This window comes from Falco rusticolus, chromosome 8 (assembly GCF_015220075.1).
Source record: "Falco rusticolus isolate bFalRus1 chromosome 8, bFalRus1.pri, whole genome shotgun sequence".
Lineage (NCBI taxonomy): Eukaryota > Metazoa > Chordata > Aves > Falconiformes > Falconidae > Falco > Falco rusticolus.
The window spans coordinates 30,584,830-31,738,262 of record NC_051194.1 but is presented as its reverse complement, the minus strand read 5'-3'; the positions used below and the strand labels follow the sequence as shown (position 1 = coordinate 31,738,262).

At 39.0% G+C, this 1,153,433-nt stretch overlaps 3 protein-coding genes across 8 annotated transcripts; 1 reads left to right on the top strand and 2 right to left on the bottom strand.

The window, feature by feature from the left end:
• Nucleotides 1-385,896: 385,896 nt before the first annotated feature.
• On the bottom strand, nt 385,897-937,221 carry DPP10 (dipeptidyl peptidase like 10). Of its 2 annotated transcripts, none has more exons than XM_037398165.1 (26): nt 937,019-937,221; nt 623,942-624,056; nt 614,659-614,754; nt 541,677-541,771; nt 530,328-530,402; nt 466,758-466,810; nt 466,577-466,658; nt 444,421-444,541; nt 439,235-439,389; nt 435,923-436,020; nt 427,825-427,948; nt 425,638-425,676; nt 424,203-424,310; nt 420,120-420,211; nt 418,486-418,533; nt 417,645-417,766; nt 413,698-413,745; nt 411,607-411,705; nt 411,429-411,498; nt 401,916-402,110; nt 400,296-400,350; nt 395,956-396,055; nt 395,183-395,241; nt 395,022-395,094; nt 393,309-393,382; nt 385,897-391,817 (listed from the first exon to the last, which is right to left on the bottom strand). In XM_037398165.1, exons 1-26 carry the CDS (start codon nt 937,076-937,078, stop codon nt 391,680-391,682), a joined length of 2,394 nt encoding a protein of 797 aa, XP_037254062.1. In that variant the 5' UTR covers nt 937,079-937,221; the 3' UTR covers nt 385,897-391,679. The 2 variants fall into 2 exon arrangements, with proteins under 2 accessions (XP_037254062.1, XP_037254061.1); XM_037398164.1 differs by lacking the exon at nt 937,019-937,221 and adding an exon at nt 682,951-683,226.
• Nucleotides 937,222-1,068,802: 131,581 nt separating this feature from the next.
• On the bottom strand, nt 1,068,803-1,101,599 carry ACTR3 (actin related protein 3). Its single transcript, XM_037397271.1, has 12 exons — nt 1,101,393-1,101,599; nt 1,084,163-1,084,218; nt 1,079,799-1,079,923; nt 1,079,153-1,079,263; nt 1,077,497-1,077,592; nt 1,076,796-1,076,903; nt 1,074,539-1,074,682; nt 1,073,628-1,073,801; nt 1,072,775-1,072,867; nt 1,072,178-1,072,303; nt 1,070,133-1,070,216; nt 1,068,803-1,069,718 (listed from the first exon to the last, which is right to left on the bottom strand). Exons 1-12 carry the CDS (start codon nt 1,101,434-1,101,436, stop codon nt 1,069,623-1,069,625), a joined length of 1,257 nt encoding a protein of 418 aa, XP_037253168.1. The 5' UTR covers nt 1,101,437-1,101,599; the 3' UTR covers nt 1,068,803-1,069,622.
• A 12,066-nt stretch (nt 1,101,600-1,113,665) lies between these two features.
• Nucleotides 1,113,666-1,152,997, top strand: SLC35F5 (solute carrier family 35 member F5). 5 transcript variants are annotated; one of them, XM_037397170.1, is made up of 18 exons: nt 1,113,666-1,114,148; nt 1,117,679-1,117,746; nt 1,119,952-1,120,031; nt 1,121,905-1,121,968; nt 1,123,724-1,123,865; nt 1,125,003-1,125,146; nt 1,127,424-1,127,486; nt 1,129,007-1,129,088; nt 1,130,415-1,130,605; nt 1,132,275-1,132,356; nt 1,133,153-1,133,240; nt 1,133,789-1,133,853; nt 1,134,228-1,134,332; nt 1,134,812-1,134,971; nt 1,138,448-1,138,538; nt 1,143,609-1,143,763; nt 1,144,207-1,144,295; nt 1,145,243-1,152,997. In XM_037397170.1, exons 5-17 carry the CDS (start codon nt 1,123,731-1,123,733, stop codon nt 1,144,286-1,144,288), a joined length of 1,443 nt encoding a protein of 480 aa, XP_037253067.1. In that variant the 5' UTR covers nt 1,113,666-1,114,148; nt 1,117,679-1,117,746; nt 1,119,952-1,120,031; nt 1,121,905-1,121,968; nt 1,123,724-1,123,730; the 3' UTR covers nt 1,144,289-1,144,295; nt 1,145,243-1,152,997. The 5 variants fall into 5 exon arrangements, with proteins under 5 accessions (XP_037253067.1, XP_037253066.1, XP_037253070.1 ...); XM_037397169.1 differs by lacking the exon at nt 1,113,666-1,114,148 and adding an exon at nt 1,114,865-1,114,917; XM_037397172.1 differs by lacking the exon at nt 1,113,666-1,114,148 and adding an exon at nt 1,115,190-1,116,192.
• The last annotated feature ends 436 nt before the right edge of the window (nt 1,152,998-1,153,433 follow it).

Below are 1,153,433 nucleotides of genomic sequence, written 5' to 3'. Positions count from 1 at the left end.
TAGGAATGGGATCTCTAATGTCTAGAGGAATGATATGTGTACACTTGACAGAACTTGACTGTGGAAATTAGAACTAGCAAATCAATTGATACTTAAAAGTTTAGTAAAAGTTTCTGTGTTACTGTTTGGCACTTCATAGGAGATAAGTTATCTTGCCTAACTGTCTTTCTGAAACAATGACCAGTCAGAGCATTCTAATGATACTAAAGTAGCTGCTGTCTTAGCACTCATGTAAATAAATATATATTGTAATTGATAGTTGCTTTTTCCATGCTTCCTAGAACAATGATAACTCTTCCTCTCAGTGAAATAACAGTGCAAGCAGTCATTCCTGTCATGCTGTGGGAATTCCCTCTCCCAGTATGGGAAGGGGAGGAACTGTTCACTTGGCCAAACCCTGATGCCTGAATTCTGTTGGAGGCTCCAGGGCAGAGCTATGAAATGCTGCTCACATGGCTGGGTACTGATATGTTACTACTTGACATAAATTTTCTGCGTATCTCACAAAAAACTTGGTCCTTACAGTGACATAACTATGCAATCTTTTAATTTTACTTGCAGCTAAAAGAGCTGGTAACATACTTCTGGTGAAACAGGAGTAATATGCAGCCATACACACATACAGAAATTTTTATCTCCAAAATTGTTATCCAGGCTTGTAAGCTGTTTATTTTTTCTAGAGCCTATTATATAGCTATCTAACCTAATGTTGATGCAGATCTTCAGTGGCAACTTCTGGCCCAAGAATACATTAAGATACAGAAATATTAACCAGTCCAAATTGATTAAGATGCTTCCTTTTCATCTAAAGACTGTGTATTATCTACTCCCACTATTGCAACACTTGGCTGTCTTTTACTGCAGGCTTTCTAGCTGTACCAAGCCTACAATTTTCACGTTATTGTATAGACTATAATTGAAAAGGAATAATCCTTTATTAATTTTCTATTAGAGAAAAATCAACACATAAGAAAATCAACACACAAGAATATAAATAATAAAAGGCAAATAAAGGCTTTTTAAAAACTATTCCGCACATTGCATGTAAATTGGGACAATACTCCCTACACAATCTAATATTGGATTGTCAGGTAGTAATACAAAGGTGGATTAAGTGATTTAAAAAATGTCATTAAAGATGGCTTTTTGCTATATAGCTACTACAGAAATTAAGTGGACAAATGTTATTTTCCTTTATACAAAAAAATAACTAGCAGAGTGCTGGAAATCTTAACTCATGGAAATGGCTATTTTTTTAGCTCATGCTTGTATGCCATCTGCTAATGCTGCAGTATTGTGTGTGGGTTTTTTTTGATTAATATTTTATGTAAGGATTTTACTTCTGATTAATATGGAATCAGGGGAAAACATGATGTATTTAGGAAAGAGTTATCCTGGAATATCAAGTCAAAGGCCTATCCTGGGTCATGAGGGTAATGTCAGGACCTTATCGCTCCCAGAAGCCAGCAAAAAGCAATGTGTTGATGAATTCAATTTCCTAGCCTGAATGACTGGGTATTAATTCCATCTTGGAAGGACAGACATTGGTCCAATTCAATTTCACACACCTCTGTTTTCATAGAACCCTACTTTGTTGTGCCCTAACACCTCTGCTTGGGAGAGGAGGAGTGGAGGATCCCAAGCCTGTCTTGGAAGAGAATTGCTGGTGCTTGCCAGGGCCCAGAGCAATCTTCTGTACTGTGCTTTGATGGGCAATACACAGCCCCTCTCTAATAATGTGACTGGGTTATGGCTGCCGTCTGGGTGTCCCCTGCATTTTCCCCCTGGTGATCGCAAGCTCTGCAGGGAGCTGGCTGCATCGCTCTGGATTTCATAGCACAATGGCTGGCACAGTCCTATGAGCTCACCACTCTTGCTGCTTTCAGGTAGAACGTAACACCTTCAGCATTTAATACTCACTTAATATGATTTCTTCTGGAAAAATGATGGCTGTAAAAACTAAATTTCCCCCCCCCTCCCTGTCCTGTGTTTTAAATAACTTCAAGTAGCAGAAAAGTAAGGTAAAGATGTGGACCACATCATCTTCCATTTTGAGGCTAAATGCAATTTTTGGACTTTTTTCTTAGTCAGATACTTCTGGCTTCCATTTAAGAGAGAGGTGAAAAAAAAACCCTAAACAAAATCTGCAAAAATGGGATTAAACCAAGGAGTTTCTTTGAAAAGCGCTGGTTGAAATTACTCTGCATTGAAGTTCCTGTTTGTCTTTCCTGGTGTGTACATGCAAAGACTTAAAAGGTTCAGAATATTAATTCCCTTTGTGTGTTTTCTGTTGTGCCCCTGCTCACCTTTAACAATTTCAGTTGTTTTCTAGGCAAGCTGTGTGTTCTTCTGCATTTCTGTTAGGGTCTGTCAGCTAGAACTCAGCTTTAGATAAGTTTGATTTTTCCATACCGTGATCTTTGTTTTGCCTTGTATAGGGTTTCTGGCTCTTCAAAACAAAATAAGTGCTTCTCATGACAGATACTGCTCTTTTGTGTTAGAAGGAACAAAAGAAATCTTTCATGTGTGTCTGTGTGAACAGATTTATAGATGAGTAAATTTCAAGTTTTGAAGGCCAGGCTGTGATCATTTCAACTTCATGTAGCACATAATGCCAAGTAATGACTACTGTACCAGCTCACACAACCTCTTTCCTGGATACGAGATAACCTGTTCAAAAGTAATCCACTGGTTACTTAAATATTTCATAAGGTGGAGCACCTACTATATCTCTGGGAAATATTTTTCTCTAACTGCTCCAGTGGTTGAAAATCTATGCCTTATTTTCAGTCTGAATTCCAGCTTCTAATCGTCCTATCTTGTTATGCTGTCTCCTAAGACAAGAAATAAGCTGGAAATTTCCCTTTATCAACTAATAGGGTCTCGTTTATTCATTTTTCACATGTTCTCTTTGATAAACTGCTCTCATGCTCCGCTTCTGAGTGAAACACTGGATTCTCTCTTAGCTTAGCTTCCTATGGCACTGACACAGAAATTCACTCCTTGCTTATATATTTGCTCATTTCCACATCCCCACTGAGTTGCTGACTATGAAGCTGTTAGATAATTTTAACCACAACATAGCTATTCTGATTTTGGCCAACTTGATATTTTTTGTGGTTTGTTTTGTCTTCCTGCTGTGAAATTGCTGTCACTTACCTGTGCTTCTGACATCGGCACTGTTCAGCAATGCAGTTTCTAATTTGGGACAATGAGCTGTAAAATCTAGGCATTTTTTAAAGCTGATATCTAGTTTTTTCTTTTCTTTTCTTTTTTTTTTTTTTTAGTTTCCTAAGACAACAAGGCTTACTTGATCACCAGCTCTGTTCTTCCTCCTGACTCTAACCATAGAACACTCATCCATTTTTGACACAGAAGGAAGTCTCAAAGACAGGTAAGCTCCCCCACGTTTTGGCAATTTGGTGTGAGTTTGAAAGGGCTGTGTCTGGGCTCGAGTTGTGCCTGTGCCTAGTGGTTGCTTTTGCACAGCACTGAGCCAGCTTTGCCCTTGCCCTGCTGGCAAATGGGTTCTGTTAGTGAAATCAGAGGATGCTGCATGGGTAGAAAGGTTGTTGGGAGGCCGTGTGAGCTGGAGAGGAGGAGATAGGGTGCTGCTGTGGCAGGGAAGAGCATGGAGTCGGATATGAGGTTGTGTAGCAATGAGAAATGCAAATACATGAGAAACTGTTTTTTGTTAGTTCTGGTATTAGATGTAACCAGTCATAATGCAGATGTATTGCTCTATGAAGGAGCCTCATTGTATTGCTTATTAAAACTAATTCTCCTTGTTCTTGTACAATCTGGAAAATTATTCATAACTAGCTTCTATTTTTATGGGCTCTCCGAACTGCGTACAATCATGTGCAAGAAATGCTTCCAGACATCAGTGACTTTAAAAGTATTTATGTGAAAGAAAAAATGAGCTTTCTTCTCTGTTGCATCTCCTCTGAACTGCAAAAATTCAGTGGGGTGAACTCTGAGTTAGGCCTAATTTTCTTCCCCTTGCATTCCTGCTCTAACTCTTTCAGATAAATTAAGAAATAGTCTGGCACACACCTGCTCTTAAACAGGTCAGCATCCTGCTAGTTCAGACTCCCACCACAGCAACTGAAGCACTGCAGGAGAAAGCTATGTAGGTGTCTTCTGAGGACTCATCTTCCAGTCACAAAATACAGGGTCTGTCAGTGATGTTTGAAATTCGGAGAAGCTGTTGGAGGGATGTTGGGGGGGGTATCTGTAATGCTGCGGGTGCTGAAGTGTAAGTTAACCCCATGGGACAGGTGAAGGTGGCTTTTGTTAAACAGATTGTGTGACTTTGAGTTTAAAAGTATTTAGGAAATGTATAAACAAATCAGTTCAGGAACTGTTGGTCTAATAAAAATATCAAGATTTGGGTATAACTAGGCTACTTCTGCCTGAGATACCCTGCATTTGCATGAAACTTACTGGTCATGACTTTATGGTGGATCTCTGGGTCTTTGAGGAAACTTTGATCAAATTGGGTTGGAAGAGCACAAAGACAGCTTGAAACCTCTGCACCTGGCACCTCTTTGTGCCTCTGAGGAGTGGTTTCTGTTGAGGAATGAAAAAAAACCCTTCACCTTTTTGTCACCGGATATAGCAGCTATATCTTTTTTTCAAGTGTATGATCTCTTCATTTTGGCTAGAATAGCTGTTTGGGTTCCTAATATTTTAGCTCTTACTTTTACTTGAGTGTTATGAAGTCATTATATAAAAAGCTCAGCTTTTATAAAGAACAAGTTACTGAAAACAACAGGACTTTTACAATTTTATTATGAAAATTACTGGTTTTAACATATATGACAGAAATGAAACTTCCTGAGTTTTAGCTAACAATGATAAGATGTTAGTTGAGAAAAACTAAATTGACTTGGTGGTGGGAACTGAAACATGGATTAGAATCTTCCTAAATATTGTAAGAGAAAGAAATGAAGTATCTGTTTATCACATTAATCATCCATGAGGAAGAAAAGCAGTTTAATGACATGAATTATATAGTCATAACATCCTTGTTAAGGTGTTGAAATTGGGTGAGAGGTAGCACATGATAGAAATAACAAACATGTGATTGAACTTTAAGATTACTTTGCATTCACTACAGTCCCGTAATTCTGGGAGCTGCTTTCTGTGATAGTATGGAAATGTTGCAATGTGAAGATTAGCAGGAATAAACTATTAACTTCTAATACTGCAATATGCCCTGAAATGGAAAAAGAATTCCAGTTCTGAACTGTGAATTTTAATGTTGTTGTCCAAGTACATAATTCAGAATTTATTTTTGTGGCTAGATGCATAGGTTTCAAGTTAGAAGATCTTGAGTCTACCATATAAAAGACCTGATAAATAGTAAAGTGGTATGATACAACTTTTAAAATTAACCATCAGAGCAGGGAATGTAAAACAACTCCAGTGAAACATTAGTGGGCAGCTTGCAAACCGGGTTAATTACTCTTATGAAAAATGTCAATATTTTTGAATAATAAATCCATTGGAGGCTTCTGCAATTTGTTCACAGGCAATTTGCAAACAGAAAAGGAGCTGAAATCCCATTGGTACAATTTTCACTATAAGTGACTCATTCAGTTCTGGTGTAGGCAAATAAATTACAGGATATATAAAAAATTTTATGAAATACATGCAAAAAGCAGTGCAGAGATTCATGAAGAGGAACTCATGCCAAGTTTCAGAACAAGGTGAACAGCAGCTGAGATGAGGCCACACAGAGCCTACACCAGACTTCCAGCCAACATCACTTTCTCATCTGGGGCAAGTCCTCCCTGACATGACCAGAGAAAAAATGCTTGGGGTGGCTTTTAAATTCAGAGTATCATTTCCCGTCTCTCTTTGAAGATCAAGCTATGTGCTAAATAAAACGGGTGTTAGCAAAAACGTAATCTCTGGCGCTCTCCTCTACAAAAAAAATCAAAAGTAGAGCACACAACTACATGAAAACTTGTGTAAACTGTGTTTTTTCTGGAAATTCAACGAGAAAGTTTTGGTTGTTTTAAGAGTAATTCTATTGGTCTTAAACATTTGGTTATATCCAGCATATCAAAGCCACATCTTGTTGGTTCATTTGTTAGTGGACCGCATGCTTACTCTCAGTTGTCACTTTACCTGGTTTGGACATGTAGTGTCTGTCAGAGCCAGAGAGGAATTTTATTTTATTTTTTTTTTTTAGAAAAACCCAAACCCCCATCCACAATAAATCAACCAAAATCCCAATGTGAGTGTAAAACTTGGTGGTGGTAGGAATAATCTCAAACTCTCTCTCAAAAAAAGCAGGCAAACAGGGCCAGGAAGGCTGGTAATGGGAACCATGGCAAAGAGAAGTAATCACCTGAGGCAAATACTGTTGCTGTCTCTCAGCTCATACAGAGATAGTTATGATTAGCATTTTGGATACTCTTGAGCACAGAGAATAAAATCAGACACAGGAATCTTTACTGTCAGAGAGATGCTTTTGTTATGCTGAATTGACACTTTAGTTGCATAAGCCCCAAAATATTCCTATTTAATTTCTTCCAGACATGCAGGACTCTCAGGAGCCCTGTTTTGGGTGGAACTAGATGTTTCTTGATAGAATTTTACTATGGAAGACAAATATTGTCTGCTTAGATGAAAAGGATAGCAAATGTCTTGCATAGCTTGTAAAGTCCTGTGGCTTGAAGCCAAATATCATTATATGTATCTGTTAGTGCAAGGATGAAGCACATCTCTCCATGCAAAAAGACTTTCTAGGAGAGAGGGCTTTTTACCAGGTTTCATTAAAAAAGGAGAGGAAAAAGTAATAGTGGGGTGGACAAATGGGGAGGGACTCTGTGTGTAGCTGGTTTGGAGTATTTCAAGTTTTAAAATCTATTTTAAAATAAATGATCAAGAAATTTAAATTGTTACAGACTATGGTGGGTCAGCCCACCCACCAGGCTGAGATGATAGAGCAAAGGACAAAAGTTTTGTTGGTTTTTTTTTTTTTTTTCAAAAGGGAATGAAAGAAAATCTTTAAAAAATTGAGGTTACTCTGTCCCAGAGATACCCATCTACTCTGGTTATAGGTCAGTGAACTAAAGATTAAAGTCTTTAACTTGCTAACCATTTGTATGGCCTTGGAAGTCACAGAATGGTCATGGTTGGAAGGGATCATTGGATATCATTTAGTACACCCCCTGCTAAATCAGGTTCTCCTAGAGCAGGTTACACAGGATCACATCCAGATGAGTCTTAAACATCTCCAGAGAAGACCTGCAGGGAGGGTGCAGGGCCCGGCCATGCCAGCTGCTGGGCCATGCCCTGGCTGCTGTGCTCCTGGTTGCAAGTGCTCCCTAGGGCCATTCCAGTCTCCCCCAGCTTGTCCTGGCAACACACAAGCCATGTCAGCCCCGTGAGAGCTGCTGGCTCCTGGCAGGGTTCTTGGCCCTTGCTGGGGTTTCCCTGACTCCAGGACCCCCCCTGTCCATCTATCAATGTAGTGCTAATCCTGACAAGCATGGAGGGGATATCCTGATTTTCACCAGCATGCTGTGGTGGAGCTTTAGGATATAATAAGCAATAAAGAGGAAATTAGAAAATAAGTATCACACAGCGTAAAGCTGGGAATAGAGAAGTCTGTGTCAATACCTGGCTCCGTCCTACTTGTGCAAATACTTTCTGTGCTCGGTTGCTTTAGTTTCTTTATCTGTGAAATGGTGCTAATGGCACCTGTCTTCCTTGCTGTCTGTTGTCACTGGTGGATGAAAGGTCCTGTATAAGTAGAGGAGGTAGGAGCTCAGCAGTATTGGTTTTCCTGGTCGTAGTCCATATTCACTTGGTACACTTCTGTTTTCAGAAAAGGTTGAATTTCCTTTCAACAGCTTTGTGTTTTCCGTTTTGTAGGTCTTAACTAATAATAGCAAGGAAAGTGTCTTTATTCCCTGTGATCTCTTAGTATCAAATTGTTTGTAATATTTGTATAAAGTAAAAAATAGCTTAAAAGGACTATAAGGATATAGTTATTTTGTGGCATTCAACTAACAATATAGTATGAACAAAATGATCACAGAAAGCTAGATTCAAATAAACCTTACGGTACCTGTACGTACTACAGAGTAAGTATTAGTGTGTTATATATAATTCAGGAAGTATTCTCTTTGGCTGGCAACTAGAGAGGTTTATTCTTCCAAACCCAAAAACAGAATAGGTTTATCTCAGAAGAGCTGTGATAGTGAGTAAACATAGTCTGTTTGTAATTGTAGTAAACACAATCTCAAAGATCTTGGTCTGCAGTAAGTATTTCCCAGAAGAAAAGAGAATAGAGCCCCAAAAAAGGGATGACAAATGCTAAATGAGGAATACCCTTAGGAAACAGACTTTTCTCTGCCAGGGGAATACCTTTCAGATGTGTTCAGTGTAAACTCTTCCTACTAAAGGCCCTTGAAATTTTACTGTAAAATTCAGTAAAAGGAAGCTGAAACTAATGCTGTGGATATTTGAAAAATGCCACTAAATAGGCAGGAAGAAATCTGAGGCATGCTGACTTAAACCTAAACATATAAAATAATACTTAGTTTGTATTAGGTTTGGAAACTTTTGTAGGATTTTTGCGTTATTACAAACTTTTTTAATTTCTTGGCTGTATTTTTTTCCCCCTTCTTCCCTCTCTCCTCTGATTATCAAGGTGTAACTAACAGTACTTGTCAACAAACAGGTACATCTTGAATTTTTCTTGCTTCAGCTGTATTCCAATATTTTGTTTTCTGTGTATGTGGTTTAGTGATAAATCCTAACAGGTTGCTCTTTAAGTACTGACATTTCTTAATAGAATGTTTCAAGTGCCAGAAAAAATCTCAATTAGCAGAAATCTGTGCAGTTACTTTTAAAGCCAATGGAGTTCTGCCAGTTGACACCATCTGATGATCTGACTTTGATTCCTTTAACCTTTTTTATTGTTTTGGTTTGTGGTTTGTTTTTGGTGGTGGTTTTGTTGTTGGTTTTTTTTTTTTTACTATGTAAATAAAACTTTCATGTTAGGCCTGCTCAGTGTTTCCATTTTTCTCCCAATAAGAAAATGTCTAGTTCCTTAAATAGCTTTCATGCTTTACGTTCTTCAGAGGCTGTAAGGTTTTGGTGTCATATGGTGCTAAGCTGGTGACAGTGGTGTGCCTGGGATGCCATGGATCTGGCAGTGGTGCTACTCCTCTACTATTATAAACATAGTAATGTCAATAAAACTGCAGCAGGGTGTTTGACTACCAGTTTTTACTATTTCCTTACAAGGCATTTTCCAATCCTTTTGGTTAATGTAGGGCAATTGGTTGGTTGTTTCTAGATTTATTTGTGCTGAACTGCATTCTCTTTCTGTTGAACTATTTACCAAGATACCTGCAAGCTGTTTAGGTCTCAGTATTTTGTCTATGGTGTTTAGTAGATCATGCTGATTTTGGTCAAGCTCTCCAGCATTGAGTCTTATGCTTTTTCTTGTGTTTGTTGTGACAACTTTTATCTTTCCCTGTTAACTGCAGTCAGCTATGTAGTTTAGAAGTATATTAAAGGAGTCATGAAGATCTTGTCGCACAGTAGTTAGCCAAGACAAACACAAACGCTTTCAATCCAGGTAGAGCCATTATGCAGTATTCACATTGCTCAGATTCAAGCATTTCCTTAATATCCTAAATTATAAAATTAATCTCCCCAGGCATCTTGTAGTCAAAAGAGAGACAAAATCTTTTTGGAAAGTACTTCAGAGTAGAAGCTTAAAAGGGTTCTAAGCCATCCCCTGTCAAAGCCTTTTTTCTCTACCGCCTGTAGGTAGGGAATGGGGAGAACAGCCACTCTGAATGAGAGAATATGGGGTTGGAAGGAAGATCTTTCCTCTGACTTATTTTTCCTCTTAAATCTTGGATGAGAAATCAGCCATTTCTTATGAATGGCTAAGTAACTTAAGAATAAGTTTCTGCTGATGATGAGACACTATCTCAGACTGTTGATTCTAGTGCTGCAATTACGGTGTCCATTTTCCTGATAGACTGCTCAAATATTTCCTTTCTGTGGCTCAAGCCTGTTGCTTCCATGTAATCTGTAGTGAAGACTGAGAGCACCCTACTATGATCCTTTTTTTAATGATGGTAACGAGTGACTCACACCTGCTTGTCATCCATGATTAGTCCTTTTCCAAAATACTGTGACCAAACAGCTCTTCCCCATCAACTTCATAGAGGTGTGTGTTGCTCTGAAGTATTGGGGTTTTTTACCGTTCTTTGGTTAACGGTGTACTTCATTTCTTGACTGCTTCCCTAATATGTCAGTTTTCTGTCTTTGCTCATCTTCAGCTTATGCTTACAGTTCTTATGAGTTTGTACTATCTGGAAATTCAATAACTGTTCTCTACTACACAATCAAGGTCACTAATGAAAGCAGTGGACAGGCCCCAGTCTGAGGACCCCACTTGATATGACTTTCCAGACTCATTCTGAACCAGTGATATCTATGCTGAAAGGTTTTTTTTAGTTCTCCCAGCTGGGTATTTCAAATGACTGCACTGGGTAAGAGTGGTGACTGTCCCAAAATGTGCCCCGTTACTCCTGCTCCTACAATCTGGGGGGATGGCAGCTGGGGCAAGCCATTCCTGTATGCCACAGGGAGGGCCACCAGCTCTTCTATGCCAGCTGTGAAGCTACACCACCTGTCTAGCTATGTGGCCTTGTATGCTACAATAGGAAAAAAACCCAAACCCTAAACAAACATTTTTTTGGATGATTTTCTCTTGACAAATTGATGTGGACTGTTAGATTTTTTTCTTGTTACTTTCTAGACTTTTGCAAGTGATTCCTGTACTCTCCTCCAGTGTGTTCTGAATTGCTAATGTGACTTCCTGCTCTTGAGCCATTGATTGTTAAACCAAATGTCCTAATTAACCTGGTGATTCCGAATTTGCTAAACAATCTTGGATGTGAAATTTCATCAAGTACCCCTTGGAAATCTGAATATGCTTATATTTCTACTTAATTTCTGTTATCTAAAATGGGAGTAGTATAAAACTGGCAGATTAGTTTAAGTATAACCTCCAGTGCTTTGGGACACACTCAAAATCCGTGTTTATAAAAAAGGTTCAACAGCCAGAATATAGTTAAAGCATCAGCTTAGGACCTGTGAAATCTTAAATGACAGTTTCTTACTAAACCGCAGACTTTTCTCTCATCTTGAATAATTTAATCTCATTGCCTGAATTATTGTTTTGTAATTTGAATTAAAAACACTTGCTCCTCTTTTATTTCCTCTCCTCTTTTTCAGCTTCAAGGACAAGAGCTTTATTTTCTAAAGCATTTAAAAATGTGGGTGAAACAAAGTCTCATGCACATTTTAAGTGTTTTTTCTCATTTCAGATATTTCCAGTTTATTGAGTTACTTCTCTTATTCCCTTCTTTAAATCACACTGGTGAGAGATAGTTATAGGTAGTCTGTTCAAGGAATCCTTCCTGCAACTGGAACTCTGCAGCAAAAGGTTACTGTCTTCCTAAGACAACTTTTCTGGCCAGCTCGGGTATGGTATAGATGTTCAGCTATTGCTACTTTACTAAATGTTTGGCCAGGATATTAGTGTTCATATTGACTAATGGAAGGGCCTCAGCAGTAAGTTCACATTCTTCCTAAGAACAAGAACACGCTATTTATTACTGGGTTACATACTGTGTTACAATCCTGTGCTCGTACTGTTATTAATCTAAGGACCTGATAACCCGCTCTGGATAGAAGTGGAAATACCTGTTGTAATATTATTAGGGAGAAGCCTAATAATGTGGCTGCTGATGGTACTGGCAGGGGCTGTACAAACATAGAAGGGCCAGACACTGTCCCTGAAGGTTCAGTCTTGGTGGTGGTGGTAAGGCCACATCGTGATAGAGGCTAAACTTTGAGCTCTGTGCTTCCCTGCTTCACTAGGATTCGATGTTCTCAATTCAGTTTAGGCTAAATTACATGCTGAGAGTACACAAGCCAATGAGTTAAAATGAGGGCAGCTGGATTAGATGATTGTTGTAGGACTCTACCAACTGAACCATTCTGTTCTATAGCAACCCTTTAATTGTTTTATGCTTTGCCTAACAGGGTTAGTGGTTAAAGGGAAAGACACTGCATGTCTTGTCAGTCAACATCCCACAGACATACTCTATGGACTTCCTACTGTTATTGCTACAGGGATAACAAATGGACCGACAAAGGAGCAAAACACCTAGAATTGATGCTTGTAAACAACTCATTCTACTTGTTTGGTGGATTTTTTTTTTTTTTGCCTTCAGAGTACCCAGTCACAGTTGCTGATATAGAAATAGGGTGTTTTCAGCTGCTTTTGAATTAATTTCAAAATAACCTTGGAGTTGATAAACTTTCTGGTATGCTCAAGAGTTGTGTGGGTTTTTCTGTTGTGTCTGCTTAGCAAAACTTGGTGTTTTCGAAGTAATGAGCTTAACATTGTGGCTTCCAGTTAAGAGTCATTCTGTTAACTCAGTTCCTTCTGTCAAGCAGAGGAAATCAATAATAGGTTTTAGGACTTATGCTGTATAGGCACAAAATACACTTTTATGCAATACTATATTTGGGTTTTCACTTTGGAGATTATATTGGAAAACTAGACTGAAAATATATTTCTTTTAGCAAGCAGATCTCATAGAAGTTTGAACTGTAGAACTCAATGCATTTTTTTCTGGTGAGGTTAAGACTTTCAATGATGATGATTATCAAATCTGAAATGCAAAGAGTAAGTGCTGTGGCGGATGCTTATTCATAGTGCATAGTAATCTTTACACGGTAAATTCCCCTGGGATATTTTACAATTCAGGACAATACTTAAGACCTTACAGCTTTTCTGATCAGCTACTCCTTCTCTTTATAAAATCTGTGTAGGCTATATAACCATAGGAGAATATCTTTATTAAAACAACCTGCTAGATAGATGAGTTTTCTAGCTGCAATCACAAATACATGTTTCATTAAACACACTGGAAAAGCCGAACATATTACAGCTGTCTGTCAATGCATTCTGTATAATTTTGATTTATGTTAACATCAGAAAATTTCTGGTATGAACGTGTGAAACTATGCAATATCATGGTAATAGATGGAGTATTTTTCTGAACTCTGCTCCCAGCTCTGGATTCTGCCTTTAAAGCCAGTCCCTGTGGTGCTCTCTTGGGCACAACTGGGTGATGCAAATGATTGTGGTAGAAGTATGAGTCTACAAAACCATGCTTGCTTTCTGTAGGGATCACCTGGTAAATGCCATGTCCACTTTCTTGACCTGTTGTATCCATTATGTGAGGGTCTGCTCTGATGGCTGTTTTATACAACTCTCTGAATTTTGATATTTTCTGTAGATGTAAGCTGAGGTCAAAAAGGAAGAAGAGTAGTGTCATCTGTTCCATCTTGCTCCAAGTCTAATAGTTTAGAGACAGCATGCCTTGTAGGAGTCAACTAGTCCTCTTGAAAGGATTCCCATTGTGAGAGGATAATGTGGGCAGATAAAGGCTCCATCAGTTTTTCTGCCTTTCTGAAATAGTTATTCCAAACCTTGCTGAATTAACATTTTGCCATGTTTTTCTACCTTTTTTCTGCCCACATCAAGCACTGTATTTTGTTATCCTTTCTACCCAAATGAATTCAAACTTCAGTGCCACGATTAAGCATAATTCCTTATTTCAGGAGGTGGCTGTATATAGAGATAACCAGTACTAGGTAACTAACACTAGGTTGCTTCATTTATGTCAGTTCTCAAGCATAACTTTTAGTAACACAAATTTTAAACTACAAGGCATGTGACTTCTGCCAGGTATCTCAGACTGAAGCGCCCTGTTAGACACTTTCTTATGCATATTGTCAGTCGATGCTGAAAGAGACGCTTGTCCTGTTTTCCAGCCCCATTTACTATACCAGTGCCTCTTTTGGGAGGTTGCTGCTGAAAACACTGCTACGTATTCATTCCAGATGCTTTACTGCACAGTAATCGATAACCATAAAACAAGTAATAATGTCTTTAATACACACTTCCACCTCTATCGCCTATTCTGCCCTTATGCAGGCTATAAAACAGGATTTTTAACATTTCAATGATGCTGTGAACCATCCTATCTGGCTTCGCTAATGCTAATTATATAAAATTTCTTCCCACCAGTGAGTTTCCCCTCTTCCTTTGTTTTGCAGATTTCTGTCAGTGGTAACTGAAATGTTCCCTACCTTTCCTTCCTACTTCAGCTGAGCTAATTTATGAAATCTTGGACTTCTCTGTGCTTCATTTGTTTCCTTTAGTGGGTTGACTTTATACTGTTAGTTTAAAAACTCCCTTGTTGCTCTGGTTAGTCCACAGCAGAGATTAACCCCATTTCTGGTTGATAAAGCCACTCAGGACTCTTCTTCACCTGAAAAATAGACTGATGTTCCATAGCCAAAACTTATTTTAGTCCTAGAAATTCCATGAAGTTTTGTGTGAAGATGGCAGTCCATCCTACGGTATTTTTCTCAGAAAAGATCTTTAGGGAAATAACTTCAGATCTGTCATGCTGCTAATTTACCTGCTAGCTGAAGCCCCCTGAAGTCTTCTGCGACCTGCTTGTGTGACAGCCTGCATTCCCCTTTGCACCACTGCCGGTGAAGATTTGAAAAACTACTTCATATTCTTCCCCCACACTACTTCCACATGTTGTATAGAGGAAACATACAGTGGTTTTGGTCTTTTGCAGGGCTGTGTCCTGTTCTTACAGCTCTGCTAATGGCTCTTCATTAGTAGTGGTTGTAAGAGGTGTCTGGGTAGTTGTGTGCTCTTCCATATACTGAATTTGTCCCCAGAAGCTTTGTGCCCAGTTCCTCCAGCAAGAAGTGCTGCAGCACCTGGATCCTGATTCAATAATTCTGTGTTGAATGCCAGACAGTTCCTTTTCCCTCTTGGTCCCAAACGGTGTATGATTTGCCTTTGCTGTTTCCAGATCCTGCTCTCTCCACGTCTGCTTTTGGTTTGGTGCATCTAGCAGCTGGCACTCCATGAATCCCTAAATCAATTCTGCTCTTTGGCAGATGAAGGGAAATACTGTTTTTTCACAATGTCCATCATGGACCCAGATGTACACCTTGTTCAGTCTTACAGGTCCTGTGGCGATGCTAACCCAGGTGTTTTATCTTAGAGGCTAATATAAACTGCCACTGAGTACTGCTCAAGTTCATTTAAATAAATAAATATACAAGGCTGGCAAAAAAAAAAAAGAAATAAAAATATTAGCCTGCATTGTATATACACGTAATAATTTAAAACTTATATTTATTTTCCCTATGAGTGCACTCTGTCACAGGTCAGCGAGTCTTTCTCTTTATAGTTGTAATTTTAGTTGCTGAGTCTTTTATTGAAGATGAACAGAATTCTTGATGGCACAAGTTATTTTCATAAATAAACAATAATGGAGAGGACGTCAGAGCAAGGTAAAGAACAGCACCTTTAAAGTAAGTTACAGGGAACAATAAATAAATAGCCTGACATTATAAATGTTGAATTCAGTTAGAATATAAATATCATACTCTCCACAGACATCAGTGTTCAAAACCTACTGATTTTAGTTGGAGTGGTACAGGAATAGTTCAAGCCCAGGGCTGGACCTTCTGGAATTATTTTCGAAAAGTTGTCGCGAACAATTTATGGACTTGTGGCTACATGTAGGTTTTGAACAACTTGATTAAAGAGAAGATGTAACTTCCAGTGCAAATTGAAAATGTACTTCATGAGCCGTGTCCTCAGATCTTTACTCTCTATTTAAAGAGGTTTGAGTCAGCTGTTCTCATGAAGCAGTAGCCTTGTTCAAATACCAGGGCAGACTTGACATGTCTCTGGCTGAAGTTCGTGGCCACAGTTCACAGCCACATCTCATGACTGTGCTGCATTTCTTTAATCATATGTTGTAAGGATAGAGAGGTGCTGAAATACCCAGCCATGTCCTCATAAATCTTCACTCACTCAAGGATGATGTCTAGTCACTTCCAATGCAACCTCAAGGTTTATTCTGTTATGTGCTGAGATTAGCAGCTGGATTTTTCATCATTTGCTGGATGCTTACTGTACTGAACTGTATAGGCTAAAGGGGGAAGGAGAAGGGAAAGTAGCTGTTGTGTTCCAGATCTTGGTTCTCCGCTGGGTGTCAAGCCAACAGGGAAATCGGGACATCAGCTTGTCCTGAACAGTTAAAACACAAGGTTGCTCAGCTTTGTGGAAACCATATCTCTGATAAGAGATGTTAAGAAGCTGAAATTTTAACATTGACTCTTCTAGTAATGAGAAATAATATAAAGCAATATTATTATTATAAAAATTAGGTATTAATCTTTTGATATTTCAGACTTCTGTTTTTCAGTTTTTCCCCTGAAGTAATATTTGTTTTATTTAGATTCATTATGAAATAGGATGTTGCTTTAAAACACAAAGGCAATGAAATGTTTTTTCCTCTTTGAAAGTCTGTTTCAAACAGATCTGCTGTATGTGCCAATTCACTGAAACTATGCAATGCTAAACAAATAAAAAAAGTGGGTTTTAACACCTCCCTGCAACCACAAATTTTAAACAGCTAACAGCGCAAAAAAAACCCCAAAGGTTAAATACTAAGGAGAGAAATTTTCTAATATATGTAAGAGGAATTTTACTCACATGACCTGTCTCATTAAAACTATTGAAGTGGAACTTTTCCTAAGAGGAAGGCTACTCGAGTGTGTAATTGTTTGCAGGGCAAACTCCTAGTCTATAGCACACTGGATTTTGTTAGCATACTGTAAAAATGCATAGTGATATAAGGATACAATAATTCTGTAATTAGAATTACATCAGGCATAATGCTTTTTCATTAGAAAAGAACATTGGCTGGTTATAATAATTTTGAAGGGTGTGTTTTTTCCTCAAGTTAGCCAACTAATGCCTTCAAGCCTTACACACAAAAGGAATCAAATCTTCAGTCCTATGCATGATTTAGAGAACTGTTGCATCAATTTGTTACAGTAATTATCATTTAATACCATTTTCACCTCTGATTAGCCTGCTTCTCATTTAAAACCAAACTTGTCTAATTCCCACTTACCAGCAAACGGATTAGCAGATGATTCAATTCACCTTAGAAATTTAAGTGTCTTATAAATACTGGCTGTGAATCAGACTAGTAAATGAACTTTGTCAATTTGTATCTGTGAGCCTTAATTATATAAAGAAAAAAAGTGTATGTGTTCATAAGCACTCGATAAAATCACGAGGAATATGTCTAATATGTCTTTAAAAACAAACAATGTTATATTGTATGCATGTACTTGTATATACATGTCTTCAATATAGAACAAAATTAGTACAGCTCCTGGGCACGAGCACTGCAGATGTGGCCGTGGCTCTTTTCCTGCCAGTGTTGGTCTGCTGCCCCAGGGGACAGCCTAGTCTGCACTAAATCTTATGTATGGCCATAAACTATTCCTTTAATTCGTGAATGCATCTTCCATTTTACTTTAAGAATTTCATAAATTAAAGTGAAAGTTCTTGTGTAGACTTTCCCATTTACAAGCTCTAGGTTTGTGATTTTTCTGTTAAAAGTATAACTATAAGGCTCCCAAAAAAGCATTATAATTCTTCCTGGGATGATTATTTTAGCTAGAATATACTAAAAATTATATTTAGCTTCCACCAGAAATGTGTCAAGAACACACATCGCTGAAATGTTCCAAAAGTGGTTGTTCTTTAGTGACAAAAAGCACAAAGAATGAAGGAGCAGGTCAGAATAATAGCAAAACAGCAGAAAAGAGGAAATGGAGGCTCCCTCATTTCAAGAATTAGTACTAAATATGAAATCATAATTTTCTACTAGCTATCAGATGTTCAATGATCTTAGCACTACTGATTAAAGAATTACAGGATGGTATGGATGTAACTGAAATGAATTGAAACCATCTGTATATCTGTGCCTTAATTCCAATTGGAAAATGGACTCCTGTGTTGGAGAACTAACTTATTTCCCCCCAAACCAGGGCAGCATGTAGAAGAACGTGCTTTACTCACGACCAGATTTGTTAGTTCAGTGGTTAGTGTTACCCTTCACGTTTGTTTTTCAAATAAAGCAGACTGCTATCTGGAAGTGACAGAGGGAAATACCTGTCCATGGAAACGTGAACAGGACTACTGCTTTAGACCTGGGAGCAGACACTTTCGTAGTGAGGTGGTTATAATAGTGGCAAAACCATGTTGCTCACCTGACTGTAGTAAGCCGTCCCTCCGTTGCCTGCCTGCTGAAACACTGCAGTGCTGCATATCAACACCTTCCATTGTGCACTGAATCCACAATGCCCCAGTCCGCATTGTATTCCAGAAATAAAGTAATAGTTCTTGCTTCGGTGAGTTTGTGGAATGCATGCTATTAACATAATATTAATTACAGTAAATTGTGTTCTTCTGTGTCTCCTTTCCTCACCCTTGGTTGAGTTGCTATAATGTTGTAATTGCTTGATGATGCTGGTAAAGATTAGGTGTCTCGTGGGTAATGCCCATGAAATCTTATTTTCTATTGTAGTCTATTAAGAAGATGCTAATGTTAACCCAAGACTCTGAGGTCAGTGTACAGTCCATGAATTTATCCAAGCATGCTTGTTGATTGTACGTATAAATCTTTGGTTATAAAAGGTTTGACTGTGTTTCCTCACAGTGGTTCAACTTTTCCAAATCTTGAGTGTAAGCACAGATTGCATAAGAAACACCTAATGTTGCAATGTGCGTAGGGCTTTAGTATTTTTGGAAAAAAATTGTTACCCATTTTATGATTCCTAAGGTAAGCTAGAAAGATGCAAAATGCAAATTCAGTTGAGAAATCAGTAAAGCTCTCTATATATTTAATTATTGACCCCAGTACAAAACGGCTTTCCACTGATTGTACTGAAAATACAAGAAAGGAAGCTCAAATATTAGTGGCTCTGCTGCAGTTGTGTTTTGTGTTACAGTTTCTGCAGTTCTTTTTTGTGGTCAAATGGGAAACAAAGTAACTCTGTCACTTCTGCTGGGAGCTACGTGGCCATTGTACTACATTCGTTTGCCACATTCTCTCAGCTTCTTGAATAACAGCAATCCGAATTTCAAGATGTTGGTTGGATCCCATGGTCTTTGGTTCAGTGCTTTTTGTCAAATCACACCTGACAGAAACGGAATAGATTCATGTACCTAAAAGTATTGTCCCAGATTCACTCTTGGTGCAAGTTCATCGATTGAAGAGTCCTAAAATAAAGGATGAGTTTGGCTCACTTCTGTTGACCACAATGAATTGTGTTGCTCAAAAACAGTTTAGATTTGTCCATGAGATGTCCTATTATTATATTTATATAAATACTTTGCTCTATGCTCTGTCCAGAGACGTGGTGAATGGTGTGGAATCAGTGTGAACGAACATAAACAAGCACATCGCAGTGCTCTGGCTACTACATGGCATCACTGTTTTGCTAAGTAAATAACAGAAAGGCTGAAAGCGGCTTTGAAAGTGGTTTCTGACAGCTACTTGCTTCAAATCTTGCATTGCAATTTTACATATTGCTGAAATTGTAGTTCCTATTCTATTTTGCCAGTAATGCTGCTGTAAATGTTAATGGCATAGTGGATCCATGGGGGAATCACAACCTTGAACATGCCTTCTCAGAATAAAACTCTTACGATGGTATTTTCTGTCTGCCTTTGTTCAGGTCACTTGACAGCACTTGATTTTATCAGTCAGTCTAACTGTTCAAAGTACTTTTGTGGTTTGGCTGAGTGGATTTACTTAATTTGCCAGAGCTATCTTAGACAAAAATTAGTAATGTTGTCTTTCTTAAATGGCACTTTAATTAAAAGTCATATAACACCAAGTTGGAGCTGATTTTGCCCTTTATGATGTCCAGATACACTGACTGTAATGTAATTTGGCAAGTTTAATACTTCACCTTTCGTTGCTTTGTGTTTTACTCTTTAAACATTGGTTGTAAATGTTAGATGTTAAAAGATTTAATGTAAAAAACCCCAAACACACGACATCAGGAATGCTGTCTGTAAACCCCTAATATCCTTAAGTTAGGGATGATTGTGACCAAACACTTGATCTTACCTGGGCAGAGACGTGCTCTAGGAATGACCTTGTTGTGTCCCACTTGTCTGATTCAGAGTCCTCCTTGGTCCTTATAGTCACCTGGTTTAAAAATTGCCCCTAATTTGTCTCAACCAAGCAAGTGTAGAAACACTATGCAAAACAAATTATTTGTAAAACAGAGGTAAAGCATGATATGACTCTGTCTCTCAATTTTATTTTATTTTTTTTTTGCTGATGGTTACCTATTGAGATGGCAGAAGTGACTGTTCTGAATCTAGAGGAATGGTTGTGAAGTTAGTAAACAGCTTCCAACACCGTGAAAAGAGCTAAAGACCTGATGACTGCAGTCTCCCTCTGTTTCTCTCCTTCATGGTAGCTTTGCCAGCCGCTTATTTTGTAAGAACTTCAAGCAAGATGTCTCTTTCCCTCCTGTTTGAAGAGTGCCTTACCTATTAAAGTGCTGGTAGGGGGCCTGATGTGCTACCATAATAGAAAGAATAATTGGATTTTGTTTGTTTTCATTCAGAGTGCTTAAAAATAGATAGTGATAAGGATGACTGTTTCCTCATAAAAGTAGAATTGGCTTTTGCTCTACTGAAAGAGAGCATTTTGAACAGCCTGGTGTTCTTGTGGGATTATAATAAATGTAAGCTTTGCCTTATGCTGCTATTCTTACACTTGCTCACTTTACTGGCATTAGGCTTATCAATGCAGTTATTTTTGGTTGTTTTCCTTTACATTTGTGGCTGAAGTTTTAGAAAAGCTTTTCTTCTGACTTCAGCCAGTTTATGGCAAAAAAAAAAATATATACTAAATTCTCATTGGCTGTTTACAAGGGTACTGCTTTAGCAGCTCCAATGCACCCATCTTAGATTGTGTGCACTCAGGGCTTGACTCCAGAATTTGTTCCTAAGGGTAGTTTTCATGTTGATGTCTCAGGAAATGGGATTCAAATGCTTACACCAATGTAGCTGTAGTAATCTCTGGTAACTGGAGGAGGATTATTTGTGTGGTGCTGTCAGGTTACCGCAGGCTGTCTGCTCTCACTCCTTACTGAGGTGATGGATCCAGAAGAACTGAAGGTTTGGGGCATGGATTTGTAATTGGAAGGACACAAAGTGAGATTATTAAGTTACAGAAGCAGAACCAGCAATGGGAAGCAATATTTTTCTTTGAAAATTAATAATTAAATTGTTAAGCTTACTACCACAAGGTGCTCTCAAAGTCAAAATTACATTTACATTTAAGAGGCGTGTGTAAATTCATGAGGGATAAGTCCATTAATGGTTACTTAAAATGATGAGCATTATTTACATTTCTAATCCAGCAAATCTATGAGCTGTTTTTTTGGCAGAGGATGTGAGGGGGATGCTGACATTACCCGTGCTTTCTTGCTTATAGTCTTTCCCTAGGCAGTTTCTGTTCAACACCTGTCAGAAACAGGTGCCTGGATTGTGTTCACTTTGCTCTTAGCCAGGATGGCAGCTCTTAGTGTCCTACAGGGCAAGAGCAGGGAGGCTCCGTGGGTTTGCCCAGCCTGCTATTGGAGTCTAACTTGCATCAACCTTCAGCTGGTGTGCTTTTTTTTTTTTAAATAAAACCTAATATAAGAGATTTCTTGGGGTTCAGCACCTGCAGAATGTGTCTGTGTGCTGCTGTGCTGTTACACGCAAGAGCAGAGTAGCCTGGTTTGACTAGCAGTGTCTGGGAGCAGCTGCCTGCAGCCTTGTGCACTAAGCCACCTTCTCTATATGCCCCTACTCCACCATGGCACTAGCTGCAGTCTCGCTGATTGCCCTGACCTTAGCATATCTTTCTGATCCAGTTCTCATTTTTGCACTTTATATTGTTGTGTTATTCCCATTTTTTCATGGTCCTTGAGGTATCAAAAATGAAATCACTCAGCCTGATCTTGCAGATTAACAGCAGACGTGATTTATTGAGTTTTTAGAAGCAATTTGGCCACAGTAGGAGGAAAAAACCAAAACAACAAACCAACCTGGCTTGTTCCAATGTGGTGTTGAAACATGCAGACTATGTGGCTTGTTTAAAACCAAGCAGTACTCCTTCTGCTTTAATTTGTGTATACAATAGACTAATAATAATAATATGTCTTGAAAACAAGACTTGTCTTGCATTTGAATCTGTATGATCAATCCTTAGCCAAGAAATAATGGTCCTGATCCCATCCATTCTTTGCCTGAGAAAATAACATAGGCATGAAAATTATCACCCGTGAGAGGAGTCTGTTAGTGTCAGATTAATTGCTGCTTTTAAAAATAAACCAGCTCTAGCTCCCGTGTGACCTGTCAGCCCGCTGTTGAAGAAGCTGGCACCAGAAGCCAATAGACAGAAGGAGAAGGAAGGGCAACCACAGCTCATGTGGATGGTTTCTCAGGGAAAGCCAGCTGGCTTGGACTTCTTGGGAACTCATGGGAACACCTGCCAGGGAGCAGTTGTCTGTTGTCCCCTAAGAGCTGGAGAGATCTCTAGGAGAGGATGGGTGGTAGCAGGTGGTAGGGGTTCCCTTCTAGGGCAGCCCATGGTGACCTGCTGCATTGCAGGAGGTCGAACAAATTGGTTGGAGCCTGGACAAGGAAAAACATCGGTGCACTCCAAGAAACTACAGCTAAAGGCAGCTGAAAAGAAGAGAGAGTGAAAGCAGGGTGGTTCATCTTGCTGACCTCTCCAAAGGTGGATTTGGTGGTACAGGGTGGGACAGAGGCATTGAAGTGTCCTCTCGTCTATTAACTTTTCTAAGGTGGGAGCTGGTAGGGAGAAGGGAACTCTGCAGAAAGAGCTGTGGTTGAGGTTTTTCCTGGAGCTGTCACAAAACTTGTAAGGGAATGCTTAGGGGAGACTGACAGCAGTAGAAGGCAGCAGACTTAGAAGGGCTTCTGTCGAGAGTTTTGAGCATTATGTGCACAGAGGAGTGCTTTTGTTGGTGGGCAGCTCTGCTAAGGGGTTTTGCAGCATGAGGTACTCTGATTCTTATTGCCACATTAACTTTAGGAATTTTAATATTCTTCTTGTGCCGTACAGGGGAAAAAATGTATTAATAATGTCTGGGAAGTTGTTTCTCAGTACATATTTTGCAGTAATATTTTTTAAAAGAAGAAATTATAATTAAACCTTTATGCGTATCCACCTTTATAGTCTGTATACATCTCTTAATGCATTAATTGCTTGGAGTCCAGATTTGCCTCTTAATGCAGTAATTGCAATTCCAAAATATCTGTTGAAACTCTACACTTCTAATGGTGTGCTGCCTCAGACTGTGGAATAAAGAAATAAAATTACTCCTTTTTAATTTCAGAAGCTAATGTACGTTTTTAATTCATCTTCACCCACCATTAAAAGCACTTTGTTTTTAATAAACTTGAGGGTGAACGAGAAATCATTTTGTTCCTGTGACTAACGCAGAAATGGGTTTCTGTTCTCTGAAATGTATAGTCCATGTATAAATGAAAATGAATCTTTAACTTGGAAGCAGCTTTATTGATGCTTTAAAATGGAGTGAGAATGGCAAAGTTCCTTAAATTGAACCTAGAGGTGCAGAGATGCACTATTAGTTTTAATAAGTCATTTCATTGTCAGTAACTTAATAATTACTGTAAATTGTATATGTAACAATAATCTGACTGTTACTCATTATAAACAGTTAGTCAATGATGTGATAAGCTAAAAGTGTAAGGTGATAAGGAAGGTGGTTAATTTCAGTAGTGACTGATTTCCCACAAAGTACAATATCATAATTTCTATGCTCTGCAGCAGCGAGAATGGCAACATTTTGTAAATGCTGTCTGCTTCCAGTGACTCTGTCACTAATGGAAAACTACAGGTATGCACAAGACCAAAATGTTATTTTGGATTATTTGAACAATATTGTATCTTGAAACCATCAATGCGTATTAATAAATACAAAAGCGCCCATGACCAAGAGTGCAGTGAAATGAAGGGATATAACAATGACTTAATTAGGCAATCAGAAATAACTTCTTGGTCTGCAAAGTGTGTTCTTAAGCTTCCCAGTACAGCTGACATGTCATAGATAAGGCTTGAATAAGCGCAGATGCAAACTTAAACTGGTTGGATTTGCTTTTGTGTTTTTGAGTCCTAGGTGTGATCAAACATTTCCCCTTGACTTCTGTCAGTTATTCAGGATGCGGGTGCCCTAGATTTTCATATCTTCTGTACTTCAGAACCGCTTGAGGTTGTGTATTGACTCCCATGTGTAATATTATTTCCTCATTATTTTTTGTTCATCATACTTTGCAATTATGGTAGAACATGGTCACCACAACTGGCTGGCAGGGTGTGGTTCACCTTGCCTCTACAGTGCTTGGATTAGCAGGGGAAAAAAAAAAATCCTGCCTAGTTCTCCACTGTGGTGAGCCAGGGCTATCCCTATCCATGCCAGGTGATTGCAAACCAAGAGTAGGTCACCACAGAATCCACTTGAACAGGGCCTTTTAAAAGTCTGAGAGAACTGGGATTTACTTGGAGGTGGATGCTGTTGTAGGCAGTGGCATATGTGAGAAAACAGGTCTGAGATAGTGACGGTGGTGCCAAGGTCTGTAGCCCAAGTCGTGGGGCTGGGGGATCACTTGGCATCTGCTTCAGCTGAATGGACCTTTGACCTTCTGGCTTTGCACTGCCAGAAATGCAACGTGCGAGAAGGAAAGGCGTGATCATACCACAGCTGGTAACTGGTATGCAATAGAGTGTTTTAAAATACATGTTCATTGAGCTGGCAGTGTTAGCGTTCTAACTGGTCAGCAGAGGACTTAATAAATTGGGTTATCTCTCTATATAAAAATAAATTATGGATTATCTTGGGTCTGATTTGGGTCCTCGCTCGGTGTCCTGAGCAACCGGGGAGCAGCTTTGTGTATATGGGTTGCGCCTGGGAGTGGCCAAATATGTGTCTCGCAGGCACCCACAACAGCCAGTTACGCCTTCCCAGGGAGGGACTTTGGTCTGATATCCCGGACACACTAAATACCCTAAAGGATGTACTCTGGGAGCTGTAATTACAGCGCAGGAACAGATCGCTTTTGTCCTTCCGTCCCCTTTGATGTCCCTTTTTCATCTTTCACCAAACCTATGCAAGAAGAATAGGATAGGATTAATACCTGTCAGCTCTCTTGGGCCATTCCTTAGATATCCACAGGCTCCCAGGCTTTCTCATTTAACGGTCTAACTAGGTGTAATTAAATTTAGTATCATATATAGAGCTACTGGCTCCTGTCTGAACTTTGTCTAGAGATTTATCATGGTAATAAGACTGTACTAATAATTGCATTGAGTTTGTCTTAGCTGAAAATGTTTTTGTTAATCAGAACGCTGTTTGCCAACTTGGTAAATTATCTTCTACTTGTATTAAAGGGAAAAATTATGTAAACTGAAAGCGCAGGGTAATAACTGTAAAGAACAATCATTTCAATGACTTGAACAGAGATGGCCAATTGCTTAACAACCTCTTCATATGGAGAGGGACTCTTTTGCTAGGGATCTCTTCGTACCTTAAGATTTAAACTGCCTAAATTCTCAGTCCTCTACAGAATAGGCATAGAAAATGACTGAATTATTATGACTATGAGAGTAATGTGTATGGGGAAGACTGCATATAGTAAGCCTCTAAAATGGAAAACTTTGAGACATGACGGTCAACTAAAGCTGCCTTTGTCTTGGCATTAATCCATAACATGTATTTAATCGAGCAAGTGAAAACTGTCATTTGAAATAATTTTTTCAAAGAAAAATAGCTTTTTTCATCAAAATGGAGGACTTGGAAGAAGTTTGATTTCAGCAGTGTTATTTGATGAAGACATCAATCTTTTTCTATCAGGAGTTAGATCAAGGGTAATATTTTCAAATGTGCCCAACTGACTTAAAGAACTGAATTGAATTTCTGAAGCTACCATAGGCGTTTTATATGTTTCCAAAGAAGTAAGCTTCTAAGGCATCTGAGTAGGTTTTCATTTCAAAAAAGACACAAACCACCTACACATTCATTTTTATATTAAATAGAAAAATGTCAGGAAAAAATTCCTGTCAGATCAGGTGTTTAGCCTAATCTCATATTCATTGGTAGTCACAAAACTTAAACTTTTAAATAATAAGCATTAAAAAAAATAGCTTTCACTTTTTTTATTAAAGTTAGGTTGAAATGCTAATTTAGGATAAGAATGTGGTGAATCTGACAAGGCCAGATACATGAATAAGATCCTGGTGTCATGCACATTAGCAGCTCCTGCAGGCCCCTGGGAGATGAGATGCTGTCTTCTTCTGGTCCAGATGTTATAGTGTGTGGGGAAGGATTGTATCCTGACCTGTGGTGGCGTGCTTTTTGTGTGTTTTTTTTTTTTTTGTCTGGCTGTTCTTGAGCTATTTGCACTGCAGTGGACCCATGGTATTTTTTCCTGCTAACAACCAACCTGATAAACCTGATGTGTATGATCGTGTAGACTATCACCAGTGATGGCTTCCATCATTCCTGAGCAATGTCTCACTGAGCTTCTCTGGGCTATGGGATTACATCCCTCCCTACAACAGGGTATGTGGATTTCTGCAGTGCTTAGCAGCAATGAACAAAAAATATCCTTGAAACAAGCCTATACTGTTTAATGAACTCCCTGAGATAACGTTACACAAAATTTTCTCGAGGCAGTCATGATTTATATAACTGGAGAAAAAATATAGTTACTTATTCCTTTGTCTCTGATTTAGGAGTGAAAACAGGAAGGAATGATAACACACTGTTGTCATCGTGATTTTTTTTGGCATGTGACCTTTACGCAAAGAATAGTACGGACTGTGGGATAGATAGTGAATGTGTGTGCGTGCATACATAGCCACAGACGCTTAGCTATTATAATAAAAAATGGATTAACATTGCTTTTAAGAACTTTCTTGGAAAACTGTTTTAGCCACATTGGGTAACTTCAACTGCTTCCTTCAGACTGAAATAATGCTTCCTTGATCACAAAGGTAATGAAGTAATTAATGTTTGAATTCTAGTAGTGATCTGTATATGATGAAGCACATAAATTATGTGAGAAGGAGCAGGGGGAAAAAAAAAACCCCACAAAAAGGGACATGAAACAGCGATAGGGCTGGACACTTGTTGGGTAAGGTGGAGTCTCTAGACTTAGGAAGGACAGCTGGTTGTGTCCTTTCTCTCCATTGTATGATGTTTGCAGGATTTGGCTTCTGGCTGCACACACGAGATCAGTCTCAACTTTGTGTTGTGAGTTCAGGACATGCCCCTTCAGTTCTTCCTAGGGGCAGTTGCATACTAGGCTGGTGGAAGATGACACAGCTAGATCTGTCTGTTGCATGTAGGATAACTTTTAATGCAAATTTAACTAGCTTGTATTCATTGTAAAGGTGGACAACAACTCCTGTCATTTTTAGTGTCTTTTTATTAACCGAAAAAAAAAGTACATGCTACTTCATGTTTCTGAGAACAGAACTTTAATGTACTTGTGCCTGCTGAGATACTGCCTGAGGTATTTTACATTCAGAGATGGAACAGGATGGATTAGGATTGGGTACAGAATCAGCAAGTCTCTAGATAATAATGTATCAGAGGAAGATCTTGTGGGAGGAGGAGTAGAAGCAAAAAGTATTGATGTTAGGTCAGCTGAACATTTAAGCCTTTTAAGCATGCCTTTAGTAGGATGTTGTGGTAGTTTTGCAGCTAGACAGCAGAAGACTAGAGACTGTAACAATAAGCCAGAAACAAGATAAGATATCTAAACATCAATAACATTTACTGCATGAAAGATCTATCAAAGAAATACAGTAGCCTAACAATAAAAGCCAAGGATTTTTTTTAGGTTTTTGTGGTATTTTTCCCTTAGCTTGCACAGTTTGTACTCTGTGACCTTCTGTCTCATCTCTGTGTGTGGTAGGAATCTCATTTGAAAAAGAAATGTAGTATAAACTTGCAGCTTCCATTCGTGAATCACAGGATTTCTGCAGAATTGCTAGGAGTTGCCTTTAAGAAAAAGCGCAAAAATTAGATCAATTATTGAAAAGGAGTTGCTGAAATTTAGACCATAAGTCTCATGGCTGAAAAATGTAAATGTATTAAATTGTAGCACCACCCACACACGATGTCATCATCATTATTGCAATTAAGTATATTATTGTTAATGCATGATAATACATTTTTAGAATGATAATGAATATACTTTTTAGTATAATGAATATGTAGAAGTTCATCAGCTCTGTGTATGGGAGGGGTGAATTAGTCACTGGTAGAGAACCTTCAATTAACACTGTAATATAAGACAATTAACACCATAATATTAGACATACCTAACAAGCAACAGCACCCCATAAGAAGCAGCTCAGGAAAACAGAAAGCACAGCATAGTGGCCCAGATCTTCAGTGAGACGTCCTCTGTGGATGGTGAAACTCCTTCAAAACCAGGCAACATGCTCTTTTCCCTCTGCACAAGCACTGGCAAACCGATGAAACAAACACAATTCAGAAGGATTCCCTTTTCCAGGAGTCTAATTTTTGTTGATTTTGAAATGGTTTATTGCAATGTCATTAATTTGCAATGATTTTGAATTAAGGATGTCAGTATAGCAAGTAATCATGTTTGACTATACTCCTTCATCATGTGCTTGATTATATTAATTAACTCGATTCCTATGATTCCCAGCTGCTAAGGCTGGGATGGGAAGTTGTCATGCATACCTTCTCACACCATTGGGGCTGGAGGTGGCCTCAGTCAAAACAATTGTTGCATCAGTCCAGATCTGGTTCCCACTGTGGATATAAAACAGGAGTTTGGAAGTCAGTGAAGAGCCATCAAGTGAAAGAATCATAAACTGTCTTCACAGCAGAAAACCTTCTGCAGAATTTTAACTCAGTAAAAGCATGGTCCAGGTGCACAGCTAAATGTTCCTGCTGCTGTGGGGGCATGACACAGTGGGTAGCTGAACCGTAATTAAACTTATACTGCTAGCGCATCCCTAAGGAAAAAAAGCAGCTACATGATGATTATGGTTTTCTTCCCCTTAGCCACATTGTTATGCAGTCTTTCCCATTCATGTACAAGCTCCAAATCTTAAGCACAGTGTACAGATCCCAGCGCTCAGATGCAGCAATGCAGGTATTTTGTTGTGCAGACCTATTTTACAGGATCCTTGCCACAACTGCTGCTTTGTTCATTTGTGCAGAGTCTTTGCAAGATGCCAGGTTTGGTAAAAACATTGGGAGTCAATAGCATTCATTTCTTGTTGATATTGTATTATATGGACCAAGGGTCAATGATTTTTCAGGCAGGACTTGTGAGTTCAGACAAGTGTTAAGATTAATATATAGCAGAAGGCACCAGTTGTCATTAAATATTATTTTAGATACATGTTTGTAAAGCAACTAGGATACATGTTCCTCCTCTTATGCACAGCGCATGCTGATTTTTAAAGTTATGTTTATCTAATATTTGTCTGTCTTGTTCCTACATGAAAGATTCAAGTTCATTGGAAAAGTGGGTCCAAGCATCCACTCCGAGGAGTTTGGAAGTGAAAATCATACTGCTGCAACCTGAGGTGCCAGTAGTATTTAACGGAACTTCATACAGTCAGTTAATCACCTTTACCCAGAAACTTCAGATGCAATCTCAGGCATAAACAGAAATACACCAGCCTTTGCTCTGTTTTCTGCTCTTTAAGCCTATGGGCTTGTGCAGTTAATCTGGTTCTGCTAATCCAGTGGGAGCTGAAGATTAAGTTTCTTCTGCCTAAACCAGTTCATATACCGACCGGATGTATTATCTGATGAATTATTTCAGTTTGTTTCCATGTGTCTATTCATCTATTAGCAAGTTTTTTTTTTTTCCAGCAGCTTCACTGCGAGAATTGAGCCTGAGATATACTTGCCGTTATTCATTGAAGTATTACTTTGGGTGTTCAAAAAGTGCCCTTTTTGGAGCATTGGCAGAACCGATGCTGCAGGAAGTGATTTTTCACTGTCATGCTCTCAGTTATTACCTGAACATTTACAGCAAATTATTCTTCAGTAGGAGCCTGAAACAGAAGGCTTGTGATAGCCTCAGCTATTTCAGTTTCAGAATGAACAGATAAAAATTTCTGGGACTGTTAAAATGTAAAAATTGAGGTTTCCTCAAATCAAAGACAGGTGGACTGCAAAATTTTCCATCACTACTAAGTGGTTAGGGATACTCTGCCCCCACCCCTCTTTTATTTGTCTTTATTTCCCTCCATTTATATTCTTAATTTGTTTTGGGCTTGTGAAGAGATGCCAGGTTTGGCTTTTAGGTCTGAAGGCTCTATTCCTGTAGCAGTAAGCTCTGGGAAGTGATTCAGGTCACTCCTGTGGTCCAGCAGACCAGCCTAACGTGTGTTCCCCTCTGGTAATTGGTACAACATCGGTTTTAAAAATAAAAGACTGAAAGCTTGACTAAAACACCACAGACCTATAAGTCAGTGAGAGCCTTTAGGGATGCGCTTCATTAAATGGGTAGGCTATGTTTGGTACTAGTTATAGTTTAAGGTCAGTGGTTTCATATTTGTGTATGTAGTGTCCTACCCAAATGCAAACTCTCTGTGTTGAAAGGTAGAAGTGGCATGTTGCCAGATTTAGATTTAGCTGCAAAAACACTTTCTGTAGGCTGAGTGTATGGTGCTTATAGCTAGGTGAGGAACAAGAGAGATGTTGGGTTGCTTGTCTGGCAGTAAAACGTGAATTGAAAAAATGTAAAAGTCATTAAAGAAGCAGAAAGTTGGGAAGTGGACATCAGTTGGAGCACGTAGGAATGTGGGTGATGCAGAGGAAAAGATCTAGAAGATGGAAAGAGATAATAATTCACAGTGACTATGCTGTGTCCCTTAAAAAAATAACTTCGTCTTGTTCCACAGAGTGGTGAGCTGTCTTTGGTGACAAGAAATTGGAGTGGTTAGGCTCAGTGGGGCTGTGGATCCTTGGCTTTAATTCCCTGTTCCAGTACCCTTTATCACCTGACTTCTTTCCAGAGCCATACAAATATTTTAAGAATTCACTGTTCCTATTAAGCAGGCTTTTAACTTTTTGAGCTCTTAAAGATTTTGTTTTAGCTTCCCATCTGCAAAAGATGAATAATAGTAGTATATTATTCTACTAGAGCTTCTAAAAAGTGACAGATGCTTCAAATCGTGTTAAGTTCCAGAAACTGAAAGACAGATGTGAGAATAGGTAGACTATATTCTTTTAATCATTCCTTTGAAGATGTTTCTGCTTGCTGCTTTTCCATAAAAATGTGTATGTAGGATACTTTCATTTTGATTATATATCTATTGAATAGTTTAATGGCTCTTACACTTTCATTGTAACACCAAAGCAAAAGTCACAGGAAAGTAATTTAGAGAAATTTTTCCTCATAAGACAAGCGAACCTTTCACCTTTCCTAATTGCAACACTCTGGCAATTCATTATAGTTCTAGATGCTTTGATTGTTATAGCAAAAAGCCCTTCCCCTGCATGTTTTCAAATTATATTTTACTTGTGCCCTTTCAGCTTTAATTAGTTCCGTTGGGAAGTAGTCAGATAAGTTAAAAAAGGGATGAGAGGATTGCTAAACATGTATGTTTTGGTCTTCTGCCCCAAAAGTGAGTGTGCCTTCAGAAGTAAATATTTAAAAGATCTTTGGCATGAATTGGGTTGTCTGGCCAGACATAAATTATTCAAGAGAGGACACCAACGTGGATTATTGGGCACCACGGCAATTCAGGGAAATGCACACTGACTCCTGACAGACACTACCGCTGGCTGCCCAGCGTGGCTTGGAGTCAGGGCACCAGCTTGGCATTTGTGCATCTGTGGTGTAACGTCTCCCTGATGATGTGGGAGTGAACTGAACTACTCGATATATCTACTCTATGGTGTAGATAGATCATATATCCTTTGTGATTTCTGGTGGAGAAAGAGAGCATTTAGGGTAGTGCAGCAGGTTTGGAGAGACCCAAAGCTCTTGCAAAAGTGAGGCACTATAACTTTTAAAGTGTACTGAAGTAGAACATGGACACGAAAAAAGGAATATGAGCCACAAAAGAAGGAGAAATAACAACTTGAGAGTCTAGTCAGGATGATGACTTTGGTGTAATGACCATTTCTAGGACCTTGAAAACAGTTGCAAGAAAGTCCATTAGTTAGGAAGAATGAAAAGACATGAAATAAGAGAGATTTCTTAGAGAGGAGTACATTTTCAGAAAGATAGTGTCAATGACAATGTGTTTTATTTATTGTTGGTCACTTTTCCTATAGAAAGGGATGGTTCCCTGTCTTCCTGTAGTAGTAGAATTCAGTGGTTTCCATCCATCCCAGTTCTTTTCTTTGTAGCAGTAAAATATTTCCATGCCGAGTATGGCTGAGGGTCAATAGTTACATATACCCTTTTCTGGAATAGTGAGTGGTAGATGTAAAAGATGATTTTTTAAAATTTTTTTTTAAATGGCATTTAGGATCTATGGAATTACCTGGAGGGAAGGAATCAAGTGTTTGAAAGTGACTATGAAAGTAGATAGCTTCATGATTTTCTTATGTTCTTATTTATAGGGTTTTTTTGTAAATATGAACAAATCATGCTCCTTGATCTAGGTATAAAAAAAGGCTAAGTTTTAAATCCAAATAGTGATAAAGATATTTTTGAAGCAATTCTACATCTGCAAATAGTCTGATACTTGGATATCTGTTTTTTAGGGTATCTGTGTAATAGTTTTATTAGCTTAATTTTAATAGTTTAATTAGGGTATTTCTGTAATAGTATTTTTATTTGGGTTGAGATTTTTGATGCAAAACTTCCAGATCTTTTCAGATCTTTTCCAGATCTTTCATCTAGGTCCTCTTCCAAAATGAGTTATGCTATGGATTCTTCCTGAAGTTGAAGATGTGTCCAAAGAGATCACTGTATAAGGGAAATCGGAGGATAAAGCTAAGAGAAGCCCTTATACTCCTGTATCATCACCCTATACCTAACTTTCAAATTATTTTTTATAAAAGTCACAATTCAGGGTTTGGTATATTGATGATGTTCAAATACATATGTAAAAAACCAAAATCAAACCCAAATTCTTAATTTCATATTTCCTCAGTCTAAAGTTCTCCTTGGGTTGCAACTTGCATGTTACCTTTGTATTAAGAAGTCTTAATGGAACAAGGATTTTTTTAGAGCTTTATAGATGTGCATGTTAAAAAAAGTTTGTCTAAATATTTACATCAAATACACTGTATCACATTCATAATATCCACTCCAGTTCCAAGAAAAAATAAAATTAACTGTATGTATAATTCCTTTGAAGGACTGAACAATGTCTGTTCAATGTAAAAAAAAAAAATAAATAATTATAGCTGAAATGGGAATGTAGGTAGTGCATGTCTGGCTTAAACTATTATTTTTATGAATGAAAAGGAGTCAGTGGTTTGGTATGAACTAAAGATTTGTTCTACTTGTTAAACAATAGACTGTTGCATACCACTTAGGAGAATTTTCAGTAAATTCATGGTTTGCATGGAGTTCTTAGGAAAAAATCTTTCTGCATTTGCAGGAGTTAAGTTACATAAAAATAGTTAGTTTATTATGACACGTTGTCATATATAAAATGCTAAACTTTCCCCTAACTGTTTAGAAATATTTCAAATTGTATGGAAGGAGCACATTCTTTTTTTGCGTCTGACTTGACCTTGCTAGCACTTATTAAAAAGAAAACAAAAAAGCAAAAGAAAATTCAAATCTTAGTGTAATAATACTAAAATACTTTAAAGGATATGATAAGAACGGATTAAGCAGTCTGTCCTTTTAAGTTGCTTTGGAAATTCAAACAAAATGCAAGGGTAGTAATGGTCATCGGAGGCACACAGCTGTGGTAGGCAGGAGCGTAGCATGTGAGACAGCTTCGTCTTAATACTGGTTCGGTCATGGACTGTCCAGGAGGCCTGTAAAAATTTTCTTAGCTGTGTCTGCCCTTGTCCTCCACCCTTGTTTTCATATACCTTGATGCAGAATCCTGATGTCAGTCTAAGGGAAAAAGAGGTGTAAAAGCTGTAATTCAGATGCCCATGTGCCATGGGCATCCTTGGTGTCTCATGCTCACCTTTCCCTTTTCTTGTGATATTAATCTCGGAGACTAATTTGAAACCACTTAATTTTTTTTTCTTAAGTTACTGTAATAAATTCAACATTCACAGAAGTTGCTAGATTAACAGCCCTGGAGAATAAAATTTTTCATGAGGTAGATAGTTATAGTTTAGAAAGGAATCAACCTTGTAATTACCATACTCTTGACTTAAGGACTCCTGTTAGTGGGACATCTGACTTTGAATGGCACAACTGGAAACCAGTCTGGTTCTTCATACTTGTCCGTAAATTAACAAAATCAGTAAGTGACATGAAGATGCATCAAAGACAGAATACCAGTCTGTCAGCTGCAAGCACAGCTCATGGCACGGCCACCGCCAAAGTGGGAGGCCAGGAGCAACTATGTGGAGCTAATGCCCTTGGCCTGGAAAAGAGCAGCCCAAGAGCTGTTTTACCTCAAAATGGGCTAAAATGCCCATAAAGAGGTGAAATTGTGGTTTGAATAGAGGACACACTAGGGAATCCTGGATGTGCTAAAACCTTCCACAGCTGCACTTATCTTTTCACTCCTCTGACAGCAAGGTGAAGGAGTGCTCTGAGACCACCTGACCTCTCTCTTCACCTTTGCCAGGGTATTTTTAACACAGTTATTCTTTTCCTGGCTGGTTAAGCTCTTCTAAGGAACAGACAAAATCACAGTAGGCTCTCGCAGTGGCTGCACCTTGCCAGAAAAAAAATGGCCCCAGATGACCCATCCCTATGTCAAAGGCAGCCACCTTGATGCCAAAGGAGGCTGAGAGGAGGCTCCTGTGTCTGTTCTGCCTTTGCTGCCATTGTTTTCACTTGAGCTGCTAGTAAGAATTTATGATGTTGTAAAATAAATTGATTTCTGGAAGTGCTGCTTCTCAGGCAAGGAGTTTCTGGTGTGTCTATGTCTTTATTTTTTTTTATTTTCTTTTAAGCCGTTGAGACTTTTCCGATTTCAGTTATGTAGACATAAGGTCAGAGTAACTTTCCAGTAAATTAATGCATTGAATTCAAATGTGTCTTTGCATAACATGATGCAGTGTAGCTCATGCCTTTGTTTTGTTTATGGAATAACCTGGAGAGTGTAGAATGAAAAATTAAATTAGAACCTGAGTTACACTTTCCATCATGCAGCCGGAGCTTGGCCTTCTTCAGCACATAATTTTGCAAAAGTGTTTATTCAGTGGTACATCAAGAGGCATATCTGTGCTTTACCCACTTACGGTATGCAGCTTGCAACAGCCATTTGCTCAAATCCCCTTTCCTTTTCAGTGTAGCCAATCTGAGTCTAAAATATTGATAAACAATCTCTGCTACTAAATTAAGACTAAAAGAGTAAACAGGGGAATGAATGTAAGCAATAAATTTCCCAGGCATTCATGCTGCATGTGCTCCTGTTAATATCACGGTGATAAGGACATTAAAAATCTGACAGGTGTAATAATTGTTTTCAAGTGATATGAAGGATAAAAATTTTGGGTAGGTTAGCACAGAGAGGATGAAAAGATACTCCCAAACAACTCATCTATATCCACAGACAGCTTAGTTGTTTGCGGTTGCTTGTGTAGCTGTAAGTAAAACATCCTGCGTTGTGTTAGTCGCCTCTAAGTGTGTTGCTGAGTATTTCCAAGGGTAAAGTGGAAACTGTTTCACTGATATTTGTAATTAGACAAGAGCCACATCTAAATAATTCCCACCTAATGTTTCCACAATCAGCGGCAACCCTCTTTGGTAAGAATTGAGAAGGGTTAAGAAAAAGTCTTTGTTTTCTGTCTGCTCTTCATTATTATCTCTCTAGTCCATCTAACAGAAAGGTGGAGCTTTGTGAGCTGCGGTGGCTCGCAGAAGAGTTACTTTCCTGGCAGTTGGTTGTTGAACTGAATCAGGGCCAACTCGGTTGTCTGTACAGAAGCTGGAAGAGCACATCCAGCCTTTTTCCATTCACCCTGGTCACAGGCCAGTCAGGCATGGGGGGTCCATCCGTGATGCAGCAAAAACGTGACACATCTCAGCAGGGTTTAAAGCAGCTTGTTCAGGTACAGCAAGCACCAAACAGAGAGGTGAGGAGCTGAGGAAAAGCTGGAGAAACCTGTGTAGGATTTAAGGTGTATATTCAAAGCAGCTAGCCGGAACAGGCTCTATGTTGCTGTGGAAATGTTGCCATTGGTACCCAAGTTGGATGTTTTAAAGCTACTTGGAGGAGTTGCAGTTGTATTTTTGGCTCCAGGGTAGACATATGCAGAGGCAACAGCTCCAACCTCATATATCTCACTGTTTTAAAGTAAACATATGGTAGAAAGAGAGAAGGAAGCAGTTCTTAGAGCTGGAACAATTTATCCAGCTAGTTAAGAGTATCTGGTGAAGTTTCACATGCATTCCTCCTGGGTGCACATACTAGGTTGGCTTTAGACACAAGCAGTTCAAATGACTTTTGCTGCCACATGTTGGGGGCATGAGGAGGACCCCTGTGTCATCGAATTGCCCAAAGGGCGTTGTGTGCACCATGACATCCTCACATCTGTTGATTCGTGTCAGGAGGAAGCTGTCACCTTGTCTGCCGAGGTCTGTAACCAGCTGCTGTCTGTGAGCAGAGCTGGTGCGTGCTGGCTCGAGAGCTCAGCAGAGCCTGGGACACCACAGAGATTTTCTGAAGTGACAATACAAGACAAGAAAGAGAGATATGAGCAAAATAAGGCTTGGATTGGGCCAGAGCATTAATCTAAGTTTTTAAAAGGGGAGTGTGTGTGTGGGTGCAGTTGCGCAGACTCTATCTCCAGACCCTTTTTGAGAAACCTGTATTTACAATATAAAAAACCATCCCTTTCTGTAACAATTTTCCAGTTCAACAGAATTATTTGGAAATTTTTTCTACCTTGCCTCTTAAAAATCCAGAAGTTGGTAGGTTCTGTAGCCTGGAGAAACAGCTTTTAGTGTGAATGAGATCTGTGATAAAGTATGTCTGAAACGGACAGGACTTTTCTGCAGCTATTTTCTTGTGTGTAGACAGTGGCACTGAAGGAACATAAATGTAATCAAAGTAAATGAAGAGATGGTGTGTTGGAGAGATGATTGCTGAGGACAGCACCTGCCATCACAGCCACAGTAATGAAAAGATTTGTAAAGCTATTTTACTCCTTGCTTCTAAGAATTCCAGCTGTGCTGCCTTCCTGTGGTTTCCAGGTTCCCAGAGGCTGCTGCCCAACCTTCCTGTGTCTCCCTGGACCAGCTGCTCTTTCTCCCCTGTGTAACAGGTATCACCAGATCCTTATTCATCTGCTGTTCAGTGTTAAATCAGTGGAAACCTTGTTTCCAGTGTCTGAGAGCCCCTTCCAGCTCCTTCCTGCTTTGGACAAGCCCGTGGCTGTGCAGTGCTGTTGACCTCGATTTGGGTAATTTTGCAATATCTCTTCTGTTTACCTCACTTTCTCTGCTCCTTGCATGTTCAGCCACCCGAGGATATTCAATGTATTGACTATTCTCACTTTCAGGGAAGTTAATTAAACTCCCAGCCTTAATGCTACTTTAATATTTGCTGTTTAAATTTTATTTTTATGTATGTAGTTTTCTCCATCAAAATGCCAACATTTGCTGTAATTTAAACACAGTAGTGTCTAATGCTTAGATGACCAAATAACTGTAACATCTTAGATACTACTATTTCACACAGTGACAAGAAATGTTTTGGTCCTTGACTCGTGTCAACAGTGCTTCATATAACTGTGAAGGCAGTGAATTGCATCTTGTTATCACGAATGAAGATACATAGCAAACTGAAGAAAAACCAAAATATACTTCTTGTCCAGTTGTAAGTTGTGCTTATCTGGAGATCTCAAAACACCACTCTGAGATTGATGCTATATGAGTGCTGATCTGAGATACCTCTGCATTGTGTAATGTTATAGAGATAGAAACATGTATTTTTGATATTTGCAGTGAAGCATCTAACTGGAAAGTGTAGACTGTGTCCGTAACGTTTTTGCTTACTGCCTGGCTGTGGGTTTTGTCCTTTTTTTAAATGCTGTTTCAGCATATTCCTGGCTAATAAGGGTAGGTGTTTTACATCATTTTAGCAAAGTGGAGCATTGGACTTATATGACTGAAAATCTATATTGCCATTTTTCATTTTCATTATTACTCTTTCATAATTAAGTAATAAATATAAGCTATGCTGATCTGTATGATTATGGCAAGCTTTCTTGCATACTGCAAAGAATGAGAAAGTAAGTGTCAAAGATTCCAGCTACCCTTGGAAAAATGTAAAATTAATCTTTCAGCATGTTACCTGCTTATCCAGAGCTTGTTCTGAGCTTTTCCATATACTTTAGTGGGACCCGTGTTTCACTTCTGGGTGTTTTATTTAAGAGCTGATGTAGGATGTACTTTTTTCAGTCAGGGTGACATTGCCTTGAAGACGTTCCTGTGATGAACAATAGCAAAGGCAAGGAGTTTAAGTACCGCTTCTCACAAGGATGTCATCTATTTGCCAAACCTCTGCAAAAATGTTAAATTCTTTCCAACCTTAAGCAAATTAATCATTGGATGGGTGAGTGAGGCCAAATAAAGCCTTGAGAGTAAGTCAGGAAGGTACCATTTTGAAAGGAGTCTTGCAGGGTCAACAGCACACTTAATTCAGGCATGCTGTGTCCTTTCCTTTGTGTGACCCAGCAGGTGTGGGAGGTGTTGGAAGACAGCAAGGCCATGACCCCACTGGAGATGTGGGAGAGACCTGAAAACACTATAGATGGGAGCCAAGGTGAGAGGAGTGTGTGTCTTTGTGTGTATTGTGCAGATCCTTGGTGAAATGTGTAGGGAAGAGAGCTGAAAAGGTGGAAGCGGGTGGAATGGAAGGGGAGAGCAGGGCATGGGTAACATGGGATTAGGGAGGTCAGGTTCCTGGGGTGAAGAAAGCAGGTGTGAGAAGTATGAGAACCAGCCCCTGCCTGCCCATATTACATGGTGGTAGTTGTTTGGTCATCATCTTGGGACAGCTGCTCTGTCATTGTTTTGGTAATTTAGCACATCCATCCTCGTCTTTGCTAAATGTGGTCTTGGTACTCAGTCCCTGCTGCCATCTTTTGCCTCTACTTGCCTTTTGTGGCTGCTGCCTGTATGTGTGTTGCTGTCCTGTTTGAACTCGGGGGCTCATCTTGGGTTTTGCTGTCAACACAGTTTAGTTACATCAACGTTTTTAAAACTGCTGGCCTTGACCGCGCAATAGTTTTACGTCAAGAGCGTGTTTGGGGTGTGTGACAAAAACAAGAAAGCAAAACTGATTGTCCCCAAGCTATATGTCTGAAAACTTGTCTGGTAAATTAGAGATGGACATAGTTTCTTGGTGTTTTTTGAGGGCAAGCTACCTTTACTTACCTTTTCAGCATCACTTAATAGAGAGATGTGATATGATTGAATCCTGTTGACTATGTAAATCTTGTAACCGTTTCATGAACAGATTTTTCAGATGGTTTTCTAAGGAATGGAGAAGAAAATACATGCTTTTCCTCCTGACTATAGTTTCTTGAAATCTGGTAAAATAGAAAGGACAAATTGTGTGAGCGAGGCTATGTCAAATCCCTGCTGTTTATTCCATGGGAAGAGAGGAAGGAAAGGAAGTGATGAAAACGGTGATCTGAACCATGAAATATCTCACTTTGTTATTTAAAAGAGATTGTGTGAGTCATAGGGAGCCATAATTCTGTAAACAGCTGCAGTGATTTCTGTAATGCAGAGAACTAATGAGGAACGGTGAGCCTAGCTTGGTTAGAACAACAACACTGTATTGCAACATGCTGTGCTGAGTACTCTGAAAGTATAAAGCGATGGTCTGGAGTTTCAGGAGATTTTCATCTCCTAGATGATCATTGGCAAATCATTTCACTTCACACTGCTTCTGTTTCACCATCTGTAAGACAGGCAGGATGATAAAAAAGTGCATTGAAAGCTACTGATGAAAGTTAAGTGGCAGCGTTATTTATCGCATTAAGTGTACATTCTATGCAACGTTCTTCATGATTACGGATGTAAATTGCTGTCAGAGCTGCAGAAGGTCTTTTTCTCCTCCCACATAGATCCTCTGTGCCAACTTTCTGCTCATCATCATTAGGACTGGGAGACAAATCTTCCCAGCGTTCTTTATATAAAAGGTCTGCTACCACATTACAGCATTACAATCATACTTCTATACTTGTTTCATATATTTTTCTTGTTTTCCATCATTGTCATGATTCCTCCATTTCATAATAATGGTGTCGTCATAAGTATGAAAATCTACAGATAACTGTCTATAAGTGTCTCTGTTTGCCTTCGTATGTGATCAGAAGGTGCAAGAATGTGGGAAAAGCCCACCCATGTTGTACTGTGTGGGTGAAGCAGTCTCTTTTAAAAGCTTTGTATGCATCTTCTATGAAAATTTCCAGTTATAAGTTTTCTGCTTATGTGGGGGGGATTAGTAGGATTCAGAGTTCTGTTTGTAATTGAGAAAAAGCATTTCTAATTATATCTATCTTCCTTCTGTCTGGTTATGAGGTGATCCTCTTCTTTCCGAACTAAGCTACGTTTGGCTCTTAACTTCATTTGCTAAAATGTAAAGGTCTGACCTTTCAGAGTATTACAATTGTTTTATTAAGATATCCAAATTGGAACAGCTACTGTCTTGATAATCGCAAAATTTCAAATGGGTCCGGCAGTAACTGGATTCATTCTGTGTTCTTGCCAGGAACAAAGATGGATTTAAAAGCATTTTTTCTGAAGATCTGTTATGGGATGTTCCCCACAGCTCTTTCCAGCTGAAAAGAATTAATAATAATGAAATTAATGTTCTTGAAGTACCAGGGCATACAATGACTGTACTAATTGCGCGATGGAGGTTTTCACAGTGCGTCCTCGTGCATTCTGTTCAGAGGCAGAAAAACCCCAAACAAACCTGAATCTTTCTTTGGGGGGAGAAAACCCCAAACCATCATTTTTTTTTTTTTCTGGAGTTATGGAAATGACTGACTTTATTCTTTATGTTCCTGAAGGGTGTGTGTGTGTGTAAGGGATTGCAACCATTAGGTCTTATTTTTATCTTCTTGATATAAACATAAACCCATTCTGTCTTGTGGAACAAGGTAGAGTCCATTTAAATTTCTTCTGATGTTGCCTGATTGGCATTCCCTCAGGGGAAAAGGGGGATTTCAGGCCTGCACAGAACATTTTATAGGGCTGGCTTCTCTAGAGACTCTGTTTGTTATGAATTGTAGTATTGTGCTTATTAAGCAGTGTGGTGTGAGAATGTCTGCTTCCGAAGCCCTCTGATTAATTGGATGTGAGGTCCTGGGTGCAGGTTCTTAAAAGTATTTGTTGTGTTGCTCCACTAAGCATTGCAACATGCAGAGAATTGGGACAGTAGCAGGGTAATTGTTTTTTTCAGGATGTTGTCTTTTCCAGAAATTCCACCCTCACCCCAGTTCACTACCTAGAATATGGAACTCAATATGATTCCATGAAATATTTAGCTATCAGCAAATTCACTGTCTTCTGATGGAAAGCTCTTTAGACTGTGAAACACTTGTGAAATACTCCAAATGCAACATTTCCTGGGACTATGCCATTATTACTGCTTTTATTATGTTTGCTAGTGGAGACAAAAGGGCTTGCCAAAATACATAATTTGTTTGTAGACAACTGCAATTAAAGAAACTACTGATCCCTGTGGTAATTTGCACCCTCTAAGATTGTTCCATTGCTCTTGAAAATTTTCTGGGAGATGTGAATCACTATCTCTTCCTCTCTGGATGTGTGTTGTGGTTTAACACCAGCTGGCCCCATGAAGCTGCTCACTCACTTCCCCCTCCTCCCCCCAGTGGGATGGGGGAGAGAATCAGAAGAGTGAAGGTGAGAAAACTCGTGGACAGAGATAAAGGCAGTTTAATAGGTAAAGCAAAAGCTGTGCCCACAAGCACAACAAACCAAGGAATTCGTTCACCACTTCCCAAGGGAAGCAGGGCTCCATCACACATAACTGTTATGGGATGAACGGACGTTCATCACTCTGAACATCCCCCCTTTCTTCTTCCCTCAGCTTTATATACTGAGCATGATGTCCCATGGTCTGGAATATCCCTCTGGCTAATTGGGGTCACCTGTCCTGGCTGTGTCCCCTCATGGTTTCCCATGCCCCTCCAGCCCTCTCCCTGGCAGGGCTTGAGAAAGGGAAAAGTCTTTGAATTAGTATAAGTATTACCTAGTAACAACCAAGAACACCAGAGTCTTAACCTTGTTCTCGCTCCAAATCCAAAACGCAGCACTGCACCAGCCTAATATTCCCACCTGAAACCAGGACAATGTGATAATTCCAAAGTCCCTTTTCTGATCCGTAAGTTACTGAGTGATGCTTGTTCTCAGCATTATATATATGTAATGAATTTAATACAAAATGCACACGTTGGATCTTTTACTACATTTTCAAATGTTTAGTCTGATATTTATGCTCATTCTGCTTTATTTACTACTTTGTAACCTGCTTAAAATAACTGAAAAACATTCCCAAAGCTCAATCTGGAAAATACAGAGGCCACTCCAAAGGATCAGACTCTTATGCTGAGATGTCAGACAGCCATTGGAGGTCCTCAGTCCCCACCTTTCATTTAGCATGACTTTGCTTGGCTTGTTCAGATTGATGAGATAACAGCTTGAGACAATGAGAGTTTCATTACAGTCCTGTTTTGCTTTGTCTCTCCCATTTATTTGAAGGGTGGTTAAAACCTCATACAGCATGTTGCATCATACCTGCAGAAATTAATTATTTGGATTTGCATTTAAAGCAACCCATTGTTCCATTGCATAGTTTTATTATTTTGCATACTGTGCTATAGGTTTTAGGCTTGGACTGTGCTAACATAGCTGAGTTCAAGCATAAGACATTGCTCAATTGCATCTGTACAGTTTATCTGAACCCTAAACCTATGATCTTCACCTCCGTGGCAGCTCTGGAAACTCTGTTGAATTTGCAGTATGATTCCACTGGCTACAGCTGCTCAGATCAACCAGTCCCAGTGATTCTGTGGCCAGGGTAGAATTTGTAGCTGTGGCTGTTTGCATTCAAACAAACTCCAGCTATATTGCAAAATCATTATGGATGTGGGTAGTTGTGCAGAAGTAAACAGTAACTCCTATTTAGAGCCCCTTGGCCTCTGAATAAACCACAGACCAAGTTCAAAGATCTGGAGGAGGCAAAAGAAGGAAAGACCCTTAAATAAACTGTTCATTATTACTGCCTTTTGCACAGGGAGGGAATGGGGCACATTGCTGCATGTTTTCAACCACCTGTGGAACACTCAAGCTACAAATCCGCAGAAACTTTGAATGCAGTCTTGGTGCTTTGATAAGTTATGAATGTCAGAAGAGCAGAGGTGAATCTGCAGATGAGACAGTGCCCCTACATAAATGTGCATGGTGGGGAAGTAGAGGGAATTAATCTACAAGCATCTTTAAGGACCTAAGAGGGAAGGCAGGAGAAAGGAACTGCCTTTAACCTACTCCTGTGTATGTACAGAAAGTTGCAAGTAGGGCATGCTCCGTTGGCTGATAGCACTGATGTGGAAGGGAAGAGTATTGTCACCCAGGCCTGAAGAACAGGTAACGTCATCGGTTAATACATATGCCATGCTAGGACTGAACCTGAGGTCTGATGTGGACACAACACACTGTTTTACTATACCCTCAGAAGCTGACCCTGTAACTGATCACCTCCAAGCTTTTCAGCTTCTAAGTCGTGCCAGGAACTTAGCTCTGCTGGCTTTGAACACAAGAGTCTGTGATCAGCCAGATCTCCTCTTCCTGACTTCGGTCCCTTTCACTCCGTACTTTGTTGCTCTGAAGCCTGTAAGTAGGAAAATAGTGTTCTACAGACTCATTTCTTCAAGGGTTTTATGTCACAAGGCACAAAGAAGTGTGTGCCTTGTGACAGGAGCCATTGCCGTGTCATGTGGAGGAAGTGAACACATGCAGATAGCTGAAGTGGGGACTCTATATTATATTATATCATAACATTATATTGTTATTGTTACATTGTAGAAAAGGAGGAGCAGCTTGTGTGATCTAGGCTAATTTAAGGCAACCTCATGGCCAGCTCTTGCTATGGATGGACATGACTGTTTTAATGCAGCCAAAGACTAAGCTGTGTATTTTTCAGTTTCCTAGCCTTGGCCCTTAGCTCATTTATTCAATTCTCTACAATGCATATCTGTTGGGGTTTGTTTGTTTTTAAAAAAACAACTTACAGCTTCATTTCTTGGGTCTGCAGTCTTAGCAAAGACTGAGCTATCATCGTGATTCTGTTTATGCAGCTTCTACTTTGAAAAGGAACCAGAGCAGTCCTTCTGTGTCTACAAAAATCAGAAATATATTCACAGTGTTCCTTCCATGCTTTGACTATAACAGCCATAAAATGGTTTCCTTACGGATTATTTCTCCCACTCCCATGGCAGGAAGTGTTTGTGAAGTACCACTGGATATGTATTGTTTCTCCATCTAACTCAGCTTTGAATTTACCTGATCATAGAAACTCTACAGCTCTTGCTGCTGTTTCAGCATGAAGTCATACCTATTTAGGGAAAAACATGGTCAGAACAATTTCAGTGCGATGCTTTATTCCTATGAGAATTTGTCTATTTGTCAACACACATACAGACCTGACTGTTGTGGTGCCACTGCAACATTGGTCTTGCCCATAGGTAAATGTCATCTTTTCCTCCCACCTCATAAATATCCCTTCAATACACTCTCTGGAGGGTTCCAATGCCCCATTTTGGGTTCCTAGTAGCATCTTTATACCAGGGAGTAGGATTCAACCTACCTGCCTTTGGATATCATCTGGAATATGGACAATTAGAAAATAAATAGGTAATGAGAAAAATAAGCACTTCTGATTCCTTCACAGGCAAAGACAAGCTAAAGCACAGAAGAACCTGTTTCTCTTCTTTATGTAGAAGGGGGATGCTCAAATACAGCCATCTGCACTGCTAATATCTAAATTAGGTGATTGCAGTCCTTTCATCAGCTCGTATCCAACTTCATTAATAGTTCCCTGATTTGTAATTAGATGACACCTAGCTACAATTTTCTAGTTTTTCTAGTTTTCTACAATTTTCTTGGTGTTATCACCTTTTCTTTCTTTTTTTGAATGATCGAGTGTTTCGTTGGGCACTGTTTGCATGCAGAATTTCCCCACATGCTCAGGAAAGGAAGCAAGGTGTAAAATGCATTGGATGTTCCATTATTCAGAGAGAACTGGTGTGTTTTAATTCTCTTCATCAGCAAAGGGCCAGTTTAGTGGAATTCCTGTATTTCTGGAGTCTTCTGTGCCTGAGATTTTAAGGTAGCAGAACAAGGACAGGCAGCAAAACCAACCTCTGCAGAATTTAATATGGAGCTGTGATTACAATTAAGATCGCAGCTTTTTAATAAGAGTTCCCTATTTTGTGGTCAGACCAGGATAGTTTCATGCAAAACAGTTACTGGGAGTTTCAAAAATAAATGGCTAAGGCAATTGTCAGGAAATTACAGCCCCGTCATAAAAGCTCTGCATGTTTTTGAAGCTCTGCAGTATTTCAGTAGTCCCAAAGAGTTTATTATACATGTGACAACTGCAGGCCTGTGGAGGTTTATTTAGAACTTGGACCCAATTGCAGAGAAGGTTGGAAGGGCCTGGAGCTGTGAAATTAACAGGGCTGAAATCCTATCTTTTCGATTTCTTGTTTAACACTTGCAACCAGTATCTTCAGGGACTGCAGCCTTGCGCAGCGGCTCAATCGCCATTGCAGCTACTTGAAGGCAGCCTTTCATGTAGGGGATGATTTAGCTGGTAAAATTATGTTACTTTGAAATTAGTTTGGTACTTAGCATTTAATATTCTTGTCTTTTGCTCTGCAATTAGCTTTTACTAATGCAATTTAATCTATTTGTAACATTTCTTGAAAATCATAGTAGACATGATTTGAAATGAAGCTAAATCTCTTGAACTTTTCCTTATGTTAATTTGAAATGCCAACAGGGCACCAACTGCTGTGAAAATTAATGAATGAGCTACACCAGACTGTCTTTCATTTCATTTGAATGACTTCACACTTAGAGAGCATATGTGACAAACAAACTCTTCTCCAACACCACAGATGATGCTGGAGCGAGAATTTTGCTGCTTGTGGGGCTGCATGGACAGATTGTGGGTCCTGGTTTCTTTGCAAGCACATTATGGAGTATGACTCACAAAAGAGACAGCTCCCATCTGAAATATGTTTTTTCTTTTAAAGACACATTTTTTAAAGTGCATGAAATATTATTACACTAAAAATATATACCACTGTAATAGCATTTTTCTCTAACAGTGCTTTGCTCCTCATTTAAAAACAAATCTCAGACATGACACCTGGCTTTCTTAAGAGTGAGGGCAATTTGTCTGTGTTACTTCTTAGACAATAAGCTGCAAAAACTGTAAAATGTTATTGGAGTAGGTTTTAATCTGTGATCTGAGCTGAACTAACTTATACTGCACAAATTTTCAAAACTGCAGATTGCACTTTTTTCCTTGCCCTGAAGAGCTGGGAAAATAGTTGGTCTTAACAGTTAAAGCAGTCCTCCTGTACAACAGAAAGGATTTCGGGAAAGAATAAGATAAAATTTTCTTGACTTCTTAGAAATGCTTACGAACCAAAAGAAAATAAACACGTGTAGATATATCATTTTCTTGAGCTCTGTCAGTCATGTCATGTCTGTTAAAGCCCAGTTGCAGAACCTGGACTATTTTTGCACAATGATCTGAAATACTGTACAGAGTGCTTGGACAACAACTCTGCCGTCATTCTCTGCTAAAATTCCCTTGCAATTCTGCAGCTGGGCTCTTTTTTTTTTCCTTTCAGGCACCCCAGTATTTATTTGATTGTGTTACTGGTGACAAAGTTTTAATATCTTTCTATTTAAGCACATGCTTATGTTCTACTGTAGTCTCAGTAGCAACATACACACCAGCTCACTGCTTGCTGGGGGTGTGGTTTGCTGACTCACGTGGGAAATTCAGTTATTTGGTTTTAACTGGAAGTCATAAGTATACTTTTTTGTTCCACTGTTTGGAGTCTCTAATAACAAATGAAAATAAAATCAAATTGTGTGATCAGTAAAACTGTGACACAATGTTTGTTCCTAGATAAATGATCAAATAAGCAATTTTACTTACACCCAGATTAAATAACTGGCAGCAAACCCAATAAATTATATTTTTATACTCCGCATTGCAGTCACATAATGAAAAAACTAATTGGATTTGGACTTGGAAAAACGCCACTGCTGTGCTCCAAAAATTGAAACATTGACTAAACTCTGAAATAAAATAAAAGTGTGGGGCAGATGTAATCTGGCTGTTTAATGCAAAGGGGTCACAATTTCTTCTCTGACTTAGGCTTGATATTTAATGGACATAATGGCAATGTTTTGCAAATAGATACAAGCTGCAAACTCTGTTTAATGGAAACAAAATAATAGAACATTTAACAGCATCTTTTAGAAATGGGACGTGAAGGGGCTTGTCAACAGCAAGCCCATGACAGAGTAAGAATTGGTCATGGACTCAGCTGGACATGGAGCTCTTCTGCCTTGGTGGAGCTAGGACAGATATATTTACTTTGTGCCATGCAGGGTGGTCCTCCCTCTGAGTGCCTGTGCCGATTCAAGGACAGACAAGGTCATCTTTGGTGTCGTTTTCATCGCTTTTCTCGATAAGTAGCATCCTTACTCTCTGGTTGCTGTCAGACACCTAAGTGGTTTCAGACGTAATTTATGGCTATGATTTATGCATCAAAACACCTGTCAAACTGAATGTTTAAAAAGTAATTTTTAGAAGTCTGGAGAGGGACGTATAAACGGCAGGCATTGTGGTGTGATTTCAGGACTGTTTGTTCATGGAGGTTTTAAACTGGCATCTGACTTTTCTGGAAGCAAAAGCTGTGTAGATTATTGCATAGTGTAACCTCAGCGCACCAGAGTGCAGCAATTAAGGTCGCCCAGCTGCAGGGGAAGATGTATATGGCTTTATGTATTGAAACTGCACTAAGAATTGCTTTGATTACTTAAAACTGTGACTCTTTAGGGTATGTGAATTGTCAATTCCCACATCATGTATGCTAAGCATTAATTGATAAATTAGTGGATAACTAAATATCTTACAGAATTGTTGTGAATGAGATTTTTATAAGATTGTCGTAATGGAAATAGGCCAAAATTGGGAAGGGATTTGAAAATGGCTTAAACAATTTCACAGTTTTGGGATTTCTATGAAACATCCAGGTCTATTTTTATATCATCTGGCTCAGGAAAGTCCTTGATCTTGGATCACCAGGCCCTACATCTGAATGCTATGGTCAGGGTAACTACGTTCAGGTTCTGTTTCTCAGGTGTGTGGGTTTTTTTTTATAATGTCTGCAATCTGTCACTAATCCTCTTACTATTGCTGTGATTTTCTAATTTTTTTTTTTGGCTGATACAATTTTTTTTAACATCTTTTTTTTCCTCCACCAAAATGAAACAAATTCAATTTTTCTCTTTCTTTCTTTTTTGCAGTTTTCTAAGGTAGAAATTAAAATACTGTATCAGAAAATGTCAGAATGAAATATTTCAACATTTCTCACCTTGTTTCTGAAGCCATTTTCAGCTGCTTGCCCTTGGACAGTTTCTCTGTGAATTCTTGAATAGTATGCTTGATCCAAAACTGAATTTAGAACAAATTGATCTATATCTAACAAAAATATTTCTGTTCCATATTGTTGAAGAAGAATATACACTGATTAGTATTCCTGGTACACAAAGAGTATTTCAGTACAGCCTGTATTGAAATTTATTCTGTAGAACCTTGTATAAAAAGATCCCCAAACCAACAAATGGAAAAGCTGCTAGGAATGGAATTGTCATCCCTACAGTTGATCAAGAGAGAGGAGCTGTTGAGACAATACTGGGCAAACATGATATTTCGATTGGTACGATAGCATGTTGTAGGTAGGGATCTGTCAGCACTTAATTTATTAACCTTGGCATTCAGGCAGTCACAGCTACCAGGTTAAAATTTCATCCTCAACCAGCGCTTGCTGTTTAAGTTCTTTAAGCTCACAAAAATAGTTGGAGCTAGTTTGTTTCCAAATTTAGAGCTGCTGGAGATAAAAGAACAGCAATAGGATATAATCAGTTTCTGGCTCCTACACACGTTGCTTTGTGCTCCTACTTTGAATTTATCAAACTACTATTTTATATAAAGTTATTTTCCATCTGTTTAACACATGATATTTTGCATGAGAAAAGGGGCTGTGGTGTTGCTTTTTATTCTGAGATTATCAGGGTGCTCAGAAATGCTGTTAACTATTTTTGGTATTGATTGATCTGTTAGGTCGTGTTCTGTTCTTTGTGTCTGCAAGACTCATATGAACATAACAAAGGGCAGAATAAACATCTCTGTTGTAAGAAAGAGGCTGTCTCTTCATCTTAAATTATGAATCCGTAAGACTGAAGTGAGGAATTATTTTTGGTGTTGCATAATATGAATAATGCATGTAGCACCATTATACACATCCTGCATGTTGTGGAACCAGAATGTACTGTTATGTTAATAAACATTCATAACGCTCAGCATAACCATTCTGAATGTTTTATTGCCAAAAGAAATTGTGATCCCAAGGACATTCAGAGATGTTGGTCTTCTTACTGTATCCAATTATTAAAACTTAAACTTACAGCTGTATTATCCCCTCTCTCCATTTGACATGGGCAATTAGTCAAAATCTCTGGGTTTTGTTGTTTCTGTTATGTTGGTAAGGGAGGTGGTTGTTTCTTATAAGCAATCTTATTTAATTAAGAAGCTACACAACCTCCCGTTTTTCTGAACACAAGGAGAATCAAACAACAGGAGATACATGAATCCCTTGCAATTCTCCGCTTCTTTCAAACTGCATTGAACCCTAAATCTTTCTCCTCCACGTGAGCTGTGTTTCTCAAGCTGCGGAGCAGCTTCCAACCTTCAGAGTAATTTTCTTTCTCTCTGCTCCTGCAGTTCTCTTCACTCCCACCCCAAAATGTCTGCTTTCAACCCAGTTTCTGGCTATGTCAGTATTCAGGAAAAGGCAGCAAAGCCTCATGGTTGGTTGTGTATCCCAGTATCGCCTTGTTTTCAGTGGTGCTCCTCTGGTTTTTGCCTGAGAAGAGCCTATTAAAGGCTGAAAACTGCTGCTGGGAACTGGTAGAGGAGCTCTGGCCCAATGTTGTACCTCATGGTTAGCTTTGAGAAATATATGGAGGCTGGCTCATTGATTTGCCTAATTAGGGTCAAAGAACAGTTAACTTGCAGATTTAAATGGCTTGGAGGTTCTGTCTCACCCCTCACATATGCATAAGCTTGAAAATGAAGAAAATTCAGGTGAGTTTAATTTCAAACTTAATGAAGATGCGAGACAGAGGGAACCCTGCTGGCAACAATCCTTTTGATGACAATAGAGGTCATGGGGGGGAAAAAATACTCTGTCCTTGAACTGTCTTTAGTAACCAAGGAAAACAGAATAATCAACTTTAGAAGGGGTTGCAGGCTTTCTCCTTACAATAAGCGAGTTTTATGATACTTTACTAAACTTGTCAAATAATCTGTAATCACTATTCCAGAAAAGCCACCTCTTTTCTTCTTTTGGGGTTTGTTTTTCTTTTGTTTTAAAGCTGTGTGCAGATTAAGTAGGATAGTCAATGAAGTGTATAAGTGAACCTATTTGCTACATACCCAGAGATGAAACAGACTGTCAACAAAGTGGGGTTTTCAAAGTTGCAACAAGTATTTTTCTTGGTTCTTGGTTTTCAGTTATTGTAACAACACATTTAATAATTTTGTTTTAAGCTATTAGTTCTGGCACATTTCCTCTCAACTGTCTAATTGTTTTCAGGAAAGTAGCTGACATTAAAGGGGCCGTTTTTGTTTATTCAAAGGTGAGTTTAGAAGATAAATCTCTTCGATAGGTAGAAGAAACAGAAAAGGAGCATTTTGCCCTCATCAGTGTAGAACATTTATCTATTTCTTTCATTCTTCTTATTTCATTATTCTTATTATAGAGCCATAGCTTTTAAGGACAAACTGGAACATTTGATCATTTACTCTGACCTGTAAGGACATGGAATTTTATTTTATGTTGAACCTTATGCTAACTTCAGTTCCATCACGGTATATATTATACAGATGTCTTCAGCCTTGGTTTGAAGTCAATACATGATAAATTCACAGCTTTATGGTAGCATGTTCCAGAAATTAATCATCCATGTAACTACATGTGACTTTTTTCTTAAACTTATTTATGCTTAATCCCCAGACTTTGGTCCCCAAATTCACTGCTAAACAGCAGTTCTTTGTGTTGTTTGCCTACCTATCTTCTTCTGGTAGATCCATTTTCTATCAGAGCTCTTCTGAGACAGTGTCTGCATGGAGGTCTGCTGAGGTTGCAGTACATCCCCATGATAGTGAGGGGTAACTAAGTTTCAACATTAATTTGCTTTATGGTTACGTGTAATTGTTTACCAAGCTGCTTGTCACCCTTGAAGGGCAATGTCATTAACTTCAGTATAGATACCAATCCTGACCAAGTTTTAGCTAGAAAGCTCATCATAACATGACATTATAAACATGTTCTTAGGTGAAATAGAAATAGTGAGGCATTACCACATGAAAAAATTAGCAGCCAGAGATTTACTTTTCTTAATTTCTCTAGGCACGTTCTCCTGTGTAAAATCCTAGAGTTCTGCCACAGCTGTCGAAGGTGTAGGATAATCATGGAGGGGTGTAACACTTTCTCATTGCACATCTCAATGAATGTGTTCATTCATTTCATTCTTTCTTTCACTCATTCTTTAGTCCACTCTTTCGCTTCCCTTTAGGATCCATTCACAGTTCTCAAAAGCACGTCCACTCTAAGCTGGATTCATCACCCATAATGGCTGTGTTGAGCAAGGTTGTTACTAATTTTGACGTCCGTCAGTGGCTATAGCAGCATTTACAATCTTCTGAACAGGATGCTTTCCATAAGAATAATACATATTTTCCTATATTGACTAGCCTCCTGAGTTCTCCGCTTGCTTGTTTGTTTGTTTTCTTTCCCTACGTAAGACTTTATCATTTTGGGGTCTTGCCAGAACATCAGTCTTCAGGCAAAATCAGGGTCTTTAGGCTGTTGTATTTGTTGTTTAGTATTTTTTTTTTGGGGGGGTGGTGGGGGGGGGTGGGGGTGGGGGGGAAGGGGATTTCAATAAGGGAAGCCATACTAGAAGTCATTTATATTTGTACTTGGATCAGTTGTTTATGAAGTCTGTAAGACCAAGTGTCTTCCTGGCATGTGACTTGTTAAAACTTTTACTCCTGGTGATGTTACTTTTTCTTTAATGCTTAAAGTTTTTGTGCTTTCCATCCTTAAAGTGAAGAAGTAGAAACTTCTGTGGCTGCACCTATGGTCACAGCCTGTCTGTTGTGGTGGTTGCTGAACATTAATATAGGCTAATATACTGTTTCCCCTGTGATTTCCTTTCCACGCTGCTGCATAGCATCCAAAACTAGCAAGGTTCTGATTGGAAAATTAGATTTAAATCCTTTCTGTAAACTGAGTTTTTGTAGTCAGGAAAAAAATGCCTTCTCTCCTTCTCCTTTCAGCTTTGTGGCTGACTCTTCCTGCTGCTTTATTTCTGCTGCTTGTGAGGTTTTGTAAAATATTTGTGTTTCTATTTTACTAGCAAATCAGAACTGTTAATAATGTGCATGAAGTAGTGCCTAGCCCCATGTCCAGCTGGTTCGCGTGCCCATTTCCAGTGTCAGCCTATTTATTGCTGTAATTATTAGGAAACATGATATTTACAGGCCAGCAGAAGAAAAAGAGAGAAATGTGCATCCCTTTCCCCCATCCTGACCTGCCTTTAGACTGCTTTCTCCTGCATGGCATACTACAGTTCACTCTCTATTCCCTTGTTCCAGGAAATAGTTGTTGAAAGATGATGCTGAAAGGAAGGGTGGCCTATTAATTAGTACTTTTAATACAGAATCAGAGATCCTTTGTCTTCTAATCTCTTCATTCTTTCCTGGTTTAGACCTACAAATATAAAACTTGCACCAAAATGCACAAGAGAGATCGCTGGCTTGTGGGTTTTTTGTTTCCAATATGGAACTGCTTTTCTTGAAAACTTCAAATATTTCTATGTTGTCAATTTCTATAGCTGCCCAAAAGTTTCCTAACAGTATGCTAATTAAAGAAATATAAGTAATGAGTGATGGAATGAACAGAGTATTTACATCTACATTTACTGCAGTTGGTTGCAGTACTAGCTTGTGATGAAATTTAAGGTTGGTATTGGTGTAAAAAGAGCTAATTCAGTAAGTTGGATTTAAAGATTTATGGTATTTTATGAAGGTGCGGAAGTATTTTGCCACACGTTCAAGGCTGCTGCATACTTTTGAACAGACTGAAATGAAAAATATCCTGAAAACTGGCAAAAAACCACTCTCTACAAAGAACTAAAGTAGAAATTAAAGTATATGGGGGCTTTGGGCTGCTTGTCTTCATAGTGTTACCGTCCTTAGTGCATAAGTGAGCTGAGCTTTCCTAGTCAATCAAGCAAGTAGGACAGAATCATAAAAGACAGAGAAGAAATGTTGGCTGATCAGAAAAACCTTCTAGCAGGCTTCTTTGTTGGAGTTAAAATACTGTGTCCACTGATTAAAAAGGTCTTTGTTTATAGGTGATGGACATGGCTTTCGAGGTAGCAGAGATTACAGTGCAGGCAGCAATTTCCAAATTCTATCATCACATACTCAAAAGCAGGAGACATAAATTTTCTTGCTTATTCACTGAACCGAATGTCAACCTCGGGCCATTCTTCCGGTCCTCACTTAGAAAGAATGCTAATTACTTTCTAATTGCAGCAAGCTGGCATCAAATCAATCTCTACTCAGGCAAAATTTCCATGCCTGTCAGACAATAAAAGACTTGTATGTTGATGAGCTCCTTTGATTCTGTTTAGAAGTTACACATTCAAATCTCCTTTAAAATATGGTTTCCATTTGAGGGGAAAAAAAGTCTTGTAAACCTATATAATTGTGTTTGGATAACAGTCTCTAAAAGAACACTAATTCCTTTTCTCATCAAATGAACATCTCTGGAAAATGTCTTTCAAGGTTTACTTGAGAACCAAAACAAGGCTGAGGAGAGAAATATCTGAACTTAAAAAATTCTTTCAGATTTTTCAGTCTTTACATTGAGCCTTTTGTAAAGGGCAATACAGGTGAGAAATCAAAATGGTACCCACACTAAAGTCAAGGTCCTATATGCACACCTTGTATAAAAATGGAGTGATAGGTGTCTTCAAAAATATTCATACAAGATGAACGCTGTATGTAGAGAAGGGGGAATGTAAACCAGACAGCTTTTATCTAAAGCTTCTACAGCAAAAAATGCTCTGAGATGAGGTGATTTCCAGTCAGAGGTTACAGACTGGGGCTTAGGATATCTCCTTGGAACTCATTCAGACCTGATGTGGAGAAATTTACAAACCTGGATTTAGAATTCAAATACAGAAACTGTAGGATGATGGGGTTTTGAATCCGTAGATTTCCACCACCTGCCCCCATGCAGCCAGATGTCTGCGGAGTGTCCTTGCCACAGCAGCGCTGCTGTGGAACATAGACCTCTCTTTGCCTTTTGTTTTCTCTGGGTTTGCTCAGTTGTTGCCAGTCCTTACGTATCTTCCCTCCCAAAACCTCTTTACTGGCATTTTTTTGAACGTCTCTTCCTTTTTCCTTGTATAATATATGGAAAATTTGGGAGAACTCTTTGAAAGCACTGCTATCATTTGTGTGCTTTACAACAAGCTCTTAACTTTTCTTCCTTGTGTGTTTCCAGAAAGAATTTTGAAGGTGCAAAGGGCTGTCTGGAGAGCCTGCCCTTGTATCTTTGAGTAATTGCAATATTTTAAATCGTGTACAATGTGGAGTCATGCAGTGTGGTCTAGTGCACAATTAACATCTGTTGTTGGGTAGTTTGCTCCTCTGGCGTGTTTCCAACTCGTGCTGAGTATGTGAGCACAGAATAAGTCAAACAATTTGTCAGAGATCTTCAACCAGGTAATGGTGGCTTACAGGCCACTTGAGCAATTATATACATTTATGTGGTGAGTGTTAACAAGTGACTAGTAAAATAAGCACTTTATGACTACTGCAGAATGTCTCTGAAAATGCTTCCTAGTAGGTTTGTGTATTGATATTACTGGACACTGGCATGTTTACATTTGTCAGAGTGCCTAGTTCATTAGCAGAAAAGAAAAATCAATACATTGAGAGGAAAGGAAGTAGTGGAACTGCATAATAATAACATAGATCCAACTGCTAATTTAAAAATGAGGGAGAATTTGCTGGGTTTAGTTTTCATTATGTTAATAAAAAATAATCTCATTAATTTTGATTATTTTTGCACTCGTTCAGCTTCACATAAAGCTCTTAGATCAATATTTAAGTTTCACCTATGCCTGGAAAAAATAGGCATGTTTTATTAGGTAATATATGTAACAGCTATTAAGCATTTTGTAGACAACTGGGAGTTGTCCCCCTTGCTGCAGTAATCTTACTGTTAGCAGTAACATTTTTGACAGAAATCAAAGAATGAGCTTTAGTGGTTTCTTTTTCTGGTTACTTTGGAGAGTTTGAAACTGTTTTCACATAGTAGGCAAAAACAGTAATTGTGTTGCTGAGCATCCATTCAGTTGCTAGAGTTGCTACATTACTTCAGTCCTTGAAAATATTTACTGTGCTAGTGTCTGTGATATCACTGGGATTAGGTGCAGTGTTCTGGAAGATAACTAAAATAAGGTTGGGTTTGTTCCATTCCCCGTGCCCCCCCCCCCCCCCCCCCCCCCCCCCCCCAAGGATGAAGAGACTTTCCTGACTGTGATAAGGTAAAGGAATATGAACATAGTTGTGCAGTGCCACAAAATAGCAACAAAGGTGCCTGTGTCATAAAATGCTATCCCAACAGTTAAAGGATCAGATTTTCAAAAACTAATTCTTAGTTGTTCCATTTCCATTCACTTTGGATAGAACTCCAGGTTTTGGTACACTTGAAGTAGCAGGCAGCTGTTTTGGCTGTGTAAATCCATCACCAGCAATCCTGAAATGGCCATTTGGCTGCTCCCAACAGCCAGAGGCACCTTACTCCACCAGGTACCTGGTCCTCCAGCACCACAGGAACTCCAAGATGCACAGACACATGTGGACTCCAGCAACACAGCACTACTTGATGTGAAGTGAGGTCATCAGAAAACTAGTTTTTTGAGTTTCTGTATTTAATATGACCAGAAACACCACTTTGGAGCTTTCTGTGATGGGGCTGGAGGAGCAAGAGAGGTTCAATTTACTGCTGGCAGGTCTGGCAGGCAGGGGGTCCTTGGAACAAGGCACGGTCTGGCTCACATCCCTGCTTTTGGGCACATGGGGAGCCGGAGACCACGTGTTGCTTTCTCCTGCCCTTGAAAAGGGCAATGCAGTGATGGTAATTACAGACATCCTCAGGATGATCGTAAAGGCCTTATCTGAAATTTATGGTTCTCAGTGCCTTTGATTGGCTTTGAACTGGGCCCTCAGAGAGGAACTTTACATTTGGGCAGAAACAGAGACTTGGATCTTCATATTGAGGTAGCTTTAAAGGACTTTTAAATAGATAATTTTCCTTGCCTAATCCTTTGATCATATCTCCCTCTTTGCAGATCTTCACTTACTTTGCATCAGATGGGTTACACGTCTCTTTCTTTGAGGTTTTCCTGGGTTACCTTCAGACTACCGATGATTTCTGACTTGGTATTGCTTTTTATCTTCAGGGAATTTACCAATAGTGTTGCCAGCTGTCATAGTTGTTTTAATCTGATGAATGCACTGGCTGTGTGTTTGGGATTTTTTATTGTTGATAGTTTTGTTTTCTTTAAACTATAAATCCTACTCCTAATAATGTCAATTTGCTTCTTGTATGTCTTCCTGCAGTCTTGGGACTTCATCTCGAGGTTGTAACTTCAAATTTCTCTTTGTCATCTCTAAATCAGTTTGAAATTATAGTATGTTAGTACATATGTGCTTCATTGCAAAATGGACTTTCAGGATTTCATTAGCATCTGGTGTGTTGCTTAGTGTCTTCTTGTAAAGCTAATTAAGTGTTATACTATTATGAATAATTATATTTTATTTGTTCTTAGCAATACAGTAGGCTGCTACAAGAAAGAAATTAGCAAATGATCAAGAGGATCATAGCGTGTTTTATTTAGATCTTCTGCACTCTCTAATAATAATAACAATAATCACCACAGTGGCCAGATGTGTAAAAGTCTCATTTACAGATGCAGTGAGCCTATAACAACTCCAGAAGAATTCAGACTACGGCAGATGCTCAGCGTTTTGAGACTCAGATCTGTAATTACTATTATTTCCTAATGCTAGAACAAGCCAATGCATCAGCTCTTGGTCTTAATAGATGCTGTATAACATAGTTACATTGCCTATTTACACTACCTACCAATAGCAGTGGCCTACATCTTTGAGCTTTGTTGAATTACAAAAGACTGCATGGGATCAGCCTGGATTTACCTACCCCAGTGACTACTGTAGCAGGCTGTACCGAGTTTAGAAGAATGACTTCGGGGTGCATTGAGTTCCCACTGAGATCATCCTTGATGGGTTACGTCATCTAGATCGGGACTCAAATCGCTCTGAAGGCACAGAGGGATTTTCAGCTTATATCAGTGAGCACATTCTGAGGTCAGTAAGTTCATCTTTCTTCCACAAAAATAAATAAAACTTCATCTTCAACTTCTCCATAATCTCTTTTTAAAAGCCTTTACGATCCAGGCAGTCTCTTCCAGTACTTCATTCTTCTTGAAGTCTGAGCTCATACGTATAACCAAGTTTCCTCCTAAACTTAAGCAACCTTCATTTTATTGATGTTTCCTCACAAAGTTCATGTTATTTGGACTTCTGATTTTTCTTGTTGATGTCTTGGTATAATCCATATGAAGCTCTTGAATTTATCCATTTAGCATTAACATTGATCTGCCTGTACCTCATTTCCACAAATTTTGAAATGGAAGTAATACTGTTACCCTTACTATCAAGGTCTTCTGAGGGTACTTTCATAAAAGATTGTGAATATCTCTAATAATGAGAGACTTGTAAGCACCTAAAGCAGTTGGAAAGATGGGCATGTAACCATCACGGTAAGTAGCAGGTTTAATGTGCGTTTTACACACCCCTTATAAATGAAGTTATGTAAATAAAATTATGGTATTGGCTTATTTATGTCTTTGATAAAAATTGTTTTACTATTTTTTGGAGCCAGAAGTAAGCATGAAGATGCCACAGCATCTGCGTAGCTCTCACCCAGGACTGCAGTGGTCAGCCAGGACTAGGAGGGAGACTGTTTTTTACTCCTGGTGTGCTGCTGAACCTCCTTCCTGCAGCTGGGGACAGGGGCTCTTGTTGCATTTTTGCTCTTATCGCCTGAAATGAAAACAGGCATGTTTAGTAGTGGGTTCAAGACCCTTGACAGCAAGGTGCTGCTGAACTGCTAGGGCCCCAGGTTCACCATCACATGGGTGCTCAGAGGAGTGAGCACTGAGCATTACAAAATGCAAATTTTACCTCTGTCCCTTGACATCCAATGAAAAAAGCTGCTCTGCAAAGGTACAGATCTGGTTTTGAAATTGAAGATAAATGCAATGTTTATGGAAGGCAAGAAATAGGTGTCAATTGACCATAAGCCTTACCCATGTTACATGGGGTTTCCCCAACAGTCCCACATTTGTCATTTTTCAGCTCTTGCCTGCTGCTCTGATGCAGTGAAATACCACATTTTCCTGTTTAACTGAGTGGAGTGACTATTCTAGCAAATATTGCTTTTCTGGTGGTAAATACTGGACTTTCCTTCTGAAATCTGTCAAAACCCACAGTTACTGTTGCTCAAAGAAACCCTAGTGTCCTGAACCACGTCAAGCCATGTAATGAAATGTGAGGCCCAGAATAGGATGAGACATGTACAGTCTTATTGAGTGGTTGCTCTGAGTTAAGGATTTGATTCAAGACCACTGGATGAAAAGCTCTCACATCAGCCTGCTGTGTTATGTAGACCCCATTCTGTGATTTCCAATTTGCACTTGTATTTTGCAATCCCTGCTGCATTATCTAGCCATTCTTCAATGGTATTGAAGAAGCAACAGGTGAACTTGGGCAAAGCAGAATAATTTCCAACCTGCAGAAGCTGCTTGCTGACTGATTGTATGTCCTTTATGAAATGCCATCCTTGCTGGCATCTGAAGAACCAGTGTCAAAGTACAGCATCCTTTTGGTATGACCATAAAATAGAACAGGAGTGAAATAAAAGGAAGAATAGCGGTGTGTATATAATTATCTTTGTTTCTTAGCAATACCACAAGGTTATTCCTCACCTGAAAGACACAGAATTAGTGTCTGCAGCACAACAGTGGCTCTGGCTGAAAAGTCCTATGTTCCTTGGACATCAGAAAGCACATTATGCCACTCTAATACATCTCTCAGTAAACAGCACTGATAGCACAGCATTCTCGCAGGCTTCCTGAGCAGCTTTGATGCCACTCCCAGCTCTGAGAAATGGTGCTGGGTGCTTGGTAGGATGTGAAAATGGAGACTCTTCTTCTGCTCATCTGTATTGCAAATCTTTTCTAAACATTTGCATGAATCTCAGCATAAAATATTTCTCAGTGACTGGGGCTTAACGTATATTGTTAACCAGCTATGTTAAATGTAACTTAGCTGTTATATGTAGGTTGTTTTGTTTGTGTTCATGAATATAGGTTTTTTCAGTCTGCTTGCTCAGATGGAGGCAGAGGCATCAGGGAAGCCAAATATGGAGGGACTTGAAGTCTTTTAAAATATTTTTTAAAAAAGCTTTTAAGTTTGCCTCAAAATACCAAGAATAAAGCTGACAGTTGGTAATTCATAACTGAAAGGCATATAGAACAGATGGGACTATGTTTGTTTGTTGTCAGCCAATGACACAAACCCAAATACATTACTGCAATTAAAGTGTTGGAAGAACACTGTTCCTAGGCTTTTAGATAAACTTGTCCCAGCAGCTGTTCGGTGTCATCAGTTTCAAGTTAAGGATGTGTTCTGACTTGTCAGATACCAGATACTTTTAATGAATAATTCTGAAAATTCAGAAAAAAAGTGTTCAGAAATGGAACTTTCCACTTTTTCAATTGCAGTGGTTTATAACAGTTGAAGATACAGTTATACTTGGGATAAATAGTTCTTTCAAAAATGTCTTTGATGTATTTCCTCTGTTGTCAGTTTTCCTAGCCTTCCTGAAGACCTTTGCTGATCAATGGCTTCTGACAAAGATGAGTTTTAAGCCAATGCTTCTGAGTTGATTAAAGCTTTTGGAGTGCTACTGGTGTTATTCCTCGTTTAGAGGAAATTAGTGTCCAACCCACAAAGCAACTCCTCTACCAGCATTTGCACTATTCTTGCAGGTCCTCCAGCTTGCACTTTGCCAGTGCTATAACTGGCAGGCAGGTCCCACCACCAACAATTTCTCACTGTTTCCCCCAGGGCAGCTTCCTTCCTCTTTGCTGTAGCTGGAGAGGCTAATGTCTGATTTCAGCTTCAAGCAACGTAAGAGTATATAGTATACATATGCTTTCCATGGTTCAAATCCAGCTTTGAGAATGATATTTTCATACATCTACTCAAATTACAATTTCTTATTAATTTCTGCATACAGAGCTCAAGTTAGACGCGATAGCTGTTTTCTTTGCTTACTGGAATTTCCCAGCAAGCACATCCTTAAAGGAACAGCAGTAAGTTTTCTGCGTGGGATGCCAGACTGTCTTTGCTGTTGAGTGTGAATACATTAACATGTAGAAACAAGTAATCTCAGAGGTTTTAGGAATTTGCTGGTGCATCTGTTTTGCAAACCGGGCTCTAAGCTCTTCCCCTGGCACTGGAAGCATGGTGGCAATGCGATGGATCAGAAAAGAAGCAAGTAGTACAGCAGATTTCTGTGGCACCTCAACAGCCCACTGTTTTGCCCATAGCGTTGAGTGTCTTAAATTAGTGTAATAATTTAAACGAGGCCAATAGGAACACTGTGTTACCTGAAGGTCTGATACACAGGAATAGAGGAGAATCAAACTCTTAATGAGTCTCAACATATGTCTTAGTCCATTAGCCACTGTTGGAGGTAACTACCCTACCAAAATCAATCTTTCTAGACTCCTCCTCTAGGCAATGGGGAGGGATAGGCAATTCAAAAGAACAGTATTTGGCTCCTCATCTGAATTGTTCTCTGGAGAAACTCATCTCACCCCGCTAAGTGAGTAGGATGTGTGGTGTGACTCACTAGGCTGAGGTTAGCTTTCCGCCTGCCCCCTCCCCAGCCCTTTCCTTGGCCCGGTTTGGTGCTTCCCCTGCTGAGCAGCCACAGTGTGTGCCCTGCTCTGTCAATGAAGCTGTAAGAATGCGGTGTTTTGTTCTAAAAAACTGACATAATTAATTTGTCTTAATTTTGTGAGTGTATACTTACTTCAGTGATAACAAATGGAAGCATTCTGGTACGTGCCAAGCAGATATACTTTTGCAGAACAAGTTGACAGTCCAGAAATAGGGTTTTCAAGATATGTGGTGATGCACATTTGAGACGTTATGATTATAAATGAGCATCTAAAGTAAAAATTAACAAGCTAGTCTAATTTATTAAATCTATATTTAGATTTTACAGACAGACCTGCTGTTGGATCAATTGCTGCTAAGCTACGTTCACTGTAGTAGCATAAATTCAGTACACTGATTAATTCCATTTTGCTCCTTTGATATAATATGGAGCTTATTGTAATGTCTAGAACACAGGTAAACCAGTTGTGATTTCATGTTAGTTACTATATATCTAACAGTACAATTTTATGTATAGTTTAAGAGCAAACTGTAGTCAGACAGGAACACTCATCTTCATTTCCAAGTAATTCTGAAAATAATCAAGTTCAAGAAGTATTTCAATCACTTTGCACTGACTGCAGAAATTAGTCATTTCCATTTTAGAGTATTTGATTTGTAATTGATTTGTTTTAGATCTTTTTTTCCTGCTCTCACTTTTCCAGTAGACTAGATCAGACTTCTAAGAGAAGTGTTTCATAATTACTTTTTGCATCTTTTGCCAAAACACAGTCATTGCTGTTACCGTTTATGTAAAGTAATTTTAGTTGGCAATTTTGTGATGCTTGCCTATTGGGGATATGATTCCAGATTAGTTTTTCAGACTATATTTCTCTCAGAAAAGAAAAAAAAAACAAACTCCAAAAAGCCCCAAACCCAGACAAAGATTATAGTAATCCTTTGATTTCTTGAGTATATGTTTGAGAGTCTCATCTGTTATTTTACTAAATGACTCCTTTGGTTTCTGTGCATCTGCAGTGAATCAAACTGCTTTGAATATTTCCTACTAGGATACTACAGACTGCATATTTATCTTCAAACTTCTCATCTTTTCACAGTCCCATCCTGTCAGAGTTTGCTCGCGATCACACAGCACAAGGAGGGGTTCTGCCTTCTTGCTGCTTCGCAAACAGTCTGTGCGTATGTGGCTGTGCCACGATGAGGGTCTGCTGGCATCGCCTGGCCTGGCGGCTGGGGTAGATCATCTCTGGGGGTGCTGATCCTTGTCAGGAGGTACCCTGTGACAGTGTGTGCCCGAGGGACGGCATGCCTGGGCTGTGGGAATGGTGCCTTAGGCAGCGGGCTGCACAACAGATCTTAGACTGTAAGCAAAGATTTGGCTGGCTTGGGCTGCTTGCTTAAAACAACAAAAATTAATTAAAAATAATAAATAAAAGAACCCAATGACAGGCCTTGTTAAGGCGGATTTGAACTATTGTTTTTCCTAAGGTATTTCAAGAAGATTCATTTCTAGAGAGGCTGGATAGATCATGTCCAGTACACATATTTCATCTTAAAACTGAAAGTACTCATTTGTATATTTTGAAAAATTTAGTAGTTCTTTAGGCTGTTGCAGCTGAAGTACTTTATGGCTTGAACACCTGACTGTGGGGAGGGATGCTGTAAACTTAGTTAATATACCTTTATAAGACTCTTAAATATAAAATAACAGCGCAGGAATTCACAGAAATATGGACTAACCCCCTTCTGAGGGCTGATATGGTGGCCAGAAGACTACTTATCAGTTTTGGCACATTTCGTAAAGGTTGTTTTGACATTAGACTGCAACTGAGATCGGCCTTTTTTTGCCAGATTAGTTGAAGATTTCATGACTGATATTGAGGAAATCCCTGAGTTCTTCTGTCTCATATTTAATGTCACTGCGCCTTGTTTAATTGCACTGCAGATAGTAGGGATAAAACTTGGGCATTGCACGGAGATGTGTAAGGTTAACGTCTTTTTGTATTGGCAACTGGTTTTCCTGTGTGTGTGTGCCTATCCACAGCGATGCCCTTTTCATGAAGGCAGCTTGGGCATTGGTATCCCCAAAATAAACAGTAATAGTACCGAGCAATATTTCAGCTTAGTGTGAACTGAATACCACTGTAATTAGAAGTTCTGTAAACAATGAATCAAGAAATAGGTGTGCAATAGGATTCAGTGCTATTTCCGTAGGGGGATATCTGCAATGCAGTGTCTGTGGGTGATAGTCTTGCAGATGCTTTGAGGAAACCCATAATCTCAAAAGGAAAAAAATATGAGCTCTTATACTGGCATGGAAAACTAGCAAGGAGTTAAAGTGGTGCTAACTTAGAAAACCATAAAGTACCCATTAAGCTGATCTTTACTAAGGAAAGTAAAAGCAGCTTCTCAGAACTAATTTTGACTACTCTGTTGATTCTGTATGCATATATATTTCAGCATTTACCTTATCTATTGTTCGTGAGCATCTTTAAACCATCCGGTGATATGAAAAACAATGAAGGTAAATGGGAGAACTCCTGTGATATTCAGCAGTCGTGATGCCTTACAACTAAGTAGTAAATACGGGATTTTTTTCCCTGGGATTTTGGGAGACATTCAAGAGGACTGACAACTCTGAAAATAGGAAAGATTTTCCTGAAACGAGTAAACAATTTCAGAGTGAAATAACCATAACTGAGAATGTTCAGATTTCTAATTTTCCTTATGTTTGACTAGCTTATTGCTTTCCCTGCGATGATAATCGGAGTACCGGGAAGTTAGCAAACATTTAAGAAGTGTGCGTAATTTAGACAAGACTCCTTTGTAAAGGATGTACAGTTCTCCCACTCTCTGTTTTTTTTGCCTCTAACTACAATGGTGGATGACAGCATCTGGTTGTTTCTCCGCAAACACATTTAATGCATTGTCTGCATAAATGTGATGGGAACTTATGGCCCTTGGAATAAAACCCATGTATTTATTCCCTACTGGCAAACATGGGACTTACTGTATGATTTTTCTTCTTGAGTTGTAATTCAAATATATCCTCTTCTATTGGTAGCTTTTAACATTAATTTCTTCTCGTTATTCTCATCCTTTCATAATTCTTGCATGTTACTTACAGTTGTACCCATGTACAAAATAGTACTCAAGACTTCAGGGCTGGAGGAGGAGTGTGTAAAAGGGATAAAACCCGTTTAAAGTATATAGCCTGCTAGTTTAAGGGCTCCAGGGTGGGAAAGAAAATTTAATCCTGATCTCTTCTGCCTGTGGAGAGTATTCCAGCCATGAGGCTACTGCATTAAAACAGGCTGCAGCACTTGTGCCTGTGGCTGCTGTTGGTTTGGTCGCTGTTTGGAGATGCTCCCTTTCCCGTGGGGAGTGCGATGACTTGGTCTCAGATCTAGATTGCAGCACGTAACTTGTAAGTACCTAATTAGATCTGTCAGTAAGTGAAAGATGCTCAGGGTCACACAGGGAGTCTGTGGCAGAGAAACAGTCCTGATCTCCAAATACTCAAACCAGTGAGAGGTCTTGGTGTCTGGTAGAACTGGAAGCACATAAACTTACAATGCAACCACTTTTTATTCAAATTCATTTATCATTAATAAAAAATAATCATTTAAATTCATTCAGTTTTTGCTGACACAGTCTTAACTGAACAGCAGTTTAACACTGGTGACCTTTCCAGATCTGTCTTAATGGGGATAATCATCCCATTCATAGACACACATGTATTACAGTGTCACATGCATTTCAATCCATCGGTAGCTTCACAGGAGCCTAAAAATTATTTTATTTTCAAACCTAATTTGAAGATAGAAGGGGGATGAGAGCATTAGCCTGAGGCAATGAAAAGGTACATTTTGCACAAAATTCTTATTCCTTAGCCAACTAAACTTTAGTTTGTAAACCCAGTGTCCAATTCACACTGGTGACGGTAGAAATTGAAGGTTCTGTAGGACTGGTGATAAGGTCCTATGCTATTGCAACAAAAGAACCTCAGTTAATCCTTGCTATTATTATTACATTTTTTGTGGTTTTGACAAGAAGGTTTGCTATAACAGAGTAGTGAATTCAAAAGACTTTTCTAGCATTGTCTTCCCTTTTTCTTCTGGCTCCTTAGTTTCTTTTCTCTCTTAAATATCCTCCTCCATTAATCCTGTCTCATACGTTGACATTGAAGTGTCTTTTATGCCATGCCTACACAGGACAATGTGGCACCGTGTAAAAATACTTAGAGAGGCTCTGAATGAGCTAGCTCAAATAATGGGACGTAGCATTACACTTACTGGTTCTGGTTAGACTCTTGCAGAGCCAGCTCTGGTATTTTTGATTGATGCAGTACAGACTCAAGCAGAAATCCTTTTCATAGTACTGTGCAAGTAAGGTGCAGATATTTAGGGATGTACAAATGCATAGAAAGACACACCTTTAAAAAAAACTCAACCTTTTTTTCTCGTTTTAGGACAACGTTATTTGACAAGGAAATGTCAGAAGAAATGAAAAAGGATAAGGGTACAAGTAATCTGATTAAGTTTACAAAGTGGACAGAGCTATATTTAAAATCATATTGAAATACTGTCATGGACATAAAACATCCATATTAGACTGAAGCTAGAAAAGATATTTAATGATGAAGAGACTATAGCTTAAAATAAATGTGAAGTGGGAATAAGTGTGAGGTGGTATGACATAAATTGAAGCAGGATGAACTGAGTAACAAAACTGAGTTGCTAACAGCAGAGGAACATGACTTGCTGTGCTAGTCCATGTGAGGGGTTTCGTTATGAGGACAGGAGCTGGGAGAGGAAAGGCCCTTTGAAAATGTGGGTCAGCTGCAAAGATTTAAACTGGGATAAGTTTTGAAAGAACAGGAGATCTTTTAGATTTGATAGATACTGCAGCATTGTGGTCTTATTTAGCGTGGTGTAATCCAGGAGCTTCAGCTTTAGTTTATAGGTCTGTCCCACCAGGATGTGATTTTTCTCACTGAATGTGGAATGGAGGAAGATGCTCCCTATTTGGCTGTACTGTGCCAGCGTTAATTGACTTTTGCATGGTTCCTGGCTGTGGATCAGTTCAGTTATACACAGCCTGAGGAGGAAAGTGCTTGATTAACCCCTGATGTTTCTGCTCACGGTGCCTGCTGATGCTGCAGCATTCCCTTCCTGAGGAGGTGGGTACTAGCTGCTGCCCTGCTACACGTGTCCCCTCCCTTCACCTGTGCAAGGGCCTGTTGCTAAGCAGAAGCCAGGCAGGGTGTCCCCTGGTGAATCTATGCCTGTGGCTTGTCATTCTCCAGTTTCTTCTGATCTGCAGAAAAATCTGTGTTTGTGGCGGTGCTGTCACAGACACCATCTCAACTTTCAGCTGTTGCCTATCTCTGCCATTGATTACTGGCTGTGGTATATGCAAACTTTGCCTTTTATGGCAGCGTATTGTTGACGGCGAATGTTTGTGTACTCCCTCCTTTTCCACAAAGTTGTGTGCTTTGTTCCCTCAGCCGCTAGTGAATGGATGGGGAAAAAGCAAGGAAATTTCTACCATTGCCTGTTCTGTTTGTAGAGAGTTCTCTCTGATAGCATGTCCTGACTTCTCTCCATTCACCTTATCCAACTCACCTGATGGCATTCCTCTAAGGCTAGTGTGGCTATGCAGCAACACAGCAAAGCATTTCTCCTATGAGCATTGAAGGATGCTGATTTCCACCAGATGCTTCCAGTAGCTTTAGTCCAAGTGAAGCAGGCCAGCTCTTCCTGCATGTGGCCACCCATGTTTGCCAGCTGATCCAGGAAAACATTCTGCAGGTGATGGGATTGCTGTGTTACTCATCCTCCTTATTTTGCCTGAGTGTCAAGGCACAAAGTTATCACCATCATTTAAATTGCCTTACTACAGTCAGTGCATTTTATCATGTCATTTCTAAGGTCCAGTGATGTGGAAAACATTAATTGGTACTTGTTGGTATGCACAAGGCTTCTCAAGTGTATGAAGGCTTTAAGCATCATTCTAAAGTAATGCCATGACCTAAAATTTCTTGAAAACCATCACTGAGCTTTACAAGAGCCCATTCTATGTATAAAGTAATAGTGGGAGAGGAGGAAAGAACGATGTTAAAAAAAAAAAAAAGTGAAAATTGTTCTTCACTTCTGTTCAATGCAGAGTTACTAAAATCAATGTGTCTGCAATCGTAACTTGTCTCATAAATCATTAGGTCACAAACCTGCACAATGTCAATGTGTTGTCACTATCCTATTAAATTAAATTACTAACCAAGGTAATACTTAACAGCACATTTCACAGGGAACAATGTTTTAATGTATTGAGGACGCCTAACAAATATAGCAGTCAGCTAATATGATTTGAAGGCTTTAGGCAGAAGAAATACTAGAGAGACATAAAGATAAAGGAGGGTGAAGAAAAAAGAGATCTAGTCATTGGGGATATAGTGTACCAAAATACTAAACTGGCATAATGAGAAATGTCCTGCTAAATCCCTACCCAGTAATTATCAAATATGGGTTGAAAGGGTTATATTTGGATTTGGTAACTTCAAACACAAGGGGGTAGGGAGGCTTACAGATAACAGGCACTCTCGGCTGAGCTACGGGGAAAACTGCACGGTGATCTCTCAACCTTATTTTTACTAAACGTTCCCTGCAACTGTATTTATAAAAGGCAGGGAGGGACTGTCAGCTCCTGGAGACGATGGTGAATTATGCTGGTTTACATCTGTTCCAACCCCCAGATATTTCAAGATTAAATCGTATTTCAATTCTAAAGCCTTATGAAGTGCACCATTTTGAACAGTAATGCTCTCCCTGCTCTTCTGTTTGTCCAGTATGGGAGTAGCTTGAGCTTTATTTTTTTTCCAAAAGTCAAAGTTTAAACACATATCTCACAAGCCTGATCTTCTGCCCAGTGCTTTAGAAGAAGGATTAGTGCTTGACGAACTCCTGCTATAGTGAGAGCTAGTGGAGAATAAATAATCAGCTTATTATATATATTAATATAATATATATAATATAATATCTTCGCCTGGCCTTAACAAGGTATACAGGAATTTTGTGGTTAACTTAAAGAATTTGGAATATTTTTCCTTACTACAAATTTTTTTCCAGTAAAATTTAATGTTGAGAAATCCTGGAGTTCAGGCTTCTGCATGGACGGGTTGGCGGGCACACAAAGTTGCAGTCCAGGCTGAGTAATAGCGCATAAAACTGAATATTTTACTGATTAAAGTCTTGGACCTTAAAGCAGTTGGGTATTAGTCCAGTATGTTAGAGTGCCTAGAGATGGCACTTGCAGTCCAACATGGTTTGGCATAATGAAATGAAAGCCCAGCACTACTGGCCAGAATTCAGCCAAATAATGATGTTGTAGAGAAGACTTGTGCTGAGTACATCAGACATGATCACTGTCACATTTTTTGCCATTCAGCACAGAGGAACTTCTGTGACTGTGTCTAATATTAACTATCCTACATTCAGTTCTTGGCTTCTGTGCTCTCCCCCAAGGAGAACATGCAAGTCAAATGTCAAAATTTGATCCCTCTCAAGCTGTAAGGAAAAGAGGAAGGCAGGAGACAAAGGCGATGAAGGAAAAGGTTATTTTTAAGTAACAGAAGCTCATGTGCTATCACTTTCTGTTGTTTGGCAAGAGGAATGGCACCATGAGAAGGGCTTGGCATGTGGTCACAGTCTGAGAACCTATGGAGAATTAGTCAGCTGAAGCAGATATGCAATTGGATGTAGTATATTTAGTACATATGAAATACAACTTTTTATTTATTGGTGTAATGCATAATGCAAAAAGTTATCTAGCAATAGAAATCCCAGTGTAAGCTCAGTTTTATTTTTGTGTGTTGATAGAGTATGTAAAGTTTTGAAACATGGGTGTCTTCTGGTTTTACAGGAAACTAGGATCTTATTCTCTGACACACTATTACATAATGCTAATGACTGTGATTAGGCTCTGAATCTTATGGCTTTATCATCTTTATTATTATGAGGTATTTTATGGTCATTTTAAGTTATGGCATACAAAATTTATTGTTTTGTAAAGAAAAAGGAAGCGTCTATTTGAAAGTCATGACATTTTATTGAAGTTCAAACCATTTCTTGTTAGGACATATTTTAGAATTTATTTTGCTGGGTGCAATGCTGACAGAACATTTTCTTCCAGCACCATCACCAGGCAAAGCTACGCTCATGGACTACCTATTCTTCAGGTAGGAATGGGACAAGAGTCTTCTATAAAATAGTAAGCACGATGAGATTTTTATAAGTGTGTTTGAGTCTGCATAATCAGGTAAAAATCTAGCCTTAGCGAGGTATACAGGAATTTTGTGGTTAACTTAAACTTGGAATATTGTTCCTTACTACAAAATTTTCTCCAGTAAAATTCATGTTTTACTGGATAAATCCTGGAGTCCTTTCAAATGCAAGGTCCTTCTCTGTGTCCCCATACACAGTGCAGTAATTCTAAGCCACATTTTCAAATGGAGCTGCTTGCAGAGGTTATGGTGCCGATGGACTTGGCAGGCAGCACAGTGCTCGATTCAACTTCTGCTGTCATGACAGTGACAACCGTAGAGGCAAATGTAGCATGTCTTTATTCACTCCTAAAGATGTCTGCATTTGTTGTTTAACACTGACAAGATGGAGTAATTGCTTAGCTGACAGCAAGTGGTTTAACCTAGTTATCAAACAGATCTTATCATAAGTTAATTTTACTTACTGTGCTGGCCCCTATAGAAAATATTTAGTGCCTGCTTGCTTCATTTTTACAGTGAAGATGCCTTGTTTGGCTCATCTGTTTGGGACCCCTATTTCACATTTTCCTTCATTGCCACTTTAAAGGTGATTACATTTTTTCATTTTCTGTCCCTCTGTTTGCCAATGGCATTGACTTTCATAGTCATGACATATTTGCTGCTTTGAAATAGATTCCTGTCCACTGCTCCCACCTCTAAATCAATGTTTTTAATACCTCAAGAACTCATCAGCAAGAACGGCTGTAAAATTTAGTCACCATTGACAGTTGTCTCTTGCTTGATGCTGAAAACTATTTGCACTCACAATTCCCTCAGATATTCTAAGATTTTTTTTAGGACTGGAATTCACTTAAGTCAGTCTAAGGCAAACAGTTTTTTAAATTCTGCAATTTCACTGGAAATAGAACTTGTGAAACTAACTTTAAGGGCATTCAAAGACTCGTTTTGAAAGATCACGTATATTTAGGTCATTGTTACAAAATGCACTCACAGTTTCACTGATCACAAGGCAAGAGCAGTATGATCAGAGAGTGCGTGGTGGGTCCTGTGCGTTACAGATCTCTATCAGCTGCTGAGGCTGTATTTCTGGCATAGGCCATTATGATTTCTAAAATTCAGCAATGTAAAATGTGTAGGTTCAAGCCGAAAGCAATTTCTTTTTCTTTTGTCCCCCACTAGAGCTCAAGGTATCAGACATTTGAATGTCCTTAAGCAGCCCAAAGCAGAGCTTTCTATCTGGAAAAGACAGGGCCAACAGATGTCATATCAGGCAGGGCTGCAATCTGGTTTAGTGGCTGCCAAGTAGGTAACACTGGATTACAAGCTAAAATAGTTTGTACCTACTGTATTCCTCCTTGAACAGTGGGCTCATCTCCTTCATGAAAACCATTCATTAGCTGATCTATTGCCTGAACTGTCTGTGTAGAACCATGGCTGCACTGAGGACAACAGAAACAGTATTGTAAGTCTTTCAGTGTAGTACCTGTGTAATTTATAGGTGTATATCTGTTCGGCCTGGGTAGTTTAATTTTTTTTAACAGGGGGAGGACAGGAAAAATTTCAGTGTTGATCAAACGGTTGAATATATCGCAGTTTTAACTCACATGCAAAGTAAACATTCCTTACCATGTCTGGCATGTATAGCTTACTGTAATCATAATAAGAACAGCATGTAACATTATAATTTAATATACTTCCATTATGATGTAATTGTGTATTTCTAGGTGTAATTTATTTATTCTTGTTAAAATTACATTATAACTGTTTGTCCTAATCTGTATATGTTGGGGAAGCACTGAGAGGGTTGAGATGAGACTAGAAAACTGTTGCCCTGATCAGTAACAGCAGTAGGAAAGTAGTCCTGAATCCACACTTCTGACCAGGGGAGCAGGTAAATGCAGTCTGTTCTGTTGGCCCTTGCAGTGGACATCTGAGGTGGCATGAAAGCCTGCTTCTCTCTTCACTGGGGGCAAAGTTGGGTAGCTATATGACTGCTTCTGGCCTACAACACACTTGTGGAGAATCTCAGCTTTGGACTGGTGGTTATTTCTAGAAAAGACTCTCAAGATATAGGGAGAGCTGTGTTGATTTGCACGAACAAGCTGTGCTTGTTAACAGAATTGTTTGAGGTTGACCATCAATTGGAGGTCGCTGCCGCTTTGGTTGAGTCTTTGGAACTGACCTTGGGATTGCTTTTTCTGTAAAGTAAAATACATCAGTTTTAATCAGAAACCAAAGGGCCACCTCTGGTGATCTTGGGGGTTTTGTTGATGAGGTTGACCATCGTACCTTGTTTTGAGACACCATTGTTAGCAGAGGTGTTTGGAGTGATTTCTACTAGGGGATACATTGCAAGTCCACAGGAGGAAACAGCTTCTGCCTCACTGGTGCAAATGAAGAGGCTGCAGTGTTAACAGAAATCTCACTTTCACAGAGATAACTGAGGCAACAGACCTCGTTGTCCCGCCATATGGGAAATCTGTGTCAGAGACTTGATGTGGAACACTGCTGCTTCCTTCCCAGCACCTTATGGCAGAGCCAGCCAGCAATTAAGTTGATAAAGATTTTAAAAATAAACAGAGGCATAAACTTTTATGGTAAGAGCATTTCAAGGACTGTTTATTTGCCTAAAGAAAAGCAGAATTCTCGTATGGTACAATGGAGTGGTGGTCCTTTTGTTCAGCACCAAATGAAGCTTTCTTTTGATATGAAGTATAGTCTCTTCCAGGAACTATTTTATCTCGTTGGCACGTTTCACTTACAGATAGTGTTAGGCTGGGTATATGAACTGATCTTTGTTCTAGACTTTGTTTGCAGGCCATGGCTTCTATTATATTTAAGTACTTCTCCTTGAAGCTCTAAATCAAGGGCAGCTTCAAAAGTGGGCAGCTTCTATTAAATGTAATTACTTTAATCTGAAGCTTATGCTAAAGGTGAGGCTGCTAAACAAAGGTAGCCACTAAATTAGAGTAGCTGCAGTTAAAAGCATGAATAGTAAAAATACCTCTATTAAATAAAGGATAGTAACTAATCAAAGAGAGGTTATAAATGAAGCTGTGTGGGATTTGCTTCAGATTTTATATTATGTCGTTCCCCAAACTAGAAAACATCTCTCCATATTTCCTCTCTTGCAAATGATCAGTAAGATACATAGTGTCTATATCCTTGTGCACCTACGGGTCATAGCTTAATGAAATGTAATGCACTACTGTTATTGTTTATATGTTCTTATTTTTCATTCAGCATGAAGTGCTTTTAAAAGAGAATGTTTAGGGTTTTTCAATGGCAGCTGTTGGACTCAGGAATGCAAAGCCAAGCATTGCTTTTGTGTTGTAGAACCACTTATTTATCTTTCTAACCATATTTTTTTACTCCTTTCATTCGTGGTCAGTCAAATTAGCATGTCTTCCCAATATTCATAGGGCAGGTCATCATTCAGGTCTTCCAAGGGACCTTTTCTTATTGGGTCTTTTCTATCACATTGTATTTCCTAACCTGGTCCATGCTGTCATCCCTTACCAGAACTCTGTTGATTCACTGGCTTTCAGTCCCTCCAAATGCTTCTGGAGGTTTACTTTACCTATTAAATCCCAGTCCTTCCATTCCTGATTTGGAAGAGGAATGGGTACGGTACTTCCTGACTCCCTTCTATCGGATGCTAACAATTTCCACCCAGTATTGCCGTCATTATTCAGGCAACACTCCCCCCAGATTCCAGGCATGAACTGCACATGCAGGAACTGGAGGATTTGATGTCTTGTCTAGGGCATCACTGAAGGAAAACTTATCAGAAGGATTTAATAACTTAACTATCTGTTTTAATGGAATGCTCACATTTTTGTTAGTAGACATAATGGGAAAATATATTGTGTTCTTACTAGGATAAAATGCCACCAGAATATGGAGAATCCAGCTCTGTTTTCGATGTTGACAGTTAAAACTAACATCAGGTAAAAAAAAATAAAAAGTAGTAGTTGAAATAGGCTGAATTTTCTTTGTGTGGTTGAAGGAAGCAGATAAGAGCAGTTTCATGCAGGGAGCAGATCAGGTAAATACCATCTTTACAGCATTTATGCTTTTTGAGTAACTGGAGCAATTTTCTTTTCAGTTTTTAAGGAATCATTCTCAGATCCTAATACTGAGTCATCTCTGTGAAATATTTTTCAGCATTCAGAAGTCATCCAAAGTGGCTTATTTTCTTCACTGTTGTTTTCCTCATCTGTCACATCAGGTCCTCTGTCACAGCTTTTCAAAGACGGTCTGTCAGCATGCAGACTGCTGTATCAGAGGCTTGATTTCTATAACCATTGTGTGGGAGAGACTGAGCGAAAGGAAGAGAGCTCTTTGGACTCATTCTCAGTGTTCAAGTTCATCTTGAGAATTTTGCACAGCGTGACATAGACAATTTCTGAGCAGTTCCTTGCTCTCTCATTTTCTTTATACAGAAAATATCCTGTGTAATGTAAGTGCCATAAAAGAAAACAAAACCACTCTTAATAGCCACTTTAAAATTCAACTTAAAATACAATGACATAGCCCATAGTGATGGTCATCCACATTATTAACTCCTTAACCCCTTGGAAGATTTAAGGACCATAATTTCTGTCAAGTCTAACCACACTGTTAAAACCAAAGACAAGTATTAGAACCAGAATTAACAATATTAACTTTAATATAAAATTGCTGCTTTAAATTTTCCATGGTAGTGGGGACCCAGCTCTTCAATACAAAAGATCTTTTCCTTTTGATATGTAGTTTTCCTCTTGGAAGGAATAAACCCAATCAACTAACCAATCAATCAGTCTCCTCTTTTATTCAGTAACGGTATGGTTTATCAGTCCATTATTTGGGTTTGTTAGATAGAACTATACACCTTTACATGATGTCATATTTTCTGTACAATGCTTACTTTCACAGTGACTATTCACAGGATGTTGTAAAGGCTGAAGCCAGGAATTTCTTCTTGCATGTCAGTTCAGGGAAGCAAAATTTGCATAATATGCTAGAATACACTTATTTGTTGACTGATTCTTTTTCTTTGGCAGGAACCTAGTATCTCATATTCCAGCAGTTCTTCTTTCCAAGATTTATGACTCTTCCCTGGTTTTCAAATTATTTTGATTTGCATTAAGTAGCAAAGTAACCACTAATCCAGAAAATCAGTGATGCAGAAATAACCATAAGAATGTGAACGGCACTTACAAAAGTTAGAAATTGAAGAGTTAAAGTTACACTTGGCTTAGCAAATTTGGAGGTGAGGGAAACATGTAGAAAGGCATCATTTAGATGGAGTTATGAATCTTAATCTGAGAAGGTACTCCAAAAAGTCTTTGTTCCAGCACCTTAAAAACCTATGGGAACTTACATTTTGGGCAGCAGTGTTTCTTACATACTTGATTTTCAGCTGCTGTGCATACCCACAAGAACTCTGACCTGAGCCGCTAGGAAGCTTGCTGCCATCTAAGATCCATTTCAGTTGGAGCAGAGCCGAATTTCAGCTACTTGCTGAATGTGCAGTTGGTTTTAATTGTGAATGAAAATGGATTCATTTTAGATATGGGTTTTAATCAAATTAGTTTTAGTGCTTTCTTTCAGATATAGTGAAAACTTCAGAAGCAACACTTATATGATGGTGGCAATAGATAGTATCTCTTTGAAACACTGATCACAAAAATTACTACTTTTACTGTATTTTTCTATCACTTTGATACCTATTACAGAGCCTATCTGATCATACGTACACAGATGTATGCGGTATGTGCAGAGGTTTATACTGTCATTGCATATCCAGAGTGGCCACCAAGCTCTGGAGCCTGTGTGGCACACCTGTGGGTGTACCATGCTGACACGCTAGGGGTCTTGGTCCAGAACAGGAACATTTGGCTGGAATATTTCCAAACCCATCTACCTGAACTAACTTGTGGTCTGCTTGAACTCGCCTAAGAACTTGAACAATTGTCAGAAGCTCTGAAGTACTGGTTTTAGGTTGCCTTGAGACTCTGGTGTTGAGTGTCTCTTGTTACATCAGTAGTGGAGAGGAGAAGCAGGTAGAAAGACAATTCTTTCTGTAATCTAGTATTTTACCAGACCATCAGCTGAAATCTCACATCTTCAGTGGGAAAAAAATAGGTTAATAAGCAGTGATCAAGGTAGAGTGAGAATGCTGTTAAATGACAGGCTCCTTAATGGGAATGTTGTCTCATCACAGTGGTGAGCTGGACCTCCTGTGGCAGTCCATGGAGTCTTGTCACCATCTGCTAATGACTGGTGGCCCTCTGCAGGACATATCCACACCTACGCTTGCGCTCATTTAAAACTTAATTTTGTCACAAAACAAGATCCACCAAAACGGATGAGAGGGAAGGGATAGATCCCCGCTTTGTATTTCAGCAGCTTTTCTAGTTCATAGAAATAAAGAAGGTCCTCCAAACTGCACCTTCTTCGGTCCCTCCAAACACAATAGGCATCTCTTTAATTGAAATGTTGCTGGCAGTTACAAGACCCACGTTAGAGGTGAATTGTGAAATGTTCTGAAGGCATGTCTCGGGATAAAGATTGAGTCCAAAGAAAGAAGCCTGGAGCTATGTGAGCTTGCCTTCCTAGCTATTTTGCTATTTCATCTGTAATCAGAACAATTCTGGCTTTGGGACTGTTCAGAAATTTGAAATCCAGAGCCACTGAAATAATTTATTAGAAGCAATTTTTTAATTTGAAACTACATACCTAGGTCCTGATTCTTTGTGTTAGTGCTCTCCTGACTTCTCTTTGCCTTAGGCGCGGGGCTCCTCCTGAGCTCAGCGGCAGTACTGGGACAGCCTATGCAAGTGGTTATGTCACTTGAAATCCCATAGTGGGGTCTGTTCAGTTTTCTGCAACTGTGTAATGCAAGATGATCCTCTCAGGACTGGCATGCAATGGAAAAGCTAGTCTTGAAACAGTACTTGCTGCAATGCATTTTGTTGAGGAAAATTAAATCTCTCTTGAAATGACTAACAGGTTTTACATATTCACTTTTGTACTTCCTTACCCAACAAATTACATTTGTTTGGCTTTTCTGAATTTTTATGTATTAAAAGATAAGAAGGTGCTCTGCACGTTTTCCTGTGCTTGTTTCATGTTCATTAAGGACAAATATAATTAGTATTAAAAAACAAAAAAGAATTCCTCAATTTGCCATTGCCCAAAGTAATTCCACTGAAGTTCACTGGCTTAGCGTCATCTTAAGAAATACTTTGTAGGAATTTTTGCTTCTGTTTACTAAGATAAGAAAAATGGCAATAAAAAAACTAGTGCTAAAAAGAAGTGAAGAGAAGGATCCTGCTGATAACTGTCTGAATTAATTGAAATATTCCTCTGAGAACTGTTTCAATGTAGGTCATTACAAGGGAGTGAGTTTGAGGTTTCCTTTTAAAGCCCTTGTGCAAGGCCAGTTGACACCAGTGATTAAATTCCTGTTTATTTTAAATAGGAGTTGACTCAAACCTGAGCTTCTGCAGGATGTAAAGGCTGACACTCCCAATGGCACTTAGACTCGATAATGCTCAGCGTTACAACACCCCAGCATCTGCAGATGGCCAAACAGAGTTGGATCCACAAAGCTGGAGGCAACCATTTTATGCATCTCTAACAAAGTCACTTTGCGTCTCTTAGGCACAAAGCAGCACATCCAGAGACACTAGGATGCCTCAGGGGTTGTCTGGGTCCTTTGTGGTCTCCTGTTAATGCTTAGGTAGTTCAAAAATATGCAGGTACCTTTGTAGAGTTTAAGCCTCCAGCCTTAACCTGCCAGCTTTAATAGAACTAATATTTTACCAGCCAGTAAAACAAGACAGAGACTTACCTTACGGTGATGTGAGTTATAGTCTGCTTGACCCACTGGGGTGAAACAACACCCACCAATTCCAGCCATATTAACTGTCATTGGAGCCTGCAATGATAAAGCAACATATAGTGGGAGATTTGCATGTGTATGTCTCTAAAGGATATGATGTGTCAATTATCAGAGAAATTGAATAGCTACTTATTTCATGTCATGCTTATTGCATCTTCTCCAAGTCTGGAGATGTGTAACAGTAGGACTCCCCTATCCAAATTTTACAGAAGTGCTTATGTTTGAGAGCCCTGGGATACTTGTGATTCCTGAAATGGTTCACAGGTCAGTGTTTTATATTGATAATGTTTTAATGTTTGCATTCAGTGTATGCTTACTTTGCGTATTTTTGGAGCGCTGACTTTCCAAGGAAAAGTTGGGGTTTGATTGTTGAGTAGTACATGAAAGAAACCCCTTATGTTGAGTTCCAAAATTGTCATGGCTTCATTAACACACACACACACCCTATATCTCAAGGTAATTTTTGCTGTGATAAAGATGTTTCTTACAAAGAAACTAGACCAAAAGGTTTGCTGGAAAACAGATTCTACTTCCCTTCCTGGAGTGTCACTGAATTGCTACCAGGATCTGTGCCTGCCCCAGTGTATGTTGCCTCATATCACATTAGTACTATCTATTCAGAGTTCTTCATTGCAAATCTGGTATAATCACCAAAACCTGCAAAAGCATTTCAGATGAAAGATTCAGGATTAATCACTCACTGTAAAGCAATGTCATCAAATGATAGTTTCTGAAGGATACATCGTGTCTAGAGAAGAGAAAGCTCCAGGGAGACTTTATTGCGACCTTTGAAGATACATAGAGGGCTTATAAGAAAGATTGAAAAAGACTTTTTACCAGCAGCGATAGGACAATGGGCAATGGTTTTGAATTCCAAAGAGGGTAGATTTGGATTACGTATAAGGAAGATGTTTTTTACTATGTAGATCGTGAGACACTGGAACAGGTTTCCCAGAGAAGTTGTGGATGCTCCATCACTGGAAGTGTTCAGAGTCAGGCTGGATGGGGTTTTGAGCGACCTGATCTAGTGAAAGGTGTCCCTGCCCATGGCAGGGGGGTTGGACTAGGAGGTCTTTGAAAGTCCCTTTCAACGCAAACCATTCTGTGATTCTATGATAAATGTTCATATCCTGACAGAGCTCTCCAGCTGAGGAGCGCACCAGTTTAGGTTGTGGCCAGTGTCCCGATTTCTCTGGGGAGAGCCGTACTGTGTTAGACTTACACCTACCCTGGTGTACTATCGGCAGCGGTTCTCAGGCTGAACGTATTGAAAGCTGGAGCCACAGACCATTTCCTTTGGCAGCTGTGTCTGTGAAGCAGGGTACTGGTGAAAGAGAAAAATGAGCTGTTCTTCGTGGCTATGCTCTTTTTAGTTTTCAATAAAATAGCCTTTGAAGATAAACGTTAAGGAAAGGTAAACAAACATTTTTCTTTTGAATCTTTTTTCTTTTTTTTTTAAGACCTTTGGCTTCAAAAGCAACTGCTCAGTTGCAGAAGGCATGATTGCTTTATGTATTTTAGCTGAGAACTTACTTGCTTTAGGTTTTAATGAGATTTTTTCCTTAAGTAAATGACTGTTCACTATGACAAAGAGTACATGGATCTGGATCCCAATCAAAACTTTTCAACTGGGGAAAGACTCATTTCAGCACATCTAGGTTCACGTTATGGTTCTCAAAAAAGTTCAGATTCTTTAACACTGTTCTGCTTCATTAGGAAGGGCATTCCTAATTCAGCAGCTGCTTCTAAAACAACTGTGGCACCTTTACTTTTCAAATTGCTTGTTGCTGAAAGAAAAAAAAAATTGTGTATAAACATCAACCATACGATGTTGTTTAAAGTAGGTAAAGAGCTTCACTGATATGCTTACAGCTTGTTACGGATTTGTTGTTTGTATCTTCTTGTTAAAAAGTCTTTCTTTTTTATAGCTAGGAACCTACTGTTTTCGTGTCATAATTATAGGGATCATATTTCTGTTCCTCTCTTGATCTGTTGAAGTAATTCAACACACCCAAGGTAAAGTTATGTGGAAAAGGTATTTTTCTTCAGCTTTTCTACTGTTAGAAGCTAGTCCATTAATCAGTTCACTATATAAGTAGAAGCGGTGGGAATACCTAGGAACTTTTGCTCATTGCCTATTTTTAGTATGTATTATCAAACATGATTATTATTTTTTTTTTAATTCATGATGTGGGAAAGGATCTATAGCATAACTAATTTTCCACAGCAAGTTTAAGTGGTCAAAATACCCACTAAAGTTGTCTTATAATAAGATAAATAATAAGGCTAGCCAGACAGTTCCTGCCCCTCCACCCTCCTTTTCCCGTTTTGCAGCAACACTTTAGTTTTGGCATCTCTCTCTCTTTCTGGGACCTCTGTACTACTGAAGCAAAACAAACCTGAACTTCCTGAGTCTCGTTGTGTTGACAAGCTTTTCATGTTTTGCCAGTCAAATTAAAATTGTTCTGTGAGGCTTCATGTAGTTGGCTTCTTGTTTTGGATACAGTTATATATTCTGCAATAAATGGGAAGCATTGCATCATAAAAAGCTGTCTACATTTAATCTCTCTAGTGTTGTTTTGCTAACTCCAGTTTGATGAAAGAAAGAAAACACCCTTCTCTTGGCAAACGAGTTTTTATAATGAGATTATGTTTCTTAGTCTCATTATTTCCTTACTGGAGCAAAATAAAGGCATAAATTCAGGTATTGGGCGAACAGTCGGTCAGATTATATATGATTTACCTTGGGTTTTTTGGGTCTCTTGTTTGTTTGTTTTTTATAAGGATGCACAGAAATGGGTTGAGTAGCAGACTCTGTAAAAGAAACAGGCTTATTGAGGGAAAGGGCTGGTGTTCAGCTTTGTGTTATCCTGGTTCTCTCTCACAGCCAAATTTTCAACGTCTGTCTAAAGATGCTTTGCAGATTATTCAGGGCAAAAGTGCCTTCCGCATTTGCTGAATTCATTCCTCCATATAATGGTTACTGGGAAGTGCAAGTACCAGTCAGAGGGATCATTGCTTCTTTTGCCTAATCTGCAGAGCGTGGCTGGCTTGGATCATCCCAGAGACCCGCATGGGGAAACCGTGCTGGCTCCACTCGGCTCTGCTCTGTGCTCTTTCTGGCAGCAGTGACCCATCTCCGCACTAGGTGGCCTGAACCTGTGCCACCCAGCCATGTGCTCACCCCGTGTTTGAATGCTGCTGTGTGGTAAGGAAGCACGGTGCCGGGGCAGCGGCGGGGAGACCTGCCAGGGCAAAGCCAGCTCCCTTCCTCCCTGGATGCCCCACTTTGCAGAAACCCCAGTCTGCAAAGAAACTCCTGGCCCCATGGGGACTCCTCAGCCACTAGGTCCATCACCTCCCACAGCAGTTAGTCCATCTGGTACTGGGAGTGAGTTAGCTTCTGTCTGTGCTCCTGTATCTCACTGTGTATCTATGTATCCCTCACATACAGGGAATGTTGAAGCTTAAAACAATATACCTCTTCAAAGCAAATATTACTGGGTTTGGAAAAAAACTATTTTTTGAAAAAAGGGTATTTTATTAATAGTTGCTATCAATACGGACTCCGGGTTGCTGTAAGACGCTCATGTATACAAGACTGTGTGCATGCCTGGGAGGACATTTGTCTGTGTCCGTATGGGCAGGTGCAGAGGTGGATTGTCACACACCCACCGGTGCAGGAGCGTGCCAGTGCACTGTCCCCGGGGACCTCGTGCAGCCTCGGGTTTGCTCTGGGCACGGGGAGCTCCGTGATCGCTGCAGGCTCCTGACAACCAAGGATGGCAGCAGCCCCCATCTGTCAGTGTGGTTCCAGATTTCGATGTTCCTCTGCATCATGTGATACAAATATGTTCTTTATCTACCTTCTGTTGTTCACAGGACATTTAACACAATACTAAGCTAACAAGAAGGGGGAAGCTGAAAGGGAGAATTTGATTTAACTCCTATTAGTGACTTTCAGACCTCCTGTTCTCTTCATTTTGTTTACATTTATTTTGAAATGTAAGACTTTACCGTGTATTTACATGAACTAAAAGGATGAAATCGACCTTAAAAGTTCTGCTTGACTCCTGTCTTTCCACAATCTGCTATGTCTTTATAAGAAGGATGTATAGATGAATGAGATCCCCCCACCCCCCCCCCACCCCAAATTTTAACCTAGGTATGTGCTTTTTTCTGTGAAAATTACTCTCCCACCAATCTCCACCCAGGGGAAAAAAATCCCACCTTCTTGATCTACAGTACTTTGTAAAAACACCTACTTTTCCAAATTACTTAAAAGTTATTTGAATGCTGTATGAAATTGCAAGGCCAGTGCACCCATGTTAGTACTTTTGCTGAAATTTGCATGCTAGACACTAAGGTTGCACTTTCTTTGATTTTATGCTATCCCTTGGTGGCTGCTTATACTGCCTGCAGTCTTGCACTGGCTTTGTATAATGCCAGAGGGACAAGCTCTTTCAAGAAAATATCATTCTCTTGCCCCAGTCCTGATTGTTTTTTCCCCATGCGCCTGAAGGCCAAAAGGTAAAGCACCTGGTGTCATTCTGGTGTGTGCAAGGGGAAAAGCTCTGGCTATGAAATCTGAATCCCTTACGCATCATGATGAAATGAAGTCCTCAACACATGGAATTAGGAAAAACATTTCTAAAAATAAATCCTCTCCTCTGTGTTTTAAGATTGCTTGCATGCTTTAGGGTTTTTTTTCCCCTGAATACAGCAAACAAATTTCTTGTTTAATAGCTGAGCCATCTTAGCTGTTACTTTAAGCCTACCAGCTTCCTAGCTTCAGGGAATTGTAGGTATGAGTATGGCTACCTTTCAGCCTGTGGTAACTAGCCAGGTAGCAAATGTATAAATTGCAACTCTGCTCCACAGATGAAGCATGTCTGAACTCTGGAGTGTTGGTCCCAGACTCTGCAGTGCTGTGGTACACGTAATACTGAGGGAAGGGATGCTTTTGGTAGGAGATCACCTATTTTAAGCAACGTGCTATCTATCCTATAAATATGTTTAATCCCAAACTATACTTAACTAGGGTGTAAAGAAGCCCTGTGGGTTAATGAGGGCAGAGAAGCTGAGGAATAAAAAAGAAAAAAAGCTGATGATTAGCAGAACTATGGTGCTTGTTTGGAAGTCCTTAGGCAGAGGAGTAGCCTTTACCAGAGATCTTGCCCTGAAATTCATTAGCTTAGTGCAGTTTGACCAAATGAGAGTACTCATTACATGAGGATTGCATGTATCTGTGTGATGCAAGGAAAGAAACAACTTTACTTTTGCAGAGGGCAGCAATCTTTCAGCAGGATCGTGACTTTGCCCTAGTTTACTCAATCACCTATATCACCATCAAAAGTGGTGTGCGGTATGCCCTGTTCAATATTTTCTCTCTTTGGAAGGCCTTTTCCCCTTTTTATTGTCAAAAAAAAAAAAAAAAGTTGGCTGCATTTTGAATCCATCTTTTCTTTTTGGACAGTCCCATCATCAATACATTATCAAGTGCTCTCATTTGGATGATGCATTGTGCTAATTTGTACTGAGATACAATTACTTCACTAACATATTGCTAAGGAAGCACTGCCAACTGGCTGGGATGGCTTCTGCGATTCTCACTGACTGTTGCACCATTATCTAAGGGTAATGAATTATTTTTTTGAAAGCCTGAGCACTGGTTGTAGAAAAGGAAAAGTATATGACCACACGCACAGCAAAGCTGCTGAAAGCTAAGCCAGCCTGCTATGTTTATAGTTTTAAATGACTGATGGAAACTTTCTGTCTTTATTTTCGCAAGTGAACAAGCAATCTGCTGTTGGAACTGCTGGTTAACAGGCTCTGTTCTCTGTATGAAGTGGATCCAATTATATGCTCTAGGCCATCCCAAGAGAAGCACAAAAGTTGGTAGCTCAAAGCGGGGCTATTTAATAAAGAAGAGACATAGGGCTGTTGAGAGAGTGTAATCTTTGGTGTGCTTAAACAGGCTATACTGAAAGGGAGTTTGCCTTTCTCTCCTGAAAATAGAAGTTGTAATGGTAGAGAGGAAGTACAGCAACTTTAATTTTAGGGCTGATCATTATTTTCCCTTCTTTTTTCTCCAATCATTCTCTGCTGAATTTTATTTATTCTACACTAAAATATGTACAGAGCATATTTTTGTTTCCTCCAAAGCCCTATGAAAAAAGCTGGTGCTCTTCCTGCTGACTTTCGTGACCTTTGGATCAAACTGCTAGTGCCATTTCTATGACAGTTTTGGCAGTAAATTCAAAGATCTTGCAGACAAAACTAAGTTTTCTTGACATTTATGAAAAGCGACAAATTACCTTTAAAAATTTCTGGAGGAAAAGCTGTATGCTATGAAGGCATTTCTTGGTGTTCCAATTTTTTTTTATTACATTTTAGGGTTGTGTTTTTGTCATCTTGGAGATCCGTGTTCCCTGCTTAAATTCAATTTACAGTATTAAATAAAACTGTATTCCTGTATTCTTCAACAATTATTTCTCCAGTGATCCTTCCCTTCTCTGTCATTGTCAGCCACTCCACTGTCTTTCACCCAATGCACTTTTTCCAGCTTGAGAACAGAATGTCTGCCAATGGCAACTGGGAAAATGCAATAAAACAGTTGTTTGCAGCAGATTATAGTTTGGTCCCCTGTCATTTTCAAACTCCTTCTCCATTAATGACCCGACTAAATTTTTCTTCCCTCTCTTCCACACCACCCTTTTAAATTTTTCCTTTCTTTGTCAGTTTTATAATGAACACTTCTTAAATCAGCTTTTGGTCATATTCTGTAGCGTTGTTCCTTCTAGCTTCCCTAGTTTCATCTTGTCTAGCGTAAAACTTACAAAGAAAATATATTCTTATCTTCTAGTACATCAGCCACAGCATCTCTTAATTGGCCTCATCCTTTTGATCTTGTTTCTTCCTTTTCAGTGGTCCATATGAAATCTTTCGCTCAGAGCAGGGCAATGAGCATTTTGGCAGGATAAGCAGCTTGAGTGACTTCTGTGGGTCAAGGATTCAACATTAAGCTCTTTTGCAACCAGAGGTCGTGCCTGGCTGCCTGCTAATTGGTAGAAAGAGAAAGTGCTGGGAATACTTATGTCAATAAACACTTCCAGAAGTATTCCTGCTGGAAGTGTTAAAAAAAAAAATAAAAAAAAAATCTCTCTCTGATATCACTAGTGGTGGGTACCCACCATTTTGTCAAAACTTGCATGTTTTACTGCTATTTCTGATTTTGGCATGTTGGTTTGCTTTCTAATGGGCTCTTCTGAATCTCATCTATTCATAAACTCCTGGGCACTTTCTAGGACTGATTGCGTTAGGTGGGATCATTTCTGGTCCCTGATTAGAGAGCTGTAACTTCAGCTGGACAGGTGTATAAGTTGTACAATTTTTTTTTCTAGCATGGAGATTCCAAACGAGTGTATTCACATGAGTACTTGTGGATGTTCACAGCTTGAATACGTATGCAAATACATTTCCATGCAGAACTCAAGTATTTTTTGGGAATCTGAAATGTATGTTTGGTCTTATTTTTTATTCAACACGTTTCTTTCTCTGATAATTCTTGCACGTTCTCTTGAGTTTGGGTTTTTTTTTTTTTGCTTTTCTTCATTATGAGGGTGGTGAGGCACTGGGCCAGGCTGCCCAGAGCAGCTGTGGGTGCCCCATCCCTGGAAGGTTCAAGGACAGGCTGGATGGGGCTTGGAGCAACCTGGTCTGATGGAAGGTGTCACTGCCCATGGCAGGGGGTTGGAACTAGATATTCTGTAAGGTCTGTTTCAACCCAAACCATTCTAGAATTCTGTGAGGTTTTTTTCATTTTTTTTCTATTCTTTTCTCTTCACTGAAGGGTCTTTTTACTTTTCTTTCATGAAACTGATTCACTATTAACTTATTCCAGTATGCTGTTGCTGAGACTCTGCAATAGGTCACTTTGTAGCCTGCTGTGCCAGCAGTTAACTGAGATTTTGGCCTCTTTTTCTAAAGCAACTATTCCCTCCAAATCTGAAAGCATAATCCAGGGTATTTTAAAGCCAAATTATTTATGCTAGTAACACTTCATTGCTTACTGGTTTAACTTCATGTGCACAATAACACAGAGGTGTCCTTCATGCTAATGACCCATCGTCTTTCGGCTTCCCACTCCTATGCTCTTTTTCCCTGTATGGGGTGGGGATGGCTCAGATTTTGTTAAATGAGGAAGTGTTAATGTTCATCTTAGTTTTCTGTGTGGGAATAATGGAAGCTGTGGGTCCTAGTTCTTCACAGCATGCTTCACCAAGGTTATATTTAGAACTTCCTTCCAGTCCCATTAGGAAGTGATTATATATCAATGTGGAAACAGGGTACATTGATCAACAGGTGAATAAGCCCCAGGGTGCTTTTCTGCCAAGTTATCAAAAGGTCTTTCTAGGAGTTAAAATACGTTGTCTCAGTGTGGCTTTTTTTTTTATCCTGCAGTCTAGTATGCAGCCACTTGACCACCTCCCTTCTTCACCATGGGTAACAAATGAAAAATTTTAAAGGCTGCTGAATACTATGCATTTTCACAGTAGGTCAGGTGTTTAGCACAGGTGTTTCTGAAATAGCATCACATTGGTAAAGGGCACTGTGCTTGATGGCTTTATGTTTTCCACTTTATCCATGTGAAGTAGGAACCTTCTATATCTAACTCAGGCTGCGATTGAAGTTCATAAAAATTATGGTTAGCTCAAGAGTAGAAAGGGTGGGTTTGGATCTTATTCACAAAGCAGAACTTCAGCTGGTGAAGCTGTCAGAGATCTGGCAGACCCAATAAAACTGTGGGTCTGAAATTTCACCCTGGTGAGTTTAGCCTTTTTAGACTCTGGAAATCAATGACACAGAATTGCTGATTTCTCTTAATTCTAATTATTATTCCTAAACATTTGCCAAATTATTTCAGTCAAGGGCAAATTGACAAACTGTTCTTTTCTTCTATTCAGTATTTGCTAAATATGTTGTAAGTATATCATTAAATATATTTGTATTTCTATTCAAATTATCAAAATCTTTAAACGAAGGAAAATTTTTTTTTGTATAATAAATACAGCAGCTGTGGTATAACTGATTACTTGTGCTAAAATTCATGAAACTTGCAAGTTAAATGAACACTTCTACATCGCTGTCAGGGAATTCACACAAGACTTCAAATATAACTCAGTAAAACACAGCAAATGATGAATAATGCAGCCCCAGAAATAACAGCAATCAGAACTCAGTGCTTTAATTTATGTATGTATTTGCACATTAATTTTGTATTTGTGTAGTCAAGGATGGATACTTTGTTTTTCTTCCATGTCGTCTTTTGGCAATATTCTATTGCTATTTCCATTACTATTATTATTAGGTTTTGTTATTTTTTGGTTTTGTATTATTCCAGAACTACAGAGCCAAATAATAAACAAGGCTGTCTTGTGGAAACTGCTTTGCTAACATATAAAAAAAGAGATAGTAACTATCCTGAATATGTTATAGAATACAAAGAAAGGAGCATGGAGTAAGTCTGGGGAAACATAGGACTGAAATGAATGAATTTTGCACAATGGTTAGTATGTCAGATAATACACTGCCATACTGTACATTTGTGCTGAGAGTTTAAAAGAAAGTAGGCATAAATACAACCTCATTTTTGCTTTGCCAGTGGTGTGATAGGGCAAGATTTTTGATGTTTCACCAGTAGCTCTAGCTGCAAAAGAATTTAGATACAATGGGCTACTCCCCCACATGTCCCTGAACACACAGGAAAACGTAGGCCTATTACCCTTTCCTTCGGAAGGGAAGGATCTAAGATGTCATGACTCTAGGGTGCTACCAGGGTGCCCAGTGCATCCTTGGTCAAGAGGTTCAAAGGCAACAGGAAGGGGAGAAGCAGAAGGAAAACATATGTACTGGACTCTTATCTAGCCAGTAGGTAACAGTCTCTCAGTTCAAACTTAGATGTTTTTTTCTTTCATATTACCCTTGGTTTTCCTCTTGGCAGAGTGCTGGACTCTCTATCAATGATGCAGTTTACCTGTATCCATAGCAATCTGTTCAAGCAGGTGATGGTTATGCTTTGGAGTGCCGATCCTGCACGTATTTACACTATAGTCAAGAATTTCAAGTCTATTTGCTTGCTTTTGACAAAGAATCTAATGCAGAAACTGCTTCTTTGAGGCTTTTAATTTAAAATGGTCCTTCTGCTTCTTATTCCATAGTCCCTGCCACCACCTGCAGCCCTAGCCCTCTTTGGATAAATTTAGATTTTCCTCTGCTTTTAACATCCAGTCTAGCATTTGAGCCAAGACCTACTTTCTCTTTGTGACACTGTCGCGCCGCTGACCTTGTGCCCATCTCTTTTATGAAAAACAAGCAATAATGAAAGTCACATTCAGAATGAGATCCTGATGTAGGGATCCTCAGTTGAATGTTATCTCCTATTTCACCAGCTTTGTTGGCTCCAGCACTTGGAAACATTTATATTACCCACCGGCCAGGATGCATGCTTTTTAAAGTATTGTTCTAAGCTTGTTGTTTGCTATGTGCTTAACCAGTTCCTTCAGACTCCCTTCCTGAGAATAAGCTTGGCAGACAAGGTATAGGGAGCAGAGCGGTGCTTTTATGAGTGGATACGTGCTGTTCAATTCCATTTTGAGCAGGTATGTCTACTTTCTCAAGCACAGTAAAGATACCAAGCGTGTGGAAGATTTTGAGGAATACTGTGTGACTTACAGCATCTTTTAATAAAACTATTTTTTTTAAAAAAGCTCATTTTTGTGTTTCAATGTTATATCAAAGTCTGTTTTTTTCCTTCCTTCCTACCTACTTGATGAAACATCTCCCTTATACCTGACAGTGCTTTGGACAGTTAAGGTGAAAGAATACATTGTGGAAAGAAATATCTTATAGAATAAATGAAAGCAAGAAATAATAAATTCAGGTAGCCATGCAGCTTTAGGGAAAAATAGGATAACCCTGCTGTAGGTACTGACATTGTTAAGGTCACTTGTTATGTAGGGTGAAAGGATGGGTCTGATTCTCACTTACAATGAGGTTATTAAGAGGTAATGGAATGGTTTGCATTGGAAGGGACCTTAAAGATGATCTAGTTCCAGCGCCCCTGCTGTGGACAGGAACACCTTCAACAGGTTGCTCCAAGCCCCATCCAGTCAGGCCTTGAACGCTTCCAGGGATGGAGGTGTTTTATTATTAAACATAATGTTATATGAAAAATAATGTTTATATTGATATTGTACAGAGATATCTGTGGGGAAGTTGAAGGCACAACTTATTACTTATAGTTAATCTACAGTATGTCGCAGTCCCTGCTCTGACTGTGGAATTACTTTGCTCAAGTGGGAATATCAAGTCTTACAGCAAGGCACCCTGAGCGCTGACCCAGCTTATTGACAAGGCAGGGCTTTCCCAGCCATTGCAAAGCCACAGCCTGGGAGAGGAGCCAGCCGTGGGGGCAGGAGCACGGTTCCAGCAGTGCCACTGGGTGCCTATGGAAGGGGAGCATGTTTAGGTGGCACCGTTGCATTGGAGAGGTAGGAGTCATGAATATTTTTACAGGCAGTAGTCTGTATGTTATAAATGGCGTGAGGGTTCTTAAAGTGAATGTAGGTGTAATTCAGGTATGTTTGAAGTCCTGCATGTTGGCAGTGTGATGTAAGAAGCTTCAAGGGGAATAGGAATCAAATCTAGTATGGAAGTTCACCCCTCTTATTTGGCAAAAATGTTTCGTATCACTTTTTCTTTAGAAAGATGAAAAGGGTGTACATAATGTGTACCTTGCTAAAATGTGTTTACGTTATTCCTGGTCCCATAGGTATTCTTGTCTTTGTCACAGTATTGGGCCTGTAGGGTTGCAGGGACAACTCCCTGTGCAACTCACCTCTTGGTAGGTGGAGGTCACTAGTGTCCCTGGGAGGGGTTCCCACCATGGAGTATGTCCAAGGAAGAGCAGAGACCTGGCTTCAGTGAACCGTGAATACAAATAGCCTCTGAAATTATTTGTAATGATACAAGTAATGACAAAATCTTTCACTCCTTGGCTTCTCATATGTTTTCCTGGATAAAATCAAACCCATCCATGGAAATGAGTAGTAGGCTGGCTAACAGATGCACAGTGTTACAAAAATGGTCAGTACCTGATGGAGAGAGGTGACCAGGACATGAATTAACCCCTGAGTATGCCAGGACACTGCCAGTTACTGCAAAGTCATTGAAGAAGCCTATAAGCCCCTTGGTGCAACTCTGAAAAACTTTAACCTTGTTTGACTGACATATTTTTCTTATTAATGCTTTATAGAAGAAACTTTGCTAATCGTGAAACTATGATAAAGATAGTGAAAAGGATATTTACTTACTTTTACTTATTCATAATGTTATTCTTTGTCCTCTAACTTTCTCACTAGCTCAATCCTCTTTCCTTCTACATTTGTATCAGTCCCAGAAGCCTGTTTTGTAACTTAAGTTTCCATCTTGTGGGAATTAAGTCTAACAACTGGGAACCTCTCTAATGTTTTGCTGCTGGCAGAGGTCCAGGCAGGTCTGTCACACAGTGGAGGTTCCCAGCTAGCTGTTTGTTTTGCTGGCACTGCAAGGGTGAAACACGGATGAGTGCTTTTCAGGGAACGTGCATTTACTTTTGTAAATTCAGTGTGTCTTATCTGTGTCTCCAGTACCTGCATTTATTCAACGTTAATAAGCTGCATATATGGGTTAGAAGTGCCGATTCCCCTGAGAAATTAAAATGTTTAGTGAAAGTGAGGTTTTCAAAACATTGCTTTCACATGCATGAACTGTCTCAGGTTTTCCATTCCTGCAGAAACTTTCCATACAATTTGGTAAAATATTTTTTCATGAAGTTCCTTTAAATAACAAGAAAAATCAAGTTCAATGAGGAAATCACGGTAATACATGATAGTTCAATATTGATCTGTTTAAATGATTGTGCTCAGTCCTACTTGGAAAGGGGAATTTGGGCTGATGGATACGTTGCCTCTGGTTGACTTGGTAAGGTACCTTCCCTAGTGAGTTGTTCCAGATCAAGGACTTGGCTAGAAGATGCTGATCTGTGGGCTGGGTGTCCTTCTAGTGGAAACCAGAGCATGATGGCTGCTGCATGCAAAAATCACTCTCCGTAATGGAGTCAGGATGTTCAAGGGCACAGACCTGTATTTAATATCTTGTAAGTGTTTCTAGGTCCGTTTATTTAAACATAGCCATGATCTCCTTTTAGCTTCAACTGAAATTTGTGAGAATGTTACTGCTAGTGACTCACTGGGACGACAATGATTCTTGTGATTTTTAACTGTATCTCATGATGTCCTTGATAAAGTTAGATTGCTTACTAGTTTTCACTGGACCTCATCCAAAAGTCCACCAAAATCAGTGAGCTTTATAATCATGCTCCAAAGTGCCAGAGTTGTCATCCTTTATGTTTCTATTGCTTGCTAGCAAAAGTAAAATGAGGGATGTCACGGTTCTGATCATACCTTCTCTTATAATTCTTTCTCAGAGTACTTTGGGTGCAATCCTTCAAGTACAAAATATCATGTGCTTAGAACTCTTCCAGTTCTTTACTTAATCTTAGACAAAGTTAACATTTCAGCATCTAACTTGTATTACAGCATGTCATACTGGATTTCTCTTAGTAGGAACATCACAAAATAAAAAAGTAGTGGGTTTTTTTGCATGTAGTTTGGTTGTTGTTTTTTGGATTTTTTGTGTTTGTTTTTTTTTCTTTTTTTTTTTTTTTTGGGGGGGGGGGGGGCGGTGCTGCTGCCCAAGATGTGTTTAGGCTTGCCTTTGAATTTCCTGATGAGTATTTCATAACCACCATTTCCTCGGCTGTATTCTTAAGCCATAGCTGCTTCTCTGTCTCCCAGGCTCCTCTTTCATTTGGTCACAGGCATACATGGTATAGTCAGTATCCATAAATTAGTATAAGTAGGATAATCTACAGTGACCAGAATTTCTAATGACTCCTATTTTTATCAGAGTTTGTTACTTGTGATATGTCAGCTAGGATCACTCGGCCTTTTTCAGGAACAAGTGCTTGGAGAAAGAAGCAAGCGCGTACCTGGGTGAACTCCTGCCAAGTACCACAGTTAGGGTGGTACTATTTTGGTTTCATTTTCATTTCCCGGTGATCCTCTGCCATAGCAGAAAATACTCAGGAACCAAAAGCCACTGCATTTGCATTTACAAGGAAGCCAAATCCTGTGCTACATCACTGAAGTCTCAGAAACAGTTTTTAGAGGGAGGCTCACAGCATTCCCAGCCAGAGGTATAGTGGGTTCGATTTAGGACCTAAGAAACCCTAAAAAATGCTTATTTATTCTTCTGTTAATGAGAATTAGAGCAAATAAATTTAACTTTTTTCAGCTTAACAATGAAAATTAGTGCATCAGCTAGCTGTCAGCTAATGTTTTTAGTTGGCTGTGTTCCCTGTTTGCAGCTGGTAAGTACTTAGACATCATTGCAGGCACTTGTTGCTCAGAAACTGGGGCATCAGACAGCAACAGCTGGTCTCAGTTACCCGAAGTATGATAGCTTAGACTGGTGCCAGTCTGAACTCCTGTTTATGTGTCTAGATTTATATTTAAGTCCCTACAATTAAATACCCAGGTTTGATCGTTCAGCCTTTGGACCACAAACGTAATAGATATTATTCAATTTGTGTATTTTACCAGGAGGGCTATTGCCTTCTGTGCTATCTATTGCTGGGTGTTTTTTTGTTTGTGTGGGGGGTTTTTTTTTTGTTTGTTTTGGTTTTTTTTGTTGTGGTGGTGGTGTTTTTTTTTTTAAAGCAGTGATACAGAACAACCCAGCCAAAGGCAATATTTGTAAAGCTGTTAGAATGTTAGAAAACAGAGGATTTAGAAATAAAAGCATGACTTCACCAGGCATGTGATCGGCCTCAGAGTTTGGCTTCCGAAGTCAGTCTTTGACTTTGGTGGGCTTTGGATGAAGCTCTGCAAGGCATTGCGCAAAAAAAGGAACGAGGTGACCTATTATTTTCTAATAGTGCTTCTGAATTGTTTTCTCCCTTCTGGATACTCTTTCAAGGCTTTACCTGTTCTGACTAAACCCATTGTCACCTGACCTTTGGATCATGGCTTAGCTGAAGCACACACATGCAGCAGGCTGATATTACCCTTTGATTTCTATCTTCCCTTTCTGATCTGATGCATGGTATTTGAGTTGCCTTACAGCACGACTTCTGAAGCTGAAAGCTTCCCTTATGTGTGCTGCTGAGACGGGCACAGGTGATCACAGATCAGATGCACCCTTTCCTGCTGGACATTTGGGACTCCCGTTAATTACAGAATGGAAAAGCAAAGACTTACTTTGATTCTGTCTCCCCCATCTTTATCATGCCTCGTGTTTTATCAGTTGCCAAAGTGTGGGAACATCCTTTTTAGCTTTCATCTACTTGGCATTGTCTTTACAAGAGACAAAATATTTTGACACACAATTAACATTTACACCCCCTCCCCACCCCCACCCCCCAAAAAAGGCAGTCAGATCACAGGCTTTGTTTACTTTTTTGACATTATCTCCAACTCTGTTATTATCACCTACCATGGTAATGCCCTGATTACCTTGACAAGACTTCAATATATTATAGCAGCTGTCCTGGTTGCTTTGCAGAGAAAAGATGGCAATAGCAGGGCAGAGACTGTACGGAGAGGTTGTTCACCAGTGAAGTAGTTGCAGATGAGAAAGTCTTGAATAAATGAATCTGAAGTGGTCTATAATGTAATGATTAAAAAGCAAGTTGGATCAGTGTTCAGATTTCTCTGTTATGGCTCGTTCGTGGTGCTCTAAATGAAAGCATCCTTTGTCTCATGTCTGACCTGTTCTTGATTACCTCTATTGCTTGCTATAATAAATGTAGTGCTAATCTGCCAATATATTTCAAGTATTGATTCCTCCCTGTAGATGCTTAGACATGAAATGCTCTCTTTTTGGTGTAAAAGTTTGCCAAGTTCTACCCACAAATAATTTTAAAAATTAAAGCAAAAAGTCTTAGCTATTTTTTGCTGAAAGCCATTAAATGATAGTCATATCTATAATTTATTCTGTTTCAAAATTACATGGATGAGTGTTTTTTTCCCTAGTTTTTGTATTATATTTTGCCTAAAAGAGTGTATACGGGAATGTATTGACTATATTTGAATCTGACCCACCCAATTACTTTGTTTACAGTGACCATCAATTGAAACATAGACATGCATCTTTCAAATTTTGATGTCACTAATTTGGTGAGATTTGCTTTCTAATCTACCCACAGGAACATTAAATATTAAAAAGCATGTAGGAGCTGTCAAATTGTAGTCTCACTGTTTTGCATATTTATTTTGCCTGACTTTTAAATAAAGTAATCAGTGATGATTTGAAAACTAAATTATCTCTGGTGTTTTGATCAGTGACTCTGCTATCCACCCTCTCTAAATAATATACCTTTAAATAGAAATCGTGACTGGTTTTTTGCCATTCTACAATGTGACGAAGCATTGACAAAGACTCCTTGCTCTGTGTTGTTCTGTGTCACACACATGTAAGGTAGTAGTGTTGTATTTTCTTTGATCTTCTGTAGTAATGTAAATTTAAGAAGATATTATTAAATAGCCAAATCATATTGCATATTTACATAACTGAGTGAAGTCATGTCATTAGGAAAAACGGGTTGAGATTACAAAACAATCTTGGGATTTAGATGCATGATTTAGATACATATCTCGTATTAAAATTAATGAGAATGCCAAAGATTCCTCTATATCATTTTGAGTGTCTCAGCAAAAAGCTGCAACTTGAAGTTTTCTAGAAGTAAATGATTATTGATGTCCATTATGCTTCATACTGAAATTAATTTAACAGCTAGATGAACATGGTAACCAAATGTATTTCATACGAAGTATCATTTTGCTTTACGCTACACGAGCAGACAACACCATTATAGTGAGGAAATAGGCTAAAAATAACTCACAGGCCATGGGGTCATTAATCTTGTTTCCCACCTCTTCAATAACAAAACCTGAGCTGATTTTGACAAAAGGAAATGTAGGTGCTCTAGATGAAATGTTCAGCTTTGGAGAAGTTATTCGTAAACTATTAAATATATACATGCGCTATATTTAAAGACATATTTTTGTTAATTTTTAATGACTTCCTTGTAACTTTGGGTATTGACACAATTAACCTTTCTTCAACAGAAAAAATAGATTCTGAGATTCACGTGTATTTTAGCAAAAGTTGCATCTGTAACTTTCAGACTAAAGATAAGTTTTGCCTGTTGCCAGTACCGGTTGCTTTGTGACTACTCTAAAGGACTTGGAAGGAAGATCAGGTGATAAACTGGGTGTCCCAGTCTATATTATGACTATGCGTGCTGTTGAGCTTAGGCCTAAAAATCTGACTGTTTTCTGCCTGTTGGTCTGATCAAGTTCCCTTTGAAGGCCATGCCTGTGTTTGTGCTGTAAATTCTTGTTCCTGACAGAGAAAGGCATCTTTCCAGTATGTCTTTTCCAACCCAAAGTACTATATCTTGCTTTCAGAAAACAGAGGAGTGACTACTAGGCATTAAAACATTACAGAGCCATGATACCCTACTGTTTTTTGAGATCAAACTGGGGACAATGTTCCCCATCTATTTTGTGTGGTTGCATAGCAAGCCCTGAGCTCTTTTAGCATTAAACAAAACTCATACTGCAGCTTCCCACACACCCCCAAGAGCGACTGAGTGACTTACTTGAAAAAAGGAGCAAAAATTTATTCTAAGGTTGAAGTGACCAGCCCAGGTATGATGGTCTCAATGCATCAAACTCTTCACAATGTGTTGTGCATGGAACCGATCAATCCAGTATGGAGTGCTCCAGGCTGAATAATTAGATACAGCTTCCCCCTGAGATCGCTGGGAGAAGTTTGTGACAGGAACATAGACATTTGCTCTTAACCTGTAAAAAGAAATTTTAACATGTGCATTGGGTTGCTTCACCTCTTTCTGGGTAGGGAGGAAAATCTTGATTCCTATTCTGGTGTGATATTTTTGTGACACCCCCAGGTTTATACATTGATCATGATGCCATATGGTATGGGATTTGTTTTGGGCAGAATATTGAGTACGTTTTCTCAATAGATTAGCACAATACCGTTGCAGATTACTTTCTCTCTAGAAGGTGACATGTGAACTAGACAGTGCGTGTTTCCCTTCTTCTGGAGGATCAGATCTGTGACATTATACAGTTACAGTGCAAATCATAGATTATTGAAAAGGGCAGAAAATGCCATTTGGAGTTTCTATTTCAAATAACTAGTTTTTCATCTTTTTCTTTCCTGTGGTCAGGTAAGACATGAAAAAGGCATAATCACAATGGGACGTTCACATTCAGTCAAAAAGCTTTTTTTCTCCCCTGCTGTTCGGTTTTCAATTTCTTTGACTGAAATGTTTTTGGTGAGTTTCTTTTTGTTGGGTGGTTTTGTTGTGTTTTGGGTTTTTTTTAATTATTATTATGACAAGGAGCACATGGTCCTCTGGATGGTTTCATTCCTATGGATATTGATTCTGGATCAAATCCTAAAAATAATTATTTACACATCCAGTATTAAGCATAGGAGAAATCCTCTGGCTAAAGAAAAAAAAAAGTGCGTATAATGTCCCATGGAGGTATGATTTAAATGAAGAATGAGACTTGTTATTCTGAAAGAAGAGATTGCTGCTATTGGCAATTATTATAATAGATTTAAGTATTATTATTGTTGCTATAACTCCATTATGACAGTTTCAAAATACTTGTACGGTTTGTAACAATGCAAATATGCAAATGTCTTAAGCTGTTTGTAGATGGTTCCACTTTGCAATAGCTACAGTAGGTGGTTGTTGTGGTTAAACCCCAGATAGCAACCGAGCCCCACGCAGCCGCTGCCCCACAGTGGGATGGGGGAGAGAATCAGAAGAGTAAAAGGAAGAAAACTCATGGGCTGAGATCAAGACAGTGTAATAAGTAAAGCAAAAGCCGCAGCCACAAGCACAGCAAACCAAGGAATTCATTCACCGCTGCCCATGGGCAGGGAGGGGTTCAGCCACCCCCAGGAAAGCCGGGCTTCGACTGGGGAAGACAAACGTCACCACTCCGAATGTCCCCCCTTCCTCCTCCTTCCCCCAGCTGTATATGCTGACCCCGATGCCGTCTGGGATGGGGGATGGGATGTCCCTTGGGTCAGCTGGGGTCAGCTGTCCCGGCTGTGTCCCCTCCCAGCTCCCTGTGCAGCCCCAGCCCCCTCGCTGGTGGGGTGGGTGAGGGGCAGAAAAGCCCTGGGCTCTGGGTGAGCGCTGCTCAGCAGGAACAGAACAGCCCTGGATTAGCAACACTTCCCAGCATCAAGCCAAAACAGAGCCACATAGGAGCTGCTATGAAGAAAATGAACTCTACCCCAGCCAGAACCAGCCCAGGGGGATTAAGCAAAAAAAAAAAAAAAAAAAGTAATTTAAATTAATATATTATTTGGGAGAAGAAACAGTTTGGGAAAACCATAAAAACAAATTTCTAAACAGTTCAAGCTACTCCATGTGGTATAATTTCATATGGTTGTGATGTCGTCTTTTATTGCTCAGTGAGTTATGAGACATTGTGTGACTAGACAACTTTTATCTTGCTGGAGGATTTCTTAAGAAGGTTGTTTTACAGTTTTATGAAATGCCAGTTATTTTCCAGTCAAAGTTTCCAATGAAATTCCTTAGGAAGCCTCCTCCAGTCCCTTTATTGCCTCAAAATGTCAAAAATAGGTTCAATTCTTGTCTTGAACACTCACTCTGTTCTTTACTTTTTGTTTGCTCTATGATGCTTATAGAAAAGCAAATTTGGAAACACAAAACCTGCAGTTACAAGGACATGAGAGCTGGGGTAAAAAGCACCATGAAAGGAGGTGCGTAGCGGGACGGAACCCCGCCGTACGCCCTCAGAGTCTCTAGCAGGGCATGGTAAAAAAGAATTTAAGTAGGCATCCTGTTGTGCCTAAACCTAGCAAAAGATATTATATAATAGGTGCTTTTATGTATTCCTCTTGTCATCTTTCTCACTTCATGTCACAACATTAATGCTTTCTAAATGCTTTTTTAAAGTGTTAGACTTTTTTTTTTTTTTTCCCCCTGATAGTTACTATCTTGACAGAAGTCTGTTTTGATTAGTCCCTGCCTCCTGAGTAAACTATATTTGCAGTCTCTGGTTAATTTTGAATTGTTAAGAAAAATATGCCTGTGTTTGTAGTTCTGTGTATTGCTAAATCCAAATGTGCTACAGTACAATAGAAGACATAAATATTATAGGAAAAAATTTACTCAGTTGATGGTTGTTTTTCTCTTTAGCAATATTTGTTTTGGGGGTGAACACCCTTTTAGTTTAGAGGCTATCATTCGTGCACAGAGTAAGACCTGCTTCCCCATTATGTCAGCTGCTCCTATCCTGTCCACGTCACTAAGGACTCCATGAGACTTTCTGCACATCAAGTTTTCAACTTTTTCCTTTGTTCCAGTTTTCTCTTGATGTAAAAATTGGCTGAGGGAATTATATGTTAAATCAAAACATTCGAAAAGACATATGAAAAAATGTCTGTATAAAATATGTAGGATTGACTAAAAATTATTTTATTCTTAGATTTTTTTATGTCTTGGCTATTAACAGCTTTTTTTTGCAGAAGTTTTGGGTATTTTTAGTGATAGAAAATCTTTTTATTTTCCAACTTATTTCCACACCTACAGGGGTGTCTGGACCAAGAAAAGCCTGGAGATGGGGATAAAGGGTCACATTTCTTTGGACCATATCCCACATGATTCTTTTGGGAACATCTTTCTGGGACTTCAAGAACTTGAAGTGGGAATCAAGATGTAAGCAGGAATGTAACTGGCTTTTGGACCTAGCCTGGTTTGTAAGGGGTTGTTGAATCCATCAGTCTAGAAGTCGTTATAAATGTACCTGTTTTCTGCTCTCATAAATTGTTTTACCCCAAAGGCTACTGAAATATGCAGATGTGAGAATAATCAAGCATAGCACCTTCTCATATTTTAATATAAACTAGTGTATTAGCTGATAAGAAAAAAGATGCATGTCATGTAATCAAGGAAAATGAGATAAATATTAGCATATTAAATCACGTCTACCTATAAACATTATTTTGAGCATTCAGCATTTCAAGGTGAGAATGTCCTTTGTGAAGAGAAGCAAACTTCTATGTATAGAAAAGATAATTAAATATTTTTTTTCATATTACCTTTGCAATTATCGTTGGTATTTGTCTTTGAGTACCAATTCTTTCTTTCAGAATCTAACTTTTTTCTATCACTCTGTCCTTGAATTAAAACACTCTTTATGACATTCCATTTGTTGCCATGGAAAAAACCATAATGACAGATTCAATATTGTGGATTCTCTGGAATAAACAGTATGGGAGAAAGAGTTGGGGGGGGGCAGGAAAAGGCAAACTTTGAATTGGAGTAGGTTTCTTTTGGAATTTAGTGACTGTGAGAAAAATGGATATTGACTGTAAGAGGAATGGATTAAAATCTAAGGTGCACACGAGGTTTTCAAGCTGTAAGAAATTTTAAAAATTCTTCTCCCCCCCATAAGAAAGCTGCATTTTGCAGCTTTGACCACCTAGGACGGGGTGTAGTTTGGAAAGGAGGCTCTGATAACTTTTGGAGAGTTGTGTCCTTGAGGAAAGCTGTGTCATCTCTCTGCTTATTCATGAGGAGTGGGACCATCAGCCAGCTGTTTTCCTGCCCAGCTGCTCTGCAGAAATTCAGAGAGATGATGGACTTGCCTTTTGTTATATTTTGGGCATTTGGATAGAGGCACTCCTGCCACTACAGAATCATGCCAGTTTGCCGCATCTCTGCACATCTAGAGTTTGGGAAAATGCCACAGGCTTACAGCTGTGTTAGATGCAATGGTTGTGTAAGTCTTGTCAGCTTCCTTGCTGATGATTAGTTCTCACTGATTAAATGTTACTGAGTCGTCAGGCACGAAGGAAAAAGTTCATACTTTATTTTCTTTTTGTGATGAATAACTGTTTAAGCCATGCAGTCTGCTGAAACCAGTCCCTTATTCTTGTGCAAAAACTGCTTCAGTTAGCTTGCTGCTCTGGGTACGGCTAGTGCCTCCAAGTCTAAGGAAACTTTCAGATTTTCCTGCTCAGTTGAGTGAAACCTGGGGTATTTTTTCACATTTTACCATGTGAATTCAGAGTGCAGCTGCAATTCTTGTCTTGGGACGCTTTAGTGAACATATCACTTACCTAGGTCATCAGGAAGGAAGATAGGCTTTCAATACCAATTGCATAAAGGTATTTCCCTTCAGTACTAAGTGAGTAATGTGTAACTAGTAAGAAAGGGATATGCCAGCATCTTCTCTCTGACTACGCTCTTCAGGAATATTAATAACTGTGGAGATGCCCTTTGTTCGGTTTTCAGGAATGACCTGAGATTGACTTCCTAATGCCCATTATATGCTCTCAGGGATCAGTATTATGATCAAGATCTGTGTCTGTCTTTTTGGAGCTGCAAAGAAGGGAGATGTCTCCCTTGCTGCCTCACTTGGCTGTGTCACTTCTCTTTTTCTACCAGCTCCAAAACATGCACACAGACTGACTGGATTTGGAGAACCAAAGCTGTAGCATCTTGCTGTGGTGCAATAAAGTTCTCCAGAACAGAGAATCTCTTTAGAGAATTCTAAAACATTGATTCTCTATGCAACTTGATTACTTTAAAATTATTTTAGTGCTAATTCTTTGTGGTGGGTTGACCTTGGCTGGATGCCAGGTGCCCACCAAGCTACTCTATCACTCCCCTCTCAGCAGAATGGGGGAGGAGAAAATAAGATGGAAAAAAACTCCTGCTGTGGGCTAAGATAAAGGTAGCTTAATGAAGCAATAGCAAAAGTCACATGCATGGAAGCAAAGGAAAACAAAAGGTGTTATTCTTTACTCCCCTTCAGCAGGCAATGTCTGGCCACTTCCCAGGAAGATGGGCTCCAGTACATGTAGCAGTTGCTTTGGATGTGAACATCGTAAATAATGAATGTCTCCCTTTCCTCCTCCTTTCTCTTAGCTTTTATATCTGAACAGATGCCATATAGCATGGAATATCGCATTGGTCACTTTGGGTCAGCTGTCCTGGCTGTTCCCCCTCCCAAGATCTTGCCCACCCCTGTCCCACTGGTGCGGTGGGCGCTAGAAGGTTGGAGAGACACCCTTGATGCTGTGCGAGCACTGCTTAGCAGTAGCCAAAACACTGGTGTGTTACCAACACCTTTCTAGCTACCAGCACAAGCACAGCACTGAGGGCTGCTGTGGGGCTCAGCCAGACCCCATACATTCTTTAGAGGAACTCTAATCTTCCTGAATTGACAGGGATCCTTTGGGACTTCAGGGTCATGTTATCAGTGCTCAGTCAGCCCTAACAATAAATGGCAGGTCATATTAGGAAGGATAGGCTTTGGATAAGCCTGTAACTGACTTGTTCCATAATTCCATATCCTCTAATAAGGTAAAAATATCATTTGTCTATCCATATTCTATTTTCATAGAATTTTTATCAATCCCTCCTTGAAAGGGACAGCTTTTAGGTAGATTTTTTTTTTGTTATAATCAAACTACATAATCTTCTGTTGTTCAGTCTTAATTGTCATCATGTCATTGTAACAATCTTAGATAGATGTAGCTGAAGCATGTTTTAGCTAAGGCAAAACATATTTAGCATATTTAGTCTGCAGCTGCAAAAACTTAGTACGTTTCAGCACTACCAGATGGAAGCACCGCAGAGGGTAATCTCATGGAGGTAAGGGTCAATCCTCTATCGTTGTTTTCCCTATTTAATCAAAGGGAACTTTAAGTGTTTTTCCCAGCATGTTCAGCTACCAGTGATAGAACTTTCCACAGATATTAGTCTAACTTCTGTGAACCTAGAGGATAGAGAGTCAGCACTCCCCTTTATCTGTTTCAGTGCTCAGCTCCTCTTATTTGCATCTTCCATGCAGGACTTTATAACACAGACTACTCATCTGCTCCTCACAGCATGTTTTTTAATATATATTTAAGGAATGTTGTATAGTGAATGACATGCTCAGCTGTCTTGTCTTTGGACTAATCAGTAACAGCTCTTTTAGTCTTCCCTCATAGGTAATATTTTCATTACAGAGTGATTTTTATTGTTCATCTCTGGATTCATTATGATTTGTGTATGTCTTATACATTGCAGTGCCCTGTGTGGATCACAGTACTTCAGCAAAGATTATACCAAAGCTGAGATGACAGAGTGATTCTTTAACTTGCCTTACAGGCTATTCTTCCAGTAGAAAATGTCTACATTTCAGTAAGATCTTTTTTTTATTTCTTCTTTTTTTGCAGTAATATGGTACTACTGATACATTTTCAGCTTGTGACACACTGTCTTGTCCCAGATCCTTCCAAAAAGGAGCTGTTTTGATATCTGTTCTGGTACTTGTTTGATTAACCTTGTTATGGGTCTGCACTGGAAGATATAGTCATCTACTCGTAGCGTACCTAACTACAGTGTTAGTTCTGGGAGGAATCCTGCTTGTGTGTGCATAACACAGTGCTACCTGATCAACAGGTAGCATCACCTAAGCTGAAGGCAGTTGTGGGGAGTCCTTAGGAATGAGGAAAAAGTGTTGCTGAGAGAGCGGGTGATTTGACATCTATGATTATATCTCAAACATCCCAGTCCCTATAGTTGGTTCCACGGTCATCAAGCCCTTGCAGGATTTCAGTCCCACACTGTCAAAGTAGCGATTAAATGTATCCGTATGTACTGAAAAAATGACACATGCTCCCTCTTTATTAAGGTAAATGTCATCCATGAGATGTATATTCCACAAGACTTCTACAGTCTACACTTTTTATCTACAAATGTATGCTTTGATCAAGTCAGTGATCTGCATTTTGATGGATCAGACAGCCCTAATTAATTATTGATGCTTTCTATTAAATGTTTTATGAAAAATCAGTAAGGCAAAAGCTTTGCATGTGGATATAAAAAAACATTTTGATGTGTTTTTTTGTCCAGTGTTGTATCAAATGAAATAAATCATCTTGAAGACACAGTATTCTAGTAAACCAGACATATCAACAACACTACAATCATTAAGCTTCAAAGAAAATCTCTTTTAAGGATATATTTTTAGCACCTTAAATTGTATTTTAAATACTGCAACCTGTGGACTGCTGGATTTTTTTTTAAACACAGTACAGTTTGTGAGACATAACTCATAAGCATGCCCATCTGGTGTTTTGTTGTGTGTGTATAATTTTCCATTTCTGGTGAAGTATTGTGTCAAAAACAGACGTTCAGTAAGGAAAACTCAGAGGACATACACAATCAAAGACTGAGTTAAGAAGTTTTGAATTGGCTTCAGCTTTGGTGGAAACAAATTCTTCCCTTTAATTACAAAGTAAAGCTTCATGTGAAAACAGGAATTGATATTTGAACTTTCTCATTTCTGCCATGATTTGTATAGCTATTTGTAATTTCCAATGAGATCAGGAACACAGATTGTTTCCTTGCATTAAGTATCCTGCACTGATCACCTTACATTTGATGAAATCAGATTCAACCCCAAATTGTACTACATTATGTGATCTCAAAATGTTCTGGTTTGCTCACTTTTGTTGCCTATGTTAACAGAACCCAGTTATTTTCATGGCTGGCTTTATTTGTCAAAGGAATTGTTACAGTGCTACCAAGAATGCTTGTCATGGCACTTTCACTCTGGGTGTTCAATGAAGTTACAGTGTGTGGCCTCATGTTAAGGAACAAAGAAATTAGTGGTTCTAATGTTAGTGGATCAAAGGGAAGTACTGGTTATTTTCAAGATTAGATTTTATAAGGACATAGAAAGACTTACTAGATATTTAAATATCACCTGGTTGAGACCTTCTGTCCTATCACAAGAACAAGAGGAGAAGCTGCTGTAGAGAGGGGAGAAAGGGAAGTTTTGCTTTCCATTATTTGCCTGAGCTTATATGTGAGCAATTAGCTTAGCCTATAGATTGCTTTCTTGGGATTGGATTTTGTGTCTAGAGGCTGAAATCAAGATTTGAAAGAGAATGTCTGCTGAAGCCTTGGCGGAGACATGGCTGAGGTGCACCCTTGCAGTTTTGTACTCTGGCTTATTCTGTGTGCTGACTTTATGCTAGACTGATAGTTAGGTGACCTGAAATCAGTGTCTGGTGATTAATGCACTCCAGTGAAAAGAAGGGCTTTTTGGCTGCTGCTGCTGAAGTGAATGCTGCACTGACAACGCTTTGCTTCGCTTTGCTTTTTCTTCTTCTAGTGACAGGCTGACACTGTCCACCTTACGTCACTGAGTAACCCCTCAAAACCATTCCCATCAACTGGTAGGAGATAACTAAATGCTATTTCACTTCTAAAATAATTCCTATGCTTTTCCGTTTGATTGTTTATTTATAATCACGGAATAAAGCATGTGAAAATGTCGTTATTTGTACGTGAATTTAAATCAACAAATTTCTTTAGCTTTTAAGGGCACAAGAGCAAAGCAAAGAGTTCTTCATCTGACTTTTAGAAAGCAAAGGCAGAAGCCCTCTAATTGCTGTAGTCCTTTGACTAATTACCTCTTATAACTATAGTTAAGCTGCAATTGATTCTGTAATAATTGGGTGTTACCAGGGGCGATGCCTATCAGAAAGCAAATCTTTGGTAGGAAAAGATTGCCAAGTCAGGTACACTGTAATTATTCAAGGACAGACAGTTTTGAAACACAAGCATACAGGAAGGTCAGGCTAAGCAATTATTTTGGCTTAGAATAACTCTTCTTTGGAATCTTATTACTTGCTGTGTGCTGTACACAACTCTGATCTGTGTGAGGAAACAGCCAACAAGCTTATGCTTATGGCTCCTGTGGTCGACCAATGGCACATGTGATGCTCTTAGAATGAGGCAGCTCTCTGACAGTAAATGGGAAGCTTTGAAGATTTCTTCAAGTAATAATTTTCAAATGTGAATTAATAAGCATGTCTCACAAAGAGCTCAGCGTGTTGGATTTTCAGTATTTTCTAAAGTCTGGCCATAAATCTTGCAATGGGAACTCAGTTCTTTGAATAGCTGATCTGTAAAACATGCTAACTGATAGCTGGGCGTGAGGTTGCAGTTATCTAAAAATTTTGCTAAAGGATTTAAATCTTCAGTGTTCTCAGATCATGATGGAGCTAGAGTTCATGGAGGCGCTTGTGACCAAAAGTTACAGAGATGCTGACCTACAACTGAATAGGCCTACAACATCTCACCTTCTGTGAACTGTAAGACAACAAACTGTATTAAGCACTTCCATATACATTTTTATTTTTCTTAAGATTTAAGGCAAGAATTTACGACTGAATTCTGGGAATGACTCATTTTATAAATATTACTTCTATTTCTTTCATGAAGTGGTAAAAGAAAATACATATGTTTGTGGACGTATATATGTGTATACATCTTGACAAACAATAAGATGACACAAATGACAAAGCATAGACAGCTCTTTTGGTCTTTTTTGTGTTTTTCAGTTCGGAGTAGCAGGTAGGGGTGTTTCAGAAGTAACAGATTAGTTTTTCTTCTCCCTCTGACTGGCAGTACCACGATTATTCTAATAAAGTGGATAGAAATTATATCTCAAGCAAATAGAAATGCATTGAATCAAAGCTTCACATAAAACTTCCTTCTGGAGCAACCCAACACAGAAAGTGGACAGCCCATAAATATTTTTTGGGGGTGGTTCTGATAGATACACAGAAGCCCCAAAGATCATCTGGGGAAATAAAAACTGTTGTTGCATTTGTAGATGATATTTTTGGTAGCTTCATTATCTTCCTTGTGGTTTGCCATTGGAAGGCAACATCACATACCTGTTTACACAGAGGCAGAACAGTGGAAAACATACCTGGGCTTTACTGAATATATCTGAATAAAATCCTCAAATCATGTCCTAGCATGTTCCGTGCTCAAATTAAAACATAGCACAACCTGGTTTGTATTCTCCAGGGGCACAGATTCCGGTGTCTGGAGGGATTATCTCCAGAACACAGTAGTAACTGTTTCAAAACATGACTGACACATCTAATTGGCTAGTGATGGAAATGCTGATTTTTCCTAGAGTGGAATAACACCGAAACTAAGTGTAAGTCCTGAGGATGATAAAGCAGGTAGTGAAAATCAAACGAAGATTGCTTATTTGGGATGATGTTTTGTTGATTTTCTTCATGGTACCTGGAAAATGCGTTATCGTGGCTAGACTGTTGTAGCAACCGGAAAGAAACGTCAAGGGTGTTCCAGCCACGAAGATTTACATTTGAGTTGAATATCTATGTACGACCCTGCAACTGTTGATACATAATCAGAGCAGGAATAAAGTACTTGTTTTGAATCTCTGTATATGCATAAAGGAGAACACTGTATGTGTTAGCATTCACTTATAACATGAGTGCATATGGCTGAGTGAATAGAGTTTGAGTGCATTTCTTGCTAATTTATTTTTTTGATACAGAAATGAATAATGCAGAATGATTCTTAAATAATCAAGTAAATCACTGTGTAGCAACAGCACTACACTACTGGCAGAGAAACTTGCTCTAATCTTAAGTCTTTTTCAATTTGAAGTAAAAAATCATAAAAAAAAAAAGAAGTCTTGTTATAAGCATAAAGATGCCACTGGAATGGGGAGCAGGCTGTAAGGGCATCGTGGGAAGCAGATGAGAGATGTGACGTTGTGTAAAACTGGGGACAGGAAAGCAGAGATAGCAGGTGGGATGCATATGCTTAAAAAGATACTGCCTCCCAAGCAGAAATGGGTCACGCTGGGTGAGAACAAAGCAACCTCAGGACAACAGAAGAGTGACCTGATAAAATGCAATATACTGAAAAGGAAGGAAAAGCTCTGGGGGTGGGGGAGTGAGGATGCTCTGTGTGCTGAACACTGAGGCTGACAAATGAAGGGCAGAGTACAGCCAAACAAGGGGACAAACCTGCAAGTGATTAAATAGACAATTCAAAAGACATTAAGTTCCTGTGGAAGACAGATGGAGTTGACATTAGGAGAAGAAAGCTGTAAATAAAAATGGGAGGAGCAACTGAACTTTGGTTTTCTCTCTAGGGAAGAATTTTATGTAGTAGGTTGTTTTTGGGTGTGTGGTTTTTTTTTTTAAATGGAATTGGCAAAGTAGATGACAAACTCATAGAGGAATGATGTTTTTTATTCTGTTCACTTTCAGTAGATCTTGTCTGTGTGCAGATCTGATCTCCGCCCTCCAATGAATCATAAGTATCTGGTATGCCAGACACTCAGACTGATTAATTTGTATTAGCACTACTAATATATGTGACAGCTTATGCTGCACATCATTAATAGCTGCTTGGTGCAGGACTACCTGGGTTTATTGTAAAAAAAGTTCAGTATGATTTTATAGATAATTGTATGTTATGGCAGCGCATACGTGATAAGCATTAGAAAGAAGACTCTGCCACACAACTCAAATGTGAGTCCAGAATTTGATACTCCTCTCTAATTTGGATGTATTCAGTTTTGACTTGGCTCATTATGAACAAACAGACCAGCTGCAAAATTCAGATGCTGTTCTAAATTTGGAATCTGAAACTTTCCAGAGGTCAGAGACTTTCAGGGATAAAAGTGAGGTTTAGAACTATCTCTAATAGAAAGATAATACGTATTTTAGAAGGAGTGACTCCAGACTTCCTCTCATTTGTGATTTGCTAGGTATATCACACGGTGTAGGTTTTTATGAAAACTCTGTATGACTCTCAGTTAACAGTTCTGTGTATTGCCTGGACCAGGTTTTGATCTTTTACTGCCCTAAATTGGTTGTAAATCTGTAATATTTCTATCAGCTATAAAAATGGAGTATCATAAGAGAATAATATGTATGGCATATATGAGCGTATGTGTAATTTATGATTGCAACATATAGCATTTGTGATTCCAGATTACTCTTTGCAAGTTCTTAGGGCTAGATCAGGAAACACTTCTGTGCCTAAAGCAGGATTTAGTTTAGATAAGTTTAGATACTAAATTCTAAAACTGTAAGTTAATGTGCCTAGTTCAGCTCTGTTGTTTCCTGAAATAGGGTGCTTATGTCTTTGACCTAATGCTTTCTGTAGGTACCTGAGCAGTTGATGCTGTGCCTAGCTCTCATAGGAATCCCAGCTGGCTGGTGTGCCCAAACCCACCTTACAGCTAGGCAGAATTATACTCCTCAGGAAATGCAGAGGTCTATTATTCACCTTTTTATTACTGTAGTCCTGGTCTCTCCATGTCAAACCCAAATGTCAGACAATATGGTTGAGATCCTGTGGGATTAAGAGTGGGAAACCAGGAAACCTTCACAGCACCACAGAGATTAACAAATACAGCTTGCTGGTCTTAGCTGACATACTGATTCATGGTGCTGAAATTTTGTATTATGCTAGTGTGCCTCTGGGAAGGAGGGATACAGGGAACAGTATCCTAAAGAGGCTCTGCCAGGGGGGTATGGAGAGGAGTGCTATGCTGATGCTGTCAAGCACTGCTGATCAGTTGAAACCCACACAGGGAAGGGAGCAGACCTCTGCCAGCATCCTCGGCTCTGGGAGATGACTAAAGAACACAGCATGAATTGCACACCAGGCTTGTCACATGACACTGCTAAATATCTGATGGGAAGCCGAAACCTGGATCATTTGGGTGTCACCCTGTGTAAATTTTTCAGGTGATCCCAATGGGCTTGCTGTGGACTTGTTTCCTATATCTTGCCCATGATCTGTGGCTTATATCAAGGTTTCATGCACTTAAAATGTCTTGCCTCATGATTCTTTCTTTTGTTTTATAATAACCCTATGAGTTTTGAATAGAGCCCATCTGGCTATATTTTAACAAGAATACTTTGTTCTTTATGTAGTTCTGTGGAAACACTGACTTTTCTCAATGTGTTTTCTCCTTCTTTGGAGAGGTTTTGCCCTCCCTGCCATCTGATAGTAACCCCCTTCACCCCTAATTTTCATTACATTCCAGAGATTGTAAAATCTGTATGCTGATTCTGCAGACTCAAGAAATGCAATTTCATAAAAATTAAATTGCTTTCACTATAGAATACTTAATTATTTAAAACCTTTCACAAGTTTACCATCTTGTAGAAGGTAGGCTGGTTGCTTTGATGTGGACGAGGTGGGTGCTGTAGTAAGCACTTTCTGCAAGAGAGCAGGGAGACATAGTAGCTGATTCTAGGTGGAAAGGGTTGAAATCAATGAAAAAGCTCAGAAAACATCTGAAAAGAGAAAAAATGATGAAAGAGGCTCAACATGGGAAAAACTAAAGATCTGAGCCACTGCAAAGTAAAACTGATACAGTAAACAACTGAAAAGATGATGAGAGAACTAACTGGCTCAAGGGGTTTGTAATTGGTATTGGAAACATTTGCACCTGGGTCAGCAGCTTGAATTTGCACAGACTTACACGTGATTACTGTTGAAAAATCATAAAAGTGTTCTTTTGTTTATTTCCTTGGATTGATCATGGGAATCATTATGATGCTTTTTCTATGTTACTTCTGACAGCCCAAGAACTTGAAGCCAGATTCAGAAAGATGATTAGATGCTGAGTGGGCATTAAGTGTGTTTGCAGTGCAGTTAATCACATACTTAAAATATGTATGTAACCTTAAATTTCATTTGTGTCTGAATGAACCGTGTATTGTACTTGTAAGTTAAACAGGACTATCAATACTTGTGGGGTCCTAGTGAGTGTGGTTGGTTTGTGCTCCAGGTGCTTATGTCAGTCCAGCCATAAACATAACTGTCCACATTTATTGGTGTAAATTAATAGTACATTGAAAGCAATGGACTGCTGAATTACTTTATCTTTTGTAAGTGTGCAGGTTTTTTACTGATTTGTTTTCTGTTAATTCTCTTTGTGAGAAATACTGAGTTGTGAAATTTTTAGACTGTCTCAAGTATCAAAGGGAGTTCATACCTAGCTCAGACATGCACTGTAGAAGCACTTTTCTGGACTGTCTTTGTTTGCAGTTGGGAAGCAAGCATACCCTGATTTCTGGGCAGTATGTTTTGTTTCCATTTCATTTGTTTGCTTTTGCTTTCTATGTTGTGTGAGCGTGAGCGCATTTTAGTTTCTTTAATGATTCTGCCAGATTTGTTGAAAGTGATCACTCCAGGCGGGGGGAACATACGAGGCTTCTTAGACCTTCACCCTGTACGTGGAACAACTCATGACATAAGAACTCCCTGTCTTGAAGTCTCATTTCAGAGTCTGACCTAGAGTGACTCAGCAGCATCAGCACAGGGTCAGGAACCCAATAGACAGGACCACTCAAGCAGTTTGGAAACAGCATGCACATTTTGGTGGTACTACTCTTAAAACTTCTGGTTTTCTCTGGTAGGATAACAATGGTTATCCCTGCTAAATAAGTCCACAACCTTCAGGCAAAATATGGCTTCGGGCTGCACATTTTGGCAGATATGGTCAGGCATAATTTTTATCCTTTACCAGATGTGTCCTGCCCCCAAGTCCTTTTCTTGCCATAATCTTTGGAGCTAATATGGCATTGTTTTACATATACAGTTAGATAGAGGACCTACAAAAAGCCCTAACATAAAAAATGAAGTTGATGGTTTGGTGCTGTTCAGCAGTACCCCGGGTATACAGCCTTTCTTGTCCCTAGGCGTCCTTCCATGCTAGATTCATGCCATCATCCATGGAGAATCAAGGTATAATTAAGCCTGGGTTACACCGGCTCTGTACCAAAAAGGGGCTTTGCTGCACTGAAGAATTTTCTGTGGTCTCTGTGTATAAACTACACAGCTTACCTATAATTGTACTTATTTCAGAACTAGTTCTAAGGCAGAACTAACTGAACTGCTTTTGCGTGTAGAAGGTGACAAGAACATTATGCCAATTAGCGCAGCACTAAATTGTTCAATTATTTTGAGCTCAAGTAAAGACAGCTGTAAATCTCAGAGCAGCTGCCGTGCCCACCCAGTGGGAAGTTCAGCATCTGAAATGCTTGCCTAGAGATGTGGCTGAGGAGGTCAAGCCTTGTAGGCATTACATATAATCTAGAAAGAAGCATACGAGCCACGCTGGATGAAGTCGTGTGGAAGGGTTGATCCGTGTATGTTAAATCAGGTGAGGTAATATGCAGTTAGCAACTACTTGTTAGGTGAACAGCTATACAAAAAACCTTCAAGCATCTCCCAACACACACAATCCACTGGCAGGACAGTAAGAAAAGTGGTTGTTGCTGTTCAGCTTGATAAAGACACAAGGAGTGAATTTCACCTCCTGGTACAGCAGGATTTTTTGTATCCTCCTCAGTAGCAACCAGCTTAGTTGGAGGTGCAGCATCAAAATAGCTTCTTACTGATTTGTTATATGTCAGTAATAGGAGTAGAATTCACAGAATTTTGTTGTATAAATCCAGAGTTTAGATATGTCTAAATCTTAAGAGAGGGTGGAGAAAAAAAGGCACTTGGGATAACTCTTATCATGGTGAGATGAACTACACACTGGCAGAGTGCCTGTAGTTTCAATTTCCTCTAAAAAGAAAGGGATGAGTAGCTCATGTGTAGATGTATGTTGCAGAATTGCCTGTATTTCAGTCCTATATGATAGAAAACAGGTTGAGTAGCAGGGTCATACCCATTGTTATGGATATCACTACTGACTGTGCCTTCTATTATACCGTTTTCAGAAGGCGTGCATAATTTGTTCTCAGTGCTTCTCTGTCATTAATTGCCTGCTATGACCGTTTTTTCACCTATTACATTTGTATAATCTGTAGTCATCTCCAACCAGCACAGGTCAGTGTGACATTAATTAAAGCTCAAAATGAAGAAGCAAGTGTTATGCAAGAAGTATGGCTTTATGCTCAAAATAAGCACTTAACTGGACTAGTGTGCATGGTGTTACCCACTGTGCTTCATTTTAGAGTTCCCTGAATCATAATCAAGGTGACTAATGGCCCCACAGTCTTCACAGGAAAGTAACAATTTGCATGTCAGGTTGAAAAGAAGTCAACATTAGACAATTTCAAAGATAAAGACAAATCCAAATTACGGCTTGTGTCACCATCCGTTTCCCTGAGATTAGAGCAGTCTAATAATGGAATATATTTATTTTTTACATGGGACTTTGACCTACCACAGTCTATTTTGCACAAGTGAAAGTGAGCCATCTATGGTTTACATAAAGGTCTAATTTAAACCCATAAATGTGTGATGAAAAGAGGAAATTCAGCAGAAGTGGTGACTTTGGTTTAGCTCCTTCCTTATACTTGCTTTGTATATTTACCTGTTATTTGTTGGAGGGTTATATTTGTAAAAGACAGACAGACTTGCTGGGAATATGTTGGTTTTCTTTGAAGCTTGCTTCTAATATTTGAATCTTATTACTCATTATGAAAGGCTCACATGAGATGAATTCTAGAATTAGAGTTGCAAATAGGATCTCGTGGAGCAATACCTTATTTTTATTGTTGGGGTAACTGACTGCCCTACTCACAGGTTGCAGAAATCCAGGGTAAAGGAAGTTGTAAGGAGTTGCTGAGCTCATCTTCCATCTGCAAGACACAGGACAAACTACACCTTCTTGATTTGTGGCAACACTTAAATCTCCAGTCATGGAGACTGTCTGTAGAGCTTGTAAAGTTTGTGCCAAGGTTTCACAGTGGGGAAAGATGGAGGTTAGACATTCAGATAAACTTCTGGAAGCTCTCTCTTACTCCAGCTGAAGACTGTTACTACTTCTCTTTATCATTGTTACTACTTCTCTTTATCACAAAGAGATTACTCCTATATTGCAGAAAACTTTTATATAGTTGAGTACAGCTATTGTGTAGCTCTTGTTTCACCTGGTCAACTAAATGGCATTCTAGCAACTTTTTTCTTGTATTTGCTAACATTTCCCAAGATGCTGATTATTCTCATTCACCTTCTTTGGAATCCATCCAACAAGTCCAGCTTGGTCTCTTTTGAACTGCAGCATAGTACCTTACACTGGACATAGTAATTTCTCAAGGTTCTCCTACTGGGTAGGAGAAAATTGCTAGATTTCACACGTCTCTCGTGACAATCTTGTTCATGCATCTCAGTATATTCTTTGCTTTTCAGCAGCTTCTGTGTTGTCTTATTATCTACCTACTTCTCTGTTGACCTGTTCCTTCATCTCTGATTTCTCACCTGGAGTTTGTGCAGCGGATTATTTGTCTCTGTGTAAAATGTCACACTTGCCTTTGTGAATTTGCACCTTTTTTTTTTTTAAATCATTCTCCCTGATTTTCTCTCCAATTAGTCATGCTTGCTTTGAATTCCAGACCTGTCCTCCCTAGTTTGAGCATGTCTGTGAATTTAAAAGCTTGCTCACTACTCCATCATCAAGATTACTAATGAAAAATATTAAGTAGTTCTGCATTTGGACATAACCCAGGGAATACTGCTCACTACACCTTCTACTTTGGCACTGATAAAGTGATTCTCTGACTATAGTTTTCCAGCCACTTAGATACCTGCTTGAGTGGGATTGTTCCCTAGTTCATTTGTCAAATACCGGTACTAGTGAAACATCTGCCTACCAGTTAAATTTGGTCACCACGTTTCTGTCTCTTTGACAAACAGCAGAGAGCAGATATCCATCCATGGTAAAACTTTGAATGAAAATTTGTGCTCCTGCAAACCAAAGTTGTTCTTACTGCTAAAACAGAAAACACTCTCAGACCCTGCCTATGTAGTAGAACCAGCACAATCTCTGCCACAACCATTAGCAAGTCTGTGGATCTGTTCCTTTCCAGGGAGCCTGGACTAGATCTTGACCAAAGACATCTATCTGTTTCCATGACCTTTGGACTGGTTTGAATTGTCTATCTACTATATCAGCAGATGCACAATTTTGGTGTGCAGCGATCAGACCTCCAAATATAAATAGCACACCTCTGTGGTTTGTATACAGTGGAAACATATGGGTTTTCTGAAATTGTCTGGTCCCCCTCTTCTCCCTCCTGGGGGAAAACAAACTACTCAACCAGAGTCTCTCTTTCTTCAGTTCTATCCAGTTCTCATCAAGGATTTTACTTAATGTCCACCGACATGTATTGAGTGCTACTATTTGTTTTTTCTAGGTGAGCAGCAGCTACTTGTCATTTTATTTCTGAGACCTGTTTAAAAAGGGGATGCCGTTCATTACAGCGTATCAGCAGGGAAAGATTGTTTCAAGTAACTCATTTTATTCGTTTTAGTCTTCCTCTCCAATGGATTCACTAATAAGGGATGGGGTAATGGAGTGGAGTCTTTCAAACAGTTGTAAGAACACATAGCTGGGCAAAGTCTGGTTTGCAGGACCGGGTTGATTTTAGTTTTGGAAACTGGCAATGACTGTAAGTTGCAAGTAGGATTAATAGGACTATGGTTTATGTTTAAACACTAAACCTTCTTAAACTGTCTGTAACCAGCAACCTAATCATTGCACGGATCTAAGCTTGAAATATGTGTGCTTGTGGAATAAGAAAAAGTAATGTGGGAGTGTATTACTTTCTTTCATTTTGTTACTTATAAAGTATTAAAATGAGTGGATATTTTAAGTTAAGCTACATTAGCTGCTTTGTTGCTGTATGTCATATAAAAATCTGGCTGTGTACATTTAAGTCTCTGTGCAGATTAAGAAGCTGAGAGTTGGATCTGCTTTTTCCTCTGTTCATTTCATTGGCTGAATAGAGTTGCAAGCTAAGATTTCACATATAATTGCTTTCTCAGATACTTTCATTTGAAATCAATGTTCATGACTTGAAAGCCACTTTCTAGTAGTGGCAGATTTGAAAGTACGACAGCGAGAACCAACTTTTGGTGCAGAAGTATTTGCTGATAAATTGCCTGAAAGCTTCAGAAGTGACTACTGAGTTTTCTTAATTGATTAATACCATGAGCAACATCCTCTTTAAAATAACTGAAGTCTTGCGTATGTGGTGTAATGGATATTTTAAGGGTGATAATGCATCCATATCTCGACTGGGTATTATTTATTATGAGGAACTGTTTTCCTGTGCAATATAGACATTACTCAGCAGCAATCAGTAGTTTCTGGATTTTCCTTTATGTGGACCCAGGTGGCAATTGAAGTTAAACCAAATGTCCATGTGCTGTTGTCCAAGATACAGTCTAAATAATTGGTAGTCCTGGAAAGAACAGGAATTTGGAGAAGTGCTAGTTCAAAAGGTATTTCAAAGAGTTAAGGAATGCAATCAATGCTTGAGGGCAATATGCAGATTTTCAGAAAGAGAGAAACTTATCAAGAATAGTGTGACAAGTATAATTAGCAGCTTAAACAGACCAGTTAAAAAAATCTAACAATTAAGACTAACAGGTCTTAAAATGTAAATGTTTGAGTTGAACGTGTTTATTAAAGTCTTCAAATGTGCAACTGACAAACTTTCAAGTATAACTGGAAAAAAAATAGCAGTTTAAATGACTCTAAAATGAAAACAAAGCTTAACAACTTTGGACTAAAGGTAGCTAGACAAGAAAATGGAAATATTTCTTTCTTTGAGAAATCCAGAACAACAATCATGGTCATAGTGCCGGTCTGAGGAAATTGTAAGAGGGATCATATGGGAAGGTTCTAAGAATGACTCAAAGTCAAGAAAACAGACCCCTAAACCCGGAGTTCTTCCTGGTGCTCCTAGGAACATATTCTACTTCGGTTTTCTGGAAATCCTTGGAGGAGTAGTTTACAGGGGAATAATGTCTGCCTGTTACCTTTAATAGACTTCCTTGTGTCTTTGTCCTGTACCTCCTTGAGGAAATTTTGAAGTTTCATTGTAACCTATAAACTCTTAGTAGTTATTCTTAGATCTGCTATAGGTTAATATTTTGTCTGGGTGATAACTAAGAAAGCAAAATGAAAATCATAGCCGTAAAACTCTCCCACTGACTCCCATGGGATTAGACTTATCCTTTAATTCCATTGACAAAACTGAATCTGCAATAGCACTCAGTAATTGGGGGTAAGGTGACTGAATTCTTTTCAACAGATTAAGGTGGCAGATGAAATAAACTTATGGTACCATTTCAAAGACAATAGCAGTATGATGATTTGATCTTTCTATCCATTCAAAAATTTCTAGAAAATATCCATACTAGTTCTGCAGATTTACAGAAACCTGCAGTGATAAACCTAAAATAAAATGCTGCCTAATCTGAATACTTGGGGAAAAAATGCTTTCCTTGCATTCAAAAACTGGTGAGAAGTAAGCTAGTTAATTTTATGAAACTAACAACTCCACTACAATTTTATTTTCTTTGAATGGTTTAGATGAAAAATGACAAAATTTATAGTCTATAGAAATAGCTGCCTTGTAATGGCAAATGTAAAAGCAAAATTTAGTTGGGTAATCATTTTCCTTTTAGAGCTGGCCACAACCGTAAAGAAACTTCATTCAGTGCTATTTACGTTGCTAATGTTTGAATGCATATTCACATGGTACTATAATAAGGGCCACAAATAAAAAGGAGATTACTGAGGGTATGTTAAGAATTTGGTTTTTCCATTCATAGTTTTAGCTACAAAGACTGATTTCTAAACTCTAATTTCCTTTACTCTGCGGCGTTTGTATTAGTAAAAGTCCCATGGAGCTTGTTGCAGGGAGCTGTTATGATTTCCATTCAGACAGTGGTGGCTGTTGGGTTTTATAAGCTTTGCTGAGGAACAGGGACCCGTGGGACCCCTCAGCATCAAGCCCATTGGTAAGTGGTGTACATTACAAGAAAATGCAGAATTACAGTATTGTGCAATGAGAGGAGAACTGTGCACGGGGAAAGGAAAGACCTTGTGCTTCAGGGCATAACGCTCACTTCAACCTGTGAAAAACAGAAACTTTATAGCTCTCTCCAGTCTTGCAAGGAAAAATTGAAAGGAAATTTTCTGTGAAATGGTTGGTGTTGACAATGGCCTAACACAGCAGAGAGAAACTGAGAGGCTGCTTTTTACGTAGGTGCTCACACTTCAGACTCTTCTAAGCCACTTCTAAATTGTGCTAGACAGATTGAAATTATACGATGGAATGGAAAGCGATGATTTCCAAAGTACAAACACCAACATTTCAAGAAATTTGACCATTTTGGAACACTTTGCCTTAAGATATATTTAATTGACTAAAAAACCTAACACAACAGTAGATAGCATCTGGAGTTCCCAGCATGCTTGCATGTAAAGAACTAGTTGCTTTATTATAAATAGGAGTCCTAAAATATTCCTGATAGAGAGGACAGTGTGGCTGCCATCAATAATAGTATCAGACGCCGACACAATGTGACCTGTGCTTCTGCCAGCTCTGGTGACTAACAAAAACTTTCTATGGATGGAAGTGAAATCCTCTACTTGTGTTATCTAGCGTGGCATATCTCTGTATAGCTGATATTTTGTTTTTTAACTTATCTGATTAGCACCTGTGATATCCCATCATTTGTTACCTAGCGCAGCATGTACACCATGTTACAGTGTATTGTCTCTGGATTTTATCTCACACATTTTACTAAAATAGTCAATAAAATGTTATTGCAGTTTATTCTGCTACATTTGGTCTTGCAAAAAAAAAAATAATCTGTCAACTTTTAAAAAATTAAGACTGCTTGGATTATTCTTTAATTTAATTTTTCTATCTGAAAATTCACTGAAAGGAAGGTGTTACTCAAAATTCCTTGAGCAACTGCCTGTGCAGTCGGTGTTTGACTTCTGCCTACTCCAGGTCCTTTAGGTCACCAGACTACCAGGCTACCAGTTAAACTCTGTTTACTGATAAGTTTATGAAAAGTGTGCATCTAAGTAATTCATAAATGTTTCCTTTCTTAACTTTCCCTTTCTCTTAAAGTCTCTCCGATGATCATGCAGCACAGATTACCGGTGTACAAAGCCGGTGGTGCCCTGGTAGGCTGCTGCAGGGAACTGATGTGAGGGCTGAGGTGTGAAGTCATGTGGAATTTGAAATCTGCTTTTTCTGACAGGCTGTCTCCAATCCAGCTATTGCAGAGACAGCCTAAAGGGTTTGCCTTAGGTTGGGTGAATGGAGCAGGAATTGCAGAGATGGAGGTTGAGCATCCTAAAATGACAATATACTCTTAAACTCAAGGTGCAATGGTCTTTTAGATTGTAGTTGCAGCGTTGTATTTATTTTTTTTTTAACATGACCTTAAAAGTGGAGTAATATTTACTAAGAGGCTATGCATTCACATCTACGACTCTGAAAAGGCACATGCAGAGTAATATCAAAAGATAATTTTTAATTTTTTTCAATTTTTTTTTAATTTCTATTAAAAAAATAAAATAGAAAAACACTGCCTGTTGTCAAATTTTTATAGACGTTCTGCTAGGACTTCCTTTTCCCCCAAAAGAAGACATGCACTTGAAAGCATTAGTCTTCCTGACATGGCTTCCACACCACATAGACCATAAATCTACAGACTTTATGCTTTTGCTAAGCACTTAGAAGAAAAGAAAAAAATAAATCCATTTACTGAGCTAGTACTTGAGCAGATAGTTTGTCTATCCCTACTTAGCAAAGGGAAGGTATGCTTAATACCTGCAGCAGCTATTTAATTAAAAGTTTCCCCCATAGGTAAACTACCAGACCTCCTTTGTTTTAAAAAAAGTATTCTACCACTGATGAAAAAACACACTATATTTTTTTCAGTTTAGGACTTGTTTTTGAGATGTGCAGTGAGTTAATTTGGAAGTGGATTGCAATGACAGTGGCAGCACGCTCTGTGCTGATCTCACCCAACACACTCTGAAGCCAAAGCAGCAATCTGACCTTGCTGAAATGAACCTATTTTACCCTTGATGCTTCAAAGGGATTCAGTTTCTCTGCATATATCTTCCAGAGCAACCTTTATATGAACAAAGCTGTTCTGTAAAAAGTAGCTTTCATGGAAATGGCAAATACATATAAAATAAAGGCGATGCATAAATTAAAATAATTGTTAAACCTATTGTGCCAAGCTTTAACTGAGCTCTTAAAAAGATAATCATCGACATTTTCAGTGCTACCACATCACCCCAGTTAACTCTCAGTTAACTAACAGTTTGTCATGGTTTAACCCCAGATTGCAACTGAGCCCTATGCAGCCTCTCGCTCACTCCCCTGCAGTGGGATAAGGGAGAGAACTGGAAGAGTAAAAGTGAAAAAAACTTGTGGGCTGAGATAAAAACAGTGTAATAAGTAAAGCAAAAGCTGTATGTGCAAGCAAAGTAAATCAAGGAATTCATTCACCGCTTCCCATGGGCGGACAGGAGTTCTGCCACCCCCAGGAAAGCCGGGCTCCATTACTGGGGAAGACAAACACCACCGCTCTGAACATCCCCATCCTCCTTCCCCCAGCTGTATATGCTGACCCCGATGCCGTCTGGGATGAGATGTCCCTTGGGTCATCTGGGGTCAGCTGTCCCGGCTGTGTCCCCTCCCAGCTCCCTGTGCAGCCCCAGCCCCCTCGCTGGTGGGGTGGGTGAGGGGCAGAAAAGCCCTGGGCTCTGGGTGAGCGCTGCTCAGCAGCAACGGAACAGCCCTGGATTAGCAACACTTCCCAGCATCAAGCCAAAACAGAGCCCCAAAATAGTACGAGCTATTGTGAAGAAAATTAACCAGTAAAAGTTCACAGTATTCAAGATCCCATCAGACACAAGTCTGAGTCTTTGTGGGTCTTCTCATAATAGTTTACTTTTCTAAACTTTGTTTTGTCACTCAGTACATAAAAGTGTCAGCTATGAGCACTGTAGTGATCAATGTTTCAAGAGGAAGAGTGAGTGGGAGTTAAAGTATCTGGTTTATTTTCTTTGCACCTGTAGTAAGTCAGAATTAGAGCTTCTCTGTGCCTCTGTTCAATGAAAAAGGAACGGATAAACTCCTGGCTCTTGAAAAGCACTTGGAGACTCAGGGGTGGTAAACGGAAAAAAGTAAGTTACTGTGGTTATTTGTTGATATAAAGAACAGTGCAATAGAAGCACATCCCCCAAAAGTGCATATGCATAACTATTTGGCTCTAATAAACTATAATGATTATATTGCTAGGCTAAATTAAGTTTTATATTGGCACAAGGAAACCCTAATTTTAATTATAGTGCCTTTTGGTAACAGATCCCCTTAAATGTAGTGCTTTGAATTATACACAGCTCATGTTTGCATCTGTTTCTGCAGTATATTTGTCCAAAAAGCTTTTGGAAACTCTACAGATAAGATTTGTGAAAAAGACCTGGAGGGATATTATTTATGAGTTGTTTTTCCTCTTCAGCTTTTCCAAAATATAAATACTGAAGAACTACTCGATATTACTGTTTCTGCAACTGGTGAGCAAATATTGGTTGGCTCCCCCAGGATCTGTAGTCTGTATTCTCATTAACGTTCACCTCAAAATGAATGAACTACATTTTCAGGCAATTTCAGGGGGTCACGTTGACTTCTATGCTGTGTTAGAATTTAAGTAGAAAGCCAGTTTCTTTCTTGAACATGCCTTCATTCACAGCTTCCAGAAACATTAACAGCAAAAGTTCAGGGCAGTTTCTGCTTCCTTAGCTAGGTGGGTTTTGTGTGCAAGTAGTAAACAAAAGCACATATCGAATAATTTCCTTTTGCAAGTTAGATTCTGTAGGGTATAATATTGCAATATTGTAGCAAGGCTTTAATGCAAGATGTTATGAGAGAGGAAGGTGATTTAATTTAAAGACAAATATAATCTTACTCACATTCACCCTGTCATGTGTATATACTTTTAAGCACCAAGACGTGTGTAGAAGGAGCCTAAGCACCAGAACATGTATCTGGGGGATCTGAGCAGGATTTTTGCAGTGAAAGAGATGACAAAGGATTCTGCTCAGCAAATCTGTGTTGTATCTCCTAGGTTCTTAGTTTGATGACCGTGTGTTTATTTTGGATACATCTTTCTCTACCTATTAGGAGCTGACAGCAGTTGTGATCTTCTGCTTCCCCATCTTCTCCCTTCATGAACTAGAAAACCTTCCTTGACCAAACCACAATGCAACATGTGGTTTTTTCCTTTTCCTTAAATTCCATCCAAGCAACAACAGAACAGCTTTAAGGCACTAGCGCAATGCAAGCAGACAAAGGAACAGCAGGATGGTGCAGTCGACCTCCAGAACCATGGATGCTCTCTGGTCCCTCAAAAGATAGGCAACAACCTTGGCCTAGAGCAAGAAACAGAGGCATCCTCTTCCCCATCACTCTTTGAGTGATCAGGATTTACTCAGTCCTTTGCCTCCTGGTTCTCATGTCCCAGGAGGCTGCGCATCCTCCTGAGAGCTGGGTTCTGGATTACCTGTTAATCCAGGAGCCATCAGCACCTGCCCCTCCTATAGCTGCATTTCTGCTGTTGCTCCCATTTCTTCAACATTTGTATCAATTCTGCAGGGGGCAGCATCGCTGGCATGATGTCCCTTCTAACCTAAATGATCCTGTGATTCTGTGCTACCATACGCAGAGAGGTGGTTCCCAGCCAGCTGACCCACCTTGGGCACGACACCCTCCACTGCTCACATATTCACACTGCTTAGTCTGTTTGCACCAAAACAGGAGGATCCCAAAGTTGTTTTAACATTTATTCCACTAATTAAATTTACTTTAGAAAGTTTTTCAGATAGAAGGAAGTTTCTAGAGAAATGAAACAAAATCATAACTGCAAAGTTTTTAAAATCTGCGTGTTTAAAAAGCAGATTAAAGGATAGTCAGTCTATTCTTTAGTGCAGACAGTAGTATTCTTTATCTTTCCCATGCATTTGGTAGGTAGCCCAGCTCCCACACAGCAGCATTGCCCAGCTTCTGTGTGCTACATTGCTGTGTGAGCCACCTGTATATGTAGTCTTCTGTGAGAAAAGTAGGGGCATTTTGTGACCTCACCTCATTTACTCTCATTTACATTGTATGATAATTTATTCACATCTCACAAGTGCCCTTTCATTTAAATGTTTTTAAGTATTGATATCACATAAATGTATGAAAAAACATGAGCATCATTCAGGCGACCTTATTATTGAGGCGGTAGGGCACAATAATTCCCACTCCCGCTGCAAGCAGGTGAAAAGAGATGAAGTTTATCAGTAAGGCCTTGTACTGCTACTGTGATCAAGCAGCATTTTGTGCATCTCAGAATTTATCTTCCTATCTGGTCTGTTAGCCTTCAAAATAGCTAGTACCAAAATGTTACCATCTTTATTTTGTTTCTCCTGCATGTAGTGGCAGTATCTTAATCTAGCTGATCAGTTGCCCTCGGGGCAAAGGAGGGCAAGTATTAGAGTTTTCATATCTGTACTGATTTAAAGAAAGGAACCAGCACTTGGATAATTAAGACGATCTAATTAAGTGAATCTGAGAAATCACTGGGATACTCACTTCTAGTTGTAAAAGCAGAGTAAGTCTCTAGACATTTGCCTGACTTCAAGACAAAGAAAACTGGCCCAATAAAAATCAACCTTTGACCTGCAGCATCTATTTCTGTTATAGTTTTTTTGGGGTGGGAGGCAGGAGGAAGAGGAGGAACCTTTTCTTCAACAAAATGATGGTATCATTTTCTAAATGCTCTATAAGACAAAATATGTTTCTTGGCAGATCTCCCTTACTTTCACATATGATCCAGACTGAAAAAAGAGCGCCATTAATTTCATGAGCCACAGATGATTGTTTTGCTACAAGTGCCAGCCTCTGATCTTGGGTTCTGTTCCTGGGTCTGGCAATGTTCTTGCTGGTATTTCTACAATTCTTTTTGAAATAACGAGCAAATTAAAAGAGAAGCCGAGGTGGACTGAAAACCACAGGATAAAAAAAGATCTTCTGTAAGGAAGAATGTGTTTATTCTCTTTTCCTTTGAGATTCTATCTGATTATCCTCTCATTCTTAACCCCCGGGAAGTACCTGTTCCGAGTGCTACATACTGGGCAACAAATATTGGTAAACAAATATCAGGATAGCACCATGAGAAAGATGCATGAACTCAATCCTTACATTATTAATGGGCAACTTGGCATTCAGAATTCAGGGTGTATCTCTGGAGATATGGAGGTGGTTGTGTTTTATTTTTATTTCCTTAGTCCCGACTCTCTTTGTTGTCAAAAGCAAGTTTCTGTTCTTCAGCTCACTTTAGATATTCAGCAGCACTGTGTAATAATTCAGTTTACCTGAAGCTGGGACTAAAATAAAGAAATACAAGTGAATGCAACTGCACGGAACTTGTGTGTTCTGGCTTTTATTGTACCTTTCAGCACTGTAAAGGAGCTGTTAGCTCAAAACCTTGTTTGTAGGGAATGAGAAAATACACCTTACGTATATAGTCAAGGATTTGTCATAAGGACAGTTGAAAACTTAATAGTTTAAATCAAGAATCATGCTCATTTTCATGCTTTCTTCTTCCTTGCTTTAGGAACCATTTGGGATCATTTTAATGTTTGCTATTGAAATTTTCCAACTATTTTATTCTACATTGACCTGCAGCTCCATGTAATTTCCAAATGAAGTTACTGCACATGGTTCCTTGTACATGCATTTGATAATTTTCTCTGTTTTCTGTTACCTCCAAACCCCGTTTTGTCTAGTTCCAGGTCTGCGTGGCTGTGTATAGCCGTGGGGTCTCCATTGCCAGCCTGGGCCCCGTTCTCTATCACCCCATGCCCTCTCTCCATGGCACCACATTGTGTGTCTCCCCTTCTCTGAGCCCCATCTCTCCTACCAGCTTGGTTTCTCTATGCTGTGTTGTGGCGTTAGCTCTAAATAACTCATTCTGCATACAACAACTGCTCAGTAGTGCTGTCTGTACCAAACCAGGGTTGTAGCTCACAATGATAAACAAAAGTAAAACAAATTACCCACAGATGTCTGGTCAGTTAGGGAAATTGCTGTTGTTCAACAGCAATTAACAACATGCTATTTAACTAAGTAAAGTGAAGTTGCAGGCAGGACAAGACCCACTCAGGGCAAGCCTGATGAGCCTCTGTCCTGAGGTCTTGCAAACTCAGTCCGTAGCTTATGGCCTGTTACTAGCAATGGTAATACTGTATTATGGCTTTGGAGGATACTGTGAAGAAGGAAAGCAACAGTAAGCCCATGGCATAAGATCACTGGTTTCATCTTAGAAGTATAGAGCTTAAAATACTTGTTTTTACTTAAACATAGCCATACAAAACATGAAAACTTTAGGAAATTTGTTCCTCATACAAAAATCCATGGTTTCTTTAGATAGACATTCACAGATATAAAGCATATTATAAAGCAGGAAAGGCTGATAGCATTCACAGAGGCTGATGAAATCAAACCAACCAGTCATCGTAACAAGTCAAATACTGAACTGGACCCAGCTACAGCTAAATTCATATAACTACAAAATTTCAGTTCAAAAGAGTTGAAACGGAAGTTTAAGATACCTGAACAACTATAAACCTACTTGCACAAAATATTACTTATGGTATATTTCAGTGCTTGCAGTGCAGGACTAGCAGCAAGTGATCTTTCCGTGCATGGTACGTTACATTTTTATCTTTGATCTGAACCTGACACGTGAGTCAGGCAGGCAGCAGGGGCTTGGCACATATGCATTGAAGGACTGATAAGGCAAACTCAAAATCTCTGTCAGCCAGAGCTTCCCCCTAGCGTGACAGAGCCGTGGTGTTGCTACAGGTTATATACGTGTTTTAACAGGGCACCCATTATACAGAAGCATTCACCCAATATCGAGTTCACCTACAACTTCAGGTGAGCTCAAACTTAATAAACGGTTAAGTTTTTTGAAATGTCAGAGTTTATGGACAGAAAGAAAGAGGAATGAATGAAGAAGAGCAGCGAGCGTATTGCTTCCTTTGCTGCGGCTGGAGAGTTAACTGTGGAGTTCCTGCATAAGAGGAAGAAACAAAGGTTCAGTAATATTGCAACAAACTTTTGAGAGAAATGGATGAGTATAGATTAAATGAGAGCTTAATGACTACTCATGATAGGGGAAGAAATCTGGTAATACTCGCTCCAGCTGTACTGAGCACTTATTAGATTTATTAAAATATATGTACTTCCATTAAAGTTATATGGAGAAAAGTAGTTTTTCTGTTCAGAATTTTGGCAAAAGAGATAATTGTACAATGTCTTCCATATTTCTTTAGTCTGTCTGATACTATGGTATCAAGAATGATTATGGTGTCCAAATAGATAGGAAGTTTATTTTCTTCCATGTTAAAGAGAGAAATAATTTCTTAAGACTTGACTCCTCTTTCTGATCTCTGTTGAAAACACTTGTCTTGATGGTTTATCCAAGTAATAACGTATCTTTCAGGAAACTTAATTGTGAAGTGTCCTACATTAGTCAGCAAGGAAAGATAGCCCAAAGTTTGAATTACTAAGGTGGGTCTCCTGAAAGGTTGCATCAGTTCCTTCCGTTGTCCCAAGTTCTCTTTTTGGCTTGGACCATTTAGTTTCTCAGTGGCACAATGGCCATCTATGGAGTGTGAACAAAAATAACAAAACCCATCACAAGACGACTGTGAGGCACTGATATGATAACATGCTTTTTCTTTCCACCTACAGTTAGGGTAAAAGGTGCATATGCATATATAGGAGTTATAAAAGTAGCTCAAAATGAATCCTCAGCTTGTTTTATTCTACTGTAAGATACTGTAAAGTGGCATCAGCTATTTCAAGTAACCCATAATCTACAAAAGAAGCATGGGGATAAGGCATGGATGGCTGACTGCAAACAGTAGTGATGAGGATTGAGTAAGAAAGAGAACAAATGTCTCCTGTTTTCCAGCTCTGTCTGTTCTGGTTGACAGGAGACCCCCAGAGGCTCCTGAGGTGCATCCCAGGGACGCTCACTAGCTCTCCAACCGGTGATGTTTTGAAAATCTCCTACTCTTCGTCCAACCTTGAGCAAGCTACCACAATGGGATAAAGACCAAATGAAGGCGTCCAGGTCAGAAACACAGTGGAAGCTTTCTATTTACCAGCCCCCTAGCTAGGCTTGCTCAGAAATTCCACAGGATGATTTCTGTTGCTATCAGCCTCTTCCCTCTGACAGGAAAAAAGCAGGAATAGAGCTCATTTCATTAAAAGACACACTATAATTGATGACTGTCAAAAGTATTTTGATAACTAATAATAGAAAAGTCAGAGTTGAAAATGCAGTAGCTAATACATCATATTTTCCAGAAACTAAGTAGTAGCTATAGGTTATCATGGACATTTGTAATAGTTTCAGTCTAGAAATTGTGGGGAGTTTAAGGGCAGACTCTTGTCATTTAGGTCTTTCTGTGATCTATTTACTCATCCCTCTGGTAAAGCAATAAAAATTCTTCTTCTCTGGTAGTCATATAGAAAATAACAAATATGAGAGTAATGATGTGACATTCTGTCATAACCTGTGATTTGTTAGGTAGCCTTTCTGTGGACCTTTTTTGGAAGATGATATTAAATAAACATATTTGCAAAAGGAAGCTTTACTCTCCTTAAGCAGTTTTCCAATAAATCATATGCAGTCTTTGGATTTTGTCTGCAGAATGTTTTCCTGTAACAGTGATGTTCCATGTCATTTACAATCATGATAAAAAACTGTTATAGAAATTGTAGTTAGCTGTTAACTCAACTCTGGATAGCACTGACAAAGATACCTAGAATATCTGGTTTGGTCATCAAAAAGACATAGTGAAAGGCAAGTAATTAACAATACATTGTGTCTAGTGAGGAGCTGCAGGAGCAACTCTCCCTCCTTTGTGACAAAAACTTCACAAGTGCTGAAAATCTTTGGGCTTGACCCAAAGGATGTGGAGAAAGTTCAAGGCTGACTTCTCAAGAAGGGGGTTCTGAATAGGCTTAGACGAGAAAATGACTCGCCTCAGGAGAGAAAACTTGACTTCAGCATGACTGAAATCGCACTGTTTGGACTGCGGGAGCACAGAGCTCCTTTTCTTTTGTCTGCATTTGAAGAAGTGAGGACATGACAATGTCCTTAAAGTGTCTTTAGCTTCCTTCTATTATGGACAAGGAGCTAAGGCCAATCTGTACTTATTTATAAAATATCTTTAAAACATAGCTTCTTCATACTACACTATGCAGATATTTGCTAGGCATTTCATGTAAGTTTAAATTACTTTTTCCCATAAAAAGGACAGTCAGTTTTTTACTTTTCTGTATTTATAATCTAGAGATGTAGAGACAGCATGTCATGGGTTGTATGCTGCTTTGTCTTCCTTGCTGCACAAAATTTGAGATGATGAAACCCAGGAAAACTGAAGCCCTTCTTAATATAATGCCTTCTGAATGACCAGTTTAGATTTATGTTAGAAGCTTTCTCTTGGAATGAGTTACAACATGTCATTGTAATGATGTCATAAAATCATAAAAAATTGAGGGTATTACAGTTCTGCTTTTACTTCTATCAAAACGTTTAGTTGCAAAAGTGGTGATTTGAGGAGGAACTGGGAAATCAGAGGTTGATACCACAGCACCTTTAAAGTAGCTTTGTTCCAGAAACTGAGAGTTCAGCGTTTTCCAAAGAAAGTTGTCAAGTTGGCCACCAGAAACACAGGTATCTAAATCACTGCTCATTTTGTCATTAATCTAATCTTGTGCACTTCAATTAAAATTTAATCTTTCTTTATATTGTTACCAAATGCTTCTCTTAATGTGGTTATTTTTCAGCCCACTGAATTATTTCAGTTTTCTGTAGCTTTGATAATTTTGTTTGTCTGAAATGCGCAAAGGTGGTTTCAATTTTATTACAGATAGCAATAGGCAGGGAACTGGGGTTAGATTTGATGGCAAGGATTTGAAAGGAATCCTGAAAACGCTGATATTTGAGAAAGCCCCTTGTATACGTTTTAGAATGCAAAACATCGTACCAGACTTCTATCAAATGTAAAACTGATTAGAAAAAATGAAAATTTTATCCCATGGGAAATTTCTTAGAACAGATGTAGAATTCCTGCTAAACTAAGGATTTATTCTGTCTGCCCTTTCCTCAATAGCATACTCGCTCCATGTCATTAGGGCAAAGAGGGAGAATAACCTGAGGGTTATTCATGTGTGAAGCTTTCCCTTGATGGGGCTCTGCAGGAAATTCCACATTAGTGTGCATTGGCAAGTTCATGAATGATACCAGGGAAATGACTAACCTCCAGGAGTCTACATCTGTCATGAGGAAGATGGAAGAGTTGAACTCTTCTTACTGAAGAGATAACATACTGCCGAACGGCTCATGGCCAGCTGCCAGCAGCTGCCCAGGAATGCAGCCGTCGTGGAAAACTCTGTATGAGGTTAGATCTACCAGCTGGGCATCTTGGAAAGCTAAATGTCCATCCAAGGCATTAGATCTGTTTTCTTTTAAATGTTTTGGTGTTGAATGAATACTCTGCTTTTTTAAGGCTGACTGGTCATTAGTCATCATTACCTTTTGCCCTAGGAGAGGAGCATCACAGGCACAGAAGCTGTCAGGACACCTGAGCTAACCGTGGCTGTCCACAGCAGAGGGTAGCTCAGAGCCCTGCTGATGAGATAGAAAATCATGTCAATTAGCCTCGGGAAAAAGTGCAAGGTTCAAGGTCTGTAAGAGATTATCTCAAGGAAAGCAGAAAGGAAGAGAAATGTCATTAGCCTAGAGATGGTGGCATGGGTTTTCTGGCACACAGCTTCATCCCACGCAGGGGCAAAAACTGGCACAGTTGCTTTAAAAATGTTCTCCTCATTGCCTCCAAAAGGTGAAACACTTCAGATTGCCTAAGCCATCCACTTCGCCTCTCCATGTAGTGGTTGTTTTTTCGTGACCCCTTCCCCTCTCAGTTAGACCTCCCTTCCAAAACAGACGAACAACTGTGGTATGTTGGTACGCCTCCCTGCACCTGGCAATGTGCACCTGTGTGCACAGGCCATGTAGAGAAAATGCTGTTGGTGCAAAATTACCTAGTGGAACTAAAAATACTTATATTTTTTATATATACTGTCCTTATTATACTTGGATAGCTTTATATTCTCCTACGTAAGGCTTCCTTGCTGCTACAAGTTTGTTGTGTAAACATCTATTTTACCTGCACAGAGACAGTATATATAAATATCTCCAGTTTTCCAGCAGGACTTCTTCAGAGGAACCCCAGAAAACCAAAAACATCTTTTAAAACTGTGGGGTTTTTTTTTCACGTGTTACAGTGGACAAAAATAAAGACGAGAGCCTGTAATTTACTATCCTAGTAAGCACATTTTCACATTGTACGTTTCTAGAGGAATATAGTTTTAAAAAGTGCCAGTGTTCTACACTGCGCTTATTTTCATTGTTTCTATAAATGTCTGATGTCTTAAGAGAGTAATAAACCAAATAAGAAAAACACGTCTTACATTCACCTTTCTGGAACCACACTTATATTGCTTTTGGATTAAAAAATATTTTAATGTCGCACCATCTTAATACCTGTTATTAATGTATTTAAAGCCACTCAGTTTTTAAAGAACGATTTTAACATCATAAGATGTATATGTAATTGGAAAACTAATAATTTCTAGCTATACAGGGATTGCTGAGTGATTATTGATTTTTAATTGATAGTGAAACGCTCTGCAACATTCACATGTTGATATTCCCTGTCAGTAGCAACTTGTTAGTAGAATCATTTAGGTTGAGATCAAGTCCAACCATTAATTGAGGGCTGCCAAGCCCATCACTACACCATGTCCCTAAGCACCACAGCTACGCAGTTTTTAAACACCTCCAGGGATGGTGCGACAGAACCGCCTCCCCGGGCAGCCTGTCCCAGGGCTTGGTCACCCTTTCGGGGAAGAAATTTTTTTTCCAACCTCAACCTCCCCTGGGGCAACCCGAGGCCGGTCCCCCCTGCCCTGTGGCTCGTTCCCTGGGAGAAGAGCCCGACCCCCCCTGCCCACAGCCCCTGCCGGGCAGTCGAGGGGGCGATAAGGTCTCCCCTCAGCCTCCCCCTCTCCGGGCCAACATCCCCCGGCTCCCCCAGCCGCTCCTCACCAGCCTCGTGCCCCAGCCCCTTCCCCAGCCCCCTGCCCGGCTCTGGGCACGCTCCAGCACCTGGCACAGGGGCCGAGGGGTGGCCACACCAGGGGACAGTCCCTGCCCTGGCCCTGCTGGCCACGCTGCTGCTTCGTGTACCAGCCAGGGTGCTGCTGGCCTCCTTGGGCACACAGCGGGGGTCCCGTTCAGCCAGCTGTCATGTAATAATTTATGTGAAAATATAACATGTATAGTAATACTCTTTGTGAGTTGTGTAGGGATATAAAGATTTTTTTATTCTTTATATTTCTTCCTATTATTATATTACTTCCTACCCCATCTTGTTGCAAGGTACAAGCCAGCACTTGCGTAGGCCTGTTCAAACTCAGTCTTTAAGTGCAAACAAAGAATTTGGATAGCTAGTGACTTCAGGGGGTGATTTGTGCAATATTAGAACAGGTTTTTAGAAAAACAGTATTTTGTGTTGCCTACTCTGGTGTTCTTTAAGGACAGCAAGACATCAGTGGCCATAAGCAGGATCTTGATGTTGGGTGCTTCCAAATGGGTATACTACTGGTGCTAACTGCCTGCGTCTTAAACGCAGAAACTCTGCAATAAAACAAAAGAGTATAGCACTTTCAGCAAACCCTTCAGTGTTTGCTCAAATTTTTCTCTGTTGCAGTCAAGATACAAAATAGCTCAATTAAAGATCTTGTCAAAGCAGAAATTGGGATGGTACCTGGCCCAAATTTTAACTGCGATGACCATAAGATGTGTCACTCTTTTAGACCCATTCTTCGCTGGTTGACACAGCAAAAGCTCCAGGGTGGTTTGTTTTTTTTTTAACTGGAATCTTGTAAATACATGCTTTGTGATGTGTGTTGGGTTTTTTTTTTTTGTTTACTGGTTTATGTTTTCCCTTAAGACTTGATGTCATGAGGTGTTGGGGTCAAGAACTCATAAACAGGTGGAAGGATGCTGGAACTGTAAAGAGCTTTGAATCAGACACATATTTAGCAAATACTAGATGTATAAAATGCCAAATGTAATCTAAACAACTTTAGAGGAATTAGGGCAAGACTAAAGAGGATGAATAAGAAACACAATGTTTAAGATCTTCAAGAGAAAGTGATAGATTTCTGATGTAGGAAAAGTTTTTCAGAGAGCTGAAAAGAGAGATCTTGGGATGATAGTTTCCTTTACCTCAATGGCTAGAATGGGGTTTGACCAGAGGTTAAGGCAATATGGGAATTATTTTCAACATCTATAGTGAGGTGTCGCACAAAGGCGAATTCGTAAGTGCTCAGCCTGGTAGTCAGGTGCTCTATGAGAATTGTGCAACTACTAATGGGAAAGGCACCAGTAGATGGTGCTCCAGAATATCAGACTTGTTTCTGGTTCTGCAGGACCAGCTAATCTATGGACACAGTTATGTGTGAGCAGCTTTCTCCATAACTTGCAGAGTACCTTGAAAAAAAGCCAGATCTCAAGAGAAAACCTATGCATCCTGTACATCCTAAATAATGTCTGGAACCTTCTGGGTCATGATCTCCCCAAAAGAAGGGTCAGTGTAATTCTTTCTTCTTTGTCAGGTCTAAGATAAATCAGTAGCAAGTCATGATTGGTGCTGTCAAGCTGTGCTGACATATTTGACAGTGAGGGCACTGCTGATCACCCTAAAACCATATTTTTATCTAAAAAATTGTATTGCTTGGCTTATTCATAGCATTACTTTCCTGGCGAATTGTCAGTGTCAGTAAAAGGTCTCTAGGTTTTTTAGGATATGTTGCCTGTGCTGAAATGCAACTGCTTTCTCACTTCATTTTCACTGTGGCTTTGATATCAGCCAGTCTCTCTGTAAAAGACTCCTCAGTGTTACAGACAGGTTTAAAAATATGTAGGAAAAAAATAGTTACATTTCATGCATTTTTTTAAGGCATTTTACTGCGTATGTTACTGTTCTGCCATTGTTTTCATCAGAGTATAGAGAAAGGCTCAGTCTCCACTGAACACAGATTTCCACTCAGGGACTGTCTAGGGAGCAGCACTGTTACAAGCAATTAGAAAAATTATATTTTTTTCCTTTGTTTTTAGAATTTGGGTCTTTTTGTCACTATTTACATTTATTAGTTCTATGAATAGCATGGCATGGCACTGTTTGCACAGAATTATCTTCCAGGATTTTTCATTTCCTACGTCCTTAGGACCCACCAAAATGGGCTTTCTATATATGTTGGGTACATACACGTATATTTAACACCAAGTGAAGGACTTCTGCTGATGTGGGTTCTTTCCTTAGTTTTTCTCTTTATGACTGCCTAAACCCCTTGGACATTTTGGGCTTGTACCAGATCATAAAATAATAAACATGCAAGTGTAGCGTTAACATTTCAGTGTGCACGCTGCTGCTTTGTTATCTTTATTTTTTCACTGTAATTACTGGTATGATGCTGGGTTTGGTATCATTTATAATAAATGGGTTGCCTGAAGCCCAATGTATTGCCAGAGAACTGTGCAAAATAGTTTAGGAAGCTATTGGAGAGACTAAATTTTTTTTAATACTAAGCACTTTATTGTGCGAGTTGCAGAAACATTTCTGGGTTTTCAGAAGCCTTAATGGCCTGCTATTTGAAAATATGTATTTTCAGGCATTCTCTGTCCAAACATCTAGTCTGAAAGTTACTGCCTGTAACACTTGCATAAAGTGTTTTCACAAGAAAATTTATCACAGCTCTTGCTGGTACAGCATGTACAATAGATTGTCTGAAGCACATCCCTAGGCTTGCCATTGAGATGCTTGTCCCTGCTTCACCATGAAGAGTTTTCTTTGAATACATCTGTGAATCTAAAAATGGGTGATAGAAAGATCATGTACTTTTCAGATACCTTCTGAATGATAATAGGAAAAAATAAAGTTGTAAATGGAAAATATCCATAGAAATAACTGCTGAGTGCAAGACTGGAAAAGGCTAGTCTTCTGCAATGTTAGATAGTTCTGTAAAACTATATTAGAGGTAGGTTCACAGCATGTCTACTGCTCTTATTCTATGAATAAAAAACCCCATGTTTAAGCCATGAAACATTTCTTCATTTCATGGTAACAGGTTATGCTCGGTGGTTAAAATCTCATTATATTAAGTATTAAAACAGCATGTTCATCTTTTTGACAGCTGAATCTTCTTCTGCATCAGTTTTGTAGGAAAATGTTACATCTATTTCATGCATTCTTTTAGGGCAACAATGAGGAATAGCTTTTTTTCTTGATCATCTCTAATCAGTGTTTAAAGGAGTACTGTCTTATTCTATGCAATATTCTGGCTGAATACCTGTGAGAAAGCATGTGAACAGGGTATTGCAATGTAGTACAGTTTCTCTGTGTTATTATATCATTTGAAAAGTTTTTAGTAACTACTGGAATTGTCATTTTTTTTGTCTTTCACCACACATTTGCAAAATGCTCAATAAAACATGTTTTTGTGCAAACTGACAACTAGAAGACACAGTTCTATGAATCAGTTTAATTTCACAGTCTTGTTAAATTTTGAAAAGATGGCACTTCTCATCTGTGAAAGATAATCCATATTAGATGCTGTATGTTTAATACTATACTCAGAGGTATAGACTGGATCTTGTTTTTAAAGGTACATATGCAGTAACAATTCTTTGACACTGTGGGTTATGACTAGGGGTGGGCAGAGGCAATTCAGTTGGATGTAAAGGCTGATCCTACTAAAAAGCCATTAAGCATATATTGCAATTTTGATTTGCATAGATGCTAATAAATACAAGATGACTAAACCAAACAGTGACCAGGGCAAGGCTTGGCAGAAGCTAAGCACACAGGAACACAAGGCTTTAAGCTGTTGGCCTGTCAGCTCAATGCATCTGCTTTCTGACTGTTGTGTTCTCTTTTCCCAGTGAGGAGACAAGTTTGTCTGTTTGAATCTTCTCACTGTTTGAGCACCTGTGTGCAACATATTTGATACTCATATTTTTGTGAGAATCTAAGATCACGACTAAGTGACTTACTGCAGGTCTTGGGCTTTTTTGTATTTGAGATCAATTTAAAACAAGTCCTAGCCCCGTAAGCTATTCTATAAACCAGTGTCTCTGTCTCAGTCCTTTTAGCTTATGCTTCCTTCCATACTTTATTTCATAACTCTAATAATTTTCATAATTTACTAGTAGGGCATGTCTCAGAGCAGTCAGCATTACACCATCACCTTTGCCCAGAGAGTTTGCCCTTTCAATAAACAGAACAGAGTTTTTAGAATGTTCATGAAGCAGAAAAAACTTGCTATTTTATTCATATTTTCACCATACCAATCAAGTATATACCATCAAGTCCAGAACCCTCTGGAAATTCATGTTGTACCACTGATGAGCAGTATCCTGAACTCTCTTCTCAAGTTTTAGAGCTTTGGTTCAGATGGGCATTTAATTGACACTCCTGCAGTCTTTTCAAAATCTTTTTTTTTTTTCTTCCCCCTCCCCCGTAAGTTAAAGTAGGAAGTACAGCAGGACCTTATTAGACTTGGGGGTTTTGTTTCCTCATATAAAAGTTCAATTATATCCCCATCTGCAATGCTTTTCTAAGTTGGATCAGGATATTAACTATTCAAGCTAACCTTGTCATCCCATAGAAACTGGAAGAAAAAAAAAAGAAGAGGAATAAACTGAAAAAATTCTCTTTATTTCAAAGAGAACTTGGAATTTTGGATAAAAGTTTTATCTGACTTCTTTTGATTATAACATCATGGTCTGATATGATAAGGAGCTTTATTCTCCTTGTTTAAAAAGCAAACTTGAAACAGACCTTGCATTCTAAAAATAACAGATCAGAACCAGATTGACTAGTAGATGAGCTTGAGAACAGGTAAGCTTCAGAGAGTCCTTCCAGGGGAAGAAAGATTAATCACCTGCCCTTGTTTTAAAAGCAATAGCAGTGTTTAAGGATTGGAGCCAAAGGCTGTGATTGCTCATTACCATCCCAAAAGCATCTCTCTCCTACTTACCATGGGGTAGAATTATGGATGAAGGCAAATCACAGGGGTAAAGCTTCTTCCCTAAACTGAAACTAGGTGCAAGTCAAAGTCATTGGAATAAAATATGCTGAACTTGAACCATTGAAAGGCTGACCCAAGGCACATGGAAGCTGGTAGGAACCTTTCAGCTAATGTTATTAGATTTTGCAGTAGAAGTTTGCAGCTACTTGGTTGATACTGAAGATGGCAAAGGCAACCATCTGAAAGTAATCAGGGACCAGTTCTCTTTTTTTCTATTTTCCAAAGTAGGAAAATTGCCCAATTCTAACTGTTGGAACCAAAGTGTGTTGAGATCAATAGTAGTCTAAGTGAGGGCTGGTGAATAGCGTAATGGCAACAAATAGCAGCTGCATGATGTACCTTGCTCCAGGTCCTTCTGGAATGAAAGCCACTAAAAATAGAAATGGCACTGTGCTAAAAGTCAGCCCAGTGAGCGTATCCCAGTTTTACCATTGTAAAATTGCTTTCTTACCAGTGGGGGAATTTGATTCCTTGTCTGTGTCAGAGGAATGAAAACAAACAAACAAACTTCATTATAATTTCTAGATTCTCTTGGGTTTTGGTTTGGTTTGGTTTTTTTACTTGAGCCAAGGAACGGTTAAAAACAGAGTAGTTTTTGTATTCTAAAAATATCTGATGCATCAGAAAAATTACAATATCCAGCAAAAAAAAAAATTGGGGAAATAAGTTAAATAGCAAGATAGCCATCCTCTTTTTTCTCCTCCTTTTAATTAAATCCAAATACCAGCTGACACCAGCAGGTACCTGAAAGACATCACAAAGCCTCAGAAACTTGAACAAAAGCTAGACTGTGCAGGGGAAGTTCATACATCATTTGATTGCATTAAGTTGACTCCACCAAGTTTGTCTCCTCTAAACAAAGCTGACAGAAACAAACAAAAAGAAACCTTTTGATACTGTAAAATATACAGCAGAGATTTATCAGATATGTCTTTTTTTGCAATATAGCCACTTTAAAAACACTGCTGTTGATTCTTATGCAGATAAGGCAATTAAAAAAATATGTTTCAGCAATTTATGATTCTCAGAGTTAATAAAGTTATCTTATTAGTAGAAAAAAATCTCCATGCTGGACTTCAGAGCCTATTGATTTTGTTTGGGTAACGCAGTGGCAGATTGCTAAAGGTATGAGTTCAGGAGAGCTGATGCAGCAAAAAGAAAGGTAGCATCTCTTACAAAAATTTAATTATCTTGACACTAAAACAGTATCTTATTTTAAAAATTAATCTCCATTAAAAAAAAAAAGGCAATGTCTAAAAGTGAAATGCCTGTCATGTGTTATTGGCAAATCTGAAATGAAACTGCAGGCAAGAATGATTGATTATACCTAAAGTAAAGAGCCATTATATGGTAATAAAAGTGGTTTGACAGAAAAGTCTGTGACTGAGAGAGAAACTGAAGTTTGGACTCCAGAAGTGAATGTTCTCATCAGAATACAAGTAGAAGTGTGAAGCTCACATTAAACCTGAAGATTTTTGGTGCTGTATCTTCTGCTGGATGGTAAAAAAAACAACCAACCAAAAAAAAAAACGCAGGAGAAACGTTGGTGAAATCAACCTGGATCATTACCACGATCATCAATGCTTTTTAACATCTTTGGTTTTCCATCATGGGAAGGAAGCAGAGCTTTAAGTGAGTAGCCTCATCTCTCAGCCATGCAAAGATGCTTTCAGTTTTTCCCAAGCAGGATTTTTGGTTGAGTTGTCCCAGAGTCTATGCTCTGCTCTTTGCCACAGTTTGATACCAGTGTGTATAAAAGTGTAGTTTCCCGGTGCTTATAACGTATTGCTTATTCTCTAGTATGCTATAACATAGAGAGACTCTGTGTGTGCATGCATAACATACATAGACACATGTATATTATTTTATCATACATAACCACATATAAATTCAGTACCCTATATAAAGAAATACACTTTCTATGCAAAAAGCTATATTAGTAGTAAAATATGCACAGTGTATTTGATATTCTCCTTTCCCTTTGGTATTCCAAGGGTCCAAGGTTGTAGTGATGGTCCCTGCTTCTGCAGGAACAGCAGATCTGTGTGCTGAAGTGATACTCTGGCATGATATGCCTGCATTGCCAGTGTCTGGGAATCATCATTTCTCCCTGACCGCCGGTGTGTTTTGAAGCGCAGCCAGATCCTACAGCTGCCATTCACACACAACTCGTACTTCTGCAGGCCAGCCTTGACCTAGAGATTTTAGAGGTAGGACTATGGGTGTTGTAGCAAAGCATGCAATTAGGAAACTTGGGATGAAAGTATAAGAGACTCACCCAGAATGACATGAGCATCTTAAAATAAGAGAGTCTTATTGAAACATTATTAGCAACCACCTATTTTCTTCTACTGTCATGATAATACAAACTCTTTTTAGTGCCAGGAGTGTGTTGCTGTTGCATTCCCACCAAACAAATTCAGAGCCTATTTAATCTTCTGTCTAGGAGGTGTTTAATCTTCAGCTTTTTTCCAGTTCACATATGACTTTGAAAATCTTCAAAAAAATATCAAAAGATAAAGTAAAACTGAACCTGATGAGTTTTGCTGATCAGTAAAGATGAGTAAAAAAGAAAACCAGAGCTCTTGCTAGATTAAATCTTCACATATAGATCCATGTGACTGAAAGAATGGCAATGCTTATCTGCATAGAACAGTAACAAAAGCAAAGACCTGGAAGCCCTATGGTTGGGAGAACAATATGGCCAAGTAGGAGATGCAGAAGCTGAACCGTCTCTTGAACAGTGATGATGAAAATCTTTTCTATCAGATTGAAGCTTACTGACATACTAATTTTCTTGGGCAGCAATGAAAATGGGCATTCTTTGTGCATACAGAGTATGAGCTCTCTTTAAACAGTAAAACACAAAAGACTTTTGCTTATTTGTAAGGTTCGGTGCCGTGCGATGTCCAGGCTTACGCGTAGCTGCCCCTTAGCTTCAGCTTGTGCCGGTGCTCCCCTGAACACCCTCCCACCTTCCTGGTCCATCCAGTGCTTGGGCTAGAGCAGCTCTGGTGGGGAGAGGGCAAAGCGCATAAGCCGTACCTGGGTAGTATGTCTTCCTGAGCGGGGAGGAGAAAGGTTGAGTATTTGTGAGCTGCCTAATTTTTGCCTGTATTTTGGAAGCCTTTCTCAGGGTGACAAAGTCTGGGGATATTTGTCTGCATGCCCATAGAGACAGAGACTTTCCTACAAGGAAAAGACTTTTCTTCAAGGAAAGATCTTAGCCATAGAGCTTGAAGAAGAAAGGACTTTCCCCTGGAGCTGGTTTCAGGTTTTTCCTCCTCGAGAATATGGACTAAGTGGGCCTGAAGCAAAGACCTGTTTACTGTGTGCTGTCTTAGTGACATTGAAAACTCACACTGTTTTGTGTTTGCATTAATAAAACAGCTATAAATTAAATTGATTTCTACATTTTTTGTTTTATGCAACTCAGTAACAAGATACAGTGGCTGAACGGTCTGGCATTTGTGGTTAGGTGTATTTATAGACGTAGAGAAGGTAAAAAGATGAAGATATGTTATTGGAGATATTTTATCTTGTTTAAGGGCAAAGGAGAGCATAACAGTCCTAGATTTGGATGAAGTCTGTGGATCACATCTTGCTGTTGAAGTTATTCATCATATATATAGTTAGAATATGAAAACAGAATTTTCTGGGCTACGATATTGCAATTAAAACTGATTTATGGACAGAGAGCCTTCAGAGTGATATCCCACTGCAATTTCAGTGCCAAAGATCTTGCCACCAACAGACAGACTAGTGCTACTAATACGTTAACATCAGAGAAGTGTAAATCAAACACCAAAAATATGATTACAAGTTTCACTGCTAAGTTTGAATGTATGGCATGGACCCCCACCCTCCCTGGCAAATAAAGCCCTGCAGCTGTCACTAACACAGAATCCAAAATATAATGTAATTATTAGGGGAAAGGTTATTTATTAGGGAACCTCTAATATAAATTTATCATAATGTCTACTGTCTAAAAAGTTGAAAGAACCTTACTTTTCACTATGGAGGTCATTCAGAAAGTTCTGTGCATATTTTGTCTGTGATCAGGCGAGTATCATCATTCACACAAACACATATCCATACATCAACTTTATAGCACTGAGATTTTCTACAGGCCAAATCAATTAATATATCCTATTTGAAAGAGACACATTACAGCTAAAATACTATAACCACTTTTTAAAAACATTAGGAAAAATTATCCTTCTGAATCTGTTTCTGAGCTGAAGATCCAACTCTGTTCTTATTTGATTTTTATTCTAAATGAAAGCTGAATACCTCAATTTTCCATGGAGAGCTGTAGGCACTCAGCATGCTTTGAAATTGATCAAGAATTATTTACATGCAAGATTTGAATTTAAGAACTGTGGTACCTAAATGCTTTTTATAATCTGAGCCCAGGGATTCAACCTGATGAAGGACATTGATTCCTACTCCTTGTGTGCTTTGCCACCAAGGGGAATCCACACACCCACTAATGTCTGGGGAACGTTTCCCATATGGAGACCCCCTCTAAGCTATGCAGCGTGCAGTAGCTGCGTGAGAGCTGAATATCTAACACAGGTTGAGGAGATACCTTCCACCTGTCACACAAAAAATATGTTCATTTTACAAATTACATATAGCAGCGGTTCTACCCCTTTCTTTTATCCACAACTTTTATGGGGTCCAGAAACATATCCAAAAGATGCCATCTCTTGCGTTTCACAAAATGTGAACCGTTGGTCTGACAGAGCTCAGGATATCTCAAATACTCCTTTGAACCTGTTGTAGTCAGGAGTGGTTGAATTAGTATTTCTGGACATCTGTTGTGAAATCATGTAGTGTAGAGGTTAAGGCATCCTCCAGAAGCAGAAAGGAAGGAGGGGTGGAAAAAGGAACCTTTTTTTATTTTTTTTAATCTGAATGTTATATGTTGTACAAGGTAAATAGCCTACAGCCTTGTAGCATAGGAGATGGAAAAAGCCTAAGGCATTTGAAGTGCTGCCTGAATAATTTGTTGGATTTTGGTATTCACGTAATATTTAGAAAAAGACATCTATTTATATTATGTTTTCACTACTTAGTGGCTTGGCACTGTTTCGTAATGGTTTGGGTGCTATTTTCTGTAATTTGTGTTTGCTTTTGTTCTTCCAAAAGATGACACGAAGTTCCTGTTCATAAATTTCACTGTAATTCCCTGACAAACTACTGAGAGGTGGAAGAAAAGTGTACAGCCTTTGTCACTGCATCTCTCACCTTTTCCCTTCTTGATTTATTTGTTCTTCATCTTTCCCCTCTATGGCTGAGTACACTGATGGCTGGAAGACACAGAACAGATAGAATGGTTTCTCTCTTTTCATTATCTTTATTCTGTGATATAAAGTATTTCCTGAAATTTAAAATAGCATGTGAAGGAGGATATTTTTTAAAGACCTGACTCACGATTTCTTCATAACCTACCAAGGAAACACACCAGGCATTTTCCTAGCAAGAGTTTTGAGGATATGTTCTCCACTGTGCGAAGGAAAGGAGGCGGGGGGGGGGGGGGGGGGGGGGGGGGGGGCTAGAAATAGCAGTAATATCAGTGCTTGCCTCAAGTAATTCTGTTGGCAATAGGGGGTAATTAACAAAATTAACCATGTGTTTTATGCATTTTTAAGTAAACATAGAATATTAGTTCCACAAGAAATAGCGCGCTCATTTGTAAGCACATAAGGACCATGGGGGTTACGCCAAAGATCCATTTAGCCAAGTGCAGTGTTTCTTCACTTGACAGCAAGAGGTGCTACAGAGAAATCAGAAACTGAGCCTGCCCAGAGGGAGCCTTCCCCCCGGCTTACAGAATGGGGTGTAAGCTCAGGGGAAAGGAACGAGAAACTGGGTTTGAACACTGTCCCATCCTTAGCATTTCTAGTCGGTAGGTTCAGGATCCCCAGATGTCAGATGCAAGATCAGCTCCTGGATCCCTGATTTGCTTTTGTTTCACCCTTTTGCCTCACAGCTCCCCTGAAACTTTGTATTGTAAGCCTAGGCACCTAACTATGGGCTCATGTCTAGCTTTAAATCCTGTATTGAATACAGCCTCTCAGCAGTAAATAACTGCTCGCATGTTTTGAGCCCGGGATGACAGTAATGCTTCTCTATATTTCTTTTCTATTTTCCTATCAGTTGCTATTAGAAGGAACCAGATTCTTATCTGATACATAATTTAAATGACCCAACTTGATTTTCTTCTCCTGTATTATTCCGTCAAGCTTAGAACAGAATAAATGGACTTTATCAGTAGTCCCCAAAATCCAACTGTGAAAAGGAAACGAGGGAGTTCTCTTCCCTCCCACCATCTCTTATTCCATTGCCAGGGTGCAGGAAGAAAAACATTTCAAGATAACGCTGGGTGCGAGCATCAGGAATCACAGGCATTTGAAGTCTTGGTCTAAAACATTGCCTACAGGTGTTAACTGCTATCATTATTGGATTAGTTTTAAAAAGCATTAGAAATATTGTTCCAGGTGGTTGTTGGATACTGCTGAGTGAATATTTCATTTCTTCCCCTCTTTTCTCTGTGGCTCCTGATGACAACTAGATGGCCACGTGGCAAACTTTCACCGTCCCACTTTTCATCTTCCCACTCTCCCTCTGTAGGTGCTGCACACCCTCCTTAAGTGCTTGTGTTGATTTTGCTGTCCTTTTGTATGGAATTCTAGTTTCTTATTATCTCTGCTTTATTTTGGGGCATAATACAAGTTCTACTTAATTTTCAAAGCATTATGTAAGGGAATGGGGCACCTTTTCGGAGATCAGCAGGAGGACACCTGTCTCCCTGGAGGCTGTATCTGGCTCTGCAGTCGCGGGGTCATTTTTTCCTGCTGAGAGTCTAATATCAATGACTGGTTTTCCTGAGAGCTTAGCACAGACACATGCTCAATTCAGGTTGGTATGATGGATTCATATAATTGATTTGGTGCATTCAATATATGTTTGAAAAGTCAGAAGGGTAAAACTAAGAACACGGATGAAATGGTTGCTTTTAGTGGCAATACGCTGTTGCTTTGGTGACAGTCTGTTGAGTCCTGGACCAGCTCTTGATTTCTACAAGCTCAGTGTATTAATATGATTTTGGCAGGCCAAGGAAATGGCAAAGGAGAAATAGAATTTTATACAAAGGCAGTATGTTGGATTTGGGGTTGTTTTTTTATACAAGACTGGTACGAATCAAGGATGTTTTAAGCATTATAGAGCATCATATTTCTAATGATCTACTTTCATTTTCTGTAAATCCTCAAACCAAATGATTTAGATCCAGATTTAAGTTTTCTTTAATGACAGTTTGTCGGGGTGTCATGGTTTAACCCCAGCCAGCAACGAGAGTACCATGCAGATGCTCTCCCACTCTCCCTCTCGCCCCTTTGGGATGGGGAGGAGAATCAGAAAAAGATAAAACATGTGGGTTGAGATAAGAAAACTTTAATAATTGAAATAAAAGAAAACAAAAACCCAACAAAAATAATTGTAATAAAGAGGAGAGGGTGAGAGAGGAAAAAAACCCAGAAAAAACAGGTGATACACAATGCAGTCGCTCACCACCCGCTGACTGATGCCCAGACAGTCCCCCAGCAGCGATCGGCAGCCCTCGGCCAGCTTCCCCCCAGTTTATACTGGGCAGGATGTTCTGGGGTATGGAATATCCCTCTGGCTGGTTCGGGGCAGCTGTCCTGGCTCTGCTCCCTCCCGGCTCCTTGTGCCCCTCCTCGCTGGCAGAGCATGGGACACTGAAAAGCCCTTGACTTGGAGTAAGCACCACTCAGCAACAACTAAACCATCAGTGTGTCACCAACATTGTTCTCACACTGAATCCAAAACACAGCACTGTACCAGCTCCTAGGAAGAAAACTAATTCTCTTCCAGCTGAAACCAGGACACAGGGTTTGAGAGGAAGAGAAATGAATACTCTGAACTGCTACTGATGCTCTTCAGAGATTCAACATCTTTGAACCCCGATGCTGAAGCAGAATAGTACCAGCCATGTCTTTCCCATTAAATGAGAGCTCCCCACTGGTGTGCTGCTGCTGCATTGTTGCCTTACCCAGCCCAGAAAAGTGGGGAGACTGTGGACGCCTTCTTCACGATATTCTGATGTTCTTTTAATAGAAGGCAACATGCAGAGATTTAAAGGGAGATCGGTTTTTAAATACTGGGTTTAAATACTGAATTGGTCATACTGGTTGAGAATGTTTTGTCACTGTTTTCCCCATAAAGGAAAAGGTACTTGTTTGAAGCCTGCAGTGTGTGAAGCATGAGCCATTTTTTTCCATCTACGCCTCACATGGTGTGAAGAATAGGACCCTCATGCAGCCTTTCAGGTCTCACGGTAAACAGCAGCTGTGCTTGCACCGTCACGTTAGATGAAGATAGGGTTATTCAGCAGGTGAAATGCGCCTTCCTGGGACTCTGGCTGAAGCCACCACACAGAGCACGAGCGGCTGCTGGCTGAGAAAAGACCTAATGGTAACTGCTGCACCTGAACAGGGCTGTTCAAATAAGAGAGCAGCTATTTTCTCCTGATTATTCTCATCACTTTCCTTTTCAGAGGGTTCGCAACAGAAGGGCCACAGTGGCACTGCAGGGCTACAAGTTCAGATCCTCTTCTTTCTTTCCAGACACTAGAGCTTTGCAGAAGTCACTGGTTCAGAGATTTAGAGATCTGGTTGTTGGGTTTTTTTACATTTATATATAAGTATATGCACACACACGCTCTTCAGAGTGAATGAGGAACAGCAGCTGAAAGTGATAAGAACTTAAGTGAAACAAGAAGTCAGTCAGGACCAGGATCGTGGTACCAGATGAGGTCCTGGAGCTCTTGGCAGGACCCTCCCTGGCCAGCAGTCTTTGCTGTCAGACAGTATTGCCTTCTCCGCATGCAATGTGCTGGGATGCGTAGCCTGAAAACTATGAAGTAGAGAAGAGGGCGCCAATTTGGGCGGAGCTTGGAGCTAACCTGTGCCAAATCTGGCTGTCCTTTGCAACCCTATGAAAATGTGCTCTACAGTACAGACTGGTGTCTGCAAACACTGAAGATCTAGGCTCTGTCTTGCCGAAGTTTTGTCAAAGCCTTTTTCTTTAAACATGGAAGTCAGAATTTTAAAATGCTCTGCAGAAAGCTGCTTTTATTTCGTTTAGTCTAAAGGAAAACAGAAAGGCTTAGATTTTATTTGAATGAATAATTTTAGGGCTCAGAATCAAGAACAACTCAACATGAGATCCTGATAAATAAATAAATATGTACACACAGATGAAAGAAGTGGGTTATCTTTGGGAACATAAGCAGCAGTATGGTATATGGATTTAAGACATGATTTTTACCTGATTATCCAGCATTGCTGAGACAGATGAAACAATACTTCATACATTTATAGTATCAACATATTTTATAAGCTGCTGAAACACTTAAATTGGTACAGAAAGAACCACAGAAGAGATTTTAGGAGCTGAAAAAATATAGTGCTGTGAAAGACTTAAAGAACTCAAATCTGTTTAGCTTCTCAGAAAAATAGAAGATGATTTGATTCCAGTTTATGTTTTCATGTGGAGAAAATAATGGGTACAAAATGAACCTTTATTCTCACTAAGACAAGTAGGTCAGAATTATGTCTAGAATCTGATCTAGAGAAATTCAAATGATAACTTGTGCAAATAGTTTTAAGTGTGAAGATGATTAATTTTCAGATTATAAAGAAACAGCAAGGAAAACAGTGGATTGTCTACCTCTTGACCTCAAATGAAGACTGGTGCTTTAGGAAAAAGATGGTTGGTACTTTAGGAAAAAGATGGTTATGCTTTATTGAGCTTAATAGAGGAGTAACTGGATGTAATAGGTTGTGGTATACTGGCAATTGAAGGTGATGATCCAGTGGTTCTCCTAGCCTTAAACTTTATGAATCCCTTGAAAATCCATGCAGACAGAATCACGAAAGAGAAGGGTTTACTTTGGCCCCTGAGTGCTGCTACTGATAAAATGTGCTTACCTCTGTTCTCTGCACAAATGGAGTGGCAAACACCATGCCAAGTCTCCTTCTCTGGAGATACTCAAAACCTGCTGGATGCAATCCCGTGCAAGCTGCTCTAGGTGAACCTGCTTTAGCAGGGGGTTGGACTGGATGATCTCCAGAGGTCCCTTCCAGCCCTGACTGTTCTGTGTGATTCTGTGTGAAACTGGCTGGCCAGCAGAAACATACACATCCCGATGTTCTGGTCATCCTTATGTGTGGACACACCCTGATGACAGAAAACCCATTCAAGCATGAACAGAGAGTTCCTGCCAGGTTTATTTGTTGATGAATATGCTGATACGACATTGCTTTCTGAACTAATGGACGCTGGTAACTAATTGGGTGAAGTAAAATGTACTGTCACTTTGAGCGTCCTATGTGATGATCATCAGAGCTTAGGTAGCAGCCTTCAGTTTAGGTCTGATGTTCATTGTCGTATCAGACACACACCCAGTCAGTTATATTGCACTTCTGGGACATCATCATTTCATTTTTAAGGCTGGGAATGAACATGGCAGTGCTAGCTTGGACTTGATGATCTCAAAGGTCTTTTCCAACCTAAATGATTCTGCGGTTCTATGGAGCTGATGCAAAGTCTATTATTACTCCATCTCAAATCCTTCCATAACAGGGATTTTTGTGGTGTGACCCAGAGGGGGCCAGTAGCTATTATCTGCTGCTATATTATAAAACAAGCTTTACTTCATATCATTTCCTTGTTAATTAGGCAGGTTTTTAGATTACCACAGGTTATGTATGATTGTGCCCTTCTGAATTATAAAAAAACCCGCCTAACTGGTTTTGCCTTTAGCAATTCACTACTTTATTTAAAATTATTTGAGGAGAAGAAACAGAAAGACTCTGACCAGCAGAGGAATATTTCAGCACTCAGAGTGATCCCACAGTTGGGCTAGAAGTTAGAAGAGTTCATCTCAGCCACATCCTTAGGTGTTTCGTTCTCCAAGTGAACTGTGGTAAGCCCATCTCTTCCTGTGTTCACAGTTTCTTAAAATTCTGTGATACCGCTAGAATTTAAAGGCTCTGCTGAATTTCTTAAGTTCCAGTGCCAGCCCTTGAACTCCACATTGATTTTCCTTAAGAGCGCCCTCAAATAAAATGTATAAAATAGGCCCATGTCTGAAATTCATGTTCCTGCCAGACACAGTTCTTATGATGTATTGCAACAATACGTCAGAGAAAAGCAGCCCTAGTGATCTATTACCGTGATACTATATATCCTTGTAGGAGTGAAGAGGAACGCTAAGCTTAAACTTGAACATCTTTTTGAAGTTATCTTCTGGCAAAGGTACTAACACCTATTGTGTTTGTCAAAAGATCAAATGTTAAATTTAACCCTTCTGTACTACTGGTACACCGGTGATTGTTAAATGGGATTCTGCTTTCTGTCTGCAGGAATGAATTACAAATATTCAAGCTTTTTTTCAGAGGTATATTCTGTAATTAAGGGCTAAATACACCCTGGTATTGTAAATGGGCTTTACATTTAGAAAGAGAGAAGTAAAATTTTCTTTTAACTTCATTCTCTGTGACGTCATTTCAGTCGAGCGAATAGTGTTACCCCATCAAGGGTGTAATAAAAACTTTGCCATTAACTTCTGAAATTTGTAGCATCATGAGGAAAAGCTTCTGCAGCTTATTCTATTTTTCTAGAGAGCAAAGGGACCTATAATTCACTGTTACTCTTATAGGCTCAACAGTCCCAGAAATATTTCTCTTGAGTGATCTTTTACCTGGACCTTTTTCAATAACAATGGGATAATATCTTCCCTTGAAGCCACCTTTTCTCAATGCTTTTAGCTTTTGATATCTTGTTCCACTAACCTGAAAATCTGGAGCTTTGCCTTAGAGTCCTCCCAGTTGCCTCTCGGCTCATATCAGCTGGATTTTGGGAGGTGGCTCCTGCTGAGATCGCTTGTGTTGTTGTCATGGCCCTTTTAGTTTGCATCCTCAGATGCTGGTAACTAACCAACAGTATACCTAAATTTTACTGATTCACTCAGCCTGAAAACTCCTGTCTTCAAACTATGTTCCTCCTTTATTAGAACGTCAAATATTCCTGCTATACACTGACTTTCTTACAGTAAAGGAATATTTCTCATAATATCACCACACTGCAGTCATTACTGATGGTTATTCTGCCTGAATAGTTGTGTCAATATGGTATCAATTGTGGCTGTATACGGGAAGGCTTAGTACTCACTTATAGTCCTCTGCCTCCGCTTATTGAATAAGTTGACTTTCCTGATCATCTAGAAAATGACGTTTTCTTTTGAGGCATCTTTGCTATAGACAGATTTGTACAGTTTGCTTTCCATCTGGAGCTCAGCTCTGCTTCCTTCAGGCCGAAGACGTGACTTGGTGCTCCACGTCCCGAGTACTTGTTCTGGCATACAGATATGTAAAGGGGATCTCTTCCTAATTTGACCAGAAGTTGTATGACAGAGCCAAGAAAACATTTCTGGATATAAGCTCAGCTGAAACTTGCATGCTTTCATATGGTTCTGACTACTCCATCAGCCCTTTTTCAGAGGAAAATGTTTTTCCAGTGCTGTTTGAAGACATTTTGGCCACAGTGCTTTGGATTATTTGACCTGCCAACACAGCTATATTGCACTGGAAATGTGTGAAGCTGGGAATGAGATCAGGGGAAAACTCCCGGTCTGGCCTTTTCTATGTCTTAAGGCTGTTTTTCTTCTACAATGAGTTTTAAGCCCGTTTCCCAAGTTCAGTGGGCAAAGGCACGCATCGGATTTCTTTGTACTTTCTGCCTCTCTTTCAAAAAATAAAGGAGAAAAGAAAGGGAGAGGAAAGCTACTTCTAAATTGAAATAACATAGAAGGCAATATCTAAAAGTAATAGGCCATTTTGGTTTTCTTAATTTCATTTTTCCTTCACAGCCACCTTGCCTGCTTCTCTTCCAATTTCTCTGTCTGTCTTAGTACAAGATGTTGCAAAGTGTGTTAACGTTCAGAGCAAAAGGCTGGAGAAGTGCAGACTATTTCAATTTGATTCTTTTACACCATTTCACATTTTATGACACAACTTTCACTTTTGATGGAAGAAAACTTTGGTGCACATACTTTTAGTGCCCCCCCCCCTTTTTTTTTTTTTGTAAAACAATTTCAACTGCTTTACAAATACAAATTTGGTCTTTTTTAAAATAATGTTTTGTTTAATATTGTGGTTTTTTGCTCAGTTGCAAGGACACTCTTTTTTATATCTTCTCAGATGATAAGAAATGAGTCTCAATTTATTGTGTTTGGAAGATGCATAATCAAATTTGACAGTTTATCTGAATTGATGAATTCATTGTACTTCCAGTTTTATCACAAATGTTCTTGAATTGACGCTCGTCCATTTCAGGAAATTCCTAATGGTTGTATATTGTTTCTCTTGAGAGAATATGTACATCTTTAATTAGCATATGTAATACAGTATGCAAACTAAGTGCATGAAGCAGTTGAAAAATAACTGAATATAACTGCTACAAGAATGCAAATACCTAAAGATGGGGAAAGGAACTAAGATGTTCACTATTGTTATAGCTAGAAATTTTAAAACAGCTGATGGTTATTTTCTCAGAGACAGCCTATCTGGCAGCTTGAAATTAACTGCAAGATTTTAATAAGCCTGCAATAGCGAGGTCAGGCAGGTGCTGTAGCCTCGGCTACAGGGACTGCAGAATCAGGAAGAGTCAGTTTGTCACTTCATGAGAGCAGACTGGCTGGCATCAACACTGGCTAGGAGCAGTTGGAGGAAGACTTGACTTCCAGTTGCCACCTAGCTAGCAGGTTCCTCATGGGAAAAATTGCCCAGGTGTAGACTGTGTTGCCTTGGCCTGTTCTAGCTAATTTTGAAATAAGCTGAGACACATTTGCGTGCGTTTAGGCAGGTATTGTCTGATTTGATTTACAGTGCGCTCATTCTTGACAATGGGGAAGTGTTCAGCCCTGGGATCAGTTCTGCATTACAAGAAATAGCTCTGCTGGCAGCGGCGATCACTCTGTAGCTAGGGCAGCTCCCAAACAAGTGTGGCCGGGCAACTGCCATCAGCAGGAGAGAAGCACAGCAAGAAATGTTGATAGGAGCCTATCTACCTCCGATCTTTTTGTCCTGGCCTTTTTCTGACTGAATTCCTGGATGTGGCCCTGAGACTGCCCTGCTGGGTCTGATCAGTGAATATGGATCAATCTTCCTTAACCATGCTTGGCTTCTCCTTAGCTACTTATATGATTCCTGGTAGGAGAGAGATATTTTTGTATAATTCATTCTTCAGTGCCTCCTCTCTCTGCTGAAGGCCTTAGTTTATGTGGCTCTCTGGGGTAAAAAGGGCAGAGGGAAGCAAATACAAATAAAGAAATTCCATCTGTGTAAAGTATTAGATACTTTCTTACACCTCCTTGCTCCAAGCAGTTAATGTACATGTTGCAAACTTGCCTGAGTCACAAGTTGAACGGGGAGTGCTGGGCACAGACCTCTGTGATGAAGCAATTAGTGATGGAGCTCTTGTTCTGCAGGAGGCAGGCATCCTGGGTAGGAGACTGACACACAACAGTTGAAAATTGCGCAGCACTAAAGGGGTCATTCCTGAAATTATTTCTGAGGGGCTTCAAAAGACACCAGGATCACGTGGCTCTGTGATGGTCTGGTGAATAGCTGAGTAAATTGCAGCCGTAACACTAAATGCTCTTTACTTTCCCTAACAATACAAATGAAATGAGATTTATGTTTCCTCATCATGTCTTGGAGCACATACCCACTTTATTTTTGCATAGTAATTTCCACCGATGTGTGATTTTGCCTTTTTATTCATCTCTTTTTTTTTTTTTGTTTGGAAGTGCTTCAGAATTAATATATTTAGAAGAATATCTCAGATAAGAAAGATTTTTAGATTAAAACCTACAGGCAAAATCTTTGTTCATTTTTGCTTCAGGCCCTCAGTAAAAATGGAGCATCACCATAATAGCAATTATGGGTGGTTGTTACTCTTGATTAAAATTAAATTAAATTGCAGTTGTCAACCAAAAAAATTTAATTATCACGTAAAAACTGTCAGCCTTTCATTTTAAACATCTGCTGTACAAGCACGCCAGTAGCCGTGATGTGGAGTATTTACTGGATACCTCGTCAACTACCCCCTTTGTGTCACCAGATAATGGAGGCAATATGGTCTGAAATGCTTCGTGGTTCAAATCTGACACTACATAGATCTTAGAAGTCTTTCTTCAGGTCAGATGTAAACAAATCCAATATTTTAGGATTATTTAATTCTTTAGATAAAGTGTTCTCTAGTGATACATTGAAAGTATTGTTGGATCATATCAGTATCCGATGTATTGATATTTGGGGTCTGAAGGATTTATCTGGCTACTCTTCTCCTGGCCCAGGTTTTCAATGTCTGTAAATCTCTACAATCCTACCGACATCAGTTCAACAGCCTGCTTTCTCAGGCTGGCATTTTCAAGGGTATTTAGATGTTTACACATCCCTGAGGACCTCAGACTAACACGAGCCGCTATCTGAACTTCTGCCTGTGCCGCCTCTGCACCAGAGAGGAGGGTCATATTCTGATCATGATTCTGGCATGAAAAGGACATGTCAGCATGTCCAGACACCTGCCTGGAGGAACTGCTGGTTACAGAGACCCCCTCTCTGTGTCCTGCTGTAAGAGAACGGCATTCTGAAACTGTCAGTGTGCTCGGGAGGACTCTGTTATGAGAAGAAAAATTCCACTGCTCAGCTGTTGCAATATTTAGACGGTGATTTTGGTCTCTTGGAGCTACTTGTAAAGAAGGTCACACATATTCATGAAGTGCAAATTTAGAAACTTTCTGATGCACAAAAGCAGAAATAAAAAATGCTTCCAGTTTTAACTAACATGCATTGTTAATTTAAACCAGAGAAGTGGTCCTCAGTATTACTGCAACATCTGAATGTGTTACGAAGACTAGATTTTTTTTTATTCTGAGGGCAATGCAGAAATGCTGTTTCTGATGAAACTGTGAGTGTCTAAACTCTCACACGCACCATTCTGTAGAGGTGTGGGGGTGATCTTTGCTGGGTGGAGGGGCACTGCAACGCTGTGCCCACCTCACTGGGCAGTGTTACTCCTGCTCAATTGATAGTACCACTCCTTACACCAAGTGCTTCTTAAAATTAATTCTTTATTCAGAAATATCTTACCTACTATCACTGGGCTTATCAGTTGTGCTGAATTCACAGCTCAGATGGGGCTTCTGGGTAATAAATATATGAATATTGGGACAATCTTAATAAGCTAGTGGGTTTAGCAGGAAAGCTATTGGTACTGTAACACTGAGAACAGAAAGAAACTTAATCAACCTTCCAACATTATAGGTTTTAAAAGTCAATGCAGCATTGGCTTCTTTGCTTATTACCAACATGCAAAGAAAGAACAAAGGAAAATAATTAAAGAAGAAATCGTTGAACAGTCAGTAGAAATTACAGCACTTCACTATTGAGCTTTTTTGTCAATGCTCAGCAAGAGCTGACTGTTCCTCCTCAGTCTGCAGGATTGTGGTCAAGTGGAAATGGTGCTTTTGGATGTTTTCTGAAAGTAATTTGCTATTCCTACTGCTTCTGAAGTTGTGTTTCACATTCCATCTGCTATACTTCCCTTAAGAAATCAAGTCTATAACATACAAAATTTTATATTAATTTTTTTTTTAACAAAAGAATCCAGGGCAGCTGACAGAATAATTGTATTTAATAATTTGTTTTTTTAAAAAATCATAGGAAAATCTTGGCTCATCTGTTGCAACCCTTTGCTATCTTCTGTAACATGGAAAGCTAGCTACCTTTACTTATGCGGGATTCTGCCACAAGGATATTTACTCCCAGTGAAGCAATCTGCCAGCAAATGAGCCTCCCTATTTTAGTGCTTGACAGTCAAGTTAATGCCTTTGATTAAGTTTGGAATGTTCAGACAGAATTTGTAATGTGATACATGATTGGATTATTTATTGATGTACAGAGTGCCTATTCAAACTTCATGGTGTATCATTATTATTATTATACGTTTTATTTATTGACTGTTTTCAGTAGGCCTGACATTTAAAGACTTACAAATCTCTTCACTAAAAGGTTCGACCTAAAAACAGCCCGTATGGGCTGTCAGTGGCGTACCACCTCTCAGGGGAGAAAAAGCCTCTGCTTTTCTAAATGCAGCAAGGTGACTCAGACATCCAGATCAGCGAAGTAATCTCTGTCTGTGACTTGTATTTTATCAGTCAACAGAAATTTCTTCGAATTTGCTTCCATAATCTTGAAAAAAAGGACAAATAACTGAGGATCCTGTACTGCTTCTTGAGCTGGCAAATAGAAGGGTTTAAAAAGTGGGAGGGTGGAGGGTGGGTGAGACATGTTTTTTCGTCTGAGACTGATCTTTCAGATTATGAGTGAGGGCTGACCCTTCCGTCTTCTGTCTGACATAGAATGATCATCCTCTTCTGTCTTGAGCTTCCCTTGCAAGTTTCAGGGCTGTTCGTTCCCATGCCAGATTTCCATCTGGTGCCACGCTTTATAATTCACCTGCTGGTGTTACCTCACCCTTCCATGTTGAAAAAAAAAAAAATTTTCAGTGGACTAGGAGTCCAGTGGACTTCCAGTGACCCATTCTCATCTTTTCCCTGTCAGCTTCTGCTCTCTGGACTGTTATGTGTCTCATACCTCTTGGCTGTATGATCATGATATGGATTTTGTACAGTAGGGAATGTTCACCACTCCTGGTTTTATGTACAGCTCTGTGAAATCTAGGTGACTTCACCTAAGGAACTCAGAATTAGGCTTTATAGGTTGTTTTGCAGCTGAAACTCTCACATCTCAATTTTCAACCTAGGCAGACATTGCTTTATATTATTTATGGTTTTTAACACCTTTTAAATGAGAAACTTAAAATCGTTATTCTTTTGTCTTTAAATGAAAATGTGGAGTGAAGCACTGCCTCCTGTGTTAACCCAAAGCTCACATGACTCCATCTGTATCATCAGGTGGTTTTAGTTCAGTTCAAAAGTAGATATTTTTCCTAATCTCTCTTCCAATTGGCTCTACTAGGTTACTTGTTGCAGATCCTTACATAGAGGGGGAGGAAAAAACCCTGAACAAATTGCACAAAGATCGCTTTCATGTCTCCAAATTCTATTTTATGGAAAAAATTCTTTCTTATGCTTACTTACCAGAGGAGTGTTGTAGTACACTCCATGTTTAATCCGAGCTCTCAGTTCTTGGCAAGTGTGTTGCATGAATTTTGTTGCTGCTTTCCAAGGAAAGAGAGTACCTTGCTGAATATGCTTTAAAACAGTCCAGGTCTTTCCTATCTGTCCTCATAGCGATATTAAATATGCTACTTAAAAAAAACTTAGGGGCTTCACTAGTGTAAGGCCAACGTGTCTATTAAATTGTTCTTTGCAATATGAGAACTAAAGAAATGCAGTTAGTTAGATATAAAATTATGATTACATCTGGTGTGGGAGTGAAGTGCACTTCCAAAGCAGGAAGGATATGGTCAGAATACATACAATATCTTAAACTTTAAAATTAACATATTGTACTAAACCAAAATTAGGCATAATTGTAGCACTTAATATAACCTGTCAAGAGACATATTTAATGAGCCTAGTTGAAATATTTCTGCTAAAGGACTGGAATTTTTTTCTTCTATTTCAAAATGTAATTTCAAGCTTTAAAACCTTACTTTTGAATGCTAGTATTTTGGAGTTGGAAGCTGATGTTTTTTGGTCTAACATGATTGTTTTTTCACATCTTTATCTGCATGGAGGCAGATTCTGACCCAACCAAATAAGAGAGGTTTTGTAGGGCATAAAAAGTGTTTTTACTTTTCCTACCTTTTGCTGTAAAAAACTAAATAAGCACACCTGACATATTAAAACCAATAGATTTTGAAATACTAATTGCTTAATAGCTTAACTTTTAACATGTTAGGTGGCACATAAAGTTTTTAAAATCTGGATAAAAGTGCCTGGACAAGTAGTCTATTGATCCATTTTTATTAGGAAAGCTTAATTAGTACAAAACCCAAGCCAACTTCATAAATGACTTAACACATATTTTTTTCAGTTTTTAATTAAAAAGATATTATGATTAACACAATTATGATTTCTTATCTTTATTCTGGTTTTGACTTTTCTTCCTGATAAATTTAAACCCTTAAATCTACTGTTAGTTCCTTGCTGGATTGATACATACCAGTATATACCTTGCTCCTCTGTCATGTCCAAACAATTCTCTTTAATTCTGTAATTCAAATGTACTCTTAAAACCGTTGTACAGGGTGGTCTTGACTGCTGAATCATTTGCACAGCTGGATTTAATAGCCCACCTTTTCATCATGAGAATAACCAAAGAACATCTTTATCTTGAAAACCAATTTGGTCTTGGGAAAAGCAGAAAAGAACCATAGTGAGGTTTTTGTGAGAGATTAAATGCCATTTCTGTCTTTTCTGTTGCAAGTTGTATATCTGTGCAGATAAATCTGCAATACAGTGGAAAGAAACCAGATGCTTTTGTGCAAATACCAGCTTTCCTTAAAAAAGCATTATAGCAGAATAGAACAATATGAGATTCCAATTGAGTGGACTAGTGGTAAACTCCCTCATGCAAACTAAGTCTATAAAACTGCATAAGGTCAAATAGAAGAATCCATTTAGGAGGTTATTTAATTAAAGTTTCATCACTGAGGTCCGCAAGTACCAGTAAATAATAAGTAAAGTTGTGCACTCTCAGGAGTGCAACACACACCTTCAGCAGTCAACTTTACAGTAGAAATAATCTCCACACAAATGACTTTCTAGATATCATTAGCAGAATATTGGAGGGTACATTTGTTATTCTGTGTGAGTCTGCATATCTCCAAGGACAGGAGTTCTTTCTAAACAATGGATATTTATATGCAAACAATCCAATATGTCTTATAGTCAGGAGATTTTGTGCCGTAGTTACAGGAAGCTTCTCTTTCTTAAAAGCCAATCTAATGCACAAACACTTTGGTAGGTTTGTTTCTCAACTAAAGGTATTTCCAACAAAATATACAGGTATTTCTGGGCTTGTAATATTTATGTATTTATTACGAAGATGAATGTAAGAAATTATTAAGGAACTTCTATTTCAAGTTAGAAAGCCTTTAGTTAAGTATCATAGATATATCAAAGGCTTTTTCAGCATCAAAGAATAGCTACAGTAACATTTTTATCCTGTGCTCTTTGATGTCTTTGCTAGATTTTGGTATTTTCAGTGGCTGACAGTTCCCATCAAAAACCAGCCTGATAGATTTCCAAAGACCTTTTGCTTTCATTATACCTTTGCAGATGGATACTCCTGAAGAAGTTTACTCAAAATTACCTTATGACCACAGTCAGGAGCTTAATGTATCTGTGATTAGGAATCCTGTGATCTTCAGCTGTTTCCATCATCACAGTTACTAACTATGCAGCTACATGAAAACATGGAGAAATGTTTCTGTTGTTGGTTGTGGGTTTTAATATTTGAAAATGGAAGTTCAGAGTTTGCAATGTAATTTGTTAGTTTTGTATGATAGTCTCTTATTTTCATTTTTCTGAAGTAACTAAAAATTTACAAATTCTTTCGTACCACAATATCCAAAGCTTTCAGTCATGACAAGCTTGGTAGATACTGCAGAGGAGCTCAGGGACCCTGTGCTGAGGTCTAACAGGCGTCTACAAAGGGCAGACAGGCAGGTGTCCCATCTCACCAGACTGATGCACTTGATGGTGTGTACGTGGAGATTGTTGTCACACAGTCTGGTGTGCATGTGTGTCCTTGTTACATGGCGTGATGTGTGACACTTGCATAGCAGGCATCTGTCCATCATGGACTAGATGCATTTTTCTAGCAGGCTACAGTCCAACATATCAAAAGTTGGATATATTAAGTGATCAGATGAATCAGTGTTAACAGAAATGAAAACCGACATATCAGAATTATTTCCAGTTCAGGGAGAATTAGCTTCAATTTGAGAGTTAGCATTTAGAAAAGTGGATCAGAATAAAAAGAGGGAAAGTAATAGTACAATCAGCACTGCATTTAGACATCAGCTATCAGACTCCTTAATAATCCTGAGAAGGGCTCTGACAATGACTAAATTAAATATTTAAAGTAAGCTTCCAGAAAGTGAGGAGGTGTTAACTGGTGATGAGAAGGCAGTGATTTTTTTGCTTTAAAGTCCTTACAAAAAAAGTAACATGAGATCTGAGAATCTGAAAGAAGTGTTAGTAAGGAAGAAAAGTGTGAACTTCAAAAATGTTCTAATACTATCACTTTTTTAGTAGATTTAGGAAGTGATTATGTCTTTAAAATACCATACAAAGAATACTGAAATAAAAGCAGAAGGCACCGTATCAGAATGCATGAAATTCTTGTAAGAAAATGTTACATTTTTGGTGAAGCTTGGTATAACTTAAGGATCTAAACCCAGTTTAAGGTAGATGTGCTTGATCTCTCCACCTACAACTTCCATGTTCTAATTTCTCCACATGCTTCTCCCCCCACCAGCCAACGGGAATCATTGGCAGGTTAGGGAACTTGTGAGGCAATTTTTAAGGGTTTTGCTGCGTTGGGAGAGAGGAATCATGGAACAGAATCATTTAAGGTTGGAAAGGACCTTTAAGATCATTGAGTCCAGCTGTTAACCTAACGCTGCCAAGCCCACCAATAAATCCAGTTCCTAAGTGCCACGTCTACCCATCTTTGGAATACCTCCAGCAAGGTATTTAAATACTTCCCTGGGCATCCTGTCCCAGTACTTGATAAACCTTTTGAGGAAGAAATTTTTTTCCCAATCTCCAACCTCAACCTCCCCTGGGGCAACCCGAGGCCGGTCCCCCCTGCCCTGTGGCTCGTTCCCTGGGAGAAGAGCCCGACCCCCCATGCCCACAGCCCCTGCCGGGCAGTCGAGGGGGTGATAAGGTCTCCCCTCAGCCTCCCCCTCTCCGGGCCAACCCCCCCCGGCTCCCCCAGCCACTCCTCACCAGCCTCGTGCCCCAGCCCCTTCCCCAGCCCCCTGCCCGGCTCTGGGCACGCTCCAGCCCCCCACGTCCCCCCCGCGCTGAGGGGCCCGCACCTGGCACAGGACCAGAACAGGAGGGTGCCCGTGCTCCTACCCAGCCCGCAGGAGCAGGGCATTTGCAAATGAAGGCGCATCGTTCCTTCAAGGAAAACATCACATACTGATGGCCTAGTTCCTTCCCAGCTTCCGAGACCAATACTATCATGGGCTGAAGTATTTATCCCAGTCATGATTCATCAATACAGCATAGTACACACAAACCCTGTCATCTAAGCTACATTTCAGAAAAAATCCTATCTTAAATCATGCTGTTCTTTAGATAGAAAATCAATTTTTAAACTTAAAACCATGGGAATATTACTAAAGAGAATTGCTAGGGTTAGTCTGCTGATACAGAGAGGTTAAGCCAAATGAAAATGATCATACTGCAGTACAGCAAATGGTGAAATGCCCATTTTTTACTCTTCATTTATCCTGTCTGCCTCTGTTAAGATCATAGTTTTACTCAATAAAATTATTTTTAGGTGATTCCTAATCGATTGTAGATATAGCTCTAGTTAATGGAAAGAGTGATCGAAGTTCTTAAACATTTCTGAAGATTTTGTCACAGGTGATGAGATACTACATTAAACTTAATCCCACTTTAATCAGATGTATTTAGTCAAAATAGCATCAAGTTATTGTGATTTCTTTTTGTGATTGGTACTGTTCCTTATGCATTTTAGACTGAACACTGCCTGACAAATAAAGCAATAATTAAATGTTTATCCAGCTGTTTCAAGTGAATATGTACAAGCCACACAAGCTATTCTATAGCATGTATGGGTGTAACGTATTTCAAAGGGACTGTTAGTTACTACTTCTGCTTTTTGTTTTACTCATGAACATAGTGGTAAGGTGATTTTTTTTGATGCTGTAAAAGAAATATTTTACCTGATCTTTCTTCTGAATTTTCCAAGATCCCTTGCATCCACAGGTTCAGATCATAGCAGGATGTGTATTAGGCTTTTACTCCTCACATAGAGGTAATAAAAATTAATGGATTTGTGTTATAATGAGGTTTTTTTCAGTAGAACTTATGTAGGTGCTTGTTCTTCTGTGACCTTTTCCCTATTTTTATGTAATGCAATTTTAAATAATACAACAATATTTCAGGAGGTACTTTCCAACAGTCTGCTCCTGTGTGACATAAATTAGAATAACTCTACAACTGCTCTGAAATTTTGCTGAATGTCGCTCAACTCATGGGCTGTGCTAAGATTTTTATTTTTCTTTTATTTCACTTTCTACTGAGGCCAAACAAGGACAATGTGCAGGAGATTTTCACTGAAACTCTGTACATAAACCTGAACTCTGTTTTGTACTTCATGCAAGGAATATTTATATGGCACTTGGCCCCAGGTGGAGGACACTTTTGTTTACCCTTTCACACAAAAAAGTAGATTCTGGTATTCAGAACCTGTATATCCTACTAGCTCATGGCACCACAGGTCCTGAAATAGACTCAGAAAAATACACCACAAAAGCATTTTATTGTTAGCAGAGAAACTAGCGCTGAGTAGGCCAAAGGGCTGGGTTATTCTTTATCTGTTGTGACAAGAATAGGATGATGGAATTTAAGCAGAGATCCACATTTGACCTCTCAGCTAGTGCTGTGCTGCAGGAATCTCTGCCAAGGAAAATGTGTAAATGCATAGGGGAAATTATAGTGCAGTTTTTTCCTGATCTGTGCCAGGGAATTAGATACCCAAGAGCTGGAGAAGCATGATTGTCTCATGTCAAGAGATGTGAGGTCAGTTATTACACTGATTCCGTTGGAACGATGTGAGTTTATAAACTCATGGCAATTTGTCTAATTTTATACAGAGTAGATTGCTTTCTGCCCTGTTCTTTCCACTTATGATGAAGGTTGATAATAATGGGAAGCAAGATGGTAGGAGCATGTGGGTATGTGGCAGTGTTAATAAAATGATATTACACGTCATCATTTTTCATTGCTTATCCCAGCTGAGAACCAGACCTTAAAATGAAATACATGTTTAAACTGATGGAACCGTATCTTTTGACAAATAGCAACCCAAAGGATGTCATACTGGATATTTATCAGACCTCATCAATGATGTCACAGGCAAAACAAATATGGCAGCTCAACAGTTTCAGCTTCTGAGGGAGCACTTGTGTGCAGTACTAGGGAGCAGAAGACAATACAAATAAAAGTTAGACTTAAACACAAATTTAATATAATAATTTGGGTTTTTTTAAGGTTGTCTAATACTAGATCAGGTTGGGAATTCGGACAGCTGTCGCTTGTTGCAAACATTTCAGCTTCCACCCATAAACTGATAAATAGATTTGCGAGGCTTGAGACAAGCCTAGATTTCCAAGGAGTACCTGGAGTTCTCTCTGGTTTTTTTAAGTAACGCCTTCTATTGCTGTTACATTTGCTCGGATGGGGAAATTTCTGGTGCTAAAAACTGATCTTAATAAGTCTTCATACTCAGGTTTCTACTGTCTGAATAGTCAACATATGTATACCAAGAAATAGTATCAAGAGGGGCATATAAATTTCTAACTGGATTTGTATGGTCCTGTGTACAGCTTTTTTTTTTTAGTACTGAAGTCATAGTATTTGTTTCTTACAGATACAAATTGTATTTAAAATTACTAATTCTAATGGGATTGATGAGGAAAGGTTCTTTTAAATTTAGTGACTACAGCATCCAATTTGAATTTTCTTTTTGTTTTAAATAAATGTAGTAAATCGTTTCACATAAACATCAACAGTCTTGTTTTCTACACAAATGAATGAGGACTTGTGTTAACAGGTTAATTAGTTCCAAGTCTATAATTTTTATTCACACTAATGAAAAAAGACTGCATTTGAATACAGCTACTTACTTGTTGCTGGTGCTATATTGAGATTCCAGAAACTTCTCTTCTGTTTGGTCAATGATCTTAGGAAGCAACGTTTTGCACAATGTTATTATTAAATTTGAGTATGTGTTCAGAGCATAATAGTTTTTAGCTTGTGGATTGCAAAGTCTCTTCTTTCATGATAGTAAAACACTTTCATGTTTTTATTTCTCAAAAATTATAGATTAATTCACACCATTTTTGGAAATACTTATCTTAAACATAGCCCTAGCCGTTATAGTTAAAAAAATAAGCAGAATAATAAAGCAGTTCTGTTGCAATATAGAAGAAACTTCCATTTGATTTCATTTCAGCTACATATTTCATTGAAGATCTTGAGGTTTTCCCACAATAGCCTTGGCTTGTCTTTACCTAATCTTAATATAAGTTTGATTCACTTACAAAAATTCTGCTTTGCTTAGAAATGCATTTCTCTCTTTTCAGTAACATCCACTGTCTGCTCTGTCCCATTCTGAAATTTTAAATGACCTTTAGCTGTGTTGTTCCTTACTGTTTGCAACTATTTCCTGAATTACTGTCATTTGCCAAACTACAAGTTTTTCTGTAGTTATTCTAATGAATAGAGCTCCCGCCCCCCAAATACTGACAAAGTTTTGTTTATCTGTAATGACTTTCTGGTTACTTTTCCCTACACTTCTCTAATTACATCTATTTATCCTGAAAGCCTCACTATGACCTAAGTTTTAGCTATATTCCTAAAACACAGGGTATGAATAGCAAATGCCTCTGAAAATCAGGTTTAAGGAAGTTATGAATATAAACGCTTCTAAACCTAGAGGCTTTTTCTGAATCTGTAACATGTTAGTGCAGATGCATTACCCATCTGATGCTTTCTATGCCCTGGATGCTGCAATGGAGAAGATTTCTGCCTCTAGTTCTGTTTTATACTTCATAGTGCAAGAAAGCCCTGGAAATATTATCAGAAATTCTGGGCTAAGTACTGAACAGATATAGCTTGCTTTCCTCCAAAGCATCTAATAAAAAATTCTTCTTATTAGAATGCTTATATACAACTCCTTGTACTGGGTGCTATCACAGCACTAATCACTATCTCTCTAAATTTCATTAGTTAGTATTGACATTGGTAGAGGTGAAAGTTCCTGTTAATGTAGCTTGAGAGATTATAACTTAATAAACTCTGAAGAGTTTATAACTTAAGCAGGAGAAACAAAGCACAGGGAAACGGGGAGAGCAGGCAAAATACACAGCTGGGGTTTTTGTGTGTGTGTGTGTTTTAGTTTGCTGGGTCTGGTTTGTAGGGACAAGAAGGGGAGAAGAAAGACAAAGGTGACAACTGCAAATGATGGGAAGTTAAAGACAAAATGGAGAATAAGAGGATCACAGGCAATGAGTGGAGCTGAGACTAAAGATGCGATGAAAAAATTACATTCCCTCAAACCTGTGGAATACAGGGTGTGGCTTTCAGTAAGAGTGATCTGAAACAGTTTGCTTATGCTCAGGTTTAGGTGTAAATTAGAGAGAAAGAGTTTAACTAACTTAAATTCAGAATTTCATGCATGCCTCCTACGTTATTGCTACCATTAAATACCCTTAATATGCTTGGCAAGCTTTCCATGTGATGCAGTCCTTTAACTGAACAGTTATTTGCTTTATTCTCCAAAGCCTGCTTTTTCACCATTTTTCCCTTTTCTGTTTTACATGAGCTGCTATTCTATAGGTATCTTCAATGCCAAGATACTTAAACAGGTCTTAGAAAATGAAGGGTTTTGAGAATTCAGAAAAATGTATTTGATTTTGAAAGAAAGTTTAACTTTTCAAAACAATGTGGCAAATAGCAATTTGCAGAAAATGAGAAAGAAATCAAAACCTTGTGGGTTTTCTTGCTGTTTTATAGGACTCACAAATTAAGGACTTTAATTATTTTAATAATATAAATAATTTTGCTTTTTTATTGACCAAGACTGCTTCATCTTGCCTCTGGACTTAGCATATACCTCAGATGTAGCTTGTAATCTGCACAGCCCTCTGAGGGGAGCGTGCTCTGCAGGCAGAGTGTCTCTCTAGCTTCCTTTAATGATGAAGGAGACAGCAAAATTTGAGCTTTCTGGTAGGTTTCTCCTTTTTCTTCTTTTTGCATAAACGATAGCTTGGTTGTTTTTAAGTCCTGTTTAACTTAAAAGCTCCTGAAATACTCAAGAAAAAAATACTGTACAGAGAAAGGTAATGAAAGAAAGGGGAATACTATCAAGACAAATGTTCAGACTGCAGCTTGTTTCTTAAACTGAGGGGGGAAATATAAAAAACTATTTATTTCAAAAGTAAAATGTGTTAAAGTTGACATGCAGTTGCTGAAATATACTAGCTAACTAGAAGGAAAATATCTTTTTCATAAAACTGCTGAACCCAATATACAGTTACTTTTCTGGGACAAGGACTACTCTGATCTGAGCAGGTTTTTTTATCAAAACTAATGTATTGATGCACCAAAGTGTGATCTCAGTGAATCAAATATTTCTGTTCTACCTTCTGGCATGCAGAGGCTTTTTTTCCCCCTACTTCAGTGAGACTGCAGTCCTAGCACAAAAAACATACAGACTTCAGAGGAAATTACGAATTACCGCCACTGTTGTCCAGGTGCAGGAAAGACAGGATACAAATTCTCCTTAGTACTTCACAGATTCCTGAAAGAGAAAGGGGGACATGAAAGTGGGTATTTTAATTAAATGTATTCAGCTTGATTTAGTGTCAGGTTTGAATACTTGTATTGAACCAGCGCTTTTCCACATAAGAAGCACAAATAGCATGGCATTATTTGGGGTACAAGGCGCTGCTCTACTTTTCCTAACTATATCTGAAGCTGGCTGGTAAAAACTAAAAATGGGTTATGGCTAATTTTCCCTTTGGTCTCAGCAGGACTGGCCTTTTAGGAAGCACTGTGTAGGTAGTACAGTCCCTCTGGGGTGCTCCTGTCCCAGCATGGTCACTTCACCCAGATACAGGTGAACCTAGCACCAAACCTCCAGCAGCTCTGCTGTTGTCAGCTTTATGCCCCCACAAAAGGCATCCTGTTTTGAAAAGCAGTTACTAGATGCAGTCTTCCACTGTTTTATATTCATTTTGTGATAAAGCTGTTGATAAAGATTAGGTACCAGTTGTGTATCACGCTTCAGTCAAAATAAAAAGATTCTTAATTTTAACAATGGATCTTCATGGACTGTCCCTCCTGACCCTTCCAGCTATGCATCTGCAATATTAGAACCTTATAAAAATAACATTGCTGATATGAAAATGCTTTTCTCCCTCCAGATGCCCCTGAGATATATTTGAGTTTTCTTTGTAACCTTTGATTACTTTTAAAATTTTGTTGAAGGAGGAATACAAGAAGGGAAGCATGGTAGGGAAAAAGCCAGAAAGAACAACCAACCATTCGATACTTGTCAACACAAGAAGCATCTTTGCATCAGATTTTCCAAGATATTTTGCACTGGTATTTGTTAAATCAATGATAGCAGCTCCAGTACACTGAATGGGATCAGAGTTCATTTCAGTGCTGAGTGCTTTAGAAACTCCTTTCCCATTGATACTTAGCAGTGACCTTAATTTTCCTTTCTCTGAGTTAGTAAACTGCTTTAGAAATACTAGTTAAAAACACAACACAAACTTAGGTATTTGCTCACTTCCAGTTGGAAACTGTAGAAAGAGGCAGTGAGACCACCTACCATCGCCTAAATCGCTGTGACTGTATTAGGTTAATTTTGATTTTCTTAAATTCAGTATGCCTCTCTCTCTTTCCATCCAGACAAACATAGGAAGCAGATGGAGGCTTTTTTACTATAATTAGGTGAATTTTAGCAATGCATGAGGCAGAGCAGACTGTGGAGAAGGAGGGCATCACATGCTGGGGTAGGTGGGTACAAGTTTGCTGCCCTTGTATAACGTAGTGATTTTAATGGTGTTGAGACTGATCAAACTACAATATGGATAGAATAGGGATAGTTTTATTGTGAATGATAAAATACAAGCTTTATAGTAATAAGTCCTCACATTGGCTGACGATAGGCAACTTTTTCTCTAGAAGTATTTGTAAGGCTTCAAAGCTATACTGAAACTTGGTCTCTCTGAAATCCAGCAGCATTTTGGCACTGTCTTCAGTGTCAAGAGGTTTCCCTGGTGGGTTTCCCCTGCAGAGTTGCCAGGAAACGCCACCATGCCATTTGCCTCCCGACAGTCTCACTGACGCCAACACAAAAACCTAATCGGTGCGTCTGTTGTTGTAATGCATTGAATTAATTAGGTCAAGGAAAAGGTGTGTAATAAATTTCTAAAGGCGTTTATTTTCCTAGTCTTCTCTGTGGCTTCTATCTCTGTGCTCTTCTGGAGGAGGCACTGTTTGTACAGTATTTTATGTCTTCTACACAGTTGTCAATGCTTCAAAATTTGTGCAGAATATTATTAAACTTGTAGGACCTTTAAACTGAACAACATAATTTTAACAAGAATTTTTAAGAATATGATGACTTCTTTAGCAATTTTATTTCTGAAGTTAGGTCTGGGGTGTTTATTCACTCTTCTGGTTTTGTCTGTTTGCACACAATAGAGAAGGATATAGCATTTTATAAATCCTTTGAGCTTACAATTAACCAAATGAAATCTGTAAAAGTCACGGACAGTAGCATTAACAAGTGTTTTATTAAATTAATATTTAAACACAATGAAGTTTCTGCCACTTTATGCTAATGAAAGCTATGCACACTTAATAAGTTACTGATAGTGATATCAAGTAGGATTGTAGAATATTATATGCATGTAAATGGAAGAGTTTATTGTTTGTTTATTGGCTAATGAGTTGATTTAACTACTCATTTTCCCTTTAATAATTAAATTAACCAATAATCCCCTTTCCCATTAAAGTACCTTTAACGCTCTGAAATTCTTGATCAGAATGACAGTTGTATCTTTAGTTGTTACCAAGTAAAATAGAAAACGAGAACCAGACTGTCACAGATCCTTTTATAAGAACTAAAAAATAATCCTTCTCCTTTATCACTATCTATAGAAAATGAACTTTTCCTCCTGCACAAGGAAACTAAGTACCCAGGCTAAGAGGAAGAGAATAGTTACTAAATAATAGTGATAATCACACGTGTGTAGCCTGAGAAGTTTCTTTCTTCTCCTAAGGGACCATAGCTCCTGGGCTGGTGTTTGAAATGCTGTTCTTCTGGAAACGTTTCTAAGCCCAGGGTGGCTCACGTCAATAGATGTAAATCAGTCAGATACATTTGGGATAGACCTGCAGTGAGAGGAAATCAACATAACTGCATGGATTCATAGAAACCACACCTCAGGGTTGCTGAGGATCTGGCCCACTACTCATCATGGCAACAGCAGAGACATACATTTATGCTGGGCTGGATTTGTTCCTATGAGACCTGCTTAACATAGAGCTCTGTTCCGTCTTCCAGTATCACAGACTCTCACAATTGATTCGTATTCTTGCAGGACACTAGGAAAAGCACAAGTGACAAATATGTTAATTCACAGGCATTGTAAAAAAAGCCCTGAACATATGGGACCCATTACATTATGTATTTTTTCCAGTTGAAAATCCTACTTTGAGGGGGGCAACTATATTGGAGAGCAAGGTAGTTCTTCTCTAGTAACCATGTATAACATTAAAATAACAAGTTTGTGTTGTAAGGCTAACGCTTAGAAAATATTTTTTAATTTAATTTTTTCTACTCTTTTTTTATTGATAGTATTTTTCACGTTAAATTGGAGGAAAACAATGCAGTACTTCTGTTAATTTTACCAATATAAATAATCTTACTGATATTTTTTTAAAAAATATTCATTAGTTATTTTCTATTACTAGGGAACCTTTGCTCAGAAAAAAACCCAAACTGATCTGTGAATAAGTAAGTAATAATGGGTGTTAGAAAAAATAATTTTATCTCACAGATACTGTCTTAAGCAATATCATCGTATCCTCTGAATTTAAATCAGGAAAATATTTGGCATTTTCATAAGTTTAAACATGGGATAAATGTTTTCAGCAGAAATCTGTCTTTTAGAAAAAGTCAGTTATAAACTTCATCCTGCCCTTCCAAAGCTCTTGCTGATCCCAACTCTGAAATAGTACAGGGGAACCAAAACTTTCATCCTTTGCAATCACAGGACCTTGGCCAGGAGAAGCACCTGCAGTCATCTTTGATTCTGGAGATTTGGGATAAGATTCCTTTTTTCCTGTAGGTTTTATATCAGCTTATTAAGGGATGAGCCATCGTCACATATTTAGCTGCAACACTTCAGGGCAGTATTTGAAGGCCTCATATAAAGTTACAAGTGTTTGGAGCTCTTCTTCAAAACACTAGTGAATCTTACTTCCATCATTTACCAGTTAAAGGGAATGTGTTAAGAAAACATTTGAAAAGCCATTAGTTATAAACTCAAAACAGCATATGAAGAAAAAAAACCCCATTGTAGTGTTATTGGTTTGTTTGTTTCCCACATATTTTCCACTGGCACTGTAGTTCTTTTTTAGAAAAAAAAAATAATTTTACAGTTTTCTGTGTGCCTACTTACAATAATTATAATTCCTAGCAATTAGCCATAATATTTTAATTTGTTGATTTTGTAAGTTTTTTCCTTCTATTTCTTCTTGCCTTTCCAGCCTATGCTGTAAAATTCATAAACCTGGTAAATTAAAAATAGATTCACATGTGTTGTGCTTTAACCCCAGCCGGCAACCAAGCACCACGCAGCTGCTTGCTCACTCCCCCTCACCCAGAGGGATGGGGAGGAGAATCAGAAAGGAATGTAAAATTTGAGATTCGAGGGTTGAGATAAGAACAATTTAATAGGTAAAGCAAAAGCCATGTGTGCAAGTAAAGAAAACCAAAACAAAGGGTTGATTCACTGCTTCCCATGGGCAGGCAGGTTCAGCCATCCCAGGAAAGCTGGGCTCCATCACGCGTAACAATTACTCAGGAAGACAAACACCGTAACACTGAATTTCCCCCCCTTCCTTCTTCTTCCCCCCATTTATACACTCAGCATAAAGTCATATGGTCTGGAATATCCCTTTGGTTAGTTGGGGCCACCTGTCCTGGCTGTGTCCCCTCCCAGTTTCCCATGCTGGCAGGGCCCAAGGAACTGAAAAGTCCCTGACTGAGTGTAAACATCACCCAGCAACAACCAAACACATCAGTGTCCTGTCAATGTTGTTCTCACATCACAAACCACAGCACTGTACTAACTACTATGAAGAAAACTAACTCTGTCCCAGCCAAAACCAGGACAATATGTTTGGCAGATACTTTGCATTTGAGCTGCAGAGTTTAGGTACAACAATTCACTTAATATGAAAGGTGTTAAAAACCTTTTCTCAGGGTTTTGTTGTCAGTGGTTTAATGCACTGACTACACTGCACCCTTCCCACCCCTGTGTAAGACCTGATCTTAAATCCCAGTTTTGGTAACTAGTAAAATGTATGATGGTTCCAGCTGAGTTCCAACAGTTGTACACTTCGTAAAACTGCCAATCCGTTAGGAACAGCCAAGTCTTGATCTTCCAGCAAAGCTTTGCCAGAGCTGAGGTGCACTGGGAAACATGAAATCTCCTTGGTCTTCCCTTGGTGTCTTGCCTTGTCCAATTCACTTTTCCAGGAGATTTCTGTGGGGCTGTAACACTTCAGTGGGCAAACTCACAAAGCAATCCCCCCGTTTATGTGAATGCTAAATGCACTTGCACAGTGTTGAAGCAAACATAACCAGAATTTAAAAAGATTTATTGGGAGAGAGCTTTTGAAGAGCATTATAATTAATAAAAAAGTTTTTCTTCTGATTTTTCCACAGTATTTTTCTAGCTGCTTGCTTAGGTCATCTGGCACGCAGACAGCACAGGGTCTGCATATCAGGAGGGCTTTGCAGGACACATCGATATGTCCTGGGGGACAGCTGTGCCCTAGAATGCACCTCATCCTCCTGGACCTGGGACCCTGGTGTTTATGATTGCAGTGATAGATTACCTATTTTTATTGCCACATTGTTTTATGAATATTTCATTTTATGCAAAACACTTGTCCTGCTGAAAGCAAAAGTACCTGTTCCATATTTTTAGCTTTGGTTGCTAAAAAATGAGTTCAAGCGTTTCAGATACTTGACACAGGAATGCTAATTTATACCAGTCTTTTAGCTGTGGGATTGTTCTGCAGACTTATTTCTTTATATACCTTTACCTTGTCTTTAGATGTCAGAGGTGTTTTCCATACTGCTCTTTCCCACAGTTCTGAATTTTGATTAGTAACTTCGACCATTATTGTAGGGTTTCTACATCACTTTTATACAATATAGAAATTGGAAGAGATAAAGGATGAGCAGTGTTAGAAATACCCAAGTGGTCCTTTCTGTAATTGATTTACCTAAATTATATTTGTTACAGTTTGTATCTTTTTACTTTTGTTTTTTTAAAGCTTTTGTTGTTGGTTTTTTTTTCTTTGATATACTCACACTTCAAATTAAATGAAAGAATTAATAGATTAATGTAGTAAGTTACAAGAAATCAAATTAGTTTTTAGAATTACAGTTTATCACAAGGTATCATTGAAATCTGTTGTGTTGTAGTGGTGATCAATGTCTTTTGATAGCCAAAATGAATATAGATTACTTTTCAGTCTGGACACTGGACTAGAGTCTAGTGCAGTGGGTCCTATAAGCTCCATCTGTAGGAGAAATTGGTTGGTGTAGGATCTTCAAATAATTTTTGGCCTCATTCAGCCTAGTAGTTCTCCATTACGTGGCATGTAACGTTAAAGAATGGAAATGTGACTGTAATTTCCCAGTTTAAAATTTTGTAACGCTTGGATTTGTATTATTCGTATGAGAAAAAAAACTTTGGAATGAACAATTTGAACATGTGAGTCTCTGTTTTGCTGCTAATTTGTTAGCAACACCAGCTTCTGGTAGCTGCGCCTGGTGCTACTCTGCTCTCTGGTTCTTCCTGATATTTTCAGTGCTCCACAACATGGTGGAATTGAGGGCAGAGTTGCTAGCAAGTTCACGTACACCATGTTTTGATGGTTCTAGGCATACATACATCAGTAGCCTCCCCTGCTCAGGGCTATTGATCCAAGTCGATTGAGCTCTATTCTGCTCTCATGAGACCCCACCTGGAGTACCGCATTCAGCTCTGGGGCCTACAACATAAGGAGGACGTGGACCTGTTGGACTGAGTCCAGAAGACGACCGTGAAGATGATCAGAGGGCTGGAGCACATCTCCTATGAAGACAGACTGAGAGAGTTGGGGTTGTTCAGCCTGGAGAAGAGAAGTCTCCAGGGAAATCTTGTAGTGGCCTTCCAGAACCTAAAGGGGCCTTTAAGAAAGATGAGGACAGAGTTTTTGGTAGGGCCTGTAGTGATAGGATAAGTGGTAATGGTTTTAAACAGAAAGAGGGTAGATTTAGGTTAGATATTAGGAAGAAATCCTTTACCGTGAGGGCGGTGAGGCACTGGGACAGGCTGCCGACGTGGGTGTCCCATCCCTGGAAGGTTCATGGCCAGCCTGGATGGGGCTGGGAGCAGCCTGGGCTGGTGGAAGGTGTCCCTGCCATGGCAGGGGGTTGGAACTAGATGTTCTGTAATGTCCCTTCCAACCCAAACCATTCTATGACTATGATCCATATATTAGGCTTCAAAGAGCCTTATTCCTGTTAGTGAGAATCCTTGGCAGATTAAATGAGGAGCTTCATAAGAATGGGGACCCAGCCTGGTTTCCACTGCTACATGGCAAGAACTTTTTTCAGCTCTCCTTCGTATGTCAGTCACCTGTTCTCAGCTCTGGCCTGTGACCACCTGTGTCTACAGGGCCCCTGGTTTCATGGTGTCCATAAAGAGAAGCAACTTTTTTTATGGGTTATTTGGAGTCGTTATCCTTTTCAGATTATATGTGCCCTGCCATTTTCTAAATGAGGGATATATACAGGTATAAAAGGAAAAGGCAGACAGGAAACATAAATACAGGACACATACTGTTTTGGCTCTTACAGGCACCAGAAGGCTTTTCCGTAAAAGTGCAGTAAGGAAAAATTATAGCTCAAAACCTGCCATCCACCCTTTGTGATCGAAGTCTGGAGTCTGGGTTGTCCACACACATTAAAAAGTGTGCCTGCAAAAACCTCTTCCATGATTGTAGAGAGGGAATCCTGTGTTACAAAGAGGGGCTTGCTGTTGGAAATTGCTGTGGCACCTCTCAGAACAATATTTTCACAGTGTAACACATCATAGTTAGGTCGTGCTGTGTTTCCTTTGTGCACCAGCAGTAATGCATAGCAAGTAGGGTCCAAAGTCAGAGGAGACCCCGATGATAAAAGCAGTCCACTGAACTCTTCCAGTTTGGGCAGCTATTGATGGGAACGGGTGAAGTGTTTGGGGAAGACTCATATTTGCAGTGTAGTTTCTAAGTCTGGTACTGAATAAATCCTTGCAGTTATTTAACAGTTCCAAGAACAGAGTTCTTCATTCTTCCCCCAAATAAGTTGTCTTTGTCACTTGTTAAAGTTACAACTTGAAACCCAGAACTGCAAAGATAAAAAGAGATTACAAAAATGGTGCAAATGTGCTAAGGAAGGACAGTGCTCTGTGTTATGGGTTTTATGTGGGGGGTAGAGGGAAGGTTTGGGGCTGAATTTATTCCAGACTCCACATTAGCATAAATAAAAACAAGTTCTTTCTCTTTGGGATTTGAAAACTTTCCAGAGATTGTTCTGCCAGTGCTGATTTCTGACTCATATTCACTAAGGGAAGGAGAGGAAGGGTACGAAGAGTAGACTGAGAGTAAAGATGATGATTTCCATTTCTGTCAAGTGCAGACCACGAAGGTCTTCTAAACGTATTTAACAGTTCCATCCACATAAATTAGCTACAATGTCTTAAGAGATACACCTTTATATTCCTTGTCCCGCTTTTTAAATTCCCTCTTTGTACTGTCAATGCTTAAATTGTAATGTAGGCTAAATATTTACTAGAAAAGGAATCCGAACCCCTTTCTTAAGTGTGTTTCATGATTTCTGCCGCATTTACCAAAGATACTCTGATATACCTACGCATTTTGACAACAGGCAAGTCCTTTTAAGTTTTCTTTTGTTGGAAGTCAGCTTCTGTTGAATCCTGAATAGGATCAATAAATGTATTTTTAATGCACAGGAGGTTTCTTTTTATTTAAGCAGCAGATTCTTAAAATATTTAGCATCCTTTCCGTTCTCTAGTGAAATACTCTCCTGTTTCTTTGCAGTACATGTTGACCTTGGTGTTATTGCAGACTGTATTTCTGTTTTGTTCCATAGCAAGAACACTCTGAAAAGAGATGGCTGCTTATTAAACCTATCTGTTGTGGAAGCATAAAACAATAGTATAGCGGTAATATACAGCTGGTTCTACAGGCCAGAACTTTACAGGGAAGACCTTAGAGAATGGCTAAAATCAACAATGCTGTTGTGAATCACATCATGTGAGAGTCTGACCCATCCTCTTAAATCACACAGCACTTGCAGAAAGCCTCCCTCTGAAGATGTCACTGAAGGCTCCCAAGGAAGCCCGCATAGGTGGGCTACTTAAGCTTTTTTTTTCTGCAAACCCTTATTTGTGCAAATAATCCTGTTGAAGCAGATCATTTTTATTACTGGTTTTGGACCCGAGTGTCTGATCACATGAATGAGGCAGCCAGGCTTGTACTCTTTAATCTGGAGAGTGAAAAATTATCACAGTATAAAGTATATAAAAGAAGCTCCTCTAATCCTTCCTCCACCCTTCCAGTGAAGATTTTATTTAGCAGGATATGATGGGTTTTACACAGTTCTGCAGCTGGGTCGTCTTTGTTAACAAGCAGAAAGTATCTGATCTCATTCATTGTTAGAGCTGTATTGAAGGAGCGCTGCTCTTTCCTTCATTCTTTTACTAGGTCATAGTATCAGCTGAGACTCACATATTCAGTTGAGTAAAAGCTTTGTTTATTATTTTGCTGGGATAACCAGAAAGAAGTAGTAGTACAGGAAGCAAAGTATATTTATGGCTCTTATATGCAGCAAAACAGCTGCCAAAGTTTTCAGAGATGATCAGCAAAACTTTGTAGCCAGAGGGCCTGCTGAATCTCAGAAATTGCCTCTTCCTCATGAAAAACTCTGCAGAAGTTTCAAAAAATAAATGTTTCAGAAGTCTGAACATATCTACTGTATCTGTATAGCCTGACCTTCAAAAATTCATGTTATGCCAAAAATTATACTTCCAAAATTGTCTTGTTAGGAGTTTCTCTGCAAAATGCTACAATTCACTTCTTCCAAAGTATTATAACAAATGAGCTAACAAGACACAACAGTCCTCCTGGGACATGACCCAAGACCTGCCTAAAGTGATGAACATTTTTCAGAGACTCCAAAGGCAGAAGGAAACATTGCATCGCCTAAACATACGCATCCTACCTAGACGGCCAAAGGACTTTGTTCTTTTAATTCTCTCCTAGAACTAGTGAGGTGCATTTTTACTAAAACATATCTTTGGCAGGGAAGCTGCAGATATTCCCCTCTCTGTTCCTTTCTCTCTACCTTTTTAGTTTTCAGCTTCAGTATTCATGGCAGCTGTGGACTAGGTGATTTTGTCTTACCACTTTGTACTTTTATGAAGCTATACTATCTACAGCAATTAACATGTACTTTAATGAATTCCTTATTTACGCCTGTTGTAATGGGTAATATTACCTGCAATAGGAGCTCCATACAGCTGGTGTCATTCTGTAGAAGTCTTTTGACCTCAGAACTACTGTGACTCTACGCATCAGCATCTGATCTATCCTATATAATAGCAGAGTCCTGATATTACAAGTGTCACTTGAGAAAACACCATAAGGGGTCGTATCCTCCCCCCCTCCCCCTTTTATTGTTATTGTTGTCTGCCATTCATAAAGCTTAAGCAAAGCAATCTTAAATCTCTTTCATGCTCTGATATTGCTGTACAGTAATCTTGGGATAATTTTTTTTAAAGACCGCAATAAGCTGTATATCACTTTTACTGATGATAAGGATGACTATGACTGTGTGTTGCAGTAAAAAAGGAATTACAAATGGTGCAACTAGATTTACAATGAGATGGATATTGTACTTTACTCTGGGTGGGTGGGTACTAAGTTACGAACCTGAAGGTCAATTGATCCCAGAAAGGATTGTGGAGTCTGAATGCCAGAATGATCTATTCCAGTCTCAGATCCCCACTATAACACATGCGGGGTGAGAGGGAGATGGTGCTCTGAAATAGCAATTTGTTTTCCATTAAGAAGCACTTCCAGGGGGTTTCTCACTGTGTTGAGTATCCACCAGCCCCAGTGCTGCTCCATCTGACAGTGTTTTATGGCCAGAATCGGTGAAGAAGAGAGGTTCCCCTTGATCTCCCACATAATGGATATATTGAATATAGTCTATTTCTTTTAGTCTGTGACATATCCAGACTGAGGAATTGTGGTGAGTAAGGGTAAATTGCTGTTAATCTGAACATTAAGATGCCTGACTGTGTACCACAAAATCTTCTCTGTCTCTCAATTGGTAACCAGTTTTTTAAAATATATTTCTCATGAGAAGAGAAAACGCTGAGCACCTTTTCAGTAGCTTTAGCTGTAACGTTAGACATCCTTGTCTCTTCCACAAGGGAAATGGCTCTCTTGTGCCCCTTGTTCCCAGGTATGATACGTGATGGGATTTGCCAATTCCGAGTTCTTCAGCAGACGGAAAGATGAACTGGGTCGCACTGATCAATGCGGTGGGCAGAGGAAGGGTTCCAGCAACAGGCGAGTGTTTTGTGCCATAGAGATTACATTTCTTGTCCGTTTGGAAAAGGTTGTGTGAAGGTGGAATGAGGTAGAGAAAAAAAATATCCTTTTTTTTTAGTTTATAAGTGTGCATAGTTGCTGTACAGGGACAATAGGGATTACAGGGATGGGACATTGTTGTAGAGTGATGTAGCTTTTGCCTGATGTTTGTGGCATTCTTTCAAGGTCATGCCAGCTATATGAGAAAACAGTTTGCAATACATAGGTGGACATATTTTCAAACTCCTCATCAAGACAATAAATTTTTTCTTCAAATAATAATCAAATTCTAAGCTTTTCATATCTGTTTTTATGTAAGTATGTGTCTCCTGTCATAAATTCTCATTGGTAGCATGAGTTTTGGCTCTATGTAAGTAGTAGTGGCATCACAGACTACTTTAACAGCTCCCTGCTTTCTCATATAAGTATATTTTTATGGGTGTTTCATGAAGTATTTATTACAGGTAGCACTTTGGGTGGTAGAGACTTTCTGCATCAAGTCTTTAAAAAACAGACCGACAGCGGCCTATTTAGAAAATATTTACTTTACAAGCAGTCAGGCAAACACTTAGATAAATGGGTGGATCATAAAAGTAGGTGAAACTACTGGTCCAAAGGACACTTTCACTTCTCTGAGAAAGGGTAAAGTTCATATATTCCTCAGTTAAACTTTTGCTTTATGCACACACCAAAACCTTTCCCACTTTGCTTCTCTTTTACACTTTCTCATTAGCTTTCTTTTATTTTCATTTTTGCTTTCTCTGTCATATTGTTTGTGAAAAGCAACACATTCTTTAATCACAAATGACAGAGGAAAGTGAAGATGCTATCCAATTTCTAAGGTTTACTGCACAATCTCTTACAGCCAGTGCTGTCATTTAGTACAGCCTGATTTAGGGAACCTGATCTGTTGAAATTTCAGCGGCTTTTTCCAGGCTACACCCAAGATATAGGTTCACTTGTCTGCTGCACTGATCTGTTCTTTAAGGCTATTATTTTCAAATGCGTTCTTAGTGATTTCAGATGACTTCTGAATTGAGACAATTAGTCAATATAGCTAAGTGCTGTACATTATGTATCTGGTTATGTGTTTTCCTGGCTCACACTCCATTTTTTCCAAAGTTGTTAGAGAAAGCATACGAAAGGGATAAAAGAAACATAATCTCAAATTGAAAGCAGTTATTCAGCCTCTGCACCAAAGAAGAAACCCCTGAGATTGTGCCTATTTGTCTTTCCAGAGCACCTGGGTTTGCCTCAGAGTGCTCTGGTAATCGATAGATTAATTTCAATGCTCCTGGTCTTCAAGGTATTTTCATATATAAATGCACATGGGATCAAAGTTTTGTGGGCAACCTTCAAGCAAGAAAATAAATCTTGGGGAAAATAAAAAGTCCAATACCTCACTTTTTTCCCCTTCAGCAACATATACAGTTTAGTAGAGGCAGAGGGGATGCAATTCTATTGTCTGTTGTTTTTTTTCCTGCCACACCATTAGATGTATTTCGTTAAAAAAATGTTTTTCCACATTAAATTCCCCAAACCTCTGCAATTGGAATATCTAGATTAATTTCAGCTGAACTGAACTGTTTAATCAGAAAAAGATAAGACTTTACTGCTTAGGAAATTTTAAAGCCCATTACTGCAATTCAATTTAAACAAATTTCCAACTGAAATAGTCTTTTTTCAAGCCATACATTGAAATAGGTTTTGGAAATGTAAAATAGCCTTTTAAAATGTTGTTTGAAACTTCTGCCTGGTCCAGGCTCTGACAGATTTGACTTGAATTCATTAAAAATTGCAGTGATGTTAAACCAGTTTTCAAGAGAGTAAATTATTTTTGTGGAATAGTTCTTCCAGCTCTCATGACCTGCCTGAATTGCCAGGCCTGTGCGATGAGAGGTGTTTGCGCTGAGTAGACAGTGAACCTTGGTCGGTGCCTGAAGGAGTAATGTCATGTCAATAATAAATGGCAATATTTGCTTTGATTTTATTACACAGCATACCTATCAAGGGTATTTCAAGGAGCATCACCCCTCCTGTGCCTGCAGTTCCTTACTAGTGTGGGGAGATGGCATCTTCACGCTCATCCTGCCATAAGCTGAGATATAATGAACTAGGCAACCAAGATTGGAAAATGAGTTCCTGGCAGGGGGGACAAGTGCCGTGGACATATCTGCTCCTGGCTGGTCAGTGTGTGCATTTCACATACTCAGGAGGATGGGGCTGGATCCTCTCCAGCATGGGGCTGGATCTCCAGCTGCTGTAAACCCCATTGCAGCTTCGGTAAAGGCTCTTGGCAGCAACTGCAAATCTGAGCCCCAGGCTGAGGATGGGCCAGGATGAGCTGCTGGGATGCAGGCAGGAACCCAGGCAGGCACGGGGATCCCTGCCTGCTCCCGACCCCAGCAGAGCTGTGTGCTGCTGCATGCTCTGCATCTGCCTCCTCTCCTGCTGCCAGGTCTGGAGCGCCCAGCAATTGCCCTAATTACTCTCCTTTTAAAAGGTAAACGAATTCAGTGATATAATGAGTCTTTCTGAAGACTGACTCCTCTGAAATAGACATGCCTCTCTGCTTCTGATTTACTGTTCATTACTGTGCACCATTTGAAGGACATATGTGCTACTTAATTACTGGAAATGGCACAAGTAGGTCAGTCCCACATTGCTGTTCATAGTGCCAGTCTGAAACAGGGCTTCCTCTTCAGGCTTGGCTCTTGGCTCTGTCATGTCTGCCACGATGAAAAAAAGATAAATATTTTGTTCTTTTTTAAGCTGCACAAGATTTTAAAGTAATCTAATCCTGCATTTGGTGTTGCTGAGCAAGTGCTTTATCGTTCAGTTTAAAAGTATCTGCCTCTAAGTGCAATATAGTTTGCTTTTAAAGCTTGATTATCTGACGTAAAAACAATCTGATAAAGCTTCAGATCTTCAAAATGTCTTTCCTCTCTTTCCAGGCTCTCTCCTTAGACATATTCTAAAGATAATTTTTATACACTTTTCCAGCGGGTGGTACAGGGCCAGAAAATGTACACACAACAGCTCTGTTTGGACGTGTCTTTTAAAGGTTTTCATGTACTAATGAACTGAGCTTCTGAGGTAATGAAGAATTATCCTTGTAATCCTACAAGAGCTCTTAGGCTACCCTTTCAGCATTTCTCTGTCTTGTTGTTTAATATTTATGCCCAAGCCTGGTGTATATTGATTGTGTTTAGGTTTGACTCAAAAGCTTCAGCAGATTTAGTCCTGAGATACAGCAATGCAGATGATATTGGAAACAAGGATTTACATAGATTTTCTTTTAAAATTGAAGTTAATTGTGCAGGTGCACACACGCATGCAGAGGCTGTGCCCATGGTGTACACGTACCTGCTTTGAGCATCCCTGTATACACACACACCACTTCAGACTGGGCACGCTTGTGTGAGTGTGCCATATTCGTGTGCACTGGCACAGTGTAAAATCTTGATTATGACTGGTTTGATAGATTTTAAGAATTAATTGCATACATTTAAAAAAAAAATCCCTTGTCAACAAGATAATGAAGCTGTTGTGCCTTGCGTTTCTTGCACTATTTCTTAGTTGAAAAGAGTTTTTCAGAGCCAGATTCAAAAGGTCCTTATCTCATGGGTATACACGTTGTGTGTTTTCTCCTACAGATCAGGAAATGTATATCTCTGTCTACCAAAAGAAGCCCCTTTGATGAAAGTAAAGCAAACTAAGAATTTGTAGTACAGCATTTAAAAGTTGGGGGTTTTTTTGATTAACGATGGATTTTGTAGTTGCTTTCTCACTGGACAGTGCCAGCAGATGTCAGTGCCAGCTCCACCGGTGTCCATTGTGCTTGAGCTATGCAGAGGAAATTGCTTTCCCTTACAAAAGAACCGCTCTGTCAAGTTGCTGTTATGTTAAACAATGGATGTAGGTGAAGCTTTTGAGCCACCACTTTAAATTCGGACTTGATGCCAAGAATACTGTCAAGTGTTTCAAAGAAATGCTCCAAAAATAAGTATAATCACCTTAAACACACATACAGTATCTTTCTGTTCAGGCAGCGTTCCTAGGAATCAGGGCAGGAACCTTCTCTTTCTTTTGATCTGGAAGATCATAAAAACAACTTCCAGAAATGTGAATGTGCTCCTCCCATGTGTGATGGGGAAGGTGCCCTTCAGCCTGTGCTGTGGGTGAAATAGGTTCCACTTCAAAATCTTGTATCAGCATCTAGCCTTCATATCTCAAATTCAAGCCTGAATTTCATAAGTTCACTCTAAAATGGGGACAAAGTTTCAGGCTGGAATAATCATGTATTTTGAGCATGTATTATATACTATTTATCTTGCACATCTGAATATATGATTCAGTATTTGGATATAGTCCTAATCATAGAGGGTTAAAATCTGAATAGGCTGCTTAAAAAATAATACCAGGAATAGTTCATCTTCTGTTGTTTTGACATGCATTAAAGCTTCAATTTATTAATATGACCAGCGACCACTCAGTGCTGCAAAGCAAACAAACATCCAAGCAGAAGCAAAATCTTCTCTATCCCTACACCACCATCGATTCTTTCTTATTTATGTTTCTGTGAGCTGCTTTCTGTTAGTCTGAAACTTATCTGATCAGGGCTGCAAAAATGTACATTTATTGCTGTCCTTATCCTGGTCTGTCCTCTTTCCAAATCCTTTCCTATCAGAGATATCTGATTTGCTGGAGGTTATTCCTGCTGCTGAGATTTCTTCCCATGCCAGATGCAGCTGGATTTCTGCAGCTTCTGCTCTCTGTTCATGTCTTCTCCTGAGTGCGGAAGCTTCCCATTAGTTAAAATTCATAAATTATTTCATTTCAATCATTAAATTATTATTGTTAGACATTTTGCCCCATTTTTATTGCACATGCTCATAAGTTGCACAGATGAAAACACTCTTGAAACTTTGAAATGTCTCATTTCCCTTTGTTCAATGAATTTGAATATTTTCATGTCTTGAGTTTCAGCTGAGCTCACATCCCACCCAAATTGTCAACTTTCCTCCCAGATGTTCCTTTATTTACCAATGCTTTATAGAGATTTTTTCCTGTGTCTGAACCAATGGCCTGCATGAGGTAGACAGGGTCTTTAGCACTCCTGCCCATAGTTGTGTATGTGTCAAAAATCTCTGTCTTCAAGAGAAGACAATCTCTGGCTATTCCTAACATATTTGTTTTAGCAAATTCAACTGTGACATAACTTCCAGGCAGAGAAAGGAGGCCAGCTCTCCATAAACCTTTATTGAGTTTGTTCCTTGTTGTTTGTCCTACGTATACTAAATAGTAACTGGTGGCTTGCCATCTATTTCTCTAGAGCTCTGGGAGATATTCCAATATATTCTCATCAATGATAGCCTATGTTTTCCATCAAGTTAGGATTCATTTCTACATATGAGTACAGTCTGAATATTTTGAGAATACTATTAAAGGGCCTAATATTTGTGCCTTTAAACATTTATGTGGTAATAGAAATGCTTAAAATATGTTAGAGAATTCAGCTAATTTTAAATATTTGGAATTGCTGGAAGGGGTGTGATCAAAGTTGTGGAAATTGTACGAGCAAAGGGAAATCACATGGATGGGGTTGCTTTTGAGCAGAGGCTCATTTTGGATTGATCCCTTCTGCCTCTGAGCTTTGATTTACACACAAGGTTTTCTATGGCTGTTGTGATGCTCCCTTCTCCCATACTCCAAAGCTCCTGCCCTCCAACAAAGGCATCTGAACTGCTCACCCAAATGCTGAACCACTGCAGTTAACTGTGCTGTCAATGAAAGTAATTCACTCAGGTTTATCTTTACCAGAAAAACCCCAAAGCCTCAAAGGACCATCTCAATACACCTCAACTCTAGAGAGTCTGGATTCAAGAGATATTGAAAGGTGGGGTTTTTTATCCTGTGAATTGGGTTTAGTGGCCAAAGGGGATGTTCTCCTGTTCATACACTCATTTTCCCAATCAATAAACTGTTGCACAGAGTGGTAATAAATGGTGTGGAGCTGGGAAGTTGCCCCATTGGAAGAAAGCGCATTGGTACTTTTGCACTGTGCTGCATCTTTAAAACTCCTTGTCAGTCGAGCTGTCATCATAGAACAGGGAAATGGTTTTAATAGCTGTCAGTGCATCAAAATGATTTCTGTGAATATCAGTGTTTCATTTCTGTCTCTATGAATTAGAAACATGGGGGTTTATACTGACATATCTGCAGTTGCACAATATCTTACTTGGTTTGTAATGGTTTGAGGACAGCACAATAGAAAATATTTGATATAAGCATACTAAAGTGCTTCAAAAATAATGTACTGATAGCTTTGGTTTCTTTTATTTTCAGCATCACACGGCTGTTTAAAAGAACCAAATCTAACCTTAATGTTAGGTAATTTTGCGTTGGCAGTGCTTGCAGCCAAAAAGTTCTCTGTAAAATGATGAAAAGAATAATGAAACTTCAAGTATCATGCTGATATGTTCCCTCTTTAGAAATTCTCAGGTTACTGCTAACACTTCAGGAAATTAAAAGGCAGAAAAAGATACTTCCCTTCATGTGCTTTTTCTAATTGGTTCCTATACTGGAGAGTGACTTTCTGGGCTGTGACAGATTTATTTGAATGAGGAGCAGTAAATATCTGTCTGGTATTTGAAACATTGTAGACTGAGAGAACGATATGTTACATTGCAAAGGGGCCAATTTTAATGACCCTTTTTGACCTTTTCCATGTTTTCCCAAAACTTCTGTGATCAAAAGCAGAAAAAAAACCCATTAAAATACAATGTAAGTAATAGCACATTGTGGTGCTTTGCTTTGTTAAATGACTCCTGCAAAGTAGCAAATGTCAAACAAAAATGCCAAGTCTAGTTACAAAATAATAAAAATTAAAAAAGATACAGCAGGAGATGGAACAGTCCTCTAGTAAGTATTCTTACCTGACCAGTCCGATAGCCTTCTATGATGGAATGACTGGCTGGGTAGGTGAGGGGCGAGCTGTGGGTATTGCCTACCTTGACCTCAGCAAGGCTCTTGACACTCTCCCATAACACCCTCGCAGGTAGGCTCAGGTCAGATGGGGGGGCAGTGAGGTGCATTGGGAACTGGCTGAACGGCAGAGCTCTGAGTCGAGCTGGAGGCCTGTAGCTAGCAGGGTGCCTCAGGGGTCAGTGCTGGCTCCAGCCCTGTTCAACTTACTCATCGGTGACCTGGATGAAGGGACAGAGTGTGCCCCCAGTAAGTTTGCTGATCATACCAAACTGGGAGGAATGGCTGATACCCGAGAAGGCTGCGCTGCCTTTCAGCAACATCTGGGCAGGCTGGAGAGTTGGGCGGAGAGGAACCTGATGAAGTTCAACCAAGGCAAGTGTAGGGTCCTGCACCTGGGGAGGAACAGCCCCACGCACCAGTACAGGTTGGGGCTGACCTGCTGGAAGGCAGCTCTGTGGAGAAGGACCTGGGTGTTCTGGTGCACAGCAAGCTGCCCATGGGCCAGCACTGTGCCCTGGTGGCCAAGGAGGCCAGTGGGATCCTGGGGGGCATTAGGAGGAGCGTGGTCAGCAGGTTGAGGCAGGTTATCCTACCCCTCTACTCTGCCCTAGTAGGCTACATCTGAAGTGTTGTGTCCAGTTCTGGGCTCCCCAGTTCCAGAGAGACAGGGAACTACTGGAGAGGGTCCAGTAGAGGACTGTGAAGATGATTAAGGGACTGGAGCATCTCCCTGATGAGGAAAGGCTGAGAGAGCTGGGCCTGTTTAGACTGGAGAAATCACTGAGGGAGGATCTTCTCAGTGCATATAAATATCTTAGGGGCCTGTGCCAAGAGGATGGGGCCAGGCTTTTCTCAGTGGTGCCCAGTGACAAGACAAGGGGCAAATGGCACCAACTGCAACACAGCAAGTTCCATCTGAATATGAAGAAGAAATTTACTCTGAGGGTGACAGAGCACTGGAACAGGCTGCCCAGAGAGGTTATGGGGTCTCCTTCTCTGGAGATGTTCAAAACCCAGCTGGATGCAACTCTGTGCAACCTGCTGTAGAAGAACCTGCTTTATGAGGGGGTTGGACTGGATGGTCTCCAGAGGTCCCTTCCAGCCCTGACTGTTCTGTGACTCCTGGGGCAGGCTAGCTCAGTTCTGACTGCTGCACTTAGCATCACAGCTTTTAAGTGGAACAGGACATGCATGTTTTATTCAGGAAGGATTTAATATCTAAGAGGGGGATTTGGTTTACTTACTCTCATCTAGGAATGAAGGATAAATGTAGTTTCTGAGACCATACCTTTGTACAGGTGTCCATGTTCCCTTTCACTGAGGGTGTGCTTATTAAAAAGGACCATGCCTATTTCTTTTTCTCCCAAAACTATAATGTGAGGCTTCTGTTTCAGTGTAAGGAAAAATTACCGTTTCTTTTTTCTTTTTTTCCATTTTTTTTCCCCATATCCCAAAGTCAACCTGACAACATGGTAAGATCAGAATACTTTTAGGCAAAAATCTAGTGCTTGCTATTTACTGGTCGCAGATTCATTTTGGTAAATGCAGTTTATACACGTGTTCCTAACAGGCAGCACATCTCTCACTATACCAGTATCTGTACTATTGTATGCTGGTGATAACGCAGCACGATGCCTTACATGCAGTAGGGCACTGATTATTCTAGAAAACATCCAGCAGAGGGACAGAGCGTGTCTGTAAGACTTGAATGAAACATGAATTATTGAAATGTGCAGCTGAAGGTTTCTCAGCCAAAGTCTTCTGCTTTGATTTACTAAAAGCCATTACTAGACCTATTTCCAAATATAATATTATTAGTAACGCAGCTGGGAGATATTGGAATGACCAGGGCTGGGTAGGGGTGAGCAGGGGAAAGGAATTAATTTTGTAAGAGGTTTCTGGCTTTCAAGATATATTTTGTTTGGGGAAAAAAAAATGAATAAATACTTTTAGGGAGCTCTGCCCCAAAACAGAGAAAGCTGAGCACTGAAGGTGAGTTCTGAGGTAGGGGTAACTGGTTCAAGTACAAGCTGCTACTTGCCAACAAGCAAAAAAATTTCTAACATTGAAAACAGATAAGGAAACCTGGGCATCTGCAGTCTCTTCCTAGCTTTGTTACAGACTTGCAAACAAGGAATGCTTCTGAAAACGTTAGTTAAACTCTATTTCTCATCATCTCGTTTGTTAAGTCTGGTCCTCAGTGGCCTGTCCTGGTTTAGGCTGGGAGAGAATTGGTTTTCTTCCTAGGAGCTGGTACAGTGCTGTGTTTTGGATTTAGTGTGAGAACAATGTTGGTGACACACTGATGGTTTAGCCGTTGCTGAGTGGTGCTTACTCCAAGTCAAGGGCTTTTCGGTGTCCCATGCTCTGCCAGCGAGGAGGGGCACAAGAAGCCGGGAGGGAGCAGAGCCAGGACAGCTGCCCCGAACCAGCCAGAGGGATATTCCATACCCCAGAACATCCTGCCCAGTATATAAATTCGGGGGAGCTGGCTGGGGGCTGCCAATTGCTGCTTGGGGACTGGCTAGGCATCGGTCAGTGAGTGGTGAGCAATTGCATTGTGTATCACTTGGTTTTTTTTATTCCCTTGGGTTTTATTCCTCTCTCTCCCTCTCCTCTTTATTAAAGTTTTATTGTTTTTGCTATTGCTATAATTATTTTCTACTTTATTTCAATTAGTAATCTGTTTTTATCTCAACACAGAGGTTTTACCTTTTTCCAATCCTCCTGCCAGTCCCATCATGGTGGTAGTGGGGCGGAGGTGAGCGAGCAGCCACATAGTACTTTAGTTGCTGGCTGGGGTTAAACCACGATATTGCCTCTTGTAGAATTTGCAATCCATGATCAAATATGTTTTCAGGCATCCGCATGTAAAAAAAGACTGTATGCTAACAGAACTCAAATCTGGTTTGATGTAGTAACACCATACTCCCAATCAGCACTAGAGCACCAGATTTTAGTAAGCTAGTGGTATTAAGCCAGTGGAAACAGCTTTGATTTTTTAGCATTTAAGTCCAGCAGGAGGAAGTGGTCCTTCACAAACATATAGTTGAGGGTGTGGTTCCTTGCCACAGGAGCCTGGAGATGCTGAAAGTTTTGCTCAAAAAGCAAGTGGAACAATCCACAGAAGCGAAACTCGCCCAGGAGATCTCTGAATCACAATTTGCTGAATGGTTGAAATACTCTCGGGATTTTCCACAGCTGCCTTGCCATGTTCCTACACTTCTCCCTGGGCACCAGCTGTTTGCCATTGCCAGACATTGATGCTGGCCTGGAAGGACATTTGGGCTGGCTTGGTGTAAACATGGATAGGTGCTAGGTGCCCTACATCTGTGGAAAAGTATTTCTTGCAAGAGCAACGCCCATCAAATGTCCTTTCCACAACTGGAGCAAGATGAACGTTGTGGATCTCTTCACCTTTTTGGAGAGGAGTACTGTGCATGCACAACTACAGAGTAACCATAGAAACAGACACACATGAAGAGATATTGAAGCCAACGTTGTGAGTGGAATTAGAAGCGGCAAGAAACAAAGATGGGCTTTCATTTATCATGGGAACTAAGGGGTCTTTCATCCCCTCATTAGCTGCCATCTCTTGCCTCCCAGCTGAAGCTCTTGTTGCTCTTGCCAGCATGGCATCAAGGCTGTTTTATAGCTTCTCCTCCCTGAGTTTCAGCTATAGTTTATTAACCTGTTCATCCAAGGACTCTGGTGATGAGTAGCTTGGGAGTGTGTTTCCAAATGCTATCCCCAGCATTTCTCCGTACCCCCTACTTCTCTTTGAGCCACATGTGCTAAAGGTGTGTCCTGTCACATAACCCAGTGTGAGAGCAGTGGACTGCTCCCCTGCCCTGCGTGACACCAATAGGTTGGTCCCAAGTGAATGGCTCATCCCTACTGCCCGGTAGCTCCAGATGACTCTGGCCCAGTAGGGACCATTTGTGTTGTTTTTACCAATGTTGTAACAAAACCTGGAGGCAGCTCTGCGAATCTCTACAGTGGACTTCATCCCACTCATGGATCTTTCCCCTTCTCATTCATTCTTCCCATCAACTCCAATTGACATTGCCAAGCATATTTTACATGAATCCAAGGGGAACATCTCCATGGTACACCAGAAGGAAGAGTGCTGATACACGCATCAAACTACTTTTGGACAGCCTGCAGCTCCCCCAAGGCAAGCCTCTCCAGAGCTGGAAGCAGACCTATCTCACGGTCTCTCGCGTTTTCAAAGTGAAATACTGTAAGCCGGAGAAGCGTGGGAGGACTTGCCAGAGGTAAGAACCTGAGACATGGGAGCGCAGGGAACTGTTTGCATCTTGAAGGATAAGTGTTTTACAGGACTGAGGAGATGTGTAAAGCAGCGGGGTATCAGGACTTAGTCTTGCAATAACACAGGTGGCCTCAGGGATGGCAGGGTTTATGTCACTTTGTCTCACGATTATAATGAGAAGACTGAAGTAAAGCGTGGGCATGTGTGTTTAGGATGACACAGTATTTTTGCCAGTTCCTATTTCTTCTCATTACCCTCCATTGGTGCTTAACGGCCTTTATTTAATTATCTAAACCCCTCAGTTGCTATTTGGTAAAATCATGCACTGTCGACTCCATTTATTCAGAAAGCTCTTAGTAATTGCCAGCTGATTCTACAGCAGTCTGTAAATTGTCTGTCTGGAAAGAGGGTAGTTATACTTGAGCCTCAGTGCCTGCCTTTTTGAGGAAAGATCTTACTTATCACCGTATGGCCTTGTCCTCATTTGCTTGGGTCCTACCCTGCTCAGGCAGATACCTGGCAAAGATAAAATGCAGGATTGAATTCTGCCCAAATCTGTCTACAGTGAATAGTGTTAATTTTTAACACATTTGTTAGTGGAACTGACTGGTCAGAAACTGCCTTGAGAGGCATCATGTAAAGACCTTGTAGAATGTTGTTCTTTCCCAGAAAAGGAAAATGTGCTAATTGTAACTGTCATTGTTTTACACAACATGAAAATGATCACAAAAGCAATTAGTATTTATAAATTTTAAATTACAACAGCAGCTGGATTTCAAATAAAGTACATTACATCAAAGTTCATGCCCCTCAGATGATCAGAGACCTCAAGTCGGGACTTCCTTTCATCATTCCTAGGTTCATTTTGAGCAATAAGTAACAAGGCGTATATAGTCTCTCAGCATCGCCACTATCATCTTGACAGAGCACTCCCTGCTTTAGATAGTTTTCATGAACATCTTAGAAAAAAGCTTGTTGGAAGCTCACTCACTGAAAACTTTGTATAATATAGCAGTCCGACTAGTCAAGCGGTTCTGGGTTCTTACAGTTAACCCAAAATAGTGTGCTCTTCATTTCTAAGAGTTGATCTCCATTTCAAAGAATGGCCTGAACATCTGTTTTATCTTCCTAAATTCATCAAAATCCTGACTGAAAACCACTGTAAAAGGTTCCTGCCAATGTAGGTGGGTGTTGGACAACTGCTAGGCTCTGCCACTGGCACTGGCATTTGAAAAACTGGACTGCAAGAAATTTGTTCAGTTCTGGGCAAGATGAGCCAAGAGACATCCTAACTCTATTTCGCATCACTTCTGCTACTTTAGCATAAGATTTTTAGGGGCATCATCAGACTGCCACAGCAGCTTCTAATACCACTGTGGCTCCTGCTTGTCAGTTTGACAAGGCAGGCTGGGTGGCGATGCCTGGACTGTAGGTCTGAGGCTGACTGTACCACCTGATGGCTGAGGGGAATGCCTTTGCTGACCTCGGGTTTAATACATTTGGCATCAGCTTATTCTGTTGCAAACATGATCCTTTAAATCACTGATGTTAGTTCACATGCCCCCAGAGACACAGTGTCATACACGCAGCATTAGAACAAGATGTTCTGAGGGACTTAGAAGTATATTCTGTAAACATTACTTATAAAATATATCTGCATTGATTTAATTGTGCTAATTCATGTGAGACTATTCTAAGTGTAAGGTGGATGAACTCTGACTCCTCATCAGGATAATTTGTGATCTGTGACTTCAGGTGTTACCAAGTTTTAACATAAATTTGCAACCAGAAGCTAAGCCTTTTGTGTTTCACTGAGATTTTAAAAATCCTCCTGACCACCTCTGTGTTGTTAATAACCTGCTAATGAACTGACAGCTACTGTACTTATGTAAATGAGGAGGCTGTTGAACTGAGAGTTAGCCTTCCTCAAAAAAATATGAAATCAGCCTTTCCAGTCTGATAACTTACTGCTTTCCCCAGCTGGCTGTAGATAGACAACATGCATCTGCAACCTTGGTTTGCTAAAGGGGCAAAAACAGATAAATGTATGCACATTAGGAAAATGTTTTGCACTATAGGTGACTCCGATAGAGGTTCAGATGTAGATTCAGATTCAGAACATCTGAATCCTTGGCAAAACATAACAATGGTGTATGTAATAATTACAACCTTTTAAGTGCTTTTGTGTTTCTCAACTGTATGAAGAACACAGCTTAAACCGGGATAGAGCCTGTAAGGTGCATATTTATCCTTACAGTCAGTCTTCCAGGGTTTATTGTTCTTTAGAATATACTCTTTATTTATGTAAGTATATGTGCACATACTTACATACATGTAGGCTTCTGTATGAGAATAAATTGTAAAGGTCAAAATTAAGTTTTGGTAAAGTCTGTTGAAACTTCTGTATTTTTTAGCACCTCACTTCAAATAAAATGGGGACTACCTGTAGTCTAGGGAACAGAAACAAAAATGACTGATATGTTAGAAAACATGACCTAAAAATGCATCATAGAAAGATAAATATGAATTGTGGCTGGTTAGCTTAAAGATGAGAAAAAGTCAGGGGATGCAATAGTAGTCTTCAAGGACTTACGAGGTTATTGGAAAGAGGAATTAAATTACCTGTCTGTAGCAGCAATAGACCCAGATTCCAGTTTGAAAGTTTGGTTCAATACTGGGAACAACTCCAATAAAATGAACAGTGAAACACTGCAGTGGAGGAAAGTTCTGGACTGCCTAGTGTTGGAGGTCTTCAAGAGCTATTTAGGCACCATATATAAGTTATAACATAGCTCTACCTTGTCTCGCTAGTGGTTTGGAATAGATGAGAGAGATTCAAGCTTTTTGTCTGATACTGCATTAAGAAGATTTATTCCTTAATGAAGATTTCTGTTGTAGTAGGTAATGATTTCTAAAGTGTATTAGGACTAGTGGATGGAAAATATGACTACAACTTCATAACAGGGCTTGGACACTTCAGGCTTTTATCTTCCCTTTTTGTCTTTTTTCCACCAGTATTGGCTGATACATCTGGTTTTGTGCCTTTTACTTGTTTGTTCTTACAGATTTTTGTTCCATCGGTCTCCCTTCTCCCTAATGGCAAGCTATTTCACTGTGAAACAGGACAGCCCACTGTTTTAGACATCAAAGCATATTGTCCTTATTATCACAAGAGTTTGTTAACCTTTATGCCCCAGTGGGAGTTACCTATAGAAATGTCAAAAAACATTGGTCTGCTCAGCTCCTCAGAGGCAAGATTCCTTTGTTGTGGATGTCTTTATTCACTTCATTTGCTGGGGACGGTGACACCCTTCTGTCTGTACCTGACTGTGTGCTCATAGGAGATGGAGGGGCTCTGGCGGGGTGCACACTGGTCCTCTGGGGGTTGTTCATGCCATCCATCACCTGAACTCTATAAAAACTTCGGTCTGACTTCTGGCAGATGCAGAACAGTAGTGTACCTAATTATGAGATCAAATGGGATGAGCTGAAGAGAACTTTTTTTCTTTCTTATAATACTGCCTAATAATTCTGGCTCAACCTCCCTGTAAGCTTTGTCTCTATCTTACTTCCTCTAATCATGCCACTAGTAAGGGAATAAGGACAATGACAGTGAATTAATGATAACAAGATGCTCTGTGTTACTATGAATGAAACGCTTGTCTCTAGTTTATCTCCACCACAAGGGCACGCATTTGTATATTTGTAGCACCTCATCTCCAGACAATTTGACCTATTCATATTCACTCAAAGTATCTGTGATTTGAATTTGTGTCATTAATCCTTTCACTCAACTAGAATCTTCTGTGACTTGTCCTTTTTTTACATATAATGAGATCAGTATTTATTATTCATCACTCAGTTCTCTTTTTTCTTAGCTTAAATTTAGTCTAATGTTTTGCTGTGGTGTTTTTGTTTGGTTTTTTTTCCGTTTCATTATTTTTCCTGTCCTTATTTTATTTTTCTTTCCCAATAAGGAGTTAATAGATAACCCTTTCTCATTTGAAGCACATGTTTTCATGGCATATAAATTTAAAATAAAACAAATTATGATACGTAATTTTTGGTCACTAATTCTATTGTGCAAAGAACTGAGGTTTTTTATGTCAATAATCTTATTGGAAGGTTCTATATACTTTTTGTTTTTGTAATATTTTAATTTAATTTCTATACTAATTATCCATTTTATCTAATGAATATTTTTTTCTATTTCTGTATTTACTTTTGGTGTCCATATAGCTTAGTGATATAAAACTGAACAGATTCTGAATCAAAGCTCACTATACTTTTTCCTATTATTGGGCACATTCTGTCTCCCAGAAAACAGGTCCAAATGTTCATTTCTTTTTTTGTCAGCATATATGCATATAGTATTACTTTATAACCAAAGCTTTTTGCACATCTGAGGCAAGATCCAGAACTCATTAATGTCTTACCTGACTTCAGGGACTTTAAATTAAAGTAGTAGCAGAAGGAATTATTTCAAGATCTAGTCGTGATATCCCCTGTCAGCTACACCACTAAGAACTGTTTCTTATTCTACAAAGAACACGGAAATGGTATTTTAATCATCTTTGCTCAGAGCAAAGAATTGGAGTTGAAGTTCAGCAGTGCTTATAAAACTTGTTTCAGAACTAACAAAGTTTTCAATTAAAAATTGTAACGGACATAGCAGAAAATTAACTAGTGAAGTTGTAGTCTGTGAATAGCAGAGACATCCTTGAAAAATGACTTCAAGGCAGATGATGTCTATTTATTAAGTTCCTGAAGAGTTTCTGATTTTCGGGGGGTGTTTGAGGTTTAAAAATTATTTTGGTATTTTATTGGAAGTTGAAGTCTGAAGGAATAACCTGGTTTTGGGCTTTTTGCATGTGCTTTTCATTCTGTGTAGTTTATCCTGGAAAAGCCTGATCAGGTTCCACCCAAGCCGAGTAGTAGATACGTTGTGGAAAGGAAGCTTTGGAGTGGGGTGAGGGGGAGGGACTGAGTGACTTTTAGAATTCACTGAAACATTAAAATTCTGACTTGGTTAACTGGCACAAGCTTTTCTTCTGGGAAATATTTTTTTCCAATACAGCCATTTTAATTAAGTTCTTAATGCTACCTGTTTAGATATTTTTAGTTATAAGACCCACATATAGAACAAAAGAGCTTGACTGCCATCTTTTTAAAACTGTTGGTAGCTTATCAGGTAGAAATCAGTTTCTGATTCACAGTGTATTTTACCTTATTCCATAGGGGATAGTTACCTCTTTATAGGTAAAATAGAACTGCCTCAACAAAAACAAACAGCGATTCATATATTTGCAATTTTGACTGCAGCAGAGCTCATCTGAAGGGCAGGTTCCTAGATATAGTTGCTGATATCTTCCTTGTATTTTTTAAAAGATACATTCTTACTCCAATGCCTGCCATCCTCTATTAAAGAAACCACTAAATAGGAGTGTGTGAAGATTAAACTTATAATACTCTTTTCCAAAAGAAAATATTTCATTGATTTAACTCAATATTTTGTACTGGCAAACTATACAGTCTTTCTACATGGAGTACTGTAAGATGAAGGCTTATGAATTTGTAAAAGCACTTCAGGCTGCTGGGCTATGCAGACTTTTTGTATCATTTGTCCTTTCAGATATTCACCACCCTCATATTATCTATCAAAAATAATGGTAAACTTCAGTCCTGAAATTCAGTAGAGGAACAAAAATTCTGAAAATTGAACTTTTTCTTCTGCAGATCTTGATCCAAAGTCATTGGGTAAAGGGAGGTAAGCAGAAGACACCTCCAAATTTTCCTGTTTCTTAATTTTTCCTCTTAGGTCCAAATTATTAAGCTCTATATGGGAGAGTAATGAATGCGTTACCAAACCTTGATCAGCTCACTGTTAACTTCTGCTATGCTGAGACTGAATACTTATTCCTAATAACTGATCCCTGTCTCTCATCTTGTTTTTCATCTCCAGCAGAAAGTAACCTCCTTTACACTAACTCTTTTGTTATGAGATCACCATGATAGTCTTTTATGGCTGCTAGAGCCTATTCCAATTTTCTTCTTCTGTGCTGTCCCAAGGTCCTCTGTGAACTCCTACCAGATTCTGTATCTATAGGTACAGGTATCTGTACCCCTTGGCCACTGCTTGCAGAAAAGCAGTTCCACTCCTCGGTGGGTGGCTGGGATGGACAAGCTCTCTGAGCCTGCACCCACCAACCCCATGGTGTGGCCTTATCTCAGACAGGGTGCTAATTTGAATGTCTCCTGTCTTCTCAGCTTCACTTTATGTCAAACTTGTCAGGAACAGAGTATCTTGAAGACTTCAAACCCTGTCTGAGAGTGATTCAGAACTGGACCACATAACACTATTGCATAAGTCTCATTTATGTAGGAACTGTGTTAGATTTGATAAATTAAAATCAAATCCTTAAAAGTGAGTCAATAGATTAAGGTTATTCTAAATACTTCTGTTACTTGCAGTCATAACTCCTATCTATGCACAGCATAATACCAAGCAGTTTCTAAAGTGCAAATTTGTACAAGATATTAAAAAACTCTTTTCAGTGGGCAGGTATTTTAAATTTGAGAGAGAAACAGAGCCCTCTAAGGTAAGACTTGAAGATGTGAGTCAACTTACTAGCTCAGAGGTTGTAAGTAAGCCCAGGCTGTACATATGAAAAACTACCTTATGTCTGTGGAGAAGAGTAGGGAGGGGTTACAGAAAAGGTAGGGAATGCAGGAGGAAATGGAAGGAACACAGATGGAAATGTCTTAGACAACATGCAGAAAAATATATGGCAAAGACCAGATGTGTTGAAGTATCATGAGAAGATGAAATCTACTCGTTGGGCTCTGCATCCAAGTTTTCCTGTCCATGGACTGCAGTCATGATTTCAGCCCAAAGACTTAAGACTTTTCTATGGCTTGCTAGTCATGAATATAATCCTCCCAGCCCTTCATACCATCATAACTTATCTGTGTGGGATCCGATTCCTTCAGATATTGGATGAATCCATGAAGAAGGGAGCTAACAGTGAGGGGCACAGAAGGCTTACTAGGAAAAATTCTCTAACTTCTTGTTGTTGAATTCCTGTTCACATATCACAACATAAATTCCCATAATTTATGGTGAAAAGAAGAGTGCGTAATGGCCAAGTTCTGCTTGCCTTTACTTTGCGTGAAATTCATTCAGATTGTTGTCTTAGCGTCTTACCTCCGCTCAGCCATCAATTTTCATGAAATCTGTAAAAAATTGGTTGTCTTTGACACCTTTATTTTTTTCTATATATGCTCCACAATTAAAAAAATAGGTCGGAATTATTTGGAAGGAGAAGAATTGGTGAACAGACAGACGGTAGATGACTGGAATCATAATCACAGAAACTGTATTTCCTTAGAAAATCAAGCTAAGTAAGAACTTGTTGGAAAAATGGATATCACATTTTTGTGGGTATCTCATTTTGTGCATAGAAATATGCGTTTATGTGAGTCAGTGCTTTAATGTATATTTTCACAGTTTTAAGATGAGGTCTTTATTTTATTTTTACCATGTCTATAGCTGATTGTCTGTGGCACCTAACCACATTTCCACAGTGTTTGGAAAACTATAGCTAAGCTACGTGAATGCGGGATCATTAAGAGCAAGTTACATTTTTCACAGTTAATGTATACAGATGACTATGTAAAAAAAAAAAACCCAAAACAAAAATTGCTGCGTTAAGAGGGTGTTAAGGTTATAAAGTCAAATGTGGAAAAGTTAGAAAATGCTACACTGATAGCTCTATGCAAGTTTAATTTGGCTCCCTTGTGTGTGTGCATTATGATACAGTCTTTAATTACCTGGTCACATACTGCTTTCTCCGTGGGGCTCCTACCTCATTCAGTGCACTGGATGAATGTGTCTCACTAAATGAGTAGCTATTCAGTGTTTCCTTTTATTCTCATTATTCAGTGTGTATCACCATGACTTATTTACTGATCTTCTAATTCTCTTTGTAAATTCAGACTTTTTTATTTCCTCATGGCCTTTTCAGTGCTGTGCTTCATTAAAGTACCCATGTGCTTCTCATATATCAATGCCTTTATCTTCTCAAGGCAGCTGCAAGGTGACATGAAGTTGATACAGTCTTTGAGGGGAAATTGAGGCTGCTAATTCTACCAGTATTCATTAATTTTGAGTATCTGATTTAAGACTTAAAGTCTGTATGGCCCTTTAAACTTTTAAATCAAAGGGATCTATTCTTCTCGGGTAATCCTCAATATTTTATTTTGTATGAGACCTCATAACAAAGAATAAATTAGCTTTTTTTAAAAACCCAGTTTTAACTAAGGTTTTAATCACCTGGAGTTATTGAAGTACTGAAATCAGGTTTGGTCTGAGAATTTATGCTTGTCCTTTTGTCGTTTTAATATTTTGATCAGTGGGCCTCAATGTTTGTACACACCAGCACCTAGGTGTGATTCGGCGGGTGCATCGACAGTGCCTGTGGAATGCCATGTGCCATCAGTAGGTCCTAAAAGGGAACTGAAGGACAGAATTTGCCTTGTGATCCATCGTCTGCATCCTTATAAGTCCCCGCCTCCAACAGGGAGCTCTGTCTGGTACGGTAAGCAGCACTTCTTGGCATGATCTTAATATACTTGCTCCCCTTTTAGTCTCCCTGAGATCCCAATGCTCTAGCTGAACATTATCCCCTTTATAGCAGCATTAGTTTGATTATTTTTATATTGCAAGTAATACATTGTGTACAAATAGTGTCATAGGTATCATTCATCTCAATTTTAGCTGGTATGCATCCTTTTACTTTATAAATGCCTGTAGGAAATATGACTCCAGTGGATAGTTATAGGAAAAGAATGTATGACATAGTTAAAATATATAAACTCTTTTTCATTTTAAGAGAGTGGTCATTTAGCACAATATGCTTGTTATATTATATATTTAGTATTTATAATATATTGTACAAATCAATTCTGTAGTGAACTGTACAGTATTATAAATGGCAGAGAATACCAAAACACAGGAACCTTAGTCATTCCAGGTGTATGCAAAAATGGAGATATATAAGTTTTGTCTCTGGCAAAATCTCAGCTTTGAAATTATTCAGTTCAGTCTTCTTATTGAGCAAGTTGATTTAATACACTACTTTATTTAACCTACATTTATCACTGTCTCTATTTTCATATAACTGTGAAATTGACTTATTTTGGTACATCCCACAATACCTGATTAACCTTCCTAGAGCAATTGTGAATGGAGATATTCAGAAGTCTGTGTGTGATTTCCCAAGCTGCTCCAGTTCGCTGTTCTGCAGTAACAGTTTTTGTGCTGTGTGCATTTTAAGTACAGCAGCCTGCTGTCCAGGCACCCCAGTTTTCTTCCTTTTCTGTTCTATTTGCTGAAATACCTTAGAACAGAGGAGAGTCCAAGGCACAGTTTCTCTTCTTGAAATCAAGGGAGGTAACAAACTCCTAATTTTAAACCTTTATTTGGAAAAACAAAGCTGTGATCCTCGCATTCATGAGTGATTTTAATTCAGAGTCTTGTCTAATCACTCAGACTCTGCAGTCTACATTTAAAGTCTTAAACCTTGAAGATTCCTTAACTTGGGGCTTTACTGGAGGGTAAGCCACCAAATTTGTGTGTGACACTGTAAAACATTTCATTTATGTCTGTTTCCTGTCTGCAGAGCAAAATAATATATGAGTGTTTTATGGGAAATGTTTCCCTTATGACAAGGATTTGTGATATTTCAAAAAGCAAATCAAAGTAGTTTGGTTTTTTTGTTTTTTTTTTTCAACTTTTCCATGCTCTAGACATGTAAAACATTTTTAGACCAGAAAAAATCAAACTTTTATTTAACATGTCTGAAGTAACTTTTCTGTCTTCTTTTTTCATTTTCTTTAATTTTTAAGAACATAGCACCTAGAAATGTATCTGAACCTTTTAAACAAAAATTATTTCAAACAAAAATAAAACTTTTTTTTAGAAGATGAAGTAGAAGTCTGCGGGATTTTTGGAAAGTGCATTTTTGGATACACTTTTCTTAGAAATTTAATAGTAGTTAATTTTTAGTAGATCTAAATTTCCCTGGAAAATGTCAGCTGAAAATTTCTGGCCACGTCTTAAATGCACTCTTGCCTTGCAGAGGTTGCAGTGTGATGTATTTAACATTTCTGCACCTTTGTGCAGATGTAGAACATTGTAAAAATGTTAAGTACTGGTGAAGAGGGGAGTGACTATGATGCTGTAGCAGCAGAGGGAGAGGATAGAAGTGAAGCAGACATTTCTGTATTGCCTTCAGTTCGGTGTTTATATAGTAAACCTTCAGTGAATGAATCTCCATTGTGGGGAATAAAGGTGAGAAAAGCCTCTGCTGAGGTATTCTAGCTGCTATAAATTATTAGCTGATTCAGCAAGACTAGGTTCTTTGTCAGGCAATAAACAAGAAACCTTATAAAGGATAAATGACTCACCCTGAGGGAACTCCAGGGACATTAAGCCTGAAGGATCAACTTTGAAATTAGCTCCTATGCATTTGCAAAATAATCAGAATTGCGATGTAATATCGCTGCTGGAACTGTTGTGAGACAAACAAGGAAATGTTGAAATTTGCCTTTAACCTGTGCTTGAGCTACGACCTGGGTTATATAAACTCAAAGTGATAGAAAAAAGCAAAGACCCTATGATCTTCTCTGGCTCCTCTATTTCACTTACCTGCTTCAAGGTTTGGACAGTAACAGCAGTGAATGACACAGAGACTCTTGAGATTGGCAGCGAGTGAGTTTCTAAAGCAGAAGGACTGTGGCATAGTGCTGCAACACCTTTAGAGCATGGCAGAGCGTATAGGTTCAGCTGCAGACTGTATAATTCAATATAATAAGTACAAATTTATTTTTTTTTTTGCCAACAACTTTCCAAATCTTGAAAAGACTCTTTTTTTTCTTTAGACCCTTTAGAACATTTTTCAGGTTAAATTGTGTGTTCTGCAATAAGTTTATCCATCTGAAATAATCTCAGTAGAATGGCACCAACAGCACAAGGTTAATGTGTTTCAGTGAACTACTAATAGTTGCTGTGCGGGTACATTGTACCCCTGTATCTCTGAGGATCTGATTTGGTTACAGCAAGTGTGATCTCTCAACCAGTGTCCCATCTAATCCTCATTATTAAGAAGGAGTCTCATGGTGTTTCTGAGCATCTCCTGGGAAGAATTCAGATTATCTTCAATGCCTGCTGAAAACCCCAGGAGATGGTTACTTCTTAGCGCTATCTGACACCAAAGCTGCTAAATATTGGCTGCTAACTGCCAAGAATTTTTCACTTAATTTCTCTTTACTTTGCTTAAAGGGCACATTTCAATACAAACTCCTTACTAAAAATAGAGCTTAAGCACGTTAAAGATTTAGAAGATGTGTGAGTTCAAGGTCTGACAATGAGGAAGGTAAACATCCAAAAAGGAGAGCTGGCAGCCTGGTGTCCAGAATGGGGAGGCTTAGCAAATGAATGGGGAAATTTCTAGGAGGAAAACCAGGAAGGAAGATGGATTGCCTTGTTGAACTGAAGAAGACAACCAGTACTCTATGTTTTGACATTATGTGACTATCACAACTTAAGCTTGTGTTTAAAAAGGCAAAACCAAACAAAAAACCCCAGAAAACAAACCAACTCAAAAAGAACAAAACCTCTCCTTACCTTCACAGTTCTTAGGCAAACCTACAAGTACTATCTCTACATAACAGATGTAGTAGAGCTTGCCTGAGTCTGAATACAGCCCAAAATTGTCACTCTGAAAGTCATAACCAGCCCCAAAGCACACTTCTAAATCACATCGTCCTGCAGATCTACCACCATTTATTTTATCAACTGAAGAATCAGTGGCAGGAGAAGAATTAGACAGGGTATTCCTTGCTAGGCAAAGGAGAAATTTTAACAGATGATACAGGAGTGTGAAGCAAACATGGTGGCAGGTCTTAGTGCTGGAGAAGTTTCCTGTAGCTACTCTGCCTGCCTGGAAAGGGAGGTCCAAACACAGGTCAGTGCTGCCGTGGAGGGGAGGCTGTCCTGCTGCACCATGGGCTCTTCTGTCCTGCATCAGGAGCAGCCTCACCTGAAAGTCTTGTGTTTCAGTGTCAAATGCGAGTGACCAGAGAGGAGGCTTGGGCAGGTGGGGGTAGGTATCTCCTCCCAAGTAACAAACAACAGGACAAGAGGAAACGACCTCAAGTTGCCCCAGCGGATGTTTAGTTTGGATATTAAGAAGAATTTCTTCACTGGAAGGGTGGTCAAGCATTGGAACAGGCTGCCCAGGGAGGTGGTGGAGTCACCATCCCTGGAGCTATTTACAAAAACACATAGATGCTGTGCTTAGGGACATGGTTTAGTGATGGGCTTGGCAGTCCTGGGTTAATGGTTGGACTTGGTGATTTTTAAAGGTCTTTTCCAGCCTAAATGATTCTGTGATTCTATGACTAAATAATCAGAACTCACGAGAATGTGTACGGCTGGGAATGTGGCAGTAGTTCACTGAACTGCGGGGTCTGATACTTATCTGTCCCAACATTTAAAAATCTCCCGATTGTGTGCAATGTAATGCTGAATGAGAATGAATCCTTACACAGTGATATGTTGGTGAATGTCACAGCAACAAATGTATGGCTGATTTTCAGGGACAATGAATACAAACCATCTCTGCTCGGGACATGGCTGTAGCAAACACTGATTATTATTTTTTTCTGTCTTGTTTCCCTGTTTCTCAAATCTCTAAACTTTTCCCACAGAGACTACATGCTATAAACTTCAAAAGTTCATTTTAATTTAGAAGATGCAAGAAGGTGTAAATAATTTTCTTTCCTAATAGAAAATGAAACATAGACAAAGAAAGGTTTCTTTTTTAGCCATTTAATTTTCTTTTAAAAATGCAGGATGCAAAGCAGCTGGTGGCTTCCTTTTACAATTCTGCTAAAAACAGAGGACCTCTCCAGATTTTGACTTGAAGTTCTAGCAAAACACTATCAAGTGAAACGTGTTGGTCACCTCCTCACTTGTTATAATGGGGAGACTGGTACACTGAAGATAAGATAAAGGTGATAGGACCCTTTTAAAGTAGCTTTGCCATTCAAACTGTTGAGTTCTCTATCTGGAAAGGAACGACCCTGTGTATAAGTACAGGCTAGGAGTTGGTAGGTTGGAAAGCAGCTTTGCAGAGAAGAACCTGGGGATGCTGGTGGACACCAAGGTGACCATGACCCATGAACACACTCTTGCAGCAGAGATGACTAGTGGTATCCTGTGCTGCATTAGGCAAAATGCTGCCAGCAAGGCAAGGGAGATGATCCTTCCCCTCTACTCAGCACAGACACATTTGGAGTGCTGTGTCCGGTTCTGGACTCCCCAGTACAAGAGACATGGGTATACTGCTGCGAGTCCAGCCATGATGATAATTAAGGGCTTGAAGCACCTGACATACAAGGAGAGGCTGAGACAGCTGGAACTGTTCAGCCTGGAGAAAGGGAGGTTCACACAGATCCTATCAATGCGTATCAATACATGATGGGAGGAATAGAGAAGATGGGGTCAGAGTCTTCTCAGTGGTGCCCAGTGACAGAACAAGAGGTAATGGGCACAGACAAATATAGAAAATTCCACGGGAACATAAGGAAAAACTTTACCATGAGGGTGATTAAACACTGGCAAAGATTGCCCAGAGAGGTTCTGAACCCTCCATCTTTCAACATACTCAAAACCCAACTCAGCACAGGCCTGAGCAACCTACTGCAGCTGACCCTGCCCTGAGCAGCAGGTTTGGAGCAGTCTCCAGGGATGCTGTCCACCCTCAGCCATGTTTGATATTCTGCCTTTAGGAATAGGTTATAACATTCCTCCAAAAAGCAAAACAATTATTTCTTCTGAATTTCATGAGTTCTTAATCTCCCTGCTTTTCCCACTCCTTAAGTCTTTCTCAATACCCTCAGAAATTACACGTCTGTCATGTTCTTTGATAATTAGTCACTAGCGCAATATAGCATCTGGTGACTTGCATTTTTTGTTGGTTAAATGATCTGGATCTAATGCTGAAACAGAAAAATGTGTCTCAGTAAATAAAGCCATACAAGCACCTTGCAGGCACTATTAACTGCTCGATGCTGCTGAACTTCCTGAGGAGGTCCAGGTAGAACGAAGCTGGGATAATGGACTGGAGCTGCACAACAGCCACAGAGGAAGGCCAGTAGCAATTTGGATATTTAAAGGAGACTGAAATTTATCTGCATCCCTGTGCTTTTGTGCAAAAGATAGATAGAGGCCACTGCAGAGCTGATTGAAACAGCAGCCTCCTCTGCAGCACCCTTGGAAGCATAAAATCTGAATTTTTGCTCCATGTTGCCATCTTTCACCTACTTCATAGTTTGCATTTGCTGAGATTTGCTTACGCTCATCAGGCTTCTCCCACTCAAAGAGCACAGCTCTTCTATAAGCAGGTCTAATTTCAGAGCTGAGTCTGTTCAGCTGGCTGTGGAAGAGTAAGCTCTGGAAAAATAATTTTTTGAGCCAAGTTCAGAGATGGCACTAGCTGTGATATTACAGCAAGTTGACATAAATGATCATAAAATGTTGGTACTTGTATGTCCAGGAGATTATGTTGCAAGGCTGTTTTGTGCAGAATGAATAACTGGAAAGCACAGAGTAGCTGAAACTTCCTAAAAGATGATTTCTTTGTTATCGCCAACCTTCTGGTCAGAAAATTTATGGTTAGAATAGACTTCGTTATGAATGTGTTGTTATCATTGCTTTGTAAAGCAGCAGCATCTCTTTCTAAAGCCTACCTTATCTCCTGCTGACCTCTGGAGCTATAAAAATGAGTGTTGTGTCATTTAATGCAAGAGATGTCTTATCTTTATAACCAGCACGTTTTCAGAGCAAAGTCAGCTTCTTATTGTTTGCATTCCAGTATGGAAAAGTTTATTTGGAACAGAAAGGAATCTGATCGCTACAGTGTCTGGTATGGTTACACTACCATTTGCTCCCTATACTTAACGTAGTTGTTGTAGACACGACACACTTGCACAGGGATAAATCCACTTTTATTCAGCTTGTATTCAGTTGTTACCATCTATAAGTTCTCTGTGATTAGAAAAGGATCTTTGATTTTTGTTTAAATGTAGTTTTAACTTATAATTACCAATACAAACAGAAATATGTGCTCTTGAGACGACCTTGTTTGCATGCAAAATGTCTGTGAGATATATACATCTTCGTGTTTATTAACTAAATTACTCATTTAAACAGAATCTCCCCTATAATTTGGGTATACTCCTCTTTTCACATGGTCCATTACGCATTAGTCCCTGAAGGTTTACTTTTTTAGAGTGCCTGTTTTATTGGATACAATTTCCTCATGAATGACTGTTACGCTGAAGGAAACATCATGTATATAAACTAGATGTTTATATACTTCAGTAAGCCTTGAGCAACGTAATATGGTTTACATAATTACATATACGGGGAAAATAGATCAATTAAAACTGAAAGCGTAGTCACTTTCTGAGACTTGCGTAGGGCTGCCAGATGTGGTTTGGAGGTCCTCAGTCTGACTAGTTGGAGAGTTTGGGATCAGTTTTTCAGACTCCCTCTTTAGGAGCAGAGACAAGAAGGTCAGTAACTTCAGAAACAACACACTGGCTTTTCTCCAGTAAGGCCAAAACTTACCCTGGCTTGCAAACCGTGTGTTAGCAAAATACTACGCAAGTGTGATCCATTATATTTTATATAAGCATTATTTTTACACAACCACTGTCCATTTGGCTGTTAATCACATTGTACCAACACAACTGTAATTTCTTGCCAAATGTTTCTCATTAATCTATACTATAAACTACTGGCTACATTCAAGAATTTAAAGAGCAGTTATTAGCTTCAGCTACTTGGCTCTGGATTTTACTTTAAGGAGCTCTAAGTCTCTGAGGGTACTTGTCTTATGAAAATCAAACTCTTTTTATTTACTCTTCACCAAGGTCACAGATTTTTAGGGCTAAACACTGAAAAGTGCTTGTTTAAATGAGCATTTGTCAAATGTAGATTACAAGCTCGTCAGTTCAAAAAAGACTGGGTGAGAGGCAAATACTTACCAGTATGAGGAAGTTCAAGCTTCTTGAATGGAAAGAAATATCTTGCTTCAAAATCAGGAGGGACTACAACAGATAAAAGGCAGATATAATACCTGAGCATATGGTGAGCCTGCGGCCACGGCTTGTCCTTCCCCCCAAGAGCATGGATGTTCAGTTTTAATATTTGTGATTAGATGTGTGCTGCAAATTAAAGAAATAGAAAATATTGCTGGAGGATGGATCATAATCTAAGAAGGAAGCATTTTATTGTAATTAAATTTTTTTGCACAATTTAATGTTAAGTTTGCTATTGCCAACGTGTTTTTTTCAGCACTCTTGTCCTGTAGTAGAGGAGAGGAACAGTAGACCCAAATTACCATAATTTGTCATAATTTACCTATCAGGTGTCTTGGAGATTTAGGTTTCGTTTTATACTATTACCAAGATTTTTTTAATGAGCTTAATAGAGCCATATTAATTAGTGCCTTTGGGGAATTTAGAAGAGAAAATACTTTTGTGAGAGAAAATATATATGAAATATTTTCAAATGCAAGCAATTACAATTTTTGTCACTTTCTAGGCCTTTTTCCCTTGGCCTGACTGCTGCTTAATGTTTTATAAGATGAAAAAAGAATTACTGTTTTCCTTTTCTTTTATTTAATTCTTGAAAATAAGTACGTTTTGTGGAAAGGAGAGCTGAAGAACATCATGCAGAAAAATCTGCTTTGGAAACTCAATGAGTTACAATTGATTTTTCCTTTTCTCTGAACTGTGTTTGCATGCTTTAAATGATTTATGGTTCATTAGTTCAGGTTAGAGAAAACTTTTACTCTGTTATTGTGAACTGCAGAATTCAATAAAAGAAAAGAAAATGCTTCATTTGCAGAGATCCTGAAAGAAAAATTATGGTGCTTCAGAGTTTAAACTGGGATACGGTAGCAAGCTGCTTTCTTTTTTAATCCTTGCTAATTTAAGAGCATGAGTCTTATAGAAGCATAATGGATTTATGGTCTGAAATCTCTCTAAATGGGAATTTCAAATGCACCACTGACTGTATTAGGCAAAATTGTCCCAGTCCTTGTTTGACCAGTCAGGGGGATAATAGGAAATAAGCCTGACCATTACATCGCTGCTTGGCTTCTGCATCCTTTTAGTGATGCCAAAGAGAGAACCTGAATTTCTTTTAGCTAATCCTGGAGTGATCTCTTTTAGACAGAGTTGACTCTGACAAATCAATCGAGCCCCAGAATAAAAGGAAAATATACATACATATATATATATACCTCCTTTCTTGGAGTCCATTTAGCAAAGTAGGTATTACCACTGCTTTGCGGTAACAAGGGATATTTTCTGCAGGAGGAGCAAAGGGAACACAGGAATAGTGGAGAGAACAAGAGTGCATCTTTCCTGCCGTAAGAGCAGAGGAGGTGCACCAGTTGTTCAGATTTGTGAGCAAAGCAACTGTCAGGTGTCACTAACTAGTTTGTTAAAGGCACAGCAAGGAAACCAGTTACACACTGATTATTAAGCACAAGAGGAAGTTTTGCCTTTCCATTTTCAGCAAACTCCTCAGTACGTAGAATCACTTTAAGTGCATCGTACTTTTTAATTAAGACTTTTGCTTTTGTTACATGTTGTTATGATAAAAGCATCTGATTTTGTACACAAGCACGGTTTCTAGGCCAGATCTTCAGCAGACATAATTTGACTCAGGTTTCATTTGATTCACTGGAACCACCACTTTCTTCTCCCTTGTCTCCCAATTATTTACGTTACTATCTTTTTTTCTCCTATAGGATGCAATATTTAGGGCAAGTGATCACACTACCAGGACAGCAGCTGCCAGCTTTATTAAAGTAATTGGAGTGCAGGAGTCATGCTTATAGTTCAGCAGTTGTTGATAGTAATTCAGCGTTGAAAGCAGTTATTCCAAATTACGGCACAGTCCTCCTCCAGAGGGGCCAGCGAATGCGAGAGAAATGTGTGAACAGACAAGTCTCCCGGCAACAGTCGTGACTTGTTAATGTTTGAAAGAGAAGGCCAGTACATTATAAGTCTGCCTCTAGTTGCTAAAAATAGATTTGCAACTGCTTTGGTTATATCAGCAGCATTTTCTGAAGAATGCGGAAAAGACAGAGGAGGGAATTCCTTTCATGTCAGTCCCAGTTATCTCCTCCCACTGTTTGGTATTGTTGTCCATCTTTCCTTCTTTTTTGCATTGTTTTTAAAATGCTGGTGATTTTGTAAATTAAATTGCTAATTTACAGAAAAAAAGGTTGTAGCAGTATTTTGGAAAATATTAACTCTTTTCTGGTTATTCCCCTCCTTTTCCTCCACATTTCATCCTTTTTCTTTCTCTTCCCCAAAATCCTATTTATCAAATTTAGTACAGAGTTATTGACAATTTCATTGCCCTGAAACTGTGGATTTTTTTCCTTTTAAAAACTGACTGTTGTTGAAAAACAGCTTTTGATGAGCCGCCTTTATTACTCAAATGATTATAGATGCGTATGTGTGTTAGTATCTTCATTAAACCTCTTCTATGTCACTTTACCACCAAATACGTAAAAATTTCCCGTTATTCCTTAGCTACTTGCTGTATTGTGATGGATTCTTTCTAGTCATACATACACTTCATACGATTTGTGGACATGGGGGAAATGTACAGGGAAAAGAAAAATAGTATGAGGATTCAAACACCAGCCAGAGTCTGGGACCATTTGCGCCCACAGCACAGGGCATGTGCTCTGTAGACTTTGTTGTGATATGTGCATCCTGACTGTCAAAACAAAATACGGATGCATGCTGTCTGCAACATATTTATTTTCAAAAGAAATTTGAGTACAGCTATAGAACAGATCTGATATATAATTTTTTTTTAATTTCAGTCTGAAATGCTAAGGTTGATTTCAATTTTTATTTGACATGCACAATATAATGTACAGACAGGCTCTTGAGCAGTGGTTTAACTGTTGCTCCACCAGATGCATGGTTCCTGCGCCAAGCAAATAAAAGATCATTTTTAAAAAGTGCATAACTCATTAGCAGGGCCACAGCTGGCCAAAGGCTGTGATGTATATTTGGTGCGTTATGGATGGCATGAAAATGAAAAGACACCCAAGGAAAGTGACTGAGTCAGAAGGTAAGAACTCATGGGAGGAAAGGGGAAATTAGACAATATATTTTGTTTAAAGAAAGGAAACCTTGTGATTTCAGGGATGATACAGAGGTCTTCATTCTTAGGGATGGGTACTTTTCTTGTCCATGGCTTCTTTACTTCTGTCCTAAAATGTTTAGGTAAAAGGTTAAGCTTGAGGACTAACATCTTTTTGTAGAGCTGACCTCTTAAAAGAGATTTATGTCCTCTGCTTACAAAAAAAAAGAATGTTAATATCTTCTCTGACATGTACCTAATCGAATTCATCGGTTGGAACCACCCATGCAGGTTGTCAGATCCAGCTTCTCCACCACCTTAAACAACATGCTAAGCAAAATCAGATAAAACTCAGCTGGAGAAAATGTGATGATTGTAGCTTACTGCCTAATTCTGTATCAGCCCAGATCAATTGCTTTAACCAGAAAATGGAATTTTTGTTAAAATATACAGTATTCTATTTTAAAGGAAAGTCAGTTCACTTTATTGCAGTATTAGGACAGACTTTATGTAAGCCACCAGAAAGAAATAGTGAGTCATAGAATTATAGAATCATTGAGGTTGGAAAAGACCTTTGAGATCACCAAGTCCAACCATTAACCCAGGACTGCCAAGTACACCACTGTGTCTGAAGAACTATAAGCCAGGTGATAACTACATTTGAGCTCTGGGACCAATGTCTTGGTGAAACTTTTTTGGTCTGCTACATATTTCAATAATGTGACTATTTCTAGTATTGTAATAAGGAGTAAAACAGCAGAGAGAGAGCTGAAAATTTATCCAATAGCAAATCAGAGTTTGATTTGAGTTGAGCAAACTCAAGTATTTGCCTGATCTCCATGTACTTTATAATGCCTCAGTGACTTGGTGAAGAATGACATGGCAACACCAAGAAAATGACTCTTTCTTGACTCACCCTGCTCTGTTTGACAAGCAGCCTCTCGCATGTTTGTAGCATGATAGCTGGGAACCACACGGGCAATGAAACCATTTAGTGCTCCACAGCATCCCCCACTCTTTTTCCCCAGCAAGTGTTGAAAATTTATGAAGCAGTTTATCTCACATGTTGCCGTGGTGACGCTCACTTTAGAGATCAGCAAGGCAGAGCTGTCACCGTGAGTGATTGTGCAAACTTTGCAAACCGATTAATGTGCCCGAAACGCTGAAAATATTAAACTATAGTCTTTAGTTAATCATGGTGCCAGGGGGACAAAATCAGAAAGACGACTAATGCTGTGGTTCAAACAGCCCCTGCAGTGGGAGGGACCCCAGCCTCCTCAGAGTGGTCTGTCACTGAGGTCACCACTCCCACCCACCCTTTCTCCCCCAGCTAGTCAGCATACAGACTTTCCCCTTCTGATGCTGGGAGCCTTTACATCATAACACCAGTGTAAAAACAGGCATCTCTGCAAGACAGATCTTCTCCTGTTGTTCACCTGACTGTGAAAATCGTGTACTGACAATTACATTTTTCAAAGCAAAAGTGAATGATCTACTTGTTATTGTTTGCATAATACATTTTTCCCTGGGGGACCTCATGACCAGGTCATCCATTATTTAAAATTCCTGCTGAAATCAATGGGCCCTCCATGTATGGAATGACTGCCAGAGCATCTCTACATCTGCATAAGTAATTGCTACTGATCATACGCTAGGCCTTTTGAACAGCTTCTTTTACTCGAATGATTTCCAGCAGAGCTCATCTAGAAATATGTTTTCTTGTCATGTCATCAGTATTTTGGAATATCAACAAATATTGAGATATTATGAAATACCGAATGGTAAAACCACTAACTCTAGTTCAGCCTCCTGTGGTTGAGGACCATGCCCTCACACTGTTTTTAAGAGGCACCTTCACGTTGCTCCATCCCCACAGCTCCAGGCTGCTAACGGTTACACAGGTAAATTAGGTAAAGTTGGTAGGAGCATTCATCTAAGTAAGAATTAGCTTGCATGCAGGTAATCAATACAGCTTAAATATTAACTCGCATTTATTAATGGATGTTTTCTCATTCATCATAAACACTAAATAATGTCTTTAGCTGAACTACCTCACTTCAAGCATTTGTTATGACAGTTCTTTGCTATTTAATCAAAATATGAAATAAATTCTATTTATCTAGTTAGAAAAAAAAGCAACAAGGTAACCAACCTGCTACTGTCTGATTTTGTAATTTCCTACCATAACACTGTATTTGGGCCATATTATTTTCTAGATCTTTCAGCTCTTTCCTTTTTTTGACAATTACTTGAAATGTGCTTGTATGAAGGCGTGCATGTACTGTAGATTGATATCTGTCAGGATGCACAGTCTACAAAAAAAGGGTAGAGCAATAACAATAAAAACATAAGGTAACCAGATGTCAACCAGGCATGAAGGCGGGAAAAGGTGATACACAGCAGCTTACAGCAGCTCAGCAAGAAACAGGAGAAAACAAAACTACTGACATTTTATGGACGCATTTTTCTGAACTCTTTAAAAATGCATATGAGACACTGTGTTGGCTCATGGATTTATTTTTCCTGTGCATTCCCAAGAAAAAGCCTTCTGAACTTAGCCTGATAAAGAACTAGAGATGGTGGCTGTGGTATCCAGTGGTGTGGTTCCTTGGCAGAGGGGCTCCCTGCCCTCCTGCAGCCCGGCACACAGTGCCATAGTGCTGAAGATCCCAACGGTTAGAAAAGCTCTGTCAGCCACATTGCCCAAAAGCAGACCTCCTTTCCCTTTTATAGGAGTTTTGCGGGTTTTTTTCTCTCCAACCTACAATGGGGCCACTGTGGGAATATTGCAGACCTTCCGTCATTCAGCTTCAAGAGGTACACTGCAGCTGGAGAGACACGTGTGCTGAGGGGATAGGGGGCTGCAGCTACATTACTTGTTGTCATCTGAAGGGCCCACTGGAAACTGACTTTTACCTCTGTTTAATGCCTTTGAAATCTCTGTGCTTCCTCCTCTTGGGGTGATGTCTGCAAATCTGGTTTCTAGCCAGTGCCTTTCTCGCTTGCTTTGGTGAGCTCGAATGTTTTGCATTTTGTGTGTGGAGCAAAGATGGCAGTCAAGCCTTGAAACTGTATGTTTACATTTCCTGGATAGAAACATTTCTAGATACTCCTGAACAAGAAGTCAATGCAATGCGTTCTCCTATACAGCATAAAAGACTTTGTTGAGCAGTATCTCTTCATAAGCCCAAAGTACCATAGTGTTTTCCCTTGGTGTAGTTAACAGTACTCAATGCACAAATTAGCCCAAGTTTACCTTTTTTAAAAAGGACTGGTTTCATATACGTGTATTTATTCTATTGTAACTATAGGGTAGACAAAAAGTGCTGCATGTTTCAGCCCTTGTACATCAGTAAGATGGAATGGTATTCTTTAACTGATCTGGGGAAGCAGAAGCTGTGTATCTATATTGGTACTGTGCTGTGTACATTACAACCCAGTTTAGTGCTAGCTCAGGTATTTTTTTAATGCTCCCTATTGCACAACATATACTTAATTAACATTGTGCCAGTTCTTTGTCTAGTTTTTTCCCTTACAAAGGGACTACTGACTCTTATCCAAGCTAGTGGAAGTCTTTTTATTGACTTGCAATAATTAGTAAAAGCTCAATTTTAATAATAATAATAATGATAACAACAATAACAATAAAAAATGTCCTTTCTTCTTTTTATCTTATGCACATGTCTTGCAGTCTTCAAGGTCATTCTTAACTTTTTGATAAGGGTAAGTCAGGAGACAGTGCTGAATACATCTTTCTCCTACACCAAGATTCTGTCGCTGATACACTCCTTTTCACATAACAAATAAGACAATATTTCTCAAGTCTGAGAAGAGTGTGAACTATGAAGTGTCAGAAAGATGTAAAGGGCCATGGAAGAAGAATTCAGAAGTGTTCAGATAGGATGAACTAGGAGATTTATGCAGAAAAGTAAGGGAAAAGAGGATAATGAAGTGACACCAGTCTTGAAGCATCATATATTACAGTCAGGAAGGATTATACACCCTTGTTAAGATGATATTTGGAACTTGTAGTGGTCAGCTAGAAATGAGAGGGAGTAAAATCCTAATTATGCTGCTAATGATGAGCGTTTTCCTGTATAATTTGTTGCAAAGAAGATCACAGGGTGTTATTTCCTTTTTACACGTGAAACATAGTTTTAATAAAGAAATGGGATAAAATTTTAAGTTCTCCATTTCCAAATCAAGATTAGAAAGTGTCAAAACATTTTTAGGAATTGGTGATTTTTTTAATGGCTTTGTGAAGAAAGGACACAGTCCCAGAAAGGAGTTCTAAGTGAGGTACTCCAGCCTTTTCCTTCTGTTCAAAATTAAAATTCTGTCTTTAAATTAGCCAAAGACATTTTCTCATGTCCTCTAAATGAAAAGCTGTTGCAGATCTCCTTACCCTAATGCTGAAATCTTAGAGAATGGTAAACTCATAACTAGTTGGTAGTGAACTACTCCATTAATTTTCAAATGAAATCATTATAAACATATCATCCAAGAGAAGATAAAAGCTAACTGATGATAGAGACATCCCATTCTATCTTCAGCAGCAGAGGCTGGATATGGAGGGTATAAGAAAAAAGGAAGCTCAGTAGTTGCCCCATTCCACGGATCCCAAAACTGAACACACTAGACAATGGAATTCATTTTTTGAATCAATAATCTTTAACAGTGTTATAAAAATTCTTGCTCCCTATCCCACCATAAAAAAAAAAAAAAAGTCTTGTTACTTTATGTTTATTAGGTTTATAAATCACCCACTCTTCTTTCAGAGCCCACAAAGAAGAATGGTCAGCAACTTGGTACAGAAGCAGAGACTGAAAGTAAACTTAATATTAGGCTATGACAAGTAAACTGTTAATATTAGGCTATGACTTGCCGTCTGGTTGGACTGAAGGTTTGAAGTCAAATGTGTGCTGCTCAACCCCAGATCTCCTGCTCTGGCGCTTAAAGGCATGTCTTTGTAGGCATTACCAATATGTATGATTTGCGGTCTTCCAAATGCACTTGTATTTCTCATTCTGCTGATGATTGATATGTATAGCTACATATGTAAGTGTCAGTCTCTTGTAATTTATGCTTCAAAAATAGTTCACTATAATTCAGGTAATTGGGCCATATGTTGAGTCAGCACTTCAAACTCCTGTTCAATCTAAAACATCTATTGTTAGTCCAAGATATATATATATGTGTGTGTGTGTGTATTTTATTTTATTTTGCCCTCCACAAATGAAAGATATATCTGGAGCCAGATCTTACACTGATGTTGAGTCCTGCTGATTTACTGCCAGCTAAGAATCTGCCTTGTGATTTATATTTTTTATTCCTAAAACTTTTGTACTCAAACCAAATTCTGTGGATGCATTTTAAAATGCATTTTTAACCTGTGTGATTTGGAGCTGTGAAATCTGTTAAAACGTAGTTTTGCATGTGGTCACCAGATGAATTGTGATTAGTAGTATCTGTTGGTCTACCTAAAGTTTTTGAGATTAAGGAAATTTAAATTCTTTCTTAATGTAAAAAGAATTGGGCTTGGTCCCCTGTGGTTACATTCAAGCAGGTTATCACTTGTGATAACTCGTTACAAGATGCATAATGCTGCTCATCCATGTGTGCTGCACAGGGCAGCGCTACAACGTAGGGCATGGAAGGCATATAGTTGTGTTTACTCACTGTAGATGATAAAGCATGCTTTATTTGCTACCACATGGCATACTTTGCTTATTGCTTTATTTTCGCTTGATATAACCCTCAAGTCCCAGCTAGACTTGCTTTAGCCAGATATCACAAGAGGGTCAATACAAAGATGAGAAAGAGCACCATAAAATTGTCTTCAGAGAATAGAATAATGACATTAATTAAAACAATGAAAGGTACTGATTTTCTGTATTTGCTATAAAAGTGAGGTCTTCATATAAACTGAGACTACTCAGTAAATTAAAAACCTTTGACTGAAGTTATCAGGGTTTGAAATAATTATCCCTTGATCAGAAACTGCTGCTAATACTAACTAATACTATGTCTGTGCAAAGGGCTTTATTTATTTATTTATAAATAAGTATCTGAAAGCAACACAGAAAAGTTATACTTACTCTGTACACTAATTTTCTTCATTTCTATTTTGAGTATCTGACAGCCATTGGAGTGGCTGAAAACTGCCTGTGATTTTTTTATTCATTTTTTTTCACATGCAGGTATCAGTTTTCTGGGTTTGAATTGTATAAATTTGGTTTAACTTCAGGGGAGTTCCTCCAAACTTGCTCAGTGATAACACACAAGTTTGTGACATTTATCTATGCAAATATGCAAGTCTTTCACAATTAACTCCTCCTGCTAAATGATGTGGCCAATCATCAAAACACAAGCAGCTGGAATATAATTTGGAGGGCTGCATTATCAAATTATTTAACAGGTTAAAGTCATTATCAATTCAATCTAAAGTAATGTGCAAAAAGACATGCAGTTACCTTGGAGGAATGAGCAAGCATATTAAAACTGGCAAGGAAACTCATCAGCAAAACAGGTGATAATCAATCTTGAAGGAGTTTAACAAATGGCCAGCCACATCATGAAATGGATGCTGTCATGAGCTGTAAACTTTTCAGTGATGACTGCAGAAGGGTAAGAAAAAGAAAGTTTAAAACACAATTACAATATAAAAATTTTAGAAAGAATCAGGCAAAGAAGAAATAGCTCTTATACGTTTTGTGTTGGTCACTGCTTTTAAAGAACATCTCCATGAGCAAATACTATTCAGAAATACAAAACATGCTGACCAATCTCTGAGAGGATTTTAGGGTGAAAAGAACTAATTCTTCAGTTCTTCCAAGATAATGTTATTTTCAGTTTCAAATGCAATTTTTTTGTTTTCAGCATTTTCCCCAGACTGTATTTTTCAGCTGTTGCATATAATTTTCATGCTCCAAAACCAGAGCACCAAACTCAGAAATTTGGTTTGGTATTAAACTCCATTAAAAACCCCTTTCAGGTTACTTCAAAGAAATTTAGTTTAGAGAAACAAGAAAGTTAAGGTCAAGGCAACCTGAAACTGGCGTACTGCATTTCTGGTTTTCTGATGGCAGTATGAAACACTTCAGGATGGAAAAAAAAAAAAAAAAAAAAAGTGACTTTCAAACAAGTTGCTGATGTAGAAACAGTATTTTCAATCTTAAAAAAAAAAAAGTTTGCTGCAGCATTTCTCAAGGTAGGCTAATGAAAGAATGCTTTGGAACCCATCAGAAAGGGAAAGCCAGACTCAAAACAAAATGGATGGTGATCTTCCAAAAACTCTTAGGGTGCAGCAAAACCCCACCTGTACAGGTTGTCAGGTGCAGGAGGAACTGGAACAAGCCTCCATCTAGTCATCTGAATGCCAGCTGCATTTCCTGATGGTGTCCACTTTTGTGGTCATGTTCTTCATCTTGAGGGTTGGTAAAATGTCAGCACGAATAATTGTCTTTCGGCCTTACCATTTTATGGTGGTTATTTCTTTTTCTTTCCGTGTGTTGAAACCTTCATTGTTTTCATTACATTCAACTTGGAAAGCCATTAGTAAAAAAAGATTAGGTACATTCTAGTAATGTGTTTTTTGTATCTGATCTCTGATTTATTAATGTATTAGTATCATGTAATGCCTCTGTTGTTCTAAAGGCTTATTACTGTCACCTCACCATGGCTATGTTATCATTTTTATTAAGTATCAGAAGCAAGAAGTAAAAGATAAAAAGAAAAAAACCCCGCTAACTTAACAGATCAAGTATTCCTTAAGCCCATGAGAAATATCTGACTCATGGGACTTAAACCAAGGTACAAATAACTTTAAAATATAAATCAGAACTCAGCTCTTTTAAATCCCATATCTCACCTTAGCTCCAGTGAAGCCTTTGGAGTTATTGAGTTAAGGCGATTGCAGACTTAATGACTAATATATAATGGCTTAGTTTTTATTGAAAAGTAACAGTGAGCCTCATCTACTGCATCTGGTACTTCCTTCACAAAAGAAATAGATGTGACTGTGGACCTGTTTGGACATATCTTTTTAAAAGATTTATCAATTAAGACAAATTATATTTTTTAATTAAAGTCTTTTCACCTGTGATAAATATAGATAGATTTGAGTATTTAGGAAAAACCTTCTTGTCCTTTCAATTGTTTTGTATTAAATTAAAAAAAAAAAAAAAAAAGAATTATAGTAGCTACTCTAAGTTTTGGAAATTTCATTGCAATCAAGCAATGAAAAGCCTCCACAAACTCAAATGCAAACTCAGATATTTCAGAGTGAAACATTTAATTCAAATTCTGATTGTTTCTGTTTCTTTCTTTGTTTTCACAAAAAAATGTAGTATTCCTAAGAAATGAAAACTTTTTTTCCCTGGTGTCATAAATTAAAGGAAAGATACAGTCAGGCAGACTGCTCTACCCTTCTGCACATAACACTTAATATAGAAAATCCAGTTACATTGACAATTTTTCCACATTTTTGGATTTTCTTTAACATGTTGTGGCTTCACATGTCAGGTGCTGTAGTGCATAAGAAACTGTGGAAAATGGGGAAGATTTTGGTAAAGACAGATAAATCAGGGTGTTTTGTGTTTTATTCCTATATTTGTTATGTACTTAGTAAAACAAACAAATCCACCTCATTTTGAGGAAAAGTTAATGAAGCTCTTCACAGGAATATACCAGTTTGTACCAAAGGATGTTGCCATTTAAAGATACAGCACGACCAGGGTCTCACTGAGTGGTTTACCTATTTACAGCTATAGGGAAAGGCGTATCACAGAGATGTTATGAAGAAAGGATCTATTTCGCAATACTGGTGAAGGTAAAGATGAAAGAAGTCATTGTGGCCATGTGATTTCTATCAGAAACTCATCTGACAGCAGGAGAAGGAGGAATGTTTGGAGGGAGCCCAGACTGCAAGCAGGCCAGGCAGGCGGTGCAGTGGCCGGAAGAAACAACAGACTCTGCAAACGGGATTGAGGAGGTTTGCAGCAAGATGAGAAGAGGCAACGGTTACAAATTATGGCAGAAGGCATTCCAACTGGACCGAAGGAAAAAATGGCAATGTGAGTAATTAAACACCGATGTCGGTTGACCAAAGAGGGTGTAGAAAATGAATGTGGTGTGTCTTATCCATGTGGGTAACATTTCCCACTTTTCTGCTGGTCCTTTAGAGGTTGTTGGTTTTTTTAAGCAGTGTCACTTTATGTGGTGAATTACCAATGTTAAGGAATATTGATCAAATCTAAATTACCCAGGGAGAGCAATGCTGCTCTAGATTAGCCTTCTGCATTGCTTAGCAGTCTAAGAAAAAGATCTGTCGTGGGCAATGAGAAGCATTGCAGGGGAAACAAAAGGGACTAGGTGCCTAGAAAGCACTGAATACTTGCTTGATTAGAAATGGGCAGTTTAAGTACAAAACAAGCAGACAAACTCAAATATATGGAATACTTGATGAAAGATAAACAAGCCCTACATGTTTTCTTAACGGAGTAAGATATTTTTTTCCCAGGAGAACAGGTTGAATATTGTTTGAAAGCAATGATCATTGTATTACAGACTTTTCAGCAAAGTTCTCTAAGATCCTATAAAGTGGCAGTCAATCGCAGTGTGCAATTACACCAGTATGTATTATTGAATTGCACCTGTATCTCAGAAGCTGCACATATTGATGTTTTCCTTGCCTTCCAGTTATAATCAAATGACAAAGTGTTATGCAATATGGCACTGATCTACTAGCTGCAGAGTCCTGCTTTGAGAAAAAGTCCAAGTGTCTTGGTATCACAGTTGATAAAGAACACTCTGCACTGACATAAGAGCAATATTTCATTTAGTTAATGATTTTCAAAATAACTTCCCATGATTTTCAAATGTCTTAGTTTGCGGACCATGACTCCTGAATGTCTGCAAGTGTCTTATCAGCACTTTCTGAAAATCAAACCTAGAACTAAAGTTTCAAATTTTGTCACTTTCAAAAAATTATTCTCTGATTGCATTCATCTGATGTGCTTGCAGGCGAGTACAAATAGTATGTGTACTGCATAGTATACGTTTTGTAATGTAATACTGTGCATACAACATAGACTGTTGCTGAGGACTATATGGCGTAAATCTGTTAGTTCTTATTTTATATGCATAACTCCATGTAACTAGACTCATAAAATCATGCCATGGACGAATTACTTTATTTGATCTGAGTAACCGAAGGGACGGTTTATTACTGTATTTTTTAAGAGATAATCCCCAGACACCCAAAACAGTAAAGGGGTGTTCACTTACTATCTTAGTAAATATTTTCACAATGTTACCTTTCAAACCCAAGTCAATTAAAAAAAGTGAAAATAAATTTTAACATGTTCCTTGATAACCAAAAATTTGAAAATAATGTAAGGGCCTAGATTCAGATTTTAGTGCTTAAAATGTTATCACCGTTCTATCTTACATCCAGACTCTCAGCTGACATAAAACGGGGTCAGACAGTGCTGACTGTAAAGGAGTTACATGGAGAGATACCAACTGAATCGTAGAATCAGAACTATTTATGTTGGAAAACCCCTTTAAGATGATAGAATCCAGCTGTAAACCTAACGCTGCCAAGCCCACCACTAAACCATGTCCCGAAGTGCCACATCTACACGTATTTTAAATACCTCCAGGGATGGTGACTCAACCATTTCCCTGGGCAGCCTGTTCCAGTGCTTGACAATCCTTTTGGGGAAGACATTTTTCCTGATCGCCAATCTAAACCTCACCACGTTCAACTTGAGGTTGTTTCCTCTAATGTTATCACTAATTATCTAGGAAAAGCAATGTCTGGTTTAAGCTGGTTATAAACATTTCATGCTTTCCATTTCTAGAACCATCACATACTTGAACACACTATTGTGTCTGAGAAAATGTCACTTTTCTAATGGGTATATTGATTCACTAACATGGAAGTACCACTTTGTATTTCAGCATCCATGGGGCGGAGGGAGATGGTCTTGTGCAAGACACTGACATTTTACGGCTAATCTCAAAATCAAGTAAATGTTAGGGAAGGGAAGAGATCCAAATTTTGCTGTACTGAACTCTTAGAATTTTTTTTTTCCTTTTTAATCACACAAAGTCATTAATGTTAAACACTTTAGGATATCTTTGTTAGTGTGTTATTTAAAAAGCAAATCTCTCTAAGTATTAGGAACCAGGTGTTCCTTCCCTCCCATCCACCCCCCCCCCCAAAAAAAAAAAAAAAGCAAAGCCTGAAACATAAATGGATCTAGTAATTATTATTTTTGAAGTAACCTTGTTTTAAATTCTAAGATGGTATATCTCACCCATATGGTATTTTTCCAGCTTATTATCAGATGTGTCTTAGTTTATGAAGGTCTGGATAAGAAAATAACAGAATCAGATTAAGTCAAAAGTTATTAGAGTCTTAAAGAAATTCAAAAAAAGGAAAACAAACTGCCATTTTGACTTTGCCCTTTTAAAAATATGCCAAACACTTGATCTCTGTCTCCTAGAAACAGTGAGCACATTTGAATGCTGAACATCAGGAACATAGCAAATTAACTACGTGATTTTTCTGGTAGCTACTAGTTAAAATGAAGAGACACTTGAATGTAGGTAAAATTTACTCCTCTTTTTTTAGCACTTAGATAGTAGATACACTTGCTGCAGAGTCCTGTAAAACCAGTGAAGAAAGGTGAATCTGCTGGCTCAGCTGACAGAAGGACACCAGTGCTGTTGTCCTAAGGCTGGCAGTGAGGGAATTCTGGACCTGCTTTATTATTTATTATATAAATTCACATTTCTATGTGCATGTGTGGAGTAGCTCTTTAACAGATGCTGTAGCAAAAAGTTGAGTTAGATATTTCTGGCCTTCAGTTGGCGTTTTAGTTGTTGTGAATATTTTCTTCCTGTGAACTGCTGGGAGGGATGTGATGTGGGAAGTGGGTTTCCTGAGTCATGAAAGCTTTTATTGTTTCAGATCTCTTATTCTCTTTGGAACAGCTGGGTAGACACCAAAATCCTCTGAGATGATGGGTAGCCTGAGATGTTAGAAAGCCATACCTGAACTTGCAGAAAGAGACACTGAACCTTTATCTCCCCCAGCAAAAAAGGAAAAGCTTACCTTCTGAGATACCCTCAGGGGACGGACTTCGCTGTAAATTCAGATATGTAGGTACTAGACTGCTATATTGGATCATCTTTGGGATCCAGTTGCTTATATCTTTTTTTGTTCTAAACACTATCAAGATGAAATATTCAAACAGGATTTCTGTTTTCATCATGGAAGTCAGCTCATTTCATGGAAATTGTCCTGGAGACAGATTTTCACAGGTCAATCTTCTGTTGTATATTTTTTTTTTCTTTTCTTTGACTTCAGATACAACTTTCAAAACCTCTGTTTCCAGACTTGTGTGCATACTGAGCATAAGAAGAGAGAAGGTCAGGTGCTTTGACACTGTACTTAAAACGATTTCAGAGAAAAGAAGTATTCACCACCACTCCATTTCCTATATTCCTTCCAAAGAAAGTGCCTATGAATTCATAGAGAATCCAATCCAACAATGCCAGATGCTAAAACCGGGTGTTTCTAAAGTTGCTGATGCTGAGTAGGGTCTTGACGCTGTCTAGGTAGACCCTGTCTGGCTTCGCACGAACGTCCCTAATGGGCAGTGGATACCCACCTACTCATTGCCATCATCAGCAAGGGTCCAGCGCCCAGCCTGAAGGAGGGTTTCCAGCACACCTTTTCACAGTGGCGAAACAGTCAAAGCACACCAGGAGATAAACATCTTTCACTGTCTCTCCAGTTATCTTCTTTCTTGTCTTTTACGTTTGGAGGAGATTGAGATTGAAACTAGTGTCTGAAAACAGAATTCATCCATCACTTAATGTAAACCTTTGGATTCTTCAGTTGCTTGTTATTCTGGACACCTTTCCTAGCCACAGGTACCATGTGACTATTTTATGACTCTGTCCTGAGGTGTTTCTGAATGAATAAAAGGTGCCCAAGTGGGAAGAACTTCAGCTTGGTTAGCTGAATATTTCTGATCTAACCTTGGATTTTGCAGCAGAATCTCAAATATATCACCAATATAATCATGCTGGGGCATAATATCCAATCATTATAGAAAAGAAAAGGTCGTAAATGAAATTAAAATATTTTTAGACTAGCCAGAAATTTGCAAGTGACCTTAGCATAAATTAATATTTGTCCAAAGGAATGTTCATTCAGTATGGAACAGTTGCACAGCTGCTTCTTACTTCTGCCTTGCCATAAAACTGGAAATGTTCTTCTGTGGGGATAGAAAGTCTTAGATTGTAGAGATCTGTCAAAACCCTTTGTAGATATGTTTAATGTGTGCAGTTTGGAGCTACCAGTAACTGCTTACATTTATCTAACATACAGAAGCTCCCTAGGAAACCAGATCTCTGTGACCTGTTTTTGTAACCCTTTTGGCTGTGCTTTTGAGGTTCTTTCTTTCATCATGCAGTGTCTCAAATCTGCATTTTCTAGATTAAAATTCCATTTTGCATAAATCTTTTTAATACTGTTCCTAGGAAGGTTTTCAGCAAGAAGAGGAACTACAGTATGTGTGTTGGTGCTAGAGAAATCACCAGAGGGAAAAATCTAAGAGTAAGCTAGCAATGGCTAAAAACCTAAGGCTATAATCTATTCTCCACGTGTGTCTAACTGCTGATGATGCTATGGGGACTTACATGTGTATCACATTGAGAATACACCTCACAGAGCTTCCATCTAAAAGTCAGGGTTTATTAATATGGTATAATTAAATGAATACAAGAGGGAAATATCTGATTAGTGATATGAAACTATAAATTATGGTTAGGCTCACAGAAAATGTATGGGTGTCAGTAGTTCCTATTGAAGGCAGGAGTTCATAGTGTTCAATGGAATTTCATGGAATAAATTAATAATTTCAGTTTCCTCTGTCCAAGTAAGTGCTATTACGAGAATATTTGCCCTTGAGGAAAAACTACATATGTTTTTTTCGCTTGATAGAAAATTCCTCTATTAGAGGTATGTTTGTGGCTAGAAGTACTTCTAAATTTATATTGGTCATGTGAATCTGATCTACTTTATTTCAATATCAATATTTTCTCAGCTCAAGGACCATCTTCCAATTTAATTCTTAACCCTTGCAGATGGCATGTGTGGATATATCTACTTAGAAAGATGTGTGTGCACAGATGCATGTTTACAATGCTCCAATCTGAACTAGCTAAGCAGAAGTCCTCGCCTGGCATGGGCTTTAGTACTGTTGAAAGGCAAGATATCTTTGGATCGGTGCACATCTTGCTAAGATACTTGCACAGCTGCCAGAGTAGCCCTGACCTACGCTCTGTCAGTTCAATGCACCAGAAACACACACCTACCTGCACGCTTCCATGCACATGTACCCAGGGATTTCATGAGTGATGCTCTGTAGCCCACACTTATTTGCATTCATCCCACCTCACAAACATGATTTTTCAAGATGCTAAGGATGTTCACAACCTCCTCCAGGGTCTGTTTTTCCAATAGTTTTTACTGAGCCCAGGTGAACCACTGACAAAGCTGTCTTGTGTTGGGTTAAAAGAACAGTGAACGTTGGCGGTGACAGAGCTCTGCAGCTTATGTTACTGGCCAGGGCAGTAGCAGAGTGTGAGGTGCTAAACACAAACACAGCCTGGAGCACAGTTTGGGTTGAAACGAATAAATGTGAGAGGTGTTACTAGTGCCTGGAAGAGGGCAAAACAACTAACAGGCTGTGCAAGGGAATTCAGTCCTGAGTGGGTTGAATCTTTCCCTCTCCTCCCACATGTGCAGAATCACAGAATGATTTGGGTTGGAAGGGACCTTAAAAACCATGTAGCCTCCAACCCCCTGCCATGGGGAGGGACACCTTCCACCAGCCCAGGCTGCTCCAAGCCCCATCCAGCCTGGCCCTGAACCCTACCAGGGATGGGGCACCCACAGCTCTTGGCAGGCAACCTGTGCCAGTGCTTCACCACCCTCACAGTAAAGGATTTCTTACTTATTTCTGATCTAAATCTACCCTCTTTCAGTTTAAAACTGTTCCCTCTTGCACTATTACTGCATGCCCTTGTAAAAAATCCCTCTCCAGCTTTCTTTTAGGCCCCCAAGTGTGCATGTAAATATATATATAAGTGTATGTATACGTTCTGGAAGAAAGAAATTTGTCAGGAAAGAGATTCATACAAAATGTATGGAAAAAACACATAAACTACACTTGGAGCACATTTTCCTGGGGTGTTGGTCCAGGCTGCACGCTGTGTGGGCAGCCCTCAGGCATTGTTGGTCATTGCACAATGTTTTCACTCCTCTGTAAAGATGACTAAAAATTTGGCTGTCCCCATCGGCCCCTGTAGAATTCTGAAGAAGCAGCATTGAGAACTTGCTGCTATTTCCACCTATGTTAAGCCTGATTTAGGTCTTTGATTCCCCTTAAGTTTTAAGTGGTGAAAGAGAAAGATCAGTAAAATAAGTAACATTTTTTTTTGGAGCTGTTACTGGATTTCTTTTTGTGTTGGCTGCAACTGATCGTTGTAATTTCTGCTGATCATCTGAGGCAATTACACTAGAAGACAGATACTTCTCTGGCCTTATAAATTCAAATATCATTTTTTTCATCTCCCTAATGTCTGTCCTCCTGTCTACTCCCATTGGCTTGCACAAAACATCAACTTTTTATGCCAGATTCTCTTTTACAGGGAGACACTGCTAACTAAAACACTATTTAATGTAACAATTTTGAAGAATCTATAGTTCGATTAAATTAAAACAGAAGATGCTTATGACTTTTTCTGTTGATAAACATGGGTAAAACTCAGCTGAAATGAATGGATTGACATCATTTACATTAGGAGAGATTTTGGCCTTGATTTGCAATCCTGGAAAGAAATGTGGCATTATATTGCTCTTCCTCCTCGTAGTGACAGAAGCTTTCACAATAAAGATCTCTCTTAATTTATGACTTGCCATAAAAGACATTGCATGACAGGGTTCTCTGGTACCATAGTTTCCTGCCAGGGACAGAGCAACTATTCATTATGCATTATACTGTGCAGTCACTTATCATGCTTCTTACCCCACCAGTCTATCTCATTATTCTCCAGGAAAACCATTTTAGGAACTGCCAGCAACTTACTTAAATTATAAATGGCTTTATGCCACTTCTGGTTTTGAACAAGGAGACAGACTTTTGTGAATTAGGAACATGGGGTTGTGCCCTTCGATAATGCGATGTGATGTAGTGACTCATCTAAACAACAAAATATGCTTTCTATATCAAAATTTGAAGTGGCATCGTTGTATGTATTTGTTTCCTCAGATAAATTAATGCAGCCAGAAAGACATAACCAAATAATCTTGATCTATAAATTGTCTCTTAACATTTCATTTCATTCTTTTTCTTTTTTTGGGTTTGGTTGTTGTTTTTTCTTTTGGGTTTGGTGGTTTTGTTTTTGGTTTCTGGGGGTTTTTTGGTGAATAACAGGGTTTGTTTCTATTGTAGAAAACTCAAGCTTGGAAAGTCCTATGGATGATCATTTAACGTGGGATGAAAATGGCAAGATATAATTCCACACCAAAATGGAACTGGAATAATTCACTGAAGTGAGTAGAGTTACTCTGAATTTAAACACCGTAAATAAGTCTGACATCTGGTCTTAAGTCTGGCTAGTCTGACAGTTGCTCTTAACCTGCCTTGGTACCAATACACAGAGGGGTGATATTATCCTGGCTGTCTCAGGAGCAACTAGAAATTATTTGACAGCCTTGAAAGGAGAAACTTTAAAAGGTAAAGCAGCATAATACAGTGAAATCTACCTGTGTACCATGAACTCCAAAGCAGGGTGAGCTGGGTGTATTGCTGAGCAGAGGAGTGCCACTGATTGCAGTGGTGTAGCAGGAAGGTGGCTTCATGTTCTACCATCTACATACTGTGGGCCTCTGGGCTTCACCCTGATGTTAATTCATCATGGTAGGTTGAATAGTTATTTTTTTCTGATCTGTTTTGCAGAAATGAAATTGAAGTTGTAAAGCTGTCTTGGGCTCATTGAATAACTAATACCGGAACTTATGATAAGGGATGTGTTCAACCCATTTACAGCTGTGGAAATAAAACCTGATTTTTAGTCTGCTAGTAATTTAAAAATGTGTTAAATTATAATTTATGGGCAAGAGAATGGTTAGTTTGATGCAAGATATGTTTCTTATCTGGTGTCTTGGAAACATTTTTTAACATAGATTTTGAAGTGCAATATAATCTCAAAAGTAAAAAGGTGTCTTTTAAATTAAATTGGAGTTATTTTATGCATCAGTCAAAATATTGCAGTCAAGTTAAGACATATTTATCAAAAGCTTTGTTTGACTTAAATCTGCATTTTCTGTTTTGGCAGAAAAACTGCCGCCTCTAGTGACCTCCAAACTGAAAGCAATTTCCAATTACAAACTGATATACTTAGCAATCTCTGTATTTTGCAGGTCAATTCTGATAAAGTTAGGGCATTAAGATGTTGTTTCCATAATTGGGTGCTATACTTTCAATCTAACATCAGTTGTGCTAAAAAATGATTTCATGTGGGACAGTGACATCAGAACAATAAATTTCAAACGCTTATTTTTACACTGTGTGTTTTAGTAGTAATAAGAAGCTTATAATTTCTTTAATATAAAGATATAGTTCAGTCTTTAAAATTGCAAAAGACGTTTCTGTTCCTTTGAAGTGAGGGTCAGGTAAAAAGTTTCAGTTGCCATATGTTTTTGAAGTTGCACTCATCTATGCTAATTTCATGTGAAGATCTTCGCAGTGAAATCACAGTGAGATTGTCAGTTTGGAAATCTGTTTTGATATCTGTAGCACTAGGAATCTCTGTGCACGCCTGGTTCTGATTTCCTTGTAACATGTTAGAAACTGGAATTCACTCCAGTGACATCAGGCAAGTTTGTTCATGTCATCCAGTGTAAACGGTGATCTGGATTCAGATTGTATTTGTTCTCGGTCCTGGTATAGGTCTCTTCATCCTCAGGGTCCCCCATCATGGCAGTAGGCTGCTATTGCACTCCCTGTAGGTGAATTTAATTCTTGTGTGGAACTTAACATCCTGCATAGGAAGATGATAGCAAGAAAAAACATTCTTGCTGATATACAATGGTAACCTACAGGGTGCCACTTCTCCCCTGAAGTTCCTTAGCAGCTGCCCCCCTGGTTAGTGCACCTTTCTCTCCACCTACGAAGCCTGCCTCCAGAAAGAAGAGTGACCTTGTTCACTTTTTTCTGCTGTGGCAGCTACCCTGTGATGTTTTTGCTTGATGTCTTTCTTAGGGAAAAGAAAGAAAAACAAACAGCAATTGAGTAAAGAAAGGGGAACTGCTTAGTGATGCTCCCTTCCTCAGCAATCAGCATTTTCAAGCAGAAAAGGCTTTTATTGAAAAAGGGGGAAAGTTCTAAGTATGGCTCAGCTGGGCAATGGGTGAAGTGTGTAAATCCTTTTTAACCGTGTACTGCAAGAGGAAAGGCAAATATGTGTTTTTCCTGGTTTTATATACTCTTTACTCTGTTTATAACGTCCTTGAAAGTTGGGAACTGAAATGTTTCTTTCACTCTCATCTTTCCGCTTGATGTGTGTCTAGGTCTGCTGGTGTATGAACGCTTGGCTGATAGCTCTGATTGTAATATCAGTGGCTTTGTCCTTTACTAAAAAATTAAAAAAAAATATGAAAAAGTACCTTAAATGTGAGCACTATAACTATGCTAATTTATCTGTGTAAGTAATAGGGATAATATGTTTTTGAAAAGATAGGAATAATACTGCTTTGAACTTATTAACCTCTTTCATCTGAAATTTAGAAACATTAACTAATTAAGCATCATAATCCCCCCATGAGTTAGAAACTTCACAGTAATCGCTATATTTACTTGACATCTCTACTACTAGAGTTATCCATTGTGATTTTAGGAAGGCTTTAGACTAGTTATTTAATAATGTATGACATTACAAAACAAGTTGGGCTAGAAAGTGAAGGGTACAGAAATAGAGCTGATCCACAGGAGTGAACCCAGGAAACTTGCACTGAATACACTCTGAAAGTCAATTAGTCAAAATTCACTAAACCCCTGTGTGGAATTTGAGAAGCACCATAGTCACAACTGCAGCAGGAGCGAATATAAGCACTGTCTAGAAAATTCCTACTGTAGCTTTTTCTCTCTTCACCTTCCTGACTGCAGCCATGCAGACAGTGAGATGATGGAAATGACTGGGAAGTATGAAACATTTCAAGCAAAATGATCATATTTTGCACAGTTCAAAATATGATGTGAAAATTTTGAATATTTTTAAACAAAAATTGAATTTTACTTAAGCAGCGAGGGAAAATCTTTTGTATGAAGTGAGAGAATGTGATTTTGTTTCACTATTGCAATGAAACTTCCTGAACATTCCAATGGCTTTTGAATTTTTAATTTTAAGAAGAGGTATGATCAAACAAATAAATGTCACTGAAAATTTTCATTTTGGTAGGAACAGCATTTTCCTGTCAGTTGCTTATTTTTATGAAAAAGAATTATCAGCAGTTCCCAGTCAAGGCAGCCCACTGCATTTAGAGACATCAAGTATTGGTGGGAATAACATCTACCAAATTCCTTTTTTTTTTTTATTTTATTCTGACAAGTGAATAGTTTTTGTCTTGTCCTGTATTGAATATGAAGCACTGATCAATCACATGTGGGTTTTTTTTCTAAGAGCTAAGAAATAATTGGTGGAAAATTGTTGAGAGAAAAAAAAAAATCCATAGGTAAAGTCTTTTTGCAAAACCCATTAATTAGATTTTGACTTTTTTCCTAATGCTTCCTTGTTTCCAAAACTTTTTAATTATCTGCTGTTATCAGTTACATATACTGTTGTTGTTTATGCACAAACCAATAACAGAGTTAGACAATTGCCCTCTGAAGAGAACACCCCACATTTTTCAATAATTAGAAGAAAATAGCTAGTTCCTATTGAAAAATATTAGCCTAGTGGCTTCATTAACACATTTGCTGGCTGTGTTAATAAATATTTCTTTAGCCAGTTTACCCTTTTTAGCCAAATCCAGGCAATGCAGAAAAGAACAAATCATAACTCTTAGCAGTCTTCAAAGGGTTTCCTTCTAACAGTATTTTTTATATATACACACACACATACATAGACATAGTATAAGAAATGCTTATCTTCACCGTATTTGCAAATAGGCCATGTGAGGTATCCTTGTGTTTTAAGAAACAAGGCATTACGCTATTCTAAAATAGGTAAATAATTTTGTTGCAGTCAGTAGAAGAGCATGGCAGAAGAGAAATCCAGATAAAGACACTAATTTTCCTCTCTACAGGGAAATAATGGGGAAGATAGCTGGAAATTTTTAAGATCTTTAAATACAGCATGTTTTAATCAACTCTCACAATGAATTACTTCCTATTATTGTTGCTTTTGGGCAGTTTCTGCAATGTTTTCTGTTAGATGTCGAAAGAGACAGCTCCCAAGAGCTGCACAAATCCAATTTTAGCTCTAAAGGAATGAGTAAGCTACAAGTAATCACTGACAAGAGAGGCTGTGAAGCAAAGAAGAGCCAGTTTCACTGTGACTTGAACATAAACAGTTGTGGTGCAAATGGAAGAAAGGCGAATGGCGCAAAACAATGAGTGTGATACGTATTTATATCTTGAGGATGTAAAACGAGCCTGGCATGGCAGCTCATGCTGCATCTGGGCAGTGTCCCCAAGGCATTGCAACCCCCTGGTGCTGTTGTCCCCTCCTGCCCATTTAAAACATGTATTTTCCCCAGTCCTGCTCCTCCCGTGAAGGACAGTAATGTGCTGGAGGAGAAATGATCATTCCAAGCAGCATCAGGCAGAAGCTGTTAAGTATGGCACAGTTTTGCTGTGGGACAGGCACTGACATTTGCAGACAGGCTGGACTGCAGACTAATGTCAAAAAGACATGTCAGGGAGCTGTGAAGTGCTGTATCTGCAAGGGCTAGGGAGAAAACAGATCGCTGCTGTGCCAGAAAGGTGTATTTTGTGTCAGGTTGCGAAGAAATACCCAGAACAAGCATATTTTTTCTGGAAGTGGTCAGGGAACACTCTGGATGGAAGTGAAGTGGAAGCACACTGAATACGCAGTGTACTGGAAGGTACACCGGTGTCATTATTGCACTTTGTCATGTCCAAGTGGGGAGATCCTGAGGGTCTGACTGCATGTTGGTTTTGGCATTCAAGATTTCAGCCTATAAAAGATGTTAATGGAGTCGCTTTTCATACTAAGGGAGCTATATCCACCTGCCTTGCTACACTCAGTAATGCAATTGAGCAGCACGATTGTTCTCTGCATCACACGCAGTGATCTTCCTAACCCACCAGGATGTCAGACTCACTGGGATGGTCCAGTGGTACCCAGTGCCTCTAGCAACACGATCAGCAAGCACATAAAGTTGTATTGTGGCTCTGGATTTTCAAGGGGAGTGTTTGACTTCTCTCCTTGATCTTGGCTTCACAGATAAGCAAGCAAGCAAACTACACCAGCTTTGCTTTCCTTTTCTTTTGGCATGGTACTCTGCTTCTGTTTTAAAGTCTCAGGAGACCAGAACTGTTCACCTGTGAAATACAGATAGCTGGTCTATAGAAAGAAACCCACAGTCAGCTCTCTGAGAGTCCCTTCCCATGCATAACATGCTGCATTCGTCGCTCCACACTTTTCCAAGTCATTTTAGGTGTAATCTGAGAAAATTCCATCACCAACCGTTTATGGTATATTCTGTTTTTTCTTCCAGTAGATGTGAATAATAGGCATGAAGAATTGCCTGGAGCTCAGAGGATGGTGTACCATCTTGCTTGTCCTTGAGATGTGGGGTTGAAAAAGCCCAGACATTCTTATGATTTCACAGGGCTTTGAAAGGAAGAAGAGGGGAGGGTCCTGGGGATCCATAGAAGGGGTTTCTGAGCCCATAATTAAATATAAGTAGCCTGCTTTACAAAGGGAGAAGGTTGTTGAACAGTATCCTACAAACAATGAGTACAGCATGGCTGATGGACTGTATTAGGAAAGTGTTGTTGTTGGCTTTCTTTTTACTTCCCTAGCTGTCTGATGTTGACGGCTGTTGGAGTCTTTTGAGCCAGACCATCCGCTGGACTCTCCTGATACATCCATTGCTATTAGTAGTCTCTGCACAAACCCACCTCTGAACTCCATCAGCCAACTGTGCTACCAAAGCAGAGAAGCTGCAAATATTAATGGATATAAGAAACATAAGAGGGTAGTAGATCCTCTTCCCTGTATGCTTCCTTAAGTGCTTGTGATGTCACTATTAGCTAGAAAACTGCCTGTCTACAATGTCAACCATCCACGTGGCGGTAGAAGACATGTTTCAAGGCAAGAGCTTGGATTATGGCTCTGAAATCTTAGCATGACCTTCCTGTCTCCTCAGATTTATAGATTAGAGCTCTGATGAAGGCAGTGTGGTTGCAATGCTAAAGACTCTCAAAAAGCTTTTAGCGGCTTGAATTCTACAGTCAATTTATTGCTGAGTTAAGCCTTGAGTTAGTAACAAAGAAAAAAAAATTAATGGTTGATTGACTGAGCATATTGGGCTGTACAAGTGACTTAATTTTCATCACACTTCACTAATGGCAAAATTACATGTTAGAGGTACAAACAGCCTAGGGAAAAAGGAGTGTCTTTTTTCTAATGCTGCTGTTAGAAAGTTATTCTGGGACTCTCTGCACACTGAAAACTGATTACATTTCAGCACAGTACCGCAAGCTGTCCTGATTGCAAAGTCATACACTTCCCTAGCACAAAATAAAGACTCCTACTTTCATAGCTGTTGAGAATCCAGGCATATTGCCCACCCCTGCTCCACGCTGTAAAACAAAATGCTTTGACTGTTTCCATAGTGAAAGGTGCCAGGCCAATCTGTGTGTTTCAGTGTTTTCTTTATCTGGTTTTCCTCATGAGGAAGATTTGTCACAAAACCATTGGAACAGAATCTAGGAGACTGGATTTGAAATTTTAGCTCTGTCTCAGATTTGTAATGGGTTCTTTGCAGAAATTGTGTGCTCCGTCTTCTGTCTCTTTGGTAGGGCTGCCGGACACTTTTGGATGAATCATATTTTAAAACACAGTTATTAGTATCAATGTTTTAATGACAGCTATTAGTAGTTTTAATATATTAACCAATTTTCTAGACTGTAAAAACTGAAAAGAATGTGCTTTTTTTTAATCCTTTGGGAAATTTTGACAGCGCTAGTGTTTGTAAGTTCTAAAGGACCGGGGAATGTCCCTGGTCACTGGAAATCTATTACCTGTTAAACTTTTACAATGTGGTTTTGCTCATGGTTTTGCAGCCTTGAACAGAAGAGTTTGGTAGCTGCACACACCAGAGCTCTTTGTCACCAGGCAGTTTGCCTGTGGTTACTCTGGTCTTGGGGGCTAAAAAGTGCTTAAGAGGATGGATGGAGTTCAGTTTGTGATAGCTGGCATCAGTGGCAAGGAATAATTCTGGACTCTTAATTTACCAGTGAAAATGTAGGTGTTATTCTCCCTTGAAAAGAATATTTTATTTCTTCATTAAAAAAAAACAGGAAGAGTAGAATAACAAATATCATTTCCTCTAAACTGAATAAAGAGTTTCTACTGGCCCAGAGGGTATTATTTTCAGTTTTCAGCTCATAAAATTTGGAAGAATTTAACTTTAAATATCATTTTTTTCCCCTTAAATTAAAAACAATAATCAAAGCCTGGAAAAAATGTTGATATGCCCATCTATAGCAGTTTCTCTCCAGGCATCATGAAACTTCATGTTTACACCATAAATTGGATGAAAATTAAATTTAGGTAGACAAAAATCCTGATCTTCGCTGTGCTTCTGACCTGGTAGAAGATACTGGGCAAGTCAACAAATTTAATACCTCTATAAACGTTTGTTTTCTTTTTAATTTAGAGGGAAATAAAGTGTTTATTCAGGTTTTGTTTGTTAGTGCCCACCACAATGGGACCAGGGTTTAAGATGCTAAGGTAGTATAGCCATATATGTATGTATGTTGTTATAATATGCAAGGCATGAAGTTTGGGTGACTTAAACTGACAACTGGAACAACCCTAACTACCCCTGTGCAGATTTTCCCTATAGTGCTAGCAAGTTTTCTGTATTCTACCTTTCTTCTATCAGGTACCAACTGTACAGAACATTAATTGGATCTTTCCTACTCCCAGCAGATTGAATCAGGGATTAAATCTTAGCATCTCAGTGCTGCCTACCACCTTGGGAAAACATTTAAAGAAAATATACACACCTTTACACCTTTTCCCTGTCACTGTCAGACGGCATCACACACTATTTTATTTTAAAAAGAAACCCACATAAATTCTTAATATGGAGAGTGTAGGCAGAAAAGTCAGTATTTTCTGTCAGATTTTTACAAAACATTGAGACAGAAAAGTTGTGAAGTAAGTGCTTTGAATCTCATATAAACTGAGTTTTTTTCCTGTACCTTGGTTCAGTTCTTGCTCAGTGCTTGCTAAAGCCAAGACCCCAGATATGCCATCAGGTGCCTGGCAACAAGATTTAAAATTTGGGGCTTGAATGCAGAAAATCTAGATTCACATATTTTTCCTTATAAATTTTCAATACACTTGCATGAGTCAAACTATATTTTCAATTGAAAAATAATGAAATCTTTCATTTATTTTTTATTGGTGGCTTTTTTAAAGTTCAAGTTGTTTGAGTCCTTGAGCTGATTTTCTTGCTAATATGTTGGAATACTTCAGGGCAAACACCTCAGGATACCCACACACAGTTTAAGGCAAGCTGGGGGCACCACTAAGAATGTGAAAATATTCTGTTATTTTTTAAGAAGAAGTAATTATTAAAAATGCCCAAGCATGAGTAACAGGAATGAGAGGTAGACATTCGAGTAATAAATTTAGATGGAATATCAAAACCCTGTAGCAAATATTTGAAAGGATATATCCTCTCACTGAAGGGGAAATATAATCACATAGTATTAAACCAGCAATATATGTAACAGAACATTAATTAGTTAATTAGACACCTTATAAATTCTAAATTTCTAAACATACTCATGTAACATCTATACTTGCTTTTTCTTGTGCTAGATATGTTCTAGGTAGCTCCTCTTCTCCCTTGGTATTTGTCTTCCAAGGTAAATGTATGGAGGCACTCCATACATTTGGTTACTAAATAAGCAGAGCTCTGTTCAGCTGAATATGGTCCTTTTTCCAAGGCAAGCACAGCACCATTTGTTCGTAACTTCTGAAGTATCTACAGGCAAGATTTGGGAAGCACAATTTCTGTTTTCCAGACCATCCTTCTAGTTGATAATTTTTTGAGCAGTTTTCCAGAACTGTACTGTCTCCCTGGAAGTCTTTCAGTGACAAGGAGAACTGCAGGGTAGGAGAAATCTCTTTCCTGAGAAGGTGTTTGGGGCAACAGTAGTAAGATGACTCACATCTTGCAGAGCATTGCACAACAGGATTTTGATCCTGACTTTAAAGTGTGACTTTAAAACAAAAACTTAAACAATACATGAATGATCTAATCCTTGACCCTTTAGATAATGGTTCTGAAATTTGGCGTTTGGATACTTGCCACAGAGGCAAGTAACAAGCCCCTTATTTAACTTGTATGGCTGAATAGCTGCTGCCCTGATGCTGCCTACTAGCCTCCAAGTACATTTTTATTTTAGTTCTTTTTCTGCTGAACTTCTCCAATTTGAAAGAGTTTGGTTCCACAGTAAGTCTCTGAATGTCAAAATACATCAGGAATAAGAAAAAAAAGAACATATAAAGCTGTGAAATAATTTCACATGAAATCAAAGAACAGAAATATACAGTAAATGTTTTAGCTACATCTCAGAAATTGCACAAACCCATGAGGGACATCAGGGTTTGATGAAAATGTATACAATTAAAGTAGAGAGCCTGAGGCAGTGGTTGCCTCAGCACCACGAGGCTGTACGTTGAGATAGTTCAGAGGTTTGGGGCAAGTTTCTAATCAGAAAATATCAGTTCATTAGGACTGAAACTTTTAAAAAAAAATGTACTGGTCTTGATGAAACTCTGCTGGGAAAAGTATCTAAGCTCAAATATAGAATTTTTGTAAAAAGGATGATACACAAGTTACCTTAAATATCTGAATATTAAGGGAGTCTTGCCCAGCCTCATACATTTCAAAGGCAACTGTAAACACTTTTAGAGCTTACTTGGACACATACTTAAATAACTTGTTTTTATAACGTTATTCATTCACTCAATTCTTAATTTCCCTAGCAAAATCCAGATATTCCATCTTCAGATGTAGATTTTAGCAAAAACGTAACGGCCTTAAGCTTCTGAATATTCCGTAACTATGAAAATTGGCTTGGCTAGGGAAAAAAACCAAACAAACAGCAACCACAAAGAAAGATTTGCAGAGTCAATAACAGGTCAAAACTGCTGATTTCCTACTCTACAAGAAAAAAATACCAAGGAACCTCAGGGAGGCTAAAGGATTTTATTCATAGAGGCTTTTGTCTGGTAGCTGAAAATAATGATTTGGAGGAGTAGGGTGGAGGTAAAGCTAGCTGAAAGCAGGGAGCAGCAGTTAGATTTCAATTTAAATAAAGCAGGAGCAGAGCCAGGGAGAGCAGGGGCAAACCAGTCCCAACGAGAAATATAAAAAGTGGGAATTGCTGGATGTTTGTCATAGGTACATACAGTGCAATCATTTTGGGTGGTTTCACTAGGGTTTCATTTTCATTTTAAGTGACTTTTGAAATGAATGTGAAGTGTGCAAAAGACTATAAAACTAGATATTATTTAAAATAAGAAATATTTTTTGTCTAAATATTTATTAATAGAGCCATGTTCTTAAATGAAAAAATGATAGTGAGATTTTGTGTATAAACATGAAGCCAGTCTCTGTGCTGGACACTATCTAATACGGATAGAGAACAGCGTTACAGCAGTACTCAGTGACTCGCACGGGGAGCCAACAGCAAAAATAGGAATTTATCCCCGAGCTCTTGAACTTTATTCTAGCTCTTTTGTCAAGTGGAAAACCATCCTTCATCTTCAGCCTTGCTTACTTTCAGTGTTACTATATGTGTCTGTAAGTGACCAAACCCCTCTGACTTCAGTCTATGATTACAAGTATGTGGTAGTGCAAATTAGATCTATCGCAGCTCACATGTCCCCCAGAGACTTACATCTTTTTTTAGCACTTGTTATCACTTTTCTGCATTCTTCTCACATGACACAATGCTCCATCACTACATTGGATTTAGCATATTTTTACAGATCATGTTCATTGGCAGTTGTTCTTATGCGCCTTGTATGTCTGTACCCTTGGCTTTGCTAGCAAGGTAGAGGACCGTGTGTTGAAGCTTTGTGCTCTGGGATCAAGTTATGTTTGGAAAAAATACCACATACGATCTAAGCTGACTTCCATCATGTCAAGGCAGCAGCTACCTGGCAGCAGACATTCTGCAGGGTTAATTAACACTAATTGTGACTTTCCCATCCTCTTTTCAACCTCATCTCTTGACAGATGCCACTGAATGTTCATGAGATCACAAATATCATCTATACCTATATAGTGATCTACATCAATAATAATGAAGAATCAAAGTTAATTAACTGGTAATGGTGACATTTACCTGTTTGTAACTGACTCACAGATTTTCAACAAAAACACCCAAAGTTTATATACTTGTGAATAAAGATGACCTCTGCACTTATGCTATCACATTTACATATTTGACAAGAGCTATCAGTCCTACCCTTCACCGGATTGCATCTTGCTCACCACATGGTGGGAGAAAATAGTATTTCATGCCTGTTTCATGCCTGTTTCATACCTGAAGCAGTGCACCAGGCGAAAGAGAGATGTGAAAACTTGCTGCAGTAGATGCCAGTGGATTTGTGCCGCTTGCAAATCTTTAGGCCACCTTCAGCAAGTTATTTTTTTTCAAACGTCTTTAACTCTTGCCGTCACAAGTTTCCCGTGGGATAATGCCAGAGAGTGATCTGACTTCAAAATCTACAATGCATTTAAAAGCTGACATTTCAGTGTCTTTCTTTTTTTTTTTTTTTTTTTTTTTGCAAAACTGAGGCGCGAGGTGGCATATTAAGAAGGTTTAATCATTGTGCCGCTACTTTTTGCATGTTTGGGAGGTTCTCTGCTCCCTTGATTGTATTTTTTGGTCATTTTTTCAATTATAATTCTCAAACTTTGTGAGTTTATTTCTTTGATTTGATTTTCTTCTAGTTTCAGTTTGAATTTTTTACAGCAAAAGAAGATGGCTACTACCTTTAAGCACTTCCATCTGTCAGAGTATGGCTGAAGGTTTTATCTCTTATTCAGCAATGGTGGCTTAATGATTGTGGTAGAAATGAGCCTTACAGGCAGCAGAATGGATTACTGGAGATGGTTCAAGAACTTAATCATGACAAATTTCTAAAATTACTTCAGAAATTTTCAGTTAACTATCCAAGATATACTTTACAGTTTTGGCTCTCTCTGTGTTCCCTTTGACTGGAAAAAGAAGCGTAGAAAGTTCTAGCCCCAACGTTATCACTTAGTATTTGTTGTCTTGAAGTTTGTTCTTGTTATGTGCTTAGTGAGAACTGGGAGGGCTGAAAATAATTTAGCTAAACAATCAAGCTGTTGGTTTCTTCATCAAACTGAAGTGGATTCAAACATTTGTGAATTAAGTTTCTATAAGCAGCAGTTGCGAGATAATAGATCTCGCTAATGATCCTTGCAGGGGAGCTTGCACTTCAGAATATAAATTCTTCAGGTCATTATTGTCGAAGCCACTAGATTCCAAATGTCTGTTGAGGAAACAGACTGATGTCTTTAAATTAAATGGTATGACAGTGTACTTACTGAACACCGATGGCAAAGACAGAACTGATAGATGGCAGAAAGAATGTAATGGATATTACCAGTTACAAATTTAAAAGAAATACTAATGGCAACACAAATTTTGCACGGCTCTTCTGTTTGTGTTACTGATGGAAATTTTAAACAGTACTTTTCCACTTCTGTTTAAAGTGCACAACTATATTTTTTTGTCATTTATCATCTTCTGTTGATGCCCTGTTGGGAAGCCTGTAATGCTTCTCTGGGAACTTTCTACTTATGCTTTGTTTTTTGCCTGGCCTTTTATGCTGTTGTGTGTAATCATTACACAGAATTCCCAGACGATCAGCTCTCACTGCCTAGCTGATTGCATTGATTTTGTCGAATGTGTGGTTCTTCTACTGCACAGCTTGTAATAGGAGAGTGAGACTACCCTGGATTTTGGATATGTATGAGTACTTGGATACATTTCCATGCACACCCTTTGTCTCCTTCATCCACCCACTCACATACATTTGCACACACGCCCCCACACATCATTTATGTTCAATTAGATCAGACAGAGAACTAATATTGCTTAGCGTTCCCTATCTGTTCATTACCTTTGGATAAGATGTGTTTTATTTAGGTATTTATGTCGATAGTCTTGTGAAGCCCTAGACTTCATGTTCGCTGCTTCTTAGCCTGCATCCAGAATGTTCTCCCAGGGCTCCGCACTGACAGGCGGTCTGCACTAAGGTGTGAGTAAAGGGCAGTGTGTGTTTGCTTTTCCCCACAAGCAGAGCAGAGATCAAATTATAGCCTCTTCTCAGTCACTCGGTTATTCCCTGGGGAAACCCAGCTGATCTCCTCCTCCCCAGCAAGGCTCTGCCTTCTCCCTGCCCCTCCAGCCAGGAAGCAGTTGTGCAAGCAGGTTTACCTCTCATGGAGCTTTACGTTCCTTTATTCCCTATTTAGCTACACAGGTAGATCACAACTGGCCCCTTGGTATCTCCTACTCACCATGTTAGAGTTGAGATGCTGGAAACCTTGAGACAAAGGAGGAGCTGCGAGGGTGGGTTTGGGATCTGTGGGAGCCACTGCAATTCTGCAGCTGTTCCGTGCAGCATCCGTGGAGCAAATTCATTGCTGGCCCGCAGGCAGTAAGAAATGTTTCTGGCACCCGGATCCTGCAATTCCTGTGGGGCACCGAGCTGTTATTGGAGTGTGTGCTTTGAGAAGGAATTTTAATGGCTATTTAATGAGCAAACATCAGCTCAGACGAAGTCTCCCTTCCAGCCTGCTATTCACACTTAATTGTGGCTGGTCTTTTCCATTTTCTTAACTTGCTTTTAACTTGCTCAAATCTTTGGAATGTTGCTGACATGCAAAGAGTAGAATTCATCCCCTTTGAAGATCAGGGCTGCTCATTATACCTTTGTTTTACATGTGAAGAGAAATCTGATTTATTTCATTTTTAGCGTTGTGTTGTGCTAACTATCATGCATCTTTTCTCCTTATTTTTTATTTTGTTTTTTGAAGGATAAGGAAACTGGAAAAAGGTTTTCTTTTCCTTCATTAACTTTAAAACACACTTGTAAGCAATTATTTGCAAACAGTCTGAAAAAGTGAATCCACAATCTGTTCTTTAATACAATTTATTTTCTTTACTCTTGCTATGTACAAGTTTATCATACTAATGTTTCTGTACATAGCAGCTCAGCTGTCGTTTGTTAGAAAACCAAACTTTGCAAAAAAATTCTTTTGGAGAATGAGATAAATGCACAGAATTTCATGGGTTTCAAAAAAATTGGAGGAAGAATAGGCCAGACTTTGTTCTGGCCAAGCTAGAAAAGTCCTTCAACAAAGTCCTTCCTTAGGTGAGCTGCTTTTAAGCTTATATCTAAAACTAGAATGAGTGGTGGCATATGTATCCTTTACAGCTGGGTAGCATAGATTGTATTTAAATCCCTCAAGCTCTGATGACCTGTTGTCTGTGCTCAGCTCTTTGGAGGGGTAGAAAAAGATACATCGCCGTGGGCTTTTCTGTGGTCATATTTAAAGTACTGGCAAAAATGTGCACGTAGGGTGCAATTGTGTTTTTTCCTTCTATTTAACAAGTTCTATCAGGGAAAAAGTAGTTTACCCTAATTATTTAAGATTTGGCAAGTACTGTAAGGAGCAAAGCTGTCTGAATAAAATTATGAGGCATGTATGTGCTCATGATGGGACCCAAGTCATTGCAGGCTGAGGTGTACTAATTAATCCCAACCAAACATTTGTCCTCTCAATTAGCAGCCCCTTAGATGTGCTGTCTGGTTGATCTATGGCTGCCTTGTGGGAAACATCCAGGTTATGCAAGTTTTATGATCCTGACCCCCTAGGCCAGTTACAAAGTTATTTCAAGGAGATGAGCTGATCTGTTTTGCAGAGTGTAAAAGATGCATGCAGTGCTGTAGGGCAAATCCAGGTATCCACAACAGAAGGCTGGAGCTAGCATCCAAAGTGAGAGGAGAAATGTTCCCTCAGCCTGGCACACTGCAAATTTCACCTCTGAACAGCACGAAGTCCCACTCATAAACACTGTATTTTTGGAAACCTGGAAAAGGGCGTTTATATGCCTGTGAATGTCAGAGAAAGTGTTTACTGTAGCTGTCTTAAAACCCATTTTCAATTCCACCTATAAAATATGTTTATATGTAAAATGTCCTATGATTACTTAGTATCAGACAGTATAAGTCAGGCCTGCAGAGTTGTAGTAACCCTTTTGGTATGTATTTCCTAACATAAAGGTACAACACACCTTATCTGCAGAGGGATGATCACGAGGTGCCAAGGGGGTAAGCAGAAGGGCACGTACTTTCTTGCGAGAGGGGCTCAGGCTACTGAACTTGAATATAGTTCAGTTGTGTCAACCTGCCTGCCCATTTTCTTCTCCGATTCCATTTTCTCCTATTTCTCCTAGGCATCATTATAACACTCCATTTCTGTCAGTGGCTTCACAGAAAAGCAAATTCAGCCCTCAGGTATGACACACACAGAAGCAGCCTGTCTCCCCTCTTTATCCAGTCTAAGATATGAGGCCAGATCCTGTGCCTACTTAAACTAACCCTTTAGAAATCGAAGACGTGAAAATGGAGTGATGGAATGGAGAATGTTGCTCTGAAATCTCAGCTGCGAGTCCCTCTGAGGAAGTTCCTCATCCCTTCTCAGCACTCATAAATGGAATCTGAGTTTAGTGCTTTTCTCTTGCTCCAAGCCCCGGCTGCCACCATGAGACCAAAGCATAAGAGCGCTGGGATTAAACTGTATGCTGTAATACTTTAATGCTATCCTATTAGCACGGTGCTTAAATATGCTGGGGAATTTAAGGATGATTCAAATTACACACTTGAAGACTTTTTAGCACTTGGGAAAAAAATAGAATGTTTGACTGATGGACCCAGCTCTTCTCCCAGCAGTACCTTTGTGACCCGCACATGCTGGTAAAGTAATAGAGGGGGCTGCAGAGCCTCCAAGGGATTTTTAATTTCAGAATGGATGGTGAATATCCGTTCACTAATAAATCATCTATAACAGTTCTGCAAGAAAGAAAAAAGGCTGAAGGCATCTAATTTTGGTCGTGTGTACTTTTGCCCACCCTCTGGATTCATGGAGTTAAGAGTTGTTTGAGGTAGGTGTTGGCAGATGGCCAGCCGCATGAATAGTTGAGACTTATATAAATTCCATTTTAATTGAGTGCATAGTGAGAAATGTATCAGTCAGTATGATTTTTCCCTAGGACCTTGTTCTTGCACTCCTGTTTCATGGCAGTAGTTTCTTTTGGGCAAGAAAACTCGTATAGATTTATTGCCTTTCTCTTTTCTGTGCAACCTTGCCTAATAAGACTGTTGCAGTGGCTGCAGCCTGTAAAATTAGCCTGTGAACTCTTTGTATCCTTCTCTGTCTGTCTCAATCTCCCTCAGATCAGCCTAGTAAGAAGACTTGACTGTGAACATATCTGTCTTTTTTTGTTATGGACTAGTGTTGGTTTAGGTGGCAGACGGGTGAAATGCAGCAGGGGCTTCTGCTTCACATTCAAATTGAAGTGCATCTCTTTCCCTTTCCATTCAGTGGGGTATCCACTAAATAATATCCCTAAAATGAACAACTACAGTGTACACGTGCATCACATAACTATGATGTGCCTATGACTTTTTGGATGGCTTTGTCAGGGTAATTTAATTGTCTCATTGCAATAACACCCATTTGCACAAATTCCCATTTTATATCTACAGTTCGAACGTGGCAATAGAAACAAAAGAGGATTAATGGGTTTAGATCCAACACAGTGATAAATATTGGCAGTAAAGTGATTTACTGGCTCTCTACTGAGTTTTTTAATTGATCTACAGGTGTTTTATGTACTTACAGCTTGTTCTTCAGCAAGTGGATAAAGTGACACCTCTGTGCCAATGACTGGGATGCCAGAGCTTTATTAAATATTCAGATGCCTGGACACTACATATGCATATTGGTTCATGCCTTATTTAGTTCAAACAACCCCCCGAAGTCTCCTTTCGTATGCATATAAGTGCTATGAGATCTCTCCATCTCCTAGTTTGCATGCACAATTTGTACTAGGCTCAAGGGAACTGACATATGCTCATGGGCAAGGAGAATTGATCCATTTTAAAATTATGTAGCCTGTCATTTTCTGGAGTTATAGAGTGAGTCCTGTGGCTTTTTTTACCCCTGACTACAGTATTTTGGATAGTTAGTCTCAAACCTTAATATGGTACATAATGCCTATATAGGGAGCTTGCTTTTCTAACAACTGTTTGCACCGCTTAATAATGTCTATTAGACCTACCGAGTGAGATGACATCCAGAATAACTTTTTGTTTCAGAGTAACAGAGTGAGGATTGATGCTTTGTCCTGCAGGCACTGGCCTGGTGTTGAAAAAATTGGGAGCTTCGTTCCTGGCTATGTCACAGAGTATATGTTGGTAGGTGAATGTTCTAGGGCCAGTATTTTACAATGCCTAAAGTACCAAGTGAGTATCTATTGGCATTTTCAAAAGCAGCAGGGGATTGGCTTCCATGGGGCTTTTCAGCATTCCTCTGGAGAGCACAGGTCCTAGCCTAGCAAGCCTCCCAGGAGTCACCCCTCCTGCCCTCCTCCCTATGTGCTGGTGCCATGCCCAGCAAAAGGGCATCCCAGGCATCTTCAGAGCTTCAGATTTAACTCTTAAAAACCAAAAGAAATGGTAAACATAGAGGTCTTAAGTCTACAGCCATCCCAGAAGGTACCACAGTTATTTCCTTTTTTAAACCAGACTCAAGGTAAAGGTGTGGCTAATATCACGTCCGTAAATGACCACTTGGAGCAACTAGTGGTAATTTCCATTGCAAGCTCTGAATGAGGGGCAAAGCGGCCCCCCACGGTGGAAAGCTGCGTTCTTGAAGACAGCCAAGTAATAGGGTGTCAATAACAAAAAACCTCCAGCACTGTTTTCTGGTACAATGTCTGATTTTTTCTTATGAGGCAGGAGTTATTAAAAGTGTTTTCATTGATTTAAGCTGGCATGACAGGTGAAAACCATTTTCATTATTTTCCTGTACTGGTTCCATCAGTCTTATCAATTTTTTAACAATAATAATAAGGACAGTAATGATAAAATCCCACCATTTTAATGCTAAATAACCAGAGCAGAAAAAAATTATCTATTACCCTGAAAAGTTTACATCTACTTTAACTTGAGAGAAGAGGAAAGTTACTCCATGTACAGGACAGACACAACTCCTGTGCTCTCTCGTTTCCTGCTAATCTTGCAGTGATTGGGAATTCATTGTGCTTGAGTCATTGCAGCCCTGTTTAGGTAGTGCGTTTCACATCTGACTACGCTGTCAGGTACACTGAAGTGGCTGCTGAAATAAGATGCCTGAGAACCCACTCAGCCAAGACGTGCCATCTGCTTCCTGATGACTGACAATAGCAAAAGTCTCTTGTGCTACTGCCAGCAGTATTCTCCCTTTCAAATAACATTGTGCCGTGCCAGAGTCATTCCGTGCCATGTCGTTAAAGCTGGGAAGTACTCAGACTTTCTGTTTCACTAGCAATTTTGCAATTTCTACTCTTGTTCCTTTGGTCCAGAAAAATGTGGACAACCCAAGTTCTTATTTTCTACATCTATTTTTTTTTTTTGCATTTTTTTTTTTTGTTCAAGGAAAATAATATTTTGTGAAGTAACTTTAATTTAAAAAATTTAAAAGGTTTCATGTTGATATAAGCACGATGCTTTTTTTTTCTGAATGATCTGGGAAAAGGTGTGTTTTTTTAGTAGCTTGTTATGCAAGATTTGTAAATGAAAATATTCACTCAGTTCTAACTCTCGTGTTGTTATGTATGTCTCTGCTTTGGTGCAATAGTGAGGCACACTGTGGCTTGTTCACATATCAAGTGTAAACTGGTAAAATATAGTAGGCAAAAAATGTACTAGATTCTATGTTTTTTTTAACAGACAATATGTAAGATAAATGATTTCTGCAAGCAGAACATTATTCTAACCTCTGTCAGTCTCCAGCACCCCAAGGGAGGGACTGCCCTAGTGAAACTCACATCAATTTCCTATCAAATTTCTCAAAAACAGAGCATGTCAGTAGTCCTAAATTGGGAACTTAAGAGGGGAATAACAGAAACACTTTGTTTCCTCGACCAGCACTTGCTTAACAAGTTGGTGACATTCACTGAAATGAATACCAAATGGGGCATTTTTCAGCCGTGGCTGAGGAAAATGAAATTGCAAGCAACCATCAAAAGAGATTGGTGTCCCTGGCTCTGTGTCCTTTCTGCTCCCTACGCCTGTTTGCATGCCCCCACCTTTTCCCTTGCACCAGGACTGGGGCTTATTTCACCTGATGAGACAGTTTCAATCTCTAAATAAACAGAAAGCAAATTGGTTTGTTTCTCTTTTGGGTGGTAGGGGTTTCTTCTTGGTTGGGTGTATATTGCTAAACCTATTTAGCAGGGTGAGAAGTTGATTGCAAGTGCTGCCTGCCTGTTTCTATTCCTTCACGTCCCCCTCAGCTGTGCTAGCTAGCTATTTTTGCATCCACGTCTTGAGCTACCTCAAGGGATTGGCACAGGTTTAAAATAACCTAGTAAAAAATGGCTATTATTATTCTGGATCTGTTCTCCCCACAGTGTCACAAACAATTGTACCAGGATGCTTAAAGGGGAGGTGTTGGAAGAAGCTGGGTGGTATGGAGAGGGAGAGGAGAAGGGCACAGGCTGCCGAAACAAATGGGTGTCGAATCCGCCTTTAGCACGCACTTGGTATCCACAGAGGGAGGTAAATTGCATAGCTGGTACGATACAAATTCACACCCTAGCTTGGCATGCATTTTTCCCCCAGTGCAGATGAAGCCTTAGCTACAGTGATAATAAAGTTTCACTGCTGGAGCCGCTGTGAAGCACTTGAAAGGGTTTGTCATTCTTTACTGCATCTGGAGTAAGGAGCACAAAGGAAGCTATGCTAATACACTGCTATGTGTTCTGTTCTTTGGGATTTATTTATTCTTCCATATAAGACATCTTGCAGCTGCGAGGAGCTGAAGTGTGGACTTAAAAATAGAAGGAGACTAAGTATATTACAGAAAATAACCTTTAAGTAGACTACCATGTCTGGCTTGTTTCTTTGCAGTGCTCTGTCTAATAAAGCATCGTATATTTTGAACTCTCCAGTGCTTTCAGCCTGAAACTTCTGTGTATGTCCCATTATGGAACATGACAGGGAATCCTGTACAAGTTCTGAGTTTTGTGAATACATAAAACCACATACAGAAAATTACTGAAAGTAATCTGGATTTAGAGCTCTCAGGAAGAGATATAGAGGACATGTTACAAGAGTCTCTGAGCACTGGCAACACCTCTTAGGTTGCTTAACAAAATCTCTTGCATCATTTAAGGCTGTTCCTTCATTTCAATCTGGCTTCGATCTCATGATAAGTAGATGCAGGCGAGACATGTTATAGGGAAGATGACAGACTCATGTCTAAGTTTTCCTTTCTGCTCCTCATTAAGTGGATTTACTATTTTAACATACTTTAAAAATATATTTTTCTTTATTTTTTGTTTGCATATTTTATAGTTCTTCTTCCCGAGACTTGCTCGTGGTCATCTGCTAATGGTGTTTGGTTTTCACATTGTGTGGTCATACTGCTCTTTGCTACTTTTGTATAGTTACACAACCATCTGTCCTGAAATGCCGGGAGCTGGAATGCATGTCAGCTGCATCATCTGCAAGTCTGTCCTAATGAAATGTGGTTAAAGTGGTCAAAATTGAATCAGACTATATGAAACTGCCATGTGTTTTTGACAGTTGAGATGACAGACTAACACATCTCTCCTAGCTCAGGATGGTATGCACCATTAGATTTACTGAACGTGAAAGAGAAGCACATGCCAGAAGCTGCTGTCCTTCAGGCTTTCGTGTAATTTTCCTGTTTCCCTTGAAATTCAAAGTAGCCAGCCTTGAAAGATCAAACGTGCAGAAACATGGTTGGTCAGCTACTTAAAAAACAAAAGCAGGAAAAAGCAAAAATCCGAAATGTAACTGATGGCGGTTTGTTCTTTAAACAAAACCCTATTGTATTTAGTTTCAGGGGAGTGGGAAGGATCGTGAAGGGAAAAAACATCTGGACACTAGTGACTGGTGTTGGTTTAATACCCAGAGCGGGAGATGCAAAGCCGTTGAGGGCCTTCCCCTTTTGCACCTTTTCCTACTCTTTCACAGTCTTTCAGTTGGCTGTCCACTCTGAAGTGAAATGTGCGTCTAATTGAATATCCCAGATTATACGTTATAGGTGAAGTTCTTCTAATGCAACCGCTCAGCCAGACATCACACAGCATCCCCTCCAGCCCAGGCTCAGCATTTGAAATCTTAGGGTAAGAACAGTACAACTGCAAATCTTTAATATATCTTCTATGCCTTGTAAGTCTCCTTGTAGACTCCAGAGGTTGCAAGTCTGTCATCGTGACTATCAGCAAGAATAAGGTGAAGGCAGAAATACGCTGTCACATGGGAATTTTCTTCTCAAGGTATTCAGTAGAGTACTACCTCAGGTGTGACTCATTGTAGAAGTGATCTTTAACAGTAACACTCTGTGTATCTACTATCACTCACATCACCTCAGTATTTGTAAGAAGTGTTTACAATCTTAATCTCCTCTATTTTTCTTTGAGGTGACAGACGCATGAGCAGGAAATGTGGCAAAAAAGCTCTTCTGCTACGCAAGGTATCATGCAAAGAACATACAAAACCTAGAGAAATATGTCTTTTGTGGCTTTAGTAAATGGGTGTTTGGAAAGAAACATGTAATAAAGTAATAATAAATCTCTCTCAGAGTGAGGTGACAGTGGGCAGACTCCTGAGGTGGAGTAAAGAGCCCATCTCCATTCACGCCAAAAGAATTGGGCTGATTGACATCGCCACAGATAGGAAGGACCTGGGGATGTACATCAAACATATTCTACAACAAAAACAGAGAAGGAAACAAAAATCAACCTCTGAAAAATTCCCTCCTGCTTAGAAATGCGCACTGGGGAAAGTAGTTATAAATAATAAATCTTTAGCTCTAAGAATGGTGGTTTTCACTTAATTTTCTGTAAAATGAAATATTTCAATTTATTTCTTTAAGACCTTGATTTCCCCTCCCCCATGTGCTTTTCCCTTAAGGAAAGCTCATAAATATTTCCTTGCTATTTCACTTTTTCTGAAGTTGGTCCTTGTGAAGAGCTTAGAGGAATTTGTTTATTCACTGTGAATCCTTTCTCTCATCTGTTTTGTTCCTTTGGTCGTGAACGTGAAGCAGTAACACAGGGCTTTTCTTGTTCTTTATTCTGTAATTTCCTTTATTTTTCTTGTTCCGTTGTTAGGTTCAGTATTTCACCCTTGCGCTGTCTGTTCAAACTGCATCCTCAGCACACTGGGCACTTAGGTTTGGCATGACATCTCACATGAAATCAGTACATATTTGTTTGCATTCTGACATTAATTTTATATCGCCATCTTTTTATCCCTGACTGTTCTTATAGAAGAATTAGAATTTTCTCACCTGCTGTCAGTCTATTCAATTTATGTTTGGGATGTTACATTCCTCCTTTGAGAAGCAGCAGCACTTCCTTGTGCATCACCCCCCTGGTATTTGGCTGGGAGAAGGGCCCTGAACAAAATTTTTTATATTTTTTTTTAATCCTGTAAAATTTTGTGTAGTTCACGTTATAAAATAGTTAAAAAGGTTGATTTTTCCCTGTTGACTGACTTTCTCAGGAACGTACAGAAGACCCATTCAGTTGTGCCTGCCCCACACCACCACCGAAGCGTTAGGCTAAGGCTGACTCCAGAGACCGTGTCCTGCTGCCTGCTCGTACCTTTGCCTACTTCTGTATCTGAGTTGGCTCTGAGCTCAGGCTCCACCTCGTGCCTTTGCCTACTTTTCTGTTTGAGTGTGGCTAAAAGCTCAGGCTTCAGCCCAGAAAATCCAACCAGCTCAGCACTATTCTGTCCAAAGGCAGCGGGGAGCAGCAGGCAGCAGCCTGGCCAAGAAACGGCTGTTCACCACAATTATCCTGTCTCAGCCAAATACAGCGCTGGATTGCAAATCCTCTTGCTCCGCTCCAGCAGTGGTGAGGGCCGGAGTGCCTGTAGGCAATAACATCTCAGAGACAGGAGGCACTGGCAGTCTCTGCCCCCAGCGGGTCTCAGCATTGCAGTCAGGCTGCTCATCATCCCGGTGGCATGAAGAACTGGAGAACCTGTGGGGACAAGCCTGTGGGGACTGGCCACACCTGCCTTATGCAGGCAGAAAGTAGCTCCAATTTCTCTTTTAGCCTGTGGGGCATGGCTGCAGGAAAGGGGAGGGAAAAGCATGCTCAGCCCTTGTGTTCTCAGCAAAGGGACAACAACTAACAACTCTTCCTCTCAGAAACAGAGCAAAGGAAGGATATGAATGAAATCTGGATTAACCCCAGGCTAAAGTTCTCATGTAGGCCCCAGGTGAGGTTTTGGAGCAGCAGAGCACTCCACGAGGGGCTGGCATGAGCCATTTCTGCATTGAGCAGACCAGCCACGCTGCTCCTTCCACATCTTCCCCACACAGGTCTGGACGGAGGGGCATTGTCCTGGCTTCGGCTGGGAGAGGATTGGTTTTCTTCCTAGGAGCTGGTACAGTGCTGTGTTTTGGATTTAGTGTGAGAACAATGTTGGTGACACACTGATTGTTTAGTTGTTGCTGAGTGGTGCTTACTCCAAGTCAAGGGCTTTTCAGTGTCCCACGCTCTGCCAGTGAGGAGGGGCACAAGAAGCCGGGAGGGAGCAGAGCCAGGACAGCTGCCCCGAACCAGCCAGAGGGATATTCCATACCCCAGAACATCCTGCCCAGTATAAACTAGGGGGAAGCTGGCTGGGGGCTGCTGATTGCTGCTGGGGGACTGTCTGGGCATTGATCAGTGGGTGGTGAGCAACTGCATTGTGCATCACTTAGGTCATTCTTTTATTCCCTTGGGTTTTATTCCCCTCTCTCCTTCTCCTCTTCATTACAATTATTGTTGTTTTTATTATTACTATCTATTTGTTTCAATTAGTAAACTCTTTTTATCTCAACCCACAGGTTTTACCTTTTTCTGATTCTCCTCCCCATCTCACCAGGGCAGCAGGGGAGTGAGTGAGCAGCTCTGTGGTACTTAATTGCTGCCTGGAATTAAATAACCACAGACAGACGTAATTTTGAACAGTTAAGAGTGGCAACTGTGATTTTAAATTCCTTTAGCAAAAATATGACAATACTGTCAGAAATTAGTCTTGTTTTTCACAGCATTACCATCCTCAGTTGTCCAAAGAAAACAAAAAGTTACTCAAAAACACAGCAGCTCTTTAGAAATGACCGCATCCTATTAAACAAATCAGAAACACTTGAATTCACTAAAGGACTATTATATTCATGAACAAGAATGATGAGAACTAGTTCTTGGACTTTAAAAAATTACAGAGAATTTGCAAACAGGTGGTTTAACGCAATCACCTCTGGTAGCAGAACAAAGTATTCTATTTTCTAACTGTTAACATTAATAACTCTTGTAGATAAAAGGCATTGCCTTCCTCAAAGAGTCAAGTCCTCTCACAGCACCCTTCAAAAATAATTTCCAGCACCTTTATAATATGTTTTTTCTTAAGTACAAGTGGTGGCCTGATCCAACCCTTGTTGCAGCCTGGAGAAAGATCCAGTTTCATTGAAACTGGAATAACTTCTTGAAGAGCTTAGCAGCAGGAGTGCAGAAAATAGCTTTTTGGTTATATTCTAGAACTTAAAAATATTTTTCTGTTTTCTACTGGAGTTTGCCTGCTCTGTAGTCCTAACATCCCACCTGTATACATATTAACATCCAGGCTGTCTCCTTTTTTTCCTTCCAGCTGCACTGAGAGACTTTCAATTGCTAGTTGGAAGTTAGTTTCCCCCCAGTTTAACTTTATTCTTGACATCACTTCACCAATTTAAAGTACAAAAAAAAATTTTACATCACACTTTCCATTAGGCAGTAGCATCTTGACATTTAAACAAGTTCATATTCTCGCAATAAGGGCACACTGATTTGTTTTGGAAAAGAAAACAAGAAATACAGAATCGTGTGAAAATTCAAAGGACTTTTATTCTAAAACCCAGCCTGCCTGTTAGAAATATTTTTTCAGGATAACTTTTTTCCTCTTCCCAAGTGATTTTGATATTAATGTGGGACTTTGCTTCATCACAACCCTGCTCCTCCCCCTAAATTGAAAATCAAGCTAGAGCATGTATTGCTACAGACAGTAGCTGCGTTGAAAACACAGTTTCAGAGCTGCAAGCATATCTGCTTAAGGATATTACTAAGGAACCAGATGGAGAATAGTTTTCCATAGCTAACCATCTGGGTCCTGCAATGATACATCTGCCCTAAGCATTAGTATGGGAATCGACTTCATGATGGGAAAAAGCAGAGAAAAAGAGACAAGCAGAGAAAGAAAGAGCATGCTATTTTATATTGCAAAATGCGCAGCCAAAGAGTCACCATTTTGTCACACGTTGCAGTTTCCTCATGTTTGTTTGTGTTTATAATCTGTGGGATAAAAGGAAGAGAAAAGAAGACTTTAATGGTTAATATAGCATGACAGCCAGCTGTGATGGATATCAGAGATGGTAAATTGTTTTCAGTGAAACTTTAATTAGGTTATTGGAAGTCAAAGTGCAAAGGACCTTTCTGACAGGGCTACTAGTTGTCTACACATATATGTAATTTTTGGTCTTCTAGGTTATTTTTTAGAGTTCTGCACTTCAGGGCTTCCAGCCAGTTGTGTCCACAGATGAGAGCTGCAGTGGTTTGCAGAATCAGAGAAAGGTAAGAAATTGGGGACGTGCCATTAGGTTTGTGGAAAACACCCAATCCCTGGTAACTAGATGGAGTCAAAGCAAAACCTAGAATGATCAGATGCTTCTGAGCAGTCCTGCTGTGTGCTCTTAACATGAAATCTATAGGTGAAAGGTTTTTAGGTGTTAGATATATGACAGTCCTGGAACCAGCAGACCTAAGAAAGGTCTTTTTTTCTCTGGTCATGTGGGTCTACAACCTGCATTGTTGACTGTAAATTTTACTGTTATTAAAATTTTATTACAATTAAAATTCGGTTTTATTAAAACTTAAGTTTTCCATGCAGTTCAGGCATTCTGTTTTTTCTTGTTATGTTGATTCTTTTACCATGTAATATTATGTCATCTTTTGCTATGGGCTTTTCTCTGCTAAGGCAGTTATAGGATCTTTTCTCTCTATCTTTTCACCTGCTTTTGCAAAGCCTGTAGGAAGCTGCTGGAGACCTCTTTCCCTTGTGTCACATTTTGAATTAAATTTGACAATGGCTTTATTTTCCTTAGTAAATTTGGCTAAAATGGTAAACTTAAAAAAAAAAAAAAAAGAAAGAAAAAAAGCCCCACAAAAACCAAATAAACCAAAAAAAACTTCTTTCACCTTGAAATTCTGCTGAGTTTTGAAATACCCAGGTGCAGGTTAGCTCTAGTGGATTCTTTCATAGTGTAAATCTGGATAACAAGTTAGTGAAAGTCACTGAGAAGAAGTTGTCAACCTGCATTGAATATCAGGACCTTACATAGGTTTTCTAACTGTAGCTTGCTTTTTTATGTATGACAGGTCAAGAGAAGTATTAAGTAGTTGTAAAATCCCAGACACCAGTCCATTCAGCATATTTCTAGGTTGGATCCTTGGAAAGAAGTAAAAAGTTTAAAAGTTTCATGTCCTCTACCTAGATAGAACTGTCAAGTCTTCTTGATAGATTTATGTTATAGCTGTTCTGTAAAGGGAGACAAAATTCCCTGTAACGGTTTAAATCACTGTTGTATCTTATACTTTAACAAAGTCCCACAACGCTTCAGCCTGGCACTGTGCATGTGCGTTTATGTGCGTTTATTGCATCTGGATGTTCACAAGCGAGTAACAGAGCTAGGACTGGATGTCAGGTAATCAGCAGTTTATGAGCAGATTTTTTCTTTTCCCAACAGAAAATCTATATGGTAAAATATGCAATGATTCTTTTTTTGTTAGTGTGTGTCACTGCTGTGGAACAGGCTCTGTGGTTTGTTTAATTTTGAGATTGGCTTCAGGTATTAATGACACAAAGTAGTTTACGTGGGTGCATATCACAAAGATAGCTACTTATCTCACTCTTAAATTACTTCTGTATGAGAATGTGATTAAGAGGAAAAGAAAAAAAAAAGCCTAGCATAACTTGCCTGCTTCCACGCATTGGTCCTTTTCTTCATCACTGTTGAACTGCAGAACTGGAAAATGTGACTTCTATGAAAAGCTTGGCTTGGCAACCGCAATAGGTGGTTTGCAGGAGATGGGGAGCTCATGTAGATATAGATCAATGTTTTGCAAAATATTTACTCTTTCTTATCATTAGTACATTTTCTTCTTCTGAAATGTATTGATTTGTTGGACGTTTTTGCAGCTAAGGCCTGTTGGAAGGGAGAGGTATTGCCCTCCTAGGACTGATACTCTTCCCAGCTGTCTGGAGAGCAGAGCTCTCCTTTGAACCTGTGGTCTTCCTTGTTGGCTTTTGGTCTGTTGGTGATCAAGCAGTGAGTTCTGTTTCTTAATGAGCAAAAAATATAGATCTTAATTTATATCTTAGAGCACAGAATACCATGAAAAGTGTAAGGAAAACTATTCTGTCTATAAGAAGAAAAGCTTTTAGGTTGTGAAGAGAGACAGAAATCTACCATAAAAAGGGAGAAATGTCTGTTCTTGCTTTTCTTGCATGCAATCCTTGAGCCAAAAAGGATGCAGCAGTGCAAACAGCTGCTTTGAGGTAACTCAAAACACCTTTGTGTTTGAAAAGGTAGTATTTTCAGTAGCTTTGCTGTAGAATTTTGTTTTTTCCAAAGGTCTGTTCCTCTTCTGTAAATCTGACTTTGCCCTCTACTACCTGCATTGCACAGAAGTTATAACCCATAAAAAGCATAACTGAGTTGCTAATGACATAATTCAGGAAATATCTTTTTTAAATGCAGCTTTAAACACTTTTTGTGTAGTTAAACTGTGCTTGGCTATTAGTGAGAGTCTGTCAGGCAGATTGCTCTGCATGAGCTGCTCTGCAGACTTTCACCAGGGATGCAGGAACCTTGGCCTGATGTTTCTCAGTCCTGCAGTGCTGCATTGCTGCAGCACTGGTCCTTCGGCAGTGCAGCTGGGATGACAAACTCATTCAATAAAAAGGGAAGGTGACATATAAATTAAAGCATCAGTAAAAAAATCCAAATAAGGCAGTGTCACCTATGAATATTTTTCTGAAAGGATACCAAGCAAGATGTTGACAAGTTTCTGTGAAAACATACACCATGGTTCTGTTGTTCACCTACTCCTGAAAACTGCTTTTCCTTATACAAATAGCACAGTGCAAGGGACAGTTCATGGTTACAAGCCTTAAGCAATACTTCACAGATGGCATCTTAAGAGATGGCAATAGATTCTTGGTCTCCCTGGCTGACCCTGCTGTACAGTGAGTAAGAACAAGCCAAAAGTCTGCCTGCTTTACACGTCTCCTCATCCAGCAAGAACATGTGTGGGAAGGTCCCCAGGGGGCAAACCCTGCAGCAAAGATATGAAGACATTGAATTTAGAAGTCAGCACAGCCCTTATTCTCTCCCTTCCTCTTTTTTTTTTTTTAGGGTTTTTTTTTTTTTTAATTATTATTTAATGCAGTTCTCTGGCTGCAATCAGGCCCCAGCTCTTTCAGTTAAAAATTAAAATCATTTAGACAGATATTTTTTTGCGCACAGAAGGGACAGACTTTCTCCAGAAGCACTTTATATTGTTGCCTTTTTGCCATTCATAAATGGCATTCATGAATCCTCTGAAGCGGCTGCTGAACACGTGACACTGACTCAATGTAAGACCTGCATTGGTTCAGCACCAGCAGCGTGTGCCGTGCTGCCGGGGGGTGGGTGCGCGGTGAGGTGAGCTCAGTGTGCTCACAGGGTCCGTTGTCACTAGCGGGAAGTGGCGTGAACCACTCAGTCATTGTTAAGTGGTCAAAGATCTGAATCTGTTCATAAAATTGCATCAAGAGTCATTGAGTTGCTGAGTGCGAGTGTCTCATTGGCTTATCGCAGTGTTCTGGCTCCGGAAAATGAGAAAAGGAACAACTTTTGTGAAAAGACATAATTTATAGTAATTTTAATCTAGAAGCCTAAAGCCTGCACCATCTTATACCGTGACTGTGGATTTATTCTTTCTGATGTTTGTGTAAAAGTTCTGTGAACATATTGAAAAAAACCCTGATGCTACATCTAGAAGCTGTCTGAGTTTAGGTTTACAAGCAGTGTAGGAAGCGTGATTAAACATTTTCTGATCCATAGAACAGGTGTGGAACTGAATACTCCAGAATTTGTGGTACTTGAAACAAGGTTTGATATCAGAGATTATTTCAAAATCCTGAACCAAATACCCAGTGAAAATGAACCTCCTGCATTTCATTGTATTTTTTCTTAACAAACTATACAGCTAAGCCAGGAGAATCATTGCCACACAATGTTGTGTGTGCATGAAAAGTTTACCTGTGTTAAAAAACTGTTAAGACATGGGCGGGGGGTGGGGTGGGGTGGATTTTCCTGGCTGACCATTAAACACCAACTACCTTGGGCTTGGGTTTGAGTAACAAACCTCTGGAGCTGAGAGAGTGTACAGAGGAGGCAGGGTTGTGTGGTAGCATAGGTCTGATCCTCTTCCCTCAGCCTCCACCGCTAGCTGCTGTTCGGGACGTGACACTGAGCTAAAGGCATCTTTCTCATGGGCTAGATGCTGCTGGTAGAGCATGGTACCATTAAAGCACCTGAAAGTCTTTTTATGACATGTAGAATTCATTAATGACAGCTTTAAACTATTTTGGTTTCTCTTCATGATGTTAAGCAAAATTTGCCCTTTTAGTTTCCATTTTCTACAGTCCCGTGTTTTCTGTTATCTTTTTTCTCTGGTCCTACATATTGTGCTGTTAATTTTTTCTCGTCATGTTCACCTGCTTTACCTTAGTTTGGCTGGTAAGATTCCTCCAAAGGGAATGATCACATAAAAAGTATAGTGTGAACACTTACCTTTTATTCTTGGACAAATTGCTCACTGCAAGGTAGAGTGTACTATGGAATTGCTATACATAAAACAATGGCATTTTTATTGTGTTGTGATGAGAATAGTTCACCTTGCTGATGACCTCAGGAAAGCAGGCTGTTTCACGCATGCAATTTTAGCTCATTGAGATTTCAAAGATCCCTTTCAAACATATATCACAAAAAGCCTTCTTTTAGCACGTTGACTCTTTGTTCCTCTGTTCCATCATTGAGTTTAACATGCTGGTGAAGGTCTGCAGAGAAGGCAGCAATGCCAATATATTGGGCTTGGAGAGAAGTGGACTTTGAAGGAATGTGAAATGAGTAAAGAGAAACTTGGCTGAAATTCAACAATACATAGAGGAACTGGGAGAGGACTCAAATTTTCAGATATTAACAGCAAGGCCGCAATTAAATTCCAGGCTACCAAACCTGAATAAATAATAAGCTTAGAGCCAGATTGCAGAATCCGTATTTTTATTTGTGCATTCATACTGATCACAGGGTAAGTGCCATTCACGTCTGTGAGATTGCTCAGTCACAGACATAAAAATTAAACCTATGCTCTCTACATGGTTATTTAGCAGGCTCACATTCTCCGGGGAGTGGGTGCCAGCAACATAAGCAGAGGTTTACACTAGCTCTTGTGGAGCCAGTGGAAAGTTATTCACCAAGCAAGTACTCAACAGCACAGGTGAGAATGGCAGCTTCAGAAGACAAGTTACTGCAGTAGCCTCAGGATTAGAGGGAAGCATGACAAAACTTATAAAAAGTCAGAAGCATATAACTTGCAAGATCTTTTGATGCTCCCAATCACAGCTGGGGACATACCTGTGAGGTTGTCTAAACCATGTTCTGCAATTCATTCCCTTCAGTGTAGCTTTGGCCTGTATTTTTTCTAGCTTTGCTTTAAAAGTCCCAGTTGAGAAGGACACCATAGTTTCCAGTTTAAGACACTCATCCATGACTTAATTTCTCAACTTTGATTCTGCCTTTTCTGTCCAATAGAGGGAGAAGAAGGAAATGAATTCATTCCCAGTGCCAAACAAATGTGTATGAAAGTTTCCTTCATATAAATGGACAAGTGGTAACATCGAAGTCTCAGGATAAAATGGATAAAAATGGAGTTTTCCTTTCAGGTTTTTACAGTGGAGCCTCTTTAGAGGTTCCAACCATTTGCTTCATGCTGGATACACAAAATTTTCAGGCTGTTTTCCCTCTCCACCACTGGAACAAAAGTCCTAATATCCTCAGAAATCAGTTTCTGTTCTCACAATGCCCAAGCTATCAATGAAGGGAAAGAGAAAGGAAGGAAGAGATGTTTTTTATTTATAGTGTCTTTTTATATTGTTAAGACCCTGCATATGCAGTCTTTGTTCTGCTACATCTTAAGCATTTGGCTTGAAGAGACTGATGTATGCAAATGCCGCTGGGGAAAGGGAAAAAAAAAAAAAAAAAAAAAAAAAAGGAGACACAAAGCACTGAAGGCAACCAGGAGATATTTAAGAACAAGTAAAAAGAGATAAAAGCAAGCAAATGACAAACTGAAATTGGAATCTCAAAGGTAAGGAATCTTCAAATCCAGATGTACTCAATGAACAAAAGAGAAAGAAAACAGAGTTCTTTTAAAATTTACCAAAAGTTTGTATCAACTCTTAAGCGATCAGTAAAATTTATTAGTTACTTTTTTTCTGAGGAAGTCATGGATCAATCTTTGAAAGGCAGCAGGGAAAGAACTGGAGATAATAGTACAGGACAGAAGTGTGGACCAGGGGGTTGCTCACAGTGTGGCTGGGAGGGCTGGCTGCAGCAACAGGCACAGGGAGCACGCACACACATTAGTTTTAGAAAATGAGCAAAGAAATCAGCGAACCTTTTAACTGACATTTAGAAAAGTTCACCATTTCAGGAGTGATTCCTGAGAACAGCAAAGCAGAAAATAAATCTATATCTAGAGAATAGACACAGGTTTCTGCTTTAGATTTATTGCTTTGAAAAAATAAAAGAATTTAGGCTGGACTCTTCATGCAATTAGTTACACTGAGTGTCTGCCGGGTTGGGTCCTTGCTCGCAACAGACATGTCCCTGTTTCACAGGATCTGACTTCAGTACTCAGAACGTGTTCATCCACTGAGTCCCACTGAAGCCGGGGGAGAAAAAGGTCGAGCTGTGACCTGTTTTTCATCTTTCCAATGACAAATTGGTCAATACGCTTAATGTGAATAAGAGACCTTAGAAACCAAGAAACAAAGAAATGGTTTAGCTGTGTGCTGTTTCCCTGAGTGGTGAATACAGGACTGTAATTTGTCATATATAAGCTGCAGGGGAGTCTGAGAGACAAGACCCCATCATATCCTGAGTTAAAGCCTCATTGCAGATCATATATGACCCCAGAACATGCATTGCCACCTTTCCAGAGGAAATATTGGAGTGGTGACGCAGAATGCACTAGGCAGGTAGATGATGCCTTGATGCTGATGATGCCCTACAGCCAGCGCGGCTTGTGAGAGACTTAGCAGGCTCAAGCCACTGTGTATTGCAGCGTTTCACATGGGTTTGCTCTCAGCTGTAAGCTTCAGTGGAAGCAGGAGCAGCCAGGCTGCTTTGTCTGGTGGTTCACTTCACAGCACAAAGCAAATGCAATGGTGAGGGTAGGCACAACTGGAAATGAAAGGGGGTTTGACCCATGCGCAAGTGAAGGAAAAGTGACACTCAGCCTGACAAGGTTAATATGGGTGGCAAGAACACACCCGTGTTACTGCTGTCAGGCTGTGTGCTGGGGATGTTCAGGGAAGATGCACAAGCTAAACCTTGGGAGGGGTCCCAAAACTGGTAGTTTTCAAAGGCATGGATGTACCCATGCCAGAAAACAGCTGCCACTGCTTTCTAGCCTTGGCTTTTTGGGACTGCTAAGAACTAAGTATTCATTTTAAGTTTGTTCATATGTACCACAATTAGAAATTTGTTTCTAGATAGCTAACCTGGCACAGAGCCTTCTGTTACTGCAGTTTCTTTATAAATATTAATATTTTACCACCAAGTATGACCATTGTGAAGCTAAATAAGCTAATGTGCTATACTCACACATCAATCTTACTGGGGGCTCAGGGGGAAAGCAGAAGCAAAATACTTCAGTGGCAGATTAGTCTGGATTATTCTCAATGGAAGATTAATCCAGAAATAGTCTCCACAATGCTACTCATTTACTGAGCACAAGATTTTATTAAATACTTCTTAAAACTACAAGAGTAGGGGAGCTTTCTTGTGACAGTTGTGCCACAGTTCATTCCTTTTCTGTTTCACAATTTTTCTGCTTTACATGACAGCTTTACTGAAAAAAAACTTTGAGTGTAAAAGACTTGGAATGTTCATATTTTTCAGTAGACATAAGAAAATAAAGACAAAACGGACTTAATATTTTTGGTTTATTACTCTCACTTTAAGAAAATCTCTCTCTTTTTTTGGCTGAATCATTACTACACCTTGCTTAGAACAATGTTAGCAAAGGATTTTTTCCAGAAGTGTGTAAACTTTATTGGGTTTTAATAGGGCTTTTAATAGGTCACATTCAACAGAATGTGACAGGTTTTTTTGTGGGTTGGGTTTGTTTGTTTTCCTCCCATGTGGAAATTGATTTTAGATTTTAGACCTGTAGAAAATTTGACTTAATGTCCCATGAACAAGCTTAAGGAAATGTACTGTGCATTGAATCCCATAGATACACATCAGTGATTTGAGATACTGTTTGTCATAAGGAGTTTCTGAGGTTCTGTCACTGTGGGACAGGGAATACCAGATACTGCACCATTGTGTAATTCTTTGTCATGGAGCTGTGTACTTTTAAGACTAATAGGAAAAACTTATTTCTTTTGCTGTTGAGAGGAGTTATTGGTGACTTGGTGGTCTGGAAACATCCTTCCATTCCTAGAAAATCCTTCTATTCTTTGGATCCCCTGGTATTATTGAGGTTGTGGCTAAGGACTAAGTGGAAGGCAGGATGCTCTGCTGATGAAGCCCTGGCTCTGGGAGGTCTATGCTCGGATCCCTGCACATGTGTATTGCTCACCTGTTGCCAGTCTCATAGGTACAGACCTGCAAAGAGGGATCTAGAAGAGGGGTGAGGTGTCTTGGCATCCTTCGGAATTTCTCTAATCTGTGCTTTCCAGGCCAACAGTACTTCACTGACCCCATGTCAGTGTTACAAGAATAAACACATTGTTACCAAGAATTCAGGGAAGGGACTGTGTGCACACGGACAGATACAGAGAAAGATGATTCACAGTTACCTTAACAATGAATGCTGTCATGGTGAGGGTTAGGGATAAACAGAAAAACAACCCTGTGTTTTCACGGATGAGTATGCAAGGAATCACACTTACCTATGCTTATCCTAAAACCTGATCCTGTTGATATGAATGAAAAAAAATATCTAACTTTAAAGGGTGCAAGATTTAATACTCAGAAAAGGGAATACTGACATTTGGTAATTTTCCTGGTGATAATTTTTCTTAAGGTTATTTGGCATTGTGCAAAGTAAGCAGCTGTGTAGATGTCTTTCTCCATGTACATAATTATTTTATTATATAAACAGTAAGGACAGAGCTGTGTTTGAACAGCCAGATGCACTTCATCACTCTTTTGATATTCTTGGATAATTTGTTGTATTATTTATTGTGCTCAGGCTACTGCTTACAGGGCTTTAAGATCTTGCTGTGATTTAGACAACATTTGAAATACTAGTGTGATAATACCTCCATACAGATTCAAGCAACTATGCTCTAATTTATAGTCTTAAACTCAAAATCATCTCAATTGAAAAAGAAAATAAAAAGGAAAGAAAAGACTAAAAGAGCTGTCAGTTTTCATAAACAATTATTCTTATTCACGTTCGGAAAAGGACAAGAGGGATTTCACTTGTCCCAAGTCATGGATAGATGACCTGAGCAGCTGCTTTGCCTGATTTTTCTGAGTTACCACAGCTTTGCCCATGGCTCCAAACCAGAAACATTTACTCCCCCAAAACAGTGAAGTTAGATTGTGAATCTATTTGTTTCTAAATTTCCTCTTGTACAGTTGAGTTGTTTACCCATCGTATCTGGGGAGAGGTCCACAGTCTCTCATCACCCATCAGAACAGGGATTTCAGCTCCAAGGAGTCCCTTCCATGAGCAGAAAACCTCTTGTACATCTTTTGACTCCTACGTACAACTGTGTGAGGAAGACATTGGTTTTCTGTATACCAATGTACTACTCTGCAGACAATCTTACTCACATAGCCTGGACTTTGCTGCACAGTAGTTAGTCATCGCTGTAGTGGTGGCAGCTTGAAATGATACCAGCCAGCCAGAGGAAAAAAAAAAAAAAAAAAAAAGGACTTTCTTACATGCTGCACCCGCACTTATTCTTTAAACATTTTCAGGAAAAAGAAATATTGCTTTAGCATCTCATTTTTCTCTGTTCACAAGTATTTGTATAACTGGGGTTTTTTTACTTGTACAGATTGGTAGAAAGCTCAGGCTTTTCTTCCTGCATTAAAACTCATTTGGAGATTATTACTTATGTGAACACGTAAATGCAACTTGTGCAAAATAATACTTGGACCTCAAGACAGTTACTGGTTTTGGTTTCCTTACTGGCAGTTATCGGAAGTTGTTATGCTTTAGGTGAACAGTTCACATTACATTACATGTAATTAACAGCAAATATCTAAAAAAGACAGGTTAAAACAGGCATGCCTGGACTAAGAAGTCTGGAAAAACCAAACACATTTCACAGTCTGTTTGGAGTGGCTAACTACAGAAAATTGTTTATTAAGTAAAAACAGTTTGATGATTTCCATTGCATATTTATTTCAGGCTATAATTGATAGAGATATTTTTCCATTAAACATCTCCCTAAATCTTTCAGCTGATGGAGTCATGGTGTAACACTACGAACTTGCCAATAAAATGACTCAGCTGAAAGCTTACAAAGAGATATAGAGATGGCTGTTTAAAAGGAGTTTAAATGTGTAAAATATGCCTGATATAAATGCTAAAATGACTGTGTACTAGTTTTTAAGTAAATATCGACATGTAGACCCTTTTACCCACGACCTCTTTTCTTACTGTTTTCTTTGTTTCTTCACTCCATCAGAAGGTTGTTCAGATGCTCCATGGTAGGAGCTGTGTGAGTACATAACAAAATGTATGTGGTTTCCCATCAAACTTGCATTTTACACAGGTTTAGAAAAACATACAGAATATAAGAAGCCTCTCTTATACAATCATTAACAAAAATTGAAATATTTTTCTGCATGTTAAGGGTCTCAGAGCATATTCCATGCTAAAATTCATCAGCATTTCATTCTACTCATAAGTAATTTTTGTCTCATTCGACATTAAGCTATGAATAAGGTGTAACACCATCAGCCCACAGATGAACAATAGTGTTAATTACCAGGGAATGAGCATCATAACAATGTTTTTGCCTTTTCAATAACTAGCTTATCTGCAACTCTGGTAATGACAGATGCCAATATGATTATTCATTCAGTTTCCCAAACAAGTAAAGAACTTACTAAAAATGCTAGTATGTTCTTTAACTGGTAGGGTGTCACTAAGATAATACTCTGGAGATGTGCAGTAGTATAAGAATTAACATTAACATTCAGCCTGTAACCCTTGTCAAGGTATTTGCTTTCCATGAATGAGCACACTACTCAAACATTTTAGTATTGAACTCATTGTTCCCATTTGTATCATTTTATTGTGAATGTTATTGCAGCACTTTTTAGAAGTGAACAGAATAGAAATTTGAATAACAGGGGATGGTACTTGGAAAAGGTAGTATGCTATTAATGTATTTTTCTGATAATTCATCAAGATGGATAAGATGTATGGGCAGTAAAACTAGATGACAATGCTTGTTCTGGAAAGTACAGTTTGAAATAGGGTTACAACATGTTGTAACCTTCAGACCTATCTTGTATAATAATATTTGCCAGATCCTAGAGACTGAAAATGCATCTCTAGTTAGATGTAACTCTTTTGTCTGCTACTGATAACAAGATTTGGGACCTCATGCGGTTGTTTCAGTATGTCAGGTTAAGCCTGTTTAATCTCCTTATGATCAAACTTCATCCTCAGAGCAGATAGTTAAGGCTGAGTTTATCATGGATAGGATTATTTTTCGTTATTTCCTAAAAGGGCAAAGCTTTATATCACAGCTTAACTAGTAGATAATAGAGTCTCTAAAAGGCTGCAGTGGGAGTAAGGGAAACAAATGACTGTTTAGACATGTATACACACGTGTGTAAGTACCTACAGACATCTCTTAGACTTTCTGCCTGCTATAATAGCTCTGTAAGAGAAGGCGAAGTTTATGGTTCTGGAATCAAGAGTTTCTGGCATAGTGATGCCCTCCATACAATCAAAAAATGGCTCTTGCAGCAACACCAGTTCCTGTGCACATCCCATCAACTTCATCTTTGCAAAGACAGAAAACAATATCTTCTGCATCCAAGAGATAAAGGTGCTGGAGAGGGAATCCTGAAAGATAACTTCTTGCAGCAGAGTGATAGCTCAACTGTGTGCCTTCAATGACAGGAATATTTTCTTCCCTTCTCTCTGAAATGACACCTTAGGGGACCTTTGGTAAGCATATATTGCCAGCTGCAATGGAGAGGCTGTCTGGTGGCTGACAGGTCACTTCCCTTTGGTGAATGCCGTAGCAATTAGTACGGCAGCCAGGTCTTAATTGCCTTTTTTAAAAATGTTTTTTATATTTTTTTTTTTTTTTTGAGCATGAGGTAGATGTTCCGTGCAAAATGAAGTGTGTTCAAGGCTTGGAAATAAGACCTTGAGAGCTCTCTGATTTTTATCTGTCCCTGCAGAGCCCTGTTCTCTGAAGCATTTCTCTATAGAGTAATTTTTATCCATGGCATTTGAATTTTCTTGAACAGAAAGCAAAGAAACTGATTTTCTAGGGTGTGTATTACTTTTGGTGAAACAGCAACCTCTTTGCCTACTATATCTTATATTCTGTATACTATAACCAATAGCAAGTTATGTTACCAATTATAAAAATATGTTTATTACATTTTGTATTTCATTTCAGTTGTCAGAAGGTCTTTATGTGGTTCTAACAACAACAACAACAAAAAAGGTACAACAGAATTTCCCTGAGCCCTCTCAAGAGCCCATCGCTACCTCATAAGGTAAATTAAACAATTTATGGAAAGAAAGAAATGAACGTTACATTTTAAAAGATGAACCTTATTGAATTCATAGAACCTTAATTCTTATTTAGTTACAGGCAGGTCTGGTCCTATATATCTGCATCAAAGTACAGTGTCAGGAATGTAATACAACTATTGGTCTTGCAGTGTACACGGAGGATAATCAGGAATTCTGATTAGTCAGATTTATTTGGAGAGCTCATACCTCTGCTGGATCTCTTGCCTGATTAGGTTTTATCTCTGGCTCCTACATCTTTGTCCTGGGCTCTGTAAACTGCCTTATCCTGAGAGGCAGGGCAATCTTGGCAGTTCTCATCACATTATATTGCTGTTCCTGTAAAACAATTAAGCTCAAACAGCAAAATTAAGAGCTTGTGCCAGGTAGAGATAACAGCTGGAGGTGAGCACCTGGCAAACAGCAGGGACCTTAATTGATAAATATCACCCTTTTGGTTTTTGTGATCCCAGAGTACTTGTGAGTGATTTTTCCTGATACACTTGATGTTTGGCTTATTTGTTGAATTATACCGCAGACTGACCATGAAGAATCAGAGTCTTATCCACATTGTTTAGTTATGATGAACAGTTTGTACTGAAAGATATAGTATCCATTCTCTAAACTGATAAATACACATCTATAATATATTTCCACATCACACCAACACCTTCTTCTGCATTCTGCTATGCCAGCTAAACTCCAGTGTTCAAAGTTTATTCAGATTAAACAAAAAGCAAGTCTCTGGTTTCAGGAAATGTTTTCAACAATATTGAAATAAATGCTTTGAAATTTTCGCTCTGTTCTCAACCTGGTAAATATTTCAGGCATCCAGTGACAGAACATACCACTTCCACATGTTTCCAGTGACACTATTTTATGATTGGTTTTTTTTTTCCAATTCTATATGTTAGTACCAATTTCCAGAAAGATTATTTGCTTACTTTGGGAAAGGAGGATATTAGAATGCTTACAAACCCTTACAAAGAAATGTAAGATCTCAATTGAAGGTTTTTGCTAAACTACACAGAAGTGTAATCATATGTGTATAGCGAAAATCACATAATCAATCACATTTCACATTGTGAAATCCTTGCACAATAAAACCCGAGCGGTTCTGCAATGAATGACAAAGAAATCAGGATTTCACAAGATCCAAAAGTAATTGAGAGATTTGTCATTTTCTCTCATTCTTATGCATAGCTATATTTTTTTGCAGAATCCTGATAAGGGCAAGCTACAATTTATGTACTGAAGGCAGATTTTGAGATGCACATGGCATTTAGTAAACAAAGCTCCATGTATACAACATTATGAGGCTGTCATGGTGCCTTTCATGTTCTAGATTTGGCATATTGAAATCAACATTAAAAATGCAATAAATACCTTTCTCTAACCAAGCACATACGAATCCTGAATACAAAAGAGAGGAAAGTATATTGGAAGTACATCAAGAATTAGTAAGTAAATCAAAGAATTCTTAATTAAATTTTGAACATAAAATGGAGAATATAGGCATTTTATAACCTGAACAGAGTTCCAGAAAGTACTGTGTGTCCCTATACACATACATCCTCTTTATTATCATGCAAATAAGTGAGCGTCTCAAATGAAAGCCTCCTGTGAGCACTTATTACATTACTCCACTGGAGACATCATTCATGTGTGTTTCGTGGTGGTTTGTTTTTGGTTGTTTTTTTTTTTCCACAAAATGTACATTTTTTTTCTTTTTTTTTAATCTGAATATAAGCTCTCTCATATTTGCAAATGCAAGATGCCAGTTTAGTTGGTGATATTTCATTTTGCATACTGTCAACAGAGCATTTCCTCTGTCTCATACTTTTACCTACTACAGGGTAGAAAAAAGCAAAGAAAAAATTGAGGCTTGACATAACTCCATTTTTGTCACTTAGCTGACGAAGTCACTCAGGCTCTTTGTCCAACCAAGAGAGGAAAAAGTAGTCCTCAAAAATCAGAGACAGAGAACCAGAGTCCTAAGTACCCTGTGACCACGTCCCCTTCCCAGCTTCTTGTCCCTTAGGTCATCACAAGAAACAGAAATGTAAAATCCTTTCCTTTTTCTCTCCCTTCCTCTGTCACATGTGGTATGCCAGGTGTCCCTGGCACGTTTGCTCCTACAGAAGTGGAGCAGGCACCTGAGGATCAGGTCTGAGGTGCTCACCACAATGTCACCAGCCCCACAGCGTGGCCATGGACCGAGTCATGCTGATGAGTGCCTCAGTGAGATACCCCGCACTCCTTCACCATGAGGAGTACAGGGATATTAGATGGGCACGCTAAGTAGTTCAGACAAACCGATTTTCGTGTGCATTGGCAAATGAACTACAAATTTGTTTTCCTTTGGCTTATGGTATGCCAAAGGCATGGAAGACACTAAGATTTCTAAATAGATGACTTGTGCTAGCTTACACACCTATTGCTTCTACTGATTGCAGGGCAACTCCCAGTCAAAGGATTTTAATACGGATTAAAGATTTTATTAACTCGAAAATTTTGGTTAGCAGTAATTTAGGGACAGATATCCTGAAGAAAATGAGATCTTTCTACACACTCTATTTTATATTTCTTAATTTCATAAACTATGTCTCTAAGCAAATTTAATACTAGGTAATGGTAACTGTTACTTTGCTGAGGAGCAGGTGTTGTATTCAGTCAGTAGGTCCATGTCGTCAGGACAGGGACCCACCTGTGTCAGCACATTCATTCAGGCCTGGACTACACTCTTGAACCTCCTGGTTATGGAATTCCCTGAGAGCTCTGTGAACCCCACTTTGGTTCATGTTGCAGAGGAGTCTCAGCACAGATACTGGCCTCTCTGTGGACCAAACCAAACTGAAAGATACACTTCACCTGTGCATCCAACGCGTTCCAGCTGTGCATCTATTGTCTTCTAGCTGTGCACCTGATCAGTTCCAGCCTGGGTAGATCCAGAGCAAAACTGTGCAGACACATGCAGTGTGGATCTTGAGTTATCTTCTGTTCTCCAAATGAAATAATCAGAAGTGTGAAGCCTATGCCATGTAGGAGAGGTTTGCTAGGAAAAGCAGCAAGAATTTTTGGAAGATGTGGCTTATAGGACAAATTTAAAGAATTATTACAGTCTTCAGTAGAAGAAACCTACATTGTGCTAGGAGGTGCTTTAAAGAGAAGAGTATCATGTAAGTGTGTTGAGCGCTTTGGCGAGTCAATACATCAATTTTAATACATTCTGTCCTACTACATTGATATATGTATGCTGAAACTTTTTAATAATATAACACATAGGTAAACTTCCTCATTATGTGCTACCATGTTAAGGTTGTGACTGAGAGGTTCAGAATTTATAAAACATTACTAATGTATATGGATGTATAAACTATGTTCTTAAAGTCAGCTGCTACCTAGTATGTATCTTCTGTATGAAAAGACAGACATTAAAATGTGTCTGGTGAAGCAATAAAAAGTGCAGTATTTAGTAAAAGAAATAAAACAAGAAGATAACAACAACAGATCATAGAAAAAGAGATAAACAAGCCTGCTGCCACAACAGGCTCCCATCCACTATTACCCACACTCTTCATAAATATGCAATGGGGTATCCAGCACAGATAACCTTTTACTGAAAAGAATGCACTACTTGTGCCCACATACTCATATGTGTATTTTGCAAGTGTATGGGTAATAGTTACTGAGAATCTGATCTGGTATTGTTCCCAATATTTTCCTGAGCAGAATGAGCTACGAGTGAACTTCAGAAGCAGTTTAAACTCCTGGTCCACACCTGTACATCCCATTCAGACATGCTCACAGTAGACACTGACAAGAAAAAAGGATGACGTTTAGCAGTAACCAGCAAAGGGAAAACAGAAGAGCTGAGAAATGATACATCTTTCAGTTTAGTAATTCACAGGTGAAACACATGCAATGTACGTTGAGCTTAAAAGGAAAGATTTCTATGGTATTATTAAAACAGAGAACCAGCCACAAAAATAATCCTTGGAATCACCTCAAAATGCAGCTTTTTTCCCAAAGCAATCTGCTTGCTTTCTTTTCAGCTGCTTAGTCCCCAGTTTTAATCTTTTTTTTTTTTCTTTCAGTTTGTGTTACTTTTGAATGAAAAATGCCTTTTCAAAACTGAAATGCAGTTTCATTTAAAAATGCGAAAATGAAACATACTTCAACTTGAAAATTATTCATAGCAAATATTTTGATCCTTTTTTCGTGTCCTTATTCCTTTTGCATCATTTTTCTCAGCCAGAGTGCCAATCTGGGAAGAAATTTATTATTCATCATGAGGACCCTTTTTTTTTTTTAAGGGGTTAGAATCCTCAGTTTCTGTGGAAGAAGTTCAGGCACCCAAATAGCTGTGAAAATGCCATGGGAGCCACATGCATGTATGCAAGCCTTCCAGACAGGCCAGCTAGTACCTATACATATCCAGACCATGAAAAAATGGCACTAGAAGCTTATAGTTAGGCAGCTTTTTTCTTCTGTCAGAGTCAGGTCAAAAGTTCTTTACGAAGACATCCATGTCATCCGAGAGGCTGGTGATTCAGTTTTTTGTTTTCTTTTAAATGCTATTGGAAAAAAAAAAAGTACTTTGTGCTTACTCCGTCCAGCTTTGTCTACATTCTGTTATTACTAGCTTGCCTACTCTGGGGAGGGAAAAGCCAATGACAGGGCAATGTCTGCTTTAATGTCGGGTGTTATGTCTTATGCTCAGAGAGGGATTTGTGAACAACGTGGGTAAGAAGGTCACACAGCAACATCTATGACTTAGGAATAAAACAAAAACAGGAGAAAAGAAATATGTGGACAAAAATATGTGTACCTAAGAGGAGACCTATGTTATTCCATTGATTCAACCAACTTAGAGCAGGGCAAAGAGACCTTTATTTAAGGTCTGTTTCTAAATGTCTATTTCTATTCCTATTCATTTGTCAACTGTTTTCTCAACCCATAAAATATCTAAATCAGCTCAGTGCTACTCAGTAATAGAGGAGGACTCTGTACAACTTATGCAACTTATGTTGTACAACTCTCTGCAACTTATGTTTGTACAATGACTTAGAAACTGCCATCTGGTTGAAGTCTGTGTCTCCACTTCAGAACATGCATTTCCTTGCAGGATTCAGCATGAATAGAGAGAAGGATGTAAAGGCTTGAGAAAGAAGCAATGGAGATAACTCTGGAGGCTTCTTTGAAGAGGTGGGAGACATGTCAAGTTAAGCAAAGTTTTATATAATTACAAAGCTGCTAACTTTCCAGCTAGGCAGAATATTAGCTGTAGGCAATCTGATCAAAGTCTTGCTTTTCACTATGAAGTTCTCCAAATGGACTCCTCTTTTTCAGACGGAATGTAGGTTCTGTACACCTGTGCTGCCTCAGAAAGAAGCCACATCACTCAGATGTGACTGGTGACAGTGTGGCTGTAACTCAGACCCTCCTTTTGGAGAGAGATGATAGTCTCTTGATTTTGAATTAGTTGGATGCAGCGATGTGTCTGGGTACAACTATATCCTGAAATAACACTGGGGATTGTTTTTCCTTCATTTGCCTTCCAACACCAGGGATTTATGTTGTTTTTCCTTGCCTTTTGTTGCTAAGAAGGAAAACTCTGAATGCCCAAATGGAAAGCTTTTTAGGCCTTGTGTCTTGCTAGTTTTGCTCTCCCTAAATCGGATATACTTTTGTAGTCTAATCTGAGAGCATCCTTGCATTTCTGACAAGGAGCCAGAGCCCTCAGCTGTTTTTCAAATTGGCAGGCACTGAGTAACTTGTAGAGAAAGTGAAGTGCTTGTTCTTGCTTACATGATTCATTATTATTTTTCCCAGTCATTATGAATTGAAATAAGCCATCTGTTATAATAACAGTGCACCTTGCACCAAGAAGCATGGCTTTAACTAGGAATAGAAACAAATGTTACATAAAAATGAGTTTGGGGATCCACATATACATCCAAATTAGGTAACACAATAATAGCAGCAATGAATATGTACATAAAACTGGTTTTGTGAGAATATGTACTGTTATTTCTAAAGTGAGACACAGTAGGCTGATACCATTTTAAATTGATAAAAACAGTCTATTCACTTGAAAAGCATAAATTTTGTTCACTGTCCTTCATTATTGAATCTATGTATTGTTAGACTAATAAGGCAAGTAAATCTGAAATTGGATGCTAAGTATGTTTTTCTTTTTCATTGTAGATCAATATTAAAGTCATTTCCAAGACAGCTTAACAAAACCTGAAAAGCACTAAAAATCTCTAAAGCCTTTTGACCTGAAAAGGTTTTTTTCAATTATGCATTAAAAGTAACCTACAAAACAAATTGCTGTGTATGCAGGAACAGATCTTAACTCTCCTGCAGAGCTCAGTTGTACGGTCTATTCTTTGGGGTTTTTGTCATGCTGCCTTGTCTGTTCTTTGAAAGGTTTATGCTTGACACTGAAATAGGGATAAGAATTTTATCACAGTAGTAATTTTTCTCACTTTTTTACAAATATTTACATAATCATGAGAATACATAAGAAAAAAATCTAGGATTGTGTTTTCACAAGTACTGTTAGGTGTTGCAATGCTATATCCTGTCTTCCCAATTGCTGTTTTCCATCGTTTCTTGATGTCTATCCTTGCCTTCATTCTTCCAACTTGAGTACAATTTCTTTAGGTTAGAATCAGCATTTATTCTGTGCTCATGAAGCATCCTGTAGGGAGAGACCACCAACTGTTTAAAGGCCTGTTTCAATACAGTAGTAGAGAAGTGCTGTGAGATCCTGTCCAATAAACATCTGCAATGCAACTGTAAATTAAGCTCCCTATGAAAAAATCTCTGTACCTGGCCTCTCAGGATGTTTTTTTAGCTCTGTGGTGAATCCATGCCCCCAATGGGTGGCATGGTGCAGCTAGGTCAAAATACACACAGCAGGCAGGCAGTCCAGCTCAACCCTGCAATGTGTAACAGGAGGGACAAATGGATACAACACGAGTTTAAAATCTGACACTTAAGCTATTGTAGTAGGTTCAAGATGGGGTCCTATTGAAGACCTGAGGAAAGACTTTATTTCCACCCACCCACCCCCCGCCATTTTGCACATGGCCCGTAGTGCATTAGAAAAGGAGGTATGGGGTCAATTCCTTCCTCTGACTGAGGCAATTTTAATCCACGCCTTTTTCTCTCTTTATGTTCAGTGGGATAAAGCCTGACACTACACTTCCAACTGCAGGTGTTATGAAATGTAAACATTCCCTAATTCATTTACAAAAGACTGCTATAAAATTCTGCAGCGGAGACAATGAGCACAGGCTGTTAAGCATGAGACTTACCCTTTCTCTCTCATGTTTGGATTTGTCATTTAAATCAAAGGGAATTTTTATCTTGAATCCACTGGAAAAAAAGCCCCAGTTGTTTTCTTCCCTAGCACCTTTAGTTTTTTGGGGGGTTGAGAATTGGAATTCTCTTAGCAGTTCTGTTTTTATTCTTACCAAACAACTGATGACAAAATTATTTCCGCAGTAGGAGATAGGCTTTGGCACAAGGTACAGCTGGAGTCTGAACGCTGTTCTCCAGGAGAGATTGCACTGCACACTACAGAGGAGCTCAGGATCCTTATCAAGGTATACTAGATTTTGTAAACTGAAAAAATATCAGTATTTTTGCCAAGTGAGAGTGAAGTCTGCATTGAAATTTCATCACTCAGCAGCTCTACTTTAACGAGGACACCTCTACAAGGTAGCAGACCACCCTGTCTCACCATCCCAGGTGTGGCACACCAATTTTTTCTCTTCTAGACTAGGAACACAGGTGTCTGTGCAGCACATGCTCTTACTATCAGATGCTTTTTAAGTGACTCTTCTCCATCCTTTATTCCCATGGAGAAAGAGCCTCCGAAGGGTTATGTGAGCTGCTCAGGCCTCACAGGCTGCAAGCTTGACAGATGGTCCCCGCAATGACAGTACCAATTTGTGCATCTCTTGTCCCTGGCTCTTCTTTGTAATTTTGTTTATGTTTAACAAATCCATTCACTACATGGCCCCTAATTCAAGTATACCAGCTCTATAATAGAGCAGCCTAAAGGACATGTGCTGCTAATGAAAGAAGGAAAGAAAATTTTATGGTGTTCACGAGCTATCTTTGTTTGTAGGAGTGACAGAAATATTTTGGAAGAGCAGTGTGCAATCAGAATGGATTTGGAGAAACCAGAAGATGGTGGATATAAAAAATAATGGAAAAATACAGAAAGGAAGAACTGGGGGTTATATTCTGTGTCACCGGTGAAGAATCACACTCTTTCCTTTTTGCCAGTTCAGGGATGTACAGTCAGATTCAAAGTGACTGAAGATAAATTAGTGTAGAATTTTTCTTACTTTCACACCAGCTTGCAACTGAGAGTTGAAAGGGTCTTTCAAACAACGCAACCTTCTCCATAGGAAAGCCCTCCCTGGTAGGAAAGATGATGGAGCATCCTACACATGGGCACTTAGAATGGGAGGTCCCACTTTGAATATTCTTTCTTGAACTTTTTAGGATCCAAATACAACTTTATACACAACCCAGCAGATGTAAAAATCCTTCTCTGGTAACATTGTCCTTCCTTTCTGATCAGGCATATGGATATTCAGGTAGGGATGCATGAGCCTAAGATAAGGAAATTATTTCACATAAGGAAATAAATCTATCTTCCTATTTAAAAAAAAAATAAACACGCAAGGTGTAGCTGGCAGTTCATTGAACTAAAAGCGGTAATTCTGACCTGAAAAGGTTACACTAGAATTTTAAGTGTGAAATGACCTGAAGAATAAAAATTAATAAGGACATGTTAGCACAATATGATCAGGTTATTACTTCAGAAGGGTACACTCGGAAAATACATTTCATTCATTACATAATATCTGCAAAGGTTCACTTCACAAATCTGATCTGCAGGTATTCCTTTCCTACCAAATTTTAGGTTGATAAATCAGCGGACAGCCTTCTTCCTCAATGCTCTGTTTAGGGACAGGAAATAGTAGATTTTAGCCTAAAGAAATTGTACTGAAGTAGTAGGAAGAGTGGTGAAAGGATGAGATATACAAGGCGCGTGAGTGGCCATTGAAAAGCATTTAGGAATACATGGATAAATAGATGACATTTTCCCTTGAAAACTATTTATTATCCATATATTGAATGCCTACAGGTTAATTTGGCAAACACACACACACCTAGGCATATATAAATCCTTGAGGGAGAGAATGAGAACCACTTACAAATAGAGTGCACAAAACCAGAATGGTCTCAGACATGGTAACTGATTTAATAGATGACAGCCCAGTGTTCAGGACCCGTAACCAGATTCTGGTCCTGAGATTGAAAGCAGACTATGGGGGTTATTGTCAGTTGTAGGGCTTCTCTTCAAATGTTGCTAAGATTTGGCAATCTCAAAATACATGTCAGTCATCCCTCAAGTGTGCACACCTGTCTGCACATACACACATTCCGTGTCCCCCAGACCCTCCCTAAAGTAATGGAAATCCATGGAATGGAAAGAGTACCTTAACAGGGCATTGCTGTTGTACCTCGTTGTTAGCTATCACGCTATTATATTAGACATTCATCTTTTATCCTTGTTCAGCTCCAGTAATAATGTGTCATCTAAGACTCCTGACTTTTAATTAGAAATCATACTGCTATTCTTCACCTCACTTTGTTATGCCCTGCTGTGACTTTCCTGTCAGTCCGCTCTTCCCTGTGATATGATACAAGGTGGGGGAGCACAGGGGTTAATGCAATTATTTACATATGGTAATACAGCGTATAGCAGTGAATTAATAAAACAGTTTGCAGCATTTCGGAGCTAAAAAGCAGTTAGACACCATCTCATCACTGACTTTCCAATTGAAGTATGCTACATTTAACTTTTAAACTTTATGTTCCTTGCACAATTCCAATGTCACCTTAGTTTTTGGAGAACAATGTGCAATCAGACCGGATTTGGAGGGACTAGAAGATGGTAGGCATAAAAAGAAATTCCTGTAGAGTTCTTTCTGTGAATTTCATGGCTTGTTTATGAAATCAGGCATATAAAATTGTCCTCCCTTATAGTTTCACCCCTTTTTATACTTTGCATTTCTCTAAAGTGGTCACAGCAAAACCCAAAGAAATAATAACATATGGTTACCCTTTTGGAAACAACTGCAAGCATTAAGGTCTGAGTGCTATCTCCATGGAGAATCCAGACCTACTGAAATAAAAGGGAAGACTGACTTGGCTTGCAGGAGGCCGGAATGCCACACACAGGGGCACCTGATTGCCAGACAACACTGGGTTCCCACTGCCCAGAAATCACTGTTGAGTCTGATATCCAACATTGGTCAATTGAAAGACAAGACACCGAAATAACCAGCACAGGCTGAAAAAGCTGGGTCCTTAGCTCCTGCAGAACGGTGTCACTCTGGGAGCAGTTGTACAGTGATGATTTATACCAGCTGAGGAGTGAGGTACATGTTTTTTTCTTTATATTTACAGCTATGCCTTTGAAGAAATATTGATTAGGGATATAAATATTGATGCATAACAATGATTTTAATAAGTAAGTATATTTATTATTTAAATATTTTCATAATCACTCCATTCATAAAACAACACTAAAAAAGAACATCTGATAATATAATATTATCCCTATTAACAACTCACCCACAGACAAATTAATGTGCTTTCTGATACTGTTAATTTTAAACCTGGCAGATTGTAACTGCAAACATAGAGACAGCATCTCAACAGAAGTTGTAATGGAAGGAAATGAATCCCAGAGCTTAGAGCATGTTCTTATCAGTTACAAGCACCAGGCAACATAGAAGCAGATAGGAGATGCAGTCAGTAGTCTTTTAAGGCTGTTTTCAAAATGCAGGAGCATATGTAGATAGAAACATATTCTATGACAGAGTGTGTATTAAGGGTAATGCTTTACTAGGTAAGAAAAAAAATATGGGAAAAGTGTTCTGCTCACTTTGTGAGTCTAAATGACAGTATCTCAGTATGGCAAACCTGATTCAGGTCAGGGTGAAATTTAGTTTAACTTAGACATCATGAGAAAACATCGGGAGCAATTCAATTCCCCGCTGTCCCCCAGCTGACTGGGTCTACTTCTGAATGATTAAGAATACCGGACAGTTCCTCAAAGCAGCAAAAATTTCCGGATTATGGTCTCAAGCCATCCTGGGGATGTTCCTGCCCCACGTGTGAGACAGGATGTGCCTCACCAGCTTGCTAAAGTTTGGATCGGCAAAGAATCACAGAATTATAGAATCTTTTGGGTTGGAAGGGACCTTTAAAAGTCCAACCACCCCTGCAATAAGCAGAGAGATCTTCAACTACGTCAGGTTACTCAGAGCCCCATTCAACCTGACCTTGAATGTTCCCAGGCTTGGGGCATCTACCACCTCTCTGGGCAACCTGTGCCAGTGTTTCACCATCCTTATCTTAAGGAATTTCTTCTTTATATCTAGTCTAAATCTCCTTTTGTTTTTTTTTCACTTTAAAACCATTACTCCTTGTCCTATCAAAACAGACCCTACTAAAAAGCTTGTCCTCATCTTTCATACACTGGAAGGCTGTAATAAGGTGTCCGCAGAGCCTTCTCTTCTCCAAGCTGAACAACGCTTTCAGCCTGTCTTCATAGGAGAGGTATTCCAGCCCTCTGATCAGTTTTGCAGCCTCCTGGACCTGCTCCAACAGGTCCATGTCTTTCCTGTGCTGGCAGCTCCAGAGCTGGATACAATACTCCAGATGGGGCTCGCCAGAGTGGAGTAGAAGAGCAGAATCACCTCCCTTAACCTGCTGGCCGTGTTTCTTTTGATGCAGTCCAGGATACGGTTAGATTTCTGGGCTGTGAGTGCACATCTTTGGATTTTCACCCACTAGTATCCCCAAGCCTTTCTCCTCAGGGCTGCTCACAATCCCTTCATTCCCCAGTTTATATTGATACTGGGTACTGCCCTGATCCACGCACAGGACCTTGCACTTGGCTTTGTTGAACCCGATAAGGTTCATGTGGGCCCACTTGTCAAGCTTCTTCAGGTCCCTCTGAATGGTGTCCTGTCCCCCAGGCATGTCAACCACACCATGCAACTGCGTTGAAGGCTTAGTGCCAGTAAAAGAAAGATCCCTTAGAAAGCCTTGTCCCAGTTACACTGGCACTACACAGCAGAGCTGACTGTGGCATGGCACTGACTTAACAAAAGCACAGGACCATCCTTTTGCAGATTTAAGAACCTCTCAAGAGTGCCCTGGCTGAGTACCACTCAGCAGCAAGTGGCTTTGTGCAACCAGAAAAGCCAAAAAGTGGTGCTGCACCTGGGGAATGGCTGATGGGTGGCAGGGGAAGAAGGAGAGTTCTTTAACAAGACCTTATCTATCGGATCAGGTCACTAGATTGTTTGCACACTGGAACTTGAGTATATATATTAACGGTAATGGATTTCCCTGGAAATATAATTTCCTCTTAAGCTTGATTGTGCCATGTCTTACATTAATAAATATCAAAACTGTGGTAATGACAGAATTAACATTGCCAATTTAGATCAGAATGAATATTGCCCTGAAAAGAGTCCAAAGCAAACAAATTTATGCTGTGTTCAGAAACCTGTCAGAAAGAGGTTGGAATGTGCATTAGTCCTTAGCAGAAGTGACTGCAGAGTTTATCCATCATAGTCTAGACCAGGGATGCTGAAGTCACAAGAATTTATGGAAAGGGGAGAGGGGACCCATAGGCATACACGGGCAAAGGCAGGGATCCATTTTTCAGTGGAAGCAATACAGTCACTTAAACTAAGAAAACAACCAATAAACAAAACCAGGCAGTGACAGCTATTAAAGTTCTGAATCATTACTGTTCTGAATTCAGAATAAATAAGTACTGCTATTTAATATGTAGAATAAGCAATAGGTATTTGTGAGTTTTATTGGTGATGGTGACGCTGAGGAACAACATCTTGGTTCTGAGCTGTGCAAGATGTGACAAAAGACACCGGGTGAAATCCCAGCCCAAATGAAATTAATGAGACTTTTACCATTGATTTCAACTGGATGAAGATTTAATGCCTTGTTCCCACCAAGAATCTTACACTGTAAATTAATTTCTCGGCAGTCTAATACTGTCTCTTGTTAGAGCACATCTTGTCACATTCGTATAGGACGGCCACTCTATACTCACAGTAAAATAAAATGGCATGAGGGTTGAAAAATGCGAGGCATTCGCATACGTTGAACAGCTCCTTAGGACTATAGAACTAAAGCTAGGCTGAGGAATTTATCTGCAGTCTTGCTTCACTGAAATGTTTCAATCGTCTGCTCTAAATGTTGGTATAACCAATTCTCCTTCTCCTCCCTTTAGTTCAGATTTGTAAACGTAATGAAATCTTCCGTGGTTTATTCTGAGAAAGGAGAATTACTATACTTTTATGGTGGTGTAATTGCTTTATAATAGCTAATAATGATGCATCTGCAATATCATAAGCAGTGTTAAAAAATCCAGTGCAAACAATTAGATCCTCTGTTATATCTCAGAAAGTTGTTTCAGAAATGGGATGAAGTTAGTCATTCGTGTAGCCAGATGCTATTTTACATTTGGTAATGTAGTGAAGAAGAAAGCTTATCTAACCCTTTACAGTCCCAATCAGTTGTTTTAGAAGGTCTGTCAAAACAAAAACACTGTAGGAGCTACCTACAACTTTGACATAAAAAGCAAAGAAAAAGAGTGAGAAATAAAACTGAACAGGGGGAAAGCAGGCCTCCTCGGAAAATAGATGGCACTTTCGCATTTGCTTATGATTTTTGTGCTCGCAATTCTGTCAATTTAAATGCCAGCACTGCAATCTGAGACCCACTGCCTTTGAGGACTGGCAGTAATCTGTTCCTATGCTGCATGCCCAGATCCTGGACTACACTAGTTTGGTCAAGAGGCAGCATTAAAGGAAAGTTTTCATTAGGGAACTGATTTGAAATGTAGCTTTTAACAAATAAACTTAACAAAAAGAGATGCATTTCTTTTGGGAAGGATCAGGGTTATGAAAAACGTCACACATTCCGTGCACTGCTAAAGGCTTCCCTGCTGAAAGCGCTGTTGTCTGTTGTGCAATGGGTCCACCTCAAACTCCTGCTGCTAAATCCTTCGTACCACCGCAGTTTGGTTGGCATCCCTTTTCCACATACACAGAATCTGTAGCAGGCTGCTGCAGATCCGTTTCCTGGGAAGTCCCCCCTCTGCAGTACCATGTCAGGCTGTGTAAATGAATCTTCAGAAGCAAAAGGCTCAACTCTTCCACGGGGAATTGGTTCATCTCCGTTACTGTTTTTCTGTTGTGCTTTTTCCTTGTCTTTTGAGGGGCAGAGGAGCTCCAGGCAAACAGTCACAGCGGAAAGAAAGATTTTACGTGAAAAATAATTCTATAGGTGGTACTGCTCCATTTGAACATAATTATGATCTGGTTCATCCTGCAATAGTTAAAGTCTCAGTAGGGGATGGCACGTGGGGCGTGATGAGAAAGCCTGCCTATGGAAAAAGACACGTTCCTTTCAGCTCCTCTCCTGTTGTTGCGCCGTGTTATTAGGGAAAGGGTTGGGTTTGGGTTTTTTCCTTTCTTTGCTGGCAGCCAAAAATAATGGTCAGACCTGAAACACAGTGGGAGCTTAGAAACAAAATGTGGCAACGAAGGGAAGGAGGACTGTGGGAAAAAAGATGAGGAGAATGTATTGTGTGAGTGGGTTTGAAAAGAACTGATAGAAAGTGAGCCTGGACCAGCTGCTCTGTGACAGGGACTGAAATGGCAAACGTCTTGTGCTGTGTACACTGTCTGGATCGGCCTCTGCTGACACGGTGGGACTGGAAGCACAGGGACTATTATTGCAGCCTTAGGTCTGTGGGAATGGCATTAACAAAATGTCATATACTGTTTAAATTATGCCCTGCTGGCAAAATTCCTTACTCTTGGAGGACTTCTACAGAGAATGATGATATAGCCTTTACAGGCCTCAGAGGACAGTTGTAGGTTTAGGCTCTATTTTCTCCTTTGCCCTGGGGAAATCACCTGTTGGCTGTGGGTGACAGCTACACCACAGACCAAAATTTCTCATAAATTATGCTGTGAGTTAAGTGCGTGCTTCTTTGTTTGCAACTGCCTTCTAAAACCTGGCTCCCTTGGAGGACGCTACTCAGCGAGTGCTGAGCAGAAGCAAGGTGCCGAACGAGGCAAATATGACCAAGCTGCCTCCTAGGAGGATGGGTGAGGGACAGAGGCATATCTCACTAAAGAAGATTTTCAACTCTGCCAGAAAAGTTACATACCTTGACAGCTGTCCCACTTTCTGAGCAGGTGTCCTGCTATCTCTGGAAAGCAGCTGCCTCTTATTTTGATTGAAAGATGAGGATTTAAAAATATTTCTTCTCTTCACAATGTGGGTGGCTTTGCTTGTCACATACAAGCTCATTTCAGATCGACTGCTCACTGGCTCAAAATATTTATTTCAGGTAGCTGTTTTATAAAGTTTCCCAGAAGCTTTTTGTATAATGTTGCATCTATTAGCGTGAGAAGAAAAAGTCTGTCCTCCTACAAAGTTGCTATTGTGAACCTTTCTGGCCCCCACACAGAAAGACACCCCCTTTTCAAAAAAACCTTTTGCTACAAAGCTTCTTCTGAATTGGTCTCCCAGCGCTGGGAGTCTTGTAAATTTAAGTGGAACATTGACATTAGACTTTACACATCAAATTCATCTAAACTGGCTGAAATCATCATTCCTGCGAGGTGGTCTGTAAATGGTGCCTTGTCTGCCAGCAGGCCATGCTCGGCCTTGCCTTTCCACGTAGGTGGGCTTGGCACAGGGTTTGTCGGGTGGGTTTCTTACCTTCAGGGCAGTCTCAGTATCAAGCACACACTACAGTGGAGTTGGAGGGCAAGATGCAGTGTTTGAAAGCAGGCCGTTTATGGTCCTGCAGGGTGTCTTGCCTGGTCTTCACTTGCCGTGCAAGGGGGATATAGAGCTCCTATACATCCCATGTCACTCCTGGTGTGGCAGAGGGTATGCTTTTCCAGTACAGTGCCCACACACAGGCCACGGAAGCCAGCCCTGACTGTCCAGCACCTCAAATCAATGAAGGCAAGTAACAGATTTCCTTTGCACAGCTTGAAAGACTTCTTTATACTTAAGGAATTACCTATTGGTAACCACATTCTGTTCCTCTATCTGCCATTTGCTTTGGCTAGTTACTTTATCTCATAAACTCAGAGCGCTCCCAAACACTGGCAGCTACACATATTCAGGTACGTATCTCAAAGTGATATATTTATTCATTTTCTTAACTTGTACCACAACACCAAAGACAGTTTGCAGAGGCTTTCACAGAAAAAGTTCTACTTGATGCGATGGGAGTGGTGCTTGTGAGTCACACTCCAGTTCTTATTAAGATGGCCAATGATGATAATTAAGGCTGACATTCTTAAGGCTTTTTAGTGCCTTGTTTAAGCCTGATGCTGGTATTCCTGTCTTTCTCCTTCTCCCTATTTTTTTTTTTGTTGAGAAGTAACTGTAACCCATGTCCAAGTGCCTTTCCTGTCCTACTCTTCTATGTTTAAAAGGACTTCATAACCTTCAGCTCAGATATGAAGTTATGTGTTTCCCACATCTGCACTCCTGAGTAAGAGAAAGATCATAAGGACAGGAAAATTCAGTAAAACCCAGAAAGGGCAAGAAATAGCAATACCATAGTTTCCAAGCAGTAATTCCAATTATTAATTCACTTCTAATTTCTCATCTTCATTTTACTTGGCAGCTTTGAAAAGAAATTCTTCAGATGATGCAGGGTTTTTTTTTTTCATTTACACTTTGTCTGTTTTAGAAAATTGTGCATTGCAGAACAGAATATTTGCTAGTTAGCAAGAATAATCATTTCTCTTACTGTAATTTCACATCATTACCCATTAGTAACAACGATTGGCAATGCAATTCTCTTTGCAATAAAACTAATTAATATTCACTTCATTATCTGCTTTTCAGATACTTCTAAAAGCAAAACCTGAGACAATTTCAGAAATCAGGCCATTTATTAAAAGAAAAAAAAATCATACGACATTAAAAATAGTATTTGAATACATGAAAAATATGAGAGGAAACGGTTATTTCAGTTAGTAAATAAATAAAAAAAATAGTCTCCCCTTTTAGGTAGCCCTGATGCATTTCTTCTGGAGAATTAGTAGACTAGTTTTAGCCAATCATAACAGCATAACAGATCAGCAAAATAAGGAGATAGGTTTATGATTTCTCAACAAATGCACATAACTTCACCTTTGAAATGGAGCGCATTTTCTTAGTGATGTATCTCAGTGCTTTCTCTATTGCATCATCAAAATCAATCTTGTGCAGAACTGTCTGTGAAAGTTCTTAAAGGTTTTATGACTAATTCCCTCTCACTTCTAAAATAGAAACATCATAAATTTAATATTGGTAGTGTCAGGTGACTGGATGCCAATACATCAGAGAAATTCCAGTTATTTTTTGTTTTCTTACTCACCAGTTTGTTTCCTGATGATTTTTTAATATTCCAAACTTCACCAGAGCTCCAAAAAGCTGCGATAAAAACTTCATAGGCACATGAAAATGAGAAAAAATAGCTAGAAAAAAATCTATTTGCATCTTGAATGGAGAATATATCCATCACATCACTCAACCTTTAACATAGGGTAAAACCAAGAATCTGAAAGTGAGTTGCTGGTAACTGATAAACATTTCATGAGTGACTTAATTACAACTGTTGGCATATTTAATCTTAATGCAATGCCCATTAAGAACCAGTCTAGATTAGTAAGACTGGTTATCCCTAAGGTTATATAAATAGCTTGTTCAAATAACTTTTGTACATTTAGCAGCACCTCTGTAATGGTATATTTGACAGCTTTGAGGGCTACTTTCTACCTTGATATGTTTTCAATGTGTTGAACATTCTATCACCAGCAGCTCTAAAGAGCATAGTTCTCACATTGTAATCATCCTGGATATTTATTGGCTTTGAAGGAATCATGAAAATGTATGTTAACACATGTTAACATAAAGTATGTTGTCTTTTGCCCAATGACAAAAATTTTACGTAACAAATGGTGGAAACTGAGAGAGTGTTTTGTTTGCCATCCCAAAATGTGAGTATATGTCTGTCTATGTATGTAAACACAGAGGCAACTATGACTGTCATAGTTTTTCTACGAAGCATCACTTTAGAAGCATTTTTAATTACCATTGCTTTTTAAGCATCTGAGGAATAAATATGTTCAAGGCCCACATAGCAGAAGTTGTGTTTCTTGTAGAGACTCCACAGGAGCAATGTCCACCTTTTCTTTTGTTGTAAACTGACGGAGTTCTGTTCACTTCCATGGTGTTGTGGTGTGTCTACTAGAAGGGAATTCATTGTGGTCTCTTTCATACCTAAATATTTTAATGTTGTCCAAATGGGATTAATCCATATACTGTTTTCTTTTATTAACCTAAAGAAAGCAGAAATAAAAGCATCTCATGTGACCAGCCGCCTAATGATAGCTGGATTAACTCCAAATGTAGCTAATATATTGTGCTCAGTGGAAGGTCATGGTGATTTGGCTGTCCTGTTTTGGACATCTTACCTTTCTCACTCAGGGCAAGTTGAGTTTCTCCACATGATACTGCAGTCTACTGTATTAAGACCCTATCTGTAAGCATTTCCAGGGTGCCTAACAGTGTGACACTGTGGATCTCCAAGATGTAGGATGTCATGAATTTCAAGATGATTTCAAGAGGAGACTGCACAGATTCATGGTGGAATAAAACATTTATTGCTAAATACATCCAAATGACTTTCAGCTGAGGAAGTCTCAGAGGTACCTGAAGGATTACCCTGGGAAAATACCACATGCGCTTGTCACCTTAAACAAATACCTAGGTACGTTCTTTTGGTCATCTCGCAATCGTATCAGAGATGGTGAACTGTTCAACGCCTTTCATCTTCTAGTTTAGAGCATGGCATGTCAAGGTTTTTGTTTTGCTTTATTTCTCTTCAGTGATTCAAAATACTTTGCACATGGTAGGTCTTAAAAGTTTCCAGTAAAAAGCAGTCAAAGAAACTTCATACCTCTTGGTATGGCCATTGAAAAGGTGCTGCTAGAAATTTCCTGCAACAGAGTCGGGTTCTGTATGTGGTGAGTGGTAGATAATGGACTCCATACAAACAACATTCCTTAAACCAAATGAAACATGGTTCTTAGCAGAGTGGTATAAAAATGTAACTATTAATCCTGTCACATTTTTTAGCGATGAGCAGTCAAAAGTTTCACATCAATTTATCATATCAAAGCACAGATGTTGTATCATTTAAAAACAATGTGAAAATGGTAATTTGTCTGTACAAATATGCAGTTGCTGATGCTAAGAATAGATCACAGAGACCCACGTTCGGGTCAGTCAACTTAAAAGATGTGGAACGTTGGGTTTGGTTTACATTTCAGAACTTGAACACCTACTATACCATAAAATGCAGGATTAATGAATCCATATAGGAGTCCATGCACTTCTTGGCACTTCTCATTTTCATTTTACTAACTTCCCATCAGATAATTTGAACACTGAAGATTATGTTCAAATGAGGAAAGATACTACTTTCTGCCAAAGCCAAATAGTTTTTGAATGAATTGTAGTAACACGTTAGCTGCTCACAACTACCTAAAATGAGCTCTTACATAAATTCCTATGTATGAGTATGAATATCTAATGTAAAATTATCCTATGAAATATTTAGACACATTAGAAAGAAGATCAGAGAAAAACTAAGCAATTCTGGCATTTAATCCACAGCAATTCACCTCTTTTCCAGAAGTCTTTATTCAAACAGACCATATTAATTTATATTCTGAGCTTCTGTTTAGACAAGCTGTTAATGAAGAAACAATATACTATTTATTTTCCTTCATTATAGTCAGTTAAATTAGCTTACATGAATTGTTGTCACACAAATGATGAATCATGAGGATTTCTGTCCCCAAGTCAGAGTATCACTCCACTGTGGCTATAAATTATTTGTGTCTGTGTATCCTGTTATTATTTAGAGGGCTTATATTAATACATACCTCCATTGTCATCCAGAGATGACATTATTTTCCTAAATGAATGAGGGTAATCCTGCTCTTCCTTCTTACAGTTTCATCATGGCCAGGGACAGAAATTGCCCTGTCTTTGTTCTCTCTTTGCTCAGAGAGAAACCCAGCCACAGGAAAGGAATTGCATGTTTTAAACACCCAGCAATGTTTATGGCTTTCATAAGGAAAGCAGCTGGCATGTGGAGGTACTTATGGGTCAGTATATACGTGACCTAATGAAATATTTTGCAAACATTTGTTAGACTGGAGCTAACAATTTCTAATTTAAAAATCTGCCTGCATTTTGTTCACTTTGAATGTTCACAAGGTATTATTTGTATGAATCTGAGCCTATAATATGGTACTCCAAGTTCTGCTTTTGACATGGCATGATTGAAACGTAAATAGATTAACAAAGATCAACAGAAATAAACAGAGTGAAAAATAACATAAGACAGAACTCTATTTTTTGCTTGTAAGGGGTTATGCTGCATTCAAATATTCCTGTAAACCACACACACACCCTCCCCAAACCCCAAAGTCCCACAAGAATGCTAACGAATAGACAATAAAAAGGAGCATAATCATGGTCAAAGCAAACATCTGCTCAAAATTCAAGCACACATTGCAAACATTGCTTTGTCGAGTTCAGACAGCTTATCTATTTTGCAACATCATAATTGAAGACACCTGAAACCCTCCTTGTGCTACATGCTTGTAAGGATACTGACCCATGATTTTCAGGGTCATTAGCAAAGGATTTTAGAGAAATGTCAATGGCAGGTTGATAGATTTATTAAAATTTTCTTTGGTACTTGACAAAGAAAAAAATAAAACAAGCTCCCAGTGGTTGAACAGGTTGCCATTTTAAGAAGCTTGCTTAGAAAATACAATTTATTGAAAATTTTTGACAAATTTGACAAATTATTGACAAAGAAACAATTGTAGGTTTTTTCCATTTATGATTGTCTGACAAGATTGATATTAATAAATGGCAGCCAAGAATGAGTAATTTAGAAACTGGGATGTCATTACCTGTCCAGGTGTCTGCTGACAAAGGTCATCAGATCTTTATGCTCAGTATCCCACCCCACAAATAAGCACTTGCCCTCCAAGGCAAGTTTATTGCATATTGAATCTATTTCTAGCTTACAGTTTGTTACCGTTTTATACCTTAGCAGCGTATGTAGCTCCCTCACCTGTAATTTTCTGGACCTGTGGATTTTAGTCTGTTACACTAGAAACCAAAATTTCCCAAGCATAGCGCTGGTGTCATAGAATGGTCAGTAACTCCAAGTTAAAAAATGTTTTTTATGTTTTGTTTTGTTTTGTTTTTTTCCTAACAGTAAATGCAAGAAATCCTTTTCACTACAGCTGATACAGGTAAGTGCTGTGTTGCTATATATTTAATTCCATCTAAAAGTAACTTTATGAATATTTATAAATTTAAGCACGCATAGACACGCATAACCAAAGCACACTACGATGTCGTTTCTCTGCCAGGCTGCATTACAAGTGGGTCACTTGCCAGAGTGAAGTTCTGGAAGGAATAAGCAGATGGGTACTGTAGACAAAACACAAAGCAGGCTTCTGATCATGACTGTTCAATGAGTTACCCAGCGGAGCTGTGATTATGTTTCCTTTATAGCAAAGGAAGCCATTAAATAATTTACTTAACTCTTATGTTAATTGAAGTTGTTCCAGAGCCTAACAGCACATTGGTGCCTTTGGACTCTTGACTACTTAAATGCTTTGTTCATTAAAATTGGAGAAGGACTGTCATTCTTTGTGTGTTATTGTGCACCATACGTGTTCTCTGTAGCTTTGTAGGTTTGCATATGTACCAGCAGATAGTCCTGCTTTAGCATTTTCATTGCTCAAGGCAAATTGGAAACAAACCCTACTGTTACTCATGCTACATGATCAGATTTCCTGAATGATGTGTAGGGATAATGTTCCTAAGGTATCTAGGAACCTTAATGCTTTCTTCTGAATGTCACCAGTAAAATGAAACGTCTTTAACTAGGTGGCAACAGAGTGATGAAAGTTTTGCAGCCCCCTAAGAAAGTCAGTCAAAGGAGCAAATCTGATAATAATAGAGGAAAACTTTATTACTTTACTTAATTACTTGAAAAAGTAAAGATGGAAAACTTTTTAAAGAAACAAAAAACCTTCAAAAAGATCAAAAAACCAGCTAAGGATATTGCCTATAGATAATAATCTTAAAAGCCAAAGAAGAATAGCTGGTTTTATAATTACATTAACACATTTCCATTAGAACTTTATAAAAAGAAGAAAAAAAGAAGAAGAAAAAACAATATTCCAAAATGGAAGCAGATGCATTAATGGAAATTATACAAATGACAATAAGAAAATGTTCTGCAAGTACATTAAAAACAATGGGACTACAAGGTGAGATGTTTTTGTTTAACAAGGGAGAACAGCAAATAAATTCATGAAGAAATTAAATTGTGACAAATAGTTAGACAACGAGAGAATAAGAGCAAAGGCCAGAACAGAGGAAAACCACATGCTTTTATTTTACAAGAGAAATATATTCACAGCACCAGGGCCTTGAAAAATTTACCTTTGAGTACTTAAGAAATGAGCCAAAGCAATTCCTCCACAAATCTGAGAACTCTTGGAGAACAGGAACTACAAAATGGCAAAAGATTACATGTCTAGATAGGCTGAGAAGCTTGGAAAAATATGAACAGTCCAACCTAATTTTGATTCCAGAAAAGATACTGAAAAAAAAGTAATGAAACAATCAGTGTGTGAGCTGAGAAAAAGAAGGTAATAAAGTCAATGAAGGTAGAACTGTCAAAAACAATTATGTCAAATCAAGCTAATTTCTTTCTTTGAAAACATAACTTGCTTACTGGATAATAAGGAGGCGTTAAAAGTAATTGGCATTGATATTGATTTGGGAATGCATTTCAGCACTTTTCAGTGTCTGATTATCAAAACAAGAATATACAGTTTTGATGAAATCCCCATACTGTTTTGGATCTGGTTACACAGGACATCAAACAGGGAAAGGGGACAATCACTTTGGAGGATGGAATTAAAATTCAATGTTTTCAGTTAATAGGGAGGTGAAATCAATCAGCACAATTTCAACCACGTCCTACACTTCAGAAAGCAAAACTGAAACATGAAAACTGTAGAACAAGCTGTTGGGCTGCCTCTAGAAAACTTCCAGAAAATAATCCTCAGGTTATAAAAGATAAATCAACAAGTCTGGCTTGGAAGGCTTTTGTTTTGGTGTGGGGTTTTTTCCCTTTTCTTTTCCCCTTTTTTTATTCTGCACTGCAAAAGTAAGAAGGTCTTGGGTAAAGACCAGGTGCTTAAACTGCTCTTTAAGCACTGGAACCACATCAGGTGGAACACAAGCTTCAGTCTTTGGGAAGTGATTGATGAACTGGAAAAAATTTTCTGTGACAAAACCAGAAATAAGAAGTAATTTAGAGAATACGACCTATGAGGAAAGGCTGAAGGACTTGTAATATTAAGCTTAGGAAAAGAAAGCTGGAGACAGTATGTGATAATAGCCTTCTTGTAACAAAGTAGGCAAAGATCAGTTGCTCTTGGGGCAAGTAGACAACACGACTTTACATGAGTGCACATTATCATAATTTGGTACCGTATAAGGTGTAGTGGATTTTTTAGTTACTCGATTGTATAACTAAAAAAGGACAGACACTCCAAAAAACCCTAATCCCAACTCAAATTTGCTTTGGAATCCTTCCGTCTTTCTGGAGCTAGTATGAAATTGAATTTGACAGTGCAGTCCTTACCATCTCCTACTAACAGCTGCCACAGAATACGTGTTGATTCCAGTGACTTCCATTTCCACCCATCAGCTTCACTTACCAGTCAGACCCCTCACTCCAGCCGGAGCCTACTGCTCGGCAGCAGTCCTGGGAGCAAGAGGAAACCGGTGCTTTTCAGGAGTGTAGAAGTGTGCAGAATTGACCCCCTGAATTTCAGCTTACTAATAACATGCTGTTCACTACTCTGTAAGTATGCTTGTGCAGATGATATGTTACGAGTAGAGAGCTATATTGCAGAAATTAATGGTGTCAGATAGATTTCCAAAATATTTCTTTTTTACTTGTCTGTGGGCATTACAGATTTTTCTTTTTCTTCAGTTCTATTCACGTTATTACTTGGATCATCCTGTTCTCTGTATCTTTTGAAATATTATTTTAATTAACATTTTATTTTAAACAGTGACCTAATAGCCTTGCTATATTTGTGAAATTAAAATAATATATTTTCAAACTTACTTCTTGTTATATTGCTTAAGCTCTTCTCTCACTCCCTCCGACTTTAACAATAAGCATATCTGAACAATGGTCCTTGTAAAGTGGATAGTCAAAATGTTCATTAACTGGCCTTTGAAATAAATAAAATTGTTGGTTTTTTTATTGTCTTTAGCATTTGAAAGGGAGGATGAAAATTGTAAGATAAAGGGAAAAGTGATATTATGTCAGACCAAAGATCTGTCAAAATACATGTTTTTTTCTAAGGTGACAAGAAGTCAACAGCTTAGGAAAGATTTTCTTCAAGAATGGAATATTTCCCCAAGGTAGCCTCCAAAAACTTATGTTTCATGTACCTCCTGCACCAGAGATGATAGTGGTTTTTTAACACTATTGATGTATTTCTTCCGTATTAACTTATTTCCCTTTGATTCCTGTAACTTTTAGCATCCACCATGTAGTGTAGCAAGGAGCTTTGCAGCTCAAATACATGAAATGTAAGGAAAGTTGCTTTTCTGTGCTTTTTTTTTTTTTAATCTGCTCACAGCTAATTGCATTTGATGCCTTCTAGTTCTTGTACTGGAAGAGACGCTGGATAATCAATCTCTTTTTGCTCTTGCCAGGCATGATTTTCCAGACTTCTATCAAATTCTCCTTCAGCTGTCTTTTCTCCAGTAGGGTAAGTCCTTGTCTACTCAGTCAAAATAAGAAAAGTATTCAATATTCCTTTTTATCTTTGTTGCCCTTCTTTGAGCCTAAAAAGGCAGAGGAGGATGGAACTGCATTGTGCAGGTTTATGCAGGACCATAAATGTTTTCAATCTGTTCTCTGTTCCTTCTGTAATAACTTCTAGGATGCTGTTTTCTTTTTTCATTTTCTGATCTATGGAAAGTAACTGAACTACACGTCATAACCACAAGATCTCACTCCTCAGCTATACTGTTCAATGCATATCCCCTCATTTTGTGTGCAAAATAACCTTTTTTCATCCATGTGCATTACATAACATTCACCTATATTGCATTATATTTGTCCACTTTGTTGCCCAGATACAGTTTTGTAGTATCCTTAGACCAACCTTTGCAGCCACAAACTTTTATTTTCAGCAAAATTTGTCATATACATTAAGGGCTTTATTTTAAAAATCAGATTGACTCCTGATTTGCTGGTTTTATTTTACATTTAATGACTTGTAATTCCTTGGATCATTCATATTATATTTCTTGAAAATTTATTATATTTACTGTATCTGTTCCTTTCTTGTTCTCAGGTATGAAAGTGGGTTTAAATGAGACTTTATACACTACTGACAGTTGTTCACCTTTCTGGTCCTTGATCTCCTTTTGAGTTCTTAGGTAAGGGCTGGTTGATGTTATTTGCTCCTGTTCAGTTCTGTTGTTTGCTGTGTAACATTTATTGACACTTCAGTTTGATTCAGATCTTCAGTGAATACCCAGTAATGAAGGGTTCTAGTGTGGGAAACCTCCCCAAGCTCTTCCACAATGAATACAAAGACAGAAAATTAAATCAGTTTTCTGGTTGACCCTTTTTTCTCTGAGTGATTCTTTTATGCCTTTGTTATCTATTTGCTCTAAACACCTTCTGGAAGGCTTTTTGCTCCTAATGAGTTTGATAAACTATGTATTAACTGTATAAAAACTACCAGTAAATACTTCTAAAGTACAAACTTTTTTTTTTGGTCCATCTTACTGTGCCTCTTACATTCAGCTTGCCAGCACCTCTGTTCTGTTTTTCTCATTTGAAGAGAACTTTAGGTTTTCTGAAAGCTACTACTCAACTTGAATGACCTACCTTCCCCAGCAGTTTAGCCATATTTTCTTCCTTTTGCTTTTTCTTAAATGTGCATTTGCTTTACGCCTTAAAATGTCATTATGCAGTCCACCTAAAGACTGCAAACATCTAACACCAGCTCCTTCCTCTTAGAAGAGTTTTAAGCCCAAGGTTATGAAAATATTTAAAACTTCAAGAAAGTGTTTGTCATCATCATATCCATATCAATTTATGGAAAACAAATTCATTGTGTGTTTTTGTGGCTGCCTGGAATTCAATAATTAGCAGTAGTTTAGTTTGATGGAACATTTTATGGTGGGTCAGCTGTGCACTTAAAATAGTGCTTATATCGGTGGTACCTCAATATCTACACATAAGAGAAGTTTTCTCCTCATCAGTTGGATTTTGCATTGACCATTGCCCAGTTATTTAAAAAAATGAGGATTAGAGTACTTACTATAGCAACCCATTAACTCAAAGCTCCTTCCTCCCTATGTTATTTCTTGGTAGTCATCAGCCAGTTATGTTAATTCATGAACGTGTAAGTCATACCTGCAGAGTCTAGACACATATGCACGAGATGAAAATTTGGTTTATAATATTTCCTTTAAAAAAATGAAAATGGTCAAAATGTACTAGGATTTTTTTAGTATTTTTTTTTCACCTGAGATCTTCCTTCCAGGCAAAGATACCTTGTTGTTGTAGTGCTGTGCACAAAATACCATGCGTAAGGTTGTGGTTAAATAAAAAGTTAATATGGGAGAAGACAAGGCAGGAGATATGGGATTAAGCAATGTGGGACCTCTCATCTTGTATAGCCAAAGAGTAATGTAAATTAACTTTGAATTACTTTTTAAAATTAGTATCTATCTTGCAAAATTAGAACTATTTAAGATTTAGGAAATTTATATTCATTGTAACTCACATTAGATTCAAGAGACTGATATTCAAGGTTCTGGTACAAAGCACTCAGGGAAAGGATTCTGGTAAATCACTACCCAATGATCCCCAGGATACTGGTTACTGGTTACACCTCAACTAGCCAAATGAAGGATGATTTCTGTGCGCACGTGCAGAGGACTACCTTTTGACCTCTATGCATAGCAGAGGGCAGTAAAATCTCAGAACTGTAGAGTGGTGGTGGAGGAATCTCCTGCCAAGTTTTATATGAAGCTCATGTTCTAATTAGAAGTTACAATAAATATCACTTTATTCCCTGCCTTTCCCACAACAAAAGAAAAGAAAAAGGAAAGCAGTGCCTTAAAACTTTAAAAAGAGATCGTAATAATGTATCAGAAATGAAAGGCTGTGACATTAAATAATAATGAAAATCTCTAAAGGAAAAATTTGTATACGTCCTCACAGGTTTTATTTTCTCTTTTCCTTTATTATTTTTTTTCTCCTCTTTGTCTTATCTGTGTTTTATATCTACTCCCTCAGCTAGTGTTTGCTTTTGAAATCCACTCACCACACACTCCTAAGATTAGTTTAATCTTGGGAATTTGATTACTCTAATTAATTGAGCCAGAAAGTTATCTTAGTTTACAATTGGTTATTTGGTTCAGAGGCTTCATTTCAACTTTGTTCAAAAAGTTCTATGAGGTTTGTTTTTGTTGTTCTTTTTTCCCAACTTCATCTTGATGCATTTCACACATGACAGTTTAGACAAAGAAGAGGGAGAATTTGGTTTCCAGAAACGTTCTTCCCAAGATTCTTCTGTCTTACATAAGTGTGCAATTAAACAGGTTACAAAAAGCTGTAACATTGTAAAGCGAAAAACAAAGAAATGTAGTTCTACACAATTGTACATCTTGTAATGGAGGTTTCAACACTAAAAAAAAAAGGTGCCAAAAATAGTCTCATAACTTCCTCAGTCAAATGGAAAGGGTGCAAATATATTTACGTCTGTGGAGGAAATGTGTTTCTAAGGAGGCAAGGAGACCATTCAAAACCACCAGAGTGTCTCATGGCTAAATCTCAACGTTTTTCTTGGAAAATATATTCCATAGCTGGACAGCCATTTGTCTTAACACCCAATGGCTGCCTACAAACAAGATGTTCTGCCAGTGACTGGCACAAACTCCAAGCTGCAGCCTGCATTCAAGCTGGTCCTTTTTATTCTTTCCTTTTTTTCCCAATCTCTCAAGGGCACATCTTGTTGCCTGGATGAGAACACAGAGGAAAGCAGATGGCAACACCATTTGCAGCCTGAGCGACAGCAGAGGAAGCCAAAACGCTAAATTAACAGCCTTGTCCTGTCACAAATCTTTGTTAACTCAACCCTACTTGATTGTGTAGCGTTATTTAAGGACCCAGAACTCGGCAGGCACCTCTCCAACAACTGAAGACATGATCCTAAAAGGATCTGCAGGCGATGTTCAACATTGTGTGCCCTGAAAACCTCATGGCAATAGGAAAGTGTTGGTGAAGGTTACTGGCTACTGTGCAGCTTGGGAATTTAGGAGTGGGACACCACCACCCTCATACCCCTTTACTGTAGAATTTAGCTTGTAAGGAGAGGATGTAAAGAGTTCATTCATCTGTTTTGCTGTTCTAGTGTTGTTTTTTTTTTTTTCCCCACAGACTGTATCAAACCTCCAGACCAGGATTATCTGTGCATGTTTCTGACTGCTCCAGAGCAGCTTAGATGTGATAGACTGCAGTCTGTAGCAGTCACATAGGCAGATGAAAAGCTGCTGTCACAGGGGTCCAAACAGGAAGAAATACAACCCATTGAGCAGTGATCTCACAGTAAGATGCATCAGCAAAATATTGGATGAGATGTTGGAAACCCAGTAGTCACTGTGGGGTTTGGCACACAGAGAAAGGGTTCTTTGCTTAGTTTATAGGACAGAGGCTTCTATTGCAAGGTATACCTTTCTGCTTCAGTTAATAATATACATCCTCAATAAATATAGATCTCGTCAGTGGATTTCCACTTCATCTAGTGCTTATTTTTATGTATTATCCAGAAGGGATGAAAGTAATGAATAACCCCTGAGCCACTGGTTCAGCTCTGGTGCAGCAGGACAACCACAGAGTAGGAGGTAACGTCACTTGTTCAGATAAGCTTTTCACATGGTGTGTGACCATGGAGTAAGAGCAGATCTCCCATGAGATAAAGGGCATGGGATTTGCCAGGCTAGACTAGCCAATACCAGCTGTGTGAGAGGGGTGTGTGTGGAAATAAGAGGACAAGTGAGAAAACCTTTTGACTAATTCTGCCAGCTAATCACATAGTGCTGCACACTAGGAAGATCCCTGCAGGGAAAGATGGTTACGTTACAAATGTTTTCTTGATTAACATGGATCTGAGTTTCTTACGAATTGACAGGACACTGTTTCCAGAAGGACCACACTATACCCCACGGTGATGGGCAATACGGGAATGGCTGCTTTTGTAGACCACTGGTAAGATCTTCCTGTCCAGGAGGTTCTGCATTGCTATAATCCAAAAGTAGTACTGTGCCATAGGAGGGCACTGGCAGCACATCAAAGTGCCAACTAGGAGATGGTGATCCCCATCTTTCAAAGCAATATTGCTCTTCTTCCAGAGAAAACAATGTAGACTGAGTGTTATATTAAAAAGACTTCCACTGATTGGTTTTGTAATATCTTTCTCCATGAAGGATCTGGTCCTAGTTTCTTGGGATAACATTTTCTCATGAAACAGCTTCTTAAAACTTTCTCTGTAAGGTATATACTATGGAACAAAAGCAGAACCAAGTAAACTACAGTCTTTCTGTTGTCTGTAGCTCTGCATTTAATATTTTTAGTATTTTTACTTCTGCTTATCGTAGATCTGCATGGAGTGATTTTAATGATAATTTTATTGAATACTTAGTGTGAATTGCATGGTTGGAAAAATAGAATAATTTGCCATTTAAAATACTCCCTGATAATTGACAGAAACTGTGCTTCTGTGTCTTGTAACGACCCAGAGGCCAAATGAACTTCCAGTCATAAGATGACCCAGATGCTTTGAGGTTGTTTACATTTGTTCCCACCTTTTCTCAGTGCTGTGCAAATGTCAGATGATGATTTCTTCCATTAGAAGGAGGAAAAAAGATCAAAGATCAGAATAGCCAGAGGAGTTGCATCACTTCTCTCTGAGCAAAATTTGCATGTGATGAAGATGTTCAGCACTAAAAAGGCATTCAGACATCTGGGGACCTGACATCACTTGAGACCTGCTGAGATCTCTGAGCTTGCCAAAGCCACTGAAGCCCCAAACTCCCTCTGGGTTATATAGGCACTGTGGTCATGGTCATCCTGGAAGCAACTGGGGATTATTTCCCCCAGCACTTCTAGTGGATGGTGTCTCCACTGCTGCCTCTTTCTTTGAATTTAATCAATTGATCTCTGCCATGTCCTATTCTCCCATACCATTTGGTTTCTGAATTTCCCTTCTATACAATCCCAATGTACTTTCCATAGTCTATTAGAACCTGTCACTTGGGCTTTTTATTATCTGTAGTCTACCTTCACCAATGAATTCTTGATTGATCCATCCCTCTTACAGCTGATTTTTATCATGTTTTCATCACAAGACACACTTAAATCTCTGCCATTCTTCTGCATCCTGCCTGCTGTGTCTTCACACATTCTTAATAGCTTCTTTGAAGATAAAATTATCAAACACACAACGTCTTATTCCTTTTTTGCTTATTTTTCATGTCTGCTTTCTTCCCTCTTTACATTGATTGAAAAATGTCATCCAGCCTCTGCACTTTATTGCATCTCATCACATCTGCTGAGCATTCTTTCATTCACTGTCATATTACTTTGGTCCTAACTTTCTCATATACTGCAGTTTCTATTTTCCCCATCTTCATTATACAATCCTGCTCTGGTATTTCCTAGTAAGAATAAACAATCTTACACTTTAGTCCATTTCCTTCTATACAGACCACTTTAACTTCCTGTTCTCATTTATCTTTATTCTTATTTACCATACTGTTTTCAATTCCCTCAGTTCCATGCTCAGACCTGTTAGCTCTGCCTTGCATCCTTTGCACACAATCGATTCAAAGCACTCATGCCAAAATTTTTAATGGCCTGTTCTTAGCCAAGTCCCAGAAGCTGTACTCTGTCTTCATCTCTGCGATCTGACAACTGCCTTCAATACTGCCACCATTCTCTTTTTCTTGAAATATTGCCCTTCCCTGATGATTCAATTTTCTCCTAGTTCTCCTCCAAGCTATTTATTCACTCACCCTTTCTACACAGGATTATCTTTTTAACCCCACAAAGAAGACCATCTTTGACTATATGATTACCCAATCTACATCTCAATTCCATCTGTCTCTCTTCTGTTAAAAAAAAAAAATCCTACCAGTTTGTCTTGTGGCTTAAGGACATGTAGTTACTTGAGGTCAACCTGAACTTGATTAAGCATAGCTCTTCAATCCCAGCCCTGACAGCTCTCTTGCAAGGAACAGTGGTATTGTCCACTGGTAACTAAGAAGGTCAATAGACAATGCAAAGCCAGCTCACACCACAACCCTTTCACATCACTTTTCAAAGTTTCCTTGAACATAAAGCTTATAATTTCAGTAGTACTTATGTCATGATACACTTCTTTATTTGGCTGAGTGGCATCCTACTACGTACTTCCGATAACTCCCTGTCACCTTGTGTCACATACAGCTTGTAGAAGGTTTTGTGTATGGACTTTCCTCTTGCTCTTTCTATGGTGCCTTGTCATAAGGGATCTTCATCCCTGAGGAGGCACTTATGGCAATCAGGACAATAGTAAAATGGTGTCAACCACAAAAACTTCAGCTTGTGGATTGTGTGCAGTGTAGTGACCAGACCCTTTTCAGGGATCTTTCTGGTTACGAATTTTGCACGGAACAAAGCTTGCAGAAGTTTTGCTATTAGTTACTCTTCTACAGTAATCATGGCAGCTGCCACAGCAATTTCACAAACGATGGTACATCTTTGGCATCTCTATACTACTGTGTACGTATAGCCCTTCTGAGAGACATTTATATTATGGGCTTTCTTGTATTAGACTATAGGAGTTGTGTTTGACAGTCAGGTCAGCTGGGGTTATTTAACATGCACAATGAAGTAATGTACCTGTTTGGTTTTTCCTTTCTTCTGCTTTCTCTTTTTATATGAAGAAGTCATACCTACGTCATAGGAGAAATATTTACTAAGAAATAAAATTATCCTAAAAAAAGAAATTATGTCTTAAGCACACAAGAGGCATATGACTGTACTGCGCTCCTTTGTCTGAATGACCTCTTGCAGAGAAACTCAAGGGTCGTTTCTGTGGAAACTTCCAGGCACAAGTGATGTCACCAGAAATCATTTTAATGGAGCCTTGTCTTCACATCCCATTGATTTATCTGCTAAGTATGAAGGGAAATCAATAAGCAGAATCATTTTCACATCTTTTAAACATCTACGTTAGCCAAAAAATATTGTCCAGTGCAGACATGGATCATTGGCAAGAAATATCATAGCCATTGATAGGCATGAAAACATTTATTTCTTTATATTAAGAAGATGATGAGCATTTTTTGTTTACCGTCTTTTGTTTGATGTATTTGTACTAAAGGTGAATTTCATGCAGTGACAATAGAAATTTCATTTTTTATGAAACAGTGGTTAAAATACTGGGATTTTCAAAATTATAAACTGAGACTTACAGGGGGTGGAAGCAAGGACAGGTAGCTTGGGAGGAATACAGAGAAATTGTCAGAGCAGCCAGGGATCAGGTTAGGAAAGATAAAGCCCTGATAGAGTTAAATGGGGCCAGGGATGTCAAGGGAAACAAGAAAAGCTTCTATATGTATGTGAGTGATAAAAGGCAGACTAGGAAAATGTGGGCCCTCTCTAGAAGGAAACAGGAGACCTGGTTACCTGGGACATGGAGAAGGCTGAGGTATTTGGCAACATTTTTGCCTCAGTCTTCAGCAGCCAGTGCTGCAGCCACACTGCCCAAGTTGCAGAAGGCAAAGGCAGCAACTGGGAGAATGAAGAACCACCCGCTGTAGAAGGAGATCAAGAAGGTCAAGACCGTTGAAGGAACCTGAAGGTGCACAAGTTCATGGGACCTGATAAGATGCATTCACAGGTCCTGAGGAAACCGGTGGATGAAGCGGCTAAGCCACTATCCATCGTATTTGAGAAAATATGGTACTCTGGTGACATTCCCATTGACTATAAAAGGGGAAATATAACCCCCTTTTTTAAAAGGGAAAAAAGGAAGATCTGGAGAACTACAGGCCTGTCAACCTCACCTCTGTGCCCAGCAAGATCATGGAGCCAATCCTCCTGGAAACTGAACTAAAACACATGGAAAAAAAGGAGGTTATTTGTGGCAGTCAGTACGGCTTCAGTAATCATGCCTGACAAATTTCGTGGCTTCTATGATGGGGTTACAGAATTGGTGTATAAGTGAAGAGTGACTTAATGTCACCTTCCTGAATTTGTGCAAAGCATTTGACACTGTCCTACACATCATCCTTGTCTCTAAATTGGAGAGACATGGATTTGAGGGATGGACCGCTTGGTGGACAAGGAATTGGCTAGATGGTCACACTCAAAGAATTGTGGTCAATGGCTCAGTGTCCAAGTGGAGACCTGTGACGAGTGGTGTTCCTCAGGGATCAGCATTGAGACCTTCGCTGTTTATCAGCTTTATCGGCAACATGGCCAGTGGGATCAAGTGCACCCTCAGCAAGTTTGCCGCTGGCACCAAGCTGTGTGGTGCAGGAGACACATTGGCAGGAAGGGGTGCCATCCAGAGGGACCTTGACAGGCTTGAGAGGTGGGCCCGAGCAAACCTCATGAAGTTCACCAAGGCCAATTTCAAGGTCCTGCACCTGGGTCGAGGCAATCGGAAGCACAAACACAGACTGGGCAGAGGATGAGTTGAGAGCAGCCCTAATGAGAAGGACTTGGGGTTGCTCGTTGACAAGAAGCTTAGCATGGCCTGGCAATGTGCACTTGCAGCCCAGAATGCTGACCGTATCCTAAGCAGCATCAAAACCAGCATGGCCAGCAGGGTGAGGGAGGTGATTGTCCCCCTCTGCTCTCATGATACCGCACCTGAAGCGCTGCATTCAGGTCTGGGACTCCCGAGATAAGAAGGACATGGACCTGTTGGACTGAGTCCAGAGGAGGCCACAAATATGATCAGAGAGCTGGAGCACCTCTCCTATGAAGACAGACTGAGAGAGTTGGGGTTGTTCAGCCTGGAGAAGAGAAGGCTCCGGGGAGACTTTATAGTGGCCTTCTGGTACCTAAAGGGGGCCTATAAGAGAGATGGGGACAGAGTTTTTAGTAGGGCCTCTAGGGATAGGGCAAAGGGGAATGGCTTTAAACTGAAAGAGGGTAGATTTAAAATAGATATAAGTAAGAAATTCTTTACTGTGAGGGTGGTGAGGCACTGGCACAGATTAGAAGCTGTGGGTGCCCCATCCTTGGAAGGTTCAAGGCCAGGCTGGATGGGGCTGGGAGCAGCCTGTTCTGGTGGAAGTTGTCCCTGCCCATGGCAGGGGGTTGGAACTAGGTGTTCTTTAAGGTCCTTTCCAAGGTAAACCATTCTGTGATTCTACAATTCTATGATCTCAGATAAACCAATACGGATTAATTGATGTTTGTTGGCTGCAACAAGAGGTCTCAACTGGCTTATTCACTGCTTTTAAATTAGAAACGTCATTCCATAAACCACTAATGGAAAGAAGATAGCTCTGGAATACTAATTCAGAGAATCCAATTTAGCAGTGTACTTCTTACTATGGATTATTTAGGGAGAATAATATGAAGTGTTTCTAATGTCAGATATATTTCTCATTCACCTCCACCTAGCCACTTCAGTGGCATTGCATTCACATTACAGAAGAAAACTGCAAAATAAAACAGATCATTAATTATCCCATAAACCCATTTAACTCTTAGACAAAGGTGTAAATTAAAGGTTTGACATTTTTTATTTGTATGGAAAGTGCCTCATGTCTGCTGCTGTTTCTTCTTTCCAGGGTTAATTTTGATGTGGTAACTTGTGGGAGTAATGCTTCTGAGAAACAGAGCCACTGGTTTTCCAGGTAAATTCCAATGCCTTAAAAGAAGAAATATATACTGTTTTGTATTGTATGGGAAATATAAGCTAAATGTTTACCTTCTGTGTGGTGTTTTGTCTGATTATGTGTGAAGATTAAATTATTTTAGTTTATTTGGGGTTTTTTTCCCTGATTATCAAAGAGTCCTTTGTTATCCTAAGCTCTGTTCTAAAAAAACCTTTCTTCAATCAAATGAGAGATAGGTTTTTAAATGTTTTCAGATGATTCAGTTGTTGGGTCTGGTCTCTACCTCATGACACTCCACAGAAGTGGAGTTTAGTTGCTTGTACTTGACTAAGGTCAGATCTGTCTAAGGTTCCTTAAGTCACAAAAATTATTTTGTTAGTATCATTACTGAAATCTATGCAAAAAACTTTGGAAAATGTGTGGTTCATCTGCAATGTTTAAACCCAGTCTTTGATAAGTGAGTCCAGTCGTGCCAGATATTGGGGAAAAGTAATTTCTGCCCACTGACTCCCATGGCTGCCCACTTCTTTTCAATAGCCAGTTCCTGAACTCTGATCTTCACCTCACTCATCACAGTTAAAATGAAAGGGAATAAAATATGTATGGTCTGATTTGCAAGTAATCATAAATTGAAACTTATTAAGGGATATTTTGGCTGCCTCATTCTAAATTAAGTTTCTCTGCTCATTCACAGCTTGACTGAACTGTCAGTTTGGCATCTCACATAACGAAAGGTTACACAGTCCTCTGCAGAGCTGACTACAAAGGTAGCAATCTTCCACATTAAAGCCATCAAATCATGGGGCCAAAATATCCTAAAGATATCTGAAGTTTGACAAGTAACAGCAAATACGATAAAGCCAAATTGTTATGCCATTATTTGTTTTAATTATTTAGTATTACTATTTTGTGTACTGTTGAAGCCACGGATGCATAAATAAGTATCAAAAGGATTTCTAATATTGCATGAGAAACACGATGGTTTCAATAAATTCTAGAGGGAATTCTTTTCCAAGAAACTTTTTGCTGACAAAAAGGTGGATTTGGTCTTGTGTCTACATGCGTCTCAAATTGGACTTTTCCATTTCTGCAGCCTGTTCCATTTCTATGCTCAGATACAGGCTGTGTGTTTCACCACCCACCATTACAAGCAGGCTCAGCTCCAGGCAGTTTCTTTCCCCTTAGCTACTGTCAGATTAAAATCGTTCCATGTCTCCTCACAAGCACTGACCTCCTCACCAGTCTCCAGCTGTGACTGCCTATGCTGAATAACGGCAGAGCACTGCAGCTAAGGGGGGTGTGAAGGATAAAGACAAGGGTTGCTCCTATTCTGTCCGTATAAACTCTTTACTTCAATTATGCTCATCTGGCAGATGAAACACCTTGCTAATTCAAAACAAGAATTTCTGTGTGAAGGGTGTATCTTCCTCAAGGCTTTCCAAACTAAATTAGTATTCAATTTAAATCTTTCTTCACCTTCTAATCTTTGAAAATCTAATCGTGCGTTTTTCCTTTCATTGCATTACCACATCAAAGCAAAACTTGTTGTGGATGCTTATTATTCTAAGTTCGCTGTCTTTGGTTACAACAATACTTTCATGAAGAGCCTTAGTTTCTAGTAACCTCATCTGCACTGTTAATGTTTATTTATTTATTTATCTATCTAGCCATCTTTTTAAAAAAAAAAATGTGGTAGAAGAATATTGAAACTTTTTTCAAAGAAAATTACCAACCAAGGACAATTCTTTAGCCAATGTAAATTATCCTAAGCAGAATGATTCCGTCAGGCATTTGGGTATATTTACAACTTACCTGTTACCTCTATCAGCCTCAAACAATCTTAATTGTGTATTGACTTGGGAAGAAAATTCAGCAAGGTCAAACTCCAGCCAAAATTTTGAAGAATATTTGAAGATATTAATTATGTTTATCGATTTTATAAGTATTTGGTATTACTGTCTAATATATGGACTCAAGATGTTCAATCTTACAGGGGCTTTCAGCAGATATGCAGCAAGTCAACAATGTTATAAAATGATTGTTCTCACTGTTAGTACAGAAATTTGTAAAGATTTGCCTGCAACTGAACTGACCTCAAAATACTTAGCCTGGGATTGTGGAGTAGCCCTTGAACGGAACAACCTTGAACAGAGAAGATATTCAATCCTGGTTTAAGTGAGGTTCACCAAGCACAGGAGGCTGAGGGCAACCCAGCTCCAAAAGCCACCTGAGATCAGCTGGCTTGTCTAAGCTCTGGGCAAAATGAGAGACCTCAGCATGCATGTGAGCTTTCCTTTTCTTTCCTTCTTTGTTCAGATAGCTATGCCACTATGGACATGTAACTGACAACTTGCTTTAAGAGCAGGTGTTATTAATCACTGCATACCCAATAATCACCAACACTCCTCAAAAGTAGCAAAGCTACCTGTAACACCAAAGAAAACCTAAAAAGAAAAAGAAAAAAAGTCCTGTAGCTAATGATTTGCTGTTTAGTGAAGAATATGGGTTCTGCCCTGAAATAAATACTTTTACAGGAGTCAAAGGTGTTGCTAACTCTGTAATTGTAACAGTACCTGGCAGAGCACTTGCTGGTTTAAATCAGTTTTTTCATTTACAACACAGCGAGTTTATATCCAGGAGACCACGTGTTTCCATGGGCTTAGGAGTTACAACCCTTTATTTTCATAGAGGCAGTGATGTGAATCCGGCAAGTCTCATCAAAGCAGGGTAAGCAGACTTGATCTGATCCACGGGGAAAAAAAACCAAACCACCCACCCACCTCTCTTTCTGGGTGGTTTCTCAATGAATTTTGAGAAGGTGCCAAAGCAAAAGCTCAGAAAAGGCTGAGTAGAGAAATAGATGTTTGCTAAAAACTGTATCATGCCTATTTTATTCCTTACTGACCAAATCCATCGATGTTCTTGAGAAGTTACAGGTCTTATATGTTCTGGTTTAAAGTCCTGTCAGCCCTGTCTCGGTTGCGTTTTAGTGGGCTCAGCCTCACAGATGGCCCTTTCGATGGTAGGCTCAGGGTCAGAGAAAGCAGAGCTGCCCTGATCACTAGACATCTCCTAGGATGAAACCCAAAAACTTACAGTGTTGACCCTTTTTCCACCACTATCAATCATATCTGAGATCCCGGAGTACTTCCTTTTATATATAATAGAGTGTTTCTGGAAATGGAGTAACGGCTGCAGTGCCTATGCCAGGCTGGTGGCAAGGCAGGTCAGGGAGGCTGCACATCCCTGGAAAAGTCTGTCCCTAACTTTTTAAATCTGTGACACTTCATAACACGTTAGCAGTGATGCCACTATGAAGTCCTTCACAAAGAAATAATTCTTACACTGTAGGGCATGAGGAAATGTATGATCATAAAGCAAAGGAAAAAGAGGAGAATTTGCAACTTGGATCTTTCTTTGAAAGTATCTGAAGAAATAAACATTTTTTTCCCCAGACAGCTGTTTAAAATGTATTAGAGTACCCACCTGCATTATTTATCTCAGTCTGTGTGTCTGAGCTCATTGTGCTGTGTAACTTCTCAAAGCAGGAGAAGAAGGTTTGATTAAACGATGTGTGCCTAACTACTTTTTTTTGAACTCAATACCAACTACTGTGCAATCATGTCTACCTCCTTTCACCTCATCATTTATGAGCCACAGTTTACTTCAATCTCCATTGTTATTTCAGTCAGCCAGTCTTACACAAACACAGCCTATTTTTCACTTCATATTTGGACACATGAGCTATTTTATTATATTTCAATCTAGCGTTGTGTTCTGAAAAGCCTTGGAAAATGATATGAAGAAATTTCATACCTTGTATTTAGTTACAACTGACAAATTTAAAGGTAGATTACCATATATTCCTATGTGACAGTGATCAATTATGTCTAATAAGATAGAATTCTAGTAATTTTTTTCAAATTATTCATATTAAAGGAAAACTAAAGCATAACTTTTTGTATTACAGTCATATTTACCATGTCACTTTGGAAGCAGGTGTTTTTCAAAGTCTATCTTGCCTAGTAGGTGCTCTAAATTACAGAATTACTGGCCCCAGCTGAGAACTCAGTCTTGTTCAAATCAGTAAGTATCTTACCATGACTCCAAGGAAGACAAGTCCCACCTGGATAAAGCCCTGAACAACCTGGTTTTACCCCATAGCTGACCCTACTTGGACAAGGAGGTTGCACAAGGGTTCCCATGCCGAGTTCCCCTCCAAACTTAATTATGCTATGACCCTCTATGCACAATAATTTTGTCTTTTCTTTGACTGTTGGGGTTTTTTTATTAATATTAACAAAATCTAGTTGACTGAATAAAAGATTAATTTCAGTCTTCTATTTGTACTCTAAATAGTACTTCTCAAGAAAAAGTTCTTGTACCATCATTTACTGAAAAAAAAGTATCTTCATGAGGTCACCCTGGAATTTCTCTGTGGTCTCTTGCTTTTATATACTTATTTTTCCAAATAGCTGTGAACCATGTCAGACCCGTGTCCAGTGTCTGGGACTCTCCGTTTTCAGTCCTTTGCCATGATGCACTTGCTGTATTCCCACATCCTGTATTCTCCCTTTTATCCAGCTTTTTATCTCTGCAAGTGTTTTACCTCCCCACCCAAAACAGCTGCTTAGTTTTCATAATTACCGCTTGAAGCCACCAGTATAATCATAGGAAGAGTAGTGTCTGTGAAAAACTTGGGAATGAGGAGGAAAGATCAAGAAGGGAAGAATAAGAAGGGAAAGCAAAAGGCCACCTTTGAACTTGGAGGCCTTCCATACTGTGTCTACCTCCACTGCCAAGATGCCATAGATGTTCATCACACAAGCGGATGAAAGTATTAATGTGAAGTGTTTGTTTGTTGCTGGTTCAGAATCTTAATAACACATATTCCTTCCAGCTGCATTGGTAAATTTTTTTCTCAAATTTTTAATACTGAAAACTTCAAAAATACTGAAGTAAGAATAAGGAAAGAAAAAAGATGGTAAGCCTTATAGAAACCTCTTTAAAAGAAATTCCATATACTTTCTTCTCTTCTCTTTTCTCTTGATCACTTTTCCTTAAATAACTGCAATAAAATGAAGCAGTCTATCAGGTCTTGGGTTTCTAAGACTTCATGGAAGCTTCTCTTCACAATGTGTGGGGTAAGACTGATAAATCATTGCTCTCAGCACTTTGGCTAAGCTATTTCAAATATTGGAATAAAGAGTTACTGCTTAGTAATACTAATATGGTTTGCTCAGAGGTAACAGTGAATATAGTCCTTAACTGATTACAGTGTCATTGTTTTCATCTCAATTGTATTTCTTTCCACATGAAGACATTATTTTTTAAAAAATATTTATTACTATTTAATTTCTTAGGGAGACCCCCGTTCACCATCTCATTGAATATCACCAGGAAAAATAATCTTTTCAACGACCATGGTAGTTGGGGCTAGCCAGGTACTAACAGATTTCCTTAAAGGTAGATCTAGGAATCTTCTGACCAGTTGCATCTGTCTGCAGCATGACAAGTTGCGTGAATAGCTGACCTCCTGCTTATAGGTATGAATCGTCTATGATCATTCCCCATGGAAAGCTTTTAGAGGTTCAAAAATCACTTTCTACATTTCTGATTTATTGAATTAGTCAACATGGCAAACGAGAGATGATTTCTCTGGCCTTTGCCTGCAGAGGATCTCATTGCAGCCAGCATCCACTGCAGGCACATGCACAGCCGATTTGTTCCACAGAAGAGGTAAAGGAATGCAAAGAGCACCTTAGAATTAGCATACGCCTTCCTCTGTCTAAATGGTTCAGGAGCGTAATAGTCACTATGGAAGCTGGTAAAGTCAATTTTAGCCATTCTGTTCACCCATGTCACTAAACAACATATAACTTCATTGTATGTGAAATCTACTTAATATCAGAGGCTATTACTGGCAAGAAGAGAGAGTATTAAAAAAAAAAAAACTAATAAGCTCAGTCTCACTTTAAGCTGTTGAATGAATTCATTATGTTTCTCCCTGAGACATTCTACTGAGGGAGAAGGAAAGGTTCCTCTCTGTACTGGGCAAAATTGTCTGTATTGTACCAAATATCTGTCTGAGGTTAATCTTAGGCACTGCCAAACAAATGTACTGTGAGAGCATCCTCATGCACTGCCTCCTAAGGGGCACACAAAATAAAATGGCCAGGCTTTAAAGAAGCTCTTGGCTCTGGTTTGTATCAAAACTCTATTTGAAATAATGAAGTCAGTAAGAAGTCCTGCACTAAAAATCAGAGGTATTTTCTAAAGATAAAGGAAAGTTAATCAGGAAATATTAGACAGAAAAGGATTATGGAAAAATATCAGCACCTCAAGGATTTATTTATTTATTTTTTTTAATAGGGCACAGGCTCAAAAGATGCTCCAATTAAAGAATGGACTCACAGAGCCTGTATTATGGTCTGTAAAGGATCCTATGAATTTACGTAGCCTGTAGTTAGTGACAAAGGCAAATTTAAACCTGAATAAATTACAAAATGTTTAGAGATCTGCCAGTGACAGTCTTGGTAAAATATATGTCATAAAAATCAGTATTTTGACTATGAAACTGTGATTATGTTCTGGCTTAGAAACATTTAGGGATACATCAAATGGTTTTTAATAAATCTGAACACTGGAAGTCAGAGAAATAGATTTTGAATCCAGATTCATGTGACGATCTGCTAGAAGCAAAAGCTTGCCATATTCTATTAGCAATGAAAATGAAGTTGAAAATTTTTTGTGTAAGGTAATTGCTAAGGTTTTATGTGAGGGACCAGCACCAAAATAGTCAGCCTTCAGATGTGAGATGTGATCAAACCCCCATTTAAATCAGTGAAACCCTGTTGATTTACTGTGGTTAAGTATTTGCCAGCAATTTTTTTTCTTCTTTGATAAAGAGACACAGGGAAAAATAATTGCATATTTTAAGCAATCTGCTGCCAAAAAGTGGTTTAAAAGTGGTTTGCAGCAAGTGACCAAAAGAAAGTGGCTCGTGCCATGGTGTACTGTATGGGGCAAGGTATGTGTCAGTGGGCTTTGGAGAAATGGATATGCGTGGTCGGGAGTGTGCTGCGGTAGTAAGGGACACAACTAAAGTAAATGTGGAGAGTGGTGCACAGACCAAGAAGCAAAGCTGCGCAGTCTACTGCCTTTCTCTCCGGCCCTTGGTAATACTAACACGTCTGGGTAGAAAGGCAGGCAAGGCACTTATGTTTTGAATGGCTTTTAGTTCTAAATAAGAAAACATGCCAACATCGTGCCGCAGGGGAGATGATACATGGCATAGTGTTGTGGTTCCATTCAGCTGACATGGAAGGTAAGGCCTCTCCATGCTTGCCTGAGTAAACATTAGCAGAAACAGAATTGAAAGGAGAGTCAAAATGCTCTTCTTGACGTGTTTGCCACTGCTGAAGCTAAAAGAATTGGCAGTTCCCCATGCAAAGGTGCGGGACCTGTGAAATACCTTAATACCCCATGGGGCAAAGGAGGAGTCGACAGGTGAGCTGAAGAGGGGGTTTTCGGTAGTGTGAGAGGCCAGCAATGTTCCTGAGGTACTTAAGGGGAAAAATTGCCTGTGTACGCTGCAATGGTTTTTAGACAACAGGATATTTAAAATAATATATTATGAATATATATTGAAAGAAAGACAGTGATACCATCACATTTGCTTATCAGCTGGGGTTCTGCCTAATATACTCACACTAGACAGAAAAATGATTAGGCTGTGTCTCTTCCCGAGCTGGAGCAGATGTGGGGAGTATGACTGACACTCCATCTGTACTGGTATCACAAACAGATCGCTATCAGAGAGTCAATCTCTTCCTGGCTTTGCAATGTATCTCCAGGCTGTGATGGCACTGACATAAGGCATATTTTAAACTGCCAGTAGATTCCAGAATGAATGGGAGACGTAATACAGGGGAATGTTCACTGATAAAAGGGACTTATTTACCATGCCCACTCTGTGTGCTGCATTCCAAAAGGAGCAGATAAAAAGCAAGAAATCATGATTATATATATATATAGGTGGATTTATTCAAATGTGATGTTATCCATCACCAGAAAATATTTGACTCACTGCAGGACAGAAAACTAGGAGCAAAGGGTGGAAAAAGTGTGTGTCCCGTTAAGCAGAAGCTGTAGCAAGAAGAAATAATTTATAGGAGAGCACTAATGCCCGTGAAGATCATGAGAAAGCCAGAATGTGTTAGGACATACCTGTAACCGTGCCTGGCCTGTGTTTGCAGCAAGGACAGTGATCTATTAGGTCTTTCTCAGCATTAGCATAATTTAACTTTGAAAACAGTGCTGTTAAAGACATATGGGAGATGTCTTAAAAGTCTAGGAAACACCACCACCACTTTCACCATCCTTCCACCAGCAGAAAAACCACTATGTCCAGAGCTCTCCTTTGGTCTGTGTTCCTCCTCCTCTCCTTGCTTTATCAATGCCTACCAATGAAAACCAGAGTGCTCTTAGATTTGAGATGGGAATTTTTTGAGTGCCATGTGATGGGGAAAGGTTAGCTATTTTACATCTTGGAATGTTTTACCAAAAACTTTGCTGTTACCACAAATAAGCTGAATTCATGACTGTAAGGATGGTACCGAAAACGCAATACAGATAACACAATCTTGTTTTCAGTCAGACCACTTAGCAATGCGCATAAAAATAATGCATATAAAGGAGTCTAATGCCTCAGAACTTTACAAATGTCTAACAAATAGCAGTTTGAGAGAGGAAAAAACATTATGCATAAAATGTCATAGATACATGCTACCTTTCTCAAAGAACATACTTACGTATTTTGAGCATTTGCATTTTACAGTTTACCATGAAATATTCTTTTTCCTTGTTTTCAGAGATGAGGCAGACAGCCCGTGGAGTCACAGATGTCAGAATGTTTTCCTGTTGAAATGGCTTAAGCAATTGTCTTTCATGAGAACAGCTATGAGAAGCAGCAAAGTTTACCTCTGTTTTGCCAGACTAGCAAAGTGTTTATTCTTGGAAGAACTACAGTCTATACAGGTACAGTATTAGACGTATGCCAGAGATATGCTTTGGACTAGGCAATATGTTAAAAATGGCTTTTCAGCATGATCTGCCTGTTGTGGGGTTTTTTTGTGAGCTTCAACTGAATCCTTAGTGTTGTCTTAACCCTTTCATTGTTGGAATGGGGGTGGTGGGGGGAGGCTTGATTATAAACCAGTGGTAATTTTAATCACCGCTTTTAAATTTTAATTATGAAATTGTATTTATTATAATCATAAATTTAACATATAATTATATATAATACAACTATATAGATATATAATCATATTCCGTATTTTAGTATTTATAAAATGTAAATTAAAAAGTGGTAAAAAGAAGGTCACATTGCATGTTGCCCTTTTTCATGAATTAAAAAGAAAACTTCAAGTTAAGGTGAAATTGTTGGGAAGACAGGGATGAAGATTATTATGAGCAAAGAGACTATAACTGTCTGCTTTTAGATGGAATCAAAGAATAGGATTGTCATTTTTTCCTGTGGCAATTTAATTCACATTTTGCACTCTTCAGGTTGAAGCATATTAATGGCAAATTACAGAAAGCAAGTCATTGTAATACAGCGAATAGCTAATTCTATTGTTAAAATGTATCAGTGATTCTCAGTCAGGGATAAATAATGTTGCCTTTTCTATGCATAAGGAAAAATCCTCCGTGCAGTCAAGAAACTGATGAAAGTTAAAGATATTCTGTCTTCTTAGAACTCACATCCTCATCTGAATAGTTCATGTCCACTGCTCCTGCAAGCCAGGCCTGTTATAAAAAAAAAATAAATCATAAAGGACAAGTGTTGTTTTTCCATGTCATGCTGGTTGTTTTGTTCATTTTTCAGCACTCTGGGTATATTGTTTTCACTAATTTTCCTGTACATTTAGTAAAATGGTCCTAACACCATAGTGACTGTGGGGTCTACCAAGCCACTGCCAGTTTGTGGGTCTGCAGAGATCCACATAGTACCTGTGGAGGAGAGACTCTTTAAAAGGACTAAAAGATTTGAACTACAAAACTTCACAGTCACTGTAAAATCAAGGAAAAGTCCTAAAATCAGATTTTTTGATGCAGAGTAATTTCAGGTCGATGGGCTTTATCTAATCCAGTTTCCGGCTCTTCTCCAATACTGGGGATGAGTGTGTTGTGCTGAGTAACCTTCAGGCTCACAAAGACAACAAGAACTAAAAGCCTTCCTCTAGTTCCTTGGCTAGAGGCAATGGCATGTGTCTCTGAAAGAAGGAAGGGAAAGCAGCAGCAAAAGGAAACAAACAAATTGATTTTACCTCCTGGATGTCATTCAAGTGTTATTTAGCATTAAGCACACACTCTTCAGATAGCCAAAGCAACTGTTCTGGTGACCAAAGATATCTTTCCAAGGAGGCATTAATCTTTGTAAAGTTAAAACCCTCAGGAACCATAAATATTTTTGCTGTGAAATTACTACTCTTGCAATTGTAAGGAGCTCTATGCATGTATGTTTTTAATTCCTATTAGTTAATAAAAACTCTTAGCTCTTGCTCTGAATCTCAATAGCCAGTAGGACTCTTCTTTCACTTCATTGTCTTCTGGATAGTTTCCCAGGAGGTCTGACCAGACTACACATATAGAGAAACTGGAGAGAGTCTGAATAGGGTATTTTTTCTTGTATGGAAGCACTGTACAACACATTTCCTGGGCTAGCTCAACAGCTTGACATCTGTGCTAGCTCAGCATCTTCAGATATGTTAATAACAGTGAAATGCAATTCAGATCTAATGGCAAATTTTCTACCTCTCATCAGTCTACTTTTCTGTATTTATCACCCCTTGTTTTCATTCTTTTCACTTTTGGAAGATGTTCTATTTATTTGTATCTATCTCAGTAGTAAAAAAAAAAAAGTAAAGGAAGGATATTTCGGCTTGGAAAAGCTTCAATATTGCTCCATTGGCTTCATGGGTATGCACAAACGTAGGAAGAAAATAACTTTAGGAAAGTTTCCTGTTGCTATGGGAAATTCAAATAATATACTTGTCGATTGCTGAAATTGGTTAAATATTTTTCCTTAACATTCAGGCTGTAATTGAAAAGATGGTGAAGCATTATCTCATTAATGGAGATGGAGGCAAAAATCTTACTCAGATATATGGCTTGAGCTGATGTTTCTGTCTGTTCTGCTATGGGAAAGAAACTCAGGAGTGGATGATTTGCTGCTTTTCAGATTAAGACCAGGCAAGGTCATAAAAATGGCTCTGAGGCTTATCTCATGGGTTGCTTTATTTATTCCTTCCTAGCAGTGGCAGGTCAAACCTGTTTAGTTTAAAAGTCAGAAGTACAGGGTCAGGTTGATGTCTTTGTTTTGACTTCCATCTCCACAACTTAAAGCTGGGGTTTGAAAATCGGTTTGTTTTCATTCTCCATTAGAGATTCTTCCACAAGAGTCTAGCTGACTCTTCTGTTCTTGAGGCAAAAAGACAAGAAAAATATTACAGCTCTGAGTGCTAACAGTAATTCCCTCTCTTGCTGAGAGGGCTCCCAGGACTCATCCCTCACACAGGCTCCCTGCTGTCTGTCATACTCTCCAGCAACTAAAGCACCTTTCCACTATTTTTGTCTTTATGCATTCAGACTGTAAACTCCTCACAGAGACAACTTTCCTTACTCTGTTTTGTGTGTTGTAGTTTTTATTTACTCCTGTAAATGGTCTCTGAGTATACCTTACATATCCTGGGCACCGTACAGATATCTCCATGTCTACTGTGTTATGCTTTGCTATACGGTATTCAATATTCTCTATTAAAATTTCTCATCACTTGTTCTGTCATACTGTTCCACAGAAGTTCCTGTTTAAATTCAGGTGACTGTTCACAGGAAAAGGTACTGCTCAGCATAAGTAAAGATTAGCAAACTGACAGTAGTAATTAGACTAGTTCATTTACTACTGTGATTTAGGGAGGCCTGTCTGCTTTTCATGGACACTGCTGTGCTGTGCCATCTCAGATATCCTAGGTTCTTGTGGCTTCAGTAACTCCAAGACAGTCTTCATTTAGCAGTCTGGCTGTCAAGGAAAAAAACAACCCCATGACTCATGTACAGGACAATTTATGCAGAAAAGCTGCAATGCAAATTTTGTAAACTTTGGACTGTATCTGCTACCTCTGCCTTACCTTTTCATAAGTAATTTTGAAAACTGGCAAGGAAATGCCAGTCAGTACTTTGTTGATAGTTTCTGGCTGTTTCTCCCTACACATCATCCATCACAGATCGCTCCTACCACAGGATCAGTCACCAGTGGAAGACTGTGGGATTTGGCAAGGGGACATTATATAGATATTATCAATTTTGCTTGATAGCATTTCATAGCATTATGTGGAGAACTGGGGGTGGGATGTGTGTCGGGGGGGGGGAAGACAACAAAATTTTTTAACACTTTTAAATAGCTTGGGTTTCAAGATGAAAATGCCCCTCTCAAAGAAGCCCTGAATCTTCTCTGCTTAGAACTAACAGCTAACTTGCCTACCGCCAATCTATTAAATCGTGGATAAAGACAAGCCACAGACCAAAATCTCCATACGTCTGCACATGTGGGAGAGCTGAGGGAAGGGCGGTTGGGCAGCCTCTGCAGCTGCCCCAGCCCCGGGGTGAGATTTGTTGCAGCCACCACACAGCTTTCACTGAGTCACTTGGCATAGCATCATGCGGAAGGAGAATGTGATCTGCTGGCAGGTTAAATGAAACTGGAGAGTCAGGCTGAGCACCCATGTTCAGGCAGGTACCTACAGGACCGGATCTGTCAGCATCTGACATTTCCCGTTGAAGGAAGTTTTTGGGAAAAACCTGAAAATCAGGACACTCCTTTCCATGAGAATAGAGAATTGGTATCCATCCTTTACAGATGAAAGGAGGACTGGAGTCTAGATATGAAAGAGAAATGAAGATTAAATTGTTAAAATTGTCCTCTTTTTCTATTTTATATAATTTGAAATCCAACCCAGTACTTCGAAAGTCTAATCAATTTAAAGGATATGGGCAAACGATGGACACTCAAATTCTTTCTCTTGTTCAATTCTTGAAGACTTTTCTGTCAAAAGAACTTTTTTTAAAAAAATCTAGTTGCTACCCAAAGAAGATTTTTTTCCCTTTTTCCTCGTTCTTTTTTAAATAGAGGTTTTCTAGACTCAGTCTTCAGAGATTGTTGTCTGGACTGTTTTCATCATCCATCTTCAATGTCAGATAGTAATGACTGAAAATAGGAGCAATAATAATGATAGTACTAATATTTTTCTTTTAGCTAATGGGATACATTTTTCCCGTATAAATTTTATTTTCCCATGCCTTATGTATCTATATATTGATTGTTAAAACAAATATATAAAAATAATGTCCACAGTCTTATGTTTCTAGAAATTCTGTTTAAGCTGATCTGTTAAAAGAACCAGTGTTATTTCACTGTATATACTTTCTGGTACAGCATCTCATGATAGCCTGTTAAACATTACAGTCTTAAGTGCGCATCATTTAATGCAAATATTGTTACTTAGGTGGTTGGACACATTTTGAAGAAAGCATATATCAAAATGAAACTTGCATTTCTACAGCTATTACATTTCATTATCTCAAGAAATAGAACACAATGAAATTACTTATTTTCCATAGATTTGAAACATATTTTTTAAAAATCCTGAACAACACTACAGAAAGTGGGGGTTTTCCTTTGGTTTTACAAGAACCAATCAGATTTTGCAAACACACACATGCTCTCTCTCTCAGTAGCTTTGTTCTGAACAGAAATATTTTTCATACTCCTGTTGCACTCACTAGAATTGCCTTTATGTGCCCTTTTTTCCCTACTTGTCTGAATCAGTGTGAATAGTATTGATCCGTGCTCAGGACTGCCTGTTCCTTGGGCAAACCTCTGTGCTTGACTTAACTGGCCCAGCAAAACTCCAGCAAACCCGCCGCTATAGGGGAAGGGCCATGCTGCAGGGAAAGAGAGAGGAGCTGCTACAAGAGCTCTATCCGTACTTTAAAAGGTGATCTTGCCACCTGCACTGTGAAGCACCGGGGATAAAAATAAGCATACTGTGGAAGTTTACAGTTTGTTATTTTTATTTCTAAAGTGGCACAGGTTTTAATTTTCCAGGCCAGGATTCCATTCAGCATCTTCAGCCCTGCTTACTCATCTTATGTCCTGCAAACAAACATACACATATTTTATACCTGGCTATTTGGATCAAACATAAAGCAAATCACTAAGTCTACAAACAGCAGTCCAGGCATATTCCCCAGACTATTTTGGATTTTACAAAAAAATATTTTAAAATTTTTTCTTTCCTTAAAAGGGTGTTGTCCTATCCCCACTGCACATAACAACTTCCAGTGCAGAGCATCCAGTCCACCATGAAGACAAAAGTGCGAAGTGCTGCTGTCCAGAAGCCACTGACAAGAATGAAGCCTCAGGGTGAGGGTTTTGAAGAGGGATGACAAATTTAGTAGGTAAGCATCGCAAAAAACAGGTACCAGCTACCATTTATAAATGGCTTGTCTGTCCTTCATTTCACAGAAAATGGCTAGTCTTATTCCTTAATTTCTCATTTTAAATGTCATTATTCACTTTCTGTGCGAAATTACCTTTTTTAAAGCAGTAGAATTGCAGTTGCACAGTTTAAATTCAGATACTTACTAAAAATGGAGAACCATTTCAACATTTTTTTTTTCTCAGAATGCTGTCTAAAATGCCCTTTGTCTTAAAAAAATAAACCTCAGAAATTTTCAAGGCAGATCAATTTTTGTAAAGTTATTAGGAGCTAAACATAAGGTTTATAATGGAATTTGGTTGATCTGGAAAGGATCTATGCCTGTAATTAATCGCAAAGTCTGTAACATGGCTTCATAGAAAAAAAAAAAAAAGAAAAAAGGGCAAAAGAAGACAAAACCAAAAGCTTATCTGATAAGCTGAAAATAACAGCTTTGCCACCAAGTTAGGCAAGTAAGAAGGTTAGATATCACAACAGGAAAAAGCTGTCTAAACTACTAGACAATTTTAGCTGAGTCCTTAGGGAATATTTATAAAGGGTATGTCAGATAAAAATAACTTCTTCACAGAGAAGGAAGTAATTCAGAGAAAACAATGGACGAAAAAAGAAAGAAGGCACTAATGCCTTCTTCAGCTTCTTCTAGCAAAGTACAGGGGTGCTGGGACCCTGGGTTCAGTTCTTGCTTGCTTTGTTGGGGAGTGCAGAGCAATCACTTTGATGTGTAGGCAGGAAAGTCAAATGTGCTTTCTCCCCTCACCCCAGAATACTAAAATATCATTATATTCTTGGATCCCTTTCAGACTAGGTACTGCTCAAGCCTGACAGCAAGGTAACAAGGAGTAGTGCTCAGAAAATAGAGCAGACTGATTGGAAAAGATCCCTTTGTGTGTGACAGAAATAAATGTGCTGAGGGCATGGGGTAAGGATTAATTAGTTGCATTTTTCAACTTCTGAACTCAATTGACAGTTTACTAATACAAGAAAAGAAGAAGGGGGTGGGGGGGTGGAGAAAGAAGCAATCATATTAGTCCTGGGGAATTAATACCTTGGAAGAGATATTTCGGTAGTAAAAGCTGTTTCCATATAATGGGCGATCCAGATAATATAATTACCCATATTACAGCAAAAGAGATAGTTTTAATTTTAAATAAAGGTGGATAATACATGTAATACATGTAAGTCTTTAATTAGTGGGTTGTTGCCAGATGGCGACCTTCCCAAGTGATTGTTCAAAGGGTTGGACTGCATGATAAGGAATTATTTTAAAACAATAGCTTTTGTTCTATTCTGAAGGGTCTGAAATATATTGCAAATATTATTAAAGCTTCACAAGCATGGTAGTTTGTCAGAAATGCTGGTATGAGTGATGTAGTGCCTTGGTGCTGAAAGAAAATTTTCCAAAGCTATCCAACATGTTGTAAGCTCGAACTCACAACCATTCAGCCCAGTGGTACTGATGGGAGAGACTCTGCGTGTGCTGATGTGCTCTCTCAGGACATGGACAGATACCTGACATTTCTCTTAATTTACTATAAACCTTCAGATGACTGTTTTGCAGGATCATCTTCATGTGCCTGCAACACCAGGCATTCATTGTGCTTCTGTCCCTGTAAGTATTCAAACTGTTTAATAGCTTTAGCAACAGGTAGAAAACTTTTAAGATTTATAAGGATGGAATTCAGAGTGCAGGACTGTAGATACAAATGTCACCTTCATAACTGTATTCTGCTCTTTCTGTTTTGAATTTGTGATTTCACTTGTATGATCATGATGCTGCTGCGATAAATGCCTTCATAGCACGTTTCAAACATTTTGCAGCTCTCACTCTTTTGTATTTGTATTAAAGAAATGAAGTATTTTGAAACAGCTGCAATATATAGGTCCTAATACCCACAGGACTGTCTCATCACCTTTATTTGTAAGTATCACAATAAGATATATCCAAACATTGTCTGCAAATTTGTGGTAACATCCTCAGCTTGCACATTCAGCCTTCGATGGGGTAGGGTCATTTTAGTCATACTCACTACTTGTGCCTTGGCCTAAACCAGCTCCTTGCAAGCTGGTCCTGGGAGATGTAGCCTTGAGCTTTCCTCTTCCTCTGCCTTCTGGCTGGAAACAGACTGGTCCTGCAGCACCAGAGCGTGCACCTTGGCCCTCACAAAAGGACCGCAGGTAAAACCAGTCTGAGGATGGAATCCCCCGCTTCAAAAACAACAGAGTGTAAATGCCACCAGCTGCATAATCTAAGCAAACATCTAACTCTTCCAAAGACAGACCATGAAATATGGACCCTTACAGATGACAAAAAAAATGGAATCACTCTTCCAAATAAGATACTTTCACTTCTTTAAATAGCTTTCTTGCCTGCAGTTTCAGCTCTCAGGGAAGAACTGTGCACATGCAGGCAGAGGATCATGCTTAAAATGTCATGCTGAAATATCACCATGATGTACACCATTTTGATGATGCATCAAAATAGAAACAACAGTAAAAAACCAAAAAAAGGTTTTGCTGATTTCCAGTGAAGATATTTGAAACATTATTTCAGTGTGGCTGCAGTGAAATCAGTTGGTGCAACGTCAGGAAATCCCTTCCTGAATTGACATATGGAACAAAAGCACTTACAGGGTCCTTAATATGCATATTTTATCATGAGAACATTATGAAAAACCTGAATAAATTACCATGAAGAATCTTTAGTAATTTACTTTAAAATAATAGCAAACCTTTCTGAACACCATTTCTTTATAGTTGATGAGCAAAACCTACACAAGATCTTTACAAAAAGCTGCCAGCACTCTTCAGTGCTCTTATGAGCTAATTAGTAAAATTTTACAGTTGAGATTAACTTCTAGTTTCTTCTATTTCTTCCATCACACACTCAGTAGGTTTTTGGTCCATCCATATGCTGGGTTCATTTACATGAGAATACAATGGGAACGTGCATTCAGCTCAGCAACACTATATCTTGCTCCTGTGCTCACTGAGGAGGGTGCTCAGTGTATTTATAGCCAATGAGAATAATGGCTCTTTCCATGCAGTTATAGGAATCCACTGAAAACATGTAGTGTTTACAATTAGTGGTATTCGGGGCCCAAACAAGTCAACGGCTTTGGCTAATAACATGAGTCATTCATCAACATACAAGCGGCAATGTTCAGCTCAGTGAAGGAAAAGCTATAAGACAAGAAAATCATTACGGTTTCCTAATATCAGACAGATGCAGATAGTTTTGTTGGCGTCTAGCAAAAGGCTACTTAGGAGCAGGCTGTATGTCACTTTTTCATGGCACTTATTAAGCGGTTTGTCAGATGGTATTGCGGTGTAGCAGTATCCCAGATTGATCCATTTTGGATTTCCAATTCCAAGTCACAGACATAATGAAGAAGAGAAAATATTCTGCAGTAATGCAGCCACAGGCCCTAATGAAATGTGGCACATTAATTTCCGAGCTATGAAATTATATAATCTCTGTGGATTTATGTTTCCAGCTCAAGAATCCTGAGGAGGACAAGAGATAGTCGCTTCTGTGAAATGTCTTTACACACACATTATTTGTGACTAGGTTTCTCTTCAAGACTGAGAGGGATCTTATCACTGTCTACAAATACCTTAAGGGCGAGTGCCAAGAGGATGGGGCCAGGCTCTTTTCAGTGGTGCCCAGCAACAGGACAAGGGGCAAATGGCACAAACTGCAACGCAGCAAGTTCCATCTGAATGCAAGGAAGAACTTTTTTACTTTGAGGGTGACAGAGCACTGGAACAGGCTGCCCAGAGAGATTATGGGGTCTTCTTCTCTGGAGATGTTCAAAACCCACCTGGACACGACTGTGCAACCTGCTGTAGGAGAACCTGCTTTGTCAGGGGGGAAGGACTAGGTGATCTCCAGAGGTCCTTTCCAGCCCTAACTATTCTGTGATTCTGCAATTCATGTAATTGTCCCTAGGAGCAACCTCTTTCTTGAAAAACTAGCATTCATGAATTATTGTGTGCATTTGTCCAAGAAATGTCAACCTTGTTGCTTTATGAAACAGGCCAAAGGACAGATAGATAGGTAGCTAGGAAGGTAGAAAAACAGACAGACAGACAGCTAGCTATGCAGAGCCTAAGTTTTACTGTTTGATCTGGCAAAAAGCCCCAGAAGAAGATACAAGTAATGCATGACTTGTCTTGTTCTTAAACAGATGAGTGACAGTAGGGACTAGACATAATTTCATTTTCTTGAAAATTAAATTGAAATACCTCTGATTAAAATATCCTAGCATTTTAAGCTAGATGCATCTGCAGCCTTATTTGCCATACTGCCATCAAGCTGTCAGCTGCCTCACTTCACACTAGGCTTATTCCAATGCATGACACAAAATCATGAAAAAAGAAGTGATTAGTTCCCATTTGAGACTGCAGGTACAGTGAACGTGAATGATATTACCATGAATAAGCTTAAATTTTTGTCTTTCTGTCCCAAAGATACCCAGCAAGCCATCAGCCTTGAAGTAGGGGCTCAGTTTTCAGCACTTTGCAGATCAAAGCAAGGATGCATCAGGAAGAACAGATGGTGCTTTCATCTTTACAATATGAGCCATGCAATTGTTCCAGGCCTTCTCACATCCAGGTAATACAATTTCTTCTGTCATGAGGCCAAACTAAGTATGTTTCTGAAGCAGAGGAAGAAAATCGAAATAATGACACTTGTTGAAGCAGGGGCTCAGGTGAGGAGGGCCACTGCAGTGGCAGGATGACAGGGAGCTGCACCTGGGAGAGTAACAAAACACAGAACCAGATTCCTGTGATCTGTGTGCCTGAAGGGCCACCTGTGTGACACCCCTCTGAGCCACCCCTGGAGCAGGGACAGATGCACTTAAGCACAGTCAGGGCTAATGATTTCTGAAATGCAGCTCATTTAGGGCTGGCCAGCTTGGAGCACAGACAGGGAGAGCCTGCAGTAAAAGAACAGCTGAGGCACAAGTCTGTAGCAGACTCAGATCTCCCTGGTAACTTGCCATACTGATGTTACATGTAGGCTGAATTTACTCTGCAGCACCCCTAAGGTACTGCACATCCCAGTAACAGGGGAGCCTTCCAGTCCTCCATCACTTTGCACCATAGTATTTTTGCTCATATGCATTGAATGTCACTAAACCAAGATAGATCTCATGTTTTTCTAGCTCTTTTTTTAAAAATGAGGAAACAGAATTAGCTTTTTCTTCACTTGAATTCCTCTTATCTGAGCTGGTTATCACTGAGTGTGGCAGGTTTTCCTCAGGCAGTATAATTTCCATATTTACTTGCCTTTTGTTATTGGTTTGCAGTGGATTATTGCAATAGAAATGCAACTACTTCACAAAAGCAGCAGATCCATCCAGCATATGACAGTCAAGTAATGTTTCAAACCAACATATCAAATTACTCAGATTACATATTTATAATTATTTTGACTTACATTTTCCCAGCACCAGCCTGAAGCAGGGTGTATAACTGTGTGCAGGACTTCTGGGCAGCTGTAAGGGTATTCAGTTGCTAAGTGGCATTCCTTAAAAAAATCACCAACACATTCTTTGCACTTTGAGTTGGTTACAAGACTTCAAACTTATTTTGAAAGTTTCTCAAAACAGTTCTCATTTTCCCAGGTATTAGGCTGGAAACATAACCTCAGCATTAAAAGCAATCTGGCAATCATGGCAACGAAAGCAGAATTACTCCATTGACATAGTGAGGTTCACTTGTTGGAAGCAATAGCCTAGGGGAAAGGGTTCTTTGATGAAATAAACACAAAATTCCCATGCAAATTGTCAGCAAAGATGATTAATGTAGCAACTTGCATTACTTAGATCAATTTTAAGTGACACTGAGATCCACTGATTTTACTCTTTTTTTTAATAAATACTAAACCACATACATTAGAAATCTAGCATCTCCATACCTTCCTTTTTGCCAAGGCTTGATTTATAATGCAAGACTCGACATGATAAAAGTAAGTGTGTATATATATAAAAAAAATAGAGACAGAGAGCTATCTATTGATAGATATGAGATATGAGATCATAGGCTGCTTCTTGGCTGTTACCTAAAGAAGTCCAGCTGCAACTGGACCAAAAGTATATTAATTATTCATGTTCAGGTACAGAACAATAAGCTGTGAAACACTTTCATACTTTCCTTAGAAATAATGTTCAGATAACTTCAATCCTGCTTGATGTCTGCCAAATCTCTGAAGATACTAGTAAGTCTATTTTGATTTAAACTCATGATGTACAAGATAATGTTAACCACTGACAAAAATGTATGACATGTTTGCTTATTAATTATGAATGGAAACATGATACCTGTGAAGTCACAGGTAGAGCTCCAACAGCCCAATATTAAAGTGCAGGAGCAAGTGTGACTCCTTGGGATGCAGGCTACATCTTCATCCATATGTCTGTAACTCAGATGAGGAGTCTAAAAATTGCAATATGGCTAAAAGTTGTAGAAAGAAACTTGAAATTATAAAATTAAAATTATCTGTTTTTTTCCCACAGGTATTAATGCAGGAAAAAACACTTAAAGATCTCCATGTTCAGTGTTGAATGTCTACTAGTTCTATTAATGCCATTTGGAATCGGAGCTATGTGGTGTGTCTGAAAATCAAATCCATGGCACTGCTTATTTTCAAACCATTTAGCAGACACCCCCATTGCCTCTTAACATAAATATTTTCTTTGCCATTTAACAGATGGAAGATTTGAAATATAAAGGAAACCAGATCCAGAGAGAAATCTTTCTAAGTGAAAAGTGAAAGGAAAATGTGAAACAGCTATTCTTTCCTCTTAAAAAAATATAACTTTGTAGAAAATAGTGTCATACATTTTACTGGGTTCAGGACATTATTTCAGCTCAAACAAAGAGAGTGAATGCCTTAGTCTGGCTCAGACACAACATCAGAACTGGGAAACTTTGTGTCACTTGTACCAGCTTTAAGCACTAGCTGGATATACACGCAAAAACATTCCCTTTCCAACAGGGACCAAGATTTCATTTGTTCTGCCATTTATACTATTTGGTTCACAATAGAAATTAATATTCTTGTCTAGACTTGCAATTTTGTGTCTTGCTTGAAATGGCACTTGGCTTTGGCCTCTTCAAATACTTTCTTCTCATCTCCATTAGTCTCCTGGACAGTTACCATGTCAGTCTTGGAATGTCACCTCTTGCCAGGTGTCACCCTGCCAGCTCCCCAGTGCTGATTACTTCAGATATAACTCACTTTCAAAGACTTCACAAGTTATCTTCCTTTTATCCATCATACCTGCCTGGGGGAGGATGCTTTCCCTGGCAGCAGCTTGAGATAAGAGGGTCACTGCAACTGCTGTGGAGCATCTTCCTGGCGTCTTCAGCATCACAGCTCACCCCAGCAGGAGCAAACATCCACCAGGTCCTCTTTGAAACTCTTCTTTGCTGAGAAGCCAAGGAAAAAGCCTTTGGGCTGCTGGGGTGGTAGAGCTGGCAAGCTGATCAAAAACACAGCACTTTCTTTTTTTTCTTTTTTTTTTTTTCTTGTGCTCCAGCTTCTTAATCTGTTCTGTACAGCAGCAAGCAGCATGGGGTCCTAGTCCATGCCTAAGGAATCCAAATGCTTCAGTAATAAAAATACCAGGAATTATTTATAGTAAATTTTACCCATCCAAAATTAAATGTGTGGAAGTGTACGGGTGGAGAGGCAAGAAGCCCCAAGATTTCCAGATCTCTGCATGATTCCAAAATGCCTTGCTTTAATGATTTACCTTGTGTGATATATTACCCATTAGAGTAGCACCTTATCCAGTATGAAAGTGTTTCATCACACTTGCAAACTAAACCGTTAAGAAATACTTTAGTATCAAATTTTTTTACTGTAAACACCTCAAGATGGGCAAATTCTGACAAGAAAAATCATCTGATTTCTTCAGCTTATTACAAATGTGCAGTTAGAAAAAACCCTCTGTTGGTAATACATATTGATTTCAAAGCTCCATTTGCAAGAAGAGGCATCCAAAAGTATGCCAAAAAAGCCATATTTTCTATTGATAATGGAGAATGTTCTTTGACTAAAATTAGACTTTTGCTGCTTTGTCACTGCTCCCTGTTATATATGCCCCATGGCACCTATTGTCAAACTAATACGGCCATTCAACATTTCATTGCTTAATTGTAAATTTTTAAATGAGATCATTTGTTTATATTACTGATCAATCAAGTAGAATTTATAGCTTGTATTCCCTTCACCATCCCTAAACACACTTACCCCCAAAGGAAAAATAACTTGAAATAGGTATAAAAAGTGAATTAAATCAATATGTTTTTATTCTGCTCCAGCTCTTTTCCCACTGTTCTACAATTAAAATTCTATGAGGAATATGATATTGAAGAAATAAATCTTACAGTGTTTAATCAGACAAGATCCAGAGAAATAAATCACAAAGGAAACTGTGAAACATCTTCCCATGAATGCATAAAGGAAATGGTAACTCTTCAGATTAATAGATACTGCTGAAAAAAATGTTTTTCTTATTTTTACATGTAAAAAATAAGCTTCATGTCAAATTAACCAGGTCTGTAATGAAGTATTTGAGCTGCTATACTTAATATACCTTAAATACAGGCAGTAGTGTTTATGTTTAAATTCCTTCTTAAGCCAACCCACTGAGAATAATTATGGTCTTCACCACTTCTGCCTTGCCAGTATGGCTGTCAGTCACATACTCACACAACGCAGCACAAAAACATTGTCCTAAAGTCTAACCTCTACAGAATTTACAACTGCTGAAGGACGCTGCCTGTTCTGTTGTCAGTGCACAGGCTGGGGCTGCACAGGGAAGCTGAAGATCTGGAGGCAAAAGAAATATCCAAACTCATGGGGTGCTCATGGACACAGCAGCACTTACGAGGCATGTTGGAGAGAAACAGTGGCATCAATAGTCAGGACACACAAGAATAACTTGTGACTTCCTTAGGCCCCCATCCAGAAAAGCACTTAAGCCTCATTAACCTGTAGACACCTGTGTAAGGGCTCCTTCTGAAATCTGTGCAGATTTTTTGTGCTTGCTCCCAATCCCTGGATGTGAAGATAAAGAAAAGGCTTTGTTCGCTGTCTGGGTGCCAGGTTGCAGAGTGATTATGCCTTAAAATGTAGTGAGGAAGCACCGAGCACTAAATCTGGCTCCCCGAGCTCACCTGCAAATCAGTTCTGTGCACACCTGCCTGCAACGAGGGGCTGCCCAGAGCCTCCCACAGCTTAAATCCTGATGGGGGAAGAAGAGACCTCCTCAGATGAGCATGGAGGAAGCAAGCAGCTTGGTGGAAGGTGAACTGGCTGCAAAGGTGCTTTGCTGCAGGTAGGCACGTTCCGAGGCAGAGCTTGGGTGGATGAGGGATTGTATATAACTAGCGTTTATGTATGCAATGGGGGGGGGGTGTGTCTCACCTGGGGTCCATGCCTTCATATGCCACACACCTGAGTAATACTATTGGAATCAGCGGGTTTTCCTTCAGGTTTGTACAGACCTGCTGAAGGTTTATACTGACTTTGTGCTGAAATCCTCACTAATATGAGACTTTAATCATGGAAGTGGCAAAGCAGATGAATGGCAAACATGGGAATCATGGTAAACATAAAATGCTGGAGCAGTGCAGCATCTGCAGACTGAGGATAACATTCCTGTTCCTGCTCTTCTGCAGGACTGGAGGACTGAGGGACCATGGGTCTGCTGTTATGTTTCTATAACAGAAGTAAGACAATGAGCATGGCACTGTAGAAGTCAAAGCCAGGAAACAAAATACCTGTATTTAAGAAGAGGGGTGAGTGAGGAGAGTGTTCAGGAAATTACTTCTGAACTTGGTCTATTAGTCTGACTTTGATCCACTACTCTGAAAGACTAATTAAAAACGTGAAGGTAAATGGCAAACAGAAGAAAAAGCAACAGGACTGGACAGAAAGAGACACAGCCAGATGAACCAATATCTTTTTTCATTACTTTAACTGCCTGAAGGAAATACAGTAACTCACCTGCATCTGAACTTCACGGAGCATTTGATGTGATTCTATGTGATGATTTATAAATGGGAGCTAGCTGAAAAATAAAAGGAATGTGAAGAATGGCAAAAGATAAGGTATCAAAGGGAAAGTATCAGATGAGAGGAAAGGCTGAAAGTAAATTTGCCAAGGACTGGTTCCATGATGATCTGGTCATACTACGCCTTTCATTAACCTGCATTTACTTAATCAGCACAAAAATAAGATCCTAGCTTTGCTGATGATACAAAGGTGGGAGCCATCATCAATACTGATAATAATCACTGACTGCGCAGCCTTGAGGAAGAAAATTGTAGATTTGGAGATTAAAGTGAAAGTTCAAGCACATGGTGTTCAACAGTACCCATTTCTGCTTGAAATGGACCTTATCAGCTGGAAATGACAAGAGGGATAAAGAACTGGGAGCAGTAGCTCGAGGAAGGTTTGCAGTATTAGCAGATTATAGGATGACTATGAACCTTAACTCTATCAGCCATGAAAGCGTCACCTATGTCGTGATAAAGTGACAGAGAAGCATGGGTGGTGTGTCTTCTGCAACATGGGCTGGGTAAATGTGAGTTTTCACAGAAAAATGTACAGAAAGATATTAGAATGACCTGAGGGATGACAAACTCATCCAAAAATAGAAGACAAAACACCTCCTCTCACTTGTTTAGCTTAGGAAAATCCAGACTGAAAGAGGGCATGATTACTGTCTACAGAAAAAACCCCATAAATGTTAAGAAAAAAACCCCAGCCATATAAACCTGAAAAAAACCCCAAACCAACATGCTCATAAATGAAGAAATTAATAGTATTTTTCTTATTGTATTTAATATGGAAATTCGTTAAAAAATCACACCTAAAGATCAAAGTAGCAAGACTATGTCACAGTCTTCCCTTTGGAGTAAAAGTAAACAAATTCTACTTTTAAGATACTACTTGAGCTATTTATAAAAAGGATCATATGATGAGGTTGTCTGGATTTAGGGATTTAAGAATTCTATGTTTAGTCCTGTGTGTCTCAAGAAAGTACTGGGAGATAGATGTGCTACAATCCACCTGTTTATCAGACCACTGGGTTTGTCCCAATATTTAATGGCACTGTGGTTTTTCATAAGGATGTCACTACATGTGGAACATCCCAGGAAAGTACAAAGCAAACTAGTATCTAGAAAATGCCAAGAATTATTTGTTTAATTATGCAAGAGTGAAGGAAGCAAAGACAGACATTTTGCCTATGAATTATGAATTATTCTGTTATCTTCTGGCACAAACCCGTAATGGTTTTCTTTCTTTTCGTTGTTGCAACCGAAGGAAAATTTGTATCACGGTTGTCTTTTGGGGTAGTTTTTTTGCTGTTTCAGGAGTTTTCTTTTTGATCATGTATGACTAGATTTAGAAGGCAAATCAATCAATAGTTATTATCTATAATAAAATATTTCAGGGATGAGTGAAACACTTGAAAACTTATTTCAGTAACTGAATATAATCATGACTTGCATTACACATGTTTTTAATTGTCATAATTAGTACTAAATATTAATTGAAGATCCATGTAGACATAAGTGCGTGCTGAGATGATGAGAAACTGGAATGCTCATAGGCTTTATTTTTGCATTTTGATTTCTATAATTGCAGGTTAACACAATTTACAGTACATCTGTTTATACACACAACATGACTGTTGCCAAGCAATTTACAGCGGAGAGGCGGCTGTTTGGGCCATGATTAGATGGGTAGTGCTTTGGAAATGTCATGCTTGGGTTTCTATGAGCTTTGTTCAAATAAACTGAATGAATAATTCTTACAGATCAAACATTTTAATCACTTTGAGTAAAACGGGCTTTACAAAATGTAGAAGTTGTATTGGTTACAGAGGAGTTAGGTCATTCTTAGGAATGAGTCAGGGCCAAGCATCAGTACCCGGGGAGCCCAAACAGAACAGGCTTTTCTATGGCAGGTGATTACCTTCCAATATCAGGTGATAAAAAACAGAATTACTCTATTTCTTGCCTGTTGATGTATCCTGAATTCAAAGAGCTGAGTTAATCTCTTCACTATTTTGCCCCTTTCTATGAGAATTGGTGATAATCATATAGCCATTAAGAAGGAGTTATTTACTGTTGTTTAGCTGACCCAATGAAAAGTGGTTAAAATAACCTGTATTGCTATTTTGGGCAGAATTATTTCAGATGTTCTTTTTTGTTCTTCACACACACCAAGCATCAACAAATACTTTCTGGCAGAGTTGCTCTCTAAACTCTGGTGGTGTGTGGTTCTGGTTGTGTTGCTCAAGGAATGGGACAACAGAGACAAAAAAATCAAATTCTTTTCCAATAAAATAACTCATCTTCACATCATTAAAGTTTGCTATTGCAAGATCTACTCCCTAAAATTTTGCGGGTTGAAATGTATCTGCCCAGCAAGAAATACTTCTGTACAGCAAGTTGTGCTATTAAAAAATATCGTTACTGAAAATAATCATAAAATAAGTAAATAAATAGTTACATCTATTTTAAAAAGAACCAAATTCAAATAAATACTTCCTATTCATATTGCTTGTAGAAGATAAATACACAAGTTCAAAACAAATGATTTCATAGCAATTTTGAACTGACATAAAAAGTCAGAACTGGTAGTGCTTAGGAATAAAAAGAGTAACATCTCTGAAGCAGTAGTGTTGTAGATTATAACAGAATGAACTGTTCAGATTAAGTCTGGAATCTCTAATAGTACACTTGACATATTTTCACTTTAAATGTGGCATTTTGGTACATTATATTATATGTTAAATTTTACAGCAACAGATGGAATGAAAAACAAAATGTATCCTAGAACCTTATACAACCAGCCCCAAAGAATTTGCATGATTTCAATATTAAATTTCCTTTTCAATGAAAGTATCTTGAACCTCTGGGAAATTAAATAGTCACATTTCTGAGGGTTCTGTACCGTCTTCTGACATTTAGACTGATAGAGTGCATAAGACAGTCATTTAGAAAAAGATAGTCAACTGTTGACTTCAAATAAGACTCCAACCTGACTTGTTTTTATTCATGGATTTTCCTGAGCTATAGAAGCAGTACTTTCATCAAAGGCTAATTCTTGTAGGCTTAGTATTTCCAGCCTTGAGCTCACTTGTTTCTCGCATTATATGATACTGTTCCTTTTCCTCTGGTTACCTGCTTATACTCAACACCTCTTTGGACCAAGTCTGACTGCAGAATGAGTAAGGACCTCCTTAGAACATTTCTTGCAGGACCAGATGGTACATACATCTTTGGTTAGAGTAGCACTCCTGTCAACAGTAAACTACCGTGGACATTTTGCTTCAGCTTGGCAATTCCAAATCTTTAATGCCTTACTCTTTTGTAACTTACCTATTTCAACATCTGACAGTAATCTTGGATCAATAAAAGGGATGGTTTTCCCCTAATCATTGACCCATTATTCATAAACACACAACTTTTTCTGTTGCTGGGAATAGAGGGTGCACTTGCTCAGTTTGCTGCAGGAATTGAGTCTGTTTAGTCCCGAGTTAACAAAACAATTGAGTATGTACTTAAGCTTAATTGACTCGAATGAAAACAAAGAGACTTTTCTATTTTATTGAATAGTGAAGCTTAAACATGTCAATGCTTATTTGACGTACAGCTTAAGATTACACTTTTGGCACATCACAGCAATGCCATCCATGGCAGCATTATTTGAGATAAAGTCTTCATGCACGTGTTTTTGCCACAAGTGATCAAGATTAAAACACTGTGGGAGATTCAGTAATCCTCATATACAGGCTGTCTCTTTATTGTCAGCAAAAATTGAGTGAAACAGGAGTTTCCTACAGGTGTGTTTTTCTATGCAACAAAAACCAGAGTCTGCATCTGCTTTGCAGTCAGGCAGCTAACAGCAGAATTTTGAAATCTGGACTGCACAGAAGAACAAGATGTTAATGAAGAAAATTAGTGTCTGGTTTGGTAAATTGTTGCCACTAATACATATGCAATTACCTCTTTTCTGATTTTGGAATGAGACCTTTTGCATCACCTGAGATGAAAGGGTCAAATTTCATATAAGAGATCCTACTCCAATTTAGCTGCCAATAATGGAAAAAGTAACTGATTTCATGATTCAGCAAAAGCATGAAAATAGTCAGTTGAGTAATTTGTTTTATCTGGCTGTTTATATTAAATGGCTTGGAATAATGAATAATTATAATTTGCACTTGTATTACATTTTTCATCTGAGGAATGCATAGTCCTTTACAAACACTATAATAAATCTCCTCAAGCAGTAGCTAAGCTTCACAACACCCAGGGTAGCAGGTAGGATGTAGAAAGCAGCTAGAAAACAGTGAGCAGATAATTGTGAATGACTTGATGAAGTTCACAAGCAGATTGGTGAAGTCTCACTTGCACTCCTTCTCCTCACCATGAGCAAGTAGAGACTCCATATAACACCGATTCACAAAGTGTCCTAAATGATAAAAATTTTAGAAATATTCACAAATAAGAATAGAGTGGGGATTTTGAACTTCTTTTCCCAGCAGATATTTAATGATGGAAGTAAAATATCTGAAAGCCACAAGCAGGAGTTGAACGCTCATTGATTTTGTGATATGTGGCTACCTCACTGTCTTTGAACATTAGAAAATAGCTAAAATCGAAATAATTCAGTAGATATCTGATTCACCAATGTCAGTAAAGAACACTTCACTTTAAAGGACAGGGAAAACTTGATAAGCTGTAATTCCTATTTCCACACTAGTCCCAGTTGGAATTTTTATGAAGATTGAAGTCTGAAAAAAAAGTATTTCTTAAAGCATGCTAAAGAGCATCTGACAAAAATAGAAGCTGACTAATCTAATGTAACAGACACATTAATGAAGAATCACTAATTGCTCTCATTTCACATCAATTACCATTAAATATATAGTCAAATGACCTTTGAATACTAAGTCTTTGTGGAGGAAGCTGAAAACTTATTAACTTTTCTTCCTCTTTTCCACACAAATTAACATATTTCTGAATCCAACCACAGCTTTTACAAAGAGTATTTTAGGCAAATACCTTCCCAATTTCTCCCTTCAGCTAAGGATCAACATTTGTGAAGGATACAGATCTCTTTTTTTTTTTTTTTTTTCTATGTCATCTCAAAGCTTTCTGAAAAGGTGAGTTTTCTCCCTTTGTGTTTTCTATATTGCATAGGAATCTTTTGAAAGCTGAAAATGAAAATCTTTGTGAAAGTTTGTTTTCATAACTAATTTTGTTGTATAGAATTGTATTGTAGCGTGCCTCAACAAATCCATCATGCTTTCAGCTTAATTTTTTCTTTCTTCTGCCAGCATCTGCCAATACTCTTCCCTCATCAGTCAAAACCACTTTTACTATTTTATATCAAGGTCCTCTTTTAAATTTTAGCTTTTCCTACTCTCAAATCTTGTATTTGTTGCTGATTTTTCTGTTGTTGTCAGCCAAACAAAGACTATAGATTAACTTAGTTATTAATTCAGCACAGATCTGAAAATGAATTACCAACTATTGCATTTTTAGTGGTACAAAGCCTGGCGTCTTCAGGCTGATTAAGTCTTAAATCTCTTGGCTTCTTATCTCCTCTTCACTGCTCTGTCTTGACTAACTATTCAGATCAATCAACTCCAAATTCATTTTCACCTTCACTGCTTGGTTTGAAATATCTGCACGGTTCACACAGCCATTTGTTATGTTTGGGGCGTTTCATATAGGTGATCACCTTAGTCACTCCTCTCTCATGTGACAGCAAGGAGTCCAGTTACACCAAACTCCAGTTATAAGTTATAGTACTAGCCTTTCTTCTTAATGGAAGGGTTCTTAAAACACACCATCTACAACTACCATGGAATCAGGGTCTCTGGGGAGAAGGTCCAGGCAGGCAGAGCCATTTGGTGGCACAATTTTGCAAAGCCTTGGTGGGGATCTGCTCTTGGTGCAGGAGCAGTGAAAGCAGTGTGCAGTTTCTGACACGCCAGCTTTGGGAGAGCAGGTGTCTAGTGGCAGCTGGATTAACTTTTGATTTCATTCTCACTGAAGTTTATGTTCTGTCAGTGGTGCCTGGTACTGAAGCCTGCATTAAAATTCTCAGCCTGTATTTATTTTATAGCTCTATACTTGTATAACAATAACATAAAGCTACAGCGCTGAGGTTTATAGAAATGTGACACCTAACAGCCCTGTGGAAAGAAAAAAATAACCAATGCCTTTATCCACAAATGCAGGATGCTTTCAATTTTTGACACTCAAGTGATTAAAAAAACCCCTTCCTTCATACCCAGCAGCGATCTTTCAACATATGTTCAGCGTTCTTTTTACCGGTGTACTGAAGTAAAAGGCAACTCACACTTTCAGCAGAAATTCCATTTAACAGTTGCTCTGTTAGGGTTGGTTCAGGTGGGGAAGGTCTCTCTAGAAAGTTTTAAGACCTTCTACAAATAATCCCAATATGCAGCTCAAATAAACAAAGCCTACCCGTTCCTGAAAGGAACGGCAACCGCGACGATCGCTTCTGCCAACACTGTCACAACTGCACTTCAAAGCCTGCTCCACCTCAAGGTTACTGCTGAGCGTGTCCTATTGTTAGCAAGTAGCATTTCCAGGTGCCATTAAAAATAATTTGTCTATCTTTTTTTTTTTTTTGTTCTCAGCAACTCCCAGGTGAGGCGAGCATCTCATTGTCATGAAGGGCTCACTAGGAGTGCTGCCTTACAGTCTCACCCAAGGTTGTTTCAATACCACATAAAGAACGATGTAACACAAGGTATCCAACCCAGAATCACGAGTAACAAGTGCTTTATAAAACCAGTTCAGTTTACAGTGAAAAGGTTTAATGAAAGAAATTAAGGTTCTTAAAAAAACCTAGACAATGGCCCAGCAGTGTGGCTGGAGCAGGATGGGTCATGGGAAGCACCGGTTCAGCTCTGATCAGGGCCCAGGCCTGGAGGCTGAGGAAAAAATTTAATCCCTGTGATGCCCAGGAACTGGTGCACTGTTGATGCTGTTGTACATGTTACAAAACTCAGTGGAGAAGGGTGAATTACTAATAAAACCAGGCTTTCAAAAAAAGCCTGGGCAGGCTGAACCCCTCCCTGCCCATGGGCAGCGGTGAATGAATTTCTGGGTTTGCTGTGCTTGCGGCCGCAGCTTTTACTTTACCTATTACACTGTCTTGATCTCAGCTCAGGAGTTTTCTCCCTTTTACTCTTCTGATTTTCTTCCCCATCCCACTGTGGGGGAGTGAGTGGCTGTGTGGGGCTCAGTTGCCAGCTGGGGTTAAACTGTGAGACACCTGCATGTACACAATACATGAGTAAAGTTAACTGAGGTTATTCATTTGTTCAGTGTAAATCCTGCCTCAGGGCTTTGAGAGGAATACTTGGCATGGTAATAGCTGATCGTGTCAAGTGGTCTCTTGACTCTTGTGCCCCTAAGATTTCCCTGTAGGGCGTGAAAGCATTTTACTCTTACAACTTACCTATACAGGGCAACATCTTCAAAATTCATGTCCTGTGCATCTAATTGTCAAGGCACAATCATATTACTGATTATGGAAAAACCCAAAGACTGCAAAAGCAGCAATTAATTTTTTTTTTGGGGGGGGGGGGCAGGGATTGGTCATCGTGGATTTTAGTAAAAGGACATGACAGAAAATCCAGTCCTCCGAACCTGTGTGAAGCCCTCTGCTAGAAAACAAAGTAATAGATTGATTAATTGAATGAGAACTGATCAATGGGGTTTGCATTTGATAGATTGGTTACAAATGAAATTTTATCGTTGTTAAGTCATTGCCTCAAATTCTGGTTTCTCAGACTCCATAAGAAGCACCTGAAGTTGACATTTGTTGCAAACTGAAGAAGCTCTCCTCTTTTCAGCCTCCAAAAATTGTGGTGAAAACAAGCCAGCACGAAATCAAGGCCCCAGAGTGCAAGAACATGTTTTTCAACATTAGGAAAGGTAAGTACCATACTCATAGAAGTAAGTTTATATGTTCTTTGGTTTGATTATTCCATAGCTGGTAAAATCTGATTTCTAATAATTTTTGAGGTGCAGACTATCTGGACTATAAAGAGATATTTCTGATTGCTTTTCCAGTTGCTTAAAACAGAAGGAAATACAGAGGGTCGTGACAAAACTCACCTCCACTGATCATGTTTGTACAGAATTTTCCCAAATGACAACATCAAATAATTCTAGATAGTGGAAAAGCTACATGGTAGTGATTAGGTAACTTTTTTTTTTTTTTGGGGGGGGGGAGGGATTTAATTTCCATTAAGTATGCTGCATCTGTAAACTTCTAACTATGATTTCCAAATGAACCATTTCTCCCTAACTGCAAAAGCTATTCAAACCTTTTCAAGCTAAACCTTGCCCTGTGTGTCCAATCCTTCTGCATACGTTGTTTCACACCTGTTTCTTGACTTACCCACAAAAAACTTGCAAAGATATGTCTGCAGCAGGGGGAGAGGGATGCACAGGCAAACCTCAGCCAGAGTCAAGGATCAAGGAGTGCAGGAGCAGGCTGGAAATTAGGACCATGCATGGCAGTCAGCTGAGGGGAATGTGCTCAAGCTTGTAGGTCACTAACCCTGGGAGGACAAGGAGTGTGAATAGACACAACAATTAACATGATGAGCCATGCTGAGAGAGCATAGGGGAGTGAGGGGCGGATGGCACCAAGGAAAGGTAACACCTTGCTGTTAACTGATGGTAGTTAACCACCAATCGGGGATGGCCTAGTATGCAATGCTTAGCTTCAAGAACCAACCTGTTTAAAACACGCAGCTTCTGAAAGTATATATAAACTCGTGCTTCTGTACAATAAATGGACATTTGCTTGCATCAAGCTGCTTCCCGTCTCTACATCGCAGCAAACTGGTAACCCTGACGTGATGGGTTTATGAACCGCCAGGCTGAGCAGCAGGCTGCGAGTCCCACAGAATGTTGAATGAGCTGCTGAAAGGAAGCAGGAATTGAAGAAAAAAAAAAAAGTCCCTCTGGAATTGAGAGGTGAGCTGTGGGAAACTTGGGAATCAGGTGTCTTCCCCTATGAGAGACGTATATGGACTCATGAAGGGTCTTCTAGTTAGATCCGGGAGTCTGTGCCTCAATCTCCTCAAATGGTGACCCCTATGGTGGTGTTCCGAAGCCTTGGAAGAATAAGGACAGAACTGGTTGATAAAAAAGACAGCTCGTGGAAGAGGGCTGCGTTCCAGAGGAGACGTCTTGGCTGAACGATCGTCTGGCTGGCTGGACCAGGCGGACAACCTGCATTGAGACAGGTGAGCAGCCAAGAAACCTTGGAGACTTTGAAAGAAATGAAAGTGTGTACATACAGCAGCCAATTGTATGATGCTGCTGCGGAGGGGAGCTCTGTGTCGGGAATGCATTTAGCACCTTGGTGGCAAATTCTGATTACTCTTTGCCAAGTGTGGACTAATTCTACTAGCAGTGCTAAACCAGAGGAAGCTGTAAATTCCACCAACAGCGCAACTCTTTTCAACACACTGTCAACGATGGTGATTCTGTCCACACCTCCTCTGCCCCCAAAGATTCTGTCACTGATTGCAGTGACCCTCACAACACAGGACCAAGCACAGGAACAGGACAACTTGGACAATGATTCCATTGACACTGATAAACCTTTTGATCCAGGTCCAAAAATCTGGAAAAGGAGCTAGACTTTTTCCCCCACCCACCCCCCTCGTCTCTCCCGATGCATTGATTGTATTTTTGGGGAGGGTGAAAGGGGGTCTGAGGGATTGGTGGCAGGAATGCAAGTAGGAAACACTTAAGTGAGGGGTTTTGGGAGTCGCTATGGCATAATAGGTGTCTGCATGTTTGTAGAGATATATAGCTATGTAACTACATGAATTATTTTTGCCCTGAGCCTGGTGGTGCATACAGCTGTGGTTTGTGTCCAGGCTCAGAGATGTAAATATGGGCTTCTCTGTTATGGTAAAGTGTCTCTGGTTGCATAAAAAAAGAGGGAACGAAGGGAATGACCCCAGAGGTATTTTCAGAGAAAGCATGCTATGTTTCGAATGTATGTGGGGAATGAAGAATCTTACTTGAAAGCCTTGATATTTGGGATAATTGATTACCTATGTATAATATTAATCCAAAAGAAGTTGATATTGTTTACACTTTGAATGTCGATAATTGTTTTTCTGTAGATGCTAGTGTAGCAGGAGGCTATGATGGGAACGTATTGCAGTGGTTCTTCTCTAATGCTTTTCCTGCTGTTACTCTGGATAAAAGAGTTAAATCGCCTTGTTTGGTAGGCAGTTAAGAATGTGAGTCAAAATTGCCACTGCTTTTGGTTGTTGGTTCAAGGACATGGCTGTGAGTATTTTGATGGTATGTGCTGTGTGGATTTTAGGCGCCCCATTGCAGCAACATGTTATCAAAATCTGAGAAAATTTCAGCCTTTTTGGCATCCATTCACTCAACTGGCAGTATTGTTTGTTTGCTGTTACCTTGGTTGCTGTCATGTTTGCAAGGGCCCTGCAGAACATGGCAAACCTTGTACTAGCTGTTCAAAAACAAAAAGGGGAAATTGTAAAATTGTACAGAACAGAGACAGTGGGTTGTTTTGACATTGATAATATGTCTTAGTTGCTTTTTTATTTGTTCTATTACGAAAACTAATGACTCGTCCGGTTTCAAAGGTTCTTTTTGTGCAACAGGAAGGGGGAGATGCAGGAGCGGGCTGGAAATTAGGACCATGCATGGCAGTCAGCTGAGGGGAATGTGCTCAAGCTTGTAGGTCACTAACCCTGGGAGGACAAGGAGTGTGAATAGACACAACAATTAACATGATGAGCCATGCTGAGAGAGCATAGGGGAGTGAGGGGCGGATGGCACCAAGGAAAGGTAACACCTTGCTGTTAACTGATGGTAGTTAACCACCAATCGAGGATTGCCTAGTATGCAATGCTTAGCTTCAAGAACCAACCTGTTTAAAACATGCAGCTTCTGAAAGTATATATAAACTCGTGCTTCTGTACAATAAATGGACATTTGCTTGCATCAAGCTGTGTCCCGTCTCTCCGTCGCAGCAAAGGAGTGATCTGTTGCATTTACTGTTTCTTATAAATCTCTGGGTCTTAGTTCACAGTTCTCACTAATATCTCAGAAAACTCGAAAAGTTTGATCTTGGTCAGGCCTCAGCAGGAGTGTATCTTGGGACAGCACAATATTTTCAACTGTCAGGAGCTAGAGCTGAACTGGCTATTTCAGACCAGCCATCTGCCCTATTTGTTTTGTCACAAGGATTTTCATAGAGATATCACAAGAAAAAGATTGCCACTTCTAACATTTTTGCTCTTGAATTGTATAAGAAAGATGTGGAATTTCCTAGCTTCTTTGCAAGGCACCTTTGAAACCTAGGAATGAAATTGGACCATAAAAAAAAAAAAAAAAAAAAAAAGCCCTCTTCAGAAAATTAGGAAAAAAGAGCTCGTTCTTAACAAAATGCAGTGGTGAGAGTGATGGTACTTTCTGCTTAACCCTAGAGGCTGAAGCAGCTTTGTCAGGTTTCTCCAGGTGGCCATAGTTTACAACATCTTTGGTACTGCTTTAAAACTGTGTAAGTCCTGCAATGGCATTTGGGTGGATTTCTAAATGAGCAAAAGGAATCTATGATATTATGCATGAGCACATCACAAGTATCACAGATAGTATCTGAGGGCAAGGTTGGGCTCTTCAATATGGGGCTGCTTCAGCCCCCTACAAGTGCTAACACAAACTCAGTTTAAGTGAGTTTGTTTGTTAGTAAAGATCAAAAGACATTTGTAGAGACAGCCATGCAGTAATTCTGTCACTGTTGTTAGTGCAGCTCCCATCCAGTGCTCAATCTTTTTGCAGTAGTATTCTGTTCCAGGAATGAGAAGAATGGGACCATAAAAGAGTGAAAACCAGGTCAGGAAATCTGAAAATGTAAGAAAGTAAAGAGCTGCTGGGAACAAGTCCCTTTGGCAAACCACAGTAGTGTAAGATGATGCCTGTATCTATAGTTACTATATAAACGTAGCAGGATTCCTTGCTCTGAACATGCCCCTCTCTACAACGAGTTCTGTTGAGCTCCACAATGTGGTCGTTGAGTTTTTGCTCTTGGTCATGGTGAAGAAGGAACTGGTTATTTCTCTGGAGTGATAACACGCAAATTTCAAGAGTTAGAAATACTGGGGAAGCTGCTTCTCAGTAGGACATTTCCCACTAAATAAAATTTTATCAGAAACAGAAAAGATTTGTGAGTGCTTAAGCAAAGTTTCTATTTTACGTGATAGCACAGAAATAGAAAATACAGCATTTTACGTTCTCCAAAATGCAGTCAGGTGAGCCAGAGCTTAAGGCATTTTTGTCTACATTCTACAAAGCTTCCTATTGGCAGTTCAGAGTCAGAGAAGCTAGTTTGGACTAGTCTCAAGCTGATTTAACAGATACTTCTCACTCATTATCCTTTTTATTTTATACATTGATTTTTTTGATAAAGTAATGCTTTTTATGTCTAAATGTAACTGTAGTAAGACTGCACTATTTAGAATTACAGGGCTTTGCTCTGCTGCTTTTTATGTTATGCTGCATAACTGCTTCAGAGCAGGAGCTAGACAATAATGTACTACACACCTTTACAGTGTAATCAGATAATTACAATATACATATTTTGAATTAAAAGCAAAGGATCCAGTCTAACAGTCAAAGACAAGCAGACAAGCCTATGGATTCGTTTCAGTAAGCCGTTGTGAGTCTTAAACAGAAAGGATGTTTCATAGTTCTTTGTAAGTATCAGGTGTTAAAAAACATTTAGATAAAGCAATAAATATATGACTTGGCTTTATGTAATTTATAAAGAAAAATAAGCCAAGGAAAAATGAGGTTTATTGTCTCACTTTGCTTTGGCAATGACATTATGGGAGGAAAGCCCAGATGCCATTTATGAAAAACACAACCTCCGATAACACATTTTATGGTTTTTGATTTTTAGACTCTTATCCATAAGCATGCATAATGTTTTCAGGTATCTTTTTTTTTTTACCAATAAAAAACTTATTATAAGATTTTATGTATAGCATTTTGTCACATGGATGGTGAAATGTTAAAATAAGATCAGCTGAAACATTTACTGCATACTTCATTATCCTCTGTGAAATGAATATCTGGATAATTGGGAAAGCAAAAATCTTGGGTATAGGGATTTATGAATTGAATAAAATTACCTTCTGCCACATGAATTCCTGTGAGACAGGAATTTTCTTTTCTGCTGGAAAACATAAGGAGTTATGAAGTGTATCCTAATATTTTTCTTCCAGAAATTACACTTTTTTTCCTATTTTGTATTTAATACACAAACTTCCTGTTTCCATCCTCTCTTGGCATCCAACTTATTAATGTTTAGTTTAAAATACTTAAAATCTTGAATCCAGTTCTCAAACCAGCCTCCTTTGTAGATCATTTAATTAGTAACCCTGTTTGTCAAAATTCTTTGCCCTGTATTAGTAAGCACAAAATAGTCAAAGGGGACTGCACCTTCCCATGTCTGTCCCCATAAGTGATACTTGCCCTTTCATACCCTTGGGTTGTAACTCTTTCATTGCCAAATTAAAATGGACAGCAAAATTCTGAGTAGTTTAAGTGGGATTTAAATCTAGAGTTTTATCATTGGATTCTTTTGGTCTTTTCAGTTTCTCTCTGAGTCATGATCTTGTTTAGTCAGGTCTCAGTGACTAAGAGTTTAATTTTTATAAGGCATAATAGCTCTTACTGGCATCACTGACATCTGTGGATGGTGTCCCAACTTGGAAATCAAGGGATCTATCAGTATCTGTAAAGACTCAACAATGCATAAAAGGTGTCTGGACTTTTCCCCATACTAAACACTTCCTTTCCATAATTTCCTAGGTAATGTAAATATATATAACTAACTTTAATTGCAGAATACGACAAAATAGGATTAATTATTCCTTTAATAGTATATGGTGCCATGCATTTCTGACTCAGACTTTGTTCTGCAATAAGCCTTGAGTAAAACATCATGTGTGCTGCAATTTTAGGCTGCTGGCAGCAACCATATTTGAGTATTTTGTAATATCTTCTATCAAAAGTCATATGAATGGCATAAGAAGTTTTTACTTATGTGTGTTCCTGGTTTAGTTACCTGTGTAGAAGTTCCTTTCCCAACAGAGTGAAAAGCCTCCCCGTGCGGCAGGTCACACACGACAGGGGATAAAACAAATAGAAAACAAAAGATTTGTGCCTAGCTTGTTGTTCACATCTCTTCTGCACCTAGACACTTGAGAGTTTTACTAGACCAGTTATATAAAAAATGTTTTACAGGCTGATGAATGTGAAATCACAAGTTCTTTGGGAAAGACCTAATGGAGAAGCTGAGCTTTCTTACAGGGTCTTTTTTACATCATCAGTGCCATTGCTTGTAGGGTCACTCTCAATGCGTTTGCTTAAGCAAATATGTCATAGTCAGGACTGTTGTATTTCTTTTGCATTTGGGCCAGGCCTATCAGTTCCTTTCCTAAAGGATCAGCAAGATGCAAAGTCAGAGATGAAGCTTTTGATTGCCACAAGAGGCACCCATTCTACTGAAAGCAAAAGATAATTTTAATTTAGTGGGGCTTTTATTTTATATTGCCCACTTCTATTTTATTATCTAAAACTGTAGAGAGTCTGGACTGGAAGTAATTTTGGATTTTAGCTCCCTGCAAACAAAAGCAAAAGATTACTTTTCTCTCCTTTTACGGTCTTTGGATCCCAAAATTTACATTCTTTGTAGAGGGTTATTATCTCGCTAGAGGCAAAACAGGAATCTGGGGATCCTACTCAAGTCATACATGCACTGAGTCTAAAAACACTCTACCAAACAAAATTTGTTCATGTTTGCAGCTTCAATACATTTCACTGGAAACTCTTTTGGCTTAATTTCAAGCATTGATCAAAACAGAAAGAAAAAAAACCAACAATCTGTAAGTATATGGATCTGTTGTCATATCTACTAAAATAATATGTTAGTCTAAATTACTGTATGTTAGAACATACAGCTCTTTCATTATTAATCTCTTTATTCCTGAGGTTTGCTCATTTAGAATCAGAACAAGGATACCTTTTCCCTGTTTGTATACTGCCTGTAAAACAGGATAAAATGGGCTTCAGGGAGTTTATTGTGCCAAATTGCTATGAAAACACAAATAAGAAATAAATGGAGGATCTGTGATTTCCTTACCTGTTTATTACATGGATCACCTTTGTTATCACAGGCAAATTTTTGAAACATTACTGTTTTTAAAATGTAGCTAGTAACATTTCTATTTTTTTTAAAGAAATATTTAGATGGAAGATATAAAACAGTACTTAAGTACCAAGATAACATTGACCATAAACTCTTCTTCATTATTCACTTTGTATTCACATTATTGACTGTGTATTTCCCAGGGTCACATTTCACATGAAAATTCCGCACCTCAAAATGGAAATTAATTATGGCAGCCAGAAAATGTTTTAATTCATTGATGAACAATCATGGTTTTTTTTGACATGCACCAATAGATTCCTTGGTGTGATCATATCATGCTCTGATATTTTTTTTTAATGAAAATAATACCATAAATAAGGGATTAAAAGTCATGTCCAATATTTGCAAAGGCAACATCAGTGCTGATTATACAGTATGTATATGTGTCACTTATAAAGCTAATATGTCTTTACCTTCTCCTTGTTGATATAAACCAAGACTAACATGCTGCATGGGCAGAACTCACCGGAGTGGAAATTAGCGCCCTGGCAAGCTGATGAGCAGTGTGATATTGCAGATATTCTCCATCACCACATCTCTGAAACTTCTCTGAAATCTGCCTGGCATCCTCTTGCAAAGGGAAAAGATCTTTTAGAGAATTCAGTGCTTATTGTACCAATCCCTTTTACCTATGGTCCATGCTGTATTTCTTGGACAGCAATTGCATTCAGCCACTGGTAAGACTATGAGCTTGTGACGAGTAGGGGTATTTTGAAATGCAGGATTTTTTCAGTCAGTCCATAGCATTTGAAAGACACACCTTTAATGACATCACCGTTGACTTCTAAAGTAGTTTAATTGGAAATTACTGATCACAAATTGAACTAATCGTTATGTAAACGTATAACCTTGGTTGAAAGGCTGATCATTGAGCAAGTGCTCTGGCAGGATCCACAGGGGAAAATAAATAAATAATTGATTCAGCCTGCATTACTGAGTCTTTTTTGACATCTTAGAGAGTTGTATTTATTTGGCACAAGAAAAAAATGTTATGAAGAAATTCATTTTAACTTCTTTAAAGATAGTAAAAATCCAACTGTATATTGCAGTTTTTAACTTCTGTAGGCAAAACCATCTTGGCTTAAGAAAACTTCCTTTTTAAAAACCAGATTACATAGATTCCTACACTTTAAATACCCAAATTATGTGAAGCTGTAAATATCTCCAGAACAAGAAATAAAAATTGCTACATAATAAAGCAAGCTAACAAAAAAATAAAGTTTGAACTTGAGGTTAAGAAAACCATGAGATATGGGGATGATTTCCTGTGCCTTTCTTGCACAATGTATTCCTATCCAGGAAGACTACTGTATTCCATAGGAGGATTCAACACTTCTCCTATGAGCTACCACTGAGAGCAAGGGAACAAGAGAGGAAGATGAGGTCTGCACAGATGCAGAATGCCCAGCAAGAAGGGAGCTTTTCCAAGTCTTCAGCAGCAAGCATCTGGGGACATCACCACGTTTTGTTTGACAGGTTAGACACAAGCTTTCTGAATAATACTAGAAAAGTGGTTTTTTTAGCCAGATACATTGTATAATTCACTGTAAAACCAGAGTGAAGTGCACCACAATTGAGGAAGGAGAGGTTTTAAAGGGTAAGGAAAAGTATAAAAATTAATCTTACTCCAGAGAAATGTGGGGAAAATTAGCATGAATGCTTCAGAGAAAATATGCATCTAGGCATGCATTTCAAGAAAGGGGAAAGGCTATTTGAAGTACCCCGACTGTACTTTAGCACACAGAAATGACAAGGGCAGGTGCATTGCAACTACGGTGTACATGATCAAAGGTTTCCAGTAGTGTATCCAGATTAGTTTGCCATAAAAGGTACTTGCAGCATTGGAGTTTTCAGAAGTGATGTAAAGGTGACATTTGGAAGATTAAATCAATTCCTGTACTAATCACATATGAGGTGAAATAGGGGGGAAAGGATGAGGGTCTTTCTACATATATCAGCTCTGGCTGTACAGATCAACAGCACAAGAGAGCTCAGCTGCTTCCATGTTAGATTTATTAATAAAAGAAAGGAAACAGTTATTAAAAACAAAGGCTGCTGAGTCAGAGTCCTGTTCAAAACTAGTATTTTTTTGAAAAATTCACATTGCTTTAAGGAAGTACTGGTCTTAGTCTGGAGTATTTATGTAAGGATGATGAGTATTCAGCACTTACTTAATTTGTTACCTACCACTTTGGAGCAGGTCAGTTGCTTGAAAAGACCTGCACAAAGAGTTTTAAAGCAATTCTGGAAGGTGATACCTCAAGATAATTTGCTTTGCCATTGATAGACACCTGGGGCTATAAACTGTAAGATTTCCCAAAGCAATTTTGGATAAGCTGCAGCTCTGGCCTGGAGACAACTTTTTCATTGGCGTTTGGTGCACTGGCAGGGAATTGGCTGTTGGAATGTGAGGGCCAGATCTGCAGCTGGTGCACTGGTGATAACTCCTCTGCTCGTCACCTTAGTTTTCTCGTCTTACTTCACTCAGGCTAGTACTCAGTCCAAGAGGAAACCTTATTGTAGTAATGGAAGCACTAGAGATAGCACATCAAAGACTTGGGTCTACTTCCTCAGTCTGGAACAGAGTGCCCACGGCACCTCAGGTGAGTCACTTTGTTATTATTTTTATTTTACGGTGGAAAATATTTTATTTTTCTTGACATTTATTGGGGATGCTTAGTACTAGTCCTTTATCAGTTGCAACAGATGTAAATGTTCCAAATCCTGCTGGAATTCATGAACACAGAGGAGTCAGGTCTCTTTGGTGAAGAGGCAGGGCTGCACCCAAAGTGCTACAGAGGAGCACAGCCAGCCTAGCACACCTGCTGTGGGGGATGGGAACAGCTTCTCCACTGCCTAGCAAAACCATTGCAAAATCCTCGTGGGGGCATCAGTGGCCTTTGGAGCAGGACCATAGATGGAGATTAGGGAAGTTCAGACTGGACCTACCAGTTTCTCAGAACAATCACTGGCAGTCTATGGATTACGAATGTTGAATACAAAGTTTCATGCATAATCTAATCACCTGACATTTTTTGTCTGAGCCTTCAGGTAAAATATCTTAGCTGTGATCAGTAGAAGCACACAGCTTTCAATACCAGGAAAACACTAGGTAAAGTTGCTGAATTTTTCAGGTGTGTAACTGCTGCTCTACTGCTGCTTCTGCTTGTCAGCGTGCTTTGGGCTGAGTACAAGGCAACAGCATAGGCTAACCACCCAACTTTGAGGGATGATGAACTCTGTTGCTTCTTTTGTATCCTAAGGACGAGTCAGCTTTTACACTGCCCAGGCTTATGTCACATTTACTCTACAGCTGGTCCTCATAGGCATTTTTCTCTGAATGTCACCAGCGCAAGTCACATGGTTGCATTTACACAAATACCCTTGTTTCACATCGTAGTGTGAGCAAGATCTTCAGCTTAACATAAATTAAATTTAGATACAGGGCAGGATAGCGGCACCGTAGAAATAGAAGCTTCACAGAGAAAAAGGGAAGAGTGTTATTTACTCCTTGCAAGTTTTTCCCAACATAATACATATCTCTAAAACCCAGAGGTCATCTATTGCAAATATAATGAATACACTCGTATCCGCCAAGGGTAATAAATACTGCAAATTAAGTTGAATAATGACTACACTGTCTATTTCATTTCTACATGAGAGGCACACATGGGACTTAATGTAAGTCAGTATTTATAATGCAATATATGGTATGAGTCTCATTCAAAGTTAGAATCGCAGAAATGTCACAAACACATTAATTTACTGTTACTGCCTGAGGAACAAGCAGGAGAAAAAAAATCATTGTAAACAACCACTGTGTATGGAATTTATAATGAATATCTTAATCATGAACCTACTTTATTTCAAGTTATGACTTTTTTTTCTTGTAAGAAGATCTTGGGATTTAAAAGGAGAAAGGTAATGCAGTACAGCGGTTACTAGAAAAATGCTACTTGCTGTGTTTTTAAGTGGATTGATTGTTTCAAATGTACTCTAGCTCACATGAACCTTCAAAACATTTCTATAAGTAACAACAAGGACATAAAAAATGGAACCACAATTTTTGGTGAAAAAATAGATGACAGGAGGGAAAAAAAAGCAGTCATTGCCATAAATAAGCATAAATAACTATAATCTAAAATGAATTCTGTGCTGCTGACATGTATACAACTGAGTATACAATGTATACAGCTGAGTTTCTAAGATTTTTGGTGACATAAATGGAGCACATAAAAATTATGGATCTACTGTTTCAACCAGCTACTTATGTTAAGTAGATCTGTGACAGGCTGGTTGACTTTAGCTTCTTGTGGGAGCTATAAGCAGGTGAAAGAGCATGAGCCAGCAACCACCATGGTTGGTATAATGGTTCTTGAGATAAGAATATGAAGCCATAACATTAATAAAAAATAGAGGCAGTCAGATGTTTACCAAGTATCTAGTGATCTTATGTATCACATCAGACAGAGCTGGGAGTCATTGTATTTCCTTCTAGTGTGAATTTTTGTAGGCTACCAAGTCCATAATGTATATCACAATTTTTACCTTCCCAACAAATTATGCAAGGATAGTGAATGGGGACTAAGGTTCCTTAACTAGATAATTTTTGATTTAGAAAACTAAAAGACATTATTTCCTGCTCATCTGATTTCCACACCCAGAAGTTTAGCAGTTCTTTGAGGACTTAAAGATGTTCAGCATCAGTAGTTAACAGCTCTTTCGGGAGCCCAGTACTCCCCCAAGAACAGAGCTACGTGTATTTGGATAGCAGCACTGAGACAGTAGGAAACTGAAAACAATCTGTAATTCTTTGATAATATTTACCATTTACTAAATTTTTGTTCTGATTATCTGCTTTGGAAAATAAAGAAATCTTCAGGTTGATGACAACAGAATACTTACACTGTTAGTAATGTGGTAATTAATCCAGATTATGATTTTACTCATGAATATTATTTTTATTCCTGGTCCAAGGTATCTCATTGCATAATTTCAGGGGAAACAATGTGTGTGTCTAAGAAACACATTTCGTATCACACACTATGTAAAAAGCCTTGCATCTATCATGGAAAGGGGATTTATATTGGAACAGTTAATAATAAGGAGCCCAATAAAAACTTTCCTATCAGTAAAAGACCTTGCTATGTCAACATTACGAGCAGAGCTCATCCTTAAGTCTGGTGCATAAGAGAAGACCTGGCAGTCCACTTCATTGTAATAGATGCCTGCCAGTCTTCAGCACAGCTTAGAAAGACACAGTAACAAGTGTCACATTAGAGTCACCATTATGGCTTTTTTCTTTATGGACAAAGCTACCCAAGGCTGTTTACTCACCCCAGTGTAAAACATCTCCAGGATTACTTTTTTTTTAAGCAGTCACTGGTAATGAAACAACATAGCAAGTAGGAAATGCTATGCATCAGACTAATTTATGCATATGTTCCAATTAGATCCCTTATATGGGATGGATTAAAGAGTTAAAGGTGGAAGAGTTTCCTCATTAGAAGGACCATAACTGGTTTTGCAGCTCTACCTACCTGCTGTGCAGGATTTTAAACCCTAGGAGTATTTTTAGCATGTCTTTAACACATCCATGGCTCTGGTCCCTTCTGTGGGAAACCCAACGTTGCTGCTCCAGGATGGAATCAGTGTGGTGGGTTCAATCCTCTGGGAAGTTATAGGAAGCTTCCTTCTCAGGGGGACTTTGAGTATCTAGGGATTTTTTAAAATGTATATATATACACACATGTATGAATGGATGGATATATGCGAGTGTGTGTATATAGATATATCTATAAAGTGATACATATCTCTCCATATATAACTATATGTGCGTATATATTATTTCATGTATATATACACACACATTTATATGTTGGGTCTTTACTTCAAGAAATCTGGGCCATACAGAAAAGGGAGCCAGCATGTATTAAAGACGTTTTCTAAAGCAACTTTGGTTATCAAGGCTTGTCAGAGTTTCAGTGGTTTCCCAACCATAAATGCATGTACAGTCAATCTTCCTGAAACCCAGGGTGTGAGAGTTAATGAAATTTGACAACTGATTGATGTCAGATGCAGCTTTGAATTTGGAAACCCAATTACCTCTTTCCCTTCCAAAGCAGAGGTCACTCCAGTCAACATCACTGTACTGCCATACTTTGCAATTCAATCTGAGAGGTTACAGGAGATTCTGCTCTTCAGAAATAAGCAAAAGGGAGCAAAATATACAGGTAAAGATGACATACATTGACTAACAACTGGTCACACAAACAAGGCAGAAATATGAACATACCCTTTCTCCATGCAGACAAAGGTTATTTCTTCTAGTAAGTTGATTGTGGTTGAAGGTGTAACCACAATACTTTGTCACAATGTCTCTGATGATGTAAATTTGATAGAGCTAGGACAAACCGCAGCAGCACAACAATCTAGTGAATTACTTACAGGCTTTAACAACCAGCTTTCAAATCTCACACTCAGCTTGTTAGGCTTTGCTCGTCTAAAAATGGAACTACTGTAACTTGTGCAGATATCTGCAAGCAGAAATCACTGTGCTGCAATCAGACAGGCAGAAATTAAGATAGAGTGTTTTCTGTCCTTTCTCCATTCCTTAACTTGTTAGAGTGGAATAAACAGACATTAAGCAGTCAGGTGCATGTACAACTGCTTGGCATCGGCCCTGGAATTAGTTTTTAGTAATTAAGCATTGTTTAAAGACACCATAATGTTAACATGTACAAAAGCAATTTTGCTGGAAGATGCAGAATAGTTCTCAAAGCCCTTTGAGGGGAAACAAGACGAAAGGAGAGATCGACCAGCCTATGGCAGAGAAAGACTACAACCATTGCAATAGTCATCCCAGGTTTCTCCAGGATGCTTGAGGTAGTAAATCAGAGGATTGATCTACGAATAGGAGGCTGGCTTTTTTATTATAAGCACTTTGAAACATTCTCTGGCTAAAAGGAGTGAAAGCAATGCAGCTCAGTGTCAGGCCTGACTCTCCTCGCTCACCCACCAGTATAAATCAGAATCACTCTGGGGAAGGATTTACACTGCAATTTTGTGCATGCAGAAAAAACTGTGCATGCAAGGTAACGAGGCTGCCATTTTTTTAGAGGTCTTCCTATCTTAGTTTTATTTCCATTTTGAAGGGGTAGATACCTCATCAACTCTGAAAGAAATGAGACTGCCCCTAAAAGCATGTCACCTCTCTGGTCATGTATAAAGTTGTTACAAAGCACTTGTTTATTTAATCCCATGCATTTTGGGGTTAACCTTGCAGCTTCCAAGACTTCTCTTTGAGAGCATTTACCATACTATCTGCTCAGCCACATTGCATATCTCTGCATATCCAGAATTATGAGTACATTCATATTCCTCATGACTCTTACCTTGACCATGCCAAATTCCACGCTGTGCAGCATGGCCCTGAAGAAGCATCACCCTGTTGGCTGTAGAGGGACTGTGAAGGGGAAAGGAGTCTGCAGACTCCTATACAACTCTGCTAGGAAGTTATGTCTTACAGGACAGCAATATCTTTATGACCATGACATTGTGGTTGCTGCCAGTGGTGAGTCAAGCTAAACCCTGTTGTGCCAAGTACTGTTCATAACAAATACAGCTCTTATCCTGAAAAGTTAGCTTTTAAAAAGGCAGGATATAACAGTAGGTGGATAGGTAAAGGAAATAATGAAATCGCAGGCATCATGCCTCCCAAGGAGTAACTGAGACAGATTCCACAAGTCCTCACCAGTTCAGATAACACATTCCAGTGTTGTGGTGGAGGACCCATAGAGTAGCTCTGCCTCTGCTGTAGCCCAGGGTGAGCAAATTCCCATCTCCAGCCCTTCAGAAACACCTCAGTAGTGTGGCCATTCAGCTTGGTACTAGGTCCAGGATGTGACCTGCTGTGCTGCCAAAAAAAACCGTGAGGGCCCTTTTCTTCCCCTGCCATCCAGCAGTGAAAGGCACCTTTCTGCAGTGCTTAGGCACATAATTGTCTCCAAAATCCACATCAAATACATTACATCTCAAATAATTACTACTGTACCCAGTAACAGCTGCTTCATCTAGAATACTTAATGGGGAAAAAAATCATTCAAGGAAAGAATAAAAAAAAAAACCTTGAAAATTAAACAGTTTAAGGTTTTGATCTAATATTAATTTGTACATCTTCCACTAGATTTAGTGAAATGAGGAGATGTGCATAGCAAAAGACAACGGGAAGATTTTTTTTTTCTTTTCTGTTTTTCAGTGAGTTTAAAATCATAGTACATCAGGCTTTCAGGTGGCTCTGCAGCAATGCTTCTTGCACGGCCCGAGAATGACCCTGCAGAAAACAGCTAGGTTTCATGCTTGGGCGTTTACATGTGTTGAGGCTCAGGGTTCTCATTTCAATCTCCCTTTGGTATGTGCCTGCAAAAGCCTCTGAGTCTTCCACTCGGAGAGAAGACAGACCCTCCACAGTTTTTGCCTGGAGTAACTTTGCTGAAGGGAAGCAAATAAACACCGATCACTCCTTGGAAAGCGAAGAGCTTGACCAGGCTCCCTTCCACTGGAGGGATACCAGACCAGCAGCAGCTCTGGGGGCAACTGGTCTGGTGCTTTCCTTCCTCTTACAGCGCAGACACATTCCTTGTGAAACATGCATGGAAACTGTTCAGAAAAATGCATCTGGTAGCAAACACCAATAGAATTTCACATGAAAGAAATTGGGTAAACGTTCAGTTTCTTATAAGCCTGCCCAAATTTGGGGTCAATGCTGATGAATCTCCCAGTCCTTCCCCACAACTTTTCATCACCCACAAGCAAGACAGGCCCACTGTTAAACAGGCTACAAAAGTTTGCCACATCAGCTACATGATTTCAGAGACACACCTGTTGGCACAGATGTCAGGAGTGGCTGGGAGCCCTGGTGACAAGAATTGCAGTGATGGCGCCACAGGCACCGACTGCTCACCCCCCACTGCAGCATGGACCCGCAGGGAAACCCTGCTCTGTGGGATGGAAAGCTAAAGCGGGACAGGGGGTGGGGGCCTTCCTGCTGCAGGAGACCTGTTCAGCACCAGGCAGCTCCGTTTAGAGAAAAATGTACTTACGTGTAAGCTTAGGCAACTGAAAACCTTTGTGTGAGTCAATAGCTGCTATAATTTAAAGGAGTGGTTTTTGAAATGGTACACTTAAAAAGCAATATTCATTTGTACCAGTTGTCTACCCCTCAATCTTTTCTTGGTACTTTTTCCAGTCAAATCAGTTATTTCAGCATGAAGTGGAAGATAATACAAACCTAACACATGTAACACTAGCTGTAGCCTGTAATCTCTATTTCCAGTTGCGTTCAGAAGGAGGAGTGATAGGCCAGATGTAACCCAACACTGCAAATCCTCCTCTGGAGCGGGATGTGGGTAAGCCACCTCCCATCACGTTCCTGTAGGTCCCAGTAGGGTAGTAAGTGCTCCACAGCAACACAAACTTTGAATTATTTTTTTTTTTGCATTTTATGTATAGCACAAAAATTCCAGCAAGTAAATGAAACGAGCAACGGGACAGTCTCCTTCAGTCCCAGACAAAATTCCTGGTTACCTGGTTTGTGGATGATGGGAAAGCTCTTCTTCAGCCAGCACATGAATCAAGTCATAAACATCTCTTCAGAGCACGTAGGATTGCTTAGTTTTACTTTATGTTTCTTACATATGGGAGACACGATTATGCAGTGTGCACCGTCTTTTTAATTTGCATTGCTATAATTATTAAGCAAAACCAATAACCGGGAAGACAGTGATACTCCCCAATTATCTCATAGTTTATAAATGGTGTTAAATTATTGGCAAAGGGTATCTACCCTCTCTTTGAAAAATATGTACCATAGCTAATTAACTCAGGTAAAACAGCGAGTATCCCACAGGAACCTGACCTTCAACCTCGCATGTCTGATGTAATAATCCTTTCACTCATTTAAAAACATATAAAAAAAATCCTAAGGTCCAGGTCATCTGTCTGGATTCAGGAGAAGCTCCACTCTGAATCAAAGTGCTGAGCTAGATCTATGCACCATTTCAGGGGAGTTTGTTTTGAACTTCTCATGTTATATAAGAAAATAAAATTCCTGCAATTTCCTCTAATCATTTACACTGGTATTGAAATTTCAGGATCAGCAAAGTCTTCTGTCCTTTCAAAAATATAAAAAAGGGAATCATCAGTACCTTTCCTCTAGGCTTTCAGCAACATCAGCAGGTTTTCCAGGGCAAAACACAATTTTAAGAACTCGGAACCTTCTTTTTGCCAGGATTTAAAAAAATCACCCCATTCCAAAATGTCACTGTTTCATTTGAATCACTACCTTGAGGGTTTACAAACCTGCAAATACAAATTTATTCCTTTTTCAACAGTGTAGAATTTGAATATACTGCTTCATATTAGAATATGTAAAAGCTTAACTAGATGGCACAATCTACCTTCTCTTCTATGAAAAAAAAAATTTTGAGCAGGATTACATTATTCCAAACCTCCTTTGTGCTCTTCTCATATTACTGATATAATTTTCTGCCAGAGATATTAATCATTTTGAGAAATTTATCTCTGGGAAAGCACCAAACGGCAGACCAAACGGCATTTTCCAACAGTAAATGAAGCAGTAGGTTTTTTCCTGTTTAGGCTGCATAACTTACATGTCAATTGAGATTATCCTCATGATTTTAAAGTTACTCAGTCCATCTCAAGGAAGATAATTTACTGCAGCTGATGTCAAAGTTTTACTTTTCCACACTATGCAGCATTTGAGGTAAGACAGTAAACTAACTTTAAAGGCTCATCCCACACGACTGCAATAAGCCTCCTCACTGTTTGTTTAGCACATTTTGGTCTTATAAAAGACTAACCTTGCATGGGATGAACTTTCAAAACAAGGAAACATTCATAGAAATAATTTTCATTAATGTTGCAGAAGTTGCTTTGCTGTAAATCGGCACCACGCCATACAGATCCGTTCCCATTTTCTACCTTATTTACCCTACAGTGACACAGGGCTGTGAAAATGGTCTCAACAGGGTTTCTTTTGCCTTTGTTAGATTTTTCTCTACTAACAAAAAAATAAATAACAAAGATAACTTTGTCATTTTTCTTCTTCTCCACCAGTCTGCTCAAAGGCTTGGGAAGCGGGATCAGAGCTTTAAAACAAAATCTAAAGGACTATCGTATCTAGAGCCGGGTGGAGATTTTACAGTGAAGTATTTTCTGAGCAGCAAATGTCAGTTCATAAACAGAAACACTCTGCAGCAGTTTGCCAGATTCAGTCAAGTTTCATTTACGGAAAAAATAGCTCTTGCAGAATTTCACCAAGGAAGAAGCCACAGACAGAGCTGTGCCGCTGTGAACCGAGCAAGATGGATGTGAAAGGAGAAAAGGACAAAATCGCATACTCAAAGAGGGGAAAAAATAATAAAAAAAATTAAAAAAAAAAAAGTCTTTTGGAAAGTGACAAAAGGGAAGGATTGCTAAAAGCCTGCAAGACTGCATCTCCATGGGAAGTGTAAGCATCGGGACACACTGGGACAGAGCTGTGCTCTTCTTCTGAGCCCCATTCCCCAGTATGAAATGATCGAGAACCAGGGGCAGGGTTCAGCCGGCCGCAGAGGAGCGTTGTTTGCTCTGAAAGCAGCAGGGTTTTGGCAGGAGAGTGTCAGCATATCGCACACTGCTTTACTGATATACCTGCTGCAGCCACCAAGGTGGCCTGGGTGGTTCACACGGGACCAAGGGAGAAGACCCCCACTATTTGTACAGAAAAGTCAAACAAATGGTGCTGTTTTCCTGGCCTCTCATGTTTTAATTCTTCCTGTGTACTCACAATAGAAAAAAAGTATAATAAAATATATGGGGAGATTGATCATGGGAGATCGGTTTCTTCTAATGCAATTTATATTACTTTGAGCAACATTATTTCAGATCACTCAAGTAATGCAATTACACCCATTTCCTTCTGAACACACCCCTAATGACATTATTTTGGTATCTTTGTAGCTGAAGCTCTCAGGATCAAAAAGAATTTAAGCACAATTAGGTTAAACAGGACTTGGAACGCTGAAACACAGCAAAACCCAATGAAAAAGCAAACAAACACAGGGCAAGTGATGCAGTGGGCCAGATCTGGATGTGTTTCTTTGCACTGAATCCAAAACGCATACAACAAGATGCTGCTGAGTATCACTGAACCTTAGTGCCTCAGATCCTGTTTGGCCTTGAAGAAGAGAAGACTTTTCCAGACTAATTTAAGTGGGATTGTTTTAATCATTCGTGTTTTCCATCAGCCACATCAAGGAGAAAGATCTGCTTCTCAACCTGTCCACATTAATAACAAATGAGAGGCTGTTTTGTAAATTAGAATCAGTTCTAATTACAGTGAAAATGTAATTTCTTGAGACAATATCTTGAGACAAATATTAGCCAAGAAAACATACAGTTCTGTAAGGTTGGGGTTTTTTACCTTGGAATAAAATTATTATTTTTAAATATCCAGTTAGGCTCTAACCATAATTACAACAGCTCAGGGTATTTCTTTCCTGTAGTTCTTTTTCTTGTAGCTTGCCAGCAGTATGGAAACCCGTCCTTTGAATGTTTCTGCATGTTTATAGCCATCTTGATTAATTGGCTGGTACATGACAAGCCCTGGGAGATTCTAACTTAATCTTGAAATCCTGATTTATTTTTATTTTTATTTTTTTAAAGAACACAAGATTTTTTTGAAGTCTGTATTACTTTCTGTAATAGATGCAGTATAATCCCATACTTAGAGGCTTCTACTATACTACAAGATATTTTGGAAGCAATTTGGTGTTTTGAGTCCACTTCATACAGAATTTGCATATCTTTTAAGTATCTCAGTTTCTTCTGGCCTAAACACAAAAGAATCTCTAGAGGCACAAATCTCAGAAAGTGTATAATGAATAAATGGAAAGCACTTTGCATACCAATACAATCCTGTTCTTACATTTTGTCTTATGAGAATGCAACTATTTATTGCAACCAGTTTTGGCACATGTTGGTAACCGCAGTGAACAGACTCATTGTCAGCACTACACAAAAGCAGCTTATCAAGCCCTGTTTTTTTATGAATTACTTACGTAATGCAAAACTTGAAAAGCTTTCAGAAAAGTGCCAAAGAACCACAATTTACCTAAGTGGAAATTCATCTTCCTTTTTTCCCCTGTTGCTTCTGTTCTATAATTACGTCCTTAACACTGTAATACCCATTTAAGAGAACAGAAAAGAAATGATAGGACAATCTATTACCTGTGAAAAATACTGCCTGGGGAAAATAAACAATAAGTAACCTGGAAAGTGATGCTTTGAACATATGAGTGCCTTTAATAATAACGTGTGTGTATTTCAGTTGCTGCTTTATTCTTTAAGTGCTCTCATCCTGAAGCTGTAGGTATCTCTAGGAAGTTCCTGAGTAAACACAATGTGAATTATACGGAGGCCAAAATCTCTCCATATTCCTTGCACATCACCGGGGTAAAGAGACTAAAAGATCAGCTGAAACTCTCAATTAAAATAACATTTCTAGGAAACAGTTTTCACTGAGCATGAACATGACTGAAAATTTATAAACTCAAAATTTCCATATAAATTAAACAAAAACATCACCTGCCCTGTTCTCAAGAATCTGTTGTTAGTCACAAATATATGCTTTGAGAAAATGCTTAATAAAGTAAAAGCACAATGAACCTTCCTAAACCATCTTTAAAATGAACGATAGGAAAGATGAAAACTACACCGAAATGTCAAAGCAAAAATAGAGAAGGGCTGAACATGGGGTGAAAGGAATTTCTAGAGGTGTAAGGTACCATCCCTTAAGAAAGGTTGTGTTACACCTAAACTAAGGACAGATGCTTGACTAACCTGGCATCTCTAGTGATGAAAAGTCCAGAGGACTGTTTGGGTTTTTTTACTGCGGACTACGCTTAGTATTACACAGTTCCTTTAAAGCCTAACCTAACCCTCAGCTGCTGAAAATTAATTCTGTTATTTCTTACACTATTCTAAGTGGACATGGAGAATAATTTATTACCATCTCTCTGCAATAACTCTAGAATGGCTGTAATGATACCACATATGCTTTTTGATGGTTATAATTTTAACTAAATCAGATAATTGGAAGGTTAACTACTGACTGAAAATTATCACAGCTTAAATAAAATACAGATAATGAATCCCACTCCTAAAGATTATAAAATATGAAGCCATGTTAAGAAATTCTTTAGTGTAATTAATTATAAGAAGGATAATCATGGTGAATTTACTTTGCAATTGCAGTATTATTCCCATGTATATACAGCTGGGCGAGTTAAAATCAGTGGGATACAAGGCAACAACTGATTCAAAATAAAATAAACATGGTTATGAAAAAAGGCTGTAATAACAATTCCTGAACTTACAACTACTCCATGAAACTGGAAGTAACGCTTAGTTTGCATACGTAGATGGCTATTATGATTTTGAGTGAGAAAGCTACTTAAACACATTGATTAAAACGAGGCTGGTGCTTAATTACTTCCCTGGGCTGCGCATATCTGTAAAAATGACTTTTCCCCATTTCTGAGTGGAAAGCAGCAATAGATTCGTAAAGCCTGAATACTGAGGGTCTTTGGGGACTGGAAGGTAACAAAATACCTGCCTTTGACACACCGCCTGGCTTCGGGCTGACTTCCCAGCTTCAGCACTTGGCAGCTTGGCCTCCAGCTTAGTAACAATGGCTCAGCCCTCCTTCGGCAGCTATGGGGCCAGCAACCAGGGCCACACACCCCTGTGGCCATGCCCTCACCCTCCCTGGTACACCCAGGACTGGCACTGACTCCAGGACGCCCAATGGGACATGCACCTCTCCCAACCTGCCCAGCTAGAAAAATCACCCGGCAGCCGCTCACCCACCACCCTGGCACATCCAGTACCCACCCCCAGGCCAGCCACAGGCTCAGGCAGGTATCAGCAGCCCAGGGGGCAGGAACAGCTCCATGTATTGCTAAATCAGCAGCACTATCACAACCGGGGAAGTTTCTTCCAGGTGAGGTTGCACTTCGGGAGGTTGGTGGCAAGGTGCAGGTTCTCATCCGCCAGGTGCTTGCTCATCTGTACGTTGTGTGTGTGACCACAGCATGAAAACCTAACAATTTATTTGAAAGGGTGCAGATAGCTGTAGCTACCACATGGACATTTAGCCACCTTATGTAGCAATCCGGTATCTCTCTTTCCTGCTGTCCCTGGGAGAGGAGGTGTTGCTCCTCTGTGGAGCCTACCTCTGGCTGTGCCCTGCATTGGAGAGGTTGCTGTGCACCGCAGCTGCTGCTGGTCTGAAACCCTGCAAAGGGAACATCTTGTCTTCGCTCCTTCAGTCCCTCTGTTTCCCACAGGTCCCTGAGGAAAAAGTGGTGTTTGGAGCTTCGGGGAGAGCAACTCTTTAAATCTTCTCTGGAAAGGGCTGTGCGTTATACCAACCTAAATCAGGTTACAAAATCCAAACTATTCAAGATACATTCTCTCTTCTGAAAAAGCCATTCATTTATTATTCTCCCATTAGTGCTTTGGGAAAACAAATTGAATCGACTTTTGCAATTACCTTAGATTTTTTAAGTAGGATGAACTAAAATGATGTCTAAGGGTGATTTTCCATCTGAGCATCTAAAATGGTAAGGGACAATGGAGACAAAATTCACTTGTATTCCTCACTACCTGAAAGCATGAAGTGGCACGGCTTTTGGGGCTGACAAAAGTGAAAGCTGTAACGAGGAATTAAAGAATCTGGGCTAGAGTCTAGTGAAGAGCTCTGACTCCCAGACTTACAATATACATTTTGTGTGGTGCTGTCAAAATCAAGGACACATCAAAGAAAAAATTCTTCGGGTTGCTATTCTCATGATAAAGGTCTGCAATTGGCCTTTAGCAGTACTGTCTATAAATGCATTATCCCTATCTATTTCTATTGTTATAGCACATTAGCCAAATACCCAGAGTGGACTGGAAGGGAATATAAGAACGATCCAAGAATGTGAGATGAAAGGTATCCCAAAAACTTAGCTGCTTAAAGTATATGCAATACTGAGGAGGGAAAGGAAAAAAAAAAAAAAAAAGGGAAAAAAATAAAAGAGAGAGAAAAAAAAAAAGTTGGGGGAATAGTTTTCATCTAAAGGCTTAATCTGTCTTTCCTTGATATTAAAATGCATCGATTTCAGCACTCCAGGATAACAGGTATTAAAAGATTTGAATCAACAACACTCAGATGGGATGACCGTATTTGGAGAAACAGTGGATTTCCATACATCCCTAAACTGCAAGGCAAATAATTACACAACCGAAATGCTGCCTTCATCTTATACCCTGAACTACTGAAGCTCACCATTGATTTGCTGCCCAGACTGCATTCCTTCTTGGCCTGTTGACCCATCTTCTAGGTATATCACCATATGCTTTATGTAAAAATTCAATATTTAGCTTACGGGTTTGCACAGACCAACTCAGAGACATAATAAAGGCTGACAGATTCTAATGTATAAAGTGCTTTCTATAGAAACACTAGGTGACAGATGTGATTTTCTCTCTTACATACAAGAAAAATATTTATTGTGCTTGAGGCTTGTGCAACATCTTTGATACCAACTTCATTTGTGTTATGCCTGCTGACAAGGCAGAGAATCTGACCTTACTGGAAAACCGAATTGTCTCCTAGCCCCAAGGCACAATAGGAATATTTCTTTTGACCTCCCCGGCCATAGATTGGGCTCAGAGATCTCTTTGTTGCAGTACAGCAAAAGGTGACTCTCTCTAGGTTTTCTTTGTGATTAAAGTTTGATGGTATTGGGCTGGCTGGCACCAGTTTTCCCATATTCAGTGTTGCAATAGAGCTATATTGGGCAGAGGAAAAAATACTGACTGCTTCGTAAGCATGGTAAAAAGCCCAAACCCTGAAGCTCTTAGGCTGTTGTGGAGGGTAATTATGCCTACTACAACCCCAAAAATAAGAGGAAAGTGGGGGTGGATGTTGGAAATGTATGCATTCCGCTTGTCTCTCTCCTGTCTTTAGACCCGAGTGCAGCCTAGCTGCAGTGACATTGATTTACTTACTTGCCCTCTTTCTACAGGCAGAACAAAGGCTATACTCCTCAGGGATAGTTTGGAAGTAGTACCACTCTTTCATTTCAAGATCTGTACTCAGACACTCCAATGGCTATTACTGAAACATAGTGATAAGTCTGTAATGCATTGTTATTTTGGGGAGATTTGGTTGTTCCAGATTTTTTGGGGTTTTTTTTGTTTGTTTAGTTTGTTTTTTTCCTTTGCACAGCCTCAGATAGATTTGGTTTTGTTTTGTGCTTGCTTTCGCTGGAAGAAATCCTGGCCCAGGGCTTTCATGGCAGAAACTCTACCATGAGAAGAAACTGTGCTGGCAGAAGTAAGGGACTGCTTCTGCCAGGGGAGTAATGGGTGGGCAGAGCTTCTCACTGATAAATCTATCCAAGGAATTCAAGGCTTGATAGGAGCATAAAATCACCAAAGATAATCTCTGTGAGACTAACCATTACATACCAGCTGTGTATCCAGGCACAATAACTTGCTTTTGGTCAAAGTATAACCTCTTCTCGGTTACCGTGCATCTTCCTGGGAGATACCCTCTTGTCATCTGAAGAGACGGAGGGCTCTGGTACCCACCATCACCTGTAATAGCTTGTTCTGATGGTTAATTCCCTCTACACACATAACATTATTTGCCTCCTCTCCCTCCACCTCTGCAAACATAAAACAACCCCAAACACCCTTACAACTAATTTCGGGTTTACATCTTTGCCTAATGTCTAATTTATATTTCTCCTGTAAACGTAGGTTCTTTTCCTAGCTTTTGCTACCAAGTTACCAGTCAGTACAACAGATCAGGTTCTTTTTTTGTCTCTTGCTGCCAGACATTGCAAATAATGTCTTTGTGGCTCTTCAGTGCTACCTCTTCATTTTTCAGCAGCATTTAAAAAATGTGTGCTGTATGCAGAAACGTGTGCAGTTTATACTAAAAATTGAACCACTTTAGACAGAAAGGCTATGACCAGACCAGCTGTCAGATGCTATGATTCACTGCAGTCTCCCAGCTGCCTTTAAAAATGTCAGTACTCATCCTTCCCTATGTAAAGCCAGCTACAGGAGGGCAGCTTGGAGACACACTCTTACATGGCATGACATTGCACAGACATAAAGTATTACTTATACCTCCCTACAGTTCTGGAAATCAATCCACACAACCTGAAAATGCTGCTACTTCCCCCCCCCCCCCCCCCAAGTTGTTAAGTTATTACAGTTTAGCTTATGGTTGAGATGTTCAAGATCCAAAAATCTGGAAATTCTTTTCCTATTTTCCTTAAGGAGCTGATTTGTCACCTTCCCTCTGTATGCTCAGCAAGAACGACCCTGACATGAAATACAGCTCTGACCACAGCAGCCAGAAAAGCCACTACTTCAGGAGAAGCCCAATGTTTTGAGCACTCATCCAGGACATGGGAGACTGAGTTTCATTGTTTACAAACACATAAGGCCAGGAGAAAGACAAGGAACTTCTCTCATCCTGCCTGTTTCATTATGGCTACTTCACCCTGATGGATCTGGATTCTGGATCCCACACTAAAGAGTTTAGTTCCTCTCATGCACTATGCAAAGCGTACAGCCACTTAAAACTGCTTTCTGTGTTCAACTCTGAGAGATAAATACCTAAAAAATGGATACTGCAATAATCACTGCATCAATAAGTAAATCTGTTGGGAACACAGACCTAAATGCAATGATAGAAGTAACGTGTCATTTAGCAAAGTAGAAAACAAACTTTAAATCCTGATAGTATTAAATTTTCCTGCACATAAAATCAGTCACCTTAATCAATGAATATTGATTGGTTCACCAAATGGTAGAAGAGCAGAGGAAAGCTATCATCTTCTAAAACTAGGAGGTGTGCCAGTAGAAGTACAGCCTCTTTTCTAGATAATTTCTGAGACAGAATAAGCTTAGCACTGTCACTAACACAGGCTGTGGAGTACTTATTTTCATTCAATGCATCAAAACACATATTTAAAGACAGGTGAGCCTCTGCACACCACACTGCACACAAGGACTTGGTCATTGAACATTTGACTCCAAAAGTGACGCGAGTGGTTGCTGCTTGGTTGCTGGACTTGACTTCATCAGGATGGGTTTTGCTCAGAGTTGCTTGACTCATCACCACCTGCACATTGCCAATCCCGTACACAGGTCAGGACCCAGTCTCAATCAGTCGTCGTTAGTGCACTCACCTAGTACCAACTGCCTTCACTCTGGGTTTAAGCAACAGGCAGAAAACAGACCGGCCTTTCCACATTTTAAAGGATTATACTGCCAATTCCCTTCAGATTACTTTATCTACCTGAACTTCATTTTTAGTGCATCAGAAGTTCTTTCAATTACAGAATTAGAAGATGATGTGCTGCATTTTAATGATAATCTTCTGGAGTTTGAGGGCTAGGAACAAGAGGCTTTCTTGAACTTCAGTAGTACCTTAAGGGAATGAAATGCTGGCAGCTACAACAGAAAAAAATATGATATCAATTTTATTAAAATTGGTCCTAAAGGGATATATTCTGCTCTCAGAATAACTAAATTGCTCTGCTTTCATGGTGGTAGTACCGAAAAAAGGGCTTAGCCCATGATCTATACTATGAGATATTTTAATTCCAAAAATACCATAAGGAGCAAGGGATCCAACAGTTCTGTTTTGGCGGTATTTTTTCCTCAGGCACACAACTGACTTTTTCTGGTTTAAAACTGCTTCCATCTTTGCATGCCTGAACAGGTGAAAATGTCTCCCCCTCCCCTATCTTCAGTTGTTTCCAGAAAGGTGGTTGCAGGAAATAATGTAAAAGCTACCCCAAGATCACAGTCTAATATAGGTATAATGGTAAGGAGAAAGTAGCCGGTTGTGTTCTCAAGAAATTTTGCTCTCACAGAAGGAAAGACAACCCTTAAAAACTGAATTTTCTTCCTTCTTTCATCTTTCTAAAATGTAGGCTACAGTGTCATGCTCAGCTATGTCTCAAGTCTTCCATCATTCAGATGACTCAGTCTGTTTAAATTTAGGATTAAGCACTATGAGAAGAGCCTAAACTATCATTTCCTCTCTTGACTAACAAATCAGAGGCTTCTCTCCATAGTATCAGCCCAATGAAGGCTATTGCCTCAAAACCAGTCAATTTTATAATCCAGCTTTTGAACACTTATGCTGCTGTGATGTAATTTTGGATTCTGGCAGTCAGGCCATTGCAGAAGTCATGGCAATACTTTTATTCCTAATGAATTGCACCTCACTTCACCAGTAGTCCCTGGGGACCACGAGGCTCCTCCTGGTTCACAGGGGAAGCAAATGTAACTGCACCTGTAACTGCACAGTGATAACAGATTTGGTGCCCCGTGCTATTAGGCAACTTACCACATCCCTGCCTTATCACACTGGGTGTTTTCCAATACCTATACCCAACTGTCCAGACAATGCTGCTATAAATTTAGATAAGTATATATGGCTTTCTATAGTTATCAAGTTCAGTTATTCTCTAAAAATCTCTCTGGATCTGGACATAAACTAGATACATATAACTAGTTTACAATAACAAAACAATAACATAAACTAGAAAGACAGATCCTAAATTATTGTCCCTCATGTTTTAAAATATGAAAATTTACAACTTTTTTTTTTTTTAAGGCAACTTCTCTAACTCTGGTTGTAGAATAGAATTTTTGTCTTGGAGATGCCTATTTCCCTATGACTGCCATGCCTTTTTCAATCTCTGCCAAGTCTTTTTCCCGTTAACATATTTTTTAAAAAAAGAAGGAAAAAAAAAAAAAGACAGATTACACATAATAAAGTTTTCTCTGCAGAGGCAAAAGCACCAAATGTCTGTAAAAAAATGCAGGTAAATAAAGACAAACGGTGACTTGGGACCTCTCCAACTGGATGATTCATCATCTAGCTGCTTCTCTGAGATATGTTTGATGCAACAACATTTATGCAATATACCCAGGCTCCGGTATGACACAGCCTGCCACGAAAGAATAAACAACCTCCTGCTCTACTTGAGAACTCTGTCTAAGCTGCATTATTATCTGCTATTACTACATTAACTGGCAGAAAATGAGTCCTTTTCAATATGATTATACATCAGCCTCAATAACTTATTTTTTGCCTATGTAAAATTCTAGTGCCTCTTAATCTTTTAACTGTACCTGTGTTAGGATTTTTTATTATTATTAATTCAGTGCCTCACATAAAAAATATGATGTCAGGTCTCTAAGGAAAGGACAACAAGAAAGAATTAGGACTGTATCAAGCACTGAGAATACAATCTGAATTAACATTTCCACAGTTATGACACTGATGTGTCAAGTGTAAACTGCAGCTGATAAAAAAACTACACTAAAATGTGTTGGTCCAACATATTTCACCAGCTACAAACAGGTTTTAGCATCTTTCCTGAGTGACATAAGATCATGTGCGAGGATGGTTCAAACAATTCATGCCATCTTGATCAGACTAGATAGCTAAAATGGGGTTTCCATGAATGCAAGTTAGGGACTAGGTATCTACATCCCTTTTCATGTTGATGACACGTAAGATACAGCAGAAAGCTGCACAGTTCAGTATCCTGTTGCTGAGAACTGTCGTTTTACACATATTCTTTCAGTACACACAAAAAATTAGAATTGTGTTTACCAGCTATCCAAGACTGCTTAAGATTCACTTTGTGCTTAAGTATTGCTATGAAAAATGCCAAACCTAACTATTATTGCTGTGTAACTGCAGTAATGAGGAAACTGAGAGGCAGAAAAACAGTTTAAACACTAAAGAGCAAGATATCATAGCCCGCCATAATGTTTATGAAGGTCTATAGATGCAGAGGCTTGTATGGAGGCTTGTATTGTATGGAGGAGGATGCACAGACTGGGAAGCATGCAAACCCAGCATAATGGATATATGGTGCGGGCTGAACACACGGTGCTGCTAATGACTGGAGCCATATGGAAAAAGGAATTCTCCAGCCAAAATGAGTGATAAAAGATGATAATCAGCAGGTACAGATATGAAACAATATGTAAGAACTTGGTTAAACCTAGAAAGTGAAATTCTAGCCTGAGCTCTTCACACCAGCCCATCAGGCACACTGCGCTGAGAGGTCGATTGGATTCTTGCTGTATTTCAAACGCGTATGGATTATGTACGTATAGCTAGCGTATTGGCCGTGTGACACAAAGCTCTGAATAAAAAGCTTCCAGATTTTTCTGGACAAGAGCATGAACCTGATACCTGGATGGAAAAAAAAAAAAATAAAAAAAATAAAGACCTTTGAGCAGCGGACAGACCCTGAAGTGGCTGGTGAAGAAGGGTCAGAATCCCCCCCCCAACTGCAGCCCCTGGCAGATCTCAGCCTGCAGTAGCCCCAGGGTGAGCAAAAGCTGCAGGCTTTCCACAGCACGAGGGTGTCTGAGCAAGAACCATGCCTATGTACCAAACCCGTAGCCTGAAAATGGATTGATAACTCAGTCAGTACCAGGACAGGCCATGTGGACAGGGGATGAGCGTGCTGAAAGATTTCTGCTAGGTGAATAGCAATAGCAATTGCAAGCCAAAACTTAATAAGCTGTTTGGTATGAAGTTCCCAGTTACTGAACAATTTCCCTACCCGGCAGGATAGGGACCAGCCAGAGCAGTAGCACCTCCCAGTTTTTCTGTTAACTTTAAACAATATCCAAACAGCAGCACATTGCTGGATCGGAGTTTTCCAACATATTTAGTAAACATTAAGAAAAGCTGCCTAACTATTTCACCTGTGTACCACAGTACAGCTGTTAATGCTGTGCAATTCACAGTGCTTTGCTTCCCATGCTTGATGAAACTGCTATCACAAAATGGACTTTCTTGCTTTGGTCTCTGATGCCACCCCTGAATTCTGATCAATCTGCAGTTCTCCTCACCTGCCCAGGTGAGGTTTAGCCCAAGAACTGGAGTATAAAGTTGTCCTTGGGCCCCAAACCTGGTCTTTAGTTATCATACAAATGCACACCCTGTAATCCCCTTTCATACACTGATCAAAGCCTGGTTTTAAACTAGTTCAAGTTCCTTTGCTCATATTAGCTGTCCCCAAGCTTCATCATGAATGGGTAGAAAGTTTCTTCTCATTTTGAGTTTGTACAGACTGAAGCAGCTTATTTTCTAGATAAAAGCATCTCGGAGTTTTGCACAATGAATTTGAATTTGAACTTTGTCCTTCATATTTTAAAAAAGTAAATTGCATATTTGACTGCTTTACCATCATATTTGCTATACCTCTGCAGCACATGGCAACAAATGCAGGGTTTTTTCTGCCCAACCATTGAACCTAGCAGCATGCAAGTTATTTCCAACCAAAAATCACATTTTCACTCTCCCAGGGCACCTGTCTGGTCTCACTATCAGCCCCACACAAACTGCAGCAATGCCCCATAGGAGCCTCTGCGGTGCTTTAAACTAGATCACAGACAACCTCTGAACACAACACTTAAAGTACAACGACATTTCCTGGAGAGTGGGAAAAGGTATCTCATTTGATGGGAAGATGAATAGGCTTGAGGAAACACTGAACATATTATAACTAAAAATTCACAGCCTGGTAGAAGCACAGCTCTTCCCTCTTCAGCTCACGGAAGTGATGTTTGCAGGTGGTGGCAATGCACTTTCCTCTCTGGGATGCTGTCTCCACACCTCCTCCCAGCCACCCTCCTTCTCAGACTAGGTCCTCCGAGTGGCAGAAACCAGGGTGCACAACCTGGACATCACTTGTGATGTGCCCTCACATCTTCTCAGGCCATGCAGGGCTGAGGGACTTGCCAAGGAAATCCCCCCTCCCACAGCACCAGTAAGCCAAAGTTATCACAGAAAAAAAATTCCAGATCACTGTGGCTTTGAGGCAAGCAGAAGAAATCCCTTTAGGAGCAGAGTCTGGTTTCAGTCATCTTTCATCCCATCTTGGCTGCTCCTCACAGCACTCCCAGCCCAACTAGCAGCTCCAACTGAAGTTGGAGAAAGCATCAGACTGTGCAACAGCACCCTGGGTTTATGGCACTTCAAGGAATATTTGTAGCTGCTCCATGCCTTTGTACAACACAACTTTTCAATGCTGTAATGTTTTGAAACTTCTGCATAACAGACTTGCCAAGGAATGCAACTTTTACTGGTTTAGAGACCGACCAGAGCCTCAGTCCTCAACAGGTGGGGGTAGGATCAGGCCTATCAATCCATACTCACATTCTTCAAAATTTGCCCAAAGGACAGCATTTTACTTTTAATTATAGATACAATCTATCATTTCATTACAAAGGATAGCATTTCCTGAAATATTTTACTTTTAACAATTCCAATAAAGACTACAAGGTAGGATCCCAAGCATTTGCTGGCCAAATATGATCAAATCATGTTGCATTACTGCCACTCTTGCTGGCTTTCTTATGATCTGCCTATGATTTTTCACAGCACGATTTGTTTTTCTTTAAACTTCTTTATTCCAAAAAAATCTTCTTTTGGGGCTTCTACAGAATCTTTCCTCTGAATTTGAAAAAAAAAAAAAAAATTCTTTGAGTCACACTTCTCAATGTCTCTAAAGCTGCTCTTGGGCCATTTTCCTTTCAGTTTCCAACTCTGCCTTCATTTGGCTTGACTGGGTTTCCCTTTAAGGCTGTCACCTCTAATGAGTATCCTTCCATCACATTTGGTTGGATATCAGCACATTGGATGTGGATATGGAACTCCTCCTGAACAGCCATGGGTCAACTCCTGTCTGTTTCAGTTGGCATCAAAGCCTGAGCATTTTTTAACCTCCACTAGCTCTGTTACTCAGCATTTTGTAGGATTCGGTCTGAAAGACACATATATTTGCGACTGCCGCTAAGTAGGAAAATTTTCAATTTCACCCTCTAGCTTAGAAAGGGGCAACAAGGACAAGATAGAAGCAGCTGCAAGAAAATAGGTCTTCTAAAGCTTCAGCTCATTTTCTTTTCTAGTCTACAAGGCACCACTCACTTGTTGTGAGAAGGTGTAAGAAACATTTTGCAGCTGTCACAGCTTTGTAAATGACAGCCCAAGACAGATGCTGGAGTCACAGCTCCCTGTCAGCTGTGGGAAACTCCTCAAGCAGCTGTACTCACACGTACCCATGGATGGCTTCTCTCCCATGTCTACCTCTTCCTCTCTGTAATGAAAGTATTCTGTTCAGTGGAGCTTGAAGAGTAGTCTTTCATCTCAGCAGACATAGCTCTGCTTCCAAATTAATAATTCAATATTCCCCATTAACTCTCTAAAAGACAAGCTCTCCAAGAGGAGTTGGCTATAAAGTGTAGCTAAGGCACTGTACTTGTGAGCCATTATGGTCTAAGCCAGCAGTCACTGAATTTCATGAGTGTTGACGCAGGTCCCACGTCCTTCCGTGTTTTAAAATTAAAACTATCTCAAGTTTTTTATCCCAAAACAAGCAATTGGGGAAAACAACCACTTCTGATTTATTTTCCTTAACCTTGGGAATGGGAACATTTCTGTTTTTTCTTAATTAACTTTTTGTCTGCAAGATCATGACTATACTCCATGTAAAATCTATGACTCTTCCTAGCATCCCTTAATGTTTTCTGAACCCAGTCTATATGTGCATTAGACACTTGAGATTCATAACTGGTGTTAATCTACAGCCATTAAAAATGCAAGGTCAATTTGAAAACGGAAAAAAATCCTGCAAGCATCTTTCAAATCTGTAGTTCTAATTCTTTTCACTCCTCATTAAATTTCAGTTGGAGAAATCTATTGGTCTTCCTTCATCTTTTATCAGAGGGGAGTGTATCACACACAGACCATCTGCTGGTGACTAATGGGTTTAGCCACAGCGGGCTTTTAGGGGTTCGTAACAAACTAGCCTAATATTGCCCAACAGCTGTCAGTTCTGTTTATGAAAGGCAAGCTTAGATTCGTGTGTCCCATTCCTTGGACTAACCCTTTCAAACAAGTTGTATAATAGTCCAAAAGCGTTGGGAAGATTTTCTACAAGAATCAGTTATAAGCACGTACCCTCTGAGAACGAATGAACTTGGTCATTCATATGGTAAACTATAATCTCTTTTCCTTTGCAAGCTGTTTTTCATCACATGAGCATCTATCACCTACTTCGGAAACTGGTGATAAAGCTGTCTGGGGCAGATCCACCTCACCATTATAAAGCACAATACAAGTAGTTCAACGAAAGATGCTAGGTGAGAACATCTTTAATGTTAACGAGCCAACCTTTGAAAAATATCATTCATCACATTCATCAACAAAAACACTAAAACATTTCAGGTATTCCCAATAATTAAAATGATTTCATCTGTTTGATTAAATTAGCAATCAAAAAAGTAGTAAATTTAATGTCATAGGCTTAGCATACAGGGTGCATATATTTCACAGCATCATTTTACATGGTCTTCCATTTTCTATTTGCAAGATATTATGTGAATAACCCTTATTTTTGTCATCATATTTTATGGTTTGGAGAGATAAAAGCTTCACTACTACTTTACTTACTGTCTCCTAAGGACATACATCTTTATATATAGTTTGCGAGGCAGAAAGATCTGGATACTCAGAGATGGAGTTATGTTAGCTTTAAAAATATTTATAGCATCCTTTCTTCTTTTAAATTACACCCGTCAGTCAAACACAGCACTCACTGAGGAAGCCTCATCCAAAACCTGTGCAGTTTGAACTAATTTCAGTATTTCTGCAAAAGAACATAGATTGCTTGTTTTGCCTGCAGAGCAACTGATGACCTTGTAATGATCACATACTTTTTCTTTATTTGACTACTCTCTTCTTTTTGTTTGTCTTCCAGACACCAGCATGCTTTACAGATGGGCACAGGATATTATCCATCCTGTTTCACACTTGAAAACCTAAGCTCCAGGTGGCAGAAGTGACCCAAGTCACCACCAATGCCGAGGGAGCCATGTGGCAAATCCACTGGCAGAGCCTGGGAGAGACAAGAGCCGTGGCACCAGCCGCTCCTCAGGATGTGTGGCAAAGCTCCCTGATTCCCTCTTGGCACTCTCAGCCCTTCATCCCACAGAAATGTTTTCCCAAGTACTGTATGAGAAAGGTGATTACTGGTCATAGCATTATACAGAATGCAGTAAACTGGTTCTGGCATGCAAAACCTTTCAGTCTATGGACTTATCAGAAGGCTGTTATCCCACACCAACAGATTTTAATACTTACACCTTCCCTACAGTGCCTATCAGTGTTTATCAGCCCTCAACCATCTTGGCAGATGGCAGAAACCACAATGCACCCTTTAACATACTGGAGAGTGACTGAGGTTTTAGATTTGACAATATGACACTATAAAAGATACAACCTACTTCTTAAATCCCAGATAATAGGCAAATACTAATGATCGTGCCATCATAACACTGATAGCTGGTCTTTTTTTCCGTGCTTGAATACCCCTAAGGGCTGCACTGATTCTTCCAGTATCCCCAAAGGTGCAGTGGCCGCGTGCTTTATTGCTTCAGCTGTGTTGACTGGTTGTGTGGCACCTTTTCCCTTTGCTGCAGTAGAAGAGATGTGTGGTCAGCACACACGTGCACCTGCTTTGATCACTAACACAACTATATGCATGGCGTGGCTACCGCAGTTAAATCATTTTCAGACAGTAGCTTTTTGCCTACCTGTGGAGAACAGCTTTGCAAGTTGACTACAAACAACTTCTTTTGCTGCCCTTTGGTTGCTAAAACAGTGCTCTCCAAGTCACAAACGTGATAATATTTTTCTTTGTTCCTCCTCACAGTGGAATTGGAAATAAGAAATACTGTCTTATCACCAGTGGGCTGGAAGTAGCTCATTAAATCACAGTGGAGCTGCCACAGGATTTGTCTTGCTTTGGTCTTGTCATCTGTTGGCTCTAGAAATACACAGACCTGGCTAAAGGGATGAAGGAGACAAAAAGTTTTTACAGCTTGTTCGCCCTATGCCTCTTAGATCTGACAAAAGCACAGAATAACTTTGCCTGGAAGTGACACATGGAAGTTCTCCTGCCTGAAGCAGGACCAGCAGAGGAGGTTACTCAGGACCTTCTTCAGTCAAGCCTTAAGCACCTCTAGGGATGGAGACTCCATCAGCTCTTTGGCATCTTGTTCCCATGTCTAACCACGCTTGTGATGAAAAATACCTCCCCCACATTGTCCAGCTAAACTATTTTGCCCATTAGTGAAAGAATTCAAACAGAATAACAACGTTCAAAACTTACGTCAAGGTTAACTGTTGGCTTACTGTCAGCAAGTTTATTTCAATGACTACGTTAATGTTTGACATCTCCATTTTCAAACACGTCCTAGGGCTTGAGGGTCAGTTAAGATACTGGGGATTGAGTGGGGCTGGTTAAGAAAGGGATCAGCTACTGACCTCTAAAATTTCCATTTAAAAAAAAAATATGTCATGTGGGAAGGACCAAAAAAATCAAATGGTATCTTTGGAAGTGTAATCCTTGACTGGCTCATCAGAAAAAAACATTTATGCTTACAGGTGTGGTTTTTGCATTTAGCCTAATCAAGCTAGATTCTAAGTGTGGCTGTTTCTTTAAACCTGTACAAGAAAGTCAGGTGAGGTGAGACAAACACCATGATTTTATTTTTTTTTTGTTCTGAAAAAGGAAACGAAAAAAGAGAAAGTAGCAGTAGGGCTAATACTGTTTCCCTTTTTCTAATAAATTTCTTGGGTCAATTTTATAGCAGAAGTGATTTTCTGGGATCCTGTGCCATTCTCATAAATGACACAGTGGCAGAAGGTGATTCATTTTGAACCACCGAAAATAAGAAGCTAAAAAAAAATGATTGCCAAAGTTCAACTCCTGACATGACTTTTGTTTTGAGAAGGGCTCACAGCAAACTGAGCAACGGTAGCACTCACCCTCCCCGCTCCCAAGCACAGCGTAATGCAGGCATCAGCAGAGGATAAGCCAGCTTGTTAACTTGGACATATTTTCACTATTGCATAAATTATCTGCTTATCTGCCTTTGGAGGAATGGAAATAGCAATGACTTTGTTATTATATTTTTAATAGAGAGAGAGGGGGGTAGAATTTTAGTCTGAACAGAGAAAACAGGTGGCATTATGAAAGCTGGGGGGGAGGGGGGAGGTGTCAGGGGAAGAGCTGTATACCAGTAAAAACCAGTAAAAGGTCTGAATTCCTATATACCCACATCACATCACGGAAACTTCAGCCTACTTTCAGCTACCACCCAGAGCACTTTGCCTGGCACAGAGCCCTCTGCTCTTGCTGTCGTATGATGGATGGTGCTTTGAATTCTCTAAGCACTCCCCAGATTCAGCAGTGACTTCATGCAGGCTTAGGGAAAGGCTGCATCTGTCCAGCACGTTCTTGCCTTTCCTATCACATTTCTACCACCCAGCCTCAAGAAGCATTCTGAGCTATCTTTTAACTCTTGACCCTGGATTTCTCCTATTTTCCTCCAATGTGACCAGCATTGTTGTGACCAGAGACTGGCCACACTGGTCTCAGCACACCTTCCAGGCTGTGCTTCGCACACAACCACCTTTGAATTAGTCCTTTTCCCCAGAGACGAGGATGGGCACACCACGGACAAGTGTGGGCAGCTGAGGAAGGTAAAAAAATTGAAACAAGCATTTTTCATGTTTCTTGTTACTTCATTTGATGTGGTTGAGGGGCTTGTCGTCATCCCAAGGGCAGAAGATAACGGGGTGTGATGTGGCCCCATCATCAAGCATCGCTTCCGTAGCAGGAGAGCAAATGAGCCCTACAGAGCCAGGGTGGCCCATTGCTTACGGGCAGACGGTGTCAAGGGACATTTCAGGAAGAGAAGTGCAAGTGGCCTTGGTCACAGAGAGTACTACACTACGTCCACAGGGAATACATTGGGATCTTATCACAGAAGCATCTTGATACAAGTGGTGGCACTTATTTTTATCACTGTCATTTATTGTAAGCAGTATTGGAGACCACAACAAATCCCCTGGCACTTTCCTGGCAGTACGAGAGCCCAGCTCGCCCGAGAGCTATTTCAGGAGCACATTCCTTAAGCCTGGACCCCCATCAGCAGGGGTGTCACAAGCTCAACCGTTTGGGTCACTGAGTGCAAGGACAGGCTCAGGTGCAGAGGCAGGGTGCTCGGATGGGGAATTCCTGCTTCTATGAAAGAAGGAATTGCGTTTGCTCCATGTTGCTTCTGTTGGAGGAAATAACAGGTCTGCACAGAGCACCTGCTGTTAATTGTCAGGGCATCAGGCAGGCACACAGGGGATTTCTGGGGTGAGAACCTGAGTTTTTCAGTCAAAGAAGGAGCTCTAACTTGCACGCTACCTGTCCCTACCTCTACCCCTCCCCTTCCAGCCTGGTTTTGCTGGATGCCTTTTGACAAAGTAATATATTAATTTGTCTCATGCCCCCAGGATTTGAACCAAGCCCAGGCAACAGATGCCCCCACGTTTTTTGCACAAATACATTTCAATAAAGTTAAGGCAGGAAGTTTTATTTCTTTAATGTAAGTATAAACGCTATGTTTGGTTTTGAAGTAAGAGCCCAGTGTTCTGTACAAACATCGCTAACAAGCCCCCGACAGCTCAACACGCAGCTCAGGAAGGCACCTGCAATGGGACCTTGTGCACCACACCAGGTGCGGGCAGCACAGAGTAGGTGGGACCTCCACAATCACCAGGTGAATTCCTTCGGCCTCAGACATCTCCTCGTACACCCACACACCGCAGAAAGCCCACAGAGCACCTCAGTTACATGATGCCAATCATGTCCGTCAGTGAGCATGGTGGCTTGCCTTCAGGCTGCTCCAAATGTGCTCCACTGATCGGTTCCTCTTAGACATGGTGGGCAGAGGATGGGTAGGTGGATACTATCAGCAAGCCCAGCAGAGCTGGGAAGTCCTGTCCTTCCAGCTCCTGGTGTTCATATGTACAATATTAGTTTCCTTGCAACTCTTCACCATCATTGTCCTAAGCCTGGATTTGCCTACCCTGAAGTGTTTCCAGCATCAACGCAATAGCCTGAGGTGCCACACAAGTCACCAGAGTGCCTCTTACAAACAACATCTCCCACTTCTGCACTTGGCCATATCCCTTCACCTGGAACATTCGCATGTTCCTTAGGTTAGTGATTGAGAACTTATTTCAGTGTTCAGAGCTGAGCACTATACCTGGATTATTTTTTTTAATGTCCATTAACGACTCAGGGAGGAAAAAGGAAGCCAGTTAAAAGACTGTGATCTACACTTGGATCTTCCTAAGAAACTGGGACTTTATATTCCTCTGGGTAACTTGTTCCTGTATCTTATCACTCACACAGTCCTCAACAGCTGGCAGTCACCAACAGCTAAAATTATAGATGGTGTTACGAAATATGCACAGCTATAAAACTTACAGCAAGCACTGAAAAGAAAGGAGTGATTTTATGAATGTTTTTCTTGCTTGTGTGAGAATCTCTTCTTTTCTCTGCTCTGTGAACCAATATGATTTAGGAATATTTTAAAAATAAATATTCCCTTGCATATAAGGCTTTAAACAACATAACTCTAAGATCTGTCAGGATAAAGGTTATGAAGTTTTCAGAAATATGTGACCACTTTGAAAAAAAAAAACAACCACAAAACACAAGCGTGCATGCAGTGGTGTTTGTGCAAAGCAAGCTACACCACATCCAAATGGTACTGACAAGCTGCAGATCTGCCAGCTGCATTAACATGTGCCAATTCCTGAAATTTCTTCTTATGTAAACCTCAGTGCAGTGAATAAAACAGCAGATTGGCCTGAATACTGGTAAAAGAAACTTTTCAGCACTTGTGTGTCTACCAGACACTGAAAGAAAACTACCCAGTAAAACCTAATGCTGGACCAAACAGGGACCCTGCACCCCGGCCCTGGGTTGCACCCCCTGAGCCCCACCGGCCAGTTTAGGACCCCCCTGGGCAGCCAGAGATGCTCCTCTGCACTCCCTGGCTCCCACCCAGTGCCCTGCGGGGTCAGCCACTGGGGCCACCCATGGGAACTAATTTCAGGTACTGCTGTAAAGTTACACCAACAGACAAAAGCTAATTCAAGAGTCAGTGGGAAAGAAAGGCAAATAAGGAGCAAGAGGCCATACATCCCAGTGAGGAGAGATCCCTCAGAAAGACCGACATCAGAGGGTTCTGCTCATGCTGCTTTCTTCAAATTATTGAGTGGCTGCTTTAGATATTTAAGCCTGCAAATTAGAACAATAAATAAATAAAAATAAATAAATAAATAAGGGTTTAATGAGTATTTCTGTTAAAACTGGCACGAACCCCTATCAGAACCATCCTTTAGAAAGAGTAGTAGTGGATATGATTCATCTTTAATGCCTGTGCAAACTATAAAAGCCATAATGGGAAGGAAGCATGAGGCTGGAGACCCAAAGCTGACAAGGACCTTTTCCTTTCTGTGACACAGCCTCAGCCCTGCAGACCCAGCCCCACCTTCCAGCAGTCTGTGCAGCACACCACCTGGATGCACATTTGTCCCAGTGCATCTGATTTAGTAGTTATGAGGAAAAAGAAAGGACCAACGTGATTTCTGAATAATACAAATAATGGACAAAGAGGATTGCTGCATTGATCAGACTTTTGAATGCAAGCCATCCGACAGACTTCCTCCTCCTCCTCCTCTTCTTGTTATCCTTCACCCGTTCCTTTGGGTAAGCTGTCAATAAATTTTGTGCTAGCTGACCAGAAGGGATGACACAGTTCCTGGCTTTGAAGAACAAATAAAGCAGAACACAAAGGCAAAGGACATCAGAAAAACTATAAAACACTTTGCTACATCCTCAGCTACAATTGTCCACACTGGATACAGATAACACCAACTAGGAGATAGATGGATATCTCCTATATATATATTAAGATATATAACATATATAATTATATATTATCTATATAACTCCTATATTATATATCTTATGTAGAGATATAAAAAACCCTAGGATAATACCACAGCTAGGTCAAACATGTAACTTATTTAATGAAGTAATTTTGTTTTTTTCTTTCTAAGCATGTTTCACACATCATCATTCTCAGAGACCTTTCAAACATCCAGAACTAGAAATACCATATACATTGGGAATGACTGACTCAGTCAAACTTAAGGGAAATGTGCAGAGGTATATTCGTAGAGGATCCTGAGTAGAAATATAGTCATAAGAGTCCAATGTGATGCAAAATAAAAGTAGAAGAGCCAGACATGATGGGCCAGGTAGTGACCTGCAGTACTTATATATGTAAGAATCATTCAGTAAGGTAAAGTACGCACAAGCTTGTATGAAATCAGCAAATAGATTCCCTGCAGTATGACTTCATGAACTACAGTAAAAATCCAGAGTAAATTCCACTGACAGATATATAATCCAAAGCAAAGCAAAATAAGAATCTGTCCCTGGACCTTTCCCTTTGACAACACTGTCTTCCACTCAAACTAATGGTATGTACTGCACAAGACACCTTTAATAAAGAAAAAAAATGTACTCTACATGGCTTCAAAGATTGAACAAGACATTCTATCAACATGCAAAATGAACTAATTCAGCCATTGCAAATGAACAGATTCACAAAACAAAAGATAAACTTTCCACATCTCATTTAATTTACGCTATGTTTCCATTCTTCACCGCACTGAGCAAACAGCGCTACCCATTCTCTAAAGTATTCAAATGTTATAAACTTTAACAATCAAACCAAAAACAAATAAACATTTTTAACTGCTAAAGAGAATATTTTAAATGAGCAGGAGAATAAAGAAAATATTCCTAATTCACGAGTGTTTGCAGTTCCTGCACTAGAAATCTCCTTGAGGGTGTATATTAAAAAGTGTGCAAGAACTGGATGCAGTAGCAGGCAGACATACACTGCTGAGGACAGAATTTGGTTTTCTGCACACAAAATTTATTCTTACAAAGATTCCTAAGGGTATCTAAAATATTAAAAAAATTAAAATCTTATTTACTGGGGTTTGATTTTTTACTTGTGTTAGATGCAGGTTAAGATACAGATCTCTAAGGATGGCTGGCTCTATACAAAAAAGTCGGAGGTTTGAACAAATTATTGTATCCGCGTCACCTTTTTGAGGTTTGATAGCCTTGCATGATCTCACTTTCTAGTTCTGATATGCAATTCCAAATTTATCCCCTGGCTGCATCCTTGAGTTACCCTTACAAAATGCAATGTTTAATGTAGCTGAATGTCCCTCAGTTCAGCACAGAGCATGCTTGCAGAGCTCCCTGGGCTGCCGTGTAAGCAGGGAGGGGATTTTTGAAGCACAAACATTTCACAACAGATTGCAAACCTGCACTACAAGAATCAACCTTAAAATTTTACATAATCAAAGACTCTTCCTCTGTGTTCAGGGTGGGGGGGAGAAGCAATTTTCAATGATTTGTACAGATCTTGCACCAGGCAGCCTTAATCTCAGCCACCAAACTGTCATTAGATAGAAAGCAGTGATTTTCACCGCTTTTATAGCCAGGCCTTTCCCTGAGAAGCTGAGAAGAGAGCAAAAGTCAAGAGTTTTGCAATCATGCCTTCAATTTCTGCAAGAAACTGCAGAACTTTCTCATGGCACAGACATGAAGAAACTAGAACCATTCTCCCATTGTTACAAAATAAATAAGACTTTAATGATTTTCCTAAATGTCTTAATTCAAGGTGTATTTTTCACTTTTGATCTGTTAATGAAAAATGTTGATTTACTATCATGTATCGAAGTAGCAATAACACTACCTGGCATGTTTCTGTCTTGCAGGCTACAAAATACCAAACTCCATGTTCGTTAAAGTACCTCTCATGAAATGCATTTCTCTTTCTTGATGTGTATAAGTATGTTTCTAAAGGTAACAACTTCACAGCGTCTTATCCCTTTTGTGTAGGCAGTTTAAGTTACCCATTACCTAAAGGACTGTTTCTGTGCTCTTACGTGGGTTTCAGTCCTTCCTTGTCCTTGAGCACAAATCAAGAGGAGGACACAAGTCCAAGGTGCATTTTCTCTAAGGCTTTGGCTTGTCATCTTCTTTAATTAAGGAACCATGGGGGTGATTCCAGCAAAAGGGAGCCTGATTCTTTAGTCTTAAGCTCAGGCAAAGGACTACAGGCTACATACACTGTAACTGTAAGCACATTTCCTATGTCTTAAAATGCCCCAACAAACCAATTTGATAGCTGAGACATGTTATTTTAGGCCTGCTGCTGCTTCAGAGAGCATCGTATATACTGTTTGTTTCAAGTGGGAGCTCTAAACCCACGGCAGAGTTGGCCAAAGTGCTCCCAGGGAAGGCTAAGTGCACTTTGCCAGGATAAGAATTAGTTCCATGGTCTTGTGCTGCCACAAGCCATTTCTGCTATACACTGCCCACAATTTTTCTCAGCTCTGAAGCACCTGTGAGTAACGATATATATTCCTGAGCGCCTTTGTCCATCATTATTTTATTTAGAGCGATTTAGGAAAGTTTCTTTTGCAGAACTGCCATTACCCAGGCCAAAGCTGAGCCCCTTTGAAAAAGCATTTCAGGTAGCTTTTTCCTGATCTCTTTAGTATTCAAGAAACAATCCAAGCCAACAATGTGCTGTTACTCTTTGTCCTTTGAAGAAACACAGGGTACAAAAAAAAAAATAAAATCTGGTTTCAAGAGCAAGACCTTTCAACAGCTAATTGCTCTTAAGCATATGTAAAAATAAAACTGTTAAGTTGCCTTCTTTTTGTCTTTCATCTTCAGTAATTTTGCAACTTTTTTTTTTTTTTCTTAGGAGTCACATAAAGGGTAAACCGGGCACCTCTCCCTTATTTTGGGAGTAGTAAGAAATATATCATAAAATATAGTGCTTTTTACCCCAAGTCTTTTAAAATTATATACATTGCCAGCTGGACAGTAATGCCCAGTCACCTATTTCCTTAATGAGAAACTGCATTCTCACCCATGTGGCACTTCCAAGGCAACCCCATCACCTCGTGACCCCGCAAGTCATGTCTCGGAGAGATGCCACTAGAAAAACAACCAAACTGCTGCACTCCAGATAAGCGGCAACTGAACCGGAATGAAGGAAACACCTGTGGTGCCTAGAAAACTTCAAGCGCCTCCTTTAAGAGGTAAATTCTTAAATATATTTAAGATCCTAAACTGCGGGACCAAAATAACTGCTTTGCCACAAGGATTTGCTGAGCTGCTGAGGTTATGGGTGTTGTACCCGAGCTATCTAGCTATAAGCCCACCTGATCCGAGACATTTCCATCGGGCATTTTAAGTAGCCTGTTTTCCCTTAGAGGATGCTTAATAGCAATTCTTTCTTTCTTCTGTGTCAGCAGGGCTTCAGTTCAAGAGCCCTAGCAAATTAATGACACTTCACACTTCTGGGTGCATATATTTTGTCCAAATGCCAAAGGCCGTGGTCTGTTTAATTTTTATTTGCAGTATAAACTGACCTTTTATTGTTCCTTTGACAAGTCTTTGCTTCTATATCTCATTTTCCTCAATTCATTTATGCTCCGTAACAGATAGGTGTTATTCAGTAAAGTACTTGAAACATTACCACTTTAATAATGTATTAACACTGCATAACAGCATGATGAAAGAGGCAGTTTAGAGCAAGCTTTAGCATTTCTCCACTCTATTTTTATGGAATGGAAAACATTTCCAATTATTTAATGTTGTATTAACTTCCAATTTGCCTCAGCTAGCTGTGATTTATCATGTGATTCCATGCCAGAACGGGGAATTCCTTACAAATCTTACCATGCATATCGATAAAATGAAATCAGACAAATCTTGGTATTAAACAATGGTTCATAACCTAAATTTTTACTGGCTTATACAAACTTCAATTAAAGTTAAATTCGATTAAGTTTAATTAGCTTTTCTGCCATTGTATAGCAAAATTACTACTCTGCTGCTTGTTTTGTCTTCCTGTTTTATTTTGATATAAAAGTCAGACTTTTGCACAGTACAGTGCTGAAATGTATGGAAATTACATGAGAATATAAAGCACTGGGAACATCACCGGATGTCAGTGAAGTAGTTGGACATTTACTGTGATGTAACACAAGGGATTAAACCCTCTAACAGTGACACTCCGGGGAGCAGTATCATCGTATCACCTGGCATGTGCCCGACGTAGCAGGAGTTGAAAAGCAGTATTTGTGGAAATACAGGGCAAGGAAAACATTGCTAGACCATTAGAAAGTAATGCAAAAATGCCACTGTCTGTAGGTTACGCTACCTCTCAAACCAAGTCTTTCCTTTCATCCTTAATAAATTGTTAATTCTTCGTGTAATGCCAGCTGTGCCAGTTCTCTCCATTTATCTACTATGTATCACCTCTCGCACCACAGATCCTTCATGCCTGTATGATATAAAACTTCAGATAAAAATGCACAAATCGATAAACGCAAAATACATGAACTCTATCTGGAACAATAACCAACCTCATTAGACCAAATTTATCCAAATTTTCACTTAGTTCAGTAACAATCTTAACAATTGACTGTTATTTACTTACAGCGTTGGCCAATTATGATAAATATAGTTTCTGGGAAACTTTTCTAGCAAACCTTTACCAACTAAGGTCTCAAGATTTAGATATTGAGAACACAGATATTTACTTGCTCTGTACATCATTTATATCATGCATTTATCAATATTCAAAATTTCTGACTACCAGTGTTTCTAGTTCTTTCACAGATTTTTTGAGGGAGGATAACAAGACACATGGTATTCAAGATTTCTGGATGGGTTTCTAAAAACCCAATTTCTACAACGGCATAATAATGGGGTTTTTCTTATTCTTTATGCCTTCTCTATAATCCCCAGTGCTTTACTTGCCCTTCTTGCTATTGAACTTGACACAGTATCCAAAGAACAATCCAGAACAGCTTCATGATCCTTCCCTTGCATAGTAATAGTGCAGTTAGAGCCTAGCATGCACAGAAATAGAACACTTTTCCCCCTCTATGCATTAATTTGCATTATTGCCACCAAATTTCATCTGCAATCTTATTGCCCAGTCATCCAGGATTGCAGGATCCTTCTGTACATGTTGGCAGTCAGCTTTGGAATTGTCAGAACAAAGCAATTTTGCATCATTAGCCTATTTTTTTTTCTTGGCTTCAGTTTTTGTCTCTTTTTCTGATCAGTTACGAATAACTTGAGTACAACAGATCCCAACAGAGTTTTTGCTGGAATAACCAAAACCTGATAATTCATCTGCACCTTTGCTTCCCATCTTTTAACTAGTTTTATTACTCTTCTATGACATAAAATTTTAAGTCAGTAAGAAAACGTGGTGAAGGGCCTTGCTAGAAAATCCATGCATGTGATACTACACGAACAGACCTGTGTGTGCAATGTGGCTCTTACTACAGTAGGGATTTCTCCAAAATTCATAACACCTATTCCCCACTGTATCAACCCTACCCTTGAGTCTTTCCATCCATTTCTTTCCATAGCTCCTGTTTCCATGTTGGATGCAGAAGTTGGGCTTCCTGCAATGCAGCCACCGCTCCTTATGGGCTTTTAAAGATCAGCAGTGTTTGCCTCTTTCCCCTCTGCTACTCAGATGTATTAAAACAGTACATGCTGCCAGGGATAGTTCATCAGTTTCACACTTAAGATCCTCAGAGAGCTTCAGGGTACGTGATCTGAGCCTGGCAATTTATAACTGTAGGTTTTACTGATTTGCTTTAAAAATGTTTCTGCTGAGGTCTCAACATGGGACAGTTCCTTGGACTCAGCCCAGTGCAGGTCCCACCCCTGCCACAAACTCTCTTTGAGACAGTCATTGCCCGTGATGCTCCTTTACACCTCCACCTCCAGCCCAGCCCACAGGCACCCCGCATGCTCTCTGCCTCACCATGTTCTGTGAAGCTTCCCACAGGCTTGGGGAAGCCGTGCCTCGGAATCTTTTCTGATCCATCTGCTCTGGTTATACATTTCAGCTACTAGAACTCAGCTTTGTTCTACTTTTCTCATTCTTACATATTATTCATGTTTTAAAACATGTCTTTGTTATTCCTAATAGCACCCTTTACACTGCTTTTTTATCTGGGTTTCTTTCTTCCTCCCTTCTAAATAAATTTTGTTTTTAACAAGGTATTTACATTTACTCCAGGTATCTAATAGAACATCTTTAAAGAACTTCTATGCTCCTGAAAGCTGCTCCTTTAATTGGTTTTCTTTATTTAATGTTGTTCCCCTACATAAGATAAAAGTTACGGGTGTCTGGTATGTGTCTTTTTCATCTCCGAGGATGCTGAATAGAGAAGCAGCGTGTTCACTGATACAGATGGGCTCTTCTACAGCTAAATGATAGGCAAGGTTCAATGAACTAAGAGAGGGTAAATTAGATAAGATACAAGGAAGAAATTCTTTACCGTGAGGGTGGTGAGACACTGGACCAGGCTACCCAAAGAAGCTGTGGGTGCCCCATGCCTGGCAGTGCTCAAGGCCAGGCTGGATGGGGCTTTGAGCAACCTGGGCTGGTGGAAGGTGTCAGAACTAGATGATCTTTAAGGTTCTTTCTGACCCAAACCATTCTATGATTCTATGAACAACTCAACTAAATCACTAGCTGATCTTCCTCCTTTGGCTTCCCTGATTACTTGATTCAAGAAAGAAGCATTAATATTTCTAAAAATGTCACCTCTTCACCAAATCCTATATGGTATTTATCCTTTTTGTTTAGGGAAAAGTGATCCCTGCAAATCAAGACCAGTTTCTTTCCAGAAGCATATTATCTAGACAATCTTATCTTTTAAATAACCCCAGGTTATTTGGATTAAAGTCCATTTATTTGGTAAAGTGATGCAAGATAAGGAATGGGAATAAAAAGAAGGCCAGATCAATGGTTCCACCTACATTAAACTCTGAGAATCTATCTTACTCGCTGAAGTGTCTTACATGCTGCTGTGCTCTTGAAGACTTATTCAGCAAAGCAAAACCTCAGGGTACAATCAATTGTGTTGCTTCTGGATGCTGGAATGAAATGCAGATCTATATACTCTAAGACTAAAATAGTATTCGAGAAATCCACGACCTAATTTACAAAGGGTAATAATTTTGCACATACAAAAAACCATGGGTGTGCATGTTTCAACTGAGCTTATCTTTCCATTATTTCCACTGCTTTCCCAAAGGGGGACTCGCATTTGCAAATTGGGTAACAAGGGAACTAAATGGAAAAATTACGTGAGGCTAACTCGTAATGACTCAGTGTTACATATACACATTGATGTTTAGCAGCCTAAATTCACAAATCCACCCTAAAGCAGTGATTATGTGGCATTGGGAAAAATTTTGCTTTTATTCCAGAAGATTTCGTACATATTCCATCTGAAAGCTAACTTAGATTCCTGCAGATTATAACACAGCACTACTAAAGCATTGTAGACATTTTGGGTGAAGCGGTTTCTTCTGCTTTAAGGATTTTACATCCTGAAATACCTACAGCAGATGGTAAAAAAGCACAGAATCCAACTCAGAGCCATCACATCCATGCTACTCACTGCGAGTAACAACATTTGTGTCACATCATCAATCAGCATAACTGTGCATAACGCATGGTTAGGCTTTTTACTTACCCAGCAATAACAGGCTATCTTCTTGAGGCTCACACTATAAACAGATCTGCAGGTAGAAGTGGAGCAATTGCACCCTGTAAACCAGCTGCGAAGGGACTGTTTCAGAGTGGAGGAGAGCATGTGTAGAAGCAGCTGGATCGTGCATGTGACTGCCTCCTTTTCCTGGCTATAGCACTGATTCACATCCACACAAAACACTGAATGAGCCTTTGAAAGGAGAGAATCCATAGGAAATCCGAAGGGCTGTTACTAATTTTCACAGGAGTGAGTCTGTTGTCCCCATTCTATCAAGTTTTTGAAAGTGAGACAGAAAAAACCTGCGTATAAGATTGTATTGTGCACAGTAGATGTGGAAGGCATGAGATCTCAAAAGCTGACAAATGGACCATTCAAAGAAGAGTGGGCAAATTTGCCCCCAAGGGCCTCCGTTACTTTTGTTATTAAAATAACTACCGACTCATCATTTTATATCCTTTTTACTACACCTTTTACCAATCCCTGTGGCACATAAGATCTTGCTCATCTGTGAGTACCTGTGCTCCTGTCCCAGCCTAAGCCAATTCTACACTAACACGCAAGGATCTCTACTCACAGCCATTACAGACAGAGCAAATCCTGCTACTGGCCTCCCTCCACTGCCTCTCTGAGGACATCTTTCCCAGGCAGCAGGGCACAGAGGTCCGTAAGGGTTCCCAGCATGGCTGAAAATCAACGTGACCCCACCGATATTCTGGCTGTTCTGCTTTCCTGGATCAACCAGTGTCATGAGAAGAGAGGTGGCTTACCCTTGGCCCCTGTGGCTCTGGCAAATCAGCACAGCTGATTCACCAAAGTTAGGCAAGCTTTACAACAAGGTTGTGGTAGAAGCACAGTACGAAGCGGCCGTAATTCTGAGGGAATTTGGCTCGTGGTTTCAATTGCTAGTGGGACTCTACACGAAGGGAGCATTAGCATATGTCATTAGTTTTCATCATGATAAAGAGCTCAAAATATTATACAAGTATGTTTCCTGAAAATAAATTTCTGGCAGGAAACAAGAGCTGTCAACAGCAGGAGAAAAAAAATGTGCTCATCAAGAGATGTTTCCTAAAGAGACAGCAGGGATGTCACTGAGAGAAGCTTAAGGATGAATGGGTCTTGAAAACCATACTTCACTTTTTATAGCACTGATTACTGGTGTCAGAGACCTTTGATCTCTGGAAGAGAGAGAGTTTCAATCTCTTATATGGGCAGAATTGTCCATATAAATACCAAGAAGAGGGGTTTTCTTGAGTCTGGAGGCAAAACACCAGTTATCCCAAAGCACTCAGAGAATGTTTTCCTACTTATTCTGAACAGGTGTCCTCAGAAACACCAACTAAAGCCTCTACCCGCACAGAACATGCAAGGTACTTGACATAACCAAGACCAAACACATTAACTCTCTGATAATTTCTCTGCCAAATCAGCAACAACTTTTCTCTTTCTAAATCAACCCCAAATCAGAATCAAGATTAATTTTTAAAGTTGGAAGCTTGATGCACAACAACAGTCACACTTCAAATGCATCACACAGGAGACGTCCCACTCAGGGATGCTTCACCTCTGGATCGCGCCATGACTTTCCGCAGCAAGTAGGTGCCAGCAGCCTTGACACTGCCAAAGGGGAGGATAGTTTGATTCCATTGAGAATGTTTTAAACTAGTCACTGATTACACATAGCAGAGGGAGCCAAATTGAGCAGTGTTGAGTTTCACCTGCTTTTCATTCCCACCTTCTGATAATACAGAGTGAAATCAACAGTGGCAATGCATTGCATTTCTGCTGAACATAAATGTTCTAGGAATCAAAAAAAAAAATTATTTAACCATACATATAATGCAGACAGTTCTTTTTTTTTAATCCCTTTGCCCTTGCCCCACAAAAACTGTTGTCACAGCATAAAGAGGTAATAGGCCAATACATTAGAGTTAAGGTAAATAAATCCCTCCTTTTTGTGTGGTGGTGGGTTTGTTTTTTCCCACAGCATCATGTCCCTATTCCTATGCTTTACAGATGGGGAGACAGAAGTCTTAAGTGTCCTTCTTAATGTGTTGAAATGTAAAATGTCCGAAGTAAATCTGTAATACATTTGGAAATTTATGATGTAAACTAAGCTTAGAAGAACAGAGTTATCTTTGCCTTTTCACTGGATACAGTAGCTTGGTCTTTCAGGTTTGAAGAGCTGTGCTTCACTATGGCCAGAAACGGATTAGGGAGATTTAACACAAGTCAGACAAACTTGGCTCAAACCCTAGTAACCCGTATCATTCCTCTTTAGAGGTTATTTTCAAATAGGTAAGGAAGACTTTGATTCCCACGCTTTGTGTTTTCATTCTGGCAGATAAAGCACGTGCGTAGCATACAGCGAAAGAGATTTCCCCTGTTCCAGCACAGAATAAGCCACATAAGAAGTTATTGTCTCACATAAAGTATCTTCAGTGAAAGAACAATACTGTGTCCATCAATGCCCAAAATATCCATCGGAGTTTGTACTGGCTTCACTCAAGTGCAGCTCACAAATCCTGAACCTCTAGTCTCCTCTAGGACATTCAGATGCTGAGAAAAGTACCTTAGCAAGTATAATAGGTGATTTTCTCCTCTCAATGGAAATAAAAGACCTCTGTAGCATTTGTTCAGTATTTTGTATTAAGACCAACATGCTTCCTTCTGCCTTGTCACTATGAACTGCACCCGACTACGGTAGAGACATTAGGATGAGAGAGCAGGACAAGTCTGATCCAAACCCATTGAAGGCAACTGAAAGGTACCTGCTGACTTCACGGGGCTTTGAATGCAGCCCTTTGAGAATCACCGACACTATTACAAGACTTCTTACAAAGCCACATACCTCGAGCATAGCAGGATTTATGCTTGCTAAAATACCACCATAGAGCTCTGGGCTGCAGAGCCGCTGGTGAGGTGCGGCAAGGCTGACCATCCCAGCAGAAAGCACAAACACAGCACTAAGGTTAACTGGGAGGGAGTGAGAGGACAATTTCCATACCCCTGCCATTAGCTGCCCTAAATTTAAGTGTCATGCTGAATGAGAAACTTGAAAGGAAATCTAACAGTTATTAACATGCAGAAATCCAACTGCAAAGATGTCAAGAAAATCAGTTAGGCAGGATAATCTTTTGCTTGAATGTGTTTTAAGTGCAATTATATTGGGAAAAAATTAGACTTAATGTTTTGTGCTTTTTTTTAAACTAATTGCTATAGAAACAAATTTACTTGTCAGATTATCTCTTTTCTGAATTATCCATCAAAAGCCTTTGTGCTATATATTTCTTGCATTGTAACAGGCTAAGGAGCTCACATCAGAGCCCTCTGGTTTTGAAGGACAAAAGGAGCGTATGTGTGCAGGGAGGGAGGCAGAACAGAACAGGCCAGTTGTCTGAATATTTTCCTTTGGGCACTGTACTTCATCATAAAAGTGAGGGTTTTACTGTTTATGATCTCCAGCAGAATTTTAGTTTCATGTTGTAGGCATTTTGAGATGTGTAATAAAGTGTTATTGCATTCACCTGGAGAGAGTTAGAAGTTTGGTTTAGCCATGTTCTTTTGAAAAACTTTGTGAAAATGCTTTCACCCATAAAGGTAACGGTTCAGCTTCTGTCTGTCTGAAAAGGAGTAGGATGCACGTTAAGGAAAAATGCTAATGCAAAATAACAGAGTAATTGAAATACAGAAGGAAAACTGGGAAGTGGGAGTGTCAGGGAGGTAAGTAGGATATACAACTCCAAAGTATTTTTTCAGCTAGTTAGCAAGAGAAAATCTTGTTCCAGGACTGCAAAACAAAACTGCCTGTGGCAGAAAAAGAGAAGACAAGACAGGAGTATTCTCACATTCGAGGAGCAGAGGAACGAGGGTGGTTTGGAGGACCAGGCTGTTTGTGAGGAGTGCAGGGAACTGGGCTCTTGGGTCCCTGCCACAGGGCCGTTTCCCATGGGCTGAGGTAGCGTTTTCATCTTGGTCCAGAGAGACTGCCACAGGACCAAGTCCTGCCAGTGAACTCAAGGAGGCCAAGGGCAGGATGCCAGCGCCAAGTGAGCCCTGTGGTACCAACGCTACTACAGAAATAAACCTTTGAGCTGCACATTTTAAGCAATGTAGGAACCAAGACTTTCTGGTTCCTTGGGGAAACTTTTTTTTTTGGGGTGTGTGTGTGTGTATAAATATCGCAACACTTTAAAAGAAGGCTCTTTGGTTTGCAGACTTAGCTGAGGTTTTTGCTGCCTTGAGTCTCCTGACTCAGGTCCCAGCTTTAAATGAAGAAATTAAGATGTTTTGGGCACCCATGTTGCAGTTTCAAACCCCTACAGCACTGAACGCTGACTGTGACTTCAGCTGACTTGCTGCTCCTCTTGCAGCCTTCCAGCAGCTTGTCATTTGAAAGCCAGGTGACAGCAACTGAAAACAGCTGCCACAGCTGGCTCATTTGTATATTAGGTCTGGCCACTTGGCTTTGTCATCCAGGTATGAACACAGGACTTGGAATCCTTCTTTCAGATGGTCAAGGCATTGTAGCCCACACAAAATTAGTTGCATCACCTTGAGCACCTTTGGTCCTCAAACCCATTTTTAGTACCAACATTTCAGCTCTACTCAGTGCAGCTGTAGGATTTCTCCTTTTTAGGCAGAAATATCATGGCTGGATGCCTAAAAGAAACCCCTTCCACAACTGTGTATTTGGGGGCTTGGTCCCTTGGAAGCAAGTATAAGGCAGGTCTTATCACTTCTCCGTCCCTTGCAAAAAACAATTAGCAGCACACAGAACTGAACACAGATGTGTCTTGTGATCTGAAAGAAGGAAAAGTGCTGATGTCAGTCACTCTCCAGAAGCCTCACTGTGCAGATTTTTGCCCTTTTTCACAAAAGGGGTTGTATTACATCAAAAAGAAATGTATCTTTCCAGTTTCACTACCTTTGCCTTACTGTTCCGCCCCTGGTACCTGAGCATGCTATGTCCTGTACATCTACATCATGGGGATGCATTATGCCCAGAATTAACTGGAAAATCAAGACAAAGAGAAGGCACATACAGATATGTGCAGGTATGTGCAGATACTGTGCATATGGGAGCTTCTCTGTATTTTTATCTGAAGACTTCAGAACACTGTAGCAGAACTAGATCTCCATATCTTTGGCTTCTTATCAATCAACTTTGCTACAAGATCATCTGACCTTTTGTACTGCAAATTGATAGTTTATATAAATACATTATTACATCATGTATAACCTTCCTCTCTATACACAAACCCCTTCAGTCTGGATTTAGATTCTCCAGCAGACTGGGCCTAGCACAGATTTCCCACAGAGCAGCAACCATATAAAACCTCATCCACTTTTTTTTTTTCCAATTCATGTTAACCTATTCTGTATCTGTGGTACCTGCATCACCTGTAGATACATTTCTGCATCACCCAGTGCAGTTTATAATTCTCTGCATCTCTTAACATGGTCATACATGCCAGTTCATATACTACATTATACAGCTAAAGATACTTAAATGAGACATTGATAACCTGAATAATCAATTTACTTGGACAATCCGAGATTCCCCTTCTTCAAGCTGGATGTGTTTTTTTTACTTTCATGACACTGTAATTGCTTAAACCACTTTTGCTGGTATTTGTTTCCACCCTAATTTTCCTAATTCCACCCTTGTAATTTCCTATTAGGGCTCTTAATATGGTCATTAAAAGTCACAAATAGATTTCAGGTTTTGCTCTCTGTGTGATTCACATTCCTGGAACTCAGAAATGTCAAGCCATATGTGTATTTTTATACTTTGACACATCTTAAACAATGCTCAATACCAAGTGTTTATAACAGCATTAAATTGATGAGCTTTCTCTAATAATCACTGTATAAATAATCAATTTAATGCTACAATAAAGGACACAAAATAACCAACTCTGTTGAGTATGCTGAGCTGCAGTGACATTTGGTGGTCATGCATGGCAACATTTGTACAAGCTTCATGTAGAGAAGGTGGCAGGTTAATTGGGACAAAACACAAATGCAGTACAGCATCCATAATAAGCAGCCTGTACCAGTGATACAAAGGGAAAAAGAACTGAAAACCCTCTTCCACTCCTTCTAAATATTAGTTTGAAAGGGGATGCCTAGAATAAGCAGATATCTTGAATTAGTACCAAGATGCTTTCATATATTTATATGAAAATATACTAAGATATCTCAGGAGGCATCAAGTTCTTTTTCTTCCTCTACAAACAAAATGTTTGTCGCTCCAGGCTCATATTGCAGCAGCTGGATGATGCGCAGGTTAATGATATAGCTTGCTTGGATTCAATAGTTGGTTCAAGAAAAATCTAAACTAATGGAAGCTAGAAGCAGTATTGGAGGGGCAACACTCCACAGCATGACATATCAGCAGATCACGTTACACAGTGTTCCTTGGTTTTCAGTTAAGCTATACTCATGTATTTCCCTCCACCCCAATGTCTGCCACACAGCAAAACCCAAACCAGGATTTGATGAAGAACCGAAGGCTTCTATGGCAACAACATTATTTATCCATAGAAATTACAAGCTTCAGCTAGGACTCTAGAAAAGTGCTCCTAAATCTTTCAAATTGATCACTAGCTATATTTCATAATGCAGTTTGCTAATCAGTAGCTCTGAGATATGCTTTCTTACCTTTCCAGGGTGCCATACCCACGCTATGACTGTTACAGAGGAACCAAGACTGATATGCTGAAAAATGCTAATTGACAGTCAACATTAACTCTGCAGATGGATTCAACTATAAAAGATACCGTTTTGCCAAAAAGTGGATACTTACCACTGAATTAATTTTTAACATGCTTGTGTTGACTGCACTATTTTTTCATCAAAACCATAATCCTAAATTGAGTTACCAGAAGAGGCTGAGTTTGCTTTATATTTCCCATCTTTCATGGACTGAAGGGGCTAGATATGGCAGATACTCTTAATCCATCACCTCAGCAGGGGCAAAGCATGTGAGGAATGGTTCATCCCCTCCAGTATCAAGCAGCTGACAAAGACAGGTCCTTACTGGCAGGATCCAAGGACTCTTCCTTTTGTCCCACTTCAGCTGGAAAGGCCTCACACAGGCATATACAATGACCCTGCTTGCAGGTCAACTGCCAGTCTCATGGGGGATTTGCAATATTACAGTCCTCCCAAAATAAATTTGAAATTTGCATTCTCTGAAGGCACTAAAAATAAAGAACTAAGAGCTAAAGGATTTGCATCATGTCCAACAGTGGAGAATGAGAGCACACGCAGAGGATTTGCCATCCTTTACACACACTAGACATTGCTGCCCCATAGGGCTACTGCAGGTTTACATTAATTATTAACATGCACCTCGGCATCACACTTGGCCCAATTCAAAGTGAGATGTAGCAGCACCCAGTGGTTGTGTGCAAACCGCATCAGAAGGTTTACAAACTCAATTAAGGCCAACTGCAATGAGCGGTGGCAGGGAAGATAAGTGTTATATAGGCAGGAAGGCATTTCTTATAGTGACTAATCTGCAGGCATAGCTCAAGTGTCTGTGCCTACAGAAGCAGGGGATGCAACAGAGATTCAGCCCATGTACAGTGAAGGCATCTCACAAGCTCATGGTGGGCTCTGGTTGTGGTCGTACACAGGTGAGGATGCCACAGTCCCAAATGCTTGGTCAGCATCATGCTCAGGAAGAAGTATGTTACTGGTATACTAACAATAAGTTCTTGTCTTTGCATACAAGGTGTTTCCTCCTTGCACAGAAGATTTTGAGCACAGTAGCAGCAGGGTTTCTTTGGGAAGATGGAGAGTCTGGCTATAACAGTATGTACATAGAGTTTGAATACAACAGGAAACCAAGCCTTAACAGAAAAGCTATCATTTATAAACCTGAAACATTTCTAAACACGATATATTTATGGGACTTCTCCACAGCAGCGTTTCTAGTCAAAGCACCATATGCCATTTAAGCATAGAAACTGTTTTTCCAAAACACACATTTAGCTCAGACGGTTCTGCTGTCTTAAGGATCACGTGTAAAAGACGCACTGCACATTTCTCTGCCTTGCCATCAACATCTTTAAAAAACTGCTTAAATTATTGAACTGCCTATGGCAGCATATCCTTGTGAGCCTGGTAGCAGCTTTTCTAAAGGAGAAAGGAGGGGCTTCAGCCAGCATCTAAGTGATCTGCTCGCCTCAATAGAAGACCACAGCACAGACCTTCCCTGCCATACTCTCTCCCACCACCAGACCCAGAATGCTTTTGTATAACGGTTATACAGAAGGAAAACCCAAGTCAAAGATCTTAAGCATGGTCTCGGGCACTGCACGTGCCATCAGTTGTGGGTATGACCCAGTACCACACAGGGAGTGGCACCCAAGGCTCAGCGCATCCCTGTTAGATAGGGAGAGCCAAAATATCTGCTGCCTCTGCCCATTATCCACTTCTGGTGGGCATGATGATGGTAACAGTTAACTGTAGCACAGTAATGACCTGGAAATACTGTCCATGAGCAATCCTGACTCACAATTTAAGTACTTATGTCTGAACAGAGATTTAGTTGTCAAATCCCCCAAAGCAAGCTTTGTTTTGTTTTTAAAAGAGAGGAGGGGGAAGCTGTCTGTTCAGGGATGGCTCAGTTCACCTGCAGTTCTCTTCTATCACCCTCCAAGTAGGGTTTTTGAGGTTTTGAACTTTTCAGATACTCCACATGGAAGTCCCTTACTAAGAATTCACTATTACTTAGTTCATCCACAACAGCCTGCATTTCAGGACTGTGCTCCTCTCCTCACCAAAGTGTTTCTTTAATACTTTGTCAAAGAATAGCAGGTTGGATTTGTCACAGACCAGCTGGACAGCAGATAGCCGCTCTCTTCCTGTTTTAAAACAAGAGCTGGAGTGGGTGGGAGATGGAAACAACCCATAAACACACACCCCACCCCCACCCAGGAGCAGTTTAACTCCATTTTTTGATATTTCAAATCAAAATTTTCGAATTTTTTCATGATTTGAAATAAAAAAAATTGAAGGTTTCCTGAGTTTGTTTGTTTATTCCCTCCTTCAGTTCCGCCTTGTTTGGAATAAAAGAAAGATTCAAAATTTTCTTTGCTGTAAAATTCTAAGCTTCCTCCTTCCAGTCAGCTATCCTACACTGGGTAGCAGGCATCCTGTTCTACTTCACACAGATTGCAGGGTTTTGCAACCCCACCTATTGCATTTCAAATTGCCACAACTTTCCTTCAGACACACATACACACACACTGATCCAGTTAAAATGTAAACCCAGTTTGATATATGTAAAGTTGTTATGCATCTTAAGAACAAGAGAAAAAATACAATTATTGAAAACACAAAATAATAGTAAGAATGAGGAAAAAAGTCATAGCCGAGCCACGGTTAGGTGAGCAGTAGCTCCCTCACAGCTCCCCTTCCAGCTGGTTCACAACACGGCAGAGAAGTGCTGGTCCTGTGTGGTTTCCACAAGTTTTATTTCCCTGCCGAGCACACAGCAAGTGAAGGACATTAGGTGTTGCCCTCTCCTACAGTCAGGCACCACCATCTACTTCCCAGACACTTCAAGGGTCACGAGCACATCCCCAGGCCCACATCAGGAAACTCCACTCTCTCCCTTCTTTCTGCAAAGGGCAGGATTTAATCACCCACCCTCCCCCAGAACAGCCCTGCAGGGGCATGAGAGACTGGAGAACCAGCTTCCTCCAGCCTCAGACATCACCACCAGTCCCTTCCCTTAGAAGACTCCCTGTTCCCCGAGAAGGGTAAGGAGAGGAGGGAGAGGCAACGGCTCTCTTTTCAGCCACGAAGCTCCCTTTCTCCCCTCACCCCTTTCCCAAGGAGCCCTTTGGGCTGCTGCTCCCCCTCCCCATGGGTGCTCTTTAACTCCTTCTCTAGTGGCCCAGGAAAGCAAACCAACCATTATGAGAAGACTCTGACACAGTCTTCTTGACAGATGTCGTGTTGTGCATCTACATGTACTTGGCACTCAGCCTCACAAGTTTGGTGTCTGCTATAATTAATGAATACTCATTAGCATAGCAAAGGAATTAAACCCTCTCATCCTATTCTCATTACATCGTATTAAGAGAACAATAGTCTCATCCTGATGCTGTCTATGAGCCACACTTCAATCTCTTCACTCAGGCTAAACAGCACCTTGCTCAGTTTTCTTCTGTGGTGAGGCCTCTTCATGAAGCTCATTGCAATTAGCTGAATCTCCTGCTCTTCTCATTTGTTATTGCTAAGCTCTTAGCTTACACTCTGGGCTTTGATTTTTATTCTCCCCCCCTCCGAAACAAACAAACAAACAAACAACTATATATATATATACACACACATAACGATAGCCATTCAGGTCCTTGTTGGAAAAATCTGGCCACATCCTTGCTTCCAGCCACATCTCAGAAACCAGTTCTTGAACCCAAAACACAGGAGAAAGCAATGCTACAAAATTTGATACTCTCTCAGTGCTCCTTTTAAGCCTGAAAGTTCTGCCTAAATCAATTTTCCACACTGCCTTTTCTTTTGACTTGCTTAATTCTGATTACATTGCCAGACGATCATACTTACTCCTTCATGTGTTGTCCTCAGCTTGTCAGGGTAATGAATATTTTTCATATGATGTTCTATAAAACCTCCTTCAAATATTTCACTGGTATTCAGATTCACTGTATTTCCACAAGCAATTCTTACAAAACCAGATAAGCCCCTCTGTTCAAGTTCAGTACAATTTCCATTCCAATTAAAAAAAAAAATGCCAACCCATCAGCCCAACAAATGTAGTGTCAAGTACAACCCAAAAGGAAGAACAGTTAACTTGAAAAATGTAAACAGCCTTAAAATTAACGATTTGCACATTTTTGCAAAAAAAAGATTTCAGTGTAACTGCTTATTTCGAATGTGGAATTATATTCAACAATTCCTGTCTTATAACGACTATACAAAACATAGGCTATGAATTAAACACAGGGCTAAAATATGTAAGAAACCATGTAATTAATCATTCTTTTGTGAAAACAACTGAATGTTCTGGCTGTCCTGCTTTAGTTGAAAGTTTATTGAATCAAGCACTGGCTACATTTGTCTCTAAGGTTACCAGTTGTTGTGGTACACACTACACCACTTTATTTTAGTGTGAAAGCTCTGAATAGAAAAAAAAATTGCAATAAAACATCTCTTTGCTTGTCTCTTCAAAACACCCTTCTTTCTTACCTCTCTCCTAATGGTGCTGAAAACCTTTTCAAGAATGGATCCTGCACATTATTTTATTCGTCAAATGTAGATGCTGGGAAAAGGCTGACAGGTGCTGCTGCTGGAACAAACGAGTGCACTTCTTCAGGCTTGTGCTGCTCTTTGCTAAGATTTTAGAACCATCTACCCATTTTATTAAAGCAACTCTTCCATGATATTAACAGAGACAAACTATTTTGACCATGCATACGTTCCCTTTCCTTTCTTCCCCAGTGAGGTCAGAGCATTTGCAGCCACTGTAATTGCCACCACCTGACCCCTCAGCTGCAGTGCATTTGGGCTGATCACCCAGTGCCCTGCCCAAGCTCCCCACCCCACCTCTGACTAACTGGAGAACAGCAAGCCAACCATATTGCTTAGTCATTTTTTAAAAAATATTTTTCTTATTCCTGATGAAACAACTCAATGCCTTTGCCTATCAGTTGGTTCCTGTTCCCATATTCTGGATTCCTGCTGGACGGACTGAACTCACAGACCATAACGCCCTTTCAGAGAGCTGCGAAGGCTCTGCCCTGGGCAGGGGCAGGACCACCTGCTGTACTGGTATCTGCTCCCTACCACAGCCGTCTGCACATCAGCTGTGCATCAACACCTAAATGCCCTTGGAAGCACCCTGACAGCTGTATTCTGAGCTCACTTATAATAAAAAACACATTTTAGCAGAAAACATTTTTCTAATTGCTTTCCTTAGGGAAATATTTCCTGAGTATCTTCCTATCAATTATATTCCCTCTGCTGGTTTTATCCCTCAAAAGGGTTTTTTGGGGGGTTGTTGGGTGTTTTCGCTGTTGTTGTTTTTTTCTTTGGTCATGAAATCTAAAAATGGGCTGTTAGCACTTTATAGGGTACTTGAATTAAAAAGAATTGTACATATCATTCATGTCCTCATGGGGCATAGCCATTATTAAATCAATTTTGTTTTTGTTGAATTAGACTTACGTAAAGATAGGATATTGGATTTCTAAACTAATTATAGAGGCAAGAAGACCAGTCCCAGGTTTAATGGAAACTTTGGACTGCATACACTCAGGTGATTCAATTTCCTTAATTCTATCCAAATATCTGATCAAGTTAATCTAACAGCACTGTAATTTTCAGTCATTGGAAATCAGGCATTTATTTTACTTACCACTGCACATTTTGGTACTAGGTTTGCAGGAAGCATGTTGTTACCTCCCTGGTGAGTGAATCACCAGCACTTGTCATCCACCTACCTCCTTGAAGCCAGGCTCCTTCTCAGCTTTCATGTATGAAATGCAACAGATAGAAGTTTAACTAAATCTTTTCTTTTCTTTTCAAAGCTCCAGGCACCTTGGAAGTTGTGACTCTCCTTAGTCACATCCCATGAGCTCCACATTCTCTGAAGCACTCTTGAAATCTTTCAAAGGAAAAAGAGAAGGGATCTTAACGATACTGAAAGATGTTTTGAAGAAGATGCACCAGTAATCAATACCGGTGAGGTTCTTCCTTCCCCAGAGGCAACCAACTTGACAGCAGGAGTTACTTGAAGTAATGCTATATAAAATGCTAGGACCACTGCACCTTGCCTGTGTGTTTTTAGGTTGTGCAAAAGAAACTGGTATTCAGTCTCTTTGGGCCAGTCTTCCTCTTGCTTCAGTTTCTTCAGTAACATCTAATAAACCTGCAAGGAGGGGATACTAGGTTACACCTTGTATCCTCTGTCTTTTATTAAAGGCGGCAACACTCAACACTCCTAAGTTTCCACGGAGAATCTTTGGCCTCAGATCAAATACAAGCTCTTCTGTCTTAAAAGGCACAATTTCTCAGCTGAATGAACCTAACTGACTCTGCACTCAAGGTAAGTGCCAGAGCTGAGAGAACAGAGGCAATCATCTTCATTTTCAGACACAGGTAGATCTACATATGCCAAAAACATGGGAACAATGAGCAGTTGGTTATAGCAAATCATAGCAGACATCGATCAACCCGGGTCATAAATAATTCTGTCCTCACTGCAAAAAGATTTAAAAAATGAATTTAAAAATAATCAGCCTTTCTTTGTACTCAACAACCTGGAAAAAATATTCTAATTGACATGCAGTTATTTCCAGTTTTGTAATATAATTGAGATTTCAATATGACCTACAGGTTTCACAGATTTTGCAAGTCCAAACAGCAGAAAAAGGAGAGAGGAAATCAAGAAGGCAGAGATAAGCTCCAGCAAGCAGTAAATGGATATGCTGATTCCCTAGCTTTCCATAAACTAATAGGTCTAGTCTAGTAAGTGTCACGTTTTAAGGACAGCTGAATCAAACAGCAGTTTTTCAGACCTAAAATCTCATCGCAGTGCTTAACAATGGATAATATATGAAAAATCTATGCTTTTCATGCCATTTCTGTGCAATGTGTACTAATTCTTCATCAATACTATAGATCACATGGACTAATTAATGAGCAATTTCCATTAGTTATGTATGTAGAATCTGACAGATAACAATATTCAGTTGTGCTGTAAGTAGTAGAAATATCTGAACAGGTTAGCAACAGTAGAGATACCCCTTGCACGAAATTCTTTAGTCTAACTAGAATCACAAGCTGCATCTGCAAATACTTTTGCAATACCTGAATCTAACGCATACATAACAATTTCAGTAAAACAAATTAATCTGGGTCTGATGCTCATCGTCATATACACGTTTATATAAAAATACCTGCATTTACTGTAGGACAGTGTGAGAAATATTAAGAACATGAAAAGCATACCACATTTCCACATAGATAACCCACATTTCAGGTTACACACTTCTGAAACATACCAGTCCCGGCAAAAGCATTCTGACAGAAGCCATGTCCTCATGCCACCTCCATATTCAGGTAAATTGATCAAAATTGGACATGAGATGCTGGGGTAGAAAGAGTAGGGAATGGAGGCCTGAAATGGAGAGTTATGGGGAAAGAAGGAGACAGTGTGGGTTCCACAGATCTGGGATAACGTATTTCCTGAGCACGTACATAAACCTATTGCTGAGACACAAGCCTTGTTTGTTTTCTTTTGCAGGTAACTAAAGGCGATATACATGAAACATAGTAAATACGAGCGCACAGTGGCTGTCTTGCAGAGAAACAGCTAGCACATACGGAGAAGAATTAGCCTTTTCACGTAGGCCCTGCACGCTGAGTCCACGTGGTACACTCAGCATGCCATACAGCTTGTTTCTTCATGTGCATTTGGCTCAAATCAGGAAAAATGTCTCGTTGAACTCAATTGGATTAGGACTTCATTTACCCTGTTTGGTTAAGAAAAGCATCAGCATCATCAGGTGAGCTTTTATTAAGTAATGGGTGTAATTTATAAAATCACAATCTAGAAGTCCCAGCCAACAGACCTTAAAAATGTTCCTCCTCTATAGAAAACAGGATCTGCAAAATCTTGTTTGAATTCTTCTCTTAAATTTTTGTTTTGCATGGTCTTACTGTAGTGCACATAGTAGCCTCCATACATATATACTATACATATGTACTCCATATGTACTATAAGTACCACAAAGCAAAGCCATACTTTGTGGCGACACTGGGACTCAAACAAGATATCATTGCACATTAAAACTGTATTAAACTAATTGAAAAATAGCCGAACACTGCTAATAAAACAAGATAAATACTAAACATTAACAGACAGAAACTTTCCAATGTTCCATGAAATCACAGCTTTCAGACAAATTAATTATTTGCATCATAAAAAAAATGCTAACTGTGAAAGAAAATATTCCAGAAGACAGAAATTACTAAAAAGCTTTGGGTGATTTCTGATTACAATAAAAACAATTCTCATTCTTCATAAAATATGCAGACTTTTCATCTTAAATAGTATAGTTACCTTCAAAAAATTACTTCTTTTTTAATCTTGCAAGAAATGAAACCTTAATTGAGCAGGAAAGTATTTGGAATACATCCAGAAAGAAAACATTACCTACAGCTATTCTCATGTTCATGGCACAGCGTCTGTCAAAGTTTCCACATACCTTCAGGAAGATATCTCAAATTCAGTCAACATTGTACTTGATTTCAGTGATCAGAGTTAATACTCTGAAAAATCAAACTGGCTGCCTTGTTTATTTCCTAGTTTCAATTTCTATTGCTGTAATTCACCTTGGCAAATAAATGAATGTATGAGGGGCTTGCCCTCTGAATAAATAATAAAATTTAACTTGTCAGCAGCTTCCTTTGCCTTGAATGAAAACCATTTCATTTCTTTGTGCGGCCGTCGAAGCTAAATCCTGTTGCAAGAGACTTAATGAGCAGCCCCGGAATAAAAACTAACAGCATGTTCGAGCTACGTGGCCACCTTGATGAGCATTAGAATTGCATCTGAGACTAGATGGAAGAAAAGGAAGATGCACTATACAAAATATGTCTTCATTTTAGGAGTAAAGTATTACTCAGTGGCATTATACATTGTTAATAATTTTTGTTTATCTGAAACTATAATTTAATATTTATGTATCTAATTTACATGTGACAAAGTAGCATATTCTAAAATTAGAGTGTAACCAGCAACCTATGAACTACTATAAACAATACCGAAACACAACTTAAACATATTTTAAGGAAACAATAGATACATTTTGGACTGGGGAAAGATTTCCGTTGCAAATTTTAACACAGCTGTTAATTATGTCTTGAAAAAAAATCTTCAAGCTCAGAAGGATTTTCTGCTTAGGGAGTCCTGGGTATATACACAAAGACCAAGAGTACACTACCAAAAAGTCCCTTATTGGTTACTAGTAGGTACAGTAATAATAGTAAATGCTGAAATTGGGAAAAAAAAATTCAATATCAGTGTTATATGATGCACGAGACAATATATCCCCTTTGAGCAGAAACTAGAGAAAATATCGTGCCCTTTATTATCTCTGTGGTTTCTTATGTGTAATAGACAGCGAAAGAATTGCACTTATTGTAACATTACAGTAAAGTGTTAGATTGCAGCTCACCTTTTAAAATATTAGTGGCCATAATACTTACGGTAAGTTGTGTATTATGCAAAGATGAATAAAGATGTGTATTTAAACTAAAAAACGAGCAACCACTTACAGAACCAACAGTGAGGCTTAACATAACAAACATGCACTAACCCTACACTTATGCAAAACTAAGTTCTTCCAGGAAACTGTAACCAACTGTTGACCTTCCACAAAGGTAAAGGTTTTGTCCCTTGGTAATATGTTTGGACTTTGTAGTCAAATTCCAGTTTATTAGCTCATTGTCTGTAAATGTGCTGTTCCACTGTGATATCCTTTAGCTGCCCTTGAGCTTCTGCAGAATCTGCAATCTTACAGTCACTTTTATTTAAGGTTTTATTGAGCCGCAAAGTAAGTCCCCTTCAGTACTACACAAATAGGCTTCCTTATTCATCCTCTTCAGGTTCCTGTGGTAAAATTGGTGTCTCCTCCTTTAAACAAGCACTAAAGAACCCAAGGATTGTGCTGTAAAGGTGATATTTGCTTTTCTCAGAAGCAATGTTATGACCTTCATCTGGGTAGATCTAGCAGAGGAGAAAGGAAAAAAGTAAATATTTTTTTAAAGGCTTTTCAAATATTTAGGGCTCTAATTTTCTTTCTCTGATCTTCAAAATGTTTTAGATGACAACAGGATGATAACGTTAGTTTTATGGCATCAAGGAAAGCTAATAAAACTCAAAGTAAAACTCATTCTCTTGGAATTTGAACTTACATAAAACAACCCCTGCAGTGGGATCTGCAGAAGTGAAAAAATTTATATTCCCAGTCATTGTGCTTACAACAGTTTACTTAGCTGGCATTTTCAATAGTGTCTAGGCACCCAAATCCCATTAATGTCAATGAGGATTAATTACCTCATGCTTTTAGGGACCTCTCAATATCTCAGCTTTTAAGTGTTCAGCAAAAAACCCTTTTATTCATGTTTTTAACTATCTTTCTAGGGTGGATATGGGCATTTTTATCTCTTAATTCAAATTCCACTGGAAATTTCTCCAAGTGAGGCTGAACAAAAATCTGAAGGCTAAAGAAATCCAGGCCACAGAGTTTAGGACAAGACACTTGTGATGGCTTGAGGCAAAAAGCTTCAGTTGCTTTCTCAGACTCAGGTTATCACAAGGTTGTATGAGAATGTTTCCAAAGGGCTCTTCCAAGAGATCTCTGTCATTTCTGCTTCTTCCTCTCTCCACAGGCCTTCACATCACCTAAGCTGAGATCACAGGGACAGCTGGAACAGATACTACCCCACACATCTTTCCTTCCTAAAGTCCTTTTTCCTTCATAAGCGATGCTCACCCCCTTGTTGCCACCTCCTCCTTGATGTGAGCTCAGATGCTTCAGTGGAAACTACAGGTTCACCTAAGGTTCAGTAAAGCTGAGGTTTGCAATGTGTGACATCATAGATATTTGGAGGAGTGACCCCAAACCACACAATCTAAGATATTCAAGAAGATTTAATGCAACCAGAACCCTTGGCCAGCAACATCCATGTGCTCCACAGTGAGTCCTGCATGAGTCTGTACATCAGCAGCATGCCCTGTCCTGCTCTCCCCAGCCTGACTCTCACAGCCTCCTCCTTGTCTGCACAGCTATGGAGAGAGGGAGCAGCACTCTCACCTTCTAGCTGCTTTTTAATAGATTTATTTAAAAAAAAAAAAAAAAGGGAAATTAGTTTCATGCAACCAGATATATTTTTAAGGTAAAAAGGGACTAAAGTAGTGTTACCTCTATATTACAAAGGGTACATATGACTCTAAAGCACTTTGTATAGCATTGCAGAATAAACAAGTGGGGTAAGAAAGAGGAGAGAGAAAAGAAAGAGCCCAGAAGATTGACAAGAAGATATGGTTCTTGACGTCCAAGTTAACAGTAATGAAAATGGGATTAAATGGTCTTCTAACTGCAAATTGAGGTAATGCCGGCGCGTTGTGGTAGGAAGGTTGCTTCCCACAGAAGAAATAGCAACATGAGATTAAATTCTGAACTATGTTCATAGGAAATGTCACAGTTGCACATACCTGCATAGTGTAATTAACTCCAGCTTTTATTAGATGTTTAATTAGTTCTGCTGAATGCTGGAAGTGGACTTTTGCTGCAAGACAACAACATTTCGATATTATTAGAAAAAGCTACGCTAATATGAAATATTTATCTGTTAAAGCTTTGACTGAAAACATTTCCAACCTCTGTAATTCCCGGATCTGAAACTGACTATCTTTCTGGTCAGGAGTGCACAGCCCCGCCAGCAACAGCGATGCAGGGTGTAACAGTGGAGGTTTTGGAGGAGGAGTTGGAAGTCCCAAGGGAAGCCATGCTTTCCAGGCACTCCGTGAGGACTCCTCTCTCTACCCGTGATTTACACACACTGCCGTAGTTTAGAGGTGTGTAAAACCATTCTGTTTGAACATCATGACAGTTTATAATTGGTTAAAGGAAAGCACATCGGATTTGCTGCTGCTTGCACAGGGTTATTACAGCCCACACTTCTTCAGGTAATGGGCTTTCTGCAGCGTATCAGTAACTTAATCTTTTTGTGGTAAAACCAGGCAACTTTATTACCATGTCCTAACCTGCAGAGCTTAGGCTGTAAGTAGGCTGGGCGGTGTCACTAGATGTGACATTAAGCAAGGGCAGCAGGCAATCAGAGTCCTAGTCTTGAACACAGTGTATTGCTCAGACATCTGTCAGAGTCCAAATTCCCTCGAGCACCGAGTTCAGAGGGGCAGAAATTGCTGCTGCCTCGTACAATCAGTGAAGTCTGAGACCCTCATGCTTGCTCAGACACCCCATATATCTTTGTCCCTCTCCCCCCTGATCTGGGAAGAAACACTGCACAGCGTTTGCACCCCTGTGATTGCACTTGGGATCCGTAACATGGGTTTGACATGTTACACCAGGGTGACAGGCTGGCAGGGCAGGTGCCAACCTCACTGTGCCAGCTCTGTGTGCGGCTACTCCCTCAGCACTGTGAAGTGCCTACCCCTCCAGACTGAGGTGTCAGAAACCTGGTATTATCCCACATCCACCAGGAAAATGCCAGGGAAAAAAGTATGCATGTGATCCTGTACAGAAAAGCTTATTGTGGCACTGTCATTTGTGCCTGCATCAAAGTTCCTTCTTTAGACTTATATCAGTTAAGAAAGTTCAGAAAAATACACTGCAGCCAAATTGAAATCTGTAATTACAAATTACCTCTTCATTGACACATCTTACGATTCTATTTAAAGTGCTAGAACTTACTCTGTTTTACTCATTCTCTGTCTTAAACTGCTGCTAGTACTGGTGCTATTAAAATGTTCCCTATAGCTTCAGCTTCAGATGCTTTGGCACTACCTTGTAATTAATTAGCTGAAAAGTTTAGCTTCCCATTTCATGCTGTACTTCACCAACTGTACTGATAATTCCTTCTTCAATTGTAGAACCTTTATGAATTTAAAATACCATCAAAATTTTATGTTGTTCTATTAATAATTCATATAATACCTTTCACTAGAAAGACGGTGGTCCACAAGATTTAAACAAATTAGAACATACAGCACCTAAAAGGTACAAATATTCAGCAAAGCATCATCAGTTTAGAGTTAGAAGTGACAATTAAATTAAACATAAAATGCTATCAGAGGGATAATGAAACTAAAAACGAACTTGCTAGGTGTGTGCATAATCAGTCTTTGAATGCCTGCCTATTAGAACCTCTGACTCCAAATGTAATTCCATCTGTAAATACTTACCATCAGCCGTCCCATGAACTATTAGCAAATTCGCTTCTTTTAAACCATGAAGATTGTGTAATACGCTGGATGCCTATTAGTCAAACACACGCAAAGGTATAAGTGAATTGCATTTGAAGAGTAAAATGGTCATTTTAGGTTGCTTATTTACGCTAGCTTACCTGATAGGTGTTTTCCTCTCTTGATGGAATACCAAGGTATCTTTCTGAAAAAGCTGATGCTGTGAAAGTAAAAACAAAAATTTGTGACTTCATCAAAACTACTTCTATTTTAAAACTCACCAGTTCTGACCTAAAGTCAGGAGAAACTATTTAAGCCATGAAGTCAACGAAGTGGTGTTAATTTAAAACCAGAATGTACCATTTAAATATACAATTTAAAAAAGGTGTTTTTTTTTTTAAGAAAAAAAATCCTCAAAACAAAACAAAAAAAACCCCAAACAACCCAACCCAACCCAACCCCAAAAACCCAAACACTAATAGATCGTTAAAGTAACCTGGCCTGATTTCCTGTGTGACAGCTCACAGTCCATAGCCTGTGCCCAAAACTTCAGATACCCAAATACCCTGTGACTGAATGTTGCCATGGTTGATATAAGGAATTTACCACTACCCTTAAGATCCATTCCTATTATAAGCCTTAATTCAGACTAATATACCTAAAGGATTCTTAGGAAAGGGGTACCTAACTGAATTTTAGTGGGAAATGGGAAATAGAATTCCTTTGCAAAAATTACTGGTGTTAATATTACGTGTTTTGGTAAACTGTCCCAGTGTTAGCTGCCCTCTCATTTAAAGGAGAGAATGGAGATAGTGAGGTGAAATCTACTTGATGTTGTTACACTGCCTGCCCTTAGGTAAAACTAATAGTAGTTCTGTGAATCAAAGATATTTTGAATAGACTATCACACAGGTGTAGGGCAGGGAACACTCACCATACAACTTCATATCTGTAATTGGTGCCACCACAGCTCCACACTTGAAGAGCCGTTCACTGGATTTCAGGATCATTGATGTAATGTAGCCACCATATCCCTAACAATGGAAATTATATTGAGATTTTTGTTGATTCATTCCTTTTTTAGCAACAATAAAGGCCACTGTGCTAATCCGATGATACCATTTTACAGTATGTATTTTGTATTCACAAGAATTGCTTTTAAAGGAAATGTAAACCTAGAGTTAAGAGTGAATAAAGATCTCATTTGATCTGGTCAGGATCTTTAAACTATGCAATTAATAATGAGTATATTTCATTTTAAGCCCCGTAATTCCATCATGGCAGACTAGCCTGTAGTTAGTGAAAGATTTGAAAATTATGGAAAAAAACCAAACCAAAACAAAAAACCAACAGTATGGCTTTTGAGAACACAGCCTAGACAGAAAGATTTGTACTCTGTTATATATTTAATGTAGATATTTGCTAATTACCAAGCTACACTGGGCATTTTGTTGACAGGACAGAGTGCACGAGAATGGGGGAAACCTGTGAATTGATTGCAGTATGTCCTCCCCGACACTGGAACTTTCACATATTGAATCCTATTGCTATTAAAGAGGTTTCTGCTACAGCATTGCCAAGCGTCCAACAGAGAGGTACAGATCCTGCACTGTTTTGCAGAAATAAAAGCTGTACGTAGCCACATTGCTCAGTATTATGTTCATCTCTGGATGCACTTTCTGGCCACAAGAGCATCCACTGGGCTGCTTCGTTACGAAGCAGGCAGCACAGATGGCATGAAGAAGGTGGGAGACGTGGGGCAGAACAGAGGGAGCTCTCTCCTTGCCTCACCACATTTATCTGTCCTTACGGCACATCTCTTCATCATCTCCCCTGCAAAGTTTATAACACACCTCCCTGGGAAGAGTTGTGACACAAAAGACAGTCAGGAAAGCTTTGCTCTGCATGAAAAAATGAAAGCTTTAACTTGAGACAACAGATTTCCTTGGAATGACATGGACAATCCTTACCTGTACGCCTTTCATCATTGTAGACTTAAAGAAAAGGAATTCTGAATTGTGGAGTCTGGGATCAATGATTTTCTCATACATTATGGGCTCTTCAAATTTCTCTATTTGCCATCTTCGTTTTCCCTTCATCAGTGCTGGAAAATTGATTTTTTCAGGTATCTTTTTGTTGTTGTTGCTTTGTGTTTGGCACAATGCACTTCAGGAAGAAGATATTATCCCATGACAGGGAAAAGAAAAATGTAAAACACCATCCAGCCCCCAAAAAGAATATTGCGCATCAAATGCTCACAGAGTTTTCTCATAGACTTTTTTGAATCCTGCCTCCTCCTGCTCTTCATGTCTAAATATTTAATGAATAGGTGATTTCTGTGGAAGAATGGAAGTATTTGAAAATCTTTTAATCTTAGCGAGGAAAAATAAGCAGAGATGAGTGTTCCTTGGAACCAACCTATAGTAAATGCAGATGGACACACTAAAGGAAATACAGGTAAGAGCTGGATTATCAAGCGAGTGTGAGGAACCGAGTTATCCCTTTCCCATAGAAATTCCAGCCGAGGAGCCCAAGAGCCACCCAGAATTGTCCATGTGCAGTAGCAGTTTTCACCTAAGAAAGAATTTCTGAGTGGGCACCAGTAACTTAGATAATTCAAAGAGTTTAAGAGAACAGCAACTGTCCTCTGCCTCTGGGTTCTCTACTTTTGATTTTGTTCAATATTCTGTTTGTGTCTTTCCCAGTAGCTCCACAGCACAATTTTAATCCCTAGGATAGCTATTGCTAGGTTATTTATTATTTATGCCATGTATTCATTAAGAGCTTGGTTTAGTTCTCATGGGATATTTTTTTTTTTCCTTTGTGCTTGTGCCCTTGCTTCCAGCCAGGCTTTCCAGGACAAAAACTACATAGTGAGCTCACTTTTTCAGAAGCACTTCACAATGATGGTGCAGTAAATAGTTCATACATCCTGGTGCAAGGATATATGTGCCTTACTCATGGGCTGGATTTCTGTGGTTACAACCCAATTGCTGTATTTTCAAGAAGCTGGATGGCTGTGAAGTTGCAACTTATTTCCAAGCTCTCTTTCCGCTTCCATGAATAAAAATGCAAACAACGTGGAAACGTAATTTGCTGTCTAACAGTTCAGAAAGGCCCTGGGATTGTGCATCACTTGGGCTTGTAACCCCTCACAGAGATAAGCAAGGTGGCATTGGCAGATTTCCTGGCAGTCAGAAGTAGGTATTTTCCACACTGTGGCCTTCTGGACAGTCTTGTTACTCTTCTGCCTTGTTACATTACTGATTGTGACAAGAATTTTATTTCTGTGTAGTTCTAAAACCTCTTAAACAGCTCCCCGACAATGTTCATGAGTCCAGCTTTGTGAGATCAGCATTAGGCAATTCCAAAGTCATCTTATTTTCAAGCAATACGCATATTCTGTTTCCTTCAGTAAGCCAAATTTAATTCATAGAAAGAAAAGAAAATAGTTTTCCTATCACATTGTTGTATGTAGTAAAAAGGAAATGAGTTTTAAAGATTTTTAATTGACTCTAAAGTAAGCAGAGTGGAGGAAAATACAATTAACCCTAGGTAGCTGTTAAATAGATATTTTTTTTCTAATTCTAAAACTAACTTTTAAATGATGGGAATTTTGTTTGACAGTAGAAAGCAACTCTGAGAAGTTAACCTGAAAAGGGCAAATTTCGGTGAATTCAAAGCAGTGTTGAAGCTAATAGAATTTCCCAGTTTTCGCTCCTTGCTTTCTCACATCTCCAACTTTCATTTCTCAATCTTTCTTTGAGAAAATAAATGCAGGAACATCATCATCAATAATATTTTGTGAGAGAAAATAATTTTGGGGTAGCCTTTGGCAGGTATGTAAAACCATGTATACCTGTATGCTGTACAGTAATTGTCTCATCACATCACTGGTAGGAAACAAGATGCTACTGAATCTCTTACAGAAAACAAGTGGACATTTTCAAGTAGCCATGAAAAGAATTTCTGAATTCAGAAACAGGCAAGCAATTCTGGATGCTCAGTGATTTCATTACAAAAATAGCACTTTCAATAGTTTGTGGAAAGAGGATATGAAGAAATATAGATGCTTCTATGCATGTGTACTTTGGTATACATATCGGTAGCAGGCACTAAAATCTCAACAGAAACGTGTGTCATCTCGTGGATAGGATCAGCCCTTCTTATACATCCCCAGCTGGAAAATCTCTGGCTGCTGCCCTATGAACCAAATACTGCTTTTGATACTGCTGAAATTCTTTCAGTGACAGTTTCTTTAGCTCAAGGAGTGTGGCAGGAGCTCAAATCTTTGAGAAAGGTCATGTTCACGTCAAATGCTAATAGTAGTCACAAACATTAACTAGTCCTCAAAATGCTACCATGCAGGAGGCAAATATCAATATCCTCATCTCACACTCAGACAGATGGGTTAAATGCCTTGCCCAAAGCCATGCAGCAAGTCAGGAGCAGAATGGGGATGGGAATTAAGGATTTTTGTAGTCCAATGCATGATGCTCCTATAACTGATGACTGGGGGGGCTGTCTAGGTACTTGATCATGGTTTTATTGTTGCTTTGAGGTCAAAGGCACAATACATCTTCATTACTAAGAAAAAACTTTTTTTAAAAAAATAGGTCGTCATGCTAGTCCACAGCAGAAGCAGCAATGCTTTTGCACAATTATGTGGTGTTTCTAATTGCTGTTTTTTTAATAGACATCAGTAAAATGCTATTTAGCTTGTTACTAAAGGTTAAGCCTTCGCCTTGGTCTATCTCATGTTAGAGGCAGCAGCATGCCACACAGTGAAGCCAGCTGACAAAATAGCAAAGGCAAGATTTCCAGATGGTGCAAAAAGGAAGTTGTGAGAGTACCACGGGGCTGTTACTCAGCTAACTTCAAGGGTCAGTAAAACATTCAGATATAAAAGTTGTATTAGAAGGACGCTATTAATTTAATTGCAGCCCAAATATAAAAGTGTAAGAAACAAGCTTTCACAAAACCTAAGCCCATATTAAACATTTCTAAAGAAAGCAGATGTTTTTTAACAAATACATTCTCCTGCAGATTCTGAAACACAGACACTGCAGTACCACAAAACAGATCTGATTGCTCTGAAATATCCATTCTGGGAAAAAAATAATAATATATAGAATATACAGTAAAATATATAAATTTCCCCCCCTCTTTTAATAACTGAAATTCTTAGGAAAATAGATAAATATATTTGATTATGAACTGATAGTATTTCCTTAAAGAATCATGATGATACATCCTGTTATTTTTGCACATTACCTTTCCAAATATACTCAGTCTCTTAGGATCAATGAAGGGCTGTTTCAATAGTGATCTGCAAGAAGAAAAGGGGGGTTTACTTTGGTAAGTAAAATGGTTAATTTTACTTGTTGAAACTAGTATGTAAATAAAATTATTTGTACAGTAAGGAATTGTCATACATGCAAATCAGGTAGAAGAATAAATTACACCAATAAAAGTATTATTGCACGGGGAAATGTGATTTGCTCTCTAGTTCTTTCTCTGTATGGGAAACAGTTGGTGTTCCGCTCATCTAACCTAATTTAGATATCTGAGTTCCAGCATCTTTTCTAAATTGTCCATTTACATCTGCTCTTTAGTTAAAGGAGAGAAGAGAGACACCCTCCAAGCAGTTGTTCTTTCCCACCCTTGCTGGAAACCTCTCTCAGTCTGGGGAGAACCACCCTCCAGAAATGCCAGGATTTTCCACTGACTAGAGCTTAAATGACTGTCTTTGACCAGGTGCCTAGTTTTTTGACAGCTAAAGGAAGGTAAGATGAATGCTACTTCTTGAATCTAGATAATTATCCAAATAATTAATTCTCTCATCAAAGCCATTAATCAGCTATGGTGCATTTTATACAGAAAAGACAGAATAACCTGAGGGCAAAATCCAAGTGCTTTTGAGGAGACAAAACCAGCCGCAGTACCTCCTCTCAGCCAAGGGCACCCTCCCTTTTTCCCATGCCGTGCATCCAAAAAGGCACCAGCTGTAATCTAGCCTAACAGATCTTAGTATTTGAGCAGAGAGCTCAGTTCTCACAGCGCAGCATATGGCCTACTTCTGATGGCCCTTTCGCAAGGGTCACCTTGAACTGGTCTGCTCAGTGCAGCCCATCCCTGACCAACATGGACACTAGGAATGCTATTGCCCCGCTATGTCATGCCAAAGATGGTTGCCTACTCAGGAAATGGCCGAAGCATCAACCCCTTTCAAAAGAAGAAATAAAACCCCCTAATATCTGGCTTAAAATCTGTCTTTCCTCGAGAATCTCTAGAAAAAGTCCATTCAGACCTGGATACTAGCCATTTGACATGTGTACCCTGAGCAAAGAGTGTTGTCAAAATGATGTGTGATTGCTCCACAGATGGAAACGACTTTTCTACAGCTGGTGGATTTACATCAGTCTAAGGATGATAATGCAAATGAGAAATAACAGGCATTAGCCCAAATTTTGCTCTCATTTACACCACTATAACTCCATTTGGTACGTATGATTCCTCCAGAACTGTGGTGGAAATGAGAGCAGTAGCCTTTTGTACAGGCCTAAAATACTGCAACACAAATGCAGTTAAACATTAACATGTGCGCTGCATGGAATCTTCCCAAGGAATATAGACAAATACAAATTAGCTCAGCTGGCATATTTAGATTGCACACGGAAGGACAGCTTTATCAAAGAGAAGCACCAACACAAAAAGCAAACACCTCTTTGACCTTTCATTTGCTGTTTGTGATAAAAATATTATTGTTTCAAAATCTGCAACTGCATTAAAAATAAACATTAATGGTATTCACCATGCAAAGTTTCAGTTAAAAATGCTCATTTGTCAAGGTGGAAGCTGGGTAAAAGAGAAGAAAAGTTTGCACATACGTACTCTACGGCTGCTATTTGGTCCTTCACTTCCACTGATCCTAAGCATCGGTGAACCTCCTGTAGAATCTTAAGGCCTTGAAATCCACTCCCTCTGCCATCAAATCGAGCTACGATGACATTATCAGAGTTGACAAGCACTGAGTCCCAGTCAATGTGAAATTTATCTGTAACCAACTGGCTGCCTGGAGCTTCATCACTGCAAATACCAACACACCAGACACAAACGAAGACTATTGACAATGTGATGCACTTTGTCGTTCTCTGATATTTTGTTTAACCTAGATGGCAGAGTTCAGCCAGTTATGCAATTCTGTTGAATTATTGTCACTTCCATCAATACCATCACATTAGCTAGTGCTGGTATCCCTGCAGTAGTAGTAAGCAAAACAATTTCTTTAACTTTCTAATTATGTTATATAACTATGTCGCAGTGTTGCCACTACCTGAATATACTTTATACAAAGAAACAGAAAACTAAAGCACGTAGTTCTGCTTATAGGTTAATAAAGTGGAAAAAACCCAACCCATAATCACTAACAGCTAGCTCAGGTCTGAGAAGGCTCATGTAGAATTTAAGTCACACTAAACAGACAAAAAGAAAAATTCATTCAATACCCTGATTATGATTTTGTAGGATATATAATACTATTAAGAAGGATGTCACCTTAGAAAACAAAAATAATTGCATTATTGTATCCTTGAATGGATTTTTTGAAATAGGGTACAAAGAAGACTAAAGTGCACACTGGAGAAAATTATATTTTCTCCATCGAAATTCATAGCAATAAATGGATGCAGGCAGGAGTGATAAGTTTATTTTATGACTGAAAAAAAAAAAGGTTGTTTACAGCAGAAAAGGTGGAATAGAATGGGAGAATGCAGTTTCTAGAGGAACAATAAGATTTTCCATTGAAGCCAAATATACTATTTTCCTTCCAAAGAAAATAAAATGTCAGTTTTAAAAGGGAAGCTCGTCATTATTTTTCCCCCAAGATAAACACAGAATAAGAGAGCAGGCTACCATGAAGTTGTACAAAATGCAAAATACTTCTATGCAGGTTGCATCTGCCAGTTGAATGCAAATTAAAATGTAAAAATGTCTGTGCTGGCTGTATGGAAATTAGATTGGACAGTGTCTGTGGGAATAACCTGTCTAAGGTGAAAGAAAGATGAAGACAGAAATTATTATTTTGCTAAAGAGACTTCTATAAACCTGAGAGGAGGAAAAAGAGATAAAAATCTACAATAACTATTGTCATGTATGTACAATAATATGCTGATTCAGTACCTGGTTTTGGCTGTGGATAATATAGACCATCTTCAAGGTAATCATTCTATCAATTAGCAAGCACATAACGAATACATATGTTCTCAAATTCAGTCAGACTTACCTATGTAGTTGCTATATCATGCACTGAAATCAGGATTTGGTTAGAGACTCAGTCACAACATATTATGCTCGATTCACCATTATCTTGTGCATCAAGTTTATACTTGGCTTTATAAAAAGAAAGGAAGGCATTTTTTTGTTTGCTCAACCAATTCAGTTGTGATTACGTTAACTGCTAGCAATGCAGAGCAATGAATTTTGAAACACTGATTGTCAAGTAAGGTCTGCAGAAAACACACAATTCAGAAGTATATTATCATTATTATTTACAATAAGAGCAGGAGCTGAACAATTTTTTTCAATTTCTACTTATTGTACAGAACAAGGTTTTCAGAAGCACTCTACATTGACATAGATATTTTCACAGAGCTTTGACCATTACTTCCAATTGTAGCAGCCTCAGAGCAGTTATAATTACTTTTTTTAACTTCTTCCAACTTTCCACAATAAGATAATATGTCAGAAATACCCTTGTTTGGTGAGGTATACTTCCAACAGTTTAATGCACACCACACAAGTGAAAATATCAGGAGTCAGCCTGCTTCGCTCCCACCTAATATAAGAACCAAAAAATGCAGTGTTTATACATGTTATATATCCAGGTTATATATCTATGTGTGTGTGTACATATATGTATTTATACACACACACATTATATACCTAGACACTTGAGAACAGGGGAAGAACTGTTACAGCTTTTCTTTATACCAGAAAGTGCTTAAAACCAAAATGGAATTTAGATGGAAGATGATACCCTCAGATCTATTAAGAAAGGAACAGGAGACAGAACCTCAGTGAGATTCTCAGTGGGCAAGGACTGACAGTGATGTTTTCCCCAAGTTCCTTCTCTGGAGGGCATAGCTAGGCTACTTTTAGGTTCAGACTTTAAACACTATACATCTTCTACTCCTGCATGATGGGCTGTTTGACATATTGCTTTTGGAAGCAATTTTCCAGTGGCTAATTTATTTCCAGAATGTCCACATAAGTAGTCTGTGACAGGCATTTAAAGCCATTTCCATTGAGGTACATGTCAAAATTCCCATTAGCATCAAAAGGTCTCTACTCTGCTGCTGCTACTAAAAAATGATACTGATTATCTGAGGTGTGCTTCTGTCCTCCACAGAGAGACAGCATATATTCTATGCACCATTTAGGCCCCACTTCTAACCTCTTAAATGGGGGTTAATCCCTTCTGCAAGTTTGTACATCACCCTGAGGACTCTGTAACAAAGCAAGTTTGTTACTACAGTGCAAGAATAGATGCATAGCTTGATTTGTGAAGTTTGTCCCAGGATTACAGCTGTTTCAAAGATCAAGTTTGGTTTTACGCTCATCACTACTTACAGCCTAATTATGATAACTACTGTGCAGTGGTACTCTTCATAGTATTATTTCGTGACCCCACTAGCAAGCCTGGAAGAAAGTCTGTGCCATCTATGCTTGGGTGTCACATAAACACAGATGTGTTGTTTCCACCTGACTCTGGATGGCCAAAAGGGAACCAAGGACTAGCCAAAGCACTACAGCAAAGCCCACGCCAGCAGTGAAAGGGCTGCATGGAGCTACAGGCTCTTCAGCATCACTCATGCATCATCCTAAGGTGCTTCACCTTAAGAACACATCATCTCCAGAGTCAAACAACAAAAGCACAATAATTCAAATGAAGACTATGTCTCATTCTTCCCAATTCATTTTGTTTCCCTGTAAGTGACAGCACTTGCACTTTCCCTTTTTTATTTTTGCTCCTGACTTTCAAGGTTTGGAGCAGCCTAGCGTGTGCCTTTGACAGCAACGACACCTGGGATTATGAGTCCACCGTGGCAGCACAACTGCTGACGACTCGGGCATACTGCTGAAGTTCACCACTGAGGTACCATTTAAACAGACAGAAGCCATCAATAATATAACAATATCATTGACCTTAGTGGGTAATTTGTATGCTTTTTGCAAGGCAGTTGCAGACATCTCAGACTGTCTGGAAAGAGAGGCAGCTCATCGTAAGTTCATATATTGCTGAAAAGAGAAGAATCTGTTCTTTCAGATTCTATAACCAAACCCTTAAACTAAAGTCTCTGTTCATGACTTGAGTTACAGCCTATGGGGAATAATATCATGTTACCAGAAGCTGTTGCTGCTGTACTCTGAGCAGTATTCATCTGCCGTTCTGTGATCATGACTGCAGCAAAATTTGTTCCAGGTTTTGCACCATTTAAAAACTAAGCGGCAAGATTTTAAATAAGAATTTTACAAGTTACAGGGTTGACCAAGCTGGGGGAGAAATTTTTTTTAAAAAAAATATGGCAAATAACTGCTACCATGACTGCTTATTTTCCTTCTATTTCTGCAAGACAGTGGATTTGATGCGGTATAGGGAAAAGGAAACTTAATAGTAAATAGGCGAGAGAGACTACAACTCAAGAGGATTAAATCTATGCAATGAAATACCACTGACAGGAGTCATCTTTTGCTTATGGTGAAAATGAGCAGGGAAATAAGATAATTTTGCAAAACTTGTGTAATAGAAAAATCCACTTCATTTTCAGATTTCACGAGCATCTCTTTCACAAGCACACCCATCATTACTGGTCAAATATCAGGGAACATGAATAGCCTTAAAAATGCAAATGTTTTCTCTCTGTTCATATACCCTGTTTAGCTATAGCGGACTGCAACTAAAACCAGACAGTATGTTAACAACTCCTCCCTGCAGATATGGCCAAACAAATTCAAATGCACCACCAGAAGTGATTCCATTACTAGGGTAGAATGATGTGAAAGACAGGACTGAAGCGGACAGCATAGTACGAAAAATAAATTTGTTATTCTTAAAATATCTTTCTGAAACCCTTGAGGCCAAAGACTTAAAGAATGAAATTTTGAGAACAAGAGATGTAACACTGTCCTGTGTCATAAGAAAAGGAGGTGAAGTTTTGAATCTCCTCCTGCCTGTTGCTAAGGAAGATTAAATGAGTGTTTTATTTACGTAGGAAGATATGTACTGCTGTGGGGGAACTGGGAGTAGGGGAGGCTGAAAGAAGGTGGATCTTAGCTTAGTGACTCCCCAAGCCTTTTGTGGGGACAACACCACAGGGAAAGGGAGTGAGCAGATCCACTGCTGCCCATAGCACCAGGACAACTACTGCAAATGAAACAGCTGGAACGAGCCTCCAATCTACCTCTCTTTTAGCCTAAGCTAAAGGAGTTCCCCTCTAGGCCCTGTGAAATATTAAAGTTCTCAAAGAATGGGGAAAAAAAATTTAAAAGAGTAAAAAAACCCCAATCTCTTAATCATCATCTGCATTGGTATTTACTTTGATGTAACAAACCCAAGAGAGCAGTGGAATACTGCTGCACTCGGCAGAGGCAGGTTGGATACAGGCATGAAATGGATGCTTTGCAAAGCAGTTAGTGGATCGTTCATGCAACTTAGGGATGCCCCTAAAAAGTGAACTTTGCAGCTGTTTTACAGGGGAAGAACTGGCCAAACAAAGAGGCCTTCAGGGATGCCCCCCTTGCAAGCATATTGCAATCAAAGTAGTGGAATCCACCACATATTTTTACACTTCACCATGCAGCCAAGCATTGCTCCTTCACTTGCACCAGCTGCCAGTTTAAACAAGCAATATCCTTTATAACTAATGAAAGGTACAAGGCAGCTATTAATAGGCAAAGTGTTACCATATCTCAGATCTCAAATATTTCCCAACACTTGCATTATGCCTTTCTACATTTCTTCTAGTCTTTTAATGAGTTATTCCCAAGGCTGTAAAAAAGTCTTCACTTCCAAGCCTACTGTCTTATCTTGCTATCAGTCCCCAGAGTGTATTAACTGGAGGCATAAACAGGTTTGATGGCCTCTGCAAGGCCTAAGACTTTCATCATTTCAATAACAGGTGAAATGATTCCTGTTTATTACCAAAAAATAAGAAAACAAGTAAACAAACAAACAAACAGAAACCTCTTGGAGATAATTCACTGTAACTTTGGAGAATACCTGTGTTGTTTTTTTTCTCCTCCTCAAAGATCAGAACAATCTCTCCCCTGATTCAGTTTTACAATAATTGGACAATTTTAAATGGCGTTAAATAATAAATGCTGACATTTAAGATACATTATCTACAGATTTTGAAGGAATGAGGTTAATTATGTTCTAGAAAAAATAAAGAATGATTATCGCCTCTCATTTTATTACCTAGATTAAATGCCAGAGACTTTACTTAATCATTTCCTGTATGTGTTACCAAGGAGTGTATCTTCCAACTTTTTTAATGAGAAAGGTGAACCATAATGAGAAAATCAAGGATCTGAAATTTAAACTTTGATCTTAATTATATAGAAAAGAGATGATAATCATTCTTTCAGGCAATTACTGTACACCTCTCTAATCTATAGCTACACTGTATGTATTATATCAGAAGGAAACTGAATGTGAAATGTATTAGTGGTTTAGAAGAACAACTGGAAGAAAGGAAAGTGTTATAATCTACTTGCATTTAATGCCCTATGCATCACAATTATTGAAAGAAAAATAGTGCTAGCCAACATAACTGGTTTCTACATGAGATCTAGCTGTTAGATAGTCCAGCCATACAGATGGATGTAAATTTCGACATAGCAATAGAATGATCTTTTATTTGAGCATTGCAGTACACTTTGTATACACTTCGTAATTGCTAGTGGATGAATCTTCACAAAATCTGCGTGATGAAGGTTACAGGACATTCAAGGCCTTAAGTTGTGTCTACATGGAGCTGTGCTGAGTTCACACCCGGGTTTCACACCAGGACCAGAATTCACTGGTACAGGCTCCCTTCCAGGATTCAGCCTTAACACTCAAGACACCTGGGTGCCATATGCTGGAAGTTCAAATTTACCTGTAGGCATCAGTGCATGAATACAGGAGCCTCATTATAGTCGTGCACCTTTGAAATGGCTACTAGCTTTCAGTGATTTGAAAAACAACCTCCAATAAATAATACTAAACTTTCTCCCTTTTATCTTTTTCCAAGTTCGGTTATTGTAATTGTAATCCCATTGATCCAGACAGCACATTAACACCACACAGAAGTAGTCGCTGCTGGTGAAAATTTACTGTCAAATTATGAACCTCAGCCATCAAAACACCACTTTATTCTGAGCCAGCAAAACCAGCCACCAGCACACAAATTCTGTAGACAGAGACGAGACCACACAGGCAAGCCTGATGCTGCAAAATGTAAGACACAGGGAAGATGACTATGACGCAATGATCGCAACCAAACAGCCAGTCAGAGCCTGTTAAACCGTATATACCATATTTACCCTCCAGCTTAGGGGACAAAGCCCACATGCACTTAGAAGCTGAACCAGGCATTTAATTTGCACTGCAGAGGCATAGTAGGTGAATTTCAGGTTTAAACTCACATTCTTTTTTCCTCACCTACTTTCCTTCCTTCCTTCCCTCCCTCCTCTTTTTCTGAAGTCCTTGTCAAATCGCAGCACTACTGAGATGGAAAGCAAAAGCCACTTCATATCTGCTAATACTCCACTTGCCCAGATACATATCTTGTCTTTATATACATGAAAGTGTATGTTGCCTGGATCAATATGTTATATAATATCTCCTTTCCAAAATATGGATATAAAATTAAACCAGCATCCTTACCAAGGACATTGGTGAGTATTCTTTTTCAAACTTCAATCACTGGAATACAATAGTAATTCTTTCATGGCTGAGAAAGCAAGAAAGTAGGTGCAGCTAACGAATATGAAAGTAAGCACTTGTTATCAGCCACTAATACAATTCTTGTCTAACACTTCTAGCAGTAGGAACAGGGTATTTCTCAATCAGTCCCAACAATATCACTCTGGGACTCAGGGAAGTCAAGTATCTGGGAAATTATACTATATATACAACTAATCAGGGTTTCCTTTAAAAGGAATGTTCTTGGACTTGAATGCATTTTTTTTTTTTTGAAAGTAGTACTTCTGATAATGAAATAAACCTTAAGATGTCAACCTGGAGTCGTGGGGGTCAAGAAATTACCCTCTGCACTCACACAGGTTTCCAATCCTTCTCTCTCAAGAGCTAAGCAGAATTTATTAGGCTCAAATAATCATCCCACAAGGGAACCTCCCATAACTTCAGTGACAGTTTTCAGTTTTATATCTCATTTGGGGACATCTTTAACTCAAGAAAGGACTGCTGGGAAGTTTAAGTCTGTAAAAAGCTGCTAAGAAATAGAACTTCTTTCTCTTCTAGGGAAGAGAGGGACACAAAACGTGCAACATTACATGAGCCAGGATAGATTTCAAATTTTCAGTTTCATGTTTTCATTAGTGTATATAGTGTTTTCTAAAAATAACTCCTGTAAAAACTAACATCGAGAATTCAGTATTGCAAAGGTAAGGATTTGACAAAGCAGAGTCTCCATATTATAAATATAGATACAACAATCTGTATTCCTAAGTGGGTGAATTTCCTTTTTATCTCAAATGCACATCATAAAAAAATAAAACAATTATAAAACATATTCGTACATTATGACTTGGCCACATTATTCACTCACTGGGTACTGGCAACTTTGGCAAGTTTAAATTCAGACCTTGCTTCAATACTGTCCTCAGTTATTTCAACTCTTGGTATCTAAAACCATTCCATAATCGTATTTCCCTAGCTTTGTTTTCCAGTCATTTTTGGCCTTGGCGTCCTCCAGGTTTCTGATACTTCCCTTCTGTTTTTTCTAGGTTCTACATGCAACCTTATATTCTACCATAACTGTATATGGCAGGTTTATTTATTAAGGACACTTAAAAATGAAAGCATTAGACTGCTAAACACTTTAGTGTTTCCTTGCACTTGAAAGAAAAGAATAAGCGCAGGTGTTTGCAACTCCCTCTAATGCTGCTGGTGTCAATTCAGAGTTGGTTTGCCTTCGGCACACTTAAGAGAGCTGCTTAAAATATAATCATGCTTCCAAGATCAGGCTAGCCAATACTGCAAAGATAAAATAATCCATGTGTCCTGTTTCTCCACAAGAAAAGAAAAACATGTTCAGGAGCCACTTATAGCAGAGAGCATCCACACTGAAAAACCTGAGTTCTGAACACAAACTGGACTTAAAAATGAAAAATGCTTCTCTGTCTTGTTATCTAAGATCTGAGGTGAGTAGAGGAATCTGGGATTGCTCAGCAGCTGAAGCTTGTAAATTTGACCTGACATACAACAATAAGGATCTCTGCTGTCACTAAGGGCAGGTCTACTCCAGGTGACACAGCTCAGCTAACGTGGTATTTTCATGAATTTAGCAGTGCACTCCTATACCTGTTAGTGAAATTCACATCAATTCCTTCCCAATGGGACTAGAAGAAGATCTGTAGGTACAGAAAAGTCCTCTACACCCATGCCAGACCCACGCTAGGCTCAGGTGGAAAGCAATGAAATGCCCTGATGTGGCCATCACCAGTTTTCCTAGGTAGGTTGAAGGTACATTTATGACTCTGCTTTCTTCCTCTGCTATACATTCTGTAGGCATGCAACTTAAGAGGCTGACTGTCTCTGAAATACACAATTTCTTTCTAAAAGAACAGTGCAGGTTGCCAGGGAATACCTCCTTCCTCCCATAGAGGTTTTCTACAAACAACAACAGACTCTGGATCATGCCTATAACACCTTCAGCCATTGGTGCACAAAAATATATTTTTTTCTTCTTTCCAGTGTTCCTAAAAGCAGTTTTGCTCTATGCATCTTAACTGAGCCCCTCTTAGAAACTCTACCCATTTCTATCTGGGATAAAAAGGAGCATATTGTCTGAACGAGATCCTTTGTGGGTAGGTGTCAGTATGGGTCCAGGAAAGACTGCAGAACCACTCTCAGCTGCACCATCAGAAGGGCCGGTGCCTTGCATACATAAAAGTACAATGAAGCTGAGCTAGGTTTGACAAGCTCAAAAAACCCCAGGCATCTCTACCAGACAGCACCTATAACAAAATTCTCCTGAGAACAAGCCTTTTGATTTATCAACTCAAATCCATAAGGCAATTTTCCTACCCAAGGTAAAAAAACAGTTTCTAATTACAGAGTTCAAGGTTTTCTGTGAAGTACTTTTTTATTATTTTTAATGATTCTACACAGATACTTACATTAATAATAGAAGGGCATACTGGTTTCGATCCGTGAAATCTTTTGGCAGTGACAACTGTAAAGGGAGTTCTTTTAAGAAAAGAGCAATACATTAAAGGCTGGTAGTTACACAGATGAAAAACAGTAACATTGTAAGAAAGCTTTTGGTTTGGTAAAATAACATTTTGTCAAATTTACCGTAATCCTCAATATGAAGCATTTTAATTTCAGTCCTGGAATTCTTTTTCTTAAAAACAGCTTCTTTCAACATAGCATTATTTTCCAAAATATAAAACTCTGTAGGAAACAGGAAGAAAAAGCAAGTTGAAAGGTATAGCAAATCATCAGATCAGAGATAAATGGAGATTCAAAAAAATTAAAGAGCCAAATATGCAATAATAAATCTTGTAAATCAATTCCTTCTGCAAATACTTTTTTATAATGTAACTGCTTTGCAATTCAAGAACTGAACAATCAGCTTAATTTAAAACATATACATTATTCCATTTTCTGGCTTCAACAGGTTTTGTTTTTGTTAAGGACTAACCATGAAATTGCTGATGAACAACAGGAATATTAGTATCTTTGACAAATACTAACAGCAGCTGTTACAGCGAAAGGCTAGTCTGCTGGGCAATATCACAAGCCTCAAGCAGGCATCCTTTTCAAGCTACGTATTCCAAGCCAATATTTAGCCAGCCCAGCTCTACTTGATCACTGCATGTCTTTCTCTGTCTTCTGTACTTCCAACAAAGAGCAAGACTTCAGTTTGTTTTAGAGCTGCAGACAGATTTGAAGCAATTCTTTTACACATGAAAGAATGATTAAGTAGTTCTTTTTTTTATTTTCTTTTTTACTCAAATTACTGATCTTGCTTCTAAAATGTAGATTTATTTTATTATATTTTATTAAACAATAAACCCTCCACTTAGGGCCAAACCAGACAATCTAAGGAGAATGTTTGTTCTGGGCAGTCAACCAAAATAGTATAATTATAGTCTGAGGATGGAATAACTGAAGTAATCCTTAATCATTCTTTTATGAATTGAAAAGGATAATCTAATCTTGCACCGAAACATGAATGGTAAATTATCTCCGTCATTATTTGGTATCTTGTTACAACAAACAATGTCCTTCTATCCTGACTTGCTTTGTTTTCCTCTAACTGCTGTACATAGATCTCTTTTACAATAATTCACTACCAACAGTATTAACTAATAAAGAGCAAAAGTCTACTTTCACAGAACTGAGTAGCTGTACAGAAGTCAATGAATTTACTTTTAGCAGTAGCTACCCCTTATCGGCTATAGCACGCCTGGATAAAACTCCCTCCCCTTGGTGTGCTATGGCAAGGAAGCCAAAGTGCAGACGTGATAGCGTTACGCTGGTGATCAGTGCTACTTCAACATGCAAGACAAGGTTCACTGTTATGGCTGAATAGTGGCTGGCCCATGACAGAGGGGATGCAGATAAGTACAATTCAGGACTTCTGAATTCTGGGAAAAGTCCTGGGGATAATCTAGTGAATGAGATGAGGATATGTAAGGACTGGTTTAGTGCTTTTGAATGGAAAGATGTCTCCTTTCCCCTAATTCACACCCTCCTGCTATGTGGAGGCACAGCGGAGTGCACCAGAGAATTATCTAAGCTGCTGAAGGACAGTCTTCCATTACAGAGCACCTCAGGCAGCAAGGAAACATCAACAGCTTTGGTATCAATGTACAGAAAACAATGAGTAAAACTTGAAAATTAGAGGTATTGAATACCATCCTAAAAACCTTCATTCTTAGATTAGCCATTATTGAAAATGTCAGTGGAGTCACTCTAATTTGAGAAATATAAAAGAAGGACTAAGTTCATCATATGTAGGTCAGATTTTATGATTGATCATCCAAGGACTGTACCTTACTTCAAGATAATTGGATTGTAACTTTAAAAACATCTCTAAAATACCGAAGGTATATCGTAATAGCAGCATAATTTACATAGAAAGCCAAACGGATGAGGACCAACCTGCCATCTAATTAACTCAAGTGTAAATAGAAGATGAATGATCTGCACTTAGCATAAAACATATCCGAAAAGCTGGGGAAAGTTTTAATCATTTGATTAACTTCCTTCCTTATTATTTGCAGATGTCGATGTTGCTAAAAGGTAATTAACAGAACTTTGTATGAATGAGACATCTATTAGTTTGCATTTACTTGTAACTGCCTCTCCCCTCCCCCACACTCCCCAAAACAATCAAGGATGATAAAAAGATAGACCTACTCCGTCAGGAATACTCACTTGCAGTATTACTTGTACTGTGCACACTAACAACTGGAATGCCTGGCCCTGTTTGGAGGAGAGAAGAAAAACAGAGGATGTATAGGGTAGTTAATAATCAGTATTTCAGTAATAGAGGATGAGAGCACCAGTTACCACCCAAGACCGAATCCTGGACACCCTGTACACATGCTTCCCTTCAAACACAGCACCAGCTCCACTGGTGTCTCTTGCAAAGGACACAGTTGAGACTACGGGACCAATAAAGTGTGAAACAGAGACTGCCTTCTGCCTGAGCAAGCAGCCTAGACCTCTGCATCCAGAAGGAGCATTTTTTTCTAATTTCCATGTTTTAGCTATAAGTGAAGAATAAAAAAAATTACACACCCACTTAAAGGCACTGCCTAAAACACAGCAGTTTGACATTCAGAAACAGTAATTTTAGATCGACTGGGAAGTGAACTAATGATAATATTCACTTATATTTTCTATGGAAAAGCTGAAAAGTGTTGAAAAATTATCACATATTTCGCTTAATTATCTGTTTAAGCAGCTCCTTTGGTACGCCAGCTCTGCAAGACCAACAGCATCACCGTTAAACCTAAGTGTAATGTAATCAAATCTTATTTCATGGTAATGTCAGATACTATATGTTTACTTTACCACTAAGAAACTAAAAGCACCAGGAATCATTCCCCATGTCAATAGGTACTGTGCAAACGCACAAGATGGTACGTGAAACTGGGGTGACCGAACATTCAGCACACTTAGAAGTACAGCTGAGTTTGCTGTGTCTGTTCTGAGGATCCCCCAGTGTAAACTTGCAAAAGAAAATGTTTCCCTACCCCCAACATGGAATTTGTACATGGGAAACTTAGTTTTATCTCAGCAAGACAGGTCTTTAAATTACATGCAGGCAGTCACTATTGGGCTAGCAAGGATGATGCAAAAATGCTGAAATCCCTGAGGACACCCATGGCAGATGATGGCATGGACCCTCTGAAATTAGGAGTTAAGACTCATATTTTTAAGGGAAAAAAAAAAAAAAAAAAGGATTCCCTCTGAAAGCAGTTCAGAGACAGAGCTTAATTTATGTGTTCTGAGTCACCCTGAGAGGTTGTCTCTCTCAATTAATTATTGCATGAGCCTAGGGAAACTTAAATACCTGAAAAAAATAGCATGGTGCCATTCACAGCCTGACAGCCTCCACTGGAAGATTTTATCAATTTCATTCTCTGCCTCAAGGGAGACTACTGACAAAAATCTTACAGGTAGGTTGCTGACAAATCAACGCTTTCTGCCTTAGCTCTTCAAGAAAATAATTTCTTCAGCTGTCCCTTTTTGTTTTGTTTTGGTTTCTTTCCAGCTCTTTTTACTTCTGAATTTGTCATTTTGCTTTGAATTCTGATTTAAGAAAGACCATTTTTGGAGGGGAAAGCATTGGCATTTTGCAGGCCAGCTCTATTTGTCATACTAAAAAGATGGAAGGATGATGACAGATTTTGAAAAAGGGGTATTACAACAGATTAAAAAGCCAATCAGAAAAGAGAAAGACAGATTTGTATTACAGGCATTATGTTGCAGCTCATCAGAACTAAGCACAACACTTGGATTTCCCATTGACCTCCTATAACTAACACCAAATCCACAACTTGTTTCCTGCTGTATAAAATGGGAAAACCAATTACTCCCTTTGTGAAGTATCTTACTTGAGTGGAGAGATTAACATCTGTTAGTGTTTATGAAGTGCTAAAGGAAAAATCCACAAGCAGTGGGGAAAAAGTGTAAAGGACGTGCTTGCCAAAACTGAGAGGCTGTAGAGCTGGTCCTGCATCTACTGGGCTAGAAATAACTCCTGACTCGAGAGAGTCTTGGGAGATGGATTCAGGTGGTACACTGAGACAGAACTCCTGACTGAGGGTAACTAAGAAGGAAAAACTATCCTAATAAAGGTGCTCATGGGTAAACAGGAGGTGGAAGATTTGAAACTTGTACAGATCAAACCAGTCCAGAGTCCCCCAAGGACTTTTCTGGGCAAATTGCTTTTGTAACAATTCAGTCAAGCTTTTTGTTGTGGGAAAATGAGTGTATATGCACATAGATGTGGTGTCATCTGTCTCCTTGAAGCAGTTTATCTTGTACTCTTACAAGCAGCTCCCTGCAGAGGAGTTTTAATACCTGCTCTATGGTGGTGTTGCCATCAACTTCGATACTGTCAAATATCCAACCCACCACAGGCATTTTGCAGAGCTGTGGCAGTACCTGGGGGCCACACTGCTGCTGTAATTGTCCAGCACTGATAAAACACGAGAGAAGACCTCTGAATAACTCCAAGTGAACAACTATACATTAATGTTAGAGGTAGGAAAAACTTAATGACAGTTTATCATCCCTGTCCAACACCTGCAGCTTAGGGCAGTCTACTGGTTGCAACTCAGTGAGTGCAGGTTTAATCCTGGGAGGATGATTTACCGTCTTACCAGCTCAAACAGAAAACTATCTCTAAAGTCACTGAAAGTCATGAGCTTGTGAGGAATTTCATGTGCATACTGGCATCCACATTTTTATATCAAAGAAACACATCAAAAATAACAGGCTGAATATACTTTGCTAATATAATAATAAGAAGCTATGGTTTGGGGCCCTAGCACATTGCTGATTCAGGGCAAAACACTCTTCCCAATTTACCAGCCCTCTCTCTCAAAGGAATCTGAGACTTTCCCCATAGGGACTATGTACAGCACAAGGGAAACCTCCGCTTAAACCATGAGGAGCTCATTACTAATGCAGTCTTTACTCAGATAAGGGCCTTGGGATTAGCTCCATAACTTCTGTCACAGCTTTAACCATGTATAAACCATACAGTTGGTACATATACATATATTTTTCCAACAAGGTAGGTATTATAGGTGCACTTACACACACACACACATACAACAACAAAAAAAGCGCCGAACAAACACCCAGCCTTATTTTAGCCAATATATATTCATAGTTTGTTTGTTTGAATAGATTCAGTTCTCAAGATGGCAGGTACTTTATTTTTGTGCAAAAAAAAATGTACAGTTGCAAAAGAAATAGAAAAAATGCATGCAAATAAAATGGGCTATTCACATCTATTTGAGATGAATTGTGTTCTACTTTTCACGATCTTATGCTAGTTGAGCAAAAATACTCGGAGAACGTTGTCTGTAACATACTGCAAGTTTCAAGGTCAACAGGTCTAGCTAAACACTTTATTATCGATTGTCTTATGCTTTTCTCAACCCGTTTTTAGAATCTTATTTATCAGTGTTTATTTCCTGGATGTGGGTTATAAATTTCTCAGTGTGGGATGTTTCTAGTTTTCTGTTTATACAGAAACTCTGAACCCAATTGGTGCTATTCAGTGCTACTGGAATGCAGCTAACAACAAAAAGCTAAAAGTTATTTATTGCAACTGTAATGCTAAAGATGATCTGTCTGTGTGGATTAAACCATACCTGTTTTTTGATAGATACACACAGACATACACATATGTCGGTGACTGTGCATAGATAAACTGTGCGCGTACACATATATGCATACAGGGACATAGTGTTATCAAAAGCAGGCCCTCATTTTTTAACCAGGTGTAGTTGCACAAGATCAATCCCAATACATAATATAATGAAGCTGTCACAAACCACAGTAGCGTCACTATAAATTCCATGGGTTTTTTTGGTGAAGGATTTTTATTCAGGGTAAATTTAAAAGTCAACGTCCTTTACTAGGGCTGAAGTGTTAGGAATGGAGCAGCTTTCTGACATCACTGGTTATTTAGGTTTTACACAGAACATCTTTACTTACAGTCTTGCAATAAGCCCTGTACAGAACTTTGAGTAATACATCATTGAGCTAAATGTTAGACTCCAGCCTAATGCACTTCCCAAGGGAATACATTAATTCAGAAGCAAACACAGTACTTTTACACGCTGTGCATGACTTACCTTTACAGTGCAGTAAAAAATGCCTATTCATGGGGCTAAACTTTGCGCTGAAATACGTGCACTGGTCTTTCAAGAAGTTACACGAGAGACACTGACGATTCAATGATCCCACTGTTGATACACTGGAGAAAAAATGGATCAGAAATATTTTCCATTGTAATAAAATACAATAAACCAAGAATCAGCTCATCAGAGCGATAAAATTTGTTTCAGTCCCTAAACTCGCCAAAATATCACTGTCTTATATTTTGCTTGATGCAAACTGTTTTCAGATGACTCAGTGGACTACTGTTCTGTAAACTGGGCAATATGGACAGGATCCAAAGCCTGCTCAAAGGAGGATTGGAGTTCCATTAACTAGCAGTGCTGGGGGTAACAGTGTTAGTAGGACACTAACTAATGAAAAGCCTCGTTAACTTCAGATTCAAGCACCGAGATTTATGTAAGGAGAAGGTACTTTGCCCACACACTTTAAATTGCATGATTAAACCCCACAAATATTATTTTTATTTAGAAGATTTTCACTACTTTTAAACACTGTCATATTACATGCTTATATTTAGGTTTTGCTTTTTAGATGCTTATAAAGGACTAGTGAAGACATAGCGGTAAAAACATTTTCTGTTAAAATATTTCCTGTTTTTTTCAACAAGTAAAATATCAGCATTTTGAATTTTGAAAAGCTGTGATTCTTCCTTTGTTACAGCTCAAGTGTACTAATTTTTACACAATATAAATGATGATCCAAACCCCAAAGTAGCAATTAAGCTCACAGAACATCATCATAGCACCTCCTGCTTGGGATGAAGAAGCTGTTAACACAGCCACATGTATTACTTACCTGTGTAGCTGTCTTCCTCTTGGGGATTCTTCAGTGCTTAAGAAATAACTGTGCCCAAAAGACAAACAAGGTTAAACTCACTTTGGTAAACTGTCTGATTTGGGTGGTGTTTAGAGAAGTGTGAGACGTCATAAATAACTTTTAAAATTAAAAATTCCAAAATATACATGAGATCAAATACTTTTATATAAATCTTAGCCCCAAGATTAAACTTAGACCCAGTATACAGAGCAATTATTTCAGATGCTATATGATTTCATACAGAAACAGTGATGAACACAGTATTTCATGCTTTCTATGTAATTCCTGTACCGCCCAGAAGCTCCTGTAGCAACCAGGACCTCTATCGGCATATTACAAATACAGAAGAGAAAGTTTCTCCTTCACTCCAACAGTTTGCAATATAAATCCAAGGAGCAGAAAAAGGTCACAATGGAATGGTATCATAAATTACAATAGGCCTTATGATACCTGAAAGCCTTTTTGAGCTGTAGAATCGACTTTTTTCTTCTATCTAGAAACAGAAGCTAGCACCCTAGGCAATGGTTTACAGAAAAGGTTGCATGCATGGGAAGAGGCTTTATTTAGTAGAGCTGCTGCAAGAATATCAAGACAACTCCTTGGTGTGTCCCAGATGAGGTGCCTATAAAGTTTCTGCTTTAGAGGCAGAAGAGTAAGGAAGTCCTCCCAAGTGGCTGAGACAACCCACATGCAGTCTGCCACCTCTCTGCAGGCTGAGTTGCATCCAGACCTCATTTTTTCATCTGAACCTTGGAGAAGTATCTAAAAATTACCTACGAATGTATTTTCAAAACCCTTGGAAGGACTGGTCAGAAAGGGTGCTTCTCCAGTGCCAGTGGAGATGACAGACACTGTTGCAGCCTCAAAAATGTTGCTGCTGAAATATCATGTATTTTAAGGAAAATCAGAATTAGACACATCTGTGGGTTGTTTGGTTGTTTTTTTTTTTTTTCCTGCCATGTGCAGCTATAAGTGAAGACCAGCCAAGATCTAGTGAAATTATATAGAGCTTTCAGATGTTTTGTGTCGTTTCTGTACTGCTCCCAAGAATCACCAAGTATGTGCTGCATTTCCTTCCCAGTACAGCACTAAGTCGGTCTTTGGAAAGATTTCTCTCCGAGTGAGCTGGGTGAGGATCAGGGGTTTGGATAATCTCTCTATATAATTTGAATTTATGAGGTTGAATCAGATTCCCAAAGTCCAGAGACCTCATGCTGTAACCAAAGAAGCATGAAAACTGAAGATTTGGGGTTTTATCAAGTAGTAAAAAATTGCTATGACTTCTTATCTACAATCCAGGAAAGAAGTCACCAAAATGTTATTACTGCTGTACTGTGTGTTGATTTCTTTTCTTTAAAAAAATATAGAGAGTCAATTGATGTCACGGTATGCTCCTTTTTCTTCTACATAAAAACACACCCAGTAATACACAGGAAGGTAAATTGTCTTACAACTGCGCTTTTATGTACTCAGGTGTGTCAAATTTATGGTAATGCTCAAAAATGAAAAAAAAATAATTGTTGCTTCATTTTAGATATGCTATTGCTAGTCAAATAGATTCCACTTTAATAAGTTGGGTATTTTCATAAACAGACAAAGAGAACAGTGCTTACATCTTTTGAGTATTTTCATCATATGCCAGGATTTTGATAACTTCCCAGTTTCCCGATGTCAGGTGTCTCACACTGATTTGTTCACTTTTAGCCTGGAGAGAGACAGGGAAAACATTAACTTCCACCGTACATGTTACATTTCTCTTTGCCTAGCAGGACTGTATGCACATGTCATTACTGATTACAGCTTTTAAAACTTTAATATGCAACATAACGTCTTTAAATCACAGACCTCACATTTTGACAGGCCTGAACTTCAAGTATCCTTTCCCTCCCATAGATAAAACTTTTCAAGGTCATTAAAATCATCTCAGTTTTCATCACAATTTTTGTCCATACGCCAACAAACAATAAGAAGCCTCTCCACCCAGGGTCTACAAGGGAAGTCTAAGTGTAGCTCCCAATTTTGGCAACTGAACCAGAGACTTGCAAGTTAGGAAGCACCCCTGGCTCCTCTCAGAATTTGTTTCTGTCCCGGTGTGAGCCTAGGAAAAAACCTGCTGCAAAGGGAAATGCAAAACCTCTCTCAAAGAACATGAGGGCAGTTTCCTTGGCCCACCGCAGCAGGAGCTGCCTTAGGAACCCCCAGGGGGTAGCGCCCACCTGCCCTCAGGTAAAACCAAGCCTTGGCTGGACTCTGCGGCAGGCTCCTCACCAGGCACAGGCTGCAAACCATGAAACCTGAAGAGTGAGAAGCTCATCTGAGTGTGCTTCTTGGTGCAAAAGGTAAACCTGTGGCTTACAACACTGAAAATTAGAACTTCACCCCTCACTATAATCCAGCACGAACACGTTGAAGGTGTTTTTTCTATACCAGGTTTATGATGCATGGCCTGGATATAAAAAATTCTTTGTTTCCAAATTCAAGACAGATTTTGTCAAGAGAAGAGGTGACACTTCAGCTTGTATCTCTGCTTTAGTGGGCAACACTGAGCAGCAGGAGTTACAGAGCAGGTCAGACGGAGGATCCAACGGCACTGTGCCCTGCGAATACCAAGCACCTAGTCACAGTGGCCTCAGTGATTACGTGGCCTATAAAAACTTGTAAAGGCATGAAGAATGTTTTAAATCCTCAGATTTCTGAACTGTAACCTTTAAACTCCGAGCTCTACATCAACAGCAGCAGTAACTAGAAAGCAGAAAATGCTCAAGGACACCTGTGAGACGTGTCTGGAACTGGCAAGGCAGAAACAAGACCCTTAGAACTGATCCACAAGGAATGAACGACGCAGTAACACCATGGCAAGCCTTGCAAGTAGCAATTGAAACCAGGATGTTGTGCTAGGTGCTGTACGTATGTTTATGATGAGGGTTCCCTTGTTCAGGAAGTTCTGATATTCAGTGCTGTCTCCACAAATGATTAAAATACAAATTAGTGATTTACTATACGTCAGTATTTCTTCTCTAGAGGGAGAGAAGCTGCAACTATTGAAAGAGATACCTAAATATTGAGATCACAGCATCTAACAAGAAACAGCAATAAAAAGCCCAGCCAAGCGTTAATAAACATGGTTATTTTTCAAGGTTACAGCCATAATACATAATTTATGAAGCTTGCAGGAAGTTCTTGCCTTGATCCATTAAAGTTACTTTATAATTCTTAGTTTGTGGTTGGAAAAACGATACTTTCTAGAGTGGCAAAACCCCATGTAAGAAATTTCTAGATACATAACATATGATTCAATCCCATTTTGAGATTAGTTTCTTTTAAATATTTCATAAGTTACTAAAAGCATTTGAAAACAATAAAACACACATCTAGCCCTCTACATTGACAGTAAATAATATATGATAGACAGTAACCTTTTAAACAGCAACCTCCCCTTGCAAGAAGATTTAATTAGATGCTCCTGCCAACATGCTTTGATTGTATTATTGACACATGCTTTTCTAAAGTACAGTCAAAGAAATGCCGTCCAAGAAAGATCATTTGTCAGTACTTATTGTAAGACTGACAAATAAGCCTCAGTGATCAAATTAATCTAAAGCAAGCCATTAACATTTACTTCTTTGTCACTGTATGTTCACGTTGGTTCTGTGTTTTAACTTTCCTGCACTTGGAGGCTGCTTTCTGTTAACGAGCTGGTATCTGTACCGAGTAGTACAGAGAAGTAATGAGACTCTAAATTCCAAATTCCAGTGTTATCCAAGCTCCATCATGAAAAAACTGTGATCATCTGGGTATGGGTGACCTGCTGACTGCTTTAAATTCTGCAGGGCACCTGTTAGGCCACTGTGGCTCTCTCACAAGGTGTGACAAACATCTGATGTGACAAAAGACTTTACGTGCAACGGTTAATATAATTTTTATGCCTCCATGTTTGCTTTAGAAATAATGGATGATCAGATTAATGCGGTGTGTAAAGCACATCATATCAACACATTTCCTGTCCTTTATTGCTCTCTGTCAGCCCCGTGACCATGCAGAATGTTGCTTATTGATGAATAATGGTTGATACATGGGATATCACATCTCCTCTTCTTCTCAAGAGCAGCGGTATACTTAAAGCCAAATCTGTCCTTGATGATACCATCCAAACTTGTTTATTCATGGTGATGCTGGTCAAAATAGAAGTTTGGTTTTTTTATTTTTTTTGGAGGTGAGCAGTACAGAGGGCTCTAATTCTGCCTAAAAGGGATAGAATACTAAACTCTTAATCATAAACTTGAATTGAAACATCATCCTGGTGGGATTAAAACATGCATTTACAAGCAGGTATATATTTAAATATCTTATTGAATAGGAGTGGGCTTAATCTATTACATAAATATTTTCCTGAATTAGGATCAAGTTTCCTGAGCTCTTCAGTAAGTGAAAAATGTCAGAGGCTACAGGTTTAAGGCAAATTTGAATGTATCTGTAACATCCTTGGGAAAGCTGCAAGTTACTTTTTAGATCTACTTCATTATTATTTCATGTATTTTAATGATACTTATTCATATTGGGAAAGAAACAAAAAGAAGACTTGATTGACTAAACGTTTTTGCTCCATTGTGAATTTGTATGTGGTTACTATATTAATATACCTTTACCAAATTGTCACCTGAGTTAGTGCTTTCTTTAGAAGACAGAATTTTACAAGCCTTTGATCCCTTTTTTCTTCTCTGATGCTTTCTTGATATGTTTACTCTAGTGAATGAGTATCTTTTTCTTGTTTCTTAAGGTTAATTTTTTATTAAAGTTCTTTTGCTCTTGTTCTGTCTGCAGTACACTGTGAACATATTTCAGACTTAATAATGTTCATACCAGAACACTGTCATAAGGGGAGACAATAGAGTTTCTTGATGCCAAGTCTGCTCTTTTGATGTTTTGGGTACCTTGATAATCCCTCCTACGTCATACGGCTCTGCTAAAGTACCTGGATTAATGCTCTACTGATTTAAATAGATGCCTTGGAGTGTTCCATTCCAGGGCATCATTTCTTTTATTAGTTCATCACAACTTCACACTGATGACCTTCAAAATCATAGTGCAAATTCATCTTCTTTCAGATTCTTCCTTGGAAAAATAACAACCCTGGGAAATGGAAACCACTGGAAAATGTTGCAAAGGGTAATAAAAGTGTCCTAATTTTCATAACATTTTAAGTTTTGGGTATTGCCTCCCTGTACTGCTGTGAGTAAGATCAGATTCTGAATATTCTGAATTGACATTTAAAATTATACTTGGGCATACATAGTGCATATAAAGAGGGCAAAATGAACATTTCTGCAGGTCTCTTGAATTTCTATGACTATAAAACATTATTATTGACAGAAGGCTCTAACAAGAAAACATCTCTGCTTGTCTATAGAGGTACAAAGAAAAGATGAAAACTTCCAGAAAGAGTACTTTGGAAACATCTTTCATTTATGGACCTTATGTGCCACCACAGCAGAGGTCTAAGAAATGAGAGCAAGCTTTATGTGTTCTGGAAAAAGTTATAAATATGTCCCTCTGCACTGAGTGACAACCTGAAAAATGACCATGACACAAGTGTTCAGATTCTACTGAAGTGCAAGCCTTTGCTTGGGTCATGTGTCCTCATCAGAAGTCCTAGATGACCAGTAGGGTATTTAAAATAGCCTGAACTAAAACCTTACCTGAACGATAAACATGGCGATGTGGTGAAATTCACCCCGGCCCCCCTGCTTCACTGGGACAGTCATGAAGAACTTACTGCCATCCTTGGAGAAAACTGGTTCTTCATTCTATAAATGTAAGATTGTTAGTTTGTCACCCTTCTCATTAAACTTCTTAACAAAACATCAGCTTAGGTTTTTTGTCTCCTTGGTTTTGATAGCTGCTGTGCTCACGAAACAAGCGGAGAAAAAAATCCTTAGATTTTGAATATACTCTGGTAAGATTAACAAAAGTGTGGTGCCTAAAGCTCAATGAAGTTCATGCCAGCAGTTACCATTGTGCAACCTTGTCCTAAAGCATGGATTACAGCTCTTGCAAAACCCTCCCTCCCAGTGAAAGGTCTGGTAGTCTCATCCCTCACGCAGTGGGACTTTCCAGGATACATTCCTTTACAGACATACAATTAAAGACAGAGGTAAGTCCTACTAGCAATGAGGAGAACAAATGTTTCCATGGCCTGGACTCAGCGACACATTACTAAGTACGTGCTTAACACTCACTGATTTGATAAAGTTGTATAGGAAAAATAGGTACCTTGAAGTGATATTCTGAATCATGGTCTTACTGTAAATTGTAGCCTGATCTGATACCATCTCTCCATGCATAACTTCACACAGAAATATTAAGGGAAAACAGCTTGCTATAAAAGCATAGTTTTTTCAAAATGATTTCTCATTTGCACATTGCAAAATGAAGCCTGAAATGTATTTTAAATAGAATGTGTTTCGTCCATTTATTGGACAGCTCTTCTGAAGCCATGAAAATGGAATAATTTGCTGACACATTAGTTCAACATATTGTTCTGGGTATGAATTTAGAAATATTATTCTCATGCATTCCAATTATAGCCCGTATGACCTTTAATCTTTGAACTCCTTTGGGTTTAATTTGGTGAGGTTATTTTTTAATCAGAAAAAAATTAGTGCACTATATAGGACTTGGAATGGGATTTGTCTAATCTATCTTTAACCATCCGTGAGTTAGGTAGTTAATCAGCTGGTCATTTAAGTGCCTGATTAACTGAATGCAGCGAGATCAGTAACTGACGGGAATATTGCCTCTGAAACCCAGGCAGTGGCTCAGTTCAAAGGGCCGAATCGCTGGCTGGAAGCACGTTATCTCTTTCCACCACTGACACGGTCAGCTAGATTGCAAAATGTCCTCTGTGTGATGCTAGGTGACAGGATACCTGCTACCAGAGAAACAAGCTGCCACCTGAGTGTTTACACAGGCACTGCTACAATCCTCAGTTGTTAAATTAATTTAGGTTCCTAAAAGGTATTCAGTTTTAAAAGGAACGTATTTCCATAGCTTATAAAAATAACATATTATTAAATAAAAATGACAATGAAGCAATTACACTTTATACACCCAGAAATAGCATTTATACTATACCTGTTTAGGAAGCCACAGGTCTGACTGCATTTCATATTTCTAAAAAAAAAGAAAGAAATTGCTTTTATGGAATAGCTATAGATCAAAAATATTTCCCACATTCAGGAAAAGGTCTTTAGCTGTTTTGTGGGTTTTCTTCTACTGTGTTACAATCTTCACATCTCTTCATTGGCACTTACATTGAAACAAACAATAATTTAATTACAAAGTCAGCTGCTTTATTCAGAGTTTTTGGTATAACACCACAGGGGACCTAAGAATGTCTTTTTCAGTCTTTTCTGATTAGCTATCAAGAAGCTTTACACAGGCAGTTCCATTTGTTTTTTACCTCTAGGCATCATCTGATAACTGGATATTTTAGGTCCTTCATCAACACTGGGCAAACAGCCAGCATCAAGCTCGAATTGCAAGACCTTTTCAAATCACAATTCCCTGCTTTAATGGGTTGTAGTGTGGCATTAATGAAGAGAAAAAAATAAATAAATGCAAATGAATGTTTTTTATTGGGGACACTCATATTTTACATCATGCCATCCAAAAGAACCCCCAAATACCATGCACACATCGTTGGAAAAAAATACAGAATATAGGTCAACTGTTGTAAATTGTCAGTCACACTGAAGTAATGAAAATTTATTAGCTAGAGAAACATCTGTACATATATGGCCTAAAAATGAAATATCTGTAGCTATTACAGCAGCTGGTTTTAAACTACTTTTTGGAATTGAGAACATGTGCAAAATGGTAGGGGAGAAAAAAAAAAGTTTATAGTTGGAATCAAATGGTGTGATACAATGTTAAAATCTTACAATAAGGCCTTTCCTCATCCATTACTGAATTCAGGAGCATCACTTTATCCCAGCAGATGCAGTGCAGGAAACATCCAGGGTGACAAGCATGAGCCTGGTCTGAGCTGCACGCACTACAGTGACACTGCAGCACTATCCTTCCTTACCTACCTAAGAAGGTCCTTTGCAACACTTTAATTCTTCTGGAGTGGGATTTCTCAATCTCTCTCTTCTGTACTATGTCCTGGATTACAGCTCCCTGGATGTCTACTTCAGATAAGTCAAATTGACCTTGGAGCACATACAGGCTTCCTTTCAGAAGCGACTGCCCACAGTGGTTCATGACTGACTTTCTTAACAAAAGGGCACAGGGCTTGCGGGAACCATGTAAAAAGCAATGCAATCAACAAATCTCCATATTCACAATCTTAATCCGCAGTTTGGGGATTTATTTGTAGTTTCTGAGTCAGGAAAAGCAGCTTTTTTTTTTTTTTTTTTTTTTTACTACATAGTAAAAGAAGCAGACAAGCTCCGAAACAATCCCTAATGCTTTAACATGATTGACTTCAGTAGAAGACACTGATGGGAGCCTTTGACTCAGAGGCCAAATTTAGACCAACATTAATCACTCATAACCATTTAAACTGCCAAATTTTACCCTCTACTTTAGAGCATCTGCTGGTACTGATATTAGCATGTAAAGAAAATATTTATACTTTTAGTTGGGTCTGGGAAGAGATTGTGACTCAGAATGGGAAAGTGGCCAGATGCATTCAAGATGCAAGATTGACTGTGAAAATGGAGAGACGGAATGCAGGAGTGTCAGAAGTCAAAGTCTGGGTCAAGGGATGGGATGTGGCTGAATTCAAATAGAAAAATACATTTCAGCTTGGCTTACATTCAAAATGAAATATCCCCGTTGCCTGTCAATTTTATTTTTTTCTAGTTACTTAATTCTGTTATTGAATTTGCAGGAATTATCAGAATTTTACACCTTTTCCTTAAACATATGTAAGCTGTGAGAAACAGGAAGATCGGAAATGAAACTGTAGGGGGAGAGAGGAGAAACCAGGCAGCTGAAAATATCTGATGGAAGACAAGCTTGTCACTGCACTAGCTATATCCAAAGTACATGATGTTCAGCAACTGCAGTTTCCACTGAAGTTAATGAATGAACAAAGCTTAGTAATTCCAAAAATGTCACTCAAAGTTGCTAATTGCATGAAATCATTTCACCAGATTTGGAATTTTCTCACATCCATTTCCTCCCTGCTGACTAATTATATTCAGCTTGCAAGTACTGCATCTGCAAACTGATTTCCAAATTTCTTTTTCTGAATGTGAAAACAAAATGCAGGAAGAAACCTTGAAAAGACAGTTTAGGAAAAAACCAACTTACCCTGCTGCAAGCCCCAGTTGTGGTTTCACAAACCGTAAGGATGGAGATATTCTGAGGTCTGTTTAACCATCTCACCACAGCCTTGGTGTTGCTTACCCATTTCACCATAGTGATGTAATATTCCCTAAGCAGACATTTGAAATCACAATGTTCAGATTATTCCTATTTCAGATTAGACTTTTTTTAAAAAAGAATATACACAGTTCATCAAATGCTGGATTTGTACCGCATGACAGTATCAGTACCGAGGGATGGAGAAAATAACCCTAAATGCCCAGCATCTGTGTTCCTACAAGAGGAAAGGATCAGTCCCAGTGCGCTGTTCCTCTCGGAAATCCGTACTCCATTATCACCTCCTTCTCAGCCATTTCTAATACCTAAATTTTATCAGCTGTGAAGCATATACTTGTGAAACATAGGTTTGCAAATACACATGAACCATGTATTGCTGGCCAGTTTAAAAACAAACACTAAACTCCAACAGAAGCCAGTATTTCCTATACCAAAAGCATTCAGAAGACACACATTTTTGCAAAAGATTCCAGTCCTACCGCCAAACAAACAAAAAAATAAGACCAAATTATCCCCAAACCAAATTCTACAAAACAGAGGCTGAGCTGTTCCATTTGAAAAAGTCTTCAGTGGGGGGTGGAAACAGAAGATTAAATCATTCAGAATCCAGCTGATATAGTAATTAATAGTCCAATTCAAACTGTAACATCATCTTCCATCACTGACATAAACTCCCTGATCACTGAAGTGAAAGCAAAAGATCATCTTAAAATTTTTCTTTCCATCAACTATGCATAAAAGTATGTTCAAAATTCACTACATTATGACTTGTTTCTCAGGATTGCAGTATACTGCATATATACATATATAAGTAGAAACACATACCCTTCTGAAATTAAGTACTGTCTCAAGGTAATGTTCCTTTGTAATTCACAGTTTTGCAGTTAATCTATTGTTTCACACATTCAGCGTGCACAGGCGCATACTGAGTAGTAGTGTTGTTGCAGGTCAAGAGATAAAACCAAGGCAAAGTTTGTAGAAGTCCTATGTTTTATTAGATCGGCTGATAAAGTTAAATAAAACCAGAGAAGCCTGCAGGGCAAAAACTGTTTTAGTTCTGAGGAAGCTGCTATCAGTTTGTGTCGCCAAACTTAGCAGGCTTTTTTTCAACTAATCTACGTACTGGTAATGAGAATAAGTGCACTCTCTTTCCTCCAGACCCAAATACACAAACGTCCTGGGATTACTAGACTTTCTGCATCTGTACGTACCTCAAGTTTCCTCACAACAACCTTTAAAGAGGAAAGACTATGACTGTTCTCTGGACAAAAGACTGAAGCAAGGTATTTCATTAAAATGTACACTTATTTTAGGTCCTCAATTTGATACCCACTTAGTTAGGTGCTTCACAGCAGTTTGAATGTTCAGCGCATAACATTCACCTTTGTTTGGGAATATTTCTTAAATCAGACTGTGGATTAATTTACCGCATGTCCAAAGAGTAACAAACGCAATTGCCAATCACCACAGCAGTTCAAACTCCCTGTATCACACAGGGGCTGCGTGGCAAAGGCAGAATCCAGTTTTAGCATTCAACTGGCCTAATAAGAGCAGACTTTTCTCTCTTGCTGTGGCTTGTTTTATTCAAGCTGCATCTCCTCACTCCACTCCTAATGTTCTTTTTCCTGTACTTTGTGTAGCCAGTTCCCGGGTTTTCCTTATTGATCCCTTTTCTCACAGCAGGGCCACTATAAGATGATCACGGGAACCGTAAAACCCGTTTGTTGATTCTCATTTCTATCCACACCATCTCACCAGTTCTCATGGCTCCCACTGAACCTGACCATCAAGAAAACCTCACTCAAACCTTGCCTCATAGACCTGCCTTTTTGGTTTTCAGCCAGTCCCCATTTTGTGGTCTAATCAAGTTTTCACCTCAGCCTTTTTAAAGTTTCTTCCCTCTCATCTGCCCTAACATTTTTTCCTTTCTGAATCCCAAAAACATAGCTTTCCTCTTTACTCTGTGTAAAAGCAGACAGAAAGCACTGAGAACAGAAAAGGCAGGCTCCTTCCACAGCATCCCATGTCCAGTCATGCTGAAGGAGTTTGTACGTGACTCACTTTATTCTAAGCTGGACTGAACCAGGCAATGCATAAAAACAAGAGCTTAAAGCTCCTTGACCACAGTACTACTTCTGATCCCAACTTCGGTATTTAAATCTGTTGCTTGACTTCAAATTGGCCTTCAAAAGGCAATTATATAAGTTAATCAGTATAAAGAATTCCCTTAGGCCTGTGAACCAGGCACGTCACATGTATACAGTCAGCTCAACAGTCGGAGCTGGAACATCTCGTGTATGCCAAAGGGGTGCTGCACACCGAGAAAGGTCAGATCTTGGGGCCTGAGAGGGATGGAGGATATTCAGAGAAAAAATAAATTTCCAGCTGCAGGTGTTAAGAAAGCAAATGTCTTTCCTGAGCATATGGCAATTAACTTTTTTCCAAAGACTTGTAACTTGGTGAAGTCTGCATTCATTTTTAACTGCTGACAAAAAATGTTAAATATCAAAGGTGTTTATCATCCTTTGCCGAGCTTGAAGACCTTATTTTTTAAAAAATCTTTCATTCTTACAGAATGTTTTCCTTTCTTTTGCTTATCTTAACTAATACACAGTTCTATGGAGGTAGTTTAACAGTTTGCTAATACATTTATCACCACTTAAGAATGTCCACCACGTCTTGTTTCACTTGTAAGTTTTGGGATGCTTGTGACTAGAACAATATATCTGTGTATCTTGCTGGCTGTTAAGTGTAAGTGCTTAGCAAAGTCAACAGAGACAATAAGCTGAACAAGGGGAAGGGATTTGCACTGCATTACACTGGAAGCACAGTTGCAATCATAATTGAATTTGAATATTAGATACTTAGATTTGAAATAGACTAACACCACGGGAAAGTAACTCACAGCATTAAACTTAAATAAGACAGCGTTGAAGAAAAAAGAGTCAAAATTTGGAACTTCATACCATTCAATGTAATGAAGAAATTGCTCTAACTTTAAGCCAATGAGCTGATTATGAAAGACTTGCTCATAAGAATATCTGGAAGATATTTAATATTTATAGCAATGGAAAAAGGAACCTTACTTTGATGGCTTTAATAGATTTGGATTTTGATAATAAACACAACAGGGTTCACCCAAAAAAAACCCCAACGACCCAACCTATTATGCCCTACTAGTTTGCTGGCAAGTTGTTATCTAAGAAGGTAAACAACAATAGAAACTTGCCCCATGCAGAATGCTCTAGAATATTTACTATAATCTAAAATTATTTATATTGCTGTGTATTGAAAAGTGGATGAGAATTTACAGATACTAATAGACAACGTCATTCTCAGAAACACGTGCAAAACAACACAAATCGAGAACAACCTGCAAGGTCGCTAAGATAACTACAGTTTGTTAGTATTTTGGTATACTACACATGACTTTATCTATGCATACATTGCTGGATGTATTGCAGTTTTCTTCTGAGTCTAAGCCACAAGTATTTGGTTGGAAGGACTTTTTCTAGCTCCCCTTCCCATGGGTGGTGATGGCCACCATCCTAGTCAGGCTAACAAGCTCTGTTCCCCGCTTCCTTGGCGCCATGGACCCTGGTCATGACCATCTTGGTAGCACGCTGATGGACCCTCTTCATCTCCTTTGAATCCCCAAGTTGGTGGGTGATGCTCTGCCTTTATGGGTTATCCAACCTCCCTCAGTCTGCTGGCCACACTCCCACAGCAGTCCAGCTCTGGTGACAGTAAGCACATGCTGTTGTCCCCTATTCAGCCCCAAGCACAAATCTCTCAGCAGAACAGCTGGGCAGGCAGCTGGGTCCCAGCCCCTGCTGACCCAAGGGCTTTTCCTGGCCCATGTGCAGCACTTGCATTTCTTCCTACTGAATAGGGAAGGGTATAATCAATAAATACTTTGGCATTGTGCGGGAAGGCTTCAATAAAGTATGTGAATATTTTTTTATCCTGTAGGCTTTGGCTGAGCAGATTACAGCCATTTGCTATAGGGTATGGGAGTGAATTAATCCTTTACATTAACCTTGTGAGATGGGTATTGTTATTGCCAAGTTACAAGACAGGGGAGGGGCCAAAGCTTGAAAGAAGTTTAGACACAGCATATCTAAGCAAAGCTAAAAGTAAACCCCAGTTTTCTTAATAGCAAATTGGACCCCCCTCCCAACCTTTCCCATTTCCAGTTAGAATCCAGTAAGCTTCACATTCCAAAGCAAGGCTGCCAGAGGTATAAAATCAAGCTTTCTAGATTCAAAAGGTGATTTCAAATTAGAAGTATATAAATATCCAAATGATTCTGTTGATTTGGATATGTGTGGATAACAAAAACACTGGTGAGGCTTGTCATTATTTGAGGAAGCATTATTTGAATTAATACAAACTCAATTTCTTAAGTGTTTTTGGTTTCATTACAAACGATTAAAGTTCATAAAATATTTTTTTTTTTCTACAAAGTCTGAAGGGTCTGGCTGTATACTTCAGTCTCTTTGAAAAGCAGGCACATATGAAATGAGAATGTAGGTATCTAGCTTTTTTTTCAGGCATTTAACTACTACTGGAAAAAGTAAGTAAAAGGACTGAATTTCTTACGGTGCTTTTTAAAGCTACCTGGTCAGCAATGTCTGGGAGTAGTGGGGAGCCGCTGTAGCTTGCTCACTATGGATGAGAATGGGGAAAGAAGACAGTGGGTGACCCCAACACTGAGACTTTCAAGAGTCAACACACAGTTCTAGCAGAAAAATATTTTCATCATATATGAAAGCACAGCTCTACTCTAATAACTGCAATTTCTTTCATGTGTTATTTCACGTTTTCTTGGTCTTAGCTATTTTTACTTTGGAGAAGAAATGAATTTTTTCTGCCTGACAGGTCTAAATTCAAGCATGGAGTTTTAAAAATCAGCCTACATAATTTCTTCCTAACATATTAATACCTTAGATCTAAATAGCACCAGTTACAAGAATTCTTCAGTTGTCCTAAGTTACAGTGGTTTGCACTGACCACCTGCACACACTTTTTCAAGGTTTGCAGCAGGAGCTATTAGCTTTCCAACCGGAACTTCAGGAGCTAGCAGTGTACGAATGCACATATACTTCATCTTCCATGTATACTGGCTTTCTAGGGCTAATGAGAAAAAAACCCTGCAGTACAAAATCGTGTTTGCCACTGAAGAAAACATAATGTAATTGTACGCGTGGAATGGAAACACCGAGGGGGAAACAGTAATTGCACAGAATGCAAGCACACGCTTAAAGGGAGACTGTCAGTCTTTTTGTGGCATTAACAGTGCACAGTAGATGGTAATTTTTTTCCACAGAATCAAACTTTCAGGAGTAAATCTAAAAACGTTATTGCTATCTTCATATCAGAATAGCCTGAACAAAGGTTGGGAAATATTACCAAGCACATTTATAGAATCACTGCAAGAAGTAAATGAAGGCAGAACACTGAATTTACTCAATCTTGCATTGAGTTCCCAGATGTCCTAAAAATCAGAGAAATAGTTTTCTGTATTCAGAGGTCCTGCACTGCACACAATCTGGGGAGAGTTAAGAATGTGAATGTTACTTTTTGCAGTTATAAGTAACAGAAGCCCTCTTCCCTATCCATTTGTGCTTTCTCTGTGTAGGAATCTCTCCCGTAATAGCAGTTGGTTATAACTTGCACAACACTAAGTCCAGAATGTCCCTGCCCTGAAAGATCCATACAGCTATATATGATAGCATCCCATTCCATTTAATACTGAAAGACTCCCACGACCTATTTACCAATGACTCCATAATGAACGGATTAGAAAGGTATTGAGAAAAAGAGACCACTGGAAGTGGCTACTACTTTTAGTAAAAAACCCAATACTTTCAAAAACCCCTCCCAACCATTACAAATTCCAAGGATTTACACTCTAGAAAGGCCTGTTCAAAGATCATTCTTCATATCTATATACATTGATCTACAGATATATACAGATTGATGACCAGTGTGATGACTGACTGCTACTCAAATCCAGAGTCAGAATGCAAGACTTACAGTACACTTGGCTCACAACTGTATATTTTTTCTGAATTTTACATCATGGACATTATACCTTAACAGCTAAAATTGAGATGAAACTAACTTTTTTCACAGTTTTAAGTAGTTTTACTTGGTCTTCTGATAACACTAACAAACCAGAAACATTAAACATGAATATTATTTCAATTAAACAGCAACAATATCTCAAAACCTTTATCAAGGACTCAAAAATCTGGCAAAGATGCCTGTTAGGGCTCACAAAACAAATTCCAAATTGAGCTACTGCTAGCCTTCAGCTGCAAGATGCAGAAGAGGTTTTAAGATACCAATATCCATTCATTTGATTCTACTTTTATTTTCAACCTGCTGGGGAGGAAGAATGAACCTGAAACATCTAGTGGGAAACCATAACATCTGAACATTTCCAAGATTTTTTTTTCTTGAGATTTACATATTGCTTTCTCATTTAACTTCTTCGTGCCTTCTGACATTTAAAGGACAATTTTAATGCTGTTTGAGAGAGTGAAGATGCTAATCTTGACAGCAAGAAATCTCTTTCAGATCTTACAGCACTACTTAAATTAATGAAGGGTTAGCAAGCAGCAGGAGATTTTATTACGTTTTTCAGTAGTGGCCCATCAACAGAAAGAAAATACTTCAAAAAGCACAACTCATTTGGAATCATTCCTTTCACTAACACAATCAGTAAGAATTCCAGCTGACACAAATAATTGCAAGGCATAATTCACCATTAAACCATTCCTGCACTAAATTAGGGTACCTCAATTTGTGTAGAAGAGAGCTATGCCAGCTGAAAAGTGGCTACAATGGTTGTGAATCAGTGCCCACTGTTAACATCCTGATTGTTTTGGGAACAATTACCATAAAATCTTTTGGGTTTTGTAGGAACTGCAAAAACAACAACTACACACAGAGGTGTTTGTTTGTTTGTTTTTAGCGAGGGGTAGCTTTATGATTGCCAATCCCTCTCATGCTGTTCTCCATCTGAAAATGCCCTGAATAAAGACAGAAAGTGGCACTTGCCTTGCCTTTAGACTGGAGCCAGATGTGGACTGTAGTAACTATTGTTGTTGGTACTATTATTATTATTATTATTATTATTATTATTATCTCTATTATATAACATTTTAGGGCTAGAAAACCATTAGTATGTGCACTGAAACCACAGCAGGAATTTAATCAATATGACTGCAATTTTACAAACTGGAATACACATACGGCAAGGGATGAAAATTTTCTTGCCTTTAAACAAAAGGTTCAAGGCATCTCAGGTGAGGACAGGTGATCAGGAGCTCAGCTTAAGACAGTAATTTTAGCAGAAGAGTCACCAGCTGCAGCCAGACCTCATTACTTCAGTCCCCAAGTTAACAGGACTGTTAAATTAGCTCACTGGTTCTGTAGCAGTTTCTCCTGATAAACACCACCCTTAGTCTCTGTGATCTGGTGGCATTGCATCTCACCTGTCACCTCACTGCATCTGTCAGCTGTGACGAGACACAAAATTTTCCATAACCTATTAGATCTGAAAAGTTCAGAATATTTCTCTCTAAATGATGAAACACCTTGCTGATGTGTTCTGTGCATTTATAAGACACTTCCATATTCTGCAATCTAATTTCAGAAACGGAAAGCAACAAGTTGGCACACAGCAAGGAGAGGCTGGGAGTGAACGCGGTAATGACCTCAGAAGCAGGGCAGCGTTCAGCCCCCTTGACCATAGCTTAGGATTCTTAATTTCCTGGATTTCAAGTACATTGGAGCTTCCCAGGAAATCACACACGACCAGATCTGAGATCCTTGTGATTTCTAAAAGGAGCATCAATCCAGTCCAGCTGTATTTTATTTTATCATGTTCAGCCACAGGGATGGAGAGCACGTGCATTCCAGTCTAAGATAAGTGTTGTTCTCAGGTAAAAATGATTAGCCTAAGAGACAGTCAGGTTAAATCAAATATGAGTTTCAAAACAATGAAATTATATACCTTGATTTAAAGCTGTCAGGTGGCATCAGTTCCAAGGTATGTGCTGGTCCATACAGATTAACCACAAACAGCTTTATTGTTGGGTTTGTTTGACCTGCCTTTGAAAAAAAAAACCAAAAAACGTGCTTTAGAGGCACTGAGTCACTGACAGCTAAATAGACTCACTCACTGACACAATTCAGTACCTTTACAATAATGAGAAGTTATTACAATTTAAAAATCTTAAATGTTAAAACATGAATTTCACAGCCATATGAATTACACAGCCAAAAATAAGAAGCATCAGTTCAGTAATTCTCCCACTGCCCTTTACTGACCACAGACCCCCCTGTGCAGAGCAAGTGACCAATGCTAGAAGTGGCTTGGCCCAGTTCAGTGAAGTCAGCTGCAAAAACACAGTTCCTAGACCAGCAGTTAGAGCAGCCTCCAGCACAGTCTCTTCCAGACACTATTGTTCCTTCTTCCAAAAAGCTGCATGACCTATATCTGGGATAGTATTCCTCCTCTTCCTCCTATCCCTTCTCTTTCTTTACCAATTTCCCCCAGTCTTCCTTCCCTGGTTTGCTGCGTTGGAAATCTTTATTTTTGGCCCTGTAAAGGACCAGCTGCTTTGGCAGGCCAGCTCTAAGAGAAACAAAATGCATTTTGTTGCTAAAGGGGAATAAAATGGCAGTTTGATATATATATCTCTACTGGGAAGAATCTGATGAATCCTGAGGATCTACAGGGAGGTGAGACTCATCCTTCTCACAGTAACATGGCTCATTAGTAAAGGATGTTCCTGAGATGAACAGAAAGGACTGGCAATAGAAATCAAGGCTCTGCAGGACTGCAAGGAGGTGCTACTGGTCCCACACCCCTGTCCTAGCTATATCACACTCAAGCTTCTTTTTCAGGGAAGTCGCAGGAGTCACACAATGCTATATAGCATCCTTGGGATATGGGGAATGAGAAGTGGTTCTCTCAATGGGGCTGACTCCTGTTTTATACTGGAAGGACAAGGTAAAATCACTGATTCTACAGATTTAATCATAATATTCTACAAAAGCTGTATATCTGGCTCTTCACAGGGGTATTTTGAAATGCAAAATATCTTGGCTGAAATAAACGCACAAATTCCCTTTAGAAATTGGACTTATCTCCCAATATAGTCTGCATGCTGTATCCACTCATTTCTGAGTAGTATGGCAGACAAGAAAGTGGCATTTCTGTATTTTCACTAGTGCTTAAAAAAAAAAAAAAAAAAAAAAAAAAAGTTTTGAAAATGGATTTAATTAGACTCCTGGAATTTCATACTTTTTTTTCCATAAAAACTTTCACATTTGCCTCAATAGAAATGTGGTCTTTCAAAGGCATCCTTTGCATGAAGGCAGCTTGCAGAAATGTAAGACTGTGGAACAAAACCACTGAAAGATCAAGTCCTTAGGACACAACTGCAGCCTCCTTACATCCTTGGAACCCGACATTGACTGCACAGTGGTATCCAAGTACTCTCACTGGGAGGGCTGCCATGAGTAATTACTATCCAGCACGAGTATGAGGTGTAGAGAGACGCTCTAAATCTGTGCTGGCCCCTGTGCCTGAAACGAAGCACAGCACTGCCCCAGCTCTGCCATCACCAGTCCTGCTCCAGAAGGGACAGAGGGGTCTGTGGCACAGCACAGCCTGAGCTGGCCTCTGCTCAGGGCTGTACCGCCCCGATGTCCTGTCCCCGCCACAGACACACAGCGTGCAGTTCTCATGTCCACATCTCTCCCTCGAGAGCCTCAGCTGCTCTACCACTCAGGGTCTCCCCATGACAATTTAAATAGTGTAAATCCTGTATGATACCCAAAACGTCTGTTCAGTAGCACAAGAACCCTTTACACCGAAATCCTACTCGTTCTCAATCTATTTATCAAAACTTAAACTTCCTTTTTAATTCTGTGCTTATGATGTACACAGATATGCGTGGTCCAGTATTCACAAACACATGTGGGTCTAATTTTATTTTTTAATCATAGACACAATTTTCTCCTATGGTTTGAATCTATAATAAAGACTAAACCTTTTTTTCATCTCTGTTGCCATACCACAAGCTTCATTACCAATTAATGGTGTTTAACGGGTAGCTAAATTGGCATTAAATGAAGACATTAAATAAAGATAATGTTTTTTCATTAACGAGATTACTGAAGTAGTATTGTGCATCACTTTTATGCTGAATTGCTAATGAAATGGAATTACTCATTTCTTGTTTACAAAGCTGACTTTTAAAAATATTCCTTTTTTTTCCTTTGCTTTGGCACCCAAGGCCTTTTGCCAATGCAAGTATGTAAACTACCTCTGAAAATACTGTTATTTCATTATTTTAGAGTATTATTTCATAGCACAAATACATTATATTTATATTATGCATATTATTGTTTCATAGTACCTGGTACAGTCTAACTGTCCACCCATCAAGAATAGTGAGTCATCGCCAAAAATTGGTATCAGGAATAGGGGAAATAGTATTTTCTAAAGCCCTCAATGAGCTTCCCTTGTAATGTCAAAGAAGTACCACATACATGGACCTACATATCTGGTCAGAAAGGAACTCAGACACTTTGAAACTGCATGCATGGGATGGATAAACTGATTAAGCTGGAAGGGAATACCAGTGCTGGAGCTCAGCACAAAAGCAATGGGCTGGGGAGGCACCGAATCAGGAAATCCCCAGAAAACAAGGACTGATCTCACACATAATCCTTGTCTGTGCAGTTCTTTCACTTATCAACACAAGTCTAAAAAAACTTCTCTACATCTTCTGAAACTCAGCAATCATCCAATTTTTCCTATATGTCTTTTCTCTCATTTTGATGGCCAGAAAAATATTCTATTGTGGTTTATCTTATTCAAGGCCAATCTGTCACATTCATTAACAGCATAATTTACTGAGATCTACATAACTGCAACAGAACTTGCCCTGACCTCTGCACACAGTGTGTGTGACTCCAGTGCAGTTGTGACAATATCTTTTTCTCTATGCAATCCTTCAAACATACTACACTTCTTTCAGAACTGGTGGACTGATTTTACCAAGCCAGATATCAATGATGAAATGACTATGAATTAGTTTGCCTGCTGCTCCCTCACTCGATAGTTTCTTTCCAGCAAAAGTTGTTATAGTCTACTGGGGAAAAAAAAAAAAAAAAAGTATTTAACATTTCCTGAAAAGCAATATGAACAAAATCAGCCTCTGTTACTGCCTACAAACACTCCTTCCATATGGTTGAATAGTACCACTGAACAAGGAAGAGAAAGTGGGGGTCGTGCTCACACTCATCTTACCTTAGGATATGGATACTGCTTTCCTTTGGGATATAGACCTCCAGTAAACCGGGGAATAACCATGTTTGGTACCAGAGAGTCATTTATGGTCAGGAACGCCAGTCTTTCACCATCTGGAGACCACCAGTGGGCAACATGGGAATGAAGAAGTTCCTCTGCAAAATCAGATGTCCTTAGGGTCCATAAAAATAACTCCGACATAATTCCCAGCTCATTCAGTTGGCACAGATTTTTTTTCTTTCTGTGTCTATTTGAAATGCGTCTGTTGTAATTTCAGTAATTTCACATTATCCTGGGTTGAACGTTCGGATAACAAGGCATATCAAAAGACCAAACTTAACCATTTTCCTCAAATGAATACTTTCATTGGCATCAATAAATCATCTAAACATGTAAGATTATTGCAACTGCCATATGTTTAGTTTCTATTGCATTCCATTAGGTGTGTTTAATTCATTTTTAAATGATTTGGACCATTTTAATAGACACTTTTTTTTTCAGGATTGTCAACTTTTTTTTTTTTTTTCTTCTCTTGTTCCATTAACATATAACTTCAGTATACCTGATTTCTCTGAGCTGTGACACCTGGTAACATGCAGGTCCTCATACAGTGATATTTATGTAATTATTTCTGGATGCAATATTTTGACTTTCTTGTCTCAGTCTAACGTCAGCTTTAATTTTTTAAAAGTTTAGTTTTTCTGCAATGTAAGTCTTTGAAAATCCAATCAAAATTTATTATTTTTATTCAAATTTTATTTGACTTCCAAATGAAAATAATTCTCCAAAATGTCATGCAATGTTATCTTATGTTTACTGTCATTGTATTTCATATTTGAATGAAACAAAGCAGAATCAACCATAGAAGCAGCACCCAAACTCCTGGAATCCCAGTAAAGCAGCTCCTGACCAATTCCAAATTCACCCTGTACACGTCTCCTGTCTTCCACTTGTGGGGAAAAGAAATACTTAGATTTTTTTCATTATGTATTTGAAATATTGACTTGTTTGGTGAGCATTTTGTATTTAAATTTGAAGAATTTGGCTGGAAACCCTAATTGAGAATAGTATACTAATGGGAACAGAGGCCTGAATGCACACCGAATTTAAAAGCTCAACTATAAAACTACTGAAATTGTCAATAGAGACTCTTCAGGATGCTAATCAGGTTCTGAAATTTATGAAGCAGCTTAATGGGTTGAATTATCTAAGGTTAGGTGCAATGAAGCTGGGACCTGTATTCAAAGTCTTATATTCTGGGTCATGCTTCTCTCCCTGGCTGGACAGCTAAAACCTTATACACAGGTGTCTTGTTTCAGCTGGGATGGACTTAGTTATCTTCTTAGGAGCTAGTGCGGTGCTGTGTTTTGGCTTTGACATGAGACTTTTGAGTTCCTCAGGCCTTGCTAGTAAAAAGGCTGGAGGGGCACAAGGAACTGGGAGGGGACACAGCCAGGTCAGCTCACCCGAACAAGCCAGAGCAGTGTTCCATCCCGTGGGACACTGTGCCTGGTATATGCCCCTGGGGGCTGGCCGGGGCAGGCAGGTCACTGCTCGGGGACTGGCTGCGCATTGGGCCGGTGAGCAGTTGCGTTGTGCACCACGTGTTCCCTTCTTCCTTTCCCTCTGGATGTTATTCTTTCCCTTCCCCTTTTCATTATAACTGTTATTGTCATCAGTGTTATTAGTTCTTTCTTTTTTATTCTATTTCAATTATTAAATTGTTCTTATCTCAACCCCCGAGTTTTACATTCCTTTCCAACTCTCCTCCCCGTCCCTGTGGGTGAGGGGGGAGTGATCCAGCAGCTGCGCGGTACTTAGTTACCAGCCGGGGTTAAACCACGACAACAGGAGAACCGCAGAGAATGGATGGTGAATGACGGATAGGAAAAATTGCAATTGTGTTTGTTTTAAAATATTAGTGTGCATTTAAACAAGGTTATTCACACAAAGAGAAGCTATTCCCAAACGTTTTGGAATGTAAAAAATGCTAATAACAAACTCATGTAAATGATAGAGGAAAATAAATGTCAAAAAGAGGAACAGTTCTCAATTCAACTAAAAACCTCTTAACTTCATCTGGACAATAGTCAGCCTGCTCAGTTTCGGATGCTATTAAAAACTCTACTGAAAGTAGAGGGCCGCTTTAAGTTAAACAACAGTTAATGGCAAAGAAGCAGTATAGTCATTCCTGCCACATGGACTGTGGTTCTCCAGGGTGTATAGACAGAATTCCCTTTTACCTGACTTTAATTATGCATATTGTGAAGAGCCCGCTGCGTGCCTGCATCCTGGGGAAGCCAAAGCGTTCTCCGTAACCAAGAAACGCAACAGCTATTTGGGCCAGGGATTAAAAAACTTGGAAAAGAATGGGCAAAATCACTTAAGGAAGGCTTTAGGACACGTATCAGGAGGAAGGCTTTGGGATGTGTATCACCTCCCACAGTAATTCAGAAACTTCCTAGTCCCAGACTAGACACCTTTGGCTTTTCCTTCTCATGACAAAGGTATGTGTATAGCTGTAGAGACAGGGAACAAGAAGAACAAACTAGGGTGGTAACTGATGTGGAGGTATAAGACATTTGGACGAATACAACTTGTAAAAAAATTGGCTTCTTTTTAAAAAAATGAGAAGCAGTCTTGTGGCTGTTTTGAAAATCAGCCAGGTATGAGACTTGGTATCTGTGCCTTCACAGGCAGAAATCACCCACAGCACATATGAAAAGGTCTGTGTTTTGCTGTTAGCTAAAGAAATTTCATGAAGCTCTAAAGCTTTTCAGTCCTTAAATGTTAATTAATAAAACTTGTCCATAGGAACAGTGGGCACACACAGAGAAGCAGGAGCACAACCTCAGACAAGCGTCACTGCCATTATCATGCGAGCTGCTCCTGTTCTTTCCAAGTTGCTCCATTCTCTTTTTCTGTTCATCATGAAATATTTGCAGCTTAAAGGAATAGTCATTTATTTTAGCAACAACTTTGTTGATCTTTAGAACAAATGAAGTTACAAAAAATCCACATCAACTTTTTCAGATACTGTTTCTGAGACACATAGGTAAACTGAAACATCAAACAAAAAACGCATATTGGCATGTTTCAAATAAAAAGAGATTAGGTTTTATTCTCTTTAGTTCTTAAATGTAGATCTCTTCAATACAGAGGTCCAAATCATAAAAAAAACCCCACATCTCTTCCATGAAAATATGTCCTTAAACTTCTATCTGGATAATTCTTAGATGGTGTCTACTCCATCCCTTCGAGACAGCTCAAATAAAACACCTAGCGAATACCAGAACAGATCAGTTGGTTTAGTAACGTTTTGTGTCCCTTCCAGCCTGAATTATCCTATGATATCCTTATGATCCCTAGCAGACCAGGAAGGAATGTTTATTTAAAGAATCGCATATTACATTTCGTTCTGTGGAGTAGAGCTGTATAATGATGTATATCATTCACTGTATGTCATTCACTGCAGCTCCATGCTGCACCCAGCTGCACCCCAAAGAGAAGAGAAACAGAGGCTGCCCTCCTCTGAACAGGTGTCCTCAAAATGCTTGCAGAATTGGAGCCAGAATTGCCTTGTTGCATCCATGACTGTGACTTACTGAATTCACTTTGTTTTAGCAAATACACCATATACTATGCCAACTTCAATGAGCTCTATATGCTTAAATTCTTCAATTTGCATGCAGTCATGTTAGATTTGAAGAATATGAAGTTCACATAAAACCATATTCCATTCCAAAGATGTCCTTTGCCCTTACGTTTTGAAATATGCCGCTACATTAAAACATTTCAAAACTTCACTCAAAACTTTGAAAGTGGTAACTATCAGACACAGGCATTTATACGGTTACGGGATGCAAGCCACTATTCTAATTTCAGAGTTTACTTGGGCAGAAATTTAAAAAAAATCCCAATGTGACCTATCTGCTTGTAACTATTGAAATGCCAAGAGGTATGGGTAGACCATTTCTAAGGGCCACACTGAAGTGCCTTGCTGTATGGTGTAACACCACCCCTAAAAAACACTCTGCCCTGCAGAACTCTACGTGTGAGAAGTTATATATTACAGGTAACCAAGTATTTAACACTGAGATATTTATCTATAAAATTCATGAGTCCCATAGAAAGCATAACTGTAATTTGTATTGATTCTAAGCTCTTGTACCAAGCTGGATAATCTGCTCCCATTTGTTTTTCTTTATTATCACGTTAAAAGCATTTTGGGTGCAGAGAGAAACATTCTGCGGTATTATACAGAAAAGACAGCTTCAGAAGCCAGAGGATATCACAGACTGGCCTGTCCTCCTCTCCATTTTGGCTCTGCTTGCTAGCAACAGCAAGCTTTCCTGGAGTCTAGGCCAGGCTGATTTAAGCAAAACTAGCAGCCACTGTTGAGGTAACAGTATGACACTTTTAAGATCTTGCCAAAGCACTCAGATCAGACTCAGGCATGTTCTTAAAGTCAAAAGTGATATTACTGCCCGGGTTGAGGGGCTGGAGTCTCCCGTGAGTCATGCTAGCACTCAGCACACCAACCACCACCCAGGCTGAAGGAGAGATACTGATACAGATCAAGTGAGGCACTAAGCAGTACCATCTTTCAGCACCTTTCATGACGTATCCACCAGTAAAAAAGAAAACATAGCCAATTCTGCTTCTATGCTACAATTCTTCTGTGCCTTCTTCTATTAGCATGTTTAATTGTAAACAGATCATCACTGTTCATGAAAGCAAAAGAATCCTTTCCCTCCTCACTTGCACTGTAAACCCAGAATAGCTCCAAAGGTATGAATGGAGTTTTTCTAGGTAAGTGAAACATACAGCGGGGTTAGTTTTATTTGAGTAGCTCTATTTGAAATGCCAGACCTGGTAAGTCGGTAGTAAAATCCCACATCAATATTTCACTACCATAGCACTTTTCACATGCTACCTAGTGTTCACAATACATTTGATACATTCTGCTAGAAAATAAATTCCTCTTTCTCAGAAAATATTGTTATATGCAAAACAGAAGTCAATACAAAGTATGAATAGTTACAAAGGCAATCTTGCAAGAAAATAACAAGGCAAAGCAAAAATAACCTTAGATGGCATTTCCTGAAATAAATAGATTCATGCTGTTGGGTCTGTACAAGAACCTCTCATCTGTTTTAATAAACATATATATTTTTCCGGCTTACCTTCATATAACCAGTCTGCAATTCCATTAAAAATAATTCCTTCTTTTCCTGAAGATGTCAGGCGCAATGAGCTACTCTTTACATCTGGCTGATAGTAGATGTTATTTTCAAAAATATAAATCTGGATGAGGTAAGAGAGACGGGGAGAAAAAAGAACATTTTGGTAGATATAAATGAATGTTCGGCAATGAAAACATTATTTCCTCAGGCTCAGAACAGTCTACAGAATAATTCAGCATGAGTTTTCACCAACAGTGGCTTCATATTTCCTTTTATTATCAATTTGGACAAACTAAGCAAACTTCTAATACTTACACCAAGCCAAATTCTTCCTTTGAAATTGTCTTCCCAGTTGAAATGTTTCTATTCACTTTATGAAGTATTACTAAATTCGTCAGAATCATACAGGAGACAAGTTTTATAACAGTTGAACAGATCAAGAAATTTTCCATTAATTCCATTCTATCTAATAAAATCATCTGGTTTTCTAGCTCTGAAATTAGACACACTTCTGGCAAGTACATACAGCACAGTACATACATCATAAATGTTAGCTACAGCTTTATATCATGGTGTGAGAACATACTTGTAAAGCAAAAATAAATAGCAGACTGGCATTAACTTTTTTCAGCTTGCTGACCCTGTTTCTGACTGACACACAAACGTTTTACCTATAGTGTGCTATATAATTGCCCTTTATTTTCAAGTCTAGGCTACTCCTCTTTTTCCTGCAAGTAACAGACTAGAGTGACAGTTCTTTCTCCTGCCACTTCTCAGCCTTGTCTGCTTTTCTTTCCCCACTCACTTTGTTGCAAAGGATTTCAAGATCACTCATTTTGTGAAAGTGAGCTCCAAGCTCCATGAAGAAGTGCAATAAAAGAAAGATAGAGGCCAAACCCCCAATGACAGTAATAAAAGACTTTGGAGGAGTATGGTGATGGCAAAAAGGGCAGGAGACACACACAGTGACGATCAGAAATGTTTATGACATGGAAATTCTCCTGTACTCAGGCATATGCCACAAGGGGCTGTATTCCTGCCTCTCTGCTATCAGCCAGGAGACCTTTGAGCACTTCACTGCAACACAATTTAGGCACCTGTTGTCCCAAACTTCTCCACTGGCCCTATCTTTCCCAGTCCACATTCCTAAGAAACAAACATCTGAGATACTAACAAGCCAAAACCTGTAGACTGGTATAAAAAGCAGAACCACAGCTACCAGTATTTCCTGTAATAATGCTCTTAATCCTTTTTTTGTCCGTACTCCTGCATTCCTCATTTTCCTCAGTTGGCAACGCCTGTGGCTAGACTCATCTTTCAGCTATAATCGTCTCAGAGTTGTAGCCTTTTTCTTTACGTTTTTGTTAAATTGCAATGGCGACATATGTGCTTGCATAGATTAACAATGGAATCAAACTAACATCAGTATTACGCACCATCGTGATCCACACCAAGAAAACACAGCTAACCGCACTAGAGAAGTTTTTGTTATATGATTTCATCAATGTACACTGATACAAGGAGTCTCAGGGATTGCTAACGTGAAGTAAATATATTTCCACCAAAGAACGTTTTAAAAGCCTAGTCATTTGTCATTCTCATACTTCTATGATAAACGACTTTTGGGAAAATACTAACCAGAAAGCAAAGTTTTATTATCACTGTTACTGCCGTTCTCTTTGCTACTACATTACCATCTGAAATAGATTTCCCTACGAGTCCCCAAACTAACGGCATTTCTGACTTTTAACAGTAGCCACTTCATGATTTCTGCTGCAAAAAGCAATAAAGCTGATGTTTTTTCATACCATGAGCAATGCAATCATTTTAACTATTACTGGGAAACAAGGGTGATTTGGAACGAGTTCTTTATGGTCAGAAATTCAAAACTTGGCAGTGGGTTCAAAACTGAAGGATTAGAGAACGCTGGACATATCAAGCTTTTGAAATAATATGGACAAACAATTCTTGTCAAAGTATATTTCAACACTGAAAACGTACATGTTTTTCTAAAGTAAAAGAAACAAACAGAAGTAACAACAAGGCATGGTTAATTGCTTAACCAAGAAAAACAAATTGATTTAGCCAAGAACTTGCTATTTAAGTAAACTAAAAATATTCCTATCAGACTAGATTACAGATAGCATAAGTAGTGGGAACCACTCTACTGACTATTGCTTAGTAAGGAGCAATTTCTTACAGTTGACGATCTCTACTTACATAAACAACTGCTTTCAGGAGATTACAAAAAATAAAACAGGCTACTTGATCAAATGATTCTATTTTATTTAAGCTTCTTTAATTAAATGAGCTTAATCTAATCCATTTTTGAAGATCAGAAGTATCATTTTTGCTTCTCTCCTCTTTTTCAGGCCATTTGTATTTTTAATGGTGAAGATACCCGTAGTGTCTAGTCTCTGCAATGAAAAACTTTTATTTAAAGCCATTATTGCCAGTCAAAGCACAGGATTAAGAACTACTTGTTTTATGACTGAACCATGAAAAGGTCTTTAATCCTGTTATTACTAGTTAGCAGGCATTGCTAATTCCATTTGACACATTTCAGACAAGTAAATATCTCAGAAGGAATACTGACTGTTGTGCCACTGATTGACTGCTGGCTTCCTCTGCTTTACACCCCATTGATTTCATAAACTGGCTTTGTCTCCATCCTCAGCCAGTTCTCAGCCACCCTCTAAACATCCCCACAATCCTCTTAGTTTACTCTGTCATGTGAAGTTTCCCTTCTCTCCTCATTACTTGTGACATATGGTTTTTCAACTTTGAAAGCTACACCCAAGAACAATATTTTTTCTTGAACATATGGATCAGAACATTTAAAAGTTCTTCTAAAACTTCAAAGCCACCCAGTGGCTCCCTCCCTACCCAGCCTCAAGCTCATTCCTTACTTGAATTTAACATTAAAAATGATGAATTTATGTTCCTTTGCAAAACATTCATGAAATACAAGCATTCATTTTCCTCCACATAACTAAACAGCATGCAAATGCACATCGATGATTTAGGGTCGGCACACTGGCAAGTTATTGCTCTGCACTGCCTGCAGCGTTTGGAAAGATCAATATCCCTATGCCTGAACCTGTAAAAACATCTCAGAAAGATTCACCATTATGGTTAGTCATTTAATCTCATCTGTAATTTTGACTATTTGTTATATTTCAGGAGGTGCCATTATCCACATGAAGCCCACAAGCTGCTGTTTGTGCCAACAGGAATGGCTTCGTGCACACTTCTTGCAGTGATGCTGCCTAAACCCCGCAGCCAGGACTACATTCCCTTCCATTCCTGAACATGCCAAAGTGCTCATCTGTAATTAACACATTCACCTCTTGGAAATAAGAACTCGGGAGTTCAAATGTTGATTTCTGCAGCAAAACAGGCAGCAGAGCTGCCATAGGAGTGACAACATTGTTGTGATGGCTACTAGTAGTGGCCTGAGAGGTTCTGTGCTTTGCTTTCTGTAAATCCAGACTATGGATTCAATTAAGCACAAGTACTTTGTGCAGCCACAGAAACCAATCTCTCATCTGACATTAGCGTCGCAGCAATGCAGCCAAGACAGACATTTCTAAAAGGCATACTCACTGAGAATGCTTATTCCTGGTATAATGTTTATGTGGTATAAATTTATTTTGTATATTACTCTCAAAATATGGAAATTTTAAGAGAGCACCACTTGAAATCTATTCTGTTCACAAGATTGTGAATAGTTTTATTTTATGTTGATTATCATGAGCCCACCAACTAAAAGCAGCAATGGAACTATTCCTCAGCTGAAACACGCAAAAAATCCTACCCCAGGCCCCAGAAGCAGAGGAAGTCCTGAAATATTATGGTGAAACTCTCCCCTCCCTGCAAAAAGTTCCTTTTCTTTGGTTTGTACATTTTCGCTTTCTTTCTCTAAACATTGCCTCCAATGCTTTCTGGTCAAAGTAGCATCTGTAGAAAACTGTACGGTTCCACTTTCTGCTACAATAAAATGTATTTCCTTTTCTTTCTTTCTTGAAAGAAAGCTTTTCTTTCAAGAACACATGGACTAGATGGAAAGTTTTGTGTTTTACGTGGTGGCTGCTGCTGCTGCTTAGTTGCAGTACAGCCATACACAGAAGCTGAATTTATGAGCCACAATTTGGTCTTTAAAATTGATTGAAAGAAAGAGCAAGTGGCTGGAAAAGAACTCAAACTACTACTTTTCCTACAACGGAGACGTAGACTCTCAAATACTGCAAGGCAGACAGCAAATCATGACACTGGGACAAGAATTATTGATCAAAACAAAACAAAATATTCTTGGAGTCTTGCAAATACACATGCCTAAAATCCTGACTCCAGTAAGTAAAACTGAGCATGTGCCCAAACGTTTCCAGGGTAGGGATTTCACATACTTCATCACTTTGTATATTGCGTTTTGGGCAATGTCACATAAACCAAAAATTTCTGTTGCTAGTCTATCGCCACTCAGGTATTTGGGAGCAAGTAAAAGGGCTTTTCTTAGTATACACTTGGGTCTAATTACTACATCATGAGTACTAAAATGTTGACTGTAACTACTGAATCTTCCAAAATTGCTAAAAGAGGGGTTGCTAACTGTGTATCAGACAGGTATTCTCATTAATACATCAGTGGCTTTGTGCCCAAAATGCTTTCACAGCTTTCAGGCATGATGATAAGAAAATAAATTGAAAAAGGCACAAAGTGGAACCAGGCTATCTTATATGAAAATTATTTATTACAATTTTCTTAACCTCTTCGCTTCACCACCTATTTTCCAAGTATTTTTAAAATATTTAATATTTTTTTTTTTAGTTAAGACCCTTAGATAATAATGCTGTAAATAGGGATAAATATCAAAACCTATGGCCTTCAAAATTATTTCACTTTTTGTTGTCTTTGAGATTTTTCACAGGTTATCACATCAAGCCTTTCAAATGAAGAAAAAACCACAGCATTTCTTCAATTATTTTATTAAATATTTTCAAGTTAATGAAAACCATCTGCAAGAATGTTTTGGACTATTGAGAGATTAATTCTTGATAATGATCACATTATTTCAAGTGACTCTGAAGAATCTGAGGATCGGCTTGCTCTACTGTTCTACCTACAGCACTAATCCTCCTCATTCTTCCACATCTGTCAGCCACTAAAGTATTTTTTCATAAACCTTCTTCTAAATGAATTTGTTCCAAAACACTTATTTATTGTCTGCAACATGTTTCACAATTGCATGATTTTATTTCAGGTTAAGGTCTGAAGCAGAGCACCCAGTCCAAGCAGTTAGTTCCAGATGGCAGACAGCTGTGAAAACACAGAGCCATGCAATCCCACAGCTGAACGGCAAACCCAGTGCCAATCGCTGAAGAGGCCCCCTGTGTGTCTTTAATCATTTCAAACACTACAAGCGGAGAAAAGCCACTAAATTACAGAAAAAATACTCCACGTTTTCCCTTTAGGTGCTCCACTGCAGCCTTCTGCATGGGCATATCCACACTCAGTCACTCTTCTGATTGCAGGGTGGCGTATCAGCAACAGGACAAGCTTCTGCCTCACCAGCTGGGTGGCCACAGCAGACTGCCTGGAGCTGTGTGGGGGTCACCATGTGATTGCTTACCCTGCACAGAAGCAGTAACTGTAGGCAAATCAGGGCTTTGAGCTTGCTACCAAAGCAGGGGCAGCTTCTCTACCAGAGGCTGCCAGCAGCCGGTTAGCCCTAGCAGCGCTGAGACAGAGCCACTACCAGACGTTTGCATGTGTCCTAGAAATTCATCCAGGCACCAAAGTTCAGATTTGTACTTATATCCAAAACCCCAGTTTTCTTCAGGTGGAAGAGAAACAGCTGCAACCCTTGATGACGAAACCTGTCTCCTTCCCCAGAGCCAGTCACTGTTCTCACTTGCAGAGACAAGCTACCAAACCGAGGCAAATTTCTCCCAAACTTTACATTAAGAAGGTAGGCTTAATAATCCAGCATTAGTCCTTTCTCTTACTTACGCATGGATAAACTTATTTTTATATTAGTATGGTAAGGTAGCTTACCATGCAACAAGTTCTTAAAATAGACTATACAAACACTAACTGTATAGGTATAATGTACTGCCACTGCTGTTCCCCAGCAAGGAGAGGGAACCACCTGGGGTCTAGAACCAACATTAGTCACTCATGTCATGCTCCGCCCAAGCTGAAGGTGTATCTCCCCGCTCTGTACCACAACCAAGCACTTGGTGGCCTCTGTCACACTTACTGTAGCGTGGCCACAGTTTAAAAGCCCTGAGAAGGTGCAGCTATCCTATAAAGCATGTTTGCAGATTGCCAGTCTAATATTTCCACATAACCTGATGTGAAATGATAGTAGAAGTCACTAACAACTAACAAAAAAACTGGAAGAAAATTAGTTAGCACGGCCTTTAAAATTGTCTTGATATTTATCATAGAGAAAACTTGGACACCTGCCCTGTAATGGTTAATATATCACAGACTTATTTTCCTAACTTAATGAGTGAATCTTTCTAATTAATCCTTCAGAGTTTGAGCATAGCAGATTTGTTTGACTTCCTGATTGATACCATCAGCACAAACACATTTTGCCATCAATAATAACAGAAATATGTAATGTAAACTGCAAGTGTCAGTGGGCTTTTGCAGCCATAAATTACCCTTACATAAGTTTCAACAGCTCCTGAAATTAACTTTTCAAGATAAAAAGACAATACTCAGTATCCAGCATCTGTCCTGAAGGAAAGAAATGGTGGAGTGTGACTAATGGCACAGTTTGTCATTACATGGATTCATCAGGACAAATACCTACTTCAAGGAAGGTGCCAACCAAACCCTAAAGCTGCTGAGCAGATACAGCTGGGAAGGAAACAAGGCAAGCATCTGTATCAATACACCTTTGGTTAAAAAACCCCACATCCATACTACAAGCACTGGTGTCTTCCTGCACAGGTAAGTGACCTACCTGTGAACTGAGGAAATAATCAGATTCTTCCTCTGACTCTCTAACCAGCAAATATATAAATAACTATTCCAACTTGGAACAACTTCAGTGCTCTCCCTTAATACCCCAGAGAACATGACAGTCTTCCTTACCTTTCACAGCTATGACAAGACTAAGGAATTTCTGATTATGCCCAGAAGGAGACCTTCAGGCATGCAGGAAAAGCTTCTGCTGCAGAACTCTGTCAGTTGCTAATGACTGTGAAGACATCGACCTAAACCACCTTCAGGCAGCCCATCTCTGGCTATATTTATGTGTGACCTTGGCAAAGACACACAGTTCACCACTTGTTGGACTGGCACAGGTGTCTTCAGAGTGCAACGTTCTACATAACAGACCGCTCAAATGCACTGTGCAGAGGGGTAAGTATTCTTACTGATGCAGAAACAAACGTCGTCCTGCGCACCCACACAGATAGTCTGGCTAACCAGCTGACTCCACCACCACCATGAGTGATAGCTACATCTCAGCACAGGATCTATCAGACTTCATTTCCTAAGCATGCAGCAAAATTATATCCCTTCTTCTTGTGAGACTGCCAGCTAATTAGTTGGATAATTAATTCTTCAAAAGCTTCAAGATGTTTTTCCATCTGGGCTTGCCTCTTACCACTTGTTCTGTCTCCTGTCTTACCACACATTAACAAGGGCCAAATCCAACTTCCCTTAGTTAGATCAGTCACTAAGATTTCCAGATGAGTATGTTTTCTTGCTAACAACTGTTATTACAAACAATATTGGCTATCCATTAGACAAAAGAAAGTCAAAGAAAGAATACTTTCTTAGTTGCTCCAAAAATTTTGCACTTTGCTCTTCGGAGATCAGACTGTGACTTTCCCAGTTTCAGGTACAACACCAAGTTGGTACAGCACTATTTTGCAGTTTAATCTCATACCGGGAAGAGAAAGAAGATCCCATGACACACACAGCAGCTGTACTTCTCCTAGTCCTGAGTTCATGCTGGAGCATGCACTGGAATAACACACACAGCAACGGGGGAATCACAACAGAATCATAGAATCACTTAGGTTGGGAAAGACCTTTAAGATCATTGAGTCCAACCATTAACTTTACATTGAAAAGTCCACCACTAAACCACGTCCTTAAGAATGAGAGTCACTTGTTATGCTACCTAGACCACAGCTAAAGGACTGCAATATGTAAGCACAGTTTAAATAGCTTTCATATAGCCAGTTTAAATAGCAGTTCAAATGGAGAGTTAAAGATACTGGCACAGAGCCCTCCCACATAGATCTTATGAGGAAAAATTAGTTTGATGCTAAATAGATTGATCAAAACTTGCTTGGCAGTGTTTACACTACATATTACTTATGTATACGTACATATTACATATATCCAAAGAGTCAATGTTTGTTTCTTGAACATGCTGCTCCCTATGCGAAGTTCAGCACAAACAAGTGATCTTAAATAAACAAATCAGTGGTACCTCAAAAGAAATAAATAATTTTAAAATTATTTTAGAATGATTTTTTGGAAAAAAAAAAAGCGGTTTCAATTCCTACTGCTGATTTTGCCGCAGTTATGGAAAATGCACTATGCACTTCCTTTTATTTGTAAGTAGTATTGGAACTAACTTTTTATTACAGTAAGAAATTAAAATCAAACCTTTGCATCCACATGGAAACCATTTGGTTGTGGTTTTTCAACACTTGCTATCAAGATAACAAGCTTAATTTTCATTTAAGTACTTAACGTATTTGCTACAACTTTCTGGTTCACAGATCTGAAAAATTATACAGGTAGCTCCACTTCAGATACTTACAATTAGTTTTCACCAATTTAAAAAATATTGCAAAACATCCACTGTATTTGTCAATGCATTACCATTACAAATAAATACCTAGCTTGGCACCTTCTCTACCACTGTTCAGCGTCCTCCAAAGCTCTGATACATTTTTTCTATCAGAGCCACTGATTACGTTATTCGTAGTCACAGCACAATGTCTGTTCTCTTCTTCAAGTCCAAACTGAACAAACATTTTCTTGTCATCTATGATTTCACTTGCTGTACCCCTGGGACTTACAGACTTAAATTGAAATTGCCAGACCATTATTATACCCACTGCTACAGAAGACGCATACCCCTTTCTGCCCTTTTCCCTTCCCAAAATCTCATTTAGTCAAAGCAGCTTCCCACTGAAGATCAAGGTGTACTTAGGATTACGTGTTTTGTGTGTCAAAGTGACAACAGCGTATTTTCTTTTTCCCATTCATAAAAAAAAATAATTAAAAAAATTGCTTATTTTGGGAAGAAAACACCTTCTAACATCGTCCAGAAGAACTGGACATACAGTGTTACATAGGAACAGTTGGGTTTTACACCTAGTTAGAAGTTCCATGATGGCAATCCAAACCTCCTGGTGCATATCAAAGCCCCTCTTTGGCCAAGAGCCATAGGACACACGCTGCAGCGAGCCACAGAAATCCTCTAGGTCTCTATTTGGTTGCAGGAAAGACATGGCTTTTCCTGTGTTCTGTGATGAACTGGTGTGATGCCATTTGGTTTGTTTCTACCTACAGCTTGAGATTCAACACCCATATTCAACACTACTGAGTAAAGTGCTGGCCCAGGGATCACTCAAACTGCTCATAGGCTGCATGCATACACCACCAACCTTCCTTTGAGAATGCTCTGTCCATGGGTGTTTCCAAGTTAGGTGTTGATTTATTGTTCCATACATGTGAAAGTGAGATCTGTTGTATACAAAAGCACACGGACAAACCAGATTTCTAGGCAGTACTTTGCACATGTTGGAAAAGTAGCAAGATAAAGGGTCAGTCACTGTCATTTTTGCCCACAGTAATAAGCTGTGGAAGAAGCCCCATGGTAATGAGCTGGGACGCTCACACACTGACAGGCAAATACAATGCAAGGTAGCAAATTGTTACCCAAAACAGCTATAATGCATTTCACTGGTGTGACTGATTATTCTGCTGATGTCTTTCTCACATGTCCTGCAGCAATCTCCAGAACCAAAGAGAAAGACTATATTTTGAATAATATAAACCACAGGAAAGTGGCTTATAAAGCTTTTATAAGTGTGAATTTTGCATGGTTGGAGTATTCATTAGTGACTTTGTCAGTTACAATTACACTGACTTTTTCCAAAAAGCTTTTTTTTCCACATCTTCCAAATATTCTCTTTAGATCACATACATTACAGGATGCCAATTTCAAGGAAATTTTTATGGAATTTTATTGCCAAGCACCTTTACATTACATCCCGTTCTGCTACACTGTATCTGTAGCCTCTTTAGATTGTGAGCTCCCACAAACAGTGATTGCAGGCTAAAATGTCTCACGCAGTTTGCAGTACAGCTTCTTTGCAAGTCTCCAATAGTGCAGAATGGCTCTGATCTCCTCTCTGCAGTTTTTTTTTATTTTGCTGGTCAGTCTACACTGGTATCAAATTTTCAGAGCTGTTCAGCTCTGACCTTTTCCAGCTCTTACCCCATAGTTCCACATGCACCACAGACCAGTAAATTATGCAGATACTAGGCACAGCAGGCACCATCAGCTACCCAAGCAGCGCATGGCAGTAGACAGAAATCTACCCTTACATGATCTATGTTTCAAAATCAACAGACACATTGCAAATGAGGCAGAAATCAATAACAGATAAACCCACATTATTATAATTGTAAGCAATAATAACTATATTCACCCTTAAAGGTACCAATTTTCTAAAGATTGTGATTGACCTAGACAGGAATTTTCTCAGAGGAAGCTTTCAAACCTTTTGATTATGTTGTAATTAAGGTAGAGAGGAAGTAACTGCTGATCAGTATGAAACATGGAGACCTGAAAACACATACATCACAATGTCATATACTGGCTTTTTTTTTTGTCAGTTGCAATATGTTAATTCTACTTTTGCAGTGATCAAGCTGCCAGACATAGCATGAACAACAGAACACTGAAGTACCACTTTCCTGCTGTCTAAATTAGTGCCACTGCATCACAGCAATGTGTTAGCACAACTGTTTCTGAACAACTGCAAACAGTCTACAAGGCTATCATATTTAATTACTGTTTAGATGGTTTGTAAATATACTGTAAACAATAGCAAGGACCCATTCATAATGCAGCTATACGATTAGTTACTAATGTCAAGAAATAAACCAGGCCATGAACTCACAGAGTATCAGCTACCCCATGATAACTCTCATGTTTATGTCCTTGATTTCAAATAAAAGTGAGGAAGCATTGCCCTCTTGTTTAGACACATGCTAATAATTATGCTGCCTTTTCAATGACACTGGGTCTTGACATTCACTAAATTCACACCCTGCCTAATCCCATGATAACTTACTCATGGGTGCAAACATTGTGCTATATGTTATATAAACAAAATCACATATAGTATCTGAACTATGACCTATGCAAAAAGCTACTTTATAAATCTTTGCTACTGCACAGAAGATTACAGTAAGACTCCCTCACCTCCAAGCTGATAGTCTGGATCTACTGCCTCCTCCCCATGGAGCTGCCTGCAGAATTATGCTGGCTGCAGCACTGTGCAAAATGTCTGAGGAATTGGACTGCTCAGCCCTTTGGTTTTCATCCGTGTAAGTGATGTAAAGTAACAGACTTATCTATAAACAGTGCATGCTCAGGAACCCACACTCCTTGTTCTTTGCATTTACTGATAGCTTCTGACTAATGAACCAGCATGGAACAGCGTGGACATAAATGTCACTCTTACATGCCTCGGTTGGTCCTACAGACTTATAATAAAATCATAATCTGCCTTTACCATAAAATCTTTTAAAATTATCTCTGGTATTTCAAAGGCTCATCTCACACTGATATCAAGCACTCAATTATGCCCAGATGGATCAATCTGTAACAGAAGCTAAAATGAAACATTTGCAACCTTGTTACTCCAGAACAAAAAAGTCAATGTTGGGAAACAGGGCAAATATAACTGTCTGGACTGGGTGCTGGAGGAAGAATTTTCTATGTTTTCTTTGACAAAATGTAACCAAGTAGCATCCTGACAGCAAGGACCAAAGTAAAACCATGACAGAATTGAAAATGCTGTGCGTTAAAGTTGTATTTCCATTTTCTACTATTCTTACAGTAGTAGACAATCTCTGAGAACTTTGTACATCATTCAAATCCAGGATGCCTCTCAGCATCTTCTACATGAGAAACCAAAGCAGAGTTTAACACAAAGCTTTGTCCTTTCAGCTACTATTGCTGACCCTGCCTATCTTGTCATCTGGTATGTGTGCCTTCATCTCCCCACTGTGCACAGTGTTCAAATTGCCAGATGTCCTTATGATAAAATGATCCAGATTTTAGTGGATGACATCTACTGTATAGATTCCACAGCCATTTACCACTTCATACAGACATGGCACTCAAAACAAGCTCATTTGCCTTAAAATATCTCATTAGGAATGAGACAAATAGGAATGACAAATTTCCGACTAACGCTTATAACAGCATTTGTTTGGGACAGTTCAGTCTGTGAAGCAACACTTGAAAATAACTGTTTGCTTTCTTTCCAAACAAAATTTCTCTCTTCTGTTTCTGAAAATGCACTGGCACCTGCCATAAACGGTGAAGAAAACATGTGCAGTGTTCTGCAATACTATCTATATGGCCAATACCTATTAGTTACTACTGATCAAGCCCTGCTCACGTATGTAACGCATTTATATGAGCACATGAATACAATTAGTGTATTACTTCTTCACCATACCCTAGCACTCAACTAAAGTGAAAAATACTTTGACCTACACAGGTTTCTGCTTTCCTCATTAATGCCATTTCCACCAGCTTAATACAGACCTTTCTAATACCAGTTTGTTTCCACAGAGTTGTGTTTGCTAGTCGATTGCTAGGTCCTTCAGCCTTCTTTCCTCCCTGCCAATTAATGCTTTATTTTCTCTTACAAATCAACAGTGTACCTGACTTTTTAAGCCTTATTCTCCAGGGCTGTCCTGACCTTGAAGCAGTCAAATATATACACTCAGTGAATATATGCTCCGCACAATTACACATCTGCAAGCAGTCCTCTGCGTGTCACATTCTGGCTCAGGCTGAGTCGATGTGAAAGCTTAAGACTTACCACAGTGTGGTGGGAGTTTAATCTACCCTCATCCTTCAGTGCAAATACAGCAGGGAAGCCATAACCTCACTGCAGGAAAGATAAAACCATGCAAGGACATTTACAGCTTGGTGATGATGGAATTTAATTTTTCTTTTTCAAGAAGGACTTGGCTAAAATAGAAAGAGCGTACAGGTGTGTTGAACATGTTCAAAGCTATGTGCTCATACTCTGTTTGGACTTTTTCTCCTCATCACAGCTGTCTTGCTGATAGAGATTCAACAGGGAGTCATGACATCATCATTCATGAAGTATACACAGCTTCTTTTTTTCTTTTTTAAATAATAACAAGGACCATCTACTCCACCTTTACCCATATGGGATGAGTAACATTCTGGTTGACTGATGTAAAGAGCCCATTGATCTAAACTGAGCCAGGATATCCCACCTTGACCACTGGAACAACGGAACTAACTTTCGAGGTCAACTATCATAAGGGGAAAAGGAGGTCCAACCCTGCTGAAAAGGGGAGTCACTGTCACTTCACTAGACAGAAACCTGTCTATATTTTTGATGAACACTATGTGCCAAAGGAGAAAATAAATGTTACCATAGAGCAAACAGAACCTATGAATAGAAGAGCCAGAGGAACCTTGCCACACAGCAAGAGTTCAGGGGGTTTTGCTGCCAAGGTGGTTTTATCCCTTCAGCTTGTTCGTAGCTGAACTCTGTAGGCACTGGTACCACCACAAAGACTCAGAAGTATTTTGCAAGTCTTCTGCAAAAATTTTACAAAAGGTAAATAAAATTTGTGTTTACCACTGGCTAAAACAACCTTTGACTTAGAACCTGAACCACAAAGGCATTAGAAATGTCAAATTAAATAATTTGAAGAATTGACATTTTGGTGCCTTACCATAGCAGATTTCCCCCGTTCTTTTCCCTGCGTGGTAAGGAGGGAATAGAGAATAGAATGTGTCTCTTTTTCTTACCTCACAGATAAGATAACTATATATTTACATTACATTGCTTTACCAAAAGATCAATATAGATAAATTTTCCACCTCATCCTGTGGTATAGCACATCTTTATATATATATATATATATATACACACACACATACATGCACACACACATATACATATAAAAAATATTAAATGACTAAGTGATTATATGATCCATGGACACAGGTAAGCCTGCAATGGTTTTGGGTAGGATTTTGGAGTTATACGAAAACACAGTCCATAATAAAAATTGTTATCTAAACTTTCCCAACTCTGCAAAAGGTTCGATCAGATTTTGACCTTTCTTCATATTTACTGTGTATTTAGTTTGTACGGGTGGCTATTTCTTAAGAATTTTAGACTTCTGAAGTATAATTTTCTTGGTTTTGCATTACCTAAAGCTACACAATTTTCACGCAAGAAGCACAGCCGTCCTATTTTATGAGCCATGGGACTTTCAGTTAATATTAGCTAACAGACAGAAGCGTGAATATTCAGATATGCTTTGTTACACATACACATGTCGAACAACATGATAGTCTAGATGAGAGGCACGTATTGCTATTTTGATCGCTCCCTGCAGGCTGCTGCGCAGAAAAGTTGTGATGATTGCTTTTATCAAACGTGGGTGTCTATGCTTGTTTGCATGTGCCTTTGTGGGACTGTGTTTATTATACGTTAATACACACACACAAACACATATATCTACATGAAAAAATAATTTGCTGTCTAGCACAATGATACGTCACATTTCCTGTATATTTGCTTACAATAGAGTTATTGGCATGAGACTGGAGAGAAAAGTGCACTACCTGTGTGCGCAGCTTACATACTGGTTCAAATATTAGCTGCATGCTAGGGCAGTGAAAATAGAATAAGAATCAGGGAAAGGGAAAAGGAAACATCTTTCATCTCCCCTCTCAATTTGTTCACTATAAAGCTGCTGGGCCTTTTATTGTTCCACATGAAAAGCAGTAGTAGAAGAATAATGCTCCTATAAAACATGATTTTCTCATTATTTCTTCACATTTTTTGATACAGCCAAGTAGGTATTCTCACAAAGGGCTAGAAATATCTAATCCCTAATAGCTAATATTTTTAAGTTACCTTTGATACCAGGACACGTTCATTGCATTTCACTAAGCAAAATGATGAAGCACTTCTATGCTCAACTTAGCCTTGGTTCTATTTGTAACCATTTCTGCTTTCTAGAGATCACAAAACTTTCATTGAATATATCCAAACTTGATATGTAGAAACGTATTTTTCCCTGTTTTCCAAAACTGACTTTTTTTTTTTTTTTTCTGGCTGCATTCTCCATTCCCCTTTTCTGAGATGGAGAAAACTGCTTTCATATTGAGAATTACTTTTGAAACTAGAGAACATACATTTAATGCTTATCTTCTCCTCCAACTTAATCTATATTTAAGTGGTGTGGGCACCTAGAAATTAATAATCGAAAATCAAAATTAGTTCAGCAGAATACCTTCAGAGAAACTAATAACTTAATTTTTAATTGAATTATTTAGGTGGAAAGACAAAAAACATACATTTTACAATGCTAGCTGGAGAAATCCAAAAGGAAATCAAATGGGTAGCAGAAGCTTAGGAGGAATACAGTTTTATCTTTTAGGTAACTAATTCTTATGTGAAGTAAAATATTACATTGGTCATGTTCACCGTGACTCTGATAAAAGTGACTCAGTTCTTGTATCAAAAATAAAACAGCAGAAAGTTTTTGGAAGTACGCTAGTAAATGGGTTTCATATCACTTCATAACAGAATCTAATAATTTAGCACATTTCATCTAACATGAATAAAATACTGGAATGCACAGCCTCGCAAAAATCATACACAATCTAGTTGTTGGTCAAAAGTTGCTATTAAAAGAGCCTTTTTGTATGCATTTTTCTGTAAATATTTTCACTTTTTCATTCAAATCCTCAGCTTCTGATGCAGTAAGTTTCCCAGCTGGAATCTAGAAATGTAATAAAAAATATTTGGAAGATAAAATTAAAAAGCTCACATACCCTCCTTAATTTCTCATTGCCTTCTGGAAGACATGACTTCAGCATTTGCTAGAATTATGGTCAAATCCCTTAAAGACTCAACTAGGTGAGCAATGCTCAACTGTTCAGGTTCCTTTTCTTCATAGAAACATCCTCAGCAAGACTAAGGATCTCCAAATATGCTGTGAAATACAGAAGTTCTGAAAGGAGCCCCTCATATATTTTAAATAAGAAATCATACCTGAGGTTAATGTCACATTAAAATGTTCTTGTTTATTTCTGGTTTTCAGAATAAATTCAAGCAGACATTTTCCTCTCAGTTTTACTGCCATTTGCCTCATTACCATCATGATTAAAAGGAAAGATGAAATAAAGCCTTGACATTTCCATATGTGATTTTAAGTTACTCATAAAAAATACAGCAATTCAAAAGAGCAAAAGACTTTGAAAATCAAAACAGCAGATTAAATATATTTATTTAGGACTTACTACATTAGCATTAATTAAGCTTCTACTTGGCTCATGAACCCTGAAAGATCTTTTCTTCTTCATTTGCAAATGGAAGTGTTTTTGCCAGGAGGGGGTGCCAAGTATCCACAGCATTAATTATGCAAAAAGGAAACACGTGGCAAATATTTTACAGAAATGATAGTTACCAGTTTTTATAGTAGTTGTACTTTGACCCTTGATAGAGCAAATAGTAAATGAAGCTTTCAGCAACTAATGGCTGTTAAAGCATCTGTTGAGTAAGGTGTGTGTCTAGCACAGTCCTGCTAATTTCTCATTTGCTAAAATTACTCTTGTGCTTATCTGGGTACTTGGCAAATGTTATAACATCAAAGAACTTTCCTGCTGCAGTATGTTTATTATCTCAAACAGTATTTGAAAGCCATAGAAAAATGCTAAAATTTTGAAAAGAAGGCAATACTAAGGAAATGTCATGTTAATACAGCAATTCAACAGTCTGATAGATATTTGCATTTTTGTGGGGCAATAGGGAAGGCAAAAATGAACCTCCAAACAAGACAACCAGGATAATGGCTACTGATCACAAAGCAGAGGGATAGGGAGTTCTTGAACTGATACATTTATTAATAGCAATTACAGCAGATTTTGTTCATTTTGTTTCTGGGTTTCTGTTTGTATGCTTGGTTTTGGGTAGTTTTAATATAAGGCGAGGTCCTTTTTCACTAGATTTCCCCCCGCCCCCATTATTTTTGTAAAAGCTTCAGCTTCAAAATCCTATTATCTGCAGTAACCTGTTCCATTTTTTGGAACAAGAGGGCAATTTCTTATTTTCTAATACTTAAAATATTTTCTGCAAATAGATGAGACCATCCAGAATCCACAATTCAGCTATAGTCATCAAATTGTTCTTTGCGTACACAGGATAATAGGTAATTCTACACAATGATGACCTAAATTACATTAAAGTGTAGTAAAAGCTCATCTTCAGTCCTACTATTTGATAATGATATGTTTTTTGAAGAGCATCAAATTTTGACAAAAACAGCCATCAAGCTTCTACAAAATCATCTTTTTAGTATTCTGGATAGCTTTATATTTTCTTGATTTCTTCTTTGTTAAATTATGTATTTATTTATGCATAGACATTCACACATAAGTCAATTGATCATTATTTATGCTGATCCATCCAAACATATAACTCAAGCTACCTTCAAAACCACTTAATGTATCAAAAGAAAAATGAGGTGAATGCAAGAAATAACATAAAATACCTATTACAAATGCAAAGGCAAAGTGACCAGCATGGATATATGTTCATAGAACAAAGTGAAAATAAAGTACTTAATACAAAATAAACAACATGTTACCACCCAGGAAGAAGAAACTTTGTGTAAAACTTATAAGAAAAAGCTATGTCAAACTGAACAACATGTAACCACACTTTACTGGAAGCTACCTGAAGTAATCCATCCAAGAACTAATCAGAAGAACTAACCATACCACAAGAAGCACTGCAGGTAACACTGCACCTTTCACAGCAAACTCTGCTTACACTGGGGACCAGAGGTCAACTTTTATATTCAGGCTTCTGCTACGATACATCTCCATAGACAGATCCAGACAGAAAGGGATATCTCCTGTCTCAGATACAAGCCAGGTCCAGAACAGAAACATGAAAACCTTTGCTATAAACTACTGGAAAACACAAGGTAAAGTAGAGAGAACACTGGACAAAAACTGGGTTTTTCAGCAACAGAGGCCCTTTAAACCCCTCCAAAGATTCTTTCTCCTGAGTAAAAGCATGACATTTAACTTTACTAGGGACATTAACAAAGTTGAGTAATGTTATCTTCACTGAAGTATGAATTATGCCAATGTTTTCAAATGTGGATTAAGTATCCCATACCATTCCTACCAGGTATGGGATAATTCTTTCTCAGACATACTGAATGAGGTCTCTAATCAAGTAAACTGGAAGCAGAAAAATGTTGATGAAACCAATTAGGCATCTAGTTGTGGTGGGTTTTTTATACTGGAATACTTATGGAAATAAGCTGGAAATACTTAATGCTGTGGTAATGGATTCTACAGAGGTGAGGCAAAGAGATAATCAACTGATCTCTTCCAAAATTTTAATCAAATATGAGAAATATTTAGCAAATACATAAACAGCTCCCTAACATATGAAGACACACAGAATGGTGCGTTATATCTGGCACAGTTTTAACACAGTTAAAAGATAGCAATTTAAAGAGTGTGACCTTGAAAACAGTTCTCATAAATAACAGTGATGTGACCTTAAAACACATTAATTCATTAGATAAAAGTTTCTTCTCCACAATAGCAAACATTTTCAATTTCACTACCAAAATGTCACGACTCAAACAGCAGACGTTTCTCTGAGCTTTTCTCTTAATCTTCACAAAACCCTCTACTCTAGGTAAATAACAAGAAACAGAAATAACTTGCAACCACCATGGTAGCTTCAAAGCAATGGTACTATGGTCCAGTCATCTGATATCTGACATAAACCTAACTCTGCTGTTCCTCACTAGCCACATGTGGCCTACCACCCCATTAGCGAGCCCTAGAAATTATTCATAGCAGTCGACAACTTAGACTGATGTGTGATTTTCACAAGGATGTAAAGCATTACTGTATACTTGATTTCACTGCAGACACATTCCCTCCTCGAAGTTCCAGGCTGCATACAAATTGTCCTGCTCAAGTGTTTAATTTCTATTATTTTTCTTTTCATCTTCTTATATCATCTATTTGAAACTCTTGACAATTCTCCCTCATCTGAGGAACTCGAATTAAGATTCCTGTGTAGGCTACACCGCTACTTAGGTCTTCTGCAGAACTAAGGATTGGGGAGTATCTTATACACTCCAGTCTATCTACTGAAAATAGTTGGTCCAAGTTAATGGATTTAACCCAGGACATTCCAAACAGTTATAGCATAAAGTTAGGCTCTTTAGCTCAGTCAGATGTACCTGTGCCTTGTGTTTCACATCTTGTGCTAATTTTGCTGACCAGTCATGGCCACGGTATTGCTGTCCTGTTCTGCACTGCACCTGGAAGGGCGCTAGTCCTCTTCCCTTTAGCGAGCTACACAGTCCTGGTTTATGTGATAGCCACAGGGTACGTGTCATGGGTTGTTCTAGACGAAATTTATCTAGATAAAGTTAACTTGTTCCCTGCTTGTTCTTCAGTTGTAATGAATAACTCTTGGAGATTACTCAGGTTACCATAACTTGATTATTTTGTTTAGAGTATATCTTCCACTGATTGTTTGGTTTATTATGAATTATTACTATGTCCTTATTATATGGAAGACATATAAGTATTGTTTAGGAGGGGACTTTGGTAAATCAATCCTAGTGTGTTTGGTAACACAGATCTGTGAGACTGCACCTTTGTTTGAACCCAGACAGGTGCTACCCGGAGCTCCCGCTGACAGATTCATACACCTTAGACCTCTCCCTATATGACTTGCTGTCTACCCAGCCTCACTGCTGGCTGCTTCCTGCACTACCTTTATTCAAAACTCACCGATGAAGTGTTTGTTCAGTGACAAATTCTATAACTGAGAATCACGGCAATTCATCCTCAGTCGCACGTCGTTCCTCTGCCTAACCTGTTCTGCTGGAATGATCTCTACTGGCCTGTTTCTGCTAGAGGCAGCTGTTCCTTTGGGCAGCAACAGCCATTATTCACAACAGCCTTTATTCATTTGTGCTGCTTCTACATTTCTGGCTTGCTGTTGAAGTGGGACAGTAATGTGGCAAGGCACTTCTGCCACTTTAAACCCTCCTTTTACCACATAAACAGCTTCAGGAGGACATCCTCCTTGGCAGTTCTTATGGAAGTGGCTTCAGCACGCTGTCATTGCAGGGGTACATCTGTATGACAACACTCAGTATCATTCAGAGTGCACAGAAGATTTTCTGTTTTAATCAAAGTTATTATTTCCTAATTCTGCAGAACATATGGCACCATAAAGCCCTGCAGTAGAGCAGACATTTTTTAAAGCATGACATTAACTTTACTAGGGACATTAACAAAGTTGAGTAATGTTATCTTCACTGAAGTATGAATTATGCCCATGTTTTCAAATCTGGATGATTAAGGTTATATCTAAAATGACCACCTATTTTTTTGGAGTTCTGAGACTTAATAGCAGTCCACCTGTGCCCATATCTGTAAGTACTCGTACATATTTCCAGAATGGCAATCTAAGCAAAAAAGATAGCATTATTCTGATTTACTGTTTTCCTGAAGATTATAATTGCTAAGTCTGCCCCTGTTCTTAAGATACATCTCAGAAAAACAAAAAAAAATCATTTCTCAGTAATCACCACATGTGATTTTAGTTGTATTTGAGATTACTAATCAGAGGTATAGCACAGACAAATCAGAAGAACTGAAATTTAATTTAAAATACTTTTAAATTCTGTTCAGTTTTGCAAATGCATCACCCTTCTGCTACAACCTACATAGGTTGCCATGTTCCGTAATACTGCCTGGTAAATAACCTACATATTTGTCAACATAAATCCTGTCACCATACTCTCATTATAAATAAATTAATGTGGTTAATTATTAAAACATACTAAGCATGTTCCAATTTCTTTTTCCTTCCTGCTTCCACCTGCTTAATGCAATACATTCTAACCAGAAACATTTTTTACAATCCCACCATCTTGATGAATGCTATACGCAACAGGGCATATTCTCCAGACATTCAACTTAGAGCTTCTCTGCATGAACAAGTCAGACATTCATAGAGGTTTAGGGATCATACCTTGTGGGCATTAGTGAGCTTATTAGAACATTGTAACAAGGATTATTTGAATTTCTTGTTCAGAGTTGGAGCTTTTATAAGTCTCTCTTCTTCAACTAGCAACACAAGTCAGTTTAAAAGCACTGCTGTTCTAAAACAATTTTTTTTCTTCTCATATTGAGGTCAGTTATGATGATAATGGATGATTTATGTTCATTAAAAAATGGTAAAACTTTTGGTAGAAAACAATATATGAAACACAGCATTTCTGGTTTCATTATTATGAATTCAGCATAGCACAACTGACCTTGGCAGCAATTTTCATACTGAAATGAAAACACTATTTTTCATTGAATCCATCACATTCATTTTTGGGTGTTAAGCTTTTACCCACAGTTTTCATTGATCTTGTACTTGAAAACTTCTCTACACCTTCAGATTTCCTTCCCTCATAGTAGTAGCCACAAAAATGGTTATTCTGAAAATTACCTGAGTGCATATTTGCATGAAGATGTGATTCTTTCAATAACTGTACAATTAAAGATGTGCTTCTTCCAATGATTGTACAAATTGCTTATTTGGATTAGACTAGAAAGGCATGATTACATGTCTTTAATAAAAATGAATAAATAAATAGATCCTCTAAAAGCTATAGCAGGACCATACTAGCATCATGCAGAAATATATAACAAAAATTATCCTCAGGCTTTTAATTTATTTTTTTTTTTAAACTTCAGTCTGTCTGGAGTATTAATACATTATTAAACTATAGCATTTTTAATGACTGTGCTTACCAGTTGCTGTCCTTGGACGCCCCAGGCTGCATACTGTAAAACTGAATCCTCTACTTCTGGAGGGTTTAACTCCCAAACTTCCCTTGAAAAAACGCAAAAATTTTTACTTGAACACGCTGCCATCACCTTATGTATAGAACCACCAACAATAACATCATATTGAAAAAACAATGTGACCTACCTTGTGTGTATGTTATAAATCACATACGAAGCTGTATAAGAATAATGAAAAACCTGTAACAAAAAAAAAGAAAACATGAGAATTACAAAAACAAATACTGGATTAAACAGACTACCATTATGAGAGTCACAGTCTTTCAATCCCTGTAAACACCAATATCTTTATTACCGAAAGAAAGATTTTACTGAATTAATTATAACCAATAGACTTGAGCCAGAGTTTGAATGCTGTATGAAGGACACAAAGTGAGCTATTAATTTAACCAGCCACTTAACCTGTACAACTGCACAGAAAGGGTCCCAATCAGAAAAATCTGTGCTCCTGTTAACAAAAGTATTTAAAAAAAAAAAAAAACAAACAAAAACCCCAACCCCAAGAACATACATTAGGAAAATAAATCACTTTTACCTATATTTCTTCATCAAGTTATGGTCAAAACAACTGTACAGGCGTCACAGTTTTTTACTTGAAGTGCAGACAGACACGGGGTTGTATTATATTCTCCTGACCACCTGCTAGGTATAGCCTGAACAACTTTTGGGCTATGGCTCATGGAACAGAATAGAAAACCTGAGCGCTTGCTGGGGCTCTGTTTGGTGTGGCTTTCCTTAGGTATGTTTCAGTCTCATTTTGTTTGACTGACTTTGAAATCTGGGGAAAGTTTATTTTTCATATGTAACATTTTGGGTAAAACAAAGAGCTATTTGTCAGTAAGCCTTCCTAATTCATCAGGAAGTTACCAGCAACTTCTGGTCTCAGAAACCCCAGGATTGTCTGGATAGAACAGAAAAGCAATTGTAATGTACAGTCTTATGTTGCTGTCTTTACTCGTTGAAAATTTTATTGAAGTCAACTGAAATGAATGAAATTGTCATTTAGGTGCAAAATATCAGGGCCTAATGTACCCAAAGGGTTCATGGTGGGGAACAGCATGGCAGAGTGTATAATGTGATGTCCCACCACACCAAACTGATAAATCAAAGCAAACTGTTACATGTTTTCTCTAAAGTCGAACATTTTCCTATACATCTATGTGAATAACTGACATTTTACTGTCTTCCAGGCTCAGGGGATTGATTTTAACTGAGCTCATTTCTTTACCACTATGTCTCACATTATGAAAATAGCATAATTCCATAGTATTAATTAGTTTTATTACAAATTTAAATTACCTGATGGTCTTGGAATATAAAATATGTTTGTGACTAATTATTACTCATAAAATAAACTCTTCTTTTTAATGTAAACTACTGACAGAGATAAATGTAAGGTGACATCCACTAGACCTACTGTAGCTTCAGGTCTACAAAATGATAGTATTTCTGCCTGGCACATGAAGGACTTCTGGACAGTGTCAGGCTGGTTCCAGTTAGATGGAAACAGATACAGCTGTACAACTGAAACCTTGATATAGATATATGTGTCGGGAACTCTTTAGTTTGTATTATCTGCACCATGTAACTTTCAGTATTGCCTCTGAAGAGACAAAGGAGGAACACATATGAAAAGAGCCATTGGAATTTGCCACTATCACATCAGAATGGTTTCAGAGGTTGTTATTTTGTCTAGAGGCTATTCAGTAACAGAACTATCTGAAACATTTTTCTGCTGATCCTGTTTCCATTATTAGTTCCCCATACACACCCCAAGAATTTAGCATGTCCTAAATCCTTGCTGGATGATGCTGCAAGAAACTCACAAAGGTCTGTAAGATTAGGAACTTGTACTTTGTGCAACACTTGAATTTCCCTTCTGGACACTTCCATTTTCCAAGTCTATGATGATTAACATTGAAAGTGTCACTTCAGTAAGGAGAATCACACATATATGAAATAGAAAAAAAAATAATAATATTATGATTGTTGTAGGAGGTTGAAAGGCACGAAGAAGAATATTTAAGTAAATTGATTGATTTTCTCTAAATAACTATGAAAAACATATCTACTACCATGTCTCTATATTATACATACATATACATCTAATTATATATATAGTAGAAGGAGATTGCTTGCTTACATGTCACAAGTTCAGTGGTGTTTCTTGGAAAAATAAACTTGGTAATGACATGCCTGAGGGCCTATCAAGATAGAGTTATTCAAGTACTGCTGGTAAGACAATAAGACAAACCATTAGCTTCAAAGTTCCTGCTTTCTTTTATAAATCTTACATTGTTTAGAGGTAAGAGATAGCAGCTCAAAGGGCCATAAATGGTTAAATCATGGTGGTTTCTGCACAGGGCATCCATCGTCAGAGGTTATGCAGAGGGGCCCTTGTCAGCAGCTGTTACAGGGGACAGTCTCATATAGGCACTTACAGTGAAGAGGAATGGGTCTCTTGTGCTTCCAGAAAAAGAGAAAAGTACATCACAGAAAACATGTGGAGGGCTGACAAGTATTTACAATAGAAGTATTTTAAAAGTATATTATTAGACAGACTGTATTTTAATAAGACATGCTAAACTGATAAGTCGTTTTGACAGCTTTAACAGAAAATATGTTATAAGAAGAACACTACTTCATATTTCATGTGTAAACTCTCCTCTTGCCTTATGGTAAAATTTCTATCTACATGTTTACGTAAAGGTATTAATATCTTTGTGTTACAAGTATTAATACCTTTAAAATTCATCCTGTTTGCAATAGCCACATACGGAAACACAATCATTATCAAAATAAAAAAAATAAAAAAACCAACCAAAAAAAAACCCGAAAAAAAGAGGATGTAGAAAATCTTTCCCTTTCAAGTCTGGCTTATATAGTAAGTTCCTAAGAAGCTCTTGTAGTTTTGTATATAGGCTTAATCTGTTTGGCTTCCTTTTGCCTAGAGCCTTGTCAGTAGCTAGGACCACACATCTCCTCATCCCTAACATACCACATCTGACATCACAAAAAAATGGCTTTTTAGATCAAGCAGACAGCAAACCTCCCCTTCAATATAATTTATTTTTTTTTTTTCTTTTGCCATGGAATGCGATAGGTAACAACTGTTGCATATCATCTATTTCTTCTCAATTCATTCTTTCATCGATTTATAAACTGAAGACAGACGTCCCTGTGATGTTGTTCAACATTGGAAAAGTTAGCTGCATTTGTGTATGAAGAAAATAAAATTACAGAACTATATTACAAAGGACCTAAAAGAAAAAGGTGAAAAAAGTATTTAAAGACAAATTGCTCCAGTCAAAACTTATTGAAATAACAATTTATTATTCAGTCAACAGCCAACAATAAAAAACCCACACTTATCAATCACGATCTGAACTTTTAGATGACATACTGCTTTGAGTCTTGCATGTCCTTTCTTTTCTACCTTTCAAGGAATGTCTTTGTCTTTCTAAGGTTTCTAAAAATAAGTACTGTCATGGAACTCAATGCATAGCCCACAAGATGCAGGAAAACAATGTGCCCTATACACTTAGCCAAATACACTCAGCTAATTCTGTACTATACTCCAGGAAATAATCAGTTTGCTGTCCTTGGGCAATTTGTGAAACACCCCTCAGCAGAACACTGTTTGTGCTAAAGAGCTACCAAGAAAACCTCACCAGCAGTATTTCTAAAGGATATTGAGGGCTCTCAGCTCCAGGGGAACGGAGGAAAGCTGAGGACATTAGAACCTTGCAGTGTTATAAGCACAAAATGCTTGGGCATGCCAAAGATCTTGACACATCCTTTATATTATTTCCTACATTACAAACCAATTATAATAATATTCCTATATTATAAACCAATTATATTCTTTCACTTTCACTTTCCCCTTTCAGGTTCAAAAAAAGACTTCTCACAGGGCATAACAGCACTCAGTCTGAGCAAGAATGATAAAAAGTGACAGTATATGAAATACACTGAAAATTGCAGCATCTGTAGTAATACTTTCAGTTATTCCAAAATATACCAGCCAAATGGGTATATCTCTCTCACACAATATTCCTATGGTAGATATCTATTTATTCGTACTGTACCTAGCAAATAAGAAAAAAAAAAAAATTAAAAGCTATGCCATTCCTATTAATTAAAACAAGATAATGAGCAGAGCATCACTAAATAACTGAAACTGCAGAATATGCCATCATGCCCATCCCACTTATCTCAAAACACACACATTGACTTGGAAAGAGAGGCAGTTTCTCAAATCAGGTTCAAGATCATACAGACCTTTATGATCCATCAGTGAGGTATCGGAACTTTTATGGGTTAATTTACACTTCTGATCTCATGGAAAACAAAATCTAGTATTTTAAGAGATTACTATTCTGAATGTGGGAAGTTTTAACTGCTGCAGTATATGGATGCCCCCCCAAATAATATTATTCATAAAAAGAGAAAGATCAAGAAACTGCTTTTATTGCTTCACTGGCGTAAGTCAGTTATTAGGCAGCTCAGAGCTAAGAGAACCTGACCTGGAAAAGGTTTTGTGTGCCTGAAAGCTTTTTTCCCAGCTACATCAGTTGCTCTAATAAAAGATACTACCTTTTCCCACAAATCTTGGCTCAATTATCTCTTCAGGCCATCACATCTATAAACAACGTTACTGAGAAACAAACATTCCTGAATGCAGGTGAAAAAAAGGACTACCTGAAAGTAAAAATGAACCTTCGTAATTAATAACCTGTTTTACAGTATATATCACAAAATGCATGTGGAACTGAGAAATCAAGGGAAAGGAAACAGGAATAAATCTTGACAAGGACATTCGCTTCTTCATTCATCCATGGCTGTTCTCACTTTTTAAGATCTTTCATAATACATTAGTGAAATGGTTTGGAAAGTTTTCAAACTGGCTCAGTGAGTGCCAGACAGAGCAACTACTGCCTGGCATACACAGTTTGAAGAACCGCAACATGAGTAGGATTTTGCCTTCATCCTCTTTTCTACAATGGAATTAAGGATTTGAAGAATTACTGAAAAATCTACTTATGCTCAAAACTGAACCAAAAGACTTTGCCATGGTAAAGCGATTACAAGGCCAGGATAAATGTTAACCAATATTTTATTCACCATTCATGCAAGGAAGTGCTCCCACACAATGGCACACAGAACCTCAATTCACAGTTCCAAGATCAAACCTTCAATAACCCTTCACTAAAAACTCAAAAACTCATTTTAGGAAAAGAAATGCAAACATGTATTGCTTCCTCTTCTGCCTTTGGGATAAAAGTATAGTGGGAGAAAAATGGAGCCTGCAGAACATGCCATGAACTACAATAATAAGGCAGCACCAGACTCAGAGCGGAGAGAATGTGAGGGGAGGATAACGAAATACAGATGCACAGGATCGTTACCAAGGCCTTTTGAAGGCATTACTGAAATTAATGCACTACACTTACGACACAGTCACATCAGAAGCAAGTGACATAGCAGACAATGTGAGACCATGTTGACGACTTTGGGTGAGTCGATCCCACAGACCCACGCAACCCATCTAACTCCACACAACTTAACCCCATTTAACCGGGAGTGCAATGAAGTGCAACGCTCAGCTAGTTGTGCATGGGCTCACGATGCAGGGCTTTGGCACAGCTTCTCAAGCACAACACTAATGATCCAGCCACAGCATTTTCAGAGGGCAATTAGTACCCGCACACAGTGCGACAACATACAAATTAAAACTAAAAGGAGGCCGGATGGCTCAATAACATACTCCGTTGTATCAAAGAGATCTGACTTTTGTTACTCAATTTTCAGCTAGCATGAAATGAGCCAAACAAAATATTGTATCATGTACTTTCAGTAAGTCGTTACTGTATATTCAAATTCACTCTCTATAAAAAATTGCAGCCTATACAAATGATACAAAATTATACAACATATTGTTTTGTATAGTCTATATATATTAGCTATATACATTATGTAAATTATTATCAAAATATATTGTTTTGTATAGTATATATATTAGCTATATAAATTATGTAAATTATTATCAAAATATATTGTTTTGCATAGTATATATATTAGCTATATAAATTATGTAAATTATTATCTAAATTCTTTGTCCTCTAGCCAGTGATATTTTACTCTCAGTTTTGCTCGGTGTACACTAGTGTAATTCAGAGTCCCAGCAATGAAAATGAGAAAAAGACTTTGAGCAGGTCATTAATGTCATATACAAACTTTATTCCGCTACATATTTGGAGAACACCAAAGTATTTGTGGCCAGATTTCATCCTTTGTGGTAGTCTGCTGAAAGCAAATGAGTTACACTGGGAGGGTGTTAGTCTTTGCCTTATGCCATCAGGATTTCAAGCAGCAACTTCTTGCTCTCAAAAACACCCAGATCAAGATTCAAATAACAAACTTGTATTCCTCATTTTCTTTTTATGAGCATTAACACATGTGACTTTGCTAGGACTGCAGTGCAAAGAGAATGGAATCAGTATCTAAAGTGCTGAGCCACAACTTTCACAAAACAATAAAAATGATATATTCTTTCCTTCCCTTTGTATTATGTGTGTGGTACTCTTGTTAGTAAAAGTTGTGATGGAGTTAAGATGAAATTAGTAGCAGCATGATTACTGCCAAAGGCAAAGTACAGCTGCTGGATGAATCCTCCATCTATTTTGCAATTTAAGTGCTAAATAAATTAATAAAGTAATCAATAACATTATTAGGTGAAATCCACCTTTCTATAAAACTTCTTTATCATTCACTTCATATGTTCCCCATTTGCCTGTTCAGTCAGACTCCATGTGTTCTCCAGCATAGGAACTGCTTCTAAAGGGGATTAAAGAACTAAATACAGCATGGTTGTGCTTGGGTTTCATGTAACGCGCTGCCTGAGTGTGTGAAAAGCGATTAGAGAGCTCTGCAGCATTAACTGCCAAGCCACAGGCACACGAAAGCACCATGTAACACTCATACTACAAATGAAGAGTTTGAAACACCCTATATCAATAAGGGACTGACACTGCATATTTATGAAAATAACATCAGTTAAAGATTGGAATTATGCTGGTTTCATGCCATGGCAACAAAAAGAGTGACACTGCGTAGTGATACCAAAGCTCAGCTCACTTAGGGGTATACACCAGAAATGGTTCACGCCGTCTTTCAGTAAAGCAGCACCTTTTGTTCTTGGGAGGCGCAGGGTTTGGCTGTCCTTTTCCTGGTCCTAGATTCAGCAGGAATTTAATCACATGAGTTAATGACTGGGTGATATAATTTAACTCCTTCATGAACTGTGGATTTGCACCAGCTTACCATAATGTAAAATTGAAGTTAATTTCATATTAATTTATAGTTCATGCAGCTAGAAAGGACTGCTACGATCACTGTGCCTGACCTCCTACATCTGAAACAAAATTTATGGGACCTCTCATTTTAAATAGTATGATACCCAAACAAAGATTCCCAACCTCTTCTTCAATGGGATTCAGAGTAATCCTGAAAACAACCAGCCAAAGAGTCTATAATAATGAGATGATTATTTTCCACACATCTTTGAATCCTGTTGTTTCTGCCTAGTTCTGCAAGCAAAAAACTAGAGGTAAATTTTACCATTATTCATGTCTAAATCTCTCTATATTTTTTGTATATATATATAGGTAGGATACCTTATTTCTGAAAGCTCTATATCTAATTGCAAATAGTTAATCTAAGATAGCTTGATGCGCTTGAGTTAAATTACAAGGTTATAACTTTGCAAAGCATTGTATTTATTTGTTTCAGTCAACATCAATTACTTGTCGTGATTGATAAGAAACACTGTGTATCATTGGTAATAATTTATGGTTAGTGTTAATACTTTGGGCTATGAAATATTGCCAGCCATAACAACTATATGCTGCCAAACAAAAATAAATAAAGGCAAGACATTTCTCGACATGCAATTTATCTGTAAGAGAAAAGTCTGTCAAGGAAGCCTAAACAAAAAAGCACCTCTAGAAAATCTGCTAAAGCTTCAATTGTTCCACATATAATTCTTTAGCAAGATTAATTATCTCAAGAAAAAGACGTCCACCATAGAATGTTAATTAATTCACAATCAATTAAACTTAGTTCGTCTAACCAACAGTAATGTGATACAAACCACAGTTCTGAATAACTGCAGAAACTTCTTTTTCTTCTCCTACATCAAGAGCTGAGATAGACCACCCTATATTTGGATACGCAACTCAATCATTTTTGAATATATAATAACTTCAGATGAGTGAATTATTCAAAAAAGAATGTTCTGCATTGCTACTTCTGAAAGCCTCATATATCACTGTCATTTGAAATTCTATTAGTTACACTATCACGTAAAATACGTTTCTGAGTCTTGTATGAGATGACTTATGACAAAAATTTATATGAATTTTTTCTGGCTTATTCACCTTCAGCATTAAAAACCAGGTATGATTTCACTGAGATGATTGTTACATGACAGCAAAACTAGTAAGTCTCAAGCCTCAAGCGTAACGTGTGCATTTTTTATATTGATACACGTGTACCTGCACATCATTTTCAAGTGTATGCTCACACTCATATTAAGTATGATTAAAATTTTGACTTCACGGATATTTTGGGATTTATAGAAACTTGTCCTTTCCTGAACTGATTTGCAAGCAGCTTCACAACATGCGTGCATATTTTGATCTGGACTAGTGTAAGGAGAAACAGAAGATACCAATGCTGACAACACAACCAGAACTTTATCTCCATAGAAATATGAGGCTGATGAAGGCGCTTGCTTCGGTCACTGCAGCTAAGGATACTAAATCTTTCTTAGAAAAATATGTAGTTAAGTACTTCAATACTGCCTGATACTTTAAACAGCCTTATCTCTTTACATGTAGAATCCTCCCAGTACAACCTGAATCCCGTATGAGAGGCATCCTTTATGGGAAACTTGGACTGAGTATCTCCACATATATTGAAAACTGTTAATTGAAACCAAAGTGTGTTTTAAATCACTGTTTCTTGAAGGCAGAGCTGCAAGAAATCTCCTTAGAGTGTTTTGTGATGGTTTAATTTAGTTTGCTCTTTGGGATACTGTGGAAGAAAGAATCAAGCCGAGACTTGGTTTTCTTCTCAGTTTTTCCAAGGTAATATGTTCCTCACATATTGTATTTATTCGAACAGATTGCTAGAGAGAAAATTGCCAAATGGAGAAAAAATACAACCTTGTTCTGAAGAGATGCACTTTTGCATGTAGTAATATTTACAAAATGTGTATAAGATGATTCAAGTGAAACATTATATGCAAAGAAATGGGTACAAAAGTTGAGAAAATGCTTTCTAAAATCACATTCCATATAAAATAAAATGTCCAGGTTCCGAGCACAAAACCAAACTGAAGGTGCCCTGAAATGATGAGGATACAACAGAAAATCACGGTATGCAATGGGACAATTTTGAAGTAAAGACTACAGTCTCAGTATCTCTCTTTCTTCTCCAGAGACTCTGACTCACTCAGGCAGCAGTAAGAAAGCAGATACTGGAAGCTCCTCTCCTGTTTGGTTACAAATGACATGAGATGAAAAGACCCTGTGGAGCTGCAGAAAGGACAAACACTGAGATAAATGGCGTCTGGGTCTGAGGAAATGCAAAGGGAAAATGAAAAACTGGGCTGGGAGAAGTAGATGGGTAAACCAGAAAGCATGCAGGATGGAGGAAGGAAAACAAAAAGATAAAACTAAAAATATCAGGATAGCAAAAAGGAGAAACAATTAAAAAAAGAAAAACAAAACACAAACATTCAGAACAAAACAGAACTGAGCCCCTTAAAGGGCTGAAAATGAAGAGAAAAGAGAACAGGCAGCAGGGATGGAAAGCAGTAAGCAGATCTGCAGTGTGTGGGCATGGTGGATAGAAAACACAGGCTCTTTGGACTGATGAAGGAAATTATGCAGAGCAGACTGGCATTTAGACCCTTTGTCTTTTGGAGGATACAAGACGTGAGTGAAAACAGTTTTCTCAGGAATCTGACAGTTCAGTACTTGAATATACGAACTTCCCGCCTTTCACACTCTTGCCTACCATCATCACCAATTGCTTAGTGTGGATATGCCACGTAGACCCACTGCATTCCTGCTTTTCCTTCTCATGTGTGAAGTCATCTTCTTTTCTCTGGGAGTCTCCCACAGTGATACCCACACCTTTAATGGTATCTCTACATGCTAGATTGTCCAGGGAATTTTTGTATACTGTTGGTGGGTTGTTCAGGTTTTTTTTCAATAGTATTAAATTCCTTATTTGGTCTTTCATAGTTTTTATGAGAAAATGACTGTTTGTGTTCCTTGACTTTGATTATTTATCTCCCTGTAGGTTGAGCTATAAACACGTTTCACATTTCATGTTTTGAAACCCATGTGGTCAAATGCTCTTGTAATGCAATCAAACCTTTACAACTCAAGCAGCCAGTATGACCAGGATCCATCCCTCCAAACTATTCTCTAGAAACCCTGTTTAAACTCTTCAAATTATTTAAACACTGCAATTTAGATTTCTCCCCTTCTTACATAAGTTCTGCTACGGAGTGTGAACTCCAGTACTTCAATAAACTACGCCTATGTTAAGACAGCATGAAAAGAAAATCTTGTCCACAGCAGTAAGTCCCACAAGTATCACTACAGCTAAATTTCATCTTTAGTTTTAAAATTCCTTTTTGGTCATGCCCTATTCATCTCTCTTATCTCTGCGATTTCTTTGGTGCTGCTGGTCCTGCTAGCTGGCTTATATTGTTCCCCTTCTGTTCCACTACCTTGTTACAAAACTGAGCAGAATATCACCTCTATTAGCAGCTTCCAACAATTGAGCTCAGTGCTAGTTATCCACTCCAGCACTTCCCCTTAGCAAGCCATGATGCTGCTTGTAGTCAACTAGGCCTACCTTCACTAATTTTCTCTTATTGTACCATATTTCTGTATTAGTCTCTGTTGTTACCATTTTATGATATTACAGTACCTTTGATGGAGGGTAACATTAAGTAGGCTCTCATAGCAAATAAAAGACCTCTTCATGATGAAGCGATTAAAAGGTCATGATAAGAGAGCTATTCATTTAGTACAAGGGACTACATCACAGTGATCTCAAAGAACCTGTAACAAAGTGATGAATACCTCACACCAAACTCAGCTCTCCAGGATACATCTAATCTGGTGCTATATTTGCAGACAATAAATAGAATTAAAAAGGTTACATTTGTGCAGGTGGTTGACTGCCTTCACTGAAACATTAATTTATTGCCTGAGACCCCAGGCTAACAACCTTTCATGCTCATATGCCCAAAAAGACTTGTCCTTACTTAAAAAGAACACAAAAATTGGATAATAAAGGTGCACATCTTAATATTTCTCTAAAAAGTGGACCCAACCATTTGATCTGTTAGGTCTGTCACACTATCAGTGTTCCTCAGAGCATGAGACTGAAGCCTGGTTTAAAGCATGATGTGCAACAAAGACAGCTTTGCAAAGATGCACTTAAAACATTTCTCTGGGACAGTTACATAAAGGTCTAGTCTTTGCCATCTACTTCAAGGTATTTCAACTCTGTCTATGCATGTATTTTAAAAGACCTTTCATTCTATCTGTACCAAAGTAACTGCTACTCTGATTTTGCAGGGATTCACTTATTCAACACTCCTCCTTTCAACACTGTTGAGAGATGCAAATGCCAGCAGATTTATCTGCTTTCCTGACTGACCTGTTGGCCTAGTCAGAGAAGAGACAGTCAGCCAATTTTTCTTTGATCAAGGAGCCAGGAATGCAGCCAATGCCTCTTCTGAGAAAGATGGGATGGGTTCCTCATGCATAATGTAGACAGGAGATACCCCTGCCACACAATGAGCTACAAGAAGAGAATTGTGAGACAGGAGGGTTAAAAAGTTTGAAACACATACAAACCTTTCTTGTCTTTGGGCATTTGCTCTGGGACAGTTTTCAGTTACAGGATTATGTATTACTTCTTAAAAGCCAAAGCAGCGCCAACCATCCCCATTTACATCCACTTGCGCAGAGGATTCAATTATGTTGTTGCAATGGTGTTTCTAGTGAAAGGATGCTCTGCCTTAGCATTTTTTAAGCAATGACCTGGGTCAGGCTGGCTGTTTTCCTTTAGGATAAGTAATTCATATTACTAGAAAGACACAGGCTTTCCATGAAGGTTACTTGTCCTTGCTCAGCAAGGAAGTAGCAAATTCCAGATTCCAATGATAAAGGAGCCAGCTTGATACTTTACTGTCTTGTTTCTCCAGGTGTTTTGTTCTTTGGGGAAGAGACCGGTAAAGTAGTGGTGGTTTCGTTTGTTTGTTGTTTGGTTGGGGTTTAAATCTGTTTTATCCTTTTCCTTTGCAGAACGTTCTTACCACATCTTTTGTTCTATTTTAAAAATAATTAACTTCTTTTATTATTGATTTTAAATATTTCCTAGAGATCTATTTTCTTTTTTGATTGTACAGTCACAGAACATATCAGACAACTTGTTAAATTGCACCATATATTAGCTCTTGTTAAGGAACAGAAAAACAGCTTTTTTGTTCATTTTTTTAGTACTCTTAAGTGATATCGCCATTAATGGTGGACATAGCAGTGGCTAGTAGCAAAATTACTTCATTACTGCTGCACATCTTCCTTCTGTTACCTCCATGTAATGCTGCTTTTGTTCCTCTTGTGTTAACGTATCTGATAAAATGCAGTACAGTTTGCTTTCTGTTTGACACTGTGCTTTTGCCAAGACATTTAAAAGGGCACTGGCAACTATACCATTTATCATCTTCACCTACTGCCTTGTCAAAGCAAAGAAAAGCAACATCAGGAATGAATTCAGTAGAATAGAAAAACTGTATTTTATTCATCTATGTTGGTTGGTAAAGAACTTAGCAAAATATGGGTCACTAACTGATAGTACAGATGGCATTGCTTGTATCAATATGGCTCCCCTGAGAATTAATTTTGCTGTAATGATAGACCCTTCCTCTCTGGCTTTCAACATTTCATAATTTTGTTGATCATATTTATAGATTTGCCCATCTGTCAACTCACTACTTTCCCTATTTCCATCTAGAGACTAATGTTCCAAGTATTTCATTAAAGCCCTGTTCTGATAATCTGTGCAAACAAGATTTACAAGGTAGTGCATCATGCTTATGAACTGACTGCATTTCATGGTGATTGCTAGGCACATGAACAGTGAACAGCTACTGGTTTCAAGCTGTTGTAGGGTACCTTTTACAATGAGGTGCAATCTCAGGTTGCTATCTCAAGTACAAAGATACATCAGTGATTACACTTTAAAAACATTTTTCTAATAATCTCTGCGTAAAAGCTGCAGTAAGTGTGCTCAAAATCTTTCACATCAGTCATCAGCTAAGCAAGTATCAGTAAGATTACATATTTTCTTGTAGGTGATTAAACGTTTCCAACGATGTAGCTTCACAACACCAAGGTAAGGACTCAGCTGGATTTGCTCTTTTAACACAACTGCATGGGCTTCAAGTCAATTTTCAAAACCTTATTACAGGTCACTTGCATATTTTCTGAGCTTCTATTCTGATCCCAAAGTGTTTATGAGAAAGCTAATGATTTCAGCTAAATAATAATTTAAAAAAAAAAAATATTGATGAACAAACCAGAACTTTCTATGATTTATTACATGGAACATTCTTTTTGCTATATTTTTCTGGTAAGCATGCTTCTTTGCAAATGTATATACAGAGTCAAATGTGGTTATGAATGTGATCTTCAGAGGGACTTTAACTTCTGTTAAGATTCTTAACAGAAGAAATCCTCTGTTAGGGAAGCCTTTCCTCACTTCAGGCCTTTCCAACCTAGGTATTGATTGTAATAATTTACTGCCTGATCCTCTATACGACTCCCACCTGTGACATTATGTATCTGAAAAGAGATGGCTACAGGAAACTTATATCTTGGATGAAAATCTTTTTATTGTATTGATCTCTGTAAACTTTGGTTAGCTCATCAATGTGTGATTTGTATCCAGAAACAAGTAAGTAGTAAATTTAAATATGCACTACTATTAAGTTCACATATATACTCACAGTAGTTCACTCATATATAAAAGAAGTGACAACTGGAGATTTTCAGTTATTCGCACAGTGAAACCCTAAAGAGTTATTTGTTCATGGCAATAGTCACCAATCTATGTGGATAGGTTATAACCTGCTGTGTTGGAGCTCTCTTGCAGGGACACCACCACCAGGGTTCTCTCAAGGCCATATTTGACATTATTTTCAATGCTTCTTCAGCATAAAACATATGTGGGGAATAGAATTCTAAACTTTCTAAAGATGGATGCATTTAGGTGTCAGATGAAGTCAATGAGATCTCAAGAAGTCAATGGGATGCATACCTCTGGCATGGTTCTTAAAGATCATCTTTGGTGCTTATCTGCACCTTTAGGCATTCAAAATACCTCTGTAAATCTGACACATAAGCCCTTGAAATTGTTACCCTTAGCCTTTCCATGCACGCTAAAGCCATCGTAATCAAAACAAAGAAATCTAAGCGATCTTACATCAAATATCTTATGTAAAGTGCTTATATTCCTCTCACATACTCACATGGAGGAAATTCCATAATACAACCACTTATTTGACATTTAATTCATCTTCCTTGTAATTCAATGTGCAGAATTAAATGATTAAACCTAAAGTGATTATGTACATAATGAGTAAAAACAGATCAATCCTTTTTTTTTTAATTTCAGTAGTGGGGGTTATAAAAATGTTTAAGCACCTTTAATATGAGGAACTACCTAGTAAAATTCACATTTGTGTCCTTTTAAAAATAATAATGGGGCTTTAATCAAATTAAGCTTCTTAGATTTCCAAGTAAGTAGTGGCTATTTTATTATAAGCCACTGTCCAGATTCTCAGTTGCTGTACTGTTTCCTAACTCTCTGGACTCTACTGATCTAAGCCCATTTTGAACACCTATATCCTCTTTTAAAATATTTGATTTTGTCTTTTGTTTTTTAAAATGTGGTTTATTTGTTGTAGGAGATACACAATAGGCCACATACTCAAGAGGGAGAACAGCCATTTTTGCTTGATCTGTGTCTTGACCATCAAGTTCCCTGATGTTCCCCCTCCTCCCTTATAGGAATTTATGATCAATACAGCAAAGTCATTACAGAATCTCTTTTACTAATAATGATGCAGCAGTTCGAGTGACTCCTACTCAAGTCCTTTTAACTATATTTTAGTTATAAGATCTATACATTCAATATGGAAGTTGAGATTAAAAATAATACAGAGAAACATGTATGATGATTCAGGCTTCTTTCAAAGGTAAGAACCATGTGTCAAATTCATACAAGAAGAAAGCTTTGTATGGGACAAGGAGGAGGGATAGGATTCATAGCAAATCCATCCTTTTACAGGTGCAGATTTATTCTCCATCTGGTTCTGTGGCCTAAGACCAAGCGGTGTAAACACTCCAGTACTCTCAAAGTCTAATTGAATTCAATAACAAAATGTCATTGTCCTCAGTGGTACAGAGCACAGCTATCCTCACAAACATAAAGAGCCATTTCAGCACCTGCTTAATGTGTAGAGCTCACCTTGGCATTAAACAAATAAATGTTTCATAAGAGTCTGCAGAGTGACCTTACTACATACCATTCCCATTCCATCCACTATCAAGTGAGCACAGACATACATGGTTTACATGTGAATGCTTTTGGAAATTAAATGTAATCCTGAGAATTAGTACTTGTTAAAAAGTTGATTGTTCCTTCTCTCTTTCAATATTAGGAATGATAATCACTAAGAGCAGTGTGTGCTACAGGCACAGCAATACTGATGCAATACAGGACACATACAGATCTCTTTAGGCTGCTGCTGGTTTATATATGGGTGCAAGCTATGTGATTAATTGCATATTCATTTAGAGGTTTAGGAATTTATAAGGGCCTATTAAGAAATTTGTTCTTTACTAGATATGTCGTCTTTTTTCTCAACTTTTTTTTTTTTTCTTTTAGTTCAAATTAGGTCAGTGGTACCTGACAGCTAAGATTATACTTAACTAAATGCTACTGAGTTCTGTTAGCAGACACTTCTCTATCAGTACTTGGGAAGCAGGTAAAATTAGTCAGTAAGCTAATGATCTGCTTTGATAGAAGCAATTTTAACTCTCTCATCATTCATTCCAGTTATTAACTGATGGACCTTCCTAGAAAAGACTGCTTTCTTTACATGTGTATTATTCTGGTAGAGCTGATCTAACTGGACTTATACCCAGGAGCCTATTATTATTTTTATCTAAGAGAACGTGCATTTTCCAGTATTCCCAAGCAGACCCTTTTAAATTTCCATTTGCATTTCTGGCATAGCTCCTACATGAATGAATCTCTATTGGATCACCATTAGCTGTAAAATGTAATACTAAAATTCTCTAGTCTTCCTATTGTGGCCACTGCAGCTAATCTGACCATAGAGCTCCTTGACCAATTACCCTTCTGGCGATTTTAACTCTGAAATACAAAGATAAGGGCTTTGTAATGCTTTGTACAGCAAGACTTTATCTAGCAAGGCTATCCAGTTTATTCCATGCTAATAACAACATATTTACTTCTCTGCTGTGTGACAAAAATATCTGAGAAAATATTAAAGCATTGCATTATAGTCCCTTAACACATTTTAAAAAAATAAGTGATTTGAGTGCAGAGTGCTCTGTGCACAGCGTTTTAGCAGTTAGTTACAAGTTATCATTAACTTTTTAACACTGACAATGTTTCCTTGTCTAATTAGCATGCAATTAATCTGAGTACTAAGTTCCTGTGTGCAAACTCACAAAAGCACCGTTTTTGGGGGGAAAAAAATATATGTCTGGAACTTGACATTCTTCAGTGGACTTTTCACGTGCAACTAATTTACTTTAACTACATATTTGCTAGTAAAAAATAAGAGGCAACTATAACCAGCTTCTCATAATTCACCAATACAACTGTTCTATCAACATAGCAAACTGCCTTATTTTTCAGTAGGACATACACCCAAGAAATTTAAGAACTGCTGTTACAGGATATTAGCTTTAAATTCAGTTTTCCATTTATATATGAAGGCAGACAGTGTTTACTTCATGATCTTCTGAATTACTACTATGGGCAATTTTTTAATTTCTCCTATTGACATAATTTTCCCAATCATGATGTGGTTTTTCTCTAAGCTGTATCAGATTTGGCTTAATATGCATTTCTCTAACATGCTATTTCAAGAAGAGGGCTCAGTGTAGTAAAGAATCTGGAATCTCACAACCCTGTCTGCTAATGCAGAAAAGCTGATCCGCATTCTGATCATACTTCATGAAACTTAAACAGGTTTTGCAATCAATAGGAAAAGGGAATTTGTTAAGTCTCAAAGATGTGCATAAATAGACTTTCTCTGTTATTGCATTATCTTCTGCACTGAAGCAGAGTGAGTAGGGGACTGTAATACTAAGCAGTATGAGATTAAGTATCCAAAATACCAATGCTTAATGCAAAAATGATAGAAAAATCTTGACACAGAATTAGCCATACTCTCACCTCAAACCAGAATAAGCTGTCCCTAAAGCAGACGGAAAATACTGGTTTAACCAGGTTACAAAAAGTGTTCAAGGGTAGAAACTCTACAAGCTTCCTAAGAAATTTATTTTAGTTTAACTGTGTTTAGATTTAGAAAGGTTTCTCTTCATTCCAACCTAAATCTCCTTGACTACAAGATAACCCTATTACTTCTCCTACCATAAGGGCATATATATAAAAAAAAAGTTATCATCTCACTACTCACAGGAACCTTTTACATATTTGAAAACTTACATCCCCAGCCTTCTCTTGTTGAGGCTAAGGAAACGCAACATTTTCCTAACTTAGATAATGTTTTCAAGACTTCACACATGTCCTACAAAACCCACATGCTTAAGCACTGAAGTGTGATACCTCCTTTTCTCTCCTAAACAGCAGGACACCATTTTGGTGAGTTCAATTTGCAACCTGCCCCATATCCCCATATCTTTCCCTGCAATACTGTCTATAATACGCTGCCTATTGGGTACTTGTTTATTATGTTTATTCCCAAGTAAATGTAAGAGCTTGCCTTTGTAGTTATTGAATTATAACCCCAATATTCAAATCACTTCTCCAGTTTATATAGCTTTCAGTTCTAACCTTGTCCTCAAGGCTGTCAGTAACTTAGTTTGATATGATCTGCAGATTTAAATAAATTTAATCCTTTTTCTATCATTCAAATCATTATGGAAAATGTTGAGTATTACTGGTTTCTGGCCATAGCCCTGTGAACCATAAATGGAGCTTTTTTGACAGTGACCTACTTATTTGCCAGCATTCACTGCACCCTGCTTTTACTTAAGGTGAGCTCATTTAGACCATGTTTCCTCAGCTCCCTGACAGCAATGCCATGGCTGCTCTTTATCTACTCACCAGGCTTTTTGTACAATTACAGAGTGAAATTAGACTGATTTGTTATGATTTGATTTTACAGATGGATGTTGGCAGTTACCTACTGCCTTGTTAACTTCTAGGTACTTTCAAGCAGTTTAACTCCTCCCAAAAATCCATCTTCCTCTGTTTCTTCACTAAAATTCCCCAGAAGCTCCTGTTTGGTCTCTTTTGAGGAAAGACCACTGTTTGTCCTTTTCAGTCTTATGTATCTTGTCTATCTTCCGTCTGTCTTCAAAGATAACAAATAATCACAATTACATTACCTCAGCTACTTCCCTACAGCAATTTTTATCAGGGCCAGAAGAGCAATTCTAACCTTTTATTTCACTATCTTACTTACCCATCTGTCGCTGATGTTAAGTGTGTTAACCATCAGGTTAACAGGTAACCAGCTAACCTTGCCTTTGAACACTGGAGCAAAAGAGACAACACTTCAGCCTTCACAGTCATTAGCAGTTCCTTCTCTCTCTGAGACACAGATTGACTTTTCCCTCATTTTTCCTTTCATTATTCTTAAAGTATTTCTAATGACTCTTCACATTCACCCAGTCACCCCAGGGGGACCTCCCAGATGCGAGGTCCTGTATGTCCCGGACATGCCATAACTACACACTGATACAAAACCCAAGTGAATGACAACTCCCTTTTTCCTCCACCTCCTCCTCTCTTGTGCTTCCAAGATGCACAGTGGGAAAGCCAGCCATGGTGCAAGGTGCGAAGGTGGGTTGCTCTCCTAGGCATCCTCTACACTGCCCGGAGGGCCACCATCTGCACTGTAATTTATACGCAGCTTTCACATCCCTGGCTATAGTATTTGACTGACTTTTTTCTACTTGCCTGCATTATTCTATTTCTGTACAAAGTTTGGCACAAGGCATTTGTTTCTTTCTTTCCAGCCCATGCAAGAACAAACAAAGGAGATGACATATAATAAAAGGAAACAGCCTGACTTCTAGTTACTGCTCAAATACACTGCAAAGAAAAGAACAAGGGGAGAAAAAGAATCAGCTATTGCTCCACAACTATAGACCAGTCAGGCAGCTTAAAGCAACTGTGCCTCATGTGCTGTGGCTCAGCTAAGCACCCATGCATCAAGAGTCAGATGGAAGTTAAATATTTAAGTGCATCATGTGGTCACATTTTTTATTAATTTCAGCTGGAATCCTATTTGAGTACAGGGTGCCTTTTTCAATATCTTTTAAGATCCAGATGTAAAATAGAACTCAGGTTTGTAAAGTGGATCATAGGCAAAATTTAGGCTGCAACCCAGTATTGCAGCCCTGAGGGAAAAAGAATCACTGAAAGAAACTCATTTATTGCCTGCTCCTAGAGGTGTCCTTTTTACATTCAAATTCCTCACACGGGGGTGGGAGGGAGTGGATATCACCATTTTGAAACAGGTGCTAAATTGCTCTGCTATCACACATAAAATGCAGCTGATGTCTACAACAGCTGACTCTGTGCTCTCCTCTGTTGAACATCCTCAGACCACGATTCACTGCACCTACACACGCCATGCCCCAGTAATCACTGCTGCCCTTTCAAAGGCTGCTGAGGAAGGCAGCAGCTGCGGTGCCACATTTGCCAGCTACCACAAGCACCAGGGTGTCCAGGAAGGGGTGTTCCCTCCCTGCCTCCAGCAGACGCTCTCTCCCTGCCTGCTGAGATCTGAATATGTTCTGCACCAGAGACCTGACCGCCCCAGAGACCACTGCTTGTGCAACCTACAGGGCAAGGACTTCAAGGGCTCCTGTTGTGGTCCACAACGGGCTGCAGCAAGACAGCGTACAGCAGGGTCTTCTGCTGGAGGCGGCAGACAGAAGCAGCTCATCCATTGATTACTGTGAGCACCACGGATGCTGATCAGATATGCCTCCTCCAGCCTATGGTGAGTTTAGCTCTCCCTGGTTTCAAAGCCAACCTCAGGAGACCTTCCTGAGCCACTGCAGGGACATTTCAAAGATCCAAGTAATTCTAAACTGGGCTCATAGGGACATCTTCCTGTGCCAATATAGTTTCAAGCCAGGCAACTTATAATACCAAACAGAAAGACTTGATATTATTAAATAACTGTATCTCATTTTGTCAGTCCTTAACAGAGGAGAAATTACTCTGTTCTTTAAGGGGTATTTTTTGTCATAATGAACAACAGTGTTGTATCTCACAGTTAAGTAAACACATGCAACCTCAATATGTCCATGCTATGTGCAGCTCTGGCCCTCGTGGCTCTGCTTTTGAGTTTTTTTCTACTGATTTTAAAGTATAGCAACTAATGGGAGAAAAAAAAATAATCACACACCTTTTTAGATAGAGATATTCCGTCTTGTATAAAATATAATGAAGTCAGATTTAAATACATATAACCTTGAGGTTATACAGTCTAAGTTCTTCTAAATGTGCTGTGCTCTGATAATACCTGACATTTAGAGAAACATCTCCCACAGTTGGGCAATAAAGTTGATAACTTTCCAGAATTAAATCCACTGAAACTGTGAAGTTTTGTAAAAAGAGCTGAATGGGAAGGGCAGAAAATATTTTAAGAATAGGATAAGGTCTATGGGTTTGCCCAGATTTATTTTTTTTAACTTTACACTGAGACAAGAAACAATCTGCATCTGATTTCAAAGTAAAAGCCCTTCACACCTAAAAAAGTAAAGCAGGTATGCTATTTATTCTTCATTATGAGGAACAACTTAATTTCAAACATACTTCAATATTTTACAAAAGCGTAGAAGCTGCTTTGTATAATATTTGCCTGTAGCTACAGTTTGCTGGTACCTCTTGAAACATTGCTTTACATGCTTAGGACCTTGAACATCAGCCTTTTCATTGACTTTTTTTTTCAGTACAGGGGTTTTCCAGCAAAATGCACTGGATTTGCTTTTCCTTATTAATGAAGGCTTCAAGGAAAACAGTTCTGCCTTTTCTGAGAACAAGCAGAGGAAGAGGACAGCAAACAGCATGTGGCAGAGCAGCAAAAGCCTTCTCAAAGCAGCAGCAGCAGCACTGGTTCCTTGGGGTTAGCCAAATCCCCATTAAAAGCCTGCACACGTCTGTGAGCCTGTGGCTCTGAGCCTAACAAAATAAGACTCCAGATTTGCCTGGACTGGAGTAAGAAACTCATCCTTTTTTCCACAGAGGAAAGAAGGAACTGTATTTATGAATCCTCTTCTCAGGGAAAGCACACTGTGGTGAGAGGAGGGCTCCCTATACATATGTGCATGCGCTCATATCATCAGATCCTCTGTAGTCCTTCACTGGACACAGTCTGCTACAAAGTGGTTAGATTATTTTTACTGAAATGATTCAATTACTTTTTAAAAGCTTCCATTGCATTTTGGGCACATCTGAAAATAATGATATAAACAGTTATAAAAACAGAAAGGAAAATGGAAAACTGAATATGTCTCTGTGTATATATATTATTTTTTTAATGTTCCATTTTCTAAGAGTGAAACATTAGCAGTTGCAGAGAAACTGAAATTGAAGCTTCATCTTTGATGAGACCATACTCACTAAACCAACCATTATATAAAACACACTCTGCATATTCTTGTAATCTTTAGAAACTAAAGAGAAATATGTTGAATTGCCTTAGGTACTCACAGTACTATAAGATATACCCCATTTTGCAAAAGATGAAAGCAATATGCAAAAAAAGGTAATGTCATACTGTTTTTTAAAGTATTACCATGATAACCATGCCCAAGATGCTTGTTTGCCTTTGTTGTGAAATGCAGTATCTTAAATGCAATAATGAATTCCTGGAAAAAAAAACCTACACAATTTTACCAAGAATCTAGTCTCAGATATGGCCTGACTCTGCCCTGCAGCAGGAATGGGAAAAAGCCATAGCATGTACCTGACACATCCTATGTTTTACCAGATACACTCCTTTACACGTACCCATGGCTGGACATAACCGCCTGTGCCAGTCTTTTCAATCACACACCTGGGATTAAAATGGAACATGGGTTAAGGGTGCTCTGAGAAAACTCTGCCTCCTGTGTCTTCTGTGAGCTGCCTAAACATCTTTTTTTTCAAATGTTTACTAATAGCCTGTACATAATTGCAAATACCAAGCTCATCATAATGATTTCAGTGATCTGAGCTAATTTGAAAATTATGAAAATGCTGGGAAATGTTACCTTAAAATACTGTGGAGTTTTTTTCCTGTCTTAGGTAGTACTACAAAAATTGTGCTCACATGTATGCAGAAGTCCTGGGTGATTCACTTCGATTTTTAAAATATGCCAGAACACACAAAGAAAACAAAAATTTTAAAATCACTCACTTTGTATTAAAAAATAATTTTCCTATATTTAAAACATTTTTAAAAGCATTGCTGCATTTTTGTTATTCTGTATTCCACTTTTTAAATGCTCACTTTAAATATCTTATACTGGTTTGTGGTTACTATGACAGACTGTATTGGATTCTGGCATTGCTTCATTATTTGAAATAAATTTGAAGATTATTGAAGCATGTAGAAATTGAAGTTGTATTCATAAAGTATTCCGATTACATTGTAAATTAGGGTTGGATTACTAAAAATTCTTTACCTCATATAAATGAGTACAAAATGCTACTATTCAGGTATGGTATCAGTCTTTAATCTATGACAAACGACAGCACAAGAACACTGAAGTATTAGCCCTAGAAGTTTTAATGTTACATTTTCAGCCAACATTTTCTATCTTCCATTTATTCTGTTACAAGTTGAGGTTATGGAAGCCTTACTCATATTTAAAAGCATCTTAATTAACTACTAATTCTGCTGATTTAGCTGGCATTATCAGAGAATAAACATAGTTCTCTCCTTCACAAGCAATAAATAGAACTGGAAAAGGTATCTAGTGTCCGGTGGTTTAGAGGACTAAATCGTAGAACAGTAGAATCACAGGATCATTTAGATTGGAAAAGACCTTTAAAATCATCAATTAAGAGTTTCAGTGCCAGATATGAATACAGAAAACAGTATTATACTTTTCTACTTTTAAGGCCAAAAGTGACCATTATAATCATGTATCTTGAGCTCCTGCCAACCTCATGCTAATGGCAGACATTAGTCTGTGACTGACACATCGCACCCATAATTTCTGTATCATTTTGGACATCCCTTTAAGGAAACCATCAAGTCATTGTCATAACCTAGAGTCACCCGATCTTCTTTCTATAGCCAGAGTTACAGCATCAATGAATCCCGTCTTGTTTAGGCAATCACTATAATAAAGCAAATACGTTCAGATATCTGTTTTGAAAAATCCTCCCTAGGATTTCCTTTCCTCCGAGTTAAAATTCTTTCCTCATAATCTGATTAAGCTTGACTAATTTCTAAACACATGCTGCAAATCGTGAAGAGCAAGTAGGACTTTTAAAAACTAAATTATGCCAATTTTTAATCACTCATTAACATTCTTTTTGGTAACACTCAAATGCCATTATCAGCTGAGAAGGAATATTGTACTTGTGAATGTCTTTATAACTTCACATTTAGCTCTCCGGAAAGAAACAACTGCTTTATTGGGATGCCTGACATGTAATGGTCTCTGATGGAGGGGTGGGAGAAGTTTAATTCCTTTCTTCACTCCCTGAACCAAAGCTCACAAAAGCAGAAGAGGCACTTCTCTCTGCCCTAACCCTCTGACCCCGGGACAGGATGGAGTATGTTCCCTCCCAAAGCAACTCTGCGTCTTCCCTTGCCTCTCTGCTGCCTTGCTGTACGCTAACATGGAGCCTTTCTTGGATTTAATGAAAACAATTATACTAATAAAATTAAATTAGAAATAAATAAACAAAGCTTCGTATTTAAGCTTTCTCTTCCTAAGAGACAATTCCAGCGCAGTGCACACCAAGTGTTGCAATCCTGCATCCCCCCCACCAACTGGTCACCCAGGCTTTGCCATGAGCTTTGTGGATTAAGCCTGCTGGACAAGACCCGCAGCCCATCTGCACCCTCACAGCACCACACAGCGTGCAGCCTGAGGGACTGACTGGGACACACATCTTGCTTGAAATGCCTGTCTCATTGTAGACAAGACTCCTCAATAACGTTATCTCATCGTGGATTAGACTCAACAAACAATACGCTCTGTTTTCTTCAAACCACTGCTTCCAAGTCTTCAGGAAACCATGAGAGAAAACACTGAAGGCAGACATCTCTACCACCATACCCACTCACTTTAGCATTGCGATTAGGACATAATATGTGTCATGATAATAACTCCAAGGTGCTGCAGTCTGATTGCCTTATTGTAACTTCCACTATAAATTACATGACGTGGAAATTAGGTTCATTGATTAAGTTTTTTGGAGTCTGAATTACTTCTGCACCATATTCTTATTACTTCTATGCCCCACTCTGTCATAATTTCTATTTTTCTACTTATGGCTTCTCATATTTAGGTTCCTTTCCTTTTTTCCTTCTTTCAGTTTTGTCTCTTTTCTCTTAGTCACTACCCACAGAAAGATGATGCTTGTTGCACCTTTGGGGTTTTTTTTTGGTTGGTTTGTTTTTCCTTCCTCCTAACCCCTTCCCTTCTCCCTTCTTTAGCAGTTTCTGGAGAATGGAGGTTGCTTCTGCACTGAAACACAGGCCTGACGACAGTGAAAAATATTCTAGCAGTTTCTGAGTTTACTCAGCCTCCCTTCTGAACAAGCCTGTGGATAACATGCTTCAGACTCAGGTACTGTTTTGCTTCCAGCAACCATGGCACAGTTTCACAGGAAAACAAAGGAAATGTCCTGGTATCTTTAATTTGGCATCTTATCACCAAGATGATCCCACACAGTTTTTGGCTAATGTAGAAATTTTGAGAAAATTAACCAGGACACAGTAGTGTGGGTGAGGATGAGAAATTTCTATTCGGCATTACAATTCCCCAGACCTTTGCCCCAAAACAGGGTTTCCTGGCAGGAAACAGACATCAACCTCCCTGCTTATAAGACCACACAAATGAAAACACTCTATTAACGATGAAGGATACCTCTGCACTATTTTCCCCATAATGCTTAGGCCCTTCAATGAAAGCAAATCCCAGCAACAGGGGGAGGTTTAGCAATTATAAAATGAAGCAAAATAACATTTGGATTAGTTGATTATTCAGAATTCTCTGATTGGTTTTCTCCTTTTACAAATCCTACAATCAATAAAATTTTTAATCTGTACCTATTTTTATCCTGACAAACACTCTTGGCTCACTAAAATTTGCTTGTCTGATTGCAGATTAAAGAAGTTAGGATCAACGCTTTTTCTTAAGTTTCTAATTATTATTTCCCTGCTTTAACTTTGCTCACATTACAAGAACATTGTGAGACATCAGAGCACTCACACTACGAGTCTGTCAATACTTCCAGTAATCTCACTTCGAGTAGGTCTGGTTTTCCATCTTATTTATTTAACTTTACTTTTCCCCCCAGTTCTCATTCTATTAGTTTCAGAAGAGTTTCTTAGGAACCACAAGTCAGTTACAGACTACGAAGTCAAGAACACCAACTGAAGAAAAGATGAAAATTAAAATCACTGTTTTAAAGCAGAAAGTCAGTGTGGCCAAAAAGCATCTGCTTAATATATTCAGATTTTCTCACAACCTTATATAGGTCTCTTGGGCTAATAACTAATTTTGAAAACTGAATTAATTTTATTTTTGTAATTTACAGCATCAGCTACTACCCTTACTACCATGTATATGCACTATTGTTGAGGAAACTATTTAGACCAAATTACGTATCTTTCCTGTGCCAGTGGATGGAGCAACAGTTTGTAATTTTTTGAGCTACAACAGCAGTAAGTAGCCAATTGCAGGTGTGCCATCTTTCATTTATTGTAAGGAAAGCAATGTAATCATAGAGTCATAGAATAGTTTAGGTTGGAAAAGAGCTTTAAGATTATCAAGTCCAACCCTTAATATAACACTGCCAAGTCTACCACCAAATCACGTCCCTCAGAGCCACATCTACATGTCTTTCAAACACCTCCAGGGATGGTGCGACAGAACCGCCTCCCCGGGCAGCCTGTCCCAGGGCTTGACCACCCTTTCGGGGGAAGAAACTTTCCCCAGTCTCCAACCTCAGCCTCCCCTGGGGCAACCCGAGGCCGGTCCCCCCTGCCCTGTGGCTCGTTCCCTGGGAGAAGAGCCCGACCCCCCCTGCCCACAGCCCCTGCCAGGCAGTCGAGGGGGCGATAAGGTCTCCCCTCAGCCTCCCCCTCTCCGGGCCAAACCCCCCCGGCTCCCCCAGCCGCTCCTCACCAGCCTCGTGCCCCAGCCCCCTGCCCGGCTCTGGGCACGCTCCAGCCCCCCACGTCCCCCCCGCGCTGAGGGGCCCGCACCTGGCACAGGGGCCAAGGGGTGGCCACGCCGGGGGACGGTCCCTGCCCTGGCCCTGCTGGCCACGCTGCTTCGGGTACCAGCCAGGGTGCTGCTGGCCTCCTTGGCCAGGCCAGGCACACGGGGGGCTCCCGTTCAGCTCATAAAATGGTTTTCATGGAAAAATCTTTCTACATTTTCCTCGTTAGTGAAGCAGATTTATAGTATACAGCCAGTATTTTCTAGGACCCTTTTTCTGTATTGCTCCACGCAGATGCTCGCGCTACTATCAAAATTAGGGTTCTTGGACACAGAAACATCTGAGAATGTGCCTTAACGTATGAAGGATGAAAACTCTAGCTAGAAAGCTCCATATGTATGAGATGCTTTCCGTTCAAAAGTGCTGGGATTTAAAGATAAGAAGTTCCTAACAGAAGACCGGGTGCTTGCTGGAAACAGAAACATGTAGTCTCCTGTAGTGAGTAGACCCTGGTTTATGGTCACTCTTACATAAGCAACTTGCAGAGGTGTTGCTGGCGGTGTGGCTGGAGGCCACCAGCGGAAGGGAGGCCAGTCCTCCCTCTGCTCTGCCACCACCAGCCCTGAAGGAATGGAGATGACCTGGGTTCCAGCCACTACACCGTCAGTAAGAACAGATCTCTGTTACAGGCATCCTAGGCATGATGTTTCCCTGTTTAAGACGATAAAAAGGCTACTTCAAAAGTAAAGTCAGTATCTCTGGGAATGTTGCCACAACTCATGTGTGACCTTTCACACTAAAAATGTCCAACTTGTCTGTTTAGGGCACTAAACTCAGGACAGACCTCAGGCTCAGGCATTGCTTGCCAAGCTGCAGGCTGTGCTACATGTTCTAATGAAAGGTTTTTTCCAAAACCCCCCATAAAACTACTTTTCACAGAAATACTAACAAAGCCATAATTATAGTGGCAATAGTAGTTAATTATATAATAAACTATATTTCTTCCCCATGACGATTTTAATTTACTTTTTTGAAATGTTCATTGCTAAGCCTAAGACTGGGTTTTTGAATTGTTTTCAGAGGCAATGTATGCATGAGTAAAGATACACTCTAACCTATATGTATGTAACACTGATTTAAAATTATCTGTTTGCCAAAATATACATTCAATCCCCTACTGAAAAGTTCAGAAGCGTTTCCTCCTCCACATGCAGCACCATCAGGCTACTCTTATGCACCGGGAGTCCTGGCTTACATTTCAGATGAATTATGAGGCTTCTATTTCAATTTTTACAGCAAAAAATTGTTAGATACAGTGCAGACAGACTAGCAAGTACAAGTTTCCTAAGGTGCAGATTCAAAAGCATCATCATGAGGGCAGTTTCATTTATCAAAATATCAAGCAGTGCTAATGTTCTACTAAATAGTTACTTCCAGAAATACTTAAACTTTGTAGGAAAACTAGTATCCATTTACAAGCACCAGCCTGAGAAGCTGAATAGTATTCTGAAAATCAAAACCAATTTTCTTCTGTGCCTTATATCTTTTTTATGTTAGAAATTAGACCCCACTGATTATTATTTTTTTTGTACTTAATGAGTCAAAAAAACCCCAAAAACATAGGACTGGTTTGGGTATAAGATATGATCCCATCATACCACAACTACATTTGTAACTGTGTGAGATGCTAGCCCCAGGTACAATGTTAATTTTTTTGACAGAAACTTCTAAGGAAAACTAAAGGCACTTTAAAAGCGGTTTTGGTCTCTCAGGAGGATTTTCTCTTGATTACTGAAACAATATCCTATAACAATGTTGTAAAACACACCACGCTTTGGAGATCCACATCTTATATAACGTGTAAAGCCTGACACTCACTGCTTCTAGTTACAAGTTAGAGTAACGTTGTTTTGTTAGATGGAGGAGGTTTATTTTCTTTGCTCAGTGAAGTAACTACTAGGCATATTTTGTCAACTAACACCCATCTGAGTTTTCAGTAGCACTTTATATTTCAATTCCTGTACATCAAATTATTAGGTAAAGTATGTTTGCTGGTAAAAAAATAATAATAATCCTGCACATACACTAAACATGCACTCAGGAACAGCTGATTGCTGAGAGATACGATAATCATCTGGGAACTACATGCCATTAATGGTCTACCCAGAGAAAAGTATACATCTCTGGCAGCAGATAAAGCTTCCACTGAAGCTGATAATTTATTGGTTAGAAAGCCCAGCAAGGAGGCATTGGAGATGTCGCTGTGGCTGAAAGAACACTGGCACTTTTCAGTAATCTGTAATGACTAACATGAAAAAAATATGCTTTAAGTGCCTTCAATTTTAAATAAAATGAGAGCTGAAAATCTGATATATTATTCAAAAAAAAGAAATCACAATTTTCTTCATCAGCTTATTTCCTGTTGGTGCTTCCTCATGGGGTGATACTACTGAGCTCTTTGTGGTTATTTCAACCACAGAGACAAGTGCCAAGAGGATGGGGCCAAGCCCTTTCCAGCAGTGCCCAGCAACAAGACAAGGGGCAATGGGCACAAACTGCAACACAGCAAATTCCCTCTGAATATGAGGAAGAACTCTGAGGGTGACAGAGCACTGGAACAGGCTGCCCAGAGCGGTTGTGGGGTCTCCTTCTCTGGAGATGTTCAAAACCCACCTGGACACAACTGTGCAACCTGCTGTAGGAGAACCTGCTTTATCAGGGGGTTGGACTGGATGATCTCCAGAGGTCCCTTACGTCCCTGATCATTCTGTGATTCTGATTTTGGATTAACATTATTTTAAGTAAGATGTGAATCAGACCCACCGACTTTGAAATCGCTAGGTCTTATTTTTCCAGGTAGTTTGAGGAAAGGACTATATTGAGCCTTTTCACCATTTCAGTATGTTTTCATTTAGTTAAATAAAGCTGTTGTATTGCTCCTTTAGGCAATAGTTCACTAAACTAAAGATAGTATATCGACAGCTAAGAGAGTTTGTAGTAAAAACCTTCTGACCTACATCTTTTCTTCCTTGGACTATGCTGTTAATACCACATGCAAGCAGAAGTCAAAGGAGCAAGGTCACATGCTCAGTTATGAGAAGCACAGTGAAGGAAAGCACATCTTAGCATTGTGCCACGTTTAATTCACTGACAGCAGTATTTCAACATCCTTTACATGGGTTGTCTAAAATCAAATGTGATGTTCCTGCTTATTTATTATTAATCAAACAGAAATATTCAATCATATTACCCCTTATAATTAAGCTTTCACTTTATGCAATACACCATTTAAGCAGAAACTACATCTGCAATCACTGCTAGAGAAAAGAAATGTCAACTTCAAAGTTATCTCCTACGAATTAGAAATTCTGTCTTTGTACATGATGGTTCTAGGTTGTAGACTCTTAAAATAAATTTGAAATAGAGTTCAGCCAAATTTAAATTAATCAAGCACATATTTTTTACCTGTAACAGATGATGATGAAACAGATTATTTGAAACATTTAAACCAGAAGACATTAAAAATACATGAACATATAGAAACACTGAAAAAAAGCCAGGTAGAAATGCCTAAGTATATACAACTCATAAAGAATAATGAGAACAGAACTTGTACAAAATTACTATTAAAATTCACACAGAGTTTTATCTTTAATTCACTTTGAGTATCTCTGGAAGTCAATTCATTCAGGGGCACTCTAACCTGAATTCAAGAAAACCAAGGTACATGGGTTTATTATACCAAATTACACCTATCACAAAGGTACAATTAGTACTGTACCAGAACATAATTAGTTTTATGATATGTCCTCAATGCCTCTAAAATTTTAACCCAAAGGTCCTTGCTCTTGGGACTTAGTATGTACCTAATAAAGTATGTATATCTTAATCAAACCTAACAAATTAATACAACTTTATCATTGATTTGTGGATGCATTTATTGTTAAGACGAACTAATCACATCAAAACAGGTCACAATCTCTACTATAGGACATAATTCCTAACTCACATCAAAGCCAACACTAACTGCTTAAAATACACAAGAACATTCACACTATAGTAGCACCAAAGATGATGAACTTGTAGGGTTGGTTTAGTGAACTTTAAAATGTGTGCATAAAAAAAATGCAGGCATTCAGGAAACTGCAAACAGCCAGTTACAACCTCCCACAACCTGGGAAAAATAAATAAATAAATTGGTACCCTGACGTAACAGGATACAGTGGAGGTTGTTAGGTCAAATAAATTACTTTTCTTAATAGTGATACGATCACAGAGATTTTGTCTTTTTTACATTCTGGACTTCAAAAGTGAGGCAGTCTGCAGGTTTCTAAGACTGATACGTGCCAAACCAGACAAAATTTCAGTTGACTAAAGAAGCAATGAAAAAATTAACCTTTTCTGCCCACTGTGAGATAACATGATGTTCTGTAACTTGTCAATGTTGCAATTTATATCAGAGATAACAATGTTAAGTAGACTGCTTAAAAAAAACCCACCTCCCTTGTCTTATGCTGAATCAATTCTGCATCACTAAGAAACGTCTGCCTTCAGTGCAGACTGGTTTCTAAAAAATGCACAAGTGCAATTCAAGTATGTTGATCAAGATGGCAGGAGAACAAAACACAAGTAAGAATCTAAAGTAAAAGGAAGAAGAGATATTACATACACAGAAACAGGAAAATTGACTTGGCAATTTCTGGTGAGAAAGACAAGAACAACAGATATAAAACAGTGCTTGAAAAGAGACCCTACCTGCAAGAGGTAGTTGAACTGGCAAGTGCATTGAACATATAACCTGCAACTATCTCATGGCCTCTCATCATGTCTGATGGCAGTATTTGTGAACCCATTACACTTAGTACTGATAGCTTGCTAGTGCCATACAAGAACTGAAGTGCATCCTGAAAACAGTGGAAGGTTGGAGAGGACGTCCCAAGCAAAGACAACAGGAAATATGAATCCTGCAAAACCTTGAGGATTAGGAATGCAAAGAAAGTAAAACACAGAAAAGGGGTCAGATTTTCAATTCTGGAGGATACCAAAGTCTAACCATTTTTTAATTTTTATCTAACCTTTCCTAGAATTCTGCCCCCCCCCCCATGTTTTATGGAAAGATTTTCCATCACATATTGATTTGGATCCCTTAGTAAAAATGAGAAGACAAGTAGAGGAAAACTTGAGGAATGTTTGTAACCTCAACACTTCTTATCCAGCCTCTATGAAATAAAAGTAGGAGGAGTAGAAGTACTAAAGTTTTGATGAGAGATGGGGGAGGAGGAGGAAAAACTAATAGTCAACAACCAGAAACATGATTATTTTAAGAAACCAGTCTAAAAAACTGAACTGTTGACCACTTTGAATTTCAGCAGGAAAAATTGAAAAGGCAAAATGACTATAAAACATTTCATGAAAATTACAAATGCTTTTAGTAGCACTACGTCAGGGAAAAAAAAAAAAAACCAAACAAAAAAATAAAAGGAGAGAAGGAAAGAAAGAACCAGCAATCAGACCACAGTATCATGGAAATACTAAAAAAAGATGGCAGGAAAAAAAAAGACAACTGTTGTATGATTAAAAGCCAGTACCAAGAAAATAAGAACTATAAATATTTCTCAGGTGTACTGTTTCAAGTTTTGATGGGGTTGTACAGAATGACTAAGTCATTGCATGGAAAAGATAAGCAACTTCCTCCCCTGGGGGGTTAGAACACCCAGGTAACCAGATTCATATTCAGCTTTAATTACTGCAGAGAGCCATTTACAGCTGAAACACCGCAAACCTTGTAATGCAGGACAAGATGTGCATCCAGGTGAAATTCTTAAAACCCAAACACTTCCTGTTCTATACAGACCTTCAAGCACTTGAAATCTGCTTAATTTTGAAACTGAATGAAACCTGAAAATGTTCTACAGTCCTTTAGGAGTGACATCATGCTGGTTAACATGACATTAAGACAAACAAAAAACCCCCCAAAAACCCCAAACAGTTTCCAAGTAAAAACCCATACTTAACATTTGCATTCTGCTAATTCACAATAACCATTTAATAATCAATATTCTTAATTTTCTCTAGTAAAGTTTGACAAACCTGGAATGATCTCTTTAAGCATTTATAAATACAAAACATTACAAAAAAAAAATCAGTATCACAAAGTCTAACTTTACTAGCCTATTGGTCTAAATTAAGCTTCTGCTCTGAATCACCCCTGGGTAAGTTCTTCCTTTTTCACAGAATGAGAGATGCCAATCTCCTAATTTACACATCTAAAACTATGGGTTTGGATCCTTTCCACACCTCTACTGAAATGTCTTGTTCTTGTCCTGCTCATTTCCATTGATGAGTGTGATTTGTTTCCTTGCACATTTTCAGGGACAAAAAGGGACAGCTTTTTATTTTGCCTTTTGAAGTTCAGCCTTATAAGCTACAAAACACTCCTCCTTCATGAAAACTCTCAAATCCCATGGAATTTACAGTCTGGAGAACTTCACTCAAAGAAGAGAAGACTGAGCTTTCAGACTTCTCGGGAGGGAGAAAGATAGAAGACAGAGCAGATGAATTTCTACCTTTTTCTTCAGAGCAGCCCTGCAGCCAGAGCCTGACCTGTCCAGGTTACAAAGCAGGACTCAGTATACTGACAAGCAATAAGCCTTCACCAAGGCAAATTCATCTAAACTGCTTATGCATATTTAACAAAACCACGGATGAAGTTCAGTCTGGTAAGGTTTATAATAATTTATACTTTACCCACCTTAGATTTTGATTTTTTTCAGTTACAAGCTATATAAAGTAAATCATCAAAGTTTATTTATGCCAAAGACCACTGTTAATCACAATTAATAATAACAGCTAGACATCTTGATTAATCATATTTATTTATTCCATATAGTCAACACCTGCTTTTGGGAGTCAGGCCAGATCTCTCAAGGAATGTGATAAACCACACTAAGCCAAAATTTTAATTATAAAACCTTATTGTGCTTTAAAGTTCTTACATATTGAGCACTATATGCTGTTTCTGTTGCATAATTCACTTTAAAGAATTGTATGTAATACCATTTTTTAGTTTCCAGTTCTTGCAAAATAGCTCTAAAATTTTAACTCCGATGACCTGCACTTATTACTGGTTGATGAATGGAGGGCTTTCAAATTAAGATTCCATTTAAGATTTTTGTTCTCTAATAAGATTCCAGTACCCTGGAAATGAAAGCAACAACTGTCCTGAGAACAAACTTCTGAAGAAAACCATTTAATAGAAATTTTCCTCTACCCACATTATTCTAGTACACAAACTCTTCTATGTTCAGCCCTTAAAATAACTCGTATGATGCAAGTCTACAATGCATAGGAAATTTTGATTCCCAAATCCTCTAGATGGCAACACTTACAGCTTCTGCTCTTGCCAGGACTTCCATGCAGCAGAAGAGCATGGATGGTGTTGGCTGTCTGGAATTTAGGAATCAAATAGCTCTCCAAAATTTGGTATACGCTGGGAGAAGAGAGATTACAAATGCTGCCTTTGCCGTTTAAAATAAATTACTTTCATCTCATATAGTAATTTGTAACCTGCAAGCTTACAACCTGTTTTCATAGCAGATTGGAGCCTTACAGACATATTCAAACCTGCTATATCAGCAGGTCTGTTAGGTATCCCTGTTTGACTTTCTTCAAGTTCTCACTTGTCTATCAAGCCTCCCCTCAAAAAAATTTAGTCTCAGAATGATCCCCATTAACTGAGTAGAAATTACAGTTTAAAAGTCTTTATTTCACTCGTATGTTGTATGTGAAAAGCTTGACCCATCATCACTGAATCAAGTCAATGAAGACAATGGAATCGGGAGCCAGCTCCTAATCACATTATTTCTTAAGAGCTTAGAAGCTAAGAAGTTAAGCACTGAAACAATCCCAGATTTCAAGGACATCATCACTGTGTGGAACCAGATGACGTACTGAGAATAATCTCTGCTCAAGTCAAGTATATTTATATCATATTTTAGCCTGAAAGCCAGAGTCCACTATCCACAGCAGATTGCGCAGGCATAAATTTAGAAAAGAAACATCAGATGAATAGCAATTTTTGATGTCAAAAAGAAAAACTGACTAGACAATGATCAAAGAAATACAAACCACTGACAACTAACTCACTGAAATGCAGAACTGATTCTCTTTGTATCGTCTTCAAGCTCATTTCCCAGACACACTGATTTCCTCCAATTGAGAGTTTTGAAGCAAGTTACAAACTTTAAAAGATCAGTAGGCTAATTATGTGCTAGAATATATAAAGTATATAAAACGTGTTGTGCGTGAACTTTCCCCAGCCCCGTACTCTACACTCAGTCTCTCTTCAAAGGTATTCTGTAAGCAAGAGTTGAGCAACATGGAGTTGTGTTTCATGTTATAAGGCACTCACCCACCTGCAGATACCTGCCTAAGAACAGATACTATGTATAACAGGCTGTAAGTGTCCATCAGTTAGTTCAGAATATAAACGTAAAAAGTTTTCCTGCACTGCTGTATTGGGGCTGGTGATCGTAACTCGGAATAGTGGTGAAAGAAATAAAAGCTTTGCCTACTTGAAATATTTACCAAGTGCAAGCTGTGTTCACACATAAACAGCTGAAACACACTGTACTGTACCCACCCTTTTATACAGATATCTTTCTCTTAGCCTCCATTTATTTGTGCACATATGCACTTTCAAAGTCTTCAACTTCACAGCCAATAGCTCACATAATAAAGCCTCCTGTATGACATTTGAAATGCCACCCATTAAGTACCAACAAACCTGCAATGTTAGTGCAAAACAAAAACAAAACAAGGAAATCTGAGAACCACCCCCCAAGTGAATGCGATAATGTTGTTGGTTTAAATGCAACAGGGAGGACAAAAACCCATATGTGGTCTCTGTCATTCTGTTGTATCTGCTGTCTGCTGTAGAATTCTGAGTAAACACATGCTGTTGCCATCATATTGCTGTTGCATGTTCAGATTAAATGCAGGTCATGTGTCATCAGCACATTTCCTTTATATATATATATGTATATATATAAAATGGCATAGATAGACATAAACGAGTTGGATGAAAAAAATCACTAAAAAATGTGAAAAAAACATTTTCCAGTACCGAAAACATGTTTACCATAAATATTTGAGGTTTCAGCAAGAAGTACACTGTAAAGGCATGTTTCCCAATAAGTTTGGGGTTTTTTTTTCTCAAGAGGTCTGCCTTGCTTGCACATAACTGAAGCTCTAAAGAGAAGAAAAAAAAAAAAAAAAAAAGAAAGGAAAAGGAGAAAAAAGTTATGTGTAAATTCTGAGTTAATCAGAAGGAATCCCAGTTCAGCATTTTAAGTAATGAAACTTGAAAGTCAGTCCAATATTTTCTGGAGTGGCTGAAGGCAGCAGTTGGCCTGATGGAGGGAAACAGTATTTCTCTTTGAAGTTCAGCCACTGTGTTCACTCAGAGTTTAGAGACAGAGGGAGTGCTTTGAAGGGAGAAAAGCACAGTTCTTGTAATTACAGTGTCCTCCTGATTTTTTGATTATTTTTTATATATATATAAAACCTGGGAACAATGTGTTTCACTAAACATGCAGCAAAATCAGAGCTACCATTAAAAAACATAAAATTCAGTAAAAGAAAAACCCATACTAGCATTAAGCAACATTAAATATATTATTTTTTTTTTCTTATTCCTTGTCCTATAGAAGAGGATTTCAGGTGTTGTTTACAAGAGCTTCAGGCTCCCACATTAAAATGATACTTATGAAGTAGACTGAACAACTAATGGATCAGAGAAATACCACTAAAATAACTTTTAATTCAAATCTTTACTGCCAACAAATCGTGTCGTTTTCCTAGCAGACTTTCTTGGAATCAGGGGGGAGAGGAGAGAAGGGAAGATGAAGGGCAAGCGCCTTCAAACTGCAGCAGACACAGAGATTTGACCTGCAAGCTGGGGATGTCTGCAGTTCCCCTGGGCAACACTGCTGATATGAGTAATAGGAAATTAGTAAGGAAAGTACTAATTTCATCTTTGCAAAGCCCAGAAGCTGTGGGTGATCTGCTACTGACTATTCGTGCTTTCCATTGGAAGTGACAGTGTGATATGACGACCTAGAGTGTCTCAAAACCACAACTGTCTGACCAGCAACAAAGTAACAGCAGTCAGAGGGGAAAAAGTCCAAGCATCTGAAATGTCTAAAACTGGAAAAGACTATACAGAAAACTACTACTATCACCAAATAAATTTTAAAATTCCCTTCTGGTAAAACCACAAACATCTCTTCAATGCCCCGCCTAACGTCATCAAATCCTTGAATCACCCCTGCTTTGGTACTAAAAGAATATTTTTTGTTAATGTTACTGAACCTGAATCAGAACTCCTAAAACTGAACCACCACAAAGGCTCTTCTATGGTCCAGAGCAGCAACCAGTCAACAACTGCTTCCCTCTCAAATGCAAACGTCAGGTCAAGGCTGACAACAGAAACGGGCTGTGCTGATGTGTGACCATGAAAGCTAGCTAACAATCTCAGCTGAAATTCCACCCCACATGATCTCCTCGGTAAAATGAATCAGAGAGGGCCCGATACTCAGGGGTGGCTGGTTTGTTGGGTTTTTTTTCCCCCCTTCCAGAAAATCTAGACACACTTTAGACCAGCCTTTGTAGTCAAGGCTTCAAAAGTGAAATAATCACCTTGCTGAAATGTATGGCATTTTTCTTGAGTAGGATCAAGGTCTCAGTAGGGATAGGCCAAAGGCTAGCTAAGCCTAACTAAAGCAAAAGTTCTCACTTTTTCCCTTTTCTTTTTGACTTGCAGACAATACTTAATAAAGATTATAAGGCTTAAAGTTTGCCAGTTCTCACCATACATAAATTCTACAAGGTTTCCTTTCCCAATCAAACTATCTGCACCTCTTTTTAGAGCTCAACACAAAATGTGCTTTCTCAAATTCAGCTTCCTGAGTAGTTCAATTAAGGCCGGATGCAGGAAAACAAAGATCATTCATGCCTTTTTTGGGCAATACAATTTTGTTTGCTTCTCATACATAATACATAAATACATTTAAAAATATTTTTTTTAACCAACACATCAATTAAGTCTCCTTCAGAGCAACCTTTCTTATCCCAAGGTATCTTTCTTTTAAAATTAAATCTTAAAGCAATCCTTATAATAGCTCTAAACTTCAAGATACAGAATACGAATTCTTGCCCATACAACCCTATCACACACCCCAAGCATACGTCATTCTTGCCAAAGCTGGCTGGTCTGTTCTTGTTCTGGGTTTTGGCCCACCTTAATCACCATTGATCTCCATGCAGTGAGGTCACAACATAAACTAGATTTGCAGAAGTCAAACAAGGACAATTTTCTACTTCTATTCTATCTTCCTGCCTTTCTATCTACCTCCTCTTTAGTCTTCCTGCAGTTCAAGACCAGTATCTGCCTTTGCACTTAACCCTCATTTTCCTCAGCAGCTATTCCTGGCTATAGGCATCATCCCTTTTGGCTTCAGGCTGCACTCCCAGGTGTTGCAGGAACCTCGACAAAGGTTAATATTTCACAGAGATGCAAGATCCAGGCAACAGCTGCTCTCTGCATAGTTCTGGCAGTCTGGGGGAAAGAATTGCAGTCTTCAGGAGAAGAGAGAAGCAGGTGTCCAAGTTATACCTAAGATAGATACATCCTCTTTTCACTTCTTAGCAGGATCTTCCCTCTGTGTGAGACACAGCTTTCACCTCCCAAGGAATTCAGGATCAAGTTGTGAAATTATGGGCACAGTCATGGAGATAGATGTGTCAAAAACAGTGCTGCAATGGGGTAAGTGCTGGCACAGTTGCTCTTATTTTAAAGGGAGCAAAAGTACTGAAGTGTTTTCAGATTAAGGAGGATTCTGGATATGATCCATTACAGGCAGAATTCATACAAGGAATTTATGCTGCAGCTTTGTACTTCCTTCTTAAAATACTATCACACTCACATTTCAAAACAGCTGTGATGCAGAGAAACAGCACTGTATGCAAATGCATGAATTGGAAAAAGGCGAATAGTTAACTGCTGTCATCATTATATATTCACCAAAAATTCTGATAAATAGACAAGGTGTGTCTATCTCTCAATGTATTGTCACAGCTTGTAAAAGCATGCTCACAGATGAAAATTTGAGACAGCACTCATAAACATGGAGTTGTAACATTTTCTTTGAAAAAGAAGGCCCCTTCTATGGACTGCATTTGTCAGGTATGAGCTTGCCAACTGTTGCCCTGGATAGCAGGGGGAAAAAAATCCATACAACTAGTATTCACAGGTTCTGAGAAAATATCAGGCAAAGCGTAAAGCATTAGTTTTCATTCTTTCCTGTCATGGTTAAACCATGACACCCACTGTGGTAGTTCTCTGAGGAGAGATGATGTCAGTAATGGCTATAGGTGAACAGCACTTATGGATCTTATTTGGTTTCTCCGCTCCTGGAGGGGAACACAGGCAATACATCCACATGGACACCCCCCTCCCATGTAAACAGCTGAGCCAGGCAATAGGACCTTCTCCAAAGAAAATACACTTTCATCCCTAAACTAGAAACTCACAAAACTATACTACTTCTGTACATATAGCTGTGCATGATGACAGGATAGAACATCCTTTTGATTTGGGCCATAAGGAAAAGTGAATTATCCCACAGGGCCCTTCACAGGGATCTTAGGGGAAGACAGGCTCTGCCCTCGGAAACCAGGCAGGCAAGTGCCTTGCAGCACGAGCAAGCAGTGCCTGGTGCATGGCAAAACAGCGTGCGTGGAGGAAGGTGTCTCATCTGCTCTGTGCTTGCAAAGAAGTGTATGGGCAGCTGGCAATGCAGCCGTCACCTCTGACAGCAGCGATCCTGCTGCCAGTTTAGAATACAAATCCTGTACACTAGGAGACCATTAGCTATTTTAGAACAGCTGTGTGTGGGTTGGAGATACTAGTCACAACAGAAAAAAAAACATTTCAAGGGTGTTTTGTTTTGTGGTTGTTTTTTTTTTAAATTTACTTAACATTTGACAAACAAAATGATTGCCATAGCAACATGTGTATTCTATTGAACAAGTATCTGTGTAAGTACCACAGATATAAGGGTGTAATTAGCCTATACTGGTTTACATTGCTTTAAAAACAAATCAATAGATTTTATTGCATACTCTTTTATGCTTATTTCTGATGTTTATCAAACACTTTTTAGCACTGCTTTATTATGAACCCCTTTCTCTGCAGTACATGTTTCTCTGGAGCTGGGGGGTACGGCGTGGATGGGGAGAGAAGCAGAGAATTCAAGACAACTATTTGCTGTGCCTGTATGAACTGACAGCATCCTTACATGGTACACATGCTGGAATGGGGTCCTCCCTAACCAACCAGTCTCCTCCGTTCAGTAGTCAAAGGAAACATGAAAGCCACCAAATGCCTATTTTGAATATTCCTTCAACCCACATTTTCATTTAATGCCTACCAGTGCAACACAACAAGGCTGGAGAGCCGCAACAGTTTCTCATTTCAGTCGCATACTCTGAGAGCTGACTGCACTCAGGGCTCCCAGCTTCCCACATCAGTCCCCTTGATAACGCCTCTCTACACCTTCAATATGTGCTCATGTCTATTACCAGAACAACAAAACCAAAAAAGCTTGACTATATGCCTTTATACATGTATTACCTGGCTGGAGTGCTTTGGAGTTTGAATGTCTTAGCAAAAAATCAATGTTTTCATTTTTGGAAAAGAAATCTGATAACTGCAGGTGTCAAAACTGCAAAACTCACATCTCTAATGGCTCCTCTTTCCACTTCCATGCAGCTTAATTCTTCCAGTTTTCATCACCACTAATTCTCCTCTGCTTGTCAGCATTCCAGCTCATTTTGTGGCAAGCACAAGAGGACTCCAGGATTATTTTTAAATATATGATTTGGATGAACACAAAAAAGAGACAGAACAAAAGCACCACCTCCCCAGTCTTGAAAACTGAAAAGCATTTTGTGACCCATTGTCCTGGTTTCAGCTCGGATACTGTTAATTTTCTTCCTAGGAGCTGGTACAGTGCTGTGGTCTTGGATTTAGTATGAGAATAATGTTGGTACTGATGTTCTAGTTGTTGCTAAGTCATGCTTACCCCAAGTCAAGAGCTTTTCAGTGTCCCATGCTCTGCCAGCAAGGAGGGGCACAAGAAGCTGGGAGGGAGCAGAGCCAGGACAGCTGATCCAAACTGACCAAAGGGATATTCCATACCCCAGAACATCCTGCCCAGTATATAAACTGGGGGGAAGCTGGCCAGGGGCTGCTGATCGCTGCTGGGGGACTGGCTGGGCATCCGGTCAGCGGGTGGTGAGCAACTGCACTGCGCATGTTTGGTGGTTCCCCCCCCCCCCCCCCTTGGTTTTTATTCCTCTCTCTCCCTTTCCCCTTCATTATTATTGTCATTATTATTACTTTATTTCAATTGTTAAATAAGAACAGTTTAACAGATCTTGTTTCTTATTTCTTATTGTTCTTATTTTACTATGGTCAAAACATACAGGTTTTACCTTTTTCCAGTTCTCCTCCCCATCCCACCAGAGTGGAGCAAGCGAGCAGCTGTGTGGTACTTAGTTGCTGGCTGGGGTTAAACTAGGACACACTTGAAATTTCTTATAACTCTGCAAGCAATGGTAAAGTGGGAAACACAGTGGAAAATATTTTTAAAACAGCCAAATAAACCTCAGTCATCTGAAAGTTGATACCTATTTCATAGACAAAAGAAGGCTCAAAAGTACCTAGAACTAAAGTCTGAATCTCCTAAGGTTTGCTTCTAATTAATATGATTTTCTTGCAGAGCTATGTGGAAGAGCACTCTGAAAATAAACACACAACCATGAAGAACAGCCATGTTCAAAAGCAAAGTATTCTCTGCGAGAAAGTCTGATAATGCTCTGAATTTAGAGAGGAGGGAAATGGAGATACTTTCTTGGCACATCTATAAATGGGAAAATGAGAGTGACAGCTCCTGAAAGCTCTGCAGCCAGCAGAGATAGCATGATTTCAGTAGTAATTAAACTAAACAAAAGCCTCTCTGGCATGGTAGATAACCTTAAAAAAAGAAAAAAAAGTAGATTAGAAATACATAAATATTTCACCACTTTTTTCTGTCCAGATTTTTTAGAACAAGTTATGCAGGCATTTGCATGGGTTTTCCGTATTAAAATTTCATGTCAATGCATACAAAAATACGTATCTTTACGACATCTGCTGCCCAGAACTTGAACGTTTCTGAAGATTCTCTAATTTACTTAGAGGAAAGCAATTAACAATTTACAAAAATGTTTATCTGTCCTGTTTATTTATTAATCCAAATAAATGGATTTATATCAATCCATTAGAGGTAGTTTTTACCTATCCATTTCTTAGTTAGAGAACAATAAAATAAAAAAATGTTGGTGCTTCACTTCAACTTTGTGACTTTGGTTCTGAAAGCATGGTTAATTGATTTTAATAGTTCAGTCAGACACATTTAGTTTACGCAGTACAAATGGGAAGAGCTTTTAAAGACTCCTTTCTACATGAATTTCACTCTTGAAAGGTTTGATAAGAAATAGGTACAATTCTCAAAATAACTTTTTTTTTTTTTTTTTTTTACTAAAAGGTAAGATATCAAGAACCTAACAAATACATTAAAGTCAAAACTGAAAGAAGACAACTGTAATAGGATGCAAGGGTAACATCATACGTGGGAGGCTCTGTAAGAAGTGAGAAGCATTACGCAGACATGGGTTTGTGACAAACGATTCCGTATATTACTATTCAGGAATAATTAGAAGCTCTAAGTTTCATGTACATTTGGGAATTCTATGGTTTTTTTTCATAATACAATTTTCAATCAGCAACTACTTTAAAGACTAAATGCTAAAATTTCCAAATAAAGAGGAAGATGCTTTCAATCCACATGCTCACCGTGACAACCTCAATCTTCAGATCACAAATAAAATTTCAGAGGATACTGTCTGTCATCAGTTGATATTCCAGACCAGACATAGATTAAAGATTTTAGGTTCTTTGCCTTCTTTATTCACAGAAAAGGAAAAATAAAATCCATTATATTAAATCCAACATATATTTTATTTACAGGTTACTTTTCAAAATGCTCTTGATCTCATTATATGTACATTTAAACTGTTAAGACAAGATTTTAAGTGAAAGCTTTTAACATGAGAGAGCTTCATACTTGTCTTCATTTATAATTGTGATTCTTGGCATTTCTTTTCACAATTTTGCATTATCTTCTGACTGAATAAGCATTAGCAGTGTGCCTGAATGACTGCTGTCTGACAGCTTTATACATTCAGTATATCCGTGGTTAAGATCTCTGTGGATCTAGTTACTGTGTTTGATATGTAGGGTATGTAATACAGTGCTTAATATTGCAGAAAGTATAAAGCTGAATCATTTAATTGTTCTTTATGTTTTCATCCCCTATTTGCCTGTTTCCTCCTCCCTGCCCCTGCTCTTTTGATCCAGAAAATAAAACACTTCGTAAAACTGGATGTTTGGATCCAGTGATGGAAGCTGCAAAATTCCCACTCCAGATAACTTTTCCCCGTTTCTTCCTTTTTCCCCCCTTTTCTCCTTTCTGAAAAAAATGGGTGGATTCCCAAAGGGGAGATTATTATGTGCAGGGACACAATAAATTATTTTTTAATCAGAAATAAAATAAGAGCCTACATAAAACATTTTATTTAAGTATGCATGCATCTAGTAACTTAAATAAGGAAGGGGAAAGAAACACATTCCTGATGTAACTGATAAACATGTTTCAAATATCAGGGTCCTTATATGTTTGTTAGAGGTAAAATAAAGGCAGATCAAGTTGTCAAGTACAGGAAAAGTCTTGGTAGCTTCTCCTACTTTGTAGTACAACAATGGTAATAAGCCCCAAAATTATGCTTATAGATTTCTCTCTTATTCACTCCATGATTCAATCTGTACTGACCCTTTGGAGTAGCAGGGAGAGCCATTCAAAAGCAGGTAGTCTTCCATCTTCAAGTCTTATTCAAAACCCAGTTTTGAGTTTTGAAAGGGTTTTATTTTAGCTCTATGCACCACGAGTGATGTTGAACTTCAGGAAAATCTGAAATAAATCAGGTTGACGATAATCTGGTGCTACCTACGTGAACTTCTTTGGTTGCAACTGGATAATAATATTTCTCTCAGTATAAAGGAGTTCTCGGGAAGCCTGATTGCAAAATCATAAAGATCTTAAGCTGCAAATGTCAGTGTACCATACAATCTTCAATCAAATGCAAATTCCTGATTCGTGTAACATATTAACTGACAACTTTTTTAAAGAATAATAAATAAGAGACATTCAATTTAATCTTATAGAAACAATTTAGGGAGCATGTTCCACAGATAGGCAAAGGAGATCCTAACTCTTTATATTCTGTTCTCATTAAATTCTTTGAGCCTTTACATATGTTTATTGATCCTCCACACCTTCAGAGAGAGAACACTCAAAAGAAAGGCTACCTTTTTGCTTCATCTGTAATTTGGAACTGAGAAATGCATTCTTCTCTTTATGTAAGCAGTTATAATAATAAACATGTAACAAGTAATAATTGAGGAGGTAAAAAATTAATAATTTTAGAAATGGATGAAAATTCTGCAGGTGTTTTCCTGATTTCTAGTCTACTACATTGGCCAAGAGAGCCCCAAAATGCCTTCATAGTGAGCCAGCTGTTCCAGCTATAGTCTTCTTTACCTAATCCTGCCTTCACTTATGCTAGTCAAGATCTCTAGATCTTAGTGTTTGCCAGAGTACTATGCACAGTAGCTGTTTTAACTTATTCAATAGTGGCTTCACTCAAACCAAATACCACATAACAATCCACTGCCAATTAGTTCAGTACAACAGTTTTTACTGCATCCACTGAATCAGTAAGAGCTGGGAAGTATAATGAGTAGAAGACTAAGATGAAAACAAGCAGAAGAGAAATGAAGAGTATATTTTAGGATTTCTCTGAAAGATTCTGCCTTTCTGACACTTCTCTAAACAATATAGATCATTTTTATGTGCTTGCCCATGAGAATAGGAAGAGAGTCACAAATAAAACCCGACCTTCAGTACTAAGAAAGTACTTGATATCATATGCTTTCATATTCATAATGATGTACTCAACAGTGATTGCTTACTTAAACATATTACTTCATTTTAATGTTTTATTATGTCTTCAACAATTTCCATGAAGATTGTAATAGACTTCCCTCTTGTGCCAAGTTATTTTTTATGTATTGATTTTGTAAGTAAAATCAATACACAATATTGTCCTCTAGAATATTATATTTGCTACTCCAAAGCAAGTGAACAAAAGGCAAAACAGATACTGTGCCTCACTGCATTAAGAAGCTCTTGTATTTTTAAAATTACTGTGCCACTGCAAGTTTTGGTTGCCATTTATGGAACTAGAGGTGCCACATTTAAGTAACAGGCATGAAATAAAAGAGGGGGGAAAAATTACCCTGATCAACCCAAAGACCTATAGCACTTTGCAATAGCACTTAAAGGAGCCTACAATAATACCGAATAATAAATGAGAGGAGAGCAGGAGAATGAGGCAGGAGCACAATGCAGTGCAGCCCTTTGAGGAGACAGTTTCAAGACAGCCCAGCCATGCAAGATGCACACTGACCTGAGCAGTTAATCCCTGCCTCTTCATAGTGTGAAACAGTCTGGCCATGACATTGAACCTCCCTACTGCTTCCAGTGCTTAATCAACAGTGCTTCTGCTCAGCACGCCTTTGCACAGCAGTCATGGCCCATGGGGCAGAAGTGCCACTAATCATATGCCTCAACAGAAGAACGGTAACTGCTAGAGAAGCAGAAATTTTACAGGTCACCCTTAACCTGACCAAAGAGAGCTAGTATCTAGTAGTAATGCAAAGGGGTCACAACAACATTCACTGCCTGCCAAGTAAGTTTTCACTGGTCACATCCATACTAAATGTAAGGACCATGGCATGACACTAGCCTGCACACATGAGTACCCTTCCCCAGCAACTGATTTTTTTACTTTATTCCAAAGCAGAGACTGGGTACAAACCAGCACGAGAAAGGGTATCAGACAAAAAGAACAGTTCTCAGAGAGAACAAAACCAGGACACCAAAACCATGACCATCAATACGTGTCTGCATATTCTTAAAACACTTTGAAATTCATGACCGGAAGACATTATAGTAAATGCAATCTTTATAAGTGATTAAATATTTGGAATGAAAGAAGACTCGTAATGCTACTCCTATCTGTAGATGAATGTCTCTTTTTATCCAAGATAAGATTTAGATGGCAGTTTTTGGTGCCTTCCTATGGATATGGTATTTCACTGTCTACAGTAAAGTTTGTTACCGAGTCAGCTTTGATTTCAAACTTATTTCACCTGCTTAGGTATCTGTGCATTTTGTGCATTGTGACTGGATTTAACTCACCCTCATATAGTCTCTTTCATCTGCTGGCAAAACCTGAGATGGAGGAAAAAATCCTTAGTACAGACTTCACACTACTGTCACATCAAAAAGAACTGGAGACATTTTTTTTGTCTGAAATTCCCTGGAAGTGAGAGATTCTCTTCCATTTCAGTGATAACAGTAGGATAGAGCAGGAATTCACTGGACCAGAGCTCCAGAAAATTTACTCCACTATCAAAAAAGTTTTCTCTCTAACATTTGTTAACTCACTTTGATGGCGAATGGTTCTGGGTGTTAAATATTTTACAGTAGATTTTTTAAGGGGAAAAAAAAAAAAGAAAAAAGAAAAAAAGGAAAAGTAATAGATAATAGATGAATGGTGCAGAGGTGGGCAAGAGTGTTTTGTGTGGGACTGAAAATAAATGAATGCAAGTCAGCTGAAAGCAGGAAATCATCAGGGAGAAATACCAATGTTTGAAGATCAAGGGGATCAAATGCAATTAGATATGGAAATCCTACACATCACCCAGTCCACCTACTGCACACTATAGAACTGTTGCACTTCCATTACAGGGTTTTTTCCTTTGAAGTACTTTGGATCCAAAAGTATTTAATGATCAGCTTCTATTTTTTAATATTCTACATTTATTTTTTCTTAAATCACTGGAACTGCTGGTTGTAAACTCCACCGTAACTACTGAGTAGTAAGACTTAAAAAGACCTCTCTTCTATCAAATATATCCCACTGCTATCATATGCTACACTCTCTCAGAATCTCATGCGCAGACTGATCAAGCATCCCCTTAAACTGACTGAGTAGGTTGTTGCTTCTGCTCTTCTGTTGGAAGATTGGCCCAAGACCCGGCTGCTTGGGAGGTTAACAGTTTTTACTTATTCTACTTTGTAGTTTGCATTAATTTATTTGTTCTCATGGCAACACTGGCCTTAGCATCTAAAGAACTTTCTTACCCCTTCCTTTTATAAAACAAACCAACCATTTTTAGCTCTACTTATTAGATAGCAAATCAATCACCCTGTCTTCCTTTACACATCTTGAGCAAAGGTGCACAAAATTACTAAGAGAATTAAAAAAAAAAAAAAGTCATGAAAAGTGTAACATATCCAATGGAGACTAACTGTGAGGAGAAAGGCACATTGACACAACTGTCCCTTTCTTTCAGGAACCTGACTACTACTTCTGCACCCTGCTGTGCAAGGCCACATCAACTGACTTGCAGATCTCTGCGCCTCATTGACATGTAAAGCATTTAGGGTAATCTCTCTTTTTCCACCTTCTTAAGATACTTTCATGTAATTTTCTATTAAGTATGCATAAAGAGCGATTTCTTTTTTTACCATGATTGTTATTAGAGCAAACACCCTATAATACAGTACTGTTGTTTAATATGCTGCTCAAAAACAATACAAGTGAAATGTTATTCAATACAACTGTGTTGTTCTTATGTATGCAGAAAGCTAGCTGGCAAAGCATTTTATTCCAAAAATATTAATGATTAAGCTGAGGATACCATTTTTTAACATATGATACTTCCAAAATAAAAACTTCTCAGTGAACTATGTTTTTTACTTTGGCATATTGGAATTTATAACTTGTAGGGATAACACAGAAGAAAAAAATAATCATGTGAATAAATGAGAAATGTCAGAAATACAAATCTCTGAGAATCTATTAATGTACACTGTGTCCCATATCTTTTCCTTAACTAACAACAACAAAATCATTATTTCCAAACTATTTTAAAACATACAAAGTATTATTGTGTCATTTCCAAGAGGTTTCCTTTATTTTAGCCTCATTTTGATGGTAATGTCCAACAACAAATAGGCAAGTAAACCTAATGACTTCTGGCCAGTATGGTTAAGCATAGGCTTTTTGTGATATGGATATGCTCTCCATGATCCTCTGCAATTAAAGCTGTGACAACTAAAGATGTATTTTCACTAAAATATCCGCAGACAACTCTTTAAGATGTTAAAGTAATCCCTTTAAATAACCCCTCTGAATAAAGGGTTTTATTCACAGTTTGACTGAATAACTTTATGAAGTGCTATATATACATGTCCAGCCATACTCTCATGAAATATTTTCATTTTAAAGTTGCAAATACAACAGAGATGAAACCTGATATGCCATTTGTGTAGTAAACTACATCTCCAATTTACTCAATAGCACTCTAATCAATGTCCTGAGCCACTTACCACTCATTATTCTTTATGCATTGTAAGAAAATACATAACCATACATCACTCTCAATGATCGTAACATTTTATGCTAATTTAAGATACTACCATACATATCATCTCAAGGTTAAAAAGAAAAAAAAAAAGAAAGAAAGTCTCAAACATTTCTGAAAGAGATTTAGCTGATGAATTGACTTTCATTTCCATTTTTTAAGATAAGTAAATGTATAGATTGATAGATATGCTAGCCACTGCTAGTAATAATTACCCATTTGGAGTCCTTTATCAAATTTAAAAGAGTGAAAATGAGACCCAAATTTAGCTGCCAGCATTTGTCATGTACTGTATTCATTTTTTGTTACTCTGCAAATTATTTGAATTCATTTCTATACATGGGAACTTTTTGCAGTCTCAGACTTTTTTAATAAACCATTACAATGGCAAGCACTGTATGAATGAGCTGGGCTACCCTTCCAGCTCACGCCATCTAACCACACTGGGCATGAACAAGACCACCTGCCCAGTTCATCAGAAGATACATCCAGTCTTGGGTGTATAACATCTAAGAGCCCAGGACACAATCAGCAAAATGAACAAAGTAGTTATGGAATCAGGTATCTTCTCACATTTAATCACTTCCTAAGCACACGCTAGTCTCACAGTGGAGCCAAATTGTAAAAAATTGCAGAGAAACTGTGCTTTGAATTCCCATTTTTTTGCTAGAACATACCTCACATTTTCTAAGATTCTTATAACTGATTTATCTATAAAACTATAAAATAGAAGACAAGTAATAAGGAAAGTAGATATTACTAATTGTCAGAAGTAGTAAAATAACAAATTAGACAGAATATTAAGTGATGATTTTTTGAGATCAAGAAATATATTAGAAAAGGGAATTTTCTCTCAGGGAAAGACAGAAAAAAATCAAAAATGAAAGGAGGAAGAAAATTCATAACTATATCTGGGAGGGGACAGGATTAAGAAACAGAAAGTTAAAGTCTCAGGAACACTGAACAAGTTAGAGGAAAGACAGGCAGAAACAGAAAAGCCAGAGAAGTAGAAAAGGGAAAAAAGAAGGGGGGGGGGGTGAGATTTCTCAGAAAGCTTGGTATTAACAGGTTCCGATTATGGAAGCATACATCACAGTAATTCGAGAATGTTTCCTGGCAGAAAATGACAACAAATTACTAGGATAAATGCAAATACCTGGAATCTTAAGACTATTAATATACATATTAAAAAGAAGAATGACCTATCATTGGATATCAGTGATAGGGAAGAGAGAGTGGGACAGAAGAGCAATCTATTCCACACTGTGACCCTGGCTGATTCTGTGTTTCTCCCCATGTGTTTGCTTGTCAGATTTACAACAAATTCTAAAATCCTATTTCACTGTAAGGTTGCAAAAATTACTGGAACACTAATGGAAGCAAAACCACCCAAACAGACATCCTTTCCCTAAATATTCAAAACAGTTAATGTTGTTCTTCTATTTTGGAATACTATACAAATAGAACACAAATTGCAACGAGCTATAACAACTTTAATACTGAGCTCATATTTAGATTTTCTAGTTTCCTAGTAGTGATCACTGTATAATAATTTTAACTTCATCTGAGATACTGAAAAAAGAAATTATGGCACTGCCAAAGCAGATGGCTGCTGTAATGAATACCACAGCTGAGAGCCACAGTGAAATTCTGCTCATGAGAAATACTATTAATATAAAAGTTTCTTTTCACAACTTGATAGTCTCCCCTTTTGGGGAGGCTGTGTTTTTATGTGTCTCATGGTTGAAAACCAAATGTTAAATTTAATCACTAAACTCTTATTTTATGTGTATATGTATTGGCTTAATTGGTTTTAAGCGTCCTATGTGGAAGTCTTGCCAACCATTCGCTCCAAAAGCTACACCATATAGAGTTTGTAAGATCAGAATAACATCTTTTTTTCCACATCACTGAGACTCTAGAACCTTAAGAATAATGTGATCACACATGAGTTGAAAGAGAGGCACATGGAAAAAAGAACCACTACCTCAAAAAGAAGACTGATGTAACTTCTCCAATATTCATACAAAAGGCTTAAACTTACAAAGATAAGAAATCAGGTTACAGAAAAACTGACAAAGAAATAGCCATACGCTCCCTACTAAAATTGTAAAGTACCACCTCAATTTGCTATTTTAAGTCTAACTGCAGTATATTTACACTGTTTCAAGCTCTTCAACCATTACAGTAAGCTGAGCCTTTCTGGTACAAACACCAGGTTAAGACATCACAATATTTTTCAAGACAAGGCTCTTCAGCTTTGACCAACATTCACAGACATAATTTCATAACAAATATAAACGTTGCAACAAAGTGTAATGGCCTATACAGTAAATTAAACTATTTACTCAACCCACTAACTGAAAGAAGCCTCCAAAAAAAGTTTACATTAGTGCCATTGATCTGCCTTTAACTTCAAGGACACTTTGATCAGCTAAAGGCACATACATCTAACACCACATCCTTTAAGATCTTCATTATACTGCTGTACCAAAACTTCCATTACTGTTAGTGTAGCTGACTCAAGAAGACATCCGAGACAAAAATACAGTAGCACTGGCATCCTCTGCTACAGAGACACAAAGTTACTTCTGCCAACTTGATCTCCTGTATCTTACAGAGGACTTAAATTCTGTCCCAATTTGGGCTGGGATAGAGTTTCTTTTCTTCCTAGGAGGTGGTACAGTGCTGTGTTTTGGATTTAGTGTGAGAACAATGTTGGTGACACACTGATGGTTTAGCCGTTGCTAAGTGGTGCTTACTCCAAGTCAAGGGCTTTTCGGTGTCCCATGCTCTGCCAGCGAGGAGGGGCACAAGGAGCCGGGAGGGAGCAGAGCCAGGACAGCTGCCCCGAACCAGCCAGAGGGATATTCCATACCTCAGAACATCCTGCCCAGTATATAAACTAGGAGGAGTTGGCCGGGGGCTGCTGATCGCTGCTGGGGGACTGGCTGGGCATTGGTCAGCAGGTGGTGAGCGAGTGCATTGTGTATCACTTGCTTGTTTGGTTGTTGGTTTTTTTTCCCCTTGGGTTTTATTCCTCTCTCTTTCTCTCTCCTTTTCATAACAAATGTTGTTATTATATTTTTATTATATTTTACTTAATTTATTAAATTATTCTTATCTCAAGTCAGGAGGTTTAGCTTTTTCTGATTCTCTCCTGCATCCTACAGTGGGTATTGAGTGAGCATCTTTGTGGTACTTAGCTGCCTACAGGGCTTAAACCACAACAAAATCAAAGGGTTAAAGGAAACTGAAAAAAACCCAGATACATCATTAGAACACACGAGGACTACATGGTGTCAGTAAGGACTAGAGCTAGTAGGTTCATTGCTGCTGTAAGTTGTCTACATGTATAAACAAACAGACAATCAAGGTGTATAACAACTTATGTTACTAATGGATGCAGCATGAAAAGAAGAGTTCTTCCACATGAAAACCTTTCCTCAGCTGATCTAATAATAAGTATGGCCTCTTCCAACTAACCCTCCTCCAAGATAAGTTTGGAGAAAGATGAATATTTTCTGGAATGAACTACAAGTCAAAAATCCTCCATCAGAACTTGAACGGGAGTTCAAGCTGTTGAGCAGAATTTGTTAGTTCACAGTTTCAAACATAGACATCCCCAGGGGACAGTACAGAGACAAGGAATTATCATAGGAAACGCTGAGATTCAGATGTACTTAGCACAGGGTATCAGTTACTTATTTTCTCTACTCTGCAAGTTTGGCCACCACAGCCAGTAAGACCAGGGAGGGGTGCAGCCTCTTCACATACACATCGGCACAAACAACGAAGGAAGGGTCTTTAAAAGAAACCATGGACAGATGAAGTTGACAGTGAGAAGAACTTGGATCAATTCCTGTCTCAGCATCCACAAGAAGCAGCCGAAGGTCAAATTGAGGAAGCTTTTCACTGGAGGAAAATGTAGTTTTAATATATCTTTAAGATAATAACACCAAAGACAGCAATTAGAACCACTACAAGCTGACAGTGCATCAGGGCCAAGTGAACTGAGCCCAAAACGCTACAGAACATAACAATGATGACAGTGAGCTGTCAAAAGTCTCTGTCATCGCTGTCCCTACAGGGAAGGGAACACCATGGGAAGCAAGATGACTAATATTCACAAAGGTGCAAACAACTACAGACCTAAAGACTCACTTACAGTACAGATGAGCCTCTGAAAACATTGATAAATCTATCCTCTGCAAGATCCTGCTGAAAATCCCAGTGGCATACTGTGCCTTATTCATTGTCCACCTGGCTAATGCTGTCACACTACAGAGATGACTTCATTACGTTTGAGTAATAGGTAGACAAGAGCTGATCCAAAAATCCATTTTAAAGTCAATGGAAAAAGTTCCACTGACTTTAATGACATTTTCATGAAGTTCAGAAGTGATAAGGACTTTAGGTGCCTGCTAAATAAGGGTTGCTGCTTTAAAATAAATGTAATGATATTGCCTGCACAGAGAAAGATCGTGGAAGAAAATTAAATTCCGATGTGTTTGCACTGGTCCTCTGAAATGCAACAAGCGGCTGTGGAGCTCCCACAGCACAGAAAACCCTCCATCTTCAAGATCATTTTCGTATAGGCATTTGGGAAAAGCAAATATTCTCTATGGGTCAGCTTTTAAACATATTTGCTCATGTTCTGGACCATTTGCCATTGCTACAGGTTGTCCTTACCACAGGCACTGACGCTTGAACTTCTCTTTGGAGTGACCAATTTTTTCCAAAAAGGTGCCAGTATTTTAAGGTTTCAACCTGCTTGGGTTTTTTTCTGCTTATGAAAACAAGCAAACAAAAAAGCCAACATCACCCAACTCAAACAATTTGAGTGAATGTACAACACTAAAAATCTCTCCTTCAAGATGAAAAACATTTATTAAGAATGTTACAGTTACACTTTTACTTTGTGCATTAGATTATTCTGACTTGCCATTTGGAATTAAAAAGCAGTTGCAAGTCTCATCCACTGCTGTGATTTATTTTTTTTCCCACTCACTAATCTTTTTCCAACTTGTCTATTTTAAGCAAAATCTAATTATTATTCCATGTGTGCTGCTGATAGAGACAGAATTATGTAGAATAACTCAAAAAGCAGATTTTTTTTTTTCCCCCTCTCACATTTTAGAATAATTGGTTTCCAGATCTGGCCAGCCTGTTTGATTCTTTAATCATAATAAGAAGTAATTGTAAACCTTCAGTCAGAGCTCAGGTTTTTCCTTCATCTAATTTTCCTCATTTTGTAGGGCACAAACATTTCAGAACTTCTTCCAAGCAAATCTGATTGCTGCAGCAAGAATTGTATCCATTCATGTACTTGAAGAGGCATAGGATGAGATTTCTCATACACACAAAGGTATAGAAATATTTGGAGATTAAGATTTTAAGTAAACATTAAAAAAAAGCATGAATAAAACTATTGATAATATATAAATATTCCTTTAAACCATGAAGCTGGACATTTGGGTAGACATTTAACATTTGTTTTCTTTCTTGGGAACTGCTTTTTTTAAAAAAAAATAAATTTATTTTTCTAATATTTTTCTAATCTTGGGAAACTTTATCTCAAAGGAGAATAGCACTGATGTGATAATACTGACTCCCAGACTCACCCAAGATGAGAGGATTTTAGGAAGTCATTAGTCCAACTCCCTGCACAAAGCAGGATCAACATCGAATCTCAGACCAGGCAGCCCAGGGCTTGGTCCAGTTGGATCCTGAAAGTGCACAGCCTCTCCAGGCTAAGTTTAATTATGCTTGATTGCATTTAAGAAATGGAGTAAGATATGCATATAATGTTTGGGGGGGGGGGTGATTTCAAGGTACTGTCACTGACAGACTTCAGTCAATAGATGAATGACAACACTAACAAAACTAGGTAAGTATTTGCTTTTTTACTTTGTATGTGCTTCTACTTTGTCCATACTGTTATTTAAATTCTAAGATATTTTAAATATGTCAATCTATATTTATTTAAATAAATTAATATATTTATCTATATTTAAAGACATCTGTATATATGTATAAAATGTGAAAAACAGCTGGGCTCCTCTAAACAGAGATTTGGTATAGCTTTTCTAAAAATATTAAAAAACTCATCCTAATACGTCTGCTATTAATATGACTTCAACCACACGTTAGCACATCAATCAATATTGTAGAACAACTCTGCCTCTTAATTTCTATATTAAAATTATTTTCAACAGTCAAAGAGGAAATACTTCAAAAGATGAAAACTTTGGGCTTCTAGACTGTACTTGAGCATTGTATTTCATATATCAAATGTATGTGCAAAGATTTTTTAACAAATGTTTTTGCATTAAAAACCCTACCAAACTGAAAGTCACTAAGTCATCCCTAGTTTGTAAATCTAACACATGACACTGCTGCCAAAAATGCTAATTCCTTTTGGTATAAAATTCATGATTACTAACATATACTAGTTTGGCTGCAAGACTACAACTCTGGACCTGTGATCAATGACTACTTTAAGATTAAGTGACCATTTCGGATTACATTCATCAGTACTAATGGTATCTTATTTAAAAGTTTAATGAGAAAGCTATAATGCATATCACATTTCTCAGTAAGATACATTACTATTGAATTTCAGATAGTGTATTATGAAAAATGAAATAAAAGCAAAAAAACCCCATTGTTTAAAATGGATTTTCTAAGCATATTGAACACATGAACCAGACTGAAGGCATTTGTTAAGAGGGTTATTCTTGAAGTAATTCAATCTTGTTTATTTTCACTACATATAAAAGAGTATGTCTTTGTGTTAGATCTGAAACGAGTCATTAGAGAACGCGCTGGTATCTACATCATAAAAACATACATGGTGTTTTCAGTAAAATGTTTTAACATAATGGGTTAGGCAGATCCATGAAGTGACTTTGCTCCTCAGAAGTCATTTATTCAGTCTATTTGATGTGAGCCAACTCTTGTATTTGAGAAATCAATAAATGTAGAAGTTGAACTAACAATGATTCATGCTCAGGGTAAAACCTGTCAAAACTGAGAGATGTGTAAAATATTCTTTCAGTCCATATTCTTTTCATAGCAAGGAAGGGAATTAATATTTCTTGGGAGCACGGAACAAAGAATTTTTAAAAACAGATGGGTGTATCTGTTGACTCTAGTTGCTTGTGGTAAACTCAGGCAGATCTTAATCCAAATTACAGCTCTGTTCAGCTTTTCCAGCGTCTAACAGCTACTAACACAGTTTCCAATTAGGATTCCTAACAATCCTTGCTCTGTTATTTATACAGGCTGTCCTTGTTTTGCTTTGTTTTTTTTATTATTAGGAAAAAAACCCCAAAAAACAACCCAAACCCCAAAAAACCCTAGAGCAACCACCTTATTTTTCCATTCAGCATTGCTGAGGAAGATTTATTCTCACAGATACTTGATAATACATCACTTCCATCTCATTGCCTAAAAAAAATAGATACATTACAATATAATTGTAAAACTAGCTTCCAATTGTGTACTATTTCTTGGTAACATAGTTAGTACACACAACAGATTACAGTAAGAAATAAGTGGAATTTAAAAAAAAAAAAACACGTTTTAAACACTGTGGGTTGTTGTTGGTTTTTTTTTGGTTTTTGGGGGGTTTTTTTTGGTCTGTGGGCTATTACGGACAAAGTCTTCACTTACAATGGACATTTCTGGGACATTTCTGCGCATTATGAATGCACAGAAGAGAAATTGGGAGGATGTAACAGAGCTGGCAGTTTTACAGCAGAAGCTTGAACTTAGACTATATAAAATAAATTGTTCGTAGGTTAAGGGAGCTGCTGACAAATAGTGTAATATTGTCTATTTATACAGCATTAGCACACAGGGACTCCAGTCCCATGTGATGCAGGAATACAACTATGTGAAAATCAGAGTTGAGTTAAGACTTTCTAAACTGCTGGATCTTGGAAACTCAGCTGGTCAGTACCTAAGTCTTCCTAAAATAACAGTATTCATACTTGATAAGAATGACAATATTATTGAAAATAAATACTTTTTCTGTCAATAAACATTTTGTTTGAAAACCTAAATGCCCTCGAATCCATTTTTACTGAACAATAGCAAAGCACAATGTTCTTTTCTCAATACAGTCTTTGAACAAGAAGTTGAAAACACAGATTCTCATTTTTCAACTCTGGCAATTCTGAATGGGGGAAAAAGACCTATCTTCTACCTAAATTAGAATTATTTATTTTGTTTACTTATAAATTTGAACAGCAACCCTGTAAGTATAAATGGAACAGAGAAACCCAGTAAGTTATTTGAAAAGCAGCAACACCTTGTCTCATGTAGTTTCTTATGAAAAATGGAGGGTGATGTATTATTATTTTTTAACCATTAAAAAAGGCTGAACTCGCATATATGAATCAACATATCAGCTGATGAAATCAAGCACTTTCTAGAAGAAATTTTAAAAACCCTTCTGAAAAAAAGGTAAGTGGATGCATATGGACATGTATGTAACATGGTAGCTTTCATAATAGACTAAAAAAACAACAGTGGGAGCATCCAAATAGTACCCCTCTTTCCCTGTCTTTCTAATTCAGATTTTTTTACAAGGAAGAAACTGTGAGAGTTTACCTGCTGTTCTGCAGGTGATCATAGTAATGCCCCAGCAGAGAGCAGCACCATCGCCCCATCACAAATACACCAGTATAATATATAATATAATAACATAATAACACATATATAAAGACAACCAATGCAAACAAAAGATATGCAGATACTCCAGGAATAACCCTGCTACTTCGAGTAAATAGTAACTGTCTGGTGAACTGAATGCAAGTACTTACAGGATTGTAACTCAACACGGATGAAATGTGAAAAGGCTGTTTATCAGACAAATACTAAGTAAACATCAATGCCCATAATTCTCAACATAAAATAGACTCTATTTTCTCCATCTTCTATTTATGGGGACTGATAGTTATTATGTTTTGCCACATAATTTGCATGAAACCCTGGATAGAAGTGCAACACTATGTATTCACATGAATACTCACTCCTGTGGCATAGTTCATGATAGAACATACCGTCATCAAATTCATATTGCCACATTTTGCTACAAAGCACATCATCATAAACAAAGACCTTGTCTTTTTAGATCTTTAAAATACCTTGCATACATGTGGAGCTATATAAAATAAAGTAAAAAATGTGTAATAGATGAGTAGTATGCGAAGATCACCTACAGCCTATTACCTTAACAAATTCTAATCTGTCCAGCTAAAACTTCAACTCAACATAAACCAACAGCCTTTAAAAGGGAAAAATCTGAACAGCCCGCTTTCATGAATTTCTCAATAGCTGACTTGTTAACACCTAATCTTGCCATACCTTAGAGAGGAATAAAATATATGACAAAAATATTTGCAGGAAATAACTTCAAATTTTAAGGATGCATCTCACTTAAAATTCACTTCTTATTTTTCTTCCCCTCAGTGCTCTAAAGCCAATAAAAATTGGTCTTTCATGTTCTTGATAAGAAATAAAGGTGAATGGGAAAGTCATGTCTGGATCACGCTCTTATTTCTGATCTTGTAGGTTCAGGAGTATGCACGTGCATGACTTGCTTCTGGAGTCATCTCAAAATGAGTAAATGAAAGAGGAACAATCACCCTAAGCACCCAAGTAAAAACACATGAAAAACAGGCTTAGATAAAGAAGCATGTATTTCTGGAGGAAAAAGTTGATCATATAAATATTATATCAATTCTTTACTTCATAGACAGTGCTACATAAAATATTGCTGTCCATATCACTGCTGTTTTAAGAAGTCATTTGTTATTCTTCTGCATGGAGTAATCTTGTTGAGAAGACAGATTTGATTTTATCTTTCTTGTGTATGTTTCCAACCATTAGCTGGTACTTCAGGTAATGCTCTTCAAAATCAGATTTTCATAAGCACTGTATAAACTATCTTATTGAAAACAGCTGCACACATAACACTAAACAATGTCTTGGTTAAAATTGAGACATACTGCAACATACTTTCTTCATCCTTTGATTTTTGCAGAAAAAAAATTCAATAATTAATTTCACTGACCAAGACAACTACTGACAATTGAACATTTACTTTCCATCTAATTGATTGAAAGATAATAACCTAATGCAGAACAGATAATAGTAATATAAGACTTCATTGAATTTTTCCCCTCATGGATTCTTCTAATCTGCAGACAAACTCCTGAAGATCCTTTCAGTGCACTCGAGTAAGCCAGTATCAGAGGCAATCTCTAAAAGCTTGACCTGTGTGTCACTTGTTGCCGTTTGTCCTCCATTTGCTGTAGACTGTGGTCAGTACTCCCTATCATTATCCTCTAAAAATAGATATTATAGCAGCAAAGTGATGACAGGCATCAGCACACAGCAGAAAAATAACTTCTTTCTCTGAGGGTTTCATTGCTTCAGAATCTCATCTTTACTTCAATACATTAAACTACAAATATTCAGACACACTTTTGAAATATTTTTCATTCTTACTGAATGAATGATGTTTAGATGTAAAAATATTTTTCTCCTACCTTCCTGAAAAAGATTGGATTATTCTTCATCCTGATCTTACTGTAAGAATTCTTAAGTTATTTTCACAGTGCTTTAAGCTAAATACATTGTTTTATTAAAATTCTCTAGCTAAAAAAGATTACAAGTTTGAAGCCCTAATTCAGGAAGACATTTCCTTTTTTTAGAGAGTGTATAACTGCTTATGCTTCTAAACTAGAATTGAACTTTAATCTGTTTTTTAAGCACATTTCTGAACCAAAAGCTAAAAAAACCCGTACATAATTCATCTTGCATTGAAAGCAGAAAATGCTGCATTAGTAATAGCAAAGAGAATAAAGTAGGAAAAATTCCTGAAAGTTGGTATTCAAAAGGGATTTGAAAGCAGGCAAAAGAAAAGAAAAACAAAATCACAAGGAAGGGATTATTAAATCAAGTTAGAGAAAAAAGAAGGGGACTTTCAAAGAAGGAGAGCAACTGATCTCATTTACTTCTTCACTTGCTCTTCTGTGCCATATTATATCCTAGCAAGAGCATAGGGAGAACATTCCTATGATGTCTGAGAAAAAAACCCACTAATATCCAGAATAAAGCTTATTTTCCTTTCACACAGACTCTAGGGACAACTTGCAAGGTACAAGCTCCTGCTGAGGGACACTGAAGTTCCCCAATGGCAAAAGAATTTCTTAGGACCCCAGTGCTCACTCCACTGCTAATTGCAAATTACTGCAAGAACACAGTGTTTGACTTTCATTTTCTAATCAAATCTACAAATCTGATTTTGGTAGTTGTGAATAATACCACCAACAGAGTAAGAAAAAAAATAAAAGTAATTTTAACACAGTCTTTATTAAAAGCAACCTTTCCTCTGGAAATCTCAACTGGCTTGGATGCTCTGCCTCTCAGAGCATCACGTTCTTTGCTCATACCTTGACAATCTTCAAAGGAAAATAAAAAAGACATAGCACTGCTAAACTATCCCCTCTGCATACGTACAATGGTCTCCCTGCTGCTGTGTTCACACTGTCCCAGAAGAATCAGGATGGCAGGACACTCTGCAGGAACGTAAGCATTCATTTCTCAAATTAGCTCATACGTCCTGATCTGTTGCCTTGCAAAATGAGACTTTTTCAGTGTTCCCAACCAAATTATGACAAGTGACAGAAATATGAACTACACACAGTCAATCCATGCAAGTTATGGCAAAGTCAAAAAACTCAGAGAATTGATGGAAGCATTTCAGAAGTCTGGAAAACTATGGAGTACTGCAGCAAAGAAAACAGAGAAAGTACCTCTAAAAGTGCCACAGCCTTCTGTTGCAAAAGAAAAAGCCAGAAGCCACAGTGCTTATGCCAGTAATACTGGCTTACATTCTGTGACCTGCTATGATCTAGATGGACAGAACCTGATGTCCAGAAATCAATTTACAACACTTTAAATTCCAAAGCAAAGAAATTTTCTTCCATATGAACTTTAGAGAGCTACACCAAAACAGCTGTTAAGCCACATGAAATGGTTTTCTTCCTTCTATTAAGCATGATTTAAATGATTCATTCAATTATTACTTTTGTATTCAAAGATGGCTTATTTTCATGCAGATTTATGTCACGTTATGCAGAGGACATTCTTAATTGTGCTGAAACAACTGCAAATTTAATTAAAGTTTGCCATTCCAAGCATAAAACAGATTAAAGAAAATGCTGACAACAGTAAAATAAATATTCAACTATTTAATTTAACTCAACATTTATTTTTAATCCAAATATCAAAATAACCTTGTTTCTAATTACAATTTCATGACAAAATATCTTGAAGAAACATTTGTCTCTATTTTTCTCCAATCTGTTCAGCTGAAACACACTGGCTTATTTATAAAACTGTTGATTAATAAATGTGTTCCAGCTGTATTACTGTATGTTACAAAGAACACAGATTAATGTATGTAAACAACCATCTAAAAAACCCAAAGTCTTTACAGTCTGCAAAAGCAGAAATCCCATCAAATATATTACAGTGCAATTATAAACCTAAATCTTAACAAAGAAGGAAAAATAAGGGGCAAACATAGGTAATAAAGCCTAGAGATCTGTGGGAATTTATAACAGATGCTGAGGACACCTAACACAAAGTTACTTGTAGTTCCATAAACTGAGTATTATTAAAGACTCAACAATGTGTTGTAATACAGGACTACAAGCAAATCCTCAGTTTTGTAAAAAGTTACACTGGAATGAGATATAATGAAAGAATCTGACCTGATTCTACTGAAATAATTTGAAAATCTCCAATTAAGTCATGCTGTTTAATATTAATTTTATAGGCAATATATTTAATGATTTAGTTAACAGCTGGGCAAAGGAATAAGGTAGACAGGTGGGTTTCCTCTCATCCAGACCCACTAAGTAGCTATGATTAAGGAAGAGGGGAAAAAAAAGGCGGGGAGGGGAAGAAGACCAAACACTAACTTAAACCTTCACAATATTCAAAAGCATTATTTATGAAGAAATCAACAGGCTTTCCAAGGCATTACAGGTTTTGAGAATACAGAAGTGCCTCACCAGCCTAACAAGTATCCTAAGAATCAGAAAATTTGGTGGAAAAAGAGACTTTTTACCACATCTTCACAATAATATTTTCTGTAACTTCTGACAGAATTCACTTTTTTCACTCTTCGTCTATTTTTGCTTCCATCCTAAGCTACAGATTCTTCTCAGAAGGTAACAGACCTCAGTGGCATTATTATTACTTACATCTGACTGACAACATCCAGCTAATAACCAATTTTAGCACAGCCACCACCACTTCTGGAGGACGCAACAATCACGGTATGTTTCTGGCTTGAAAGCCATGAGCCCAGCTGGAGCACTTGAGAGTAAGAATCACAAACCTCATGCTATGCCATCCTGGACTACCATCACAGATTGATTGCCAAGCCCTGTTCATTTCTCATTTTAATTACTTCTTACCAATTTACTTGAGCAAAGGAAACCACTAGATGGAAGATGTAAATGCTGCAAAACTCATTCCTCTAAGTACCTACCAGCAACTGGCCTGTAAAAGGAATGAAAAGTTTATTTTTGCAACGAAACCAAGAATGAAATATGTAAAGGGAGTTCTACTGCAAAGGAATATATTCAGCATGCATTGCAAGCAATCTGCATATCAATGGACCATCTTTATTGTGGGGCAGGGATCCATCCCTGATGTTACTACATTTAGATGTAATAAAGTGTGACGGATACTTTCATGTTCTCATTTTTCTAGATTAGCTATATGTGCTATTACTAAGAAAATCCCAAACAGACCAACCCATCCAAAATGAAATTTTCAATAGGTCAAATAAGGAAATTAAGTAAGTGTGAGGGATTATTAAACTCTTTCACACAATAAGCAGCAACCAAGAAGGGAACCATCAAGGAGCAAGGATTCTTCAGACAGGAATGAAACTGGAACCCTTCACAATAAAAGCTGACAACAGCTGCAGCTCTTTCCTAGTTTATCGATATATGCATATTGCTAAAAAGGCTTGATCCAGAATCCACTAGAGTTGCTAGAAGAACACCCTACTTGGATCTAGTACCAAGTAAATGAGTCATTTTACATCAACACTTGTAGAATATTTCAGGTCAGCTTTCAGCACATTTTCCACTTTGCAGATACAATTAAAGCTGCAGGTATACAGATCAATATGGCAATGTTACCAGGAGGTCATAAAGGTTTGTATACTGACTGAAAATGAGTATTTTATTGTTCTATGAATTGCAATCCACAATAAGCTGCTATTGTATTATAAATTACCAACACAAAAACAATAAGGAAACTACTGTACTGTAGTATAATGTGATAAACAATAGTAATTTTTTCTCATTAATTAACATTGACTTCTGATACTAAGGTGACAGGTATGAACAGGTATTTGTAAATTTTACTGTTCCAAAATAAATAAATATTTTTAAAAGCCCCACAACCCAAACTTGCTTGAATAACTACTGAGTATCAATCCAGAACTTTTCTGTAATGGCGAACAGTTCATTTTTTTTAACAGCACTCGATACAAACACCAATATGCACAGAAGAAATTAATAAAAAACTATCTTTGTTTGTGGTCAAAGATTTATTACAGAAAATTCTATATGACAGTATTGATTGAAACTCTTTTTGACAACACAATACCCCACAAAATATCTAAATACTACGAGAAACAAAGAATATACTGCATTATATAGTCCAAGAGACTTTCGGACTACCGAAGCCAACAATAAAACTTCCATGACATGAATCAACCTTGATTTATTTTTTTTTAGTATAGTCCATAAATGACATGTACAGCTGTTTAAAAGAGAAGGAATTCAAAAAGATAGGCTTTCACATAATCAGCTAGGAACAGAACAGTGTAAGGGTTCTTCTACACCAAAAACCAGCAAGACACTTTGAAGGAGCCATGAGCATTTACCTTAGCTAAGAACCTTGCAATTTTTCTGTATGTTCTTAAATACACACTTCACCATCATTGCATCATAAGGTTTTGGGTAGAGAAATCAAATACATTGATTATATTATATTATGTGGAATCGCAGACGAAACATACAAAACAAGGTTTTAATTCAGGTTTTAATTTAGAAGTTCTTTGATCACAAATAGTTGGCTTACCTGTTTAACATCATATGCAAGAAGAACAAATCTTAGGTCTGGTGAAACAGAGTATCTTGATGCTTTGAATGTTACCTAAAATGAAGTAACAATAAAAGTGCGTTTTCAATAAGAAGGATCATTTTTTCCGAATTTTCTTACTTTCTCACTGTTTTTTCTTACTGAACTTCCCATTCATAAAACAGATCTGGTTTAGAGGACCAATGTAATTTTCACAAATGAAGACTCAAATAATTCTTCATCTAATTTGCTGGTATCAGTACAATGGCAACAGATGAATCTGGCTGCAACACTAAATACCAATTAAGAAGCTGATGAGTTTTTTATCATGACTGCAAGCACTAAGCTCAAGAATAACAACTATAACCAATTCATTTACAGAGGATGAAGGAAGACACTTTTGTTGGTGTGCACTTCAGGAATGATTATATGGGAGATTCATCACTAGGTTAGGCTTAAAGATAACATACAAGAAAAAGAATAGGTGTGCACTATGTCTCTATTACTTTTCTTTTAGCAGTTCATATATAAATATTTTGCAAGACCACTTGCACTAAAAAAACCCTCTTTCTTATAGGAAAGAAAATGCTTACAGGAGAGCAAAGTGAAAAATAAGGTAGCATTGTAAAACTAATATTGCTTTACATCTATCCAAGACTACATGACACCCAACTGAATTCAGGGCTGTAATTAAATCAAGGGGTAATGTTGATGTCAGAAAGATTTAATACATCTAATGTATGAGGAAGATAAGAATGTGCTTTAAAGGATACTGAAGGAAATAATTTTAAATTAATCTCAAGACAACGATTTGCAGAATGAAAGGAAGAGAGAAGTGAAAATTGCAGATAAGAATAGAAAAAGTAGGACAGAAAAAATAACAGAATCACAAAGGTACAAGATGAAAGAAAATAAGCAAATAGCTATGCAGAACAAGATCTATCCACTATTCAAAGGAAGCCTTTCCCTTATTTTACTTCTTAAGCACCCTGTTATGTTCAGCCTAATCCCACTGCTAAACTAATGAATTCAACAGGGGTTTAAGGTACACAAACCAGAAGTCACAAACTAATACATTCAGAGTAGCTAAGGAGTTATTCCCAAAGAAAGAAAGAGGGGAAAAATAACCCCCCCAAAAAAACCCCAAAGCCAATCTTCCAATAAACTGAAAAGTTGCTAAGTTTTGATATACAGATTGAACTCAGGTTCCTAGGCAATATAATTAGAATCAAGCTATCTAAAGAAATCAAAGGGAAAAAAATAATTTTTAAGAGAAACTGTGTATTAGTTTGGTTAGAAGATAAATCTGCAGTCTTGAAGAAAGATGAGGGAAAAAATAGAAGAGCATCTTTTTGTATCTACAAAGAATCCAGAACAGGTTTCTACTCAAATTAGCTTTTATGAGTTAACTATCTTTAAGCAGAGACCATGTTAATGTTAATTTATGAGGAACAATCCCTTTTCTTGGCACATCGCTGAAAACATTCTTAGATGTGAAATTTCTCTGCTTTCTAGCAGTATATTAATTATTGTCCCACTACCTCAGTCTTCAGCAATATATAACTCAGGCAGCTTTCCAAATTCATTCTCAGGGAGTGAGGTGCTTACCATTTCATGCATTTAGTAAGAAGCTTCAGTCACTGATTATGCCATCACAAAAGTAATGATGCACTTAATGCAAACACCTGAGTAGCTCAGCTACAAACTATTGGCAGTTTGAGGCAACATCAGCAACAGCTACTTGCATATTCTATATACAAGTATAGAGTCTTGTAGATCTGAGATTTAAAATCATTTGAATCCAACTGAAGATGACCTTGTTCATTCAGCTTGCACTCACCTGGAAAAATTCTGTTTGCCTCCAGAAATGCCTCAGACACGTGGTGTATGCGCAATGCCAATAAGCTATAATCCCTTGATTGCAGGTAATGGCTTTGGCAAAAGAGTTTTCTTTTTGTTGGTATAATGACATTATTCTTGTTAAAAGGAGCACAAAGCTGCTTCCTACTTTTTAATGCTTCACTTTAGAAAAAAGAAAATAAAAATTAGACCAGGAGAAATCATGTGCACTGTCAAAACTGACAGCAATCATGATTTCCTTAAATTATCATATAAACATTATTAGCCCATTTTTTAAACTTGGATTTACAATCAAGCTTTTAAGGAAATATATGTTTAATTCTAATAGGATTTTAGAGAGATTTAAGTGATTTAAAGTCACTTTAAGGGATTAACATTTCCTTAAGAGTTCTGGTTTGACATTTTTTTTGAGGAAGATAAGCACAATTTTGGCAATAAATTCAGAAACGGTCTACTTGTATGCACAGAAGAAGCCTTTCTAGATTAAAAACAGGGGAAAAAATAAAAATCACCTGACAAATTCCTCCTGCCTAACATGGCAAATAAGTTTACAATCTGTGAGTTCACTAAAACGAACAAAAGATTTTGGTTTTTCCCCATAAACATGTCTATGGTATTTCATCAACCATCAGATGCCTGACTCTGACTGAGGAGATAGGATCAGCTGGTGATGGACTTAAAAGAAAGTTTCAGTCCCTGCTGTAGGAGGCAAGATGTACGCCAGTCAAGCCCTTGAGAGATTGTCTATTGGGACATTCACTACAGGGATTAGATATATTTATTCATTCATTAAAAATAAGTTTGTGAAGACTCTGACCCCAAGGGTTTGTTCTCTTCTCCGAAGAACATATTTTTGACTTTTAAAGAAAGTGTTGGGAAAATATCATATTGGAAACAGTGGGAATTAAGAAACTTGGTGTTCTTGTTATCAAAAATCCAGAGGATGGCTGTTTTGATATCATGTCTGCCTATCTGCAATTTTTCAAGCTTCTTGCCTTGTCAGGAGCTATTTAGACTTCACTCAGGAAGAAAGACCTAAATGCTGCCCCTTATGACTATGCCTCTATGGTTTAGCTGTGCTTGATGTCTAAGAAACGTAGCTCTGGACAAATAAGCTCTGAAACAGGGAAAATATAGCTGGCTAATTAGACACAGTCCCTGGATGCAGAAGCAGGGCTAGTTTCTTTTTGCATCACTGCACGGTATCAGCTAGTCAGGAGACTGGGCATAATTCGACACAGTACTGCACTGTGCACTCCATATACACTCTTACCCCCTTCCCAAACCACAATGGAGGAAAGGCAGAAGAGAAGGAAAAAGGGAAGATAATGTCCTCATGTTCCTGGTATTTGTCAGTTCTACTTAGGCACATCTGACTTAAAATCCCTACAAAAACCATAACCCGTATGCAACTAGAAAACACTTTGACTAGACAAATTGTGGGAATCCCTAAATTAGTTGCATTTCACACTGTTGCAGACAGCTTTTTAAGCACCTGCACACTGTCTTCCCTTCTTAATTCACAAATCTGTCATCCATTTTTCCTGTATTGCTGAACTTGACATCATTTCACTTTTTCAGACATGAAAGAATGATCCTACATCTGATCTTGCATTCCTCATGCAACCAAAACCTCCACTGATTGTATAATTAGGCCTAACCATACTAAGCATTGCATTTCTAGGATTCTTTGAAATACCTCATGTGCTAAGAGTTTTAATTCTTCTCCTGACAGTGATGCATGATGTGATGATGCCATGGACAAGCAATGACTGCTGGTCTCCTTGTCACCATAAACTGCAAGGGTAAAAGCCAAACAGAGGCAAAAGGCCACACTGCATTTAAATACTCTTTTGCCCTTCAGCTTTCCAGCTTTCTCTCTCATCCATATTCCAAATATGTCTTGCTAAACATAGTTTTGCATGGCAAGAAAGAAGATGTGAACAGCTTGAGGCAGTAAGTGTGAAAGCAAAAGAAAAAGCGATTCTGCAACAAATACATGTAGGAGATAACCCCCACTTCCCTACACACAGTTGGCTTTTCTTCCACCTTTCCATATGGATGATTAAAATGGAAAACAAAATTCTGATGAACAATATGTTCTCACGTTTGATTTCCAATGTCAATATTTTGCACTGATGACTTTTTTTTATTTATTTTCCATTTTAAATCTGTTTTGCTGTTAACAGAGATGCCTGTTACGATTTGTTTAAGAAAAGGTTTAGGCTATGTTTGGGTTCTGCATCCTCAGTAAGGGCCCCTCAGTATCAGCTCCTTTTTATTTCTTCTGTTTTCTTAAAACCTGGTTCTGAGTTATTGATGTACTGGCTACTCCCTTCATCTTTGCTCTATTCTTTTACCTACTATAAAATGTTGGGTTTACTACTTTTGTGGATTTTAATTACCATAACATTTAAATCAGCACCATATAGTCTTTCAAAAATATACCATAGAGCAGACAGATGGAAGTTACCTATAATAGTCTAGCTCAGAGCTGTAAGAATGTCAAATACCTTATAGTACTCTTTTTTTCATAGTTTCAATTGGATAGTTTTAATTGAAATAATATATCACAGTTAAAACTGATTAGAGGGAATTTTCACTTTTGTGGAGTTTACTTTGTTGTTGTTGGGTTTTTTACTTTAGTCTTACCCATCCTTCTGTTTCAGTTTCTTGTACTTCTACTTTCCCCAGACACTTAACATAATCCACGCTACCATTATTATCCTTTTCCAATTATTGTTTTATGCTCACTTTACACATATTTAGGCTTTTTTTTTTTTTTTTTGTTATTCATCCAGGATAAAATATTTTAAGACCTCTAGGATGTTACTTTAAAGCCTGGTGGCAATACTACTGCTTAGGAACTTACACATCTCTCTATCACATACTTACATCTCTATCAGGATTTTAATGTATAACTGAACATCAATGTATACGAGTTCATTAGCATTCATAGGTATTCAGTTCAACTTAACAGACAGGCATCGATCAAATGGCAATGCATAAGAGGAATCGGATGGGACAGAATTACCCTAGCTGCAAAATGAGAAGGCATCTGGCATGTAGCAGTTTCCTAGGGTGGTACCAGCAACCAAGGAACAACTAGCTTTTCCACCCATTGCCACTGCTGCAAATGAAAGGAGAAGATGGACCACAGGGTGGTCAGACAAGAGAGCAGCTGAGACTGGAGCCTAGCAGAAGAGCTAGCCTTGTAGCAGTAAAAACAGGGGACCTCTGCGAAGAAAGCCAGGTTGTAATTAGAAAAATGCATGATAATTAGAATGTTGAAAAAAATGGCTTTCTAAAGGTTACATTTCTTAATGCGCTATTTTTTGTGTCACCTTAGCATTTAATCTAGATCCAAAAATGCTGCAATGCTATGTGTTGCAACTGTTAACACTCATGTTTTCTAACCAACACAGAAGATGAACGTGCCTTAAAACATGATATAAGCAAAACTCTGCCCTATGGATGGGGACCATCCTGGAGAGGTGGTTCCCAAAACACACAAAACAAATTCCCCCAAACTCACTTGAAACTCCTTATGCAGTCCCAAGATACTTTCACATACATGAGGAGGTGTCATGGTTTAACCCCGGCTGGTAACTAAGTACCGCGCAGCCGCTGGATCACTCCCCCCTCACCCACAGGGATGGGGAGAAGAGTTGGAAAGGAATGTAAAACTTGGGGGTTGAGATAAGAACAATTTAATAATTGAAATAGAATAAAAAAGAAAGAACTAATAACACTGATGACAATAACAGTTATAATGAAAAGGGGAAGGGAAAGAATAACATCCAGAGGGAAAGGAAGAAGGGAACACGTGGTGCACAACGCAACTGCTCACCGGCCCAATGCGCAGCCAGTCCCCGAGCAGTGACCTGCCTGCCCCGGCCAGCCCCCAGGGGCATATACCAGGCACGGTGTCCCATGGGATGGAACACTGCTCTGGCTTGTTCGGGTGAGCTGACCTGGCTGTGTCCCCTCCCAGTTCCTTGTGCCCCTCCAGCCTTTTTACTAGCAAGGCCTGAGGAACTGAAAAGTCTCATGTCAAAGCCAAAACACAGCACCGCACTAGCTCCTAAGAAGGTAACAGTCCATCCCAGCTGAAACTAGGACAGGAGGTGATTTTAGAAGATAAAAAAAAAAAGACATGAACAGACCTGTGCAGCTCAAAGGAGCCTCACATCATTGACTCCCTAGTAGAAAACAATGTCTAACCAGTAAATCACAGAATTTTCTCCGTCCCATTCCCCATCTTTGATATAGTTAACCCTTAACTATTTTCTATATCAAGGATATATATAGATATCAAGTTGATATCTATATCAACTATATCTGTATCAAGGAATCATCTCATCAGGACTATTATTTAGAGAGATCCCACACAGAGAGCTACCCTAACCTGACAGGTTGCAGTACTGTCTCCTGCATTTTTTATATTGAAACCTCCTTCACCTGGACAAAAACCAATGGCAACCACCAAACCACAGTGACTGCAAACCCTTCCATCTGTCAGGCTTTCCTATCTCCATGCATAGTGGTGCACTGCAACAATAAACCCTACCACCTAAAAACCCCTCTACTGAAAAGGTTTTGCTGAGGGGTTATTTAATGTTTAGAGGAGCATGGCAGAGCAGAGATAATGTTAGTGTTCATAACCACCTATTTACAACATGTGTGGGTCATTAAAATATCCACTGTTGCAACAATTACTAGTATTTATGTGGTTATATAATGTTGTTTAATGTATTTACTATTATTCACCCTTTCATTAATCTTTTACTTTTAAATATAAGCATGTAAACTACTTTTGCAATTAAATCTACATTAATCAATAAAGGAACTACAGTTGCACTGAGATGCTGCACTGAGTTTCCCATAAAAAGAGGAAAGGGGTGTAGTGATGGGGAATACAAAACAAACAAAAAAAAATCAAAAAGAAGAGAACTATCAACAAGAAGGACTGTTTATGAACAACGGTCTGTAGAACACCACAAAACAGTCCCTGCCAAAAGCTTTGCTTGGACTAAAACTCTCATTCTCTGTGTTTGGCTGCAAGGCCTGCACAGGGTTTTCACAGCTGAGCTGCCACAGCCTAATCATGATTCATGAGCCAAGACTACTCCTGCTCTTCTCACCCTTCTGATGCCATCCCCTAACTAGCAGGCAGCAAGAAGTAATCCTTCTCTCCACCCTTGTGTGAAGATGATCCACAGTAATACAATACAACATACTCTAGGGCATACTCCTGGCCAGCCCCTAGAAACAGGTTTGCAACTCGGTAATACTTGTTTGCTGTGCACTAGGATGCAATTTCCCTTTCAGCTTGAAAAGAGCTGTGGAAAGGCGCTGAAATCAAGGGGGAGAGCAGGTCAGGAATTACTGGGTTCTAGAAGACAACAAAGCATACAGCTGGGGGGAATCTGCTGTAAATACAAGTTTCCAAACTGAAAGCAATTATACTTGTATTGTCAGGCATCGCAAACAAATCAACATCCTATTATTTGGTGATTCAAAATATGTCCCATCATCTACTCTCCAAAGGCTTAAGGAGTCACGCTAGATTCATTTCTGACCCAGGATCCTGGACTTGTTTGGGTGTATGCACGGTGTCTGAATCATGTTGCATGCATCCACCACAAAAGCAGGGGAACTGAGGGCATACAAATAACAGTCTTACCACTTTCATAATTATCCCAGCCTTTTTTTTTTTAAGAGGGAGAAATGAAGGCAAAGTTTCTAAATGTTTCTTTCAGAGGATTCAACGCATTTGGAAAGTACCATAACAGAACACACGGTCCCTACATGTGTTTTCTATCATCTCTTTGTTTGCTTTTTTCATCTTCATTTGGGTTTAAGGACTGCAAAACAGACCAAAGAGGCTGAGCTAGAAGCGTGATAAGGGACCAGAGGGACAACCTCCCCTGAGCAAAAGACCCCATGTGGTCCTCCATGTTCTCCTCTCTACCTTAGCCAGAGCTCAAGGCTGGGTTGTGTGTGAACAAGTAACATGCTCATAGTGACTTTATGTAATAGGTGACAGCTAAAGGAATAAATAAAATGCTTGTTAAACACTGAAATTAGTTAGATAAATGTGGCATAATGGTACTTATTTTGGAACTGTAATGTGTACTAAAGTTATTGCTAAATGCTGAAAAACTGGTAGGCATGTCACGATAATGGTGATAGGCACCTCAGATAGATGATAGAAGCCATATTGTAATCACATATCAAGGCAGCATCGCAAACATCAGGATGCCACACAATGATTAATGTCTAGGGCTTTTTTTGGCTCCATTTAATAGAAGACTTGCCCAGCCTCCAGCTGTTAACATTTATATGCCGCTGGCTCAGAATATTAACTGTTTATTAGACAGCTTAAACAGGATGCACTACATGAATACACTCAAGAGGACAAACATGTAACAGAAAATGTCTTCAAATTATGATATCCAGAGATGGTAATAGACTCTTTGTGCTTGACAAGTTACTCTTTTTCACTTATGTCACTGGATTTGTTATCCATAATATTGCTTTGCTGATTTTAATTATATATAAGGCCATATTGTTTTACTAACAGATGGATTACAGAAAAATATTTAATTTGAAAAGTATAAATGAAGTGCAGTAATTTCTTCTACATCTGAATAAAACCTAATGAAACTGGAACCCCCCCCACACTTTAATTCAGGAACTTTGGATAGATACTTCCATATGGAAGTGAAATGGGTGTCTCAAAACACTAGCCTTTCTTCATTCCACGTGCATGACTATTGCTATAGGTAGTGTTAAAAGTTGCTTTTTGGTTGTTTTTTTGTTTAACTTTTTATACACATAACATATGTTTATTAAAAAGTACAGCCTGCTTTTTTGCTGATACACATGCATAGTGAGCATAGGAGCTCTTCAGTAGGGCTATCCGACTTTCAGACAATAAGCAACACAAAGAAGGATAAAAGAAATGTACTTTGCACAGAAATGGTAGTCTCTAAGATGCAAAAGAAGAGCCAGTGATCTGTACACAGTGGAAAACTACTTCAGGGAATTAGAGATGAGGAAAAAAGAAAATCTCTTCTGAGCTGCTGGTTCAAACACAGCCCAATCAGTAGTGACAAAGAGTCATTACTAGCCCCTTGCCACTATGCAATGAGTTTATTGTGGCAGTTCAATTTTCAATGGACAATTATCAACATTACTAAGAAAAACCTGCCACTTCTGTGGGCTGCTTGAGCAGAGAGGCAAACTGAGGAGGGAACGCGGACTGAAAGCACACTAATAACTTCCATCAAAAGGTGACTTCCATGACTAAAACCCTTTGATAGGGAAGAATGAGGGAACTTGCATTGCCACCGCCTATGTTGGATCTGTGCTGTATTTTTTATTAATATAAGACATCTCTGCAGAGTCATTAAACCAGCACCATTCTAATTATGCACTAGTGATTAGGCAGATGTGACATGGAGCACGGAAAATTTTGATTAATGATCCAGGTGCCTAACTTGGGAAGAGTACATTTAGCAGTGTGAATTTGCAGACAGTGGAGCTTAGAAGAACAGGACAGCTTTTGATTTCAACCGTACAGTGTGCCTCTGTAATGTTATGATCTGTTAGGATCACTGGTCACCTTGTCAACAGACAACTCAGCACGGCAACATCTCCCATTGCTCTCTGCCAAATAGACACCAACAAACTTACTGAGTCTTCTGCTCTGTTTTCAGCTTTTAATTTTACTTCCGTATGAATAATCATTGCTGGAATTCACTTTATTGCCCTCTAACACTCAGCTTTTGACTGTATACAGAGAGGAGTTTTGCAAGAAAAAACACAGTCATGTTTTTATTTGTCTCTGTTCTATACATAATTGTTAAATGATTGCTTGAATATTATCCATTTTGGATCAGTTTCCCACATTTCTAATAAAGAGCAGATATCTAGCACCTAGAGAGCTCTCAGTCTGTGTGATTTAGGAAAAGTCACACAGGATAAAAAAGGATAAAGCAGTTACGTAAAAAGCCCAGAGAAGAGCAACTTTGTGAAGAGAGGCAACATTCACAGTGTGAAGCAGCCTGTCCATACTGATCCATCATTACTTGGCAAAGACTGGTTTAGCATAATGGCCTGAATAGCTTGTCATGCTGGCATTACACTTGACATCACATAAGCCAAACATTTGCAGCTAAAAGTGTATGAATTCATCTGTGAGGAAACTCAAGTCTTATCATTAAAGTCAAGTTTTATACCCAGGGATGTCCAAGTAGCTGTTTGCACTCAAGTTATACACTAAAGGCAATACATACGCCTTACACAGTTAATCCTCTACTTAGCCAGGCAAGTGCTCACACACACACACACACACACACACAGAGATAAGAGGGAAAATGCTTCTGCAGTATTTCGTGGTTTGTACTCTAGAGAAATTCACCTTTTCATGCACTTTTAATTGTGTCAGCCAGCATTTTTTGGACTAAGAGGTACCCCGAGGCACATCCCAGCATATTGAAGGGTGCAGCTTACAGAAAGGGAGGCTCACATACATGCCATTAAAATACAATTCTCTCCTCCCTTCTCCTTCATCTTTAGATTGACCTAGGAAGCTATAATCAAGTTCTTTCTCCTGAACTTCTACTCTCATCTTTTTAGTTCAAGGAGTTAGAACAAAAGGTCACCAGGGGCTTTATGCTTTGAAAGGAGGAATCTGTAACAGCAAAGGCCAGCAACAGACCAGGAATAAAATCAGACTTTGTCAAAGTCCACTGATTAAAATGACTCATTCTTTTCGGTATTCAGATACAAAAGATTTTACTAAGTTAAAAATACATGGATTAACAATAACAGCCAGTGGTCTGTATGGAGTATTTCTGAGGAAAGATTGACAAGCCACGCATTTATGCTGCAAAACCCTGACAAACAAGAATTACAGGGTAGGATATAAGTGGTATCACTGAGAATATAAGAGCACCAAGCAAAGCAAAAGAAAATGTAGACTAAGGCATTAAAGCATTTCTTAGCAGTTACTGCTAGTCAGAAACATATGCAAGCCGCTCACGTATATACTATTCACTGGTCAAGAGGAATAGTCACCGATCATCTAGCTTGCCATTAAAGCACAGAGGAACAACATTTTAAGTAGCATTCCCCCATTTTATGATATCTCTTATTATAACAAAAATCTGGTAGATTCACCAGCACAGATGCCAGGCATGATCCTTTAAGTGGCCTGAAGAAAGCATGGACTACAGCCAACAACATATCCTCCAACATCTTGGTAATCTACACGTAGGTTGCCTAAAACAACAAATAACTTCAGCCAGAAATTGTGTACTGACAGAGGAATGGATTATACTTCCCATTTATACATAATCTAGTCTATGTTACAAATATATTTTCCATAACCTTTAAATACTATACTCTCTCACTCCTGTTGCAAGAAAAAATGTTAGCAGACTTCCACTAAGAAATAAGTAAATAATATATATTACTTACAAAAGTTGTATTTTCCAATAATAATGTAGTTGTATTTGTTTCTACATTCAGCTCAACAACATGTCCATTCCTATTTTTATATACCACTGCTGTATCTGCAACAACAAAGGCATTAACAGTTAGCAAACACATTGAGTATTTAATACAACATCTGTAGAGAAAACCAGCATATTAAAGTCATTGGAATATCTTTATTACAGTGCGCAAACAAGACCGAGAGAAGAAATGCAGTTATAATATCTAGTTTTGTTGATTTGCCTCATGTAGCTTCAAAAATACCAGTTAATGCCCTATATCATGCTCACCTCCCTCAAAAATATTATTTCACTTAAATGGAAACATTTTCTGTGGAAAAAAACATATCCGATGGGATTGCTGTGAGCAAAGTCACATCCTGAACGTTCACCTACATGTCACTGTCAGTCTGACATTTTAAGGTCCAACAATATTCACTGTGATAGTGGCCACACACCAAAGAAAAGTTTTGTAAAGGAAAAAGCTTTTCCTGGGCACCATATTCACGTATCCTTTTAGAAGTGATTCTACCAGCGCTTCTGTACTATTCTCTATCTCTGGTAAATGGATTACAAACATACCTACTATATCTTAAGACAGTCCATATCCTGTGTAATTAGTGTAATTGGTGCTGGGCTGCATAATACCAGATCATCACATAACCTGAATGTTAGCAAAGGAGGGTTAAAGTAAAATAGCTCCATTTGTAGAACATTTAAAACACTCTGGGATGAACTGTCATAATTTTTTCCTTCTACCACTTGCTTGTTGTTTAAGTTTCCAGAAGAAAAATAATCAAATACACCTGAACTAAATATACAAAGTACTTGTGGCTCCTATGAAAAAGGTTTTGTATTTGTTTGTATCAATACCTGCACATTTACACAATAACTAAAAAAAAAAACAAAACCCGCAATAACTACATAAGCCTTGATTTAAAAAAAAAAAGTTCCAAATTTCCCACTATTTCTCATAAGAGATTGAATAGATTGAATGCTAATTCTTTCATGTTATTTAAAACCCATGTAAGAGATTTACGTTTAATCAAATGAAACTATTTTGTTATAAAACTGTAGAAAGCACAAGTTCTAAATTAAGCCTAAAGGAAACACAATAGAACTGTACTAATCCTCAGTAATGACTGAGAAATTCATCACAGATCCCCGAATTTTATGAAGTGGGAAGTAAACATGACTGGAGAAAAAGGTTAAGCTATCATAAAAAAATATGCTACACTTACTCAGAAAAATGTAGCTGTATTTTAATTGACTCCACAGAAACTCTAGATATACGGCAACAGCTAATGTCCTCTGGTATGTTCTGTAAAATTAATGAAGCTTCATTTGAAGAGCTTACTAAGCTACTTTAGGATCATGGCTGGTAACTGGGGTGGGATTGATGGAGTTTAGGACAGTATTATTGGAGCTGTTGTTTAGGAAGCAAAATTAGATTGTGAAGTGTGGAATTAATAGCAACTTCTTATAATGAAAAAGATTTCAAATATTCATTTTGAATAAAAAGAAATAAGACTGTAAAAAGTCATTTTGCTTTCAGGATACTGGCTACTACATAACATTACAGGTTTTGCAACTTCTTTTACCCAAATCAAGAACTTTCCCTTAAATTACTAACAGGACCATGAATAAAATACATAGTCCTAGGGGTCATCTTGCAAGTCACATGTGTGGTATGAAACAGCATTTGGAACAGCAAATACTGTGAATGGCACAAATGAAAGCCTTTGTTCTCAAGTTAGAAGAAAATTTATTCAAATGATCAGAACAGAAAATTGAGTCAGACCTCTTCAAAAGGCGCACACACACACACTGGACAGTAATTACACCTCTCACTGAACGTGGGCTTTCATCTCTATATTGGATTCAGTAGTTAACTCCTGAAGTGCATAAATTAAATGAATGCTTGCAAAATGCATGGAGATTCTTGGATACAAGATTATATCAAAACACCATGCAAGCATTGAGCATAAATATAGTCTTCAAAAGTAATCATATTAATTTATATGGAAGTCTCATTCCAGTCAATAGCTTGTCAGGCTGGATAATGTGATAGTTGATGGTTACACAACATAATGATGATTTTTTTCATTGATAGCTCAAATGTAAATAAGAGCCATAAACATACATTTGCTTAGAAATTTTTGTTACCTTGAGTCAAAAAGTCTACAGAAGAAAAGAATACCTAGTGATTAACATAGTCGATTTACACAACTGATTAATTTATTTTGTTTATTATCTTGCTGTCTTCACCACAAGGAAGTTCAGGGATTCCTGACCATTCACAAAGCCGTTCAGAGAAGTAGAGTTCCTACTTCAATAAGCTCTCTTTTAATTTAAAACAAAGAGAAGTATCATGCCAAAACCTCTTGGATGGGCACAAATAGCAGTGCTGAAGAGCCGCATTATCCATGTAATGACACCAGTAACATAGAAAGCATTCTGTCTTGAGCAAAGGAGAACGTGAGAAACCTTCTATAAAGAACATGTATTACAAAGTCACCAGCCCTGGATGATGTACACAAAAAAGGCTTTAAAATAACTCATTCAAAATTTCCCACTTGCAATAGTTTTCGAATTTCTGAAACACCTGGAAACTCCAGACCATTGGATGACAAATAAGCTTATTCTGTGCTACTAAGAGGTGAAGACAGACAACCAAGGGTCTGTGCATAAGTTATTCCGACATGAGTCCCAAATAAGATAGTGGCACAATAAATCCAGGAATTCTCCTACAAAATACTGGCTATCAATTTAATTAATACCTGATAGCATTTTATGAAACACAGATCTTGCTAAACAATGTTTGGCAGGGTTATGTTTGATAGCGCCAACTATACTGAAACTGTATATTGGTTTTTTTTCAAGTTATTTCATTGATTTTATGATAACGTGATTCCAAAGCTTACATGAAACAGAATTAATGGAACACACATTAGGAGGATTAAAAATAGTATAACTAAGAAAGATATAAAGAGTAAGACACTGTGCTACTACCAAGTGATCTGTCTCACCTGGTTAACCAGTCATTATTGTAGATGGGAGACTGGAACTGAAGAGCAGTGATGGAAAGAAAAATATATGGGCTTATTCAGATAAACACTGTACTACATGTTCTTGATGCAACATCCCGGCACAAAGAGTTAATGCATTTCTGCAGCATAAGTGGATCACAAATAAAAGTCCCAGGGTGATCCCGCCCTCTGCTTACACCACTGGTGAGATTGATGTTATTGTAAAACATCCAGTTCCTGGAATGTATGCTGCAAGAATGGGAAATGAGCAACAAGGAATGCTAAGAAATTGTCAGTGTAACTCCGGAACAGAAAGCAAATATAAAAATGTGAAGTTGGAATGGCTAAAATTATTCAGGTTAACAAAAACAAAGCTCAAAGACATATATATATATAAAGGCCATACATATAGTTAGGGAAAAGCTGATGACAGGTATGGAGGTTGGAATGTGTGGAAGAGCTCAGCAAAGGAGATCACAGAATCAGCAGCCCTGAGATGTCTTTTCTTATAGATATGTTAAATATATCTTTAGATCAAGAATTAGCTTAGTCTGAAGGTGGGTGAAAATATAAAGAGTTGAGTTTGGATGCCTGTTGCGATCTCTCCTGGACTGAAATCCATGGATTTAACTCCCTCTATTGATTTTTCTCATCCTCTTCTGCAATGAATCTTTGGGAATACAGGACTGTCTGCACAATATAACTTCTGTTTGTAGCTCTGTGCTAAGACAATTTTAATGAAAATTTCAAACCTTGAGTTTTTTTCAGTTGACTGCCTGTGGGATCAAGGGATATTTATTTTTCCTTCTGATGCATAATTCACCTCCTGTTTGTGCCTTCTACTCCACTTTCCTAAAAACTATCAAATATTGATCTGAGCTGCAGATGGGATACTGGGGTCGGTTAGTGCTGCAGCCTCGGTCAGAGAATCTGTGTGGGTGTATGCCTGGTATGATGCTCAAATCCAGCATGCAAATTCCACAAAGCTCAGAATTTTTTTCCCAGGCAGACAGGACAACCGCCGTTTGTCCCCTGACCTGCCTTACTCTGCAGCAGGTGGTTTAGTTTAGCTGCCGAGATGGTTCTGGTGTGGCTTACCAATTTGATTTATTTGATTGCAGGGTTTTCAACAAAGAATGTAATAAAGATCTTTTTTGCTCTCTGTGTTGCATATTTAAGGCTTTTTCAGAAATGCAGTGTCTGGTTTAATTAAACTCACTGGGTTTGTTAGAAGACAACCCTGGAATAAGGTAACTAACTTGGTGTTTCAGCAGTCACTCTGATGATAGATAGATAGACAGATAGACAGATAGATAGATAGATGAAAAAAACGTATGGTAGGTTCTGCTGTTATTATAGATAAGTATCTTTGTGAAGAATTTATTGCACCTTCATTTTGAGCTTATTTCTAAAGTTGACTCTGACGGAGGCTGACTACTGAATGTACAGCTCTGTAGACCAAACCTGCTGCTGAGCAGGTCTCTACAACTTATTTGGCTTTCACAAAGAATGCAATATTAAATTAAATATTACATGAAAACAAATTCTAAAATGAAAATTCTTCTGTGATTATCAAAGCATAATAATTTCACCTGAGTCAGCAACATAAATATTACATCCTCTTACAGAATTATATTAGCTACAGAACCAACAGTAATTTACTTGATCATTGTGAGGCTACATGTCCAAATTCTTATGCTATTGTATGTGTTTAAAAGTAAATCTTTTAATCATGTGCTCTATCTCTAGGCAAAGAATGTGGAACACATGTTCTGCTGAAATTACTCCATACAATATAAATCATAGTTTGGATGTATATGTCTGTATCATAAATACAGCCCTCAGTGATGCAACTGTGAAATAAATATGGCATCATCATAATCTCAGGTGTTTTTAAAATGAAAGCAGCATTTCATATAAATAATTCTGTTAAGGCTATTGTCCCTCTTTTAGGTTCAACACTGCTAAAGGTTTTACTCAAGATCAGGATACTGTTGCTGGCAGGAGATGCAGCTCTATACTGTGCCTAGTGTAATATATATTGTTCCATGGAATGTCAAACTACAGGCAAAATATCATACGATGCAAAGAAATCAATGCAAAACACTTCATATTTGACAAGCAGCCTGACCCCCATAAATTCTGCAATAACTCTTCACCCTCATTTATTGCATAAACCCTCATTTATTGAATTGACAACACTCTGCCATGCCCTAAATGCTATGGCATTGATTTGTAGCATTCACTGTTCCAACTAGCTTCACATGGCACCACATACGTTCACATGATCTAAAAAATTTCAGTCCCTTTTAAATTCTAATGAAAAATTATGTATTATTTTGGGGGGAAAATGGACTAACTCCCATGGTTAATTACACCACCATCACTGCAAATCAAGCCCTGAATTCTGCTAGTCTAAGAATTTGGCCCAGGATCTATATGGTCTTTATTGATCTAGTTTTCTGAAAGCAGGGCACTGAATGGTGGTGGTTTATTTGATGAGTATAAACTCTGATTTAACATGTCATTGAAGTTAAGCAACTTGTTCTGTAATTTAAATTACACAGACTGGGCTGGAAGGGGAAGTTACCTTATACTTTAAAAAAACAAAATTATGTCAAAACCTCTATATTCCAAACACTTAAACCTTATTGTTTAGAGCCAGCCTCTATTATCTTTACTCAAAATTACTCTATCTGTAAGCAGTGCTATGAGAGTTGGTATCTAGACTGCAGTTGCTCTGCCAGATAGTCTAATTATTTCAAAAAGTAGTTGTGCAATGTTAGTCCACTGCGCTGTTTCTTTACTCTCTCACTAGTGTTCCCCAAGTGAGCATTAATTGTTCCTTCACCAACTTGAAAAGCAAGATTTACTTACAGAGAGCCATTGCACCTTACTTCACAGGGATATAATTAGTATTAAGTAAGGCAACTATTTCCTCAGAAACCAACCTTTTCCTTGCCTACAGATGAACGTATGTTGTGTTAGAAAATTTATTACATATCATCAGCTTCTTGCTCCAAATAAATACAAAAGAAAAGACAATTTAAAAGGTAATAGACAAAGAAGGTACAGAAAAGAGCTGGAGTGATTTGCTACAGGTCACACAGCCTGTTAAGAGCATGTTGAGCAATTTAAGCCTCTTGATTTTTAGTCCAGTGCCCTATTCTCTTTCCAGTAGTTGGAAGTTTTCTTCTTTTGTTGGTAGATCTGCATATTCAGACCTCTACATGACACAAAAAGCTCCCGTCTGCTTATCACATAATTTTTTTCTCCCACAGAGTCAATCCAAGACACTCCCTGTGCACCTTAAACTGTTGACACACATGACAAACTGCATATTTCAGCCATAAGAGTCAAGAGAAAGCCAGTCACCTCCTATGTCTGACTGGACAAAGGTGATATGAAATGTTTTGTCATTTCCGTAGGTCTCTAAATCTGGGATATAGTACAAGAGATCAAAGACCAATAGAGATATGAGAACATGACCAGTCAACCAAGTACAGTCATCAGTGTTGTACTTGGAAAATCCAACAGCTTCAGGAACAAATGAGGCTCCTCTGATACAGCATAAAAGAAGGAACCCTGCCCTGCATGGACTCTGAGAATTTATGAAAACTTGAAGAGCCAGCTTAAGCTTACTAAAGCCACAGGAGGGAGGAGATTCCTGAAACTGAGCTTCCAATACTCTGTGCATGCTTCATCTTAGCCATGCAAGAGCTGTGTTGCTATGAGTGGGTTTGTTTTATTGAGTATTATTCTATTCTATTCACAGAGTTTTTAAGCTGTGAATTTTGACCTGTGAATACACATTGTGTTTTTCCACTAGCCTTTAACACTCATCATACTAACCCCAGCTTATTATAAAACTAAAGCTGTCTAGCTTGTAAATCTACATCACCACCTTGTTCACTAAGATTAATTTGAATAATCTCTGCAGATGCTAATAGTGACAAGGAGTAACAGAATCCATAGTGCTACTTTGGGGGAAAAACAACCTAATTCTTACTAAATTCACAGTACTGTTAATGTAAATTCTGGTTGCCAAACAAAAGCACTTTGGTAGAATATTTGCAAATTTGTTTTGTTGATAATAAGGTTTTCTTCATGGTAACTCCTAATGAATTCGTGTGGATCCATCAATTTCTGTTGGGACATGCCAAATCCAATTTGCTAGGACCTGGCTCAACAGTGTTTTAGAACTTACTAATACTGATACTGACTAGTTTAAAGAAAAAATGTATTTATACAGAAGGTACACAGACCAAAGACAGCTGATAGCTGGCTAATTTATACATAGCACTGTAAATCTTCAGATAAGCTTATTGCCTGAAAAACCCAGAAGCAGTAAGCACCAACATTCTTTCAGTATTCACATCCTTATCTCCCCTCACTTAAAAATTATGAGCATTACAGAAATCTGATGGGCTTTTGTTCACTTTGTTTTCTCTGCTGTCGTGTTAATACAGAACAGGGACCCAAATCTGGAGCTTTTCGCTATCCAGTAAGTACCATAGCAAGGGGGGCAGATACATCATCCCATCGCTCTAGCAGAGCCTGCCTTTTACTCAGCTAGAGGAGGTCCAACTGATGAGCCCCCGGGATCCTGTTTGAGGGGACAGCCCAAGGAGTTTGCTGGGGATACAGCAGCATCAGTACTCAGGCAGTTTTGTGCATAGAAACAATTGGATATTAACAATCTGTCCATCCTGAGAGGGTAAGTAGCATCTAAAAGGTGAAGGAAAGAGAAGGCGAGACAACCAGGCAATGCTGAAAATCTGTTCCACAATATCTAAAATAAGGATGCCTCAGGGCAGTCTTCTGAAATTAGTGATAGTGTTAACCTGAAGATTGTAAAGGCTTGTCTTCTGATTGAAAATATTTAGTAAATTTTGGCTTGTTTAAATAAAATTCTCCTTTGCAGCACAAACAGCAGCATTAGCAAGCCAGTCCTCCTTTTCCTTACAGTTTACATTTTTAAAATACAACCATAAGAGAAGGTTGGTAACTTGCTGTCAATACATATGTCAATCAGCCTTTGCTGTACACAGTATTATTAGAACCGCAGATGGCATTTCATCAAATTGATTATAGAAAATGTCATGCTAATTAAAATTGAGAATGCTTTCTGATTTAATGAACAGGAGGTGCTAGACAAATCTTTGTCTAATTAAGTGTTTGCTAATTAAATAAAATAGTCATTTACAAAGATATTACAGATACAGACCAAATTTCAATATGCCAGGTAAGTCACATGTCATCTGAGCAAGATTTCCAATTCTTTTCTAGAAGTTTAAGATCTTGTTAGCGCTTTCAGGAAAGCATTAATTCTGCACTTGTTTTATAATGTAAACTGTGACTCTTCCAGACAATCTTTCATTACATAGAAGATTCTCTATTCAAAATGGCTTGCAAAGTTGTAGACAGAGGTAATTCCTGTACTTTCTGGCTTCTACAGGTCTTCTACTTCCCTCCCCCTTCTATGCCAAACACAAACTAACCAAAAAACAAACTAACCATCTTATGGAACAGTACCTACAGAAACAGAAGCACCACATTCACAGTAGCATCCCGTCAGACACAAGCAAATTAGCTCTGCTGAGAAGGTGGAGTTCTCAGTTATTACACAGAGCTATGTTATCATGAAGATAGAGCCCAAGAGCCCAGATCTCAACTGTTACACTGATCTTGATGGATTAATCAGCCTAAAAAACAACCTGGATTTTTTAAAATTCGTTTATTGCATGTTGTATATTTGTGCAGAAATGATTAATTAGCACAAACTGGGAGTGAAGGCATTTGCACAAAACCTATCCTTCCATCTTCTTCAACTCCAGAATAAAGTGACCAGATATGGTGGATTGGCCTGGAAAACTCAAATCTCCATTCATAATCAATGCATCTTCCTCTTTTCCTAATCTTCCTGTTGGATATCATAAGAAGTCATGTTCAACTCATGCCAATTTTCAGTTGGCCCAATTACTGTTCTATATCAATGTATGAAATTTTTCAACTCTTCTCAACAGTCACCATCCATTTACAAAAGTGCAGATTTCTTCCCTATCATGCAATTGCACCGGATCATGCCTCATTATTATAATTGCTGATATTCCTACCCCAGCACTTCAGATGGGACATGGGAAGTAGACAGCTCTTGAGTATTAAAAAATCCATTGGGGGATCGATTTACAAAGAAAAAATACGATAGTGAAATTTAAATCAAGCCTTCTTCAGTTTGAAATGAAGCAGTGGAGGAAATATTCATTGCAGAGCTGTGGAAGGCAGGAAGGTGGACAATGACAATCAGCCACAGGCAGTAATGTCTGTAACGATCTCAAATGGAAGAGCATGACCATCTGCTGCCTAGGTAAGTTACTTCTGTATGTGTTGGAAAGATGGAAGCACAACAGAAGGAGCTGAATTACTTCATGCAGACAACAAAGATAGCTAGACTGACTGAAATGCATGTAATCATAGAGAATGCAGCTGAATAAAGTTCCAGACACTGTACTGGGGCTCTACCCAGACATGCTGTAGAATCCAGGTGGGCTGTCAGCTTAGTTTTCGCAGCAAAACAAAACCCCCACACCCAGGTTTTTGAAAGATACATTCCTCTTCTACCTATTGCCATGATAACACAAAGCTGTTCCAATTTTAGAAGTTTCCAATGGTTTGCTAAAAGTTTACCAGTTTATTAACTGGTAACGTAAACTGCAGCCCCTTTGAGAGCTTTCGTCCTGCAATCCATGGCAGATAGCAGAAATAGCTTGCTGGAGTTATTTCTTCTCTGGTCTTGTTGGATAGAGTGAAAGCTGTTCCTTCTCCAGTCTTCCTGGATTTGGGAAATGTTCCTGCATTTCTCTTCTGCTCCCCTGGGACTCTGCTTGACAGTGAGCATAGCACCTTTATACAGATCTACTCACTCAGACTTCCCAAATCCAGGCTGCCCTAGCAGGGTCTGTCTTATTTTCTCTGTTTCAAGAGCACAGTCAGAATAACACTGAGCTCCAGCTTTCTGGAATGGTCAATACACCATGTGACAGCAAAATGTTAACTTACATCATTTTAAGGAGCCAACAATTACAAAAAGTTGGAAGAAAATAGAAGTTATGCCATAATTAATCTCCTATCAGAAGTAACAAGTCTCCTTCACTTTTAGAACACAACTGCATAAACCACTACAAAGCAAATTAATAAAAATAAATGAAAATGCAAAGATCTAAATGTGTATTAGCATAAATGGAAGGCAGTTATCTAACACAAAGAGCAATCAGTCGATGTACTAAAGCACAAGATTTGACTATTTTTGCCATTTCTCCTCACGCTTTCCCCATTCTACTTATTTTAATGCAGAAATCTCCATCTGTATTTCTGTCATTACTGGGAGGAAAATGTTTAGGGATATTCATTTCTCCCCTAGAGCAAAGCACTAAACATGATTTCATGGTGTTAAAAGCTAGGATAATAGACTTGAGTCTAATAGTCCATTCCAATCCCTTTGAAGTGCAATTAACAGTAAATCAGCACCAAGAGGAGGGGAAGGGCCAGTATTCACAGCACAGAGAGCCTTCCTAATAGGCTACATTTACAGCTGGACTTGATCTTAAAGGGCTTTTCCAACCTAAATGATTCTATGATTCTGTCACTGCTTGTGTGCCACACAGCTCCAGTAAGGTCCATGAGATTGTTACTCCTGGATACCTTCTGGTACTGACACTTTTATTTAGCTGTTCTCTCCATTAAAAAAAAAAAAAAAAAGTTAAAAAAAATATATATAGGGACTTCACATTTGAAAATGTACAGTACTCAAGGTGCTAAAAATTTTTAAGAGGAAGAGTAGGGAAAGTTACACCAGCACTTTGATTTTCTCACCCTACATTGCGCACTGATGGTGAAACATCAGACACTGTTGTAGATGTGATCTTGCCAGTCTAGAACATTCCACCTTTTCCCAGATTTCCCACAGAACTGCTCAGCTTTCCCAACTACATGGAAACACTTCTGGTCAGGAACAAAAAAAATAAACTCTGGTTGCTCTCTTGCATTGCACCAAGGATCATTACTGAGCCAGATTGGCAATGGACTCAGCCAGCTGTTGCCCAAATAACGTACATATCCCTAGACTACTGAGAAAATTAGGGAACAAATTATCAGTCACACATCCTATTCCAGGCTCTTCCCCAGAGAGATAATAAGGTCTCTCAATATAGCAGCACTTCTCTGATGGCCTTGAGAGTTGAATTTTCTACTGACACTGTCAAGAGGACAAGACAGATGGGACACAGACATCTCTGCTTTGGAGTGGGCAGCATGGCTCAGGCCAGATTTCACAGATTACTGAATTGGCAAGGCTGCACTTTGCATAAGATATGGTGATTTCAAGGAAGGCAGATTTATGTGCTTCTCTACTCATATATAATTACAATTCTCAAATAAAACTTGGTATTTCAACCTGCAATAGAAATGTGAAATTCCTGTGCTTTCAAACACTCCCGAGACTTCACCATCATTCTGCGGTGCAGTAGATGAAACTGTCATTTCATAGGCAAGACCAACAAGTGAGAAAATTAAAATTCAATGGCTATATACACATCACAGTAAAAGACCAGTCTCTGGAGCAGCCATAGGGCTGCAGTTTGCTTACTCCCTTTTGTCCACATGAAGCTCTGCATCAGCAAGCTGATTCAGCCAGAGATGATGGGTCAGCACCTACCATCAAGCTCAGGCTGTGGGCTTGCAGTAAAAAGATCGTAACTGCAATATCCAAGCGGTCTCAGGGCTGTCCTTAACAATCTGCGTAATGTAGCTCTCGAGAATCATCTGGCACTCCCAGCAAACATGTCAAAGGCAAATGAGGTTATGGTGTAGGATTTCTGAGTTTACACTGACAATGCTGATGCTTATTATCTACTGCTCTCCAGCTGATTTCTGTAGTGTGTGGCAATTGTGCTAAATCCATTACAGCCTCTAGTAAACTTCATCTTGAAGAAATTAAAATCAAAATAGAGGACACAGAACACGTGATTATGCAAAGTAAAACTTAAACCGGAAGTGAGAGCAAGGATAGTCTACGGTCAGATTATTTGCTACTGAAAAAACTTGCTGGTTGTTTTGTGGAAAATAAGCATCTACAGGCACGTGGAAGGTGAAATAAATATACGTATACTATCAAATTGGTTTTACCCAGATCTCTACCATATGTTCTATTCAGGACGGTGATACCTTCTAACAATTTATCATAACTCTCCAATTTTATTTAGTCAACTAAATCACAAGACAATATATTATGTCCCAAAATAAAATATGCATATCAATACCAATATTCAGAGTATAACAGTGGCAAATAACATTCCCATTCAGTGCTCTATTTTTCTTAATTTTTAATGACTATTTTTTTCCTCAGAATAAGCTTTCTACTATAATGAGCACAACAATCACCAAATCTACCATATCTGGCATTGGCATTATAAGACTGCATCACATGCAAAAAATAATTACCTCATTAACCATTAAACAAAAGCAAACTTTCCTCTGTAATGAATGGTTTGACTGTCTTGAACCTTGGCCCATAGTCAGTACAGAGGGAGAATAATCTAAGAGTGAAAATAAAATTGATTATTTGGAATATGTCATGATATTCAATGACCAGGAGTACTACTTAATTCTATCCAGCCTGAATTGAATGGCGCTCTACTGCCTTGTCCACGACTAGCACACCACAGAGTGCATCCCCATTCACAAATGCTATCGAATCTTCAGTCCTCATCAAAACCAGGAAATTATTCAAAAAACAAAAAATGCTTTGGATTTATTTACTAATATGAACATATAATAATAACAAAAATAGAGACAGTTCCTTTATGTACACATGGCCTCTTTCTTGAGGCTCTGCACATGAAGATGCAAGCCGCCTCCTCCAGTGCTGCAAATACACCACCACTTGGTGTAACCACTTGTCAACGCAGCTGCTATTTTGGCTACTAGTGAACAAGGTACCTCCACAGCTCAAAGTCTGAGCCTCTACCTCTAGAAATAGTTAGGTCATCATCAACTGGATGGTGATAATGCACACCATTTGAGATGTCAAACATGCAGTAGAAGGGATTGCTAATTACCTGTGAAAACCAATTCCCTCTATTTTTTATTACTGTGTGTATAGGTCTGAGAGTATCTGCTAACTACTGAGTAGCAAAATGCAAGTGTTTGTGGTCTTAGATATGTAGTTTAAATCTACTATGAAATTCTGACTTATAGGTAACAATAAGACATATTTCACAGCTATCAATTTGCTGCCACTGAAAACTAAATGAACTTTTAAAATATGATGCCGAATAATAAATTATCTGCATGCAATAGAAATGCTTTTTATTTTAATAAATATTCATCTTTATGGCAGTAGGTACAAAAAATTCAGTAAGCCAGTAGTGCATTTGCTCTCAGCCCTTTTCAGTGCAATATTTACCATGTGCTTCAATTTCATTGCACTGAATCCAACAGCTTTGCTAGAATTTAGACATCTTTGTTAAAATCCTGACTATACTGGAGGTAATGACAGTTTTTCTGCAATGAACCCACAATTTAGCAGGTGCAGCTAAATGTCATAAACCACATGACTGACAGGACTTTTCTTATTTATTTATTATTTTATACTACCAGAGGATAAACAAAATATTCTGAGTTATTATAAAAATAAACAAAGGTAGGAAATTTTCTGTTCAGAATTATTTAACCTACTCTTTCCAAAATAGCAGGTGTCTCATTCTTATTTACAAGAAACACATGTTGATTAAATGAAAATCATCAGCTCTTAAGAATTATCATGCAACCAGTAATATAAAAGTCATATCAAGCCACTGTTTTGTGATTCTATTTGTATCTCTTTATGAACCTAAAACAGCAGTCTGTATTAAATTCTACTGATCAGTCACCTGGACTTTGAATAGAAATTAGATATTGAAAAGTCACACATTAAATTTTTTGCCCAGAAGTATTAAATCCTGTGTATCTAAATTAACTTATGAAATGAAAGCACTTAAGTGGTCTTGTTTTCATATGTGTTCATTACCTACCATACTACTGGACTTCTTGGGAAATACCCATGCTAATTTGAAAATTAAATGGTGAGCGTGTAAGCACCTAATCAACACAGGTATGGAAACACAGATTTGGTACTAGTATTTTAAAACACTGGCAGAATTTCCATTGGCATTCATTTGTTTTGGATATCATTGCCTAGTCTGTACACGTAATTCCACTGGTCTGCTGAAGCAGGAAATTAGACCGGCAGTGCCAGTGCTTATCTTGATCTGGTGGGTTCTGTCCCATATGGCAGATGTGGGAAGGAGGGGAAGAGCAGGAAGCTGGTCTGGAGGATGAAATGCCCTAGGAAACACTCATCCTCAGGATGCAAACAGTAAAGTCAGATGTAAGCTCAAACTCATACAAACTCTTCAGATAGAAGCAGATCAAACTAAAGCTTCTCATACTGGTCTGGAAAGGATTCTGATTGTATTTTGGAGAACTTGCCAACAGATTCTATTTGGCTTAGTTCCAAAGCAAAAGAGACACAAGCAACCAAGTTTCTATCTTAACATTATCTTCATGTGCTTTACGTTACTTCTCTCAAAATTACAGAGGTGACACGTCAGTTAGGGACATTTTGTGCAGCTCATCTATGCAATTAATTTAAAATAAAATGTAGCTGAATGGCATTATTACAACAAGAAGAAAATCAAGGAAAGTTGAACAATGGCACTCTTGGCAAGCCAACAACTGTTCTTTAACAGCATGAACATCTAGTGGTAATTTGACTGCACATTACCAACAAAAGGAGGAGACAGTTCTGCTCCAGGTGTGATATGCAAGTGAAACAATAGAACTTTTCTCCATATTTTAGTTATATGTTAGTTTCAAAGTATAAATATTCAAATTATAGATCAAAATTTATCCTATGGATTATTCCAAGGTATTACACTGCTTACCTGCTTCTAATCAGATAACTCAAGCAGTTCACCTTTTTTTTTTTCCATTTGAAGTATGCTCCCCTTTATGATTAACATTGTTATTGATTTTAACACTTTCTGATTCTCCCTAAGTAAAATTGTAATTATTTTTTTTTTATTGAAATGCTCACTTTATTAGTAAATCTATACCTCCTTAGTAATGCTTTAGGCACCGGGAAATTATTCTAGTAAGTTTAACATACCTGTTTAGAGATTTTTTTTTTATTTTTGCCCCCCCCCCAAAAAAAAAACAGGAAAATAGCTGGAAGGATTCAATCAACTAGAGGATTAAAGGCAAAAAATATATATACAGAGTTTATAATCTATAATTATTAAAATAAATAAATCCAGAATAAGCACCACTATATAATGAGAAAACCCTGAACAGAAACTTCCTTGCTTTTTTTCCTCCACTCCATCACCAAGAATGTATCACAGGGCATGTAAGAAAGGCTGATCCACAAATATTAACAAGAATGAAATTTGTTTTGGTGTAACTGTGCCTTTGGCAAAACATCTGTATCTTCAAACAAATATTTTGCTTTGGAAGAATATTAAATACCTTGTTAAATAAGAGGTCTTAAATTTGTTTACATTTATTCATTTTTCCTATCTTTATTAAACATTTGCCTGATGCTGAATTTGTCAAACATATTTTGTTATATTATTTTCCATGCAATTAAAAAAAACTTTATACACAAAACTGGAACACAGACAGAAATGTTCCAATTTTTTTCAAAATGCAGATCGCTTTTAGCAGTTCTAAATACAAACTTTATTCTAGTTTACAGGTTGAAATTGAAGTCACTGTGGGGAAGCTACTTAGCAGTTCCATGACTCATCTGCAAAACACGAAGTGGATTTTGTCTTCTAAATTATATATGCCAACTGCATAAAAGGTGGACAGTCAGAACTGATGTAAATAGAACAAACTGCATTCATTATACACAGTAAATTCAGAGATTTCGAGGCCAAAAAGGGGCCATTATGGCCTTCTTTCCTGAATTCTTTCAGAACACAGGATTTTGACCTGCAATTCCGGCACGAGGCCTATAATTTCCAGTTGGATTTTATTTTGTAAAAAGCATGCAGACCTATTCTGCTCTGTTCCATGGAGCATACCAGTTCTGCAGTCTGAATCCAGTTTGTGTCACTGAAACAATTCACTGTTAGGGTAAAAATACAAAATTGTATCTAAACTTATCCAGCATACTGCAGACATACCTGTGGGGACTGGCCCTACACTGTTGCTTCAGCACTTTGCCATTGAAGGTCACAGCCCAACTGCTTCAACCATCTCCCTCTCACCCATTGTAGGGAAGAGCCTCAAATGCTGCCCCTTGACTGTTAGAACTTTGCACAGAGGAAACATATTTGTGTTCTATATTACACATATGAAGAAGCAAATGGTTATATTTGCAAGTCCATCAGGATCTGTGCTTTCCGAAACAGTAAAGTGCTTAGAGAAACACAATTAAAAAAATTATAGAAGCAGGTTTCTTTAAAAATCCCTACCAAGCAATGATGACGGAGACTTACATGTTCAGCTGTTGTTGCCCTTCTCAGAGCCATGGGACAGGTGGTTTTGGACTCATAAGTGCCAATAAAAAGGGATCAGACAACAGGGCTATAACCACCGGTAGGGATGGGCTATGTCTCACAGCTGCACAGCAGATACTGCTGACAGCACAGAGCCAGGGAGGTTGCAAGGGACAGCATAAAAACATTAATTGTCTACAAAGAAAAGGAATCTTAAAAATAAAAAACGTCTGGCACTCCCTTATTACCTCATGTCTTCTATCAAAACTGTCTACAGGAACCATGTAGAGGTTTCTCCACCACTCTAGGTCAGACTTCAAGAATCCTTTGTTTTCTATACTAAAACAATCAGCTTGGACTCAAAAAGCATCGGATCAGCTTTAAAGGCTCAGCACTGTACTGGCAACAGAGATAGTCCACTTTTTTTCCTTCAAGAAAAGAACCCCCAAATGGTGTTTCCTAGGAAGGAAATTACTTCCTAGGAAGAAAATAGCTACTACATTTGAGGACGGATGTCTTGTTCCAAGCAGATGCCTAGTTCGGGCCAAGAACCCTTGGCCTGATACCAATGACTAAGGAAGACTTCACATTTCTTACTCAGCAGAAGGGCAGAGGAAGAAAGCTTCCAAGCACCCTGGAGTGAAATATCAGCACTATGAATCTGTGCTCAGTGATCAGGACATGCTTGGCATACATGTTTTTGGGGAGATGAAAGAAGAGAGAGAAGTGCCTTAATTTTCACTTGTGGAGGTGGGGTGTGTGTGTGTGTGTGTGTGTGTGGAATTAGCTATCTCTTGGCAAGAGCAGGTTACTTATTCCTGACAGCAAGGAAAGCAGCTGGGAGAAAACTGTAACTTTCAAAATATTTAAAACTCATCACTGACAAATTTTGGCACGGCTTGGCTCTGGCTCACTGCAGGACTTGGTCACTGCTCTTCCGACCTGTAGGAAAAATACTGGGAGTATATACTAAACAATGCAAAAAAAAACCCCCAAAAAACCAAAAACAAAACAAAAAAAAACACACCACCAAATTCATTATTTGCAGTAATAAGCAGTATTTTCAGGAGTACCTGTGGAACATATTTTTATTTTTAGCCATGAAAAAAAAAGGCAAAAAGCTAGCATCTATGCTTCTGCAGTCTTATACACAAATAAACACTTCTGAAATACCACAAAGCAATAGAAAAAATTGTAATGTAATAAATAACCTGCGTTTTTTCTATCATGCTAGATTTTTAAGACAAAAAAACTTTGAAGTCTTTCACTATAGAGTTATGCAAGTAGTGAGCTTCTAGGTACTACTTCTAATTAGTATCTGAGATTCTATTGCATTTATTTTTTGTTTGTAAGATAGATGGCTGGTTATGCACATATACCTGAGGTGGGGACAAACAGTACAATGCTAGCACATCATAACATAGTTAAATGTTAAAGTGATGTGGCATCTAACACTGTACAACATATTTTTTACATATTTGATCAGATAGTTTAAATCCACCATTAAAAAGTCAATAAAAAAGTCCTATGAATAATTACCAAATGGTGAATATTAGCTACATTGTGTAGACCACATCAGAATTTCCTATATCCTTGTAGATGAGGTAATATAATACTCATCCTCTTTAAGAGAGGATACTCATCTTGTTGTGAAGTTCTTGTAGTCTGCCTGATAAGACACTACCCATACACTTAATTATTCAGTAAGTCCAATTATCAATCACATCATATAATAATGTGAATAGACATCACATACCAAGAAAATATTATCGATTCCACAACTTCATATACACGTTATTTTTTAAAAATGGGTCCACATAACATAAACATGATATAGATGATTCTCTTCTAAGTAGCAATTTAAAAATGCCTACTAAAATAATGATTCTCATGCAAAAAAAGTCAGGGCAGTATTAAGCTTAATGAGACTAAGCAGCCGCTGAGATGGTTGGTTGAGCAAAGGCATAAGCATGGGCTCGCAGGGAGGGAGAAGGAAAGCAGGCACAGGCCTAGGGAAAGATGTCCACGAAGGGCTCGTCTCACACCAGATCCTGAACCTGTGCTCACCTGGCACAGCACTAGTCACTTAATCTAGATCACAAATTCAGATGGATTTAATTGTGCACTAGAGATGCTGGCCAAACTAATATATAATTACTCAATGTAATGGATAGCGTTTCAAAATATGCAAAAATAGTGGGGTTTTTTTTTCCTTTAAATGTTTTTTTCTTTTATATTTTAATGATTTTTAGGTAAATGTTAAATGTATCATTTCAATACTATGTGGGTTTAGAGGAAATGTTAAAATATTTAAAAGCTTAATACATCAGGGCAACTTCTGACTGATCAGTCATAGAAGCAAAAGAGAGCATAAACCACAACACAGGTAAGGGCAGCACTTTCTACATCACCTCCACTATACTCACATCCAGAGTATTTTGTCTATCACCCACAGCAACTTCAGCTATAAAAGCACCCTGTCTAGCTTTGCATCCTTTGTTACAAAAAAATACCCTCAACAACTTGGTTAAAGAAACGGAACTCTCTACATAGTACTTTATTGTACAGTTGCTGGTGGCAGTGATGGAAGTGCACTCTGACATCTTCATTAGATGGCAATAATCTGGCAGCCAGGAGGATTAAATCAAGTAATATTTTTGATTTGGACAGCAAATAACATGACCAATATTTCTAATTCAGTAGTTATGATAAGTTTACTTATGCCTTTGCATCCTTACATTGGTACTATACTGTAATAAAGACTGAACTGATCTACACAAAATACTCAAGCTCAGATAAGCAGCTGAAGGAGTCATTCCTTCCCAGGAAAGGGACACTAAAGAGGGGTTCTGCATCGTATTTTATGAGAGAAGCTGCTGTCAAGTCTAGATGAATGCATAAGAAAACATTTTTCTAGTTTTCCCTCTGCAGACATTTTTGCTGTAAGATACACTTGTTCCAATAGTCCTAGGTTTCATGAAGCAGAAAGTTAAAGCATTTACAGCCAGTCTAACCCTTGGATCACTTCTTTTATACTCAAATAAAAAAAAAAAAGAAAGAAAAAAAAACCCACACAAAAAACCCAACCCAGCTGTCAGATATTCCATATCCAAAGCACAGAACTCATAGCTGCGTCATGTCATACAATCACAAGAGAAGAAGAAAAGGAGAGATGCCCTTATAGTGAAAGACATTCAGTACACAAAATCCATTTCCAAATGTCCTTCATCTTGGTGGGAAGCATCTTCCACAGGAAGCAAAAGATGAACTCTCTTATTTATATGCAGATGGAAAAGATCTGGGGACTATGCTGCAGAAGGTAACTAGCACTGCCTGCGACAGAACCAGAATGAACATTTATGATGTAAATAAAAAAATAAAAGTTTGCTATTTACTTACTTATGTACACAACATGGCAAAATGCTTGCATACATTTTGTTGTAAAGTTCACCGTGAATTCCTTAAATAAATCTTTCCCCCTTCACAGGAAACTACTAACACTAAGAATTTTCCTTTCATTACAGGAGACACAAGACATTGTTTCGGTTCACCAGCTGGTGATTCCTGTAACACAGACACACAAAATTTAAAATATTTCTGTAAAATAGAACACATTTTGCATTAAGCCAACATTAAGAGTTATTGCTATTCATGGATGATCATGCAGGTAATGTTTGAGTTTTAGAGGAAATTCACTAACAGCAAATAGAAGGCAGTTCACTTTTTCAAAAGCAAATACATACTTACAGGCAAACATCTCAGTCTCTTCAAATCTAAAGGGGAGAAAATGAGCTGACAAACCTTTCCTCCCTTATATTGCTATTTTTCAATAGATGGAAAAGGTATCTAAGTGGCTCCCCTGAACATTTGTCAGGAGTGATCCTGGAACAGATCCCAGCAAACCTTCAGCAAAGATGAAGGTGGTGGAGTCTGCATGCAAATATCAAGGACTTAGTCATAAACCCATTATAGTGGGTAGCTGCACAAGGACAGCATTTGTACGTGGAGCATAAATAAATGGTGGGGGAGCGATGTTCTTTCCTGAATCATGTAACAGTCACTTTGATAGAATTATGGTGGCAAATGACAGGAAGGGAAGTATGGTGACTTCTGTGCTGCTACGGCTGGAAAATGAAAATGCGCATTTTCTGCAGAAGCAACAACACATCAATTGTGTGACTTTTATCACTGGCTTTTTGTAATCTTGCAATGACTTTAACCTCATTATTTTCTATGTGCAGCACTTTATACAGTGCAACATAGAATATCTCCATTCTACTTTTGTCTTTAAAAGCTAAAAACTAATCAACTTAATATGGTGTATGATATCAGCAGGAAAACTTCCCATTAAATAAGGCCATTTGGAGGGGTTTACACGTCTTTATCATTTGGCATCAAGTTCTTCGCTGCACATAGTATTACTTAGCATTGTATTGATTTAAGGTAGCAGTAGAATCTATAATTATTCAAGTAAAAGATTGAGATTAAACTTGCTTTGAGACAAAATGCTACAATCTTTGCCGATTGTATAGTGTAATTTGTATATTATTCACATGCTAGCCTGTAAAGTTTCTTTCAATGGGAAAGAATACCTTTTATGACATATATAACAGATATATCAGATATAGCTTGTATTAGAAATAGCGTGGCCAGCAGGATCTCATCAGAGGAGATACATTTCTAGGGGATATCAGGTATTGATGACTGAAGATACTTGAACCACTTCTATCAATATTAACAGAGGTTGAAGACAGGAGTCTGAAAAAGCCATGCAAATGGTACAACACTAACTGACTACAAGGTGGAAGGAAAAAAAAACCCCAAGAATATGGTATATCATAAATTTACAGAGTTAGAAGCTTCATAAATTTCCCTGAAGGATTACTTCATAGTTTGGAAAGAGAAGAAGAGTTAGCTCAATGGCATAAGCTAGAGGCACCTTGGAACTGGGTGAACTGTATTTAGAGTTTGATCATTAGGAGAGTAAGTATTTTACAGACAGGAAAAAGGGGGAAGAAATCACTTAAATTAGCTTTTTGGAAATAAAGAGTTCAAGCTAGCTGCTTCAACTGAAAATTTTAATATTATGCCTTCTGACACAACAGGTAGAACGGTCACACCGTAGGCATGAAATCCAGGTCCAAATAACCTCACTGCCAACTGCAACAGCTTTAAGTGAAGTTGTAAGAAGTAGGATATGACTGACCCTACAGATACTCTGTCCCTTTCTTAATCTTTGAGTGGGTTGGTCCTAACTTTTCAGACTGATTGACCTGAGAAGATTTAAAAGATGTTTACCACATCTCTATCAAGTGTCCCAAACACTACAAGATAGAAAGAAGCTGTGTCTCATTTCCTGCTTCATGAATTGTTCTTAAAGCCTATTGTGAAGCAGACCTTTACATTTATTCAAAATAACCAAAAGCCTCATTTATCTCAAATAGATTCCTCTTCAATGAAAACCCCTAAGTATCTTATTTTTGAGCTGATCCGCAAGCAGCATTTTACATACACACACGTCCCTCTGTCTGTCTTCAGCTGCTATAGCAAAATGTTCGTTCATTCACTCAGTCAGTTGTTCAGCTGAAAATGAGCAACCTTCGTACTAGTATCAGAAAGGACATAATACAGTCACTTCAGCACCCACAAAAGCCAAACCTTCCTTTTACTGCATACATATCTTCAGAAAGACCTGCAAACTGTACTATGCCTTGAATCAAATCAGTCCTGTAAGAGACAGAAAGGGCTTCCAGATAGGCTCCAGTCATACAGGTGCTGCAGCAACCATACTTCTCACCCTAATTTTCTCAGTTCTGTTCAAGATGAAAAATTAATTCACAGAGATGGTAACATCATACATACAGTGAATGCAAAAATACAACATATAGGCTTCTCTAGAAATGCACTAAAACAAAACCTATGATGAAGTGTAATACTAGCTTTAGGATAAAAACTGTATTTCCATAGGCACCATAAATACATATGGTATTTTATGTAAACCTGATACTAATAAATTTCTGTTAGATGGAATTACATAGGTGACTATAATCCCTTCCATATTTGGATGATTAAAAGCCTCTTGTTTCAGTGACATTTGCCTTGACAAGCCTAAGGAAGAACAACCGTGTAAGCAGCAGACAATGAAGAGCAACTATTTTCTCACTGCTGTTGAGGGTTCTCATGGGAGTAGAAAATTTAAGGATATCTGTAGAAATTAATTACTGTTTAGATTTTTTCCATTCTTTCCCTGAGACACAGGGACTACAGGTCACTTCTACTCCCCTGTTCCAATAAAGATATATCAAATATAAAGACAGATCAAATTGACTTGCCCTGATGTGGGGTGGGAAAGTCTTGGCCACAAAGCAGAGAAAACCTACCTGGTAGAAAAAATCCACCTTATTCATTAGTTAACATTTTCTTTACAAATGTTGATTTCCAGCACCAGGAAGTCAAATGAATTACAAATTATATCAGACCTGCGCTAAAAATAGGTAAATCACCTGACAACCACCACTAGCTGTTGGTTGTTACATGTTTTTTATTAAATGCATATTTAAAAAGAGCAATATTCCTGAGAAATTCATCTTACCACCAGAGCTTTTATAAGAAAAGGCAATATAAAGAAACATTGTGTAATTTTATCTGGTGGACTCTTTCTTTCACGGGATGAGCTGTTCTGAAATTAGACTGCCTTTAAATAGATTCAAGTGTTTTTTAAGTGTGCTTCTTTTTCATATATACCATAGGTCCACAAGCAAGACTCAGGATGTCATTGTGATCTACGCTACCTCTGCCTCTCATGGTAAACAGCAGTCATAACTCTTCTTTGATCAGGGAGAAGAGGAAGACTTTTACTGAAAATTGAGAGGTTTTGATATTTCTAGCGTTTATCTCTTTTCCTCAAATCCAGCTACAATTCCTTCTTTTTTTTCCCTTTATATTACCACATTTTCTTTAGAAGAGTATGACAAAAGGGCAAATATTCATATAAATGAAACAGCATCTTATTTTGATTCACAATGGCAGTCAAAGAAACATTTTTAGATAGGGTATCACCCTAGCCTGTAGGCCTCATAGGCTCGCATATGTAAAAACAGGCATTGACAGGATCTCCGGAAGTCAAGGGGCCACAGCACAGCTTTCAGAAGTACTTCCAGAGACCTTAGCGGGCTTTCCTCCACTCCCATGGGCCCTCACTTGCATCTCTCTAACAAAGAAAGCCGAAGTCTCAATACCTGCTGGCATGGATCTGAACAAACAGCATTCCTGAAAGGAGCGCTGATTTACCAGAAAAGCTGCACTGCCCCCAGTTACACCACCTGAAGCACCAAGTGTTTGCATTGGGGTTCCAAAGTAACTCATTGATTTTCCTTTTATTCTTATAATAATGTAACTTCCAGACTTTGAAACTATTAAACATTTAAAAGTCCCCAGTAAATCATTAGAAGCTCACATTTGAACTTTACCAAATCAGCAGTAGCTGATCCATTTCCAAATATTCACAAGTGTGAAAACAAATTTCTGGTCACATTATGCAGTATTTTTAATAAAACCTCCTGACAAATAAGTAAACATTAGAGTGCTTTAGGTTTGTTTAGTTTCCTTTTTTTTTTGTAATAATGATTGAGGACTAGCCTGCAACATTTTTCCTGTCAGTAGTTCTAATGTCTACACATAACCAACAGTTGTGGTGTGAACATGGCTCTGAAAGTTATCTGGATTGTGTACAAATTAATGAAAAGATTTTTTATTCTCATTTGGAGACACAGATCAAGCCTCATCACTAAAATAAGATGTTTCATCACATGTTCTAAGAAAGTATGTAGCTAGCCCAGGACACGTTACTTACAAGAGAAGAGAGTATCACTAGTACTAAAACTTTATTTTCCTGACAGTGCAATAGTTCTCACCCCTGTTTAGGATAGCCTCTGGAATGGCCTGATAAAGGAGACTGTTGACACAAATAGCTTTTCACTGTCATTGAAGGAGATGAAATAGGTTTTAAACAGCTGCTTAATAAAATTCTTATATATAAATAGTAACTTTATTTTAGAATTGTAAAAAGGAAGCAGAGAACACAATGGCCTACTTGTGGGAGCTGCTCAGCAAATCTTGGAAGCAGCTAAAGACCACAAGATTCTTGGGTTACGTTACTGGGGTACCACAGCTTCCAGTATTCATGTGGACAAAGTATTTGATTAAACAGAAACTATAACACACCTCCTTTTCCTTCACTACATTTTGCTTCTTTCCATGCCTCCTTACTTGTGAAAAAAGCACACAGGTATGCAGGAGTCAACATAAAATTGTAAAGTTACTGATCAGTGCTTCCTCAGAAGGCATTGAAAAAAAACCAGTATTTATGAGTAGAATGAAACACACAGAAACATCCTAAAAGTTATAAAATACGATTCACTGGTCTGTGAAGACAAAAAGAAGTCTGTGTTAAATAAAGCTTCATGAATGATTCACGAGGTTCAGAATTCCCTCTATTTGCAGCAGTGTTCTCAAGCAAGTTTAATATTTCTAGGTAAATTATTCATGCCACTTTTGTTTCTAGCAATAATGCATTCTCAGAAATGCTGGCTGCACAGTATGCTGGGCTCTTTCCTTGGATTTTCAGGCTGTGCTGTCTGAAAGTACATCACTTAATCCCACTACCAGAAGTGATCCATCGCCCTTTTATCAGTATGAACAAAGAAGAATGGATAATAACCAAGATTTTCAGGCATAGCTTCAGCTATAATACATGAAAATGGCCACGAACACGGAAAAGTAAAGTTGGTATCCATGTATTAGACATACAATCACCACAAATGATGGAATATTTCTTTGAGTAGACAGACAGGAAGAACCGAACACTTAGTATTTCTGAGGACAGTCCCACTATAATGAGGAAGAGCACAGAAAGACTTGAAATGGCGTTTGTGTTAAGGTCTCCGATATATATGCTTGCATCTTATATTTTGCAAGGATAAAGTCTGCAAGCACTGACATTCTTCTCAGAAAACGTCTCTATATATGCCACTTTCTGACTCCCTATGGGGAAGGCAATTATTTTAAAAGATTATTATTTTAGCAAGATTTACCTTAATCATGAAAAAGATCTTTCTATATAAGAGAATATAGTACTGTTGTACCATGCAGCATACTAGCTGTGATGCAGCTGTAAAAAATAAATAAATAAATAAATAAAATCTGTTACAAACTCATATTTATTAAACCAGACAATTTTAGGACACTAAAAAGGTAACGTAGTTTTACGCATGGATTCTAAGTATAATTATCACACACAGGTTCAGCAACCAGAACAAGCAAAGAAGAATACCTTTTCTGAGTTATCTGCAGAATTACCTTCCAAAAAACAGTGGGAGACTTGAAATCTCAGGGTCTTGTAATGGGAGCAGATTTGGGCCATCACGCATTCCAGCGATTATCCCAATCACTGCAATGATTTATACTGGTGCTGTTACATGGAAGAGCAAGGAACTGTGGTGTTTCTTGCTATTTGTTTCCAGAAGAGCACAGCAGTTGCTCACAATGACTACTCTTGTTATGTTTCTCCCTACTAGTTTTATGTCACAAAACAAGGATGCACACCCGTTATGATCCATCCATGGTAAAGCTTGCAGAACTATAGTGTGCTTGCATAATGCTGCTATTATGCCACTCAAACGTGGCATAATGAAATCCCAAACTGGGAGCGAATACAACAATTCTGAACAGAATTGAAATCATGTTCGTTCTGATCAATAGGAATAAGTGGGCTAAGATTAAATACACAAAGCTCAGTATCAAGCAATAATATTAGTATTGCAGTGATCAAGTGCACACATAGAAATAGGAAAGCTTGCAGTGGGAGCTCAAGCTGAGGGCTAAGTTTTATTATTTGAGTTGCAATCGAGGCAGAGGCAAAGAAAAACGTCGTTTTCAATAATATTTCATACGTATGTGCAGCTGGGAATACTACCTAAGCATTATCTATTTATTCATATTGGTAATCTTCTTAAAGAACAGTCTATTAATTACATATTTTATTGCTGTCAGCTTTGTTTGCAGAATTGTCATGAATAAATAATTTACTGTATCAGCTCCAGAGGCTCCAAAAAAGAGAAAAAAAAAAAAAAAAAAAGTACAGCAAATTCCTTTCTTCCCAATATGTAACTCTCCTACAATTTTATGCCTCATTCTATTTCAGTTCCCCCCCAAATTATATATTCCAAGCTTGAAAAGGGAAAAGGCATAAGTTATCAGAGCACGCTTCACCACTAAATATTAATCACTTAGTCTCCCACTGGCAGTGAAATCTACTTTATCATCACTAGTGGTGATATTCTTCGATTCTGACAGAAGCCATTGAGACAGACTTGTAACAGCAACCAACAGAAGAACAAAACAGAGTTTTCAGCATTTGGAACTGGTTTCAATGCTATAGTATATATGCTATAATTAATCAATAAAGACTGATTCAGGTTGAAGCTCGATATAGTTATTGATTTGACTTTGGGTTTTAGAAAAGGAAGTGTAAACAATTTTGCTTCCAAACATTTCTGTAACTGGCATGTTTTGAGCTCTAGATTTTGTCATACTTAAATGTATATGATAGTCTACAATAACAATCTGATATTATTAGTTCCACTGACATTTAAGAACTTCTCTAATCATAGTTAAAAAGAAATCCTTCCCTCTGCCAATTTAAAAATAAAGGTGCAAAGACAAAAATAAGTTACAGAATTAGATCAGTGATATAATTCACTATAATGCTATCATTAACTTAATTGACACTATGCAAATTTACATTAGCTCTGGATATGCCTTTTATTTATAGGCTTTTTATTTTAAAGATAGAAACAGTAACCATGCCAGAATAATTGTTGCAGTTTGATTTGGTTTGGTTTAATCAATCTATTAAAACTAGAAGATGTACTTTAAAAAAAAGAATCTGATAAAAATTGCCAGTACTTTCCTTTGAAACACAGGTGATGTTTACTTATGTGCTAGGTGCTGGCAAAAATGCTATGCAGTATTTACAAGCACCTTTTAAATATAGTTTAAGCAGAGCTTTTGTTGGCTGCCTAATTCCTCTAAAAGTGAATTTCACTCTTTAAAGCAGAATATTTTCTAAGCAGTGGTGTGGATTTCTCATGTTTATGTCTCAGCTTAGTCATACTTATAGGTACTTCTTGTCTTTGACAACGGTTAGTTACTTGCTTCCAAGCGGCAAGCCTACATAATCCTGTCTCTTCAGTGTGCAACACTAGAGGAGGGAGAAGTTTGCAACCAGGGCTTCCAATAATCAGATTTCCGGTCTCTCTACACTCCCGGCTGATACTAGAACTGAATTCCAATTTTAAATAACATATTATACCAACTGTGGGAATTCTTGATCTCTGCTAAGATGCCTGCTTTGATCTTTGAAGTCCAGCACTAAGGTTAGTCCGAAGAAGGATTTTCACAAGCCAGTACAACACCAGCCTATTGCAGATAGAATCTCTTGGGTTTTTTTTCTGATTTGTTTAGAAACCTACAGTCTTCAAAAGAGGATCGCTAATCCATGCTGTGTTTCCAGCTCTCAGACAGTGCACGGGGTCTCAAGGTTAATTGAGAAAACCGAGACCCATGACGAACAACGTAACATCTGCAAACGTGCAAGATGAAAAGGTGCTTTTCCTCAGCAGCATTAGAAGCAATAACATGATCTTTCAGTCAAGCAGCCATAAGAGTTCTAGTGTGTTCATTGACCAGTGACCACACATTTTTGTGGCTTGACTGGTGTCCACAGCCACCTTCAGACTGGCTGTTTACTATCACTGCCATACTTTGATGTACAAATATACAGAGATTGGGCCTGCACAGAAATACACTCTACATTATAATTTAAGGGGGAAAAAAAAAAAAAAATTCATTGTGGGAACATGAAAGATAGAAAGAAACATTTAAGAGTGAAGTTTTAGTTTTTTCTCCCTAAATGTCAAACTGCACCTTCAACTCCCTGGGAACATGTAATAGGATAAAAACAAGTCTGACAGCTATTCAACAACCCAGATCTTTCAGTAAAAAACCAAAAAGTTACAATTTTCTGTGAGCACTGCTAAGAGTAGCTAAGTTTCAGAGGAAGTAAAAACAACTCCATTGTTCCTAGTCTTAAAAAAGAAGTTTGCAGATATGAAGAACCTGAATATAAAGTTAGGTTACAAGTTTCTCTTCCTTGTTCTCCTTCATTCGTTCAGGTGGACACTTCAGAGTAGACACATTTACCACACAAGCCTTGCATAAATGTGAGCACAGTAAACATAAAATGAATGGGGTGTACTCTGACAATCACAAAACACACCTTGGCACTTACACAGCCTGCTTTAACCTATGACTTCTTTAGTGAATTTGAAGAAACAATTAGCATGTCAATTGTAACAATAATAAGGATAACAGAATGCACATGTGCTTTTTTTGTTGTTGTTTCCAAGAACACAATGTCCACAGCAGATTACATAAACCAGGCTATGCTCCTGAGCAGCCTGACTAGCTATAAAGTACATATAAAACCCTGGCCTTTCACCACGTTGAGCTATCAGCTATATTCCCTGAAATGAACCTTCCACTTTCTGCAGCTTGTGTAAAAATCATCTATCATTTTAAGGTACTCTGCAGTTAGTAGACAGAGAGGTGCCAATCATTCTAAGACTTTTTCTTTTCTACTTCTCTGGGAAAAGCGTGTCCAGAATTATTTAGTTGTCAAAATGTGACACAATAATGCATTTAAAAAAAGGCTTCACTTGGTGGCAGATATGGATGAATAATCAGGAGAGTACAATCAACTTTTTTTGGGCCATCAGAATGAAACACTGAGCCTTCAGTCTCCCAAATAAATGTGCTCAATTCCTGAGGGCCTAAAGCCAAAACTGTGATCCTGAAAGCCCCCAATTACTGTCTAAACACAGGGACTCCTAAATGGCAAAGATCTTTACTTTTTAATGTCACCTTTCTCCAGGTGCTTTAACTTCTGCTTTTATGCATTCATTACACAACCTGAGCTGAGCATCCTGATGTCTACCTGCATTCAAGCCTCAGTCCAGATCAATAAATTATCTGTCTCACAGATTAAATCCTCTGCGGGTCCCAATCCAGGCATTTGAAAACAGACAGAAACTGGACTGAGATCCCTCCCAATTGAGTAGCAAGAGCTTCTGTTCACAGTTTGGTAGAAACACTTTTTAGCTAATAACTGAGTAATACTCAGCCAGGATATGGAAAACATTTTTTTTAATCCACCTCCTTCTAAAAGGTGTTACATTCCATCACCTCTCTTCCCTTTAAAATGCTGCCAATGCATCAGGGTTTAGATTATTTTTATTTAGGAAGCACTTCTTCTTTACTGAAATTATATAAAATAAATGACAATTCGTTAGGTAAGTGAGAAAAACTAATAGGGGCACAGTTCTGCAGCTTAGTGGTTCAGACCTTCATCTGGGAATGTGAGATCCCTTGGAGGGGAGACTGAAGCAAAGGTTAATTCATGTTTTTTAACCAAAAGCTTTCAAATGCAAACACAGCTTCCTCTACATCTGTAACTACCCAAAGGCATTTTCTCAAGTCTTTCAAATCTGTGTGTGTCTTCTACCCTCATCATCTAAAATTTTGCAATATGCTCTCAAAACTGGGGACCTCTCAACTGGAAATAGTATTCCTGTATTGACCCTGCCAATCCCACGTCCTGAGCTAAAAGTCATCTCTCTGCTTCTGCTCCTGCCTTAAAAGTTGCAGGAGCTGTGTGATGCTACCAATTTTTTTGCCAGAACATCACACTGGGGACTCACATGTCCTTGCTTATCATGACAGCTAAACCTTTCTCAGGGTCACCGCCTTCTAAAATAGAATTGTATCACAACGGCGGTACGACTGTACCATAATCATTTGTCTCCTAGGAGTACAGGTACTGGGGGTTTCTTTCTTTATTTTGCTATATTAAAAGAAATATAAAATCACCTTGAGTGCACATAGGTCCATGTTGTTGCTGTATATAACAAAGACAGAAGCACAGATTACTTTTACTCACATGACAATCTTATCATTTACGGCAAATTTTAGCAGCAGTTTTTTATGAGTTTACTAATGAATATACCAGGTAATCTGGGACCCACAGCTCACCCATGGGGAACCTCATTCAAACCATCCTCATGACTTTATAACTTCTCACTGACAACTACATTTTAAGAGCTCTCAATCAGCCAACTCTTAATTCATTTAAAATGCCCTCTACTGCTATTCTCTACTGCCATTCTGTTTAGTGTGGTAGGTGAAAATTGCACAGTTCTAAACAACAGTATATTATTGAAAAGTAGTCATGGTCTCAAGTCTCCCATTTGCATCTAACATTCCTACTACAGAACAGATGAGCATCCAGAAACTAGGTGGAATTTAAGTTTATAAAAACACGTCTTAGGAGACACCATCACTTTAAAGCTAACAAAAGTTTGTGTCTTACTCTTTTAGAAGTAAAGTCTAAGAACTACTGCCAAAATCCTCAATCCCAAGTACAGGTTACAGAAAGGTGTGAAACAGAGCAAGACAGGATGGTTGGAAAACCTCTTTCAAATAAAAACTATGTGGCTGCACAACTGCACAAAATTAGATGACCTTGACAGAGAGGCTGGAAAGAAACTGTTCCTAGAGCCTTCAATAGCCTTGAACATGAAATACTGGCCACTCAAAAACTCTACCCACAGACAAGGCAGACTGATCTCATCCTGACCTCTGAGGAGCTCCTTGTGCCCATCTCATCAATGATTTTATGTGGGGACTGGGAAGGCAACACTTGGAACTTCTGTACGCTTAGAAATAAATTAACCATAAAATATGCCTCCAAATACATAAAAATAAAATTGGCCTCCATGATTACAATTAAATATACATTATACCAAACATTCTGACTGCATTAAGACATGCTTTCAGTTCTTTCACAAAACAAACACTCACATAACCACAGGCAATTTCAACGACATTTCTGTATGAAATTCCACAAGACACTCCTGATGGAAACAGCTGATTTCATTCCTGAGAATTCATAACTAGTTTAAATTTCAATGAAGCAAGTGCACATCTGTCTGCACATTTTGCATTTTGTTCCACCAAATCTATCAAGTCTAGAATCTTCAGTGCCAGACTAGTGATCTTCCAGAGAAAAACAAAACAAAACCCCCAAATATTACATGTTTTAGGAGTTACAGATTAGATTTTAATTTAACAGTCACTATTGAATTCTGTATTAGCATCTGGTTTATATGCTATGGTCTATAATAGCTTTATTGGCATAACGAACATACTACAATAAAATTTATAAGAGCCAATATCATAGAACAAGCATTTTTACAATTGTAACACCATATCATTCACTGTGTTCTATTCTGCTGTAGATATGGCACTGACAAACGTATATCCAGGGAACAAAAAAAAAAGGACACTGCTTTTTATAATCTTTCATACATTTTTCATCAAACAGGGATCAAAATACTGTTTTTCCAAGATAAATTGATCCATTTTGGCTGATAACGGTCTTTCATCAAATAAAAAATGTAATTTCGGTTTGTGTGGCTTTTTCAGGCAATGAAGCAGAAGAGTTCGTTCGCAGTATTGTTTTTAATCCAACTCTACTTGCAAATACTAGATGACAATGATAAACACAGAGCAGTCAGCTGTTTCAATTAATTCCCTGGACAATCTTTGCTATGCATGTCCGCCTCCAGAATATATATTATAATCAGATGTAGTAGAGTGACTTATATGAAAGTTTTACTTTTAAAATTTACATTTAATGTTGGGTAAGGGCAAATCTCTTGAAGCGACATCAACTGAGTCAAGTGCACTATTAATAAAAGAAGTGGTGAGATGCAGAAGCCATGTTCATGTGGCAAGAAAACATCAAGTGGACCATCACCATACAGCTCAGGGCCTTCAGGATTTCTACAAAGGCACAGAATGAATAAAATAGTCTCACGATCACAAAACCAACAGAAAAGATAGCAAGGAAGAAAAAGAGGAGGTCTTTCAGTTAAATCCCTAGAACCCAGGAGATGCCAAAAAGATATTAAAAAGTATGACCTTTCTAGAAATCTATAATTTTTGTTTTGTTTGCTTGCTTTTTAAACAAGACACTGTTGTCAATCTTGACAAGAGCCCTGATCCAAACCCAACTGAAGTCAACAGTACTATGTTCAAAGTAACCCCTGGGGAGTTTGGATCAGGCCGCTCCCTAGATATTCCCTAGATATCCCAAGAATCTCAAACTGAGGACACAAAATAATCAACAAATGATATTTTGATTGTTAGAATCCCTCCTCATGCAAGTAATACCACAAAATTCAATGTTTCTTTGTAAGGACTGTTCACATAACAGTTACTCAAAATTGAGGTGTAATCCTTTGCATGCTACTACAGTCCTGAGTTATGACACAAAATCACTTCAGGAAATTCAGTCTAAAAGATCATAATTCCACTGGTCTAAGAGTTTTCAAGCTAAGCCTGAACTTGTCATGAAACCCACTATGGTCTTCTAGAGGAAAAAAATGCAAATCTGCCTTTCTTACTAGCTTATTACTCTTCTACAGAACAGAAAACAAATTAAAGCTATATGTATATTAGGAAGTGCTACAGCCCAGCAGGAGTTGATCTGCAGATAGAAAAAATGCTGAAGATCTAACATCCATCCAGACTAACTGTATGTCAGGGCTTTTACGTCAGACCCACTCCAGAGTGGCCCCATGCACTGAACTTCCCTCAGGTACTAAAGAATATGTGGGGTACTCCTGGATCCCACTGACTAAGCAAGTTTCACCTGAAAGGAATCCATTTCGTGTGCTCTGCAACCAACCCACAATGCAAACTGAAGTATGTAAGTGAGGGCAACAGAGTAACTCACTTTGACAGTGCAAAACTTCATCCAAGCAAAAAGCTGAATGTAGAAGCACCTGAGACAGACCACCAGCCTGAGAAAACTCACACAGATCCTTGTAACTGGGAAGCCCAAGACTGTCCCTGTACCGTCACACAGTGAGGCTAACTTTGAACAGTGACCCACATCCCCCAAGAACATTTGTCAAGTGATCCTCATTGGAGAAATACCTGGAGACTGCTGGCATAACAAAAAGGCCCTTTTTAACAGCACTTGTATTATGATCTTGAGTGCTGGCAAAAGGGCTGCAATGTTTCATCTAAATTGGCTCACAAATATCAATATGGTGATTCACATGAAAAGTTATGTTTCTGCTTAAGAGTTTACAAGCCTGAGCCTTTAGTCCAGATGTTTGCAAAGTGCTGGATTAGAATGGCCACAAATTTGTTCACAGGTGCTTTGAAATGTATAATATACACTATTACTCATCAAGAGTAACTCCACTAAAATCAAAGACAGACGGCTAGAGCTGGCAGGAGTGAATACAAATCAAGGTGTAGAAGTCTTGCTTTGCTGTATCTTTTTTCTTGTCCCTAGTGGTAGACAGAGATACTAATTATACACAAAAAAGAGATTTTATTATGACCTTGGAATCACATAATTAATATCAAATGCATTTCTGATACCTAGTAAAAATGTTTTAATTGTTATTATATTTCACATTCCTGTTCACAAAGAGGTTATTAATAAGCTTTCTTTTGCAGGCCAACCACTTGATTCCTAAATAAAATAATGGCCTTTCAGTTAACAGGAAAGAAAGGATATTATTGAAGTTTTGAGACTGCCTTTTAACCTTGTCTCCTAAAAAAAAAAAAAAAAAAAAGAGGCTGTCATTACATAAAAAGACTTAAAGATTTCAGACTTATCTTACAATGTGGTTTACACAACTCACTCTTCTCATAAAGGTGAATACAGACCTGATTGAGAGATGGTGAAGAAAGAAAACAGATAGTGCAGTGACCTCTGTGGTCAGACCCAACACTAATATTTTTGGGAACTGATCTTTGATTACTTTCTCCTCCACCATTTTTTTTAAGCTCTTGGAAATCTATAGCAAACAGTTCTCTGTATTAACTTTTGTACCACTAGTACTATACATACATAAAGACTTTTTCAGAAGCAGCTTTGCAATAAATGCATTCCTCATAAAGAGTACAGTAATATTTCTTAAGTCACAGTGCTCTACAGCCTTATTGTTGCTACAATGTGTCACTGAGACAAGACCAGAAAAAAAAATAGTAAAGCCATGCTGTCTATGCATGCAAACCAAGAACATTATCCTAGTTGTACTTTTCCTATAAGAACATGGGACATAAAAGAAACACAGTCTACCTGGAATTTCTAGTGTATTTGTTCCTTAGCAGAGGTAGGAGGGATAGCAGGGTGTATTAATACATGTACCACTTTTTTGTTGTTAATGGTTTAAAAGAGTGAGTCAGTTCAAGGGGTGCATTATCCCTAGGTAAAGGGATATGAGTCTGGGATGTAAAAAAACTTGGCTCAGTTTCTTATACTAATGTAGAGGTCTTGTCTGAAGGCAGATACATCACTTGTATTCTGACTAATTTCCTCAGTTATTAAAAGGGAAAAAAGCATTTTCATTCCTCCATAGGTAAATATACTCACAGTTGTAAGGCAATCTGGTAACATGACAATGGAGTTTACATGCAAACATAAAGCTAATTAAATGGTAAAGCTGGTCTCCAGTCTCTCCCTTGATTGCACAGATAGCACAAAGGAACTGCTGTATGATGGGACTGGGCCACAAGAGCCATGAGCCAAAATGGCCAGGAACAGTATTTTTATAATTTAACCTAGGTTTAAGGGTCTAAAAGTCACCAGTGTCACTGAAACATGCCCTCTACAGCCTCTCAGTTAGTAACCAAATTATTTTTATCAAATTAGTTTAAATGAGTGAAAATTGTGAAATTTTTTGTATGCCTACTGCAAATTAACAGCACCTATTTTTTTAAGGATTTTTTAGTAAGTAGCTTTCCATGCATGCAACGATTTCATGCAGCTTACACAACATAATGTTATTTAAAAATTAAAACAGATAGGCACACAGATTCCAGTCATTCCAAATTCCTTCCTACACGAGATTTCGCCAATAATCTAATAATGAATGGCCTCCTGCAGCATACAGCTAGGACCACTGTACTGGAGCTGTCATTTTCCAGGGTTACAATGAGCACCATTCAGCCTGGTAGCTGTTCCACTACTGCTTTCAGAAAGCTGAATTTGAAAGAGCAATTCCCAACAAAAAATAAAGAGCTGTACCCCCATTTTATGATTCCTCTTAATCTACTTTGGTTTAATTTGGTGTTGCACACTTACGGATTCTCCATCCTGGTCTACTTTTACTCATGGAAAAAGACAAATATATATACACTTATAATTATAATCATAGGGCACTGTTTGAGCTAGTGGATTTTTCCAGAGCTGATTATGCCGCTGGCTCCATTAACAAAAGGCACACAGCCTACTGATGTGCCTTGGCTGAACAGAAGCACATGGCCAGTGAGAAGCATGAAACAAAGCAGAGGCAGCCCAAAGATGCCAGTGGTACCACTGACAGCAGTTGCAAGCACAGCAAGCATACACTCCTCCCTTAAATACTGTGATATTTTCCAAGCCCTAGTAGTACTGGAGGTAGGAGAGGAAGAGGAACCGTACTTGGTCTGTGATAATACCTAACCATTTAGATATAGCTGAAGACAAAAGGTCAGGCAGCCTATAGCTCCCATGTCCTATGCTGTAATTTTACCGTTTGCTGCATTGTCCAATCAGATGGAGAATTTGTGCAAAAGGGAAATCCATCCTCATTCTTCATCTACTCAGGGAAAAAAAAAAAAAAAAACAAAAAAAAAAAACCCACCACACAATTGTAAAATTTGCATTTGATTCCACTATTTTCCTTACTTCCCATCCGAGTCTAGAATTCCTAGAAGACTCAGTCTGTAAGCTCTCTAAGCACATCCCAAGAAGCAAATGTGCATATTTTTGCTGAACCCCGCAGGACTCTCCTGACATGAAATTATCAGAAGCTGACTGGCACATTCATTTATCAGTTTCAAAAATGGCACTTGGTTATGCTCATGCCTGTGTCGTGTCATCCACACACACACCCCTGCCCCCCAAAAAACCTCCAACACCTGTGCTTTCAATATGGCATTAACTCTTGCTGTGACACAGCATAACACTCTGATGATGCACCTAGAAGCATTAAAACAATCTCATCTAAAGCATTTTAATAATGATGCTCCAAAAAATTCACTGGGGAAAAAAAGAATAAAGGCAGCATTTTATTCATGGAATTGTTTCAACAAATCTACTGAATTCACCAAATTTAAAATGGATAGGAGGAGAAATACAAGTATGCCAACTTTATTAGTATTTCACAGCCTGACCAGCGTCCTAGAAGCACTTTGCTTAGGTCCTTGTGTGTACAAACCACTTTGCGCTTTCCTGTCTTTTATTTCCCATTGTCCTCTCTTCTGTACAAAATGAGTTTCTAAATTTCAAGTCATTTAGTCATACCTAGCCTTTATAGCATTTTTCTTCTGATAGATGTATTTTTACAAAATGAAAATTGTTCTATAATAGCAGAGATTTTTCACTGAAGTAGTACTTGGTATGCAATACAAAAATGCTAATCACATGAACAGTTTTTCATTGCATTTATGTAGCATAATATTTAATAATGTGGGTTTATCACAGCATTTCACTAAATGATGTGAAATGCACTAATGTAATATAAAACTCATTCTCCCAGTTCAAAAGCTGTTCTCTCGCATTGTCAGTCTTGCATGCCAATGTTTAAACTATAGGAAGAGAAAATGTTCCGATATATAAACTAGGGGGCTGTTCTGTATGGGGTTTGTATTTCTTATTATTACTGATGGGCTCCAAGAGTGTTTTTACATATTTTTTTCTTTATTTATCTTGGAGCTGTCTTTTGAGAGTGTCTTTAATTAGTTTAAATCTCCTGTACTCTGGAAGAAGGCAGGTCAAAAAAAATTAAAAAGATAATGATTTGTGGTCTTGTGTTTCCCCTGAATCAGCAAAGAGAAATGAAGGAAAACGTATAACTGGCATCCTCTCACAGAAATGAAACCAAAGCTGACACTTCCCAAGATGATTCTTCCATCCTCTGGACTAACCTCCACCACCAGCGCTCCAGACAGGCACAACTCAAGAGAGCAGCAGCGAGGAGCCATCTCCTTTCCAGGCAGTGTGAACAGTGTGATTCCTGACAGACCTTCTGCTATGGTTCTGCCTGAGCAAGCTGAGCTCTGTAGACAGAGCACAAAAAAACCCAAGAACAGCAAGCATGGCCCTTCAACCCTGGATAAAACCCCCTGCTATGACCATGATACTCAACGTAATTACTCCTTGGAGATGGCTTTTACAAACTTTCCAGTCCCCTCTGTCTGCTTAGATTGCCCAAACCTCTAAAAGTAATACAGAAATTCAATCACAGTGAATGCTGTTTGCTAAACTGACTGGGTGTGCAATCAAGAAGGTTCTGGTAGCAAACATGCAGGTGAACGTCTACTTCAGCTGGCTCTAATACTGAAAAATACCATATTGTCCACTGCCAAATTGAAATTTTCTTTCTGAAGAAAGTAAACTTTGCCAAGGGAATTTACTGACATCCTATATTTTTCCCTAAAAAGATATGAGAAGAATATTGAGGGAAAAAACACATATCCAATCACTTAAAGCACCAAATTATGAGGCAGTGTATTATATGACTTTAGTAAGTAATAAGGTAAGAAAAGATTATCATCTTTAATTAGAAAACAAATTTTAATCACTTATTTTACTTTAGCTACTGGTTAGCAATTGCAAAGAATAGGTTTTCTGCTAAACAAGATAATAAAACCAATTTTAAAACTCAACCACTCACAGAAGTACTACTTTACAACAGGTAAATACAATTATTTTCCTTTATAAAATTATTTTTCTAAACTCTTCTTCAACCATCCCAGACATTGTGTGCAGTCCTACCCATTTTAAACTAGTTGCCATATTATTCAATTTTTTTAATACTCCTTACTCTTAGATGCATAGTCCATATGCTTCTATACCTTGGAGAGAAACAACTGATTTAAGGAAACATTCTAAAAGGTAGCAAGTGAAGGTTTTGGGGGTTTTCTGCTTGTTTATTTGCCACATTTAAAAAAAAAAATCACTTTCTTGTGAAAGGTCACAGCAATTATGGAACGTTCCTGAAAACTGGACAAAAGACAAACGTCATTCCCATCTTCAAGAAGGGCAAGGAGGAAGACACAGGTAACCATGGGCCGGTCACCCTCACCTCAGATCCCTGAGAAGGTGATGGAAAAATTAATCCTGGTAACCATTTCCAAAACTATGAATGAGATTATGATGATTGGGAGCAGTTGACACAGATTTACAAAGGGCGTCATAGCATCAGAAAATATCTTGAGCTGGAAGGGACCCATAAGGATCACCAACTTTTTACTGTGACAATGGCTAAACACTCAAAGAGGTTGCCTTTACAGACAGGCTGTAGAGTCTCCATCCTCAGAGATACTCAAAACCTGACTGGCAACAGCCACTGGAAACCTGCCATAGATGAAACTGTTTTGAGAATGGTAGTTAGACTAGACCATCTCCAGAGGCACCTTCCAACCTCAGCAATGCTGTGATTCTGAATCCCAAAGTCTTATAGATCAACAGCACTTGTCTCTTCATTGTTTCATAGTGTGGAACTAATTCCAAACTGCAGCTGAAGGACCTCTTTATATCTCTTGAGGTGCATCCTTTCAAGTTTTTGCATTAAACATTTGTTAGCATTTCACTGACTAGTATCTTAAAATATTCTAACCACACAAAGACGACCTACTATGCTTTCTTCGACAATTTTAATTTGCTGAAGTCAGTGTCTTATAGCTGTAGCCATAATAGTGAAAATATAAAAGAAATAATTTCTGTACCAAGAAAGAGTATCTTCCATCAGATCTCTGTTATGGCTAGGAAACAAAAGACAAGCTTTACGGGAACAAAATCTTCATTACCCTTCAGATATTTCTGCTTTAATTTAACGAAAGTTCCATTTTTGGCTGCCTTGCTTGCAATGAAGCCACAAATAAAATACAGTAATCATAAATGCTTGTTTTACTCAAAATAATTGCTACTAGGCTGAAGAAGAATCTGAGAGCAAAACATTTCATCAAAGGCTTCTGAAATTCTCTCAAACCATATGCCCTTATAGTCTGTTTTCTCACTGTTGTTAGGACATGTGACCTTCAAACTAATAGTCACGAAGCTCTCAACACATCAAAAATATCCACCCTCCCTGACTACTATTGAGTTGGCAATATTTATTGAGCATCCAGTATTTATAACTCACTGTCATTAGCAGCAGTAATGAAGTATTGTCTCTTAAAGAAGAAACATTGCCAAGATGTTAGCATCATACACTCAAATATTCAGCTCTGTAAAATGTTCTTTTTTCAGTGAAGTGGTTATTTATTCTGGACCATTCTGGTGAGGGCAGGGTATAACTCTGGAAAGCTACTGCACAAGCAACAGAAAGGAATTCACATTGACATAATGCCATTTCAGCTAGGATCACACTCCTAGAGACCTTCCTCTGCGGGGCAGAGCGAATAAAGTTTATATTACAGAATACTCAATGCACAAAACTGTTCAGCGAATGATTTCTTTTGCCTGGTTCTTCTGAATTTATGAACAGAGTTGGTTGTAAAATTTCTCCTCTGAACCTAAATACTCTTCAACCACTTTCAGTGTTACAGTGAATACCAAAAGACTCAGGAAAGGTAACAGCAATGATGTAAGGAATCAGACTCCTGGCTATTAGAATCCTTTCTTCCTTTACGAGCAGGACTGAATCACAGTTGCATTTCTTGAGCAAAATCCTGCCCTTTTGGAATTAACAGACACAGTGCAGCAACAGAGTCTCAAAGATAACTAAAAATACTATTTGGAATTCAGGTATCCAAGCACTTTCCAAGCACTGTTGGGTCAAAAGACCCAAATTTGTTTGCATTTATTGCCTCCTTCAATTGCATGACTTGTGATTCCAAACATAAGTAAAATCACTTGGAAATATTCCTTGTAAACAAATTCCTATATATATCAACTCATAAAAAACATGTTCAACAGGAACAGGAAGAACAATAAATGTATGTTTTCCTTTTAGGTTGAATATATCGCCTAAACCAGAGAACCAGACACATTCAAAAACACTGGTGATCAACAGCTAGGGAATTAATTCCCCCTCTTCCTCAAACTTGCAGGTCCCATCCCAGTTTCCCTCAACCATCACCTAAAAGATTTCAGCCACCCCAGTTATTTCCATCTGCAGGTTTGGAGAACTTGAATGTTTCTACTATAATTTTTGTCCCTTTCTCCATCTCCTGCTAGTTCTTATCTAAATGGTTAAAAAAGGACAATCCAACAAAAAGCTTTTAGGTGTAGCAGCACTCAATTTTTAAACATTGCAGCACCTCCTCTAACCTAAATGTCTTGCCCACCGAGGCTTATGTAACCTTCCTGCTTAGTATATTCCCTCAAAAACATAGGTTTTAGTCTTAGGAAGAACAAGGCCATTTAGGAGTTATTTTGTAGATACCAATGCACATGCATGATTTCTTTACATCTTTATCTTGTTTTATCCTTCTTGCAATTCCTTCAATAGCTCCTCTTAAATAACCGAGCAAATAACTGGAAAACGCAGAGTTTCACTCATCAATGAAGAGCTACTTTTACTTCTCAGTACACATGAACAAGCCATTACATTGTAAGCAAGAACAGCGTAAAACAAGCATTACCCTAATTTCTGCAGCAGTTCATGAGTCTCAATGCCATTCTGTGGCTCAGACCACTTGAATACAGGTAAATTCCCTCCCATTCACTCCTTCTTAGTCAAAATGCCAGTGATGCAATGTTACACTGTCTCAGACTTCCTGCAGGATGCAGAAATTATCTGGATCCCATTAGACATATACAAACATAGCCTGATATAGAATGCCAGTATTTGATAAATAAGCAAATGTATAGTGACGGGGGGGGGGGGCGGGGGGGGCAGGCAGGGAAGTCTCACTTTAATTTTAGCCATGATAATGTATGTTGAGGACTGACTAGAAATTCTGTACATTCTACTAAATTCAGGCTAGAAGAATACTTGGGGGATGTGGAATTTGAAACAGTGAGGTTTTTTTAGAACTAAACATGAATAAAACTACAATTAATAGAATTAAAAATTTCACCCAAACGGTTTGTCCTTTATATCTTTCTTTCTGACAGGAAAACTAGATTTGAAAAAAAAAAAAATCCAAACAAACCAGGGAAAACATGGTTACTATACTGGTAACCATGTGCAAATGCACTATTTTTACTAAAGGCTAACAAAAAGTTGTTAGTTAAAAGTGCAATAAATGTTTTAAAATCACAAAATGTGGATTGCTTCAGTCACTTCCACTTTTGTCACAAGGAAAAATAATTAATAAATAAAAGAGGTCCGAAGGGAAGGATGCTCATGAAGTATAATTTATCTAAATCATAACAGGTGAAAATCCAACAAACCTAAAAGGAAGCAACTAGATCACAACTTTTTTTTTTCCCCCCCCAAAGGGCAAATGGAACTTTTTAATTTTACATTGAATTGTTTTTTACATTAAAATTACATTAAAGATGTAATGCAATTTCTTTGCTATGGTTAAATTTTTTTTCTTCATATTTGACATCAAATTTCTGTATACTTCTATCCTACAGGTAACATTATCCATTTTCTCACTGACAGTAAATTTCTACTGAAGTAAAAAGAAAATGATAAAAATACCAAACCAAATTGGTGTGAGTTAATAAGCAACTAAACAGAAATGGATTCACGTACGAGTGTGTGAAGTTTCCATTGCAATGAAGTCAATGGCAACATTTTTGACGTCTGCAGGCTCAGTGAACACTGGGTTTACTTTACTCTTTACTACATATAAACTGTGACATACTTGCTACTCAGTGGAATTGTGTCCAAAATCGCTCCTCAGTTTTTCCCAGGGTTTTGTTACCGGGTATGAGAGCGCATATGTCTGATCCAACAAAACTGGCTGAGGGTTTTAACCAGGTCATCAGAAAAGCCACTTTTTTTGGAAGAAATATAATCCAGTATTACAAATATTATTTTTTTAAAAAAAATCAGTAGAGGAAGTGGAAAAAAAAAGTCAGTCAAAAATTCAAGATCTACTATCAATAACTGTACATTAAATCAGTAATAAAGCAGCATAGCAATCAAATAAAAGTCAAACCAGCAATCTGACTTCAATATTGTATTTGAATCAAGTAATAAATTAGCTAAAGTGTTAGATTAATACAAAGATAATAAATCTTTTTAAATCTTAGGAAACATCTAAGAAGGCTTCTGTGAGTTGAATTATAAGCCACAACTAAAGGCTTACAACACAACATAATAAAGTTTTTAATGTAGACACAAATAAATATTTTAATACCAGAGCTCCTATGTAAAGTCTGAACTGATGCCTTAAGACTATCATTTTTTTCCAATAGATCTCACATATTACAGTTATTTCTTCTTCCAGCAATTAAGAAACTGCCATGAAGCCTTAAATAAAAATTCTGATGAACTAAAGTTATAAAATTTCTGTACACCAAGACATACAGTCAGTTAACATTTGAGCATATTAGATTCTTCAGGACTTCACCACATAAGCAGGTACCAAGAAGCATATTCCCTAAGCCAAGTTTTAGAGGTGTTTCAACCTTTAGAGTATTTCCTCCCCTAATATTTTTATAGATTTTACTGCTGCTTATATGAGCTTACACACAACCATTAAAAGAATCTTGCTGATAAAGGATTAAAATAAAAAAAAAACAAATTAGGTACAAAAAAGTGTACAGATTCTCAGGTCTGTACATACCCCAAGTAGATACCCCAAGCAAGATAGTCCAGGATTAGGGTGACTGGGGTGCACATCTTTCTTTGCTATTCGAAACCCTGCAGCTGCGGAGATCTGCCAAAGGCTATCAGAAATTTTTCTTTGGTGTTGCAACTTCCCCTCAGAGTTCAGTCTTGTGATTCTGGTACATTAACGTTGTTGTAAGCGGTCTGTTGAACAGCAGAAAGCAGATCTTTGTCTTCAACTTATCTCTCACAGTTTCTCTCAGCTCCAGTCATACTTCCCACAAATCAGGCACAAAGCCTCCCTCAATGCACACTACCTCAGATTCGTGATGTTTCCTTTTCTGCGCATCAAATTGGAAAAACTAAAAGCTTAAAATCTGTGATTATGAACTACAGGAATACCAAAGGATTTAGGAGGGCCTCCAAGAATGTATGCTTAGTATATGAGGGTTTATATCCCAAGATGCCACCTGAAGTGAAACCCAATGAAACGAGCCCCTTCAGCAGCCAGCTCACAGCACCCCAGATCACAGGTTGGTAAAGCCTCTTTCTTTCATTTGAACAGAGAGCACAAAGCTAAAGCAATTAATCTCTCAACACTCCCAATATTAGCCTTTAACATGATCCTTTTTGTCTCCCTTGCACAAGTCCCTGATATGCCATACTGCGATACTTTAACACCAAAAAAAAAAAAAAAAACAAAAAAACCACCAAAACCCACCACCAACAAAAAACCCCACAAGACTATTCTGGAGGCATCTGGCACAACCTTGACTAGGTGAAGGAACCTTGTGATGACACACGTGTCATCAATTTACCAAACACTCATCCCATAAATTTATAGCGATAGCTAACTGAAAGGAACTACAACAGCTCCTCAGGATTCATCTATCAGCAACATTAAAAATAAATTTAAAGCTTTTATGACTCGATGTCACCATTCATCTTGCAAACAACTAAATTTAGTGGGATCTACGCCATAAGTCAGACAGCCCACCTTTAAAACTTTTAGTCTGGAAAGAGAACAGGTATTTAAGAGCTTTACAAAACAGAAACCATTTTAGAACAGAAATTAAATTGTATGGAAGGACTGTGTTATCACATACAGTGTACTTCATGTACCTGTATACAGTGTGATAATACCGTACAATAGTGCTGTAATCAAACATTCCAGCAAAAAGAAACCTTGCAAGCTTTTTCTACTTCAGCACTGTATTGCTGTCCTTTTTATTAAATTACATAAAAGCTTTTTACTAACCACTTTCTATTCCAGCATGCAGGCACTTATCTAACCAGAATTTAGCAAAACTAGAAAAAAAGAGCATTTTTCAGAGCCACAGTCATGAAGACTTTTTTTATTTCAATAGCTTTTATGAATTGTTTTCCTTTTGTTCCTCCTTCATCTCAGCATCATTTTTTTATGTCACTTGTCTGAAACTTGGAAACAAACAGGCTCTTGGGCTCACCTTCAGTATCATTCTCAATCTATTTAAAAACTGCTTACTGAATGGTTACTTCAGAGGATCAAATAAGTGGTGTTAGGATCCCTGCTGAAATTGTATAATTGCATAATTTTGACCTATGCAGCAGTAGGCTGCATAAAATATATTGCTGACTTTTGCCATCCAGTTAGGGAGTCAACTACCCTACTCTAGTCAAGTACTTTGCCTATTATAATCTATGCAACAGTTGGGATTAATGAATATTTAATCATTCTCTACAAAATGAAACAACTGCAGCACAAAGCACTGAAAAATCCCTGCTCCAGAACATACCAGAGGGTGGTACTTTTGTCACATGTGGGTAACAAAAGTAATTTTCAAATCCCAACAGAAAGAGAGACTCCTTGGAGATCTGATGATTCAAGCACATGCCCTACAACCTCCATGTTACCACAGTCACATCAGAGTCTGCAAAAAAACTCTATATAAAATTTTAGAGAATGAAACGTTCATTACATGCTGAGCAAGTCTTCCACCTCCAGACACCACAGCACTAGGTGCAGCTTTGTACCAAATTGATTTCACAGTTTCCAAAGAAGAGCAAGATACTGGGCCTATGCAAAGGTGATGAGGGTGAACGATCATAGAAACTATCAATAAAACAAAAGAGTCGTCATATGAATGTTAATCAAAAGCTCCTGCTATTTCCTTCTGACAAATGGCTGGAGTAAAGAGCTGAGAAACCTTGGAAGAATTTCGGAAGTTTAATGTTAATGACAACGAATGGAAATTATTTGCTTCATCTTGCACAGTGGATGCTGAAAGATTCAAGACTGACCGATCTTCTCTGGAATTCTGCAACATAATTATTTATTCAAAGTATGTGAGAAGAGTTACAGAACTTTGCCAAAATAAAATAATGAAGCAAATAGAGTAGCAGATAGAAAGATATAAAAGTTAATATAACTAAAAAGATGAGACTGACCTTCACAACCATAGCGAAGTGACCTTCCTATATTTGTTAAGGCAGATCTTTTAGAACTACAAAATTTAGCACACCACATTTATGCAGGCTTAACCATTGACAACATTTCATTCATAAAAGTCAAACTCCAAGGACTAATGACGGATGAACCAATGTAATGGTCCATCAGCACCAATATTACAAAAGACCGTGTTGTAATAAGCGATTCTTTCAGTAATTAAGTAAATAAAATCAAGATTAAGCTGAAGAACAGAGCCTAGATTTCCTGAATCTCATTTTTTAACCCAGAGATAAAATTTGTGATTTTTTTTTTTAATACTTAATTCAGCTGTTTCAGTTTTGTGCCTTTGCCCATCACTGCAGTATTCAATATCAATCTGAATAAGTCTGACATAAAGAAAACCTTTGCAGGCTTTCAAAATTCCCTTGACTTTGGGAATTGACCCGGGAGTGAGACATTCAGCAGTTTGCTTGTATTTTTTAAGAATAAAGGAAAAAAAGTTATGCTGTAAAAGGTTTTCCTTCTTAGTGCCAGAGCACGTAAGTGTTACACACAGGGGAGGTTGTTGCCTACAGATGATCATCACATCAAGACTTGCCTCACTTTCCTCTGTTTACTATCCTTCTCTCAACCTTCATTTCTCAACCGTTTCTTCTGCTTTACTTGATACAGAGAAGAGAGTAAGTTTCCCAAACCCACTCCCAAAACTCCATCATAAGTGTGATTCCTTCTCACACAATCCAAAGCATATGCTTTGGTGACAATAAGTCTCTGTGATGCCACCACTAAAGTTTGCATGTATCAATAAGAAATGTGCTTTTGCCAGATGCATCAGTGGCAGCAGAGTCAAAGAGGCAATGTTAGTTTCCTTATCACCCCAAGAGCAGGAAGAGGCCCACCAAGGAAACATCATGAAAATCAGAAGAGCATCAGATGAGAACAGTTCATCATTTCATTGGCTACATTAGAGTAAGTCTCTTTCCTCAAGGTGGACTAGAGGAACAGTTCAATAGCTCAGACAACAAAAAGAATAAAGCAGAGAGAAATGAAGAGGTGTTGCCGTCTCTGAAAGATTTTGGAACTAGTCTGTCAATGAAGGGAATGTATGTCAAAAGAAGTATGTACAGGACAGTAAGTAAAGACACAGTTTCAGTTCGCAACTGCTGCTGCCTGCAATTCGTGCAGCAGCTTTGAAAAAAATCACAGTCTCTTTTTATTTTAAATGGAGACCATTCCAGAAGCTTTGCATTGGGGTCAGGTAGCCAACCTAGTCTGCAACTGCACATGCCATTGAGCTGGAGTTGGTCTTCAGGCAGAACCCCAAATTCAAGTCCAAGTTTGTGCTATGAAGACCAACTTTATATCCCAGCACCTGACAGTTCTGTCCAGAGAACAGATTATATGACAACATTCACAGTGCATTTCAAGGTACCCCTACTACTTTCCAGTAAAAAGCAAAGGCCCACAAAACTAGAAACAAAATTCTATCAGCAGAGACAAGCACAAGCAAGCATACACTGGGAAGAATGTTTTAAAGAATTTGTTTACAAGGGCAAGTTCTGAATTAACAGTAATTTCTTAGGAAAAGAAAACGAAAACTAGTTATATTGTGTTTTCAATGCAGTATAGGAACTGACTGTGACAATCAAACCGCCTTAAGGAAAAGGGATGCACTGAAAAAGATGTGTTAAAAACATAGCCATTTCATAGAGGAACATCTTCAATTCATTTTCTATACCTGTGACACAAAAGAATCCATGGAAAACAAAATATAGTCAGAAACACAAATTCCCACCTCTAAAAAAATTTATAGAAAATATACACAGTTCAGGGGAAAAAAAAAAAAAAGATAGAATAATGCCTCAAGTACAGTAACAGACAACATTTATATTCCTTCTCCGTAAGGGTAGAGTTTCTTTGATTACATTAAAATGGAGACATAATATGAATAGAATAAAGATTTTCTCAGAACATATAATGAACCTTTTGATCTTGCTGTCATAGGAGATCTTGAGGCAAGCGGTAATTAGACTGAGCAAAGCTTTGACAGTGCAAAGTTAGATTTATGGTGAAAGCATAACCTCGAGTAAAATGGCAGAAGTCCTACCAATTTCAATCGTAATAGCCTGATAGTCCCAGGATCAGAGTGAAACAGCATTTCCCAGAAACAGGGGAGCTTACCTAGTTTTGGATTTCTGGTAGATCATAATAGTACATGCCTACCTTCACGTTGTCTGTAAATTTAATTTCTTATATTTTATTTTAAGCCGGCATGCACTTTGCACACACAGACACACTTAAAAAATATCTTATGGAAAGGCCATAATTCCAAAGAAAATATTATGCGTCTCTGGAAGACCTCATCTTTCTGGCACATCTGTGCTGTGAAGTGAGGCAGGACACCCACTAGCTTCACTGTCACTGTTCTTCACCCTAATGTGAATAAATAAAGCAAGTCGGTATCTAGGGGGAAAACGACAGAGCCCACTCCTTTCCCTTCTTATAACTGTCAGTCCATTGTATTGGAGCACCAGTGATGCAATTTTTCAGTGACCTAATTAACCCATGTATACATTATTTTACATAACCTTTTTTATTACATTACACACATGTATCTTATAAACCCATGTAATATGTATATACATTTTATTAAACAAATAAAATTTATTTAACAATGGCTTTTATAGTATTAACTGTTCATGCAAGATGATCACGATGCTTTGAGGGTCTAGAACTAAGCTCTGTTTAGGTTGCACTGAAGGTTTTAGCCTGGACTAAAAAACACAACTTTCAAGTCTGAGGTATCCTGGCAATAGCTAGAAACAGTTTTGTAGGACTCTGACTTAGGAGTGGCATCTAACAAATGCCTTATTAGATAATCATCAGACTTTCAGAAGAAATAGGAAAATGCTTGGCCAGAAGTACTTCAACAATCTGTCCATGGAGAGCTGAAATACTGATTAAAAAATCTGCAAAGCAACATTATCAGGCATGTGTTACCACACACATCACAAAGACCCTGTTCTTAATAAGGGAAGCTGCATTCTACAGAAAACTCGGTAGTACGTTCAGAAAATCAGGCTGCATAACTTGTCACATTTCTAACTATGCTCAGACTGATCTAATTCACAAATGTAGAATTATTTTACTGGCATCCTTCTTTGCACAGGCTGGTATTCTCCCTCCTAACCCTAACTGCCTATGTAACCATGTGTCTTACTGACCACTGCTCCTGAGATCAGACACTTCTAACCTTCACCTAAATTTAGGCTGCAAAACTTTTATGAAAGGTCTATTTTTACAGGTGTCCCCGCAAGGTGCTGGCCATTACAGGTCCTGTAAAAATAAGTGTGGTAGTTACCAAATGCGTTTTCTTCCACTCTCCATGCTTCTTTGTATTACACATTTTACCTAAAATTATCCTGCAGGAAGAAAAGAAAAACAGAAATTGTCTTTTTTTGGAAACTCCTAATTGTTCAGGTGCCTACTGGTTTGGATTCAACCACGTAACTGGTCCTAAAAGCATTACATGCACATTCAATCCACCCATTTTCCAGTTTAATAAGGAGGCACTCCTCCTTTGTTCTCCGATAGTCAGGAAACAAAGATCACATGCACTTTCTCCCACTTTATGTGATGGGGAAAAGTAAGATAATCAATACGCACAATTTTCTGCCATTTGATTTACAGTCATTTCTTCTCCAGCTATGACCAACATCCTACAACACCAACACACAAATGAGACAGATGATCTGAGCACACAGAATCCAAAATCTCTACAGTGCAGGGCCACATGCAGCACCCACGAATTTCTGAATTAAACATTTACCGCAGCACTAACAGTTTTACTTTAGCCATTTAATCAACTTCTTTCCTTCTGTCAAAAAATGCTGTTATCTCCCCAGCAAAATAATATTTGAAGATTCCTATTTTAAAAAGTAAGCCTAAAACACAAATAACTTCCAGGAGAATCACCCACCATGAAACACAACACAAATCCTGTATCTGAACAGGATACTCACACCTAAGGGTTCTCCACACTTATCCCTGCCACATTAAATGTGATGGACTGAGGCTGTCAATGCAATAGTTTTCAACAGGCAAGTGTGTACCACGTCTTATTATGCTTTGAGGAACAGTCTCAAGCTTCTTGCAGTGAGTCGTAAGAGCTGTAAGGGCTGACCTCTCTCATCTTTTTGGCCTGCTTGCACTAATACAGTTCTTACCCTGCAGGTCTACACAACGAACAAGGATTTCCATCTGCCACATTTTGGGTACACCTGAACAAACTGGAACAGACTTTTCCATCAGAAAACCTACAAAAAGCCAAAGCTAAGAAAGCAGATTTATACTCAGGTTTCAGTTAGATGTGACACAAGCTTCCAGGAAAAAAAGAAATGGGACTCTCTTTGCAGAAACATTTTTTTGGTCATTATGGATTTTGGTCGTTTCCATAAACATAGCCTGCTTGAAGAAGTCAGCATTCCTGAAATCGTGCTTTTCTTCCCAATTCATAAGTTAACATCACAGTTGCTAAGAACTTAAATTAACACTTACACTATTGGAGAAAGGTAATTCCTGCATACCTTGTTTTTCAATTGCATGGTGGAACACAGGAGACATTCTTGAATTTTTCACTTCTTCACTTAGTTTTGCAATTAAAAAGATGTTAATCTGACTTGGCTAGACTCACTGTTATACCATCAGCAGGCAAGAGTGAGCTTACAGATTAAGAATATTTCAGCCTAAGTCTATTGTTGCAAAAACCAATAAAGTAACACTTGAAATCCCTGGAGAAGTGCTGCTATGAAACCAATGTAAGACAAAATGTATTTCTCTCTCTCTCCCCTAAATCTATTGACAGAGTTGTTTAACACAGTTTTAAAATAAAAGAAACCCCAGCTTGAAATATTTTATCCCTGGGTTTCAAATTTGCAGTTGTTTCTGTGTGGACAAACTGTATTCTAAAATCAGAGCGCTCTAAATTTGTGATCCCTCAGCAACTACAGAGTAAGGGGTTTGCTTCATATTACCTCCCTGCGGGCAAGCGTCATTTTTGGTAGAGCAATTCTTTTGGAATTATTTCAGAGTCTTTTAAAGATTTGACACATTTCCTGGAAATAGTGCTTACCTTGGCAGGCACAGCAAGGTGCAGGGCACAGGCAATGAGCATTCTGACATGATTCTACTGATTCTTTGGTTTGTTTTAGCACCTCTGCCTCACTCGGTGTTGATGTGCATGGAAACATCTAGCTTTTCAGGAAGAACCCCCCTCTTCTTGAAGAACACACAAGTATTCCAAAGTCCCCTGGCTTTTACTGAGTTCTCCAGCTTTAGCACATTTCTTACATTTGATCTAACCTTCACCATTCACTTATAAGGGAACACATTGGGGCAGGGGAAAATATGGAGCTCAATAAAGCTACTGAAATTCATTTGTTACAGCAACTCCCTTCAAGCAGCTTGATTTGAATTCCCTCAATGTTTTTGCCATTGGTTAGAACACAATCACATTTTTTTTTTCATTAAGTGCTAAATATCGGCATTTTGACACTGACAGGTATATGTGGGGAAAAAAGGTAATTGGTCATTGAAAAGATATTTTGATACCAATAAAGAATTTCAGATCTAGTGTTGTAAGCTATTATTATTCAAAGATGCCATGATTTTATTTTCTTTATATTGACATAAAATTGTTTGCTTTTAGCTTTTTGAGGAGCCACTTACTTAAAAATGCCACACAACAAAGAAATTACTATATATTGAGGCTAGAGTAAGAGGTGGCTCTCTTCCAGTAACAAGTATTTAATCTTTATAGAGCTTCATTCAATAGAAAAATGAGCGTTTTCTTTGTAAAATGCATCATAATAACCAGCACTTTTCAAGAAATTCAAGTTAAAAATAACTGCCAATTACTATGTGATTTAAAAGAGAACTTTCTACTTAAATGTTAGCTTAAAGTAACTTTATTAAGTAAAAATCAGTTTCATGCGCAGCACTAGGCACATTCATAAAAAGTACATACAGTGTTGAGTATCTAAAAAACAATACCTAAAAACATACAATTGCCATTAGGCCATTGAGTATTCCTCCTCTTTGCATCCAATCCTGAAAAAACCAGCACAGAGAAAAATAGGTTTTGCCAAATGTACTGCAATTCAGAATATTTGGGCTTTATTAAAGAAGTTACACCACACAGATTTTTTTTCATCCAACTCATGAAAATCATCCACCTTTAGTGACTGTATGATTAACTGCAGGGCTTCAGATTAAACACCTTGGCATCTCTAAGCCACCATGAGATGAAATGGGAAAAGGCCATAGAGGCACAAGTTCCTTTTAATTCTAATTAAATAGCCATTACACTGAGTTAAGTACACAACCATAAACGTTAGCCTACACATAGCACAAACATTTGTGGATTACTCTTGGTAATCAATTAAGTCCAATTAAAACAGAACAGCAATGTAAGTATATCCTTTAGGATTTAATATACATATTATGTAAATTACATCAGCAGATTTTTTTTTTAATTAAACTTTACCCTTAATTGCTACCCAAGAGCTTTGAGTAAAGTCATTCTATTGTTTTGTGGAAAAGTTTGTCAACCCTGGAATGTATTTCTCTCAGAGTTTGTTATTGCAAGGTAGTCATCACCATAATATGCAAGAGGTATAGAGATAAATCACCATAACAAGGTTCATGATGGATTTCATAGGCTAATCAATATTCCTGATGGGAAGGAATGCCCCACAATAATGAAAACAAAGGAAAGGGAGTGAAGAAAGCCAAGTTCACTTCCCAGGACCACTCCCTTGCCCTGTGATGCCAGGAAAAGCCTCTGAATTTGAAAATGAGAGAAGACAGACCAGAAAAGATGCTTGGATCACATTTATTCCCCTCCCTCAAATTTCTTCTTTTCCTCTGATCTTTCCTGCAACTTCTCCTGCCCTGCTTAGAACCAGCTATATGAAAACCATTCCTGGCAGAAATCATCATCCAATTTCTCTGCCTTTAACCATGCTTTGTTTCACATCACAGAGCAATCTTGGAGCCCACAGACTGGAGTCCTGCACTGTGAAATTATTCTCCAGGAGGGCACCTGATGCACTTTAGCAGCAGTTATCCTTCCATCTATGGCACCAGACTGCAGCTGGTCTGAAACAAATCATCCCTATTAGCATAGAGGGTGGAAGCTGGTCTCAGCACCAGTTGATTGACTTTGAAAATCCTCTCCTGCAGGTCCACACTACTCATTAACACAGACACAGCCTAAATCAGCCATTTCTTGCCATCTCAACCCTGGAAATAAATAAAGAGTTTATAATTTTCTTCTCTTCAACTACAGATTTCTTCAGTGCTAGGTCTTAATTTCCTCATGTCAGACCAGGGACAGTGACTGTGCTTCTCATGGATAAAACACCTGAGTATCTATGGAGGAAAATGTGCTACCAAGACGATGCATACCTTCACTGAGGTCATCACTTCCATGGTTCCAGAAATAAGAGACTTCTGCTCCGAGGAAGCAGCTCTTTTTGCACTGATGCAAAGGGAGGAACTGCAGCCTACAGTATACTAGGTAATGGCTTACTAGTTCACATATACTTTGTTTCACAGGTTGTTTTTTTTAATACAAATATACATTGTAACACCCAACTATTCTTTAAAGACTTGGGATTACATAGCATATAGCACTCCCTGAAGAACCAAACAGATTTAGGTGAAGACTCCATTCTTGTTACAAGAGAGTTTGACTTTACACGCACAGGAAAAAAGGCTGGACTACCCTGAAACTCAGGTATGACAGGTGATTTTTTTTTAAAGAAAAGTTATTTCTGTTTATGTTACAGTTCTAATATACCAATAACCATAGGTAGCAATCTTGGTTTCTGATAGAAAAACAAAAAGTGGTTTAAACTTAATCATAGTATCTGTAAGCAAAGACAGGTCTATATGAAAGTAATTCATATACTATATGTATATTAATAAATCAGTCTCAATGCAGGTTAGAAAAGCTTTGCCAGCTTGTTCCCACTTTAAATAAAAGCATTTTAAATCCATTCTCCAGTTGTGTTGAAGCACAATAACAGCAAGAAAATCACAGACCAAACTACACCCTGTTAGTGCAATTGATATATCATAACCAAATACCACGCCAGAAATTTGTAGTTAGGGCTGACAGCTCATCTGTTTCAGCAGCACTCACGACACTAAGATGGTCTTTTTCCATTTCATAGCTGCTTCAAAATAAGACAAAATGTCACCCTTAACTCTCAGTTCCTCCCTTTTGTCATTTCATATCACAAGTCTAATTTTATTTAAACATGCTCCTCTGTTGCGATTACATCTCTCAATTTGTTGCAATACAAATTAGAAAGATACGTGCCAGCTTTTACCATTATCAGCACAGTTTTCTCACTACGTCTTTATTAATTGCCCATTATAATAGATGAAACAACAGAACTTACATTTTGAGAGTGTCTTTTGTTTGCATTATGGAAGGAAATCTAAGTCCCCATAGAGACTTGCTCTTTTGCCATTATCATAATTACATGTTTTCAAACTAAAGTATCGTATCAGCACATTCACACTGCTGTGGTGAAGGATGTCAGGATTTTCATCAACTCTGTAGTCAAGTAACAGCCTGACTTGAACCAGTAAGAAAATATTTCTCTCATGAAACTCAATACACAAATATTAAAGACATTTTCAAATTTAGAGAGGCATATTCTAATAATAAGAAACTGGAGACAAAAAGAAGCAATATTCATAAATGGAGTTCAATTTGTCAGGAAAAGACAAAACATCTAATACTAAAATACAGTCCTCATTTAATGTCAGAATAAACAAGTGGAATGAATTTAATAACGAAGCATCACAATTTCAGCTTAAAACTCCCACTCTGGTACTGTAGAAGAACTTATCATTGAACATAAAGTACAAATACATAACGTTCATAGTAGGACACGCAAAATATTGTCATTCTAGGCATTTAAAGATAACGAATAAAAACCTCAGTCCTGCTAACTGCTTTGGCCAGAGGTTTGGTCTGTCATGGACATTACTCTGGTGAGCTCCTTGCAATCACTTTTTGACTGGCTGAGGAAAAACTGACTTTGTAGTCTAGCAGATTGATAATCCTTTCTCAAGTCTGTCTTTGGTGACTCCTCATTTATCTGCCTGTAGCTGCCGGATTCAAAAAGATTATGAAGAGTGGGGTAGGAAACTATGCACCAAGTCACTCTCTCTTGTGCAACTGGCAACTTGCTCGCTTCAGGAAGGCATGAAGTATCTGCCCCATCTAACCTCAGCTGTGCACTATTTCACCAAGGCTGCTGTTAGAATAGTCTTTCCTTCTGCTGCTTTCACATCACTGTAGGCAGTGACCACCTTCCCTTCTAGCTGTCAAATAAGCCAAATTCTGAGAACCTCTGGGTAGTCTGGATCCATAAATTCCGTTCTGTTCAATGGAAGCTGCCTCCAAACAACTCCACTAGAAGGTAAATGCTAATGCATATTCTCCACCATACGAAAGCCTGATGAGAAATATGTGTTTTAGTTTTTTTCTTTTTGCCCATCCACTCTCATTCACAGTTTCAAATTGTAGGTTCAGTGTGGTTTGATTTTAAGTTGCTATAGCTTATCCAGCAAAGCCTTTTCTCTCTTTCTCTCATCCTAGCAGAAAGTCTACTTTCCTGTCTGCATCTCTTTGTACATCCCCTGCCTGTTTCTACACACTGGACTCAACAGTTAGTCTGCTGCTTTGCAGATACCACAAACCCACACCCTCCTTTCTGGCAGATACTCTAGGTGCCGCATTTGCCATCACCACAGTCCCTGAGGCCAAGAGCAAAAAAGACTTCTAAAGACTCAGCTACAGCTTGTGGCAAAGTTGAGTCGCAAATTTTACATTGTGGCTGAATAAGAATAAATACGAAAAATATTCTTATGTCCTCAGCAATCTTGTTAAGCTCTGAGATCCATGAATCAGTTTGAATGCCGTTTTTATTTCTCCACTCCTAAATAACCCCTGTGGTTCACAGGGAAATTTCAACCCAACAGTGGATTTGTCAGATGCCTCGGCAGCTTTAAAAGTCATACATCAGAGAGATGCAACAGAGATTAATATTAAAAAGCTACTTTTGGGAAAAATGCATAATGAGTTCTCTTTGGTCAAACCGATTCATCTTCTTTCACTTTGTGCTGATCATCTACATTTACCTATCTGTTTAAAAAGTAAATTGCTTAACTGCTTTTAGTTTCTAGATGAACCTATTGCATCTGCATCACCTTCAATATGAGTGACTACTAGCAACAACTCATCCCTGTTTTCCACAAATTCTTTCAGCCTTGAGTTCTCAAGTACTGTTTCCCATTTGCAACCAGATTTGAAGCACAGGATCCAGGCAAAATTCATCTGTTTTCTGATTCTCATTGGTTTCTGCTCAAAACAGGAAAATTAAGAAAAGGGACAAGGAACACGATTCACTCATCTATCTCAACTTCAGTCAGGTAAACCTTGTGAAGCTAAATTTTGAAATGATAACTTAATGGAACAGTTCTTCAGCTGTCAGCTAAAGGTAAACAGGGAGAAAACAAACAAACAAACAAACAAAAAAACAAACCACAAGATGGAGACCAACAGGAGGTAGGGTAGGTAGGCTAGATATCTAAGAACTAGATGTGTGATTACTTAAACTATCGATATGTCACAATGTAATTTCAACTAAATATGATACCAGTATTTACAAGATTTCATGACAATATGTCAGTCAATGTCAAAGCATTCACAGAAGGAGAGGGAACAGAATAGAAATTCAGAAAAAATATTTCAACACCAAAGAAACTCTACTTTCAGTAACATCTCACATTTTCTTTAAAGTGTTATAATTAATTGGAGTACAGACTCTTCAAAGCCCAAATGCATAACTCCCATTAGCACTAATGGAAGTCAGACACACTCATCAAAGGGAGAATATACTTTATCTTTACAAAAGTAATCAGTGTGTCACAAAGCTGTATTTTTCTTAAGTTATCATTCACATGCTATGCAAGCTGAGTACAAAGGTTTGCATTCATTTACATTCAAATTATGCACTTAGAAAAGATTTTTCCTTCACTGGAAGGACTGAATGCAGGAGATCGGTTTGTTATTACATTAAAAAAATACATCACAAAATGCAATAAAAATAATTACCCTTTAATTAAAGGTTGTCATTGTAAAATGCTTTTAAAAATCCCATTATTGAAAGAACTGTCCATGGTCCTCTATTTAACACTCTCCAAAGGAATCATTATGATTTTGTCCACCAGCAAACTATTTTGGTATATCTAAATTAGCTGTTCGGGGACATACTTTTTAGTAAGGCCTGTTGTGATAGAACAAGGGGTAATGGTTTTTAGTTGGTGGTGGTGGTGGTTTTTTTACAATGAGGGTGGTGAAACACTGGAACAGGGTGCCCAGAGAGGCGGTAGATGCCCCATCCTTGCAAGCATCAAAGGTCAGGCTGGATGGGGCTCTGAGCAACCTAATCTAGTGACAGATGTCCCTGCTTATTACAGGAGGGTTGGACTAAATTACTTTTAAAGATCCCTTACAACCCAAACTATTCTATGATCTATGAACATGCAGTTACTAATATTTCAATAAAGACTGTGAACTGATGGAATTCCTAAAATAAAAAAACTAGTTCATACTTATTTTTTTTCATTTATTCAGTAAATAGGCTGACAAAAAAGCAGGCTTTATCCCTTCTTGAGGAGTAGGGAAGGAGGAGGCCATGATCAACTCTCAAGGAAAACACAAGTCTTATAGATGCCTATCTCTCTCTTCTGATGTTATTTGTTCAGTAACAGTAACCACCCCAAGAAAAGATTAGAGCCCAGTTCTTATTCTGGCACAAGCTTCAATACTGTTTAAAAAAAGAACACAACAAAACACAACAAAAACCCTTCCTGAAAAGGCATTGCAACAAACCATCTTTGCCTGGCATATCAAAGCAATTTCCCTAAGCTCAGCGTCATGCACTTGGTAGCACTGTCAAGTCAGTGGTTGTTAGTAGTTTCTCAGTGTATCAGGTTCCCTATTTACTAGAAGACCAAACGTTTCTTTTCTGGAGCCCTGAGCTCTTCACACTTTTCTTAACACTGACCAACACATAGTCGGGCAACTCCCAAAAAGGAAATCCCTAAATTCTTTTGCACCTAAGAAAGAATAAATGCTATTTTGCAAAGTCTTATGTTAAAATTAGTATATATAAAGAGCATCACAGTTAGTTGTGGAGGCTCAGCGCTCCCAAAAAATCAAGTTTTATGTTGTTATGCAAATATTTATTTTTTCTATTCCACAAATAAAGCATTATAAACTGTTATTCAGCAGAGGCATTACATTTACTAGAAATAACAAAAACTCACAAGCCTTTTTGAAATTCTAATTAAAAATTAATATCCATATATTCTGACTTCCTTTAAAATGAAATATCCTTTTTTGAATCTCCACAACAATTTTAAAATATATTTCATTATCATAATGTACTGAAGTTCAGTACTAAGCACTAAAAGAATAGATCTTCACTGAGTAGCTAAGATACACCATTGTATCCAGTTGCAGTTATTGAATAAAATTGTTAGAAAAGTTTTGCTTTGAAGCTTGCTTTTTTTTTAAAAAAAAAAAAAAAAAAAAAAGGAAGCAGAGAATAAGACAGAACCTAAGTCAGTCTCCACAAACAATCTTATTAAGAACCAAAAATAACTTTCATCCAACACATTACCAGTGCTGTGAATTAGGAAATTTAATGTTTTCCAGCAAAGGGACTACCTTCAACATGGTGTTCAGAAACTCCCACAAACTGTCCAGAAGTCAGGCTATTCATAACACTATTCTCTTGTTCTCTTCTCTGGAAAGCCTTATTCTCCGATAAAAACAAACTGTATTTCAAATGTAATTTTATTTCCTCAAGAGGTTAGCCTTACCTAATCTGAAAAACACCAAGCAGTCACACAAATGAATGCAATTTATTCAACATTCAGACTTGTTCATTTTTCATAAGGAGGAACAGGATAAAAGCTGCTGTTAATTCAGAGTATATTTTAATCTAGTGGTGAGGCAATCAATGGCTGTGTGTTGTAGTTCTTAGGATAGACACATCCTACACTAAAAAAAATGGTTAAAATTAGCAAGACATCACTCTGAAGGTGGTGATGAGACTGAAAGCATTTAGCCCTGAAAGACATATAGTCTGCCCCTATCTCCATATACTGTATACCAAATGGGGGGCAGGGTGGCGGCAGGCAGTGTGCATCTTCACTTACAGCTCTTTTTCAACACTGTTTGCCTTCAGACATTAGATAATTAGTTAAAATATAATTTAACTTTGTAACTTCTACTGGAATAATACAGTAGAACTACAGGACTCATCAAGGTCTTCTACAATAGAGTTTGGGGGCCAAATTGTTTTCAACTAACACTTCACCACAATGGGAGCTCAAAAAATAGATGGAAAAGAGAACAGAATATTAAAACAGAGAGGAGTATTTACGTAATACTTTATGTGATCATTGCTAAAAAAAGAAAGGACTAACTTGACAGAACAGTGAGTCCTTGCCTCTAGGAGGACAAGGTACAATACTGGGTACGAAAATGGAAAAAAAGATAAAAATTCATAACTCACATAAATTTAATTACATGTGCTATTACCCAGAAAGCAAAGAACTAGCATCCACCTTTGAAACACTACATAACAGAAGCCCATTACCATATCTCTATACACCTGGAATCTATCAGAAATCGATAGAAATGCTGCAGGTTATAATATTAACTCTGCATTTGATTTCCATGAATGGAACATGACATCATAGTTTGGGTAATTTATAATGTCATTTGGAGCTGTAATTGATAATATGGCTTAGAGCCTCCTCCTCTAAATAGCCCATAGCAAGGGCTAGAAAACAAAATATTGGAGAGTACAAGCATTTTTATTCCAAATCAGAATAAACTGAAGATTTCTCAGAATTCCAACTAAAATACATTACTGTTTTTAAATGTGGAACTGTTCACTCTGAAAATACCAAAATACAGCATTTTTGCATGAATTAGTTTGCAAAAGTAATATAGATTACAGTAAAATAACAGAGAAATGAAAAATGAAATGATTATACTAAAGAGCAGATTTCAACATTTAAACAGAAAAAAACCACCACATTATCCAAAATGTAAGAAAGCTAAATAAAACTATTTAAACTTTTTTCACAAAGTTTCTACAGAAACACTCCTTCATACAAAACTTGCAAACGAAGACTAAAAAAAGAAAAGAAATTGTCAGAAAACTTTCGTGACAAAAATATCTTCAATCAACCATAACTGTCACTCTGAATCTTAACTCATGCCAGTAGTACCTGAGAAGTTATCATCACCTGACAGCTGCTTAGTGATCTTTACAGATGCGCTGTCCCTGTCAAGATCCTGGTAACAAAAACATAAATATCTAATCATAGTTACAGAATTAACAGATGTATTTTGGCAGACAAGACTTCGGTTGAAACTCCAGGCCTAAGAAAGAAAGAAAAGAAGCTGCCGTCTTATCCTAGAGATGGCTGCTCCAAGATAGGGTCAATAACTACTACTTTTGAAGCCTTTACAACTAATTCTCATGTAGTGCCTGCCCTGCAATAAAGTAAGATTAACTTAACCTGCTTGATGTTTATTTTGCTATTGCTTACAATGAGGACTCCAGACTCCTGGGTTTTCATGGCCACATTTTTAAAGTTTCAAGTACTTTCAGTTTTTACTTTTAAATTACAATTCACAGATCTGCAGTAAACTTCAGGCTTCCAAGTAGCTTTGGCTGATTTTAAAAATCAATATTTCACATGCAGAAGAAATTCTGTCAGTCATATGCCTAAAGTAGGCTGCAAGTACAAAAAGCACACTCTACATTTCCTTTTGACGCACTTGTCAAATAAGATGGTCTTCATTCAGCAAGTAAGGTCTCAACTATGGATAAAAAAAACCTCTCAAAATTGAAGATGTGCTTTTTCCCTGAGGAGAAAAATAATTGTGGAAAACCTCAGCAAAACGTGTTAAAGCTGAATTGCCCTCAGGATAGGAGGCCAATATCTAAATGCTGTCAAAAAGCTGAATGTTTCTCCTGGTTCCCTGTCTTAGTAATTTTATTTTAACAAAGTGCCCAGAACTTTATTATCTCACTAGAGAGGCTACAGGTTTGTATAGCCCTGTTAATGGATCAAAATCGATCTATGTTTACGGATTTGGCAAAACAATGTAAGTTGCTATGATGATTACTCATTGGCAAATATCTCACACATTGCCTAGAAACTTTGTCAGATTGGATAAACAAGCAAGTAGCAAGTTGCCTGTGGTTCATCTCAATTCCACAGTCTTGTACAGTACACATTTGATTTGTGCAACAGTAAGTTAAAAATGTAATTAAATCAGACTGTCAAAAATTAATAATTTGAAGTTTATAGCACTTCTGTTCTCACTGCACTTCACACATCCCCAAATAAAGACATAACTACAATTGTAAAGCACAACTTTTCGTCAGATGAAATGGCAGCCAGGTCTGCCATCAGACACTCCTCGGGCACTGTCCCCAGAGTGAGGGCAATAGTATGGCTTTGGTCCAGTTTGGGAGCTGGCTGCATGAGTGACACATCACATGAATGCCTTTAGCACCAGCCTCATGTCTCCTGCTCATCACTAGGGCCAGCTCTTGGCTCTCAAAGATCAGAAACACCATGAATAAGTGGAAATTCTCACTGCCTATATATGTCCTCCCAGAAGCTGCCTGGAGTTACAGAACAAGCAGATGTTAATGGGAAGCACATGCGTCCTGTCGCCTTTGTGCCCTCCACTGTACTGTCCATTCACACCTCTCTCCTGCTCCTGCCTCTGCTTTCTCTGTACCCAGTTGTTCTCCTTTTTTCTCATTATGTTTTTCTTGTTACTTGTTTTATGCTTTTACTCAGTAGATTTCTTCCTCCACCTTTGCCTTTCCCACCTCTAACCCTGATATACCTAAAAGGAATAGGTCCAAACTGCAACAGGATGCAGTTTGGCTCAAAACCATGTGACACTTGCGCCATCACACCTGCTCAACACAAACACTTCAGGGAGAATTTAACAAAACTGATTCACTGAATGGACTCTTGAAAGAATCCTAAACATATGACTTAAACATATATAACTAGGTATATCCACTTTCCCAAACATACTAAACCCAAAAGTCCTTTTGCGTCACAGTGAAAGAGAGAATCAAAATTGTTTAAGTTCAAACCACATTTTCATATGAAGAATAACCTTGGCCTCGTACCCATTTCTGTCTGTCTGAACTGCCTTGCCACGCGGGAGGTAGAGGATTGGTTCATACATTTAAGAAAAAGAATGCATGGCACAGAAAGCAAAATAGACCAGGGAAATGGATGAATGAATAGCAAAACATGAGTCAGTGTCTCTGAAATCTGCCATTTAAACAGGAAAAGAAAAATCAGAGAATACACAATGGATTCAACTAAAGAGAGCAAAGAGAAAAAAAAAGGACTACAGGTGAAATAATTTTTTATATATGCCCATAGATATGTATGTTTAAAAAATGCAAATTTTATGGATCCATCAGGCAAACATTTCAGCAATATAGAATGGTATACAAAGCACTGTTCTACTGCCTTAATTCAAGAAAAAACAGCCAACAAAACATAAGGATTAGAAATGTAAAACTTTAGTTTTTAAAGGTAACTACTTTAAACACTGTACAGCTGAGCATTTGGTAAAGTACTTTCTACTTAGACAAATGAGTAAGAAAACTGAAGAAAAATTTAAAGGATTTTTTTTTAGGCAAATGGAAACAAGGCAAAATTAGCCAACAGCACTACTGCATGCAGCTACAACTGAAGGTATATCCCCATCCCGCACAGCATTCCTCTGAAGAGAATCAAAATGCTGATGAGTGTAATAGAGCTGACTTAAATGAGCCTTTAAGAAGGACCATAAAACCAGCTGCAAATATAAACAGCAGCTTCCAAAGGAAAATTTAACAGGTCACTACGAATCCAACCCATAGGGAAAGGATTATAGCTCCAGCTGGGCAACAGGTACCTTTCTGCTCAGGAGCAGTGGTGGTAAGGGGGGAAAACAGAACAAGGAGGCACAGGAGGAAAAGAACACTCTTCACAAATACATGAACCTGCTGATGCATGAGCACATACATGTCTGAAGTCTTTACAGGTAACCGAAAAAAAGTGTGGCGTTTGGGAGTCAACTCACAAAGCTGTTGTATAGCACCCACTGTCTGTTATCATTCCAAAACTCTCAATCCACTGCTCAGGTTTGCTCATGTAGTAAGAATATTTGTCCTAGAGAAGAGCATCCTAAGTGTAATGATGTAGCACATCCAGTTTATACTTGTTCATCATATTAAGAACTGCTTCCTTAGCCAAAAATGTATTACCGTAAAAAGGTCTCCCTCCTTCATGGACATTGCTATGGTAACCGGAATAGTAATCTTAATACATGCACTACACTCGGGAGACTTTTGCTTCAACAAAACAGGAGAACTAAGATTTATTAAGTGTCTGGTCCACCTTCCTAGGGGTTCACATGCAGAAATTACTGTACTCAACCCTTCAACATGAGGTTGCTATCTATATATATTGCTTGGAAAACGTAAACCATTCTGCTCGCCTCTTTCAAAACGCGATACCTTATACAACAGATACACTCTGCCTGTGTAAATATTTTCTAAGTATATTGATCTCTTTGTTACATTCTTAATGCTTTGGGTTGCAGAATCAGTCAAAAATCAATAGGGACATAAATTTTAAGAAGGACTGCAATGATTAGCTGTACTTTTGGCTAAAGGTAGCAAAAGAGTTGGAATACATGATTTCATTTTTTCCTAACATATCCCAATCTGTGGATTTTGTCCCATACCCATAGATTTCAACAAGCATGGAATCAGTCTACATCTTAATGAATACAACTAGAAGTTGTTACAAGAAGTAAAGATTCTTCAAGAAAATAAATTTCAGGTACTCTGTGGAGGAAGTATAACATCTTGTGGGGGAAAAAACCCTAAAAAACAAAAGTCAGAAAACAAATGACCAGGAAAAAAGAGAGCAACAAGACAGTGTAGAGGTCACAGCTAATATAATGGCGCATTAGTGCACAAAGAATATTGGTGAAAGGAGATTTCTAAAAAGGTGCACTAAGAAGTCATTTACAAAACGCAACAGTGACACAAGTTAATGGCCCTGAATACATAGCACTATTTAATGCTTGTTAACAATTATTAACGCTGGCACCAGTATTGATGCAGCAATAGGGCTTAACATAGTTGATCTGAGCAGAAATTACTCAAGATCTATCTCTAAGCAAGCAAGTCATGTGACACCTTAGAGACATCAATTAATACAAGAGCAGAAGGAAGTACAGTGCATGTAGCAGATTCTAATAATGTGGGCAGGCAGGGAAGATCGGTTAAAAGAGCCACTAAGTAACATTATTTAAAGACTAGACTGCATACAGTCTAGAGGAAAAAATAACTGAGGGAAAAACTCTATTGTGTTACAAGCAGTGAAATAAGGAACTTTCGTGATATCAAAACACCTTCCTGAACAATAGGCATACAACTGCTCATCCTCAGGGTGCAGAATCAAAGGATGAAAGGCAGAGTAATCCTCTGGCTGCCTGCCCACAGGGGAGAGCTCTGCTGCCATCCTGGTGGGTGCCCCACAGCTGCAGAGCCACAACATCTGAACAGGCGAGATTCACTCACAAAGCCAAGTCTCTGAATATAAGGCAGAAAAGTATCTCTGCCTCGTGGAAGAAAATTAATATTTGCTTTGTGATAATGATTATGGATTAAAGAGACGATCATTTTTCTATATAAATCCATACAGAAATGAGATGAAATCTCCACTTCCATGCAGAAAAAAAAATACAGGGTTTTCCCCGCCCTGTTTTTTAAGGTTGCATGTTACATTCACGCACAGCTGCAACCCAAATTGTTTCATGCTTTCTTATTTGCAATCCTACTTACAATAGTGCATAAAATAATTTGTTTCAGTTTCTATTTCCTGCTCACATTAACACTTTTGTAGCTTTATACACCTCACATTGTTTATCTTCTGCTTTACATGCATTCTTCATGTGTAATATTTAAGAATAAAATAATTTTCTGACAAGATAAACATAGAGAAAACAAACCAAATAACTGCTGCACCTAAACTTTAAAAAAACCCACACACAAAAAAATCCCCCAAAATGCCCAAAATCAAACACCAACATAAAAAAACCCACAACCAATCACTCCCAAAAAAACCAAGCAGGAAAATCAAAATTCTTCTTATACCAAGAATTGTCATCGTTTAAGAAGCCACAATTCCTGCATCACGGGACACAACAAGGTATGCTGACCCTCATACCAGGGTGGTCACCTCACAACCTTAGCCTGAATGGCCAACTGCCCATCTACAGCTGGCTTGTAGATAAGTCTTCAGCATCAGCACAAATACAGCCCCAAACTCCTCCATTCGATTCCCTAATGAGAGAATTAAATAATTCAATCCATTTCACAACAGCATTGTTTAAATTCTTTTATTAAAGAAGTTATTTTAATAAATCAGTAGAATGGTATCAATCAAAACTTTTAATTCCTCTTTTTAGCACTTTTTAAGAGAAACTTCAGCTAGCCTAGAGATATTCTCTGCCTCTTTTCAACTTTTCTGGGGATTCTCCAAAAATTAGTCTTAAAACTTGGCAAAAACTGGGTGTGTAATTCATACAACTGCTAGAGTTTTAAGAAAGAAGAGTTTTAGCTAAAAGCATCCAAAAATTGAATTGAAAAATCTAGGATTTTTTTTTCACCTGTTCTTCTACATGCTGCTTTTGCCTGCACAGGGAATCAAAGTCCAACCACCCTCTGCTGCCTTTCAGAAATAAACCCTTCACGCTGAACCACAGGCAACAAAACAACTCCCTGGCCTGGCTTCCAGCTTCAGGCCCTGCACAGACAGGTTCAGATAAATAATGAAAGCTATATACAGAGCTGGCAAGAGCACCACTGCACGTACCTCTCTTCACTTCTGCCCAAGTCCCTGACAGAGCATTAATACATCATATCACAGCCTAAATATCTGAATGCCAAACACAGCTCCTGCTAAACCAAAAATGCGCTTGTGCACAATGGCTGCATTCCAGCCTGGCCACTTCAGACTCTCATCTCATTTGCATGGGGGCAGGAGGGAATAGGACTTCACTCTTAGTATCCATCATAAATTACAAAAGTAATAGAAACATATAGATATGTAATTCTAATAGAGATATTTGTCTGTTTATTGGTTCCAACTTGGCAACAACTTTCTGGAGCAGAATCTATCTTTTATTGCTCAGTGATGGAGTGATTTCTTGCACTTGACCCATATCTATTGGCAAACATCACAACATGCTCAGCTTTGATAAATAAAGTTCATATTTGCCTCGTGCACTGGTTTCCCGCGCAAAATTGGCACAAGTGCTACTGTGGAATCTGTGCGTTGTGCTTCCCAAACCACTACCATTTTTATCATCCACAATTTTAAAAGCAATTTCAACTATCTTCATGCCAGGTTTCCCAAACTCACTTTTTATTTAATTTTTCAGGATAGACAAGAGCCAACAGAGTCTCAAGGAAAGCACCAGCTCAGCTTAAGCAAAGACCGCTATCTACACATTCCACTCTGCAGGTGATAAAGGCAATGTACAGCATGAGAAAGGTACCAGGGACAACCACAAATAAATCTATGGGAAGCTACTGTCTCATTTGCTCTTTAAGGAAACCAAACATTGTAACAATCAGTAATACTTCTTCAGCCAGGTAATATCTTTCCACATTAACTTTAACACAAATTCTACAAAATATTGCAGTGAAGTTCAACTATAAAGCAAAAGTGGTTTAATATTTCCTTTTTAATGTTTAAAAAACAAAGGAAGAAGAAGAAGAAAGAGACTACTAAACATAATATATTTTTGCAAAATAAAGGGTGAAGGGGGAGAGGAATTTCCTCCATAAATCAGTCTCTTAGTTTCAGTGGTGTTCAAAACAGTAGGCATCATACATTCTTTTTCTCTCCATGCTGATAGAATTGATGTGTGAAACTAAATAGAGAGGCCCACATCAGAACCAGTAAAGATGACTCAGAAAATGCAAGCCATGCCTCTGCTGCAGGTCATAGAGGAAATTTGGAAACAATATAAAACCAAAAATAAAACAAATAAATAAAAGAGCTTGAGTTAAAACAAAACCACATGTCTATTGCCTTGATGCTGTTCTCAAAGCAAAGTGAAAATATTTCTGGCTTGGGACAGAATGTTTTTTTATCATCTCCAAAGAAGCACATTAAAACTGTAAAAGGGGAAAAAGAAAAAAAAAAAAAAAAAAAGAGCGTTGAAGGGTCTTTGCCTTGAAAACATATGTGGATGAAAAATGATTTGCTTTGGAAATTAAATCCAAATAGCTTATACCTGCTGAGATTGACAGCACAACCTAGGATTTTCTGCTGGACAAACTGATAAACCTCACTCCAAAACCAGAGTTTTATGACAAAAGAAAGAGGTACAAATATGTTTTCTCCAGAAATCTCTCACCAAAATGTTGCATTTATACTTTGATTAGTCAAAGGAAAGAACTGTATTCACCAGGATGACACTAAGGGACAAACCTACCTACAACTGTTCTAGGGTTTTCTGTATCATTTGCAGCAGAGAACAGGAGCACACCTGCCTCCCTGAGCGTGCCTCCCCACCACACACATGCAGAACCCTGCTTTAGCAGGGAGCTGCTGTTCCTCTGTAGAGGATGGGACAGGGCAGTGGTCATCTGTATCCAGCAGCAGCCACCAGTCTCGGGGGGGATGGCAGCCTGTCCTGGCAGCTGCTTGCTGGAGGCAGAGTGTGGGTTAGCAGCTCCTATCTCATAAGGCACAGGAGCTCATGAGGACTATAAGGCAGGGAGAAGGTTAATATGTGGAAAAAATGCAGCTTCTGCATGAGGCACAAAACCCGCCTTGAAACTTAAGTTGTCACCTCATCCCCTTCAGGTCCTTTCCCTTGACACGAAGGTCAAAGTCCTCCTTTCCCTTATTGCTTCTGACTGATGGTGACTTCCTTATTTTCCATCCTCCTCCCAAAGACAGAGACTGCTGCTGCTTGTGAGATGAGTCTGGTTTGAATAAAGTGTGAGGTCCTACAGGAGGAGGGAATCTTTATCATATCTTGCCCTTTCAAAGAGCACTCCCCTCCCTGAAGTACCACTTAAAGCCCTTCTGTCTGCACTGTCATCTGCCTCCTCCACAGTCCTCTCCCTCACTACTCCAAAATGCTCTTGCATCAGCCCGACTGTGTTTGCCTGTGAAGATGTGATGCTGCCCAGCCATACACATTACCCTATATCCTTCCTGTGATAGCGTCGCAAGGGTCACTGAATACAATAACAGACAGCCGCTGCAGAAACAAGCAAGACAGAATGAGAGAAATATTTATCATCTCACAATTTCACCAAAGCACCTTACAGAAGTTTTACCCTAAGCAGACGTCTACATCCCTCTTGGCTCTGTAAGGCACAAACACATGTACTAAGGTGATTTGCTGAGCTTCAGGACAAGACAGGTTTCCAGGGCACAGTCTGCTGCAGGCCATCATCCAGACTTCGGTCCTTCTCTGACACTTTTCTTTCAGATACATGAAAAATATCAGTTGTGCTGACTACATATCCATCTGATGGAATACAAGCAAGGAGTCAACACACAAAGGTTGGCAAAGCTTATCTAAACAGCAAAAATGCAAGCAACTTCCATATTCGCAGAAGGATTAAAGGCAAAGATTCTGAATTTTATTGTCATTAACAGCCAGAGTTCCTAATAATAAGAGCTGTAAAGTACATCACCAAAGATCTAGGGATTAGACTGCAAACCTTTCAGGCCCTCATTATTTCTCACAGACCAGCAGACACATTGCTAAGTAACTTAATAGAAATGAAAAAAATATCCTGAAAAGTGCTTCAGTGTGGTTCAAAGATCCAGCTGCAGACTGCTGATATTGGCAGATAAGCAACGATTCATACACTGGTTTATGAATAACTAATAGAGCAATGATACAGTTGTTGTCAATGATACAGTTAGTTTAGAACTATGCTCTAATACATCACATATCATGACCTTCCAATAAATGTACTGTATCCAGAAGACGCGCTCCTAAGCAAACTGTGGTCATGAAACGAGATGCTATGCCCCACCTGAAGCAGAGAGTGGTCCCTCTTGCAAAATGGTTAGAATCCAAGAACAAAGCAATATGAGATACATTAAGTCTCTTAACAAGTTTTTTTGGCAAGGGAAAGCATAGAAGTTTAACTGCAGTGCTTTCTTAAATTTAATTACTCTGGGTATTTTAAACTACATTACAGTTATGTAATTAGACTTAAGTAAACCAAGATGTTTTGCCACCTAATGTAAAGCCTTAATCTGAAGCAACATGCTGTCAGATTTAAATACTTTTATTATTCACTGGCAGCATTTTAAACTCTCACTTCCTATTAGAAAGCCTGAAGATCAATAACGCTAAAGGAAGATGTACTGTCATTTAACATCTTCAAAACTATGCCAAGCAACTGGAAGGCTTTCTGAAATCAAAAGCTCTTTCAGATAACACAGACTGAACTGATCAATGGTTGTGTATACTCTCCAGCATGTCCTTTTAAATACAGTTGTTGAAGTGATCAGATCTATAATGCAAAAAGCTTAGTAACCTACTAAGTTGTTATTTTCAAGAAGGACACTAGCCATCATCCATATTTCCTTTCTCTTTCCTTCGCAAATTCTTACAAAAGATGACAAAAATTGAAGTCAGATTTAAAAAAAAAAACTTGCCTTTGAAATCAAACAAAAAAAAGAAGAAAAAAAAAGGAAGGGAGGAAGAAATCCAAAAGATACCTGCATAGGTACATCTTCACATTACACTCAATGTAAATATATTATGTCACTTCTAAAACTAACTCCATTTTTTTCTTTTATTTTCTTTGGCAACAGCTGATTATCTCAGATAAAGAACATTTTCTCCACAGCTTTAAACATTTGCATAATTATTAACTTTGGTGTCAAGCATATAAATTTGTGGACTCAGTTTCAAGCAGAAAAGGAAATGGATTGTAAAAACTTCTGTACGCAAGAGCTTTCCTTATTAAAGAGTGGACTAGAAATAACTACATGGGGATGATTTCTTTAGTGGAGGAACTTGCAAACAAGGAAGAAATAACACGGAAAATAATGCTAGCCAAATTCAAATGTCAGTATAAAAAAATTCATTAAATAGTAGCAGTTAAATACTAGACCTTACATAAGAATACAGTGACTCACCTAGTACTCAAAATCCTTAAATCAGACATTTTTCTACAAACTATGCTCTAGACCCTTCAGAAAATGCTTACAGCAGGAATCACTTTTTCAATCTCTATTCCCATCTCTTCCGAGGAGGTCAAGATGATAAAAATTTCAGATGGTTACAAATTATTCTATCCCAAGAGGAGCAAAAAGTAATAGTAAGTAGCTACTTATTTTCTGCTAAAATCTTCCTGTGCAGAGTCCACACACCCTGTCAATATCCAAAGAAAGTGCCAAACGCTCCCCTCCAGCTCCACAGTAATGAATGCTGAATACTAAGTTATATATTTCACTCTCCACATATATAATGCCACCACTGCAATGATACCATGCCAGGAAAAAAAAAATAATCTTACCCTAAATTTTAAAGATAGAATCAGGAACCAGAAATGCTGCTTTGCAAGACTCCTTATTTTATTATCTAAGATACTGATTTCACTGACCATACTGGGAAATTTCAAAGTCTGTAATTATCCCCACTTCTTCCTAAATTCCCATACACACAAACACACTTTCTTCCTCTTTTTTTGTATCACTGGACTTCGTTGCTTCTTTGGCAAATAAACACAGGAACACACCTAACTGCAAGCTTAGGAATTCTTATATTGGCTGAGAAAACCAACAGTGCAGAAAGATTAGATATTAATACAACTGTACTGATAATAAAACACAAGGCTCTTCTTTACTAAACAGTATTTCTAATATTCAATAGATGGAAATGTTCATAACTGTACAATCTCACAGCTTTTAGACTAGATTGTTTACGACCTCTATTTTTCACACAATACTAGTAAAATTACCTTCCATTGGATGAGTTTCTTAAGATGGATTTTGAACACCACAGAACAAACCTTTATCCAAGCAAGTGTTTAGTACCAAATTCTAAATTTCTTTTTACCACATGTGAAAAACTCTTAAAAGAAGCTTTTATTTTATCACAGGCTGTAGAACACAGTTTAAAAATACAATAAACAACATGTTCAATAGTATCAACAATATTTAATATAACTCAATCCATAATCCTTTATTTTTATCATCCTGCATTCTGAAAGGAGTGATACCTTCATGCACAGAATATTATGCACACTATGAATGACTGGTAGTCTTAGATGAGTTCTGGTTCATGTCTCTGGTATGAGACTGGTTCTTAGATGAGTAAATTCATGGAGGTTTTGAGTAGCAAGAGTAATGCATAGAACTAGCATAAAGATCTTCTTCCATTATGTACTTACCTGCTTTTAGCAACCACTTTAATTGACAATACCAGGTCTGTAATAACGTTGTTTGACAATTAGAAGAAGGATTTTTCAAGTAGGGTGGGGTCAAAGGCAGTTGCTTTGTGAATTCACAGAAAACAACAAATTCATCAAAAACTGCTTTAGGTTTTAACTAGCCTAACAGCCTTAACTGGAAAGATGTTTTCTGCCAAACACAAGAAACTGGTCATCTTGGCAACAGCACTGTTCTGGCTTTACCCAGCACCAAAGCTTTTGGCCCTGACGGCAGACAGAAACCAGTCCAAAGGAGAAGCAAAGGGCATCTCAGGAACTGTATGGTCATTGGAGTAGCTGGGGGAAAGGGAGTGGCAGGGAACTAAATTGAGCCTCCCCTCTCACTCCTAAACTACTAACACTAACTACTACTACTAACTCCTAAACAAATAACACTAGAGCTGGTCTGAGGATGAAAAATACCAATCATACTTTTCTCCCCTTTTATTCTTCTTTTTGAAACGCACTTATCCTTGTCATGCCCATTTCGTTCTTTAGAGTCTACAACAAAGCAACAATTCAATTCAATCATAGAGCTTCCTACAAATTATTCAGTTATTACTGAACACCAAAGTTGATTAATATAATTGAACCATTTCCCATGCAAAGTTATTGTGAATTTACATACACAATGACCAGGCTTCCAAACTCCTACTTCCCATAAAGCACTCCTTAACAATACTCTGTTTGCACAAAGCCCATTGTTACACCCTTGATCATAACACCTGGAGCAACACAAAAATCCAAGTATAACGACACAAAACAGATGGTCACTACTGCGTTACTTGTACATTTCTTGCAAACAGAAAGAATGTGAACAGCTCATATGATCAAGAGAAAAGGAGTTCAGTTAGTTGAAAAAGAAAGTTAGAATTTGTTTTCTTTTTTACATTAAAACTATATATAATATTTCAAAATCTGCATACCATTTATAAATCATTTAATAAAGTAGACCATTAAATACAACTTGTAGACATCAGAAAATGACTAAGAGCTGTACAAGTACATTGAAATATTTAAGAATCCATTCCAGATGGGGAGTCAGAACCAGTTCTCAAATGCCCAAGCTCAGATGTTAAAAGAAAAATTTTATTTTCTGAATTGATCTTTTTGTGAATCTATAAACAAGATCCAGATCTCAAAAATAATTCTTCGTCACTGCTTCCAACTGAGACAGTAACACAAACAGAGAATTTCAGTGGGTTTCTACTAGATAAAGATTTAAAATTAGAAAGCCACTTCAAAAATTAATGAAACAGACATGATTCAGCACTACAAGGAAAAGTGGGACACTGGCCAATTTCAAGAGTTTGAAATCTTAACTGATTCTTTCTCAGTGCCTGCATAATGATATCATTCAATATCCAAAATTATTCCCTAATTTCAAATTACATGAGAGATTACACACTTACCATTAATCCATTTGGCTTCTGGATTATGAACTACGAACTCTTTTCTGAAGAGATCTTCCAAGGACAATCTGGTTTCTGATGAATTTGCAAGTTCATCTAAAATAAACGTAACAAGACCATTTTAGATAGTTATTAAATACCATCTATTCAGTGTCATTCACAAAACATTGGAATTACAGATCCAGAATACATAGTTCAAAGGTCCTGTCAAAATCAGTAACAATACCTTGCTCTTAATTTATTTTTATTTTTTTTGCTACAAGAAAATGTTTCCTTTTTCTTTAGTAAAGCTTTGGAAAACAAAGCATTGGTACCTTACATACAGGACACCTGAAGGATGTAGTGCTTGGCTATTTCCTATACTGGAACTGTAGTGGCAGAGCTCCTGCTTCCCCAGCCCTACACCACAAGAAAAGTCTACAAACCAATACAAAAAATTTTCTGAAAGCCAAAGGATATAGGCCACATAGACCACCTATACAGACAAAAACTAAGTAAAATACTTTGGTAAATAAATTTGGAACCAATTCCACCTACTCCAAAAACTAAAATGTGGAGAAAAAAAATATTTCTATATGCACATTTTATAGTCTGTGGTTGCTCTATAGCGATAAGCACAGCGAAACATTTGGCTAACAGCCTTGGTTTTTTTCACAAACGTGACAGAACCCAGGAATATTGTGCTTCTGAACATTAGCCAACGTTGACTTTCAAAGCAAAAAAATAAGTTGCCAGCTCCAAAAATAATCTCCATGCTTCAGAAAAGGAAAAAGAAGCTCTGCTAAATTCTACTTCTCTTGACACCAACACATGAAATCAGAAGGACTATTAAAGCAAAAGTTTTGCTGTCAAAACAATTTCCAATGAATAGTCACTGAGAGCAGCTATGCACTTCACCTAACTGCTTTAGGCTATTTAAAAAGCCGCTGCCAAAACTGCATTATGTTGCCTGTGCACTAGCAAAAATATGCACCTATGCACTTCCTACACAATCAACAAGACAGATGTCCAATCAAGTCTTTTAATAACTTTATTATTATTGGATACGTTTGCCATAGATTACTGCAGTATCTCTGTGCTCTATGAGCTTTTCCTTCCAACATGTCAGGCATCTACCTTCTCTACAAGCAGACTTTTTGTTAGTCAGATTTTGTCCTCACAGATTGCTGATACTAAACAGTGTTGATGATGACAGACTCTTTTCGAAAAGGAGTATCTAGAATCACACCAGTCAAGGAGCAATCCCGTTATCCTTACGTCAACCCAATATGTTAGCAGCACATTTTAACACATAAACGTGCTTTGTAAAGGTTGTATTACGTAATACATTTCAGATTAAAATATGACCCCTTCACAATGAATAAAGTCAATCATAGTTTCGTTATTGGTCTTTATTCAGCCAAATTTCTCAATTAGAGGCCCAGCTGAAAGCTTACTGGAATCAACAACTATATGATTTTTTTGCCTTTCAATGTCAGCGCTGCCTACTGCAGCCACTTCAGCTAGTATTTATACTATGCATCCTTGCTGTATCAAAAAGAAACTCTTTTTTAATGCACGTCATAAGTTTCTGATAGACACAAGGCCATCACAGCTGCTCACTCCATGGCACTGCTGCATAATGCACACACCTTCCTCCCAGGTCTAGCAAGGCACCAGTAAGCACTTAGTCACTGTAATCAACTCTTCTTGCACTTCATGTCTTAAAAGGCTAAGCATGCAGAGTTGTTCAAATCCACTCTCATAAGACAAATGTTATAATCCTTAAATAAGCTTTTTGCCCTCTTCCTACCTTCCAGGAATCAAAGTAGTCTGTTTGGGGAGGGGGGTCAGTCTCCAAGTCCAGCATGGGACACAATATTCCACTTGCAGTCTTACTAGAGCTTTAGAGCATAGTAACATTATCTTTCCTGATTTATACCTAATCCCTCTGTTTACTCATCATGGGACCTTGTTAGCTCTTGCTCCTGACACACAGAGTTTTTATCTTCAAAGTAAGCACAAGTTGTTATATATGCTATAGTCAGCTCCACAAATGCATACCCCATCTTAAAAAAGCTACTTCTAATTTAACAGCATCAAATACTGTGTTCTTCATATACCTGTTTTCCCCTTTCTCCATAACCTTGCTGACTACCTACCCTCAACAATCTGTTTTCCACCACCTATTTTGATTCAACACACCCTGGTCCTGATGCTCTTTGTGATCCCAAAAGGATTCCCCTTCCAACCTTTCTCGAGTTTGTTTCTATTTATTGTGACCCTTTATATCCTGCCAGTTTGTGAACTATCAATCAAGCTCACACAAGCTGTTATGTTGCCAAGAGCTGTCTTACCTAAGACAGTTTAGTTTTCACAGATTTTATTTGTTATTAACTGCTTTAATAAAAAAAAACTCTAAAAAAATACATCAACTGCGTACAGAAAAGCTATTAGAGAAGAAAGGTACACCAGCTCTTCTCTCTGTCTTCTAATTAACATGCCTGCCAAGTAACCTCGATACAAATTGGATTTTAAAGTAACTTTTCAAATTGCTGTTAATATTGCTAAACTGAAAGAAACTGGCATTTTAAAGACTCTTCACTAGATGTTTGAAAAGTAATTTTTTTTTCTAACGCTGAAGTCATTACCAAAATAGAGCCTTGTTTGTAATCCTGGATACTAGCTTTCCACTATCAGTATTGTAGGAGGAGAAGACCAGGTCTGAGACCATCGAAGGAACCTGAAGGTTCCCTAAGTCCATGGGACCTGGTGAGATGCACCTGTGGTTCCCGAGGGAACTGGCGGAGGAAGTGGCTAAGCCACTATCCATTGTATCTGAGAAGTCGTGGCAGTCCAGTGAAGCTCCCACTGACTGGAAAAGGCAAAACAGAACCCCCGTTTTTAGAAAAGGGGAAAAAAGGAAGACCCAGGCAGTTATGGGCTGGTCAGTCACCAATGTGCCTGGCAGGATCATGGAGCCGATCCTCCCGGCAACTGTGGTAAGGCACATGGAAAGTAAGGAGATTATTGGTGGCAGTCAGTACGGCTTCACTAAGGGCAACCCATGCCTGACAAATTTGGTGGCCTTCTATGATGGGCTTACAGAATTGGTATATAAGTGAAGAGTGACTTGACGTCACCGTCCTGGACTTGTGCAAAGCATTTGACACTGTCCTGTGCGACATCCCTGTGTCTAAACTGGAGAGGCATGGATTTGAGGGACGGACCACTTGGTGGATAAGGAATTGGCTGGATGGTTGCACTGCACTCAAAGAGCCGCAGTCAACGGCTCAGTGTCCAAGTGGAGAGCCGTGACGAGTGGTGTTCCTCGGGGATCAGCATTGAGACCTTCGCTGCTTAACATCTTTATCGGCAGCATGGCCAGTGGGATCAAGTGCGCCCTCGGCAAGTTTGCCGCTGGCACCAAGCTGTGTGGTGCAGGAGACGCCTTGGCAGGAAGGGGTGCCATCCAGAGGGACCTTGACAGGCTTGAGAGGTGTGCCCAAGTGACCTCATGAAGTTCACCAAGGCCAAGTTCAAGGTCCTGCACCTGGGTCGGGGCAATCCCAAGCACAAACACAGGCTGGGAAGAGGATGGGTAGGAGAGCAGCCCTGATGAGAAGGACCTGGGGGGACGAGAAGCTCAACATAGCCTGGCAATGCGCATTTGCAGCTCAGAAAATGAACGGTATCCCGGGCAGCATCAAAAGAAGCGTGGCCAGCAGGTCAAGTGAGGTGATTGTCCCCCTCTACTCCGCTCTCATGAGACCCCACCTGGAGTACTGTGTTGAGGTCTGGGACCCCTGAGATAAGAAGGGCATGGACCAGTTGGATTGAGTCCAGATGAGTCCACGAAGATGATCAGAGGGCTGGAGCACCTCTCCTGTGAAGACAGACTGAGAGAGTTGGGGTTGTTCAGCCTGGAGAAGAGAAGGCTTTTGGTAGATTTTATAGTGGCCTTCTGGTACCTAAAGGGCTCTTATTAGAAAGATGGGGACAGAGTTTTTATTAGGGCCTCTAGGGGTAGGACAAGGGCGAATGGTTTTAAACTGAAAGAAGGTGGATTTAGACTAGATATAAGGCAAAAATTCTTTACTTTGAGGGTGGTGAGGCACTGGCACGGGTTGCCCAGAGAGGCTGTGGATGCTCCATCCCTGGAAGTGTTCAAGGCTTTTAGCAATGAGGTCTAGTGAAAGGTGCCCCTACCCATGGCAGGGGGGTTGGAGCTAGATGATCTTTAAGGTTCCTTCCAACATAAATGATTCTGTGAAGTACTTGTTTTATTTTAAAGGCGCTGCAATTTTCCAATTTATGTTTATTACCATGTTACCAAACAGCCTACTATCATTCATTTTCATTTACAACTTTATTTACTTATTACTTGAAGGAGTAGTATTTTCAGTGTCTTCACACCATTTCACATGGATTTCTGTATTTCGATCTGAAATAATACATATTTTCTATAGAAAATTAATACCGATTAAAGAAGATACAATATCAAATGTTAAAAACTAAATGGCTACCTTTTAAGTATACATCAAACTACAGTTCAACAACTGGTGTGTATTTACTGAAAATGACAAACCTGCTTGTGCTTACTAAACTAGAATACTGCAAAAGCAGAAATTAATAGCCTTGTTATTGTGATGAGTTTATAGGATATTATTTTTGCAGATTAGAAGTAGTCTAAACACCTTATAAAATTTACCTTTATACTTGGCAAATAATAAACTACACTACATCATTATCAGTTTTAACTCAAATGCCTTACTGTCACTTCTGAATTAAGTTTTAACACTAGAAATTAGCATAAAGCCATGATGTTAAATGCCATCTGAAAAGTGGAAAAACACCACTAGTGAACTGTATGCAATCTAACAGGTATATCATTATATCAGGGAATTAGCACAGTTTGTATTATATTTGCATGAAAAAGGAAAAACAATATGCCAGCAGGTAGTCAGATATCCAAATTTTTTTGCTGATTTACAGCAGTTACAGGGAGCCTATACCTGAATCTTCTAGTAATGAATCTCCCCTTCAGTAAAAAACTATTTTTAATTTGCTTTCTATTCATTTAAAAGTAACATGAGAGATGGTGCGGAGGGGTCGGTCCCAATCCTGTTCTAAACAGAATATTTATCTATTGGACGTAATCCAAACGGATTCTCTTCCTAGAGCTTTACTGTACTCAATTTTAAAAAAAGCATTTTCTGTCAGTTTGGCTGACCTAAATGTTCCTTAAAGGAACGTTTCTGCAAGCTGTTGTTCTTCTCCACCCACCCCCCCATGAAGAGATGGCAAAGGAAACTTGGAGTTTGCTTTGAGTTTATGATTAGAGTCACATGCCACTTTGCTCAGCAGTAATTACCCTGTATCAGCATGCACTGTTTAAATGCTAACATCACTATCTCAGTTAAGGAGTCCCACATAAAACATTTGAGTCTGTCACACCTTCAGAAACTGTTAAGTTAATATGAAGGTAGAGCTAATGTCATCCCCAGAATGAAAAACATCCTTAAGTGTTGTGGCAAAACACCTGAACAAGGGTGACAATGACTGTACAAATCTTACACTGTTCTTGAATGCTTTTTCATACAAAAGCTTTCAGCTGTTAGTACTTCCAATTGAGTGTTTCTCAGTTTTGAAATACAGATCAACAGTAGTTGATCAGATAGGTCTTCAGATAACTCCTACAATGTGGAACATACTGTTATGATGCAAAGCACAAAAACATGCTGATTTAAAGGCAGGAGTGAGGCACTAATGCCAGAAAATCTACCTATGAGCGTTTCAGGATGTGCAGATATGTAACAAAACTTCAAAAACATGAAATAAAATAAAAACAGAACAAGAAAGATACCTGTTTTATATTTGTACTAACTTACAAACCAAATGATGGCATCTCATAAACAGCTCTTTCTGTCTCTGCCCTGGCCATTAATTCCCAATATAAAGTAAATTATGAATATACGATTACTCCCAAGGTATTTTCTTCTTTGGCTGTCTCTTAAACGCTTCTCTAGAAGTCCTCTCCAAATACCACACAAAAGTCACTAGATTCATAATTAAATTGTCCCCAAGGACAGACAGGTTTCTATTCTGAAACTCCAAAGTTTTTCCACATTCCAGTCCCTTACTCTAACACCAGTAACCTCATTCTTTGGTGTCTTCATGTACCTTATCATTGCAATTATCTAATTGTGAAGAAAACTAGCAGGGATACTTGCTTCCAAGCCTTCTACTCCCAGATGCAGAGCAGTGTAGCAATTTGTATTCACGGGCGCAACGGACATTTTTTTAATTTTTTTATTTTATTTTTTTTACATACTCCTTAGTCCACAGAGGTTCACAGAGAGCTGTTGAGCCCCAACAACTGGTTACAGGGCTGGGAGTCCATTCAGACTCTACCACTAATCTCTTACACTACTGATGGTCACACTACATTACATCTGGTCTTCCATCTTTCCAACTCTTTGTTGAGAACACCAATACATTTATACAGTCTCTGAGTATTAGCATAGATGAAATGCAACATATAGGGAACCAAAATATTACTAATATTGTTGGTACAATTTATTAAAACCACAACTGTCTTTGCAACACAGATATTTATTTTAACAGAAGCTAAGTTATTAGTAGGTCAAAATACATCTCTTCTTTCAAGACAGTTCCTGCTTAGTGTTGTATATTGAAGTTGTATTTCATGTAACAAAACACCGAGAAATAATATAAAGAATTTCCATTTAGTTTTAATACTGCTTTTATCTTTAGAGGAAGCTAAAGCCTCTTTGAAGCCTTTTGCATATAACTTCCACAGATGTTCTAAAAGTTTGTTACCATACAGAAGCATTGATTCTGCCTATTTAAAAAGGGCACGAAAGCTGTTGCTCAAAGTTTGAGTGAAGTCCAATGACAACTGTTACAGTGTACAGAGACCTAAGAGTTTCTTACATTGTGGACAAGCCAATGTATAAGTATTTGTAGGCAAAAGAGATAATTTCTGTTGGATTTGGCATATCAGTAAATACACTTCTGCCTCCACAAAACTTTCAACAAAACAGTCAGGCTTCTGAGCAACTACCATCTGAAATTATTATCATCGCCATAAAAAGAAGCAGCATGATACACAGTGTTTAGGGGAATTTACATGAAATCTAAAAGGCACCCATCAGTACAGGCAGAACTAAAAAAGGAAAGAAGTCTCAAATGCTCAAAATAGCATTAGAAATTAAAAGCAATGCACTCTGAACTATCCCAAGTATTTCAAGGACAAAATTCTCACTACTGCACAAAACATCTTAATTCAGATCTATTATATTTTATGAAAAGAATTGGCAAAACCAAGTATTTATAATAACAGATTGGTAGCAGCTTAGAACTGAGCACCTTGCAGCAGCCAAAACTGTCTCCCAAGTTTTTCCTCTCCCTGAATGCTAGACATCCCAGTGATCTTACATATACTGAGGACCAGATAACTTCAGGTATAGTGCTTAGTACCAGCACAGTATCAAAATATTTACTTTCAAAAACATATTAATTAATCATAAAGTAAAGGGAGAATAGCACTAATTAGGATCAAAACCAGGAAAGTAGCTGTCCTATAATGTACCTCCAAAGCTTTCTTTGGTAAGCATTTGCAACCTGCAAGAAATCCCAGTTTTACAGACCTAGATCATTTTGGGAAAAAGGTTTTTATTTATATCAAGCTCTACAGTCTCTATGGGATATCTTGGAGCATCTGACAGAACTAGTTTTTCACTCGCATGACCTGAACTGAAATGTAGGTCCCAGCTTACATCAAGTTTTCAAGCAAACTCTCTGGATTTTTAAAACAGCCTCAGAGACATTGTAATTCACTGAGCTTTTTTTAATATATTAAAAAAAAATTAACATTTTCCTTAGTTGTTTATTCTTTTTTTCCACGAGTGCCTTCAAAGACTACAATTTATCATCATGAATAATTCTATATAGGTATGAGTCAGAACCGATGTTTATTATTGTGGATTCCAGCGTAACACCTTTGAGATTTTACAAGCTTTAAAAAAAGGTACCTCTCCTTGAAAAGAAAAAGTCTTCTGTCTTAAAGCGTACCAGGATACACCACAATTTGCCCTCAACATCTGTTTTTTATTATTCCTTGAAGAAAGTGCTGTACACTGAGATTACAGCAGTACAACTTGGAACATTTTGAGAAAAATAAAAGCAAAGTGGAAATAAGCAAACAATCATTTCTTTATCATTCCTTGGACAGCACCATGCATATGCAGTAGATATTTATACAAAACAGAGGAAGCAGAATAATCCATAGTATTCCTACATACTCTCCCCAGCTGTCTCACTCCTTTTGACAAGTAAAGCTTTTTGATCCTTTTCCATTCAGTCTCACCACCCTCCTTTCAAGCAGCAGCAGTCTACTACTGTACTTGCTCATGCACAGACCCACCCAGCTTCCCTTGATTTCATCCAGTAGCTAAATTGTCTGGAACCATTATTTAACTAAGTAGTACTTCATTAACCTTTTGGTTTACACAAACTGGGCACTTGCATGGCAGAATATTTGCAGACCAATGCTTACTATCTAGGCTTGCCACCCAAGTTAGGTACTTTACATTAAAATTTTAAACCTGACCAAAAAATACCAAAGATATTTTTTATTCAAAACTTGTGCAGTGCTTCCTGCTCTTAGGTTTCTAGACATAGTTAAACAGTTGCTGTCCCAGCAATAAAAAGAAAATCTTTAGAAAAATAACCCAGACCAAATTAGACAACACCTAAGCATAATTATTTTGTATGTTTGACTGCTTGTCTATTGCTTGCCCTCACGCTTGGGTTTTTTCCTCTGTAACTGAACCATTCCCCTCTTTGTTTTTGAGAGAAAGAAAAAGGGAGAAGCTTGTGCATGTACATATGAAAGATGCGCACTTCTGATTCAGTGAGAAGTTTCATTCTCAGTATTAGTTTTCATGACATACAGCCTTCTCTTAGCTCATCTGTGAAAACCAAGACACAAATGACAAAATCTTAAAGTCAGCTCACACCTGCTGAGGCTAATGAGGATTGCTTGTAGCCATCTCAAGGCTGACACAATCCCAAGGCCCTATTGCCAAAGCAAAATGCTTCTACTCCACAAGGGTTCTGGTAACTCCCGAGTCCCTACAGGCACCAAATTTATATTAGCCAGAAGTTAAAAATGCTGAAGAGCAAGAGATACTTTAACATTTATATGTCATTTTAACAACTGCATTATGAATCATTATGAATCACACCTTCAGTAAGATAAAATAAAGAAGTAGGTTACCTGGCGTTAAAAGAATGACAGACATAGTGATGAGTGAACAAACAACTAGAATCACCAGCAGCGCAATAGCAATTCCCTTCCAGTTCCTCTGCGGAGGGCTGTTACTTCCAAGTTCCTACAGGAATGGAAAAAAATAAAATAAAAGGAAAAAGACCATGTTTCATAATCATATATTTCTAGAACTATTAGCGACAGGAAAATTGCTTTAAGCATACTCATAATCACAGCATGGGAGGTGATCATGATCCCTCCCCTCTCAACAGTACACAGAGTCATCCAAAGGTGTGTAACTCTTATGGTTTTTTAATAGATATCTCTCTTTTTAAAAATATATATATGTAATTTTATACCCTTAAGAGACAATCAAATGAGCTTATACAAGCTGTCCAAAATATGACTGGTGTTAAAATGCGCTGAACATAAACTTCGGGACAATATCAACTGGCAGTTTATAAGATAATTACAGAAATGAAATTTAGCAATTTACGGTAATTCTACCTAACGTGGTATGGACCATAAAGGTTTAAATACACATCCTTTTTAATGTACACTATTAAACTTATTTGTAATAGAAAACATTTACAAAACTGCCTGAGGCTCCAAGTGTTCAATCTGAAGCTACACAGCTCTTCTTCTCTATACAGCAGTTAACTGTAAACTGCTCCCCTATTACTTATAAAAAAGCAACAGTGGCTTGTAACAAATGTTAAATGAATGCTTCTGTAACTACTTGTACACTTAAACCTAAGTTCTCTGTGGTTACATGCTTATTGTTACATGCCTATTAACTCCAGCAGGCAGGCGCCATTTAGGTTTGTCGGTAGCAGCAATGCATTGCCTGTGTTTGTGGCACAGTTTGAGACATGCAAACGTCTACCAACAAAACGACAAAAATAGTACAACCGTTTCATACAATCCTAACTCTCACAGAAAGCAGTATTTTTTCTATCTATGGCTGGCAATCATAAATGTTTCTCTGCCACAGGTACCCATGTCTATACTATCTCAAAATTAAATCTCTGTGAAAAGAAACCTGGGAAGGACTTCTCAGAAGATCTCACTTCAGCCTACTTACAAAGCTGCGTTATGTTGCACAAGTGCCCCACAATCTACACATGCTTCCACAAAGCTCCAACTAAATTCCAGGTGGGGTGAAAACCCACAGGCTTTAGCCCACACTTGCCCTTGAAGACACCACCACATAAAAGCCTCTCTCCCTCCTCAGGACCTGCCGCCATAATGTACATCAGCAGAGCCCTGCAAGGCTGCCTCTCCACTGAATGCATAGGGAGCAACTGCCACGAAAGATGAGACTACTTGGAGTCTCCTATTTAAATCTGTTATCCTGGGTTTGTTAATCTTGCAAAGTACACAGCAAGGATATTCTTTCATCTTTCCCCTTTCTTCTGGATAAAAGAGCAGAGGAACTGGGGCAGCTCTGCCACCTCACCCATCTTGTACTATGGGGGGGACCAAGGTGCAGGAAGGCACCTCCTCCTACATTTTATAAGCTTCCAAAGGCACATTAATACCTTTTCACATAAGGACTATTTCATTTTGGTTGTCAATTATAAATGAGTGTAAAATGGAGATTTCTTAACAACAGAAAATAACAATTTCCTTAATAACAATTTCCTTATGCCTTCCTGGCATGTGTATGCCACCTCAGCCCCACATATCACCCAGAACAGCATCTCTAACAGTGTGTTGGGGTTTTTTAACCTCTCAGCTGCTCATTTCTACACAGTTTCCCTCCCTAGTCCTCTTTTCCAGGAAACATAAGGGGAATTCCCCTCTGCAGACCCTAAGCAATCCCACAGGGGAAGTCTCACAGCAGCCCTCAGCCCGCCACAGCTCTAACATGGCTGCCGCCTGCCAGCCCCCATGTTCCTGCCTGGCCTGGGCCTGGCTGAGCTGGCTCATTTTTCAGATTTCTAGCCTCACCAGAGGAAATGTAGCTAGCCCGTCTACTCAGTCTGAATCCTAGGCCACAGCTGGTCTTCACAGGATCAGCCCCCTCACCTGACAGATGTTAAGCCTTCCCCTCCCCGCAGCTGAAGCCAGCTGAAGCCTAGTGGTAAATGGCCACCAGCCAGCCTGGGCTGCTCTCAGTCCTTCCCTCCTGGTGGCTGTGTGATTAATTGTACTTTTTTATTATTACAAAAACCTGCTCTTTGGTGTTGATGCTGACTGAATAGCAGATAACGGATGACATTCAACTACAGCACATAGAGGGAAATTGAGGACAGTTGCAACCCTGCATTAGCAGGCAGTCCCTCTCAGACTTAACTCCACAGCTTTCCTGGGGATCACCATGCAGCAGAAGCCTGATTACAACAACCAACAATGCATCTTTGGTGCCCATATTTGTTTTACTGAAGTTCAGGATTCCCCTCTTCTGCAAGGCAGAGGGAAAACAATGGTGTAAGCAGGAACTCCTAGCATCCCCCTCCTTTCCCCATCCTGTTGCTCCTATTTCCCAAGCCCTTGCAAACCTACCTGCTACCCTTGTTTTCCTCATCTCTTTCTGATTCATTCCCACCTCGTTAAACACTAATTACCACAGCAACTTCCTGACTAGCCTTAAAAGATGGTTGGTCTTCAAGGCCTGTATGATGGCTTCACAAGCCCCTCTGGTGGGCCCTGGCCACGCTGACATTGCAAGGTTGCCTAGCCTTTTCACAGAAATACAAAACTTTTACATCCTGCTTGTAAGCTCAGGTACAAGAATTATTTCAATGTTCATAGGACAGTCTAGAAAACAAAGTTATTCTAGACAGTATAAATCTTACTCATATGATGCTTAACAGAATCCAATTAAAACAGAACTAGCAGCTCATACAAGCAAGTGGCAGTGAGAAAACAGTAGTTACCCTCAGAGAATCATGAAATCCTGTTCCAAAGAATTGACTTAAAAAAACCCAGAAGCTGGACAACTTGATGAATGTACCAAGTCCTCATTATTCAGAAGGTTCCTCTCTGCAGACATGAATACTGTTCAGTTTCTAAAAATAAATCTACATTTTAAATACTTCTAAAATTTTTGCAAGGAGAATATCAAACAGATGAATCTAGTATTAAGCATACAAAGCTTACTGGTACCCTCAGTGAAAAAGGGAGCTTGAGCTAGCTGAAACTCTTGGCAACTGGTATAAAAAGAAGGACTTATCTCTGACCAAGTAAAAATTAAGTACTTGATATTAGTATTTGGACAAAATTTAGGAATTGCTCCAAATTATATAGATTAGATGTTATTTAAATGTTATGATGACGTTTAGATACTGGGTGACCACAATCTGGTAACACATTTGTGAAGTTAATGTACACTAACAAAAAAGATTTGATGAAATGTTAGAAAAATTACTCTAATAGGTGAATTCATAGTACAACAAATATCAAGGACGTCTCCAGCCAACTTTCTTTATGTTATGCAATGCAACTCTTGGGACTATAACCTACAAAGTTTTGAAATACAATAACCTGCTCTTTTTCAACAATATAATATTTTTAGCCTTGCACTACTTTTCAAAACAATCATAAGCAAAAGGCAGTTAAATAGATTTTTAGACCGTGTATCATTGGCAAGACAGAAGCTGTCTTTTTGAGTATGACAAGAAGATAGACGTATTCAAGAGGAAACATCATAGAGAACAATACAATGAGAAGCTTTTGACATCATACGGTTTCCCCATAACTAACTGCTAACTGGCACCTAACAACAATGAACACACAGATGGAGATTTAAGGATCTAATCTTCTAAATAGGCTCTTCCATTAATGTGGTTTGAAAAAACATCAACTTTTGAATATGATGGTTTATATATAATACTATCTATAATGTTATTATAGTATTTTACAGTCTAATGAATCAGAAAACGGCTGCTCAAAGCATAATACAATTGCAAGATTTCTCATTATTTAAAGTACCTTTTTCACAAACCATTTAATTGCATTGTAGCCAAAAATAATTCTTAAGTAATACATATTTCTGAATGCAGTTTGTGACTGAGTAATACCCTACTAAAACACAGTCACAAAGAGAAAAATCCATTCTACTGAATACACAAAAAACCTGTACGCCAATGTTATAGAACCTAATGCTTTTGGCCTGTTACTGCCAAATGCTAAAGGCCACATTTTACCATGAGCTTTTAATCAGTGAACTCAACATATTCAACTGAAGGGAGATTCCAGCCTAAAAGCTAAACTTTCTGCTCTGTGATTGTTGCCATGTAATCTCTGTTGAAAAGACCCCTAAAAAGAAAAGGCATAATTTGCTGCCAGACTGGTTTTACAAAAACAGGTATTACATGGCATTACAGAGGCTGCAAATAGCATAATTAAGTGATCACAGCAGAATTTTGCAGTAGTAACCACAAGAAAGGCTTAAACAAAAATTTGTAGGGCCTGGACATGAAAGGGATGATAGGTTGAGGCTGTCACAGGCGAGCATGAGTCAATTTCAACCTTTCAGCATCCCTCTATGCTGGATCCCACTCACCACTGTAAAACAAAATATTTCAGAAGGAAATGCTGAAAAGCTACGTCCAGCAAATACACAAAGCCAATATAATTCAAATATGCTGAAACATTTTTCTCTCTCCTTTTCTAGGCAGATTGCTAAATATATAGTCCCTCTCAAATACATTTTACTGTCTGATGATGAATTAATTCACTACAAGCATGACAATTTTTAAACACTAGCAGGATGTGGCTTTGAATTTCACAGTGTACAGCATGCAAACTTATCCAGCAGTTCCGAGGATTCCTCTCATTTTGAACAAAATACAGACTGATATGGATGTTTCATCTTGAAAATAAAAAAACTACAAAGTTACCTCCATAATGGCTGTGACACCTATAAGTAATAAAAACATATAACCCAAGTTTCTATTACAATAGAAATAACAACATGAAACTAATTTCCATTAGATTTATTTCATAATAGAAATATTTTTTATCCCTTGACACAGACATGCGAGTGCTTATAATTTAAGAGCGCTCCTTCCTCTTAAGTACTGTTGGGCATCTTGGTTTGGGAAAAAGAATTACTTAAAATTAATAGATCTAGTAGTTTGGGGGGGAAAAAAAACCCACTCTCAAATATTTCCATATTTTTACCTGCATAAACTTACAAGCTTTCCTGTAAGCAGCATAACCAGAGGAAAGAAAAAAAAACACCACACACACCAAACACCACAGCTTCTTTCCTAAAGCTTATCGAGTTGCACAATTTTATTGTTAATCAATGAGGATAAAAAGCCTTTAAGACATAATTTTTCTAGCAAGCGTGTACAGCTAAGGAGACAACAAAAGGTCAGAATATATTGCCATAACATCCTGCATTAAAAAGTCAGGCCTTTGAATTATCTTAGTAGTACTTTGCTGATTTCCTGGAAAAGTATTTCTGCAAACCACAATACAATTTCTACCATGGTAATAATGACAGAAGCAATAGAAGACTGCCTGGTGTAAGAAGGCACACTGAAGGGTACTGGCTAAAGCCTTGGGACTGAAGAGTCCAAGCTTCTCCAGAAGAGGCAGGTCAGTTAAAATGCAGCATCCCCTTTGGGAGAAGAAATTAAAAACTGACTTTTAGAGACAGGCTAACCCCAAGAGCTGGCATTTAACTAAACTACTTTTTCTCCTAGAACTACCTGCCCATGCTGTAATTAACCTAGCTGATAAATTGTGTCATGAGAAAAATACAGAAAATATGCATTTATCTATAAAAATTAAGAACAAGAATTCCACCGGTTTTAATTATTTCTGCTGTGTACAGCTCAAAGTGAAAGCAGATGTTCTGCCATTGTATCTGCAGTCTGGAGTGAACTTTACCAAGCTGACATGCTCAATGGTAGAATGCACAATGCAGATGCACATTGGTGTTTAACCCTAGATTGCGGGTGTTTGAAAAAGAAAACCCATCAGCACTGAGCTGCAACAGTGTCTGGTGGTTGCCTTGTTTTCTGTTGAGGCACTAAGGGCAGACAAAGAATCTTAGAGGAGTCACAGTCTATAGCAGATTCTGCCAGCATAGCATCTTCTGAAGCCTTGAATGAAATGCTTTTTTTTAATTCCTCCCCCCCAAAAAAAACAAACAACCTGTTCCTGTACTGTCAACAGGACAAAGCCTACAGAGGAAAGCTCTAAGAAGAATCACAGCATTTCCTTATTTTGGCAAGAACTTCGGGGCAAAGTGCATTAGTGTAATGTAATTTGTAATTTGCTTTGCAGTAGGAATGAGTCTCACTCTGTAGCTTAGATGTAATCACAACAATATCACTTAATGACTCCTCCTGCATCTACTTCATTAAACTCTAACGTTTGCATTCCCCAAACAAGAAGAAAAGGTGATAAACATAAAAAGGCAAACAGTTTCATGTTTTATCTCAGGTGTTTTAAAAGACAGACCCAGGATATTTGAAATAAAAAGATGGCAGTCTTTCCAATGTTCTTTATATAACTGGTCCTGCAATTGATATTAAATACTACCTGCCTTGATTTTGCAGCATACTATTTGGAGGAAAATTACCATAGCAAGCATTTAGAATTTGTGATTAAATGATTGCATCTATTCCTTCCCAGCTGTTTTTGAGTAACCCCACGGCCTAGACAGCAAGAGAGACTAAAAGACAGATCCACAAAGTGGCACAGGATAGTTATAATCCATTTGCATAAGTACCTATCATTTTCATCCCTCACGCTCCCTTTACAGTTCACCATGTTATAAGATCCTATTGCTCCTGTTCTTGTCTGAATGATTATGGTCATACAATTACTTTCCCTGGTCAATATCTTTATTCATCGAAACGTTGGCACTTCTTTTCAGAGTCACCGTAAAATGCCACTTTCACAGGAATGCATGACTCTCAGCTCTGTGGATAACAGGCATTTTAAAAAGAGAGCAGCTTGTTAGCAATTACCCTGCTTAGAACAGGTGTGGGATTTGGATATGGGAACAATCTGTCTTCATATTTTATTTCTCTGGGCTGTGCTGCTAAGAGAAACCCCCCCCTTGCAGAGCCAAACTGGAAAAAAACACAGCACAATCCAAAACAAATAAAACAAAACAAACCACACCCCTGTCTCATTAAAAATAAACTAAAAGAATAAATGTGCACATGTAAGTCATTCTGAGAGATGTTAATCACCCACAATAGTTATGTATTTTCCTAACCTTGCAAAAACTTCCGTGCTTTTTTCAGCCTTGATCGTTCTTGTTCTAAGCAGAGAGATTTTCTTCCCAGACCTACAAATGCTTATTCACAAACTGAATTTTGGTCATTTTTGGTGTTCTGGAACAGCTTTGTCAACACCCTTAGTTCCAACTACTCACAAAAAAGATCAGAAACATTTATGGCATTTATTTAATGTATTATGGCTAGCATTAAATCGCATTTCACACCTTCCAACTCATTTTGCAGTGTACCTTATAAGATTTACTCAAACACAATGAGCTAGCTATTACACTAGACAAACCAGTAAAAGCCTAACTTCTAAAGCATTCTACCAAAATCCCTGTTCAACGTCTAATCACACTGGATGAGTTTAAAATTTTGGTCATTACTGATACACACGATAAATACAACAGCAGGGAGAAAATGGGGTCAGCACAACCAATCAAATCACCACAGCACATGCACAAGTTAAAATTTGTGCCCAACCACCGATCACAATAGTATTCACATTTGCAGCACAGAAAAACACGGGGGAAAAAGCATAGTATAATGGTGCACCATATTAAAGTATGTAAAATGCAGGTCATGGAAAATACTGTCATAAGGACTGTTGAGTAGCTGGGGCAGAGGGAGACCTGGATAAGATAACAATGAATAACAATATTGGTTTATATTTGAAATAAAAAAACCCAGTCATGATGTAGAGACAAGCTACAGCAGGCAAGGGAATCCCTTTGGCTTTGGGAGTTGAATGTAATGCACTTCTACGGAGAGATACAATGCCACAAAGTGTTATTGCAGCATCAGAGGCAACTTCTTGAGACAGTATTTTGAAGTTCTTATCCCTTTTCATCCTGTGTTCACAACCTTTTACAGTTCATTTCTAACAAATTTTCAGAAGTAAAAATTCTGTATTCTTTTTCCAGTCCAGCAGAAACATTTGGAGAATTAAGGAGAATAATGATGTTCTGGCAAGATGTGATTAAGCATCTTGAGACTCAGAAGTACTTATGTACATGAAAGGTACATATAGCCACCTATAGGGATTTTTGCAAGTTCCTAAAGTAATGAACAACTGAACAGTTCTTTATTAAATACGCCTACTTGGAACACTCATCCTATCTCCCCTGCGAATCTCACCTCCAGACAGTTGGTTGTCAAGAACAGTCACACACCCTTTTGGAGCTCTGAGGCTCACTGCTAAGCCCTGGGGTGACTCCAGGTTATGTTCCCCGTGTCCCCATCAGGCCAAAGCTCCAATATTCACACTGTGCTGTATCTTCTCTTCCTCACCCAAGTCTCATCTTGAACCTAATAAGATTTTTGACTGAATAGGAAAAGCTATCTCTGTATCTTAAAGACTGCCGGCAAGATGACATGAAAATAAAGCAAGTAGCTCATTTGCAGTAAGCCAATGCATCATTAGTATCTAGAGGCAATCAACAATTCATTTGCCATAACCAAAGAAAATTCTTAATGTACTTTACTAAACTAAGTAATACCAAGGACAGAAAAAGATGGCAAAGCAGCAGGCACAAACATGGTTTTATTCAGGTTACTATGATGTAAAGGAAGAAGTCTATATGAATACTAGCACAGTCATTTATGGCCAAAAAGGTATTTTCACATATTCCTATTGATCCAAACTTTAATGAAATGCCACAAGATAGCAACATATTTCATCCATTCTTATTATGTTGAAGAAAAAAACCCCAATCAAATAAAATAATAAATCTCAAAAAAAAATTTAAAAATGGATGAGTACAGCCTATACATGTTGAATACCTACACACGTTTCCACAGATATAACAAAGTTCTTTGCTAAGATGTATCCTTTTTGTTACTCAGAAACTAAATTATACTTTGCCTGATTTGTTTGTGGGATTTTTTTTTTAAAAAAAAGCTTTTAAATTTATTTTAATTTCTCAATGCATTTGCAAGGTCCCATAATAGATGACTTTTAAAACTGGCACAGTCGATTTCGGAATTAATGAGCAGATCTGTTTGACAACATAACATTACACATCCCTGAAGGTTAGAAAAACAGGAAAGGTAACTATACTGCAGTAATGTCACATAAGTAAAAATCAAGTTTATGCCACATAATTTTACAATTTAAATTGAATATGGTGTCCCTTGTATTTAGTGGTATACAGTGAGATCTACGCTGGAGAATGATTTTAAAGTAAAACCACCGTCAGATTAGAACCAAAATCGCCTTTTGGCATTTCTCGTTTTTCAGGTATTGGTACACACACTTAACTTTATGCCATTTAAGTGTCCCGGAGAATGGAATTGACAAATACTTCTTTTTTTCTTTTTTTTTTTAATTAGATGAGTGACATTACAGATTTGTTCCATATTTTGAAAATTTCTGATTTAAAGGTTATTTTGCAAATTTACATTGATATTTTCCTATTTGTTTTCAAATTTACACAAAAGTTACTTGCAAATAAAACAAGTAATTTAAATCCAACTGTGTCTTTATAAACCTCTGTGTGTACATATATGTGTACATACATACCACTGAATATGTATACAGATAAATATCATTCAAGGCAACGTTCCCATAAATAAATTAAAATGTAAATAAACCAAAGAGCGTCTAGTACCAGGAAAGGGGACACTGTAGTCTCTGCATTTAGGGGGATCTAAGGTAATAAAAAGTTAGATGAGTTTCCTAAGGTCATGTGAGAATGGTAAACCAGCATCTCTTTAGGTAAATATTTGTGAACAAAACTGTAGCAAACAAAATTATTTAGCCAGTATCATTGGGCTCTGATTAGGAATCTATAATTTAGTTTTTCACAGTCCTCTTCATGATTAAGTTGCCTCCTTTTCCAAAAAATTGAATTTTGTTTAAGTAGAGGAATACTACAATTCATCAAAAATAAAGATATGGTTTCCTCCTGCATTTTGTTACAGGAAAAAGACCAGAGGAGCAATCAGGAAATTTTTGGATCGGATACTATATACTACGTTATATAGAGATTACATATATACAATAACCCAGCAGAACCAAGATCATAGTTCACTGAAAAACAGAGCAAATCCTCACAGCAGTAATGACATTACATTTTTCACATGCACATACACTGAGAGCTTATAAAAAAGCATTTATAGAAAGACTGTGGGTCACCAAATCATCTCCTTACATATACTCCACTCAATTAAAAAGCAAATACAGTACTAGGATGAAAAAAAATATCAGGAATTTCTTGGCTGTTTTACAGGATTTATTGATTTCAACAGCACACTTCTAGATAATGTAAAAATCCAGCTTTTTTTTTTTTCCCCCGCAAACTCTTCTTAATGACCAACCCTATCTACATAAAACATTCCAAAGGCCCTTTATCCATTATGTTTCATGGGGAAATGTGAGCCACCCAATAATGGAGTGGCTCTTAACTGATCTATGGAAAATGGGAATGCTTCTTGGTGGGACAGAGCACGCTCTTCTTCTCTAGGTGTTAAGACAGTTCTGCCACAAAGGCATGACCACCAGCACCTAGCCTAGGGCAAACTTCATCAAAGAAAATGAAAAAAAACCAAACATTAATAACTTTAAATATTTTTTTTGGCTCAGCAGGAGTAAGTTAAAATAGCCCATCAGTTAAGATTTTGAGATTTGCTTCAGCAACACATTTTCTGTGGAATCATGTGATTTCTCTCACTATTGACTCATATCTCATTTGCTTCAGTTGAAAGATTTTGAAGCGTTGAACAGTGATCCTGCTGTGTTCACCTCTGCTGTCAGTTTGCTAATGCAAGGAGGGGGCCCTTCAGACCAGTGTACTCTACTGAGCCTGGCTGCAGTGGAGTTGACTGTCTCCACAGCAGCCTGTACGGTGCTGTGTTTTGGATTTGTGGCTGAACTTGTGTTGATAACTGACATTTTGGATATTGCTAGAAATCAAAGTCGTGGTAAAGGGTGAAGCAGGGGTGTCTTCCAAGCGGCCATTGCTCTGAGACTGGCTGGGCATGGTCCTGCTTGTGGGAGGTGGTGATTGCCTTTGCATCCCTTGCTTTGTTTTCCATTTCCTTCACTTACCAAACTCTCTTTACCTGTACCTATGAGTTTTCTTGCTTTTGCTCTTCCTATTCTCTTCCTGGTTCCACTGCAGGTGGGAATGAGCAAGCGGCTGTGTGATGCTCAGCTGCTGAACAGGTCAACCCACCACAGGCACTTCTCACAACACTCTCTTGCATCTGTATTTAATGATTGCACCACATACTATCGTGTATTTCCTTTCAGTGAGGTTATATCATAGCCATCACAAGTACAGCAGGAAACTGCAGTCTCTCAATAACAGAATGGATTAAGAGTCAAGATGCTCCCATTGGCAGCCTTTTCCAGATGCTGTTTTTATTGAAAGTCAAAGAAATTAGTAGATACTCTAAGGCGTGCTCTAGCAAAGCTTGGATATTCTGAGAAAAAACTCAAATGCACCTTTGATTGTAGGGCTAACTAATCCCTTGTGACCTTCTGACTCTCAGTTAAAGCTCTTGTTCCTGCAATGTTCCAGCCCTGAAAGGGACCTACAGAACTAAGCACAGAAGGTGCCTAGATCTGGTATTTGTGGAATATTAATTAATAGAGATAAAGCGGGATGGAGAGGAAAACCAGAGAATGCATGAGAAACAGACACTTTGTAACTCTACATGGAGTTCCTACCTTATATATAGCTCTTTGTTTAAAATGGCAGCATAAGGAATGCAGAAGACCAATAAACTGTATTACTGCAATTTATGGAATGGTGCCCAAAGCCCAAAAGCCTTTACTGGCTGGGTATTAGGTACTATTACTTCAAGCAGTATAAAATACCAATAATTATTTCTTGTGGCCAATTTATACTTTTTGTTAACTGAAGAAGGATATCTCTGCACTGCACAAAAAGAGAAAGTAACAATCCCCTTGGGTTTCACAACATTGGGGGGTGGGGGAATGAAGATTATTAGAATATGCAAAATAAACATACAATTAGTAATTGCTGTAGCAGTAGCAGCTTCCTCTGAAGTGTACAGTTTTTAACTAGTTACATGTACTCTTATTACATGTAGTTACATGTACTGACCCATGCAAGTGCTATCACTGCAAGAACAAAATCATTTCTGCGACACATTCCTGCATAGCTGTTACAGTATGGGAATGACAAGCAGCAGCAACAGAAATCAGAGAAATCAGGTTCAGTGTATATTTGTAAAATAAATATGAGAACTATGAATAAAAGGTAGGCTGAGCAGTACTAAAAAAAGAATATTTTTAGGTGTTCTGTCATACTCTTAACAAGAGAATAACAGATAGTGCCATGAAAAGCAAAGATACTGTTATCTACCCCACACATGCTTTAATATTTGTATGAATAAAGGTGAGAGCGTATCACTGAATATCTTAGAAATTCTGGCAGAAAACCATACTAACTAGGAGCTTTGACTTAGAGCAAGAAATGAACGACAACTTTCATTTTCTTCAGAGTAATGTTTTCTTCCTAGCTGATTCTCATGATAAATAAGGCAAGGATGATTTCTATAAAATACGTATTATCTATTTCTTTTTGGCTTCTTGCCATTTTGAGAGTTAGAAGGGTTATAATTAGAACTCGGTTAAACAGAGAAAGAAGTTGAACAGCAACATAGAGTTGGGTACCTGGCCATTGGCAGAACTGTTACACTAAATTGGATGGGAAGTTCAAAACAGCCTTGTCACTGAATATTCCATTAATGCACTGAAGATCATTTGCTATCTAAAGATTCCATACTTACAACACTCAGTTCAAATTCTCTCCTTGGCTTTGAGCTTTAATATGAGAGCCAAATAATTCCTTTAAATCCACTTCAACAACTCCCACCGAAATATCTGGAGGCAGAGGACAATATTGGACTCATGTAGATGCTGGGCTGTGAGACAGACTATAATACTGTGGCTTTCTCATATATACTTACAGAGATGCACTGCAAGTTTTAAAGGAAATGGATCCTTGCGTTGCTCCATGATTCTCCAGACTAATATTTAAAGAAGCATCAACCTTGATTTCTTTTCTAAATACTTGTCAAGAGTTGTTTATTTTTCACTAAGATTGAATGAATGTATTCAGTCTGTCCTCAACATTGAGCTACTAAGAAGTTAGAATCCAGACCTATACGGACAACTAATCTGCATAACTTTTTAAACAGGTTACAAAAGGAAAGTTCTTCCAGATTCATGCCATGCAAAAACGGTTTCACAGGTAATCCTGAATGTTCATAAAATACAAACCACTTTCAGAATGGACAGGAAAAATCCAAACTAATAAAACCAAACCACCCACAGAATATGTATGGATTTCTTCACAGGTAAGTGGCAATGATTAACAAATGCCTTCTCAAATTTGTGGAAACCTGCCAAGAATTATTTTTTAACTAATTTTCAAAAAGAGAATGGTATCAAAAGTGCTGGTGTAGTTAATATCTGACTTTTGCAGAAAAATTTCCTCCTTCACTTTTTCCATTGATTCTACACCTGTGGTGTTTCCTTTTTTTTTTTCTACAGCTCATAGTACCGTATGTTACTTATTCCCGATTAGGTAACCAAATAATCCTTTATATTCTTGTCTCCTTTGTGTAAACAATTTATTAAGTTTTCTGGAAGAAGCTATATTACAAGTGATGGGGTTACAACTTTAAGCAGCTCTAGCTGTTGCCACCAGATCGAAATTTTGAATAGCCTTAAAACAAGCCCAAAGCTCCTTGAAGCTGACCTGACACACACTAAGTGACAAAGTGAACAGCTGGCTACACACCGCACCCATGATTTCTGGCTACAGTGCCTCTTGAAGCGAGAAACTCAAGTCAAAGACTGGGGAGACATACCGCCAAATCCCCATGCCGCTCTGCTGGGTACATGCCATCGGAAAAACAAACCAACCACTAAATTAGCTTTTGTGCAGGACATCGGCTGGGAAAACAAAGCCCAGAGATGGAAACCATCCTTTCCAACTTCCCCATAACCACAGTCAGAAGATGGAAAAAAAACCCCAAAAACAAAAACAAAAAAAAAACCCACAAAAAACACACAACACCACACAACTGGGGCAAAAAAACCTGAAAGTGGCTCTGACAAAACTGACTCTGACACAAGTTAGTCTGATGGACCAGCTAGTATCAAACTTGAAATGTCCTCCCTCCTGCCCTCAGTTGTATTGGCCATCACAAGCCTCGCAAATAGCCACATCATTTCTCTTAATGATGGAGCACCCCAAGACGTTTTCCTGTGCATAGTCTTCTCACCTAGACTTTCTTGGTGAATGGGGACAACATAAAGTGATTTTTTTTCTTGAAACTAGCATCAGTAAAAAAGCTCAGCTTCTAAGATCACATCAGTCAGTAACGTGAAGTCCTATTTCCTTTAATGTTTTCTACAGGAGTCTTTAAGCGCAAAAAGCATGGCTTATCACACATTTGGAAGTGAAGTAAAAGTATTCATCTCATCAGTTCATCAAGACTACCTGTCTACAACAGAATCATTTGCAAAACAACATGGTATTTTAATTGCATGATGTTTCAACATGATGCAGCAAAAGAAAATGAAGCAATACATCCTATAGGAAAAATATTTGAAGATTCTAACCCAGTATAACAACTGCATGTCTACACTGCTGATGTTATTCTTAATTAAAATACATCAAAGTAGCTGTTTATGTAACATAGCTGGAATGTAGTAAGCTGTGACGATTTTCTAAGTAATTTTTCTGACCTAGCAAAACATGTTGGTGGCAATTATTCCATTATTTCCCCTAGAAAAGAGTTTATATACATTATTTTATTTATACTTCATATGTTACAATACAATCCGAAAACATACTGCAAACAGGATTTTGCAACAAAATTGAACTATAATATTTTGACTTGTCTTTTTTTTTTTTTTTTACCCGAGTCTTTTTATCCTGTGCAGTTATGAGGAGTATTTACATCTTACTAGAAGCAGAAAACTACATTGTTCTTTTAAATGTCTAGGTTTTTATTTTAATTTTTCCATTCTTAAATCATCCAAGAGAATAACAAGAAGTTTTGCAAAGTACAACTGCACCAACAGTAATTGCATATGTCAGCTTCTGAAACAAGAAGCTATTAAAAATATATACAATCAAAAATTGCAGTTTACCCAAAAGCTGTCTACATACCACTCAGCACCAACCAAGAAATGTACCTCCCCTTCCCTTAAGCTCCTCTCTCTGAATATTTCTGTGTCAGTAGTCAACACATTGCAAGACACCACAATAAGACCATTCCTTCTGCCTTTTATGCATTCCCTGAGGTTATTAGTTGCATATTTAGGTAACCCTGCAAGTAAGCAATGAAAGGAACCGTTGGTACTTTCATCAATAATTTATTTTAAGGCTGCAACTTCAAATATTTAAACATACCAGCAAGAAAAGGGCATAAACTGTTTAAAAAAATGAGACCTATTCTTGTTCTGTAATATGCCAGCCACCCAATAATGACTGCATAAATGCAAAGGTTACAAAGACAAGAAAGACGTATGATTCAGATTACAAGTCAAGCTATTGTTATAGGACAAAGGAAAAGAATCGAATCAATGCTTTAACTACAGCCACCTTCAGGAAGTGCCCACAAACAATACTTGGCAGTTTCCTTCATGACCACGCATTGAGGCTGCAAATCTTTGCTAGTCCTCCACTTGTGCTCTAAATTGAAGGTACGATTACTTGTGCTCTGACTGCAGCCAAGTTGATTTGCAGGCCCCATCAGGTAATTAAGCATATGAATGGAAGAAATCATCGGTACAACTAATTGCAGCTCAAACGTAGAAGACAGCTTCTGAAAATCATTGTCAGATAGAAACCGATAGGCATAAGGAAAAGCAAGTGAAAATTCACTCAGCTCAAACAGCACAAGCAACCATGTACGGCTCTACATCCCCAGTGATTCCCTCCTCTGTGACTTGGTTTCCAAAAGACTCGCTTTTATGAGAAAAATAAATTACAATAAGGATGCTCTCAGAGAATAGCTTCGTGACCCACATCTATCGTGATACTTGTACCTGATCAGCCAGTTAATAACAGCTAAATTAAGAGCAGATCTAGATATTGCCAGATAGCACTAGCACACAAATGTGTATTTAAAGAAACAATGGTCACAATTTCAATTATATATCTGATTTTCAATCATACATCTTTTATGGGTCACTGTCTTCTGAGATTATGAAAGTAATTTTTATACCTAGTTCAGACTGATAATTACAGGATGGGTAAAACTTCAAGTACTGGGCACATTCTACAAAAGAGTAAAAAGTATTTTATCAGTTACAAGGGGTTCTGAGCTTGCCTGCAGTTTAATATACCAGGTAACATAGATGATACAAGGTCAAAGGAAAATAAAACATTACTCAGAATCAGTATGGATAATTTCCATTACAGAAACACCAAGAGCTGCCTAAAGCGTGACTGTGTAGCGTATTTCCACTTTTTTTCCCCCCCTCCTTATTCACAAGTCTATCTCAGTTGTCAGCTTTCCATCTAGGCCTATATTCAAACTAGTATCATGGGTTTGTTATATTGAAAGAACGGAATATCCTGCAGAAAAGAACCCTCTGAAGACAAAACACAAATTCAGAAATTCAAAATTTTGTAAGACTGGCAAATCTAGGTGCCTAAAGCCTCATGAAAGCACAGCATTTAGCATAGTTATATGAATATAATTAGAAAAATCTTAGTAAACTTAGAAAGAAAATTATACAAATTCCTTAACAGTGAAGTTCTCAGTAGAATGAGAACAGCAACATCCTTGTAGTATATTTCAGAGTACTGTAAGTTTTTTTTATTTGAACACTGAGTGCTTGTTGATTTCAGAAAAATAAAACCAATAAATTAAAATTCACTAAGCAGTATTTTAAGTCTTTTTTTTACTTGCTTCTTAAGCCCTCAGAAGGTTTTTCATTTTATCATTGCGCCACAGAAGAAATCATCTGGCTGAAGGACAGGGAAAATCACAACCCTGGTCTACTCAGTCATTCACAAATGAGACATTAAAAGTGACCACCTGAGGGGCAATTACTTCCAGTAGTCTTCAATAATTATTGGATTTATACCATCTGGCTTGCTGCTTTACAATACATTAGCCAAATTCAGTTTTCAGGTGTATTTACTCAAACCTTTTGAACTTTGCCACTACTGTTTTAAGACTTCTCTTTGAATTACTAAAACTCTCGTTAACATTCAATTCATTCAGAAAATACTTTTCCTTATTCTGTTTGGTAAAACTGGAAGTACAAGCAGAGAACTGTTGCTCTAGCAGGTGACTGAAATTTCATTCCCCTTCCAATTTAGCCCATTATTCTAAACTTACTCTTGTTTTTGTTACCCCTAACACTGGCAGAAGAGAGTTTAAATGATCTCGATTTCTTCAAAAGCTCTTCACTCCCTCTCATCTTTCCAGATTTTACAGCCACCATATAACTCTATCTCCCTTCCACAATTTGCATTTTCTCCACGTTAGAGTTTTACTATCTAGAAGCATAACTAGTCCTGTTATCTATAATGACCATTAAGAACATGAAAGGTAAAGCCAGATCACTCTGCTTTATCAGATGTTCGTGGTCATAAGAATAACTTCTAACATTTTTTAATACATCTAATCACATAGGGCTTTCTTTGAGAAGAACAATATTAAATAAGATTTAAGTCAATACTGTTTATCAGCAGTGTAGCGTTTTGAAGCTAATTCATGGTCAAGTAACTACATTTTATCCAAAAAATCTTTAGAAGTCATATCTCGGCATCATATTAATGATCTTCAAAGTTATAATGCCTATGAATTCGGTAAGATTGTTTCAACTGCTCCAGCAGAAAGGCAAGGCTGACTTTCACCTCTGCAGTCCCTATGAATGTTAGCGCACACGCAAGGGAACGCCGCAGTTAGTTCACTGGTGATGTGTCTGCAGTGCTCACTGCATGAATTAATCAGAGTTCTTACACAGCCTTCAGTAGCTCATGTATTTCTGCAGTGCTTTGAGCATACAATGCAAAGACAATTTACATTCACCCCAAACACGTGGTAATCTCCAGGATTTAATGCTGCAGTATTTATTTGCTCACATCAAAAAGGCTTTGTCAAAAATAGTAGTACTGTCAATCAAATCAAATCCACACAATTCTATGCTGCTATAGACCAAAACCTTCTGTCAATTCTTTCTTTTGAGCTAACACTATATTTTTGAATGAAGATAGCACATCATGTGCCTTTGCAGTATTTACAAGGAAATACTACATTGTACTAAAACTTATGCAAATACAATGAACATCTGTGTAACTAAAATACAGCTCAAAACAAAAGGACAATGATACTTTGCCATCTTCCCACAGCAAAAAGCAAAACTTCAGAATGTTAGAAATGAAAGTGAGGAACTTCAACAAATGTAAATGAATAGCAGATCAACCTAGACCAGATGCCATAGATATAAATTACACCTGAATGCAAGTAATTTTTGAAACTAAGTTAATTTTGACTATCAGGTTTGTGTGCGGACTCTGCTTTAATCCACTAACATAAGATTTTATAAATTTTAGTTTTATTTTTGAGAGGCAGATAGAAGGAAGACTCATATTAATATACTCTAGGATTTAAAAGTTAAGATTTAAGAACTCAAAAAAATTGTCCCCAGAAAATGAGAGCTCCACAGAAACTGCAGAGATTCATTTTATAACCATAAGGGAGGAGGTAAAACAATTCATGATTATAGACAGTCAGCACTTTTTTTTTTTCTCATGTGAATTACTAATTTTGAGTGTATATTTCGTATTTGGATTGCATGTACTTTGTAACAGTTCATTCATTATGAATGGATCATGCAGAAGCATTGACAGACCTCAGACCTGATCTAAAGTCCTCAGCAGTTTCTCAGGGTCAGACTTTTAATAGCACCTAAATTAACTCTATTTCAATGGAGATGACTTACTATACCTTAGTACAATCGGTTCCACTAAAGTCCTGATCAAGTTAAAGTACTATGAAAAGCACTACATTTTAATTTACCTGTACTTCAGTATTCACACATAGCAGCATGCAAACAAACCTATCTTATACCACCTGGACATTCTCCCTTCAAAACCGAAAAGAAAGCATAAAAGCAAATGTATCTGTTGAAAATTGGTTTTGAGCCAACATGCTAATTTCTGGTTTTATTATCCCGGTGTGTAATCAGAGGAAATCTGCCTACCTGACTAGCATCACTCCTTATTTACAAAGCTTATCAGAAGCATTAAAGAGGATCAGCTACTTCGAATATCTGGGAATCAGTAATTAACTCACAGAGCAGAAAACTTAATTGATGCAAGGATGGACACAGCAACGGGAGACAACCTCTTAACTGGGAAGCCCACGGGGCTCCAAAGCAGCCAGCAAGATCTGTGTGCCCAAGTGATGAATAAATGCTGATTCGTTCTGAAAGTGTACTCATATGAAAAACAGCAACCTGCCTCAGGGATGAAAAGTGCCTTCTCTCCATGGAAAGTTATCCAAATATTAATTTCTTCCACCAGAGGAAGTGTATTTTGTTATTTAGTGAAATCTGATTCAATGGACATCCTATCAAACAGGAATATGTATCCTAATTTCCCTCAAAAAAAGGCCAAACCTTAAAACTGAGTGTAAAAGCATTAAAGGATGCCATTTTGCCAAAAAGTCTGAGTCCAGAGTTTTAACACATATAGCAGTTTTTCTTAGTAAACATTTTTCCAAGGCAAAATCAATTCTAGAGTATGTGTCTTCAGAATAGTACTCCTCTTCCTTGCACATGAATTTCCAGCTTACAAGCATCCTGGTTTAGGTATGATAATTTTATTTCAAGAGACTAGTTGGAGGCACTCGGAGCCTACTCAGCTGGGACTTCTCTCATCCCAGAAAGTAAAAAGTAGCAGAGTTGCTTCCATCAATGCATGTACCTCTAGCAAGGCCATTTTAAGGACAAAACCCAATTATCATTTTGACATAGTTTTACCTTCAAAACCAAACATGAAAGTAATAGTATAATATGCCTCACGTCTCTTGCCTATTTTTTCTATTTTAATTTTCTAATTTTAATGAACAAAGGCACTCCAGAAGCAGATCCATTACACATAAAAATAGATTTCAGTCTTCAAATATGACCTTTTAATTAAAACAGATCATTAAAAAAAAATATTTCAATGGTTGTAAATGCTGAAAATACAATTCTCTTAAAATTCTATAAAAGACAGAAGTAGCAGCCAAAACAGACACTTTCATTCTCAAGAGAAAAATAATACTATCTGCAAAGTGAGTGGAGGACACCATGTATCACAATTACACTAGTTCATTTTATGATGAACTTAGGCACAGAGGCACAAGCAAAACTTTCGGTTTCCATCAGCACAAACCCTAACACATATGCAGGTTGCATTCATGAAACAGTTTTTAATGACTTTTGGAAGGAGGACTACAGTCAGAAAACAGAGTGGTGGTGTTTTTACCGTTACAACTGGAGCCTCATACTAAATGTAGGGCCATGGAGCACTCTGTGACCAGCTCAGAGCAGATGTATGAAACACTACTCAGAAAAGATTTAAGTGAGGAATCAAAGCTGTTTGAAGAGAAAGTTACATAGACTTCAGCTAATACAGATCAGCCAGGAAGCAAATCTGCTAAGGCTTTATCTTTTGACTCAAAGTAAAAACCGTCACAGCAACCCTTCACAAAAGACTGATCTGTCTGAGGTGCTGGGAAGAGATGTTAGATAATGAGCAACAGATGGTATTATGAATGAAAACAAAAAGTTTTGGAGAAGCACCCATATGACAGAAAGAACATATGGGGAAAACAAAGATACATAACAAGTTAGTGTCTGTCTTGGGAGAAGACCCAGCTAGGTTACTACCAAAATTTGTTCCTGGGGAAAGTCCCTGAAGAGGGGCTGCAACCACAGGAGGGGGAGAAACTTGAAGGTTCGACCCTCACCCAGGGAGCTGCCTGGCTTCTCCACAAACAAAGGCTGTGCGGTCTTGGATGAAACAGGACCACATGCCTGTTCACCAATTCTGGACACTTTGCAATAAATTCCATCTTGTAAAGCTCACTATTTCTGCACTCCTGACAGAAAGCACTACATCTAGCAAGAACAAACACACAGAAACATGAGACAAGCTCTGCTCCGTTGTAGTCAGTGAACTCCTACCATGTGGAGCCAGATGATTGGATGGGAAAGGGGAAAAAAGCTAGATAAAGCTAGGGGAAAAAAACCTTTTCTATCAGAGGCTGAGATGTACATGCATTCAGTCTTTTAAGTAGTCTCACAGAAAACCTGCACACCACTTCATTTTCCTTTGATATTCACCCAGAAACGGGGCAATTTCTACCATCTACCTCACAGTTAATGAGGCCACTTCCAATCCTAAAACTGTGTATGTGCTAAGCAGTCTACCAGGAAGAATGATCCTTCATCATCCCAGGAACATTCTCCTGGAAGAAAGTCTCTTCTGTTTTCCTGCTTTTGATGACAGCAGTAGAAGAGACAATTCATAACTACTAATGCTCTGCTACAGCTAATAAGAGAATGGTTTGGGTTGGAAAGAACCTTAAAAATCATCTAGCTCCAACACTCCTGCCATAAGCAGGGACACCTTACACCAGACAAGGTTGCTCCTAAGCCCCATCGAGCCTGGCCTTGAGCACTACCAGGGATGGAGCATCCACAGCCTCTCTGGGCAACCCGTGCCAGTGCCTCACCACCCTCAAAGAATTTTTGCCTTATATCTAGTCTAAATTACCCTTTCTCAGTTTAAAACCATTGCCCCTTGTCTTACCACTACATACCTTTGTAAAAAGTCCCTCTCCAGCTTTCTTACAGGTCTCCTTTAGGTACTGGAAGGCTACTATAAGGCCTTCCCTCTCCAGGCTGAACAACCCCAACTCTCTCAGTCTGTCTTCACAGGAGAGGTGCTCCAGCCCTCTGATCATCTTCGTGGACTCATCTGGACTCAATCCAACTGGTCCATGCCCTTCTTATCTCAGGGGTCCCAGACCTCAACGCAGTACTCCAGGTGGGGTCTCATGAGAGCGGAGTAGAGGGGGACAATCACCTCACTTGACCTGCTGGCCACGCTTCTTTTGATGCTGCCCGGGATACCGTTCATTTTCTGAGCTGCAAATGCGCATTGGCAGGCTATGTTGAGCTTCTCGTCCCCCCAGGTCCTTCTCATCAGGGCTGCTCTCCTACCCATCCTCTTCCCAGCCTGTGTTTGTGCTTGGGATTGCCCCGACCCAGGTGCAGGACCTTGAACTTGGCCTTGGTGAACTTCATGAGGTCACTTGGGCACACCTCTCAAGCCTGTCAAGGTCCCTCTGGATGGCACCCCTTCCTGCCAAGGCGTCTCCTGCACCACACAGCTTGGTGCCAGCGGCAAACTTGCCAAGGGCGCACTTGATCCCACTGGCCATGCTGCCGATAAAGATGTTAAGCAGCGAAGGTCTCAATGCTGATCCCCGAGGAACACCACTCGTCACGGCTCTCCACTTGGACACTGAGCCGTTGACTGCGGCTCTTTGAGTGCAGTGCAACCATCCAGCCAATTCCTTATCCACCAAGTGGTCCGTCCCTCAAATCCATGCCTCTCCAGTTTAGACACAGGGATGTCGCACAGGACAGTGTCAAATGCTTTGCACAAGTCCAGGACGGTGACGTCAAGTCACTCTTCACTTATATACCAATTCTGTAAGCCCATCGTAGAAGGCCACCAAATTTGTCAGGCATGGGTTGCCCTTAGTGAAGCCGTACTGACTGCCACCAATAATCTCCTTACTTTCCATGTGCCTTACCACAGTTGCCGGGAGGATCGGCTCCATGATCCTGCCAGGCACATTGGTGACTGACCAGCCCATAACTGCCTGGGTCTTCCTTTTTTCCCCTTTTCTAAAAACGGGGGCTCTGTTTTGCCTTTTCCAGTCAGTAGGAACTTCACTGGACTGCCACGACTTCTCAGATACAATGGATAGTGGCTTAGCCACTTCCTCCGCCAGTTCCCTCGGGAACCACAGGTGCATCTCACCAGGTCCCATGGACTTAGGGAACCTTCAGGTTCCTTTGATGGTCTCAGACCTGGTCTTCTCCTCCTACAGCGGGTGGTTCTTCATTCTCCCAGTTGCTCCCTTTGCCTTCTGCAACTTGGGCAGTGTTGATGCAGCACTTGCCGGTGAAGACTGAGGCAAAAAGGTCACCCATTACCCCAGCCTTTTCCATGTCCCAGCTAACCAGGTCTCACCTTTCCTTCTAGAGAGAGCCCACGCTTTCCCGAGTCTTACTTTTATCCCTAACATACCTGTGGACGTTTTTCTTGTTGTCCTTGATGTCCCTGGCCACACTTAATTCTATTAGGGCTTTAGCCTTCCTCACCAGATCCCTGGCTGCTTGGATGGTTTCTGTGTCCTCCTCCAAGGCTACCTGTCCTTTCTTCCACCCTCCGTAGGCTTCCTTTTTGTGTTTTGTTTTGTCCAGCAGCATTTTGTTCATCCATGCAGACCTCCAGGCTTTTTTGCCCGATTTCCTCTCTGTTGGGACACATCACTCCTGAGCTTGGAGGAGGTGATCCTTGAATATTAACCAACTTGCCTGGGTGCCTCTTCCCTCCAGGGCTCTATCCCAGTAAGATACTCAGCCAGTAAAGTTATCTACCTCACATCACGCTCACATGCACATCATTGAAGACAGTGTAATAAAACGCAGACCTCTCAAACCTTTCTCCCACTAAGAAAGTTCTCTTTATAAATATTTTTTTAACTTCAATTTAACAAGAGATACTACTACTTATCCACTACACGTCCATCATGACATATCTATCCTGAAGAGGGACTTTTATTACTGTTTTCCTCCACTAGTTCTTATCTAAAAGATACTTTTTATTGGACTATCGGTGACAGAGATAAGATAATATGAGGAGAACGGTCATGTTTTGCTTTCTACATATTTTGAACAGGCAAGTTTCAAGAAAACTTTCTGGGTGCTCTCCATGGCCATGGCTTCCAGTGCAAAGCGAACTTCCAGTGCCTGACAGTGCTGCCTTTCCTAGAGCATACAGCGCATTTTAAAGTGAAATACTTTTCAGTGGCTGCACACTGTCTTATTATTAGGCAGAAGGTAACAATTCGCACAGCATTTCACATTTCAGTATTTGTTTGGTGTCTCACTCTATTACTCAGAAGAGTTCTGATGTCCGTGTTTCAGATGCCAAGAGGGATCAGAGCCAGCCTTAAAGTATGTAAATTTGAACTGCCAGAGAAGTAATGATTAATTAAAGACACAGGAAGTAGATTCAAAAAATGTTTGAGGTAACAATTTAAAAACTGTCTTGATTAGTATTCTACACACATGCCTAAGATTTTATATATTGCCAAACATTAAGAAGACGACAACTTTTGAGAAAGATTATGAATTGCATGAGTTTTCACAACAGCCTCTTTCATTTTCTGACAGAACAAAAATGAGATATGCAAGGTGCTTTTTTTTTTTTTCCCCTCCCATTTCAGCATCTGCAAATGTTCTTGTAATTTCCTGGAAATAATTCTCTTTTTGCAGGTTACCATAAATCAGTCCCCTATTTCAGGGTTAACAGCCACTCCTTGACAGAAAATAAAGACAAAAAGACAGAGCTGAAGATTAGGTTTTACGCTGCTTCAGAAAGCTGCATGTTACAGTGTGCATCTTCACAGGAATATTAACCGGGTTTGGGTTATTTTTTTTACAGCTTCTTAAACAACACAGTAGGCCATGTTCTGATTTCAACTACAACTCTGGAGCAGCAGTACCAAAATCATAGGGGATCGCTGCAGCATAGATGAAACCCAAAACGAGCGCACTGTTTTCTTACACAGAGCACCACGGTGTACTATGTATCTCACCGAGTTAAAGGTATGGGATTTACCCAAATACACATTTCCAAGACAATGACAAGTTTCCCTTTGGCAGCACGCCTCATAAACCATATCAAGGATTTGTAGACAAACTAGCACATTTTACAGAAAAGGTAGAACGGGGCCTACTGAAGGGATCATTACAAAAGGCCCCCCTCCTTGACGAGGGTTTTGCTCATAGTAAGGCATGCCAACTCACTCAGAGAGGACTCTATATAAATCATTGTTTGAAGCCATGCCCTTGACAATCCCTCAAATCTGCTACTGCTTTGGCTGAGTAAGCCCTGAAACCTTCTAGGACTGAAGGACCTTACTTCTGGAAGCTCTTTTCATACAGTACTTGCACAAAGAAAGTTTTTGAAGCAAACAATTTCTTACTGACTTCTCCACATGCCTTGAAATGCTCTCTTAAACTTTGTGGATTTCTTAAGATAAATGAATCACCCGCCTGGAACTTAGACAATAGAAAACGCCTTACAATTTCTGTGATCCTTCTGAGAACCGATGCATCCTTACTTGAACAAGTAACTGTTATTGTGTAGTAAACATGGATTTGGATTACTAGGTGTCTATCACAATAATGAACCAAGCATTACTCAATACAAATGATCTATTTTCAAAATTTGGGATTTTTTTCTAATAAAGTTTGGTAAAGCTTCAGTGCTTCATCTGAATCCTTCTGCATTCAAACTTCGCTTAGGGCATGAATGCAGCTCCAAAGCCTCTTGTTAAATGCTCACTCAGTGATGCTTTCCATGCATGTACCACAAAGCTGAACTATTACTTGCAATGTTTACACTCACCACATCTCAGTAATTTTAAATGATAATCTATCTGTTACACAGCATCCTACAAAGTTGCTTTGGTAGTCACCTCTAATGGTTTCTATAGCTATTATTTGGACCACAAAGAACTCTCCTTTCCAAAAAGAATTGTCTGCAGACAGCATGCAGAGAAAACCCTCCAACAGTACTGTCTGCCTGCACTCCTTACATGTTTTCTTATTTTAATCCCACTCTGCTCTTTCCCTATCCTTTACTTGACTTTCTACTTTTTCCTGTTTCTTAATACACTTTTGTGGCAAACTCTTGCTGTTGTTGTCCACCTGATATCCCAAAACCTCTCTTAAAGAACTGCCTAATCAAGTTATCTTTCCTATGAACATTCCATATTTATCCAAACTTTTGAATATACTCTGGTTTCTTATTCAGGTTTTACCTTTTCTACCTACTTGCAGGATTTTCTATTGCCCATGCTGTCAGTGTTTATAAAACATTACAAACATCTCCAGATCTTCAAGAATTGCTGGTCATCTGCTAAGGACTCTGCAGAGCAGAAACAAGCACAGGAGTAAAAAATAAAACTTGTTTATGTTCTCTGACTTACAGATTAAGCAAATGTGCACAACCAGCCTGTGCCTGTTCCAGTACAGCCACCACAGCATACTGAGCACAGGAAACCAAAAACTTTGCGTTACTCCACTGTAAACATAAAACACTTCACAAGCAAAGGTAAGTGACAAGGATGTCTCTTGAACTCTTTCCTTCAGCTGTAATATTTATCCATAATTTCTTTAATGAATGTTTACCTTTTCCCTTCTCTAATGTTTTAGTATTGTGGTTCATACAGCATTCTCAGACTTCAAACTAACAAAGAACACACGTTTTTCCAGCCCCAGATGAAGAGCCTTTGACTCTCCTTTCTGCATGCTTCAGTGTCGGTATCGGGCATGCTTGTTACAGAATGCTCTCTTCTGGTTTGAATACTCAGCACAAAATTGTACCTGCCAGTTTTAGGAAGAATTGCAGCTTCCTTATCAGAAACACTAGACCAGGAAGGGGGGGGGGGGGGTGGGGGGGGGGGGGGTGGCTTGGTTGAATCCAAACCACAAAAAAACCCAGTATAATCCTGTTCTTTCACAATAGGTTAAAATGAAACACAGTAAAAATTAAGAGCCTCAACAGAGTAGCACCAACTGTGAAGTTAATAAAATACCTTTTATCATCATGAACAACAAACTGGAAAAAATGGATACAGCTTTTCCATCTCCCAATTATGTAATACCTAAATGATCCTAAGTGTTTAAAATGCATATTAAATTATTGACCGTACCAATCTCTCCAGTTCATAAAAAATATTGCACAGAAAGGCTGTGCCCACACTGCTCAGAGCTACGCTAGCTGTACCACTGCTGCACAGCACTTTATATAGGTTTCCTTTGGCCTCATGAGGCATCTTTGTTACCTTAAGACATAGTTATTTATTTGTGTGGGACTTTTCTGGTTCAAAATGCCCAAAATAAAACAAGACCTGTGATGCTTTATTAAAAGCCTGTTTTAACAGTACACAGCACCGAGGAGATATACAGCCAGTCCTGAAAGCCTGTCCCATGGGGTGCGCCAAGCTTTCTGGAGCAGTATCGGAGCAATACATGGAGGCTGGGGGAAGAAAGGATACTTGATGCAGTCTCAACTATGGCACCTAAAATAAGCAGCCCTTGCACCAAACTAAACCCAAAAACACACCTGGGTTTTCCCTTTGAAAGGGTGAGCTTACTCTCTCTCCAAAGAGAAGCCAGGAATAACCCAACATGAAGGCAGTTTGGGTGACTGGGAATAGGGCCTCAGGGTGAAGCCGGGAATAAAGTATTTTTGCAGTCTATTCCGTGCCCAGAGTATTATGGTGAAAGGACATATGCTCATCACATATATGTTATTGCAAGCCTTACATTTCATTGTTAAATATCTGTATTTATCCCTAAAAAATATTTACATGCATTTTAAATACCAACACGTACATATACGACTGCAAGTATAGGTATCTTGAAGAAAACCAGAATATATACTATGTATATTTAGAGCATTGTTTATAAAAATCATGTTGTGGTGACTATGGACAAGGAGCAGCTAAAATTAGAATATAATGGTAGGTTTTCTCATAGGAATGTAACAGAGGACATAATTCATATGTCAAAGATGCAACTATCACTTCCTGAGGCAGATGACAAAAAAGCTCATCAAAACAGCTTTAATCATATGAAAGTACTGTGCTGGTGTTTTGTTTTTTTTTTAATTCAGAACAGCAAAGCAAATGATTCTGTAAATCCCGCACAATGACAGCATAGGAACTTCATGCTGTTTGCATCTTAGTTTAGAATCAGGAAACGAGAACAGTAACAAGCAGCTTTGTTAAGAATTAAACACTGATACAGTGATAAGGACAGCAGATACTGAATAAATGAGTATGCAGTATGAGTTCAGTATGCTTCCACAGCAAACCAGCTAGTCTTGTCTTTGGGATGTATGTATTTGCTCTCAGTTGCATGCTGTAGAGCAAATATCAGAGTCCAAGCTATTCCAGAAGAATCTGAAATCAGGAAAGGTAATCTGAATAGCAATAGTTTCCAAAAGTACTTTCTATTAAATACATGATTAAGAAAATTCTTGCTAGTAAACTCAGTGATATCTCAGTTACTGAAAAAAACTATTAGCTGTCTGCCTTTCTTTAACCTTAAAGGCTTTAAAAATCTGCTCAAATTTGCCGAAGACATGACATGAAATTACTGATCAATCTATCCTATAAATTTTAAATTATTTATTTTGTGCAGCAGTGCATCCACTGCATTGCTTCTCAGCTAAACTAGAGCTGTTCCTGGCAGATACCTAAACAGCTTCAAAAACAAAATTTCCGTCGTAGAGAACAAATTAATTCTATATGACACAGTAAACAAGTGCTTTAGACACTGGCCAAAGGCTGTTCCAATTTTTCGGGTGTCATCCTCCCACATGCTGTTATGGCAAGAGTATCCCAGGGAAGATCTCTTCTGGTGTTCCGCTTCCTGTCCACCTGACTCCAGGAAACAGAGTGCATTCAGCACTTTAAGCAGCATGTTACTACTTTCATCTCTGGTGCACAGCCCAGCAAGCCACCTGAGCAGAGCGGTACAGCCTCCCAGCACAGACTCCAGCAGAAGGTTTGGCACCTGGTGATCCGTCAGTTTTTGGCCCCTACATTCAGTTTTCTATTGCTTTTTTCTCTTGCACATATGACCAGCCAGCGAAACATCTCCAAAGATGCCTTGCCTATTCATCAAGCAGCTTTGGCATCATACAACTGGAATAATATTCCTTTTCTTTCCCCCACTCTCAAGATTAAAGCTCCCTCCTAAGCATCTGAGCACACAGACAGGCTGCCTGGCTTCTCATTCTGGGAACACACTTCTTTCTCCAAAACCGCAGAAGAAAAGACAGATCAAGGCATTTTGTCTTTAAAAAGCCAGTAGAAAAAGAAAAATGTTTTCACAAGTGATGTATCCAAAATGTTCAACTATGAATGGATATACAGTGGAATATTACACCCAGCATCCTTCTACAAAACTTAAAAGTATCTCTTCTTACGGAGGAGTTTAAACAGCATCTTCAGTCTGTCAAACCAAACTGTTTCAATAACCCAGAACAAGCCGCAGGTACCCCCATCAGCTCTGAACCGTCCCATCTGCCTATATACATCCTGCTGGAACTTAGTGCAAAATGGAGCAGAAAAGGCACTATGCATATTAAATATGACTTTCAAAAGTCTGAAAACTTGCTGAAATTATTGCTAATAACCATTTTTTATGATTACTTCTAGATATTCCTTTGTTTAAACTAAACAGTGTTAAATGAATATTATTGATAAGAACTCTTACAGCACTGATTGATTCTTCAAAACGTCCCAAGAAGTTCCATTAAATAAGATACACAACAAAATCACTGCCAGGATGGGTACAAAAGGAACCTGCCAACCTGCAGTCAACAAGCCTGCGTTTGCCAGCTTGCAGCAAGGACACTTTTGCCCTTCACCACCACAACAAACACTGTAGAGATTATGTATGCATGGCTAATACCAGGTAACAATGTGAAAAGAAATGCCTCCATTTCTGCTATGCAGCATAACAGTGAGTTAGGCTGCATTGTACTTTGCACTTTACACAGTTCGTGTATCCTACAAGATGTCTAAGAAATGTAATTCTACAAAAAGAAAACAACTAAACTGGAGTAGGAGACCCTTCAGGTAACTGTTCAGAGGTTTCACTGTTTCTAGGGAAGTAGGAATATATTTTTTTCTTTTATACATTTCATTTCACTGTTGGTTCGCCTACTAACCCTTAATTTTGTAAAACATTCTTGTGAGTTCCATGCTAAAAGTTAAAAATAGGAAAACGATGAATCTGCAGTAGGTTCAGTAATTTCTTTCCTAAAAATCAAGGCCTACGTGTAGATTTTCTTTCATCTTTTGTTTCACTAAACCAGTATGCTGTATTATTTTTGCAAATGGTTTCCAAGCAGTGAGGTTCAAATTATATACAGCCTTCCATACAGCCTTACAGCAGCCCATGCTGCATATGTCTAATAAAAACCATCACTGAACTAACCCACTTCAGTCACTGTGGGCCTGCTTCTGCTCCTATCTCAACAACAAAATTTGGTACCCTGTAAGATGAGTATAACACCATTTAAGTTGACACAATGTTCAGAATATTCACTGACTTTGTTGAGATAAAAATAACCGCAGGCTTTGCTGGCAGCAGTTGAACAGTAAACGTCTTCCCACTGGCTGATGAAACCGTCAAGAAGAGTGAGCTCTAGTAGGATAAATGAGGTCACTGTTTGCAATTCCCTGCCAGCTTGCTGGTTGAAGAAAACACCATTCGTCAGTAAACCTAGAGCAAAACACACTATACCACAAAGCTGTTTGTAAGTGATTACTCACCTCTTCCAAAAACAAACAAACAAAATAAGTGCTTTTAATTCATAAACACATCCTGTACACCTCATATTATTATAAACATAATATTAATTTAACCACTGAATAAAACCTAGAATTTAAAAGTAACTCCAAGGTAATCAGGATCTACAAAAAAAAAAAAAAAGCAGCCTTAAAATAAATGCTAAGCACTGCTTCCTAAACAGCTTCTCCAGAGACATGCTACAAACTCTTGGAGGTCCAGTATTTATAGGGGGGCATGAATTCATATGCAGCGCATTCATCGCGTTGATCAGCCTTTATAAATAAAGTCTACCCCAGGGCTTTGGGCAATCCTTTGATGCTCAATCTGGCTGCACTGAGGAACTGCTCCAGGAAACGAATTTAAGACTTTTAAATAGAATACACACAGAGAAGGCAGCTGTGCCCTGAAGGGTTTAGCGGTGTTGCTCATAGAAATGGCATGTTCCAGCCTACGATTCTTCTGAGCCCCCAGAGACCACAGATACTGGCATCAAAGCCTTCTGCCAACTCACGGTTTAAATCTTGTGCTGCCACAAAAAGAATAGCTGCACGAGACAGTTCATGCCAGGACATTTGACTAACAACAACAAAAAAATCTTTAACTTTACCAATTTTTAATTAGGTTTTGTCAATAAGAACCCTGGCTGAGCTTTACACAGGTCCCCACTACTGCTATATGAAATGCTGGCACTGTTTAACCTCAGCAATTCTAATCGCACTTTGAAAAACAAAGTGTCAGCATTAGGAATTAAATGCATTAAAAAATGAACACAGGAATGATCACACAGGCCATTTGTTCCCTTTAAATACTGCTTATATATAAATAGATAAAAGTATTGCACAGATAACTGAGGGTGCTTTGACAAGCCTTTGGGGAAAAAGCCTGCTACTGCTGACACAGTGCAGGAGCACACCTCTTCTAGAAATATTAACAAGAGGGCCCAGCACACGGAGAACCTCTCAGCCCTCTCTGAAGATCAGGAGTCAGGTTGGGAAGAAAGCGGAGGAATGGATCCACTCTACGGCTTTGAAGCAGACACCTCCAAAAAGACACGCAGGGACAGAGCCCTGCTCCTCCCTTTCCATCTTAGATCAGGACCAAAAGGCACTATTACTGGGGAAAATTAACATTTTCCTCCCTTGGAAAAATCCCATGGATACGATGTGCACCCCAGGGACCCTTGCTGGGGGTCGCAGCTCTGCACTGCTCCCGACAGGGGCACAGGTGGGATTTCAGAGGTGAAGGATGTTCTGCTAGGGTGCATGATTAACTGTAGAAATGAACTTCATGACTTAGGTCATGCACCTCTACTACCTGCAATATAATGCTCTCTACCATCAATACATCGTTTTTCCAATAAACTAAGCAACATAATTAATTCTTTAATATACAGTAATGATCCTATTTCTTCTGCAATTTTATGAGGAAAGCACAGCATGTGAATACAGATTGCTGTGTTACAGCACCAGGACCTTCCAGGCTGCAAGCATCCTGTGGATGCCGCAACACCCTGCCCAAGACTTTTGCAGGTAGGAGGGCTTACGTGGGTTTTTCCTTCTTCTAACTGAACAACTCAAATCCAGGAGCCGCTGACAAAAGTAATATGCAAGATAAATTAGCAGTTGGAAATAATTGTAACAGTTTCTTAAGATGCCATTTCCTAGACAGCTGCTCATGCCTCCTGAGGAGGGCTGTGCTTAGCCAGGGAGGGTCTGTATTTCTGGGCTGCCTGTCCTTGCACATGATCACAGGCTCCTCTTCAGAGACCCAGCTCCACCCTCGACTTGCAAATACAGCCTACAGCTCACCCCAGAGCCGAGCACCTGGGCTTGCCCAGGGTCTCAGGCTCTCACCCCACAGCTTGCTCATGCCATCTGAGACTGCTGCAGCATAAAGCCAGCAGGTTTCAGCAAGCAGCAGGACCTGCTGCAAACCCTGCATGCAGGTAAGCTGGGCAAAGTCACTCCCAGGCAGTTTTTTTACCAGCAGTGCACAGAAGCGTTTTCAAACAGCGGGCCCTTCTACCCTCCTTATCATTTACTCCTTGACAAGGAAACACACAGACACATATAAATGGGCATTCTGCCTTCAGACATTCATGTAAATTTTGAGACATTGCAGGGAAATGCTGCAGTTTACTGGAGCCCTGGGGTTCCCGGTTGTGCACAAAGTGCCACAGCTGCCACGACTGCATCCTGGCAAGGGTCTGTTGTGCAGAACACTGAGGGGTACGTGGTCTATGCCACATCCAACAATCCAGAGCTTCCTATGTGCTTAAGAAGACACCTCTCAACAACCTGAAACACATGGGAAAAGACGATCACACCAGCACCCATCCTGACACGGCTGGGCTGCAGCAGCAAACAGCAACCTGCAAGGAAAGGGAAATGCACACATGCAAATAGTCCTCTTCACTGGTGAGAGCAAAGACTAACCCAGCCGAGCACAGTCAATTATTCCCAAACGTCCTGATTTTCAATGGGGTACTGTCTGTGTCTTAGGGCTCGCACCTTTACGAAGATGGCTACATACAGCCCGAAGGCACACTAGCCAAGCTTGCCCTATGGTAAGGAGCTGCTGCTGTCTACTTTCAAGAAGAAAAAAAAAAAAAAGATACCAGGGAAATCAAAACCGGTACACAGAAAAGATGGAAGTTTTCCAGAGGCAAACCAAAAATAACTAAATGTAAGATGCTTGAGAACTTTTTATTTCCAAAACATAGTATCTGGAGCCTTTCCTCCTCTTAAAACACTAATCCAGAAGATGGACCAGTGGGGAGCAGTACATAATTAGGACCTTAGAAAAAGTGGCTGGTGAAGCAAGATCAACCTGAGCTTCAGACCAAAGCTATGTTCAACAACATGCCATACCCACTGAACGTATCCTGCAGGCTCCGCTGTTGAGAACAGTTTTAGAAACATATCTTTTGTAAATATCTTCCATCAGAATCTCCTTTACCTCACATAACTATGAAAGCACTATCTTGGCGAAATGACTTTTGGTTTGACTAGCTGACATCCAGAGTTCTCTGTGAGACATTTTCCAAAAAAGTTCCAACAACATTATTATAAAGTAAGACTGTGCATGATTATTACTGCTTTTTATTAGTGACTCTTGCACTGTGCAAAGGGTGATAAGGCTATAAATCTTGAAAAGTAGTCAGCCATTTATCTGACATAAATCTTTTTGCTCTTCTTTTGTGGGAAAACTACAGACATCGTGTCTTGAAGATGTACTCACACCACACACAAACCAAGATAAAAAAAACACATTGCTGGGAAGAAATTTTCCTGCCATCAACAGTATCTGAGCTACGGTCTCTGCCAGGTTTTATCCCATGACGTCCCGGCTCAGCCCATGGACCTTCACGTATCAGAAATACCTTTACACTGCCTGTATTTCTGCAAACAAATTTTCACCATGTGCTCACACATGGATATGGGGCTGCCCCCCACGAGGCTGGCAGACAGTGCGCAGGCAGCAGCCTGCCTGTGCCAGAGCACCAGGGGAACAAGGCACAAGTCATTTTCCAGCACAGCAAAACACAGGGAAACAGTGTGGAAGGAAAGGGGAAAGCAGGAGGACTGTGCAATACAGTCTGTTCTCTTTGCTTTTCTTTTCCATTGAAAATGCCATCTATTTGATCACAGGTCAAAATAATTCACCTCTATCACCTCCTTCCTTTAAGGGCTGCAGCAGATTTCCTGTGCTGCAATGCAAAACCAGAGGCAACTAAGCAAAATGAAGCCTGCAAAGATGTGAACAGGTTCACTCAAGCACAGAGCACCCTGATGCCAACAAGTGAAGCCATTCAGACAGTGTAAGAGCTCAGGGCAATGGGGTCAGGTATCTTCATTGATAAACAGTATTTTAATCCTCTTTCATGCCTTCTTGGAGTTACGCTTTGCCATGACCTATACAGACCAGTTTTCCTGACTTCAGGCACCTAAGGGTGGACCTGGCTTTGAACTCCAACAGAAAGCACACAAATCTAACGGAAAAGAGCTTTCTACTACAAGTTGATGAAAACACTTGAAAAAGCCACTCGTCCTGTAGCTGACGCTTCAAGGAGAAAGGTAACACTTTTGTCTGTCTTTTCTAAAGCCACAGAGTTGCTACGATGATGGCTTCCACTCTCTTCATGTGACAGCAAAAACGTAAAACAAAACTATTAACAGGCTGGGCAATGTTGCATAAGGAACAAACTATTCCTTTAAATTTCAGGAGGAATAACACCTCAGTAGTGAAAAATGTAGTATTTGTACTACAAAATTTAACTGTGGATCTCAAAGCATATTCAGGGACTTGGCATAAGCCTCAGAGATGTCAGTGGGCTGTATGTTTGCTCACTCATGATAGCAAAACACTCATGAACAATGCTGGTAAACAACACAAAACAAGTGGCATTTTTACTCAATACTAAGGCTCTCATTACACAGAAAGGTGGATCTTTACAGTGATCCACACATATAGTTCTTCTGAACAGCTTGCTGGGTTTTTTTAAAAAATGTGCAGTACAAAGGTCTTTAGATTCCTCTTCTTGTCCACAATTAAAAAACATTAATCTTTGTCAATCACCTTTGTTTCAGGTTTACATTTGGTGACACCAGAACACACTGACACAATGCCACTATATCTCTTGGGAACCGGCAGCTTGAGCCAAGTCTGAAATCATGACATAACTCTAATAAATCCCTAGAATTATGCCAGCACTGTTAGGGTATACATGAGTCCTGAAGTAGATCCTATGATTTTTAGCCAATAGTCTTACAGTGTCACAGCAACCATTCAAAGGTACCACAGACCAAGCCCCCATTCTTCACTGGCTGTGACGGTCTTGCCTAGTTCTTCCTTGTACTGAAGTTTCTTCTGCATACTCTCCATTTCAAAAGGAAATGCAGGGAAAATTCTTTAGGAAATCCAACTCAGACATCGCTATATTTTACACATATGAAATGTTCACAAAAATTGACTCCGAGAATGCATTTTTATTAGCAATGAACAAAAAAAAAATTAAAAAAATAATTTTGTATTTCAGCCTTAACCCATCTATACTGGGATTTGAAATCCTTTCACCATGCTAAGATCCAGGCTCATTTCGCCATCGTTGGTGAAATCTAATTTAAAAGCAAAGTCACCCAGGCTTCCATCTATAATTAACAGCAAAAGATTTGGTGACTTGAATTGTTCTGTTGAAACACCTAAAATGTCTCATCCTCCCTGCTGATTTAAGAACTTCATCTAAAGGCTTAAATTCAGGCAAGGCTACTTTCAAATTAAAACAAAATAAAAATAAAACCCAAAGAACAAAAACAAAAAAACCACCAGAAATTCAGAACAGGAGATTAAGTCTACTTTAAAAATACAAAAGCCAGATGGCTACTTAAGGTCCACAAAATATTTAAAGCCTATGCATTAAAATATGTTAAAAAATGGAATTGGTTTTACAGTTTAATGAAGCAGATGGGCAGAGTATGTGCTGTTTTCTATGCCCAAGAGCCCAATCAAAGCAAAACAACATCACTTCTGATGTCCACATGTTGGAAAACTCAAGGGATTAATAACATTACAGTCAGAGCGGTAGTGTTACACAAAGAAATTTGTAAATGAAGATTAATTCTAACAACCCAATGCTTATCTGATAAATAGCACTAGAGATACAGAAAATACACGTTTCAAAGTTGTATTTTCAAGCAATTATTTGAAAAGGCTTTGTCACAGTGGAGTAAGATTTAGTTACTGTCTACTGGTTTGTAATTGTTTCTGCCTTAGAGTGGTTTTCAGGAGCCCAAGTACTCCAGACAGGATGCTGCATTTGGCATTTCTGAATATTGATCAGTCACATTCCACTCCAGAGAAATGAGTTTGCAAATCACTCAGACTTTCTTCTCAGGTCTGACAATGGCCGAGAGAGGTGAAACCACACACTTCAGCATCTGCAGTTCCAAACAGTGGCAAATCATCCTATTCATACCCAGAAACAGGCAGAGTGAGAAATCGCTGTGCCAGCAATATGCTGGTGGCAGGTAACATGTTGACACCACCACAGCAACGCAACTGCATGCTGTACCAGGTGATACCGAAATTATCAGGCACTGATGCTGCAGCATCTGGGACACTACTCTGTGCCACTACTCTTCTGTTGCCACTGCCTGCCAGCACACACTGCTGCCATGCATCTGTCTCCTTCCCCAACCTCTTCCATTACCAACAGTTCAAAATGCACAGTCCACAAGAGAGCAGCACCACTGGGTGCTGGTACAACCCCGATTGTACCACTGAGGACCTGAGACACTTTTCTGGCTGCGCTGCTCTGTGCCACGGTGCACAGTGGGTGGGCCACCCATATCACACCCCTCTCCCGGTACTTAAACTATCAACACCTTGTCTGAAATCTGCAATTATGATAATATAAAAATACCACTAACTGGTTCAATATCTCTTTTTTTGATATCACAGTTGTATCACGATCCACTCCCTATGTTACTGCAGGAGCCCTTCACACCGGTCAGCAGCAGGGGAGCAAGAGGCAGATTACATCTAGATAACTGGCGGGTTTATTATGTAAGACTTCTGAACAGGAAAATGGGATTTGCAGATTTAGCTTAATGGTCGGGGATTGGATGGCTGGATTAAAGCCTTTTACTCACTGTTCTGTTACTCCTCTCAAGACTGATTGCTAATGTGGAGAAGGGGTGTTCCTTAGAGGAAAGGGTTATTTGCTCTAAAATACATTACTTAGATTCAAGGGTTAATACGGATCGCATCCAGCTCTACCAGTTCAATATCTCATAAGAATGGAGAAGCTTCATAAGTCTGGTTTCTTCAAAGCTGTAGTACTGTGAATACAGCTATTCTCTGAGCAGCAGGGCTACTTGTAGCTTCATTAATTTCTAAGAAAAATATCAATAAAATCTCCAACTGAATTTACACAGCACATATCCCAAGATGAAAACTTAAGTAAATCTCAACAGTAACAGCTACATGTTTATGAGCACTTCTAGTGGGAAGCCTGTATTTTGGGGAACAACAACAACATTTTGCATTTTCAAAGCACCTAGCATTGTAGCATTTCAAACTGCTTCACAAATGTATACTGTCCTGGGAAGCAGGTATCATTACATCCAATTACAGCTTGGTTCAGTATCAAACGATTTGGTGCCTCCAAATTTCCAAACTCAACTGTAAGCACTAGGACATCTTCCAGGGACATGAGTGTATTTTGAAAGAAAAACAATAATTAGGAGGGGAAGGGAAGACAATAGCTTTTACACATTAGGTATCATAAATCCAGTCACAAAAAGGCTAGTCCTGGTCAGTGGCAAAACAATAAACCTCAGAATAAACCATGCTGTTTCTTCCAGAAATGATGCTTAGACTCTTTGAAAGGACTCAAGGGGCACACACACAAAAAGGAAGAAAGGAAGCGTTACAGCTGTGAAATGGGATGAATGCACTCACAATCCTTTTCAGAAGCAATAGCTGGTTTATCTTCCAATGGCTGTTTCCAGAGGCTTTTTGTAGCCCCCAGCTTCAGTGGTTCATACTCAGGTGCCCAGTCCCCAAGGTTTGCAAAGCAGGACCACAACAGCTCCACACTTGGCATGGTCCACATGTCAGAAATTTAACCTGGGGTTCAAGATACTAACGGTGGGTAGAGAGTGGACTCTCCAAATCAGTATATACTAATAATTATAATGCAGATTGCAATAGATATCAGTTATCACTGTATGGTATGCTAAAGATATTAAATTCATTCTTTATAGGCATAAAATTATTAATAATCACCTAAAGACCTAGAGCAAAAAAGTTCACCATGAAAATGATCCTAAAGTTCCAGTTAAAGGTTTCCAGCCAAGCCACGCTGACACCCTGCGAGTACTTTTTTTCCCCCGATATACAAACTTACTGCCTCTTTTTCCAATTTTATGGGATTGTTTGCCAACATCCTGTTTCTGTAGTGACTTTTACAAATGTAATCACTTCAAGATGAAATACTCTTCCCTCTGTACTCTCCCTTTATATGGAAAGACACTGTCCCCATTTCAGAGACATCCAACTCAAGCTGCTGGTAGGTTTGTCAGACCATAGCAATTCACTTACATTTTAGAAAAACTGAAATAGAAAAATGGAAGAAGAGGGATAACAGTATTCTCTTTCATCCACTTGGTACTTATCCTATCTGTTTAGATTTCAGGAAAATGCTTTTGTTTCCCTTGATGTTCAAATAGCAATCCAATCTCGGATGAGGATTGAAGCCTTGTCACAATATAAATAAAACTTACAGAAACACTGATCAACCATCTGCTCTCTCAGAATTAAACTGGAACTGTTGAAGTACAAAACCACAGAGAAAGTCTTTGGTGCCATGTAGCTGAAGAATGGAGCCCTCAAACAGCAGCTGCTTTGAAGAGGAATAAGGAAAGGTCCTACAACCTTGTACAAAAATCGTTCATTGCTCACAAAAAAAGATGGGATATTTCAGCAATTTTGACAGGTTCAGAGCTGTGTGCCTCTGTGCCAAAAGCCCTGGTTCATAGATCCATAAAGGAACAGGCTTTTCCTGGTGAAAACAACTCACCCTTACCCAGATTAACCTCCTGGCAGCCTCCACATCCTGTTTTTACTTAGAAGTTTTATACTCGAGGTGAACTTCTGAAAAGTCTTAAATGTCATGCTTCACCAACATCAGAAAAGGCTGCATCCTGAATGCATTGCCTTTGGACAATACCTTAAAAGACTAACTTCTGATTTTTCCCAAGTGATGTTAAATCTTGATAACGGAGTTTTCAAACACTTCAAGGTGAGATACAGACACCTCTAAGTCTCAGAAGAGGACTGCAACATGATAAGAAAGCAGATATTTTTTTTTCCATAAGCGTTACTTACAAACTTAATCCGTAAATGTATGAGGGGCTCAGATGATAATAGGTAAGGAACTTTTTGGTAGCAAAGAGAGTCACAGGGAGAGGAATACCCATGAAATATAGCATACAACAAAAAGAAGAAGAAAAAAAAAAAGCATTTTGTGGTGCTGCTGGTTCATCAAGATGGATTTGCAAGAGATCTAGTATTGAAAATACCTTTTACAAAAAATTATCTCCATCGTGATCTTTCCCTTCTCCAAGGTAACTTGATCAAAAAAAAAAAAAAAAAGGCAGAATCTTTTCCCATGTGGAAAAATCCTTTTATATCATCTGGAAGTTTCCATCTCAGCAGAACAAAAATGCGAAACCCTTGCTGGTTAAGAAACAGCTACTACTGTGTTTTCTACAAGACTGGTGGAAACTGATGAAGGTGTCCCTCAAGTTACTTCACAGAGTTCACTAGTTTATTTGACAGGGTTTGCAAGTCCCTTAAATGCCCATGAAATTTTAAGGATTTACCCTCTTTCCAATGTCTCTCTCCAAACATTAGGGCTCTTACTTCCAGCTTGAAATGATACATCCTATATTGTAAGCTTTGCACAGATAATTCATGAGTAACGCACTCCGGTGACTTTGCTTTCAGCAAAAATTATTAGGAGATGCACTGCACCTCCCTGGAAACTATGAAAAGAGGTAAACTGTGCAGGAATCGTAGACAGAGGGATGAGCTGTTATAATGCATTACATAGGCTGATGAGTACAGAAATGAAAACATAACACATGCAGGACTACGTGTGTGTAGTTATATAAAATATACAAAAAATATGGTCAACTATAAATCAGAATTATGAGTTATTAGGGGAACTGAAACAAGTTTGACTTGTCTCGGGAGAAAAGTGTTGCAGGGCTTCACAGTGAAACTGAAGGCAACACATCATCCCTGTTGGCGTACTTCAAAGTATACCTCCAGATCTTCACCATGGCCAAGGAACACTATCAGAAGAGTATAAAACCCCACTATCACGGTGACAGTAGCCCTTACAAAAGCACCCATGAAAGCCGACTCAGAAAAATTAAGAAATATTTGGACAGATATCTCACACACAGAGCACACAGTGGATATTCTAAACTTGTGTACTGGGTCTTTCTTTGTTGTTTGTCTTTCTCCTGTTAGGAAAGAGGCTAAGGAAAGGAAACCGGAACTTGAGAAGCTTTCATCGTTCGTCAGAAGCACTGATGAACCCCACCATGATCCGCATGTGTGCACGCAGATACATATATGTCTCTCCAGATACTGCAGACATTCATTCAGTAAAAATACAGCTGTTGTAACAGCAGAGGGGGAAGGAGGGAAAGTTACTAGTGTTGAGGGAACCCCAAATGAATGGGAGAGAATGCTCAAGCAGTCACTACAGACAGCTCTACAAAGCCATCAGGCTCCCTCTCTGCACAGGCTTCTCAGTCCAGCGCAAGCACTTCACATGATCTTCCAGCTGGAAAAGCCGAGCCAGTCCTAGCTTGCTGTCCTACTCCAGAAGTTCACAACACAGTCAGTGTGGTGCCTCTCCTGGCCAGACCTCACTTTCTGCCCACTCCTCATCCCAGCCAGTCTTTTCTGTCCTCTCTGATCCAACTTCAGAGTAACTATGAAATGACCACATGTGCTGAAAAAACATTTCCTCTCTGCATTTGCTCCACTACAAATTCTTTTCAATTTTATCATTTGGAGCTGAGATTGTAGTTCCTAACATGCAAGGACTTAAATCCTCTCCCCCCACCCCCAAAAAAAAAGTTTTATAAATTGTACGGACTAGAGTCCAACCAACCCTTGTGCTAAAACTATTTCAGATGATTTGTAGCTGCCTGCAGTGTGTGTGGAACAAGCCACACAGAAGCTGTCATTTAAAGCCTTGTCATTTGATACTGGATTTAGCTTGATCACCCACCTGGTCTAAATTATCTTTTTTGAAGAAATAACTTTCATTTTTTGTTTTGATGAACTGTCAGTGCTGTAAGCAAGCATTATTGGAAAATTTAATTATAATCAACAGAAAGTTCCATGTACTGAATGGAAACTATGTCCTTAATGAGATGGTAGGAAATAAAACAATCCCACAAAAGTATTAGAAATATAGCTATGGCTTGAGTAGCGTGCCATGGATACACCAGGTGTAAGAAGCATCTTCTCTAAACAATGCCCACTAAGCATACCACAAGAGTATGCAGGTAATTCAGTCATTGGCTATTACTGCCATGATGTTGGGAACCAGTTTGGCTGACCCAAGTTAAGGATACGTGGTTTCTGTCCGGTGAAGGCATTTCTGATCTCCAGGAAACAGCACCAAGCAGTCACGGGCAGCCTGTCCAACCCCACGGGAAGGTGGGACCTGTCGCTCTTTGAGTAAAGGACAAACCCTCACACCTTTGTTATGTCAGAAGGTGTACCCACTAGATAGCAGAAAGATCCTGCCAGGGAAACCACCGGGACATCCACAGAGTCAAAAAACCTACTGTACAATAAACATTTTCATTTGATGTGATGGTTTTAATGACTACCTTCATTTTCGCATGATCACACACACCCTGTTTCCTTAGGATGATGAAAAAATGTTTTTGTGTTGCAACTTTGGGAACAATTTTCATCCCATATGAAAATAAGCCAGTCCTCAGAGAGTCAATCTCTCTCGGTGTGCATGCAAGTGTGTGCCTCATCCACATAGGCACCTGCAACAGTGAGGTTTGATTTGCTGTTAGATTTCAAAGATGACCATTCACTGATTCCTGAATTAAGTATATGTATTCAAAGGATGAGGTACTCAGTCCAGAGAGAGCCAAGCAAAATTTTTAAAAGGCTGAAGCAGTTCACGCACTGAAACTCTAAGTGACTGGAAAAAGACAGGGTTGGGGGGGGGGGGGGGTGGGGGGGGTGAGCAAGCACAAAGGAGTTACTGTAGCCCAGAACTCAGCAGAAAAATATACATCAGTAATTTACATAACATATGTGTTTCACATTCCTACTGTTCTACACCACGCTGTAAAACCTGCTGTTATTACATGCTACACTGGCATGTCTATTACTTTCCAACAAGAAAATCATTACTTTGGCCTGCCTCTTGATCTTGTGGAGTTTTGTATAGCTCACCTGGCCATTTCAAAAACACTAGCTGAAAAATTGTCTGTAAGTCAGATACTTGATGGAAAAAAGTATTCTGCACTACTTTGCAAAGCCAGGGCTGTACTGCATCAAATTCTACTGCCCACTTTTTAACCTTGCCATCACTTAGAAGAAGTTACACTAATACAACAGTTCAATATTCAGAATAATGAAGTAGGCTCAACAGTGTTCCACCGGTCACGAAAGAGACATTACCGTCTGCCATTTGTGAATAAACTTCCCTTTGTCATGATTTAATCAACCTTTATTTTTAATCTGCATACATAAAACATGAAATGCTAGAAGCTTTAATTACTTCGAAACACACTTGTTGAATAATTTAGTCTCAAAGCAGTTTTTTTCCATACCAAGAACCTCAAGAAAGTCCTTAAGGGCAAAATCCTCCCAGTAATCCATCAGCTAAATCTGAGCGCCTTCGCAGAAACAGTTAACTCATTTTAAAAGTATTTGTAGAAGTAGTGTTTAGCTGTTGAAATACAGACTTTGTCTACATATCTGCACAATGTCAGGAAGAGAGATACAATATGGTAAAACAACATTTTAGGTGTGGCCCAGTCTCAAATTCAAATGCCAGTATACCAGATGTAAAACAAGACCTTTCTTGTTGGACAGAAAATACCTCCCTGAGGTATGGAACAAGGGATACACCAAACAGATGGAGTCACTCCCTAGAGTTAGGTGGACATGACTCATTTGCACAGCCAAACATGTACCTGCTAAAGCCACAAAACAAGTGTTAACGTACTTTTGGGCCTGCTTAACTGAACCACTCTACTGCATATTCACAACGAAGACACACATTAAGTCTCTTACAACGCAACAGTCCGTGCAATAAAAAGCAGAAAAGAAAGTATTTTCCTCAAAAACTATATAGCAAGTGAGATGCAGTATAATTAAAATTCTTGAGGTGTCAGGGAGAAAAAAAGCAAGGAAAAAAAAAAAAAAAAAGTAGTTTGCCAGATCAGGGTCTTAGAACCAGAGTTAACACCAGGTCATGGATGAATACTGACCACATGCAAGCAAGAAGTACAGACTTTGAAACCCTTTTTATAGTCACAGCTGCAGCTTTCAGACCCAAAAGTAAATATACATTAAGTTTTGTCAAGGGCTGCATGGAAACTTTCTTAACAGCAAGATTTCGTATTGCAGACCGCAGCTCTTCAGGAAAAGTTCTCTTGCACTTCTATATAAGTTAACTTATTATTCCTTTGCTATTGCAACGAAGATTTACAATACCTTATAAAAAGGGAAGGAGGAACTTTCTATCATTGTCAAGCAGCAGAAGGAGGGGAAAAAAGATGGTAGGTAAAAAAGGGTGGAGTTTTTTCTTAGGAGTTAATTTATATCACCTATCAACAATGGTAAAACCACTAATAATTCACTGATTCACCAAATGATCAAAAGGGATCCTCATCATTTCATCTCCTGTAGACTGCAACCCATTACATTTCACTGGGACACTACCTCTGTCTGAGGGCCAAGAATTTTTGCTCGGGTATCCTTCTGGAAACCATTTTTAGTACAAATCTATCAAAAGGCAGAGAGTTCAAAACTTACCTCAGCATTTCTATACCAGGGGTTAAATTGCCTCACTTAAAAAAAAAGTGAAGTGAAATAGAGTGTATTTTTTATTTTATGTACCTATTGGTTCTTGTTATGATTTCTGCAAGATGGGGCACCTGAACGTAACACCTGGAAGGATCTTCTTACCATGTATCTGTTTCCTCCCTTAATTGAAGTCAAGGATTTCAGTCTTATCCATCCCTCCTATTTATGTACCCTGTTTCCACCATGCTCAGCCCAGCACGTATTTTAGATGGTGGATGTGCTGGAGCCCCCGATTTTAATGGAAATCCACTACAGTAAAATAGATAACACCATTCCCCTCATTAAGGGAAATGGTTTCCATGTAAATGTGACTATGGCTCATTACTCTATACTGTACTTGAGCACGCTGTCCAAGTGCAACACAGACAAACAAAAAAAGCTGGTTTTCTCATGTACTTTGCAATTTGCTAACAATTCTGTGTGCTGCTCCTCTTGTCCTTATTACCAGTGCAAGTTCAAGTTCCTACAAATGATGGAAAGACTCACACTGACATGAAATCCACACTTAGTACTGCGTCCTCAGCGTCTTACAGATTACTGGAAAAACAGTTGAGTGGTTAAGACTCCATCCTGCTCAGCAGTCACACAGATTGTGCTGGCAGCAAGGACAGACCAGGAACTTACAGCCCTTATCTGCTGGAGTTAGACAAACAGGGAACACTAATTCTACGCAAAACGATAGTAGTATTCACATAAAACGCTGCCTTAAACTCAGCCCTATTAACAGCTTTATAGCCAATCATTGAAAGATATACTGGATCATATCCGACATTCAAAAGTATTCTCATAATTTACAATTTAAGATAATTTTCTTATAATAGTGGATGGAGAACGGACAGTAAAAGAAAATCAGATTAAACTAATTTTCCTTCCCATCCCTGTATTTTTAATGTAGTCTTTTTTCAGGACTTAACAAGTTTTCTCATGTGAAACTCCATGCACAGAAGCAATCCGTACTGAAATGAATGGAAAACCTTGTACATGGCATTTCCAGGATCAGCCCACATAGATGGTTTTGAGGATGGGTATTAACAAACTGCCATAATCCCCCAGCAGGAGCAGCACACGCTTTATTGCAGCCACCCATGGAGCTGCTCCACCAGCACTGCAAGCACAGCCTTATGGAAGTGTGGCACTTGGGTAGCAGTAACTGCACCTTAAATGATAACCACTGTGATCACTACATTTCAAACTGTCTCAGGTTCCCATCTTCAGAGCAGAAATACGCAGCCATAGCCAACCACCAATAACGCTACTACCCTGCAGTTTCTCTGGATTGTGAGTATACTCATAAGTATTTGTGTTGTTCTCACAGAAGTACACAAATATCAGCAAGTTTAGACTCACATTAACCACTGTCTCCCCAGCAGACCGCTCCACATACATGAAATACCTTCTCTATTTTATTCCTCGATAACGCTTTTAAAAGGCAATCAAGTTTTCCCAAATGTTAACCACTCTTGAATGCACTGGAGGTCTTTTCGTCCATCACAGGCAATTCTGACATTTCAAATTCCCAGAAACACAACACACCTCTGTGAGAGACCTCAAACTGACTGTCTCAAAGCTTGTTAGTGGAGCCCCTGCAAGACTTAAATGTTGTTAACGGATAAGGAGCCAACAGCTGCCTGACATCAGTTTTCAGCCAGGGGCAAAGAAAGGCCACACAGCTGTCAGCAATGTGCCTAGACATGGACAATCACCCCTGTCTATGCAGTAATCACATGCCCCACGGCAGAATGGGGTCCATGCCATTCTCTGGGAAAGGACCCTCCTGAACACCCTATAAAAGACAGCAACCAAACAATAAGTGGCAATCCAGAGACCCCCACCACCGATGTGAACAAAGACTACAGACCAACAGGATGCTGCTGGATCCATGGTGGTGACCATCTCCTGCAACTCTATCCCCACTGCTTACTAGATTTCCTTCTTTCCTATCACTATTTTCTTACAACAAGTGAATGTTTTGTTTATATAAGTGCACAATAAGTTTCCTTGATTAGCAGCATTTGACTTTGTTTGTGTCTTAATCTCACTCTGGGTATAACAAAGAATCTTCCCCTGCACAGGTCTTCCTGGACTGGAGCAACCCCAAACTCTGCAGACACTTCTGAATTTGTAGAATTCAAGGACACACGCACATCACACAAATTCTGCAACCAGCCAAGAACAGAACAAGGACTTTTAAACTTCAATCTCCTAATCTCCATCTTCTTCCAAATTAGCAGCATTCTTTCAGATACATCCACCTATGAAGCACTATGGAGAAATCTCCATTACAGAAGGTCATACAATCAATACACCTCCAGCAAGACTTACACTCATTTTCTTTCCTTGTGTCTGTTCTCTCTCCCATACTCTGATTCTGAGGGGTCCTCATAGGCATCTCTCTAGCAAAACCAAGACCTCTTCACCACCTGTAAGCCATTCATTTAGGCCAGTGTATTCCCACCTTAACTAGGGAGGCGGCAAACACTAGTATGCTTGAAAAATAGCAAAGTACTACCTCCAAACATATAAGAAAAATCCAGTGTTGCAATAAAAAAAAAAAAAAAAGTCTTACAAGGCAGTTGCATAAGGCCTACAACCAAGTGAAAAACAAAAAATCATACAATTGCCTTTAAATATATGCATTTATATATCACCTTCTGTGTTTCTTAAAGCTATGTAGCTTTAACAAGAGAAAGCAACAGAAATGAGGAGAGAAACCATTCGTGTCAAGGACCTGATGTCCACACAACTTCTGCGTTTCTGGGGGTTACATGAACCAGCTCTAGTCTGATCCTGGAGATCAAACATCCATTAGCAGCTGGAGCACCCCAAGTGTGCTCCTGCAGCACATCAGCTTGCTTAATTCCTAAAGGAGTCTAATTTACACTCAAACTGCTCTGGGGTGCAAGCCAAAGTTCAGCAAGTACGATCAGGATTTGTTTCACTGGTAGATTTTTGATCAAAACTACAATGCTACTACGGGCTTACCTAAGTTACTGCACTGCAATACTCAAATTTACTGCAGATCAAAGGAATACCAAAGGGCAAGCTTGCATGCAAACGTTCAGAGAATATTATTTCAGTGGAAGTATTTCCTCATCTAGAGGTGAGCAACGAGCAAACACATTCAGCAACTCCCCCACCCCACTGCAGGGGTGATGGACAAAGGACCCCAGCCAAAAAAAAACCCCCAAACAATTGGAATAGATAATTAAAGAGTAAAAAGAGTTACACCTTTGTAAGTAATAGTAGTTTAAAAGATATTAACAGCAGCAGGTAAGGACATTTATTCAGTTTACACTTTCAATGCATTACTTTGGCAGAAACTGTTCTTCCTTTTTAGAAGGAAGAAGAAAAAGTCCTTTACTGAAGCACTATTTCATCCCCGGAAAGAAGTGCTAGTAACTCCACTTCAGCCGGCAACCTGACACAAACTAAGGCAAAAGCTGACATTGCATTGCACTTCCTTCACTTACATTTTAGAAAGGAATCTTTACCCACCCAGAAATGAGGCAAGACTTGCAAAGAACATAATTGACAGGCCCCTAGATACAAATAATATATTTTGTTGTTGTTTTGGTTGGGTGGTTGATTTTTAGAATAAAAAGATCCAGCCCAATTTGGACCCCTAGCTGGGCTGGGTACCATAGCCTCAGGTAAAAAATAATGCAGAGAGGTGGCCAGAATAAGGGAGATAAACAGACCTCAGGAAAATGACATTTTCAGTGAAGCAGCTTACTTTTCCTTTACACACTGAGTATATTTCCTTGCTGACATGACATACGGCCCTGCATGTGCTTCTTTCAGAAATATCAACCTTCCATACGTGTTGTATGGAGTGAGACAACTGTAACAGATCCCTGGGTTTGCTGTGTAGGATGTAAATACAGCAAAAAGATACCCCCTGAGCTGATACACAAGGCTGAGCTGCTCACAGAATTAGTACACTAAAGCCTTTTCTGTTGAAGTTTTTCGTTTTCTTGAATAAGCACGGGGTTTATGGGCTAAAGCTAATTATACTATGAGGAAGCAAGCAAGGAACCTCCTTTTCCTAGATTCATGTACAAAGATGATACCACCTACCACAAACACCAAAACATTCTGCTAGTGTCTGTTTATGTTTCCAATGTAAATACAGCAGAGACCAGAAATAAGACTTTAGATTTCCTTTGACAAATCAATATATATTTCACAAGGATTACTCCATTTGCATTTGCTGACCAGTGCATTCTTTAAATTACAAGCTTGCTGTCTATTAATTTCATAGAATCATTTAGGCTGGGAAAGGCCTTTAAGATCATCAAGTCCAACCATTAACCCAGGGCTGCCAAGCCCACCACTAAACCATGTCCCTAAGCACCGCATCTACGCCTCTTTTTAACACCTCCAGGCATAGGGATTCCACCGCCTCCCCGGGCAGCCTGTCCCAGGGCTTGACCACCCTTTCGGGGAAGAAACTTTCCCCAGTCTCCAACCTCAGCCTCCCCTGGGGCAACCCGAGGCCGGTCCCCCCTGCCCTGTGGCTCGTTCCCTGGGAGAAGAGCCCGACCCCCCCTGCCCACAGCCCCTGCCGGGCAGTCGAGGGGGCGATAAGGTCTCCCCTCAGCCTCCCCCTCTCCGGGCCAAACCCCCCCGGCTCCCCCAGCCGCTCCTCACAGCCTCGTGCCCCAGCCCCTTCCCCAGCCCCCTGCCCGGCTCTGGGCACGCTCCAGCCCCCCACGTCCCCCCCGCGCTGAGGGGCCCGCACCTGGCACAGGGGCCGAGGGGCGGCCGCGCCGGGGCCCAGCGCCGGGGCCATACTCCGCTGCACTCGGCGCCGCTCCTTGGGCTCAGCCGTCCGGCCGGTCTCGTACCCGACACAGAATGCACCCGCCCCAGCCACGGCAGCCGGTTCCTCCGGGAGATGCTGCGGGAGACCCTGGCAAAGGCTTTACTAAGATCATTAACATTACGAGACAGGAAATTAAGAGTGTGGAGTTATTCTAACAGAATAAAAATCTACCCAATGTCCATCTGCCTTCCATTGCTTCCACTGAAGACACCATTCTGGTGGCTGAGATTACCAAAACAACACTCCTGCTTACCATGAATCTAATCTTTTCCACACTGTCAAAGTGAATGGTTTCCCCGTACCTAATGAAATCACTAGATCACACAGGAAGTATCAAAACACATATATTCATTATATATACATTACTGATCTCTATTCTGAGACTCATACTGTTGGGGAAAGCAAGCAGTACATTTAATTGAGGCAACATTCTTCAAGTGATGAGCAATGGGGAAATAAAAGTAAGGAAACAAAGACGACAAAGATGTCGCTTAGCTTAGAGAAATATGACACTGGTAAAGACAGAAGGGCTGCTGGAAGAAAATTGTTAGGAAACCTGTGTATAGGAGATTAAAGATGGGAAGGTGGGGGAAAAAAAAAAGTATGGTACAGGAGAGAATCACATGGAGACGTAACAAAACTGAAGAGGAAAAGAAGTGAGAGAGCACTGAAAACCGCTCACACAGAACACAGCATTTTGTAGAATCAGAAATGTTTCTAGAAAGAGAGTGTAGAGAATGAAAATAGCCAAGGGCACGATCCAAATCGTCACTAACAGAAAAAGACTTCACTGGAGCCTTCACAAAGAAGAGAAACAAAGAGACCAATGACTGGGGAAGAAAAGCCGAGTCCTTCTCAGCACTGGAAGGAAGATGCAGTCACATCTTTCCTGTATGTTATTTCTGTGCTGTCATGTTCAAGAAAGAATGAATACATTATCCTGTAATCATTAAAACCAGAAATAGCTACTTTCCTAACCACCACCCCTTTCCTCTAGACTCTCTTTGTGGTTAGTGGCACAGGACAAGGTGAGCAAACAGGATAGTTGTTTCCATCATGTGCTATGTGCTAGACTGAGCATCTTTTAAAAGGCTGCAGGAGCTGCACCTGCGTTCTTGGCACCAATCTCCTTTATGAAGTCTTACGTGCTTGCTTACCATTTACAAGAAAGTAACTGGGACCCAAAAGGACAGCCCATTTGGTTTCCACTTGTACATCCATGTCACAGCACTCTCCAAACTATCAAGCTGCAACAAGGTCTTTTACCATCCCATACCAACATACTCTTCATACAGTCCCTCTGCTGCCTTCTCCTCATCTTGCCTCCTCCAGGGCATGTGTTCTCTCTCCTCGTGCTTCTTCCTCTCTCCCACTTCTTCCTCGGCCACTCTCCCTTCATTGTCTCTCAACCACTTAACCAGCCACAGCTGCACCTTACCTACATCCGCCAACCCACCTCCCCTGAGGCCAACCCACAGCTGTATATTATCAATGCTAATTAACCCAGCTCCATTCCACTACACATCCAGATCAGCTTCCCTCTCCTTCCTTCAGTTGTCACCAGTTATGCCACAAAGAAATTGGAAATGTTGGGTCTTAACACTGCTGCTTGGGACTCTTAACATCAGGCTCATTTCTGCCTACAGTGACAGGACCCAAAAGGGGGCAAATCCCCTCTTCAGAATTGCATGTAAAGACCCTGAAAGAAATACAAAAAAAATATATACTATATATAGGTATAAACCTTGTCTTTCTCCTAACAGGTGGGCAAATAGCTTGCATAAACGGACAGATGCCTTCAAGAACCTTTTCAGAGTCTGGCATGTAATATTAAGAGCTGTAGGCCTATCCTTTTGAATTTTAAAACAGGCCACAACACTGAACATTTACTACCAAAAAACCTCAGAGAACACCAGTGACAACATTCTGATAACTACCTTTCACACAGCTTGAGTACTGCAGCTCGATCCAACTCACTGTGTACCAAAGGGCTTTTTTTTCCCCAAGATATAATGAAAATTATTACGGTGCAAATTATATGATTAGTCCTGCAGACTTTATTCATATAAGTAGTCTCACTGACTTCAGTGAGGAAATCCATGTAAATAAGCACTTTAGGAATGGACCAGAACATAGAAATATTTTCCACCATCTCAGGTTCCAAAAGATAACATACCTTCAATGTACCACAATACAACAAACCTTTGAACTAAAAATAAAAAGTAACCTTTTGCAACTAATTGCCTCGCACTACAACCACCCACTCATTTCAAAGACTTCTGACTTTGTGGGCTTATTACCTAAGGAAGATTTAAACTTCTATTTATGCTTGATAACATCTAATTACCCGATACAATCATCTGTGCCCCAGAACAAGAAGGCCCTTGACTAATTTTTCAGTAGGATCTCTGCTGTGTTGCTGTTTGCACCAAGGTACTGAAGAATTTTTCACACATAAGGTGGGAATTGCTAAAAGGAGATTTCCAGCAGGGACTGCCAAGAAGATCTCCTTGAACCGCACTTTTTCTGACTGAAGCCACCCAATTTTTGTAGCCATTTGGTGTTTATTTAGAACTGTCGTTAGACCATCCAATTTAAGCAGTTCTTCCATAAGATTCAAAACTGCAGCACATCATTACTCCTAATTAAGTGTACTTACGCTCAAATCCTTACTCTGAAAGACTCCCCCTAATATATATTAAATGCTTTGATTTCACCAGCCTCTGAAGCCTTAGGATGGGAAAGAGGGAAAGGAAGCCAGCAGCCTCTGCGCCGTCAGGAGCAGAAAGAACAAACACGGAGGACGAATGATCAGTCGCACTGGCAGTGTTTGATTTAGTTTCTTGTACTTGCCCAGCATTTCAAACAAGTTTAATGGCTTTCCCACTAGCATTTGGAATTCTCTCCATATTTTCTAAAAGAAAACTCTAACATTTGCCCAGTTTATTTTCTGGAAAGCTACGAAATGCATTGGGTTTTTTTCCTCCCTGAAGGCACATAAATTGCAAATATTGCCCCAGGCAGTCTAAAATAACCCCCAAAAGCATTTAAAGAATCTTTATTTTCCTTACATTATCACATTGTTTAATACTTCCTAATTGATTTTCTTAGACAACATCCTCCAAACCCCAGTGGGCTTTTATCTCAGTTTAGCATCCTTCAAAACTATTTACAGATTCTTTACATAAATAACACATAATAAGTTACGTGGCTGTTGCCAGCAGCATTAAGAAAGATTAGAAAAGGTCTTTTAACATCAGCCTCAGATCTGTAGGTCATCCAATGTCCTTCCTAATGGATAAATACAGTAATTTATCATCATCAGTCACCATCAGCATTGTTCTTTTTACTATCATATATTCATGAACATTATTTGATGCAGCCGAGTGGAGCGTAAAAGAAGTGTATGATTAAAGTGGAAAGGGACAGAGTTTGAGACATCTGAGATTTTGTGACTAATGCACGGACTTGAAATATGACACAGGTCTTATAAGAATTACAAAGACAGCGTCAACAAATTACAGCTACCTGCTGGCAGGACACAGGCCCGGTAGAAGCAGATGAGCCTGCTGACATCTTCCAGTGCAATGTTAAAGAAAGTATACAGTCTTGTTCACCTACAAGATTTTCCATAGGTCAGGTACATTTCAAAGCCCCATTCATTTAAAAACAAACAAACAAACAACAAACAAGCACCACACACACACAAAAAAAGCAAACAAAAAAACCCCAATGAAACACAACAGCAACAAAAACTAAGATACCTCTCTAGGATTCACATATTACATTCATCCTTATTACTGCTATGGGGAGAAACTGTGTTCATATTTGTCAATAACACACGCATGTAATCTCTGAATATCCTGAAAGTATTAAAAAATGCCAAGATGATGGCCTTCAAATTCTAGAATAACATCAAACATAGTCTCCGTTTCCTTAAAGAGTTCCTCCCTCTTGTTAATTATCAAAATAGCTCGCCTGAAGCAATACTTTTCAGTTGGAAGATACTGGAAAGAATTACTGAAACTATGTTTTAAAACAGCTAATACAAGAAGTATGCTCAAATATTCAAGGCTACAATGTAACCTACACATGCCTGCAATTCCCTTTAACACAGAAGAGCCAAAAGGATTGCCCTGTTTCACAGTGTTTTATTTACTGCATTAAGTAATCCCTTTAATCCACCTGCAAAGTGGAGGGCTCTAAACACTGAAAAATCGGGTGCTGTGTTATGCTGCATAGATTCCCACATGCTGATTTGAAAGCAAGACACGGAGAACCTGTGAAAAGCATGGGAATTCATGAGGGGAGGATACAAGGAGCAAGAGAGCACTGGCATGATTGCCTTGCCCTGCACCCACCACCAGAGACCTCTTCATGGTTGTGTTCCTGGCTGGCTCCCAGGGCAGAGGGTGGATAAGGGACTGGAAAGCTCTCGGTAAAGTTTTCTGCATTAGGCAAGTGAGTTTCTAATGAGACACTCATCACTTCTGTACAGAGAAATACATTTACGTGCTATGCAGCCACTTAAAAACACTTGTATGACTGCTCTCTCAAGCTACCTAGGATCCTGTACCTACACAGACTATTTACAAGTTGTCATATAAAATGATGCTTCTTAATTAATAGGAGAAGCATTTCACCAAAAAGGAGATCAGCTCAGAGCAGGAGACTAGAAATGCAATGAAGATGGCAGAAGAGCTTCAGGATTTTTGTGTTAATCACCACTATCAGGTACATGACCAAAATACATCAAAACATCCATACGGCAAAGAGAAAATGAATCAAGGCCACATGCACTATTTGAAAGATGACACGTCCCATGCCTCCCCCTAGAACTTGAATCCTGAATGATACTCCAAACCACCACAGTTAATACGTTTTCTCATAAGCTTCTTGCACTGCTGGTCATATATTCAACACATATTGCAAGCCTGTAATACTTCTTTCTGGATCCAGCATGGATATCATATGGCATATATATAGTGTAAAAAATAGAATTTAAAAGTTAAAGCTAAGATTCAGATGTTAGCTCTTCATGAAATATTCTAGGTATAGTAATATGACTGTATTTTGCCACTTATTGGCTTTTTTTATCTGATGTTTCTGATGTTATGTTGAACCTTACAAACCAGTATGTTTGATATAGTGCCACAATAAAACAAGTAAAAATTTCTGCTAGGATGGTAAGAAGGAAAAAAGCAAGTCACTTTGGATTATGCACTAAAGCAGAACGTCTTAGTTCAGCCTGAAGCCAACTCTGAACACGACCAAGAGCGGGGGGCATGGACTTGGCTACCTAACCAAGTCATCCAAGTTACTGGAATTGTTGTACATATACAATTAAGAGTTCAGGTATCTCCCTGACCCATCAAGCTTAAAATTACCCGAGTGGGGCAGGGGAGAGCCCTTTTACCTTGGTAAAACCCCATTAAGATGAATACTGCTCTGGACAGACACAGCTATCCACCAGGATTTTTCCCACTGCAAGATCAGACTCTGGTTTGGGGCAAAAGAAGGAAGGTAAAGAAGGAAGACATAAAACCAGAAACTATTTTGGCTTTAGTCACTGAAAAACAAAGCAGAGAGTGTTCTGTTTTAGTCAGATGTACTTTTAGAATATGCCCCTTGTTTGGTGACCACAGAAACTGGTCCTGAGACAGGGAAATTCAACTCCTTAATTTAAGGCAGTCAAGCAAACAGTACTCACTCAGTTGTCCTTGTATGTATACTAAACACGTAATTGAAATGCTTACCAAGTAATTTCCCTGTTTAGTGCAACACAATGCAGTCTGATTTCGTTTTTCCTTACCTGTTTTTAAGCAGAATAATGTAGTACATTCTAAAATGACATACAGTAAAGGGAAAAAATGTGGGGTTTGGTTGGTTTGTTTTTTTCCATTTTAAAAATCAATTTTAAAAGGACCTGAAGTTAGAAGAGTAAAAGAGGCTCAGGAGAGAATGATTATAAATTTCAAAGGTCTGTCTTCTATATACACAAAGAACAGCAAATAGCACCAGGTGGTGTAGATCATCTGGTTTTTTTGTAAGCAGACTGAACCCTCACAAAGGTAATACCTAGAGGAATTATCTTAGTTTTTCATCTGCAAAGACAGCAACATTCATCAACCAGCAAGTCATACAGGTACATAATATTTTTCAAATATGTTGTGTCCACTGACTACCGAATGGTTGTGCCTTCTAAAAACGATCAGTAAGCACCATTGTCCAAGACCCCAGGACAGTTCTTAAAAGCTACAAGATGAAGAACACTATTTTTTTTACTAAGAGGAACTGAGGGAGCCGCATTCACTCCCGACACAAGCCCACAAGTGACAGAAGTCTGAGCACTTTGATAGAGCTTTCCAGAAGCGAGCAGAAATACAAGTAATTTACAGCTATTTTCCTTTCTACAGATAGATCATCTGAACATAAAACTGTAATTTTGGCAATAAATATGAGTCATCATTTAGCAAGGAGTTGAGAATAAATCTGGCTAATTCATCAAACCGATCACCGAAACATCAATAGCACTGTTAATGGAAGTTGTTATTAGATGCCTTGGCCCAGGGGAGGCTTGGTTTAAAAACACCATCAGGGGAAGTGTTGGATGTGAAGTTGTATCCAATTTATTTATAAGCTGATGGTTATGGATGCTCCAGTCACTCTATCCAAGCTTTTAAGTGGAGAGTTCCAGCATTATCCCACTGTAATCTGAAATTACAGATCAAGTTGCAAGCTTATAAATTTACCACAAAAGCATCAACTTCAGTATGACTTCTCAGAAGTATCTGTAAAACCCAACTTTGAAATCAGGAAAGAGACTTACACTTAGAAAATCTTGGTGTAATTCCTTGCTCCTTCTTAGACTTCCCACAGGTCCAAACACTGAGCTACCAGGAAAGATTTGCTGCTCCTGGCTACCTCAGGAAACCCTCTCAGTGCAGATGTAGCTTTTTTTAAAAAAAATAAATAAATAAGCTACAGGTGTGGCTTGTAGGGCAGCTGTAGCTTTTTGGCAAAAGTTAATAAACTACAGGTGTCACTTGTAGTGACTCTACAGGTTCATACAAGTTCACCAAGCAAAATGCCATGTTAAACAAGGGTACCTAGAAAGAGATGGATTTTTTGAAGGCCCTAGGAAAGCTACATCTACACGGGCCAGCCTGTGATAGTGCTATGGGGTATGGAAAACCAGGGTGAACACATCAGCCCATTTGTTCTTCTCCACCTGCCCAACCACAGTGCCCACCACAGCGGCAGCTCTGTAACAGCAGCCACCAAAAAGCTCCCAACCCTTACCATCCCTCTGTTAAGATCACAGCCACTTCACACTGCTATGCTAAGAATGGTTTCCAGCACAAACCTTGAGTCAGACACAGCCTGTGGCCAAGCTCTGGCCAGGGCTGAGCTACAATCACGTGGATCTCAGCTGTGCAAAGGTGCATGAGTGGCCTTGGTGTTGGTTCATTGAGATCCACCAGCCACAGCCTCACTCTGCACGGACCTCACTGCAGGATTTAGGCCTTCTTATTAGCATTTAGAGCCACAGAAAGACTTGCCATCCATTAAAAACAACATTTTGTTATACACTGCACAACAACCCCAGCATCTAAGACAACAGACCATCAAAGCTGATTCACTCTCAACTCCAAGCAAGAAAACCAAACTTGACCTGGAAAACTCCAATGCAAACATACAGGAGTTTGCATTTACACTTCATGCAGCCAGGCACAGTGCACAGACCAGTGGACCCCCCCATCCACCACCAAAAGAGGCTGAGAATTCCAAAGCACTCAGGTAATAATATTTCTATATTTAGGATAAATTCCTAATATTTAGTGTGTTTTAAACTGAGAACTTACTGCTGTTCCTCATTATGCCCAAAAAAAGCAGTCAAACTGGTAAATTTTGGCACATAGGATTAAGCCTGCTTTGAAAAGGTTTCCTCCTCCAACAAAAAACCATTCTGGCAATTCAACATGTCTGAACTGAATATAAAGAAATAAAGATCAGTTAAGTTCAAGTACTTTTTATTATATCTAAAAGCAGTATCCCTGAAATTTACGATCTCTGTGAACCTCTGAGACTATTTAAAACAATCTTGACTTTTCCATAAATTCTGCTATTTGCATGAAATTTTAAGTACTGATGGAAGTTGCCCATCTTTTCCAGATAATGTAACTTACGCGATTAATTTATTCAAGCAGGCTCCTCAAACTCAAAGGTATTATTTTATCAATGTTACATGAAAATGTGCCATAATGCGTACACTTTTCAGAAAAAAAAAAAGCATACCTCTTCCAATTTATTGAAATTAACGGGTTCCCGGAGACTGGAAGGACTACCCAAAGGTTAACATGCAGCCTGGGGGTGCAGGCAGGGCTGGACACTGGGACACCAGCTTTCTAAAGCACAGCTGTGCGCAGCAGCTTTCACTGGTGGCGATTTCCCCCCAATGTTTACATACTGGAGGGAAATTAAGCTCTGTAGATGGACGTTAACGGAGAATGAAAATAGGAAATGCCGCTGCCCGCGCCCTGCGAGCCCGGTTCAGCCCGTTCAGCATGCTGGAGTTCAAAACAGAAAGCGGTCGGTACTGACAACGTGCAAAAAAACCCACCCACCCACCACTCAGTCTCGCAGTACCGCTGGAGTTGGCGCATTTCTAGGTGTTTGCGGGCGAGGCGAGCTGAGCCGCGGGGGTCGCACCCGCCGGGCGCCGAGGGCAGGTCGCGGCGCCGGCCCCACCGCCCCTGCAGCGGCCGGGGGTGCCCGAGGGTCCCCGCCGGGGTCTCGGTGGGAGCGCGCACAGCCCCATCTCTCCCGGGGCGGCAGCGCTGCCGCCCCGAGCAACAGACACGGCGGTCTGGCAATACAAACTTCGATTTTATGGTGGTGACAGCCAAGTTCACCTGCTCCCCCGGTACCCAGCCTTCACACGCGAGAACCGCCCGAGATTCGCCTGTTTCGATAGCGAGCCAGTACCGAGAGACACCGGTACCCCGGCCACCCTGGCCCCCGCCAGCCCGCGGGGAGGCACTCGTCGAGCCGAGGGACGTGACCGCCGCCCGGGCGCTGCCAAAACCCTCCGGGAAACCTCCCCGGCGCCGCTCCCGCCCCACCCCGCCGCGGACCGGGCGGCGATGCGGAGCGCGGCCCGCGGCGCCCCGGCCAGCTCCGCCGCGGGAACCGGGCGGCCCCGCTCCCTCCCGACCCTCCAGCCCGGGCCCGCTCCGCCGGTGCCGCCGCTGCTGCCCGGCCCCCACGGCCGGCAGCCCCGTCTCGGCGCCGCTGGCGCCTGCCGGCAGGGCAAGATCCCCCTGCCCGAGTGTTTTCGCCTCCGGGCGCAACTCGCGGGGAAGCGGAGCGCAAACTCCTGCAGGACCCGCTGCCGTCGGGGGCTAGGGCTGATGGACACCCCAGCCCCGAGGCGGGACCGGACAAAGCTGGGCCCCCCCCGGGCGACCTCACCGCTCCCCCCGCATCCCCCCAGCCGGATCCGCGGGGCTGCGTCTTTCTCCGGCCGAGCCGCCCCGAGGGCGCCCGCACCCCCGCCCCGGACTTTTACCCAGCTCCGCACAACTTCTCCGGGACGGCGGCCTCCCCCCGCCACCGCCCAGTCCCGTTCATCCCCCGGCCCCTCGGCGCCTCCCGCCGCGGGTCCCACCTGGTCGGGCTGCGGCGGCGGCGGGTTCCCCCTGCCGCCCGGGTGCGCCGGCTGCTCCTTCATGGCTGTCATCGCAGGGGGCTCGGCTCGGCTCGCCGCCTCTCACTGCCGCTGCGGCCCCGGGCACCCCTCCCTCGGCGGCAGCCGCATGACACCAGCCTCCCCTGGAAGTGGTGCGGCGGAGGAGGAGGGAGGAGGAGAAAGGGGAGGACGGGCGGGGGGCGCGGAGCCGCCGCCGCGGCAGTGCCGCTACCGCAGTGCCCCGCCGCGCCGGTGCTCAGGGGGCGCCCGGCCCCGCGGTGCCCGCCGCCGCCGTGCCCCGCGCCGGGCGCCGGCCGCGGAGCGCCCCGCGGCGGGCACGCTCTGCCCGCTCCCCTCCGCTCCGCCCGCCGTGGGCCGGCCCGCCGCCGCCAGCAGGTGTCACAGCGGTTCCCGCCGGCCCGGGAGAGACCATCCGCGCCCCCGCTACGGGGGCGTCGCTGCCGGCTGCGGCGGGGCCGCGCTGCCCGCCCCCGCTGCCGCTACCGCCCCGCGGGGCCCGGCCCCGGCCCTCCCCCGAGCCCCGGCATCTGCCGCCCCGCCGCCGGCGGAGGGACACCGCCGGGAGGGGGAAAGGGAAGAAACCGGGGGAAGGGCGCACCGCTGTGCCGGAGGCTCTCCCGTCGTGCCGGGGGCCCCCGGGGGCAGGAGCCGCCCCGCCGCCCCCGAGCCGCCACACCGCCTTTCAGCGGCGAGCGGCCGCAGGGGCCCCTCCGAGCCCTACGGCAGCGTCCCCGGCCCGGGAAGCTCAGGGCTGGGGGGAAGGTGGAGGGGGCGGGGGGTCTGTTACCCGTTTTAGCTGAACTCGGCACAGGAGGCCCTTATGTGGAGCCAGAGTGAAGGAGAACTTCAGGGAGGACCTTGGGGACACGATTTACCACGTGTCCCAAAGCCGTATCATCGGTTGGTTTCAGGGTTTTTTTTAAGGACCGGTTCAGGAGACCATCTGAAACTGGTTTCTAACCAGCCAGCAAGAAAGAGTTGGAAATGCGAGGGCTGATGCTAAAGAACCGTGAACGTGAGCTTTTGTAAGGAAAAAGAGCCTCAAACACAAGCAAGCGAAACACCTGAGCTTGGGTTGGGCTTTTGTTAATTGCCATCAGTTTCACGACCCAGGTCCCAGCAGGATCTCGGAAGGCAGGGCTGGCACCTGGGAATGCGTCGCGGACGGGAGCAGCCCCAGCACCGTCTTAGCCAGCCTGGGCCTCAAGAGACCGCAAGGTAGAAGGAAAGCTGTCAGCACATAATGAGAGAAGCGTTTAATCTTTTTTTAATATTTTTTGCATCAAACCTCACAAGAAAGGTCAGTTCTGACCGGCTGGTGAGTGAAATTAACAGCGGTGACAAAGATCTAAGAGTTCAGCCTACAGTGGGAACAGGTTAGAAAGGAGCAGGAAGATGACAAGGGACTGATGAATTACAGACCAGCCAGCCACAGACTACAGAGTGCTGAGTATTTCCACGCTCCTGTATCCCCCATCGCTGTGTTCACTTCTCCACCAATCAACAGACACCACTCCTGAAGTCCCAATAAAGTTCTAGAAAAAATAATCAAATGAACTTTGCAAACACCTAGACAAAAACTAGATGACGACTAATAGCCACCATTAATTTGTCAAGATCATGTCAACCAAATCTAATTCACTTCTTTAACAGGGTAACAAGCCTGTGGATAGGAGAGCAGTTAATGTCATCTATCTTGATTCAGAAGGGCTTCCAGGACACTTCGGTGACATAGAGGGAAACATAATCTGAATAAAACTAAAATGAGTATCTACAAAACTGTCTCCACTGCATCATTTCCAGTGGCTCCCAGCCACAAGCACAAGGCTGCAGCACAAGGATCCCTCGATGGTCCATCCTGGTGGGCTTTGCCCATGTTTCCCTCAGCACCAGGGTGGCTGAGCAAACTATGCTCATCAGATTCACAGTGTCAAGCTGAGGAGGATGCCAAGAATGTTGAAGGACACCATCAGAATTAAACATGATCTTGACAGGCTGAGACCTTGAAGATATGTGTGCATTTAGTAAGAATGTGTGAGGGTAAACAACAGATTAGATCACATTTTCAAAAGAGGAACGGGACATTACAGAAGATCACAGCATCACAGAATGATCCACAACTATGGTCAGGGTTGGAAGGGACCTCTGGAGATCACCTAGTCCAACCCCCTGATAAAGCAGGTTGACCTCGAGCAGGTTGCACAGTTCTATCCAGGTGGGTTTTGAATGTCTCCAGAGAAGGAGACGCCACAGCCTCTCTGGGCAGCCTGTTCCAGTGCTCTGTCACCCTCAGAGTTCTTCCTCATATTCAGAGGGAATTTGCTGTGTTGCAGTTTGTGCCCATTGCCCCTTGTCCCATCACCGGGCACCACTGGAAGGAGCCTGACCCCATCCTCTTGGCACTCGCCCTTCAGGATCTCAAAACTACACCTAAGGCAGTGTCCTGCTGCGGTGAACCGGGCAAGCAGCGCACTGTGACAGACAAGCAAGACTACAGCTGTCATGATGGATGGAGAAATCCAGCCCTTGTCAGTCCCAGAAGGGCAACTGTTGAATACAGGGGCCAAGGTCAGGGGATGCGTAGCAACACAGACACGTGACAAAGAGAATCAGAGGTGTGGCAAGCATGTGCTGTGAAGGAAAACTGGAAATCATTGGGATCAGTTAGTCTTAAGGAGAGAAAAACAGGGCGCAGATGTGGAAACAATGTTCAAATGCTTAAAAGGTTCCACAAAAGAATGAAAATATTGTCTTTTGTACATGGTGAATCAGGTAAACAGCAATAGGTTTAAAATGCAGGAAGAAAGATTCAGGTTAAACATTAAGAAAAGAACATATTTATTTCCAAAGGTTGGGGGAGGGCAAAGCCGTGCCTTAGGAGGCTTGAGGGCCTGCAGACCTGGAAGCCAGAGAGTTGTCGTCTGGAGTAATACAAGTATAGTTGGTGCTGCCTAGGGTAGGATAACTATCTGAATTAACTGACTCAATCTCTTTTTGTTGCTGACTTTGTGATTCCTTTGCAGGATGTCACCAAGGACCACCCTCAGCACCCCCACGAGACCCAGCTGCAAAAGCCTGTGGTGGGGACTTGCACTGCTCACCCTGTGTGTCAGTCTGCACAGCTGCTTTCTCTTGGCTCAGCCATCAGCTCTTCTTGTGCTTCTCTTCACACCATCTCTACCCTTATCTCTCCATTTCACATCCCTATTTTCTCTCTTATAATTCACTATTTCCCTAACTCCTGTACCCTCGCTGCTGCCAGCCTTGTCCCTTCACCTTCTTGCTCTCTGCTGCTGTTGCTTTTTGTATAATAATGGCACTGCACAAAGAAAAAGCAAAAAGTGCAACCAAGATGGCATCTTCTGTACACCACTACCTATTGCTTTGCTTCACTTCTGCAGAGCAGCCTTTACTGCCAATCCTTCCTCTGTCCTGGCTGCGTTCTGTAGGATATTCAGCGTCTTCTTTTTTCTGGGCGATTCATAACATGGGGAAACTTAGATATCTATCTTTTTCCTGTGGCCTCTAGGTGCTACAGTAATACAAATAATAAGTCTCAGAATCAGACATGTTCTGATTCATGCTGTTTATGGCACAGGTCTATCGCAACTCCATTAATTACTGAGCTCCCATCAGAGCTGAAGAATTCTAATGATTTAGGGTTTGAATGGACATGTTTCAATAGAGATTACTTTCAGCTTGTTTTTGATGAGATCCATTGTGGTGGAGCTCCACTATTAATCAACAAGAAAAAGACATTATCAGTCAGTTTAGCTGAAGCTTGGTATTCATTTACAATATATTCACTATAAGGTTTTATCACTATAACAGACTGAGATACAGAGCATAAGTTTCATTAAGGTCATGGTTGCTGGTTGTTGGGTATTCATAAATCAGCTAGAATTACTGGAAACGTATCTCGGGGGTAGGAGTTTGGGGATTGGCTCTATTCACACTCTTACCTAAAGCTTCTTAAAATCAATACCAAAACTCTTATCAATAGCACTTGATCATACCTTTTATCATTATTTATGAATGATGGTTCATTGGTTCATGGTATTGATGCTTTCAGGATACTAATCTAATTCACCAGTTTTCACTACTGCCCACACCAACTTTTATTTGGGTCGTTTTTAGTAAATTACTGCTCAAAAGTCATTTGACTGGGTTGTTTAGAAGAACAGTTGTTTTACTGCCCTTAATAGGCCACATCTTTGAAACTGGAGCCTGGTACTAAAACTGATGCCATATGGATAAAAGCAATTAAGATGTACAGTATTTACGGTAGTTTCCTGTATCATTTTCGCCAAAACATATCATAGCATCAGCAGGGAAAGCACTTAAGGCTTGAGTGAAATAGCTGCAGAAAGAAATGGAATTATGCTCTTGATCAGTTCTTCACAGAGTCATTACATCAATTCATCTGTCTTTCAACTGAAATGTTGCTACAGACGCCTTGTAATTTCCTCCATCTTCATCACACACAAGATCTGGGTGTGTTAGCCAAGACATAACATGATTATTTTATCTTCCACGTAAACTGAGTATCAGCTCTGTCAGAGTATTATGCAATCATTACATCTTGTACCGCATGATGACTTAAAAACACGTATGTTTTGTTGATGTAGCAGAATAATAGGTAGCGCTGATTTTGGACAGGAGGCAAGTAAGCCAGGAAACTCGTAGGGGAGTAAAACGGCTGGACACATGTGCAGAAAGAACATAGTGGAGAATGCCACAAGTGAGGGGAATTCTCCCTTTTCTCTCTGAAGAAACCCTGTTGGTTTACTGCTCTCCTGGCCAGCTACTGCTTCAGGCTAGAGCAGTGACAGAGCCACCCTGGGTGCCAAATGCTGCGTATGTGCAACGTATTAATCGCCCCAGCGCCCCTGGGAGGTGGGCTGGGAGGTGCAGCATCCGAGCTGAAGGTATGAAACCTGGTTTAAAATGAAGTCCTGGTTTTCAAGTGATTTAACTGCCTTGTGTCATTTTTTAGAGATTTAACTGCTGTACAGATCATCGTGAAAAGGCGCAGCCATTACCAGCACTGTGAATATCTTGTCCCTTCCTTCAGGAGTGAGTTTTATGTTTGAAGTCTGCTGGTGATCCACTGGTAGAGTTTCGCAGAACAAAACTGCAACAGGCAGTTTTGTTTTCTATATATTTTATATGGCCCTCATCACTGTGTAACTAATAACTGTACAGCCCAGAGAAGATGCAAATACTACTTGATAGCCAATTATAACCATTCCCATAAAAATAAGAAGCCCATTACATCTTTTATGTCCAGTTGACCCATTCCTACAGACAGCATCAAGGTGGGGGTTTTTGTCATGAAATCAACTGAGATCAAAAGATTCTCAATTAGCTCTAGCCTGGAACTTCAGTTTTGTATCTCTCTCTCACAACCTTACTGCTCAGACTCTTACAGCCTAAGGAAAAAAGTCTCTCATCGTATTACCCACTGCCTCTATGCAGCCCGATGCTTATGACTTTATGAAAGCTGCAAGGTCATGGCTTGAGAGCTTGTTGGTGGCTTTTTAAAATCAGATCTTACAAATATACTCTGTTTATGGATTCTTCATTCCTTTTAAAGCTCTAGCAACCGGGCTAAAAAAATCCTTGGAGTTATAAAGATGAATTTAAAAATCAAACTAATGTGACCAAAACCCAAGAAAAGTTAAGACAATTGTTCTTTGCTGGTGTTTTAAGTGGATCTGTGGGCTTGCAAAACCTAAAAATACTTGTCCAGAGGAGAACCGCTCTGAGTCACATAAAACTGAAAAACAGACAGTATGTGGTTTTGTACAGAGTGCTTTTTAAATTATGGTTTTAAATGACAGAATATTCAACCTTTGCTTCTTATGAAATTCTTTGATAGAGGGAAAATTCCAGGCATCTTCTGCATTCCGAAACACATTATAATCTAATACCTGCTTCAGTGAAAGGCTATTTTCTGTGTGAATAAATTGTGCTCATGTTTTTCTCTCCTTGTCTTGTTTTAGAAAAACAATCAATGCAAGCACTGAGTTAATACAAATAAATGTAAATATATTCCAGCAGGAAAGTTACAGGACTTATTAAAATACACGTGCAAATATTTCAGTGAAAGTATACGGAATAGGACTTGCGTTTCCAAAAATATCTCTCATTAACCAATAAAATGTACAGCCAGCATTCAAGAGTGTTTGAAGGAATAGTTCATAACAGAAGAACACAGGAGCTGTGCATGTTTCAGATCTATGGCATCCTCTCCTGATTACCTAACAGCGTATGGAGTCATAAATCACAACAGTTTCCAAGAGAAACAAAAACATACAAACATGTGCGTCCAACAGCACAGCCTGAAACTGGGACTCAGGTGGCTGTGACAGTCACCAGGTGCCACAGTAGATACCTTGAGGTATCCAAACCACCTGCACCGACATGGCAGAGGGTCCTGCAGGACCTTCCCCCCACACCTCTTTGTGAGCAGTAGCCAGAAGCCAGGCATGGTTTTGTATGATGTCTTTATGGCTACAGGGAGAGGTTTCACCCATTCAGAGGAAAGCTTTTCAGTTGCTGCAATTCTAACCAGCTTGGTAATATTGATAAAATATTCCCTCTTACCAATATTGCAAGGAGCAGATTTGCAAAAAAAAAAAAACTATGAAGTGAAAATCAAAGTAATGAGTTTCTTCTGACAATAGTATTTGTTCAAAGTGAAAGCGTGCCTTACTCCAGAAGTCTATGAAGTCACTCTATACAAATGTCTCAGTGGATTTTAAATCCTAATGGTAGCTCACAGCACAAGATCCTGATACATATTTCACAGGCAGCTCACTAATACAAAACAGCACTACTCGTGCTCATCACTAAAACTATTTTTACTCAAGAAAGCAGTTATAAAATTTACGGATTAGGTGGGGAAGAGCCAAAACTGGATTTTAGATTTAGAAACAGGTATTTCCCTTTGCCTAGCTATTGCAGCATATCTGTAACCTGGCAAAAGTTATTCTCAGAAACCCTCACCCATGAAGATCTCTTATGGCAGTTTTCATTTAAAAACTTTTGGCTTAATTTTTAATTCTGAAGAATTGACACCTGAAATCGAGGGGGAAAATAATACAATAGGTATTGGGGATCAGCCTGCATAGCAAAAAAATTTTAAGGTTCAGATCTTTAAAATTCTCTTCATGCATATTTGTAGTAAAATATATAAATCCAGAAATATAAATATATTGTAATCATGTATTGACAAATCTGTCAACTTTTTACATATTAAATCAGGTTAAATTTGGTCAGGAGATGACTGGCCCAGGAACTCAAGTGTCTCATATTGACATAGATATAAATCAGAAGTATGTCTAGAAAAGCAAAAACATTTCTAGTGTAACCTCATGGTTAAAACTGCAAGTGGCAAGGCTGATTTTTTTTCTCCTTTGTGGTTGCCATATAGCTATTCTTCAAAGAACTTCATACAGCAAGCAAGTACAGTAACGAAATGGTTCACTGAGGATTTCCTATCAATGGTAAATCACTGATAAAGAATTCAGATTAATATTAAACCCATTTTATGATACAGAACACAGTTTACAAAAACAAAATTGACATATTCAGGAATCTAAGACCTACTTGCCACTCTTGCAAGACTTGTCAGATTCACAGATATTTAACCACAAGGGATGCAACTAGGAACTAAGTGTGTCCTGGTTTCAGCCTGCATAGAGTTTTCTTCCTAGGAGGTGGTACAGTGCTGTGTTTTGGATTTAGTGTGAGAACAATGTTGGTGACACACTGATGGTTTAGCCGTTGCTAAGTGGTGCTTACTCCAAGTCAAGGGCTTTTCGGTGTCCCATGCTCTGCCAGCGAGGAGGGCACAAGAAGCCGGGAGGGAGCAGAGCCAGGACAGCTGCCCCGAACCAGCCAGAGGGATATTCCATACCCCAGAACATCCTGCCCAGTATATAAACTGGGGGGGAGCTGGCTGGGGGCTGCTGATCGCTGCTGGGGGACTGGCTGGGTATCAGTCAGCAGGTGGTGAGCGACTGCATTGTGTATCACCTGTTTTTCTTAGGGTTTATTCCTCTCTCTCTTTTTCTCCTTTTCATCACTATTATTATCGTTGTTGTTATTATATTTTACTTTATTTCAATTATTAACCTGCTTTTGTCTCAACCCATGAGTTTTACCTTTTCCCAGTTCTCCTCCCCATCCCAGCGGGGCAGGGCAAGGTGAGCAAGCAGCTGCGTGGTTGCTGGCTGTGGTTAAATCACAACAAAGCAGGATATTTAAAAAAGCCTCAATAGATGAGGCACTTGTTTATTACTAAAATTACCCAGATTGAATGCTTAATTTAATTGACCAATTTTGCAAATGTTGCCTTTATACATTACATAAATCAATAGCAATGGTTTAGGAAGCCCAAATTTAATTTGCTAATTTGCGGGGTGGGGAGGAGGAAGAGTAGAATAGAAAAGAAAAAAAGAAAGTTAAAAATCAGAATAGAATCAAAATAAAATCAAATTTGGGAAAAATACTAAGTGACATGTTTTAATAGCGTTGAACTATTTATTTACTATTGAAGCAAAATAACACATTTTCCCTATTATGTTTTTTAACTTAGTTTCATTATTTATATTACATAGAAGTAATATTATGTTAATTTTACTACATTGCAAAAGTCAAAATTAATTCAAGCCAGAAAGTTAAAGAAAACATTTCAATACCAATACAAATTATTCTTTGCCCCTTTGCTAAAATTTTGTAAAAATCTGTGTAATCCCCCAGACCCTTTTGATCAGACTTCTTTTTGGCAGGATGACTGTGCAGTGCAGTATTTTCCATCCAGCTCCAATTCACTCTACAACTAAAACAACAAGCCTAATGATGCTAGCAATGATTAAAACCCAGTTTTCCACTGAGAATTATGTTTTCCTTTGACAGAGGGGTATGACTATGTGCACTGACTACATGCTGAAAATTATAAAAATAATATAGCACTGCACAGTCTGGTTTTAAAAATAGCAACTCTGTTGGTCACCATAATTCTAGGATGCCTTAAAACTTTGAGAGGAAAATGTGGAGAACAGCGGTGCCTGTTCTCTGTTCAATACCCTTAATTCTGATTAGCAGTCACAGCATAGAGTATGTCTTAGCATCCCAAAAGACTTAATCCTACATCAAAGAGCAGGAGGAAAGATTTTGTATAAAATTAGACCACTGAGTTTTTTTCTGTGATGTTATTACAGTATGAAATGGAGCTGTCACTGAACTATATGATAAGAGCCTATTCATCCATAGCAGATGTTATATAATGAAAGGTATCAAACATTTGTATAATAATACAAACATGCGTTATCCAAGATTTGTATAATACCTTTTCTTTCCCAAAGGATCTGAAAATGTTTTACAAACTGATATACAAATTATCCATGCAGAAAGCTGTTCATCCATCAAGGAAACACAACTACAGCCCAAGGCAAAGCAGAACAGCTATGTAAATACACACAAAAAAACTTTAGTAAATGAAGAAAATACTCTCCAGTCAAGATGGTGAGGAAGATGGTAAGTACACAGTATGTAAATATACAGGATTTAGGAAGAACTTTGCTTTTATAATCCTGATTCTTGAATAGAATACAGTAGGAACTCTCTTGAAAATTGGCAATCACAACATTAACTGAAAGAAATAAATGCTTAAGAATATGAAGTACAGTAATAAGAATGATAGGTTGTGCTGGTTTTGACTGAGATAGGGTTCATTTTCTTCATAGCAGCTCCTATGGGGCTCTGTTTTGGCTTGATGCTGGGAAGTGTTGCTAATCCAGGGCTGTTCTGTTCCTGCTGAGCAGCGCTCACCCAGAGCCCAGGGCTTTTCTGCCCCTCACCCACCCCACCAGCGAGGGGGCTGGGGCTGCACAGGGAGCTGGGAGGGGACACAGCCGGGACAGCTGACCCCAGCTGACCCAAGGGACATCCCATCCCAGACGGCATCGGGGTCAGCATGTACAGCTAGGGGAAGGAGAAGGAAGGGGGGACATTCGGAGTGGTGGCGTTTGTCTTCCCAAGTACTGGTTACACATGACGGAGCCCGGCTTTCCTGGGGGTGGCTGAACCCCTCCCTGCCCATGGGCAGCGGTGAATGAATTCCTTGGTTTGCTGTGCTTGTGGCTGCGGCTTTTGCTTTACCTATTACACTGTCTTGATCTCAGCCCACGAGTCTTCACACTTTTACTCGTCTGATTCTCTCCCCCATCCCACTGTGGGGGAGTAAGCAAGCAGCTGCGTGGGGCTCAGTTGCTGGCTGGTGTTAAACCATGACACAGGCATGATCTTAAGCATATATAACATCCAATATTAAGAATTAATAAGAATAGTACTGAAACACCTCAATGCAATACATCCAGCTTCATACTAGAGGACTGGCTTAGAAAGAAGCCTGCCAGTGCCTCCTCACAGCATCTAAAACAGAGCATATTTTGGGATCCAAAGGAAGTAAAGTTCACAAGATGATTGAGAAGTCAAACACAGATTAATGGCTTAGATAAGCTACACATACTAGAGGGCTTATCCCAGCATCATTTCACATGGTTTCCCTAGAAAACTTTCTAATATTTATTTTTTGCAGTTCTGAGACTAGTTTACTATATGTCTTCCTTCATGTTTCAAAATACTGGCATTTTAAAACAAAATGTTCTGTTGATGCAGTTTATCCCAGAAACAGAAGTATCTAGAAAATCTAGAAAGGAATAAATAAATGAACACAGCACTTTACTCAGCAATAGTCTAATCAGTTTGTATCAGCACAAGTTTATGCAGCAAGTGTATGCATCACAATTCAACGCTGCCATGTGGATTGCATATGGCTGAACTCTCACTTCAGTCCTAGTTCTAATGACGGTGACCAGACATTTCAATCAGGTAATATTCTGTGATTTTTCACAGCGTTTTCAGCTTGGCAGTCATTTTAGAACTTCTGCTCAATAAAGAAGGTAGCAGAGATACTTAAGGGTACTTGCAGAAGTCAGAGAGTGTGATTTGAGGCAGAAGAGAGCTCTTTCCCTTCCAATATAATTACGAAGAGTCTCTAATTAGAAGCAAAATGTGTAAGAAAAATGCAGACAGTGGGAAAGTTAATACAGTGGGAGACTTAGGAGGATGCATTAAGAAGCGTTACAGAAACTTTGGGACTATTTTTAACCTTGAGGATTGGGCACAAACCTCAGACTTCCCAACTGCGTTGATACTGTCCTCTCAGGAGGCTTAAAGAGGACCATGTATTGACACACCGGTACTTTGATTCTAAGTAACTATCTAAAACCCATCCTCAGCATCATTACTCATCTGGGAGCTACATACAGAAACCCTCTTGAGGATTTCAACAGGCTGTTGGGCAGGAGAGGCAGATAAAGAATTGCTGATGCTTCTAACCCTGGAGAATCCAGTAGGTTTGAGAAAAAAATACTATTAAGGAGAAGAGCTATCCTTCACATCGCTCCCTAAGCTAGGCTGATACAGTGAAAAAAATCACATAGATAAGCAAAAAAGTGGATATTATGAAAGCCTGAAACTCTCAGACCAGCTATTTGGTTGGGAAATTGAAACAGAATTATAGGAAAGGAGATGATGGAGCCCCCAATTAAGTATTTAAAGGTAGTGATATGTAAATGCCATGAAAATGAAAAACAGCTGCAAGAAGCTGAAGTTTTAGCACACAGTCAACAGCATAAGCAGCACTACCGCATTAATGGGATGCATTGCGGAATTGGGATTTTGCTGTAAAAGGGTAATAAATTGTTCAGGAAGAGCGGGGTGAGAGAAAAAGGAGGCCTTGCCTCTGTATCAGCAACACGTAACCTGTTCAGAAGTCTGCAGTTCAACAAGTCAGAGGGAATTGCAGTCTTGTTGAGCGATACTGCATAAAGACAAAAGGGTCCACAAATAAGGGTGCTCTACTGCAAGGAGTCGTTCTTCTCCTATTTAACCTTGAAAATCAAGCACAAGCCCTAGTCTTCACAAATCTCCTTAGATTCGTGTCTTTGTATTGAAGGGAGTGATATGCAGAAACATCCTAGGGAAGGATCAGGCAGCAAGGAGGACTTTTATTATCCAAATGTCTGATGGAAAAGCAATATAAGCTGACAAAGATGATATGTCACCTTTCTGAATACACTGGGGACAGAATTTTTTTTCCAAAGAAAGGAGAAACCACCAGGGAAAGAGAAGACATGTAAAAAACTGGTTAAGTAATGTAAATGTAAAAGAATATTAATTATTCTAAAAAAAATTAAGAAATGTAAGAAACTGGAATTTGGAAAATTATTTTGATGAGATGGTTAGAAAAAATGAGAAAAAAAGGTAAAAGAAGACTGAAGCAAAGGCAGAGTTGAAAAGAGGAAAAAGGGAAGGAATAAGGCTGATGTTTCTAATACTTTTCTCACACACAAGAAATTGAGACCAAATACTTAGTTAAATTATGTACTCACTAATTATAAAGGCTGGAACATGAAAATAAATAAATAAATTGGGTAAATAAATCATTAGGTGAATCGACATTCAAATCAATAAATCACTCGGAAATATTTGAAGCTTCAGCCATCTCTGAACCATTTAAGAGAAATCTGTGAGAAATTCAAAAAGTCGGGGTAATTCTGGTGGATTGGAGAATGGCAAATGCTCTGCTTGCCTTTAACAAGGAAGAGAAGAATAAAGTATACACAAGCAGTTTAGACTTTAGCTCTCAGACAAAAATGTAAATACAGAACTTGAGTTTATAGAAGATAAGGTGATAAAAAGAACAGCCAGCATTAATTTACCCAGACCAGGTAATATCCAGCCAATCTAGTTTCGCTCTTTAACAGACAAACTGTGGATAATCAGGGGAAAGTGCTGTAAGACTTCAAGAACCACATGGTTTTCTGATAAGAACATGAGATTTAGATGAAATTAGCATTGCACAGCTGGTTGACAAACTACGTGAAATGTCAATGCTTAACATTTAATTGCCAAAAGGGTATGTATTTTCAATTAGGAACTTTCAGGGACATTACCACTGTTATTTCATTTATTAGAGAGTATTCCTACAGACATTTATAAGTACAAAACTCAGATTTGGGCATGTTCAGTAAGGTGGGATTCCAACAAATGCCGAAAACAGGATCAGGACTGAAAACAGCCTGGAGTAATGACCCCAAATAAAAAATGTGAAATCCAATCAAAAAATGTGCGAAGTGCTACCCATGCAGAGCTGAAATCAGATGCACAAAAACAACCAGAGGACAACCTGTGGTTCAAAAGCAGCAGAGCAGCATTGTTCCATGCTCCATGAGCTAAATACAACTCAGCAGCCTGATGCTGTTCCCCAAAAAGCACACATCAGTCCTGGGACAGATGAAGAGCGGGGTTTATTTATATGCCAGAAAAAAAAAAAAAAGAAAAAAAAAGTATTTGATCTACTTAATATCGATCTTGTGGGTCTGTGGTTAATTTTGGTCACTGCATTACAAAAAACAAGATGGGCAGCAACAAGACAAGTAAAGGAAGAATGAGATCTGAAGAGCAGTTAAAGAAATTGGATTTGTTTAATCTAGAGAAAACATGATTAGATTTATTTGTCTAGGTGCGGTAAAATATAACCCAGTACGTGAAAAACTGTTAAAAGATAGTGGATGCCTCTTTTTTCAGAAGCTTATTACAGGGAAAGACAAGTATTTTCAGTGCAGGAAACACAAGAATAGTTCAGGATTCTGTTCCTAACGATAAGGAATTTCCCTCCTAAAGACTAGATTTTAATGGACTAGGTACTGTCAGAGGTGGTTTATAGGCACTTCCAGAATGGACAAGAAGAAGCTGAGGAATTCCTTCAAACCCTTAATTTCCATGATTCCCAGCATCCCCTTCCCTCCCACACTCCTCTCTGCATGGTAGCTGAATATGGTCCTGAATTAACTTTTCATCCATCCTTAGATTGCTGTATAAATAAATCCAATGACACTTTACAACATACCTGAAATTAAGCACATGCTTAAGTGCTTTGCTCAACAGCAATATACTTTGAGCACATACTTTAAAACTCTGCAAACTGTGTCTTTATAGCTTTCCAAAGTCATTACAATGGTGACATGGGTCTAAATTATTGCTACACAGGAATGTAATTGCCTGCTATAAGAAAGACACCTAGAAAAGGGAAGAAGAATGCAAAAGACTGCTAATCTTAATTTTGTATGTTCACATTATTTTCAGAGCAAACTGATGAAAATGACTGTCTTCTGCATAGTCCTGTTCTTAAGACAGGTATTTTCTGAAATCAGTTGCCAAATTTTAGGTTCAATAACGTTCACCTAACATATAGGTGTCTGCAAGCTGTAGCACTCCAGTACACGTACATGAATTTAAGAACAAGCTGTGTACACCTCATCAAAGCAGCTTTATGCAATAAGCTCAAACAAAACTTTATACCAGAAGGGGAGCCTCTGAATATTTGAGAGTTTTCAACCTAAAAAAAAGTATTAGGTGGCTGTCTTAAAGCTACAAAACATAGCTGGTCTCATAATGACATTTGGAGGGCGGGGGGGAAATCTATGACAATCCATATGCTTTTCATCTTCTTTTTTTCTTTTTTCTTGGCTAGCTCTTTCAACCCTACTAAACATATACTTATTTTGACCTGTAGGTTCAAACATTGACAGTTACTTTGGTTTAGTCAATATTTAGCTGTCTGATCAAAAGACCTTCAACAAAAGTCAATATCTATGTTTTCTTATATTGTAGCAAACAAAAGAAACGGCAGGATTGCAATTTACTGTATTACCTGTCAGGGTGCACAATCTTTTATTTTAATTCCATATTTTATGGTATGCTTAAACTGTACTTAATTACTTGGTGCAGAATGAAATCTTTATGAGGGTATTCTGTATCGCATCTTTCAATTTGACTTTATTTAAACAATGAGATTTCTCAGTATCTTCCTAATCTTGAAGCACAGTCTACCATGTAAAGAAAATAGTACTTGAACACAAAAACTATGTCTCAGAAAATCTGTCACCATTGGACTTTCATGGAAAAAAAAGAAAGTAATAGAAAAGAGGACAGGAAACTCTTTATCTAAAAAAACAGACCGTCAGAAGATTATTAGTAATTCTTAGTGTTCATACAGTCATTGTTGAAAGTGGCATTATCAGTGACGTGTCATCAAGGAGAACTGCAAAGCCACAAAGAAGACAAAGCAATTTGCATAATACTGTAGGCCATCACAATGATGGCAAGATAGCTTTAAGTGATAGAAATTCTGTGTATGTTCATGTATAAAACACTCTAAAATGGCACTTAGCTACTGGGGTCAGGTCATAATTTGACGTCTTTTTTAATACATTAATGACGTTTAGCGATCAAAAATAAGTGTTTGATAACGCATCCAAAATTACTTTTTCCCACAGAGGACTTGTCCTTGTTTGTCATTTCTTGCCCTTTAATTGAAAAAAAAAAAAAATCACAGCTCTAACTGAAGAAAACAGAAGCAACTATCCACTGCTTCATTAAAAAATAACAGCCTGGATGCACATTTTGGAGGTGGTTAATGAAACGGTTTCATTAGTGTTTACACTATCTTATCCAGTAGCCACAATGTTCCATAACATTTGCCCCTTAACAGAGAAAAAAAAACTTTGACATTTAGGAATAATTTTGTTCCTACTGCCTTCTCTGGACAACGTTTGCCAAAGTTCAAGCTTTTCCCAGACTCCTACATTTCTTCAGAGCATCTCCATTAGCTCCAGCCCCAGCCAGCACAACTCTGGAAGCAACAGGTAAATGACACAAAAAGAGAATCTCCGAATCCCGCCAGCGATGGGTATTTTGCTACATCAGTGCTGATCCTAGCTTCCCTGTGCAGAACTGGGTGCCACATTCCAACAGAAATTGTAAGGCTGTGAATGTCAATTGACCGAAACTATTCAGATTAAAGGGGCCTCCAGCTCTCCACAGCTTAAACAATTCAGTATTTCAAAGTACATGACTGAAGTGTTAACTTATAGTGCTTAAACTGAAACCATTTGAAATGAAGGACATGGCAAATGTACAATATGTGGATTGCTTAAAGCAGAAAATAAGACTTTAGGATCAGCCTTCCAGTGAAGCTCAGTAGTCATTACATATGGGAGACAGAACTGGCTTCACGCCCTCTTGCAGCATTGGCATCTCTGGGACACTGATAGCATTTCACAACCTTAAAATACTGTTATGCTTGTAAAATTGTTGCATACCAACCACCTCTTTGCACCTAATCTTCTACTTTTATACCTAAGGACAGAACAGGTGTGAAGCTGTTTTGTCTTCTTAATCTTAACATAAGACAATCCATCCTTCATAACAAGAGGAGAAAAAAGGTGGGAAAAAATTTTTACAATTTCCATGTTTTCCTTCTTCTAGCGCTCCTGAAAGAGGACTAACATTTAAGACCCTTCTTAAGAGCTTGTCAACTAGAGCAACAATCAAATTAGAAAATGAGGATACAGACTTCAGAGCAACTGTTCAGGTTCTGGTCTGTTCTAACATGACAAGTTGTCTACTGGGTTTGCCTCTGTGGCAGCAGAAGGTAGCCCACTTCTGCTAAAACTCAATTATTCTCATTTGCAGAGAAGAAAGAAAACAAGTTATGTTCATTCTGCAAGCTATCACTGGAATACTCCAGAATACTTCTACTCATTCTGTAGTATTACAAATGCAAAATATTGAGCCTACTTTGCTTTTCTTCTGTATTTTTTGCAATTATTTACATCTCTGTAAACCAAGTAACAAACACTTATGCTAACTCATCCTGCAAATTACAAAAGGTGAAAAACAGTTAATAATCAAACCCACAACCTATGGTTATTATTCTTTCCAAATTGCTCTGTTAACTCCTAACTTTTTTCTATTCTTGAAAATTATTGCTTGCTGGTAAATAATGTCATTTCCAAATTGAAAAAGGATAAAAAAAGAGAAGCAAGCCATTCTTTCAGTAGCATGTCAAAAAAAAAAAAAAGTTTAAAAATTTTATATTTCCTTTTTATATATATTTCCTTATTTTTTTATTTCATATAATGAACTGATTAACATAGCTCAAGCTTTATGAAAGCATGCTTGCCTTGGAGAAACCAGTATCTACCGCAAGAAAAATCTATTTTCTAAGCAAGAGCAAAGCCAAAAGGCAACAAAAAAAGCAGCGTCAGGTGGATGAAGCCCTTCCACATCATTGTAAAACACATCTTTTATCTGCTGATTGACAGCACTCCCAATGCATGGCCATACAGCACTAACAATATGGTCTAAGTAAATTCAGAAGGGGTGTCCATGACAAACGCATGCTACGGATTTCTACCTACCAGAAAAGCAATGTGCCAAACCTCCTTCATAGTCATCTAAGTTCCTTGAAAAAATCGCTGTTCCTTCTCCCTAGTCTCAGTGTTGATGCTCCAAAACATACAATTACAATAAATGATACAGCCTTTGTGCCCTGGGAGTATTTCCAAATTAATTTTCTTACATATTCTTTAAGAAGAAAAACATTTCCCAAGTTGCAACTGTAATACTGGAAATAATGTTCATCCTTTAAAAGGAAATCCGTGAATTTTAGTGAGCACTAACATCTCATAATAGCACTAACCTTCACCCAGTCTCTGATCACTTAAACCAACTGAAACTAAGTGGACTATGGGATAAAAACTTCAAAAGAAGTTCAGAAGAAATCCCTAAAGTTGTTGAGTCTTAAAAGATCATGAATTTTGTGTATATACATTGACCACCATAGTTTTGTATACCTAATAGCTTTGGATGTTAGACATTTACTTCCAAAGGAGAAATCACAAAACAGTCACATGTGCCTTTGTTTCTGTAAATAAAATAAACAATATCATTGCACTTTTAGAACAACTGAAGATATTCTAGAACCAGCCATGGGTGCAGAAGGCATTCTAATGGACTGGCACAAGAGGAAGTTTTTCTTTCGGTAACAATCCAATGCTTGCCATGAAACCCCGCCTCTGAAGAAAAATATGGTACTTGTTAGTACCAGTAAACAAGACCAAAAATCTGATTATGCTGTCTGATTATACTGCAGTAACTTTCCCTTTTACTATTTTTAATTAATCCCGTTATCTGCTTCATATTTTATCATTAACACTAATAACCTAGTCCACATTTTTTTATATATTTTATATAAAAATTTGTGTTTCGTTTTATCTTGTTTATCCAGTTTTTTTATTGCTCAAAAGCCTGCTAGAAGTCTGTGCACCTCTGACTTCAGCCTGGGGCTTTGCAGTGTAGGTGTGCTTGCATCCAAGGAGCATCATCCCTGCTGACATGCTATCCTAGTAAAAATAGGAGAGCAGGAGTTAGCTGGCACTGTTGCATTTGCCTGCTTAGCTCTTTGAACAATGTCAAGTTTCCCCTCTAATGGGTGAGTTCCATCCATCTGTTCCCCAGCCACGTTAGCCCACCGCAGCGCTCGCAACCGGCAGAGCTCAAGGCTTTCCTCCAGCTCCAGGACGGAGGCAGGCACCTGCCACCTGTGGCTGGCACACGGGATGCTAAAGCACAACAAAAGCTGCTCCATCGACCTGCCAAAAAGCGTGGGTGAGCCTCTTCACGGGCTCAAAGCCATGCTGTGATGAACCTGTGGCACTGCATTTGGTTCCTCCCTCCAACATATGGTTTGCACCGAGGGCTTATCATAACCCTTTACACTGAGCCTTAAATACTGAGTAAAATGGTGTACAGCCCTGAAGCAGCACTTCATAACCTGTGTTGCCACTGCTCACTGCTCATGCTTTATCCTTCATAGCACAGCCTGTGTTTTCTGAAGGCGATTGCTCCTGGGTTTTGTCTTTACTAGCTAATTTGACCAGTGTTCCTAAAATCAGAGGAACCGATCCCTCCAAGACTGGGTACTACCAAATTGAATGCACAGATCTCTGAAGACCCTGAAAATTTGCAAAGCGCCAGCAGAGGTAACAAAGAAACAATGAGTCAATCTGAGTCACTCATTACAACAGAACATCACAATGCCATTAAATCCTAAAAGGAGAATGACAGCACCAAAATACTTAATTTGAAAGCAATTCAAACTTCCTAGAGAAAATAGAATAAATGGGCAGTTGACAGTAAGATGAAATGAGTTCTATGCATCGCAACCTTTAAATAAAACTGCCAAAACAATCACAGGGTTCTAGTATTATTGTATGAAGAAATGCCTTTAGGGGTTTATACGGTGAGCAGTGTTTTTTCCTTGATATTAATGGAAACAGCACTCTCTGTGGACATCATTATGGACAAAGCTATGTTACATGTCAGGCCCCGAAATGATGTGGGTTTTAACCTTCCTTTCGGTTCTGAAAAAAAGTTAATATTCTCACATTTTCATGCTAAGTCTCAACAGACTGGGGTAAAAAAGAGAAAACAGAAATTGAAAGCTAGAACATTAGATAAAACAATGTGACTGATAAGCTATTATGTGATTTCAAAATAATGACAATAGTGGACTTCTGGATCGATGAAGCTACTGAGGAACTCAGCCTATAACTACCACTGTTGGCACAAAAAGCTAACAGAGCTTGTCTATAGCCAAAATAATAGAATTCTGCATTTATTGATAGTGGCTCTTGAATTAAGTTACTGGACCTAAATCATAGGAAAAGAAATACAAAGTTGCATTTGGTTTTCTCGCCCTAAACCCTGAAGATATAGCGTATCACATTGGATATATATGATGTCCACCATAGAGACATGCAAGTAGATTTTCCTTTTATGAAAGAAAATAAGTGTTTTATATGGCTAAGCAAACAGATATGTTCCAAGGTTTTATAGCAATGGGCAAACCCCACCATTAATAGAACTACTGATACCAGGAATAATTTCTGAGCGTTTTTTAAACTGAGGGAGAGAAAAAAAATCACAACACATTGCATTTCTTCAGACACAACCAACAAGAGGTGGTGCATATGTAATGTATCATCTTCTCAGTGAAATGGCACGTTCATATGTAAGATGCATACGGATGGCAAACTTCACTCCCCTCAGAAGAAATCTCAGCTAATCACGTACAAAAATACCAAAACCGAGTAGAAAAAGCCCATGCTTTAAACATTGCAGATCTGTGAACAATGCAAGCAGTAAATGAGCCTGAGCTAAAGTACTGTGGACCTTTGCATGAACACAAAGTGACAACTCCACAGATTTTTGCTTCCTCTTTTATTCCAGGTAAGCCTCTCCAGAATTCATGGCACTGGCTACTATCTCTTGTAGGGTCCATTTATTAAACAGAAAAGGAAAGCAATGATTTTCCTCCAAATTATCACTACATAGGTTAGTCATAAACACACTGCAATTCTTCAGTGTAATTTAATGTATTTATTAAAGCTACAGGAAATGGCTAATTGTGTGTGTAATGTTTTTAGTTTTGTTTCATTAAATAATGTTCAATATTTATCTCCACATGGATTAGCTAAGCATATAAATAAACCACAGTAATTTATATCATCCTAATGTAAAAAGAAAGAAGACATCAGAGATCATTTAATAAGAAGTTAAACAGAACATCTCCATGAACCCAGCATCACAAATAAAACTACTTTCACATTATATTTACAGATACAGTTCTGATGTCATACGGCAAAGATAAAGACTCAAAAAGAAGCCTGAAACACTTTATTCACAAATTAATTTTGAAGTAGCCATTACTGTTATAAAAAATTTATTCCCTTTTCAAATGTAATAATCTCAATCAGCTGATTACACTTTTTGCGTTCAGAATAGGATGCTTTATCCAAGGTGGTGCTATAAAAATGAACAACTATCTTACAAATGTTACTTCTCAATGAAAACATTTAGAGCAAAGGTGAGCATAACAAATCTATACTAGCCAAACCTGAGTTTTTCAGAACCAGTTGTGACATCAAAACAGATGTCACAACCCCGAAACCATGCAGACTGCCTTCAAAAACCAAATCCTGACTTGCACCTGTTTCTTTCCTGTTACACTCTTCTTTTTTCTCTCTCCTACGATACAAAATAAACCCTCAAGCTAACACATTTTGGGGGTGGGGGATGGTATTTTCAAAATAAGAGTTTAATAACTATTATAACATGAAAATTCATATTCAACATTTTAAGATACAGGATAACATGATGTAAGAGAGATAGGCATAAAGCTCACCATCCTATCTGCATCTTCCATGTTGATAGTCTTACAGTCCTATTTGCTGCAATGATTTTCAAAATTCATTAAAATATTCACCAAAAGCTCTTTTAGTTTTTGAACTACAGTTACCACACATGTTTCTTCCTAGAAATGTGTTGATCCTTGCTAGTTTTTTGTTAGAAAAATGAGAAAAGGTACTAAACTAAGTTATAGAGTACTCTCTTTAAAAAATAATTTAAAACGACAAAATGCAATCTTACCATGAAATTTTAAAGTAAGAAATATAACTGAATTTTGTAAGTGTAAAACCAAAAGAGGACCTAAGAAGTCAAAATAACAAACATCAGCATTTTTTTTTACTTCGCTTAAATAATTAAATTGGGGGAAAAAAAAAATCCAAAAGAACTACCATTTACCCTAGAATTGTTGTTGCAAATGGACATATTTGTATTTAAATTATTCAGTTCCAATAAAGCTGCATTTTCTGATTAAAAACTTTCATTTGGAAACAGTTCAAGCAATCACGCCTAGTTCAAAAAGGGTAGCTTCTGCTTCACTATCTTCTAAATGTTTAGTCTGCTTACTGAGTTAAAGCACTATATGTTGACGGAAGTTTATCCTGGGAATATTCCAAGCAACAAAACAGGGAATTAATTTATCATGCTTATTATAATGACAAAGTGTTGATATTCATGCCAGTACCACCTACATATTTTTAATTCTAGCAGCTTAGCAATAGCTAATACATAGTGAAAATATTCCATTGATCAATCTTGGACACCTTCCATTAGTATATACTTTTTATTGCCTGATTTAAAATAAAATGTGTTAAAGTGTGACATTTGCCAAAAGCAACTGCCTACTTAAACTATTTCTCAAAGTTATTTAATATCTCTTATTATTAGGATCTCATTAAGGAAACTATTCAACAAAGTTTAAAAGTTCTTTAATGTTTAATTGCATCTTTGATCATTAATTACATCTGCAGATAGTCATAACTTTTTAAATCTTAATTTTCTCATTTAAGTTTGAAATAGAGTTGGTTGCCCAATAAATTTTACTTTAGTGCAGAGACAAGGCTCACGTATTGATGAACCTTTTAAAAAAAACCCTACAGCTCAATCAGAATAAAATTCTATTTATCTACCAGATCATAATATGAGAATGAAAAAGTCAACTTTGCATCTGAAATTTTGAGTACCGTGAAAACAGTCAAGATCTGTTACTTAGATTCTTTGTAATATAAGCTGAGACATGAAGACTTTTGTATTTATGAACATCTACTGCAAAAGCAAAGCCCCTAAACTTGTTAGTGAAAGGAGAGAGGCCAACACCTACATCTCCAAGGGTTCCCCTGAGTCAGCAGCACGTGGTGCAAAGCCCTTCCCACACCTCCAGGTCTGCGAGGCCTTTCCAGCTTTGGTGCACGCCAAGTTTTATACGGTGCGTGATCTAACGATAAAGCACTGGCACTCTACGTGTCCTACGCTGAAATAAACACACTTCTGGCTTAAATTCTATCTGCTGTGCCTTCACAGACACACCGCGGGTGAAGAAAAACAATCCTGACGTTATTAGGTCTTGGAAGGGTGAAAAACTGACTGATCTGACTGAGCAGCAAAACAAGCTCATGAACTCTCTCTTTATGAATATATAACTCATTCTACAATGGATTTTTTAAACTACAATGTGGGAACGTTTCTGAGACAACAAATAGTATTTTGTTCACTTCAGTAACATAAGGAACAAACAAAAATTACTGTTTTTCTCTTCACAAATAACATTTACCATAGAACTTCTTTTAAAAAATTGGTATTACTAATAAAAAACTTTCCTGCTTCACTTTCTTTTCCTCCCTTACCCCTATCTTTTCCAGCATAAGTAATTTGAATTGACCTATCTACTACTTAATTATTTTCTGTTCCTTCACTTCCAGAACTACGTTATTTTCCAGTATGGTTTATTTAGAAAGGTCAGGCTTATAAATAACAGATATGAAAATATTAAAAGTCATACAACCGTCACTTATAGTTTTAAAAATATAGTTAGCAAATGCTATTAATCACAGATATCATTGTCTGTCAAACTCAGCTGCATGTATGAAAAGTTCAGCTGTAAGAACTTTCGCTCGAAGGAGAAAAGGGAGTCCAGGTCACCCATGATATTACCCGAGGCGATGAACAGGCAGCAGCTGTATACACCCCACTGCTGTCCGGTCTTTGGAACTTGTGGTTATGACACAAAGGTTTTGGTTAAAGACTTAATTATTTGCATTACACAGCCCCAAGGAAGGAAAACAATATATCACTGGGTGATATATTAATGTACCGTTACACAACAATAACAAGGGGTGCTCAGCATCAGGTTGGCCCTGCTGTGTGTGCTTGGTTTTCATATGCCTGTTTAGGTGGCGTAAGATGATGCAGTGTTTAAAGATGGATATTATATTTACATTTGCACTTTGGAGATTTTTAACTATTCTTATCCTCACCAAGTTCTAGTATTATTTTTAGTATTCCTACTATAAGCTGAGGAGATGGCAGACTTTGGAATAATAAAAGCATGCTTCACTAAATAGTCCTCTGGCTGTTGCTTTATATTTTTAAATAATGAAGTTGTATAGTCAACTCCAAGGGTCTCCCAATTCCTTTTCATTTATCAATACAAAAGTCTCTTGCCCATTTTTACCAAAATAGATTTGGGGAAACAGCTTCTTCTGGTCAGGCAAACACAGAACGAACACTTCAGTTTCAAAGTGGATTACTGTGAAGACAGGCACATTTTTTTTAGATAATGACTTTAAAAATTGTTCAGGGTCAGAAAATATAAGGATAAACAGAACAGACTCTTTTTGATGTGTTCCTTCAAAATTATTTCTGTGAAAGATTTATTATTCCTTATTCTGAGTGGAAAAGGCTCCATAGTTGATAAGGAAAACGAAGGAGACCATGGACATCTCAGTCACAAGTTTGTTCCTCCTGCTAGGAGTACCTCTAACAATTTTTCCTATTACTTGAAAAGAAGTTTTCAGGCATCATCATATATTTTGGCAAGTCTATTACTTCCAGATTTATTTTTTTTTTGTAACTTCAGAACTTGGACAGCTCAAGTTTACCACATTTTAACAGAAATAGTAAATGGTTCACTGAAAAACATAAAATTCCTTACTGATTTGTTTTTAATTGCTAAATCCCTGTTGCTCTTGAAGATCTTACTGCTCTTGAGTCAAAGTTCATTACTGCCCTTCCTTTACTCACACCGCATACCTGAGGACTCCACAGCACGGAGGCTGTGATTTATGCACCCAGTCCTCCTCCTGTACTCTAATTTCACTGTTTTTATGAATCCCAGGTGTTGGTTTTTTTCCTTGACCTCACTTTTCAAATGAGAAAGACCACTTATCAACAGCTTCCAAACTGCTGATTTACCTGGCTCTGATAGACAGCCTTATACCGCTCGTACCATTTATCTGCAGGCATTAAACCATATAGTTTCCAGCTGGTGCAGCAGTGCTTTGTCCTGGAGAAATAAACAATCTGTTTTCCAACCCAGCAATGACTGGGACCTGCCCTGACTAACAAATAGCATTTCCTTCGAGGTGGCATCTAACAATTCAGCAGTGCTAATTTCTGAAGAACTTTCTTGCTTAGTTAAGGATTATGAAGAGATTAACATTTAATCCATTCTAGTACGTAAATGATGATGGTGTAGATAAAACATTGAATCTTATTCCTCTGGGAACAATTCTTTTTCAGTACTTGGGGAGAATAAATTGCTGGTAAAAAAGGATAGGTTAATGGTGCACCTGTTTGCTTATTTGTTTGTTCTTCAAAATAAATAAAGAAAAAATCAGACTTAATTGAGTAAGCAGTCTAGAATCTATGAACAGATAAAAACTCTAAAGTTCCTGATCTTTCTCCCATCACAATGTTTATGGTGATTTTGGATCTTCAGATAATCTGTTCGCTTTTACATATCCTCCACCTAATACAACTAATGATTTGGCTATTTAAACCATCGTTCCTTGACTCTGAGTTTTAACATGTTGTGTTAGGCATTGGAAAATACTGTGTTGAATACATTTTGCTCTTTGCCTTGTGAAAGTAAAAAGAAATACTGAAGTAATACTGATGCCCTTGATTCCTCCTGTTTTCAAAATGAGACTTTAAGGGCAGAATAATGTGAGTCGGATTCTTTCCATCAGTCTCGTTCAGCCTTTTGGCACACAGAGGTAATACTTTAAAGAGGCAAGGCAATGGTAAGGGTTTAATTTGCAGAGGAATCTTAATGTTACTTGGAAGTATGACTCCTGTGTTTGTAAATACACTCTGATCATGATTCTGTGCTCCCATGCAGCATTTCTGTAGTTATGCTCTGCTTTAATACTCCTTTCCAGAATTGTTCCACATCCTTTCCTTCCTGTCTATTCTCCTTATTCTAAATAACCCACAATACTAGATAAATTTCACCCCAAATGACTATAATAAAACCCAGGTAGATGCTAAATAAACATCTACCTTGTATACACAGAAATGTAAGTGCGCTTGTAGCTCCTGTATGAAGACACAGTTTTGATAGATATAAATAGCTCAAGAGCCAACAAATGTGAAGACTTTCTGGCATAGATTGCTAATCCATGCTGAAACCCAGAAGCTCCAGCCACCTGCACAGACAGAGCTGAAATCTATACCAGCATGTCTTCATTACTGATAACCTTCTAAATGGGTTAAAAACCCCAGCACTGGCATGCTTTTCCCTGCTACAGCCTCTCAGTGCACGTTTGTGTAAGCATACTCTTGGACTGCTTCTCATGGGCAATGCACTCAGGAGGTAAGGAATCCCAACTATTCTCATTGAGAATAAAGTGGCATTTTGAGTAAGACAGGTGATTTCCATTACCTGATGTAAAGAACATCCAATAATAAAAATGCTCAGTTACTCAATTTCAGCCAGAAATTGGAGGTGGCATTTGAAAGACAGAATCACAAGAATACCGAGCAGAGTATCTTCATACAAACGTGCCACTTGAGGTGCTGTATTTCAGTGGGGAAGGAATATTATCCCTATTCAAGTATTAGGCAAGGTATAGGAATAGGAGGAGAAAGAAAGAGACCTTTCAAATGAGAACATTCTTGGTCCGTCACTGCTACAAGAGATAGAGTAAATCCTACTCCTTTTCAAAGACTTCAAAAAGGCATTTTGGTGTTCTGGGTCCATTTATCTGTTTTTAGGATCCAGGAACAGATGAGAACTGGTGGGCAAAGAAAAATTGATGGTCTTTCAGGGCATTTTCCTACCACCCACTCTTGTACAGCTCACAATACTTACAACATTCTTTACTACATGCTCTTCCTATTTATTTTGCCAGTACCAGCTAATAAACTTCAGTCATCTTCTTAGCTGACTACCTAGCAAGACAGAGAACAGCAAAAGCCTGCACAGGCACTGACAGATTCTGACTGAATAGGTGGAAAAACGGTAATGTTTTTAACAGAGCTGAATTTAAGCTTCTAGCAAATCTGAAACCTCAGGTGAAATGTTGGGATCATTTTCTGAAGTCTTTTTTTCTGCTACACCCACAGCCCAATCGGCTGTGCTGAACAGATAATAAATCCCCCGTCAGTCTGCACCAGCCCCTGTAGCACTGCAGCAGTTCTGCATATCCACACATAACGCTCTCATGCAAGACTAGACACAAAAATAATTTGGTAGCACCACACTTTTGTAGGCCTGTTAATCCCTTGATTTCTCTCCTGGTTTGTGCTCCCCAGATGAGAACTGCGTCTTCCTTAAGTAACTTAGCTGGCATTTTTAGGCTTTTAAATGACCAGCTCAGGTTGAGGAGATGCAAATCAGTTATCGGAAAATAAGTAATGAAACTCTGTCTAGTTGAAAGAGATTTTGTCTTGATCTGCTCAGAGTTACTCACACCCTGAGTAAACCCAAATTCATCCTTTACCTTAGAACTTCTCACGCTTGTTACTAATACACATGGACCTCGTATAGGCTGTAATTCAACTTCAGGCAGCTGCTGAAGTTTTTCTTTGAGCCTTTCTGAAACTTTTTAACTTAAAGACAATGGCATCCTTTGTATTTTAGACACATATATTAGGCATCCTAAATCCTCCCATAGGAAGAAGGAGTTGGCCAGAAAAAACAGTGGTTGGTGTAAAGGCCAAGGCATATGAACCATACAAACTCATGAGCAGATCATAATAGCAACTCTTACCAAAAAAAAAAAAAAAAAGCAAAGAATAAATTCTTTCATATATAAGAAAACCAGTATGCTCTAAGAGATAGATAGATAGATTGCTTTAAATCATTAAAAGCTGAAATTCAAGGTAACCTACCAACAGGGTTGTACTTTATTAAGATATATAATTATAGCTCCATTTTAGCTGTCCTTTGTGACACAGATTACAGCAAGGTGTTAGCAAAGAAGAGACTGCTATCTTACAGTGATACACAAGCAGCATATTGCCATTGTAGAGTGCTTCCTTAACAAAAACAGAGTGTTAATTGAATGTTAAATTTCTGGATTTGGCACTCAGAGTCTCTGACAGGATCAGAATGAATGGTAGCCCACTGGGAAGCAGGAAAATAATAGCTATCATAATGCTGCTAAGTGCACTGCAGGCTGCTGATTCAAGGACATATGCAGCAGTCAGGTGAATTTAAAGCCACTATATTCACATCTGTACGCAGCAGGAATCATGCAAGGCAATGGCATAGGGAATGTCTCTATGAATAAAATATCATACAAGGCTGTTTCTTAAAAAATGGGAACTGTGTGGCTATGGTCTGAAATGCCCGGTGATTGGGCACAGCCTATGTTCGGTGCTAGTTAAGCCATTCGCTTTTCTTTCAGTTGCTTGGCTCTTGCTCAGTATAGCTACTGCACAGATTAGGGATGTTTAAAGTATACTGCCTGGGTGAAGCGAAGCTGGAACCACCAGATCACTGGATTTACAAACCCCTGTTTCAGGCAGCAGCCCCTCTCCTGGAAGCAGGCTGGCAAGGCGTGTACAAAGAAGGAGAGGTGCCAGCCCAAACTCACACACAGATTTCCAGTGCTCCATAACTTCACCAAAGACAGTCACATTGTCCCATGTTACTCCATCCCACTAATTTACTCCAGGAGTATGAGCCAGTGTTTGCAGTGTTCTTTTATCTGTGCAGGAACAGACCAAGCAACTCTGATCTGGAGTTTCTGCAGTGCTGGGACGAACACAAAAGCAATGCGCTTGTTAAAATCAGCTTCCAACAGCGCATTGGAGCTGCTGCAGGGCTGCCACGGATGGCACAGCCCTGGGGATGGCACAGCCCTGGGCATGGCTGTGCAGTGAACCCAGCGGTAGCATGGGCAGGTGTGTGGGTAGCACAGGTAGAAAAGTTCTCCTGGACAAATTCTGCCATGCCGTTGATATGTAAGTGAATGGGGATATCACACAAGAACGGTATGACCCAAAACGGAAGCAACGGGTACTTGAGGTAATTTAATACTACCGAGTACAAGGCCATGCATTTAGTGACTAGCAAGAATTTCAGTTACACCAAGCATCCTAAAGTTAGAAACTGCACAGGAGTAAGGGATCGAGCACTTGTTAGCTGTGGAGGAAGTGGAGAAAAGGAGAAAAAGTAATTTCTTGTGTAGGCAGAAACATATTGCTAAAAAGATATGGCAAGTACTAACCAGGATTGTACAAGGCACTAGTTCTTCTCTTGAAGGCTCTGAACAATTCTGTTGATCTGTGTTAAAATAAATATAAAAAAGAATTAAAACCTGAAGAGAGCAGAGAGGCATCACAATCAGGGGAAAGACTCCAGTCCTAAGAGAAAAGTCTGAAACAGACTGGCTTGTTTAGCCTAACTAAACAAGGGACGGGAAGAAGTATGATTGCTCTTAGGAAACACTTCAGGGGCGTACCAGGAAGGGAAAAGGCATTTTTAAAGCTAAAAGATAATCTTGGCACAGGAACAAATGGGTATAAATTGCCTTGAAAATATTTAGACAGAACATTAAAGGATGACTTTGATCAGAAGAGAGAGGTCCTAGAACAGCCTCCCAGGTGGGGTAGCTAGGGCAAAAAAACCAGAACAGCTTGTACATGTTATTTATTGAGTTTTTTAAAATGATTACATGATATATTTGTACACCACAGCAGATGATCACTTTTGATGACCCAGAAGCTCTAGGACTACTGCCTCCCCTGGTCACTGGCAACTGTATTTGAAATCAGGACTTTAAGCAAGGTCTGTTCAGTCTTGAAAAGTTCAAGTCTGATTCTCTTCCAGACTATGCTATCTAGCCATGTCAGTTTTCATGTAAAAAGAATGGGACTTTGTAGTAAATGTATATTTACTACAAATATATAGTGTACGTGTGTGTGTGTGTGTATATAGTGTGTGTAGATATATAAAATGTAAAATATGTAAATGTATATGTATATTTACTACAGATGAAAACTACTGTTGAAGGTTACGCTTAAATGCATTGTCTTGTTGAATGTCACTAAATGGAAGATGTCAGCGTTAGGTTTTCCTCACGATGATCTACAGGTACTTTCAGACTTAGATATATTTGTGGTATTAATACAATAAATATGAGTTGACAACAATTTTAGAAATTATGAATGAACCTTATCATCCATTTAAAGCATTTTATATAATTTAACAGGCATTAAACAACTGATTGCCACCTTAAAGAAGTACATTGGAAATAAGGATTAATATTTTCCTTTTATTCTAAGCATTGATCAAAGAGTGCAGCCTACCTCTTCTATATTTTCACTGAAAAATGCTAAACCATAGCACTGAAGCTCATGTTTCCTTATGCTGACTGAGGAGCAGACACTTACAGAAAGTGAATAATATTTGCATAGCCAGTGAACATCTAATATGCAGTAAGACATGTAATGTCAAATTTGCATGAGATATTATCTTTTATAAACAGCTAATATCTCTCCCATTATCCCCTTTATGAGTCTGTTGTTGAGGTTTTTTTTAAGAGCCTCATAATTTTCATCTGATAGGTTATAAAAATAACAACTTGATTTGGATATTAGCTTAAAATTTTAATCACATTTCAGATTGCATAGGATATAAATCAGTGCTATCAGCATTTATACACACTACAATAAGGTGTGTCCCATTTTAAAGTGGTCATTAAATCAACTCTGTAGAGTATGAAAAAGTTTGATCTGAAATTGGAAATTTTAGGATAAGTAGATGCTACTAAGTACACTTAACACATAAAAACTGCATCTGTGCTGTAGGGCAACTTTTGGACACCTGCTTGTCTTTACCTACATACTGCAAAGTTAATGGTTAAAAAGCACTCTGATGAGAGTTCCTGGTATTTGCCATTTGCTACTCACATTTGTATCAGACAGAATGATTTGTCTGATTAATGCTAATTAACATTATACTTTGGCTTAGTTTTTCCTGTATAGCAACGGCAAGTTGTTATTACTTGAATTCTCAGGCTTATGGTCACTGGAGTTTTATCTCATCTGATACGGCAAACAGAAATGGGCAGTTTTCACTTGGTAGGGTTTTGCAGATTCACAGCGAACAGTACATTTTCCTTTCTCAGTTTGAAAACAGAGCAAGATACTTGCTCACATTCATAAAGCATAAGTGAACAGAGAGGGCTCTATTCTGTCTACCCTCACCAGGTTCAGGCTGGTGTAACTTGGCACTGATACAGTAACTTCTAATTTACTCTTTTGTACAGGAAGTAGGGTACCAGGTTCTGGGATTTTTCTCAGCTGAAGCAGGGTGAAGTACACACAAACCAGTTTGCAATATAATGAATGGTTTCAGCAGTCGGCCTTTATTATTAGCTGGAAGACTTAATGAGCCCACTACAGTTGTTTACTGTATTTCAGATATTTCCTATAGTAAATATATAAGTTCAGATAGTGTTTGCACTGATTTAACCCTATTTATTTTTATATAGTAATCTAAGCAGCTGCTAAAAGCATGCATTAAACTCATGCACATTTACAGTAACAAGCTGCAGTAAAAGACAGATTATGTATTACTGTGTATTACTATTAAATTTTAGTTTATTTAAAGCTCAAAGAATGCTTTCTTTCTAGAATCCCACTTCTGTTCTCATACTAGTTACAGACTGATGTAATTACAATTATTGTGGCACAGTCTTCCCTGGAGTAACTATGAGGCAGTAGATTCAAGTCTGATGCAGAAAAAGAACGTGCAAAATTCAAAAGGTTAAATGTTTTTTAAGCTTTCCAACTCAATCCCTAACCTCACAGTCTCAACAAGGCAAGTTTGCTATTTTAGCAGTGATCTGTCAGCTTTGGGGTATTTGGAAATGTGACTGCTCATGGGCAAATTGACCCAAAACTGAGTTTAGCCCAGTCTCACACCTCGAACACTTCAGATGCAGCACTTGCACAGTCCAGCTGCACCGTGCCAGCCGAGCAGCTCTGTACTTCCCAGGCACAGTGCTTACAGCTGATGGAAGCTTGCATGGAGGCACGTGTACCATTGTATACCTCGGTTTTACCATCCATAAAACAGATTCCCCTAGGGCAACCTCCTGTTTAGAGATCAGTGCTGATGCTTTATGTCTAACGAGCTATGAAACTTTCTTTTTGACTGAACCATATAAATATCCATTCGTGCATTACTTCAACAAATAATTATTTCTTATAACTATTAGAAATTAGGAATTCCATAAATTACCTTTACCCCTTCATTTTCAGACTCCAGTTGAACAATTAGAAAGGAGAGACAGATATGACTCTTCTAAGCTGATACAGGTATATGCCCCCAATGTCCACTTCAGTCATTTTACCTCACTGTTGCTGCCTGAGATGCCTAGATCATTCAGGTACTAAATCATTGTAACAGAGACCAAAATGCATGTTATGAACCTAGGAAGCCCTCAAGGATAGCACAGGGGTTAAACGACTGCTCTGATCTGCTGGGGATCTTCCCGTGGGCTCTGGAAGCAGGTCACGCATGTGTCCCACCAAGTGGCTTACCTACTGGCTGGAAGAAAGCACCACCATTCCGTCCTGCCTGGTGAAGTTTAATTTAGAAGGATGGACAGAAACTGAATATTAATAATGGTAGAAGAGGAGATCTACATCCCTGTCAGCTGAGCCTTTCTAATTGCTGACCTCAAATTTGGGAGGCAGAGTAGAGCCCGGTTTTGTGAGCTGCCATGACTGCTGCACCAGAAGGGCTCCTTTCGCTGCAAAGTGCTTGTTTCACCCCTCCCCAGAGCATAGCATGTCTTACTAGAACAGGAAGTTTATTTATTTATTTTTTTTAATTTGGCAGTCAGCACAGGTATCACTTTGTACAAAGAGGCCTGCTAGATTGGAGGCAGCTTAAAGAAAGACTTCACTGAAGCTGGAAGTAAAGGACAGAGGCTTTTGACATCTGGTGCACTAGAAGTGACACCTTTTCACCACTGCCCTCCCCTACACATTCCCTGGTGAGCTCCAAGCACTTGCATGTGAGGTGTGACACACATCCTTGCAATGGATTACGCCAGAGAAAAACATAAGTGTGCAACAGCAAAAGGCAGGATGAGCAGGAAGAGACTGTTGACTCAGGCTGTGCAATGTAGTGCTGAATGCTATTTCTAGAACTGACAAACTCAGCCCACTCCACATTCCTACTTTCTCTGCTCACGTGAAGCACGGTCATTCTGTCTGCATGAGGCTGGGGGGCACAGCATCCTCTTCGCCTGTGGCCTTCTTCAGAGGACGGAGAAGTCCAAGCTCTCTGCAGAGAGCACAGATGCTTTAACAGCAGCTAACGAGAACCAGGCACCATGCTGAGAATGGCTGGTGCAGTACGTGCTCCTGGGGAACACAGGTGCGATCTGCCTGGGAAGAGCCTACAAAGCGGACCCATAGGTCACTTCAAGCTGTTGCTGAGGGGTTACCTGGAGATGGAGGTAAAACTCCCCAGCTTTACCCATCTCCTCCACTTCCTCCAAGTTTTACGATAAAAGGTACATGATTTATGTCCACACTTACGAACAACTTTAAAAAAATAAAACTAATAATACTTATTAGATACAGTCATGGTGCATTTTACCTTCTACTGGAACCACCTCCTAATTTTGAGAGCTGTCTACATTGAAAACGGGATCATCAATGAGAAACAGTATCAAAGCAGACCTGAAGTGTGCAAACAAACAGGAATGGTTTCTATGTTCCAAAGCTTTGGCAGATCTACTTTTGTTCTGAGTAAATGATAGATCTGTAGAGATTTCAAGCAAAATGAGGAAGGGGAGGTAACATCAATATTTATTTTACTCTGCAAGTACTCCTAGTTATTAAAAATACTATAGTGGCTGTGAATCACAGCATTCAAATCTTATTTGTGTAAATTTACATTTATAAATCTGCTTTACTTATGATAAATTAAACTTTAAAAGCACCAGTAAGGTGGATTGATATAGAAAGGAGCCAATGAATTGCTGGAGTCACTGTGGAAAGCAATCTGTGCAGCATGAGCGTGACTTTTAATCATAGGCAGTAAAAATGAAGGTTAAAAAAAAAGTCTGCAAATGCTAATTAGAAATTATGAGCTCAGTTCTTCACAGACATATACACACATGTAACTTCAGCTGCATGCAGTTCAGTGAGTCTCCTCATGTGCCAGGATCTTGCATACACATTGGACTTAAGATGTAGCACTTGGCACCTTCAGCAGTCTAATCGCCTTGAAAATATAAACCTCACCTCAGTAAATGTGCTCTGATCTATGTTCTAGAGAAGCTCCTACTGAAACCCCTCATTGAACCAGAGGTTCTCCAGATCAAGCTAAATCCTTATGCATGCTTACATCACACCAGCACATTTTCAAGCTTTTTTTTCTTTATTTTTACCAGCTTCAATAGAAGTAAGATCGCCCCACATGCCTGTAATGATTGCTTTTGTAACTAGCCTCAGTTAACAGAAAGTCGTTCATATGAGGGCATACATTCATATGACATAGCTCACTGTTTTTTTATTCTATTTGGAATTTTTACTCTCTGTTTTTATTTAAAAGTTTTTAAAGGTATTTATTAACTATAGAGAGAAGAAAGAGAGAGAAAAAAAAATAGATTAGCCAGACAGCGCAATCGCATCATTGCTGAGTTTACAATAAACTGCTATCAACTCTTCCAGCACGTGCAAAATAGGAGAGGGTTTTACAGCCTGTCACCGTCTCCTGACAGGCAGGTAAGTCACTGCTAATAATCAAAACAAGGCACCTTTCTGTGGTCTAACTTCTCCCAGGGATACTCTGCAAGATGACAGTCTTCAGTTAATTCACAACTAGAACACGTTTTCCCTCCTAGTGTGAGTATATTGCTCCTTCCCAGAAACAACCAGAGAGCTGAGCTCTCTCCTTTGAACTTTTTTCCAAGCCTGGCAGGTAACACAGGGGCACCTGAGCCCTGTTTGACACGGCAAAGGTTTGCACTGCTCATCCCCTCGTGGATCTTTACCAGCAGCTGTCACTGGAAGCAGACACCTCACCACTGTCGGTGTTACGAGAAGCTCCCGCTAGATAACCAAGCAGGCTCCTTGTATGGCTTCCTAGAAGATGACCACTTCTGAAGCAGTAACAGAAAGATTGGAAATACCACCATTCTCTAGCCCCAGCTTCTTATTCCAGGAACAGACAAGTGGTAAGGGAACATGAAGGTGGAGATGGGTGGAGGAGATGTTTGCCTTTCATTTGGAGGCACATTTAAACTGCTTATAAACAACATGTGAAGACAACAGACCACCTAACTACAGTGCTAAGGTAGCTAAATGAGGCAGATTGAGAGTGAGGGCTTCAGACACATTTAATGAGGGAATGTTGATGCTTCCAGACCTACAGGCCAGATGGTCCTATTTCTACAAAGCCCAAGGATAGAAAAAAAGTAAAAGCCTCCAGGTGTCTACTGTACATTTCAATCTGTGATAATATTCAAGAAATGACAAGTCTGATAAATTAAAACCCCAGGAGGCAAAGCCAAAAATGGAGAGAATTTATCGAGAAGGTATAATTTATGCAGTGACTTATGCAAACAAAGTAGCAATCAAAGCTGCTTCCTACAAAAGAATTGTAGTTATTTTATTTAATCCACAGAATCTAATGCTTTACTTGTAAATGCTAATCTGGAAGAAACTGTTATTTGGTAGCCTTCACCACTGCTAAAGTATTCTTTCTCATTTGGACTTACACCACCTGGCTTGTCCAGCTCCACCGTTAATGCCTGTTACATTGCATACTAACCTATGATTTACACTTTGCACTAACATTATGTATAGCCTTGCTGCTACAGCAAGTCACAAGCAGGTGGATCCTGTGCTTCTGCAAAACCCTATCACAACAGAAAAGGGACATGGCTTGCATGCCAGGTTGACTCAGGAAAAAAACTTGTTGCAGAATGATAATCTGGGTGAACCATAATTTGGGCATATAACATTTTAAACAACTTTAGACAGCTGTGATTTGCTGATTTCAGTTTAGCTGCACCAGTTTTAATCAGGCATGCTTTTACATGAGTAATTTAAAAAAAAAAATTAGAAAAGGCTATTGCTTCCTTGATTGAAGGTAATGTTGCTTAAGCTATGACATACCTTATTCCAAGTAATATAAGCAAGGTGCTCTGAAAGTAAGAGATTTATTTTCTCAAACAGGCAGGGAAACACACTACTGAACTCATTAAAAATACCCATGTGGGTAATCTTATTCCAGCTTCAGTGCTTTCTAGCTTCAATACAGTGAGGTTTTACAGCATATCACTTTTGTACCATACAGTCTTTCATTAAAATTCCAAGTTCTCAAAAAACAGGAGGTTCATTATTTTTCAAATTTATTTGTATTTCAATATGCTGAAATCATTTATCACCAGGAAGCAAAGGTGTCACCATACAAATACTAAGTAAGGCATTACCTCATCCAGGTACCGCATTTGAAACAGAAGTCTGCTGAGTTTGGTCGATGCTACTGCAAAATCAAGGTGAAACTCCTTGATGCTCATTCAGCAGATGTGAACCCAGAAGACTTGTGATATTCCAGGCATGAACTTGAAAGTTACCCATCACACATACTATCAGTGAGCAAAGGATGTTTTTGCAAAAATGACACAAAAGATGCAAAGGGGTAGAAAGAGACAGCGAAAGACTCAGACTATGATAAGCAGGACCTTATTCTGAGGAATAATCTCCAAAGAAAAGGAACAAGATATTTTTGTGCACCCAGTGGGAAAGCATGTCGGGAAAAGATTTGATGGTTTCAGGAGACAACACCCAAAGGAAAAAAATCAGTTTATGATAAGACAACATCCTACTTACTTCCCAAAGATCATTTACACTATACATTGACTTTTTCCCTCTGGATTGCTCCAGGTCGTAGTCCCTAGGAGTGAGACCACACTGAAAACCACGACCAATTTGGGAGATAGTGCCACGCCTAAGGAACAGCGTGAGAGATGTGACGCTGCCTCTCAAACCTGGCAGCTCCCTGAACTCCCTGGCGGTCCAGAGTTCAGATGTTCCATAGGAGTGGATGAGCTAACAGATCCTCTACTGTTGTGTTTGACAGGGGTTTCTTTCACATTTTTAGCTAAGGCATAGGGCATAGATGGACTTTCCAGAACCATGGCCACAGAGACACTCACTCTAGAATGAGTTTGAGGAAGAGCTTATGACCAAGCACACTCCCCACCATGCCAATTAGCCCTGATGAGCACTGATGGCAGCCAGGGAAATACAGCAGCTCCCCAAGTAGCCGTGTCTCCTTCCTTTGCATCAAGCAGGATGTAGCAACAGAGAAAAACAGAGCCATTCAATTATTAACATTGTGTTATGTTACAACTGGTGTCATTTTCCCTTAACCTCCTCCCTGCTGCTTTTCATCATCATGCTGCAAGTAAGGGAAGGTCCTGTGACAACTAACTAGGAGAAAAAAAATATACACGAAAGGAAAGAATCATATTTTTAAAACTGCTATCAGAAAAATCTGATACTTTGGAGTTCAGCACACTCTCACAGCATGTTCCTGGAAATTACAAAATTTGTATATTCTGTTGGGAGGTGAGCTATAGAAGTAACATCTATTTGCTCCATAACGAACTTCAGTGAAGCTAGCTGTCACTACAAAGAGGTCTTACATCAAAAGAACCTTGCAAACCAAGATTTGCATAGCAGAGGTGCAGTGGATGATTTCCATAGCTGCTTCCCACAGTTCCTTGGTTTTCTTTCTTTTGCTAGTTGGGGACATGTTATATTTAGCCACCACTCTTGCATTCCAGTTCAGTAGGTCCATGTGTGTGCAATCTCTCACTTACTCTCCCTCCGGAGTTACAAAGTCTCTGATTAAGGGCAGAGGAGGAAGCTGTTTTCTCCCAGAGTTATCTCTACAAACATGCAGTTATTGCACCACTTTCATTTTTCCTGTTTTCCTGCAATGCTGCCCTAATGACACCATGTATGGGGTCTTATTAGTGGTTATTATTATATTTCTTTTTTTTTTTTTTACTTTTATACATTGTTTCCCAGTCGCATTCCTCCTTTCCAGAGCATAATTTTTCTTCTCTATAGCGTACTTCAATGACTGAATCTGCAAGCAGCAGTGGCAGTCCCCTTAAAACTCCACCAGCATCCATCCTGCAATGATTTATTTCTGAGCTCCCAATGCTTAAAAAAATACACTGAAATCATCATCTATCTAATTAAATAAATATTAGAAAAATATTACGTTGATTAAAGGAAATTATTAAAGTGTAATAACTTCAGTTGTAAACCCATGAAAAAATTGATGGGGAAAAAAATAATCATAGATCAAAAGCAGAAAACACTGATCTAGGGGACACCTCATACTTGCAGCATGATCAACTAAATAATTCCTGCCTAATCTGTCTTTAAAGATCTCTAGTGAGAAATATTGCAGAGCTTCTTCAGGTAATCTCTTCCAGTGCTTGACCATCTTCATCATCATAAGAATTCTCCTCACATCTACACCATCACAGCTTTGTAAAGTGCTATGTAACAGCATTAACAGCCCCATGACTACAAAACCGACACGAGAATAATTAGGAGGAACACGCACAAGCCCTATGATGGTCCCTTCATCCATAGCAACTGGAAAAAATGTCAGTGCATAAGGAAAAATGCATGACTATGACTTTGTTTTACCATGGTAATACTGAGGTGCAAAATAAGCCTGCTGAACCGTGAGACCTGGGTTGTACCCAGATGGTGATCTCTCCTGTTCAAAGTCAAACCCAACCTCAGGGCAGCAGGAGGTGCCTTTGCTGCTACCTTGGCTGCAGCATAGGATCTGGGGCGCTGTGTTTTTCTAAATCCTGAAGAAGTTGTAGGATGATTCAGAAGATGAGAAAAGGACCACAGAAAAGCATCTGAGCTGCAAGAAATCTGACCAAGGCTCTATCTTGGAAAAATGTGTAAAAATCAGAAAGCCGTGGTTAAAAATTAACATACTGCTGCATGTCTTTACTCAGATCACAAATGATCTTTAACTTGGATTATCCTATCTTTACTCAGATCACAAATTACCTTTAACTTGGATTATCCCAGAATCCACTTATCCATTTCAGAAATCTGAGCCTTGTTTTGTTTGATGTCAAGATATAAAATCATTAAAAATATAGATTTTTGAGAACCATAAGCCTTTTCAAATTAAAAATGTTAACAGTATCTTACGTCCATACTCTTGGAAAGTAACATATATTGTTGGCTATATAGAATCAAATTCTTATTCCCTTATCTCTGCTGAAAAACACCTTACAATTTACTTCACAGTTGCCAGATTAGGTACACTATTCACTAGCTCACTGCCTTCCCAAAACTATATATAAACAAAAAAATTCTCCATAAAAAAGATCTTATCTTTTTTTGTAGACCTTCTTTCTTTCAAGGTCCCTAACAGAATGAGAAGTGGAAGCTGGTATGTATTTTGAAGAGATTACGCAGACTGCAGGTTTTCCACTGCTGTTAATGCTTACATAACCCATCTCCTTCTCCTTGATGCATCTGCAGTGTTTATAGACCAATACGATACACAACCTCTATACTGGCATTTCCTACTGAGCAGAAGCATCTGCCTGAGAATCTGGTAAACAAGCTCTTCAAATGCTTTCTAAAATCTGTTTTCACTAAAATACTACTACTAATATGATTTTTTGAAGTTAGAATTCTGCTATGTTTGTGCTGGAAACTTTCCAATCCAAGGAGTGTAATCCCTGCAGATGTATCTACATGCATTATCTGAAAATCTGAGATGATGGTTGATGTGACCTTTCAGTAGCAGCTATCTCCCATATCTCTGATGAGTCTTTAAACAACAAGCTAATCCATTGCACATCAAAGCATAAAAACATCACTAAATTCTTAAGTAATTAATCTAATAGTCTGCTCACAACCAAATACAATAACTACAATAAAGTCCAAACAACCTACAAAATTTACCCCAAGCAGCATTCTAAACTAGAAAATAGGCATCTAAGAGCTTTTATGAGTGTCTCAAAGGATTCTGCAAGCTATCTGCTGATTCTACGCCACCAGACAATGATCTGACAGTCCCTTAGTTTGATCTACTATTAATTCATAAAGTACATCTTAGAATGTTATATGTCCTGTGTTCTAACTACTCACCTTGCAATTAGGTCAGGTAAGGAAAAAGCTTTTGAGAGTCCAAAGCATCTGCAATATGCACAGGGAACTATTGACTAAGGAAAAAAAGAAGTTGGCAACCACAGGTGCTCAGGTATCATGGCATCTGCCAAATAGCTGGAATAGATTATTTAGGCCCATGATGTCCAAACACGAGGTAATAAATCACTACAGCTTTTACGTAGTCCCTCTGTTATTCCAAACTTGACCATCTCAGGAGAACAAGTGCAGAGCTCCCCAGCACAGGAGCTCTCTGGCAAGGCAACATTGACTTTGCATATGAACTGAAGGAGCTAAATATTTAGCATATATAAATACATCTTATCAGCAGATCTTCAATAGTCTTAATAAAGTTATATAATTAACATTAGATAGCCAGAACTTAAGCTGCTTGCTAAGGATGGAGAAAACCATTGATTGTATTGTGAACTAAGCGTGTCTCCATTTGCAGTGAGAATAGAGAGAAGGGAAAGCAGGGCTTGGCATCCCTCAACAATGAATTATTGGGCTATACAGCAATAAACTTAATGCTTAGGTTGTAAAAGGAACCGTAAATGGAACCACAAGACCTTGATTTATGTACTAGATAGATACTGGTTTGAGATCTAGATTAATTCTTTAATAAAGATGCTATCCATCACTGAAAAAGACCTGCCTTGGTTGTTTATTTGCCTATCATGAACAAAGAGTGTTAATTATGTTGTTTCAAATATAGTAGGTCTTCCCTAATACTTACAGTCCGCCACACTGCAATATGTCTTATGCAGGAATGCATTATATTTTCAATTGAAAATGACTTACCAAATTGAAAACATAATTTTTTGTCATTGTAAGCCATATAATGTATTACAGCTTCACTGCTACAGGATAGCAAGGGGGTGGGGTGGGGGGGTGGGGCAGGGAATCAAACCTGCACCTATTTTTACTGTTCTTACAGTATCATATATTCTTACAGTATATATATTGTTTTTAAATTATCAGTAAAAGGAATGTCACTAGGGATGAAATAAAGCTAAGGATTAGTTTCAGGAACGACAAAACGTCAGTAACTGTTCCAAAAACATTTCTGCATACGATAGTATATATGTCATAAGTTGAGGCATTCTGGCAAGTTTTCTATCACCTTGAATAGAAACGTCACCAGGTCAGCAGTTCTTACACAAGCTGACATCATATTCATTTTAGTTACAGGTCCTCTTCTAGGACAGGTCCAAACCCCAGCAGAATTAGGTTAAGAAAAAAGGTTTTATCTGATCACAGCCACAAGGGAAGGTGAGCTGATACCTGGCTGGCCCTAGCTGGCACTCTGTTGCTATTTCTGACTTACCCACATTGCAGCTGAATGCTACAAAATAAAAAACCCCACACATCCAGACCAAACTGAGACAGTTAGGACAAAGCCTCCAGGGATTTATCAACTTGAATATAGAATGTAACTTCAAAAACAATCATAATTGTCTCATTACACACTGGCACAATTCATCCAGATTTATTATTGTTATGAAATTGAAATGCCTGAATATGTGGGTTAAAAATCAATGACAATTAATATTATATAAGGCTTTCATATCAAACTTGCATAAGCATTTGATTAAATTAAAAAAAAAAAGCGCCAAACACTACCTGCTACAGTGTCATTGAGAAGTGGAGGATTAGGTTTTGATCCTATAAATAGGTATTTCTGATTTGAAATGTAGATTGAAGTGTATTGCAAAGGCATATTCCAATTTTCAACTCAATACATTGTTTTAAATCTTTATTTTGCTCCAACAATTAAGTATAAGTACAATTTGTTGGGTTAAATAGCAGTCAGGGGTCTAATTATGTAACATTACCTCAAGCTCACGTTGCCCCTTACCCAAATATCACTGAAACCAATGAGTAATCTTCTATCGATTTCAGTAAGTTTTGCTTTAGATCCATTCTCATTTCCTTCCAACCTGTAAAATGCTGGCATTTTCTCAATATCCTTTTGCAGGCTTCTTTGTTTGCTTCCCATGATCACTACCATCTCTAAAAAAAAGATAATGGATTTTATTTTATTTTTTAATTGAAAACAAAGGAAGGCAGGCAATACTTTTGCAATACTTCTATATCCCTTAATCCAGCTTCTGCCAATTATCTACATGGCCACTTTATTCTTGTCTTGGAGTTAAAGCATCCAGCCATTCGGATTTTTTTATCTGATGTCCCTGGATTAAAAATCCTGTGATGACATAAATGAGAATTCTAGTAGTTCCTGAGTTGAAAAAAAGTAATGTTTGGAATCTTTTCTTCCATTCCATTTGCAATCACAAAATGCAAGCACACAGTCTTATTAAAAATCACATATCAGAACCTTAAGTTTCTTGAGTCTCAGCAGCTCAGCTTTGGCTTAAAAAGTGTTTTGGACAAATGTTCAGATAAGGTGGGTTTTTTTCCTGATTCTGTCTTGTAATTCTGAGAGCTACATTTCTTTATCACTGCATTGCTAGTTTAATCTAAAAAGTTTTATTCCTATTCCTACCCAGGTTGTCAAGATTATGCCCTAATTTACATATATATATATATGTATTTTTTAAAAAAATTCAAGCCTATAGTACAAATTTGTGCATGTTTTTTTGGTAAGCCAAGAAAGCAATACCTAGAAGTTTTAGTAAATCCTAGTTTATAGAAAATTAATTATACTTTTGATTTACAGTTTAAAAGCCATAAAAGCTTTTTTTTTTTTCTTTTCCCCTGAATATATTGGAATATCCATTATAATTTGTCTTCTTCAAGAACTTCCATTAACTTTACAGTTCCCCTCTTTCTCTGAAAGAAATTCCAGTCAGTGGCCATGTAGTCCTCATTGAAACATGCACCAGTTTGACCTTTTAATTTTGTTTTCATTTACTTCGGAGATAAACAGAAGACTGATGGTAATGTTTTGTAGCTGGGACACCTGTATGTTGTCAAATCTCCTTTAATAAGTGGTAGCAAAAAGTGCTTATCTGATGCTCAACCTGTGCTCGCACTATTCAAAATGTTTTTTCTCCTGATTTACATGATTAACTTATTTAATGAGGCAGAAAGAAGGTCTCATCCATTGTAGTTAGTCACAAGCAATGCAGTACTGAATAAACAGTAACAGCACATTAATCTCTCCGACTTTTCATTATTATCCACGAACAGGAATACATTTGTACCTGTTTTATGGCTAACTGCACTTGTTTTCTGGTTTTAAGAAGGAAAGAAAAAAGCAACCCCAAAATTATGACACAGCATATTAAGAATGTATTTCAGGTACAGAAGAAAGTGCACTAGATGCCGAGGCGCAGTTTGTGCGCAGCCATCTCTTTGAGGCCATGCGGCCATCCGACACCATTAGAGAAGTTTAGGAAAACAGAGCATATGAAATAACTTGCCCACAGGGAGGGCAGCAAGGGCTTCAGGGCCCTCTCTTTTCTCCTTTGAGCTAGAGTGAAATAACAGAGGTGAAGAAAAGATCCTCTTTCTTCCATGTGTGAGACATGGAAATCCACAAACGTGTGGGGTCTTTCTGTCCCCTCCAGCCGTTGGCCTGTGCTTGGGTCCTACCATACAGAACCAGTTTCCTCAGAGGTGCAAAACAGGATTATTTAACACACATTGGTTTTTCCTACCATTTTCTCTCCAAAGAAGTAAAGAAAAAAAATGGCATTTAGTGCTATCTATAACATAGCTGAGCCTGTCCACGCTGCTGTCTGAAAGCATTTCCAAGCACAGCCTACTTCCTGGTCAAATGACCTCTCAGAACGGCTGGTTATTGATGGGTTTTGTCTGAACAGCCATTGCCCAGCACAGAGTACACGTGGGCCAAAGGAAGTGTGAGGATAACAGTACAACCCTTTCAGGACAGTCCTGGCTGGGTTGTTGGGTTACACGACACCTTAGCTCTGGGAGCTGCTCTGTCTCAGCAGGACTGGTACACCGAGATTCAAACTCACACACTATAAAAACCGTCTGGCGCAGCAAGACAGCGTGGATGCACAGAACAAGGAATTCCAGCAGCATTCTCAGAAGGCAAGCCCTTCTGACTCATCCTCATCCTCTCAGCCAAACCACCGTCAACATCTTGAACCACTACTCTCCTTGAAACGCCTTTTTTCCCCTCCCAGAATGGTTGGACCAAATGACAGTGATGAAAAATGCTCCTTTGTCATCATGCCCACCAATAAGAAATCCCCCTTTTGCAGAAGCCGCGTTTTTAAAACACCATTGCCTAAAAGAAGTGATCAAGCTATGGGTGAGGAGCAGGCTCCAGAGGCAATCCCATGTCATTTCTTTATTAACCACAATGGATCAAAATCTGGGTGAGATTTCATAAAAGAGCAATCCAAGGAAACAGGCCACCAGCTTCCAGGACCTGTTGAGAAAGGAATGCTGAGTGAAGGTATAGTGTAGATAACACCATACCTCCTAAGGTAGCCTCCAAGTGTCATGTGTGATGGGAACATAGACAGGTATGATGGTTCAAGACCTAAGTCTGCAGTGAAAATACCAAGGCAGGACCAAAAACCAGGCCTGCCTAAGTTGATTGCTTTGGTGAGGTGGCCTTTCATCTGAACTTCTGGAAAATTTTGCTTTCTGCTACATAATACATTTGCATGTTATGAGATACATGTGTAGCATAACAGCTGGCACAAACCTGTTCTAAACATTGATTCTCTTACTGGCCCACTGATACTCATACTTAAAAAGTGATAAAGGAAAAGATCCCTCAGCCATGATCACAGCCTTTCCACAAAGGCTGCACCTCCCTGGACCCTCAGACGGAGCCACGTGCCAGCACCAGTTTACAGCTGATCCCTTCTAGCAGACTCTGCGGAGTGCACATGTAAAGAAGGAGAGAAGCTGTGAGCAGCAAAGTTTAAGAAATGTGTTCATACATATCGCTGACAGCATATTTTTGCCATTTAATAAAACTGTCTTTGTAAATATTTTTCCCACACCACTTCCACATCATTGTCATCGGGAAATTAAATAACAGAATCAAAAATATACAAATGCAGGAACAATTTTACATTAGAACTATGGCTTCTGTTGTTTTGTTTTGATTTTTTTTTATTTGGTTGGTTATTTATTTTTTTCCTTGGTTTATACACACACCAGAATCCTAGATCAGAAATTACTTTATTGTAGTATGAAAAGACAAAGCATAGTTTCAACTGAGTTTTTTTCCAGAAGATATGAATATCATAAGCAATACATTTGCCTCATCCATTATACAAAAACCTTTGTATCCTAGGAATTAAATATTAGGTAGGTGTACCCTTACGTGCATTAAAAGGGCAGTACTGTTGACTGGCAGTACTTTGAAGATGCCAGCAACTCTAGATCAGATTCTTTCCACACAACGGGGGTTTTTTTGAGGTTTTCTTATACTTTTTTCTAATGAGCCCACGGACAAACTCTGAAGGAAGGAGTATAAAAGTAAGGAAGTGAGCACAGCCAGTTTCCTTTCCATTTTCATCCTTGTGCAAGGTTGAAAAAAAATCTGGCTGGGAATCAGATTTTGTACTGGGCTGAGATGCCCTTGATGCCATTTGTTCAATCTCAATGCAGAAAAGCAGGACCACAACCTTCCTAATCCACTGGACTGATGTACAGAAAGTAGCTCATTTTTGAAGGATGGATGAGCTAGTTAAAACAAAAAGAAGTAGCAATCAATAGGAAATAGAAATTTCTAAAGGCAGAAAACCAATAAGAGAAGGGTGGCAAGGTGTGGAGAGAGAACGGCAGAGAGAGAGGCAGAGGCTGGGACTTGCTTTTGTTTATTTTCTAAACACATTGCAATAACAAAGGTCTGTGATGAGGCAGGATGGTAACACTTTTAGTCATATCAAAGACAGGGAAGAAGAGTTTAGTAATTGTTTCCCATCTATATTTGGTAAGAAGATGTGTATACCTCTCCCTTCACTTAGTGATCAAAGTCTATAGCAGACAACATCTACTTGGGATGACTTGTAAGGCTCCTTGTACCCAAGATTCACAGCTTAATAAATCCTGGGGCTTAACATATGCTCCAGAAGATTGGAAAACTGTGTACTTGTAATAGTGCAGTAAAATTTTTGACCTAAACCTTCTTACTAGGAAATAACCCAAAGACAAAGAACTGGCTGGCTGGCTGATGAAGCTCAAAAAGAAGTTATCTAACAGAAGTTGATTTGGAGGGAACTCAAAAGAGGTTCTGTAACAAGAAACAGTAGATGGTCCTAACCAAGACCTTCTTAAATGATTTATAAACAATCATAAAGTCAGTGCTGATAAAATCCACTGATGATGCAAAGAATGGCCAGAAAATAATCAAGAACACAGCAGCCATAGGAGTAAATACAGACTGCTTGATATGCCAGCACTATTTAAATAAGATGTGTCTTAAGATAGCCAAGTGCAAAATTGTGCCGTATATGCTGAATATCCTCACAAAATGAGAGACTATGTCCCCAAAAGTTATACCGTGTTAATGAGTGAGCTACCACCATGATAATGTGGTTAAAAATGTTGATTACTAAATGTATGTTAATAGGGAGGTATTTTTCACTCTGGTGAAACTGGGTGTAGATCTAGTATCTACTGGTTTTCATTAAAAATATTAGGAACTATAGATTATACCACAATCAAGAAAGAATGCTTAACAGTTGAAGGCAGAGCTTTTTAAGTTCGTCAGAAAGATAGCTGGAAGGAGACTTGATTAGAGCGTGTATGTACTGCTCAATAAGAAAAACTGTTGGTATTAAAAGGCTGCTTAATCCAGTTGTGAAGCCAGAGTAATAACTAGTGCTTGGAAGCTAAGCCAGGCAAATTGAAATGGTGCATACATTTTTAAAACTGAGAGATTAGCCAGCTGAGCAAATGGGGGATGACTGGTTCTCTGTCAGTAACGATTGGACTGCCTGTTATTTTGGGAGTTCTTTTCTCTCCGACCACAAATTCCACTCTGGAACTGGGAAACAACCTGACAAATCATTATTTTCCCATGGAAAGAGTTCATTCAAAAAGTTTCTAACCAGCATTAATCAAGTCAGGGATTGTGCTATATAGGAATGTCCCCAAAGTTTAGCACAGAACTGTTTATAAGAAAAAACTCAGTGGATCTAATAATATAAAATATTTAAAAATATATAAAAATATGTGCCATATACCCTAGACTCAGAAGATAAACACCAACTAGTACTACTGACTTATGCAGCTGCTTTTTTTGTTCAAGAAATAAAATACACACCTCCGTACTGAACTTCTAAATTCATTCTCTATGGACAACCTGAGAAAATGTGTATTCATGAAATGAACAAACCCAGAAACCACACACATTGCACAATAACCCTAACTACATTACATAACAATAAATCTAAATTAACCTGAACTTCATGGTATTCCAACAGAATTGTGTATTAATTTCTGATTTGGAAGAGCTTTACCTGTCACTTTATATATCTTAAATAATCTTGCTCAACCATTCAGAACAAAACTATTTTCCAGCTCTAATATTCCATCATATTAAAACAGTGTTAGAGACAGAAGAGATTTCATATGCTGAAGTTTTTCAATACTTTTGCAGTATTCATAGAAGAGACTACAGTTAGAAAAAAATGAAAGGAATATTTTTCCATAAAAGAATACAGTATGATCAAATCAAAAACATCTTAGAATGGAAATGTAGAAAAGGAATAATTTTGATCTTGTCAACTGAAGAAAGCAGAAAGGTTCCATTTCAGCTTTCAAGTAATTTAATTTCCATTCAATTTCCATTTATATTTACATATAAACAGAATAACCACAAGTGAAAGGAATTAACATAAAATGAAAGCTACTTGACCCCAAAAAGCTTTACAGTGTCTTTTTACTTATAAAGAAATTTCAGGACAACATTGTCTTTTGTCTTCACAGGACCTCTCTAGACACAGAAAAAATATAAAAGATATTTGTAAAAAACATAGCACAGTCATGTTGCTACCACAGATATGTACGGGGGGTATCACAGTTAAATTGATATCTCTCATCCCGTCTCTGCTGGAGATGTTTAGGTGACTAGGTGATGTCACTACAGTGATCTTGCAGGTCTTCATTAATAAAGAGCTGTCATTGTGACCTGATCAGATAAACAATTTCAACTTTAGAGTGCAGGAGAAAAAAGCACCCCTTGGATCTTCTATTTGCCTTAACTGAGAGTCCACCCAACCTATGAGACAATAGATTTGCAGGTGTCTAAACACAGGTACTCCTTTGTCACACTCACGCTAACATTCACTCTCTCCTGGAAATGGCAAATAATCCACTACAACCAGATGTGCTAATGGGCAATGCATATCCACACTACTAGGTTAGACATTTTCCCTGCTAAAATAATTCATTTCATAGAAAATTGCAAAAATATTTGAAGGACAGAAATGCAGTACTAAAAAGACTCTTCAGAGGCCGATGTGCAGTTACACCACCATTGAGCAGTTTCAGTATCATGATGCTGATCCCTGACTTTGTGATATTTATGAAAAGATAACATGCTGCGATTGTGAGCTCAACAAATAACGTAAAACATACAAGGTTTCACTGTTAGTCCCTGGGACACAATTTCCCAGGGAGGTTTTGGTAACTGTGTGTCATCGCCGCCTTCTCTGACAGCTACAGAGGCAAATTAGCCAACAGAAACTTCTGTAATCCCAGTGTGTACCAACCATTTAGTGCTATAGCACACAAATTCAGTGAAAATAAAACCCCACACATGTTCTCTGTTTTGCTGCAATATCCCATTTTGCCCCAATACAGAAGGACAGGAACCGCTTGTTTCAGAATCATTGATATTAATAGAAAAAAAAGCAGACACAGGGAAGAAACAAAAAGCAAGTGAAGTGTAATGCAGCAAGGTACAGTCAATAAAAATCAGAATAAGGAGATAATATGATAAAAAAATAGGATCAAAGCTAAGAATAAAACCATCCACAAGTCCCTTTTCTTTAGACTGCAGCACCTACAGAGCAGGGTGACTCTCCTGTTGACACAAGCTGTGTTTGTGGAAACCCAAGCATTATGCAGCATGACAAACTGCTGCATCAGCCTGTAGCTCTACCAAGCTGGGAAAGAAGATTTTCCCTCGTTGCTCCTGCTTGTGATTAGCATCTTACCTGCTCTCCTTGTATGTTGTACGAAACTAGGATATAAAAGACAGGACTGGAGACACGGATAAACAGGTTTAGAAGAGACAGACGAAAGCTACATTGTCACACAGCTGAATGAAGCCCATCTCTGCCTCTGCTTGTTCTGCCTCACATCTGCTTCCATGTGGCAGGTCAGAGGGTTCCCTCTGTCCAAAAAATCTGAAACCACCCAGCACTGGAGCCTCAACTGAAGTTTTATGGACCACTAACATTCCAATTCCCAGTACAGATCAAGGACTACCCAGTAGAAAATGTTTCTTTTAGCTGTTCATCACAGCTGCCCCAGACCCACCTCAATAATATTTCATTTGGTATTTTGGAATAAATTTCTCAAGACTTGAAACAAAAATGAATTCCTAAAGAAAACCCCAAAGCCAACCAAATAACAGTAAATACAACAGTAACAACAATACTTCCTGACACTTATTGGAGGTGCAACATCCTACTTCTTTGCAATTACTCTAGCGTTCAAGCAAAGAACCAGAAATACACAGGAAAAAATCAAAATTCATTCCTGCACTGCATTAGATACAGAGTACCCAGACATGATACAGTTATTATGTGCAACCATTTCAATTACAAAGACTGCTAAAGCATGTCATTTGACAGCCACTTCATACAGTATCTCTTCAGCAGATCTCACAATAAGGATCAGGGCTTGTAGATTCAGTGTCAACTTCCCAATCACCTGTGAATGCTAGCATTTACTTAAAAATCTATTTTCTCATTTTAATTGCCTTGTGTCCACCCACTAAATCTGAGTTTCTTTCAATCACAAGCATCATAACCCAAATACACCATTTGAAAAGGAGTCGATTTACTTAAAATATACACTATCTGCAATGTGTTTCAAGCCTGTATTTATGTTCCTTACAACACTAAATCATCTTTTTATGTTGCAACATGTTGTATATTGCTTAAAAATTAATGAATATTATGACAACAGAAGTGTTATCATGAGAATTGTTTACTCTTTGGAATTTTAAGAGTATTCAACAGCCTGGTTAGCATTAGTTTCTGATACCAACAGTCAAGGTCTATGGTAGAAGAGCTTTCATGATGTGACATCTAATTGTAACGCAATCTTAACTACCAAGAATATAATAACTGTGTCAAAGATCCCAACAAATGGGCCTAATTAAATGCCTCCAAAAGAAGAAATGGAATCACATAGTAGGTTTAATTTTATACTATTCAAACAAGAATAAAATTTCTTCTTTTTTCCTGATAATTTCACATACATTTGTTGCTTTGAGATGTATGGAGTACCTCAGTGGACCAGTGCCAGTAGCAGCCTGAAATATCCATGTATCATCCATAGAAACCACATTCCCAACAAGAAACCATACAGCGCAAGATTTTATTTTCCAAAATACTTTTTTTTTTCAGAAGACCTCACAGGATTTTCAGCAGAAAACTTTCATTTAAATCAGTGGCTGAACACCAGAGATTTTTCTCCATGAATTTAATGAGAACATATATCTGTTTGTAATTGTTATAACTAAGGTTACATTTACCAAGCAGTGCCATATTTCTTGGCATAAGCAAGTCAAATTATCGTAGCAATAAAATACCTATTCACCTCTCAGCTACTGGGATATGGTATTAATCTTTATCTATTGACCTTTGATTATACTGCTGAAACTAAAAGGAGGACCAGTGTATTTTTATTTCATTTTTATTTTGCTGATTTTACGAAATAGTAAGAAAGCACTTAGCAGATGAATCATTATGTGGACAAAATAGTGAGATGCAAATTAAGCTACATGTTTGTATGACTATGAAATGCTTTCTGCATTAGTAACTGATGGGAATTTAAACAACAATTTGGTGAAATAAATAGTCGGATACTAGAACAAACAACAAAGATACTGCAGTAAACTCATCCTCTGTTCAAGTTTTGCGTGAAGAAAGCACAAAGCAGGAACAGTAGCAGACATAAGGTCTGCTCCTTTTCTATCATTTCTTGAAAGCTGTTAGGTGCCCAGAGACCCTAAGTCAGATAACTGAAGAACTTTGTACTTGTATTATGCGTGTACTGATAATTTCCTGCAAGCTGGGCAATCATGCCTCATTCACGAGAAAGAGAACCTGCAGGATCACCTGAACACAACCTACTGGCCATAACGAGCATTTGGTGCAATGAAGCATTTTTCTGGGCTCGTTCTTCCATGTCTCTCTAAAACTGACCTTTTTCTTTGAGACTCCTCACTATTGAAACTTCCCTTGGTCTGGCTTTCACCTCATTGTCTATCCCTCTTCTCTTTCACCTCAATTGTCCTTTAATGTTTATTTTATTTTAATGCTATCTCCCACCTTATCTAGAGTCTGTTCTAATATTTTTCCGTGCTCAGCTTTGGGTACCTCATCCTTCCTCACTCACTTGGTGACTTTACTCACACACAGGTTTTTATTTACAGCACTGGCTTAATGCAACGCACCCACAAATCCAACTCTCTACACAGGCACTTTTCTTTTTATCTGATCCCAGATATCCTCCAGTTGCAGCATCAGCCATCTCCAGCTTGTCATCAGCATGTGAAAACCTCAAGATTTTCCAATCTCTTCTTCTAAAAGCTTTTTTACTCTCTCTCTTCTCCTTCATTACAACTAGAAATTATGCTGTTTTCCCTGATGTTCAAAAGTGTAATCTCCAGTTTCTTGCTGATGTCCTGCTCTCCCACTTGCTTCCCCACATTTTGTCTCTCCTTGGCTCTGGTTGCCCATAAGCACACACAGCTGCATACCTTCGTGCTGCCACAGAACAGGGTGAAGGTGTCCGTTTCACCCAGACAAACAAGGATGAGAAGGATTCAGCTGTTTTCACCTGATCCTCAGCCACACAGCAACTCGAGAAGAAGGGCAGTCCTAGCAAGAACCTCCAGCTGTTCTCTGGCTTCACCAGCTGAAAGCACCCTGCTCCTATTTCCAGCAATTTACATCTTAGGGAACTAGAAAATAATTTCATCGTTCCTATCTGAAAGAAGTCAGTTGAAGACTACACATGCTGTCACCACTCTGGCACTGCCCCGTTAAAAAGCACTGAGGTGCTGGTGGATATTATTTAATACTCTAGGATGTGGCTGCATTAGCATTTGTCAAGGGACAGCTGGCATCATCTCCTGCCTTGTCCTGGAGAAGGCAGCACTTATTGCTCTTACTGAAAAAAAGAGAGGAACCGTAATAACTGTTTTATTCTCAGATTTCACTAGTTATAAACACTGCCCCATTTCATGGGACTTTAGGGGACCAGAGAGTATGAAAGGCCATGTCCTTTGGCAGGTTGCTTAGCAGCTTTCGAATCAAGTCAAGCCTCTCTGATTCAGTGATTTTCACTTGTATTCAGTTCTGTTTCCAGCAAAGGACAATGAGATCTCCTTTTAGCTCCAGTCCGCTGCTGGGTTAAAGATGCTAGATTTAGTAGCTTGCTGCTGTGTGAAATAACCATGCCATTAAAGATGTTGGGGTTTTTTCCCTTTATTGAAGTGGCATTCACATTTAAACACTTTCAAGGTGCAGATTTCGCATTTGGTCAATTATTTATCCAAGGTTTCACCTTTTCAAAAAAAACACCCCAAAACAATCCCCATACTCAGTAAAATCTTATTTGCAATTATTATTGTCTTTTCTAGCCACTTTCAAAATCACAGTATTTTCCATGATGCTCCACTGTTTGAAACCTAGAGTGCTTTCCTAAAATATCTTCTCTCCCACCTTGCTCTTGGAACACATGAAGCAATACTGCTTGGCTGCTATATCACAGCTAAACCCAGTCTTTTCATTTTAGCAAAGTAATTTGAAATTTATTGTTTCAGTCTTTGACCCATTCATAAATCCCTTTTAAAAATACTTGGAAGAATATAAACTAATGTTATATGGTACCTTCTCCTCTTTCCTTAACGTCTCAACTAATATTTTACCTGACTACTCACTTGCTACTGTTATATTTTCTTGAAGACAGGATAGCTACAAATATCGTTTCTCCCTCATGGCATGTAAAACTAGAAAATGATGCTATAGACAGGTGATCCAACTTCTCTAGTAATTATACCCCTTATCTTACAGCTACATGCAGGCCACTAATTGATATGTTATGGATATTCATTTCTTACAGAATAGCACCATAAAGTAATTGCTTAAAACAAAGAGTAAATAGATAGAATTTATTTTTTTTTTAAATGTGACCCTAGACAACTTTATTATATGCACTGAACCTAATACGGTCTGTGCAGTCAAGAAGAGATCACCTCCTATCAGCCTGTTTTTACCTCTCCTTCCCATGAACACCATTAAGAGTTTAATGGAGCTTGCTTACCATGGAAGCAAAGCAGGGAGCGAGTAGTTAAGGAGACTGAGCACTGCATAATTTACTTGGAAATAGTAAATTCTATACATTTGGGAATAAGTGCGTAAAAAACCTTAACATGCAAAGGTTATATGCCAAATGCACAAATGGCTATTCATGTACAAACCCCATTCTTCTTTACTCTGTTGATCCCAGTTGTTGCAGGCTGATGGTACAACTGAGCAGACTAATCCTGTGGTGTAGATTATTACAGAAGTCAATTGAAATACATGTTAAAAATCAAGATTCTGCCAGCACTGGGAAGTCCCAGCCATACACACACTGCTGCTCTGAAAAGATGCTTTCATGATGCCCATTTGAGATGTTTCACTTCTGCATAGCATTAGCCCTATACAGTGGCTAGAGGTAAGCACCAACGTACTGGTCTCTGTGCATTCTTCTGTAATGCCTCCCTGGTTGGCAGGCTCCCAGAAAGACCAAGGATGCAGTAAGACAGGGGTCCTCAAACTTTTTAAACAGGGGGCCGGCGTGCGGATGAAGTGGCAGGAATTCATCTGCGGCTGCTTGGTTTCCCCACCCAACCCCCGGCGGGGGGGTCTGTAAATACCGGGGGCCGGACTGAGGACCCTGGGTGGCTGTATCCGGCCCGTGGGCCGTAGTTTGAGGACCCCTGCAGTAAGAGAAGTGTAAGTTTCTTTATCGACAAAAATAGATGGCCCACACTAGTGAGAGATGGGCTTTGTTTCACCTGGAGCGTATGGAACCTCACCTCACCATCGCCACTCTGGGCAAATCCGGTGTGGAGAAGTTTGCATTTTACAAGGCAAGAATTATTACTGAACTTCCATGAAAACATTTAAATACAAAAGCCAGCTTTAACATTTGCATTCCTCCTAAAGAATACAGTCTCTCTTTTTTTTTTAATCATGTCAATAGCAGTGATTTGTTGTCAGTCATACCACCTTCTGAAAAGCAGAAGTTCCTACAAACAACTGTAGCCAAAGTACCTGCTTTGTAAATTACTTTTGATCTATGACACTTACTATTGGAAAGTTAAGACTGCACTTCCTAACACTGGTCCCAGGCACTCTCATCGTCTTTCAAATATGTTTCTAGATCTTTACTATTACTATAGATTTTTAATAATCAACAATGATGTATCTATTCCTTAGATACTACTAAAGTAGTATGCATACGTTTCTAAAGAGCTCAGATTTGTCCTTATATGTAGAAATCATATATATAGTTTGTATCATGTTTCAATTTTTTTGAAATGTAGTCTAGCTGAGCAAAATGTGTTCAACGCAGAAAGCTAAAAGGATCCAAATATCTCCACTAAAATATTTCTACTGAACTATTTTACCAGGAAAAAACAAACAAACAAACAACAAAAAAACACACCACAAGCTGTACAGATAGTAAATGTCATTTTTACAGCCTCTCCTGGCTCTCTATAATTTCTTGGGGTGGGGCTGAGACAGAAAGTGAAGGTGGCAAAACTTAAATAGTATTCCTTGGTTTTCAAGGGGAAACGAAACCCATATATTCAAGTAAAATGCAAATGTAATTTAATAAAAAATACAAAAATCCCAGAAAAAAAGAAAATCATTTCCATAGAGCATGAACAGGTGAGAGTCTAGGTCTCAGCAATTAAATGAAAAACCATCACAGTTTAAAAAAAAAAACCCCACAATATATATTTTTGCTAAATAGAATATTTAAATTTTCAGATAACCCCTCATGGTCTTCAGGTTTGCTTGCTATTCAGTTCAAAAGTTAATGATCAGTAATCTAACACAAAATTCCTGTAATTAAATGTATTTTAAATAGGATCAATAATCTTCCAGTAATTATTGCCTAACAGAAGTCCAATACCATCTAATATTTTCAATAAATCAACACTTAGATGAAAGAAGCGTGTTTATCAGGACTATTGCTGAGGAAAAGACAAGAGGCCGTCTTAGAAGTCAGCTGTATTACTCAGGTAGCAATTACAATAAATCATACTCATTTCCCTAGTCCCCAGCCATGGACCAGCATCCCTGACACCAAGCAGCATGCAATCCCATGGCAGAGAGATCCAGTGTATTCTGCCAGCTCTTCATGGGCTGCATTGCTGAAGTGTACACTAACTCCGTCTGTTATATTATAACAAAATTAAGACGTTTTACTTTCCTAAAAGTAAAATGTATTTCCAAGTTCCTCCATCCTAGCAGGTTACGCTGTGATGCAGGGCAACAGCACTAGTCTACAGATCACTCCTCCATGTGAGGATACACATTGTCAATTGCATAAGAGTAAGAACTGAAGAAACAAGAACATAAATAATGTCAGTACAATCCATCTATGTTGTTATTTTTGAAATATTCTTTGTACTTCTGGATGTTATAGCGTCTTTTGAATACTAACCAAATTATTAATCTCCTAACAGCTGGCTGATATTGTAAAATGAATATTAACTGCATTGCTGCATCTTTTACCTCCTCACTTGCATTTTAGATTAATAACTAATTCAGCTCCCTTAAAAAACACAGAAAAAAAACCCCAAAAATAAATAAAACCTTAAGTGGTTGCCAAACTTAGCAGGGTACTGCAAGGTACAAGACGTTCACATTTATATTCATCTGTGCAAATGGAAGGTATAATACTGGGACACAGTGGCTGTTCTTTCCAGATAATTATATTTTGGAATTGCAATGAAGCAAACAGAATTTCTTCTACACGGTGCAGAATTTCTTACAGCTAAAGATACTACATCTTACTGGTGTGAGCAGATAGCATAGTCTAGGGGTTAGAAAAGCTGTCTGCACTGTGAAAAACAGCCGTTGAGTATTCCTCAGTGCTACTTCCTATGCATGAAATGATCATCTTGAAGTGATCCATAATGCTGACCTTGAAACTATCTGCAAAGAACTAGTTTTCTTTCAAGACGCGCTATCCTGATTCCTACAAAAAAAACCACGCAGGAGGGTGTACATATGGAAGACAGGTGTTTGGGTAATGTTTCCAAAGGACAGTCTCTGGCTGTTGTAAGACACCTGACCAGATCCTCATGAGTGGGCAGTGCTCATCCGAGCCCACCTTGCAAATTCTTGCTCTATCATGCATTTTTCTGCCAAGCACGTCTCTCTCTTAAGTGCCTGTATCTCAGATGTAGATACAGCCTAGAAATACTGCATGGAGCCCTTTTTGAGCAGGAGGGAGAGGTCGAATGGCCCTGTTCACTACCTCTTCCAATACACAGGAGAGGGGAAGGCTATAAAGAAATAAAACGAGGTTTTGTCCTTCACGCAGACATAGTCAGGCTATGGAGGTCCTTTCTGCAGGATACTGTAGTGGCTGATGCTTTATAGTGATTCACAGAGAATGTGGCCAGGTCAGGGAAGATAAATCCTCTCAGATTCCCAAAGACATAAAAGCAACCCCTGCCTCGGGAAGACACCAGTGTTACAGACTGGGAGATCTGGGAAGGAGCAGTCAGTATCGTATGTTTTATGGGTTCTAACACATTTCCTCTGGGCTATTTGTAAAAATTCAAAAGATTAAAAAAAACAGAAGTAAAACAAAAAAATTTAGTCTTACAGCAAAGACTGTCCTGGTTCTTGACCTTGTATAGACTTTACTTTTCTGTTGCTATGTACTAAAAAAGTATTTCACACCTCTGCCTCCAAAACAGTGTTATGTTAATTCAAAAAGCAACCACACACAAACCTTTTCCTCCAATTCAAATTCATGTTAGAGATGTGTTAGCTTTATACAAACCCAGAAAGCAGTATATAAGCAGATTAAAACAATTTATAGAAACAACAGTTTTAGTAACTACTAAGATAATTTTATCTATTGAATGTTCAAGGAGCGGAAGAAAGCAAAATACAATTAAAGTGGATATTCAGTATACTGAACTTCCTTGTACCTCGAGTTCATGGATAAAACACTTTGTTAGGTTCTTAAAATTTGAAATAAAATGTTAAGTTTCTTCATTCTGTGTAAGTTTGGGTGAAAACATTGCTCCAAGAGAGCAGGAGGGTAAAGTATCAGCTTGTCTATTATTAAAAACAGGATTAGAAAAAATAATTGGGCATATACTTGTTGCTTATATCAGAGGAATAAAGGGCACAAGAAATCCTGCTAAAAAGCAGATAAAGGACTGAAAAATGTTCTAAGATTAGTTAAAAATAAGAACCCTATGCATGGGAGATAGAAGTATGTAAGCAAAACAAAGCTGACAGGGCACTGCCCCATGTCATTCACCCACCACTGCAGTATGAGAGAAAGCTGGAAGTATGACAGAAAGCATTGGCACAGACAGTAATTTGTACTAAGAATTATTTTACAAGAAAATAAAAAGCTGAGATTTTTTTTTCAATACATACTTCCTTTCCCTGCACAAAAATGCAGACTTTCAATGGATGCACCTGCTTCCCAAATTCAGGAAACAGTGTATTCATAAAGTAATCAGGACAAGATTTTACCCAAAAAAGAAAATTTGTTTGATATTTTCAATTTTCAGACCTTTTACTTCAAAAAACCCCTTTGGGCCAAAAATGCAGATAAAAAAAAAAAAAAAGTTGGTCGGGTTGACACAGAAGATGGTGGAGATGATATTAAATTACCTGAAAACTAGTTTTAAATATTTGGGGTAAAATAAAATGTTTTCTTTTTTTGTTCTTTATCTTTATGATCTTTCACTTTTGTGACACTCCCTGTGACCAAAGTTCTGTTTATCTTCTATACATTCTCAAGGCTTTGTGTCAAGGATCTTGGTCTAATTTTAATGATGAATAAAAGATTAAGCATATCAAATATAAAGACTCCAACAACACTGCAGACCCTACATTTGCTGCAGTGATCAGAAAGTAATCATGAAAGGAAATTAGATTTACATTTAATGTTCTCCAAGCCTGAAAACACAGGGTCTTGTGAATTTTTATTTAAAAATATAACAGAAATCAAATCACTCCCAAATGTGCTTTGAAGAATACACTAACTTTGGGTTCATTTCTTTACTGCAAAACATTACTGACTTTGTTCATTACCAGAAGTCTTAATTTTGAGATGCATCTTGAGGGCATTTTGCAAGATTTGCCTGTATGTGCAGTACAGTAATTACTTTTTCGAAGTGCACTGGAAAAAGGAAATGAAGTCAGCAGGTTTATGTTCTCAGAGCTTTTTGATTTAATTAAAAGTCATTAACAGCAACCCTCGCTATTCAGTTGCTGAACATACCCAAACAGAGAACTTAAACCAAAAGCTGTAATCTGCAGGCTATACAGCTTGCTCGGGTTGAATATATGGCAAAATTCAAGGTTTTACCTGTGCTATAGAGTGGACAGGAAACATGACAATAAAATTAAAATCATTATAAAAAATTAAATGTTGAGCCTAATGTGATTAAAGGTTAAACTTAGTAGAAGTAAAGCATGCTAATTTATGTTATATTCCCTTCATGAACGTGTTGTGTATTAAGTCTGTTCTTGATTTATGGTATTAAGAACTTTCTAAGTCACGCATTTTAATGCACACACTCAGTCACAGCTGAATCACTCACTAATGTGCTACATTCCCTGATGAGCTGGCCAATTTAATACCCAGGCTGATGCCAGAATCTCAAAACAATGAAAGCCCCTTCATTGACATTCTGGTGTAATATCTAATAACAATTAGATTCCTTTTCCTTGGTATTGTATCTTGCTATTGTCATTCCAACAACAGATGCTTTTCTTATAAACCACTGAATTTACTCAAATTTAAATGTCAGGCGGACCAAGTGAATGCACAGCCCATGAACCTGCACTAGGGAATATGAGCTCACATCTGTCTCATTATAATATATTGTATTTCCATTTCATTTACTTTCAATTCTTAGCATAGTTTCAAGCAATTTTTCAATTTCCAAACCAAGCAGCATCTTAGAAGAAGTTAGGTGGTTTTTTTTTCCTGGCTACGTCAAACAATATATTGTTTGTTGGTATATTTTGATGGTGTCACACAAGAACCCAGCACAATGCTGCTCTCGCAAACACATGGTTTAACCAGATAGCAAAACAACACAAGAAACCACTATGCAAAAGTTACCGATGCAGAAACTCTACAGACAGGTTTCCTGATGAACACCAGCGCATAATTCCAGGTATCTTATACATAAATGAGTCTAAATTTTGTATACTGCATAATTAAATGAATGGGATTTCACAGGGGAAAGTAAGAACACAGCTAGGCTCCAGCAATCTACAATTATACAGGTTGTAGTGCTAGAGTTTTACAGATCTTTAGTGATGCTGGTAATGTCTCAAGGAGTTTCTAAAGTACTTTAGTATATAGGGAATTAGGTTCTAAGATGTTTTCTGATACATCTCATTAGCTGAACCTTTAGGTACCTCAGTACATAAAAAAAACCTGGTTACTGAATTCAGTATCTGCAGATTAAAATAATGACTCACAGGCAGATACCAAGTTTCCAGATCAGTCTCCATATAAATCATTTAACATAACCAATATTAAATTTTAAGAGCATGATGAACAATTGGTTTGTCTGATATTCTTAAAGACATAAGGAAAAAAGCCCAGTAAATTTTGGAAGTCAAAAATTACACTAACATGGTGTGAAGGGCAACTCCATTTGCCCTAAAATATAAGGCAACCTCAGCTGCTACAGTTTTACCATTATTGCAAAGTGAGGGCCAGCCTCTTGTATACTTGCAAATATAGAATTTTCAGACTGCTTCATCCAAGGCTAGTCTGTTTATTCCCAGTCTTTCAATATTTTCTTATTGTTAGGAATCTTAAATGAACATTTTATTGTTGAGCTCCCTGGCAGCAGTCCATGTGAGTTGGGAGTGTAATTAGAATACAAATGAGAAAATTAATTAGTTGGTGACAGTTTGGATATTAGTTTTCAGCTGCCACTTTTTCTTAGGTCTATTTCTAGATGTGCACGAAAGTGATTGACAGAGTATTTCAGAAATATATTGGATATTTAAAAAAAATTCACGCTGAAGAACAATATAGTCTAACTCACTCTTTTGAGGTAAAAAAAGCCCCCCAGATGCCATATTGTGCTTAAGCTGTATGAGTACACTGCATGGAAAAGCAGTTTATCCTCTGTTCTGCCAGATCCCATCAGAAATCTCAAGTCTCACACAGTATAAAGAGGTTTTGAGACTACAATAAATTTATTGTTCTTTTTCTCAAATGGTCAGCTGCTATATAGCATTACTGTCCAAACACTGGCCTACAGATGCATTTTGTAAATCATGATTCTTGAAAAATAGATTTAATAAATTTACTAGAACATCTGGACAAGAGTAACATTTTAACCTGTGGACCTTAACCCAAGTCAGTGTAAGGCAAATACAATATTGTGATGGCTTTCTACACCACAGTACTTCCACTTACTGTCTTTCATTATGTAACCTTGGCATTTTAAGTTTCTTTTTCATCTCATTTATATTCTCCTGACATACCACAAAATCAATTTTTAGGTCTTGATAGAGTATTAAATCTACTATACTATTGTGCAAATGCAAACATGCAGGTATCTTATTAAAATGTCACTGTTTCAGAGATGTCTTTGGTGCAAATGTTGTTATTTAGATGAAAACTGATTATCACAACAGTAACGGCTCTTGTTCTGTAAGATTTCATTTTAGTCCTGCCTGTTTTAGAAGTCTACAGCTGTCAAACCTCGTATCTTTCTCTCTGATCCCTCAAGCAGATGCACTGTTTGTTCTTATAATAAAACATGTGTCTGTCCTTTAGCTGATTAGTGCATCAATGAGAACATAACAAGATATTCACTGTTTCCAAAGGTTTGCACATCAAAGAGAACTTAAGCAGCTTTGTGAAATGAATCTGGTTTGCTAAAACCTCAAAACTGCAGAAGGATGGAGCTGGAGGAAGTTGCCGATGCCTTGCATCCTGCATAATTAGTGTATATAAGTGCCCCAGATATGCATCTTTGTCTATGAAATCCTAGTGTTTCAGGTATGTCAAAACCTTACCAACCTATCTTTTCTAAATAACTTCTATTACCTTAACTAAGAATCTGTTCTTAAACATACACAGACATCCACAAATATTATAGTTACGATTTTAAAGAAACACAAATCTTTGCAATAATTATATAAAGATGAAGGATATTAAGTCAACCTGCACAGCAGCGGTGCTTCACCACACAGATCACAGCTGTGGAGCACAGCACCCTGCCATGCTCACACCAGAGATTCCTCTCTTCTCTACTGCTCAGAATAGTCACCAAGACACTGGGTTGGGCATCCCTGGTGAATACAGCAAACCCCACACATTTTCAAAAGTACATAAAAGTGTTCCTATTCTGCTTAGACTACCTGAGTAGCTAGATTTACCTCTACTGATGTTCTGAGACGAGGACCTAGATTTCAGACTGGCATTTCGTTTTAGCTTACAGAACTCAGACCTGATTCCAAATCTTTATGTAGATTCGAGTCAACAATAATAATTGTTTTGTGTAGAGTCGAGTCAACAATAATAATTTCTGAAATGAGAATGCAGCTATGATAAAATCTGAGTTCAGAATCAAAGTGAAAGACAGAGCAAAAGACGATTTTTTACAGTGAATTCCAAATGTCATTTTATTACATTGATTTCTGTGAACTTCTATAAATTCCTTGACACAAAAGATCAAGTTTAGTAATTACTTTTGAAAATCTTATCCATTCTTCCTCAGTATCTTAAAAGAGAAAAAAAATCTTTCATAAAACACCTACAGCAGATAGTCTAAATATTCACTGCAATTAAATGCTGGATTTTATCTACTAGGTATAAAAAACTAGGTAAAATGATGCATATACCAGCAACAATAGCTTGTCAACTGTTTGTGGAAAGCTTGCATACCATCTTCCCAGCTGTCAAAAGCTTCAAAGGAATGATTTAGTTTCCTCATTTTAAATAAATTCTACAAAATGCATACATTACTGCCTGCTGCAAGAGGGGACCTGTTCATGGACTGTACTCCAGGCACTTAGAGGGGGCAACACGGAAACCAGGCTCTGGGCTTCAAGGTGGCCTGCAACTGGGAGCTCCTTCTCTATGCACAGACCCAACCTCTGCAAACTCGCCGTCACCCGGGTTTCTTCAGAAAAGTTGCCATCATTCAGCCCACTGCCAGAAAGGGAGGAAGGCAGCAGCTGCACACATTGATGCATCACCTGCAGGTCAAAAAGCAGCAGGAAGCAGGCGAGCAGTGAGCTCTGGAGGCAGATCTCCCTGGCGAGCGGGCAGCCTCCCCTCCACAGCCAGCACGGTGCACTGTATACCCATGAAGTGTAAGGCAGGAGGCAAAGTAAAAGTAGAGAGACATACTGATACCTTTCCTGTCACTCAGACTGTGTACGTAGATGTTCGTGAACGTAAAAATCAGTTTAACATACCTTTTATATTATTTATCTTATTCCTATATTGTTGAAGCAAATACACTGGAACAGCAGCAGGTTCCTGCCGCAGTTGGATCTAAGCTAGCTGGATTTAAATATTTCTTTGAAAGAATCTGTGCAAACAGTCAGGGAAATATTTAGAACAGCAAGCAGCAAAATCAAGGGAACACGACCAACAGAGATAAGAAAACACCTAGCCATGTCAACACAACAGCATCTTCACAGTCGTTCAACCCATAACCTCATAATAGAGTAGAAGTTCCTCAAGGACTCTCCTCACTGTGAAAACAAGGAGAATCTTCTATTCAAAATAACCAGGAATAATGTCTATATTTGTGCCAATCTATATAAGAGAAAGTATTATATAAATTAAAATTGGCAGCAGTCAGACATATTAAGTTGGTCCTCACAAAGATCTCCTAAATTCGTATCGGTGCAGTTTTATCCATGCAGCCATGCAATTACTGAACCACATTAGGGATATATAGCCTGCTAAATGTACACACTCAGCTCACTGTAGGGAACAGAAAGGGCTTATGGCAAAAGGTCAATGGTGTTAATTCTCTGCAAACATCTTTTGCTCATGAATCCTTAAGCAATTCACATTTCATAACCACCTCCCCCTTTTCCTAAAATTCTTGCCCCAATTTCAAGGTGAAATAAAAACATTGTCACAGAACCATAGAATAATTTGATTGGCATGAACCTCAAAAGGTTGCTCAGAAGCTTGCTAGGCTGAGAAGCCCATACAGTCAACATAGCCACAGGAGAAATACAAAACCACAAAACAAACCCTGATATAAGCTTAGGTTAATGTATCTAACCTCTGCATATCAAAAAGCACACCGTAACCAGTCACTTCTCCATGTCAAAGGACCTAGTAAGGCATCATCTAAGGGACTTCCAAAGCCTCAATTACTGAACTAAATCTTTAAATAAAAAATGTCATCTACACGGGATTTGCCTTCTTTTGCAGAAAGGATAATTTGAAACTTTGAAAGAATGCCTGCATTCCTTTAAGTTTTTCCTCTCTTCCTTATCTATATTCTGCTGCATCACAGCATTAACCTCAAAGGTCAAAGGACTAACAGTTTTTGCTAAAGCAGGAATTCAACTTTAAATCAACTGCTAGGGAGTGTATGGGAGTACTGCCTCTCTACCTGGCCAGAGGAAAGCATGACCTCCACAAATCTCCAATTTACACTGAACTGACATGAGTTTAACCATTTTAGTATTAAATCTGTTATATACTCCAATGGTCTCTGCTCCTTCAAGATTTCACTGTCTGTTTAGAGAAATGATAAATGCAAACTCTGCATCCTGATTAATGAGTCATGAACACCACAAGAAGGCAGCAAGTGACCTTTTTTGTTCATTTTTGCAAGCCTTTCTGTAATCAGCATCACAAATATTTTGGCAGAGTTTGTTTACTGAATCTGCACTAGAGGAAAATCTATTTTGGAGTGCTGTTTCCTTCCTATTTTGGCTCTTCTACAAGAAATGCAATGGTATTATAAGTGTCTAGACTCTGATAGCTGTGTGCTCTGGTGCAAACTCTATACGGCCATCTAACTCAAGTTAGTCCATCTAAACACATTGTGTCAAGGACTGCAGAAAAAAATACATAAAACAAGATTCAAGGAATAAGGTGTAAAAATACCGCGACAAAACCCCAGAGAACTCAGAAATCAAAGCCCAAAAGAGACAATTACAGAACTTCTATATAAAAGTAATTTAATGTAGAATTTTTGCGTTTGGAAGCTAGAATAGCAATGAAAACGATGATGCAAAGTACATGAAAAGCACCACATTGCTTATCCTGCTTTCCAGATTGTACTGCTGCTAACAGAGGAAGGAAGCCCTCAAAGGAGGATCCTCTTCAGCATGTTAAATATACCACTAAATCATATTTGCTTAAGGTTTCATATCTACTTTTGGAATGGCACCAAAGCACATAACAACTCGAGGTCCCTATATCCAAGGTTGAGCTGGTGATTTTGTTATCGGGGAATCCGAGCAGATAGACACAAACCCTGTGATATCATTAATTAACATACCGTATATCAGCCACTGTAAGCCAACCTATAGTGTCACAAAGGCAAAAAGGTTTGTTTCGAGGCTAAAAACAGGTAACTGATTCTATCAACTCAGATTAAATCTGGACCAGGGATGTGCAGAGGAAAAGAGCAACCAAGTGGTGCCCTCTACTTTCCCTCGTCATATCAGGTACCAGGGAATATTATCATACCAAAATGACAAACATATTCATTAACCATTGGCAACAGGATGGATGTCAGAGCCACTCTTCCCCAACCTCTCCACAGGTGAGCACCTAAGGCATGGTGGGAACACCTGAAGAGGCTGGAGAAGGGAGAATATAGCATACAGTAGCAAGCAGCTTAAGGAGAAAAATGCTCTCTGCTTAATTTTTCAGATACTCTGTGGAAATCATAATTGCAATTAGTTCTGGGAATGGAGGAAACAGTGATAAACTTAAAACCTAACAAAGTCCTGAGGGATGATATATGGAAACAAGTATCCTAACCGACCTTCCTAGAAACTAAAGGAAAGGCTGCCTTGGAGCACTATAATAGATTTTGATCTCAGGGAGGTCAAGACAAATTTGAGGCCATTGAATATACAGTGGATATATACTTCTATAAACAAAGAATGTGATTTATGTTTTTTAAAAACAATCTCTTAAAGAGATTCTGCAGGCTCTTTCTAGTGATTATAGGATTTTGCAGTATTTACAATAGCTGTGTAGTTACATATCCAAACAATGGTCATGCAAATCAGTTGTGCAGACAGAAGCACACTAATTTAAATATTTAAGAGCAGACTTTTCACAGCACATTAGAAGATTTAGAAACAAAATCTACTAGCTTTCTTCTGCACACAAAAGGTTGATTTAGGAGAGACTAAATGAATTAAGAATCAAATATGGTAATGCGTATTAACTACACAAAAATCTGCCATTGAAGGTACAGCCACGGTTCAGAAAGTTTGGTTAAAATAAAGACTCAAGTACTAGTTGTTTCCAAAGGAAAGGGGTCATCCTGGCAAAAATGGTATTTTTATGATGATCCAGGGCACGTGATGTTTATTCATTTACTTTGTATTTAGATGAGATAATATCTGGGGGTCTGTTTCCATCGCTAGCAAATATATGAATGAACTGGCTTTTTGCCTCAACTGATATTTTCTGAATGAGTGAGAACATTAGCTCTAAGCAAGACACATCACAGCAGCATGCTGCACAAGGCTCTTCTGTATGCTCTTCTGTGCCAGCAGAGAAAATCGGTTTCCTGATTTTGCCACTCCATTTCTTTTCGTAGAGATCTGTCATGCCTGTAAAAACTTGGCAATAGTGAAGACAAGTGTGTGCTGGATAGGAACAGTTGTGACTACCGTCATCATTTGTGCGAGGAAGATGTTATGGGAAGAGGAAGCACTGTACGGCTCCCCCTCTCTCTTTGCATGCTGTCACAGAGCCCCTTCTTAGCCTTGCTCTCTGCTAGCCAGTCTCTCCTGTGGTGGGAATAGGTCATCTAGTCACTGCCAAGTATGAAACCTCTTTAACAGCAGGGGCAGTTCCCAGAAGAGGAGGGTCATCATCAAACACATCAACAGGGCAGGCACCCTTCACCAGACCTGCAGAGTTAATTGCTCTCACTAATTCAGTATTTGATGCAAACTCTCTAGAGCTTAATGAAGCTTGTTGGTACAGGAACGAGGAGGCTGCGCTCATACAGTTATGGCCACCCAGACTGCACAGATTCTTTGAGTAAAACACAACTTCGATCACCAGTGATCTTAAGATGGCTTCTCTATCAAATGCACCTGTAATGGTCATATTTTATGAAAAGGCTGCCAGGTATGCTTCCAGCAGCAGTTCTAAGTAGAGGTGCAGTTCTAAGTGTCCCAACTTAAAATTCACGATCAGCTCAACATCACACTTTTATTAATAGCATTATAGAAAAAAAGTACAATCCTTTATCATCATGAGATTTGTATACACAGAAACAATTTTGCTCTTATGCACGCTCCCGTATCTTTCAGAGCTGGGGGGAGGTAATATTTGCACAGAAGGAGTCCATCCATTTCCTAAAACTTATTTTCACTCCTTCACATGGGCACCTGGAAAACAGGAAGTCCTCAGCCTCAACAGCTGCAGCAAGACTTCAATGAATAATAAGAGTACTTCTCTTTAAGGGCTCAGGATTATCTGAGACAGTAAATAATGCCTTGAAGTTTTGCTCCATACAGTTGGAAATGCAGTTGGTTGACACCATCATCCATTCTATGTCCAGAAATGGGACAGCCCCCTCTGCACGAGGGTCCTTGCCTCGTTAGATTCAGGAGTGATGCAAGGAAGGACAAGCAGCTACGAGAAAAATGCAGGCAGTGCAGTGACTAAGTGCAGCGACTAAGTGCAGCAGACTTACAAGCCTCTGACCAGATTGTTGGGAGAAAGGAGGAAAGAAGATGAAAAAGAAAAGATATACCACAGAGTTGTAATTACTGAAACCCCTGAGGGGAAAATAGTGAAATTATGGCAGTTTTCAGAAGCACAGATTAAACGCTTATTTTAAAAAAAGGAAATACTTAAGAGCAAGCAAACTGGTTGCGAGTCTAATATCAGCTTCACAAGTATCAAATGAGAGAGGTTTTCAGTTACTTTGTGTACTGAATACAAACCAAAGTCTAGAGATTAAATGTCAGCAAATGAAGGCAAAGAATTAATCTATTGTGCCGTGTCACCTCACTCCCAAATCACTAACAAGCTACTATCTGTCTTAACTCTGCTTCACTTATTGACGGTCTCCATTTGTTTCATCAAGAAAAGGGACAATCCATGCAGGTCTCAGCATACATCATCCTAAACAGAAAGAAATACCTTGCAATAAATGGCAGGAAAGTGATTGACTTTGTGTGCTGTAAGTAGATTATACCTTTGTTTTGGCACAAAAGTAGCTAGTAAGGAAGTATTAAAATCATTATTTTCTGCCCTTTGTATATATGTATGTCTCAAACATGCACACTCAACTTACTCCCTTAGGAGAGCAGCAGGAACTGGTTTTCGTGCTTCTAGAGAAGAGAACCAAGTCCAAAATCACTCTTTCCACAGCCCACACCAACACAGCCAGCTGCTCACGCCAGCTGCTGGGCTGCAGGCTCTCTTCTCTGCACCTTTGGGTAAGATCATGCAACATCTTACATCATGCAACACCGCACGCTGTGGCTTGCAACATGATCTTTTTTAATGGGACATGTCTTTCAGGGAGAACAGGCTTTCAAGCAGACAGTAGTGTCATACAGAGCCAAAAAGCTGTATTTCAGAGCTTCTCAAGAACCAAATTCTATTGAGGAACCCGGTACCTACGTGAGGTTCCTCACACGGGAACAAAAAACATTGGTTTTTATAATCAGTGGCTGGAGGAGACAGGTTTGTATTTATTCGTTTCATACCCATAGCTCATGTTCTTTAGCAAGGCCTTGTAGTGACTAAGGCATCTGCCCTCAACAGACAGGTGGCCATAAAATGAGCAATCTCAATAAAACTTACAAAATTCTGTAAGTTTTGCTCCCTTTTAATCTGTGAGATGCAACACAGCAAGCACGTACAATAGAGAAGCAGATAGGATTGTTCAGCAAGAGCTTGCAAGGTACCTCCACACAGATTATTTGCAGGTGAAACAAAAAAAAAATAAAAAAAATAAAGTGATTCCTTTCTTTTGGCTACTGCCACTGCAGTAGGTGTCAGATTCTCGAACAGAAGAAATTAGGTATTGAAAGTCAAAAGAGAAAGTTGGATGCTGTGGTAGTGGTAATATTTACAATGTATCCATTAGATTTTGAAGTCAAACCTCCCTGAAGCGTAGAGATGTTTTTGTTGCTTTACAATACCAGCAGACTCATGCACACAGAGCTGCTACAATTCACCTTCAGTTTGTATTCAAAATTATTTCTACGTAACTGCAAGGTCCAAACCCCTTTCTTTCAACTGAAAGCTAAGATTTCTTCATGCATTTGTGTAAAAGAATGATTCTCTGGCAAACATCAAGGCCAAAACCAAAACAACAATATCATAAAGTACACAAGATCCCAGGTTCAGGTCACCACCAGAGACGGATAATAGACTTGATGGACCATGAGCCTGTGTCAGCGTGCCTGTACTCAGTCAGCAGGGAAGACGTAGGCAGAAAAAGAAACAGACTGCAGATTAGAAAGGAAAGGAGAAAAAAAGATGTAGGAAAGTCAGCTAAAAAGAGAAGCTTCTCAACATGTTTCCTACTAACATTTTGTCCCGATGTCATGGACAAAAAGAAATACTTACGCCTTGCCAGGTTAACTACTCTGCAAACAAATATATTGCAAGCTGGGCTGAGGAGATGTAAAATCAATGCTATAAACACGTGCCAATGCTAATATGGGCTCATATTTCTACTCTTTACAGCATTTAACCTGCACCTCAGAGAAGTCAATAATTATTACATCTATAATGAACACTAAGGCCACCATGGCAACAGCAACTGAGAAAACTTTGTAGTTTTGTTATGACAAAGTCTGAAAAAGCATGGAACTCTAAAACAGAACTGGACAATTTGGCCAAAATTCTGCCCTGCCTACCTGCACACTTACCAAGTGTGATTTTGTGCTGCATTTATTGCTGTAACTAGAAGTGGAGAGTTACTGGATTTAAAAAGAAAAGCCAGAGAACAGAATGACAGAAAGTTAACTAATAGTAAAGTTCTGATAAAAGCATTAGTCATAACAGAATAATCAGATAAAATCAGAAGGTGAATAAATTCACTGATAAATCTGAGGAAACAACTTTTCTGATGCTGAAGGAACAGCATAAATTACTTGCTAATGCAATACAGTAGTCACTCTAACGTGTGACTGTACTTTCTCATATAAATGCAGCATAATTAGCTAAAATAATAAAGTGACAAATCCTGTGTGTTTATCAGAAAATATATAAAGCAAGTAGATAAAAGTGCCTTTACCTGGTAATATTTCAAGATTGTTCCAGTGTGTGCCAGACATCCGCAACAGTTTACATTCATGGAAAAGGGATGGACTTTGTTGATAAGCACAAAATCGGAATGATATGAGCCTTGGCTTAGTCCCTAATGCTAAACTCTCTGTAAATGTGAAAGCTGGGCTCTGGAGATAGCAGACAAATGTTATATTTGAACAAATGATATTGGGAAAAACTAACTGGAGGTCCCAGAAATAGAACTATAGTGAGGGAGCAAAACCACAAGGGTAGTTACTTCCCAGATAGATCCTTCATTCAGAACAAGATGGAGGAACACAGATTAGAGACATCTCTGTATTGCTCAGTCACAGAGAGAAAACCACTTTTAATGGAATTATAGAAGTCTGAGATACAATAGGCATATTTAGGTGACCCGGGCCATCCTCCGTCACTTCTGGAACTGTGTTACGCCACGTGACAAGGGTCTCAACGCTTTGTTCAGGTTAGTTTTACATGACAAAAGGAGGCTGGGAATATGCAAGAAGGCAACACAAGTAATCATTTCACTGACTCAGATGAAATAATGACATTAGTGTAGCCAGTAACTAGCCAAGATAGCTGTTGAGTATGGCCATTTTAATGTTATGCTTAATGGGACACGGGAGCTCAAATCACTGTACTCAAAATGTTTGTTCCTCGTGGGTATATTTTTCCTACTTTTTTCCAGACCCTTTTTTTTGACATGCTTTTCACTGCTTTAATACTTAACATAGAATTTTACTAGGTAACAGATTGCTTCTTTTCCAGCTAGTTCCACTTTGTTTGTTTAATAAAAAGTATAGGCACTTAAATATCTCCCAATTTTAGAAACACAATTACAAAAAAAAAAAGACAAACCAGCAGCATAGTTAGATAATTTCCTGCTGGGCCCTCCCACTGACATGCTATCATCACTGCTGCCGTTATGTCCATGCACAAACAAAGACGTTTCAGTTTCTCAGATTTCTCACCATTACCAAGGTTCTCATTACTCCAGAATCACGAATGCCTCTTTCCTGTATTTTTGGTGCCATCTATTCAAACAGCCATTTGCAAGCCACATTAGTCTCATCTTTCTTCTTTTATTAAATGAGTCTGCTTCCTTCTAAGCAATGTTTGCTTTTCAGTACTAGTGATAAATGTACTAGGAAGTCATATATAAGTAGGCACACATACACACCAACAAATCATCTGTCTTCCTGTGCAGTTAAAACTGTCAGATAGATTAGAATGCACTTGTTTTGAGATTTTGCTGTTCTAACCTTTCCTTTTCAAGTCTTTACCAAGGTCCTGCTTAGTTTTGTTTCCTTTCTTCTTCTCACATGACCAGAAAAATTTTAAGGGACCATTGTAAATATTTTTTGCAGATAAGTCTTAAAAATCTCACAGGTTAAACACAAGCAAATCTGAGCTTTCTTTGGCAACAGCTAAAGCTTTTCTCTACAACTTTTTTCCCAGGAAGCCCTGCAAGTTCAAATCAGCCATCATATCATATATACTTCCTTAAAGAAGTAATTCTGGGAAACATCATGAATCCTGCACTGTTCTGGAAAGCCTGCCTTTACAGAAAGGAATTAAGAAGACTTGGGAGCAACTGGCAGTAGCAAGACTTTGCAAAAGACTCAGGAAGCAAAATAATATCCATTCTTCCATAAAATACTTAAAATACTGTTGAGAGTGAAGTAGGATCTGTTCCTTGCTAGATGTCAGCTTCAAAACATAAGTAGCTCAGTAACCGGCAAACATGGAGAAACATTGCTACAGTCAGCATATGGGAATGGCTCAACACTGACTCTCAGAGAAGAGACAAGTGAATTAAATTTAGAAAGAAAAGGAAAAAAAAAGGGGTGGGGGTGGGGGGTGGGGAAGGGATGGACACACACCAAAATGAAAGTTTTCAATCTCAGAGCCAGCTGGTTTTTTAGGTCTGGGGAAGGCAACACTACAATAGGAAAGTAACATGTGAGTTACTGGGTCAAGGAAACTCTACGTGCTAGTACCCAAAATACAGCATCTATTAGAACAATTTTGGCTGTGCCCACTGCCAGCAGAGCAAAGCACTAAGCCCTGTTGCAGCAGCACAGACAAGCATGTTCAGCTTTGCCCTTCTCACCCATCACCAGTGCAAGCGCAGGACGAGCTGTGCAGACCCTGCAGGAGACCCAAGGAGCACTATGGGGGTGCTCAGGGGGGTCTGGCAACTGTTGAACAGAGAACTTGAAAAGAAGCAAAAATATCTGAAGATCCAAAGAAAAACATTCAGCAACACTCAGCACAGCTGCAGTAGAATAAATGAGGTCTCAATTATTATTTTTTTTAGCAGAAGTCACACAATGTGCCGCTTCCAAGTCCTGCTCCAAAAGAAAGGATTTTCCATTATCTCCTACACCGGTGGAAAGTCTTTTACCACACAGCAACCCATCCAGAAGCTGCAGTACATCTGCAACTGGATATAGGCTCTCATTTATTTCTTATTCTGATTCTCATAATCATGTACAGCATTTGAATATCAGAGATACAGCTTTCCTGTGCAACATATGCAGTACCTTCCACAAAACTTAAATATTGGGAAAGGACCTGTTGTATCTATTAGTAGTAAGCTGGGAAATAATGTAAAAAGTGACAAGGCAGTTTGTGTGGGATCACAGCAATCTCTGGTACATGGAGAACATTACATAAAAACTACTGCTTCACAGTCTGGTGCTTACTAAAAATTAGAAAGAAATGTCTGAAAAATAAGCTGGTGCCAAAGCAAAATAATTCAACTTAAAGAAACTTTTCATACAAAACCCACCCCAATTAATTTTGACTCATTACCCTTCCTCCCTATTTTATCATACCTTTCTAAACACAATCCCTATATAGAGCAATTCGTTCAGGGTCATTCTTTGAGAAAACTGCTTATAACAGTTTCTTATATTTCATTGCTTCACAGAGCCTCACAATATCTGTTTTAGCCCAGGACAGAGGGCAATTTTGCTATTGTGAACAGCTAAGCAGAAAGCATACAATATGATTTATGAAATCTCTAGCATGTCAAGGCTGGGTTTTGTTAACCCCACATTACTATGTCTGCTTCTCATTCCACCTGTTTAATTTGACTTCTTTAAATATTTGTCACAGAAATGGATTTACAGTCACCATGAAAAACTGATTTACAGGACAAAAGTAGATAAATCTTTATAAGCAGTTCTAAATACCATTGTACTAGGTACCCTTAAATATACATAGTTGTAAATGTCCAACCATTTCTTCAGTAACAAGTATGAATATCACAAGTTTGTTCTTCCATTTGCTATAACTATCATTAAATATTAAAGAGACAAAATCCTTGAAACCGCAGCCCACAGAAGACTAAGATCCCAGAGAGAAAAACTAGAGAAACAGAGCGTCGTAGGAAATTTGTGCATGCTTTGTGGGAAGACCACCAGGTCTTTAGGCTACATAATAATCTGCTAATATCATAACATCACATCAGACCATCCTGACAACTGCAGAACAAAAACCAAGAATGTGTTGTAATTGCTTTTTGCCAGACAAAGTTGCAATCAGGACATACCGCACTGTTGTGTTTTAAAGCCAAAATTCATAAAAATGACTGCATTCCAAAGTAAAACATGGATGACCCCATAAATCACAGCTGTAGTTTTAGCTTGCATAGCAGATTTACAGAAATGGGTATAGCTACAGTTTGACAGCTATAAATATGATTTAGAAAACATTCCTCTTCTTGTTCATGTTCCTAGTGTTGTGCGCTGCTTTGCATCGCTGTGGACAATTGAAGTGACAGCAAAACTTTACTTGGAGCAACAGCAGGAAAAGGATTTACTTTAAAAATCACTGCAAATTTTGTGTACTACTTTTTACGATGGTATAAGTAGCCTCAGGTTTTAAAAATACAGTACTACAGATTCCAACTCCTTTATTTAGTAATTCCAACAGAAAACAAATTCAACAAATTTACTGGCTTTCTCCCTTTCAAGCAGTTTAGAGAATTCTAAACTTGTAACTTAAGGTTAAATTCTATCTTGAGAAAAATGTCCCTGAAAAGGTGAAACAATTTGCCAAAGCAGCACCAACTTTAGTACACATCATGTGCAAATGAGCTCCTGTAGTAGTGCCATTCCCACTTTACTTCCCACCTTCCTCATCATAGATTCAGGGAAAGGGAGAACACTAGAGCCACAGCCAAAATGTTATCAGATACTACCCATTTCTAGCCTTTGTAACTACGTGGAGTCAAATGGTGATTACAAAAGCAACATTTAAATTGTTTTAACTTAAGCCAGGAAGCAAGCTCAGAGGAAAATGTGATTTAAAGTATAGTTTTATGTCACCATCCTGAATGGGCACAGAAGGACTCCACGGTGGGGATTAATTTTGCCTCCTTTCTGGTCCATCCCTTGGATCCTTTGGGTATGTAAATTAGAAGAATGGTACTCATCTCCCGTTTTCTTTTGTCTTTGCTGCTCCACAGCACTTGATAGCTTTAAAGTTGTATTTCTAAATTCAGTAGACAAATTTCTGCTTCTAGATAAATGAAGGCAATGGAAAACCAACAAAAAAAACCCCACCCTGGTAGTCCTGAAGAAGGAAAACCAAAGTCTCCCTTGACCTTTCCCACTGCCTGCGCCAAATCAAGCTGTTCACCATAACCACATCTCACCAACTTCTATTAGCTTGTCTCAGAGTGCCTGGGTAATTCCCTCCCAGGGCAGCCGCATTCTTCCCCAGCTCCTCACATGTGACCACAGTCACCCCTGCATTATGCTTCCAAATCTGAAGTATTGTGCCATTCTGTATCATTGCCACAGAGTGCACCACGGAGGTGTAGTAACCTGGAGCATCACACTTCTTTTCCTCAGTTGGCAAAACCTCTAACCTCTTTGGTGTTTGCCCTTTGCTAATGGATAAAAATGGATTTTTACAACTGGGGCTGTAGTTTCTGACTCATTTTCTTTAATTTACGCAAAGAAAAGGTAGACTTTGTAATTTGTTTAATCAACTACTCATCACCTAACTGCTGATCCTATCAGACCAACAGGGATGATGAGGGGAAGGTGAACAAAGTCACCTAAATAGATGGAAGTGGATCAAAAGAAGATAAATTACTGTAAAAGCACTTATTGTGTATCAAAACCAACAAAATATTGTAACGATCATGCTCTGCTGCACTCAAAATTAAGCTCATAAGAAGAAAAAACAACCGACAATATATATGTCTCAAAGCTGACACCTGACTCCATAGAAACAGAACAAAAGTTTGAGTTTTCAGAGCTCACATGCAATGGTCTTTTCCATTTACAGGTAATCAGGATTACTTTGAAATACAGCCCAGAACCAATGAGATTGTGTTAGTCCTAGTAATTATAAATGTTTTGAGCTATTGCATGACCAGAAAGTATTTGGAGATTTCTGGTTTTAGCTGAAAAAAATTATTCTCTAGTCAAGTCATCTGTTTACCATTTTTAGTAGAAATAATACAAAAGGCTATGAGCGACCAACTATACCTTACAAATAAAGAAACGTCAGCCTACTGCACACTCAGCTTTCATTTTACATCAAAGACTTCTGGGTAGGAAACTTTAAAGCAAACATTTTGCAACCAGCTTGTATTTTGTTACATAATTAATGAATAAGAATTGGACATATAAGTATATAAAAGCATGTGAGGAAAAACTAAAATGAAACCAGACAAGATCCAAAATTAGCATAGAGGATTATTCTTCATTCCTCAAGCTGCAAGCGCAGAGCCAGGAAAAAAAAATGTTGTGGAGGATGAAGTTTAGGCATGAAAAGGCACAGGGGGAAAGGGCAGCAATGCAAAAGCCTCTCCCTGAGGACCTTCTACTGTAGACTCAGGTTTCAGAGTTTAGAGTTTTTAACAAATGACAAAAAATTCTAGAGTAATAACAGAAATAAAAATAGAATCCACATTTTATTTTAAACATATAAGGTGTAACCACATCACTGATTTTTTGTTTTCTTTGCACCATTTCCCCTCAGAGAAAATATACATAAAGACGTATCTTTAAAATCCAGGAGACTACATTCCTTGAGGAAAGATTTTATCAATAGCAAACAACAAAACAGCAGCATTTACTATTTTAATAAAAAATTACCATTTGCTTTGTTTTGTTGTTTCTAAGATGCTTATTTTCTTCTAAAGAAGCATTTGCATTAATCTTATCCAGCAGTCCATTTTTTTATCCTGAAGTTAGCTAAACTTCTCTTGTGCTTGATAGTGCTGCTGAAATTCTGTATGACAGTGCTTGTACAGCTGCTCACTTGCATGTTCAAGCCTGCATCAGTAATGAATATTTCTCAAGCTGCTTCGAAGCTTTGGTTAAGAAAATAAAATGAAATGTGATTACTGTCACAGTAATACTGCCAAATTTCTTAATGAGACAATATTCTTTATTTTGTCTCAGACAAAATTTTACAAATAAGACAAAACCATGATTAACACTTAAATTAGGCTTTGCTGTATTATATTCTAGATTAAATTTATGCAGATGCATCCTTTTCCCTCATCCTTCACAACAACTTTCTTTAGATATTTTCATTTTCTTAATCTAGGTACAGATCTCGAAGACAAAAGAACTGAAAAATAGACTGATACTAACGATGCCTCGATTTGATGACATATCTTTGTCCTCTCTACATCCCTAATCTTTCATTAAACATTCCTCATGTTTCTCCCCCATCCTCCTTCCAGAAAACTAGCCAGATCTTTTTGCAACATCAAAAGCAGAAACAAGCCCAAAGTGAAACACAGGACCCTAACACCCATGACGTCTTGGCAAATTCAAAGTAGGAATTAAAGTATTTAATTTATTGTACCAAATACATTACAAAATAAGAGACATTGGTCTTATTCAGAAAGACTCATATTGCAAAAGCATGGCACAGGTCAGGCCTGAGGGGCACCACCAGAAAAATATATATATACATATATAAATATATAATACATATAATACATATATAAAGATATCTGCTTAAAGGGAGTATGTTATGGAAAATCCTCTAAAATACAATTTACATCCAAATATTATTGTGTTAATCAGTGTGGGTTTTCCCCCAACAATTTCAACTGATTCATTTTAATTTTTTTTTTTTTTCCAAATTAACCTTATTTTTTTAAGAGAAAAAAACCCAAACAAACTTATGCATCTTAAGTTACTTCATAACCCAATAAATGCAAAATGCCTTAGAAGATATGAAGGAGTTTAAAAAACAGTTTCAGCCTAGCCAGTCATGTTTCCTCACTGAGCTGCTCAAGAAGGGCCAATGCAGCACTGAGAAAAAGTATATGGGTCTGAAAAAAGATGCAGCTTGTATTTTACTTATGCAATTAGTATCTACACAATATATACAAGGAAAATCCATTTACTCAGACCAGTAAGAATAAAAATATTGTAAGATATTGAACCATTGCTTGAATTAATTTATTTCTCCTTTGTGTATTTGCAATGATATCTTTGAATGACTAAATTAAGCTCTTTGACCCTACTGACAAACCAGCTGCCATTTTCTGCAAGCCTGCCTTTCCATGGTCAGGGGTCTCCAGAAAATAGGCTTGTGTTTGCTGAAATAAGGAAAGGATTGACAAAAGACCATCATTCCCCGGTCTCCCAGTGCTAAGCATCGTTGCTGATGCAGAAAGAGCAAAGACTTGAAGCTCATGCCTCTCATATCTCAGACAAGTGGCACTGATCAATAACAAACTGCTTGCACGTTCAATTAATAACTGTCCAGATGAAGTTGGTGAGTACCATCTTAATTACTGGGATAGCACCGTCTGACTTTAGATGCATTTCAAGGGAAGACTGAGAGATCCTGCTCCACGGTTCAAGGCCCAGTATAACAGTTCCTTTGAGTTCAGATTAATTTTTGTGGGTACAGCTATTTTTTAGGCTGACACAGTACTTCTTGCTTCACAGTATTTTTAAAATTCTGCTACATGCCATTCACTTGTTTGCAATATGTAAGTCAAAGAAGTAATACATTCCATTGTCATGGTGTTGTGCTATTTGCTTGGCAGGGAATGCGGGAAGATGGAAGACAAGGTGAGCAATGACAAGGACGTTAGCAGAGCTGCCCCATCAATGGAAGCTGGAGTTACAGAGCTCGCATTATTCAGCCTGGTCTTGGGACTCATGGTGATGTGTTTCAACCTTGTAAAGATGTGGATATGAGATTTAGAAACCCCGCCTAAAATGTTTCTTTTTCCAACTACGAAGCTGTTGGTTTTGGGTTTTTCCCAGAACTCCCACTTTCGTTATTTTTCTTTCATTAATTTACTAAACTTCAGTTCTATTCTCCTCCTTATTTGCCAGGTGTTTAAGTGCGTATAATTCCTTCTGGCTTTTCTCTAGTTTCATGAATCACTGTGCCATATTTAAACAAGCACAGAGCGAATTCAACTGGGTTATCTGCCCAAGTTGCAGTAAGAAGTTGATCCTAATGGTATGGCTCAAATTGCTACATTATTACATTCCTCCTTAGACAGTTTACAAACAAATAACTTGAAATTTAAGTAAAATTATTTTCTAAAGCTAGGTCAGATTTCTGATATGATAGGTAAAGGATAGACAATCAAGGCTCCTGTATTTTTTAAAAATATAGAGCAAGACATAAAGAAATGAAGAACAAGAAATAAGCACAGTTTCTTCTATTAGCTTCTCAAAAAACAAATCAGAGTGTTGGTTCACACAGTTTTCAAATGATGAGTGAATCATGACGACATGGTCACTTGCTGATATTTTTCCTCCACAATAATGATGAGAACAAGCATTATCACCCCTCGTATTCAATCAGACCACTTGAATTACAGACCCAGATTACAATCAATAACTGCTGGTGACTGAGGTGATATGGACGCTGTCAGTACACATACCAGGATAAATCACCATGACTTTCACCCCTCTGCCTCCGGATGATACCAGCATACTTCAAGGCAGATGTTGCTATGGTGGAAAAAGTTCAGTTTCCTACATGGCACTGAGAGACTGACAAAAAGATCAAAACAAAAAGTTACTACAGCAAAGGAATAGGGAACAAAACCACATCCTATAAACTTCACCTACTATTTAAGAAAAATTCTCATTTTTTTTCTTAAAATGTTTGATAATAACTTCTTCTTATTAAAATGCTTGATAGTGACTAGAGGCAAAGGGCTTACTATATTAATTGCTATCATCTGTTACCTTGCGCCCCTTGCATCTGTTGATTTTATCCATCTATTGCCTCATCTTAAACATAGACTGTAAGACATCTAAAGAACACGTGTTTTTATGATGTGCACAGGCTGCAGCTAGAATAGCAAGGTCATGTTTTCTAACTGGACTGCAGATACCCTGCAATACCAACATTTAATAATATCTAGGGAGGAAATTATGGGAACAAGCTCTTCAAAGGAAGAAAGATTTTCCAGGAGAGAAAGGCTGCTGTTACAGCTGGTGCCAGCAATATTAGGAAACTGAGGGACCAAATGTTAGCTGGGACATTCCAAATGAATCCTGAACTATAAACCAAATGGTAATAAACAAAGCTATTTGTCAGTCGACCCCCCCTGGATGTTGTTAACAGGCAAACAGCATGCCCATAGCCTATGGCAACCCGCAGACTCCCAGTGATAAAATCATGACAGCTAACAGATGAATCCTTTCTGAATTCTATTAAATAAATTAATAATCTTAGCAGCATCATTACAGCAAAACATCCATCTTCTGCAACAGCTGTTCCTCCATTGCTTGTTGCATTTATTTTCTGTGCTTTTGCCATGCCTTATGCAGTACAACTTAGCTCACACAGACTGAACTTCAGTGTTTCAATGGCAGACCTATAAAAATAATTTGCGTTTTCTATGCAGTTCCATCAGTTTGTGCAAAACACAAGCTTTTCCTTGAAAAGAGAAATACATCTAGCTGCTCTGTCTCTAAACAATAAAATTTGGTACTGTCTTGATGAGAATTGAATGCAAAACCCAAAAAATAGACAACTCTGCTTCATCTAAAACCTTTTCTGAATCTTTCCCAAGCTATTAAATTAAATATAATATGTTCTTGTTCCATCTTTAGCTGACTATCTAATGCTAAAAAAAAACTTTTGGGAAGTTAAATTATCCTTTAAAATGTACCCACTGCTATCAAGTTTTTTCTGAGTTTGTTCCAGAGTTACAACCTGCACCTCTGTAAACTGAGAATAAAAATCCTCCTAGCATCCTTAGGAGAGCATTTCCAGGAGAACACAGCCAAGATAAACAATAAACAATTGACTTAGGAAAGAGAAATGACAAAAAAAAGGAAAAATTTCTCACTTCACATTTAGCCGGATGACCACTTCTCCAAGTTGCCAGCTCCATTTGAATTCACAGGCCAGCACAGTTACTGGTTGTAATACTGTGCACTTGTGTCTTGTGGGAAAATCGCCTGGAGGGGGAACTGGAGAAAACTGGGACCTAACAGAAATTGTAGCATTACAGAAACCCTTTTGGGATAAAATACAGTTGCCACTTTGAGGACAGTTGGCATGCATAGAATCCACTCCACCATGGTTCCCTAGGCAACCTCACCTGCTATCCTAGAGGAGCAGTGGAGCGGAGTGGAGACACCGTGTCCAGGCTCTGCTGTACTCCCTGCAGGACTGGAACTTGATGGTATCACACAGCTGATAAGCTACATAGCAGCTGTCAGATGGGAGATACAAGATGTCCATTGTTGAGCCAACAACTCTCATGAAACCACCTTCCTGAGATGAACCTCGGTCATTGTAATCTCATTACAATACTGACGCGCACCTCCATCCCAAAGTCATCCACCTCCAAGGTATGACCACCCCTCACCGAGCATGCACTTTATATTTTTTATTGGTTATATCTTTAAATGAGAAGCGAGAGAATTTTACACCAATCAGTAATAAAAGAATCTATGACTAAAGTTACTCAAGCTCCATCCGAGAGTAAAGTATAAAAAGTGGACTAATGAGGGCAGAAGTTAGGGAAGACTCCACCATGACTTCTGGGGTCAGTCAACGGACTGAGCCTGTCTCCTCCCCCACAGGGACGCCTGCTGGGTAAGAACTTTATCTTAGCTGTGCTAAACAACTAGCTCACACCAGCTGTCATTGGTTGTACATAGTTCAGTTGTATATTACTTCAAGCTTATTTTGCAGACAGTCCCTATCACCAGTGATCAGTTTGTCACAATTTCATACTAATAAACAGTGTTATTCCATAAACTGTTAGTGTTAGCCCTTTGTGGGCACTAGCAGTCACCAGCTACACGTAACATACACAAATAAAGTGGGAAGACCAACTGAGGGGTCCCCCAGATGCTGCTGGCGCATTTCCCTGAACAAGTCGGTCGAATCACCCTCCGATCCAGCATGAGCATTCAGTTAAGGGTCCCTATGGCGGGATGACGACTGACTGATTAGGCACAAGGGTCTTGGCTTTCCTGGGGTGCTGATTGACAGATCAAATACTAGGGGTTGAGAAAATTGCTACACACACACACCCCCCACACACCCATCCCCCTTTTTCACAAGACATATGTGATACCGGACATGGGCACTTTTTTTTTGTTTGTTTTGCTTTACCCACTACATACTCTTCCTAAAACTGCATGGAGAATTTAATTAAACACACTTTTCTACCTCAGATGAAATGATCGTACATAGAAATCTTAGTAACCTTTGAATCATTAAAATCACATTTTACTTTTTGGTGACACTTTCTGTGTTATATGCAACCGAAGTACTACTTGGCAGAAGTTTCCCAAAGGAATAAAAATGCACTAACCACAGGTGCTTTTTCTTCTAAGAGCTCTGACAATTTCTTTTGAGGCTCCTACTACAGACAAGTATTTAGCATTAAATAAACAAGCTTAGCATAGTACAAACCCCCCTCTATTTCAGCCCCTGTATGAGATATAATGCTTTTCTCGTGTGTATTTAATCTTTCAAATCAAAGAGACCCCTGAGTTCATTTGCTCTGTTAGTCCTTCTATGCTGTGATTTCCCATTGCGTAGCAACAATTCTTGTAACTTTTTTAAATCCTGTTTTTGCAGAAAAAGCTTTTCCTACTGGCATAAATTGTGGGGCCTCTCCATGCTTGATCTGTCAAAAAATCCTTGTGTAGTTTAGATTTCCACTTATACATTTATGTTACAAACATCCATTCAATATTTCATTCTAACGCAGAACAGAATTTGCCTCAAATTTTTGTAAGATACTTTTCATATTATTCTCTCTTTTCCTGAACTAGCCAGAAAGTTCAACATTTGGTAGATTTTTGTCCTATTTTTAATTAATTTCTTTAAACTTTTCCTTCTCTACTGAAACGCTGCTATTAACATGCAGTTAAATTACCTATAAAGTACAATACTCTGTACTGGAGAAATCATCTCAGTGGTACACTTGCAACAGCACTTATGGTAGAAGCATCTCAGAGCTTTGGAAAAGCTTCAGCAGCTGTATCAAAATGAGAAACCTAATGCACAAAAATTGTGTTCTGGGTCTGGCTCTGCTACTGACTCACTAAGATTTAACTCAGCTCCTCTCTTTAGGGCATAGGTATAAACTGCAGATAACAGTACTTACCCAACAACCATAGAACATATTAAAAATTATGGCTGACAACGTACTTGGCATGGATTTTGCAATGAAACTAATTTAAATTCAGATGAAAAAGGTAACCCTTTACATGTCCCTGGAAAATCACATGATACAATTGCTACATCATTATTTTACTTACATTTTCACTGTCTTTACTGGGTATCTCACGCAGAAGGAAAAAAATGTAGAAATATTATGTTGTAGGAAATGGCATTTTGTATAGGAAGACACTTTTACACAGCTTACAGTCCCAAAAGTCAAGAAAATGCAGGGTTAGTATGCTGCAGATTGCCTCTTTTTAATGATGGACAATGTTCAGGCTCTTCTGCTACAGTATGAGGTACATAACACAGAGCAAGCGGCAAACATTTTTCTCTGTGCATCCTACAAGAATGTTTAACAGATTTCCCACTCGCTGCCTAAATAGTAGAACCAAAAGAAAAGCTAAATTTACTATGCCTAATCATTTCAGATGCTATGTCTAATCATTTAACATACTATGCCTACATAAGCACCTTGTCATTAAAGAGCTTTAACGATCATACAACAACTAGAAAAATAATTTCAGTGGTTTATAATGTTGGGAGAACACAGTTAAGCCTAGTCAGTTTCCATCTGCTCTAATTTATATCAGAGTATCTGTTCTTGTCTTCTGTTTCTGTAAGATGATGTTTGTCTCATGCCAGGAAGCATTCCCAAGGGCTTCTTTTTCCTATATTCAGTGTTCCAATGTAACATTGGCTGTCAGGAGGACTACTTAACAAAATATTATCATATTTAGATGTTGAGTCTGAATCTCCTTCCATTAAGGCCGAAATACTTCTCATCCATCCTTTTGGTTTCCTACCACATCTGCTCTGGCATGGGAATTCTGTTACAAAAAATATTACCATTATTTTTTTCCAGATATTCCCCATAATGTTATTATGAAATCATTAGAAGCAGACACAATCAGGCAAATGCAAAACATGTGAAAAGTGTGAGAACTAAATATACATTACACAGTCATAGATGGAGAAATTCAGTAAATTGTTAATTACCAGTAGAGAATTTCAAAGCTACAGATACAAAGAGGAGGACAATTGGCCTCCAATCATGTAAATAGTCCATCATCACATCAATGTTTCACCAAAAGGACACTCAAACCAAAGTTTCAACCACAGGCTTTTAAGTAATTTTAAAATTCCTGATTTCTTCCTGAAGACTACCACTGACTAGAAAACTACTGCTGAGAAACTGAGTTTAGAGTTGCAATTTTAACAACAACAAACATAAAGACCTTTTTTTAACAAAGGAAGGTGCACATCTACAGCAGGAGTCATGTGAAACTTGGGGACTTAACACCAAAAATTACACAGCTACAATGTCAGTTCCTACTTCACCCAAATTCCATGGTACTTTATTTTTCAGCTTCAGCATCCTTAAGTGTCCCCCTTAAGCTGTTCCTCACAGTGGATAAGATACCACGTGGCACAGTGCCTGGCAGGAGCACAGAGTGGGGAAGGTCTCCCCGATAGCTGGGAAGGGCAGTCCGGGTTCTGCTTCAAGAACGCTTGCAGGTTTTATTTAACGATGGTTCAAAGTAAATTATGTATTTTACGTAAAATACAAAAAAGATGACTAGGAGGCCCTTTTCATGAGGAAGGGCACTTTGTCTTCTTTCTCCAGTTCCATGTAAAAGCAAGGAGAAAGCCATGCTTAGACGTGGCTTCAAGAGGCAGAGCTGGTTTCAGTGGCCCTTTGCTCCCTGCCACTTCTATGTTCATGCCCCCATCACCTCACTGGGATGTACATGTACAACATTGCATATGGCCACATCATGGACCTGGTCAGGAGATAATGCAGATTAAAGGTGATCGAGAGAGATGTAACAGTATCAACAGGGCTGCTTAAACCAGTACAATGCTTGAAAGCAGTGTTCAAATTGCAGCCCGATTCTTCCAAGCCCTTCTCATGACGTGCTTAGGGAGCCAAACTGCTTAACACAGGGTCATGCAATCCACTTGAGAAGCCAGGGACTGAGGAAGGAGGCATTTGTGCTCATGTTCTTCTTGGATCATAGCCAGAGTATTTTATAGTGGAAGATAAAATTTAATTAAGTTTCATAGGTTAAAAACATTTCCTCGCTGTTGTTGTCTGTCATAATGGTTTAGAAATGCATAATCAAGTCTCTTTTTCCCTTTCATCCACACATTTGTTATTAGATTATTGTCGTTGAGAGCTCAGCTGCAGACACTCATTTTTTGTACTTTTAAGTGACTATTGAAACATTTATTCTGAGGCAGAAATAGACATATGGCACAAAATGTGTGGCATAAAAAAAATAACCACACAAAATACATAAAAAGATCTATGAAAGAGGAAGACACCTCACATAAGTTTGAAGGTATACTGTAGGCATTCCTTGGGAAGGAACACCATGTCTTACAGTGAATTATCAGCTTTAGAAGGGCTCAGTCAATCACGGGACTAACCCCTCTGGGCAGGTGAGAGCATTCAGGCTCTATCCATGCCTAAACGTCTTCTTGGTCGAGAACAGGGATGCTGAAAATTGGGTTTGAAAGGTGAAAATTTTGAATGTTCTCTTCAAAGTAGCCTGATATTATGAAGGGAAACAAACTGTCTCCAGTCTGACCCATTTTATGAAGGTACATGGCTGTGCAGGAATCAGAAGCCTCAGTTACCGCAGAGCCACAGAATCATCACCTCAACCACAGGATAGCTCCTTAAAACCTGGGGAGACCCTTCTTTGGGTTTAACTCTGCTTATTAACAAAGATAACACATTATCTCAAGGTAACAGCCCAGACCAGGGAACAAAATAGCTGCACGTACCCTACATGTGGCCCTCTCTTCTCTCCACATCAGCGTGGCCCCTAATTTTTTGTGAGGGCAGTCATGGTCATCCTCCAAATGCAGCTGATAGCGTCAGAAATGACAAGTCAATGATAAAGTGAACTGCAAGTATTGTCCTCCGAATACATATGAATACTCCTTCTAAAGATCCAACACAGCTTTTTATACGGGGGCAGGAGGTCTGCCTTCTACTGTTTGAGACTTCAAAAGCACCGTTGGTTACACAGGCTTGTTGAGTCACGACTCTAGTAAGGAACAAAACAAAGATGAATCAAGAGAACCTTAACTAACCTGGACGCCTGTCATTCATTTCAGTCCGTTCCTCTGCTCCCTACTGGAAAGTCTCGGCTGCATGTGGAGCAGAGAGCAGAAGCTGGCCTTATTCATCTCCAGCTCCAGGAACAAAAGTTAAGCAATGGCACACTCCAGTAGCCTTGCCCTCTGCTTTAGAGAGTTTGCTCTCACCTGGTGCATAGCTGCTCAAAAGGCAGTTTCTGCCATCCCTCCCCCCATTATTCTTGTACTTTTGGGCTACAAAGTCTCCTGAAGTCCTTTCAATTCACTGGTCTTTGGACCCAGCTTCTCATCCTGAAGAGATGAAAGTGGAAGAGTAAACCATTCAGCTCAGAAAGTAAGGTCTAAGTGGCCTAAACAGCAGGAGTTAATTAAATTCAAGATACATCCAACCCAATTTGAAGTTCTATTCTTGCTGACCTGTCCTGGTGATCAGGTCATGCCGTACAAGAGCCAGTCGTTCTTGCTGGAATGGGAGGCAGAAAAGAAACAGCAGTCTTATGTGGCATCCATAGCTCTTACTCAAGAGACGCTTTAATTCGTAGGGTACAAGGTTAAAATGAGAGACTGGGGGTGATCAGTGATTGCTACTTTATCTGTATCAGTGGGGCTGACTTATCAGACATACACGTGATAACATTTAGGAATGAAATTACTATTCATTACTGTATGAAAGGAAGGTATTCAACTCGCTTTCACCTATCAGACACCGAGTGCCCCTATTGCACCATGTTCCAGCTAGGGCTGAGGTGTCCAAGTCAGGCACAAGAGGGAGAGAATCTACACTGATCTGCATTTCCCCTGGAGTGGCCACTAGACCAAAGCAGTCTTAAAATTTGGTTCCATGTATTCACATTGTCCACCTAGGCAGTTAAACTCAGAGCATCAAACCATACATAAATTTCATTCTTTCTTAAGGCAGGTGATTTTGAGGGTCTTGTGGATGCACACAGGCTTTGTAGTATCTTCTGCCCAGTATCATTCACAGTCCATCAACACAAGACTGAGATGGGTTATACGAGAGGTTGCCCACACTGCAGACAAACGTGCTTTGAGACAAGCTCTGAAGTACTGGCTTGTTTGCTCTGGAGCCATGAGGACACTGTCAATAAGCCAGAGTAGACAATTAGCAAATTTGACTTTGTGTCTGACTTCAGAGACATTCCTACACCACACAGCTCATGCTCCCACAGCTTGACTCCTCCTGCATCAGCTAAACCTAAGAAAGATGTGAAAAACCTTACGCAATGTTTCTGATTTTGAAAATTTAAACCTGATTTATGGTATCAGCTGATTGAAAACCCCAGAATTAAAAAAAAAAAAAAAAAATTTAGACGTTTTACCATAACTTTGAAGAAAAGTTTGAATTGTGGACCTTAAAAAAATAAGAAACCACAACTTTTGTTTTCTCATTATTCAGAAATCAGCTCCAACATTCAACTATAAATTTTTTAACAGAACCGTCTGCTGTACAGGGTACAACAACAGACATGCTCAAGTGCCCTTCCTAAAAGCCCTTGCCAGAAAATTTGCCTCCTGGCTCCACAGCTTTTCCAGGTACTCACCAGTGCTTCCAAGGACATAGAGGAAATAATCTAATTCCTAGTGGGAGCAGCTGTTCCTTAGAAAAACATGGCCTGGAGGGTTTGGTTGTATTACCTCCCATGTAAAAATCAGGTTTCTCAAAAATTTAGTATCCATCACTCCAAATTACAGCATACAGATGCACTATGGTTTTCCTTACTGTTGTAATAAGACAATGTAGAAAACAAAGGAGAAAGACTAAGCCACTACTTATGCTCATTTAGAAATAAATGATGTTACCTGATTCTGGTTAACATGTTGAAGACTTTGTACAGAGTATTAGACTCCCTAAAATCAGATCAAAGTGACATTTTTACCTACAGCCTTAATTGCTGGCTTAGTAAACAAGAATACCTGCAAGTGGAACTACACTTACAACGTTTTTGGAACAATCTCCCTGAAAAAAATGAAAATAGCACAAGAAGCAAATTATCCCTAATGTTGACACTTCCCAGATATACACACTAAAGCATAAGACTGAAACATACTAATGGCGTTACCGAACCATTACACAGCACTAATCCACCACAGAGACAATATGAACACCCACAAACCTCAATTCCTTTTCCACGGTGACACCTGTAGCTAGGAACACATTTTCCACAGTCTTCAACCTATTTTTCACATAGTACCTGCAATATCACAAAAGCACTCAACTGCAGGTGTAAATTCTTGATGCCTGCACATCTGATGTCTGGTTCATGTGCCTGCAATTCATTACAATCACAAAATTTGGGCCACAACCCTACAAGCCAGGTTGAGGCCCTTGGAAGTAAAAATTGCAATGGTCAGACAGGTTTTTTGGAAAATGTTCTGTGCAAGCAAGTCATGCAATAAACAGCATTTTCTGTCATGCTCTAATTCATAGCAGATGGGTTGCACCTATACATATTTCACATTCTAACCCCTGGGGGTTTTGCCTCCACTGTTTGTTTACAATTCTGACCAACCATGATGCAAAGAGGATGTAAGGATATTCTTAAGTGACACATGTATTTCCTATAGCTCCAGAACTCTATAAGAAGCTACATGCCTCTCAACCACTGCAAGAACTTTAGTGCCACTAATTGTGGTAATGTCCAGTCTTGCAACAATCCTGCAACCCAAATATTTTCCTCACTGCTCTTCAATAAGGAATCAATTTCTTGTATTTTTCATTAAAATACTAAGAAAATACAGCCTTTGACTATGAAAAGTTATACCTTCTTCAAAGTCTTACACCACTACATTTCTCCTGACCAACAAAGTTGGAGAGAGGTGACATTAAAATATTCACATAGAATATACATGTATGAGGAATATACATATATTTTCAGACGAGAGACAGAAAAGATCACCAGTCTTTATGATCAAAGCATACAAACAATAATAATAAGCCTATATTATTTTTCATTTTCATTCACCAAAATAATGGCACTTTAAATCCTTAACAAAGACCATGATAGATAGTTTTTTAAGATGTCTAAGAATTTTACAGGAATTAGGAAAAATAATTCTCAGGAGGAGAGTTAATAGCTTCTTTCCAGTTTTGTTGGACAGGTGTCCAACTCACCAAAGCTACTAACAGTCAAAGTACAAAAATAGCTTGCTTTTGGAACATATCGAAGGGTCAAATTTTATTGAATTAACCACAACTTTAATTTAAAGATACGTTTTCTTTCTTCTCCGATTCTTTGCTCTTATGTTCATTTGCCTATTGCTTTAATCCACAATTACAAAAAAGACAGTATTTTTTCACTGACAGACCACAATGCAGTACTGAAACAGGTTTTAAGGTAAAAGTCAGACTTATCAGTCAATCTTTTTATGTTATGTGTTAACTCATGACTACTGGTAAGTACAGTTTGTGCTTATTTTGATTAGACTTTTACAGCAGCGTGTTGCTTTTTTCACTCAGATGAAAAAGTAATAAATGCCATGGATGTGATATACCATCTATCCTTCAGGAAATTCCAGTAGTTCAACTAGGTAATTACACAAAGCAATTTGCATGCTTTTCAGCTAAAGTCAGTAACAAACTGTGAAGTAAATTCTTAGAAACACAAAGGCATTAAGGTGGGTCACAGCATCTTTGACCCTCTACACAGAGCAGAACAAAGACGTGCCTGAACATATCCATAGAAACCTCCAAACCATTTTAAATGTTTGGAGCTCAAAAAAACAACTTTCAGATGTATGAGTGACTCTATGAAGACTTGTGTACACCTGCACCATCCTAGTGCTTTCAGTGTGTCTAGCTGCACAGTAACAGCCCCAAGCCAAAAATCTGCCAAGTCTACAGTAAAAATCCCTGAAATGAAGATGGTGGAGTGAGTGCTATACTTCTTGCTCACATGTAAATAGATGTAGCTAAAGACTCAATATTAAAATAAAACTTGAGTATTTTCCAGGCAAATAACATGAAATAAATTAGGGCATAGAAGAAGGAGGGGTAGATGGAGAGGAATAACATGTAAGAAACCTTTTCTGAAATGCAAAAGGGCTTATGCTTAACTCTATATTAAAGAATAACATAGAAATTGAACTTTGTAATGCTTAACCTGCTTCTACAGCACAGGAAAATGGTGCCATCTCTGCTAAGGCTGAGATGTAATCGGATATTTTTTTAGCCCCATTTGCTTTACAGATCATGTACAAGTTGCCCTGTAACGTAAGGCCTGCAGTGGGTAATTTACTGCCCGTGCCAGAGATAAAAACATCAAGTTTGTCACATAAAATAAATGAAAACAAAGCACAATACCACCTGTACCTTTTAGATCCTCTACTTTAAAATATTACTTTGTAGTATCAGATCCCTTTTCACACCTAATAATTTATAAAAAATTACTTTAATCACAGCACCGTTAACAACATGCCTAGGGCAGATAGGTAGATAGACATATCTAACAGCCTAATACATGTGGCAACTGATTGCAGAGAAGAAGGGGAATTTCATCAGCTCAGATTCTAATCAAAGAAAAGGTCAAGTTTCCTGTAGCTGTAAGTCAATTGTAGGAATGATTAAAGGTGCATCCACCTGCCTGGTAGGCGCCCCTACTCCCCCACCACAGCCCTCCCCACAGCCTGGCTTCTCTCCTTGTCCTCTAAGGGGTTCAGGTGCCTGCCAGCAATTAGCCTTAATGAGCCAGTAGTACTTTCCTGAGAGATGTTGAGAAGCCTAATTGCAAAAAGCAACTAACTGTAAAGGCTCTGCCTGCCTGAGACAGAGCTGTAACTCCTGACTTGCCAGATAGCCTGCAAAGCTCGTGCCCAGCACAAGTGTACCAGCAGACAGCAAAATCAGGTGGGAAGGCCAGTCCTGCATGGGCCTCCTGGAAACTCAAGGGCAGAGTTCTGGTTCAGCACTTGGAAAATGGTACGTATCCTCAGCCCAGACAACTGCATTCATATTTTGGGTACAGCTGTCTGCTCCAAGTTTTGACTGACTTACCGTCCACTTAAAACAATAATGTTTTCTGTGAAACCAACACCTTGTATTTTGCTTTTGTAGGTAGTTTGTGATGTAGGTACATTAATTACACTGTAGTTACTCTGATTACAATATGGTTCTAATTTTGATGTCTGTAATTACTACCACTCCATATAGCTAGAAGCTTAATTTAATGCCTGAATTACTTTCAATTACCTCTTAAGTTCCTTACTTTCATATTTGATACATGTACTTACTGCAAAATTCCACTATCAGAAGATTAACTTAATTACCTTATTTTCAAGTGAACCTCTATTATTGGGCAATTCCTAGTGATCTGTGTTCTCACATCTTTAATTATTCTCTAGCACATTATACATTTCTGTGTTGAGAACGCACTACTTTAATTACCTTCTTTTTGTATCTGGTAATTGCATACAGTTTTCAAGCTTCCTGGAGTTACATATGTGACAGGGATGAGGGGGATTCAGTTTCATACACAGTTGACTGTGTATGTATATGTATATAACACAAGCTGACTGAAAACCATCAGTAAAGAGCGCAAAGATTTTATCAGGATTGTATTTCCTGAGTTCTGTAAAGAGTACAGTCAAGAAATAAATCACATATGAGCTTCCACCAACAGGTGTTTTGTGATGTTGTACAGTTTTCTCATAAATGTATAAATTCCATTAAAGTTCATTGGTCTTCACCATATAGGCATATGGTTCTTGTATCCCAGAATCGCTCCAGTAAGTTAGAGGAAAAAATATTTGCTCTGACCTCAGAGGCCAAATCCACGTCTAACGCACTTCACTGGAGTGGACTGATCACACCCACTCGGAGCTGAATGCATTTCAGAACCAACAAGGTCGCCAACAAGTATTAAATGAAGGTCCTTGCCATATCTCCAAAACAACATAGTTTTCTTCTGTTGCTACAGTGACAATCCCGATAGGTATCCTTGAAAACTTGCATCATAATAATAATGTCATCCAGCCACCAGAAATTTTGAGCAGATAACAGAATAACTGGATATGAAACTCAGTCATTATACTTCTGACTAGGAGAAGGACTACTGTATCATTTTTGACCAGACACAAAATAATTTGGACAAATTAATGTACTACAGGCTAAACTACTATAGGCATATTTGAAACATTAGAAGCATTAGCTCATATTTAGTACAGTAAAACACTTCTCATTCATGGGATTTGGATTTACCTTGCAGTTTCTGAAAGCAGAATTTGACATCAAAAGACTGAAATAGTTTGTAAAATAATCCGGGTCCTTCATGGTGAGGACTAGTAGGTACTATGCATTTTTACTGTCTATGCTATTTTACTATTTTATAGTAAGCTCCTGTTTCTTATGAGGCCTTAGAAACAAGCTTAAGACATAAAAGTATTTTCATACATTGATTAAAACAAGTAGGAAAGCACAAAAATAGCTAATTTTTTCTAGTAGATTTTTTGAGATGTATACAATTTTGAATAAACATCTACATGCTGAATAGTTAACAACGCATCTAACCTCATCAGTTAACTGCTGCAAAAACTGAGATGACATGCATTAGCTATTTTATGCGCATGTTTAGGTAAAAACTTCTACTCCAAAGAGAGCAGGTGACTCCCCACACAGGTAGAGGTTTTCTGTATGAGTTGTCCATTGATTTTGGTAACGCTGTGCAAATGGGTAAAGTTAAGCACCATTTCTGATCTGAAGTTTCCTGATAACTACTACTAAGAGGTATGATAATGTGCAATGTAAAGAGGAAATCAAACATTATAAACCACTACAAAACCAAATGAGGTGGGCTTCTTCACATAGAGACTATCCTCAATTCTGAATGAGGCCAACAGGAGTAGTAAGTACTTCTCCCTTCAGAAAACCTGCTTAAACTTGTGAGACAGTAATTCACAGATCACATTGACACTTAAAGAATGGAAAAATCTCAGAAAAGCAACATTCTCAGTTCATTTGTTTCCTTTTCTGTTTGGTGACCAGTATAATACGAGCACAGTGATGAACTGTGTCTGATGACAAATTCTGCTCAGCTATTTAAATCCCTTGCATACAGCATTCCTGATAAGTTAAGGATCTAAAATTGTTTTACCAGTGTTAATGTGCAAGTTAATTGAAGGTCTTATATGAATTCATACACGCTACTGAAGATTGATTAAAATAGCTGTATGAAAGGTACTCTAAGCCAATGCTCTTTTATGCTGTCGATTAGTTTCTTGATGAGATTCTAGAGAGAAAAGAAAGAAATTAAGTAATGGGGCAAAATGGCATTGAAAAGAAAAAAACAACAATGCAATTTAAGCACTAATGCTCTTCTCCACAGTGCATACTGGCTCCTTCTCTGTGTATATCTGTGGGTATACAGACATACATACACACGTATCATAAAGACAAAGCCCTTGTGGCTCTTCATTCACCCCCCACATTTCATTCTTCCCACATTTCATTCTTCAGATACTACCAAAGCAAAGAGGGATGATGCTACAGGACACCAAGTGCTATAACTTTCTGCTCTGTTAATTTTTTGCTATGTAGATTTTTAGAGTGTTGACATTCAGAAAAAGTTATTTAGTACTACTAATCTAGTCCATGCAAACAATACATTTTTCAAATGCTAGATGTGTTCTGTGATACCCGAAACATGGGTTTTTCATAGGATTTGCGGGGTGGGGGTGGGGGGTTAACAGTGTCCTGGTTCTATTTGAGGGATGCCACCTATTTTTATTTTGAGGAAACTTTTATAAAAGTATTAGTAAAAGGAAAAGGGTAAAAATGTGTTAAATAAACTCTCTGGCTGCCTTTTTCACCATAATGTTAACCACCTAACCAACAGCTTGCATAGCCCATAATTGCACAGAATTTGTCTAATGTTTCTAATGCTTATTTGCTTGGTAGTTCAAATAATAGCTTACATATTTGTAATTAAACTATTGCCTTACAACTCTAATTTAATGTGGGATAGCTAAAACATTAGTGGTCTCTTTGTCTGTACTGGGCTTTTTGTGTTTAAGACAGTCTGCTTCCTCATGAGGAAAAAAAGGTAGATTATTATGACTGGTCAAAGTTATATCCTGGGTTTAGCTCTTGAGGTCTGAACTATTTGTTGTTTAACCCCATCCAACAACCAAGCACCACGCAATCGCTTGCTCGCCCCCCTGCCACAGAGGGATGGGGAGGTGAATCAGGAAGGAATGTAAAAACTCAAGGGTTGAGACTAGAACGATTTAATAATTGAAATAAAAGAAAACAAATAAGAATAACAACAACAATTATAATGAAAAGGAAGGAGAAGAGTTGAGGAATGAAATCCAAAGGGAATGGAGAAAAAACCCAGGTGATGCACAATGCAATTGCTCACCACCCACTGACTGATGCCCAACCCCCACCAGCTCATGTGCTGAGCGTGGTGTCCCAGGACACTGGCTAGTTCAGATCAGCTCTCCTGGCTGTGTCCCCTCCCAGTTTCCCGTGCCCCTCCAGCCTTTTGGCAGGGACCGAGAAATGGAAAAGTCCTTGACTTAAATTATATAAAATTTATAAATATATAGTATTTATTATAGTATAAAAATTACCCAGCAACTACCAGAAACACCAGGGTGTTATCGACATCGTTCTCACACCAAATCCAAACCACAGCACTGCACCAGCTACTAAGAAGAAAATTAACTCTATCCCAGCTGAAACCAGGACACCACTGAACTAATGTGTTTTTTGCTCTAGAAGATGCAAAGGTGAGAGATGGATGTGGCACCGGCATATGTCTTCTTTACAATAAACCCTGCCTATGCCAGCCTAAAAGAAATACTGATCTTTGCATGAAGTTTCTGGGTCCTATTGTAAACAAAACTTAATAGAAGAAATAGAAAAGAAAGAGCTTTGTAAAGGTGTTTAATTGCCCGGGCACCTGTGGAACCAGATTTCACATCTGATCCTTTCCATCAGCTTGTACCTTTCTGTTCTCATCGGCAGTAGCTTGAGGAGGAAGAGGAACATTAGGACATGGCAAATACACTTTTTAAAAATACATATATATATGTACATACAGAACACATGCACGCACAGACAACACTGCTCATCAGTTCTGAATGTAACTTCTTTTGTTTGCTTGTATATGTAGAAATATCATGGAAATAAATAAATATCCACAGCCATTGTTGAGACCTGTGCCTTTTTTTTTTTTTTTTAACAGAGCTAAATTTCAAATATATTTAAATAGCCGATTCAGACCACCTTTGATGGGGCTTTTTACTGGATATAAGCCTCAGAGCCTACTGAAAAATATTCAGTATGGAACCTTAAAACACACATAGGATTAGTCTAAAAAGAAAAATTCACAAAACTATGTATTCCAAATTATGTCTCAGCATTTCATTAGCATTAAACAAATAGTATTAATGGAACAGCTAATTTATTTGCAGTATAGTCATCATGAAAACATTTCCCTCATTTTTAATGTAGTATGGTATTTTTAATTAGGTTTGAATCTTTAACTATATTCCACAAATCCTTTTAAATACAGCCTATGAATTTTTAAATTAAATTTCATTTTTTTAGTTAACTACTTACTGCAAACCTTATTAATATTCAGATTTAAATTAAAGAAATTAATAAAGATGCTGACTCAAAATTATGCATTTTATTTGATGCTACCTTGCCATCCAACATTTTTGGAAGGATACATACCAATTTTTAAATGTCTAAACACCAGAAAAGGCTATTTGAGATATTCTTACATAGGTGGATGAGAGATGGTTCTCCAATCCACCTTAAAACAAAAAAAAGAATTGAGAAAGGAATCCCTGTACTCTTGCTCCATACAGCACACAACTGCATGAATTCTTAGTAACTTAAAATTCAGGAAATGCTACTTGCAAAAAGGCCAGATTTTTCACCTTCCCACATGGTGAGTAGGACATTGACTACTGATCTTCCAAACAATTAGTCACGTGCTTTATCTAGATCAATAAGCATTTTGAAGTATCAGACAATGTTTACAAACAAGCAGGTGCTCAATCTTCAGAATGAAGTTTTGCCTTTGCTAAAAGAGCCATTTTCTTGCAGGTAAGTCCCACTGAAATAAACTGTGATTACCTCTCCAAGATCACACTGCTGTTTCACATAATCTAACAAACATTTATGTGGGAAAAAAAATAGGAAAAGAGAAAGTATTTCCAGTTTTAGAGGAGAGTATATTTCATCAGCAATCTGACTAAATCTAATCCTGACTTATTATACTCCAAAAGGTTTATGTGACTAAAACATGGTTACTTTTGTTTAGGGAGGACTCAAAAATGCTTCCTTACTCTACAAAATAATTAAAAGGGAAGTTGGGGCATTTTTTTCTTATTCAAATTTTAATTCTTCAAAATAGATTTTTGAAGTAAAATCAAGTCACTATTTACAATTTGTTCTGATTGTAATCAACTATCTTCTGTTTTGTCTCATCAAAAATTGATGTGAAAATAAAAATGTCATTATTTTCCCCAAAAAATTATAATCGCCTTTCCTATGAAAACTTACATTTTTTACTAAAACATATTTTTAATAGGAAAACTAGGTAAGTAATCACTTTTCTTTAAATACATGAATAAAAGTAATTGATTGTCCCTCTCTGAATAGTCTTCTGTCAGCAAGTATTTAAATTTGCTACTCTTTAAAGTACCACCTGAGATTTATTTAACTCAGTGACAGATAGAGTTATGGGTTTGATGTTAGAAATGTCAGAATACATGGTATCATTTTGAATTGTAGCAAAGCTACAGGCACATGGACATGGTTTATTTTCCATATCAATTAGATAATGTTTGAATGTGTATGGAACTTGGCCACTTTCAGCTACTGGAACTTATTGGGGAGGGAAGTAAATAAATTACATTCTGGTTTTATGTAAATGACTGAATTTCTCTTTTCCCTGTGACTGTGTCATGTTTTCCTGCAAATACAGGAGACTGTACCTTCAGAGCCTTCACCTTCCTTAATGATCATGTCTCTATAGAGAGATACTCATTTTTTCAGGTATGCATTTTCAGTTACCATTCCACATTTCTAATTTGACAGACCAACAGGATAATGCTAACCTCCAGAGGTAATTACAGAGTGACAAGTTTCATGACTGAAGTAAGTGTTGGTTTATCCAATTATTTCCACAGCCATGTTAGGCTTATATTTTATGTCCAAAACACATCAGATTCTGCCCTCCTGTTACACTCAGACATATGCTAATTCAAAGATCTTTTCTACCTCTCAATCTCCCAGCTGATGAGATGGCTTACATGATATATTTATCAGGCTAAAGAATCTTGGTTTAGATAATTTAACATAATGAAGCCTGGTTGCATGCTAGTTTTTCATTAGGGTTCCACCTTCCCAATGATGTATTACACTGCAAAATGTTCAGATGGTTCAAGGTAATGATGCATTTTGTTGATAGATCAAACAATTCAGTGTAATGTTTAATTTATTGATATATGATAGAAGAACATTATATTGCTAATATATTAAACTTAATATATTACTGTAACAATATGTCTTTAATGATACTCTGAACATTAATGTCAGCAAACCATCAGTTGTGAGGTTCAGGATGTAAAAATCCACACTTGAAATGAAGTCATCACAGAAAACAATTTTAAAGATGCAGCTATCTCCTTAAATGTCTTCATATTTATTCTTCAAAGAAAAAACATAGAAAAATTCTGCATTTAATTCCTATAGCTTGCTGCAGACTGTAAGGAATGAATAATTTCTCCACATAACAATTAAAGACTGTCTCTCCTGTCAACATGGATTAGCTAGAAGAAAATATTTTTTGGCAAGTTTTGTTTTTTGAAGTGCATCTTTTAATTATCTGATCATACACCCATTACTGTGTTATGCCACACCTCTAAAGGTTGAGCAGACGTTTTTCACAGATTTTCAAACGGAATCATAGAATCATCAGGTTGGAAAAGACCTTTAAGATCATTGAGTCCACCTGTAAACCTAGCACTGCCAAGTCCACCACTAAACCATGGTCCCAAGTGCCATGTCTACACAGCTTTTAAATACCTCCATGGATGGAGACTCAACCACTTCCCTGGGCAGCCTGTTCCAATGCCAGACAACTCTTCTGGTGAAGAAATTTTTTCCTAATATCCAATTTAAAAACCCATGGTGCATGGGGTAAGGGGACATGTCTCTATTGCTAAATGGACCAATGCATTGTAGAGAAAATGCAACAGCAAGATATATTCAGATAAATTAATGTTGGAAAATGAATACACATTTTTAAAAGCCAAACAGCAAGTGACCAAGAAAATGTCCAGGATGTTTGTGACTCTGAATTGAGTGTCCTCTGAGAAGATATGCTTAGGTGGGTGAAGGGGGAATGATGTTCAGTTAAAATAGGGTGAAATGTAAGATTGGTGACATGCCGAAGATCAGGAGAGATAATTGAAGAGCAGCGTTTGGACTCCATCACTACAAATCTGGAAGTGCTAACCTCTAAGTGAGGTCAGCATGAGTTAAAAAATCACCTGGAAGGCAGCATTAAGCCACTTTCTTCCAAGTTAAAAACAGTCTCCTAAGAATAGCCATAGACAAGGTGCCATGAGCAAAGAAAAGATCCAGAGAACAACACATGGGTTTTGAGGGTCTATCTGGGGAAAATAGTGGGAATTTGATAATAAATTTGTGAGAGAAAATAAGATTAAGAGAACTGAAGAAAATTAAATCTTCAAGATGCATAGAAGAAAAAGCAAGATTCAAAATAAATAAGCTCTTTGAACTGATGGCAAATGCTAGGGTTGAAAAGTCCCATCCTACCAGTAAGCAACAGCAAGTGAGAAGGTAGTACGCTTTACATCATCTTAATGATCTGGGAGAATATGTATATACCTTTCACCTCACTGAGGTAGGCAGCTACTCCTAATTAGTGTAAAAAGGAGAGAAAAAAAAAAAAAAGAAATAGTAAAAAAAATCTTAAAACACAAAAAACCCACCCTATCCATGTGCCTTGTTACATTTTTGAAGTTACTATTTTACTTTAAAGGTAACTGAATAATTAATGATACTAAAATGACCACTTCCATGCTATTGTGCAGTAAGTATTCCCCCCTGCCCCCATCAAAACCCAACCCATGCCATGATCAGTCATGATCTAGGGTCTGGTCCAATTCTTTTCTAAGTCCTTCACCGACAGTCATACAACAGAAGGCACCCACAGTTCCTAGCATCCTCTTCAAATGTGTCTCTATTTGCTGCAATACATGCTTTTCCTGTTCTTATCTGATGCTTTCCCTTCTTAATTTCCTCATTTCTTCTCTATTTTTCCTTCTGTGTCACATTCCATTATCTCACATCTTCACATATGACCAGATCCAACTACCAAGTCAATGCAAAGTCCAGCACTCACACATAAGGACATATTACATCATTACACTTACCCTTTATACTCTGCATCAACTTTATTTCTCCAATCTAGCAAGGGAGTCTACTAACAAACTTTTCTAACTGATCTCTTCATTTTTCTTAAAGTAATTCAAGTTTCTAAGTCATGCAATAACTTTCTGATCGGAAATTAAAACTGCACCGTAAGTTTGCAGAGCTAAGTAAACAAGTGAGAGGGACAGATGATGGGGCTCCCACACGTGAAGGACTTCATGCCAGGTTACACCACTTCAGGTACTCGCTGATGGCAAAAAGTCCCTGCCTGTTTGCAACTGATTGGGCATATCAAACAACCCTCTCTTTCAAAAGGAACTACAGAACTAAGAAAGATTTGAAAACATGTGACATTTTGGTCCCTATGACACAGGAGATAAAGAACACATTTTAGAACCGCAGCACAAATGCACTATGTAAGGGAGAACTATTTTTAAAAAGGGCATAAGAAGCCTTTAAGACACAAGGAAAAGCCATTAAGCCCAGCAAAGTTGAATTCCTTCTCTTCTACACTATGAATATCTCTATTTCCTGAATGACCCCACTGTTTTTGTGTGCAGTCTTGTTGGGTAGAAAGTAGTACATTTGTAACTTTTAAAATATAATCTCCATAAATGCCTTGTTATCCTATTATCTGCATTAGGCTGGAAACACTTACTTGAAGAGACATTACCTATAACATTTAAGATGCCACATAATTTAACTGAGCTTTCCTAAACTGACTACATTTCTGTAGCCTCTCTAGCACACATCTTCTTTTTCCTTTTTAAAATCTAGTATCAATGTAATTGCCACTCTTTCCATTTTTCAAGTTCTACAAGATACTTTTGTAATATGCTGATATATTCTAAAGTGAGCTGCTACCAGAGACAGCTAATCCCATAATTAAACCTATGTTCTTCCCTTCAATTGCATGTTCTAGAATTACAATTGCTTTGTTTAAGTAGATCTCCCTTTCTGAGCTTTTGAAAGATATTTCCTGTCCTTTGTTTTATACCAGATTTGAGTTCAGTTTTTTATATATTACTTGTTTTCCAATGAATGCACGAAGGTAATAACAGAATTACAATGATTTCACATGGTTATTAGAATGTTTACAATGTTTAGAATACAATATCCGTCCTTTACATCACTTATTACAGGAACAACTTTATTTTTAGTATTATCTCATATGACATATTATTTCTTTCTCTTGAAAATGTAGTGTTTAAAAAAAAATGTACATGCTTCATTTTACACACTACTATTAAAAGTGGCTAGAAAAGTTGCAATTAAACCACGAAATCTTCTAAACATTTTGATAAGACAATTTTTGCTAAAACCACAAGTTCTGTAGTTTTAATAAGATGACAATAGTGATGAGGCCAGAAGGCAAAATCAGTATCTACATAATACTGTTCTTGACCTACAAAATTGCTTTATTACTTGAGTGCAGCTATCGAATGCATAAAACGTTCTTCTCTCTGATTCAGTGTGCAAGTATACATATTCATATATAAATTAACACTGGCAAATGCTTAAAAATATAGATACATTGGTTTTTTAATACATATATATAAAAATAGTAATTTCAGTGTATATGTAAACACATATGTATATACACACACATTACATATATGCATGTATATATACATATATATATATTCTATGTAAGCACCTGCCATTACTTATTTACTACAAAGTCAGTCATTCCCTCGGCTTCTGATCCCAGTGCCTGCTTGTGGTCAGACTGTACCAATGATGGTGTAAAAGAGGACACAGCTGCATTTGTGAGAAAACTGATTAACTTCAATTGCTCTGCAAATTTCACAACAGAGGTCTAGACAGCAACCTAATTAATGCAAAAAGCTATCATTTTATAGATAACTCTAAACCTAGAGAGCCAGAAAAAGTGAAAGGTATCCAGGATAAAACTCACACTGTCCTGATATTCTCCAGTATCACTTTATTTTCTTACACTGAGGTTCTGTCCTCATTTGGTCTCTTGGTAGACGAATAATTTTTCTACACTGAACAACATCAGATGTTCTAAAATGACTATATATTTATTGCAGTTAAGCATAAAATGCTAACTGTGGTTGGCTCGTGCTTTTTTCCTGTGATTTAGGTGAATATAACGAATCAATGCATCCGTGTAAAACTTACTTGAAGTGAACCATCTTTAATTGACTTAGGCACAATTGCTGTACTTTCCAAATCTCTGCACACTCCAAAACTGCTCAGTAAATTGTAAGGTTTTGGGTTATGTATTTGGTTTTATACAGGGCAACAGCTGTGGATGCCCAAGTTTTCACATTAACACACCATGGCCACTTGGAATTTCATTTCACCAAAGTGTTAATGATTGAATGTAAATCCTCACGTACAAATACCAGTATCAACCACTTGAAATAAAGAGAATTTCCCAGAGGAAAACTAGCAACTGTCACTGAATCAAGCAGTTTCAGTTCCATGCAAGAAAACAAAGTAAATGTTCATGGAGCAGCTGTCTTAAAAATCCTGACCTAGATGGCCTCTTCCACAGTTGTGTGACTGCTAGTAAACCTGCACTCAGTAATTAAAGGTGTTTAACAAGGACATAAAGGTTTTGGATTAAAATGACCATATATTCTTTCCTCTTCTAATTTACTTTTATTCTTCCCTTGACTTAATTCTGGACAAAGCAACAACATAGGTTCCTAGGAAGTGGAATAGAACGATATTACCCAGTCCTGCTGCAGCAGCTGCAAACAGGCAATAGTACAGGCCCTCCAGGTAGGGGCATATATACCATTAAAGTGGCTTTGGGACTTTTCTGGCATGTTTTTCTATTCCTTTATGCTGTCAAGGTGACTTAAAGGTTGTGCAATGTTGCACAACCAAAGGGCAGCACTTTGGGGGACGTGCAGTATAGCTGATGGGGCCATAAGAAAGCACCAGCAAAATTTATTTGGACCAACAAGAGAAAAAATAATTCTTCCCTCTTCTCTAGGTAGGAAAATGGGCTCCAGATCCTAAGATCTCAGTTTCCTGACAATATTCTGGATTTTATGCATCTTAATAACCAAAATAAGGTTTCTGAAATAATAAAAAAATATTGTATTACCACAAATATACGCAACATTTTTAGCTACAGCTGTTGTTCAAGGAATAGTATGACTAGGTACTCAAGGGCTGCCTTTCAAGTCACTTTTATGAACAAAGGCCTGACTGCATTCATTCCACCAAGTCTGCACATTTGTGTACCTCAGTGGAATTTAGCAGAAATCCATAAAGTAGTTCTTGTGACATTTTTATCGAATACTGGTCCCATCATTTATCACCAGCAGGCCTACAAACAGTAGCAGTCTCAAAACCTGTTTAATCAAAGCAATCTTCTGTCTTAACTAGCATTTGCAAGGAATGTATTAAAAGGTTTGAAGCTCATGTGAATGTCTAGTCCCAAAAGTGATGAACAGGTTGCTGGATTTTTTAGTTGTTCTTCTCTGGATTTGTACTACTGAAAAAAAAAAAAAGAAAAAAACAAACCCAAAAAACCAAACCCAACATGCTTTTAAAGCAGCGGAAAACAATAGGCTTAAATGAGCCAACAGATTTGTTCCTGAGCCTCTAATGTTCTCCCAAATTCTCTCTTTTAATTTGACCTAAGGAACTTCAGGAAGGTATGAAAAGGAGATGAGGCTCTGACATGCTTCAGCAAATTCTTCACGTGTTACCGCACGATCTGAAAGACTAAGACCACAAAGAAAGAAGCTGGTAAAACTCAGAACACTTCACAAACAGTAGGTCGGTGCCATTAAGAGACATATTGCTACATATTGCAAAGCTGTTACACTCCTTTTACAGTTTTGTTCTGTATTGCTTCTTCATATAGCTTATACATTTTGTGGGGGAGAATCCATGGTATTTTTGAATGAGATTTAACTTGCGAAAATAACAAGAAAGATCATCAATGGTGGCTATTCAAGTGGGCACAAAAACATTCAGTGTGTACCAAAAGCCTATAATAACTGTTGGAAAACCCTCACTAGAGAAGCACAGCTCTTCCACAGAGGCAATTATTGGACCCCTCACTTTAGAATCAGAAAAATTAATACCTAAGAGAGATTATGCAGTTTAGAAGTTCACACAGTAAGCCAGTATCCAAACCAGCGAGAATACCCAAGCGGACCGACTTCATCATTTTCAAACTGTTGTTAGACCACTCCTACCAAATGTTGCTAATTTAAGCAGTAGTTTAAAATAGTAAAAATTAAAACTGCTGCTTAGAGGAACATCAAAAATTCATGCTCAATTGTGCACCAAATGCATGTATACCCCATTATTTCAAGAAGGAGGTCCAGCTCATCATCATGGCAAATACACATTCACATTATACGCATGGCATTACACACCTTTTATTTTTTTTTTATACTGATCCCTAACAAACTAAAGTACATTAAAAATGGGAAACAAAGAACATGTTTAACTTTAAATGTTCATTAAACAAACACCTCATGGGATTTTAATGCTTAAAACTGAGAATGGAGATCATGTATTTTCTATTTATCAAATTTTAATCCCCAACTAGAATCAAAATTTCCCAAAAGAAGACTTCACAACTCTGATATGAAATATATACTCACCTGCTCTTCCTAAATGTATGTGTCCACATTAGAACATCACTACTGGTAGGATCAGAACATGACTTCCGACAAAGACTCTGGCAAAGTGCTGTGAATAAATTTCACTGCCCTTCTCACCCAGTAGTCTGCAGGGAACATGGTCCTATGCCTCTACAGAATCATGACATTACCCAGCTCAGTTTGACAGGCTCTGTCAGTGTGGACAGAAAGATGTAGTTCTCCATATCAAGCACTCTGCATATCAACATTCAAGAAGTTAACGCATTTCAAGTTACTAATTTCTTTCCACACAGCCAACAGCGAAGGTTCCAGAACAGTCTATAAAGTATATTTCTTCTAAACATCACTGTTACCAGACGTAATCTCAGTGCTGTGTCTGTTTTACAGAGGGAGGAGTTTGGCATCATTAGAATTTAATTATTTACACTCAGTTCCTCCATCAGATTTCAAATGAAATAAAAGCCACATTAAGAGCAAGCCTCCAAGATCTCTCCTGATACATTTTTCCAATAAACTGTAACACCCAAAAGCTATCTAAATATCCATGATATACATCTGTGACCCGATCAGCAAAGAATCTGAACAAGTGATGGTTTCCTCTCCCTCAAAATACAGCCACCTCCTTTTTAGATGCACACCATGGAAGGAGAAAGCAGAATTTTTTCAGTGCAGCTCCACAAGGCAGTAATGAATCATCCCAGATAGAAAATGTCATTTTCCTTACATTAGACCCATGGCACACGTGAAACAGTCTTTTACACCTAAAAGGACTGTCAAAAGAAACTGGAAGCAAATGGACAAGGAACTAACAAAATTTCAGTTTTACCTTCAAAATTGTTTTCAGTTATGTGCTCAGAAAAGAAAAAAAATCAAGGCCCTCTAACACACTGAGCTAGAACTAAACTCCAAGTAGGGAAGCATATGATTAATTCACATTATAGGTATGGCAATACAGTCAGGTTATATTACAGTTCTGCAAATAGGATGCATTACTACTGACTTTATAGAGCCTGAATTTCTATTACACAGGAGGAAACTATTTCATCCATATAGCTCATATCTTCTTATGGTTTGCTATTTGACTTATATTACTACTTTTATTAAGTTGCAAATGTTAATGTAGATATTAGCCCACCAGGTAAGGTATTCTTCACCCACACTGGGCATTCTACAAATAGCGCTGTTTGGGAAACCTTTCACTCCTGAAAAAGCTTGATAGATGAGGTCAGACTGTGATCTAAAATATGTTACAACATCCCCAAAACTTTCCAAGGTTAGACACTGCACCCAGACCTCCTAGTGGCAGGACAACGCTTTAAGAAGATAAGGATGCTCCCCAATAAGTTACTTTTTTTTTAGAATACCTTTTCTAAAAGGCTAGAGGTAGCTCAGCAAGCAGTTTACTGGAAGCTAGTTTGCGCCTTTGCAAATTGTTCTCTTCCTTACCTCAGCAAGTATGTGTGATTTGAACCAGAACTGGAGGGATTATTTTATAGCTATTTTTACACTTCTTTTTGATAGAAAATGGATGTAACATTAGCAGCCAGCATTGCTGCTTGGAACCCCAGAAATTACGAGTCATCAGGTGACAAAAAAAAGTATCCATTGTGGCTTTTTCCACAAATTTACTAGCTGCATAATGCATCATAGGTAAAGCAGCAATATCAGTGGTGTATCTATGCAAACTAACTGACAGATTTGTTATGGGTCAGTACCAAAAGCAGGAACGTTGCAATGCATTAGCTGCACCACATTTTGAAATCCTTTTTTACATACTCAGGGTAACTTCCAACATACTTATGGGAAGAGAGCAGTTTTCAGTAATTCCTATCTCTAACTATTGGGGGATTTTACCTCTTAGCTTCCACTTAAAAGAAATTACCTCCCTTTCAACTGGAATTGCACCAAATAAAACATTTAAAATGATGTCTTTGGGCTGTGATGAAGTAATTATTCATCAAAGCACAAACTGTATTTCTTAAATCCAAACAGAAGATATCTAATGATGGATGGCTAAGTAATCCTGGAGAATTGAAAGGCACTTTATTCTCTTCAACATCATCTACCATCTGCTACAGTTTCCTTCCTTCCCTCCAGATTTCAGTGGGGTTAGTTTCACAGCAGGAAGAAGTAAAAATATAGATTCATTTTAAAGAAAAAGGATAGGAGAAAGAGAGCAATTTACTAGAAAAACTTAAGAGTTCTATACTTAACTCCTTGTGGAAGTTTCTAGGGCTCTGGGTAAAAAGTTTGGAACAGAAACCCACTCTGACAGGACACCAGAGGGAAGGTCCATCCACTTGGCACAGATTTTCAGATTTTGACTGGAATTTTTTGTCTATTGGAAAAAAAAATCTGGATTTCAAATAAGTAGTTTCCATTCCATAAAGGCTGTCATGAAAAAGGATGTAAAACCAGCCATTTTCCAACAGTCTTTCTCTACCTTTGCACAACTTTACATACTTTTCTTATATTACTTTTTTTATAAATTGGGACCTTGATTCTACCAAAATCAATTACAATCAAAAGATGGTCATCAATTCCAGAAGAAAGGAAACATTGGAAGCAAATCCTCTGTGACAGTTAAGGATCACCTAATGAGATACCCAGGTATCAAGAGTTCCTCCTAAGACTCTTGGTTTGACTATACCTAAATCCTGAGGAAATCCCCTTCTCTGAGATAATTTAGATGAAAGAAAGAAAAGACATACTCCTATAGATTTTGTCCTTACAGCTTTTCAAGGGAGGGTACGTTTAGCAAGAGATGAGAATTCAGCTCAGGATAACTATTAGTTCAGACAGAAACTCTAATAGGAAAAGTCTAATCTTACTGCAAGGATCACAGCCTCCACGGGGAGATACTATCGACTTTCTTACTGCCCCATAATGATGCAGGGTGAGCATTTCAGTACTCACACAGGTCGAAGATACATGTAACTATCCATGCATACATGCCTCCAAGAAGCAAAGAAAAAAATAAAATTAATGGAACAGCTGGTGAATTTGGAAGAAAACCAGTGATCTAGGTAGCACTGAAAAAATACAGTTTGATTACACACACTCACAACAGGTCCACAATTGAAATACAGACCTGAACACTCAGAAAGAAACAGAGAATCACAGAACGGTCAGGGTTGGGAGGGACCTCCAGAGATTGCCTAGTCCAAGCCCCTGCTACAGCAGGTTCTCCTACAGCAGGCTGCACAGTCGTGTCCAGGTGGGTTTTGAATGTCTCTGGGGTGCAGACACATTCTTCTATAAACGTGAACATCTGATTTTTGCAGACTCCCAATGAATGAATGTTTCCACAGGTACTACTACCAGGTGAAGGCACAGTGGGCAGCAGCCACCCTACAGCACACAGACAGGGCTGTGGGCACACTGGCTGCTGGGCCACGGGTACAAGCCCTGCAAAACCCAAGCTCTGCCTGCCTTTCCCACCGCAGTACTGTCTCTACCCCCTGACCAGCCACCAATTTTTTCACAGAACATATGGGGATTGAATGTCACCAAAACTTCTGTCAAATTTAGATGGAATTAGCCAACAGGTTTAAAAGCTTTGGGAGTACAGGACACAGAGTGCAACCATAGGTGTCTTAGCTCCTTAGAAAACCATGCTAGGGATTACTGCTGAAATTGGAGAGTTCTAGAGATAACCAACAACATCCACTGCAGGAATATAATGTCCCTCAGAGCTCACAAGAGACAGTACACTAAACATGGTATGTTGTGCCAGGTCAAGCCAGTTTAACAATCTAACAATTCACATCATTACTCTTCCATTTAGCAAGCATACTAGAGGAGAGAGAGCGGGGCTGCACAGCTGATATTTCCCAACACAGAAGAAAAGCCCTCCCCTCCAAATAAACGGGTCAGTGGGGAAAAGCGGTTTCTCTATCAGACCTAGTGATGTGGCTCCTTTCACAGCAAGCTCTAGCAGTCTCCTCGGTCTTAGCTTCAGACACAGATAACCATGTTTCCACGCGTTACAATATATTGCTTAAGAAATCAGCAGTGTGCATGCTCACTTCTAACCTATGCCTGAAAGGTACTGGAATTCCTACATCAGTAGGAATCCAGGACCTTCCCTAACAAGTAGCTACAGCCTGGTGTAGCAATCGGGACAGGCAGTACAACAGGTCTGATTTTTCACTGGTACTGGGATTAGGTACACTGATGTACTGGCAGGTAAAACAGGGGAGCTACAATCTCCCTCTGGGATGTGGTGACTGTTATGCAAATGGAGTGCTATCAGCTGAAGGGTTTGAAGGGGAAGGAAGGACCTGAAGTAGGAAGATGCTTCATCTTCTCTTAATGTCCTGTCATCTGGGTCTGAAAGGCAATTATCATTAAGTCAGTTTTTAATGATGTGGTGCATGGTAGCATCTGGATCTATACTCCTGAACTGAGAAAACAAGAAAACCCAGCGTGTGTGAAGATTATGGTCCACAGAAGGAAGGGAGTTCATATAATCTAATTAAAATAATGAAAAAAGATAAAATTTATCTATTTATTTTTAAAAAAACCATGCATAAACTACTAAATCCAGAGGGTCTATGTGCAAATAGCAAATAAATTACCACCAACAAATATTAAAGCATAAGAAAGCAAAAATTTTAAACTAGAAAAGCATCTAAAATAAGTTTCTCATGCAGCTGCTTTTTAAAAAGTTAAAAAACCCAAAGACGCAACAGACAATGAGAAGTAAAGCAATCAACACAGGAAAGGCATAAAGGACACAGAACCCCTCTTGTTATTGAAGTTTTCTACAAGATATGACTAACACATTATTCTAAAAACCTTATCAAGATATACTATTCGCTCAATTTCAGAGTTTTCTCTGATAAATTATTTGAAGTGTTATTTAATATTTTAGTGACTTTGTATTTCTCTGTAACCTAATTTTGTTCTTCATTAAGTAGCATTCTGATTTTGTTCTTTGATGAAATCTTGTGCCTTCGTGTTACTGGAGGAAGCATATGCACAGGATAACTAATAAATTTATTGTTTCTTATATTCTTCCAGAGTTTTTCCCCTCAACTTTAAAAATTATTAAATGCACTCAAATAACAGCAATGCTGTTTCTATCAGGAACATGGAGCCAACAATTTAAACATATGAGAAGCATTCTCTGAAAATGTGAAATGCTCTACAGGGTTCAGATGAACAGTTTCTTCACACTTGGTGCCTATCACAAGGTCTCGCCAGAACTGTAGGTTAGGACAATCTAAGTACGAAAACAAAAAAGCCAGTTTAAAACCAGTTTAATAAATTTGAAAAACTGGAATACTGTGTATATGACAAATAATGGTATCGGCGTTTCTGTTTGTTACCTATCATGCAACTAATAAAATGCACTATAAATAGCTCCCTGTGAAGAAAGAAAATAATATATGAAACAAGTCAGTATTGGAGGTCTTTGTAATAAATGAGGGTGGTGGTTTTCAACAGTAGTCTTGAACCCACAGTAATGATGATTTAATAGAAAACAATTTGCTAATTGTGTGTGCCTCTCTCCAGTATTACACCCTTTTTAAAGAACTTAGCATTCCTCTTCAAAAGTGGAGAGGAGGAGAGAGGGGAGAAGAGAGAAGAGAAGAAAGAAGTAGCTTCTTGCTTGTGAAAGCTGAATAATCTGCAGAGGAACAGGAAATTCAGAAGAAACAAAACCCACATAAGAATTTATCAAATGACAATTCAAAGTATCAAGAAACAGGCTTCAAAGGATCATGAAAATAACTTAAAATTCTTCAGATTTAACACTAATTCTTTCACCGTCTTTTAAATGGAATAAACCTGAGATTCACATTTTGAAGTTTGTGTATACAATCAAGAAGTACTTCATGAAAAGCACAAAATATGATAAAACTCATGATAATATCCTAAAAAGTGGTCACGGTGAACGTTCCCTGAAAAGACATCCCAAAGCCTGTCTTTCACCTCCTGGTGCTGTTTTTGTGTCATCACCATTCGGGAATGTGTACAGAACATCTTCGTATTTCTGGTGTTGCAGCAACTCACCTCACCCATGTCCCTGTTGGGCTCTGCACACCCAGTCTACCAGGCTGAGACAACCCAGAGGGAACAGTGGGCACATGCACATGTAGACGGTGCTTTCCCAACAAACACACAATGTACTATTCTCTGTGGGAAAACTTAATTCCTTGTCACAACTCACCTCGGAACCATTCTAAATTTCTGTCACCTAAATATTGTCAGATTAATACCGTGCTTTACTGGTCACAAAAAAAAAAAAGAAAAAAAAAAAAGAAAAAAAAAAAAACAAACCCACAGCTGATACAGCTTTACATGGAAACTGCACAAAACTGGAATAAGTCTTATAAAAATCCTCAAATAGAACTGACTTACAAGTACTTTTACTCTGCCTTGGAGTCACATCATTGACCAGATTAATATTGGTTCCTGCAAGTTAGATGCTCTTACTCTTTATCATCTTTTCCACAGATATAAAAATACCTGAAGTCTGCCCCAACAATTCAGCATAACTCAGGTGTTTCCTAATTAAAGATGGCTAAAACCCAACTACATTTACCTATGTGCACTGACAAAGACATGTCTCTGATAAGCCATAGAGCACAAAATTTGTTAGCTAGTAGTGTAACAAGCAAAACACAGTGGTACTGGCAGTGACAAGCACTATAAAAAATTAATAGTTCAGATTTTTTTTATGGGACAGTGGTAAGTCTGTAATTACAGAAAGGTTAAAAGGATCAGGCTAAAGTAAGCCAGATTCTTTATTTCTGTAAAGTTTAAAATAGCAATAGAGTCTTAAATACATTTTTCTAAGGTCCTGAATGGGAAAAAAAATATTAGGAAGGACAGAAGTCTATAAGAAACTGTTCTTGAAATACTACTTGAACTACAAGGACAGATGCATTTCTTGCCTCCAAATTTAACTGAAGTTTATTCTAATAAATACTTTTCTTCCTTTTACTGCTAGAAGTTCAATGCAATATCACATAAAATTAACATTAGCACTCTTAAAGAATCCTGTATCGAATATGTGTGCTTTCAAGTAGAGTCCATCAAGAGAAGGGCCATTTTTTAGACATTAACTAAGATTTCCCTTAATCTTAAATCAAGAAAATCTTACATGTCTACCTGTCAGAACACCTGATTCTTACCAAAGAGAAATGATTGTGTGTATTCAGGACTTTAAAATGCTTACTAAGAGCTCACTGCACCAAAATTACTCAACTAGTTAATGAAAAAATACAACAAAAGAAAAGGACCCCCCCCCAAAAAAAAAAAAAAAAAAAGGATCTGTGTTGCAAATGTTTTGAGTTGGCTTTCAAAAACAGAACAGAAAAACCCAAAACAAATGCACACAAAGCGAGATTCTTTAAATGTTCCCTTAGCCTTCATGGTAAATCAAAGAGATTCATCCTGCTATGACTTGTGCAATTTGACTGGCACAATAAAATTATTTTGCAAGTGAAAACAGCTTTCTGTTTTACAAAATGGAAAGTTGCCTCATCAAAATGAAGAGAGAGAACTGAAGGTCAGAACAATGAGTCATCTTTATAAGGCACAGTCACATCTAAGAGACCTTGAAAAGAATCACGTAGTTACTTACGGGCATTTGAAAGAAGAAAAAAAAAAGAAAAATCATGTAAGTGAAAATTGTCTGAAAATAAGCACCAATTGTCTGTCTGTTTTTGGAGCTATTGTGCCTTCTGCAGTCTATCACTAAGATGGGTGATTATAGCAAATTATTGTAAAAGACAATCTTCTAGGGAAATTTTGAGAGAGACGTGGATTGGTTAGTAAGTGTACAAAAGATAAGGAAAATGAATAGCAATAAAGAGAGGGAATACATTAAAAAAAGAATAAACTGAAGTCAGATAGAGAAGCTCTTAAAGTTTCTTGTGTTTAACGTTAATCCTAAGTGAATGAAACTGTAAGACATCCTTCTTAGCCCAGTAACACATTTTTTGTTTTCTAGTTACAAGTCAAAACCCAGTCTTTCCCTCTCCTTCGATCTGGTCACTGCAAACAGTAGTGCTGAACAAAACTCCCAGGCAAATCAATGGAAAGAGTCGCAGTGACTACAAAGAAAGTCCTTGTGCATCCAGTGAGTAGGTCGTGCCTTTTTCAAACTTGTGTCTGTAACCATCAACCCCATGGAAACACGGGAATTGTTATCTGTGTTCAGAGTGCGAAGGCACCAAAGACTAATTGAAGGATAATCATTTCTCACAAAGCCAGGTCACAGCAACTATATGGTGCAGCCCATATGGACACCATACGTAGGGAGCTCAGCCTTAGGCCTGCTTCCTACACAGCCTTCCAGCCTCCTTGGCGTAGTATAAAACAACAAGACAGAGTAGGGTTTGTAGATGCTCCAGCTTAGAGCCATGGCTGCTAGCCTAAGAGACAAAAATCAGTTCTTTTACAGTGTCAATATATATGGCCAATCATACCCTTTTTACTGTTTCTTACCTGTAGGAGTGCTACCAAAATAATTATTGAAAAGTAGCTGAAAACCTTTTGGATTTGATAGGAAAATTTAAGATGGGTGGTTTCTTAATTGTAAGCATTCTGCATTACATTCCATTATTGAACCTCCCTTTCATTTTTACTGTCATCTTCTCTTCTCAAATCCCTCTTTGTATCATTACATATCATATTTTGATTTACTTTTGTCATGGTCTGTATATCATAGGATCCTCACTTAAATATAACAGGAGATTGATTTTAACAACTTTATATGAATTTAACTGGCTTCTGGTTCACATATTACAGGCAAGTTTCATTAGTGTGAGAAGACTATGGTCAGAAGGGAAGGACATAATCTAGTAGATCTATTAAAACAGACTGAATCTGGAAACAGAAACTTTATTTTCTAATTCTCCTTAAAATCAAAAGTGTATTTCCTCCAATTTATAGATATTTTTTTTTACAAATTACCTAAAAGTTAACCTCAGTAACCTCATAAGGATTGCTTTTTATTTTTACTTGTGTATGTATTTAACTTGCAAAATTTTCAAAGCAGCAAATGGGTCTTCACCAAAAAAAAAAGAAAAAAGTGTATTACTTAGAACAATAAGGACAGCATCATCTGCTAAAGTTTTAATCGGTTTTGGTATTATTGAATACATTTAATCATGAACTATTAAATAACAGCAAAGATGTCAACTTTTGTATTGTTAGCTACAGAAATGCAACTAGTTTACACAATGCACATGATGGGATGTATGACTTCTACATACAATGTATTTGAACACTATTCTGTTCCACATATAGTGTGATATACCAGTTCTCAAAAAACACTTCCATAATAAAGTCATTTTTACACAGAAGTCTATGTAAATTTTGACTAAATTAATTGTTATGTATTATGGTACAGCCTAAAGGCACACCTAAATGAGAGTTTCTTTATGCCCCGTCTTTCACACAACAAAACATTGCACTCAAGGGCTTCCAAGGTAAGAAAGGAATGATAGGAAAAGGGAAAAAACAGCCTAGAGGCTGGGACTTTTCTAAAGTCACTCAGCAACAGATGTGACAGGGAGATGTCTGTATGATGAACAATTTTGTTGCTGTCAATTAAAAATATTTGCTGTTCCAAAGTAAGGTGAAGAGTCAGAAATACATTCCCGAATTTTTAAACACCTTGTGTCAATTTCAGTAGTATATATATCCTTTTTCTTATGACTTAAAAGTTGTTAACTTACATTTATAATCTATGTTTACTTTTCAAAACGAGTTTTTCCTTCGACATAACTAATGCTTCTTTTCAAACTGTGTTTCAGTCATAGTGAATTAGATTATTTTCTTCAAAGTGTACAGTAAGAGCTCATGAAACCTTTGTACAGTAAACAGAGTAAGTTGAAAAAAATAGAAGGACAAAACATACCTGAAGCACTCTTGACACATGTCAGAGAACAAGCATTTGCACAGCATACTGACATCACTCTGTAAAGGCATCAGAGACTGAAATAATTCACTCTCATGATGAACCTTCAAATGAAATCAGTGTGAAATCAAATAATTGCTCTTATACTTTTAATACTTAGATCTCATTCATGCACAGATATGGCATTGATGACATTGTAACATTATTCCTGTACCCTTTCAAAATGTAATGCCTGGCGCTATCTCCCATTCCTCATAGCTTTTGCTATTATTATGGCATTAAGGCCACAAGTGTACTATCCCCACATCATAATGAGAACTGATGAAAATTATTTCTTTTTCTACTTTGATATCACCTTTGTTATAGCACAGATTAATTCTTTGGCATCTGGGAACATATACAGTTACGCTACTTAAAGAAATATGTTACCTATGCAACACTACTTTGACTTTTCAGTATTCTGGTACACGTCGCTCCTTCAAAGCTCCTCTCTTTATAACGTTCCTTGATAAGGCTACTTCCCTTTTAGATACCAATTTAATGAATATGAAGCCTGAGTAACAGCCTTGTAAAGCAATGGAAAGGCTGACAGTTGATGTCAAAATGACGGTGGAGTGTATTCTGAATGTCTGCCCAGTCTACACATTCCCTATGGGATAATAAAGTAGTTTAAAAAAAAAGCAGTGGAATGGCTACTCTATCAAATTACAGTGTGTAGAAAAGGTCAAAGCGGTAGAGCACAATGATATAATTCACAGATTATACAAGACATTAAAATTCTGATATGACATTCTTTGGGGGGGGAAAAAAAAAAAAAAAGATTATAACAAGGACAGAAAATGGCAGAACATTAATCTGTTCCCATGACATTTGTACCTAAACTGGAAAATGTACAACTGCAACCTTTGTTAAGTCTTTGCTAAGACTGGTTACATGGCTTAATTTCAGATACTACATATTGAATTCCTGTCAACAGGTTCTGCTTATATTTAATGGAATTAGGCAAGGGGATGAAGTTGAATGACACGAGTTATATTTCTAAGGATATATGCAATTTCATTGTATCACAGCCTGCTGTTTCAACAAGCAATCGAATATGCCCTGCACATACCATACAAGCCTGAACGGATACAGATATAAGTTTAAAGCATATGTAGCAAATGTGAACAAGCACACTTGAATGTATTAAGTTATGTTAATTAAGTTATGATTATTTGTATTGCTGTAGGACCTAAATTTCTTAGTCAACATTAAGCAAACGTATTTCCTACAGCAGAAGCAAAGGAAGAGATGGTCACCTTCACCCTAAGAGTTTACAGATTTAACGTTAAACATGACGTGACAAGCCAGTGGAGCAGATGGCAGTAACAACTGTAAAGACAATATAAATGCAAGGTCCCCACAGCTAGGAAGAAGCCTGTTCAAAAGTAGACAGAAATCAGCAGGAAGATTCCCACTGCTTGAATAGGTATCACACCAAGCCTTTGATCACGCCGATTATTTTCATATAGTTTATAGGTTTTATTTTTGTAACTCAATAAATTAATAATACCAGCTACACTGAACTGTGGCTCACCCTAGCCATCCCCATTCAACACACTTCTTGTGCACTGAATGTTTTGTAGAACATTCAACATGAAAACAGAAAAATGTTTTGTAGAACAATTAGAGATAAAAAAAGGAGTAGCTGCAGTATACTGTGCAAAACACATTTGCAGGAGCAGCACATATTGCAAGTCCACTTTGAGGCAAATATGGAAAATATTTTGCATAAGTTCTTTTCTTTAAAATTTAGAACCAACAGAAATAGTGAGATTCAACAGTAAATTTGCCTAAGTAAAATTCTCAGAATAGTTATCTGGGGAATACCTAAGGTCCAGCTTTTCATTAACATTAAACCATGGACATTCATTGTTGACACAGCAGTAGCATTAAAGCTGGTTATAAAATTTTAAGTCAGAAAGGAAATAAGCTACAAAAGGACTCCTCTCTTCTGCCAGCGTGACAATCCTAATACAAATGTAGATTTTATATCCCATTATCTTTGGTGATTAAAGGTCAGTTTGTACATGCAGAAAGTACACTTTCCAAGCAGTCTGAGTTCATGCCCTTACATCATGAAAACCTCCCCTGGGAGAAAAAAAAAGTCAGGAATATAGCCATAAAGAATATTGTGTATGATGTAACGTGCCAGCTTTATCATTTCTTTTCCTGTCTATAGAGCCACAGCAGGTGAAATGGTTATCCGTTTTGCAGCCAAATCTCAGCTGCAGGATTTCTTGCTCCAGATTTTCCACTTAGCCCATGACTAAGATTTATTTGCCTTTATTTCTTTGTCATCCTCTTTTGTACTTCAGATCCAAATGAGACCTACCATAGCTTAAATATTTAGGCTGGCAGCTTCAAAGATACATTCTGCTAAACACTGAACTGTGAACTTGGCCTTTAAAAGGAAGTACTACTGCAGTATCATATAGTTATATTTTCAGGCTAAAGATTTAAAGACCTTTTCAGGGTTTTATAATTTTTAAGCCTTTAAAACCTTCTTGGTTATGTAGAATATGCAAGAGACACGGGAAACCTTTATTATAAAAGCAAATCAATTTGTACTACTCTTCCAGCTTGCATTCCTAGTTATTAACAGTATTAGCTGCATAGCATACTCCAGTAACTCAGGTCAGAGCACCGAAGAAATGAATTAGAAAATAATTTAATTGAAAAACTGTTTAAATGTAAAATCTCAGAATCACAGGAAAATTTAGATTGGAGAGGACATCCGGAGGTCATCTAGTCCAACCTCCTGCTCAAAGCAGGGCTAACTTCAAAGGCTGATGCGGCTGCTGAGGACCTGAATGAAATACACATGGGTAGTAGCCAGGACTTCACATTTTCAGGTGAATGTGAGGCTATGGTCTTAAGATTCCTGTTCTCTCCGGCCCTATGGAACTTTATAATTTTGTCAGATGGTAAGTCAACTTCAAAAGCTACTTTAGCTGGTTAAAAATGCTGGTCAGAGACTGTTTCCTGTTTAATGTATCCCAGGCTGGAGCTTGATTAGAATGTCTAGAGCAACTACATTACGCATTATTAAGAATACTGATAAAGCAAAGCTGTAACAGCTCTCATCATCAGAAATCCCACTCTAGAAACAGATCAGCCCACCACATTTAAAAAGCAACAGATTTATCAAATTGTACATGTACATCCAGGTAAACAGCGGTATAAACACTGACTGAAGAAAAACCAAGTCAGAGTTTTTATTTCAAAGCAGCTGTACGTCTCCAGATGATCCCATCAACAAACTGAAAAGCAAGCATGGTTCTCTGATGTATTTTCCCACATCCTGCTAAGAAAGTAATGATGTTGGTTAAAACCTCACAATTATGAAACAACGTCCTGCAGAACATGAATTTTGCAGTACATGAACACCGGGGAAAAAAATCTTATTAAGCTACTGAGACTTAATCCAAAACACATTCAAATGAATGAGCAAGTTTGAAACAGGTGTTTAAGCTTTTTTATTTCTGCAGCTCCCCAGGGAGTCTAGTTCCAGGTCTCAAGAGATCTGAAAACTCTGCCCACTCAGACCTCTGCTTGTAGGATGTCGACACACAAACTCTTCTCAGTGCTGAAGCACCTCAGAAATGACTGTGCAGAGACCAAACACCTCTGTTCACTTGCTATTAAAGGTGCCTACTAAAGTATACATGTTCTTACTGGCTAAATCTCATAGTATGAACTAACTTGTCGGTGCAGTCAACTGTTTTATCTTCCTGTTATTTGTAATGAACAACATCAACATCTTTTTTCTTTCATCCCTGCCATTATTCTTTTTATTTTGAAACCGGCACTATATAGGAATAAAATAACTGTCACAATATGCGCTTTTTTCTTTCTGGAAAATTAGAGCTTTGGTGCAAAATACGTAAGGCTATTGAAGTCAAAAGAGTTATGCCACGGATAAACTACTCTGGTGATATTTTACAATTTGAAGTCATTACAACACAAGCTTCAGCTTGTATCTATGACGCAGTGCAATGTTCTTTAGAGAAGTAAACTGTTGCAAAATATTTCAGATGTGTCTCTTTTTACTGTCTTTTCCCATTCCATTTCAAATGTTTGATACATATGTCTTCAGGGAAAGACCTCTCTATTTGCAGTGTCTTTGATTCAAAGATATTGCCATCTTGTTCACTTAGGAAGTACTGAAAACATGTAGTTTATTACTGGGAAATCTGTGAGCTGAGATGTGTCATATTTCCCAGCCAATATGCTAGGCAAAAAGCAGCACATAGGGTTTGATGTCTTTCACCACAAAAAGAAGAGAGAATGACCTTGCACAATAGAAAAGAAATACACTTCCAGCATTAACTAAGCCAAGGCTCCTGGGAAGCATGTGGTGGCATCATAATTTCTTTTCTACCACTAGTATTGATGTGTGCACTGCTGCAAAGAAGGGCAGAGAGAGTAGAAAGGCTGGAATTTAAGAGTAAAAATATGAAAAGATGAGGACAAGCATACACATACACTAATATTTAAAATTACATCACAAAATAGCAATGGATAATTGTACACCATTCTGTGCAAATCATTGATTATGAACAATTTAGGTCCTCAGATGCCATACTATAAGTAAAAATCATAATACTAAGTCTATGCCTCCAAAAAGATGAAATGCTGTCAGAAAGAAAGGATATACTGTGATTTTACTTCATTTTTGTATTTTGTAAGAGGCCACAATACAAAGAAAAGTTAGGTCTTCAGTGGCCATATGACAATAGAACTACTCTACAATCTTTCGTTCAGTTCTAATCTTGCCACATACAAAGACAGAGTCTAATTTAGGGTGCCCAATACAAAGCAACATCCAAGGAACTTCATGTTTTATAAAATATCCTGAAAGTTTGTATTACTTCCAGTACTAATATGCTTTAAATAGATCAGTTCCTTGCCACTGAAATCCACCCACTTCTGGCACAAAACACAGCAATTGCATGAGGCTACACTGGTATCACAACACAGTCTTGGACCCACTGGCCCCGTGCTGTCATATCTCAAATAAACTGGGTCTTCTGATAAGTAACAGACACATGCTACTGACTTGAGCATTAGCAGCCACAGATGGGTATTTGGAACCGGCATGGGGCAACCCCAAGTCACAAGATTTCTCCTGTCTTCTCCGTTCCTAGCACAGAGGATCCTTTACGCTGAGGCCAGTCAAGGGTGACAGAGACTACAGATTTCAGTGGCCAGACCAGCAACAACGTGGCCTTTGTTGCACTGCATCTGTCCTGAGCCTTTCTGTGCTACAGATTGCATAGGAAGGCCACATACACGTGCACAAGAGAGGCACAGAACGCATTTAGTACCGAGCTCCAGGTTTTAAGACCGACGCATGTCACGCTGAATATCAGATTATATATGGCAGTAAAGGATATGAGACCAAGGCAACACTAGCAGAAAGCTATGGGGAGAGCTTTGATGATAACAAGCACCAAGAACTACATTTTCTGCCTGTGCTGAGAGGGACCACCACTGAAACAGCGGCTAATGCTGTCACGGGAACTGAGGTTTGCACACAGAGTGAAGGACCGTGCCACGTACCCGAACTGCAACAACTCAGACAACACATACACTATACGTTGTTTGGAAACTCCCTCCTCAATATGTCCATTGGGTCTATTAGACTATACACACACTGCAAAAACAACGGAGACAGCAGTTCCTCCAGATACAAATGCTAAGCTGGAGATTTACAGAGACTCACAGCAATGGCACAGTGCCTTCAAAACTAGTGTTAGGAGCTGGACCCAAAAGGAAGAAGTTTCATACTCAAACTAATTTAGAGTCAAAGAAAAATCTAATCCATTTCCTTTTTTTTTTTTTTTGGGGGGGGGGGGGAACCAGCAAACAACAATAATATTAATAAAACCAACAAAAAGTAAAACCCAAACCCCAACACAAAAAAAAAAAACACCACACAACCCAAAAAATCAAAAGATGACCACTTCTGTCACAAAGAAGAATAGTACCTAAATATCAGTCTGGTGACCTTATTCTGCCCAATGACCGTAACATTCATTTATAAAGCAAGCTTGCTGATCATCTATAATTATCAGATGAAATGATTCTGGGCTGCAGTTTTCCCTTGAAAATTCATGTCTGTCATTCTAGAGAAGAGCATTCACATGATGCCAGTTGTAGAAATGTGTACTTGTACTCCATGCACGCCTTAAAACTCAAGTCTTCTGGATTCTGGCCTGGTGAAGTCATGGGAAGACTCAATACTAGATCAGGCAATAAGTCCTAAAAATCAATTTTTTTTTTTTCTTTATTATTTATAGAGTTTCATCATCACTTATTTCCCTACATTTAATATACCTTGCTACAAAGTTCCTCAGGTCTGACATTTGGAGCCTGTCAAACTCTCTCTGTCCTGCACAGCCCTTTCTCATTTGGCTGTGTTATGACTCCTTCTAGCTTACCCTGAGACATACAGACCTCTAAAGGAAGACATTTAATTATCATAGGCAAAATAATTATTGACAACAGAACCAAAGGCAGGAAAACAATCCCATTAATAGGTTTTTGCCTGACAAACATGTTAATAAAAATGCATTACATTGAATTACTTAAGTACGCAAGAGCAAGAGGAAAATTCAGTTGTATGTTCTATATAGACTAGAAGTCACAATTTTATATTCTATACCACTTATTGTGCCCTCAATTTGCAAAAGCTGAGCAATCAAAAACTCCTTGCATCAGCTTTAATTGCTCCTATATCCAGTGTGTAAGTGCTTACACAGTAATTCTTCTGATACACATTTCAAAAACGTAAGTTTTCTCATTTTTTAAAGTAGTTAACATAGACCTCACATAATCATCTTAAGCCATTATCAACACTGCATTGTTCTTTTTTAATACTTAAACCTTCTTTTATGGCATGTATCTATGTAATTGCAAAAGAGATCTGCTTTTAGATCACTAAATCTTTGTTTCTTTAACTTGTATCATTGAGCTATATTTGATGGAGGGATAAATTCTGTGAAAACGGGAAATGTAGTCTAAAAGATTTGGATACATCCCTTAACACATAAAAATAGTAGGTGCAATATCAGAAAAGTAAACTTGTCAATATTTTGCCAGTCTATGACCTTCTGTACCGAACACTGAAGTCTGTTGCAAAAGGTTAAAAGGTGTTCATACAAATCTAACTTTTTATAGCAATATCAGCTATCTTAAACTAATTTGAAGTCACAAAACCCTCTTTTTGGTGCATCAATGATTTTTACTATGATGATATGATAACCTGAGTTATTACAAAACGCAATTTCCCAGTTATTGTATCAAAAGGCAGTAATTACTTTTTCAATAAAGAGAGAGAGACCTATTAGGATGGCAAAAGAGAAATAAATTCACTTTATACCCTACTCAATTAAACTAGCATAGCAAGAAGGCAATAAATTAAGGTAATTTGTGGGAAGGAATGAGATTTTACATAGCAAAGCATTTAAACTTTTTGAAAATCCACTGAAATCAAACATAAGAGCAGTATATCTATACTAACAGCTCCTAAGATACTACGTAAAAACAGACTTCAAAATTTAAGTAAATTATGTCTATTTGTATAGTTCAGCATGTGCTTCTGACATTAAGAGTACATGGAGGTGTTCACCAGGGAGAGTCTTCTGTGCTAATCTCATCTATTGTAAACTTGTATAAATTGGGGTACCACAAATAAAGATACATTTCCCTTATTAAAACATTTCCAACATCTTTTAGGCACTTGCCATAAAGCTGAAGTACTTCTTTTTACATGACCAAATTTTAGTCATTATACATTTTTCACATACAATAAATAGCTTCCAAGGTTTTCTTATTTATATAGGAATTCAGAATGAGAAGCCTGTTTATGAAACTCATTTTTACATACTTTGAAGCAATCCAAATATTTAGCATTCATATCTTTTTAATTCTTTTTCATTCACCTTTAGGAATTAATTTTTTAATCGTGTTTCTATTACATTATACACGTCTAAGGTTGTTCATGTAAAATATTTGCCCATCTCTAGTTTTATCCCAACCTCAAAAAACCAAGGCAAGTAAAGAATTTTAAACTTCAGGCATAGAATCACTCTATGAATGACATCACTACAACAGTTCAAAAAAACAGGCAATTGTAATCTCTGGAAGCTGGGAATACTTCCCAGTTTGCACCTCTTATGCCAGCTCTGGATCAAGAGATGTGCATGAACAGCTTCCCTTTTACCAACTTGCTACGATTTCCACAGGGGACAAAACCCACCAAACAAACAAAAAGTTAAACACACAGAGCAGAACACAACAGCTGCAGGTATCCAGCGGGGTCTGACAGCGCAGGACGTCCTGTGTAATCTAACAGTCCAAACACTGTCTTAGTCACCTTTGGTCCCCCTTTGGTTCTGTGAAGACAGATAAGCTGGGAGATCCTCCTCTTGCCTTTCTTATCTAAGTTGAATAAGTGCTTACCTCTCCTTGGATTTTAGAGGGGCTACCAGGAGTCTAGGCACCTAACTGACATTTCAGGTAAATGCCTGCAGCAAGGTGAAATGAAAACAAGTCTTGATTGTCTTACAAATGAGAGAAAGTTTAATTTTGATTCATTTGGTGTTCCTAATTCATTCAACATCATTAAGCTCCTGTTTAGGACTCTCTTAAGTTCTATGCTAAGGAGGTTTTATTTGTAATTTTTTATCTTCCAAATGCTATGTTGATTTATAGATCACAATATGAGCAATAACTATAGAAAATAAAATACTAAAAATGACATTTTGTAACAACATGAACTTAGCCAACACCTACCAAACCTAAGAACGTTGGAAGAGAAACGGTCAGTCAAGAGTTCTGAACAAAGTGACTAAGACTACAGCAAGATGACTGTTTGGATATAAACTGTGATCTTCCTAAATCTAAAACAAAGTATTCAGTCTCTTCCAATTCAGAGAACATTGTCCGTTCTAACTTGATAACCAATGCAAAAAGGAAATTAAGTTCTAGCTATGTTTAGCTATTAATATGCAGCACAGCTACAAAAGGTACAGCCATTATTTAGTATCTTCAGGTTTTTAGTAACTCAATTTTTGCACGTAGCAACTTTATTGTACTCCAGCATCTAAGGTCCACAGATTTTGTGCACCTATTTTGTTGTATTGTTCAGCTCCTTCATCAGGCACAGTGTGGCACTGAAGCGAGTTAATGATCCTTACTGCATTATCTCCTCAGGAATGTTATATAGCAGAGTATTTCACGTATTAGTGCACCATGGCTAGCATGACATTTAATGGTAATCAAATATCATTTCTTTTAGTGAAACTGACCTAAGAATTGTCCTCAGATCTCCAGGGGATGTAGGAAAAATTAATTCTAACTTTCAGAATATTTGAGGTTACTGTAATTTAAGCAATTAAACTAACCTTCAAGCTTCTTAGCAGAAGAGCACAACAGTAAGACTTTTTATGCTGCAATTTTGTAATTTATCATGTACACTGTTTCAGAAGTGAATCTGAAGAATTCAGCAAATAAAGAACAGCTTTGAGTTTATTTCCACTAGGTGAATGAGAATGAAGACAGAATATTTCCATTGTAAAGTTAATCTCCTTTTTGCATTAGTTATCACATGCTGTTTTATTGTAGCTACAGTCTCAAAAGGAGTCTTACATCACAAAACCTCCAACCCTTAAAGCATGAGGTTGAAAAAATTAATGTCTCCCAGAGAAGATTCATACAATTTTAGCCCCATATCTTCAATGAACTGATGTTTCCTTATATACATTATTTTTTTTCTTCAAAAGACTAGATATTAGTTGCCCATCATACAAATTTGCTATTGGTAACAGAAATAAGATTTTCTTTCTAACAGTTAGAGGTCAGAATCATGTTAAATCCTTTTGCATTTTATTCATAATATGCCCCAGTTACTTGCCTTGGCATCTGAGCTTATTAAAAAGATGGCCAGTGGTTCCAACCATTCCAACCAATACAGTCAGACATCTGAGCTGCCCGCAGCATGATTTCACCAATTCCCTCAAACAGTATTTTCCTTTAGTCAAGCCTTTCAGTGCTCATGCTTCCCCTGGAAATTGGTACCGGACTAGTCAGCTACTGGAATTCCATCCCCACCCAACACTAGCCATGCTTGCCCAGACAACAAAATCTACTAGGTTTTGATAAGCTATTTTAATAGATGTTAAATGCTAGAGATTCTTCATTCCAGTTATTAAGAAATAAAATACAACCCAGGTAGGTTTAAATACTGATATGGGTAGCAGTGACTTATCTCAGTACCTCATCTTTAATAATACCTGTCATTACTGTATATGAGACATCTCAGGTTGAAGACAAAGCCGCAATGCAAAACTAAGACTTTACAGTCCTAGGAAAGTGTAGCAGTTGCATTTCTTCAACGCCATGACCAGACCCAAACATTACACAGTAGATCAAACACAAGAGAGGTAGGGAGAAATTTTAGCTAAGACAACCGCATTCAGAAACAAAAATGACACTGCAAAAAGATGCTTTCTTCCCCATAACATTCAGGAGCTCTGAAAAGACACGCTTGGAAGAAGAAAGCACACTAATGAGGCAGCGTTTGAAATTCTGAAAAGCAAAAATACTGCCATGTATTGTAGTCCTGTATGTTTCAAATGAAGTATTACTGTTAGTACCAGAAATACTATGTTCTTATTTCTTTGATTACTGTGCTTATAGTGCACTCAAGCAGTTGAACCAAGCTTTCTTGATTTACTGTTTATTTCACTGAAGGGAACATTTTACCTATAAAGTAGATATTAAAAATCCAGTATTGAAACTTCTCAGAAATGCAACATAAACTCTTCTTACTAAAAGGAAAATTCAATAACAACTCTGAAATATACTATACAGCAAAATCTCTGTGTTCATTTGCTATAGATAAGCCAATTAAGTATTTACTGTTCTTGGCTTCCTGTTTAGCACTAAGGCCTAACACAACGAAACTAGGTCTTAAAATGCTGAATTTTATCCACCACCATAAAATTACATTATCCATAAAACATCAAACACATTTAAAGTTGTAAATCAGTCTATTTTTCAAACTGCCTTTTTTTGTAATTATAAATGAATAATTTTATTGATTAGAATTTTAATTATGGTGAACTACACTAGCAGAAGAGGAATGATCAAAAATCTCTACTACTAAAGGTGAAAAGTTCACTAATTTCCCACAGTATGAATAGACGTGTTGCTATTACAACTTATGTACTCTGTGGTACTGAGAATAACAGATCCCATCTCTGTACTGTTTAAGGTGGTGCAGACTGGGCTATTTTATTCAAAATTTGACCATGACTGCAGACATTTCACCTGGCCCTGCTCAAGGCAATCTTCCTCCAGCTTCTTCTCCTTGTAGATGCAAAGGAATTGGAAAGTGAACCCAAGTAGAAAGAATTATCTCCAGTGAAGATAAATGGCCACATTGCAAAAGAAAATTGAATTAGTTATGTTGATTAGCTGTTTGCTTGGTTCCCTACCAAGCATTCAGAGCTTTGCAAGTCTCATTCTTAGGCTAACTATTTTTGACTATTTTACTGAAAATGTAGGTAACTCAGATCAAAAACACCTGAATGCTCAGCGTGTCTTCGAGCAAGCCTCCTTGGGGATCTACTAGCCTACTGAAGTAGTACATAAATAATCTATATTTAAATCCAAGAATACTCGAATATGATGAAAAAATTTTTTTAGGATTTTTAAGTAGTTCATGAGACCAATGAGAGAGGGTTAACTACTTCATGGTACTTATCTCCCATGTATAACACCGAAAAGGCGGGGATTGAAGACATTCAGTATTAGTGTTGCTGTAACATTTTGCCAAAGCAAATGAGATTTTGTTACCTTTGTGGGAGTGGGATCAAATTGAAGCCAGTTTAGATTTTTTTCATTTATGTCATATGGTCATATATGCACTGAGATACAGGTGACATCACACACAGTGCAATATAACGTTATTTCACTTACTGAATCAGCTTTGAAATTTTAGATCTTGTCTTTCAATATAGAATGAAGCTACAAATAGTCATCTTTATCAAGTCAATTGTTACTATGGGGATGGGCCATCCTGAGAGGATTCCTGTAAGTGAATTTGAAAGCAGTGAGAGACCTGATAAGCAAAAACACCGAGCTATAGTCAGACGTTTTTCTCTGCCATGGAAATCCCCAGACAAGCCTCCATCTACATGACACAAGTGACTGATGAACAACACCTGAATATAGCATAAATCAAACAGCCTATCCTAAGTGTTCATATTTATTTCATATGTTATTATCATCAACTGACATAACAAAGGTATTCCAAATTCCCAGTGATCAACTGGTTATATTCATTGCACATACAGTTGATTTTTTTAAATGAAAGTTTAATAGTTCAGTAATCCTCATTGCCTTTCTAATTCTTCTGAATTCTTCTAAGCAAAAGGAGTGGATGAGTGACATTTCCTAACCATAATTACAGTATGTATAGTATTAGCAAGCATTTGGGCAAAAAGGCACATTATGCTTCTCTTATCTGGACAATTTGGTGTATCTGAAATGCCATAAAAACTTTCCTCTGCAATCATGTATTTTCATGTTATATTGTAAACATGGATTACTACTGAAAGCAGTCATGTGGGACAGATGAATAAGAATTTTGTATTCTTTCATACAGCAGTACAATGTGGTAGTGCAATGAAATGCTGATTGATATTTTGAGGATAATGCCCTTAAGTACAGCAACGGGTCTAAAAAATAAACTTTACCAAGGGAACATGCACAGAGTCCCTATACAATCCCAGAGAGAACTAAAGGAATTTTTGGAGGAAATATTCCTAAAAATGCATACTTTATATAGTCTTCTGCAGTAAAAATATGTGAGATCTGTAGACTGTAGAAAATGAGCATTTTTCAACCAGTTTCAATATGAGGTTACGCTATGGAAACTTATGTACATACTATTGAAAGCTTTGACTATGCATATACATTCTGGGCCATGTGCAGCACTACTGAGATACCATGCTCACCCTCTACATTTCATATTGAAGACAGGAGGGCAAAGTCCTACTGCAAAAAGGCACATTTTTAACAACCACTTCCACTATAATAAAGCATTCCAGTAAGGCAGGTATGTCTTCCAAGTGTCTCCAAAATCCACATTTTTCTTCAAAACACAGTCACTTTTGAATATTCCTACCCTTTTGTCTTTTTCTGCTCATTGTTTTCATTGAAACATCAGCTAAATGCATGCCTTACTTCATAAATACTCATGGCAGCCCTTTCTCAACCACAGGAGATGGCTGGAGATGTAACTGTTTAATCACCAAAGCCAACTTTAATAAATCTTAATTTTTATATGATACATATATAATGATATACATTACTTAGATATATTATTCATCTGTACTTAAATGACAGGCTTTCTTGCTCTGTAGCAAGTTTACTTATATGGACTCAATATAATAGCATGTGCTAATTCACAGCTCTATCTTGCTTCGTATAGTACTATATGTGCACTGGCTGTACCAGGTATTATAAAGTAAACTGAGCACTGTGAAATACTGTCATTTGAAAGAGCTAGAGTTTAGCAGTTATCAAGCCCACATATAAAAACCCGCACAAATTCAGGAACATAGCATCAGTTTTAACTGCCAACAACGTAAACAAGTTTCTTACGCAGCATCTCTTTTGGGACTTTCCACTCCAATAAGTTCCAAAACACAGAAATGGATTTTGTCCCAGTCAACCTAGATTGCACTGCACATACTGGAATACTAAGTAGTTCACCTTCTTTCTCATTATGTGACTTGAGGGAAACGTGGTGAATTAGTGATTTATTATCTGATTGCCCAAGATAGCCATCAGGCAGCTGGACCTTAACTCATATAGCAGGATGGCTGAGAAATCAAAGTTAGAACCAGCATCTGCATTTAATATAATAATGCAGCTTTTTAAATTGGAATTGGGGGGTGGGGGTGGGGGTGGGGGGGAAGTTTCTTAATAAGAGATTAATTATGTGGTAAGTCAGGGGAGAAGAAAAAAGAAGAATTAATTAGATCTGAATAGTCCAACTGGAAGATTTTTTTTTTTTTAATTGAACATAAAATTCTATACCACTGCCCATTACCACAAAGATAAACAACTTTCATTATATTCAACAGCACTAGTAAAGACCTGTTTATGGAGTCTGCTTTTCTAGATGATGTTATGTGACTAGAGTAACTTACAAAAGAATGGTCACCCTAACTTAAGCAGCAGAGGGGAACACTAAGTTTACACTAAAACTGGAATGCAGTTAGTGTGGTGCAAGTCCACCAAATTGAGGACAATTATTTTAGATTTATGCCATCCTACTAGAGCAGAATCTAGTTACATTTATTACAACGGGTGACACAAGAAGAATTTGGAGGCACTGGGGTTTTGTGCATTACTAAGTTCAAAATCAGAATGTGCATGTGCTATCCACAGTGTAATTTCAAATTGAATTTACTACACAGTGGCAGGTATCTATCATTTCAAACAATTTAAGTCAACTTACCATTCATTCTTCTTCAAGAACTAGACTGCTAGCCTCCACTGAGTTAGCTTGTCACTGTGAACAAATGCAACTCATCAATATCAAGGCCATATGACAACAAGAATGCAGGGAATTGCTTGAAATTCTCGTTCTTATCCCAGAAATAAACAGCTCTATAATATTTATAAGTATATTATTTCTATTTATACATGTATTAATTTAAATAGATACATAACAAAACAGAATATGGATAATGATTTAAGATTAAAACAGATGCCCATTTAACTTCGGGCTTTTGATTGAGGTATGTAAGTTAGGAGCCTCTTTATGCATGAGACACAGACCTCAGAAAGACATTTCAGAAGCCCATCTCACTCGTCCTCTGGTGACATCTATTACATGAGTTCTCCCATGGTACTGTCCTGAGAGTTACAAGATTCCTAAATTCACACTGCTGATGAAGTAATGGAAGCTGGCTGATTTGGGGGCAGAATAACTAAGTTGCTTCTTGGGCTTGTATATTGGACAAATCTACTCTTTTATTTCTAATGTAAAAACATTGACTGCTGTATAATTCACTATCTGTTGTCTAATATGATTAACTACTGAATTGGGGGCAACAAAAGTCAACTGTTTGGGCATTTACTTCAATCCCAAATAAATGAAAGCTAGAGAAATATATAATCTTGAGCCCAGATATGCAAATAAAGACATCCAAGAGTGAACACTGTTATACCATTCCCAGATACAAAACTATGTCAAGGATTTTGCGTTATATCCTCTTGTGCAGGATTCACATAGACATAGGAGCATACTACCTGGTACATTGATAGATTCAACCTGTTACAAATAATAAGTACAAATGATAAGCAAAAATCCAAGTCAAGAGTTTGTGTTTGGGAGATTCATTCCCATTCTTTCAGCAGTGAAAAATAAAATACTGTATTTTTCAATGGAAAGATTCACAGTGATAAGGTTGAAAAGGCCAAAGCAACACTCACAGTCATCTTAAAATTGGAAAACAACAGGTTTAAGTGACACAAGTATTTAAGAGCACATTAGGAAATGAAAACCAAAACCAGTCAGATATTTCAAGCACTGTAATGACAATTATGTAGAAATACAAGTCTCTAAGTTAAATGAAGTATCATTCACAATTTCTGTTTTCACTGCAAAATGGCTTAATGAGACAGCTTAACTCACAGAAAATAATTTCAAATAGCATTCAAGAAAACAACCTGCATAAACAGCAGACCTTTGCCTTTCACATAAAGCAGCAAATCAAGAACAGCCTCAGTAAAGAGAAAGAATGCTTCCTTCCTTCCTTCAATTGCACACATGGCCTGTTCTGCAGGGTCAATATTAGAACAAAAATTCAAGTATGCAGGTGTTACAGTGATCATTGCAAGCACAGTTCTGTTCTAGAAAATACCCGATTTGTACACACACACCCTTCCCCCCAATCAAGTTAGTGTTACAATCAGCATTACAAGTATTAGAACTTCTGTTACTTCACTAGGGAAAAACCTAAATCCCCACTCACAAGGAACAGTCAACAGGTAGCCTGTTAAAATCAGCAATTACCATATTTTAGTTATAAATAACTTATGATGACAGAATTTCACTGTTCCTTGCCAATATGTACTGAAACATGGACTGATTTCTGCTCCCCTCCCCTTTCCCTCTTGAAATAATTCCGTTTAAAAATCTTCTGTTTGTACCCAATGTTGTAATGGTCACTACATACAAAAACTCTGGAATTTACCTTATTTGTCAGGTGTAGCACTAACTCAGTATTGATTCTTTCAATGGCAGATCACACATTTCTTTAACACAGTCCTAACTGTATTGCAGATGTCTGGGTAATTACAGAGGGAATCAATTATTCTTACATGAGGCTACTATTTGCTTGAGATACACAATCTTTATTTACTGTAGGATTATCTCTGTTGGTATACCAGTATATTCTTGAGTAGGAGACCATATGGTAATCTGTCATCAGTCCCAAGCACCCCTGGTTGATAATGTCAGGTACAGTAACCTAAGCGGTGATACTTTGTTCCTGGCTCCTGAGAAGACAGCTGTTTTTTTCCTGAAGTACTGTCTGGTATCAATGATGCACCCTGTGGCAAAAGTTGGGATACTCAGAGCACTTTTACACCTGGTCATTCCAGCACTGACCTAAGCTTCAACTTGAGACAGCTTTTTGAGAAAATAAGTGGATTTCATAAGCTCTGCACTGCACATTTTATAGAATTCTGGCAGGAGTCTGATTCAGTGTATTGAACAACTTAAGGTATCTGATCAGGTGTCCTTGAAAGGACAGCATTACTGACAGAAGAGCTCTAAACCAGGCTGGAGAGCTGTGTTTGTGTCATCAGCATGGTGGGCTACTTTGACAGCCCCGTCTCTTGTACGATATTTACACACATATACAAAGAGAAAGGTTCATTATTAGACACAAAGTAAGCCCTCGCCATAAATACTAAGCAGCCTATGACTCCAGACCGTAACCAGCTCAGTAATAATAGTCTCCAAATCAAGATTAAGAAAATATGACTATGATTTCTGGATTAAATATATTTACTATTTACTCAATACTCGGGAGATGACATAAGCTACATCTACATTGATAAATAAAAAAGGTTGCTGTCAACAGACTTAAAACACTGGCTTTCTGATCATCCATACTGCTTAATTCTTCGCTTACTCCCTAACTCAGTTTCAACAGGTCCAGCTTTCTCTTTCCAATACAAATCTGCTCCAAAGGTGGATAGCCCTAAACAGTATGGGAATGATCAGGCCAGGCTACCTAGCTTCAGCAATCGATTACCAGTCCTCTTTCATTTAGCAGGACAAATGGAGCAAAAGAGAGCAGAAGAGACTTGGTAAAGGGAGTGGACCTTTATACAGAAACTGCCAATATTATGTTTGAGTCCATCATTGTCTGTTCTGGGTAACATGATACCAAACCAATGCCACGCTACAGCTCTACGTATGATTTTATTCCACATTACTGAACTGGGCTGTTCAGGAGCAATGAAGAACTGAACGGATACATTTTTCTTTCTGACTAATTGGCAAAATGAAGATAAGTAGTGAGGCTATTGGCTTCATGGAGTGGTGACAGCTGATACCAGCTCTTGTTCAGTTTTGGTGACTCAGTTTCAGAGAGAAATATTCTGCTCAATGCTTTCTCACTAAGGAATAGCACTTTGGCATCCCAGTGCCTTGTTGCTACAAGGCTTCATGAAAATTAATATTATTACAAATGACGTGTAGCCAAATCGTTCCAAAACTCTTACACAATTTCAGTTATTCAATTTATAACCATCGGTGCATTCCATTTACTATATTCATGATACATTTACTATATTCATGACATTGCTATGGGTTGCATTAGGTTAGTTTTAGAGCTAAGACTCCAATCTCTTATTTATTATGAGCAGGATTAAAATATATAACCACCTATATTTATTGAAAATCTACTTAGTGGATTTTATAGATATTAGACAGCTCTACTTTATGCTGACTTTGAAGCACTAATTATATAGATACAGGCAACGTAATGCTCACCCTGTGACCAAGTATTTAGAGTAATGCAAATAACACTCAGAAATTACTAAGAGTTTGAAAAAACAACAATGTATGTTTTCTTGGGTTTTCAAATTAGATTAGTCTATAAGCATTAAAAAACATTGTTTTCCTTCCAGATTAAGTGATATTACTACTGCTATTATCTATATATTTACCTGAAGTCATTTCAGAAGTTAAGTGCTCATCTGGACATTTAACTTTCTGTTTGAATGTACGTATTACTCTTTTCCCTTGTTCACTCTGCTATATTTAAATTAGTTCTCTTACATTTAAGTGTAAATATTTTGGATTGTTGAGATCTTTTGAGAAAATCTGTCCTATATTTTTGAAGGAAGTAAACCAGGATAGGAAGAAAGATACTTTCTTGGGTTAGTTGGTTAAAAGTCATATACAAATTGTTGGAACAATGTAAGTTATTCATGATAGTCAAAACTAGAACTGTAAAAAAAATATATATGCAAAGAGCATCATGATAATGAGTAACTGAGCAATAAAGCCACTGTGCATTGTTCTCAAAGTGTCAGCTCCATTGTCAGTGGCATCAAGTCTTTTCCAATTTCCTCAGATGGTCTGGTACAATCTATTATATAATTTACACATATTTTTCCACATAGCTCTATACCACCTTTCTTTTTGTTCCACTTTACCAAATATTTACAGTTTATTATATTCAATCTGATATAAAGCAAAGAAACATTTTCTTAGTTTTAAATATCTTTATATCAAGCTTAATGCACTTTAATGGCATATTATTTTTTCTTTGAGAAACAGCTTATCTATACATGCTCTATGAAACACCATTTCAGTAGGTGTACTTCTCATTGAATGCCCTAAGATCAAACCAAACTAAGTTAATATGAAATGCTACACAAAATTTATGCAAAATCAGGATTGTCAGTTGAAACACAATCACAATTGGAAAGAGCATTTTAAATTATTCTTAAGATAAAAACTAATGTATATTAAAGGTAAGCAAAGATGATGAAAATTTAAAACTCTACTGTATACTGGTTTTCAAACTGTTCCTCTTCTTAGATGGTCGATAAAATATGCCAATCAATGGGCCAAATTATGAGATCACAATTCAGGAAGCAATGAAGACTTCAAGCTTTGTCCAAATGATTTAATAACCCAATGATCCTGTTAGTAAAATCTGTGTGTGCATTTAGATTTATAAATTATCAATGGAGAGGTGAAGTAATTTTTGTAGGTACTGCCTTGGCTGGCACACCACAAAGCAAATCAAATAGCAGCAGCCCAAAAGCATGTGCTTTTCTAATTAGAGGAACGTTTATTTCCATTAAGGGTGAGACATGAAATTCAGTCAGAGTGTGAGTCTCAGCTAACAGGCTATATAGTATCTTCGTTCAAAGTGCACTTGTGCACAAGCATCACTGGGACACAGTAACTCAAATTCTGGACCAATTTTAAATATGACAGCCATCCTGTTGCCTGCAACAGAGAAAAATCACACCTTCTCAGTCAGAGATCCTTTGCAGTTTCTCTTAATCAGGAATACCTTCAGGGAGAGGGAGGGGCGAGAGGGAGAACCCAAAGCACTATGTTCTGTTCTGTATTAAGGAATAAATGTTTTTAACCTTCTCTTGGAAGGATTTAAAAGAAAAAAAAAACCCAAACATTTTTCAGCAATTGAAATGTTTTGTTTTACTATGACATAAGTCTGTCTCAGAGACTGAATTCTAATGCTTGAGGTATAGCAGCAAAAGGGCTAGAAACTGATTTATGACCTTGGAGCATTCTGACCCCAAAGGGAGTTGACCAAGCAGGTAAAGTAGGTAAATGTTACACAGGGAATAAGTACCTCCATTTACAAAAGAGGGCAGGACGATCACCCAGCTGCACATCTATTAGTCTGACCTCATTAACACATAGAGCTTAGAAAACATTTTAAAGAAATGTGCAACTGAAAAAAAGAAAGTAAACAGAAAATGAGATAAAAGACAATGTAAAGGTAAATTTGCCAGATAAACTTGATATCTTCATTGAAGGACAATTAACTTGCTTGATAAAAAGCATAAAGTAGATGTAATCTCCCTGGATTTCAGGACAGTATTTCATAAGACATCACCTGGGAAATATTTTGAACTGTAGAACGTAGATAAAGAATTTACAGTGGTGCATATACAAGGACAGGCAGAAAGGTTGGAGCTCCTCTGCCTGCACTCCAGGTTTATCAGTAGCAAGCCAGCAACACCTTAGGATGTCATCGGGGCACTTTGTAGGTGGCTGTTCTGAAAACACCACTGTTACGCTGTCTTTCACTGGTTTTACTGAGTTGTGCTGAATTTTATCAATGTGCTATCCACATGGGTAGATACATCTATATATGCACAGAATCCGTGTAAATCCAGCAACGTCATTTCAACAGGAAAATGAAAGAAAAAGGAACAACTTTCAAGCCATTTTGTTTCATTTTGTTTTGGGTTTTTTTCTGGCAGATAAAGACTGAATCAAAACCTAGGGTCCCACCCTGAGTACTGTAAAGTTAAAATCAAAGTTAAGTTACATTATTCACTTCAGCACTGGCAGTCCATACTGTTCCTCAAAATCAAGTCTTAAAAACCAGCACTTATTCATGGGCCCCAGAACACAGGACATGCATCTGACAGAAAAGGATCTAGATTACATTTCGAAATGTTGACCAGCTTTGTGTACAGGAAGGGGGGAAAAAAATCTCAGTGCTATATCAGCCTTGAAATTCAGTATACAATATGCCGAAATCTACTACAGAGTAACAGAAATAGCTAGCTTAACTTTACTGCCTGAAATACTAACACTTAAAAATGCTACACTCCTAAACACCTCTCATTGGTTTGAGACAGAAGTGTAACTTTTTTATGGATGGGAGCATGTATGAAAGTAAATTTGAAAATTTGTTAATTTGTCAAATTTTATAGGTTTGATTTTTTATTTCTATGGAGCTAAACCTTCTTTCAAGGTTTCCATTCTCTGATTTTTGGTACCAAGTGTATCACAACAGGACACAGCCTGGTACTGATAGGATAGGATAGAATGCAGGATGGGTCATGAAAAGCTATAGCTTGAAAAGAACAGGTAGAAGAGAACAAAAGGGTTTAGAGGTACCCACGGAGCATTAGCCATAACAGCCATAAGCACAGTCTGCAGCAAAACAGTGAAAAAAATAAGCTCCTGTGTGAGAAGTAGAAGACAGCTGACTGGAAGACACAAATGGGACTGGTAACTACAGAAAGGGCTGAGAAGCATGTAGAAGTGATAGCAAAAGAGGAAGAGAAAAAGTGATGTAATTAATACCAAAAAAATCTTGTAACCTAGTCAAGGTAAGAAGATTAAAGACCCAGAAAAACTGTAAACATAGAGAAAATATAATTGGGGAAAGATTCCCAGAAAGACACTGATTACAGTGGACCCATATCATCTTCTACACCGAGGTACTGGGTGTAAAAGATGATAGATTTAGTGTCAGCTCTCCAGCACTCAACTTCCTACAGTCTCCAATCAAACCAAAATGACCGTCCAGAAATGACACAGAAAAATAGAGCTCTTTTCTCTTCCCGTCACAGCCAACCACCCCACAGCCTGCAACAGAAGAGAGATAGAGACAAGCGCACAGGCAAGCAAGCTGCCAGGTTTAGAAATTCCTCTCCTTGGGGCTGCTGCAGAAATTCTGGCAGTCCAGAGAAACCCAAATCGATTCCTCTTTTATTTCTGGACAAAGAATAAGAATGAGATGGCCACTACCATGGCCAAACACTAGGACTTGAAGCGAAGATAACTGAAAATCAGAAGGTCTCTGTGTTTTGTGTTGTACAGCCATACAGCCAAGCTGGAGGAAAGAGCACTAGCAACCACATGAGCTATGAACCCCTTTATGTAGGAGATACAAAAGTAAAAAGGGATACAGGAAATAGAAAAATTCAAGGAGCAGCTTGAGCAACCGAAACCAAGTAATTGGTCTATCCTGATTTTTCTGTTCCATAGTTACAATGACACAATTAAGGTGCCAAACAGACACATTGTCAGGTATGGTTTAATTCCACCTTTAACACGATGCATAGTGATACATCTTCACATTGATACACCCACCAGGTGAGCCTGGAGCTCAGAGACAATCTGAAACGTACAGAATTGGTATTTAAGGCCACACGTGAGATAGATAATATCAGCCATTGTTCATTTCCTTGATTTCAGCATCCTTCCCTTCAACAGTCTTTTTTTTCCTGTTATTTCTGTTAGCCCAGAACTTTCTTCTTCATTCATGCACTTATGCTTATAAATATATCTACTTTAGGTATTCTTACATACGCACAATGCCTAGTAGAGTAAGAAGGACAACATTTCCTTCCATTTAAATACTAGTTTTCACTTTATATAACTCTACTAACTTCTGTGAAGAGCTTTGACAAGTTTTCACCTTATACACCACTGTGAACAGCATTTCAATGGGGACTTTCTAAAAATGTTTCACTGTCAGAAATGGGTTTGACACTAGGATTCATATGCAACACTGTACACACAGCTAAAATTGTTTCCTGCACCTTACCTCTATGCATTTACTGACCTGCTCAACACACTGTCTCTTACAGGACTATGTTAAAATCTCTAATTCATACTACCAAGACACAGGGCCACAGAGACTGAACACAGAAACAGACTGCCTAAAGCTTCCCAATAACTTCCCCTGAATTGAGTACTGCGATGGATAAATGCAAAATTTCCTGTTTCAGTTCAGGCAATGTATTTTTAGAAGAGCAGTCCTGACTCTCACCTCAGCAGAGCACTTTTTAATGTTCTGATTCTAAAGGAGCTTCCTAAAGCCTTCTTTGCAGAAGTCCTCTTAGTGTATACACTAATAGACAAGATACGCTACTGACCCAAAAAGCAAGGTGAAGTTGGGACAGTCAATTGCATAGCAATTTTAACAGGCTACTGCTTTAGAATTTTACTTAGTTTTTACCATTGCACTACTGACACACTTCATGCCTCAGCATCCATCAAGCCAACTTTAATTTAAACTGAGAGTCTAACACTATTTTATGACTATACTTCATCTGCAGCCAAAGCCAAAAAAGTGACTATTAATTATAATTTTCTTTTGCTTTCCAAGAAATCCTACTTTAAAAGGTAAATATTTCAACGGATTGAGAGTAAGTAGTTTAAGAAACTGAAACAAGGTCAGGTAGCAAGTATGAGCTCTGTAACTAGCGAGTGCAAGTACAATATTTGCCATTTTACAGAACCTTCAGGCTTAGTTTGATTAGTTATTAAAATTATGACTAGCCTACAGGGACAATCACAATAATTGGTATAGGTCATAGATAATCAAATGTGTCTTTCCCAGTGGGATGAAACCTATTAAAATCAGATATTTAAATCTCTTTACACTCGCACATTCAACTCACGTGGAAAATTATTTGTCCCAAATCTTAGTCTCCAAGGAAGACAGCAGACATTTTTCATTGTTCTTTATTTGGTGCTAACTGACATGTTCAAGAGGTTTGAGATAGACGCAGCTTGGTATACCCCAAAGAAATTATTCTTTCTAGATGCCAGATCTTTGCTTTATCTTGTTGAAAGAATCAACTTTAAAGCTCTGAATGTTTAGATTACTTCAACTGACATCTCAAAGGCTAATACCTAAAAAAGAATATTAAATGCAGCCTATTATTTCTGTTGTGAAGATCCAGACTTAAAATGAATGTTAATCAGATCAATTTTAATTACTGATTGAAATGTCTAGCTTTGCTATTGAGAATGCTATTGCACTTTTTCCATATTAATATTTGTTATGACAAAGGAAACAGATGAAATCAAGAATTATACTGTCTAGCAAAGTTTAAAAAAAAAAAAAACTAGAAAACCAGTAGACAGCCTATGAAAAGTAACTGGCCAATATGTATTATGCCATGAAATTCATTAAAGCACAGTTAAAATTTAAATGTAAGTGCCTGATAAAATCCTATCAAAGCCAAATGGATGTTTATCATAGACTTCAAAAGTTTTGGGGTTGAATTCTGAGACTTGTGCACACTTCAAGCGTTTTAGTTAAGGGTAGGGGTTTTTTGTGCTATTTTATTTTTCATCTAAAATTAAAAGTCATCAGATCTTTAGCTATGATTCATAGACAAAAAAGGAAAACCAGCACCTAGTAATACAAAGCTTTCAAAAATTCTTTGTTATGTAACATAAAGTAGGCCCTTAGCCTGTGACTTGGAGATTTACTACTGAGACCATTGTTATTTGTTGTGGTCTTATTGGGGGGGGGGGGGGGGGGGGGGGGAGAGAAGCAAGCAAAGCTTCTCTTTTCACTAGCAACAATTCAACAAGAGAACAGAAAGGAATTTTGAATAGTCACTACCTCTGGGGCATACATGTAGCTCTTGACAGTTGGCCTAAAGCCTTAAGTTCAAGCTTTAAAGCTTTAGCTTTCTGGCACCGTTTTAATGACAGATGTCTATGTGCTTACCACTCTTGCCATTCGTAATGTCACTCCAATCAGCTGTGACAGAAAGCCCTTAGAATAATTATACAGTATTTTTTTGCAACTCTTTCAAGAGTCACATAGCCATTCAGTCTCTGGGAACGTTTTGCTTTGATTCTCTCCCCTCAAAGTGTGGAAAGAATTTCTTTCCTGTAGTCCAGGGTATTTATCCAGTAAAGTGTGTGAATGGAGAGCGGGAGGAAGGCAGAAACCATGGTTACTTGCCAACCAAGTCAATATACTAAAACGGATTTTACTCACCTTGACAACGTCCCTGCACATACAATACAGCTGCAGTATTTATTATTCCTAATAGTTTCACTATTATCCATTATTTGAAATGCATTCCACATTTTCATAGTCATGAAATGCTATGAGAAAAGCATTAGAACTTTAAAGTTTTCACTCAGTCAAGGCTGAACATGAATTCAGGGCCTTGTACAGAAAAGGATACATGAGAAAGCATTCAGCAATCTTTGTTCAACTATTACCAGTGACGTAATTTTTCTCACCTGCCTATAGTCGCATCTTGTATAACTAAACATCTTTGTTCCTGCCCAAGAATGTGTTCCTTTATGTATCCACATAAGCTTTGTGATGGACTATAAAAGAAATGGGTTCACCTCTAGCAAGAGAAAGTCTCCTAATCAGGTCAGGGCAACAAAATGACCACTCCAAAAGGCACTTGGCACTAACAGATTGTGCAGGCCCTGATTTGTCTAACTATAAATTAAGTCCTCACTACTCACGGCACCTATAAAGAAAACGTTTTGCCATGAGTATCTGCATTGTTTTTTAAATTAATTAATGCTGATGTAAGCAAGGTCTGGAGCTACTAACATAGTACTGCTACCAAGTTGAGTAAGTATCAGTCTACACATTAATCTATCCCTTCTCATTCTTTCTTTATGGATAAAAGACAGAAGGTAACAGACTAAACAGTGAGGGTGAGAGCACGCAGGCAGACATCTCTATGGTAGGACACGGCTGCCAAGAACCACAGCATTAAAAGCAGCACACTTGAGAGGTTTTATGGAAAAGTACATATTTAAAAAAAAATTCTTCTGTATTTTTCCTTTTCTTTTTTAAGCTACAATTTCCTTTCTTAATGCTTTTTTTCCTGCTAGATTGGTGGGGGTGGGGGGGGTGGGTAGTTCTCCACCCATCTTTATGTCAGTTCCTACTTTGAACATGTCATCTGTTGCGGTAATAGGGAAAAGAAAGGAAAATTGCAACCTTCAATTACCGATCTTCTCTGTTGAGAGCTTACAGTCTTGACACAGAGGAGAGAACCAAACCAACTCATTTAACTTTCTGTACCAAAACTCACTTCAGCTACACAATGCTGTGGACTGAAAGAACAAGAGGAACTTTCTAAGTAAATTTGAGTGGTAAGCAATTCTGAAACGAGATTGAAAAAGAAGCAGCAAAAGCCTGCTAAAGATGTACTTTCTGGTCAGGCACACACTTAATTTTTATTCAGATTTTAGGAGTGTCCCAATACTTTAATGAAAATATTTTTCCAATATTCAGTTTACTGGATTGCAACCTAGCTGCAGAACCTTTAGTTAATGATTGCTGCATAAGAAGCCCTCCACATTAAGACAGCGTTATAATTAGTTTAGCAGAGCAACATGTTTACTGGAAGGAGAACATGTCCCATAATACTACTCAGCAGGAATATCTAATGTTATCTGTCATCGTCCTGAGAAGATTATTGAGCAACACAATGCAACAGGCCCAAATCTTGCAATCAAAAATTAGTATAAAACTGAAAAGATTCCAGGAAACCAGACTACTGTATAACACTCTGCCATGATTTTTTCAAGTGTTCCCTAAAAGAAAATCACAGACAAGACAATATATGACATTACTGTCAGCATCAAGTAACAAAGTAACAATTTTTTATTTTATTTTATTTTTAGTTAAGAACTAGCAACTGTTCATTCCAAGGAATCTAACCCTCAATTTCTACAAAAAGGCATTTAAAAAAATTCCTACCCATTGACAAATTGACAATATTGTCATGTACTTTAACAACCTACAAAGATGAAAGCTTTGTATTACCTGAGATCCCCTTATAGCACTAAACTCATCATTAGTGGAACTTGGTAGAAAACATTTCTTGCTGTTGTACAAGTCTGCTTCTAGTGAGCAGCCAAACACTCCCAAATCGGAGTAGGCCATCCCATGAAAAACGTAGGAAATTCTTTCTTTCCTGAAAGCTCTTCTTACACAAGATATGATTTTACAGATACCTGGAGCATGAAAGGATTTTATTCTACTCCTTAGTGGAGTGTATCCACTTTGTCAGATGGATCCTGTCCCTTTTTAGCAGCCCTTGAGTTTCAAAGAGGGTCCCATGTTCATAAAAGCCTAAATCCCTGACTTGAGCTGTGCAACCATTTGTTGACCTGCAGAATGCATCCACTCCTTCTGAAACCCTTCTTCTTCATGGGCAGGACTGAGAAGAAAACCAGATGGGCCCCTACACTGTTGACCACCATCCCTAGAGCCATGCAGTCACAGCTGACATGTTCCAGGTCTCCTCTGGCAGAACTGCTGGTGTCCATATGGAATAATGGCAGAGGATAACAGTCCAAGGGCCAGAAAAGTCTCCATAGTCCTTCCACAACAACCCAGATCCAAGTCCCTGGGGCAAGCCACAAATGCTCCAAGACAGCTGGTCAGCTCCAGAGATGTGATTCCTCTGTCCCACAGAACAGAAAGTCTCCCAGAATTATAATTCATCTCTTCCTCACCCACGTTCTGCATGTCTCAGGCTAAACCAGCTTAGACACTGATGGACTGACATTCCAGGCCCCCCCACCTACTGGCACTGAACCTATTCTGTAGTTGCCAATCTACTGGCAGAGGAGCAGACTTCCTCCTGGTGCAAGAAAACACCAGCTTCCAGCCTCCACTCTCACAGGACTCTTCCATTGCCCAACCCTGTAAGCACACAGGACCACCACCTCCCCCTACCACAGGCTCAGTGACAGGCCCCCATCACTCCATGTGGCCCAGCCTAAGGAGCTGCATCCTGGGCAGGGCAGACCAGTGGGCTCAGTGGAGCCCCTGACATGCCAGGGAGCATGTGTGCTCTGCAGCCTGTCACCACCATCGCTGAACATGTGTACAGCATCCTTGGCCAAGATTTTGGTCTCCCTTTGTGTGCACAGCAAACTGCCATGTCTGTCAGCTGCTTTCATTAGCTGCACTGTCAAACACAGCCCAACACACATCATCTGTTCTCCATGTTCTCCACTCTTCCAGATACACCTAATGTAAAGAGAAGTACTAAAAAAGGCAGAAATAAGCCTAGAAAAAAAAAATCCTTCATTGGTGTAGTTAATAGCAGGATTGGACACAGTAGTAATGTTTTCTCCTAAGAAAAGAAAAATAATTTACCAGTGTTATAAAGTTAGATCAAAAAAAAATTTCCACTTCCCCTGATAAGTCAATAAACAGAGAGACAAAGAGAAACCCAGAATGGACAGATATAACAGCTTTCAGTCACCACATACATCTTCCTAAATGCCCAGGTATGAAAAGACATAATACATACATGATGTCAGGTCTTCACACTACAAATTTAATAACAATTTCCATAACTATGTTATAATCTAATGACAAAAATACTGCAATTTTTTTTCTCTCTGAAAACAACTGGAATGCTAATATTCCAAAACTGCCTTGGTACGAATGATGGAATTGGTTGTGCCAGAGAAATGCCTTACTGTGAAAGAAAGCCTACAGCCAAATATAATAAATTCAGTGTAACAAGTACTGCAGAACCTGCATGGATTTTCATTTACCTGCATAAAGAAGAAAAAAAGGATTGTGCAACTGAAATAAAACCAACTAATGCACTGAGAGCAAAACGTTCAGTGAGATCACATAAAACCCCTCACCTTTAAACACATAAATAATGATTCTTCTGAAGTAACTAGTCAGAAAATCCCATGAGTTCTTGATTCAGACACAAACATGGTGCAAGACATGTCTCACAATGTAACCACTCTAATACTATATTACATGGTATCCAAATTCAACATCCCTGAAACGAGAGAAGAAGAGAACTACTAAAAAGTTTCATTTCAAAGAGAGAAAGTGCATGAGAGTGTCAAAACTCACCAAAAGAAAATTACAAATAGCCAACAGACTAAAATACTGTGAAGTGAAACACAACAGAGAGTAAACAAACTACTTTAACAGCTGTGACTTTAAAAGCCTTTTTCCTACTTCATTATCCCGCAAAAAGCTGAAAGGGATAAACAATGGAGCTGTAGAGGAACAGCAGGAGTAAAAGATGTTTCAAAACATGAAGGTCACATTCACAGCTTTGTAGAAGAACCTGCGCTATTTGAGACATGCCAAAGTGCTTTGGAAAGAAGGTGAATAGGGAGTGATAATACCCAATAATGATACAAAATTATTCGCGTAGTAAAACCTAAATAGACTGCAAAGAACTGCAAGAGGATTTCATAATATTGAGAGACTGGGTGATAAAATACCGAGTGAAATTTAGTGTTGACAAATACAAAACACTGTAAATGGAGAAAAAAGTAACCATACTACACCCACGCAGTATTTGACTCACACTACTCAGGAAGAGTATCACATGGACAGTTCCCTGAAACATCAGCACGCGATTCAGGAGCCAGCAAAATGACAACCAGAATGCCAGGATTCTTAGCAAAGAAATAGAGAAAAGGATAAAGCCAATGTCATTATTCCATTTCATAAATTCATGCTGTTCCTGCATCATGAACAGTGCATGTAGTTCTGATTGTTCCACCTCAGGAAGGACATGATAAAAGGGAAGAGCAACAAGGATCATCAGAGATATATAAAGGCGACAATATCAGGAGAGTTTAAATAGAGTCAGACACCTCAGCTGAGGAAAAATGCTGAGAAAGCATGTATAGGGAATGATTAGTCACTACTTCTCATAAAACAAGAACTAATGGACACCGAATGAATTTTTCGGGCAGCAGGTTTAGAACAAAAGGACAATCTTTTTCACACACATGTAAATAAATTATTGAATTAATTGCTGCAGCTAACGACAAAGATGAATTTAAAAACCGATTACACAAATTCAGAGGTCATTAACATAATAGGCTGAATGCAAGGTCCTTCGGTTTAGGAAGCCCCTGCACTGCAGCGCACCAGAAGTTGTGTGACATTTTGCATTTTGTGTGCTATTTATTCCCGATATTCCTTTCCAGCCTCTCAAATTGCCATGATACAGCTTCAAGTATGGTCTCTCAGTAGATGAATCAACACAACTGGAAGAGCAACCAGCTCCAGTCCTGGGATGAAACAGCAGCGCAACAAGCTCGGCCCACAAGTTTTAAGATCTGCCATAGCTTTGTGAGCCTCGTTGATGGACTTAAACCATCCCAAGCACAGTCTGCCTCCAAATGAGAAGGTCCCACACTTAATACCATGTCCTACCCGGGGTGGGGGGGCGGGGAATCTATTTTCAAGGTTTCATATCCCTGGTTGGATTGCTATGCAGCCACAGGATCAAGCACAGACAGGTTTAACCTGACTGTGGCAGTTTGAACAACTTCTGCTGGTGGCTCTGCACTGGACTGGTGCACAAGGTTTACCAAAAGGCTTCCTTCAGTATCCTACTCTCTTGCTCGGTAATACCAAGGTGTATTTTGTAGGGATTTCTATTTTATAATGCTCACTTTTTAATATGTGGATACGTTTGTCTTTAAAAATCCAAGGCTGTTCATGGTCTTAAGGACAAAGATAGTATTCTTAGAATAATGAGCCATTATGAACATACTTTTTCCACAAAGAGTCAGAATAGTTTGAGCTTCTGCATTTCAGTATTTTCTCTTCCATAAATGAAAAAAGAACCACTTAGCCTCATTTATTCATTAGCTACACATTATATGGTACTGTTCAACATTTATTGTTGAATTATATTTCACTAATAAAACATAACCACTTCCTCTGAAATTTGCCTCCTTTAACTTCATAAAAAAGATTTTTTTCCCCCTTTGGAGCATTTCAAAACATTTAAACTGTGACTAGCCTCCAAAAAAAATTTAAGTATCAGATACACGCTGAAGGAAACCAAAGGTACTATACAATGCAAAGATCACATGTGGAAATTCTGTATACAAAAGAAGAGCTTCTCTTTTCAGCATTTTACAGAATGAGTTCCAGCACATATTTCTGAATCACACACATACTCAGTAAAATTAAATGACTGTATATAAAGCAGTATAGTTTTGCATCTAGGAAGCAGCAATTACTATTTTATGTAGTACCTGCTAAAAGCTCCTATCCTGAATAAGAGTGATGTTTTAACCTTTCAAGAAACATAAATGACAAAACTGGCCAAGTAAAAAATCAGACATTTGTTCTAGAAAGTCTTTAAAAACCCTAATATTAATAAGTTACTAATAAACACACATGACAGTTTCGAATGCTTTTAAATAAAAAATAATAGATTTCATAATAAGCATATCAAATAAGACTTGCAATTAGTATAGGATGATTGTGTACAGTTCTAATAAATCAGAATACTGTTATCTGCTTTGGCAAACTTACAAAATGGCTTATTTTAATTTCTAGGGGTTTCTTCCCAATGTTCTTATTTTGCAATTCAGCAAGCACTACTGCCATCTCCTGATGTTTAGCTGTAGATACCAAAATACATCTTTACATTTTGTAGAACTGTTGTTAAAGATCTCTAGAACTTAATGTTCAACAACTCGGCCACTTCCTGTTAGCTTTTTGAAATCTGTTTCTCTAGTATGTTGACTTTATTCCTGTAATTCTAAAAGGTTTGCTTCCCTTACGATGTAACACCTTCCCATCCCCTATTTCTCATATCATTGACACTGATGTCATCCAAATGACATAATGGGTTTTATCTTCACATGAAGTCATTTTACCACAAAGACCATTCCTTTGGCTGGGGTCAATTTGAAACATAACACTTTTGGTCCTAAAAACCATCACACTAATGTTTCTCATCTAGACATGAACAGTATTCCTTAACTTTCAAACCATTAAAAATACTCCATTTTGCACTGTAACAAGCATAGAACTTCCCAATTTTTTTTAAAAAAAAAAGGGAATTATCCAGAACATGCCATATGCATTTAGATGTGGGATCTTAAATGTCACCAGGGCTCCCCAGGTGGTAGTTCTGATTACAGATCTGAAGTCCCACCTCACTGTCTCTATTTTGCAGTTTCTCCTCCAGTTTATTAAGTACATTATATAGACAGGAAAGCAGAGAGAACAAAGAGAAAGTAAAGAGATTTTTCAGTGATTAGAAATGTGGCAAATGTTCATAACCAGGATTCAGGTCAGTGCTTCAATAAAAACAGAGTTTCACTAAGCAGGAGAGCTCCTCTAGGAGAGGTTTATTAGGCTCTGTATCTCCTACCCATCTGACCTGTCATCTTGTTGGGTAATATATGTGAATCTCACATTTTAACCAGGAGGGCTAGCCAAGGCCAAAAAAACCTGTCTTGATAAAAGCACACTAGGCTCTTCCAAGATCACATTTATTTTAACAAATAGACATATTCCAAGTATCTAAGTATAAAATTTCCAACCACTTCTCATAATAAACACATAGGTCTGAACAGGGAAAAGTAAAAATGAATACTGGGCTATGAAAGCACAGCCCAGAGACCCAGTTCTGGGCAAAATCACACCACTTAACCACATGTCCCTGTCTGGCAACCAGTATAGTAAAGGACAGACCATCCCAGGACTCAAAGCACTTTGGAAAAGAGGGGAGGAAAGAGGAGAAATCTAACAAAGGGAAAAAGCCATCAACAGTAGGAAGCATTGACCCAGTGGAAGGCAACTGTATTTACCTTTCTTTCTTTCTTTCTTGGCTCACACAGTTCTCAGCATTGTGTTCCAAAGATCTAATACCATAACTAGTCCTGTAGCCTTTAAAACAATTCTTCATCTGGTTTAAGACTACAATTAAGTGTTCAGCTGATCAGACTAGATAGTAGTCTTCTTCAGGGTCACATCTCTATGGAGCCCTATGTACTAGCTAACCACAACCCAGACTTAAGAAATTTCCAAACCAAACATGGTTTTAACAAACAAATTGTAAGATCTGGTTTTGCTTATAACAATTTTACCTCAAAATATGTGTGGTGAAATCTGCAGAGTGACTGCTAATATACAAACAGGAATTAGACTTGAAAAACGATTATAACATTTAGCTCATCACCTTCCTGGCAGGGCACACTTACCATTGACTCGCTGCATTCTTTTCAAGGTTTGTTACTTGTATCATTGATGACTTTTTTTTCCCCTTCTTCCCCAAAATCACTGTTATCTTCAGATGTAATAGACACTTCAACATAGCCATGCAGAAAGCAAGTAACAGTTTCAGATCTGGAACTGCCACTTGACCATTTTATCCTGTTGTAGATATTACCTCCCAGAAAGCCCCGTTTATCTGTATCAGCTCTGAAGTGAAGACTTTGTGGATTTAACTAAAAGTGATACCCAGCATATTAACCAAGTACTGGTTTGGTGTAACAACAAGGCTTTAAACAGACTCCTTCTTTTGAATAAGATTTCACTCACGTAATGGAGACATTTCATCTACCCAGAAAGACCATATTATGCAATCTTACATACGTAGTATATAACAATACATATTTAATAATCTGGAATCACTAAGTTGTGTAATACCATTTCTGTCTAATCAGACTTTTTTTTAGATTTTCTACCTTCATCACCATCATAGCTATTCCTGAAGCTATTAACACTTTTAACAAATTAAATAACAACAAATTAAATCACAGCATATTTGTAAATTAGTGTCAAAAAAAGCATACTTAGAAAAAAAGATGTATCGGGATCTACAAGCGGGACAAGTGCAACACTGAAGTTGCATTTTTACTCAATATCTCTACTGTGATTTTTTTGGCATAAAACCATATTTTTCTAGTTTAGTGCTGGCTGATATCCATGTTGAGGTTTTCCTATTATAACAGCCTATTTCCCCTAGCATTTCAGAGGGATGCATTCAATTTCCTCTCTGGGAATTTGAGCAGAAAAGGGATTGGCTCCGCATTCTTCTTAAATCCTGAAGCTAGTTTCAGCTAGCTATTTCATCACCACCTTTCCCCCCCCCCCCCCCTTTGAATTGCACCGCTGCACTTTTCTTATCCTCCTCCATGATTAAATTGTTTCATTTTCTCCCATAGTCTTTTAATTGGCAACCATATTCATCATCTCAAAGGATTCTAATCTAATGCATGTCACTAATAAGATATAGTAAGCATCCTTAGTCTCTGAGTTAGAAACCACCTTGGTTTTGTGTCCTAGGAAAACAGAAAAAGGAAAACTACAGGTAACATATTAGCCTAAGTTCTGACAACACTGAAAGTCCAAATGTTGTCTCTTTTTTTTTTTTTTGTTTTTCCCCTGAGGCAGGTATTTAACTTACAGTTAACCAAGTAGAAAAACAAACATCAGCATAAGATTTCTTTGGCTGTTACAAAGCCCCCTAGGACCTAAACCTGAATTATGTTGGTGTAGACAAAGAAGTCTGTTCCCCTTGCAACCCGGCTGGAAAAGGTAAGGTTTTACTAGTTAAAATAGATTAGTAATCTCAGCCTTATACAAGTAATAAGCATCTACACAAATGATCAAAAGTACCTCAACCGATCACTTCACTGTCTGAGAATGCAAAAGTGGCACTGTCCTTTTGGCAGGTGAAGCATAAGCACCCTTGTCAACCAGCACCGCATTAAAAGCACACTCCAGAGGCAGCTAGGATGATGGTTGTGTGTGATATTTTTGGAGCTGGCACAAACGCCAGAGAGATATTGCCAGGAATTCACATACAGAAAATTAACACTGAGAGTGCTATAATTTCATTAGCATCTCCTAAATACAACGTATTATTAGACTATGAATCTGTTTAGGTAAATAAAAACTGTCTTTCATGATGATTACAGGATGCAGATCAAATAACTATGGAATCAATATTATGTACTACTTCAGTGTCAAAAGGTATTAATTTAGGACAACTTCCTTCTTAAAGCACATGCAATCTTAAAAGAGAACACAAACACAGATGATGCACCAGTAGCTTCTTTTTAAAAAACAACTTTTGTCTAATGATGATTACCTAATTCCTTTTAAGATACAAATTTATCAACCTATATGAATGTTTTTATCACCTTTGAGGTACAGCTTTCAATAGAAGCACGGGCATACAGGAAGAAGGAATCTCTCATCAACAGGTTGGTAGTTAAAACTGCTGCCTTTGATCAAAATACTGTTTACCCATAACTAGCCAAGTCAGTCTTTCCACCACTACTGTGGAACTAGCTAGATCTAATTACAAGAATAAATACAATCATGACCAGAAGTTTCCATGAGAACAGAGCCTGCCTGTTACTCTTCATATCTTAAGTTTCCTACCTCTAGTCAACATGAAGCTATGGATGAAGAGCAGCAACTCTTACACCCATATGCAATGCACTGACCGCAGAGTACTGCATGGTCACCATGTGCAATGTTGTGGCTTTTGTTTAAATTTTGTTTAATTCAGAGCTTTTGTTTAAAAAAAAAAATCAGAACTCACAGTGAGTTAATTCATTTCTCTTTGCATTCATTGGGTCTCTGTTACTGTCTGTAATAAGTTGGACAGCGAACTGAAGAGTAAAACAGCCATACACATACACACTTCACTGAAATGGCTCTTTTAGGCAAGAAGTAAACAATTTGCCTCATTGAATCCACCGGGTCTTCCTCTTTGACAAAATCAGGAAAAGGTTGCGTATCAAATCCATTAATATAGAACCTGCTTTGATACTAATCCTCTTAAAAACACACATTATAAAAAGCATTTCTGAATGATAACTTCATAGTTCATATCCTGTCTTTCGTTCTCTACAAGAAATGCTGTAGTGTTATTTATACCAGGCTGAATTCAATTATTTGGTATTATCCACAAGGGTACCTCTTTTTTTTCCAGCCATTGGGTTTATTTTCGGGGTGAATTAGTCAACCAATAGTTTCTCATAATTATACATGGGTTCTTACCATCATTCTTACAAAGTACAACAGGCATCTTCTTTCTAAAAAAGCATAGAAGGCTTACGGTGCTGCATGTCTTTTAGCTACCAAGCATCTAAATGATTCTCAAGGGCTTAGATATTTGGTGGATTGTAGACATGTTGTAACATTAAATTCATAATTTTAAAATTGAGTAAAACTTTTGCAAATAATTTCTCCCTCTCTTTGGAGATGTTACTATTATCAGAAATAAAGAATTAGTGATAACGTCAGCTGTATTCATCTTTTGGTAATATTTCCCCTTAACAGATTCGCTCTCTCTTTAAATGACACTTATGTTATAGGAATTAAATTAATTTTCACTGTTTGACAACCAAGCATAAAGGCATCGAACTGATACATAGCAAGTTGTTTGGTCAGTATTAGATTTTTTGCACATATTATTTGGACTGATTACTGCACATTCATGAGGAGGCTGGCCATGCCTGTATCTGACTTCTCCAGGGCACACTGGTCGAATATGTACCATGCATTTTAAAATGAAAGTGGACAAAACATACATGCATTAGATCTTCTAAAGAAAAAAGAGCCCATCGTTCAAACACATCTAATCTCGTGCTGCAAAGCTACCTACAATCAATGAGAGGAATCTCACAGGTCTCATTGTGGTTTTGACTGGGGTCTTAAAACCCAGGCTGCCTGTTTCTTCATAAACTCCAAGCCCACACCACTCCACACACACACCACCACCTCCAATAACCAACTTGATAACTACAACCTGTTTTCTAGACAACATCTGTAAGTAGCTTCCAAATGACTGAACACATTCCCCTTGCTCCTCTGCATAGGTGTGATCTTGCTGTAGTAAGCCTCAAAAACCACAAATACCAACAATCCTGCCTTGAATGAGGCATTGCTCTTGCAGTGCTTTTGCCAAATTAATTTAACACCATTTACTCCCATTATCTCAGCCATCTGGGCTTTTTTTTCTCCTGTGACAAAACCACAATGTCAAGCTTACAGACAGAAATGACCCAATTTTGTACTTTTTTCTGTTTAGAGAGTTTATGAAGCTTACATGTTATTTTCATCTGAGAATTTCTGAGCACTGACACATAGTCCAAGAATTATGCTATCCATTTTATGAAGATAATGCTTTATGGTTTAGCTTGGTTTGGGGATTTTTTTGTGGCATAGGGTGGGGTTTTTGGGGGGGTTGGCTTGGGGGGGGGGGGGGGGCGTATTTCTTTGGTTTTTTTAAGGTTGCCCTGTCCCACTTGATTTTCACAGATTCACAGCTGCAAACCAACAGTGCCATCCACTGTTTCTCAGAATAATCTTATGGATTCTCAGAATAATCAATGGATTTTTCCCACTGTTAAATAAAGATACTCTAGAATCTCAGTGCTTTGCTTGCAGACACTGAGTTCCTGGTACAGGCAAGAGCTTAATTCTTCTGGGGGAAAAAGAAAAAAAAAAAAAAAGCCAAACTGTAATTGTAGAGATTTGCATGGAAGATAATAAAAAATTCTGATTGAGTTCTACAGAAAACTTTATTAGCAATTCAGATTTTTGCCCTGTGACTGCAGTCTTTTATTCAAATACATTGTATATAATTGATTTTTAAAAGGGCTGCAGGCTAGCTTCACACCCAAATCACAAATTGGGTGATTCTGTCATTGCACTGAATTGCTGTCAGTATGATCAGTTCTGGAACTGATGTTTCCTTCAGAGTGGTGAAGTTGCCTGGTGTAAGCAGGGAAGCTGGGCACACCACCTGCAGAAAAGGTGCTACTGCAGTACAAAGTTGTGCTGGTTCTCAATCATGTCTCTCATAATCTAAATGGAGCTCTACTGCTGGATGCACAGGTCTTCTACAAATAATTTTCATTGATCAAAGAGGCAACCAGCAACTTAGGAGAGACATCAGATATTAGACATTTACAGTGAAATCAGGAAAATAGGTTAGAATAACATATTCATAATATAGGAAGAAAGGAACAAGTCAGTCAGTAACAGACAGGATGCAACAACATGTAGCACTTTTGGTATGAAACCATCAAATTTTCTATTTGTTTGAGGAATTCTGGCAAATATATCATTCTAGGCAGGTTTAAGGAGATAGGGATGTATGCAGCTGCATCTAAGCGTCTTTCCCCAAAATGAACACGATTATGGGAACTGTGACCACATAAAAGCTGTGATTACAGACTTAGCAACTAATGCAATGGGGCCTATCCTCTGCAGGTAAAAACATACCAGTAGATACAATCTTGGTGTAAACTGAGACTACACTTAAATACACATAGAGAATAACTACCACTTTATTATTACTTTTTGTAGGAGTAATATCTTTAGTGAATGTTGGACCAAATGTGTTATATAAAATCAGAAATTCCGATCTGTATAGCTCTAATTCATGTAAAACTTTAAGTTCATACATGCTTTTAGCTAACAAATAATGAATGTCACAGGCTTCAATAGCCCTATTTGAGGACATAAAATACTTACCCAAGTAATTTGCTGTATCCCTGTATTGGAACAATAATGCAGGCTCACATGGCATTCAGCCGTGCATTTCTACAATTAATTCTGTAAACAGTATTGCAACATTTAAAAAAAAAATGCAGTATAATATTTAAAAATAATTTGATGTTCCTGTAGAGTTTGCTACTTCTGTATAGCTTTGCGTCTATTTAGATACCCAGAGGGTAATAAATAGCAGTGTGCTTACTTGCACTGAAGTATTCTTCCTGACTTACAGCACAAGGAAATGGAATTATTTTTAAAGGCAAAGAAAAAAATATTACCTAGAAAATTTGGTGGTTTGTCATATTATCCCTAAAACAAAGCATCTATTTCTGACAATGTCTACCACTCAGATTGTATCTATAAGAGTTCTACCCTTGAAGCTGAAGTAAAATGCACAGGGTTTTCTACTAATGAATGGAAATACTTCTATGGAAGGGACGCGGCTTACTTCTTATGTAACAAGACATGAAAATTCAACCTTTCATAGTTCATGCAGCTCTGTGTAATATTCATTTAAGTAAGATAAATTTTTATGTACCTCTGTTACAATGCTAAGTAACAAGCCATCCAGAATAGCTTGACCATCTGTAGTTTTCCAATATTTATTTCTTTTTCATTGAAATGTAACTCTAATTACTAAACTACCACCTGTTTATATTTACCAACTACTTAAATAAACAAAACTTTCTAGTATGGATGTAAATTAATGCATTCTCAAAAAAAACACACCTTGCAAAATAAACACAGACCTTAATGATACACATGACAGATCATACGCTGATTTTTTAGATACTTTTTGTAATTAGAGTAGCAGCAAAATGACCTGCAGTATACCTGGATATTTTTTTTGTTGAAAGCAACATAGTTGTAAATTGGGGAGAATAATTTGTCATGTTTTCTTTAGTCAGAGATCAGCCTGAGTTTTCAAAACCGATACTATAGGCTGTAATATAATCTCTATTCACTCCTTAACAAAAATAAGTTTTCTGATGCCATTTACATGATAAAATAAGCAAAGAATGAAGAACACTTTTTTAGTACCATAAATAAATCTCAGTTCCACAAATGTTACACTGGACATAAAAAAGCTCTCCCCTTAAAAAAGACAAAAGCTTCCAATATAGTCCCTCTATATCATATGCTTCAGCTGCAGGAAGGGTTTTTCATTTTCTGAAGAAACTTATATTTGGATTGACCTACACAAGTTTTTTTTCCAGTTATGATATAAAAACATATATCATTACTTGCACACTTCCAAGAGGGTTAAAGACAACTTACAACATGAATAAAGTAGATACACAGGTACATTGATTTAATACAGCAGAGCCTCACCAAGCCTTCTTGTGAGAACAACCAAAAGGAGGAGATTGCATCACCTACAGATTCTGAGAAACTGTGTAACCCATACCCTCTTCTGGAAATCCAAATAAGACAAGCCCGTTTCAGTAGTTTCTCCTAACTACCAAAATAACCCTCACATAAATATTATCAAGTTTTCATGGTCAATTGCTTAGGAAAAAAACAGGTAATATAGTGAAATAGATATTATTGCAAAGTCACACTCAATTCAGCACAAAGTTCACAAAAATTGTGACTATACTACCCATCTGTACTTACAAAACTAACTAGTAGTAAATGTAAATTAATAGGTGCATAAATACCATAAAAATACGCAAAGCAGCATCACAGACATCACAGTTTAGATAATAAGCAATGAATGTGATAATTTAGTTTCAGTTAAAAAATTAGGATTACAAAGTGTGTGGTGTTTGTGCTAGCATGTAACTTCCGAAATACATTCCAGTGAGATCAAAAAGTATGTATCAAAGTAGTTACATTAATGCCTGTTGTACTTTTTGTGGACATTCATAACAAGCAGAGCTGCTTTTTTTTTTTTTTTAATACTCAAAATACTTTCTTGTGATACATCATCATCAACACTAGCTGATAATAAAATCAGTCTTGGACAGAATAATTTATTTTTTTTTTTAAACAAGGTTTCAATTCCCTGGTGTAATTATGGAACTTGAAATGTAATTCTCTTTAGAACTGCAAAGGAATTAGACCACAGAAACCCTGTTAAGGGTAAAGCATGATAAAAAGAAACAGCTTCAAAGACCTCTTTTATATTGGTGTTGCCTCATGTCATGTTATATTCCCAGCCTGAGTTGTGTTAATGTCTGTGAAAGGACAATGAGAAAAAACAGAAAGGAAAGGGAAATCTGTGTAGCATAGCATTTTAAATAGTCACAGAAAAACATTTGTTGTTGTCCTATTGCAATTTAACATTCTACATTGGCATGTGCCTCTGAAATGCAATAGTTACTTGGTAGGATGTTGACAGTATCATCAGTAATTATCATTTAAGGGGGCAGGAAGAAAACCTAGTCTTTAGTCTTACGTTACACAGTCAGTAATGGAATTTTTTCTTTGCATTACTGTTGTGAAAATTATATCTTATTTTGAACATTTCACATGAACAAAAACATGAAGTCTAGAAGAGATACTGAAAAGCCACAGGAAAAAAAGAAACAGTTCAACTCTGCATATCCACAGATAAATGATCTGGAGAGATCTGTTTCCATAGAAGATCAGTGTACAGCACAGAGAGGCTGATAGCTTTGTCACATCTGTCCATGCTTCTCCTGATCAACTTCAAAGCATATCTCTAATTAAATTTGAGCCGTTAGATGAAATATAAAGCAAATATTTTAGCCTGAGCTGAAAAAATTACTACTAAAATTCACAGACATCTATGATTTCCTCAAATTCACCACCCAACAAATAGTTACTGTACAATATATATATATATATTTCCCTTTTGTTCATTATATATGTGTCATTTATATTATTGATTAGCTTCATGAAATAAATGTCATTTGGTACGTTCCCAGTGTGATTTGGGTTCATAGGTATGGCCCCAGACATAAAGGTTTGAACCCAGCAGGACTGAATTGGGAAGCAAGACATCAAATTTGAAATGCCTTTTTTGGCAAAATATTAGGAGTATTTACCTGATCGATTACCTTGTTTGAGGACCACTGCCCTGGTTCTCAGAAGAAAGGTCCTACCTCACCAGTCTTAGTGCAGGATCAAAAGAGTGGATGCCCAGGAAGCTGGAGCAGAGCCAACAGCAACAGTGCTGCCAGGCACAGGAGAAGCATGGAATTCCTACTGTTTGCCTTACAGGAGCACAAGGAAGCTTCACAGCATCCCAAAAGCCAACAAGTCACAACTCTATCCACTGATCACTTTCATTGGCAATTCCTATATTGTCTAAATGTAGCCCAACGCAGAGCAAACAGAGTGAGAAATAAAACACTGGTTTTTTTCCTCTCTGTTTTTGATCTCTATTAGCCTCCAGTCTTCCACCACGATGAGAATGACTGATTCATAGAAAACACACAAATGCAGGGCTTGCTACCCTGGAATGCAGCTGCTTCATGCAAGGATTTGCAATCAAAAATTTGTCTTTAAAGTCCTACTGTCTGCACTGTAAGACAAAGCAGCTTAAGACTGGGTTAGTAGATACATCTTTCCCGATTACTTCCAATTTAGGGAATGAAGGATGTCCCTGGATAGCTGCATTTGTTGGCAGCCATCCTAAACTGCTCCTAAACAAGAGCAGTTAATATCAGCTTTGTTCTGTCCTTCTGTATCTTTTACTCTGTGTATCAGCAGAAAGAAGAAAAATATCAAGAACATCCTGATTCTACCTTACCAGTAAATCTTCAAAAGCTAACTTGTACTGTATTTAAGCAAAAAAGTTTGTGTACGTCACCTAAAAACTGAAATTTGTCTCTGTGACTGTCTTCAGTAACCACTGATGCCTTTCAAACTTATGTTTGTGAAATTTTTAGGACCTGTTTGACTATTTCTAAATATCCAAAATACAACATTAAATATAAGAAGATCTTTACAAAACAATTAATCTCAAAATCCCATATTTTTTGATTTAAAATTAGAAAGTATTCGATAAAATCCATTTGTGACACTCTCCTATAGTGTCTGATAGTTTGAGGTGGATCATCTCCAATTTTAATAGTTCTTTCTGAGAAAGGGTCTTGAAAAAGAGAAAGGATGGCGTAAACAGATATGTAGATAGTCTCAATATAACAGAGTAATTTCAAAATATTTGTCTATAGAGACATATTCCTCTAAAAAGTCATCTACAGATTTCCACTTGTGCTAAAATAGACAGTTTTCAAATAAGAGAGAAAGGAACTAGAAAGATTATATTCACACTGACACAGATGCTGTCCCAATGGATGTGAAGATGGAATTTGCTTTCTCTTTCCAGGGTTTATACTATTTCTTCTTCTGATGAAATTATTTCTAGAAGGATTTCGCTATTGAAGGCAGTCACACTACAGTGAAAGCTATTCAAAACAAAGAATGGCAGTGTTTGCATGACTGCCTGGTGGATTAAGTCTGTAGTCACTCTGGGTCACTCACAGAATAGGGAATAACAGTGGAAAGTGTCCCACAATGTTCATGTGAGTACAAAAGAATGGTGCAGAGAAGATGCCAGTCCCATGTCAATAAGATGGAAAGGAAATAATTACAATGCTTTGATTTATTAGGCTACAACACCACAATAACTTAAAAAGATCACTATCTGAATGTACTATCTAAAAATACATCAAAGAAAGGATACTGTCAAACAAAAGTCTTGGAAGGACAGAAATGAAGTGTGACACCTATCATCTTACAAAATTCTGCTTTCTTTTCACTGTGGACATCTTTGGGTTTTGAGGGAAAACTAAGAACTGGAAGGTGTAAATCCAGAACTGTCAGTTCATTCTGTGTGGTACAGAAAGGTAGAAGACACTAGGAGAGTATGATGCTACTCACTACAGCTCACCATGTAAACTGGGAAACGTCATATAAGACAAACTTCAGTTTGCTAAAACTATGTACAATAACTGTCCAACTTTAAATTTATTAAATGCATTCCATGAGGTCAGAAAAATTAATAACCAGAGTGCAACAAAAGCCTATGTCAACAACTAATAATGGAGTTGCCATCCCCATCTCAGTTGCAGAGGAAAAATCACAGGAAAGGTTGGATATACCCTACTGGGACTGCAGTACTGGAGTTGAGTGATGTAGGAGGTAGAATACACAAAAGTGCAGGATAAATCCGCAGTTCTGATGGACCCTATGATGGCACCGTGGTTCTCTTCAAAGGGGTATGCTTTGCACGGTCAAATTGTTCAGAGGAATTAACATGTTTGGAGAAATACGATTTGAAAGTGGATGTGTTATGGCCAGCACCCCAATTGCTCCAGTTGTGCAGATGTGCCCCTTTCCCAGTACTGGAATTACAGATGGCCATAAATCTGGACCAGATTTTTTATTATGCCATGCTTCAGATAAAAACATTGCCAGCTCTGTTAGGCTTATGTTTCTGTATGTCTTGCACAATGTAACTGAAGGTGAAGCAGCAGTTAGGCTCCTGCAGCTCCTGCAGTCCTCTAGGTTTGAGGTTTTGTAACCCCTGTAGAACTGCTATGACCACCCCTTCACAGGCATGCATTTCTTGAAAATAGTTCCCTGTTAATACTACAATGCAAAGAAAATTACATATTGCAAAGCTTTATATTTATAGTAAAAATCAAAATGAAAAACAGGAGCAAGTATCTCAGTGACCATCCCACGATTTCCTTGTCATCATCAACTGCAGCAAACACAAAATAAACACGAAATAATTTTTGCTCTTATTCCCTCTCAGAACTCCTTCATCTCACCTGAAAGAACCTGTGCCAGATAAAAGACTGGACTACCTCCATAACAGACACAGTAAACTGTAATTGAGGTTTCAGGTGAATGCTTTTACTCTGCTTCAGTGCAGAGCCAGCCAGAATCATGAATAATAAGGGGGGGGGGGGGGGGGGGGGGGGGGGGGGGAAGAAATAAAAAAGAAAAGAAAAAATATTTTTTTATGAGATTCCTAAATGTTGCCTAAAACATGAATAATGCTTGACATGCCAGAAGTTAGAATTTCAGTTACGTTTCTCATATAAGAAAGCGTAACAAAATATTAGCTCACACAAGCAAAATCAAAGTCAACACTCAGCTATATAGCCAGTAAGAACATTACAGTCCTTTGACATAATTTAAAGTTGTCTATGCAGCTATTAGCACATCATACACCTGTTATTCTTTTGAGTTTTTATCCCTGTTTTCAGCCAATCTTTGTTTTTGCATAATAAAATCTACTATTATTAAATCCCTTTTAAAAACAAGCAAGCAAAAAAAAAATAAAACAAAAATACCAAGAGAAATCATTTAACTTTCTGCATATTTCTCGGTTTTCATGAGAATATTTAAAAGAATGGAGGCACACAAACCAACAGCTCTAATGACTGCCTACTAGTAATAGATGACTAAGACACACTGCCTGAAACTCCATGCTATAAATTTGCAGCTGATACAGTTAAAGTAACGTGTTAACACTACTAGGAAAAAAATTTTATATGTTCATTTGTGTACAACACCCTCTTATTTCACTTTTATATATAAACATTCAAGAATATATACCTATCTACCCACTGTGGAATTCCTTCCCCTGTTGTTGACATGGGAGTCAATGGACTGCCCTATCTGGTGCAGGTATGTTCTATGGAGTCAAACAAACATATGGCAACTGGAATACCTAAAAAATATCATATATCTACAAGTACTATGACAAAGACGTTGATTGCTATGTGGGCTAAGTGACAAAAACTAGAGTAGCAGTAATTTAAGTTCAACTTGTCTTTATTTTACTTCATAACACTCACAATTGAGTCTGTTATTCTCTACTGCCTTCTAAATGCCCTCCATCTTTCAGCACAAGTCACAGAATCTTGCTTAGCAACGTATTAAAACCATAGCATCCAAAAGGAGGTTTTATCTTAACAACAATTCTGTTATGCAGTAATGCCATGTTAACAGTTGCATCCTCAGCTGGTTTAGGTATTTCGATTCAACTGATTTAACTGGAGCAACAACCACTGTTCTTGACTAGAGAATCTGGACTCCTGCTAGGAGTCTGATATACAATATAGAGATGATGTATTCCCTACTTTTTATTTCTAGCAAAAACATCTCTGACCTTCAAGAAATTCACATTTGCAGAAGGTCAGTAAATGACTGACATTACGTGCATGTTACATGTTACAGAAATTCACGCTGCAGAAATGCAGGAGTGTTACAGCTGGTGACAGACATATCAATCATGGTTATAAACAACCTAGTCAAAACCCCTAAAATAGTTGCAGTAGTTTAAATAGGAACTACAATGTTTCAGGGCTATTTTATTTTTATTTACTAACATTAATTACAGCCTCTGTGAAACATTACACTGCAAACAGTAGAAATCTTCCCAATCTTTTCTATATAGAAATTCAGCTTCTACACTTAGTTTATTGGAGAGGCAGAAAGGACAGGTACCAAAGAGTTAATCACCTTCCAGCAGTTGCTAGGTAACGCGTTCTGCCATCCCTGCATCCCCATCCCAGGGTGTTCAACAAAGTCTGCCAAAAATCACTACTGCTTTATCTTAAATTTCATTACTTGAGCACATGTCCCTCTCTTCTCTTTTCCAACCATCCAGCACTGAGGCTGAACAAGTATCATCCTGGAGTAAAACAGACCTAATCTTCTTGATTTAATTTTTCTTAAAACCCTGCTGGGTTTCTCCCTTCCTTGTACCCCAAGCTGCAGCCCTGCCCATTAGCCTTGCTGCAGTGGCAGCAGTGCTGAGGGCCCCTGGGAGTGGGAGCAGGAGGTGGTCCCAAAATGCACAACTGAAAATAACCTCTGGCTGCCACCGGCTGAACCTCTGTTCCCCTTGTGCTCTGCATTAAGTCTTAATTCCGACCTATTGTCCTCAGCTAGCTTATAACCTAGAGAAAACCATATTTCAGTCATATACTTCTGAATTTATTGTTTTTTGTGAAATCACTTCCAATCCAATTTGAGAGTGGGTTTTCCTGTTGGGGTTTTGTGTTGACTTTTTTTTAAAAGAAAAATCACCAGTGCTATCACAGACCAGAATGAACTCAAAGCACAGAAAGCCAATGTCATTTCAACAAAAACAGAATAGGGGTACCAAATAGCTATTTCTGAATTCTATTACAGAGAAAAGTGAACAACCTGCTACTCATTTTTGTCACTAGGCGAGTTTTCCAACCCAAAAGTTCAGCTGCTATATTTCACAGGTCTTCCTTTGTTAGGGTGACTTTCACCTCTAACAAAAGATCTTCAAAAGACCCATGATGCTACAAAGAAGGCAAGGTCTCCCATGGCAGACAATTTCACCAGCAATATTTTCATCAGCTCCAAGTTAATGTATTTTAAAACATGCTGATTCCAAAATAAAAGCTTTGAATCTCTTTTGATTTTGAATTGCAGGTGCTGCAGATATAGATGATCATGTGCAGGACAAATCCAGTGTCCCTCCACGTGCATATCATTAGCATACACAGTAGAAGGCATTTCCCATTTACTAGGACAAAAAATCACCAGGCCATACAGAACTAACATTATCACATTAGTTTAGTCCTATAACAAACACTCTCTGTTGGAATTAAGCTTGATAGAAACACATTTTTGTTAGTCAACAGCTCTACGGAAAAGCCAACGGTAAGAAAAAGTACTAGAAAGGACATATCACTATGGACATCCCATTAACTTCTAAAAGATTGATCTGTGGTTTGGTTTGGCTTTTTTTAACTCGTAGAAGAAACAGAAGCATTAGATACAGGCTGGTCATGGAGATTACTGATAAAAGACTTTTCGTTTTGAACTGATTTTCTGAATTCTCTATTACTAGATGTTCCAAATATTTTTATTTAAATGAAATACTGACAGTTAAATTGTAAGTCTTTAAAAAAATGGCCAATTATTGAAAAATAGTAGGTTGATTAAATAGACGATACTGTAATTAAATAAGAAAAAAAAACCAAAAAGAAAAAACAGATTAAGACTTTTTTTTAGAGTCTGAAGAAGAAAAATACCACCATCTTTCATGACTTTTCACTTCCTTTAACAAGCCATTGGGCCTTACTGCTTTAAACCCTTTATCTTTATTGTTAGCAGATGCTGACTGAAGGGGATAGTTCCCCATGTTCTAATTAAACCATTTTTTAATTCCCACTCTAAGGGCATAATAGCTTGAGAAACAAAATGATTACTGACTGGTACAGAAGTTCAATCGATACAGCCCAATTCACTCATCATGTTGCTTTATAATCCAAATGGAATACTCACTACATATTACAGAGCAAATAAAACAGCCAGTATGTTACTGTCAGGCTACAAAAGCAACAATACTAATTACTGCTACTCTTGTCTGAGAAAGGATTTGGGGGTTTAGGTGGGTTTTTTTGGTGCTCATGTTTGCAAAATATTACATACAAGTATGAACAAAATGCTTCTTCATTAAAGAATGTCTTGATAATTCCTTTTGATTTTGTCAGAACTAAAAAGTTTAAATTCTGAAACATAGGTTTTCTGTGATCCTCTTTTTTATTATTATTATCTTGTTATTGGGGTTTCAGTTTTTAAATTATGCTCAACGTTGTTCTGTGCACAAAGTGGGCAGATCCCTGGGACTGTGGATTGCTGGAGGCAGCAAAATAAGCACAGGACAGCTCCCACTCTCTGTGCCAGAGCGCTGGGCTGAAGGGTGCTCCTGGGACATGGGGTGCCACGGAGGAGCTCAGTGTGTATCTGAAAGGTTGTGGTACAAGAGCTGTAAGTCTGAATTTCCAGTCCTCTCAATCTGTCCCCTCCCTATTGCCATTTTCTTCCTCTTCCTGTAACAGTCCAGCAAACTCCTGCACCTCCAGCACAAGCGAGCAGCTGAGAGGACATCCTACATAACTCTACACCTCAGACTGTTGAAAAGAGGGTATATAAACCTTTATTAAGTTTCACCTCCTGAAGCTACAACCAGATCTAACTACCTTAAAGGCAGCTGAGATGTACCTAAATCCCACAGCACACTAGTTAAGTTACACGTAGGGGCACAGACCAGGGAATGTGACGTTAAACTTGAGAGGGTTATAGAGTGCCATAAGATCCTCAAAGGGAGAATAAAAAATAAAATACAGCAATTGGAGTGAACCTTCCCTGCCATTGCTCACACACCTTCACATTGATAGCTGGCTCAGCTCCAAGAAGGAAAGAAATACCTGTCTCTTTTCTATCTTCTAAGGGCACTTAGTCAGAAAGACTGGCCATATATTTCCTAAAAATATGGCCTGCTTTGGGAGGCAGAGAAGAAGATAGTGGCACTTGCTAATTAGCTCAGTATCTCAGGGGTAGCAGCAGCTCATAACTGTTCACATCCCTTATGAGGAATCAACAATCAAATGTGTGGATGTCAGTAACTTTGTTCTCCTTCATCTCCTCAAGCATCAACAGAGGGCTGAAGGTCATTTCCAAGAGGAAGAAGTCTCTCTTTTTTTTGTTTTGTTGGTTGGGTTTTTTTCCAAAGCAACGTCCTGATCTCAACAAAGGAGACCTGTCTATTGTGCTCAGACTGGTGCTGGTGGAAGGAAAAGAACAGGCATCTTGCCCACCCAAACTGACCATGGCTTACAGTAAGACAGGGCAGGTGGGCTAGAAAAGAAAAAGCGGACAAGAAGCCTAATTAACCTTAGGTCCCAAATAGTAAGTTTTATAAATTACTCCAAGACAAAAGCAAAACCTGTAATGTGTACTGGGAAAGCCCCATTTTTAATCTGCTGCTCTTCAGTGATTTTAGGACTCTCATTTTGACCCTCACAGCAGAAATACTGATACTAGTCCTAATGTCAAAACATAAATGCAGATGAAAAACAATTAGATGCAATGACAGACCCACAAAGAGAGTCACAGTTTTGAGTTACAAAGTGATTATTATTTTATCTATAATTCTTTTTGAGATCCATGTTGTATTGTTTCAGGCACTGTAAAAGCAGATAATGATAGCCATTGGCCTAAAACATTTGCAACCCAGGGAACCAAACGGGAAGATGGATAGCAGGACACAGCATATCATTAGCGTAGTTTAGCCTTTCACGCTCCCCCCCGCCCCTCCAAGTATTCTATTAGAAAGGAACATCCTAGACAGGCTGGAAATCTCATTAAAATGAGTTCTGCAGGAATAAATAAAACTGACAAAGGCACATATCTTGTTAACACTACAACTATTCTAATTATTTTCCCCAAAGGAAAAGACAAGTAATCATATTCAGTTTAGTATTTAGCGATAGTTGCATGCATTTAAAATATGTATATGTATGCATAAATATATAGGTATGTTATGCACGTGTATTTTTTTTTTTCAAGTCCCAATAGCTATTTGCCAGCCTGATCATTATTAGCTAGCTAATTTCTTACAAATGTCAAAGCCATTGTTTACTACATAAGCTGGACTGGTTAAATAATCTTTTCTCGCCAAGCTTGAAGGGCAATATTGACTGTAACGTGTCATTCCCTTTTAAAGATGGTATATATTTAGAAAGTTGTATGAGAAACATTTGCATTGAATGGCAACAAAAATGCTACAGAAATCGATTTAAGAGGCAGATTAGCTAATCAAATTCCACCGCTCATGTTTCCACGGGTGATATTTTATTCTACCAGTATTTTCAGTGCTTTCAGATGCTAAGAGACAGTAACACTTTCTCAGATCATGTTGATCATTCCCCTTTGAAAAATTAATAAACTGAAGGAACCTCAGTTTAGACCTTCAGAAGCTGATGTATGACTATTTTGAAAATTCAAGACAGATGTAGTAGTTTGAGTCTTTGGGTTGTTTGAATTTTTAAGAAATTTTTTTTCTCATAGGCAATCCTTATCAAACTTCAATGTGCACAAAATTTACAAAAGATACAAAGTTTTAAAATGTATCTTAAATGGAAAACACAGCCAGAACTTTAGTTATATTTATGCCAGCAAACAAAAATACGAGTATGATAAGCCAGCAAAGCATGTAAAAGAGAAAAACCACCACAGCCACCAAACTTCATGGACAGGGTAGCAAAAGAGAGAGGCATTAGATGCTGTGGAAAGGGAACAGGTATTTAAAGTCACATACACATCATAAATCAATTGTATACGGGAAGAAAAATAAGAACTTGAACGGTACAAGGTCGGCTGACAGGCTACAGTACATCCATTTAGAGGTGCAACACCATGCATCTTTTTGGCTGTATGTGCATTCCCGTTGCAACACAATCTTGCAAACAGATTTCAAACTGCTCCATGAAATAGGGTGATGTGAAGACAAGAGATGTTTCTATAATTGCTAAGGAAGTTTCAGGAATGCTGGGATCCTCATGGGAATAGATGGGGGGGGGGTTTCCATTATTTCATGACATACCAGTTGAGAAGACACTAATTACTGCTCACACAGCAGATTCATTAATACCTGCTGGTGTGTTTAGATTCCCTGAACTATTCCCAGTACAAGCAGTAGTCAAATGTCTACACTGTAAGACTGCCCCATTTAAATCCATGGGACCACTCAGTTAATATTACACACATCCTTAATGGCTTCTCTGGATCAGGACTTAAAGTGGAAAATAAACACCAAGTGATTGCCACATTCCAACAGAGGGCTGGGCAGAAACCAAGAATTCTATTTCACACAAAAAATGCTGAGCTTTTGACATGTTTTCATCCTGAATTAGGAAAAGAGATATAGACAGTTTTAGCATAAGGGGCGGGGGGGGGGGGGGGGGGGGGGGGGGGGGGGCGGGGCCGGGAATAACAGAGAAAGTACACTAGAAAGTACTCTTTCCAAACTACCCAGCTTAGACTACATTTATGCAGAAAGTCCCTACTCAGCTGAGAATGAAGACTTGAACCTTGACTGCCCTTGTAATGTAGAGCTCTAATATTACCATGAACCTTTCTGAGTTTCAACTGAACATTTCATTAAGAGGAAGAAAGGATAGCAATCGACATATCTGAAATAGTTTCACATTAAAAAAAAAAAAAAAAAAAGTCATTACTTACTTTTTGTTGACCAGGTGCAATCAGTACTGCAATTGGTACTTTGTTCCTTCATGCAACTGCTACACAGGCAGTAAATCCTTATGTAGACAGAGGTTTAACACCCTAGCTGCCAACTCAGTGGCACTGCCCTGCAGTCCAATCCAGGCTGTCAAAAGCCCTGATAATATATCTCTATAAAACCCTATAGCATACTCTTGCTACAGGAATTACAGTTAGCATGTGGTCCACGTTTGCAAAAAAAAGTCATACTGCTTTAACTACAATGGTTAAAGGTAACCCATTGCAACTGAGAACACAGAAATTCTGAAATCACAGGGAGAAAAAACAAGAAAACTGGTAGAACTGCAGCAAGGTTTTTACCAAGAGCAAGGCAGAATGATTTCCTAATCTCTAAATATGAAAACTTTAGAATAGTTTTAGTACTTAGTTTTGCTTTTTTAAGCCACTAATGATCTCTGAGAAGTTAATTGATATTAATTGCATAAATCACTTGTATTGTGGTAAGTGCAAAACCATTTCATATTTCCCTTGTCTGTGAGTTATTCTTCCAGTAATGTTTAAAGAAATGTAGCTATGTTGATAGTAAAAATAGAAACATGCAGATGATATAAATACATTCTTTTCTTGATCTCCATTTACTTAAAACAAATTTTGATTTTTAGGTACCACAGTTTCTGCAGAAAAAGATAAATCTTCAGCTACCTGTTGTCACTAACTCTAAAAAAGTTACTAACGTTACCACTTTGGGCAAATGGAGATTACTTAAATTCAAGTATATACCTAGAGATTATCCAAGAGTCCATAGGAATCTAGGAAATTCCTAAATGCATGATATTACCCGATACAGTTCATTAAAACAATCTAGAAACATCTCAGCTCTGGCATTTATTTAATTCTGAATACAAACATTTCTCAAAAGTTATGGTTTTGGGAGAGGAAAGCAGAAAATGAAAATGCCAGATTGTTCTGAGAGAATCTAGTGAAGGAGCCACCAAAATGATGACAATTCCATGAATTGTCATCCTTTTTCAGACTCTCCGTGAGACCTGAGCCAAAAAGCAGCAGTGAGTATAGGATACTGCAAGGCTCAAGGTTACGTAGACTCCTCTAGATTTTCCCTATGGAAAAAAACCAAAACAATAAAAAACTCAATATGTGAAGCCAGGATAAGTTATTGAAAAGGGAGTGTGCTCTGTTTATGCTATTTCTACCTTCAAAGTTTCTAGAACCTCCCCAGAGGAGAGCTCCAAGGGCAGCTATTCATCACCAAGACCCTGGCAGCATGACTCTTTCACAAAGAATATTTACAGCTGCAGCAATCCATAGACTACATTAACAAACACTAATCCGATAATGATTACCTCCCTTTTTCCTCTGGATCTCCATGGCCAGATGCCACTTGGGCACCTATTTCAGTAATTGTTTCTGTCTGCAAAAGCCCCTGCATTCCTTGCGTTTCAGTACACAATCCTACTTGGCACAGCATAGCACGAGTTCACTACTACACTTCACCGCAAAATTTGTCTTTTTTCTATAAAGTTTGTCCCACTGCCAGTCATGAGCTAGCTCTGGAATTCAGGCTTTTGCCTGACAACCTTCCTTACTGAAGTTGAGAATAACATATTTGGTACAGTAACAGTTTCAGAACCTGCTTTAATAAAAATTTTTGCCTTTACTCAATTTCTCATTTAGGCTCCATTTCTTTAAATTACTTACTAGATTGGCTATTAACCTAAACTCCCTCTAAAAGCACATAAATTTAACAAAAAAAAATCCCTTTCGTACTACTCAACTGCTTTTTTTTTTTTCTTTTTTTCTCTCTAAGAAATACCAAACAGCACACGTGAAAAAGTAGCATGCTTATTTTTTCCAAAAATCCTGGTCAAAAAGTCTGGTTTATTCTTAACAGTGATGCATCTGTCTGTCTCAAAAAAGCACATCATTCATTTGTGCATTTATTTTCCCGAGTCTTCTCTCTTATCACCTCAGCACAGCATTTACTTAACACCCATTGAGTTCTATTTAGAGAATAATAGTACACAAACTATTATTTACTGAGCATGAACATTCTATAAGGTGGTTAGGAATTCTTTGGTTCATTGATTTCACTGTCATTTGAAACAGCATTCCATTGATAATTTTTAATATACATATAGAAAATAACCAGGTCTTCTTTTTTGCCAGCAACCCACATCAACAATTTGTGGTAATAAATTATTGCTACAAAGAAGGAAAAACTGAAGAAAACAAAACAAGAGCACAGTAGTATCCTGTACCAAAGCATCTTAAAATTGTCGCTATATGCAAAATAACAAGGACCACCTGTTGTTCCGAACAAGAAACCTGCAGCGCTGCCAACAGCAATTCTGAGCCAGTCTTACATGGGATATAAGAGAAAGTTTCCAGTATAATTGCTTCAAAGAAAAGCTTAAGTTTCTAAGAACTTCTAAATTATGGAAGAAATGCCTGTCAGTCCAGATCTGCCTGCTTTTGCAGGGATAATCAGTTTAAATGACTCTTCAGGGCTTCTAGCCCCCTGAAGAAGCTACAAGCCAGGGGCCATCATCGAAGAAGTATTTGGCCAATGGTGTCTTCTTGGAGCTCACTTAGATGCAGTTTAGTGGCTTTGTTGTCATTGAACAGTAACAGATCACAGCCACATGAAGAAAGGGCATCAGCCTGAAAGGTTGAATCATTTATACTTCCCCTAGATTTAATACACTTCTGATATCTTTAAAGATATTTGAAGGAACTTCTCAGGAAGAGGAACCTTAGCACAAAACAAGAAAAGTTGATATGAAAAGTATGAGGCATCCAGAAGAAGTGCTGCATACACAAAATCAGAACTTGGCGTTTAAAATGGGAACATGTTATCCTTTTTTAACATAACTATGAAATAAAACTGCTCTAATATGAATTAATATAGTTTATGTCGCTGATAAGTAATAACCATTTTATACGTTACAGAGTATAAACACATTCAAAAATCACCTTTACAGGCAGTTTAGCAACTTTTTTCCTGCCTTTCTCAAACTTAAATTAATTTTTTCAAGTAGATCAGGTGTGTTACGTATAACACTATCAATGAAGTTTGCTAGTGATAGCTCACCACATCTTTTACATACCTCAATTTAACAGAAATCACTCATTAAATTTTGCCATGACTGTATAACTCTAATTGTTGCATATAAAAGCATTTTCAAAATAAGAAGCTTAATTTTGCTTAATATTCATTTGACAGTTTGATAGACTATGCATTTGAAAGTCAAATGCCAATCCACTTCTTTTATAATCGAGTCCATGTTTAGAAAATGTTACAGGTTATTTGCAACAAATTAGAAGAGGAGCCTTCTGCTATCATTCAACGGGAACCAATTTATTTCATTAAACAGAAATCCATATTTCCACCCCACTTCAACTCTGAAAATTCAACTAAGCATATCAGTCTTCATTTTATTATGATCCCTTGATTTAAACACCCATAGGAATATTTGGACCAGGGACATTCGAAACAAAGGAATGGTATTCATAGACCACGTAGATAACGGTCTTTCATAAAATTTCAGTATGTATGTACTTCATGATTGTGCTGAATAAACCCCTTCCTGCCACATTTAAAAACTAGTATCTGTTCATATTACAATCCTGATGAAGTACCCACTTTAACTGAAAACAAATGGTAAAAATTAGTAACATATCCATGCATTAAAATAATTCAGGTTAAGTATTCAAAGTGCTACACATCTGTCATCCAATGGTTAGCAATCAGGTAAGTTCAAATGTTGTTGGTGTTCTTGCACAAACACATATGTATGCTGTATATATTCACAGAGAACACCAAATAAGAAGCACCACTTCTCAAGATTAGCATTATAAATAAAATGCATGTATTATACAGTTTTAATATACCATGTCCGTAATCCCTTTCTGACCCAGGAGAATGAATCTGACCACAAAACTGCAAAAGACAAATAAGGGTGTGTTGTTTTTAACAATGTATTACTAAATCACATAAATCACAGCTCACATGATCCTATAATTATTTTTTTAAGAACTTCCCCACTGAATTCTCAGAATTCATTTAGGCCATATTAGAAAAACACTTGCAAGGATAATGTTGATTCCTTCCATGGGTGTCACTTCACTGGCCTGGTCTTGCAGCTCTCACATTAAGTAACTCACAGACAAAGACATGCAAACAAGTGCAGCGCCGGTCCTTTAAGATTTGCTATACTAATTGTATCTGCTTTTTCTATACACCTTGCTCTATACCAGATATTACATTAAAAAGAATGTTTTATATTTTTTGCATTGGGGACATTGGTTTTGGGGGATTTCTGTGGGGTTTGGTGGTGGGTGAGATAGAGGTTTTTTATTATTTTTGCTTGGGTTTGAGGTTAGATAGCTATTAATTACTTCTGTTTCAACTTGGTAAGCAAACTTCCCTCCAACCCTATGAATTGCCTGTCAAGATCCTCCTCCTAAAATTTTTGTAGATTTACCAGCAGCCCTGGCTCACCGGGGGTCCCGGCAGGCTGGGGGTCAGCCAGGGTGACCCCACCGGCGGGAGGGGGGATCCGGGGAGCTGCAGGCCTGTCAGCCTGACCTCGGTGCCGGGGCAGGTGCCGGGGCAGAGCCCCCCGAGTGCCATCCCGCGGCACGTGCGGGACAGCCGGGGGATCCGGCCCAGCCGGCGCGGGGTTATGGAAGGCAGGTCCTGCCGGGGACCCCGATCTCCTCCTGTGACAGGGAGAGTCCCTCAGCGGGCGCGGGAGGGGCTGGGGGCTGTGCCTGGGCCTTCGTAAAGCCTTTGCCAGGGTCTCCCGCAGCATCTCCCGGAGGAACCGGCTGCCGTGGCTGGGGCGGGTGCATTCTGTGTCGGGTACGAGACCGGCCGGACGGCTGAGCCCAAGGAGCGGCGCCGAGTGCAGCGGAGTATGGCCCCGGCGCTGGGCCCCGGCGCGGCCGCCCCTCGGCCCCTGTGCCAGGTGCGGGCCCCTCAGCGCGGGGGGGACGTGGGGGGGTGGAGCGTGCCCAGAGCCGGGCAGGGGGCTGGGGAAGGGGCTGGGGCACGAGGCTGTGAGGAGCGGCTGGGGGAGCCGGGGGGGTTTGGCCCGGAGAGGGGGAGGCTGAGGGGAGACCTTATCGCCCCCTCGACTGCCCGGCAGGGGCTGTGGGCAGGGGGGGTCGGGCTCTTCTCCCAGGGAACGAGCCACAGGGCAGGGGGGACCGGCCTCGGGTTGCCCCAGGGGAGGCTGAGGTTGGAGACTGGGGAAAGTTTCTTCCCCGAAAGGGTGGTCAAGCCCGGGGACAGGCTGCCCGGGGAGGCGGTTGAGTTGCCATCCCTGGAGGTGTTTAAAACAACGCGTAGATGCGGTGCTTAGGGACATGGTTTAGTGGTTGGCTTGGCAGCCCTGGGTTAACGGTTGGACTCATTGACCTTAAAGTTCTTTTCCAGCTTAAATGATTCCGTGATTCTAAGATTTTGTCCATACTTTCTAAATCATAGCTCATCCTTTCTGATTAATTTCAGGAAATTTAACTAATTGGAATTTGTTTTATATGTATTCCTTACTCAAAAGAACTGTACCTTCATAAGAAGTGATTGAGAACTACAGAAAAGTAGTACCCACAACATTTTCTTCTCCCATACTGTTACCAACCCAACTACATTCCCTGTTTTTATGGGTACCAATTTATACAAAACAGAAAATACAGAATGTCAGTATGATTTTATGTTTCTCAGGCAGATTAGTCATTAAAAATTAATACCATTTTATTTATTTTCACCCCAGTTAGAACAGAATTGATAACTATGCTTATTGAGTTAAACTGCATACATCATATAATACCTGATTCTGGACAGTGTGATTGTTTCACTTCAGTATTCTAAATACAGAGGTTTGGTAGGTGTGGGTATTTGTTGAGGACTAGCTGGAAAGAATGTTGTGTATCAGAATGAGGCTGAAATTTTTTATTTGTTTTTTTTTTCATTAAATTATTCTGAAGGCAAGTAAATGAAACCTCAGGTTTTTGATTGCCATTCTATTCAAAGAACAGAAGGCTTATGAGAATGTTGATATAGAGCCAACTATAGTTCAACTGACCTGCCTTGAGATGAGGTAAAACACAATCATTCTTACTCAAGCTGTATTTTCCTTATATGCATGTCTCATGTGAGACATTCATTTTCATAGATGTATGTAAAGTTGTGACTCTTCACTAAGTCAGACAAAGACCATGAGATAAACTAATTCTTTGCACTAAATTACTACACAAACACACTCTCAAATACATAACTCCCCTAGTTTCCAAACTTTATCATCTCTTTCCTACAGCATATCCATGTGAGATTAAAGGCTAGCATGGAAATACCAGTAGGAACTAGGCATCATTAACAGCACAATATTATCTTCGAGTACACAGGTTTATTTAGTCTGTTTCTTAAAATTTGCATGGAAAGCAATACATCTTGGAATGAATTCTCAAATTTTTAACTGTAAATATTTCAGAATAGTGTACCTTAACATAGGAATGTGTATTAAAATGGAAGGTTAATTATCAAACTGGTGATTGAGTGTCCGTTAGTACTAAAGTAACAGGATCAAGCTGAATAAACCAAACATTCCCACATCTCTTGTACAGAATTCAGGAAAAAGGTTTTTGTATCACAAAAGGGAAGGATGGTGAAAGCAAAATCAGAAATATTTCTTGTACAAGCACTACCAAAGCTGTTTTATAAATAAGGGGGGTAAGGGGGGTGCCATTTATAAAACATCGTAAGTATAGTCTACTCCAAAAGACTATTAGATTGAGGCAAGGTAAAGAAATATAATCACATATACATATCAAATGAAGTTTTGTTGTTGGTCAATAGCATTCTTGCCCAAGACAAGGCAATATTCAAGTATGCATGAAAAATACATTAAAGATACATATTTAAGATTGAATTGTTATTCGATTATGCATCAAAAAGTTGCCATTTAATCTTTTCATTGCCATGAATAATTATTTTGGGTGACCAAAGGAAGAGTTAAGATTGCAAAGTTAAAACTGTGTTGCACAATATCTAAAAGGGTTTGGACATAGGCAAGAAAATTCTGGGGCGTGAATTTTTCATTGTTAAAATAATCAGAAGGTATCAACAGCACTCATCTGTAACACCCATCTACTCAGACAAGAAGAGCTGAAGAATGACAGTCAACATCTACACTTCTGTAGAGTAAAACATGCTGAGAAGCAGACATCCACAGCATAAGCATTTCAGGGATTTATTTTGGTCTAATGTTGCTGTGAGTGTCATTCAGGAGCTGGAACCATAGCTCTACTCCTGGAGGGCATGTATTGATGCCATTTTACTAGAAAGGAGTCCAGTTTTTAAATCTGAGGACACAGCATGCTGGTAAGTGGGAACAATCAAGTGATACGTCAAAACCAAACACTAAGACACTCCTGGTTACAGACCCTATCACTGGATCAAGGAGGCAGAGGCTCCAGACTTGGAGCAGCAAACTATTCTCCTCCACAATTTTTATAGCACTCCTCAAGATTCATTGTATTTCCATACATAGCTTTTTAGCTCTAACTAAAAACAGACAGAAAAGACTAGCTCTTTCTAGGCCTGACTTCTGTTTTATCACATCTATATGTTTCGTATTATGCAGACTTCTGTATTGGCCTGTTCATTTCAAAAGCCAACTTTTTCAAGGTTATAGGTTGACTTTCAAGCATTCTGGAGATCAGAAATTTTACATTACCAGGTGTTGTTACAAAGCTAGTTATGTATATTCACTGCATCTTACAGCATATAAAAACAGTGCATGAGGTACACCTTTTAAAAGTGATTTCAGGCTTGTTATCAGCTGCTTTTGTTCTGCAGATACTGTTATCTTTTGAGTCTACTGATAAATGCTTCTGACTTGAACAGACAGCATCACTTCTGATCAATTCTAGTTCTGACATGTTCTGATATGGAAAAAAATTTGAAAGAATCTTCCCAACAAAATGGAAATGGTGTTCGCTCAGCTTTAGGTTGAGAAGAAATTATTTAAATAGATAATTATATGTTATAGAAATGTTCTGTTATACCATAAAGACAGGAATTAATAAATAGAATTGATATACAGGAAAGAAGGTTTTATCATGAGCTTAAAAGACAGTATAAATGTACTTGAAGTTCAAAGAAATTAAAGCGTACCTGTGAGGTAGGAAATAGATCTGATTCCTTATTATGCAAAAACATATTCCTGTAGTGCTCCAGCTAGTCTTTACCTGCTTTGAGGGATCTGCATTAAAAATACATGTATGCAAAATACAAACACCGAGTTACCAGTGGTCAGGGCTATTAATTCCCCATCACAGAAACCAAATCACAAAACTGATTTGAGACAGCCAGTGCAGCCCACGTAATTAGGGTTTGATTCTGTTGTTAAAATCAGTGAGATCCCAAAGCACTTCACAGTCTTAACTGATGTCTAAAGTTGCAGATAGGAAGAAAATAATTACAAAGATAATTACATCAACTTCAGTGACATCAAAGCAGGATTTTGCTAGATTAGGTGGGAGTTAACACCAATGCCCAAGGAGCACTCGAGACCTCAGACAAATGTTATACCACCCTTTATAAAAGTTGTAACACAGTGGTTTCAGTGTTGTGATTATCTGTACTGCAAGATTAACTCCGAGTTTGGTATGCTCCTACACACCGCATTAATAAATCTGCAACAGAAAAACATCTTTAAAAATGGGAGAAATAGAATACTAAATGTATTGCACATGAAATGGTTTGTATTTTCCTTTATCACACACATAAGGAAGGGGATGACTCAGATGCTTTACAAACGGACCAGTCACAGCAGTAAGGAAAGCCCCTATTCTCTGGTTTTGTTTCAATTACTGATTCCAGTAACAAGATGACAGGTAAAAAGAACAGACAAGAGAAGTGGAAAGCACAAATCTCTGTGCTTATTTCACTGAAAATTACACAAAAACTTCTACCTAGACACGGAGAAGCTTTATCATTTGTTAAGAAAGGCTTGACCACCACTAAGTCTCATTTTTGTGCATCATCATTAAACTGTTGATGTATGTTTAGTTTGGTTTTCGCTAATACCCAAATAAGTTTCCACTGTATTGCTGCCCAGCAAGTTCTCCCAGTCTTCTATTTGTGCACTTAACTTCACTTTTCCAGATATAGTATACAATTGTGCGTACTGTGTTTCTCATCTTGCTGATTTTAGACTGTGTTGCTATTTTATCAAGGCTACTTTATATTATCTCTGACACATCAGGAAATTCTTCCAGCATAAATGAATTCAGTTCAAATACTACCTACAAATTTACTCAGTGTATTCTCTACACCACCAGCCAACTTACGAAAACACTGAATAGGGCTGGATCCAGAAATCCCTGATGGACCAAAACTCTCAGTTGACAAACACTATTATAATGGTTCTTCATACTTTTCTTAGATCTCCTTAAAATGATTTAATCTAGATTATATCTGCCAAGTCAACTAATGGCACTGCCACATAGGAAAGTATTAGAGTTGATGTATCAAATATTCCTTCCACCTTAACCACAAACTGAGTTACACAGGTTTGATGTGCCACCTTCTTGAATCACTGCTGCTGATTATTTTTTTGAACTACGTTATCATTCCCCATCTGCTTACATACCGATAGTTTTAGAATTACTCCAGAATCTTTCTAGAGACTGAATATGGGGTACCTTGGACACAATTTCCTTAGTCCTTTTATTCTCCACTTCAGATTAATATTGTTTGCTTTCTTAAATCTTCAGAGACCTCCCTTATCTTCCCCGCACCCCCAATATAATCTGTAGATAACAAAATAATGATTTATGATTCTAAAACTCCTGCTTGCTTCCTTCCTTCTTCTGTGGAAACTTTCATCAAAAGTTACCAATTTGAAATTTCTTTTATATAAGTAGAGTTTAACTTCTTTTCCTGTTCACATCTACATTTTCTTCCCCCTTTTTGGAATTGAATTATAAAAGGATCTGGTCATAACTAATCTTTTTACTGCATAAAGACAGTTATTTTGGTTTTACCAGGCCATTTCTGCATCATCCGTTATTGCAGCTGCCCAAATTCCTTTTATAAATATATATTTTTATTATTTTTTTCAAACACAGGAGGACTGAAAAGTTTTAAATCAGATGCCCATCTGAGTGTGTAACAACCCAGCCATCCTTTCTGTAGAACCTGAATCATTAAAAAGATTATAGACAGGGCTGATAGGACTACCTACTAAGCCAATTCCTATTATAAAACCCGGCTTTTAGTTGCTTATAACTTTGCCAAAGTGACTGCATTGAAATGTATGCACTATGTCTGCTTCAGGGTGTTTATAGTCTCATTCAGAAATAATTCAACTGCTTCCCAGAACAAAATAAAGAAATACAAATTGTGGTGTTTGTTATTTGTCTTTTAAAATATCCCTGATTCTGGCCTCTCCTGGTCCCCATGCCTGAGCAGTCGGCACATATCTGCAGCCATAACTCCTGCAGAAATATTTTATATGACCACCTCTGGGCAGGGAAGATGCCTAGCTTAAGGGGAAGAGACCGCCTGTCTTAATTCCTTCCAATTAACCAGTACTCACTCACCCAAATTAAAAACTTGACGAAAATTCAGTTTGCAGAATCTCAGTTTGCTTTTATCATGCAGGTCTTCAAAGATTTCTTTCAGTGCTGGTATGACAGCACAAAAGCCAGCCCAATTACCCAGTATCAGCAGGGCTGGGCTGGTGCTGGCTCCATTCCGCCTGGGCAGAAAGGGGAGCAATCTGACACTGAGGTCTCCACACCATGGACAGCCACCCATAGCCACAGGGCTGCAGCACAAAAGCCAGAGACACTACAACATCAATTTTATGACCCTAGACACTTACAATGAAGGTAGAAGGTCCCTGATAAATTTAGTTCAAATTTTTCCATTTTTCACCAAATAGCTTGTGTGTCCAAGATGACAAAAGTCCATTTCCTGGGTATATCCCCACTGTTTAATAATACCTGTTCCTTTGTAACAACGCATTAATGGAAATCCAGGAGCACATCTGCAGAGCCACAGGCTCTTCTCAGCACAGAGGACAAAGCTCCTGCACCTTCACAGCACATCCCCAACAGATTCAGTGCGGCAGAACAGCATGGAGCTCCCTGCCAGGAGGCACACGAACACTTGCATCATGCTGCATTAACAGTATGTTTACCCGAGATATGTTGCTAATTTGTACCCTCTCCAGACAGTTGTCAGGTACATTGATTTTACACATTTGTAAGCTAATTCAGAGACCAAACACAAAATACTCCATTAGGGAACAGTACACATATTGTAGCGCTCCCAGCAGGCACTCAGATTGGCAGAAAGACGTTTCCACCTTCTTTAGAGTAGAACTTCCCTGAAAATTATACATTATTGTGAATTTTCCTTGCAATTCCTTTTCTAAAACAGACCACTTAAAAGAAAATATACAACTATTCGAGTCTAATAAAGTTCACACCAACAGAAAAGAAACAGAAAATTATTTTGTAGACTGACTGTTGTAAGTCCCTGTGGGGATAGGCTAGAATTCTACGAGGTAGTTTCTTTAACCCTACTAATCTCTGTTGCCCAGTTCAGGCTGTTAGTCATATGCTACTGGCTACCAAAATTTAACAAGCTCCCCTGCATCAACAGAATTATGTCTTGTTCTCTGCAGAATCAGATATAATGAAGTTGCTCATTAAAAATAATGAGCTGCTTTAGTAATGAGCCCTGATCTACAGCTTCAGTCTGTGGAATATCTTATTTTCAGTTGAAACATAATTAGATTCAATTGAGGTCCCCAAGTTGGGATATTAAAGGTAACTGCAAAAATCATACTTAATTATGAAAACTGAATACACCAAGACTTTCAAAGAGTCTCATGTACTACCTATAGTGTTGAAATATTGGTAAATATTAGTTAAACGAAATTAATAATGCCAAATTTGTTGAGTAATAGCCCTTAATTGGTTATAGAACTAGTGTTACAAAACTCAAGCCATTGCATTTACACCCAATTGCCTGAGGACAATTGTTTACATATTTAAAGTTAATGGCTGGAAATTCAGCAGTGTTAAGCTCAAATGATTTCCACTGACACCAGTAGGAATTAAGGAAGCCTGACACTGATGAAATCCAAGTCATTAATTTATGCACAGAGCCAAAAATTACTCTCGGGTGCAAGTACACAAAGTTAAAAATATTCCAGCCACAGGATGAAAGCAAAGATCCAGATACAGGTATCAATACAAGGAAGCAATATCCAAGATGATATAAACCAAGCCTGTACCACTGTCCTTGCATGAGGCCAACGCTGTAAGCACAGCCAACAAATGACAGTAATGCACACCTGAGAGTCTCTAAGCTGCTACTTATCACCACCAGCATTATGAAGTCAAAAGGAATATCTGAGTAACAATAATATTTAAGAGCAGCTAGCGTTTAAAAGAAATAGCCTAGCCCATCAAGTTACAGCTCCTGCTGATTTCCAAACATATCTGCACTGACATCCCCTCTATCAGAATCTCTAACCCTGCGTCTTTTCCTTCCCTTTAGTAGCTGCTCCATTCACACAAGAACACCCATCGTTGCTTGGTATCAAACCAATGCTGCAAAGAGTTTGGAGGTCGCTTGGGGACGTTTTGGAGGGTTTGAGGGGGTTTTGGTTTTTTGGATTTTTCGGGGGTGGAGGTATTATTGTTACTATTCTCATTAGTTTGTGTGTGTCCCCATTGCTTCTTCAAATATCCTGTTTCTGTGCAAAATATTGACTGAAGATGGTCCTAAAATGCCTTAATATAGTCTGCAAACATAACTGTAAATATTTGTCTAATGCACAAGATAATGAATTAGCACTCCTAGAGATAGGAGCCTATCAAATAAAAACTGAACGCGATAGATTACCTCTAACTTCCAAGCATTTCTGCTGCAAACACCGAAGCTGGAAATTAGCACCACGTTTCTTGGTAGATATTCTATGAATTTCGAAGAAACAGACTGATGCTATTTTCACACTCAAAGTTCAAGAGTACTGGGAATACATGCAGTTGTGATAAGATCAGGAAAAGGCAACATAGCTGGTGTTAAGCCATGCTGCAGACTGCACTGCATCAGAAGGTGCCAATACTAAAGAACCTTTTGGTACGTTCAGAAGAACCCAGGCTTAAGATGTCTGTTACTGAAATGTGGCCTACAATGTTCACCAGAACTGTGGGACCCTTCAAGTCTCCAGGTACATGCCGCCCTGAGCTCATCCAGACTGCTGGGGGCGGGGGAAGGCCACGAGGTAGCTATGCCACGTTCCTAAAATAACCCTTGACATAAGCAACGACAATATTAGAAACAGCCTCAGTCACTATCCGGCAGCCTCCTGATTTTAAGAAAGCACTGTCCCACCGCACAAAATCATGTGATGCGACTCTGCCAAACCACTAAGCAGTTTTACAGTGATCATTCCTCAGTGCTGAATATGAAGGAAGAGATCTTATAGTGTGAGCCAATAAAGTAATCTTCCTAACTATTCTTATAAGGAATTGAAAAAAATGTTCTGTCCTCAAGTATATACTTACTGGTCATTCATACACCCCACAGTGCCTGTATAATCCAGCTAAGGGTATTTAGCAAAAAACCAGTACAAAGGCAGCAAAGCTGTAACAGCTGCTTAAGACCCATTTCAATAATTTAATCACTTTTTTTGCTGGTTTGCAGATTCTCTTGCAAATGTTTTAAACCTTGTAATTCTCTTTACATATAAGCATGAAAAATGAGCTGGTGTTCTAGCTCATGTACTTTCAGTTTTGACAATTTGTATACTTAATTTAAAATAAAAGTGCTTATCAGAAATATAAAAGACGAATGAATACAGCTGAACATCTATTTTGTAGCACTGGAAGCAGAGATGAATGTAAGGTTGTTAACTTCTATTACATACGCTGCATGAAGTTAGCAACACATACATAGTTTGATACAGTGGGCAAAAATGTAAGCACTCCTATATATTTTTGCACACTTTAAAAAGGTGGTTTTATTCTTTATGCAGTGGACTTTAACTATGACCTACAAAATGTACACTAATAGAAAACGCAATTTTCTCTCAATCTTCATTTTTCAATCTTCTGCTTTTTAATCATTTGCTCCATTGACCACTTACTTGGTTAATTTCACTGAATTATTATATTGAGCCACAGAATAATATACTTTTATCAGTGAGCTTAGAAAGGTAGCTCATTATAGAACTTTAATAACTTTAAAATAGACTTTTGCTTTAGCTAGGAAACCTTATAAAAATGTTCTACAACATTTACCACGGATTGGGTGGCAGACATTGCCTTTTTTTTAGTGACTGTGATATTAATTTGTTTTAATAAAAATTTGTGCATTGTTACCATCACATACATATTCATTACAATACAGCATGAAAAAATTCTCAGATTGTGACCCTTATGTACACAAAACTTTTAAATGTGCTCCAAGATCTTCATGTTTTCATGTGTCAACTTTTATGTCAGGTTGTGCCTAGCTTAGCCATAAGCCCTGAGTACATCAAACAATACACTCATCCAAAATCCAGAAAAAGTGATTGTAGAGTTTCCAAGACACCCACTCGCAGAGGGAGAGGATGAGTAGCCAGCTCAGGATCCTTGCAGCAGCACTGCACAGAGGGCACAGAGGCAAAGCAGAGAAGCAGTGGAAAGCAGAGGAGGTTGCCTGAGGTTTCAGGGCAGACAGAAGAGCAGGGTTTAAAGGAACCTATGAGTACTGCAGTAAGGAAAGAAACTTCGGGTAGCTGAAAGAAAAAGATCTGTGAGGTTAAAAGATCAAGTGAAAGGCCTTGGAAGAAGATAAAGATTGACAGCATGTTAGGAAAAGAAAGACAATACTATCTCCCCTTACAAGGAAGTAAACAGAGCTTCAGGCCACAGAAGCAAACAAGCGTTTATGCTACAGGTAGTAGGGGAAAATGGGGATCTAAAGAGAAAAAGAAAACAAGGAAAAAATAACCAGAAGGTAAAAGCATCTTAAAGAACCATTTCTCTGCAATAATGGAGCAGCCTCCATAGGGATTCCAACTGCAGAGCAAGAGAAAAAAGCAAGGCTCTGGCGGGGAAAGCAGACGGGACAAAATAAAAGATCCAGCAGCACTTACAGAGATGTAGAATGTGCAAACTTCTCTCCTTTTCCTACCCTTAGCAATACAGATATTTGGCAAGAGAACAAAAGTTAGAGGATTTTGGTCAACACATTCACAGCTGCGGAGTGGCATGTGTTGAGCTTACATATTCATAAACTCCAGAGCTGTATTCGTAGTTGAACAAAGACAGAAACTTGCACACCCACCCTTCTTCACTGCTCTCACAAGTCAATTCCAAGGCTCCAATTACCATTTGTGTCTACTGCAGCAACCCTAACCTACTGTACCACCAGGGAAATGATAACCTGCCAAAAACCTAAGACAATCTTAATATCTTAATTCCTCCCTTTCAATAAGTTGTTTTCCATCTCTAAATTGTTTGATTCTCACAAGGGTTAAATACTCTCTGGAAGTGACCCAGAACAACTTGTTCATCTCCAAATTCACCATAAGCTGAGTTTTACTAGTTATCCTCAATTCATGAACTGCAATTCATGCATTATCCACTGAGGAGGTCTGTTTTACAATGTTCAAAAAATTTTCATACAGCTATAAGTTTTTGCTCTTACAAGTATGTGAAACTAATGATAAGCAAATACAGAGGCTCCAGAACAACTGAAACACTCATGTGTGTATTTTATTTCAAAGTTTGTGTCATAATACACATGACATACTAGCTGGCTGGAACGAGTAACTAGTAACAAAGAAAAATTGCACCAGATGACATTGCAAATCACAGTTACAGTTCACATTAAAATTGAATATTCCAAACATTACTGTTATTTAACACATAATATATTTTTCAGAAATATGTATCTTATTGTTAAAGAGGACTAGTTTTTAGTTTCATGTTTAGTGTTTCCTAGTCCAGAGAGAAGTGAAGGAGCTGTAATTGTGTTTTAATTTAATGCTACTTTTCCTTTTGACAGACAAACGCCCTGGGTATTAGAAACCAGAAAGTACTAAAACTTTAGGTCATCTTCAAACAGAAAAGGAATAAAGGGAGAATTTACAAGATGTAATAGAGCAATGGGCAAAGATCCCAATAGGAGTTCAGACTTATTACAGTACAACCATACAGCTCAATGCAGTACTGAGTTGTTATTAGTTCAGGATGTGAAAGCTATTAACTTTTTTTAAAAAAAAATATTATTTTATTATCAGTATTATACCAGGTAATTAGCTTCTCTCCCAGCAGGACTTAGCAGCTCAGTCACAGCTTCACTCAGACCGATTTCACGTCCAAAGCTGGGTTACTCACTAGCTCAGAAATCTATGCATTGCACTCCAAAGCACAGCATGGGCAACCCAAAGTTTGGCAGATTTTGAAAAGCAGCAGCCCTGGGCTGCTTCTGCTTCCAGCATCTTCAGGGAGAGCAGCCAAGCCAATGCAGAACAGTGCCATGCCCCGACCCCAAAACTTCAGGCCATAGACATGCGTCAAGTTGAAAGCCACCCAACATGAGCATTTCATGGGAATCAGGACTTGTTTCCAGCCAGATTAAAACACAGATTTTGCTTTCATCAGTTGTATATCACAACTACAGATTTAAATGTCATTTCTCTTTAAAAAAAATTAAAAATCTCTAAACATTCTTTGAAGAACTCATATTGATATAAATATGCAAACCTTATCACAGACCTGACAAAAGCAGTACTAAACCACCAGCTTTCAAGCAACCAGGTAACTCAGTGCCAATGCAGCCCTTAAAATTGTAGCATTCAGGCATATTTTGGGTTTAATCTTGAGCAGCTGAAGTGTCTCCTTTTCTGTGAAACCTCAGCAAATCTCAGCATTCACATCGGACTAAACTTACTAAATGTTAATAAATAGCTGTTGTAGGAAGGGTCAAACAAGAATTTCACTGAAGCAAATTCAAATTTGCCTGTCTGTTCTATTCAGATTCTTTTATGGCAGGCGGGTATCATTATTAAAAGCACTCACTAGCAGTGGGATCATATTACCCATCCAGACTTAGAGCTATTAGTGACAAAGCAGGTTTGAAAAAGGTGCCACTAGCACAAAAGCACGGGCGATAAGAGCACTCAAAAACCTGACAGCTCAAATACATGTCAGGACTCAACACGAAATACAGCCATCCTCTGAAACAGCAGCGTCAGTGCACTTGTGAGAAGCAACACAGAGCAGAGAGAAAAAATATTTGGATCTTTTAAATGGGTTGGCAATTCACTGACTTTTAAAAGGCCCCACTCGTTTGTGTGCAAGTTTTTTCATCAAAGCATTCAGACATCTGTAAATCATTATATAACTTTAAGCCACTGATCATTTGCTTGGCAAATACAAAAGCACTTTCAGCAGGATCACATTCTGACAATTATATTCTCTTCTTCCCAGCATCTTCTCACTAAATACAGCTGGGGCAGCTTTGCACTGAACAGCAAAGACAGAATTTGGAAACCCAAAGGATACACCAAGTCGCAGTAAAATTCAGTGGCCCCCAACTGTGTGCTGTATGCAGAGATCATGCTCTAGCCCACAGGCATTCCCATAGAAATGTAACAGTGTTCACAACTCGTATCTGCAAATAATTTAAAATAAAATAAAAAAATAGTGGCCACTTAGCCCAGCTCCTGCTGTTATACCTGTGTGATTTCTAACAGTCCATAATGGCAGACTTCTCAGCCTTCCCACGTAACCTATACATGCTTCACTATTCTCATTGTTGATGGGAAGGTTTTCAGAGCACCATATCTCAGTCCCCCACACTTAAATATAATCCCATTACCTTCTGTCTCGTCCACAGTGTGGGTAGCTTATTTCTTTCAATATTTTATGTCACAGGAGTGAAAATGTTCTTGCTTCATCCCTCACCTGCCCCCCCCCCCCAAGTTACACTTCTTTCATGGTTTACAAGACTTCTAGTTGGCCTCATTTGAATTTTCTCCACTTCCCTGTAACTTTTAGGAAACATGATGCAAAGAACTGAGTGCAGCCTCATTACTGCAGAATATTGCATGAATTCTTCATGTGTCTTACCCATTACATGTCAAGTTACATATTACATTATGCAACATCCACAAGGAATTCAGTATTGAATGATTTACATGGCTGTCCTCCGAGAGAGGGTCAAATCAATTCTCAACCAATAATGACAGCAAAATGTTATGAACTACAGATACTGCTGCTTATAGCACTAGTTCATACAGTTTGTATTACAAAAACTTACCCCGTACTGCTATCAGTTTGCACCTTCTGCTATTTTCAAGACTAGTAATTGTCAATCCACATTTCAAAAAGATTCAGCATTTTAAAATAAAGCATATTTGGAGCAGCATGTAGATTCGTTAATCTAGCAAAGCATTAAAAAGTCTTCAAGTGAACCACTTGAATTCTTAAAGCTAGGCACGTGTATAGAGTTTGTTGAGAAGATAGCAGAAAGTACTAAGAGGCAGAGTTGTTTTTCATATTGTTAATGTCATTCTGTTCCTCACTCAAGAGGCTTCGGAACAGTATCAGCGAAGTCACAGTATTCTCAGTGGTAGAATTCAACAGACATGGTGTGCCCATTTGCAAACACTGCTAACTATGCTGTACTAATCTGTCAAGTTACTAGAGCTAACTATGCTGTACTAATCTGTCAAGTTACTAGAGCTATTATAGCTGATTGACTTATTGCAAGTCCAATTTTACCTAAAGAATGCAATTCTTCATACTCGATTTTATAATACATTAACATACCTTAAAATTTATATGTAAACACTACATTAATCATGCATCAAAATCAATAATTCCATTAATAAAATTAAATCTAGTTTTCAGTCATGTAATATTCTTAGCACGACATCTATTTAGGTCATCTATTTCACATTGACAAGAAATCCAGAAGTGCTCTACTAGATTCTTTTTCCTCCAATTAAATTAGCATCACATTAACATAATTAATATATCAATTAGGCAATGTTATTAAAACCACCAAAAATCAAACCCTGCATATTCTGACTTTTTGCATCTAGATATTAAGGGAGACCTTCATAACAGAGTCTATCCAGTATAAGCCTGCCAGTATGTTCCTACTATTCATGAAAAAAGCACGAGAGTAAAAAACAAAAAGGCACTTTGTACAAAGATACAGTGATCAAGAACAGCTTTAGCACAACTGCAACTTCTGCAGTGCAACATCAGCTACACACGTACTGGACCTACCTGTTGGCTGCTGTTGCTGCTTCCCTCCTGTAGCCACAGGGCTACAGAAGCAGGCTTTTCACATTCAGGTCGTTTGTGTAACCCTTTTAAATCTGATTCCCTTTTTAATAATGGAAAGATGATAAAAACATTCTTTGATGTCCGGTTTAAAATTTATTTCTGAAAGCTTAAGTTTTCAGTATAATATTTCCAGTTTTTAAACCAATGCAATGGGTTTTTTTAATTGAGCAAATTCAATTAGATTCTGATCACCAGCAGTTTATTAAGCCTTTTCACTGCTGAATTAAAGAATATATTCCTTTCAGATGCTGATATAAAAGTAGACCTATATTTCAACAGCTCTTCTTTCAAGTCAGAGCATAAGTTAAATAACACCACGACAAAGTGTTTAATGTGTAAATAAATCCACAAGACCATCCAGTTGGCACCAAGAGGGGTGACACTGAAGCCAAAAGGTGCTTTTCAATAAATTCTGCTACAATAATTAAAAAAAGCAGGAGAGGAAAAAAAAAAAAAAGAGCAGAATAGTCTGTGGTCATTATCAGCACAAAATAATATAACATAGGCACAATTATACAGCAAATACTTTCATAGCAATATCTTCTGGAAGAAAGTATATCCCATCTGTACAGTGGAGCTACAGCTGCTCCCAAGACTACCTGGGATGGGGAGGATAGACGTGGGCTATTTCAACCAGTACAACGAAGCAGGGAGGCACCACTGTCATTAGCACAGGCAGCCTTTTGGGAACCTTAATAATAAAATATAATAATAATAAAAGAGCATCAATGAGCTCTAAGTCATTTCCTGACAGCACCACAGGAAAAAGGCTGGTGTTGAAGGGCATTTTGCTGCTATGGGACAACAAGGCCCAAACTTCTCCCACCTGTAACGAGGCTCATATCTAAAGCAAGTGAATTAGGAAGCAAATTGCTTATGGTTTCTTCCCACAGAGAGCAATGTACTTTTAGAGAAAAATTCAGCCACGGATCTCTGGGTATCAAACATGAATGAAAGCTGAGCTATGCAACATAATCACTCCAGATAGCTTCCTGAAATTTGGGAGGATTAATCTGGGCTGTGCTGTGCCCATGGACATGGGCTAGTACAGGGGGAAGGGTGGGGGGGGCGCGGGGGTGATAGTGTTTAAACACTGGTTTTCAAGGATTCTAATTTCTTCCCAGTCTTTCACTACATTCACAATCTGTAAGGTCCTCGCAGATGCTTTGTAGATCTGTGACCCCCTAGCCAGCCTGTGAACTCCCAAGTATTTTATCTACTTTCTGTTTATACAAAAGAGTCCCTACCTCTCCAAAACTTCAATTATTTGGTTGAACCCTGTTCTTCTAAGACTAGTAAGTACTTGCAAGTGCTGATACTCAGCAATAGCTTCTAGACCTAAAAATAAAAAAAAGTTTCCTAACCAGGGATCTCCCAAACAACTTTTCATTTCTCCCAAAACACTTTTCATTTCAAAACATTAGTAGAACATGCTTTATGTCTTAAACCATATCTGGCTGGACCCGCACTCAGATCTTAGCTGCTACCACAGAAATTTGGGGATGGAGCTAAAGACTTGAGGGCGTGCTGATGCCTCAGGCAGGACCCTGCCTCACAAAGCCACACTCCAGTCTGCCTTTTTCTCTTGCCACTAAACTAAGAAGTAATAAAGTGATACTCCCCTGATCTTGCCCCTAGGGCTTCAAATTGCCTGTCTCACAAGGGAAACAGCAAAAGATAATGTCTTTTTGGTGAAGTGATGAACTATACATTTGCAAAGGATAAATTTTACTAGTCTGAAAAAACCAAAAACATCTTCTGAATAAACATTCATTACATTACATTAGCTACTTGTTTATTAGCTGTTTCTATATGGAGAGACATCTCATTCTGGGAGTTCTCATATAACATTTTCATCTCATCCACACTGTGTGTTTTTTCATCTGACATCCTTTAAAAAATGTGCTAAAAAACTAATAATATCCATACACCCTGGTCATGTTACCCAGAGCCAACACCTGCAACTCTGACCTGACAGGAAATAAAGACATTTCTCTGGTAATTAATGACATGACCTTATTTTGTAGGCTGTCAACACCTTTGCGTATGCTACAGTAAAAATACAGGTTCAGGTATTGACCTAACCTGAAGAGAATTAATGAACTTCAGTAAAAAAAATTTGCTATGATAAAAAAATAATTGCCATGATAATCTAGATATTAATAAATCAATTACAAAGTACTTCTATATATTTGTTATGTTAATGAATCATGGCAGTTTAAAATGAATTCTAAAGAAATTAAACCAAAAATGTATACATGACCTATTCAAGCAACCTTACTGTTGCATGCATACTGGGTGATTAAGGAAAAGCAATGAGGAAAACCACATCTGAGAAGCATGATCAAAAAACACCTGTCTTGACAGCAATTAAAGATAAATGCTTGGAAGCCACATGTGGAAAGCATTATCAGGAAACTATCTTAATAAAGAAAAAAACAGGAGTCTTCTAATAGGAGGCCAATCAGCCATTATAAAGGGGTCAAAAAAACCTATATGCAGAATAGCACAAACCTAAAGTTGCCCATAACAGCTTAGGCAGAGAAAAAAAACCCACCAAACCAAAAACCCAAACATTAGTTGCATGGTGACCAGCGTCTGAGAATCAGAAAATGAGACCCGATTGCTCTGGTATCCTGTAATGTTAAATATTTTAGCATTATCTTATCAACTAAGTGAAACATACTACAAAGCCTCTTTAAGGCCCACTACCTCATCCTCATTACTAGGTAGTATATTTGGACACAAGAATATTTGTGTAGGGAAGAAGAGTGGGCATAAGAGAAAAGTAGGGCAGTAAACATAGCCTTTGAGACCGCTCATTCCACTAACAGATAAGTTTCCTGATGAAGAAAAAGGCTGTTTAAACTAAGGTTTACAGGTTATTTGAGAACTTGTGAATATTACAAATATGTAATTAATGGCATTTTCCAGAAGTAGAGAGATAATTCTTATTTACAAGCATTTCTAGGCAAACTCCACAAGTGCTGGATTTTCCACTTCTTTGAAAAAACTTGAAGAGTACAAATATGTCAAAATTCTCACTTGCTCCTAATATGACTAGAATATAAGTATATAAACAAGAAATTCCCGTGATGCTAAAACCAAGAAGTGTAACTGCCTTAAGTTTAGACACATTAGTCTAATGAACAATGCTTACAGCACTCAAGAGTTTCAAAGAAAAGGTCTTTCAAGATGGCATATTAAATCTAAATCTTTAAGACTTCTAATTCACGCTTTTCACTTCACCATTCACGTACACAAGTCACATCTATGGCCTCCTAGAAAAGAAAGATAGATCAAAATTTGACTTCAGTGTCACTGAAGGTAGAGGACTGAATCCAGATCACCAGACAGCATTTTAACCTTCAGACCATACTTTGTTTCATCTCTATTATGGTTACTAAAAGCGACTGATGAGAAAACAAAATTTTTCCTCTGCTGACTGGATCAGTTCTGAGTGTGTAGAATCTTTATTGTGCAGCATCCTTGTTGTGTTTGCTGTGATAAAATCCTGTGGCTCAAGTGATACTCAGATCTCAGCAAGTAACAGGACTTGTTAAACCCATCCTACCCCTTCAAAGACCCTTCTCATGATCTACCCACTAGGGTGACCCTCAACACTGAAGATGTGGATTCTTAAAGTTCTCCAGTATTTCATTTCCAGCTTATGTGCTGAATAAGTATCACAGAATTATAGAATGGTTTGGGTTGAAAGGCACCTTAAAGACCATCTAGTTCCAACACCCCTGCCATGAGCAGGGACACCTTCCACCAGACCAGGCTGGCCTTGAACACTTTCAGGGATGGGGAATACACATCTTCTCTGGGCTACCTCTTCCAGTGCCTCACCACCCTCATCATAAAAAATTTCCTAATATCTATTCTAAATCTACCCGCTTTCCACTTAAAGCCATTATCCTTTTTCCTATCACTGCATGCCCTTGTAGAGACCTTCTCCAGCCCCCTCTAGGTACTGGAAGGCCACTGTAAGGCCTCCCCGGAGCCTGCTCTTCTCCAGGCTGAACAGCCCCAACTCTCTCAGCCTGTCTTCATAGGAGAGGTGCTCCAGCTCTCTGATCATCTGGGTGGCCTCCTCTGGACTTGCTTCAAGAGATCCACATCCTAATGTTGGGGGTTCCAGAGCTGAACACAGTAGTGCAGGTAGAGTCTTACAACAGCAGAGCAGTAGCACAGTTAACACTTAAAATAAGGTACATAAATTTAGCTAGGAAATTCCTATAAATGTCAAGAAGAATAAGAGGAAAAAAATAATCACATAAGCACCTAAAAATACTTCCCAGAGAGCACAAAATCAGAATTAAATTCTGGTCTCACACTGGTAACGATGGCTAAATAGAGTGCATAAGCAAGTCCAGCCAGCGTGTCTGATGTTGGCTAAGCTTTCTTCAAGCCCCAGAGTCAGCCTCTTGCAGTACTACAACCTGGAATGTACCTCCAAATGCTAGTGCTCAGTTTCTTCTCATCCACCTGACTAATGTACATCTCCCACAGGGCCAACAGAACCGTAGCACGCAAACAAGGAAGACAAGAAAGCCTGAGAAGGGAGAAGGTATCCATTATTTACCCAGAGACCCTGTTGTATGAAGTACTTTCCAAATACGGAAGAGGCAGATGCTCTTTTTCCTCAAGAGTTTATAAGCTCCGTATGAAGCAAAGCATGACTGGACAGGACAGTTGTGCAGAATGAATGCAGGAGAAACCGTATCTACAATCATTCAGAAACACTGCTCTCCAGTTCCTACTCTGCTTTTATTTCCATTGTTAGCACACAGCCATCTCAACACCAAGCTGTTCACAACACTATGCCGTAACACTACATAAAGGAAGACAACAGTGCTGTTTTCTAAACTAAAATTTGCTCAGCGTATAGGAGATACACATCAGGGAAAAAATGATTCTGCTTGAAAAGGTATAATTTGGATAATTTTCCCCATTTAGTGGGGCAATGGATTCACATGAATGGGCTTAAAAGCTAAGTGCATCCCATATATGTCTGCAGATTTATAGTCAAAGTCATAAATAAGAATTTTTTTGGTAGAACAGCTACAAAGTTATTACTCACAAACATAATAATTTCAGGAAATAGCAAGTGCTATGTGTTTCAGAAGATACTATTTCAAAAAATTCTTTACGTTGTAAGAGATTAATACTTCTACTGTTCGCTGTGTTCATTTACTTTCAGAAGTACTATTTTAAATTTTTAAAACATTTTACAAACCCTTATTTTTACTCTTATTACACGTTCAAATGTGTCTTTGTATATTTTTAAATATATTTTGTGCCTACAAGTCACAATTTAAAAGTAGGTTTGGTTAGAACAGCATTACAAAAGGATTAGTTTGCTTCCAGTTACACATTAGAGCTGTACCCTTTTAACAGTGATGCAGATGGAAGCTGAGACCTACCCTTCTATTTTATTTTCTTTTAATTCAAGAAATACCTACAATTTAATCCAAACTGACCCTACTTAATGAGTAAGTGACAGCAGTTCTTTATCCCTGCGAAAAGACATTACAAAAGTAGAAATAATGGAAGACATTTTATGATAAGAAATTGACGGCATAAGAAGTTTTTTTGTTATCCTGCTGAGGTCAAGTAGGTAACTAATTCTCCAATAAATATTCTTATCTTTCTATTTTCTACTTCTATGAAGGTAGAGCTGCCTATACAGTATTAAGTACTCATCTAATCCTGTACAGAAAAATTCCACATTATTTACAGTTATTTCTATTTTAAAGAAAGCATTCTGTAAATTGCCAAGTCTCAAGCTTAATTTTTCATACAGGCTAATTTTAAGAACTGGAGTTTCTCTTCCATCCCACTGTGGTGTCATACTATGCTGACAGCAAAGGTTGCAACAGGTAAAACTTCTTAAGGAGCAGAAGGGACATCAGCAGTAAGTCAGAGCTAATTAGACCACAACAGAAAGAAGTTGTTCAGCTTGTTACTCAAGAACAGTAGAGACCAGAACCTAAGTGAAGCCATCCCATCACCATCCAAACTTATCTGCCTTATCAGTCGGATTGACGTTAATTCAAGACAGTCTAAGGTACAGGTACAAAAGACAATGAGGATTCAGCCTTCAGAGTAATGAACTAGATTTCCCAGTAAAGTTTTTCCCATGTCTAATTCCCATTATTGTATGATATTAGAAAGTTTCTTGCACGTGACACTGTGGGTACACATCAGCCACAAGAAAGTCAGCCTCCAAGAATGAGCCCTCTGCCTGTCTCATGCAGATAACTCACATGCGTATAAGCAAATAGTAATGTTATGTTCCACTACTGCAAGAAATAGAATGGTAAAACACAAACAGGATGTCTGAACAGCATAGTCAGGACCACCAGTTTCTGTAGGTACTAGCACATGAAACGGTGATGTCATTTGCTTATATGTAGTGGTGCTTGAATTCCCAGGTACTCATTTTTCAGTTAACCCAAAGGACTTTTGACTTGAATCTGGGCCATCTCCACCTCATTCCTCCAGAGTTGCAGCAACCGGCCACAGCCATCTTCCATCACATCACTGGACGAACAGCTACTCCACTTCAAGCGCATTACTTCTAAAGAGCTGACATTTTCTTACGACTGTGATAGTCATAGATGGTGAGTATTGATCAAAAATACATTACTCCAACACATTAAACATGGCATATGATCTGATTATTAAGAACGTGGGAAATCTAGTGTCTTCCTGAAAACTACATCATCATAAATGGACTCATGCATTCACAAGTAGAGTGCACTACAGACAGCTGCCTTAATCTTCAGTTGTAATTTAATAATAAACTGTTTTTGTTACTAGCATTTGAAAACTCTATCTTGAGAAAGAAGTGCAAAGTAGCTTTCATTTCAGTATTTTATTATGAATAGATCTTTTTTTATATTTTCATTGAATGGAAGTCTATTTTTGTCTACGTTACATTTTAGAAAATAAAGTATTACTGAAATAAGAAATAGAGGCTTTGATCTTACCTCAAATTTAGCCAAGACTGTTTTTCATGTTTCATTTCATAATGCACTGAAAAAGCACAGTACCACCTGAAGTCATAAAGATGGATTAGAAAGGGTGAGAAAACTATCTTGGTATCACAGGTCTTTTATTTCTCCTTACAGTTGCTAACATGGATGCACACACAAGCAAGTTACCTGTTTCTCAAAAACCGGTATGTCTTCCATATGTCTGTGTAAAACAATTTGCTGTGACCTATGTCAGAAATCAGACTATTCAGCTATATATTTCAGTGTAAAGAATTCAAGATTTGGGGTTTTTTGACACGTTCTCTATTTTCATGACATCATATTTGAACTTTTCGATAAAAAGATAAACTAAGAATATTAATGCCCTGAGCATCTATAATTAATTTAATAATTAATTTTACATATTTCTCCCTTGGAAAAAAGATAGTGTTCACTTTAGCTGAACAAAACTGCGCTGTGCATCTCTCCCCTGACAAGTCTTATGTTCTCCATTCTCTGCAATACCCTTGATGCTTTCCAGCTCAACAGCTATTACTCCTGCCTTTGACAGGGGCTGAGCAGACAGCCCTTCCACGGAGATGGGGCAGCTCCAGCTCTCTGATGGCAGCTCTACCCAGCACAGCAATGATGGGGAGAGCCAGAAAGGACTCATGACATTGTGGGCCTGTCTTTATGGGTTCAGTTTTCCACCTGATCGTCCAATATAACATGAAGTAACACACGTGTTGCTATTTTTTAAGCTGTCGTTGGTATCTGTGTGAACACCTTTCTGCAACAGCAACCAAATGCACTGCCCCAGAAAATGAACTACTGTCTTGGTAGGGCTGAGCAATGAAGAAGGGTGCACTGAAAGAGTGACATTTAACAAGTTTCATTTCACCCATCAGGTATATACTCACTACTGCTTGAGGAGTGCTGCCCACCCTGACCCTGGGCTATAACCCCACCCAACATTCGTCCTCAGTTGAGGAAAAACTGTTGTCATGCTGAAGTGGAGAAAATTATTAAAATATAACATACAGTAAATTTGTTTCAATAATACCTAAAATTCTGCATCATCTCAGTTGCTAAGCCAGATGCTGGAACGGAGCCCAATAGTCCACTTTCATCTGTCCTCCTTCCATTTCCAATTATTAACAGCCTGGCCAGAAGCACAACCTAGCCACTATGCAAGTTTCCCAACAGCCCCAACTGTATGTCTAATGAAGGTACCTCTGCTCTGAAAATGTAATACCTGGATTCAAAAAAATAACAATACTTCATCACTTGTCCTCTCCAAGCACCTTCCCAAAATGCCTCCCAAGATAAGAAAAACTTCAAAGCTTGAGAATGAGTATTTCACTTCTTTCCTGACTTCTGCATCACATTCTTTAACTAATCCCTGCTCACCCAAACTGCTCCAAGTAAGCATACAACACTGCTCCACATAAGTGCAAGCTATTCCATTCAGCTGGGAAATAAAACAGTGCAACCCGGCATTTCCCACAATTTTATTTATGCCTTTGGCATCAGCTTAACTTCATTTTTCAGCTGAAATATCAGTTATCAGCTTAAAATAATGAGCTGATAATGAATTCCAAAAATCGTGCAACCAGAACCATTGCACTGCACTCTGAACTCTTGTTCCTCCTCAAATCCTGAAGATTTGAGCCTAATGTTCAAGTGTCTCTGGGTGACTAATTACAAATTTTCTGAGAGAAAAGCAGCTGTATTGTGTTTCAGTATTCTTGCTTCTAAACAGCTTTCAAGTGTTTGGGCCACACACTGGTCCTGAATTTGAATGTGCTAAATTAGGCCATGCAACAGGAAAGACATCTCTTTAGTTCATTACAGTTCTCAGTCTAGATGTATAAAATGCTACATCAGGAGAAAAAAAACCAAAACACAGTAGTCTTGGGCACTCGGCACAGAAAACACAAGTCTTCTGCATAAACACATCTTCTCAACTCAAGCAGGCAGTGGCCTGACAAGGCTAGACTGACTGACATTATGTTGCCCTTGCATTCCCTTTCCTCCTGTTCAAGGATATCGTTTTTCCAGTAGCTCAGGCCCCATATTCCCCACTCCACCCCTTTCTCTTGAATATCTTACAGCACACGTCTCAATTCCCTGCCCAAGGCAGCTGCACTTCAGGCACAGCACGTTAAGTACCAGGATCTGGGCACTAAATGCAAGCAGTACATCAGTTCTCCCAGCGACAGCAGGCTGCCTACAAGCTCCCCAGTAAAGCTGGTGAGTGCAAGAGCACAGGGAACAAAACTAGAAGGCACAGCATCCCTGAATGAAGAATGGAAGAACACAGCATGCAGTGGCTTACCATTTCACTGGTATATGCTAAAGCAGATAGTGGTTCAAATCAAGTTGTAAAAGAAGGATCCTCTGGGAAATAAGCCTTTAAATGTAACTTAAGCTGGGGAAATAATAAGTCATCAAATCAGCAGTCGCTTGTGAGGCCTTTGCTTTTACACATTTTAGCTATGGTTCTTATCCTATTTATCATTAAAATATTCAGGTTAACTCCAGTAGAGGAATAAAGATTGGTACTCATATGTATAGATAGATATCTATCTTTTAAGTATCCTACTCAACATGTTTGAGGGATCCACTCAGAACAGATTTGTATGAGATTTACTTAAATGATGCTCTCAGTCCTTTAATCTTGCCATAATAGACGGTAGCTTTCAGGAGATTTGAAATGCATGGTAACATTTACAACATGTCAGATTTCCAGGGGCTGTACAGACTGAAATACATGCTTTTAATTTACTCTGAAATGAAATGTTTTCTAAACTTTGTTTGGGCATTTTCTGCTTCAGAAATCAACATCTTTCCATCTGTTTCTTATTTTAGAGAATAATGATTAATTTGGGCTGGCTTGTTGCTATTGAAATGTATGCAGAATTAAGATCACGTTTAGCCGACCGCCCAGCATAGCACAGGCAGTTTGTACACCCAAGTGGAGAAAGGTGGCCAGTGCACTGCTCCAGGGAAACCCTGCAGAACAAGCTGCTGGTCCATTAATAAACAGAATATTAAGAGTATGATACAAACGACAGAATGAAGCAAATAACCACCGAGGGAGACCTGCAATATCAGACCTTTAATATCCAAACTGTGGTGAACACATTCATGTGAAATGAGGCCCAAAGTCTGCAGAGTTCAAAAAAGTGTGTGACTTGAAAAAGCAGCATCAGTCTACAAAGAGAGGGACATTCATTTATAATTAAAAGCACATGTAATTGTCATCCTTTAAATCCTTCTTTCTTACATCTCCTGCAACTGCAGAATACATGCTCCTCAGCACACAGCAAGCATGATAGTTCTGATCATACTGCTAGTATAGCCATTTCTCTTTCTTCATCATTACAGTTTGCTGCTTAATTTCCTCAAAATCCACAGAACATGAGATCAACGTATACTTATGTGAGTAAAATAACCTACCAGTATGTTCCCTGAAAACAAGCACCCTACATAATTGAATTCCCATAAAAATATAAATTAATACTAACAGGAACATCAGATAATTAGTCACTCAACTCCGTTTTCATTCAAACTGGGTTACCAAACATTTGTTGTTCATTACAAAAGAAATACAAAGATAATTCAAGTTGAGAAAATTTTTCTATACTCTTCCATCAAAGCAAACATCATAAGTAGTTCTGCAATGGCAATTTTCCTCAGTTCTTACATTATAAAGAAGGTAAGAGTACTTATGGTTTATTGTCTTTGTTTTATGTAATTGTTACAATTATTTAAACAAAATCACTCTTGTCCTAACATGTATTTTATACTATCATAAAGGTTAAAATACAATATGCCTTATTTAATTTACTCAAGCTGAAGTTTAACCAAATCCTTGTATTAAAAGAATTGTTTCATGACTGTAAAATTTTTTTGTAATTCCATGTTGGTATTATATCCTTAAGCTTCATCTGCAGTACTACAATTCTAGTACAGATATTGTAGTTGATTGTTCTTTATTTTTCTTCTGTAACAGAATAGCCATCATAAATTTCAGTTTACTGGAACATCACACCATAAGGTAATAATTCCTTTTCAACATTTCAGTGTGGAGTTTCCTGTTCTACCTATTCTGAAAATAAAAATATAGGAGCAGACTGAAAATCAGGCCCAAGTGCTGCACATGGACATGGTACCTGTGACATCTATCAGTCATTTTGTCCTTACCGCAACATGTTTTGGACCTATATGAGTCTAAAATCTAGCAACAAATTTCTCATCTTCTGTACAAAGGAGCAGAGGAAACGCTCCTGCTGAAAGGTCGCATCTTCAGTTCACTCTTTACTACAGATGAGGAAATCAACACACAAACTCATGCTCAGACCATAAAATCCCAGAAGAGGCCCCTGTGGCGTCACTGCTAATGGAGATACTCGCTCAGTCATCTCTACAGCCCAGATCTGGGGACTGGTAGGCAAATACATTTATGAATAGTTATTCTGCTTATGGGGTTTTCTTGATTATTTGTTGCTCATGAGCTATAAGCTCTTCCATGATACCCATCACTAAGTTCTCACAGTTAGTTATTTTTAAATCACAAAATTTTACTTGCAAGTAAATCCTGAATAAAAATTTACGACATGGCAGCATAACTATTAATGCAACCAGTTCCATTCTACCTAACCACAGAAGAAACTCCACTCCGGCAGATACGCTTCACTCAGCCACCAGGTGTTAAACCTTCCTTCTTCACATGCATACAACTTTCACATAAGTCAACAGAACTTATGCATAAAGATTTCTTTATTTTTCCAAATATTAGTCACCATGAAAAACATTTCTTATAATAACTTTCACATACAATCTTAAATACTTTTCACCACTCCTCTCTCTCTGCTCACATCTATGTATGCTCCACAGAACAAGTGGTCCTTTAAGCATGTAGAATACTGTCAAGGATAGATGATTTTCTAGATTCTTCTATATCCAAGCCTTAAAAGAATGAAAAGGCAAAGTGAAAAGAAAAAATATTACCTCCCCATCCCTCCATGTGGTTGCTCTTATAAGGCTAAGAAAAGCTGAAAAGTTATTTTTGTTCTGCTGGATTTGCTGTAAATATGCTTTAAAAAGAACAAAGAGACAAACTGAATTTAAAATTAAGATCTATGGGGAAATGACTAGATAATACTGAACGCACCGAGAGCCCATTCGTATTCACCATAAGTTCAGTGGTGGAGCCCAACACAGAACTGAGATAAATTCTCACAAATTGAAAAGTGAACACTTTTTCTCAAGATTGTTTTTTAGTACAGAATGTTGCTACATCTTAAGTCACAAGACAGCATTTGAAAAGAAATGCTTTTGTACAAATTAAATATTTTATCTGTCTTTTGTAATGGGTTCTAAACATAGGCAAGATGAACATCAACTCTTATAAGTCTTGGCACAATTCTGCAGAAAAGAACCTTTCCCTGAAATACTGCAAAAGACAAACTCCTCATAATTCTAACGGGTTTTATAACAAGCGGTGAAGTAAACACTGGCAAGTCTGTTACCTGGTCTGCTATTTCTCCTGCTTCTAATGCAATATGATAACCAATTGACATTACAACACAAGTCCTTTTAGAAACAAAGTGAAAATTACAAACAGGAAGCTAAAATACTAAAATGTATATATATAGATGACTATTTCTAAACTAATCCAAGAAAAAATATTGATTTTATTCTTCCTGAATTAAGCCTCATTAACATTTCCTACATATTTAGCACTTCCGAATTTTCCTCATTGAAGATGACAAATTTTGCTTTTGGCTAACAGAAGAAACTGTGCTTGAGACTTGGAGTCATTAGAAACAAATATCTTAATGTTATTGTAGGCTTCATGTGAATATAACAATCTCATATCCTATCTCCATTCATAGCAGATTCAGTTCATGTGCTATTATTGTATCTGCTAGTGGCATGCAACCCACTAGAATAATAAGACCAAAATGTTTCCAAGAGCAGTCACGTTTTCCAAAATGCTTCCATTGCTGTCCATGCACTTGCAAATCTGACAAGTACAAGCACAAATGTAGTGGCTGAGTTCCACCTACAGACAGCAGACTGAGTCCTGGTACCTCTTTTACATTTACATTACTCCATTTAGACCGTGTTTCCCCACAACCTCCTCTCACAATCTGGAATAACAACGTGTGTGCTCTTCCAAGCATACTGTCTGCACATTTTGGATCAAACAACCCTAAAAGTAGCATCAGAGCAACTTCTGTGAGCACTGTGAGACTGCACAGATGATGCCTTTATTCATGAGAACCACAGGCTGTAAAGAGTCCCTCTGAAAGACATGCAGTGTCCCTTTTGCATCCCTCTAAGAACCTACCCATTTCTTAAAGGACGAGATTCCTCTTACCCATAGGACCAAAAATGTAATGGCTACCACTGCATTTGGGTGCCTTTTATAAAGGGTTAATCCTTTCCCTGCCAGGCATTAATTAAAACCAGCATTCTTAAGTAATCAGGGTTGTCAACGTTGCATGTACATTTATTTGTCATCAGAATTTCTTTCACAACTTCATTTAGACAGGCACTTTTTCAAACCCATCCTATCCTTCACAACCTACAAACAGTTGCCCTCCCTCTGTTGGCCTTGATCCACAGTAATGTGAGGAAAATAGAGATCCATTTTTCTTGCCAGACAGGGCGGATGGTTATCTGAAGTGAAAAGTTTCATTTCCCAGCATCTTTCATTGAAACTATCACCTGATAATTATATGGAATATGAAGTAACCATTCATCAAATCCATAATACATCAATTTATCATGGTGATTCTCTCTTTCATGTGAAACATGAGAACCAAAATGAATCAGCCAACCAAACTTCATCACATCAAGGTTTAGAAAAAAAAAAAATCAAATGGATAAAATGCATTTTCCTCATATGGCAGAATGATTGAAGCCCTATAAAATGTTAAAATATTTTTTGTCATTATAGGAGATTAAAATAATCTCATATCCTTACAATTGAAGCCAATGTAAATTCACTGGCAATTTAAAATTATTAAATGTTATCTGAATTTTAAGTGTGGGTAACAAATAAGATTTTATATTGCCACGCTACCACAAGCAATTTAGTTAAAGTAACATTTAAAATGGAAAACATTGCATTCCACAAACAAATCCATCTAAGTGGACCCTATTAGCTGGAAACATAAAGACATTAGTGGATTTGTTACTTCTGGCTGGCCTAACATTACTTGACTCATACAATTACATCTTAGACCAGCTGAAAAAAATTAAAACTTATTTCCTACTGTCTTGATTCTCTGTTGTCGCCTATCGGAACAATGTCCACAGAGCACTTGTCATGATGTACAACAGGTGCCAAAGTGTACATAAAGATATAATTTCTGAACAGTACACATTATTCTGACCAGTCCAAGTTGCTTATAAGGAAAGCAACTTATCTGGGTAAATACAAGACTGAGCCATCTGGCAGTATCTGAAATAAAGGTCTATGAAGCAGCTTGGGGTTTTTAGGACTGGTTTTTCTACTTCAGGAAGTGCAGGAGAAACAGTCAGAGGTTAAGTCATGCCTGCTCTGACGTATTTTGCTATTAGCAGGAGGAGATCATGCTGGTAAAGTTACTCTCATTCCTCTGACCATATATACCTGTGAGCATCATCTCCATCCTACTATTTTCCATGACTGCAAAGGGACTGGGAACGTGGTAGGAGTGTAGAGACACACGTGCCTCCACCCACCACCCTTCCCACTCTGCAGAAACTACCCAAGCTTGCTTTTCTCTGACAAAATGGAGGCGAGAGACAGATTTTAAAACTGTATATTAGAGGTACATGATCCTAAATCCTTCCCAGATTTTCAGCAAGCTGAGGAAACAGTGGCAAATTCAGTCTATGTTGAACTTCACTGAACTCAGAAGCACAAGTTTAGTCCAATGAACTTATAATAGTGAAGTATCCCAGTTATCAGATTGCTTTTACATTATTTTCAGATAACCATTTACTTCTGAGAATGCGTGTGAAATGATTAGCAGGCAGCCAAGTGGAAGAGTAGGCATCTTAAGAGCCACCTCTGAGAAATAGTAAATATTCTTTTATTCTTACTACTGGGTAAGAAGCAATTCTCCACAGTTTTCTGTGATCATACCATTCTCACATGAAGAGGAACTTATTCCAAAAATCAACAAGCCTGGCAAAAATCTAGCATGCATATACTTTAGCATATATACTTCTACTATGTGCTTCTTCAAGACAACTTACTGAGGAAGAACAGGTGCACCTGAATAGCACAGGTACATGACCAGGCTGCACGGCAAGCCACACTGGAGGGCTACCACCACTCCCAAACATCAGGGACAAATCTCTCTGCCCTCTTCTTCACTGTAGAGGCAGGGAATCTGTTTTTAGGTCTTTCAGACATTTCATTGAACTTGGCCCACTGTCTTAAATTCAGGCCTCATGCATTTGACCTCTTATTTCCCTTTGGGTATACATTCACTGTTAATGACAGTCCTTTATCTAACATTTTTGTTGGCTTAATAAACAAGCTACTAAATGTTTTACGGGGGGGGGGGGGGGGGGAAGCTGCGCAGCATGAGAGCAAGCTCCTTTCCAAGTACCCCATCAGGCACTCTACACAAAGCAGCAGCTTTCCTGTAGGGAGGATGCTGGCACCCGAACTTGCCTGAAAGACACTGGGATAGACATGCCTGATTTTCTGATATTAATTACTTCAATTAAAACACACACCTTCCCATGGCTTCCCCTCCTTCAGCACAATATATTTCTGGCCCATAATGACCCAAAATAGTGGTACATGAACGGCAGTATGCAACCTGCTGTAGAATTTCTTTCCAAACTCCTGTTACTGAGGTATAGGAAGGAGTTTAAGAAAGCAGAATTAGTCATAGGAACTGCACTAGCAGTGCCTGTATAGGACATCGTACAAAACTGACATCAGATTCCTTTACTTTCAGGGCTTTGTTGTACAGCTCTAATCCCCCAGCGTAATAAGGAAAATGCTCAGGTACTAATTTTTTGGACAATTAAAAATTAATTATAATAATAAAGAATCCAGCAATCATCTTTATTTTTTCCCAAGGCCTTTTTAGTCAATTCACAATTCCAAAAATTCAGTAATATATATTTTATAGTGGTTCATCTTGTAAAAGCAATGATTACACAGATAAATAATATATTTCATTATATTAATACTTTTTAATAAAGGAGATAATTTGGTACAGTAAATATTTGCTGCAATAAAATTTTAAATTCATTTTCCAAATATATCTATATTCGTTACAGAGACACACATACAAATTCTGTTTGTATACATCAGCAAGCCATTACTCAACTGGTACATCCGCTGATTGATTACATACAAGCAAAGGGATTCACAAAGCGATGAAACAAAAATATTATTTTGTTACCCTGGTCTTCTACGCCTACTGCTAAGGCCACAGTCTCGACCTCCACAGGGGTACAAAGAAGGGGTAAAAAAAAACTAAAGAGGAGTTCATAAAGGTAAATTTTTCATGTTACAGCTAATAGGTAAGCCTAGATTAACACTTTAGGTTGGGCTGGGAATGCATTTTTGAGGGAATCCCATTGCCTCCCACCTGGCTCAACAAGCTCAGGTTGCATCACCAAGTCAGCAAGCTGGCACCCTCCCAGAGCACCTAAAGGCACATATCAGGCTACTGACAGGTACTCAGTCCTACAACCAGACTGCAGCCACAGCCCACAAAAGACATCCTGTATGGATGCCAGTACTACCCACTTCTCACTGTATAGGCCCACCACTACGCAGCTGCATCACCTCCTCGGGAAGGCACAGCCAGAGCCAGCAGCGTTAGCTACACCAGGACCTGCCCCCTTCCACCGTCACGTGTCTCATCTTAAACTGCATCTTAGCTTCATGATTTCTAACTTTCTCCTAAACCCTGCTGTAAAATTTACTGTCCGGTCACAAAAATCCACTTTAGAAAACCATACAAGATCCATGCTTTGTATTTATTCCCCCCAGAGAATACACTGGAGTTAAGTCTATTACTGCCAGGAATGCAACTAAATCAAAGAAGTTCAACATGCAATCACCTCCAATTTCCCATAGGCCTTTTCTTTTTAACCTGAGTCCTCCTCTCTGCCCTTTCTTTCAGTCTCTGGTTGTCCTTCATGTTTGCTATGCATTAAATAATTTCCACTTCCAGTGGTCTCCACCCACGAATCCCTCAGACACAAGGTAGGATATTGACTGTCACGTGGATGTTTTTGAGTCTCAGCACTGCACGTGTTCCTTAGCATGTGCTACTTCACTGTGGCAGTTACGCCCTCAACAGCATCAAGATTTACAAAGGTAGAGAACAGCAATTTCAACTCTTAATTATTTGAGCTCTTTCTGTCCTTTTAAAAGAAAAAATCCCACTTGACCATCTTAACTCAGTGTTAAATTTTCACTTGTCTATTTCAAGGCTGATGAAACTAGTGCTCTGGTGAGAAAGGCTGGTTTGCAGTATGTGTGAAGGTGGGACAGGTGACTGATTCCTCTAGCCCCGTCCTGGCTACATATAGCATGGAGATCAGTTACACCTGAAGCATCAGGTGGGGTTTCCCCCACTTCTTACCCTGTGACTGTGTTTGCTCTGACAGTGGGTCTCAGCACCCTGAAATCTAAACACCAACTTCCTCCTTACCCTCCCCCATCAGGTTGCTGGTGATGCTCAGCTAAGGGGCTTATTAAGCAACTGAAAAGTTTTACACTAATGGACGTTTTAGGTAACAGCTTCTTATGAAAAAGTAAGGTACTAGCACACATTGTTACTTTTCAGTATTGCTTTGAAAAACAGAAATGAGAATTGCCATCAAGGGAGACACAGCTGCAAGATCGGGAAAGAGTGACATCTTTGCCAGTTCATAAAATAAAAAAAAAATCTAAAATAGCAGCAAAAATAAAAGCAGCTAATCACTGCATGAAGATATTTCTTAAAGCAAAATAATTCATTACATATTTAAATACATTTGATCATTGATTCAAGGCAAATTAGTAGCGAATAAGCAACAGAGCAGCAGGGTGAATTGCCCTTTACTTCAAAAGAACCCTGTAACATCAACATTTGAAGATGTTCTTTTTCATACTTAATGAACAACTATGCACATAACAGTCTAAACCAGCTTACTTTACATGCAGTAAGCCTCCTAGAAGGAAAAAAATTAAAGTCTTCAAGAACGGTTTCACTGAATGAGCTTTCATTTCACTGACAACTTGCAGCTAAAAGAATAAAAGGTAGCTTTAACTCTCAACCTGTAGAAATTTATTTTGTGATAAATCTTCAAAAACATAAAAGAAGATATAAGCATCTATAGTATGGCAGTTGCAAATAGCACAAAAAAGTTGTGCTTTCAGGTTGCATTGCTGTACGTTACTTTCTACCAGTAATAAGAGGAGAAACACAAGATAAGTAGCTCCTTTTTGCCTCTTAGCTGTAGAAATGCAACATGAAATACTCTTAAAAAAATCTCTCAGCTGCCTCTGGACTGAGGCCATCTTTCCAGGTTTGGATACAGGAAGCAAAAGTATTAGCATCTATCTAGAAACATACTACTGTTCTAGAGAGGAAAACTGTATGCAAAAAGAGTATCTAAATATATACTATAGGAATACTACACTGTTACCACAAAAGCTGAACAACAACAACATCACTTGCTCTGTTACCCAGGTTGTTTTTGCAGTTTTGTCTCAAACTATGAGGCAGCACTGGCTACCAGTGTCAGCAGACAGCAACAGAGCCAGAGCCCTCCTGCAGATCCAGCAGGACTTTACCATCCTCAGCTCTGAAATCCAGCTTCAGGACTGCCAGGAGACAGCGTGCAAGGCCACAGATTTACACCACAGCAGCAGGCTCCGAAGACTGCAAATTATTGGCTGGCTCAGGCTGCCAAGTTCGTTATTTACGTGTGCCATTTCTACGGTGCTTTTTTAATTGGCCATTTACAGTCAATATATGTATGCACATTTTTAGGTTTTGTTCACAGTTGTCATGGACAGTTAAAAATTAAAGTATTGGGGATTTGGCATTCTGGGTTAAGTGCAATAGGTCATAAATATGCCTGAGTGATCAATATACTTTTAACAGCTCCTGGAGTTTCAGGTCCAAAGGATTCTGCACTAGGTACTGTTTTCATTTCCCTAGATCAGGGAAGCATTGGACACCATTACTTGGGTTGGATGCTTCTGCTTAGAAACTGATGCTCAAAAGGCTGCACTGCCTTTAAATGAAAAAAAACCAAGTTAAATTAAGGCAATTTGAAGTCAAACAAATGACATTGATTTCAAGGAACATTTGAGCACATACTCTGCCTTGAGTCAAAGTGTTCTACTTATATTCAAATAAACACTCTTAAACTGAATGAAGCACAAGTTCAAATGACTTACTGACCTGGAGCTTAACCGGCCACAAAACTTGTCAGCCAAAACAGCCAGAAAGCATGTCCTTAGGGATTTATGCATTCAAATCATGGCAAGCTTTACATCTTTATAGGACACTTACTGGCTTCTGAACACTGCTACATAGAAAGCCTACGGCAACCTTCTTAGCAAAGCACTGTGCTGCTTGTAACTTCCTAAGATACAGAGCACTAGTACAGAACAATTTCATTTTAATTTTGTGCTCTCCAGTTTTTTTGTACCATTCTTCTGCAGATTGTATTTCTTTTTGGTGGCTTATTCCCTATATCCTTCAGTAACCTGATTTACATTTTTAACCCTTTGGCAGTTTCCCCATATTTACCTATGCTAGAGAGTAAAAAAAAAAAAAAAAAACAAACACACACACCCACACACCAAAAAAAAAAAATCAGACACATCACTGCAGTTGTATAGGTTCTTCTTAATTTACAAACATTTAAAGGCTCTTTTTAAATGTTCTGATGGATTTTCTCAGCCATTTCAATGTTAATTTTACTACTTTCTTCAAAATATTAGTTCACTAGTCCCTATCAGCAATTATTTTGTTGATACTGGATCTCTTCCTCAACTTCATCCCTCAATGCATAGATGCAATTTTGAGCAGCCTACGCAGGGTTGGTTTTCTTCAGAGCAGTAACAAGCTTACTGAAACATCTAGAATTACAATAAGGATTTCATAAAAATTTTGAAGTTTGAAAACACTAATGATTCCTAGTTTAAGGTTGCCTCTGCTACATGGCACCAGTTTTCCAAAGGCAAGCTTACAGCTCCTGTAACCTTTCTCTTGACCAAAGTGTTGCTCACAATAGGCACCAGCAGAACACGCAATTAGACCTGGTACAGCCCAGGTAGATATGACAATTCCTGTGCAAACATTCTCTAAAGAATGTATTGCATTTTCAGGTATGTTACATTGCAGAGTCTTGCAGACTGATGTCGTGACCCAACCATACTGGTTTACTGATACAACTAGAAACCTTTTTCTTTTAGTACTGTCCATTTTTCCTATCTGTCATGGAACCTATTGGCATTATGTGGACTTGCCATATTCCCCTAAAATGAAGCCCACCTGAAAGACTTTTGTGCCACTAACGTGAACTCAAGCTGATTCAGCCACAGCAGTGAAGTTTGGAACCTGAATACAATGCACCATTAGAAGTTAATTTTGTTCAAGGCTGAAAAGAATCTGTTCTAGTCTAGTAAACAGAAACATAATTGCAGCCAAAGTTTACTTTTCATTTGGGAAGAACTATGTAGTCATGAAAATATTCCATACAAACTATAATTAGCTGATACTGTGTAAGCCAAGCTATTCATGGAATAATTCAGCAAAACCCACAGATGTTATTTGAGCCTTATGTTTACTTATTATATTGCTTAATTAGCCACAAGGTATCAAGTCTAACCTTGGTTCACAGTTTTCTACCGCCTAACAATTCTTTGCAACCAAGAAAATACTTACCAATGCATTTCCAGTTAATTTAAAAAAAAAAAATAACCACAAAATCCCTAACTGTAATCCATCCATCCAATATTAATAAGACTACCACTGGAACACTGTTCACCAGAGCAGCCATCCTGTATTTTAATAAGTTTAAGAATTTCAAACAACTTTATTCTCGTAAATATTTATATGTTAAGTGAAAGTGGAAATAGAATTTTTTCCGGTAAGATGGATTTAATTACCATGATAAAGATGCAGCACATACGCGGATCATTCACTTACAAACTCAATAAGAGCCAAACATTCTAAACAAACAATGAATCTAAGTCATGAATTAAGTCAAGACAGTTTGGCCTATTGTTGGAGACACATTAAAATGTATCTTACCTGTGTGTATTATAGTCATAGTAACTCACTTCATATACCTTTAAATATAAGTTTTGCTGTATTCATAGCTAATAGAATGTGCATACCATTGTTGATTAGAGTACAGAAGAATGGATGGAAATCAAAATAATTTGTGTAGACAAGTTGTGAGGTTGAATTCGTATCCAATCTGCTGAAAAATAATTTCCATTTGAATCTAAACTCCAATTCACAATGCAGAAACTATGGCTATTTATTACACTGTTGTGTCATTTGTCACTTTTATAGAATCCACCACATTTTCCAGACTATAAAATGCCTAAAAATTATGCAGCAGTGATGTATGTTATCATTATTTTTCTTTGCCAATGTTTGGACTACATTCAGCAGCACAAAACAGGGCTGATTTATAAACTGAATAAATAACAACATCCTTCAACAGTGTGTGTCTATGGAAGCTTCATTTACTTCCTGATTCTAAACATTATAATAAAAACAAATTTTTGATCAAATTAAATTCCGAACATCTCATTGCACTGGACTGGTGGAAGTAACTGCAGAGATTGCTGAAAGAGCACAACTTTCCAGCAAGCAGTTCAACAGGAATGTACTGCTGCCAGAAACTGGCAACCAAATTTTATTTACAAACGGGTTCTCATTCAGAAGGTAAATCAGCCACCATTAAAAGTCTGTGTACTAGGTTCTGAATCTCAGAGTTTCTAAAGAAATTAATCTTAAAGAAACCTATCCTTTACTAGTAAATATACAGTTCAGCCGCTAATTAAAGACTGGGTATTTCTTACCTTCAAAACTACTGAGGTGGTTCAGTAATTTCAAACTTGTGAGCCCTTTTTCACTACATAATTACCCCAGAGGGTCACTTTCAGGGGGAAAAAACCCTTAGATTGTAATAAGAGTGAAACCAACGAGGCTCCAGACAAATAATAGTTTATTAGGAAACACTGTGTTACCTAAGGACTTTAACAGAAGTAGCCCTGCCAAATCGCCATAGATGTTTACAACTCCACAGAAAAGGTACTGTAATATATTTAACAGCACACATACTCCCCCTGAAAAAGTTGAAACAAAGATAATAAATACCTAGCATATATTCACTGGCCTCACTGCAAGCTAATATTGCTCGATTTGGGGTATGTTTCGGGGGAAAGGGGGGGGGGGGGGAGGTTGTATGAATTCAGCAAGTTACTCCTACAAACTCCACATCACACCTCTGTGCCTAGGAAGCACTGTGTGATGCTCAAGACTGGGATGCATCTACTTTCAGGCATCCATAAACGATGCAGCATGGACCACTGCAAACATTAGATTGTTTTCCTTGAAAAAAAATTGAACTGTTTCTCGTGGTTTTATTTGAAATAGCACATTGCACATCAAGATTGAAAGTAAAGTATCAGCAAAAAGTAAAAATACCTAAAGCTCAGAAAGGAACCATTCTGGCACCAAAAATAATTTTCTTGCCTTTACACACTAACAAGGATAATTAATAAATCACCAAATTGAGAAAGGAAGAAGAAAGTGTCCCCACACAGATGAAGGTGATAAACCCTGCCAATGCACACCCAACAGCAGTGGGTACCAAGAAAGGCAAAATCAGCCTACAGTTCTCTGGAGACATCACACACTAGACAGAATTTCCAGCATCTTTGAATAAAAACGTTTAAACAAGTTCAGAAAGGCACTCCAGAGGAAACATATGTTGTTCTTGGCTATAATGGCTGCTCTGATAATTAACTTTCAGAAGGACTAAATGCATATCATTAAATATTACATGCATCTTCAAACAGTTGCTTCTAAATACATTTTTGTACATCAAGGTAAGGAGGAATTCAAATTAATTGCAGCACTTTAAAGCTCATTTCTCCAACTTGATACTTGTTCAGCATTTCCATTTAAATGACCATGCCCTTGTTTTCCCTTCTGCTTTCTTGTTGATGTGAACTTTTTCAGATATTATTAGGATATCTGAAGTAGATTTCCAGCGAGCAACCTGCATCTTCCCGAATGTGCCACAGGGAAGGTGGGGAAAAGGGCAAAATCTGAGCCATGTAGAAGAGACATGCACAATGATGTCACCCTGTAGGACACCACTTGCCAGAACCGACAGGAAGGTATTAGGAAGGAACTGAGAAAATAAGGGGGAAAAGAGAAATAGGGACTAGAAAGATTAAATGAGGAAATATAGGTAGAAGTAGAAGAAAAGAAGGGGGTACAAGTGGGACTCTCCATGGGACAAAGATTACCCAAAGAACAAAAAAAAAGCAAAAGCACCATCATCTCTCCTGAAAGAATTACACAGGGCCATACCAGCAAGAAATTAGAAAGGCAAAGCCAGGAAACAGCACCTTCAGGTTTGGGATGCACTACATGAATCAGCTTCGCGATGTAGTACAGTTGTCCAGTATTTCATAATTTTGACTAAGCTCCCTCAACATCTCATTTTAAAATCAAGAAAAAAATGCCCAGATACTTTTTTTTTTCTTTGTCAGGATTTCTCACAGCAATAAACTTCATTCATTCTCTATAATTGCTGGTCTATTCCTGGGAAGACTACAAATCCCACAGCCCAAAGACGACTCAGAAATATTTGCCATCAGGAATGCTATTTTATGACTCCAGTCACCAGAAATCTGTCATTTTCATCTGCTGCATCTCCCCATGAATACAGGTGCTGATAGCACCAAGAGATTTTAGCTGCAGTCAAAGCTATAATTTCTATACATAAGACTTCACCTGAAAGTGATCTGTGACAACTACAGGAAGGAGATGAGTAACTGACTTTGGAGGTGAAAAAAAAAGTGTATGAGGACAGCTGATTAAGAGCTACCAAGATATAACCAGCAGGAGCAAAAAACATATAGTCAGGAAAGACATTTAAAAAAGGCAAAAAGGCTTTGAAAAACAGAAAAGAAACTTTGACGTATGCTTCATGAGCTTAGGTTATGGATACAGAGCCTTATTTATTGCCACTGAAGTACAAATCTAACTAGATGTTAAAGGGAAAGGCCCAACATGCTATACAAGACTATTGCCATAGTATTACATACACGTGGAAGACTGGAAATATTTCTGATCATTCACAAATAAAGGTATACTTTTAACTCAAGAAAGCACTGGCTGGCTGACCCAAAATCCAGTAATATAATTGGAAAGAAAAGACTCGTCATGACAGCAACAGCCATCGCATCAAATGTCAAAGGCAATACCTATATTCATAGTTTTGCAATGACAGAGCACACTGCTGGCACACATGGAAATTTTCCTTCTCTAATTGTCTGATGCTCTCACAATTAGAGAGCTGCAAGCATTCAGGTTGTCTCAATCGAACCACATCCACAAAAGAAAAGCATGAATATTTAGGAATATGCCCCTCACTACCTCACCTTCCAGGAGTGCCAAGAATAATTCCCAGTCTGATCTGAGATTTCTACGACCTTCAAGTACTCTGCTGAGCCCTGGAAAAGTTAATCTTTGCTCTCTAATCCTCAAAAAAGACAAAAGTGATAGTAATTTTCACACCACATATGAACACAGCTTAAAAGCAATTTACAATGTAGCAGAATGAATCTGCTAAAGAAATACAAACAGCTGGGTGTTTTTTATCCGCTCAAATACTGAGACAAACCTGTTGTCCTCTCAATTGTAGGTAAAACAATGACTCTTCAAAACAGTTACATGAAATGTCTTCAGGTTTTTTTTCCCTTCCCAAGTTATTTTTACCTCTACATGACCAGACAGGCTCTCCAACAGGTTGGGACATTCCAACAGCCTTTCAAGGAAGGTGCATTAGCAACCGCCCTGCAATTTTTCCCCCCTCTGGGTAGTTCAGCTTATGGCATAACTTCTGTCACAGAATACGAAATGTGTATATATTATTTAACTTAGAACAGTAACTTCTGGGGGGTATTTTTGCCTCCACTGGCAGTATGTTTCATAATTTAACTGATATAAATCAAGTAGAGAACAACAACAAAAAAATCCACCTGGAATATGACAAATACATGAGACAAAGTAAGAGACAGGTGAGGACCGCTAATAACCAAATGGACCTTTGCATCTCTTTGCACCTTTACTTCAAACTTAACATTTCACTTTTGTAGTAATTTCCAAAGCAAGCTACTGGTGCCTACTTTTCCACATTTGCTCTGAGCCTCACAGCTATTGCCCAGCACATTCTTTTCATTCTACAATTAAATAAGTGATCTCTTCATGAGCTAGAGACTATTCAACTATAAAAGGATTAAAAGCCAGGAATCAGTAAGATCAGTACAGCAAAACAGCTCTTTGCATCGACGGCTTCAGGAGCAGTTAAAGACCTTGCACTACACCAAGCTTCATTACATAGTAAGAAACGCTTCCATTATCTTAGGTATTACAGTATGATGTTGTTTATGGTAAAAGCTAAAAAGCAGCTGCTATAACCTAGTGTTTTCACTTGCCATAGAAATGCTTCAGGCAAATCAGAAGACAGTAAAACATAACTCAAACCAGACTTCATCCTAAGAGGAGGTAAAAGCAGAGGGGCTGCACCTAACTAATCTCTCCTGGTCCCTCTATTTTAAGCATAGATTCTCTGATGATAACAAACAACCTACAGAAAGATGCACTCTCCTTTGGTACTTTGTGCAGTATTGTGCGAGCATGACATCAGAACAATACTGTGAAATGTGCTCAGGGAAAAAAGCCTCCACAGTGCATGCTAAAGGTAGGTTTCCTTCTATAAAATATTATAAAAATTATGTGCACATGAAGCTCCCTTAGCTCCAGCCTTCTTTTATCTGCCATAGTATCTACAAGTCTCCGTGAACTTCCAGGAGGGTATTTGAAAACCTGGATCAAGTCTGCAAAAAGCTTGATCTACAGCCAATGGGAAAAGATGGGTTCCACCAGCACTTTGAAATAAGAGCCTCATTTCATTCCTAAAAACTGCCTTTTGGAGGAGCATGTCTTACCCCCTGAGGGCAGCGGCCACGTCCAACACCGTGGAGCTCACCAGGTCCATGGCATAGCCAGCGGCATGAGCCTTTCACCACAGGAAAGAACTCTGCCACTGCTGCCAAGAGACATCTCTCCCCTCTCTTTCTCCCACCCCAGCAGAAATCTGGTCTTTTTTGACAGATCAGTCTCCTGCCAAACCATGCTCTGGTTTTACTGGATGGCCACAGGCACCCTCCCTCCTCTGGGAGGGGTATGGGGTTTTTCTGGGCTATGTCAGAGTAAAATGCCAGTGTAACTGCAGCTAAATATTTCTTACCATCTCCTTTCATCATCGTAGGCACTGACTTCCAGCAACATCCAGAGCCAAGACACATTTAACGTACTCTATTATGATGTCACGTTATATGCCCATTTTATAACAAAACTAGAGTTGAATTCCAAAAGACAAAAGATTGAAGCTGTTGTCTTTATACTCATGAAAATATCATTAAATATGAAAGCCACATGCAAAAAAAGGAAAAGATGCTGATTTTCTTTATTGAATTGGTGCTGATGTTTTCAGAGCTGAGAAAAATCCGAGTTTTGCGCAGAAAATGTCCTATCCATAATCTATTACTCACTTGAGTTCCAATCATATGCCTTCCAGCAGACAGGAAAGCTGAATTGCACCGTGTTGCCACTGGAAGGCACAGTCAGTTTTCACAGCTTGGATTTTCTTCATTTCTTTATTTCAGAAACAGCCTTTCTTAAGAATGTGACTAAAAGATATATTCAGATTTGTTCCAACAGCAGAAGACATGAAAAAGTTATTCAATCATTTTAAAAAATTCCTAAATTCCATCCACACAAAGCTATGAAAACAATCCACTGCCAGAGCAGATTTTAGCTATTTCAAGTTGAAGTGCGAGTTCAGTTCAATATGAAGGGATTACCCACAGAACTCTTTAACATTGATTTTTTTACATGTCCTATAGGTGGTTAAAATCAAATACAGTGCTAACTACTTCCAGTAGTTTAGAAAGAAATTTTCTTAGTAAAAAAAACACAATAATATTCTTTTAATGAAATACTTACTCACTTTCCACTCTACAATTAATAGAAAATGTGGGGGGTTTACTTGAAATTTTAACACTGTAGGCTATAAATAGATCTGAATTCAATGGCAGAAGTGTTACTTGCTGCTATAAATTATTTTTATTTCAGTCATGTTTTAGCCACTTGTAAACTAAATTATTGCATGATAAAGTGACTTGGTGCTTCTTTTAGTAAATTGCAGCCCCTTCATCATTAATTTTGCAGTGCAAGTCCTTTCCACACTGTGATACAGAGGAGGAAAAAAATTTTTAAATGTTTGAATATGAAACAACAAAAATCAGCACACCCTCAGGAAGCATTTTGAGAGAACTGGCTTTTTTACAAAAGGAAGCTACAAAACTAAACATATGCAGGCAATTTTTAATTACGTTACCTTTGTGGTAGATCAGAAAGCCAGCACCAAACAAGCCCCACTGGGCACACAGAGGCCAGTATTGGCAGCAAAGGGGACAGGTGTAGCTGTTGCTTCCAAACCACGAAGTGCTGGATTTCAGTCTAAAGTGAAATTACATTAAGTGGTACTGGTGTAACACCTGTAGCTGCTTTTTAGCCCTTTAACCACAAGAAGGCAAGGCCCTTACAGCTGAATGTTTCTGATGCTTGATACAGTTAATGCTTTATAAACAATAGTGCAGAAACCAAATCCAGCAGTTTCTTCGGGGTAATCCGGGGAGAGCAAGCACCAGTGCCGTTTCCTGACCCTGTCCCCTTTTTGCCCAGAGCCCTCACCCCAGGCTCAGATAGCCCACCCGTGACTCAGACACAGCTAAATGCCGCATTTCAGGACATCCCAGACACGGCCAGAAGCCAGGATGGTCTTTGCCAGGTGCTTTTCCAGCTGTTCTTGGGGCACACATGGGGGTGAAGGTTTTAAGGCCCATGACTGATCTTTGTCTAAAAGAGAGTCCATGCACCACAGAGATGATGGCAGAAGGCCCATGCCAGCCATTGATTTGTTGCAGCCATGGGGTTTGGAGGTGGAACTGGGGTGAGCTGGTCCAGTGGGCTCTGACATCAACCTCCAAAATGCAAGTACAGACCAGAGAACAGATATGTCCAGGGTCTGGGTCTGCTTCTCATTCCTGTTCTGCTTTGAGGCAGGAGGATGATGACAAAAGAAAGGAAAGGCCCTGCATGGGGGAGGTTTTAAATGCACATGGAGCAGCTGCTGCAGTACACAAGTGCACAGGGGACGCTGGCAGGAGCTTCACACAGCCTTCTGATACATGTCACACCTGTGACTCTCTGGAGGCTTCCAGAAACCTTGCAATAAAGATGCAATAATGCTGTGTCTCAGACTCAAGTGATTTAATTCAGGAGCATAAAGTGATAAAATGTAACAGCTGCATTTTATCAAATACCATTAAGATTTTAAAAAACAGACATATGAAACATAGCTTTTATCCAGAAACCTGTCAGTACAAAATCTCCTTCCTACCTACTTAGTACTAACTGAAGAAGTACACTCTGCATTTAGAGATAACAGCTTCAAAAATGCTTTGATAAATGCCATTAAGAAAATAGTTGGTTTAGGAGCAATATAATCTAAACATGATTCAATCTAAGTGTGGTACTGTTGCTGGATTGCTAAGAAACTTGATAGCTAAAGTACTGTGTTTATAATATTTCAGAAGAAAGTATTACAAATGATCTTATAAGTAGAATAACCAATTGATATAAAACTGAAAAGCTGAAGAAAAAATGTTAATGTAATAGGTTATCAGTTGGGGGTCTCCCTGTGTAGCACAGAGCAAGTCATCTAGACTTGTATTTTCAAATATTTATCTAACTAAGTATGAACAGAGACAGACTGGCAGCCATCCACATTTTTTGACAACATCCAGATGAGTTAGGTACTTAAGCCTCTAGGCTCCTGCTGACTGCAATGGAAGTTAATGTATTCAGATGCTTTAGAAAATCATATTTGGTGCTTTACACATTTAGGTGCCTAAATATCTTTCAGTTTATGGCCTCCAGTTTTCAAGTGCCTCAGTCCTGTACTTCTCAAATGAGAATAACCGCATGTGCCTAATACACTGGGGAACTGGAAAAAGCAATAAAGACTGTGAGGTGTTTGGATATTGCACTAATGGTATACAAATACCATGGAGGAAGGATAGACTGAGGGCAAAAAAGTGACTGGATGTTAGCGTGTTATGAATAATACCACACCATGATTGTGCAAGTACCAGCAAGAGAGAAAGAAAAGTCCAGAAGGTAAATGCAGAAGTATTTAGCAACTTATTCAGAACAAAAGGCTGTCTACTTATTCATATGAAATCCACCCCAAAAAGGTAGAATTCTGCACCTAGTAGGTCACCTCCTGTCCCTTTTCATGAAAACACAGAGAAAGTACACATACTTCAGTACCCTTCACACTGCGACAGATCTGTTGTTAATCCCTTCTCATCTCTTCTATGAACTCAAGCTTATTGTCTTTTGCTTTGGCATCTGTGTAATTCTTTTCCAGCCTAGTAACAAGCTCTCCACCCCACTAACAGTAATAACTGTCAGGGCCACCTCACCCCACCTTCCCTCTTCCTCCCAGGGTACATAAAAGGCAACAAACAAAACTATAACAAAGAGTTGAATATGAATATCAGGAAAACCATCCTGACTAAAGATGAAGTTTAGTCACAAGGGAAGCAGATAAAACTCAATAAAATTTTCACTTAAGTGTTTAATATAGTCCACTTACCGGTATCGTGTTTAAAAAAAAGTATCTACTGAGAGTAGAAAAAAGAAGAAAAAAAATCACATCCCTTGAAAAGTCTAGGACTGGGGGAAAAGGAAGAAACTAGTAATAAACATACAGTAGAGTGCTGGTTTTAGCAGGGACAGAGTTAATTTTCTTCCCAGTAGCTAGTATGGGGCTCTATTTTGGATTTGTGCTCGAAACAGCGTTAATTTAGGGATACTTTCATTACTGCTGAGCAGCACTTACACAAAGCCAAAGCCTCTTCTTCTCCTCACTCCACCAGCAAGGAGGCTAAGAGTGCACAGGGAGCTGCAAGGGGACACAGCTGGGACAGCTGACCCCAGCTGAGCAAAGGAATACCCCATACCATATGATGTCATGCTCAGCATATACAGCTGGGGGAAGAAGGAACGGGGGACATTTGGAGTGATGGTGTTTGTCTTCCCAAGACCATTAGGCATGACAGAGCCCTGCTTTTCTGGAGATGGCTGAACACATCTGAAGATGCCTGCCCATGGGAAGTGGAGAATGAATTCCTTGGTTTGCTTTGCTTGCATGTGCAGCTTTTGCATTACTTATTAAACTGTCCTTATCCCAACCCATGAGCTTTCTCACTTTCAGTCTTCTGATTCTCTCCCCCACCCCACTGGAGGGGAGTAAGCAAGTGGCTGTGTGGGGCTTAATTGCCAGCTGTGGTTAATCCATGACAAGTAGCAAAATTCCTGTTCAGTCAGGAGAACTAGAGGAGTTAATAGGCCTTTTCCATTTCTGGATTCTGTAATTGTCATGATAAATATGCCTAAAGCTTTAGCTTGCCACAGTAGATCAAGCAAAGTATGAGAGATCAAAGTAACTTATACACTTAATTGTCCAATACTGTCTTAAGCATAAAATCAATTCAATCAGTAATTCACCAAAAAAATCAATTCTGCATACTCTAGAGAAAGCAGATATCCATTATTCAAGAATTGTTACACAGCTGTTAAAATGTACAATAAAGAAAAATGACCTTGAAAGCCACCAGATATGCTCCCACACTTACAAAAGCACATCTGTTGTACAGTACTGAATTTAAAAAAAAAAAAAATCTTACCAAAGGAAGGCTCAAGTGGAAGTCCTGTAAAGGCTATAACACTTTTTAGGGTGCTCCCCAAGTAGTGTTTATCATGGCAGCCAACATGGATCACCTTCTGCTGATCCCAGAGCAGTCCAGCAAAATAGATCCTGCTTGCTAGTTCAGATGACTGCAGAACCAGAAGTATGCTGAAATCCAAACCCAGAGCCATCAAGTGTGGTACAGCCCCAGCCAGACCTTCCATGACATGCCACTGGTAAGCACACTTAGCAAAACAGGTCAACACCTCAGCAGGAATATGAACCTGCTACAGAGGTTACTTCTGAACCTCCATGCCCTTTCCCTCATTGATCTCCCATGTCTCTTTCCAGCCTTTTGGGATTTACATCCGCTTAGTTGGTTCCTACCTGTGGCCATACCTGCAGTGGTCAAAACACTGCAAAAAGATAAAACACCACACAGGGGTCCAAATGCCTGCCATAAGCAAACCCTTCCTTTTGCCACTGCCATTCATGCCAAGATTTTCAAAATAAATCCATGCTTTATTGTCCATCTACCATGTCTAAGTGGCCATGTGGATCCTGGACTGCTGAAGGAGTCAAACTCCAGAACAAACAGGAGCCCCCATCATCTAGACATTAGTCACCCCTGTATCTCTTTTGGTACAAAATGGTTTATTTACGTGTTCATTGACTTCCTTTAAGCAAATAGCAAGGACAGAACTTTGGCTTTAATCCCCCTTGGCAGTCAGAACATCCAAGGTGAAGCAGGATAGTCACAGGTCCACTCACTGTCAGTGAGGAAGTGCACCAACACCACATAGTTTTACATTTGAGTCATTTCAAAATTTCCAATGGATAGCTGAAATTATTCCAGTAACAACCATATGTGTTCTTAAAGACCTTGATAGAAATTTAAGAAACCTGACTTTTCCTCCTGAAAAAAAATCTCCATTGTGATAAATCAGCATGGGGATGCTTTAGCAAAATACATAACATTTTCTTCCCCATAGTATTTACTCTTTACTAGCTTGACCATGCTTTCTCCCCATTTGGTTTCTTTTGGTCTTATGCTTTCTTACAGAAATAGACAAACATTTGTGTTCATCTTTCTGCTTTGTTCCTGCTAGCAGCACTATTTCAAAGGCAGGAAAACACATCGCAAATAAGTGCTATTATTACTAGAACAGTGTGAAAAGTATAGTTTCACTTCAATGACCAAAAAAGATGAAAAATTAATTTCAGGTTATCCCAAACTGAACAAGACCTCCTGGGCCAGCAATTTCATTCCTCTAGAGCTTCCTGGTTTTGCATTTCCAGCAAATTTTCTAAGTACACTCATAATATTTACGTCAAGGTCATTAATGAATATGTTAAACAAGTCTGAAACATAACCACTCTGATTTTTTCCTTACACATTTATTATCACAGGATAGTCTGGGTTGGAAGGGACATTCCACCCCCTGCCCTGGGCCGGGACACACACACACCAGCCCAGGCTGCTCCCAGCCCCATCCAGCCTGGCCTGGAGCACTGCCAGGGATGGGGCACCCACAGCTGCTCTGGGCAGCCTGGGCCAGTGTCTCACCACCCTCGTCGTAAAAAATGTCCTCCTCGCACCCACTTCATAGCTATGTCCTTCCAGTTTAAAATCATTGCCCTTGTCCTGTCCCGATAAAAAGTTTTATTTATGGGCTGGGCTGGCCCACCAAGCCTGCCCACGGAGCAGCCCGAGGAGCATTACTGCTGGTGGAGGGGGGCTCCTGAGTGCGCACCGTGCGGTACCACCACACACACCGCTCCGTTCGGCCCCATGCCTATGCCGTTTCCCATCTCACTGAACGCCAGCTGGGCTTGCATTTGCCTTTCCCCCTACAGCAAGCTGCGGGCAGGGGGCCTGCTGCCCCCCAGCAGCCTGCAGCCCCACGCTCTGCGCCCACTCCCCACCTCAAGGCCGAGGAGAACACGGCGTTTCCCGCGCCACGGGCCTTTTTCTGCCTCCTCTTGCGCTCCGCCACACGCCCCACTCCCCGGCTTTCCGCAAGCCCCGGCGCTGCGCGCCAGCCTGCCCGGCGCGGCGGCGGGGCTGCGTGAGGCGAGGCCGGGGCTGCCCCCTGCCGGATACGGCCGGCTCTGCAGCGGCCCCGCCGCGGCGCCTCAGGGGGCGGGAGGCGGCAAAGGGCGAAGAGCGCTGCCCTGCTGTGAGGGGAAAAGCGCGGAAACCCAAGGCTGCGGCACCGGGGCCGGGCGGGCTGCGCATTGCCCTGCAGCCGGGGGGCGTTTGCTGAGGCGCTGTGGCCCGTGGGGAGCCCCCGCGGGGGCGTGAAACCCCCGCACCGACGGGCGGCCCCTCAGCGCTGCCCCCGGGCCGAGCCGTTACAGCGCGTCCTCCAGGGCTGACAGCAGCCCTCCATCCTCGGGGGAAAAGCAGCTATCCAGCTAATATGCAAATGATCTCATGATTTTTAGAGTATATGAACGCTGAATTACTTTTTTCCCCCCTTGCTTTCCACTCCCTACCTCAGAGGTGAAAACAAGGAGGTGGGTCCTTTGTGTCACTGGCCCCACAGGTGCAGGTGCTGGCGTACGCGTACACATGGCAGCTCACGCATCAGGCAAGCCACACAACTGATCTCTGTCAGGAGAAAAACTATTAAAAACACAACATGTATCAGCTCTTTCATAATCACAAAACCTGCTTCATAAGCCTAAAAGTTGACAACTGTAAGAATAAAAAGGCTTGACTGTACCCACTACATTAAAAAACCTGTGCCCCACAGCAAAACCAGCTCCCAGCCAGTGCCTAGATTCTTCCTACAAACCCCCAGGGGAAGGACCTTTCACTCCGTACTACTGAATTTCATTTCATTTCTATTACTATAATCAAGGTCATACAATTCCTCCCGTAGTGCATCTCAAGCCTTATTGACAATTCCTCTTAGCTTTGCATCTTCAGCAAATCGTATAAGCATACTCAGGTCTGTGCCAAGGTCATTAATAAAAAGTATTAAACATGATTGATCCCAAAACCAATCTATGGAAAGCTCCATCAGAAAAACCCGCTGCTGCCACTTGCTCTGTCCCATAACCAGCTGCCCTAGCTCTACCACAAGCTAACGGTTCCTGATGTCTCCTGTGCTGCATTCGGGTCTTTTAGCCACATCAGCTTCCAACATTTCTTAGCTCATTGATCTGGTTTACTATGCACCTATAAGGTTATCAGTGCTGGCTACAACACTATTTACACCCTGACTTTGGTTAGATCTTTCAGGAAATTCTAACTCAGTCTGTTACAGGAATTAAACTTATTTTCCATGAACAAATCAACACCAGAAATGGTCTTCTCTTACATTACTGAATTCCACTCTTTAAACTTTCCTAATCCTTATTAAACCTTTTCTCCAACTTTTTTCTGACATTTGTTAGATTCAACTTAAAATACTTCAGGCATTAGAAAAAAATCTATTCAACTATTTTTAACATACTTTCACAGAGTTCATTCTTTACAATCAACTCAGTTCTGAACAAGATATGCACACATTCAGTATATCAGCATAGAACTTCCTTTGGAATTACACCAAAATTGTTGCAGACCGTAGCTATTGATGCAGTGCTACAGAGGAGCTTTGTCCTTTCTTGGCTCCTGGCAAGGATCACTCATAAGAAACTTGTGATTTTTAGCTTCAGACAGAAAAAGCAGCAAATAAATTTACTGGTATTTGGATTTGTGGAGAGTCAGGTCACAGGCTATACCAAGAGCCCAAACAGCAACCACCTGTGCCTGCTTAACGGGAGCCTCCTCTGCTTTCCTCTGCAGCAGGGATGTTTACCTGTCCTTTAGGTTAAAAGTGAAAGTAATATTCTGAAGGTGGATTGTGTATTTACATTGAAAGTTGTAGATAGAACATATTTAACTAAAGTAGTAAAATAAAAAGTCCAAGCATTTGACAGCTAGGCCATCTTGATTTGGCTTTAGAGCTCTGAACTAAGGAAAAATGTTTGATTTTTAGAAGATACTCCACACCAGAAAAATAATATTTAAATCCTAATTTGAAGACTACCTCTCATTTTCAAAGCAGACATAAATTCACAGGCAGCTACATCACTCAGACACCATAAATATTCAAACAGTATCTTCCTGTTTTAAGATTCGTTACATTTCATTCTGAATTATCCCATAATTTAGAGTAAAATTAACATTCTATTATATCTTAAAACATACATTCTGTTGAGAAAGAATACTGACATGGAAGGTTTCACCTTCAAAACTAAAGCAAAAGTTAGAGTTTTCAGTAGATCTAATGTTAAATTCTGTTATCTTTTTATATGACCCACAACCAGAAACCAGGCTCCCTATCTTTTCAGCAGCTAGATAATCTCACTTGGTTTTACAAGCATTTTTTTCTGAGCTGAAAGCATCAAGTTCGTAGTTGCCCTTAGTTTCTTACCACAGACCTCTATAAGATATGATGAATAACTGGATTTTTCCCACTGCATCTTAAATATATCAATGTTAGAGATGGAAGTTTGGCTTAAGCTACCAGAAACTATATTCACCTATCACAGCATTTTTAAACAACCCCCAGCCTCCACAAGCTGCATTGACAGAATTCTAACAACATACATGCTAAAAATTATTTGCATAGTTGCATTTAAACTGGTTACTTTTATCCCTTTTCTAGCACAGTATCAAAAAACAAGGAATATCCACCAAACAAGCTCCAAGTATCAGAACTACAATCTCCTTTCCTGCCTGCTCTGCCCTACAGTAGCACTTACCTCGAGCATGTTCACACTAACAAATTTTACCCAAGCAGCTGGAAAAGAAAATCTTAAAAGAAACACTGGATTGCCTAGGCTGCATTTTGTAGATTATTTTCCTTGAACACAAATGAAAAATAAATGTAGAATAACTTTGGTAGAGCAGAGCCTGCGAGTCAAAAAGTCTGGAACTGGTCCTACGTGGAATGCTATAAATCAAGTACTCTCATAATAACATAATACAAAAACCAAGTTACATCCTATGTACTTTTGTCCTGTACCTTAGAAGATCACAAATGCTCACTCACAAGCAGGTCAAACCCAGGCAGCTGCAAGTATCAGTAGATTTCCAAGGAAGTTTCTGGTTCAGGGAGAGTGGTAATAGATCTTAAATTTTTACACCAAGCTGACCACTTGTTACCAGGCAGACTGCTGTAAACGGTGGAGACGGGATTAGCAAATCAGCCCACCAGGAGAAAGTCTGTCCTCAGTGAACAGGTCTGGAGAAGAATGCCAAAAGGCAGTATGCTATTAGAAGGTTATATCGCATGGCTTGCAAGGTGATCCTCATTTGCTAATTAAACATAATGTGAAACAAGGCAGCCAGCAATTATCTGATGGGCACTCCCTGATTAGTTGCAGATAAAGGACATACTGACTAGTGAAGCATGGTGCTAGCACCTGAATACTGCAAATGGTCTGTAGTCAGAAGTTAACAATTATTTTTATTGCTATCCAAACGGGGTGGAAGATAAACATTTTGTTGTCACGAAGGAAGAACACAGGTATTCTTTGCCGATCAAAAATGCTCCTTCAGTAGCTTCTTAGCCTGCCTTTTTTCAAATTAATGTGTTTTTCAAAACATAGTCAAGTGTCCTAAACATTAAGTCACACTTTTTCTGCCAATTATGATGGACATTTTTAACACACTTGCACAGAGCTTATTCTTTACCATCAACTCAATTATAAACAAGATAAGCACACATTAGGTTCAACTAAACATTTTAGGCTTAACTGAAAATTTAACAACGAGACAAATAATACTGGTATTATTTTCATCATTTGGCCATGCATGGGTATGAACTATAATTTGTGGTTGTCAGATTGGTTTTTAACTGCTTAAATCAAAGTCTGGACTCTGCACTGAAAATTAACCTGAGTAAAGCAGCCAAATTTAGCATGCTTGTTTTGGCAGTCATAGACTAATTGTTTGGAGCTTAATCTGTCATACTTATTCACGGTATAGCATAAAAGGGCAATGTTATTTTTTCACCTGTTGAAGCATTCCAGTGCAATTTAACCAGGGCATCCCTCTAAAATTCCAGGGAGAAATTACTTAGGACCTTATACAGTAGTTCATTGAAAATAAATATTAAATTACATAGTACAAAGAAAAAGATTTTAAATTTATATTTACATGAAGTTTTTCAATAAAATTTCAGAACTAGTATTTTTTAAGAAAACATTGCATGAAGATACTAGCTACAAAGTGGTACAATGCATTAAAACATTTTTAGCAGCTCTAAATCTGTTTGCACAATTTCCATGATTTTGTCAACTGAAACCCCCCACATTTTTTATTAGAAGAAATTATTTCTTTTTTTTCAATCTAACGAAAGCATATCCCCTTGTGGCCACAGTTACTATACTACTAAGTTGCCCTTACAAACTTTTTCTACAAAAATAAAATAGTTACTCTTTCTGCCTTGAACTGCTGCTTTGATGTGTGTTCAAAGGTGGGTGAGCAAGTGGTAAGACTATTAAACGGCCTTCCCTGTCCTTTTTTTTTCCAGGGGATTGAATTACAGATACATCCATAAAACAGCAAATGCTGTCCTGCATGGGAAGAAAGAAATGCTCCAGCTAACAGAGCAAAAGCTTATCCTTCCAAGTATTGTTTCCCAAACTAATACATGTAAATCATTTCACAGAATCAAGAGGTACGCCCAAATGCATGAAAAATAGTTGGGCAGCAAAAGCAAAGGAGCATAGCTGGCATTAAAGATTTAGATACTTTCATCGAAGGGCAAAAATTGCCTGCAGAGAAGGCCACTTAAGCAATCTCTGGCCTGCTGAGACTCAAGCAGAGCCTGTTGCTCTTCTCAAAAAATACTGAGCATATTAATGGCATTGTCGGTGCCTCCCCTGAAGCTGTCAGCCAGCGAGGAGATGCTGCATGGCCAGGGAGATGCCATGTGTTTCCTACAATGATCCACAACTGCCAGTAAGGGGACCTGAGGCAACATGCCTGACACATGGCAATCAAACTTTCCTTTTTGTAGAAAATGTTGGGATTTCTTATGAAAAATAAATTTCCATGTGATTTCTGATAATTTTTGGAAGGCAGGGAAAACAGGAGGCCCTGTAGCATGAAGTTTGGAGACAGCATGAAGGCGTTTCTCCAGGAAACACTTAGCTGCTCTGACAGGCTGCCTGAGGACCAGGTAGCCTGGCAGGAGACTGGAAAGTCAAAATTCCTCCAGGTATTTCTCAGAGAGTAAAGTACACATTTCAGAAAATTCCCTGCGATCTGTACAATTCATGGGCAACGTCACACGTCTCAGCTAGAGATGCCTAATGCAGCAGAGGAGTGCAGGTCTGTCAGGGTACTTATGGAGGAGGATTATCTGCAGCTCCCAGGAAGGTGGGTGACCTGCATGAGCCTTCTCCTCCACACTCCTCCTTCTGCCCAGCAGAGGCTTTGCCCTCATCTGCCAGGCTAATCTCGTTACATTCTTCTTTGCCCCATTCATATATAGTGAAGAAGAAACATAATAATTACAGCATGTGATAATAAACTCTTCTTTTGCTTTTTAAAAGGATATGCTTTTCTACCTAATAGAGAATACCTCTTTAAGTCATATAATGGTAAAACAGGTCAAGGAGTTATTGTAAGGAGTATGGAAAGTGAATCACACTATTTCACCTTTTCAACTCGCTCTGATTTAAAGCCCAGCCTTTCACGACTGTCTCCTAACTTCACTCAAGTCTCTTTCTATCATTACAAATACATACTTTACTTTTACTGATATCTCGCTAAATCAAAATCTCCACAGCATTTGCAACCTGGAAATGGTCATTTACCAACTTAAGTCCAGTGGACATTCTAAGTGTTAATAAATCAGACAATTTATACTAAAATATCCATGTATCACTTTGCAATTAATCTTAGCCTGATCAGAGAGTGTGTCTCAACCCAAGAATTGCAAGAGAACATGCTGACATGCTAGACTTTCAGCATCAAACATTAGCCATGAGCCTCCATGGCTGTAACCAGCTTAAAAGAGCCACCATGGAAAACCAGCCAAAAATTAGCATTTGCAATTTCTTCAACGATGATGAAATGTTATATATTAAAAGCAGGAGAAAGTGAATCCACAGCTCTGCCTTTTTGCATTATGTTGGTATTTAAAAAAATCAAAACCAAGAAAGGCCTATTCTAAAGTAATTTTGCTATAACAGGTGAATTTTATCTTGGAAACTGGAACCCTTTCAGCCCAGATATAATTCCCTGATTTTTACTTGATTCATTAACCCCATTCTTCAAACAAAATGCAGAGATCCCAATAATACATCTACCCTCATCTCTTTCACTGAATGACCAACTTACCATTTCATTCTGTACTGATAACTGTACATTTTAAAGTAAATTCAATTTGCATTTCCTAATGTGCACTGCAAACCACAATGGAAGATTTGGTACCATAGTATCTAATATCAATAAATGTGTTTTAAAATATTGGAAAACAGGACTGGTGGTTCTGAATAATGACTGCCACTGTTACCTTGCTCTCCTTTGCCTTAGGTTTACAGTTGGACTCGATCTTAAAGGTCTTTTTTAACCTAAATTATTCTACAATTCATGAGCAGGTTTAAATTGGGTTTATGGAGATATACTTAATGACGCCCTCATCCTTAATTTGCCAGCAAGTTTTGAGGGCAAGTTGGTGACTTTTTTCAGTATAACTTAATTTTAGTTTATTCAGCTTCCAAACATACCACCATAAAGTTGAAGCGAGCCAGATATAGAAAGCCCTGACAAGACACACAGGTAAGACTATCACGTGTCTCTAGTAAGACCTATGGTAGCGTCCAGTGCTTTTTTGATCAATCTTGAATCCATGCAAATGACTCAAATTTCAGATTAACTTTCTAGATAGAAAACGACACACTGTAGTACAAACTATGAATGTCTTGAACAGAGGTTAATCCTGTAGCTTTACAGTAACAACACAGGATGATGGCAACAGCTGCATCGTGAGATACTATGTTTGCACCTCTTATCAGAAACATAATACTTGGATTACAGATAAATACACAGTGACCTGTCAGAGAGTAATTTTGAAGACTACCAGAATGACTCAGGTCCCTCTCTGGCCCCAAAATGAAGTGACTGTATTTATAGGTGCTCATATGTTTTAACCAGACCGGGTTTATAGGTAATTAGATAGTTCCCTGAACAGCAAAACTGATGAAAGGGGTTTTCAGGGATTTTTTTGAGCGTGGTTGTATTGCCAGATCTGAAGGAATGGAGGCCCAATCTGATGATCTCCTCCATGGCATCACAGTCAAAAAAATTTCTTCCTTGCGGACTCAGTGTTGTTTAATGAGGACTGGGCTCACTGTTAGTTTTTTCTTTCTCTGGGGCCATTTTCTGTCCGTTGGATTTAAACACGTGGACAGAATGACCTTCTCCCAAGCTATGGGAAATAAAAAGCTTTGCTTCTCAAGGAAAACATAAAACCCATAGATTTTCCATACTTAAAAACTGGTGAATGTCACAGGTGGAATTCAAGGCAAAACATGAAATTCAGTGAATCTAATTTTCATCTGGTCAAACCAGGGAACTCTTCACTGAGCTCAGGAGCCCTGATTTACACCAAGAGTAGATGCAGTACCATTTCTATAGCTTTTTTCTACTACTTGCTGAATGCTGTTTCTATTTCAGGAGTTAAAATTTAATCCCCCACATGTAGGGAAGATGATAGTGATACCCAAAGACCTTTACGATTTTTTATACCAATCTAGGTATGACTAAATTCTATGTAAAAAAAATAAAAGAGAGAGTGCAACCAATGAGTAATTCCCAAAACATCCAAAGGTTTTAAGGACAACAGTGGTTCATTAACATGTTAGACAAATGCACAATTGTTGAGCTACTCACCGTAACTTTTAAAAATGAATGCATATTTAAAATTTTTGCACCTAGTTTAATGTTAAATTTTGTAAACATGAAGTGTGGTACATCTGGAAAACAAAGTGCTAACTAGAGCAAAATGTATTTTATTTTAGTTTATTACCTACTATAGCTTTGCTTTCAAATGAAAATTGGTTCACCTAAAAGGGGACAGAGACATCTCCACAATTTATCTTTTATAGTCTGTAAACCATCCTGCACGCTGTAATTTCCACTGCTTCTTTTCAGAAGGGAGACACAGATTTTGTTCAGTAAAGCGCAATAAATATCGCATGTTTGTCTTCCGGATATTTCCATTACAGAAGAGAAAAACTCATTTAATCTATGAGCAGAGGTTACTGGAAAACCTGGGGAAATAAAATTATAGTGCACTGTTGATAAAGCAATGTAAGAGAATTGCATGGGGCTCTCTGGTGGGAGGAGGAGAGTTGCTTTTTTTGCTCAACAACATTGCTAGGAAATCCATATTCTGTTTTTATTTTGTGGTAAGGTTTATTTTTCTGCATATTGTAAGCTGACAAACTCAAGTGCTTTCATATATTACCTATGTAGTGAATCACCCTCATTTTAAGAGGTCTGGGAGAGTTAAGGGAGACTCTTTTTCTCATCCTGAACCAGAGTGAAAAGTTTTTAAAATACAAAAAAAAAAAAGGTTCTGAAATAGGCAAGTGTTTCTTTTCAATATTTTGTAAATGGTTTATTTGACTTAAGTTTATTTTTAGAAATATCACCAAATTGAATTATGAGAGGATACTAATTGTGATTTTTTTTATATATAATATCACAAATATTCTCACAATCTCAATGGTTTTTTTCCTTTTCAAGAGCAAGGCAACACACTGAAAAGAAACCTTTCCCATTTTGAGAAATCTATATTTTCTAGTTACAAAGTCTTGTTACAAATATTTTCTCTGATTTTCAATAGCACCAAATGCCATAGATTTTAATGGGAAATTCAGACAGTGAAAAGCGGGTCAAAATGGGTTATCAGCTGTTCAATTATATGCCTGGAATGGCTTTGCCACTTATGAAAAACGATGGCTTCAATCGCAATGAAAAACTATCCAAGTCTTATGGTATTCTCTCCCGTGACTTTGGCCATATCACCTAAGACAAAACTGTGCTCCGACAGAAAAGGCAAAACAGACACAGACCCTGTCTGAGCACCAGACACACGTGTAACCAGCAGTCTCAGTTGTGCCTTCAGATCTGCGGTGGGGGCTGTCAAAAACAGATCTGTATGTTTCCTTTGCCATAGAGCAAGCAAACGTTCACCTCAAAAACAGGTTATACTTCCAAGTAGTTGAATTAGTATTTTGGCATCCTTGGAAGACCGTATCCTTGGTGGGGTTTTAAAAAGCACAACGGTACTTTAGACATATCTCACTGGTTTTTGATAGAGTGTAAATCACAGTTATGATTTTTGAAACTCCACACAAATAGTTGTTTTGACAGCAGTCTCTGCGCTATGAGAAAGCCAATTTTAAAAAAACAACAGCATCTTAGGGTTAATGTGTTATTGTAAACTAGAACTGTAGAATTTCACACTTGTTAGCAATAAACATTTACACCCAACTTATCTCCCAGAATTTCATCCTTTTCATTTCCTTTTTATTTAAAATGACAGCCAGAAGAAATCTAAAAATATGGCAAGAAAAAATTGTCTGATCTACTCCTTTTAACTTTTTAAGGAAGAAAATAAGTTAGTACAAAAGTTATTACAAAACAGATGAAAAGGAACGAAGAAGCCATGAAGACAGGTCAGTGACGGGGCTGAGCACACCCTCGCACACCAGTAGCACCGAAGAAAGGTAAGGGACTCTGGACTTAGGCCAAGAAATGCTGCCACAAATCTCGACCACCAACACAACAAACTGCAAGAATGACCCTTTGGGATCACCTTTGACCATTTCATTACGTTTCAAGCTGATTGCCAGATCCAGAGGGAATGTTGCATGGCACGAGCAGACACCTAGAGGGGAGTAAAACTGCTGGTTTGTTTTCACATTTTTTGGACAATTGTTTTAAGTTACTCAGTAACTTAACAAACAGAAAATGGCACAAGGGAACAAGGGGCTGCCTGCGCCACAGCCCTATGCTAGGCAGTGAAATAACTCCTGTCATTCCAGGGTCTGTGATGCTACCCATCCTGTCTCTCTTGGAAGAAACTGGAGATGATCCATGCACATCCCTTTGGGACATGGACACTCACCCTCCCTTAGCTTATCCAACCAGGAAGAAAAGTTTGGGGCTAACTGCGCAGCTGAGCCCCATTTTGAGAACAGACAAGTTCTCTGTATGGATTAAAGCTGGGCAGTGTCATGCGGTGATCACTAAGGCCTGGGGATTTTGAAGGGAAAACTGCCTGCAAAATCAAAATAAATGTCTCAGTCCTATCACAGCATCTAAAGAACTAGAGAAAGACAGGGCTGGCCCATTTAAGCAATAGCTATCTGCACTTCCATTCTCCAAAGCCTCACCCAAGTAGTATGTCTTTCATCTCCTCCTGTTCCTGAGATTACTGTGTGCTGACAGGAGTGCTTTGGAGTGATCTTAAAGTGCTTTTAAACGATAACATGTGGAAATAAATAATTCAAATTTTTCTTGAGTGTTCTTTAGTGTCTCAGCTTACGTATAGAGAGTACTTTTATGGAGTGCTCACCTGTACAATGGGTTGTACTCCCTGCTAAGTGTTTTGCCCGAATGACTTGTGAATGCTTTTCTTCTAACACAAAGACAGTAGGCTTTTATATCCCTAGTGTGGTCACGTTCATGCTAGACAAGGGATCTATGTTCGAAGTACCAGACACGATTACTAGCATGACTTTTAGCAAAGCCACACATGCTTGATGATTTATCATGTAATATTATATGAGCTTTTAATAAACTGTGCAAAAACAAGAATAGTATGAATATGGGAATAAAAAAATTTGGAGAATTTTTGAAACAACCAGGCAAGATTTCATAATACCAAAACAGAGGGTAACAGAATAAACATTAAGGATCTGAAATTATAGCTGCAAGCATATCCCATAGCAGCAACAGGTAATGCCAAAGTGTGTTAAATTAGTTATATCTGATTAAAACTATTTATAAAAGAACTATGTATGACATGATATTGAGTGAATATGTTACTTTCTGATTATCTCTCCTTGCTAAGACATGATCCACATCAAAAGAAATAGATATTTTCCCCTGAAAATGCTAGATTTCTGCTGCCAATTTTTCTTTTAAAATACTCATTTTTTAACACTTGCACGTACACTCAGGATCATGCGGTAAGAGAAAGCCACAGTTAGCACCTTCTGTGATGTTTTTCTGACATTTTCTGTAAAAAATACTTGTGACTAAAGATGTCAGTAGCTACTGATATGGTTTCTAATCCCTTAAAGTTTCACAGGATAGGATAGCAGTCTTTTAAAAAGTATTTTAAACCTCTTTCTTTCTCCCTCTCTTTTTCTTTATAGCACAGTCTAGGAACCCAGCCCTTAGTAGAGAAGTCTAGCTGGTGACATTAAAATTAAAGCTTTCATGGTGCATTAACGTGTCTTGAAGGGCACAGATTACTGTATAACTAAGATAAAATTAAACGTCTTGGTCCAGGGATGTCCAACAGCTTCATTTTAGATGACATGAAGTACAGATACTATTTTTATCTCTCAGTTAACCGCCCACTCTTGTCCACTTCAACCCAACACACCAGGAGTGGACAGGCATTGGATGGGTGAAGCATGTGGGCTAAAGCAGACCAAAATATCAGTTGACTGATGTGAGGTCAGAGGGGCAGGGACGTTGGAGTCTCTCTGCATCACTGTTGCTACAGATCAGAGTATTTACACTCTGAAGAACCTCTGTGCTGCAGCCTGACCTAACTTAGCAGATATAAGACAAAAGTAATTGAACACATTTCAAAGCCCGCTGTCTACAGGAGATGGGACTGGATGAGCTTCCAAGCATAACATTTATGACACTACATAAGGAAAAATCAGAATAATGTGAATATTTGGTTTTGAAAAGGTGAAGACAGATAAAATAGCAAAGATTGCAGAAAAATTAAGTTGGGTAGCTTTACCTATCCCTTCTCAGAATATAAAAATAGTTGCCACAGATCAGAGAGGCAGCAGATCAGCCTCCCAGCACCATTAGTGCCAATCTGTCCCAGCAAGGAACAGAAATGGCTATATAGAAAAGGTCTTGTAATGCAGGGAGACCGGCCAACCTGCTGGGGAAACATGACATCTTCCCTCAGAAGGTTTCAGGTGATTTTGGTTAACTATACCGTTATTTCTTCTCTGTCTCATAAGCAGCAGATGTTTATAAACTGCATCTTCTCTTTTTCAGTGCAGCGCTGCTCTTGTCAACCCAAGACACATTCTCCTATTCAGGCTTCCTAAATTTCTCTGATAGATGTAGCAAGTGTAACCCAGTGATAAGATTAGTGGTTAAAGTCTATTAAACGTTTCTTGAAAACAGCCTTTAACAGAGCTAATGAACTTCCAGTTCCACCTAGATTTACAATTTACATATTCAAAAATCCTATTTGACTATACATTAGAGCATAGAGATTTGTATTTCCCAGCAGATTCTGGCATATTATCAGAGCAAAGTAAAAGATTAAAAATAGAAAACTACATTGGTCTTCCACTGCAGGATGTAAACAATGGAAACATCAATTTCTGCAGAAAAACTTGTTACATATTTGCAAATGGTAAGGTAATTTGCACATTTTCTACTTTCACCAGAAGCAGCTGAAAACAGTAGCTAACTTATAGGCAGGAATGATTTATAATACATTGTAGTGCCAGACTGTCAGGTGACCCTTGTAGAAATACCTTATTTACAACTGAGGTTTGGCACCTCTCCTCCTACTTCATCTCCCCTCAAAAGGCTCACAGACCACATTTTTCATGCTTTCCTGCTTTTTCTGCTGTGGCTGCTGACAGGAACAAAAAGATGCAGTACCAGCCAGTTTTCTTAGGTTCTAGTTTCAGAAAAATTTGTACTAATTCCTATATAGTATTGACATATAAATGCAGAGAATAAAAATCTTGTATATTGATAATCCTGGTTAGTTATCATGAAATGGTAGTCTCTGGTGATAGACAATTATTAAAGGATTCTTCATACATGTTACATGTCTGTATTATCTGTGTTCAGGCTTCAACTTTGACCACTCTGGGAGCACTCAGAAGGTAAGAAAATGACTTAACTGGGGAGAAACGAGAGCCCAAAGAGACAGACCCATTTGAGGAGCAACACAGGGGCTCAGCAGGGATGTAGCCCTGCTGACCCCCACCACAGGGAACGGTCCTCGTGTCATGAAGCATGCCCAGCGTGGTGCATCATTCACAAAATAGGATTTCAGCCCCTGCTGAAATGAAGTTGTAGGTGTTTCCTTTTCAAAACTCATTTACTGAGAAAAAGCACTGGTCTGGCTGGTCCTCAGGTCTATGGATGGCAATGGAATGCTTCTTCCCACCAGCTCTACAGGGATGGTCAAGGAAAACCCTTCTATCCTAATTTGCTCCATTAGCTAGCTGTAGGTAGTCCCTCACTCCAAGCACAGTTTTGATTTCTCACTCTTCTCAAGTAGCTTAGGAAACCTACATTTCCCTCCTGAAGCAAGACCCTCAAAGGAAAGCACTGAAAACACACAATAATTTTTACATTCATTTCTTGACATTTTTCAGCCAGCCCATCCATCACTGTTTCTCCATCTTGCCTGGCAGGTGCAACAGGGGTGCAGAACATAATATGATTGTTAACCACAGCAAAATAAATATCTGGGTACCTTTAATTATGTTGTTCTAAAATTACTTTTATGCTATGGTATGTTCTTCGCATTTCAAAGCATCCATGTTTTAAGTAAAATCAAGTACATGCTTTTAAGGGTTGCACCAAGGGCATTTCTTTGAGCAATTTACAGACAGTTGCAGCTTTGGCTCCAGATAAGCACTTTTTTCTTTCCTGAAATGCTTAACTAAGAGGATGAGTTATACTAGTCACTTAACTCAGTGCTGTTCTTTATCTGGCTCCTGCTTTTGTGTTAGATCAATACTGAATGCCGCAAGACCAAAGGAAGTTAATCAGATTGCTATTTTGCATTTAGTTGCCCTACATGATAATGCCATTCAACTGCATTTAGGAAAACCTTTTTGCTTATATGCATTACGACTCTGCACATAAATTAGTACTGTCTCCCTCGCCTGACAGGTCCATATACACATCTACAAAGCTCTGTTTGAAGGACACATTGTTCTTTAAAACTTTACCCTGTAGTAGCACCTACTACTTGACATTATTTAAGCTACTTCTATACTTGGCTGATGTCCGTTTTCTTGCCAATACCTCCCTCTGAATGTATACACAGGACGTCCCTGGAGTAAACCTGATGCTTAAACATGTCTGTAGGGTTATTTTATATCCTTTGGGGTTTCATTGTTGGCTACAGCTGATGTTCCGGAAGAACATGGGTAAGGGATATTTCAGATACCCAAGGCTATCTTAAATGACACTGAATACCCATGTCTAGGCAGCTCAATCCTTCCCCTCTTGTCTTTGATGGCAAGCTCTTCAGGAGTAGGGACCATGTCTTTCTTTTTCCATGTGCAGTCCCTGTTACTCTGGAGTCCTGTATCTAATTTGAATAGCATGTACATGTTTCTACAGTAAGGCACACTAACCAGTGAGTTCTATTTAAATTAGACAGCTGTCAATATAGTGCTGTAATATTTCACATGTATTTATATATAAGAAACATCAGTACTGCTTAAAACTATCCGAGTCAAGAGACAGCCAAGTTCAAGCAAAGGCTTTGGACTGGAAGAGACAGAGGAGAAAAAGTAGCACAAGAGTATTTCTGGCCTTGCAATTGATTCGCTTATCTTCACAAATCACTTTCCTCTCCATACCTACATTTTCTTTGCTGTTTAGCTTGTAGATAACAACTGTCAATTTTGGAGGGTCCTTGTGGACAGAAGCACTTATTGACTTGGGCTAAAAGAAATAACAGTTACCTAAAAAAAAAAAATATTGTGGGCTTTTCCTTCTGACATAAAATGATGAGTATGAGGGAACTCCTCCAAAACCTCAAATTCTCATGTGGCTTTGCAGAAAGTCATGAACTGTCTTTGTCAAAACTGGTCCCAAACTCAGTGACAGTTGGCAACTTCTAGAAAGTTCACAGTGAACTAGATTTCAGGCTCTGTTATGAAACCCTGCGTTTAAAAAAGCACAAATGAGAATCCACAAAGCCTTAAGTTCATTTTGTATCAGATTGAATTAAAGTATCTCAGTATTAAAGACATGAAAGTTGTAATCACTAATGACAGCCTTCCACAGTGCGGAATGGGGCAAGCTACCTCTCCTCTCCATGAGCAGATCAACCTGGTACAAAAAAATGCAGTTTGGTGACCTGGATGCTAATTTCACCACAAATTCCTCGTGGAAAGCTAATGCATTATTTGTATATATTCAGACGCTGGGGGATTTGTATGCCTGTGGTTTCTATCTGCCTCCAGCTCAGCCTGTCTATGCTACTCATGCATAAGCAGATATTTCAGAGCGCAGTTTTGTACTGTCTGTTCAGGCTCTAAACACAGGCATCTTTCTAATTAATAGCTTATTAAAGATTATGTGTGTGTCATTCTTAATCAGCTTAAGAAATGTCCCTTCAATTTTGCCTCCCTGGGCAGCTACTCAGTAGTAACACAGGACTGCCCAAAAACATGTCCATTACAGCCATGGCTGTATTAGCTGCTTCTACACAAATTCCGTTGCTGTTGGAAATTTTTGCTACTTCTGATGGAATATTTCAAGCATCTGCATTTCACTGCATATACCGATACAGTACTTGGAAGTGTAGGGGGTTCCTCCTTTTCCAAGACTAACCTACATGAATTTTCTTATCTCAGAAAAGCAAACTCCAGATCAATGCATGGATACTTGTTTTTTCCAATTTTTCTTAAACTTTATTTACTTCTCAAATTAACTAATTAATTTAACATACACCAAAAATTAAACCAAGGCTCTTCAATTGACACCCGACAGACAGAGACAACACGTGGCTGCACCACGATGTGGTGGTTTGGCTGAAGCTGATACAGCTGAAGCACCAACAACTGCTCCTGTCATAAACCTACTTGGGCCATCTTGAGTGGCCAGCTGAAGCGAAAACATCAGACCAAATTAATCCAATACTGGTGTTAATTCCTCAATGGAAACTGGAAATTGCATCATTTTTAGAAGAGGAGTTCTAAGTGTTGTTTCCAGATTTTTTAAGTCTGCAGTTTCTGATGAGAAACTAACCAAAAATATCCACAGGGCTGCCATAAGATTGAATCTAAAGAAAACATCATTTTTATCTCCAAGAAAAATCCTGAGGCTCCCATTAAGCAAATGTATTTGTGAACACTGTAAGGCAGTAGCAAGAGTTTTAGAAATCAGATTCAGAAACTTCTGACAGCCCCAGACAGAGGAAGGAAAATGTCAGTCTTTTAACATTTTATAAAGCACTACAATTTTATGGTATTTTGAATTTGTTTTGAATCTTTAATGTCAAAACTAGCTGCTTTACACACTGCACATTAGGTCTTTTATCACCATTTTCAGTAAAATAAATTTTTATAAGACTGTCTTTTCTGTAAAAGGTACTTGGCATTTTCAAAGCTCCAAAGGGGGTTTTGCCTTCTGCTCCTCTTCTGGAAAGGCCTGTAAGCCCTCTGCTGCTCACCTGTTTAATCCTACAAACTGTAACAAATTAGGCAGATGGAAAAAGAATGAATATTTAGTTATTTACTCTTAAAATGTCTCAACATCCCCCATTCCCCATTGCTTTAAGCTGGGGGGGGGGGGGGGGGGGCAGGTTGTTAAGTGTGACTTACAAAACCAGCTTTGAGATTTCCTATTCCTTACAAAGCAAAAAGTTTATTTTTTGCAGCATTTTAATCTCTAAGTGTTCAAAAATGTGACATTTACAGACTACTCTTGCCTTGAAGTGTTGCTAGAATAATCTATGTTCAAAACATGCTTGTCTCCCATGTGATTTTCCCTGCATACATATATTCACATTTTATTTTCTTCTTCTTCAAGGTCAGCAGATAAGTATAAGTTTTTGGAGTCACATTACTCTGAAAGTTAGCAGTGAGAAGCACATGGGGGATCACTAATGAAGTAAACGCTTGTTACTCTTTCCTGAGCTTGTATCAGCTTAAAGACTGGAAGAAAAGGCAGTATCAAACCTTCCAGTGAATCATGTAAAGGGTTTTAGACTTCAGACAAACTCTGTTGCATTTAGTTCCTATGTATAAGACTGTATATTAAAAACAAATTCTTCTCCAAATTACTATTCATTTGGGGGGGGGGGGGGGGGGGGAGGGGGAAGAATTGCTTAAATTATTCTTAAATGTGACCAGGAACTATTCTGAAATAACATTTTCTGAAGACTTTACTTGGTTACCAAAATCAGCTGCTACTGATCATCAACTTTACTCCACAATCAGAATCTTTATATTATTAGCATGTGAAATTTGACCTCAGGTCAAGACAAAGAGGTTGCAAAATACAACAGTATGTCGTTGTGCAAAGCATGAGTACTTCTACTTAAAGTTCCATTTCTATTTTAGAGAAAAAAACAGAAACCTTGTGGTTCTAAAGTTAAGATTAAATGCAAACTATACAAGTGCTCTGAAAATATTTTTCATTAAAATCAATCTTAAATTGCCCTCTTCCCCCCCTTAAATATCTTTAGATCTAGACAAATTGAGAAATACTTATTCTTTGGACCTTCAGAACCCTCAGATAAGCCAAACCAGCATTTTTTTCTTTCTAATGTTGCTCCTCAGAACAACATGCATGGTAGAACCCAGTGGAATACTATTTGTTCACACACAGTGTAAAAGCTTGCATTCTTTTTTTAATATTTTTTGGCATGTGCCCTGTCAGGAGAAGGAAGCCGTGCCATATGCTGACTGTTTCATTGCGTTAGCTACTCTGTATTGTACCACAGCCAACAACCCTGAACCTGAAAAGCTTTCCTTCCACAGAGAAGATGGTCTTGCTGTAAAATGCTACAGCTCCTTCTGGAAAATGTAAAGAGATGTATCAACTAAGTATATATTTATATCGTTAATTTTTAGCAAATATTGTATCATCTGGGTAAAAATGTTACAAGGAAAGAGAAAAAGGAAAGAAGTCTATCGCCACATTAATAGAAAAGCCTCAGCAATTTCTACTGCACGAACTCTTGAGCTGAAGGAGTTTTCATTTCTGAAGATTTTTTGCTTAGGACAACAAAAAGCCAAACCCAGCAAGCTACAGCTCTACACTAGCTTTGATATGACCTCTGTTCTGCAAGCTAATTTAGTCTTCTGTAATACTATATCTAGAATTTGCATTGCAGAAAATTTAAAATAACCCAAAACATCAAGGAAACATCTTCTGTGTCTCAAAGAAGCATCTGATGTAGGAACTTTATTTTGCTTATGAACTGGCAAATCTAGTGCAAGGATTTAGGATATTATAGTGACAGATTTGGACACTAACACATATATAAGAAACAGTCTGGCTTCAAAGTAAAACACAGAAGCTTCTGTTTATAAATATTTAACAGAAGTATTAATACAAAAAATTAGAAAATTTCCTTCGTTTTATTCTCTACAGAATTTCTTTGGAACAAAATTACTCATTGAAACTAGCAACTTCTTAATTTTCACAGATATGGGGGATTTATTATAAATGTGTTTTAGAAAGGCTTCTGCAAATTTCCAGTTCAGCAACACGACATGACATTTCAGTCCAGTGGTTCCTTCCTAGAGCTTGCAGCTACACCTTCAGCTCTGCCCCATCACTATCCCAGACTTCAAGGCAACCTTTTCCAGCTGTGTAAGAAATGTACTCAGGGGCCAGGAGTCCATGGGGAAGAGTCCAGTTTTATCGCTCCCTGCCCACACAAACACTGCTTTTAGCACTGGGGTTTTAGCTGCAGGTGTAAATGGCCTTTCCAGCTCCCTCAAGATACCTGTCCTGGGTCCCTTCCAGTCCTTGGAGATCTCTCCAAAGACCTCAGCCAGAGAACAGGTAAATCCTATCAGCTGCTCTTTAAGGGGCTAAAGGTCTTGATTGCTCATGGGAATTACTCCTTCTCCTTGGACATCTCACTAGCTGCCTGTCCCTCTGGCTGACAGACCTAGCTGCCCCACCAGCACACACCTAAAGCAGCAAAATCTTCTCTTTCCCTGCCTGCACTGGTCCTCCATTTTCACGGTCACACTTAATTATAGCAGAAGTACCTGGTCTCTTAACCAACAAAATTTTCATTAAAATGACAGTCGCAGTATTGTATGTCTGTTAGTTCACTAATTACTAAAATGTTATTAGATCAGAAACCTAAAGTGAATCTCACAGTAATTAAACAAAATTTAGAAGCTGGCATTAAAACTGACATAATCATTGGCATGCTACTAGTCTTAATTGTCCAAGAGCCACCTACTCAAATGGGATTAAGGAGGAGAAGATCAGTGGGGGTTGCTGATCATCACACTAAATCATAAAGTCACCCATTATTTTGTGTGAATTTAGTGTGCTTAAACATTCGAGAAGTCTTTCGGCCATAGCTGAGAGACCATAAGCTTGTTCTCAGTGTAGTCATTAACAGCGCAATCACGTTTCCAAAAACAGTTTTGAAATCATGTAACAAAGGGTACAAACCCATGGTCAGATGTGATCCCGTTCCAGCCGCTGACAGTCACCACACATCAGCCAAGCCAGCGTTCCTCCCCAGTCCTGATTAACTGAGTTCATCAAAGCACAAAAAAGTCACTGGGCAGCACGTTCCCCTTCCCAGCATGGCTCCAAAACAACAAAACAGTAGAGCAAAACAGCAATGCAAAGCATCTGCAGTGCAGGCTTGCTATGAAACCTGAGAAAAATCCAGACATACTTGAAGTTCCCTTTAAAACACAAACTTCTTCTGAGCATATGCATAACAAAACTGGTTTTACTCTGGCTATTAGTAGTTATTTATCAAGTACACTCATCATCTGCAGCAGATTTCAACAATTACTCCAGTTTTACTATTTGATTCCATCCACATTTCATCAGCATGCTACTACAGCATGCGTTATACATGCTGTATATTCCTCCAGCACATTCCCTGTTCTACAGAGAAATGATGTATCCAATAAGCCCTAGAGTTAGCCTCAAGAAAGTTGTACCATGAAGTTGCCTAATAAGATCATTTGATGCATGTTGAGTACACTCAACACCACCAGCTTTCATAAGATCAGACAACTTGGATCATATCTTGCCTTCAGGTAAAGAAAGGCAAAATCTTTGTACATCACCACTAAATACAAAGCTACATTATTAAGAAACATAACTCAAACTCCTTCAGCAGAGACGGAGCCAGATGGATTTTCCAGCTTTGTGCTATTTCTCACTGAAGGACAAGCAAATCAATCAAATGTGGTTGGACAGGAAAGATTTTCATTAGAGGGCTTGCTTATTTTTTGAATCCCTGCTCTGTTCTTCACACAGCAATGAAGATCATAAATGCATCAGTTCATTACTTTGGCAACGCAAAGGTAATTAAAAATTATTCATATTAGTATTCCTTGTTTACAGAATATATTACCTCCAAATCTTAGATCATTCTATCTCTTTAGGAAAGGTGAATTCAAATAATATAAATCCTGGCTGAAATACAAAAAAAAAACAGGCAGTACTTTGAACACAGAACTGCCACAGTAATTTTTTATGTTCATTTTCAAGAAAACTAGGCATAAATGTTAAACATTCTTCAATGGGGTATTTTTTTTAAAATGCAAGCCATAAAAAGTACCTAGGGAAATAAAGTGAAATAATCTGGATTGCCAAAACCGTTACTGATGAAGACCAAATATAAATCAAAATGGGGAAATTAGAAGGAAGTGGTAATTTGAAAGTGGAACATTTATAAGCAATTCTCAACACAGTAGTAAATTAAAAGTACGTGATCCCAAAGGGCGTTTGTTCCAGCTTCTCACACACACACAGACTGCTCTTCCACTGCTGCCCCAGCAGAGCTCTCTGCTCTTGCTAAGGAATGCAAATAGGAAGAAAATTGGGCCTGAGGCGCCTCTTCCCTCATGGGTGCTGCGCCACTGGCAAATGGACGTGTCTGGTGATATTGTGGGAAACAGCAACAGGAAAAAATACATTAGCAGCACAATTATTGCTAAACCTTGTCTGAGGGCCTAAGGCTGACTTAGCTCATAGGATACCTGAAAACTTGGCAGCAAATACTAAATTCTAGATGAAGCTTTAGAGGCCATTCCAGTTCAGACTTTGGAGGTATTTTTTTATATACTCTGCCCACCAATGGTCCTTCCATGTTCAGGTATCTCAGAGGCAGTTGCCTTACTTAAATAACATTATTGTATTTTAATATGAGAATTTAGAACTCACCTATCCAATGACTTCATCCTTTAGAAACCAATGGGACTCCTGCCACTTTCTCTTAAACAGGAACAAAAATGGGGATTCAGAGACTGATCATATAAAGATGTGCAATGCTCCATCTCTGGGTCACATTGTTCAGGCAACTATTACGATGAGCGAAGAGACTATAAGTCAAATATACACAGTGTAAGAGGGAAAAGACATTATTTATTGTGTAATACACACAACAGATAACTAGGATGGATGAGCAATTATGCTACGGATTAAAATGCTCTCCACCTGGATGAGACACCTAATGAATCTCTGCTGACCTGGGAGTTGTCACTTGGTGGAAAGCATGGGTTGAAATGGGGCGCTCCTTCATTTGGCTGAGTTTTATCCTCCGATTCTCTTTTTTCTTAGGGTTCTTACAAATGGTTATGTCAGTACTCTTCCTCTTGAATATTGCTGTATTTTAGCTGGGTATTGAAAAGAGATAGAAATCCTCAAGGTCTCATCACCTATAATATTTAATTCCTCAGCAGCCTTGTGCAAGACATTTACATTTCCTTTGCCTCACTGCCCATTGTGAAAGCACCTAATTGTCATGTTGGCATGTGGCAAGGATTTGACCATTTCTTCATGTGTTTTTTTAAAATGTAAATTTTTGAAAATGTAAAACCTACAGAAAAATTTAAATATCACAGACCTGACTAAGGAAAACACATGCAAGAAAACCTCTGAAAAGAAGAACTTTTGAATAAATAGTGATTGTGGAATTAGGTCTGTTATTAAAAAGGTAAAACCAGTCTGTTACCTAGCTTTGTTAGCCATCAATGTTCTCCATAAATCAGAATAAATAAATTAGTTACATAACACTGAATTTAGAAGAGTTATCAGTGTAATTTTAGCATTGCTTCTTACTATCTTCATTTTCTTAGAAACTTTTTAGCATATTTTTTTTAAGTATCTTTTGGAGAAACCACTGAGAATCACAAATTTAATATTTTCAAGCAAGCCACCTTCCCGAAAACAGTTAAAGTATTTTATCTTTTCCTTCTCTTTTCTTCTGAAAGCTTCATTAGCTCAGCTAATTACCACTACCGTTTGATCTACATGAGAGTTCTCCACTGGAAGTAGGATGAAAAATGAAAAGAGAATAAGTTAGCACAAAGTAAGGTACAATCCCACAAGACACAAATTCTTCCATCTCTTTCACGCTGCCTCTCATTAGCCAGGAGGGGATGTTATTGCCAACTCTGCTGCCATTGCTAGTACTTTTACTTTTAACCTGTTTCATAGAATCATAGAATAGTTTGGGTTTGAAGGGACCTTTAAAGGCCATCTAGTCCAATCACCCCTGCAATAAGCAGGGACATCTTCACATAGATCAGGTTTCTCAGAGCTCCATCCAACCTGACCTTGAATATTTACAGGGCAACCTGTTCCAGTGTTTCACCACCCTCATCATAAAAAAACCCTTCCTTTTTTCTAGTCTACACAGATCTTCTTTTAGTTTAATACAGTTACTCCTTGTCCTGTCACAACAGGCTCTACTAAAAAGTGTGTCCCTATCTTTCCTGTCAGCCCTCTAGATACTGGAAGGCCACTGTAAGGCCTCCCCGGAGCCTGCTCTTCTCCAGGCTGAACAGCCCCAACTCTCTCAGCCTGTCTTCATAGGAGAGGTGCTCCAGCTCTCTGACCATCTTCGTGGCCTCCTCTGGACTCACTCCAACAGATCCATGTCTTTCCTGTGCTGGGAGCTCCAGAGCTGGACACAGTACTCCAGGTGTGGTCTGTGAAGTAAGTAAAACTATTTTAAAACACAGGTCTACCTTAGCTACATCTCAAAAACTCCCAGCCGTCTCTGCTGTTGATGGCATTTAGCCACTGTTTGGCAGACAAGAACTTCAATGCTTCCACAAATGCCTTTGGCATAAAACCATCTATTTGACATCTTCAGCCTTAGGAGTAGAGGGTGATCAGTTCCAGCCTAGATATTTTCTTGGAAATTAAAACCATGAAAGATAATAAAGAAAAAAAAAAAAAACAAACAAAGCTGTTTGTGTGGTCTACAGTGAATTGATACTCTGCAGGACTCAGCTCACTAATAAAACAAATATTGAGGGACTCTGATTTCTCACTCCATTATGCATTAAGATGGCTTATAATTGACTAATGATGTATACAGTCCCAACATTTTACTTTTACTGAAAGTTTTTGTATTACAATGCCCAGAAATATTTCCATTATAAGTCTTTAATGGCAGAAATAGATTGAATCCATCTTATATCGACTGTCATCTGCTACGCATTACTCCGTGTCAGAGGGACCAGTCATTACTGTTGAGGAACACCAACTTTATTAGACAGATAGCCAACAGAACCTACATACTACTTCCAAAAACTGCCATCCAGCCTTTTCCCTTTATATATTTACAATTTGCATTTATGTTTTTACTCTTCCAATATGCAACTTCTCAGAGATATTTTCTCTAAGACGTTTTATTGTTTGTTTACAGTAATTTAGCTACTTTATCAACCACTTAGATGATATACTCAGCTACTTCATCTGGAAAATGTTTCCTTTTACATCTATTAATCTACACTGCACTTTCCACAGCAGAATTGTAGCTATTCAATAATTTAAACTTTGACATTATGAGACTTTGTCAAACATTCATAGCACTTTCTGGAGAACTCTTACATTATCACATACTCCGTATATTCTGTACCAGTAGGTATTCAACATTTTAATTTAAAAAGTTAAAATATAAATGCTAATTGTGTGGGTGTGCATGATCACACAGGTCATCACTAGAAGCAGTTATTAAATAGAAGCCAATATTTGTGCTAAACTGTAATGTGAGTAATTTCATTCCTTTGCTCTAAATCTAGAGATCATTAAAGACAGATCTGTGGAGTTTCAGATACATACTGTCTGCTTTCTCCACAGCAACAACATGGAAGAAATACTGGAAAATAATGACCACATTGCATTGCTCTTCAAAAAAATAATTGAGCTGAGCAAGAAGGCGGCTTGAGAGTTGTTAGTGTTTTTAAAAATACTGTACCATAAAAAATAAAATTCTGTCCAAAACCCACTGTATCAGTTGCAGGCACTTTTCCAAAATCTTGCAGTGCATTTTTTTCTGCAGTGTTTGCAGCATCCATCAGATAAGAGTATACAGAACTTTTTTGGATTACAGTTTAAAAATGAAACATAAAAATCTTCAGTCTCGATTTTTTTTTATTCAAACTCGTTCTTTTTTATTTCCATGGAATGTAACCCTTGCCAGCTTTATTTTGCAGGGCTTTGTACATAGAGTACTCAGAGGGTGACACATGCAGAAAAAAAAAAGTTTATAAACCTTTCTCATCCTGAGAAACAAGTTTTTGAAAATCCTACAGTGATGACATTTTTCTTTATCAGAATTTGTTGCTAAATGATTTGGAGCTATAAAAATATGTTTCAGGAGGAAAGGGACAGATTGGTTGAAACTTAAAAGCTTTTTCAACTATTCCATGTAAAAAATGCAAATATGCTCTATAAAAGCTGTTTTAATTAAAGAAATCTTCTTAGGTATGGTGACCCAAATTCTCTATTGGCCCAGCTCTCTTGCAGCATCAGGAGAGTTACTTTAGCAAGCAATTTTACGCATAACACTCATTCTGAACACTGCCTGAGACTATAAATACATTTATTCTGTGCAGCTCCAATCCAGTATAGAAATTACAGAGCTGCACTAGGAACACAAGGCCAGATAGAGAACGAGTGTCTCACTTCCAAAACTACCACATAAGACAAAGAAGGGCTCCCATGTTATGTCTCATGACCTGACATGGTTCCCTACCACCTGACTTTCACAGGTTGGCAGCTCCCCACTGCAACTGCAGCCCTACCTGGGGCTTCAGCTGATGCTCTGGATACATGAACAGCTTGATTCAACGTGTCTTGATTCAAGTTCAGTCCAAATTTTACTTGTCTGCCTCAGGATTGCTACAGTGACCCTACAGAATTTCAAACCAACATGTATGACAAGAAACAAGTGAAAAATCCAAAATGCTTCCAGGGAAATCCAAAATTCTTACAGAAATAAAAGAAGGGGGGGGGGGGGGGTGGGGGTGTGAGGAAGCTCTTTACTTATAATTCATGAAATACATATCTTTCATAGCACATAGCCACCTAGTCAATCACTTGGTATTTAAGTACTAGATGCTGAAAAACATAGCTGCCCACCAATAACCAGGGGGGCTAAATTCAATGGCCATCTAAAATTCTTTTTCTTCATTCCTTAAGAGTCCTCAAATCTGAACAGTGCTTAATGTCATAATTTTGATGATGCTGGTAAGGCTATTTGAAACTATAAAATATTGCCAAAGATATCTTTAAAAATCCTAAAATCGTATCAGCTGCTTGATGGGTTTCTCCAGTACATGTGACCTCACTTGGCATGCAACTAGTGTTGCCAGAGACTTCTAAATCACTGAGGGGAAAGAAGCATCCAGAGAGCTTGCGGAAAGTTTAGAGAGAAGCAACTACTACAAAAGTAGAGAAAAACCGGTATTTCCTTAATTATTTTATGGATTTGTTTTCGCTGAGCTTTTGTTTGCCCTCTGTAAATATTTGCATAATCAAGTTTCAGAGACATTAACGTTCCCAGAAAACACATTACAGCTGTTGAATTATAAAATTGAGATTTTTCAAGCTCCAGGCTAAATCTATACAAAAAATAAGTACTCATGGATGGAAATGGAGATTTTACTGAAGGCAACTATGGGGAATTCAGAGCTCAGAAATTATCATAGGGAAAGAGAGTCATGGGTAGCATATATTTGGTCTTTAAACAGACAAATCCCTTCTGACTTCCAGAAGTCAGAAAATATTGTGTGAAAAATTAGTTGAAAATATTTCTTGTAAGAGCACAATCCTATCACCTCAGAGTTGAATGTAAAAAAATCAAACCGAGTCTAACAGGTGCACACACAAGCTAGCTATGTATGATGTGCCATCAACAGACATGCCTCCTGAGGTCACCAGAGTAGCTCTGAGGAATTAACTTTTCTTCCTCTCATTACTCAGTTTTTTCCTGTCACTTGTCATCCTTTCTTTTTTTCTTCTTTTTCCCCCAAAAAATACTGCTGCCCCAGGCTTGGCTCAACAGAGCAACACAGGGAATAAGCCAGGGTCGATTCCCTCCCATCTGTCCCCCAGCTGTATAATCTCATGTTATGCCATGGTCGTTCATGTCCTCACAACTCTCCCATGCAAATAACGCACAAGTTATTTGTTAATATATGCACACTCGGAAGGAAACGCAACGCCCCAAACCTCTTGCACCATAGCACAAAGGAAAAGAAAGCGGGAGGTCTCGGCTCCCCTTGCTGCACTGCTAAGGTTACTCTGACCTTCCAGCGAGCTGAGTCAGTGTGGTAAATCAGCAGAAAATTTCCTCCTACTTCCAAAAGAGAAACAGTTATCTGAAAGAGTTTGCCTTAATTCAGTGGAAAACTCAACATAAACAAACAGGTGCAGGATCCCTCCCTGGATGAACGCTGTTACCACCCGAGGTAACAGAGCTTGTGAGCCTACCCCAGACTCTAATTTTCCAGTTTTTAGCTCCAGCCATTAGACATTGTGTCCTGCACAAAAAAAAAAAAAAAAGTCAACTAAGTAATTATTCATAAGGGTATAAATTACAGCAAGAAACTTTAGTCAATCATTCCAGCACTGCTAAGATGCGTTTATGGGTTTGGATTAGCAGGAGACAGGGGGAAAGGATCCTTACAAGCAGCAGAAACTAATATGTCCCACAAGGAGCCAATGCAGAAGCACAGCAATTTCCTTCCAACCTCACGGAGGAGCAAGGTTAGGGCAGAGACTGAATAAGCAGCTATCATGCTGCTCAGCACCACACAACTGGATTTGTTTGTATGGGTAAGATGTGAGCGATGGGAAACCTCAGAAGCTTTGGGGGGTCAATTCCTTTTCAGCATTCAGGAGCTGCAATGGTAATCTCAGAACATGGCCAAACTTACTTATACTGACAACAGGCAAACTGGTTAAAGAGAAAACCAAAAAGTCTCCTCCCTCCCCCGTATTTATCCAAAAAGCTGAAGTAAGCCCAAAGTCTTGCCTGCAATTCAGTGGGACCAGCCCCGGGGTTCAGGTTTTAGGACACCAGGTTGTGTCTGCCCATAAACAGCCCATAGTGCTGAAGGCAGAGAAAACCACGCGTGTCCGTGCTCCCACGGTGCAGCAGAGATGGGGACATGGCAAAGCCAGACCCACCGCAGCCAAAAGCGATGCCAGCCACCACCTGAGCCCAAGGAGCCAGTGGGGCCGGGCGAGGGGATGGATGGGCCATCAGGGAGCTGTCACCAGGTCTTGTGCCTGCTCCCCTCCTCTAGCCAGTAGGAAGAGATACAGGAAAACAGAGTCAGGTTTTGGCTCTCGGTCATCACGCACAAGGAATTATAAAAGTTATTTTTTAACATGATGCTCATGTCTGCAGGTCATCTCTGCAGCAAATATGAAGAGAAATGTTTGTGGCAATAATCCCGCGCTGGCAGACTGATGCAGCTTTTGAGCTGAGTAAGTGTTTAATGCTCTAAAGGGATGGGGAAAAAAGATTTCTTTTAGATAAATTGCTTAATTGGGAAGTCAAGAATTCTCCTGCCTAAGCAATTGCTTTACAAAAGTAAAAAAAGTTTACTTCAGAATCTAAACCTGCTATCCATCTAATACCCACGGAAAACTAAGCAAAGGGGTGCCAGGGGTCCTCAAACTACAGCCTGCAGGCTGGATACAGCCCCCCAGGGTCCTCAATCCAGCCCCCGGTATTTACAGAACCCCCTGCCCCCCCCCCCTCCCGGGGTTGGGGGGGGAAACCAAGCAGCTGCAGATGACTGCCTGCCACTTCATCCGCGCGCCGGCCCCCTGGTTAAAAAGTTTGAGGACCCCTGGGGTAGACACTTGCCTTTATATTGCTGAAACCACAGCTTTAAAAACATAAAGAACGACTCTTTATTATTTTAGTAAAGTTTCTTCATGCCTCGATTACTGTACTGAAGAGTAAATCCAGCACCAGACACCTTTGAGTTGCCAGATCACTGACTGATCATTTTGCCCACCGGCAGAGGACAAGGAAGGGCATTCAGCCCTCACCACTGACATCTAATGGTTTTGGAGATCAGTTTAATGGACTTCGGTGTATTGAATCACATGGTGCTGAAGATCTCAGAGCAAAGCTCCAGTCCCTACTTTCCCCTGACTAGGAAATTCCCCCACCTTATGCAGAAGCATGAATGGAGCATTTACTGTCACCAATATGGCCACTGGGCACAGCTGTCTGCCCCTGCTTTCTCCTTCCCCCATGAAAATACTTCAGCAGGTGCCGGCGTCATCTGCACAGAAAATGTCTGCATCTCACTTACCCACAGGGTCAGAACACTACCTACCACACCTACAGATGACAACCAGTGCTCTCTGACCAACAACAGACAGACACATTGCCAGCCAGGGACTTGCCCTTGGGCAAAGCACAATTAGCACAAAGGAGAATTAGGATCACTGAAGAGGTCAGACAGGGCACCTGCCCAGGAGTCAGCAGCAGAAGGAGCAGGATTACCACCTTAAAGAACAGGCCCACCTTTGCAAAATCTTTTTAATGATACAAACTTTAAAGCTGATTTGATATTAAGTGCTAATATTTTGTAACTTTCTCAAGCTATAGGAAAATAAAAAGTATTGTCCTTTAATATAATACCATCAGTTTTTCCACGCTGATGTTTGCTACTGTAAATCACAGCATCCTGCACACTTGCACGCAAATAGCTTTAATTTTCTCCACAACTGTGTTAATGTAAAAGTTCTTAGAAATTTGTGAGCAGAAATGTCAGTGGTTTACTATACCTGAAATCTCTTACTTACAAAGGCAGCTCAGGTTTTGCAAAAAATAATAGGATTGTTATTATTGAAATATTCACTTTTATAAGCTATATCAATTAAACATTACAGAATACATTTAAAACAACTTATAATTTTGAAAATACTAAGGATTTAACACCTGTGTACTGTCATTGCCTCTCAGTGCTAAACTATTATTGCTCAGGTAGCTACATTTGGACAAAGATTACCAAAATATTATCTCTGTGTGCTCCCAGCATTTTTTTTAAGAGGAAAAAATTACATAATTATTGTCCTAACTTTTAGGACAAACTCATGGTTTTGGCTTTTTTTTTTTGTTTGTTACTGTTTCTGTCTTACTAGGCAAATCAAGGGACACAATTGTAACTAATTCTGTGTTTACATTTTTCTAGGTTTCTTCCCCCTATTGCCTAACTCTTTCAAATAAATAAACAAATAGATAGATAAAGAGTAAATAAAACTAGATGTAGAAAGCCTATTTAACGAGGCAAAAAATTGAGGTTTTTCCCCAGCACAAAGTCTGTGGACAGTGTGCTAACTTGTTTCCAGGGGGCCACGCTGAGATAACACGGCATAACACGGCAAACCTCACCTCTGACACTTCTCAATACAAGTGCATTATCTCTGTCTCTTGGTTTCTCTTTAAAGAAAGCCTCAAGGCTGTGACTTTCTGTAGCAATTTTAATGTGACTGGCCAGATCTAGCAACGTAATCTAACCTAACAGCCGATATCCCTACTAACGTCTTTTTTAGCTGAAGCTAAAATACAATACTCTATTCTAATCTTTCTTCACTTGCCAGCTGCCTTTTAATAGTCAGCCGCACTCTGAGATCCCGTCTTCCTGTGACTCCTGTGTCTCTGCCTTCTCCTGACAAGGTGCCACCACTGTCTCGCCATGTCCTTCAGATATCACCTCTGTTTCCTTCTCAGCTTCCTGTAAAATTTCCACAGGGCTCACCTCCACATCCTTCTGCCTCGATAAGGTCACACACAAACTCAAGCTGAACAACCGTCTCTGTGTTGTGGAGCCACAACCCAGTTCAGTTCCAGTCTCCCTCTTTCAAAACTAAAACTTCAGAATATTTTCCTGATATATTCTCGGGGAATATGTCAGCAGCTCAAGACCAGCATCATTAACACCAAGCTTTAAATATCCTCGGACTCTTTCCCACTTCCCTTGAGGCCCCAGGATGGCACCAGCACAAGCGCTCTCTGACACTCTCAATGTGGAGATGAGACCCATTAGACAGATGCTCACAGCACCTGCCCACCATTCCGCTTGTTAGCTGCTGCTCCCTTTGCCGTCAACACTGAGGAACCAGCATTTTAAAGCACAATGCACTCAAATTATTTTACTGGTTAGATTTCATATGAAGTAAGACATGCCCTCGTCTGCAGCAGTTGCATTAATTTCACAGCCTAGGACTGTGGCGAGTCTTTAACTGAGCTGATGACTCTGGTTCTAGGTGTTGCCTTCCTTTAGGTATCCGGGGTTGGCATATATTGCTGTGAATCACTCAGTTCCATTCACAGTGTAATGAACCTGCAAGTCTAGTTCTCTTTCTTTGGAACAAAAAGCCCCCGAGCCATTCTGCCACTATCAGATGCCTCATTTTTAAAAGTCATGGGGTTAATTTATAGGTGCCTAAGATGATTCTTTGCTTCTGGCACATAATGCAGGTAATGCCAGTAACATTGGGTGTTATCAACACCTGAGAAGCCAAAGCCACAAATCCAAAAAAATGTCAAATGATTAACACAGCACAATCACTGGCCTGGATGTTGCATAATTTAACATTTATAATTCAATTTGAGGACCTCAAATAAAAATCTTTAAACATGAAAGGTCCTAAATAAATTCCAAAACAATGTTCAGGTGGTTGACAGCAAGCAAGTCTTATCATGCTAAGTTTAAGAATGAAATACTGAACAAAATAGGCACAAAATTATCTTCACACGTTTAGTAAAACAGTTTTGCATTAAAGAATGAAAAAGATTAAATTCCTCATGATGTGATATCCTTTCAAGTAAGTGTTATCTAACACTCACAGACCCATATCTTAAGTGGCTTCAAAGAGAATTAAACTTAATGCCATATTTCTTAAAGTAATGATTTGCAGTTGGAAAAATTTTATATGATTACAATCCAGGAAAGTACCAACTTATTATTAAATATAATTTACCACGATGTTCATGCATATTTGCGTATATTAGTTTTAAAGTGACTGCCTTCTAAATTCCTAGCATTACAACTAAATTGGAAGCTATAAGTTGTCTACTTATTACAATACACTGCTGTGTATGGTTACATACATCAAATGTATACCACAGAATCAGTGTATATATATTTAAATACATAGAAGTACCCAACATTTACACTTTTTGCTAATTGCTTTTAAGTTTTACGAAAACAGCAGGGAATTAAGAGTAAAAAGTTTGGAAAGCATAGTAACAATTTGTACAGGCAAGGAAGAGCCAACAAACGTAACCCACTGGCAGGTTCACAGCAGGCAATGGAACGCAGGAACAACCCCAGTCATTTCCATCTCTGCTGAGCAGTGCTGGCACTTGCTGCTGGGGTACACTGTGCCCAAGCATCAGACCTATGCTGATGCTATGCCACTCCTTACAGCACGAACTTGGGATTTGATTGCATCTCCTTCCCCTTCTTTCTCTTTTTTTTAAAAAATAGTACTTTGTTCCAATTGGTACCAACTGAAAGTCACCTAAATAAAACTAATCTTGATGTTACCTTTGACACAGAGCAATTATTTCTTCATAGACTGGAAGGGGATAATATATAAATATTTTAAACTGTTTTTTCTTGTTCCTGCAGCTTTTTATTTGTAACACTGCATCTTCTTACAGTGAAGGAAGGGTTGCTTTTAAAAGGAAAAGGCACTGGTTATTCTCTGGTAGTACAGATGTTGGCAAGGAGACTGAAACAATATGGAAAGGTATATGTGGAAATGTGAAGATTTACAAGCTGTGATTAGTTCTTCAAACTTCCATCTAGAGACCTCCAGCCTGTTATCCCCATACATACATATGTATCATCATGGCTGTATTTTTGGTCTGAAAATACCAATAAAACACACCAGCATCTCCACTCAACCCAAATGTGATCAAAACCAGTTTGCCAAAATGGACATAAAGCAACTACAAATGATGAGGATGCAATGCAAAAGACCCCCAGATGCTTTCAGAGAGTAAGACTCAAGGTATTTCTATCATGCTCCAAGCCAATTTCTTTGATTAGTGTTATAATCACCTTTGGTGTCCCCTGATGGGCCACTATGCACCTTTAGAGTCTCAAGAACAGGATAAACACAAGGGCGTTGTACATCTGCTCAGCATTTATGAAAATAAAAATATTTACTTTGATCTAAACATGCATTTTGAGATGGCCGTATCCAGAGACATGACAGCGACCTGCCTTCCCCATCGCCAGCCTGGCTCCAGCCTCCACTGCCACCTCCACGCTGTGCTTCCCCAGAGCTGCATTTCCTCACGTGGCAATGTAAATGTGTTTCTACACGGCACAGCAGTGCTGTGATCATCTAATGCCTTAAACAAAGTACCATGCAAACCTACTAGTTTTACACATATCACTTTTTCTTGGGTTTTTTGCATTATTATGCTGCCATAGACTGCCTTCCTAACAATGACACAGCCCTGTATTACTTGTGCCCTTTGTTACGTATTATCCTGGATAATTCATAATTGAACACACACTGAGATTATCTGTTGGTGACTTGCTTTTGATGTAATGGATTTCAGAAATGCTGTTCTCATTTTAAGGGATTTATTTCCTAAACAGCTAGTAGATTGGAATGATTCCCATACCTGCACAAAGCCTGTTTTGTGCACATCCTGTGGGCATTTAAAGATCTAACTACCTTAAGTTTCAACTTGAAAAGTATTATCGAACAGCCTTTATGAACAGGAGGAGCTGTATCTCTCTCTCTCTTTAGGAGGAGGTGCGTGTATGGCAGTTTGCAGGAGCAGGCAGATATTTCCTGCTAAGGTGCAGGTTTGGTGTAAACACCTTAGTTGCTGTAAACACACATGTAAGTCCACAGGGAACACAACAAATCCCCTTTAAATATGTGCTCCTCAACCTGATTGTAAATAAGAAAACTATCAGTAAAACAATATTCATCAATTAGCAAGTGTTAAAACACTACTACAATAAACCTGAAATGTAAATATTCCCGATACTGTCCCTGGATACTGATGAAACTTGCTGCAGAATTTTTGCTGAGGACATATCTGCAACTCTAAAAGCTAATGAATAAATAAAAGTGAAAGGAAGGCAGGGAAGAAGGAAGAGTAGAGTAAAAGGGTATAACATACATATTATATTACACAGTAATTATGAGCTTCTGAAATGCCAATTAGTAACTCCTTCAATGATCCAGCTCACAGATCAATATTAGGTTGATAACAGCAGAGAGTCATTATCTGGTAGAGTACGTTTTATTATTAAAGAATGTAGAAAGCCACAGAAATATTAGCTTAACTCCTCTTTTTTTTTTTTTTTTTCCAGTGCAAATTGTCCCAAACGTATTACAAGCAAGACATAAGTAATTCTGTTCCACGGTCCCCATAATTTCAGTACAAATATTTGGTTTGAAAGAATTCATAATGGCAGACCCTAGCCAGCCAAGACAATAATTCTTTTCTATTACTGGGTTGTGTTTTTTTCTTTTTTTCCTCCAAACAAGGCAAACAATGTTTTAACAGACTTTCTCCTCTGTCAGGGGCAGGGGGAGGCAGGGAATTAAAAGAATAATTTGGCCACCAATTCAACATGAAAGTGCATAAATGCAGAGAGATTCCCCTGGAAGAGCTATTTTACTTGCTGTATGGACAAGATGAGCCAAGGGTGCGAAGAATAAAACCAGGTTTGTTGCCCTGGAGGGGGGCTCCTGAAGTCAAAGCCGTAATGATACAGAAAGAAGGCAGGTATTTAGTATTCCCAGCTAGACCCTAAAGTTTTTGTTACAGATCTCAGAGTGAAAGATCATTATTCATAGTGGTGTCAGCAAGGTGGTAAGATTTGCAATTTCAGAAAAGCTGTAAAAAGGCTTAGAGGTAAAAGGCAGCTTTATTAGGAGATTTTACATTTTATCCACGGGGTTTGGTATCTTTGAGCTTTTTTTCTTGCTTTATATTAGATTTTCTCTGTCAACTTGTTTCTCTGCCACCAAAACTACTTGCGATGCAGTACACTCAGTTCTCAGTGCTCTTGGATGCAAAAAGTTGTACCCTTCCCTCAACAAAGAAGGATGTTAGAAAGGGACAGGTTGTCCCTATGTCTGGGCACCAGCCCTCCTGCAGTCCCAGGGTGATTCAGAGCAGGAACTGTCATGGATAAAGTTTGCACGATTCAATTTACTGGACAAGTGGATCATTCAATTCTTTGTTATGTGGATGCATTCAAAAGTTTATGCTGCATTACAGAGAAGTGAGTAGCTGATCCCAAAAATATTGAGAAGTAACATTACACAGACTGTAACACAGAGGAGCTGAGATGTCATGGGTTCACGTGTTGCAGAGAAACATAAAACTGTAACAAAAAGAAAAAAAAAAAAGAAGGGTTTTCATAGATCTCATTCTAGTTGGTGTGAAGTTTTCCTGTAAACTTTTTTCTTGAATCTTCATAATTGCTGGAACTAACACTGTTTCTCTACAATTTACGATTAACGTGCGATTTATGTTCTTCTGGTCACTAATGACATATTTTTGAAGTAATTTCCAATATGAGGTCCTCATTACCATAGGGCAGTTACTGCTCATCTATGGTCATAAGTACTTTATCGTGGAGCATCCATTTGCCTAGCATGGAAGCACTTGAAACTATTTATAAAGCACATTTTACACCTGACACATTGAATTAGGAGCAGAAAAATGAGACAGTTTTCTAATGGCATCAGCATTACTGTGTTGGTTTTAAAACGGACTCATGTCTAGAAGGCTCTGATTCATGTTCTCTTTTTCTGAAGACTATTGACTCATCTGGGTCTTTTGTTTTTGTTTTTGTTTTTTTTTTAATGGCATATTGATATTGGTGGTTGTTGTTGTTTTGGCTTAGAAGTCCAGTCAAATGAATTTAATAAATGTTGCTGTCAGTGAAAAATTAGCATTAGCTGTCCCAAATGTAAGGGGAATACTTCCCAGAGCAAGTACCACACTGCTGTCTGTTCTCCGGTACTTTCAGAGAGAGACCTGGAGAGGATGAAATGGTTTTAAGCAATTTAACATTATATATGCTGACTCTTTGAAGTGGGCCAGGGCAATTGTAATTCATCACTTCCCATGGCCTTGCCCATTTGAGCACGAACTAACTGGCCGGTTATGGTGTGATGGATACAGTTACACGTTACATAACTGGTCATTAGAAGCACAGGTCAATCCCCACCTTGTCCCCAAGCCTACAGACATTTTGCATTACTGATAACACACTGTGAAGTGTAATGCAGCCTATATAAAGATGACAGCGCTAATAGAAGACTTACACCTTTAACCCCCTCCCGCCTCAGCTCCAACTCATGATTTTTATTCCTAGCACTAACTGGATAAAGCCCAGCTGACAATTTGCTAACACGATGCGCAGTTCAGCTGCTCATTCCGAGAGGACAAACCAACCCCAAACCCTCCAACTCTGCCTGTGCACTGAGCAAAACCCCAGCAGTTTTCTTCCCCCTACATGACCCTGCATGCAGGCTTGTACCGGGCGATCCTGAGTCACCGACAGCAAAGCACTGAACTTTTCAGGCTTTCACATCATTTTATGAAACAAAATAGCCGGTATAAAATGTCTTGATTTTTTTTTCAGAACTAAGAATCAATGATCAAATATTGTCACTGATTGCACTGTTATTTTATTTCAGGAGAAAAAAAACCCATTTTTTTCTGCAGAGGTACTTCCTAGCGAATACAAATCTGCTTAGGGATTTCATTTTATCACTGTAGAGAGCAGCAACTCGGCTAGAAAGTAGTTTTCGATCAATGCAGAAGCAGGATGGTGTCAGACGCTCGGGGAAGAAGACAGTCAGGGAGAGAGCCCGCTGTTCCCCGGGGGGCTTCCCCCACCATCGTCCTCGCTGCCCAGCCACAGCACCCACGCACATCTCACACCTGAGGACAGCAAACACACAGCCGCTCATCTTCCTGGGTCGTTCCGACCGGGCAACGGCGAAATCCCGACTAACAAGTCGATTTCACGCCCTGTTACTGAACCACAGCCATTAACCGTACAGGCAATAGAGAGTAAAGATGAGGGAGACACCAACAGCCCCGCGCCCGGCTGCCACCTCCTCCGGGACAAACTTTTGTTCGAACCCGGCGAAGGGAGCCGGGGAAACCGCCGCCACCGCCACGATGCCGCTCCCGCCGAGCCGCTCGCCGCCAGACCGGCGGGCAAACTTGACCGCGACGCGCCCACCGCCCCCCGGCGCCTCGCCCTGACCTCGGGCAAACTTTGCCCGTGCCCGGCACGGTCCCCCCGCTGCGCCGGCAGGCGGGAGGGCGCAGGGGGCAGCCCCGCGCTCCCCGCCGACGGGCCGGGGGAGCCCCGCAGCCGCCCGCCCCGCCGGGCTCGGACCCTACCTTGACGGCCCGGGCGGGCTGGCACTGGACGTGGTGGGACACCGTCGCCGTCTGGTTCATGTTGCCGGCGCGGCGGGCTGCGGCGCCGGGCGGGCACGGGGCGCCCGCGGCTCCCGGCGCCTCCGAGAGGCCGGGGGGGGCTCCGGCTGCGGCTCCGGCTGCGGCGGCTCCGCGCCCCCGGGAGCCGCGAGAGCTCCGCCCGGCGGGGGCTGCCCGCCCCGCCCGGCACCGCCCGCCGGCACCGCCCGCGCCGTCCGCCGGGGCCGGGACCGCGACCGCCCTGGCGATGCGCGCCGCCGCCGCCCCCGGGCCGGGCCGCAGACACTGAGCGAGACCAGCCCCCGCTGTGCAGCCAAACCCCGCAGCGCTCTTAGCTGAGATTAATAAGGTTGCAACAGAAAGTTTACGCTGGCTGCACTTCCCTCCGCGTTCTCCGGCACGTTTTCCCGTTCTCCTTTCCCCATCCCCTCCCCTGCCTCCGCCGCTCTAAACCGACCCTGGCCCGCGGCGGAACCGGGATGCAGGCGCTGTGTGTACCGCAGCCGCGGCACAAGCGCCCGCCTCACGCCCACTCGCCAGCGCACAGGGGACTTCCAAAATCTCCGGGCTGTGCTAAGTGCTGCAACAGCTCCACGCTTCCCCACAGGTCAGGAGAAACGTGGCTCTGATCAGATTTTTACCCAAGTAACTTTTTGTGGGTTTGTTTGTCTAAAAAAAATCTAAAAAGCTATCCCCTCCAGACTGTCAGCAGGACTTGCCAGAAACACACACAACGCTCTTGCCACAGGTCCAGCCCGCAGGCTCTATCAAAGCTGGAGGATTTGGAGATGGGAGCTGGTGAGCTCCGTGAGCAGATTGTGACACCTCAGGCTGACAAGGAGCAAGCAATATGTCTGTATATACATAACATTCCTAAATGATCTCTTGCTTTAGAGAAACCTCCCAATAAAACAAGGCACAGTGTGCCATGCACCGAGGCGTGAAACTGCAGCCGGGGCAGGTAAGGTCGATTCAGGAGGAAGCAAAGAAGAAAAAGGACAGACTAGCGCCAGAAGCCATGGCACAAATCTCTCAAACTGCTGATTTGGAGTCTCACTGTATGAGACTCCAGCTTCAGGCAATCTCTGAAGCATCTGTTCTTTCAAGAGGGAGGCTGTTGAGCACTATTTGATACTGTATCAAAAGCTACACTCCCAGCACAGAAAGCTATTGCTCAAAAAAAAAAATGGCTTTTAAAAATTCAGGCCCCAGGTTGAGCTCATTCACTGGTTCTGTGTCTTAGTTTTCCTCCCTATCCTGCTGCCCTTTTTATTTTTTAGTAATTTGAAGAAACTGTACAAAGCATGTGTCCAAAAAGTAAAGATACAAAAGAGTAGGAGAAAACAACAAGAATTTTGCTAAAGACTTCAGGCTGTGCTTGGAGTGGCACTAAGAAACACCAGGCAGGTGCTCATCCCCTCCAAGCACCTACATTCAGGCCTGGAGGTGCAAGCTGAGGGTCCATCTTACTCTGCAAAGGAGGGACAGACAAAGGGAGAAGGCTGAGAGCTTGCTGTGCTCACAGCTCAATATGTGCTCCAGGTGGACTATGAGAACCTCAAGCTGTGCTTGCAAATCTCATGATGACTTCAGATGTCTGCCTGAGCTCTTTTAAGTGGGGCTCATTTTCAGAAGATTTTAAGTTCTTGGAAGGAAACCCACTTTAAATCATTTCAAATGTGTTGTTTCCAAAGTCAAAATTAATTTTGCACATCTTAAGACTCAAAGGTAGGTACTGCTGCAAACAGATGGCAAAAGAGATTGAGGTGGTGAGGAAAAGACTGGTCTGCTCAGTCTGCAGAAAGCTGCCGAGGAAGCCCTGTATGGGAAGCAGCCCTGGGTACAAACATCCCATCCAGAGAGGAGAGAGCAGTCAGTGTTTACTCCAGCGATACCTAGAAAAATGTCATTTCCAGTGGGAGCCAAATGTGGAGTAAAGGCACAGCAAAGAGGGTCCCTCCCAGCCCAGACACAGTCACCTCCAGGCACCACAAGCGCAGCATCCGGGCTGGCCTCTAGCCTGCAGGACTTGCTCACCTTAGCCTCCTTCACCTTATCAGATTGATTGGATTTTGAGCAATAAAAAACACATTTAGCAAGCATATCAGGGGCTCAGCAGTGCTCTTTCGCCTCCCTCCCTTTTATGCAGGCAGGAGTGAAATTTAATGGATACAGACAGGGGAAAAAGCACAGAAAAATGAGACTTCTGATTTGCCTTGAAGGTTCTTTGGTTGATACTGAGACGGAGGGGATAGGTAAATGGCTGTTTGGGAAAGGGGCTAACAGTCTAACTTTCGCCATACTCTGCCTCATGCCCAAGTGTTTGTTCTGAAATGAAAATGATGGCTTCAAGTTATTGTCACCAGGAGCTTAAGCAAGCAGAGGCAACCTGGAAGATTCAAAGACATTCTTCTTCTTCATCTAGAAATATATTTGTGTTTAACAATCTCAGATGGGAACTACTTTAAGCCAAAAGAATGAATTGACAGTATTTTTAGTTTGACTAAGTATGTGTGGATTTTTATAAGCTCCTATGAGGACTTTGCATGAAGTTTTTATGTTTGATTTTATGCTTCATAGTGGCTGACATTCCATGTAAGCCTCAAAACCAGCTTTAAACTAAGACAGAAATCTCTTCCTCGTAATAACAAAGAAAAAGCTGCTTGGGTGAAAAAGCTGCCAAAGACAGAGATAAGATCAATAATTTGCTGGCATTGTTTTTAAATGAACTTCTACACATTTGAACTTATATATTCCTAGAAAGGATAAATTTTGCTGATTAATCTCCCGCTCTCACAAAGAGGAACCTAATTAGAGTATGAAACTAACAAGGGTGATCAGGAGTTGTAATTACTCTATAAGTGCATGGTTTGTCATTATAAAATATCTCAGAAACAAGTTAGATCAATAGAGTGGGATTCCACAACATGCCGACTGAAATCCTCCAGAGCCCCACTCCACTGCTTACTTCTCCGGTAATGTCATTCACTGCCATCCCTCCGGTTCCTCGATACAGCCGTTAATCCTCCATAGTATGTAATCTTCTTTTGGAGCTGGCTGCTTAGCAAAATGCAGTTCACCCTGGATGTTGACTGCTAATGCGAGTATCCATGTTCACCCTGCAAAAAGGTTTTCAAAAATTTCAGTGCCTTTAGGGTGCAATTAAATAACTGAGTTATTACCAAAATATGCTGGAGAATATTAAAGCTGTCAGCAGATGCCTCTGTTACGCATTGCAATAGAGCAGGTGGTACCTGCTGGTGTCGGAGCAGCCCCTCAGTGCACTGAAAGAACCTCCTTCCTGAAATACTTAGAAAGAGTAAGAAATCAATGTGATCATCCAGGAAAAATGATTAAACTATCCAGAAAGTTTAAGTGAAAAGCAAATCCCTGTTTCTGATCGAAAACCCTGCCTGCCCTGCTATCCAAACGCAGCAAGTGGCCATGGGCAGCCAGAACTGCTGCTGGAGATGGCATTTCCCAAAGGTTCCTGATCACTATTCAAGTCCTGCAGTAACCCGCTGTTGGTAAATCCCAGTATAGTTCCCCAGCCACACATTTTCCTGCCTCTTGCTTACTTGCTTGTTTTCTAAGCCTTATATTCTTTAAAAACATCCCCACAACCTACAATCCTTTCTTAATCTTTTAAGTCATGTTTCATGAATTACATTGTATATATAATCAGCATTCTGAGAAATAAAAAAATTAAAGTGTATATTGGTAATTATATATACTTCATCACAACATGTTTTCCTATAGCTTTTTTTTCCCTGTTTTATGCAAGTACATAAAATTTACTCTTACTACTGTCCCACATACCCAGGGCCTAATTCTGCGCTTGCATATATTGGCAGCTATTGGCATGAGTGAACTCAATTTCTAATCCACACCGGTTCATAACCAGATTACAGACTTCTCTGTTTATGACAAAGAAGTTTTAGTACTGCAAGGGAGGCTGCCTCGGGACCGCTGCTAGGCTGCCGGCTTCCTCAGAATTATGTCGAAGTTGGGCTTGCATGAAATGAAGACAGGGCATAGCCTCCCTCTAGTCAGCTGTGCAAAAATCCTCTGTTTCTTTCCTGTTACCCCAAAGAGCTGTCACTGGAAAGGCCAGCAGCTATTGTATGCTGCTGGTCGTGGCCAGCAAGTTCACATGCAGCTCAAAGTATCCCATGAAAAGCTATTCCTGCAGGATGGCAGTGTGGCTCGACACACATACACACACGTGTACATACGTGCACAACTCCATATCCCCTGCAGCCATCAATCTGGCTGCAGCTGATGAAGGGAATGTGAAAGAAAATTTCCGCAAGTACAGTGTAACTTCAGACAGACTCAACAAATCAGTGGGGTGCCAGGCTTCACTCTGGCTGCAGTGCCAGAAACTGTTGCTGTTAACCTGCAATGTCGATGTTTAGCTACTAGAATGAGGGATTCCTCAGAGTGGACAGTTCTGTCATTGGGAAAGTACTGTGTTACCTGTGCAAGGTGCTGTCTTACTCACTGTATATATTTCTACTCCTTTTATCGTGCAAAAATTCCCTCACAGCTTATTGTCTTCAGGTTTTGAGGGGTGGTTTCCAAACAGCCTAGTGTGGTTCAGTAATTGATATTTTGAACAGAACCAAGGAGAATTCACAGCACTGCTGAAAGACATGCTCAAAACTTATAATATCCAGTCCAATATATGGAACTGATGAAGAAACAAATATAGATCTTCCTCATTTGTACAAGCCAGTATCCACAGAAGTATCCAGGGACGGTTGTTATGAGAACTTTCTGTTCTTATTCATTACATTTATTTTAATAGGAAATATTTCAATTAAATATTTGTACCTCTTTTTAGAAACAAAAATGTGCTAAAATAATCTGGTACATACACAGTGATTGGTTGGATTATTTTTCTGTAAAAGTGAAGGTGAATAGTATTAAATTACAGCCAAAAGTTTTAAAAAAAAATCCTTCCTGTTACAATACTGATGCATTATTCTGACTAGATTTTGCCTGCAAACATGGATGTCATGAAAGTAGCATCAGTAATATCCACATATCACTGACTCAGTATGGGGAGTATGTTGTGAGAAGCGACGGACGTGAAAAGCAGCCTGCATACAACTGCCTTGTTACCAGGGAAGAGAAGCAAGCAGTTTCTGAGATAGAAAACTGTAAGCAGAGACAAGAAAAAACAGTCTGTGCCTGAACGAACTGAATGTGTTGGCTGCAAAACTTGCACACACAGTAGGTGATTTTACGCATGGCACTTTGCAGTGCACCTCTTAGTAGGTGTCCCCAGGCTGCTGAATGAATTCGGGTGAATCGCAAGCAGTGGTGGAAACAAAGAGTATCTTTAGGATCCCTTCAGTCTGTTTTGTGGATGCCTGTTACCAGACTCAAGCAGGGAATGAGAAAAGAGCAACCTTCAGTCCTTTTCATTTTCAAATGAGGCTTCAGAGTAATAGCCAATATTATTTAACAAAACAAAACGTTTGTGTCCACCAAACTATATTAATTTTCTTTAGGACACTACTGCCCAAAACCCGCAATGTTTCAATTCCCTATTCTCCTCAGTGTGAATGTATCAGTCACACAGCATTTACAAACTGGCTGGAAAATGCCCAAAAGTGTAGGAAATCTAAAAAAAAAAAAAAAAAAAAAAAAGTTGATTGACAGATACACATACTTTACCTGTGAGGAACTTCAGGCAAGAAGAACAAATACTTTTTCTTTGATCTCACATAAGTCCACAGTAGACCTCAGGAGCACTACACTCCATCTTAGTGCATTCATTTACTCTTCTATCTGCAGAAACTATTGCATTATAAAACAAAAATGGCAAACCTGACTGATTTGAGAAGTAGATTTAATTTCATGCATAACTATTACTCACACTGCTAACAGGATTCAATATTTCTACCATGCAAGAACTACAAGATGAGTAATGCTTTTGCACATAGGAAGACTTACAGGAACACAGCTATACTGTCTCCCTACCTATGAGCATAGCCACGATCCCAGTCTCATTGCATAGCACTCAGCAACTGCCACAAAATACTGGAGACATGCCAAAAGTAGTGTGAAGTGTCTTTCTGTACAAAGTTTATGCTTCTTTAAGCCTTAAAACATTGATTGTCATGGAAAATGCTGAACTTCATGCAGAACACTTGGTCTGCAGGAGCATCATGGTCCTGTCCAGTGTTGAATCTCCAGGGATGCTCTTGCTCGCTGAGATTGGCCTGAACATTATATTTCTGGATTGAGACCATATCCAAAATCTGCAGTCCAGAGGGGCATTATTGAAGGTTCAAGATTAGGAAACAAGCTTGAATTAAATGTCAAGCAAGACTGAGGGTATTCTGTCTAAGCAGGATCCTGTCCTTTATTTTCAGTATATATAACAAGCCACCCAGAAGCAACCTCCTTTTTCAAAGATCAGATGCCAGCTAGTAGCTAAACTTCTGAACCATTATAAGAATTCCCACACTGAAAGTCAGGCCAGCTTTCCAAGTATTTATGTACCCAATAGGTAGCCCTGCAAACTTGTCAAGGCTTTTCCAAGTTTACTATAGCAGAACTGATCAAATTCTTTGTCCCCTCAACATGAAGAAGCTACTCCATGACTCCTATTTCTGGGCTATCTGCACTAGATATCACATCTAAGCAAAATTCTTTCTAAGCCATTGTGTTAGGCTGAGAAATTTTACCCGATCTGATTGTATGTAGAGGTAGCATCAGCAGGCAGTAAAGCTGGAATGAAAAAAAAAAGGAAAGTTCACATATTTAAAGGGTTTGAAGTTTTAATTAATAGTTTGTAGCTATGGAGACTGAAGTGGGGGAGTAGGGTTTTTTATGTTAGATCTCAGAGGCTGCAGGAAAAAAAAAAAGATCCTTTCCAGATTGAACAAACCAGAAAAGTTCAATGACAACAGAAAAAAAAAAAAAAAAGAAAAAAAAAAAGAGAGAGAGAGAAAATTGGCTACTGTAGACCCTTTTCCTTCTTCTATCTGGGTTAATACAAACCTAAGCAAAATTTTAGAGGTATGCTATCACCTGTGGGCATAAAAAAACCCAAAACTTTAGAACAAAAATACTGATATCATAATTATTCCCAACAATGTGCTTCAATGTTACTGAAAAACAGACCAAAACTCTCCCTTCCTTCACTCAGTGTAAATCTAATAGCACATAACATGACCAGGTGTTTGCAGATTTGAAAGATCATCTACAATCAAATGAGCACTTTCACTAACACATTGCAGAATGGCTTGCTCAAGCAGCAGCAAGAAGCAGTTGCCATCAGAAAGGAAAAGATGTTTTTTCTACCCCTCAAGTCAACCCAAAGTCTCTTTTCCCTACATGTATGCCCGTCTTCTCCACTTTAAAGATGTTTTCACAAGACCCCCAGGATACTGAAGAAGGGTCTAACTCATTGCCATGTATAAAACAGCAGATGAATGATTAATCTGCTGGCTTATTCTTTCCTCACAGTATTAATTTATTGGTTGCGCATACTTTGTATACATGTTTCTTTGTCATGGCAAAAGCCATAATTTTAATTAAAGAGTGAAAGATGGGATAATAAACAATCCTGTTAGGAGGACTGCAGCTTGGATTTCCAAGGGGGCTGTTGCGAGGACACTGCTTTGTCTCCCGTCTGCGGCAAGAGAGAGCAACCTGAGAATAGCAGCAGCCTCAGCACAATTCTGCACAATCTCTAATCATTGCTTCAGTAAATGAAAATGCAAGATGTTAAAAGGAAAGTGCTGCCAGGGAAAAAGCTTAAACAACTACTTCAATGAAGGTGGGAGAAGACAGACCACAGGAATCTGAAGAAAGAACTTGGCCAAAGCACCAAGAATGAAAAAGGCAATAAATCTCACATTTTAGATATAATCCCTACTGTAGGTCTGTGAAGATGATGGTGGGGTTACAGTCCAGGACCAGACTTGGCCATGCTATGTCCCTGACTGCTGTTGCTTACAGCCATAAATGCTGCTCTTTAGCATGTTCCTGGAAGACAGTCCTCTTCTGCCATGTGTAACAGTTCTCAGTTTCTTCAAATTCATGATGCCTTTTCAGTAAGAAAACATCTGAAATCTCCCTTATCTTTTTCTTTTCGATCACAAGTGTGTCAGTCACAAGCCCACGCTACTCAGCCACCACGATCACTGCCACGCTTCAGTTGACAAGCTGTGAAAGTTTTGGCTGCCCAATATCATTGTGAACATTTTTACTTCCTTTTGTTAGAATTATGAGACGTTTGCATCTCATTGCCATGTATCAATGTACCTTCACACATATACATCAGTGAGCTTTAGTGACATCAAGTATCACATCCAACTAGTTAGGAAATACTACCTTGTTAATGAGACAACGCTACTGCCAGCTGCTCATTTCAATAACACTTAAACATGCATAGAAATAATTTCCTTATACTTTAGCATCCTTTTTATATTCTGATTATAAAAAAAGTAGAACCCTGTGTGGGGAAAAAAGTGTGGATCATCCACTCCTGTTTTTGCAATGAACCGAGGACTGTTTCAATGGAAATTACATTCAATGTCGCAATGCTTAAACTAACCAAAGAAGATGTGAGATTAGAATGATTTCTTCTTTCTATTGGGCTGTGAGCCTGTTATTAAATCCCAGAGAGCTGTTGAAGACCTGTGGGACTCACAGTGTTGGAAGGAATTTGTCAAGAACAACTGAGTCTCACATGCAGTTATGTCTTCTCCAGAAATTGTGCAGTCTTCTAATAATCATAATATCCTGCTCTCGGCTTAGGTAAAATACCACAATTTATGCTTCTTGGTATGCTGAGGGCCTCAAATGCAGGGTTCACTGAAGCTACAGTACCTGTAGGCAAGTGCTGTTCATTACATTTACTTAAAACTTCTGAGACAATGTAACATAGCCATCCTGCACACCCAACAAAAGGACACTAGCTCCAAACACATAATCTAGCCATTATTTTGATTGCAGTATATTTTGCAAGTAATTTTGAAAATGTTTTTATTAAAGTGCATGATTTGTCAAAAGTGCTTCCAACAGGTGTAGGAAAAAGAGAGCAGAGAAACTGGAGCTTGCTTAACCAAGTTTATAAACGTGCTGTTTCAGTCTCAAAGATGAATTACACTGCAGTAGCACATTCACTAAACGTTCATGCTCTCCTTCTTGCCCTCTTACTTATATTCAAAGAGTAGGATAGAAAAACATAAATCAAAGTCTCAGAACATATTTCTTCTCCAATTCTGAAGCTGCCATATCTCTATACTAGAATCATAACCCCCCACAATACAAATAAAAAATGTGTCCCAGCAATCACCACTTTAAAATAATCACAGGCAACTGTAATTTACACTTATCTAAAGCCTTCCACCCCAAGGATCCCAAAGCAATTTATACACAATAGAGATGTAGCTGATATGAAAACAATAAAGCTACTTGGGAATTGAGGGATTCTCTTAACCATGCGGATCTTTGTAGTCCAAAACTTTACATATGCTCATTATCCTGCTAGCAGTTTGAACTAAATCTATTACAACTTTCTGTCCCAAATTTAGGAATAGTCTAGGCATTGACATACATGTTCTGAATCTTTCTTTAATTTCAATCAATGATTTTGAGAAATCAGGAAAGGAAAGGACTTGATACAACACTGCCCATCAGACGTACCCAGCTTCAGGAGATGCTCATTTGAAGCACTATCAGGACTAACAAATCCTTCTGGAGAGAAAAAGAATCTCAATTTCCATGCTTACTTCCTCTTCCTTTATCAAATTTATTTTGTAGCTATCCAGGCTCTGGATAAACAGGCAGAGCTTTGCTTCTTCTGTGCTAGCTCTGAAATATAACCATTTACCTACCAGCTGCTCAGCAAATGAAAGCAGACAGTCTATGGGTGCTTGCTGGAGTCCCAGCACTGTCAATAACATCAGGCCATGGAGGTACAAATTCATCTTTAAACATAGCTGTAAAATAGCTGTTCATTCCCTAATCCTCAAACCACACCCCTGGGGCGCTGGGTGAAAGAAGCCTGGGGACCTGAATGGGTATGTATTTCTAAAATTTAATTGGTAATCCATTTATATTTTCAAGGCAATTTTCATGTGGAAAAGGGCTGCTGGCTCTTTCTATATTATAAAACATGGACTTTGTATTGGCTTTCCTCAGTCTTCAAAGTGCAGACACACAAACTTTGAAAGTGATAGCTGTTCAATTTGTAGAATCCCAAAAGGCAGATTTGGGGAAAACAAAACCTCTTTTGGAATGCGAGTTATAGACGACAGCAACAGCAAAACTCCCTGACAGTCTTCAGATCCAAAGAGACCATTGCAAACCCCAGCATTTTAAGGACAGCTGTATATTACCACATTTTAAAACTGGGAAATTTAATCAAAACACCTTGATGCCACAGGACATTTCAGTCTCAGTCATAGGAAACTTGCTCTTTTCCCTTGCTCAGCCCTTTATAATATAATTCTCTACTAAAACATGTACATAGGCCTGTCAGGGAAATACAGGATTTTTAATGGATTGAATGAGAACAGCACATACAACAGGACTGCAGCATCTGATCTGCATGGCTAATGCATCTGCAGTTGATCTGATCAGTGAAAAGGATTGTCCTCACTGTTCATCATCAGCGGTGTTACTGGAAGTGTTAGGAGTAACAGGGATGTTAGGAAGGAGGAAAAGTTAAGTGTTTTAGGGGGTGGTAGTGTTTGGTTTGGTTTAATAAAATAACATCAGAGAAAATCTTACCATTTTTGCTACCCACATGGCACCACATTTCTGTTTCATTCCTGGGTGGCAGCTGCAGTATCTCTCAGCAGGGAGACAGGAGTTTGCTATGAAAGTACAGAGAGAGAAGTGATTGGGTGGGAATTTTTTTGCTTTCCCTCATGACCCCTGGGCTGAGAGCTGATCCACTAAAGATACTCGAGAGAAGTGAATTATTCAAGCAGTTTTCAACATGGGATGCTGGAGATGGCTGATTGCATTGCCTCACACTGGATTTCCTTTAATTATTACTTTTTTAGGGGGCAAAGAGGCAACAAAATTAACATCTTTCATTGGAGAGTCCTTAGGAATTGCAAGTATTCCTTGTTGTCTGTTAAGAGAGAGATGCCAAATAAAAAGAAGTTAATAAATAAAGACCTCAAAATGAGACTGGTTTGGGCTAAACTTTGAAACTAAACCAGCAAATATATAGGGTCTATTTATTCTTCAGTCTTTATACTGTTTCAATTTGTGGTTCACATCTTCAAGAGGTGAAAACCAATTTCATTTAGTAGAAAAGCTGCCCAAAGAAGCTATGCCAGTTTATACCACCTGGGGATCTCACCCTGTGCTAATCTGTTTCATTCATCCCCATTTCTTGACATATAACTGCCAAGGGACTAGCCTGGATCTGGAAACATATTACCCAAGTGTCACCAGTAACACTGTCTTTTTCTCTCCCATTCTCTCCAGAGCATCTAAGCCAGAATAGACTTCAAAACTGGATTTGTGAAGTAAGTGGAGGCAAGGGCAAAAAAATATTGCACTGAAGGAGTGAGATTCTGCAGTAAATTCTGTACAAAACAGACCCTGTCATTGCCTCTACTGCAGACAAGACTTAATTCCATAGTTCAGTTTTATCTTCTGTGTTCATATATTTATGAAAATGATTTATACCATGAAGCTTGTAACTGCGAGGGAGTGTATTAGATGACCCTAGTGGTCTCATGACTCTTCATCTGTGGCTTCACTGGTCTTATGGAGGGCTGTTGTGAGAAGTTGGTCTGGAAATAGCAAGTGTTTTTGTTATCAAACAATAAGTCTTGCACTGACTTTGAAATTCAATAAAGAATCATTGCAGAGACCTGATAACAGGGAGTACGTTTGCTCCTTCCCATGCTTCTAATCATAGTACACTGGACTGGAAAGACATTTTGGGGTATTCAGTAGCAAGTATCCCTTGCTATTACAGGTGATCAAATAATAAAATCCATTTTATAAACGGATGGACTGCTGTTTCTGTCACAAGACATTTCACATCCTGTAGTTTTATTTCTAGTTACAGAAACATTCAGCCAGTGCCAGGCATATTCTTGATGGAAGTATCTTTTGCAGTCCTGAGATATTAAAGCATTAGGAAGGAAAGAAGAAGAAAAGAGAGAGGGCCAAAGAGGATCTTTAAGCTCAGACACAACTTTACTATAGCAGGTTCCCTTAAAAGAAAAGATTGTTTAAAAGGAGCTGAATTCTTCAAAATCCAGCAGCAACGCTTTCTCCTTGCCCCATGTCAGAACAGAAAATCTATGCAGGTCCTCACCTCAGTTAAACAGGGGGGGAAATGAATCATTCATATACATCTAACACAGATCTGAGCCTTTCACATACTGATATAATTGGAGTCTGCTTTACTTCAGCGGCTGTGTGTGTTTACTGCCCAACAGTGAGTGATGCCTATGGAGTGGCATGGGTGCAAACTCACCCGGCAAAACACATCTGTGCAGCACGGCATGCTGTGCTCAGGCTGGGAGGTTGTGCGTGTTCTCCTGTGCACTTTGAGAGACAGAGTTTGTGTGCTTCCCATGCTGAATCATCACAGCCAGTGAAACACATAGATCTCCATGGTGCTGGGAAAGAGCAAACATCTCAGCATCAAAAAACGTCCAGTGACATGCAATCAATAAAGAATTAGAATTTAGGAATATACTTATTTACAGTGTACATGGCTGTATGGGAAATAGGCCTTCTCAAACAAAATTCAAGTTGTCTTACCATTAAAGTACAAACGTGGCTGTAAAAGTAGCTGTGCTAATGGAACAAAATTCGTATCTCATTTGATTTGCTTCCAGATGCTCTAACTGAAAAGACCACTATGATGCTACACAACAATGTTCCATGCTAACTGGACTAAAATTATAGAACTTACAGATCTTAGAGCATAAATTTAAATCTAAGTATCTCTCTTAGTTCTGTGCTGCTGTACATTGCATTTAGAAGCATTTATAATCAATCACTAACAAAATTCATAGCAGCATTAAAATCTAGTGAGGTAGTCATTAATATTGGGAACTGCTGGATTATGTAAATCAATTGGCAGAGTAACAGATTTTAAAACTGAAAAATGTTAAGTATTAAAGTTTCTTAAAAGCTGAGAAATAGAATAGCTGGACACTCTGGCAACAAAAAGGGACTAGTCATAGAAAATCCTCAGTGAAATGCAACATCCACAATTGAGAAGGTGAGAGAGGGGCAGACCAAATATTTAGCTGCATGAGAAGCAGAACCCAAAATGCCCAAGACTGATTCTTTTCACATTTGTAAAAAAACCCAACCAAATAAACAAACAAAACAAACAAAAACTGTTGAAAATGCTGAAAAAGGGAAGGGGAAGAAGAGGAGGCTGAAGGCAGAACAGGACACACAAGTTGTGTGATGGACACAGAGGTATCATCAGCGCTGAGTAACTCAGAGCTCATCAAACAGGATGGAACTATAAAAGGTTTCACTCCCGTCATGGCTACTGTTGGAAAGAGCCTTTTTCACCTCTAGCCTGTAAGAACACCGATGTCTTACAGCTTCTGCACTACTTGGTAGATAGTTTGCTAGTTTATTGTAAAGTACTTCCCTAGAGTAATACTCTTTCATTCCTTGTTGACTTTGTACCCAGCTTTACACGATTATTTAGGGAAGTGTTCAAAGACCTACATCTAAACTACTTAATTATAAAGGAATGAATGTTTAATGGCTACTCCTCTCAGACAATTTAATGAGAGAATCTGCAAGAAAAATCTATTTATTGTATAACAAATTGCAAGAGAAAACAGAAATTTCCATGATTAATATATGTATCTACTTACTATTCAACTGTATAAGAGCATCCCTATCAGACCTCAGGTATTACACCATTTTGGTAATGGGAACACAACTCATTAGTTCCAAAAAATTCCCCTGCCCAGTCAAACAAACTGGTATTCCCATAACACCCCAGCAGGCTGGCACTGTTTCCATTCCACCTCCTAAAAAAAATATCCAGAAACACAAGACTAGAGGAGACTTGTTATTTACCCCAGATCCAAGAAAAGGTTGAAAAAGAGAGCAATGACCTCCTGAGGTCCTGGACACCCTCCTGAGTGCAGGTGCCAGCAACTGGCATTCAGTTCAGCATCACAGTGGGCCAGGAGGCTGAAGGCACCCATCGTGGTATCCACAGGAGGAAGGACACAGGATACATGTGGCACCATAACAACCCTGACTATAAAAACTAGCGAGTTCTCATCCTAACACCCAGCTAAGCAATGTGATTTCACACAGGACACACTTACTTGAGCTACATCTTTCTATTACAGAAAAACGAAATCATGCAGCAGCCTATCAGTTCTATTTTGTAAGAGCTGTCACACTGATATCTCTTTAAAAGCAAAAAATTTTTTATGTCAGTGGAAGGTTTGAATGTCAATGATGGGAACATGCCCATCTAAGCTACTGAAACATATTTATTTAGTTGTTTGGTTTCTGAGGTATCTGCAACAAACAAAAAGAGCCAAGACTGGAAACAAGATAACTTAGTAAAGAGCACTGAAATACTTCTAATAATATCAGTAAGACCTAAGAAAATATCAGAGCTGCTCTTACACTAAGCTTTGTAAAGACCATAAAAGAAACTGCCCTTCTACTTAGACATTTCAAATCTAAGCCCTGCCTTTAAAACAAGATTACTCCGCTGTATTCAATACATGAGGCTTTGGGCTGGGGAGAGATGTTGCTCTGTTGTTTTATTTTAAGAACTTGGAATTTGATAAGGTCTAAGTATAAGCATTAAAAAAACCATTAAATTTCAATAAAGTCTTTGTTCATCAGTACTGGCAAGAGTACTGATTTGTGTTAAGATGAAATGAGACTCCAACATATATAACATTTCAAAATAAATACTAGCATGTATCATTGCTATGACTTTGCCAACCATCTGCATGATTCATTCCCATATGATGGTTTAGCCACCTATCTCTTTTTGCCAAGGCATTTGGAATATAGACTTGCTGATACAAAGCACAACATTTTTTTCCCTTAGCTATTGCTAGTTAAGCCTACCACTGTGATTCAAATCAATCCAGTAAACCTAATTGAATAAGGAACTGGATCTCCACAGAACTGGGCCTCTCTTCCACAGTTCATATAGAAAAGGTATTTACAGTGAATATTGCTATTCCACATTAGGAACTGCTATTTTAAAAAACTAAGAGATAACCTTTGGTCAAAAAGAAGAGGAAAGGGGGAAATACTAGGGAAAGCTTTTTGGCTTTCAGAGAGCAAAGCTGAACACGAAGCCCAAGAAAAAGTGAGACATAAATACCGTATTGGCCAAAAAACAGTGAGATTGGCTGGGTAAGTGAGCAGACTGGGGTAAACAACAAAATGTTTCCTCAGCAAGTCCCTGAGGCCACCCCAATAAATTTTAGTCTGGCCAGCAGCAGCCTGTCTGCCAAAAAGGCAGCATGCCTCTGCATTTTCTCTTCCAGCAAGGACAGGATTTAACCCTAAACATGTTTTAGAAAAATAATTTGAACTCTAAAATGTATGTAATCACTTATGACTATCTTCTCATTATAACAGAAATTATAATATATGCAATTAGCTCTTTAGTTTGGGGTTTAAATTAGTGTGAGTCACTCTCCTTCCATTTAAAATCTCATTTTCCGCATGTACAACACTTCCAGCCAGTTTGGAAGAGAAAAATCAAAGGGGCTAATTTCCCCCTGTTTTAATTTAACTGAAGAAAATAGAGTTACAGAAAGGACAGATTTGAATCACTACAGTATGTCTGAGCTCTCACAAGGAAAACAGAAAGCAAAGGCAAATCTATGGGTGCATAAAAAATTCAGTGTCTTTCACTGGGTTTTAATGAGGCATTTTTGTTTTAACTGAAAAGAGGAAAGTATTTCTGCAACACCATACTAAACATACCATGGAACAAGACTTGTCCTCTTTTCTGACCCCTATTATGCTCCTGAAATTGCTCACAAAACGAAGCATAATTGATGTGATTGTAAAGTCCCCTTTCTCCAAGCACCATAATAACTTTTTGCACCTAAATACCACAGGACTTTTGTCGGAAGAGAAGAAAGCTTTCAGCACCCTCCAAGAAGCAGTAGCTTTCTTAGCAACGCCTTTCTGTTTCAACAAAATTATCTAATCTATATGCTAAATTATTCCCACATTTAGAGCTGCACCACTGCTGTGCTGTCACTCTGGCACTGCCCCAGCATGGCTGGTTTTTGCTGTGGGACATTTTGCAAGGCACCCCACAGGGATGCGAGGGATGGCATGTTCAAAGCTTGATCATGCTTTCTGGGCTTGACCCACCAGGTGCATTTTGCACCATCCCTTTACTGTGTGGTTTACAGCCTCAGGTGGCTGCTGCTCTGGCTGCAGACGGAGCACTGTGCTGGGCTCCCATCAGGTGCCTGTGCCTAATCCTAATCTGCACCGCAAATAAACACGTTGGAACATGGATCAATTAATTTTTCAAGTATTGCAATTGATCTTTACCTATGGACATCTTGTGAGCTTCCTGATTGCAGGACTGATTTCCCTTTTCTCTGAAGTCCAGGCCATATCTGACAGTACAGAATGTGCCAATACTAGCAAGCAGGTACCTTAAAGATGCCTTACTAGTCCTGAATTTTACTGGCAAAAGATATAAGTGGATAAATACATTAGGTTTGTAACGACAAACCTGAGAAAAACAACTCTATCCCCCCTATTTATGTCCACTTTACTTAGGTATTTTACCAAATCCACTACATGTTCTAGACCAGCCTTCACTGGTCTATCAACTCCCATGAATAACAATAAATTTATAATTCAGTGTATTTTAGCCTCCTTTCTGTATTTCTATTCCCATATTAGACTAGCATAAGGATTTACAGTAAGAATATGTGCATGCACAAATATCAAATCTTGTTTCTTAATTTTAGCTTTAGAATTCACTTCCCAGGCAAAATATGGATGCTTTTAAATGATCCAGGAAAATGATCAAAGTGAATTGTGAACAAATATTTGAGAATGTTTGAGAAATTTGAAAGCAGTTTTTTGCTGTATTTGGGTTGGCTCCATTTTTCCATGGGAATGATCTGAATGCATTAAGAAGACTATTAAAATGCATCCTTCCTTTGCATGAAAAATAGATATTCTCTGACAAATTACTTGAAATGGAATGTATTCAAATCCATCCCAAGAGATAACATTTTGTTTTGAGAAAAGCCAGATGCATAAATGATTGTGAGCTCTATGCACAAAAGTACTTAAAGCTGTGTATAGTGTATAATTTAGAAGGCCCCTCCATAAAAAAGGTGTTGCTGGAAGATGACAATTCAGCAGCAAGCCCAGTACACACCTGGCCCCTTTCTGGTACAAAAAGGAGGGGAACCCCTGGCAAACCTCTGTCACAGCAAGGCAGTTGGGTTTGGGGGGAATCCAGGAAGGCAGCCTGGCAACCAGCCAGAGGCCAGCATGAAGGCAGGCAGCTGCTGACAAGAGCAGCAGCAGCCACCGAAGACAAACCTGTGATAAAATAACAAGAGCTAGTAACAGGCAGTTACTGGTGGTACACTGTTCTAAAAGAAAGCATTTCTAAATAAAAATATTCCAGGGTTTGGGTTAAAAGTTTTCATTTTCAATGTTTTATATTTCATTTCTAGATTTAAAACGAAGGAAACCCCTCTTGGTTTTGACAGAAAGCAGACATTTCACACACACACACACACGCACGCACGCACACACACACACACACACGCGCGGTTTCATGTTTCATTTAATTAGGAAACTAATTTGCCACTAGAAGACAATTCTGGCAGAAAAAGTTGGCCCACCCAACCCTGCTTCATACATGGTCAAAATGAATTTTAAAACGCCTACAACACCTACAGGGTGAAGCAAATTTCCCTTTGCCCCATGCACAGTGATTCAGTTTGGTACCCAGGATGTGAACACCAGCTCTCTAGAGATGCCACCAGCTCTGGGCAGTGCAACGTACAACACTGCTGTTACATTTGAAAATACAATAATTAGATGAGCTTGTTGAATGAATGACAGTAGCACATTACAAACATGACAGAAGTAGAAAATGCAGGAGAAGCAAACATCTATGAGTGCTATGTTTAGGCATGGCCACAATTTGGAGTGGCTCAGCACACCTTTTCTGTGAAATTATTTCTGTCAGCATTCTTAAAATATTACTGCTAACCTGTAAGAAATATTCCTTATTGATTCTGACAGGTATATATATTTGACTCTTACCCAGAGATGAGCTGTCAGTGACTGATGTGTTAAACTTTTCCATGCCAATATTAATTTGTTTGCAGTGGGGGAAGTAAGCTCTCCACATGGCTGAAATATCACTGTAGCTCGAAAGACTTGGTATTGTTGAAGGTTTCTTTCTTAAGAAACGTTCACATATTTAACGTCTGAAACGGTAGCTAAGGAACCTGTGACTGACATTTACACACACACGCAATATATTAACTCAGTGTTTATGGATCTGCATACAATTAACAGCACTGCAATTAAGTTCTGGCATAACGCTACATTTCAAAAGGCCAACAAAAAGATGGATATAAAATAAGCCAGCAGAAACAAGCCCTTCATCATTGCATTTTCCTTTAGGTGGCTGCATCCCTAAAGGAGGACTCACAAGCAATGGGACTGGGCTGAGCCTGTGAAACATCCAGAAATGAGGTCCTTTATCACAGTCCCACTGGGGATGTTCTGACTCAAACTTCAGTACCTGCTCTGAAAGCAAAAAGTGAGTCACTTACCCCATTATCAAACATCATACACAAACTAGCTGACAAAAAATATGGTAATTTGCAAAGTGATCAGCTGCTTAAAGCTGCAGGTTTATTTCTGGTGAAGAATCCAGCTACGAGAGCTGCTGTTGTCAGAAACATCTGTAATTAGAAAGATTTCTAAACATTTCAGCAGTATGGAATGCCTACTCTTAGAAAGATGCTGTCAGAACTATCTGTACAATACTTACACCGCAGTTACAGGGATGGCATGTGTTTTTGACAATTTATTTCCTTCCAAGTGCCATGCAGGTTAGTGTTGAAACAGAGCAAGGTCTTAAAAAGATTAGTCAGGATGAGTTTGGTACTATGCTCTGGGTGATGCTCTGTTTGTGTTGAGAATGTACTCTGAATAGCCAGAAAAGGTTCCACTGATGATGTTAAAGGAATGTACTCTGAAAAGTACTCTGAATAAGAAAAGGTTCCACTGATGATGTTAAAGGGATGTACCACTGACAAAGCTAAAGTAAAGGAATGTGCTCTGAATAATTAGAAAAGATAAAGTGGGCACCTGAAGGCGATAAGGAGACCGTGAGTCAGGAAATCGTTGAACAAAGAAAGTTGAAAGGTTTACTCCACCTAGATCCCACCTATTATGAATAGAATGATTAGGTGTCAAAATCAAATAAATATGTATGTAAAGATGTTGTAACCTCTCACGAAAACTGTATAAATTACCTAACTTTCACTGAAAACTTCGGAGCTAGTTTGTCCGGTGTGAATCGCCTAGCTCCCCAGTGTTGCACGAAATAAATACCTTTGTTGCTTAAAGACGAAATTCCTCTCTGAGCAGTTACTCTGTGCCGTTTTGGCATCAGTGCCCTTGCCGCTCACTCAAACAGGCTAAAGGATTGCTGTTGCAGCTGGTCATGAAGTTTCCAACGAAACAGCTATCCCTAAAAAAATGCCTGTCTGTAGAAATTAGTTCTTGTCTTGCGACGTATCAGTTTTGATTTACTAGAGGCAACTTTTTGCTTTCCAGCGGGATTTCTGGTGAAAAGCACATTTTACCCCAGAGCACCAGTGGGCAAGTGTGCTCATACAGCGTCCTCCCCCAGCGCATTTCAGACCTAAGGCCTTCTCACATATCTGGATAGCTTTTAAAGCACTTGGAAAATGAACACAGACTTTATGAGGTCGTTCATCTTTAATTAACTTTCTAAATGTTTAAATATGTTATATTGTTTATGACATTTCCTGAATTCAGTGTAGCTAACCAAGAGAAAGGCTGCATATGGTTTAGATGTCACCATTGCAAGGCAACCACTGAGCAAGGATTTTCAGGAATGGGGTTCTGGACTTCAGATCATGCACAGCACACACTGAAAGATTTGATATTACTTTGGAGCTGATAAGAGAAATAGTCCTAATCCTTTACTTGCTTAATGTAAACTGCAAAGGGCATGAGCCAGATATCAGGCTTTTCTTTTAATCTTAGTCGTATGACATCTTATCTCAAATTACTTAATGGACATAACACACATAACATAAACAGAAAAGGCCCTGCATCATTACCAATTAAAGTACTCTGTTGTGTAGAACTATTAGAAAGAAAATTAAATGTGACTGTACAAAATGCTCTTCACTTTGGAGACACAAAACACATGGAAGCCAATTTGTTTCTCTACTATCATCACTTCTCAAGTCGGCCCTATTTTATTCATAAACATTATACAGCACTTTCAGTAAAGCAGTTGGTAAACTACCAGTCATTCTTCTTTTTAAAGCTAAGCAAACCATTCTGTTTTATTAACTAGTATAGGTTTTGTTAGTGCAGTCCGTAATACAAATGATTAAACTCATTGCTTACCAGGACGTCATGTGCTGATTAGCTAAATTACACTTCAGAAAAAGATCACCCTGAACTCTCGAAATTTCACGAGAGGTAGATTATCTGGCTTATCAAACAAATAATTCCAGAAAAGTGTTTATCTGCTGTATTTTGTCCTTGCATTGTAATCAGAAACCTATTTCTGATAAAATTCTAAGAAGCCAGAGTTATTCAGTTAAAAGGCTGGGGCATGAAGCAGGAACACTTACAGATGAACGTTAATATCTAGTGCTTGTTATCTGCTTGTGGCAATTTAGCACAGATACTTGAAATGTGTTTGCTATCCAATTAGTGCTTGTTTCTATCCTTTGTTATTGCATTAAATCAAGTTAATGGATGAAAATTGCTGATAGTTTAATATCACTCTGGCTATTTTGACACTAAGCAGATTTAGCGTTGATTTCTAGCATAAGTTTATTCAAACACAGTTTGTGTTTCTATGTACTTATAAATATACACATACGGCATAATGATCTGTGAAGTGAGGGTGGAATAAGGCTATCTCCTGTATTATAATTCTACAGTCTCAAAAAATCAATTTGAAATTGCATGCCTGCATCTATGCAGCACACCTTTCCCAGAATTGTGTCGAAAGGTTGCATCTTACCATGTGGTAAGCCTGTGCAAATGGCAGGTGATTGTCTAGTGGTTCAAAAAAGTTCCCTTCTCCTTTCCTATCTCCACAGTAAAATGGTGACAAGTGTCCCTGCTGATCCTAAAAAAGCAGAAAATAGTTATATATAAAAATTGTTAAATTAACTAAAAATTGAAATAATGTCCTTTAAACAAAACAGAGCTTGCAGCATCGTTATGCTGCGTGACTTGCACTAGGTGCAGGTGTGCTGTTCTGCAGGCACTTTCCCCAACACTAGTCCTGGCATGGGAGAGGCACCACTGCAGCACAGCTTAACCCCTGCCTGCAGGAAGCTGTGTGCAGCAAGGATTTGTCCATCTTGCTCAGCACAAACTCATCAAGCCTTGGAGCTTGTGCTCTGTCTAATTATTTGTTTAGCATTTAGGTAGCCCTAGATCAGGACTCTGGACTCTCAGCTGTGACTCTGACTCAGTGCTTTTGCAGGGCAAACGCTCATGTAGCATGTCCACAGCCTGGCTTCTCTTCACACTCTCACAGAAGGCAACCAAAGGCACTTTTTTGGGTTCAAGAACACTCTCAAGCTGCTCAGTGGTTTTGCACAGGGTCATGCAATGCCTCTGCTCCCCTAATACAGCAATACTGCTCTTCCAGCTACACTCATAAACTCTCTCAGGATAGAGAGGTAATTCATTTTATCTCTAGTTGTGCTTGAGACTATTTCCAAACTGTATATGTGGCTGTAGCATTATTGCTTTAGTCTGCATAGTATCCTAAGGCTTCTTTAATAGTATTCAAAGTATCTTTGAAATAAATATTACAGTTTGGGGCATGAAGGCAAATCAGAGGTTCTGGGCAGAGCCTTTCTCATTTTACTCCTTATCAGACAATGAACCTAGTCTTGCTGGCCATAAATTTGGCCAAAAATAAGTCTTCTAAATGCTTCTGACAATGCTTGTTAAAAATACCACATATAGCTGCTCCAGTCACATGTCTCAGTAACTCAGGTCTAAACACTCTAAGAGAGACATAAAATAGGCTAGCCCATAGCTACTGCAAAACCAAAATTTATTTTGGGGGCAATAGCTTTAAATATAAGAAAAAATGCTCTTTCTTTTGTTATTCGAGATTTTAACTGTAAAAACCAATATTAAGTGAACATAGCTTAGAAAGCCCCTTTTGGAGATTAGCATTTAAGAAAGTTTTGGGAACTGTCAGGATTTTTAAAAACCTGACTAATCCCCACACTGCACTTCTACATACTTTTCAGCTTGAAGTTCCAGCAGTGGTGAATTTATTGTGCAGATTATGATCAGAAAAAAATGGTTTGCATGGGCTAAAAATATAAACTCTGAAGTAAAATCCTCTTTTTTCCCATTTTGTTTGATCCAGTTAATATGCATAGTGTTTGAATCCTTCCACAAAGCATAAGTGAGTTTAACTTGAACAGAACTTTTATTGTTGAAAAGTTGACATTGACTGTCATTACTGTTCCTATTGATCTAGATAGTTTCTGATCACATTTTCCTGCAATATCTTTGTAGACTCATAGGATTTACTTCATTTAGACACGATGCATAAATTATCACTCTCATAGTTATCTGAATTTTTCCTGTGTCCATTAAACTCCTAATACCAAATGAAGCTATGTTATTTTCTGTGGGTTATAATGATGAAAAAATATGTTTTGAAAAGCAACTATCAACCTATCATAAACTTCAAAGAAACAGAGATTTTAAAAGGAGTATTTCACTATCTCCAGTTTCTGCAATATCTGAATAGGACTAAAATATTAAAATGTGAGAAGATCAATTATTGAACAGCATTCTTTATTCACTGACACTTTTTGTCAATTAAGCCAAGCTTCTGTTTCTCAGGCTTCCTACAGTATATTTTATTATGGTAATTCTTTTTGCATTTTTCCTTCAGGTTTGTCTGTTTCTGTAAAACTCCTAGATCAGAGAGGTAGACTGCTTCATAAGGCCCTGTAATGTAATAACACCATTTTATAAAAACTCAGCAAGAAAAACTTTCTCCATGGTCTTCTACTTTGGGGCTGTATGGGATTTTCCCCAGACTGACATCTTTCCCTTTCCCCTTTCCTTTCCAAAACGAGTCCATTCATGCTTTTCTCACAGCCAGCCAAGCCAACAGTATGAACTCCCAACTTTCATTGTGCGAGGGCTTTCCCACTGCTCGGTGCTATTTAGTGCCACATCCCTCCTTACCAGCAACACCGGTTCAGCAGTGTTCAGGTCACTCCTCAGCATCTCCTGGAGGCAAGCAGGGGCATTATAGCTGTATTATTAATTATATATTAGTATCCATGAGGTGTATAGCAACTGGAGGTGCTCTTTCTCCTCTGTAGTAGGTAGCAGCGGTGGGGCAGCCTAAGTGACTATGCAGACAAGGGCACATGATCCTCCCAAATTTGGGCCAGGGTGGAACAATTTCCCCTTGCAGCCAGATGTAACAACTCTGAGGGCAATGTGTCATGAGGGGGCTCATTTTACGTATTTCTTTGCTCCACCACCTGACTCAGACACTAGCTAGTGCCTGCAAGTAGTACTAGAGACAAAGAAAAAGGGATGGATGTTGTCATGGTATCAAGTCCTTACATTTTTCTCCTCTCTAACCAGTCAGAAGCTTCTTCAGAACTTATTTCAGGGTTATTTTTTAAACTGCTGTGTTGGCATGATCTTGTCAAACCCTCTTTTCAATCCTGAGCCAGCATTGCCAGTTCCCTCAGGTGTGCCACAACTCTTACTTCGAGGGTGTTTTACTTATTTGGGGATAGAAACCTGTTGTTTCAAAGCCACTAACATTTCCTGTGCCTACCACGCAGCTACAGCATAATTGAGAGATATCCAAGCTAAGGTTAAAATCATCTGGCCTGCAAGAGAGGGTTAAATTAGCTCTGAGCTTTATAGCTGTGCTCCAGCCTAGCCCTTCTGAAGCTACCTCAGATGTCTTCATGTGACAGTGATGACTGCATCTGCCCTTAAAAGTTGGCTACACCTCTTGCCTCTTTTCAATTAAACTAAATTGAAACTCTCCTGCAAAATGCCACTGACTCAGCATCATGTTGGTGCTAGGTAAATTATGGTGGGTACTGACTATCAACTCACTATTTTGGATGAAAAAGAGAGGAACAAAAAGAAAGGATTAACTTCAATCTGCTGGGCAAGACATTTTTTGTGGGCATATTGGAGACTATATTTATTAATGATGCTGTTCAGGGGAAAGATAACTTTTCCCATCACATGCAAAATATAATAAAAACATTTACAAATTTATTATTCCAGAGCACCTTTTGAGTTCCTTGGTGACTCCCTGCTACATTCCTCCCTTACAGATATTCATTGGGGCTGCTAAGATTTTCAATTGAAGCAGTTGCTGCCAAAGGACCTACGATCATAGGTAATGAGGAAGCCACACAGGGAGCACAGCACAGAAGACCTCTCTAAAAGCAAGTGCCCTGAGGGATGTTGCAGCTCTCCATTAAGGCGAGCAGCCATGTCCCACCTTTCACTTGTAGCAAGGCAAAGACTGTTCCAGGATAATGTGGCTGTCTTCTTTCTGGGCCATTGGTACTAGAGTCAGCCTCCCAAAGCACTCCACTAGAAAGCACAGGTTGAAGGCATGGACAGGCATAAGGCTCTGGGGAACGGGATTCCACTTCCCCTTTGGGCTGTATGTCAGAAATTACTCCCCTAACATAAGATTTTGAGCACACTCAAAAATAAATCTACTGTTAACTCAGAGTTATTAGGACCCTCTTATTATTGTCTATAATTCATTTATAGTACTTGAAATGCCAAAAAGAGGTGCTTCAGCATATGATGGAACTGAAGCACATGCAGCTTTTGATTGTACAACCGCTTATCCAGCAAATGCGAAGCAAAAAGTTCAGCAACCAGTTGCTGGCAGCTTGGCTTGTCTGTCTGAATAGCTACTGGTAGCTTCTCAGTTCTGTTGCCTGTTCACACATAGGAAAATGAAATAGAAAATACATTACATGATTTACCCAGAAATCGGGAGTCATACCACTGCTACCAGCCCATATACCTGCAACCCCTGAGAACAGAAATTTCTAGAACTTGAAGATGTCTTTTATTACCTAAATGCAGAAGGGTTTTAAATTCAAATTTGCCAGAGTTCACTGATGCACAGGACATTTGGAATAACTCAAGACATATGAATCTACTGACAAAAAATAATGAGTTAACAATAATGAAGAAAAAGTACTACACTGGTATACAAATATTCCCTTTATACACCTGTAGCATTTTCATGAAAAACTGAAAGGCATAAGGATAGACCCATTTTGAAGTTCCTCAGTGGACTCGGGAAGCTCAATCTCTGTATAACAGCACTTATCGTTGCAACATTTACTATATGCACAGTTCAGGCTTCCAACTTCTCCCATGATTCTATCTAATTTGAGCAGTAATCCAAAAAAAACCTACCTGGCTTGTACCCTTGATTTTTTTTAAACAAAGACCTTTAACACACCAAGAAACACTCTGCCCATGTTGCATTGAGATTCTGAGGTGCTACAAAACATGGGAAAGGCAGATAAGTAACAGCCTCGGGATGGAGGTAAAAAAGCCAGGGTGAGAAGAGCAGAGGCAGTGGATGGACGTATAGATGCATGTATGTACATGTACATACCCTGAACTATCACTAAATATTGCTTTCCTAAGATGTGTGTGAGACCAGTAACCAGTGGCCATGCCACCTGATAAATGCTGGCAGCAAGTGATTGGTACATACATAGGCCTTCTCCATTTTACAGCCTTAGGAGAAAACATTCTTGAGTCCATTTGTGTCACAGCACTCTCCAAACTATCAAGCTGCAACAAGGTCTTTCACCATCTCATGCCAGCATACTCTTCATACAGTCCCTCTGCTGCCTTCTCCTCACATCATCCAGGGCCTCCTCCTCTCTCTTTTCTTTGGCTGCCCAGCCCCTTACCAGAACCAGCCCCAGCTGCACCTGATCTACATCAGCCAACCCCCGACCCCTGAAGCCAGCCCACAGCAGTGTATTATCAATGCTAATTAACCCAGCTTCATCCCTCTACACATTCCTGCATAAAGACCACTGTGTTTAACAGATAAGTGTACCTATACTGCTTAAATATATTAATAAAATGTTGGCATCCTGAGGCAGTAAGTTCCACAAAGTGATTATGTGCAATCTGAAAAGCAACATTTTCTTCTTGATTAAAATAAGCTATTTATCAGTAATATGTAGAGAGGACAGCGACTCTTGCCTTGACAAGAAGCTGCTGTCACCAGCTCAGGTCAGCCAGGGAGCAGTCAGCAGTGGAAATCAGGAAAGCAGACGCTGCTGAGAGGAGATAATAAAAAGAATCAGCATCTTTTTCTACACACAAGGGCAAAGGGGCAGCAGGTACATGCAAACGCTGAGAAAAATAATTAACAAATGCAAACTTTCTCATGAGAATTAGCACAGACTGTTTCTGTCACTTCTCTGGCAATATCCATATAATGAAAATGGCACTTGCCTTTCTGCATAGGGAACCTGCAGCAGAAACACGTTTGTATTTTGGTAAGTACAAACCCACCTCACCAAGCTGGAGAGCACACAGACAAAACCCAAACCCACAAGGGCTTATACCATCTGGGTTAGCTGAATACCTGGGGTTGGCTGAAAGGCTGACATGCCAATCCTCAAAGCTATTTAAGCATCTCCAACCATAATCATGGTTACTGGCCTGGGCTTAAAATCATTGTTAAATGCTTGATAGATCATACAAACAGGTTATCTGTTTGCAGAAACCATTGCAACAATTTCACCTGTTAGAAGCTATAATCTACAGGCTATTCATAAGTCCTTGAATACATGTATGTAAGCTGTTCCCTGTGATCTTAGGTAGAAACTACTTCAGGAAATTATTTTTCTTCCTTTTTTTTTTTTTTTTTAAAGTTGCTTGCTAACATATAATTCAACAAGGAATTGCAAGCTACTAGCCAGGTAATTCAATAAATAAGAGCCAGGTAGCTGCCATGCAGTCTCTGTCTTCCAGGCTGAGTGATCGCCCAGTACTGCAACATATTTTAGGGTCATATTCTTTACTCTCCTGTACAGGTCCTTTTATCTGTCTTTTCTCTGCAGTGACTGAACAGTTTCCTGTAGTGCATTAAGCAATATGAATATTATATATCACCTCTGTAGTTGTCTTTCTCATGTTCATGTAGATGACAAGAAAAATACATTAATGTTAATGATCACTTTAAATTTCCTTAATACTCACCCTGATTCCAGCTTTTCAGAGAAGGGACTATTTCTTACTAGTTAAACTATTTGTGCTTAAAGCTCATTCTGATTTTAGAATGTGTTACACTGACAGTCTTTGTGTTTTAAGGGAGCGGTAGTAATGCATTTAGTAACCTCTCTAAAGCAGCATAAATTTGGGGTGCTCAGGGTCTGTGAGGCACTCATAGAATTTTCAAGATGGTGAGCACCCAAAGGACCCTGCAGGGTGGGGTGGCACAGCATGACTGCCTCTCTGCCCCCCACACCATGCCAGGGATGCTCTCCAGAACACATCTGTGGCCATTGGGGCTGTAGCACTGCCACCCTATCCAGTGATGCTCACTGTATGAGGCTGACTGAACCACCAGCACCCCTCCCTGAAAATTTATTACAGGCGCTAACAGTGCCTACAGCAGCATGGGAGAATCAGTGACCATGGATCATACTGAAGTTTCAGTTTGTTGTATCCTGGCTGTTCCCCTCTAGTTGCTTTGCACTGCTTGAGAGCAGTCAGTTTCTTCCCATCTGATTTCTGAAAGTTATCTGTGGTTCCTCCAGTCAGTGCACTAATATTTCATCATTCATAGTGGTTTATATTCAGTGTTACCATATATGAAACAGCCCAGTAACATTTTCATACAAATGGTGTTATGGACAGACAGTTCAGGCCATTATGGTGCATTCCTGTACAATTTGCTCCAAGAGAAAAAGTCTTAAGGCAACTTTTCCAACCTAGTGACTTAGAAAACATCCCCCTCTTTCTCTTGCTGCACGAGGGAGGCTGAGTGCCTGCAGCCACCCGTGGTGCAGGACCAGTCCCCCACTCAGGCAGGGGTGGCCCAAGGCCAGGGCTTGCCCTGCACCCAGTGGCAGGTCAGGACCACACAATGCACTCTGAAATGCTCCTGCTCTGAGATCCCGGGGTCTAAGGGCACCGCCAGCCCTCTGGCACTCCTGTAACAGACATCAGTGGAGCACTTGCCTAGACTCACCAGCCCCATCTCGCTCCTCGTCTACTCAGTCTCCATTCAGCATTTCTCTTCCAGCTGTCCCAGAGCCTACAGACATCTGCTCCTCTAGGCTGCTATTTCCTCTTCAGAAATAATTTTTGAAAAGCTGTATCATCATGTAAAAAAAATAAATATCCCCTATTAGTACTTATCTTTCTGCTAACATGATTTCCAGTTGTTTGTAGTCTTTGTTTAATATCATCTTTTCAATTTAAATGTTCTTACTCCAAGATAAGAAAAAACAATTCAGCGACTTATATTTCTTTTATCTGTCCTACTTAGTTTTCTAATTAATTCATAACTCCAAAAGCCATCATTTATTTCATGTTTCAATTTAATTTCCAAGCTGCCATAATCAGATTAACAATCAAACCCATTTTGAAAATATTTCTTCTCACAGGAAGCTGGGAAAACTCATACAAAACTGCCTCTGTGAATTTAATAATTCAGTTACTGCTTACAGTTTCTGCTTTGTTCTCCCCAGTCTAATTTTCAAGTTTGCAGACACCCCACTCAATGTGATGTGAACTTACCAATACAAGGATGGTTCTTTCCCCCAGCAACAGCTCTGTTATTATTAGTTATTTGTGTTACAGTGCTTGGAAAGCAGTCAAAGGTGTGGGGAACTGGGTCACACTGAGCAGCACAGTGCCTCCTGGGCACAGCTACACAGGGGGACCCAGGCCCCCTGTTTCCCAAACTATTGCTCTCCCTGCAATGCCAAACCGTACTGCTCCTCAGCAGTGACAAGTGTCATTTCACTGGTATATTTGGAAAGCAGTCCATTAAAAAGTACAGACAGCTGCAGATCAAAAAGGATGTGATCAAGTGGAAAGAGATAGCAGGGACTTTATCCTTCTCCAAAACAGTTTCGCTGCATCGCTCTGATTCAGGAAAGCATCACACTTTGGAAAAGCACTTAAATATATGCTCGTTCTTGAATATATGCTTGGTCCTGATGAAGTCTCTGAAAGATAAGCATCCTCAAGAGCATCTTGAATAAATGCAGACTTAGCATGTGATTGCACTCCTTAGCTGATGTGGGGTTTGGAAAATGTAACCCAAAAAGTAGAAAGTCATTGTCACAGCAGATTTACAGAGCATCATGGCACTGTCTGCGCCTATCTCACAGCAACACGATTTCTTATTCAACTAATACTCTCCTTCTTGCCAGTTTTGCCCTGGAAATTGAGAAATTATACAACATTTTCTACAGCATCCCTTCTAATCTTTCTGCTATCAAACTCTGGAAATATTCAGAACCTTATCCCCCATGGTAATATTTATAACAGTTTTCTAAAAATCCTAATAAACAGTCTCATTTTTGTGCTCTTCAAGTATTACCTGACACCACAAGGGACTAATTCAAAACAACCCAAACAAACCAATGGTTCACACCACATTCAGACTCTCTATACCTTAGAAGACTTTTTTTAAATTACATAGCATGCTATTTTCTTTCATATATGTGTGAAGAGACAGGAAAATCACAAGAAATAACAGAAATAAAGAACTTTTTCAGTTACATAAAAACACATGAAGAAGCAATTGATGAAATCACATTATAATAACTTCAGTGAAGGCATTGCAAGTGCAAATTTTTTAATACTTTGGATGGATCAAAACAATAAAAGTTTTAAAATTTCACTAAACATTTATCACCCTAGCCCCAGAAAGCCCTGTAGTGTCTCTCCAAGTTTAAGGCAATGATTAAAATATGGACACATACAGAAAGCGAGGAATAATACTTATAATGTAACACACTTTTACTGTGTTACACTAAGGACAAGTTTAGTTGTATAAAAGCTAGTATGTAAGAGTTTTACCAGGGCTTAAAGGTTCATGCATACAGATGAAGAAAGCCTTGAAGAAGACAGATACAATAAAGAATTTAAAATCAATATAAATAGCCATGTATTTGTGTAACATCGAAGTTTCTCTTGCTTTTAAAATCATTCAGAAGAAATCTAAATGGCATGATATGAGAATTCAGTTTAAATTGTCACCCACATTAATCAATATTAATTTGTTCTTATAGCAAGTAATATAACAGCGTTGTCGACATCTTTAAAAAAGGATTAACAACATTAAAACCAACTCTTATGATGAGAGAAAATTAAACGTATGTTCATTCTTGCTAAAGAGTATACATATTGCTCCTATCATGTTATTATATTAGCTTTTAGTGAACTTATATTATTTGCACGTTTGCACATTAAACATTTGGTACTATGAACTGCAAATTCAGTGCTGAAAATGCTAATTGTGTAACTGCATGAAGATTTAAAAAAAAAAAAAGCCAGAAAGATTTTAAAACCATTCTGTACATGCTCTCAAGTAAAACATTGCAGTAGCTGACAGTACCCTGATTTGGATGTCTGTGTGGGCTGAGTGGGAAATAATCTTCCATTAATTTTCAAATAACTTCTGGATGCCATGAGTGGCATGATGTTAAATGTCATGTTTTTCTTGGGTTTTTTTCACAACTGAAACCCATTCAGGATTCATCCACTTATAAAAGCAACCTGAAGAACACGTCAGAGGATGGGACACAGCTGTACCTGTCACGCTGCTGTGCACAGGCATCACAGCACGCTCTGAGTCTGTCCCCTCAAAAAATGCAGCTCTAGATAGCAACAACGCAATTTTAAAAAATGGTTATAGCAAAGGAGTGAATACATGCCAACATCTCAGTTCTTCCCCAGCATACAGTACCACCAGGCATGGGTACAAAAGTGAGGTCTGCTGGGTTTGGGCTAGAAAACTACTCTCACACTGCAGCCTGTAGTACAGCCAGATTTGGATGAATTTCCAACAGCCCAAAGGGCCATTCAGAAAACCCTGGGTGCACCTATGTGCTACGTATGCAACATGCGAGGACTGTACGCCATCGTCTACCCATCCATCCACACAAACCATTTCTGCTGGTCAGGAGAATGGAAGTTTACCAAGACAGAAATTAAACCTGCAAGCAGAGCAGTTTAAGGGCTTTAATCTATTTGCAATTTTCTTCTGCGGTGCAGTTTGTGCATCACTTGGGTTTGTCACCTATAAGGGACATTGAAATGCAAAGCAGAGGTGCAGCAGCTACAGATGTGCCTTTGCAGAAGACAGCTTTGGTCAATTTTTTTCTCCACAAGGCTATTATACAGTCCCTAAACAATCATTTTGCTTGAATTTCACTTCACACTAACATACATAAAGGCAAAAATATGCAGTATTAAAGGATCATTATGTGTAAAAGCCACAATTTCTACCTTTCCTCCTCCTCCACCCATGTCCCACTCAGTACTGCCAGCCCAGTAACACTGGGCTGTGACATTGTTGGATGTGTGCTGATGCAGTCAAAGCAGAGAAGAAGCAGGGCGTTATGGGCCTAGACTGGGCACTCCAGCAATGCAGTGCAATGCCACATTTTGTAAAGCAGTGTTTTATATACCATCCATTATGGGATGAAGGACGTGACAGTTTAGAGGATGTGTCACTTTTTAACACGGTGCCTGCGTATGTGTTATTCTCTCTTGGAAACACCTTCTGCCTGCAGTGTGGGTGCAGGGGGTGTTAGCAGAGTTGGTGCACTAAGGCGTAGCGCTCAGCTGCTTCTAGCAGTGCCTTAATGCTTTCCTAAGCATCTTGCTTGAAGGATTTAATACTCCCCATCATCTCCTTTTGCTACACATCCCTCTGTCTGACACGTAAATAATGAAAGTGTACTCTTCCTCTTTTGGTATCTTGTACTGACAGTGAGCTGCGGGGAAAACACAGTTAGTCAGTATTTGACAGGAATGAAAGAAAAAGCAGGTTGATTTTGACCCATGCAGTAAGTTTCAAAGGCAATCCCATAAAGTATCCTCAGCAAGGCTGGAGTCTAACAATGCCAGCTGTCGGAGATACTTTCCTCTTTGCAGAAGTCCTTAGCTCCATCAGCAGTTCCCACTAAATCATATCTTTATCAGAAGAACACAGGAGTGTATAACAGCTCTGACAATCATGTGGCTGGCTGTACAACCCTGTGTTATAGGATTATGAGTGAGCCTGAAGTGAAAACCAGAAACTTTCAAGCAGAAATAGAAAGTGCTGTGTAACTGGGTCCCCCCACTGCTCTGATCACAAGTCCCACGTGTGGCCACTGTGCTGCCCACAGCCACACTCACCAGAATACCTGGGTGCCTGGAACTGGAGTGACCTGGGATGGTTCCCTGGGGGCTGGCAAACTCTGATTCATGGGAGAAAAGCTTCAAGGCTTTGGCAGTCTGAATAACATAGAGTGGAAACGTCCATTTGCCAAATCCACTGAGAGGCAAGTAGCATTTCACTGTTTCGATGTTTCTGAAGCTCAGATTAATTTGACTCCAAGACCAGATTTTCTGAGCTGTGAAGGTGGTTTTAATATTGATTCTTCTTGTATTCTCTTACATCAACTACTACTTGCAACTGGATGGAAATCTTCCAGGAATATTGCAAACAATAAATGGCTTGACAAAACCTGAGATATTTTATCCACAGAGATACTCCTTATACTGGGAAATATTCATTATTTATACAACCAAAACCCACTCTCAGGTCTCTGTTTATGTTCTTCTCCATCAAAAGCTTTTACATTACTCCTATAAGTATCGGAGCCTGCTTTTCTGATGCTGAAATTTAACATCCTTACTGAAAATTTAGGCTTCCAATAGCTTGTAGCCCCCTGTACTGGAGTTGATTCACTGCTGCTGTATCTCTTACTGAGTATTAAACCTATGCTGAGGTCAAAAAGCAGTTAGTTTCACTCTAAAGTATTTAATCACTTTCCCCAGGGCCCTTGCATAGTCATCCACTGTCCTGGTTTCAGCTGGCATAAAGAGCAAGCCCGGTACTTTATTCTCACACCATGTATTTCTCACAGAATAGTTTCTCACCATGAAGGAAAATTTTTACGCCAGTGAAACTTTACATTATGGAGTTCATGAAAGGGAGCACTCAGGAACAGGCACCTAAGCCCTCAGCTGCTCCACTGAAGCAGAGCACACACCACTCATAGTAACACTACCAGCACCAAGAATTTACTTAGCTTTGGGGACTTGGAGTACTTAGGTAGAAATGTAGTTGCTGATGACCCCATGTAATCCACGGAAAAAGATCATTCCCCCTTGAAGCACCTCTGTCTCTCCACCGAATATGTAGAGATCCCAGTGCAATTACTTTCCTAACCTGGATGTCTCAGCTGAGATAAATCCTTGCCCCTTTAGTCTTAGCACTAAAAGTGCCCTGAATTGCTACTGTCTTGCCTTCACATTCATTCTCTGCCTTTGTATTGCCACAGATGTGCAGAAAGCACCTGGTCCTTCCCATTCAGTCCTCTAAAAACTAAACTCTTTATTGATATCTCTCATCTCTGACCTTCCAGGAGCAGAAAGGAGAGTGACACAGGTTTCAAAATCACAGTGGATAGAGTAAGTAGCTACAAAGTTTTTTTCTTTATGTATGAAAAAGAATGACAGTAGAGAACACCAAAATAAGTCTTTGAGACATTTCCTAACTGGAGGGAGAAATAAATTAAAATGTGCAATAAAAGTTTTATAGCAGTTAGTGATTTCACTTTGGAAAACCTGCTAGGAACAAAGTTAATGGCATAATAAATTCTTTTTTTGTGAGAAATGATTATTTGAGGTTTTAAGGTTTGACAATTTCTTGTAAATCTAATCAGCCAGCAGGCAATTAATAACATTAAATTGCTTCATGTCTTTCTGCACGAGCACTGTCATGCTGTGTCAAGGCACACACCTTTGAATGCTCAGATTTTCTTACAGGCTAGTTCACATCAGCTGCATGCACACAAAAGAAAAAAGTGTTAAATAACTGTCAGCACAAGCTCAGGGGAAGGGATGAAAGAGAACACATTGGCTACCAGCATGGTTGGAAGACCCTTTATTTTGCTTTGGATTCTGCCTGATGAATGTTTTGTGTTTTATTTTAACTCTAAGAAAAAAGCAGGTAATTTGAGTCTGACATAGAATCACAGAATGGTTTGGGTTGAAAGGGATCATAAAGATCACCTCATTGCAAGCCCCCTGCCATGGGCAGGAACACCTCCCACCAGCCCAGGTTGCTCCCAGCCCCATCCAGCCTGGCCCAGGGATGGGGCACCCACAGCTGCTCTGAGCAGCCTGGTCCAGTGTCTCACCACCCTCACGGTAAAGAATTTCTTCCTAATATCTAATCTAAATCTACCACCTTTCATCTTGAAGCCCCTTGCCCTATCACTCCATGCCCTTGTAAAGAGTCCTTCTCCAGCTTTCTTGTTCGGACGCACTAGGCACTGGAAGCCGCTGTAAGGTCTCCCTGGAGCCTTCTCTTCTCCAGGCTGAACAATCCGCTCTTTCAGCCCGTCTTCACAGGAGAGATGCTCCAACATGTCTCAACATTCAAACCCTCTAACTTACTGTGTTTTCATCTATTACATTTTTGATCTTTACAGGAACTGGAATCTGTTTGAACAGAATTATTTTTCACTGTTATGGATGACACTACAATTTTTAGCCACAAACTAAGTTCAGATGAGGAACAAGGCAGTGCCAAAATGTCAAAGCCAGGGAGCTAGAGATAGTTTGGGTACTTTTGTTAATTTGGATCCAAGAAGATACACTGGACCACAGGGCACAAAAAGGAGTTTGTGGTTGAAATAAACATTAAAAAGATAAGTAGGACAACCAGAGTTCAAACACAAAATTCAAGAGGTCCATCTCCTTTATAACCCCTGCTTCAGAGTTTCACTTTAAATCTGAACTCACCCAGAGTTTAATGGCGAGAGATGATGTGAAGATGAATCAGTGGTTGGCAGCCTGAAGTGAAAATTCATAACAGCATTGCACAGGAAAGGGGGCCCTGCAGTGCGGAGTGAGACTTAAAATCTGTATTTGTCCATTATAATACTTTGTCTAAGTTATTACATATCCCTAAGGAAAATGAATGTGCTACAGTGGCTCTATTTAAACCTCAGTGTTGTTTGAAGCTATTTGGATCTTGTCTTTGTGCAATTTCATCCATTGCTCTTCTTGTCTCCCACTAACAGACACGTAAGCCAAAATCCTGTTACAAAATCAAGTAGCTTTTCATCTTCAAATGTTAATTAACATAAACTCTGTGTGAAGCTGGCAAACACCACTGCCGTCCATTCCTCAAGTAACAAGACAGACAGCAGAAAGGCCGCTTTTCTGAAACCACAGATAAACCATCCCAGAGCCCAAAATGTGATTTAACTTCTGTGCTTTTATAAACTGAACAGTGACAGTGGCAGTGCCCTCACAATGAACATCACCAGGCACTAAGTCAGCAAACACTTTAAATCACTCTTTGAAAGTCTGTAGAGATGAACAAACATCCTCATGGCAGAGCCATCCACAGGAACTTGCCCAGTGCAGTTCTGTAGATCCTCAGCTCAGGCAAAATGTTCTCTAGGCTACCATCCCTACAGGCCTATGTAGAGCCAACGGATCCGTTCAAGACAGAAACCATAGGTAAATGTTGGTAATGATATAATACCCAGAAAGGCAGTGCAGTTCTTCACCTCTGCACATGATTTTAACATCATACATGTGAGGGGGCATGAATCCTTTCCTCCCCAAACCCACCTGCTTTCAGTCCATCTCTCCCACCTGGAACAAACCCTGCTTTCACTGCATCAGTTCCCTTTACTTCCTGTTTGATGTATTTGTTAGGATTCTTATTAGGCCATGGAGAAAAGGCATCAGAATAGATGAACTCCACTTTTCAAGAGCTCTTTGGAAGTGTAATAGCCCTTAAATGCAGTTTGGGCTTTTTTCAGTTGAGCAGAAGGTTTATTACAATTGGTGCAGCCTGGGTGTTCCTGAGGAAAAAGCCTGTATCCGTCTGTCCACAGGAACTTGTGCAACAAAATCCATATTCTTGGCCAAGGCATTTCACATCTTACCACAATATAAATCCTGCTCCAAGCATAAAGTGTAACACCCTTATCAAAAGTCTCTCACTTCAGAGGGAAACCGCAGTGGAATGAAGCATCAAACAGATCCACGGCGCTCATAAGCATTTATAAACGTCCTAAGAGCAAAACTCTCATGGTTCATCTTCTCAGCTAAAAAAAAATATAATTTTTAACTTCTTTTTTTACACTGAAATATTGTAATATCTGTGAGCTATCCAAAGGCCACAATGAAAATAATTCTGATATCTTGGTCACTCCCACATGCAGTTCGGTGCTGAGGACAACCCAAACCAGTTCACACACCATATCGCCTTATTTCTCTTACGCCACTTCTCAGGGGCACATAGAAACCATTTGCTCACCCAGGAGCAGGCAGATGGATTATGCCCACACAGTTCCGCTTCTGGTAAAAGAAGCTTGTCCTGCTGCAAGACAGCCTGCAGCAGCCCCCGCAGGTGGTGTCTGCCCCCAACGCTTTGCCCAGCTCAGTGTCCCCTGCAACTGCCCTCCCACAACCCAAACCTCACCATTTCCCAACAAGGAGGGCAGCAAGTCACTCAGCCCTTAGCCCTGAGGCAGTCACATCACATTCGGAGACGCCAAGAGGCAGCTCCCTAGGCAGATGACAGGGAGCTGGGAAATTTGACTGACTGTGGGTTTATCACAAATGCTTATTGCATAATTAATCGCAAATGCTAATTCTCACTCCACCTCCACTGCAAAATACAGTGTGACAGTCCCTGTACAATGATGTTGCACACACATGCTGCGAAAGGTCAGCTCCTCCAAGCGAAGCCAGGCTACCACAGCAGTGATGCGTTGGGGCCAAACACAAGCAGAACACATAGCTTGGCACAATGGGTCCATGATGCAGCATGGCATACTCCTTTATCAGCACTTCCCTGGCTTTCAGTTCTTCCTTTTAGAAAATGAGTAAAATGAGACTTTCAAAAAAATCTTATAACAAGTGAGGAATTTGATAAAGAAAGCAGTTATATGCAAAACTCAAGGTACCTATTCCTATAAAAATAATGTGTGAAAGCTTCTACTCAATTAGTGCTGCCAGTGCAAGTTGTTTTCACTGGTAATGATGTGACAAAATGTTAAACAGCAGGTGGGAGCTCCATTACTAAACGCCCAGGAGGAAACCAGATGAAGGATTTTTTTTTTGTCTGCTGAGAATTGACCATTATTATAATTAAGTAACCTTTTTTCAAAAGATGTACTAAGATAAGTTTTCATGACCTTAATTGCTTCACATAACTTCACATGTCACATGCTGTTGTTGTGCGTATCCTAAGTGTCACTTGATATTCATGGCAATCCATAAAGTCTATCATTTACGATAATTGATGTCATTAATATACATCCTTTGAAGGCCTTTCTGTAATCATTAGCTAAACATATGGGATGTAAAATCAATGATCTGAACCATGTCATTAATAAGAAGTTAGGTGTGAATGAGTTTTTTCCCAAAATATGAATTCTGTAGGTTATTTAATTTCTATTATCACCGCAGAGAAACAATAACCTTGACACAAACCAAAATTTCCATATGACCCAACATTGTTATTTAACGCTAGCTTCTTTTTTTTATTTAGCTAGAAAAAGTCAACATTATTTTCTACACACCATACAAAGCATGAGTCCCAGATAAATTAGAACTTTCCAGTGGAAACACTGAGGACTAAATCTGCTCCAGTGTAATTATTTAAATGAAGTGTCATTTAAAGACAGTACTTAAATGAAGAAGTGTCTGAGTACTGAAAAAAAATCCTGTGGTCTGTGAGAGGAGAACAGTAAAATTTTGCCACTAAATTCATGGATAGTGCAGTATTTTCTTTATTTCTTCCTCCTCTCCATAAAAATCTGGGGAACTTTGCACCCTGTCGGCTGTTTTCTGCAGAAGGCACAAGGTTAAAGTCACAGGGAAAACAATATAAAGGAAATCAGGCAATATCCTCTTTTCTATACTCTTTCTTTTAATAACTTTTTCTCAGAAATAAAGTCATAGATAGGCTTTGCTTACTGTCCATACGCTCACTTGGCAGGGTGGGAAGAGATCACTGCAGTCACCAGGTTTAACTCCAGCTACTGGTGGTGGGAAGAGGATGACTCCTTCCCAGGGACCTATCCAGCTCTCACAGTTGTGGGGGCACTGCAGACACCACCCAAAAGTAGGACCAAAAGGCATCCCAGGACATCACACCTGCTAAATCCCCCTCATGAGCTTCCTGACCTCAATTTGGAAGCTTGTTCACAGCTTGTTGTCTAAACGCTGGGTGACTTTTACAGCCCTTCAAGACATGAACATCAGCAATTTTTTTCCAGCTGAGAGAACGGATGGACCCAGAAGACAGAGATTTCCTGGCTAAATACTGCCCTGAGGTATATAAGCACTGTAAGTACGATTTTCTCCTGTGAACTTTGAGCTAAATCTTATCGAGTCTTGCTGACCTCTGTCACACCGGTATTTTAGATTTAAGTTGACAAGGGCAGTGTATCAGCAACACACCTGGAGCAAGTGGCACGCAGTGGGCACTCAAAGGCTGGCACAGCTTGCAGCTCCCTGGGAAACACAGCAGCGGAGCTATTTGAAGCTTCACCCTGAGAAGCAGAGGGCAACTGTTACAGGGCATAAGCTTGGGAGAGACTTCCTCCTGGAGACACACTGGGAGAAAGCATCCAGTCCAGAAGCGAGACCCCTCCAGGCACCCTCCTTCCCTCTCCCTGCCCACCCAGTGTTGGCCCCATCACCTCATCCCCAGCAGCGGGGGAGGAAGAAAAGCAGCTCTAAGAGAGCAAAGGGAAATCCGTGAATGTGCCTTATCTTAACAGGAGCTAACGTATGCCCCAGTCGTGGATGCTGAGCACTCCTGGCTACTGTTATATCCCCAGCCACATACTACATGCAAATCCCAAGCTCTAATTTCTAGTGCCTCTTCTCCTCTTGACTGAAAACTTTCCAGAATGACAGCTTTATAATAGAGATGTTGCTGAAGACAAGATCTGACTGACAACATCTTTACAAATGAGATGTGTCAGGCAGAATGCATCTTGATTTGTGGATTTGCAAGGAAAACCATTTAAAATGTTTACTCATAAACTCAGCAGATTTGCTACAAAAAAATTAAAAGATATTAAAACCTAGAAAAGTTTAATGCCATTTTATGAGAACTACTTTAAAGAATATTACCTCACTACATAAATAATACTTTGCTATTTAAAACTGAATAATTACCAGTGGAAAAAGCAGCAAGTTGCCTGAAAAATCACTGATGTCAACAACACAGATAAAAGAGTGTGTGTCTGCTTTTGCCTTAGAGAAATATACTAGTAAAGCCCATTTTTTGTTTACTTGTTTCAGAACGCTGAAATTTGTCCAGGGAAACTTCTCCAGAAGAAATGTAGTTTCTCAATAGGAAGTTTGCATTTCAAAACTGTTTCCAGTGAAAGAAATTGTTGCTCACAGAAATCCAGTTTGTCTATAGCCTCTGCCATGTATTTATTAAATCATGGTGGGCAGAAATTTCTGTTTGCAGTTTACTGTAATATCCATTAACAGTATTACTTCTAAGCAGTTTGCTGCAGAATGAAACAGTTTACCATGCTAAGTGTCCCCCCACAGGAAGGCACCTCGCTGCAGTTTCTTGGTTTTTTGTGTGCACGAAAGCATAGGCTAAAAGAGGGGGGCTGTGGTTGCAATTGGGGTGTTTGAATTTCCATATTTCATTTCTTTCAGCACAATGCAGTGTTTCTGTTTTCATCAGAGATCAAGATGGCTTTGATCAGGCTAGTTTTATTTTGTATTACATTTTTTCGTTGCTGCGTGATCCCCTCTTCTTGCCTTGAACTGGACCAGATGAGTTACCTCCCTGTTTTCAATCATCCATTCTTTGGGGAAAAAAGAAAACAAGGCAATCACACTGCAGGGACAGCAGCATCTTTTTTTATAAATATCTTGTGGATGTTTGTCAGCAAGGCTGGGTTTTATTGTCATCCCTTAGTTAGAACCAGAGCACCATCCTCAAGAGGCTGAACTGGCATTTGGGCACCTGTCAAATTTGGCTTTCACTGAAACTTATTTTCTTGCAGTCTCCTTGAATTAATTCTGGTGGCTGACACATGACTGTCCTGGCTTACTATGTGAAGTTCATTTCAGACTGTGTAGAAACTGCATTTCTTGATCCTTCTTGAAAATATATTTGTTTTCATTCTAAATTTGATTATTATAATTGCCAGCCATAAGAATTTGCTTTCATTACACTCACACAAAACATAGCATTTTCCCCCTCCTACAGTCACTAACCAACTCACATAAAAAGAAAATACATTAAATTGATTTTCTTCCATAGGAAATACGTCAAGGAAAGGAAAGGATTGATTTCCCTCCATAGGAAACAAGACATAAATGTTTTTAATCCAGCTGCAGCATTCAGTTATCATGTACAGTATGAAAAACTGTGCCATAAAAATGAAATTAAATGCATAATAGCACAGACCACTCTTTCCTCCTGTTATCTTAAAGTATCCAGTTTTTCGGCAGGACACAGCATAAACTTTTAAGCATTACCTACACCAATCTGTTTTCCAGTGGATTCCTGTACTTACTTATGCACCTTTCTGGGATGCTCTTTGGAAAGGACCATATTTCATCATCTGTCTCTGATTTCAGTGAGCAGACTCTGAATGCAATGGTACTTACTAAATTTGAGTAAGAGTGGCAAATCTCATACTGTGCTATGGCAGACTACACTCTTCCATCGTATATCAATCCCATGAAGATTTATAACTGAAGATATAATTCACAGGCGGCTTTGAAGATCTTATCTCAAGACTGCACCATCCTTGACTTTAAAATCATCCATGTAGATTTTCACAGGTCAAAGATGTAATTACATCAAATGTTAATAAATCTGGTAACCTGTATAAGGCAGTAAAAAGGCAAGAAATACCATACCCAAGCATTGCAAAGTTTGCAGCTCAACTGCTACATTAAAGTTTGGGTTAATCCTTACTGAAAATACATTAGTCATTATATCCCTCTGAGATGATTATAATGGACAAGCTGCTGCTGAGCAGAAGGATTCCTCCATATTTTATATTTGAAAAAATAATTCCCAGCATCTGTTTTCTGTGCTGCATGAACAAGGGGGGAACACAGTTTTCTATGATCTAAATGCCCATAGGAGATGCTGAGTGCTATACAGGGGACATTGTCTGCTGTTCATGCAAAAAGGATCCATGTCCCATCACATCTCTCACTCTGGGCAGGCAGCACGACCCAGGGAAATGCAGCAGAGATGTCCTGTGCCACCAGTGCCTCTAGAAAAGCAGGGATATTCACTTGCTGCTGACTTCTGAGGCATTTCCAAGCCTTCTGCTGCCTTGAACACAACATTTACATTTCTCTATCTTTTCAAGCCCATTTCCACAGTTAAGAAACGCTAGATCTTCTTTGATCAGTATTCAGTAAAAGTCAGGCAGATGCAATCTTTTTGGATGGCATTTTCTTTATCTGTAAACAAAATATCAGCAAAAGGTTGAAACTGCTCTATCCTCCAAACAGCGAGGGACACACTTATTGATCTGGACGTTAGACTGCCATTTTATTGAAAGAAAGACTGATCATCTCTGTATCTAAACTGGCAGAAGATATCAATAAGAAACTTCCTGTACTTAGCACAAATGCAGGCAGCTCCTATTTTAGGGCTAGTACGTTGGCCATTAACAGAAACATGACTTTCCTCACTGTTCTTTAACAGTCATTATCTGCTATTAAAAAACAGATGATCAGTTCTAGATCAATACATCTGAAATCACATGGAGTGTCATAACTGAAACTGGAGATGCAGCTTTTAGGGTCTTCTTTTTAATTGTTCAACAAAATACACAACCCTAGTTCTTCTAATTGCCCTCTGCCATCAGTGTACCAGAAGTACTCATGTCTAATCTCTGTCTTTGGCATTGATTTACCTATGAGATTCCTTTTAATGTCCTGGGAGTTGTACACATTAAGTTTAAAAATAATTGGAAACAGAAAAAACATCATACTTGCTTTAGCTATGTATTCATCATATCTAAGTTGTGCAGAAGACATGAAGAAAAGACCCCAAAAAGGGTAGAAGTCTTCTAGCTACTCTGCAAAGGCAGTGCTGGTGGTCATTTGCTGAAGGCAGGAGACAATTTGTGTGTGGCTGGTTTGTGGTCAGTGTGGATGTGCTGCTCCCAAAGATGCAGGTACCCATGTAGGCTCTACAAAGCTTTTCCTCACTTTTGTAGACCCTACCCTAGTTTTTCTACCTTATTCAGAATTTAATTCATATGACTGCCTAATATATAAGAATAAATAGGATTTGATGTCTTTCTATTTTTTACTAAAGCTCAAATAGGTTCTTTGACAGGCTGTAATAATAACTACTCAAGTGATGTAGAGAGTCTTCCACAGGAGTACCATGCTCATTTGATGTTCATTTATAGACCAAAGAGTATACAAATCCACAAAAGGCATTCAGGGAGGCACGCTCAGCCATGCTAGTGAAATACCCCATACTCATCCTGGGAGATTTCAGCACTTATACTGGCTAGATCTAACATGAAAGGAAAGAACTACTTTGAAAATAAGAATATGCCCTTTGCCTAAGATTTTTTTAGTTCCTAAGTCTACAGGGGGACACAAGATATAAAGCCATGTCCATTTTAAGTGTCACAACAAGCCACAGTCCCAAACACTTCTCCTGTTTGCTAGTTAACAGGTTAAGTTTCTGCGGGCAGCAACCCAGACCCACAGCATTTGTTAGACCACAGCATGTTAAGACGTATCTGCTACCTGTCTGTGCTGCTGCTCAAGAGATGCTGCTGGTCTCCCTGAACTCAATTTCAAGGAAATAGGCTAATTTCTTTAACTGATTCCTAATCTTAAAGGTGCCTTCTTAGGAGCAGTAAAGGGGAACTGTGCTTATGCCACACTTGCTTGGTTTATGGAGTCCTATTCAATATCTCCACAGAAAGAAAATTTAACAATACCTGAACTTCACTATCAATGAGACATGGATGATATACCCTGTAGTCCTGCAAGAAGCCACAGAAGTTCAATCCATCAGTAAGGATCAAACAGTTAAAGCTGAATTCACACCAGGAGGGAGTTACACCACTAGGCAGGAAAAAGAATTGCAGAATATTTGCAGACATAGCTTGGGCCCTCCCACAGTTGATGCCCAACATGGTTACCCAGACCAGTACAGACAACAAATGGTGCCCATTCCTGTCAGACAGCAACAGTGACTAGTAGTTTCTATAAACCCCTGTAGACTAGAAGATTTCACTTTATCAGACAGTGACTTAGCACCAATCTGCTAACCATTTGTTAGATGTCTTCCTGTCTGTACAACAGTGCATCAATTTATCTGGACATGCAGCCATCAATAACTAGGAGAGTTAAGGACACAACCATGTAGACTGTTATGAATCATTCTGGATGTTCTTCATTCTCCAGTGGCTTCCCAGAAAGTGTCCCCAGCCTAACCCTCAGGCTGTCAATGGCTTTGCATATCTCAGATTTCCCATAGTTTCAGGATTAAAGTTATGGTCAAAATCTGTTTCGCAGATGAGGAGATACCCCTTGTCACAAGGGCTGCCTGGGCAAGGGGCGGAACTTCCTCGCTGACTTGAGCAAGGTCTTTCGCTGTATAAAAGCCTCTATCAAATAGAGGCCAAGAATAAGGTTTTGGCCATCCTTTTAGTGTACATAATTCTAAAACAAACTGGGAGATACTTAGGGATAATACCATAAAACCACATGCAAAACCTAAGAAAACAATGAGATGTTTAATAGTGAAATGTCACTGCATATTTGAGAACAATTCATAGTAAAGCTGTCACAAGCTGCTGCCAGCTTATTTGTTTGGTTCTATTAAGCTGTTACTGTGGCAAATGTCACCCTTACTTGCTTGCGTTTAGCATATGGCATCTAATTCTAAACTTTGACCAAAATTCCAGAAAAACGGTGATTATCTTCAGTCATTCATTGTGGCACAAAGGGTCTCCAGCCACTGCTCACTTGCAAATAAATACAAACTCAAACAATTTAAAACCATTAAGAAGAAAGACAAAGTTTTCTTATCCTGCCCTGGCTACTTATAGTGCCTCTGTTCATTTCAAGAAATAACATTGCTACTTTATAGTTCAAAAGAGACTGTAAATTAACCAGCACTGAACTGGATATATTCACAGTTACCATTTGCCATTGCCAGCCACCTATAGATTTCCAATAAACAGGTCTCATTCATTGTGAAAATGAGGTAATTGAAACTATCTATTTGCTTCAAGGCTGTGGTCTCAGAGGTGACACTGGCATGTTGTCATGACAAGTAGGTGACAGCAGCTGTAATTCACTTTCTCGATACTCTGCCCATTTTGTTTGTCAGTAATGAGAGCATTTTATGAGATTCTAGAGATTATCAGTCGGCTTCTGCCCACAGCTCTTCTGCCTGAGGAGGACCCCTTTTTCCCTATTATCATGCCTATCTCAGTAGAGGTATTTAAAAATTATAAGAGAATGGAATCCTGTCAAAAACAGCAATCCCAAAGCACTTTTCTTTTCCACGCTGCAGACTGCTAACTATTGATTATGCAGGCTCTGAAGTAAATGCATCGGAGCAGGTGCGAAATGTATAACAAACACTGCCTAACAAATCTGCATGCAGCCCTTTCCATTGAAGAGTAATGTATCTACTGAAGTATTAATTAAAGGTCTTTGCCTTTCCGATTAAAACATTAGGGTTGAAACAGTGTTAGACTGTGCAGTGAAGCAGAAGAGATAGAGAAAGATTCAATTGGTATAAAATGTTTGCATGAAGTACAGTCCACTGAGTTACAAGTGTATATCTCCAGTTTAAATAGAAAAGAAACTCAGAAATTAGAAATATCCCACTCACTAAATTGCTTTATAATTTTCCCATCATTCTCTTTAGCCAGTGCTACAACATGTTGACTGACTCCTTGCTACAGTGGAAGTCTACTTAGTCATTAATTGTTCAAAACCTGTATTCAACTGTGCCATGAGGAAATGTGTCATTCTGGGATGGATGTCTCACTTGGTGCTGTGCTGATTTTTTTTTTTAATTTTTTTTTTTCCCCAGAATAATCATGATCATCAGATTACATACTCCCTGACTGAAAATTACTCAAATATATATAGTAGCAGATAACCCATAGTTCAGGGAGTTGGTGACTGGATGATCCATCACCCATTTCCCAAACGCAGAGCTGTTCATGAACCACTGTGCCTCTTCATCTGACAGACTACTGCTTGGATCCTTCTGAGGTAATTTATAAAATCTTATGAAGTTGCTTTTCTGTTTCATGAAATAATGTGGAGATATCAGACATAATTTAAACTGCATATCATTAATTTGAAAACCGATTCAAGAAGGTTTAATAAAACCCTCGCTCCATGAACAGGAGGCCTCAATTCATGTTTGTACAGAATCAGAACATATCAAAACTGTGTTATTTTACCTTCTTTCGCTATTTTATTGCTTTTAGCTACAAAAATACATCTGCAGTTTTCCTACAGAAAATTTTAAACAGAGCTAGCCAGGTGTTTTTAAAGGAAATGTCTTCTTTTGTTTTAATGCATGAATTGCTGGCAGCTGGACATGCACTTGGAAACCAGGAGGCAGAAGAAACTGGTTTGTGTTCCTGCACTGTCTGAGTTGGGGGAAAGGAGTTGCTTTCAGGTTTCCCCTTTCACCAGGACTTTCACTTTTGTACCAGAGCTGGTCTCTCCTTTCGGAGAGGAGGACTCTACACACGACCATGTGTTTGGACATAGGAAGAGCAGCTCATCTTTGAAAGAGAAAGTTTGGCTCAAGACCTTGGTGGACAACATATCTATGCAAAGTGGATATATGCAAACTATAAGCAGAGATGGGGAAGACCCTCAAGATGTCCCCAGGGCTGCAGAATCACAAAAGCTTGTGAGGGCAAGCTGAACACAGTATTCTTTCTAGGGAACCAGGGGGATTTGGAGCCTTTTCTCACATCCTCAGCAAGCTCCATAACCACACAGATAACTGATACATTGGACTGGATGTTTGTCTCCATCATTTTTCATGTACAGGAGTTTCAGCCCTACACAGAAATGTTTCCAAAATAATCAAATTTTCTCAAACATCTGTTTCTTAAAAAAAACAGTTTTCTCCTACTACTGAGAAAGTCAGTTTAAACCCCAACATCTGTCTGACTGTTGTTTAGGTAATTGTCTGGTGGGTTTCCAAAATCACAGCCTTTGCTCAGCTTCTGTGAGATAACCTGACCTCTAGAGGAGAGACATGCCAAAAGCGAAGAGGCATCAGCAAGTGTGGGGCACACTGAATTTTGTCCCTTCTCATGTAGGACTTGCTGCAGAGGCATCCCAAAAAACAGCCCATTTCCACTGCATTCAAAGATCACCTAACGCTGTGTAATCTGTGTTAATAAATATGGCTCCATCAAAGAACTCCTTGACCCATATTATCCATTCTTCTCCCAAAGGGTGAGGACAAATCAGAGTAACACTGGCAACTGCCCAGGCTAAAAGGGCAATATCACTCAAGAGAGACCATTGTCGGCTACAGTGGCAACATTTGACTGAGCAAGTAACTCAGAAGCATCAAGGCCTCTGCCTTTAAAATCACACTATACTTCATATAATTTCAAGCCACATTCCGCATCATCCATTTCATGATCAAAAATGATATTTTTACTCTTACTAACAATAATTAAACTATGATGTACCTGCAGGGAAATACATGATTGCTCTGCAAGAAAACACTTCAAATATTGAAATTGCCAAGCCCTTTATCCATAAGCCAAGAGATTCATTGCACTTGTTAAAACTGAAATATGCAATACTGAAAAAGAAGGATATAATTACAATTTCTGGAGAGAGTATTCAGTAAACAGTATGATTCAAGTCGTTTGTATGTGCTGCTTTAAATAACCATCCTCTGCTTGAAAAACTCTGAGCTCAAACATAACAAATGAAGAACTGGAATTCAAGTTGGTGTTTTATTCCATACAATGACCATTCAGATCGAAAAATCTCTACTGATTACATTCATTTATGGGCCGTGGTAAGGATAAGAAACTATTTTAGCTAATTTATGAAGATTAGAATACTCATGACTTATAGGAAACAATTTATATAAGCAGTTCTAAAATATACTTTTAAATCAGGACAGAGCTAAAATTCTGGCAGTGTCCGCATTAGCAAAGAGAAGACATACAATAGTATTGATTAAAATTTGTATTATATCTGCTTAATTAAAAAAGCAGTGTTATATATTGCAGCCAATAGATTAATCCACTTTTAAACCACTTTTAAAAGAATAAAGTAATTCTAGATCAGAAATATTTTTTCCTCCAAGCAATTTGCCAAATAAGGGGCTAAAATGTAAAATATTTTCTCCATTAGTTTTAGGTAATTGAAATGCAAAGTGCTAAGCACTTAATCTTTCCAGGCAGGAAAAGCTGCCTGCTGTCAGATTTTATTAAGTCTTTTTGCTGTTTTTTGTATAGTCAATAACAAGTGTCTAAACCCAGGAAATGATGTAGAGGTAGTGTTCAAAGGTAAGGATATGATAAGGTGGTATTTGCATTCAGGATAATATGAAAAAGTCCAACATGTATGCAGGAAGATTTTTCTCTATGTCAACTAATTAGCATGTTTATTGGAAGCATTAATTATTCTGACAACCACAGAGATTGTTAAGTGTGTTAACTCCCCACATGCTCCTTTTCTACATGCTTTTCCAGGCAGACTGTTTACATGCCAACCATCATAGGTAGATTTCCGGATCTTAATAATGCTGAAACAGTTCTGTCCAATTCCAGCACATGTTAGGAAGTAAAAAATAAATTCTACCGTGAACAACTGAGTTTCAAAACAAATCCAAGGCAAATACAGTTTCGATAAAAATTAGAAAATCCTTGACACCTTCACAGAGGTGATGTTCCATTTGAGAGTATGGTGCTATCTGAACCTCAGAAAAATTGATCAGATTTAAACCTTCAGCTGGAAAACCAAGCAATAATTTGCAAGATCGCAATATCAAACCAGCTGCCAAATATAGGCACACATCCATGCCCTAATTGCTCTTGATGAACAATTGCCCTATAAACAATGTAGCTTGCTGATGCATCACAAAACGCAGTTTCTGGAAGCCCAAAAATAGGAAATTGCACTTGCAGTCTAATGTGTCTGGTTCCTGTTAGCTTCCCACAGAGATGAGCTCCAGCAACATCTTCTGTACTTTTGCTCTGGAGCTGGAACCTGTTTTATGCAAGAGCCTCCTGCCAGAAGCCTGTGCTGCCACATAGCACATCTGGGACTGCCAAAAGTGCTAGAGAGGGTTTGGGAGCTGATGCCTAACCAAAACAAAACCCTGAACAGATAAATAAAAGCATAGGCAGGTTTGATCATTCAATCCCATGTGTAACACTAAATAAGGGTTTGGAGTTTTATATGTTAATAAATGAAATTAATTTAGAGGCAACATAGCTACTTAGAGCAACAACTGCATTACTAGGGCCACAGCCTACCACCAGCCTCATGCACAGCATTGCTCCTGCTCACGTCTAAATTTTTAGGGCAAAATAATCATTTTCACTGGGCCCAAAATCAATACTTGGAACAGTGGTTTTCAGCCTCAGCCTCACAAAGCTGTTCCCTGCAGAAGAAAAAAGGGATTTATTTTTTTTTAATCTTTGTAGTGTGTCAGTGCACAGCTTTTTGGCAGCAACACAAATATGCCCTATTTTCTCCTATCTTTCTTCTTTCCCGTTATTTTCTTTCCACTTTCTTTGCAATTTTTCTTTCTTTCATTTTGTCTGGTCTTATTTTCCTTGCTTACCTTTCTTATACTTTAAGCTTCCTACTCCCAGTTCTGTCTCTTTACACCCATCCTGACTTCTTTTCACTTTCTCTCACTGCTTCTGTCATGTCCAAATTTTCATTTCACCGTCATCTCTGAATTGAGGCCTTTCAGCATACATTTCACACATTCTTCTTCTGCTATGTACATGCAAAAAATTATCTGTTACTGACATGGATGCATATGCAGTGAACATTGGGTGTTTATTAATAGCTTGACGTTTCTGACCTCTGACTGAGGATTTTTTGCATCCCATTAAATGTTTTTCTAAAGATTTCTTCTTACTTTTGTGTCTGCATTACAGACCAGCAAGAGAGTGACCTTTGTTTATATACATTTTGAAAAACCTCCAATCTAGGGCCATCGTGTAGCCTTTTCTTTTTCTCAGGTCAGTTTCTCCTGGTTTCCTATTCTTCTGAAAAAATGGACAGACACAGGTCTAATTACCAGTATCTTATACCATCATTAACAAGGTAGACACAGAACGAATTGAATATCACTTCAGGGAGATCATTATTTAAACAGTCCCACAAAGCTTTTTAATATACCTTTCATTAAAACTGCACCCCCAAGCATTTTGCAAAAACTCAGTAATACACTTGTGAGGCTGAATAATTTGGAGTAAGAAGGGAAAATTTAAGAATCCGCATACAAAGTAAAAAAATCCAAGTAAAGATAAAATCCAAAGAACAGCAAATTGACTGTGGGTGAGTTGGTAATGGTGATTGCATGCAGATCTGAGCTCACTCACCCCACTGATCCTGATATAAGAAACATGCGTGTCATGGACACACTAGTCTGTAGAATGGTATATAGAGAGCAAGTCTTGAAAACCCAAAACTTGCTTTATAACTCAGGTATTTCAAGCAAATAAAAAGCAACATTGGTTTTACTTTTCCAATGATTAGCATATCTGCACTGCTCACAGGACAGGACAAAAAAGTGTAAGCCATAGTAGCAAAAGATGTTGGCTGACATTATTGCTGAGCCACTCTCCATCATCTTTGAAAGGTCATGGAGAACAGGAGAGGGGCCTGAAGACTGCAGGAAAGCCAAAGTCACTCCAGCCTTCAAAAAGGGCAAGAAGGACAACCCAGGAAACTACAGGCCAATCAGCCTCATCCATCAGCCTCCATCCCTGGAAAGCTGATAGAACAGCTCATGGACGTCATCTCAAAACATGGAGGAAAAGGTCTTCAGAAGCAGTCAGCATGAATTCACCAGGGGGAAATCATGCCTGACCAGTCCGATAGCCTTCTATGATGGAATGACTGGCTGGGTAGGTGAGGGGCGAGCTGTGGGTATTGCCTACCTTGACCTCAGCAAGGCTCTTGACACTCTCCCATAACACCCTCGCAGGTAGGCTCAGGTCAGATGGGGGGGCAGTGAGGTGCATTGGGAACTGGCTGAACGGCAGAGCTCTGAGTCGAGCTGGAGGCCTGTAGCTAGCAGGGTGCCTCAGGGGTCAGTGCTGGCTCCAGCCCTGTTCAACTTACTCATCGGTGACCTGGATGAAGGGACAGAGAGTGCCCCCAGCAAGTTTGCTGATCATACCAAACTGGGAGGAATGGCTGATACCCGAGAAGGCTGCGCTGCCTTTCAGCAACATCTGGGCAGGCTGGAGAGTTGGGCGGAGAGGAACCTGATAAAGTTCAACCAAGGCAAGTGTAGCGTCCTGCACCTGGGGAGGAACAGCCCCACGCACCAGTACAGGTTGGGGCTGACCTGCTGGAAGGCAGCTCTGCGGAGAAGGACCTGGGCGTTCTGGTGCACAGCAAGCTGCCCATGGGCCAGCACTGTGCCCTGGTGGCCAAGGAGGCCAGTGGGATCCTGGGGGGCATTAGGAGAAGTGTGGTCAGCAGGCTGAGGCAGGTTATCCTACCCCTCTACTCTGCCCTAGTAGGCTACATCTGGAGTGCTTTGTCCAGTGCTGGGCTCCTCAGTTCAAGAAAGACAGGGAACTACTGGAGAGGGTCCAGCAGAGGACTGCGAAGATGATTAAGGGACTGGAGCATCTCCCTGATGAGGAAAGGCTGAGAGAGCTGGGCCTGTTCAGCCTAGAGAAGAGAAGGTTGAGAGAGGATCTTATCACTGTCTACAAACATCTTAAGTGTGAGTGCCAAGAGGATGGGGCCAGGCTCTTTTCAGTGGTGCCCAACAACAGGACAAGGGGCAACAGACCACAACACAGGAAGTTCCTTCTGAATATGAGGAAGAACTGCCCTGAGAGATTGTGGAGTCTCCTTCCCTGGAGATGTTCAAAACCTACCTGGACATGATTCTTTGCAATCTACTCTAGGTGAACCTGATTTAGCAGGGGGGTTGGACTCAGTGGTCTCCAGAGGTCCCTTCCAATCCTGACTGTTCTATAATCCTGTGAAAAGACAGTTTGGGGCACCCAGTACTTGTCTAGAAGAAATCACAGCAAACAGCCAGTCTGCCCCTACTGCTGCTCAGGCTGAGACAGGAAAGTTTCTATCAAGCAAAATTTGAGAAAGCTATTAACCGACGGCACACCTCCACACTTCAAGGCAGCTCCTGGCAGAGTGTAACATGAAAAGGATTCCAGTGACTTCAGTCATTTTTGGTAAAAAGTTACCACTCAAGGGTTGTAATTTTACAACTATTTAGGGGTGTGGGGATGCAGATAACTACAGTTCAAAAATCCACTACAGACTCATCTGCCTTTTTAGGCATATCAAAATATGCAACCCTGATGTTAAATAAACTAGTGTCACATACTAAATATAGCATTAAGTATGACATTGTATGGTTTCCAGATACATTCCAATCACACTCTTGTGTAGCAGCAAAAACAGCCCTAAAGGAAAAAAAAATAACTAGAAGAATTAGGATTTAAAAAAACAGAAGCAAAGATAAAGAAGAAAAGAACTACAGACATGGATTAGCAAACTGATAACTACTGACAGATTTCATACTTATTATGATGATTAAATTAATTTATTCTTAGACTAAAATATACCTTTTGGATAAGATAACTGAAGTTGGCTACAAAGCTGGTTCTTTCCCATGGGAAGGAAAGGGAATCCAAGCCAACAATTAAGACCTTCAGCCAAAATACTATTTCACAAAAAGCTAGGAAAATGGAAGTATAAAATAAATTGCTGAAAAAATTATTGGCTTGATATTTGAAACTGCTGAGCATGTGCAAGTCCCATTTCAGTCACAGGGAGACGAAGGCATTGACAGCTTTTGTAAATCAGGCCTGATAAGTGTCAGGACCAATAACTAGCCAGGATTACCAAAGAGATTTCAGAAGGTAATTATATGAATAAAAAAACTGAGTTTATTGTTAAAAAGTAATAATAATTTAAGAAGATAGCTCTCAGAATTCATGACGCAAACATTTACCAATTTATTTTTGTAGGTTTTTTCAGAGAAGACTTATTTTCTCTGTCACGTTTCTGATAAGTAAAACATTTCAGTGACAAGTACAGGATTATAAGCAACTCTGTACTAACAAATCAGCATTTAAGACACAGAAATTTTGGTAAGAATACATATGTGTCAAAGCTTGCCTCAGTGATCTTTTAGCTTTGTTTTTTTCAAGAATATACTGAAAATCAAGAGGAAAAAAGCTTCAAAATCCTTTGAAACTGACATGCTTAGACTTACAAACAGTACAGAGGGAACAGAATACACCGATCCTTTATTCTCATCTTTCCCAAACCAGAAAACAATATCAAATAATTTCAGTTTTCTCAGGAATAAAGGACTGAAGGGTACTATCTCATATTTCTTTGTTTACGTTTTGGATGTTTTAGTCACAGCCTTCATAAAATTTCTTAAAACTGGAATAATAGTGGCCATATTGACTTCTTAACAAATACATACAGAATTTTTGACAGGCTAAGAAGGAAAATTTTATCATTATTTGAGCAATTCTTTCCTTTGGCAGGTAGGAGAGAGGTGTTTCTAAGATGAAGTCTTCAGCTGGCAAGAACTACCTTAGCCTGTGAATGTGCGTATTCTCAAAAGTATGGTTTTACCCTCAGGATTTTCCATGAGCTGCTCTCCTGAGACCAACAATTTCCTCTCCAGCAAGTCTGTTCATTTTTAAATTAACTTAATTGGATTGTGGTCTCTCCATTTCCTTCAACACAACCACAAAGCTTTGCTACATGCTTTCTTTTCCTCAGAAAAAACAAACAAACAAAACCAGACTCACTGGAGTCAGGTCAAAGTCTCTGTTCAATCAGACCTTGGACCAGAGAAAGATCCCATAACCTGAGATGTGCTCATGCTTGCACCAGAGGGGTTAATCAGACCATCTATCAGTTTTTCCATCAGAAATACTTCACTCTTAGTCAACACTCTCCTACAAGTACTAGCAGTAGCAGGAAAAGACCAGAAGAAATTTATTTATCCCCAGGAAAAAATTGTGCTTCCTCACCCAATTAATATTCCCTGCAGCATATCAGCAATGTGCTGGCCACAAGCTGAATAACAATTCCCTCTGTTTGCAGAACCTGAGGTCAACAGGGCAGCAAGGAGAGGAAAGTCAGTTTTGGAAAGTCCATTTAAGTATAATTGTCTGCTCATGCGTGTTGTCAGAGCAGGGAGCTGCTCCACATCGCTCATGGGCAGGGACTGACCCATAGTCCCAGAGCCCACTTCTCCCCAGAGCTGCAAGCAAAGAGGGGTGTGAAGGCAGTTTTGGCCTTGCTCCTTGCTGTTGCCTTTCATGGGAGACCCATGGCATCCTCATCACAACCTGTGAGTGACCGTGTAGGTATCCCACTACGTTTCAAGCCTCCTGCCTCCCAGTTGTCTGCCTTATTGCTAACAGCACAGGCAAGTAAACTCTGCTTACACCACCTGGGTCCTCTGCTCCTGTCATGCCCCTGGGGAAATGTCAGCATTCCTGCATCCCCTACTTAACACTCTGCCACACAGATGGAAACGTGCAGACATCAGCAACTCCAAAAGAGGTTCCCCTTGTCCATCCTAATCAGAAGGTGGGTCATGCAGGGACAGACAGAAGCAACTGTAGGTGCTGCTTTATGTAACAGATGAAAACAGGGCTGCTAACACCATCTACATAATCCCATTTACCCAGGTGCATAAGCAAGACTACCCCAGAAGCAGCTGGAACAGCCATGGCATTTCTTACCATCAGAGGTACCTTCCAGTCCAAAGATGTTCAGAAGTCTAGAGAAGTCATGGATGCTCTCCTGACACCACCCACAAAGAGCAGCACAAAACTTGATATGATTGTGCCAGTCCAGCAGCCACACAGGCTGCTCCCCTGATGTTCTCTGGGGTATCGGTCCATGGGGTTTCAGGTAATTTTCTACTGGATGGTATCATCCAAAGTGTTAGAACACCGCTCTGCAGCCAGATCATAATGCTTTCACTTCTATGGACATCTCTCAGTGAGCACAGATTTGTGAAGAATGCTGTAAACTGCTGAAATCCTTGGGCACATTGAAGTAATAGTGAAGAATTTCAGTGTTCTTTGAAAAGAAATCCTGGGTAACTGCTTTGAAAATTGTTGCAATGTCAGGAACAGTGGAAAATAATGTTAGGAGCATTCATCAGGAAGACTAAATATGTTCAATTTCTTTAATGACAGAAAGACTACTGCAAATGGTTGCGTGTTTTGTCACGGAATATGCTTTGAAAAGATCTGAATACTGAGATGTCTTTAAATTAGAACTACTCCTATTGAAAAGTGTCTCAGATTGCCCTATTTTTTAGTAAGAAGAAAAAAGTGGTTTTATTCCTTCCTGTAATTTGTCATAGCCACACAAATCTATTACATGGCTTGACACTTTTTTGAAGAGTAATTTCTGAAAGAACTCATAAGAGAAAGACAAATCCATGTTTCAAGATACAGAAAGACATCTCAGTGAAATAATGTGCAGATCATCACCAGCACCCAGACAACTAAGTGGACGTTTTCCCTCCTCATATACAAAGGATTTGTGTGACTTTTGCACTGTTTTCCATTCCCAGAGCCCTTGGAAGAACTCAGCAGGGGACAGGAAGATTTGGCGCTACCAGTCACCCATTTTCCAGAAAGCCTGTGCGAGTCAGCCTACTCCCCAGTACTGTGGTGCTCAACCTGGAGAGAAAGAGATGAGGCAGCCACTGGTACAAGATGCCACCAGTTTTCAAAAATTACTCTTTGGCTGCAGAAAAACCTGGAAAAAATGAAGACTGAATCACTTACTGACCAACAGGCTAGAAAACCACCTTCAGTGAAGTGGTGTGGGATGTCCAAGCTGATGATTTCACCCATTTCAGAAGGGAGTGATCCATCTAAGCACTCCGTATGCTCCTGTTCAGTATTTTTCATGTCATCAGTTATAAGACACACAAACACAATCCAGCAAATAATCACCCCTAGGTAACCTGGCTTCAGTAGTGAGCACCAAGACACATCGGGAACATGAGTCTGTGAAACAGTTTTGAAAGTGTTGCATCTCCAGTACACATCAAAACCTGTAGGTGAATAACCTGTAAATTGGGAAATTATAAATTCGGCTGGAAACTGATGACTTTTTGATTTTTGTATAAAGTCACTATCTGAAAAATATGGAATAGGGGGAGGAGCAGAGAAAATTTTTCATGTACCCCAGTCACTCTGTGCTATTACATTTTCTGAAGTATAAAGTTGAGTTTATAAAGCAGGTGTGATCTAGGCTGCACCCATTGTTTTCTCACCACCATCCACATCTTCAAGGATTTCAAAAATTCAAGAGAAACTCACCTCAAATATGATGTTTTTCAAGTCTTGAACGCACTAACAAATTTGCTTGCTTTCAAGTACAGGCCAATTTTGTTGCACCGAATTGAATATGTTGAGCCAGGTTACAATACCTGGTATCACAGTATCACTTACTTCATATATCAATGGTGACACTGTGCAGTTATGCCAGAGTAAGAGATATCAAAGTCTGGCCACTCCGTGTTAAAGAAAGTTTAGCTTACTCTCTACCTTTCAGGTTGTCTAAATACTTGTTTCCAGACTTCTTAGAAACAGTCCAACAAAAGTTATCACTCTGAAATTCAGTGGAGAGAATTATTCATAGTGTAAGATATACCTAAAAATATTCTATTTCCCACCCCCACCCCCCCCCTGCAGTTCCCTGAAGCCTCCCTCAGTAGATTCATTGAAAAATTGTATTTGGTTTCCTAAACGCAGATAAAATACAGGAAATTCCACTAAGGTATTCCACAGACTAACACACACTTTACAGTGCCATTTTCTTTTATGTAGGGATGTTTCAGTCTTTGACAAATGCAATAAGAAAGAGATAACAATGACAAATTCAAATACGAATGTAGTTAAAAATTCTTTTTTCCTCTGAAGGAGGAACACAATATTTTTCTAAGATTTCTCCACTAACAACTACTTTTACTGTTTTCCTCCTCCAGGTCATCTTCACCTGGCTCAAGGTAAGGTGGGTCTAACACCCAAAGCAGAACTTTGACAAGCAAGTGGCTCTTGCACCTTGTCTAGAAATTCTGGCTGAGGTAGGAAGCGTCTTCAGAAGAAAACACATACAAGTGGGAAAAGGAAATGTCTGCACTTTTGCTTATAAACAGCTTAACACAATGTGGCCTCTGATCTCAGATGAGGCTTTGAGTGCTTTGCCATGCAAATATCAAATTCATTTTCCACATGAAGATGTGTCATTTTTTAGGACAGTGGACCTTTCTGCAATCACGTGACAATTTCTCGTTTCAGATTACGATACAAACACTTTCATGGATATATATGCTTGTACAAAAGAATTGCTTTAGTTTAAAGACTTCACTGGTGAAAAATCACAGAAACCTATTGCTACATGAAATTTTGCATATATTTCCAGTACTAGTCAGATATTTGTTACATCTCTGAGACCACATACCAGGGGTAAGGAGAAGCATTCTGTTTCTGATCCTTTTATATTCTGTGGTGTGTCATCTGATCTATTTATGTATCAAACAACAGTCACTGTACTATAGAGAAGCTGCTAAGCCCAAGAAACAGGCTGTAATAAGCTTTTCAAGCACCTGATGTGGAAAACCAGAATAGTTGTTTGTATATTCTGGGAAGTTTTGCAAATATGGGTTATGGATATGCAATATCCATAAGATGCAGAGTATTTTATTTTACAACACCAGCAGTAATAACAGTGTGAGAATTTTTGCTTTATTTTGTATCATAGCAACTAATGAAGCCATTACTTCTTTCTGAATTCCGTTCACTAATAATCTCAGTGGAAAACTTTTTAAAAACACTTCAGCAGAGGCATCCTTAATGTTCCACCATTAAATAACATTTCATTTCTAAACCTGTTTTCTGTCCCACTTGGATGGTCCTTTAGAAGCCTGTCAATAGACTGGGGAAATCCAATTTTCAAACTCTGCTAAATCTTTTTTCAAAAGTGACTTCAGTGCTCAGAACTTGTCTTAGGTTCAGTCAAAGATATGATTGTAATTCAGATAGGCATTTCTGCACTAGATAACTCTGCAGGGTACTGATGCTGATACTCCTGCCACAGCACAGGTGCCAGCTGGGAAAATTTGCACTAAATCCTGGATGAGTTTCTGACCCCTGCCTGGGCTGCCGTGGTTATATTGCTGTCAGATGCTTAATGCTGTCTTTGGTCTCACTATGCAAGTTGCAGTCTGAGTTTTGTCCTTCACAGAGTGGGTGTCTTCATGCATGTTTTTACATTGATATGTTTTACTTTACGCTTGCAATGGGCTACAGATTATTACATAGCTAGGATCCCACGGAAAGTCAACAAAATCTGAGTTCCAGACCAGGCCCACTTTAAAAGCATTAAATGAAGATCCTTTGCACAATCATCTTTTCTAACAAGTTTTTAAACATACAATTTAAAACTTGAGGAGCTAATGATACCATTGTATAAAAGGCAAGAAGAATCCAACTAACCAGTCAAAAATGGTTAAACCAAACATGTTTCTAGCACATACGGAGAATTTTTTGCTGTTTAGTAGGGGTGTTAAAGAGGCTGAGTTCGCTGCTGAGCTATGCATTACTGAACTGCAAGAGCCACTGCAACAAAATGTAACCCCTCCACAGATGGTGAGTTTAGTGCTTCTGGGTAAAGCTTACTCCAGTTCAGTAAGTCCTGAATGTGAGTAGGTGTTAATACTTACAGCAATCTTTAGAACAGAAAAGCACATATATATAATACAAATCCACTCCTCATTTTGTTCAACAAAAGATTTAAGCATGTGTATAGGCCCCTTGAGATTCCAGGAGTGCTCCTGTGTCAAGAAGTATATGACTGAATTACAACATCACAGAAATGTATCAAGCTAACAAAAAAAACCCCAAAAACACAAAAAACAAAACACACAAAAAACCACAAAACAAAAAAACCCACCAAAAAACCACAGATCTTTTGCAGGCAATATTTTGGCTAACAGTAAAATCTTAGTGAGCAAAGACAAAGCAGTCAAGTCCAGACGACTGGTAAACCTTAACTCATTATGCAGGTAAAAGACATTAGAAATTCCTTGGGAGGAATTTTCTCATTTAGCAGCTACAAATTTTTAAGGAAATCTAAAACATTATATGAAGAGAAATAAGTCATGACATAAAGAAAACTGTAGCCAATTGCTTAGTTTTAGCTGGAGATGAGTGCGGTATGTCAGCACTTCAGAAAGAGCTAGTTGCAGATGTAAGACCTCAAGAATGGGTATATGCAACTCCATAGAAAAATTATGTAAATAAATAGATCTCATTAAAAGCTACCACATGCCATTTTCTGTACTTGGCAAAGAACATTCAGCTGATTAAGTGGCTGAAATGATTTCTGGTTTAATTACTTGACTTTCTGATTCTCAGAACATTCACTCTTACATACAGTAAAATGACCTCATGACTGAGGATTAGGACCAAATGATATCACATCTGAAAAAAGCTGTAACACTTTACCTTGCTAAAGACTGACTACTGAAATGAGAAAACAGTAGATTTACTAAGTTGTTTGGGAAGTACTTAGCAATAACACATATAGTCAGCTTCTTCTGTTAGGTTTTAAGACACTGTAAATGTGCTATGTATTTCCTCATTCTCAAAAGCATTTTCTTTTTCTCCTAGTCTTATTTCTAAAACCCTCTGGAAGTTAGTTGCTTCCCTAGCTTTAAAAAAAACCTACAGTATTTCTTGTGCTTTACTATGTGCATGTGAATGATTTATTACTGTAGGATTGCTTTTAAGTACAGGTTGACGTTTAGGATTCTCCCCAAGTTTATGAAATAACTTGATGGCAATTCCAGAATTTTCAATATAGTGCCAATTTTAAAACTTGTATATGCACTTACCTAAGTGGTGTTTTACACACACAACCATTTCTAGCATGTTCTTTTATAAATATATTCTGTAAAGCAATAAGGAAAGTTCAAACTGGTGAGTATTAAAGCTGCTGCTATTATTTTAAGAAATGTCATGCTAGGAACAAATGAGGTTATTACATGTTAATCATTGTATAAAACAGGCATCTTTCAGAAAATCTCTTTCCCTCTGATCAAAGAAAATTTGCAATTCTAAAACAAGGGAAGAAAAACCTCATAAGTTTAGTGATTAAAAAAACCCATCTGCTTTGATATTCTCAGGAGGAAGGTGTTATGAGAAATAACACTCCCTTCTATTCTGTTTGACAGCCCAAGCCTTAGCAGAAGGTGTTTTATTTTCTTTGGAACCATCTCAAGATGCTGAATCTCTCTCTCTTATGAAGGAAACTATGTCACAGTCTCTCAGGAATAAATATATCAACACGCAGTACCATGAGGAGCTAAAAGGAAACGAGAGAAGGCCTTACACAAAAGCAGCTGAAGGTTTGGCAAGTATTTTGTTGATTGCTCATTGTAGTATTGAACCAGAAAAAGCTGGACTTTTCTAATTCTCAATGTCCTATTTAAATCTAAACATCGGCTCTTCACAAAGAACATAAGATCCTACTCAAGACCTTATGGCTTGGCTGAAGGCTTTGAACATGAAAAACCTAGCTGATGCACACTGTTCTTAGATTACTGAACCTTTGGGGTCACAGTCTGCTGTTAATGAGCGGTGCCTGCTTTGATTTTTATGATCAGAGGCGATATATTCATTTATACACTTTTGACTGCCTTAGAAATACCATCAAAAGTGCCAAGAGAATTAGGCCAGACTCCTTTTAGAAAACTCAGTGTCTGTTATAAGAATGACAAGAGACAGAATACTCTCCAGTGAACTCTTTAATGTAAATTGAGAGGAACTGCATGTTGAAATGATATACAGCCTTGTGTCTGAACTCTACAGCATCAAATGTGTAAAACAAACTTAACTTCCCTTTGTGCTTACCTTTGATTTGCCTCATTGATGGCGATGTGAGTTCAACAGAAGGACAATTTAGATGCCATCCAGAAGACAGGGTTGCAAACTAACAGATTTTTCAATTGGCAGTTTTCTACAAAACCTTGTAAGATAGTCAATGCTACCTTCAATAAACATGTTTTAGTGTCAAAAGCATTAAAACTTGCCTGGGTTTCAGTTGTGAACACATCCAGTTGTCAAGTTCTACCAAACTGACACGAGGGCCATCTACAGACCCCTACAAGCCCTGAAACACTATAGTAGTCTTCATACAGCAAAGTCCTGTGAACAAAGAACTGCTTTACATATACAGTTTTTTTGTAGTTGCATGGGGTAAAGGTAGCAAGGTTTTGGCAGCAGGAAGGTTGCAGGGGTAGCCCCTTCTCACAGAGGGACATTCTGCATAGCAGTGAGGACCATCAAGGTTAATGCTTTGAACACCCAGGTCAGAGAAGGAGAAGGAGGAGGAGGAGGAGCTCCAGGCACTGGAAGTGGCATTTCCCTGCAGCCTGTGGTGAGGACCACACTGGAGTAGATATCCACACTACAGCCCATGGAGGACCCCAGGCCCACCCCAGTTAAATTCATTTTCCACAAGTCCAGTCTGTTTGCTTATGTCATAATTGGTGAGTGATCCCTGCATCTTTATCTCTGCCCATGAGCTTTTTCATCCTATTTTCTCCCTCCAGCCAGCTGAGGAAGGAAAGTAAGAGAGCAGCTGAGTGGGAGTCTGCCAGCCAGCCAAAGTCAACCCACCACACTACTACTTCAAGTAATTCAGGTGTTTGATTTGTGAGGGCACCATGCTCCCCAAATTACACCAGTATTTGCTATTCTTGGCTGTTTTCTTTATCAAGGGAGACTGAAAGAGAAGCCAGAATGTGTCAGGTAGAGTAATGGGACTGGGTCTTGGAAACACATTATTAAAAGATTTGTAATTTTTATGCTTTTGCCCTCTCAAGAAGATAATTCTTCTTCTGTTTCATTGAATAGTCAATCTGGTTGTTTTCCACAATTATTTATGTCTTAACATTTTAGAATGATGTAAAGAAAATGGGAGCTGAGACCTAGTTTGCTTTTTCTGATAACCAGCAATTTGTTTTAGCTTCTAGGAAGGCTGAAAACATACCACATGGAGCCTAATACCTTTGAATCTGACAGCTACTTCCCAATAATTTCTTTAGTTTGCTTTTAAAAGGTTCAGAAGCCACCTAGCAGTTCTTTCACAGAGTTGACTTGCTCTGACCTTAAAGACCTGAATTACATTATATGAAAAAAGCATCTATTTACAAAGTAAATGTGTTTTCACCCATTCAAAGGGGACAGGAATCAGAATGTAGTGTCCAACAGGAACCATGAAAAGTTAACATAAAATCTAACTAAACAAGATGGAGGTAAAGAAGGAACAGTTACTTTATACTATTAAGGTTTTATGTATGCAGGAGATAAGAATAAGTGGCATAGAAATCCCAAACGATTACTTAAGGTTTATTTTGAAGGTGTATGTATCTGAAGCAAAAAAGTACAAGACACTTTCACTGAACTTGCAAGCTGCCAAGTCCAACTATCTTTTGCAACGTCATACAATAAATCTTGCCCTAGACAGACAAGGACAAAGAGCCTTTATAAAATTCTCTGACCTAAAAGTTGTAATGTCAGCCTTTCCCTCAAACTTAATTCAAACAATTATGGAAACTATGAGCTGAGTATCGTCATTTATTAAACACATGTTGTGTTTCCCATTAATAGCATGACATGCACTGCCACATGCCTGATCTTCCCTCAAAGTTTAACTGAGACCAGACACTTGGATCATTTCAAACCACATCTCATGAGCCCAGTCCTGTCTTCAGTTACCCAAAAGCAAGGCAAAGCAGTCAGCAAGGAGGAAGACAAGGAGGGCATGGAAAGCTAGTGCTGGAGCTCTGACAAGCTGTGAAACTCAGGTCCTGGCCAAGGAAAAAATGTCTTGCCAAAAAATCACTAAAGTCAGTAGGTATCACAAGGAGTCAGAGTATTTCTGTTTTAGAGGAAAAAGGGTTTGGAGCTTAAGGGAGGGGAAGGCAGTTGGTTTGGGTTTTTTCCTTGTTTATGAACTCTCTTCATTCTGCTCCCCTGTACTTTCTTCCCATCTGTGGAATTTGTGTCACCTATTTCACAGTGCTGTTGCTGTAGGCCTGTAAGGGGAACGGTTCAATTTGCTTCTTCTGCAATAAATATTTTCATGATATGGTAGTCTAATAGTGGACTGTAAATACTGCTGAGCAAAATTTTTTAAGTGTTAATTAACTATTGTTAGAATGACTGGAGTTTGTTAGCAGACTATTTTTTTTTTAAGAAAAAGCTAAATGAAAATTCATAGGACTTTATATATTTGCAATAGTTACATTAATATGAAGTCATTTGCAGCTTCAAATGGAACATATTTTAAAGGTAAAGGGGACATTTTGACATTTAACAAACAATACAAAAGATTAATCTGAAAAAACAGAAGCCTAGACTTAGAGCGGAACACTGATTTCTTTCAACTCACAGCTAAGACCTCCGATTCTCTTACGATGGTGAAATTGTCATGAACAGTATTTGCATTGGTTTATTTTACTATATTTCAGCCTGAAATAACTCCAGCTTTTTATTAACTGCAAGACTGAGTCCTATTCATCAGTTAGGCAAGCGTATTGCCTGATAATGCAATAAGCTTTCCTGGATGTATGAGTTGTTTTATTTCTTTTATACTAGTAATTCCAAGAGCATAATAAAAACAAAAGGTTTCTTTCTTAGTGGTAGCACAGTTGTAAATTATCATCCATCAGCAATAACTGTTGCCATTTAATCAAAAAATAAACCTTTCCTTAATCTCACATGGAACATAATAGATAAAAATAAACAATGATATTCAAGTTGGTGCCAAAATAAAGGATTGCTGCAGTTGAGGATGTGCAGTGAAGTTATTTATGTAGATAACATAGTCTGGCAACAAATAGGAACTAATTCAGTTGTAATAAAATAGATAATCCAAAATTTTCTGAAATATGAATAGTCACAAATAGTAATAATTTTAACTCATTCTCCAAGTATTTCAAAGACAAAAAATTCGTCAGAAACAAAACTAAATTTAAAAAAAATCCAACAAAATCAAGACTGAATGTCTTTAATAGTTCACCTGCAAAGTAGCTATAAGCTCTTCACTCAGGAAGCCCCGAGGAACTCCAAAGAAGCATTTCTCTTTCAGTCCTGTCTTGCTTAGCTCAGACTGTCAATCTGTTGTCAGAGTTCTTTTTTTCTAGATTTTTTCAATCTACTGCTGAAATGTCAATTGTAAACAACCAACAAGGAGACTGCAACTTCACAAAGTCTGCAGATCCTGCAACCACAGCCAGGTATGCACCACATTTAAAATCACATACCAGATGAAAAGTTACTGTCTTAAGTAGCCAAAAAACTTCAACAAAAAGTCTGAAAAGCCAGGCTTTCAAACATGGTCATCAAGAAGTATTTGATATGAACCTTTCTGCAAAACATAGTTTGTATTTAGATGGGATGATCAAGTGCTTACTCAGAAAAACATGTATACGGTCTGTAGGAATAGCCAGGACAACAAAAATGAAATGTCTTTACCAAATTCACTGTTTCACCTTTCACTCCAGTCAGGTTACCCCTTTCGGCACTCTGCCCTGGCATAGACCACCCCTGAGTTTCTCCACAGCTAAAGGACCTTTGTACATTATTTAACCACTTTCAAACTTTGACATCTCAAAGTGACAAGTGTCATATTTGTTTGTAATATATCTGGATTCTATAAATAGTTCAGATTTTCTCACATTCCTTTTTGTGAAACAAGACAAAGTGCACAGTGTGTACAACTGCCCCAAAACACTTCTTAACACCAGCAGCAGAAAAAGCCCTTTCCCAGCTACTCACCCCATGCCTTGCACTCAGTCCCTGCAGCAGGAAAGGGTGATCAGCAGCTCAATAAAAAATATCAAGATGTATGAGCAGGAGATCATGTTCCCAGGAAAACTGATCTGCGGATGGACTGATTGTCTTCCCACCTGTTATGCTGGGAAGGTGATAATTCATCCTCTGTCTTTCATCTAGGTATAAATACTCTTTTTGCCATTCGCACAATGGCTGGCTGGCAACTGGATCATCACTCTGTCCTTCAGGAGAGGGGGAGCCTCCTCTCCACTTGCAGAATGGCAGAGAGGGGAGCACAATCCCACAAGAAACCCCTCCAACTTAGGTTGGTAAGGGGACGGAGGAAGCAAACTGCAGGACCGGATGATGCTGAGGAGCAGCTGCTGGATGAATGCTGCCTGCACCAGAAACCTCATCCAGGCGTGCAGCTGCAAGCTGAGGTTGGGAGGACAGTGCACACATCTTCCTATAAATCCTGAAATTCAATACCGGTTTCTCTAGAATACAGAAATGTGTTAACTACAGGAAAAATACATTATGACCCAGCAATAAAATTCATAGGGATACCTTTTTTTTTTTTTTTTGCTTAAGATTTAAAATGGAAAATACCTTTCCATTATCTCTTTTCTTGATACATAAGCTCTATAAATCACTGGCACTCCATTAGTCTACACAGGAAAACTAATTTATATGAGCAAATAATAATGTGATTTCATTACTTTTTATTTCCTCACAGAGCTGACCAACTCAAGGCCAAGGGAGATGCAGATGAAGGACTCCACAGAGTAGAGGATAAAGATCTGTGGGCCAGAGAGGGTGCCAGTGAGGATACACAGGATACAGTGAGGCACCAGGTTAATATCCACTTCTTCTTGGTCACCAACTAGAATAGACAGAATAAGCTATCTGTGAGAAAGGGTTACATGAAAAAAATGTTAATAGAAGAGGTAAATCTTTATTTCCTATCCCTAGTCACTTGATATGGGGATTAGGGTTAAAGCTTGGGAAGTTACATCTCATTTCACTGGCAAAAGTTCTCTTACACTGGCAAAAGTACTCTTACTAACAATTGTCTCTTCCAGCCCATTCTGTAATATTTTTTTTCTCTCATCCCTCCCCTTTCAGAGTGTCCTTCCCTACTTCCAGTCTCTGTCTGGCAGCCCACATAAGCAGCAGCTCTGTCCCTTTGGCCTTTAGGGTGCATCCTAAAAGGAAAGTTCTGTTAGAAGCTGGTTGCTGCGAATGTTTCAGACCCTGGGGAAAGCCCAGGGTCCCATACGAGCACCTCCAAATGCTGTGATGTGGATGTTCAAAGAAGAAGTTGTGGGGAAAAAAGAAATCCTTTCTGCAAACACATTTTAAGGAACAAGTGTATCATTTAGCCTCTGCAAAGAGAAAAAAACTCTAAACTTATTTCCTAACAGGACTTACACAAACAGTATAATGTACAAAGGCATGAACTGGTTCCAAGAGAAGAAAAAATTAATTGCAAACATCTGTTAGAACAATGAGTTCAGTAACACACCCAGTGTAGCATTATAAGCTTTAGTATTTGGGCATGAGAAGTCATACTTCATGAGCTCACTCATTACATATCCTAAGAAAATCATTACTCTCTTACCGAAGACGGAGAAGGGAGAGAATTTGTTAAATAGCCTCTGAAAATGATGCTATATGCTTCAAAGTTTAGCAACATAAAACTTCTTTCATATTAACTGTAGCAATTCTTCTGTGCTATAATAGCTTAACAAATATACCTAGGATTTTTTTCAATAAAGAGGAAGTGATAAGGCAATTATTTACTACTCACAAAAAGCTTTTAAACTATTTATTCAACATACCATCAAAATTACACATTAGATTAGCACCTTCTAAATTATAATCTAGCGCAAACCTCAAATGATGGCTTTAGCATCCCAGTGAGATAACATTATTCCCAGCTAGAAGGGAATAAAAATACAAATTATTTTTTTCATTGTGACCATGAAAACTTCCCAGTTACAATTCACATGCAGTTCAGTATTTTATGCACAAGTGAAGGAAGCAAGCAACATTTAAATGACAGAGTTATCAGTCTTTTTTGTATATTGCCGCTGTTTGGAAAGCCACAGGGCAAAGGCATTTATATATGAGATAAGCTCAGCCTGTAGAACAAGTTAATGCTGGATTGTGAATTAAATAGCATGTCTTCGGACAGCTAATTAGCTTTGTGCTGCTCAATTAAGCTTTGAAAGGACAAGTTGTGTTTCTTGATGGAAGAGAAAACATTTCCAGGCCGTTTCACATTCTCAGTGCTTTCTGCTTCTTTGACTGAGAAGTCCAAGAAGAAAAAGAAAAATCCAGAAGCCTTACCAAAAGGTATCAAAGTCTAAACTACAAAGTATGCAACAAAGTTATTTTCAATAGTCCTGAAAATCTTCGATTTGATGTCAAATAGCTTAAAAATATAAGCTAGCTTTGGATAGGAAGAATGTCTTCAATGCTTTTTAATTAGAAAAGTAGCAGGACCTCTCTCCAAGGAGAGGATAGAAAGCTGTATAATAGCTTTCAGTGATTTGTTAATATTGAATCTTTCTTCAGTTAATCCAAAATTGTCCACCTCTTTTCTTCCCAGCTACTATCCTAAGCATTTAATATTGAGCAATAAACACTTAAACATCATTTGTGTTCCTCACTCAACAGTATGAAACAGACTTTAAAGTTTCAAGTCTTGATTCACTAAGAATTATGTTTCTTTTGTTGTTATTCAAATCCCTTGGGACTTAAACAGTAAGTGTTTTTTCCAAGATCAGGTTTCTCGCAAGAACTTCAGTATTTCCATCCTTTTTCTCTGCTGGTAGTAACTAGACAGTTGACTTCGAACTTCTCTTTTTCTGCTTGCCAACCTTACAGTAGAAAAGCCTGGTTAAATTGGCATGGAGAGGGGGTAAAACTAAATGAGATTCCTTGAAAGAAGTAATGGTTTTCAAGTCTAAAACCATAGTGATCCAGGCTGCGTTTACCTCTAGCAGTGGAATCTCTCTTGTAGGATGAGAGATCAAATTCTCCTTCCTAGTTAAATTTTCACTGCTTTGCACAGTAATCCACTGACAAGCTGCAAACTGCACATGCAGAGTATCTATTCAATGTGAGCCAATAGCGACCAAACAGGAGAAACCTGTGATCAGATGCTGCCCTTTGGCATCATGGACTTCATAGATCAGTAGTCTCGTAACAGATTTCTGTACTGGGATATTTTCTTCAGTCTGAACCTTAACGTTAAGAGCATTTAATAAGTCTTGTGGATTGTGAAATAAACAGACATCAGGCATTTCTGTCATAGATGACTGAAGGTCACTAACAAGTAGGGTACAAAATCTGCGAAAGTTCTGAAGCTATGAAATTATTTTTCATCTTCAGTCACCAATTTTATTTATTGTACTTTTCCAAGAAATTCTGACTCAGTAACTGCACCCTGGAAACAGATGTAGAAATCCAGACCAAGGAAGGACTGTCACCTACTAGCGTACAGGTGTGAGTACAGACTGCATATATAGCAGCATGACCGTATACATATGTATGCATGTATATGTATTATACATAGCATTAAAGTGGGCCAATATAAACCTGCATGCTATTCTGGCACTTCAGAGAGATTCCCTTACCAGAAACAGAATAGCTGCATGTTAAGACTATTCTTCTGTAACTATCCTTTTAAAAATTGTACTTCCAAAGCCCAAATTTAGCGTTGCACACCTACTAGTGTTTTTACACCTACTACATATATTACTAGTATATAAATATATGCTTTCTAAATACAAAAATATGCTACGCACACTCATCCGTAAGACCATGACAGAGAACTCCTTTTAAATACATGCAGTTTTTTGCTTTATTTTCTTGCTTGAATCTGCTTTGTCTGAGGAAAACACCTAATGTTCCTGTTCTTGCAACTCCTGTTGAGGGAGGAAAGAGAAATTCCTCAGGGTTAAAATAAGAAAATCTTTGAAATCAGAGGTTAATTCCACAGGTAGCAATACCAAGAAAGCAGTAGTTTTTATAAGCTTAAATGAAAGCTCATCCAGAAGCCACCAGGAAACATTGAAAATGGTTGTTAAGGTAGTGTTAAAGTGATGTTTGGAATTTGTTGGATAGCTGTTCAATCTGTTACAGATATTCCAGTAGCGTCAACCTTTAAAATTTAAGCTATACATGACATCAAGGGCTTCACTGTGACTTTCCTCAGATGTTAACATGAATTAATTCTTGATGCTTCCCTACTTGCCCACAAACCGTGTTTTCATTAAGAAACCCAATAGGAGATATTTATCAGATGTCAGCAGCAAAATGAACCATTTCATTATTTAAATATCAGAAAAAGAAAAAACCCCACCTTTTTTAATCACCTTCCTTCTGTGAGCTACACCTCTGTGGCAACCAAAGGGCTGAGATTCTCAAAGCCAGACAGAGGATTTAGATTTGCAGTTGCAACTACTTGCACAATGGTTAAAATGTTAAAATCACACAAATGACCTTGAAAATTTGAAGTTATAGCTACTAAGCAAATATTTTCAGTTCTTTGGTTCCTCTCATGTTACATCTCTTTTTCTTTTCTTTTTTTTCTTTTTTGAAGGCACCATTAGTTTTATTTCTGCCTGGATTCTTTCTCCACATTAATACCACTGCATTTAATTAAGCAAACTGAAAACTCTGAACACACTTCAGATATGCCCAGCATCATAAGCCTGTACATTACACAGAAGTGCTTCATATAGAAAGCAGTCGGATGTATTTAGCATTCTCAGAGTGAATCTGACACTGTTTCAGTGAAGAATCAGCTGTGACTGAAAAATCAGTGAGAGCTGACCACGAAGAGAACTGGCTTTGTTCTGAGTCCAAGAAAACATTCAGCATCCCCACTTCCTAAATTGTATATGAAACCTGCCCTACTTTGTTATTCAAAGCCCTTAATATGATGGGTTTAAAGCAGGAATACTTCAAAAGGCACCAGCAATAGGTCTGCAGCCATTAAATATTGTGCTATATTACCCCTGCAGATTCTGTAGTGCCAGTTTCCAAACTAACACTACGAAGCCAGCACAGAGGGGAACAGTAGTTCCTTGAGCACTGATTTCTAAGACTTTGCATAAGCTAAGGTCACATGGAAGGAAACCAACATCCACAAAAAGGAAAAGCAGAATTAAGAAGAATTAAACAGAAAACTCAAAATAACTGAAACCAAACAAATTACTTTGGAAGAAACAAGACATTTTTTTCTGTAATATAACAAATCATACCAGTCACAAGTATTTATCAGATCCCAAGCACACAGCCAGTGTGTTTTGGCACTAGCTATGGGGCACTTCTGGGGCAGCAGACACTTTCCTGTGCCCAGCGCTGCACACTGTAGCATAGCCTCAGCAATTCCTGCAATTGCACCTGCACCAGCCCAGGCTGATGGGCAAACCTGCTGCTTTCCTTCGCTGCCTCCCCCTTACTGCTTCCCAGCAAAGCCCCTTTCGAGCTCAGAAACCTCCCTCTGTGGGAAATGCAGGGCTGCGGGTAAGTTGCGATAGACATTTCAACCTTAGTAGCCTGTGCACAAAGATTAATGTCAGCAGAATCCTACATAAAAGCTTGACTGTGTTGAATGCCAGAAATATTCCTTATTTCCTCTTTCATTATGAAAAATTATTTTATCTTGACTTTTCAGAAATACAGTGTGATTGCTCTTTCAATTAACTTAGTGTTCTGTTTTCCATTAGTACTGTACAGAATAACTGTAACCCATTGTACAATGCCAGGGCTTTTTTCAGTGACACTAATTTACAGCAGAAAAGGGATTTTGTGTTTCTTGCCAGTTATAAAATTGCTAAGGTAAAGCCAGGAAGCAGACACGTTAGCATTCATTTCATCTTCAGCTCCTTCTATTTCCCCAAGAAGGCTGCAGCAGGCAGTTCAACATAAAAGAAAGTTATTAAAAATTCCACACCCTTAAAGCAATCTTCATAAAACTGATAACAAATTCAATTTTCAAGTTCCTTAATACAACCTTCTCTTGACTAACACAGTTATCCTAACTTAAGGAACTTTTAAACTAATGACCTGGAAGGAATAGGAAATATTTCATTTGAATCTGTGCAAAATTTGAAGAACTGCTCTGTACTCTGATTTTCTGCATCTCTTAGTAGCAGTCCCTGAGCATCCTTCTCTACCATGGAAACTTACAAGAAAGAACAGGGTAATTCATAATGCAACCAAAGTGATTAAGCGCATTTGAACTCAGAAATATTAATAAGTTGCAGGTCATATATTTTAAACAAAGTAATGCCTTACAACTCCCATTCAAATATTACCATAGGTAAAATAATTAAATTTTACCCAACTAAACCACGTAGGACCAGAACACATAATAAATGAACTTCAGACTTTGGTTTTAAATTGGAGTTATGATCATGTACATCTTATAGCTCTTTTTTGAATACAACACTTGATTTAAAAAAAAAAATTAACAAGACTTTATGGGAAATAGTGGCATAAACTTGCACTGAAAACTAGATTTCCAGATTTGTCCAGATTAGTGACTATCCTTATGCCAATGAGAAGATAGTTTCTACAAAGCTTGCTTCCCTACATAAGAAAACACACATAAATCAGTCTGCAGTAAGTCTAAAAATCAAATGAAAGCTAAACATTTCTATTTATCAGCCCCATTTGAAGACAGTGGCCTAGATTTCTAAAAAGTTTTGTGAAAAACAGCCACAGAGAGTTACCAAGAGATCGATCATGTGTGTCCTGGGTGATGACACTGGCCTCACCGTCACCTGCGGCCCCCTCCTGTTCCAGGCTAACTCACACCCAGCACAGCCCTGCAGCAACCAGGAGTTCAGCCTCTGAGCTAAACCAGCATCCTGATCAGCTGCTGCAATATTTACACAGTCTTTACTGGCCTACACAGTCCATAAAAATAATTCATTCAGACAAGACTTTCCCATAGCAAGAGAGCCACAAGCACTGGAGATGAAGCCCAAGCAAGTGTAAGTGACAGCCAAAGATCCCAACCTGCATCTTAACAGAAAGGCTTAAAATCACCCAGTTTTGCCTATTCAGATTCCACTGTACTACTTGCTGAGAGAGTTAAAACACCTGCACCCTGACACTGACGTGGCCTGCTTTGTGAAGAAGCATGAGCAGTTTAAAACAAACATGAGAAATACTTTGCAACAGAGTGTTCCCACAGTCCCCATCAAAGCCTCTCAGCTTCTCACAGGGATGAAGCCTTCTTCTACACACCACAACTATTCCTTTTGAACTTCTGCTGGGGTTTTAGTTTTGATTTGAGAACAAGCTTGTGTATCGATTAGCAAGAGAAAAAGGGAAAATCCAGCTTTGAAACTGTTCTTTTGAAGATAGTCTCTTCCAACTTCATGTAAATATCCAGTGAATTCGGGAAATATTTGCAACATGACTCAAGTAGTTTGACACAATCTTAACACATCTAGAAGTTTCTGATCTGATTCTACTGAGCGTTGCAGAGATTTGAATGAGTGAGTCCTTGGACTCACACGCTATCTCAAAAGCTACTTTTAAAAGCAAATTAGCAGATCAAAATTAATTTGTATTTAAACAACTGCAGAAATTAGTTTCTTTCAAGTACTCACTTTCATAAATTGCTGTTGCAGCTTCATTATCTGATTAAGTACAGTGCATATTGTCAAATTCATGAGGCAACACATTCATACATTAACTGAGCATTAATAGCTTTCATGACTCTTCAAATGTTAATGTATACCATAGGGACACAGGCTAATATCTAGATAACTTTAGCTCTAGAAATTTCTGAAGATACTTCAATTAGTTGGGCTTAAGAGCAATATTTGTGGCAACCAAGTCTCCATCTCATCTGAGAAACAAGATCAAGCAGCTCACATAGACACAATAAGACCACTTCAGAGCATGGTCTAAACAGAGACAACTAAATGAGAGGAAAATTCCACTTGACAGAGAATTCAACCTCCGACCAAGGTCCGGAAGGGACATCTTCCCCAGAGCAGGGACCTGAGCCATCTCCTTCGCAAGTCACATCCATGGCCTTGGTAGTAAAACTGTCCTTACTCGAACTGCCCTTTGGTCTCACACAAAACGCTACTTTTGAGAAGTGTTTACTGTTGACCTCTGCCTACTCCCTTTAAAGTCAATGGCACAGCTCCTACTGACATCAGTATGAGCACAGGCAAGCCAACGGGAAGAGGCTTTTAAGATATTCCCCATAATATGCATAGTGAGAAAACAATTTCACTTGCACTGTTGGTTTGAATAAAGCATTACCATGCTTTGAGCACACCTATTTTCTAGTAAGCTACAGTGGTTGTTAGAGCATAAGCACAATCTGCCATCGCATAATAAAGTCAACACATTACAGTTTAATTAGATGGAGTCATTTACACAGTAATAACAAGGATTAAGACACAGAACACAACAACTCATTTTCTGAAATCTATAACCAGCTGGTTTCACTGTGGGAGTAAAGAGTACATGCCTCACTCACCTCTTATTAGTCTACATGTTTTGCCAGGTAATTTAAGAAACATTTACCAAAAAAATCCACCATTTTCAGAGATTGAGGCATTCAGCAATGTAGTTACTCACAGGGAAGTCAATCTGCACAGGAGTGTAGGAGGAGCTCCTCCAACTTTCACAAAGCTGCAATGTTCCTGGATACAGAAAGCAACAAGCCAAAAAGCAAACTCATTCCCTTGCCAGAAGAAAAGCCCCAGTGACACAGCTGTTCCCTGAAAGCCTTTGCTCTCATGCACAACCCTCAGCTGAATGCTCCTAGAAAACTTCTGGATGATTACCTTGAAGTGTAGGACCACGACCCACACTTTCTGCAGAACGCAAGTGTCAGCCACAAACGAAGACAAATCACTTTGGAGACTGTTTTCCCCACCCTGAGTTTCACTCACCAAGCAATGTCATGGCAGCTGTGCACACACTGAACACACATCACATTGATACATCCCAGGCACACACAGGGTGGGTTGACACCGTTTTATAGTTCACATGTCGCACCTGGGAAATTGAGGGGCATAACTTGAAATGCAGAGACAAGGAGCTTCTAAGGCTTCTGAATGCAAAGCTCTGCTTACTGAGAGCTTCTTCCTAAAAATCACCTAATCGTAAACAGTGGTTTCTAAATGTCCCCATACGTTTTAAAAGCCTGGACTGAATCTCTCGTTTCTAACTTTTGCTAACCTTCCAGTTTCAGCAGTTTCAAGGGGAAGAGGAGGCAAGACTGAATTTTGCTGTGTTACAGTATGTCTGAGGCTGAGATGTGCTGTGGGGATCAAGCAAGTGACTACCTCCTCCAGCAGCACTGGTGGGTGCCACAAGGATGCCCCTATAAAGCTGCCTCGCTCTTGTTCTTTGCAGCACTGAAAAACAGGAAAACACAATTAAATGGATAAGCCAAGCTAACAACTTGTTTTGGGGCCAAACTGTCATTCTCTGAGTGGCTTTTTGTATTGTTTGATATTCTTGTGTTACTGAGCTGGCTGGTGTGAAGTGGCATCAGATACACAGTGTCACCAACATATACAGTGACTAACAGACAGCCACAGGCTGGTGAGAGCCAGTCCTCCCACTGGCATGTCTGTGAGCAGCTACCAAGCAGAGAGCGGTAATAACTTTATGCTTATTTGTCAAAATACAGCTTAATTCAGTAAGCTGACAGACAAGGATTGTACAATGACATTTTGAGATGCTGTTATAGAAAGAAAAATAAATGTAACCATAAGAGATTAATTATTTGCTGCAAGCTATTTGCAAATTAAATTTGAGTATTTCTTTTAATGTATTTGCTGGTTATATTTTATTCTAAATGAAACTTCATAACCTTTTAACCACATCTTACTAATTCACTCTTGCTGGCTTGATTAGCACTAATCAGATGAAACATTTGACTGAATAAATACACTAATATAATGTTTTCTCTTCAATTGCAAACATGCACTGTTGGTGCCACTTTTCCAAAGTCAAACATACAACTTTGAAACCTAGAACTGCTGTCCAACACTATCTTGCCAATAAACTAAATGTTATGGATGATTTCAGAAAATAAATTCTAAAGTTATGCAACCCTCGACAAACCTGATTCATTGCCAGATGAAATGAGTATTTCCCTAAGTTCTCTGGCATAATTCATCTGAATCTCATAATTGTTTCTTCCTCTTGCAGTGTTTGTGGAAGACCTTGATTTCCAGCAATAGTAAATACTGCTCCATAGTACAGGCAGTGCAAAACAGATAATCCAATGTGAGAATATCTACATCCAGAGACTGCCTCTCTGGTCATCTGCTGCATGGGTCAGGACAAACAAGTATGACTAATCCCCACATCTGTTTTCTCTGAGGAGCTCTATCAGAACTGTCTGAAAAATGAAACAAATACAACCCCAAACCCTCAGTTCTCTGATATTTTAGCATTTCAGGAAAGAAAATTACATTCCTCAAAGAATGAAAATATCTTCCCAAGCATGTAAGCAAGTATTCTTCCAACTGCAATACACTCCTGAGAGCACCCTGTGAAGCCCAGGCCAGCTCCAGGCACTTGCCAGGTCCTGGCTCAGAGCAGCAGTTTGGTGCGTCTGCTGGCAGGACACCAGGTGGGTTTCCAACAAAGCCCACGCTGCATTGAAAGATGAATCCAATTCAACACTTTTCCATGAAATGTTTCACTTATGACAATTGGCATATTCTTACAAAGAAACATACCTTCAAAAAATTTCTGAATAGCTTCACTTGTTGATTTTGCTACACAAATAGATCTTGACAGTGTTTATTACCATCCATCAGGATTCCATTAAAAGAATGGAAATTCAACATAAGCTGATTCTTGTAAACAGTTGCCATCATTTAAAGTTTCATTTTCACACATAATTTTATTTCTTTGCTCCTGTTTCTCTTCAAGACATTTTACACATTATTCCGTTGTATTATATGTCCCTGAGTAATCTGTTCAGTCAATTTTTTGGGGTAGCAATTCATTGTGTAGACTTCGCTAAATATAGGCTTTTAGTCTGTTTAATGCTATCTACTTAGAAACAAATAAATTTAAAAGCATTTTTCTTGGAGTAAATGCAGTTATAAGCAATATTCGAGGTACTTTTATCTATATTGTTTATTTCCGTAAACAGATTTGAACAATATTTTCCTACCTTCACTAAAACTATTGCTTCTAAATGCATATTACTATGTAAAAGAATGAAAACCCTGCAAACAAACAGCTCACATTGTATTGTTTGGATATATGGTATGATTGTTCCTGCAAAAATTCTCCTTTAAAAGCCCTGTCAGGTCGCACAAAGCAAAGGTGTTCCTCCCCCTTGTACTGGGGATCCCTCAGCATCATCACCAGCTGGCAGTAACCCCCTTCCCAGGAGCACCCACTTCCCTCCATGATACTGGGTGCAGGCCTGGCACCCATGCCCATGGCATCAGGGCACAGCCTCAGCAAGGGTAGGGTGAGTGAGCACTGAAAAACGGGGAATCATACAGCTGCACATCTCCCAACAGCACCGGTTTCTCCTATGACTGTTCCTCCCTCAGCACCTTCCTCTCACACTGTCCAGATTTTAGACCATATTGGAAGTGGTTTTCAATTCAGAGAAGGAATGGTGCTGAGACGCTGCACGGAGCTTTTACTTTTATTTGGGATTTGGAAACAGCTGTTGCATACACAGCACATCAGTATATTAAACAAGATTGAGACGTGATATTTGGTATGCAAACTAGGGGAACTTAAGGCCTAATTTTAAAATTGGAAACAGCTTTCTAACATGTCAAGCATTGACTGCTCCAACAGCAAATTAGGAAACTTCAAAATTTTTTTCCTGCTTTAACATGTAGTACATGAATACAGAAATATGCTTATGAAGTATGAGCTTCTCTCTCAGCTTTTTGCATATAGAAATCCATGAAATAATGTTTTTACAGTGACAGCAAATATTGCTGTCTGGATTTAAGCTAAAATGCCTCCAGCTATCTTGCAAGATACTTAGACCAAAAATCAGAATGACCAAGTCACATATGTTCATTGCCTTTAAATCCACATACAAAAGGCTGGGCTCCCCAGTTCAAGAAAGACAGGGAACTACTGGAGACAGTCTCGTGGAGGGCTACAAAGATGATTAAGGGACTAAAGCATCTCCCTTATGAAGAAAGGCTGAGAGAGCTGGGCCTGTTCAGCCTAAAGAGAAAGGTTGAGAGAAGATCTTATCACTGTCTACAAATATCTTAAGGGCGAGTGCCAAGAGGATGGGGCCAGGCTCTTTTCAGTGGAGCCCAGCAACAGGATAAGGGGCAACTGGCACAAACCACAACACAGGAAGTTCCATCTGAATATGAGGAAGAACTTTTTTTACTTTGAGGGTGACAGAGCACTGGAACACACTACCCAGAGAAGTTGTGTAGTCTCCTTCTCTGGAGATGTTCAAAACCCACCTAGACACAACTGTGCAACTTGCTCTAGCTGAACCTGCTTTATCAGGGGGTTGGACGAGGTGATCTCCAGAGGTCCCTTCCAACTCTGACCATTCTGTGATTCTGTACAAAAATTGATCTCTAGTTCAAAGAAAGAGTCTGGAAGTTTGTGAAACAATTTTCTCTCTAAATTGTTGAAAAAATCCATCAGTGTTCAGAATTAGCAATTACAATAAAATAATTTAGGTTTCCCAGAGGTAGCGGCAACGCAGTATTGCCTTCCAAACTAACAAAATAATGCACATGGCTTTGATATCAATGTCTGCTTTTACAACTGTGCAGTTGAGAAGTTGCTTGTCATTGTGGAAGAGTCTTGTGTAATATTAAAGAGCCAATTAAGACCCCAATGATGCCAGCATAGTAAGCCCAGTCTCTCCTTCCTCTGGTCTACAGTGGAAGAGGCATTGCCTATAGGCATTTCAGAGTTTCACCATTTATGTTCAATGCCTCAAGTCCTGTGGGAGGTATCCAGGTGAAAGCATTACAGTAGTTTTCATTGAGTTACAAGGTGCTTCTGTAAAATCCTCCTTGGTCTCTAACAGAGTTTCATGTGCTTTGGTGAAGGTACAGCAGGAACTGGGGGAACCTATTCCTCCAATTTCTCACTCCAAAAAACCTCTTCCATCATCAGGACCACAATGAAATTAGAGTAAAAATTGCCAAAAATGTTCATTTTAAAAGAAAAGCCATGTCCCCAGTACATGAGTAAGTCCCAGGTCCAATTTGTCTTTAAACACAAATGGGAGTAATATGGTAATAACAGTTTGTAATTATGTACAAAATATCTTGTTGAAAAACAGTGAGAGAGTATAACCCTGTACAATCTGACAAAAACCTGTTCTTCAACATTAGTTTTATGAATTACCCGGGACAAATCATCTCTGGCAATAATTATTTAGTACCATTCATTTTGCACTGTATTTTCCCCAGAGGAAAGGGATTTTGTTTTAACTCCCCAAATGTTTGTGACTGAGCCTTCACAGAGCCTTACCCGCAATAACTTCACTTACTTTAAAAGTCAGACTGAGAGAGAAGATGTGATTTTATATCTGTGCTGCTGGGAGAGTGGCAGCCGGGGAGCAGGGACACCAAAGCTTTCTCTCTATTCCCCATTGCCTTACATATGGGTAACGCAGGAACTTGTACATCCTGCGGTAGTTTGCTGTTTGCTGCACATATTGAGAGAGGAGAACTAGTCCAGGCCAAGTTCTGTCCAATGTTAACTGCACACTACACCTACCAAGAGGCTGGGAGTGCACAGCAACTGCCTCGGGCTGAACATGCACAGCTATGCAAGTCTTCTACAGGCTGCAAATGTGAGAGTGCAACCTCAAGTTTTCTTTCTTCCAGTATTTGATGAAAATACTTGGGATGCTCAGCAAATTTAGCAAGCATTCACACCTAGAGACCAGAAAACCTTGTTCCTGTAGAGTATCCTCTGCCACTCAGTATGTCATTCTTATTCCCTTGCTATCCTACCGTTCTGTCATTGCTGCTGCTAAAATGCCAGTCAGTCCTCTTTGAAAACTAAATATTCCTGCACATCTTTTTCATTATCCCCCTAAATGAAAACACCAAAGTAAATATGAGTCAAGATTAGGCTGAGTATACTCTGGGTTTGATTAAGAATATTGTAAAGCTTGTAGTGAGGTCCAGTGCTTCCCACACCCTTGCTTATCCAGTTAATAGCTTTTCTACGGCCAGACAGAAAAATCGACACTGCCTATTTCTAAGGACCTAACTAAAGACATGCCTCCTGGCCTTCTGATATGCTCTCAGTTGCTGTTGAAAGACCAAAAAGCTACCACAGCTGAGGCAACCGATTCCCAGTTATGGTCACTTGAAGGCTTGGCACCTCTGCTCACAAAGGAAGACCAAGTAATAAACACCTAGGCCTTTAGAATCTTAAAACCAGGCTATATTAAATGCCTGTAGGAGTGACCTGGAAGAACTTGGTAGCCCACATGATAAGCAGCATAAGCCTGCTTCCTGCAGGTTCCAAAATGACTCAAGAAGTTGGTTTTATCAGACAAAGCCCTAAATCACCCTCGCACGTCTCTTTCTAAGAAACACCACTGCTGGGGCTGTAGTTGAGCTCATGAGCCGAACACTGTCAGCATCAAAAAAGCCAAGCATTCTCCTTTAGAGTCCTTAACCTTTGAAATTCCCATCTACCCACTCCCCTATGAACCAGAAACTGATAAAACTTCAAGGCTCTCTTGCCAAACATAGCTTTACACCACTGCCCTAAAACAGACTACAGTGGCGGGAAACTGAACAGCAGTTCTGGGAATTATTTTGGTGCATACATTCATAGTGGGTTATTTGATTTGGGGTAGGGTTGGGGAAGATTTTATAAAGATCTCCCCTATATTGGATTTCAGAGATTTTTCCAGGTCATGCATGGTATTGGATCTTTAAAAAAATAATCCAAATAAATGTATAAAACGCTGATCTTGTCTGACAAGGCCAAAATAATGCAGAAGTTAACGTTCTCTACCCTTAATGCACATCAAAATAAGCAAAATCTAAATCAAAACACTGCAATTAAATGCTTAGGTCTGTGTCTTTCACAACATCCTTTAGCTGCTGATGTCCTACAAATGTTTTTGCCAGCTGCTGCTGCACAGGGACATGTATTATTTATGCACTATGCATACTTACAAAAGGCAAGATCTTTGCCATGCTCAAGTAGTCTCTGAACAACACATAAAAGTGCTGGGTTGCACAGAGGAGCCCTAACACAAGCCCTGCAAAAGCTCTTCACAGGCCACTCTCTTGCAAACCATAACTCAGGGATGTGCCAGGAATGCAGCTGCTGGAAAGGCCACAACAGGAGCAGGCAGCTTCACACAGCTCTGCTATCAGTGAGCAGCGGTGGCCCAAGATGCGCGGCCCCAGGGCAGTGAATAATCAGAGGGCAGATGAGCAGTTAAAGTCATTTTAATCCCTCTCTCTGGGCTGCACCTTCTGTACTTTGCCTCCTACACAGCACAAAATCCTACCCATGGTTTGCAAATACCTGGAAGCAATGCAAGATAACAAGTGCTGCAGAATGTGAGGTGCTATAATCCCATGCATATCTCAGACAGAAGATATATGATCTATATTAGTGACCTAATGTAGCTGGGGCTGACATGAAAACTGGTTACCCTCGCTCAACCTCACAAGCAAGGTGCTGTTCACACTAACACTGCACAGGGGACCTGTGAACTTTTCAGCAGTGGCTGACCCTGAGTCTGGGCCCGTTGTGCTGAGTGATGTGCAAATAGAGCACCAAACCATCCCAAGCAAGCAGAAAGTGTATGGAAAGACCAGTGGGGATGGAATAATGCAAATACTTCTGTATGCCATTCAGAAGGCCTTACCATGAGTCAATGTAGATTAAAGCCTTTAGCAGAAGACCAGAAGGATGCTGGGGAAAAGCCCCTTTCACAGTCAAGCATCTTCAGATGCAGTGAACATCTCATAGCTCACCAAGCTGGTTTCATCTGAGGGGTGGGATCAGTTTGGGCATTTGGGAGTTAGCAAGAGCAGCCTGAAACAAGACCTGCCACATCTGGTAACAGGAACAGGATTAGGTGGATCCACCTTAGTGTACAACTGGTGTAACTGTGGCAGGGGGAGCAGAACTAGATGATCTTTAAGGTCCCTTCCAACCCAAAACATTCTATGAACCAAAGTGCTACCTCACTGGTTAGATAATGAAGGAAGGGTTCAGTTGCAACCCTTTTCCCTGACCCCAAATGCTGGTTCATCTGGAGCACAATGAATAAATATTTTCAGTGAGATTGGGTAAGGCTTATCAGGCTGGCCGACCACTAGTGTTTCTTCACATTTTGGATTCCCAGAACAGATACTGCTTGTTATCTTGTTTGTAAGTATGTTAATACACATTTCTGTTACAGTAGTTTTATTTGTTGTATTCCTTAATTAGGATTCTCAAACTTTTTCTGAATTCACTCCTTTTAAATGCTTGGGTTCCTGTGTTGCTTTTGGCCCCCGGTTATTGCTGGAAGACAGAGGGATACCAGCTACTATGTGATTTTATGTAAAATTAAATGCAATATAAATCTGAAAAAAAATAAAAAGGACCAGTTATGCAGCCATTGCTTGTTTCTCATTAGCCTGCAGCAATTTCACTTAAAACTTCTGTCATCCAGTTGTCTACTATTTGTCTTTTTAAAAATAAAATACCAACCATCTTTCAAGAGAGGTGATTGGAACAATATATTACAGATGCAAGTTGTGGTGTCTTCAGGATACACTGTTTCTCAAAAGGCCTTTGCTCAATTAATCAGACATAAAGATTCTGGCATATCACCATCTGTATGTTAGTGTCAAGGACATCACCCATGTGTCATTCCTGTAATCAACCCAATTTGCTAAGCTCTGAAGTTCCTTGCTGCAGCCTTTAAATGGAAATAAAGCCCACTTGTTAACCACGAAGATAATGGATTTTGCTGTAATTGACAGTGACAGAAGTAAAAACAAATTGCCTTGGGTAAACAATGAACTAGCAAAAGCCTCAGCAGCAGCAAGCTATGATCTGTATTTCTGAAGTAACAAAAGCTGCACAAACAATGCTGAAAGTAAGCAGCAATGAGAGGTGTGCACACTTCCCAGTATTTCTTGAGCCATCAAATTCCATTGGTTATTTTATCTAGAGCAACAGGGTGAGATATCTCAGGAAACTGAAAGCCTCAGAATATAGGTAAAGCCAGAAACAAAGTAAACTCACCCAGATGAGCTCCAAGTCAGCCAAAACTCTGCACCTGGTCCCCCACACCCAAGAATTCATCAACTTCAAAACAGAGCTGGGCACAAGGTGATCGCAGCAAACAGCCTCTCTGCAGCCTTGCCACTGCCAGCTTGTGTCTGCAAGGACCCAGTTAACCCAAAGTTAATCCAAACCGCAAAGAGACAGGGGCAGCTCTCTTCAGTGCTATCAGGAGGAGAGCACAACTGAAAACATCAGAGCAAGTGCAGCCTGGATGCAACCAGGGCCAAACCAGGACTGCTCACCTGGGAACTGCACTGCCTCCAGCCCACTGAACCCAAAGCAACACAGCTGTGTTTGTATGGGTAAGGCCTAAGATACCAAACTGCACTTGAGCCTCAGTGCCACTACATGGCTCTGGTGTGTATCTGGATATACAGTATGGGCTGCATCTGCACACATGGCTAGCCTGGAGAAACCATCCAAGACTACCCCTTTAAGAGCTGCCCTCCCCTTACAGTCTACTTGCAACATGAGCAGTGAAGAACATTACCTGGAAATCTGTGCACCTGCTTTAAACAAAGTGAGATGGTTTATTGTTTATATGTATCACAATGGTACTATTATGTTTCAGTGTCATGAGATGCATCAAGCCAGGACCACTCCTGTCCTACAAATTAAGACCAGGTAAGATAAGGTAGGCAAGCTGTCCAGAATGTCACTGTCAGGGTATCCTGTCCCAGAAGTCTGTATTTGGAATATTCAGCTACACAGTGCGCTACACTTTTATCATAACTTCAGGTATTAAAACATCTACCCAAATGTAAAGCCTTTTATGTTAAAGTTGTGTTACCCAAAGCTGTAATTGAAGTCAGTGCTATTTAATTTGTAAATGTTGAAAAATATGAAACATCTAGCCTTCACCATGTAATGCAGAAACAAACAGTTCAAAAGCACTGAAGACCAGGATTTACAAGCAAAACTTGTCTAGAAAAAGGTTTAATAATGGTCATTTTTATTTGCACCCTGCTGTCACTTCAGTAGGTGCAGTCCAACAACAGATGTCCATTTTGATATCAATGCCTACTTTAGGATTATTTTATAAATAACTAATTCATCATAATGTTTCAGGAAAACATCAGTTTGAGAGCTACCATCTCCCTGGTTGTGGATCACAGATTTAAAAGGCTACCAGGAGAATAAGATGGGGAAACAGTTACTTTGGAAAGATCGTACATTCCAACTTAGCAATGTAATGCAATAATCAGAAAGCAGGATGTGCTTGGCAATGAGTGTGGATGTCCAGCCTTACAGTTGGCCTGGAAGCTGGGGAAAGCGCTTACTGTTTCTAGACATAACTTTCTCAGCTTGCAATATAGCCTTGTTGTACTGTGAAAACAAGACTGCATCTACACTGTAGTTATCTGAAGACTTCACTTAGTTTAGCTTCTTGGGAACCCACAGGAGGCAAAAGATTTCACATTCATTTTACAGGAAAACAAACTGAGTAATAATGAAACCCAGCAACTTGCTAAAGGATACTTCATGACATTTCAGCAAGTAAGTGAAATTACAGGACACCATATGTCATATTAGAGCTCCTTAAGATACTGAGGGTGCAGTAAATTGCAAACCTTAATACAGGAAAAAATATTCTGGACACTGTTCAGTTTCAGCAGTATGTGACATACAGCTAGACATGACAAATCACTGGTTCTTTTGCTATATCAGTCTATATATTTCTGCAAAACAGGTCTAACATACAAAGCAATACTATCACATTGACAGATATCATTAACACTACCACTGTACTACTGGTCCATTACCTCTCATATTTCTGAATCTTCCACATTTAAGAGGTTCTCTGTAACAAATGTAGGGAGGTTTAGAGTTCTAACCTTTCCTAGGTTTCTTTTTTTCCTTTGAACTTTTTCTACCAGAAGCATTGTGGACACCATGTTGGCAGCTCTGACACACTGCAAAGCACTTGTGCTCACCTTACAACATTCAGCACATATCATTGCTGATCCAATGACTCACAAGCTGCTTTTATATACGTTATATGTACAATATGAATTCTGAGAACCTGCTGTCAAACAGCATTATAGAAATCCTTTAGAGCCAAGTTCTTTAAACATTTATGGCTAACTGCTATGTGAGTCAAGTGCACTGTTTGTATTACCAAATGTCATATCTAATTCCCTGTTATGAACCCTTGAAATAAAATTATGTGATAATTACACAATCTGTTTGAAACCTGACAAATATATTCCCAGTACAAATGATTTATGAAGATAATGCGTTGCTATAGCATAATGGTACTTCTTAATGGAAGCAGTAAAGCTGCTTCCTATGCTCTGATAACCACAGTGATTTCTTACAGAACTACTGATTAAGCAATAGATAATGCAGGCATTTTGGAAACTATATATGCCAGATTTGTTCCAGGCTGTTCAAAAGTTATGGTCTGTCTATCTAACTGGCCTGTTAGCAAAGTATGAGCTTCATTTGGGCCGTTTCACTCACTCCTACCCAATTTAGTGCCAGTGCAATAAATTTATGTTTAGAGTAACACAGTTTAGTCTTTTTTTGCAAGAACCGCTGTTAACCAGAAATATAATGACTTGACTGGTGTGGTGTAAGACATTAGAAATACCTACCCTGGACTCTTGCAAGGGACTTCGGATTAGTAACTGGTGAGCACGCAACTCCCATACCCAAGAAAGGCTCTTTGCTGGTGATTAGCTAGCTCTGATGAGCGAGCCCTGCTGCTCAGAGATCATCACTAGTGACAGTACTTAAGGCACAGGCGCCAAAGTGTATGCAGCATAGTGGCATCTCTGTGTCGTCCTTTTGCTCCTCCACTGTGTGCTCTCCCTCCCACCAAGAGGTGAAAGTGATGTTCAAGCGAGAAAGTGATACAATATGCTTTTCCCAGTTTAAGAGAGGCTCTACCAACTACATATTACATTATTTTCCTACCTCCTTTTCCCACCAAATGAGAAGATAAGCCTCCTCTCAATTGTTTCAGCACCATTGTAATTAATATGTATGGCAGATGATCAAATTAATTGTTTCTGGGTTCAGATCTAATGCTGATAAGATGTTAACAATTTAAATGAGACCCTCAATTTTCTACACATTTCTGCAGAGTTAGGTAATTGCTTTAGCTTTGTTCATTCTGCCAATCCATGCTTCATAACACTGATTTCATTAATGAGCAGCTAAACATGACCGCCCTGCTGATGATTTGTCCCTGTGCTACCTATGAAATGTCATTTGAAATGGCCTAAGCTCAGTAAAAGGGCAGTGAAAAGTTTTAAGTGGCAGCACTTTGCTTTACTCCAAATTCCTACATGTAGAAGAAAAATTGTCTTATACAGCGATATCAAAAATGCATCCAGAAATGATTGATGCATGTTGCAAAATCATATATAGCGTGAAGAAAGATGAAAACTCTCCCTATGACAATTTTCCTGAGGCTTAATTAGCATAAGCATATATTCTTCAAGTACACTAGTGCTAGAATCATAGTCTACTTAAGGAGGGGCACTAACATGGTTTATCTTGCCTTTCCTCTTCTTTTTCAGTAATGCTAGATCTGCAAAGTACAAACATTTAAGATTTCAGAACCAAAGTCAAGCAGACTTTGGGAATGGTTCAAGAGGAAAAGGGAGTAGTTTAAGATGTAGCTTCAGCAGCACAGAGGCCACGTTCGATTAGGAGGGACAGGACAAAAAGCATCTGATGTGTTCACTCTGTGGCTGGAACACTTGCTTACAATAGAAAAAACGAGATTGGCATAGGGAAAAAATGTACTATGCTGCTCTCAAAATTTAGGCAACCTTTCAGATAGACTAAGTTACATCATTTTTTCCTTTTTGTAATCCAACTGTTACAGAGATAGGAAGATTTTCAAGTAACAGCTTGGTCTCCCCCAAGAAATCACCTTTCCTATAGATGTTATTATGTCCAGTGGGATTATCCAGTTATTTAAATCTGAATATTCACTTATTGTACAAAATTCACTAACACTTGTTTCATAGAAAGAGATTAGTGCATTGTCACCTTGTAAAATACATTAATAAAACTTTGATATTTGCAAAGTATATTTGATTAATTGTAGAATTTAGACATTTAAACACAACAAAACATTTAATCTTTGGAAGAAATAGATGGTTGGGATACATTGGAAAAAACAGCACCTTACACATTATGGGTACATTTGAGCTGACCTATTGAGAAGCAGTCATACAGAGATCAACGCATAGGGATTCCCCACTAAAATGAAAAGAAAATTTGTAGAAGATTTTTATACCTGTAGAAGCTTTCTGGAAGGTATCCCTAACATCTTTGTCCATGGTCTATTTTCCCCTAGAAAATCATTTTACATATTGTAGTGTTTAAAGAGTGCACAACCCATCTGTTTTTACTGACATATGTTTACTGTAATACTTCCCATGGTGGTATTTCACAGACCTCCTATCCTTCTCCCTCAAATGAGTGTTCACCTTTGGATGGGCGGGGGGGGGGAGGGGCGGTCAGGGAGGTAAGTGGTAGCACCACCCTTTTCATTTATAATTTTTGCCAGATTAGACACTTGGATTGATAATTTTTGTTGCAAGCATTTATTTTGATGTCTCTGCTAAGCTTGGCTCATCTGAAAGCACAGCTGGAAGCAAATATTACTTCTTCCTTAGTAATATTCAATATTTTTCTGTGCTTAGCTGAGAACTTGTGCTGTCTCTATGCTTTCAGGTGAGCAGAGGAACATTGGTTAAGGGAACAGAATAGTATTACAGGCATGTTTCTTCCAATTTTAGTGAAAATATATCCCTATTCATTCAAACCTTCAGGATCTGTTATGTGAGTTTATACATGCTTAGAACTTGATGGATAAATCCTCTAGCTGGGACAGCAGAAGGTAAGCCAGGCACCCCACAATCTCCTTCCTGAAATGTGGGGAGGAGCAATGGCAGGAGTAGAAGCAGTAGGAGATCAGTACCATGGACTGGGACTCTGTCAGTGCTTAGCTACACCAGACAAATCAATTCACTGAAATCCTGGGAAGGTTTATATTGCACTGGGGTTTACTTCAACATATCCCCTGCTACTGACCAAAGTTAGATCTGTTCATATAATAGGTTGATTCTTTCAGTGCTCAGTTGCCTGCAGATGACCAAGAAGCCTACTAATACTGCTGAAAATTGTTATATGAATGTCTTTAGCATGAACAAAGTAAGATTATTTTTTTCCCCTTAACTTCATTCTGATCAACAATTTCAGTTGAAGCATTACTAATAAAAATATATCTTGTGACACACTAAAGGACTGGTAGTTGGACAACTGTTACCTGTACTGCCAAAGGAAGGATTAGCCCTAAGAGAAGCATCAGCAAAATACTGTCCTCATTAATAATGTTAAAGTAGTTATTTAAATTAGAAGCATAGCAGGTGTTAGATACTAATCAGTTGTGCAAAGTAATTACATTAGTTCTATGCAATGTAATTGCAAATGAGTGTAACAGGCATTGAAGTAGGGGTGGGAGATAAGAGTAACAAGGGTAAAAGCCTGCAGCTACACAGGTGAACTAGCTCCATTTATTTATGAGGTAGAATTTAGTAGTTGTTACTGGACTTGTAACGATGCCATGCCTAAGCAGAGCCACCAGAGTGCAGCAGAATGAACGATGCCAACCATAAAACAGTTGTCTGTTCTTCACAATATTTAAAAGAGCACCTTGAAAACTGCAGATTTTGTTAACTGCTGTGTAAGGTAATCAAGTTCATTGATATTTTGAGACTTCTCAGATGTAAGAAGGGAACTTCAAGGAGCCTCAGACAAATCTGATTCAACTGCTGATGTCCATTGTCCTTTCCACCACCTTTCTTGCACACACATGCTGGAGATCTCCCCCTCCATCCCAGCTTGGCTTGTAGACAGCAATGTCTTGGGATGTCTCCCAAGAGAGGAGCTGGCTTATCAAGAGGCTACTGTGAAACCTGTCTGCAGGATGAGGCAGGTTCACCAGCAATCCTCTCTACATGGCAGGTCAGGCACACTTTGCCAGCAGAGAAAAGGACCTACTGGTACCTGCATTTGTGGGGTCTCTGCCTAGGGTGGGTTGTAGGCAACAAAGAGGGATTTGAAAAGGTGCAAGAATTTCCCTGAGATAAATTGGTCAGCAGGAGGAAAGGGTTTGAGGAAGCCAAGACCAGCTTCACAGGAATGCACAATATTTTTGAGTTGGGGAAACAGCATGAAGTGGCCTTGAGGCTGAGACAGGCCAGAGGGCAGGGAAGGAAGGGAAGGAGGTTTCCAAGAATTCCACCTGCTGTGTATAGTATCAGGCCAGCCTGTTGAAAACAGGGTGGAGGCCACTGAAGACCATTAAAATTTAGCACTATGCATTGAGATCACACCACCAAAGCCAAACCTACAGGACAGGATTTCCCCGATGAACCACACAGAAGAAACCTAAGAGGTACATTGCCCCTCCAGCCTGCCACCAGCAAGAGGAGCTGTGCTCACAGTTCCAGCCCTTCATGAGGGTCACTGCACATTTTGAGGTGCTTCACAGCCAGACGCTTCTTCTGGCCTTGCCTTCATAGACATCTCCCAAGCACTTCCCACTCACAGAGTACTGCAGCAACAGTCTCAGATCCAGGGACTGAAACCCAGATTCTAAGGGTTCCCCAGTGAACCCCTGGTTCAGTCAAATCAGCCTTCATGCTCTGAAATTCTGCATTCACCCAAGACACACTACAGTCTCGCATTTGTTCTAGCATCAGCTGGAATTACATAGTTACTATGATGCTTCTATGATGCTTGTTTTTTCTATCTAACTAGAAAAAAATTCTAAAAGTTAGAGTAGGGAGAACACAGCTTTATTACAAGGAAGAAGTTGGTGGGTTTTCATGTAGACGATTGTGCTAGTTTCAGCTGGGACAGAGTTAATTCTCTTCCTAGTAGCTGGTGCAGTGCTGGGTACTGGATTTAGTATGAGAATAATGTTGATAACATACTGATGTTTTTAGTTGTTGCTACATAGCGTTTATAGTAAGTCAAGGACTTCTTACCACAATTCGTATGTAGACAAATATCTTAAAATCAGAACAAAGGAAGAGATTTTTCTCTGTATTTTGTAGCTATTGACCTCTATCAGTGTCCAAAAAGTAAAACATTTGACTTCTGAGGGGGGTTTGGTTGCTTTTTTAATTCTCCAAGAACCCTGGAGTAACAATTAGATCAATTCCTGTCTATTAGAATTTGAAATTAATCTGCTTTGCAACTATTGAGTGCCCTTCTAGTATTTCACTGAGCATTTTTGATAGATGGATGAATTTAAATAGAACAAAAAAGTATCTGATAATGAAGTCATTATGCTCTTTCTGATTTAATCAGAATATTTGTACCATATAAGTCCATTAGAATATCAACGAGAAGATGATTCATACCAGGTTTCTTTCTTCAAGGAAATAACAAGCATTTTTTAAAATGTTATACTTCCAACAGCATGACTTGTCCCTCACATGCATCCACTTTGCACCAAGCTTTGGTATGTTCACTGTGCACCTCTGGAGCCCTACAATCCTATTTCAGTGTTTTCTTAACAGAGGTGCCACCATTTAGAAGGCGCTGTATGAAGAACTTCATTTTATCTTAGAGACAAGCAAGTGCATAAACACACATCTAACAAAGCTTTTGGGGAAAATCTGCTATCTGTTTCTTCATTGCATAAGGAGAACCAAGAGCAGGCAAGAACCAGGAAGCTGGCATCATTGGCGACGCAGGACAATAAAGCCCTTCCACCCACTCAACCCAGGAGTTCCCTGGTGACCAATGACAGGCTTTGGGGACAGGCCATGTATGCCCATTTGCCAAACACATGTATCTACTTTTGGGGCTGTCTGCCAACCCCAGTAGCTGTGGGGCTCTCCCTCACCACAACTCCAACAGATTGGATCCTACCCCCCTGACCCAAACAATGTCATAACACATCCCTGGCCCCAGAGTTTGTGAAGCCACTCCCTCTGGCCTCAGGTAATTGAGGAGCCACCCCTCTCCATCCCTAAATGGCCGTGGGGCCTTCCCCCTGAATCCCAATACCTTTGGAGCTGGCCCCAACTCCAAAAAATGTGGGGCCAGGTCCTGCTCCAAACAAATTACATCCCTCCCCCCGACCTCAACAAAATCTCCTAACAGAACTCCAACCCCAATATAATCTCATGGTACAACCCCAACCCTAGCAGTCGTGTGGCTGCCCTTACCAGCACCATATGACTGACGGACCAGTCCCTTAACCTAAATGCTTTTGTGGCCAGTCCTGAACTTCAACAACTGTACCCACACTTAGCCCCCCACCAGCCCCAGCTGACTGAGGCCTCACTCAAATCACAGGTTCTTTTTTCCCCTAAGATTACATCCCCTTGAGGTTTACAACAGATTTTCACCATCATTCTGCATTACCCAAGTCTACCTTGGTCCTTGAGCAAAAGCAATCCCATGAGTGGGTTTGCCTTTTCCCCAAGGAAGAAGGAACCCACACGGTCATTCCCAGCCCATGCTGGGACCTCACCTTGACACACTACATATTGAATTGGTTTAGGCATGATCAGGTCAGTTAGTGCAGCCTCTAGTGTTAACCAGCCAACTGGTTTCTGCTAAATTTTCATTCCAGTTCTTGCCTGTCCCAGTGTCCATTGCTCTCAGCGTAGTCTTTAAGAGTCCATTGCATCTTTCAGTCTTTGCAGAGGCTGATGCCTGAAAGAGGATGCAATGCACACAATCAGTGCAGTCTTCCTGGGCCCAGGTGTCTGAAGCCATTTCAGAAGCGAATTCCACTTTTGGATTAATTTCTCTCCAAGGTGCCATGTTGGCACAGCACTTGAATTTCAAGGCCTAGGATGGTGTTTCAGGTGATGGTATAGGTTACAAGGGAAGTTTCCAAGCTGATCACCTCCCCCATGGTAAGCACGTGGTGTTTATGGCAGTGCAGCATAATTTGGCTGCAAGGCCCTCCACAATAATATCACAGCCACCATCCCCTGTACCAGAGAGGCTTTACATGCTCAACTTGCTTGCTTATGATGTATGTTTCACATTTGCAGATAACTTGTGCAACTGTGTCAGTGGGCAATTCTGCCTCTCGATCATGAGCCCAGCTGTACCTTTCATTGCCTCCTACAGGTCCTGATGTGTCATGTATAACTACAGATTCAGCTGAGCACACTCCAGTCAATTCATCATTATCTCAAAACCCTTGTACTCCACACCAGGCACCAAAAAGGGCTGAGAAAAAGAGGGCCTTGATGCTGTGCAAGCACTGTTCAGCAATAGCTAGAACACTGGTATGTTATCAACACTGGTTTAGTCACAAATAGAAAGCTCAGCACCATACAAGCTCCTATGAAGGAAGTTAACTCCATCCCAGCCAGATCTAGCACAAGCTTTACTATGAATATTTTATTCCGTGTCTTCACTAGTGGCATTTAGCAGATACTTACAAGTTTATGGCCATGAGAAAGATGGTATCAAGGTAAAACACCTCACCGACTTTGAATTACTCATATTAAACTTAAACTGGCTTTCTGATGACAAAACAGGATTGTATGTTTCTTATTTTATACCTCAGGTCCCCAGTACACATGCCTGCGGTCAACACACTTTTCTTTGGTCAAGCCTTTGTGTACAGTCAACTAAGCATTTCCTTAAGGCTAACCTCACACAAGGGCTAAAGGAACAGAAGAGGTATCCATGTAGACACAATTCAGTAACGTGGTTCATTTCTGTGTTGAGTGGTATAAGGTGAGGGCAACTTGACTGAAAGACATTTAAGTGTACCAACAGAAAATCAGAAGGGGACAAGATCAAAGTGAAGTAGCTTTATGAGAAAATGAGAAGTTAACAAAATGCTCATAACTAACTGCTATTTGTAAGGCAGCTGTTAACCAGAGTTTTAGGTCTGCGTGTTATATTTCACATACTTCACCCATATGCTGAACAGATGATTATAACTAGTCACTGACATAATTAAACTGTAGCACACATTTCTAATTACATCCTAAATTCTAAACATCTCAAAAATGCTCCAACTTTCAGTTAAAGTGTTTCTGCTCTACATGTTAGTATATATGATACTTTAAAAGGTACATCTCATTAGGTAAGATGCTTTAGGAAGGACTTAGAAATTTCAGCTCCAGCATATCACAGATTTCAACTCAATCCAGGCTGTAAACCACGACTAACCTGAAGGTAACAATGCAATGAAACTTGCAAATGGTCCTTAACAAAAAAGGTGGAAAAAACCCAATGTTTCAGTATTTTAAAAATAAGTGTCTGTGAAGCTTAAAATTAGAACTCTTTTTACTACTTTATCAAGTATGAATTTAATTTCTACATGTTTGACTGGAGTTAATAAGGAAATAAGAACATTTTCCTTGCTCCTCCATGTTATTCAGATCTGTTGAGTCTCACATACCAGGTGCTTAGCAAAGGCTTCACAGGCAGTAGAGCTCATTTAGCTATTTATGACTCCAATACAGCAAAGCAACATTGCTCTCCACCCTCTAACCTCCCTCTGCCTCATGACTGTTGTGCAGATCTGCCTACCTCCCCTTTGCCAGCTTCAGAGCTTCACACTTCACTCAACTGTTAAATTTGAGACCACTACCTGCTTCCCTGTGTTGGTTTTGCTTTTCTGCAGAAAGCGACGCAGCAAGGACAAGAGCAGGTACAAGACAGGTGGGGAGAGCACACAACCAGAAGCCAGACTCGCCCTTCCTGGTAGAGTGGAATCATCACACCTCCTCATCTCTTGAATCTGTATCTTCAGATTCAGGCAGCCGGCCCTCACTCACCCAAGACACAGCGTATGTCAAGTCAGCACTGAGCCAGCCTGAGATCCATTTTCCACCTACAAAACCCAAAGCAGTGAAAAATTAGTTTTTCATCCTTTTCCACATCCCAGAACATAAACCATTCCTCTGTTTCATATCTTTCCCTTCCCATCTGAAGCAGCATCAGTCTATTGAGAAGTTTCAAGTGCACTCAGACATAAGTATTTTGATGGAAAGCCTATTTGACCTCAGATGGATATTTCCACTCCAATCATTCCTTTTTTCCAATTGCAATTCAGCTGAGGTTGCATTTGGTACAAACTGCTATTTATCACTCAACATCATCACTTGACAACAGGTGAGTTATTGACTATTGACGGACACCAAATACAGCCTTATCCTCTTCTGTTAGCCATGCAGCCTGCATAAACGATTTCAGAAGTAACACAGAAAGGAGTGCAGAAGGGGTGCTATTGCATAGTAGAAGATCTTGACTGTCATTTACTTCATGTTTGGAAATGAAACAATGATCAAACCAAGTCTGAATGTGTAGCTCCTCATAAGAGGCCAGTTCACAGCTAAGAGACTTGGTCTTAAAGGATTATTTTCTTCAGGCCTGAAAAGCTCCCTCAATGCTGAGGGAATCTTTCAGAAAGAATTCCTTCTTCAAGCATACCAAGATTTAAAATCAGCTTTCAGGAAAAAAAAAATAATTTAAAGTTCAGTGAAGTCAGCCACCACCCCCCCCCTTGGATGAATCAACCATAAGTGCAAAACAAGGTTTTCTCAAAGCTATAAGCAGTGGAGACATCAAAAAAGTGGTGTCAGCAAGATTAAGATCAGTTAAAACTCTCTAATTGGCTTTTATAAAACATTAGCTTCCCTTCTCTCTAGCATACCTGAAAATCATTTAAGAGCATTCACTGTTAGCAAGATAAGTTTCACATTCTTAGCTACCCTTTTTATCCACATAGGGCAGATAAGTATCAGTGTTGTCTAATTCAAGCGATACAGTCTGCAGGAGCTACCTGTACATGTTGCACAACTCTAAATTCACAAAGCACCTTCCAGAGTAGCTCAATAAAATCTCTGCTCCAGGCACAGCAATGGTCAAAAAAGATCTAATCAAACAATTGGACACCTAGAAAATGTGATAGAAAATACTGAAATTAGAATACTGTCCTCAGATCAATATTACTCTTTCAGAATATAAAGACTGAACAGGCTAGCTGCAAAGAAAGGTGAAGCTTTAAGCCTCAACTTTTACTCAGTCTACAGAAAGGCTTGCAGAAAAAAAGTGCAAATTGATGGTGCCCTGATTTTAAAATCACTTGGTCCCCTCATTACAGCAATCACTGTGAATGTACGTGAAGAACAGAAACCCGAGGCTCTGTCAGCACCTGCAGGCTCTACTTACGCTCTCAATCTTACAGGCAGCACACTTTATGGCTCAAGCTGTCTGAAATAGATACTGTGGACAGCAGCACAAATACTGAATTTGTCAAGAGAGCTGACACTGCGTTCAGCACATCTGTAATTGCAATCTGGCCCCTACCAGAAGTAATTCCAAGCAACCACTTAGGAACAATATTTTTCTACCCCTCCCTTTCTATTTTTAAAGAAACTCAAAGAAAGTCTCTTAGATGACTCAGGGCTCCTTGCTGCTGCATCCAGCCAGATTAAGAAGCCAACCCATATGTGCACGTACATACACACCCCCCCCAACTGCAAAATAAAGCAACTGCTGCCTATGTCCCCACTGCATAAGTAGGGTCCTCTCAATCACCTTTGTGGTGAATAATTTCAGAAGGAAAAGTGTTCTGCTGCTGCAGCAATCTAGTAAACTCTTTCTCCCATTCCAATCCTATTAGCGTTGCGCCTTCCCAGGACTGTTGTACCACCAGGGAAATGCTAACTGCTTCACCAGCCAGAAGGAGCTACAGAGCTTGTCAGAGGATATATGTACCCAGGCCATCACTTTTATTAAAATCACAAAATAAAAGAATTTACAGCTACATTTATCAGCAGTCTCTGAAAGCACAAAGAGGAAATGTCAAAAGCTTTTTCTCTCCAGAACTACTTTTGGATGAATATACCATTTTCATCAAAGGAAGAAGAGTCTTACAGGGAAAAGTACTTCTGCTATCACACCCAACTAGCACAAAATACACATTTATCTGTTAAGATATGGTCAAGAGGGAATTTTGGTATGGGTAACTTAACAGAAAGGCAATTGCAGACTGTTAAGGCTCACAGCAGGTGCCAGAGACCTGCTACCTACCAGTATGCTTAAATCCTGCAGTACTCAGTGACAGATAGAGGCGTTTGCTGAACTGAGGTCTTCAACATAATGGCATTCAAATGGTAGCAGACCTTAGACTTATCTATTCATTTTAGGATAACATATGAAAATAATTCTCATACCTCTAAATATAAAATCTCTGCATCCCTTCAACCAGTGAAATTGTAATTTATAGCTTGCATGTCTGGATTTATGCATTCTGAAACTTGACTTCTTTATTGTTCATCTACACTGGCTTTTGTTTAAAACTGCTTATTTACCACCCCATTACTAAAGATCACAACTGAAGCTAAAGCAAATGCTTGATCAAAGCTGAATTTGTTTCATAGACAATGACAGGAACACTTAGAGAATTAAAGCATTTAAGTAATAATAGTTACCCAATTAAAGCAAACAAAAATGTATAAGCTTGAAAGTTGTTAACAGTTATAGTATTTTTAATGGCAACATTGTTTTTTCAGCTTTATAAAATGAATTGCTGGCCCAGCCTATGCAGAACAGGCCATGCTGCAAAGACTCAGACCCACAATTCTTATACCACAGTTGCCATACTATGACAGAAAAAAATAAATCCAACATTTTTCAGGTAAATTGTTTTTCCAATGTTTATATTTTTAAAAAAAATACTGCAAGTTTTTTTAAAGACAGAAATCAATGACTACTGTAATGAGTTTCAGTATAACAGTTCCAATGCCAAGAAGTAATTATAGTTTATTAGATTTGCTATCTTACTGGAAATGCCCACACTGATGATAAATTGTTATGCTACTCAGTCTGGATGCTAGACCACATCCAACATTAGAAGAAATGACGAGTTTAATTAGACTTGCTGTGACATCATGTCGACTCCTTCCATTCAATGGTACCATCTCCCTCACAAAAAAACAAGTTATATCTGAAAGTTTTGATTCCATACAGCTAATCAAGTAAATTAAGGTTCAAGTTTTGCCACAGAGAATTTGTTAATACTAAATTTAATGTTTAAAATTCTTAATTGCTACCTTTCAGCCATATTTGCTCCACAGTCATTTTACCTGGGTATCTTCTTTAGTTATGTACAAAGATATTTGATTCACAAAGATATTCTCTCATCATTTTGTGGCCTTTTTTGTTGGGAATACGACTTTAGCATCAGTGATAAACACAACAGCACATACAGATTTGAAACAAGTTAAGCAAACTTGAAGTAATCATCTCTTCCACAACTTGCAAGCTCTTTCCCTTTGCTATAATGCAGAAATCCACTTGAAGGAAGGGGTAGAACTGAAAGATCACTATCAGCAACTGGGCATGCTGGCCCTGCTGAGGCCAGTCACCTCCAGCCTGCCCACACCTCTCCGGTCACCATGCCACATGGCCCCACCAGTGTACTGCTGGCTCCAGCACCCACACCACCATCCCACACTGGCACCTGTGATCAGGAATTTGGTGGCTGTTCACTACACAGGTGGCTGCAGGTCTCTTGCTCTCCCAGAACCTCACTGATTCCAGAAGGCCACTGACCACTGCCAACAGAACGCTCAGGGACAGCACAGTTTGACATTTGTTCACAGGTTTTGAGGGGGCAGAGAAGCACCCAAATTACACATACCTTCATCCCTCCATTTTAAGGCAGCAATGCCTTTCCAGGCCACAGCCCCTGCCACCGACCTCCCAAGCACTAACTGCACAAAGCTCTCTGAGAGGGGCTTATAAATCCCATCCTCCCCTCACCTGTGCCACCCCGTGAGCTCAGGTGCTGCCACACGCAGGTAACAACCCAGCTGGGGGCAGCTCGGCGGGGGAGGGGGGGGGCTAGCCCTGGGCTAGTCACAGTCGCAGGCACAGCTGCGAAATGAGTGTTGCTTCCCTCAGCTCAGTTCCCCAAGAAAAAAGAGGTCTGAGAATCACAAAAAAAAACCCTAAAAAAAAGGAAAGAAAAGTAAAAATGAAATAAAAATCAACTTACAGCAGGGCATGGGGAGGCCGTGACCTGCCAGAGCGCTGCTCCTGGCAACAGCCGGGCTGTTGGCTCTCTCACGCTCACCTATCACTCTTTCTTTTTACATTTGTGACTAAAAGTTTGGGTGCTTTTAGTCAAGCCTTGTACTGGCTGTTCGCGGCCAGGTGCTGGCTGTTGAGCTCCCCTGTGAGGAGAGGCCAGGGCTGCCCCGCATCCGTTCCCGCCAGTTCCCGCCGGTTGCCACCGGTTCCAGCCAGCTCTGCCATGGCCCCACCGCAGGGCACAGCTGGGCCTCTCAGCGATGCTGGTGGCCCTTAAGAAAGAGCAAGATGCCACAGAGGCAATGAGGGATGAGGAAGAAAGTGTGAGAAAGCACCCAGCAAGCGCCCAGCTCTGGGGAGGAGGAGGCGGCGCTGCCGGCGCTGGGGCGGCCATTTCCCTGCAGCCTGCAGAGGCACCATGGTGGAGCAGACACCCACACTGCAGCCCATGGAGGGTCCCACACCAGAGCAGGGGGACAGTCCCTGAAGGAGCTGTGGCCATGGAGAGCCCATGCTGGAGCAGGGGAAAGTGTGGGGGGAAGGAGCAGCAGAGAGGCACTTACCCCCCGTATGTGGGCAAAGTACATCTTCAACATGCCAAAATCAAGGATGCCTTACTGCAATTCATTGACTGAATTATTTACAGCACCATTTGTTTCATACCTCCCCCCTCCCTGCCATTAGAGATGTGCCCTTTATGATTATTGGCCCTTCTGTCTTTACAGCGGGCCTTTATTCACCGCCCTGTAGGCTGCAGTCCTGGGGCAATTAAAAATGGGCAGAAGCCAGCTCAGATCGTGCTTGTATGGCAGACCTCTGAGGAGCACATGCATTGTACCACTTTGGGAGGGCAGGAGTCTTTCCTCAAAACTCTACCAGATTTCTAGGGACTTCAATGCTGCTAAATAATGCGTTTCTGAGGTGAGAAACAGCTCATGCCATAAATCGGTCAAATTTAATCAGAAACATTCATCAGAAGATAGCTACAGCCATGGAGGCTGATATATTTCTCTCTAAACATCTTCAGCTCAGTGGACTTTTGTCGAATCTTCAGCCTGGCTCCCGGAGCACAGCTGGTTTCCAAGCAGAGCTTGCCAGAATTCTTAGATCTAAGGAACAAAGCATATTTTCTCTGAAAAGGGATGTTCTCTCTGAGTCATGTCAGCCTTTCCAAGACTTTTTTGTTTCTGCCATACACTTGGGCAAATTGGCCTTCCAGATCTGCAAGTTAGAAAGCCCCAGGAGTGCTGAATGGAGTCAGGCTGAGACAGCTTCCAAACTCTTGCTGCAGAGGTGGGACTGAGGCTAGGAAGGAACCTTCATTATCTGGGTGTTTAGGGTTTTTCCTAGAATTCCCATTTGGTAGGAAATTTTGAAAGTTTGCAGGTTTTCTTCACTTGGGATTGAAACGACTTAGCAAACCCACACAAGCAGAAAAAATCCTGGCAAATCCCTACCTAATCTGTCCTTTACACCTCAGCAGTGGAAATCCTACAGACTTTTTCACTGTGGTTCAAATGAAAAAAAGACATGGAAGAAGAAGAAAATCCTTGCCCATGACCCCTTCACCAAGAGACAGTGATAAACTAGCCAGTGGCCAGTCTAAGGAGTGCTGATTTGGGCTATATTTTAACCTATTTATCCCTAGGTCCCCCTTGCTGCAATTTAAGTCCAGCACTTCTTCCTTTATCTGTCATATCCCTGGAAACAGTTTCTTTCTCTTTACAACATTTTTCTCAGCTGTATTTCAGGGCTGAGATCTTCGATCGATCCTCTGTTCTCTACAAGAGCACACCTCAGTCTTTGCTCATACATCTCATTTTTGGTAGCTCTAAACTCCCCTGGACAGGTTCACTTCCTATTACTAAGGACAGCAGCACTTACACCAGTGAGACCTCAGAGCACAGTGTACGTGCTACTTCAAACATTTAAAATGCCACACTCCTCCTTACATATCACAGTATTTGCTGTTCTGGGGGGCAGGGGAAGGATAGGTGCAAGAGTATGATATTCATATTTCCCTGACATAGCAGAACTGCTGGAGGATAACTCAGTGTGGCTCAAAGACCCTTTTTGTAAGCATTGTTTGTCACTTGCTTTCGACTTTCTATAATAATTCCTTTTAAAATTTCAGTTCACTAAAAAGCTTACAGTTCAACTTCCTACCACTTCTCCACAGCAGGATACTTTGCCTTCAAATACCTTAAGGAACATCCATGCCTTCTTTCCCATGCAGAAATCTTACTAATTCTTGGAGGGAATCAAAGTGTGCTGTCTTGAATTCATCCTCTTTATTATCTTCCCCCTCTTTGCCTTCCCAAGAACACTTTCATGATCATGATTAGAAAAAGTGCCTTTCACCATCCTGTTATCAGTAGTCCCCTGTGCTGATCAGGTCAAAGCTACACAAGTCCTTCTGTCCACTTCCTCTGCTTCTCTGTCCCTAGTTGTGTCCAGATTACTTCTGGAACCTCAGTTTGTGTCCCTGAGCAGCCTGTTCCCTCCCACAAAGTGCCTCATCAATCCCAGTCCTCCCTTGAGATGATGTTATTTGTTCTTGTTGAGGTCCCATCCACCTGATGTGTTTACCTTGGCCCTTACCACTGGCACCCTTATCCTTCATTCCTTTCACATTTAACCAGGGACTTTAAATGGCTTTATTGCCTACTCCTTTCTGGATGTCAGAGTAGCTATACAGCTCCTTCCTTGATTCCTCCTCATTCTTCATCCCCCAGGGTAGTATGTACATACCTGAAGTGGCTGTAAAAACAAACCTGTTTTTTTTTCTTGTCCTTCCCCATGTTGTACCTTGACTATAAAAATCTACATCACCACCTCTTTTTCTCTCATGTATTTGTCCAAGGATCAGCTTATTAGTCCCAAATCTCATTTACGAGTTAGCAACTTTACAACAAAGATACTCTTTCCAACACTTAGGTTTTAGACCATCTTTTGATTTTCACATCACCTTTTTTCCGTAGGCTGAATCACTCTACTCTAGATATTTCATAGATGAGGGCAGCTTCTCAGAAAAATGTTGTTTAGCAAGACACAAATAACACAGTGTTTTGGAACCAGAATAACATACTTTAATAATTCCTGGGGTTTGAACATATATGGAACAAGAACAGAATACATGTATATAGAGAGATTTGTGTGTATGTATAGACAGAGGTAAACAGGGTTATAAATTTATAATTAAAATAATTTCTTCATCACCAGAATCTATTATCTCTAGTGCACTTTCCTTTGGCTTTATTATAGATCATAGAAACATACAATGGTTTGGGCTGGAAGGGACCTTAAAGATCTAGTTCCAACCCCCTGACATGGGCAGGGACACCCCCCCCCAGCCCAGGCTGCTCCCAGCCCCATCCAGCCTGGCCTGGAGCACTGCCAGGGATGGGGCACCCACAGCTGCTCTGGGCAGCCTGGGCCAGTGTCTCACTTAAGATCAAAGTCTAGCTTCCTGGAAACACATTTTCATAATTCATTAGTTTTAGAAACCAAAATCAAAAATTACTGCAAAACTGCACATACATATGACATGAAACTTACTTTGAATATAGAAGACCAAATGTTGCTGATCTTGCGGTAGTAGAACACCCACTCAGTGAAGTTAAATTTTTACTTAATGAAGGTTAGCAGGTTTCGGTCCAGGATGTTATTTGTTTTAATATTTAGAGATTGTTTTCTGCAGAATTTTACAGTGAAGTGATTTGCACAATGAAAAGCTATGCAAACATGTTAATCAACTTACATGTGGACACAGAAAATTTGTTATCCCTCGAAGGCAAATAAGAAAAACCTGTTTAACTAACGTTAAGGAAGGATCATGCAGCCCCAAGAATAGTAAGCGTTTTAAGAGAAATGGGACAGAAAAGAAAAGTGATGATCAGAAGTTCACTTTTTAAGGCTCTGTAACACCACCTTCTTCACCAGTTTTTTATTCATCGTTTCCACAGAAAACAGTTTCACAAATCATTTTTTTGTAATTGAAGTATTTATGCTCATTCTATGGCCCACCCCTGATGCTGTAAACATAAAAACTGTCCAAATCTCATGCTGCTGCTGAAACCTTACACACACTGAGGGCTACTATCATCAGATAACCCAAAAGCCAATGCTCAGTGTTGGTAAAGGGGCTTTGTGTGACTGAGAGTCTCCAGGAGTCCCACGGAGCTGCTCCCCAGCTCTGCAGAGCACTTGTGCACAGGCCTCCCCAGCCACTCGGCTGGGAGTGCTGCTGCATCTTGCATGCTTCATAGCAAATGAGCTTACATCACCTTCCTTGAAAGTTTCACACATTACCAAACTCTGGTTTTTTGGGGTTTTTTGTTTTGTTTTGTTTTGTTTTGTTTTGTTTTGTTTTTTGCAGGACCAGGATGAGCTCTGTAATTCCTACAGAAGTCAGTCAGATTGAACAGCTGAGAATATCAGAGGATATTTCTCTCATCATTCAGTAGGAAATATCTCTGCGTATCTGCTCGGTAACCGCAGGCATTACATTCGGGGTTGGCAAACTGTCTGCGTCTTGGCCCAGACCAGAGAACAGAAAGCAAATCCTGGCAAGGACTGCAGGGCAGCATGAGCACAAGCCACATCCGTGGAGTTAATGAACTCAAGGAGAGAAGCTCTTAAAGGAATGAATATCCCAAAATTAATGAAATTTTTCATTTCATTAGGAAATGAATACTCTTTCTTTTTATTCTACATCATTGAAACCATAAAGGTGGCCCCTATGGAAAGGGAAGACTCATCTGAAAAACTGATTTCATCTTTATCCATTATCTTTCTAAAAGCAGCATCTTAGTGCCTGTGCTTTGAGTGTTCTCCAGAGAACCAACGGGATTTCTTAATGGACTCTGTGCTGGGCTGTGAGAGGATGGCTCTGGCATTTATTTTCTCACATAGCTTCACCTAACGTTATAAATGTAACACTGCAGCTGAGGAAGGATGGAAGTTGTCAGTTATTGCCTTGCATGTGGGAATCTCTCTTTTTCGGTGCATTTGTGTGGGTTTCCTGCCAGAGTGAGCTCCAGTCCAAATTTCTGTGTAATATTTAAAATGTAATTGTGTTTAACAAACCCAGCAAAAAGTGGCAAGCAATGCAACAGTAAGGTAAAGACCAGACTTGTTTCCAAACACCCTGGGCTAGCTGAGCCAGGCAGCTCTGAAGAGCTGTGCCCAGGGATGCATCTGGCAGGCTGGGGTGCGATGGGGAGCTGCAGGGCTGCTGCAGGAGGTGCGTGGCACCCTGCCTGGGCCAGGGACTTGCAAAAGGTAAGGTTTAAAGGGAGTTTTGGCAGCCTCTGCACCTGCTTCCAGCACTGTTGGTCTCAGTGCCAGACCCCATCCCTGGACCTCCCCGCAGGAATGGGGAGGGCAGCCTGGTCCCGTTGTCCCCAGTCAACAGTGTGGTTGGACACATGGAGATTTCAGTGCTGGGAGGAAGGAGGGAGGCGAGAATGGCCACACATCTGATTACAAAAGTCTGCAGGTCAAGTCTGGCCGCTAATGCTGTGAGTAATTAAATACCACTCTGTTACCTCTCTATTAACCCAAATACTTTTTGTTTAACCAAAGATGTCCACTCTGGGCTTAAGACAACTAGCTGTGATGTGAAAGCATTGAGAGACTGTGAATCAGCTGCTTCACTTGGTAATTTGTTCCAGTGATTAATCATCTTCACTGCTAAAAACTGTGCTGGATTTTTCATTTGAATTTATTTGGCTTCAGCTTTCAGCTATTCATTCTTTTTATACCATTTATTTCCCTGAGCCACTTAACTGTATAGTAACCATTACTTTTTCCTTGTGGATTTCAACATGACCAAGTTACATCTCCATCTTCTTACTGGTAATCTAAACAATTTAAACTCTTTAAGGCTGCCACTTTCAGTGGAGCCTAAACAATTCTGCAGCCTGAAATTCTATGTACAGCTTTTTTTCTATATCTCAAATAGTGTTCTTCAACATCCTTTTTAAAATATCTGTCTCATTAAAATCAGATTAAAATGCATTTTGCCCAAATAAGCCCTACCTCCCGAGTGATCTGCATTATTTTAATAGCTTTCCCCTTCCTCATGTTAGCTCTCACTTCGCACCAGGCACAGGTTTACAATCCATTTTATATTTACTTTGATGATGTGCAGTAGTGCTGGGGGGTGCTCCTCCCTGCCAGCCCCAGAGCCACTAGGGTCAGGTCGCAGCTCTGCGTGCAGCACTCTAGTATTGCATGCTTAATAAGATCCCGTGTGACATCTGCCTTTTTCCTTTTCCCAGCCTGATTCTGTGAAGCTGTGACCCATCCCTCCCGTGACAGGGAGCTGAGTGACTGCCTGGGGCTGTATCTGACCCTGCAGAGCACAGCTGGCTGGGCCAGGTGAGCTGCAGCCCCTGCACCCATCTGGATCAGCTCCAGCCATCCCTCCTGTCTCGCAAGAGCCGTTAGGTGTATGTACTACAATGGTATTTACACTCTTCTACATTCATCGAGGTATTTTCTATGCAGGCAGCATAATAAATAAAACAAGCAAGACATGCAACACAGGGTTTTTGCTGATTTGTCTTTGGTTCAGTCAGAGCTCCCATTGCTGTATACAAATACTACTTCACCCATGAGAAGATGTGAAAAAAGCAGTTGTAAAGCTGAGACCAACTTCAGCTGTTCAACATTTTAGAGATCTCCTTTTTTAAACCACCATAGGTATCACATTTTTTCATCACAGTACTTCTACAGGTGCCTTACCTTTTTTTCTTTCCCATAGTGTTGGTGTGTCCAGCTCATTCCAGATATAAAGCTCAAAAATAGCTCCTTGAATAATTTTAATAGCTTAGCTAAAATTGCTATTTACAACACAAGACTGACACCAAGAATAAAAAAGCTGGGGGCTGGCAGGGGGGTGGCAGCAAAAGCATTGCTCTCTGCCTCTGCCATCTCTTCTTCACCCTCAACCTCATGCAATCCCACCCAGTGTGACTGGAGCCCTGGTTTTTGCAAATCAAGTGTTGGCCATGGGTATAAGCCTGATGTTCTGGCCTCCAGCTATGTAAAAGCAGAAATGGGGATTCCATGCCCTGATGTCTCCAAGGCTGCAGACACAATCCTGCTGTGGTTTGTATTTATAATTAAATGGAATTTTGGTTGTCTCTGGAGGAATTAAGGTAAATGGGTTTAAAATGAAAGATCTGATTGTGTTTTCTGAATGTGCCTTGTGAAATCCCTCCCAGGATTCACCTTTATGCATTCCTTGAGTCAGGAGTGAGTAATGTGATTTAGCTTCTATGTTTTATGGGATCTGCAGCTGCAGAATTAGAAACCAAAGCCAAAATAAATAATAAAAATAAAACAAGTGCCAGAAAGACACTACCGCCATTCTAAGCAGAAAGCAGCTCCTGTAAATGGGAGTGCCAGGCAGAGCCTGCTGGGCTTCCTTGGGGAAATAGCAAGACAGCATCTTTCCATCACTGAAATCATCTGGGAAACAGCCTGTGTAGGAAGCTCTTTACAGCTCCTTCTTTCTCGTGTTGTCTTAAGTTAGGTCAGACATTATTCAGGGACCTGCCATAGCCTATAATCTGGCAAATAAAGGATTGTGTGTGCGCAGAGCCAAGCAGCTGGCAGAGAAGCAAATACTGGCAAGCATGAAAATGAGCAGCAGTGGCTGGTTTCTGGCCATGCACACACTCCTTTGGGGGTCAACACGAAACAAAACCTGAGTTAATATTTAGGTTTTTATAATTAAAGATAATAGAAGAGCCTCATCTGACCCTCTGGGAGGGAGTGAGTTAGTACTTCAGGAGTTATTTTTTGTAGGCAAACTTAATACCAGAGAAACCCTCACCAAATGCCAAGTTTTCTTCATTGCCTCTTCACTGGCCGGTGTGATTACTATGCAGCACAACGCAGCAGGCACGGGGTCCATCGCTCCCGCTGTGCAGGGAAAGCACTGGTACGGCATGGGAGGATATACGATACAGCCAACTCAGCCCTCTGTGCAACAAGCAATTGTAAAGCAGATGGTCTTAAGTACCATACAGTATTAACACATTTTAACTCTTTCTTTCTTTCTTTCTTTCTTTCCCTCCCCCTCCAATCACACATCTGTAACAATTTTACCATTTTATTTGCTAATGAAGTCAAAGCAACCAAGAGCAGCAGCTTTAATGTTCCATGAAATGCACCTCCCCTGGAGTGCTGAGTGTGTGAAACAGCACAGGGGAGCGCTGAAGGCAGGTCAGTCTTTCTGTAAGATACCTGTGTAGTGAATTTGATGTCCTCGGCTAAAATGTGTGGGCTGACAGATAATATATTTTCCTTTACCCTATTACTTTGCAATAAAATTCTGAACAGTTTTAGTCTGTCAAATACCAACGAAACACATTTTTTTAACAGTTTTGAAAGTTCTTTCTGGTTTTATTCTTTTTCCCGGACAAGGACTCTTCTGTCTGGTACTTACTGGAACTGATTTTTAATTCAAATTACTCCACCTCTAGGTCATCCTGTCAGCTTGAGAGGTGCAGCCATTACATTTCTGCCTTCTCAAGTTTGGAATATATTTTTCATTTTGCAGGTAAGAAATTAGCTTTCTTTGCTCTCAGAAGAGCAGCAATTACAAGAAATGCACATCTGGAGCAGCAGAAAAGCAAAAAGTGGCATTAAGCAAAGCCCAGGCAGAAAGCCTGGGGAGTACACCAGTGCCCCACTGCTGTGTTTTGGGGCAGCCCATTTATTTGTAGCTAAACAGGCCAAAAGTCAGGGAACTCCCTGGGGTAGGGGAAGATGGTTGTAGTAAAAGGAAAACAGCGGTACAGCTACATTGCAGACACACCAATTTGCTGTGATTTCCCTTTGGATGCAATGATCAGATCAATACTTTGATGTGTTTGGGCAGGTAGTTCCACCACTTTTGTTTTGTTTTTTGGTTTGGTTTGGTTTGTTAATCCAGTCCAGCTCAGATTTTCCATGAAAATCTGATTGCTATTTGGGAATGAAATTTCCTTTTTCCATCAGTTCCACTGAACTGATGAACATGGAGTTTCTCACTTTTTTGTTTTTCATTGTAGCCAGAGCACTGCCTCTCCAAATGCTGCATGCTTTCTCCTGTCTAGCTCCTTTTTACTCTTCTGCCTCTGTGTGTGCTGGCCACCTTTCACATTTTGGAAATTGCTTTAGATGCAAATAAATCCATTTGTGGCTCCACACTCAGGATTTTAAAAGTTACTAGAAAATTCAAAGTAGCATGACAGATCTGAGCCTTTGCGGCTGATTCACGTAATTGTTTTTAGGGATTGTGTTTTTCTCATTTTCTTCCTTTATTAACAGATGTTCTTTTCCATTTTAAAAGGCCTCAAAATGTTAATTGTTTAAAATACCAAGGCTGATCATTCTTTATCCTCTCTATATTTTTCTGCTTTTCCTTTCAGCAAGATCACCAGGCAGTACACAGCACATTTAATTTACTCTGTAGACCTCATGATAGATTAGTAGACTGGTTCCTTTCACACAGCATACTGAGATGCAGAGAAATAGAAGTAAGCAGAAAACATTGGACTTTAAATAGGGGTTCAGACACAAAAAAGCTACCCTGACTTGGAAAGTTTACAAGGAGCAGCTGTGCTGCAGGAACTGTGTATGTCCATGCTTTTAGCATGAGTCAAACAGGAGAATATTGATTTAGTTTTGTCTGAAAGACAGAAGGATGAGTGAAGTCCAACTATCTGGTATTTCCAGTGGGCTCAGATCGTGCACACAAACCATAGGCACAGCTCAGCTTGGGCATGGCAACTTCTTCATTTATGGTCCCATTTTGCTGCCCTTGAGCCCCACATTGTCATTGACTCAGATGGAACATTTTGGATGGGCTATAAGGCATATTGTCTCAATTGTCTTTTATCATTAAATACATGTTTATGCTTGAGCTTGCTATAGATTTCTAGGCAGGTGAGCACTTCCAAGTTGAAACAATATGAGTGGTTCTGAATGATCACCTGGAGGGTCCTGGCTCCAAAACATGCCTCCAACCACAAGTCCCAGAGCCCCTGGACACTCTGCCTAACTTAAAGCCATGGGCAGATATCTACACTCAAAAAGGGTAAATATCTTCCCCTTCTCTCCTCACTTACATCTCCCAGACCCATCCACAAGGGCCAGAGCACAATAAAGGAGAGGCCCCAACGTAGCAGTTACACAAATATCAGCTTCTTCCTACTTAAGGGGTTTTCTCAAAGTATTCAGAAACCACATAGAGAAATGTTTTTGGCCATTAAAAACTGCTGAAGGTGGCCCAGTGAGCAGGCAGAAGCAATGATGCTTTGCTCCTCTGTTTCGCGCCTGCTGTCTTCCCTGCTCCTCCAATGCATCTGTTGCACGGCGTTATAAATTGAAGGGGGCTTCCTCACCCCCACAGGCATGTTTGTGAGTCTCAAATAAAGGTTTTGCAACACATGCATGGAAAGCACTTTTGAAATTCAACATCCTGTCAGTGCTGGGGCACAGGCTGACTGAGGAGATGACGCAGAGCCCCAGGGCTGCCTCAGGGAAGGGCTTCTTGTGCACTCATTCCCATCTCTATCTATGTTGCAGCTCCAGCAAAAGCCCTGGGATAAAGACGACTTGGGCCTTTAATAATGCACAAATTACAGCTAGCAAGACAGCAACCTTGTGTGCCATTTCCATTTCAAATGGTGCTTCTCCTCTGTTTTCTCACTCAAGGTGAGGGGTGGAGGCAGGTTTAACACTTCCCTGGCTGATTGCAGGATGGTTTGGCAATGGAGAGAGGCCAAGCACAAAGGGTTAACACCCCGTGCTGGGTACAGCCAGAGAGATGTCAAACAGCGAGCATCCTGGGGAGGTGGCACAGAGAGGCTTGGACCTGCTTTCTTCAGTTCTGCCAGTAATTCACCACTCTTGTTTCGGTGTGAACAGATTCAGTGTACCATGCACCAGTGTCTTGTCATCTTAGGAGGTTACTCTGCGCAGCAGTGACATCAAGGGCTCCCTTCAGCTGCCTGAAGGGCTAGTACCATCTGAGGCATGATTCAATGGCATCTGAGACATCCTTAAGGCAGGTGTGGCACAGGACCCAGGGATACCTGCCACCTGAAAGCATAGCAGCGTGCCCTATGGGGCATCTCAAATGAGACCATATATCTGTGTTTAAGCAGCTGACCTGAGCAGCCTCCTTATAGATGTCTGCCCCACTGGACTTTAACATGGGAGGGCAGTTCCCCAAAATGTGTTTTGTACCTTAACATCATTCAACAGTCATGTTAGAATACAAATTATAGATCCAAGTGATGACTTTGCCTGTCACTATACCCAGGCAAAACCTTTCAGCTGGGCCAATTAAAGCCTGGTGTGGTTACTGCCTGCAAGTCGTTTCTTTTAGGATTTCAGCAATGGGCCTGGCTGCTACGTGACATTTCTGAGCACTTTTTTCTAAGCGGAGGTATTCTTTGATGATCCGAGCCATCCTGTGAAGGCATGAGCAGTAATCCATTCAAAGGCACAACCTTCCTTTGAAATGTTGTTGGCAGTCTATTTGTTTCTGAAGGAAAACAGCAAGAACTACAACATGATATATAGTTTATTGCCATTAGTTTTTGGACACATAATTTAAATAGATTCCTGAGCATATTCTATCTCCTGACATTTTTTACGAGCTGGAATCATTTGCACTATTTAAGAAAATCTGTATGTTGAATTGTGGGGGTTTTTCCTGGTTAATTACAGTCCAAATGAATTTCACTGTTAACTTCCCTGATATCCATTTGCTCAGTATGAATAAATGGCACAGATGTCCTGTCAACTGTTCCTGCTGCTATAAAATACATGCAGCTTCTTTGTAACATGCACCAGCTCACTTCTGTAAGGGTGAGGAGATGCCTGTAAGAGGACATGTCTGAGTGATGAAAAGCCAAAAGCCTTCACTAGCTGTCTGTAAACACCAGCACTGCACTTGGTCAGTGTAGAGCTGGGAAAGAGGCAGATAATAAAGAACAGGGGACTTAACCAAGACATGTGGTCCCAGTTGAGGTCTTCCTTGAGCAAAGATTTCTTTTCATACGTTGCTTTCCGGATCACCTTTTCAAATAAATGGGAAAGGCCAACCAAACTGCTTAGAGAAAAACCTGGACGCAGAACAGGAATTATTAAAAATGCCTCACCCTGCCCATTGCTTGTACCTGCACCTGAGTCAGCCCACGCCATGTATCAAATGCTACAGTCAATTCTTGGGATTTTCTAGATGTTATTTCAGCTGGCTGTAAAGAGGGAAGTTCAGAGATAACTTTCCAAATTCTGGAGGTGATCAGGTCTGAAGTTCAAGTCTGTTTCATAGCTGAGAAAGGGCATAATAATATACTGCTTTCCATATAATTCTGCATAATACAAGTTTTCTATCTCATTCTGCCAGTTGCAGCATCTCTTTTCATTATTACTGCAGCCCAAGAAATCCTCACTTTAAATCTTCCCCCGTCACTCTTCTCTGTCATGTCTACATCAGCTTACATGTTATTGTCTCTTTAATTTTGCTGGGCAGGACTTTATCATGCCTTACATGGTCCTATACATCTCTCTCATACTATCCTCTCATTTTATTTCACACTGTTTATTTTGTATTTCCAAGCAGTTGCTGTTTATGTCAGTCCTATTGTTTTACATGATTCTCCTGACTGGACTATATGGTCATCCTACTGACTACATTTCACCTTCTGCTTTCCCCAGTTCTTACGTTTTTCAACATTTTCATTTAATTTTCTGGCAAGATTGTGGTGTCAATTCAACAAATAATTCTTGCTGCCACCACCTGCTATTAATATGGGTTATGTGACTATGTACCTTTGAGATCTTGAGCCCTAATTTCCACCAGTTTTAAGGGGAAACAAGAAGCTCAGGACTGACCTGCCAGTTTGGGAGCCCTGATGTCTTCAAAAGGTGCCTGTACTGGACCAGGCAGTAGAAATCTGCAGTATCTTGAATGAGAAAAAGAACTAAAAGAGCAAACATATCATGTTTATTACAACACTAATGATATCACAGTCGGTATATGTTGCCTTTTTCCAGCTTTATAGCTGGGATCTATGAATGCCCTAGGGCTCAGCATGCAATCCCAAAGGCACTCTATTTGCATGTACTCTGCATCATATAAATAAAAAATTGAAGTGTCAGAGAAACATTTTAAAACACTCTGTTATTATGCAGTTACCAGGAGATCTTGTGCTTTTTGGTCATTAGTCTTCTGCAAGCTCTCCCTGTACGCTGTGTCAAGCTGTAGATGTTCTAGCTTCAGTGCCAGACTGAAAACCAAAGCAACAGAAAAAAAAAAAAAAAAAAAAAGGAGGGGGAAAAAGTTATCTTTAAATCTGTGTGTCTTCAGATAAAATCCTGCCTGCAGACAGACCCAGCTTGGCAGAAGGAGTGATGGCTAAACCCTGTTTCCTTCTGTGACAAGCCACTTCACTGACAACCTGCAGCCCTACACACCAAGGGACACTGTTGGTCCATGAAATTTGAGGCTGTATCAATGATACATTTAACTTCCCATCCTTCACTCCAGTTCCAGATACGCATAATTCATAAAGGACAGGTTCTGCAGTTAGCAAACAGAAATAAAGCCAACGTTAATACAAACAGGCCAATTTTTTACACATCAACCCTTTTTCTACAGAGATTCAGGACCTGAGAGAGGATGAAAGCAACACAAGATTCTTACTCAGTCAGAAAGCAGGATACTCATTCCCTCTGAGACATAAAGCATGCAAAGGAAAGAGTAAGACCTCCAAGGTCTCTGAGCTGGGCCCTCTCTCACACCTCCATCTCCTTTTTGAGCTGTCTGTGCTCTCCTCAGCCCAGCTAGCTCTCACCTCTGGCCAGAAGCCACAGGACCATCATTTCTGCACCCCGTCTCTGCTTCCCCAAAAGCCCAGGTGAGTGGGCTGACAACCAACTCTCCCTCCCTTTTCCCTGAAACCAGCAAAGTTGAAGCTTAACATCCCCTTTCATCAGGGCTGGATGCTTGGAGGACAAAGTGGCCTGGAGGGAGGTCCCTGCACGCTCACTGATGTCCTCCCCATGGTTACTTGCCCCCTGAAGCTGTCCCCCTTCTGGGACCTGTCCTCTACTTTGCTGTTCCTTTTTCTGCTGCTTTCTCCCTTACCAAGATCTTCTGATTTCACTTTGGGCATCACATAGGTTCATGTCAACTAGATAACCCAGGGATATACGATGTATTTAACCACTACAGTCAGCTCCTTTACTTTTCACCCTCTAGAACATAACTTTCATCTTTTCTTTTCAGCAGAAGGCAGAGCATTGCCATGCAATGACCTCTTAGAGATGAGTGAATTTATAGCTCTCCCGCCCCTGCAAAGGCAAAAGCAAAAATTTAATTTGCTTTCCTAAAGCAGGACTCTTCCCACTCCATTATGTTAGCACTTACACACTGTCAGGGCCATACTGCACGGTGTGAAAGAAAGAAAAGCAATTCCATAGTCACAGGGAATAAAATAATTTGTGCTATAAGGCACCTCAGTCATTAGGTACTTAATTTGAGTTATTTTTCTGTTTGGGCTGAATGGAAGGATGAGTTCTATCTCAGTGAGAGCTGAATATTTGTGTACCCCAGGTTTGTTGCCCATGCCTGCAGACACTTCACCATTAAGAATCACACCTAGCACCTACACAGGTAACAACAAATACAAGCCTATGTCTCTCACTTCCCCGCCAGCTCTGCCAGGCTTCGTGACTTGGTTGAGATCTTGCCTTTACCAAGTCTCTTGAAGCCGTAGCCCCCAAAATTGAGGTGCCAACATGGAGATGGGTGAGCAGAAGGAAACTTGCCCCTAAGCACCCACCAGCAATTCCTGGGCTGCCATGTCCCATCTCAAAGGGTTTCCATGATCCAACACCTTCATGGCCTCCTCCTCTGGGGATGGGGCTGTAGCTGCCAGCTCTGCCTGAGCGGGTTGGTGGGCAGGGCGTGCGGCCCCAAGGAAAAGCAGCTGAACCTGAAAGACAGGGACCAGACAAATCCACCACGCAAACACCTTAGCAAACTAAGTGCCTTTTTGCAAGCACACCTGGGACTGGGTAAACATGAGCCAAATCCCACCCCTAAACCTAAGCTAAGCCCTGGGTTTCCCAGAACAGGCGGTCACCAGGTGGGCAAGTCCACCGGGGCAGGGAGCTCCAAATCCCACTTCCCCAAAATGAGAAAGCAAGCATTGCTCTTCATTTAAGCAATTCCAGGAGCCGGCTTCCAAAGCAGCCCTACCAGCAGCTGCACAGAGGACTGCAGGATCGGCAGGCTGCAGTGAGTGGCAGGTGAGAGGGGAGAAGGGGAGTCAGCAAACTGCCTTTGTGTTTCATACACATCTTCACACGTTTTTTTCACGTGTCAGTAAAGGGTCCTACCACATGTGAAATTACCTGCACCCCCACAATCACTTTCCTGATTTACTGTTGGGTCATCCCAGAAAATGCACCATCGCAGATGAAGCTGCAAGTTTGAAAATCGCTGGCTTGGGCTTTTGGATTATTATTATGTTTCCTCTGTGAGAGATGAGCTGCACTCCAAGCTCTGTGTTCTTTATTCGCAGGTGATTTTTACTTAACTGTGCTATTGATCCCAAGATGGATAGGAAGCCCAGCAGCTTAAGCCCTGTCCCCGAAGGTGTGAAAGCTTCATTAGATTTATTAAATTCTCCAGGACACACTAAGGCTGTGCAGTCCATCTAGCAAAAAGGCTTTACATTTCACTCATGTTCCCATGATTTGTATTCCTTGTTGAATTATTATTACTACTATCATTGTTGTTGTTGTTATTATTATTATTATTAATACTCAAGGTTTCTCCTCTAGCTCAACTGCAGGTGAAATGCAGTCTATTAATAGATGCAGAGAAGACTAGTCCACCCCCCATGAGTCTCAGATATCCTGTCTCTTAACCTCATCCTGACATAATCTCCCCTTCACATCCTTTCTCTCTGGCAGGACAGATTTGGTATTTTCCTCTGAGTGAATTAATGAGGCTTCAGGATCCCCCATTGTTTTCACCTGGGATAAATGACAGAATCTTTAGAAATGGTCAGAGAAAAGCAAGAAGCAATGGCCTAGAGGTTAAAGATGTGTGCTGGTTTGGTCTGGGGTAGAGTTAATTTTCTTCATAGTAGCTGGTATAGGACTCTGTTTTGGATTTCTTCTGGAAACTGTTGCTAAGCCAGGGCTGTTCCGTTGCTGCTGAGCAGCGCTCACCCAGAGCCCAGGGCTTTTCTGCCCCTCACCCACCCCACCAGCGAGGGGGCTGGGGCTGCACAGGGAGCTGGGAGGGGACACAGCCGGGACAGCTGACCCCAGCTGACCCAAGGGACATCCCATCCCCCATCCCAGACGGCATCGGGGTCAGCATATACAGCTGGGGGAAGGAGGAGGAAGGGGGGACATTCGGAGTGGTGACGTTTGTCTTCCCCAGTCGAAGCCCGGCTTTCCTGGGGGTGGCTGAAGCCCTCCCTGCCCATGGGCAGCGGTGAATGAATTCCTTGGTTTGCTGTGTTTGTGGCTGCGGCTTTTGCTTTACCTATTACACTGTCTTGATCTCAGCCCACGAGTCTTCTCACTTTTCTGATTCTTTCTCCCATCCCATGGCAGGGGGAGTGAGCAGGTAGCTGTGTGTGGCTTAGTTGCTGGCTAGGGTTAAACCAGGGCAAGATCCAATAAAACTGGCGTTCCCTTCGGGCAGCAATGCTCAGAGAGAGGATCACCTGGCAGTAGGGACAGAGCTGCAAGGTAGCACACTGCACACCAGGTCTTGTGAAGCAATGCTGTGCATGTAGTCTGAGGAGAATGTGGGTTTCAGACCTCAGTTACCTGTTTAAGAAAAGGAAAAGGACTGGCAGAACGAGTGACATCCATACACTGCCTGCTCTCCCCAGCCCCAACAAGAAAGAGTTGCTGCTCTCATTGCATCTCCAGCCCCTGCTGAGTTGCCACAGAGAGAAAGGCATCCCTGGGTTGTTTCACTGCCTCTTTTTAATGCAATAATACTGGCTAAAGCATTAGTGGGGCACCAAAGGAACCGCTTGGGATCAGCATTATTGAATATGTTCCCTCACCATGTGGCTAGGGGACTTAGTGGCAGACTCATGACATTTGTAGAAGAGACTAATTCAGAGGCTGAGAAGTCCACAGAGGATAATGAAGTTGAACAGGTATCAGCTAAATGAGAGGAAAAAAGGCCATCTTGTATATATAGGAAATATAATCCAAACTGTGGGATTTTTATTCAGAAAATGAAGCTTGGCAAGCAATAACACAGAAGTAGTCCAAGAACAAGAATGGACAATAAATAAAGTAAGCATAAGCAGAAACTGGTAGATGTCACCAAAACATGACCATGCCTCAGGATATTCCCTGCAATAGCTGCAGGCTTCACTGCCCCAGTGGGAATACAAGCAGGCAATATCAACTCTGGATGGATGCGCTGGCAGGATCAGGGAGGAGGATGGCAAGGACTGTGGAAGAGCAGCAAGAATGGCCTTGGAGGAGCTACACAGGAGACAGGACAGATATACGCTTGAAGATTTTGCAAAATGGGAGTATCCAAAGAAATGCAAGCAGGTTTCAATATAGCTGTGTGGAGGGAATGTAAAATAGCTAGCTGGAAGAGCAGGAAAACCACCTTGACAGTCAGACCAACTGGTCTGTGAAGTCCTACAGCTACAAAGAGGAGAGACGGGAGCATCATGCACCCATTTTGGATCAGCATGGGCCATCTCTCTGTGAGCTCCCAGACACAGCCACAGACACAGCCCTGGCCCAGCCCCCTCCTCCAGGCTGCTGCAGAGGTAACCTCCCACCCCCACAAAGGCAACGCTGCTGCAGCAGTTTCCTACTTATCTCAAGATAAAGTGAGAACATTCCTGTTTGCCCTTTTCAACAGATTCAGTAAAGCTTCAGCACAAAAAATTCTTTTAAGAAATGACATCTTTTTAGGCATTTCTAGGTTCTGTCCACAGCAAGAAAACATACTTTTCTTCACAACAAATAGTGATTGTCCTCACCATTAAATGGCTGTTTGGATTTTCATTATGTTTCCTATTTACAAAAACTATTGGATATGGGTATTTTTTTTAAGCTAGCTGTAGCAATGATAGTAGCAATAATAACAAAAATGGAACTTTAAAAGACACTTTACAGCTCTTTGATTTTCTTTATTTCTGCCCTTAGAGCATCAAAGGTTCTGCTTGCTTGTTTTTTCAAGGCAGTATTTTTCAGGACTACTGGTATATTTTTAAGGAGACATTTCACAAGCAACATCCCCAGGTCACAGGCAGCATCCATTTTGTAGAAGTATAGTTTTGGTTGTACCTGGTGTTACCACAGAGCAGCCTGGGGTCACAGGGATCACAACCTGGATGGAGCAGTTGGATGTGAGATGCTGGATTCATGTGTGGTATCATCAGCCCTCAGTGGGCTGCAGCCTCACAAACCAAGCCCCTCATCCTCAGTCACTTTGCGGGTGCAGTGTAGGATGGCTTCTTAAGGATCAGATGAGTTACACCCCATTTCTCTCCCTTGGCTGTAAAGCCAGCTGGCATGGGGTACCACCCCTACTGCAGAAGGTGACACTGGGGCAGACAAATCCTCCCCATTATACTCCCCTCAGTGCAACTGTACTCTCCTTCACAGCGTGCAAGGCTACACGGGGTCAGTTAGTCCCAGTATGACTTAATTTAACCACCAGTAAATAGTGGTAACACACCAGCCTCAAGCAGGCAGTGAGTAGGGATGATTCGTTAGGTGGAGAGTTCCTCAAGCTCCTCAGATAAAAAGCATTATCGGATGCACAAAGTGTTACTGTAATTAAAACCCCTTTGCTGAAAAAAAAATCGCAATAAGCTATCCTGTGCTAAACGACTGCTTTCAGATGCAAGCCTTCGTGTATAATTCTGGCTGACCTTTAAAGAGCTTTTCTGCTGTGCTGTTAATTTTCACTGGTCCCTTAGGTGGGCATTTAAGAAAGTCTTCACTTGCTTTGCACACTGCAGTTCCAGGGTTATGGCATTCCCAGACACCACAGCCAAAGACCCGTGCAAGCTTATTTTCTTCAAAGGCTATTTTTATACATCCTTTTAATCAAATATTTGGCTGGTACAATCATTTTGATCAATGAATGTGAGTGGGACCCCTCCTTGTTCAACGACTGGGTCCTTCATTTCACACCCACATCACACCATCTCCCTTTTAATATAGAGACAGATGTATACAGCATCTTGTCAGAATCTAGTTTATTATTTCTAAGCATTACTAGAATTTATTTCTTCCTTTTGAGCTAGAGTCTGAGATAGTGAATTATTTTCCTATAAGGTAGGCTACCTAAATGATTAAAACTGTGACCATGTTGTTTATTTAAATATGTTATTTTTTAAAGCTATTGGAAAAGGTCCACATCTCTTCCAAGATGATTTTTCAAGATCCCGCTTTATTTAAAAGCATAGCCCTCATAAAAAACTCTGAATGAAAACATTAAACATACTTCAAAGCTGTCCAAGAGCTATTTGGGCTGATTTAGCAATGTCCATGCATTACAGCTAATCAACACAAATAATACAGTGACAAAGAAAGGCCAGCCAGGTTAAGGTCCTGCTTTGGAAAATCACATCGCAAGTAGCAGCTTCTGCCCCAGAAGATCTCACAGTAATTACAGCCCCACAAGAGGCATAATGGGATGTAACCTAGTGCAGTTTATAAAGTTCAAAGTATACCTGTGGTGCATCACAATTCAACAAACAACTATGGCAAACATTCTATAGCTTGCCTTTGGGGACAGCAGAAATTATACACATAGGGACTAGAAATCTATTAAGTTATTCATCAGGTAATAATTTCTGCCAAATCAGGCAGTTATGTTAACTGCTTAGTAGCTGTATTTGATACCAGCAGACAGAAGGCATCCAACATTGTTCTGCGGCACAGCATCACCCTTTGATTTGTTTCAGGCCACTTGTATTCGTCACCCACCCCAACTCAGGAAGCCACCACCTGAAATAGCTGTAGGTTTCGGCTCTGGGAATTGATCTTTATGAATTATGGCAGTAAAAGCTGTGGGCTGAATTATACCCAACTGTCTACAGGGTTGTTTTAAGAGAAGATTGTACTTTAAACTCAGGTGAGCCAAGGAAGGGATGAGGAGGTTTTGCTGCTGCAGTACATCGTATCTTGAAGGCTTTGTGGTCCTCCCCAAAACAGTGCTGTGCAGCGAATGCATACAGACAAATGACCTAAGTCGTACTAGTATTTGTATCTGACATAGGACTTAACAGACAAAATAGTCTGTGCTCCTGCAAGATAAAAGTAGAGAGAAGATACACCAATAGACATTGTATAGACACAAAATACAAAAAAACAGATTTCTGTAAGTTAAGTGGCTCCTTGACCACTTATTATGTAGCAATCTTGAGGAGCACTCTTAGTTTGCTGTTACTATTATATAGCTGCTAAGAACAACAGCTAGCATCCTCCTCTCCTTTTCTCCTGATTGCCTTCACAGTTTCACTGTGGAGCTGCTTATCTCAAACTCCATCTCGAATTCAGCTGACACAGGAGTACTTTGGGCTGTTTGGGTACCTCAGGTGAGTTACCCATCTGCTTCGTGTCTGGAAGCTGCGCTTTACCCGCTGGTGGGAAAGAAGAGCAGCAAGCACAGGGGACCCAGGGGAGCTCTCCTTTATCACTAGCACATGTCATTGGCACTGTTCCCTAGTTTTTTAGTTAAAAATTCTGTCAAAAGCAACAACATGAAAACAGATTAACTGCTGGTGCCAGCGATGCATTCTCCTTGGACAGATCTGCTTTGTAAAAATCTAAAACCTGGCTGTCATGTAGTATAAGAGATATTACAGAAATTTCCAGCAGTGTTGCTGGGACAAGGAAAAAAGTACTGCTATTATTGGAGAAATATTAATTTCTTGGGACCCCTGAAGATATGCAGCGCCACTACCCAGCTTCTGCATTGAACTACAACTAAAGAAGTCAACCAAAAATCCTAGTGAAAAGCCTCAGAAAACTGATGACTTGGTTTGGGCTTTTCCCAAAATGTTGGCTTTTCTCAGCATTTCCTCCCAAAAGACCTCAAGGTACTGTTCAATGCCAGGACCAGGGTATGCACCAGAGCAGGGAGCAGGTCTCCGCCGTCATTTGTGCAGGATGAAACTGCTGTTGACCCTCTGATCATTTCCAACCACAGGTCACTATGAAGGGCAGCAAAACAGCAGGTCCTTGGGCAGATCCTGCTGGAGCCACTGGCTGGGTGAGGGACGGAGGAAGGAGGCATGCAGCCACCTGTGAGGAAAGCCCCCAGGCACTCAGGTTGTAACCCCTGGGGCTACAAGCCATCCACACTGCAAGTTTAGCATCCCCACTCACGTATAAAGAGCTTGGGCATGTTAGTGCCATGGGTAATCCAGTCCTCAATTGCATGACTGGATTTTAATTGTCACCTCACATCTATGCAATACCTAAAAAATCATGGTAGAGGGGCACCATATAAATAAACATTATGCAGCAAGTCACAGAAGTCTTACACTCATCATGTAAAGACCTGGCTGTTAAATGGTCTTTTGCATCACATCCTAAAATTTTAAATTAGAAGGTCAGATATCGAGTTATGAGTCATTACTACCTAAAGTCTAATATACATGATTATCTTCATGGTGTGTGATCCAGCCATGAATGAGTGAAAGATCCTTTCACTTGAATACTGCCTGTACATAGTTTTATTATCAATTTAAAGACAATATTGAAAAGTCGGTTTTGTTTACCTAGTTAACATGCATATTTTATATGCTCACTTAAGCCAGCACACTATTTCAGATGCAATCCAAAGCTGTTACTAAGACACATACAAGTACTACAGAAAAACCTAATTCAGTTTTTATATCTTTGCAGTCACCTCTTATTTTATACTCTCCCGCTCCTTTTTTATTCCCTGTGTGAAGTGTCGAGCACCATTCCTCTACTGAAATACTGACACTTCCAGTTATAACCTCACTGCAGCAGAAAAGGCAAAAGCTGCAAGAAGATGCGTCTGGATCTTGCTAGCAAAGCACTGGGTGAGAAGGTGGAAGGTGATAAAAGCCACCGGGCTGGGCTGGTGGTGCCATACCGGTGTGCTGTCCAAAAGCTCGAGGCATGTGGTTTGAAGCAAGGCTTCTCCCAGCTGTGCAGCCTCTGCCTTCTGCTTCCTCAGCAGGTATTGATCGTTCGTCAGGTATTGGAAATGTGCCTTTCTTGATCCACCATCCCAATCAGCCTCTGTACCATTATCACCTTCCTCTTTATGCCTAGGCATTTTCCCACCCCTGCCTGAGGACAGTCTCTGGGAATTCCCAGAGGCTCTCTTTTCTCCTTCACTGCTCAAACACACCCAAAACAAAATATGTGTATTAACCCCTGAGCTGAGGAAGAAAAATAAAAAATAACCAGTACTCGATGTGAATCAGAGCTTAAAGGTGAAGAGAGACAGTCCAGGGGGCTCCCATCCACTCTGCCAGAGGAGCGAGGGGCTGCCTCTGCCCCAGATCAGGGGGCAAGTCACCTACAGAGTCTCCAGCTCCCCATGTGTGCTGCTGTCCCCCAACCAAACCCAAGCTGACTGCTCAGCTGGCATCTTTAAAATCCTTTTAAGTGTCCCCCACAGTTTGCACAGACACCACCTTTTGAAAGCCACATGGCAGATATATGCACATGTACAAGCCTTGCTCCCAGAGAAGGAAACTGATTTCAAACATTATGTATCCCTAAAAAAATGTTTTCAAAATGGAGGAAAAAAAATCCTTCATTTTCATTAATTCCCCTGAAGTTTTCCAACTACAGAAACAATAAAATAATTTTTCCTTGGGGAAAAGAGAGCAACCAGAGGAGCAAAGTGACTTTCGTTACTTTGTCACTTTAGCCACACTAGCAGGTAGGCAGGGGTGAATGGGTCATGCTTACAAGGAGGCTCACTCAGGGCACTTGCGGCAGCCACACGGCCCATGGTCCTGCTGCAGCAGCAGCATGTCCTCCACCTGGATCAAGGCTGAGCCTACCAGGAGCAGCCAGTGCTGCCCATCAGAGAGAAACATCCTGCAGATATAATCAGACAGGTGCAAGTAACAAGATTTCAGATTTCCAGTATGTTTTGAAAGAAAATTTTAACAGCAATTTTTTTTTCCAGTGAATATTCCCTCATTTTTTCCTTTAGGCTACTCCAACTCGAGTGCCTAACACCAACCTGTCCTGAAGACCAACACTTGCATGAAAGTTAATAAATTGTTACTCAACTATCTATTTCACAAAATTAAATTCCACTCCTAAGGACCAACAGCCTACCTACTTATCAGAAAGCATGTATTTGGTCACAAAAGCTGGTAGGCAAGATGCTCAAATGGGCTGAGCAGTGAGTAAAGCTGCCCCTTCTTCCCTGGCTGGCCCTGGGCACCCACCTGCATTGATCTGCAGGATTCAGCCCCATGCTATCACTCTGTGCAAATTCTTAACCTTGCTCTGACCACTGGGGCAAAACAGATTCCTCATTTAAAGCAAAATTAACCCATCAAGTGAAAGCCAGGGGTCCAGGCTGCACACAGGGGCTGAAGCTGGGAAAACTGTGGAAACCCCAGCTGCCACACCAAAACAGGGAGTGCTGCAGCCATGCAGCTGCGGGGCTGTCGATTCACATCCCGCTTTACTGCATATCAACTTCTCTGTCAGCACAGGTTCCAGGTATATTTTATCTGTGTTTCTAACGCACCCGTTTACAAAGTGTTTAAGCTTTCAGGGCATTGGAAAATAGTGTGTTGCTTGGTTTCTATCTTTTAGAGGCTGGAAAAGCCTCTGCTGCATTTCTCATTAGGATCAGACTGGGTTTCTGACAGCCATTACCTGGAGAAAGTATTTAAATAGCCCTGCCATCCAGTAGGTTTTGCATCTGGGACAGGAGGTGGGGAGCAGGCATGAAGGGAAGGCTGCACACAGCCAGCACATCTGACTGGTGACCATGGCCTGGACCTCCCCACAAATGGCACAGAGCCCCGCAGTCCCCAGCACTGTTTCTCAGCCAGGTGCTCAGCTCTGGTGCCACTGCCACAAGCAAACCCACCCCACTCATTAAGGGATTGATGGGCACACAGGAAAAAGAAAAAAAACCCACAAAGTAAAACACAGAAGGCGGCATCTGCAGAGCATTGCAAAATGAAACATTGACCCCACAGGTTGTGGAGCATCATCCCCTATCGTCCCTTAGATCATTAGTTTTGATCTGTTTAGCTCTGTAAGGCAAAAATGATGAATGATAAACCCTTTCCCTAGGTACAACAGGAGGAGAGGGAATGAGGGACTGCAGGTATTTAACAGGCAGTATTTGTCCCAGCAGAAAGCTGTCATCACTGCAGTTTCCCAACACAGAGTCTCAGTTGCCTTTGTTGGTGCAGCAGATCTGTGCAGCAAGGAGCTGAAGTACCAAGTTGACCCAGTCCACTGGAGAAACCCCTGCGAGTGCCCCAGGATCCCCAGCATGACCTGGGGAAACACACGGGCTGTGCTGTGGGATGCAGCTTTGTTGGCACCACGTCCCTGCAGCTCCTGTTCACCTGCTTTATAACCCGCATTCGGCCCAGAGGCACCAGGCACTGTCTTACCTTTACCTTAGAGACAGGTCCCCATTCCTCTGACTTTGACAGATTTCAGCAGCTTCAAGGGTGCTGTGGCAAGCTGTGGTCCTGCAGCAGGATCCACAGGGTGAGCATGGGAAAGTAATGCCCAAAGACCATGAACTGGATATGATTCCACAGACGTAGCAAAATCATCCCCTGAATCTCAGGATGCTTCATAGCTGAGGAAAGGTGTATTCTGGTTTTGGACCTTGCTGTCAGCTTGCACAGTTTGGCAAATAAACCATGTTTGACATTCTGTGAGTCAGATGAGTTAATGGAGGTGAGAGAGGAGCAGAAGGTTGTCAGGGCATAACTTCGATAAAATCAGAGTGCATTAGGCAATAATTAGAGGAGTTCTAAAAATACCGAGAGGTCCATTAAAGGTGAGAGGCACACACAGCTGCTGCCCAGCCCAGGACCACTTCCAGGGCATCTGCTCAGGCTGAGCACTGTGACTACACCAGCAAAAATAACTAAGCTGGCCTAGGCAAGCACAATTTGGATGCACTTACACCACACCATGCCGGGGGAGGCTCAGCCCTGTTCCCGCTGCCCACCTGCCCCAGGGTCTGAGCAGCCCACCCTGCCTGCAAGACAAGGAGACTCTCTGCAGCCTGTGCAAACCTGGGAAGCCTCACAGCTGCCCCACAAAACTTCTCAGGCATTCAGAGAAGATATTTAGGCAGAAACAGAATCAAAGCAGAAATGACAGGTTCCCCACCGTTGCTCCTCAGCCTGAATTAAGAAGCATGGGGTCAGGATCTGGGCCCAGGAGTGCCCTAACCCACCCTCAGGCCAGGGGCTGTGCTGAGGACAGATGCTGGCAGGAAATTTCATCAAGTACCAGAAAAGCATTCCTGATGAAAATATCATGCTGATGGTAAACTTCTGCAAAAACATTACTCTTTTACAAACCAGCTCTCAGGTAAAAGCACATTTTGCTCAGAAAAGCCTGACAGGCTATACTGACAACATTGCTGTGACATCCCTGGCAAGTATCATCATATTAGGGTAATATTACCATTATCTACACTTCGTGGATGACACACTAATGGCACCTACTTACCACAAATCTCTATCAATACTCTGATAGAGCAGAGCTCTGCCTGGCTTTATCAGGTCTTAGAAGACATTGGCATTGCCCACAGCATCCCCAGGCTGTCTCCTGTGCACTCCCTATGACCAGGTGCAAGGAAAGGCTGAATTAATTCAGAAGTGAATTGCGATGAAAGTACAAAAACCTCCTCATAGTTATTGCCTGAAGTGGCTTCACATATTGCATGTGACATTTCCCATTTCCCCCTACACTGATTCCCCTCCAATGCATCTGTGACGCCCCCTGCTCTGAGGGACTTGGTCCAGCTTAGAGTCCATAGGTAATCTCACACCGCTTCTGTTGGCTTGAGCATTGTGCAGGTGTCTGAGCACCGGCATCTGCAGGGAGACAGATTTAGTGGCTCCAAAATAGGAAGACAAGGCTCTAACCTTCCTCACTTTGTTATGACTAGAAGGCATCAGCCTTTCCATGAAGGTTTGCCATCACATGCTCTCAGTTAGATGCTTTTTTTCCAGGCAGGTTGTGCCAAAGGTTTTTCCAGACTGCAGCTATGCAGGATTTCTTGTGGGAAAGTGCCATCCTGTGGCTAAGTGTGAAACCTTGACTGTATCATGCCTGCAAATTCACGCCAGGCAAAGCCTTCTCAGACAACTGTAACTAGTAAACATATATATGTAAGCGCAGTCATGCCGCAATAAGGCCATTTGTCCATCTCCCATCCCCATGATGTTTCAGCAGTAAATCTGCATTATAACACTCTTGCATCTTCCTTATTTTCTGCCTTCCTTGGAGTTCTACCAGATGCTTCATATTTGTTATTTGTTAGTTATTATTCTTTGGAGCACAACTTTTGTTACTTTTCACCATTAACAGAGTCTGGCTAAATCCCAGGATTTGGAAGTTGTAGAAAACAATAAAAACAAACCAAAACTAAACACCACCTTGAAGAATGGAGGGTTTCAGGGCTTCATCTCAGACCAGAGCTGCTGCTGACAGACCCCATGCTGTGCCGTGGGCAGCAGCGCCCAGTCTTAGGGCTGTGCCTCAAGGGAGGGCTGGAGAGATTTCTTGGTACACCTGCTCCGATACGCAAAGCTGGACAACTGGACATTTTTGCTTTCCCAACTCAAGCCAATTTAGAAATGTCTCCTTCCCTGGACACCAAGCACAGCTCAGGAAATACAGCAACTTCAGAAGAGCCAGACTGTCATCACCTTCAATCACTATATTTTAGACACCCATACATCAAGAATAGCTCTCATAAAGATGATAACTCTATGCTGTGCAGAGTACTGAGCCCATGTCTACAAGATTCCTTCTGAAAGGACATCAAGAGGACATCTTATTTTATTCTGAACTTCACATTTATTTAATGAGTGAACGTGCCTTCACTTGGAACATTTCAACAAGTAAAACACACTAAACTGCCCTAACAATGAACAGTGCAGACCTGCCAAGGGTTTGGCAAAGCCCCCATCTGAGGCTACCAGGACTCACTAAACCATTAAACTTCCAGCAATGATTTAGAGCAGAGAGCACCAGCATCCAGCGTATGCTACCAAAAGGGGATGGAGATTAGCTGGAAGGGCACAGGAGGGACAGGGTCCAGCTGTGTGAACAGGAGGAGGTTTACACGGGGCTCTGCAGCTCAGGGATGGGAGGTAAGGCCAGGGTACCAGCAGCAGATGGAGGCAGCACTGCAAAGCTGCTCCCACCACCAATGTATTTTACTCCTCAAGCAGAGGAATGACAGTAGCAGTGAATGCAGTAGCTGTGGGTTGTTACTGCTCTTGCACTCCTGAGTTTTTAGATTCAGCCCTGTGTGGGAATTTGGGTCCCCGAGAATCTGCCCAGGTTCATCCATCCCCACGGGCAGTACCAAGCTGAGGCCCCAGAAGGCAGCAAGCAGAACAGGGAGCCACTCACCCCAGACAGCTGGGGAAGGGCAGAAGGAACAGCCAGTCCCTCAGTTCACTGATAAAAACAGATTAGATTTATCAATTCAAGACCAAAGGAGATGCAAGCCTGGGCTCCAAATCATGAGGTGAAAGCTTTCTCCCAGGATTAGTCACCCAAACAATAGAACGAGGGAGAAAATTTGACATACAGCTTAGCAGCCAGAGAGCATTTAGCTGGGAAGGAGAAATGCATTTAAGCCCCTGCTCCAGTTAACATTCATTTATAAAAACCAGAACAACTTCAACAGAGCGTTAGAAAAGATTTGTCCTGGATGCCCTTGAAGCAGGGCCTCTTCTGGGCTTTGGAGAAGTGAAAACAGCTTCCTTTGTGCTAGTCTGTCTTTCAAATGATACAAATTTCTTGATCTTTCTTTTAATTCATGAAAAGAAGAAGAAAAACCCCACAACTTTTCTCAACCACACCATTGTTACACATTCTATATCAAGCATTACATCTTCAGCTCCTATAAACTCATTACTGTTGTTATTCTCTGGGTCTCTCTCCAGCATTAAATGCATTTACACTAAAAGCTTTGCAAGTCTGGGGAAAAAACTACAGCCACGCTGCACGTTACTGTGAATCAGAGCAGATTATCTGGTGGCTTTCCAAACCACTGTGGTAAAACAGAAAACCTAGGAAACATCTTGAACCTCCATCCGAAACATTATTCACAGGTCTCTCTCCAGTCCAGCTTCAGGAAAGATGCAGAAAGGTATTTGCCAGTTGGAGTAACACCACTTCTGGATGATATCTATGAGTAACGCACACTACAATTAGCAGAAAATTTATACAATCTATATAATACAGAAAAAGCAGCTGGTGTAGGGAGAAAGGAATTCCTGAAATTGCCATCTACCCACTGGTACGGCGATTCACAAGGAGCAGTACACCCAAACACACAGGGCATTGCTTCTTGTGCAGGAGAGCCACACCTACAGCTAGCACAGGTCAGGCTGTGCCTTCCATTTGGTAATCACGTTTTGTAATAAAACTTTTAAGAGATGAAAGAGACATCTGCAGTATCCACACAGGAGCTGGGCAGCTCTGTACTGTTTAAAATAGAAAACTTGAAGGCTTATACTATACCAGGGAGGGCGCCCAGCACTCTGAGCCGATCGTTCCAGCACTTGCTTCTGCAGAGGAAAATAATAAAAAATAAACTAAGTGATTACAACAACAAATATATTTATCTTGATTTCACTGCTGCAAAAATGTGCCAAAATGTTCATCCTATGTGGAAAATGACATGATTATCAGGCAGTAAACTTAAACAGTACTATCCTGCCAGCTGGCAGCAGGGCCACACTCACAAAATGAAGAGATGAGCCTAAACTGACTTGGCAGTGACCTTAGATGTATTGTCAGTGCAGCTGCATGAAAATACAAGTTTTTAACCACACAGAGCCAATTAAATCTGGAGTCCTACTTTGTCTAGCGGAGTAAAATTAAACTCCTGGAGATTGGAAAAGTGAGCCAAGTTCAGGCAGGGCAGCGAGACACCTTTAAGTGTTCCTTGCCATCTTCTGTGTAGAAATAGCACTGCATCAGGTCACCCAGCAGTCACCAGGACAATGAAAGTATGAGCCTCATTTATAGAATAGTTTAGGCTGGAAAAGATCTTTAAGATCATTAAATCCAACTGTTAACCCAGGACTGCCAATCCCACCACTAAACCATGTCATTAAGTGCCACACCTACACAGCTTTTAAACACTTCCAGGGATGGGATTCCACCGCCTCCCCGGGCAGCCTGTCCCAGGGCTTGACCACCCTTTCGGGGAAGAAACTTTCCCCAGTCTCCAACCTCAGCCTCCCCTGGGGCAACCCGAGGCCGGTCCCCCCTGCCCTGTGGCTCGTTCCCTGGGAGAAGAGCCCGACCCCCCCTGCCCACAGCCCCTGCCGGGCAGTCGAGGGGGCGATAAGGTCTCCCCTCAGCCTCCCCCTCTCCGGGCCAAACCCCCCCGGCTCCCCCAGCCGCTCCTCACCAGCCTCGTGCCCCAGCCCCTTCCCCAGCCCCCTGCCCGGCTCTGGGCACGCTCCAGCCCCCCACGTCCCCCCCGCGCTGAGGGGCCCGCACCTGGCACAGGGGCCGAGGGGCGGCCGCGCCGGGGCCCAGCGCCGGGGCCATACTCCGCTGCACTCGGCGCCGCTCCTTGGGCTCAGCCGTCCGGCCGGTCTCGTACCCGACACAGAATGCACCCGCCCCAGCCACGGCAGCCGGTTCCTCCGGGAGATGCTGCGGGAGACCCTGGCAAAGGCTTTACGAAGGCCCAGGCACAGCCCCCAGCCCCTCCCGCGCCCGCTGAGGGACTCTCCCTGTCACAGGAGGAGATCGGGGTCCCCGGCAGGACCTGCCTTCCATAACCCCGCGCCGGCTGGGCCGGATCCCCCGGCTGTCCCGCACGTGCCGCGGGATGGCACTCGGGGGGCTCTGCCCCGGCACCTGCCCCGGCACCGAGGTCAGGCTGACAGGCCTGCAGCTCCCCGGATCCCCCCTCCCGCCGGTGGGGTCACCCTGGCTGACCCCCAGCCTGCCGGGACCCCCCGGTGAGCCAGGGCTGCTGGTAAGTGGCTGGCAGCGGCGGGGTGAGCGCTCACCCAGCTCCCTCAGCACCCTCGGGTGGGTCCCATCCGGCCCCACAGACCTGTGTGTGTCTGAGGGGTGCAGCCGGTCGCTGGCCATTTCCCCTGGGGTTACGGGGGCTTCATCCTGCTCCCCGTCCCTGCCTTCCAGCGCAGGGGCTGGTACCTGGAGAACAACTGGTCTCGCGATCAAAGACTGAGGCAAAGGCGGCATTAGGTACCTCCGCCTTTTCCTCATCCTTTGTCACTATGTTTCCCCCTGCATCCAGTACAGGATGGAGATTCTTCTTAGCCCTGTTGCTAATGTTTTTATAGAAAAAATTAAAAAACCCTTCTTTTACAGCAGTAGCCAGATTAAGTTTTAGTTGGGCTTTGGCTCTTCTAATTTTCTCCCTGTGCAACCTCACGACATCCCTGTAGCCCTCCAGCGTTGCCTGCCCCTTCTTCCAAAGACCATAAACTCTCCTTCTCCCCCAAGTTCCAGCTGCCCCTTCTTCCAAAGACCATAAACTCTCCTTCTCCCCCCAGTTCCAGCCAAAGCTCTGTTCAGCCAGGCCAGTGGTCTTCCCCACCGGCTCATCTTCTGGCACATGGGATGGCCTTGCTCCTGCACCGTTAAGATTTCCTTCCTGAAGAACGTCCAGCCTTCCTGGACTCCTTTGCCCTTCAGGGCAGCCTCCCAGGGGACTCTGTCAGCCAGGCTCCTAGACAGGCCAAACGTAGCTTCCTACCATCAGTCCTGTTAAATCCTCCATTACAGAATAAGCACAGTGACTGTGTGGCTCATTTAGTGATTAATAAGGACACCAACACAGCCATTTTGCCACTTCACATTTTTACATGTGTTTTGGATGCTTCCAGCTCAGTCAGCCACCCTGTCCCACCGCCACAGCTCCGCCCTGGTTGGGCACTGGGAGAGGAGGGACTTACAGCTGTGTGCTGCATCCATCCCCAGCCAGGTTATCCATTTCACTTGTTTCAAAGAAACATGGAGAGATCAGGTAAAGGATTTTATGTATTCTTGGGATGCTGGGATTTTTTAAACAGAGAAAAAAGAAGCTAAATTTGTACACAGGTGCAAATTGTAATTGCCTTCTTTATGTAATCTGCCCAATAACGAGCCTTAGGAGAAAAAAAAGTATCATTTAATTCTAACCTTTTGTTCGTTTATTTTTTATTTAAACACTTGCTTTTGCAATTAACCTCTTGGATGCTTTAAACCCAATCCAGCACAGAGCAACAATGGCAGGCACAAACTCAATGAGAGCAGAGGGTTCTTCTGAAATTGCCTTTCATTCACACTGTACGATGTCTGCTTTACACAATCCCTGGGATGACCTACCCACGGGATGCTCAGCCCTTCCACCACCTCACCAGCAATGGCAGCTCAAAGTCAGACCTGGTGTTACAGGTGCAGAACACTGATGTGAACCATTCCCAAAGAGTTATTCCCAGCATGCAAGCCCGAGTATCATATCTGTGTGTTTAAGTGCTGACCACTCCATTCAGTCCAAGTGATTAATAGGAGCTGCTCATATAGTACCCTAACACACCAGAAATCAGCCATGGCTGTACACCTTCTCTGAAATGGTATCTACAGTATTAAAAAAAAAAAACAACCAAAAAAACCCAACCAAAACCAAAACCCACCACATTGCAAAGACTCCCCCTTATTTCATCCTATGAGAAGCTTAACACCACTTTAAATTACAGCTACAAGGGTACTTTCCCCTTCTTCCTCTTCTACATAAATAACTAATAGAAGCAACTTTCTTGGAGCCATGGGAAGATGAACACATATTGGAACAAACAAGTATAACAAAAGACTAACCTCTGACATCCCTGATCTTGTGATTAACATGCACGTAGCTGGATAAAACTGTACCTGTCTCACCTAAGCAAGTCAGACAACATATGGGCTGCTCAGCAGCACTTAGGTCACACATACCAACTCTTCCAAGCGCTGAGGTCCATCGCTGAGACAACACTGCAACAAACACAGCTTCTCTTTGGAGCATAAGACTTCTAGTTCTGTACACAGGATAAGAGAGTTTTACGCAGAAGGTGCCTAAAACTACACTGTTCTGGGCTGCTTAGCTGTTTTTATTCAGTTTTGGCAGCAGGGATCCCCCAATCTAGGAAAAATACAACCACCAACCTCCTGGCCTTACTCCTGAACATACCAAATTCATGATGAAAACCCTGGTGGCACCTGAGCTTCCTGCATTGAATACAGCTGGAATGCAAAACCCATCTTGTATCACAAGTGGCAGCAACTCCCACTCATACCAACAGCTTTCTTGCTCAAGTGTCAACTCATCCTCCCATTGAAGAGCTCATATATGAGCTGGCTTGTTTCCTTGACTTACCACAACGATCTGCTAACCCAGTTACAACTGCACCAGATACAGCCCAGCTCTGGAGTGCTCCCCACCACGAGGCAGTGCATACTCCTGTAAAACACCAACCCAACACAGCTGCCTGAAGCAGCAAGTCTGTTGGACATGGTTCCCTCGCAATGCAGCCTGTTTTTTTCTATTCTCCCTCCCCTCTCCTGCAAGAGCCCAGCTGTCAAAACACAGTACATGAGAATTGCCTCTTTTACACACCATACCCAAGGACAGCTAAATTCTGAATATTTACAGCCTGCCCAGAGAAGCTGTGGGTGCCCCATCCCTGGCAGTGCTCAAGACCAGGCTGGACGGGGCTCTGAGCAACCTGGTCTGGTAGAAGGTGTCCCGGCCCATGGCAGGGGGTTGGAACTTGGTGGTCTTTAAGGTCCCTTCCAACCCAAACCATACTGTGATATTTGGATGCCACCACTCTGATTCAGACAGCTTGCAGAGCACACCCACCCAGCACCCAAGCCCAGGGCATCTCAACAAATTACAGCCTGTAAAGGATCTGTAGGAAAGCAGATTTGCTTAAAGGGAGTCTCACCCCCAAGTGTCTCTCAGCTCCTCCCCAAATCACCCGTGACCACTCACTCGGCTCCTGCACCCCAGCCCTTGGGCTCCTTGCACATCAACTGCATTCTGCTGGTGCCTTTTCACCGACTGCCTCAGCTCCTCCAAGATGCAACAACAGAGGCCTGAATGCAACAACAAAAGGAAATGGGGGAAACACACACCCAATCTGGGTTCCAGCAGATCCACAAACCAGAGTTACGATTACATCTAGGGCCAGCTGCAGTACAGCTTTCAGTGAATACAGACCAGGCCTGTCCTTCAGCTAAGAGGCGTGCCCTCCACACCTATACATTCTGTGCATCTCCGCACATAATCCTAGAGATCTACATACAGCTGTGTGTGACAAGAACCAGTATTCACTCCTTTTCTTTACATTTCCTCACTACACTCCGTTTATCAAGACTTTTTGAGTTTTTTCAAGTGAATTTCTAAGGTTCTAGTTTCTAGAGGGGAAAAAACTTGTCTTATCTTCAGGTCATTGCAGTGCATCAAGAAATCCAGTCGCTAGGGTATGACAGTTGCAAACTAGAGGATCGTTGGAAAAGCACAGCTTACATTAGCTTCTTCATTTTACACATATTTGCCTACTGGTCTTTCTTACATATGAATCAGTGAGCAGCTCTGACTCAAAAAAGTCACTATTTGAAAAGCTCTAAAAAAACTTTTTTTCACTGATAGGGAGATGTCGATAATAATAGTTTTGTAATACCATTATTTAACATTTTCTTGTTTGTACCAAAGTTCTATTCAATTCCAGCATGTGAAGTTTTATAATGCCTGCTGTAAAAATAGTTTCCCATATTTATCTTTGTTTTGGAATCTCATCTATCATGCTTTGAAGCAACTAGAAGCTCTGACACTTGGTAAGTTTCTCTGGAAAAAAAACCAACTCTGCAGCACCTTTACAACTCAGAAGAAACAAAGAGATCTCCCTCTTGTGGTCTTCTGTGTAAACAACCTTAACTACATTCGTGAGTTCAGAAGTGTCTGAAGAAGAGGTTTCTTTCATCAAATATTAACAGAAATTTTAAGTAATTCCATTCAATATATGAAGCGTTCTTCCTAGAAAGAATGAGAAAGAGATTGTTTTCACTTTATTTTTATCTACATGGTATTTTCTCTCAGAAAAACCACAGAGATTTAAAATGCAGTGCTGTCTCTTGTATGCCACGACTCAAAAGAAAGTGGTGGGAAAAAAGTTACAGAACAAAGTAGATTAACAAACCTAACAATGGAGGAGATGTTAGGTTTATATAGGTAAGTGCTATCTAGATGAACATATAAACTGCAGTTCTAAAACGCTCACACTTCAGTTTACACAATGCACATAATGATCTCTACCTTACAGATCAATCTTACTCTTCAAAAGCCACAGCGGATATGTAGGAACCCATGCTCACAACTTCCCATGTAATAAGATTAACAAGTCTGACACAAACATAAAAAGAAATTTTGTGCCTTTATTGGAATGGTGTTAGGCTTTAAATACACCAAATTTTGATAACCTGATTATTTGGTTTAATTAGAAATGACACTACAGAACTGCAATACTGGTCCAACAGTCTTGTCTTTACTTTTTTTTTTTTCTTTTTTTAAGCAAGAGATAGTATGAAAATGCACCAAGTAATCAGAAAGCACTAGCAGGCATCAGTTAATCCAAGATACTAGCTTCTTAGTTCCAAAAGCACTCGCGCTGCATGGAACCCAGGATTTAGACTGGTCATGATTTGCAAGAACTAGTTGCATGACTCATGACTTTTTTTGTTTTTTAAATTTACTTTCAAGTTGGTCACTGGTAATTTTTTTTTCCTCAAATAATACAGCTTCTTTAATTCATATTTTTCCTCAAAGTATAAAAAAGTATGAAATATAAACAAGCTCCTGCATTGCACCCATGAAAGGGTACAATGGAAGCATTAGAGAGCTGACTATCTACACACCATCAAATCCCGTCAAATCTTGGATAATTCATTAATATACAAAATATCAGGGCACAGAAAGAACTAAAATCCACTTATTTGTTTTGTTACACACAGGTTCAAATAATCAATCTAAAGAAAAAATGTGATCATTTTGGCTTTCCACTACATCCGCATGTTGAGACACTTATTAAAATAATCCTGCTTAATTGTGTTTGGTCTTTTACTTATTGTCAAGTCATGTTTGTTATCTTAATACCAGCCATCAGACAAACAAGTTATCAGAAAGACTCTTCTTCCTCCTCCCCACCTCCCTATCCCTGACCCCTCTGAGGTCAGCTTTAAGACATGACTCCAAACACAGGGTTGTGACGACAGATGCTAGGACCAATCTCTTCATAATCTTTTTTGGTATGGCATACTTGGTAGAATTCAGGCTGTAAAGGGAAGGGGAAAAAAAAAAAAAAAAGATTTGTCAATGGTACGTACACCTTATTTGAACAATAGCAACAGTTATGTAGCAAATGGAAAAAGAAAACCAAATACTTGAAGGTCCTGAAATTACTATTACATCATGCATGGGTGAACACCAATGCAAACAATGTATTTCACCACAGAACTAAAATGCACTATTTAACAAGCCACACAAAGCTGTAATTCAGCAGTCATTTGCTCTTTCAAATCTTTAAAGTCTAATGCAAAAACTTCAAAGGGGATGGGGAGGGCGTATTTCCTACCTGAGACCTATCACAAATCCCCCAACCGCAGTTAATATGAAGTGAAGGAGAGATGACAACTCCAAAAGCATCGCCAGAATGACTAAAGCATGCTCAGCTTTATAGCTAACTTACCGTGGAAGCCAGCATTGATCCTCCAAACCAAACAGCGTATCTTTGCATATGGTGTGTAATGACTTGTACATCAATGGGCTTAGGCTATAAAAGAGGGGAAAAAAATCCAAAAGGAATACATTAAAAATCACTTTTGCTGGTAAAAATTAGGTCTTTAAGAAGAGTGTATACTCCAAGCTTACTTTTCACAAATTATTTTCTTAAATGCTGGGTATGTAAATTTGCAATTACAGCATCAGATTTTCTCCTGTACAATCCAGACTAAGAAATAGCTCGTGCTTATAAATTGCCGGTTACCTACTTTATCAGACATTAAGAGATACTTGCATTCACACCAATTTTCTCCCAAGAGCTCTGGTACAGTGTTCCTCTCCAGTTATCCACATTCTATTTTCTGCTGAATTTCTTGAGGGACTATTTATGCAGTTGCAAGAACAGACACATACTACTTAAGCCCTTTAAAAAACACACACTTTAGAAAGCCAAGTTTCATGCCATTATTTTAACAAAGCATCTGTGGCAGATTGAAAGTTTATCTAGGACCAATACAGTCACAGTCATGCTTTTTAAAACTACCTTTGTTCCAGTTAGCCCATTTCCCTCCATATCCACACAAACCTTCATTCCTTACTTGTGCTTATCAAAAATGTCAGCGTACATAACAGTTTCAAAAAAAGAGTAATTTGTTTATTCCAATAGAACCTGCTGAAAACTGAACAATTTGAAATAATTTGTAATATCATTTGCAAAATTCAAGCCAGTGATTACTTGCAATGCCTAGTACTCTGAAGGAGGAAGAATTGCAGCAGATTTCCTTATTCATATCCTGCTTCCTTAGTAAGTGATGGAAGTCTAGTAAGCAGAACTGAGAATAAACTAGGTTACTTGAATCAGAGAACCACATACAGCTGAAATTTCAGAGTTGTGTACACAGCATATTAAGAAGCTCTACACGGGGTTTTTTTTAAGGATTGTTTGAGCTCATCTAGCTAGATAACTACTAAAAAATAAATGAGGAAAATCACTTCAATCTTGCCTAAAAAGGAAAAAAAACACAAAGTAATTTTTGTCTCTGATGGTATCTTTTATGTATGCAGACTCAACATAAAAAATGCAGACGTTCGATCAGAGGTCAAAAGTGGAAAGAACATAAATTAAGCATCATGCAGCTTAGTGAAGTACAGTCACTTCATAGGATTATAGGGTAATATAGGTGGGAAAGGACCCCAGCATGTCTCTAATTCAGCCTCCTGCTCAAAGCAGGAAGTCAGCTATGAGGTCGGGGGAAGTTTTATCACCCAAATCTCAAAAACGTTCAGGAATGGAGACCGCACAACCTCTCCATGCAGCCTGTTCCAATGCCCAATCATCCTCAAAACGAAAAAGTTTTTCCTTTCCATTCCATTCATCCAAGCTGAATGTCTTTTGTCTCAATTTGTATCTGCTGTCTCTCACATGCCCACCCCTTGAGTACTGTCAAGGGCATAGTCCCACTTTCTCAACCTTCCCACATATACTGAGGGGCTGCTATTAGGACTCCCAAAGCCTTCTCTTCTCTCAACAAGCCAGTTCCCTCAGCCTTTCCTCATAAGACAAGTGCTCCAGTCCTATGACTACCCAAGGTGGCTCAACAATGAGCTTGCTCCATCTCTTTTATTATCTTTCAAGTTCAAAAGACTGAGGATGATGATTTGCACAAGAGCAGCTGGGGAATGGCCAGCTGCTTTTACGTAACAGGCACGAGTCCCATCCTTCCATTAGATGCGACTGATTTAGCTGAATACTAAGGGACAGGCAGCACAAGTGCATACCTGGGGAAACAGCACTCTAGCTTCCTACAATGAAGAGATTATATAAATATTTTCCAATACCAGTCTACAATCCTCTGCAACATATGAATTTCTGAAAAGCTTCTATAAGAACTCTACATGAAAATAAAGACATTTCAACAAACAAAATCATCATTGCAATACGTTATTTTCACATTTTCCAGGTAACAAGGGACAGAAAGATGCTTGTTAAACGCATTAGCTGCAAGAACTAACCTTCAGTCTGCCACCACTAAGTTCTTCGCTAAGTTTCAGTCTGGCGTCAACAGTCCTTTTCAAGTCTCGCTGTAAACGGCGACCAAAGTCCCTGAACATGGTTGAGCCTCCAGAGAGGACAATATTCTGTTTTGAGTAACAAAAATTATTAGCCACGTCTGAAAATAAGTGCTCAGCTTTATCCATTTCTTAAATTCTAAATATTAAATGTAGTTTTAAAAACTACAGTTAGCAGGTAGGCTTTTACTTTAAGTTTTAAATTATCTAACACTTAAGCATGACAGAATATCAATTCACAAAGACCATGTGACATGAAAATTGGCTGTGCTTTAAGATCCATTTGTATCTTTGTACACTTCCTTCACTCAGATTTATGTTTCCCTTATTTATTTTTGTTTTACATAGGAGTTTGAGTAATGAAACATCATATTCTGAAAAAGTGTAAGCGAACAACATAAACCAATCTACACAATGGACTCACTTCTGGAAAAATGATTTTGTTGTTAGTTGTTTTTTAAATAGTTTCAAATACATATTTCAGTATGAAGTACAATCCTTCTAAGACAAGTATTAAAAAAATTTATTATAGCAACTGACCTTATACAGAGGACGTCTAACATCAATAGGACAATTCTGAATAACTTCATCTACTACTTCTGAGATTGGTTGCGTAAAGTCTGGATTAGCAAACTACAATCAAGAATAAAATCAACATAAGTCAACATGTAGGATCACATATTGCAAAGGAAAGGGAACAAAGAAAATGGGGAGATCCATCCTATTATACTAGAGATATCATGAAAACTAACATAATAGTTATGTTAGCTGTTTTTACTGCCATTTATAAAAGGTGTGAAAGACTAATAAACCTAAAGTATCTATTTTGCCAGCTATTCTCTTAGATAGTTTTTGTTAACTGTTAACAGGTCAAAGAATACCTGCCCTTCCAAGATGCTGAGCACTACAGCAAACCAGTGTAACACGACAAAGCCTGCAACAGCAGAATGTAGAGGGAGTGGGGGCAGGGGGGAAGGCTTTATTCCCTTTTATTTTTTCCCAACAGTAGAAGACAGAGGATATAAAGGCAAAATGGCAGCTTATTTAGAAAGCTGACTTTTCAACAGACAGCTAAGAGAACAGGGTACAACATGGTGAGACCTGGAAATTCTTTTAAGAATTGCAAGAAAAAGATCTGGGGTCAGTAATTCATTTGCTTAAAAAAATTCAAATATAGTACTTTTGTTTAGGTATCAACCTGTATTTGTACAAAGATCACTAGCAGTCAAGAATCAAAACTACGCTGACTTACTACAATAGTTGGTACCTGTTTAGAAATAAGGATAAATGAAGTTGGGATAACTACTTCTTTACAAGTTTGCAAATACTATTTACATGCTACCATCTAAAACGCACCTATGCCAGAAAGTGTAGGCAATTCAAACCCACTTACCTCAGGATGGAAGAAGATCTCTGGCCCCAGGAATCTCTCATAGCCAACATCAATAGTAAATTCTTTCTTTGAGATAGCATTAATTCCAGTATACTGTTTAATCCACTTTGTACCATCTGTGTCATACTTGTTAAATTCTTTTACTAAGTCAGGGCAAACATAACTAAAGCGTTCCTGAAAATTGAATATGTACAGTTAGAAGTATCTTAAGTATAGCAGAGAAGATGGTACGAACTTTAACAAAAAGTGTAGTAATTTAAACTTCTAAGAATAAGAGTTTTAAATTGGCAGATACAGAATAGGGCTCAAAAATGGCTGAACTGACATTTACTGTATACAGTTAGATAATGGCTCTGCTACTACAAATCATTCTTGTGCAGCACTGAAAGCAGCATATCTTGCTGAGCTAAATTACTTCTCTTCTATTTTTCCTCTAAACTTCTAAGATGGAGAGAAATGAGTTCTAAAGTATATTGAAGAATTGCCATAGAAACAAGGTTTAAGAGTACTTTCAGCTGAATGTCTTTCAGAATAGCTTCGTACTACAAAAAAGAACATACCAACATTCAGAAAGAATAAAAGCATAATTACAGCTCTTTACATTACACATCCCACCAAGAACATTTCCTACTGAATATTACAATAATAATAACAGTAATAATAAGGGAGAGGATGAGAAAGGGGAGACTACAAGTAAAGGGTGAAATTCTAGGCCAAAATGAGTACGACCCAACAGTGTACCTTAAGTTTAAGACATTTCATGTTATTATACTATTTAGACATTTTTATATAATTTAGAAACACAGCGCCTTTACTTGGAAGAGCAATGATTTTAAGAGATTGTTATCTTTTAAAAATAGGTATCAAGCTCTGACCTACCATAACATTAACATCTGCAATGTTCACATTACCTTCACTGCTTTAGCTGTTTCCAAGGATTGTTCAGGAGGAATTCCTACTTCTCGCTCCCTCAGCAACTGCTGAATGAAGTATGTTATATCTCGCCCAGCAATTGGAATGTGTTTGATACAGCTGCCAATCACGTATCCTTCAGCCTGTAAATAAAATTAATTGGGAGAAAGATACTGATAAGAACTTCTTTCACCAAAGCCTACGAAGGGAGAGAAAAAGACATGGAGTCTAAACTCCTATTTGCTACCTATGATTATGAGACTTAAGTCCTTTAAAGACTGGTTCATTTAATTACCAGAAACCCAATTCTTCAGTAGCCTTATTTCACCTGTTAAAAGTGTTTCACTTTGCATTGGTTTATAACTCTTACAAGGTTAGGAGGAACAGAGAGGTCACTAGTACATAAGGCAGACAAATAGCTATACTCACTATTCCTTGGCCTTTATTTTCTCTTCAAAATGAGGTTACTCTTACCAAAAAGGTCAAGGAACCTTGTATCGTGAAATATTATTTTAGAATAAATGATGTGGCTCTGCAGTCACAGCCACTGATGTAAGACGTTAACAATCCACATGAACCAAAATTAATTTTCTGAAAGCAGGGAGAAAATGCATCATTTCAGCACATTAATTGAGAGTGCTTAGAACATCAGACTCGCCCACACTCATCCATCAGTCTACCCTTCTAAATCACACTTGTCCTGGGAGCCAGTATTAGGGCATTAAAAATATCTGGTCTAAATGCAGAAACCGAAAATGTTCAAGACTGTCCTTCAACCCCACCAGACCTGCTACATCCAAAAAGATAAATCAAAATATTGCACTAATATGAAATCCTCAAAGTTTCCTATATGGGCCTTATGTTCATACAAAAAGTTCTTTCTAACACAAAAAATAATAAAGTCATAAAAAACGTACCACTATTCTTAGCTTCACTACAGAGGTAAGTGTTTGTTATTTATCTGTTTTATTACAAAAGCAGAACACTATTGCTGTCAATTTGTTCAACTTCTTTAAAAATTCCAGAAATCAAGCAAATGTCATTCTGGAAAAGAGCTTAATGCTTCAAGCAATATAGAATAACTCTACTTTTATTTCAGGTAAAGAAACCAAACCTGCAAATCGGGCAATGTTCAACTGTTTTAATGACAATTTGAACTACTAAGTACAATTAAAATAAGTTTACCTATAGAAGGTTTGAAATGTCAATTGTTTCCTTCATCTTATTAAAAATATGCCATCTTGGATGAACGGACTGAATAAAGATTTAGCCGCTGTATTCCACCAAGATTAGTAAGAAATCGCTACATCACAGCATATGTTTGACCACCACCAATGCTACTATTTGGTATAACAACTCAATTTTAAAAACTGAGGTTACTGTGGCATGATAAAGCTTTGTATAGATTTTAAACTTTAAAATTACAATCTAACATCATTTTGAAAAGAAAAATGTATCTGGTGTGTAGATATTCATTTAACTTCCCAAGGGAAGACAGCCAGAGAGTTATCTATTTCAAGTGGCTGGTAATAATAATACTATGAAGTATTCCAATTACAGAATTTCAAATATGTAACTTTGTGAAAGGAAATACACACCTACAGCAAAATCAGTAATTTGACAGTTAAGAAACTGCAGCTGTAAATGTTAATTATTTAATAAAACATCGTATGATCATATTTTTAGCAAGCAACTTGATACATCAGAAGAGATTTTCAACATTAATTAACCTCAGGGTTAATTTTTTTCCAGGTCAGGTCAGAACATTTTTCTTGTATCACTGATGCACAATTGGATATTACTAAACGTTGGTCAACAGGTGGAGAAAAACTGTAAACATACTACATCTGCCCTCAAATATTCTTTATTATTTATTTTATATACGAACTGAACAAAAAAACTCCCAACTTTTTGGACTATTGTGAAGAGCATACTCGCTTTCACCAGCAAAATAAACTGGAAATACGCTAAAGCAATACAGTTTCATTGATCACTTAGTGTGGCCTTGACAAGCCACCTTTTAAGGTAAGTCACTGAAAGGCAATATGCCCTGACAAATTCAGGGTGCACAGAAGTTCTTTGAGAGTTACTGCACTACGAAATAAACAGAAACCCATACCCACAACCCTGGAAATTATCTGACATCTCTGAAGATTCCTAGCTATAGTTCAGCCTGTGTAGGTGTAAATTTCAGAAAAGTTACAGGACAAGCTGTTCCCCAGTGAAATTGTTTCTGTATTTTTGATGTATACTTACCACAGGAATAACATGAGTGACACCATCACCACTGTCTATAACTGTGCCAGTCAGTGTTCGTTCTCCTACTTGTCTTGACGTCCAAGATGCAGCTAAGGCAAGGACAGCCTTGTAAAAAAAAAAAACATATGTGAAAACCAAATCTTAATAGCAGCACTGCATTGCAGATCCCACCTTCCATTGCCTCTCCCAACAGCACCCAGAATGACACCCTCATGATAATTTACAGCATGAGAACTGATTTAGTAATATTTATATAGGTGTACACAACAGTTTATGAAAAGGAGAGTCCATAAATGTAGTTTTTGACTCCCGCCCAACACTTGTTTAGCCATGATCAAATATCTTTTTTGCTACTTCATATTGAGAGGGATGCAATTCTTGGCCTAATACCCTTACTATGATGTGGTGTGTTGGTTTGTTTTGGTTTTTTTTTCTTTTCAGTTTGTTTTTTTATTATTTATGATGCAACAACTATTATATTCTACTCCTTATAGGCTGCCTTCTATAGGGGTAACAGAGGAACAGTCCCTACCTAACAGGCCACAGAATCAATGTGTATCAAAAACACACAGTGGTGAAACTGCTAACGAGAAGCACCTAAAAGTACTCCAAGCACCACTCATACAGTTCTCATAGTGAAACTAATTTTAGCTCAAGGAGAAATACTGTAGCTCTAACTTTCAACAGAACTGCCTTACCTGAACAGCAATATATAGCCCTGGAACATTGAAAGACTCGAACATGATTTCAGCAGTATATTCTCTATTTTCGGGAGTATTTAATGGAGGCTCAGTCTGCGAGACAAAAAAACCCCAAGTTTTACTTACATTAAAATCAAACACTTGACTTTTAAACAAAACAAAAAATACCATTAAATCCTAAGTTTTGAAAGATGAGTCATTCAACAAGAATAGCGTATAAAAATAGCTATGTGCAAAGGGTGCTTTTAAAGGCAAATGGTGCAATTAAGAAAATCTAGAAACGCCTCTGATAATAGTAGAACTTATGCAGACTGCATTGCAAAAACGTGATTATTTGAGTGAAAACAGAAATGCAATAAAAATGTTATAGTAATTACCACTTAAGAATTTACATCCAAGGCCCCTTTTGTGGGTTGGTTAGCTGCTTAAAACTTTTGATTACACTTGAAAGAACCAAGGACTATCAATGTAAACATGTCAAAGGATGCAGTTTAGCACATTTTAAAAAATGACAATTATTTTTAAATTTTCTCAGTGATTCATTAAAGAAAAAAAACTGGTTTTCCTCAGAAGGCAATCAACTATAAAACAAATTGATATGATCAGCTGTAGAAACGTACTCAACAGAGAAGATTAACAACAACATACAATACACAATGATAGTATGCTATCATTTTCATTAAAATAACAAATATACTTAATATTAAGTCTCTCCTCTGAAACAGCATTTTAGATAGTGCTACAGAGTATTTGAGAAAAAATTATCACTCTTCCATTGCGTCAACTACGTAATAGAAGGGTAAAAAGGAGGAGCCAGACTCTTCACAAAGGTGACTGACTAAGGGCTATAGAGACAAAGTGAAACATGGGAAATCCTAAGGAAGTATTAAGAAGGGAAAAAAGGTAACATGAGGGTGGTCAAATCGTGGAAAAGAGACCCAGAGCTGTTATGGCACCTTAACCCTTGGAGATATTCACAGCCTGGCTGCACACAGCCTTGAGCAACTGGACCTAATTAGACCTGCCTCAAGAAAACGGTTACATTAGATGTTCTTTAACAAGTATGGCCAACACCTCTAATTCCAAACTTGTTATATAAATGTCACACTAAAGCAAATTGCTTATTTCAACATTTAAAATAAATACTAAGGAATAGCAGATGCTTGAGAACAACACTGATATTAATTCAGATCTAATCTGCCCAAATATGACAATCAATCCTTTCGATTTCACAGAAAATGAAAGACAAAATTCACTGTCTAGACACATTATCCAGGTGGCAGCACTGCAAAAGAAAAAAATAATTGCAATTATGGAGAGTCAAAATACACACATACCTTTTTGCCTCAAAAATGTAAAGCAGATCATTGAATTCAGTGGATAAATAATAGAAAAGAAGTGATGAAGATGACACAATTTGCAGGAAAATGAGAAGAGAAGAGAATAGAAAGAAGTTTGCAGCCCAGACACTGACATCTTTAGAAAGTTAAAGAACCTGGATGGGATAAGCCAGGTCAGGAAAGTTCCGGGTAATTTATATTTACTTTAGTTTTCAAGCTAAGCATATTCACATTCAAGAATTATTACACAAATCAGCACAAACATTCTTACTAGTCATATGCGATTTCTTAAGTAGGACATAATTTTACCTACCAAAAGAAAATAATGATCCTCGGGTTCTGCCCTTAGATACTTAAAGATTACTTGCTCCATAAACCTCTCCATCAAGTCCCAGTCTTCAACTATACCATGGCGGATGGGCCACTGTTGCAGAGGAGTATCAAAATATAATTGGAACCAAAAGAAAAAAAAAAATAATATTTGTGTTTTCAAATTATCTACGTATGCAAGAAACCTTGCATTAGGTTTTCCTTGTTCTGATCTGACACCTATTCAAAATTCAGATTCCAACCTTAAATAGCAAAGACAATACATTGCACTTTTCTCAGTACAACAGAATGGTTGTAATAAACCAGTTTCCCCAATCCCAGTATCCTGACTGATGTTGCTGATAGAAGATGCCATGGACTATGAAAGAATGTGGTATTTCTGCTTAACACTCTCCCAGCCTCCCTTCACTTCAAAAGGAATATATATGTTTTCACCTACCATTTTCCAAATTCCCACAGGCTCCTGAAAGTCAACAAAACTAACAACAAACCTTATTTTCCATTAAAACAGAGTTAACAAGAAAACAAGATTAACGTTAATTCAAAAGCATTCTTAAGTAGCTGTTTACTGTATAGCTGATGCTTTCTAAAGAGTACTGGAAAGTTGTTTTAAATGTTTCTCTTAATACCTTGGTTGCATAAGTTGGTTTTTCTATTGCTTCATCCCCGATAAAGAAGTCTAAATCATCAACACCTTTCAAAACCCTCCTCTGTGCTTGATCGACCACTTTTGCCGATTCTTTGATAGCAATACCTTTAACAGAACACAAATATTGTAGATTATATATTCCACACTGAAAAAAACATTCAAAAACAGGAACACATTGTATTATTCATTCTTTGTTTCAGGCATAAGCACAGAAAAGCTAAATAAAACACAGATATTTTGAATTCCAACTGTAGGTAAACATCATTAGGATTTATAAAGCAACACAACACACACCTAAATATAGATGTAATTGTTAAGACATTCAACATGCAATCAGGGAGATAAAATGTAGAAAGAATAAAAAGATAGGGCATCCCTACAGATTTAATTTTATTCAACAAGTACGCTAATTTTCTGCACACTCAGCTAATAATAATAATAATAATAATAATAATAATAATAATAATAATAAAATAAGAATGTAGTTGTAGAAGTTGTATAAAGAGCAAGAAAGAAATCTTGTTGCCATTATATAAATGGATGTTTTACTTCACTTGCACCAGTTTGATTTCTTGGCTTGTGAAAGTGATATGGTACACAAAAGGGACTGAAGAGCAATTGAAGAAGCAAAAAACATGTACAAAAGGCAGGAAGGAAGGAGTAGGAGAAAAGGTAAGGCATACAGAAAAAGCAGACAGATACAAAAGGAGTGTTTTTTAAAGGACAGAAGTTCTTGTGGCCACATGATGCACCTTTAGATTCTTTAAAACTGATTTTCACAAAGTCTACATTTAATTTCTCCCTTTAAAACCTACTCCTATCTATCATTAAGAATAGGATGAGGAATATCATTTAAGAAAGACTATAAATCTCCCCTTCACTTTAAGAAATAACTAGCAAAAATTAAGACCTTGTATCTTGGCAATTTATTCCTTCCAAGATAATTACTCATCATAAATAAAGCAAAAAGTTTTATCAGAAAAAAACTGGCTAAGGCTAAACACAAGACCCTGGAAAGGTGGACCGTCAATTAGTTTTCACAGGAACACAGATGTTCCTTTCCCTCATCTTTTGCATCAGCCCCCTGGCTACCAGGACTGCTGTCCCGGCAATACCGGCTGGTTGTTTGGTTTTTTTTCCTTCAGGTCTTACTAATTGCCTTTAAATGCAATCTTTTACTTAAATGAGTAAATTCATATCTATAAGCAGCATTAACATCAGCCTCAATTATTCAAAGATCACGATCTAAAAGCTGTCAAAGGCAGATTTATTTTTCTAATTCTCACCTTCAGGAAGAAGTTCCGTTTGCTCACGACTAAGATTAAAAAAAAAAAGCTACAAAACCAGCTGCTGCAGCCCCAAGCCCATCGGACACAGGGCAGCAGAGTCAGAGGAACTGGAAATCAATAGCACACTAGGGCAAAGCGCTGTTAGTTCACTGATGCTCCCCATCCTTCTCCTTCCTCTTCCCATAAAGGACAACAAAAGCAGAGCTGTGTGGCCAGAGAAACTAAAAAGTTAAACGTTATGAAAGACTGAACAGGATAAAACAGAAGGCATTATTTTGGGCTCCTCAGGAAGAAAACTGAATCATCCTGCAACTTCTGTAGCAGCTTACAGGAGAGCAGAGAGGAAGTCGAATAGCATGGGGGGGTCGATAAGAAGCAGAAGCTCAAATCGCAGGGAAGGAGATGTCGCAAGGCCAGCATTTGCTGCCAAGTGACAAGAAGAACCTTGCCAAGTATTTTTCAGGTCATCATTACAGAGCTTACACATTTAGGGAAATTTTTTCTGTCCAGATGCACATTATCTTCAAGAATTTTCAAGTAAAATACCATCGCTTGCCACTGGATTATAGAAACTTTCACGTCAAAGCGGTTTCACACTGTTACGAGCCTAAAACAAGATGCACACTCTCAATATTTTGCTGGCCTTGGGACTAACCTGTTCAGTCATGGGTTTGAAAATCAGAAATGAGAAGGAAACAACCTGAATCAAGGATTATATCCTGAAAATACAATAGGGAAATAAATATTACTGAAACCAGAGCTAAGCTACCGCAGTGTCTGAAGATGGGCAGCACTCCAGCGGTATCTCACAGCATTTGCCTTTGGTTTGCTTGGCACAAGAATTAAGAGCCTTAAGAAAAAAAGAGGACATACTTGCATCAAATCCATTTTTGTGCTTAACCACGACTCAGGCTATCTTTTTCTTTTTTTCTTTTAAAAATAAAAGGCCACCTAGTAAAGTAAAGAAAGGGCCACCTAACATGTAAACCAAGATAAATACTGCATAATGGAAAGAAGTTGACTCCTATTTTAACATATAGCAGGAAAAAAAGGATTAAATGAATAAAAATCAAGCAAAATTAACAATCCGCTAAGATCTAAAAGGCAGCCTGGGAAGAAAGCGGTGACCCCAAGTCTCTTAAAAAAACCTGGCCCAATATATTCTCATTTATTTCATTTTTCAAGCAAGTATTTATCATCTCTACAGAAGCATATTCAGAATTAAATCAAGAACACACATAAGGAGATAAAAATTTGTTAAGAGCAGGAGTGAATAAGATAAGCAGCAAATGAAAAAGGCAGAAGGAATGCTGCTCAAACCTGTTTGACAGCAAATGTTTTTCACACAATCACATTGATAAAATACAACCACCATCGCTGGAAGTCAAAGGAGAAACCAAACCATTTTTCCACTGAAGACAGTCTTAAGGAATTTAAAGCCACCAAAGTGCACTGAAAAGATCCACAGGTTTTTGTAACATTTTACTTTGAAACTAGGTACTGCTATACTCTGTTTTCATTTCTCTTAATGTGGATAACACCAGTGCTATTTTATTTCGAGGCAGATAATAAATGTAAACTCATGCAGTTAGTGCAACTACCTAACTTGGATTACAGTACAAATAAGAAAAATACCTGTTTCATTAAGAGAATTGCAGTCAAAGACCATTTCAGCTCTCAGAGCATCTAGAGTGCTTTTTTTTTTTTTAAACAAAAAAATACACCATACTATCAAAAAGCTGTGAAAAAGTCTCATTTCTCCACTTTCTCTTGTACTTTAACAAGCATCCCTGTTATATAAATTTCTCTGCTTAATGGTCTGACAGGTCATTTCATTCCCAGATTTTGCTTAAAGTGTCGTGATTATCTCTTCTCTTTTTTTTGGAACAGGAAAGTGATTTTACAATTAAATAAACCAAATCTGAAGATTCAGAAAAAGTATGTAAGCTCCATTTATCTGAAATTAAATAAAATAACCATTTATCCACTTTTAAAGACTGCTATAAAGTTTAAAGAGCGATACAAGGTTTCCTGCAATGGTTTGGTAACTTTTAAAATCTAATGTTAAAACTAGTTTTTGTGTCAAACACAAGACTGCAGAGTAAATTTTATATGCCACTGAGACAAACAAAACAAAGTTCATTTGGAAAACCAAATTAAGAACTACGTATTAGAAGACAATATAGAAGAGACTGAAAGAATTCTCTCACTTGTATGGAAACAGGAGAATGCATTAAGTGAATTAACCTCAGCTTTCCAGGAAGATTGCTTTTTGAAGCATATTTTCTAGAAAATTAGCAGAGAACTGGAACTACCAAGTTCTAGTTTACAGTAACTATGCTTAGGTAGCATTAGTTCTACCTCTTTTCCTGTTCCATTTACAAGGAAAACTGGGTGTACTAATTATGCCTTTTTACCAGGATGTAATAAGTGATTACTTTGGCACAGATAAAAACAATGACAAATAGGAGGTCAAAAGGTGAAACATTTCTAAAGGAAGCCAATCGAGTTCCACTCTCCAGAGCAGAGCCCTATCACTTCAAGTGGGAGAAAGTTCAGAAAACAGGGAGCACATAAATAAGCAATTTTACATGGGGAAAAACAGAAGTGACATGTTTTTGTGTTCTCTTTGCAAAACACAGTGAATTATCATAACCACAGTAATACTGAAAAATACCTCGCATGTGTAACATTTTAAACCCTAAAGATATTAAACTATTCAATTTCTAAATTTTTTTCTAGTTATAATCAACTGAAGTTTTACCCATTAAATCACCAATACGGGAAAAACTTTATAAAAAGTAAACGTAGCCATGGTACTGTATTTTAATATGATTTCAATTTCCAACAAATTAACTTCACATCAAGTATTAGCATAGTATTTTAATGAATGTATCTTTCTAAACTGAGCATCCATAACAAACCTGAACAGAGCCATACTATCACTGTATCATCTCTCAGAGGTCTTGTTGTTTGTTTTTTTTTTTTACATAGCATGTTATAGAAACTCTTAAGTGTAACTTCAGCATTCATACACAAGTAACAAAATACTTACATGAAGGAATAATGAACTGGGGTTCAGTATTACCAGCATATCCAAGCTTTGTATACCTATTAAGGCAAAAAAGGTTAGGTTATAATATCTAATAGCACAAAAACCAAAGATACCTCCCTTTTTAATGAACGAACTGACATCAAACAATTAAGGGAATTATTAATAAAATCAGATGTATTGTTAGAAGTTTGATGTTAAGACAACTGAAACAAATTAGTTGTTAATGGTTAATTCAAGATATAAGTATTTTTGTATGTTCTGCTAATGCTTCGTTAAGCTCCTTTAAATCCTTTGTCCAAAAGAGTAACTTCTAAAGTAACACCGAAGTAGATGAGCTGACTGGAAGTTCACCATGAGGAATGAGCTCAGCAAAAACTAGGGGAACGTTAATCCTGGCAGGGGGAGATTGTGACCACCGACTCAAGAAATGCTCCACACCCAGAGACTGAGCATACTAACAATTATTTGACAAATGAGAAACTGAGTACAAAGTAATGAAGGAATTGGGTAACGTCACGAATGAAGGCTGATGTCTTTGTATGCTGCACTATCACTATCAATAGTGCACAGTTTTGACAACTGGGGAGTTAGGCATTTGTGGGTTACCACCTAGCTCCCTACTTTGTGCAAACTAAAACAGAGGAATAGAAATACCTAAACTCTGTGTGTGAACTGGCACTGCACGCTCAGTGACAAACCCACCTACAATACCTCTTCCCATATCAAAAAGACCCTCTGACTTTCCATTTAAAAAAACCAAAAACCACACACACACAAAAAAACCCCAAGGAACTTCTTTTTTAAAAAAGATAAAACAATGCTCCCTACCACAAATCAAGCATCATTGCATTCTCCAGTAAAATTTTACTACAGTAGAAGTTAGAAAAGTACATAATTCAATTTATCAATGCTTAGGAGTATAATTTAGAGTCAGAGTAGTTCTTCCTGCTCAGCAATTAGCATTTCTATAGAAATATTTTCATATAGTAAGAGTTAGCGGTAGAAGTGGTTCTGTAACTGAAAAAACAACTCCCTTGTTTGTAAGGGAAAACAACTCCCTTGCCCATGGACTGCCAGCTGGGCATGCGGCAGGGCCGGCCATCATCACAAGTATTTCACAAGATATACTATCATCGGTGGCAAGTACTGACTACTGATAATGACAGTGGTAGCAAAAGAAATTCCATTTAACAAATTGAAAACAGTCTTGAAAATGTGTTTAATAAGACCAAGGAAAGCAAGAGGCAAAACACCTTTACCCACCCACCCACTTTCCAGAACATGATATGGATATACATTGTTTTCATTGTCACAATGTAAGAAAACTGAAGAAATTACCAACGTATTCATGAAAAGTAACTACAAAACTCACAGTACCAAAACTATTCAGCTGCTAGAAATGTTGTTACAAAAGACTTAACAGCTGGATAGGCAAATTCTAAAACACGCAGACCAAAATGCACACTGCAGTCAAGAGTTACAGCCTACGTGCGAATTTTTAACACACACAGAGACATGACAAAGTTCTCATTTTCTTTATATAGTCAGACGGCTGCACTAACTAAATTAGCACCACCAGCAAAAGCATGAAACACTGTAGTAGCACCTCTACAAATTTCAGCACTCTGACATAAACCTGGAAGATCTTAGGCTGCATAAGGCAGTACTAACTTTTAACAATCTATAAATCTATGTCAATAACACAGCAAAACGCCTGGCAACAAATACAGTACGGGGTTGGTTTTTACAGGCTAGAAGAGGAGTGCTGCCGCAGTAGGTTTTGCTGTGATGCTACTGATGCAGCGGTTTGCAGCTTGCTCACATGCCTGCTAATGCCTACACAATTTCTATCACTGACATTAATTGTGCACATTAGCGCTGGGCCAAGAGAAACCTAACCTCAAAAGGAAGGTATATTGCTCTTTAAATAACAATGTGATTAGCACAGGACCTCATCTAACACCAAAAATGCTTTGCCAGACAAGCATTTTTAAAGCTGTAAACCTGATCTTGTCTGTAACACACTATACTAGCTGGGCATAACCACGCAAAAAAACATTGACTTCACATTGATCATAGGAACGTTTACCGAAGAAGAAAACTTTGCAGGCAAAATAGATAAATAATGGGAAAACAAAACTAAATACCAGAAAGAAATTCACACCTCATGAAGTGATCAGCATTATGCACTGTATGTGCCTGAACTAAGGACCTGTGCAACTCAAGATTTTGCACTTAAGTTACAAGTGTATTTTTCATTTTCTTCCAAAACGTCTGGTTCCTAGAAGAAATATCAAGGATTCGACAAACTGATGCTTCTATTACCTGTCATGCAGAATAAAATTACTCACTCTCTCTCATGTTTTAATTGGCTTTTACTGCCACAAGAAAGTTAGTAAAACACCAAATACTGCCTTACTCCGTCTACCTTTCCTGCAAATCAGGAACTGCGGCATGTAAATTTTAAAGCTAAATCTACACAGGAGCTTTGGTGCCTGAAGGCTACATAAACCTACAACTAGATCAGAAGTGCCTTCACAAGCAAAAAAGTTAGTCAATTTATTATTCAATCAGTATTTCAAAGAAAACAAAAGCTAAACTGTTGCAGGTAACATGCTGTTTAGCTGCTTGTGGTGTGGGAGCCTGTCCAGCACACACGCACAGCCAGCAGACTGAAAGAAAAACAGTCAAATGAAAGATGCATTTTACATAAAAAGACCATATTCAGACATAAAATCAGCACATCTAAAAATACTATGGCCTACTCAGCAAGAAGTCTCCTGACTCATAAAAGAAAAGTCACATTTTCAGGCTTCAAAAAAAGCAGGGGGGCGGGGGAGGAAAAAAACCCACATGGCTTTCAGTCTGAATACTAAAGCATTGTATCAGCAAGTCTCCAGCGTAGTCTCCAATGCAATGCTTCCCATCTCTGGTGTGCCAAGGCTTCCTTGCCACACTCTCCCTTCCACATTGGGAATGCCACCACCGCTCGCCCATCAGTCAGGGAAGGGACCCGCTGCCACCTCCTGCACCTGGGACCTGCTCCTCCAGCACTGCCTGCCTTTTGCAGCATTCATATGGTGACTGGTACAGTAGCTAGGGCTGCCAGGGACTACACCATAAACAGCAAGCTGGATTTTCATAACTAAACATTATATAGAGAGATACATTCTTGAGTTAAAACAGAGTTTAAAAGTGTTACAGATGAAACAAAAAAGGTAAGTTAAAAAAAATAATGAGTTAATAAAAGCCTTCAGTTTTCCAAAGGCACAATCTAACAGCAGGGTTTTTTAAAAAACTAACTTTTTCAAAGATGAGGCTTTATTCAGACTGATCAGATCTATTCCACCACTGTCACTTGAAGTAAATACCTAAATCACGTGAAAAGAAGATGCCACGGGCAACCTAAATTTTGCAAGTATACAGTTTCCACCAGCAGTTCATACAGAGCAAAACATGCCTGACTAATGTATGATTCACTGGGGAATGAGGCACACCCTGTCTTCCCCGGAACAGCAATCACAACCGCTACAGAAAAAAATCCTGATATTAAAGATATCATAAGGCAATACCAATACTGGATCACAGTTTTCCACTAAAACACTGCTTGTCTTGCTTGCTACATAGCACTGAGGAGTGGCAGGAGGGACTTTCATGGAGACAGGCAAGCACATGTCATTTAAAGAGACACGGACCGGGCTTTCCCACACTGAATTTGGGGCACTCAGCAGTAAGAGAGCAAGGCACTGCTCAGATGAGTAGAATGGTATAAGCAGACTTCTATTAAAATATGTAACGCAAAACTGATTCACAAAATCCCAAAGGTGAAAACCTGAATTCAACTTTGATCATTCAGATGTTTTCCTTTATTTCTCCACATTCAGCTACCTGAAGTGGTTTCTGTAGGCCTATGAGCTCATTTAAGTAGAAAAGAAGAGAAAAAACAAAAAACAAGCACAGCAAAAATTTTTGTTGGATAATCATGACCTTCAGATTTACCTTAGAAGATAAGCTACTAACTATCCAAACACAGTCCATGAAATCTCAATACATATGTGTAGGTAGCTATACAGAGAACCATATACATACACCACCCCATACTACCTATCAATATGCATATATGCGGTGCTGATATTCCCCAGTGACTTCCCTGCAATGCCTTCTTCAAAAGGCAGCAGGTCTCACACGCCATCCTCTGGCCTATGGAGATGTAATGACGTGACAAAAAAAAAAAAAAAACACCACCACATTTTTTTGTAGGAGATGTTGGTACCACAAATGGGGTGGGGCTAGCAATTTACAAAGTTCTTTCTAAGTTAACTCTATGAATCCACATCTCAAATATTGGTGGAGAAGTATCTCCAGAGTCACATCCACCTCGGACTCACACCCTGAAACTGTGAAGTAGCTCTGTACTGACCTGCTCGAGAGATCTCTGGAAGGACAGCCAAAAGGCTCTCCACAGCGCTCTCAACAGCACTAATGTGATTTCTTATATATGTGCTCTCTAACCTGGAATAGATGTTTCTGAGGCTATGACATGAAAGCAATGTCACCTGAAGGTTATTACGTATTAGTCATGCAGGCGATTTTAAAGCCAAAAGGAAACAGCACTTAGGGTAAGAACTTCTAATGAGAACATCATTAACAGAACCTCCGTCTGCAAACTACAAACCATGACCAGGCGCCTTTGCTCCACTTCTTTCCTGTTCACACCAAATGTCACTGCATATATTCTCCCAAGTTACACACCCTAGTTCTAGCACAACTGAAATTTTAACAAAAGGGCGAGGAATCAGGGGACAGCTGCTTCACGGGCAATGCATTTCTTTAGCTGCTCAGAATTGCTGATAGCTCCTAGCAAAGACAAGTTAGCCAAGCACAAACACAGAAAAGCACTAGAGGACACGTCACCTGATCTCCAACTTCTGTAGAGCACAACTGGGTTACAGCCTACCCCATAGCCACTCCTAATGACCTGGACCAAAAGAAATTTCATGTATGGGTGTCTTTTTTTTTTTTTTTAATGCACCCCCAAACAGTAACAAGATGTACCTCCAACACTGGCCCCTCTGGAAAGATGCAATGAAAACAAACAAAAAATAAAAGTTTCTGTGGGGAAGGAAGAATAACAGGAGTGGGAGTAACAAACTTGAAACTCTCTGGAAAGGAAGTCAGTACTAGGCTGAAATCAAAATGGTCTCTTTCCAGTTTATCTTCAAGATGCATAAAGTTAGGCAACCAAATATATATATATAAAAGGACATTTTTTTCAGCAGGCTTGTCTTGTTTTATTCATCAAACTGCTGCCTGTTCACCATGGTTCTGAATTACTGTCCACCATCTGAGCCACAGGAACCCTTCTGTGCAAGCTCTCACTCAAAATGCAACACATTCATTGACTTGTGTCTTACCTTGCAGATGCAACGGGCTTCCCAAGAAGAGTAAGTAACCTTTACAGCACACAAGGTAGCTTGTGCGTAAGTCCTAACGTTCTGCTTTGGTGTATGCCACAGCCTGTGCACCAAGCACTGCAAGGTTTCTCGAAACAAGTGCACCTCTGTGAAGTCCGATGCAGAACCTGTCCAAGAGGCCATACTCCAAGCAAGTCTTGCATTCAGTGACAGGGTTAGCCTTTACACGAAGTCATACTAGATTGATTCATAAAAGCAAGCTGATACGGCTTTTTTGCAAGATGTCACACTTGCTCAGGCAGCAGGAGATCTGTAGTCCATATCCTCTTTCATCCAAATGGGTTTCAAGCCAATCTCTCATTTCTTCATTTGCTTATAAACACTCTCTGAGGCAAGAGTGCTTTGCATTTTTCTCCTGAAGCCACGTGGAAAAGACTCCAAGACGTGGGACAGAGACAGAAAGCCCAGTAACCACAGCACACATCTTAGAAGTATGATCACAGTTTTGATCCCTACTCCAAAGACTGCTGAATTATTTTCTTCCATGACCATAGAGACATGGATATAGATACCTCACAGACATGCTACATATTGCTTCCTAGCAGAAATTTTTGAGTTTTCAAGTGTCATTTCCATTGTGCCAGTGGGACTCACAAATTATCACCACACACTTAACAGCTGCACACAACAGGATATTGGCCATTTTAAAGAAACAGTGACAGATGAGTGGTTTAAAAGAAGGAGTCCCTGTTAATTTCTGAACACAATACCAATACCAGAGCCCAGGAGTTTCAGACCTCGGAATCATTATACAATTAAACTGTTTTCCTACAGTCTGAAATCAGATGCCCAGGATCTGGAAATTCTAAATACACCCTGGCATTTCTGTTGTCCTGCTTAGACAATTCCCATTTACATGCTAGCATCTCCAAACCTCGCGCTAAGTAGCCAGTGCACCAACCTGGATTTCATTCCACAGCTTTCTGAAGCTCCCTCGTGGGTCGACAACCCAAAGAATTTAACAGAGAACATGGCTGCATGGGGCCATTTCTTTGGATCAACCAAGAGTGGAGAGAAACTCCAAAAACAGACAAGAAGCCTCAATTATGCAAAACAAGGTACAGTGAAGAATCTTCTTAAGTCTGTTGCCTTTGCACGTGAATTGCCTTCATTAGCATGGTCTGCAAACCATCTGGCCATTTAAATCCAATCTCATAACCTCACTTCACCACAGCAGTAAATTCTCCACATGTATGACTTGAACAGCAGTAAGGACCATTATATCATTTGTACATGATTCTGCTTGCTAAAGTAAACTTTGTTTATGCAGATGTCCTCCATCATAGCTTGCTGCATAACAAGTTTTACAAAGAAACAGTTAAAATGATTGCACAAAAAAGAGTATTTTTCTTTAATATTTCAATTCATGAAATTTCAATCATTGCTTGAATCTTTAAATTATTATTAAGTAAACAGCATCATTATGAATGGCTCAAGATAAAAGATACAAAAGCAAGAAAGGTTATTTTACCATCTCACAATTTCATAGTTTCACAGCAGGCCACTGGTGTTACAGCATGCAAGATAGTTCAGATGCAACTACAGTTCACTGAAGCATGTAAACTGTTTGTGGCAGGTGTGCATACAGCAGCAAAATACACTGCAAGCTATGTTACCCTCACTCTAGGAAAATTCTAATTAAGTGAGCAGGTTGTAGAAGGCACTAAACAAAAGCTCAGAAAGTGGGGAGATTCTAAAGAGGTCACAGACGTGGCAACATGGTCAAAAGAGCATGAAACAAACTGCAAAACCGCCAAGTTTTTAAACAGAATGGAAAGGGATTCTGCTTTTTGGTCCCCAGATCCTTACAGATGGTATGTCCATCAAAGACTTCATCAAAACAGGCTTAATATTCTTTCCTGTTTAACTGGATAAGTTCTATGTACACAGAATTTATGATACAGTGTTTTTACTGCCTGATGTCTTTTGATAACAAAGCCGCTTTAAAAAGAAGTGGAAAACTTCTGAAACATGGATGAGCCCCTAGTCTTCATATACAGTCTCATGTGACTGAAAAGCCTGAACAAGCATTTATGTTTTTATTTGTTGCTTTACTTCTATCATCCTTATTGTACACCAGATGAGGATGAAAAGTCTAGGAAGTACTTACTTTTCAAATCCTCGTAAAGAGAAATAATGAGAAAATGATGCTGAAACAGGAAAGCCATCTTGCCCCTTTAGAAAAGGCCCAGCTCCAGCATCAGGCACGAACTGGTTAAGCAGCAGCAGATCAGAAGTCCCTGAAGGAGCTATTATATTAGGAAAATGGGACTTGTATTCATAAATTAGTTGACTATCTCTTTTCAGATGTCCTTGATAAAACACAAGATAGCAAAAGACTTTTCATATTTTTACGCCTTTAGCTAATATTACCTTTCACACGTCACTAATTTGCATTTTTAAATAGCAACCGCTTCTGTCAAGTTTTAAAAAAAAAACACTTGTTGATCAAAAACATTTTAAGTAATCGAAAGCGAAAGCCAAAGAATTAGCTCTATAAATGGAAAAAGCACATAAAATTAGAAGAGCTCTCAGATGAAGAATCTTGTTAAACTGCAGACAAGACACATGAAGGGATGGTAAAAGGCAATAATTCAATGACATATGGAACGTCTAAACACCAGGGATGTCACAAATCTGGCAGTCTGTAACCTTGGCCTTGGAATTAACTGCATTACTGTGTATCTGAAACTATTTTTTTACAGTATTACCCCTGAAAAATATCAGTCCACTCAATTCACCTTGGCAGCAAATACTTCCTCACCACATACTGTAACTGTTACAGTAAAACAAGTCATGAGCAGATTAAGGTAGCATGCAAAACTGACAAAGTAGGCTCAAAAGCAGTTTAGAAGAGAAATGCTTCTAACAAACATTTATTTCCTAAATAGGAAAAAATCCTACCTCTGAAAAAGGTTATCTTGAAAAGTATCTATATTTCTGTCTAGAACATTTATACAGTGCTGCTTTTTAATCAGCAGCTACATATACAACCCAAAGCACAGACATGACTAATGCTTGCTAGTAAAATTTAGCTAAAATGGACAGTAAAACCAGCAAAGCCACAGTCACAAATAGCCAGACCAGAACCCTCCAGGTGCATGACTTAACAGGAACACAGAGGTAAAAGCAGCATTCTGAACAAATCCGCATGCATTGTAGTAAGAGTCTCCAGGTGACAGTTTTTACACCAGTCTGGAAACAGAGGAAGCTACCACATTGTGCATCTGCTAATTTTACTGATGTCTGAAAAAAGGAGAATCAACTTTCAAATTTGCTCTGTTTACCTGCATCAAAACTTTAAAAAAAACAAACATCGATAACTTGACACTGAAAAAGTTATCTTCTCCTAACATTAAACAGAAGATATGCATTTATGACCAAAAGACTCTAGCTTATTGCTGAGACATAAAAAATGTACTTGAAAACCACCCCATGTGTAAAGTGTTTAAGACTAACAAAATCCAAGTTCAGGCATTATGATGATGATACCATCTAAATCTGCACTCCTAAACAGATTTATTTATGTTGTAAAATCCATTTCAAATATTTAATGCTGACATGTACTTTCACACAGAAAAAAATTACGTTTCCTTTGACTACACTTTCCTCAAAGTAAGAAGAGGAAACGGCTTTAGATATCATCTTTGTACCATGAAAGCAGTTTGTGTTGGCAAAAGCAGAATGCTCTCTTTCTACTTACTGCTTCCTTTGACACTTTTAGACAAATTCATTTTAACAAGTATCTATCTTAACAGTGCCTCTGTGTTACACCACACCCACACAATACTAACCTATGCTGCTAGTTTCTTTAATAAATTTCTATTTCATCTTTACACAAGTTTTCTGAACATTTTCCACAGCCTGACTACTCCATGTGATATTTCCAAATAATGAGGAAAGAATGCCCCAGAACTCTGGAAGTTTGCATGGCTGATTACCTAGTTGTATATATTACTTCTTATGAGGGGGAGATTAATTTGGCGATTTTCTACATCATTTGCCCAAATTAAGCTGAACATGGCACAGAAAGCTATAAGGAAGAAAAAACCCAAAAGACTAGATAAACTACACATACTTTTCAACAAATAAAACAAGGGATCAATTCAATCACCAAATATGTAATTTCCAAGTAGACAAAATCTTGCACCTTAAGAAATTAAATAGGTAAAATATAAGTCATACGATGTATAAAGAGCCACAGCTCATATAAACTTGACTTGAAAGTTTTTCCAAACAAATGCAACAGAGGGGCTAAAATTGTAAAGTTATTCCACATTTAAAAAAAGCTGAGCATTTGTGCTTGCTATTTGCACAATTTCAGCACTTGAGAGCTCCAGCTTTGAACCAATAGCTACTACGCTATCGCCCCAATCACAGCAATCTGAGCAGCGGGCAAAATGAAACCAAACAGACAGAGCAAGGACAGCAGAGAAGGAGCACACAGCAAGCACTGCAGCAGCCTGCCTCAGCACAATCCCAATCTGGCCGGTACACTGGTCACCACTTCAGCATTTCAGCAGGCAACCGAGTGTTCTCCATCAAGCACATGCCTGCATTAAAACATCAGTTTACATATTGTTGTTAGCCCATGCTTCTAATAAAAGTCGGCTTCCCATTAGAAACAGTTGTCTCACAGGAAAAAAATGCCCCACTAAGCTGTGGGCAAAACCATTTTATTTAATATAAAAAACAGGTCTCATTTAATAAGATCATTTAAAAAGAGATTCTTAAGTCTGACTGCAAATATGCAATCATATTGTGAAAGCTCTTGCAGATGATAACCAGCATGATAAATCTAAGGCAAGTCATGGCAAATAAAGTGCTAATACTGAAAAAAAAATAGATAAGTGATACTGCACCAACTAAAGAATTAAGATTTGGATTCATCCATTGATAGCCGGGTACAATCAAAGTACCACCAGACAACCTCCTGTCTGCATCTTGCTCTCTACAGACTGAGCATGCCAAAACACATCCTGTGCACAGCTGCAAACTTTCACAATGACCACAAGAGAATAATAAAGAGAAAAAGGAAACCCCAGAAGAAAAAAAAAAACAAAAAAAACAATCTACATTTATCTAGAGTTTTTCCATGTCTAGTCTTAACAATGCAAAATCATGATTAGAACAAAAAGGAAAAAAATTCTGTTATACCCTACACTAAGTCAGCAGATGAAATGAGGACTTTTTCAATTTTGGATATAATCCTAGTTGACAAGTGTTTTAAAAAAAAAAAAAGGGGGGGGGGGGCACCCAATACATCAGCACTAGCAGTTGGAATGAACAGATGCTTAGTTTTGATGGTTAAAATAATCCTGCTATGGACACTTAACAAGTTTGCAGTCAGTTTGCTATTTTTAAGCATCTACCCAAGGACAGGTTTTGTTAGATTGGTACACTTAAATATATTTTAGTTCAGTGACTAAAACAACCCAAAAATTAAGAATTAAAGCAATGGAGAGTCCTTTTCCTACACAAAGCCATAAAGAACTCATGAATTACACTGGGGACAAACTGAAATGGTTTTAGTTATTTTACCTTGGAAAATCTTTAAATGAAGAATGTTTATCCAAAATTAAAGTTAAAACCAGTTTGAAATGGTCAAAGCCTTTTTGCATTTCCCAAAGAAAGTCTGCAATGATGAAACTAAATTTTGAAACATTATGTTGAAACTCTTAAATTGCATGAACTAAAAGACCAACTTCAAACTTTCTTATATGTGCCTATAAAACAACGTAGAGGACAGATTACTACTCAGAAACTTGTACAGTACTTCTGAACTCCTAGAAACTGTATTTTAAATTGATTTAGACATGAAAATGTCCATGAGATTCATGCAATCAACATGCTTTCTGGGCAGAACGTTCCAAGCCTGATACTAAACAACAACCCAAGAAACAAGAAGGGAACCTGCCCTGTCCCACCCACGCACACCTACAACCCTCATCTCCCGCAGCCCTCTCCCCCCAGCCAGGGCTGGACTCTGCGCTCAGCGACTGCACAACCTTCCCATGCACGCACAGGTAGCAGCAATGCTGTACATAAAGTTGACTCATGTATCATTAACTTTACAGACGCAGCCCATGGATGCAAGTGGGTTTGCCCTCTACTCAGAAAAACCGTGTGCTGCCAACCCTCCCCCCCGCTTACATATATACATACACACACACAAAAATAAAGCTTAAATGGGACATGGGAAAAAGAAAAGCAGAAACAGAAGGACTGGAAGTTGCCATGCATCTTGGATAGCTTCTGACACACATTCAAACGAGATAAAAAACTGATTCCTATAATGGAATTTTAAAAAAAGAGTGTGTGTGTGTATAGGAATATATATATTCCTAACTGAATTCCTGTTATCCCTAGTTATACTGTATGTTCTGTGCATTCAGCATTGCAATGTGGACTGTGACGTACTATTTAAGAGACACCACAGGTCATCAGGGGTCTTTAGAACCTCTTTGCAATTATTTTTAGAAAAATGTATTAAACCACAATTCTCAATCTGGCACAACTCGTTTTTCCACGTTAAGGATGAAGCATTTTCCCTTCCCTTTCTAACCGCTTCAGCTACTGGCAAGCAAAAGATACTCCTAAAATCCTGGAAGAGTATTTTTTCCATATTCCATTAAGAAATTGTTCATGCTTTCCATACTGAGAAATTACTTGTGGGATGACACAACATAGAGCGAATTCATCCCAAAAGAGAATGTTTTCATAAAGACTGGAACCCCCGAAAGGTCATGACAAGATATCCGGTTGAAATATTAACTGCAAGAACATCACAGTGCTGAAATACCTATATTAAACAGAAGTTACAATTTGAAAACCTGTGGAAATAACATTCCAGAATGGGTTAGAAAAGGAAACTTATTTCAAGGTCCAGTATAAGATAGTAAAAAAGTTGCAGAGCAAATAAAATACAGGCTGTTACTTCCCCTTACCTTGTTTTCATACACTGGATTTCTCATCTCACCTATCTTTGCTGTTTATTGAAGATGATTAGCTTTTCATGGATCTTGTACACATTACACTACCAGGTCAAAACCCCGAGGAGAAACAGAACAACATAATCCTGTCATAACTTTTCCTATCATAAGACACTCAACCTATACATACTTTGCTCTACTTAACAGCATGAAGCTATACAGGTGTGACACGAACATTAGAGAAATGCAGTTTGTAGAGATGTCCCCCAACGCAAACCTCATTCCACCATGCGTACCACCTGAGCACCAGCCAACTTAAGCTGTCACGTACCCATGTTTGTCCTCCCTTCATTCACAGCAAACCTGGTTACAGAAACAGAACAGCCAAGAAACTCAAGAGATATATGTGACTCATTTCAAACAACAGCTTGCAACTTCATGTTGAAAAAGCTTGGAAACCCTGAGCAGGCTCAATTTTCCAGGCTCTCAGCTTGGAGGGAACCCAGGGCATCAAGGGACTCTTGTGCTCCCATCATGAACAGCGAGTCTTTCTCCAGTTAACCCAAAAACCTTTTTCTCCCCTAGTATTCAGAAAAGAAAAAGAAAAAAACAAAACACACATTTTTGTAAACTGTGTAAGGGAAGTGAAAAAGGGGTCTAGCAGCATATGACAGAAGATTACCACACAACAGATTTTTTTTCCAACACAATCACATAACCAATTTACTCAAGAGAAGGCTAACCAACATACATGACCCTACCAACAAAAGACTCTCAGGTACACTACCAAAAGCTGGTCACCAGTGACAGTCGAGTATTGAATGGATCCCCCTCATAGCCCCAGAAAAATGGCACACAAGTCTACAGAAAACAGTTTAGGTGTAGTAAATACACATAATTTTCTTTAAATCACTTTCATTGCTAAAATTAAGTTCTCATTTTGGAACTGCAGTAGGTTATACAGCCACTTACTTCAGCTCAGCTAAAGAGCTGTTAATTTGAACACTTGCAATTGGCTGTCATCCCAAATGAGCTAATTCAATGCTACACAAGTTTATAACAAGGGGGGGGAATGCATTCATACAGAAAGACACAGCTAAAACCAGCTTGTCAACCTAATCAAGCTAAATTCTGAAGTGGCGTAGGAAGAGCTTTTAATCATGGCTCGCAGGCTGCACTGTGTTCGCCTGTAGAACAAGCGGCAAGAACTATTCAAATACCCAAAAGGCACACAGCAAAAGACTGAAGCTTACAGAGATTAAAAAAAAACAAAGAAAAAAGTCTTTTTCTTTCTTTGGTGTGCTTTTCGTATACTTTCCTATACTTCTATTTTAAAAAGCATGTAATACTTCAGACTGTGGTGTATGTAAGGAAGTCTCACTCACAGCATACATACTGAGTTAGTGAGCATCATAAACATCTGCCAGTACTTGAAGGATATGAAGAGACCACCACATAGGTGCGCTACTTCATAGCTCGTTGTTGAGGGATATGGTGCCAACATTTTGTGGAAAGAAGGGAAATGAAGGAGCTCACAGCAGCCAAGTAAAATTGAATTAAATACTAACATGGACAAAGACCTCCCTGACAATAAGGCCCATGATATTCTTTTATAGATTTCCAAACATTATGACAATATACTTAAAACTAAACTAGACAATGCTAACAATTATAGAAAGAAATAATCTTGGGTTTAACAATTGCGTTTAACTGAGCTCTTCAACTTTTTCATTTCCACGTCTGTAACTGTACTGTTAAGATGCTGCTTCAGACAAGTAGCTTCCTAAAACCACAATTAAGTATTTACCTGCTCTTACTAGATAGCCATTACCTTATTTTCTAGATATCAGGTTTGCTTAAGCAAAGAATGCAAATTTCACAGTAACAGACATAACACTGGAAGAATTTCTGCTGCACCCATAATCTGACCGCTATGTCACTGACTTCACCCACCTGCCAGCTCCAGCTGTTTGACATGTAGTTGGATGATCACTATAAAGTTTGACTAACCAGCTAAAACCTCAAGAGGCACATGTCACATGTTCTCCCCAACCCCTCTGTGCTTTGGTCTCTTCATGCTTTGAAAAATGTTTTTAAAATTTGTCTAATCTGTGCCGGCTGATGTTGAAAAGCACAACTCTGCCACCTTTCTCACCCATCTCCTTCACCTCAATCTTAGCTGGAAAAAATGAACACATACACACACAAGAAAAACACTCAGATCAACAAACCAAACCTGTGGCTATAGGCATATGACACGTAGGAAGACACCCTTATTACCTCTCCTACATGTGCCCTTTTGCTGATTAAAGTAAATTCTCCTTGGACTGTAAATTAATTATCATCCCTTCCCTCTTAAAAAAAAAACAACAACCTACTGACTGGAATTTTTGTGCACTTCTAAAGCCTTCCCTGTTCCAAACAAGGCAGTTCCTTTCAACATTTCTGCTTTGGTGGTATTTTCGAAACCTCTTTCTTTTCCTGTTTTCAGGGGCTATCTTAGTCTGCTTTCTTTCATTTTGGTGAAAGATGAGACCTCAACTGATTCGCACAGAACACAAGGCTGACATAATTTGTGCGTCATGTTCTCACTTACACACACAAAATGAGATGGGCGGGGAGGGCTGCACAATTGAAAAATAAAAAAGTACAAGCATGATTATGCTGTCACATCCCACCGCACTACTACCCACCTGCTCCTTATTTATCTCAAGTACTACACTTTTTTTCCTATGTATATTCACCACTTTATACCTTTGCCTACTGAAATCCATTAATTCCAATAACCCCAATGCTCTGTAACATTTCCAATGTTAAACACCTTTGCCCCCAGTTTCCTGAAACAGAACTTCGGGGAAGAACAACCTTGGACTACAAAGTGCCCAGAAAGGAAAAGCCTGGATAGCAGAGCAGGTCTAGCTGCACTAAAACACAAAAATAAAGGTGCAAAAGATAAAAGTATCTTAGAGAAATCTTTGAAGACTGAGGGGAAAATAAATAAATAAAACAGGAAATCGGTCAACATCATCTTCAAGAAAATTACAGAATATGCTCTGTGCACTGACGTTGATTAATGGAGAACTTACACACAGATCTTCTCCAGGAACACTTGCTTTAACACTCATTTCCCTCAGTATATCCCTCACGTTAAAAAAAGACAAAGTCATTTCTTCAGCAGCTGTACGCTAGCATGCTGTTCCTGCTGGGCATCACTGAAAGCGAGTGCAAAGTGAGTCTCTCTACACCAGTGATCACCACCTGTATTTTGCAAACCTATAGAGATGTAATTGCTGACTTTAATGGGACTACCTGCAACGCACAAACGTGTGGGATAAGAAAAAACCTCTAGCAGCATGCAGCACAGTACGTTACAGATCTTGTTTTGAAAGATAAACAGTGCATGTACGTATCATGATAAACTCACACATACTTCCATTACACTCAGCCACCCACTCTCATTCCTGCTATGCTTCGTTCATTCCGTAAAATTCAAGGGGTTAGTCCTTAGTCTAACTACAGGCGTGACTTCTTCATACAACTGCTAAACATGCAGATGTTATAGACACATATATACCTGCACTTATTACAGACCTATTTATTAACATCCTACACCAAATACATTCTCCTGAAGGGAAGGCAAGCACGTGCCTTCAAAAAACAAGTGCCTGGATTTCAAAAGAACATGCCCTTTCTGAAGGGTACCATATACATCTGTACCTACAGCACGTTAATGGAGAAAACTGAGTTATTTTTAGTAGGATGGACAAGCGAAACAAAAAGATGAGTTAAAGAATCAGCACGCTATCGGCGGTACCTAAAGAGGGAAAGCCTTGAAAATATACAAGTACTTCCCTTTCCAGGGAAAGGCTGATGGATTATGCCTAAGATGAAATAACTTCATCTGCAGAGACCCCAGTGCAGGTGCAGCCGGCGGGGCATGGCGCGGTGTCACCCCCCAGCGCGCTCCTGCCGGCGGCACGGTGCGACCCCCGCCCGGCCCCGCCGCCCGGCCCGCCGCCCCGGAGCGGGGAGCAGGAGCCCCCAGGGCCTCCCTCCCGCAGCGCTTTCGGTGCCATACACCGCCGGCACCGCGTTTTCTTCACCAGCTGGCAGCTGCTAAGTAAAAAGAAGAGTTTCTACAACGCATTTGGTTCACGTTTGACACTGAAAACTGCCTTATAAGGTATAAAAGCCCGAAAGCAGGAAGAGGCTTTGACAAAACTAAGGAAGTTCCTCTGCGCTTGCTCCGTGGAGGGGGAGGGGTTTTTTTCTTCCACAGAGAGAAGTAACAGAATAAATGACATTACCCACAGATGAAAAAAAGTCAGCACGAGAAAGCCCCCCGGGCGGCACCCGCCAGCGCAGAGACCCCCAGCAGCGGGGCGCTCCGGGAGCCGGCGGGCAGCCGCACCGTCCTTTCCCCGCTCGCCACCCCGGCTCCTCAGCCGCGCAGGGACCCCGCGCCCCGGCCGGCACCGGGGCCGCAGGCGGCTGCTGCCAGCGGGGCGGCCCGAGGGCGAGCAGCCGGCGCGACCCGGCTGCCGGCGCGGGAGGAGCGGGGCCGCGCCGGGACACCCCTCCCCGCCGGGCGGCCGCGGCGGGCCCGCCGGACAGAGCGAGGGGAGGGGAGGGGACGCGAAGGCAGCCAGCTGCTGCGCCGGCCCGGCCCGGCCCTCCCGCTGCCGGCACCGCGGCCGCTCGGGCGCGGCTCCCCGGCCCCGCCGCAGGCAGCGCTACCCCCGCCGCCATCTGCAGCGGCGGAACCCGCCCGGCCCCGCCCCGGGCGGCACCGAGCTGTCAGCGGCCGCCCCGGCCGTCGCTCACCCGGTGCCGCAGTCCACCACACAGGCCGGAAGCCGCCCTGCCATGCTCCTCGGTAGCGGCGGTGCTGGGGACGGCGGGCAGCCCTGGGCGCGCTCCGGCGGGGCTCGGCGGCGGGAGTGAGGGCACTTCCGCAAGGCGGGCGCTCCCTCCCCCGCCCGCTCGCAGGCACGGCCCGGCGAGCCCAAGATGGCTGACCCGCCCCTCCCTGCGCGCGGCGGCGAGGGCGGGCGGACAGCCCCAGCCCGCGCTGACGTCTGATCTCGCGGCCTCGCCCCTGCGAGGCGGAGCGGGCGGGCGGGTTCTTACCCAGTGCCCGCCCCGGCCTCCTCCTCCTCGGGGGCGGCGTGCGGGCGAGGACTGCTGGAGTAGTATGTTAATGCTGAAAACCTGAGAGGAGAGGGGGTTAGAGGGTGTGAGGATGGTGCTGAAAAACTTTCCTCAAAAAGTGTCGCCGAAGGGCAAGTGCGGGAGGCCACGCTCCTCCCGGGACTCGCTGGCAGTGCCAGACACTGGCTGGGCCGGCAAATTAAACAGCCTTTGGGGAAGGTATCAAATGCCCCGCAGCACCAGCCCTGGGCAGGCCAGCTTCCCCGAGAACCGGGTTCACCTCAGCTGTTTTCAGAGAAAACCCTCAAGCACCTTCTGCCCAGAGACCTCCCCACGGGAGCACTGACCCCACACTTCACGCTCCACATCCCTGAAAATCCCGCAGCCGGAGGCGGGGTGCAGCTGGGCCGGCAGCTCTCCCCCCCTCCTGCGCTGGCCCCGCTGACCCCGGGCCGCCGCTCCCTGTCACGGCAGCGAGCGGGCCCTGCCCGGCCCGGCCCGGCCCCACCGCCCGCTGGCAAGCTCGGAGGCGGCCGGCGCTTCCTTGGAGTAGACATAGGCCCCCACCCTCATCTTGAGGGATTTTTGGGCTAAAGCGTGTGCAGCAGGGACTCCGGTGTTCAGGTGGGAGAAATACAAAAGATCTGCTTAAGTGTTTGCTATTTCCACCTTTCACAGCCCTTCAGGCCTTGAAGGATAGGCTGCTGTGTCCCCAGGTCTCCCCAGCTCCATGGTGTACTGTAGCTACATGCTTTTTGTTTGTTTGTTTCAAATCATTTTAATGGTTTAACAGTTCTAGTATTGGGTCTTGCAGGTATTTTTAGTCCTTTGCTTGCTGCTATGCCTTGGCAATGTAAGGATGTGAGCTGTGTGGTATAATCCCATGTCAGGCTGAGGACAATCATGATGAACGGGTAGCTCATCAAAAGGAGTAATTGTCAGGGCTCAGTGTGTACCAACGGGCCTCATCAGCCTCACCTGGGGCTTCTACTCCACACTCCCTGCCCAAGGGCACAGGAGGCCCATTTAAAGCTCAGCTCTGGGCCCTCAGTTTTTGTCTGGGCTGTGCTGTCCGTGTATGTTGTCCTATCTTTGCTTTCTGGTTTGGTATTAAACTTACCTTGTCCCTGTGGGCCTCCCTGGCTACTGTCACTGGCCCCAGGCCTGGTCTGCAGGCAGCATTCTGGCTGTACCTCGGACCTGTTTCACCACCACAAACTTGTCTGATGATCTGGACTCTTTTTGCCACTATCTTTCTGTCTGCCCACCTCACCTCGACCACGTACTGTAGAACGTGCCCAGGCCAGTGAGTCCCCAGTCCTGCTGGCTCTGTTACTGCAGTTGCCCCCACATGCCTTGAGGAGCCACTAGCCCTCAAGGTAGCCTCACAGTGGTCTTGCTTCCTTCTTCAAGAGCCGCTTAGTTTAAGCTATCTCTATTTAACAGGCTCATTCGCTGAGTTCACTGTAGGGTTAGACAAGTGTTAGTGCCAGCACAAAGGAAGGGCTGGGTACATGCCCTTCTGGAGGAGATAGGAAGGATCAAAACCATCCCTTTTTTTAGCAGCAGATAGACAGTTCAGTTGTGAAGTTCAAGCCACCATCTGGCTTCTGTGGGCTGCCAGATATTCCTGAGGAACATAAGCAAGGAAAGGAGATATTCAGAATATTAACATTTTTATTTTAATGTCAAAGCAAATTGTGAATAGAACATTATGAGGCAGTTTACAGATAATGAAAGGTATTTCTGCAGGATATTGTGTAGCCTGGCAGCTATGCTGTGCTAGAAAATGAAAGATGAGTATGTCTGAAAGCTTTTCAAAGACAGTGCAAATAGTCTTTTTTTTTTTTCTTTCTTTTTTTTTAATGTACCTGCCTCTGTGTGTGCATAGGTACATATTTATAAAAAAGAAATAATACAGTTATCACATAAAGTACCATGTGGACTTTTCCCTTTCCTCTTGGTTTTATTACCTGGTATTCAGGGTTATATATACAGCAGGTTCAACTGCTGCATCTGGTAGCTGGAGACCTGGAATGAGAAAGCGGCTTAGCACTCCAATTGCAGAAGTTCAAGTAACCCCCCAGAGGAGCTACAAGGGCCAAAAAACTGGCATGCGGAAGGTGTGGAGCTGCCAGGTCATGTCCTGGTTCTACAGCTCACAGAGCTGCCACAGAGGGGATCAGCACTACCAAGTTAGTGTGCCCAGCTGTAGTGAGTTTTGAACAGCATAATTGTCAGTGTACCATAGGTACCACAAATTATTACCTAGTATTTCCAAATAATGCTCCTAATTAGTCTAGCTAAGCTTCAATAGCAAAGTTAAAAGACAGATAGCAGAACTGCTGTGAGAGTATGCTGATGACTTTTTGCTAACAGAAGCATTGTTTCACTATGAAACATTAAATCACACACACAAGCACTTACTTTAATGCACTCTACAGAAAATATCCAGTAGCTGGATTTATTTTTTTCCTCCCTGTGAGTACAAGTGTTTCCTGTGAAATGGTAGGACACTGAGCAGGAAAGAAAATAATTACTGCAGTTCATATGGAAAGTGAAACAAATCTGTTAAGTAACTCTACTGTGATCTCTTGCTATCAGTTCGTGTTCTTCCTGAGTCTGCATTAAGAATGACATTGAAAAAGAGCAGTGCTGGTGCATTTTATTTTACTGAATTACAGTAGAATTTACATTTGAGGACCAAAAAGCATAGGGTTTCTCTCAATATCAAAGTGCCAAGTCAATCACAGTTTTGCAAGGGAAGGACTTAAAAGACTGAACTCCCTGGCCATGAGATCTCATGTTTCGTTTTATTAGTCTTGCCAGATGGAGTTCTTCAGGTGGCTGTGGACCCAGGCGCCAGTCTAATAAAATAAAGTTGCAAGATTTCTATTTAAGCAATGTTATCTCACATTGTTGTACTATAAATGCAAGTTTGGCATATTACTCATCAAAATTAAAATAGATCGATCCAAATTTCAATACTGCTTCCTTCCTCTATAGACCCTTTGTACTTTCATGCATTAGCATCTTAGATTATCTTGGTGGGTTGTTTAGCATCAAAGCTGTGTGTTCAAATTACAAAACTGAGGTTATAAAGCTAAAATTCAGCTAGATTCAGCAGGATTGTGGTGCTGACATATTTTAAAATTTTCTTGCCAAGGCTTGCTTACTTCTTCAGTACAGCAGCAATAGGAAAAGCCTACTGTCTGTTTTTGTGGTGTAATTTTCTGAATCTTTTCATCCTTATTTGGCCAGAAGTCGGTTTCAAACTTACGCAAAGCTTTTCACTGTTTCAGGGTGTACCAGATAATCAAATTTTTAATGTGTGGAGACAATGTCTTAGTATGTTTTCAATCTTACCAATTGAATGGGAGGGAATAAAACCCTAAATTGCATTATTCTGGTACCATCTTGTACAGCACACATAATCTAGCAGTATCAACATTCTATGATGCATCACAGTCCAGCTTTTATAAGCACAGGTGGGAGACAGGTGATCTTTTCCTGAATATCCATGATAACAGAAGTAATTACCATTGCAGAGAACCCTACTTCTGTTGCTGTCTGCCTCCAGGCAGTTTACAATGTAAATAGAAGACAAGAGAATGCAGGGGAATACAAATGCATGCGTAAGGAAGGAGAAGATAAAAGTTCAGGAAAGTATTTCTACTAGTCAACAAGTAAGCACAGGAGCAATCTAACAGTTTGATTCAGATGGAGAGAATTTTAAGACAACTTTCCGCAATCTATATATAAGTCTTGGGGCTCCAAAATTTTCCATGATGCAGGTATGATTTACTAGCTCCAGCAACACATATTGAAATGTCATAAGTCCTTCAGCCTGGAGAAGTGCGTACCTAGATAAAAGCATTACAAATCACTCCTAAGCTATGTGGGAAGCTTTTCAACATCCTGCTCATTCTGGATTGTTTTCATGCAGTTAATGGCCTGCCCTTGAGCACGCAGAAAGAACAACTCTGTGAATCCATATATAGATCGAGGCCTGGGAAGCACAGTAAAGTGTGAGGAACAAGAAAAAACAAAAGGAAGTAAAAGTTGCAGGGATGAAGGAATTTTGGAAATGCTCAGGAGGGCTGAGAATCAATTTGATCTTGCCCAGGTCAGCATATGGCAATGTAGATTGGTATAAACTGAATTTAAAAGACAGGTTAATATCCAGTACATCACAGTAAACATCCCTTAAGCCCAAGGAAAGCTGACAATAAAAGCTAGAGAATCAGCTAAGGAAAATCAGGTCTACGTTATTCATTAGACAATATTCACTTTATTGTAAGTATTCATTACAAAGTGCATTGCTGAATCATTTATCCATCATGTTCTGAGTATTTTAATATAAATAAGTTTTTCCAATGGTTGGTGGAATACTACAGAGAGCTAATAAAGAAAATGTTTTATCTGCCCTGATATAAGATGTATGTAGCTTTCTTCCAGGAAGGGCCACAAGCCAAATTATAGTGTTACTGGTTGATTTTGGCATAGCTATAGCAACAGCCATATGGGAGGCATGTAATTTCATGGAACTGCACATGGTGAAGTCATGGCAAATTACCAGGATCTCATTTGATGTGGCTGCTCTCCCAGAGTTCTGACTTAGATCAACTAAAACCATTAACATTCAAAATACAATTAGTCCAACCTTTTATTTTTTTAAAAATAACAAATGGAAAAAAACAAACCGTGATTCTTTGTACACTGAAACAAATATGTAAGGAGAGAGAGAAGCTTATGAACTGGGGCTTGCTTATATCCTTGGACTATTACAATGATAACACCACTATTGCCCATTATATTTGCTAGGAATAACAGCAAAATTTGTATCAAAAGATAAATCTAGAAAAAACATAAAGGAAGAATTTGACTGAGAATGTGATGACTTAAGTAGGAACTGGATGTTCTGGGCAGAGGCAAAAATCTGCAAAAGTCATGCTGTCCGGAGAAACACTGCATTGGTAGTTACAGCTTGCTTTACCATTCAGAAGCATTTATCTTTATGCTGCTATTCTGTGCTTTCTCATAGCAAATACATCTTGTTCCTTTATAAAGCTTCTGTAAGTGAATTAACAGCATGATGGCAGCAGGATTCCTACAAGAGCAAAGCAGGATACAAACCTCTGCCTTCATGTTGTATCTATACTGCACAGGCTCTATGTCATCACACCTGGGAGCCAAGTAATCATAATACATAGCTTGGCCATAGTCCGAAAATCTGTGCTTTCTCGTGTAATAGAAACATTATTATGTGTTCTCAGTTGTACCTAGTTACTTCCTTGGCTGGAACAAATGTGTATTGCTACCTTTTTTGTATGACTTACTATACACTTCAACAGAACTGAGAACCTAAATCAATCACAGCCGTATCTGACCTGCCTTAGTGGTTGTACTTTAGGCATCAACTTTCATGTTCACCATGTCATAAAACATTAATTTGAGTAAAACCTGTGATAACTTGCAAACATATGTAAAACCACCTTTTCTAATTTAGTGATCTTTTATTTTTTATTCAGAGATGTCATCCCTGTGCTAAATCAAATCAGTATGTCGCTGGTTTGCAGTTTAGCAGCCATTGCAGGTAGTATCTGTAACCGATGAGGCTTCCAGCAGAGCACAAGAAGCTCACTGGGATAAAACCAAGCCTTAAAAAAGTGGCAAGTATAAGAGCAAGGTAAGTGCCGATGTTTAGAACAGAGGATCAAGATGATCCAAGAGGGTCATTTCACAAAAGTAGTAGCATGAAGAGTTGTAGAGCAAGCAGTGGCACCACGGATTTTTGAGCTATTCAAACATTTGAAACTGTGAGCAATTGAATTCATGACAGGTAAACAAATTCATTTCTGTTCTGAGACACTTGTTGTTGTTACCAACTTATGAGAGGGTTTTGCTGCAAATATTTGAACCATCATTCTAAATGGCTTTTCATAAGAGGGTTGTTTAGAAACACTTGTATTGTACCTTTTTGGGGTTTTCCTTGTTCTGTGACTTTTTAAAAAAATATATTCTCTTCAGTTGATCCAAACAGTTGACTCCTCAGATTAGCTTTTAGAAGGCAATGTATGTTAAAAGCTACTGTATCACAGCTATGGTCATTGTGCGTTCTTACTCTTACTGTGCTTGAAGATAATGCAGGGAGGAGAGGAGAACTAGAATTGGAACTCAAACAGACAGATGTCCTCTGGATGCAGCAGTGTACTGCTTGAAAATGGTACCAGTCTTTCCAGTCAGCTGGATATTATATGGCAGAATCATGTATAAGCGCTCCCTAATTGTCTCTAGATAAAATGAGACATAACTAAAAATATCCTCTCTGATGGTTTAAATAATTTGGCTGCCTTCTTTCTAGCAGGATAAGGAATGTTCCCTCCAGCAGAATAAGGAATGCTCTCTCCAGCAGAGCAGGGAGATAGCAATGTACAGCTCGTGCAGTGCCTTTTTCAATTATCACAGCTATCTGGAGCCCAAGTTTCTTGTTAAGATGTGTGATTTATTTAGAAACAATGAAAAGTAATAGTCAAGATAGTCAACAGTGGAATCACTTAAAAAATACTGTGTTCCTTAATAAATAAATAAAAAAATAAATCTATTTTTAGTGACACTGCTGCATGTATAAAAAACGCAAAAAAAATTCACAGCACTATTTCTGAATGCTGGGTACCTCCATATTGGGTTTATTCAGTCTGTTTGGTAACATACAGAGAAAGAAACTGTTAACTCGTTTCTGTAAAGTTGAGGGGTTTTGCTTGTCATGCTGAAGGACTGTAGGAAATTTTCCTGAGATAATACCATAATGGTTCATCAAAAAGTATAAAAGCTGATTTGCAACTCTACAGTGCTGCGTCAGCCACTGTAAGGATTATATAGGTGTCTTTGAAGAAGACCACAGTCAATTTGTAAGAACGTGCTCTTCACATGTCTAGTACCAGAAATATATCAAAATTAATAGAAATAGCGTATCCAAGTGTTTCACTCACTCTACCACTTAGAAAGCTGTACTAAAAGCAAACACTGGCAAATTATGCTAATGAATATCTAAGTTGAGCAAAATCTTATAGACAAACATATTACATGAATTACCTTAGCCCTCATTGTAAGAATAGGGGCATTAAACTACCTATTTAGAGCGCTGCATGCCTTTTCAAGTTGTTGTGCCATCCTAACAAGCCAACCAACTTGGCCTTTAAGGACATTATTTTGAAACCTTACTGTTTGAAAATGCACGGGCAAAGCCCAAAATCAGTACTGCTCTCAGTGCAATTTCTCATCTGATAAACTTTCATTTTTGGTGCAGTTTAAGAGCATCTGCACTGAAGACAGAATAGGTACTTGTTAACGTTACAAAATGTGAAAAACAGAAACTTTCCCTCCTGTATTTCCCTGCAGAATAACTTCCAGTTTAAGCCATTTGCATATTCTATATATAGAACCTATAAATACATTGTATGTCTCCCATGCTAATACTGTAAGAATCAATGTGGGACATTTGTTCCTTTGCTTTAAGCCTTTCTCTTATGAGAATACCTGACTTAGCTTGACTATTATGCATGCCCAGCGAGAGATCAGTTAACTATTACCATATTGGGCAATTCTGCAATTCACTTTGAATAGTACCTTATGTTGCAATGAGCCTCAATGAATCATTGTGATTATTCATACAGGAATGTGCAAAAGCACAAATATAAAAATCTGTTCCGTGTTCTCCTGAACATACAGTGTCAGAATACATGTAATTCCAACTGTTTAGCCTTGTGCTGGGAAAACTGCCTGACTTGACCTTTAGAAAGTTGCTTTTATGAGAATAGTCAGTGTAAGTAAAAATCACATAAAACTCTGTTAAGGCCTGTTTGGATTTTTGGATTACATCTCCAGACAGAACAGGTACTCATGCTCACACATGCATTTCTGCTAGCTATGGTATTCAAATGACTCTCTACTTGTCAACATGCATGCAGGTTACACATGCAGTCCCCCCCAACATATGATTTTTCTCAGTGGCAGTAATTCTGTAATTCAGAACACCTTTGAAAGGTTTACTTTCCATTTACTTTTTGTTTTGCTTGGATAGGCTTCCAAATGTTTTTTTAAATTGTCTTTTTTAAACAATTATGATCACTATTATTCATCTACTGAAAATAATTGTGATAGCAATTCAGTAAATTTCAGTCTGAGAAATCCCATTGCCAATTAAGATTCCTGTTTTCTTCACTGTTATAAATCATCAGAGTAAAGAGACTGAAATAAGTAATGACAAGTTCCCTAAACGAGTTGTTTTACTAGTCTGTAATCTTATTACTAGCTAATATTTGCAAGTAATGTTCAGTAGGAAGCAGAAAAAGCTCTCAATTCTAGTTCATTTTCTACAGCTATTAAAAGCTACATTGCAAAAATATTTGCGGGTTTTGCGGGTTTTGCTTCTAATACATCTGCAGTGTAACATTTTTCCTGTAAGTACTGGTAGTTTTCATAGTAATCAGCATAAATTCTATTCAAAATACTACCTTTTAAAGCTCTGAAGTTTCTTAGAGCCTTGTCATAAGGTAAAACAGTTAAGAAAACAGCTGCACAACAGCTCAGCAAGGATAAAGAATAGGAAATGTTTGTAAATACACAAAAGAGGAGTGAGAACAAAATCAAAATTGTAACTATCGCAGTCTAATTCATAATATATCCAAATTTTGATGTTTTCACTTCATCATCTCAAGAATTGGCTCAGAAGCAGGAGAAAGCGATGAGGATAGTCGAGCAATAAAACCATTCCCTCAGTCACCACTGGCTTCATGCAAAGTGGGACTTAGGATGGGAGGACACTTCAAGGGCAGTTTAGGACAACTGTAATACACGTTAAATCTCAAATAGTGCAAAGAAGGTGAAGTGGAACAACAAATACAAGTTATGTGATAAGATTATTAACCATTGGCCTAAACCCAAGCAAAACAAAACATTTTCTTTTACCTAAACAAGTAAATTCCTAAATAAATCCTTAACAGCTAATGTTTTACAGTATAACTGGGCTCACAGAAGGGATCAGCCAAGCTCACAGGTCCATCAAGACCTATTAAATATATTGGCTGAATTACAGGCTTCCAGATAAGGATGCTGTAAGCCATTTATTTCTAAAAACTACAAGGATGTGCCATGGAAACAACTACTCTGTAAGTGCCTTTTTTCCAGTACCCTTTTCCCAGGCATCCATTACAAGTCATCAGGCAGACACAATTCTGAGCTAGATAGACTTCTGGTCTAAGCCAGAGGAAGAGGGGGAAACACTGCTGCCATGCATCCTATGCCAAGTCTAGTCCTGAACACTTCAGAAGGATGTATCCTTCCCCTAAGGAGGAAAGAAGCCGATCAAAACTGACTTTGTCAGTTTAAATTTTAATACATTTTCTTCTGCTGCTTTGTCTTGCTTATCAACATGAAGATCTTGTTCATCAAATATCTGATCCAAATGCTTCTGAAGGAAGCATGTGTCTAAAATAAGTAGATTCAAGTCCTTTGTAAAGATCTGTTATGAGACCTACCGAGTATTGAATTTCCTTCTTGGGATCTGATCTATTTCATCCAACTCAGCTATTATGTTCTCATAAGTAAAACATACATGAGCAGAAACCAAATTCACATTTTCTTTATAAGTACAATTTAGCAGGTCTGTAAAATAAAATTGAGGATGTTTTCTCTTATGAAAATATTACAGTGCTGCTGGGAAATAAATACAATTTTGCTTTCCCTATAAAATAGCTATTTATGTAATGAAAATATTCACAGCAAGAAAAATAAATATGCAATATGTGTATATTTGCAAGATACATAGTTTTATTATATGTGATTGCTGAAACGCTAATTCCTAAAAAAGGAACAGTAAAAAAAGGAAAAAAAAGGGAAATTGTTCTTATAATAGTTTCTTTCAGAGAAGACACAAAAACATCATGAACTTCTACAATAGGAAACAAATTACTTAGTCAAGAGCTAAAAATACAGAAGTCCTATGATACTTCTAAGTGTAAAAAGTACAAACTTCTGGGCTTCTGACAATGCTGACCCATTTTTCTTCAAATGCCTCAGGAACTACAACCTAAGTGCTTCATCCTGTGATGAAGAGAAGCCTGGCACTCCCCCTTAAGAACTGCAGTTTTCTCCTGTTTGCCTGCCTCTGTCAAAACATTTGAAATCAAAACATTAACGAGTTGGATTTAGCTGTGTTGCCACATTGAGATGCAAACTACCTAGCCTCATAAAAGATAGAGAAGAAAATTCACATACAAGAGAAGACATGTGGAGCTACACTCAGAAAGACGGTTTCAAGGTTTCAATTCACAGTTGGGATTTCATATGCTTTCCACTGTCAAAGGAGATTAAAGGAAAAAAGATACAAAATCTGTGCATCTCCAGATATTTTGCCATCCCTAGCACCAGCTACTGCCACTCACTGTGGGACAGCACTTGCCAGGGGCAGCAAACCAAGCTGAGCTTTATTGTGCTAGCTTTCAAAGGTTAATTCCCCTTTTCCAGAGCTTTTCTATCACTGTGTGAGCACGTAAGGCAGAAGAGGCTGCGAATCTGCTCCTTCCCTTTTGTCTTATACTCGCTGTTCACTAGAAGACACACAGCTTTTTTTAATATAAAACATTCAGCCCATTTTAATATAAATTATGCATATTTTCCAAGATACCATTTAGTAAAAGCACTATTAGCTATAAAAAATGTTATGTGTAGTTTCTCTGTCAAGAGTACTGTAGTCATAACTCTTTAGTTATCTTCTTGGGTTTTGCTGCTTATTAATAACTGACCTTGGATAAGCCATGCATGTTTACTGAGTCCCAGTATAAATACTTAGGAGCAAAGATGTGCAAGACCAAAGAAAATTAGATGCTGTCAGATGCATTACATTTTTGTATTTACATTTTATATAATTTTCAGCTCCTCCAAATTCCACAGGAAATGCCATTTCAAGAGGACTGCTATTTTCCTGCAGTTATGTCTAAGAAATACATTTTACCCAGAATCTCTTTCCAAAACTGTAAAGTCAAAGTTTCATGTAAAAGCACTGTATTGCATGTTTTGGCAAATTTGGCTTCAAGGCAGAAGGTAGTGAGGACAGAAGCATAGTAGATCTATACAGTATAGTTTATATACAGAATACATCAAAAAAAGACAGTTTGAACCAAGAGCATAATTCACTGAATTTTCTTGTGCCATTTTGACTATAAATGCTTCAGGGCAGGGATGGTATCTTACTACTTCTCACAACCAGTTTTATGAAGAATCGAGCTTGTTGCATGTCTCTTAGTGCTACTATATGCAAACAAAAATACAGCTATATTAAGAAAGGAAGGCTCACAAAAACCCCCACCAAACTAGTTTCAGGCTAAAAGTTTTTAAAAGGTTTTTCTTCTTAAGAAGTTTGTTTTATTTCTATACAGGAAATAATTCAAGTCCAACAGTAACACTTACCCAGACAGGTGATAGCAAGAGATTTTTTTATGAGAGATAACGGATCTCTTCAATAACTTTTAGGAAGGGTGAAATATCTTGTTTTATTTCAAGAGTTTGTATGTGTGAATAACACAAATTAATTTCACAGCTCTATCATATGTATCACCAAATTACAATTAAATATCATTTACCTTTTCACTCATCTGTATACATTGCTTTCTATTATTTCCTAGCAGGTTTCACTCTAAAATTCCCAAAATACATCATAGTTGAATTCTGCAAAATGATGCATTTGTGTTAGCAGGTGAATACTGAATAATCTGCAACACATTACATACACCATTGGTTATCTTTAGGTTGGCATTGTGAGCTCAATTCTTAAATACAAATCAACATTGACTACAAAGAAGTAATGTGGACTACAAAACCAACACAAACAAGACCAGAACCTGATTCTGCAATTTCATCTAAGCCTAGATGAATTTATTTTAATCACTATTTTTTGGGTAGATTTTAAGTTTTCCTAGTATTTCCTTTTACAGCTTGGTTAGTCTGAAACTTATGCATCTCAAAATTAAATTTAAGGTAACTGTGCTTTAATGTAGCTTACACAATTTCACTTTTGTAATTATATTAGAAGTGTGTTGATAGTGAAACAAACACCTATGTTGAGAATATAATTAGCTGCCACCACTTCCTTCCTGGTCGTGTGAGATTTTGTGCGGCAGTGTGAAGATGAGGGGAACTATGAAACAAAGTTTCCACCATCTCAGGACACTTCGGGTCATTTCTGAAGGGTCTTGCTCACTTGGTTTGTTCTTTGTTCCCTCTTTTTGACAGACTAGCCGCAAGCTCCATCCCACTTCTCCATCTCTAGTTCCCCAGTTCGTGCTCTCTTCCTCTGCCTTCTCTGCTCCTCCACCTTTTGGTTTCTTTCTGGTTTTGACCTGCTTATCTCCCTGCTTCGAAAAAGGCTGTGTAAGTGCTGCGTCCTGGCTGGGCTGTGCGAAGGAGCTCTCCGTCCGAGCCAGGTGGTCAGCCTAGGGGGGGCGGCCGGCAGCGCTGCGCGGGGGCCGCGGCACAACCGCCCAGCCGCAGGGGGTGAAGCGAGCACAACGCCGGGTTAATACACTTTTACCCAGCCCAGTGGTGGCTTTTCGCCTTCGTAAGGCGCCGGGATACCGCGTTCCTCGGGCTCGCCGGTCAGGAAGGCACCGGCCGCCCCCCGCCAGCTCTGGGCGGGACCCCGGCCTCCAGCCCAGCACCGTACCGCCCTGTGCCTCCAAGCAAGCCGTGCAGTAAGGCTAGGGGCCCGCCTCCCCGGCGCTGGCGGCGGCCGGCAACACCGCGGCACGGGCACCAGCACCGCAGGCCCCTTACGCGCCGAGACCTTTGGGCTCCGCGTCCCAACCGCCAGGCGGGGTGGGGAGGGGGCGGGGGCAGGGCGCCCCCCCCCCACCTGCCCCTTCAGCCGCCCACCGCGCCAGGCCGCGCCGCGGGAACCCCCGCCCGGGGGCTGGGGCCGGCAGGGGTGGCGAGCGGCTGGCCGAGCGGCTCGATGGGGCCGGCCTGCGGGCGGGGCGGGGCCGGCGCTCGCTCGTTCGCAACCTCGGGGATGGATTCTCGGCGCGCGGCGTCGCTGCCGCCGCTCGCGCACACCACCATCTTAGAGGGCGGGCGGGAGGGAGGGGAGGGAAGCGGGCGGTGCTGCCGCCGGACGGAGCTCCGGGCCCCTTCGCGGCCTCAGGTACCGCCGCTGTCGCGGGGACGGGGCTGCGGCGAGCCCCCAGCGGCCGTGCGAGGCGGGAGGCGGGCTCCGCGGCGGCTGCCCCCTCAGCCCCGCCGTGCCTGACAGTTGTCGCCGGGCGTGTCGCGGGGAAGAGGCCTCGCCCGCCCCGGCCCCGGCCCGCGGGGCTGAGGGGTGCGACACCGGGCCCCGCCTCGCGTCGGGCGGGGAGCTGAGTCCCCTCACGTCGCGCGTGGGCGGGTGGGCCGCGCCGCGCCGTGCCGTGCGGTAGCGGCGCGCCCGTGTGTGCCGCCCGTGTCCCGCCGGCGTCCGGCGGTGGTCGGAGGCAGCGGGTGTCGCCCGCTTCCCCGCCGCCCGCCGGACCTCGGCCCCATCCTACGCACGGCTGTGCCCGCGGTCCTGGAGAAAGCGCTTTCCTTCCCCCGCCGCATTCAGCCGCGGGTGCCCGCCCTGCCCGGGAAGGGGGGCGTGTGTGGAGGGGTTGGGCTCCCCGGGCCGAGCTGGCGGGTGACAGCGCTCTGCCGTGCCTCGCCCGAGGTGCGAGGGGTTCGCGCTCCCCCTGCGCTCCCCAGTGTTTGGTTAGGTGCGAGCGCAGGACGGATACTCATCCTTCCTCCTCTGTGATCCCCAGAGCTTCAGCCGTGTTTCTTTCTCCTCGGGCAGCCACGTTTTCCTGAGTGTGTTAAGGAGATTTCCTCCTTTCCTTCTTTTTTTTTTTGTTTGTTTGTTTGTTTTTGTTTTGTTCCTTCTACATTTCCCCAAAGATACCCGTCGCAGGAAGGAAGGAGACCCCATTCACTCTGAAAGCAAGTTTCTGAGTGAGGTGATTTTGCCGATTTCTAGCATGCCTGGAAGGCTTAGCTTTCAGATGCAAGAGTAGTTTTGAAGGCTGCTGTGCTTGTTCTTATCAGAGATCTGTGGCAGTTCCACCCTGTGACAAAGCGTGATATGTTTAGATCTTGCAGTAGATGAGATTAGATGGGTAGCATGTCAAATGGATGTCGTTTGTAGTTCTTAGCTAATATTAAATATATAGCTACTGGTGACTAAGAAATTGCTCCGTACATGGTGACACTTAAAGAGGCCTTCACAGACTAGCATGAAGTTTTTTCTTCTAATGTTATTGGAAGACCATAAGGAGGAGGGTGGTGCCATTTCCACTTCTCAACTTTCATTCTGCTAACCTAAAACTCTGTTTCTGACGCGATGTGGTCACAGAAGTTTATGTCCAATGGAGCCGTAGTCACGCTGAGATGGTGTACGAATGGAACAGAAGTATGTGGTTAAATACTCTGGTAGCTGGTAAAGACTCTGAAGTATGCAATAGATTAATATTCTGCATTACTACTTTTATATAAGAAAACTTGTCTGAAACTTTGTTTCATGAATTCTGAGTAAGTGCTGAATAGGAAACTTTGAAGTGTTCCTTACGGAGATCCAGCTGTGCCCTGACGGTTTGATACTGTTACATTGTACACTGCCACATTCCTAAAACATCTCTTTATGTTAAGCTAAATTATCTTATTTTGGTGCTAAAATTAATGTGTTTTCTATGCAAATTTAGATCTTTTATAACTTTTTATTTTCTAGGAGCAGTGATCTCTACTTGCAGTACTCAGTACTGAAATGAAAAACTTGGCTTTTGTTTCTTTTTTGGGGTCATTTGCTTCACTAGATTCTACAGGAAACTTTCCTTGAGTAAAAATTACAGGGCTGTAGTGAGTCTGCTTGTCATGTAATTGCATAACACTCACCTTTCCATCTCTTCTGAAGATTCTTGCTTTTGCTTTTGTATGTGATACCCCTTAGAAGTTGAGTAGAGGTTAGAGTTGTCTTTAAACTAATGTTGCTTTCATGTACATTTCCAGATTTAGAAGAATGGGTGTAAAATGTCTGTCAGTTTCACCTTTTCTCTAGTTGAGTCAAAGTAGTGTCTCTGTTTATCTTATCTTGAAAGTAATCAAATAAGACATGAAAATCACCTGATGACAGTACATGTTAAAGGGAGGGGGTTGCATCCCAGAACTTGTATTATTGGAACAGCTGGTATAACTGGAAAAACTAAACCCATTTCTTCTGTGTGCAAACCTTATCTTGGTATGTTGTCTTTCAAATTGTATGTGAAATAATCTTAAGTAAATACAAGGAAGAATTTCAAGTTGCTTTCCTTGCATGATGGTTTGTGACTGAGCTGCTGTTCTGGATCTCTTGTTCTTGTTATTATGTACTTTTTTTTTTGAGTGGGGTGGGGTGGGATGGGATGATGTTTTCTTTTAGATCAGCTAGAAGTGATGCTCCTGTTTTGTAATGATCTGGCAGTTCTTTTACTTATAATGTTCTCTTCCCTGACTGTCAATATAGTACAAAGCTCTTTCATGTTTTGTGAACTTCGTATGAGTTTCTCTTTTAGGGTGGGACTTTTAATACGAAAGAAGTGATGATCTGCACAGAGAAACATATAGTGATGTAGGAATAAGATTGTGCGTCAAGTATCCATGATGGAGTTATACATCCTGTTCTTAGAAGTTACTTACTGCGTGTTCAGAACAGTAGAGCTGGACAGGCTATTGAGCCTTTTGGCTTTAGTGTAGTAACTATGTGGACTTAGATTGTAGACTACATAGTAAGACCATTTCTTACCTTTTTTGTGTGTAATAAAGTATTGACTCAGCTTAAGTGACCGAGGATACTGTAACATTTTAAAACCAAAATAATGTTACGACAAGGAAAGTTAAGTATATTTTTTCATGTTTTTTTGCAGATTTTCATGTAACTGGCTGAAAGATGGTTCCACAAGATGACAGCATCAACTCTAACACTGTTAAAATGGTAAATGAAATAAAAGAAAAAGACTTAATATTATCTCCATGCTATTTGCTGAAAATTATAATGATATTAAGAAATGCCTTTTAAAGAATATTCATTCAAATGTCAAATTTCAACTGGTATACTTAAAGTTACACCATGTGGAAAGCATATTTATTTCCTAATAATGAAACAAAAGGCAAACATATGCTGAAGTTTCTATTGTATTTAATAGAGTAGAATACGGTATTTACTTCTAAACCATCATTTCTATTTCAGCCTAAACATCTTCTGGTGGCTTAAATTTATCCTAATTCTGTGCATATGATGAATGAAACATTTTGTAAGGATAAAGGCATGTTCTCAGAAGTGTCTGTACAGTTTTCATTTTAGGTGTCAGATGCTATATTAATATGCTAAACTTTTATCTTTGTCCTAAAATGGGTTGATTATTGGTAATAAGCATTGAACAGGGTTCTGTGTAATCAGCTCCAGTCAGGACTACAGCCCACAGCAGATCTTGCATGCTGATAGAAGGTAGGATATATGCCCTGCGTAATAACTGAATTTAGGTACAAGTTCTGTAGCTGGTTACTTGAATATAATTATATGGATTAAGTAGGAGCTGAAAGCAAGCAACTAAATAGTATCTTTCCCTTAATGATACTTGGTTTACTGTGCACGAAGAGAAGAATTTTTAAGAATCTCTTTTGCTTTCTATGTATTTTTTTTATTGCTATATTCTCAGTTCTTTTGGGTGCATAAATTAGGCACACACAAACTGAGCTTTGTATGGATAGAAGCCTTCTGGTTTAAGTCTTGGTTATCTGAGATACTGATCTTAATTAAGTTGGTAGTGTAAGAAAAATACGACCAGCAGATATTGTTTGTATGTGAGGGCGCTGAACTAAGTAGGAGTTCAGGATCAACAGTGAGCATAGGCTTTGTATAGAAGATGGATAACCACATGCATGTGTCTTAAAACTACATCTTCAAATTATTATTTTTTTTAACCAGCTGCAGTCATTTGGTAAACTGTGGTAAAGAGCTTGAACTTGCTGGATGCTAAGCAGTGTGTAAATCTTGACGAGTTCAGTGGGGGCTGAATCATAGGCTTCTGTGGTCCCTCTTTATAGTCTACCTCTTAATCTAATTTGCAGTAGCTGAAAAGCATCAGTTTAAGTTTTGCCTCCTAGTCACAGTTTATAAACATTCAGTCATGGTTGACAGGTAATCAAAGGCAACATTTAGGGTAAACATTTCATTTTGCCCTTACCGCTACCTCTGTTCTGCACACAAATATGTGACTTGTTAATACAGGGTACGACTCCTGTTGATACAGGATATCCCTAAAGCAGAGCTTAACAAGGTTTCGTATGAATAAGAAAAGAAAAAAAATCCAGTTCTTCCAAACAATAAAACTTACAGCTTTATTATTCTTGGTTGTCAGTTCCAGTTTTGTTGTGCCTTCTTTTGGAGTGCCGCATACTTGCCAACATCTGGATTCGCAAATAGTTGCAGATTAGATGCGCCTCCGGTTGGTTTAGTATAATATTTTTTCCAAAGGCCCTTATGTATGATGTTTCTTTCCTTATGTTACAATTTAAAAGTGGGTTTTATTGAATGCCTTTATAGGATCTGAGTTTAAATTTAAAAAAAGTTTTATGTAAGTTTTTTGTTGGTTTGGTGGGTGTTGTTTTTTTTTTTTATATACAGTAATAATACATGGATCAAATTAAGTAAAGATACTGGGCTTCCACAAGAAGTAACATGGCGATGTCTTACCTTTCTAGATTATTTTAAGGACAAGAAGCCTATATGCTCTTCCACTACCTTCCTAATTCTAATACTTAAATTCTTTGCCTAAGAATGTAGGCTTAAGAAATAGGGCCTTTCTCTGCCTAGCTCAAAAATCATCGGGTTCTTCTTCCTCATGTGAACCTCTTATATCCATTTAATAAGAAAGGGATCATGTTCTTTGAAATAACAAAAATAGTGAATGATCCTGTTGCCCTGTAATTCAGTGCTGTCCTGCTAGTATTTGTTATGTGGACTGATTCTTCAGATTCTGTTATCTGTATGCCCCTAACATTTACGACTTGGGCTGTGGCAGATACTTGTGGAACTCAAGATTTTAGAAGATGTTTTGCAAAGATAAGTGCATAATATATACACACACAGAGTTTTTTAAACTTCGGTTGGTTTTGTTTGTGTTTTTTTTCTTTTTAGGAGACTATCTTCACTTTGACATGATGTGTGAAGTTTGTTAGTCAGCATTTTTTGTTTGTTTTTTACAGTTATTGTGAAAGGTATGTATAAGAAAAATCCTGTTCTTTGTGTTCATTTTTATCAGAGCATATTACCATCAATGTACAGAAACCAAATGCAAAGAAATATGTGAAATTGTGTTTCATTACAAGTTCATGAATACGGGTGTTTTGTTAATAAGTGATTTATTTGTCAGTAAGTGTTTAGATAGTTTATATCTTTGCATTCTGTGTGAAGTTTTACAGGTTTTAATTCTGTCTTAAGACTTACAGTGTGGGTTTCAACAGGGTTTTGTTTTTCTGCTGAACATTACAGGCATTTTGGTATTGCTGCTTTGTAATTTTTTAGTCAGCTACTAGCTTGAAGGTGCATCGTGCTGCATGATGAAGACTTTGTAGTCACCCTTCTTTGTTAAGCTTTTTTTCTTGTTATGGAAGAACCAAGCAAAGGGGTATATTAGGCACACAGAAATGTTAAATAGACACTTTGTAGTCAGATGAGAAAGTAATAGCTGCTATTACTGTAACATGTAAAAATCTTCAACTTGAAGATGTAAGTATGGGCTGTTTAATTAGAATTTTAAAATCAACTTATCACAGGTAAAAAAGAAATGGTGCAACATGTACTTACAGTCTGAGTAACTTCATATGTAGCCTCTTAGCTAAGATGTACTAGATACTCATCCTTTACTTCCCTCCTGCTGAGGGATCTTAAAGCAAGAGATTTGTACAAGCCTAATCTAGGTTACTTGAGTATAATATTAAGCAACTACAGAATATGCACAATACCTGTGCACGATCTATTCACAGTGTATACGTGGTATATGCTTTGAAGTAGTTTGTTATGAGAACAGAGGAGTTAGGAGTGGGAGCATTTGATGTAGAGATGTCAAACTGATCAGGCTGCTGTGATTCCTTCCTGTCTCCAGCTACCTCTCCCCCTCCTACCTGCAGCATATAACTGGTGAAATGCTGGAGTGGTTTCCATTTCTGGAATACCTTAGCACTGTTCGTTTGTTGCACTGTAGCCTGACAAGGAATGAGATTTCTTCCTTCTAGCTCCTTTGGAACTCTTTTATGCCTAGCTTCCATTTTTTACTGCATATTATGCAAACACATGAGCAATTTGCAGGCTACGTGTAATATAGCTTAATGTAATGGCTTGTAGGTTATTAGTCATAATAAAATGAAGGCAAAGTTTGTAGAGTATAATATGTGGTATCTATAAGATCAATTCATAAAAACAAACAAAAAAAACCCTTACAAGGTTTCAAGCATGAAAGCTTTTCTGTTAGCTTACACAGGTTTAAGGTAATATCCCTATTTATTCTCTCTTCAAGAGCAAATGTTTTCCCCTTCATTCCGTATCGAATAAAAACTGCAATTCAGTGCAGAGTCTTTCATAACTTTGCCCTTCCCTGCTTACAGATTTGTGCTTGCTTTTGTCAGTCTCACCATTTTATCAGAAAAGCAGAATAATTATCCAGAACTGATGCCCACACGTGGAATATATCAGCATAGATCTAGTGGTTTAATTTTACTTCAGGATCTTTGCCTGTTGATTTTTCTTTGGAAGGAAGCCCTTTGAGAAATGGAGGAAAAAATGTCAAGATATAAACATGGCAGAGACTGTATTGCAAAGGAGAGGCAGGAGTCAAAGGCAGGAAATGGTGCAGTGATCTCAAATGCACTTGGTGTGTATCTAGGCATGTAAATCAGTAGTTTGAGGAACAGGCTAGTCTGGAAAAAGAAATACAGCTTCCTCACTGAAGACTTCATAGCACTGTCTTTCATAAATGATTTGTAAATAATGAAAAGACAGTAAATGTTTGTATGTTCACATGTGTGGAAAAAACAAAGTATAGTTTAAATTCACCAAACTGTACTAGTGAAGCATATCACCTCTGTTTACTAGAGAGTCAGGAGCTGCTCCGTAGAGTTGAATGAGATTCTGACTCCTTGAGAAGTTCTCTAGCAAGGTATGTTATGTAATCTGTAACAAATTATTTCTTAATAAATTGGTTCTTAAAATACATACATAAATAAATTAACATTAATCATAGAACTACCATATACATATTTTACTGTGGTTTGTTAGAGAGTGTGTAAATGGGTCTACTATATGTAGACTGATAATTGAGATGTCAGTCTCAGTTGTATTTGAATTTAATCATAAAATTGAAGGTTTTCCTAAATATAGGTCTCCTAATGGACAGTCAGAAAGCTGTATCACAAATTTGAATCCCCTTCTAAGTAGCATTAGTGGATAGAAGTACACATGTAGGTCTGGTATGCTCGTGATTAGCACTTGTTTGGAGTAGATCCAGTGGGTCTTGTAATTTTTTTGAGTTAAAACACAAGCAACATTTTAAAAAGCTTTTTTGCCATGCCTTTCTTATTTTTTGCAAAGTATTTTAGTGATCTCTTAACATAGCTTTAGTGTTTTCAGTAATGTTAATACTTATTTTCAGTGCAAGCTGTGCAAAGTGAAGCCCTCTAAAGTCACAATGTACCACTTTATTGGCCAACCTAAACAGTATCAGTTCTATTCTCTTGTGTTTACTCTGTGCATTGAATAAAGCAGAAATACTCTGCCTACTGAGAGTAAAGGAACAGCTGGTTATGATCTGTTTACCTACTGCTGTAGTGCTCATCTCCCACATAAATGTTAATGTTTTAACTGCAAATAGTCGTCTTCCTAATATAAATTTTTGCAGCTCAAGCCATATATTCAGAATTTTCTGCTGAGCAGTATACTCTGACTCTTCCATTATGTAAAAGTAGTTGGCTGTAAGCATTTAAACCCAGCTGTGCTATTCTAGTAATTCACTAGAATTGCTTAAATTGACACCTTTCTATTACTGTCTTGAACAAAGACTTCTAGGAGCTGTGAGGTATGTACAGGAAAAAGAAAATAGGTTTGTGTGTGTCAAAATTTCTGGCAAGTCTGCATGACTTTTGTTCTAGATGACAGGCTTAAAGCTAGTTTACTGCTATAGTTTTGACTCTCAGAATATGAGGTGTCCTTAATTAATTACTCCTATATGTAACATACTGGGGCATGGTCAAAATAATTGTCAGTGTTTTGTGGGTTTTTTAATAGGCAAAGCTTCCTGTTGTGTATATTGTATGCTTACTCTCAGTTTGATAGGTTTTCACTAGAATTGGTACATGCCTGTATTATTTAGAGGTTTGGTTTTTTCTTCCTTGAATAACTTTGTGCTTTGAGGGATCATAACTTACCCAAATGTGTTGCTGTGTCTTTGGAAATGTTTGTTGAATGCTGAAGTTTAAACATGTTTCTCACTACGTGTAGTAGAATTGTATTTGACACAACGCGTCAAACCAATTTCTACTGTCAGCTTAGAGTATCTGAATTTACCAAAACATAGTGGTTTCAAATTTTGCAGAATTAGTAGCTTAGAAATTCCAAAAAGGCATTGTATGTTTTACCTACTTTTGCTTACTTTGGTGGTAGAACAGTTGATAAATTCTTGAAAAGTTGAGATTTACTTTCTGATTGCTCCTAATGTCTGTGAAAATCTCATGCCAGACCTGTCAAAGATCAGCTTTTTAACAAACATAAGCATGTGTTTCCTGGCATATTGGGTTCCTTTCATTGCCCCCACTGTTTGGTGGTTTGGGTTTTTTTTTTGTTTGTTTGGGTTTTTTTTTGTGTATGTCACCATCTAATGTGATCTTTTGGGTTTTATTCCTTTATTAATCTTGAATAGGTTACAAATGGTGTGGGTTTTTATCATGAATCGAATGAGCTCCCAGAGCAGTTCATCCACTCAGCGTAGGCGAATGGCTCTAGGAATTGTCATTCTTCTCCTTGTTGACGTGATATGGGTTGCCTCTTCAGAACTCACTTCTGTAAGTATTGTTCCATGCATCTTAAAGGAAGATAAAACCCTATTTAAGAGAAAGATGCAGCAGAAAACATGGTCACTCAAACATTCAGTGAGTGTTCTAGTGTAGTATTTAACTACCTCTTCAGTACGGGGAAGACTAGATCCTTTAGGTTGGTGAACTAACCTGTATCCTCTAAAAGTTACAAACAAGCTCGACTGAGCAGCTTTTGCTTTCAAGACAGAAGGTGTTATTGATGACTTTAAAATTAAACAACATAAGCTCGTAACTATGTACTGTAATTAGGGAATTCATTCTTTTACTGCCATCTTGATTAAAATGATGCCCATATGTTTCCCAAGAAGTAGCAAATGAGCTGTAACATTGCAGGCTAGGTGGTATGGTAGAATATTGTTCAGAATATCTAGAAGTCTAGGACCAAAGAACTTTGGTCATGGAGTTTAAGCCCTGTAATTGCAGACATGTTTGTAATAATTTAGTTCATGTAATCACTGTCTTGAAAACTGATCTGGCATTTACTTGGTGTTAAGTTTTAGGACTTAAAACAGAGCTTTAGCAACAGAAATGGATTTTTTTTTAATGCATTCTTGTAAAATTCAGGTGTCTGAACTGCCATTAAGTTATGTTCTGTATCAGTTTTGAAACTAAGCAATTAAAAATGTTTGTGCTTAACATGCTATTACATTAATAAAATGTTTTTTCCAATGAGCTGGTGGAATCACTATTGCTACTGAAATGTTGCTTAAAGTAATCTAATTTGTGATTACTATGCTATTGCATATAAAAGTGGTCTTTCATTTAGAAAATATTTGTATGTAAATGTATTTTCAGTCCAGTTTGAGTTCAGTGGCATATCAGTATGTTGCTTGATTAGATACAAGTAATAAGTATATTTTCTCCCATGGCATTGTATCTCACAAAATGACTCAGTGCCTTCTTGTAGGTGTTTAGGGTAGCTTAGCCACTTAGCCCAGAATGGGTAGGGCCACTTGTGTCTTTTGGTCATACATGCCAATACTCACAGCTCTGCCATTTTGAGAACCAGACTGTTCCGGACTATGTATTTTAACCTGTTCATTCGTTTTGTGAATTCTCACCTAACTGGTAATTTTGGACACTGCAATTATTTTCTTTCCACAGTATGTTTTTACAAAGTACAACAAACCTTTTTTCAGTACGTTTGCAAAAACATCCATGTTTGTTCTATACCTCTTGGGATTTATTGTTTGGAAACCATGGAGGCAACAGTGTACTCGTGGGTTTCGTGGAAGGCATGCAGCTTTTGTAAGTATTTTAACTCTGTAAATGTTTTTATATTTGTTGAAATTTCTACAGAAAAAACTTAAAACAGGGACTAGAGAAAAGCAGAGTTTACATAGTTGTGAAACTGCTTTCAGAAAAGCAATTATAAACTGAATCACTGCATGGGAAGACACGGCAATCGTAATAGTCTTGTGAGCGGAAGAAAAGAAAGGAAAACGCACTATGAAATGTGTCAAGAATCATAAGAAATGTGCTACTGGGCCAGACCATTGGACCATCTAGCCTGGTACTGTTATCTTGGACAGTTGCAGAGGATAAATCTTTTTAAGAAGAGCTTGTGAGACTTGTCACTATTGGCTGTTGGTTCCCTTTTACTTCCCCAGCATCTGTAACCAATGGAATTGGTATTTAAACTTTGTAGTTTATTTTTATTATGGACTCTTTTTGTCTCTGGCAGAACTATGACCAGTTTGTTAAGAGGTTTTGTGGGTTTTAAAGTTACATTTAGGAAAGGTGGTAGAATTATGGTTTTGTTGTTAATATTGTATTTTTATAGCCTTTATGCATAAGTGACCTTCAGTTGCCCATTCAAGAGCTGAGCAGTTTCTGTTAAGAGTCTAAAATCATTGTCATAATACAGAAATACTTTTTTCCAAGGAAATTAAGAGATTCTGGGAAGAGCACTTGTTCTGTGCCAGTGTTTCAGAATGCTGAACAGCAGGACTCGGGAAGCAGTAAACCATTTGGTCTGATATTAATCTTGCATTAAAATAACAAAAAATGTGGTCCAAGAACATGCTGTTAATCAACATGTCATTATAGAAGATAGCTTGCATTGAAGGGAACTGACTTCAGATCTTGTGGGTATATTAGACTTCACTGATAGTGACAGCTGTAGGCGTAACATACTTCAATTTAAGTGTTACATGACGTTAAGCCAAATGATTTTTATTTTAAAAAAGTATACCACAAAGAACAAAAACCCACAACCCCCAAAACCGAAACCTTTTGGTTTTAAAAAAAGAATCATGTTAAACATGTAGAACATCTAGAGCTGGCTGATATCTTCAAAAAATTTTTACTGGAGTCAGCTTTTAATAGCAAATGTCTGTGCATACTACAGCATGTGTTAGACTTCATGTTGTTGAGGATCTTCATAAGATAATGGGGAAATAAACAATTTTACAGATCCTTTACTGGCAATAATGGCAAAGAAGGATGATGAAAGCACTAAAGGGTGATTAGTTCTACAGAGCAATTATACAGCCCAAATTACTCCATTAGTAAGAATAAAGGGCTGTTGGCTAGCGTGAATTGTAGTGTTTATATTGACCAACTGAATCTTGTGCAGTGCTATGTCAAAAAAAGATATAATATGAACTTGTATTAACTGGACAGCAATGAATAAGAGTGCTCCATCTGATACATTTTGTGGGTGGCACTCATGACACCACTACTGGAACCTCATTATTTTTTCTTTCTTTTCCTATGAAAAGTAATTTTTTAAATTATTTGTAGGAAGTAGCCATTACTTCTGATAATAGGATATTTCAGAAGAACAGCACAGAAAAAAGTACTGTGCGGTTAGATTCTTTATTTATTTTCCCCTAAGGAGTTTAGTTAAATATTAAACTGTATAATTATTACAAGTGCCTTCAAAATGTCTTGTGTTTGTGTTTGTTAATCTGGAACAAAATTTTCATATTTGTATATTTTTATTTCAATAATCATTGCTTAGGTAAACATTACTTTTCATCCCTCTTCCACATTAGAGGCTTTGTTTAGTAGATTTCTTACCAGCGTGGTAGAGGAGCAAGCTGCAGGTCAGGTAGTAGTGCTTGTTAAGATGCAGAAAGGAAGAGGAAAAATGATACTTGACCTCACCCTAACTTAAGCCTTGTTGAAACTAAGGCAGAGGTCCAGGCATTTATGCAAAGGGACTTTGCCTCAATAAAACGAAGAACCAAGAAGATTGTTGTTAATAATGTATGCACAATAATTTAGCGAAGAAAGTCTCACTCAGACTGAACTTAACAAGTTTTGGCATTTTAACAGCCTGGTCCTGCATTGATACCTGGGTAGTTGAATTCAGTGGGGTTCTCCAAGAGGTACAAGGAATTATTGAAATAATTTACTGAACTTGTAAGCTCTCTTGTTTATTCAGGAGGAGGGCTGGCAGGAGAGAGGGCGTTATGATAGAATTATGGAAGAAAGCATTAAACAACTTATTTTCTTAAAAAAATCAGTTATTAATAACTCTACCTTGATAGATTATTACATTTAAAATTCTGTAATTAGTTTGCAGATGCTGAAGGTTATTTTGCTGCTTGTACAACAGATAACACTGTAAACTGTTCTCTGGTAAGTGCCTTAATTTGTGAAGGTCAATGCTTTACAGTAACATGACACCATTATCCTGACTTACTGTTGTAAAAATATGGTGGTCTTTAATGTTTTTTTGCAGAGGGGATTGCTAACTTACACATTACTAATAAGTGCTGCAAATAATGACGTTGCTTATTATGAGAAATGCAGGTTCTCAGCTCAGTAAAACACTGGAGTGTTTCTGTGGTAGTTTGTGAAAGAAATATTTATGTTGTGCAAAGGAAACAGTTACAAATTCAGCTCAGTAGCTGCCAAAGCAAAATGTGGAGAGCTAGTGGTAAAGCCAAACAGTTTTCAAGACTAATACCCACAACGGAATCATTCAGTTAGTTGAGTATGTTGTATACTGTGATCCTGCATTTTGAAAGACAAATGGACTGCCTTCTTCCTTCCAGTGGATGGAGTGACTACTGTTTACTGAATCAACTGCTAAGTTGCATTGCCAAATGACATTTCTGTGGTGTTTTTCATCATCCATAAGTGACTGTTATGCCCTTGTTGATCAGAGATGGCTATGTAATCTGCATACCTAAATCAGAAGCTACATGCAGAAATGTATCCAAAATATGGAACATTTTAAGTTTGCACCATATTTGTAATAGAATAGGGGGAGGCAACTGAGGATTGACAAACTGTCATATGGGTGTTTTATACTGAATGGGGAGTTGAAGTGAGATTTTTTTTTTTTTTTTCAGAAGTACTCATAATTTCATCCTCCACGCACCCCCCAACCCCCAAAATTTATTTACCTACATTAAAGTATAAAATCTTAGTCTGCTCTATTCATTAAGATCATCTGACTCTAGAAGCAGGATTCATTGTTAACGATGGACAATTTTGCATTATTTTAAACGTCCACAAAAGTTCTGGTCCTAAACAAGGACACTAATAAAATGCAGCTAGCAGATCTTTTTTATTACTTTGTTCTTACAGTTTATTAATTTAATTTAAACGACCAGCTTAAAACTTCTGTTAGATTTGTTCTACACAAAACTTCTGTGAAGTGGCTTATGTATTGGAGTGCCTTACCCAGGTTTTTGACTTTTGGTTCTAGTTCATGAGCTTTTAGGGTCTTGGGAGGAAAATGACTGTATTCGTTTTGGTATATGTATTCTGTATTTTGTATTTCTAGTTTATCATTTGCACAGAATCTAGATCTAATGACACATCTTGGATTTTGATGAGTTATTTTAAAATTTTGAATCGGTAGGTTTGAATTTTCTGGGGATGAGTTTTGTGTTTGTGGTGATGTACACAAAGTGCAGTTACTTTTGAGTACTGCACTTTATCAATATGTTTAACATAAAATATAGATTATGTATGAATATTTTTGACAAGCTGATCCACTGTGTGCAAAACCACTTTGTTAAACTTGATTCTCATAATATTCACCAAGCTTTTCTTTTTTTAGTTTTCTAATTTGCTAAATTAATTCTACTGCTTATAATTTAAATATCCTGCTTAACTGTATCTTTACTTATACTGATTCATTTCAGAGTGAACCTTTATATGTTCCTGTAAAGTTTCATGATTTGCCAACTGAAAAAAATGGCAGTAATAATAGTGATGCAGAGAAAAGTGAGTAAAGACTTTTGGAATGCTGAAATGGTAGTTCTTTGGTGAAAGAATTACTTCCCTCTTTGTTGGTATAACTGCTGTCATGCTGCAGGACTTACACCCCGCCCCCGTTTTTTTTTTTCTTTTTTTCTTCCTTAAATCTCTCATTGCATGAATTGCAGTCTGATATATTTACTTTCAGGTAGAGAAAACATAGGCCTATCGTTCAGTTTACCTTTCTTGGTCACTACAGATCCAGCCTATGTTTATCTCAAGGGACCAACTGGGTTCAGTACTTGTGATTCTTTCCTTCTGGGCTTGTATGACCAGCAGCAGTGAGTCAGCCTCTGGAAAAACAAGCTATTGTCCTTTTTAGAGCAGGAGCAAAGCAGTCAAAGTAAGAATTTTAATAGTCTATGTGCATTCTGATTTTATTTAAGCCTCACTATCTTGTGATAGTAGCTGAAACAGGCCTAACTGTCCCAGGCAATTACAGGAAAGTTGGCTGTCAAAGAATCCAATTATCTGATCCTCAGCAAAAGAGTCCCTGCTTATAAAAGGCAAAGTCTTTTTGTTAATTTCTAGATAATGTGTTAGGAACTGCTTTGGTAGGCTCTGCTGTCCTGTGATAAAGTGCATCAGTCACTTTAGGGTTGTTTGAGCTGCAGCTTTTTCCCCTTACTTTTTTTAGGAAATTGGGTATTGTTTCATCTTGAATTAGGCTAATATTTATATGTAGTGTGTAATGTTTTCTTTACATAGGAAACTAATGATATTTAGAATACCCTTAAAATCTGATCCTGGTTTGCAAGATTAGTCAGAGGGTGGATTTCAAATGAGCAAGTGACCTTACGATCTCTGCTAAGCTTTGAGGTCTGTTGGACACTGTCATCCTCTGAGTGAAACACTGTCCTTGTAGTTAGGTATAATTGTGTGCAGTTTTTGGCTGTTTTGACTATTAAAAAATGAAAGAAAATCTTATCTGTAATATTCATCAATACAGAATAAGTCCTACCTAAAAATTTGGTGTGTTACCTTGTGTGGATTTTTTTGACAGGGAAGAGGGATGGTGCTTTTCAGTGAGGTTTTTGTGGGTTTTCAAATGGACTGATTGAAAACAGTAATTGTATTTTTCTTATTAGTGGCCTATCAAATAGCAAAATACTAGTTTATAAAAATAATGGCATGTCTTCTATTTCAATAAAAACCTGTCATTTGTGAAGTGCTGTAATCAATCCTGTATTGGGAAGACATAGTTTTATTTGCATATTGTGTTGACTTGAAAAGTTTAATAATAATATGCAGCTTTTTTTTTCTTTTTTTTTTCTCTTTTCTTCTCTTCTTAAGCTCCCAAAAAGCCTCGTGTAAGGTTCAGTAATATTATGGAGATTCGACAACTCCCATCCAGCCATGCGTTAGAAGCAAAGTTGTCTCGCATGTCATATCCAACGGTTAAGGAGCAGGAATCAATATTAAAAACTGTAGGAAAACTCACTGCAACTCAAGTAGCAAAAATTAGCTTTTTCTTTTGCTTTGTGGTATGTGCCCCATTCTTTCAGAAAACTTAAGTATAGATGCAATTAAAACTTGTATAGTCATGGTGAAACAGTATTGAGATGTCTTGTATTCTTTATGCCTCATTTTACAAATATACTGTAAAAAGTAAAACTTTCGTCATGTGCTGGACATGAAGGTGCATCTTCTTAAAGGGAGGTTAATAAAAAGAGGTCCTCAGTGTGTAGTTAACTGTAAGGTCAGTTGTAAGATATGCTGTGCTTTTGTGCCATGTTGTCCAGTGTTGGGTACATTTGGTACTGAAAAATGTATACAGGCTGTTGATGGCTGCAGTGAGACTGCACGAAATGGGTAAATGTCACTGTGACTACTTCTTGGGCCATCACAGAAAGAATACCATCTCATGCCTCACTCTGGCACATTGTGCCCTCCAGTAGTATGAAGAGAAGATATTAATTGTCGTTCAGCTCCATTGAGGGCTGCGAGATTTACTTATGAATCTGTTGGTTGCTGATGTTTCTGCATGATGCCTCAGTTCTAGAGGGAGAGGGAGATGATGGTGGCATGATTTTTGAGAGACACTAAAAATGTAGAGAGCAGATCAGTAATAGATTTTCCAGAAGTAGCTTCACTGGTACTGCTGAATAGCTTATATGTAATGTGGACCCACCACTGCTTTTCCTCAAGTAGTGCTCTTCAAACATTTAAAACAACAACAATAATAATATTATTAGTCAGTTGATGCATGGAACAGAAAATGGTGATGTACTTTTCTGTGTGTATACATAAAGAATGTGCGCACAGCAGCAAGAGAATAATAAGCTGCTCACTAGTGATTTTGGATGGATGAAGTTGCTTTTTAAAAAATAATTTACAATTTTGTGTGTCTGGGTATATTTCTGTATATATACACATGCAGATTTTCTAGGCTAGTGTCCTCATGTCCTTGTTATGCTATTCATGGATGCTGATACTACTGGCATGTATATCTATTTCTCCCTGGGCCATATAAATATTTCCACCTAAGACTTTAAAAAGTGGTAACTTCCCCGAGGATATATCTGAGATCTTATTAATGAGATATCAATCAAGAGATGATAAAATGCTTGCCATTTTATTCCTTTGTGGAGGAATTAACAGACATGAATCCTTCCAAAATATTTTTGAGGTACTGAATGTATGTGATGCTTGTTTTTGAAGGTGGATACGTGTGCCAGGTTTAAGTACTCCTAAAAAAAAATCAAATGCATTAGGCTGACTAATGCCCCATGCATCTCTGAAATTACTTTGTGGCCCTTGTCTAGTTATCATCTTGAAGCAGTTGCAAAACAATTTATAAGTACTCTTAGTTACTATGGAATAGCTGTTATAATGTCATTTTAATTATTTAATTAAAGTTCTGAAGTATGTTATTTCATTATTAAACATGTATTAAATGCATTCAGTGTAGTTGCATGTGGTTGTTTTGGGCCAGTTCTAATTTTGCCTGTCTTTTAATGTACCTGCCACTTTAATGTAAGTTAGAAATCATTTGAGGTAGAAGTCTTGTTCTGATTTTTTTTTTTTTTTTTGTGATCAATAGTTGTTTTGGTTTGTGTTTTTTTCTTTTAAGTAGGGTTTTATTGCACTGAGAAACTTAAACTCTGTTGTTGCTATCCATATAATGACAAAAATATTTTTCTTTTCCCCCAGTGGTTCTTGGCAAATTTCTCTTACCAAGAAGCTCTGTCAGATACTCAAGTTGCTATAGTTAATATCTTGTCATCAACCTCGGGTAAGTTTTATTTATACAACCAGATGTGCATTTTAAGGGTGTTTATAACAAAAATCTTTTTTGGTTGCAGTGGACTGTGTAATTGATATACTTGTGGTTTTGGGGGAATAGTAAGGCTTAAAGCCATTGAATATGTGCATTTTAAAATTTTATGATGTAATTGCAGGGATTTAGGCTATCTTCATCATTCCCCTGCTTTTTGCTTTTCAAGTTTGTGTGTGTGTACTTCTGCAGTTATGTCTGTGTACTGAAGGGATGTATTGGGAGTGTAATAGGGTTGAAGGAAGGATCATATAAATTTTTATCAAAATAGATTCAATTCAGAGTAAAGTCTTCTTGCTAATTATTGGTTTTTTTTAAAAAAAAAGTTTTTAGGGTAAAGAACTTAAACCACCTAGATAGTATGAATATCACTTGCTTTAGAGGTTTTATGCAAGGCTCTAACTAAGCTTTGAAGTATTTAAATTCTGTGACAGTCCCATGTTTTGAGGAGTAACTTACTGTTTTGTAAAAATTTTAAAGGCACGGTTACGTGATTTTTTTCACTGACTTTTTCAGGATTATTACAGTTTATTTTGTTAGTATGGCTAGCCTTTGTCAGTTGAGCATGTATTTGCTCATCTGAGGATTCACATCACAAGGTGTTAGTTTCGCAATAGCTCCGATTAAAATTAGGGGTGCTAAGATCAAGTAGTTAGAACAAGTATGTGTAATGTAAAGAAGAAAATGTCTGTGCAGTTTTCTGAACAAACGAGTAGCAAAACTTGATTGTGTAAACTCTTAATTTCTATTGCAGGGCTTTTTACTTTAATCTTAGCTGCAGTCTTTCCCAGTAACAGTGGAGATAGGTTTACCCTGTCGAAATTACTAGCTGTTATTTTAAGGTAAGATAATGGGATGGAACATTTCGTCAAAAACTCCCTGACACAATGAGAGAACAACTTTACCTATTATACCTATAGTATCTGTGACAGTATATGATACAGTTATTAAAAAATCCTATTTTCACAATAAATTGAACAAGTGAATTAAGTCTTTTAAAATACTTCGTATCATGAACAACTACCAAATCTCATGTTCCTGTAGGAAATTAGATTAATGAGGTTTCTGTTGGAAATATGTTTTCCTTTTGTTTCTTTATTTTTGTGTAGATGGGGAATAAGGAAGAGGCTTGACATTCAGTGTTGTCAGCCTGTTTCATTAATGCCTGGTGCGTTGTTCAGGGAAGTTAAGTGGGGTTGATTGGTTGGGGTTTTTTTAGCTTAAGATGAGGCCTTAGCAATAGATAATTCCTTTTGACTTTTTCAGAGGTAGGTTTAGATTAACTAAAAATACCTAAAGATAGAACTGTATTTTTATTTTTCTCCCCCTTTTTGTTCTGTCTTTGTAAAAAAAGATTAAGTAGCGTTTTGCATCTCTTCTTTTTTGCTAGCATTGGTGGTGTGGTACTTGTTAACCTTTCTGGATCTGAGAAATCTTCTGGAAAAGATACAATAGGTATTTACTTATTTTTTTTTTAATCCTAGAATATGCAGTGATGAGTACCATCTTTTGACAACACTCAGCAGGTCATATAGGAAGCTATATATTTCTTACTTGTGTATCATTTCATAATCTGGCTTTTTAGTTGCAACTTCAGAAACTGGACAGTATGATTATTTTTTTTTTTTCACCTATGGATATAACTTAATTGGGAAAGTATTTACATTTTTGAGCTTTCTGCATTTTTCCATGCTTTTTCTATAGTAGTGGATTCTGTAATAAACAATTTATCTCTGACAGTTTCATAATAGGTGTATGCTGAGAAAGGTTCATCCTAGTGTAACATGTTTAGTATGTCTTTAAGTGAGTGGATTTTTTCATCTTTGCAGGTTCCCTTTGGTCTCTTGTAGGAGCAATGCTGTATGCTGTGTACATAGTAATGATAAAAAGGAAAGTAGATAGAGAAGATAAACTTGACATACCAATGTTCTTTGGTAAGACTAAAAATAACTCCATTGAAAGTTTTAATTCAGTGTGTGATTTGAATTGTTTGCTTTCAGACACTGAACTGTATATGAGTGGTAAAGGGGCTCAGAAAAGCCAAGGAGAAAGCCTATTGTTCCCATGGTTATGGGTACTTTAGAGACTGATTGTGTGAATTGTTTCTTGTCGGCAATCTTAACAATGAAAGATAACACTACCTGTAGGAATGCAGATAGCCCTGTGACTCAGTGGAAATTTTTTTCTTTTCTTTTTTTTTTTCCCCCACCAATTTCAAACTGGTAAATACCTGATATAATTGTTGTTTGTGAATTTCAGGTAGTTTCTTACATTCCTTTCCTTTGAAATATTTAAAATACTGCTTTGTTGTTGCTTTTATGTATGCATGTTGAAAGTAGCAGACTTTAGCTGAGATTTTAGTTATCTTGAAGGGTATTTATTGTGATTTACTTAAAACTGTTTTTATATACAGGTTTTGTAGGGCTGTTTAATCTGTTGCTGCTGTGGCCAGGGTTTTTCCTGCTTCACTATACCGGGTTTGAAGCATTTGAGTTTCCCAATAAACTGATATGGATGTGCATTGTCATTAATGGCCTTATTGGAACAGTTCTGTCAGAGTTCCTCTGGCTGTGGTATGTACTACATACTTTACATAAACTGTCTTACCTGTGTTCTCAAATGTTCAGATGTTGAACTGTCAAGGTAGGGGGTTTTTCCTTTTTCTTTTTTTTTTTCCTTTTTTTTTTTCCCTATACCTATGTGCAATTTGAGTTAAGAGGATATCATATAACGTGTCACAATGTCCCATTTAAGAGCAACAGCTAACTTTAAAAAGCAGGTGATGTGGTCTCACAGTATTTATTAAGGTGCTGCGTGCTTAGCTCATTCTAGAACTAACATTTTGAGATGAAAACACTTTGTGGTACAGAGTTGCAGTAGTAATAGGAGAGCATGAATTTCAGTTTTAACAGTTCTTGTGTTTCCAAGGCCTTGTGTATGTTGGATATATATGAGTCAGATTCTGGTATTCCATATAACATCTTTGTTTAAATCCTCAAAGACTTAATGAGGTAAATCTCAATAGAATGCATTAATCATGAAGATATGGCAGTCGGCAAATTAGCCTGCTTTTGTTTAGTGACTTAATTATAGGAGAGTCTGGATAAATCAGCAACAGAGGATTGAACACAGGACTTCTAGACAACAGCTCAAAAGCTGTAGCAGACTTAAACCTTTGTGTGGCTGTTAGAACAGTGTTCTAAGAGAACTGCTAGTAAGTCAGGGTTCTCAGCTTGAGAGAATTCTGGGCCAGCATTAGGTTAAAATAGGAGTGTAACAGAAAATTCTACAAGTTAAAACCTCCTATTTTATTTTGGAAACACTGAGGAAGAGTTTCCAAAGAGAGACATGCATCTAATGCCATACAGTTGCTCTGAACGATGCCAGTTTCAGTGGTACATTTGGAATAGGTGTGGCAGTTTGCCAGCTTTTGCCAGCTTTTCCTGCAAACCCTTGGCATTCAGGCTCCCCACTCTGTGGTAGAAAGACTGGAAGACCTCACAGGAGGAAACAAGGCATCGGTAATCTAGGATCCTAAATTCTGCAATAATACTACAGCAAATGAGCTAGGTGGAGTTCTATGAAAACTTTTTTTGTGTGTGATTAGTTTTCAGATCAAGTTTAAAAGTTATTTAGGAAATTTAATCATGATGTTTTTTGTTTATTGGCAAACTCATACCGGTCCTAGTTATAAATGCATTGCAGCATGTGTTCCTTTGTAATTTAATTTGTTATGGAATATTTTTGTGATGTTAATGCCATCCTGTAAGATTAAACTACAGTATCAGTTGGTAAATGCAATTTCAACATAGGCAAAGTAAGAAACAAATAGGCCAAAAAAAAACCCCCAACCAAACAAAAAACAAAATCCCCAAACTTGGCTCTTGTCCCAAAATCAAGTACTAGCATCGGGTTAAGTACGTGGGTGTGCACAAACTTTTTTATACACATACTCTTTGTATAATTACTCTGAATGATAATTCAGTCAATTAAAGAGCTATTTTTATTTCAGGTTCCTTTCCCCTAGAATTTTGGAGTAGGACTATTTTCAGAGTTTGTGCTGACATCATTCTTTTACCTGTCCAGTGTATAACTAGTATGGTCCCCTACATTTCCTCGGGAAGTAAATAATACCATTTAACCAACAATATACTGCCAACTAAATAATATAGTATAGATGTGATTCTTAATTAAATATTTTTTTTTTTTTTTTAACTTGCTGATAAGTTTTTATTTGATTCTGTACTGTTTTTTCACTTAATGGTGTTCTGGTGGCCAGGTTGGTTCTTAATTCAGAAGCAGGCAGTGCAGAGGTACAGAAGTATTCTCTTATGCTATAGAAGGGGACTTAGAATATTGGGAGGAAGTTCGCGAAAATGCAGAGTATGTAAAATGCTTTGTTTCCTTTTTGTTCCTTTCTCATCTCTGTACATTTTTCTGTGTTTTAAAGACACAGAGCAATGCAAAGGGATTACAAATATGTGAACTGTTGGTTTTGCTTGGCTGAAAGTCAGTCTTATGGGAGGACCTAATGGCTTAGTTTGGGAATGCTCTTCTAGTTTAATTAGAGAAATACCTGCATGAAGTCATGTTCCAGAAAATGTTTTCCAAATGTGTGTTCAAATCTTTGTGTTTAAAAGCTGTTAACAAGCTTATGTGAGGTGAACTAAAATAGCATTTTCTTCAGTGAATCAGATTTCATGAATATTATTTCAGTGATGCTGCATCTGTTTAATTTTTACAGAATAAAGATCGAGTAGGTAAAAAAACAAAGTTCAGAATTCTAATAAAAATTGCAACTACAAGATTTTTCCTTCTTTAAAATCAGTTCTGTGTGGAAATGATCGCAGTTCCCCAAAAAAACCATTGCTGGTACTGTTCTTGGTACTTGCCAAGGATGAAAATTGCCTTTATCTTAATAAATTCTGGATGCCTTTAAAATACGAGGGTAACTCAGTAGGGGATATTACTGATTTGAATTGAGTAGATACTGCTTTGTATTTATTTTCTTCATATGGTAGAATAGTCTACTTCATAGAGGAGTATTTACCTACACTATGCTTGGTAACTTTTGACTTGATTGATCGTAAAATGGGAATTGCAGTGTTTTATATAGGGTGTTTTGCTCTTCACTTGGCATCAAAATGGTTCAGGCTAGTAATGTTTTATTTATAGAGCCTTAGGTTTATATTGAAATGCCTAAGATCTGAAGAGCTCACTTGTTCTTTTAGGTCTGTCCTATGTATATGTCAAGTTTTGTGTTTTGGGTTTGGTTTTTTTTTTACTACTATTATAATAGAACTTCATTCAGTAAATGAGTAATTTGCAAATTAAATATGACTTGCAAAGAATTTGGGAAAAAGGATCAGTTTTCTGTGGCTTTTTGAGTACTGCTTTGTATGCATGTAGTGTTGTTCTGTCATTTAAATAAATTGTAATGGCTTTTTGCGACTGATGTAGAGAAGTCTAACAACTTTGTTTCTGCTTAGGAAATATGATGAGACCACTTGTAGAATGCAAAGAAGTCTTATTGAGACTCTGAAGAATGATTTCAAGGGTGCATTTTAGAGTGAGATTCAAAAAGCACAGTCTGTTAATTTAAGAATTTGTCTATGTGTAAAAAATATTTTGCTTTTTGGGTAGGATTTCTAGACATCAGTAACCTTTCTTTTTTAATTAACCAGACTGAGGCAAACCACTTTTAATTGCTATAAGCTGGTATTCAAGTATTTCAAAATGGAAACAAACTGCAGATTTTTATAGGTGAAGTCACTACATGTGAAGTAGTGAATTTTCCATCATGTCAGAAGGTTTGTATGGGAATTAAACCTCATTCCAGAAGACATCAATAGTCTTAAGATTTCTGTGCAGTTTTACAGATTTATCATGGACTGTGGGTATCTCAAATTTTGATGATTTAAACAATGGCTAACAGTTAAGCTTGATCAAATATCTTCTGCAGTTTGATATATTTAGTTGTCTTTTAAATAAGACATCTTTTTATTGTTATTGACTATAGTTATTGATACTATTTTTAATTATCTTTTAGGGGCTGCTTTCTTACCTCATCACTGATAGGCACACTTGCGCTAAGCCTTACAATACCTCTGTCCATAATAGCTGACATGTGCATGCAAAAGGTAACGTATCACTAAGTTTTGAGCATTATTAACAGAATTTCTTTGAATTAAATGGCAATGTTATCTTTAATGATGTATACAATGAATAGTATTTTATTTCTGTTGCTTGTTAATATTTTTTGAACTGTGTTGTAATTAATATTATCTTGATAGTGAGAGTTACAGTAATTTGGCAATTGCAGGTGTGCACTTGCATATTATATATTTGATAAAGATGCAGCTTGTATGAAAGTACCCAAAGTCATCAGCAACACCTGGCCATATGCTTTATCTTGAACAGGCACTTCTCAGAATTAAAGAACAACTGCAAGTACAGCACACCTTAAATTAATACCTTTACAATTATAGAATTGTTATAGACTGCCTATACTGAAAACACTCAGTGACAGAACCAAAAACCTGCAGGTTTACTACAAAGGAATGTAGCAGCCACAAGGCTTAATTGCACATTATTAGATTTATGTGGACATTAGGGTTCCAATTAACTGTCCTCCTTTAAGTTACTTTAGTCTTACTGGTCTTGAGGTAATAGCTGTGGAAAAACCTTGCATGTAAAGAAAGAAAAGAATCTGGTAATAAAGTTTAAAATATAATCTATATGAAGTTAGTTTATATTACTTTTCAAGGTGTATAGATACTTTTCATGCTGGTGGGGCAGAATTCTTAGTTTTAAGTATTTAATTATGTATGAAATTTAACATTGAATATTTGAATTTAATATTTAATCAGCTGCAAGGAATATAAAATTCTTAATTTCACATGAATAATGATTATTTAGCGTAAATTGCAAGCATGCAATTATTGGGGTTTTGTTTTGTTGCACTTTTGGGGGGGTTTTTTGTTTGTTTTTTCCCCATTAAATAGAGGTCATGTAACTCTTTCTGTTTCCTGAAAGCAGGATCCCTTGTTTCTGCTCTTGATTTTGGATTTAAGTAATCCCTACTGCTAAAATGTTAATTTGCAAGTTAAGCCACCTGTTCAGCTCTTTGAAATAGCTTTCAACCTGATGCTATAATGCATCTGTTATTAAAGCAAACTTAATTCTTCTTACAGTGATAATGCCCTTCTTTTTTGGCAGGGCATCCCCACATAGTCCATTATGGCTATGCCTTTTGACACCTCTCTGTGTAGATACAGGTGTATTTGGCACTTGGCTAAATTGTAAGCATTTCCCATCACATGTTTGTGTGTGCTTTGACCATTGGTGTTACCTGTATTTTGGTGATGTTAAATGTGCATATAGTCATGTGGTATGTAGAGGCTGCAGGAGTTTTTTTAGAAAGGAGGGAGTTAAATTATGTACCAGGTAATGTGTTCTCTGGGTTGAAAATAGTGAATTAGTCAGTATTTGAGCACCTTGGCCTAAATAAAGTCTGTTGCTGAAATACAAGAAGTTCTTTACTGAGATGATAAATCTTTGTGAGTTAGGAAGCAGTTTAGTCATGTAACAGTTCAGCTGGAAATGGTATCAAAAATGGGCAAAACTGACCGAGCTTAGAACTAACTATACAGTACTGCTCCTGAATTTTTCAATACGCTGGTGGTCTTGCACCACCAGCTGCTGCTCACTTACACTGCTTTGATGTTCTTTTGAGTCTTGTAGCAAATACAGCTATGCTTAGTTTGTAATCTCTGTGTAATAGGAGTGCGAAAGTATGAGAAAAGAAAAATTCTGGCTATGCCTGGAGCATAGTTTAAATTGAGCATTCTCCAAGTCGTGGCTTCCCTGAAGCAAGTGGGGTTTGTGCGTTATCTGTGTTGGTTCAATTTATGACTAGTTTTCAGTCATTACATTTGAGTTTTGAGGCTTGTACTTGTTTGTACAACACCGACTTATGTACAAGGAATTAGTAAAGTCTTGTACTTAGAATGTTTCCTGCCATAAGGAAGCTTTACTACTCGATATTTTCACAAGCAAAGTGTAAATTCTAATGAGAACCTTTTGACTTCTGAAATTTTCTGTCAAGTGTGTAAAAATGGGCATCCCCAAAAACTTGTATTTCACTTTTACATAATGTCATTGTGGATTTTAGAAAATAAATTAAAAAAATAAACTAAAAATAAAAACAGTAAAATTATAAAATTAAAGCAGAGTCAGACCTGAACACTTATGTAATGAACATGTGAGATATAGTATGTTTTTAATATGAGTAGTAGCTGAATATTCAAACATGGAAATACAGCAGAATCTTGCAGTAATTCCAATAGTCATAAAGCATTTGCTGGTAAAATAACTGTATTTGTGTCGCTGTTAAAATATCTGAAATATACACTTGGGACATAAATTGTAATAGGAAAGTAAATAACTAGTGATAGCTGTTCAGGAAACAAGGGAAAAAAATCTGTAGATTCCTTCACTCAAAATTCACTTCAGTGAGGTGGAGTTAGGTTTATATATGAGATAATGCTTGTAGTAAAAAGTAAGAACTTTGTATATATATGTGTGCATTAATACATATTTGGATGCACACATGTATATATAAAATACATTTTTAGGGTTGTGTTTGTGTTTATGTATAGTTACATGTATCAATATATGAAAAACTTAGGTTGCCTTCTGAAGTGGTTCATCTAAACTTTTTTCTGGAATACAGTGAAAAATGGAATATGCTTTTTTAATTCTCAGTGAACAACTTAAGCTCTAGGCTATTCAATATGAGTAAACACAGAGCTCAGATCTTTTAAAACTAATTAATTCTTCATGTACTCATGCAATATCAACACATCTGAAACAGCAGAAACATCTTTAAGGCTCTGTTGGATGACTTTCTGTTGGTGTTGGTAACACAAGGGCGAGTTACATTTTTAACTCATTTTTATAGTTTTATCACTGTTAGAATTTAACCTATTTGTATGTATTTGGTATTTATAAACAAACAAAAAAGCCCTGTACACCTCATATTTGCCCTTTGCCTATTTCTTGTCTTACATCTTCACCTTCCTGTGTATTGTCTCAGTTTATGTTCTGGCAACATCTTTCATGATCTGAATCTTCATAGCTCTTCCTTTTCACCCACTGTCCTTTTCATTTGCCACCACTTGGTTCTTTCTGGAGTTTGTGATACCTTCTGTTCCTTATTGTTTTTCACTGACTGACTGAAAAGGCTGCTTTGTCTTCCAAATACAGGGCCTGACTGGCTTTAGGTAGCTGGTCAGCAGGTGATGCCTCTTACTGGGGGAGGGGTTGGGGTTAATTATCTTTTTGGGGGGTTTTTTTGTTCCTTTTCTGATTCATATATGTATCCTATGTTACTGTTGTTCTTCCTTCTTCCCCTGGCTGTTACGTACTTCCTGGCCAAGTTTCTATTTTCTTACCTGGTGCTTTTAGCTTGTGGATGCTTCTTGTATGTTTGAGGGTGTGTAAACTCTTATCATTTCCTGATACTGAACTGTTCAGCATGAGGTCATTGGGGGGGCATTAAGACTTGTCTTTGACAACAGAGTAAATTTCCTACTGTATCTTCTCTTGCTGTTGGAGGTAAATCCTTTGTCTCTTAACTCGAAAAAACAGAAAGAAAAGATCAAGAAATTGCTAGTATTAGAAGCACAAATGAGTGACCCTAATTAAAGGCAAATTCATGTAGACTTTTGAGGGTGTACAAGTGTATTTGTGCAAGTATGTGTCTGTCATACAAACATCAAAATATCCTAAGCCAAGCCCTGTGCTCACCGAAGTCTCAGGTGTCCAAGTTAGGCTGATGGAAATCTAAGCTGCAGACTTCAGGTTTTCCAGTCTGTGCTTCTGGCCAGCCTTGTCTTTTTACACCACATTTCAGTTTTCTGAAAAGGAACCTACATAAGAATGGCACTGGCATGGCTCATAATGTAAAGATTGAAGTATGAATATATGCAGTCTTCATATGACTGTCAAATGGAATGGTAATTATACAATATGTATAATTACTAACTTTCTGAGTCTTTTATTATTCTGTAACATGACATAAATCTGAACCTTAAAAAATTAGAACCAAACTTTTAACAACTGTTTAAATATTCCTTTTGGTAACTTGGGTGTTTATGAATTTCCATTAGAAATCAGTAAGGATAACATAAGGCTCTAGCAATTGCCGTTATTAGATTTTTGAAAGTGAACGTGAGTGGTAGGTATCGAAAATGTCCCTGGCTTTTCCAGAGTCTTCAGCTTTGGAAATTTTCTCCGTGAGGTGGAGCTGTGCTGCCGGGCCCGCGCTGTTTGCCAGGTGGGCTTTTCGTCAGGTGGGCTTTGGGCTCCACCGTCATCTAGAATCATAGAATCATGGAAGAGTTTGGGTTGGAAGGGACCTTAGAGAACATCTGTTGCCAACCCCCCTTGCCATGGGCAGGGACACTTTGCACCAGCCCAGGTTGCTCCAAGCCCCATCCAGCCTGGCCTTGAACCTTCCAGGGATGGGGCACCCACAGCTGCTCTGGGCAGCCTGGCCCAGTGCCTTACTTCCCTCTAACCTTCTAGAATTTTACACCAGTCTCAGATGTTCACTTCTGAGTGTAGCAGTAGATAGATGCAAGTAGTAGTATAGATGATACAAGTAGAACTTAGTATAAATTAGGCAAATAACGCACCGTGCCATTTTTTTTAAATAAAGAGAATTGTTGTAAATTTCCAGTGGCATAGTGTATGTGCGTTGATTTCAGCAATTACCGTTCAGTGGTGGTATACATAGTGAATAAACAGGTGCACATACCTTTCAGGTGAGATCTCTTATTTAGAATTTTTTAAGTGTCTAGGGGACTTTCTCATTGGTACCAGTCAGACAGCTAAAACCTACAAGTGGACAGCTAAATCCTACAAGTGAGACTACTTGGAAATAGCAGTCTTCATCCACATCACAGTGCAAACAGTATGTTCCATTGTAAAGAACAGATGAGTGAAGAAGGGTTATTCACTTATTAGGATTAGCAGTGGCTACAAAAATTGTGCCAAATAACTTAGAAAAATATTTGTAATATTTCACCTGATTTAAAAGAACTGAAATGGCATCTCAAACGTACAATAATGATTTTTCCAAATATACAGTATGCCAAATTTTTTTTTTAACCATTGAATGAATGATGTTTGTGTTTTAATTCCAGGTGCAGTTTTCTTGGCTATTTTTTGCAGGGGCAGTACCTGTATTTTTTTCTTTTTTCATTGCAACTCTTTTATGTCACTATAACAACTGGGATCCAGTGATGGTGGGAATCAGAAGAGTTTTTGCCTTTATTTGTAGAAAACATCGAATTCAGAGGTAGGGTGGTCACAAAGTATAACCCTGTTGCTTCTTTAGCCTTTTCGATACCTATACACTTTTATAAGTCACAATGCTCATACTGTATTTATTTTCATCTAATTTTATATACAAGTGTGCTAATTTCTTAATAGTAGTAGTTGCTAATCCATTTATTAACCTACTTAATGCTCAGAAAATGGAAAGATGTGAATTCTGTTTACGTTTTAACTAGTGGCTGCCAGGTTTTTTTTCTTCCCCTTAATGCTTCTACGATAGTTGCTGTACCCAGAGCATGCAGTGAAAATTGTGGAAACTCGAGTATACTTTATGAATTTAAGGGGTCTTTGTGTGCTTCTAATGGCTGCAAAAAACCTAGCATACTCAGTACTTATGTTGGCTTCATAACAACCATTTTAATATTTCTGTATAAATTTAAATAAATAAATTTTGTTTCTTTTAAGAATGCCGGAAGAAAGTGAGCAGTGTGAAAGTCTCATTCCTATGCATAGTGTTTCACAAGATGGAGACAGTTGCTGTTCATAGACAGAAGGTATGCTTAATAAGCTTCAAACTGCAGAGAAAGGAGAGAATTGGTTTTCATGATGGCAGTTGTGTTACATAAGCACACATTTCTACAGAGCACGCAGTTAATCTTGTTCTGTGTTGATGGATGGAGTTTTGAAGGGTATCTTCAAAATGACTGTTACTTGTGTCCAAGCATTATTCTCACCTTGATACAGTTCTTGGTCAATGGTTTTGAAATGTGAAGTAGTTTTTTACTTAATAGCACTAACAACATTCATCAGAAACTGGACATGAGTTGATAAACCCGAAGAGGCATACAACTTCTTCATGTGGATGATGTGGGTGGAAGAGATCTGAAGTAATTATTGCACTCTTTTTAATGCTGTTGAGGTCTCATTTGGGCTGTTGCAGTTCATGAAGAACATTGGCTGCTTAAGGAGTTTTAGAGGACATCACCAGACTTTATCATTGTGGGTCTAGAAAATGGAAAGGAGTCCTTGTGTTTGTGGTTGACAGGAATTAGGTTGTTAAATTGTGTTAAATATTAGGGAAAATATTTCTCATGATAAGTATAGGGAAATGAGACTAGAATAAGTAGGGAGTTTGCAAAATATCCTTCTCTAAGAGGTTATGCAAATATCTCAACAGGAGCATTACATGTTTTGTTGATACCGTCTTGGAGCATGAGGACAGACATAGTTGAGGACTCTTAGTCCTATGCTTCAGGGCTTTAGTTTTCAAATAACACGTGCAGATTTACATGATGAGAAGTATATTTTTATTTTCTAGTGTTGCTTAAATCTAAATGAAATTTAAAATATTATAACCAAAACAATAATTGTGATGTCTTAAGCTTAAGACACACATGTTATTTCCTTTATTGGTAAGATGGGAACAAATACATGTGTTGATTTCTTTTTTGTAATCCTTAATTATGTAGCCCTGATAATTTTTTTTTTTTCTTCTTCTTAGTTTAACAATGGAATGATGCCCAGCGAAGAGACAATCTTGTGGAAAAGTCCCTAAGGAATCATGTGCCTATTCTGAATTTGTAGTAAAAATAAGAAGTTTCAGTTCTTTTGAAACTCTAAACTTTTCCTCTTTCTTGATTTCATCTGGTTTTATAAATGAACAAATTTGCTATATGCCTATCACCATAGGGAGTCTTAGTCCATCTGAGCAACCACCCTGCCTTATAACACTGAGCTGGTGAAGTTACTTGACAAAATCAAGAAAACAAATGCTGTTAAGTGATTTCTTTCTTTTTGTAACTCACGATTTTGTTAAATGCTGGACAATATTATTTTTAAAAAATACTTTCAAATGAGTTATGTAAATAAGTTTGCAGGTCGTCAAGTCTCACAGGCTTTCAGATGAAAACTTAAATAGGTATGTTACCTGTAGTAGGTACAAATTAACTTTTTTATGTTGTATAAACTATTTGCATATTAATAGAAGAAAATAGAAAAATAATTTATTAAGTACATACTTGTAATTATTGAGGCAGGATCTTTGTATGGTCCTGGAACACCACATACATATTGTCTTATACCATTTTGAGAAGCCTTGTAATAGCAATGGGTGCCATTGTTTAAAAATCTTTTGTTACCTAACAATCTGGGATGTTTAAAATTTTAGTGAATGATAAAATATTGTTAATTACAGTACATTTGGGTGTACATTCTCAAAATCAGTATTCATTTTAAACAGACTGATTCTGTAACCCATAGTCAGTGCCATTTTCCAACTTCTGGCTTGTAAGACACTTACATTAAAGTTAATTTTGGGTTTTGATGGATTTTTTTTTTTTTTTACAATGAATGTGGGATGGATTTTCAGCTAACAGTATTCTCTTCCACATAACAAGATTATTAATAATGTAAGGTACTTCTACTGTCCTTCCACACAAATACAGAAGGATGACATACTACAGATGCCTTTTGATGTTTTGACATAAGTAATGATCCTTCCAAAAGAAATTTTGGTGTTTGGTGATACGACTAGATGAGAGGGAATGCTGGAAAGCAACATGCTGAGCTATACATTCAGAAGAATTGATTAGCCAGCAGCTAGAATTGAATGTAAAAATCTCTAAGTGGAGAAGGAAGAAAAAAATTAATCTGGGGGCTATTCTGGTCAAATATTGCACCTTTTTTTGCAAAATTTTGCAGAATTTTCCTTCCAGTTTTTAATATTGGACTACACTACAAGTTTCAGTGATCCGAGGCATCTCTTTAAGATGAGATAGTAAGTCCTTCTTTGGATACCTGAAATAGGAATTAAAAAAACTGCACAACACTACAAAAACACAAGCCCAAACCAAACAATTACTATGCTTATGTAGGCATTTTGAGAAACTTCACATTTCGGTTCCCAAACCCCTCAAGCAGAGGGGTTGAAGATGCAGGGTGTAGAACTAACTTTACGTTTGACTTTGGTAGAATTTTCAAGGATTTTTGGTGAATGAAATTTTCTTAGTTGCTGTGGGGTTTTTTTTTTGTTTTTACTTTTTTTTTTTTTTAAAGGATTGTTTCTCCTTCTAAATTACAACAAATTAGAGGATCTTAGCTTCAACTTTTTTCCAAGAAGTAAAGACCTACTCACAATAAAAAGCTAATTGATTAGCTAATACAGTTTGACAGATTGAAAAATCTGTTTTCAATGAATGATGTGTTTCAATGACATCATACTGAATATATAGTACCAGAGATTAACTACACATTTGAATCAGTTGGGACTTGTGGCATCAGCAGTCTAAGCATGGGAAAACTGAGTTTGCTTTTGGATGGGCAATTACAGTATTTTTAGCAAAATAATACTGTCTTTTGAATTTGGTCATACTAATAGAATTGGAGCTGTAATGAATAATGGGCAATTGCTATTCATTTTTGTCCTTATGTTCACAGCTTAAAGTGAAAGATGATCGTAGTCTCCCATGTATGTGGCTACTGATAACCTGCATTACTCATCAGTTTGAGAGGTTAACAAGATAAGTACTAACAGAATATTGTTCTGTCTCTGACCTCAGGAGTGCTGAAGATGTTACTCAAAGTTAGGGTCTTCCCACTGTTTTTGTCTTTAACAAAAATATGTTATTTTTCTTTTAAAAGATATTAAATACTTTAATCTGATGATACTAGGTAGCTTGAGCAGTCTTTCTGCATTACGTTATAGTTCTTTAAAGAGTAAGAAACAGCAAACTGTCCTTCCTGAAAAGATTTTTAAACAGTGGTGCCCTGTAGTTACAAGAAATGTGTTTTAATTACGGAAGCTATACCATGTAACATTGTTCCTGCATTTAATAGAGTGATGAGTTTGTTTTCTATAAAATCTTGTGATTTTTAGTACAATAATATTTTATAAATATAACATCTAATTTGAAATGTAAATTGCTTAGCTCTAATGGGTGCTTGGTAAATGCACAAGAGATTTAGCTTTGATTCTCAGGTACCTCTGACGTAATGGAGACATGCTGGGTTTTTCTTCCTCATGACACAACTGGAATGTGAAGGAGCTCTCTCATAAATGCTTTACCTCTGTGTGCTAGCATAAATTGCTCTTACTGTTTCAATTTGGGAATGTCTTTATTCTGACTTATTTCTTGTAGGAAGCACATACACTTTAAAAAAAATAATGAATTTTTATCTCAAGCATTTCTTTGAATGTCATTAGATGTTTAAGTAACAGTGATTTCCCATGCCTGCAAAATGGCAAATGAATACTACATGTGTTGCTCTGTCACAGTTGAACTAATTCCTATAATCCAATGAGACAACCAACAATTTCTTCTGTGTGTGTGATTGAGGTTTTGGAGCTGTTTGGGTTTTTGTATATGGAAGAAATGATGTTAATTTGCCAAATGCCACATAGCATGCCTTTGCTTCTAGGGCCTTGGTGAGTCTTGCACAGTTTGATGTACTGTGTACTACATTCCAGAACAAGGGGAGAAAAGGAGTTCAGTTTTTCTGGTGGCTTTGTGTTCGGTTTCAGTCATGTTGAAAATGTGTTCGCTAAGAGGGGCTGCTGTAGATGTGATACTAATTCAGGAAAGGACTGACATCAGTACTCAACGTTACTTTCAAAGTATGGGGCACATAAATATGACTGAAGACAATGAGGGCCCGATGTTTCTGTTGCCTAGTGTGCACTGTCTCTTGCTTGTTGGCTTTTTGCCTGTGGAAATCTATGTAAGATGGTGGGGGCTGTAATATGTGACTGGTCTGGCTTGTCGTGGAGTTGGACTTGAGTGGACTGCACCCTGGAATTCAGAAGTGGGGAGACTAAGGCACTGCCTGGTTATTTCACTGTGGTGTGGCAAATGCTAAAGTATTTTAAGTATTTTGCAGAAATATGGTGTTAAGCAGGGGTATTCTTCGAATGACAAACCATGGTGCTGCATGTGATACTTGACGGGGTATGCGGGTATATGCGTTGCATACCTCCTTGTAACGTACTAGCAAAAATAAGAGAGCCTGCAAATTACTTTTCTTGGTGTGAGCTGTTGTAATCCTCATGCTCTTCCACAATACTCATTATGCCTAGGTACTGCTATTCACAACTATGATTGCTTTAAATAAGATGGTAAAACGGTTCTTTTGTAATTCTTGGCTCCATCTCTCTTTGTGTTGAATGTTATCATTCCTATTCCCTACTAAAAGGGAGATTTCCCTACTTAGGGGAATTAAGTTACTGAGCTAAGCTATCAGAGGAGGGGGAAATCCAGTTAAATTTTAGACACAGGGTGCGTTTATGGACACACTTTCAAATTACACATGAAAATAGGCCTCAGTAAGGCAGTGTGTTTGTATGTTTGTAAATGAAGTTCAGAAGTAGCATACTCAAAAATCAAGAAACGGGAACTAATGTTAATTATCACAGTGTTGAGTTATATGGCTAACTGTAGCATGGTACTTTTAACCAGTTTTATTTGGCCTAAGTTTTCAGTCAATTACCATTTCTGCTATGGCTGTCATATATAGTGTCTGCAATTGAAGTTGTAACTGCAGTAGCATGTAAGTGTTGGCTCAAAAACAATTGTTATGCATGTGGTTTTGTTGGAGTTTTTGTTTTCTTTTTTTCTATCTAATCCAGGATTGCATTAATGCTGTATTTTGTTTTACATGGTTATTGCAGGGCATGATTTCTCAGGGAAATACGGATGATACCATGCATTGTGAGAGCTGATAACTAATTCCAGCTTTTAAATCATTACAAACATTTTCAGGTTTTGTTCAGACATTTCATATCATGTAATTTCATGTTGAACCTCCTTAGGCTTACTAGGTAAATCATGTTGAGAATGTTAAGAGCATTTAAAGGTGTCAATAAAATACACTCTGCCCAACGCTTTGTTACTTTTTGGACAAGCATCCATTCTAAGCTGATGCTACTATTTTTGTATGGTTTTCTACTTTATTGTATCATGCGCCATATAAATTAATAGTTACACTGCTGATTTGGAGGGCGCACTTATGGCGTGACAGTGACATTAACTTTCAGGGTTAGGCAATGCTGTAGTAATACATAATCTGATTCTGGGGTAGAGTACTAGTATAAATCTTCTAACTTAACTATATTAATTTATATCATTAAATTTCTAAAAAGTCTGTTCACCTTGGGGATTTTTGTTTGTTTTTCCGGTAAAGTTGCTTTGGCTAGACTGGGATTTGATCCAAAGCCCATGAGAGTCATAGACAGCATTAATGAAGTAAAACTTTATGGAAAAGAAACTCCGCAGTCAGGTTGATGTTTATGTCTTTGCAGTATTTCTGTCTGCAGCATATATTTGGAGTGGTTTGCTTTAAGACTTCAGTAATAAAAATTTGAGGGATTTTAGTGCTGGTAAAAGTGGTAAAGGTACTACTGTAACGGGTCACAAAAAATACTTTCCTATAGCCAGCATGCAGCTTTATTATTTAGAAGGTGAATTTGTCTTGCTACTTGACTTTTCTTTAAAATCAGCAGTATGAGAAATGTTAACCACTCCACTTAGTTGTATACTTGGGGAGAATTCTTTCTCAATATTGAGAATATGTGATCATAGCCATCAGCCTTGAAGATCAGCTTCCTCTTAATGATTTCTGATTTGACATTTCCATTTCCATTTCCATTCACTTTGCAAAGAATGCAACAGGGCGTTTCCTCTCTAGGAAAGGCTGCTGTGATTGTGTTTTGACTACCCTAATTCTCTGTATTGTTAGAAATCTAATATAAAACATAAATCTAACATATAAATGTGACTCTGCTTAGTTATCTGTGTTCTCTCCTCTGAGGTAAAGTATTACATCTTGGTATTAGAAGGTAACCAGACTATTTCTGGAATGCCTACCATGATGTGGAACGGATCCAGGATTTCATCTGGTTTTCACTTCTTTCTTTTAAAAAGTATAAAAGGCTTTCCTCCGAGCATTTTTGTAGAAAGCTGCTGTTTTAGTTCTGCAAGTGCAGAGTTCTTCAACTGCATCTAAAGTTGTATCCAACATTCTTTTTTTAATGAGCTTTTGACTGTTTTGTTAGGGAAAGTGCACAAATCTTGTAGATGTTTCACAGAAGAAATATGACTGGATACTGGAGTGGCCTCAGAAACAATAGTTCAGGGATTTTTCTATAGCTGTTCACATACATCTGTGAAGTTTTCCCATAGTTTAAAAAAAACCAAACAAAACCAAACAGAAAACCACATTTATCAAGCTGAGAGGGATTAGCCATTTAGAATAGAACTAATTTTATAATATGCAAATTACTCTGCTTTCATTAGAGATATCCTTCAATATATTACTGCTGTTGCCAGCCCACAAGTCTTTTCTTCCTTGTCTGTGTTACAGGTGATACTCCTACCTAAATCTGGCCTTTTGCATGCCAATTAAACAAGTTCCTCTACCAGGATGAGTAATTTCTAAAATATTTTTAGCCTCTCCTTTTTTCTCCAGCTAGGGGAACAGCAGGGGCTTTCCAGTCAAACAGTATCCCTTTCCTATTGAAGAAATAAAAAAAAACTTTAGAACTTGAGAAATAATTTTTAATCTTAATTGAAAATAATCTTATTGGGCATTGTATGGGGGATTAGCTGTAAAATCATAGGGGTAATTTCTTATGTAGCCCAACTACGTCTAAGAGGTGCTTAGGCAATGGTGTATTGCATAAATTTCTAGTTGATCTTGATTTAATACAGAAAATAGGTGTTTTAATTAATCATTTCACGTTGAAGATGAATGCTGAAATTAAGGCCTGTGATTGTTTTAAAAAAATGGGAAAAATTATGTTTGGAGAGTGTACATACTAAGGAGTTTCTTCTCTGTATTTTGGGGGTTTTAGTTTTTGTGATGTTTTGGTTTTGGGTTTTTTGGGGTTTTTTAAGTGTTAAAAGTCCCACATACAGTCCAGTTACAAATGGATGCTCTATTAATTGAAAATAATGAGGGGCTGTTTACACAAAGCTATAGTGAAAGCTTAGCCAGTTGCTCAAGTTGACATTCCCTGAATGGAATTAGAGAAATGTATTGAGTATGCGATACAACTTCAGGATTGTACATCTGAAGGGTCCTTGTAACGATTTAAAATCTGTGTAAGTTCTTTTTGGAGTGGGTATTAGTAAAACAAAATAGCTGATGAACCTTTTTCTTAGTTGCTTATACAGATTGATTTGTGAAATGTCTAAAGCTTGGGTGTGTTAAAAGATGCACAAAACCAATAGTAGTTTGTATGGTCTTTTTGACATTACATTTTGTACTAAGTTTCAGTGACTTCTGAATAACACTTTTCAAGCGGAGGCTTCTTAAACTGAAGAAAACTTGTGTTTGCGTGAAGTCCGTATGATTTACTGATAATTCAGATGTTCTGAGAGCACACTAGTTCCAGGTATATATCCTCTATGAAACATCTTTATGCATAATCTTTTAACCATTTTCTTTAGTGAGACCAGAACATGAATTGCTGATGTGTATTGAATTTGCACTTAAATACCCAAATTTAAAGTGTGTTAAACCTTGATCTATTTTTGATAAAAAAGAAATGTAGCATTTTTATCTAATTGCATTTAATGGTAAATATGTTCTTGCAGAAAAAAACATATAATTATGGCTTGATGCAGTGATTTTAAGCCAAGAAAACCGCAGGATGGCAGTAGTAAATCTGAAATGAAGACGCATGTCTCCTCAGAAACTCTGACTTCTGGTTTCTTCCTTCCCTCTTTGTACCAAATTGTTGGCTCCATTATTGCAGGATTGTAAAGGTGAAGCAAGGACCAGAACTTTTACCCTTTGTTTTTTAAAAGCAAACATTGGCTTTTGCCTGGAGCGTCTTTGTCCTGTCTGTTTGTTTTCTGGGTGGGGTGTGTCACTTAAATGAGAAATACAGAATAAAGTATTTTTAATTAAAATCAGATTTAAGCTATTATTTTGAAATGGTCTATGTTAAAAGAGATCTAATGAATGGAAATTAAAGGCCTATATTGCAAATATTGAACAGTACCTATATATTTTTAACAAAATCAGTATATATATGGATATTTGAAATGCATAAAGGTGAAAATTGGAAGATTGTTCTTGTGTTGATAGGTTTATAAATTGATTCTTAATATCCAATACCAAAACCCTATAAAAGGGCTGATGAAAAGAAAATGTAATGTATTCTGATGAACAGCCTGTGTAATACAATCAATGGGTGTGATGGTTTTGTTCTGTATTATATTTATTATATGTAAGTAAACAATAAAGATTATAAATCTTATTTTCTTAACAGGAATTGGTATTTGGTTGGGCTTAATGCTTAATTTGTTTTACTTCATCAGTTAAGAAAAAGTGAATGGTCACAAAGGGTGGGCAGCCTTGGGAGAATAATGTAGTGGTAAAAAGGTCTTGAATTCACACACTTATTTCCCCTCTTCCACCCTTAAAAGTGAGGCCCGGGATGTCTCGTTTTACATGAAACCAGCTAGGATGGCAAAAGGTTATAATTTGGTCTTAGATGGGTCTGGTAATTTAAGTAGTAAAATAGCAATTTTTAATCCATTTTCCTGGCTGCAGGTGGCTTTTGCTTGCTAGTACGTGAATTATGAAGCGGTCGTGTCCCACGTGTTATCAGCAGGGGGAGCTACTGCAGCATCCATCGCGCTGCAGCCCTCAGCTCCAGCGCAAGAGCTTACATAAGCGGTAAAGACACAATT

Excerpts from the sequence above, each read along its gene's own strand:
- SLC35F5 (XM_037397170.1), top strand. The coding sequence starts at position 1,123,731 with ATGGTGTGGGTTTTTATCATGAATCGAATGAGCTCCCAGAGCAGTTCA. Across the intron at positions 1,130,606-1,132,274 it reads GCTTTTTCTTTTGCTTTGTG|TGGTTCTTGGCAAATTTCTC; the intron begins GTATGTGCCCCA and ends CTTTTCCCCCAG. Across the intron at positions 1,138,539-1,143,608 it reads CTGACATGTGCATGCAAAAG|GTGCAGTTTTCTTGGCTATT; the intron begins GTAACGTATCAC and ends TTTTAATTCCAG.
- DPP10 (XM_037398164.1), bottom strand. The coding sequence starts at position 683,022 with ATGACAGCCATGAAGGAGCAGCCGGCGCACCCGGGCGGCAGGGGGAAC. Across the intron at positions 530,403-541,676 it reads TATTGGAAAATACAACTTTT|GTAACATTCAAAGCATCAAG; the intron begins GTAAGTAATATA and ends ACTTCATTTTAG. Across the intron at positions 395,242-395,955 it reads TACAGATATGAAGTTGTATG|CATCAGCTTTTTCAGAAAGA; the intron begins GTGAGTGTTCCC and ends TTACTTTCACAG.
- ACTR3 (XM_037397271.1), bottom strand. The coding sequence starts at position 1,101,436 with ATGGCAGGGCGGCTTCCGGCCTGTGTGGTGGACTGCGGCACCGG. Across the intron at positions 1,074,683-1,076,795 it reads TCACTCATGTTATTCCTGTG|GCTGAAGGATACGTGATTGG; the intron begins GTAAGTATACAT and ends TTTTATTTACAG. Across the intron at positions 1,069,719-1,070,132 it reads GATCAATGCTGGCTTCCACG|CCTGAATTCTACCAAGTATG; the intron begins GTAAGTTAGCTA and ends TTCCCTTTACAG.